The sequence below is a fragment of the Lissotriton vulgaris genome, chromosome 5 (genome assembly GCF_964263255.1).
Source record: "Lissotriton vulgaris chromosome 5, aLisVul1.2, whole genome shotgun sequence".
Taxonomy (NCBI): Eukaryota; Metazoa; Chordata; class Amphibia; order Caudata; family Salamandridae; genus Lissotriton; species Lissotriton vulgaris.
The window spans coordinates 480,422,434-481,575,866 of NC_141693.1; the positions used below are offsets into that span (position 1 = coordinate 480,422,434).

The 1,153,433-nt window shown below is 45.1% G+C and overlaps 3 protein-coding genes across 4 annotated transcripts; 2 read left to right on the forward strand and 1 right to left on the reverse strand.

Annotated features, from left to right (window-relative positions):
• Positions 1-216,569: 216,569 nt before the first annotated feature.
• Positions 216,570-301,382, forward strand: LOC147711120 (uncharacterized). Its single transcript, XM_086919419.1, has 3 exons — positions 216,570-216,836; positions 216,891-217,452; positions 301,177-301,382. The coding sequence occupies exons 1-3, from the start codon at positions 216,570-216,572 to the stop codon at positions 301,380-301,382; spliced, it is 1,035 nt and encodes a 344-aa protein (XP_086775545.1).
• LOC147711121 (uncharacterized) lies at positions 263,304-901,496 on the forward strand. Its single transcript, XM_086921927.1, has 13 exons — positions 263,304-263,441; positions 355,585-355,723; positions 535,925-535,987; positions 562,103-562,232; positions 593,148-593,238; positions 746,430-746,508; positions 750,740-751,324; positions 769,618-769,754; positions 784,897-784,959; positions 811,052-811,189; positions 819,783-819,901; positions 858,734-858,831; positions 901,198-901,496. The coding sequence occupies exons 2-13, from the start codon at positions 355,675-355,677 to the stop codon at positions 901,359-901,361; spliced, it is 1,716 nt and encodes a 571-aa protein (XP_086778053.1). The 5' UTR covers positions 263,304-263,441; positions 355,585-355,674; the 3' UTR covers positions 901,362-901,496.
• Positions 901,497-956,467: 54,971 nt separating this feature from the next.
• Positions 956,468-1,063,426, reverse strand: LOC147711122 (tumor necrosis factor receptor superfamily member 9-like). 2 transcript variants are annotated; one of them, XM_086921929.1, is made up of 8 exons: positions 1,063,281-1,063,426; positions 1,042,966-1,043,209; positions 1,015,642-1,015,752; positions 991,194-991,331; positions 986,888-986,954; positions 978,467-978,573; positions 964,912-965,037; positions 956,468-958,528 (listed from the first exon to the last, which is right to left on the reverse strand). In XM_086921929.1, exons 2-8 carry the CDS (start codon positions 1,043,075-1,043,077, stop codon positions 958,431-958,433), a joined length of 759 nt encoding a protein of 252 aa, XP_086778055.1. In that variant the 5' UTR covers positions 1,043,078-1,043,209; positions 1,063,281-1,063,426; the 3' UTR covers positions 956,468-958,430. The 2 variants fall into 2 exon arrangements, with proteins under 2 accessions (XP_086778055.1, XP_086778054.1); XM_086921928.1 differs by having other exon boundaries at positions 1,063,266-1,063,426.
• Positions 1,063,427-1,153,433: the final 90,007 nt, after the last annotated feature.

Consider the following 1,153,433-nt stretch of genomic DNA (forward strand, 5'->3'; position numbering starts at 1 on the left):
GCCTCAGACACCGGGCTACCCAGCTTGCCCATGGGGGCCACCAGGGGGTCACCAAGATGAAGGCGCGCATGCGCGAGAAGGTGTGGTTCCCCGAACTAGAAAGCACCGTGGACGAGTATGTCAAGAACTGCATGTCCTGCCAACTAACCAGCGACCCAGAACGACCAGTCCCCATCATTACGGAGGAAGCATGCACGGCCCCGTGGGCGAAGGTTAGTGTGGACTTCGGAAGTTTCCCCGGGGAGGGACATACCCTGGTAGTCATAGACTCATACTCCAAGTACCCCATTGTGGAGAAGATACCATCCACGGCGTTCGTACATGTGGGGCCAGCGTTAGAAAAGATATTCTCCCTATTCGGACTGCCAGGTGAACTCAAAAGTGATAATGGCCCACCCTTCCAGGGAGCGGCATTTGCCACCTTCCTGAAAACTCGAGGCATCACCCATCGGCGCATCACTCCCCAGTGGCCACAAGCCAACTGGGAGGCAGAGAGGTTCATGCGAACACTTAATAAAATGTTTAGAATCGCGGTGGTCGAAGAGGCCTACCCCGAACAGAGACTACATGAATTTCTGAGAGAATATCGCGGAACGCCCCACTGCACTACTCTGAGAAGCCCGTGGTCCCTGATGTTTCAAGGTCAACGTAGAGACCTCCTCCCCATGCCGCCGAGGTTGATGCCGGAGGAAAAGGAAATGAAGGAGATACAGGAGCGTGCGCAGAGACGCCGGCGCACGAACAACATGCGAATGAGCCACCGCCGCAGGGCAGCCCCAAGACAGCTGCACCGAGGGGACCGGGTTGTCATCAAGAACCGGCGCCCGGGGGGAAAGTTTCGGACATTCTATGAACCGGGGCCATGGACCGTCACCGACACGAAGGGCACAATGGTGACCGCCAGCAAAGAAGGAGAAGAAGTGTCAAGGAACTCGTCCTGGTTCAAGATAATCACTCCCGCCGGTAGTGCAAATGCCGAGGTCACGGAGGAAATCAACGAACCACCCGGAGCAGCGGCCCCAGGAGCGGTGGGCAGCCCACCAACAGATGTCGGGGGCCCAGCGCCAGAGCTTGAAACACCGATCAGCTCCACCCCTGTCCGGAATCAGGCCCGCAACGGAGATCGAGGACCGGGCCATACACCACGCTACAGTCTGAGGCCTAACCCTCGCCCCAATCAAAGATTCAACGACTACGCCTGTCAACTGAGTCCCTGAATCCAGCATCTGTGGGGCACGCAAGTACTAATCATTTGTTGTGAACTTTTTTTGAACAGTTTCGTTTGAACATTTTCGAACTTGTGTAGAGTTGGATAGAGATGTAGTGCGGTTAGCACTCTAGCAGACGCACGTACGCATCCACGCATCCGCAGGCCAGGCGTGGCCTGCGGGGTCCAATAAAAGGAGGACGCGCGCTCGGGCACGTCACTTCCGACTAAGACGAGTGTGTGGTTTACTGGCTGATGCTCCGCGCTACCACCCCTGCGCACGTGGCCTTAGCTGATTGCTCAGGCCTACACACACCCGCACAACACGGGGCACGGGGTCAGCAACAGTCTAACCAGGTTTGTATGGTAGCGTGATAGTCCCTCAAAGTAAAGGTGCAATTTAAGTATTCTAAAGTGCAGCAAAATACTAAGGGGAAAACAGTGCAATAATTCCTCAACAGTGCAAAATAAGTATTTCTAAAATGCGGCGATTTTAAAAGAGGAATAAATAATTTCAGGCATTCAGTCATGCGAGTACATGAAACACAACCTCCCGGCTTCCGCCTCAGGAGGGATAGCAAGCAAGCAGCTGTTGCAGTTATACTATTATTAATTTAATCTGCCCCAAAGAATCTGGTAACAATATATGTGAAGGTTTTTTTTCTCCTTAAGAGCACATAACTAATCCCAATAACAACTAAGAACCACTGGACTACACACAATCCTTGGTTTCCGAAGTAGTGTGCTACTCGACGCAAAGTGGCTCATCACCTTGCAGGGGTAGCAAGAGCTATAGAAATGCAATTACAATACAAACTCCCCAGGTTCTGATTGTGAAAAAATAGGCTCAGGCACCAAAATAACAGTGGCTCACGTTAGCGAACCAGACAGTTAAAAAAGTGACCTACATTTGCAAATCAAGCCAGTTTTGAACTTGTAAATATACGCTGTATGGGTATTTTGCAAGGTATGCAAGACTGCAAGTATTTTTGTTTGCTGCAGTCGACATTTGTTTTAATATCAGAGAAATCAAGCGTAGAAATCGGCCCATCAGGCCACAAAACAGGCCCACTAACTGCCACAAAAGCAGCCCACACACTGATCTGTGAGACCAGTTCATTGGCACTGCCTGATTGGCCTAAGAACTAAGGCACCCCTCTGCCATATCACTAAGTCTAGAAGAGCGACATTGTAATGCATCTTTGTTACAGCCTTTGCAGACCATCTGCTGCTAATGAAAGGACTCCTGCCACATGGTGGCTGTTTTGAAATATTGCATCGCTCCTGTGCGAATTTTGCGACTAGCTTGATTCCAGTTAGCATTGTTTGTGAGCTTTCAAACTTGCTGCAGTAAGCTCCATATTTTGTGGGTGCCTGAGTACAGCGACTTTCTTACCCTGAAATGATAGGTAACGGCCATATTTCTAATATAGGTAAAAAAATGGAAAGGATAAGGCATGTTAAATGTGGAAGCACTTACATCCAGACGTACAACAGACATACATTGAAATCAATCTTGTGGCTAAGACTCAAATCGGCCAAAATAAAACAAGTGTTTACAAAACTGAAAGCAGATAAATATCTATTGTTTCACAATTCGATGATTTAAAGTGCTTACTTTGTAAAAGAATACGTGCCAGGACCCAAAGTTTTTCTCAGAAGCTTGTGGCCAGCAGTATCAAAGGTCAGGGTGCCGAACAAAAAGCAAGGCTGTGCAGTCTTGATTCCCCAATGCAGTCGCAGCCATCATGAATCACGTGTGGGGCGAGGGGTCGGGGGGGGGGGTTAATTTAATTTAAAAAAAATAAAATCACTTATGGAGACACTCGCACAGTGACATCCAAGATGGCCACCTGAACTCGGAGCTCCGTGCTACGTCGGGAGATCTCCTGAGTGAATTCGCAGTTACAGTGCAGTTTTCTGGGTCTAATGGGGAGTTCTATAAAGAAAACTCCCCCTGATTATGAAGTTATGATTTGGACCCCTCAATGCTGGTGAAGTGAAACTTTGTGGGATGCATTTCTTTACTTCCCGGCCACCATTTTGCTTACTTTCCTGACAGGATTTTTTTCCTTTTAGTTGCATTAAAGGCATAAGGTACTGTTATTTTACATTTACCTCTGAAGCTTGCACATCTATCATACAACACCTTGCTCCAGCAGTTTTTTAGGGGCATTATTATTGTGACGGATACTTTCAGTATTTTCTTTTTATCTTTCTTAAAAGAGATCAGGCTTAATTATTTATCTCTCCCGCTGGTCTGACAGTAACTTCCTATTTTCATGCGCAGATCCAAACACCTGTTATATTCTACCCAAAAGGATACTACTAGTCTGTCTGTGATGCACTCAGCTTCTGTGGCACCTCCTATGGATAACTTACACAACTCTGTCAGCATGGCTCATGCTAATCCTTCCAAAGCGACTTCTTCATTCATTATGCCTTCAAAATTAAATTTGCCCTCCTCCACTAATAAAAGACTTAAACAAGATCCACCTTCTCCACCGAAACCTGCATCACCTGTGTCCTTAGACACTGTTCTAGAGGAAATATGTGCTTTACACCCATTTAGAGAGGAAACCAATTCACGCCTACAGGTATTGGATAATAAATGGTTTACGATTGATTCCACAGTGAAACAGCATGTTAGCACCCTTCAAGACTCTTCTATAAAAATCTCATCTCTGGAGAAGGAGGTGATCCTCTTGAAAAAACCTGCTGAGGATTTAGATAATAGAAATAGGCGCAATAATCAGCGCCTATATGGTCTTCCTGAAGGCATTGAGGGAGATAACCCTGTGACCTTTTTCACTTCCTTTCTTCCGAAGCCCTTGGACCTTCCTACTTCAACCTCTCTGAATATCCAGCGTGCTAATAGGTTGGGTCCTCGTCTCTCTTCTGCACCTGCCCCCTCAAGATCCCGTGGAGTGATTATTCTTTTCTTACAATTTATGGACCTTTTGCAAGTTCTAAATGCAGCCAAACGTAAGAAACATTTAACTTGGTTAAGTTCTAAGGTGTTTTTGTCCCAGGACGTATCTACAGCAACAGCTAAACAACGGAAATAATTTTTAGATCTCAGACCAGCCCCACATTTCATGGGTGCCTGCTACGATTTGTTCCATCCTTGCCCCTTCAAAGTAACTTTTCAAAACAACCATTCTACTTTTGAAGACCCTGCGGACCTTCGGAAGATTATTCACCTTTAATTTTTTTTTGGAAGGTAGAACTCAGCATGTTTGGATACCCAGTTTACTTCTTCCTCCCTTGAGCTTTAGACCGGGTTACCCCAGGGATCCTTGTTAAGCCCACTCTTGTTTAACATTCATATGTATCCTCTTATTCAGCTGCCAGAGGAATTAGGCGCCAAAGTTGTCGCCTATGCTGACAACACTCAGCTTCTGTTTACTTGGAAAAAGCATGAGTCGTCTACTGATCATGTCAGGACTTGTCTGGTAGCTGTGTTAAATTTGCTCACTGCCGGTCTGCTCAAATGTAACGAAGACAAAAAGGAGATGTTATACTTTGGTAGGTTTTGGGATTCATTTTGGCCAGAGGAGTCTCCTAAGCCCTCGCTGCAGTGCCTCCCAGTCAAGAACCTTGGGATCTGGTTCGATATAAGGCTTAGTTTCAGTAGCCAAATTAGTAAGTTGACAGGTACTTGCTTTGGCATCTTGAAGCTACTTAAACCGTTTTTGTCCTTTCTCATATTAGCAGCTAAGGAAACAGTTACCCGTGCGCTGGTCACCTCCTGTATACTATGCCAACGCACTCTATGTGGGTCTTTCTGGTTTCCTCCTGGATAGACTCCAGGTGGTTCAGAATGCCGCTGCCAGGCTGCTTCTTGACCTCCCTAAACGCATGAGTGTCAGGCTACATTTGCGTAATCTTCATTGGCTGCCTGTGGAACACAGGTTAATTTCAAGGCCCTGGTAATGGTCCATGCTGCCTTGTACGTGTACGTGTATGGCCCCGTCTATCTCAGGAGGCAATTTCAGTTCTACATTCCTGGTAGACATCGGCGCTCTTCTAATATGCTAATGGCCTCTCTGCCAGATATCGCCTAAAAAGGAGAGGTGGCAGTTCTTTGGCATATCTGGCTGTGGTGGCCTGGAATGCACTTCTGTATGTTTTATGTTGCGCGCAGAATCCCATTGAGTTTAGGAAAAAGCTTTAAATGTTTCTTTTTAGCTGAATTTCTCTCTGTCTCTTTCCTGTTTTACTTGGGCTAACACCGGGACACTCTTTGAGTAGCTGTGCACATTATAAAACATGCTAACATAACATAACATTCCACTTCAACCATGGATTCAGCTGGTCCTTCTTCAATACCATAACTCTTATATGAAAGTTTCTCAGATTTTTCAATTTTTGGATGACTCCTGTTAAGTTCATTCCAACCCTCACTAATAATTTTCTTTGCTGCTCATGTTCCGGCATTCTTATCTGTTTATAATTGTCTTGTTTGTAGCTTCCTGTTCTTTATCATTATTAGAGACCATTTGAACTTCCTCATAACATTTTCCATATCCTTGTCTTCTTTTTCGATCTCCCGGCGTGGTTCATCTCCCTTGTTGGTCGTGCCGTCTTTATCGTTTGCCGCCTGTCCCAGTTTTTTACCGTTTTCCCTTCAGGTATGTACTTCAGTAGTCATTGTTCTTCTTATGAAATGCACTGTCTTCTCCTTTTTTCGATCTTACTTTTTCCTCTCTTTACCCCCTCTTTTATTCTCCCCTTTCTCTTACTATTTTATTTTGAGACTTTATTTTATATCCTTCTCTTTCCTTTTTTCTTCCTCTTCCTTCGCATTAATGTTTATTGTGTGATTCTATATTTAATTTGTTTTATTTACATTCAAAGTTATCTCTTGGAACGCAAAAGGTTTTATTAATCCCATAAAGAGGCAGAAAATATCATCCCATTTAGCTACATATAATCCTGACTTCGCTTTACTGAAAGAGACACATTTGACAGAGTTAGAAGCTTTGAAACTTAAAAGGCAGTGGGTGGGTTTAGTCTTAGTTTCTCCTACGACCATGATGAAAAATGGGGTAATTATTCTAGTTCATATACATTTGAAATGTTCTGTCATTTCTAAGGAAACTGATTCAGTAGGTAGATGGTTATTAGTCAAGTTGCTCATTAATAATATTTCTCTTACAGTTTTTAATATTTATGGTCCAGCACAACCAGATTCTTCCTTTTGGCCAAATATCACTAAACAATGCAGTCAGCATTAATATAATTTTTTTATACTGGGTGGCGATTGTCACCAAGTTATGGACCCTTTCATTGATCGACAGTCCCAAGCCCATTTCATACCCCATAAGACACACAAACAATCTCAAACACAATCTCTCAGACTCATCTTGTAGACTCATGGAGACTCTGTAACCCTGACAGCTCTGAATTCTCTTTTTTCTCTCCCCCACATGGCACTCTTACATGACTGGATTATATTTTTCTTTCTTCTGCCTTAACACAGAACCTTATTTCCTCCTCCATTGAACCCACTGTATTTTCTGATCATGCCCAGGTTGTTGCTAATTTCGATTTCCTTGGCTCATATACCAAGTCTTTTAGATGGAGGTTTAATAATCCCCTTCTGCAGGATCCTCCTTTCTCTTCCTCTTTAATTTCCTTTACAGAATTTCTTTTTACTTTGAATTTGTCTCCTGATACATTTCCTTCACAGCTTTGGGATACATTTAAGGCTACAGCTTTTGGCTTTATCATAGATTACATATCCAAGAAAAAGAAGTATTTAGTTAGTCAGCAAAAAAGTTTGTTTGCTAATATTAAACATCTAGAGCATCATTTCTATACATCCTCATCTGAGCATTCCTTACAGGACCTTGTTTGTGCTAAACTTTTAATAAAACAACTACTGATAATGCCTCTACAGTTCTTCTCTGAATGAGTGCTTGGTATTACGGCGGTCGTCATAAAGCTGGCAAACTCTTGGCAAATTATCTTAAATCTCGGAAAGAACGGGTTTTGATATACTCTATTCATTCATCAGATGGGAAAACCCTTTTAAAAGACCAAGACATTTTAAATGAATTCATGGAATTTTACAAAACTTTATATACCCCAGAATTCTCTCCATTTCCCCCTTCGTTTGACTCATATCTAAATCAAATATCACCTTCTTCTCATGTGGACCTTGACTTCAACGCTCTAGAATCTGATCTGTCTTTCCAAGAAATATCTCAATCCTTAAATCGCCTAAAGAAAAATAAAACATCAGGTCTTAATGGTGTTACGGTAGAATTTATTCTACATTTTTCTGATCTTCTTTTTCCAAAACTTTTACAACTTTTTACAAACTAATGGTAAAAGACAGGGCACTTTCTTAGATGCTACAATCTGTTTAATCCACAAAGATGGACGTGATCCCAAACAATGTAAAAACTATTGTCCTATATCTCTGGTAAACGTAGATTAATAAATCATTGCCAAACTGCTTGTGCTATGTCTTGTGAGCCTCTTTTACGGAAAGTAATTGGTTTAGAACAATGTCGTTAAAGGTAGATTAACATCTGACAACACTTGTTTATTTTGTTATGTTTTAAACAAGGCCTCGTCTTTTTCATACCCTCTTGCCGCTGTCTCTATCAATGCAGAGAAGGCTTTTGACAGAGTTATTTGGTCCTTTTTATTTAAAGCCTTCCAGTGGCATGTTTTGGTCCTAAATTCATTTCTTTGATATCTTTGTTATATGCAGCTCTTTAGCTTCTGTAGTAGCTAATGGTCTTGTATCTCAATCTTTCAACTCACCCCTCCTTTTTATTTTATCACTTGAACCCTTTTTATCACATATCCCCCATAACTCGTCCATTTCTGGTTTTAAATATGGCAATCAACATTTGAAATTATCTGCCTATGCAGATGATATCTTAGTCTTTATATCTCATCCCGAAAACTCTATCCCTCCTCTTTTGCAGGAAATTTCTGATTTCTCTCTTGTTTCAGGTTATAAAATAAACGCTGACAAGACAGAACGTCTTCCCATCACCAAATTCTGCTTTAAGCAGCACTTAGATGCCACTGGTTTACGTTGGAACAGCTGTAAAATCAAATACCTGGGCATTTGGTTTAACAACTCTATATTAGATTCAGTTAAGATTAATATGAAGGAAGTGCTATGATCGTATCTCTAAACTTCTCTCTTCCTGGAACCCTCTCTTTCTTTCTTGGTGGGGACAGCTTGATTCTATTAAAATGAAGATTATTCCTATTTTATTATATATTCTTTCTATGGTTCCCATGCACATCCCAAATATTTATTTTTAAAAAAATTGATTCTCTCCTCTCTAAATTTTTATGGAACAATAAAAAATCTAGACTTTCTTTGGCAGATCTTTGCAAACCTAAATCTATGGGAGGAGTGCATTTTCCTGATTATCGACTGCATCATAAGGCCTTTTGTCTTCGATTAGCTTCTAAATGGCTCCTTTCCGAAGTCTCCTGCAAAAACAACAGTTGATGGACAGAATGCAGCACAATGTCATACATTCACCCCAGTACAGAGATCTGGGCCTAAATCCATCTTTTTTTGCACTCCACACCACCCCAGTTCAGACATGGCCATATGCAAATCAGCCTTGACCCTGTGCCTCATGCGAACAGTCCAGCCCGACCTGCCAAGCCATGTCTTTCCTGGACCGGAATCAAGCATCCTAGGACCGGTTTCTGGCTATCAGCCGTCTTCAGCCAGGATAGCTTGACTCCAGTGGTGTGGAGAGCATGGGACTCATGTCTGAGCATACCCATCCCACTCGGGGTGACAAATGCAAAAACAACAGTTGATGGACAGAATGCAGCACAATGTCATACATTCACCCCAGTACAGAGATCTGAGCCTACATCCATCGTTTATTTGCACTCCACACCACCCTAGTTCAGACATGGCCATATGCAAATCAGCCTTGACCCTGTGCCTCATGGGAACAGTCCAGTCTGAACTGCCAAGCCATGTCTTTCCTGGACCGGAATCAAGCATCCTAGGACCGGTTTCTGGCTATCAGCCGTCTTTAGCCAGGATAGCTTGACTCCAGTGGTGTGGAGAGCATGGCTCTCACGTTTGAGCATACCCATCCCACTCGGGGTGACAAATGCAAAAACAACAGTTGATGGACAGAATGCAGCATAATGTAATACATTCACCCCAGTACAGAGATCTGGGCCTAAATCCATCGTTTTTTTGCACACTACACCACCCCAGTTCAGATATGGCCATATGCAAATCAGCCTTGACCCTGTGCCTCATGGGAACAGTCCAGCCCTTTTCTTTTAAGGAAGTCTTTGCTTTCTCAACAAAGGTCAATCTTACCTCTCTTCCAATATTTTAACACACTTGTTCATTATTAAAACCTCATTATCGATTGGAGACTTTTTCTAGGAATGCTTTTCTTCATTCTCCCCTTTGGCGCAATCGTCTCATTACCATCAACAACAGACCTCTTTTTTGGGAAATCCTGGAGAGGTAAGGGAATTATATGGGTTCAGGATATGTTTGATGGTGCATCTCCTTACTACTTCCCTCAATTTCAAGATTCCTTTAAATGCCCTCGTTCGTTCTGGCACAAATTTTCTACTCTTATGGCAATAATCTTAGATGCCTTTTATTCTCTATCCTCTACTGAACTCACTCCCATAGCAGAACCTATACTCAAAATATTAACTACATCTCCCAAAGCTTCCTTGATATATAAACTCCTTCTTTCCCCTGATCCTGATTGTAGGAGAGTAGGATCTGCTTCTTATAGTTACCCCCACTTTTTGCTGATGTTTCGCTGTTTCTACTAAGTCTGGCTGGGATCCTGCTATCCAGGACCCGAGCCTAGCTGCTTTCTCTCTAAACTGATTGCCTATACTTTAGGTACACTCCAGATTGGATTCTGGGGTACATTTATAAGTCCCTAGTATATGGTATAATAAACTGTATAATGTATTTACTGTTCAGTTAATTAAAACCATAACAATATTACAAACACTATTTAAAAAGAGCAAATTGCGTTAAAGTTACATTTCTCTAAAACATCTTAAAATGTATATAATTATAAAAATATACTTCATGTTTTATCATTGCTTAGATTTAGCTTTTGTGAGAAGTTAGCCTGGCATATGATGTCCACTAGCTCTAGTGGGCACCTTCCACCAGTCTAATCGAACCTTATTGATTGTGGTTGTAAAGTCAACCTTATAGAAAGCTATCCTAGTGGTAGCATGGACAGCAGTCATCAGACTAAGACTTCAGAGAGCCTATTAAGCAAGTTGTTTTACCTATTATAATCCCTTGAGTACCAATCCCTTGAGTACCAAATGAAAGGACACCACACAAGGTATATATCAAATTTATATGTATTTATTCTAAACACTACCCCTCTGCACTTTTTATGAGGTCAGAGGTAAAAATACAATACAAGTCATTGAGTTAATATACAATAAGTTGCACAGTATACATTATGCCCTAAGGGCCTCACAAACCATATATAAAATTGTGGTATAGGAACCACAAGAGAATTAGAAAGCAGGCCTGGGGCCTGTGGAATCGCTGGGACTACTCTAAATAACCAAAGGATAGGAAGTAGGAAGCCCACGAGAGACAAGTGCAGTGTCTAAACACAGGCGCAGGTAACCATTGACTTTCTATGGGAAACGTAGAAGTTACAAATATACAATTTAAGGACACTTCCGGATGGACTACGATGGAACCCTTTTAAACTAGGACACTTCGAGAGTCAAGACCCATGGGAGCACCGGAGTACTCGTGTTACCTCACCCAGGGAAGCCGGGTGCATAGGTGTCTTTTCATGTCGGGTTTCGTCGTCGTTTTCAATGGAGAGCTGCAAAGAAGCACTGCAGGCGACCAGAGGAAAAGTGTCCGGGTGGATCCAAAGGTGGATCGAAGAACTGAAGAACCTGAAAGCAGAAGGGACAGAGTCTGGGTCACTTGCCAGTGACCAGGATGGTACCAGGAAGGAACCAGGCAATGTCAGGTGAAGATGTGAAGTTTGTCTCTTAAGCCACAAGGACCAGGAGGCGTTGATGACAACCAGGAGCTGGATTCTAGCTGTCCCGCAAAGGATTTAGTTTACTGGGGTGTCGGTATCTGGATCGGACCTAACATGCCTTGGCAAACGCAATCCATGCAGGATGTCAAGACTGGCTTCAGTGCAGACCAGCAACGTTTGTGGCACTTCTCCTTTGTAGGGAAGCTATAGCAAGCCTGGCGCAACCAGGAAAGCTAGTCACATTCAAAATGGAGTCTTCCGGGGGCTCACTAGTCAACAAGCAAGGAACCGGAAAGACGCATTGAGCTGAAATGCAAATGCAGGGCCCACGGGACACTCTAGAGTGTCGGGGCCTCTGCTTCGGTGCAAATGATGCTCGGGGCTGGGGCTTCAAGCACCCCAATGCACAACTTCAAAATACCTTGAGGAAGGAGTGCAGCTTGCAAAATGCAGGATGTCCGGTCCCACATCTCTCGTGTCCGCCATGTGTCTCAGCTTTCCTGTGGGTGTGGGTCGGGGTCAGCGATGTCTGGAAGTCCATGTACTGTGTCGCAGATTCTTCGGGATCTGGCGGGTGCCTCAAAAATGCAGACCGGCAAAGTTGCTGTTGGTGCCTGTTTGAACAGGGTAGTCACTCCTTGACCACAAGGGAGATGTCTTCCATCTTCCAGTCGAAATGGAATGTTGAAGATCCAGGATATGTCTTGAAAAGATTCGGCCAGGGTAATCTAAAGTCCTAGGGACTAGGGGGCATATTATCAAGGGGGTTTATCTCCGCATTTTTGGCTTTAAAAGCCAAGAAAGCGGAGACAAAATTATCTCCCTATTACCTAGCTGTCGCTAACACCAGTTAGCGACAGCTAGTAGGAGATAGCGACCATCTTGGGCCCCACTTTTGCATGTCAGTGATATTTATCACTAATTACATGCAAAGTGGGCGTGCCAAGATGTTAGCGACTGGAAACAGTCGCTAACATCGCTATCTCCTATTACCAACTTTTGGAGATATTCGCGCTAAGCGTGAATATCTCCAAAAGCTAACACCTGCCCTGAGCAGTTCTTAGCCATGTTATCCAATGGGAGGTGGATAACATGGCTAAGAGCATTAGCTCTTAGCCATGTTAAGAGCGATATTCATGTATTGCGGCCGATTTTTATCGCATTTGCCATAAACCTTGGTAATACCAAGGTTTATTTGCGATAAAAATCGCCGCAGCTCAGCTGTAACTTTTTGTCTCTAACCAAGCAATAGCGATAGTTATCGCTATTGCTTAGGGGCTGGACTACCTTTAAGGTCCCTCCTATCGGTGGACCTGAGAAGGGGGTTGTTACACCCCTTTCTCTTTGTCCAGTTTTGCGCCAGAGCTGGGGCAGATTGCCCCAGTAGCCGGTTTGAACTGGAAGATGCATGGAGCACCTTGTGTGCCCCAGGCAGTGTCTGGAAAGCATTCACTGAAAGCAGCCCTCCCTGCCCCAATACACAAAAACCTGTCTGGAGAGGTGCTGGCACCTCCCTGGACAGGAAACCTATTGTCCAGGCCTCTCCTGCCGAAGTTTTGTCCAGCAACAGGAGGTCAGACTTGTGTCTGTGGCAGCAGCATCCATTTTGTGATGCTGAGGCTCTGTTTAACTTTAACCGGGGAAACGAGTAACTACCTGTCTTCTCCCTCTAGAAGGGTGGAATGCTACCCCCGCCGCCAGGACAGGCGGGGGGGGGGGGGGGGTAGTATTCCAAAGTGTTTGACACCTTACATGACATATATTGATAAAGCCAAACCAAAGTTAGCATTAACCGTGAGGATTATAATGCACTTAAGAGTATATGGTATGGCTATATCATGGAACAGCTTTAAGGAGATGGTTCCAAAGCTGCAGAGGGGCTCAGCTAATGCTAGGGCACCCTCTCACATAAAACCAAGCACTCTGCCTCCGGGATTGTTAAGGCCTGCTATAGGAGTGACTTATAGGTGTATATGTGTCTATCTGTATATGTAGATATAGGTATACTATATCTACGTAAGGGGTGATTACACCTCCTTACCCAGGCTGTGTGAACAGACCTGTGGTGTCAGTTTGGAAGGCAAACCAGGGGTGGCACAATACATGCTGCAGCCCTTGGTCGGCCTAAGGTGCACCTATGCCCTGGGTACCTATAGTACACTATACAGGGACTCACAAGGGTGACCCAGTAACCAATCTGGTATGTACCTAAAGTACATGGTATTAATTTAGAGAGAGAACAGCTGGGCTGTGGGCCTGATTAGCAGGTCCACAGCCACACTAAAGTCGAAAAACCAGAGAATGACAGCAAAAAGTGGGCGTAACCATTGGAAGCAGACCCTACTCTCCTACAGCTTTCAGTTCTTGTTCATGAATACTTAAAAATGTAATCAATTTATGGTTCGTTTGGTGGTCGGTGGAATGCAGTCCTCTTATGATAGCTGTTCTGCACGACCTTATGCCTCTGTCCAGGAATGCTCGCCGTAATATTGTAGTTTGTGCTGGTTGCAGTATCTTACATTGGCATACAAGATTATTCAAATCTTCCTTTTTATAGCCACAGTGCTGGCAATTTTCGTTTCCCATGTGTATCCAATGAGGGGCATCCGCAAGAGTAGGGAACTGTCCAAACCTTAAAGTTAATAATTTTCTTTTTACGTAAATAGAGAAAGTGGAGTCCAAATAGGCCACTTGTTTCAGTGTTTTATAAGTGCTGATCACTGTCCAGGAAAAAGTTGTTGAAGAAAAAATTTCTTTATCAACGAGCTGCGAGTGGAACTTTGCAGCCTTATTTAGTGTTGATTTGAATGTTGCTTTTAGGTTGATGTAACACAGGTGAAGATCCTGTTTACTGCTTTTGCATCTTTCAGCAATCAGTGAAATGGACAGAATATTTGTGATAGTTCTGATGATCTTCCTAAATCCGGTTTGATTTTTTGGTATTAGGTTACATTCTCTAGACTAGTCAGCTGGTCTTTAAGGTTTAATGAGGCAAAATATTCGGCTTCAAGGCGATTAGCCTATAATTTTCTGGACTGGATCTGTCACCTCCTTTGTAAATAAGGGTAATGATTTATTTATTTATTGATTTATTTTTAAAGTTTTATATAGCGCGAACCAGACCCTTGCGGGTATTAAAGAGCTTTACAAGGTAGGTGACATTGTTACATAAATACAAAGAAAATACCATAGGGGTCAATGCTGGTCCTTGATGTTAGAACCTACTATCATATATAGATACATGGGTATTAGATAAAAAGAGAAAAAAAAACATTCAGTGCATAACAAGCAAAGATATAATTACAGTAACCAGGAGACCAGACTGGCCAATATACAATAAAAGGATCTGTGAAGAAGAAATGCTATGTAGCAATAAAGTCATAATCCTTGCTCAAGTTAATTTAGCCATGAGGAGCGATTTCACTTCTTTTTTGATAGATGCCGTATAGGGATTAAGTCTGGTTTCTGGGGGTAGCGCATTCCATATTCTGGGCGCCATCCCTGAGAAGGTTCGGGTATATGTTTTCTTCTTGTTGAATTTTCGTGGTTTCAGTATAAGGGTTTTAGCGCTTCTTGAGGCTCTAACCCCACATGAAAGCTCTAGTTTCTGTACCAAATAGCTAGGTGTATTGTACTGAATGGTTTTATGTGTCATAACTGCTATTTTCAGGTGTATTCTAGCTTCAAAAAGTAGCCAATTAAGGGATTTTAGGTCAGGAGATATGTGTCAGCTTCTTTTGGAGCCTGTGATAAGTCTTCAGCGTTGAGTGAGGCTCTTAGAAGGGCTGTTGCCGCTCTGGGGAGGCCGCAGAGAGAGATACTACCGTAGTCAATTCTTGGGATAACTAGAGCTTGTACTGCCAGTTTGAAGTCTTTTTCCGGCAGGAAGGGTTTCAGTTTTCTCAAAGTATGTAGCTGAAAATTTGCTCCTTTTGTTGCGTTGCTGATGTGTTTTTGCATATTGAGGTTTCTGTCCAGTGTGATTCCCAGCGATTTTGCTGGGTCAACGATGAGAGATTGGCAGTTGAGTGCAGTAAGGTGTTTGATCAACTCTTGCCTTCTGGGTACTTGTGCGGGAGGAGCGATTAGGAGGAATTCGGTTTTGAGGGCATTCAGTTTTAGATGATTTTCAGCCAGCCAGATCTGAGTTTTTCCGAGAGTTGTGTTGAGAGCTTTGATGTTTTCTAGGGTATGAATCTTAAGGTATAGTTGTGTGTTGTCAGCGTACATGTGATATAGCATGTTAGACGAGTTTAGAATTTCAGTGAGTGGTTCCATGAATAAATTGAACAATGTTGGTGATAGTGAAGATCCCTGAGGGACTCCTAACGTGACCGGGACGGGTTTGGCCAATGCGAGGTTGACCTTAAATCCTTGCGATCTATTTTGAAGGAACGAAGAAAACCAATTTAGAACTGATCCAGATAGTCCCATTCTGTGTTGCAAAAGGTCTATCAAGTTTTCGTGTTTGACGGTATCAAAGGCTGAGGAAAGGTCTAGCAAGATGAGTAAGCAGGCTCCGTTCTGATCTAGGATTTGTAGAGCATCATCAATTATATGAGTCATGGCTGATTCAGTGCTGTGCCCTGCACGGAAGCCTGATTGGTATTTTTTGAGTAAGTTAAAGTGTTCAATTAGTCTTACCAGCTGGAGGTGTATACATTTTTCTAAAAGTTTGGCCGAGGTAGTGATGTTGGTAATTGCTTATGATTGATTGATCCCTGCCAACTTTCTGGGATATGATTGTTAATTTCTACGTCAATATAAAATTTCCCTAGGATCGAGCTCCAGTACTCCGAGTTATATTTAAAAGTAGCCTGGGGAATGCCGTTCGGGCCAGGAGGGCCGTCACTTTTGCCTTTCTTTATTATCTTTGTTATTTCTTCTGTTGTGTACATCGATTGGTTGCTCTGTGACTTCAATTCATTCTCGATAGTCCGCTTCACAGTCGGCAATTGGCAACTGTCTATGTCTTGGAGTTGTTCTTCTTTAATTTTATCTCTGAGGAAATTAACCCATTACTGCTCTTGTATGTACGATGTTAAGGCGTTTCGAGGTCTTGACAGGTTGTTTATTGGCTGCCAAAATTTGTTGAGATATGAGTGTCTTACATTGTAGATTAGTTTAGACTAGAAACTCTCTGCTTTCACTTTTTTAAATTCCCATATTCTTTTTTTGAATTGTTTTCTCAGTTGTTGAAATGTTTTTCAGCATAACCCTTGGATTTATCCAGTCGCAGTTTCCTTTGAGCTTTTCTTAGTTCTTTCTTTAGCATTTGCAGATCTTTTGGTAGATTTTTTGTCTGTTCATATCTTTTAACCCTAATTTCTGAGACTTTCATTGTTTCTGCAAATTTGGTTAAAAAATTGTGACCAAGCTTGTATTCTATTAATATGTTCTGTTGTTTGCTCTGCCAATAGACTCTTTATTGTTAAAACAAATCTGCTTTGTTTGTATTTGTCCATTTCAGACGTTTTAAATTTATTGGGGTAATTTCACCCTCTGGGGCATTAGTAAATTGATATCTTGGTGTGTTTAAGTTAAATATGACGTGCTGTGTTGAGTGATCACTCAAGGTGGTAAACTCTATTTAGAAGCGAGCTAATGTTGGTAACAAAGGAAGGGTTATAAATGTGAAATCTAACGTTGAATGCGCCCTTGGACCGTGATACGTTTTTTCCGGAGAGCGATCTTCATCGTTTCTTCTATTAAGGACCAGCATACCTTGGAATTCAATATATGTAACTAGTTGCCGACCAATGCGGTCCACATGATAAAGAGCCTAGGTACCCCAGAGGCCTCTCAGGGGCTGCAGCATGTATTGTGCCACCCCTGAGAGACCCCTCAAACTGACACCACAGGTGTGCTACTGCAGCCTGTATAAGGTGGTGTATGCATACCTTACTTAGATATAGGTTCACTATATCTACCTTATATCACTGCACAGATAAACCTATCAGTCACCCCTATGGCAGGCCTTATAGATCCTGAAGGCAGGGTGCTGGGTTTTATGTGAGAGGGTGCCCATGCATGAGCCGAGCCCCTCTGCGGCCTTCAGAACCTATTTTCCGGAGTTGTTCTGTGATGCAGCGAACCATATAGTCTTAAGTGCATTATAACCTTGCGGTAAATGCTAACTTTAAAACGGCTGCTTAGAAACATGTCGTGCTTGGTGTCAAACACCTTGGAATCATACCTCCCCACCAGTAACTGGTGGGGGAGGTATGATTCCACCCTCCTAAAGGGACATATGCAACACACTGGTACACCCGGAACCAGCTTTCTCGACCTGGGCATCACAAAATGGATGCTGTCAGCCACAGACACGAGTCTACCCTCCTTCTGCTGAGCCAAGCTCGAGCAGAGGAAGGCTTGACAATAGGCTTCCTGTCACAGGGAGGTGTCATCTCCTCCCAGAGAGGCTTTAGTGTATTGGGGCTGGGTGGGTGCACTCTGAGAGTGCTTTGATGTCTGCACTGCGGGCACATTTGGTGACCATGTGCATAGTCCAGTTTAAACCGGTTCAAACCGGTTGCAGGAGCCATTGATGCACGACGCTGGATGACTGAATATTCTCCCTTGAAGTAAAGGAATTACTCCCCTGCAAGCAGGCACCTAAACGCATCTGACTGGTTTGCATCTCTGAAGCTCCTGAGGACTCTGAAGATTTCTGCAACACAGGAGGCGCATATCCATTGTGTGGACTGTGCAACCCGAACCCCTAAGCACCATGTTCTTTTGCAGTAACATATGCTTTCCGGCAACCCCTGAGGCTGTGCTTTAGGCTATCAATTAATCAATCACGGCATTTATAAAGCGCGCGGCTCACCCGGGAGGGTCTCAAGTCGCTGGGGGGGGGGGGGGTATGTTACTGCTCGAACAGCCAGGTCTTGAGCTGTTTCCTGAAGGAGAGATGGTTCTCGGTTCGCCGAAGGTGAGTGGGGAGGGAGTTCCAGGTCTTGGCTGCCAGGTAGGAGAAGGATCTTCCTCCGGCGGTGGCTCTGCGGATGCATGGTACAGTGGCGAGGGCGAGGCTGGTTGAATGTAGCTGGCGGGTGTGCGTGTAGAAGGTCATGCGGTCGTTAAGGTACTTGGGGCCCAGGTCGTGGAGAGCCTTGTGTGCGTCGGTCAGGAGTCTGAACGTGATTCTCTTGCTGACGGGGAGCCAGTGCAGGTCTCTCAGGTGTCTGTTGATGTGGCTGTGTCGCGGGACGTCCAGGATGAGTTGTGCGGAGGTGTTTTGGATGCACTGGAGTCTTTTTTGAAGTTTGTTTGTGGTTCCGGCGTACAGGGCGTTCCCGTAGTCCAGTCGTCTGGTGACCAGTGCCTGGGTGACGGTCTTCCTGGTTCCGGTGGGGATCCATCTGAAGATCTTGCGGAGCATGCGCAGAATGTTGAAGCACGAAGATGAGACAGCGTTGACTTGTCTGGTCATCGACAGGGAGGAGTCCAGGATGAAGCCCAGGTTGCGTGCGTGGTCCGTTGGCTTGGGAGCGGTGCCCAGGGCCGGGGGCCACCAGGAGTCGTCCCAGGCGGAGGGTGATGATCCCACGATGAGGACTTCCGTCTTGTCTGAGTTCAGTTTGAGGCGGCTGCTTTTCATACAGTCGGCGACGTCTTTCATCCCTTCATGTAGGTTGGCTCTGGCGGTGGTGGGGTCGTTGGTGAGGGAGAGGATCAGCTGGGTGTCGTCGGAGTAGGAGATGATGTTGAGGTCATGTTGGCGTGCGATGGCTGCGAGAGGGGCTCAGGTAGACCACTACTTGTAGTCCTGATCCCAATCAGTGTTTTCACTGAAGATTTCCAGCCTACACTCCACGAGTGTTCCGTGGGCTGGTATTTTGTGATTCCTCTTGAGGTCTCTTCACAATCCCTGGTCTATTGGCCTGTGGGCCGCTGGGAAAGTAACTTTGACTTTCTGTGGGCTTTCCTGGTTGCTCTAGATGTCCACTGACTCTCCATTGTTTGGAGAGTCCCCGGGACCTTGCTGGTCCTCACCGAAGCTCATTTCCTCTGACCGAGTGGATTGCAGTTACCAAGGCTTTTTGGTGTTCCATCCAAACACTGACCCCCTGCACTCAACATCCTTTGTGGGACAGCTCACCTCCAGACTTTGGTTGTCCTCGACATCTCCTGGTCCCGTGGCTGCAGAGTCAAGCATTGCGTCAAATCACCTGAAGCACCCAACTTCGGTGGGCATTCGTCTACCGAGCCCCTGGTCACCCTGAAGTGACCCAGACTCTGTCCCCTCTGCTTTCAGGTTCTTCTCACCTCGATTCCATGCTTGGATTCCACTGGACACTTTTCCTCTTCAAGGCAGCAGCACTTTTCAGCATCACGACAAATATTTCCGACATCACTTGACACCTATGCACCCGGCTTCCCTGGGTTAGGTAACACAAGTACTCCAGTGCTCACAAGGGTGCTGGCCTTAGAACCTTCTATGTTTGAAAGGGTTTGCTCAAAGTCCTCTCCGAAGTGACCATAATCTTTAAATTCCAACTGCGACTTTCCCATAGAGTTGTACGGAGCTCGCGTCTCTGTTCTCACGCAGCACACGTCCTCCGTGGGTCCCCTGTGTCACTACCTTGGGTGGTTCCTTGGGGTCCCAGTGATTCTACGTGCTCTAGGCACTGTGTCTAGTCAAGTCATGGTTGTTATACCACTTTCTTAGATTATGGTTCGGTCTCCCCCTGGAGCCCGCTGTATTTAGTGCTATTTACTGTCATTCTAGTGATTCAATATTGTGTGCTTTGTTCTCTAAAAGGTTAGTAGAGAGTGTTTAGTAATAAATACATATATTTTATATTTCCTTGTGTGGTTCTCCTTTCATTTGGTCATTCAGGAGGTTCTGATCTGGTAAAACAAGCTGCTTTGCATTCCTTCAAGACTTAGCCTGAAGGCTGCTCTCCATAACTACCACTAGGATAGCTTTCAATAAAGGTTGTCTTTAACCTAATCATCAATAAGGGTTGTTTGGACTGGTACAAGGTGCCCACTATAATTAGTGGTCAGCATATACCAGGCCAACTTCTCACATTGGTCGCTCAAAAATCCAAAATAGAGACTGCTTGGGAAGCAGATTTGGTCTGTGTCTGGTGCATAGATTTTTGGAACAAACTCTGGGACAGGTCTTTGAAGACCTCTAGATCTGCATCCACTACTCAGTCCATGTTCTTTTTTTATCACAGATTATACCATACGACCTCATCTATAGCTAAGTGTACACACTCTAATGACAAGACTTGCTAGTCCTGTCAGTCTCCTTCGGCTGATCTGATACACCTTCCTTTCTTTTGCCCCGCTGTTTAGTCCTTTTGTAAGGATGTTTGGAAACATCTTTCAATCATTTTTAACCTACACATTCCTAGTTCAAACATTAATCTTTTTATAGGTAGTTTGTCAGACTCATTGGGATTGTCTTTACATGAGAAGGGTTTATTTGCTTTGATGCTGGCCTTAGCCTTCCTGCTGAAGCTTAAGGAGTTAGGTCCTGGGACGTGGGAGGAGCTGGACCATATGACAATCGATTAATATACAACTTGCTCCTCTCACACTTCTTTGTTGCTTGATAATACAAGCACATAAATCAGGACTCCTTCTGATTATGTGGGTTTATTTAGTTTCACCCTTTACTTTTTATTCATTTTCATTAAAGGTAGGAACCATGATTAGAAATGCAGTATAGACACGCTATGCAAACGCGAGCGCAAGGCACACAGTGATTAAAATTTTCCCGTTTTGAATAGATTGAAGAAAAACGGCACCGCATTGCCAAGAGAGCAGGTTCACGTCCGCCGAGGGACGCCGCCCTTCAAGGTAGATCGATCCTGAGTATCCTTTATGCTAACCTTAGAATACAAGCTCGCCCAAAAACCAACTGTATAAACAATCCCGACTTTTTTTACATAGGGAGGACAAGCCACACCGAATCCCCAGAAGTAAAATATAAACAGAGCACAGAAGAAAATAAGGAGGAGACGAAGACAAACTTTAGGAGCAGCGGTGCTCTAAATAGGTATGAATCACGAGTACCGTCCACGAGTCAGGGAAGATCACCCCACAACCGCCATCATGCTAATAGATAAAACTATTTTACAGAGTTCCCAGAGACATTGAAAAAGTAAGAAGGCTGTTGAACCCCCTGGATCCGGCTACACGCAAAGTTACAGGTACACATCTGTTTATAGGTAGAGGTAAAGTGAAGCGAAATGGGAGAGAATAACAGAACTAAGGTGTTGTTCTCTTTTCTCTTTTGCACACACTGTCTAGATATAGAAAGGATAGAAGCGACAAGGCCCTGATGAGACCCCGCTTATTGAATTAACGGGTTCAAAACGCGTCGGCATAAAGAAGGCTACAAAGCACACAGGACTCACTGCGATTTGGACTTACTGATTTGTACCCACTAGCCCTCTTGCAGACTCTTTGTGCTTCAATGATTCTATGAAAATCAGCATTTTTGATATAGGCATTCTTGTTTCAAAGTAACTTTTTGAACATTTGCCGCAATAGAAAACAATGTGCAATGTGTTGTTTCATTTTTGTTGGATTTGATGTTTTGAAATTAATGTGTTGTCATTCATGATTTCCACATTTGTTATTAAGTGTTATATGTTTCGTGTGTTTCTCAAACATGCAATAGAGATCCACTTTTGTATTTGAATGAATAAAAAGTAAAGGGTGAAACTAAATAAACCCACATAATCAGAAGCAGTCCTGCTGGGGGGTTGGGCTCAATAATTCCACGGACTCGATAATTCTCGCTCCGGTGCCTACTCGACTCACGGGTTCACACTCTGCGACTCTGGGCAATAGCTTGCTTAATCTCCACAACGGCCCCTCGCGGCGGGATGCCTGGCTTTCACCTTGTGGATACCCTGCCGGGGTATCTCACAGGGGAATACCAGGACGGGTTCCCTAAGCAAGCGCATAGATGCCTGCGATGTGGGCGATTTGCGCTATATTAATACATGTACATTTACATTTACATTTATGTGCTTGCATTATCAAGCAACAAAGAAGTGTGAGAGGAGCAAGTTGTATATTAATCAATGGCCTTAGCCTTCCAGCAGGTCTCACTTAATTGGCAATGTTCAACTAAACTGGTGGAACGACGTTTGTCATTACCATAGATTAGATATTACATTTGCTTCTTCTGTTAAACCATGTAAATACAGAGATTTATTTTGGTTATCATTAACCAATTATTAAACTAAGATTTCAATTCATAAATCACATAATCATTCTGAGAATTTCCAGCCTCCATAGATCATTTGGTTATTGTTTCTCTCCCCAACACTAATTTTCCCCCTGTTTATTATGGCATTTCTTATGTTTTTGGATGTATACCTGCCTCTTGGATAAGCTTAATAGGTAATAATATGTTTAATAAGTTGATTAGGTCTAATAAGTCTATAACTTACTCTCATGATCTTTAATTATAGAGTTGTACTGTATATCTTCTCTTTTCCTTTCTTCCTCTTCTTTATCCTTCATTATTACTAAATTGTAAACAGCTTTCTACTCTGCTTTATCGCCTGTTTATATTTATAGTATACTATGGATATTTTGTTTTTTCATGGCCTATTCTTATGTAATTGTTATTTATTTAATAAAACTTATTAAACACACAAAAAAACTTACCTTCGCCTCTGGTTCCGGAGCCGACCAAACAGTCAGCACCCATAACATTGGGCTAGCCACACCTCCATGACCTGCCCACCCGCCCGCTCCCAACCAGGCATACCCTTCTTCTGCTTTCTCGCAGTGCAAGAAGCAGAAACGTAAAATGGTATTTATATGGTATTTATACCATTTTACATTTCTGCTTCTCGCACTGAGAGAAAGCAGTGGGGTGACGCTCCAACGCCCACCTGGAGGAGCCTCCCCTGACCCAATGCCTCTTGGATTCATCTCCAGACTGCCACTCCCCTTTTATCTCACTCTTACAGGTTCTTTTTCGACCCTGCCGTCTTGCTTTGTCACTGTTTCTCTCTCTTGCTCTTGCTCTTTTTCCCACTTTGCGTTTTTCGCTCTCTTGCTCTGGATTTAAAGTCTGTTGAGGAAAAATAACAGCTGTTGTCCAAAAATAAGTGGTGGTGGATCCCACTTGAAACCACTGGCTCAAATACAATTTTTATCTGTAAATATGAACATATGCAATCATGGCTTCATAAGCATACGGACAGATCCTATCAAACTGAGTTTCAACTCTCTACACGTGATGAGAATAAAGATTCAACCTTAAAGATAGATTTAATGATCATATTGAAGTGTCTCGCGCAGCGCAGGTCTCGAAGAGATAGAGAAGATAATTGGACACCTGTGTTCTATGGTAACTGTAGTGAGAGCACATGTACCCAAATTCCTTTCTTGGTAAGGTCTCCTAATTGTAGACACGTGCAGGAATGGGACTTCCCTCTTGGAGAAGGGTCAGCACATCTGATGTTGCCACATGGTTACTACACTTTCTGGCGCAAGTGCAAGCTAAGAGTGAAGGGCCTGATTCACAAAGGTAAATTTTCACTTTTGTGTAAGTTTACTTTTTATGTGGTATTCACAAACTATGAGTTAATAGTAAGTTTACAGCTGGGGAGACTCTGCAGTCGGGGCTGAGAACTCCACACATAAAAAGATAAGCCTTTTGCCACAAGATTTTCCACAAAGAGCGATCATAAAAGGATAGGCCTGCCCCATTTTATGATGTGTGGAATTCTCCGCCCGACTGCAGATTCTCAGCAATCATAAACTTTCTATAAACTCATAGTCTATGAATACCAATTATTTTTTACCTTACCCAAAAATGTAAGTTTACCTTTGTGAATCAGGCCCCCAGACACTTAGATCCACTCATGTAAAAGGAATAAATATAGTGGCAACGTAAAATATCCTAATGATTAGATCTGCAGTAATTTTTCCACCTACGGTGAATGTAGAGTATTAAGGGAAAAAACATTTGTTAGAGTTACTCGAGCAGCTAAAGATATGGAGTAAAATGCTCCTGCAAATGCAATCAAGATGCCATGTTAGAGCAGTGGCGGCTCCTCTGCTAAGGCGGAGGAGCGTCACCCCACTGCTCACAAGGCAAAATAAAATGATATTAACATATCATTGTTATCGTTTTATTTTCCCTATTGCAGTCAGTGATGGGGAGGGGCAGGCTGCCAGAGCAGGGAAGGAGTGGTGTGCACTTCCTAATTGCGTATGAACTGTTTGGCCAGCCCTATTGTGCCAACCAAAAAGTTCATGCGCACTTTACATGTTCATACCAGGCTGCATTACACAGCCTGGTCAGGAACATGCACAGACTCCCTGTTCTAGTCTGAGTGCTGATCCACGGTACTCAGACCAATCACAATACTGCATTTCAGCTTGAGATTAGCTCAGGGGAGCCTGTCTGACCGGCTGCTTCCCTCCTGCTGCTGGCTGGACATGAAGCTAAAGAGGATGAGGACGAAGGACGGAGTAGATGTGGCAGCCGGCCGCTAGAGGTAAGTCTTTTTTTTAAATTACATTCCTCCCCATCCCCCTCCTCCCCACCCTGTTCGGTAGCAGCCGCTACTGTGTTAGAGATGGCAACTATTTGTATTGAAAAGGTGGATGCCCACTCAACAATAAAGCAAACCCTTTTTGCTGTTCCACAGGAATCAGGATTCTTTTCTTTACTATTGCAAGCTTACCTGCAGCTCTTGAATGAAACGCTTTGTGTTCTTGGGGTGTCATTCCATAATTATTGGGATGATGCCCAGATTACTCCCCCTATCTGGGGTAATCTGCTGGAAGATGAGAAAAACATTCAAAAGTATTTTCTAGTATTCATCAAGTGACTTCTCTGAACATAGAAAGGACAGAATTCCTGTTGATAGGGTAAGGCAAGACGCCCTGCTGAAGATAATTCTAGAGACTTATAAATCAATTCAACTTGATTACATACAATTCCAGTAAATAATAAAGAGACTGTCCTAGAGTTTGGTGGACAGGCACCACTCCGAACATGCGACGGAGTGCCATATCCACCAAACCCTTGGTCTGCCGTCTCATTTAGAATTGATCAGACTGCCAGCTTTACATCACCAGAGCCCCATTGGCTCCAAAAATGGAAAGTGTCCTCCAATTTCCCGATGGAATAGGAGCTGTTGGAGAAAGGGCATTACTCCATGCACCTATATCGGGTGTACGGTATTATGTCCTTCTTTCTGTCCATCACTGCCATGTAAAATGTGTCAGCGAACGATGAATAGAAAAACATAATAATGACCCCACACCATGGAAGAAAACTCCCAGGATGTAGAGGTCATTAACTTTTTGTTTTTGTTGTGCCTGAAAAACAAAAAGTTAAGTTTTTTGAGCAGCTAGCAAAACTTATGGCGGACATCCACCAAACGTCTTGTACCTTGAAGGGAACTGCCATAATGGCAGCCCCTTTCTAGGTACAGAGATCACCGCTGGACTGGAAGTCATCTCTAAATTTTATAGACACAGTATTGTTGAGATGGTGGCCGTAATGTCCTCTGCCCACCTTACAGAAGGTATTACATTTGTCAAACTGTAAATCAGCCCAAAGTCAAGATGTTTGGTGCAGTTTTAAAAAAAAAGATGCCCCTATAGCGCCTGGTAAACTCACTGGTAGCAATGTCATAATTACAATCTGAAATGACTGCGAGAGACCCACCTCTTTCTAGATATACTGTATTGACTGGGGCAACTAAAATTAATATTACCAAGGTAGAGATGACTGAAAACTCAGCAGCAAGGGTGGTGGCTAATTATCCTATGGAATCCATTTCAGATGATCACGGGGCCATGCACCGACTCCTCTTGGGAAAGAGCTTGAGGTTCAAAGTATTAACAATATACCACTAAGCTAAAAAAGGTCAAACACTTAAATATCACAATAATTTCTAATCTCTGTAGTCTCTGATCAGAAAGCTAAGGGCCTGTCACAAAAAGCTAATGGTTCCTCCTATAATATGTTGCCCAAAGACAGGAGACTGGGCAATCCATAGTTACACAACCAGGCTCTTCAATAAGATGTCAGTGCAGCTATGTTGTGTTGTGAGAAGAAGCATCCAGTCTTCAAGCAAGATTTGAAATTGGAGTTATTTATGTAACTATTCTGCTTGGGGATTGACAAGCTATGTATCTTAATAATGATTGCTATTACTTCAGCAGACACAGGATTAACATGGCTGTGTTAAAAGAGTCTCATTTATCCAAACTTGTGCTTACAAAATATGCTTTAAAAATGGGATTGGAAAAGAGTATTTTTCCCTTACTTCTTTTGTTACTAGCTCAAGGGTTGTCCCTATAACAATAATTTAGGATTCATAATTTCTGCTAGGTTAGGTGATTTCTTACCCAGGGAGAAGATTTGGGACAGCGAATTTATTCACAGCATGACAGCATTACAGTGATAAATGTTTATGCTCCTAGTGTACATAGACTAAAATGTAAAGAGGAGGATTTAGCAACGTGGAAGAAATTAATAGGATTGCATGTCATTTGGGCTGAAGTTTTTAATAGCATACTTCCAATGAAGACGAATATACGCAAATGTACAACTAGAGTGCGAGCTAAATCAGCACACATAATGTAATTGAACAGGGCTTGTGCAGACGCTTTGATGTTTGAATAAATTATTATAAAGTCATTGCTGTACAGATATTATTTTCTTTCCAAGACACATACGCGTCTTGTTAACTATGTGCATGTGGTAAATGCTCCATGTTATTTTTGTGATATTCTTTGGTGACTTGCATATGGTGTGTGGAATGTGTGGAGTTGTTCGGAATAATAAAGTTGGAATAGGGTACATCTGGCCAGTGAAAACTTTTACCATATGGGAAAACTCAAAGGTTGTCTGGCTATTGATAAACAGTGCAACACATGAAGGGACTCTTTTGCAGAGTGTGCAAGGCTGCTTTAGGAAATAGAGTGAATTCTATGACGGTGGGAAGTGAGGATGTGGAAAAATTAAATTCCAATGTTCCTTTATGTGTGAGCGAGAACAAACACAAAGTTTTTCGAGGTGCAATATCTGCCTGAATGGGAAGGATGTGCAGGTGATGATTGATTCATTTGCATGGTATGTGACATTAGGAAAGAACACTTGGGGTGAGAGAAATTTGTTGCTACCTGATGTTCACCCAGGCAGAAATAAAGGGCACAACATTGATTTGGTGGGTATTTTTGGTGCCAAATTCGAATTTAGTAGTAAGAAAAGTAAAGGGCACATTTATATGACTCATATTTTTGGGTGGCCATGTCAACAGAAAAGTTGTTACATCTTAATCCCAGTGTTGTTCCTCCTGTTAGTACTACTGGGAACAGTGAGTGAAATGAGAAATTTGTAGGAATATTGAAGAAACAATGTTACACTGTATTTGGGAAATCACTAGGTATGTCTGAAGGTTTTAAATACAAGATAATATTAAAGGATAATGATATTTCAGTCAAATACAAGTTTCAAAATGTAACACTCACACAGGGACAAACTAATAAAAATGCTGGAAGGCATATGCGTAAAGAATACAAGACTGTGCCTCTGGTGTCCCTCTCGAGGAAAAGTCATTCCGAGCACCAAGCAGAGAAAGTGAATTCGAGGGTCAGCCCGCTACAGTCATAGGTCCAAAAGAGCTGAGAAACCTGCTCCATGGAGGGCCCAGCGCCAAGAAGCCTGATAGGCGCTGGATGCCATGATGCAGCCTGTGAGACCAAGACCCAACCCTAAAAAATGGCACCCAGGTCTGCTGGACCTGGGAGAGTCATCTGAGTGCAGTTTGGCCACCCAGCATGGACATTTCTGCAAACTAAAAGGAACTGCTGACTTTTCTGTAACCAGAGACTAGTTGACCAGTGGCAACTGGTTTTGTGCTGGATTTCAACCAAACTTTGTGGAACATTGACCCCTTGGGCCAAAGTTACCCCTCCGTGCTTGGGGACCAAATAGTCAAATCAGACACTGGCTCAGAAACCTCAACATCCTTGAGCATCTTCCACATCCTGTATCACTTGCATCAGGAACACTTCATTGACGTCTATGGTGGTTAAACCATAGGACTTGGAGCTGTACTGGAGAATGCTTATACTTCAAGGTAACTGTTCAACTGGACCTGATTGGTCCCTGTGACTGGCACCCTGTCAGAGTTAGTCCCCCCGCCCTTTTAGCCATTTTCAAATTGCTTGTAGTGGCTAACCCTAAACCACAAGTTACAGTACATTACAATGATTTATTGCGCTATGTGAAAAGCTGTGATTTATTGTTTCTTTATAAAAAATCATATCTCTGGAAACCTCCAGTGGAATTTTGTCATTGAGGTGTCTTTTTAAACATAGAAATACAGCCTATTGGATAAATTACCGTTGGATATTTATTGTTTCCCAGTTTCTTCTTATTCAACTGTTTTTGGTACTTTTTAATATTTTACACATGTTCCTTTGATAAGGCCTGACTTCTCTCAGCCACGGCAAACTAGGGCTGAACTAAGGTTATACAAATTAACCTGACTGGACCTGATATGGAATGTTGTTTTTATTACACGGCGAGGTTGCACAACCACACCAGATAACTCTCCTCACAGTTGACATTTAATGTTAATCGTTTTTCTACACTTTCACTGTGAGGAGGTTTCTGTTCTTCATGTTGTTTTACTTGTAAAGCCGACTGCCACCCTTTTTGATTGGGTTGCACTATACAAAAATGTGAAATAAATAAACAAATTGTATACATGTGCACATCAACCAACATAGATGTGATCTCCATACACCTTCCCCGGCGCAGAACAATAAAAAACATTAAAAAAACTCACATTAAAACAAAATCATTAACCTGTTAATAAAATACCTCTGTTTTTGCTACACGTTATGGTGGGGCTTGTATTCATATTTTGGTCCTGACCATCCCCATACAAACCTTCTCCAGACTCTCTCACAAAAAATTATCTTCCACTTAGAACTCTAGAAACACATTGCCCCTTCATCCTATGACACATTGCAATCACATACAGATCTTCTATATAAAGCGATTATTCCATAATTCCACACGTCACGACCATTCACTCTCACTGGCTTTTTTAAAACTTCAGCCACCTTACCTGAGTTTGACCAGACTGAATTTACTTTTTGCCCTGGGAAGGTAGCTTAAAGCAACTAAAGGTCCAACTTTAATGTTGACATTTCTAACTTTCACTCTCTTACAATCCAAATCCATATGCATCTTGGTGCTTCACAACCCTTTGCACACTTTAGTAATCAATCACATGATCTCCCATACATTTCTTCTTCAACTATCACAGAACCAAATTGCAACCTGGTTCACATCCTCTCAGCAACTCAAAAGGTGAAGCACATTAGTGAATTAGTTGGCTGTTTCCTGGGACACCAAAGTAGCTTGAAGTGTTTCTTTCCAGCAATGTCTCTCGGCATTGCTGAATAAATCTTCTCTTTTACTTCTCTGTTGAGCATCTCCACAATACCAATAGCTTGAGGGTGATAAATAGTGTTTTTCTTGTGAGTAGTGCCACAGCTGGATGATACTTACTCATCTCAGAGTTCAAAAATTCTTATGCCAACAAGTCTGATAGGCCCTATCTGCAAATCAAATCCCACAAACATTTAATAGTTGCTTTGAGTGGTTTAGCTTCTGATCTCTTACAAAAATAACCCAGCAACACAATGTGATTAGCTTCGGCAAAATCGCAAATTGTTCAGCGATATCAAGTCCCACTTGGGTCCAAGGTCTTTCCGGCAACTCAACCATTTATGATATTGCTACATATGGCTTGGCTGTTTTTTGACTACCTAAGCAAAGTTTACATCCATTGACCGACTTGACAACAGTATCATCAGCACCTAGCCACCAGAAATATTGTCTGACTCATCTTCTAGTACCCTACATGCCAATATGTCCTTCATGGCATTAGTTAAAAATCTACTTCAGTATCATAATGGGGTGGAACAATTTTAGCATCCCTACAAAAATGTGTCCTCTAACAGCTAACATTTTATTATCTTTGAGGAACGGATTTAATTTCTCATTTAATTCCTGTTCCTCCTGTGAACTGTTAATCATAAAATGGAATACATCAGTAATAACTGGGTCCACACTCTTCTCATGATCCCATTCCTCCTCAGATACAATAGACTAGTTATTTTTTCATTCCTCACATTTTACATCTTCATTTGTAAGGACCATCTCACGTTCAGTTTCCAGATATTGAGAATATAATTCTCTCTCAAGGTGTATTCTGTATTGCTCCTCCACCTAAGTGCAAGTAAGGAGCTCCTACTCTATGACCAAGTAACTCTGCTCAACATTTCTCAAGGTCCTTGTACCACAGGACACCACTCACTATTTGCCCCCCTCACATTGCATTAAGAATGTCAAAATACCACAATTACTCAGCTCTACTGCCACAAAACACTCTTTCCACACCACAGATGAATTTAGATAAAGAGCATAAACTGTTTCCTTTTTCTTTTCCACAAACTCCTTGTCCTGCTCACAGCACCAGAAAACATGTCTTTTTTCTTCAAAAGCATTTCAAGGGTTTCAAACTTGCAAGGTTAGGTATCTTCATCTCCTTGTAAAATTCTGTTTCCCTGTACAAACTCCTTAAAACCGCTTTCCAGTTCCTGGCATGTTCTTCTAGACCTTTAACAAGAGATAATCCTGAAAAGCTATCCCTTCAGATATTTCTTGCAAAGTCACTTTCATTAACCTTTCAAAGACCAATGCTGCACTTGCCAAATCAGATGGCATTCTGGAGTAGTATTACATATCATCGGATGTCACAAAAGCTGTTAAATGCTTTGACTTCTAATTTGATCTGAAGGTGAATCCTTGCAAGATTGAGTGTGGAAAATGTAGTAGCTCCGTCAGAGTTGTTTCTCTACAGAATAGATTGGGGGATATGCTCTGGAATCTAACTTAATTCCAATTTCTTCTTGATGTGGCCAATCTGGTATGGAATTCATTCTCTGCTGCAAACACTTTCCCTCTCATCCATTCTTCTCTTGAATTCCAACTTATTCTAACAGTACCCTGCAAACTCAAAGTTGCGGACCCATATTGCCAACTAAATGTACATCAGCTGGCAATAACATCTTGTTGACCATAACTTGTTAACGAACGCCTTTCCAAGCATGGTAAACCAACCATAGGAATCCACCATTGCTTCCACTTCCTCACAATCCTCAAAAAGATTACACTTGGGAAGACATTTACATATCTCTTCCTCACCTCCACACTGATAAGACTGTTGTAATCACACAGTGATTATTTTCCGTGCCTCTATCTTGCTTACATTGTTAACCCCTAACATTTAGCATATGGCACAAAAGGGCCCCTCTTTCTACATCTATAACAATTTTTCATTCCGAGCAGGAAAAGCCTTTTACTACCCATGTGTTTTAAGCTCCCACAACTATAAAATATTTTTTTTACTGCATATCTGGTATTGATATTGTTACTGCATGTGTCCAATCACATTTCCTGGTAATGGCATGTACATCAGAAGATCTTTTTTCAAGACGTTTGTAACCCTCAGAAAAAGTTATGTCATTTTAGAAGTCATCAATGATGTTATTTAACATGTCATAAGTCATATTAAATGTGAGGTCATAAGAAGGTCATGGCAGGGTCACAAGATATAATTAGCTCAGTAATGTAAATGGCAAATTTCATTGTTTTTATTCAGGTTTTTAAACGTTAGTTTTTTTCTCAAGAGCTAACTATATTGTCAATGTAACCTTTGATTCTTTCAGTGAATGCACACACAAACACACACACACACAGTAGGTAAGATGTTTTGAACATGTTTTGAACATTACATACATACATTCACACATACATTCACATATACAGACATATAACATTCATCTCTGGTTTGCCCTCCAGTACCCAACTTTGTGCCCAAGTTCCTCCTATATAAGTATCCAGCTGTACAATTTTATACACCAGTCAAACCTTTTGTGGGATGTGATTATCCTATGCGCATCCACACTTACTGTCAAGAAAGCTTCTTTTAATTATTCTGTCCTGTTCTCTTCACCTCTTTGACCACTCTTTAGGATTCTCGTATCTTAAGCGCTGGATTTCCAAAGTTTCTTCAGCACAGCCTCCACAGAAATTAAAGTGTGAAAGGGGACCGTATTGTTTACCAATACTCAAAATTGCTTCCTGGTTGACCTTGCATGTGTCCACATGTTGAGTCACCCTACAGACAACTGTTAACTTTTTAGGTCTTGGCTAGGCAGCGCATGCACTGTCAAAGAGACATGTTGTATATACTTTGTGGGCTTCAGCCCCTCCCCCCCCCATAGGCTTCCCATTTACTGCCTCCATTGTCACTCTCATATTCTTTCTTTCCATCTGTCCATGGCATGCATTTGTCATTCCTCTTCCTGTGTTTAGCCCTCCCCAAGAGCATGGACCAATTACACTATCCCTCCACTGCTTCCATTTTGGGATCTGTTTCAAGAACAACTTTCTTTTTGTGGTGGAGCACTTAACACAGGCGCTTGTGTTTTCACTCGCTCCTCCAACCTCCTCTGTAATCAGGCCTGTAAAAGTTGTTCTTATCTCGTCCCATTTGTGCAATCAAAGACAGGTGGAATGCCAAATGCTGCTTTCTGAGGGCTCCTGTTTAGCTATTTTACACAATTGGTGTACTTCAACACTTGAGTCCGGCATTAGTCTGATATACTTGTAATTATGAGTTTCCGTGATTGACTTTCAAAACACATGGCTAAATCACACTTCTATCACTTCAATTTAACTACTTTATTTGGGGGGGTGTTTACAAACAAAATTAAGTGATGCAAAGCCTTTGTTTAAGTACATGTTGTAAAAGTAATTCATAGGCATTCATAATTAAATGTAATGTTGCACCGGCAAATCAGAGGTAAATACTTTCAAATACTGTGTTTATTTTTAATTTTGATTTGCTGGTACAACATTACTTTTAATTGTGAGTGCTTGTAATTTAAATTTTTTTAATTGTTTCTGTAAAAAGGCCTGTAAATCTTGTTCTTATCTCATCCCATTTGCACTGCGTTCAAAGACTGAGGTAAAATTCCAGACGCTGTTTTCCGAGGGCACCTGTTTATCTATTTTAAATATGATTGGTGTACGTCAAAACTCAGGTTAGGCATCAGTGAGATATACTTGAAATTCTGAGGGCCTGTGATTGACTTTCAAAACACATGGCTAAATCTCACTTCTATGACTTCAATTAAAAAACTTAATTTGGGTGCGTGTATACAAACCATATCAAGCCATGCAAAGCTTTTGTTTAAGAGCATGTTGTAAAAGAAATTCACACAACACTTTCATAATTAAATGTAATGTCTCACCGGCAAATCAAAGTTAAATACTTTGAACATACTAGGATTATTTTTAGTTTATTTTTAAATACAGACCTAAATAAACTCTTTCTATTGCCATGATAGAAGCGCGACTTAGGTGTGTGTTTTGGGCGCAATCACAATAAAAAATGTTTCACCAGCATATCAGGGTACACATAAATGCAATGATTTGCCTGTGCAACATTACTTTTAATTCTGATGTACTTCAAAATACTCGCTTAAAAAGGCTTTACATCGGTTTCACATTTCAGACATAAAGGATCTATGAAATACCCAAAAGTGCAAGATAATATTTACATCATCCCCTGACATAATATTTTATCATGCCTCTGTGCTTGATTTTCAATTGTCAAAACCATCAAATTAAAGGCAGACAATCCCATGGAACATACAGTGACTACAGTATATTTGCCAACCTACATTTCCCTTATGTACCTTCTATTAACCACCTTTTACCTGATGGAACACAAAATATATAGTGGAAACAAACATACGCACTGGGAGCATATACATTGTTCCATGCATGCAGGGAAACTACAATAACAAAAATACAATTGCTTACATCATTCCAACTGATGTAAATAACATTGTTATTACATTGTTATTACATGATGCCATTTAGCCATTTATAAGCGGGGAACTGCTGTCGAGATGTTACTTCTCTATGTCAATGCGCATCTGCTGCGCTGCTTTCATGGCACTCGCCCCAGGAGGGTGATGCTGCGAGGAGGGCAGGTCTCAGACATTAACCTTGATAATGCCTATAGCTCTTGTATTGCCAAGATCTATAGGCTTTGCCAATGTTTGTTTTTATAGGCGGTAGATTTGATGCGGTGCATGAGCATAGAATGCACATTATTGCCAAAGGCTTTGTTGTCCAAAGGCATGAAAAACACTCTAGCTTTTTTCAAAATATTTATCATCTCCATTGATAGACCACAATAACATAAAAGCCTATTAGCATCCATAGACAATAACTGCTTTATGGTAAAGTTACCATTGTCTACATTCAATACTTACTAAATCCGAGTTAACCATCTCTTCACTAAAATTAGGTTCACATTTTCCTCAAATCTTAAGTTGTCCCCAGTGAATCTTCTGCAGGGCTGACTTTACTGCTGTTCCCAATTCAGGATTTACTGAATGAAATAACATGCAGTTTCAAAAACGTTACGCATAATTAGCAAGTTTGTGTTGTGACATTTGGTAACAATCTTCCTTCAGGCTGTATGGATCACCAAGGGCCACATTTATGTACCCTTTTTCATGTCGCAAATGGCCCGATTCATGGCCGGGAAAAATTCACTTTTCTATGTACAAAGGCCCATTTTCCTATTTGGTAACCTATTACCAAATCGCAAAATGGGTTAGCAATTCGGTATTTGGAAGGGGCGTGTTAAGGGCGTCCCTTCCTAATAGCGACTTGCAGTGGTATGTAAGAATGTTTTGCAACCGAAATGTGGTCGCAAAACATTCACATTTGAACACCAACTTGAAGTTGCTGGTAACCCATTTGCAAACGGGATGGGGTTCCCAGGGGATCCCTTCCCCTTTGTGAATGTAAATGAAAACGTTTTATAAGAGCAAGCAGTGGTCTCATAGATCATTGCCTACCCTTAAAATTTAAAAGAAAACTTTTCATTTTTGTTTTTGAATAACGTTCCATTTTCCTTTAAGGAAAACGGGATGCAATGTAAAAAAAAATAGTTGCTTTATTTAAAATCACCCACAAACATGGTGGTCTGCTGTCCCCAGCAGGCCACCATCCCTGTATTTTTAGTGATTCACAATGGGTTGCAAATTGCGATCTACCTCATGAATATTAATGAGGTAGGTCAAAAGCAACCCCACTAGGAATCACTAAGTGGGTCAAAGACACATTAGTGCATAGGTGTTTGTGATGACCTATTAGCGAATCACAAACATTCACCAATAGGTAATCCCAAAATGAAACCTACATACATGTGGCCCGAGTCCTTTATAATGCATTCACTTTCCTGTGAGATCTAGTTGATGACCATAATTGCTCGTTAACAGTGTATAATACGAACAAAAAATACAGGAGGCCTCATGGATAAGGTTTATTATGCTGAGATTTGTTCCATTACAAAATGCCACATCCACCAGACCTTGCTTCTTCTTTACAATTGCCACTTGACACTCTCCTTTGAGTTGTGCACTCACAACATTCTTAGGGGCTTATTCTCAAGGCGATATAGCTGCGTTAGCAGCACTTTTCTGCCGCTAAAGCGGCTTTCTCAAACTGTCACTAACAGCCATTAGTGACAGTTTTCAGGCAAAAACATCAGTTTAAATGATTGCCACTTCTGTTAGCGATAATTATATGCAGGAGAGGCATTCCCGTGCAAAAACAGCCGCAAACACCACTACTCCATATTCACAAGGTGATCGTTGGACTTCTGAAGACCCCCAAAACTGGCTCCAATTGCAGTTAGAGCCAGTTACTTAAGACCAGAAAATAGCTGGTCTTAAAAATGAGGATAACACTTGGGCCCACATCACTGCAGGTTTTGGTGCTGGACAGCGCTGCAAGCAATGTTGCAGCTCTGCCCTGTGACAAAACTACAGTGCAGGAATGCGCACCATCAATGAGATAGTGCGCATTCCTGGGCCCCAGTCATGAAAAGTGTTGCAGCGCTGCGACAAGACAGCGTTGCAACACTTCTCACTATGCCTTTCTTGCGACAGCATGGATGCTCTGTATTCACTGGACAGCGCTCCATGACACAAATAATGACAGATCCGTCAGGAATCCTGACGTATCTGTCTGTGCAAAGGTCATGCATTGCTGCAGTCGTGTCACAACCATGACAAAACTCCATTAATGCATGGGGCCAGCCAATCCCTGTGGCACTGCATCACCTTTACGCCTGCCACCAGGCAGGCAGATGGTACTGACGCAGAACTGTTTATTAGGGGTGCCCGAATGTCTGCGCTGTTGGAGATCCATCGGTGGCGGTTGCGTGCAGCAGTGACATCGGTTGGGAGCAGTGGCGGAGTGTTGGTGCAGAGAGAGTTGACGCAATGTCCTATGGTGGCCTTGATCCAGCTGCGTGGGGTTGCGATTATGGCATTGACATCCGTTGTGCAAGGTGAAGACGTGATGTATCCAATAATGGTCGGTCCAGGAGAGTCAGGTGTTGTGGCTGAAGTTGAACCTCACACTGGCGGCGGTGACATGCTCGACCGTGTGTCCTGCTATGTGGCCTGTTGAGGTGAGTTGCTGCTAGCCTCTGATGTTGGGGACCTTCCTCAGAAGGCGGTGGTGTCCTGGTCACTGAGGTTGTCCAGGTGGAACTTGAGATCACCTAATAGGCTATCATCGGTGGATGGGAGACCCTGGGGTGCAATGAGGTCAACAATGGTATTTGAGAATGGGTGGCCAAGGTCTGGGGGGCCTGCACATGAGGGTTCCGCAGTGGATGTGCTTGGGCTTGGTCCGGATATGGGGCTTGAGCTGGTACATGGTCACTCTTGGGTCATTAAAGTGCATGGTCAGTGAGAGTGTGCTTCTGTAGGTGATGGCAAGGCCTCCTCCTTGATGATCAGGATGCTCTTTGCGGCCGATACTGCAGCCGTCAGTGATGGCGATGTCAGGTCCGGAGCAAAGGTTGGGCCTTGCAGGCGAGGTGGCATCCAGGATTGATGGCGGGGTGGGTGCTGGCGTCGTAGCAGTGGAGTGTCCAGGAGGAAGGCTCCTTGGTGCAGAGCGCGGTCCAGGGGCAGATGGACGCAAACAGCGTAGCCTATGGGTTGCCTTTGGCACAGGAGACGACCATTACAATGCAGGCAGTACATAGTCAACAATGCAAGTCCCACAACGCAGGTGCCTTTATATGGCATTTGATTACATCGCATTGTGGGGTCAGTAATGGGGTCATTTACGGTTTTTCGGGTGGGTATGGGTTTTGGATGTAAAATAGAAAAATTGGGGTGTGTGTTGGGGTAAAGTATGGAATTTGGGGGTGTTTAGGGGTAAAATATGGAATTTAGGGTGTGCATGTGGGTCAAATTTGATTTTTGGGTGTGTTATGGGAGCTCAAAAAGGAATTCTAGGGTTCACGATTGAGTTTGGGGTGCAAAGGGTAGTTTTGGGTTGTACTCACTGATGTGGGAATAGGGATATTGATGTCTCCACTATGCAACACCTACTCTACTGTTGCATTGTGCTTAGTATTAGTATGCATGGGAATGGAATGCCATGTTATGGCATGCGTCGCAACCACATATGTGCCTTTGGCGCACGGGTGGTACGCCCGCTCTGCATGGGTGCAGAGCAGCCACCATTTTGAAGTTCTGGGGGGGATGGACAGCTGTGAGATGGTAAACACTGGAAAGAACACATGGATGGGGCGTGGACGCAGGGATGTGTGTGAGCGGGTATTGTAAAAACTTTAATAAGGGAAGTCTTACCTCGAAGCTGGGTCCCGTGTCTTCATTGCTCCTGCTCTCCTGCGTCTGCTTCCAGGAACAGGAAGTAGGCAGCCAGACTCCCTCCCCTGCGCCAATCACAATGCTGTGATGCGGTGGTGGGATTGGCATTTAGCAACGGGACAAGGAATGCAGCCAGGGGCTGGAGGGGTGGGCATGTTCTCCATGCAGGATGAACAGGGAAGTGCGCATGACTGCTTTGGGCAGCCTGAGTGGGCCGACCAAGCAGTCATTGCGCACTTGAGTGGGCATCCTAATCCGCCCATGCCTTGCCCCGTGCTTGGAGCAGTCCTATCCACCCTCAGGGAAACATAGCACGGTTACATCTGTAAGTTATCATCATGTGATGATTGTTCCTTTTCTGCACTGCCTGGAAGCAGTGGCGTGACGCTCTTCCACCATAGCGGATGAGCCGACACTGGGGGTGAGTCATCTACGTGTGATAGGCATGGGGGACTCGACCCCCAGGCGTCCTGCGCTACGTGTCCCACCTTTTCCTTACCGGGACATTGATACTGTGGCGCAATCCGCTGGACTCTCTCCAAATCTGTGACTCAGCCAGCAGGAGCCTCAGCCAGGAGGGATTTCACAAGGCTGGGTACAGCAGTTGCCGCCAAGTCCGCTGGTGAACCTCCCGATGCAGTTGATGCAGCAGGGCCCCTTAGGCGTGAAGTTGCAGCGCTCACGCCACACAAGTTTGGCACAGCTCAGGGGTCTTACCTTCCACAGTGTCCGGACAGCTCAACATCATCCACCCTGTGATGCAGAGAGGAGACACCCACCGTTGGTAATCCCCTCCATGCACCACGGTGTAGTGGTGGATCGTAGTATGCAATGCTGACCTACCTACGTTGGGATGCAGGAGCACCTCTACTATTGACAGCTCCAAGATGCACAAAGTGGTCTTCTCACACAGGTCATCAACGTGTCTCCATGCAACCTGCCAGACTTAACCACCAGGTACGGGCGATCGTCACGCATCAATGTCTACCACCATGGCTCATTGACTCCACAGCTCCTCCACATCCCACTCCAGGCTCCAGACGCATGTCCAGCAAGGCATCTAGGCTCCAGGATACAGGTCCAGCGAGGCATCCACGATCCATACGCAGGTCCAGCGAGGCATCCAGGCTCCCGATACAGGTCCAGCGAGGCATCCAAGCTCCAGGCGCAGGTCCAGCAAGGCGTTCAGGCTCCAGACACAGGTCTAGTGAGGCATTCAGGCTCCAGATGCAGGTCCAGCGAGGCATCCAGGCTCCAGACGCAGGTCCAGCGAGGCATCCTGGCTCTCATCCTGGTCATCCTGGATGTTGGGTGGCTTCAGTGGGTTGTTGATGTCTGCTGCACTTGACCCTCGCTGCTCCATTCTGCAGTTTATTGGTTTGTATGCCTATTTTACAATGGAGGTTGACTGATCGGCTATTTTTTGCATTAGAGACCAAAAAACTCACATTAGGCTGACAAATATGAGTTTTTTTGCCGCTAATGGGCCTATCGGTAGTTTTCGCCCACGAAAGCCGGATTTCCTATCGCCTTTGCGCTGATGTTAGCAGCAGTTTTCACCGCCCTTCCCTGATACTATTACCATGTAGCGACGGCTTGGTAATATATTGCTGACATGTCAATAGTTTTCAGGGTTAGGCGTCGATAAATAAACTGCCGCTAACTGGCGTTTGCGGAAGGTATCGCCGGTCCTTGAGAATATTGTAGTATCCTGATGATACTACAAATATCCCCCCTAGTGTCTCCCTTAAGACTCCCAGTGGCATCATCACATTCCAGAACCCACAGTTCCAACTCAGTTTGAAATACAACAGGCACCTTTCAGGTCAAACATACATTTCAGGGGAGTGCCATGAAGTTTGATGAAAGAGCTTGTAGAAGTTGAATCATCATTGTGGCTTTTGTCTATAGTTGTGGCTTGCAAATAAATACAAAGAGTTGTGTTTTTGTCTTGATTTGCATGGTTTGAATGGAAAGTTATAGGCGGATGGGCATCATCTCCTCAACCCCTCCCCAAAATTAATGATGGAGGCAATAGGAAATGCTAAGTGTTTCTCCAAATTAAACCCGAGGTTAGTTCATCATCAAGTCACGGTGGCTCTGTCCTCGTGCCATTGCGGAAGCATATTTCACAACCTACATTTCTGTGCACTTGATTAAAATAGATACAGCGGTAATGTGTGTACTGTGTTTAATTATAACAAAATGTTAAGGTTGGCATGCGTGGCCCTAGTAGGACTTCAATTGCACTTTGAAATGCATGCGATGTGCATTGTCATGTTTTTGCTTTCTCTTCCTCTGCCTGTGCACCAAGGAGCCTCCATGTCTCCTTCAGTATTGCAATTAATGTATTAAATTCAGTTATCCCCGCAGTCCTGTTTGCACTATATCAATAAATGTTTCTCATATGTGTCTGTGATGTTCCTGAAGGAAGTAAACTACAACTGTATTCAAATGAAGGTCATTTCCTTTGGCCAATCTGAGGTGTTGTTTATATTTTGAATGTGCTTTTGTTTTCTGTTGTAGAACATAATAGAGGATTATTCAATAACTGTAGAATAAAAGTCATTATACCACATGATTTGTTTTCTGTTCTACTATTCAATATCCTGTTTCTTTATTTTACTCCACACTGACTGTACGATTTCAGAGTCTAAAAAAGTATAAAAATGCTGTATTTGGGAAGTGAGTCAGGTCTTTCCACTGCACCACTTGCAGGAAGACTCTGTCCGTCTTCTTATTAAATCAATACTGGGAGATTTTTTGCATGATTCTCCCCGCCTTTAATCATCTGAGCAGTCCTTAAGATGATATGCTGTTTTATTTATTATTTGCCTTGTGCTGGACCGTGTATGGTTCTGGCTATTGACTAGATTAAGGCTCAGCGCCCATTGCCTCTGCTGAATTCCATTTATTTCCATTGAGTATTTTGAACTGAATTGACTAACCATTGCTATTTGCCTTCTGCAATGATTTTTGCATTTTAATACATCTTTATTGTTTGGACTTGAACCTTGACCTGTTTGGATTATCCGGTGTGGGTTTGGAGAAGCCTAACATTACGCTTTGTGTTTTAAAATTCATGTAGGAGTGGATTATAACCATGCGATTATTCCTGTTCTGTATTCTTACTTGTTGTCAATATTGCATTATGTCCTTCCTTCCATCCTTTTGTAAAGCGCTCTGATATCCTTCTGGATCTTGTTTGTGCTATATAAAACTTTATAAATACATTGTCGGTGTGGAGTTCCTTATGTGGTTTTCTTATAATTTATGCTTAGGACTCTCGTCCTTTAGGACTCACACATATCCTCGATCCAGTAATCGGTTCGTCTAATGTTGAAAAGTGTCAACACCATCTACCTGCTTTTGTTATTCTGGGTGATGTTTTTTTTTAGTTCAAAGAATGCAATTCGGGGAGGCATACATTGCTACTCTTTTCCCATAAATGAAGTAGAAGAGGCTTGGGGACAAGGAACGCTACCATTTCCTTGTGAAATCCAATGTATTTTCTGGAGAGACTTTTTGAGGAACATGACTGGAGGTTAGACAAGGGGCCTCATTTATGAGAAATGACGCATCGCTGCATGAAAGCAGCAATGAGTCACTTCTCAGTGCGCACTCCTTGTGACATTCCTGATGTGTCATATTTAATGTATGACGCATCATGTCGCAAGGAGTTACAGATACGTCAGTATTTCTGACGTATCTGTAAGCGCAAAAGTGACGCATTGCTGGAGTGTGTCACAAAAGTTACGCAACTCCAGCAATGCGTCCTTTCACATGGGGCAAGCCCCATGTGAAAGGGCCTGCGTCAGTCTTACGTCTGCTGTGAGGCAGGCGCAAGATTTTGACGCAACGGCGTCCTAAAAGTGACGCAGTGAAATCTCATAGATATCACTGCGTCACTTCTACGACCCTTCCTTGCGTCAATATGCCCCCCTTGCATACATTATACCTGGCGCAGGTGTAATGTGGCACAGGGGTTTACAAAGTTACGCATCTACCTAGATGTGTCACTTTGTAAATATGGCGCAACAAGGTGCATTTTTTACGCCACTGGTGCGTCACAAAAAGTGACGCACCGGCGGGGTAAAAGTGACGCACAGCCTCATAAATGAGGCCCAAGGTATTTAAAGTATTGTCTGAGAGGGAACTGAAACTATATGAAGAGAAATGTGACTCTTGTAAGACTGGGGTTTAATATTTGGGTCATGTTATTTCTACTGATGGCAACAGAACCAGACCTGGATTGTTAATATGTGAGGAGGAAGCGCAATCATAGCGAGTATTGTCCTTCCTGTAGCTGTGGGATTTTTTTTCAAATACATGACTCCACTATTCAAACAAGTCATGAGTTTGGGTGGGCATAAAGGACACATGGGTGCATTTAGCAAGACGATCTCGGTAGGGGTGTTGTACAACCTTCCATACCAAATGTATTTGTCATCATAACAGTTGATGCCGGTGACTGAGGCACTGCTGCTGTGACAACTCTGGATTTTTGGACTTTGCGCATACTCTGGAAAAAGCATGTGTATCTATAACGAGTGGAGTTTATGTTTTGCTGTGTTGGGAATTTCATTTTGCATTTGTCTGCAAAGTGTGTTCTTTGTTTATGTATTAAAAAAAACTTGCTTGGTAGGTCTCGTTATGATGTCATGGAGGTGATCGGTATTAGTGAATTATTTAAAATGTGCTGAATATCTATGCCAGCCCTGTAACTAAGTGAACATTGGACCTGCACAGAGGATGCACTGATAACCTGATAGCTGCAGTCTGACAAGTCTTCAATGTAGGTGGGTACAGATTGAAATGGTACCCACCCTCAAGCATGTGATCAGGGCACCCCCTCAGATGTAATTGACCTCTTGCACAGAAACACACAGTGGTAGTTTGAATATCTGTTCCGTGGTTTTCAGTGGTTCTTTCTGGAGAATACATATTATCTCCACAAGATAGTGCAAACATGTGAAAGAGCCATGTATTTTTGATTGATAGTGGGCATTTCCCAAGTCTTATTCAAGAACACAGAAAGAGAAAGCACAGTGGATCAAACAGATGCTGTTTGCTAAAATGGTAATGCAGTCCCATGGATCCAGAACTTTTCTTCTACAAATCAGGTGACTTTGGCCAATTGTTCCATTGAAAAAAAATGAAGAATGCAATGCTAACAATGCAATGATTTGTTAAATTTACACACTGTGCCAAAAACATGGCTTCCCAACTGACTGAAGCAATCTGGCAACCATATCTTGACTGCCAAAAGCTGGCAAACCAGGCATAGCTTTGGCATGCATCGTAGAACTCATGCTGAACAACATTATTTTCTTAATGCCCCCAGTGTATCCCAATCAGGGCTGCTAACTGCAAATGCCAAGCTCGTATGTAGTCCTGAAGTGTGAAGGCGTGCACAAAATTCCACGGACTCGATAATTCTCGCTTCGGTGCCTTCTCGACTCACGGGTTCACACTCTGCGACTCTGGGCAATAGCTTGCTTAATCTCCACAACGGCCCCTCGCGGCGGGATGCCTGGCTTTCACCTTGTGGATACCCTGCCGGGGTTATCTCACAGGGGAATACCAGGACGGGTTCCCTAAGCAAGCGCCGGGAAACCCTTTGTGGGTAGCTGTGCGCTATATAAGCTCAAATACATTTACATTACATTTACAGTGTGCCACACATCACTCCTCAGAGACTTTCCATTTCACTCATGAGTTGTGATAAGTGTAGGTAAGTTGGTTATTATAACTTTGTGCACGATATTAACCACACTAATGTTGTCAATTATGCTCCCAAAAAATTGATCGAAAAAACCATGAGCTGAAACACAAGCAGCTGTTGAGCAGCAAACTGAAGGTACCGTAACTCAGTGGGTTAATACACCTTTTGCAGTTTACAAACTACATATGATACCCTGAAACAGCTGTTATTGCACATTTTTAGACGTACACTTACCACAAGCATGTTTGTGTCCCTTAATGTGGTTGTGTCTTGTCACTGATATGGTAAAAAATACATCACTCAGTAATTTTACTGACAGATACATAGAGCTCACCGACTCCTATATATATATATATATATATATATATATATATATATATATATTCATATATATATATATATATATATATTCACTGAAAAAACATAGGTTTTAGGGGTGTTATAGTTAGCTACACATTTCACTCGTATAAAACCATTGAAATTCCCCCGTTATAGTTATTTGTACTAACTATAACTCATGCGCCCGCAATCCACTGCTGATGATGTCACATATTACATCATTCATGACATGGTCAGTGACATCACTGATGACATCTAAAATGACATCCCTGATGACATCACTGATGACATCATCCATTGAAAGTGGTTTGGTTTGTTATTTAAATATGTATTATATATATATATATATAGCAATCTGCCTTGAAGACTGAGTGGATGTATACGTGTGTGAATGGAGGATTTAGTACCAATGTGATTGACTGTCTAAGTGAGGAATTTTAAGTGTCTCACTAAATATATGGGATAGTGATTAAACTGTATGAATACCTGTATCACTCTATCTCTTGTTGTGTAAAGTACTACATAAGTTGGTTACTACCTATGTGAAAGTCTACATTAGTTATTAATTAGTTAAATGAGTATTTGTATGGAATAGTGAATGAATGTGTGTGTGGTTGGGTGGGACGTGTGTGACTGTGGAAAGATGTGTAAATAGTTGATTTAGTAAGTATATGAGGTTAAGACTGTATGTGGAAACAGTTGTTTGGGTGAGTGAATCTCTTTATGGGTGTGGTGATGAGTAAATATATTTCTCAATGATATATGTCCAACAAATTAAAAATATAAAAGGCAGTGTATGTGACAGGTATTGTATATAAATAATTATACATAATACTCAGTGATTGTATGATTGATGTATGGATAACTGTATACTTGTAATACTGATATTATAACACACTAAATATGAGTTACTATCTATATGAATAAATAAAGTGATGTTTGTGTAAGTGAGTAGCTTAGTAAATATAAGTATGATCAATTGTTTGCATAAGTGAGTAGGATGTCTGCATAAAGGAGTAGGATATGTGCTGTGTGTAATGTTGATGTAGGTATATAAGTATATTTAATAGTGTTCTATTGATCTTTGTTAGCATTGGTATACCCTGGTTCCCGTCTCGACGGATTGTTCGCCTCCAAGTAATTGGAATTGCCATGGCCCACCAGCAGGTTCGGGAGAAATGAAGGCGGTGCAGAAATCATTCAATTTCACATTGGGCAAGGAGGATTTTCCACCGAGTCCCTGCCGAAAATTAACCTGGAGGCTTGAGGGTTGCTGCGGTCAGGGGACGCGAGGAGACAGCTTGAACTCGGCAGGATGCATACCTTCACTTGGGAACTCATAATCATGCTGAAACTTGACCCACTCCCGTCATATCCAACCAGCCAGAAATACTGAACTCTGGGACTTGCCGGCAATGAGGCAGCCAGCATGAACGAAAGTGATTGACACTTACCTTGGGGGTGGAGCCTGTTATCCAGCCATAGGATCAGGCAGGACATTTAAACCGCAATAGGTGCCTGAGCCCTGAACATACCCCTGGCGCTGAGGAAGGCGACACAGACGCCGAAATGTATTCGCCACTAACAAGGGTTCTTCTCTGCTGAAATAAAGGTGTCTCCATCAGTTTCCCCGCTTGCGGCCTCATTTCTTCGTTTGGAGAAAATTTTGTTATATATATATATATATATTCACTGAAAAAACATAGGTTTTAGGGGTGTTATAGTTAGCTACACATTTCACTCGTATAAAACCATTGAAATTCCCCCGTTATAGTTAGTTGTACTAACTATAACTCGCGCGCCCGCAATCCACTGTTGATGATGTCACATATTACATCATTCATGACATGGTCAGTGACATCACTGATGACATCTCAAATGACATCACTGATGACATCACTGATGACATCATCCATTGAAAGTGGTTTGGTTTGTTATTTAAATATGCATTATATATATATATATATATATATATATATATATATATATATATATATATATATATATATATATATATATATATATATATATATAGCAATCTGCCTTGAAGACTGAGTGGATGTATACGTGTGTGAATGGTGGATTTAGTACCAATGTGATTGACTGTCTAAGTGAGGAATTTTAAGTGTCTCACTAAATATAGGGGATAGTGATTAAACTGTATGAATACCTGTATCACTCTATCTCTTGTTGTGTAAAGTACTACATAAGTTGGTTACTACCTATGTGAAAGTCTACATTAGTTATTAATTAGTTAAATGAGTATTTGTATGGAATAGTGAATGAATATGTGTGTGGTTGGGTGGGACGTGTGTGACTGTGGAAAGATGTGTAAATAGTTGATTTAGTAAGTATATGAGGTTAAGACTGTATATAGAAACAGTTGTTTGGGTGAGTGAATCTCTTTATGGGTGTGGTGATGAGTAAATATATTTCTCAATGATATATGTCCAACAAACTAAAAATATAAAAGGCAGTGTATGTGACAGTTATTGTATATAAATAATTATACATAATACTCAGTGATTGTATGATTGATGTATGGATAACTGTATACTTGTAATCCTGATATTATAACACACTAAATATGAGTTACTATCTATATGAATAAATAAAGTGATGTTTGTGTAAGTGAGTAGCTTAGTAAATATAAGTATGATCAATTGTTTGCATAAGTGAGTAGGATGTCTGCATAAAGGAGTAGGATATGTGCTGGTGTGTAATGTTGATGTAGGTATATAAGTATATTTAATAGTGTTCTATTGATCTTTGTTAGCATGTATGAGTGAATCTATAGGTAAGTGTTTAGATGTGTGTATAGATATAGGAATCACTGAGTGGGTTTTTAGAAACTTGTACTGGTGTGTCAATGTTTCAAATATGGTACTTCATGTTTTATAATGTGTGTTAAAAGATTATGCTACTGTATGATCAGGTGTATCAGCTTGTCACATGGATGATGTCATCAGTGATGTCATTTGAGATGTCATCAGTGATGTCATCAATGATGTCACTGACCATGTCATGAATGATGTAATATGTGACATTATCAGTAGTGGATTGCGGGCGCACGAGTTATAGTTAGTACAACTAACTATAACGGGGAAGTTCAATGGTTTTATACGAGTGAAATGTGTAGCTAACTATAACACCCCTAAAACGTATGGTTTTTTGAGTGAATTTCTAAGGTTTTTTAAATGCTAATACCTAACTATAACTTATCTGAAACCTTTGGTTTTTTCAGTGAATTTCAAAGGTTTTTTTAAATGCTAATTCCTAACTATAACATGTCTGAAACCTATGGTTTTTTCAGTGAATTTCAAAGGTTTTTTAAATGCTAATTCCTAACTATAACATGACTGAAACCTATGGTTTTTTCATTGAATATCAAAGATGTTTTAAATGCCATTTTGTAAATATTTTTATTGTTTTTTTAAAATATTTTCTAACTAAATTTTTTTAATCTTTTTATTTTTAGATGTTATTTTTTAAATGACATTACATTTTGTTTATTACTTTTTTTCACATAAAAATATATATTTTTTCATTATTTTATATTGTTTATAATATACTTAGATTATTTGTATTATTTTTTGCAGTTGCGCACCCTACGAACACCCTACTTATTTACTGCGCGAAACGTGTCCGCCATTTTAGGGTCGCTGTCTCGGATACGCGAAGGGTGTGTGACGGGTACAACTTTTCCCACGCGATTGCTATGCGACTTGTGCGCGACGCCTTGCACATACACGAGAGGTACGTATAACGCAATGTGACGGACGCCGAACTCCATCTATGAATGTATCCCGTAGGAGTTGCCTTCACTGTGCACATGCATGTTTGTGGTAGCGCATGCGTGTTAATGTTACGCATGCGCACAATACGTCTCACCGTCTGGCTATGTACCCCTAACGTATTTCATTTTATTTGCGCATGCTCAATTACAACATGCCCAATCACAGCTCTCACAACCAGTGACATCATGCTCAGCCAATCATCCTTCTACAAAGCATTTATAAGCTGCCAACCTTCTTGAACTTTTGCCTATTCCGAAATCACAGCCATTGAGAGTGTTCGTATCCACTTCTTCGTAGGTGAACAATTTTTTTAAGAATAATTAAATTAATTAATCTGAACAATCTTTAAATACCGCGTAAATGCAAATTTATGTTTGATTTGGCAATGCTGTTTTTAAGCACGCTTTCCTGTTTTTTTATACCGTTAAAGTTGACTTCGTAACTTTTGCTTCTGTGCAAATCACCTAATCCTGGTGCATTTGTTTAATTTGCCAAGCGCCACGTGGCCGCTCCTACAGCAGTTTGCTACGTGCTGTTCAAGTAAATGCGATGTAGTTTTTCTCGTGTAAGTAGTGCGTCACGTGCCTCATGCATTGCAAAAGTAATGTTTTCGGCAAAAGTGTATTTTAGAATGGTTTACAGCTCTTATAACTTAAATACTTTGCCTTGGTAGGCGATGTTTCTGGGCAAATCACTTAATCCTGCCGCACATAATTTTTTAAGTAGTGCGTCACGTGCTGCTTCCTCCACATGCACTGCACATGTAATTGATTGGTCAATGTTGTATTATAGCACGCTCTCCATGTTTTTTAATAACCTTAAACTTCATTTGCCCCCTGTTCTATCTCATTGTACAGATATCTCAACCATGAGACGTACTGGTTGCCACAAGCTGTCCTGCCCATACACTATACCACGTGGTGGTGAACAACTCGACACACCAGATCCATTGACTGCTCTCCTTTCAGCCGAAAATTGTAATGGACCTAATGGAGTTATCAGGTTTGTCTTCAACATTTCTTGATCGAAAACCATTCTAAGACAAGCATTTGTGTATTTTATGTGTTTGCAGACGGATAACAGTGTTATTGTCATGTTTTACTAGAATTCGTAGGCATTCTGAAATCAACCAAACGTAAAAAAAGCATGTCCCCGCGATTTTATTGCCCAAATATGTGATTTAAAATTGAACAATGTATCAGTTATAATTTTTCTTGCTTCTATAAATATTTTTATAAAATATAAATCTGCATTGTGATAGTCTTATAGACGTTTCTTTCTGAAACCAATTTCTCATTTAAATGCTCGTTACACGGTTTCAGCTGTACTTCAGATACAAAGTAAAAATGTGTTTTTTTTGAGTGAAAACTTGTCTTTTAAATTTCCTTGCTATTTATTTCTGAATTTTTAGATCATGGAAGTCCAAAAAGGGTTCTATCAGATCAAGCCCAGGAGTTTGTTAATGAAGTGAGTGCCCAATCTCGGCCTAACATTTGTATAATGCAATACTATTTCCTATTTTGCTGTCTAAATATAACCTCTGATGATTACTTTTCATCCCTAGTCCTACTGAGAACAATTGTTTTTATGAACATTAAAATTAAGCTTGGACATATGTACAACATATACATTTAACTCTTTTTTCAGTTACCACAATGTTACATAAGTCAGCAGCAAGTTACCAACATTGAAGAAAGTATATTCTCCTGTTCCAGTTCCTTTCACCAACGTCTCAAATATGGCATGAACTAGTTGTATGAAGCCAGAGAGATTCACACATTTTTAACTGACAACTTTAAGGTAAATACTCACAATACGACTACTCGACGAAGTTAAAAAGTAACGGATATAAGAACTTGAGGCGTTTTCGGTGGCAGATAATCTCAAATTCACACTTGTACGGATAGATCTGATAGAGGGTAGATCTCTGTATAACTAAAGGATGATTAGGTATTAGGATGGCATACAGAGCTCCCAACCTTCTTACTTTTTTTTCTTAAAGGGTTCCAAATTGGGGACGACTATTAGGCTGTGCAGTAGAGGTTGACAGTGTTGCTCCACTGGTACTTGGGCCTCCTCAACACTCCTACCCCCGCACAATCCGCAGATCCTCCGCGCCCATAGATATATAAATTACCTTAACCGTAATTTTCAAAGAAACTACTGAACAGATTGACACCAGATATGCCAAAGGCACAAGTCGGAACTGAGGACTACCTCTCTGCCAAATTTGGTGTAATTCCGTTCAGCCGTTCGAGCTGTAGCCGTGGCTAAAGGTCCTATGAGAAATTGCATGGGGAAAACGCGTTTTGGGACCGCCCTTTTTTCTCGGCCCCGCTTCACACACACACATATATATATATATATATATATATATATATATATATATATATATATATATATATATATATATATATATATATACCGAGTCCTTATGTATAAAGCAATCCTCTACCCACAGGCACAGGAAGACGACGCCATGTTCTGCTTTTGTCAAACAAGTTTTATTTTACAAGTCGGCTGAAAGCCAACTTGTAAAATAAAACTTGTTTGACAAAAGCAGAACATGGCGTCGTCTTCCTGTGCCTGTGGGTAGAGGATTGCTTTATATATATATATATATATATATATATATATATACAAATCCTCGCCACACGCCCAAAGCTCTACCAACTTGCTGTTAGTTGAAAAAATGACGATGAGCAGAAACCCGATCTGGTGCCTAAACAAAAGGTGCTTTATTAGTGCATCCTAATGCTCAGCATGTCCACCATGACGCGTTTCGCCTCTGTCCACAGGCTTGATCTCATGATGTGTTAACAAACACTAAGGCGGGTACTTATAGTAAACAAAGAAGGCGGGATAAATTAACCACCATTATTGCACTTAGAGAATGGACACTGAAAACATACTCATGGTGGATTAAACATGATAACAATAAAAGACAAAATGCCTTGAATCAATATCCAACCACTAAGAAGTTCACAATATTTACAATAATAGATATGTGCAAAATACGCAATATAGAGGGAATGATACATATTAGTATACTCATAAAAACATCTATATACATACAGTTTTCCATTCTGTTTTTTAAAAGTGCTGATACAACCCAAGTGGGTTTTGTAAAATACATATTAAATTGAATCATTTTTCTGTAAACTGAATACACCCTCTCTTAGTGAGGAACCAATGTGCAAATAATGTGCAAAATTCTGCTATAAAGTGTATAGTGCATATTAAAAAATAGAATATAGATTCTGCCGTTATTGCTTAATATTCTACTTGATGTTGATTGTTACTATTAGGCTTTACTGGACTGGCTACATATCAAAGTAATAAATACTGAGGTGGAGATTAAAACTAGATAACATAGATACATATTGCTCAAGATCACTAGCATGTATAAAATCTATATGCAAGTGTACAAATCTTCACTTCCATTCAGACCCCCTGGAGTCTTGCTATTGAGTTATAATATGTATCTAGTTTCAAGAAGTCGTAGTAACGCCTCCCTGTTACCACCCCGTTTCAATGGCATCACACAATCTATTACATAGTAATGCATATGCTTAGGGTCACTTTCATGAACATTTTCGAAATGACGGGCCACCGGATAAGTTTGATCTTTTCCAACGATGGCCCTGATGTGTTGCAGTACCCGTTTGTGAGCAGGCAGTCGGGTACTCCCTTCATACCGTAACTCACAAGGACACTGCAACACATAAACTGCATATTACGTCTTGCAGGTGAGTCCTTTCTTTATAGGTACTAGTGCTTCTTTGAATGGAACCGGATAATGGGTCTTATTGCAGCCGTAGCGACAGGCATCGCAAATAGAACGCATTTCAAACCCCTTGCTCAGTACCATCCAAGTACCAAGAACAGGTGCCTCCAAATGGTTATTAACTAATTTATCCGTTATAGACACAGATTTTCTAAAGGTTAGCTCAGGTTTCTTTGCTACTAACCCACCGATGACAGGATCCCCTGTCAATAAATTCCAATTTCTGTAGAAAATCTTTCTGATTTCACTAAGTTGTCTGTTGAATGTGACTATCGCCCTAGGTTGTATTGATGATGTATCTTCAATCAACCCTTCTGTAGATGTTGTAGGGGTTAGAGCCTGTGCTCTTGTTAGAGCTCTAGAACGGTCCATCGCCCTTTTGAGCACCTCCTCCGAGTATCCGATGGCTAAAAACCGCTTCTTGCTCTCTTCTTGAGCTCTAAAGCATTCCTGGTCTGTACTACAGATCCTCCAGATACGCAGAATTTCCCCAAAAGGAATGCTGCGTATCAGGTGGTGCGGATGTTGACTCGCCACATGCAAGACAGTGTTGCCTGCTGTCGGCTTTCTGTGTAATCTAGTAGCCAGTCCTGCATCAACTACATACACCTCTATATCCAAGAAACCGACGGATTTGCTTTCTATTGCAGAGGTGAATTTTAAATTCAAATCATTGTTGTTCAATTGCTCTACAAAAAGTTGCGCCTCTTCCCTGGAACCCAGCCAGAGCATGAATAGATCATCAATGTATCTAAGATAAAGGGGTACATGATTTTGCATAGTGACTAGATGTTGTCTCATGAGTAACTGCTCCTCCCACCATCCCATATGCAAGCATGCTAAGCTGGGGGAAAAGCAGGCCCCCATAGCCACTCCCCTAATCTGTTGATACACTTGGTTGTTAAACACAAAAAAATTGTTCTAAACAGATCTGGATCATGGATAAAAGCATTTTGTTGTGTGATGAAAAAATCATTGCACGTTTGTTCAGATAATGCTTTACTGCCTTCATCCCATCGCAGTGTTTTATAGACGTGTACAAAGAAGACACATCAAGTGAGTAAACATTCCGAATTCCAGACAACATCTTCCAATTTGCGGATAAAATCTGAGGAGTCCTGCACATATGACCTTAAACCTTTGACCCAATCCTGCAAATAATAATCTATGTATCTCAAAATGTTCTCAGTAGAACTGTTGATGGCAGAGATGATAGGACGCCCAGGTGGCATGTCCACACTTTTATGAACTGTAGGTATCAGGTAAAACGGTGGTATCACCGGATGCTCTTTTTTGAGAAAACCAAATTCCTCTTTGGAGATGAGATTTCCACTTCTCCATGCTACTAACTTGGAATTTTGGTCCTGCCAAGCAGTTTTTATTGCTGCCAAATTTCTCTTTTTGTAACATAAGGGGTCCTGTAGTTGATTCTCTGCCTCACTTATGTACATTTGGCGCGGCCACAACACAATATTTCTGCCTTTGTCCACTTGTCAGACAATTATATTTTTATCTGAATCCAATTTTTTAATTAGGTTGTTATAACTTTGATTCATTTTATTAATGGTGGCATGTTTCTTGTTTGTGGCTGTATATAATTTTTTCAGATCCTTGGTGATGAGTTCCTGGTAAACATCCAAGTTGTCGTGGGTCATGATAGGCTGGAAAACAGATTTGGGTTTAAAAGGAGTACAACAAATTCCTTGATCTACATTCGATGTTACTAGTGGAACTACTGTTGATACCTCCGACTCTCCCTGTAAGGCCCAAATTTCTTCAAAACCAGTTCGGTCCCCTGCTTCCAATAACGTAGGACTGCTGGGTATCTCCATGCATTTTTTCTGTTAGGTTGTAACAAGAAGAATTTCTTTAGTTTGAGCTTTCTCACAAATCTGTATGTGTCCATCCTAGTGTCTGCATAATTGAAGTCGCATGGTGGGCAGTAAGACCAGCCTAAGCCTAGGATTGTCTCATCCTTCTTAGTGAGTTGTAAGTTGGTGAGGTTGATTATTGAGCTGGGGTAGTCACCTGTGTTTGATTGCGGGATTGCTTGTTCCAACGACCCCTTTGTGGCCTTTTTTCGCTGTCTGATTTTTCTTTTGTGGCATTTGCGCCTTTCACTGCGCTTGCGATTTGCCCTTTGTTGCCTGCTCGTCCGCCTGTTTGAACACGTGGTCTCAAAGTGTCTCGGCGGTCCTGGCAAAAACAACTTACTTTTTGTGCCAGAGACAGCTTTGTAAACCCCACAGCTGATGTTGCTGCCAACTCATTCTCTGGGTCACTTTCCACCGCTGAACTTACATCAGTTGATGACACTGTGGCTGAGGTATCTTCAGCTTGATTTGGGCGAGTCTTCCTAGCTCGCGCTTTCACATTCTCATACCTCTTGGCAAAGGTAAAAATGTGCCCGTTAAGATAGTCAATGCGTTCACGTTCAAATTTGTACGCTTTCCGTTTTTTAATCACGTCCTCATCTTTGCCCAGCCTCGTCATCATGTCAGCCCTCATTTTGTCAGTTGCTTAACTCGTCCCCATATTGGCTATCTCAATCTCCAGTTGTTCAATTTCTGCTTGGATCTTGCAGCGGTCACTTTCCGCATACTTGACCAGGATAGCCATAAGTTTGCTCGACTACTCCAAATTCGTTTTGGCCCATTCAGTTAACATGGCTCCAGTGCATGCATGTATAAACACACAAAGGCACTCCAGGGTAATAGTTTAAAACACCTTTATCAGCAGACGCGTTTCAGCATTGAGCTTTCTTCAGTGCCTCAAGGTATCAACGTCTTGTGCACAGCATCGTTTTTAAATAGATTTTCCTGATTGACTCTCTTGTGATGTGGCTATTGAAACAGGACTTGCGATATACGTTCTATATGACCGCCATACTGGAAAGGTAATGTTCCGTTTTTTTATAGATATTACTCATTACCCTGCCAGATTGAAGGACGAAATCTTCGTAATTCTTCTTTGTGGTGTATTTTACGAATACTCAGTCCGTTAAAATGTCTTTAGCCACCAAAGCGCTGTGCAAAATGTGCCCCTCACCAAGTCTCTTCCCAATCAGGATGCAAGCACAAGTAGCGGTATATGACGGCTACCTTGAATTTGTATAATTCAAGACCTTCGGTCAACATATATGCATATATGTATATATCACCTATTGGCCGTCACAAGTAGGTAGTTATAGTTCAAACCTAGTTTCCATAGGAAAAGCGTTTTTTGATTTGCCAATAACTTTGGCGCCATTTGACAAATCTTCATGACATTTTCAAAACTAATTGTTCTCTCAGGTCAGCACCTGTCCTGAAAGTTTGGGGGTGATTCGTCAAGAGGGGGCAGAGAAAAAAGGGGGTCCCGAAACGTGTTTTCTCCATTTTCTCCATTATTCTCTTTTTGAGATATTTGAAGATATACAGATATCAATATTTGAAAATTGTGAGTTCTGATTAACTGAGCCCTCCCAAGCATGAACTTGCCTCTGATTGACTGCCAACACTTCAACCCAGGAAGAGTTGGCAGCCATCTTGTGACTCTTTACCAAGGGAGAAGGAAAAAGGTGAGAGATAGAATAAAAACAAGAAAAGTGGGCAGGGTAAAAACCCCTTAATCCCCAGGCCCAACAAAAGCATTTTTTTTAAAAAAAAGAAATTCGGGCCGTGTCATGCCGGGTGCACAAATCCATCCAAATTTTTTTTTAAATGAAGCGCGTCCTCCCGTGCTTTGTTTTTCAAACTCCTGGGTGGGCCAGGCCCTGGGGGCAATTTCAGCCCCGGGGACCGCCACCTCCCCAGGGCTTCATTTAAATAAGGATGGGGGGCTTGTAGGCCACCCAAGCCCCGGGGACTGCCACCTCCCCGGGGCAACCTGTATTTAACTACGGAGGTCCGTTATGGACCCCCAGGCCCCGATACTTTACAAACGTTGGAAGGGCTCCTGGAGCCCTTGATCACCCCAGGGACCACCACCTCCTCAGGAGCAGTCTGTATTTAAATACTTGGGTGTGTTATGGACCCCCAGGCCCCGGTGCTTTACAAACACTGGAACGGCCCCCCTCCTGGCGCCCTTGATGGCCCTGGGGACCACCATCCCCCAGGGCTGGATACTGCAATGTCACAGGGTGCCCACCCCAGGGACATTGCTGTTTGCAATGACAGAGTGGGAGCCGTGCAGCTCCCGCCCTGTCATTGCAAACTCTGCTTCGCTTCGTTGAAGTGAGAGCAGGAAACCTCCTCTCGCTTCAACAAAGCAAAGCTGGATTGCTTTTGAGCAAGGGGAGCTGCATGTTAGCAGCTTCCCTTGCTCAAAAGCAATGCCGTCTCCCACAGGAGGCGGGGAGTCAGCAGGACCGTGAGGGCATTGGGGCTCCCCCCACGGTACCCATTGCTAAGGGCCAGCCCTGGGGGATGGGGTCCCCGGGCCAGAAGTAGGCTGGGAGGGAGGCACGCGGCCCCCCTCCCATAGAAATACATTTTAAAAAGGAGGCCATGCCCTGGGGGATGGGGTCCCCGGGGCCAAAAATTGGCCAAGGGAAGTGGGCCAAGCGGTCCCCTTCCCTATAAATTAAAATAAAAAAAGGGCCAGCCCCGGGGGATGGGGTCACCGGGGTCAGGAGGGGGGCCACCCAGCCACCCAGCCACCCTTCCATATAAATAAAATGTAAATAGGAGGTCAAGCCCAGGGGGATGGGGTCCCCGGGGAAAAATTGGCCCAGGGAAGGCGCTATAAAAATTTTTTTTAAAAGGGGGCCATGCCCCGGGGGATGGGGTCCCCGTTGTTGAAATTGGCCTTGAGAGGGGGGACACGTGCCCCCCTTCTGTTTTTTTACTTTCTTTTATTTAAAAAGGGTCAGACCCTGGGGGATGGGGTTCCCAGGGCCCCAAAAACACTATAGGAAGGGGGGTCACACAGCCTCCTCTTGTAAAAAAAGTTTTTTGTTAAAAAGCCAACATCTCCCTGGAGGCCCCACGTCCTCCTTGCACCACTCTGCAAACGCCCCCTGGAGCGTTATAAGTAGGGGAATTAATTCCACTTCAATACTGAGGGTCCCTGGGGGCCATCTAGCCCACCTGGTACCTCCAGTTAGAGCCACAGAGCTGGATTGCAGAGAGGTAGTGTGAGGCCACTCTCCTTTTTCCACCAATCGGCAAACGTGCCTCTTGGCCCAGTGCTGGTGGGGCGAAGAGGTCCTCTTGTGTCCTGAGGATCTCAGGACACAAGTGGACTTCATCCTCCAAGCAGCAGTGCGCCAGGAGTATTTTTAGATTTTTAGTAATTTTTTGTAATTTAAAGATATTTCATACTTTCCAAATTACGCCGAAGTCGCGATCCCCCCCGCAACTATTAAAATGGCTACAAGGATGCGCCCAGCCATCGTGTAGGGTGCGCGAAGGATGCGCGACTTCTGTATAATAATTTAAAAGAAAGAATGAATATCATTTTCCTAATTATAAATAGGGCTCCTGGTTTTATGGTATTTATTTTCTTAACATTTCTGTCTGTATTTATCCATATTTATGTTTTGATAATTTTATCTGTATATATCCACATTTCATTTTTGCCGCAAGCAAAAACAGAAGATACAGCTAGTATTTTTCTACATTTATTTTGAGAGGCAATGCGCGGTTGGTTGTTATAGGTTTAGATAGTTTTATGCAGATGGCAAAGGGGTAACTGCTTTAACAAAGATCGTTATGTTACTAGCAGTTAATAAATTGCAGTCTTCCTAATGTAACCCTCACTGTCTTATGCAACACATCATATACATTGATTTACACACATATGAGTTATTGTCAAGCGCTATGACATCTTGCATTATGAGTAGGGCTACAGCGCTACAAAAGAAATGAATCCAATATCAGAATTTACATTGTTATTTGTGTAAATACTGGGATAAACCAACATATCTAACATTATTATAGCGCGTTTATATCTCTTTGCTACAGTGACTGAACTAAGTCAAATGCAGGACTCTCTTAACTACCTGTGAAGTGACAAGCTAGGCGCATTTGTTTTCCCTCAACTGCTTTTAGGGATGTGTCTTCATCCTCACCAGCCCCCACCACCCTTTGCTTCCAGCCAGGATACTTAACCAAAAGGAGGCCTGATGGCCCCTTAATGTCAACCTTTGTTATGGGCTCAGCTGAAATTTGAAAAGCCCTCTCCCCGTGCTGCACTGGGACAGGCTCGTCTTCTCCATTGTACACAGCAGCAAAGGTAAACATATTTGTTGGCATTTTTCCGTTTCTATTTATTAATACAGAAGAAAGAAAAATATTTTTCTGTCTGTATTTATATGCAAAAATCAGTTTAAACGAAAAACCAAGAGCCTTAATTATAAATTATTCTCAACTTTTGTTTAATATATATATATATATATTCACTGAAAAAACCATAGGTTATAGACCATATATAGTTAGGAATTAGCATTTACAAAACCTTGAAAATTCACTGAAAAAACCATAGGTTATAGACCATATATAGTTAGGGATTAGCATTTACAAAACCTTAATTTACTCGCACAAAACCATTGAAATTCGCATATATAGTTAGTTGCACTAACTATATATCGCGCACCCGCAATCCACTGCTGATGATGTCACATATTACATCATTCATGACATGGTCAGTGACATACACATGGTAGGTAAAAACATTTTCGTATTTATGCACGCTGATGTGCTTTTAACGCTGCCCCCCCCCCCCTCCTCTTTTCTTTTAGGAATATTCTCTCTTTGCAGATAGTGAAAGGTAGGTACACAGGCCTTTGCCCCCGTTGTAATCCGTGGTGCCTGCTTCCCTCTCCATTTGATTGATTGTTATCCTAGCATTTATTGTTTTGGAATTGGTTCTCTTTGGTTCATTCTCTATTTACAAACAAGCACCGAGTCGCAATACTCTGTTTAGTCTTTGCAGATAGTGAAAAATCGTTAAAAAACAAAAGGAATCAAGCAAAATCAGTAGGCCACTAATGGGATCTCTTTTTGACCTCGCTAAAATAGAAACATTATGAACAACCCCTCATGACAAATACGAAACTAGTGAGAGGAACTGAGCTCGACACCCTGATGGCTGCAAGACAGCTTGGCTCCGCCGCCCACGCCACCCAAAATAACGACAAACACTATGCAAATATTATAAATATATACAACACACCAGCAAAGTGAAATGAAATGAAATGAATGAGACTTATATAGCGCACGACTTACCCTGGGGCATCTCAGCGCTTGCTTAGGGAACCCGTCCTGGTATTCCCCTGTGAGATAACCCTTGCAGGGTAACCACAAGGTGAAAGTCAGGCATCCCACCGCGAGGGGCCGTTGTGGAGATTAAACAAGCTATTGCCCAGAGTCGCAGAGTGTGAACCCGTGAGTCGAGAAGGCACCGGAGCGAGAATTAACGAGTCCGTGGAATTTTTGAGCCCAAGACCCGCCGAGGCGGGGAATTGAACCCTGGTCCCGGGCCGAACTCAAGCTCCAGGTCTGCCGCCTCTAACACCTGAGCCACACTTCTCCAGTAACAGGGTAAAACGTTTTATTAAATAACTATTTACATGGCAGCCTGCTGCAACATCGATCCAAACAAGCCTTTGTATTTTCTGCTCAAAATAAACCATCAATAGTAAGATTTTCATAGGTGAGTGTAGGTTCATGGTTTTCCATCCACAGACTAAAAGCCTGGAGTGGGAGTGAAAGAACAATAACTAGGTAAGAAGGAAGGCACAGGTTGTGGGAAGGACTCTGGATATGGTATGTTGCTTGGTCCCTGAGATGCTTCGATATCACTGCCTTGCACAAATGGCATAAGTCCTGGATGTTGGGTGCCATAGTTGAGGGTTCGGAGCAGCGCTTGTAACACTGTCTGAAGCTTATTTGCACCTGCTGCAGCTTCACTATTCTCAAAGTAAGTGGGGGCTGTTTGTGGACCTGACTGCATTGGAAAACAATGTGATGCGGTGCCTCCCTGAACCGCTTGACGGAGGCCCCCGAGAAAATTGCGCCTGCTCCACACCTTGTCCCACAATCCGTTTGACCTGAAGACACGTCCTGCGGTGCCCTGGTCCGACCATCACATATACCTGCGCCAGGAGACGGCGTGGGGTGCAGTAGAAGGGAGAGGCGGCGCGAACAAGCCTCACCCACCTCCCCAGGTGGAGGTTTCTCAGCTACACCCCAGCGCTTCACTCGACCAGCTGACTTGCGCCCGCTCTTGCGACACAGTGCCTCGCTCGGCCAGCTGAATTGCGCCTGCTCTTGCTATTACAATGTCTCACCCGCCATCCAACGGAATTGCACCCAATCTTGCGGTACAGCGACAGGCGGCTGCTACGGAGCTCACGAAATGGCGGTCGGCTCCACAGACTTGGGCCTGGCCTGCAAAGATGGCTCTGGGCAACCGTGGAACTCGGACGCTTGACTGCTAGGGCATGGGCCCCATTCCCAAAAGAGTCCCCTCAGCCTTGAAGATTCTACAACAGTCACCAGGACCCCCGACTCCCGTAGACTACCGGTGGGGAGCGACTGCCATGATTGCTCGCGGAATGGCCACAACGTAGCCACGAGATGGTGGTGCTCTCATGCTAACGCCAGCTTCAGTCTGAAACATCCAGAAACACTGTAGACTACCAATTCGATCAGTTCCAGTGGAGCCCCAACGTGACCCGGTAGAGAAAAACTTGCCCTCCCCTCTTTGATTGATAGTTCTTGTTGCCTGTCCCTTCTCTTGGCATTTAACAGAACTTTTTGGACTGCTGAAAGGGGTTGTGTTCCGACCGCTGGTTGGTGGAGACATTTTGACTATATTCTGGACCTGCGTTGTCGCGTAAAGCGTCATATGACGCGCCGCGTTAGCGCACCCGGAAGTGCTCCGGTGCGCGAGGCGCAGCTTCCCGGAAACGATCCAGAGCGCGGCGCGCAGCGCGTAACGTAAGCATAACAGGTCATGTGACTTGTTAATAAAACTTTTCATTGGTTCATTTTACTTTTGTTATTCTAATGATGAAAGGCTTGGTCATATGACCTAAAAATAACACTTTTCATTGCTTTCGAAAAAAAAATTTTCCCAAATGATGAAAGCCCCACCTTTTTTTTTCTCACTCTGACTTGTAAAGCAAAGGACCCAGATGCATTTACAGTTTATCACTAACAATGTTCCAGGCTAATGTATTTTCCCGGGAAATTTACAACTGTCCTGCAAGTAAAATATTCCTATTTCGAGAAAAAGGGCGTTTCTTCGTCCCATGAGGGAGCCGTTGAGCAAAAGAGGCTCGGCCTGCTGTCTTAGTCGCTGATAGGCATGAATATCAGATTCTTATTGATCACTTTATGTTGCAGGAGTGGAAAACACAACAGCCCTTGACCATTTATCTTTACTGCGTTCCTGCGTATTATACCTTTTAACCGTCATGTAATCGGACTGCTTTATTTCACTTGCCTTTTACTGATTCGAAAACAGTGGCTATTATTCAAAACTTTACCAAAAAAGGTACTACTACCATGTTTTGTTTTAAAAACCTTTATTGTGAAAATGTCAGTATACAAATACGGCCCTATAACCACGTGGGCCGGCCACGGAGCAAACTAGAATCGTATATGATGAGGGGACATTTACACTGTAGAAGAACGTAACGGGCGGGCCATTAGGTTGCAAGAACTAAGGTGTCTAACAGTTGCGGAATTGGTGGACGTACATTTTATAATTAAAGTACAACAGTGCCAGTTACAATAAAATTATCTAGATATACATTTGCGGGCAAGTACCATGGGTGACGTTAATTCGAACTTTCAATAGTACAGTAATCAATAACACATCAGAACTTAATATCAATAGGGATGCCCAAATGTTCAATCAGTACTCGTCCCCGCCCGCCATGTGCTTCAAAACTGCATACGTATCTCGTGATATCAAGGTTGGGCAACAAGTACACAACAAGGAGTTACGAGTCCCATTTATACCGGCGTCATTTTGGGCGAGGCCTGGCAGGTCCAGGATATAATCAAAATGTCTCCACCAACCAGCGGTCGAACCAGAATACCTTTCGGCAGTCCAAAAAGGTTCCGTTAAATGACAACAGAAGAGATAGGCAACAAGAACAATCAGTCAAAAGAGGGGACGCTTTCGGGAATGGGGCCCATGCCCTAGCAGGCAAGCGTCCGAGTTCCAAGGTGTCCCAGGGCCATTTTAGTGGACCAGGCCCAAATCCAAAGAACAGGCCGCCATTTTGAGAGTCCTGTTGCAGCCGCCTATCGCTGTAGCCGCAAGAGCGGGCGAAAGTCAGCTGGACGGCGAGTGAAACGCTAAGAGGCGCCCCACTGCAGATGAGGTGCCTCCACCTGGGGAGGCGGAAGAGGCTCGTTTGCGCCTCCTCCCTCCCCCCCTTCGGGCACCCCACGCCGACTTTCGGCGCAGCATTGTAGGATGGCCACACCAGTACAACAACTTGCTGGACACCACCTCGGTGCCATCCGGATCTCGGCGCGTTGTGCTGCCTTCGGCCTACTGTAGCAGCAAGTGCGGGCGCAACTCAACTGGACGGCGTGTGAAACGCTAAGGGGCGCCCCACTGCAGATGAGGTGCCTCCACCTGGGGAGGAGGGAGAGGCCCGTTTGCGCTGCCTGCCCCCCCCCTCCCCCCCCCGGGCACCCCACACCATCTTTCGGCGCAGCATTGTAGGATGACCACACCAGTGAAACTTGCTGGACACCACCTCGGTGCCATCCGGATCTCGGCGCGTTCGAGTCACTGTACCGCAAGAGCGGTAGAAACTCAGCTGGACACGCCGTCTTTCGACGCAGCATTGTAGGATGGCCACACCAGTGCAGCAACTTGCTGGACACCACCTCGGTGCCATCCGGATCTCGGCGCGTTGTGCTGCCTTCGGCCTATTCACACATCGGTCCGCTACTGACGCCGCCTCACAGGCCAACGGATTTTGTAGGCTTTTTATAACCCAAAGCCGCATAACAGGTCATGTGACTTCTTTATAAAACTTTTCATTGGCTCATTTTACTTTTGGTTTCCTAATGATGAAATGCTTGATCATATGACCTAAAAATAACACTTTTCATTGGATTAAAACATTTTTTTTTTCCCAAACGATGAAAGCCCCACCTTTTTTTTTTTCTCACTCGGCAATCCAAAAAGGTTCCGTTAGATGACAACAGAGGGGACAGGCAACAAGAACCATCAGTCAAAAGAGGGGAGGGCAAGTTCTTCCCTACCGAGTCACGTTGAGGCTCCACCGGAAGTCATCGAATTGATAGTCTACAGTGTTTCTGGATGTTTCAGAGTGAAGCTGGTGTCAGCATGAGAGCACCACCATCTCGTAGCTCCGTCGTGGCCATTCCGCAAGCAATCATGGCAGCCGCTCCCCACCGGAAGCCTGCGGGAGTCGGGGGCCCCCATGACTTTTGTAGAATCTTCAAGGCTGAGGGGACGCTTTCGAGAATGGGGCCCTATCAGGCAAGCGTCCGAGTTGCAAGGTGTCCCAGGTCCATTTTAGTGGACCAGGCCCAAATCCGAAGAGCCGGCCGCCATTTTAAGAGTCCTGTGGCAGCCACCTATCGCTGCACCACAAGAATGGGCGCAATTCAACTAGATGGTGGGCGAGACGCTGTAGCCGCAAGAGCGGGCGGTAAACAGCTGAATGGCGGATGAGGCACAGTGCAGCAAAAGTGGGCGGAAAACCGCTGAATGGCAACTGAAACGCTAAAGGGGCGCCCCATTGCAGCAGAGGAGCATCCACCTGGGGAGGCCCGTTCACGCCACCTCCCCCCCCCCTCCCCGGGGCGCCCCACGCCGTTTTTCGGCGCAGCATTGTAGGATGCCAAGACCAGTGCGGCAAGTAAAGGACATCACCTGGGTGCCGTCCAGATCTCAGCGCGTTGTGCTGCCTTCGGACTATTCGCACAACAGACCGCTACTGACGAGGCACAGTGCAGCAAAAGCGGGCGGAAAACCGCTGAATGGCAAGTGAAACGCTGAAGGGGCGCCCCACTACATCAGACGAGCCTCCACCTGGGGAGGCCCGTTCACGCCGCCCCTTCCCCCGGGGCGCCCCACGCCGTTTTTCGGAGCAGCATTGCAGGATGCCAAAACCAGTGCGGCAAGTAAAGGACATCACCTGGGTGCCGTCCAGATCTCAGCGCGTTGTGCTGCCTTCGGACTATTCGCACAACAGACCGCTACTGACCATTGTTGCTTCTGTTTAAAAAATTTTTTTTTACGTGTTTACTGTTTTTGGTGCGTTGTATATATTTATAAGTTATTAAAGTGTTATAATCCTACTACTTTGTTGGAGTGCTATATATTTCAAATGTGACACATAATTGTGAAGACTTTGATGTACAAAAAGGCATCCCTGGAATCTTCCGCTTCAGGCTCGGTCCCACACACCCTCACAGTGAGAATCCCCTCCCCAATCACAATACAGGATCGTTATCAGACAGTAGGAACGCGTGTGGTGTGACGGATCTCATCGGGTGGGAGCCTTGATCTACTGTAACTCCTTTGAAGAGGGGTGATTCTTTACAGTTGAGGCCATAAACTACATCCGCAGGGCTAGGTGATAGCCTAGGACCGGCCTGGACAATCAGACACAAAGGAAGAGGAGTGTCAGAGGGTGCGGTAGTGAATAGGGTGAAAGGGAGGTGTCGGGCGGGCACAGGGTGTGATTCTCAGGGAAGAGCAGCGCAGATGGGGGGAGGTTTATGGCCCATGCATAAGACAGAGAGCGGGGGTGACCAGTGCGTGGGGGAGATGCTTGCGAGGGTGGGGAGCCATGCTGAGGATCGGCGGTGTGCAGAGAGTGGGTCTGGTCAAGGCATCTAAAATGGCTGCCGTGCACGACAAAAGTGTGGCATTGGAAAAAAAGCAAGATGGCGCAGACAATGTTTATCAATACGAATTAATTTATAACAATTATTTTTAACAATATATTTACTCGCAGTGTCAAAATGGCGGTCAGCACTTCCTGATTTCCTTCAAATCGAACGTTAACAGACGTCACGCAGCAAAAAAAAAAAAACGCTCTCGCGCAGCTGCTGGAAGACAAGTATCAACATATATGAGCATCCTCAGCCACCCTCAGAAAACATAGGGGGTCAGGATACGTCTCCCGTACCCCCTTATACCCATTTCTCACATTGTTTTTCCTCCATCTTGTAATTTAATTAAAACGAAACACAAAATGGCGAATTCCCGTTTCGCGTCCCGGTTCGCTACCCGGTTTGCGAACTGGAAAGCGCTTCTACCGCAAAAAATCAAATTTTTTTTATTTGCCCCACGGGACCCTTTAATAACCCCAACATCATTCCTAGGGGGTCAAGAAGGGTCTACCTTGCCCCCTTTCATTAAATTCCCCCTTCTTTTTTTTCCTCCTCTTGTCTCTCGATCCTACCGAGAGACAAGATGGCAGCCGTTCCGGACTGTTTAGAATGTTGACAGACACCGGAGAGCCAATCAGCTTCGCTTCGCAAAGTTCCGTTACGCGAAAAGTTCGCGAACCGGAGCGCTACCCGGGACGCTGTCACAGATATATCTGTTTTTTAAAACATTAATTTCTCAAAATCCACTGGAGCACATATATTGAGACCCAGCAAAGGCACATCGGGCTAACAGTCCCTACAGTTTTGCCAAGTTTCGTGCAAATCCATTCAGCCGTTCGAGCTAAAAGTGAGGCCAAACGCCCTATGGAAAACTCAATGTTAAAAACGCGTTTTGGGAACCCCCTTTTTTCTCAGCCCCCCCTTTACGAAACCCCCCCAAATTTTCAGGGGCTGCTCACAAACAAAATGTGCCATTTTCCTGAAAATTTCAGCCGATTCCATCCGCAAACGCCAAAGTTATTAGACATAGAATTTTCAAAAGTCCCATAGAGAAAAAATCCTAACTATATATACCTACTGGCGACTGCCAGTAGGTGATATATATATATATATATATATATATATATATATATATATATATATATATATATATATATATATATATATATATATGTAGTCAATTAAAAAAGCAATGGATCGAGGTACATTATACTTAGAAATTCTCATTTAAAAAAACATTGAAATTCACTGAAAAAAACACAGGTTTCAGGGACGTTATAGTTAGAAATTAGCATTTAAAAAACCTTAGAAATTCACTGAAAAAATCTAAGGTTTCAGGGACGTTATAGTTGGTTGGAAATTTCACTCATATAAAACCAGAGAAATTCGGCTGTTATAGTTAGAAGCGCCAACTATAACTCGCGCCCCGCAATGCACTGCTGATGATGTCACATATTACATCCCTCATGACATGCTCAGTGACATCACTGATGACATCTCAAATGACATAAAAATGTTTCAAAAAAGTGGCTAGCTCCGGTCAGCTTCTGTCTTGAAAGTTTTGGGGTGATTCGTCAAGCGGGGCTAAGAAAAAAGGGGGTCCCAAAACGAGTTTTCCCCATGTTCATTTCAATAGGGAACTTTGGACAAAGCTACAGCCCGAACTGCTGAACGGAATTACACCAAATTTAGCAAAATGGTAGGTCTTGGTTCAAAAAAAGCCCCTTTATTTAAATAGTGTAAATCCCCTCAGTAGTTCCTGAGAAATTAGAAAAAGAAAAGGTTCGATGTCTCTCCTCCATAGGAAACTTTAGATAAAGCTACAGCCCGAACTGCTGAACGGAATTACACCAAATTTGGCAAAAAGGTAGCACTTGGTTCAGAAAGAGCCCCTATTTTAAATGGTGTAAATCCGTTCAGTAGTTCCTGAGAAATTAGAAAAAGAAAGTTTCAAAATCTGAGCAGCTAAGAGAGTTCGTGCTCCATCAGGGGCACGAGCTACACTTTAATTGGCTGCCAACCCTCCAAATCAGGAAGTGTTGGCAGCCATTTTGTGACTCAGTTGCTGAGTCAAAATATGACTGTGGAAAAAAGGATGAAAAACAAGAATATGGGGCAGAGTAGGAACACCCAGACCCCCTAGGCCTGCTCAGGGGGTCCCATCATTTTTATTAAAAAAATTCAAAGTCGTGCTGGGTGCGCGACTCCTGCTGTGAAATAAAAAAAAACAAGTGTGGGTTCCCTGGGGCACTCAGCAAATAATTTGCGGGGGCCCACGGGGGTGCCCGCAGACCAGGGAACCACCACCTCCCCAGGGGCGAAACAAAAAAATGCGTGGGGGTTCCAAACTCCACACGCTGACCTGGGGACCACCACCTACCCGGGGCTTTGAATATAAACTGCGGGGGCACGTGGTCCCCCCGTAGCCCTGGGGACCACCACCTCCCGGGTGCACTTAAAACTGAAATTTGAGGGTCTGTTATGGACCTTCAAGCCCTGGGGACCACCACCTCCCTGAGGCTTTCGAAATGTTAGAAGGGGGGCTGCGCGACCCTCCTCCCGGAGCACATGGTGGCCCTGGGGACCGTCACCCACCAGGGCCGGCTCCTGCAATGTCCCAGGGTGCCCACCCCAGGACACTGCTGTTTACTATGGTAGGGAGGGAGCTGTGCGGCTCATGCCCTGCCATAGCAAACTGTGCTTTGCTTTATTGAAGCTAGAGCAGGGAAACCTGCTCTTGCTTCAATGAAGCAAAGCAGGATTGCTTTTGGGCAAGGGGAGCTGCATGTGAGCAACTCTCCTTGTTTAAAAGCAATGCCGGCTCCCGCAGGAGGTGGGGAGCCTGCAGGACAGTGGGGGCATTAGGGCTCCCCCCACAGTCCCAAACGAGTGGCCATGCCCCGGGGATGGGGTCCCTGGGGCCAAAAATGGCCTGGGAGGAAAAACATATATAAAAATATTGGATATGCCCTGGGGGATGGGGTTCCCGGGCGAGTGTAAATTAATGGAAGTAGACAAAAAAAATGTCATCAAAGTTTGGAGTGCTCAGCGTGGCCCCCTAGTGTGAACACGATGGGTGCGCGGTTCCAAGCAAAAATAATTAAGATTTTTTTTAAAGCTTGTTTATGTGTTGCGTTATTGGGTGGCTCTAAAAAGAGCCGTTGTTTTCACTGGGAGATTGTTGTAGCTACTTGTACGTGCAGATGCAGAGCTTCAGGTTGTTGGGAAACACTCTGTTGCCTTGATCAGTGAAGTGTACTCCATCACTTCTGTAGATGCCATCCATATGGAAACATAGATTGTTGTTATACATGGAACCCATCCTATGGTCCCTGATGTAAGCAGAAACAGCTTTATTGACATTTTTTCTAGCTTTCTCAATCTGAGGACAAAATTGATTGGACCAGTTCCATTTCTGTCTTTGGCATATGTTAGAGTATACAAAGACATTTTGGGGGAAAAGCAACATCAATTCTGCAAAGGTGTACTTCATTAGCATTTCCAAACCTACCCCAGTCAATGTGCCTAGGTCATTGCCACCACAGTGCACAATCATGAGGTCAGGGGTTTAGAGATGCAAAAAGGTTTTAACCCACTTTAATCCTCTCTGTTCAATCCATTTAATGTCTACATTTTGAAATGCTAGGTCTTTGTCAATACCTCTGCGTTCAGCATACCTTTTGCATCAGAAAACGTAGCTGTGCCGAACAATCCACACTGAAATCATCTTGAAGGGATGACTGTAGGAAATGAAAAGATGTCTTTAGCTGAGGTAGTCAGTTGGTAGTATGAGAGTTATGTAAATGGTGGACATGATGCTGTTTTTAAGAAAGTACAGAATTGATTGGCTGTTTAAGAAGTTTGACATTAAAAAATAGGGTGCATTTTTACTTTCTTTAAAAAGCATCTTTCTTATTGGTTAGTAAAAAATGTTTGTCTTTAGGGGTCTGATGAGGCTCTGTAAAAAGTTATCAAATCAATTGAAATAAGGGGTTGTAAAAAAACGTTCTTTGTATTATTTCCAGCCCTGGTGAAGCCGATGTGTTCTGTATAACCTCGGCGAAACGCATTGGCATGGCATGGGATTGGAAAATAAAAGAAGAAATTGTGGAAGAGCCTTGGGACTGATCTGACATTATTGAATTCTAAGAGACTTTAACTATTGTGATATGTTGAGTGCTGCAGTATTGTATTTTTTGTAAGGTATACCTAATCGACGGATTGGGTGGTGGGAAGCAAGGTGCTGCCTTCCCCATTTCTGCAGGCACCAGTACATTTGAAATTTGTGGTTGAAGATACTTATAGTGTATTCTCTCTAGAGCGCCAGGGAATTCCTCCGCACCTAAAAAAACACGAATGGGTGAAGAAGTCAGTTGCTAAGGGCTATTATGTGGAACCAATAGCCCTCTGGGAAGCAATGTTATTTGTTGCTTATGTGTATTTGTATGGAAAAGAGAGGGAAACCTTGCCATTACTGGTTTTACTTTGCTGAGTCTGGTGCATTATATTGATTGTGTGTAAAAGAAAATCCTGTCAGAGTTTGTGATATTTTTCATTCAACACATTTATTTGCAAGGTGAGTTATACATTTGTGAGGTTATTTTAAAAAATTTAACATTATTCTAAAACTGTGTTGTTTGAAATATATTATTAAATGTAGAGATGTATATTGAAGTTTGTTTCATTGTACTTAAATGTTGTTTAAAAAAGAGTCTGTACAGCAATATGTGTATTTACTAAGATGATTAATGATGTTATTAATTAGGCTTATTTTTTAAGTCTATATAAAAGTATAGTTGAATGATGCCGCATATTTTTAGATAGTTGGTTGAAGATACAGCACAAATGTGTAGTTTGAAAGATGTTTATTTAAGATGTAGTTTATTATGCTTTATTTTTTGTTGTCTCTACAAAGGTATAGTTGAATGATACTGCATAGTTATAGATAGTTTCATAAAGATGCAGCACAACTGTGCTATTTCAAAGATGATTATATAAGGTGTTAATAATTAGGTTTCTTTTATTAGTTTGTACAAAGGTAAAGTTAAATGATGCCACATATTTTAAGATTGAATGGTGAAATAAGGTGATGTTAATTAGGCTTCCTTTTGAAGTCTGAACAAAGGTATAGTTTAATGATGCCATATAATTTTAGATAGAAATGTAAAGATGTTGAATAAAAGTCTGGTTGTAAAAATGCTCATATAAGGTGTTATTAATTAGCCTTCTTTCTTAGTGTGTTGAGAGGTATAATTTAATGTTGTCGCATATTTGTAGATAGAATGGTCAAGATGTAGCTCAAAAGTAAATCACAGCATATTACCCTTGCAGGGTTGTATGTCCACACATCGCGTGCCATTACAACGCGGCTTTACAACGCAAGTCGTTACCACGACTTGCGCTGTAGGGTGCTGGACATAGGAATAGTAAGATTTACTATTCCAACACCAGCCTACGTACAGTAGGGAAGGTGTTGGAATAGTAAATCTACTATTCCTTAGCCTAGAGCGCTCTCCAGCGCAAGTTGTGCTAACGACTTGCATTGTAAAGCCTGCGTTGTAATGGTAGTGCGGTGTAAAAACTGCGTGGTAATGGATGTTCCCCCCCCTTGGAGGCATGTTGTAGTTTTCTGCTTAACTAGATCATATGTAATAACTCATCTATTTGTTCAGATTGTATTTATGTAAATGTGGGATACTTGTATAGCGCACAGTTACTCTACCCGAGTGTCCCGGCGCTGTAGACTGCTGGGGAACCCGTCCTGGCTTTCCCTGTGAGATGGTCCCTTTTTGGGTATCTCCAGGGTGAAACCAGGCATCCCTGGCGTCTGTGGGGGCCGTTGTAGAGATGAGGCAAGCTAATGCCCAGAGTTGCCGAGTGTGCTCCCCGGTCGGAGTGGGCACCGATGCGAGAATTATCAGTCCGCTGATCCTGGTCCAAGACCCTGCCGCGTCGGGAATCGAACCCTGGTCCCGGGCCGTTCTCTGCAGGGTTCGATTCCCGACGCGGCAGGGTCTTGGACCAGGATCAGCGGACTGATATACGTTTATATGTATGCTTAGTGAACTATTGAGAGGTGCCTGACTGATTAGAGGAGGGAAAAGGTAGTGAGTAGGTGATTTTAAAACTACTTGAGTAATGATTGACTGATTCCATTATGTGTAATTACCCAGTTAGTATCCAAGAACTCATGAAATCACTCTGCCACTACCTAAACAGTTATAAAATCACACAGGCACTACCCATACACTTTCCCAATCAGTCAAGCACACCCCATGTAGTCATGCAGAAAACCAAGTGCTTATAAATTCACCATGCACTCTCCTTGCAGTACTCTAATCATTCAGTCAGGATCCATGTACTCATGCATTGACCCAGTCACTAACATAAGCACTGCTACAAACCCCTGTGCACTGCCTATGCAGTCCTCTAATCACCTACACACTACACAGTCCTTCAATTCCCCAGGTAGTACCCATGCAGGCCAGCGATCAGCCTGTCACTCCCTATGCATTCCTCCAATCACCCAGACAGTACCATGTATTTATCCAATCACTCTGCCAATACCCAAGCACTTATAAATTCACCAAACACTCTCATTGCAGTACACTTTTTTTTTTGTAAATGTTTTATTAAGTAAGTTGAAATACAACTGCAGATGAAAAACACCCACCATTACAGTAGCCCCCTACAAAACCACTCACGGTACTCATCATTGACACTATTAAACTAACAGAGCCATAATGCCAACATCCCATAAAGGGCAGGCAGCGATATTCTTTATAAACTTGATTCACATTGCAGTAGGGGCCACAGGGGAGAGCTCGTAATAGACCCGTGGTGAGAGTGTATTGTGGTACATTACCCAACAATTCGGTCAATACCCCTCCTCCCTGTAATCCAGCCCTTCATATCAGTCCCAGCAAACGCTTCAACCAATGCCAGCCGGCTCATTAACCCCTTCCTGCTCGTGTGCTGATGGCAAGCTGAGCTTTGTCATGACCACACCCATTTCTATTGACCTTCAGCACAGCAGGCAAATATCTCAAGCAGTCAAGGTGTTAACACCTGAAGCATCCAAAACATCTCCATTCCCTGCCTCGTCCACACATTCACTCCTCCTGCCAGTCAAATAAGCAGTATACAGGCCTGCTCCTGGGCGGCAGCAGCTCGCTATAGAGCTCAGACTGCGTGGAGCAGTAGAGCATATCCCTGGACCACTGCTGTAAAGTAGGGGTAGGGCCCCTCAACCAACACATTGCTACTCTCCTCCTGGCCATAAGCAATCCCATGTCCATCAATCTACGGATTGCTTTAGGAAGTGCTTTAGTGTAACCTAGAAGAGGAACCTGCGGGTCCGCTGTTAGTTCAGTTTCAACAACCCTACCAAGCTCAGCAAACACTGGCTTCCAAAAGGAGTATACACCCGGGCACTGCCATGCCAAGTGCATAAAGTCTGCAAACTCCAAGTGGCATCTCTCACATTCAGCATCTTCTCCCAGCCCATATCTATACAGTTTCTCTGGGGCATAATATACCCTATTAAGGTACTTAAATTGGACCAACCTGTGCCTGCCATGTAAGGATATCTTTCTGGTATTCATGCAGCAATAGGACCATTTGGCATCATCCAACTGGACATTCAGATCCCTCTGCCATGCTAGTCTGGCCGCCGTGTATTTATACGCCCTGTGTGCCATTGCCCTCTTATAGAGAGCAGCAATCATCTTGCGAGGGGAAACAGTCTTGAGAACATACGTAGGCTCGCATACCTCAGGGGGCTCATCCATATCATCACCCAAAAGCGTTCGCAATGCCCCTCTCACTCTGTGAAATTGGAATTTATTTAAAGGTGTGGAACTCTCTGGCAGCCAACCAAGTTGTTCTCACAAAAGAGATCCCCCGCCACTTCGATATTCAGAGCATGTAGAGCCCTAGTCACGCCTCTCTCAGTGCAAGGACCCAACCATCTTAACCATTCTATGGGCATAACCAGCGAATATAGTAGCGCACCCGCCTGTTGTAGCAACAACCAGTGCCAAGAATGTCTGGTGGCATTTAAGGAGTCCATGATGCCAGTCCTACGATCAGGTTGATCCAAAACAAAAGCAGGCAGAGGTATCGGCTCTACGAATAGTCTTTCCATCCGGAGGTATGGTACATTCGCTTCACCATGAATCCAAGAGTGAAGGTGTGCAGCATGCGCTACACGATAATACAACTCCAAGTCGGGTGCACCAAGCCCACCCAAATGACACGGGAGTGTGAGCACTCCCCACTGCACTCTAGCTTGCTTACCAGCCCAGTCCAATTTTAACAGGAGCTGCCTTAATCTATGGAAGAAAGTTTGCGGTAGGACGAGGTGGATATTCGTGAAAACAAAAATAAATCTAAGCAGGACCACCATTTTCATAATCGATAAGCGCCCCATCAGAGACAGGGGAAGACGGCACCATAACTCCACATCATCCTCAAGTTTCGAGATAGCCGCGCCATAGTTTTCAAGAAATACAATATCCGCATCCGTATGTAGTCGCATGCCCAAATAACGTACTGAATCCTCAGTCCCCCAAAGGGTATTCCATTTTAAATTCGTTGGTATCAGGTGTAAGCAGAAATACTAAAGATTTCTCCCAATTGACCTTAAGGCAGACAATGCCCCAAATCTCATCACTTTCCTGATAACTGGCGATAGGTTTTCCTCAGGCCTACGGACATAAAGAAGCGTGTCATCCGCATAAATGGACACTATTATTCTGTATGTAGGAAACCCTATACCTTCATTCCCGTGATACTCACTCAGGGCGCAGGCCAAAGGCTCCGCCACCAACGCATAAAGGAGCGTAGACAGGGGGCAGCCCTGCCTGGTGCCTCTAGATATACAAAGGGGGGCGGTGACTAGATCTCCGATTCGTACTCGGGGCGAAGGCCTATAATACAAAGTGCCAATTAATTGTAAAAAAGAATCCCCCCAAGCCCCATTCTCGTCAGCACCTGTCTCAAAAACAACCATTCAACCGAATCGAATGCTTTTTCCGTATCTAAAAATACAGCTACTGCTTTGTTTTCCTGGCGAACATGCTGCATCACACCAAACACAGTCCAGATAGTATAAGTTACATTTCTGGAAGGGATGAATCCCGCCTGTTCAGGAGCAACAAGGATGTGCGACGCCAATGCCAATCTAGTAGCCAAAATTTTAGCAAACATTTTCGTGTCAACATTAAGAAGCGACAACGGGCGAAACGAGCTGCACTCATCTAGAGCTTTACCCGGCTTGGGAATGGCGACCAACATGGCCTCTCTCTTTGTAGGGGGCATCATTCCCGACTCATACATATCTGCAAACAAAGCAGCAAGATGTGGGAGTAGCTGCTCCGAGAATGCCTTATAGAAGGCAACCGTTAGCCCATCTGTCCCAGGCGCGCTCCTAGCTTTCATGCCACCCAAGGCCTCAACAATTTCATCCTTTTCTATCGGATGACTCGGGAGTTCCCTGTGGGCATCCGGGAGGAAGGGTAGTTGTATAAACTCCTAATATTCCCTAATCTGGTCCTACGACCCCTCAGATCTAGACCTATATAGTTCAGCGTAATACTGCCTGAAACGATCAGCTACATCCGCTTCAACTGTCAAAAGTTCACCACTTTCCGACTTGATCTCCGAAATCTGAGTCTTACCCCGTCTAGCCATCATCAATCGAGCCAAGACAGATTCCGGCCTCTCGCCCTCACCATAAGAGCACGCCGAGGCATACTTTCCCATATGCTGCACCTCGCGATCCGCCGCTTCCTGATTTTCCCCAAGTAGCACCTTGATCTCGCCATCTACTGCTTCAGCGTCCCCTTGGACACGCCACCACTCCAGGCCTTTCAGTCTACCCTCCAAGTCAGTCAAAGTTTTCCTAATCGCCTTAAGCACACCTGAGTGTTTCGACATTGCAACCCCCCTGATATACACTTTAAAAGCTTCCTAGATCGTTTGAAAATTATCAACAGATCCAATGTGAGCCATCTCCTCGCGAAATAACGGATCAAGAAGGGAAAAGGGTGAGAACCTCCAAGTGAATGGCGGGATTCTCCTACCGGGCAAATCCAGAACCAACAGCAGCGGCGAATGATCCGAGAGCGTGCGCGGTAACACCGTGCACTGCTTGACCAGGCTACACAGAGAAGTAGGAGCTAACCAATAGTCAATCCGTGTGTGAAGATTATGGAATGCAGAGTAATGTGTATAACCCCCTCTCACTCCACTTCTCATCCGCCATACGTTGCGCAAATCCAAACATACCATGACTTCTTCAAGCTTTCTCGCCGCAGCAGCTGGACCCCTGGGGGGCCTGCAGATCTATCCAATTCAGGATCCCTGACCAGATTGAAATCACCCACCCAGAGAATCTTAGCGTAATCATATTGCGAAGTACGCTTGGCGAGCTCCCCAAAAAACTCAGGGCAGTCAAAGTTAGGCCCAATACATTAACTATAAGTACGTCCAAGCCTTGGCCTCGCCAGCTGGAAATAACGTAGCGGCCTCCGACATCCTCTTGTAGCAGCATAAGCGTGAACAGAGATCTGGGGTTAACCCAAGTCAGGACTCCCCTGGCATGTGTGGTGAACCCTGCAGCATTAATATTACCCTCCAAAGCTCTCATTTTGAGCATAGGGCTCGTTTTGGGAAGAGAGCAAGGTCTATCTCATGTCTATTGAGGTGACTTATAACTTTATGGATCTTACGATGGTAATTAAGTCCCCTGACGTTCCAGAAAAGAACTCGCAACCCGCCCAAACTTTCCCTGGAATCTAATGCTTCACGTGCCATAAAGTACCTGCGCGGGCCAAAGTGTGTAGCAAAACTGTATTCGGGCTAACAGTGCGTGTATCATCTGCTAAAATAAAAACAAACTACCAAAACCCCTTGAAACACATCAACCCCCCCACCTTCCCCCCACCCACAGCAGACCTCCCCCAACATGGTCGCATGCAGTATCATTCTCCATCCCCCATCCCCCAAGCCCCCCATTCCCCACCTATTAACTTTGCAATGCCACAAAAAGAACAACTACAGTGCTAGGCACACGAGGGCGGAGAAAGCTCCTCACTAAGAAACTTTAAATAAGTGATAAACACAATATAGCCTCAGCCCCAGCTCCGCCAGTCACATGAGAACATTTGCAGTTGAGGTCATAGAGCTGTTGACCCGCAAGGCCAAGGGTCAGGATTCCTCGGCCCGTCTCAGTTAGTAAGTCACAGCTAGCACTGTAAGGGCTGCCACCAATAAGTCTAATTCCGAGCTTTCACATGTATCCTAATTGTATACATTTGTCCAACCTTTGGCTTAACAACATCACCCAGAGTAGCGGCAACCATTTCAAGCCAACTTTGCCCACCAGTGGTTACCGCCATATACTGAGACCCCACAATAGCATATAAAGGTAATTGTCCAGTCACACATAACACCCCACATTACAACTACCTGTCCATGTAATGTTCAGAGAGCTGTTACCATGTAGGTCAGTCCTGTTCATCCAGCACCGAGTCCGCCATTTCGTCCTGTTGCGCTGTCGTCGGACAGGTTCTTTGGTCTTTGGACCATTTCTTGATAGCCTGCTGTAAAACTTTGGGATCCGTAAATATGTGCGACTTCCCGTCGATTGACTCGAAGCTTTGCAGGGTACAACATGGCATAGTCGGCTCCAAGCTCGCTAAGTTGCTTCTTGAGGGGCACAAAATGTCTGCGGGCTTCCTCGACTCTAGCAGTAAAATCGGGGAACAGGGATAGTTCTGAGCCTTCGTATTTCAGGACCTTCTTTTCCCGGGCAATTCTCAAAGCAGCGTCCCGACCGCGGTAGTTGAGTAGTTTTGCGATAATGGGGTGCGGGGGAGCGCCCAGCGGCGGGCGGGGCCCCAAGGCCCTGTGCGCCCTCTTCACAACAAACATGGCAGAGAAGACACCTTCAACCAGCAGTGTGACAAGCAATTTTTCCATAAATTGTTACATATTGCCAGTAGCTATCGTTTCCGGTAGACCTACAAGTCTCAGGTTGCAGCGCCGGGAACGCGCTTCCAAATCCTCTGTTTTGTCTTGCAGGATGCGGATAACCTTTCCCAGTTGCTTATGATCCACATCTAGCGTAGTGTGGGACTCCTCCACTTCGTGAGGCGCCTCTCATTCATATCGAGATGCTCAGCATGTTTATCTAAGCTCTCCACCATTCTGTCTATCCTAGACGACATGGCATCCATTTAAGTTCCCAACGCCGAGATGCCATTCTGCAAAGAATGCAAAAACCACAGTTGATGGACAGAATGCAGAACAATGTCATACATTCACCCCAGTACATCTGGGCCCAAATCCATCGTTTTTTTGCACTACACACCACCCCAGTTCAGACATGGCCATATGCAAATCAGTCTGACCCTGTGCCTCATGGGAACAGTCCAGCCCGAACTGCCAAGCCATGCCTTCCCTGGTCCGGAAACAAGCTTCCGAGGACCAGTTTCTGGCATTCCAGCCGTCTTCAGCCCGGTTTGCTTGAATCCAGTGGTGTGGAGTGCTTGTGACTCACGTCTGAGCATACCCATCCCACTCGGGGTGACAAATGCGAAAACCACAGTTGATGGACAGAATGCAGAACAATGTCATACATTCACCCCAGTACATAGATCTGGGCCCAAATCCATCGTTTTTTTGCACTACACACCACCCCAGTTCATACATGGCCATATGCAAATCAGTCTGACCCTGTGCCTCATGGGAACAGTCCAGCCCGAACTGCCAAGCCATGCCTTCCCTGGACTGGAAACAAGCTTCCGAGGACCGGTATCTGGCATTCCATCCGTCTTCAGCCCGGCTTGCTTGAATCCAGTGGTGTGGAGTGCATGGGACTCACGTCTGAGCATACCCATCCCACTCGAGGTGACAAATGCAAAAACCACAGTTGATGGACAGAATGCAGAACAATGTCATACATTCACCCCAGTACAGTGATCTGGGCCCAAATCCATCGTTTATTTGCACTACACACCACCCCAGTTCAGACATGGCCATATGCACATCAGTCTGACCCTGTGCCTCATGGGAACAGTCCAGCCCGAACCGCCAAGCCATGCCTTCCCTGGACCGGAAACAAGCTTCCGAGGACCGGTTTCTGGCATTCCAGCCGTCTTCAGCCCGGCTTGCTTGAATCCAGAATCAAGCGGGGGCAAAGAATGTTCCATAGACTTCAGGATAGTACGAATGTCATCTTCAGCGTCTTCCTGTACCGGCGCGGTCTCCACCGAACTCCTGCCAGGACCAGGGTCCTGTGACTTAGATCTTCGTTGTTCAAAAGACAACTTGGATTGGTTCTTGTCTCCTTTACCCATGACTGGGGTAATCGAATGTCTCTGGAGACCGGTGTTGCAAGGCCAGCAGAGTTGAGGTTAGTGTCTAGCCAGCAAGTTATTTGAAAGAGGAACGGACCGTTAGTAGCCCCAGCCACCCCGGCTATACAGCCTCCGCCGGTCAGTGAAACTCCAGCCTGGCTCCGTCACGCTACAGGGCCGCCGCCACACTTAGTCACGGGGTCCACCTCTTCATGCGCCCGCAACAGAAATGGAACGAGGCTGTGTCAACAAGCCCGTATCACTACGCAGGTGCTCACATCACCAGACACTGCTCTGTCCTCCACCGCAACCACTGAAGGACTCCGATTTTCAAAGGGGCTAGCCAAATATGGAACCAACAATGCCTTACTGTCGAGAGGTAGGTCCACCGCCAGCCAAGCGGGTGCAGGCACGGAGTGCGCCAGCGACAGCAGACCGGAGGGGTACCCTTGACCACAAGCGCTCCCAGCACTTCCTTCCCCGTACTTATCAATGGTTATCGAGTGTGACCTCTTAAATATCCAGGGCACGTCTATGAACAGCGGAGGCCGTGCAAGATTTACACAGCAATCTCTCCTCAAAGCCTGGGGCTGCACTGTGAGCAAATACAGGATCAGACCAGGACAGTGCCCGCCTCCTTAAACTCCAATGTTTTCCCCACAGCTCCCGGGTCACACACCATACCTCTTCACGGGGTGCAGGCCACCACCTAGGCTTCACGCTGCGTTCCTGCTCTCCTGGCGCGTTGATCACAACATCCTCCCTCCTCCGGCCGAACGGAGGCAGCGAACTCCAGCGCCAAGTCTCGGCCGCCTCGCATATATCGGGACAGGGCCTCCTTAGCCACTGAACATCGCGTCACGCTGCTCGGCCCCTTGAACAAGTGTAGGCCGGGAATTCGCAGCCTAGATGTGAGGAAAATTAAATTTTGGCCATGATGTGTTCCCTAGCGCGTACCCCACCGACTCCATGTACCAGCTTAAAGTGCATGTAACTTCCCTCCTGTGCCAGCTATGAAGACGCAAATACATTTGCGTCCACCGTCAACTTGTCCTCTTTCAGATCCACCATGAATGGATTATGTAGTCCGTTCCTAAGTATGCTATGCCAACGTCTTTTTGTAGTACACTTTTCTCTTTTTCCTGCTCTAGCCAGAGTAGGCCCTGAATTCCTGCCATCTGAACCTCTTTTGTGGCTCCTGACTCTGCCCAGGCTACCTCTGTACTCGTGAACTCTGTCCTACATTCAGCGCGGCCCCTCGCGCTCAGCTCAAGCCTGCTTTCTGCCAAGACTGACTATAACCTTCGAGTTATCTGTTCCGCTCCCCGAGAATACATTCCTGCCTACTAGATCCTGTAAACATCCTCTCCAGCTGCAGAGCCAAAAGGGCCGACCTGTCTTAATGCAAGTAATTCATAGCCTCCGTTGCCATGCTTCCATGGAAGGCCCCGTGCCCCCACGCTTCACATGTAGACACTCAGGCGCTCATACACGCATCCACAGTTAGCATAGAATAGCCTCTACCCTAGAGACCTTTCCGCCCAGATAGTATAGTTCCTAAACATCAGATATCAGATATGATAGAAGTACAAGTTGATCTGACATGCCAGACTTCTGTCTCTCTCCGTCAGTGTAAATGTCAAGACCCCTGCACAATCACACGTCATGCAGCTGCGCGCGCATCCAAGCTTCCGATTTCTGCTGACATTGCAACATTCTGTTAGCACCACCCCTTGGTGCCACCCACTTGCGTCACCTATCAGTGACGTTTCTAGCACACACCTCTAGTTCACGCCTAGTTTACGCCTCTTGATGATGTATTGGTACCACGTGTATACTGTTATCTTGTCTTCTCTCAGCTGTTACGCCTCTTACATTGAACCTTATGATGTAAATCAAGTATATAAGCTATGTATTGTCAATAAACGAGAGCGCGCTCATCTATCCCTTCTGACACCCCTGTGGTGGTCAGAACATGATATCCTGATTCCTTTATGAGGAATAAAACCCTTAGAAACTCTAACACCACGGACTCTGTTTTCTTTCCTTCTGATTGAGTTATCATTGATTAAGTACTTACCTGCATAGAAATTAAGAGAGTAAATTAATTATTTACGTCATTTTGGCGCCCGAATAGGGACCCCTCCCCCACCTCACGCGCCGGAAGGTGCGTTGCAATCCGTGTCCCCTGCCATCAGTTAGACGGACCACACGTGTACTGGCAGGATTTCCTGCATCCCCCTCTGACCCACGGAGGTGACGAAGACTGCGATCAGTGCCCAGACGAGGCGGTGAGGAGTGCGGAGGATCCCGACCAGAGCCCAGCCGAAAGAAGCAAGGTCCGAGGTGTGAAGAGGCCCACCAGTTTTCCGAAGTTTTCCGAAGTTCTCCGAAGTTTTCCGAAGTTCCGAGTCGAGTCCAGTCGAGTTTTCCGAGGCCTTCTGTTTTCCGTGCTTCCCGGTGAGTACCATTGCTGGGTCGTATCTAGACGGGTTTGGGTACGCAAGTCCGGTCTGCACTGTTTTTAGGCAGTGTATCTGTACTGTTTAGCAGTATATCGAGTATTCCGAATTTCTGCACTGTTACACCAGTGTATCCGTACCGTTGAGCGGTACATTCAGTGTAGGGGGTAGTTAGCTATGTCTTTAATGTTTTCATGTGATTAATGTTGTGGTATGAATGTGACTGTTTTACTGTGTATTATTGTATTTCTTGTATCAACTAGCAACTCGTATCAAGGAATAAAAGATCTAGCGTTCAGTAATAAGTAAGCAGGATGCCGTTCCTCAGCAAGTTAAAACAGATCGGAACTAGGAAAGGGTTATTAGAGGAAGAAATTCCTATCCCCCCTAGGGACACTCCAGGCAATTTTATGTATCAAAAACACGGCATAGATGCCATATTATATCTAGATTTATGGGCCGATTACACCAAGCACCTAGACGAAAGACACAGATGGCCTGTTACCGGAACGTGGGATGCTGAGTGCATCATGAGGGTAGAAGAAGCATTATGGAAAAAGAAAGCTAGGCAATCCCAGAAGGACGCCATAGAATTTTGGCGTAAGGAATCACGTAAGCGTGCTGACAAAGCACTCCGTAGAGAAGACAGACTTAAAGAATCAGATAAAGAACGAGAAAACAAATTAGTTACTGAAGGGATCCGAGTAAAAACAGAACAAATAGACCGTGCCCGAAATAATCTTGTAAACGGTATGTATCTCGTAGCAGATGGCACATCCGAAACTGAATCAGAAATACCGAAAAACTTACCGACACCATTAGTTCCAACTAAAGTAATGCATAAAACTACTAAAGATATATTTCTGAATGCATATCTAGAGGATGTAGCACCAGCCTACACCAATCTGCCTGTTCGTGCCCTGCCTACGGACAGGGATGGGGGTGGCACTGCGCCCCCAGATCCAGCTCCGCCGGTACCGCGACAGACCTCCCCTGTTCCGCCACCTCCGCCACTTCCTCCACTCAAGACGGATCTACCGAAACCAGTACTACCTGATCTTACTAAAAGACAGATTCAAGTCCAGATACAGACTCCGCGGAGAGATAATGCCCAAGCATCCGCCTCAGGAGGTGCGACAGCGGGTCTACAGACCCCGCCACCGACACACAGATTGCATTTAAAGGACACACAGAATCCTTTCCAGTCTCCCTACTCATCCCGGCTTGAGGCATTCAAAGATAGGATGTCATTTTGCAGATATGATCCAGTACCCGGAAAAGACGATCTAATGGTATTAGCATCACTGCGCTTAAGATCTGCCACCGATAACTTGCTATGCTGTGTAGTAATGCAGGAAGCTCTCGACAGACTATACAAATTCATACAGACAGGGAAAGACCCCGACAGTGTCAAAGCTGCCATGTATAAACAGAAAGTTGACATTCAAAAACAGATATTACGATTCTTCATTAATTGTGTGATAAGAGAACGAGACAGGCCCGGGACAGATCAAAGTGAGTTAGACGCATTGAACAAGTGGGGCCAAAATATAGCAGACGCAAAACATGACAAGGGGACTTGCATAGCCACTATGTCCCAGAAAATTAGAAAGGCAGTATTAACTGCACATCAGGAAGAAAATGATAAAACTTCCTCCGAGGAGGAAGATGAAGATGAAACATCAGGAAAGTCTACAGACATTATAGCATATGTAGGTAGGGGAAACTACCTTAGGAAAGGTGTCCGTCCGGAGAGCAAGAGAGTCCTTTTCTCTGCTTTAACAAATCCGAATTCTTCTGAGCATCAGTTCCAGGAAACTGATAAAAGGCTTCGAGATCGAGTAGGGTACCATGTACTCAATTCTATGGATGAACAGGAACTAGCCCGGTCAGCCGTGTTGTGGGCCGAAAACCCAGACATATATAATGATGACACATTAGTGCAGACATTCTTGAACCTTTCCCCGGAAGAGCAGAAAATAGCAGGTGTATACATGATTCAGCACCTCCTCATCAAGTTCAGAAACCATCATTCTGATCCAGGTCCCTTACACGAAACATTGGAAGCACTACTCATGGATAGATGGAGAGGTTTTAGTACCAAATTAATACAAATAATTCTAGAACAACGACGTAAGTATAACACCTTCCTGAGCTCTGAATATATTCCCGCCCCGCCTCCAGAAAGAAAAATGTACCACATGCAATGCGGTGGTGGCATTGAAAGTCAGAATCCCTTACGAGAAGTACATCCAGTTATGGGTGAGGATCATACCCTGAAACGTGTGTATGTTCACACACCACTGACTAAGTTAGAACTATTAGAAATGAAGAAATTAGTTCCGTGCCATGATAAAGACCCTGCGGGTTTTCACAGAGAGCTTAAAGACATGTTACTGATGGGAGATTACACGTATGATGATATTATGAAAATGTTAAAAGTACTGTTGCCCACGGGCATTTACGAGAAATTAAAGGAGAAGGATTGGGAAGTGGGAGAGTCAAAGATAGCATGGGCAGAAATAGAAGACGAAGAAAAGAAACGAGTCCCAGGGTTAGGCCTTGGGGATCTGACTAAAGCATTACCAGGTTTAATAGTACAGGTTCTGCCAAGATTATTGACAACTCGAAAGGAAGATTGGGACGCAATCTCGTCCTGTAAACAGAAACAAGATGAAGATACTAGTGACTTTTATTCAAGATTCGAGAAATGTTTCATTATCAATAGTGGTCTAAAAACTAGTAGCGAGTCATATCCACACCTTTTTGTAACAAAATTAGTAGAGAACGCCCTACCACTAGTTAAAAATAGAGTGTACAAGGTTGAAAGTACTTGGCAGGCAAATACGCCATCACAGATGTTACAAATGTTACAATATCACCAGAATAGAATTAGGGAAGAACAGGACCAGGAACAGAAACGTATGAAAGACACGAAAATGAAAATGTTAGTAGCCCAGACAATTCCAGCCGAGGGTCATAGAAAAGGTGGGGCCCAGACCAATCATTCTGCCGCTCCCGTTAAAGGGACATGTAATTATTGCAAGCAGCCAGGTCACTACGTACATGAATGCCCAGTCCTGAAACATAACATCGAGACAGGTAAAACTAAAGAAAGACCGCGTCCGCCTAGACATGAACAGGGTCATCAACAGACCTCACAGAACGAACAGCCAATGCAGAATACACAGCCTATGCATGATCAGTCCCATACAGTACAGACAGTAGCAGTACCGCAGCCACAGCATGCTCAGACACAGCCCGCTGCCGCAACTAGACAAGTATCACAACAGATGTACCAGTATGCCCAGTCGGCATATCCAGATTATCAGCGTTATACATGAAACAGCCTAGGGAGGGAAAGTGATTTGCCTCTTATTGAAATTCCTGTAGATCAAGAAGGTCCTTATGTACATAGTCACGTATTAGGAAAAGACAGAAAGTTTTTAATTGACACAGGGGCAAGTCGCACTACTATAAGTCATAATGAAGTCCCAGGGGCACCCCTCTCAGGCTCACAGAATGTTTCCCTTGGTTTTTCAGGACAGCCTATTGTAAATGAAGTATCAGAACCAGTACCACTAGCTGTGGGTCCATTATCTCGAGTTACAGATTTGTTACTTACGAAATCATGTCCCGAAAATCTGTTAGGAATTAAAACACTGAAGGCTCTAGGAGCTATAATTTGCTGTTCCCCGGAGGGAGTCAGACTCTTTCTACGGGATTTCAAGGGTCATTATGTTCTACGTGACTTTGATGTCAGATTGAAAAATGTACCAGATCACTTATGGGCAAAAGGCCCAGCAGATGTAGGTTGTATGCATATCACACCATACCGTGTTACACTCAAGACAGGAGTTGTTTTACCCAGAATCAGACAATACAAGTTACCACCCGATGCTGTAGTGGCTTTACTGAAAATCATTGAAGAGCTTATCGCCCAGGGAGTGGTCGTAGAGACCGACTCCAATATCTGTAATTCACCCATCATTCCAATTCTTAAACGTACAGACCGCAATGCACCGCCAGTATACCGGCTGGTGATTGATCTTCGAGAACTGAACAAATGCATTGTACCACAGTATCCTGTGGTCCCCGATATCTCCTCCCTGTTGACTGCTATTGATTCAGAAGCAACGTTCTTTACTGTAATCGATCTCAAGAACGCTTTCTTCAGTGTACCTATTGACCCGGAGAGCCAATATCTCTTCGGATTCAGTTTAAATGGACGAAGTTTCAAATTTTCCCGCGCACCTCAAGGATTTACAGAAAGCCCCAGCATCTATAGTCAAGCACTGAAAAGACAACTAGATTGTATCCAAATGCCAGTTAATACCGCTTTACTACAGTATGTCGATGATCTACTGATCACCGCACGAAGTGAGCCCGAATGTGAACAAGCATCTCTGATAGTTTTGCATTTTCTGGCCGACAAGGGACACAAGGTGTCTCCTTCGAAGCTACAATTCTGTGTTCAGCAAGTTGTGTACTTGGGTCACTTGCTGTCCAAAGTGGGGAGACAGCTCACTCCCGATCGCATTCAGTTAATTGTAAACATGCCCCGACCCCAGTCACAAAAAGAAGTGCGGGCCTTCATAGGCCTCACCTCGTACTGCAGACAATGGATTCCTCAATATGCATTTCTAGCTAAACCACTCATCCAGTTAACGACACAGGAGGCAGCAACTTCGACTGTCCTCCCTTGGACTCAGGAACACACACAAGCCTTTGAGGAATTAAAGAAAGCTTTATGCCAAGCACCAGTTTTAGCGACACCATGTTACAGCAAACCGTTTACACTTTTTGTTACAGAACGTGACGGTACAGCATTGTCTGTCCTCACTCAAGATCAAGCAGGTTCACATAAGCCTTGCGCTTATTTTTCAAGCACATTGGATTCAGTAGCACAGGCACTCCCTGCATGCTTAAAGTCAGTAGCAGCAACAGCGTTAGCAATCAGACAAAGCGACTCAATTGTTTTAGGTCATCAGTTAACAGTACAAGTTCCACATTCTGTAGAGGTTCTGTTAAACAGAACCCAGACTCAACACTTGACTATAGCACGACTGACAGGTTACGAATTGACATTATTCCAGCCACACATAGAAATCAGACGCTGCAGTATCTTGAATCCAGCAACATTGTTACCTACAGTTATGACAGATCCAGCTCCACATGATTGTATAGAGATTATTAATGCAGTAACAAAGCCCAGACGAGATTTAACAGATGTTCCATTGACAAATCCAGACCTGACACTTTATGTGGATGGTTCATGCATGAGAACAAGTACAGGAGAGTTAGTGGCCGCGTATGCCGTGACCACTGAAACTGAAGTTAAAGAAACACATCGTATTGATACATTGTCTGCCCAAGCAGCAGAGCTCATCGCTCTGACCCAAGCCTGTATTCTAGCGAAGAACAGAAATGTTAACATATACACAGATTCCCGTTATGCGTTCGGAGTCGTACACGACTTCGGCATGCTCTGGCAAGAACGAGGTTTTCTGACCTCTCATGGTACAAAGATACAGCATGGTCCTCTCATTCAAGCACTGCTAGAAGCAATACATCTGCCTTCAGCCATATCAGTCATGAAGTGTAAAGCACATACTAAAGCCACAGATTCTGTTTCCCAGGGTAATGACCTGGCAGATCAGACAGCAAAACATACAGCACTGACTCACACTCAGGCAACTGACACGACAAAGATAACAGATCCGACAAACTGTATGACAGTCAGGGATCCCACACTAGATGTTATTGACATTCAGACACATGCTACTGCAGACGAAATAAAGAAATGGACCGAACTAGGAGGGATCCAGACAGATCAAGGTTGGATGACGAAGGGAAAATCTACATGGTTTCTCCCTGACTCTATGGTTCAAGTCATGATAAATACAGCACATAGTCCTGCCCACCTAGGAGAGAAAGCAATGCTAGACAGTTTGCAAAATCTCTGGAACAATAAACACTTACGAGCAGCCGCAAAACAGAAAGTGCGTACTTGCATGATCTGTTGTCAGTTCAATCCAGGTAAAAGCGTCCCTGTAGAGCAAGGTGGATTTCATCCTCCCGATCACCCTTTTGAAGTCCTCCAGATGGATTATATCCAGATGGACCGTTGTCGAGGATTTAAATATGTTCTCGTAGTTGTCTGTGCTCTGTCCCGCTGGACCGAAGCATACCCAGTCCCAGATTACACTGCTCCGACCACTGCCAAACAGTTGGTTCGTGAATTTTTCCCACGGTACGGCTTGCCCCGTGTCGTGTACTCAGATAACGGTCAGCCATTCTCGTCTGCCCTAATGAAAGAAGTTTCCTTGTTATTGGGATACCAGTGGAAGTTCCATTGTGTCCGACATCCAGAAGCCGCAGGCCTTGTTGAGAGGCATAATCAGACATTAAAGATTCGCCTTGCCAAAATATGTCAGGACAAAGGGGTCGACTGGATAGTCGCCCTGCCGGTGGCACTATTCTATATGAGAATGGTCGCCCATTCGAGATCAGGGCTATCTCCGTACGAAGTGGTCTTTGGCAGACCACCGAATATGTGGGGGACGCCCATTCCTAAAAAGATAACCGATGTTGATTCTAATATGTTGACAGATTACCTTGCCTCCTTGATGTCTGCACTCCAATCATGTCGTTCACAGGTTGCCGCAGCCTTCCCTGACAACACCGATGTGAAGGAGCATGACGTCCGCCCCGGAGATGTTGTGCTAGTCCGCAACTTCGACAGGAAAAGTCCGTTGGAGCCCCGCTGGAAATCTCCAAAGACCGTTCTTCTTACAACAAAGACCGCAGTCAAATTGGAAGGCAGAAAGGGGTGGGTCCACCTAAGCCATATCAAAACATTCCCAGGACTGAAACCGGAACAAGACACACCCACCCCCACCAGAGACTGTGATCCCAAAGACTTTATCGAAGTCAAAAGAGAAAAGACTCCTCAAGAACAATACCGTATGAAATTACGATCTAGCAAGTCAGACAGTTTAATTGTTTAAGTCCTCCCCTAGGTGAATCGGTTAAATAGTTTCTGACATGTATCCCCTAGATCGAGTTAGAGAGAGAGAGGAAAAGAAAAGAACATACTGCAAATCACTTCGTAGTCACTGTATAGTGACACTAATAATCATGTTTTTTCTCAGTATATTAATTATTATTGCTAGCATCTTGTTACCTATATACTATCCTATCTTCAAGCGTGAACAATCTGCTTACAATGTCTCTGCTGAACACACTTTTAGTGAGTTACCTCCTCATGAGCTTTCCTACAGACTTGCGCTGCGCAACAATACATTCATTAGTATGTTACATCATTCTCATCAAACTAACAATGCTACAAATTGCTGGATATGTGGCCGACTCCCTCCCTACCAGAATTACAAGGGAGCACTGCCTCTCTTTCCGTATCCGTTCTCTCACAATGGCTCCTGTGGAGCATGGTTTAAGATAATTAATTCTTTAGATCCCGACATTGCTGTTTTCGATGGGGGTTGGGTTTGGGGAAACCTGAATTTGGTCCTACTAGACGTCTGTTACCCGGATAAGGAGGGACTCCCCATTAGAATAGGAACTGATCTAGAAAATGAAGTATATGGATTAGGTAATTATACAATTAGCCTTATGATTCTTACTGTCGAATCCGAAGCCACACCAGTTCTACCTATTATGTCAGTACTGCCAGTCACTGGTGAATTATGTATCAAGAAGAAAGGTTCAGTACACTTAGGTCATAGTAAATGCACTACTGTGGTCGAATTCAGTGATGATGGAAAATCATCTTTCAAAGCTATCAGTCATTCTTACTTTGTTTGTGGTCATACCGCATACATTCGTCTACCTCCAGATTGGGATGGTACCTGTTACATTGCATTCCTTCTGCCACCCGTTTTTCTAGCTCCTTCTGATTACCATAGAAATAGCAATCTAGTAAAGGATAGACCCAGAAGAGATGCCCCCCTTGTCGACTACACAGAAACGGCATGGGAACAGTACACTGATTTTAATAAAGGATTCTTTTTCTTCTTAGGCCCTGTCCAGAATAGTAAATTAATACGCAGATTAACTAGAACACTTGAAGCCGTAGTAAATGAAACTACCTCCGCCTTAGGTAACTTAACAGAAGAGCAGTCCGCTATGCGGGTTGTTGTCCTTCAGAATCGTCTTGTAATTGACGTCATCTTGGCAGATAGAGGTGGAGCCTGTAAGGTCATCGGGTCAAGCTGCTGTGTTTTCATTCCACAGAATGCACCATCTGTATATCAAGCTATCACCCGTCTTCATAAAATTGCAAATCAGATACATCAGAATCCAGGCACCTGGACTTGGTCCGGTTGGTTCTGGACAACGTTAACAGCTTGGGGATGGAAGATCCTATCCTTCCTAGGCATTGGCCTAGTCCTAGTATTCAGTTGCTGCCTGTGCCTACAGTGTGGGCCAGCGATTTGTGGACTATGTGCCACTTCTTGTATTGAACATTCCAGTTTCCACTCAAAACGTAACCGAAAGAAAGAAGAACAAATGATGTTACAAGAACAGACTGATCGATTCATGAGGATCGATATTTCATGAAGGGTCCGTAGGGAACAAGGAGGGAATGAGGAAAATTAAATTTTGGCCATGATGTGTTCCCTAGCGCGTACCCCACCGACTCCATGTACCAGCTTAAAGTGCATGTAACTTCCCTCCTGTGCCAGCTATGAAGACGCAAATACATTTGCGTCCACCGTCAACTTGTCCTCTTTCCGATCCACCATGAATGGATTATGTAGTCCGTTCCTAAGTATGCTATGCCAACGTCTTTTTGTAGTACACTTTTCTCTTTTTCCTGCTCTAGCCAGAGTAGGCCCTGAATTCCTGCCATCTGAACCTCTTTTGTGGCTCCTGACTCTGCCCAGGCTACCTCTGTACTCGTGAACTCTGTCCTACATTCAGCGCGGCCCCTCGCGCTCAGCTCAAGCCTGCTTTCTGCCAAGACTGACTATAACCTTCGAGTTATCTGTTCCGCTCCCCGAGAATACATTCCTGCCTACTAGATCCTGTAAACATCCTCTCCAGCTGCAGAGCCAAAAGGGCCGACCTGTCTTAATGCAAGTAATTCATAGCCTCCGTTGCCATGCTTCCATGGAAGGCCCCGTGCCCCCACGCTTCACATGTAGACACTCAGGCGCTCATACACGCATCCACAGTTAGCATAGAATAGCCTCTACCCTAGAGACCTTTCCGCCCAGATAGTATAGTTCCTAAACATCAGATATCAGATATGATAGAAGTACAAGTTGATCTGACATGCCAGACTTCTGTCTCTCTCCGTCAGTGTAAATGTCAAGACCCCTGCACAATCACACGTCATGCAGCTGCGCGCGCATCCAAGCTTCCGATTTCTGCTGACATTGCAACATTCTGTTAGCACCACCCCTTGGTGCCACCCACTTGCGTCACCTATCAGTGACGTTTCTAGCACACACCTCTAGTTCACGCCTAGTTTACGCCACTTGATGATGTATTGGTACCACGTGTATACTGTTATCTTGTCTTCTCTCAGCTGTTACGCCTCTTACATTGAACCTTATGATGTAAATCAAGTATATAAGCTATGTATTGTCAATAAACGAGAGCGCGCTCATCTATCCCTTATGACACCCCTGTGGTGGTCAGAACATGATATCCTGATTCCTTTATGAGGAATAAAACCCTTAGAAACTCTAACACCACGGACTCTGTTTTCTTTCCTTCTGATTGAGTTATCATTGATTAAGTACTTACCTGCATAGAAATTAAGAGAGTAAATTAATTATTTACGTCAGATGCGAAGGAGCCGTCCGTCCCCTCCCGCTGCAATAAAGCCCTTTACCGCGGGTCCAGCACTCCCCAGGGTCTCCAAAATATCTCTGGCAGTCCCGCTGCTATTTTCTGTCGCATTTGCACCTCAGCTGCAGGATTATTAATCGGATATGTGCGTGAATTTGGGGGAGCTCCGGGTCTAGGCGGCCATCGCGCTCCCGAGCAAGCTCCGCCCCCCTTCATTGCAGTACACTTATCATCTAGTCAATACCCATGTACTCATGCAATGACCCAGGCACTAACACAAGCACTGCTACAATCCCCTGTGCACTGCCCATGCAGTCCTCTAACCACATACAGGGTACTCATTTGCTCCTTCAATTCCCCAGGTAGTACCCATGCAGTCCAGCAATCAGCCTGTCACTCCAAATGCACTCCTCCAATCATCCAACCAGTACCATGTATTTATCCAATCACTCCGCCAATACCCAAGCACTTATATATATTCACCATACACTCTCCTTGCAGTACTCTTATCATCTAGTCAATAACCATGTACTCATGCAATGACCCAGGCACTAACACATGCACTGCTACAATCCCCTGTGCACTACCCATGCAGTCCTCTAACCACGTACACAGTACTCATTCGCTCCTTTAATTCCCCAGGTAGTACCCATGCAATCCAGCAATCATCCTGTCACTCCCCATGCACTCCTCAAATTATGCAGGCATTATCCATGTACTCATACAAGCACCTATTTAGTCCTATAGTATATAGTGTATAGTTAAATAATATTACATTTAATTCTCATATTCTTTTTTTCAGATATTCTTCATTTTTATTTAGAAAGACATACCATGACAAAAAAACGGAAAAGAGAAAACAAGAAAAGAAACAATATTATTTAATGAAAAGACAACAACAGGAATTAGATCGCAAATAACATTTGGACAAAAAGAAAAAGTCTTCCAGTAAGAGAACAAAATAATTCATTAAAAGACTTTCAAGGACTAGAAAAGGTTTTGACAATGTAGAAAATAGAAAGAATACCTCTTGAACAAAGAAGAATGAAATGAAAAAAGGACAAATTAATGGCAAATCACATTCTGATAAAACAATCTATGCTAAAGGAAGAAAGAATTAATTTGATGAAATAAGGAAACGTACGTTTTTTGATAAACAAATTTGTATTGATTTTGACAAAATAAAAGAATACACCAGCCATACAGCATGACACCATGAAAATCTAGGACTATAAAAAGGAGATAGTGCCACCCAGTTTACAGACATTGATAAAGGCATAGGAATATAATTTTGGTCATTGACTTTATGAATAAACCACACCCCCAACCCTTTCCCCCAAACCCTACGATATTTCTTTGACATCCACGTGCCTCATACATAACTTTCTCTAGTGTGGCGCACCAATCCACCCCAGCCCCCCATCGTTCAACACTCTGAGGTTCAGGGAGCTTCCAGTAGGATGCAATGTCCCCTTTGGCAACCACCATTGCAGAGGGGAAAAACAACTTCTCGTTCCGAGACCCATCCAACCCATCAGTGATACCCAGGATCGTGTGCTTTGGGTCATGGGGGACCGCCCATCCTAAAACCTTGGTGAGTTACTCCTCAATTTTCCCCCAGAACCACGCCAAGCGGGGGCACGCCCACACCACATGGAGGAAGTCGGCTGGGTCGTGGCCACACCTAGTTCAAGTGGAGGTCGGGTTGAGTCCCGCTTGGTGAAGGTGCATCGGGGTGAGATATGCAGCATGTAAGTAATAGAGTTGCACTAAGCGTAATCTAGCAGATGCAGTGACTGTCCTAGGAGCCATAAGGGTGTCACGCCAATCCTCCTCCTCCAAGGTGTCCACCCAACCCTCCCACTGAGCCTGCAGTCGATCCAGGAAAGTGGCGGTGTTGTTGATCAGTGTGTAGTAGATGCAGGAGATGCCACCCTCTCCTAGGTCCCCAAACATAATCTGAGCCTCAGGCGGGCTGTGATCAGGAAGATGTGTACCTGTTGTAAGGTGCTTGTGGAGGGCGTGACGGATTTGAAAATACCTATAGAGTTGTGATTGATGCAGGTAATATCTGCTTTAGAGGTCTCTGAAGGACCGCATGTGATCCCCTACCCACACATCGCCTAATTGTGAAATACCTTTAAGGTCCCAAGCTCTGAAACTCTGCAGCTCACTAACTTCTTTGAGCCAGGTCCCCTGCCACAAGGTTGTACATTGGGTCAGTGTGTGTGTCCATTTGGTGTGCCGCAGTGCAGCCCGCCAGGCCAGCAACCCGAGAGCGTCACCTCTGGTGGGCCCCCGTACAACATGGCTTGAATCCTGATGAGACCCCATTCCCCGACCGCGAGCCTGTAAGCCGGGTCAGACCATCACCCGTTGAACCAATCATGTATGGAGAGAAGTCACGTGGCCAGATAATACAAATAGAGATGGGTCATTCCCAGACATCCATCAAACGAGGGGATCCTACAGATATTGAGTGACAGTTGCTCCCTACCTTTCCCCCACAAAAACTTGTTGGCCATGCTATCTATTTCGCGAAACCAGGCCCTGGGAAAACACAAAGGGGTGTTTTGAAGAACATAGAGGAAGCGGGGGAGCACCATCATTTTAAATAGGGTGACCCTCCCCATAGGGTTCAGGGGCAATGACTGCCCCCTCTGGCGGTCCACCCTGGCCAGTTTCAACAGGGGAGTGATGTTAAGGGCCCTGCTGAGCTAAGGTAGCAAGGTCATCCATATCCCCAGGTATTTAAAGGAATGATGGCGAAGAGGATTATTGGATTGCCAATTAAAACATTCACGGGAGAGGTGGAGGTGAACCTGAACCGACTTGTCAGGTTTCAACCGGAGGCCAAAGGCCCATTCGAAGGAATGCAGAATGCGGAAGCAATGGGGGCCTGACCAGGCGGGATCTGCTAAGTAGATGAGGACATCATACGTTAGTGTAACCAGGATTTTTAGAAGCTCAGGTTACTTACTTACTTACTATAGAGTGCAATTTTGTCCGGTTCTGTGCTGGGCTACTCCAAGCCCCACACAAGCTCGCACAACCACATCAGGGACGCCAAGGGCTTCATCACCAAGGCAAAGAGCATGGGTGAAAGGGGACAACCCTGGCTTGTTCCCCTGCAGACGGGAAAGGGCTCTGACAGACCCCGTTCACCAGGACACAAGCCAGAGGAGAGGCGTAAAGAACCATGACCATAGCACGAAAGCGGGCCCAAGTCCCATCTTGTCGAGGACGTCCTCTAAAAAACCCCAATCCACAGAGTCAAAGGCCTTCTTAAAATCCACAAGAAGAATCGTGAGATATGGGGTGAGGAGATGTTGGTGGGCCAAGGATGATTGCAGTTTACGGAGACAGTGCCTGGTGCCACGTGAGGGCATGAACCCGCATTGGTCGGGATGAACCAACATGGACAAGTGGGGTTTGAGTCACAGGACGAGGATCGTGGCAAACAATTTAACCTCAGTATTAATGAGAGAGATAGCGTAGTCTGCACATCGTGGCATGGATGGTTGGGACTTAGGAAGAACCACAACGGTGGCCATATCCGTCTCCTGTGGGAAAGAGCCCTTCTCAGCGGCTTCCCGGAACAATCCCGCCAGATGGGGAGTGAGAATATCCTGATACTGCATGTAATACTCTTGAGGGAGGCCGTCCAGGCCCGGTGTCTTGCTGGAGGAATTAAGGGCAATCGCTTCCCCAATCTCCTCATGATCATCTTGACTAACGGGGTCCAAGCTGGGAAGGTGGCAGCCCCCGACCCCAAGCACGTATGCATGAGAAAGGGAAGGAGATCTAGCCTCATACAGTTGGCGGTAGTAGGAGGCAAAGGCATGGGCCATCTCCTTTGAGGAGCAGCACATCGAGCCATCCTGCGCCATGATCTTGGGAATTATGCGGTTTGCCCTAGGATATGTGGCAAGGCGATGGAGGATCAAGCCATTTTTGTTGCCCCAACCATTTACCCTAGGCACGGTTGAGCACCAAAGGAGTTTGGCCGTATCCAGTGACAATTGCTTCATTTCAGAACGAAGGCTGGCAATAAGTCTTGCTTCAGGGGCATCTGGGGATTGGATGTAAGCCCGCTTGGTCATTTGTACTAGTTGGGCTTTGCCGCTGTAACTTGAGCTGGCCCCTGGTGACCCCCATAATCGTGGCTTTGCCCGCCTCCCACAAAATGCCCAGTGAGGAGACGGATTCGTTGTTAGAGATAAAGTATTGTCTGAGTTCCTGTCCACCTTCCAAAACTCCTTGTCTTGGAGGAACCAAGCATTGAGTCTCCATGTTTACCGCATAAAGGCGGGGTGCTGTGCGAATCGTTATCGGGGAGTGGTCGGAGATACCCCGTGGGAGGATAGCGACATCCTAAATCATGAGGCAGTCCATCGAAGGAACAAAAATGGCATCTATGCGTGCCTGCGATTGATGCGCCGCCGATGTGTGTGTAAATTGTTTAGAGTGTGGGTGCCATTTGCGCCATGCATCGCACAGACCTAAAAGCTCAGACCAGGATGTCAGCTGCTTTGCCTGTATGATTCTACCAGTGGAGGGGGGACCGGTCGTATAAAGGTCAGGTGAGGAGACCGCATTAAAGTCGCCCCCAAGGAAGGTGGGACCCAGAGGTAGGGATGCCAAGAGGTCAGCGGATTTGGCTAGCGTTGCTGTTAGCATCAAGGGAGGAGAATAGAGCGACACAAGATTGATGGGACTACCATTTAGTGTGCCACTGAGGGCCACAAAGGTGCCCTGGGCATCGAGGGTTGTCTGCACAGTCACAAGGGAACATTTTACCAGGATCACCACCCCTCGGGTTCTCCGAGCGAACCCTGAATGCCAAGTCCTATCTTAGCCGTAGCGTGTTAAAGAGGGGCAGTCATTACCCATCAGATGTGTCTCTTGTAACAATAATATGTCCACCCCAAGGCATAGCGCAAGACAGTCATGTGCTTAAAACGGTCTAGGAGGCCATTAACATTTCAGGACATGATGCACAGAGAAGTGCTTAGTAGAGGTGTGTCAGGCATGTTGACAGGGTATGGCGGTGTGACAACAGAGTCCCAAAGGGAGGCCTGCATCAAAAGGAGGTGTCGAAAGGCCCAGTGTAGTGTCCAGAGGGATGTCTGCGTATCCCACCGGGTGCGAATCCGGGTGCCATGTGAATGCTGGTGTAACAAAACTAAGGAACAAAGAAAAAAAAACTAAGAAGGAAACACGGGACAACAGTCTCCCCCCACCCCCACCCTACACTTCAGGAACAGCAGCATCTGTCGCCCTAACAATAAACAAGTGAAACAAAGACCAAACTAGAACACTTGGGAATGGGAAAGCAAGGAGGACCCCTCCTCATGACAGGATGTATATAAACAAGTCCATTGGGAAGAAGAAAATAATGTGAGTCTAAACACAGTCTGTGGGGCATGTATGACATTACAATGCATGCTTTTACCACGCATGCTTTTACATCGCAAGTTTTACAACGCATGCCTTTACAACGCATAGTGTTGAGGGGTGCTGGATAGTGAATAGTTTAATTTACTATTCCAACTCCAGTCCCCGTGGATAGTAGGGAAGGTGTTGCAAAAGTCATTGAGAAGACCGTCAACAAGCAGCTGGCCGCCTTCCTCGAGACGAACGGATCCCTCGACCCCTCGCAGTCTGGCTTCCGGGCCAACCACAGCACCGAGACCGCCCTGATCGCAGTCACCGATGACATCCGAGCGCTGCTCGACAACGGAGAAACAGCGGCCCTCATCCTCCTCGACCTCTCCGCGGCCTTCGACACTGTCTGCCATCGTACCCTAGTACAACGCCTCAGCAACGTTGGAGTCCAGGAGAAGGCACTGGAGTGGATCATCTCCTTCCTCGCCGGAAGGACACAGAGAGTCCGCCTCCCTTCGTTCAGATCTGAAGCCACCGAAGTCATCTGCGGCGTCCCTCAAGGCTCCTCGCTCAGTCCAACCCTCTTTAACATCTACATGAGCCCCCTCGCAGACATCGCACGCCAGCACAACCTCAACATCATCTCCTACGCCGACGACACCCAGCTGATCCTCTCCCTTACCAACGACCCCGCCACCGCCAGAGCCAACCTTCACGAAGGGATGAAAGAGGTAGCCGAATGGATGAAGAACAGCCGCCTGAAACTGAACTCAGATAAGACGGAAGTCCTCATCCTGGGATCCTCACCCGCCGCTTGGGACGACTCCTGGTGGCCCCCCGCCCTAGGCAGCGCACCCAAACCAACAGACCACGCACGCAACCTGGGCTTCATCCTGGACTCCTCCCTCTCCATGACCAGACAACTCAACGCCGTCTCCTCGTCGTGCTTCAACATCCTGCGCATGCTACGTAAGATCTTCCGGTGGATCCCCACCGAGACCAGGAAGACGGTCACCCAGGCCCTCGTCACCAGCTGTCTGGACTACGGCAACACCCTCTACGCCGGAACCACCGCCAAACTCCAGAAGAGACTCCAGCGGATCCAGAACGCCTCAGCACGTCTCATCCTGGACATCCCCCGCCGCAGCCACATCTCCGGACACCTGAGAGACCTGCACTGGCTCCCGGTCAACAAGAGAATCACCTTCCGTCTCCTCACCCACGCACACAAAGCCCTACACAGCCAAGGCCCAGGATACCTCAACAGCCGCCTCAACTTCTACGCTCCCAAACGCCAGCTTCGATCGACCAGCCACACCCTCGCCGCCGTCCCCCGCATCCGTAGAGCCACCACAGGGGGACGGTCCTTCTCCTACCTCGCCGCCAAGACATGGAACTCCCTCCCCACCCACCTCCGCCTGACCCAGGACCACCTCGCCTTCAGGAAGCAACTCAAGACCTGGTTGTTCGAGCAGTAGCAGATCCCCCTCCCCCAGCGCTTTGAGACCCACTGGGTAAGTAGTGCGCTATATAAATGCGATGATTGATTGATTGATTGATTGATTGGATAGTAAATTAAATCTATTCCTTATCCTAGAACGCCCCCTAGCGCAGTGCGTTGTAATGGTTTGCATTGTAAAAGTTGCGATGTAAAGGCACTGCGTGGTAAAAGTTGCGCTGTAAAGGATGTTTCCCGTCTCCTACTCCTCTGACCGGGCCTGTCTCTGCCCACGGCGCCTGCGGGGGTGGTTGCGCTGAGGTTGGGGTGCGAAAGGTGTGGGAAGGGCGAGTCCACTGCCTGCCCCCCCCCCCCGGGGCAAAGTCCGGTCCCCAGTCAGCAGGGGGTGCTCCTCCGTCGCCCAGGCCCAGGCCTCAGTAGTAGAGTCAAAAAACAAGGTTTTGTTAGTGAATACCACTCTCAGGCATGCCGGGAAATGGAGCCTATACTGCATGTTTATTGTCCTCAGATTTTTGATTAACTTCACCAAAGGAGCTGCGCTGACCCTGGACCTCACAGCTATAATCCGGGAAGATCAGGATTACATGGTTGTTCTAGTGGAGCCGCTGCTGTTTGCGAGCTTCAGCCAGGATGACGTTGCGGTTCTTGAAATTGAGAATTCGCATTATGACTGGTCAGGGGGTCGCGCCCTGTGGTGGTTTGGGGCAAGGGATCTCTGGGCCCGCTCAATAGTGAACCATGGGGAGAGGGAGCCCTCAGGACCCATGATTGTAGCCACTTGTCCAGGAATTCCGTCGTGCAGCCCTGCTCAGCCCCCTCTGGAAAGCCCACCAGGCGGAGGTTGTTGTGCCGGGATCTGTTTTCCGCATCCTCCGCTCGGCGGTGCAACTCCTGGGTATGCGACTGGAGATGAGCCAACTGTCCCTTAAGTTGCTGGACGTCATCCTCTACAGTGGAGATTCGGGTTTCAGTCTCCTTGATCCGGTCTGTGGCATTCCGGAGGTCCTGCCAGTTGAGGGTCATGTCCACTCGCACCTCCGCAAGCCTTGCCCTCCACTGAGGTTTGTGAAGCGTTGATGGCTTGTAGGATAGTGGACAGGTTTGCAGACAGTGAAGGCTCTAGTTCAGCGTGACCCCCAGTCGCCCCCACATCCGAGGTGGTGAAACTGTCCATTTTGTTCTGGGTGGCAGGGGTCTTTGCCGATCTGTCAGTTCTGCCGATGGTTACACTCTGCAGAGCCGTAGAGTCACAGACTTCCCGCTGATAGCCCCTACAGCAGTGGGTTGGTCCCCCACAGATAGTCCAAGATCAAGTGGAGGAAACCCCCAGAGCGAAAGGGAGGTACAGTCAAATCCGCCGCAGCCCAACTTGTTCACGGAGAGCTGAGATGGGGTAGGGGCAGAGAAGCCAACAGTCGGCCTCACCCCTTTGGGTCACAACTCCAGTGCACAATGGTGTAGGGAGGGGGGCCACTTCGGAACCTCCATCCTGGTATGATGAACCGGGGACCCAGTATACGCAGGGCGGGGGCCCCCGATGGAAGCCCACACTCACAGCCGGGTGCCGCCTGATGTAAGTGGCTGAGAGCCCCTGTCGTTGGAGTTTTGGTCATCGGTGGTGGCGGAACAAGCGCAGGATATTGAGCACGACCAGGAGGAGGTCCTCCTCGCACCGAGTCCAGCACTTACTTCAAATAAGTGGCGGTAGGCTGGAGGGCCAGGAAGACGGTTGATAAGCCCAATCACAGGCTTCCCACTGCTCGATTTATGTGGCCGATACCCTCACCAGAGCCAGCACCTGCCCAGGGACCTCTGCATGCCATGGAGAGTCCCCTCGGATTGTCTACGGGGCCTGGGGGAGCCAGTTCAGGTAGCGCGCGGCCCAGAGGAGGGGAGAAAGGAGGTCCGATCAGGCCAAATGGCAAGCAGAGTCACTTAATACCGGCCCCCCACCTCAGCCGGCTTCCCGCACACAGGGGGGGCCCCCAGCAAAAGTCCCCGGACCCCCTCCATTGCCAGGTCTCACCCACTCTAAGCTCCGCTGTTCCTCGGTCCCAGGGTCATCAGGTACCTCACGGTGTATGGGAGGTGGCAGTCGCCGTACTCTAGCCCCTGCTACCCGATGTGGCAGCCGATGTCGTGGCCACACCGCTGGGAGGGGCCGGGGCACAACCGGGAACCATGTCACAGGGGTAGGCCACAGATTCACAGCCTAACGGGCCCGCTCCCTCTAGCGCCAACAAGGGAAACCAGGAGGTGAGAAGAAAGAAGCAGACACCGCCTCAGGCCGGCAGCCCCCTCAGGTGAGTCTGCTGCTGGGAGGCCCCTCCTCTGCCTCGATGTCCGGGCACTGGGCTCCTGCGGTCTTCACAGGCCTCGCGTTGTGCAGGGGGCATCAACCACTGTCCTTCAGCCCCCGCTGCCCAATGTGGCAGCGGATGTCACAGCCACGCCGCTGGGGGAGGTGAACCCCATCCCAGGAAAAGTCCACGGATTTCCAAAACACCGGGCCCGATCCTCCCAGCGCCGACAGGGGGGGACCAGGAGGCAGGAAGAAAGGGAGCAGGCACCACCGGGTCCTAGGGTCTTCAAAGGCCGTGCGATGCATAGGAGGCGGCTACCGCTTTCCCCCAGCCCCAGCTGTCCGATGCGACAGCCGACCCCGCGGCCGCGCTGTCGAGGGAGGTCGGGACACAGGCATGGAGCACCGTCCCCAGAGCAGGCAATCAGGATACCACTCACCCGGTCCACCTCTCCAGCGTCAGCAGGGGAGACCAGGAGGCAGGGGGGAAGAAGTGAGTGCCTCCCCGAGCCAGCAAACTCTTTCAGGCAAATCAGCAGCCGATATCGGGTCGGGGGAGCACCACGAAGGCAGCCTGCACAGCGATCAGGATGTGAGAATCACCATCTTGGCCATGAAGCATGGTCAGTCCGATTGCAGCGGCAGGCCGATGGAACTCAGGGTCCCGCACTCCAAGGGCACAGCCAAAGATGCTGCGGTGAGTGAGCTACAATTTTAAAGTCTAGATGGCTCGTTTATCGTAAGGATTACGGGCGGATGGCGGAGGGGTCCGGGAGCACTCTCAGGGTGCGTCCACCATCTTGGCTCGCCATGCCATGCCCCAAGGAAACGTATGTTTAAAAGTAGAGTACTACACCATTTACTGAACGATGGCAAGAAATATAAAAAAGATCTGCTTTTTATAAAAAGAAAAACTGATTGAAACTATAGTAGAAAAGGCTTTTGAAATAAAAACAAAATTGTTCATTTTAGTTTTAAAGAGAATGCGAACATTAGATAAACCAATGCATTCTATGAAGGACCAAAGTAAAAAGAAAAGAGTAATTAACAGAACAACTTTTGTGATTTTTTTGGGGTGAATGGAAGCACACTTTTAATGAAGAGAGCTATTTTCAAAGCAATACATTAGTTCACGCAGTTGATACCAATGGTCTTGCTTATGAAGTTAAGAACAGTTGTGTAATTAAAAAAGAAAGGTGGTTCCTAGAAATGAAGAAGAGGTGATAGCTGATGAAGTTCTAGGGAGACATACTAAAGCCCCATTGTATACTTGGGATTGTAGTAGTATTTGTAGTATACGACAGGAGTCTATTGATATTTTACTAATTTTTTTACGAGTGTATAGTAAAAAAAGTGTTAAACAAAAGATTAAGATGCTGCAAGGACTAGATCCTTGCAAAGTGAGAAAAAATACTGGTTTGCAAGGTCATTCTCTGGCTTGTCTTTCTAGAAAAGTGTGTAAAAAGTGTTTTTCATCATTTCAGAATGTTAGCAGTACATTACTCTCATTTTTTTTTTTTTTTTTTTTTAAAGTTTTATTGTTTTATTGCAAGGAAATACAGCAAAACATTATACTCAACAACATAAACAGAAAAAAAAGCATGTAAGCAAAAAGAGCAGATATTTTCAGAAAAAAGCAAGTAATATGACAGGATTTTGGCAGAAAACAAATTAAAATAGCAACTATAAAATACATAGATTTAAATCAAATCCACTCGGCAATTGGTGCCCATATTTTTTCTCCCATAATTCTTTTTTTAACCCCCTTGAGCTTGTAGATAGCCGACTCTATATTAAACATAAATAATAGTTTTTCCTTCCACATCAAAAAAGTAGGGGGTTCCTGGCTAATCCATTCCTTGGTGATGCAAGATCTAATTGCGGCCATACACAGAAAAAGAAAATAAGAGATTGGTCTAGGCCGAGTAGTAGTATGATCTATACCAAGCAATACTAATTCATTGGTTATCTTTATATTACTTTTCAAAATAATAGACAAAAAAATTTCAATTTGTTGAAACAACGGCACTAGCTTAGGGCAAAAAAAAAACATATGTAATTCATCAGCTGCATACAATCCACATCGGCTACAATTCGTGCCTGCCGTTGTGCTCCATTTAACTACTTTTTTGGGAGTATAATAAAGGTTGTGAATACACATAAAGTGTTGAGATTTCATCATCCCAGTTATGAGACATTCTGCAGCCATTCTAATTGACAATAAAACATCAACATTTACTATGCCTAGGCTATTGGCCCATTTGGTCTGGCATTGGCCTAGATCATCACCAAATTCCTGCATTAGGCTTAGATATATAGGACCTATTCGAGGTTTTCTTTGTAAAAGCTCTAATAAAGAGTTTTTAATCAATGGAATAACAGGGTGACCCTGTAGGAAACTACATAGTTGTAGATATTTAAAAAAATCATTTCTTCCCACAGAAAAGTTGGCCATTAGATCCTGGAACGAGATCATTTGCCCATTGCAAACTAAATCCCCCAAGTACTTAATACCTTTCTGCTGCCACCTGTGCATAGTTAAATCAAAAAAGACTTCTGGAAATAGCTCCGTTGATATAAGAGGAGTATAGAGATTTAATTTCGCTAGTTTAATATGTTTTCGGATTTTCTGCCAGACTCCAAAAGCAGATTTCAAAGTCTTATATTTAGTTTTTTTGTAGTAGCTAGGTTCTACTAGTCTCAAAAAGCTACCCTTAACTTTCTCGCCTAGAAGCAGTTGGTAAATTGATGGGGTCTGGCATTCTGCAAGCTCAGTTCTTTCACCTAAAATGAGAGGACCAATATATTGTAAAACAGCGGAAAAGTAATAAAAAAGAAAAAACGGTACATTCCAGCCGCCACATTCCTTACTAAGAATCATTTTTTTAGCTGCTTTTCTATGGCGTTTATAGCCCCAGAGAAAGCGAAATGTGGTTCTTTCTAAGATTTTAAGAGAGTGTAATGAGAAATCCAAAGGAATTGTGCGAAACAAATATAAAACCTTCGGTAGGACCAGCATTTTTAAGATGTTGGAACGGCCAAAGAGGGACAATCGCAAATGATCAAGACGCTGTAGTAGGATGTTAATTTGGGCAATAATAGGGTTTAAATTACGTTCTGCAATTTTTTCTATAGGTAGCGAGATTTTAATACCTAAATAAGTAACTTCTGAAGAAGTGGGGATATTAGCAGGTGGGTTTTCTCCAGAACACAAAACTTGGGTCTTTTCTAGATTAAGTTTGTAGCCCGAGAAGTATCCGAACTGTTTGGCAATTAGATCAATAATAGGTAAAGCTGTTTGAACGTCTGTAGTAGAAATCACAATATCATCGGCGTAAGCAAGGACTCGGTAATTAATATTGGCTAAGTGTATGGGTTTGATATCCATTTCCAAAAAAAACCGATTAATTAAGGGATCTATATAAAAAGCAAAAAGTAAAGGAGAACAGGGACATCCTTGACGAGTACCTCTGGAAATTAATAAAGGTAAAGATAATTGTCCATTAATTCGAATATACGCTTTTGGGGTAATATACAAGGTTTTCAAAGCTTTAACAATCCCCCGACCTAATCCCTTCCTGAGCAAAATTTCCCAAAGATAATCCCAAGCAACCCGGTCAAAAGCTTTTTCAGCATCTAAAAATACTAGTCCCATATTAGACCGAGTTGCTTGAGACCAATCCAAAAAAGAAATCACACGTCGAATATGATCAGCGGTGTCTCTAGCTGGAATAAAACCATGTTGGTATTTAGAGACTAAAGGGGAAATAATATTAGAAAGTCTACCCGCTAGGATTTTAGAAAAAATTTTACTATCGGAATTTATAAGTGAAATAGGGCGAAAAGATGAGGGCAATAAAGGAGGTTTCCCTTTTTTAAGAAACACCGTAATGATAGACTCATGCCAGGATTGAGGAGAGTTACCTTGCTGTGCATTTAAGCATACATCTAATAGTTCTGTTTTTAATACATTCCTAAAGTGTTTATAAAATTCTAGCGGAATGGCGTCAGGTCCTGCAGCTTTTCCTGAGGCTAGGGACATTAAAGAGAGTTCAACCTCCTCCCAAGTGAATAGCAAATCTAGTTTCTCCTTCTCTTCAATAGAAAGAATATTATTCAGTACTGGATTGACAAATTGGTTGATCTGGTCTAAGCACTCAGGACGAGCTTCGTCCGTATACAGTTGGGAATAAAAATCTCTAAAAACTCTCAAAATATCTTCTGCTCTGCTAACTGTTGTCCCTAAATGATTGTCGATTTTATCAATACTAGCATAAGCTGCCTTCTGCCTTGCCCTCTTTGCCAAAATTTTTCCTGAATTTTCACCCACTTCATATAGCTCTGTCCTGAATGCAGAGATCTGTTGTGCAAGTTTCGTAGCATATCGTTGATAAATCGTATTTTTTAGAGCTATTAGTTTCTTTGTGGTATTTTCCGTCGATGACCCTTGCTTACATAGTTGCATAAGTTGAAGTACATTACTCTCAAATGCGGAAGTTAGTAAGAAGATTGTACTTATGTAAAAAGTACTGCAATAATGTTAAGTGACTTAAACAGTGCTCTTTTGCATGGGTCAGTATCAGATGTAAAAAATGTTTGTGATGAAATGAGAGTTTCATTACTTTGGTCCCGAGCAAGAGTGTAGAGAAAGTGAGAGTTTGATAGGTGTAGGTGCTGAAGAAGACATGGAAGATAGTAGTACTGATAAGAAATTACGAAGTTTAAACTAATTTGTTGTGAAAGACCAAACTATGGGGCCTATTAGGATGGCGGACGGATGAATGACCGCTGGGCTGGAGGCTGCCGAAAATGCACCTCATCGTCCGCCAGCAGTGGGCCTTCCATCCGCCATATTAGGAAGGGGAACTGGGCACATTTACCGTCCGCCTCGTAAAAACATGAACCGCCGCAGAAACAAACCAGACACCACGTCGGACGAAGCCAATCCAGGCTCACCGCCGTGCGGAATGACGTCCCGTCCATCCGCAATATTACGATGTGGCAAACAAACCTGAACACCGCCGTTGAAAAACCTCCATCTCATAGATGGCGGAAGCACCACAACGGAGAGGGAAATCATTGCCACGAGACCCACCGCACGGACCCGACCGCCATGGACCTAGCCCTACACGCCTTCCCGGCCCTGTTCCTACTTCACTACCAGCAAGTCATGCACCGTCCTGTACGCCGCTGCAGGTACACAAGCATGCAATACACACATACCGCGCCACAGCATGCATGAACACTGGCACCTGTCCACACCAGATACCCTGGTGGGGACAGGAACACACACAAGTGGTATATGCCTTGTCCTTGGGAGATGCCTTGTCCCTGGGAGTGGTCATGGATGGGGACGCCTGAGTACCCTGTGTCTCATTTGATGGGCAGCTTACGTCGTGCTCTGCGCCGCCTCTAGCTTTCCCAGAGGATGGTGTCTGTGGCCTGTGTTGCTTTGCCTGCTGCTTGTGTTGTCTTCGTGTGCCATATCCAGAGTGTGAAGCAGGATCGGAGAGGTCACTCTCCTCTGTTATAGCCTGTCGTGTGGACGCAGGGACAGAAGCTGAACTTTGGGCATGTGACAGCTGAATGGCTGCTATCACTTTTGAGAACAAGGACTGGACAGTCCTGTGTATACCAGCCACATCCCCATGCATCCCCTCCATGAAAGCTACCACCTGGCCCAACTTCCTGTCGTGGTCCAGGAATGCATTTAGCATGTTAGTCTGACCCACACACAGCTGGCGCAGCAGGTCAACTGCCTCAGCACTGAGGGCAGTTTGGCACCCAGGGTCAGGTGCAGCGGTGCCTGGACCAAAGGACACTCTGCGTCTCCGACACTGGCGAGCACAGGCAATACTTGTTGCAGTTTGGGGGAGGGTGGGCCCTGTACGCTGTGTGCCGGTTGAGGGGGTCGATTTCTCACTCCCTGTGTCACCTAACAATGAAGACTCACCCCCGCTGTCGGATGACGAGGATGTTGGTGTCTCAACACGTGAGTCCTCATGACACTACTGCCACCCTCAACGATACTGCTCACATCTGTCTCAGTCGTATTGTGTGTTACATCAGAGCACGATGCATTGTCATCAACTGCCTCTGTTGTCTGTCTGACACTGCCCTCGTCCAATGCTGAAAGAGAGAGTGATGTGGGTACACCTAAGTGCCAGAGTCCCAAACTTCATAGGCAAGTTGCAGACAGACCTGGAAGTCCAAACAACATGTCGTACCCAGCCTGTGCATCCACAACCTCCATCACCTATCCTCATTAGAATAAATTGCCTGTACATGTGAAACATGTGCGTCAAACATCCATGGCACGTCAATGCGGACCACTATGCAGGTGATGCCATGAGGCCACAGATCTGATTGCCAAGTACAGGGCCAGACACAGGAATGCACCATGTATGTCTTGCTGGTGGAAAAACATGACAACTGCACACAACACAGAGCCCACTCACAAGCAATTGAAGCACACTGCCAACATCACAGAGGCAAGTACTGGCTCTGACCTGCAACTTATGTGGTCACTCATTAAGAAAAATAGCCCATACTGTAGACTCACCCCAGAGTCCTGCTGTTCCTCCCTCAAACGTGCAGTCAGATCAGGATGTGCCACTGCTAGGATGCGTGCCATCAGTGGGGTCATGGTACGGTGTGCCAACCTGCCAGCACGTGGAATCACCCCCAGTCTCATCTCCGCCACGCTCCTGCTGAGCCTGGAGATGTCGTCCCAACGCTGGTGGCATTGTGTATGTCGCCTGTTGGACACCCCCACGACACACACCTCGCGTGCATGGCCCTCCATATTCACGCTGGTGAAGTTTGAGCTACGGATTTGGGAGGAAAGAGGAAGACATGTCAGTGTACATTAGTCAGTCAACACAGGCACACTGTACATGTGAATCACATAAACATAGCAGGAGAACAGCAGATATGGCTGGCAGGTACATATGCCATGAGACTTAGAGAAAAGGCATGGGAGGCACACACAAACTAGATAGCTGGGATGGAGAGTGGAACAGCACATGTACCAGCATACACATATCTTCTTGGTGCCCATGGGTGAATCAGATGTCATATCATTGTAGCAAATCAGCCTGTGAGTGAACCAGACGAATCCCACAATGTCCAGGCAGGGCTGGAGCAGACCCACATTGCTCTCAAATGCACACCACGGAACAACATGGCCCTGGTGAAAAGGGATTTGTGCCAAGGCCCCAACATGGAGGGACATGGACATGCAATTCCCACACCACCCCACGGATTGTCACATGCACACAACAGACCTGAGTCAGCCCACTAATTACTAGCCTTTATATGGCATGTGCTCTGCGACACTGCGTGCCACACCCATCTCAAAGTGTGGACTGCGAATCATGAAGGAACTGGGTACACATCACATCACCATGCACACAGCATGCCCAACTGTGTCCCATACAGCCCCTCAGCATGCCCAGACAGCAACTGCACAGAGTAAGTGGTGCACCCCATGCCCCCTCATTTACATCACACTACACTTACAGGCACTCAAGGGGCACCGTATAACCTCCTAAACTGGTTGAGCACCCCGTCCACGAGGACATCCAGCTCCTCAGTGGTGAAGGGACGGGACCGGATCTGACCAACCCCCGCCATCACGGTGTCCAGGACACTGGCACAGCAGCACCTGATTCTGTAGGGAGCAGGCAGCAGCCGGAAGAGGTGATGGGTGCAGGCAGCACTGGCTGAAGTCTGGATCTGCAGCAACAGCAGTGGGTCTTGTAGGGAGCAGGCAGCAGCAGGAAGAGGTAATGGGTGCAGGCTGCAGTGGCTGGAAGCAGTGGAGATGTGGTGCTCACTCCCACACATATATAGAGCCCAGAGGTAGTATCAGTGGTACAGGGCAGCTGATATTGGGTCTGCCTTATTCAAAACTCTCCAATGACTGGCCCTGCAAATGCATCCAGTGTCCAGCACCACGATGGAGGTTCACGCATACCACGGGGGGTGGGGCAGGCTTTCAGCAACATTTGTACCTACCTTGTGAAATGGCAGTTGGTATGTTCCGCCATGCACATAGCGGGACCCACCACAGTTTCCCTGCTGTATTGGGCATCATGAGGGGGTAAGGTGGCATACGACACTCGGATAGGTGTCATACTGTGGTGCTTTACTATGAGACACCGAGGTATTGTTTGATTACGTGGTCATGTACTCATTGTTGATGTGGCAATACAAGGTGAACATGGCCATGTGTACAAACGGTTCGGAATACCCTGGCTTACTATTGTACATGGGGGAGTCATTGTCATCTGATGCATGTCTGGCTTATTTCATGTTGTAGGCCTCCATAATGTTATGTGCCAAGCTTCAACGGCGCATACTGGAGCCTGGTATTCGTGCACACATGGCCATTGATGGTGGCTGTATGTCCAGTTAGACATGGTGCACTGACCTTCTACTACATGTGTTCTGTGTGCTGCCACTATTTCCCAGATGGCATTTCCATGTACTCTGATGTGTGCAGAGGTAACATGGCTAGTGGAAGTGTCCCACATTCAAATAGTGGTGACTCTTTATGTGGTCCAATGGTTCTTGGTTGTACACAGAAATTTGCGGTCTGCAGGGACTGTGTACTTACCTGTTTAAGGGTTGTTTTCTGGTTTTGATCCCGACACTTCTAGGATGGTGTGTGGTACTTCTTGCTGCAGTGCTGCAGGTCAAGGAGGCCTGTTGGGAGTTGTAGTGCTGGCCCCTCAATCAGGTACATCCCTCCCTGTGAAGATGGCTACCTACCTGTAAGTTTGGTGAGGGGGTTGCATTGCTGGCACATGGTGGAGGGACTACATCTTCCTCAGCTGAGGGTCAAGGGGGCCTGTTGGGAGTTGTAGTGCTGGCCCCTCAATCAGGTACACACTTCTCCCTGTGAAGATGGCTACCTACCTGTAAGTTTGGTGAGGGGGTTTGCATTGCTAGCACATGGTGGAGGGACTCCATCTTGCTCAGCTAAGGGTCAAGGGGGCCTGTTGGGAGTTGAGTGTTGGCTGCTTAGCCACATGTGACCCTGGATATGGTGGTTGCTCCGTTTGTGGGTGATCATGGTGGATGCATTTTAGCCCTGCCATTCGCACATTTGGATGACTGTGCTCCACATGCAAGGTGTGGGGCCTAGGTGGAGTATCTTAGTAGTTGTGCAAGGCAGGACTTGGCATTGTGATTGTGGTCATTAGGTTGTACTTACCAGCCTCCAATCCCTCAGCTATTCATTCCAGGCTCTCTGTGTGCAGTATGCAAGCACCTTCTCCTCCCATTCACTGTAGGGTATTGGCTGAATGGCTCACGGTTCTTGGCTCGGATTGACTTCACCTTTGCCTTGAGGTCGTGCCACCACCTCTGGATGTCTCTTTTGGTGCGTGGCGCGGTCCCTGATGCGTTCACTCTGATAACTATCCTTTCCCACATTCTGGTTTTGTTAGCCAGTGTGGTCTGTTGTACAAGGGTTCCAAACAGGTTGGTTTGTATACGTATAATCTCATCCACCATGACTTTCAGCTCACTCTCTGTGAATTTAGGCTGTTTCTTGTGAACCGTGGTGTGTGCTGTGTAGGGTGTTGGGGTGCAGGTGTGTGGTTTGTTGGGCTGGTGTTGTGGTGGATGGTGAGGTGTGTGTGTTGATGTGCAGGTTGTTGTGTGGCTATTGGTGTATGTGGTGCTGTGCTCTGCTGTGTGCCTCTTCCTCTCAGTTCTGCTGTGATGCAAAGGATTGTGGGGATTGGAGGGGCTCCTTTTATTTTCTTCTTTGTAGCTGTGTCCCAATGATATCTTGCAGTCAGGTATGTTGTGGGTATGGACCCTTGCCTGTCAGGTTTTCCACCATGGGGGTGTGTTTTTGATGTGGGTTATTGGGGGAGGGTTGCGTTCATGGTAGGTCCTGCTTTGCTGGATTGCATGGTACCTTGCTGCCGCCATTTTTTTTCCGGTCTGACCGCCGCAGTGGATTCGCTCTGGCCCTTCCGCTGATACTTACATTTGTCGATTTTATTTTCTGCTACGGTCATGGAGGGTGATTCTTTACGTTGCCCTGGCGGTGTTATCCTAATCGTGCGGCCGGTCACTCCGCTGCACTGTCGGCAGTTGGGCCTGTTACTGCAGCCACTCCGTCCGCTGCGGTTGGATTTTCTATGGTTCCGTCCGCGGTTGGCGGTCTTTGAAGACATCCGTCCGCCGCGGTCGAGTTTTGCTGGAGGGGAATCCTAATAGCACCGCCGGTTTCCCCACGGTGCGGTCGGATGGTCATTTCCCGCGAGACTGCAGGTCCGAAAGCTTTCCGTCTGCCATCCTAATCGGCCTCTAAGTTTGTATTTGTTGTCAACGAACTCACTATAAAAATCAAACTAGGAATGTTAATCTGTATTTAAAAAGTGAAAAATAAAACAATGATAAGTGGAAGGAATTTGAAGTGTATATTTGTTGGTGGAAGATTGCTTTGAGTTGGGTAGTGATCAACGTATTTGTAAACATTGCTATAGCAAATTAGATGAGAACAAAATGCCAGCTAGAGCTGTACATTATAAACTAGAGTTGGTCACTATTCCCACAGAACTGGTAGATTTAAACATGTATGAGTCAATTCTGATTCAATCTGTGCACCAGTTTCAAGCTATTGTTCATATGGAGCCTAAAACAGGTATGCTGCCTCCATCAGATTTACAAAGAGGCTTAAAAGGAAGAGATGTGTATTTACCTTTAGATTAAAAAAAAATCTTGAAACTATTGGTGTAGAGAAAGAGGAAACTGAATTTGTAGTTATTCTAGTTAATAGCGTTCCTAGGAAGAGTCGGAAAATATGGCAAGAATTAGTAGATGTCAGAAAAAGTGCATAAGGCTACATTATATATAAAAAAAACAATGTTTACATAAAAAATGTCTATGTGGAAGAAGAAGACATCAATTTAGTTGATGATAGCAACATTTAAAAAGGCCAAATTGAAAAAGTGGACATCTCCAAAAGTGAAGAAATTTATGAACATTTTAGTGTACATCCTTTACATTCAAAGGAAGTGATTTGAAAAACTATTACATTATTTCAAATAAAGAAAGCAAAGGAAAGTCCCATGAGTGTTTGTGAAAGAAGTTTAGAAGCTCGTTGTTTTCCACAGCTCTTCCCCAATGGAAAAGGTGTACGATTTGACAAACGACTAGTACATATTCCAGCATCAGAATTTCGTACAACAAGATTGTACTCAGAAGAGCCAAGATTTTGACAATGTATTCCACACATGTTTCATCTTTTGTTTGAAAGTGACTTGTCTGGACTTTCATAATAAGTGAACCACATATTAAAAACAGGAGTTCATCTTCAACATGTTTCTGAAAAGGAGTTCATGGACAAAGTAGAACAGAGAGACGATCATTTAGAATGTTAATTGATTAATTTGATGGCGTGTCAGCGTGGTACTAATGAGTATTGGTATCGTTGTCATGGAGCACTTAAATGTATGTTAAGGAACTTAGGAACCCTTATATGGTATGTCACGCTAAGCTGTGCTGAATACGCATGGGACGATTTACTTGAATTTCTTCGAGAAGCAAATTCAAATATTAAAAACATTGAATTCAAACCAGCAGGAGAGCTGTGTTCCTTGGATCCAGTAAATGTGTGCGGATATTTTAATCATAGGTTTCAAGCTATGATATCTTTTATCTGCAATAAAAACACCCCACCTCTTGGAGAAGTTACTGATTTCTTTTGGAGAAAAGAGTACCAAGCTAGAGGTGCTCCTTATATACATATGCATTTATGGATCAAAAATGCACCTAAGTTTGGAACTGATTCGGATGAGACTGTTTTATCTTTTATTGAAGACTATGTTACATGTATTATACCAAAAACAAGAGCAGAAAATACCGTAATACAACAAGTTTTATGGTTTCAAGCTCATAGACATGGCAAATATTGTCGACGGAAATACAAGTCAAAGGAAAAGTTTTATACCAAATGTCGTTTTGGATTTCCATGTCCAGTAATATCCAAAAGAAGAGTCAACAGTTTCATGTCAGCTGTGAGGCATACTATCACTAGAAAATCTCCCAAAAATACTTACAATATAAAAAGAAGCGAACAATCAAAGTATATTAATGATTATATTCCAGTGATTTTGTCAATGTGGAATGCAAATATGGATATCCAGTATGTTGCCGATAATTCCATTGCTGTTGCTCGGTATGTTACATCATACATAACAAAATCTGAAAAGACGGAGTAGAAAGAAATGTGGGAAGAAATTTCCCAAGAGAACAATCTTAGTAAGAAATTGTACAGCTTTATTTTGAAGATGCTGTCCCAGCAACAGATTGGATCCTACGAATATTCGGATCGGTTAAGCTCTGCAAGTTTGTATTCAAAGTCAAGAGGAATCATTTGGTTAGTCTAGGTCTTGCTGCAACATGAAATCGAGAACTCAAATCTATACAAGAAATAAAATATTAGCATTAAATTAACCGGAAAGCACAGATATTGCTAAAACAATCATGTTGGATACGTACTATCTTATAAGAAGTCCCTATCTTGAAAACATATGTCTCTATGAAGTCCCGCAATACTACAGATTTAAAATAAATATTACAGAGAACATAACTGAAGAGAAATACGCAGTGATTGGTTCTGATGGATGTTTGGTAAAATATAGTAAAGGAAATCTCATTAATCACAGGAAACTGAGTTGCGATACTCCAGGTAAAAGGGAATTTTATTTTTTAGCACTTCTGCAACTCTTCAAGCCTTGGTGTACTGAAGTGGAATTACTTAGAGATTTTCAGTGCTATGAAGAATCTTTTAATGTATGTAAAGATAGCATTGAATGCACAATTTTTCAAAATGATCTACAGATGTTGAATGAAGAGATTCAACAAGAAGCTACTATTGCAGCTGAGATTGCAAGAGACAGTTCTTAAAACAGTCGAAGTTCTGCTCCACTGAGTCAAGATCCAATGGCAGAACCAATTCTTGAAACTGAAGCAGCAATTGCTATGAGTGAAGTAGAAACGGCAATGCATCAAGCTCAATAGGATATTATGGAGTTGGGAAACTTGGAAGAGCAACTAAATATTGAACAGAAAGAAATATATCAGAAAGTTACACAACAGATCAACCATGGTTTACATCGCGAAAATAAAGAATGCAACTGCACAGCATTTAAACCTATCCAAATGTATATCAGTGGTCAAGCTGATACAGGAAAATGTTTCTTATTTAAAGTTTTGACAAGTTATTTACAGAAAAACACTGAATCACATTTATCTTGTGTTGTAACCGCTCCAACTGGGTTAGCAGCACACAACATTAAAGGGATTACATTACATTGTTTACTAATGCTACCTGTTGAACATGAAAGCAAGTTGGAATATCACAAGCTTCCTGGATAAGCTTGTTTTGAAGTTTCAAGCATACTAAAGAAAATGAAACTTCTGATAATTCATGAGGTGAACATGGTCTCAAACTTAATGCTTGCCTTTGTACATTCATGAATGCAGAAAATTTTAAAAACAGATTATGATGTGTTATTTGGAGGAAAACATGTGATTGTTTTCGGCGATCTACTGCAACTTACACCTGTAAAAGGGGAACCAGTTTTTAAAACACTTCTGCATGAAGACACCAGGGAATCCTTGGGAAGTATTGGAAATGTCAACATTTGGGCATATTTTCAATAGAAAGAAATTATTAAAAATATGTGATAGGCAAGTGATGAAGATTATGGAAGCCTCCTTCAAGATATAAGAATTAGTGTTTTGACAGAACATGGAAAAGATGCTTTGCAAAGTTGGCTACTTACAAACTTATTTCCAAATGAAAATGTTGCTCCGGAAATAATATATACAATAATTGGAGAAAAGAAATCTATAATCTGCCTAATACCAAAACCAAGAGAGTGTTCTACATTCAATGAAGAACTTTTAAAGCTGGAAAAACAACAAATAATAAAAATGGAAGCTATTGATAAAATAGAACACGAAGGAATTACTATTATTTTGACCGAAAGTTTTAAAACAAAATTAGATTCTTTGGAAAAATCTATACCTAAAACTGCTGGTTTAGAAAAGAATTTACATGTATGTGTCGGGTAATTTTACGGCGTAATTTGGAGGTGGAAAAAGGTTTAGTAAATGGAGCAATGGGAAAAGTTGTTGATTTTGTTCATTATCAAAATAGAGATGGAATAGAATTTTTAAAGATTAAACTTGATCCGATTGAAGAAGTAAAACAAATTGGATGTTGTGCTGTTCGTTTTTTACTTGTTACAGACTTGTATGTTCGTAGAAAACAGTTTCCTCTTTCTTTGGCATATGCGGTGACTATTTATAAATCTCAAGGTTTAATTGTAGATAGTGCTTTGGTAAACATTGGAAGTACTGTGTTTAAAGAGGGTATGGCATATGTTGCATTGTCCAGAGTCAGAACTTTATCTGGATTGTATTTGATTTATTTTGATGAGAGAAAGATTAGTGCAGATACAAATTGTGTAAGAGAGTAAATCGGTTAATAAGACTGTATGCTCCTAACTTAGGTGAATATCCTGTGTATGAAAAGCATGTACTATGTCGAAACCAAACATATGAGAAACTCTGTAGTGAGGTTGGAAAGAAGAAAAAAATCAAGAGAATGTTGAGGTTCCAAACAAAAAGAAAAAGGACACTGTTGAAGATATTGTAGGATATCAGTTAGAAAATAGTTCAGGTATCAACTGCTATGCTAATATAGTTGTGAACGTCATATTTTTTCTAGAAAATATTCAACAACAAATTATGGAGAATCGAGAAAAAGATTTTGGGGCATATTATCAAGAAAGAGCGTTACATTATTGCCGCTTTTATCGGCAGGAAACTGCTGATAAAGCGGCGATAATGGGCTTGATAATATGCTCCATGGAATTCCAATCGAAGCCCATGTTACATGTCTTCACATCTAACATGGGCTTCGATTGGACTTCATAGAGCATATTATCAAGCCCATTATCGCCGCTTTATCAGCAGTTTCCTGCCGATAAAAGCGGCGATAATGTAACGCCCTTTCTTGATAAAATGCCCCTTTGTTCTTTACTACATTCTATTTATGAAAACTTGACAACTGATAAAACTAAAATCCACAGTGCTTCTGGCATTCGACATCTTCTAGATATATGTTCTGGTTGTTCTCAATTTACACTGAATGTACAGCAAGATGCTCAGGAATTTCTAATGTTTATGCTTGCAGTATTCAAAGATGGTGGAATACAAATTGAAAATCTGTTTGCACTATGTTATAGATGGGACCATAAATGTGATAGCTGTTCAATTTCTTCTACCACTGAAATTGACACTGAAAGATTCATATATTTGACAATACCAAATCGCAAAACAGTGTATTTTAACAAATTAGTAAAATCAGGTGATCAAAATATGGAATGTAGTCACTGCAAATCTGAAATGTTTTCAACATTATTTATAGAAAGAGTTGGACAATATACCATTTTAATGATACAACGTTGTAGAGTAGATGGAAAAAAATTGAAAACTAAAATTAAAAATGTTGTGGCAAGTCAACTGTCAATATCAGGAAGAACTTTCAAAGCAGTGGCAATTATTTTCCACTATGGACCTTCTACAACATCTGGACACTATACTGTGTAAGTGCAATAAAGGATGGACACATTGTAATGATGCCCATTTGGAATTCAAATGTCGGTTGCATAACAAATTACCATAGTCATATCTAATATTTTTGTTGCCAAAGTTCTGAAAACATCATTCGGCTTATTAGGAAGGTGTCAACATTAATTAATTTGTTTATTTTGGAAATTTTCAGTACAAACGATTTCGGAAATATCATTCGGCCTAGTGGGAAGATGTGAAGATTTACTGTTTCCATTATCCTTTTTATTCTTTGATACTGTATTTAGAAAATTGTTTTCAAAAGAAGCCGTTTATATATTTGATCTTTGTAGTATATGCAATGTAAATGAGTGTTTATTTTAGAAATGTAAACAGATAGTTGAATTTGTTGTAAATATTTTGACCAACAACCAGAATTGCATGTGCTGCTAATAATTTCACTCTCTTATTTTTAGTTTAAACATCTGACAATGAAACAAATGTTTAAGTTGACCATATGTGTCATTTATTTATTTTATTTTGAAGGAAAATTATTTTGTTTAGATCTGTGAAGAAATTAAAGTTTTTTTTATACAAAAATTTTTAAGACCTTATGTACAAAACCAAAACGACATATATTCAGAATGAACAATTTTTACAAATGAAACGATTAGAACCTTTAGATAACATATATGCAATCAATCATACAACTCACAAACCACGCTATTTACATATTATATACAAACACAACAGAAAACGGAAACATATGAATTATTTCGACAATGTAATCACTTTGATTTACAAAGAAGCCAAAAACATTTGCGTGTCATCAAAAACTGTTTAGAAATGTATATCTCAGTTTTATATTTTAGGCTTGAGACTTCTCAAGCCTAAAATATAAAACTGAGATATAAATTTGTGTTTGTATATAATATGTAAATAGTGTGGTTTGTGAGTTGTATGATTGATTGTATATATGTTATCTAAAGGTTCTAATCGTTTTAAGACATAAGGTCTTAAAAAATTTTGTATAAAAAAACTTTAATTTCTTCACAGATCTAAACAAAATAATTTTCCTTCAAAATAAAATAAATAAATGACACATATGGTCAACTTAAACATTTGTTTCATTGTCAGATGTTTAAACTAAAAATAAGAGAGTGAAATTATTAGCAGCACATGCAATTCTGGTTGTTGGTTAGTAGCTTGTGGCAAGCGGTGCTGTTGGGAGCCCAAACCCAGTAGTTTTTGTTGATTGTAAATATTTTGAAGCATGATTTGTTTGTTTTTTAACAATCTTATTGATTGTATTTTTTTGCCCACTATTACTTGATGGTCAAAATTGAAATCACTGTAGTTGGTGAAATTCAATGGAATCTGAAAACAACAAAAAAGGCAAACTGAATATGTTATATAATTGTAAAATTTGAAAAACCACAATATCTGTAATAACAATATTTTTTCTTTTCTTTTACAGAAACTAATTCTAAAGTTTGAAAATATTTAAAATTTAAATTATAATAAAACACGTGATAAAATGTTTCAATCATTTTCATATCTACTTCTAAAAAGGTAAGATTAAGTCACCCAAGCACTACCCATGCACTGGTACAATCACCTGTGCACTACCCATACAATCCTCTAACCGCCTAGACACTGCTCATTCACACCTTCAATTACCCAGGTAGCACCCATGTAGTCCAGCAATCACCCTGTCACTTCCCATGCACTCCTCCAACCACCCAGCCAGTATCATGTAGTAATTTAATTACAATGTACTTATCCAATCACTCCGCCAAAACCCAAGCACTTACAAATTCACCAGGCACTCTCCTTGCAGCACTCTAATCATTCAGTCAGTACCCATGTATTCATGCAATGACCCAGGCAGTAACCATTCAGTACTACAGTCACCTGTGCACTACCCATGCAGTCCTCTACCCACTTACACACTACTTATGCACTTCTCCAATTACCCTGCTATTATCTATGAACTTAATCAATCACGTTGCCACTTCCCAAACATTCATAAAATACCCATGCACTAGACTTGCATTTCTCCAAAACTGTGCACTTTTTAAACTTTTTTTAGTCTTTTGTGTGTTTTTCATTTTTAAAAGAACAGACAAAAATGAAGATCAGGAACGATGTCTCTAACAAAAGCAAAAGCACATTATAATTTTTGGGGAGCATTTATGTGCTTTTAGATCAGCAGTGATCACATCCATACACTGCTCTCCAATACAAAGCTTAGTATCGCACTTTGCACAACTTATTGTAGCATTTAAAAGTTCGGATACAATGTGGGGCTTTGGAGCAGATGGAAATTGCTGTGCTGAGGTGGAAGGAGCATTAGGGTCTTGATCCACAGCAGCATTTAATTCTCTCCTCTTCTGCTCTCTTGCCAGGTGAACTGGGTGCACAGTTTCCAGATGTTTTTCATGCTGCTGGTACCACATGAACATTTCTTTTTTGACCCTCTAGATAATACTCTCTCTCAAATTGTGCATGTCACCTTTCGGGCTGTAACTTTTTTTTCGCCAACAGGAACTGAGAAGAAGGCCCAGACAATACTTCCCTTCCTCTTTCTGTTCTGCTCCAGAATCTCTTCTTCCTCCTCAATAGTCAAAGGATCAACTGGAACAAGGCTGGAAGCCATAGTTGTACAAAAATAATTAAGGAACCCACAAAAATTGTAGACTAGCAAAGAGAAGCAGAAAACAGTTCTTCTCTCAATTAAAGTGAAATAATAAGGGGAATATCAGAAGGATGGATCCTCTCTCTTACAGAATGAAAATGATTTCAACCAATCAGATTCTTATTAGAAAATTAGACAAACACTAAAAGCAAAACTTTTATTGATAATTAATTTAAAGATATTTCATACTTTCCAAATTACGCCGAAGTCGCGATCCCCGCTCAACTTTTAAAATGGCTACGAGGATGCGCCCAGCCATCGTGTAGGGTGCGCGAAGGATGCGCGACTTCTGTATAATAATTTAAAAGAAAGAATGAATATCATTTTCCTAATTATAAATAGGGCTCCTGGTTTTATGGTATTTATTTTCTTAACATTTCTGTCTGTGTTTATCCATATTTATGTTTTGATCATTTTATCTGTATATATCCACATTTTATTTTGCTGCAAGCTAAAACAGAAGATACAGCTAGTATTTTTCCACATTTATTTCGAGAGGCAATGCACAGTTGGTTGTTATAGGTTTAGATAGTTTTATGTAGATGGCAAATGGGTAACTGCTTTAACAAAGATTGTTTTGTTACTTGCAGTTAATAAACTGCAGTCTTCCTAATGTAACTCTCACTGTCTTATGCAACACATCATATACATTGATTTACACACATATGAGTTATTGTCAAGGGCTATGACACCTTGCATTATGAGTAGGGCTACAGCTCTGCAAAATAAATAAATCCAATATCAAAATTTACATTGTTATTTGTGTAAATACTGGGATAAACCAACATATCTAACATTCCTACAGTGCGTTTATATCTCTTTGCTACAGTGACTGAACTAAGTAAAATGCAGGACTCGCTTAAGTACCTGTGAAGTGACAAGCTGTGCGCATTTGTTTTCCCTCAACTGCTTTTAGGGATGTGTCTTCATCCTCACCAGCTCCCACCTAGGCATGGGCGGAAAATCCGTTCCGCTCGCGGATTTTGCGGATTTTCGGGAAATCCGCAATCCGCGAGATTTGCGAATTTCCTGCAAAATCCGCAAATCCGCGAGCAGCGGATTTTGCTCGCACTGCTCGCACTGTTCGCGTGAGTTCGCGCCCCGCGAATAAGTGCGAAATTGCAGAAATACGTTCTAAGCAAAACTGAAAGTAACTACTTACCAGGTTCAAAAGTTCAGGCACATCATTAGTAGCCATTTCCTGTAGTGCTTCCTGAGGGGCCCCTCCAGAGTTCAGTTGCCAGTTGAAACTATTATGTGACCCTGCTCTGAACCTCAGAATAGTTACACATATGCCACAAAGGTCATGAATTACAGCTAAGGGAGACAAGCAGGAGCCAGGCTGGAAGTTAAAATCCATTAATCAGCCCCTAATTCATTATTGTCAGTTGGGGCAGGGCAGGTGTTGTAACTAATTTTGCAACAATGAAAGCACTTAGCAAGTGCAAAAGATCACTAATCAGGGCGCACTAAGGAAGCAGGTGCCAGCTAAAAAAATATTCTGTGACACATTAATCAGCCCCAAATTAATTTAGGTCACTTGAGGCAGGGAAGGTGTGCTTTGCTTTGCCGAAAATAATGTACACTGGACAACCAGAGGGTGTGGTGATGAAACAGAGGGTGGCATGGGTGGGCCAGAGGGTGGCATGAGTAGTCAGAGAGTGGCAGTGGTGACAGAGAGTGGCAGTGATGAAGAAGAGTGTCCCAAACAGGTTGGACACGTAGAAACAACAAGTTCGCAAAACTTGCGACCCGACAGGTAAGTTCGCAAATTGCGAAATTGTAAAAACCCTCGCGAACTGGCAGAAACACGGGCGAACACAAAAAAAAAAAAAAATCCGCAAATTCGCGGGAATTCGCGGATTTTGCGGATTGCGAGTTCGCAAATCCGCAAATTCGCGGATTGCCAATCCGCAAAATCCGCTCATGCCTACTCCCACCACCCTTTGCTTCCAGCCAGGATACTTAACCAAAAGGAGGCCTGATGGCCCCTTAATGTCGACCTTTGTTATGGGCTCAGCTGAAATTTGAAAAGCCCTCTCCCCGTCCTGCACTGGGACAGGCTCGTCTTCTCCATTATACACAGCAGCAAAGGTAAACATATTTGTTGGCATTTTTCCGTTTCTATTTATGAATACAGATGAAAGAAAAATATTTTTCTGTCTGTATTTATGTGCAAAAATCAGTTTAAACGGAAAACCGAGAGCCTTAATTATAAATTATTCTCAACTTTTGTTTAATATATATATATATATATATATATATATATATATATATATATATATATATAATATAGTCAATTAAAAAAGCAATGGATCGAGGTACATTATACTTAGAAATTCTCATTTTAAAAAAAACATTGAAATTCACTGAAAAAACCACAGGTTTCAGGGACGTTATAGTTAGAAATTAGCATTTAAAAAACCTTTGAAATTCACTGAAAAAAACCATAGGTTTCAGGGACGTTATAGTTAGAAATTAGCATTTAAAAAACCTTAGAAATTCACTGAAAAAACCACAGGTTACAAGGACGTTATAGTCAGTTGGACATTTCAATCGTACAAAACCAGAGAAATTCGGCTGTTTTAGTTAGTTCAGCTAACTATAACTCACGCCCCCGCAATGCAGTGCTGATGACGTCACCTATTACATCATTCAGGACATGGTCTCTGACATCACTGATGACATCACTGATGACATCTCAATGACACCACTGATGACATCAACTGAGCGCCAAGACACCTTATGACTAGTAGCATCCTTTATAAATATAAATAACGTACCTTAACATAATATCTCTTAAGATCAGAAGACAACTACTTTTATCGGGTACAGATTTTCCGTTTGTAGAGTTTTAAGAGCAATATTACGTAACTATTTATTTTAAGTTAAACACATCTTAAGAATCACTGACCTCCGTGAGTGATCGGACATATCAGAGACATTTGATTATGAAATGTTGAGGAAATAAAAAAATACTGTTTACTAAATATTATGAAGAATAGAGCACAGATATGTTGCTTTATTGGCAGAGGTCCAGAAGCTATTCTTACCAAATCGAAGTATCACTCATCTAACTAAAAGTCTCCAACTGAATGTTATTTCTCAGGTATTAATGTATTTGATTTACACATATAATTGGAAAGTGTACCTGAGTTAAAGTGTGATACTACTGACAAGAGACAAACTGTCAGTCAACTAAAGGTTAAAGCAACTTGTGCATGAACTGCTGCAAAATTCGGTTTGAATCATTCGCATGTAAATATTAATGACACTTCTTTGGTAAAAAAAAAAATGTCATAAATAGATAATCAATTTTATGATCGGTGTAATATGTGTAATTATGGAGTAAGTAAACTACCAAAACTCAAAAAAGTAGTATCGGAGCTCTGTCACTCAAGAAATATAAAAATATAAACAAGCCTTCTAATAGCTCATTTAGGAAAAATATAGCAACAAGTGGAAAATGGCTCAATTATTCTGAGGAAACAGGAAAGTAGTTTGGGCTGGACTGTTCCTATTTAGTAGGTTCAAGACTGATTTACATATAGCTCGGTCCAAACTGAAGTGGCATGGGGTGCAAAATGACGATAGATTGAGATGCAGCCAAGAGTGATTATCAGTGGTTGAGATTAATTCAAGTATTCCATCCATCACTGTTCTGTATACTTCTTGTGTGAGATCAGTATGCCCAGACATGGGCCCAGTGCACACTTTGTTACTGGAACCAAGCTGTACCCGTCTGATGAGTCCAAAAGTAGGGTGAAACAGGTCCTGGGTTGCTTGTGTTTCGGTACATGGAAGACCTGGCGTGGCAGTTTGGGCTGGACTTTTCATATTTGAGCATGTTCAAAACTGATTTGCAAATGGCTGGGTCCAAACTGATGTATCATGGTGTGCAAAATAATGAAGGATTGGGATCCAGTGCAAAAACAACAAGGTGATGGATGGAATGCTCTAATTAATCTCAGCCAGTGGCAATAGCATGGGCTGCATCCCAATCCATGGTTTTTGTGCCCACCAGGCCTCCTCAGTGTGGACCCAGCAAATGCAAATCAGTCTTGACCCTGCTCCTCCTAGCGACAGTCCAGCCTGGGCTGACAGGCCAGGTCCTCCCTGAAGCAGAACACAAGCAACCTAGGACCTGTTTCTCCCTAGTTAGGGCTGTTCAGTCAGGGAGAGCGGGGCTCCAGTGGCACAAACCTGGGACCCATGTTTGGGCATACCCAGCATACTTATGCCTTGGAGGCAGACTAGCCTCTAAAATAACTAATGTAGCATCAATGATTATCCTGCTTTGTAGAGGATCATTCACAAACACCTTTTTGAACTGGAACACATTTTTGTGGAGCGTTTTTGTTATTTGTACTTACCTTTTAGTATAGTTGCTAGGAATATTTTATTGGCACGTCTTGTATTCAAAAATGTAAATTAAAACTTGTTTGGGATCAAAGGTGGTCTCTCAGAAAAAATAAGAATAATAAAAGGCTCTAACCCCTTGCCCGCGGCCGGAATTCCGCTCCTGTGCGGCACATTCCGATCGCGGGCGTGGTCATGACGGCTGGAAGCTGTCATCAGCACACGAGCACTGTGTGCCATGACGGCTCCCAGCCGTCATCAGCATTGAAGGGGTTAAACAAGGATTGATACTGACACTATTTCATCTATACGTATGTGGTCTGCCTTGAAATCTGAATAGTGTAAAAACATTTGGGCATCATTTAAAGTTCGGCAGACATGGTAATCTGTTACAAAGCTGACAGTATACCCTATCTGCCAAACCCTCTGCCCGCCAGCTCTCTTCTGAATCAGGCAGGCCACTAGTTTTCCAACAGCAGTAACAGGTTGGCACAAACATCGGACAACTTACTCCACTGGCCTCACAGAATAGGTGCCATCAGAGTAAGTACATCGGACCACCCACCCTATTTAGAGTGAACAGTATGTTGTCTTTTTCATCTGTCAGTTGCCATCAGAAAAACTTGGCTGTCACAGAGAAAAAATAATGACTCCCACACCCAGAAAAAAACTGCCAGGGTGTGGTGTCATTCGATTTTTGGTTTTCAAAAACAAACTCCCCCTTTGAGAGTTTCTTATAAAAACAAAAAGACATTTGGTGTATGGCAGCCTAAAAGGCATTGTCCATGCATCGAAGTTTCAGTGCCTTCAGAAGAGTCAGTGTCACTCTTCAGAAGGCACAGACACCGCCACAGGGTCAACAGTGTTCTCGTAATTTTGCGGGTGGTAGCCTGGCTGGGGTGGTAGAAGAGATGACTTCAGGCCGGACTGGGAACAGAAACTTCCCCTGGCAAACTGCTTGGCGGGGCCACCTGAGGGGCGGGGAGGAGGCGCAGCCAAGCTGTTTGCTAGGGCCAGTTTCGGCCGATTTTGTTACAGGGGCTGATATTGCAGGCCCCAGGCAACAAAAACGGCCCTCCAGCGGCCCAAAACTGGCCCCCATCCTGGCAGCCCACTGGGGAAATGCCCAATTCCCACTACGGCCAGCCCGGCCCTGAATGACTTCCACTTCCCTGATTGAGAGCGAGCCACCCTCCAAGGTCAAAATCAAGTCTTCTTTCTTACAATTAGGCGGATGCTTTATTTGTAATAGAATGAGTGCTGGGGGCCATAGCTCTGCTCAGAAACTGGGGGTTATAAACGTTTACGCACCTTCCAATACCGGCTCAAATTTAGCACTGTCTAAATCTTAGGTTTGATTAGGAATTGCCTTAGAAAATGTACCAGAGAGCCGTCGAAGCCAGAAAAATAGCAGGTGAGTCAGAAAATAAATTAAAAGAAAATAGTGAGAGTGGTGATCAAAAGCTTATGATACCTTTCTACGCTGCTGACCAATATAGTATCTACACCCCAACACCAGCTTTCAAAATCAATGGAAATAACATTTATATAGTGTCTTGTTATAGGGACAAACTTTGTTAGCTGTGATATCAGATAAACAATAGCTTTGAGAGCTCTCAGTTCTTCCTTCTGTTTTCTGTAGTACCCCTTCAGGGAAAACTATCACACAATGACAATGTTGTATTTTGTCACGTGTTCTTGTTGGAAAATCTGCTGACATCCTGTTGCAGAGATTGTAACCATAATATCGAGGTTTCAATATCTCAGCATGGTCCTGCAAAAAATATGAACTCCAGAAAATTGGCTACTTCTATGTCAATAAGGTACATCTACGTGGGTGAAATGTGTATTTTTTAATTCGACAACTATATACTGCTACACAATTGAAGAGTTAAGAATAGCAAATCTATAGTAACCTTTATATACTTACATTGATGACACAGCAGTAGTCACTATTCTGGAGTCAATAGTTTTATAAGAAGATAAAAAAATTCTGCATTGTGGTACAAGTCGATTCTGGAGGGATGTCACAGTTTTGGAGTGGTAAGGTAAGGTAAAAATGTATTCGCATGATTAACAAAAATCGTACGATTATTGCATTCAAAAATACACTAATTAAAAATACAGACCAATACATTTTAAAAGATTCTAACAATATAAAATAGGTTTTCCCAAATTCCATAATTTCTAGACATTACATTGGACCATCGTCTTTCCAGAACTTATTATGAATCTCAACAGTTGGTATTTCATAATTCATGTATAATATCATAATAGAGACCTCAGGCTTCTAAAATTCCAGTGCCAACTCACAAGTATCCACCTTCTTTTTTACAAGAATTAAAAACTTTGTAAAATTGGCATTCATTTTAATATCAGTTGGTCTAAAACAAACTACCACAGCATGTCTACAGGTTCGAACACCTCTGTCAATGAAGCAGTTTTTTAAGTATCGTTTTCTTTCCTCCATCATTACTGTACATATACATACAAAGTGTAAAATGCTTTCGTCCCATAGGTTGCATAATCTGCACATCGTCGGTTTAGATGGTCTCAACCAGGGCACTACATGTTTTAATCCAGGTAAATTCCCAAATCGTGTTTTCATAAAAGTGATTTTGGTTTGTGCAGACCATGGTACAGTTTTGGAGTGATCAGTGGTCAAGCTCCCCAAGGCAGAAACAACTACTGTTGCATTGGAAAAGGCATCGGATGTGCATATGTTTCAACACTGTCCGGCTATTCTGAAATTCTGGGAGAAAGTGGGTAAGACCATCTCAAGCATATTGGGGCTCCAGGTTAAGGTATGCCTCTCACTGAATATTTTTGGAGTGGTGGGGGTATTGCAGGCCCGCCAGACATCTCTTGTTTTATGATATAATACTAGCGAGAAGGGAAATCTGCTGTAAGTGGGTAGGAGATATCCCTCCGCAACACCCAGAGTGGTTGGAATCTCTATTTTATATGTCTAAAATGGATTTAATGGAGAGAAGATCAAACTAAAAGAAGACATTTGGGTATTTCTTATCAAGATGGTCGAGGGAAGAGATGGGGGTACTTAAGGAATGCGAAAGAGCGTATGTCTGTTTGCCCAATGATTACACCTATGAAATCTCTCCATGCTGCGATGGCATCCCCTCTTCGTGCAGCTGCCAGTTACCGGATGATGCTGAAGGGAGCCATCATAGAAACTATTCGAGTCAAGAGAGTTTGAAACTTATTAAAATGGACTTTGTTACTTCATCATGGGAAGGTGTCTCAATAACAGAGGCCAGTAAAGTTAGCAGAGAATGTCCCTTGTTGTCTGCAAATTTGGAAAATAAACAGCTCCTACTCTAAGCTATGAAAAGGCCCCCGAATAGGCCATAGTGAGAGCCCACATGAAAACTCTTTTGAATTGGACTTGCCATTTAAATCTAAGTGAAGCCCAAGGCCTTCCTGTTTACTGGGCAAAGATAACAACACATGCTTTATCAGTTCATGTCCTCGTGTTGCTGTAGAATCAGCACCTGGAGATCTAAGGGAGACAGCATAAAAGGTCCCAAAGGACACACACATCAGCTCGGAGTTACTGCTGGAACCCCGGACAATCGGAGCCAGCATTTCAATCTCTGCCAATCTACAAATGCGTGCAATTCAAATCTCGCTTGTTTTGTCTACAACAGAAGGTATAGACGGGCAAAGCAGCACCGTTGCATGGCCAACAAAGAACAACAGAAAGTGTTTCTTGAATTATTTGCATACATCTGACGAAACGCGTCACACTGTAAATATTGTACTCCAAAACAAGACTGCTGTATACGCCTCAGGCTACTTTAGCTTTCCAGTTTGTTAGCGGCATTACATTGACCATTCCATAAGAGGGCGCTCCAAGCCTGTGAATGTTGGAAGAGATGCACAAGTCGGAGTGCTGAGCACAAACTTGCTTCTCACGGTTAAATCACATCCTTCAAAATAAGCTTCAAAGCGTTTTTTTCTAACAAAAAGACAATAGTCGACTGTTGGTACTCGCTCTGCTTTTTTAAAGCTAGAGAACTTCCAAAAATAAAAAAATCCAACAAAATTATAGGCAAACCTAACGTGACGGTACAGAAATCCTGGCCAAGACGTCAAAATTTACAGTATACATATTTAAAACAAGTATCAAATCTGCAAGAGACAAATCAATTCCAAATTGCATACACAGCAAAAGAGTACTCCTGGTTCGGGTTAGATAGATGAAAATGTCCACCCTCTTAGTAAGTAACCCTACTGACTGACACATTACAAACATCTGTAATCTGTTGTGGGGAGTCGTTCGATTTAAAACAATCTCAGTTTACATTGATGAAATTCAAGAAAAAATATTTTCATAATTTTATTGGTTAAATAAGTCATTTCTACCTTGTTTGCCTGGACTTCGCCGTGGGCTGTTCCCTGCACCTGTGGTGTTTTTCTTCTGCCTCAGCTCCTCGCCGGACCCGCTCCGCGGGTCCCGCTTCGCGGTGTGGAGAGAGGCGCCTTGAGCACAGAGGGGCTCTGATCTTGGACACCGGACTCTGGGCTTTGGCAGGCAAGTACAGGGCTGCGAGCGGACCCGCAGGGACTCCAACTTCCAGGAGCCCCTGCGTGAGGTCAACCCACAACATCTGGGTCGCTCTCCCTGACTGCCACGCCCCCCGCCCTAGCACTTGAAAGCAGCCTCCTTCCTGATCGACGTGGGATACCTTGTTTGCCTGGACTTCGCCGTGGGCTGTTCCCTGCACCTGTGGTGTTTTTCTTCTGCCGCAGCTCCTCGCCGGACCCGCTCCGCGGGTCCCGCTTCGCGGTGTGGAGAGAGGCGCCTTGAGCACAGAGGGGCTCTGATCTTGGACACCGGACTCTGGGCTTTGGCAGGCAAGTACAGGGCTGCGAGCGGACCCGCAGGGACTCCAACTTCCAGGAGCCCCTGCGTGAGGTCAACCCACAACATCTGGGTCGCTCTCCCTGACTGCCACGCCCCCCGCCCTAGCACTTGAAAGCAGCCTCCTTCCTGATCGACGTGGGATACCTTGTTTGCCTGGACTTCGCCGTGGGCTGTTCCCTGCACCTGTGGTGTTTTTCTTCTGCCGCAGCTCCTCGCCGGACCCGCTCCGCGGGTCCCGCTTCGCGGTGTGGAGAGAGGCGCCTTGAGCACAGAGGGGCTCTGATCTTGGACACCGGACTCTGGGCTTTGGCAGGCAAGTACAGGGCTGCGAGCGGACCCGCAGGGACTCCAACTTCCAGGAGCCCCTGCGTGAGGTCAACCCACAACACCTGGGTCGCTCTCCCTGACTGCCACGCCCCCCGCCCTAGCACTAGAAAGCAGCCTCCTTCCTGATCGACGTGGGATACCTTGTTTGCCTGGACTTCGCCGTGGGCTGTTCCCTGCACCTGTGGTGTTTTTCTTCTGCCGCAGCTCCTCGCCGGACCCGCTCCGCGGATCCCGCTTCGCGGTGTGGAGAGAGGCGCCTTGAGCACAGAGGGGCTCTGATCTTGGACACCGGACTCTGGGCTTTGGCAGGCAAGTACAGGGCTGCGAGCGGACCCGCAGGGACTCCAACTTCCAGGAGCCCCTGCGTGAGGTCAACCCACAACACCTGGGTCGCTCTCCCTGACTGCCACGCCCCCCGCCCTAGCACTAGAAAGCAGCCTCCTTCCTGATCGACGTGGGATACCTTGTTTGCCTGGACTTCGCCGTGTGCTGTTCCCTGCACCTGTGGTGTTTTTCTTCTGCCGCAGCTCCTCGCCGGACCCGCTCCGCGGGTCCCGCTTCGCGGTGTGGAGAGAGGCGCCTTGAGCACGGAGGGGCTCTGATCTTGGACACCGGACTCTGGGCTTTGGCAGGCAAGTACAGGGCTGCGAGCGGACCCGCAGGGACTCCAACTTCCAGGAGCCCCTGCGTGAGGTCAACCCACAACACCTGGGTCGCTCTCCCTGACTGCCACGCCCCCCACCCTAGCACTAGAAAGCAGCCTCCTTCCTGATCGACGTGGGATACCTTGTTTGCCTGGACTTCGCCGTGGGCTGTTCCCTGCACCTGTGGTGTTTTTCTTCTGCCGCAGCTCCTCGCCGGACCCGCTCCGCGGGTCCCGCTTCGCGGTGTGGAGAGAGGCGCCTTGAGCACAGAGGGGCTCTGATCTTGGACACCGGACTCTGGGCTTTGGCAGGCAAGTACAGGGCTGCGAGCGGACCCGCAGGGACTCCAACTTCCAGGAGCCCCTGCGTGAGGTCAACCCACAACACCTGGGTCGCTCTCCCTGACTGCCACGCCCCCCGCCCCACCTCCTCCTCTTTTATTTTTGCACTAGGATCCCGCTGCGCGGGAGCGCGCGGGAGGGCGCCAGGAGAAGCCCGGGACAAGGGCGGGACCGTCTAAGGCCGTCATAGGCCGGAGTTGGCCGGGCTGGGCCTACCCTCTTGGGTTGTCCATTCGAACCCTGGTCCTACTTTCTGTTACAGCCCCCTGCCGAATATAACCCATTACTTATCATTATGCCGTCCCCGGCAAGGGAGAGTACCCTATTGAAGCCGGGAGGAGTTAAAAACAGGACCCTAGAGAATTATTTCTCCCGGGCGGTGGGGGAGGGGGACAAAGAGTGCAACCTGTCCCGGTTAAGGGCAGAACGGAGACGCTTAATAGATAACTTGAAAAACACCCCCCTTGGAGATCAACCCACCATGCCCAGGGAGGAGTTGTCCCTAATAGATGATGTCCCACTCCTGCTGAGGGATTGTACGAACACTTCACCAGTTGCAGCCATGAGTATAGCTCCAGCTACCAGTCCAAGCGCTACTAGGGTGACCATTGATTTAGTCTCCCAACCCCCCCCCCAGCCCCTAAGGCTAGGAAAGCTAAACCCAAGCCAGCCACCACGCAAGGAGTATTTGGGCCCCCTCCTAATAAACGTAGGAGGAAATCGAAGGGAGCCCAGGGAAGGAGCAAACCCAAAATCTCTCACTCGGATTTTGGGAAGTCTTCAAAACCCCCCGTAGTAGCAGCGAAATTATCGGCTGAATCACACCCCAAACCTATTGCCCAGGAGGATCTAGCTCCCGCCCCGACAAAAGACACAGGAACTAATATCGCTAATGTCCCCCTCTCTGTTGTCCCGCTTGGAAACCTGGAATTCTTGCTAAGGTCTCTATTACTACCGATTAGCGAGAGTATAAAAAAGATTGAGATCAGACTAACCATTCTGGAGGCCACACTAGGTAGTCTGAAAATCCCGGCTGGTCATCAGGGAAGGCATCTAGAACTTACTCCCATCACATTAGCCCCTCAACAGCCTGTAAATAGTGCAGCAAACACAGTCCCTCCACAAGCCGCAAACGCGGCGGTCTCGCAACAACCCTTAAGGACCAAGCCTGCACCAACTAAGTCCCTTAACTCTAACACGCCCATTCCTCCTTCAGGCCCTGTTCTTCCGGCACAGCCGGTAGATAGTACCACACTGGCCCCTTTAATGAAGCTTCCCCCGAGACCACGTAGGCCTAACCTACCCCCAGAGACTAATGATTTCACTGTAGTCATGGCGGGTGTCCCCCCACTCGAAGTAGGTGAAACTGAGGATTTTTGTGCCCTGAAAAGTAGGGTAATTAAGTGGTTAAACATAAATAGACCCCTTCCGATACACCTTAATAATGAAATCATAATGGTAAGAAGGGTGCCATGGGTGGGGAGAACACACAAATCCATTATAGGGGACTGCATATTGGTGAGTTTTAGGGACACAGGAACAGTGTCCTATATATGCCAAGGGAAGAACAGATCCAGGGAACCCACTATCCAAACCCTTCATGTGTCTTTCTTTTTTCCCATTACTCCAGTCCCATTGCAGCCGCCCCAAATTCATGACAACTGGGAGAGGGTTGGCAGGAGGGGGAGACACCAGGACTATAACCCTAGGCCATTATTTGGCCGACCAGAACCACCCCTGTACACCTATAACCAGTTTAATTGCCTGAATGGTCTAGAGGGGGTAGATTGACAAACGGATAATGCCCCCCAGGGTTTTTTGGAAAAGGGAGTTTTGGTAGAGGTGCTGGAGGAGCAAAGCTCTCAGGCTCAGCAAACTCTACCGAGTGGTGTTGGGAAATCCGGGTATGCTGAACCTAAGGCTACAGCCATAGAATGTATAGGAGGGGGACATGGGCTGGCCATGCAAGGGTCAATACAGGAGATACCATCAAGGCCCCAGGGGGGTTCAGAATGGAGGGGGGAGGGAGTGAGATTGATCTCCTGGAATGTAGCAGGCATAGCGGGCAAATTTAATAATAAGGAATGGGTTGATTTTATTAGAAAATTTCATGTTATATGTGTACAGGAGACATGGGCCTCGGTGAATAATTATCACCTACAGGGGTACAAGTGTTTTTTTGTTCCCGCCCGAAAATCCAGATCAGGGAGAGCAATGGGCGGTTTGTCCATTTACGTAGATTTAGACCTCCCAGGCACCTGGTCTTCCCTAGATTGGAATTCACATGGAATCCAGGTAGTTCGGTTCCGCGGAAAGGGGTTAAGATTTTCTGTTTTTAACATCTATAACACTGAGATAGCAAACAACCATATCCCACTACTAGCTGAACTAGACCATAGGCTGGGACAAGAAATAACATTCCAAAATAAGGGGCAGTCTCACGGGCTGCTTTTAATGGGAGACTTTAACTGCCATCTCTGTCCGGCACTGGTCAAGGTAAACACAGACTGGTCACAATGCCCAATGGAGAAGGGGCCGCATTTTTCTCACACGCCTACTGGGTCGGCTCTCAGTTTGCTTCGGCTTAAGTATGACTTAGAGCATACCATTAATATGATAGACCCACAGTCGGATGGCACACTTCCACCAACTTTCAAGGGCAGGGGTTGCTCATCTATTATAGATTATATTCTGGCTTCGAGATCCCTGATAAATAAAATAATCAGTGTAGGGATAGAATGGAGCAGTTTCAGCGACCACAACCCTCTTGTTTTGGTGCTCTCGTATAGGGTGGGTGCTGGAACCAGAGTCCATCGCACAATTGAGGAGAGGGTCACAGACCAAGGCAGGAGACTGAAATGGTCCAAAATAGACGGGGTAAAGTTTTATAAAACTTTGGGTGACAAGGGCCTACCGGCCATTAACGACTGTCTAGACCTAGAAGTCCAGGGATCAAGGTTACTGGAAGCATTTGATCAGATCGCTAACCTGATCAACGGCCTACTTAAGACCAGTGCGCCCACATGTAACCTGGTAAATCCCCGGTGGTTTGATAAAGACTGTTCTAAAGCACTGAGGAGTTGAAATGCTGCCTTAAGCTAAAACCAAGGGACCCTCAAAAAATCAAGGTGTGCAGAGAAAAATATAAAAAAGAGACCAAAAGGAGGAAACTTGCCCTGCAGGCAGAAGCATGGGCAGACTTAAGAGAGGCAGGGGAAAGAAAGGATCTAGCGGGTTTTTGGAGAATCATCAATAAACCGACCTTTCAAGAAAATGATTCCCCGGAGATAGGGGCTAACATCCTCCCGGAGCAGTGGGTCACACACTTTAGGGGTTTATATAACCATGAGCCCGGCATCCCTGTAGAGTCACCGGTAACCCCAAGTCAGGTTCCCCCGGTAGTATTCACTCTTAAGGAGATTACTGCAGGGATGGAGGGTCTGACTAAAAATAAAGCCCCGGGTCCGGATGGAATTCCCCCTGACCTGTTTCTTAGCAATATAGAACTATGGGCCCCTCTGATGTCCAGGGTCATAAATACTGCTACCATCTGTGGCCTGCCACCTTCCTGGTCTAAAGCGATTATTGTGCCAATTTTCAAAAAGGGCAATAGGGACGACCCCAAGTGCTATCGGCCTATTTCCCTGATTGACGTATCGGCCAAACTTTTGGGTAGGGCAATCCTTAACAGACTGTCCGAGTGGACCGAAGAGAATAACACCTTCTCGGACACTCAATACGGGTTCAGGACAGGGAGGTCCACCAGTGACCAATGCCTGAACCTTTATATGCTGACTGCCAAATATACTCTGGCCAGTGATGAACCCATTTACATGGGATTCATGGATTTGGCAGCAGCATTTGACCACGTCAATAGAGGAAAGCTGTGGGATATGATGTCAAGCATGGGGATTGAGAGTGGTTTAATTACCATATTAAGGGAATTGCACAGCGACACCACGGCCAAGATTCGATTTAATAGGGAGGGAGAATTGTCTGACTCTTTTCCATGTAAGAGCGGAGTCAGACAAGGTTGCATTCTTGCCCCTTTTCTGTTTTCCCTTTATATTAATAACTTGGAGCAGTTTCTTTTGGGTTTAAAGGCAGATTCCCCAAGGGTCGGGCCGCGGCATATTCCTGTTCTGCTCTACGCAGATGACGCGGTCTTACTTGCACGTACACCCCGAAGCTTACAAATCCTGATAGACGGGTTTGTTAAGTTCATGAGTACCCTGGATCTATCTGTCAACCTGGGCAAATCATATGTGCTCCTGGCCGGCAAAAAACCTTCCTCTAAATTTACTTATACAATAGGCACCCATATTTTAGAGGAGGTCAAAACGTTCTCTTATCTTGGAGTAACCTTTGACGGCGCTCTGCAGTTTAACTCCTTGGTGGCGGAACGTTGTAGCAAATTGATTGCCTCCAATGGGGCAATAGCTGGATATGGCAGGAGGCTAGGTAGATGGAGTCCGGAACAGGTGATGAACTTGTATTGCTCTGTATCATGCTCCAAAGTAATCTATGGGGCAGAAGTATGGGGCTTTGTGAACACCACTAAAATCCAACAGGAAGAAAACAAATATCTGAAATCTATCCTGAGGGCACCACCCAGTACCGCTGGAATCATAGCTCATAGGGAGCTAGGGAGGCCATACTTGGATGACCTGTTAAAACTTAGGCCAATTGTGGCCTGGCTAAAAATATGGGTTAATCCAGATGCGCACCTCAGCAGAGAAATTTTATTGGACTGCTTTAGGACCAATTGTATGCGCATCCCCTGGCTTAAATACGTAAAAAACACCCTTGAAGATTTAGGTTTTGGAAACCTCTTCACGAACCCTACAACAATTTCAGCCCAGCACAAGAAACAAGTAGGGGAAATTTTCCTAGAGCGGAAAACCCAATGCAGAGCTGAGGCGGAAGGAGTTAAAAAGACTGTGAGGGCTCATAATCTGGTGAAGAGTATGGAGGGTATGGAGCCTTATCTGTACCTCGTGCATAATGCACAGGATAGATTTCTTATGTGCCGTTTTAGACTGAATTTACTTCCTTTCATGTTGGCTTCACCAGCAGGTTTCACCACGTCAATTGAGCAGAAGGGACCCTGCGGCTGCGACAACAGGTCTCCGCAGGATTCCCTCCATTTTGTTTTGCTTTGTCCCTATTTTTCTATGCCCAGGCGCAGATTTCTTGTAAATATTTAAAAAAAAGCCCAACAGGAACATGCCAGGGATGCATTAGTCTTTTTGCAAAAAGCCTCTGATCCCCTAACCTTGTGCTGTATTATGAATTTTATTAAGGTTGCGGTCCGATTAAGGATGACTAGGGGAGAAGAATGAAAGATTTTGGATTTTCTATTTTAAATTTATGGACCTGTATGTCGGTATTTCTATTTGTATTAACTTTGTGTATAAGGATCTTGATTAATATTTAATGACTTTTTATCTATGTATATATACATGTGCTTTTATGGTGTTTTTTAATCACCGAATAAAGATTCTTGAATTGAATTGAAAGTCATTTCTACCAACAACAGTTTATTAAAAAACAAATGTACTTTCAGAATTAAAAAAACCCATTATTAATACAAAATATCATAAAAGTGACCCAAAATCAATGTTGCCGTCATATACACTCTCTCAATATTGAGATGTGAGCTCTTTCAGTGCCGTTCTGTCAAATGATCATGTGTTGTAATTTACCCGTGGTTTTAAAGAAAATTAATACCAATACTGGTGTATATGGTGGAATATTTTGTATTTGAAATCCCGCGGCTCCCCACAAAAGATCACAGACACTTGAAACACTAGATTTATTAAAATGTCTTCAACATTTTAGTAACGATGCCAACTGAGCCTACCCAGACCTTAATTCGTTTTTTTGCAAGCTTACCACAGGTAGTTCTGGGTGTCTGTTGCAGACAATATTCTACACAATACACGAGAACTCTTGCTCATGTTTGGCTGACTTCAAAGGGAGGTCTGCCTGCCCCTCCCTCCTCCCCCGAGGTTGCCCTTTCACAATACCGGAAGGGGAAGCTATCCAGCGAGCTATAAAGGGGTCGCCGCCTCCTTGACTAATCAGAAACGCCATTGGTGTGCAATTAGTCAGAAGCCATTGATGCATACCGTTACTAATCGAAAGTAAGTGCCGCCTCTTTCATGCCCCTGCTATTTTTTTGTGTGATTGAGAAGGTAAGACATTTTGCAATTCAAAAAGACTTTACCGAAAAATGGGTTTAGTACATATTAACATTCCGTTTTGCTCTCAGGGCACCTTTGATTTTGCAAAATGCAGGGCTTGAGATTGGCAAATTCTTCTGTTCAACAAGGCCTTGATCCCAGAAAAAAGTAAATACATCAGCAGAGGAGACTGAATAGAAATATCGTAAAGGATTTCATAACTGTTTATGGTTCTGATATGGCCTGGAGTAGTTAAAGTCAGATATGTGCCACTGAATGACATAAAGAGCCTTGTGGCACTGCATTTGAGCAACTTATCTATTTCACGGCCCATAGTCCAAGCAGAAAACTGGTATCCATGAAGTTTCAAAATAGTGGCAGCAATCCAGGAAACGGGGGAAAAAAGGCTCCTGAGGGTCTCGCGAGGACCCTGCAGAGGAAGGAAAAAATTAAGGATGTACCTGATTGACTCTGGGCAACAAACTTTAAAAAAAAGAAAAAGATGAACGAAATATCACTATCGATCATGAACAGAGAAAAGCAAAGTCTAGAAACAAACATTTCTTTCTATCACATTTGGGGGCCGTCTGCGATCCCTTTCCTCCACTGTAACCAAGTGGCCCCCATTCACCATTCAGACAGACTGCAATAAGATTGTGGAAATCTAGTCCTAACGGAATAAACCAAATAGCAGGGGTGCACTGAGCATTTAGTCAGTTTTTTGAAGCCCCATTCATTCTTGATGCACTTCAATAACTTTAGTTGAATTACTTTGTTTACCCTCAACGTCGCATTCTTTATATTGTCGTTCCATTACTTTGATATCATGTTACTTATCTGCTGGAGTTGTGACTCACTCCCTGCATAGGTTCCATTTCAAAGATATGTCAAAATTAGACTGTTAATTTCTAGCTTGGCTACATTAAGGGGCATGTTCTTTTTTTAAAAAGAAAACGCAGCCCCCAAGTGCAAAGAGAAAGGGATTTGAACAAATAAAATAAAAACACTTGCCGCTGTAAGCAGAAACTATTGCTATGATGCTATTAAAACTGTGAGGTCAGATGGTAGATTTTGAGGGTCCGCCTCACAGAAATTCATCTGAAAAGATAGAGCAATCTTGATGTTCAATGGATCCTTCTTTTGTTTCGTGTAATATCGTAAGAGAGAAATTGACACTAAAAAGGAAGAGAAGATTAAAAACTGAAAGCTAATTAGAAAAGCAAGGGGTGCAGATTGGGCACAGTGGAAACAGAGACAAAGTCAGAAGCAAAAAATCATGGTGTAATTAGTGGCAAGTGAGGTTGCTGAAGCAAGGTAATATGAAGCAAGGTAATAGTTAGTGAACGTTCTGGAAGCACTGATGACAGACATCCAATAACCAGTAAAGCCTACATTGACACAGTGGACGAAGCACAGAAATTCTAGGACTAATTTTTCCATTATCCATCTGCACAGGAAGTGACATCACATGATTTCCCATCATACACCTGCACAGGTAGTGACATCCCTGAATTTCCCATCATCCTCTGCACATTGCTGTTCTGCCAAAGCTGTCTTCAAAAGAAGAAGCCAAGCAAGAGGACACATTTCCATCATCCAACTGCACAGACAGTGACATCACCAGATTAAACATTATCCATCAGCACAGGAAGTCACATCACTGGACCACTCACCAACCTCACAGGCACCATCATGGAATTTGTTGCAACAGTTGCCCTTGATCATAGCAATTACATCCTACTCAGAGACCTGAACTTCCACCTGTAACACCACGTTCCCCAACTCAAAAGCAACTCTTCGAAGTTATTGGTAGCCTTGACTTCACCCAACGAGTAAAGGAAGACCTCTTGGACCCTATTTTCACCAGCATTGACAACATCTGTGCCGATGAGCGCACACCACCCCCTTGGACAGACCACTCACTTGTTAAGTTCCGCATCGTCGTACTGGTCCTACTCACATGCACCTCTGCCAGACCAGACCGTCGAAACTGGAAGAGCATCACTGACAAGCTTGAAATGCTGCTCTCAACACCAACCAATCCAAACACAGCAAAAGCCTCCCCAAAAGTATCAAGAAATTTCAACAATTGGATCACCCCCAGGCCGACTCTCTGCCTCCCCCAAACACCACAATACAGCTAGATCCCAGGCCTGCTAGTACATCGAGGAACGTAGACTGATGGAAAACTTTCCTCTGGGAGCGGAGCGGAACTCCCACAATACAATGTTAGTCCCAACTCTAACAGCAATCAACATAACGCCCCCACGGAGCCCATGAACAAGGGCGTCAAATTAACATGGTCACTTCTTAAGTCAAGGTGTCAAAGTGAGCCCCGCAATGCCCCCAAAACTAACACAAGAAGGAGCCCTGGGGGCGGGGGATCGGGTCCTCCTGGGTCAGACGATCCGACCAGCCCACAACAAGTCAAATGCTCGGATCGACCCCCAGAGCAACCATCTCCCAAGGCTCAACAAGTATTTCACCCCTCAATGGTCTGTGCTCTAGTCCATCAGGCCCCAGACGCAAGTAACAATTCGTTTTTTTTGGAGCAAAGCCCATGGTCAGTCCAGAAAACTATCCCTAAAACAGAGGAAGGCTCACTGCATAACCAAAATCGCACTCAAAAGCCGAGTCCACCGTCGCTGGTGCATTTCCCTAGTTTAATGAGTGGTCAATTCACACCGGAACTAGACAAAACGGACGGAAACTACAGCTTCCTCTCTGCAGGACCAGTAACCGAATAAATTGAAGAAATCAAAGAAAGTAAAACTCCGAAGTCACAAGAAGCAAACGCAATTGCAAACGAAACAGTAGAGCTCAAACTAAGCACGTGTCCGTCTTCAGTCTCAAACGTTCTAAGTCCTAGTAAGGAAGAGAGTATTTTAAAAAGGACATCGCAAAGGAGCAATCCCCTTCGTGAGCACCACACCCAAACAGATCTTTTCGAGCACCTTGTCTCTTCACCCACATTTAGTCAAACTCAGGGCGAAACATCAGTCAGCATTCAAACGGCCATTATATGGCCACAACTATTAAAGTCAATGGAAACTATAGGCCTAGCTATGTCATACCACGCAGACAAACTAGATACGCAAGTCGATCTGCTTAACATCCTGGCCTCCCATGTCTAGGGGATAGAATCAAACTTACAGGACTTAAACTGCATGATAACGAAGGTGCAACAGAATAAGGACACCTCCTTTTACACTTGTCACTGCTCCCAAATTATAGACAAACTGGCTACAGTACCCAATGTGATGACACAGATATTGGGGGCCGTTATGGAATCATCAACGGAGACAAAGACAACCACCACCAAAGTAAATGCTCATCAAGACGCCAAAGAGCGTTTTGGCAGGTCATTCGATGTCTGCAGTGGTGAAGTGAGCCACGAAACCCAAGATAAAACATACTCTCCCTCTGCAAACGACATCACTACGTCAGTAATCTCAGACGAACAAAATCTAGTTGATATACGAGAGGAAGCCTTGCAAAATCAGGCATCATCTCCAAATGATCCAATTAGCTCTAAACACATTGAACAGGTACCCACACTTACAAAGAGAGAAAGGAAGCGCCTGAGAAAAGCACGAAAAACCAAATCATAAACCCGAGGGGTGCTAGTAACACAGCCCCAAAAAATCAACATTGACCCCAATGACAAAGAAAATAAAGAGCAGTCAGAGGGCGCCCCTCCCCAAATCAGAACAACGTCAGAGCATGGGCTAATTCCAACAGTTAACCCTCCAACCAAGAAAACCACTACCTCGATCGGCCCAACAGAATGCATCAGTTCAACCCAGAATGCAAAGAAAGTGTACAGTATATTTAATCTCCAAGGAGGGAAAGCAGAACGCAAATCACCAAGCCCAGAGTCAGCAAACAACACAGACACTGAGCAAGGAAATAAATCCAAATCCAGCACTTTCTCCTTGCAAGCACCAGCAAATAATAGACAAGCAGATGCAGATGAACCCTCAAAGATTAAGATAAAAAAGAAAAGGGAAACGCCGAGTGGAGAATCACAAGCACCATTAGTTATAGTCCCTAATGGCCAGGAGGCAATAAGTATCGCACACACATCTAACTCGGTCCCACCCGATTTAGAGGCAGATTGAGTAGGAACAGCTTCTTCAAACACTGAAGAGAGAAGACGACACCAAAAGTGGTCCACCGCAAGCAACAAACTCGAGCTAATTCCGCAATATAGCTCAAGAGGGTCTCATGACATCCTGAATAGAGGGTCCATTTTAAAGCTTCTAGAAGAACTACCAGGCCTGCAACATCTAAAATCAAGTGATCTGGAGTCAATTGAGTTTAAACCAAACCCTTATCAACTAGGTCCCGACTCCACAATTACAACGTGTACCGAACCCATCTTCACAGAATCAATCCTGACACACAGGGAGGAATTTGCCTTATGGTGGAGCCCGCACGATATCCCAGCCCATTGCAGAAACAAAGCCCCAAACGAAGCCTTCTAAAAAGCGCCAAAGGCCCAGACCAAAGAAGTAACATCGAAGAAGAAAACCATCCATTCAGGCAAATCACAATCACATTCGCCCACCAGGAGGCAGCCACTTCTGAGAGGCACCAACAAGCTCCCCTGGTACCAATCAAAAGGAATGTAGAATGAATCAACGGAAGATTAACAACACAAGGAAAAGAGCAGGGCTGTAAGATCTGCTTGTGGAATGTCAACGGTCTAAACACAAAGCTGGAGGAAGATGACTTTATAGAGTTCATCACTCAATACAAAATACTTTTGTTTCAGGAAACATGGCAGACAAAAAACTCGCCTCTTGTGGGATATAAAGAATTTTTCACACCAGCATATAAGGAGGCACATCCTGGCAGGGCAAAGGGAGGCCTCTCAATCTTCATATCCACGATCTTCTTTGGTCAGTCAGCGGCATCGACTTAGACTCCACATGGATGCAATGCATCAAAATTGACATTTCGTCTAACATTGGTCTACTGATTGTAAATTTATACATGCACCCCTGTGGAAAACACAAAGGGAAAAGGATAAAACAGCTAATCACAGCAATCAACTCATTGAAAGCTACCTACCCAAGCAATAACATGCTAATAACAGGAGATTTCAACATGAACTTAATTCAAGGCCATGAGGGAACTCTTCCCACCCACATTGATCCACGACAGGGCAATCAAAGTAGACAAAGAGCAATGGGGAGGAAATGTGCTGTAGAACTGGAAGCCCTCCACTTGTACACACTAAACGGAAGGGGTCACTTCGATAGACCAGCCGCCCTAACGAGGGTCACTAGGAACTCAGGTTCAACAATAGACTATACCTTGGCTGACCCCGATCTATTCCCTCATATTAAAGACTTCCAGATTCTGGAACGGGGAGAAAGCGACAATTACCCTCAGATTTTTACACTATCAATACTACTAAATAAGTCCGAGCAAGCGCAGCCTTTAACATTGAATACTCAACTCTATAACCTGCAAAAATTAAATTGGAAAGAAGGCAATTTTTCCAACTTAATGGAGACATGCCACTCACTGCTCTCATCACCAGCTTTACCAAAAGACATAGTAAAGACCTGGGAGTCCTTTGTAGTGAACTTAAATAAAAAAAATACCAAACCAATTACAGAGGACACATAACAACAAGAAACAGAGGAGGGAAATGGTACACTCCAAAATTGTGTTTATTAAAAAAGCAACATAATTCATATCTTAGGGCTCAACGTAAAAAGAACCCGCAACTATCACAACAAACCCTGAAAATAATTGAATCCTTCAAAAAAGAGCTAAAACGTGAGACCAAATTGGCCAAGCAAAAGCACAAGGAAAAACTAGAGTGCACCATACTCCACGCTAGCAAACTACGAAATTCCAAAGATTTCTAGGCGAAAATACATTTTATGCTTAATGGCAAACACCGACAGTGCAATTCGGAGATGACCGATCAGCTATGGGGCACGCACATCGATCTACTATACAATTTTACGCATGATTCATCCACAGATAACACATTGGCAACCCCATCTGAGCCCACTTCAACACCAAGCCTGAGATCAACGGCAGAAGCAAAGTCTCCTCAACCCAAAGATACCTGCAAGCCATCGCCTTTGGAGCTCATTGGAGAATTTGACCAGATGACACCAATGCAGGTTTCGATGCACCATAAAACACTTGAGAGCAGACGGAGCCCCCGGACCAAATGGCCTCCCCAACGCCCTATTTAGGCAAGACCCAAAGTTTTGGGCCAGTCAATTATCCCCCTTGTTCTGTCACAACTTAAGGATCGGGACCATTCCTGACTCTTGGAGGGGCAGCATTCTACACCCAATACACAAATCAGGTTCCCGCTCAGATCCAAATAATTATAGGCTAATAGCCTTAATAGACGTGGAGGCCAAGATCTACGCATCAAACCTATTGGTAGAACTGGAGTCTTGGGTCAGCAGCAAAGGGTTAATCCCATTGACACAAACAGGTTTCAGTCCCGGAATGGGCACCTTAACAAACTTATCAGCGCTAACCCTCCTTGCTAAAAAGGCAATCGATAATTCCACCACGCTATACACTTGTTTTTTTAGACCTAAAAGCGGCCTTCGATAAAGTGCCCAGATCTAAACTTTGGGTCAAAATGAAAGCCTGGGGTGCGCCACCAAAGCTATTGGGAGCAATTATAGAACTATACTCGCACACCTGGGTTCAAATAAAAAAAGGAGATGGCAGATGCCTAACAAAGAAATTTCAAACACTTAACGGACTAAAGCAAGGTTGCGTGTTGGCCCCTAGCCTTTTCAACATCTACACCGCAGACCTAGAAAGTGACTTATGCATAATTCAGGGAGATCCTCCGAAATTGGGACAAACACCTATAGTGAGTCTTCAATATGCAGATGACATCGTGCTCCTCTCACAAACTCTGCTTGGCCTACAATGGCTGATCTCCAAACTTGCGTCGTACATCGCCAAAGCACAACTAACAATTAATCTAAAAAAATCAAACATCTTATGCTTCTCCAGTTCCCGAAAGAAACAACCTAAATTCATCTGGAGGATAAATTCCTCTATATTAACACAGGTTGATAAATACAAATACTTGGGCATCCTACTTGATCATCAACTAAAGTACAAACACCATTTAGAACAGGGGAAATCAAAAGTCAAACAAATTCAATTTGCTTTTAAAACCATACAAAAACATTTAAGTGGAAGTTCAACCGGCCATATGTTAAAGATCGTAGCTGCAAATTTTTTGCCATCGCTCACATATGGCTCGGAAATGATGGCAACTAGGGACTCTACAGAGTTAAATCTTGCCCAATCCAAACTGTTTAAAAACCTTTTAATGATCCCGCGACACATTTCACAAGCCCAAATACGTCTGGAATATGGACTAACAAATCAGACTCCGGCAAGACAAGGTGCCCTGGCCAAATACTACTGGTGTATGAGGGTCGCCGAAGACAACTCACTTGCCCACTTCTACTGGCAGAAGTCTAAAAACAGGCTGGCTTCTCTAACTCAACATATAAGTCCCTTAGGCAAGCACTTCAGTCGTTAAAGCTGGAAGAAGCCTGGCTCTCACCCGTGTCTTACAACGTTTTTAAACATATTATTTACAAAGCCATCAACCAAGCATCACTGCTAATGGACAAAGGCGCAGTGGCTGGCAAAAGCCACGCCTAGATTGTGTTGCCAACATATAACCATCTGAAACACCAGCGATATTTGCAAGATTGTTTTAGGGATCACTACAAGAGGAAACTAAGCCTTCCGAGGCTGGGTTGGTTCTCGAGTAAATACTTTACCCCCAAATGGCTACAGACCTGGTCAACTTCGGACTGTTGCCTCTGCGGCAAGGGCGTAGAGTCATTATTACACTTATTATGTATATGCCTGGCACTCCAAAATTTAAGGAAGACGCTCTTGTTACCACTTCTATGAGAAGCGCAAGTGACAACTTGCAGGGCGGCTGTGATAAAATGCCTCAGCGGGTCTTGGATACAACTTTCCTGCAAAACTATCAAATTCTTGGCTCACGCTGCCCAAGAGCTGGAAAACAAGGAAGCAATTAAAGCCGACCTGGCCCAATCGGTCTTCCCACGGCTGGCCCCTGACCCTCCCTTAATTTCTTAATGGACACCCTTTATTTTCACTTTTCCAGTATAAGCACTTTATCAATAATGTGTTATTTCCATCAAGTATCTCTTAACCCCCAAAGCATTTTGTATTCCTCCTCAGAACACCCACTTGTTGTCTTGAAGCTTTAATGAGACAGTCATCCCCTTGCCCAGCTACATTCGTGGCTTTTAACTTTTGACAGTGATTACATATTTGCGCAATTTGCTAAGCTTGTGTTATTATATTGTATTATTTTTCAATGGAATTTTATGTTTTTTTATGCTGATTCAAAGATGTTAATGTCTATCTCATGGTGGTAAGATCCACCCTTTAGGATTTTTACAAATCAAATAAAGTATTATTATTATCACTGCAAAAAACTGGAAGGCAAATGGAGAATGAGATAAGATAATACAGACAGGAGCATGTTCAAATAAGCCCTAAGATGCTACCAACAAATTATCTGAATGACCAAATGTGCTGCTCTGGTGGTCTTCATCCATGCTAGCACCAGCAGAAGCAAAGACATCTTGAAAGATTTCACCTCACCAGCTGCTTCCTCCAACTCAATCACCTCCTCACAGGACCTCTGCAATAATCTTTCTCAGCTCTTCAGCAACAAAATTGCAGCCATTTGCAGCAACTTCACCCCACAATCAGACCTGACAGACCTCCCCAAATGCTTCCCAATCTTATTCAATGAGACAACGCTAACCACATGATCAATCATCACCCCAGAAGAAGGCACCACCACCATGACATACATCAACTATGAGGCCCCATTGGACCCATCCCACATTAGGCCTACTCCAGAGAACTGCAACTGTTGAGTGTTATGCTCACACCCATTCTGAATGCCTCCATCTCTTTTGCAACATTGCCAGAGGCTTGAAAACAAACAATTATCCTCTCTCTGCAGGAAGAAACCGGACCTGTTAATGCTCTCCAACTACAGTCCGATGTCCCTGCTCCCATTCCTGGCCAAGATCTGAGAGAAAATCATCAACAGGCATCCCACTGAACACCTCAATGACTACCAACTTCTTGACACCACTCAGTCTGGTTTCAGACCCAACCACAGCATGGAGAGTGCCCTTTTCACCGCCACAAATAACATTCACATGGCTCTGAACAGAGGATACACGTTTGCCCTCATCCTCCTGGACCACACTGCAGCATTTGACACATTCTCCCACCTCATCCAACTTCTACACAATATCAAAATCCAAGGACATGTACTCCGATTGATCTGCTCCTTCCTGACCCAGTTAGTCAGCCTGCCATTGTACACCTCGGACATCAGCTACCTCATATGCGGAGTTCTGCAAGGATCCTCCCTCTGCCAGATCATCTTTAATGCATGCATAATCCCTTTAAAAAGCATCATGCATGCTCACAACATCAGTGTCCTCTCCTATAGACTCCCAATATGGCAGACTAGGGTAGTACAGGGGGTGGGATACAGCAACAGTGGTAGTGGTAAATACTTATAACAATGATAGACTCAGTTGTTTAACAAAGCCTATGCGTCTTGAGAAGAGCAGAGGCGGTAACTACTAGCAATGGAGATAGTTTGGATGCGGAAAGGCGTATTTTTGCCAGTGTGTGCAAAATTTCAACTTAAAGTGGTCCTCTGGGAGTTTCTGTTCACCGGTACCCTCGACAGAAAGCAGAGTCAGGTCCTCGTGAAGTTCCTGTTCACCGGTACCCTTGACATAAAGGAGAGTCAGCTGCAGAGAAACTGACCTGACTGCTTGGAGGGGGAGAAGAAGAGAAGCTGTGTACGCCTGAGGCCGCTGGGGAACTCCATTTCCCAACATCCTCATTCTCGAGCTTAAAAGAGCGTTGCGTCCCCACGGCAATTGTATCCGTTGCCGCTGACCGCTTGGAGGGGGAGTGGAAGTGAAGCTGTGTATGCCTGATGCCACTCTGGAACTCAATTTCCCGTCATCCTCATTCTCGCGCTTAAAAGCACGTAGTGCCCCGAGGCAATTGTAGCTGCTAGCGCAGAGAAACTGACCCGACCGCTTGGCGAGGGAGAAGAGGAGAAGCTGTGTACACCTGAAGCTGCTGAAGAACTCCATTTCCTGATATCCTCATTCTTGCGTTTAAAAGCGCGCCGGGCCCACGAAGGGAATTGCCCGGACCACACCTGGGCAAAGCCCGGGTCAAAGGTTGGCCCGTCCACTCTTGTCGGAGCCTGGAGGAGGCTGGGCTGGGGCCCCCCTCTAACTTTTATCCTCTGGTTACCCCGAGCAAGTTACCACCGGCTGTGGGACCAACATGGGCAAAAAGAAGCCAAATACAACAGAGTCAACAGGTGTAACTATGTCTACCATTGATTCCTTTCTGCTCAAAGCTACTAATGCCATTATGCAGGAGATTGCCATGGCAGAAAAGAGACTATCTCTTGGGGAGAGGGGTCTCACATGTGAAGGACCGTTGCAGACCTCCAAAGAGGATATAGAGGTCAAGAGAATCGGGGACTTCAAGAGCAAAACCCGCCGCTATCAACCATAGGTACCTCATCCCAATTTTATTGGTCCCCCCAGTTGCTTGATACAATCATGGCTACCCCGTAGGCAAAAGGAAAAGAGTAACTCCAAAAGCTCCCGCCCCTACTAAACCTAAGAAGCCAAGAAAGACCCCACCATCACGGACTACTACACTTCCTGGAATGTAACCTCTGAGGTACTGCGGACAAACCACACTGCAGTGGACTTAATTGACAAGATTACTTCCATCCTACGCCCTGACTTGTTACTGTTAGATCCAATTGATTTAAAAATCCAAGAGATTCTAAATAACAGTTCTCTCGCACCAAATAATACTGTTGTAAACAACCACCCCATGCAATCTTATATTAGTCACCCCACAACCATATTTATAGACTCTTACGGCCATGGGGGTAACAAAGGACCCCATGCAATCTTATATTATTCACCCCATAACCATATTTATAGACTCTTACGGCCATGGGGGTAACAAAGGACACCATGCAATCTTATATTAGTCACCCCACAACCATATTTATAGACTCTTACGACCTTGGGGGTAACAAAGGACCCCATGCAATCTTATATTATTCACCCCATAACCATATTTATAGACTCTTACGGCCATGGGGGTAACAAAGGACACCATGCAATCTTATATTAGTCACCCCACAACCATATTTATAGACTCTTACGGCCATGGGGTAACAAAGGACACCATGCAATCTTATATTAGTCACCCCACAACCATTTTTATTGACTCTTACGACCATGGGGGTAACAAATGACCCCATGCAATCTTATATTAGTCAACCCACAACCATATTTATAGACTCTTACGATCATGGGGGTAACAAAGGAGGCATATCAGGGTCAGTCTTGGGCATGACACATCCGGCATATCCTTTGGGGTGAGGATCATACCCTTTAGAAAGGCCTTCAGAAGAATAAGACCCATAGGCAGCACCCACAGGTAATTTGAAGAACAGCTCTGCTCCTAATAGATACCGGGTGGGGGGGAGCATCATCCAGACCCCCTAGGGACATCAACAAAACTATTATCAGCCAACCACAGAGTTTATCTCCACAGCACCAGAGAGTAACTAACTTACAAACCCTTAACCCTCCTCCTGCTGCCTGCCCCTTTGTCCTAATTCTGGTTAACGCTCCCATGTTAAGATTCACACAAAAATAATCTACCATTCAACTTATCGGCAAATCATATCACTGGCTCTCTACCCCCCACCAGATCAGAGCATTTAGCTCAGAGCCACCTCATTATGGCCATGAGAATTCCCTGGGTAGGCCCAACCCTAAAGTTTTATGAGGGTGACTGCATCATTAAAAATGTTGATCATTCCTAGATCGTGGGTGACCTATTATACGATTCTCATTTGGCGCCCACAGTAGCGACCCAGATCGTTCCTTTACCACTGGGTTTCTTTTACAAACCACCCTGTTTCATACAAATGAATGTGCCAAAAAGAGCTCTAGAACATTCCACAGGTGTCATTAAGCCAACGCTTAATGAAAGCGCTGGCCTCCCGACTTCCAATAGATTTGCTCAGATGTATGATATTACAACGCGGTTTCTGCACCGCGGTACCATTACAATGCGTCAATCACAACGCAAGTCGTTACAATGACTTGTGCTGGAGGCGCTGGATTTTGGAATAGTATGATTTACTATTCCAACTCCAGCCTACGTTACAGTAGGGAAGGTGTTGGAATTGTAAATCATGCAATTCCTTAGTACATAGAGACATCCAGCGCAAGTCGTTGTAACGACTTACGTTGTGATTGACGCGTTGTAATGGTACCGCGGTGTAAAAACCGCGTGGTAATGACTGTCTCCCAATTTACTCCCTTGTCAAACCTAGGCTCCTGCGACTGACTCAAGAATGACAGCCAGAGGCCCAATTTAGCTATTCATCCAGCCCACAGCGAGAGTTTGAGAAACATGGTGCAAAGTAGGATCAACAGGGAGGAATGGCTGAGACAGAGCCATGATACCCATTCTTTTTGTCCATCCCTCAACATCACAAGGGACCCTGATTCACACACAAATAATCAGACCTAAACCCTACTTTCCTGGAACACAGCAGGGTATAATAGCAAACAATACAACAAAGAGTGGCTCAAAGTACTATCTACTTTTCTGTTTATTTGCGTTCAAGAAACCTGTGAGATTGCCCCGATTTATGCTAATGGCTATCGTTCCTTTTTAGTACATCAGCATCACCCTCAATAGGGGGTAGAGCTGAGGGGGGGCCTCTTGACATTGTTAGCTAACACACTCGCAATTAAAGTAGTGAACTTTATAGACATCTCCCCTCACTTCCACATGTTAGTCATTAAAGGTTATGATACCTGGTACCTACTGTTAATAAACTACTAAAACAACAACTTTTGAAACCCAGAAACAGTAGCAGAGAACCTAGGTATGTCCATAGAGGACCTAGTTGGACATCACCCAAACCCACTACAAATCATTTGGGTTGGACACTTCAACATTAAAACATGCCCAAGAGCAGTGATGAAGTTATGTGGGAATGAAGATCACTGGGGAGAACCACTCACTCATTTTGTTCATAATGTACTTGGTAATGCTCTAAACTGTGTATTGATGACCTGGCCACTAGAGTCCCGCAATGAACTCGATCCAGTATCTGGCGAATTACCTCCTACATTTCAAAGCATAGAACGCTACTCCGTGATTGATTTACAGAATCACGTGTGACCACCTTAAAGCTAGCATTTCCAAGTTGAAGGTTATATTCACCTAATTCAGCGATCATGCAATGCTTTCATGCACCCTAGCGTGTAGCGAACACAAGAGTAGAAATGGTAAACTCACCCAAAATCAATCATAGCTAGGAAAAATGGCTTCACCCTAAAGTGGGATAAAGTGGACGAGTTTAAGCTTCTCGCTAACCTTATACCAGCTGACCCTGAGGATTTCCACTTGTGTTTAGATCCGCAGCTAAACTATAACTTAGTGATCAAAGTTTTTGGTAACAATCTAATGAATATTAAAACTCAATTAACGCGCCCAACTCCCGCTAAAGACACTCCTCAGCCTCATTGGTTTGACAAGAGCTGTTCAGTAGCTGTTGTGTCGGGGGCCCAAGGCCCACATGATGATAATGACTGGGCGCAGACACACACTGGTTGCTGGGTTAATGAGCCACGAGCACTTGCGCTCGGCTCCTTTTATTAACTGTGTCACATGCCTCGTGACATCAGTGGTGGGTGGGTGTTAAGTGTAGGATTGCAGGCTGAACAACTAGAATGTGTCCAGCAGGACACAACATTCCTCCCAAAATTTGATAAAAATTAAGGAAAGACAAAAGTCTGAACCTGTGGGAGGAAGTACATGAATATACAATAATTACAAATTTACAATGAGTCTCTTCAGCTGCTTGCTTGATGACGACGGTGGAAATTGCTGCTGAAACGTTAGTTCTCCTGGGCTCGATGTCCTGGTTCTCGGTGGGCGTGCTCTTCTGGACTTGCGCCCTGGAGGTGTGGTGGCCAGTCCACAGGGATCTTGCTTTTGGTGTGACACCGAACAGGATGACCAGATTGTAGACTTGATGGATGAATGTCTTCTACTAGTCCGTCTGGTTTTGTCACTGTAGGCAGCTTGGCTTTGCATTACAAAGGATGGAGTGATTGAAAGACATCCTTCTCACTAGGACGCCCCTCTCTCGGGTGTTCTCCTGCCACGAGATGTCCCAGAGGTCCTTTTCATCAGGTTTCCACTGGGCCGGGTGTTCTTCCACAGCGTTGCTCCAACTCCACAGTCTGCGTGTGAATGGAGGAGACAATGAGGGTACTACCTCACAAAGTCCGTAGCTCCACCTGAAGGGTAGTTGTTGACTCCTGCCTTTGCGCACAAGTTCCTCTTCTTCCTGGGACGTGCAGGGTAGATGGCGACGGATCCATCTCTCTTGTTGGGACCCTCTGCCACCGGTGTCCCTGAGGCCTTTGCCCCTTGGATCTCCTTCTTCAGGACATCTGATCTCCCTCCCCATCCAGACTTCCGCTCAATCCCAAAAGTGGGTGTTGCCTATGGTCCGGCCTGTGCTCTCCTGTAGTCGACTGGTCGTCGGGGTCTTGTGAATAGGTGCCTGTTCTGTTCCTGGTACCATCGGTGTTCTCCTGGACGTATGGGTCACTGTACACGATGTTGTGGTGTGTGTCACCTCTTCTTCTTGTAAGTGTGTAGACTTATCACACCTCTCCTCACCTTTTCCAGATGTTGTTCTTGGTGTCGTACCACATGACTTCTTTCTTCATTCTTTCTTTTCACGACACGGTGCGGTCATCTTTCTATCTTAGTCTTTCTGACCAGGCTTCTTCAAGCAGCATGCACTCTGCCTGTTTCCCTCTGGTCTTGTCCTGGCTTTAGGACACTGTCTTCTCTCCACTCTTCTGTGACTGGACCGGTCGTTACAATCTTTTCTCTTGCCTCCTATTGCTTCCAATTCTTGTAGGTGTTGCGTCCGTCTCTCTGGGTCTTCTTCCGAACATACTCCTGATCTCTCAGGTCACGGACGTCTTCTTTCTTCTGAGCAGACCTATGCCAGGTCTCTCATCGCTGGCGACAATCTGGCTTTGTCTGCCATGCGACTTCACCTTCCTTGTGACTTGAATTGGGTAGACAGCTTCCTCTTTGTGAGTCTTCTTGCTGTCCGCGATCGTTGGGATCGCCATTTCTTCTGCTGCAGTGCTTTTGCGTCTGCGCACTTTCATCTGCGCTCTTCTTGTGCTCTGCTGTTTCCGGAGGGTTACGTCACCGCTCTTTGGACCTTCTCTGGTGGGCGCACTTCTCGTACACGCTGCCGGTGAGGCTCTATAGCTTCTTGGGGCTTTCCCCGGGCGTGGTTTATTTGCCTCCTTTGGCTGCGGGGTGATCTTGCGTCACTCTTTCATTGCACGTTATTTTGCATGGCGGTTGCAAGTTCGTGCTTCACTTCGTACCGTCGTGGTACATCTTCAGTGTAGCTTTGCTCCTTGCGCTTCTTTGTCTTCCTTGGCGTCTTCGCTCTACCCCATGTGCGTGCTGCACTTCTGCTTCTGCTTCTCTGAGTACTTGGGTACTTGCTGCGCACATCTTCTAGTGCTTTGGGTGTGGCTTCCTCCTTCTCAGGCACTGTCATGTACTGTCCGCGTCCGGGGTACAGTTGCGCGCTTCCGTCGGTTGCCCTTGAACCTTGCTGCTTGCGATGGACGATCTTGACTCTCCACTATTGCGTCTTGTGTTGCTGTTCTCTTCACTGCGGTTGCGGTGATCACCTGTGGCCACCAGGCGTCACTACGCTTCTCTTCAGCAGTCGTAGTGGGTCTCAGTCTTCGTCCGCGTCGCTACTGGCTTGCTTTAGGTTGATTTCTGTGATTGGCTTGTCCAATGCTTGTTCTCTGATTCGATTTATTTCCAGGCTGTGATTGCTGCATAAAGTCACTAGATGGCAGTGTTGCTCCACTTGGCAGGCAGTCCACGTCGTTTAATTCCTTTTCTGGAGCTTTCTTCCTAATGGAGCTGCCGGTGCTGGTCTGTGTTCTGCATGGGAGTAGGTGGCGCTGCAGTCCCTCTGACTCCACTGGTGTGCTGGGGGCAGAGGACGACTTCTGGGAGCTGCTGCCTCCTGGATGCCTGGTAAGTTCTTTCTTTGCCTTTGGGGCTTAGTTGTGAAAGAGGGAGGGGGAAGCTGAGACTCCGGTCTCTTTCAGCTGTGCAGGTATGAGGATTCTTTTGTGATCATCGTGCCCCTGCTCCAGTGTCTCTTCGGAGGGGGGGCACAGTTACTTTGCGACTGCCTCGCTCAATGCTGTCCTGCCTGCAGCTGTATCAGCTGGGCGCAAACTTCACTCTCGCGCTCTTCTGCCGGCCGGCCTGCTTAGTCCCTCTCAGTTTGCCGGCAGGCAAACCGGTCTCCTTTGCCCTTTCCACCCCTCGCGGCACACCCATCTTTTCTCGCCACAGGTCGTGCCAGGGCGGGGTGATGTTGGCGCTGTGTAGACCAGCCACGGATGGGCTCCGCACTGGCTGGCCTACTTGGGGGTGCAGTAGCTGGCAGCAGTGCTCGCTGGTGCAGGCGGGGCAAGGTTTCCTCCTTACCGCGGGTGGGCCCCGCTTTCACTACGTTCCCGCCCGGCAGCTCTCCGCACGCTGCGGGCGCTTTTCTTTCAAGTTCATTCACCCCGCCGCGGCAGCCTCGCACCACACGCGATGCGCGGCGGGGGACAGGGGACTCTGCAGGCAGGCTGCGGGTGGGTTCCGCTGGCCCTGCTTCACTTTATAATGTTTATGGTCGGCAGGGCGCCATGATCATGCGGGTGGCTCCGCTTCCTGCAGTTAGACGGGGGGTCGCTTCTGGCTTGTGCGGCCCCCCAGGCATTCTTCAGTGCCCGGGCTCACCTCCGGCCTACGGACCTTTTCCTTATCGCGGTTGAGCACCGCGTCCGTCTCCATGCGGTGGGGGCTCAATTGCGGCCGTCCCGGGTGGGCTCCAGTCGGTCCGCTTGCACGGTGGAGGTCCCCCTCACCACAGGCAGTTCGCTGCTGGCCAGCGAGGTGCGGGTGGGCTCCCGGTCACCTCGTGATGTACCTCTGGGCCCGGGGCAAGGCACACGCCCCGTGGGCCTCGCTGCAGGCTATCACCGATCCTGGGGAGGGGAGGGCGCATGATGTCTCCCTGCTTCTCTCTCCCCTTTTAACCCACGACGAAAATGGCTGTGGCACGCTGGTCACAGCCACCACTCCTCATCGCCATTGTTGTGACGGGGGCCCTAGGCCCACATGATGATAATGACTGGACACTGACACACACTGGTTGCTGGGTTAATGAGCCACGAGCACGTGCGCTCGGCTCCTTTTATTAACTGTGTCACGTGCCTCGTGACATCAGTGGTGGGTGGGTGTTAAGTGTAGGTTTGCAGGCTGAACAACTAGAATGTGTCCAGCAGGACACAACAAGTAGCTTCTTTCACAGTCTAGTGGACCTATGCCCAGTTAGCCCTCAGACTAAGGCCAAAACCTGTCTTCCTTTTGACCTAACGGAAATAGAGCTCGCCATTCCTAAAAGCAGTAGGGCCCGACGGTGTCCCAGTGGACATCTTTCTTACAAACAATCCCTTATGGTCCCCTCTATTGACTGTAGTCTTCAATTTAATAGTTGTAAAAGGTCCCCTACCACCCTGGAAATCTTAGCTGACTATACCAATCTATAAAAAAAAGGCGATGCTTCAAATCCACTTAACTACCGCCCCATCTCATGATTAGAAAGTACTGCCAAATTTTTGGGCAGATTACTACTAAGCAAACTAGAAACATGGGTGGCGGAAAAGGAAATTCTCGCCGAAGTTCAGTACCTTAATCTGACATTATTAGTGGCTAAGTATTCCATGGTAAAGAAAGGCCAATTATACATGGCCTTCATGGACCTGTCCAAGGCTTTTAATTGTGTGGTACACAGCAAACTGTGGATTATCATGGAGGCTATGGGAGTGGAAGCTGCAATAATAAACTTCATTAGCGAGTCATACGCAGACGCCAACTCCATGGTTCGAAATGGGAGGGAGGGTGTATGCACACATTCTTTTAAAATTGAAAGGGGTGTCAGGCAGGGGTGTGTTCTAGCCCCCTTTTTATTTGCCCTCTACTCTAATAAAGTAAACAAAGTTCTAGTTAATAAATCGAAAGATACCCCTAAAGCGCAGACCATGCCCCTCCTCATTCTGTTATATGCAGATGACGCAGTAAAACCTTATTGCTGAATACACGACCTTCATGACTGACCTGGACCTTTATGTAAACCAATCTAAAACATCTACAATGTCCATGGTGGTGGGGGGCTAAAAAAACGATGTGATTTCACCTCAATGGGGAGAAAATAGTACTGGTTCCATCCTTTAATTATTTTGGGGTGGTCTTCGATTATAAACTATCTTGGAAGGAGATGGTCCAGAATAGAGCAAATCATATGGCCAAAAGAATAGCCGCAATTTTCCGGTTCTCAGAAAAACTGGGTAGCACGCCAATACCGGAAATGATAAAAATGTAATCTGGCCAAAACGAGATCTGTTGCCACTTGTGAGGCAGCTATTTGAGTGACAGCAGATATAGAGGCATTGCAAGTGATGGAAGACACATTTGTTAAACAACTACTGTCTGTCCCACCAACCTGTAACAATTGTGTCACCCACAAGGAAGCTGACTTCCATTATATTAGTGACGTCATCAGATTGGTCGCGCTTTCCCTGTGGCTTTCATTGTGGAAAAGGAATATTGTTGATCTGAACCAAATGATCTTAAAAGATATTATTAATTTAGACTATGTCCACAAAATCCCATGGTTATCTTACATCAGAAAAACGCTTGTTTCACTTGGGTTAACACATCTTTATGACACTCCGAGCCTCTCTGGTAGCTATCCCAAATCAAGGTTAATAGAACTATTTAATATGACATCTGATGAGCTCTGATGAAATTACCATATGTGCGAGGCAATGAAACATGTTGGCCGTTTCAATTAAGATGGTCTAAACATGCCGTTATTTTTAATCTGAGTGTGGACACTGTGGAAATTAAAGTATGTATGAAAAAAGTGGGCCACAACTCATTTTAGCTAAGAAATATTTTCTCTTTCACACTTTACAGGGTCCAGATGGCTGATGGATGATATGATCATCCACATGTTTTTTATTTTTCTTCACCTTCTTTCACACAATTTCAAGACTTGGGAAAAAACTCTGAGGCATATTACCAAGGTCCTTATCGTCGCTTTAGCGGGAATTTTTCCCGCTAAAGCGGCGATAATTTTATCACCCTATTACCTAGCTGTCGCTAACTCCAGTTAGCGACAGCTAGTAGGAGATAGCGATCATCTTTGGGCCCGCTTTGCATGTCAGCGATATTTATCGCTAATGACATGCAAAGTGGGCGTGCTAAGATGTTAGCAACTGTAAACAGTTGCTAACATCGCTATCTCCTATTACCTACAAAGGCGTACTTTTTGAAATATTCCCGCTAAGCTCGAATATCTCCAAAAGCTAACGCCTGCCCAGAGCAGTTCTTAGCCATGTTATCCAATGGTAGGTGGATAACATGGCTAAGAGCATTAGCTCGGTAATGCATGAATATCGCGGACTTTTCAGCGATATTCATGCATTTCGGCCGAATTTCATCGCTTTTGAGATAAACCTTGATAATAGCAAGGTTTATCTGCGATAAAAATCGGCGGAGCTCGGCGATAATAATATTGCCGCTAACCGTGTTAAGCGATAATTATCGCTTAATCTTGGTAATATGCCCCTCTCTCTTTCCCCTTTTCTCTTTTTTTGCCACGAAAGTTATGATGATGACAACGTGAGCAAACTGGTGAGTACCCCCCCAGTAGCTCTATGGATGGTGCTGACGTGGGGTACTTTCTGACTTCCCTCACCTTTTTCCTTTAACTGATGTGACCTTGTGTGTGGTTGGTTGACAAACTAATACCTTTTCAGAAAAGAACCCTTGGTGGTGGGCACGGCTGAAAAATAAGCATGGAATAACCTAGGAGTATACAAATATCCCCTTTTTGTTGATGTAACATTAAAAAGTTGCAGTGTTCTACGTAAACAGGTCATTGATGTATGAACACTAGTCCTAGCCCAAGGGCCTGCTCCCTCCCTCACCAAGAACTACTCCCTGGTGTCTAGCGGGTTGGATCCTTGCATGGGGGTCACCCTCTGAGAACAATTCCTAAGCATGCATTCACTAGGGAGAGGTGTCGCTAGAGAGGGGCCATTGTCCCCTTTCCACTGCTGCCACTCCCGCAGAGGTCAGGGCTCGGGGGAAGATCTCGGCACCAATCAAAAGTGAAAGTATACCATTAGCACGGTCTACCTTCACTTTGTTTTGCTGTGGTGTCAGTGTGCTGTGCACACTTGCATTGCAACAAACCAAAACAAACAACAATCAGCCTTAGAATTTGAGGAATGCTCCTGACTTGCACCCCAAACTTAGATTTTTTTTAAAGAAAATGCTTCTAGCCTTTTCACCAGAAACATTTTTTTGTGTGTGGTCATCAGCCTGTTGCCGCTGGCCACACTGTAAATGTAGTGCAGACGTTGGCAATTACCTGATGGCTGCACTAATAAGGTTACTCTTCTTTTTAGGCCTTGTTTGACAGTGTTGGTGTCAAACAGACTTATTACTGACAAAATACAGAGTGGACTCTGTGTCCCTTCCTTTCAACCACTTTCTCCAACAAGCCTCTTTCAACAATTGGCTGGAGACTTTGTCAATCAAGTCTTCAATTCAGTAGCATATTCATCTCTCACCTCATGCTATTGGCTGTTTTGATGTATTCTAGCACCTCAACTTAGGTACTTGCAATCAACTGCATAAGGGACTATCAGCCTGATTCATGTACATGCCGTTTTGCGTGTCCCTAGTAGCGAATCATAGCGAATCGCTATTGAGGACACGCAAAACGGCATTCATGTAGGAATTGCTACTTAAATAGCGATTCCTACATGTTCTTTATTTGCGAGTAGCAATTTGCTACTCGCAAATACTCCCCAATCATTCCTATGGGCCAAGAGGCCCATTGGAATGAATGGGGATTTGCGAGTAGCAATTTGCTACTCGCAACTGAGATAGCGATTTTAAGGGTGCCAGGGGTGTCCAAAGGACGCCCTGTAGCACCCCTAAAATGCACTTTTGGACAGGTGTTGCGCACACACATGTCCAAAGGACATGTGTGTGTGCTACATGCAACTTTGAATGATGCTTTTAAAAGCATTTTTCTGAGTTTTTGCTATTTACCGACAGGTCTGACCTGTCGGTAAATAGCGGCCCCAAAAGTCCAAAATCGCAATTTTGTTGTGTGTCATGAATAGCATTTGAGGAATCTCTATTAGAGATTCCTTAAATGCCATTCCACGCAAATATGCGAATTCTTACATAGCGATTTTTGCATTTGGTATCATGAATACCAAATGCAAAAATCGCACTCGCTAAGGGCCAGATTCTGAGAATCTGGCCCTTTGCGAGTGCAATTTACCTACATGAATCAGGCTGTAAGTTACAACTATAGCCCACACTCTTGCTCCTGCTGGCTTCATTTTGTGTGTCTCGTTCTAATATTCTAACGTTACAAGCTTTACACATTCAACCTAGGCCTAGTTGCTTTGCAAACGTCCATTGAGGAAGTGATCGAATTGTTACATTCTATAAGAACTCAAATCAGCCGAAAAGCAATGCCTCTTATAATAGATGAATTAAGTTCTAATAGAATGACTAATTTTTTCACTTGTAGTGACAGCCTACTGTGTAATTCTGATTCATTTGAAAATATAACTAATTAAAAAAAAATAAAGAAAGAATGTAAACAGTGGTCACTCAGATCCTGAACGGGTGGGCTTTATACTAGCTCAGAACTCTTGAACAAAGGATGTCCCTGCAAAGAAAGAAGGGGACAATGCAGACTTTTTATGAACATGGAATAAGCTCTTTGACTTTGCTAATTATAAGCATTATTAGCATGTACTTCATTCCATAGGTGGTCAGTTTGCTGTTACATAAGAGATTAAGCACACACCCTCACAAAATGGGGGAGCCAGACCAGCTCTTCTTATTTATCACAAAGTACAATTTCTGTATTATATTGCCTACTGGCCACACACCAATGCTGCCAGGAGAGCAGTACCCAATGGCAATGTAACGGCACTAAAATCACATACTGGACATAGTGGGACAGTCCCATTTAAAGATAATTGTCACTCAACTCTAAATCAGGCCCTCCCTGCTTCACTGCTAGTTCACTGCTTTCAAAATAAGTGCGCCGATGCTGGGAGGTCTATTACAGTGGGAGGTGAGAAAGTAAGCAGGTGGTCAAAAACTTAGTTGAAGATCATGGTAAATGGGGGAAGATTTGGAGACAATGGAATGAGTATCAATGTGGTTTGTATGCTGCTCCATGAGTAATGTCCTCCGAGATTGCAGGGGTTGGAATACTGTCACAAATCTATGTGGAAATGTAGACCTATAGTATTGTAGGGAGCCTTCCTGTTTGGAACTGGATATACTGGCTCAGCTGCTTGTATTTACAGAGTCAATGAATATTTGTCGTAGTATCCTTGACCCTTGTTGTCAAGTACTTAATAAAAAGAAGTGATTCAAAAAAACAACGCGAAGGAGGTCAAATCCAGTAGGATCAGGAGGCAGGAATTGCTGGAGTCGAGGAATCTAAGGGAGTCATCGACTATTTGGAGGATTGCAGTTTCTGTACTGTGACCCTGGTGGAAACCTGATTGGAGAGTGTCTACGAGGTTGTATTTACATATGTGTGAGGCTAGTTGGGACACTACGTAACTTTCGATGACGTTGCCTAAAAATGGGAGTGTGGATACTGGGCAGTAGTTGTTCAGGTTACTTGAATCGAGAGTTTGCTTATTCAAGAGTGAAGTGATTTGACCCATTTTTAGTCATTCTGGGAAGAGGCCATCTTTCAGAGAGGAATTGACCATAGTGGTCCACATGGGGAGTAGGCGTGTTGCAAGAAATTTGTTGATAGAGATTGTAATGGTGTCATGATGATGGTTTGAGGGTTTTATTTGGGAGATAATTCGTTGTAGGTCCTGTTTGGCGATTGGAGAGAAAGAAGACCATGCTTGTAGTGCCTTGCATGGTAGAGACTCAACCGTTTCAAGGGAGTTGTTGATGGAAAACGAGATATGGATGTCTCTAAAGTTTTTATTAAAGAAATCCATGAAGTCGTTGCAATGGCCATGGATGACTTGGGAGCTGAAGTGATGAAGGGGTTAGCAGACTATGCAAACACAAAGAGATGATGGATGGAGCACTGAAACCTTTCAGACACTCACCCCATCCATCATCATTCTTAGCTCACTTTGCCACCCCAGTTCAGACCCATCCATATGCAAATCAGTCTTGACCCGGTCCATCATGGGAACAGTCCAGCCCGAACTGCCAAGCCAGGCCTTCCCTGTACTGGAAACAAGCATACAGGTACTGGTTTTGGGATAACACCCCTCATCAGCCAGGCTAGCTTGAATCCAGTGGCAAAGTAAGCAAGGGACCCACGTCTGGGAATACCCTGCCAACTTAGGGCGAACAAAGCAAACACAAGGAGATGATGGACTGAGTGCTGAAACTTTTCAGACACCCACCCCCGTCACAGATCTGGGTTGAATCTATCATCGTTCTTTAGCTCCCTTCGCCACCCCAGTTCAGACCCATCCATATGCAAATCAGTCTTGACCCTGTTCCTCATGGGAACAGTCCAGCACGAACTGCCAGGCCAGATCTTCCCTGGACTGGAGACAAACATCCTGGGACGGTTTCAGGGTAACACCCCTCATCAGCCAGGCTAGCTTGAATCCAGTGGCAAAATTAGCAGTAGACTGTGCAATGACCTCGAACAGGTGCTTTGGTCTATTCTTTGCAGAATTCACGAGGGCTCTTATATGGGAGGCTTTGGCTCTGGGGATTTGGTCTTGTATTGTTTTCCCACTTTGCACAGCTTAGTCATACTCAGGTTAGATGGTGCTTGTCTCCACTCTTTCTCGCATTTTCTGACAAACATTTGTTCATCATAAAGCTCTTTCGAGAACCAGGGCCTTGAGCGTTTTAGTCTGGATAATTTGCACTTCAGGTGGGCACATTCCATGCAGGAATTGTACTTGTTGGTAGCCTCATTAAAGTCAAGGTGAGGTGTAATCGAAGTTAGGTTGGGAAAGGCCTTGATGGCCATGGCTGCTGTGTCAAGGTTGGATGTGTTTCTGAACCAAATGTTCTGTTCTTGGGATGCCCATATGTTTTTGTATAAGTTACAGAGAATGGGATCTGCATGTGATCAGAGCAGTCGACTGGGAAGGGGTTATATGTCTTTAGGTAGGGGAAATTGGAGATTATCAGATCCAGAATGGTGCATTTGTGGTGTGTAGGTTTATGGTAGTGTTGTTGGAGATCATTGACATTGAGAAAGGAGGTGAAAGTGTCCCCATAACTGTTGCCCACGTCTCCCCAGTAGATGTTGAAGTCCCCAAGGAAAATATTGTTGTCTGAGTGGATAAGTTGAGAGGTGAATAAATCCTTGCATTCCTCAAAAAAGTGTTATTTTGAGCGGTGGGTGGTTCATCTCATTCAGTCTAAAGTTGAAGGTAGAGGATATGGACAGCTCCACTGGCTTGCATTCAAAGGACTAAAAGTGAGTGATGGGTGGGTTCAGCATCTCAGAGAATTTCGTTGAAAGAGTGGGATACCTCCACCGTGTCTATCTACCCGGTCGCAATGCAAAATGAAGTATTTGGGATGAAGACGAAGGTCTAAAGCATGGTTAGATGAGACATTGACCCACATTTCCGTGATGATCAGGGTGTCAAGGTAATCAGTCAGGATTGCATCTGATATCTCTGGACAGTGTTTGACTGCCGATCGAGAATTGTGTAGAATGCTGTTCAGGGAGAAGCTGTTGTCTTTCTGACTTGGCTGTTCCGGGAGGGCAGTTGGAATTTGTATCAAGTTAAGAGGGGATATGCGTGCACTGGGATGGTGTGTATGAGTTTGAATGCGGTTAACGATGATGCTGCAAATCGGGCAGCCTACTGCAGGAAGATAGGAGGAGGGGGTCAGAGTTATCTAGGTGTGGTTGTGTCTGTTTGTGTCTGGTTAGGCAGCTGTTTCGCGGTCAGCTGGAAGGATGTGGGAAGGAGGGTCCGCAATGAGTGATCGGGGTAGGAATGACAAGAAGACAGAGAGTCACTAAGCTGGAATAGAGCTGATATGAGGATGTCCATAGTTCAAGAGAGGTGTAAAAAGGAAAAAAGGAGCTTGCAGAACAGAGGCCAGTTATGTTCAGTAATTGTGGGAGGATTGGGTGGACTTTCAGGAATGGACTCTGAGGAGTTGAAGTGCAGGTGGGGGGGGGGTTGCTGGTTGTGGTGTCTGGTGTTCGGAGAGGGCAGCGGATGAAAAAGGTAGAGGGGAAGGGGGAGACATATGGGCTGACTGTGGGGATAAAAGAAGGGTGGTAATGGCAACTGAAGCAGGAGATAATGACTTGTGGAAGGTTGTTGAGGAAAGGTGCAGAGATGTTCTTTGGGAGGGATGTTCGCGGACTGGTAATTGCAGTGAACTATGGGTTGTGGGGGGCATAATGGATTGTAGGGAAGTTTGGGGTGAGAGATGTTGTCTGGGTGGAATGGAAGTGGGGGAGAATGGGTGGGGTTTGATATGGGTGGAGAGGAGGGTCGTGGAGGATCGTAGGAGGGCATGAGGGTAAGATAAATCAAGTTGATCGTGTCCAGGAACGTGTCGTTAGCTTAACACATGATGTTCCCATTGTTGTAAATGGATATGGAAAGGTTGCCAGAGAGACCAAAGGGGGAGCAGCATCAGAGTTTTCGTCCAAAGGTAATGTTAGAGAAGAGGATGGGAGGAAACTGCATAAGGATCTAATCCACAGGTCAGTGCGGTGTGTGAAGAGGAAAAGGTCGGTTTTTAGAGAGCCTTTGTGTTGGCAGTGGTGTTGGTCTGCAAAGAAGGTTTCCGGGAAGTCTCTCAAGGTCCTGAGTTTCATTTTTTTATTTTACAGAGTTTTATATAGTGCGAACTTGACCTGAAGGTATCGGTTATCAGAGAACATTACAAGAGCACCAGCTGTGTTACATGAGGACACACTCATGTTTTTTAGGCATGGGGAGATTAAGTGATTTACCCATAATCATAGGATGTTGTGGCCCTTGCCAAGACTCGAACCAGTTCCCCAGATTTGAGGTCAACCACCCTAGCCGTTGTTTCATGTTTTTCAACGCGTGTTTGGAAAGATTTGGGGCTATTTGATCTTGAAAGTACTGGGGCCAGATCTGGAAAGGGGCAAAAGGGGGGGGGAGCTGGTAGCAGCAGGTATTGTCAACAAATTGGAGGTTGATGCCAGTTTAAAAGTTGTAGGTATATACCTAAGCAATCATTACTACGGTAAAGATGTTTGTCATGAGGTCATCCAGTGCCTTGCAAAGAACACTGTGAACATAGACTTCGAAGGAGACCTCATTCGATAATCTTAGGAAGTGAGGAAGATAGGACTAGGATTAGGATCCCAAAGTCATCGATGTGAAGAGCTGGGTAGTGAGGGGGAATGCAGACCACAGAGTTGCCCAGGGAAAGGTGCCTTTGGTATGTGGAGACAGTGACCAAAGAGCAAGGTGTTTTAAGCAGGGGTTAAGGACTAGGCATAGCCTTGGTTTGAGTGTGGTGGCTCATGGTTTGTTTTTTCCACAGCCGCCTCCGGATGGGGGGTAGGCCATAGAGAAGCTTGGCAGGAACTGAACATTTCCAAAAGAGGGCCGGTGTCTGCCCAGCAGTGTGAGGACACATTATTGCAGTCTCTCGTAAGGCAGCTGACTGGTTCCAAGATGGCAGCCGTTGGGACATATGTGTGGTCCAGCTATGGACAAGTAGAGACTGCTGGTGTACTGAGAACGGTCAACTGGCTATGCGGCCGCTGGTGTTTGTCTATAGATGGGCAGTGTCGTTTTTCTGAGGACAACCACCTGATTTCAATATGGCAGCCTCTGTAACCAACTTAGAGGCCTTGAGAGAGAGGTTCAGGTAAAAATGGGGCTGTAGCGGCACAAAACAGATTCGAGGTTGATTGGACTGATCCCCTTCAATGATGATTGAAGTTGTTTCCCTTAAGTAGCTGATTTTTTGGAGCCCTCTAAGCATCTATTAATGTTAAAGACCAACTCTAGGTACTGGCAGAGCTTTGGAAAATGGCGTGTAACTAGAAATTTAAACGCAATTTCCAGTGACCCATCTTTGTTATTAGGGGCCTTATTTATGAGCCCTTGCATCACATTTATGCCATTGTTGTGTCACTTTTTGTGACGCTGCAGTGTCATAAATAATGCACCATGTTGCACTATATTTATGAAGTGGCACATCTTTGCAGATGCGTCACTTCATAAACCTCTGTGCTACATTATGCGCCAGGTATAATGTATGCTGGGTGGGCATTCCGCTGCATCAAAGCCTCGTAGAAGTGGCTAATTGAAATCTAAAAGATTTCAGTGCCCCACTTCTAGGACGCCATTGCATCAAAACCTTACGCCTGCCTCAAGGGGCTTGTCCCATGTGAAAGCACACATTGCTGGAGTTGCTTCTGTTTCCAGACTCACCCCAGCAATGCATCACTTTTGTGCCTACATATACGTCAGTAATACTGACCTATCTGTAACTTCTTGCAACATGATGCACTGTACATTAACCTCTTCCGTGCTCGTGACGGAACCCCTCCGTCTTCCAGTGGAGGTGTGTTTGACCTAAAATCATGAACCCCCATCGGGAAATAAACAATGCCCATGGCCAGGGCCCCCTGGACACAGACCGTGGTATGGAGCCCCAAACAGCCACCAGATTAGCAGCCATCAGGGACAAAAAAACAGCCATGGAGAATAAAATTTACTGGTGGTCCTGGATCTGGGACACCTGCAGACCTGCCAGAAGAAATTAGCAGAAAGAGAGGGAGAAACTAAATGCGTGCTGACGATCTTTGAAGGCGCCAAAATGATCTGTGCTCTACAAAAAAACCACTGTGCATCTGCAGGGTAGGGTGGAGGATACTGAGAGACTCTCCAGGTGCAACAATATGAGGCTATTGGGTTTCTCAGAGAAATCAGAGGGCTCGAGCATGGAACTGTTCTTGGAGGACTGGGTCCTCTCAGAGGTGTTGGGGCGCAAAGCATCAAAGATGTGCACAATCGAGAAGGTGCGAAGGGTGCCGGGCATGCCAACAGGGGCAACTCACAGGCCGATAGTGGCACAGCTGCTCAACTTCAGTGACCATATCCTAAAAGTGGCTTCTTGGAATCAGTCATTAAATGAGAAGCATTGGCAAAAGACTCGGCCTAGGATGCTAGTGAATCCAGAGGATCCAGGGTAGATTTAGAGGTGGACAAATGGCTGGTGGTCACTCAGAAGATGCAGATACAATAGTGTGAGGAACGCCACAGATAATCACAGCCAACAAAGGTCTGGTGATTTAGCTCCAGGGACACCTGACGAAGATGGGTCAGGAATTACATGGAAACTAACCTCAAGGGCTATGCCTGTCTCTTCCATCTCCACCAGAAGAAACTATTAATTTCTGCTTTCAATATTGTTCTTGTTGATTGGGTTGGGGCAACACATACCTCGGGCATTGGGGGAAATCGTTCAAGATCCTCAGCATGAGGAGGTTGGGTGGAGGGTTTGGGAAGTAAGGGACACTGTTAGAGGCACACCGAGAACTCGCCAGGATTTGAGGACACCAGACAATGACGGACACACAAGACAATGGCCACACCACATTTGAAATCCATTAAGGTTCTATCCTGGAATAGTAATGGCCTGGTCAGCAAGTTGAAGAGAGGTGCAACGTGCAACTACTTGGCAAGACAGAACCCCAATATAATCTTCCTGGAAGAAACCACCCCATGGGAAACATCTGAAAGGTGTTGAAACACAGCAGGTATCACCTGCTAGCACATTGCGAGCAGCCCGGTGGCAGTGGGCTTGCTAGCGGTAGCTGGATGGTCGCTATTCCTGATTTTAATATTATTTTCGTCCCGCTGATTACGAGCGGTGACACGCTTTTTTATTGCTGTTATTGCAGTGCTTTTTAACTATTGTCTAACCTGCCTCAAAGTTAACAGGTCACTAACCTGCTTCATTGTTTCAGGGGCTGCGCATGGCTGGCTGTGGGTTGATCGTCTCTGGCGGGCTCACAGCGGCCGCGGCCGCCATCTTGGGTTGGGCAGGACCGGCGAACTCCACCCACGCCACTCCCCCCTCGCTACTCCTCTATTTAGGAGTGTTCCTTGCACCTTCCCGGCGATTGCGAGCAGCCCGGTGGCAGTGGGCTTGCTAGCGGGTGCTGGATGGTCGCTATTCCTGATTTTAATATTATTTTCGTCCCGCTGATTACGAGCGGTGACACGCTTTTTTATTGCTGTTATTGCAGTGCTTTTTAACTATTGTCTAACCTGCCTCAAAGTTAACAGGTCACTAACCTGCTTCATTGTTTCAGGTGCTGCGCGTGGCTGGCTGTGGGCTGATCGTCTCTGGCGGGCTCACAGCGGCCGCGGCCGCCATCTTGGGTTGAGCAGGACCAGCGAACTCCACCCACGCCACTCCCCCCTCGCTACTCCTCTATTTAAACGACCCATATGTGTCAGCGCAGCGGACGAGCGCAGCGGGCGCGACGAAGGCGCGCCGGAGTTGCGCCAGAGTCAAGCCCGTCTGCGCCCGTCCGCGGCCGGCCGGGGCTATGGGCACCTCATTATACCCCTTTACTTACATATTCACCATCCCAACTCTGCTCATACTGGAACCCCGGTGCGATTGGTTCCTCTGTCACTGATTATCTGACCCACCTTGGTCTGCTTTCTCTCCCCTCCCGCACACCACCCGCGATCATATCACAGCTGATCTCTTCGCCCGCTACCCCCCTGCTTACTCCCTCCCCCCCCCTCTACCCCCTCTACTCCGGTATTTAACACCGCGGCCACACTTTTGAACACTAGGTCGGCGGTCAACCATCAGTACGAGCTATTCGATTACATCGATACACATGAACCGGATCTCCTGTTTTTAACGGAGACCTGGTTCAAGGCTGACTCCCTGCCCAACGTTCTAGCTGCACTGCCCCCCTCATACTCTGCCATTCGAGCGGACCGCCCGGAGGGCAGAAGAGGCGGAGGAGTGGCCTTGATAGCCCGCACTGACCTTCATTTTCAGATCCTTCCCTTCCCTCCCATTCCTGAAGTAGATTACCTGGTAACCTGCTCGACTTCCCATCAGGTCCCCCTGACCTCTGTTCTTATCTACCGACCCGCTCACTCCACCCCTTCTTTTGTCTCCTGCCTCCAAGATCTCCTGGCCACACTGGCGATAAACAACTCGTCAGTGTTAGTCCTAGGGGACCTCAACTTCTGGCCAAACGATCCTGCGGAAAGCTCCCTCTCTAAAGAGTTCACTGATCTCATGACCAGCCTTAATTTTACACCTCACATCCACAGTTCCACTCACATACAGGGTCACATGTTGGATCAGATCTGGACCCTGAACATCCCCACTACACCCCCCATCATTTCCCCTTGTCCCTGGTCAGACCATTCGTTCATTTCATTTTCCCTTGCTCTAGCCCCTGAGATTAAGCCCCTGCTCCCTAAGAACACCTGGGTTAGGAAATGGGGCAAAGCCGATATGCCGTCCCTTTGCTCGTCTCTGGCCAAAACCAGCCCTGACCTTTCCGGCCTTGCAGCCCCTGCTCAGCTGGTTACTATCAATAACTGGCTGACTCAAGCGGGCGACGAATTCGCTCCCCTGAGACGAATTACGGTCAAGCGAGCCCATGCAGCCAACCGCTGGTTCACCCCAGATCTTAAGGAGAAGAAATTGGCTGCACGGAGAGCCGAGCGAGCATGGAGAAGAGCGTATTGTCCTGTGCTAAAAACCACTTACCTATCTGTTCTTAAGATTTACAAACATGGCATTCTTGACGCCAAAACTGAATTTTATTCTAATAGGATACTGGCAGCGGAGTCCCAATCTAAAGAAATTTTTGCCACTGTGTATGATTTGGCCTCATCCGACAGAGCTACGGCTATGATTCCTCCCTCCCAATTTCTTTGCGACTCGCTCAACGAGTTTTTCGTTGAGAAGGTCGCAAAGATTAAAACCAATATCCCTCTTCCATCTTCTACATTCATTAATCCCTCCCCCCCTTCCACCATTCCCAAATTAACCAGCATTCCCCTCTTGACCAAAGCCACACTCCTCCCACTGCTCCAAAGGGTGAAGTCGGGCTCCCCCTTGGATTTTGGCCCCGCTCACATCCTTAGAGAAATCTTCCTAGCCTGTCCTACCCCGCCCCTCACACTCCTTAATGATTCACTCAGTAATGGGGTTGTTCCTAGTTTCCATAAATCTGCGGTTGTCATCCCAATCCTAAAAAAGGCTGGCGCCGATCCCTCATCCCTCATCCCCTTCTAACTATCGCCCCATTTCTCTCCTGCCTTATTTGGGTAAGGTTCTAGAAACCCATGTTACCAGTACCCTGAGCACCCACGTGAAGATAAATCACTGCCTCTCCCGTTGACAGGCGGGCTTTCGGCTCCTCCACTCCACGGAGAAGGTGGTGATCTCAGTGATGGACGGGCTACGTGAAGGCATCAACACCAACCTCCCGCAAGCCCTCATCCTTTTAGATCTGTCCGCCGCTTTTGACACGGTGGACCACTCCATCCTCCTCACCCGTGTCAGGGCGGCGGGCATAGAGGGCCTAGCCTTCTCATGGCTCTGGTCTTTCCTGAGCAAGAGGGCTCAGGCGGTCCACCTTGCCGGCTTCACTGCTGCCTCCCGCAAGGTAGTGTGCGGTGTTCCCCACTTTCCCCTCTTTTGTTTAATTTATACATCTACCCCCTCATTTTTATGTTGCAGCAGCTCGAGGTCACGGTGTTTAATTACGCCGATGACCTCCAGCTAATTTTTAACCTCTCCCATTCTCCCTCATCCGCCCAGAATGTTCAAACTGTCATGTTGTTCATTCAGGACTGGATGAACTGCAACCACCTCAAACTCAATCCGGACAAGACAGAGTTGGTCTTGACCGGAGGTGGTTGCAGTCCCTGGTCTCCCTCCCATTGGCCCCCATCACTTGGTGCTCCCCCTCTCCCGGTTCCTAAAGTTAAAACCCTCGGGATTCTTCTTAATTCACAACTTTCTGTTCATTCCCAAGTTAGTTCAGTGGTGTCTTCTTGTTTCTTTTCCCTTAGGACAATCAGGAAGATCTCCCGCTTCTTTTCCCTCCCGGCTTTAAAAATCATCGTGATGGCAATGGTGCTCTCGCGCCTCGATTATGGTAACATAATCTATAATGGCGCGCCGGCCTATGCCATCCACCGCCTGCAACTAGTGCAGAATCAGGCTGCTCGCCTGATTCATGGCCTGCCCAAATTTCACCGTGCCACCCCTTTGTTGCAGGCTTTACACTGGTTGCCTGTGAGAGAGCGAGCCTTATTCAAACTTGGCTGCCTCACTTTTCAGGCCAGAATGGGCACCGCCCCTGAGTTTATATGCTCCGCCATCAAGCCCTACATGCCGGGTAGAGAACTCCGTTCCACCCACATGGCACTCCTGGTCACCCCCCGTTTCAAAAAGAAGAAGGCTGGTGGAGCAAAATTTGCGGTCCTCGCCCCAGCTTTCTGGAACTCCCTTCCTGTGGGACTTCGCAGTTCACCTTCCTATATAGAGTTCCGGAAAAACCTTAAAACCTTTCTTTTTTCCCGAGCTTTTGCTACCTAATCTTCCCCTGCTGCCGACGCTAGTCGTAATCTGAAAAGCGCCATGAAACCGCTTGGTAAAAGTGCGCTCAATAAATGTTTTTAAATTCAAATTAAATTCAAATTAATGTGGGTTTCTCATCTGGATCGAGGGGTGTAGGCATAATGGTCTGCCTGTTCCTGCCCTTACAGGTGTCCCAGACATAGGATGCAGTGAGAAGGCGGTGAAACGGGGTGAGCCTGACACTCACCTCCTGGTATTTTCCCCTTCTGGCCTACAGATCGAGGGTTTCAACAAAATGGGAGCCTAGGTGGCGAAGGTGTTGGAAGCCTTACTCCTAATAGGAGGAGACCACAACCTATCCCATCAAAGTAACTTGGAGGATGATGATACCTAGGGAGAGGCCTAAATAGACTCATGCCTGGAGTTCTTCCTAGACACTATGGGATCGGGGTATTTGTGGTGGAAGGAACGTCCGTGGACATGAAATGCACATACAACTCCAACAATATGCGCTCAATGTCCAGGATCGACTACTTCCTGATGCCACAACATTAACTGAATAGGTTTGGGCACACCGCCATCCTTCCATGTGGCATCTCAGACAACATACCCACAAACAGACATTGAGGGTACAAGGGGGAAGGAGAAGATGGATCTGTGGGACCTGACCAACTGGAATTCTAGGCAGCTGATACTGATTCCACAGATCTATACTTTAAAGGAAACACCAGGACAGTAGATTTGGAGTGAGTGTGGGAGACCTGCAAGATGGCCCTGTGGGAAAAACTCAAAGCTCATGTCTCAGGCAAACGAAAGAAAAGGGAAAAAGAGGTCAAGGAACTAGAAACACAATTGACACAATTGGAGGCCGAATAGTTTACTAATCCCACCCCTAACCTAGTGAGCAAGATGGAGGGGTGTTGTAAGGTTCAACAGGGCCCAAGCAGAAAATTGCAGTTTTCGTTACACGTTTAAACTGACTTATTTTCTAAAAGTTAACCTTCTACATGCTTTGCAAGTAAATGATGGCATACTTAGAAAGTATTTTGCAGGCAGTACATTTCTTGGTAGGCATACCATCAAGTTGCATAGTACACTCTGTCCAAGGCTTGGAACTTTGCACATGATACACTTGTCTTTGGTTGTCCAGCTGGAGACAGCTCAGAGTCGCAAGATAAACAGTCACATCGGCGCTGAACCTCTGGCACAGCTTGATTGTACAGTGAGTTTATTGTATAAACCGCCTCTGAGCTAAATGCGCCAGAGGAGCACTTCTATGGATTAACTTGGAATGCTTTGCCGGTGACTGAGTTGCAGCCCTGCTGACTTCAATCTCTATCCTGCAAAGGACAACAATCTTTTCTACACCAGACTGGCTTCCTGATACATCACACACAAGCATGGGGAGTTTGGTTGTTCCAAGAGATCTGGGAGAGGGTACTTTCACTATGCTCTGGATAGTGTAGGTAGTTTTAGGTAGGTGTATAAGTATATGTATTATCATACATTTATATAATCACACAATATTGTTATGATTTTTTATCTTTTTCGCTGTTCTTGGAATACTGGTAACAATGCTTTATTTTCTTCTGCCAATAATTGCAGCTCATGTTTTTTACTCAAGAATACCATTGCTTCAATACATTTTTGAAAAGCAAATTTGTAAATTTCTTGGGTTTCCCTCTGGGCATGCCTAAGTAATAACAAAAGGGTAGCTTTATATTCATGATTTCCTTGAGGAATTAGATTGGTCATGCTCTGAGGTTGCAGATACCATCTGGTACCCTGTTATAGTTAGGATTTCGGATGGGACACTGTGAGCTAGCTAGGAATTGGGGCAACATACTCTGATTGTATGATTGCACTCAGTTCCCATATTCTGATGTTTATGTCGTCCGGATACACAGTCCTACTTGTTTCGTAGGATTTGTATGGCATGGCTCCACCAACGTTCTAGATCAGGTACTAATTTAACGGGTCTCCTGAGTAGTTCTTACGTGTGCCCAGAGCCCCTAGTCACCTTATACGGAGACATCCATGGTGTTAGGGATTAATCCTCCTAAGCTAAATATGAAACCTCTATTTTTGTTTGTAGGTTGTTTCAGCTTAAACCTTTAAAAGGATCGCTTTGCCATATTTATTCCCTTCTTTGAATTTCCATCAATTAAATATGATGCAAGTACCATTGGTCATTCCACTTAATTGCAGATATTCAATAACACAAATGTTACAACACCAAGGGCTCCCTCCCACAGAGGGACATGGTACCTTTATGGTAAACCCATGAAGCGTACAAAACAGAGGTATTCTATTAATGGGTCACATTCCCTGCTGCAGATGCTAATCTACAAACATTTCACACATACACTGAAGCTGTAACACCAGGCCAACACAGAGCCTATGAAGATTTAGAAATGCCATTACCATTTCAGAACATATAAATTGGGTCCAAGGTGCACTACCACATGTATTAAACAATGTAAGACTGGTTTCCCTCAGTAATGATGGAGCAACCTGGCCAGTCCTAGCCAGCTAAACACCATACCCAACATTAGGTCTTCTAACAGCTGTAGAGCTCTGTGAAGTATATCTCCGGTCAAGTAAGACTATACAGATGTGTAACACAGTTCGTTATGCGAGCAATAACAGCAACTCACTCCAGCAAGGGCTGTTCAAGCTGGGCAGCCACATATAGCTGTGCCTGTAATTAGGCCAATTACCATCAATGCACTTATAGGTAAGGGTCCCACCAGACGGAAGGAAATTCCATTCTGGATTGCACAAAAAACAAACCAACTTGAAGGAGTATTTCCATATACGGGAATCCAAGATAAACATAGATTTCCCACAATGGGCTACCACTATGGATGTTTCTCCTGGCAGTTGAGTGTGCAACATGGGGCACAGTTTTTACTGCAATTTATACCATAACACATGGTATACCATTAATAGCTGTTTTGCCTGAAGTGCTTTTGGACTTGGCCCTTTTTGCAGGGTCATCCCGGAACTTTTTGCCTTCCTCCTGTACTTCCTCTAACCTGTTTTTGGTGGTTTTATGACTCTGGGCACTTTACCACTGCTGATCAGTGCTAAAGTGCATATGCTCTCCCTATTGTAAATTGATGTATTGATTAGTGATTCCCTGATTGGCTGGTTTGGTTTACCTGTCAGACCCAAGTACAGTGCGCCAGGAGTGCCCAGGGCTGGTAATCCAAATGCTGCTGGTGGGCTTGCAGCACTGGTTGTGCCACCCACAGAAGCAGCCTTGTAAAATGTGTCTCAGGTCTGCCATTGCAGAGCCTGTGTGTAGTCTGGTACTGCCATGCTGACTGGGCAAATGCACCCACTTGCCAGTCCCTAAACCTTCCATTTTCTTCATGTCAGACACCTCTATGGTAGGCCCAAGGGCAGGGTGCATTGTAAGTATAAGGTAGAACATGCCCTGGTGTGTGTGGCATGACCTAATAGTGAATTGCAGCCATTTTCGTGTTTCACTATTGCAAGGCTCCCTGTTCTCCATAGGCCAGAATGGGCAGTTAGATTATTACATATTATAATCCTAGCTGACTCATGGAACATGGTAGAAATTCGAGTTTAGAATGATAAAATAGCATCTTTTAATGCAGTTGAATTTAACATTCTGTGTTTAAAAATACCACTTTTAGAAAGTAGGTATTTTCTTGTCTAACTATCCAAACCTGCCTCTGCTAAGTTGTGTATTCCCTGTTTGGAGTTTGAGTGACAGGGCTGGGGGATTCCAGGAGACAGGGTGAATCAGCCCAGGGATGAATAGAGAGATCTGCATCTAGATGGGAGGGAGAAGTTGCACCTGGGACCTGAATAGGGCTGTGCCTTCCCTCCACAATGCTGGCTCCACCTCCTGTGGTGCGTCTGATGTCTCTGCCCTGCACTGTGAAAGGAGAGAAGGCGTCATGTCAACAGAGTGCTCCACGGCTGTGCCTTCCCTCCACAATGCTGGCTCCATCTCCTATGGGGCGTCTGATGTTTCTGCCCTGCACTGTGAAAGGAAAGAAAGAGTCATGTCAACAGAGTGCTCCAGAACTAACCAGAAATGATTTGGACTAGGCAAAGGCCTCTCTGCCTTCAGACAACAAATAATTTTGGGGTATAAGTATTGGGACCCTGATCCCAAGAATTTAGATCACTTTGGGACAACAAGAAGAAACCTTTGCTGAGGAGTAGAACCTGAAGAAACTGAGGAGAGACTATCCCTAAGCTGGTGTACTGGTTGGGGGATTGGCCTGAAGTGGTTGTCTGACTGCCAAAGAAAGGAGAAAGGAACTTTGTGTACTTTATTCAACTTGTAAAGGATCTCCAAGGGCTTGAGAGAAGAGCTTGCCTCCTGCTGAAGTCTCAGGGACACAGACTTCAACCACCAGATCCCCAAGATTTCTTTGGAAGCGCCTGCTGCTGTTTTAGGCCTTCTGAGGAACTGCGTGTCGCAAGGAGCTGGAAGCATCTTGCAATGAAGAAAAAGCGTGTCGCTGTCACAGCCGCTGCCGTCGCATCGTGGATGTCACCCCTATAGCTGTCGCATTGCACCGCATCAATAGAAGTGACTCGCATCCACGGAGAAGCGTGCCGCCGTCGGAGCAGCTGTCGTCGCATCACGGAACAAGGATGTCACCGCTGCAGCTGTCACATCGAGCGGAAGCGTCTTGCATCGTCGGAGAAGAGTGTCACCGCCAAAGCCACTGTCGTCACATCACGGAACAAGGGTGTCGCCGCTGCAGCTGACGCATTGAATCGAGACTTCTCGCAACATCGGAGAAGCGTGCCGCATCAAGAAGAAAGCAAAATCTTTATTTCTTTGCACCAAAATTTCATCGCATCACTGCTTTGCTCGCCGCATCGCCCTGGAAACGAGGTAAGAAATCAACGCATCACCTTCTTTGCAACACTTTTGTTGCCCTGTGTGTCGCATCTGAAGGTACATTGTCTCAAAGTGTCACATTTTAAGATCTAAAGAGAACTAAGCTAATTCTACCATTTTCAGTCTAGTATTGTGGATTTTTGTCGTTTGTGGTCTTGTGTTAAATCTATATAAAGAATACTTATTTTTAATATACAACTGTGTGGTGTCCATCTGTAATGTTGTCACTGGATTACTGTATGTGTTCATATATGCTTTTCACACTGCCTCTGAGATAAGCCTGTCTGCTCGTGCCAAGCTACCAAGGGGGTGAGCAGGGGTTATTTTAGGAGTGTACCCCCTTACCCTGACTAGTGGCAAGGGTCCCTATTTGTCACAAGTATCTACCTGTGCCAAGTAGCGACCCCCAAATCTAACATTGGTGGCAGCGGTGGGATTCTGGACTTGCATTTGTGACTCATGTACAGTGATTGGTGAACACTACTAGTGAGTGCAGACCAAAAGGCGACCACATACATTTTGGTAGATTTCTTTTTGGGATTTTCTATTTTTGAGAACTGCCAAGTTTAACCATCATGGATAGAGTAGAATCCATAGCCTCTGTTGATTATGATTGGGAAGAGGAGAAACTGGAATGCTACAAAGTAAAGCAGCCGAAGCACTTCTGCAAGAAAATCAATGTTTCCACTATTGGGCTCTCCAGGAAGGAAGAGTTCTACAAGGCGCTGAGGGCCTGGGTAAAAACAAGGAATACCCCTGAGAATGAAGAAGGGGTGAGAATGCAGATGTGCAGCTGGAAGGGCCATCGGGTCCAGGAGGGAGGAGAGTACCTTCCCTCGCAGGTAGCAGTGTTTCTGCCAAGAGTCTGTCTCCAGAGGAGCTGGAGGACAGAGAGCGATGCAGGAGGCACGGGGCTGACAAAGCTCAAGTTAAGTGGGTAGTTAGAATTTGAATTGCAAAGTAGGAAATTAGCCCTGGAAGAAAGGAAAATGCAGCGGGAGCATGAGTTGAGAATGAGGGAGCTTGGTTTGGAGCTCGAGAGGCTTGAGGCCATGTGTGTCTCAGCCCAGCAACAAGACGTGTGAAGCTCAGGAACTGAGCTTTGCTGAGTTGGAGGTGGAATCCAGCTCAGATGGTGGCAGTAAAATTGAAATTTCTAGTGCTGAGGGAATAGTGCACACACCCAGAGATGTGGCGCCTGACTTGGAGGGGATTAACATACACCAGGAGGTTCAAGGACATGAAGTAGCTCCAGCAGTGCGCAGTGTCCCTGAGGAGAATGGGGTAAGTGGTGCAGGGGTTCATGACCCTAGTGGTAGGAGGGACACTCTACTCACTCTAGATGAGAGGTACAGGGAGAGGGGTTCCCCCAAAGTTTAAGTCCTGGTAGGTGAGTGTAAAGACCGGCCAGAAGAGTGTGGGTTGAGTGACAGAGACAGTCAGATACTGTCTCACCAATCTCAGGAGAGTGGTGTGGAGTATGTCTGCGAGGCCCTGGATGGTGAGGTGAAGGATAGCTTGGTTAACCCCTGTGGGGGTCTGTGTGATCCAATTGCGGGAGAGCATATTGTAAGACCCTGTTTTCCAGAGCTATGCCAACACCTGTTGGAGAGTGAGTTCTCTGACACCAGGAAGCTCACTTGGGAGGCAGATGTTTTGGTGGATTCCAGAGGGTCTGGAGAGGCATTGGGGAGTGACTCAGGTATCTTCCAACCCAAAGTGGTAGAAGTGGTTCAGAGTAGCCCAGCTAGGTCCCGTTGTAGTGGGAGGATCGTAGGGACCCACGTCCTGTCTCAGTGGAGGAGTGTGGGGCTGCGTGTCCCAAGGTGCCCGAGACCCAGTTTCAGAGCCTGGATGTTCTTTAAGGGAACACAAGGTGGTGACCCTAGGCTGTCCTGATGGGCCGCCTGTTGAGGGGGGTCCCTTAGTGTCTGGTGAACTGGGAGTGTCTGTAAGCAGGCCTCCATAAGTTCTGGTGTCTGGCTGTGCCGCTCTTAAGTGGAGGATGCAGAAGTCCTGCCTGAGAGGAGAGAGGGGGAAAGAATCCCCAGTGGAAGAACCAGACGGTCAGGGGCCAGCTAGAAGGGCTGCATCAACAGTGAATGACCATGGTGACACCACTTCTGTCCTGGGGATCTCTGGCACTGTCAGATGGACAGGGGGCGGGAGATCTACGCCAGGCAGACTATCACACAACACATGAGGTGTGTGTTACCCTCAGGGGGGCATGCGGGCTCCCAAGGACGTCCTGGTGCACCAGGCAAGTGTTCAACCTCAGGGGTTGGTCCCTGGGTTGGGAAGGCAGGTTCAGGTGTTGTCTGACCTGGAGGAAGGGGCAACTGTAATCAGTGTCCTGACGATGTAGCTTCCAGGGGTACCACTCCAGGTGGGAGGGTACAGCACTCTGGAAAGTTGTGTAGAGGGAGGGAGTCCTCGCCTCTGACCCCGGTTCAACTAGAGGGTTCAGACCATAGGTTGGAGGGCAAGGTTCAGGGAGTCCCCCCTGACCTGGAAGCCCAGTTGCAGGATAGAACCCCTGAACTGGTGGGCGAATTGTGCCGGACACCTGCTACAGGCACCCTGACAATTCTGGAAGGCGGTACCATTCCAGACGGGAGGGTTTAAAGCCCCAAGGAGGAGGACTGGGTGTGGGATAGGCTACCCCAGTCTCTGGTCCAGCCGCCGGGTACAGGCCTGGGCTGGTGGGTCAGTGTTAAGATGTCTTACCTGACCCTACAGGAGGGAGAGTGGACAAAGGGTGGTAAGCACCTGGGCTACTGCCCCCTGCTCTTGGATGCCACAGAGGTTTGAGAGCCCTGAGAGGCATAAGGCCTTGGTCTCATCCCTGACTACTGTCAATGGCCACTGTGGCCTGCCCTGACTACTGTCAATGGCCACTGTGGCTGCCAGATATGATCAAGCACTCTTACCTGAGTTGAACACCAACCTTACCTGTAAGGTGCTTGATCGGTTTTGCAGAGACGCTATGGACCAATCCCCCAGAACCCTACCTTACAGCCTGTGATCTTTGTACATACACTAGGGTGATGGGTAGCAGTCAGGGAGAGAGGCCGGATCTGACGCTACTAGTTTCCTTGTAGTCGACCTGAAAATATACAAGAATGTTCTTTAGCAAATGTTCTTAATAATCCCTGACTTCCAATCCTAACTCCTCTCACACCTTCCTTGCCTTTCGAAAGCAGTCTCCTACCTGCGAACTACTTGTCCGGTCTTCGCGTCCTGGATGTCGTCGTCTTGATGTGTTAAGGGGGTGTGTCTTTTCTGTTGAAGGTGGTTGATTTGTCCGCCTCCAGACTTGGTTACAGGATTCTAAGAGATTAAACAACACTTATTTGCACTTTTCTTTAACCTTTTCTTTTCCCTGCAAAATAACTTTGAGTTTATCTTACTCACTTCTTTTTCCCTGTCTCGTAGATCTAGACGCGACTTCTCCGTGAAGATTCTATAGTTTTATCCACTACAAAACCTCTTTGCTATTGCTGCTGAAAATTCTTGAGTTTTGCGAGAAAATATATTCTATACATCAACCTTAACATTCACAACCTGCATTAGAATCATTACATTAACTCATGTTCTTGCTAGGCTATGACTCAGAATACCAAAGAAATAATCTTGATACATCCATGAATTATATTTTAGCTATTGTCCAAAAATGTCCCCAAAAAGCTAGCGTTGGGCGCCTTGAAGAAGGAAGTACTTAGCTCTTCTTTTTCTGGTTGTCCGATGAAGTACAGTGGATGGCTGGCACAGTTCAAGACCTTCAGCGATGATCCGTGATCTCCGATGCTGCTGTAGACTCTGAGATGCTCCGAAGACTAAGCGCCTTCTGGAACCCTGGGTGTGGCTTTTATAGCCCAGCCACACCCCGGGACGTTGAAGAACAGCTGCGTGCCACGCCCAGAGCCGCCGAACACTCCGAGAGCAGAGCAATAAATCAGTCTTTCAATGCGCACCAAAACGATGCGTGTCGTTTTTTAAACGCGCGTCTTTTTTCCTTGCAACTGCAAATATCGTAAGCCTTTAGCTACAATTATAGAACCAAGTACAAATCACATAACAGTTAAAGGCCTCCTACTCTATAACCTGAAAGTGACTATATTTACTAGCAAAGTACAATTATTCAGACATGATCAAAACCTTCATGAACCAGTTCTCTACATAAACTAATCTCTTTTTATCTTTCTAGGTACAAGGAGTGCTGGTTGCACGGGACAGGGGTGGGTTTTCCTGAAGGATGTCCTAAGCTTATATGAAGCTTGGGAAGATGGTTTCATGACAGTACCCTCCCCGTAGAATCCCCCCTAATACTGTTGGAATTGGCTTTGGTTTTTCTGGGAATCGGTTATGAAAAGTTTTTAAGACCTTAGGAGAGTTTTTTAAGTTTTCAAGGGGTTCCCAGGAACGGTCTTCCGGACCATAACCCTTCCAATCCACCAAGTAATATAACTTGCCTTTCTTCCTTTTGGAATCTAGAACTGCCTTTACCTCATATTCCAAGTCACCTTCTATCTCAATTTCAGGAGGATGAATAACTTTCCGAGTGTCAGGATCACAAGGTTTCAGTAGTGAAACATGAAAAACTGGGTGGATTCGATACAAACTAGGTAGTTTCAGCTTCATACTGACTGGATTAACAATGTTTTCAATTGGGAAAGGTCCTATGAATCGGGGACGAAAATCTTTATGACTCTTCAATCTTAAATTTTTTGTGGCTAACCAAACATCATCACCCACAGAATAGTTGGGCTGTTTAGACCGATGTTTGTCAGCAAATTTCTTCTGAACTTCTTTTGCATGAATTAACTGCTGTTGAGCCTCTTGTTGAATAGAGAACAGATTGTCTACAAAATCAGTGACTGCTGGTGTATCTGAAACCTTTTTATCTATGCCCAACATATCTTTTGGATGGAAACCATGAACACAGAAAAAAGGTGACATTCCAGTTGAAGAATGATCTGTATTATTGTAAGCGAATTCAACAGCCCACATGATGTCTGACCATTCATGCTCATGGGTGGTTAACAAACATCGTAGAAATTGTTCAACTGTCTGATTTGTGCGTTCTGTCAGACCATCAGTTTGTGGATGATAACTGGATGACATACGCACTTCCATTTTCAAGGATTTCCCTAGACCTTGCCAGAAATGTGACACAAACTGTGAACCCCTATCTGATAGCACAACAGATGGAATGCCATGTAGCTTCACAATATGTGTGACAAAAATGTGTGCTAACTCCAAAGCCGTAGGAAGTTTTTTTAAAGGAATGAAATGAGCATATCTGGAAAAGTGATCCACTACTGTGAGAATGGTGGTGAAGCCTGAAGTTGTACGAGGCAACTCTACAATGAAATCTAAAGACACCGTATGCCAAGGCTGAGGAGGAACTGGCAAAGGCATAAGTAATCCAGATGGAGATTTATGAACCGCTTTGTTTCTGCTACAAACCGTGCATGTTTGTACATATCTTTGGATGTCCGTTACCATTTTCTGCCACCAAAAGCGTCTTTTAATGAGCTGATACATTTTGGTAACCCCTGGGTGGATTGACAGCATGGAATCATGATAATTTTGTATCACCCTTTCTTGTAACATTTCATTGGGAACAAAAACTTGGTCATTCATAAAGAACATATTGTCTTTCCATTGCAACAAGGGATACAGCTTATTCCATTCTTCTCTTGTATGCTTTTGTAAGGCTTTCTCTATATCAATCAAAACATCTGAGTTGACAAGACCAATCTGAAACCGTTCCTCTGAAATTATAGGATGTAGCTTTTCCTTTTGTAGATTTAAGTCATCACTTAAACCTATTCTGGACAAGGCATCGGCTTTGTTGTTTTCTTTTCCTGGGCGATAAGTTATGATGAAATCATAATCATTAAAAAACAAAGTCCAACGCAGTTGGCGAGGAGTCAAAGCTTTAGCGGATCTAAGTGTCTGTAAATTCCTATGATCCGTATATATAGTTACCGGATGTCGAGCCCCTAGCAAGTAGTGTCGCCATTCTTTGAACACAGCTTTTATGGCCAATAGTTCTCGGTCTGCAATTGCATAATTCTGTTCTGGAGGGGTTAATTTCCTGGAATAGAATGCAATGGGGTGCAATTGTCCAGTATTTGTACTTCTCTGAGATAAGATTCCCCCAATGGCAAATTGTGAGGCATCAGCTTCTACTATAAAAGGCTGAGAAGGATCAGGATGTTTTAGAACTGGGGCTGTCACAAATTGGTTTTTTAGGTCCTGAAAAGCTAGTTCAGTATCTGAGGTCCATTCGAATTTTGTATTTTTGCGTAACAATTTTGTGATAGGCGTAACCTTTTGTGAAAAGTCTTTAATAAAACGCCTATAGAAATTTGCAAATCCCAGAAAACTCTGAATTTGCTTCACAGAGGAGGGACTGGGCCATTCAATTATTGCCTTAACTTTCTTTGGGTCCATTTCTATTCCAGCCGGACTAAGGATATACCCAAGGAAATGCACTGTGGTTACATGGAACAAGCTTTTTTCAAGTTTTACGAATAGAGAATTTTGTAAAAGCTGTTGAAGAATGGCTCGTACTTGCTTTACATGCTCTGATTTGTTCTTTGAATAGATGAGGATATCATCAATGTATACTATACAGCAAATATCCAAAAAATCCCTTAACACTTCATTTATAAAAAACTGGAATGCTGCTGGGAGCATTGCAAAGTCCGAAGGGCATTACTTGGTATTCATATAATCCGAATTTAGTCCTAAAGGCTGTTTTCCATTCGTCGCCCTCTCGGACTCGCACCAAATGATATGCCCCTCGCAGATCCAGTTTTGTATAAATGGTAGCATCTTTGATTTGATCAAGTAAGGTTGGAATTAAAGGTAAGGAATATCGGTTCTTGACTGTTACATTATTAATGGCACGATAGTCAATGCAAGTGCGCAATTCTCCTCCCTTCTTCGGGATAAAGAAGAGAGGAGAAGAGACTGGAGATTTGGAATGTCGAATAAACCCATTGGCCAAGTATTCGTCCAGATAATTACGTAGATGTTCATTTTCCTTCTCAGTCAAAGCGTAAATTCGGCTACAAGGCAATGATGCCCCGGGAACCAAATCTATCTGACAATCAAAATCTCTATGAGGGGGTAAGGTCTTTGCCTTTTTTTTGTCAAAAACATCTACCAAATCCTGATACTCTTCGGGTACTCCTGCAACAACTAGAACACTCTTGGAATCTTTTGGGAAGTCATATCCTTGAATTAACAACTCAGAACCCGGGAATTGTTGGAAACATTTAGCGTGACAATAATCGGATTTAAATAAAATACTCCTGTTAGTCCAATCAATATAGGGATTGTGTAAAACTAACCAAGGGATCCCCAAAATCAATCCGAATTGAGGAGCATCAATTATGTCAAATGTTATATTTTCCACGTGTCTTTCTGCACAAGTCATCTTTAAATTTTCTGTATGGTACTGTATGAGACCAGAAGTGAGTTCCTTTCCGTCCACTGCTCTGACTACTTCTGGGGAGTCCTTGACTATTTGTTGTAAACCTAACTTCTGGAATAATTTAGTGTCAATAAAATTTCCAGTAGCCCCAGAATCAATTAAAGCATCAATGGACCAGGACCGTTCCTTATTCACTTGAGACTGAAGAAGAATACGCATACTGAGGTGGCAATGCGAGGCAGTTGGAGTTAAGGAGGCCAAAGTGATAGGTGAACTTGATAGATCGACCTCTTTATCTACCGAGAGAGCTAGTTTTCCGACTGTTGCATTATTGCCACTTCTGTAGTCTTGATCTTAGGCCTTACAGGACATGTTGGACAATCTTTTATAAAATGTCCGGTTTTTCCACAGTACATACACTGGTTTAATTTTCGGCGCTTTTCTCTCTCATCTTTAGTGAGGGGTCCTCTAACTGTGCCTATTTGCATTGGCTCTACAGGGTCAAGTTTAGCAGGAGAAGATTCTGTTCTTAAATTCCCTCTTTCTTTGAAGACCATCATTCTAAAGTCTGATTTACCTCTCTCTCCTTTTCTCTCAGAAATCCTGTGATTTAATTTAACTACTAGGTCTATGAACTCCTCACAATCTGTAGGTGGATCTAAAATCTGTGTTACCATATCTTTTAAATCGTCGCGTAAACCACGATAAAATAGTGACACGCGTTTCTCCTCAGGCCACTCTGCTTCAATTACCAACCTATTAAAGATTGAGATATAATGCAAGAGATCTGAAGACCCTTGCCGTAAATTTAACAATTCATGATCTGCAGATTGTACGAACACATGTTTAGCAAATAGTTTCTTCATTGCTCTTTTAAACCGTCTAAAATCTGTTAACATGGGATCATTCCTTTCCACATATGGTACTGACCATAAGGCAGCGTCTCCGCCCAAATAGGACAAGATAAATGCCACCTTAGATGAGTCATCGGGAAATGCAGTAGGTTTTGCCACAAAATGTAATTGACACTGGTTTAGAAAGATGGTGAACTTGTTACAATCCCCATAAAATCTCTCGGGAGGTGCTAAAGGTACCGTTACAGGAGTAACCACCTGAATTTGAGTGTTAGCTGAGGTATTTGAAGCAGCGTCACCACTATATAAAGTGTGCATAGTTGGTTGAAAGACTGGTGGTTTTAAATAAGATTTTTTATCTGAACTAAAGGTCCAGGTTTGAGGACTAGGTGCTTGTAATCTATGCTGGATTGCGGTTAAGTCCTTTCTTAAATCTGCATTTTCTGCCCTCATTTCTAATAACACTGCAGCTAAATCTTGCAAAGTGATCTGCTGAGATTCTTCCATAGCGCCTGGGCAAAGCCTTTTGTCGTGGGCTTAGTCTTCTGTCAGATATGATCAAGCACTCTTACCTGAGTTGAACACCAACCTTACCTGTAAGGTGCTTGATCGGTTTTGCAGAGACGCTATGGACCAATCCCCCAGAACCCTACCTTACAGCCTGTGATCTTTGTACATACACTAGGGTGATGGGTAGCAGTCAGGGAGAGAGGCCGGATCTGACGCTACTAGTTTCCTTGTAGTCGACCTGAAAATATACAAGAATGTTCTTTAGCAAATGTTCTTAATAATCCCTGACTTCCAATCCTAACTCCTCTCACACCTTCCTTGCCTTTCGAAAGCAGTCTCCTACCTGCGAACTACTTGTCCGGTCTTCGCGTCCTGGATGTCGTCGTCTTGATGTGTTAAGGGGGTGTGTCTTTTCTGTTGAAGGTGGTTGATTTGTCCGCCTCCAGACTTGGTTACAGAATTCTAAGAGATTAAACAACACTTATTTGCACTTTTCTTTAACCTTTTCTTTTCCCTGCAAAATAACTTTGAGTTTATCTTACTCACTTCTTTTTCCCTGTCTCGTAGATCTAGACGCGACTTCTCCGTGAAAATTCTATAGTTTTATCCACTACAAAACCTCTTTGCTATTGCTGCTGAAAATTCTTGAGTTTTGCGAGAAAATATATTCTATACATCAACCTTAACATTCACAACCTGCATTAGAATCATTACATTAACTCATGTTCTTGCTAGGCTATGACTCAGAATACCAAAGAAATAATCTTGATACATCCATGAATTATATTTTAGCTATTGTCCAAAAATGTCCCCAAAAAGCTAGCGTTGGGCGCCTTGAAGAAGGAAGTACTTAGCTCTTCTTTTTCTGGTTGTCCGATGAAGTACAGTGGATGGCTGGCACAGTTCAAGACCTTCAGCGATGATCCGTGATCTCCGATGCTGCTGTAGACTCTGAGATGCTCCGAATACTAAGCGCCTTCTGGAACCCTGGGTGTGGCTTTTATAGCCCAGCCACACCCCGGGACGTTGAAGAACAGCTGCGTGCCACGCCCAGAGCCGCCGAACACTCCGAGAGCAGAGCAATAAATCAGTCTTTCAATGCGCACCAAAACGATGCGTGTCGTTTTTTAAACGCGCGTCTTTTTTCCTTGCAACTGCAAATATCGTAAGCCTTTAGCTACAATTATAGAACCAAGTACAAATCACATAACAGATAAAGGCCTCCTACTCTATAACCTGAAAGTGACTATATTTACTAGCGAAGTACAATTATTCAGACATGATCAAAACCTTCATGAACCAGTTCTCTACATAAACTAATCTCTTTTTATCTTTCTAGGTACAAGGAGTGCTGGTTGCACGGGACAGGGGTGGGTTTTCCTGAAGGATGTTCTAAGCTTATATGAAGCTTGGGAAGATGGTTTCATGACAGTGGCCTGCTGTCTGCCTGTTGGGACACACCTGTGAGCAAGTTAAGGTTAGATACTGCTCAGGTGGTGTCCACAGGTGAAGAGAAGGGTTCCCCATGGATTAGCTTAGTGGGCCCTGAGAGTATGGACAGGGGAATTGAAATGGGCTCAGAATGGCGTTGAACCGGAATATGCCCGTGTAGTTGCGGGCCAGATCCAGGCTCTATCGCCCAAAGCAGGGAAGCCCATCAAGGAAGTGATTGGTCTCCCCTGCGTTTTGGCTGGAAGGAGGTTGTGTTGGACTTGGCCGTGTTTGCAGGGTCATCCTGGAACTTTTTGCCTTCCTCCTGTACTTTCTCTAACCTGTTTTTGTTGGTTTTTTTACTCTGGGCACTTTACCATTGCTGATCAGTGCTAAAGAGCATATGCTCTACCTATTGTAAATTAATGTATTGATTAGTGATTCCGTGATTGGCTGGTTTGGTTTACCTGTCAGACCCTAGTACAGTGCACCAGGAGTGCCCAGGGCTGGTAATCCAAATGCTGCTGGTGGGCTTGCAGCACTGGTTGTGCCACCCACAGAAGCAGCCTTGTAAAATGTGTCTCAGGTCTGCCATTGCAGAGCCTGTGTGCAGTCTGGTACTGCCATGCTGACTGGGCAAGTGCACCTACTTGCCAGTCCCTAAACCTTCCCTTTTCTTCATGTCAGACACCCCTATGGTGGGCCCAAGGGCAGGGTGTATTGTAAGTATAAGTTAGAACATGCCCTGGTGTGTGTGGCATGTCCTAATAGTGAATTACAACCATTTTCGTGTTTCACTATTGCAAGGCTACCTGTTCTCCATAGGCCAGAATGGGCAGTTAGATTATTACTTCTTATAATCCTAGCTGACTCAGGGAACATGGTAGAAATTCGAGGTTCGTATGCCTGAACTCAGAATGATAAAATACATCTTTTAGTGAAGTTGATTTTAACATTCTGTGTTTGAAAATACCACTTTTAGAAAGTAGGTATTTTCTTGTCTAACTATCCAAGCCTGCCTCTGCTAGGTTGTGTATTCCCTGTCTGGAGTTTGAGTGACAGGGTTGGGGGATTCCAGGAGACAGGGTGAGTCAGACCAGGGGTGAATAGAGAGATCTACATCTAGATGGGAGTGAGGAGTTGCACCTGGAACCTGAATAGGGCTGTGCCTTCCCTCCACAATGCTGGTTCCACCTCTTGTGGTGAGCCTGATGTCTCTGCCCTGCACTTTGAAAGGAAAGAAGGAGTCATGTCAACAGAGTGCCCTAGGCCTGACCAGAACTGGTTTGGACTAGGCAAAGACATCTCTGCCTTCAGAGAACAAAGGATTTTGGGGTTTGAGTATTGGGACCCTGATCCCAAGTATTTAGATCACTTTGGGACAACATAAAGAAACCTTTGCTGAGGAGTGGAACCAGAAGAAACTGAGGAGAGACTATCCCTAAGCTGAACTACTGCTTGGGGGATTGGCCTCCAGTGGTTGCCTGACTGCCAAAGAAAGGAGAAAGGAACGTTGTGGATTTTGGAAAAGGGGGTGGTGATGGACAGAGTTTCTGAATGATGCAGAATACTCCTACCCAGTCAAGAGATCAGGGCTTGATCCATCACCGTTTTTAAGCTCACTGCACCATCCCAGCTCAGAACCTGGCTACATGCAAATTAGTCTGTTCCTGTCCCAGTGCATGATGGGAACAGGGCAAACCAAACTACCAAGCCAATTCTTATACTGGGAAGGAAACAAGCTTCCGGGGACCGGTTTCTGGCATTTCAGCCGTCGTCGGCCCGGCTTGCTTGAATCCTGATGGTGCAATGAGCAAGGGACTCACGTCTGACTATACCCTCCCACACTTAGTGTGGACAAAATCGATTTTGGAAAAGGGGGTGGTGATGGACTATGTGTGGGAGGGTATACTCAGACGTGAGTCCCTTGCTCATTGCACCATCAGGATTCAAGCAAGCCAGGCCGACGACGGCTGAAATGCCAGAAACCGGTCCCCAGAAGCTTGTTTCCTTCCCAGTATAAGAATTGGCTTGGTAGTTTGGTTTGCCCTGTTCCCATCATGCACTGGGACAGGAACAGACTAATTTGCATGTAGCCAGGTTCTGAGCTGGGATGGTGCAGTGAGCTAAAAACGGTGATGGATCAAGCCCTGATCTCTTGACTGGGTAAGAGTATTCTGCATCATTCAGAAACTCTGTCCATCACCACCCCCTTTTCCAAAATCGATTTTTTCCACACTATGTGTGGGAGGGTATACTCAGACGTGAGTCCCTTGCTCATTGCACCATCAGGATTCAAGCAAGCCGGGCCGACGACGGCTGAAATGCCAGAAACCGGTCCCCGGAAGCTTGTTTCCTTCCCAGTATAAGAATTGGCTTGGTAGTTTGGTTTGCCCTGTTCCCATCATGCACTGGGACAGGAACAGACTAATTTGCATGTAGCCAGGTTCTGAGCTGGGATGGTGCAGTGAGATAAAAAACGGTGATGGATCAAGCCCTGATCTCTTGGCTGGGTAAGAGTATTCTGCATCATTCAGAAACTCTGTCCATCACCACCTCCTTTTCCAAAATCGATTTTGTCCACACTATGTGTGGGAGGGTATACTCAGACGTGAGTCCCTTGCTCATTGCACAATCAGGATTCAAGCAAGCCGGGCGGACGACGGCTGAAATGCCAGAAACCGGTCCCCGAAAGCTTGTTTCCTTCCTAGTATAAGAATTGGCTTGGTAGTTTGGTTTGCCCTGTTCCCATCATGCACTGGGACAGGAACAGACTAATTTGCATGTAGCCAGGATCTGAGCTGGGATGGTGAAGTGAGCTAAAAAACGGTGATGGATCAAGCCCTGATCTCTTGACTGGGTAAGAGTATTCTGCATCATTCAGAAACTCTGTCCATCACACCCCCTTTTCCAAAATCGATTTTGTCCACACTATGTGTGGGAGGGTATACTCAGACGTGAGTCCCTTGCTCATTGCACCATCAGGATACAAGCAAGCCGGGCCGACAACGGCTGAAATGCCAGAAACCGGTCCCCGGAAGCTTGTTTCCTTCCCAGTATAAGAATTGGCTTGGTAGTTTGGTTTGCCCTGTTCCCATCATGCACTGGGACAGGAACAGACTAATTTGCATGTAGCCAGGTTCTGAGCTGGGATGGTGCAGTTAGCTAAAAAATGGTGATGGATCAAGCCCTGATCTCTTGACTGGGTAAGAGTATTCTGCATCATTCAGAAACTCTGTCCATCACCACCCCCTTTTCCAAAATCGATTTTGTCCACACTATGTGTTGGAGGGTATACTCAGACGTGAGTCCCTTGCTAATTGCACCATCAGGATTCAAGCAAACCGGGCCGACGACGGCTGAAATGCCAGAAACCGGTCCCCAGAAGCTTGTTTCCTTCCCAGTATAAGAATTGGCTTGGTAGTTTGGTTTGCCCTGTTCCCATCATGCACTGGGACAGGAACAGACTAATTTGCATGTAGCCAGGTTCTGAGCTGGGATGGTGCAGTGAGCTAAAAAACGGTGATGGATCAAGCCCTGATCTCTTGACTGGGTAAGAGTATTCTGCATCATTCAGAAACTCTGTCCATCACCACCCCCTTTTCCAAAATCGATTTTGTCCACACTATGTGTGGGAGGGTATACTCAGACATGAGTCCCTTGCTCATTGCACCATCAGGATTCAAGCAAGCCGGGCCGACGACTGCTGAAATCTCAGAAACCGGTCCCCGGAAGCTTGTTTCCTTCCCAGTATAAGAATTGGCTTGGTAGTTTGGTTTGCCCTGTTCCCATCATGCACTGGGACAGGAACAGACTAATTTGCATGTAGCCAGGTTCTGAGCTGGGATGGCGCAGTGAGCTAAAAAACGGTGATGGATCAAGCACTGATCTCTTGACTTGGTAAGAGTATTCTGCATCATTCAGAAACTCTGTCCATCACCACCCCCTTTTCCAAAATCGATTTTGTCCACACTATGTGTGGGAGGGTATACTCAGACGTGAGTGCCTTGCTCATTGCACCATCAGGATTCAAGCAAGCCGGGCCGACGACGGCTGAAATGCCAGAAACCGGTCCCCGGAAGCTTGTTTCCTTCCCAGTATAAGAATTGGCTTGGTAGTTTGGTTTGCCCTGTTCCCATCATGCACTGGGACAGGAACAGACTAATTTGCATGTAGCCAGGTTCTGAGCTGGGATGGTGCAGTGAGCTAAAAAACGGTGATGGATCAAGCCCTGATCTCTTGACTGGGTAAGAGTATTCTGCATCATTCAGAAACTCTGTCCATCACCACCCCCTTTTCCAAAATCGATTTTGTCCACACTATGTGTGGGAGGGTATACTCAGACGTGAGTCCCTTGCTCATTGCACCATCAGGATTCAAGCAAGCCGGGCCGACGACGGCTGAAATGCCAAAAACCGGTCCCCGGAAGCTTGTTTCCTTCCCAGTATAAGAATTGGCTTGGTAGTTTGGTTTGCCCTGTTCCCATCATGCACTGGGACAGGAACAGACTAATTTGCATGTAGCCAGGTTCTGAGCTGGGATGGTGCAGTGAGCTAAAAGACGGTGATGGATCAAGCCCTGATCTCTTGACTGGGTAAGAGTATTCTGCATCATTCAGAAACTCTGTACATCACCACCCCCTTTTCCAAAATCGATTTTGTCCACACTATGTGTGGGAGGGTATACTCAGACGTGAGTCCCTTGCTCATTGCACCATCAGGATTCAAGCAAGCCGGGCCGACGACGGCTGAAATGCCAGAAACCGGTCCCCGGAAGCTTGTTTCCTTCCCAGTATAAGAATTGGCTTGGTAGTTTGGTTTGCCCTGTTCCCATCATGCACTGGGACAGGAACAGACTAATTTGCATGTAGCCAGGTTCTGAGCTGGGATGGTGCAGTGAGCTAAAAAACGGGGATGGATCAAGCCCTGATCTCTTGACTGGGTAAAAGTATTCTGCATCATTCAGAAACTCTGTCCATCACCACTCCCTTTTCCAAAATCAATTTTGTCCACACTATGTGTGTGAGGGTATACTCAGACGTGAGTCCCTTGCTCATTGCACCATCAGGAATCAAGCAAGCCGGGCCGACGACGGCTGAAATTCCAGAAACCGGTCCCCAGAAGCTTGTTTCCTTCCCAGTATAAGAATTGGCTTGGTAGTTTGGTTTGCCCTGTTCCCATCATGCACTGGGACAGGAACAGATTAATTTGCATGGAGCCAGGTTCTGAGCTGGGATGGTGCAGTGAGCTAAAAAACGGTGATGGATCAAGCCCTGATCTCTTTACTGGGTAAGAGTATTCTGCATCATTCAGAAACTCTGTCCATCACCACCCCCTTTTCCAAAATCGATTTAGTCCACACTATGTGTGGGAGGGTATACTCAGACGTGATTCCCTTGCTCATTTCACCATCAGGATTCAAGCAAGCCGGGCCGTCGACGGCTGAAATGCCAGAAACCGGTCCCCGGAAGCTTGTTTCCTTCCCAGTATAAGAATTGGCTTGGTAGTTTGGTTTGCCCTGTTCCCATCATGTACTGGGACATGAACAGACTAATTTGCATGTAGCCAGGTTCTGAGCTGGGATGGTGCAGTGAGCTAAAAAACTGTGATGGATCAAGCCCTGATCTCTTGACTGGGTAAGAGTATTCTGCATCATTCAGAAACTATGTCCATCACCACCCCCTTTTCCAAAATCAATTTTGTCCACACTATGTGTGGGAGGGTATACTCAAACGTGATTCCCTTGCTCATTGCACCATCAGGATTCAAGCAAGCCGGGCCGACGACGGCTGAAATGCCAGAAACCGGTCCCCGAAAGCTTGTTTCCTTCCCAGTATAAGAATTGGCTTGGTAGTTTGGTTTGCCCTGTTCCCATCATGCACTGGGACAGGAACAGACTAATTTGCATGTAGCCAGGTTCTGAGCTGGGATGGTGAAGTGAGCTAAAAAACGGTGATGGATCAAGCCCTGATCTCTTGACTGGGTAAGAGTATTCTGCATCATTCAGAAACTCTGTCCATCACCACCCCCTTTTCCAAAATCGATTTTGTCCACACTATGTGTGGGAGGGTATACTCAGACGTGAGTCCCTTGCTCATTGCACCATCAGGATTCAAGCAAGCCGGGCCGACGACGGCTGAAATGCCAGAAACCGGTCCCCGGAAGCTTGTTTCCTTCCCAGTATAAGAATTGGCTTGGTAGTTTGGTTTGCCCTGTTCCCATCATGCACTGGGACAGGAACAGACTAATTTGCATGTAGCCAGGTTCTGAGCTGGGATGGTGCAGTGAGCTAAAAAACGGTGATGGATCAAGCCCTGATCTCTTGACTGGGTAAGAGTATTCTGCATCATTCAGAAACTCTGTCCATCACCACCCCCTTTTCCAAAATCGATTTTGTCCACACTATGTGTGGGAGGGTATACTCAGACGTGAGTCCCTTGCTCATTGTACCATCAGGATTCAAGCAAGCCGGGCCGACGACGGCTGAAATGCCAGAAACCGGTCCCCGGAAGCTTGTTTCCTTCCCAGTATAAGAATTGGCTTGGTAGTTTCGTTTGCCCTGTTTCCATCATGCACTGGGACAGGAACAGACTAATTTGCATGTAGCCAGGTTCTGAGCTGGGATGGTGCAGTGAGCTAAAAAACGGTGATGGATCAAGCCCTGATCTCTTGACTGGGTAAGAGTTTCTGCATCATTCAGAAACTCTGTCCATCACCACCCCTTTTCCAAAATCGAAAGGAACGTTGTGTACTTTATTCAACTTGTAAAGGATCTCCAAGGGCTTGAGAGAAGAGCTTGCCTCCTGCTGAAGTCTCAGGGACACAAACTTCAACCACCAGTTCCCCAAGAGTTCTTTGGAAGTGCCTTCTGAGGAACTGCATGTTGCACGGAGCTGGAAGAGTCTCGCAACGAAGAAGAAGAGTGTCGCCGTCACAGCCGCTGCCGTCGCATCAAGGATGTCGCTACTATAGCTGTTGCATTGCACCGCATCAAGAGAAGCGACTTGCATCCACGGAGAAGCGTGCCGGTGTCGGAGCTGCTGTCGTTGCATCAGGAACAAGGGTATCACCGCTGCAGCTGTCACATCGAGCGGAAGCGTCTCGCATCGTCGGAGAAGAGTGTCACCGCCAAAGCCACTGTTGCCGCATAACGGAACAGGGGTGTTGCCGCTGCAGCTGATGCATCGGAAAAGCGTGCCACATCAAGAAGAAAACGACGTCTTTATTTCTTTGCACCAAAATTTCCTCGCATTGCGACGTTGCTCTCTGCATCGCCCCGGAAACGCAGTAAGAAATCAAAGCATCACTATCCTTGCAACACTTTCGTTGCCCCGCGTGTCGCATCTGAAAGTACATTGACTCAAAGTGTTGCATTTTAAGATCTAAAGACTACTAAGCTAATTCTACCATTTTAAGTCTAGTATTGTGACTGTGTGGTATTCATCTGTAGTGTTGTCACTGGATTACTGTATGTGTTCACAAATGCTATACACACTGCCTCTGAGATAAGCCTGTCTGCTCGTGCCAAACTACCAAAGGGGTGAGCAGGGGTTATTTTAAGAATGTACCCCCTTACCTTGACTAGAGGCAAGGGTCCCTATTTGTCACAAGTACCGACCTGTGCCATGTAGGGTATACAACCTTTAGCACGCATTTTTTACAACGCACTACCATTACCACGCATCTTTTACAACGCATGCCATTACAACGCATAGCGCTTTGAGGCGATCTGACATAGGGAATGGATAGTGAATAGGTTAATTTACTATCCAATAACCTTCCCTAGTGTCCACGGGGACTGGTGTTGGAATAGTAAATTAAACTATTCACTATCCAGCACCCAAAGCACTATGCGTTGTAAAGGTATCGCGTTGTAAAAAATGCGTGGTAATGGTATGCGTGGTATAAAGTGTGCGTGCTAACATCATACATCCGCCATGTAGCGACCCCCAAATCTAACAAGTGCAAAAACAGATTCAAAATGAATAAGGGTTTGCCCCTGCACCTACACCACAGGAGCCTCAATTATTTTTAGTAGCATTAAAGGGGAAGCAGCGCACTGGCCGTATGTCAACTCTCTGGCAAGTTCCATCAGCGGACCAAGAGAGCAAAGGACCACAAATTATTGCTGAAACCCATACATCTTTAGGTCGAGATAATTTGGGAGCCAGACCAAATAAGCCACAGCTTAAGGGTAATTCTGAAAAGGCTATCTGAAAACAGGCACCTGAGTATTCCACAAAACGCAGAGCTGAATAAAAAAAATAAAGAAAAAATAAAAATTAACGGAGGCGAACTCCCCAACCGGAGTCCATTGAAAACCTGCGTAACCTTGAAACTTTTAAACAATCTGATACATGTCTTTCTCGTTCCTTTTAAGACTCACTCGACAAATGCTCGGAGAGAGGAGGTCAATCACAGCACAGACAAGCAGAGTACGTGAAACTGAAAAAGGAATCACAGCCCTCATCTGACATCATCATAAAAAAGGGAGAATAACTTCAACAACAAAAGCCTTAATTCAAAAAGAAAAAAGTGGCAGGTATTTCGGTTAAATATGCCACACATATTAAGTACTCTTCTTAGGAACAAGGAGTGGGCGCTGACACTGCTAGGCAGAGCAGCTGAGGTCACGATAGTTCGCCAGATTCTTCAAGAGTTTCTAGTGGCGAGAGCAACTAAGGATTTCATTCAGGTGGAAACACCAGATCAGCGAGGTAACTCTCCAGACAAATTATTTGATTTGGACATCCAAATTGAGGGTGATATACCTTGTATCATTAAAGTACATTTTTGGGAAAATGTAACACATTACCTATAACATTCTCTTGGCTGAACGGAATTGGCCACCTGAGTTTTGTCAGAAAGTCCCACAAGGTGAAGATATAATAATGCCATCTATCTTAATCCTAGTTCCTGAAGGAGTTAAAGAAGCAGATGCCATGGAGTGGGCTCTTGCACAAACCCCGGCATTCTACCGCAATCAAGTAGCCTGGGACACAGACTCATCTTATATATTATACCTATTTGGCCAAGCCTGTAAGTGCAACCACAATACCTAATTAAGGATGAAGCTAAATGCCCAGTTCGAGAAAATCTAACACAGCCAGAATATCAAGGCACCAGTAAGCCTTGGATCTCACCAAAGAACAATCCTTTGTTTCCATTAGCGAAACCAGATCATTCAAATTGCTTAGTCTTAGACAATAGACATTTAAACAGTCATACACATGCATTTTCAGTACAAAATGCACACAGTGCAGCACTAATGAACAACATAGTGTGCACAAAATACAAAACCACTATGGACATTTCAGATTGCATTTTCTGCCAAAACCTGGAACTTGAAAGCAGGGATTTAGCCACATTCACTTCATTGGGGTTTCAGAAAAGATTCTGTCAAGTCCTTCAGCTTTATAAGAACAGCCTTAGTCTGTTCTCTGCCCAAGTTGTATCAGTTTTACATAAAATTGACTCAGAAGCATTGTCCTATGTCAAAGACATACCTTATGGGTGATAACTTAAACATACATCTAGTCAGAGCGGATCGCATACTTGTGGAATTTTCTGAACAAGGCTACAAATTCAACTTGCTAAAAAATAAAATTGCCTACCTTAGTGTCCTGTTCTTGGGATACAAGCTGTCAAATGAAGGCAAAAGCATAGCACCGCATTTCTTAGAGAAGTGTCCACTACTACAACCACCAAACAATAAATACTATTAAAAAGCTGCAATCACTTATGGGCTTGCTCAACTTTGGTAGAACATTCATAACAGTCTTCGTAAACACACATTGGACACCACCACATACACAAATTCTGAAACCACTGCAAACAGAAATGCTTGCATCTAGACACTTACACACACGTGTCAACACAAACAATTTGGTGATCTGCATAATTGTGGGAACCACTGGTTACATATATCTCACTTTCAACGAAGGTGATACTGTACCGATTGCATATAAATCACAGTTGTATTCAAATGCTGAAATGTTTTTTGCACCTACAGAAAAAAATACTTACTGCAGTACATTTAGCTGTTATAAAGCAAAGTTTTTTGGCTCATGAGAAACGTATATTGGTGGTTACTCCCAGTCCAGCCATAGAGGCTGTCACAAACCCAGTGTTCCAAATGAGAAAATCTTACTTCCTAGATGCATAGAGTGGGCCACTTCCTTAACAGTTACTGATGTAGGCTATGTCTTTGCCCCACACTAAAAACACAAAAATTCCTACAAAAGATAAACAAGAATACCCTGTGCTCAGTGACATTTTGCCTCTGGTCCAGTATGACTTCATTGTCTATACCGATGGCTCATCCCAGCCTGCTGTTGGAACTAAACAGCAATACTACACTGCTTGAACAGCAGTACGTGGATTCATGAGGAATGTAAAATACCACCCTCAAACCAATCCTGAATTCCACTCATAATGTGTGATTCGTATTATCGTGTCCAGTCTTTTAATGAACATCTACATTATTGGTGCTTGAATGGATTCAGAGACTCACAAGGGAATTGAATCAAGCATAAACTACTGTCAGGAAAGGCAGCACATCTTAAAAGAATGTTTGCCACAAGCTCATGTAATTCCTACATTGAGTCACCAACATATTGGAATATACATTACAGAGAATTCATTGGGCAATGAAGCCACAAAAGCAGTGTCCAGACTGCTGTGGTAGCTACAATTACTCATTATCATATGAGAGTGGATGAAGACATCATGGTAGCTGTCAATGCTGCACCCACTGTCACACCATTACCTAGATAATTTCCAGCAAAATACTCCTGCCTACTGAGTTACCAAAACATACCTTTTGTTTGTGTTCCAGGAGCGGGGATTGAGACTTACCAAATTCAGACCGCAGGATCTAATTATTCAAAGCTGCTCATGAGGAGTTAACATCTGCCAGTTCTGGTGTGGCAGCTACAGTTTCATTACTACAGCATCGTGATTGGTGGCTTGGTCTATACAAACAGAGAAAACAATATGCACTTAGCTGTGACATTTATCAGCAAATTAAAAGTTTCACTGCAGCTTGCCCCCTTTATCATGCCAATGTAGGGACTCATCATGCAGCCTAGTGGATTTCATTAATGACATACAGGCGTCCAGGCTTTAGGGGGAAGTGAGCAAATCCTTAGATTCGGATTTGTCAGAGCGGGAGATAGCTGATGCCTTAGGACAGATTAACATCAGGAAACCTGTAGGCCTGAATGCCTTTCCTCCTGAATTTTTCAAATGCACAAAATACTGAATATTGGGCCCCATTAGGACAATGTTTATCAGGGCAATGCAGGTGGGCATACCTGCCTGAGACCTTCAACGTGTGACAATAGTCATGATACAGAAATAGGGGAATCCAAGGATGCATTCCAAGCCTATATCATTCCTCAATCTAGAAACCAAAATCTTGGCAAAAGTACTAGCTAACTGCCTGCTTCAATTAGTCGACATGTTGGTGGCCCCAGACCAATAGGGCTTTTTTGCCCTACAGGGTGACAAGGTATAACCTTCGTAGGCTGGCCGGTTGCCTGGCACACTGTGGACAGATTGTTAAGCTGGATATCCTGTTCGCCCTAGACACCGAAAAGTCTAATGATTCAGTGGAGTGGCCCTGAATGATGACAATACTGCGTAGAATTGGGATAGGCAGGGTACATATATACTTGAAACATCCCAAGTCCCTCACAAAGCTGCTCATTAGAGTACACATTTGGTAGTCATATTACATCATACTGGAAAGAAGTTGTACCTCTATATGCAGACAACATACTGCTGTATTTAGCAGACCCGGCACTACCCGTCCCCCTGGTGCTGGAGATTCTTGAGGGGTTTGGCTCCTAATCAGGGCTCAGAATCAACAGGCATAAGTTTATTGTATTCCCACTGTCGGAGGGAGAGGGAGGCTGGACCTGGCACTACCCCCAAGTGTGGCAGCCCAGGAGTTTCAAATATTTTGTGGTTTTTATTTTTTTTTAAAACCAGGACCTATTTATTGTGTAAAACCCGGGAATAATTCTTGACTCTTATAAACTTAAAAGCGGGCCGGTGGAATAAGTTGCCTCTCTACAAAATTATCTATCTGCCAAAATTCGTCTATGTCCAACAGAATACCCTGTTTGAGGCTCCTGAAGGGTTCTTTCCGGCTGTTGCAGGTTTAATGGAAAGCCTGCAGTGGAAGGGTGGGACACAGAGGATTGCCCGAACGTCCCTCACCAGAAAACCTTTGGACGCCGGACCAGCCCATCATAACTTACACCTCTATTGCTGGGCAACTCAGCTCTGGGTTACCAATGACTGGGCCTTCACCTCTCAGCAGATGCAGACAAGTGGCCAATAGACCCGGAGGATACATCCGGTGATTGTATGGGGTAAAAGGGATGGCTCAGTTGCAGGCTGTCACAGCAGTGGGAATCAAGATCTGGCTTAAAGCAGACAAGGCCTGGCTGGAAGGGCAAACTGATGCTAGAGACCCCGCTCAAGTCTACAGACATTCTGAAGGGACTATGTGCTAAGGTCATGATAAAGGGGACATGGTGGGAATCATGAGGAAACATTCTGATCAACTAACTACAGGAGCAAAATAAGTTGTCTGGCGGGCAGTAACTATGCTATCAGCAACTACGATTTCTCCTACTGACCCACCCTGAGGCTCTGCAGGCAGCCACAGATGAATTGGGAGCCCCCCAGACCAGCCATGCAGTCTTCCAACTAGATTCTACTCTCCTATGTAACAGCCTGCCCCCTCTAGACTGCCTCAGGGAAAATGGGAGGGAGATCTAGGCAGAAGGATGACGATTGGGGGGCATCCTGTCGGTACTCCCGGGAGATGGCCATAAGTGCTGGATTGCAGGTTATTCAGTTGAAGCTCCTAAATAAGGCCTTCTTCACTAGAATAAGAATGTTCCACATAGGAATGGCAGGCGCAGATCTCTGTTTATTTTTGCTGTCTCCCACCTGAAAATGACTTTACTTTAATAGAAGGTAATGGGTGAAATACATTCTCCCGATTATTGTTTTAGAATCTCCCAGTATTATCCTTTAAAATGTTAGAATGTATAGGAGTGCAAACAGGCGCTTCAAGTACAATATGTGACCAACTTTAATTTCCGTTTTGGGTTCATGCAGGACCTTGCATTGGAAACAGGATCACTTATGTGGGCTTTGTGTAAGAGAAGAAAGTTATCACTCACAGTGAAGTTAACCAACGATGCAAGTAGGCTAAACGATGGTGTATGCTGGAGTGGTTGGAACAAACATTGCACATGACACAACAAAAGGTCAATGGAGGAAGAGGGCTAGCTGAATGTCCTTTATAAGTAAGAATATTATATTAAGCTTTCTCCACTAAAATCAAAGGTCTTGTGTAACATCAGGCCTCAATACAACACTTTTGATAGAGGTATAGTGACACCCATGATAACAAATATCCTTGCACCCCCAGCGACAGGCAGTAATATTACTTATAGAGTCGGTAAAGAAGTGTTCAGAGCAGCAGTATGGCCTTGTGAACTCCTAGTCCTTGTTACCATATTTTCCCTCTAAGTACCTTAGAGAAGGAAGCCAAGGAGGCAGCTCTGAATGTGCGCCTGTGAATTTAGCACAAGCGATGTACGATTAAGTAGGAAGAAGACTTTGTTCATCATGTCATGGTGGATACGCTCACGCCACCCATAGCCCCATACTGCTAACAATAGGGAGCAGGAGGAAGGTGGAATTGTGTTTTCTCATGATGGTTGCTTGTACAGCTCTTAGACCGCTCCTGTACCACTTTAATGTGAGGAGGTGAGAGATAAAGGGGAAGGGCATTACATGTTAGGTCATTCTGGTTGCCAGCATGGCACATGTACTAATGGTGCAATCAACCAACACCAAGGGTATTTGCGTAATATGTCGGAGAAGATGATGCATTTCTGGATATTGAACTCTTCTTCAGAGAAGGAGGTTCTTCCATGTTCCACAGCTAACCTTTGAAACTACTCAAAGGAAACTCAGTCCCCAATGTCTGTGTGTGGAAGGTCTTCTCACCTTCTGTTGGACTTGGCCCTTTTGGCAGGTTCACCCCAAAACTTTTTCGCATTCTCCTATACTTTTTCTGTAACCTGGTGTTGGTGATTTTAGGCCTCTGGGCACTTTAGCACTGTGGACCAGTGTAAAGTGTGTGCGCTCTCTGAGGGCGTGTGGTGAGATTGGCCTGCCCTCCCATAGGAATGCATGGGGGATATGTGTGCCCATGGTAATTCCTGGTATGAGAGGAGTGCAGGGGCGAGTTTAGTATGTCTGAACTCTTGGGAATAAATGTTGCGCAATGGTGTGCGCAGATTTATTGTGAATGGTGGAGAAATGCCACTTTTAGATTTGGCATTTCTGTGTGCTATGTGTCTTCCTGTCTGATGTGAATTGCATGTCTGGCTTGTGATTGACAGGAGCTGAGAGGTGTGGGTGGCTCCAGAAGGAGCAGGATGAGTCAACTAGGCTGAATGGGACGCCTGAGCTGAGAGTGGTGGGAGGAGAAATCTCCTGACTCTGAATAGGATGGTTCTTCCTGAGTACTATGCTGGCTCCGCCCCCTGTGATGTGTCTGATCACTGAGCATCCTCCTGACAAAGGGGAGAGGAGCTGGGCAAAACAAAGTGTTCCAAATCCCCCCTAAACCAGTTCTGACTGGTATCCCCAAGCCCTGTGCTGTGACACAATGGGAAATATAGTATAAATATAGGGGCTGTGACCCCATGGAAATGTTCAGTCTTGGTGTGCTGTTCCTGCTGGGGCGTGCTGCTGCTGGGGCCCAGGGGGGGGCTGCCATGAGGATTTCCCTCCCTGAGCCCTGCATTGCCCCTGGACCTGGAAGACCTTTTTGGGACCCTTCTGCTTTGGTTTTTATTCCAGGACCTGTTCAGCATCTTTTGCGCCCTGTGAGCGCTTTGCCCTGACTTTCCCCAAAGGAGAGGGAGAGCCTGGGAGCTGTGCAGCGCTCAGCTGCAGCCCCGTTAAGATGGAATCCCCATCGTAGGGATTCCCCTTTGATGCCGGTGTGATTGCGGGTGCCCACCCCGCTTATGCTTTCCTTTATTTACTTTGCGGGTTCCCACCCCGCTTGTTTGCCTTTTTGAGCGGGTGCCCACCCCGCTTTATGTTTTATTAATCAAGAGGGAGCCTACCCCTCATTGCCGCATTTGTACGGAAATCACCACCGCTGCCCTGATTGCCGTCCAGGAAGTGAGGCGAGACAAGCGAGATTGCCTGTCTGTGGGCAGGGCCTCGTGGCGCCATTTCTGCTTCTCCCGCTCTGCCCATGAAGGAGGCGAGACACGAGGAGAAGCCAGCGGAAGTGCTCTGGAGCCTCGCGGGCTCCACATCCAAGCCCCGGGTCACAGGAGGGGGGCCCGGGTAAACCGAAGAGAAGTGAGGGGTGCTGCGGCTGGTCAGCGGGGCCCCCATGAGCTGAGGGAGCCTTGCGGTGTCTGGAGAAGTCCCGGCCTCAGGAGAGGGACCGGGCAAAGTGAGGCAAGTAGAGGCGGCACCAGAAGATCCTCGAGAAGAGCCTAAGCAGCCCGGTGAGTGGGGCCGAGGCCGTCCTCATTTCTTTGTTGTTGGTACACACACACGAGGCACCGGGCAGTCTTGTGTGGTATGGGCGGTTCCGCGAGAGAGCGGACCACCCCAACGTGTGGCATATTAATTTAAAGAGCCCTGTGTTGCTCCAGTATGGGGGCAAGTTTGTTTAAAAGTCCTGTGGGGGTCCTGGGTGCACCGTAGTGCCGGGCCCCTTTGCAGAGGTATTCACAGGCACGCGTAACCACTGTTCAGCTAAACCTTCCCTCAAAGCCCTCCACTGGTTACCAATTCAACAAAGAGTGCTTTTTAAAGCTCTGTGCACTGTACATAAAATTCTGCATAAAAAAGCTCCCCCGATACTGAAGGAGCTCATTACCCCCTACACAACCAATAGAGTTCTTCGATCTTCTCACCTCCACCTCACGTCAGTACCCAGAATTAAGAGAGCACGCTCAGGCGGCCGTCTCTTTTCCTACAACGCCTCTAAGTTGTGGAACACTCTCCCACTGGATATCCGGGCTCAACCAAACTTGCTCTCCTTTCGCAAACTTTTAAAGACATGGCTGTTTACCTAACTCACTTCCCTCTCACCTTCTTCTTTTCTCACTAGCGCTGGTGCGCTCACGGGCAGCCATGCGCTCTATAAATCTGTAAACATTAAACATTAAACAGTTGCCCCGCTTGCCAGTGGGCAACTGCAACATTGAGCCAGATCCGTGGTAGAGAGTCCCAGAGGGAGGCTCAAGCGGCACAGTAGTGCCAGGGATTCTTTTTATGCAACGTTTTGGGGCATATCTGATTCAGAGGGCACAGTGTGTGCAGGCCTCATTTGGTATTAACAGCTACCCAGCAAGTAGTGGGCAGCTGCATTGTTTAGGCCATAGTGCTTTGGGGCATGTCTTTTGAAGTTAGGAGTGCAATGCTCTCCTATGCCCCATACATTCACAGCTGCGCAACACTTAGTGCCAGCTGCAACGTTTAGGTCTGCGTAATTGCGCACTCTTGACTTCTGCTGCGTTGGCCGCGTGCCCTGACTTTTGGACATAGGGCATTTGAACCCCTTTGAGATGGCCAGTTGACCAGGGGGACTGTTGGGTTTATAGGACGCCAGGCCCTAATGTGATTTATTTGGTGCTAGGAAATGTGATTCATGTAGTGTGATTTACGCACCCTGTTTGATGCCTCGAAATGTGGTTCTCATGATTATCAGGTTGTTTTGCTTATCATGGTTTATGCTAGTGTGATTTATGCCCATAATGTGAGTTATGCTTAGGAGGTTGGGGTCTAATGAGTTTAGACTTATGAGATGATTGCATAAGGTGTTTATGCTGGTGAGGTTGGCGCAGAATGTAATTCGCTCCTAATGTGATACTGTGCATAATGTAATTTATGTTACAGGCTGATGCTAAGTACAGTGATTACCAGTGGTTACTGGTTGTACGGTTATGAGATGTATTACTTTTACTAAGTTCGCTTTGTGATGGTTCTGACAGTGGTCCAGTGGGCCCTGTCACATGTAAATAATCCCTTGTAGATATGACCTAGTGCCAGGTGGCACCATGCATATTATATGTTTACTATTCTAATGTGTTATGAGAATACAAATGCTATTTTTGATATAACCTTGTGTGGAGTTCCTTTTGTAGTGTGCCTGAGATGTTGTTGCTGTGTGCGTGCGCAAATGCTTTACACATTGCCACCGGGATAAGCCTGACTGCTCGTGCCAAGCTACCAATGGGGTGAGCAGGGGTTATCTTTGGCATGTAACTCACTTGCCCTGACTAGAGTGGTGGTCTCTGCCTGGCTTTGGAGCAAGCCTTAGCCAACCAGAGATCCCATTTCTAACACCTTTCAATAGCCCTGGGCAAAGCCCATGTTTCTTCCCATGTCATTTGAGGGACCCGGTGGCTTCAGATTAACCCCCTTACAGTGGCTCACCTCATTTTTCAAGTGCAGGCTGCAGTAGGTGGCCATGAGTTCCCATACTGTTCCAGTGAATACTACCCACTTCAGTGTTCCAAGGGATAAATTCTGTGTAAAATGAATACATGGTGCCCTTTAGATTATTTTTCAAAGGATGGAAAATAGTAGCTTCAACATTCAGATCTATTTCTCATATCCAGAAATGTCGCCCTGCCCAAATAATGTTCAGGAACTGGATGTCCTCTGTAGCCAAGGTGGCCAGCAAGAGCCTCAGAGCTGATGGTCAGGCTCCCCAATAACAACATATTCCATTACAGGGTGAGTGTGACCCAATTGACTCAGCCCGAAAATACTTGCCCTACTGACTGTCACTGTCAGAGTTGGGGTTTTCACATCATGCCACCTCTGATTAAGCCATAAGACTAGAGCTGCACCCTACTGATCAGGCCCAAGTAGGCCAAAACCGGCATAGGTAGCTTGTGTTTGCTTCTGAAGGGGGTCTTGCCTGGCAGTTCAGGATGGGTTTTTCCCCATAAGTAGCAGGGTCAGTACAGATTTGCATAAGGCGGACCTCTGTCTAGAGTGGAATTGTGGGCAAAAAAAGTATGCACTAGAATGTGTCTCCAAGCAGTTGTTAGCGACTGACTGAGAATCATTCAGGCATTCCATCCATCATCTTTTTGTATGTTATCTCTGAGTAAGAGGCTCCATCTAGTGTAGAACACAGCAGCTTTGAGTCTGATACCAGCTTCTTGCTTTAAACAATGTTTTAAAATATTATTGAACTTTTAATATTTGCCTGCACTTATACTGACGCCAAAAATCGACCGCCAACAAATCAACAAGCTAACTAGAAATGGATTGAAGGGTGGTAATTCTACATATGCTTATCTTGATGATATATTAGTAGCAAATAATATTGACGTATTTTATACTGATTTTGTGACATATAACCCTTTAAAGGAGTAACTGCCACCTCCTATAAGCTGCACTGGTTACCAGTGTTCTTCCTTGTCCAACTCTAGTGGCTGTTAAAACCATCAACACCTGTGATTTTAGGCACGATTAACAAACTCTTTGGATTAAAGCCCTTGTGCACACTCCTCCATGTTAGATACTCGGTGTTTGTATTTAATGACAGCTTCAGAAGGGCAATGGGAAATAATTGGTAGGATTGGATGAAGATATCACATGTGACTTGGAGCAGCTTGGCAGCTACCTATTGGGTGACCCCGGGTAGGCCTTGTGACTAACTGTGGGATGGACCAATCCACAGAAGGCAGCATCCTTGGGTCTGGGGTGGCTGTGTAGCATTTGTCTGTGCAGTGAAACTATTGTGTCACAACTCCACGGTTCAGATCAAATCCTCCCTCCAGGTATAGTAGTTAAAGTGCAATTTTCACGTCTTGGTTTGCTTTCTATCATTCGATAATTGGGGGGGTGCTGCTGGGGTTCAGATTTCTGACTATCAAAAAGGAGAACATCAGCTCTAAGCTCTCGCTTTAATTGCAAGGCCCACACTGGTCAGTGAGAAGCCACAAGACAATATAAATATAGCACTGAGAGCATCTCATCAATACAGGAGCAGGTTTGGGTGGTAAACATCCATTAGTACACAGCTTTTACACCGCGTACCATTACTTTGCAAGTGTTGCAACGCATGCGATGTTACAACGCGTAGCCTTTACTACGCAAGTTGATACATTGCATGCGTTGTAAAGCTTGTGAAGTAAAGGCTATCCACATCGTTTTGTGGAAACGGACACTCTTCCGTTTCATCACAACGACGTGTAACACTAACGACGCAGGAAGCCGGATAAGACAGTAACCGAGGAGAGAGAGGTAAGAGGGGTTGTGTAGTATTTAAGGGTTTAGGGTAGGGGGAGGTTGGTGCAGGGGTAGCCTTTTTGATTTAAGGGTAGTGTAGTTGTGTTTGTGTAGTTTATAGTAGTGTATTTGGGTTTAGGGTAGTGTTTGGGGTCTTGAAGGGTAGTGTTTGGGAGTAGGGACAGGAATGGGGGTTGTGGCAGTGTTGTGCTGGGGGTAGTGTTTTAGGGTTTAGGGTAGTGTTGTGGTGTTAGTGTAGTGTTATGTAGTGTTTTAGGGTTTAGGGTAGTGTTGTGGTGTTAGTGTAGTGTAGGGTAGTGTTTTAGGTTTAGGGTAGTGTCTGGGTCATGCAGGGTAGTGTTTCAGTGTAAGAACCGTATTGGGGGTCGGGGCAGGGTCGTGATGGGGTAGTGTTTTAGGGTTTAGGGTAGTGTGGTGGTGTTAGTGTGGAGTAGTGTTTTAGGGTTTAGGGTAGTGTTGTGGTTTTAGTGTAGTGTAGAGTAGTGTTTTAGGGTTTTGGGTAGTGTCAGGGGGTCGTGCAGGGTATTGTTTAAGTGTAGGGACAGTCTTGGGGGTAGGGGCAGGGTCGTGCTGGGGGTAGTGATTTAGGGTTTATGGTAGTGTAGGGTAGTGTAGTGTTTGGAGCTTTGGATAGTGCTTTAGAGTTTGTGATATGTAGGGTAGTGTATTTGTATTTAGCATTTAGTGTAGTGTTGTTTTTTTCACATTAAAAAAGGGGTTAAGAAAAATAATCGGGGTAAATGTCTGTTTTTATTACTAGGCAAGTTTTTAGTTCGCATACATTAACACTTGCAATGTAAAGGTATGCAAACTAAAAACTTGCATAGTAACGGTATTTGCTAAGTAAAAACATCAAAGTAAAAAGCTGGGAAGTAATGGTATGCAAAATAACGAGTCATATTCCGTTGAGTTACTATCTCAATGCCAACAGTTTGCAGACGTGTTTAGTGAAAAAGAGGCTGATTCTTTGTCACCACATCAGTCCTATAACGGTCAAATCGATCTAATTCTTGGTGCTAATGTTCCCAGTTGTCGGATCTATGCACTGTCAGAACCTGAAAATGAACATTTACATAAATGCCTTGATCAGTACTTGGCAAATGGATTCTTAGAAACTCTAGGTCCCCTGCTGCTTCTCCACTGTTCTTCATCCCAAAAGCCAATGGCAATCTTAGAATGTGTATTGACTACAGAGCGTTAAATAAAATCGCCATAAAGAATCGCTATCCCCTGCCCTTAATCTCAGTCCTGTTGGACCAAGTGAAATTCGCTGTGATTCACACCACGCTTGATTTGTGAGGGGATTATCACTTGGTTCGCAAAAGTGAAAGGGATGAGTGGACAATGGCATTCAAGACACGCTATGGCCTATTTGAATACCTAGTCAAGCCTTTCGGCCTATACAACACTCTGGCTGCATTCCAGTTTTTCCTGAACAAGTGTTACGAGAATATCTAGATCTCTTTTTTATTGTTTATGTAGATGACATTCTCATCTATTCTGAAAATGTAACTATTCATGAAACGCATGTGTGCACAGATTTACAGGTTTTATGAAAGCATCATCTATGTTATTAATTAAGCCAGTGTGATTTTCATGTAACACAGGTGGAGTTCTTGGGAGTTATTTTAACTCCATCAGGTTTGCAGATGGCGACTAGGAATATACAAGCAGTTGCAAATTGGCCTACTCCGTGATCTGTTCAGGACGTTCAGTGTTTTCGTGGCTTTGCCAAGTTTTATTGCCGGTTCATTGACCATTACTCGCAAACTGTATCACCAATTACTGAATTATTGCGAAAGAAAACCTCTTTTGAATGGCCATCCGAAGCAGAAAATGCCTTTTGTCAACTGAAGAAAGCTTTTACTACTGCTCCCATTTTGGCACATCCGAACACTGAATGACCCTTTATAGAGAAAGCAGATGCATCTGATGTAGCTGTTGGCGCGATTCTGTCACAAAGGCATGATGAGACAGGCCAGTTACATCCTGTGGCCTATATATCGAGAAAAATGACTGAAGCTGAGCAAAACTATACGATTGCAGCGAAATAACTTTTGGCCTTACGTGATGTTTTTAAAGAAAGGATGTTGTTAAAGGCAGGGGAAACCCAATAAACCCTTGTAGGCTTGGGCACAGAGTAGTTGAGGTCAGGGGGTGCTACAAGGGACTTATTTCAAACAGATTTAAAATCATTAATGAGTTGTACATACGTAACAAACTCTTATGTATCCACAGGATAACCGTCTTGTTTCAACTGCAACAAATATGTTGGTGGAAGGTGAAAGGAACATATAGAGCAAAAATCGTATTGAATGTTCAAAATTTTCTCTTTACTGAAAACAGAAGTAGGGAGACAAATACAAATGAAGTGAAGCAAAAAAGGGTCATGAAAAGAGATCAATCAAATTTACACTACAATTCATAACTGAGAACATCAACTCCAGGTATTTGAAGACACAACCAAAATTAATTAATAAAGAAGGGTTGCGAATTGGTGACGAGGCAACCAAACAGGAGATGATGGAGTGTCGACGTTTCGGTCTAGGTAGCATTCGTCAGATAGACCATCATCAGGACGGTGTTTTTTATGCAGGAAAAAACTCCCTATACAAAATGATAAATACAACATAATCAACAAATGTCTTAAAATAAGAAGTACATTAGAAAAAAATACATTGATAGAGAAATACATGCTCTATACGTCAGATAAAATTCATGTAGCCATCTTATATCCCACAGGTCACTCCTTCCTAGTAACCCCTGAGAAGCAGTTTCTAAAATGGAACTAAGGCAGTATAGACAAAATCATTAATCTGCTTTTCTTAGTCTAATAAATCTAATGCGTTAAAAAATCATGAAAATATATACAGTTATTCCTTAATCAAAAGAGGAACAAATGTTCATTTAAAAAAAAGGGCGGCTTGTCAACAATTTCATTAGATTTCAACATAGAATATTTACAAACATTTCTAAATTCCCATATGCTTGAAGTAGCCATTTACTTTGCATTGCAGAAAATAATGCATATATCTGAACATCAATCATAAAAACAGAAAAACTTAATTTGGTTTGTCACCTTGAATCCTACAGTGGATTATTTATGAGCACGGAAACAGCAGTGGCATATGGCAAAGATGTCGCATATGAGTGCATGAACAACAATGACGTGTGGCCAGAATGTCCGACACGCAGCTTCAACTGAAAATAAATAAGTGGAGTTCTATAAAAAGTCGGATTCAATGACCATGAATTGAATTCGTATGATAAGTTAAACCAGATATCATACCTTAAATTTGAAAGAATACGCGTTGAAGCTGGTTGCCAGATTTCACGTAAGGATCTACTTTCCAAAGTTCCTGTTGGAAGTTAATAGTAAGTTGTTTGAATGGTCTATGGCATATATGGTAGTTTAATTACCAAAATGCAGCATTCAGTTGTAGTACCGATCTGGCTGCATATTGCTACTGACACCGATCTGTGTTAAAGGTATCACATGGCAGAGATGGGGTATCAATTAGCACTAGTCCGAGTATAATCGGGTTCAAAAGACTTATAGTGCTGAAAAGTTACTAGTGTCAAATAGTGTCACGTGGCATATAAACCTAATAGAGTAAAATTGCATTTTTTTAAAGAACATTTGGAGCAGCGTTGTCATCTTATTACAAGTAAGGGTTGATAGTATCGAATGTCAGATGAAACTTCATTTTAAAAAAAGCAAACTAAGGGGCAGCGTTATCTTATTGCTAAAAAGTTAGAAAAACGTTAGACTTAACGAGGGCTTGGAATACCTCGCATCAGTTGTGTGCAACCAGACCCCACGAAGGCACTTACTTGAAACAGACTTGAGAGCCGGCAAAAAGACGTGTCGTCGTCAGTTGTTTAGTAAACAATGACAACCTTCGATAAAGCGAGTTTTATGTCCGTGAACCGGAAGCATTCAAGATGGAAACCGGAAATGTACCAATTTGCAATCGTAACATTAGTCATCGATATTTTTTATTTTTTAAACCTAGGTTCTATATAATAGCTGCCATGTTGCTTAGAATAGGTAAATGGCAGATATGTGTCTGTAGAAATATCGTTGAATTAGTAATGCTGTTAACACGATGAGACATAAACAGTCGCCATCTTGGATTGGGATAAATTACCGAAACGTAACCCTATTGTGAATGGGTTCAATTAGCCATATGCTGCAATGTATGTATTCGAAATAGTCAAAAAGGAATAATAAATTTTCAAAAAAGAGGCATTAATAGTACAGAATTCATTGTGACAAAACCAACAGTATCAGTCATAGTGTAAGTCTATGATCGTAATTGATACAGAAGTTATACAGCAATAACACCAGTGGTATAGTCATTGAAGCATGCATATATCCAGTTCGGCCTATTAGTGGTGACAGACTTCAAATGATAACATCAGTTGACCCAGAACTTATGATGACTAAAGGCATGCCAAGGAATGCCATTCTGTACATGAATTTAGGCCATGTCTGACTGAGTCTGCCAAGCAGATCCAGCGTTGTTCTTTGAGAGTTAATAGATGGTCTACATTAGGTTGCCTGATTGTGGGTTTTATCACTTCTACCACATACCAGAGAAGTTCGTGTTCATTGTGATTCTTTTTTTAACTGGTTGTGTAGTTTTGCCTGTGGACTCAAATACTTTGGCAAAACTACACAACCAGTTAAAAAAAGAATTCTACAACATCAGTCAAGAATTCGTTGCCAGACGGAAAATGCCCCATTAGTTGACCACTACTCGCAAAAAAATCACAATGAACACGAACTTCTCTGGTATGTGGTAGAAGTGATAAAACCCACAATCAGGCAACCTAATGTAGACCATCTATTAACTCTCAAAGAACAACGCTGGATCTGCTTGGCAGACTCAGTCAGACATGGCCTAAATTCATGTACAGAATGGCATTCCTTGGCATGCCTTTAGTCATCATAAGTTCTGGGTCAACTGATGTTATCATTTGAAGTCTGTCACCACTAATAGGCCGAACTGGATATATGCATGCTTCAATGACTATACCACTGGTGTTATTGCTGTATAACTTCTGTATCAATTACGATCATAGACTTACACTATGACTGATACTGTTGGTTTTGTCACAATGAATTCTGTACTATTAATGCCTCTTTTTTGAAAATTTATTATTCCTTTTTGACTATTTCGAATACATACATTGCAGCATATGGCTAATTGAACCCATTCACAATAGGGTTACGTTTCGGTAATTTATCCCAATCCAAGATGGCGACTGTTTATGTCTCATTGTGTTAACAGCATTACTAATTCAACGATATTTCTACAGACACATATCTGCCATTTACCTATTCTAAGCAACATGGCAGCTATTATATAGAACCTAGGTTTAAAAAATAAAAAATATCGATGACTAATGTTACGATTGCAAATTGGTACATTTCCGGTTTCCATCTTGAATGCTTCCGGTTCACGGACATAAAACTCGCTTTATCGAAGGTTGTCATTGTTTACTAAACAACTGACGACGACACGTCTTTTTGCCGGCTCTCAAGTCTGTTTCAAGTAAGTGCCTTCGTGGGGTCTGGTTGCACACAACTGATGCGAGGTATTCCAAGCCCTCGTTAAGTCTAACGTTTTTCTAACTTTTTAGCAATAAGATAACGCTGCCCCTTAGTTTGCTTTTTTTAAAATGAAGTTTCATCTGACATTCGATACTATCAACCCTTACTTGTAATAAGATGACAACGCTGCTCCAAATGTTCTTTAAAAAAATGCAATTTTACTCTATTAGGTTTATATGCCACGTGACACTATTTGACACTAGTAACTTTTCAGCACTATAAGTCTTTTGAACCCGATTATACTCGGACTAGTGCTAATTGATACCCCATCTCTGCCATGTGATACCTTTAACACAGATCGGTGTCAGTAGCAATATGCAGCCAGATCGGTACTACAACTGAATGCTGCATTTTGGTAATTAAACTACCATATATGCCATAGACCATTCAAACAACTTACTATTAACTTCCAACAGGAACTTTGGAAAGTAGATCCTTACGTGAAATCTGGCAACCAGCTTCAACGCGTATTCTTTCAAATTTAAGGTATGATATCTGGTTTAACTTATCATACGAATTCAATTCATGGTCATTGAATCCGACTTTTTATAGAACTCCACTTATTTATTTTCAGCTGAAGCTGCGTGTCGGACATTCTGGCCACACGTCATTGTTGTTCATGCACTCATATGCGACATCTTTGCCATATGCCACTGCTGTTTCCGTGCTCATAAATAATCCACTGTAGGATTCAAGGTGACAAACCAAATTAAGTTTTTCTGTTTTTATGATTGATGTTCAGATATATGCATTATTTTCTGCAATGCAAAGTAAATGGCTACTTCAAGCATATGGGAATTTAGAAATGTTTGTAAATATTCTATGTTGAAATCTAATGAAATTGTTGACAAGCCGCCCTTTTTTTTAAATGAACATTTGTTCCTCTTTTGATTAAGGAATAACTGTATATATTTTCATGATTTTTTAACGCATTAGATTTATTAGACTAAGAAAAGCAGATTAATGATTTTGTCTATACTGCCTTAGTTCCATTTTAGAAACTGCTTCTCAGGGGTTACTAGGAAGGAGTGACCTGTGGGATATAAGATGGCTACATGAATTTTATCTGACGTATAGAGCATGTATTTCTCTATCAATGTATTTTTTTCTAATGTACTTCTTATTTTAAGACATTTGTTGATTATGTTGTATTTATCATTTTGTATAGGGAGTTTTTTCCTGCATAAAAAACACCGTCCTGATGATGGTCTATCTGACGAATGCTACCTAGACCGAAACGTCGACACTCCATCATCTCCTGTTTGGTTGCCTCGTCACCAATTCGCAACCCTTCTTTATTAATTAATTTTGGTTGTGTCTTCAAATACCTGGAGTTGATGTTCTCAGTTATGAATTGTAGTGTAAATTTGATTGATCTCTTTTCATGACCCTTTTTTGCTTCACTTCATTTGTATTTGTCTCCCTACTTCTGTTTTCAGTAAAGAGAAAATTTTGAACATTCAATACGATTTTTGCTCTATATGTTCCTTTCACCTTCCACCAACATATTTGTTGCAGTTGAAACAAGACGGTTATCCTGTGGATACATAAGAGTTTGTTACGTATGTACAACTCATTAATGATTTTAAATCTGTTTGAAATAAGTCCCTTGTAGCACCCCCTGACTTTAAAGAAAGGAGGCATTATCTTTTAGGTTCTAAGCACACATAACAGTCTATACAGACCGTAGAAATGTACAGTTCATGCATTCAGCACGTTTACTCACCCCCAGACAACTACAGTGGATGTTATTTTTTACTGACTTTCATTTTATGGTAACATATAGACCTGGTACAGAAAATCGCAAAGCAGATGCTCTTTCTAGACAAGATTTTTCAACAACTCATATAGTAGGAGTTCCACAGTCAATCATTGCCCTTTCAAAAATCTTGTGTCTTACCTCTGTTGATGACTTTTTTTAAATAATTGAAAAATATTTCCCAGTAACTGAATGTAAATCTTCAAATAGAACGATAGCTCAAGGATTGCCTTTATATGAGTCCCGTTAGTTTCTTCCCACCACTGACTTACGAGACACCAGCTTCCAATAGTTGCATACTAACCCGCTTGCCGGACATCCTGGGGTTGGAGAATCTATAGATCTCATACAACGATACGTCTGACTTCATGGACTGCACTGTGTGATTTTATCTGATCGTGGTTCACAGTTTTCTGCGTCCTTCTGGCAAACTTGGTGTAAGACATTACAGATTACAGCAACATTGTCAACCAGCTATCACCCACAAACAGATGGCCAAACCGAACGTCTTAATCAAACATTAAAACAGTATTTACGGTGTTATGCAGATGATACCACTGACTCATGGGTAGATCTTCTGTGGTTAACAGAACTAGTGTATAATAACTCATATAATTCAGCTAATGGTACTACTCCACATTTTGGGTTGTATGGTTTTCACCCCAAAATTCTGCCAGTGACACTGCTATCAGTTATGAACAATACTCCTGCAGTTAAAGACACTGTTAAGCATATACACCAGTTACAAACCCGATTACATGATCATCTTACAAAGGCCAAACAATTGTACAATATGCAATACAATAAACATCACAGACCGAGTCCAGTGTATCGCCCTGGAGATAAGGTGTGGCTCTCCACAAAAAAAATTCTGTATAAACAAAAGAACACTTTTCATCCTAAGTTTATAGGCCCTTACACTGTGCTTCAATCCTGTGACCTTTAAACAACGTCTTCCTTCCAATTTATGTATCCATCCAGTGTTAGACACACCTCTCTCCTTAAACCTGCTCCCCCTCTTTGTCTTCAAAGCCCAGCCCCAGTGTTGGTTCAGGGAGCCTGGGGATATGAGGTGCGTGCCATTTTGGACTCCCGGTACATGGGGTCCTCCTTGTGGTATTTGTTCTCTTGGAAGGGGTATGGTCCTGAGAGTGATTCCTGGGAACCTGCTGCAAATGTCCATGCACCTCAGTTAGTGCGTCGCTTCCACCTCTGTAACCCTTAGAAGCCGGGCCCTAGACCACGTGTGGGAGGGGGATGTACTGTCAGGCTTTAGGTGGTGTGCAGGCTAGGGCCCGCCCCACACACCCCTACAACTGGAAACACACAACTCAAAGCCAGATACTTATTCCCATGTGCAAAATATGCTTGTCTTTGTGGGAAAGTGTATGAAGCTGCTGTGTTAGCATGTTGGTGGTGTCTGTGTACATATAGGTCCATTTAATGACCTTGTCAATGTGTGCTTCCTTTTTTTCTGCCATCTGGCAATGCTATTGTCTCTGTTTTTCTTGTTTATTCCTTGTTGTAGGTTGTACACCAGTTTTGGGACTACATTTCCCATGAGTCCTGTGGGCGGCCATCTTGGAAAGCAAGTCCACAAGCACATCACTGTCCAGGGACATGTGATCAGTATTTTGTGCCTTCCGATGCAGGAGGAGCTCTCTGTTCCATCTCCTGCATTTGTTGGTGATCCTCAGTGTTGTTACACCTGGTTTTGGGCACAGGTGGTGACAATCAAGAAAGGAGGGGCCTTTACGGTAAGGCGGTTCAGGAAGTTATTCTCGAGCTGTGATTGCATTGCTTGTTTTGGATAAGGTATGAGTGGAGCGAATATTTCAAAGTTGCAGCTCTGTTGTTAACTTCCATTATATTTAGTGTGATTTCGGCAAAAATTGGTTACCGTTATGCAATAAACTGCTATTATGCAAATGAGAAGCATATCGTCTGATGTGTGATTTTGATTTAATTGAACTCGAGATTCGAGTCATTATAGTTTTAAAGTCCTTAAAAGAATACTCAGGAGCCAATGAGTATTTTCAGAAAGAGATAGTGTGCCACTGAAAATATCTTCTGATGTATATATATATATATATATATATATATATATATATATATATATATATAAATACATATTCACTGAAAAAACATAGGTTTCAGGGGCGTTATAGTTAGCTGGACATTTCTCTCATACAAAACCATTGAAATTCCCCCATTATAGTTAGTTCAGCTAACTATAACTTGCGCGCCCTCAATGCACGGTTGATGACATCACATATTACTTCACTCATGACATTGTCAGTGACATCACTCATGACACTTCCCCATATTTTCAACAACCAGCCAAATCTGCAATGCTACCTAAAAACAAGCGATAGCCCCACTTACCAGTAACAAATTAACATCAACATTTAACTGGTGTTAGAAGGTTGACTAACTACTGCGTGAATTAGACCCAACTCACACCCATATCTAAAGACGAATATGTGATAGAGGTAGTAATCATGCAGCTCTGACACCCAACAAAGTCACAACACCCAGTGCCACCACAACCACCCCCGGACCACTCCCCCCTACTACCTCCGAGGCAGCGCAATACAGGACAACGGACCTTCCCAAAATACCATATCCCCTCAACTGCACAATAGCTGAATGTTCGGAGATGTGGCAACCAACTATGTATAAGGGAGGCAACTCGCACATCAACAATAATTCACACAATTCCAAGAGTACCGGTGATGTGCTGTACACAACTCACTATACAAACAACAAACCTCTCCATGTAGAGATATAGTATTGATACGTGTAGTGTACTGCACAGTGGACGCAACCATATTATCTCAGACACGGGGGAATATCTCAGTCATGTAGCTGTATCGTTCCCCCCCCCCCCTTGAAGCAGAAGCAGAGTGGGCTGGTCCAAGGTACGGAACTCCAGCATAAGAGTATAAATACATAGGCCACGCCCTGGGCGTGGTTCACTTGTGCGAAGACAAAAGACTCTGCCAGAGCGGTGACCCTCACCCTGCCACGTGGCTGCCGCCATGACCATGGGCCTCCTCGACACAGGCCCCCTGCGAACCCAGCGCACAGCACCACAGACTTATGTCTGTATCGACTACTGCCTTCGATCTACACTGCAGACAGCAGGGTTCACAACTTAAATTCCGATTTGGATCTACACTACGGACAACATTGAATTCAGCCTTGATTTATTGAATGCAGAGACAATTGTACTCTATGCCCTCAGATTTTGTTAAAGGATGTGACAAAAAGCATTTCTCGATGTCTGTGCTGACTACTGCCTTCGATCTACACTGCGGACAGCAGGGTTCACAGTTCAGGTGGAGTGGCTATTGCACATGACGCAGGCCAGTAGGCAAGGCATATTTCACCAGTGTGGCCCGCCCGGACAACGCATCATCACAGGGTGCGCACACGCTCAGTTCTTCAGGTGCCACTAACTCACTGCACCATAAGTCATCGCCACGTGGCCTTCTTAAGGCAGAATTCATTTGACAGAAGACATTGCTCCCAGTGCGGCCCACCTGGACCATGCATCATCGCAGGGTGCGCACACGCTGAGCGCTAGAGGTACCACTAATTCAGTGCACCATAAATCGTCACCATTTGGCCTTATTAAGGCAGAATTCAGTAGGCAAAAGACATTGCTACCAGTGCGGCCTGCCCGGGCCACGCATTATTGCTGGCTGCACACACGCTGAATTGCCAATACTGTGCATCTCTACTCAATGACACGTGGCCATGGGCCCTTGCTGACCGCTGCCTCCTGCCTACACTGCGGTCATCAGGGCTCACAATTAAATTGACTCTTCATTCATTAATTACAGAGTGCAGTACACAACTAAGTATAACGTCCCTCAAACATACACAATATCCTTTTAGTATCCTTGCTTCAAGAACTTGTTTTATATTAGTTATAGCTTTAGTACAATAACCAAATTCATCTTGCAAGTCCAAAGGAACACTGAATGGCAGTCTACACCGCGGACAGCACAGCTCACAATTTGAACTATAATGTCCCTGAAACCTACATTTTTCAACAATGTATTCCATACATGTTTCATCTTTTGTTCGAATAGCGATTACAGATGATGCAGTCTAGTAGGTAACAGACAATGCTCCCAGTGAGGCCCGCCTGTGTGGTGGTGAGCCTCAGCAAGGCCTACCAGTGCAAGCAATTCCCCCTTCTCTGCACAGAGTCCTTAGACCAATAGGAAGAAGTTGGCACAGAAACTGGAATAGAAAAGACAAAGTTTATTAAACCTCATGAGGTGGAACTACATTCACACAACACCCTTCGGTAGTGTATGAAGTAACACACTCACTGGAAGGAGCTTGGTCCTTTTATATCCACACAGGGGCTCAAAAGAAGGTGGTACAAGGTGTAGGAAGGTGGATATCTGACTATGGTTACCCCCAAACTTTTTGCCTGGTGTTTAGCTGGTTTTTCACATAGTTGGCTTGGGATCCTGCTATTCAGGGCCCCAGGCTAATTGCTCTCTCCTTAAAATGGACTCCATGTAACTTAGGTGCATACACAATTGGAACTGGTTCACCTTATAGGCCCCTGTAACAGTGTACCATAGGTACCCAGGGCATAGGTGTAGCCAAGGCCTACCAGGGGCTGCAGCATGTATTGTGCCACCCCTGGCCTGGCCTCCATATTTGACACAACTGGCTGATCACTCAGCTGGGGTAAGTTGGTGTAATCACCTCTTGCTTAGATATAGTATATCTATATCTAACCTAACTGGACATATAGTAACCTATAAGTCACTCCTATGGCAGGCCTTAACAATCCTGGAGGCAGAGTGCTTGGTTTTATGTGAGATGGTGCTCTAGCATGAGCTGAGCCTGTCTGCAGCTGTCGGGAACTCCCTTAGCTGTTCCGGGATATTGCCATACCATATACTCTTAAGTGCATTATAATCCTCGCGGTTATATGCTAACTTTGGTTTGGCTTTATCAAAACATGTCGAGTAAGGTGTCATAGGATTTGGAATACTATCCCCTCGACAGTTCTGTCGACGGGGATAGCATTCCACCCTTCTAGAGGGACACGACATGTACATAACCTGAACCCCGGTTAAAGTTAACCAGAGCCTCAGCATCACAAAATGGATGCTGCCACCACAGAAACAAGTCTGACCTCCTGCTGCTGGTAGTCCTTCCAGCAAGGGAGGCTTGGACAGAGGGTTTCCTGCCTTGGGAGGTGCGAGCACCACCCCAGACAGGATTTTGTGTATTGGGTAGGACAGGGCTGAATAGAATCAGACATGCCTGGGGCACACAAGGTGTCCTCGTGCATAAGCCAGTCCAAACCGGTCCTGGGGCTTTCCAGCCCCAGTCCTGGCGAGGAGCTGGACAACGGAAAGGGGGTGTAACCGCCCCCTTTCTGTGTCCCACCCAGATGAGGGACCTAGCAGGTGATCCACCCCTCAGATTGGAAATAAGAGTGGGAGCAGTGCCATAGCACCTCAGATCATCCTGAAATCAACTTAACACTAAGAAGACGCCTGGACTTCGACATTCTGCTGCACAGAAGACTGAAGAGCATCTCCCTTGTGGCCAAGGAGTGGCCACCCTGTGAACACAGGCGCCATCCAGCAACTCGATGTCTGCTTTGCCACCGCCTCCTGCCGGAGCCCGAGCCCAGAGCCCAACGAGACCCAGAGTCCCAGACTTCTCGTCGCTCGATCCACAGTCCCTGCAAAGAAGGGACCCGTGGAGGCACCGAGAGACGTGGGACTGGCCATCTCGAAAGACCCCCGAGAAGCTGACTGCGCAGCACCCGAGGCACCCTCGACACTGTGCTTTGGGGTTTGAGAAGCCCCACAACCGAGCAGCATTTGCACCAAAGATCAGCCCCCCCAGCATCTCCACGATCTGCGTGGGGTGCTTTTCCACTTTGCCACTCGACGCGCCATCCCGGTCGCTTGCCACGTGACTAGCGGCCATCTTGGCGACCAAATCGACAATCAACACTGCGAGTCTGGTTGATCCAGACTTGCCCTCACTCCTGTAAAAAGGAGCACCCGCTCTGACCTTGCTGGTCCGAGTGATAAGCTTTCTTCACTTCCTGCGTGGCTTGCATTAGCCAAGGCCTGTTTGCTCCAATCAAGTTGCCGACACCGCCATCAGCTAGGGGCCTTCGTGGGACAGCTTGTGATTGACTCCTGGATGTCCTCGACCTCTTCGTGTCCACGTGGCTGCGGAGACAAGCTGCACCTCATCGCCTGTTTGCACCCGACATCGCCTGGTTCCATCCTGGTTCCACGGTAGTCACTGGCTAGTGACTTTGAACATTGTCCCCTCTGCTTTCAGGTCTTCACCACTTCAGATCCACCCTTGGATCCACCTGAACCTTCTTCAACGACCCGCCTGCCGCATCTTCAGCTCCAAGCACCATCGACCTGCGTGACGAAACCCGACACTACTTTGCACCTGTGCACCCGCTTCCTGTGGGTGAGGTAACTCAGCAACGCTGGTGTTCTTACACTGGTACACACCTCTAGTGTCTGTGTCTAAAGTTTTGTCCTTCTAGGTCAGTCGGAAGGTTCCTTAAACACTAACTTTGTAACTTTTACGCACCATTGGCATTGCATTGGTGTATGCGTGCACTTTCAGCGCTGCACCCGAGTCCCGCGGGCCTTTCCCGACTTAGTCACTGCTAGTCCCGATCAGCTCCAGCGATTCCCAAGGCCCTAGGCCTACTTCCTTTCCGATTGGTGGTTCTTATACCACTATTTTAGTATATGGTTTAGGTGGCCCCTAGGGCTCATCCATATTGTGCAACTTTTGTGTATTTAAACTGTGTTTTGTTTTATCGCATTTGCTTCTGTGCTCATAAAGAGTATAGGGGATACTTGTAGTAAATAAATATATATATATTTTCAATATATATCTGTGTGGTGTCCTTTCATTTGGTATTCAAGGGGATTGTGTATGGTAAAACAGCTTGCTTCACATGCCTTTACAGGGTTTAGCCTAAGAGTGCTTTGTCCACGCTACCCCTAGGATAGCTGGTCTATAAGGTTGACTTACAACCAATCATCATAAGGGTTGCTTGGCATGGTACAAGGTGATCACTAGAACTAGTGAGCATCATATACCAGGCCAACTTCTCACATTGGTGAGCAGCGGATTGGGATTTGAGCTTGCTGTTATTTTACCATTACAGTCTTTGAGAGTATCATTTGAAAGATCATACAGTTACCTGCTAGGTACATATTAAAACAAGACTAGTATACTTAAGTTCTACTGAACTTAGTTGTTGTAGAGGATAGGGAGTAGCACACCCTGACTACAACTACTAGATAGGTTTAGTAGATAAACACCAGTGTAGGTAGATTGCAACATATCCACCCACACTAGAGCAATGTCTGGAGCAGAGGGGTCCACTGGACTTACTCCTGTTGAGAGTGACCCTCCAAGGGCACCATCCAAATTTGCTATATTCACCTTTAAAGAACTGAGGCAGCTGTGTACCTTAAGAGGTATCGAAACGGGTCCAACCCCTACAGCAGACCACCTCAGAGAGCTTTTAGACCAGTCTGAAGCTCTAAAGACCTCTAAACCAGACCCCACAGGGAATGGTGAAGGAGGCTCTCCCACTGAAGATGACAATACTGACAGCCCTGTCCCTGTAGTCCAGATAGATGAGGATGACCAAGTCACTGGAGATACTCAGCCTGATGAGGAGGAGGAAGAGACAGAAGGGGAGGGCAGTGATTCTGATGATGGTAGACTTAGTCAGGTGCCAGCCAACAGGCCCAGCCAGGCTAACTTAAGTGTATTTGGGACTGAGCTAAGGATGACTTTACCCAGACCCCCAAGTGGACTTAACCAGGAGCAAAGGAGGAGAAGGAATCACTCAGGTGAATCCAATACCTCCCAAGCTTCTAGAGGCTCTCATGGTCACTCCAGAAGGGGGATGACTAGCCCTCAGAGAAGGGAACATGAGGCCAACATGAGAGAGGCTGAGCTTAGGATCCAGAAGAGGGAACTAGAGGTTGCCCTGGCCCAAGAGAAACTTGCTAGAGCAAGACAGCCTAGAGAGAGTGGATTAGTACCCACTGGTGGCAGCATTATCCCTAAGGATAAAGACAGGTCCTATGATAGTAGAAACTTGAGTAAGATTGTGCCCCCCTACAAAGCTGGGGATGATATCCACAAATGGATGACTGCACTTGAGAGAGCCTGCAGAGTACAGCAGATCCCTCAGGAGCAGTGGGCAGCAATCTTGTGGCTCTCCTTTGAAGGTAGAGGCCGAGACAGACTCCTCACAGTTAGTGATGGGGATTCTAGAAACTACCTGGTCCTGAAGAGTGCTCTGATAGATGGGTTAGGCTTAACCACTGAACAGTACAGGTTAATGTTCAGAGAAACCGAGAAGACACAGACTCAGGACTGGTCTGAATTTGTTGAAAGTGCCACTAAGGCTCTGGAGGGATGGTTGCTGGGAAGTAAGGTTACAGACTATACAGGATTGTATAATTTAATTATGAGAGAGCAAATCTTAAGTAATTGTCAAAATCAGCTTCTACATCAGCACCTGGTGGACTCTGATCTGACCTCTCCACAAGAATTGGGTAAGAGGGCAGACAAATGGGTCAGAACCAGGATCAGGCCTAAGAACCAGGGTGGTGACCAAAAGAAAGAGACTACCAAGCCTCAAGAGAAAGGTGGGGATAAATCCAAAGAGAAGACTTCCCCAGGGCCCCAAAACTCCAAGGATGGGGGTGGGTCCAAAGACACTTCCTCTACAGAGAAAAAGCCATACTGCCACGGTCTGTAAACAGACTGGCCATTGGAAATCAGACAGCTGTTGTCCAAGAAATGGCAATAAAGAAAATATACCTCCAAGTAAGGCTCCAACGCCTCCTGTCACTGTTAGCAGTGGTCCCCCAGGTGGTGGGAGCACCCCCAAGAATTTGGGTGGGTTTACTTTTGGAGCACAGGTGGATTCTGGCCTATCCAGGTCCCCTACCTCAGATACTCTTGTCTATGAAACTGGCATGGGGTTTGCCAACTTCACTGCTTGCCCAAACACTTTGAGCAAGTACAGACAGGAACCCCTCATCAATGGCTTGAAAGTTGAGGCCTTTAGAGACACAGGGGCTAGCATCACCATGGTGGCTGAATGCCTAGTCCCCTCAAGGCAACTTTTACCTGATGCCACATATCAGGTGACAAACATTGATGGAATAGAAACCAAACATCCAATGGCAGTAGTCAATCTTAGCTGGGGAGGTGTCACTGGCCCAAAGAGAGTGGCAGTGTCAGCAAACTTGCCTGTAGATTGCCTACTTGGTAATGATTTGGAAATCTCAGCCTGGGCTGAGGTTGAACAGCAAACCCATTCTAGAATGGTAAATCTCCATGGAAAGGTTAGTGGGGCTGTGATGGCTACAGCCCCAATCCAAGATGTCCTTCCTGAAAAGGTTGGTAGGGCTGAGCAGACCTCAGCCCCATCTTTAGCTAACTTCCCTCCTGAAAGGATTAGCAGGGCTGTGATGGTAACAGCCCATACCCAAACTGAGTCTCCTCCTGAAAAGGTTGGTGGGGCTGTGATGGCCACAGCCCAAACTCAAACGGATTCATGTGTTGTGAAGCCTGAAATGATGGATCACTCCACACAAACAGAGAGCATTGAGGAGGAAGAGAAATCTCCCTCCCACCAGACTTTAGGAAAGGATCAGCCTCCTCAGGGAACTGATCTTACCCCTGATGAAGGAACTGTCCCAGAGGTTGTTAAGCCTAGCCTAACAGAGCCCCTAATGTCAGTGGACCCTTCTCAGGTGGGACCCAGTCTGGAGCATGTAACCTGCCCCTCTCTACCTTGCCTTACTCAGCCCAGGGCTGCAGAGGACAAGAAGGACAGTGAGCCCCAAAGGGCCCCCTGTCAAATAAAGCACCCCCATCAAAAGATTAGGGGCACCAAAACTAGTAGCCCTAGTGAGGTGAAAACTTTAAAAACTCCTGAGGGAGCCCCCTTAAAAGTAGTTAGGCACCTCCCACAGATGGATTCTGTTGGGCACAGCCAAACCTGGGACCCCAAGGCCCCAAACCTGACCTGTCCCTCCAGTAAGCCAAACCGAGAGACCCAGCCTCCAGCTTTAGGTAGCCAGAGGTTGACCCTGAGAGCACAGTGCAACTCAGTCAAAGAAAGAAAGGCACACATGGTGGAGAGTGATTGGAGGAAGCAGAGTCCTACAGAGGAATCTCACTTCAGTACTCCAACTCAACACCAGCCTTTGACTTTGCAAAGACACACCACAGGTAGAGATTCACTATGGTGGAGACCCTCTGATACACTTAGGGTGAAGGGTTGCTTAGTGGATCATGAGACAGGGGGTTACCAAGCCGGAGCTGGTACTTCCTTATATGGCCACTTAGGCAATATAGGCTTACCTGGACAAGGATAGCCTTATCTCCTTTCATTTGGGGGGGGTTATGTAGGAAGGTGGATATCTGACTATGGTTACCCCCAAACTTTTTGCCTGGTGTTTAGCTGGTTTTTGACATAGTTGGCCTGGGATCCTGCTATTCAGGGCCCCAGGCTAATTGCTCTCTCCTTAAAATGGACTCCATGTACCTTAGATGCATACACAAATGGAACTGGTTCACCTTATAGGCCCCTGTAACAGTGTACCATAGGTACCCAGGGCATAGGTGTAGCCAAGGCCTACCAGGGGCTGCAGCATGTATTGTTCCACCCCTGGCCTGGCCTCCATATTTGACACAACTGGCTGATCACTCAGCTGGGGTAAGTTGGTGTAATCACCTCTTGCTTAGATATAGTATATCTATATCTAACCTAACTGGACACATAGTAACCTCTAAGTCACTCCTATGGCAGGCCTTAACAATCCTGGAGGCAGAGTGCTTGGTTTTATGTGAGATCGTGCTCTAGCATGAGCTGAGCCTGTCTGCAGCTGTCGGGAACAACTCCCTTAGCTGTTTCGGGATATTGCCATCCCATATACTCTTAAGTGCATTATAATCCTCACGGTTATATGCTAACTTTGGTTTGGCTTTATCAAAACATGTCGAGTAAGGTGTCATACGATTTGGAATACTATCCCCTCGACAGTTCTGTCGACGGGGATAGCATTCCACCCTTCTAGAGGGACACGACATGTACATAACCTAAACCCCTGTTAAAGTTAACCAGAGCCTCAGCATCACAAAATGGATGCTGCCACCATAGACACAAGTCTGACCTCCTGCTGCTGGGAGTCCTTCCAGCGAGGGAGGCTTGGACAAAGGGTTTCCTGCCTTGGGAGGTGCGAGCACCACCCCAGACAGGATTTTGGGCATTGGGTAGGACAGGGCTGAATAGAATCAGACATGCCTGGGGCACACAAGGTGTCCTCGTGCATAAGCCAGTCCAAACCGGTCCTGGGGCTTTCCAGCCCCAGTCCTGGCGAGGAGCTAGACAAAGGAAAGGGGGTGTAACCGCCCCCCTTCCTGGTCCCACCCAGAGGAGGGACCTAGCAGGTGATCCACCCCTCAGATTGGGAATAAGAGTGGGAGCAGTGCCATAGCACCTCAGATCATCCTGAAATCAACTTAACACTAAGAAGACACCTGGACTTCGACATTATGCTGCACAGAAGACTGAAGAGCATCTCCCTTGTGGCCAAGGAGTGGCCACCCTGTGAACACAGGCACCATCCAGCAACTCGACATCTGCTTTGCCGCCGCCTCCTGCCGGAGCCCGAGCCCAGAGCCCAACAAGACCCAGACTTCTCACCGCCGGATCCAGTCCCTGCAAAGAAGGGATCCATGGAGGCACCGAGAGACGTGGGACCGGCCATCTCGAAAGACCCCCGAGAAGCTGACTGCGCAGCACCCGAGGCACCCTCGACGCTGTGCTTTGGGGTTTGAGAAGCCCCACAACCGAGCAGCATTTGCACCAAAGATCAGCCCCCCAGCATCTCCACGATCTGCGTGGAGCCCTTTTGCACTTTGCCGCTCGATGCGCCATCCCGGTCGCTTGCCACGCGGCTAGCGGCCATCTTGGCGACCAAATCGACAATCAACACTGCGGGTCTGGTTGCTCTAGACTTGCCCTCGCTCCATAAAAAGGAGCACCCGCTCTGACCGTGCTGGTCCGAGTGATAAGCTTTCTTCACTTCCTGCGTGGCTTGCATTAGCCAAGACCTGTTTGCTCCAATCAAGTTGCAGACACCGCCATCAGCTAGAGGCCTTTGTGTGACAGCTCATGATTGACTCCTGGACGTCCTCGACCTCTTCGTGTCCACGTGGCTGCAGAGACAAGCTGCACCTCGTCGCCTGTTTGCACCCGACATCGCCTGGTTCCATCCTGGTTCCACGGTAGTCACTGGCTAGTGACTTTGAATATTGTCCCCTCTGCTTTCAGGTCTTCACGACTTCAGATCCACCCTTGGATCCACCGGAACCTTCTTCAACGACCCGCCTGCCGCATCTTCAGCTCCAAGCACCATCGACCTGCGTGACGAAACTCGACACTACTTCGCACCTGTGTACCCGCTTCCTGTGGGTGAGGTAACTCAGCAACGCCGGTGTTCTTACACTGGTACACACCTCTAGTGCCTGTGTCTAAAGTTTTGTCCTTCTAGGTCAGTCGGAAGGTTCCTTAAACACTAACTTTGTAACGTTTACGCACCATTGACATTGCATTGGTGTATGCGTGCACTTTCAGTGCTGCACCCGAGTCCCGCGGGCCTTTCCCGACTTAGTCACTGCTAGTCCCGATCAGCTCCAGCAATTCCCAAGGCCCTACGCCTACTTCCTTTCCGATTGGTGGTTCTTATACCACTATTTTAGTATATGGTTTAGGTGGCCCCTAGGGCTCATCCATATTGTGCAACTTTTGTGTATTTAAACTGTGTTTTGTTTTATCGCATTTGCTTCTGTGCTCATAAAGAGTATAGGGGATACTTGTAGTAAATAAATAAATATATATATATTTTCAATATATATCTGTGTGGTGTCCTTTCATTTGGTATTCAAGGGGATTGTGTATGGTAAAACAGCTTGCTTCACATGCCTTTACAGAGTTTAGCCTAAGACTGCTTTGTCCACGCTACCCCTAGGATAGCTGGTCTATAAGGTTGACTTACAACCAATCATCATAAGGGTTGCTTGGCATGGTACAAGGTGATCACTAGAACTAGTGAGCATCATATACCAGGCCAACGTCTCACACAAGGTATAGAATACTGGTTTCAAATACATACAAGGTCATACAGACAGTGTGCTAGCAACAAGTGGGAAGGGCTGGCAGTAAGCTAATTCCGGTGGACACATCCTGACAGTTACAAGTTAGGGACAGCTGTAAGCTTTACTGGGCATGTGCAAAGAAGAGGAGGATAAATATATCTCGTCTCTAGGCAGATTTCAAGAGCAGTGGACAGGAAGGTAGGACAGAGCACATGGTGAGCACATGGCAAACAAAATGGCTGCCAGAAATACAAAATGGATTCCGCAAAATGGACAAGATAGTCTCTAAATACAGGATGTCTTCTGCTAATGCTTAATCTAATCGCTGCTAAATTACGACACCCGGACCACACATCATCGCAGGTTGCGCACACGCTGAGCGCCAGAAGTACCACTAACTCAGTGCACCATGTGACCTTATTAAGGCAGAATTCAGTAGGCAAAAGACATTGCTACCAGTGTGGCAGGCCCGGACCACGCATCATCACAAGCTCCACACAAGCTAGTTGCTTCAGGTGCCACTAACTCAGTGTACCACTTATCTTCGCTGGCTGCACACACTTTGAATTGCCAATAGTGTGCAGCTCTACTCAACGCCACATGGCCATGGGCCCTTGCTGACCGCTGCCTCCTGCCTACAGTGAGGTCATCAGGGCTCACAATTAAATTGACTCTTCATTTATTAATTGCAGAGTGCAGTACACAACTAAGTATAACGTCCCTCAAAAATACACACTATCCTTTTAGTATCCTTCCTTCAAGAACTTGTTTTATGTCAGTTATAGTTTTAGTACAATAACCAAATTCACCTTGCAAGTCCAAACGAACACTGAATGGCAGTTTACACTGCGGACAGCACAGCTCACAATTTGAACTATAATGTCCCTGAAACCTGCATGTTTCGACAATGTATTGCATACATGTTTCATTTCTTGTTCGAATCGCGATTACAGATGATGCAGTCCATTAGGCAACAAACAATGCTTCCAGTGCGGCCCGCCGGACCACGTATCATAGCTGGCTCGCAGACGCTGAATGCTTCTGATGCCCCTACCTCAATGCACCACAACTCATGGACCCTTTATGATAGAATGTTTTGTGTATGATTTCAGATCTGCCGCCCCTACCTCAGTGCACCACAAGTCATGGACCCTTTATGCTAGAATCTTTTGTGTATTATTTCACATGTAGTGCTCCTACCTTACTGCAGCACGTCATAAACCCTTTATGATGAATATCTGTGTATGATTTGATGATTACTATTGTACTTGTTACCAACACCAACCATTCCCGGAGAGCTGGCTTACACTCACCCCACATGCACCCAGCACAGACATCATTGGACATGTGACACTGGTAATAAAAACGAGTCGAGCGCATGTGCCCGTACCCAGTTCAAATATCTATCTGTGTCTGTGTGTTCATTATGTTTGCAAGATGCTGCCCCTGGGCCCTACCACATTACATTGTGCTGTAGACAGCGTATGCAACCAGGTTACCTCTGGCAGTAGGAAAAACTTTGGTTATGTAACTTTCTCTCGCTCATTCTAGAAGTACGAACGTAGAGACTGAATCATTAGAGTACTGCGAGCAAAGTGTATAGTAAATTTATAAGTGAGTGGGATTGCCGGAGTTTTTTGTTGTTGTTGCATATTTATATAGCGCGAACTCGACCCGAAAGTATTCCAGCATTTCACATGAGCACCGTATTTACATTACACTTTCAGGCACGCAGAGATTATGTGATTTGCCCACAATCACAGGATGTGGACGTGACCCTGAGGCTCGAACCCTGGTTTCCAGTACCAAGTTCAACAGCTTCACTCTAATTATCTGCCCTTCATGTGCCAAAAACTGCAACCTGAACTTTCCATGGCCCTGTATTGCTACAGGTACAACACTCCACTAAATGTGCAGTAAACATTCATATCCACAGAAATGCGTCATGTCCACCATCTTTCATGTGTGGAGCTATGGATGAATATAGGGTCAGTGATTCCCCGTACCTTCCATGTTGGCCATGTTGTGGGCTTGCGACCCGGGTGACGGCAGCACTACAACACGGACACCCCCATCAGTTGATTCCTCATATAGCTCACGACGGAGCCACGCCCATAGCTCCAGAGTCATTCTTCACAGCCTCACCCAGCACTGGCATACGCCAGGCTTTCCCACTCAGCTTACACTTACAGGAAAAGGCAACAACGCTACATGGCCCAGATTTTCATTGTAGTGATCTGCTGGTCACAGGTCTAGTTGTCAGAATGCCACAGACACTCTCTCATGGCTGGTATACACCCACACCACACCAATCCAGCACAGGCGTCACAAGACACGTGACCCTACCAATAAAAAAGACTGGGCGCACTTGCTCTACGCCATTTTAGAGTTGCTCCCATCTTATACACTGTGATGGCCCATCCTGGTGGTCTGGACACCTCATGTAGGCCTGAACCATCGAACAGGGGGGCCCACCACCACGTGCGTGCCCTCTCTGGTCACTGAGTTAGTGGCACTGCAAGGACTGAGCAGGTGAGCAACCTGCAATGATGATGGGTGCACGAATATGTCCTTTGACATAGCGATATCAAGACTCAGCACCAAATGTGAGACTTCTTGGTTGCAGAGCGGGACTGCATGATGTAGAGGGTACCCTGTCCACGAAAAGGTGAGCAGTGAGGCCTGGGTGCGCAGCAGAGGGAGTGGATGGGGTGCAGCAGCCTGGATACAAAAAGGCGAGGCAGCGATTTAGGGGTACGCAGTCGTATATACCCTGTCTTATTCCATTTTGATTTTTTTTTCCAATAGCAGGACAGTTTTTAGAGTCTGACAAATGTCCGTAGCTCCCACATCTGTAGCAAAGTAGATAAATATTAATTTTTTAAACTATGTACCCTTAAATTTACCATCTTATTTTGACAACCTTTCCTTTCTCAGTTGTTTTAGGGCTCGTGCCTGCATTGCAGTGCACAGTCTGGTTCATGCCTTCCATGCAGTGCGTAGCACTGCTCGGGCAGCGAGAGCCCTTTTGTATGGGGTTTTAAAGCTGATCACACACTTGTGTGTGTGATCAGCTTTCGCCGTCAGGCATTGACTTTCGCATGTTTTTTTAAAGAAAAAAAGTCACGCGATAGGGCAAAGGCGGACACATATCCCGCTTTTGTAACGCCCATTCCCGACGGTTGCTAGCACGTGCAGCAGCGCGAGTTCGCCTCGCTGCCGCGCTTCCTCCCCCCGCTTCTTTGTGGTGCGCGCGCACCACTGGTTTCCCCCACTGCTCAGGACTGGCCTGGCCCCTCACCCGTATCTACGCATAGACATTGAAGTAAGGATCGTGACCTCCCTGCTCTGAGGCAGACACAAGGAAAGCGTTCCGCAGCCCCAGCAACAGCAGCCAGTGGGCGGCGGTACTATGGCTTACGCATACCTTTTTAGTAATTGTTGATAAATCGAAGCCCATTAAAATAGTTGGGACTGTGCAGGTGGTTGTGTTTTTAATGGGGGGTGGGGGGCGGGGGGGGGGTGAGAGGGCGGTGTTATTGTTGTCCAGATTAAGATAGTGGCAATTACCAGTCGTAATATCTTCCTTTGTGTTATTCCTGTTAAAGAACCTGTGTCATACATAATGGTTTCTGCATTATTACTTTAAGTTGAACTCTTTCATAGAACAAGCATTTGCAATGCAATAGGTCTCGCATTATTAAAGTTTGAGCTATTGGTGTTGCATTATTTAGCAATGCCAATAGCTCAAACTTTAATAATTCGAGACCTATTGCATTGCAAATGCTTGTTTTTAAGGAGGTAAGGTGTGTTGCGAGCATCAAAGCATGCAGACAAGAGCGTGACATTCATGTCACAGCTCGTGGCTGCCTCGTGTCGCATTCGGAATGTTATGTTTTAAATATGAGAAGGTTGAGAAGTAGAAATTAACGTGTGTTCAGTCATTCTTGCTTTAAACTTGCTGCATACAAGACGTGTTCTGAGGATCAATTCACATCAAGAGAATTACCATCTCTGTCTTTTCATTCCTGAATACTGGACTTTCCTACAATTACTAATTCTCTACTATCTTTCAGATGTGGAGCTTCAGGGTGCACTATGTCCCTACACGTGGTGGGAGACACACCGGTGACAGAAAGGTGAGCTGCAAAGATTCTCTTCAGTGTCACTCTCTCACTATTTCTCTCTCTCTCTTCCTCTCTCCTTTGATGAACGAATGACGCATAATCTTATCTTGCTTTTTATCTAACAGGTTGTGTTTCACGAATTGGCTTCCCCCCCCTAACACCACCAGAGCTCAACGTCTGTGAAACCTGCGATGATGCGTTGCCATCCTGACAATGCCTGAGAAGGTTGCTTCGGCACGTGGTGGACCCTCTTTCAAACACACCGTTGGCACAAGGTGAGCAGAGAAGCTTCTTTCCGCAGTAGCGAGAAGTCACCTCTGGGTGGTGAGAGTGGATAGTGTGCAGCAGCCTGAGTGCACAGGAGCGGGCAAACACCTCTACGCAGTGGGAGTGGATGGGTTACAACAGTCTGGATGTGCAGGAATGGGCAGTCACCTCCCAGCGGTGGGAGTGGATGGGGTACAGCAGTCTGAGTCCACAGGAATGGGCACTCACCTCCGAGCAGTAGGAATGGATAGGGTGCGCAGGAACGGACAATTACCTCTGGGCAGTGGGAGTGGATAGGGTGCAGCAGTCTGGGTGCGCAGGAATGGGCACTCACCTCCGGGCAGTGGGAGTGGATGAGGTGCAGCAGTCTGGGTGCGCAGTAATGGGAAGTCATCGCTGGGCAGTGGGAGTGGATGGGGTACAGCACCCTGGGAGCAAAAGAGCGCACAGACACCTCCTTGGAGTGGGAGTGGATGGAATACAGCAGCCTGGGTGCGCAGAGGTGTAACAGAGAAATATGCGTGTGCAGTTGTATGTACTCTGCAATTACTAATTCTATACTATCTTTCAGATCACTAAACTTGAGGGTGCACTATGACCTGGCACGTGGTTGGACACACACCGGTGGCAGAAAAGTGAACTGCGAAGATTTTCTCCAGTGTCAGCACTCCCTCTCCTGCTCAATCTCTTCCTTTCCCTCTCTCACACTTTCTCTCTTTCTCTGTCTCTTCCTCTCACATTCTTTCTTTCTCTCTCTTACTCTCTCTGACTCTTTCTCTCTCTCTCTTCCTCTCTCTCACACTGTTTCTCTTTCTCTTTTCAAGTTGTGAACCCTGCTGTCTGCAGTGCAGATTGAAGGCAGTAGTTAACATACACATCGAGGAATGCTTTTTGTCACTTCTTCTTGAAATAAATCGAGGACATAGAGTACAATTCTCTCTACATTTAATAAATCAAGTCTGAATTCAATGCTGTTGGCAGTATAAATCCAAAGCTGAATTCAAGTTGTGAGCTCTGCTGCCTGTAGTGTTTGCTCACACAACAATGACAGCAAGTAAGCAGAGCGGCCTAGGTGCACAGGGCCTCCAATTGAACGCGGTGTGGAAGAGGGGTGAGGTGCATCAGCGTCGCTGCGCAGGTGCGAACAAACGATATTGCCGTGCATAATGATGTGAACTCTCACCTCATTCAGTCTCATCTGTGTCTCATTTTGAAGACCTGCTGGACCGTAATGTAGACCTGAGTCAAGCTTAAAAGAAACCTTCATTTACCTCCAGACGTTTCCACCATTAATTTATTTCTCCCTTTACAGAAATTCATTTGGTTGTCTGAAAAGGGGCTGAGCGGGAACTCTCTCCCGCAATGATGCCATGAGCATTCTAACACCTTCCATGGCAGTATCAAGACACCGTTCCATTTTGGAAACCTGGTCTACCATACAAACGTACCCCGGACTCGGAGCTTCCACCAACACGTCGTGGGACACACCAGTGGTGGCAGGTGAGCAGTGAAGCCTCAGTGTGCAAGACCTACAATTGAGCATAGTACGGGGGAAGGGACTGGAGGGCAGCACTCTGGGTGCACAGGTGCATACATGCGATTTTCCCGTAACTAATAATGTAGGACTATATTATCAAAGACTGGCAATAACATTATCACCAGTTTAGGGACAGGAAACTGCAGCTTAAGTGACAATATGGGGTGGATAATATGCCTTTGTGAATTCCCATAGAATCCCAGGTTCACGCCAAAACCTGAGCTTCTAAGGGAATTCCCAAGGGCATGTTATGAACCCCTTATCGCCACTTTAGCGGCGGTTTTCTGCCGCTAAAGCGGCAATAATGTTATCGCCCTTCCTTCATAATATGGCCCATAATCTCTGGTTTCATGTATTTTGTTTTAAGGACTTCTTAAACCACACTCTTTCTCGCAGATCCCAGCGTCCTAGACAAACGGGTGACAGAGGGTATACACAAAGGACTGAGTGCAATAGGCCAACGCTCTGTCTACTCCTGCCTCTCTTCTTTTAACTCTCCCTCCCCTTCTCCCTTCCACATACTGCCCCTCCCTTCCATTTTCACTATGGTCCTTTCATTCGAACCTCTTCCATATAGCAGACATACTTATGTTTCATTTTTGTCTTGCAGATTTCCTACGCTGCTTCCACTGGAGTCCAGCCCACATTTTTTTATTATACTGTTCTGTTAAAGTTACATTTCTATTTATTTCTGTTTTAATAAACTTTACTTTAAAAAAAAAAAATAACTGAGTATATAGGTCTTCTTTTTCTGACAACACTTGACTACTATTTATTGTGATAATCATCTGTTTATAGAAGATTTTAAGGACAACACTATTTAATATTAGAGTGCACCTACAAAAAATAATCTAACTAACGGTTAGACAAATGAATCCTGGGTAATTGTACAACTGCAAAAGTTCTATGAGTGTATCACTTTATAACACCATAAGTACTGCCCGTGTGATCACAGAACAAATAAGGCACTGCCTAGGACCACCGAGGCTTCAGCGACTGCCGAGGCCCACCCTGCATATTTAAATAAAGACCCGGAGTATGACGATCCCCGGACTTAAGTTGGCCTCGAACTCCCTGAACAATTAGTAAACAGTACCCGGGAGGTGGTGCTCTCCTAGACTGCAAAAGATCTCTGTGCCCTTCCACGCCCAATTCACATGTGACATTAAGACAGTACTTAATTTGTAAAAGAAGAAGTGCTGGGGCTCAAACTTTTACTAAGAAGAGAATGGTTGGTGCTATTGAATGTCAGCGTGCAGAATGCCAAGGCTGCCAGGCTCGGACAGGCCTATAGGGCAATCAAGAAGTGATGGGCTGCTCTGACAGGTCAGAGTATAGGCCATTTTTTTGGGCTGTTTGTGGGCTTGTTTTATGGTCTACTGGGCTGGTATTTACTGTTGAGTTCCCTGGTATTGAACCAAACATTATCTAAGGCAAACTCAAATTCATGAGGAATTCCATATCTTAAAAGTACTTATGCGGCGTTCTTTACAAATTCAAAGGTGCCTCAATTTGTATATATTGGTTTATTTTCTAGCTGACTAATTCACTAATGAGGGCAACTTTTACTTTGGTGCCTGCGCATATTTTCTGTCCCAGTCCGACCCTAAATTCTGCATATTCTTGATTCCACTTTATGCCATTTTCAGTACTGAGTTGTATGACAGGAAGTGTAATACCCTAGCTGACTCTTTACCAGCTCTTCTAGCTTTTCAGAGGTGCTAGCTGTAGGGAAGCCGTCATATTTCCCCAGGGGCCTCTGGATAACAGAGGGGAAAGCAAACAGAGACAGCAGAGCGCTGTGTACATTAGGAGCAAAAGGAGTACACAACTCTTCAAATTAACCTCAAGAGAGGGCGCGAGCAGCAGCCACTGGCGTTAGAAAACCCCATGTACAATTTGCCTGCTCTGTGCTCGTCAGTGGGCAATTCTTTATCGATCCCAATCAGACACTGCTGTTTCACGTTTTGTGAAACGCTTCACAGTGTGGGCTTCACTAAATACTCTGTGGCTATTCAAGTGGGAGACGAGATTGTGGACATTCCAAAACGTAGAGACTCCTAATTTTACCGGTAAAAAAATTGGCACCTACCACTAATTTTTATTCTCCACGGGGACCCCATTCCCCGGGGCCTATATGCAATGTTGGGGCCCGAGGGGGTTCCCCAATGTCCCCACAGTCCCATCTGGCTCCTCGCGTCCTTCGGGAGCTGGCATTGCTTATCCACACGGGGAGCTGCTGACGTGCTGCTCCCCGTGTGGAAAGGCAATATGGTTTGCATTTTGAAAGAGAGAGCAGGTTTCCCTGCTCTCTCATTCAAAATCCAAACCAAGGGCCCTATTATGATGGCGGTTTTCCCGCATCCACCGGGCCGGTGGAAGCCACCGCCAGCCCGGAGGATGCGGGAAAACCGCAGCGGACTGAAAAAGACCCCCCGCCAGATTAGGATGGCTGGGGGATCGTTTTTCAGTCCGCAGCTTTTCCGCCGCGGGTGCCTCCCGTCCTCGACGGAAAAGCACTAACATGGCTGGCGGTGTCTATCAGACACCGCCAGCCATATTAGGATGTCTGGAGGAACATGCCTTTACACGGCGGCATTTCCGCCGTGCAAAGGCATACGGATTTTTGTTTGGGGGCCCGTTGCGGGCTCCCAGGGGTGAAGGGAGAGTGGGGGGTGCACATGGGGGGTACCTATGGTACCCTCCTGCATTTGCCTGCACAAAGCAGCAGGCACCGCGCGGTGCCTGCCGCTTTGTGCATGCAAATGCACAACTTACATTTTTATCATTGCGGCGGGTGCTGCTTCAAGCAGCACCCGTCACAATGATAAAAATACAGGATGTGACCGCCAGGGTGGCGGTCACATCCTAATTTGCACGGGGGGACTGCCGCTGCCCCTGCGGACGGTCCCTCCTACTCTATGGTGGCGGACGGACTCAGGTCCGTCCGCCATCATAATCGGCCCCCAAGTTTGCTACGGCAGGGCAGGAGCCTTGGCTCCCACCCTGCCATAGCAAACAGCAGTGTCCCGGGGGTGGGCACCCGGAGACACTGCAGGAGCTGGCCCTGGTGGGTGGTGGTACCCAGGGCCCTCGATGGGTGGTGATTCCTGGGGCTTGTGGGGCCTTTTGAGCCTCCACCCATTGTTTTTAAAGCCCCGGAGGATAGCGGTCCCCAGGGGTCGGGGGGGCATTTGAGCCCCCCACCCATGTGTTTTGCTGGGGGTGGCTTTTGAGCCCACTACCCATTTATTTTGTAGCCCCCGGGTGGCGGTCCCCGGGGCTAGGGGGCCCCTCTGGCCTCCCATCAAATTTAGTATTTTTGCCCCCGGGATTTGGCCCCCCCGGGGGCTAAATATTAAAGAAGCTTTCATTTTTTTTTTTTTTACGGCTGGATCCACGCACCCTGCGCACCTTTTGCTGTTTAAAAGAAATAAAAAATGTTTGGGGGGCCCTGGAGGTCCTTGTGGGACCCCCTAAGCAGGTCTAGAGGGTCATGGTATTTCTAGCCTGCCCCCTTTATACATTTTGCACACTTGTTCCACTGATTTTTTCAGCCTCGCTTCTACCGAGGCACAAAATGGCTGCCAACGCTTCCTGGTTTGGAGTGTTCACAGCCAGTTGACAGCCAATTAGCATGCAGCTCGTGATCGGGAGGGTGTGCACATGAGGTTCCGTGAGAATCGTAATGACTTTTTTGACTTGTTTGAATATGGACGAGTTTGGTATCTATGAACCGCAAAAGACGAGTTTAGTGGGTGTACGCGTTTTCGCTACACTACTTTGTACCGTTCGTCTTATTCGTGGGTTTCTCCATCTGAACCCACGGGTTCCATTTTAGATACGGCATCCATTTTGTTTCTTGCCCTCAAGTAGTCAGCAAACGGACACTGTCCGCTTCGTGACCCTGGGATTCCCAAGCTCTTGCGGAAGACTCATGTTCCTTTGAGAGTGTCTTTATGACGAGGGGGATGACACAGCAAAAGCAGATGGCTCCGCTCGAGGCTCATCTTGCCGTGCCGGTCTATTGTTTCAGCCGTGCATGCATTAGGCACGAATCCTTTGATCCTGCAATCATGCTTCCGATATTGCCCCCTACACTCTTTTCCAATCTGTTGTCTGTCTTTGTCCTCCTTGCACCTGTTTCTGTCTCTTCTCTTAGCTCGTTTACAGCCTGAATGGAATGTGCCTAATGGTGGGATAACGTGCTTTTACAGTTGGGAACCGGCGATGTTACTGTAATTATGTTCCGGGCTCCTGAAAACATGAAAGCAACCCTTTTGAAGTTTACTGCGGGAACTGAGTTGTAACCTTTTGTTCGCCATGTTGTGCAATGACGAAAATGTGTATAAAAGGAGCGACCCACTTTTTGCAATTCGAAGCAGTCTCTCAGAACCTACACATTGTGTACTTCTTGCAATTTCTGTATCCCTGCAGTAAATAAACGCTGATCTTTGACGCCGAAGGAAGTGTCCCGTGTCTCTGTGATTTGTACGCCGGAACAGGTAACCCACGAAGGTTTCAGGTGTTGTTCCCTGGCACCGCTGGGCCTTAGAATAGCCCAGTCCTTCAGTTGGCGCCCAACATGGGGCGACATCAGCGGTACCGGTCCAAAGCCCGACGATCGTGAGGAACTTCGTGTGAAATCTCCGAGGGAAGGTGCACCCCGCTTCATCGATCCTGTTGTCGAAATAAGTGGTCCGAAGACTTTTCCCGCGAATATTCCCGCCTCCTGACGGCTGCGACGGACTGATGCCCTGACTGTCGACCTGTTTTGGCGCCTGGCGTAGTCCTTTGTACGGCGAGACGATAGACGGGCCTTCCTGGTGACGCCATTGATCTCTCAGTTAAGTATTTGTGGGTCGCTCCCAGAAGCCTTGGTTGTTGTTGTTGAAACTTGGTTGTTTGCATGGTTCCTTTGCATTTGTGGTTCTTAGTTGTTGGTTCTTAGTTGTTGGGTTTTATTTGACGATTGCAATTGCCAAAAACCGAGGGTCTTGCATTTTTGCGAGGACATCGTAATTCGATAACCCTTGAAGTTTGTAAACTCGGTTAGTGTGCACGATGCCTGGCCGTAGTACTTTGTTTGGTTTCCTTAAATGTTGCGGTACGGATTCCCGATTTGAGGACTCATGTCCGATACCTCCAGTCGGAACTCCAATTTATGAGCTCTATAGTCGCCACGGAGTAGGTCCTATTGTATATAATGAATATTGGATCCGTCACACTAAGGATGATGGTGTCCTTAGCTGGCCACCCCATAGTAGTTTCGAAACTGCAATTTTAGATAATCTTGAGGCCAAATTGTTTAAAAAGAAAGCTAGGCCGGCCATGTTTGATTCCTTTTGGTTATGGCGCAAAGAGGCCAAGCAGAAAGAAATCAAGCAGACTAAGAAAAATAAGAGAGAAGGTATCATTACAGTGATGCGAAATGCAGAACAATATCAGCGAGATAAAGACGAGAAGGAAAAGGAAGTTTTTGCTAGACTGCATCATATGGCGGTGGATAAATGTTATCCGGTTTTACCGTCGAGTTCTGATAAGAAGGGAGAAGAAGCGGTAGAGGACCCTTTGCTGTCCTATCTACTGAAATCACCACCTCCATATGCACAGGATACTACAGCCCCTGTCGTTCCTCCTGTCCCTCAACCTGTTGTTCCGGCAGCTGCTGGTCAGCCTGCCGTTGGTTCTGTCCTTCCGAATCCTCTTGTTCCGCAAGTTGTTCCTGCTCCCTTACCTGCCCTTCTTCCTACTGCTCCACTGCCTATACCTTCTCAGTCTATTGTTCCTACTACTTCTGCTATCTTGGCTACTCCTACTGCTCCTACGTTCAGTCCTCATGTTGTTGCCCCTGTACTTCTCTCCTCTTCTCCTTCTGTCCGTAGTCGCATACCTAATGCTGTGGCTAATCTTTACTCTCCGCTGTTCGGACCGATACTTGGGTCCGATGTTTCTGATGTCTCTCAGAGACGAAGTCAAATTCCTGGTGGTAGGGAGAGTGAGACGTTAGTGAAAATGACGCGTAAATGGATTAGGCATCCTGCTAAGTACACCCCGCGCATAGTTTTCGACACATTCTCTCAGTTTAATGAGCCCACACAAAGATTCGTGTTTGAGGAAATGTGTAAATCCTTAAGAGAGGAGTGGGATAATGATGAGGTAGACAATGTACCGCCCGAAATGACTGAACTCCAGAATCAGTTTTCGAACGGTATGATTGTGGGTGGTAATGTTCGACGTGCTTTAGAGCGTTTGTTAGCTTTTCGATCTACAGTGTCTCCTCGAGTATTGTTTGATGACGACACTGAAGAGTGGAAAGCGCAACCTGGTCAGTATCCTATGCGGGAAGTTCCTCCGGTTTGGATGCCAGGTGATGCTACTGTTAATCCTGCTATTTTGCCACATTTCCAGAGAGTCTGGATACACCTCCCATGGAAGCGATCAGAAGTTTTGCAGGTGAAACAATCTTTGCCTGATCCTCGGAAAAATCCGGCAGGTTATTATAAGGAGTTATCCCAACTTGTGGATGCTACTATTCTGAACCTTGCCGATATTGATATGTTATTCGGTAATGTAGTACCTCAACCAATTTGGGCAAAAATCCGTCAAGAGAATCATGTAGCTGAGTTAGGTGGTGATTGGGCTGCTCTTGCGGCGGCTGACGGACGACAAGTTGGTGGGGCTAAGCCTGAACAGATCATTACGAATCTGCCTCAAAGGATCATTACACTTATGAAGACACTTATGCCAGCGATGAGAGTTAACTGGGATAAACTGTCTGCGTGCAAGCAAAAGAAAGACGAGAGTGTCTCCGATTTCTTTACCAGATTTGAGGAGGCATTTATCGATCACAGTGGTCAGGATATGAGCACTGAGGGAGGTCAGCGACTATTTGTTGACAAATTTGTGTCGAATTTGTTGCCTGAACTAAGCAACAAATTGAAAAATTCTGAAAGTTCGTGGGCTGTTTCTACCACTGCTCAAATATTAGCCACGGCTCAATATTACGAAAATAGAGAAAAGGAAGAAAGTGATCGTGCAGATAAGAAAACGAAGGAGCTTAAAACTAAGGTTTTGTTGCAGCAAGCGTATCCTCGGCGCTCGAATCAAAATGATTCACAACAGCAAAATCGATCACAGTCTTCCAGGACGCAGTCGCGTACTGACTCCTCTACACCAAGATCTATGCTTGGGTATAATCAATGCGCATATTGTAGGGGTGAGGGCCATTTGAAGTTTAATTGTCCGGTTTTACGTGACCGAAATAATGGCGTTTCGGCTCGGGGAGGTCGTAGTGGTCCTCAACAGGCATCTCGTGGTAGAGGTCGTGGTGTCTCTCAAAATCAGAATGAGCGTTCTACTACTTCATCGACTCGAACAATTGCTTTGATCAGCGCGATTCATCGTCCGGTAGATCTGCACAGTATCATGTGGACGACTATTACGTCGAGCATGATATTGATGCTGACGGTAATTACTAGGACAGCCAAAGACAAGGAGAGGGAGTAGTATCAGTTCCGGTTGATCAGAGAGGGCCTTACGTCGCAGTTGCCACATCGGGCGTAGTTGAGCTTTTTCTGTTGGACACTGGTGCAGCGAAAAGTTCCATCATGCATTCGAAACTCCCTGGCGCACCTTTGTCTGGCTTAACGAATGTTTCCATTGGATTCTCTGGCGCCCCGGTTACCAATCCAGTTTCTAGCCCTTTGCCCCTTACAATTGGGCCGCCTGAGCTCGAAGCTCCTTTGATTTTAACTACTGGTTGTGGTGAGAATCTTTTGGGCCTGGATTTGTTGAAACGGCTGTATGCGACTCTGTATTGTTCTCCTGCGGGAGTGGAGCTTACATTGGGTCAGAGAGTGATCTCTCCTATGTACTTGTCAACTGATAAGCTCCCACCGGAATTGAGTTCTCTTCCTGAGTCTTTGTGGGCAACAGGTCCCAATGATGTGGGCCTGCTGGACATATCACCTTATGTCGTTCAATTGAAATCGAATGTGCGATTACCACGTATCCCCCAGTATCGTATCTCTCTTGATGGTGAGCGAGCGCTATTAGCGATCATTTATGACTTGATCAAGAAGGATGTTATTGAGGAAACTCGGGGAAATGTGTGTAATAGTCCTGTGTTACCTATTTTGAAACGAACTGATCCATCCAAACCCCCTGTGTACCGTTTTGTCATTGATTTGAGAGAGGTAAATAAAATTGTGATTCCACAATTTCCTGTGGTGCCTGACATTACAGCTTTGCTGACTCTGATTCCAGCCTCTGCCTCTTGGTTCTCGGTAATCGATCTGAAGAATGCTTTCTTTAGCATTCCGATTGCTGAGGAAAGCAGAGATCTATTCGGCTTCTCTTTAGGTGGTCGCAGCTTCAGGTTTAAACACGCTCCTCAGGGCTACTGTGAGAGTCCATCGATCTACAGTCAAGCTCTTAAGAGTCAACTTGACGCGTTTGTGTTACCAGCTGGCGCGGCCTTGATTCAGTACGTTGATGATCTATTAGTGGCTGCCGACACTAAGCAGATTTGCAAAACTGCTACAGTATCGCTGTTACAGCATCTATGTGACTTACATCACAAGGTGTCACCTTCTAAGCTACAGTATTGTTGTCAAGAAGTAACCTATCTAGGTCACTTATTGTCAAAGGAGGGAAGAAGGTTGACCCCAGAAAGAATTGCAGCGATTGCTCGAATGACTGTGCCAACAACTCAGAGAGATGTGCGTCCCTTTCTAGGTATTACGTCATACTGCAGGCAATGGATTCCAAATTTTTCCTTGCTAGCGAAGCCATTGTTAGCTCTCACGTGCAAGGATGTTCCGACTCCTTTGCCATGGACTGGAGAGTGTCAGAAAAGTTTTTCTGAATTGCGTGATGCGTTGTGTTCGGCTCCTGTGTTAGGTACCCCTGATTACAGTAAGCTGTTTACACTATACGTTCACGAGAGGGAAGGTTGCGCGTTGAGTGTTTTGACGCAACAATTTGGCGGTAAGCAGCGTCCATGTGCATATTTTTCCTCGACCTTGGACCCAGTAGCTAGAGCATTGCCAAATTGTCTAAGAGCAACAGCGGCAGCTGCGGTGTCCATCCGGCAATCTGCAGGCCTGGTCATGGATAATATGCTTACAGTGATGGTCCCGCATGCAGTTGACACTCTCTTGAATCGAACGAAAACTCAACACTTGACGAGCGCAAGGTTGTCTGGTTATGAGTTGACGCTTTTGGCAAGTCATATACAGATCAAGCGTTGTAATGTGCTGAACCCTGCGACATTGTTGCCGATTAATATGGAATCAGATGACGTACCACCACATGATTGTTATTTAAGAACTGAAGAAGAAACGAAGGGTCGTGTTGACCTAAAAAACACTCCATTGGCAGATCCTGATGGTACTCTGTATGTTGATGGTTCATGCTTTAAGTTGCCGAATGGTGATGTGACGACTGCGTATGCTGTGGTGACGTTGAATACGGTTGTGGAAACTGCGAGATTGAGCCAGAATTCAGCGCAAGCGGCAGAGTTGATTGCGTTAAGGAGAGCGTGTGTTTTGTCTAAAGGGAAGCGAGTGAATGTGTTTACTGATAGTCAATATGCATTTGGCATTGCACATAGCTTTGATCGATTGTGGAGAGAAAGAGGATTTATGACATCGCATGGTACGAAGATCCAACACAGACAGCTCGTGAATGATCTTTTGGACGCACTTACATTGCCTAAGCAGGTGGCAATCATTAAATGCAGCGTGCACCGAAAGGTTACGGATGATGTTGGTCGGGGTAATGCGTTTGCGGATGAGATTGCTAAAGAAACAGCTAAGAATCTTGCAACCCGAATGTACGTTACGAGTTCAGTGAGGTGGCCGGCGGAGACTGGTATGTGTGAGGATACCGTTGAGAGCGTGAAAGCGATTCAGAACGAGGCTACTGAGATTGAAAAGACTACGTGGAAAGAAAGCACGGGAAAATTAGACGCGCATGGATGTTGGGTTGATTTGTCAGAATGTCAGAGGTGGATGTTACCGGATGCATATGTGCTTGCCGTTGTGACTATGGCTCACGGCTTGTCACATATTAGCGCGAAAGGTATATGTAAGTTGTTGTCTCCTGTATGGAAGAATGATGGTATTGCTAAGTGTGCTGAGAGATTGGTTAAGAATTGTATGGTATGTATGATGTATAATCCTGGCAAGGGCACCCCCACTCCACCTGGTCATTTTGCTCCTCCTACATGTCCCTTTGAGGTTATCCAATTGGACTTCATCCATATGGAGAGATGCAATAACCTGAAATATGTTTTGGTTGTGGTTTGCGCGTTCTCCAGATGGATTGAGGCCTATCCTCTTAAAGATAATACTGCCCTGTCCACAGCGAAAGTCCTACTGAAGGAATACTTTCCTCGGTATGGAATGCCACGGATCGTATGGTCGGATAACGGAAGTGAGTTTGTGGGGAGTGTAATGAAGAGTGTGTGTAAGGGCCTTGGAATACGGCAGAAATTCCATAGCGCCAATCATCCCCAGTCAGCAGGTTTAGTGGAAGGGTACAATGGCACTCTGAAACTGAAACTTGCTAAGATTCAAGCGACGACTGGTCTGTCATGGCCCAAAGCCCTGCCTCTAGCTCTCTTGTCGACCAGGGCGACTGTGCACTCTCGAGTAGGGCTTAGCCTATATGAGATTGTGTTCGGCCGTCCTGCAAACATTTGGGGAGTTCCGAGGCCTAAGGCATTTGATAGCCTCGAATATCCAATGTTGATTGATTATCTTTATGATCTGACTGCTAAATTGAGGTTAATTCATCAACAGGTCTTTGAAGCTCTACCGGCACAGACAGAGGGTCCTGGACATCGGCTCCAACCGGGTGACTGGGTGGTAACTCGCAACTTTGGGAGAAAGCGTAATCTCGAGCCAAGATTTGTGGGACCCTTCCAAGTTCTGCTGGCGACAAGGACTGCAGTTCGGTTGGAGGGCAGGAAGAATTGGGTGCATGCCACTCATACAAAGAAAGTCCCAATTCCTTTGCCAGCAGATAACTGGGTCAGAACTGGAATTGCCACAACAGAAACCGAGACCCCTCTACGTCATGTGCCGTTCAGTGATGCTCAACCTGTAGGAAACAATTCAGCGCAGCCAGATACATCTGTTGAATCATCAGCATTGGAGAATTCAAGGTCTGAACTGTCATCTGATCGATTGAACACTGTTTTGCAATCTGAACAGTTATTTGAAGAGCAAACTCGACCTGGAAGAAGTCGATACTTTCTTCTTTCACGTGACAAAGACTAATAAAAAAAAATCCCTTTTGGTTTTTGAATTCATATTACCCCCTTATTGTTGCTACGAACATTATGAACAATTGCATCTTTTACTGATTTTTGAGTTCTTTTTCACGTATATTCCTCTTTTTGTATAGCTAGGAGAATTGTATTAATTTGAACGTTTGTTGGGGGAGGAGCTTCGCGGGCAACCAAAATGGCCGCGTAAGCTCGGAGCTCCGAAGACCCTCCGATCCTCCGTATTGATCCTGTCAACTATCCTGTCCCACGGCGGTGGGAATCAGTTGCGGTGTTGATGCTGATGCGGCGCCCGTTTTCAGATTGAAGATCCGAGCTCCCTGCACCGAGTTACACCGTCGGGAGGCCTGGTGACGACGACGCCATAGCTGCCTGGCATTGTTGGGGCGGTGACGGAGCCCCTGTGCGGTGGCACTTCGAGTGGGGCTAACTGATTTGCGAGGTCCGGCGGCCCTGCTGATCTCCCTGGAGGCTTGCTGTTCCCTGGGGACGGTGGAGGGACTTGTTGACTTCGATCAAGTGGAGGTGGTGTTATTGGCTTGCCCCCTCTCGGATCGTACGATCCCCGTCGCCCAACATGGTGGGCAGAGGAGATCCAGACAAAGGGAAGCCTCCGAGGGTCAGAAGGAAACCCCCCCACTCGCAGTCCACCATCCCTGAACGATTTTCTCACTCTAGAGGTTCGCCAGGTGCATCGGGCCATACCAAGGACCCGCAGCGGGACGTGTCCCCGGAAGATACCGAACCCACCCTCCGGGATGTGATGGGAGCCATTGCTGGCGTGAAGGCCGAGATGCACAGCCAACATGAAGTGCTGTCCAGCAAGGTTGATACCCTCACGATCGAGCTCAACCTCATCAGGGCCGACCTCGGGAAGACGAACGACAGGGTCAAGTCACTCGACATCAAGACGTCGAGTCTGACTACTGATATGTCGGACGTGCAGACCGAGGTTCGGGACTTGAAGGCCGCTAATTTGATGCTTGCGCGCCGGCTTGATGATTTTGAGGGACGGGCACGGCGCCAGAACGTCCGCATTACAGGTGTGCCGGAGGGTGCGGAGGAGGACGCAGCGGATTTGTTTGTGGAGGAACTGGTGGTGAAGCACTTGGCGCCCGGAGGCCTGAGTAAATTCTTTTCGGTCGAGAGAGCTCATAGACTGCCTGGTGGCCAACCGAAGTCGGGTGCGTCCCCGCGCCCCATCATTGCCAGACTGTTTAACTACAGGGACCGAGACGCAATCCTACAAGCGTCGAGAAGTGGCGGTCCGCTGCGGTTTCAGAATGCTGACGTGAATTTCTTTCCCGACTTCACTCAGGCTGTACAGAAACGCCGGCAAAGTTTTATGGGAGTGAAACGAAGACTGAGGGAGATGGGGTTGAGGTACTCCATGCTCTACCCAGCGAAACTGCGAATAGAACATGGTGATCGGACGCTGTTCTTTGATTTGCCAGATGCTGCCGGGGACTGGCTGGACACTTTGCCTCAGCGTCGGACTACTCCGGAGGATCTGTCGGAAGGGGCGTCGGGCGGCCCAGGTTCCCAAGAATAAACTTTAACATGTTGGTCTTCTTTCTGGGAGGGGCTCTGCGGATGGCATCGTTCATTGACTCTTGTTTCTTTTTTATTTTTCCTGTTTTTTCAACTTTGGAGGGTAACGGGGGGTGATAGGATGTCTCCTTCTCCTCTGGGGGCTTCTTGTAGGTTAGTTTATACGGGGCGACAGGCACACTGCTAGTTGGGGGGGCTTTTAGTCTAATGCAGGGGTGCAGGGTGGGGGGCTGTTGGGTTGTGTGTTCTTCTCTTGCTTTTCCTTTCTTACTTTTCTCATGGCGAGGTTACTACTGTCTTGATTACACCGTATCGGTGGCTGCCTTCTGGGGGGGATGGCTGGGACGGGGCATCTTTGATGATGGGGGGTAAGACTTTGAATGTACTTAGTTGGAACGTGAATGGGTTGGGGGATCGTATTAAACGTGGTGTTGTATTACAAATGTTTAAACGTTGTGTCCCCGATGTTATCCTCCTGCAAGAAACTCATCTCGTTGGCAATACTTGTAGGGCTCTGAATAGAAAGGGGTTCAAAATGGTGGCCCATTCCGGGTTCTCCTCGGGATCCCGAGGGGTGGGGATAATGGTGCGCATGTCTCTTCCCCTGGAGGTGGAGTCCACAGTGGTTGATGATAGGGGCCGATATGTTGCCGTGGTGAGCAGATAGGAGGGACGTACCCTGGTTTTGGTTTCTGTTTATGTCCCCCCGGGGTTGCAAACGGCTACCTTCCAGGATCTTGGAGGTGCCATTTTGGGCCTCCCGGAGGGGCTGTTAATACTGGGCGGGGACCTTAACTCTGTGGTTTCGGGCACTTTGGATCATTTTCCGTCCAGAGATCTACGCAGCGCACAAGCATGGCTCCCGGACTTCATGAGCACCATGGGCCTCATTGATTGTTGGCGACTTTTACATCCCGCCAAACGACAGTACACTTTCCATTCCGGGGCCCACGGTAGTCTTTCCCGAATTGATTACATTTTGACACCCGCGGTTCAGGCACAGACCGTCTCTGGGGCTCGCCTCATGGCCAGGGGTATATCAGATCACTCTCCAGTTTGAGTGTCCTTTGACTTTGGCATCGCGGCGGCGACCAGGGTGGCGCCGGTCAATCCCTGGTATTTCCGCAACCCCAAGACTCGAGACCTCCTTGCTAAAGCTATCGATCTGTACTTCACGGAGACTACAGGTACGGTAACGTCGGCCCTTTCCCTCTGGGAGGCCTTTAAGACTGTCCTTAGAGGAGAAGCTTTCTCCTTGATAGCTGAGGTGCGCAGACGAAGGGATGAAGACATGGTACGGTTGGAGTCGGATATTGCTGAACTGAACTCCCAGTTGGCGCTGGGACCGACACCCGAACTGTTACATGCTCTCTCCCTGAAGCAGTCGGAATATAGAGCCACTGCCACTGACGCTGCCAAGGCGATGGGCAGGGAACAGCAAGGGAGGATTTATGACGCCGGAGACAAGGCGGGCAAACTCCTTGCCTGGCTGGACAAGAAGGAGTTGGCTTCCCGTGTGGTGCCTGAGATCCTGAGTGACGATGGTCTGGCTGTTACTGATCCCACTGCTATTGCCGCGGCGTTTGCCGACTACTTTGAGACGGTTTATGCATCAGTCTCCGCTCTGACTGAATCGGACTCGGCCTCCTTCTTAGAGGGGATTGAGCTCCCTTGCCTGTCTGATATTGAGCGCGATGACATGGACCGGGGCATCACGGCTGACGAGGTGGCGTTAGCAATACGGTCCTTGCGCTCCGGGAAAGCTCCAGGTCCCAATGGTCTCCCGGTGGAGCTGTATAAAATCAAAGCGGACACTATCGCCACGCCCCTGAGGAATATGTTCTTGGAAGCCCGAGACGCTTGTGAACTTCCACTGGATCAACGCCTGGCTACCATTGTGGTCATCCATAAGGAGGGGAAGCCTAGAGACCTTTGTAGGTCGTATCGCCCTATTTCCTTGCTGAATGCCGAGCCCAAAATCCTGGCTAAGTTGCTGGCCAATCGGCTCGTGGGCGTGATCGCGGACTTGGTCCACCCAGACCAGTCCGGTTTCATACCTCACCGTAACACTGCCCTTAATCTTAGAAGACTCCACGCTGTCATGGCGCGGGCGCACATGCTCTGCGAGCCAACAGTTCTGGCTTCGCTGGACGCGACGATGGCGTTTGACTCGCTTGAATGGAACTACCTCTGGGCAGTGCTGTCTAAGTTTGGGTTCGGCCCTGACTTCATCAGTTGGGTTCGGCTTCTCTATTCCTCCCCGATGGCCAACATAACGGCCAATGGCCGCATGTCAGCTTCCTTTGCCTTGTGCAGGGGCACCAGACAGGGCTGCCCGTTATCACCGCTCCTCTTTGCCCTTGCGCTGGAGCCACTTGCTGCTTGGATCCGCACTCACCCTGATATTAATGGGATCAAGTGGTCACCAGGGTTTGAAGATCGTGTTTCGCTATACGCTGACGACATTCTTCTTTACCTCACCTCCCCCTGTCGGTCTTTGATTGTGGTATTTGATGTACTGGGTGCCTTCAGTGGATACTCGGGCCTGGTTATTAACTGGTCCAAGTCCTACCTTTACGTGCTCCGCGGGGACACTCCACGTCTCCCTAGGGGCTGTGCAATACAGGTCTCGCAACAGGGCTTCAAGTATCTGGGCATCTATATTTCAACGGATGCCAGGGCGCGGTACGCAAACAACTTGCTCCCTCCTCTAGCACGCCTTCGGCCTGACGTGGAGGGTTGGAAAAGATTGCTGCTGTCCTTGTTGGGCCGAGCGGCGTTGTTCAAAATGATGTCCCTGCCGAGATTTTTGTATGCGCTTCAAAACACGCAGGACCCAGTACCTTCTAAATACTTCAGAGAGATCGAAGGCTTGCAGCGTACCCTCTTGTGGGACGGAAGGCCGCGCATTGCCGTAGTCAAACTGACCATTCCGTGGTATGACGGCGGTATTGCCCTGCCCGACGTACGCTGGTACTACTGGGCTTCTCAACTGGCGGCTATAAATCATGTTTTTTACGGACCGGTGGTTAATCCGGGGTATGCCATGGATCGCTGGCTCATGAACGACGGGATGTACTACAGAGCGCTGTATTCTAGATCTCTGGACCGGAAATTGACTGGTCCCACCAGGACCGCGGTGCACTTGTGGAGGGCGGTTACGAAGACTCTGGGGTGGAAGGGTAGGCTCACCATGGCTACTCCCCTTTACGACTCTGACTTGCTGGGGAATTTGTGGCACTCAAAAGGATTTGATCGGTGGGACCTCATCGGTATTTCCAAAGTGGCGGATGTGATGGCCAGGGGGGAAATTAAATCGTTTGCTGCTCTACAGGCGGAATTTCAACTGGGGGCCACGGAGTACTTTCGATACGCGCAGTTGAGGCATGCCCTTACGTCCTCCTTGCCTGTAGGTGAAAAAGTCCCCGAGTCATCCCCGCTGGAGGACAGGGTGCTGGACGGCCATATGCCAGACAGCGCCATCTCCCTGACCTACAAAAAACGTATCAATGTTCGGACGGACCTGCTGGTGAAAGTACGAGACCTCTGGATGAATGATGGGATTGAGATGGATGACGAGGACTGGCAGTCTGCGGTTTCCTCCCCTAAGGAAGTAGCTATTTCGGCCAGACTGCGCTTGGTTCAGCTGAAAGTACTCCACAGGGTGTATGTCACTGGCCCCAGGTTAATTCGTATGGGGCTTTCCCAGGACGGCCTTTGTAGAAGGGGATGTGGTGCGCTGGCAACTTTTATGCATACCATTTGGGAGTGCCATGCCATAGCCTCTTATTGGGAGCGAGTGCATGCGGTTATGCGTGTTGTGACTGGTGTGGATTTGCCTGCGGAAGCTCGACGCTGCTTGCTGAATGTGTGGGGTCCGACTGACTATAATAACGCTCAAACCCGCTGGGTCACCCTGGGGAATATGGTGGCCAAGAGGGACATTGCCCAGAGATGGGGCGCTCCGACCCCCCCCACTGTGGGTCTTTGGAAAAACCAACATGGACTGGTGCATGCTCCGGGAGAAGACTGTCTACTTAGCCCGGGGTAAGCCTAAGATGTGGGGGCTGGTCTGGGGGGCCTGGAATTCGTATAGAGGTGACATTTGTGTGCCCCCGGAGATAGTCCAACCGGAAATTCGTCTCTCACCATAGCTAAACCCTCCACCCAGGTTTTCACGTGACGTAATCCTGTCTCTTGTTCCCCGTACACATGTGTGCTTATTTGATATGGTTATTTCATGATGCGGAAGTTCCGGCCTCTCCCCCTGGACATGTGCCTTACCGCTCTTCTATGCTTCTCCGCCTTGCCATCTTTCGCCCTTTCTCCCCCCTCTTTCTCCCCTTTTCCTTCTTTATCCATGTCCCTTTTCGGTTTTCACCTTGTTCATTGAGTTCACTTTTATAATATATAAAATTAAACCTGACTGCTCCTTTTACTATTTTGTGCACACTTCCATGTTGCTTTATAATGCTGCCTAGCCTCCGGGATGTACGGCTGAATAGCGGTGTACTTTGAATTACAAATAAAGGTTTTCCAAAAAAAAAAAAAAAAAAATTGAACGTTTGTTTAAGAAAACCTTTCATCCGGGTTGATCGTAGGGCCGTGCGGGTACTTCCTTCTGTTTAGCAGGTTTCTGACACTAGGTCGGTTACTTTTGTCGATTCCTGGGAACTCCTGGGAATTGATAATCGCTACTCAGAACGAAGTGCGTCAAGAACATTACGGACGGTTTTTAGAGGATGGAGTTCTCTAAGCTGTCGGAAGTAGAGAGGATGTCGGCGCAAAGATCAAAATTGCATAAGGTTGTCCGAACAAAATGTTTTCTGTTTCAGGTATTCCTGCTATTCCTGACTGTTTCTATGTTACTGGTGGGTGGAGTGTATCTTGGAATCCAGTCATTGTTGCCTTCTACTTCACCTACTTCTCCTTCACCTGATCTGAATTCTGTTTCCACTGTTTCTCCACATTCCTTTCATCTTCTGCCCCAACATGAACAGGTTAGACGTGCGGAATTCATGAACAACTCCTTTGTCCAGCTCCTACATCAGCATCAGCTAGTGATGAATACTACTAACTGTTGGGTGTGTGGGTTAATGCCACATACCATGGATAAGGGTATTCCGTACTTGGTTCTTCCTTACAGCTCCCAGGGGTCAGCTCGAGCATTTCAAACCATGTTCCGTAGTGCACTAGATTCCTTCCCCCGTCGAGAGCCACGCTCCACAGACCTTGGTCCCGGCCCGTACCACAAGACTTTGGCAATAGCGATTGCTGACTTAGATAGGGATATTTTTGATGCATCGCTTATTCCAGAGGAAGAGGTGCGAGCATACAAGGATCTGAGTGAGGCTGAGTATAGTATGTCAGCTTAAGAGCTCGTCTCCGATCTGGATCGTACCCCACCTCGGTAATTTCTGCTTGAAAGGTCTTGGACGAAATCCGAGAGCTCAGCTTGGGAAGAGTGCTTTTACTGAAACGTACGTTTTACCAATGCTCTCTTCCCCTGTTTTCTTGACTGCCAAGGGTACCTACTTTGTATGTTATGATCGCGCATATACGTGGTTGCCCCGTGACTTCTCGGGCACCTGTTATATTGCGAATCTTTTGCCACCGACTTTCACAGTTGCCTCGGACTATCACAAGACTAGAGTTGTGAGAGGCGTTATTAGCAAAGAGGATACTGCCGGTCAGGAAGCAGGAGACTTCTTTAAGGGTTTCCTGCCGTTCTGGGGACCTATGATCAATAGTAGGAACCTGAGACAGCTGACTCGTGTGGTAGAGTCGACTGCTAATATAACTGCAAGCGCCCTTGGTAATCTGACGGCTGAGCTTCAGGCGGATAGACTTATGACGTTGCAGAACCGTATGGTTTTAGACGTCGTACTCGCAGATAGAGGTGGTGTGTGCAAGGTGATCCATTCGAGTTGCTGTATTTTCATTCCTGATAATGCTCCAACTGTATATCAAGCCATCTCGAAGTTGCATAAGATCTCCGAGTCCATACACATGGACGTAGGTGATTGGACGCTACTTGGATGGTTTTGGGGCCTGATGTCGACTTGGGGTTGGAAGATTCTGATGATCGTAGGGGTTGTTGGGGTGTTTCTGTTCACGTGTTGTCTTTGTGTGCAGTGTGGTCCTGCCTTATGTGGCCTCTGTGCTACAACGTGTATAAGACGACCATCTGTTACCAAAGAAGCATTGATGAACAGAATAATGTTGCAGCAACATCTGAACGATCTGATGAATATCGAGATCGATTCTGATATCGACTAGTGCTTGCCTACATGAGGGCAAAAGGAGCGTCTGAGGTTCCGTGAGAATCGTAATGACGTTTTTGACTTGTTCGAATATGGACGAGTTTGGTATCTATGAACCGCAAAAGACGAGTTTAGTGGGTGTACGCGTTTTCGCTACACTACTTTGTACCGTTCGTCTTATTCGTGGGTTTCTCCATCTGAACCCACGGGTTCCATTTTAGATACGGCATCCATTTTGTTTCTTGCCCTCAAGTAGTCAGCAAACGGACACTGTCCGCTTCGTGACCCTGGGATTCCCAAGCTCTTGCGGAAGACTCATGTTCCTTTGAGAGTGTCTTTATGACGAGGGGGATGACACAGCAAAAGCAGATGGCTCCGCTCGAAGCTCATCTTGCTGTGCCGGTCTATTGTTTCAGCCGTGCATGCATTAGGCACGAATCCTTTGATCCTGCAATCATGCTTCCGATATTGCCCCCTACACTCTTTTCCAATCTGTTGTCTGTCTTTGTCCTCCTTGCACCTGTTTCTGTCTCTTCTCTTAGCTCGTTTACAGCCTGAATGGAATGTGCCTAATGGTGGGATAACGTGCTTTTACAGTTGGGAACCGGCGATGTTACTGTAATTATGTTCCGGGCTCCTGAAAACATGAAAGCAACCCTTTTGAAGTTTACTGCGGGAACTGAGTTGTAACCTTTTGTTCGCCATGTTGTGCAATGACGAAAATGTGTATAAAAGGAGCGACCCACTTTTTGCAATTCGAAGCAGTCTCTCAGAACCTACACATTGTGTACTTCTTGCGATTTCTGTATCCCTGCAGTAAATAAACGCTGATCTTTGACGCCGAAGGAAGTGTCCCGTGTCTCTGTGATTTGTACGCCGGAACAGGTAACCCACGAAGGTTTCAGGTGTTGTTCCCTGGCACCGCTGGGCCTTAGAATAGCCCAGTCCTTCACACAGGGTGCTCATAGGGTAAGCGGATCCACCGTGGCCATAGATATATATGTGATTTTACTTTTGATTTTCTCTGCAACTACTGAACAGATTTACACCATTTAACAAAAAGGCACGAGTGTGAACCAAGGACTACCTCTTTGCCAAATTTGGTGTAATTCCGTTCAGCAGTTCGGGCTGTACCTGCGATTAAATGTTCCTATGGAAAATTGCATGGGGAAAACATGTTTTGGGACACCCCTTTTTTCTCAGCACCCGCTTGACAAATCACCCGAGACTTTCAGGATAGGAGCGGATCGAAGCTGGCCACCAGTTTTGAAAATTTCGTGAAGATTCGTGAACCGGCACCAAAGTTATTCCAAATAGAATGTTGCAGATTTCCTATGGATAATAGGTCCTAACTATAACTACCTACTGGCGACCGCCAGTAGGTAATATGTATATATATATATATATATATATATATATATATATATATATATATATATATATATATATATATATATATATATTTTTTTTTTTTCTTCTTTATCTTGAGTACCGTTTTCTATGTTTACGTTCATTTTGGTTGAGAACACGTGACTGATGACAATCACGGCTTCTGTTTTAAATGTATTTTGAAAACAGTGTCAGTTTACACTGACGAAGGCGGCAACACCGAAACGCGTTTGTAGACTGATTGCTGAGGAGGTTTTGATCAATAAAAGACTTGGCGAACCTACGCCGTATTGGCTTGGAGTGCTCTCATTAGTAAACCCGTGATCTGGGGGTTTCAGCGTTGTGCAATATATATATATATATATATATATATATATATATATATATATATATATATATATATATATATATATATATATATATATATATATATATCCCACAGCAGCGCAATGCAGAGCAAAGCATTCGCCTTACCTGAGCCCCTTCTGACGGCGTTCCATGGCGGAATGGCGAATTCCTTAACACAAACAAATGCTGATTTAAAGGTCATCAAAACAGCATGCCGTGGCCCAATCTTTGCAAAAGTGATTCTTTATTCAGAAGCTTGACACACTCTATGCGTTTCAGATAAATACCCTCGTTACAATTGCTCATGAGCTGATGAGCACTTCGAAGGATTATTAGTGCGTTGTTCTATGGCGCTATTGTAAGTCCATTTCTATGTGCTATTGGCAACTCAGGCTCAGGGGCCAATTCCAGCAGAAGTGTAATTTTTGTTGTTGATTGTTTTTTTAACAATTGTTTTTTACAGGTCTCCTTCCATGCTGTCCTCTTCCTAATTCCCCCCCCCCCCCTGCCTGGCACATCTAATCTTCGGTACTATAATTGCTTACCGAATTGAAGTTGCCTGGAGGTGGGCCACAAAATACGTCGTACAGATCCTGAGGAAAAGTCCACGCCTGACATTTTTGGGCTGTACTAGTATGTGCAAATGTAATGCACTACCACATCATGCATACAATGCCATTCCACAATACGACTCTCTACTTTGGAGTTCTGGACTTTTTGGTTCCGTCCAGAGGTGTCAGGGTACAACACCCAAAGACCCCGGAGTCCCACCTGCCTTGGTGCACAAATGAACAGAAACACGGGCTTCTCGATGGTGGCGTCAAAGACCAAAGGTTTATTACTGCAGGGACACAGAAGTCACAGAATCTACACACGGGCAGAATCTAGGAGACTGTTCGATTTGTACAAAGTGGGTTGCTCCTTATATACTAAAAATTGTGCTCTAGGCAAATATTTCACATGTCGGTACATTCCCAAACCTTTGTGTCTCTAAACAATAAATATTTGGCGTTACACAGGAACTGTCGATAATATCTGATACCAAACATCACGAAGAGGGGTTCCCACCAGTCCATCACAATCCCTTGTCAATATTGCATTCAAGACCCGGACCGCCTCATCGTAAAGTTCGTTACCTCCCCCTAATAAAGGCCCAGAAGGAAAAGAGTAGAGCCAGGTGCAGGAGATAGAAAAGCGGGATAAGAGATGTTTGTGGGTTGTAAATGGGCAAGGCTACCGGCTTCGGCCGCCTAATCATGATCAGGTACAATGGACAGGAAAACCAGTTCAGGTGGGCTGGCCTCGGGCAGAGGAGGCAGCCTTTGTCGAGTCATGCAGCTTCAGCGTGATCTGGTTTAAGGTGCACGTGTCATGTAAGAGGTGAATCTCCGGCTAAGGCTACGTGTCCTTAATCAAAGTGAAGTGAATGAAATGATCAGAGGCTATTGCATATGTGAGGGCAAGGAACCACAAAATGGCGGCCACGATCTAAGATGGATGCCGTGTGTATATCAGAAATGTGTCAGTGGAAGGAGTGCTCTTGCTCGTAGCGTAGCGAAAACACTAGGATATACTAAATGGATCATTTGCGGTTCGCTGATACTAATTTTATGTATTTCCGACAAACTTGAAAACACGGGTTCAAGTCGTCACGGAACCGTCACGGAACCTCAGACCCTCCTTTTGCCCTTACATAGGCAATTACTCAATCTATGTCTGAATCTAGTTCTATGCTCATCAGGTCAGTGACATGCTGTTGTATCATCATCCTTTCTCGTGTCTTTTCTCCAAATGCAGGTGGTTTCCTAAAACAGGTTGTAGCACAAAGACTACACAGAGCAGGACCACACTGGATAATCAGACAACATGAGAATAGTAATATCAAGATGACACCAATGACCATTAGAACCTTCCATCCCCACGCTGAGATCAGAGTCCAAACCCACTCCATAAAGGACCAGTTTCCCTCATCTACATGTATGGAGTCCGAAATCTTGTGCAACTTAGAGATCGCCTCGTAAACTGTTGGAGCATTATTAGGAATAAAGACACAGCAGCTCGATTGGATCATTCTGCATACCCCACCTCGATCTGCAAGTATAACATCTAGAACCATACGGTTCTGCAATGTCATGAGCCTATCCGCCTGAAGCTCAGCTGTCAGATTGCTAAGGGCACCAGCAGTTTCGGTAATAGTAGATTCAACTACCCGTGTTAGCTGACGTATGTTTCTACTATTGGCCATAGGCCCCCAGAACGGAAGGAAGCCTTTGAAGAAGTCTCCAGCTTCCTGACCAGCGGTATCTTCCTTGCTGAAGACACCTCTCGCTACTCTTGTTCTGTGGTAATCAGGTGAAGCAGTGTATGTCGGAGGCAATAATCGAGCAATATAACATGAACCTGAGAAGTCGGCAGGCAACCATGTATAAGCTCTGTCTCGACAAATGAAATAGGTACCCCTAGCAGTAAGAAAGGCAGGGGAAGAGTTAGCCGGAAACACATAAGTCTCTACGCACTCACTCCTCCCTAGCTGAGCTCTCGGATTTCTCCCATTACCTTGCAAACAGACCTGACCTCGGTGAGGTACGACCCAGATTGGAGTTGAGCTTTTACGCTTGCTTTCTCCTAAACTAAGGCGATACTCTGAAGTATTCCAACTTAAATATACTCGCAATTCGTCTCTAGGGTATGATGGAGTATTATTGACGTCTTTGACCATGTCAATAATTCCCTGGACTAAAGCTTTGTTGGCAGAGTTATATTTAGTGGAACGTGGTGGACGTGGAGGATAGGTCTCAAGAGCATAAGCAAAGATGGTTTGAAGGGCCTGAAATGATCCATTGTAGCTGAAAGGCAAAACCAGATAGGGAATACCTTTATCCATAGTGTGGGGTATCAAGCCACACACCCAACAGTCTGTCGTGTTAACTACCAGTTGGTGTTGGTGCAAGAGCTGTACAAAAGTATTATTAGTGAATTCTGAGCGTCGAGCTTGCTCATGTTCCGGAAACGAGTGAAAAGAGTGTATAGAAGAAACAGTAGAAATAGCAGGATCAAGGGGAGGTACTGTAGATACTGGCACAAAAATCAAATTTATGCTAAAGACAATTCCACCCACCAGTGTTGCTAAAACAATCAAAAATGTAATGGCACATTGCATCAAGAAACATTTGCTATGAAGAATTCTATTTAGTCTGTTTCTGCGAACGTAAATCACATTTTCTCGTTGCAGCGCAGGAAGTTCCATCTTCTACAATCCGCTCGCGACCACTGATGATGTGTACGTAGATGAAAATGCCTCTGTCAGCCCTGGGAGTTCCCAGTACTAACAGAAAGATCGACCTTGTGTCAGACCCCTGCAAATTCAAACTAGGCACACAGCCACGACCCTACGGCTACCCAGACGGCAAGGCAATTTTAAAAACAATAAACAATAACAAACTTCCTGGCTGAAAAGCAAAAAAGTCCAATGTATATAAATATCAAAATCACAATATGCAGTTGCCTGCTTTATTTGTCCTTTTTATGGCTTCTAAGGTTGTATTTCTGCTTCGCTGGTACTGTTTGATCGGAAAATAGTGTATCACTAGCAGCTGTTGCAGAGTTTACGTTCGCAGATGGCAAAGTTTCTTCTGGTGCTGGAGACAAATTTTCAATGTTCAAAGCAGTCTTTTCAAGAGGAGAGTCACGTTTCAAAGTGTCAGAAATCAAATCGGCATCGCTGAAAGGGACAAATTTCGGAGTTGTTTCAGCTTCGGAGGCACCAATTCCCTTCTTCACCCAGTCGTCGTAGGGCAGCGGCAGTGGAACACGCTTTACGTGAGAAGCGTGGATCCAGTGCTTGCGACCAGCAACACGTACAGCTGTCCTCGTCGCCAGCAGGATTTGGAAGGGGCCGATGTAGCGAGGCTGAAGATTCTTTGTCCTCGCAAAATTTCTGACCACCACGTGGTCGCCGGGTTTCAGCTGATGCCCTGGACTCTCCGGAGGTTTTGGCAAAGCATCAAAGACCTGTTGATGAATAAGACTTAATTTAGCAGTCAAGTCGTAAAGATAGTCTATCAACATAGGATATTCAATGGAGCAGAATTGTTTAGGCCTTGGCACACCCCAGACATTTGCCGGGCGGCCAAATACAATCTCATATGGAGAAAGCCCTATTCTAGAATGCACTGTTGCTCTCGTTGATAACAAGGCCAAAGGAAGTGCGTCTGGCCAAGCCAAACCTGTGGATGCTTGAATTTTGGCTATTTTAAGCTTGAGGGTGCCATTGTAACCCTCAACTAAACCAGCAGACTGGGGATGGTTCGCACTATGAAATTTTTGTTTCAATCCTAGACCAGCACACACACTCTGCATAACTTTCCCTATAAACTCACTTCCGTTATCTGACCATACAATCCGTGGCATTCCAAACCTAGGGAAAAATTCTTTGAGAAGAATTTTGGCAGTTGATAAAGCAGTGTTGTCCTTTAGTGGGTATGCTTCTATCCACCTGGAAAAAGCACAAACCACCACCAGGACGTATTTTAAATTGTTGCAGCGTTCCATGTGAATGAAGTCTAACTGTATTACTTCAAAGGGACAGGAAGGAGGAGCAAAATGACCAGCTGGAGTTGGAGTTCCCTTGCCAGGATTATGCATCAAGCACACCATACAATTTTTCACCACTCTCTCTGCACACTTACTGATTCCCTCATTCTTCCAAACCGGAGCTAACATCTTACATATCCCTTTAGAACTTATGTGCGCCACTCCATGCGCCATCGTCACTACTGCAAGCACATACGCATCAGGCAACATCCAACGCTGCTGTTCTGTCAAATCGATCCAACATCCATTCGAGTCCAATTTGCCCGTACTTTCTCTCCATACGCGTTTCTCTTCCTCAGTCGCTTCTTTCTGAATCTCTTTCACACTTTCCATTGTGTCCTCACACATTCCAGACTCAGCAATCCATCTTGCAGACGTAGCAACATACATTCTACTCATCATGTCTCTAGCTGTCTGTTTAGCGGTTTCATCAGCAAAGGCATTTCCCCGACCAACATCATCCGTGATTGCTTTATGAGCACTGCACTTCACAATCGCAACTTCAGTCGGTAAGGTTAGAGATTCTAACAAGTCGTTAACTAGCTGACCATGTTGAATCTTAGTCCCATGGGACGTAATGAAACCCCTTTCTCTCCACAACCGGCCAAAACTATGGGCCACGCCAAATGCGTACTGACTATCTGTAAACACATTCACTCTCTTTCCCTCAGCTAAAACACACGCTCTCGTAAGAGCTATTAACTCTGCAGCTTGGGCAGAATTCTGACTCACTCTTGCAGTCTCCACAATCGTCTTCAAAGTCGTTACCGCGTAGGCAGCAGTCACATCACCATTCTCCAATTTAAAACATGACCCGTCCACATACAGCGTACCATCTGGGTCGGATAGAGGAGTATCTCTCAAGTCGATACGACCTTTTGTCTCTTCTTCCGTTTTGAAATAACAGTCATGTGGCTCAGAATCACTCGACTCTTGATCAGTCGGCAACAATGTTGCTGGGTTCAATACATTGCATCTTTTGATCTGAATATGACTCGCTAATAACGTCAGCTCGTAACCAGATAATCTCGCACTAGTAAGGTGTTGTGTCTTCGTTCGGTTCATGAGTGTGTCCACTGCATGAGGAACCATGACCACTAGCATATTGTTCATTACCAAACCAGCAGATTGTCGAATGGAAGCTGCAGCTGCCGCTGTAGCCCTCAAACAACTAGGCAATGCTCTAGCTACCGGATCTAATGTTGATGAGAAATACGCACAAGGGCGTTGTTTATCACCAAACTTCTGTGTCAAGACACTCAACGCGCAACCTTCTCTTTCGTGAACGTAGAGCGTGAATGGCTTACTGTAATCAGGTGTGCCCAATACAGGAGCTGAACACAAAGCTTTTCGTAATTCAGCAAAACTCTCTTGACATTCATCAGACCATGGCACCGGACTCGGAACATTTTTCCCAGTCAAAGCTACCAACGGTTTTGCTAAAAGTGAAAAATTTGGGATCCATTGCCTACAGTAAGAGGTAATACCTAGAAAGGCACGTACTTCCCTCTGTGTGCGTGGAACACTCATTTGCATAATTGCTTTTATTCTTTCTGGGGTCAACTTCCTTCCCTCCTTTGATAAGAGGTGACCTAAGTAGGTTACTTCTTGGCAGCAATATTGCATTTTGGAAGGTGACACCTTATGATTCAAATTAGACAAATGATGCAATAGTGAAATTGTAGCTGCTTTGCAAGTTTCCTTGTCATCGGCAGCCACCAAAAGATCATCTACGTATTGTACTAGGGCAGAACCTGGAGGAAGGACAAAAGAATCTAACTGGCTTTTTAAAGCTTGACTGTAAATAGATGGACTTTCACAGTAGCCTTGTGGAGCGCGTTTAAATCTGAAACTGCGACCTCCTAAACAGAAGCCAAAAATATCTCTGCTTTCCTCGGCTATCGGAATGCTGAAAAAGGCATTCTTCAAGTCGATGACTGAGAACCATGTAGCTGTAGCAGGAATCAATGTTAACAAAGCAGTAATGTCTGGCACTACAGGAAACTGCGGAATTACAATCTTATTAACTTCTCTAAGGTCTATGACAAACCTATAGACTGGAGGCTTTGTAGGATCTGTTCGTTTCAAAATCGGCAATACAGGACTATTACAAACATTTCCTCGCGTTTCTTCAACCACACCTTTTTTAATCAAATCTTGCACAATCAATAAGAGTGCACGCTCACCTTCATTCGATATTTTATATTGAGGAATTCTTGGAAATTTCACATTCGCTTTCAAAGTTACTACATACGGTGGAATCTCTAGTAGACCTACATCATTGGGACCAGTCGCCCAAAGAGAATCAGGGAGTGAACGTAGCTCCGGCGGGAGTTTGTCCATTGACAAGTACATCGGAGAGGTGAATCTTTTACCCAAAGTAAGCTGTACTCCTTCCGGAGAACAGTACAATGTCGCATATAGTCGTTTTAACAAATCTAAACCAAGCAGATTTTCATTACAACCTGTCGTCAAAATTAAGGGTGCTTTCAATTGACACGGTCCAACAGAAATAGACAAAGGACCAGATATCGGGTTGTACACAGGGGCGCCTGAAAAACCTACGGAAACATTTGTTGAGCCAGACAAAGGTGCGCCAGGGAGTTTCGCATGCATGATAGAACTTTTTGCGGCACCAGTATCCAACAGAAACGGTTCGACTACACCTGATGTTGCTACTGCGACATAAGGCCCACTCTGATCCACTGGAACTGATACTACTCCCTCTCTCTGTCTATGGCTGTCCTAGTACCCATTTCGTTGAAATCCCTCTTCAACTTCACAATAATCCTCAACAAGATATTGCTGAGATCTATTCTGTTGAGCTGACTGTACATTTCGCTGATCAAAGTGATTAGAAGGACGATCATTAGTTTGTGGAGGCATAGCACCTCGTCCCCGACCTCTAGAATTCTGTGCAAAACCACCACGACCTCTCTGAGCTGCTGCCGCATTATTTTGCGCTAAAATCTGACAATCATTTTTATAGTGACCCTCTTTCTTACAGTACGCACACTGATTCCACTGGTATTGAGGCCTGGTCGAATTATAATCTGTCTTTTGATACGAATTCTGTTGCATATTAGTCTGATTCGTGCGAGGCGGATACGCCTGCTGTAAAAGAACTTTAGTCTTTAAATCTTTCGTTTTCTTCTCTGATTTCTCCTTTTCCTCTTTATCCCTATTTTCATAGTACTGTGCAGTCGCAAGTATTTGCGCTGTCGTAGATACAGCCCACGCACTTTCTGAGTCTTTCAATTTATTGCATAATTCGGGTAACAAATTATGCACAAATTTATCGACAAACAATCTCTGTCCTCCTTCAGTGCTCATATCCTGACCACTATGGTCTACAAAAGTCTCTTCGAACCTTGTGAAGAAGTCGGAGACACTTTCGTCTTTCTTCTGCTTGCATGCGGATAATTTATCCCAATTAACACGCAATGCTGGCATCAGAGTCTTCATTAAATCTATTATTCTGCCAGGAAGATTAGCAATTAGGGGTTCGGGTTTCGCACCACCTATTTGTTGAGCATCTGCTGCAGTGATAGCTGCCCAATCACCACCTAAAGCAGCCTGATGATCCTCTCTACGAATTTTAGCCCACACTGGTTGTGGAACTACATTACCAAACAACATATCAATGTCGGCTAAGTTCATTATACAAGCCTCAACTGTCTGTGTCAATTCCTTGTAATATCCGGCTGGATTCTTACGTGGATCTGGCAAGGCCTGTTTCACTGCTAACACTTCTGCTCGCTTCCACGGAATATGTATCCATACTCTTTGGAACTGTGCTGGAGCAGCTGCAATACCCGCATTATCATCACGTTGTACTGCTTCGCGCCAAATTGGAGGAACTTCCCTCATAGGATATTGGCGACTTAGCTTCATTCTACCTTTCTCTAAATCTCTCGGCGAACGAAGAGATGGATCATTCCTAAAACTCAAAATGAGTTCCATCGCTTCCTTTATATTATCGCCCACTATCATTCCAGCAGCAAACTCTTTTTGAATCTTAATTAAATCTTCCAAATCTGATTCGACATCGTCTTCTTCTATTTCCTCACGCAACAACGAGCACATCTCGTCGAAGACGTATCGCTGTGTTGGCTCTCCCCATTGCATAAATGTCTCTAACACATCTTTCGTACTATATCTTCTAACTTTTGTAATCCATCTGAGAGCCGTGGAGTCTAAAACTCCCCGTTCCTCAGTACTTGGAAGCTGACTCCGTCTCTGAACAGAGTCAGGAGTAGGAGTCTTAATCAAGGTTTTATATATAGGCGACAGCATATTAGTAACAGAATCAGTAATTCTTCGACGAACAGAAAGTGGAGTTAGTACACTCGCAGACATAGAGAACGCAGTAGAGGTAGGAATAGATGACGAAACAGTAGGAGTATCGAGGAAAATAGTTTGAGGACCAATAGGTACAGTGGTAGGTATAGGAGCGGGCAGTGCAGGAAGAGGAGGAGCTGTAGGAACATTTACATTCACCACAGGAGGTATAGGAACTTGATTCTGAGGAACAAGAACACCAGGTTGTCCAGCAACCGGCAATTGAACATCCGGTATAAGTGGAGCCGCAGCACCTTGTGCATACGGTGGAGGCGACCGTAACAGATAAGATAGCAGAGGATCGTTTTCGGAATCCTCCAGTATCTTAGCCATTTTCGATGGCAAGGCAGGATAGCACTTGTCAATCGCTAAGTTACGCTCTCTAATGGCTACATCTATGGCTTTCTCACACTCGTTAGCCTGCAACTGCTTAGTCGCTTGCTCTAGAGTTAACTCTTCTAGTTCTTTTTGCTCTTTTTTCAACCTTTTCATTTCTCTCTGTTTGGATTCTTTCCGCCAATAACGAAAAGAGTCAAACATTGCCGGCCGGGCTTTCTTCCTAAACAATTTCGCTTCTAAATTGTCGAGAATCTCTTGTTCAAAACTACCATGCAGTGGCCAACTAAGGACACCATCCTTCTTACAATAACGGACCCATATCTCATTATAAGTTATAGGACCCACACCATACTTACAATATAGGTCATATAGGGGAGTCCCAATCGGAGGAACCAGACAGGAATCCTCTAATTGTGAGTCACTGTTGCAACTAAAACAAGACAACATTTTCCGACTTACCATTCTCAGTCCGGAACACAAAACAAACAAAACACGAAACAAATTGTGCACTTGAACCAAGAACTTAGGCCTACCAAAACGAACTGATGTATCGATACCCAAAACTGAACCAAATAGATTATCGTAACCAGAACAACTAGTGATAATCTTACAAAACCAAACCAAACCAAGAACCGATCAAGGATTTTTAACAATCCTCACAAAAATAACCAGCTAGCTATCACTAAATACTTAACTGAGGCACTGAAGACGTCACCAAGGAGAAACCCGTCACGTTTCGCCGTACTAAGGACTGCACCACTTCGGGTCCAAGACAGGGCGACGGTCAAGGCAACGGCCCACTGCAGCCGTCCTGAACGGGAACCCTCGTGGAAGAGAACTTCAGGGCCACTTTTGCGATATGCCGGGATCGATGAAGTGGGGCGCCTCCCTCAGGAATCTTCACACGAAGCTTCTCGAACTCTTCAGGCTTTTGGACCGGTACCGAATGACGTCGCCCCACGTTGGGCGCCAATTGGAGTTCTGGACTTTTTGGTTCCGTCCAGAGGTGTCAGGGTACAACACCCAAAGACCCCGGAGTCCCACCTGCCTTGGTGCACAAATGAACAGAAACACGGGCTTCTCGATGGTGGCGTCAAAGACCAAAGGTTTATTACTGCAGGGACACAGAAGTCACAGAATCTACACACGGGCAGAATCTAGGAGACTGTTCGATTTGTACAAAGTGGGTTGCTCCTTATATACTAAAAATTGTGCTCTAGGCAAATATTTCACATGTCGGTACATTCCCAAACCTTTGTGTCTCTAAACAATAAATATTTGGCGTTACACAGGAACTGTCGATAATATCTGATACCAAACATCACGAAGAGGGGTTCCCACCAGTCCATCACAATCCCTTGTCAATATTGCATTCAAGACCCGGACCGCCTCATCGTAAAGTTCGTTACCTCCCCCTAATAAAGGCCCAGAAGGAAAAGAGTAGAGCCAGGTGCAGGAGATAGAAAAGCGGGATAAGAGATGTTTGTGGGTTGTAAATGGGCAAGGCTACCGGCTTCGGCCGCCTAATCATGATCAGGTACAATGGACAGGAAAACCAGTTCAGGTGGGCTGGCCTCGGGCAGAGGAGGCAGCCTTTGTCGAGTCATGCAGCTTCAGCGTGATCTGGTTTAAGGTGCACGTGTCATGTAAGAGGTGAATCTCCGGCTAAGGCTACGTGTCCTTAATCAAAGTGAAGTGAATGAAATGATCAGAGGCTATTGCATATGTGAGGGCAAGGAACCACAAAATGGCGGCCACGATCTAAGATGGATGCCGTGTGTATATCAGAAATGTGTCAGTGGAAGGAGTGCTCTTGCTCGTAGCGTAGCGAAAACACTAGGATATACTAAATGGATCATTTGCGGTTCGCTGATACTAATTTTATGTATTTCCGACAAACTTGAAAACACGGGTTCAAGTCGTCACGGAACCGTCACGGAACCTCAACTTCACTCAGTCACTCCACAACCCTCCACTCCACACCACTCAACCACACTCCGCTCTATCGCACTCCATTCTATACCACTCCACTCTATAACAATCTACTGTACTCCACTCTACTCCACTCTACACCATTCCACTATATGCTCCTCCACAACACTTTACTCCATTCCACACAACTCCACTTCATCCTGTGACACTCCACTCTAGGACACTCTACTTTATGGCACTTTACTCCACTCCATTCTACCTCACTCCACTCTATGATACTCCACTTTATGACACACCATTCTATGCCACTCTAGGCCTTTCAAGACCATTTCACTCTATGCCACTTCACTCTAAGACACTCTATTCCACTCTATGATACTCCACTCCACTCTATGCCAGTTCACTCTATGCTGCTCCTCTGCACCACTCCACTTTATTACACTCCCCTCTACGCCATGCTAACACACCCCACTCCAATCTATGGCACTCCATTATACAACACTCCACCCACCGCCACTCCACTCTACAACACTCCACTCTACTACACTCTACTCCTTGCCACTCCACTCTAGGACACTCCACACTATTTCACTCCTAGACACTCACCTCTAGGACACTCAACGCTACTCTACACCACTCCATTCTATGGCATTCCACACTACGACACTCCACTCTACTCAACACTCTATGACACTCTACTGCACTCTATGCTACTTCACTCTACGACACTCTATTCCACTCTATGATACTCCACTCCACTCTATGCCAGTTCACTCTATGCTGCTCCTCTGCACCACTCCACTTTATTACACTCCCCTCTACGCCATGCTAACACACCCCACTCCAATCTATGGCACTCCATTATACAACACTCCACCCACCGCCACTCCACTCTACAACACTCCACTCTACTACACTCTACTCCTTGCCACTCCACTCTAGGACACTCCACACTATTTCACTCCTAGACACTCACCTCTAGGACACTCAACGCTACTCTACACCACTCCATTCTATGGCATTCCACACTACGACACTCCACTCTACTCAACACTCTATGACACTCTACTGCACTCTATGCTACTTCACTCTACGACACTCTATGATACTCTACCCTATTCCACTCCACTATATTCTACTCCACTCTACTCCACTCTACTCCACTTTATCCCACTCCACTCAACTCCACTTTACGCCACTCTATTCCACTCTACTCCTTCTACGCCACTCTATTCCACTCTACTCCTTCTACTCCACTTTACACCACTCTGCAACACTCTATGGATCTCCTCTCCACTCGAAGCCACTCCACTCTGACACTCCACTCTGCAGTACTCTACGCCACCCCATGCCACTTTACTCCACTCTGACACTCCTCTCTACTCCACTCTACTCAACTCTTCGCCATGACAATCTACTCTGTTCCTTTCCACTCTACGACACTCGACTCTGTGACAAGCTAGTCTACTCTACACCACCCCACTCTATGCCACTCCACTCTACTCTACTCCACAACAATCTACTACACTCTTCGGCATACCACTCTACTCCACTCTATGCCATTCTGTCATCACAACTTGCTCCTTTATCAATGCCTGCCTTTATGTGTACTGTTTGTGGCTGCATGTGTGTATGTATATGTGCATGTGGGGAGTGTCGTTTTGTGTTTGGGGGTATATGGGCGGATCTGTGTATGTTATCTATGTGTGTATATCTCTTCATCGATTGGGTGCCTGTATGTCTCTTGGTTTGTGGATATGGGTACCTATACTTTGTTTGTGTGCCAGTAATCCTAGACCCCCACCTTGTCTGTTGGTCTCTTTACATGTGTGTCTGTTGGTCTCTGCGCATAGCTCCCTTTATGCTTTTTGACCACCTGTTTGCATTTGTGTCTGTCTGTCTATTATCTGTTTAAGTAGGGTTGCCACCAGGTCGGTTTTATACCGGCACCACCGTTATTTTAATGTCCCGGCCGGCATAAAAATAAGCAAAATCACCTAAAGTCGGTACTTTTAGCCCATATTTCTACATACTTCAACAGCAAATATATAAACAAAGGTCTTCTAAATGTGTTCTAGAGCTGGGTCTTCTAAATGTGTTCCAGACCCAGGTTACGGATCCCTGACTGATAATTAAAGTTAACAAAGGCAGACAATTCGTTTTACAAATGAATATATACGATTTTCTTTCAAGTTCTATTTAACATCATATCCAGGCCTGATGCATGCTCTTAAAACAACATTATTTTTCTCTTGGAAAGGTGGCAACTCTATCTATGAGTTTTACATGTCTATCTGTGGGTCAAGGTGCCATGAGTCTGTGTGATATATGCTCTCTTCTGCATGTGTGTAAGACCCACATGTGAATGAGTACGTCAGATGGATGTGGGTCTCTTTAAGCATGCGTTTTTTTTTAGAAAACCTATTGCTCTGCTCGTGTTTGTTTTGAACTGGTGCAAACCAAATTTGACTAATAAGAGTTAATAGTTCTGGATTGTCGCTGTGAACTTCTGTCTTCCTGTATTTTTTCTATCTCGGAGAATATCATTTGTGGCCCTGTAAAGTCATATATTTGTAACCTGTTTTATTTATTATCTACAGCAGCCCAATAAAAGGTACCATCACCTTCACAGTATCCATTTTCCCATGAACCAACACATCCCTCAAACCATTGCCTATCAGTAAGGTGAGAAACGCTTTATTACACCTGTTTCCGAATATCCACGCACAATTTAGCCTGTAGTTTGCGCGCGTAAATTACCATTGTTACAGAGATCAGTGACAGGATAACTGGCGCAATCATCGCAAGCTCTGTGCCCACTCCGTTTTGTCAAGTGGTATAGCCCGCGCCTCCCTGGAGTTCCCTGCGAATGGTTCGGCCAGGGGTGTAGACTGCATTCCTCAGCCATGCAGCATGAGAGATCCCTGGGTGAGCAGGGCTGCCTTGGGCTTTGTCTGAGCTGTTCCGTGCTGTGCTCCGAGAGTCACTGCGCTCACATGAGCCTGCCGATGCGGTGGCTGGTCCTGGACATGTGCAGGGAGACAGCAGCAGCAAAGTCAGTGACCTTTGGTAACAAGCGCACAAGGAGAGAATGCCGGCGTGTGTGTCTGCGTATGCGTGTGTCCTCGGGATGCATTGCGTCCTTTCATAGACCTGGCTAATCTATCTCTGACGCTGCCTGTCCCCCAGTTTAATGTGTATATTGTTTATTTAAAGACAGTCTCTTATCTGGAAAACCTTTATCCTGTTAGAGAATTCGCCTCTTTGTAAGGTGGTGATATACCATGATTGTTTTCGTCTTGTAACCGGGTAGGTTTATCCGATGCACAACCAGGGTGCTTCATTGAGCTGTGTCGTGCAGAACCTCGATGCACACATTCTATAGAAAAATACAGAAATGAATGTTTTTAACGTGGGTGGTTATATTTTATTGACATCATTTAAGCTAAACAAGGCGGCTTCCTTGACCCCCACACCAGGTCCTGCTGCTACCTTTGTATCATGTTGCTTTTCGCATCGCAGTGACACTTTTAATTTGTTTTTTGATCGGGGCAATTTAAAACAAACTGATTTTGTTTTTTGGGAAGTTTATGTTTATGGGGATCACATCAGGTCATTTAAGTGCTCTTTCACTTCTTGTTGACTTTGGACACACGAGGCATGACAACGAAGCCCAGCTTCATCACTTGTAATTGGTGTGATACTGGGCACATAACTTTCAGAGCCTTCGCCTCAGTTATCTTCTCGTTAAGGGCAGACTTGTGTGGTTATTTACATTTACCAGCATAGAGCAGGCAGTGTGTGTTGTTCGTGTGTGTTTGGGGAGTGACCGTGGGGGCCTGTGCTGGGGGGTGGAGGGGGAGTTGAGAGGGGGGTTAGAATTAGGCTAGCCTGTCGCTTTCAGTGTCATTGGAAGTACCGAGTACAGTCCCAAATGTGGACCCCACCCAGCCTCCTAAACTGCAATATGTGACCCTTTACATTTACTGTAACAATCTCAGAGAGCAATTTTGTTCCATGTTGCAGTGCTGCCTTATTTGGTATCCTCGCATGCTGGATGAGCGAGTTTCTGCAATTCCAGAAGCTCTTTTCTGTGCATGCACACCAGCAATGTTTAATAAGTTGGTTTTTGATGGTGTTACTTACCCGTCCATGCACTAACATCGTAAAATAGCTCATGGGATTGATTACCTGTCGGCTGCACATATACGGTCTAACCTGCAAACCCCATCGCTCTACATCATTCGGAAGCATTACTGAACTTGGGATCCTAAGCATACGCTTGTAAAGCGTAACTTATCTATAGACAGGGACACGAATTATGTGGCAGGAGAGGACCAAAATATGTGGCAGAGTTGATTAAATTATGTGGCAAGAAAAGACAACATATGTAGTGTATGGATGCATATTGTGTGATGTTATCACTTCATTATTCTGTCATTTTTACAAATCTGAGCATAGGTTTCACCTTATTAATGCTAGTTTAGCACCAAAATACAGAATTGAACGACTGAAAGGTAACCAGTCATTCTTGCGAAGGTCCTTGCACTGCGTAGCAGTGCTGATGCGTTTTTAGTAACTTTTGATCAGTTTGAGCTAGAAACACTTCTTGTTTAGTTAAAATCTGCAAATTATGCTGCAGATGATGGGTAATATGGCAAATCTATAATTACGTGGAAAATCAAGTAAAGCATGCTAGAACAGTGCAGTCATTCACGGAGTCAGTCGCGTTGTAACAGTAACTTGTTTTATTCACTTCGAAGTGGCAAGGCCCTGGCAGTGAGTGCTTGCTTAATTTGTATGAAATTAGGTGCAAGTGCCCTTCTCGGAAGGTCACTGTAGCCTGCACCACTCATACCCTGCCAGCGCTGCCAATGATAGTACCAACATAACACCTAACCATGGCACTCCTACAGGTGTGACAATTCAGACTATTTCAGGCCACCCAATGCTATAATAATGGTATGAGAGGCTGGTATTATTAATTTTCAATGTATATTGTCCTAATAAACATGATACTTGTGTCCATCTCAAAATTAATAATACAGTACCACCATGTGGCAGGCTGTTACTAGAGCTGGTGCGGACAATGAAATGCTGGTGCCTAGCACCGGAAACCACCTGCACGAATTAAGCACTGGCTCAGTGCTATATTTATATTGTCTTGTGGCTTCTCACTGACCAGTGTGGGCCTTTCAATTAAAGCTAGAGCTTAAGCTTTATTGTCCTACGTCATGGATGATGTTGTTCTCCTTTTTGATAGTCAGATATCAGAACCCCACCGCCCCCGCTTGATTCTGGGATGATATGTAGCAATCCGAGAAGCGAAAAAGGCACTATAATAACTAGACCTGATCTGAACCGTGGAGTTGTGACACAACAGTTGCAGAGGCACTGCACATACATACCCACACAGCCACCCCAGGCAGGTTACAGTAGGGTGCAGTTACTCCTTTAAAGGGTTGTATGTCACAAAATTGGTATAAAATACTTCCACGTTATTGACTACCAATATATCATCCAGGTAAGCATATATAGATTTACTATCCTTAAGTCCATTTCTTGTTACCCTGTTGATTTGTTGGTGGTCGATATTTGGCGTTAGTATAAGTGCAGGCAAATGTTAAAAGTTCAATAATGTTCTTAAGGTTTACGACTGCTCCCAGAAAGTAGTAGGCCCTCCGTTAGAAATCTACAAGACCCAAGCCAGGGGAAGAGCACTTTATGGGGTTGAACTCGGGGTGCATGTTAGCGTAAATCCACTCGCTCTGATGGAGAATGATTTCTTCAGACGCCTCCTAAGACTCCCCAAGAGTACCCCTATCCTACCTTTGCGACTCGACCTGGGCACGGTCTCCATTATGGACATATCTGCTAATCGCCCCCTTTTCTTCTGGAGACGGCTTTGGAGCACGCCTGAGCTCACCAGTTACAGAGAGGAACTCAAGGACCTGTTAATTATTGTGGGGGTGGTGAAGATCCCCTGGCTCATGCATGTTAGAAACCTTTGCTACGCAATAGGGAGGCCAGATATCTGGCTACTACCAGAAAAGACATGTCCCCTCATTTTAAAAAAATCCCTTGCATCTGTCCTTAAGGAACACCGCTTGGCTAGTCTATCACAAAATAGCTCTTTAGGAGTTCTGAGTTCTAGATTTATGGAGGTAAAGTCTGTTTATCACTTTGAGCAGCTCCTTGATCAAATACATCCTCTTTTGGCCAAGAAACTATATATGCAATTCAGATATGGAACACTCCCACTCAGGGCCTACACTAACAAGTGGTTAGGTGCACTCACCCCTGTTCAGGGTTGTCCAGGGTGCGACGCTAGTGTAGAGTCTGATTTGCATGTTTTGCTATTCTGCCCTTCATACAAAAAGGCCAGAGTTAAATGGATTGTCCAATTATGTAAGAACCTGGGCCTTAGGAACTATCTTGAGGTGTATAGACTTTTAAAATATGATACATCCTTTTTGATGGTATTTGTTACTTCCAGATTTCTATTTTCCATGTGGTGAATTAGAAGTGCAAAGATTAAATTATTTGGATCAGGGAGACCCGTAGTATCTGCCTCCGCCCCACAGACTTGAAAAGTGGGATGTCTATTGGTTCTACCTGTTGGTTAAAGTCTTAGCTTATATTATGTAACTACACGATTCCTAAATGTATTGATCGCTGGTTTTATTTGATTTTACGGCATTTTATTTGATGGATTTAATTTTACAAATATCCTTTTTGAGATTTAATTGCCATATCATATGTATTTAATCTTGCATTTTATTCCTGTTGGCCACGGAATACCTAGAATTTTGCTTTTATTGAAGTTTTTGTATTGCTTTTATGGCCGTAAGGCCGATAATAAAGCTTTTTTGACTGACTGACTGATAATGTTTTAAAACATTCTTTAAAGCAAGAGGCTGGTCTCAGACTCAAAGATGCTGTGTTCTAAACTAGATGGGGCCTCCTACTCAGAGTTAACATACAAAAAGATGATAGGTCAATCAATCAATCAATCAATGCATTTATATAGCGCACTACTCACCCGGAGGGTCTCCAGGCGCTAGGGGAGGGGGGTCCGCTACTGCTCGAACAGCCAGGTCTTGAGCTGCTTCCTGAAGGCAAGGTGGTCCTGGGTCAGGCGGAGGTGGGTCGGGAGGGAGTTCCAAGTCTTGGCGGCCAGGTAGGAGAAGGACCTTCCTCCTGTGGTGGCTCTTCGGATGCGGGGGACGGCTGCAAGGGCGTGGCTGGTTGATCGAAGCTGGCGTGTGGGAGCGTAGAAGTTGAGGCGGCTGTTGAGGTATCCTGGGCCTTGGTTGTGTAGGGCTTTGTGTGCCTGGGTGAGGAGACGGAAGGTGATTCTCTTGTTGACCGGGAGCCAGTGCAGATCTCTCAGGTGTCCGGAGATGTGGCTGCGCCAGGGGATGTCCAGGATGAGTCGTGCTGAGGCGTTCTGAATCCGCTGGAGTCTCTTCTGGAGTTTGGCGGTGGTTCCGGCGTAGAGGGAGTTGCCGTAGTCCAGACGGCTGGTGACGAGGGCCTGGGTGACCGTCTTCCTAGTCTCGGTGGGGATCCACCGGAAGATCTTACGTAGCATGCGCAGGATGTTGAAGCACGACGAGGAGACGGCGTTGACTTGTCTGGTCATGGAGAGGGAGGAGTCCAGGATGAATGCTTCAATTATTCTCAGTCGCTAACAACTGCTTGGGGGCTCATTCTAGTCTATCATTTTCTGTACACCATTCCACTCTAGACAGAGGTCCGCTTTATGCAAATCTGTACTGACCCTGCCACTTATGGGGAAAAAAACACGCGGAGCTACCAGGAGAGACCCCTTCAGAAGGAAACATAAGCTATCTATGCCTGTTTTGGCCTGCATGGAACCAATCGGTAGGGCGCAGCTCGAGTCCTATGGCTTAATCATATGTGGCATGATGTGACAACCCCAACTCTGACCCTGCTACTAATGGGAAAAATCATACCCTGAACTGCCAGGAGAGATCCCCTTCAGAAGGAAACGCAAACTACATATGCCGGTTTTGGCCTTCTTGGGCCTGATCAGTAGGGTGCATCTCTAGTCCTATGACTTAATCAGAGGTGGCATGATGTGACAACCCTAACTCTGACAGTGACAGTTAGTAGGAGCATGTATGTTCAGTCTGAGTCAATTGGGTCACACTCACCCTGTAAGGTAATATGTGGCTATTGGGGAGCCTGATCATCAGCTCTGAGACTCTTGTTGGTCACCTTGGCTACAGAGGACATCCAGTTCCTGAACACTATCTGTGGAGGGGACACTTCTGCATATGAGACATAGATCTGAATGTTGAAGCTACTATTTTCCATCCTTTGAAAAATATCTCCAAGGGCACCATGTATGCATTTTACACAGAATTTATCCATGGGAACACTGAAGTGGGCATTATTCACTGGACCAGTATGGGAACTTATGGCCACCTACTGCGACCTGCACTTGAAAAACGAGGTGAGCCACTGTAAGGGGGTTAATCTGAAGCCACCGGCAAGAAACATGGGCTTTGCCCAGGGCTACTGGATGGTGAGAAGACCTTCCACTCACAGACACTGGGGAATCGGTTTCCTTTGAGTAGATTCAAAGGTTAGCTGAGAAACATGGAAGAACCTCCTTCTCTGAAGAAGAACTCACTATCCAGAAATGCATCATCTTCTCCGACATATTATGAAAATACCCTTGGTTTCTGTTGATTGCACCATTAGTACATGTGCCACGCTGGCAACCGTCATGACCTAACATGCCATGCCCTTCCCCATTAACTCTCACCACTGCACATTAAAATGGTCCAAGAGCGGTCTAAGAGCTGTATAAGCAACCAACATGAGAAAACACAATACCACCTTCCTCCTGCTCCATGTTGTTAGCACACAGCAGTATGGAGCAAGGGTGGCGTGAGCGTATCCACCATATCATGATGAAAAAAGTCTTCTTCCTACTTAATCGTACATCGCTTGTACTAAACCCACAGGCACCTATTCAGAGCTGTCTCTTTGGCATCCTGCTCTAAGATTCTGAGAGGGAAAATATATTAACAAGGACTAGGAGTTGGCAAGGCCATACTGCTGCTCTGAACACTTCTTTCCCGACTCTATGAGTGAATTTACTGCCTGTCATGGAGGGTGCAAGGATATTTGGCATCGTGTGTGTCCCTCTACCCCTAGCAAAAGTGTTGTATTTAGAAAAATCTTTGAATAATATTCTTAGTTATAAAGGACATTCAGCAAGCCCTCTTCCTCCATTGGCCTTTTGTTGTGTCATTTGCAATGTTTGTTCGGCCCACTACAGCATACACCATCAGGTAGCATACTTGCATCATTGGCTAACTTCACTGTGAGTGATGGCATTATTTTCTTATACAAAGCCCACAAAAGTACCAGTGACTATTAGGGTAAAGTGTGCTTTTCAACCCCCAAAATATTTTTAGCTTATCACATTTTTTTAAAAGTAAAAATAAAATAATCGCATGTGCCTGGAAGCTCCTAGAACAATGTTTTATAATAAATAATGGCAACACAAAACACGCATTGACAAAGCAAAAAAACTGGCAGCCAGTGATAGACCAGACCTATGGGCTTTGCTAATAGTTGCTATACAGCGCTTTTTGTTGCGCCTACTGATGACGTAATAAGGCGGCTGCCTGCCTTACCTCATATAAGAATGCCAGCCTGCACATTTCCCCTATTTTCAATTACTATGTTGAAGGAAACATTTGTCCACTTTCTAAACAGGTGCTTATATTTACAGAACTTCGTTACTTTAAAACTTGAACATTTAGAGAGGTGCCCAGCATCCTTTAATGTAGATGTTGCCTAACATTGTAGTACGGACCTGTTAAGTAAACACATCTCTGCTGCACATCTAAAGAGGTCGCTCTTTTAGCTACTGTGTTAGGCAACAGCGTTATTGTCATGTTTTTGCATTTTTTAGGTTAGCTTTTGTTTTGCAGGCTGTGACCCCTGAAAAGGTTGGAAACCCGTCCCCTTTAAACTCTGGCTTGTCTGATTTCTGATTCACATTTCAGATGTGCTAGTGAGGCCCATTAAACAAAGGACAGTACGATGCCTCAGTGGTGTCTGGCAGTCAGTTACCTGATGGGTAGAACTCTCATGGGTAGAACTGACAAATAATTCCTCGTTGCCTGTTGAAGGCTTGTCCATTCAGAGCTGTCAGTAGTTCAGTCAGTGCCACGGTGAGTCACACAATATAAGAGTGCGTCACACGGTCTCCCGGTGAAGAGCCTGTATTAGGCAGTGAGCACCTGGTGAGCTGAAACCCTGGTTTGTGAGTGCAGATTCCTCAAAGTCAGAGGCCAATTTACAATCTCACCATGTACACAAGAGGCCGCTTCAGAAATCTTCTCCTTTTGTGGGAAGGGTGGAAGTGGCTGCTGTGGCAGGGCCTGATTTGCCGCTGTTTCTAGCTCAGCCTCCTCAATGGCTTCTTAGTGATTTATTGACCCCCATGACACCTCCCATTTTGCAAGCCCTGCCACCTCCACAGCCCCTCATCATTTCTCACACTGTGAGGTTTTCTTAAAAATCAGCAGGTTTGCCGATTCATCACAGTAAATGATTATATTGTGTTTGTGTGTCTGTTATGACACCCTGAAGTGCATTGATGTCTGGGAATTGTCAAGGACTTTCTCCCCTAGAGCTACATTATGTCATGGAGCAAGAACAGGTATGACCCCACTCACCAAAGGGTATCAATTCGTGATGATTCAGGTTACCTATCTTCTCACCTCCAACCATCCTTTCCATGCATTTTCATACCATTGATCAAAGGGATGGCCACACAGCGTAGGGACAGCCGACCGCTTCCTTCTCTCCGTCTAGAATCTTCCTTAAGAACAGTCTATTCTAATGTTGCTTGCCCCTCCTGCGACAAGTAATTTGGGGACACATAGAATCTCAGCACTTATAGCCTATTATCACGAGTCCCTGTTATCGGTCTGTTATGCACCCTACTTCCTTGACGTATCAACATTTTTTGTGTGGGAAGGCGGGAGGTGTAGGGGAGGGCGATATCGAGGATTTTGAGATGTCCCCCCCACCTCCCACCCCAAATGAGAAATTACTGGGCCAGTGGAGAAACCCGCACCCAGTTCCACCATTTGGTCCCTGAATTTCACGCAGACATTTCGTCTGGACGAAACACATTGGGTCTGCAAATGTACCATGGAGCTCAGAATTCTGATGGGAGGGGTGCCTCCCTTTAACTGCCTCACCAGGATTACCAGGTTACTCACAAGAAGCTCTAAGTGCTGTCACACGTCTTGAAAATAATGGCACCTACCTTGAGTTAGGGAAGATGGTGAAACCTATATCTCTTCTCCCAGGAACCTCATAAAAAGGACGAGGTTCATAAGACCGTAATGCTTGACTGCACGCAAGTTTTGCGGAAAACCCATCGTTTTGTTGTTTCAAGAAAACTACCAATAAAGATATTGATGAAATGCATAACCATTTTATACATGGGTCATGTACAAACTTGACATTTAACTTCGTTTAAGTGATCTGATAATAAACAAATTAAAAAAATAATTGTTTATGATTTTGGGGTGGAGATGTCCCAAACGCAAATTCCGACAGCATTCGTCAGTTCATAGGTTAGGCTTTATTTCAATGAAGTCCAAATTCATCTACTAACAAACTCAGTCAGTTACAGGTTTTCCAATTTTATCTTAAAATGTAGTATATTAGGATTCCAACTACATCAAACCAATTACACAGTGCGCCATATCATTTTTTCCCCAAACAAAACGTGGAAAATAACATGTATCATTACATTCATTATAAAGGACAATATATAAAGTTATAGATTGGTAGCTGGTCAATTAACGGTTGATTTTCGCTTTTGAGGTTAGGATCATCAGATAGACAAGAATTTTCTATGATGTCATTTTGGCACTGAGGTGGAAATGCCACCTTATTTATTCCCACTCAGCCTGCCATTTTAAAACTTTATCCCATGTTTGGCTTGTCATGTGGAGCAGCTGCGCAGGATTGGAGGGGTTGTGTGAGCGATGCATAAAACGGCTCACCTTCCTCATGCCCCTTTCCCCTAGCTGTACTTTAAAATTAATATGTACATGGTGCCCTGCCACCCACCCCAACAACTCTTTGACCATATCCTACCCGCCAAGTATTGAGAACATGGCCTGATATTGAGCCACTCTTCACCAACATCCTTGTCAGTAATCTACCATCATCCGATAGAGAAAACATATGTCCCCACCATGCTGTATACCACACTTTCCCAGCATATTATGTAACAGGTATTGGTAAAGCCAGCTGGTCTGACGTTAGTCAGCTTTTTAACTTTGTCCATGCTTGTTTTAGTTTGTTATAGTTGGTATTGTTGAGGAGCTTCCAGATACTCACCAACATCTAAGAAACAAGCATTGGTAAAGCCAATAGGTCTCGGCAATATCCAAGCTATTAATTGGCTTTGTCAATGTGAATGTCTTTTAGCCATGTTGTCTAGCAGCACATCTGCTGTTCAGCATGGCTGAAAGTTACCGAAAGTCGAGAATGACCGGATGTTGAGCCGACGCAGGGTTTCTTCGTCCCCCCCCCCATGTTGAGTTCATTGTCCTGCCCCTCCTAACACAAAAACAACGCTATGATGTTACCTACGCTGGCCACATCATAGTGCTTTTTTCAGTGACCATTTCCAAGCAGATGTCCTGCTAGGCAACATGGCTAAAAGACATTCACATTGACATGGCCAATAGCTTGGGCATTGCAGAAATGTATTGGTCATAATAGAAGAAGATCCTTATTGACTGATTAATAAAAATCATTACAATTAGAAAAATAAAGGCATGTGCACAATAATTCATATTTTACAAAGGGAATGGTATATAAAATACCATAAAACTCTAAGCAATATTGCTACAAATGTGAATATGCTTACAGGGTAACATTGATACCATTTATACACACCATACAAAGTAAAGTTTTATATTAAATTCAATATAATAGCTTACCATTTAAGGCATTATTACCACATATTAACATCTTTAAGAATCCCAATTCATGAGGCCAATAAAACAATTAAAACCATGATTTAATAAATATAATATTCGTCTTAAACATGCTTCTGAGCGAACAGGACTTCCCTGAACTGAATCTCAATCGAGTATAAAATGTATCCTATCCTGTAAAGTAGTGCTTATTACATGAAGAATAAAGTGACTGCTTGAGTGTCATACTATGAGGGTTTTAAGTCCTGATTCAGCATTTTATCTATGATGCAAATAAAAGTAACAAATTGAGTAGTTAGGCGAGCTGATTGCCCGGAAAAACAACATATTATTGCTTGACGGCAGGTTCCCACACCCTAGTTAATAAAAGCAGGTTTCAGCTGGGTTTGCCACTCTTTTATTAAGAGTGGGCAGATGCACACCATGTATAATAGAGTTTCATTTGGGGCACCACAGAGACAGCAGGTGTTGGATGATCATTTTTGCGTCCATATTGGGGTCCATCTTTTGTTGGATATCTAACAATTCTTAACCTAAGGAATTGGTCCCTGATAACTGGTTGAAGGTGTGTCAATAGATATGGTTGAAGCTCTATTTTGTTAAACAAATTGATGACTGAAAAGGCATGCTTTTTCCCCGCAAGTACCTCCTTGTCCAACAATAATGATAGAAAATTAGTTGATTGATGTAGTATCCACTTGAGAGATTTTTTTTTATTTCCGAATGACCAAAAGACTGGAGTTTAAAGGTCTGAAGCCTCTCAGTTAAATATCTTCTCCAGACCCTTGTATGGTCGAATTTAGTTAGTTCTTGCCAGCCTTGTTTGCTAGAGTACCGGTTTGGAAGAATACAAAGGCTATAAACTTTTTTTTAAATGCTGATTGTCTGAGTAGGGTTTGGCTGGTCAAGCCAAATTCCAGACCGACATTAGCATGGCCAATATTTTTCGGAATATAAAAAATAGATTTGAACACTTTATTTTTGTAGGCTGTACAGGAATTTGGAATATTTACCTCCAAAGATTACTGACCCATAGGCCAAAGAGGGGATCAGCTTTACCTTCTTGGCTTTAACCAAGAACTCATGACTAGCACATAAAAGCTTATTTTGAAATGTTCAAAAAGCAAATGTAAGAAATGTAGCCCTAGCTCTTAAAATGTTAGAATACATTATTAAAGATACTCTATCATCAAACGTAATTCTCAAATACTTGTAAGTTTTAACAGATGCAATCACTGACCCATTCAGTTTCTATTGTCTCCTACTGGTTTTAGAGTGGCCTATTGACATTTTTTTTATTTTTTTTATATTCATTTGTAGGCTATTGACTATAATATAGTTAATAAATGAATCTATTAGGCATTGTAGGCCTATTGGAGCATGAATAAGTAATATGGTATCGTCAGCGTACTGCAATTATATTATGTTGGTACCTAAACAATTTGGGGTATGAGAATTAACTTTTTGTAAGTGGAAATGTAGATCTGCCGTGAATAAATTAAAAAGACATGGAGCTACACAACCCGGGAAAAAACCTTAATTTCCAGCAGGATCAGCGACAAAATTGAATGTGTCATTGTGTAATGCAATTGGTGAGCACCTCGTCACGATTTTCGATACGGGGTGGGAGCAGCTCTTACAGATAACAAATAGATATGTGGTAAAGACCCATATCCACACTGAAATGAACTATTTGAAATAGGCGACTAAAGAAGTGACTCAACAAGCGATATTTACTTTGTTGGTGTACTTAAGGAATAAGAGGTCCAACTAGCACTAATACTTAATAATGAGGGACCAAGTTGAAAACTAGAAAACCAGAAAAGGAGAAAAAAAGAAACCTTAATGAACTAAGAGAGACTATTAATATTATTATTGCCCTGAAGAAGACCTCTTGGGTTGAAACGCGTTGGCTACGGTCGTTTTTAGGGAAAAAAAATCCAATAAAGAAACAAAGAGACAAGAACCTGCTGAATTGATGTGCTTCTTCTTCTTACTCTATTTTACACTTGTAGAATATACTAATCTCTTCGTATGTTGGAGTGCTGAATCACCATTTCTGTTGTAAATTCATAGGATTTATATCCTAGGAGGTTTAAGGGGTATTGAGCCTCTGATTCTTTGCACCCTTGTATATTGTAAAATATTAACACTTTCGACATTGAGATAGGTGCATTTGTAATTACCCCATACCCCTTGTTCTGTGTATATTGAACCTGAATTGCATTATACCGTAGCTCTAAAGCAACACAAAAATATTACCGTACACTGCTTTAGTTTAAGGCATACCGCAGGCAGTACATGGACGTTCCCATGCACCCACCCATGGATTTTCATACTAATCCTGATCTACTAACTTTAGATGAAAGGGATTTGCAACAAAAAAAGTATAGCGCCTCGAGGCAGATATTAAGTTGGAGAAGAGATTTAGTTTTTCCAAATCTTTCTTTCCAACTTTGTCAATGCATAGAATTCTGTGCTTGAAGGGTACTCTTTTCAGTATGAAACCTATCCTTGACATCCTCTACACAACCTTGCACTATGTTGCAGGGGTGTGTGCGTTGGTGCAAAGTAGCGTAAGGTATACCAGCACTAGAGGGGACAAAAACAGCACCATAACTTAGTAGACATGGTGCTGTTGTGCTCTCTCCTTTTCATACAACTCCACACAGCAACTTTGTTTACTGCGCATTGTAAAAACGTATTCTGCCCCTTCGTTTCTCCAGAGCAAGTATTGTTACCATATAATGTCTACCAGTATGAATTTTTTGACTCCTACATCTTCTGGTCCTCATCGTCTTAAGTATCGTTTCCTTTACACACTTGTGCGGCTCATTGTCTCTGTGTAATGCGCAGGTGATGTAACACGCTTCATCAGTCCACATTTGGGTGAGCAGCGCTATCAAATAAATGTGAGCGTGTGGCTAAGGAGGGCACCAATGAAGGGTAATAGTGAGGGAATCCTTGAATAAGTTGGTCATTGGGGGCGGAGGCACCAACAAAGTATGTTGCACGGGGCGCCACCAATTCTAAGCCCTGCCCTGCCTACTACTGACACCGCCAATGCAATCACTACCTGTGTCACAACTGCTGGGACTGTAACCTGTAACACTATTACTTCAAATATGTCCAGTTCTGTAGATGGTGTTCGTACTGTTGCTAGTAATACACGATGTAGGCAATCCACTGGTTGGAATGCCCACTCTCCCCCACTCCTTGATTGGGGTTTACTGATACTCAATATTACGTGCTTATGGGTAATAGTGTGCATGAATAAAAGCGGTTCTACTACATAATCACTTTTGTGAATTTCGTGCAGGCATAAATCAAGCCATCTGTGCATATAAGTCAGAAGTACATTTGCAGATTGCTTAGTGAGTCGGGTCTAATACTTAAGAGCTGCATGTGAGTTGAGAAGAAAGAATGGCTTGCAGCTTGTTTCTTTGTTGTGTGATGTTGTGCAATAAGTAGTGTGCCGCTGTGTGATTCACTAGTGCCTACGATAAATTGTCTTAGTGACACACGCGAACATTTCTAGCGCGTGAGGTGCATTGGAATGATTGGCAACTCCCTGCTTTACTTTTGTTCTTCTAATTAACATAATTGCAAGTTTCCTTCCATCCGTTGTAATTGAAGGGTAATTTTCAACAAGAAGAAACAAACATTTGCAGAATATTACCTCACCAGACCTTATTTTCGCATTGTTTGACACCGCTTTCTGACTGCTTGCTTTTCCTGAAACAAATCATTCAACTCGTTATTGGCCGAGCACAAAGTTTGGCACTCGTTTTACCCAAACTTGTTTTTGAATGTGTGTCATATATTTCAGGACTGGGTACCCATGTAGAAACAATGGTATAGGGTACCAAGTCCTGACTGGAAATCAACCCTAGTAAAATGTCAGTCCAGCCACACACTGCAGGAGACCATGGGGGTCATGGCTGCATTATAGCCTGTAGTCCAAAGAGGTACAATGGCCAGTCAGGCCCTAGCAGTCATCAACCTTTATCATACTGCTTAAATTCCGAAGCTGTGACTTTGGGTGAATAGTCGAGTTTTCCAAATGCTTTCAGAACTTCAATGGTTTCTCCCTTATTGCATCTTCATTAGTAGATTGGCCTGAAGGTGATCACCAGAATGTCCTAGCCTCATTGGTGCAAATGGTCATCAAAACTATTTCTTGAGATTATTTAAGGCTACAGACCGCAGACAGTTCATTTCGACCCTCTTGAAGGGTGGTCAGGTGTTGTGAATTTCTCGGTGTGCAACGCATAAAGGTTGTGAACTTGATTGGGTAGATCGCTCGTGCAGGCAAGTGAGAACTGGAGAAATAAAGTGTCCTGTCATATGAATACTTTTTGAAAGTCAAGGATTTGTATTCTGCACATTTTGCAGACTCTGAATCGTTTTTTGAGGCATGTTCAAGTAAGGTATTGTGTAACATTGAGAAAACTGCAACTGAGGGCTTTAAGAGATTGTGTCCAAAATGTAATCTACATCCCACAAACCTTTGGTGATAAATAAACAAATAAAACTGTTTTTTATCCTACTGCATAGAGGCATGGAACCAGAGCTGGCCATCACAGATGCCAGAGGGCTGAGCTCTAGAATAAATACATTCTAAGAGAAAAGAGGATGTTTATATCAGCCCACAATCAATTGTGGCTGGTTCAGATTTAAACATACACCCTTTTATAATGTGTTTAGTTATCTCATGGAGATTAATCAAGTTTAGTCTCGAAATTATAATGTATTCGTTTATTTGAAATTACTACAGAACTTTGTTTTATAAAAGTAAAAAATCTCAATAAAGTAGAATCTAAAAATATTAAATGTCCGCTTCTGTTCCCGTAAGACAACCGATGCCCTTCAACATTGGAAGCTGGCAAATGAGCTAATAATATGCATACGCTTACTCTACATGCATTTCTGTTTCTATTCCTTTATCAACTGTGTGATTGCCAGTAAGTTTCCGGGCGCTGAATAGATTGCAACCTTCTGCAACTACAATCCATTATTTAGCTAAACAAACCCTACATGCGCTCCTGGGTGCATATTGTTCATCAGAGGAGCAACACTGATCACATTCCTGTCCATGGACTATTGCTAGTCTTAAAATAATCATAAAGATGATGGTCTATAAATCACTGAAGTCGGAAATTAGGTGTCTGTTCAGCAACATTTGCTGAGAATGGCAAATTTGATATGGGTAGGCGACGTCTTTAATAAGTGGATCATCGCTGCCTGTTTCAGTTCCTTTGGGGCTAAATTTACTTGAAACTAAAAGTTGCTAATATTTTCAAAGTAAGTGGAATTTTATTAGGGACTTCGTTTTAGAAATCTTGCTAGACAGACATTATTCCTGGAGCCTGAATACTGGCTGCCTTGTAACAGAGTATTCTTGACTGGAATCTTAAATTGTTGAAATCTAACTAAAGTTGTGTTCAATCTTGTAAAGGTGTCTTTCCAAAAGTATTTGGTAATCTTCTCCTCTTAGAGTAGTTTTTAGGTGTCGGCCTAGCGTACACTGCGCAGCAGTGTCGCGCAGCCAGAGTCCTTTTCTCTAGGGTTTTGAAAATGGACCTGGAAATTCCACGTAGCTCGTGCGTGGTTTTCCCTAGGTCCATTTTCATTGGCCTTTGTGTATTTTTAAAACAGAACACGCAATAGGCCATGGGCGGTCACGTAGCTCTGTCCATGGCCTATTGGTGTCTGTTACGCGCCCCCAAAGGCCATATGTCTTTAATTATCGTGCCGACACGGGCGCTGTGACATCACCATCGAACAAGCTTACTGCTGGTGCAGTCTTCAAGCTACAGCAGGACAATCAATACGGATTACGGATACGGATACAATCAATACGGATTTCTTACCAAGAAACAAGATGAGGTCAGAACTCATTAAAAACACTATTATTATAGATTGAAAACATCTAAGAAGAGACGCTGCAGCTTGGAAAGGAGCCATGCAGAAAGCAGATAGGCCTCATTTAATGCGGGCAGGCTTGGACATGACCTGGCACACACCCCCGCCCCTCCCTGGATGAAAATTGATACAGCTTCTCACTTGTTTTTTTTTTTTTGCTCCGGTGTTCTTGTTGACGTGCTTGCCTGCTGCTGGCTTGGGGGCGTGTCCTGGTGTGCAGGGATGCTGTGTCTTCTCGGCTGCTGCCTTAAGTTGTGAACGGGTGTGCCTGTGGGGTCGGACGCTGCATGGGTCTCTTCCGGTGTGCTTGTTCCCTGTGGCCTGTGGTGCAGCTGCGTTGGGTCAGTGTTTCCTGCAGTATGCCTACCACGTCTAAGGGTGTTTGGGCTCCGTAGCATTCTGCTACCGGTTATCATGCTGTTTTTCTCAGGCGCCATGTTTCCTGTAGTCCGGCCCGCCTGTTTGCAGTGGGGCAGTGTGTGGGGGTAGGTTTGGCATCCCACGGTTTGCTGTGCACCTGGGTGGATGCAGTGGGGGGTTTTGGTGCGTGCCCCATGTTGCCGTGTGATGACATTACTGGCGTGCATTATGAAATAGCAAGCGTTCCTTATGGGCAGTGATGAAATTACGTGCATACACTATGATGACATTATGTGCGTGCATCATGGTGTCTGTAGTAATTACATGTGTTCATTATATGATGTAGTTACGAGTGTGCAATAGGCCAGTGATGACGTTACAGGATCTTCGCCTGTGGTCACTGATGGCCCGTCCTCACTTTACAGCAACCAGTAATGATTCACGTACTTGTGGGTCACTCACGTTACCCCTTCATCCCTCTTGCAGTTATGTTTATGATGCTGCATTGTTTGTGCCGGGTTGGAAGTTACCGGCTTCCGGGTGTGTGGCAGGACGTTCCAGAGAAGTCCGATTCAGGTGAGGTACTTGCACACAGACATCTCGTTTATGAATCTATTTCTGGGAGACCCAGCAGATTTGGTTATTTGTAAAACACGATAGTAGCCTGGTTATACTTCTATAATACAAAAAGGCAATTGTTCTCAGCTTCAAAGCACTAAGCTTAAAATATATTCATGAGAAATAACACCGTTGCAGCAGGTTTTCTGGTGCTTAAAGTGCTGTTCATTGAGATTTTCTGTATTTTTAGTATAGTTGAAATCAAGCAGCGGCCAGAATTTCCATTGTATACGTTGGCAGATGCATTTTGGTGATTACATTTTATCATCACAAATAGCGAGAAGTGCATATCATCTGGACTTTCAATTCTTTCTCCCATCTAGTCTCTAATTTTGGTCAAGAAAGACGCTTGGCAGCTTCCTGAAACCGAAATCTCATTCTGTTCAATATAGTGTAAGATGTGTGTCCCTTTGCGGCTTCTAGATTACAGGCAGCTTGGTGGTACGTATACACATTATTCCTGTTTTGAAAGCAGGACAAAATGTCGTAAAATAGTAATTTAGCAGCCCACCATATCGCAGCTGGTAAGTGTCAACGTTTTAAATATATGTGTTCTATTCACTGCTTTGAGTAGGATGACAATGGTGAGTGGTCTCTAAGGGGGAGGTGCCAAGAGTTCAGGCCCCTTTATAAAAGGTGGGCCAAATACCTGTGAAATAGAATACTATGCCTCACAAATTCATACACGGGGCTTTTGATCATAACAATAACTGGGATCAGTAAGCACCACACTGTGTAGCAGTTTGTATGGCAACTTTACCCTGGGCCATAAGGAATAATGCTTGTGACTGTAGCCTGATATTTCTGGCTTCTATTCTTCCACTGCTTGCTTTCCAACCATTACTTTTTTCTTTACTGTTAACCATGCCACTCTGTGTTGATCTTTGTTGCTCGTGTGCTTTTTCCTACCCCATTCTGGTTGCCCTCCTGTACTTCCCTGTGTTGCTTTCTCGCCTGTGTGCTTCTCCCCCCCACGCCATGTTGCTGTCTTGCTTGTTGCTCCTCCATACCAACGTTGCCGTCCGTGTTGCTTCCCCTTGTCCTCCTCTGTTGCCCTTTGAATTTCCTCCTCACCCCTGTACTTCCCCGTTTGCTTCTTGCCGGTATGCTTCTCTCCCGCCCGTTCTACATTGGTCTCTTGCCATTTCTTCTCCTTCACTCACATGTGCCCCAGGCCTCCCATGTTGCTTCCGCTCTCCTGTGTTGCTTCCCCCAACTACTACTTAAAAACAAGCATTTGTCAATCCAATCTGTCTTGCATTTGTGAAAGTTCGAGCTATTTGCGTTTGTAAATTATATTGTTTTGGACTTATGTTTTTTGCTTGTAGTGGAGTGGATGTATGTTGTTTGTTATTTGTAGAAGTACTGTATACTGATGCATGGAGTACCAAGTTTGAGCTATTGGTATTGTAAATGACAAGGCCTTTTATTCATTTTTTTAAAAACCTGCAATCGGCGCATAAACACGCACTTTGAACGTAAAGTCCTTGCTTACAATGAGCAAGGCTGGCAGTAAAAGAGACTGCCAGCCTTGCTTCTCATAATCATGGACTATAAGTACAAAGTGCTTGTTTACACACTGAAGCAAATGAATAAAAAACATTGTGTTTCTGTCTCTCGGTGCACATCTGTCTTGGTGTGCGTGTCTCTATCTGCGTGTATTTTTCTGTGTGTGCGTCTCTATCTCTGTGTGTGCGTCTCTATATGTGCATTTGTCAATGTAAGTACGTCTCTACTCTGTGTGTGCATCTTTGTTTCTATGTGTGTCTCTGTCTGTGTGTGTGTCTCTATACGTGTGTCAGTCTCTATGTGTGCGTGACTGTCTGTGCGTCTCTGTGTGTATGTTTCCATGTGCGTGCCTGTCTCTCATGCCACATCATTTCACTACACAAATACACTCCACACCACACAATTTCACACCACACAATTTCACGCCCCACAGTTCCACAACTAACAATTCCAATCCAACCCACATGATTCCACTACACACCACATGCATACACTCTGTAACACATGGCTAAAAGACATTGCCATTTACAATGCCATTAGCTCTAACTCAAATAAACACAAGACCTATTGCATTTCCAATGCTTGTTTCTATTATGACATCCACATGAAAGTTTTGACTTCAATTTAAGTTCCATGTGGCCTTTCTTAATACTAAAAATCCCTCTCCACACAAAATACATCGAAGAAATATTTGTTCCTTCAATAATACCATGAGATTTCAAAGTTCCAGATTTACCTAGTCTTATAAAATTGGTGAACGTACATAAAATAATTATTTATAAAAATATACAATTGATTTTCAAAAATCAAATTTGTGGCGGAGTTACTTTAACTAAGGAATAATAAATAATAAGCAGTTCAAAATGTGCTTAAAGAAATTATATGAATCTGTAAATTAATGTGAATATATTTTTTATTATGTTTATTATGAGTATTTATTGATTTCTTTATTGTCTATATCAGAAATAAAAAAACTTTAAAAACCGGTTTACAAAAAAAAGAACACTACTGAACATTATTTTACTCCGTATTATCCTTCTGAGGAAAAATATACATGAATTTGCAGCATGAGATTCTTGCCTGAATTTAAAAGTGGCCTCAATTGCTTTCTACTAGTCGTGATTGACTTGGCTCAGTTCTTTTCAGGGGCATAACCATTTTTATGTCTCGCTAGAGCCAGTGAATACGCTGGTCTGGCGACACATTTAGTAAGCGGGTTTTTAAACTGCTACCAAAGCCTTTTGCCGGCCACAAGCTTGCTCTTATGTGCACAAGCGCGTGCGCCTCGCTCCACCTCTCCAATATTCTGTTGCTGATCTCTCTCACTTTCGCGTCCACGCGCACACATCTCCCGTTCGCGCCCGCACATTTAGTTTACACAATCATTACCGGCTTGTTGGTTTTAGGCAGTCCACCAACGAAGAGTTTCTGCCCATTGTTTTAAAATCTTGTCACTATGTGTTTCCTCACAACTGAACTACCTTTTAATACGTGAAAAATACATGCAACTTTATAATTGGTAAACAACATTTTCACATTACTATTTATGATAAAGTTGAACGTAATTGTTTTTGTTTACCACACAATAAAAAGGCATCTTCGGAGCTCTAATGAAAATAGAACATTGGTCACAAAGATCAGAGTTCCCGGGTGGTGTTAGGAATGGACTCTAATATTGCTATTAGGAATTGTCTTTATCTCCTGGCTACAGTTTCACAGCTGTAAAAAGAGGGAAGCAAGACACAAACCATGTGTGAAGTAAACTCTTTTTTGTTAAATATGTCTTGAGAGCCTCACCCGCATAGCTGCTCCATGATAAAAGTAAAACTAGGCAGCCTTGATATTTGGCAACCCTGACTTTTGGCTGCACCAGTAGCAGGCTCCTAAGAAATATTTTAGGCCCCTGCGCTTGTTTTTCATCCAAACTTTTTTTGTCCAGGCTTATGTTGAACTTTCTGCCGAGCCCTCACCACCCTTCCCTTTGCTCCACTCGTTTTAGTTGCATTTTTAAATGGAGCAAACTCGGCCAGAAGGTATTGAAGCTTTTTATATGCGCACCAGTTACATTTTGCTAGGCCATATTCATTTGTTTGTTAGGCTTTGTGAGATGATGTGATTTGTCCAGGATCACATGATGTTGAGCCGTCGCCAAGACTCTAACCACAGTAGGCAGCTCTGCTCGTTACGATACATCTTCTCCTTGCAGGAGAGTGTTGCTTTACTTTGTGGTGGGCACCCCTCCCTACTTTTCTTTTTTTGCATGTTTATATTTTACTATTATTTCTGCCGGAGAGAACACATGTGCTGGTCGGTGTGCTGTGTAGTCTACGGGAAGGGATGTGGTGCATTTCGGTCCACAGCATACATGTACTGTACTGCAATGCACTTACTTGTTTTTGTACTTAAGTTCATTGATACTGGGATGGTTTAACTAGTAGATGTTGTTGCCAGATTTATAGTACTTGAATTACCCGCCGCAGAAGGGTGTAAGGATTCAGTGTGCCTTCCCAGGGTTAGACCCCATAACCAGCTTTTGGACCCATGGAGAGTCTTGCAGTATTATGATATATTGATTACCCAAAAATGTACCTTTATTGGAACAGACATTCTTGTCTTGAAATGAACAGGAAGCTATATATCATCCGTCTCTTGTCTCACAGATCCTAAGATGGAGTGATATCTTATCCACCCCTGCAAACAACATATTGTCCAACTAATTGATGATGAATTTGTTGAGGTCTAGAAGAAATTTTTTACTTCATGTTATCTAGCCAAGATATATTTAGTATAAATTGTTACTTTTGTGTGCCAAGCACCATCCCATTAAACTTACTTAAAGAATAATCAATGTTATAAACCATATAAATCTCTTTCAGATACATTTTATCCAAATTTGGTCTGATTATTTCAATTTCGCTGGATAATAGCGTAGTATCGAGTAGGGACGCTATAGTGCACCAAACTCAAGATTGGGTACCTGGTAATAAAACAAAAGGTCGTAAGGACCCTATTTAATAAATCTGAAGTCCTACGTTATATAAATCACAGGTTTCTTCTCACTTTATTTGGAGGTATTATCTGGACCATGGGAGTACATTTTCAATAGTTTTTATCGAATTTAATCGTGTCAATGTTTTCAATTAACTGGATTTGGACATAATATCGAGTTATTACTCTGTGATTCGAAAGAGGAGAGAAAAGCATTGGAACAATATAAATTGTCTCTATACAGACTGTTAATCTTATTGTCAAAAGAAACAGAAATATTTACTATATATTGTCCAGGGATACTAAAGACTGAGAGCACATGCTCCCTACATAATTATCTCAATAGGCTCCTTGTGGTGCATACTACTTAAATATAATTACAAATTTTTCATTTAAAGATTGTCCACTACATGGCCATCTTATTAGGCATATACAAAAAACTGTTCAGGAGACTTAATATTGCTCTTATCTCTTAATTACTGTACGTATAATACGCCTCTGCATAAAATCCGAGGACATCGAAAGCGCGTATTTTAAAACGGCATCTATGTATAGGGCAGTTGGATGACAAAATTCCCTCACGTCACCAGATGGTCTGAACTTTACAAAAATATGGCGGCCCTCGTATACTGCCGAACGCACTGGATCCCTGTATATATAAAACAGGCAACTTCAAAACTATTGCAGACGGCGTGAGTTTGAGATGCCCATAAATTACTAGACTGAAAATTAACAAAAATAAAAAAAATAAAAAAAAATCATAAGATGTAAATGCCATCTTTTGATGTCTAGATGTTTATAAAAAAACACCTTAATATAGTACCCCTATAGCGTCGATCTCTGACACATTGTTTTCAAAATAATTTACTCAAATCATTTAACAGTTGCCCCACATTTCCTTACTCCCGTCGCCTTGTTTAAATGAATATATAAAATCCTTTAAACTGTTGATAATAGAACCGGAGAAAGTTAATCGGTTCCAGATGAAAAAATATCCTAATGATAATACTAAAACCAATCTACCCTAAGATATTGCCAGTTCCACAGAATTATCATGGATGGAACCTAATAACAAGATATTAGTCCAACCTTAATAAAAAAGGTAAATTAGCATACAGAGGTATGTAGGGAACATACATCCAATGTAAAGGTGAACCATTTACAGATGCATATATGTTATCCTTTCTCATTCCTCTATATTATTTAAACCCCTTTTGTGGGTATTGAATTCTGACATGTGGTATTGTTCTCTTCTTTTCCTTTTTGTTTCTGTATCTTAATATTTCCATACATAAGACATTCCCTTTCACTTCTTACCCTTGAGCTCATCAGCTCACCTGGTTGGAACCGTGATCTGTTAGTAGCCTTCTAGCAGACTGCCTGTTTGCCTGATTCTTCACTTATGAAAAGCATTATCTTTACATACAATAATGTTATTTCTTTCTAGTCTTGCATCCTCAGATTGCATGCTATTTCAGAAATGATCCTCTGTATCCCAAAAATTTAGCATGAACAACCCACTGACCTTTACTTAAAACTTGTCATTGTTGCCTCTCTTTTTTCCTTCCAAATTGCCTTCTCTTTCCCTCCCATAGTAAGTGCTATATAAATACAATTACAATTGCAAAAAGAGACCATTATGCATAAAAAATTCCGAAAATGAGTTCTAAGGGAGCTATATTCAGTTATGCAAGGGACAGTCACAATAGCATTGTGTGCATTTGCTATATTCATCCTTTTTTAGGTCAAATATAGACCAGTGATTCATTTGTAAAACAAAAAGAAGTGCAGCCCATGGTTTTTCCTTGGTGCTTGCTGCTGATGCTGGATGCTGGGTTGCCAAATGCCAAGCATAACGAGCCTTGATTCCATCCACTTCCTGATTTTTTTATCTCACTCTTGTAGGTTCTTTTTCACGCTTGTTGCCTCCACTAGTAACTGAGTTTCTATCTTTCTCTTCCTCCTTCTTTCTCCTTCTTTCTCCCCCTTCTCTGTTTCTGTCTTGCTGTAGTTCAAATTCTGATGATGAAAAACACATCCTGATCCCTGAAAATGAGTGTTTGTACCCGCCACCTGCACACACTAAGCACTGGTTGTGCCCTACATTTTCCGGATGGGAATGCCTTTCTTTAATCTCCTTTCTAGGACTTCACAGCACCTCCTTTGATCTCCACTTGTGATGCAACTGTAAATACCAGCTGTAGTCACCAGACTCGGTCCCCTGTGTGGTTGCCATGCCACCTTCTTGGCAGACAACCAGAATGACTCTTCTCTGGCACTGTAATTATCCTCCTTGTGAACGGCAAACATTGGTTTCTCTTTGTTATGCCTTTATTGATGGAAGTTATATGTTTGATGTCTGTTCCCTAGACTTCTTTTAAATCTAGATGTCTGCATTTGAAAGCGCCCAACACAGGAAAATTCGCCCATTGCACCATGTTTTGTGAGAATTATCAATGTTGAATGTTTCAGAATGGCACTTTTTATTGGGAAATCGTGTATGTCTAATCGAAAAAAACTCTTAAGATTTGAGTAAGGGTTTCGTTTGTATTGCGTGCAGAATATAATTTACACACAAAATGTATTTCAACTACTGAAATGCATTTGTGTTTAAATCACCTTGTTGAATGGTAGTCCTAATTGGCTCGTTAATGGATGTGACTGATTGAATAGGGATTACCAGCTGCACTGGACCACTGTGGATGAGGAGTGTTTCGTCCTGGCATTATCCCTGCCAAAAATACCTATAAAGACCCTATGAAATTCCGACATAACATTCGGGAATCAGCACTACAACACCACTTCCCAAGTTATTCCCTATTCAGATGCAAAACTGGGAATGACCTGTTGAAGTGTGGTGAAAATTGTGTAGTAATGGTAACTTTTCACCTAGTATTACTGTGTCCCCAGCACCAGACCACTTGTGATTGGACCCATAGTATTATACAAAATTCATTTTTTTCTATAAAAAATGTTTTTAGTGCATTTTTGTAACAATAAATAAGTATTAGTGATTAGGGGAGTGGATGTAGCCTGATGGCTGGAGTGGTCAACGTCGAAGCTGGGGAAACAGGTTCGAATCTCGGCAACAACGCTCAACATCCTGTGATTCTGGGCAAATCACTTAATCTCCCTCTTCCTAACAAAAATTAATGTATTCTTGTGTAACAAAACTGGTGCTATGTAAATCGCTCTGATACCCGATATCTTCGGGTCAGTTTGCGTTATATAAACCTAGAGGTAAGTACGTCAATCGCTGACTCAGTGTCGCAAACCCTTGCATGGCTCAATAATGTGTATTATTGAAAATACAAGATAGACAGATATGTACATACTGAGATGCTTGTGCATTCCCACATGTGCATGTTACTAGTTATGCATCACTGAGCTGGAAGTCAGCACACCATACACCCCACATTTTACAATACACAAAATGTTCCAAAGATAACAGTGCCTGCCCCTGGAAAGATAGTGTTATACAAAATTCTTAACTCACTTTGCCTAATGCATTGAGTACTACTGAATGTTGTGCTGTAGTCTGCATGAGTTTACGTTTTCTACAATATGAAGTTACTTAAAAATACGACCTTAACTGATGTATTTAAGTACTTTGGATACTGGTTCATAGTGCATGCACATGGTGTAATCAGCATTGTTGTTGGGATGTATGACAGAACCATGCATGCCCTTCCACGCACGCCATCACAACGTGGTCATACAACTCTAGCGTCTTTACCATGCATGCCTTTACCATGTTACAATGCATATGCCTTTACCACAAAAATAACATTATTTTACAGGTAAGCATTAACCGTTTATATGTTTATATAAAGGGTTAGACTTATCTGTGAAATAATGAAATTTGTGTTGTAAAGACTTACATGCCACCCAAAAACCCATACCCACTCTAAATCCTAAAAATAACCTTGTCAATCACAAACCCGCACCAAACCCTAAAAATACACTTGCTACCAAAAAAACCCTACCCACCCTCAAACCTAAAAAGCCTTTGCCACCTAAAAATACCCTTGCAACCCAAATACACATACCCACCCTCAAATTACCCTTGCCACCCAAAAACCCAAACCTAACTTAAACTCTAAAAATACCCTTGAAAGAAAAAATCGCATACCCACCCTACCCTAAGAACGCCCTCTCCACCCAATAATCCATACCATCCCCACACTCTAAAACAAACTTTGCCTAATATATATATCACAACACACAGTCCTCTAAAATAAGAAGGAGGGTCTGCATTACAACGTGGGGATACTCCATACACTTTTTTAATAACAACCTGCAGCATTCAGGACACGTTTCGGCTTTTGCCATTAGCTTTATAAACTTAAGGGAGCACTGTGCTTGATTTATATATATATATATATATATATATATATATATATATATATATATATATATATATCCCAAGATTTTCTCCACGTTTCAAGAAGAAATGCAGGACACCCAGAGCTTTTGTGAAGGTATTTTATTCACAGCAGACGGACAAGGTCTGTCCGTCTGCTGTGAATAAAATACCTTCACAAAAGCTCTGGGTGTCCTGCATTTCTTCTTGAAACGTGGAGAAAATCTTGGGATATACATTTCGTGCCTGCCGGTGGCCTGGCGGGACCGCCCTGTGACAGCCGTTCTTGTTTACCGGCATTTGAGGAGAGAAAATATATATATATATATATATATATATATATATATATATATATATATATATATATATATATATATATATATATATATATATATATATATATATAATATGTTCCAACAAAACCTCCTAGCTTTGAAGCAGCACTCCACAGGAAACAGTTCATCCGAACCTTTATTTGAACAAGAAGCGATTCAACAGACTTGTAATTAAAGTCCCTGACGCGTTTCAGTGCACACGTGCACCTTAATCATAGGGTGGGCACGTTGTAACAACAGGACTAGATTGCCACGTAATTTTCCCCATTTGCATGTTTTTCTCCAGTGAAAAGCATGCTGGACGCGGTAGTCCAGATTCTTCCCCCCTGGTGGGGTCCATTGTTAAAAGCTAATTCTAGTCTGCCAATGTTGAAATCCATTTTCTTTACAGCCCTCCAGTGGGCCCCAGGTCTGTTCAATCGCCTCAAAAATGTTGAAATTTCCTGCGCTGGAACAAGCTGTGATCGTCACAGCCACACAGACCTTCTTTCAGTGTTGATGGCGGTGCTTACTTCCACGGCTGGAGCAGCCGTGTATAACATGTTCCAAACAAGACTCCTAACGTTGAAGCAGCACTCCACAGGAAACTGTTCATCAGAACCTTTATTTGAACAAGAAGAGATTCAACAGACGTGTAATTAAAGTCCCTGACGCGTTTCAGTTCACACCTGCACCTTAATCATAGGGTGGGCACGTTGTAACAACAGGACTGGATTGCCCCGTAATTTTCCCCATTTGCATGTTTTTCTCCAGTGAAAAACATGCTGGGACCAGTAGTCCAGATTCTTCTCCCCTGGTCGGGTCCGTTGTTAAAACATATTTATAGTCTCCCAATGTTGAAATCCATTTTCTTTTCAGCCCACCAGTGTGCCCCAGGTCTGTTCAATCACCTCAAAAATGTTGACATTTCCTGTGCTAGAACAAGCTGTGATCGTCACTGCCACACAGACCTTATTTCAGTGTTGATGGCACTGCTTACTTCCACGGCTGGAGCAGCCGTGTATAACATGTTCCAAACAAGCCTACTAGCTTTGAAGCAGCACTCCACAGGAAACTGTTCATCTGAAACTTTATTTGAACAAGAAGCAATTCAACAGACTTGTAATTAAAATCCCTGCCACGTTTTAGTGCACACCTGCACCTTAATCATATAGTGGGCATGTTGTAAGAACAGGACTGGATTGCCACGTAATTTTCCAGGGGTGAAACGTAAAAGGACTTTGTGATGGCAAGTGTGAACCGCTGCTGCCAGGGACCCGACAACAAGAAAGTTGCAGACTATACAAGTCTGAGATGCCCGACCATCTGCGGTTCATCCACGGAATTCCTGTGAAAGGCACCTTGCAGTCGGCGAGGGAGACGTGAACAGGGAGAAAAATTAATGGGATTTGTTGACAAGGGGCATAACGGAGAAAAACCAAACATACATAATCAGGAATTCTACCTTACATTGAACAAATTGAGTACCATGAGGTATTGTGGGACTTTGAGTTCTTCATGTTTGCCGAATAATTCCCGGAAGACGGAGAGGCCGCTTTGAGATTGGTCCACGATCCCGCCAATAAATGCGAATAAAACAAACCACACATACCTGCGCACGTTGAATCAATTGGGTGCATTGAGGAAGGCCGATGCCGAAAATGCATTTTGGAATAACTAATTGAGAGATTGCCCCGTGTGTGCTCCCGTATCTTCAGTTGTTGTGTAACAAGTGAGGGACACCCCCGCTTTGGAGGCACCTGCCTAGTGTTCCGCTACCAGGGGTGAAAAAAGGAGAATATATATATATATATATATATATATATATATATATATATATATATATATATATATATATATACACGTGATTTCAATTAAAACCATGTGATAATGCTTATGCTCTTGTTACCCGTAGTAATGTTCCACTATCTTGACATGTGCCCTTATTTATACTTTTTAGGTCTCGCGCCTAGTGGTGCACTGCACAGCAGTGTTCGCGCAGCACGAGACATTTAGTGAGGGAAACACGGGGAATCTGAGCTGACCTAGGAATCGCACACTGTCAGGAAGGCCAGATGAATCCACAGGAGTCGACGCTTAGTCCCAACGCCCCTCTGCCTCAGAAGTCACCCAACACTGCAATGTCAAGATAACCGCTAAAACAGAAGGGAAAAGGGAAGTGGATAAAATAACAAAAGAGAAGAGAGGCTGCCCTCGAGAGATGAAGAACACTCTTCGTATTGGTCTTCGGGGTCTTCTGTTATAACCTGTAAGGAAATCCTATTTAATTTCAAGCAGCTTATTTTACATGCAAGTCATTTATTACACTAGCAAATCGCTTACCCTTAGACCACAGGCAATTGCTTCTCTCTTATTAATTTTCAACTGAACTCGGGTTTCAATTAACCTATGTAAAACACAGTATCATTAGCTATCAAGAATATTTTACGGAAATTGTTTAGTGTGACTCTATGATTGATCTTATATAAAATGTACCTGGCAGAGTTGGGATGCGTTCTGTAACAAAGTCCATTTAAAGTAGCATTCCGTAGCTTGACAACAAAAAGTATATAGCGTTCCAGGAAAAACACGATACCCTAGCTATGAGTAAACTATAGAAGAAAGAAAACAGCTTCCGGCATATCAGTTCAGTCACTTGATAACGCCTCGACTTAAAGACGCAAGACGCGTCAAAAGCAGTTCATTTACAGTCTAGAATGAGGCTTGAAGAATCTTACTTCATGTCCCTCGTTGCGCATGCGAATGTAGAACCTTTTCGGATGAAAACTGAAGATTTCTCTGGAAAACTCGGAACTCCGGAACTTCACTCTGTCTTTGTGGACGATTCCAGTTGAAGTGCGCAGTTCGTTATCAGAACGCGCGCCTCACCAGCTGCATTGGTTGTGAGCGAAGAAACACTAGACCGGCAACTTTTCATTCTGCCGCGTCCCGTGCCTTCAGCCATGTTTACGCTGCTATTTTGGAGTTCAATTAAACACCGCTTAAGGAAAATTATTGGAACCACATGACGTCTTTTCCAACGTGAGTGTTTACATTGCGTCTGACCTCCTGACATGATTTTTGGGGTTTTCCCACTATTTTGACTAGTGGCTAGGCAAGTCTTGACACACACGCTTGTGTGTGTGCATTTCCTTTTCAGCTACCCCACTGGCCTTAGCGTGCTTTTTTTAATGAAAGACTGCACGCTATTGGCCAAAGGCGGGCCCATTGCACCGCCTGTGGCCTTTTAGTGTCTATTACGCGCTTGGTGGGCACCAATAGGCCGTCACGTGGTTTCAATTACCGTGCCCAGACACGGGCGCGATACTTGAAACCGAAACCAGGGTTCGTTTTTCTTTACTTTTGTTATAAGCGTGGCACACACGCTTTACTTTTAATGTTATAAGTAAAGCGCGGGTGCTGCGATTATACCAAAGGTAAAGAAATAGAAAAAAACATATATTTCTTACTTTTGGTATAATCGCAGCACCCGTGCTTTACTTATAACATTAAAAGTAAAGCGCAGGTGCTGTGATTATACCAAAGGTAAAGAAATAGATGTTTTTTTCTCTTTCTTTACTTTTGGTATAATTGCGGCACCCGCGCTTTACTTTTAATGTTATAAGTAAAGCGCGGGTGCCGCGCTTATACCAAAGGTAAAGAAATAGAAAAAAACATCTATTTCTTACTTTTGGTATAATCGCGGCACCCGCGCTTTACTTATAACATTAAAAGTAAAGCGCGGGTGCCGCGATTATTCCAAAGGTATAGAAATAGATTTTTTTTTCTCCATTTCTTTACTTTTGGTATAATCGCGGCACCTGAATAGGTCTCACATTACTGAAAGTTTGAGCTATTGCCGTTGCATTATTGTTTGCAACAGCAATAGCTCAAACTTTTAGCAATGCGAGACCTATTACATTGCAAATGCTTGTTATAACAAGGAACTGGCAATTTATATATATATATATATATATATATATATATATATATATATATATATATATATATATACAAACCTTTGCTGACAATCCACCTACAACACACTCATAGCATCATCCTCTTGTATTTCATTATCTTTGATTAGTAAAGATGGTGGAATTCAAAATTGGGACCATCAGTTTTGTACAAATCCGTATCTTCCTAGGTCTGAAGATGTTGACCCTGTGGTGTACACTATACGTCTTGGTTCCAGGTGCTCGAGTCTAGTTAAAAAATTACTTCAATTTCCATGTAAATCACTTAAGTCCTCAACACCACATGCTTAAAAGTAGGTGGTAAGTGATGTAGGGGCTTATTATGTTTGCCATGGGAGAATAGACTCTAGACAGTGGCGTAGCCAGGCGTTTTGCCGCCTGTGGCTGTCCTAGTGTTTGAAATTCATGCCACCCAGGGTTGACCCACCCCACTCCCCGGTTGTTACGCCACTGATGCTAGAACAATTTTCAGAATAGGGGTGCAGCCATCAGTGTTACACCACTTCAGACATAGGGGATGGGAAAGATCAAAAAGTCACACAAACAACACTTGTCGCAAATGAACCTCTTCTATTTAGCAAAAGAGTGGTAAGTGTGTGTTTTGTAGTCAGTGGCGCATGTTGGAGCACACTATTATAGCGCACTGTCATTTACATATAATACATTTTCTTTGAAATGGCCACTAAATTTGCACAGACAGTTTTACTGATAAAACTGTATAGCACACTAAAAATAATGTGTGGGCATCAAGTTTTAGAAAATGTTTATCATTTGCATATCACAAAGTCGATTGACTTGATTTGTTTTGATCCTTTTAAAACATTTGCTTCCATCGCGCTTCAGAAACACAAATAATGTGCTACATTCGTGATTTCCCAACTGCTGGTATGTTTCGAAAAATTGTGCAGATCATCTACAGCCATTTAATATTTGTTGTGTGGTCAAATTTTTTTAACATCATCCAGCCTTTCGTTTCACAATTCCTGCACCCAAGCATGCTTGTCAGATGGTTTACTTTGCAAAATTCTCTCACTTTGCAGTCTGAGAAAGAAAAATAAACTGCTATCTCCATGTTAAAAGAGTAAGTAGCAATTTGTTAGAAGGCATAGCTTGACCTTTGTCCTTGATAGCACAGCAAATGGGACAAGATAAAAACACATTTTAAAGGCATCTGTATTTGTTGTTCACCTTCTGAACTCCAGCATGCTGCAGCATCCCTCGCACTCCCAGGAGGGACGGCAGAGTTTCTTATTAGGGGTAGCTTTTTCTGCTCTCCCCTATGCTGAAGTATGAGAGTGGGTGGGGGTTGGGCACAGCAGCTGCCTGCAGCCCACGCGGCTCCTCGCATGTCTGCAGGTCCTGTGTCTCAGGGTCGGGAAGGATAAAGTCTGGAGTTTAAGGATTGGATAATTCTGGCCCAGGGGCACCGGCAATCTGGGAGTTCCCCTCAAGGGGAATCCCGTCCCTGACAACTGGCAATAAGAGCGTGAAATGTATTCTTCAGGGCTGGAAAATACATGCGTTGTTTATGCCGCGTAGTTGAGGATGTAAAGATTGGAAACCTTTTCTCCTTCTTGGCACGGTTTGGTCTGTTCCGATGGGTTATGGTGAGTGTTGGAAATCATGACTTCAGCACCGGTCTGTGGTTTGTTAAAGTAAACCTAATCCTTTCCATAACACCGCCATATAATGTGTGCCTGTCCGAGCAATAACTCCCAGGTGATAAGAAGAAATGCCTGTTTGTCTAGACTGCCGACACTGGTTGCTCGGTGAGAGTTGTGTGTGTGTTTGTGTGGAGCGGGAGAGTGTGGCCTGGCAAGACACAGTGAGAAATACAAACAAGACTAGGGACTGGGAAGGGTGCACAACAGAGAAATAAAGGCTCTTTATTGAAAATGTAGGCAAAGAGTGATTCAGAGAATAGATTATCTGTGATCCTCATGGCTAGGTATGTATTATTGGGGCACCTAAAATCTTAGTTCAGCTCCTTGTGTTTTTTTCCATTTGACAGTGACGAACGAAGAGCCTCATTCTTAAAAAAAGTTGTACATCTTCACCGCAGTTTCAGTACCTCATAAGGGAGATTAAAGAATTATTGTATATTCTTAAAAAAGTTGTCAGGTTATGCCAGGAAACCTGCACCCATCTCAGCCTTTCAGGGGTAATTGTTCAGGGATCCATGTGTAATTCTGGAAAGGGGCCCCCTATCCTAATTGGGCGATGGTAATATCTGGCATTTACAGACCTTAAAAATAGCAGAAATGCGTATAAAGCAATATATAAAGATAGCTTTTATTAATATTATGTCAAGTCAAGTCAAGTTAAACTTTATTTCGGCCGCTAGGGCCATAAAAGTACAGAAATATAAAATCACAGAGATAAAATTCGCTAAAAAGAATAATCACTTTCAGTTGCAAATCCACCTATTACAAATACCTTTCAATAACAAAGTTCTCCCACTGTTACCAAATAACACAATTGGGCCACAGCTGTCTTCACACACTGCTAATATCAGTTAAAAACTTGAGAGATAAAATCATTAAAAGTATGCTTAAAAATTACAAATATAAGGAGGTATTGGTGGGACATAAAACCACTGCCATATAACCAAAAGAAACCTTTAAACTTCCTACAACCCTGTCTGCCCAGATTGAGTCTTAATATTATGAATTAATAGCTACAGACGTGTACATTGTGGGTGTTTCACAAACTTCCAGAGCGTTCTTGCCCTGGAAAAACCATTAGGAATGTTACTAACACAGAAACGTCTGCATGAGTAAATCCTTTTACAGGGGTTAAAACAGCGATTTTGAATTACAAAAGTCTTTTGCTTCTTATGAAAGAAGCTATTAGCATGTGTGAGTTAAAAGTAGTCTTGTAAGTAGCTTTGTGAGCAGCACCTTTCGTTAAGTTTTCGTTATTTATGGTGTCATTGCACTGCAGATATATTATCAGAAGGAAATGATTTGTAATGCAGAAGTAGTATAGCACAATAGATTTGAAAATAGTGCTTTTTGCAGAACAATATACTACCATTTCTTGTGCTGATTTGCAATTCACAAGTATCTGCTAATATTTAGCAAATTCACAACCTAGAGAAATTAACGAGATACAATTTGGCATAAAAGCATACTTTTTCTGATGCAACTGTTAATATTGTGACAGTTAATGTCCAAAATATTTATATATGTGTGAGAAAGTGGATTATTAGTTTGGGTGGGTGTGTGACCTTGCCAAGAATAAGGGCACTAATATGTATAGGGTACATTTAGATTGCTTTAATTTAAACCTTAGCTCAGCCCTCTGTAGCTGTGAAGCATTTACCAGCTCCAAAGCAATTAATACTTTTCCGGGCTAAAGTCACGGGTCCGGTTGTCCGCCATGGAGTGCTGGCCGGATGCAGGGACTTGAGTTGCCCCAGTCAAGCTTTTACCTTTGCACTTTTCTGGTTATTGTTTTCGTCAGCTGCGACTCCTGCAGCTTGGATCCGGTGATGAGCGTCATAGTGGAAGTCCAGCGATCTGGTATGAGCCATGGTTCTCGACAGGAAGTCTAAGGCTTTCAGCAAACATGCTAAACTTTTTAGCCAGTTCATCCTGCAGTCCAGGTACCTGCGACGCTTCAACGACGATCAGGAGCTGAGTAGCGGTAGTGTGGTAGCCCTGGGTTCCTTTAAAAAAAATTGTTATCTTTGAGCTCTAGGCTTACAAGTTGTAGTTGATTTGCACTCTAGCACTGGTCAAGGGTCCATGCCCTGGGAGGCACCCCTTTTGTATTAGGACTTGATTTCCCAAAATGTACCAATGGGATGCAGGGCAATTCCGGTTGGAAATGGTCAGCTGGGTTCTTGCAGATCAGATGCAGGACGTCGTTAGCTTTTGTATTTCTGGAGCTCAACACAAAGGCTAGCCGACTAATTATTGGAGTAAACTCTCTGATCCTTGGCACAAGTGGGGGCAGGTCCGTCCTCTGCGGTCTCTCTCCACGACTTTAACAATAGGAGCAGTTCTCTCTTTGAAGTACTGTCTCCAACGAGTGCAGTCCTCCTTGATGCAGCCTTTTTTCTGAGGTCCACAGGTTTAGCAGGTGCAATCCTCATTATGTTATTTCCGATTCCAATTTGTTCTGAGGCTGCCACCCAGGGATGCCTCCTTTATGCCAGTTTCACGTTTGTTGGATGGGAGGACACCCTAACCGAGGAGGATACAATTCCCAGGGGCAACCACATCCATCTCTTGCATCACTTCCTGGGTGATTGGCACTAAACAACACCAAAGTGCATCTCTCTGCCCAAATCCGAGATATCAGAATCTTCCTTCCTTGGATCAGAACTATGGGTACACCCCTGAGATGTGTCCAGTATAAGAGCAGCTTCTTCTGGAAACTGGTTATGCAGCAGTTTCCTTCTCTGGCAGAGATGCCAACTTGTCTAACTAGACAAAGGGGAGGGCAGGACAAAGTATGACTTTCATTTTCATATGATAGGCATCTGCCCCGTTGAAGCTGGGACATCTATGGCAAAAGCCATCTGTCTCATCTGGGGGCACAGCCCTCTGGCCATCCTGTCGGGAGAAGGTCACACCTCATCCCCCAAACAGGCCCATTGTTCCTTTGTCCAGTGAGCCATTCACGTCTCCTGGCACGAGCACAGCATGCTGTCTCAGTTTACTGCTGTTGTTAAACTGAAACAGCTTCTACAACCTTCGGGCAAAAAAGTGGAGACTTTCTAAAGTTACCTTTGAAATAATAACTACTTTCAATCTGACTTTAGCAATATATTGGATTTAATGTAACAATTCATTTGAAATCTTGAAGAACTACTTTTGGTATTCCTGAATGAGAGTTGCCACTTTATAAGTGTAGTAGCGTAACTACATATTAGTCAATGGGAATACTAGTCTTGCCCCAGCAAAAATGACAATGGTGAGTTATCACTGTAAGGACATGACATAAGATAAGCATATCCTTCTTTTTAATATCCTGCACCATGCATATAAGTGCTATCAGGGATGGTGACTTGTAAATAATAAAGATGGTTTGGATTTGGCAAAATGTTTATTTGCCAAGTTCAGTTGGCAGTTCAAAAGCAGACTGGCTAGGTTGCAGGGCAGGGCTAGAGTCATGTTTTCACTTTGTCACTCTAGTGGTGGCATAATAAATGCTGCAGGGTTCAGAGCACATGCACTGTGGCCTTGTCAGCATGGCCCAGTGCACTTCAAAGTAAAAAAACCTACAGTAGAACTAGCAAAAAGTGGGTATGATCCCGCAAAAAGAGCATGTCCTCGCAGTATGCACGTTTTACCATCCAATGTGCTCACAAGCAATGGCAATATCTGTAGAAAAAGCTCCCTCAGCCAATCAGAGGTGCCCTATGTGTTAGTCTACAGTACCACAGGACCAACTGTCCAGATATACCTAACTTTTTAACCTCTTCATGCCAAGCAAAAGCACCTCTTTAAATACAAATTCTCGAAAAAGGAAGAATGGATTTACACCAAATCACCAAAAATACGCTTTTTGTTCTAACTTCTGCCTAGCTGCTTTTCGGTGTGGGAGAGCAAAGTTTCCTATGTGAATTAACAGGAAAAATCAAAGTTTTGGGAGCGCACGTCCCGCCTTTTTCTTGTCCTCTGCTGGAGTGATCAGTGCTAAATTTCCAGAAAGCAGGTAAGGTAGATTAACTTTTTGGAGGGGAATATTTTTTCCTGATTTGTCAAACAGCACCAAAGTTATTAGGGAAACAAAAAACGCTATTCCAATAGAAACTAAGGCCTCATTATAATGACAGTGGCGACCACCACAGTGTTATAAAATATCGATATATATCCCCAGTCTTTCTCTCGCCTCCCAAAAGAAAAGCATGCATGCTTGGTCTTTGGTGATATTGTTTACAGGCACTCACACCCACACATGCACCACCCTGTGAGCGGCCTGAGTGACTTTGTTCATAGGATATATATATCAGAGAGGCAATAGCTACACTATAGTTAGGATTCCTCGAGATGGGAAGTCATCAAATTTATGCTTGCTAATAACTTTCGCCCTGTTTGATGAATCTCCACAAATCTTTGCTGACCTATTCTTCTTTCTACGTTGTCTGATGAATCAAAGTTTTGTGTGATAGTTAGGAGGGTGCAAACAAAGAGGGGGGCCCACAACACGTTGTTCCATCAATGCATTTTCCATAGACTTTTTAAACAGAAGTAGCAACAAAATGGCTGAACAGGTTTAGATGAAATTTGACAGGAATATAGATTGTCATGTGGAAAGGGTCCTTTTTAGGTCTCGCCTAGCATTGCAGTGCATGCGTTGCTCGCTCTGCGAGATCTGTTGTTGTCGAGTTGCCACTCTACTCCACTCTTTGCCACCCTACTCCACTCTTTACCACTCTACTCTACTCTTTACCACTCTACTCCACTCTGTGACACTCTACTCCACTCTGTGACACTCTACAAGTGTGAAGTGTGGCTCAGGGGTTAGAGGCGGCAGACCCGGAAGCTGAGATTGGCCTTGGACCAGGGATCAATTCCCTGCCTCGGCGGGTGTTGGGCTCAAAATTCCACAGACTCGACAATTCTCGCTCCGGTGCCTACTCGACTCACGGGTTCACACTCTGCGACTCTGGGCAATAGCTTGCTTAATCTCCACAACGGCCCCTCATGGTGGGATGCCTGGCTTTCACCTTGTGGATACCCTGCCGGGGTTATCTCACAGGGGAATACCTGGACGGGTTCCCTAAGCAAGCGCTTAGATACCGGGTCGGTGATTTGCGCTATATAAATACATGTACATTTACATTTACATTTTACAACACTCTACTCCACTCCCTGTATGCCACTCCACAACACTTTACTCCACTCTCTGTCGCACTAATCCACTGCACTCCACAAGACTCCACTACACCACACCATGCCACTTCATGGTACAACACTCTGTGCCACTCCACAAAACTCTACTCCACTCTATGCCACTTTACTCAACTCTATGACAGCCCACTTTACAACAGCCCACTCTACGACCGTCCACTCTACAACACTCTCCTCCACTCTACTCCTCCACTCTACTCAGCGAGACTGTACTCTACGACACTCTTCCTCAAACTATGCCACACCACTCTACAGAACTCTACTCCACTCTATGCCACTCTGCAGGACTCAACAACACTCTACTCACCGACACTTCACTCTATGCCACTCTAATCGACAACACTCTGCTCTACTGTAAATACAATCAGATATCACTGTAGTAGTCTATGATTAACTTATCGTCTAATATAAAGCAACCGTAAACTACATGTTTAACTACCCTTACACTTGCCATTTATTTCTAGAGTAATTACAATTTTGTACTTCTAATACCTGGAAAAATATGGTTGATATTCTTTATCTTTTGAGTTGTTTGGTTAGTTCTGAATAGAACTTTTTTTCCCTACTATTATTTGTTAAAGATTTATCCTGGAAGTTTATATTTTTTCCAAAGTCATCCTGACCAACCAACAAAAAATGTCTTAACAGTAAACAGGAGGACAAAAAAGGAAAAGAAAAGTAAGGCTGTTGGGAAGGACATTGATGAGCAATGACAAGCTATCGATGGATAGTCATGTTTCGCTCTCCTATAACAATGACAGTATGGCAGAGTAGATAGTATGTTGCAGTGCTGCCATACTGCTCTATAATTTTTCTATTCTGCGTTAACAAATGCATTGGTACCTTTGTAGCAGGAGAAGGTACTGATGGAGCCACAGATGCCGCGGGTGGTGGAGTTGCTAATGGGGTAGAAGATGTAGAAGCTGCTACTGAAAGAACAGATGTAATGGGAGGTGGTGATTGTGTTGATGATGCAGAAGAAGTTGAAGGTGTTGCAGTAGCCGACGAAGAAGCCACTGCTAATCTTACTGCTTCGGCCTCTTCTATCTCTTTCTAATGCCTTCTTTCCTCACACGCCAAACTGGAGGAATGAATTGGCTGCAGGTGTTTTCTCATTCCTGTGGTACCAAATGAGTAATGTTACAATTTCCCACATGAAATAACTTTATTGTGTAGGTTGCAGGGTACCAGTTTGGAGTTCACCTTTTCCCCTCCAGGTGGCAATAAGAAGAATCCCACCCAATGGAATCCTTCAGTTTCTTTCGCTGCTGCACCTCTTGTTCCTCCTCTTCCAGCAGGACAGGATCTTCTTCAGAAGCCCTTGTCCTTCTCCAAAAACTACAAAGTGGCTTTTGAACATTAGAGTTTCCTTCTTGGAAAAAGCACAACCTTCACCTATGAAGATAACAATAGAAATGAGCATAAGGGATATACACTTCATTCTTCCTACAAAAGAGATTTCTAAGCCAATATAATGCTGTTTTACAAAAGTGAAAGTACCGCAGTAGTATCTCAATACTATAGCGATACTCATATAGTTCACAAACACATAGTGGCTGCTTGCATGTACCGAGGGGGTGAGGCGGTTGGGACAAAAAAAAAAAGTTAAAAATAAGTTTAAAAATAATTACACTTACCTTCCTGGCACAATGTCCTCCTCGCTCGGGTCTTCTCCAGGCAGACAGGCTCCAACCATGACCCAGGAAACTGCAGTTACCAATCCTGGCACTGCTCTCGTGCAGTTTGAAAAAAGATTGGAGGGAGCAGCCTCCTTTGATGCTCCCAAGGACACTGGAGCCCTATGCTATCTCTAACCCCGTTGTCTTTGACAGCTGAGTTAGAGAGGTTTAAAATGTGCATGTCTTGCTGGCCGTCACAAGACGGCCAGCCAATGAGACATGCGCTCTTTAAACTTAGAGTGTGCTCTCCATCATTGCTTTCTGCTGCTGCCCGACTGGCACAGCAGAAATCAGAAAGCCCTGCCCTCCGCCTTGACGCTTGGCTCGGGACAGGGTTTTTGAAAAATAAATTGTAATAAATTACTTTATTACCCTTTTATTTTTCTATCTCTGGGGGCCATTTAGTTAGTGGGGCGACGCTCCTCCACCTTAACGAGGAGCTGCCCCTGCAAACACCGCCTACAGTTACTATATTAACACATATTCCATTATAAAACATAAGTAGCCATGAAACCCTGAAGCCATATTTAAAAGAAAAATATTGAATTTGGTTTATATATAATGTAAAATATTTACGAGGATTCTTCAGTACTTTCGAGGAAGCACAAGTGAAATCTAAATGATTACGCAGACTGTGCTGTCATTCATGAACTTTGACTTACCTCGAAAGTGCTGCATAATAAACAACATTATATGATTAGAAACACATTTTTTTAAAATATAAAAAACCTACAAATTCAATGAAAAATTCTAAGGCTTATGATTAATCATAGTTAGGAAGACGTAATTTATTGTTTCTATACATAACCAACTCAAATCTCACTGAGTGAAGTATAACTTGCGCCTTTCTCATGCACTGCTTATACTCCTTCATATTACATCATTTATAGCGTTTGAAATTATAACATTCATAACAAGACTCATGGCATCCTAAATGATATAATTATTTTTTAAAAAAGCGTGCATGGTAGCAGGCAAAGTTATAGTTCATTTAGTGTGGCTAGCAAGTTCAGAATACAGAGGTGTGCTACTTGTAGCGAGTTTTAGGTGGGGGTGTAAATTATAACTTAAAGTTAGAACTATAACTTTAGAATTTCTACGGTTAAATCAAATTCTTTTTTTCATTGAATATGAACATATATAAATAAGGTTCACAGTTTCCGTTTTTACTGAGTTTACAGCTAAATACAAATATGAAACAATGTGTTTCCAGTCTGTATTCATTTTAAAAGCGGTAAGCGGAAAAATGCAGAAAATTGTGCTTCTTGTGAATGACTCCCCCTGCTGTCTTGAATTGCAGACCAAAAGCTGAGGCGATAGACATCATGTGGAGTTAGAAACATGATAAGATTTCCTTATATACAGGCATACTTTAAAATATTTGTATATAGTACTTGTAGTTACCTGTGGGTATAGTGTTTTTATATATTTGGTTGCTTAATTTGCTAGAATGAGACTAGCATTCTCTCCATTTACTTTCAAAACACAAAATAAATATAGGGATATACCAATAAGATGACCCAAAAAAATATGGATAAATAAAGACGGAAATGTAAAAAAAATAATACCATAAAACCGGAAGCCCTACATATAAATAAAGTGCACTATTACTTGGGTGGGTATCCTGGCGCGGAGCAGGTGTGTGCGCCGAGCCATTCCTATTGTTGATTATTTAAACAAAAAAGTGGTTTTCATCTTCTTGTGGACTTCAAGAAGAGAGGTGGAGGCTCTGAAGTGATGAAGGAGGCTATTCCACGGTTTAGGAGCAATGTAAGAAAACGCCCATCCTCCTGATCTTGTTGTCTCTCTCTGTGGTAAGTGTGTGAGTAGAAGTCTATTGAGGCGGATTTGTCTGGGTGGTTGATGGAAGGAGATGCTACTGTTCAGGTAGAGGGGCTTAAGTTGCATAGTGCCTTGAATGTGTGTGCGAAATTATTGCGTTTGTGCATCGAGAGTCGCTGGAGCTCCCTGAAGTGTGGTGTGACGTGCGTTCTGGGTAACAGGTTGAGCATGAGTCTGGATAAAATTTAGATTTTGTATAATTCTTTTTTGTTAGTTACTTGGATAAAATAATTCATAATCTGTGTATTTGTTAGGTGCACACTTCTGTATTTTTGGGGTTGAAATAGTTGAAATTGCTTAGGTCTGGGTCCAAGGCTTTCAATAGTGATTCATTGAGGGTCCACAGAAGTCAAAAGGTTAAGAACCGCTAATTTAGATCTTCAGCATCTGCCCCTGAATGTTTAGCAAGGGAGAAACCAGCACCTTGTGACAGGGATATGTTAATTTCGTTCATATCAGACGATGTAACGGAACAATATCACTTTGAGAAGTGATGAGGGTAAAGGTTCAAATATATAAGGGGATGGTTTGTTTTAGACAATAATGGTTAGCATCTGGATGATGTGACAGATTACAATGACTGTCTCAGTCAATGGTAGGAAACGTTCTTTTACACCTTATCCTTAAAGAAGGGAGAGAACTTCTCAGATTTTTCATGTAGTCTCTAAGTGAGGTTTATGGATGTACTAGCTATGTGGGAAAGCTTTTCAGTGTGTTCTATGCTTCATCGGTCTCCATTCTGATAACGGTCAACTTGACCTCCAATATGTATTATTTGTATTTAATCGCCAATTCCTTCGGTTTTCTGGAGTCATCATAGAAGAGTTATTACACCATAATTACGCTCTAGCTCTAAGCACCTTTTATAGACATTTCAAAGTCCTACTGCATTGTCACTGCTTGCATCTCCCCTCCAGCAGTAGCACCAACATCAGGAGCAGTCTGCAGTGCCACCTCAGCTCTGACACATGCTCCATAGATCTTCTGCTGTGTCAGGGATGCAACATCGTCGAACCTTCACCAGTGAAGTGGAAGAAATGGTTTTAAGGAAGGTCATCATAAAATCCCTATCCTTTCCCCGACTGCTGCTTCCTGAAAAGGAACATATAGCTTCCCCAATTCCCATGTTAATTCCTCATCTTGCATTTTAACAAAAGTGAGGACACCTTGTAAACCAGGTGTTGAATTAAACATAGAATAATTCAATTAAATAATGCACAAAGCAGCAAACTATGGTAAAACATAAACCTAAGTCTCCGAGCACACTCAATATCATATAAACACAGGGCTGGCAAATCAAATTAAACCTATCTTACAATTGTATACATTGCATGTACCTTTAAATTGTACTCCACAAAAATGGGAGGGGTGCCCTGTTTAAGAAAGGGACAGGATCTCAAAGCGAATTCACTAATAGCAAAAACTCCCTTTCTTTTAAACTTATTCACTAACTCATATCATTCATTCAAACTGCTTAAAAAACTTTCTCACCAATTTGTTTGGGCAAAACGTTTTTTAAAAACACCGATCCCTGAATTAAACAAGCCACATTTATTACAACATTTTTCTTTTTATACACAAGAAAGGGAGTTTTTGTGATTTGTGAATTCACCTTTAAATTGTACACCTTTCTCTCTTTCTCTTTCAGCGCCGCACCACTATAACATGCTGCAGCGTTTTTGGGCACTGTGTCTTGAAGCTCTGAATTCCCTTAATCTCCCCCAGTAGACAGAACTATGGTAAAACACGACAATACAAATGTAAACATGAAGCTATAAACCACATACACACAAGCTAGTCTTAAATTATGCTAAATTCTCAAAAGGTTATGAATGAGGACACTTCTAAAGCACACTTCTAAAGCGCACATCTACTCAAGAGTGTCCCGGCACTAAACACAGCAGTTCAGGTACAGAGAGCATTAATCGCTAAATGAATGCGTTTTTAACAATTTCCTGAATGCAGTATCATTCCTGGTGTGTATTAGTTGAGTTGAAGAGGGAGCTGGTCTCAATAAGAAACTACAAGGGTGGAGAAGGACGACCAACCTTGCCATTTTTTCTTAAAGAGCGGAACAATCCGGTGTCTGGCATTCAAGGAGTGCAAGGATCTCGGGGACGGTATTCACAAATTCTCAAGTTCAGGTCTTTAAGACCTGACTCATAAAGCGCACAGTGAGCAATCATTAATGCTTTAAAGAAAACTTTTTTTTTTAACCAGAAGCCAGTGCAGTTTTTGTGAAAGACTGTTACTTGCGACCATGTAGAGAGTTTGAACAGTAGTTGAATCGCAGTATTTTGCACGACTTGGAGGCGATTTCAGATAATCAGGAAAGCCAAGGTACAGTGAATTGGAGTAGACTAGTTGGGTTAAAACCAGGGCCTGTCCTACAGATTTCTCCACATCCCAGGGAAGGAAGAACAAGAATTGTTTTCAGTGTTCGTAGGATCCAACGACATGACTTGACTACAGAGAAAATCTGCCTCTTCATTGTCAAGTCAACCTCAAATAATACCCCCAAGCTTCTGGCTCTGATCGTCAGAGGGAGGCATTCTGCAGGCCAACAATTCATCCACCCAGACAAAGGGTCAAGGCCAAACAACAGAATTTCAGTTTTATCAGGATTACACTGAAGGTTGTTGGCACATTAACAATATGAACTAAGTGTTAGAAATATGTACAAAATATAAGTATTATCCAATGTTTACAAATTGTCAGTGTTGCGTAAATGTATGTGTGTACATTAAAAAACCTACACAAATAAGTTAAGTTCACGGTGCCCCTTTCCTGTTTCTTTTTTCTGCAGTTGAAAACAACCCTCAAAGGGAAAGTTACTGTTGAAGGTCACTTTATACTCAGATCACTGATAACAGAGCAGGAACTCTTATGAATCCTAAATCTTCTTGAATCTTTCTAGAAGTACAATGGTTTCTGTTGAGCCAGTGAAATCTCAACCCGATAGTTGAGCCTTCCACACCATGCATCGAGTCCCCTGATCGAATTTTCAGGACCTGTAGAATGCCTCAGATCAAATAAAAAATTCCCCAGTGCCCAAGAATTACAAGAAAAGGTGAGTGAAGACCTTGAGAGTGAACCGACACAATGTGGTTTCTTCTGCAAGTTTCATTCAAGTATTCTGTAACCCATAACTTGAAAAAAACTACCATATTCATTTTTTTCTGTGATGACAAGGTTGGGATCCAAACCTACGAATGCAAAGCACAACTGTTGCGACTTATCTAACTTTGGGTTTATTGGAATTGGTAATCTAAAGGGTAAACCTAGATTCCACAAATTCTAGGTAAACTATACCCAGGGTAGGTGAAACCATTATATTGTGATTATGCAAGCGAAGGCTGGAGCCTTTGGGGATCCTGAGACCTCATGCTCCTATTTACTGTGTTGCAGGGTAACTTAAAATTAAAGAAAAAGACAGACTCCTCTTGGTTAGGTAAAAACAGCTCTTTACTGTCGCAGTAGGGAGAGTGGCCATCTCCACACAGGTAAACAGCCGGTCTCAATATGCTGCTTTGCAGGCAGTTAGTTTTATACATAGTCAGACAATACTTATTACAAAAGATAAAACAATGAATTACATAGTAGTTACACATTGGTTGTGCAAAAACATCGCCTAATTCTGTACACATCCTTTATTGCAGTTCTAACAATGCTTAACAAACTAATTATTCTCTACTCTTGAATGCGCGTATATTTGCATGTGTGCTTTATCATGCTGCTACCAAGGCCACTTATTGAATTCTGTGTGTTCTTGGCTAATTCAATCTCCTGCTCCTATTGTTAAATCATTTAATTTGCTGAGATCACTGAATATGTTCCTGTGTGCTTAGCCCATAAATTCCTTTAAGCTTGCCAAACACAAGTTTTCCTTCAACTAGAACCTTGCTGGTCATAAATTCTGTTTTCAAGTGAACTCTTCACCTCTCTCTCATCAGCACCCTGCACTGCTCTTTTACCACGTAGGCTGTGTGAGGCTCTCTACTGTTGTCTGCTGTTGCTCCACTGCTTCATATTTCATTTCTTCTATAACAACTTTTAGAAGAATAATATTTCCTTTCCAACTCTTTCAAGCAAACACATTTTCTGCTAAAGTGGAGGGTGTATCCTTCTGCACTCTGATGAAGACAATGCTTTTATAAGTTTATGGGGGCAAAGCGTAACTAATCTATTTGCTCTTGGACTGTCATTAGCAATACTTGGTTGTATTAGGATTTATATATATGGAATGTACCTGGTGAATTTCAATACATAAACGTGTTTATGAAGTGATGTTTGCAATCGTACTGCCATCTCAGCATAATTATTTGGATACATCTGTCCCCGTTCGTTCATAGCAGAATGATTTGATGTGGCACATGAATACATGGTATAGTCCATGTAGTCCTAAAAATAGCTGAATAGGCATTTTGATACTAGTTGCTATTGCTCTATGAATACACTCTTCAGGAGCTCAAGAAGGCACTTGGAACATTACAAGCACGTTTATGACCTCCACTGGACTGGTAGTATCTAATATGAATCATAACCAAGAATACATTTCTGATCTGATGGTAATCTCTATGTATGTTTTATTTTCTCTCTGAAAATGAATCTGTTATTTATCACATGGAACTGGCTATCATGGCCGTTAGAACGTGAGCTAATGCATACATTGTCCAATTGTTCCTTCAACAATTTGCGCTCAAACAGCTGGTGGAGTTATTGTGTCACATAGGAAAAGGATTACAGTTTCACTTCTTCCCACCCCTTGCAAAATAGCTGAAATTCTTTAAGCCAAATGCTACTTGTCAGAGACAAATCCATTTACTTGATAATTGTATATCAACTCATACCACCACCCCATCAAACCGATCTATTGCCACAGGTTTCTTCGCTAAGTTCTGCATGATGCATGCAATATTAATTGTTCTGGGTGATTTCTACACGTGTGAAAGTGGTTACTCAGATGAAATTAAAGTTTTGATCATTAATTATATTGTTATGAAATTCCTTGCATGGGAAAGAAATCTGTGCCTTCTTCTTTTTCTGGCCTGCAATGTTTTTTCTCCTTGGCTTGGTGCCATCAATAGGAGTTAATTTCTTTAAAGATTCTCCATTATTGTAAGTCATCCACAAACAGATCACAAAACTTTATTAGGCCGGGCATATGCCCAATGAGGAGGGTGGCTATTACAAACTCAAGCGAGGCTATGTGGAGTGGTGTGGCTCACTGGTTAGAGGCGGCAGACCCGGGAGCAGAGGACGGCCTGGGGCCAGGGTTCAATTCCTGATACGGCAGGGTCGTGGACCAGGGTCAGCGGACTTGATAATTCTCACCTCGGTGCCTACTCTAACCAGGGATCACACTCAGCAACTCTGGGCATTAGCTTGCCTCATCTCTACAACGGCCCCCCACATACGCCGGGGATGCCTGGTTTCACCTTGGAGATACCCAGTAGGGACCATCTCACAGGGAAAGCCAGGACGGGTTCCCCAGCAGTCTACTGCGCAGAGATACTCCTTCGGGAGTCGATTCTAGCGTGTTAGAAACCCACAATCAATCAATATGGAGTGTGACAGTTGGTGGCTGATGTGGATTTTGTGTGGTGCTGTGGATTTTGTGAGGGCTAAAGAAACCGCTTTGTGTAAAACCCCTTCAGTATATTATTGCTGGCGTATGTCACTTCCCCTGCATGTATGTGGTGAAGTGCGTCACATGTTTTTGCGCATATGCTGTATGTTACATGTTTGGATGTCCTTGCACTCAGTGTATAATGTTCTTGGTGAGTCATGATGATCGCAGCATAAGATATATGTCCCCTGCACAGTTGTCCAAGGTACTCATGAAGAGGTCATCATGCATGCCCAGTAACCCATCCTTGAGGCCTAGAGGATATACAATGAAGCCTTGCTAGGCTGATGCTCTACTTGAAAGTTTTTATCATCAAGCACAGCATGAGCATGGCAGGATTTAGTAATGTCAGCCTGGTGAGAATTTGATCAAACCTAGAAGAAATGACCAAAATTGGTTTGTGTTTTGGCAGTTAATCTTCAAGATCTCATCAGAGATTTAATTTACCTTTGCTTTGGAGCCCGAGAAAGGCTGCTATTGTAGCTTCCAGGTTGAATGGTGTCTCTTCGGATGCCACCTGATTACAACCTCTAATTTTAACTGTTCCTGGTAACTAAGATCCAAAAGTCAACTTTTTAGCAAACCCATATGATGGGTCTGAAGGCACTAAAGAGATAAATCTTAGATCCTCTACCATTGGAAATCAACTCTGCTTGGGAGCTGTGTGTATAGATTACTTTTGTTTTTATTGGCTCACTTTAGTAACGCTTTGTGCTTGCGCTGTCAGTACTTTATCCCACCCACCGAAGCAATTATGAAAATTGATGAGTGTTAGAAAATCTCGTTTGTTGACGTTGAAAACTCCTTGATAAATAATGCATACTTATATATTTTCTCTCTCCTGTGTACTTATATACGTTTCTAGTGTGTTTTCCTTGGGACCTTATATACTAGAACAGCTCATCACTTTTTCTCTACACTATTGGGTACTGGGTTATTGGTTTATGTATACCTCACCACTGCAGTGATATACGTTTACACTTTTAATGTATTCCTCTGAAACCACCGTTTTACTTGATGCTAGAATTACCCAGTTTAAACCCGTTTTATTTCCTGCAGTGTTGGAACCAAATTAGATTGGCCAACATGCAGGTGCCCGTTGTTTAAAGTCCGGTTTCATTACTCACACATTAGACAATTGTTGGTGGCAGTAGATTACGCAAAATATTGCCTGCAGACCTTTGTCTCTCCAGACAAGGAGCAACCATAAGCAAATGTAGTTTTGGTCCTGTTCCAGTAAAAGCAGTACATAACAGTGGCAGCCTGCACAGATCGAGGCGGATGAGGGTAAGGTGTTGTAAAAAAAAAAATATATATATATATATAGAAAAACTTAACTTTTGCCACATCTCTTCTCCCAGCCAAACAAGAACCAGGAAGCACACCCAGTCTCCCTTGACCAATCACAATGCAACAATTCAGCGTTGTGATTGTAAGCACCCAGGCTCCCCTGACTAATCACGATGCTGCAGTGCAACGTTGTGATTGGTCAGTCCCAGGAGATCATGTTGCTATTCTGATTCAAAAAGTGTTGTAGGGAGGCGTGGCCAAGATGGCGGTCTGAACGGTCGCTTCTCCCGGAGGCTCCTTGCTCCTGGCTCCTTCGTCCGGCTGTATGGCAGCAGGAACCCCTCATCTGGAAGCTACGACCATCAGAATAGAGAGGGGAAGTGAGGCGGCACTCACTCCCAGGTCAGACAGCGGCTAGAGCTGCCACCAGAGCGACACCTTGAGTGAAGGCGCCAGTGTGGCTGGAGTAAATGGGGTGAGCCATCCGGCTTGACCGCTTAGTGCCCAAAGCGTCCACGGAGGAAAGAGAGCAGCGGAAACCGGTGTGGGGTGAGGAGCCGCTCGGAAGCCTGCGGGGGCGCATTCCCGATACCCAGTGTTATGGAGCGCAGCTCGGGAAGACCCGGGCCAGGGCGCACCAAGCCTTGAGGCAGAGGCAGACAAGAGTGAGCCCGCGACGGAGAACATATCTTGAACAAACCTCTACTGCCACTAGAAAGCCAAGACACGGTAGGGGGGCAGTCTTGAAGTGGACGCCTTGGAACCTTAGTCCAGCCCAGTGTTTTAGGGCAGCTGTGCGACAGCGGGAGGTAGAGTCTGAAAATGGCGGCTCAGCGCTGCAGTGGTTAGAGCGGCGGCCGAAGCTGTACTCAGAGGGCCCCTGGAGGACTGTAAGCGGGGCAGCGGAGCTGGACATCACTGAGCTGTTGCACCCCAGCCTACACGGCAGCAAGTAAAGGTAGTTCTGAGGGTGGCTGACCGGCTGGGAGGGAGCGGAGGAGGAATTGAGGGTGCATAGACTCACAGCGTAGGGCGCCAGCCCTGGTGCTGCTTTACGACCCAGTGTAATAGATGCAGCAGTGGTGGCCTGAAGAAGTGAGAGAGGCCTGGCGAGTAATAGCGTAGAAGGGGCAGCACTGAGGGCCCCCCACCACCGTCCTGGAGAGCCGGAGGCCTAAATCTACAAGCGCCTATACCTGGGTCCACAGTGGGCCTTGCGGATAGGCCTTCTGCCGCCCCTTCGAGAGCGGGCCTGATATGCACTGAGCGGAACCATCCACGCGAGGTGGAAGGGTGAAAGGGATCTGGTGAGTGCAGCGGGCTGATAGACACCGCCCCGGTCATCTAGAGGCCAGTATTGGGGACCAACCATGATGGAGTGAGTGACGGGCTCTGCGGGCGGGCCTGGTGCCCGTCCTCAGAGAGTGGATCTGGTACACAGGGTGCGACAGCAGTGACCTGAGGTGCAGCGCCTGACAAGGAAACCGGCATACTAGCATCGAGGGACTAGCAGGGTGGGGCTCCGTTAGAACCTGGTGCAGATGTGGAGGGGCCCTCCGTCTGGGACAGCACATTACGCAGCAACCGGTTGCCACGACCAGCCCACGGTGGGAGTGAGGTGAAGTCTGCCCACGCGCCTGACACTGGGCCGGAGTGTGGGAGACCGAAGTGGGAGCACGAGGCGCCAGAGCCGGGTTGTACAGTGGGGTGCAGGGGATCAACAAGGCTGTCGTGAGAGCAAAGGGGCATACACCAGAATATTCGGCTGGCGGAGAGGGGAAGAGTCGGTCACAAACGCCCGCTAGTGGGACCAAACACAGTTCAGGGGCGCCCTGAATGGTGTGAAGCAGAGGGGTAGCCACCCGACACACCTGAACACTACCAGAGGGAGGGGGACACCCTCTGCAACCTGCGAGCGGTGGAGAGGCCGTTGAATTGAAGGCAGAGTATGGATGTGGGATGGAGGTAAATCATGCCGGAGGTTGTACACCTCCGGAAACCAAGGGGACTAACTCACCCTATAACAAAAGGTGGTAGAGCTACTTAGACGCCCCAGAACATGACGAGCACCGGGGTTGACTCCCCCCCCAACCCCACGAACTGCACATAGATGTCCTCGGTGAGGAAGAAAGGGGAAAGATCTTTGAAAGAGATGCTTACTAAAGGGCCCCTTCCTGGGGACAAAGGGAGTACAACGTCCCCAGGCCTGAAGGCTCCTACAGACCTGGAAGACAGAGAGGTCCCAATTACTCACTCGGGACAGTTGGACCACACACTAACCCCGTGTTTTGCTTACCACATGCCCACATCCTTGTGTGATGGGCAATGGACACTAATGGGACACTGGGGGCAACCTAAATCTGGTCATGGATGCAACCTAAATCTGGTCATGGATGCAGAGACAGATAGGTCAGGGCAGCGCCATGGCCAAACTGGGGCGCTCTCCAAGACAGGGAGGGAGTATCTAAGGGACAGGGGATGGATAGATTTGTGGAGGTAGCTCACCCCCAACTCACACAATTTTCCTTCTACTCTCACGTGCATCACACCTACGCCAGGCTAGATCATTTTATAGGGTCCACAGAAGTACACACAATGGTAGATATGGTGAACATCATCCCAGCAGCCCTCTCAGATCATGACGCGGTGCCACGGACTCTCTCTATGCCCTCGATCCGTAGATCTCCAGGAAGGTGGAGACTCCGAGAAAGTTTGCTCTCTAGAGCAGGGGTGCCCAAACAAATACACAAATGCATCGCTTACGTTTTAGAGACAAATGACTCCCCAGATACATCTATCTCTGCCCTTTTGGGGGCACTCAAGGCCATCGTGTGGGGTGAACTAATCGCCATTTCTGCAGCTGAAGCCAAAGAGTGTAAATAAAAGAGGGAGCTCCTTATTGCCTGAGTGACAGAGCTAGAACGCATACATCAACGCACCTGCTCGCCTCAGATATGGCGCTAACTAAAGGCAGCAAGGGCGCAGCTGGTGAAACACTTGACTTAGATAGAGCCAAATATGCAGCCCTTCGGCTGTAGCACTCCTACTACGTGGGAGGGGATAAAACGGCTGACTCCTAGCCAGCAAACTTAGGGCCAGCGCCCAGCATGCAAAAATGCAAGTGCTTCAGAACGACAAAGGGGACATGATTGACGGGGACGAGGAGATTGCTGCGGTCCTTCGGGGCTTCTACTCCACGCTGTACGGCAATGCCTTGCAGTTGCGTGATGATGGGTGAATATATCTTCAGGGGGCCGCTACGACGGCGTTAAACGCCATGGTGGCCGAAGCTCTGGACGCACACATTAAGATCGAGGAAGTGATTGGGGTGATTTTCTGTCTCAAACCACTGAAATCGCCGGACCCTGATTGCTTTTTGGTGGGATTCAGTGGGATTCTATAAGGCCTTCTGCCCACTTCTGGCCCAGCTTTTTAATTCCTTCCGGGGGCCTTGGACTATCCCCTCAGGCATTTTGGCTGCTGACATCGTAGTCATTCCTAAGCCAGGTAAGGATGCGACTCGGTGTAGTTCATATAGACCAATTTCCCTCCTCAACCTCGATCTCAAGTTGTTTACCGTGGTTCTTGCGGCTAGATTGGGCCCGTGCCTATCTGGGATTATCGAACCGGACCAATCCGGCTTCATATTTAATCGTCAAAGCAACAACACTACTAAACGCCTCTTACATTTGATAGATAAAGCCCATTGCACTAATATGAACGCCGTACTACTGTCGGTCGATGCCGAAAAGGCTTTCGACAGAGTTAGCTGGGATTTTTTAGACAAAACCTTAGCTCATTTTGGCGTAGGGGAGCGGTTCAGAGCTTAGATTGCAAGCTGCTACGACAAGCCCATGGAGGTCATTAAGATAAACAGAGTGGCTTCCCGGCCCTTTGAAATACAGAGGGGTATGAGACAGGGGTGCCCTTTGTCACCCTTTCTCTTTGCGCTTTATGTAGAACCCCTAGCACAAAAAATCAGGATAACCCCCGACATCTTAGGTATTCAATTCGGGGGAGAATGCCATACGGTGAGCTTATACGCCGACAATATTCTGGCGACTCTATAGTCCCCTGAGCAATCGGTACCAGCTTTTTTGCAGGAGCTGACAGCCTTTGGTCGGGTCTTCGGCTTTAAGATAAATGTCGGGACATCCATGGTCTTACATCTGGGGAGTGGGGCAGATCGACGCAAGGATGAGCGGCCACAATACGGAGAGCTGCAATCCCATGACACAATCACTTACTTAGGGATAGGCCTTGCTTCTTCTGTTGCAAGAACGGTTACACAGAATTATGCCAAACTCCTCTCCCAAATTCCGAAGGACCTTAGACAATGGCAAAAGCACTCCTTGTCTCTTCTTGGCCGCATTGCAGCCATCAAAATGAATATCCTGCCCAAAGCTCTTTACATTTTTCAGACCATACATGCCTGGCCCCCACCGGGAATCAACCATAACATACAAAGTGTGGTGCACCAATTCATCTGGGCATGGGCACGTCCTCGTATGCACAGAGATGTATCCCACAGACCTCCAGACGAAGGAGGGTTGGGTATTCCGAACTTTCTAGAATATTTTAGAGCATCACAACTTAGACATTTGGTGGAGTGGAGCAGACCCGAGTCTGAAAATAGCGGCTGTTCTAGGACCAGGCCATTGCGGGGCTCTCCTTGTGGAAGGTGCCTTTTCTAAGGCGGCCAGATAGACCACCAAGTCTCAGGGGCTCCCCAATCACTAACACACTGCTTAGAGTCTGGGATTTGGTGGCAGTCAAACGCAGACTCACATCCCGAGGTGCAGCCGTTGGTTCAAAGAAAGCTCACCACGTATGAGAATTGGCTCATAACCAAAGTCTCAGATAAAAAGATGATCTCTGAACTTTATAGTATGCTGCGCCCACCAGCTCCCTCCTCACCCTCTGTGGGGCAGTGGCGTTGGGCGCGGGAACTCGGGAGAGAACTAACCGAGAAAGAATGGCGTGATATATACTTTCGGGCTAATCACACGGCTCGTAGTGAAGCGGCGGTCAAGGTGGTCACTTCCTGGTATTTAACTCCGGCCAGGTTGAATAAAGGGAACCCTGATCGAAGCCCGACCTGTTGGCGGGGCTCTGATGAAGAAAGTACACTGACTCATCTACTCTGGGATTGTAAGGAACAGACTGATTACTGGGGTACTATTCTGGATGATATTGACAAGCAATTTGAGACCGAAATCCCCCGATTCCCCGCCTACACACTACTAGGGCTCCCAAACTCACTCACCTATCCTCTGCAATCGATTAAGGAAAAACAGATGGGCCTGGCAGCTGTTCAACATATCCTTTCTTTATGGGGCACGCGTACCCGACCAACTCACGCAGGCTGGCTACACAAATTATGGTATATCATAGGCATGGAACGTATTCAAGCCACCCTGACGAACTCTCCAAAATCCTTCCGGACTTTATGGTGCCCATTGCTGGCACTGCTGGCGCTTGAAATGAACGAGGTGACATGCCCCAAATACCTTTGTCTCCTTCAGCTCACGGAAGTACAACAGGCGGACGAAGTCCCTAAACCTGCTCATTAATCGGCGACCCTTACAGAAGGTTCTTAAGAGATATGCGCCTAGCACACTGGGAGGGAGGGGGGAAAGTGGGGGGGGGGGGGGAGGAAGTTTTGTTTCACACTTACTCTTCGATTTCTTTTAATGTTTACTCGGGTCAATCCCAGGCTGTACCTTCCTTGCATTTACCTCCCCCGTCATCCATGGCAGAGTTATTGGGATTCATCTTTGTATGTATGGATCTGGCTGATAAGGGGGGTGGACGGTAATCTCGTGATCATGATATGGGATTGTCTGATGTACTCAATGCTGCCTTTACTTGTTTGCAAATCAATAAAAAACAGAGTTAACCAAAAAGTGTTGTTGAGTTGAGTTTTGCTTATTAAAGCCAGGTGATAAGAGAGGAGAATACATTATGATAGTCAGTGGTGTTGGTGAGAGTAAAGCGAGGGCTTTACCTAGTTCTGTACTGAAGGCAGAACAGACCACATTATTTAACAACTTTACTATTAGGAGCTTAAGGAGAAACAAGTTTATCCCTAGATGCAGACACTTTGTTTGGAAAGCTCATCTGTGAGTACATCTAACGTGATATTCAACCAGACTTCAAGTATATGACCATGGTGGAGAGAGGAAACTCACTAAAAATAACTTAAACTATCTGACAGACAGCAATGCATACATGTGTTTGATAGGTGCTGCATGTGTGCTGTCTGTGTACTCTGAGAGCCCGAGTAGGAGAGCGTACCCACAGAATGCATTTCTCTTCTAACCCCGAGGCTCTATTAAAAAAAACACCCACCAGCCTAACTTCCACCCTCTTCCCCCCTGTTTAATGTCCTTGGATTGTTTGTGTGCGCTGTAAAATTGGCTACACCGTTCCCATAATCCCTTGCAATATGAGATTCAATCATGTTCAATGACTAAGGAAGGTTGATCTGCTGCTGGGGCCTGGGCTGTATCTTTTGTTTGAGAGGGTATCTTGCGTTGCTGCTGCCCATGTTTTGTGTGTGTGTGTGTGTCTGTCTGTCTGTCTGTCTGTCTTTCTGTCTTTCTGTCCTAAGGTTGATCTGCTGCTGCGGCCTGTGCTGTCTCTTTTGTGTGGATGGAATCTTGCATTGTTGGTTCCCATGTTGTTTGGGTTGGGTGTGTGCATGTCCCCCAAAAGCTTAGTGAAGTACAGAAACATCTAAAGACATGCCTTCACCCAAATTCGCAGCAGGTGGTTTAAGTGGATGGCATTTTAATTAACGATGTTTACACAGTTCTCCGTCTCACAAAGGCCAAAATACCTACTGTTGAAGCTCGTGCTTAAGACATAGAAGAAAATCAATAAAATACTGCCAATGATGTTACTATGCTTTGTGTGTTAATAATATCTGCTCGCTATACACAAGTCAAAACGATTGGCTTTGTCAATGCTTGCTTGAAAAAGGTAAGGAACACGTAAGCTTGTAAACCTTTCATTTCAAATGAACGTTTTGCAAAATAAGTTTCTATGTTTTTGTTTGTCCTATGTCTACACTTTTTGTGGATGCAAGCTAAACCACTTATAAATATATTTTTAAAAAATGTAGCTTTACCTGAAAACAATCTTTAGTATGTTCTGTTTCTAAAGGAGAATTAAGGCTAGTAGCCAAGAATCATACAACCCTCCGGCAGCTACAGGCGGCCAGTTAGATTTTTGTGTCTCTGGTTACTGCTTAGATTCTGTGACCAGTAAGCCAGTTTGGTACATTCCTTTTGACTGCTTTAAATAACCAATCTCTGGCATTCTCTTCGGCTCGCCGCCCTTCGGCTCTCATTAGCCTCACATACATTGTGGGCTCTTTAAGCTCCTTGCTTAAGCTCACTCTGAGCTCTGCTGTGCCTATTTTGGTTCTCTTGCAACCTGAAGAATTTCCTGCAAATCTTCTCTTTACTTTTAGAATGATAGCCTTGGAGCCAGGTTGGTCACAACTGGGAACAAATGGAACACATGTGCTTGGCACTTTAGTTTTCAGTATGCTTGATAAATATGGAGCAACCAGTTTTGCGCCAATTGTAGCTGGAATTGTACCTCTGCTGAGAACTGTTGCAGATTTGCATCCAAACAGCATCTCGGAAATTGCTATTTTAGCTGTAATGGACCGTTTTAGTGTGCAGCAGGGCTTTAAGTGGGCGGGGTCCTGCCCTGCAGTGATTAAAAACTGACTTTGAAATGGGCCCCTACCTGACTCTACTAGACCCCGCATACAGGTCCTAAATTAACAGGTGAAAATATTGTTCAACCCTGTTTACATTTAAGTCTTCATTTCATCCTGCATTCCCTAAGAGTATTTCCTTTGGCGGACTCTTGTTTCTGATATTTTAATGCATTATATGGCTCTTCGTTAGTAGACACAGTAATCGCAGATGCCTCTAGGTGTCTGGGTGAGTTTAGATCTGAGTGAGGAGTTTTCCTGTTGGAGCATGATTGAGAACTCTGGTGCTGGGCTGAATGCAGTGTTTCTGTCTCACAGTGCCTATCAGTCAGACATACAATTGATCAAAATACGTGCTCATCCATTCCTTGGCCTCTAGAGACCACACAGCCATGAAAGTACGTAGAGGTACACAGCTGTTGAAAAGTTGACACCACCCAATGAAAAGAATACTGTGTTTACAGGTGAGAGGTTGAGAGAGACACTAGGGGAGGGCAGAAGACACACAAGGAAGTACATCCAGATGGAAAAACAGTGGGAAAGAGAAAGAAGATGGTGACTAAGATATGTAGCTGGAGGATTTCAGAAAGGGGGAGAGCATAAGTGACTAACAGAGTGTGGGAGTGCAGAGGGAAGTGGTGTGAGGGGACTCACCTTTCTCTGATCTGAGTGATGCTTTTTTCAGCATTTAAACATTTTTATGTCCAATTATTCACAACAAAATTATTGTTGCTACACACTGATCTGATACTGCTAACAGTGTCCAATTTTGGCAATGCCAGTAGGTCTTGCTTGTAGGTATGCTCATTTGGTTAATGTGCTAGATGTTTGCAATTACAGTGAAGGAGCTGAGTTCCATGGTTTAGATCTGCTGTGGAACGTTGATTCGATGACTCTTTTTATCAGCATGAAAGCATGGAGGGGAGAGAAGTCGTTAGCCAATAAATGATTTCAGTTCCAATTTGCCATGACTCCTAAAAATCACAGACTCACAATTAAGTTTAGTTAGTTTACTACAAAGCCAAGAACAACTGAGCATACATGCACCTCAAGGTGAGGGTGTAGAAATACATTGGAACTAATACAAGGCCAAATCTATGGATGAAGTTAAGGATGTGCAACATGCACAGAATGATTAGATGACTGAGCAAACATCCAGATTCCCCTTCATTGAAAGTTTGTGGGTATAAAAAATTAATCAGCCCCTCTACTATCACTAGCGTGACCTCCCTACATAGCATTTCTCAAGGCAAGGTCCATTAAGCTGTCAGCGTGTGAAATCTTCCTAAAATGTCTCTTCACATCAGATGGGTCAAGTAGCGTAAAGCTGCAGAGCTTGTTCTAAGATGCTCTCTCTCTCAAGGCAGAAGTCCCTGGACACTTTCCATAACTTTGATACATCAATGCCACAGGTAGTATCCCACGATGCGTTGCAGCATCACACCATCCGGTCAAGCCACCTCCTCGTGGGTGATTTTCCATTAGGCACCGATGCTCCCAGGCCTTGGCTAGATGGCCTTGATTCCCATATCTTGCTCCGATGAGAAAGTACAACAGTTCTCCATTATCAGTATCAACGCTCAATGTATCTTCTTCTCCCAAAGCCTCACTCCTAAAACAAAGGCAGTATTCTAGCTCACACATAATGAATTTTCCACCTGCAACAGAAACGTGAGGAAGAACAAATCCAACATGCACATGAAATTCAACAATTAAATCTAATACGAGAGCTCCAAGGGGAAATGCATTTCAGGCGTACAGAAATCGGCCAATATAAGAGAATAGCTCAAAGGCTTCACGAAACTTCTAAATTAACATGTTACATAAGCACATCAAATGTGTAAATAATTGTTAGCAGCAGCTACGAATTGTACACGATAATATTCTCAACTAAACGCATCTAGTTTCAACGTTAATTTCTTCAAGTTACATTAAAAACATCCCTAACACCTCACCTTTCACTTTATTACAGTTCACGTTCTACTGTCCCAAGTTAATACGACAAAGGATTATATGCAGGTGTGGACTGCTCATGATTATGATGTATCCCTACAATTAAGGAGCAAAATTTGAGATACATGAACAGAAAACTCACACCAAAGCACCTGGATAGAGGTCAGGTGGCAAGTTGTTCACATGGTTTAGGGTACATCCTTCACTACATAGGCCACATTCAACTGGTGCTGGAACTCACCTGACCAATTTATCCACATGCTGCAGATCAGCAGGCTGATCAGCATAGGCTTACACATATTTAATCATTTAATTGTTATTAGAAGTCCCTCTGACCGATTTCAGCAATCAAGTAAAGATATAAACATAGAAATATAATGTCCAGTGCCTGCTTTCATTTCTCTATTGCAGTACACCTAGAATTACATCTGAGTAGGTCTTTCCTACTACAAAAGAGTGATATTTCAAAGCTTTGAAAAAATTCTGCACTATAAAAACAGTGATGGACCAAGTAGCTAAATGCGGTCTTGCAAATAAATTCATTCTATAAATATATTCTATAAAGGTTAACACCTTTATAGATGCAATGGCTAATTTCGATCTAGATCAAAAAGTCCATCTAGACACACATGTAGCAGGACATACACTTGATGGTATTTTTACATCATGCCAAAAATTAACAAAGTAGAAGTCCACCCAATTGCCTGGACAGATCATAAATTGGTATCTTTCCAACTAGAAATTATAGAGGACCTGGGAAAACCAATCGAAAGTCAAAAGAGAGCCACTTACCCTGATTGGTCAAAAGTCGACCCCCAAATGTTAGCAGAGGCACTGAACTCCTCATCCCCAACTCTAGATAGTGACTGCAATATAGCCTGCACGCAATTCAACGACTGGCTAAAAACAGCAATTCAGAGCTCTGTACCACAGAAAAGAGTGACCTTCAAAAGGAAGTCACCTCCGCAACCCTGGTACTCTGACGCTCTAAAAACACAAAAACAGACCTGCAGAAGAGCAGAGAAAAAGTGGAGAATGCAATATGACCCCAAATTAAAGAAAGATTACAAAAATGAACTGGCCACTTACAAAAAAATGACAATCACAGAAAAAAGCAAATTCTTTGTACACAAAATAAACACATCCAAGAACTCGAGTAAAGACCTGTTTGCAGTAGTCGAAAAACTTGCTAAAATCGAAAATAATAACCCCGAGGATATATCATCCGATTTCTGCAACACATTAGGTCATTTCTTCGTAAGCAAAGTGTCATCAGTATATGAACTATTTAAAAATAATCAGATAGACCACACAATTCAAAACCCCACCAAAAATACAAAACCAAATAATCAACCCATTTGTACCCCTTCTTTTCACTGGTCCCTACCTACAGTGGAACAAATTAGCAAAGAAATAATGACAACAAACTCGGGCAGTCCCTTAGACCCTTGTCCACCGAAGGTGATGCAAACCTGTTCAGAACAAATAGGACCAGTACTACAAAAACTGTTTGAAGTAATTCTGAACACCAACATATTTCCAAACGATTGGAAAACTATTTCTATCCGACCACTCCTGAAAAAACCTAATCTGGACTGTGAGGTCCCTAGCAACTATAGACCCATAGCTAGGATCCCCATTCGCCGCAAAAGTACTGGAGAAACTGCTGAACAAACAATTTTCACGGTACCTACTGGACAATAATTGGCTTGACCATTCCCAATTCGGATTCCGTGAAGGGCACGGAACGGAGACAGCCCTCCTTAAGGCAGCTGAAGAACTTAGAAAAATACTAGACAACGGGGAGAAGGCCGCTTTGGTGCTATTAGATCTCTCGGCGGCCTTCGACACGGTCAGCCACGAGATACTAATAAAACGCATTAGAGAAGCCAGAGCAAGCGATCATGCATGCAATCTCATCGCATCATATCTAAAGGACAGAAAATTCACAGTGGAATTAGGAGAAGCAAAATCAGACTCCTTTGAGGTACCATGCGGTGTCCCACAGGGCTCTTCGCTGAGCCCAACGATCTTTAATTTATATGTGGCCCCCCTTGCTGAAGTAATAAGGGAAAATGGCTTTACGCCAATCTCCTACGCAGACGATACACAAATCGTCATCTCCATAGGCAAAGACAAAGAAGTAACAGCAGAAAAATTCCAACAATGCATGCTAAGAGTTAGTCATTGGATGCAACAAAATTGCCTCAAACTCAATGGAGAAAAGAGCGAGGTAATGATTCTGGGAGGTAACGCTGACATCTGGTCCCCAGACTGGTGGTCTCATGAACTTGGAACAAGACCAGAACCCTCAGAGAAGGTAAAACATTTAGGATTCATGATAGACACCAAATTAGCATACGAAGCACAAGTGGAGAAGTGTGGCTCAGGGGTTAGAGGCGGCAGACCCGGAAGCTGAGATCGGTCCTGGACCAGGGTTCAATTCCCCGCCTCGGTGGGTCTTGGGCTGAAAATTCCACGGACTCGATAATTCTCGCTCCGGTGCCTTTTCGACTCACGCGTTCACACTCTGCGACTCTGGGCAATAGCTTGCTTAATCTCCACAACGGCCCCTCGCGGCGGGATGCCTGACTTTCACCTTGTGGATACCCGCTGGGGCTATCACACAGGGGAATATCAGGACGGGTTCCCTAAGCAAGCGCCGGGACACCCACTGTGGGTAGCTGTGCGCTATATAAGCTCAACTACATTTACATTTACATTAAACAAGCTAGCCTCGTCTTTTTGGCTGATACTAAAAATGATAAGAAAGATACTCCCATATCTGCCCCAAGATACACGTAAAACGGTAGTGACAGCTCTCGCACTGTCTCGACTGGATTACGGAAATGCATTGTATGCAGGAGCCAGAATAAAAATTATTGAAAAAATGCAGCGACTTCAGAACGCAGCAGCACGACTAATACTGGAAATTCCAAAGTTTCAGCCCATCAGCCATAAATTAGAGTCACTCCATTGGCTACCAGTAGCCAAAAGAGTCAAATTCAAATCACTATGCCTGACTTACAAGGCCCTGCAGGGCAAAGGACCCCTCTTCCTGAAAACACACTTGAAACAATACGAACCATCTAGACTACTCAGATCTGGACAACAAAAACTGATAGCAATACCCAAGTTTAAACGATCAAACTGGGGAGGAAGAAGCTTCCTCGTTCATGCAGCGCGGACATGGAATCAACTGCCACTAGATATAAAAAACAGCCCAACGTTGGAGTTATTTAGAAAGAAAATCAAAACTTGGCTTTTCGCTGCATAAACTTCAAGAACTGCACTAACTCCAGGCCTGCCTAGGAATACGGACAAGTCATAGCGCCAAGACTCCTTCAGGCATTCGTGCGCTCTAGAAATTGATAAATCAAATCAAATCAAATCAAATTCCTGTCGGATATTGTACGAAGTAAGTATTGTGAGTGAGCCCAACCTTCTCCAAAGGCTGTTTGGCAGGCTGAATAGCTGATGGTTCCTGTGTCCATCCACCCCTAAAAACACCCTGCTTATCCTCGGCCTACTGGGGGTTGCCCCTGTGTCTCATATAGCCTGTCCAGCCTTGTATAACATTTCACTGCAGTTGTTTTTGTCAAACATGCCAATTTTTATCCTCATTCAAGATGAAAAGGGTGGGTGATTGAGCCCTAAGAGGTGCGGGGAATGAGATTTTAATATCAATTTATGATCAATTTAATAACTTATCTCATTCGTCAATTTTGGATCGGTTTTTATCTGTCATTGAGTAAAAGACAAACCCCGCATAGGTTAGATAAACCCCATAAACTGACGCCACTCTGAAGAACCACTTACAACTGATAAAGTTTAAAAGGTTTAATATAAAATTTAGAAAAGTTGCAAATACAATCCTCTCAGGATCAAATTCAACAATTATACGGAACTAGAAGGAACATATATTCCCTAAAGAACCTCAGTCTATAAAACGAATCCAATTAAAGTCAGTTCAAGAATCAGCAAATTAAAAGCATCGATATGAAGTGGTTCCTTTGCGTCATCTACAGAAAGAGAAAAATAATCAGGTTAAATCTGTCCCTACTCTATACTAAGTGACATCCCTACTTCGCAAGTTCCTAACCTAAAAAGGTGTCAGCAGTTTGACTCCCAAAGAAGTTCAAACTCTCTTAGCCTCTAAAGGTAACTTAAGTTTAAGAAGCAGTACCCTTGCTGCCTACCCATCCGCTCTCTAAGGGTCCTCGGCCTACTGCTCTCTTGCGCTCTGATCTCTCTCAGCGCATCTGCTCAAGTCATCTGCTCTTCGCCCTTCTCTCTGTTCTCGCTCTGAGCAATTAGCTATCTTATCCCCGGGGTGCTGTCCCTAAAATACACAATCACAGTGTGGGTGAAACGCCCCTTCGACGCCCACCACGGACTTTCCCCGTGAGGTCATCTTCTAGCTTTTTCCTTGCTTCGTCTCCTTCGCGTCGTCCGTTAAGTTGACCTTTCTTCTTAAGACGCCATCTTCGTCTTCTTGTTGGTGACTTCATTTGACACTTTCAGATCAAAAGTCTATAACCTCAGCAGAACTTTAATCTTTATGACTATGTATATAACCTTTCTTGGTCCTGTGAATGGTCATTTCAAAACAAGACTCAACTTCCAAGTGTCTCTTCTCACGTTTAGGCCATAAACTTCGTCCGGCATTGTCACCTTAAATCTAACGAGAACTAGACTCCTTGGCTCTCACGTTTACAGCAAGGCTATTCACGACTCCTGTGAGCCCACTAAATTACATACAGCGGACTACCCGCCTGCGAACTCTTGGTCAGTCAGGTTAAAATCACAAATGACCTAAACTCTTCTAACATTCCTACACGAAGCTTTCTACACAGTATAACCTTTAACACACATTTATATACAATCGCATTTAGCAAATCCTTTACGTATAAGTGAATATATTGTACACAGAATATAAATTACATAGAATACAAATTACATAGAATATAACTTTACATTCTCACTCGTTACATCGTTATGTATGTTCTCTGCACATCTCTCCATGTTACATTCCTCGCTGTTTCTCCATTTAAAGTTACACACGTACATGAATTCTACTTTGCACGTTCTACATTTCATAAGCATTTCTACACATTTCTACATCAGCCCACTACGTATACGGGCCTTCTGAATCTAATACATGTTCAAGAGTAAAAACAGTTATTTTTCCTATATTACTTTGGTTACATCGGTTACCCTTATGCTATAAGTGTTAACTTCACGTTACGATATACATTTCATTCCTACGTTATACGATGTGCTTGTAAATATGACTCGGATATATGTTTTATTCAAATTGCGCTCTCTCAGTTCCCCCCTTTGATGACTTCTGGGAGTCATCACTAAATGCAATTTGAATAGTACCTTTACACAGAACTAGTTACAATATTCCCTCTTTTTATCGTTTCGAGAGCTCTTAAGCTTTTGTACTGTTGATCTTGTAAAGCAGCTAATCTCCTTTCTTGCTCTCTCATGGATCTTTGTAACCGGTTCGACCTATACCATTTATACAATTTTACTAACCCTAATATTGTGATTATGCAAATTAATACTATCAATACAGGTTTTAATATATACCATACTATGCTTTTACCAAGGTTGGCAAACCAACTCCCAACCTTTCCTACTCCATGACCTACTTTTTCCCAAACATTTATTTTTGACAAATCTTCGATTTCTTGATGAATCTGTGTAATGTTGCTTATGACTTTCTCAAGTGGTTTTGAATTATCAGGAATATAAGTACAACATTCCTGAACCTTCAAAGCCTTACAAACTCCGCCTTCTTTTGCTAATATAACATCTAAAGCAAGTCTGTTCTGAAGAACCATTGCTCTAATCGATTGCATCTCGCCTTCTACTAGCATTAATGACCTTGCAGTACTTGCAGACAATCTATCTACGACTGTAGCTAGTCTCCTAATCTTAACATCGTTAAGGATTAAACCTAACATAGGAAACATCGCTCCAAATACATCTCCTACTACTTCTGCCTCTCCTACTTCCCTTTTCGCTCTCGTCGAAGCCTTTCCTTCTATGATCGCTAACTCCTTTGCATGATATATTTTGGGGAAGACAATTGCCAAGTAACACGAACCATACCAATTGTCAGGCAGTTTTACATAGGCATTTCTTCCACATACAAAATACACATTCGGAATAGCTTGCATCCCTTTCATGAAATCTTTCGTATAGTACTCTAATCTAAAAGCATGTTCGCAATTTACTTCACCTACAAATACATTCTCATAATACGTCTTGCCTCGAGTTAAACATAACTTTCCTTTCTGCGTCCTATCCAAAGCTATTGGACCATTGCTACCTTTCTTTATGGGGCACAGGGTCAGAGCTGATTTGCATATCGCCATTGTCTAACCCAGGGTGGTGTGGAGTGCAAAAAAAAATGAGGCACAGGGTCAGAGCTGATTTGCATATCGCCATTGTCTAACCCAGGGTGGTGTGGAGTGCAAAAAAACAATGGGGCACAGGGTCAGAGCTGATTTGCATATCGCCATTGTCTAACCCAGGGTGGTGTGGAGTGCAAAAAAACGATGGATTAGGACCCAGATCTTTTGACTGGGTTGAATGTGTGACATTGATCCTCATTCGGTCCATCACCTGTTGTTTTTGCAACCTTTCTTTTTATGTGCCTTCTCTACTTCGGTCCAATCAGTTCTCCACTGTCCTGACATTTTTAGAATCTTCTGCCTTCTGTATCTGTCGTCTACTTGTCCTATGAACTTTTTCTCAACCTCTGACACTTTGCAAGTCAGATTATTTCTGCGTGCGTATGATGTATCTAATGTATCCCAAGGAAGAAAGAATTTAGCTAGTCTATCCTCCTTTTTGTAATAGTCCCACTTGTTCATTTGTTTATAATTCGGAACTTCAGGCAATACCGAATCATAATTTGAAAAGTAGTACTCAAATCCTTCCCTACCATAAAATATACTAAGCAATAAACTACATGTTATCCCATAAGTCAGTGGGAGATGATGATATCTAATGCCTTCGTCTACAGAAGCCGGCAATTGCATACAAACATAGCAATCTTTGGCCTCCATGGCATTGATATACTCGTACAATAGTTTAGCATATGCATTTGACCTAAAGTTTCCCTGTGACTCGTCTACGTGTAATCTACGAGCTTCATCTGCCAGTAACGCCTTTTCACGTATTACATTGCTCTCCTTCTTCTTCCCCATAAGAGCAGGTCTCAAAGTCGTTACAGGCTTTACATCTGCTGTTTCTTTATCGCTTTCCTGTCCTATTATGTATGATATTGTCACTACTGTAATTATGAGAAAAATTACTACCGCTATTAGTGTACCTACTATACATTTAGCTTTTCGGTTTGGGTTGCCGTTCTCCATGTTATCAAACAGCGTAGCTCCTTCTTTTGCGAAAAAGTTTTTCTTTTCCAGTCTTTGTTTGCTTTATTTGCTTTCTCAGTCTGTAAAGTGCTCTTTATCAACAAAAAGTCTCTTTTTCGCCACCAATGTCTTTTTCTCTTTAGCAACAGACAACCCTAACCCTTCTCCGTCCTCTAAATGTAATCCCTAATTTTATTCTTCTTTCCACTCGGCGCTAGGTTATCTTCTTCTTTATAGCTTTATATACAAAAGTCTTTATGCAGCAACAATTATTCTCGTACCTGCAGCTTTCACAACAAGTTCTAATAATTCAAAACAAATGACTTTTTCTTCTTCCTCTGGAATTTGATGACCAAAAGTCGGAAACTGTAATCTATTTAGCACTAGATCTTGGATTTGACTCAAGTATGGGGGTATGGGAAGTGTGAAAGTCAGTAACCCCTCAGTCTTGAGTCCAGGCGTCAACATCCATATCTCCACTGCCACAAATGGATCGTGATCGATTACTTTCACTTCCTTCACTCTCCCAGATTTCTGTCCCCAAGACATCTGCTAGATAAGTCCACTCTGGGGTGGCGTACCTTCGGCAGGGCACACGTACCCTTCTCGATCTTCTTGGACTTTCAGTTCCTGAGTCTGTAGTTTCTTCTTCCTGATCCGATTCTTCAGCGATCGGGACAAGAGTTCTTTCTTGTTGTGCCTTTAAGCTTGGCCTTCTCCTCCTCTCCGGCCAACTAGCTTCGTCACTCCTTGTCCTCCTGCTCCTTGTTCTTGGACTTGTCTCTTGGTCACTCTCTGCTTGTTCAGTATCTGATTCGATCTCCCAATTACTCTCTTCTCCTGAGGCGACTTCGGTCCCACTGGTGTCCTGACCTTCGTCGACCTGTTCCATCACAGTCTCAGCCTCTTCGATCACCTCCACAGCTTGGCTTTCCCCCTCTGTGGCTTCTCCGCTTTCCGCTGGATTCTCATCCGAGAGAGGAGCTGTTTCTTCTAGAGGTGTTGGCACTCTTCGGGTGTGTGAGGCATGTATCCAGTTTGGCAGGCCTCCACACTTTACTGCAGTGTTCGTCACAAGTATGACTTGAAACGGTCCTCTCCAGCGCACGTCTAAGCAGTTCTTCCTGACATGTTTTTTCACCAAAACCCAGTCCCCCGGACTCAGGTCATGGCACAAATCTTGTGCTGATGGAACCTCTGCAGCCTGGACCTGGAGGGACACAGAATTAATGGCATCAGATAGTCCCTTGCAGTAGTCCAAGATCAAATCGTCAGTGATGTTCACTAGCGCTGCAGTCGGAACCGATGGCAATCTCATGGCTCTCCCCATTAGCACTTCATGAGGAGAGAGACCTGTTTTTCTATCTGGTGTGCTACGTATGCTCATAAGAACCACTGGAAGTGCGTCTGGCCAACTCAGGGATGTTGATGAACAAACTTTGGCAAGTCTTGACTTGATTGTACTGTTGATTTGCTCTACAATCCCTGAAGCTTCTGGTCGATAGCTGCAATGTAGTTTCTGATCGATACCCAAAGCTGAACATAGCATCTTCACTATTTCGCTGTTAAAATGAGTTCCTCTATCTGATTCCAAAGAGGATGGCACCCCAAACCTCGGTATCAACTCTCTAAGTAACAACTTTGCTACTGTGAGTGTATCGCACCTACGTGTAGGGTAAGCTTCAACCCATCTAGAAAATATGCAAACAACCACTAAAACGTATCTGAGTCTATTGCATTTAGGCATTTCTATGAAGTCAAGCTGCATTCTATTGAAAGGCCCCCCAGACCTCCCAATGTGACTCAATGTGACTGGTGTCCTTTTTCCCACGTTTAGTTGCTGACAGATCGCACATCGCTGACACACTGCTTCTGCCGCTACTCTGAACTTCGGGTTGAACCACGTTTGTCTGAATACTCTCACCATAGCATCTCTACCTATGTGCGCTGATCCATGCAATTTCCTTGCCATTGGACTAACAAGCTCATTTGGTAAAACTGCTCTCCCATCTGCAGAGATCCAAAAGTTCATCTCACTTCTAGTACAACCCGCTGTTTCCCAACTCTTTTTCTCATCATCTGGTGCATTTTCCTGAACACTCCTTAACTCATCCCACGTATCTACAGTATCTAACAACATTGTCAATTCCGTTCTTTCTTGGATTCCCCCCACTTTTACATCAGTGTGAGAATATCCCTGTTCTGCGCAGTAACGCGCTACTTCATCCGCATAGCGGTTACCTTGGGACACAAAATCTACATTTTTCGTATGCGCTGCACATTTGACAACTGCAATGGCTGACGGACCTTGCAATGCCTCTAACAAGAGTCTCACAAATTCTCCATTCCTAATGGGAGAACCCGAGGAGGTCATGTAACCTCTTTGAGACCATAACTGCCCGTAATCATGAACTACCCCGAAACCATACTGGCTATCGGTGTATATGGTGACTCGAAGTTTGTCGCCTGCTAAACAAGCACGCGTCAAAGCAACAATTTCAGCTACCTGAGCGGAGTGTACTCCTTCCAGGCAAGCGGCTTCTATTACTCTCGTAATTGTGCAAACTGCATAAGCTGCTCTCAGCTGACCGATATCGTCTCTTACACATGAACCATCAACAAAGAATATTTCATCGGGGTCAGTCAATGGCTCATCTACGATATCAGGTCTCGGTTTGGTGCATAGTTCAGTCACATCAAGGCAATCATGGTCTGTACAGATTTCATCATCAATCTCATTTGGAAGTGGCATCAAAGTTGCAGGATTCAAGACGGAGCATCTTTTTAGGGTCACATTCTCGGCAGCCAGTATGACTTGCTCGTAGCGTGTGAGCCTGCTATTTGTCAGATGCTGAGTCTTAGTCCTGGTCATTAACAATTCTACAGAATGCGGTACATACACCACTAACTGATGTCCCATTACCACGCTTTCAGAACGTTCAATGCTGACACCCGTTGCAGCTACGGATTTGAGACATCCGGGCAACGCTGCGGCTACTGGATCTAATGTAGCCGAAAAATACGCCACTGGCCTACGCGCATCTCCATGTATCTGGGCCAAAACTGCTAAAGCGCATCCCTCTCTTTCGCAGCAGTAAAGCAAAAATGGTTTTGTGTAATCAGGCATTCCTAAAGCCGGGGCGCGACATAAGTCCTCCCTCAGCTGCAAAAACGCCATCAAACAATCTTTGTCCCATGGTACCGGATCACTTACTCCTTTGTGCGTCAGTTGTAATAACGGTTTTGCCTTTAGTGAAAAGTTGGCTATCCACTGTCGACAATAACCGACCATGCCTAGAAACATCCTGACTTCTCTTTGTGTTGTAGGCGTGTTCATTTTCATGATCGCCTCTATTCTGTCTGGAGACACCTTCCGTTTTCCCTTTTCAATCCTATGACCCAAGTTGCACTTCAGTCATACAATATTGCAATTTACTTGGAGACACCTTGTGTCCGTTCTCGGCCAAGTGATTCAGCAAGGTTATGGTGTCTACTCTGCAAGCTTCCTCAGTTTCTGACGCAACTAGGAGGTCGTCTATGTACTGGACCAGAACCGAATTCTTGGGCAGTACTAGACTTTCAAGATTTCTCTTCAGAAGCTGGTTAAAAATCGATGGACTTTCCGTATACCCCTGAGGGATACGACACCATGTTAAGACGCGATCTTCCAGCTTAAAAGCGAAAAGATACTGGCTCTCTTCATCTAAAGGAATCGAAAAGAAAGCCTGGCACAAATCTATCACGGTAAACCATTCAGCTTGGAACGGTATCTGAAATAATATCACTGATGGATTCGGTACCACTGGACAACATGAGACAACAATATTGTTAATCTTTCGAAGATCCTGCACTATTCTGTATTTTCCACTAGGCTTCTGCAAACCCATAATCGGGGAGTTACATGGACTACCCACGATCTCCTTCAGTATTCCCTGTTTAATCATGGATTCGATCACAGGCTTTATTCCTGCAATCGTCTCTGGTGTCAACTTGTATTGTGGTGTTCTTGGATATTCAGCATTGAGTCTTACCAGGATCTTTACTGGTTCTACTCCTTTAATCAATCCTATTTCCTCTCCAGTAAAATCCCACACCTCAGCTGACACTTTCTCCCTCAAATCCTGTGGAAGCTCTTCCACTGTTAAGGTAGGATATAGTTCCACGCACTCCTGCGAGTTTACAACCTTAAAATCGGCATCCTCATCATTGGTCTGCACTTCTACTCCTTCAGGTGTGCAATGTATTGTGCAATTCAGTTTACACAACAGATCTCTTCCTAGCAAACACACAGGGCTAGAATCACAGATCACAAACTGATGTTCGTCACTGTAATTCCCTATCTTTACTGACACTGGTTCGGTCAGAGGATTCGTCATCCTCTTGTTTGCGACTCCTACCACCTGAATCGTTTCTCCCGATATTGGCAGACCTGGGACTACCGCTGATCTCAGCGTGGATCGAGTGGCCCCCGTGTCCACCAAAAAGGTTGGAGGACATCCAGCCACTTCGGCCTCTACGTATGGTCCTCTCTGATCTACTTCCAGGGCTGCTCCTAGAGTACAGTCTTCCTCCCTATTCACTCGTTGCCCTGTAAGAGGATCAACGTAGTAGCATTCTTCTCCTCCTACGAACAATGGCATTTGTCTATAGGTTTTCCCTCCATTTGTAATGCGAGGTGGTTGAGGAAACGGGGCTCGAGGAGTCTGAGTCCCCCCTTTGATAAACTTTCCCTTCGGGACTGCGGCTCCCTTAACCACGTTGTTCTGTACCTCTTCCTCCTCTTGTTCTAATTCCCCTGTCTCAACATTATAAGGACACTCGCGTCGCCAATGTCCCACCTCATTACACTGATGGCACCTCGTTGTCTTTTTCAGTGTCGCAATATCCATTCTCGGTCTCGGTCTTTCCTCCTCATCTCTGCTCTGATTATTCTGTTTCTTTGCTTGCGTTCCTGTTCCCTGTTGCCGCTGTCCACCCTTTCCAGCTGCTTGCATTTGTACCAGCATTAGCTTTTCCTTGAGTTTCTTTGCTTTTGAGTCTATTTCGTCGCTACAGTACCTTGCATACCTCAGAATCTCATCTAAAGGTTTGTTCTGCCAACAGATCAAATGCTGTTGTATCATCAGGCTTATGTCTGGTCTCAATCCTAAAACAAACTTCGACACAAACTGTCCTATGTCCTTAGGATCCATTACATCCAACCCGCTATACTGTTTAAATGCTTTCAGCAATCTCTCGTAGAATTCGTGAACTGTCTCTTTAGGTTCCTGAGTTGTTCGATCTATCTTAACCCAGTCTATGTCTTGCACTGGCACTTTCTCTTTTAGCCATGTTATTACCCTTTCGTATTTTTCCATGACTCTATCTGATGGACCATTTGTCTGGGTATCTCTCGGAGGCTCACAAGTGGGCCATTCAATACTAAGTTTGCATGCCGTCCACAAATCTCCGGGTACTACGATATCGAACAACGTGTTCAAATCGATCCACAACACCTTAGAGATCTTCACGAACCTCTCTACCTGCTTGTACCACTCTACGGGGTTCTCTCTAAGCTTCGGGAAAGAATTAGTGAATGCCGCTAAATCCCCCCTACTGCAGGGTACATGAACGTAGTTTCCGTTCGCGATTTCTCGCAAAGGGAAAGCTTCCATTCGCATTAGGTCTGTATCCTGGGACTTCACAATTGTACTTCTTCTGACAGATCCCCTCTTAGACCATTTTTCCTCCCATCTATCCAGATCTCTCCATATTCTAATACACATGACTAGTTCCCTTATGTGTACTCTTAGTCCAATCGTTCTACGCTCATCTAGATCTCGATCTGTGCAATTCAGCCTATGGTTGGCCTGTAAGGCTTTAGTTCGTGACATGTCTATCATATACTTTTCTGCTAATTCGGATAGTTTTTCATGAGCTGCCCTTGCTTTCCGAGTAACATCCTTGGATAAGAACAATATTTCATCTGGTGCGTACAGCTCTAACCTCTCTATTGCCACTGTGCCGTCAATTATTTCATCCAAGTCTGATTTTAAACTCATTACATCAATCCGTCTTGCTTTTATTTCAGCTCTCAGTATGTCAGTCCTAGGTTGTTCGCTCACACCCCTCTCACCTCCACTATGCGCCCTACGCCTAAACACAGGTGAGTTATGAGGAGTTTTCCTTCCATCTCTTTGTTCCCACCTCTCTAGATCCCAAGCCTTTCCATCTTCCCGTGGGGTGTGGTGGAACAATGCTCCATCCCCCATCCCTACATTCCGTCTTTTCGGCTCGGTTTCTCCAGATACGAGATAGGATCCACCGTTCTGTTCAAAACCACTGTAACTCGCTTGCTGTCTGGTGTCGCTCAGCAAAATGAAGGGTCCTTTACGGTCCTCCATGTTCCCGCGATCTCGTTCGTGATCACCAGAAGTATGGCGAGACGTTTCGCGACTCCCTATATTCTCATGACTTCGTTCGTGCTCACCGGATACATGGCGAGACCCTTCGCGACTCTCCATGTTCCCGTGATTCCAATGTTGCACCGTTTCACCCGGGGTATGGTGAGTGCATCTGAAAGTATTTCGGTACTCCTGCGTCCTTCGTTCCCCCTCACTAAAGGTGACGCGAGGCACTTCGCCACACCCTGTACTCCTGTCGTCGCACATTTGCCTATTGCCGCTGATAGTAGGACAATTATTTCCTCTGCTTTCCTGACTCCCTCTCTCCCACTCCGGGCTGCTTTCGCCAGCTCCACAATGAGAGAGGATCCTGTTATCCTGGTCTCTCCACTCTGCTCCTGTTTCTAAACTTTTATTCCGAATCTCTTCGGCAGTATCCCATTCTTTCAGGTATTCCCTTAATTCCTTATGGGATTTCGGTTTTGGTCCCCTTAAGTCCATTGGCCCTCTTTGACCCCCCTGTTCTACCTAGGGACCTGTTGCGGCATCTAATGGGGTACTCTGACTCATCGGTGCTAGTATCTGCCTCTGAGGATTTATCATGGTATTCCTATTCTCCATCTCTGTCCTTTCCCTATCCCATCGTGCCTGTTCCTCCTGCTGGACCTCTTCTGGGTTGTAGATTGACACAATAGGGCCTATGGTAACAGGTACCTGTAAAGCGTCTGGCATTTGGTACGACCTTGCATGTTGCGTTTCTGGCACCTTCTGGACCACTACTCTTCCAACTACTCTCTGTTCGGAACTAGATTGAGGTATTTCCTCACTTTTCTTGGTATCCCACTCTGTTACTGGGATCGATTTATATTCCCCCCATCTAGCTCCGTCCCCTTGCTGTAGTATGGGACTTGCGGTTTCGCTGTTGTATGGAGGTGGTCTATCTGTTAATAGCCTCTCTATCAGATCCTCCTCCGTCTCGCTTTCCTCATCTTCCTCTAGAGGTTTTTTTTCTCCCGTAACTTCTAGCATCGGGTACAGTTTGTCTGCTTCTATCTTTTGTACCCTCCACTTTTTGGCTTCATCGTCCCATTTAGCATCCTGTACTGCCTTTACTGATCGTCTCACTCTTTCTTGGCGCCTCTTTACGCTCTTTTCGTGTGCTGCTCTAAACCATGCACTAAGGGCTTCGAACTGTGTTGGCCTCGGTAGAGGTCTCGTTGCAAGCATTACCGCCTTCAGTTCGTTCAACACGTCTAGCTTAAACGTTCCGAATCTCGGAAACGTCTGTTCCTTATTCCCTTCAGTTAGCTTATTCCACTCGGAGATCCATAGTATCGAGTGTAAGCCTACATTTACTGCCATATGATAAGCTGGTGTGCCTTCTGGTGGAGCTTCTTCTCCGGCATATAAGTTTCTTCTATTCCTCCTAAAGATTGCTCTTAAACTCTTAAAACACTTCATTTTTGATAATCTATGATTTTCTCTTATTAATTCTCTTCCTTGTTTACGTCCCGATGACAAACCACCAATCCCTGTGCGACTTTCGCTAATCGGCCTATCCCAGCGCGACTCTACGCTGACCGACCAATCTCAGCGCGGCTCTACGCTGACGTCACTCGTTCCCTCTGCAGCAGTTCTCCTTCTTTCTCAACTCGTCTCACGATCTCGCATGCGTTTTCATTCATACGCTGAAAAATGACTACTTCCGTCCAAGCGATCACTTTTCTCTGACTGTACGGCCACAGTCTAACTGTAATTGTCACCTCAACTGGCGAAAACGTCTTCCCTCTTACGGTCAGACGCTTGCCTCAACTGATAGGTTACTTACACACAGTAAACGTACGACCAGCGTCCGTTACTCATACACTCACACTTACGCTCCCCCTATCATCGGTCTGTCGGGCGATCAATGGTACCTCATGACCCCCTTTCAATGGTAGACAAATTACTCTGGGTGTTCGATACACCCGAACCACTTAAGTCCTTCCCTGGAGCTTAAGATTTCATCCGGTTGCGCGCGCTCACAACCTTCCCTCAATCACACTACAGGCATTCAACTCCGCTTGACATTACAACACAAGTACAACATAAAATACCGCAATCTTACAACGCATGACCCTTATACTCACTCTCGACCGACTCTGCTGCTTTTCTCTCGACACACCGTCAGCACCTTCTTCGGCAGGGATTCTTCTTCTGGTCGTCGATGACTAGGGACCTTGGGGTAAACTAAACCTGACCTAGGTTGTCTTCCTCAAGAAGAAAACCATCTTTCTCTGCTACCAACTGCGGGGAATGAGATTTTAATATCAATTTATGATCAATTTAATAACTTATCTCATTCGTCAATTTTGGATCGGTTTTTATCTGTCATTGAGTAAAAGACAAACCCCGCATAGGTTAGATAAACCCCATAAACTGACGCCACTCTGAAGAACCACTTACAACTGATAAAGTTTAAAAGGTTTAATATAAAATTTAGAAAAGTTGCATATACAATCCTCTCAGGATCAAATTCAACAATTATACGGAACTAGAAGGAACATATATTCCCTAAAGAACCTCAGTCTATAAAACGAATCCAATTAAAGTCAGTTCAAGAATCAGCAAATTAAAAGCATCGATATGAAGTGGTTCCTTTGCGTCATCTACAGAAAGAGAAAAATAATCAGGTTAAATCTGTCCCTACTCTATACTAAGTGACATCCCTACTTCGCAAGTTCCTAACCTAAAAAGGTGTCAGCAGTTTGACTCCCAAAGAAGTTCAAACTCTCTTAGCCTCTAAAGGTAACTTAAGTTTAAGAAGCAGTACCCTTGCTGCCTACCCATCCGCTCTCTAAGGGTCCTCGGCCTACTGCTCTCTTGCGCTCTGATCTCTCTCAGCGCATCTGCTCAAGTCATCTGCTCTTCGCCCTTCTCTCTGTTCTCGTTCTGAGCAATTAGCTATCTTATCCCCGGGGTGCTGTCCCTAAAATACACAATCACAGTGTGGGTGAAACGCCCCTTCGACGCCCACCACGGACTTTCCCCGTGAGGTCATCTTCTAGCTTTTTCCTTGCTTCGTCTCCTTCGCGTCGTCCGTTAAGTTGACCTTTCTTCTTAAGACGCCATCTTCGTCTTCTTGTTGGTGACTTCATTTGACACTTTCAGATCAAAAGTCTATAACCTCAGCAGAACTTTAATCTTTATGACTATGTATATAACCTTTCTTGGTCCTGTGAATGGTCATTTCAAAACAAGACTCAACTTCCAAGCGTCTCTTCTCACGTTTAGGCCATAAACTTCGTCCGGCATTGTCACCTTAAATCTAACGAGAACTAGACTCCTTGGCTCTCACGTTTACAGCAAGGCTATTCACGACTCCTGTGAGCCCACTAAATTACATACAGCGGACTACCCTCCTGCGAACCCTTGGTCAGTCAGGTTAAAATCACAAATGACCTAAACTCTTCTAACATTCCTACACGAAGCTTTCTACACAGTATAACCTTTAACACACATTTATATACAATCGCATTTAGCAAATCCTTTACGTATAAGTGAATATATTGTACACAGAATATAAATTACATAGAATACAAATTACATAGAATATAACTTTACATTCTCACTCGTTACATCGTTATGTATGTTCTCTGCACATCTCTCCATGTTACATTCCTCGCTGTTTCTCCATTTAAAGTTACACACGTACATGAATTCTACTTTGCACGTTCTACATTTCATAAGCATTTCTACACATTTCTACATCAGCCCACTACGTATACGGGCCTTCTGAATCTAATACATGTTCAAGAGTAAAAACAGTTATTTTTCCTATATTACTTTGGTTACATCGGTTACCCTTATGCTATAAGTGTTAACTTCACGTTACGATATACATTTCATTCCTACGTTATACGATGTGCTTGTAAATATGACTCGGATATATGTTTTATTCAAATTGCGCTCTCTCAGAGGTCTAAAGCCAGAATCAAATACTTGCGGTGGGAGAGGGAGATTTTTGGATAGTTAGATCCATGCTGTTGCTTGCAAGCCTGTATTTTTTGGGGGGGGAGAGTTACATAGTGCAAACATTGTCCAAGAACATCATAGTGCTTTCACGTGAGAGCAAGCCATTACACTTTTTTACTCACAGGGAGGTTAAGTGATGTGCCCTGAGTCATTGGACGTGGAGACTGGGATTCAAACCTAATTACCCCAATTCCCATGTTGGCAGTGCTAGTTGTTAGGCCAAATCAGCTCTTCTTTAACTGGTGTGACTACTTATGCTCTAACAGCCAGTTTATTTTAGGGTTTGCACGCTTTAGTATGTGTTTAGGCCCAGGGACAGTCTTGAGGATTATGGAGTCCCATGACAAGACCTACTTTAAGGGCCCCTGTTTAAAATACATATGCATTTTATTTTCCTTTTTCTGCTAACGCAAACACCATGATGCCAAACAATACTGAATGTTATGTTAAAGGCTAAAATGGCGAAATAGACAGAGGGGAGTGAGAGAGAACGTTCACTTTCCCAGGGCCACTTGGATGGTGGAGGCCCAGGGCAATTTCTCAGTTTCCACATGCCTTAAAACCTGTCTCTTTGGGCCTGTTATTAGTTCCTGTTTATTAGCATATGAAAGGCTAGGTTTTCAGTTAAAATCCGGGTTGGGGGTGTGGGTGTGGAGTTACAGGGAAAGATGACGCGGACCTCCCAATCACGCCCTAAGCAACTTGACATGAGTGACACAATATTTAGGTAAAACAAAACAGTCAGCTAGGCCGATAGTCCTTTAATGGGAAATTGTCATTTATACATCTGTTCCCTAGATTTCTCCATAAATAAATCCGTTATTATATTCTCTCCTTAAACAAGAACTCTCTGAGCACTCTACATAAAACAAAGCTGACAATTCCATTCCAGAATGACACCTTCTTAAATTATTTACGAAACATTCGATCATAAGGCATTCCACATTTCATAATTGGAATCAATTGTTTTTAGCTCCTCCATTACCTCGCATACAATGTCATCCCACCGCCCCAACATACAATTAATCTACAGTAGGTCTATTAGTGTCATGGAGGGACAATCTAAGAATAACATTTGTGTAGCAGATAATATAATGTGGGTTTTTGTAACTTTGTTTATGTACAGTGCCTCAAGAGTTCTTGTTTAAGATTACATTAAGGAGTATAATAACAGACGTAGTTATCAAGATTGTATTCAGTACTGCTTCCCATTAAAGAAAATTGGCATATGTGTCTGTTTCGACCGTAAAGTCCCCCCCCCCCCTTGCTAGATATGAGATTTATTCTCTTTGTAGAATTAAAGCTTTTGACACAATATTTAGGTGAAAAGAGAGAAATAATAAAAGCAGCAGGAAAAAAATCATCTGTTTGCAAACCCACAGACTAACCCTCAAAAGAAAAGCCTCTTCTGGAGCACTTTTACAGTTCTTAAACGCGAATCGAAATTTGCCTAACTTACGTAACGGTAAGTTTCAATTCTATTAAGGACACGGAGGCGAGGATTATGCTATATCTTCCTTCGCTTTATTAACATAAAGACTCCACAGCAGCTTAGGAAAAGATATAATAAGAACAAAAAAATGCTTTAAACATAAAGCATTGACGTAATGTTCAACAAATCAGCAACAACTCCCAAGAGTCTCTTTGTATAACAATAGTCCATAGTCCTTCTACTCTGTCCATCATCACTATATAACCGGACTTCTCATCATCTTCCTCCTCTTTCTTCGCGCAGATCACGCTTGAGCCTCATTGGTCCTGTTTAGCACCGTCGTTGCCTGTCGAAAAAGGAACAGCATCAGCGAGGAGGTCAGGAATGCGACAACAAGGCGAGGGGCATTCAGTGATTATACAGTATCGACAACGTAAAGGAAAACGCTTTACTTACTGCCATACGGGTGGGTAGAGACACCACTGTAGCTCGGGTGGGATAATCCTCGCCTCCGTGTCCTTAATAGAATTGAAACTTACCGTTACGTAAGTTAGGCAAATTTCGATTCTATGTCAGGACCGGAGGCTTCAGATTATGCTAGTTTAAAGCTTACTTACCACCAACTGGGCCAAATCCACCACCGGCTTAAAATAAAACCTCTTGAAGGTGGAATCCGAGGACCAATCCGCCGCTCGCATTAGGTCCTCCAGACGAGCACCCACCGAGAATGCCTTAGAGGCCATGGCCCCCCTGGCGGAGTGTGCTCCAAAGAGAGAAGTATTGATGCCCGCTTCTTGCATGACCCACCGCACCCACCTAGCAATAGTGGGGGAGGAGACAGCTTTGTGTGGCTTCCACAGGGCAATCAACAACTGACGTTCGCCCGGAGGGCGCAGATCCAAGGTCAGGTCCTCATATGCTTTGAGGCATTGCACGACACACAACTTAGGAGTGTCAAGAAAAGCTGGGTATGAAATAGAACGCGACGCCGTTTTCGTGCGTCGGCCTACTGTAAAAGTAACCCCATCCGGGGAAAAGATGCGAGCGGAGACATTCAGCGCGCGCACGTCAGAGACGCGTCTACAAGAAACCAGACACAACAACATGGCTAACTTCGCCGACAGCTCTTTAAGAGACAGATAGGAATTGGCCGGCCACGACAGGAACAAATTCAGAACCAAATTGACGTCCCAAAGGACGGAGTACCTGGGTTCCGGAGGCAACGCGAGGCGGATAGCCCGCAGAAGCCGGCACACAAAAGGATGTTCCCCTACTGGATGGCCATCGATGTTGTCATGGCCAGCCGAAATCGCCGATCGAATAGCATTGATCGTCCTATACGCTAGGCCGTTGTCGGCCAAATGTGCCAAGAAATTCAGCACGGGAACGAGGCCCGCGACCAAGGGATCCAGATCCCTTCGTAAACACCAACGCATCCACTTAAGCCAAGCGGATCTGTAACGCTTCACCGTACTATCGGCCCATGCTTTGGAGAGCAAGTGCTCAGCCGACCCCAAAAGGCCCGGGAGCGACCAGCGTCTCCTGAGAGCCTCCACGCCACGAGGCGGAGAGAGTTCTGCATGACGAGGGGATGCGGTTCCTGATCCGGATTTGTCAGGAGCAGAGGAAACAGGGGGAGTAGGATTGGAAAATCCCAAGAAAGTTCCAGAAGAACCGGAAACCACACTTGAGACCTCCAGAGTGGTGTAATCAACACCAGCTCCGCTCCCTGGCGGCGTACTTGGGCCGCCGTTCGCATTATCATGGAGAACGGGGGAAACGCGAACGGTTGTTCCCGACTCCAATCCTGCAAAAACGCGCCCGTGGCCTCCGCTAGAGGGTCCGGCCTCCAGCTGAAGAAACGCAGCAGCTGGTGGTCGAGACGGGACGCAAAGCGTCCACCAAGAAGGGACCCCAGAGGGCGTGCAGCCACCGGAAAACCTCCGGATCCAGCTTCCACTGGCTGGCGTCCCGGAGATGTCTGGAATGCCAATCCGCCACTTGATTGCACTGACCCGGCAGATACTCCGCCGTCACCGCAACGTGACGGGACAGGCAATAATCCCAGAAGTCCTTCGCCAAGTCCGCCAAGGCGCGGGACCGAGGACCTCCTAGATGGTTCACATAACGGACCGCTGAAATATTGTCCATCCGTAACAGGACACAAGCTTTGACCGAATCCTTGGTCCAACAACGAACCGCGAAGGAGCCCGCAAGGAGCTCCAAACAATTGATATGCAATTGTTGTTCTTCTGAAGACCAGGCGCCTCCGGTGGAAAAATCCCCGCATCTGGCGCCCCAGCCGGACCTGCTGGCGTCGGACTCTATGATCAGGTCCGGAGCGGAACCGAAGATCGCCCGACCATTCCACGCCTCCATGTGAGACAGCCACCATGACATTTCCTCCTTCACTTCGTCCGTGAGGGGAACCCACTGGTCGTAACTCATCCCACGGCGCAGATGCTGCGCCTTCAGGCGCTGGAGAGCCCTGTAGTGCAGCGGGCCTGGGAAAATCGCCTGGATGGAGGACGAGAGAAGACCCACCACCTTGGCGATATGTCGCAGGGACGTGTGATCTCTCGCGATCGTCTGCCGAAGCAGGTGTTGTATCTTTGCGACCTTCCGACCCGGCAGACTCAAGACCGCCTGTACCGAGTCCACCACGAAACCTAAAAAGGTGATCTGCTGAGTGGGAACCAAAACCGACTTGGAGCCGTTGATCACGAACCCCAGTCTCTGGAGCAGGCTGACCGCTTGACGCAGCTGGCCCGCCAGCACCTCTGGGCACTGCCCCATGAGAAGGATATCGTCCAAGTACACTAGCATACGGACCCCTTGACTTCTGAGAAACTCCACTACCGGGTGGAGGACTTTCGTGAAGCACCACGGGGCCGAAGAAAGACCGAACGGCAGAGCGGTGAATTCGAACACCCTGTCGTCCCACAGGAATTGTAGGAAACGACGATGAGGGGGGTGGATGGGGACGACCAAGTAGGCGTCCTTGAGATCTAGTCTCACCATCCAATCCCGAGGGAGGAGCACGTCTCGAAGGAGGTGGATACCCTCCATCTTGAAGTGCCGGTAGACCAACCACCCATTGAACTCTTTGAGATTGATCACAGGTCTTTTGCCCCCATCCGTCTTGTCCACTAAAAAGACGTTGCTGAGGAACCCATGCGGGTGGCGCGTTGATAGACGGATGGCTCCCTTGCGCAGCAAGTCCGAGATCACCCCGTCTATCAATCGCGCGTCTGACTCTGAAAAGCACATCGGGCGCGGGGGCCTCGCCTGAGTGGGTTGGTCGTAAAACTCGATATGGAAACCTCGTACAGTTTGCAAAACCCAAGCGTCGGCAGTGAGCAATTCCCACTCCTCGTAAAAGCTTGCCAGCCGCCCCCCAATTGGAACCTGGTCCAAACAAAGTACACTTACCGGGGGCATTGCCTTGTCCGGAGTTCTTCTTGAACCCTCTGCCACCGAAGCGCTGTCCCCTGGTGGGGTAGAAGTTTGTATAGTTGGCAGAGGTCTGGTATTGACCTCTTCCGGAGCCTTGTCCTCTGTTGTTGGTCTGCTGACCACGGCCGATCGCGCGGCCCCTACCGCGACCGGCCCCTCCAGAGAAACGCTGGTGGAACACTCTCTTGATGCTAGATTGGGCCTTATCCAGTGACGTGAACGTATTCACAAACTTGCCCAGCTCCCTGATGAAGGGCTCGCCGAAGAGGCCTCCCTGGGCCACAGCACCCGCCTCCGACGAGGCCAGGTCCCCCAATTTTGGGTCCAGCTTGATTAGGAGCGAACGCCGCCTCTCTGTGGACAGGGCACAGTTGGCGTTGCCCAAGAACACAATCACCCTCTGGGCCCAATTCGAGAGCACCTCCGGTGAAATGGCGGTGCCATTCGCCCTAGCCTCCTCCGCCATGTCGAGGATCTTCGTGGCGGGCCTGACCGCATCCAACAACTTGTCCTGGCAGGCCCGCCAGGACCGATCGATCCCCTTCCTGGGGTCCTTCATAAACTTCGCTAAGAAGGTGGCCATCTTGGGATCCAATTCCGGGGTCATGGCCACTTTCCCTTCCAAAGTTGGCCGAGGACACTCCCCACGTAGGCAGCCCCTCGCTTTCTTCTCCAGGGGCTTGCGCAGCCTGCCCGCGACAAACTTCGCCACCGTCTCCCCCGGCGCCCAGGCCGCGGAGCGGGGGTGGACTATCTCGTCCGGATCCAGCATGCCCGACTCATCCCGGGGCATCTCCTTGGCAGAGGGCGCCGGAAGCCAGGATCGGGTTGACTCCCCGTCGTCATCCGAGTCCGGAGAGTCGTAGATCGGGGAGGCGGGGGCCGTAGACACGTCCCCCGATGCACTAGGGTCCACCAAGGGCGCAGGGTGCACAGCTGTCGCCTTAGCCAGGAAGGCGTCTCGAAGACGCTCAAAAGCGCCCCTGTCCACACCTTGGGCCTCCGATGACGGCCCCTCCTTACAAGGCCTCTTCGGGGCGGGAGGCAACCCGCCGGACGTCCCCGGGAGTTCAGGGGACGGAGGCACCTGCGCCGCTGCCAGCTTCGCGCACTCCTCCACGATGCGGGCGGAAAGGCGGTCTTCCATGGGGCCTACCACCTCCGTCACGCAGCGGTAGATGGAATTGTCCACCGCTTGGTAGAACTCGTCGTCCTGCAGATAGGGGCAGGGTTCCTCCTTGTATTCCCCTTCCATCTCGGAACCAAGGGCAAATGCGGGGCACCCAAGAGGGCGGCAACCGAGAAAGATCTCGAATGTGGGCAGGCCAAGCGGCTGCGATCACGTTTTGGGCCAACTGACGTGGCAGGTGGGCTGCACCAACCCCCAAGCGCGCGGACCCTCCTCGCCGGGACCGGGTCGTCGCACCCCTCAAGCGCGCTAGGCCACACTTCGGATAAAGAGGTGCACAAAGAACACCCGAAGGTGATTTACGCGGTCTGAGCCGCTATACCGACCCCAACGGGCGTCAAGAGTAGGAAATACAGACCCGGGTCACCAGGTGTCAGAGGGGTACGCGAGGGCTGGCACCTGCGCAAGCAGACTCCACGGCGCGGCTCCTGGCACTGCGGAGGTGCGCCGAAGGGTCGGCGAGACGACAGGCCGCCCCCTGGCGGTCTATGTACACACCGCACACAAGTGGGGAATAAAGTCGCGTAGCAACGAAGAACGTTCCCGCAACCGGGGACTCTGTAAGGGAATAAACCATGCAATGAGTCCCCCAACGATCGTACACAATACAATCAATCACATTGAAAAAAGAGAAAAATAGGAAAAGCACTTATCTGGCTGCGGGAGCAGCGAAGAAAGAGGGGGAAGATGATGAGAAGTCCGGTTATATAGTGATGATGGACAGAGTAGAAGGACTATGGACTATTGTTATACAAAGAGACTCTTGGGAGTTGTTGTTGATTTGTTGAACATTACGTCAATGCTTTATGTTTAAAGCATTTTTTTGTTCTTATTATATCTTTTCCTAAGCTGCTGTGGAGTCTTTATGTTAATAAAGCGAAGGAAGATATAGCATAATCTGAAGCCTCCGGTCCTGACATAGAATCTGGAATGTTGTGGGAATGTTGTTCTTAGAACCGTACTTGCTCCCTGTACCTCCAGAGGATGATTATCAACAAACCATCCGAGTTTCTGGACGAGTTAACTGGTCTCCGGGCAGTAGCAGCCTGTGTCTCGATAGAGTGGTGGGGCGGGGGAGGGTCAGACGGATGACGATACAAATAAAAACAAAACAAACTCCTGCCGCATTGCGCTCATCAAGACTGCAGGCTCAGACTCCCAGAGGCCACTGTGGCCAATCCTGACACTGCTTTCATGCTGCTGGCAGCATAAGAGCAGAGTCTGGATTGGTCTGAGTGCCCTTGATTTGCACTCCCAGTTAGACTGGGAGCCTGTGCCTGCCTTCTTCATCCCAGCAACCCAGCTCAGGTTGGAGAGAGCTTCAGTGCGCATGACGAATTTATCGTCCTCCCCTGGCTAAACCGCCATGCGCACTGATAACAGTGCAAGACACTCCCCTAAGTGCCTGTCATCCCCCTGGCTCTGCCCCCAAGCCTCAACTGCGAGAGCAAAAATAAAACAATAATAAATATAGGTTTATTATCGTTTTGCTTTTCATTTTTTTGGGCTGCTGGCAGGGTTTGGGTGACTCTCCTCTGCCATAGAAGAAGAGGTGCTGCTATCTACGAGACCCCAAAACTGTATTTTATCTCTAGAAATGCATGACCCATCCCCTTGGACAGTCTAGTTACCATCACTCAAGCGGGTTTGTAGTGTCTTCAAGTTCACAGCAGTGCCCTCAAGATGTGGTGTGGTGTTGCCAGTGTGGTCATCCAGCTGGGACCCCGGCACCAGCTGCTTCATTCTTAGTGCGGGGGTCAAGTTTACATGTACTTTCACGGTACATTTCATTTAACTTTTGTTGTCTGGGATTCTGCCTCAACATACTACTGTTACATGTAACACCATCCACAGCATAACAACAACCATGTCAATGGTCTCAGGATTCACTTCCAGGGTGCACTGTGGATGCTGGGAGTTTCAGGACAATTGACATAAACTGCATGCTACTAACTGTCTCCAGTTTGCTCATGTACAGACGTACATAGTTTATCCTACGTACAACTTGAATATATTTTATTAAAGGCTAAGTTTACATTGCGTGTAGTTCACCTAACCGGCTTTTCCATCAAATAGTTGTTATAATTGATGGGTGTTGTTTGTTTGTATTATACTGGGAGTGGTGTGTTTATACGTAATTTTAGTTGCTAAGCTACCGTGATTCATTCTACGTATTGTGCTGAGTGTCAGGGCCAGGTGTGATCCCTCAGATCTGCAGGTCTCTGTCCTTATCTTCTGCCTGCTCTCCTTTTCTCTCACTATCACACCAGCATTTATCAACCTTCTTGTGGAACCCCCAGGCTAGCCAAACTCTTGGTACAACCACATAGCTACTAACTTACAGAGTGCACTCAATAGGCCTCCAGTAGCCTGGGTGGGCCAGTAACAGGGAACTACAGCTAGTTTAGGTCCAAGTCACCATAAACCTTCCATTCGTCATGGCAGATGCTTGGTACACACTTCCCATCCGTTCAGACTTAAAGGATTGCATGGAAAGAGCTGAGGAACAAGACCAGGTTCCCGACATTAGCCAAGATGCAGAAATAGAAAAGAAAAACCCCCCACAGAGGTGCACATTTTCTTGCAAGGAGTGCAGTTCTGGGTCAGCTGTGCTTGGGATGCAAAGACTCTTGAGAAATAAAAAGATTCTGACTGAGGCAGAGGCAATCAACACAAAAATGTACACTGTTGCTAGCAGAATTGTGCTATCAGAACTGTAGTTGAAAACTTTGTGTTGCGAATAACAAAATTAGAATCCAAGATGTGCAGTAATGAGTGGGAATTAAAAGAAAGGAGGAAGCCATTCCACAAGTGAAGGCTACTCACTTGGAGGAAGTGATTTGGTTCCATACTGCAATTGTGAGGGAAGATGGAATTTGGAGTGGTGTGGCTCACTGGTTAGAGTGGAGTGGTGTGGCTCACTGGTTAGAGGCGGCAGACCCATAAGCAGAGAACGACCCGGGACCAGGGTTCAATTCCTGACACGGCAGGGTCGTGGACCAGGGTCAAAACGGACTAGATAATTCTCGCCTCGGTGCCTACTCTAACCAGGGAACACACCCGGCAACTCTGGGCATTAAGCTTGCCTCATCTCTACAACGGCCCCCCACAGATGCCGGGGATGCCTGGTTTCACCTTGGAGATACCCATAAAGGGACCATCTCACAGGGAAAACCCGGACGGGTTTCCCAGCGGTCTTCAGCGCCAGGATACTCCATGGAGTCGCAGTGCGCTTTACAAGTACACCCACATTTACAATTTTTGAAAATTGCCAGAAGCGCAGCCAATGCTCCTTTTTTAAGTATTAGGAAAATAGTAAAGTAATAAAAACCATTTCTAATACTGAGGGGCCGAGGTCTGATGGAGGCGTAGCACAGTGGGGAGAGAGCAAGAAAACGCATGCATTCCCTTGGTGTGCCCAAAGAAAAAGAACATTTCAGAAAAGGGGGGTGGTGATGGACAGAGCATCTGAATTAAGCAGAATACTCGTACCCAGTCAACAGATCAGGGCTTGATCCATCACCGTTTTTTAGCTCACTGCACCATCCCAGCTCAGAACCTGGCTACATGCAAATTAGTCTGTCCCTGGCCCAGTGCATCATGGGAACAGGGCAGACCAAACTACCAAGCCAATTCTTTTACTGGAAAGGAAACAAGCTTCCGGGGACTGGTTTCTGGCATTACAGCCGTATTCGGCCCGGCTTGCTTGAATCCTGATGGTGCAGTGAGCAAGGGACTCACATCTGAGCATACCCTTCCACGCTTGTGGTGGACAAAATGATTCAGAAAAGGGGGGTGGTGATGGACAGAGCATCTGAATTAAGCAGAATACTTGTACCCAGTCAACAGATCAGGGCTTGATCCATCACCGTTTTTTAGCTCACTGCACCATCCCAGCTCAGAACCTGGCTACATGCAAATTAGTCTGTCCCTGGCCCAGTGCATCATGGGAACAGGGCAGACCAAACTACCAAGCCAATTCTTTTACTGGAAAGGAAACAAGCTTCCGGGGACCGGTTTCTGGCATTACAGCCGTCTTCGGCCCGGCTTGCTTGAATCCTGATGGTGCAGTGAGCAAGGGACTCACATCTGAGCATACCCTTCCACGCTTGTGGTGGACAAAACGATTCAGAAAAGGGGGGTGGTGATGGACAGAGCATCTGAATTAAGCAGAATACTCGTACCCAGTCAACAGATCAGGGCTTGATCCATCACCGTTTTTTAGCTCACTGCACCATCCCAGCTCAGAACCTGGCTACATGCAAATTAGTCTGCCCCTGGCCCAGTGCATCATGGGAACAGGGCAGACCAAACTACCAAGCCAATTCTTTTACTGGAAAGGAAACAAGCTTCCGGGGACCGGTTTCTGGCATTACAGCCGTCTTCGGCCCGGCTTGCTTGAATCCTGATGGTGCAGTGAGCAAGGGACTCACATCTGAGCATACCCTTCCACGCTCGTGGTGGACAAAACGATTCAGAAAGGGGGGGTGGTGATGGACAGAGCATCTGAATTAAGCAGAATACTCGTACCCAGTCAACAGATCAGGGCTTGATCCATCACGGATCCTCACGGAAACCTGGATGAACGCCTCTTCAGCGCCCGACATCGCCATCGCCATCCCAGACGGCTACAAGATCATCCGAAGGGACCGCATCAACCAGACCGGAGGAGGCATCGCCAGCATCCACAGGAACACCATCCGCATCAAGACCAACACCGAGGACACCCTCGCACCCGCCGAGCACCTGCACTTCCAGGTCCACATCAACCCCAAGACCACCCTCAGAGGCACCCTCATCTACAGACCCCCGGGACCACGCACACAATTCAGCGAAGACATCGCCGACTTCATCAGCCCGCACGCCCTCCTCTCCGCTGACTACATCCTCCTCGGGGATCTCAACTTCCACCTGGAGAACAACAACGACACCAACACCACCACCCTGCTGGATAACCTCGCAAACCTGGGACTCAAGCAACTGGTCACCACCCCCACCCACTACGCCGGACACACACTCGACCCCGTCTTCTCATCCAGCAAGGACATCGCCTTCAGCCACGCCACCGGACTCCACTGGATGGACCACAGTTGCATCCACTTCAGCTTCAGAAGGGCCACGATCCACCACCACCAGCATCAGGTTGCACGCAAAAGCTGGAACAAGATCACAGCCGACCAGCTCACGACCTCCCTGAGCATGAACCCTCCCACCAGCGCAACTAACCCAAGCCAGGAGGCCACCAACCTCACGAAGTGGATCAGCGACTGCGCAGAAGACCTCGCCCCTCTGAAGACCCCGCCTAGCAGACCCGGTAGCAAGAAAGCCCCATGGTTCACCGACGAACTCAAGAGCTCCAAGAAGAACTGCCGAGCCCTCGAGAGAACATGGCGCAGAGACCCAACACCGGACAACATGACTGCCCTCAAGCTCGCCACCCGAAAACACCACCAACTCATCCACGCCACCAAGAAAACCGCATTCAAGGAACGACTGGACAACAACGCACACAACAGCAAGGAACTCTTCAACATCGTTAAAGAGCTCTCCAACCCCAACGCCGGAAACAACGACATCACCCCTTCGCAAGACCTCTGCAACTCCCTTGCCTCCTACTTCCACAACAAGATCGCGGACATGCAAAACAGCTTCAGCACTCAACCAACGCACGCCACGACCGAACCACCGCCCCCCACCACCACCCTCCGCGCCTGGACCCCGATCAGCACCGAAGACACCGTCTGCACAATGAACTCCATCCATTCCGGATCTCCTACCGACCCCTGCCCTCACCACGTCTTCAACAAGGCCGACACTGTCATCGCACCCCACCTGCGGGACATCATCAACACCTCCTTCGACACCGCTACCTTCCCGGAGAGCTGGAAGCACGCCGAACTCAGCGCTCTACTAAAGAAGCCATCAGCCGACCCCACCGACCTCAAGAACTACCGCCCCATCTCGCTGCTCCAGTTTCCTGCTAATGTCATCGAGAAGACCGTCAACAAGCAGCTGGCCGCCTTCCTCAAGACGAACGGATCCCTCGACATCTCGCAGTCCGGCTTCCGGGCCAACCACAGCACCGAGACCGCCCTGATCGCAGCCACCGATGACATCCGAGCACTGCTTGACAACGGAGAAACAGCAGCCCTCATCCTCCTAGACATCTCCGCGGCCTTCGACACTGTCTACCACCGTACACTAGTGCAGCAACTCAGCAACGTCGGAATCCAGGAGAAGGCACTGGAGTGGATCATCTCCTTCCTCGCCGGAAGGACACAGAGAGTCCGCCTCCCCCCGTTCAGATCTGAAGCCACCGAAGTCATCTGCGGCGTTCCTCAAGGCTCCTCGCTCAGTCCAACCCTCTTCAACGTCTACATGAGCCCCCTCGCAGACATCGCACGCCAGCACAACTTCAACATCATCTCCTACGCCGACGACACCCAGCTGATTCTCTCCCTCACCAACGACCCCACCACCGCCAGAGCCAACCTTCACGAAGGGATGAAAGAGGTAGCCGAATGGATGAAGAACAGCCGCCTGAAACTGAACTCGGACGAGACGGAAGTCCTCATCCTGGGATCCTCACCCTCCGCCTGGGACGACTCCTGGTGGCCCCCCGCCCTAGGCAGCGCACCCAAAACAACAGACCACGCACGCAACCTGGGCTTCATCCTGGACTCCTCCCTCTCCATGACCAGACACGTCAACGCCGTCTCCTCGTCGTGCTTCAACATCCTGCGCATGCTACGTAAGATCTTCCGGTGGATCCCCACCGAGACCAGGAAGACGGTCACCCAGGCCCTCGTCACCAGCCGGCTGGACTACTCCTACCTCGCTGCCAAGACATGGAACTCCCTCCCGACCCACCTCCGCCTGACCCAGGACCACCTCGCCTTCAGGAAGCAACTCAAGACCTGGCTGTTCGAGCAGTAGCGGACCCCCCTTCCCCAGCGCCTTGAGACCCTCTGGGTGAGTAGTGCGCTATATAAATGCTTTGATTGATTGATTGATCACCGTTTTTAGCTCACTGCACCATCCCAGCTCAGAACCTGGCTACATGCAAATTAGTCTGTCCCTGGCCCAGTGCATCATGGGAACAGGGCAGACCAAACTACCAAGCCAATTCTTTTACTGGAAAGGAAACAAGCTTCCGGGGACCGGTTTCTGGCATTACAGCCGTCTTCGGCCCGGCTTGCTTGAATCCTGATGGTGCAGTGAGCAAGGGATTCACATCTGAGCATACCCTTCCACGCTTGTGGTGGACAAAACGATTCCGAAAAGGGGGGTGGTGATGGACAGAGCATCTGAATTAAGCAGAATACTCGTACCCAGTCAACAGATCAGGGCTTGATCCATCACCGTTTTTTTAGCTCACTGCACCATTCCAGCTCAGAACCTGGCTACATGCAAATTAGTCTGTCCCTGGCCCAGTGCATCATGGGAACAGGGCAGACCAAACTACCAAGCCAATTCTTTTACTGGAAAGGAAACAAGCTTCCGGGGACCGGTTTCTGGCATTACAGCCGTCTTCGGCCCGGCTTGCTTGAATCCTGATGGTGCAGTGAGCAAGGGACTCACATCTGAGCATACCCTTCCACGCTTGTGGTGGACAAAACGATTCAGAAAAGGGGGGTGGTGATGGACAGAGCATCTGAATTAAGCAGAATACTCGTACCCAGTCAACAGATCAGGGCTTGATCCATCACCGTTTTTTAGCTCACTACACCATCCCAGCTCAGAACCTGGCTACATGCAAATTAGTCTGTCCCTGGCCCAGTGCATCATGGGAACAGGGCAGACCAAACTACCACACAGGTGTACATGCACAGATGTGCATGTACACTGGAATTCGTTATTTACCACAAAATATTATTTCGTGGTAAATAACGAATTCTTAAGGGCCTGTGGCACTGTTTTCAGTGCCACCTACATCTAGATTTACCGATTCGGTACATCTAAATTTACCGATTCGGTATTTTACCATATCGGTAAATTTGCTGAATCAGTAAATTTACTGATTCTGTAAAATTTAAGGCCCCCACGATTTCGGCCGTTACCGACAGGTATTTGGTGTCCTACATCGGGCCCCAAATGTCTCCGGATGATAAATTGTTGTCTAAATGTGCTGCAAGAGTAAAAGGCAAAACTTTTTATAAAAATATAGTTCCACCAAAGCGGATGTTAACAGTATTTCAGCAGCGGGAAACTGATAAGAGAAGCAGACAAGGAATACACATTGGTAAATGCAGGAAAATGTGCTACAGCCAATAGAAATGGAGAAAAGGTAAGTGGCATGCACAGGAACCAAAGAGAAGCCAGTAAAGAGAGGAGGTGGGATGTAAGTCCCTTTTAAGTTCATATTAAAAACAATAGATTTCTCAAGCACAGTGCAAGCGCTGTGCATGAAAAACCTAAAAAAATGTATTTCCCAGATGTGTGCTGCGAATGATACAAGACATCCAGTTAAAAGGATGGCAGATAAGCTATGCTGCTCTAGGGGAGAGACAAACACAGGAAGTAGGAAAGCAAGCAAAGGAGGTTCACAAGAAAGTCAAAAATTACTTTCACAAACCCCCCTCTAAGTATTGGTATTGTAAACAGTAGGTTTTCGACAGCAGACAGCTAAAAGCTGTCAGGAGACAATACCAGAAAAAGCGGACACTTGAACACCTGTAATTCATTATTATGATAGATGGTTTTACTTTTAAAATATGGCTAAAAATCTGCATGCTATCAAGCCTGGCCACTTGCTCAGTGATTCATTAATACAGCTGGTATCTGCTGAGATTTGCAGGCAATGACTTTGAATTCGAATACCGCCAGTTCAGACTTCTAGCCGGCTGAGGTTGGTAAATATAGGTTGGTAAATATAGTGCCTTTATAAGGGGTAATAGAAACATGTTTTATTTACAGTTCTTACAAATAGCAAAAATGTCTTATGAAATATCATGTGTTGTTAAGCATTGAGGAGGTATGTCAAAAGTGTAGCAAAGATACCCTGGCCTAATGCAAGCAAAGAAGTTGCTGCCAGTGGTGGCTGCTACCTGAAAGAAGCAGTGGGGCTGGGTGGGGTAAAGGGTAAGGGGGGCCGGAGGCCGGCCGCCACCACCTCTCTTGCGTCCTCTTCCTAGCTTCTTGGGGAAAACAGGAAGCACCATGGCTCCCACGCACCCCACAGCCTATCACAACGCTGCAATGCAGTGTTGTGATTGGTCTGAATGACGTGACACTGTGCTTAGCTGAGGGCTGAAGGGGCGGGCATGTTCTCCACGCAGGCAGTAATGCAGCCTGCATGGAGAACATACTATGAGCGCATGACTGTTTGGCTGGCCTGAGAGGACCGGCCAATCACTCAAGCTCGCATAGGGAGTGCAAACCCTCTACTCTGAGAGCAGCCTCACCCTACAAAGACTCCTCAGCGTGAAAAATTAAATGATAATGCTCAAGGAATTATTTCTTTTTTTACACTGCATAAAGAAGTGGGGCGACGCTCCTCTGCCTTATTGGAGGAGCCGCTACTGGATGTTGCCCAGTTCTTTCAAGTGGTGAAATAAAGCCATTATTAGGGTGCAGCGGGTCCCTCAAGCAATTAGGCACCCTTACCACTGCAAATTCCGTGCTATTAATACTACACTGCTGAAACTTGTAATCATTGATTCTTTCAACTTTAAGAAAACACCCCTTTAGAATCTTATTATACCCTCTATTTTTGTGTTGTGCTGCGTTTTGTATTTGACTGTGTATTGTATCGTGTTGAATAAACTTCGCAGGTTGTTGCCTGTGGTGGTGATACCTTTAAAACTTAACATAATAGTCCATATTTAGTGCTGCCCTTCTGTGTTACTCAGTAAAGTATCATTTAGACAACTGTTTTTCCAAACCCATATAATGTGTGCATTTACTCCAAACGTGAATATTACTGAGTGCATTTTTTTGCAAATTCATCATGTAATTCAATATTGTTGTTGTGGTGCCTATTATTGTTATTATTCTAGTCTTAAAAGTGATTGTCTTTGTATAAAAAGTATATGTAAGCAATATGAAGTGTGTGTTTTTGAAAATGTGAATCTAGTAATACAGAAGTGCTTAGGGATTTCAAGGTCAGGAAGAGTAGAAGATGGGTTATTGTAGCATTCCAAACATTAGTGTAAAAAGCGTCCATGTAGCATTCCACACAGTAGTGCAACACGTGTCCAACTTGTTCTGCAAGAACTCTGCATGTAACAGTGGCCTGTTTTTTGATGATTGCTTTGTAACATCTTGATGCTTGGAGAAGGGAACCGCAATCAATTTTTATTACTAATCTACTGCTGGTACAGTTAGATCCTCATGATTGCTGTCTTATTTCGTTTGCCTATAGATTCCCCATCCTCTGATCTACCCAGGACATGTTTACATGAGTTTTTGGAGCAGATACTGTCTTTTCAGTTCCATGACTTGACGTATATCCCCCTATATTAACCCCTAAAGTGAGACTTCCTGCATTGATAATCAAACCAGAAAAACTGTAAACAGGGTTGCACCATCCCACCGAGAGACTGCTCAAGCCTACTCTTTCAAACACACTTGGCACAGAAAATTAACACAACCGCAACAAGGCCATATCCCACCCACTTGATAATGCCCTCCAGTGCATGGTGACGAAGCCCCATTCACCGACAACAGCACATTCCCCCTCGCCCCCACTTAAGCTCACCAGGGGCCTACTTCATCATTTGACTACATTACCCTAAGGTAGTTTTGACTGGACTTCCGGTGCTTCCTCTGTCACTGTATTTCAGGCCAGATTGCCCTTGTTTGAAGATGTGCTTGGTAGGAAGCTGACCACCATGAGCTCTGGTGCTGTAGCAATTTTAGTTAAAAGTGCCTCTTTCCTGAAGGAGTTTGGCCAACGCCTGTCATCCCGAACACCTCAACAAATTTTGAGCTCAGTTGTCCTTTAAGTAGATAAAACAAATAGTATAAACCTACTGTAAAGCATTTCCTGGTGGAATCACCCATGTTCCAACCCTCACTCGTGCAGCAGGCTCAACTATATCTGTAAAACTTGTTAAATGTGTGTATAAATGGCAATTTTACGTTTATTGTTTGGTACTGTTTGGAGAAAAGGTCCAGGCCAAATATTCCACTGACTCTTTGCCTTCATCTTAATCTCATAATTGATTATATTTAGAAATCATGATAACAAAAGATTGTAAAGAAAAATTGCAAAATGTGCATTGTTTAAATGTGTGCTTCCATCTTTGGTGATTGTGTTTTGTAGGATGAGCTGATATGAAAAAAGGGAGTGGAATTCTCCTGTTGATGACAATAGGTATTGAAGGACGGGAGGACGTCAGTGTAAGAGCTGAAGATGACCGAATACCCAATCGATCAATCTAGCCTACCCCGTGTCGAGGAAGGTAAGCGATCTTCCAAAGTTCCAGTTAAAGATCATTGCAAAATGCTCGTTATTGGTTCTTGGTGAACTCGGCTTAATTTTAACACTGCTTAGAATCTTGTCTTAATGGTTTTGACCCATGTCCGGATTACCAAATAGGCAAAGTAGGCACTGTCCTATGGGACCCACACCTTTTAGGGGCCCGCAACACTGGATCAAAATAATATTGATTTGATTTTTTAAAGAAAATTCCAATCAAATTTTCTTAAATTGTTTCCAAAAGATAAAAAAAATTAATCAACTCAGAGACGAAAACTTTACATAAAAAACTCTTTAGAGAAAATACTGTATTAATGTAATGTACCCATTAACAACATAAAGTACATAAACCTGAGACATCAGATTCACGTAACAGTTTGTTTCTTAATAGTTCATCTTCTGGCAGCTATCAGTTTGTAAAAAAAGTCAGGTACAAAACTATGTATGTGTAATGTAATTGATCTATTAAAATTGTTGGTTGGTAAAATTAAAAACATATGAGGAGATAATTTGCGAGGGGGTGGCCCGAAATTTTGACTGCCTAGGGACTGCAACAGGTTTTAATCCTGCACGGTTTCGACCTACGATTTGAGTAAGCAGGTAGCTGTGTTCATATTGGGTTTACCTACTTCTCATCTGACTACTGAGGGCTGAAATTCATTATTTGCACAGATCTGTCAAGAGACGGTGTAGAGTCTAAGATAGATAGTCCGACATTAGCTCCAGTGTGGTCACATTGAAGCTAGTTTCACATGCACTTAGAAGTGTCATTTACCACAAACATCCTGATCTGGAGCGCACAGGTGATATGGTGGTACTGCTATTTTGGGGTTATTTCTAAAACCCTCAGGTAATAGCATAGCCCGGGTAATGGCAGGATTCTGGCATCAGCCCTGAAACATCTGTGTGCCTCCTAGTTTTTATCTTCAAACCTCAAGCACATGCTACAGTAGTTTATGACTAACTGGTTCTGTAACACTGTAACCCAACAATTTGAAATGTATTTTCCACAAATTCTAAGGAATTACATGTCTCTCCATGCTCAGATTCCAAACAGGGCATCTCATTTGTACCTAGATCCTTGTGTCTTAAATTAATATGGGGGACTGTTTATAGTGAAAGAAAAGTTGGGCATTTTATTTATATGACAAACACAAGAAACTAATGATGAGTTCATTCCACATCCTTGACTGGAGGTGAGCATCTGAAAAGGTTCAGCACTCTTTCCATCATCACCTTGTGTTTACTTTGTTTGGCCTAAGTTGGCAGGGTATGCCCAGACGTGGGTCCCTTACTCATTTTGCCTCTGGATCCAAGCTAGCCTGCCTGATGAGGGGTGTTACCGGTCTGAGGATTCTTGTTTCCAGTCCAGGGAGGACCTGGCCTGGAAGTTTGTGCTGGATTGTTCCTATGAGGCACAGGTTCAAGACTGATCTGCATATGGCTGGGTCCAAACTGGGGTGGCAAAGTGAGCTAAAGAATGATGATGCATTCAACCCAGATCTGTGACTCGGGTGAGAGTCTGAAAAGGTTTAGCACTCCGTCCATGAACACCTTGTGTTTGCATTTATTAAAATGAGCACAAACAGGTGTTTGTGTAAGACTATAATTGTCTAGAAAGGTATTTACAGAAAACAGGTTTGTTTGTTGAGTATGTGTGTATAAACATCCATCAATTAATCTATCAATCAACCAGGGGTTTGTATTTTGCGGCTACTCACCTGTGAGGGTCTCAAGACGCTGTGGTGGTTGCTGATCCATCTGGGTGTGGAGGTTCAGTCGAAGAGCCAGGTCTTGAGGTCCTGATTTGGGTCAATCACGCGAATTGCCTGAGGTGGAGGTGCAGGGTGATCCGGGTATTGGCGGTGAGGTAGGAGAAGGATCTTCCTCCGTTTCTGGTCTTGAGGATCTGTGGGATGGAGGCCAGGGTGAGTTGGGCTAGTTTAAGTGTTGCACCAAAGTAAGTCAAATGACTAAACCTGCGATACTGCATTTGAGAGTTGCCCCCAAATGTTCCATTGTGGTGTTGGAAACACCTCTACAACATTGGTAGCGCATTTCAAGTTTGGCACAGGTGAACAGGAATTCATCCTTGAAGCAACATCTGCTCTTGTAGTAAAAAGGAATCTTAGCTAAATATGTCCTTGAAAGTCCTAGAATTGCTCCTTTTTAGGAAGTGCTGCCACAATGTTAGGACTGCAAATGTAGCCCCACAGTGTGAGTGTTTCTGGTTTGTGGATGGTTTCTCCCACCATGTCAGAGACATTTAAACAGCTTTTTCTCCAATGGCTCTATGGTTCATATTCCGGTCCGGCTTCAGATTGATGCTTCTGGAAATGGTGGTTGACTGGCCAAACTAAATTACGTGGTCACTCAATATCGTTTGTGGAGGGGTCATTACTACCCAATGTCCTTCCTGATGACTAAGACAATGGTTTTTCCGCCACCAGGTAGGTGTCATTCCCTGCCCTTCAAATAGGGTGATGGAACACAGATACAGTCAGATGAACCTTCCTTTTTGTTTGTTGATTGTTCCTTTATAGCTCACCTCTGAGGCCGAATCTGTCTGATTTAGCATTGTTTAGTAAGGAAAAATGGAAAGTTTCTATTGCCAATATGAAATCCAGACAAACCTCCTCCCTATGGAATCCTTCATAATAATGGAAAATTGTTTGAGAGGATTCCTCCTCTGAATTTAGCTCTTCCTACAGAATTCAGAGTATTTCCTTGGACCTGATTTAGAGATAGATCGTAATGGAAAATCTTCAGATTCATGGAGAAGTGATCAGTTCACCTCTGGAGGATTTGCTGTAGTTGGCAAAACCTCTGGACCAGGAATAGTATGATGGAGGTCATTCTTTCTTGGTACTCTTGCAAGCGCAGAAAGGGTATAAAAATGTCTACTTGTGATGTCACTTTAAAACTTACTCAGAGAACCTGGAATTTCCTCTCCTTTCTATGTCAATGAATCTTTGCCACCGTATTAGAATGGAGCAACCCACAAAATAGCCATTGTTATTTGCGCTTGATTTTCAGCCAATAAAGGGAGGTTTGGTGAAGTTTCAAAAGTTTATTTTCTCTTTAAGAGATTAGTCAGTATTTTTCTTCTTTTTTCAGATTAGTCAAATAGAGCCAATTACAGAAATGATCGAGTATAAGTTTGGTTAGAACAAGCATAGAAAATAACAGCATTTTTCATTCAGAAATGTCGTCTCTATTCTAATCTAAAGGTCCTAGCCTAACGAGAACCTGTAAAGAGTTCCCTTTTGGAAAAGAGCAAGAAAATTCTGGAGAAAAGTCAGGTAGCTACAAAAGTTAGAACTCCCCATAAAGGGTAGTTCTGGAGACTCAGCCAAGTTCTCCAAACAGCTGCAGTAGCAACCGTTATGACAAGTAGAAGTAAAGAAAACACAGCAGTGGACTTGATTGACATAGGGATAGAACATCTCCTCACTTAGAACAAGGAAAATCGAAGAAATTCACTGTTAGCAATAGCTTAGGGTAATTCAAGCTAGCATCATAAAGTGCTAAAGGTCATGGTAGGGAAGGAGTGCATGGAATGCCTTGACTCTCTATCTAGGAACATGTACTACATAGAAAAGCCACTAAACATGTTGCAGAAAACAGGCGAATATGTAATCGACATCCAGTGGAGGAAGAACTAACGATGGTCCACTGTTTTCGTCCTTGATTCCCACAAAAAAACCTCCATGTCATCATGAAGTCACTCAGATGTGGCTACAGTAATTACAAAAGGATACATCAACGATGGTTCTAATGAGAACTAGCTGCTTAGTGTCCCATCATGTAACAGTGAGCTGTACTATGAAATAAAACATTTAAATCTGGTAAGACCCGGATTGGATTGTGAAATTTAAGATATAGTAAGTATTTTCTTTCATTATTACACATGCTCATATTTTCCTAACTTCTATTTTACAGTACATTTTTATGTTAATGCTTACTATATTAATAGTACATTTTTCTGGAAAGTTTCTACTTCCTCACTCACCCAGCGAAGATTACTCGTATTGAAGATTTAACAACATTCTCTACAAACCAGAGAATTCTCCTTTACCACCCACCTCTATGCACCGCCCTGGTGTGGTTTGCGTTATTACAAAAGGTGGAGATCCTTGCAGTGTTGATATTACTGATATCCATATCTGCAGTAAATCATCACAAAGATGTTTGTCCTTGAAGGCAGGTTCACTGTTGACATTTTGCTGTTGCTCCCTTCTGTTTTTTGTATGAGAAATGCACCCTTAGCGTTGTTGTGGGTTTATTCGGAACTTAATGTCTCACTTTCTTTAAAACCTATATTCGATAAAAACCTATATTTAATTAATGCAACATGATCTTACAATAGGTATTTTATATATAAATATATTTTTAGAAATGGGGGTTCCTAGTTGGCAGTGGCTTGAACAATGTCCAAGTAAGGATCCTCCCTTCTACTCAGGATAAGGGAGTTACACACCTAAAATAACCCCTGCTCACCCCCTTGTTAGCTTGACACGAGCAGCCAGGCTTATCTCGAAGGTAATGTGTAAAGCATTTGTATATAACCCACTCAGTAACATACTGTAAACACTACAAATGGACACCACACCAGTTTAGAAGAATAAAGTATTTTTATCTAAACCAGACAAGACCAAAACAACAAACTTCCAACATACATGTATCAAAATATCGCTTATAAAAGGTGTTAACAGTTCAGTCCATATAAAACTATGGAGGCATGGCTTTTAGTACAAAGTAACTGGCATGCGTCAAAATGAAAGACATAAACGGCCGCTGCAGAGGTGAGGTGCCGGAAAACAAAGTGATGCGACAGTTCTTTACATGCAGGGAAGGTGATGTGTTGGTTCCTTGTTCCCAGGGGAAGTGGTGCATCAGTTCCATACTGCTAGGTGATGTGTATGTGTCTTACTGCAGCCCAGGGTCCATGAAGCAGCAATCCAGATGCTGGCTTAAATTCTGCAGACAGGTGATCCTTCGATTTTTCCATCCACACATCAGGGCCTGCGCAGGAATCAGTGTGGTGGTCTCGGATTTCAGAGACACAGTGTGCTGATCTTGGACTGTGGCAGTTTCTTCGGCTGCTGGCAGGCATTGTGTCGTTTTCTTCAGCTGCACTGTGGCTGTGCATAGAAATTCTTCCCACACTGCCATGCTGCCTCAAAAAAACAGGCAATGGAAGGGCGATGCATGGATTTTCAGCAGCAGTGAGCAAATTAACCTCCCAAGCGCCGAAAACTGGAATTGGCCCCATAAAGCAGGTCAGAACTCCCAGCAGTGAGGTTCAGGGATGCTGCAGGTGAATTCTTTGTGTCCCGAGACTTCTTAACAGGGGGCAAGCAAACACAAGCCCTTGGTGAAACTTCACAAGCAGGATACACAGCAAAGTCCAGTCCTTTTCCTCTCCAAAGCAGAAGCTGCAACTGCAGGCCAACCCGGCTAAGCAACAGACAGCAAAAGGGCAGTACTCCTCCTCACAGCTCTTAAGCTCTTCTTCTTGGCAGAGGTTTCTCTTGAGCCAGAGGTTCCTCTTGATCCAGAAGTGTTCTAAAAGTCTGGGATGCCTTTTTGGCCTTTGAAGTTTGCAAACTTAAAAGAAAGTCTTGTTGTTCATAAGATCCTGTCTTGCCCAGCCTTGGCTCAAGTCACACTCCAGGAGGTTGGAGACCTTATTGTGAGAGGCCAGGCACAGCCCTATTCAGGTGTCAGAGACAACTCCTTCCACCACTCTAGCCCAAGAAAACCCATCAGCCTGGTGATGCCTCATCAGGATATGCAGCACACATCCTAGCTCCTTTGTTTGACTGTCTAGAGTGAATGCACAAACAGGCCCCTGTCAGTCTTAACCAGACGTGGATTCCACAGGTATGCAGAGGCACAGAATGGTAAATCAAGAAAATGCCCACTTTCTGAAAGTGGCATTTTCAAACACACAATTTAAAAAACAACTTCAGTAAAAGATGTATTGTAAAATTCGGTGCTCTGGGAGCCCAAACATCAAATCTCTGTCTCTTCCCAATTGAAATTTACACGTTACACATGTCCTACCTTTCACATATGTTGCACCCTGCCAAAGGGGCTACCTTGGCCCTACCTTCGGATGCCTTACATGTAGAAAAAGGGAAGGTTTGGGCCTGGCATGTGGGTGCGCTTGCCAGGTTGACATGGCAGTTTAAAACTGCCCTCACAGACACTGTAATGGCAGGCCTGAGACAAGTTTACCGGGCTAACCCTGTAGGTGGCACAACCAGTGCTGCAGGCCCACCAGTAGCATTCGAATTAGAGGCCCTTGCACACACCATACACTTTACTAGGGACTTACCAGTAAATTAGACATGCCAATCATGGGTAACCAATCAATCACAATTTACACAGGGTGCATTTGCACTTCAGCACTGATCAGCAGTTGTAAAGTGTGCTGAGTTCTATAACCAGCAAAACTAATGAAGTGACGGGAGAGTAAACTACACAAAGAAAATGATGTGCTTCTTTCATTAACTTTGTTTTCCTGTTGCTGCTTTCGACACACGTGTGACCAGGGATAGGAGGGGCAGTGCCAGGAGTACCAGATGGCAAGCGTTAAGTAGCAACAGCTACCCACATTTGATGTCCATAAATAAAGTGTTGCAGGTATCCTCCTGAGCTTCTGTGTTGGCCTCCGCCTTGCACGCGAGAAGCTCATAAGCATGAAAATTCAATTACTGGCAAATAGTAGTGGTTTAAGCAGAAATATAACAAATTCCACTTACACCTACTTTTTTCCAGACTCTGAGCTGTAACGTTGATAGAGCCTCGCTTTTTAAGTTTCTGCACTCTTTGGAAAATCTGGAAGCCTGGCATTCTTCCTTAACCACAGTGGATAATTACTCACCAGAAGAGCATTCTGCTGGATTTTGAATGGGGATTTCATTACCTTTTATAAACTTTTCCAACACCTCTTTAAAAAATAAAAAAGGATATGAACTGTAATCACTGTTTGACCCTGTGGACTGTTGCCTCCCTAGGAATCAGTTTAACTCTGTATTACATAACACAGGATGCCATTAGTGATCGTAAAGAACACACATTTGCAAAGCCAATAGGTCTTGCATATAGGTGAATGTGTTCTTGACTACTGTATTTTGGTGAATGTGGCGTGTTGGTTTCGATGCACAGAGGTCATCCACAGACAGGCTCACCTACAGTCGGCCATTCATGTTGGCACACATGCACACAGAGGTGGATGAATGTGTACCTGTGTGGATTAATGGGTGCACTTTCTGGCTGTATACATGTACGGATGGATGGATGGGTGTTGTCCATAAAAGGGTGGATGTTTTGGAAGATGGGTGGATGTGGGTACATAACTGTATGGATGAAAGTATTGGTGCTGGCAGATGCATGGTTGTAGGTCAATGGACAAATGCACCAGTGTGGTTGGATATGTATAATGCGCATGTTTAAGGAGGGGCACTGGTTAAGGATAGTCCTTCAGCCAAATTTCAGTAATCAGTAGCATGTCTAGACCTTCGCTCATGGATTTTTAAAGCATGCATCGGCATGGAGTGATCTATTACTGTTACACAAAGATGCCACCTCGTCCTACTCTTAAACCTGGAATGATGGAGGGGCGGGCAGGGGACTGGGAACTTGCAAAGATCTCATAAAACCCAAAAAGCAAGGTCTCTATGAATGTCCATTTTCATTGACAAGTTAAATGTCAGGAAGTTGAGCCCCACTGCTCACCCCACAGGGACAAGAGACCTTTTAGGAACAGTACCAGATAGATGGAGAGTTGAGGCTCAAAGTTCTGTTTCTTGTCCCTTATCCTGTTTGATCCACCAGAGGTCCAGAGAGTCTTTTCTTTAGCATGCCAATGTATGCCTAACTCAACATTTGAAAACAGAAAGGGAAGCGAGAGGAGGGGACGAAGAAATGGGAGACAACTGCTTTGTCCTGCAGTGAAGAATAAAGAAACCATGCAAAAAAGGGTGTGGGTAGAAGTGGGCGGGGTTCGGTGAAGAATTAATAAAAATAAAATACAGAAATAATATGACTTGATATAATCAAGAAATTTCTAACAGCAACATGGGATGCCTAAATGCACCCTGTAGTGAAAAGGGTAAGGAAGCATACAAAAGAGAAATAGCAAAGTCTGAGTGTCACTTAAAAGAACAATATAAGAGGGTACAACACTGATGAAATAGTCAAATCTTACGATGAAAGGAAAGTAAATAGACCATGGCTAGAAAGCTTTCAGTTTGTAAATATATATTTATACATCTAAATTTTCACTTCTATGGTAATCTCATCTATGACTTCAACTGTATAGAGGACCTTTGCTCAATAACAAAATGTCATCACATGCTAAAGGACGATAAGACTGAGTGAAGCCAGACAGGATGCCTGCACCTGAATTTGTTAAAGTCCATATTATTTATCTCACCGTTTGGTTTGACCACCTGAAATATGTGGTCATCCTTTATTTCTATACTCTAATGTTTCATATTTTTTATGGGCCTTTCTACTATTCATGCCTTTTATTTGTATAGTGACAGAATGATTTGTAATACTATGACACGTTATAGTGCACTATTGCACTATCTGTTGCCTGTCCATGTACTCTATGCTAGAAACTTCCCCTTGAAGAATGCCCTTTCTCAGAGGAGAGTGACTTCATAGTCGGACTGCAAACCAAAATATTCAAATAAGCATCACTTTAGACTAGAATAGGAGGCTCTAGGCACTGTTTGTTGATGCCAGCCCAGTGTGCTTTGAAACCAGCCCTCTAGCCTCCTGCCCACCTGGAAAATGCAGGAGTCGCTCAATGGTTAAGTGTTTTTACTGGAGGTTGACCTTTGTTGCTTCAAGTTTGATAGAACTTATTTGCAAAGGTGAATGTTGGCAAGTTTTTTAAATGTAATGTCTTCTTGAAATGTGTCGATAATATCCTGGAACTTTTTATAGCTCTTTTAGTGGGCTTCTTCAAGTATTTATTGTCGATCTAAAGAAGTGCTAGGTCATCTGCTAACACCTTTATATATTTTTTTCTTCTCATAGCAGCAACATTATCATTACATAGGAGTAATTCTTTACATGTGTTCCTAATCTTCCATTAACTCATTTCCAATTTTTCAAAGAAGGCAAAGATTAACATCTGTAAACCTTCCAGAATCAATTCTTCTAGTAGATAATTGTATAGCGTTCTGCCAATGCTTGTTCATTCTCTCAAGTCATAACAATATGTGCTTAAATCCATCCTTCCGTAGCCCTGTTTATTATTTCTGTGACTTTCATCAAATAGACTAGAGAAGGGCCAAACTACACATAAAGTTATGCTATAAAAAACTCACTTGGCAATTGTGGTATTGGACAAACATGTTTGTCTTTGTGTCAAGCTAATAAGAGCATCTCATTCGAACATCTTATGGTGTTTCCTTCTCATGCCCAGTTGGTCAGGGCAATAAAACCGGAAAACAAAAAGTGGGCAGATGCTCTTCCCATCTCAGTATATTCCATTATTCATAGTCCCCTAAGCATCCACTGATGGGGAAATACTGGGACCCTCCCAGGAGCAAATGAATGAAACTCACCAGACATAGCAGGTTTGCTCAGAAACAGAGTGAAATGTATTCATTGGTACCAAAAGCATGCATCATTGCTAATTAGCAAGGAAGAAGTCAGATCTGCCACCATAGGGGCTCTCAGACCGCTTCTTCCCAGAGTGACAGATTTCTAGGTGCTATATACCTAAAGTAATGCCATGTCAGCGGAACTAGAATAAGGCACCAAGCCAAATATGGCTGACATGGATGTACAATGTCTGCACCATGCAAAACAGCCAGGTATAGGCAGACCAGAAAGGCAGGCTCTGCACTGTGTAATCAACTTGCATAACCAGATTAAGAAATATCATGTAGTCTGGACATGCAAGGTGACCTCTAAAGGTGTACAGAATAGCTTGTTGAAGCTTGTCCAGTCAAGGTCAGATATGTTATGTTATGTTATGTTATGTTATTTATTCTTTTGTATAGCGCAACGGTTACTCAAAAAGAGTGTCCCGGCGCTTTAGGTAAGGAGAACAGATTTCAGAATAACACAACACAGTTAAAAGAGGTTAAAAGGCAAACAGAACAAAAAAGAGGAACTACTAGCAAACCTATTGGGAAAACAGTCAGGTTTTGAGACCTCTTCTAAAATCAAGGAGAGTAGTCGCCCCCCGCAATGGGAGCGGTAATAGGAAGCCCTTTTGAGCTCAAGGCCTCATGTTAATGTGATCTGTCTTAGCATGATATCTTTTGAAGTGCATGCACATGAATTTATATGGATATTCATATATATTTTGTAACATCCAACACAGTTCAAAAAGTGCTTCATCCAGAAAGCACTTTCTCGCATCTAAGGAAAATAAGGAAAATAAAATGCATGAACGTTTTCTTGGTCCAAAGATAATACACCATATTGCAATATGCAATAAGGGCCATCCCGCTGCTCTTGCCCTTCAGGAAGGCTCTTAAGACCTGGCTGTTTATCTTGTAGACATTTTCTGAATCTCGAGTTCTATTGTACTTTTCCAGATGGTGATCTATAGCGCCTTAATGCTCTCCGGTAATTGCTGTGCTCTATAAATTTAAATCAAATTAATAGAGTGACAGAAATCAACATGAAGTGGATTCAAGTTCATTCAATACGTCCAATTGGCCGCACAAAAGATAAATGAACCAGAGCACACTCTGTGAAGGTAACACATACATTTCGCAATTATCATGTGCTTTCTTTCTATAGTTCTTAAAACGTTACACAGGTTCACAGACTATTGTACTTTGTTACTTTAATCCAGTTTGCACTATTAAAATAAATCAGAACGGAATCTCCCAGAATGCACTAGGTTCACTAGTTGTTACCTTGGATCCCAGGACTGGAACATGTTGCTTGTAATGCCATAGGGTGCCTGATAATCCTAATCTTCGCGTGATGTGACAGCCACAGGGAAGTCAGCATTCAGCCTGCTATTGTTTTGCTATTACTGATTAATTACAAGTGCAACATGTTTCGCTATTATCATGCTGCCTGTTCTCTATTCAGTTTTACCTCCACTACATATTGATTGAGGAAGGGGATGAAGGGGTAAATCACAGGGCTAAACTCAAGCAAGTAAGCTACATTTTTACTCGGGTTGTAATATACACAAATGTCAAATTTGTCACAAAATTGTACATGCTCATTTTTATGTTTGAACAAAATGGCGCAGCAAACCTACTTAGTTACAGATGCTGTGCCAGATTTACGAATGATTTTTGCCAGAGTTGGGTCACTTTTTTGGAGGAGCCCAAACAAAATCTATTTTGGTATTTATAAACTCACTCAAATCCTATTTTGTGTGGCTTTACCTGACTTTGTAACTGTTGCACTTGGCCCTTTTGGCGGGTTCACTACTAAACATTTTGCTTTTAATTGTGCCCTGATACTAGTTGTTTTTGGCTTCTGCGCATCCCTAGCCAGCTGCAGGGAGGCCCCAGACGTCGACCGGCGGAGGCACCAGACCGCCGGTGAGTGGGGCTGACCTGGGGAGCAAGAGCAAGGCGCAGGACCTGTGCCTGCATACCCGAGCGGCCCGCAGGAACAGTGGGCCACTCCAATGAAGGGCCCAAATACTGTTAAAGGGCCCAGAGGGGCCCGTGTCTTCCTTCCCCGGTGCCCATTTTCAGAGTTGCCCTGCAAGAGCGCAGGCAACTCCAACGTTGGGGGCAAGTGTCTTCAGGAGTGCCCCGAGTGGGGCTCCCACAGTGATGCAGGTATCGTGACTCCCACAGCTGTCCTGCGAGTGTGCAGGCAGCTGCAACATGGGGCATATTTGTTTATTCTTAGAGCCTTGCGTGGCTCTATTAGGGGCATACTTGTTTCAGAGCCTCTGGGCTCCAACGTTGGGGGCATTTGAAGTTAGAGTCCCAGAGGAGGGTCTACAGGCAAGCTGGTGCCCCTGCGCAGCTCCACAGCTGCTCAGCAAGTAGTGGGCAGGTGCATCGTTTAGGCCTGACCTTTTTTTGCACTCTACGCCTCCTGCCTGCGCAGCCAGCCCTGACTTTTGGACATAGGGCGTTGGTGCCCTTAGAGAGGCCAGTTGGCCTGGGGGCAATTTGCCTGTTTTGTGCCCCCGCTTGGGGCACATTGTGTCTATGCCTAATGTGATTCTTGCGCAAGGTAATTGGTGTCTATGTTGGTAATTACCTTATGTGATTTATGCGTAATGTGCAATGGCTTTACGCCTGTGATACCTCTAACAGTGTTATCGTGGTTAGGAGGTTGTTTTGCCTAGTATAGTTTATACTAGTGAGGTTATGTGTCCCTGCGTGATCTAGGCCTAAGGCGGTTAGTATTGCGTAGTGTGTACCTTCCCTTTTACCAGTGGTTACTGGTTGTGTTCTTCAATTGTTATTTTGTGCTACAATTATTCTATGTTCTAGAAGTGCTATTTCTACTAAGTGCTGATTCTGACAGTGGCCCACGTGGCCCTGTCATGTGTATATAATCCCCTGTAAATGCTGCCTAGTGCCATTTGGCACTGTGTATCTAAGTGATTATGATCAAATGTGTTTATGGTAATACAAAGGGTATTTTTATATATAACCTTGTGTGGAGTTCCTTTTTGTGGTGTGCCTAGTGTGTTGCTGCTGTGTATGTTTGTTGCGCAAACGCTTTACTCATTGCCTCCGGGATAAGCCTGACTGCTCGAGCTACCAAGGGGGTGAGCAGGGCTTATCTTGGCGTGTAACTCCCTTGCCCTGACTAGAGTGGTGGTTTCTGCCTGGCTTTGGCGCAAGCCTTAGCCAACCAGAAATCCCATTTCTAACAGTAACCAAAAGCAACGCAGGACTGCCATGCATTACATTTCGTTGGGGAGGAGTTACTGGGTGGAGCATACACCCATGTATTTTGCCCCAAACCCATATTTAGTAAAGTCCGTAAATGTATTTATGCCAAAATCATGCAATCACTCAAAGCTAGCATAACAAAAAGAAATATCTAAGGGGCATATTATCAAGCATGGCGTTAGCATTATCTCCGCTTTAGCGGCAGAAAAATGCAGCTAAAGTGGCGATAATGGGTTTTATAATATGCAGTAGAGAATTCCCATAGAAGCCTATGTTCACACCAGAACATGAGCTTCTATGGGAATTCACAAGGGCATATTATAAAGCCCATTATCACCGCTTTAGCTGCAGTTTTCTGCCGCTAAAGCGGCGATAATGTTAACGCCGTTTCTTGATAATATGCCCCTAGATTTCTCTGTTATTTTCTCTTTGCATGTGTGCTGCATTCTGCAACGCACATGCAAAGAAGAATAAGACACCAAGAATATTTTTGTGCAGTAATGGATCCTGTCCTGCACAAAAAATATTGTAACCACATCGCAGGCATCCTTATGTCTTGGCGCAAGGGCACCTGCATTGGTTATAGGCAGCCAAAAGTGTCAGCACTGTGTCATTATGTTAGTAGATATGTTGCATTTCTGTTCTCTCCAATTGATGCAACGCAGCTCAGCACAGTGTAACAACTTCCCTTGTTGTCGTCAAAATGTTGTGAATCTGCCACATAATTTTGTTCAAATGGGGTAAAACAAACAGTTGATTGAAGCTGCAACCAAATATTTCTTCAAGGAAAAGTGAGGTTAAAACCTCTGCCTGAGCCATAAAGTTCATGACTGGGAAGGATTCAGATGATGGACTTTGGGGCCCACAATGTGTCACAATGAAGCTAACAGTCTCTGATGCATGGACCTAAAGCTGCAGAATCAAACAAATCTCACCAGCCCAGGACACGACAGGGTCAAACAGTGTGTGGACAATTAAACATCACAGTCTGCATGTGACCTGTAGCATCACCAAACACACATCACTTTCTCCCGCTTCTACATCAACACAGCAACAGTCTGTCTCATATTCGAAGCATGACAATGCTCTCAACACCAATTAAACAGCCCTTCGACACCATGCATATAACACATATACACCTGGCCTGCAGCAGCTTCAAGCACACAGAAACAGCATGTGCTACTTTGGAGGTACAATCATTGCATCCATATCATGCCCCTGTCTTTCACTAAGGGCACATCACAGTTTGCATCTACATCACCAACCACGTAGCAGTGCCCTGGGTAAAATTGAAATTGCATTTATGTAGTTCTTGCTACCCCTGAAGAGGCAAATAACATGGAACCTGGGAGTCCAAAGTTAGTGGTCAGTCCATGCTAAAGAAACCCAATTTATTTTCGGTACTTTAGGGGCTTAGGTGTGATCATTATGATGGGCTATGTGAGAAGTAATGTTTGCTGAAAATAATATGTTCGAGGCATGTGAGCAGTAGATAACATGCTTTGCATACTTCTGCCAACTAATGTTGGGTCTGGGTGTTTGCAAGTTGTTTTTTTCCGAAGAAATCTTCCCAGTCACGAGATAAGGAGATTCCGCCTTTCGGTGATAGTGCACATGGGCATTGACTCCATTGTTAGATTTTTTTTTCCACCATCTGGTTCGGACGTGAATTGCTGCGCTCCGGTCCGACACTGTTTCTCGAGTTCCCCTTGGTGCGCAATCCACTTACCCTCGACGATATTGTTATTCGATTGCATTCCCATTCTCTGCGTATAGTATCGGTTCAGAAAAAACTCTTTTGATCAGAAACTTCGTGGAAGGCCGTCGAGCCTAGCCGCGTCGGCACACCTTGCAGGCGATGGAATAGACTCCATTTAAATTCTGTCCTCAGTGCCACGCCAAGTACCCGAGCACTGACTCACACAAGTCCGCAACTTGTGCTTCTCCCCGGAGCACAACAAACAGGACTGTGGCACGTGCAAATCCTTCCGATCAAAAAATAACTTTGTGACCGTCGGGCTCGACGCCACAAAATGCAACAACCGAGTGGCTCCATTCGGATCTCTTCGGAGAAGACTCCAAACCATACGCCTATGGCGCTCAAGGAGCCAAGGAAGAAGAGGAGCTGATTTCCATGTCAGAAGCAGACTCCAACATGGACGAGGAGCTTCCGCAGGGTCAGTGTACCGTGAGTACTGATCCTCCCCTGTGCCAAACTCCACCTCTGCCCAAGAAAAAGTCTCCGGTCAGCACCGAAAACACATTTCGAACTCCCTGCCTCGGGCCTGGCACCATAACAAATATCGAAGCCTTCCGGCTCGCGATCGAGTTGGCCGCATTTGGGCACCGAGCCAAAACAACCGATTTGAAACATGTTTTAGAGCAAACCCCTTCGGTACCGAAACCGAAAAACTCTTCGGCTCCAAAAATATTGGCACCAAAAGATAAAACTGCTCCTACTCCATCAAAGGAGCCTCATTAGATGGCTATACTTCAAACCCGGACCGAAACAGAAAGAACTAGTGATCAATCCCAAAACTGGACATATCCACACCAAATTGTCATCAAAACGTAAATCGGAAACAGAGGACATTTACCACATTCCGATTAAGAGGAAAAACATTGGCACTAACCCTTCTTCTCCTCTATAACCTCCATCCCCATCAAACCCTAATTTGTTAATAACACCCATAAATTCACCACCACCACAAACACCTGACAACCAGGAGGATGGGGACAGAGTAGATGATGATAGTTGTGATCCATGGACTGAATATAACACGGATCCAAACACTAATAATGATCCAGACCTATACCATATAAAGCCCTCTCCACTTGATGATAATGTAGGGTATATAGAACTATTTAAAAAGAGCTGTGAATATCATGGAGTTCAGGTTCATAAAGAGTCACTTAAGGAGGTTTTTCTCTTTGAAACACTGAGCTCTTCCCAAAGATCCAGTCATACAATGCCTATGCTTAAGGGTATGCTTAGACACGCGGACATCATCTTTAAAGATCCAATTTGCGCACGAATCCTTACACTAAGGGTAGATAAAAAGTATAAATCCGCACCATCAGATCCAGTCTACATCAAGGGTCAGTTAGCTTTAGGTTTGTTAGTTGTTTCTTATGCCTGTAAACAGGCAAACTCACAAACATCGGGTGATGCCCTCCTCCAGCCAAGGAATCTAAATTAATAGATGCCTCAGGGAAAAGAGTAGCTGCGAAGGCAGCCAATCACTGGCGTATTGCCAATCCCCAGGCTCTCTTAGCCAGATACGACAAAGCGCATTACGACAAATTGAAACAATTGCTCCAATTTCTATCTGATGAATATAAGTCTAAGGAACACGTTCTAGTTCAGGAAGGAATGCTCATTTTGAACACATCTATTAGAGGTGCTTTAGATGCAACTGACACTGTGGCTCGTGCAATCAGCACCAGTGCCTTGAAGACTAATTGGTAGCCAGGTATAGAAACAGGGAAACGGGCGCTCAACAGACGTATCGGGCTATATTAATACAGACGTACAATCTATAGCGGTGCTTCAAAGGGGAGAGAGGTTGGTTACCACTTCGACTTCATAAATCCTCATTCATAGAGAATGAAATAGAATCAAATAGTCTACCCTGAGCACACTGTGGTATTTCAATTAAATACATTTTAAGATAGTTTGAGATCTTCACATGTTATTCAAAAAGTCCATGTTCTTTATTTCAAATTGTTCAGGTATTGTTTCCACAGCTTATTGTAGTACAATTCTTCACAAAAAACAGCCAATACATGTTTCGTCGTGTGCAGTTACACACAATTGACTTCTTCAGGGTTGCGAACCCAAGAGAAAGTATAAACATAATTTTTGACCTGTACAATTTTATTGTAAGCTGAATATAGCCACCACCAATGGTAAGGGCCAAAATACTCCATCACCAAAGGAAAATAATAAGTAAATAGACGGAAAAGAGAGCAGATACACTGTTTCTCCCAAACATTTGTGAAAGATTATCTGCTAGATAGCCTTATGCCCAGATAGTGTACCTGTTATCAAAGCTTTTACGGAAGGACTCAAAAGAATTATTCCACCAAGACTTCCACCTGCTCCAGTGTGGAATCTTAACATTGTCCTTACTAGACTATTGGGTCCACCTTTCGAGCTGTTGTATAGATGTGAACTGTAATTTCTCACTTGGAAAGTTGCTTTCTTCATTGCTATTACATCACTGAGGAGAGTCTGTGAGCTTCAGGCACTAACCATAGAGGAACCATTTTTCCAACTCCACAATGATAAAGTGGTTCTTCGCACTAACCCTAAGTACCTACATAAAGTATTATCTGCCTTTCACATTAATCAATCTGTTGAGTTACCCGTGTTCTTTCCTTAACCAGATTCAGTGGAAGTACAAGCTCTACACATTTTAGATGTTAGAAGAGCGTTATTGTATTAAATAGAAAGAACAAAACCATTTCGTAAAACAAAACAATTCTTTATTGCTTTTGCTCCACCACACAAAAGCAATCCTATATCTAAATCAGGTATTGCTCGGTGGATTGTCAAATGTATTCAAACATGTTATGCTAAAGCGAAAATAACTTTACCAATACCACCTAGAGCGCGTTCCACCCACAAACTAGGGACTACTATGGCTTTCTTAGTAAACATCCCCATAGCTGACATCTGTAAAGCTACAACATGGTCTACACCGCACACATTCACCAAGCACTATTGTGTAGATATGTTAGCGAGACAGCCATTTAATGTAAACCAGGCAGTACTTAGAACACTCTTTCATACAACTGCAACAGCTACAGGTTAGCCACCACTTTGGGAGAATACTGCTATATAGTCTATCCAAAGCATGTGATCTATTAGCTCACGTGCCTCGAACTGAAAATGTGACTTACCCAGTAAGCATCTGTTCTTGGCATGTAGAGCTTTAGATTCACATGCGCCCACCCACCTCCCCGGGTACCTGTACCGGTTGCAGTTTCTTAAGCATGGACATATCTATTCTGCTCCTATTAACTCCATTCTCACCCTCTGCTGGAAAACAATCTAACAATGGAGTCGATGCCCATGCGCACTATCACCGAAAGGAGAAGTCACCTTACCTCGTGACTAGAAATAAACAGTTTTAAATTCTGCTATAAATGAATGAGACTTTTAACAGTCTTTCTAGAGACACTTAACTTTTAAGAGTTGGCAGATAAAAAAAAAAACCAGTGCGTGTTGAAACCCCTTTTACTGGTGACCATCAAGCAGTGTGATATTTGAGTACATCCCAGTATCTGTATTTACATTTTGACCACACCACCATCATTTGACTGTATGCAATGCAAACAATGCTGCCAACCCCAGAAAGTCCCCTATTGATTACTTACTATATATACTACACATATAATATAAACATTTGTTAAATAACCACCCATCAACCTAAAATACAAGAAGGTACTTGATAAACACACTGCAGCAACCACCATTAGTAAATTCAGTACACGCTCATTTGATCCTTTTACTTCCTGGTTTGGAAGAATCTGTCTAATAAGCCGACCCAATGGCGTAGGAAGGGCGGTGCGGTAGGTGTGGGCCACCCCATGTGTCATCACTGAGGGGGGTGACAAAATGGCAAAAAAAAAATGTTTTTAAAATAAAAAAATGTTTTGGGGCTCATGACACTTAAAAATATATATATGTATATTATTTAAAACCGGTTTAATAACTTCGTCTGACAATTAATTAACCTCAACAATTCAACATAATACGTATTGAAACTTTTTAGTTCAATCAACAAACGCAACGAAACATAGCTGAACTCGAGGCTGTGTAGCAGAGAGCGTATGGCTAAGGAAGGGGAATTGGTGTCTCTTTCGGCCGAAGTCTGTCTCTGCAGTTTGTAGTCGAGCAAGACGTAAACAACCGGTGACTCCTCACTCAACCCGCAACCAATCCTAACTGCTGCTTTGACGGTCAGTCACCCCAAGTCATTCTGTTGAGTTAGTTGTGCATTATTACTGAAGCTTATAAGTGCTGTGCTGAATTTATTTTTGTTAAATTTTTTAGTTCATTGATCCATTGTGATCATTCTCTTCTCTATGATATTGAGTTTGGTAAGTAACGTAAACGGTATGATGCACTGCTATTTGTTTGTATGTGACGTTAAGCTGGGGTTGACAAGAAATTTCCACACCGGGTACCACCTGACCTTGCTACGCCACTGAGACCACCTGAAGTGGACCAGGCCCACAGAACATAAACTATGTTCTGCAGAATTGATGTGTTTTAGGTCAACTTGGCCTGCCAGCATCCACCATGCCTTGTAGGGAGGCAACAGCTTAGATGCAGAATCATAGAAAATGAGCTTCACCAAACTTATAGCAAAGGCTTTGGCCAAAATTGTGGCTATAATAGAGAGTGACAATCACTGTACTGACCTGAAGCCCATCAAGCAAACAACCGTGACTACACTTGACTTGCAGCATTTTGGAAGCCCACACCAACAGCCTGGTTAATAATTTGGTGGGAAAAACATTGGAAGCAGGTTCATAGACTTCATTCTACACTTGACCCACAGCACCAACAAGCACATACCACACTGGGCACCAGTATACTATAAATGTTGCCTCCACAAAAAAAAAGCCACACTTAATAAGCTGACTATAATAGGTAAAACATATTGCATAGGCAACTGTGTGTTATACTTTCTGCTGAAATCTAACAGAAGAGGGAAAATCCAGCAAATAAATGTTTACATCAGTCTTCACAGTGTGCACAAATAATTGTTACCAATTAGTTAAAATATACGTCTGTTTCTCACACCTAAGGCAGGTGGCTGTTTGTGTATCATTCATCCTCCTATGGAGTGCATTAATTGCATAGCATGAGGGACTATTTTACATCTAAATAGTACACTGGATCACGACACAATAAATTGTCATACACTTATTTGATACAAAAAGCAATGTTTTCTCTTTTTTTCACTGTAGCAAGTTTAACATTTTTTTTTATTAAGGAGTCACATTTTGCCTACTTGAGCAGTCCATATAAACTAGCATTAGCATAGCAGATGGGCCTCGCTTTGAGATGCTAACTGAGGCATTTACAGATGTTGCTTGCCTACATTTTTACAAATCAAAGTCAAATCTGTTGGATTTCCCACTGCTTGTTTCATCGCTGCAATGTCCCTATAAATATTCACACAGGGGCGATTCTTGGTGTTTGCTCTGTAAAGACCGACAACGCACGAGAGCCATTGTTTTAACAAGGGACATGCTTGCTTTTATGTGACTTGCCTCTGCTTCCACGCCTTCCTCTGCTGTGCTATTTTCATATCAATGTTTACTTGGCCCATATCTCTTGGCATTCGTTTGTGTTCGTTTCAGATTTGATAATATTGTGTTTGTTAACATAAAGTAGGCATTACAGTTGGACTGCGGAGTGGCGGATGCGATTGTGGGAATGTTTGTCATACCAGAAGCGCATTTGGATTTAAATCTTGTTTCTCCAGCGTCTCAAAATGCTAGGAGTTGTACAGAAACTGGAATATTGCCTGAGATTGCACCCAGCATTGCACATTGTTGTTAACTTTAAATAAATATTAATTTACTTATTTTATTGTACATAACATACACTCTCCACGATAGTGCATGCATTGCACAGCTTATTTATTATGGCACAAGTAGGGTGACCAACCATCGGTAAAATTCATGGACCGGACTTAATTTGTACCTCACGTCCTTTGCCCGTAGCGATTCCTTTTACGGAGGCCTATTGTCCATAATTTTGGGCCTTGCAGGGAGCAGAGCTATTCCCCTAGGAGAGATCTCAGCTCCCTGATGGGGCGGCCTTGCACTCCTCTGAGCACAAGAGCAGCCCGCCCCGTCCATTATCATTGTGTATGCTACCACATACAGAATGACAATGGGCCAGTTTGAGGTGTTACAGCATGTGGTGGGCCTCCTCCTCCTGTGGTCTAGGGGCAGGACATTCTTTTAGGGTTAAATGGAAGAAATGTACAAAGTTAAAAAGAAGAGGTTATACTTCTTACACAGTCTCATCATTTCAGAGCTGAAGCATTTTTATTATTATATAACACAAAGCCATAGTTGCTGCTTTTTTATTTATTTTATGCAACTAACATCCATTGACAAAGCCAATAGTCATGGCTTGTTGCAGGTCGAATATTACTGGGTGCAATGATAGAAACGGCAAAATACCAGTCGGGAGGCACATTATGCTCAGCACATATTTTTAGCTTACATGTTTTAAGCCACACCCTTAATTACATCAGACACGCCCTTTGGAGAGACCCCACGTTTTTTCATTCCTCTTAAAGCCCTGGAAAAAACACCATGTCCCAGTCCCCTAATGCCCTGACACTGTGCATAATGCATGACTCATGACTTCCAAGTTTTCAGATTGCCTATGTGCAGGGACATAGTGTATCCTCCCCCACCCCACCCCACCCCTTGCTATAGGAACTACAGTGAGGGTGAAGTTCTTGATGGACCTCTTCTGTCTGCAACTGGATGGGTGGGTGGATGGGTGAAGGGTGGATGGAAGGATTGCTGGCTAAGTGAAAAGGGAATGGACAGAGAAAGGGAGGATTGATGGATGAGTGAAAGCATAGATTAATAATTGACAGAATGGATGTGCGAATGGGTGCATGGATGAGTGAAAAGAAGAATTTAAAGATGAGTGAGTGAAAGAATGCATACATGAATGAAAAGGAGGGTGGAGAGCTGGAAGAAAGGATGGATGGATGAGTGAAAGGGTGAATGGGTGGGCGGATGAGTGACTGGGTCGATGGAGTAAGTGAAAGGATGGATGGATGGGTGAAAGGTTTAATGGTTGGATGAATGAGTGAATGGGTGGATGGGTGGAAGAGTGGATGGATGACTGTAAGGATGGCCTGGGTGGAAGGATAAATGGTTGGATGGATGAGTGAATGGATGGATGGATGGGTGGGTGGAAGAGTGGATGAAGGAGTGAAAGGATGGATTTGGTGAAAGGGTGGATGGATGGATGAGTGAAAGCGTGGCTGAAAGGATGGATGGCTGAAAGGATGGATGAGTGAAATGATGGAAACCTTTGCTCTGTATCTTTGTGCCTGGGAGCTTAACTCGGAGTTTGGAAGGCGGCAGCTGGCGGAGGCTTACGATCCGGGGGTGAGACACGCAACCTCCCTGCACCTTCACTGCTACATCTCACGTTTCCCGCTTTGCGGGAAACGCTCGCACCTGTGAGCAGTCAGCTCGGGTTCGGTGAGAGACTACAATGCCCAGAGGTCAGTGGGGCACGGCTACACTCTCCCAAACACGCCCAGACCAGGTGCTTCAAATAACCTGCGGACCCGCGCATCGCAGGAAACCTTTGCTCTGTATCTTTGTGCCTGGGAGCCTGACTCGGAGTTTGGAAGGCGGCAGCTGGCGGAGGCTTACGATCCGGGGGTGAGACACGCACCCTCCCTGCACCTTCACTGCTACATCTCGCGTTTCCCGCTTTGCGGGAAACACTCGCACCTGTGAGCAGTTAGCTTGGGTTCAGTGAGAGACTACAACGCCCAGAGGTCAGTGGGACACGGCTAAACTCTCCCAGACACGCCAGACCAGGTGCTTCAAATAACCTGCGGACCCGCGCATCGCGGGACGAGCCTGGCGAAGCCCGGGCCAAGGGCGGGCCCGTTTAAGCCCGTTCAAGACCGGGAAAGGACGGGACGGGTCACCCCCCTAACATTGTCTTCACCAGCTCCACGAACCTAAGGCTAGTGACTAACTGAAATTGATTCACTAAGGAACGATCTGTCTGATGTAGGTTGGTTTTTATTCCACTGTATAATTATACATATATCAGTGCATAATTGCCACAACATCACCCCCGAAGGAAATGGCAGAAAAAGTACTGGGGGGTCCCTAATGGGTACTTTGGACAATTTTCTGATACGAGTATCTAGTGCCCTGGCTAAAGACATGGAACTGACAGAAAAAAGACTGTATGGACAATCTGTCAGTTAACCTCTCAGATAAAAGGTCATCTATTGGAAGTATCGCAAAGGCCAAATCACCAGTTGCCCAGGGGCCTTCCCACCAGAACATACAGATCTCCAGTGGAGGGGAGGAGGACAGCTACATTTTACAATCAGCAGAGATCTTTGTTGGTCGGGACCCCACGGATAATGTGCTAAAAACCGGGATACAGAAAACCAAACCCCCGAGGAAGCCCTACTCGCCTAATATAAAGACAAGGTCTGCGAGAACCGCCAAAACAGGGGTGGTAGAGCTATCGCAAGGTCCGGTAACGCTCAAAAGGAAAAGAACAGGGGCACAAATGCAGGCTGCAGAAAGAGGGGCTAAAAAGGCGAAGGACGACGCACATACAGAGAACCCAGCAGTCAGTACTGGGCCCTGCACTTAGGAACGTGCTCCAACAAATGAAGGAACAAATCCACTAGTAAATAAGGAAGGGGAGATAGGGGGCGAATCACCCTCTTTTTGGGAAAACACTATCAAAAAGACAATTAAACCGATTCATGACAGACTGGATAGGATTGAATCAAGACTGGGGTGTGTGGAACTTTTGCTTGCATCAATACCGTCAAGGGGTCACCAGGGCAGCGATCAACAGGGTAAGGCCACAAAAGCGCCAGGGAGAAATACTGAGCGTAACATCACCAAAGATAATAGTATCGTTGCAGCAAGTACCAATGCTGCCTTAGAAGGCTGTCAACCATCATCAGCCAATAGGCAAGGGACAGGCAAGGGGCCATCGCCTAGCCCAGGTGGGGATGGGGGAAAAACACAAAGAAGTACAGATAGTGCTGGGGGATCTAGTACTCATGTAGCCCAATCCTCTGTGGTACAACCCCAGCCTGTGCTTAAGCCATCCACTAATTACCGGGTGACCACTTTGCAAACAATAGATTTACCACCAGACTCAGGACCCTACGTGGTAATCCTAGCAGGGGTACCATCACTTGATCACGGGAGTAGGGAAACATATAGGGAGCTAAAAAATAAGTGTATTTATTGGCTTAACGAAAATCGCCCTTTGCCACTCTATATGTGTGCCAAGATACTGTTTGCTAGGCGGGTAAACTGGGTGGGAAGGCGGGCAAAGACAGGGGAAGGGGATTGCATCATCAATAATTTTAGGGATCCACGATGTGCAGAATACATCTGTAATTGGTCCCAGAAAGAACAAATGGGACGAATCTGCCCACTACCCCTAAGATACTTTTATTCCCCTCCACAGAGTAGACAGTGGGGCTACCCAAGTAGGAATAATGGCCAGAATTTCCTTGCCCTACAGAATATAAGGCTAGAGAACATGCTTGATGCATTTTCAGGGCTATCTGAGTGTGATTGACAACAAACTCAGAAAGGCGGAGAAGGCGAGGGTAGTTCCCCACCAACCGTAATCTCCATTGTAGAACCGTGTTATAGTTCTGTGTCACCCAAAGACCCAACAATAATAACTCAGTGGAATACATTGGATCTACTGTCCTGGAATTTGGCAGGCTTAGCAACAACATTTGAAAATAGAGAATGGTTGGAGTATGTAACGAAATGTAATGTAATCTGTGCACTGAACCCAACCATCTTTCATTTGGATGGTTATAAGATGTTCAGTGTCCCAGCAGCCGGATCCAATGCAGGAACGGCGAGAGGGGGGCTCGTGGTGTGGGTCCGTCTGACTATAAAAGGAGTTTGGAAGGATCTGCATTGGAAGTCCGATTGTATGTTGGCGGTTCAGTTGAAAACCAAGGAACTCAATTTAATTGTGGTCAATTTCTATAATGTGAGCGGGGGGAGAACAGAGGAATTGGAAAAATGTCTAGGTGCCCAGATGGAGCAAATGACAGATACCCTAGCTCCACTAATTTTAATTGCGGGGGATTTTAATTGCCACTTATGCCCCAACCTAATACCCTTCACTGAAAATTGGTCTGCTTGTAATTTGGAGGAAGGTGCCCATTTTGAGCATACTACAGAAGGGGTTAAATTAAACACAATGATGCCAAATTTGGAGTTGGTACACTCAATGGATTTAATATCACTTAACTCGGAAAGTGGAGTAAATCCAACATTCAAAGGGAGAGGATGCGGTTCCTACATAGATTTTGTATTGGTGTCGCCAACAATAAAGTTGAGACTACTAGAATTTAACATTGAGAGTAGTGGCTTCAGTGATCATAACCCCGTCACCCTGGTAATGGTATTATCAAAAGGGGAGAAGGAAACAAGAAAGAGACTAACGGATGTTAGAGAAACGGTAACCGATCAGGGCAGACGTCTAAAGTGGGCCAAACTGGATGGGGTAACTTTTTATAAATCACTAGTGGCCAAGGGCTCAGAATATCTGGAACTTTGTTTGGATCTTGACGTAAGTGGGCATCTGGTAGTTAAGGCGTTTAATAATCTAGGACGGCTAATAGATAGTCATCTATATGCAAAGCGGAAGGGTAAAGTAGAGTCCGAATGTAAATGGTTCGATAAAGGATGCTCCCAAGCACAGACTAAGCTTAGTCAAGCGTAGGAAAAATGCCCTCCAAACGGAGGCTTGGGAAGATCTGAGGGAGGCCTCGGAAAAAAGGGACCTTTCAATGTTTTGGTACATAATAAATAGACCCTGCTTTCAAGCGGGTAATAGTCCCAGTATAGCATCTAATGTACTGCCTGACCAATGGGTGGCTCATTTTTCTGGGCTATATAACCAAAGCATCCAGGGAGATGGAGAACAGAATGTGGGAAGGGAGATAACTATAGAGCCGATTATCTTCACCCTGAAAGAGATCGAGGGGGGAATCAAGGGCCTCACTCGAAATAAGGCACCGGGGCCCGATGGGATACCGCCGGACCTTTTTCTAAGCAACATAGAACTGTGGGGCCCGATACTGAGGAGAGACATTAATGCGGCAGTAGCTTCAGGCCTTCTCCGCTCTTGGTCGACGGCCATAATAGTTCCCATTTTCAAAAAAGGTAATAGGGATAACCCAACATGTTATAGGCCTATTTCCCTGATAGACGTAACTGCAAAGGTAATGGGCAGGGCCATCCTGAATCGCCTCATGTGCTGGGAAGAAGAGAATTGTATTTTGAGCGAAGTACAATATGGCTTCAGGGCAGGCAGATCTTCCACTGACCAGTGTTTAAATCTATATTTACTGGTCACAAAATACACAGTGGCAAGTAATGAAAAAGTGTATTTAGCCTTTATGGATCTGGCCGCTGCTTTTGATTGCGTAAACCGAGCAAAGTTATGGGCTATACTTTTGGGTTTAGGTGTTGACGCTGGTCTTGTCCATATCCTGAGAACCCTCCACCATAATACAACTGCAAAAGTGAGGTGCAACCCAGAGGGGGGCTTGACTGACTCCTTTAAATGCACAAGCGGGGTCAGACAAGGATGTATTTTAGCACCCTTTTTGTTTTCAATTTATATAAATGGGTTGGAAAAATCCTTAACAAGCCTGCAAGTGGACTGCCCAAGGATAGGAGATAGATTGGTGCCGCTTCTACTCTATGCGGACGATGCAGTCCTGCTGGCACGCACTCCATTGGGCCTGCAGCGTCTCATTGATGGGTTCATAAAGTTTATGAACAGCTTGAATCTCTCTGCCAACCTGACAAAATCATATGTCATGGAGGTGTGTTCTAAATGTAAGGGGAGACATTTTAATTATAGGATAGGTTCCACGAACTTGGTAAATGTCCAGACCTTTTTATATTTAGGCATTTTATTCGATAGGAACCTAACTTTTAAACCTTTGATTGAAGGACACAGAAACAAATTAGCAGCAAGCTCTGGCACAATTATGAATTTTGGCCGCCGTTTGGCACGTTGGTCCCCAGAACAGATGATGACCCTTTACAACTCTGTCTCTGTCACAAAAGCGGTATATGGGGCAGAGCTGTGGGGAATAGGGAATATAGACAAATTGCAAAAACAGGAAAATAAGTTCCTGAAGAGGCTGCTTAGAGTTCCACAGGGTACATCTTCTTATATAGTACATGAAGAATTAGACTGTAAGTTTCTGGAAGATAAAGCAAAAATAAGGCCTATAGGGGCATGGTTAAAATTATGGGTTAACCAGGAAGCTACCCTGATGCAACAAATTATTTTAGACTGCTTAGGTAGGGAGAAAGGCTGCGCAATTCCCTGGCTAAAATATGTGAAAGAGGTTTTAGAGGGAATTGGATGTGGCACTCTATTTTCAAATCCGCAAACCATTACTAAAATGGATCGAGCGATAGTAATTGGAATGCTGTTTAAAAGGCAGGAGGCAATGCGGGAATCCAACTCAAAGAAACTGCAGACAGTCAAGGTATATCTCCCAGTGAAACCTTGTAGAGGGCCTGAACCTTATCTTTCTCTTGTATATAACCCACATGACAGGTTTTTAATAACACGTTTTAGACTCAACATGATTCATCATGTGTTATCAAACCCTTCGGGGTTTACTCAGTCAGTCGAGTCAAAGGGACCCTGTGGCTGCGATCAACGATCTCCACAGGATTCCCTTCATTTTGTACTATTTTGCCCATTTTACCTAAAGCCCAGGCGCCGTTTTTTAAGAGGAATTCTAAAGAAGGCTAACCTCAGATCCGCTAGAGACGCGCTGGTTTTTTTAAAAGTATCAATAGATCCCCTGACTTTATTTTGTGTGATTAACTTTTTAAGAATTTCTGTTAAATTAAGGTCCAGTATCGAACTATGATAACTGTTATTTGCTTGGAGAGGAAGGAAAATAGTTCAGTTTTAAATTGTTTTATGATTTATGTGACCCCCTGTGTTGCTGACTGTGATTTTGGCATATTCGTGTATTGTATTTTTTTAATGCTGTACTTTTACGGTGTTTCTTAAATGCCGAATAAAGTTATAAATTGAATTGAAATGATGGATAGATGTTGGATAGGCTTGCAAGTGGTTGAAAAGTTTGGATATGGATGGGCACACAGATGGAAGTACAGAATGAATGGTGAAAGACTGAATGATGGATGAAAGGATTAATAGTAGATGACAGAACATACATTTGAAATGGTGGATATCAGGAGTTTGATGGAAGGATACATGGCTAGATGCTTGGACAAGAGAGCTCTTCTGGTGAGGGTTGTGATTGCTTATTTTGCTTTCATGGTGCCATAAGTTCAAAGTGGGAGGTATTTAAATTTCCTGGCTACTCCCTTGCTTACGTGTTACTATTCTGTATTTGCTGTGTGTTTATGTGTGGGATCTATACATCATGCATATGACATTTCGAGTGACACCCAACTGCTACTTGAATGTCACACTAGTAATTGTAAATGTTTACATGTTTTGTTTTAGGTGTTAGGTTTAGGGGGAACCTCATTGTGCCATGAGCTGTACTTGAGATGTGTATTTTGTTTGTAGCACTAGGCAAGGTGTCAAAAAGAAACTATGTTATAGTGTATAGAGAATACCTTCTCTAAGAAAGCTGCAGGGAAAAACACCTTTGTGACTTCCGTCAGCTTGTGCAACTCTCTGCGAAGCCCCATAAGCAAAGTCAGATTCATATTTTAAATTCCATTTGCTGAAACACCCATAATGCATTCCCTATAGTGGATTCATCACAGCAATCCTCGCTTTAGTTCACCTGTGTGCCGCTTTACATCTCACAATGGCACTCAGATATGAGATGCTAGTAACAAAGTCTATCCGAGCAGATATGCCAGATCCATTCTCTCACCAAACATGTCTCCTCAGGACCCTGAGTTGTGAACAAAAAGTCAGACTGGACAACACAATGCAGTAACCATATAAATAGATTATTATTATATGAAAGACCACAAAAAGACCTGCACAGTTACTCAAAGCAGCTTGCATACCGAAAAACCGTGAAGTGCATGATTGTTCCAACCTAATATAAACTTATTTTGACTTGTACTTAAGTTGTTATCTATTTACTTAATTTTATACTATTGCGCAACTTCCTCTGATGTGTCTGTAAAACGTACCTTTTCTCTCGAAGTTTTGTCCTGAATTTTGAATTTGTCCTGAATTTTAGTCCTGAAGTTGCACCCCTTGCCCTGAATTTTTACACTTACCATCCTGAATTTGCACCCATGCCAGTAGGTCACTCTTCAAGCAGCTGTGGTTATGCAAATTGTGACTGGACAATACGGGTAACCTTTTGTATATATATCAAGGATTCTAATGAAAATCTCAAACCTATGTTATAATATAGATGTTTATACATTGTTTATTTATTTTCCGGTGGTAGCTTTGTAGTCTAACGCTTATTACAGTGGAAATTCTCTTTTTTACATACCAAAACATTTAAATTGAATGATATTTGATTATTTACATTTTTTGTCCCCATAGATTTACACGCCGCTCATCGATTATAGTAAAAGGTTGTCTTGCATACAGTTGTAAACATGTGCAGTAATAGAACTTAAACCAAGAGACTTTATAAGATGGGGATTAAATCGGGTCGCATTTTCCATTCGCAGAATTGAGTTGGAATAATTTGAGGGTTTTGGAGGGTCTGGAGCCTCTTAACCTACAGGGACCTCCCACCACTTGCAGTAGGCACTTCTTAATAGTGTTCAGTGTATTTGTTGTGTTAGTTGATGTGATGTGACTGGCAATATCTTTGGTCAGTCTGTTTATTGGACGACCAGCAAGATTTTCAGTTGGCTTTTGAAATCCATTAAATTTGATTGTAGGCAGAAAGGTACAGAGAATGGGTTCTTTTCACTAGTGGCATTTCAGAAGATGCTTGCAGTGTTTTATGGCTGTATGGATCCTTGGGTGAATATTCTTTTTAGTCCTCTTTCTCTTGTCTGCCAAGCACATCAACTGCCCCTGATTAAGGACTTGATGGCGCTGCAGAGCAGAATAAAATATATCCCATAAATAGTGGTTAACCATTGAGGGTCTCTTTAGTATGATCTGAGATGGGAAAACAAGCAAGGGTCTATTCATAGAAGTGTTCAGGGGACTGAAATCAATATCTATCACACACAATTGCGAGTCTAGAAGGGTCCTGGAAAGGTAGAGCGGTTCTAAAGGTTAGAAGGGACATGTCCTCCCTAATCAATGTACACTGAACCTAATGGGTTTTCCTTCGGAACAAAGCTGGTCGTACCTTCAGATTTAGAAGGGGTAGGGGTGTTTTTTTTGTGGTTATGGTTGGGGGTTCCTGTGTTTGATGATTAATCTCTCAATTGCACTACACTGAGAGAGTCTGAGTCCAATATGTAATTTACCCGTTGCTAAGGGTGGGAAGGGAGAAATACCCTTTTCTTTATATAGCCCTCACTCACTCTAGTAGTGATATGCTTCATCATCGGGCTCACCCCAACTCCTAGAGGTCGAGTGGGCTCAACCATCTTTCAGGGAGCACTTATAACAAGCATTGGAAATGCAATAGGTCTCGGATTTATTTAGGTTAGAGCTAATGGCATTGTAAATGGCAATGTCTTTTAGCCATGTGTTATGGAGTGTATGCATGTGGTGTGTAGTGGAATTATGTGGGTTGGATTGGAATTGTAGCAATGGTGGCATGCTGCGCTTTAGATGAATATGTTTAAAAGTAAAGTGCACCATACTGTGATTGCTACAATAGTTAATTGTAGATGCGTTAACAATTGATGTGTGCACTGATGGCTGGTGGTGTGTGTGCCTGTAGAAATTGTGTACTGATGGCTGGTGGTGTGTGTGCCTGGTGGAAGTGTGCACTGCCGGCTGGAGGTGTGTGTGCCTGGTGGAAGCCTGCACTGACGGCTGGTGGTGTGTGTACCTGTTGAAAGCGTGCACAGACGGCTGGTGGTGAGTGTGTTTGGTGAAAGCATGCACTGACGTCTGGTGGTGTGTGCCTGGTGGAAGCGTGCACTGACGGCTGGTGGTGTTTGTGCCCGGTGAAAGCATGCACTGACGGCTGGGGGTGTTTGTGCCCGGTGAAAGCGTGCACTGACGACTTATGGTGTCTGTGTCTGGTGAAAGTGTGCACTGATGGTGTGGTTGTGTGTGTGGTTGCGTGTGTGGTTGCATGTGTGGTGGTGAGTGTGTGGTGGTGTGTGTGTGTGTGGTGTGTGTGTGGTCTTATGTGTGTGGTTTTATGTCTGTGGTGTTATGTGTGTGGTGTTATGTGTGTGTGGTGGACTTAGTTCGGGTTTTAGTATCCTGCACACTCACACACTGCCCCTACACACTCACACACTGCCCCTACGCACTCACACAATGTTCACCCTGCACACTCACACACTGCTCACCCTGCACACACTGCTCACCCTACACACTCACACAATGTTCACCCTGCACACTCACACAATGCTCACCCTACACACACACACAGCTCACCCTACACACTCTCACCCTGCACACTCACACACTGCTCACCCTGGACACCCACACACTGCCCACTCTGCACACTTACACACTGCTAGTCCCGCACACTTACACACTGCTAGCCCTGCACACTAACTCACTACTCAACCTACACACTCACACACTGCTAACCCTACACACTCACACACTGCTCACCCTACACACTCACACACTGCTCACCCTACACACTCACACAATGTTCCCCATGCACGCTCACACACTGCTCACCCTACACGCTCACATAATGTTCACCCTGCACGCTCACACACTGCTCACCCTGCACACTTACACACTGCTAGCCCTGGACACCCACACAGTGCTCACCCTGCACACTTACACACTGATAGCCCTGCACACTCACACACTGCTCACCCTGCACACTCACACACTGCTCACCCTACACACTCACACACTGCTCACCGTACACACTCACACTGCTCACCCTACACACTCACACTGCTCACCCTGCACACTCACACACTGCTCACCCTGGCCACTCACACACTGCTCACCCTGGCCACCCACACACTGCTCACCCTGCTAGCCCTGCACACTTACACACTTACACACTGCTAGCCCTGCACACTCACACACTGCTCACCCTACACACCCACACACTGCTAACCCTACACACTTACACACTGCTCACCCCACACATTCATACAATGTTCACCCTGCACACACACACACTGCTTACTGTGCACACTCACATACTGCTCACCCTGCACACTTACACACTGCTAGCCCTGGACTCCCACGCACTGCTCACCCTGCACACTTACACACTGCTAGCCCTGCACACTCACACAATGCTCACCCTACACACTCACACACTGCTAACCCTACACACTCACACACTGCTAACCCTACACACTCACACACTGCTCACCCTACACGCTCACACAATGTTCACCCTGCACACTTACACACTGCTCACCCTGCACACTCACACAATGTTCACCCTGCACGCTCACACACTGTTAACCCTGCATGCTCACACACTGGTCACCCTGCACGCTCACACACTGCTTACCCTGCACGCTCACACACTGCTCACCCTGCACGGTCACACACTGCTAGCCCTGCACACTCACACACTGCTCACCCTACACACTCACACACTGCTAACCCTACACACTCACACACTGATCACCCTACACGCTCACGCAATGTTCACCCTGCACGCTCACACTCTGCTCACCCTGCACGCTCACGCACTGCTCACCCTGCACGCTCACGCACTGCTCACCCTGCACACTCACACACTGCTCACCCTACACACACACACACACACATCTTCGGCCAGCCTGGGTGGGAGGAGAGGCTCCTCGCAGACGAGGCACTCTGATCCCAGCTCAGAAGGTGTCTCGGCCCCGTGGCACTTTCGCTTTCAGAGTCTGAGCCTGGCTGAGTCCAGAGCAGGGGGTGGGGTGGAAGCAAGTGGTGCTGGGGCTTGTTTCTAGAAAAAGTCAAGTTTGCGTCTAGCTTCAGAAAGGAGGTGCCCTGAGTAACGGCTGGAAGGAGGAATGGACAGAGGGATAGGAAGTGAAACCAGAAGACAACAGCTAAACAGAATGAGGTCAACCAAGGGAAGAGTGAAGGAGGGGGAGTTATGAAAAGAGAGTGGGAATGCCGCTGGGAGGGCCAAAAGAATAAAAGCTGCTGTTCTCTCCAAGTCATTACACATCTAATCTGACCCAGAACTGCATCAAGTACAACACCCGCTGTTGGGATTTTTATAACAGAAAAGTCACCCGCTGCTTGAACGAAGGAGGCAGCCACTTCACACCATGTGCTTCAAATCGAACTCTGGATCATGGTTTTCGAACTGGAGCCTCGGTACTAGGCAGGCTTTCACAAAATTAGCAGCATAAAATAGCAAGGATTCTGTCACTGATGAAGGTCAGCAGTGACGGAACGATTTGAGGGGAAGCAAAAGGAAAAATACAGAAGCATGAGGCAGTGAACAGCTATCCACCCTTTGTTTCTGGTGAATATTGGTAACGGAAGAAAGACTACCTGTGCAAGCCCCTAAGTGAATGCTTGCCTAGCGCTGGCCTCCACAATAGACATAGTTACAAAGTGCAGATGTGCACGTCATCAACTTGGTTTTCTATTTTCTAACATGGGCAATAAAGCGTGACTGCCAGAGCAAGACCCTGCAATGTACTGGCAAGGAGTGACTCGGCAGCACTTGAGCTGGAGATCGGCAAACGGAAATAACTGAGCGTACAGGGCCCATGGATGTGGGTTCTTTATTGCTGATTGGCAGGAAGTCCTTAGTTGGTCATAAATCCCTCATTAGAGGCCAAACCTCCATTTGCAACTAGCTGGGTTATTCGAAGGTTTCTGACTAAAGAGTTAATCAAGTACTGAAGCCTCTTTTCTTGAGCTGGACTTTTCAGCGTACAATATGGGCGCCAATGTTACTATGATTATTAATTGCCAGCGGCGCTAGTTTATTGAATGTGGCAGAGCGACCCCCCACCTCCTCCCTTTTCCTATGCTCTCTGACGAAATAACTTCGCGGTCTTGAGGACTCAAGGAACCAAAATGGTTGCTGCTAACATTTTTTGTTTGTAAGGGTCGCTATTTCTTTTCCGAACAGGGACAACACATCTGTTCAATCTTCTGAGGTCGATAAACCGAGTGCTGGTAATGTGTGCAGTTATTTTACAACACCTAGGAAGGGCAGAATTTGAGACTTTACATCCACAGATACCAAGCAGGTTCAACATAGATGCATAATCGTAAGGCAGGTCCAACACAATTTTGCTGCCCACGCACAAACAGCACTCAATCACGTTCAGCAATCAAAGACACATTACGCCCTGTGCGGCTCATATGTGCTATACACTTGTCATGCTTTCAGAATAAAAAATTCCAACAGGTTTCTAATGCCCTAAAAATCTTAAAGTTATAGTGAGAGAAAAAAAGAAACTGAACAAAGCGATTCAACGCCTTGTCAGGGGCAGTGTGCGCTATATAAATCAATTGGCATGCCTTGCTAATTTAGCAGCTGATTAGAACAGCCAGAGTGTCCCATTGATGTGTTAAATTGTCTGAGATGAGCACAGAAAGTGCTTGGTATTCAGAACAGAAGCAACACGACCTTTTGAAGCCTCTGGGCCCACACCCTGCTGAGAACAGGGCAATTAGACGCTCTCCCTCCCCAGGTATCTACAGACACCTCCATGTGCCGCTCCAGCAGCCCCAGACCGGTTCCCCATAGAAATGCAAGTGTGAGGGACACAGGGGTTTTACTCCAGGCTGTCCTGACTGAGGCGTAAATGCCAAGATGCTGGATGACGTCAGAAGCAGAACACTGACTGGAATATTCAGCCACCCTCAGAAGCATACTTCCTGGTTACTTTCATTAGCATGTGCCGATAAAGCATGTAGTATATGGGACGTCCCTTTATTTATCAGCTAATCCTTTATCAGCACAGCCGTTACTTTAAAATGCTAAATAAGGCCTCTTTCCATCACTCCCTGTTCCTTACGTTCGTATTATTCAAACTTTCCACAGTCGTTCTCACTCTTCCTCAAAGTTCATTTTTTGTAAACAATTTTATTGAGTTTAGCAATATCACGCGCACATTTACAACGGATTTTTTTAATAAAAAGCAGCACTGAAAGCGATCGCTTTTGTAAAACAAAAAAAAAGCGAGTGGTGCGTGGCACGCGCCACTGCGAGCATATGTCTTCAATTATCGCAGCCGCAGCCGGCTGCGATAATTAAAGACATATGGCCTTTGGTGCGCGTAACAGACACCAATAGGCCATGGGCGGAGCTATGTGACCGCCCATGGCCTATTGCGTGTTCTGTTTTAAATCTACACGCACGCAAAGGCGAATGAAAATGGACCTAGGAAATAACACGCACGAGCTGCGTGGAATTCCTAGGTCCATTCTCAAAACCCCAAGAAAAGGACTCTGGCTGCGCGACACTGCTTGTGCAGTGTACGCTAGGCCCGAGACCTAAAAAGGTGTATGGGGGCGTAACTTTAAAGAAAAAAATCCTCACCCACTACTAAAATATCCTTTATTGATGAAGTGGGAGGGGAGATTAAAAACACTATAATTGGGTATCATGATGTGATGGGCCTATGACCCAAGAATAGGCACCAACATATTTCAGCCTCCTTAATGGCCTAAATAAGCCCTGGGCTTTCATCAGGGTGGGCTGTAAAGAGGTTACTTCCCCCAAAGATGTGAGTTCATTAATATGATGCAATTTGCATAGGGCACATCTAAGTGATAAGTAGGAACAAGTCTAATACTTGCTGCTGGATTCAAATGAGGAATTACCTATAAAGAAACGGAGACAAGAAAACATAATCGTTATGTACTATTCAAAAGACGCCGTTATCGCCTGTAGACCATCAGCACGTAGTTCCCACTGTAGCCATTGCCGTGTCTGTGTCAGGGGTTGTGTATGATCCCCCAAAAACTTTAGTCTTACCATTTCTAGTTTTCATTAGTTATTGCACAACTTATAAAATATAGTACATATTGCTTTTTAGATGTGCAAGGTTACACACAATTGATTAGAATTGGAGGTGTTGTACCGTGGAAGCTTAATGACTTTGCTTGGTCAAAGTGAGAAACTCTTAGTCAAAGATGGTGATGATGCAGCGCTGGGCCAACTCTCTCACCATTGATATCCAGTGGACCAATTTTCTTATTGACTCACAGGTAAAGGGGAGGTAGCATTTCATAAATCAACTTTAATTAACAGTGCAATAGATTTGGCTACACAATAAGGACCAGGAATCAGTGGCTGTAGTAAAGGAGATTTATTACAAGTTAGCAGTCGGGTTAAGATGAACAAATCTTAGTACCATGCTATAAAAATACAGAATAACAATCGGGTGACCCAAACTCCTAAAGAACTGTATGGGTACAGGAATAACCAGACAAGAGGTTTAGACACAGCAATACAAAAGATCAATAGCAACATTTGGTGATCCGAGAGGAGTTTCTGATTCTCTCTTCTATACATGAGTAAAATCTAAAATCATCTAAGATAAAGTCAAAACTAAGGAGGATGGTTTGAAATCCTAAAGACTGTAAGAAATCTGGAAAATGCTGAAAAAAAGGAAAATGTCGAGAAGTGCTGGAAGGTGTCATCATTTCAACAGCTCAGACAAGAGTCTTCACGGGATAGGGAAATAAATATTAGCCTAAGTCACGCTCAGCAAAGACTCAAAGGAGGTACATTAGTTATTTCAACCAAAATCTCCAAAGTAACACCCCTCTGTTTGCATTATCAGGGGCTCCATTGTCTTTTCCATTCTCACGTTATGAGTTGAAACATTAACGATTTTTCCCAGGCCATACATGGGAACAGTATTGTCCTGTATTACCTGCGGTTCTTTGTGACAGTGTTGAATGGAACCTTTTAGTTAACACTCTAGGTCTCCATGTTTATAGTCAAGGTCCTTTTCTCAGCCTCTCTCTTTATCACTAGTGCAGTGTTGTATCTATTCTCAAACTAACAAACCATGTGTATTGCACCTTATACTCTGTTGGTCTCTGCACTTTATTACTTCACACGTTCAGAGCCTCACCATCATCTATTCGGATTTATAACTTCTTATGTTGGATTTTGCACGACTCTAGAAAAGCTGTGTACCAGACTACTTTACTCCGTTAAATCAAACTAATGCCCCATCTACAAAAACAGGTGTAACAATGCTCATCCCCCAAAACAGAGATATACCGAATTTCTGTAGGTTTCTCCCTGCTTCCAACCACACTGCTCCACAGTTACGATCACGCCAGGCGCATCTGCTGACCATCCGACATGGAGTAGCTCTACGGTTGTTGCGGTCTGATCTGAAGACAAGATTATTGACAATAATATGTACTGTTACTAGCTAAACGGTGACCATGTAACATACTGCTTTGAAAATTGTAATTATATTTGAACTTATGTAAAAGTACTCTTTTTTGAATGAGATTTACTTTTTAATTCTTTATAAACAATGTAATATTTCTGCTCCCTAAACTAGCAACTTCTCTGTGGCGCTACCTATGGGCTGCTTATTTCCGTGTATTTGTTTCTAAGGTGGATAAAGCATAGCTACAAGATGCTGTACACTCTGATGGTTAGCCATGAGGGTGCTGGCAAAAGAAATGTTACAGATATGTAGAAACAATTATTAGAATTAACTCTTTAAATTATTTAACAGCTTTCATGAATAGTCAAAACAGAACTGTCTTCAGCTCCTTTCAAATCAGCAGGATATCTGGTTCCTGCTGTAATCCATTGGAGAGGGTTGTTTCACTTGCTGGCAGCTTTAGCTGCGAAATCGTAATGTCTAGATTTTTTTTTCTTTCTTAAACAGAAGTAAATGCTGAGACTTTGTCTCGGTGCTTCGTGCAACTTGTCACTGGCATTTCGCTTTTATTTATAAATTGATTGGTGCACTTAAAATGTATTACAAACTATATGAGTTTGAGCAGAACTGTGTTCTGGCATCCAACAGGGAGCCTGTGTCCCTTCTAATGGGTATGTGAGTTGCTGGTGGAAGCTGTACTCAGGCCCACCTGACATTAGCGCTGAAAGAAGTCTTAAGGTTAACAAGTTAGGATTTGAAGAACTCTTTCCTTAGCCTAGTCTCGGCAGAACCAGTGCTTTGTTAGCTGAGCTGAACATTGTTGTGGTAGTGAGGTTGTATTTGAGAGGTTGTAGTTATATTTTGATAAGCAAAAACCAGGACATTCCATAAACATCGAAGTTCTACAAAAAAAATGTTATTCACGGAGGTGCAAAGGCCCAACATAGAAAACCCAAACAGTGTGGTACTAAGGGCAATTGAATGCAGTTTTTACTCAGTATCATCTGTGTTCATTCAAATGACTTTCTGACCGGGGCTGCTAATTAATTTTGTGCGGGTAACACATGGAAACTTGACACCCTCTGGACGAAATCTGAAAACCTGTCCATGAGCTACATTTACTTAAATGTTCGAGCACGTATAGTTAAAAAACAGTTCTGTCCCAGCAAAGGCGCCTGGTCAACCTAGGTTATTTGCTGTCCTCAGAAAACCAAGTTGAAAGCTGGCTTTTGTATTTTTCAGCTCATGTGCTTATCTATGCTTCTGGAACTTTCCCATGTTGACACAGTCATGAGTGCCTTAACCCCTTCCGTGCTTGTGATGGAACCACTCCGTCACGAGCCACGGACGCGCTGTGCTGGTGAAAGAGTGGTTCAGTCACGGCGTGGCAGCCACGCCCACGCTGCAGGAATTCCGCGCCTGCGCTGCTGTTCTAATGAGTGGGCGGGGCCGTAACACAACCACTCCGTCAATAGCTCCCCCCCCCCCCCCAGCGCCGCAGCGGAATTACGGCCGCGGCCAAGGGGTTAAGTAGGATGTAAATTGTGGGCAGGCGCGCTTAGAGGGGCTTGGCTAAGAATTGACCCCAAGGAGCCTGGTCCAGAACCCTGGCCTCTATAACCATGAGCTCTCCTGGTGTGAAGTAGAGTACAGTCTTGCTGGACAAAGAATACCCAAAAGCAGAACACAGCAAGGTGTTTATTTACCAGTCCAAAGAATAATAGAATGCTTCACAAGATAAAGTTAAAAGTAAGCAGGGCCTTGAGGCTTGCCTTCAGAAACTACCCAAAGAGGTTACCTGGGTTAATCAATTGCAATTAAATAGTATCTTAGGCCCCCATACACCATTGGTAATGGACAGTGTTCATCGAGCCTCTTCATCCCAGTATCACAAAGGGGATTTCTGGTGAGGTTGCATTACAGCTCCGGTGTTTGATAGGCAGGTAAGTGTACTTTTTCGTTCTTTTAGCCAGCGAAGGGCAGAAAAAGAGGGCCGTAAACTGCCCTTGTTCAGTGTCAGCTTTTATTTTTTTATTTTTTGCTATGCCAGATGTTAACCCTGGCAGGCCCAGGCCCACTTAAAGCACTGCTGTCAGCCCCTGTGCTATTCAGCACTTTTTTACTTGAGACAATTTCCATTTGACTTGACATATTGTTATAGATGAATTCGGCACTGCAGCTTGCTCACAAGTGTCTTTTTAGAGACTTACTGGATCTTCCTCGGAGATAAACCTGTATGCTATCACGTTATGATTTCAATCAGGCCTTGCTGTCTCATCTTCCAATTGTTCTGTATCAAAGTAAAAAAAAAACATTTTTGCAGAATTGATCACTGCAGGTGACTTTTGTTTTTTTGCCTGCATTTTGAGTTGAAGGTATGAAGAAGCCTGGTGTCTGATATATTTTTTATTATGGTTGTTGTAACTAAATTCAGGATTCCTTTTAGCTGGAACAGCTTATCTTCTGTTGTCTTGAAATCAATTGCCTGTGTTCAAGTAATAGGAGATGATAAACTTGCTGGGTACAGGGAGGAATGATGTGTGGAGGGGTTGGATGTGGGTGTGTTTTCACTGTAGAGGTTACCTAGTTAAAAATAAGTTGTGCCCTGCCATGCACTACTTATCCCCTCACATATTTTATCACTCATGACATGTTCAATGACTGCATTGATAACGTCCCTAATGACATCATTGATAATAACACAGCATGGCACCATGTTCAACTCTTGCTTATCTTTTTTTTCCAGTGCCGTTTGCAAATGGGTGTTTTGCGTGTGGTGGATGCTGAGTTCTAGTGTGCATCGTCTGAATTGCATAACTGCTGCCGCGAAATGACTCTATTTGCATAATCATCCTCAAACATTTGGACTGATGCTGCTGGATTTTCGACTCTGTGCACTGGGACTGGACAGCCATGCCCCAGTGCCGTGCTCTCACCCTTACAAGAATAGGTTTACTCTCACACTGGCATAAGTTAACTGATTTATAAGTACCTACTATAGGGTGCCTGGTATACCCTGGGCCTGTAAGTTAGGGTTCACTCATGGACTACAGCACTGATTGTGCCACCACCTGCATAACAGAGGTTTTTACACTGCTAACTCAAGCTCTACAAGCCTGGGGCGCGAGTTATAGTTATTTACGGTTTTGTTTGTAAAGTAATATATTCGCACAGTTCCAAACTAGAACATCGCTTTAACCTTCAGCTTGAACAGTGAATTTTTATTTTTGCTTTTATATAAAGTCAGATGTCCATTACTGTGCAGTGCATAGGGCTGGGTGCAGGCTGTAGTCAGAGCCTGTGTCCAAATCCAAATGCTAGTGTTGGGCACCAAGCACCCTGCCGCATACGGCCTTTGCCCTTTTGTGACGTTAGGTGCAGGGCTTTGCCTTCTGCCAGGACCTGCATCCAAGTTAAGTGGCTTTGTCAGTGACAATATTAATGTTTTCAACTTGAAACAAGCACAGAAATTCACCAGTTTTAGTTAGCAGAGCCAACTATAACTCACCCTCCGCCATGCACTGCTTATGACCTCACTTGTGAAATGATCCTTGTCAGGCCCTGGGGACCCCATTCCCCCAATAAAAGGGAGGGGGCATGTGCGGTCCCTCCTACCCAGGCCGAGTTTGTTCCCGGAGACCTCATCCCCTGAGCCCGGCGTGAATTTGAAGGGTCCCCCCCTCCCCCCCACCCTTGGTCCTGGGGACCCGAAACCCTGGGACACGAAACCCCAGGGTCTGGCATCATTTTCAAAAGGGAGGAGGCACATGTCCCCCCTCCCCGGGCCAATTTTGGTCCAGTGGATCCCATCCCTGCGGGCTGGTGTCATTTTTAGAGTGGGCACATGGGCCCCACCCCCAGGCCAATGTTGGCCCCGGAAAACCCATCCCCCAGGGTCCTGCCTCATTTTTAAAGGGAGGGGGCACGCAGCCTCCTCCCCATGTGATTTGAGCCAGAGGGACTCCATCTCCCGGGGGCCTAACCTATTACAGGTGGGTGCACTCGTGCCCACCTAGGTCACGCACCATACTCTTGTTTGGAGAATCAGTGCAGGCAGGGAAACAGATAAAATGTCTGCTCCCAGCAGGCATCAGCATTTTCAAAGCTTCCACACACTCTGATCAGTGTTTGCTCCCTCTTGGTGGTAGATTTAAAAATGCTCCCGCCAAGCGAGAGTTAACACAGGTTGCCTTGCCACAGTGGGCACATTTACTCTTAAGTGTTAAAATTTGTATTTGTTAATTTTGCTTCTTTATGTCTATAAACTTTATTAATCTGTTAATATTATTTAATTTCTAAGCAGCCGAGGACCCACGGATGTCCCTGGACCACAAGTTAAGAACTACTGCCCTAGAATACCTTGCCAAGATATGAATGTATATTGGAAAGGGCTACTGGTAATCTCATTTCTGTCTCAGCTCTGACACTAGCAGTGTGATGGGTTGGAATCCTACCCTGAGTGATTGGTAGTGGTAAGACTTGTTGCAAGCATCCTCACATCAAGTTTTTTGTGTTTCAATAAATGCCTTAAGAAGTCAAGAGTATGCCCAGATGTGCATTCCATGTTCTCTGTGCCACTGAAACCAAGCTACCAGCAGCAGCCCCTCGGCTGTGTCTTGGGGCAGGGCGATCGCGATAGCTGACGGGGACAGGGGTAGTAGACACTACTATCAGTGCGTATGACGGTTTGGCCAGCCATCTTAGGATGGCCAAACCGACATGCATACTGAGCTGTCTCCAACCCGAGCTGCGTTGCTCGGTTGGAGACAGCAGGCACAGGCTCCCAGTTCTCTTGGAGTGCAAATCGAGGTTGCTCAGGCCAATCCTGATGCTGCCCTCAGCAGCACGAGAGCAGCATCTGGATTGGCCATAATGGAGTCTGAGAGCCTGTGCCTGCAGTGGACTGGAGCCAGAAAGGAGTTGAAGAGCGGTAATGCAGCAGGTAAGTTATTTGTTTGTTGTGCGCTATGTCATCATTCCATCCCATCCCCTTCCCCCCTGCCCCACATAATTTCTTTTGACACCAGCCACTACTGCAGGCAACACCATATCAGGGCAAAACTCATCTTGGTTTGCTTGTGTTCTAGTTCAGAGAGGACCTTGCTTGGCAGTTTGGGTTGGATTGTTTCTACTTGAGCATGCTCGAGGCTGATTAGCTTATGCCTGGCTTACACAACAAAGTGATGGATGGAGTGCTGAAACTTTTCAAACGGTCTCCTCATCCCCCCCCCCCCCCCCCAGTCAAGAGATCTGGGTTAAATCCATTGTTATTTTGTTTACCATGCCACCCCAGTTTAGATCCAGCCATTTGTAAATCAGTCTTGACCCTACTCGTCATGGGAACTGTCCAGTCTGAACTGCCACGCGAGGTCCTCCCTGGAATGGAAACAAGCATCCTGGGACCAGGTTCGGGGTATCACCCCTCATCAGCCAGGCTAGCTTTAATCCAGTGGCACATCGAGCAAGGAACCCACGTCTGTGCATACCCTTGGACACTTGGGGCGAACATAGCAAACACAACAAGATGATGTACTGAGTGCTGAAACTTTTCAAACACTCATCCCCAGTCAAGCGATCTGGGTTAAATCCATTGTTCTTTTGCTCACCATGTCACCCCAGTTTAGACCTAGCCATATGCAAATCAGTCTTGACCCTGCTCCTCATGGGAACTGTCCAGCTCGAAATGCTAGGCCAGGTCTTCCCTGGACCACAAACAAGCATCCTGGGACCTGTTTCGGGGTATCACCCCTCATTAGCCAGGCTAGCTTGAATCCAGTGGCACAGTGAGCAAGGGACCCACCGTTCCAAGTGGCATGGTGGGGGAAAGAAGGATGGGTTGGAATGCTACCCCAAGCAATTGCCAGTGGTTAGACTATTGCAGTCATCCTCCCATCACCTTTACCAGAACACCTCTTGTTACTACTGCGTCATCTTCAAGTAAATATCAGAGATGTTAGTAATTGTGTGGCCCAATATGCCTACTACATTAAAAACCGATATTTTTTCCATTGCACACACTTTCCTTTCCTCCCAGATAGTATTTGGAGGTTATGTTCAGTTACAGCACATAAAGGGCCTCTTTAAACACTGGGTATGACACAGTACATTTTAAAATATATTTTCACTGGAGACTGATTCTGAGACCTAAATAAATGCTTACATATAAAAATAATAATTTTGAAATAAAAAATGTATTTATTGTTAAACATGAGGCGATCATCAACGCATTATTGTCCTTGTACTCTTGAACCTCAGAAAACATGAAGACGAGGTAAATGTAAATTGTCCAGTGCTTAATTTGAGCCAATGGTTGCAGGTGGCGCCAAGTGGCACTACTTTTTTTGGAACAACACTTGTTCTTCAAAAGACCTTGATCCAAAGCAAGTTAGAGAAAGAAAAACGCAAAAGGAGGAAAGGAGGACGCTAAAGATAGAAAAATAGTGGCAACGAGAATGCAGGGAGGAAAGAGAACCTTTAAGAATAAGATGGAGAGGCAGGGATTGCTTGGTGGTGATTTCAAGAGACATGAGGTGGAATTAAGACTAGCCAGTCTTGGTGTTCGGCACCCTGACCTTTGATAGTGCCGGACGCTGACTTTTGAGCAAAACTTTGCACTTGGCATTTATTCTTTCACAAATTTGGCATTGGTCTTGGTACCCTCTTGTTCCTGGCTGTCTTTATTTCAGAATATATTTATGGTTTAGCATGTGGCCTAAAATACAGTGTATGAAGCAAGTTGATTTATTACTGTTTTTGTTTTTTTCCTAACTAGGGTTGTCAACTAGCATCTAAAACATTTTCTACTAATGTACTTTCACATTTTCCACTCCCCCACTTCTCGGGTTTAGCATATTCGCTCGTTCAGTAACAGATTTTTAGAAACCATATGTCATTAATTAGTAAGTGTCACCGGTGACTAGTTTGTGTAGGGAACTGGAGAACAGATAATGCAAGAGTGGAAGGAACCATGTGCAGCCGAAGACAACAAAAAATGTCAAAAAGGACTAATGAAAATGGCATACAAATTTCGAAAAGGGTTACAAACCCTCTGATAACATAAAAACTCTGGGAATTCAGGGTTCAGATGAAGAAGTTTCACGGGCTTACCCAATCCCTAAAATCTTAACAGGTTTCTGGCAAAAACGTGCATTTCTTTCCATCCCCGGTACAATTGAACTTCCTCTCCTTTTTCTATTCTCTGTTTTTCTAAATCTTAAACAACATGTATCCGATAATTGGTCTTGCTACTCTTTTGTTCATTTCTTGGCTTGCTCGTCAGTTGTCTTTTTAAGCCAACTGGTGTTCAGCTGAGAGGAGCTGTAAGAATACGCATTTATCTGAATAGCGCAGGTGGCCAGGAATTTCTTTTCACTTGAAATTACTGTTTTGCTGTCGCGGTTGGCGTGTTTTTTTGTCCTGGCTTCAAGTGGTGGCTTGTGTGTAGTCTGGGATTTGACATCTAGTGACAGATGTTAACAGAGCATGTAAATGGGCTTTTAAGATAGAATCTTCCTAGATGACCTGGATGGTTGGTTATGGCAAGTACACAAATGCAAATCGAGAAAAAACACACTGCAAAGCCATCCATTCGTCAATGCATAATCAGCACCACAAGAAAGTGAATTATCCTGTCCATTTTGTCAATTAATGATTTTTTTACAGAAGCACTATGCACAAAGGTACAAAGTCTGTGCATTCCGTATGAAAATGCTTTTATGCATACAAGCTTTGCCCCGGAAATAATTGACCAGCACATAGTTATATTCCAAATTCTTTTCTGATTATACAATTGTAGTAAGTTGATTGAAGTATCCCTACAGCATTGCTAAAATATAGAAGTACTGGTACTGATTTACTTTCAAAATCATTTACTATACACACAATAATACAGAATAATGTTTTAGTTAGAGCACAATTTACAGAAGTCAGTTAAGATTAACAATGTTACCAATACTATTGTGACAATTTTTTTGTTTCATTTATTCGATTCATTTAAATTTGCAAAGCTAACTTTTAGTAAGGGTTACAAGAGGTTAAAAGATTGTATACACTTTGCAGCATAACATAAAACATGTGTCAATGGAGCACTTGTGAGATCATTTGAACACAATATTCAGCCCTTGATATTTTTAACCCTGGGAATGAAAGTGCAGCATTTGCAAAGGTTCAGAAGACTTTATTGTTTGAGGGACATCATTCTCTAAGGCACAGTCAATTCACAAACATTGCCTCAGCTTCACCAAGGTTTTTAAAAAAAAATGTTTTTCTTCTATGGACCCACACTTTGTTTCATTGGCAGAATCTAAGGCCTGTTTAAAAAATGCATTGAAGCCAAAAAGTTGTACCAAGTATACCCCAGCCCTCCATGCCCATATGTCCAAACACGCTATCCCTACACCTTATTTTCTTTCTCTGCCAGAAAATTGGAGCATTCAATGCTACCTGCTCCTCTGTGTCCCCTAGTTGTGTGTGGTAAGTGCATTAATGATTTATGTCATGTGTGGGGTCAAGAATAGATGAGTGTTTGTGTCTCTTTCTCAAGTTGAGTTGCACTTGACAAAAAGTACGCAATTGCTGTCTATCTCAGAGCAGTGCTGTTGTACCAAACACTTCTGTTAATTTGAGCCACAGTTAAGACATTCCCCAAGTCATGGGGTTGAGAAGGAAGGCATCTTGCAAGCTTGGGAAGTCTTCTGATCTGGTTGGCCTGTGTCAAGCACTTTATTTTGGTTTGTCATATCCGGCATGTCTCTGGTGGGTTTCCCATTTCCTACTCATGTTGCAGGGCCTTAAGTGCTTTTGGACTGTAATTGGATAATAAAGTTACTCCTTTCCTTCACTTAAGGCTAGAAAAGTAGAGGGGATAATGCATGAGGCACAGAAAACAATACTATATACTTTGACAGATTTTTTCGGGGTGGGCACAGAGTGTTTCTCAAATCTTAGTGTGAGGATCTAAGAGCTAGCAGATGTGCTTTGAGGATGTTTGACAGTGAGAAGAGATGATTTGAGGACAAGCTGATGTTCCCTTCATGGATAGGGGACTAATTGTAAGCTGCTTTGCTGTCTAGCAGGATGGTGCTTAGGGTGTTTGATCACATATAAGGCTACATGAGCACCAGCTAAATGTCTGACCTATGTATCTCTGACTCTGGCCAGATTTAGGTCTCTTAGTCCTCTGGAGACTAGAAGGTGATTAATAGTGGCTCTTGTGCTTTATGATGGTTCATGGTCTTCATGGGTGGGCATATGTTCTATGAGGGCTGTGGAATTTAGGGGATATAAAGTGAGGCCCAGCGAAAAAGCCCTGTGAGTCAGAAGATCTTTATTGGCAAGCTCACAGTGACTGAGTGAAGGCTGAGGAGCTTCTAGTGTACAGTAGAATAAAATGTAAAGAACTTTGTTAGCCTGCAGAAAGGATCTGAAGGATGACACATGACTTCTGGGAGAGGCTAGAGGTGAGAAACATCTCTACTTCCAGATGGAGGGCAAGGAAATTAAGGTGGTGGACTCCTTTTCATATCTAGGAGTGCTCTTAGACAATGATCACTCCTGGTCTAAATAAGTAAAAACTAGAGGCCAGGGCATGCAAAGAACCCTCAACGCTGTTAAGAGATTCGCGAAAAAGTTGGGCGGAAGCCCATTGGATGCACTTAAAAACATATATTTAGCTAAAGTAAAATCAGCCGCTACATATGGAGCAGGTGTATGGGGGATGGTTAACATTGGTACGTTACAGCAAATGGAAGACTCCTTTTAAAAAAATTGTATGTCTTTACCACAATCAGCCCCAAACCACATCTTACATCTTGAACTGGGGCTTCCGTATTTGAGTGACTCCATAAGGATGGCCCCGGTCCTCCTGTGGTTGGCAATATGGCAGAGAACTACGGTCGACCTGACACAAACCATTATAAGACAATGCTGTAATCTAGATCATTATAAAAGGATCGGGTAGCTAATTTATGTAGAAACAGTACTGAAAGCCCTAGGGATGACAAAACTTTTTCAGTACCCCGACACTTGCAAAGAAGTCAAGAAGAAATGGTTAACGGATCTATATTCCCAAAGAGCAGAGCAAGCCCGTAGGGAAAAAAACAGATCTATCAGTCTTCTATTGCATATGACCTAGTTCCACCATTATCAGGAGAGGGTTTTTATTATTTATCTTGCATAAACAATTCGCAACACAGATTCCTATTATTACGCTTCATTTTGAATATTGTAACCTCTGCGCCAGTTGTACTTCCGTCCCAGCATGTAGGTTGTACCAGTTTTTTCTATTTTGATTAATTCTTGTAGACAGTCATGTGGAAATTATTGTTCCAAGTCTTCTGATCTGACACACTTGTCGATCCGCATCGCATCGTCAGGAAGTGAAATTACGGGCAATGAATCCGGCCGAATACGGTCTGAGAAGGACTTCTATCCATGTCCTGTTGCCGGCTCGTGTGTGGCCGCTCAGATCAGAAGAATTGGAACAATAATTTCCACATGACTGCCTACAAGAATTCACCAAAATAGAAATAACTGGTTCTACCTACTGGTTGGGACGGAAGTACAACTGGCGCAGAGGTTACAAGGGATATTTTGCCTTAAGACAACCCGGAGGAAGTTGTGGGTGTCCATCACCCAACTGACGAAACACGTGTTGGCTGGACCATCAAATAAGAGAATAAAAGCACAAGAAAACTAATATTGTTATGAACATCTATACTGTATAACACTAATGTTTAATGGCATATGTGTGCCCGAGCATTGAGTTGTTTCTAAAGCATTTTTGTTTGTAGGTGCCCACAACAGGCACAGTGCTGTGTCTGATAAAATGATGGGGATTCAAATAATATTATGGACCTCCTTGGCATGATTCTACTTGCCCCAAGCATAATGCTGATGATGGCATGATGTTAGTAATTCCTAGTACACTGTGAGGATTCTTAGGATTATGTATGTCTTTACTGACCTAATCATGGCCACAGCATAATTTGAGTAATTACGTGCATTTTCTGGATATTTTTGGAATTAAGAAGACAATCCGTGATATAATTCTGGTGGCATATAGGTAATCTTCCTTGAATTATTTGAGGCGCTTAGGCATGGTGGTGCCCACCCAATGCAAAGCTCTGCACATCCTTAGCATATTTTGGGTAATCATTGCATTATGGAGCTCATCCCTAGCATATTGCTGACCAGAGTCCTGTTGGTGCATCTTTGCCATGATGATGCCCACCACTGGCATAATACTGGTCTTCTTTGGCATTTTATGAGCACCGTTAATAAGGTTTGGCTCATTACTACCTTAATTATGAACCTGGCAACATTTATATTGTGGACTTTTTTGTCATAATTGTGGCACTATCTTGATAATGTTGGAATTCCTGTTGAAAGATGAGCATACCTACATGTAATGGTGATACACCGGCATTCATGCAGAATTGTTATGTGTTATGTGCGTTTTTTCTACACATGAGCATTAACGAGAAATTAGCTGATGGTGATCACGATGTTATGGGCATCTCTTGAGGTTGGAGGACCATCTTAGGTTCCATCTCTGCCATAATTTTAGCCCTGGTATTATGTTAAACCTCATTGGCATATTGAGAGGATCCTTGGAATGTTGATGCCAACACCAGGCATTAACCTGGTCATACTTCGCATATTTTGTGCACCCTTGGTAATATGGTGTTCCTCCCAGGCATAGAAGTGGCCTAGAAATAAAGCTCATCGCAAGCATATTGGGGCATTTTCGAAATAAATATGATCCTTTTTAGCATAATAGTGGAATTCCTGGTCTATGAACGGCACTCCTGATGTGTACTTAAAACACTGTAACACAGCCAGAAGAGACCATTTAGCCCTGCGAATACGGGAGGCAAAGAACTCCTCCAAGGAGCTTTCTAAAATTCTTAAGGAGTACACAAACCCTAAAGTAAATACACCATCCATCACCCCAACACAAACGCTATGCAGTGATCTGGCAAATCATTTTAAGGACAAGATAGACAAGATATACCGTTCCCTGGCGGTAGGAAAAGTTTCTGATGGGATATCCCCGGTTGGGGGAGACCCCTCACTTCACAGACTTGACTCCTTCACAATTATTACCGCAGAGCAAGTGCAAAGCCTGTTGGAGCAAACAAAATCTGGTTCACCCACAGATGATGCCATTTATAATGGCTGAACTAGCTCCAATCCTTGCCCCCTCACTAACCGAGGTTTGTAACATTTCCTTGGCCACTGCCACTTTTCCCAGGAGTTGGAAAAGGGTGCACATAAAACCTCTACTGAAAAAGGCGCTGGCAGACCCCACAGAGTTGCAAATTTATAGACCAGTCTCCCTCCTTCCAAGTAGCTCGAAGGTCATGGAGCCACTGGTAAATAAGCAACTGATGGGATATTTAGAACAGCATAAGTTACTCGACCCCTCGCAATCAGGATTTTGTGCAGCCCAAAGCACGGAAGAGGCATTGGTAGAGGTAGTTGACACCATCAAGATGTTACAGGATAGTGGGACCCCCACTATGCTGGTGCTCCTGGATCTATCAGCTGCCTTCAACACCATCTCCCACCATGTCTTGTTGGACAGGTTGCGGGAGATTGGTGTCGAAGGTCAGGCTTGGTCATGGCTGCAGAGTTTCCTTAACAACACAACTCAATGTGTCCAATTAGATACATTTGTCTCCCCGACCACGGCAGTAGACAAGGGGGTGCCGCAGGGCTCAATCCTAAATCCCACTTTATTCAGCATCTATGTGGCTCCGCTGGCATCCATCATAAGATCCTGTAGCTTTGAGACAATCTCGTATGCGGATGACACGCAGGTGATAGTCCCCATTGAGAAGGACCCAGTAAAGACTAGAGTAAAATTTAAGACCTGTATGCTGCAAAACGCCACCTGTATGAACGAGAATTTTATGCAGTTAAATTCCAATAAAACGGAGATCCTCCTGTTCGGAAAGGCCACAGAGATTTGGTCTGCGGACTGGTGGTCACCGGAATTGAGGGAGGCACCTAACCGTACGGCTCAGGCACTGAACCTGGGTATACTGATAGACAACAAGCTCTCGCTGGAGGAGCATGTGGTATCAGTACCAGGAACCTGCTTTGGTAAATGTAAATGTAAATGTATAGGCATTTATATAGCGCACTACTTACCCGTAGGGTCCCAAGGCGCTTCGACCGCTGCGAAACCCTTCCTGGCTTCCCTGAGAGATGGTCCCTGAATGGGTATCTCCAGGGTGAGACCAGGCATCCCCGGCGGTCTGGTGGGGCCGTTAGTGAAGATGAGGCAAGCTAATGCCCAGAGTTGCCGAGTGTGCTCGCTGATCAGAGTGGGCACCGAGGCGAGAGAATTATCGAGTCCGCTGACCCTGGTCCAGAAACCTGCTGCGCCGGGAATCGAACCCTGGTCCCGGGCCGTCCTCTGCTCTCGGGTCTGCCGCCTCTAACCAGTGAGCCACACTACTTCATGCGGATGTTGAGGAAAATCTTCTCATGGATCATTGTGAAGGACAGAAAGACCCTAGTACAGGCCTTACCAGTTAGTAGACTAAATTATGGCAGCGCGCTTCTAGTAGGAATTAGGGATGACCTCGCAGCAAGACTACAAGTAGTGCAAAATACAGCGGCACAGTTGGTCCTTAATAAACCAAGGCGTACCCCCTCCTGCATTCTTCTACAACACCTGCACTGGCTGTCTGTGAGGAAGAGAACTGTGTTTAAACTATTGGCGATGGTGTTCAGAGCACGACAAGGGACCGATCTGCTCGACCTAAGGAGGAAAATAACAGCTTACACACCTGCTCACGCACTAAGATCCAGCAACTGTAATCTGCTTCTCCCTTGTAAAATCAAGAAAACTAGCCCCGCACTAACCTGTACCCTTAAGTGCCCTGGGGCCCGATGTAGGTGTCCATTTACTGACCGTAACGGCCGATTTCGGCCGTTACCGACCAGTAAATGGTCATTTGTGATGTAGGGGGCCTTTTTTACCGATTCTGTAAATTTACCGAATCGGTAAAATACTGAATCAGTATTTTTACCGATTCGGTAACTTGGAGATGTTGATGTTGAGACAGGCCTCACAGAATCGGTATTTTACCACCCAATCCAATTGGGTGGTAAAATACCGAATACAGGTGTGCATGCACATGTGTGCATGCACACCTGTGCCATGTGACAGACAGACATGCCCTTAGGGCATTTCTGTGTGCCACATGGCACACATGCCAGTATTTGGGGTGCTAGAGGGTGTCAAAGTGACACCCCCTGCACCCTTGCTGGAATCGGTATTTACCGAATCGGTAAATACCGATTCGGTAATGCCCATTGATTCCTATGGGCTTCAATGCCCATAGGAATCAATGGGCATTACCGAATCGGTATTTACCGATTCGGTAAATACCGATTTTTACAGAATCGGTAATTCAATTACCGATTTTCCCTACATCTCCCCCCTTCTATTTTACCGATTCATAAATACCGAATCGGTAAAATTCGGTATTTATGAATCTGTAAAATATACTTACCTCCATCTGGCCCTAATGAGGTCATCGTTCTGTATGCAACGGTTTGTTACTTGATGCCATGTCTAGGGGGGTATGTTTTTTATAGTTGTATAACTCAAAAATAAAGTTTTTAAAATAAAAAACAAAAAAAATAAAGAAAACTAAATCGGGAGGACGCGAATTTTCACATCTTGTCCCTCTCCATTGGAATTGTTTGCCGGATGAGCTACACGCTTGCCCTAGCCTGGAACAATTTAAGAAGCTCTTAAAAACCTGGCTCTTCTAAATTCCGTAATCCCTGTCTTAGTCACCAGCACTGTGTCGCCAAAAGCGCAGAGAGATCTCTGTTGGGATGATTCGTTGCGCAATACAAGTCTTAATAATAATAATAATAAATAACAATCTAGATACATTGGTGTGCATTCCATAATCAAATATGTTTGATATTACTTCATGCACGTATTTGAGGAAAAAGATAAGCTGATTTTTTGGGGAAAACATTAATTTACTATACATTAATACCAGTATTTCCAGGTACCAGTGCTGTTTTTTCTTTTTCTGGGCTGTGGAGGGAACTAAGTATATTTTTTCAAAACAGAACACTTTTATTTGCTATTCAACATGGAATGTTGGGAGCTCCTTTGACAACAATAGAGTCAGACTGCGACATTCTACCATAAAATTACAATGCTTGACCTCCTGTTAGTCCCTAGTTAATTTAAACATTCTACCATCAGTGGTTGGAATGTTCTAATAGCTTTCTAGCCTGCTGCCTGAGGCTGTATCGTTATTAAATGCCCTCTGCCTTGTTAATGGCTATCACCAGCATCATTGGTTACAGCCCAGTTAGTTAAACACCTACATGCCTTAGAAGCAATGCTGTTTGAGTAATCCATGGTGAACTAGAGTGGAATTGTTGATGGCACATCATGAGGAGGTATATTATCTTCTGCATTCATACACCTTCTTGGGACATGATTCTGACAGTATAAAGCATGATCCTGTAAGACTGTGAGTAACCTGTATCCTGCCCGAGCCTGTATGGTCTCCGAATTCCATCACTGCTGTGTGAACATGAAATATTTAGCTCAGCTTCCTAAGGCCTTCCATTGCGAAAAAACGTGTAACATTTGTTTTCCTCCTTGCTCTTTGCAAATCGCATCTGAGTCATATGGTGTGACAGAGAATCTACCCAGAAGGGCCAGGGTGGGAAAAACGAAAGGAGATACAACGTAGCAACGACAAAAGATATTATATACATTTTGAAGATATTAAGGCATGTAAAATGGCATAGCAAGTTTCTTGGGACTATATTAATAGCATGGCATTTTAGTTACTGTTTATTGAAATTCCAATGATCCCAGCGCCCCTTGAAGGTCAGACTTGGTGGCGCATCATGGAAGTATTAAAATGTAGGACAAATACCAAATCTACAAATTATGTGTACAAGACTGAGTACCAGTGTTTAACATTATTTGTTAAAAAAAATATCTACATGCTTTATGATTTTAAGGTGCTCGAGGGAAGCAGCATTCTCCCTCTCGCTTGCCCCTTGGCGATTTTAATTTCTTTTCATACCGAAAGGGGCAGATCTTTTTTGTTGCATTATTTGTTAACAGTGGTTTTGAGTGATGCATGGGCGGTACAGGATATTTCCTCCATGTGTTTCAAATGGATAATTGCTTTGTAGTTTTGAATGAATGTTGTGAATAAAATAACTAGTTAGCTGCTCTATGGAGCAGTGTATTCTTGCGCATATTGGTAGCCAGTGGTTAGAAGTGCAGAGGCGTTACACTTTAAAACTACAGTTAGGGATTTTATATTTCGGCAAGAATAAAGGTACCGTAGACATTACTCATCTTTTTAAAAGATATATTTTTTTACATTTGCAATTTATTTTACATTTAACAAATTATTTTAAAGTGTATTGTTTAAGCTGTTTTCTTTCAACATTGTTTTTTTTTTTAAATGTACTATTACTTTTCGAAATTTTCACCTGTGACTAATCCTTCCACCACCATCACAATGAACACGCAGTCTGCTCTGCCACATTATGTACGCATTTTTTCGTTAAGAATTATGCTGCGGCATAGAAAAGCACATTCTGCTTACTCAAAGCACCTTTCCTAGCATAAACGCAATTCATCTCAGTGGCAGATTTTGGGGAGCCAGTCCTAATTCTGTGCTTGTTGGCTTTCATTGCTGCACCGTTTTAGCTTTCAGATCCACCCAGCCCTACATGGAAGGCTTTCATATGTTTATACTTAAAATGTTAATTGTTCTGGGAATAAAATGTCCGAAGTATTCAGAGCTCCCAGAGAGAATGCTGCTCTTCAGAAGTGTAAACCTGCGCACATTTCAACTTTAGCCTTTTGTCGCTGTGTTTGTTAGGGCTTGGGGGAAACCTTTCAAGTTCTGAGATTGTCTATTATTCGTAAAAGGTTTCTAGCTCCTGTTCTGAGCTGTGCCTGTTTCACTAGAGAGGTGTGTGCGGACAAAGCTGAATCTTTAGTACTTTGGTACATTATTATGCGTTGCTAGCAGGGTGGCTCTTTGTTTGCGGGATGTGTGTTCTTCTGGTTGTGTTCGGGCGAGCCTAGTTCACAGACCATACAATTATGGACGACTGCATAGAGTCCTTATCTCCTCACAAGGAATGCTGGCTCCTGGCCAGTGAGGATAAAAATAGAAAATCTACCCTGTGTGGAAAAAATCACTATCAAAACAAAAGAGAGTGAAACATAAGCAGCACTGACCTCTGAGGCCAAAGAACTCCCTCAAGAGTAAACACATCTGCCAGCCTTTGACCGCTTGAGAACACAAGACAGGGTAGCTTTCACCCTCAATAAGACGTATTTCAAGGTTTTATTTATTTATTTATTTATTTATTTAGTTATTTATTTGTGCAATTTTATGTAGCGCGAACTTTACCCGAAGGTGTCAGATCGCTTTACATAGGATCCAGTTGAAAACATAAGGACTGACGGTTACATGCGTAAAAAGAAGGCACATTTTTGCATTACATAAGAACCAGTTGAAAGCATACGGATTTAGGATTACATGCGTTACAAAAAAGGTACAAACAGAAAAAATTGCAAATGTACAAGAGATAAAATCACACAAGGAGGAGATACAAATGGATATACTCTAGGCCTATACTAGTGATATCTCTATCAACATAGGGAGGGGATACACATGGATATACTCTAAAAGTTACCTACGGATAGCCCCCCTGACATCCGTGGAAGGGGGTGGGCTTCCCACATGGAGCAAACACCTTCTAACTCTTCAAGGAGACCTACGGAAAGCCCCCCTGACATCCGTGGATGGGGTGAGGGGGGGGGGGGGGGGGGCGTCCCACATGAAGCAAACGCCTTCAAATTCTTCAAGGAGACCTACGGATAGCCCCCTGATATCCATTCATATCCCTTCCCTATGTATATAGAGATAACTCTAATCACTAGTATATGCAGTAGACCTTTGTACTCTCTACCATTCCTATGTGACTCTTAGAGTATATCCATTTGTATCTCTTCCTTGAGTGACTTTACATCTTGTACATTTGCAATTTTTTCTGTTTGTATCTTTTATGTAACACATGTAATCCTTAGTCCTTATGTTTTGCAACTGGTTCTTATGTAAAGCGCTCTGACACCTTCGAATAAAGTTCGCGCTATATAAAATCGCATTAAATAAAATAAAATAAATAAATAAAAAATGGAGCAAACTCCTTCTAATTCTGTTGCTAGACCAGATGAATGAAGTATTTCCCCACAGAGTGGAACAACAAAAAAATACTCACGCACACATACGTTTAGTATGTTTCTGGATGCTTAATATCGCCCCCAGTGGTTGGGGCTATGACTGTCCTGGTAGTTCTGTATAATACAGTTGCTCATTTAACACTACTACAAGTGGTTTCACTTTTGATTAAACTCAATGTTGCGTTTCACGTTTGCATCCATGCCAATGGGGGTTTCTACTGTGTGATACAGAATGCAACGGAAAGATGTTGGTGTCTGCATGCGCGACTGAGTCTATTCTCATGCTTATTGCAAAATGTTTAGAGCTTGTCTCCAAACCAAACGCACCTCACTCAACACATCCCATTTGAGCAGAACTACAACCAGCACCCATTTCAAATACACACTGTGAAAGTGTGCCCAGCATCCCAACGCATACTGGAGCGCTTTGCAAGTTTGTCAGTCTGAGGCATAATATAAACTATACACTACTCTACAGACACAGCAACACCTTCAGGTATCTGTGCAGACACTGTACTGCAAGTGGCGGCAGGCATGGCTTGCAAGTGGTGGGCGGACCCTTAGGCCAATCACAATGCTGAATTGCAGCGTTGTAAGTGGTCAATTGGGCCTGGCTATGCTTCCTGTTCTTCGAGTTCAACAAGGAGAGCAGGAGCTGAGGCGCGGGACCTGGCACCGAGGTAAGTTTTTTTTTTTTAGTTTTATATTGCACCCTCCGACACCTGCGAGCCATGCCTGCCGCCACTGCAGTGTGCATGTTTGGTGACTTATTGAGTGCCAGGACTCACTAGTGACAGAAGAGACACTTACAGCTATAAGCCATACCTATTGGCATTGCCAATGCTTATTCATTTAATTAACTCTGACTAGCACCTACAGGATTTCCCCTTCAAAGAGATCCTTTGTTAACCATAACTGTGGCGTAACACAGGCCCCCACACCCCTGCGGGCGGGGTGGCGGGGGAGGTCCCTGGAGCTACAGGAGCCCCCCTCAGCACAGTACTTTGGCCTGAGAGCTCCTGGTTAAATCTGGAGCGGGGGCCCCTCCATGTACCTTGTAGGAGGACCCCCTCAAGTTTTGTTATGCCACTGAACAGTAAATTAGTCTGCAGCACATAATAGTGTTTGTGAACAGATACTGAATATGCAACAAAATGCCTGACCCAGGCCTTGGAAACCCATAGGGCACCAATATGAGCATTTTCTCTGCAAAGATGGTTGACGCTGATAGTGCTAACCTTTTGAGAATGGAGGGGCTTGAATTTGCTGCCTACAGCTACCAACATGGGATGATGTATAACCTTGTATACAGTGCGGAATGTGCCACTGTAGTGCGTTCTCAAGCAAACCTTCATGTAAGATCCTTAGGAGTTCAGAATAAATGCACAGTGCTTTTCTTTAGTCACAAAGAACCTGATTTATTGGAAAAGTCATACATCTGCCCCCGCAGCTTTACTACCTGGCATGGGAGCAGATTTATAAGATTTCAGAATTCTCAAAGCTTTTCCAGTGTACGCAGCTAAACCTTTGACAGTTGCAGTTTTACAAGTGTAATCCAGGAAAACGTTTGAGAATTTTATTTTCTCAAGAAAAAATATATATGCATTCATTGTTGCATGAGAAAATCTTTTCCTGTTAAATCTCCCCATTAGGAAATATGTTTGCTGTGGAGAACCCTTGTCATACACCCTAACTATGTTCTTCCCATCCTAGAAAGGTATTGCCCTAGGGGCAAGTCTGTACTTGATGGCATTTTAAAACAAGCATTTACAATGCAATGGTCTCATCTTTGTTAAAGTTAGAGCTATTGGTATTGCAAGTGTTATTTTTTTCATTTTTTAACCCATAAATATATGGTATTGTCATTTACAATTGCAATTGTTAAGCATTAGAGAGTAGTAGAGTATTAGTAGTGATTAATTGTTAGTAGAGAGTGCCTAGTTTATTAATAGAGAGTATACTTTTATAGAGTAGTGTAGGAGTGAGTTGTAGGCAATAGTACTTAGTGATTAGTGGAGAGTAGTATAGAGTGAGTAGTAGATAGTGTGTAGAGAGCATGTAGGAGTTAGTGAGTAGTAGAGACAGAGTAGTAGTGAGTAATGAAAATTAGTAGATAGAAATAGATGTAGTGTAGTGAGTCATAGATAGTATATGGATTAGTATATTTATAGTGAGTAGCAAATGTCTTAAACTAGAGTGTAATTATATAGCAGTAGTTAGTTTGTATTTTTTAGTATTAGAGTGTAGTAGATAGTAGTATAGTAGTAGAGAGTGAGTATAAAGTTGTGGATAGTGTAATTTAGTGAGTTGTGAGGAGTGTGACTTGTATGTAGTAGAGAGTATCATTGATCCTACAGAGTAGCGAGCGCTATTGCATTTGAACCCACACACAGAGCCACTCACACACAGAGCTACACACACACACAGCCACACACACAGTCACGCACACACATACAGACACACACACAGAGCCACACACACACACACACAGCCACACACACACACAGAGCCACACACACACAGAGCCACACACACACATAGCCACACACACACACACACACAAAGCCACACACACACACAGAGCCACATACACACACACACACAGAGCCACACACACACAGAGCCACACATCCACACAGAGCCACACACAGAGCCACACACACACACTGAGCCACACACACACACTGAGCCACACACACGCACAGAGCCACACACACACACAGAGCCACACACACAGAGCCACACACACACATAGAGCCACACACACACAGCCTTCTGAAATCTTTTTTTGTTAAGGTGCAATGTTAAAATAACATCACAAAGGGCTATTCATCGTGCATTGCTTTTTGATTTGCAAAACATTTCCCTCCCACTGGCATGGCATTCCCTCGCTGATCAAGCATTCCCCCTCTTGCCCTCCCCACTGTCGGGGCACTTTCAACACTGTCGGAGCATTCCACAGATGACACTGCTCCCTCCACTGCCAAGGCAATCTCCACCCTGCAGGGCACTGCTGACACTGAGGGGCATTCTCCCACTTATAGCACACTGCCCTCCCACTGGCATAGCATTCTCCCATTTGCAGGGCACTGCTGACACTGAGGGCATTCTCCAACTTGTAGCACACTGCCCTCCCCACTGGCATGGCATTTTCCCCCCTGCTGACACTAAGGGGCATTCTCCTACTTGTAGCTGTCTGCCCTCCCCACTGACAGGTCAGTCTCCCCCTGCAGGTCACTGGTGGCCATTATCATACTTGTAGCACACTCCCTCCCCACTGGCATGCCATTCACTCACTGACCAGGCATTCTCCCACTGCCCTCTCCACTGACGGGGCACTTTCAAGAGTGTTGTAGCATTCCACTGATGACGCAGCCCTCCCTCCCCACTGACAGCTCGGTCTCCCTCTTGCAGGGCATTGCTGACACTGACCGCTCACTCTCCCACTTTCAGGACACTTCCCCCCACCCCCCCACGCACTCTCCCCCTTGCAGGACAGCGCTCCTGGGGCCCCTCCCTAGCAGCCAGCACTCCCTCGGTGACAGCAGCAGTAGCGCCCCCTCCCTCCCCCCCCCCCACTGGCCCTGGCTGAACAACCCTGACTGACAGCCTCCCTCCTCCCCAGCCGTCAGTGACGGGACACCGCTGGCGCGAGCCGCTCTCACCTGAAAGGTGGCCGTGCCTTCAGTATGTGCCAGTGATGGTGCCTTCCCTGTGTGCCAGTGCTTGCACGCTCACAGTGTTCCAGTGCGCGTCGTGGATTCTCCAGTGGTTCCATAAACCTGACTACACCCGTAACACAAGAAATTGTGTCTCTCCGGAGAGCCCCCGTCCACAGTGGGCAGAGGTTGGGTATCTCCCTACCTGTCCATGCGGGTAACTCATGTCACCAATCTCGGCCCGAGGACTGGGAGTCTGTTCTGGGTGCACCTCACCCTCCTCTTTACATGAGTGGGAGGGGGGTCTGCCTGCACAGGGTTCCCCCCTCAGCATCCCTACAGAGGAGAAGGTCAGTTGTCTCTACCTGGGCATGCAGGTGACTTAACACCACTCTTAGCCAGGGGTTGGTGGCTCTCCTGAGTGCACCCCTTCACCATATTATATGGGAGTTCCTGCAGGGAGCCCCCCCAATACCCTCACTAAAGGTGAAGGTCAGGTATCACCTTACCTGTCAGCGTAGTTAACTAAACTCCACTCTCATCCCAGGTGCTAGGGATTTTCTAGTTTTATAAACCAGCTCAGTGACCGAAATGGTGATATTAATACCCAGTGAGTGGTACCTTCGCAGAAGTGTGCATCTCGATGCCACTGACAGGAGCTGAGCTCATGTGCACTTAGTTACTCCACCCTTTTTTTCCTAAGTTCTGCAGTGTACTCTGCACACGTGACGTATTTGTAGGTTTATTCCTCGGGCTTCTTGACACTTTTCTTATGGACATCCCAGTGTATCTCCCCGGCATTGACTTCCCCCATGAGCTTCATGGGATTGATTTCCGTCCACATCCATATGTGCAGATCTTGGCAGCATGCGCTCAACACACTGATCTATCTTACTACATTTACACGAAGTATGCCTTCTTCCAGAGGTGTATAGCATGTTGTAGACGAGGCCTGGCCAGTTACTCGCCATGCAAATCACTCTTATTTATGCAGGCTGTGTGCCTCGCGCTTCGTGCACCACAAAAAAGCAAATGTCATGTTTATGCAAAACTTCCGGCGTATAGGATCAGCCATTGGAACCTCTTGAGGCCTGGACCCCACGTATGCAGAGAGCGAGGGTTTAATTCTGGAAGAGCCGCTCACTGGTATGCCCAGTCCACACACAGCACCCAGCAGGAGATACGGCACTCTGGCCAGACTCAGCCACTACCAGAGGGACACCATGGGACACTCATTGTATCGTGGCACCAGGGCTGGGGTAGCCTGATCTTCTAATGCCTGAGTGTGCAAGAGTGGACAGGAAGAGGTGTGGCGCGAGGCTTCACTCAAAGGCCCTCTTTTCACCAGAGGCCGGGCTGTAAGGTGTGACGTCACTTGAGGCGAAGGTAGAAAGCAGCCAGCACAATAACCATCCGGGCCAGTGAAAGACTTTATAAGATACTAGGAAGAGTTTTAGAAAGGAAAACGAAGAGAAGTCTTAGAGCATCGCAGTGACCAAACATCACTGCACAGCCCTGGGTGTGACCAGTGAGAGCCTACGTTAGGCCATGTCACTGAATCCTCGTGCTGCATACATTGAAGCTGGACCGGCACTTAGGAAATAACATTGGTGGAGGTGGTGCGCGCATCACGAGGGAATGACCGTTCTTTCCGGACTCAGGTGCGTCCTCAGAGGGCCCGCATCCCGGACCATTCCGACGGAAAACTTTTTGCTGGACCCACCTGTGTGCTGTTACTAATCTAACCTGCACCGATGGGGTCCCGTCTCTGCAGGGACATGTGATTTCACGGTGCCAGGAAGCACATTAGAGATGCCCCGCCTCAAGCGCGCCAATGTCTCCTCTGCAGAGTGCCGGCCAATGGCCTCCATTCGCCCTGGACTTAACCTGCTGGGTCTACCTGGCAAACACTTGGGAAAGGGCATAGTGTAGGGGGGGGCAGAAGTAAAACTTGTCGCCATTCTTTGTAGCTCCAAGAGGTTATCTGTCCCTGTTCCCCGTGGGTGCAGCTGAGGGAGTGCTGTTTTCCTTGCAGGCGGGATTAAAGCCCTCTGTATGAGGGCAGATGCGTGCCTCTCCTCTGCCCTCTCCTGGTCTGTCACCTGCTTCCCTTCAGTCCCTGTCTGCAGAACTGGGAGGGGCCTTAGACTCTCTTGTGATGGCCATACCAATTCCATGTGTCTAAACCAAATCTAAGGGGTTCACTCCGGATTAGGAATGCTGTCCGAGAAACGTGTTTTAACACCTATTAAAACACTATGATGCAAATCAAAATTTCAAAACTCCCAACACCCATATTTTCATTTGAATGTGCGCCCACATACGCACAACAATAAAAGGGCGTGAAGAAGTCCTAAATGGGCCATCCTGTGACACAATTGGTGCTAAAACTTCTGTTGACGTCACCAAACAAAAGACCATTCTAGAACGCCCATTGGTGCCGATTGTTAAAGATGCAGGGCTGGGGAACGGGAACTCGTCATTTGAGGCCCCTTCAGACCAGTTACGGGTTAATATATGTTGTTACACATCCGGCCACGCTAGAATAAAGGGCGGAGTAATCACGCCGCGTGCGATGCATAGAGGGGGTGCACAGCTCTAGTCCTGGGGGTGGCCAAGAGCTGTCTGTGATAGGCTCGTGCCCTATAGCTGCTTGGACTGCAGCTGGCACGCTTCTGCCAGCAAGAGCAGAGCCAAATATTATTGGTTGCAACCAATAAGGTAAGAGCCAGCTAAGCCCCGTCCTTTTCGGACTGGGGGGCGTGTTTTTTGTTGAGTGACTGAAGACATAACGGAGAGAAAGGACCGCAAAAAACACACCCCTCAATCCTAAACGGATGGGGCTTAGAGTGACAGGCAAAGCTCTTCTCCAATGGCTGGCCGCCGTTTAGGAAGCCAGCCAATGGAGAAGAACTGGCTTGTTTAAGCCCCCTACTAGAGACATAAAATCTCGCCAGCGAGACTGCGCAAGCGCAGCCTACGCTAGCCGAGACCTAAAAAGCATTTTGGGGTGCTTTTTTCAAATTGCACATGGTTACCATTGACTTGGATGCCCATTTCACATTTATGAAATGCTTTGTACGTGTCCTTAGGAAATCGCTAATAAGACATCCCTATTTGTGATTTTCTATTTAGGGAATCGCAAAACGCTATTTCTACATGGTACAAATAGCATTTTGCAATTTACTGTCTACCTTTGTACATATGGAAAGGCAATTTAGCATTTCTGAATGGACCGAAATTGCGATTTGGTCCGTTAAGAAATGCTAAATCCTTTCGTACACGTGGACCCACAAAACATAAGAGAAAAATAGCACGGGATGGATGTGGTCATTGAAAGAGAAGCAGGTGGGGAGTGGGCAGGGGAAGGGGAAATGCTCTACAGGATGGAACGCAATATGGGGGTTATGAAGATGCACACAAGTAAGAGAGCATGCAACACAAGCGAGAGAGCATTATCCGGTGGATATTTGGTGGGGGCAGAAGTATACAAAGGAGAGAACTTGAAACCCCAAGCTCTCTTAATAAATGTTTAAGCAAAAAGTCGTTTCTAAAAAGTGAACTGTGGAAGGATGCAAGTCATCCAGTCCAAAGAATAGTAAATAGGCTGAACTTCAGGGGTGGGACAAATACAAGTTGAAACAAGATAGACAAGGAAGGCCATCGAATAAGACGCAAGTAAATGAGTGACAATAAAGTCAACCAAAGGTGAGCAGTAGCCTGACTGCAAACCCAATGTAAGTTCCTGGTTAGCTCACAATAGGATTTATTTAACCTGAAAGGTTGCATTGACCGGTATGCGAGACCTACCTACAAAGGCGAAGTAAAATAATTGAGAAGTAAAAGATTTAAAGTAATGAGGTACATTTCTTAACACTGCCAAAGTAAACAAAAAAGCGGTTTCATATATCATTTGGATTTCCGCCTACAGTACAGCACCAGAAGCTCTTTATAGGCAAACGTTCCATCTTTTGTTGCTTTTCTTCTTGGAACAGGAAGTGTAATTTGATCTAGTTTTTGTCTTGACCACAACAGCTGCTAGAACCCTCAGAAGGTATTTTGGTTTATTTGTGATCCACCTCTGTGAGCGAAAACTAGTGTCCTAGTCGAGACTCGAAACGTGTTTTCCCAGTTCTCCTGTTGCACATGCAGAAAATGTTTAAGGATGCTGCCAAAGCAAGCACATGATCTGAAACCTCACTCTTGCTTAGAGGTAGTTGTGGGATGTTGCTGACACAAGCACTTTGTTCAAGTAGAACTGTACATGTTAGCAGAATCTCCATTTTCTCTGCGGTTTGCGTTTCAGGTGCAGAACAGCTGCCCCTTGATGTTCTCAACCAACCTTGAAAAGATCCAGCAAGTGTCCTTACCAAGTGCATTGCTGCCTTTGTTTTAGAAATTTCCATTCGTAAATGCTAAGTACCTTTAGTTGGGAATTTGGAAGTGCAGTAAAGCAAAACTACTCTAAATATAAATAACTATGTGATGATATATTGAGCTTTTGCTACTGGTTTGAAGTTTTCTCATGTATTATCACCCTAACTCAAGGTTACTCCTCTTTTTAATTTCAATAGGACGAAAGGCAGAGTTAACCCACAGGGATATATATATATATTACCTACTGGCGGTCGCCAGTAGGTAGTTATAGTTAGGATTTTTTTCAATGTTAAATCTCAAAATTCTATTTGGAATAACTTTGGCGCCGGTTGACGAATCTGCCTGAAAATTTCCTCAAAATGGCCTCGTCGAGCTCCGGTCCTTCCCTGAAAGTTTGGGGGTGGATGCGTCAAGCGGGGGCCGAGATAAAAGGGGGGTCCCAAAACGCATTTTCCCTATGTTAATTTCCATAGGGCGGTCGACCTCACTTTTAGCCCGAACGGCTGAATGGATTTCCATCAAATTTTGAAAAATTGTAGGGACTGGTAGCCCGATGTGCCTTTACTATGTCTCAAGATGCTCCAGTGGATTTTGAGTAATTTAGGTTCAAAAAAATATATATATCTATAGGCGCGCCCCGGTACGCGCACCAGGGAGCGCACCGGGCGCGCCACGCGACTTGCGCACGGAAAGCTGATTGGCTCACTGGTGTCTGTAAACATTCGAAACAGTCCGGAGCGGCCGCCATCTTGTGTCTCGGTAGGATTGAGACACAAGAGGTGGCAAAAATCAAAGGGGGAAATGAGCAAAAGGGGGCAGGGTACACACCCCCTGACCCCCTAGGTTTGATGTGGGGGCAAAAAAAGGGTCCCGTAGGACAAATAAAATTTTTCGATTTCCGCGGGGGGAGCTCCCGGTACGCGTACCGGGGAGCGTACCATGGAGAAAAAAGAATGACACTTAAAAAAAAAAAAATAGCATTTTTTTATAAATTGGAGGTAGTTCTGAAAAGAACTTTTTTTTTTGTTTTTGTTGTTTTATATTTTTTTTATACTTTATAAAACGATTTTATATATTTTTTGGATTTTTTTCAGGGGAATAACAAAAACAGGGGATTCAAAAACTGCTCAACAGGAGCAAAAAAATGTGAAAATTTAGGGTCTGGGAGAGCAGCGAGGTTCCTGTCTCTTTATAGCAATGAGTTCAACGCTCTGCTCCCATAACAGAGCAGTTCGTCACAGTCCACGATAGAAATTTAATGCCTGCAAAGACCGGCTGTACGTTAGGGACCATTCTTTCACGTGTTGTTCCTGAAGGTGTTGCTCCACCAGTGGAGGTGCTGCCGCCATCTCTTGGTAAATTCTGTGCCAGCTCCCTGACACTCTCCCTGGAATAATTATTTGGGTGTCTTCTTTTGACATGCCTAATTAATTTGGCATTTCCAAAGCTATATTTTTTTTGAGGATTGCCTCTGGATAAAATACTGCCACATATTTTGCAGGTTACTTTACCAGCATTAACTTTTTTTTGTCCTTCAGGGATGTCATACAATTTCCAGATGAAGTGGTTCTTTTTTTTCTGGAGAGGAGGGTCCTCAGGTAAAAAAGCATCTGAATCACTGCTGGATGACTCCCTTGCAGCCATTGCTGTAGATCAGGAAAATTATGAGAAAATACACAGAACACCTCTTGCTCTCTCCAAGTGCAAATCAATAGTGAGAGAAATGGGTGGGTTTCTCAAAATTTTGAAAAAAAAAACTTCTGAACCAATGAAAAGTGTTATTTTAAAGTCACATGGCTTGACACGCTTACGCTACGCGCCCTTGGGCGCGTCCCGGGGCGCGTAGCGTAAGCGCATCGGGCGCTTACGTTGCGCGATCGTATACGCTCGAGCGCTTACACGGTGCGTCATAAGACGCATCTCGCGGCTACGCAATATGTGTCTTATGACGCAAGGCGTGGCGGCTACGCGATACGTCACAATGTGGTTTTGGTTCGCGGCAATAGCGCTATCCGGACGCTCACCGGTACGCGCCCCGGGGCGCGCCGTATCATTGCGCTTACCAGTGCGTTCACCGGTACGCGCCCGGGAGCGCCTCGGGGTCAAAAATGTTAAAAAAATAATAATAATTAACATATTTATACAATATAAAATTCGTTTTAAAATTTTACACTTTTTATACCTATAAATATTTGCTATTAAAAAACCATTGAAATTCACTGAAAAAACCATAGGTTTCACACCAGTTATAGTTAGGAATTAGCATTTAAAAAACCTATTAAATTCACTGAAAAAACCATATGTTTCACACCAGTTATAGTTACCTGGAAATTTTACTGACATAAAACCATTGAAATTACACGTTATAGTTAGTTGGACTCACTATAACTTGCGCATGCAAGGCACTGCTGATGACGTCACATATCACATCACTCATGACATGGTCAGTGACATCACTCATGACATCACTGATGAGACCATCCTTGTGACAGAGTGAAAGACCTCCTTTCACTGTAATGTAACCCTGGAAACACATATTCCAAAATAGAAACATTTAAAAAAAATGGAGATACCCATACCAGTTACAACAACCAATTCAATAATTCCACCATCTATATACACATCCACTCATTGACCAACAGTTCTATATAGTCACTCATACATATACTCACTCATCATATGTAGTGATACACCTATACATCCTGTTACACACCGACAGTCATCCAAAAGATACTCTCACACATACTCACACATGCAAATAAACTATTGAACATCCATTTATTTGCATATACAGCTATACACACACTACCACCTTACTTCTAAGGAAACTTACACATACTTACTCTCTTAAACAATCATTTATAGAAAAACGTACTTATTTAAACAGGAACTCTTACAATCCCTCACTCTCACATATACTCACTTATATACATCAATATTCACATATAGTAGATTAAGTCATATGTAGTTACTGATAAAGACTCTAGTGAGACAGTCATTCACTCACTAACACACACATGTACACACTCATCCACCCATACAGTCCTGCACATATGCTGTCTTCAAAACACATACAAGCAGAGAGTCAGTCACTCATGCATCTATGTGCTAAGGAATACCCCCACCAAACCATATAGACACTCATAATGATATTAAAACAAACATCTAATAACCCATATACACACACATGTAGCTAATCACCAACCCATGCAGCCACTTATACACAAAGTGAAACACAAATACATATATTTAAATATTTAAACATTACTTGTTAATAGATGTATTCACTAAGATACACTTAATAAGCCAGTTAACCAATCAATTAAAAAAAAAAACATCCATGTAAACTCTTATTAAAACATTTATTCTTCAAGCAACTTTTACATATACATATATAACACATATTTATTTTTTTAAAATACACACATTCACTGGATGGTCTCATCAGTGATGTCATGAGTGATGTCACTGACCATGTCATGAGTGATGTAATATGTGACGCCATCAGCAGTGCATTGCACGCGCAAGTTATAGTGAGTCCAACTAACTAAAACGTGTAATTTCAATGGTTTTATGTCAGTAAAATTTCCAGGTAACTATAACTGGTGTGAAACCTATGGTTTTTTCAGTGAATTTAATAGGTTTTTTAAATGCTAATTCCTAACTATAACTGGTGTGAAAGCTATGGTTTTTTCAGTGAATATATATATATATATATGCAAAATGTAGGTCGATGTCAGATTTCTGGAGCATGTGCATAACCCATTTCTATTTTAAAAGAGTAAATTGAAATGAAATTACTTTGGCAATATAGCAGTTTGGTTACGTTCTATTTCCCGGTAATTCACTGGAATGCCGTGGCCATGAAGTGGCTTAAAGTCCAATGCTTGTCACTTTCGTCCAGGAACGGCCTGTGCAGATAAGAGCGGTGAGCCGGGTTGGGGAGGGGGGGATTCAACAGACGACCACGAGGGAAAATAAAATAAAAAAATAATTTTCCCTCCTGTCTGTCAATATCGCCCCACCCGGCACCACCGCCGCACCACTCTTACCTGCACAGGCCACTCCTGCTTTCATCATTACACGATATTGCATGGTCTTGAGAGCATAAATGGTCACACTGTCTTACTTAATAGTAATATGGATGTTGGCACTGAAGGATGCATGTGCTAGTGCAGCTTTTAACGCTCTTGAAACCTAAACCAGTCTTTAATATTCCTTAGTAAATCTGCACCATTACTAGTGAAATAAAATTACACTGATTAAAAAAGTTGTTTATCCAGTTCCTGCTTATTCCTGACATCTTTTGAAAAAACAATGCTGTGTTTTATGAATTGTCTCATATCATCCTTGAACTGATTTTATTATGTACTTTTTTATCAAGTATTTCTTTCTCGGGGGCGTGGCTAGCGGCCGAACATGGCGGCAGCATAGAGGACTAGCTCCGGCAGGGAAGCGACCTCTCAGACTATCCGTACTATAATCCGTGGCTGAATCAGACCTCAGACGGAGGCACTGAACGCCCGAGACCGGGCGGGACTGGCGGCGAGCACCCGGACGAAAATCGGAGGCCGGACGGCGGAGTTACCGTTGAGAGTCGGTGTGATCAAACACAGGCCTGAATCCGGGGAAACCAGTGACGAGTGAAGCCGACCGGAAGTGCGACCTGCCCGGCAACGAAGGACCGGAAGTGGTCGGGACTGGGGAAGAATCCCGCGAAACAACCAGCGGGCAGGGTCTTTGTCCTGGGAAACGACGTGAGCCAGAACAGGAGGCTGTACACTGCCGGAGGGGCGGAGGGACTATCCGGTGGCTGCTTTCGCAGCAGTAACCCTGAGATACCGAGACGATAGTGCATGGCCGGAAAGAGCGGAACGTCCGGTACGACAGGAATACTGTGGCGATAACCCCCATCCACACTGGGGCTCTTCCCTTGATCGGACTACAGGCCGCATTATATTGGTGGCCGCTCCCTTTCCTCCTGATCCCTTCATTCTGAAGGCCTGAGCTACAACTAAGAGGACATTATGGCGGGAAAGGGCTCTAAAGGCGGCACAACCCAAACACGTATCGAAGGGTACACTAATGATAAAACCGCGTCCCCTCCGGCGGATGGACGGCACACCTCCGCGAAAACGGCGGACAACATGGGGACGAAGAAGGCGACCCTGGATGATGTCATGAGAGCGCTCACGCAGGTCCAGACGACGGTCGGCTCCATCTCGACCGAAATAACTCTCATTCGGGCAGATCTCCACAAAATGGCCGAGAAAGTGGGGTCGCTTGAGCTGGTCACGAAATCGCTGGTGGAGGACGTGTCAGAACTCCAGACGGCTATGGAGGCGGTCGTCGCAGAGAACAAACTCCTAAAGGACAAGCTGGACGACCAGGAAGGGCGCTCCAGAAGAAATAATATACAAATTCTCGGAGTTCCGGAATCGGAAGGTACGAGAGCAACGGATCTTTACGTGGAGGACCTCATCAAATCGCACCTTCAACCCAAAGGACTATCAGCATTCTTCTCAGTCGAAAGGGCACACAGAGTCCCGGGCAGCCAGCCTAAACCAGGGGCATCCCCAGACCGATCCTGGCGAGACTGTTTAATTTTCGTGATCGGGATGCCATCCTCCAAGCAGCGCGGGTTTCCCCACCTGTGAAGATTCAGAACTCCACATTGGCGTTCTTCCCGGACTACACGGCGGAGGTGGCCAGACGGCGAAAAACATTCCTGGACGTAAAGAAGGAACTCAGGAAACGAGAGATTCAATATTCTATGATCTTTCCGGCTAAACTGCGGTGGTGGCGGAGAACAGGACATGGTTTTTTGATAACCCAGAAACTGCCCGAGACTGGCTGGATGGCTGGCGTCCTGCCTCTCAATCTCGCCGCCTGGGACAAACTAAAAATGGCCAACAATCGAAGGATCGCGACGACGTCCGGGAAGAAGACTTAGACAACGACAGAAGCTCGCCGATGAGAGACAATGTTGATGTAGACCAGGAGGTGGATATATGACAACCCGGCAGGTATGAGACATTCTTGATATGGGACTGCCGCCGGGACTGCCATGGACACTGGGCCGAGGGCCTCTGCAGAGGGTATGAGGGGTAGCTGTTTCCGGAGCAAGTAACCGTGTGTTTTTATCTGGGTGGGTTTAAGCACTCTGCTAAATTGGGGTGGCGGGCAGTTTTGAGTCCGTGTGGCAGGGAAGCAGGGAAGCAGGGCGGGTGGGAGTTCGGGGTATGGGGGGGTTTCTAAGGTTTGTTAGTTTGTATTGTTTGGCTCTACTGTTTACAATGACAATCATTATAGTCACATTATGCCGAATTTCACACACCGGGAGTACCGGTACTGATCTGAAGACACTGAACTCGTTCCAGCATGTGGCTGGAGGCACATGGGGGGATGGGTTTCCATCGAACACACTACTGCCTCGCCCTATGGGTTTTTGTTTGTATTCACGATCTCGCGATGGCAGGACCACCACAGCCCAGTAACGTTACGGACGGTCCCGAGGTGGGGCCTGTGCCACCGCTACAGATAATGTCGTGGAATGTCAGGGGTTTGGGGGACAAGGTGAAGAGAGGGTTGGTTCTCCAGAGTATCAGAAGGTTAAATTGCGACCTGGTCCTTCTCCAAGAGACGCATTTAGTGGGTGCAGCTAGCAGGGCCTTAGGCGAGGATACCGCATGGTCACACATTCAGATTTCACTTCGGGGTCCCGAGGGACAGGCATTTTAGTGAAGAAGGCGTCACGATTCATACAACAAACTACTAAGACAGATGGCCATGGCCGCTTTGCTGCGGTCTGTGGGCAGTGGGAAGGCATCTCCATTAATGTGGTGTCTGTGTATATCCCGCCAGCACTACATTCATCGGCACTTCCGGACCTGGGAAAGTTCCTTCTAGAACTCCCGGACGGAGACCTAGTGGTGGGAGGAGATTTTAATGCAATGGCTCATGTTACACAGGATAGGTTCCCGAATCGAACGAACTCCACAGGCCCGACCAGATTCAGTGAATTCATGGAGGCACAGGGATTGGTTGACATATGGCGGCACCTACACCCCGAGGATAGGCAGTACTCTTACTATTCGGCCACACACGATTGCCTGTCCCGTATTGATTATTTTCTTACACTGGGGGGTGGCCGACTCACAATCAATGATGTACAGATAAGACCCCGGGGTATATCAGATCATTCCCCCCTGACCATAACCATGTCCTGCACAGCGACAGCGCGTAAAAGAATTTATCCAATCTACCCTGGCTATCTCAAAATTCCTCCTGTCCGCAAAGCCTTAAAGAAAGCAACTAAACACTACTTTACTGAAAATGCCGGCTCAGTGTCTTCCCCGACGACCCTGTGGGAAGCATACAAAACTGTGTTGAGAGGGCAGGCGATTGCGACGATCACGAACCATAAACGCACACAGAAACAGGATCTACTTGCACTAGAATTGAAACTAGAACAGGCTAATGCGGCCCATATGGCACTTCCATCGGCGGACACGCGCCACTCACTCCACCTCTGCCAACAGCAACATGACGATCTTCTCAGACAGAAGACACTAGAAAATATTGAGACGACTGCGCATAGGGTCTATGATATAGGTGATAAAGCCAACAAATTGCTGGCCTGGTTGGATAAAAAAAGTGAAGGCAGTAGACACATTCTACAATTACAGGATCTGGAGGGGACATATCATACGCGCCCCACTGAGATCATAGACATCTTAGCAGGCCACTTCCAAGCAGTCTACACTCCAAGAGAGGTGGTCACGGTAGAAGCGGCAGTGATGGCGCTTCAAGATGTAGAGGTTGAGACGCTATCGCCGGAGGCGGTGTCTGAATTGGAGGCAGACCTCACGGAGGAGGAGCTTCGAATGGCAATTGGTGCGCTACACACGGGTAAGGAGCTGGGCCCTAACGGGATACCGATTGAGTGGTTCCAAGCAATGTCAGACACCCTGAGCTCGCCGCTATTGGCCATGTTCGTAGAATGTCGAGAAACAGGGGTTCTGCCCTTGGATCAACGACTGGCGACTATAGTGACCATCCCGAAGCCGGGCAAACCGCCCACAGACTGTGCATCGTATCGCCCAATCTCGCTTCTCAACGCAGAAGCAAAAATTCTGGCGAAACTGATTGCGAATAGACTGACCCCGCACTTAAAACACCTGATCCACCCGGATCATTCAGGCTTCATGCCACATAGAAGCACGGCGTTAAACCTCTGGCGTGTGCATGGAGCATTGGCACGCGCCCATTTGCTAAAGGACCCGGCGGCCATTTTGTCACTAGATGCCAGAATGGCTTTTGATATGGTAGAGTGGCAATATTTATTCGCAGTTCTGGCCCGGATGGGTTTTGGCCCTAAATTTCTCTCCTGGATTAAGCTCCTATACGCGGACCCGGTTGCTCATATAGCAGCCAATGGCCACATCTCCCGAGCGATCCCTCTGGCAAGAGGGACGCGTCAGGGTTGTCCGTTATCCCCTCTACTATTTGCACTGGTGTTGGAACCGCTCGCTACTGTCATTAGGACCACGCCACTGCTGAAAGGAATAACGTGGGGTGACGCCTGGGAAGATAGAGTATCCTTATATGCTGATGACATGCTGGTTTATCTATCTAACCCAGGGGCGAGTGTCCCAATACTGTTAGCACTTTGTGATAAACATGGTTTGACCTCCGGATATACGATCAATTGGACAAAGTCAGTCCTTTACGTACTGAAAGGTCCTGCGCCGCTCCTCCCCGAACACTGCCCGTTGGTAGTGGCCGATACTTCCTTTAAATATCTGGGCATACACGTAACCGGTGACGCAGGTGTATTTTATGATCGGAACCTGGCACCCCCGCTCACTCGCCTGAAGGCAGATGTCCGTCACTGGAAAGCCTTGCCTCTCACGCTGCTGGGGCGCGCAGCATTATTTAAGATGAAGGCTCCCCCGCGCCTCTTATATGTACTGGAGAATACCCCAGATATGATCTCGCCTTCATACTTCCGAAAAGTGACGGCAGTAGTGACCGCTCTGTTGTGGGGGGAACGTCCGCCCAGGATAGCACATGTTAAGCTCAATCGTGGGTGGTATGACGGAGGGATAGCCTTGCCGAACATGCAACTTTATTATTGGGCGTCACAGCTCAAAGTAATTAATCAATGGATCCACGCCCCGCATGACGACCCAGCATATCTAGCAGATAGGGCGCAATTAGGAACACATAGTTTACTGGCCCCGCTGTACGATCCAAGCCTCCTAAAGCGATTGCTAGGTCCAACCAAACACACAGTAACAATATGGTATAGGGCGCTCACACGGCTCAAATGGAAGGGAGTCATTACCAAGCTAACTTCACTATGGGACACTAAACAGTTAGGCTGTCTTAGGTCCAGTAAAGGTTTTACCCAATGGGATAATATTGGAATCTCAACGGTGGGGGACCTATGGACCACTGCAGGGGTGATCCCTTTCCCGCAATTGCAGCAACAATATGCACTGGGCCCCACTGAAACCTACAGATACATACAAATAAGACACGCACTTGAGCCAGGGTCACCTGTCCCAGAGTCCTTACCCTTGGAAGACCGACTTCTCACAGACTTCATGCAAACACGCGCTACCTCGCTCACATATCGCAAGTTACTAAACAACCTCCCAGACCCTTTACAGCGATTGAAAGAGAAATGGGAAACTGAATTAGGTGCCATGGACGAGACGGATTGGAATGCCGCACTAGTGTCACCAAGGGAGGCAGGGGTTTCGGCCCGGTTTAGGCTTATACAACTAAAAATACTGCATAGAGTGTACTACACCAGGACCTCTCTTCATAAAATGCACAGGGCGGAAACCCCATATTGTCTTAGGGGGTGTGGGGAGGAGGGAACACTACTGCATACACTGTGGGAATGTCCGGCCATATCGAGTTACTGGCAGCAAGTCATGCGAACCATTTCCCAGACCCTTGATACTTCCTTAACACCGGAACCACGAATGTGCTTGCTGAATATTTGGGAAGGGACTGATTGGACACTCCGGCAACAACAGTGGGTCACTATTGGGACTATGGTGGCCAAACGTGACACTGCACAGAGGTGGGGGGTGGCAGAAACACCTACTCTAGCACTGTGGTGTAGGACGATGGATAAACTGATGTTGACCGAACGCACAGTGTATAAACTGAGAGCTAACCCCAACAAGTGGAACAAGGTATGGGAAGCATGGAACAGATATAGGGGGGATTTATGTGAGCCACTGCCGGAAGACGAGGACGACAGCTCAGAAGATGAAGAGGAAATGGATGAATGAGATAGAGGGAACTGTATAGAGGTGGGTGGAGGGATAGGATTTGTCTGATGGGGACTTTATTTCGTTTGGTGCTCGGAGAGGGAAGGGTACCAGCCTGGGAACCTGGAATCGGCAACTGACATTGAACTTGACTGTGATGTTTCACTGTGACTATACATTAAGAAAGAGTCTATTTTTTCTGTTCTTGTTAATTTATAGCAAAAAATACCATAAAAGTAAGATTTCACGTATTCAGTCATTGTATCCTCATTGCACTTTGCATCATGCCAAACATTCGCTGCCGGACCGGAAGGTTGTCGGCTAAATAGCTGTGTAACAGTACGAAACACTGATTGCTGCGTAACATTTTTCTGAGACATGATGTACTGCTGTTGTATTGATGGCACCCTTCAATAAAAATCTTACACCAAAAAAAAAAAAAAAAAAAAGTATTTCTTTCTCTGTTTTTCAAAAATATGAAGAGGCCCACAGTGACAGCTGTCGCAAAACTAATGTGGAGGGTTGTGGGAGATACAAGGGATTAGGGGAATAATAATTGTAAAAAACAATTTTCCTGTCCTGCTGCCAACGTTGATGCTGCTGGTCGCCTCAGTGCTTCCCTCCTCCCAGCAGTAAAGGGGGCACGATGCGCAGGCTCCCCCACCCAATCTCTACGCTGCTCTCATGCTAAACCAAGCATGAGAGCAGCACAGGGATTGGATTGAGCGGGTTGGTCTGATCCTCGCTCAGTCACAGGGAGCCTATGGCTTCTCTCTTACATGGTTGTCAACACAGCTGGGTTGGAGAAACCTACGTGCGCATGTCTGTTTGGCCGGCCTAAGACGGCGGCCAAACCGACACACTATACAATGCCCATCAATCTTCCTCCCTTCCATGGCCCGGCCCCGCCCAAGACTCACTGGCTAAATCAGTCAGCGGAAAATAAAATGATAATATTGTTTTATTGTCATTTTCTTTTTTCGCTGACCTACTCTGGCCAGTGAGGTGATGCTTCACTGCCATTACGGAGGAGCTGCTCCTAGTGGTCAATGTGTCAAGAGCAGCATTTTACAGCAATGACCTTTCCCACTCTAACTATGCATTTAGGACACAATCTATTAAGGGAAAAAGGGACGGGTGAAAAAGAAAAGGAGACACAAACTGAAGAGATCTAAAAAAAGAAAATAATAGCTTTCGATATCCTAACATTTAGACAAGTTTACCACTGGGGCTATGTTGGGATTATTTGAATACTTTCCCAATTAACGTCCTCTTTTGATCTGGGCATTTTGTTTAGATCAATATCTAAAAGCGCACAACAAGCCATCGCAATACAAAAGAATTTCAATTAAAAGCACAAAGTGTACATGCATAAAACTACCATTATCACATTTCTTGTATTTATAAATTATTACTAAAAACATTGCTCTACGCCGGCGGGTGAAGCTGCAGGGGTATGTAGTGCATTTCTGGCATTTTCTGCTCGCATACCCTCAGATATCTTACTAGGCAACAGTACAGTTGTGGATCGGTAGATGCGAAGCATGCCAGTATTGCTTGCCTCCTGGTGAGTACCCCTGGTAAGTTGAATTGTCATTTTAGCAGTTGTTTCCGTTCTTTTAAAAGTTCTTTGCAGGAGCATAGTATATGCAGCAAGTCTTCTCTCGCTGATCCACATAAGCGGAATGTGAAGCCTTCTTTCTCCCTTAGCCAAGGTGGTAAGTGCTGTATACAGGGTAGCAAGCCGAGCCTATATTTCATAAAGCTGATCCTTATGTTTTTTGTGTACCCCAGGTTAAAATAATGTTGTGCTGTAGGCTTCGCATAAGAATTGAGATTCATCCATCCATGGGATCTTTTTGATAAGGCAGCCTTGTCCTCCAGCATTGAAAGATGCGTCACTGTTTTCCATACCAGTTTTTTAACACCTTCGATGCTGATGACGAGCTCAGCTCGTCATCAGCTACGGCGCTCGAATGCTGATGACGAGCTGAGCTCGTCATGTAACGCGGTATTTTTTAAAATGCCGCACACAGCCTGAAAAGCCGCCTCAGCGATGCAGTTAAAGGTGGTTGATGTTATGGGTGTTTCCCAAAGCTGGTTTAGCCCCATATTCTGCAAACTGCTGGGGTTGCAGTGTGTAATTGAATCTCCTTCCATAGCTGTTCGTTAAGAGTTCCCTGTGGGGCTTTCCGCACTTTGTCCCAGTTGATGATGTAAGCCCCAAGCCACATTTCACATGTTTACATTTCACATAACATTCACCTGTAATGGAACCGACTAGGAGGCGATTTGGAAAAAAAGCCCAGGCCATATCACCCACCCAGCTCCACACATGTGTCATATCTCTAGTGCACATATTCTAACCCTAGTGTCCTGGCCATGTCTATATTTTCCAATTGTTTGCGTGAACAGCTCAGGGTAGTCTGGTGTATGACTTAGCTTCTAGTGCTATCATGTATGTGTCCCATACCTCTCATAGTTTACCTCTGCCTTCCATTCTTCATAGTTTATAAAATGTGCCCATTTCTGTAGTAGCCCGTTTCTTCAAGTCTCCTAGGCAGGTGCCCACTTCCGGGATGTTGTGCGACTTCCAGGCCATAGCAATGCGCTATGGATATATGCTAGATCTATGAACTTTGTGATACATTTTTACTTTTTTGTTCTGGACATTACACCTAATAACCTGCAACACCCAAAATTATAGAACTCAATACCTCTGAACCTAAAAAAAAACGGACTTACTGACCTTCCATAAGGCCCGCAAGACTTTGTTGTATAATTAATAGCTAGGCTTTCTCTATTTCTTCACTTCCTCCGCCTATTCCTGGTTTGGTTAAGTTTTTCTGTCATTCTCTGCCAGAATCACTCAGCGCCTAGACACCCAAGGGTAGTAGAGTGCTTAATAAATTATAATTTCATTTCATTTCAAAGTTTTCTGGAGTCCTGGACTTTCTGATCAGTTTTCTTGTCTCTCTGATAGACCCAACCCAAAAGTGTTATTACTGGGCATAACCACACTATGTGATAAAAGTCACACTTTGGATGTCTGCATCTGGGACAGTCTGCCAATGCTCCTACAAAGATACAAATTCTACTTTTTGGGTTAAGGTATGTCTTTTGTTTTTTAACTGTGTATAGTTGAGCATGGGTTTTTAGATGCATTTTTAACGTGTTCCAACCAAGGGGCTTTTAAAGACAAGTCCCAGTGAATTACAGACACTTTATTTAAGAAGAAACACGACAACTCCTCAACACCTCATCGCATCCTGCCTAGCGGTCTTCCAACCGTTCCTCAGCAACATTCCAACGTTAGAATGTTGGACTGTAAGACCATAGAAGAGGTGGGGAATACAAGGAGGGGACAGGGAGAAAGGAAAGGGACAAAGGATTTATACAACACATAACCCAACCTCAACAGAGGTCTTGCCTGTTGTCAACAAATGACCAACCCTTTCTGACCACTTATCTCATAGAACCGGGTATTTAGTTGTGTGTTGCGGTAGAGGCGTTTTATACAGTAGGGTGACCGCTTCTCTACCACAACCATGGTTTTGTAGCATCTGCAGCACCTCCGAGATATGTGGTTAGGTTTTGTCTTGCCCCTAGGCCTGTTGAATTGTGTGTGTAAGTTAATACCACTCGGAATCTTCTCTTTGAGAATCCAGAGCAGTGCGCCCCTGCTGCTATTTCTGCTTTACTGCACCTTATTTCAGGTGTTAAAAGTAGATAAAGGGCATTTTGCTTCTGGCAAAGAGTCTGTGCATTGTTAAATGTCCAATGGCGTACATTGGAAATACATTTTGTTTTTTTACATTTCTTTATATCTCAGTTTAGGTCTGTCATCAGCCAAGACCTTTTGATTTTTGTTGTTATATGAGATGTTAACTTATATACTTAGTTACAGGGGCTTTCATCAATCCCCTATTCCATTGGCCTGTTACTGTGGCTTATGCTTTTTGAGGTCAACATATTTTAGCTTTCAACCAGTTTTTTTAGATCGATGACGACCCAGCAGCTTCCGCAACAACAAAAAATAAAACAAGCATTGACAAAGTCCAAAAAGGTTGGAAGCCAGCGCCAGATGTTTAGCTTGGCCAATGTTTGATTTTACTTCTCATGCTGCTTCCCCACGGGCTACTTCAGGAGCCGAGATTCAGTCGCTGGGCTTTGGCCTTGTCTGATGCTTGTCATCCTGCAGATATCCATTAACACATCGCTTAGAATAAAAACGTGTTTTTCCTTTGCAAATTTCGTTTATAAATCATTCAGCCGTCACTGTTGTTTCTCTTCTTTGTTCTCACCTCCTACAGTCGCGCACAATGAAAAGGCATGTTTGTGCAGAGCTAACTTACCATTGAAACCACAGTACATGCAAACAAAAAACACTAGGCAACTCATTTTTTCCTAGGGGCATTGTAAAAAGTAAAATTATCACTGTCTTTTGAAAGATTGACGCAGCTCTGAGGTGATAATTAGACTTAAACAGAAATTAGAAAAACAATGTGTGTTATACCTCTTTTTATGTATTGCTTCATTACATCTTGAAACAGAGCACTGCTTTATCCTTGGGCGTTGCTCTTTACACCATAGGTCCCTCCCCGTACTATGTAAAAAAATATATATTTGCTAAGTGAAAAAAAGTGCTGCAGATGAAGAGATGCTTAATGTAATCATAACCGGCTAAAAAGCATGTTTTAAGCTTATTTTCCTGTTACGGATGGGAGGCAACCATAAGCAACCCAGTCTTGCGTTTACCAAAACAGAAAGTCCAGTCCGCACCACTGGCAACATCATCTCTGAACCGGAAATGAGGTGTGGCTAGAGTCTCGTGCCCTAGTAGACAAGAGATAGTGTCTCCTTTGGGAGACAAATTAAACAAGAAACAATTTAATGGGTGAAGATGCCGATTTAACCATAATTACTCTGAATTCTGCTGAGCAACATCATATTACACACAAAATGCAAAACAGTGTCTCCCTACGATTTACAGAAATCCTCAGTAATGACTGACATTGTCACAGGATCACATGCAAGGAAGTTATATTAAATTTGATCAATTTAACCTCCGGCACACGCGGTACAAGTGTGGCACCCTGCCACTTGGCACCTCCAGTGGGAAGGGAAATTAACCCTAGCTACCCCGTTGTGGAATTCAGAGAGGCTGGGTAGCCTGTGGAAATCGAAGGGCTTTGACAAATGGGACCTCATCGGGATCTCGCAGATCAAAGATGTCTGGGGGAAGGATGGTATCCTTACATTTGACGCCCTACGGGAAAAATATCATCTACAGGAGAGGGAGCGGTTTCGATACATTCAGGTCCGACATGCCTTATTAGCAAATATCTCCAGAGGAACGTTGCGTCCGGAGGCCTCCCCTTTGGAGGACCGGATATTGGATGGTCATCTTCCAGAGAAAACTATTTCATTAATATATAAAAAATGTATAAATCATATGGGGGATCCATTAGCGACTCATTAGACTTAGGTTGGTCCAGTTAAAGATCCTACACCGCTCCTACACCACGGGGCCCCGGCTGGTACGGATGGGTCTGGCAAGTAGTGAGGAATGTCGGAGAGGGTGCAGGGAGGTCGGTACGTTTATGCATATTTTATGGAACTGCCTCGTAATATAAAACTACTGGGGTCTTTTTTAACACCAACATATAAAATTCAATAAAGATATTTAAAAAGGTTTGGCATAGTTTAATGTTATTCTAGGCATACCTTACTATGATGTGCTGGTGTAGTGTCTGCCCATGTTGATGCAATGTTCTAGTTTTTAACTGGTAGCTAAATAATCTTGTGTTTGTAGTCTGAGAAGTGTTAGCATAGTAGTGATAGAGTTGTAATTAAAGTGCTATAATGTTGTAGCAGTATTATTGTAGCATTATTGTCTCAGAGTTTATGCAGTGTTTCTCCAGCATTTTGGTATTGTTTTGTAGAGTTGGGCTGTTGGTGTTATAGTGGTAGCCTGGGGGAGTGCTAGAGGGGGTCTTCACCAGTACCACCACAGTCTTGGATAGGTCCATTATGGTCCAACATGGTGTCTCGTGGGTTTGTGCCTATGTCTGGCACACTGCAAATCAGTCTCATGGATTCTGATACCAGAGGAAGGCTCTATGATACCCTGACACACCAAAGTGTAGTCTAGCAGCCAATTAGGTCGTACATTGTCTCAGTTGTGGTGTTTCCAGAGTGTTTGAGGACAACACTTGACCTCATGCATTCACAACGTTTATTTAGCCTGAAATGAAATGGTTAAATCGATGGTGGAAAAATCTCTGCATAGGAGTAAAAGCCTTTACAATAATGCCCGTACCAATCATGTCCAACCCGAAAATACTATTGTATTTTAGATAACTCCATGTCATCCATTTTACGGTATCATAAATTTCAACTTGACAGTTTTTCTTCACTGTTGAAGAAAGGCTCTCTGGAGGTGAGATTGTATTGGCCCTGTCGTTGGTTTGCATTGTAGTATTACAGCTGTAGCTTTGCAGTTTTGTTACTGTAGTGTTGTAGTAAAGAAAGGAGAGGTACCCCTTAAGTTAATCAAGGGAACTAGGGTTAGACAACCAGAAAAATGCAATTCCCTCGAACAGGACTATTCAGTGTTTAGAAAATATAATTAAATCACAAAAGATCATAAATATCATGACACGCTGAATAAAAAGGAAAATGACAATTTATTATGTATACATACAATTAAAATTCAACTAGATTACAATAAATTCTTAAACTGAACACATATAAAATTTAAATAAAAACAAATTAATGCAACATAAAAATAACATAACATACAATTATGACCCGCATAATTGGAAAAGACAGACAGAAACAGCAAGACATAAAAATTGTACAATGTTCCTAGTATATTCGGACTCCTAGTTTCTCACATCCATGTCGTGTATACAGAACATCAATTTATCTACAACAATGGAGGAGTCTTGAATTATACAACATAAAAAAGGCGTTGACGCGTTTCGGTGGATTTTCTTGCTTTGTGCCACCTTTTTCAAGACTAAAGTGATATCTGTCGTAACCAGGGAGTCATATGATTTCCCCAAAATCTTTAAAAGAACAGCAGAATTGTTCTCAGGTGCGTCTTTCTAAAATTCTCGCAGGGAAGGACAATACCCTCGAAAAAAGCCTCTGGCCTTATAATGTCAGACGCGGTATGTTCTTATGTTCCCCTTATTTTGACTGATAAAGTTGCACCTTATTCGCTTTAACACCATCGATGCTAGTGTTATTTTCCTCCTGTGCTGAGTTATGTTGATTTCCATTGTTCATGACGAGCTCAGCTCGTCATGAGTGTATGGAGGTGTACACCATGACGAGCTGAGCTCGTCATGAGCGTCGAAGGAGTTAAAAACTCTTCTCATGGTTTTCAATGAAACCTGTATTTGATTTGTAGGCGGGAAGGCACGGTATAGGAGCACGCTTAAAATAAGCTCCTTGCTACGATCAGCATAAACACAGCCCAGCCGAGTCTGTGAGTCTCAGTTATGAGAGTAGTTGGCTATTGTGTAGACTCTTGGCACCGGAACATCTATCTCCGTGGTGTAGTGTTGTAGCACTCGCTTTATTATTTTTTAGCTCTTGTTCTAGTTGCAAAGATGCAGCTGCCTGCCTTGGTGTTTTATATGAAGGTCAGAGATGTACGTGTTCATAAACAAGCAAATAATGACACACTATCTAAGTGGGCCAGAATCATATAATAGTGTCTTTCACTGTCCAAGTGTTGCTCATGATTAGAGCCGTATTTGATGAGCCCCTAGTAAATCTGATGCAACCGTGAAGTCAGATTTGAAAGGGCACCAATAAAAAAAACTTAGTTGTGTTCCATGCAAGCAGTTTGACCTTGTTCTACCAGGAGTTCGGAACAGCCGGATGCTGACAAGCCTAGAATTGGAGATGGTCTTGGATCTTGCAGATGTAGACTCCCATACAGATGCATAGTCTTGCAGCCTGCAGTGAGAAGTAGAAACGTACAAGCTGCGTTGGTACAATCAAAGCATCTCTGTGGTTTTATCACGTGATCTCTATCAAGAGTGGGTGACCGAGCCAAGGCGACATCTGGGGTGGAGGCAGCACAAGTTATGTTATAGGCATTTTCATCTGAAGCCTATTTTAATAAACATTTCACAAGATCCACAAGTTCCCTTTGTTCACTTGCAGCCAATGGAGTTCTTACAAAGCAGGTGATATTTGACCCTGTGGATGGGGAAGGAGAAGCCATCTTGCAGCCTTGGTTTAGACCCTCTACAGATCGCGCTGAACGTATTCTGGTATACCAAGTTTAATCCCATAGTTTTTGTTCAAATGAGTGGTACTATATCCTTCTGAGTAATCTGAGGTGACAGAAGAAAGATTTGACGTTTAATTTGACCTGAGGTGTAAAGGTGAGCTCAACATCTATTGTGGTTTAAAGATTCACTCCAGACATTGAAGGTATAGACTGGGAGGCCAGCATCAATGGCCAGTAGCGGGCTTGAGAGGGATAAATTATCTCCACCAAAGAGTAGTCCCATAGAAGCAAGTATGAGGAACCCAAAGAAATACCCAAACCAGAAGCAATTTTACAACTCTATACATTACACTCAGTTTTCTGAAGCCATGACTACATGTACATCCGGGAATAGGACTTCCATGGCATTAATATTCTTTCCTATTTAATCTGTCAAATTTACCAGCTGCCGACTCACACAGATGCTACATCCAAGTCAATTTTTCTTCAGCTTTTTGTCAGCTGTGGGCTAATGCCATGAATATTACTTTGATCTAATGTACACTGTAAATTATATCCCGTTTTTCTTATTTGTGATTATCTCCTCTTCTAATTTCCTATCATTCTGTCACCAGCTACCCTAGTGAGCATATGCTTTCTTTAGATTCCCCTAGTCCCTTTAAATTTTAGTGATGTCCACCTCCTAAGGACATGTCAGTGGCAGCTTTTTTTCCAAACACCGAATAGATCTCCATCGCTGATTTCTGTGTCTCCAAATTTGCTCTGTATGATTAAACTTGGAAAGCAAATCCCCCTGGTGTTTCACCTCCTCTTTTTGGATATAGGAGTGGGTCTTCGTGTGGGAACTTCATGATCAATGCTTAAGTCATTTAGGGCCAGATGTAGGTCGGTCGGTAACGGCCGAAAATCTGTATTTTCGGCCGTTACCGATCGGTAAATAGGTGATAGGTATGTAGGGGGCATTATTTTACCGAATCGGTAAAATTACCGATTCGGTAATTTTACCGATTCGGTAAAATAAAAAATCGGTAAATTTACCGAATCTGAGCCACCCAGATGTAGGTGGGACTCTTCAGAGTCCCAGAGGCCTTACCGAATCGGTATTTTACCATCAAATCCAATTTGATGGTAAAATACCGATTCCGGTGTGCATGCACATGTGTGCATGCACACCTATGCCATGTGTCAGGCAGACCTGCCCTTAGGGCATGTATGCCTGCCACATGGCACCCGAGCCTGTTTTGGGGGTGCCAGAGGGTGTCAAAGTGACACCCCCTGCACCCTTGTGAAAATCGGTATTTACCGATTCGGTAAATACCGAATCGGTAATGCCCATTCATTCCTATGGGCTTCAACCCATAGGAATGAATGGGCATTACCGATTCGGTATTTACCGAATCGGTAAATACCGAAATCATCCGAATCGGTATTCCAGCACATCTGAAATACCTACATGTCCACTCCATAGATTTACCGATTTTTAATTACCGAATCGGTAAAATTCGGTAATTAAAAATCGGTAAATCTATTTCACCTACATCTGGCCCTTAGTGTTGACCTCCTACCTCATTCCGTTGGTCTTGAAATAACACAGTGCCTAGAGCTTTCAGAGGAGGTTGTGTGTGTGTGTGGGACCAACTCTCCCCTGACAAGTCTGCTGTTCATTCCTGGGTAGAAAAGAATCAATTTTTACACAAGAATATTTAATAATTCTAATTGCTTCTTTGTTGATACGTTTAAATGCTACTTGATAGTAAAAAAATTCAGAATTGCAAGGTAGGTAGTAAAACATTTCCTTTCTTAACGGTTTTTATACACTTCAGTGTCAAGCAACATATAATATTTGCTTAAACACTCTTCCATTAATGTGTCCGTTATCAGCTCCTTTTGTTGATCTTCTTGTTAAAGATTTGGATATCTTCTTAATACCTCTTCTTTCGCTGTAAAGAAAGCTGCAGGACATGTTTGATTGGAAAAAGGAGGATGTCCTCCCATGCATTCTGTCATTGACCTACTCCTCTACTTGGTTCATGGGACCCTTAAAATTGAATATTCCCTACATTCTTTCAGTCATGAAATACTTGCCCCCCCCCCCCCCCCCCCCACCCCGATTAACCATGATGGGTAACACATGGGCCTTCAGTGTACGGAACAATAAACAGTTCTAATTTATATTATTTCTCATCTAATTTCTCCTAAACATCCTACTTCCAATTTTCCCATCTGTTCTTGCTATAGAGGACTTCCTTCCTGTTATAATACTGATATTATTGCTGCTGTTAGTAGCGACACATGAACGTGAGCAACTGGAAGGCTCTCTCTGGTGCCTTTGTTTCTGCACCCAACATGGGCATGCCAATGATCTTCTCCCAGGCCTACTTAGCAATCACCCGCACCCTGCATTCTGGCCATTCATCACTCATATTTTACACGCCCTTGGCAACTGATAATAGGCACTCAGATATCGTACATATGTCTAATGCAAAAAGTGCAACCCTTACTTTTTGGCTCCTCATGCTGTGTGTCATTTGTTTATCCATATCCCACCTAAATGTAGGCATAAGTGTGGGCATGCATGCAGAGATGTGTGCACAAACTAGAATAAATTCATGAAAAAGAACAGCAAGATGAAATTGGTCATGATAGTCACTGTTGGAACAAGTCATACCATATTGTGTATTTTTAACAGACTGAGCGCTTTCTGGTCAGTGGTCTCTACCTCAGACTCTCCCTTGATCTTTTTAAAAGCCCTCCTCTGTCAGTATCCATTGCTGCTATAATGACCAGATGAGATCAGGGCTCCTCTGGACATCCACACTTCAGATTCTGGTCGAATGCTTGAGTTCTCAAGCCCTCACAACAGCAGAAAAGTAGGAAAAAAGAGGACGAGACGTAAGCCTGGGTACTTGCAGACCCATCCATTGTGTGTGCATTCGGAATGTTTCAGCGACTGTTCGTGGGCCTTGCTTGCCACTCATCTTTCTTTTTCCATCCTCATGTTTCTTTTCCCTGATCATCATTCTCCACAACCTTCATTTATCAGATCACCACCTCGCGACCAAATGTACTGTGACTGGGAGGGTAGACCTGGAAACCTTAAAAATATCGCAGAATTCCTATCACATGTACACATTCAGATGAAGGAAAATTGGTAGTTTAGTTCAGTAATGATTGTAGAAATGCAGTTACCTTTGGACAGCCTTACTCATAGGTCTTACCCCATCACTGATTTAAAATATATATATATGAGAACAACCTCCCGGGGAGTACCTCTTGCAAGCAGGAAGACTGCAGTTAGGACAGCATCCAACATTTTATTCACAAGTGCAGGCTTAACGCGTTTCAGACATCTAGTCCTTGATCACAAGCCATCTCACTCAGGACGACCACCAACAGATGTAGGACTTGCTGCGTGATTTAAATGATAAAGTTCTCGCTTTGATAGGCGTGGCTTTTCACCCATGTGGGCTTCGCTAAGCATTGTGGAATCCGCAGTCCTACCACATATTTAAATCCCAGGTGGGTGTCGGAGTGTCCTGTACATTGGAGTTCACTTAAAAAACCACTGTGGGCTGAAAAAATTTTAAAACGCTGTACTGCTGCACTTTCAATCTTTGTGTGTGAGCACCTCGTTCTCTTCGCGGCGCCCGGGTTCAGGCATCGCAGATCCGCTAAGAAGCGGCGAGTCCGTGCTCGCGGCCGAGCGCATCCGCATATTCAATCCAAAAAACAAAAGTTTGCATCCATGAGCACGACCTCCCGGGGAGTACCTCTTGCAAGCAGGAAGACTGCAGTTAGGACAACATCCAACATTTTATTCACAAGTCAAGTCAAGTCAAGTCATAAAATTTGTATAGCGCACTACATACCCAGAGGGTTTCAAGGCGCTTAGGAAGGGGAGGAGGATTATTTGTCAAATATCCACGTTTTAAGCTGCTTTCTGAACGCTAGGTGATTCTGGGTGAGGCGAAGGTAAGCGGGGAGTGAGTTCCATGTTTTGGCAGCCAGGTATGAAAAGGATCTGCCTCCCATGGTGGTCTTGTTGATGCGAGGTACAGTGGCGAAGGCTTGGCTGGAAGAGCGAAGTTGGCGGGAGGGGGTGTAGAAGGACAGTCGAGAGTTGAGGCAATCTGGTCCGATGTCGTAGAGTGATTTGTGTGCGTGGGTAAGCAGTCGGAAAGTGATCCTCTTATTGACGGGTAGCCAGTGGAGGTCTTTAAGGTGACCAGAGATGTGTTCGTTGCGTGGGATGTCTAATATGAGCCTGGCTGAGGCGTTTTGGATTCGAAGTGCAGGCTTAACGCGTTTAAGACATCTAGTCCTTGATCACAAGTCACAGCCATATGTGTGTGTATATGTATATGTATATATATATATATATATATATATATATATATATATATATATATATATATATATATATATATATATATATATATATATATCCTTGCCATTCATACCTCAGGTAAACATAGGGTAAAAGAGAATATCTTTGAATTGCTCATGCCCAAAAATATAAAATCATACTCGTCAAATCCAACCACTGCTTGGAGTTAACTAGAACAAGAGGTGGATGTTTGTTTTACATCATTGCAGCTTGTACATATATTCACACAAATAAGAAATCCAAAAACCTGCTGAGGAAGCAAAGAGCAGGGATGCAGCATATGGCACATTCTGAATAAATCTGACCAGACAACAACTGCTATTAAATATCTGTGGCTGTTAAAGTAAAAAATACTACAGTGCAGCTCTTTACTGATGATGCAAAAGGGCATGTGGGAGAGGAGCCCATAGCTATTTATATTTTTTCCCGATGCACCCTGTCCTTCAATCAATCAACCAATCAATCCATCAAACAGGGTTTTGTAGATTGCACTATTCACCCGTTAGGGTCTCAAGACCCATGAACCTGATATCTAGTCCCCCTCTCTGTCGTCTGCCATATCCAAAACTTAGGACAAATGGTCTTTTTCTGAGCAATAACCATAACCTGTCTTGAAGTTATAACCAGTGAATATTTAGGTAAAAACTAAGAAATAATTTTTTTAGACAAAGTTTTGCCTCTCAGCAGGACGAAGGTAAGGCGATGAGCTCCACCACCTCAAAGGTGGCTATGGTAGGCCCTGTGGGAAATTCTACCAGAGCCACCATAACCACCACTATATCCTGCTGTTGGTCTGGACTGAGATGTTACTCACTTCAGAATTGAGCACCTATCTAGAGTGCACTGCCTGAACCCTGACATGGTTTTCCAGAATTTTAAAGTATACTGAAGTAGCCACTTGGTGTCTTGTCTAGTACTTTACAAAACACCAAAATAAAAATATAAATCCCATCATATCACAGGTTCCAGACGTCTATAGGACCAAATGCTCTTCTTAATTTTTCTGATAAAGTGAATGCTGATTGAGCACCAAGTGTATCCCTTTAGCACTTGATCTTCAGGGTAGCAAAAAGAGTGATCCAAGACTTACTCATATTAAACCAAGGTCCAACCAAGTCTTCATTTAAGATGAGAAAATTACATGGTTCTACTTTCAGTGTACATCTCTTTTTAATTTTTTTTTATTTAAAGCTTTTACAGTATATTATTAGTACATGACAGTGTACAGCAATATTGACCGTCAGCCGTATTGATACAGTGCAGATTTTGAAATAACATGCATATAAAAATCTGCATGGTGGTTCTCCATAGTCAGTCAACAATATACATACAGGATACATATAAGATGTATGCTATTACAGGGACTACATGAAGCACATCCCGCCCTACTCGTCACCATTGGCTCAATGACTGAGAAAGAAAACAAATAGGCAATCATCGGCGCTTAGTCCGCATCTTTTCCTTCTGCCTCCCCAGTTTCTTTACCCACCAAATACTGTTGATATAGCCCCCAGAAATATTTGGGCCAACTCCGAGGAGGTAAAAACTCATTGTAAATTTCGGATTGGGTATTGCAATATAACATATCTCTGGACCAGTCCTTAATTTTTGGAGCTGGGCCCTTGGCCCAACATATTGCTATTCTTCATTTAGCGAGCAGCAAACCTATTGCTACCAGCCGCCCTAACATTTTTTTTTTGCTTTTTAGTATAACCCAATAACGCGAGTAACTGGTCTGACGCTAGTGTGAGCCCTGTGACCTCATTAGGTGTACTAATGATCTCATCCCAAAAACAAGCAATCTTTGGACATTGCCAAGCTACATGCAGGAACCCAGCATTCTCGATCCCACATCGGCAGCAAGCCGCTGAGTCTCTGAGACCATATCTACATAGCCTCTCCAGATTGTAATAGACCCTCTTCAGGAATTTGAAATGTATAAGGCGATGCCTGCCATTGAGAGAGACATGCTTTGTCGCTTCACAACAATGCCTCCAAGTGTTGTCATCCACTACTATCCCCAGGTCACCCTGTGTTTCTAGTTGGCTTTAGTGTGCATCACTCATGGACATTTTGCTTTCTACACAGCTTCTTTCTCCAGGTCGCTGGGCTGTAGTTTACCCTTCTAAACAGTGAATACTGTAAATTGATACTTGTATAGCGCACTACTCACCCGCAAGGGTCTCAAGGTGCTTGTACGAATACCGCTGTGGAACCCGTCCTGGCTTTCCCTGTGAGGCGTCCACTCCTGGGCACCCCCAGGGTGAAGGCCAGGCATCCTTAGCGTTGTGGGGGCCGTTGTGGAGATTAAGCAAGCTATTGCCCAGAGTTGCAGAGTGGGACTCCATGATTGGAATAGGCACCGAGGCGAGAATTATCAGGTCCGTGGAATTTTGAGCCCAAGACCCGCCGAGGCAGGGAATTGAACCCTGGTCCCGGGATAGACCTCTGCATCAGGGTCTGCGGCTCTAACCATTGAGCCACACTTCTCTTCTGCAGCAGCCCTTTCTATTCTCTGTCCTCCCAACACCTTTTCCCAGAACGTTTTCAGCAGGACTTCCAGATCTATTCCTGACCTGACGAGGAGACTTCTAATTGTAGGTACCAGTCATGGGGTCTTCAGAAATTTCCCAGGGCACTCGTGGGCTCAGCCTGTCTGGTCTTGAGATTTTCCGGTACACTGACTCAGAGAGTTTCAGGGAGTTGGTCCCTGGTCACACTATATGCCAGCAACATACTTTCATTCTGTAGATTTGGCAGGCAGGAATATAGCGTTGGGGACAAAATAGCAAGACCATAATCAATTATGTATCACACAAAATGGGCTACAACGCGCTTCAGCAGAATGATAAAGCAGGAAGGGGTAGATGCTGTTCCTATTCTTCAAGAGACCTCTGTTTTGGTGCTGAGAGTGGCCGCCCATAAAATCGATAAGAACAGAAACAAATTACAGAAAAGAGTTTTCATAGCCGTATAAAAGATCCTATGGCGAGAGGTTCACCAAAGCATGACAGGCAAATCATTCCAGAATAAGGGCACTATATAAAGTGGGTTATTAATAGATGTGGATGTGAGTCTACCACGAGAAATAAGGTCACAAACTTGTCAGGGTAAAACACAGTTTCAATAATTTAATCCTGGGCTCAACCCTAGGTAGATAAGGCACGAAGCCGACATGCTTAACGTTGGAAAAGGTGCACAGTGTTTAGCAGTAACAAAACAATTAAAAAGTGAAAAAACTAAGCAATAAAAATCCTGCAACCTGAGCAAAATGGCAGAGACTTTACAAAAATCCACAAAATGCAGTCGGAGATATGAATTTTTGAAAATGAGGGAGAAAGTGACTTCAAAAGAATAGTGTCAGTCAGTAGTTACTGTTCATGGTTGACCATGACCTAGGCACAATTTCTGGCAGACTGCAATGTTGCACATCTAACAGGTCTTCCCAGTCAAAGATTTTAGCTTCTCACTTAGTTTCTGAAATGTAAGTCAAAATCCTCCAGTTGGGTAAGGTTGCATGCTGTGTCTGAGCCACTGGATGAGGTTCAGTTAACGATTTTGGTTTTGGCAGAAAAAGTCCCACTCAAGATAAAGTCAAATTTTACAGTCACCAAAGTCCTTGCATCGGTTGGATACTTTTCACGCTTTCGCCTAGTCAAGATTTCGACCTTTTGGCCTTAGTCTTTTGTGTTGAGCTCAAATCCTCCATGGGGGAAGGGAATCAGTGAACTTTCTGATAGGGAGGGGAACAAGGCAGTTGCCCTCTGTCCCCTCTGCTTTTCGCTCTTTCTTTGGAGCCATTTTTAAATGCATTGTTCGTACAAACTAATATTATTCCATCTCAGCATGGTGGGGAGAGCCTAAAAATAACTGCTTTCGCTGATGACATTGCGGTTTACACTACAGACCTAGTCAGAGCCATCCCAGAAATAATAAAAGAAGCTACACAGTTTGGCAAAGTGTCAGGATACAAACTAAATGTAAGTAAGACGCAGGTCAAGCTAGCAGCCAATACTGACAAGATAATAACAATGAACTATGACTCTCTGATAAAGGAAATTGCTCTAACTCTGAAAAAAATGGCACAAGATCCCGCTCAGCCTAGTGGGGCATATTAACCTTGTAAAAATGAAGATTCTGCCCAAACTATTATATTTATTTAGGGCCATACCCCTACAACCTAGCAAACTCTTCTTCAAAAAACTGGAAGGTATTTGCAGTGGCTTCTTATGGGGCTACAAAAAAGCGCGCAGGCTATTAAATTCCTGGAGCTACCAATCGAAAAGGGGGGATTAGCTTTTCCCGATTTTAGGCTATACTTTCTCGCAACTTTTTTTCGTCGTATTCGAAGTTTGTTGAAAAACGAGAGTTCACTATTCTACCACCAGTACATGTTGGGACCTGATTGCAACCAATTCTTATTTCGTGTACATGATCCCAATTACTTTAAACGAGTAAAGTTTAAGACAGCCAGACATATTAAAAAAATCTGGGACCAAATCATGATCATTGACAAGATTTCCTTCTACAACGCTGAGCTCAGACAATGGGGTAATCCAGGCCTACTGAATATTTTCTCAGATGGGGCAGGAAATCTCTGGGCTAGACATGGCATCAATACCTTGGGGGATCTATATGGCCCAAATGGTCTTTTGGATTTCGACACACTAAAACTTATATTCGAATTAAGCGATGATATGTACTTTAAATATATCCAAATAAGTGATTACCTGCTCCGTAAAATGAAAATCTCTGAAGTGGCCCATTCGGACACATTAGTATGTTTATACTCTGACAAAATAAAATCACTTATTAGCTTGAGTTATGAACACTTAATTCGAGGTAAAACTGACAATAGCATCAAAATGGCGGCCAAATGGTCTTCTAGACTGGGAATGAATATCAATTCCACACAGATTCTATCTTCATTATGTCACATAAATTCGATAGTCCATTCTTCCAACCTGAGGCTACAGCTATATAGAACTATTACACAGTTATATTATACTCCGCAAAGAATATCTAGCTGGGCGCAGGGGAATCACGTAAACAACAGAACAAATTGTCCTAAATGTGACATGGAAGCTGCTGGCATAGAGCATATGCTTTTTTCTTGCCCGGGGTTATTTTCATTTTGGAAGGGGATAACGGATGTTTTAACTAGTAAACAAATCACTACCCCATTACTTACAGCACATCTAGTCTTATTAGACATTCAAGATGTTAACTGTCAGCATAAAGATCTAATAACCATATTACTCGCCTGCTCTAGGCTAGTCATAGGAAGATCATGCATCTCAAAAGAACCTTCAAATATAATCGAATGGTGGACTTTGATAAATGAAATAAATGTAATGGAACTCTCGCTAGCAAAACTAAGAGGTCCCAAGGCTTTGAAAGAGAGGGAAAAAATCTGGCGAAACTTCTTTTGAACTCTGAACTGTTAACCTCTGTATCATCATGACTGAAGAGGCCAGTCCAAATCTATGGTCATTTTTGTCAAAAACTATATTTGTTTTCTGAAAAGGTACTAGTTTTTCCTCTTTTTTTGATGTTAATTGTTATTCTACTTGCATTCTTTTCTTTTGTCTGCATATTTTATGTCTTTTAAATTCAATTGAGTTGTCTTTCTTGCTATAATAAAAATAGTTGAAAAGTGAGCTCAAATCCTCCAGTGGGGCAAGCCTGGAGCTGTATTAGGCAAAGACCTCTCTAAAATGCCACAGTTACAATGAGGTGCTCCTGAAGCTTTGGAGGTCTAAGAAGTCCCAAACTTTTCTAAGGTCTAACTTTTCAAAGTTTCTGGAACACCTCCTCTTGGTCAATTATACAAGTCCCAGCACCTCAAATCCAGCACTTAGGGGCCTTTACTCGCTCAAGCAGAAACCATTGCAAGGCCCGTTAAGATCCTATTGCTACTGGTCCGCTGGCCACTTCCAGCCTGTTGTGGTGCTGTAACCACACAGAAGATTAACCAACTGTCACTTGGAGTCAATTTCTTATCCCTGGGTACAAGTGGGAGCAGGTCCATCTCTCAGACCCCTTCAGTTCCCCATATAGGTCTCAAACCTCTTCTTTTGTTCTGCAGTTCCAGAAAGTGTGCTAATGAGTTCTGAGGGATGTGCCACTGTTGCATGATTTACAAGCCAGTGGGTGGACTGAGAGGACACTCCCCGATCATTGAGGAAAAGGTTCCCAAGGGCAAATCTTCCTGCGTTTGCAGGACATCCTGTTTGTCTTGCAGCACAATATACAACAGTGTACTAAAATCCAAAATGGTACAGGCGTTCCACTCTTGGAGATTGATTGTGTACCAGCCAGGGGTGTATTTAGAGAAATGAGTGATTACCTTTTCGGCAGATTCAGCAAAATGGTTCTGGGACTAGCACCCCCACCCACTGGGCTGCTGCCAAAGTGGCTACAGAGAGCCCAGGAGACAAAAAAAGGCTCATGTTCTGTGGCTCTCCCTGTACACTTTAATGTGATTGGGCAGGTCTCACCTTGGTTGCTTTCAAGTTAATGAAGTTCATGAGCCCTACTCTGCCACCCTTCCCGAGCTGATATGTGTATATTACTTCACACTCAGGTCCACCTGTCAAATAGCTTAAGCCATTGTGGGAGCAGATTTCATACCTCAGTAAGAGGAAACCCTGATAGCCCAGCTGCTGTTAGGCTAACGGGGATTAGCCTTCTGGAAGTTCAGGCAGACAAAGTTTAGCCTTTTTAATGCACATTTACTAAACATTAATTCAAAATCCAGCTTCACTACTGACTAGGATTTATAATAAACATTACACTTCGTCTTTGAATTATCCCGTTAGCTTTATCCCAAACCAGAAAAAGCAAATGTTTGATTGTTTTCTGAACTTTATTTTTTTTGTAGGAGAGCTACAGTACATTCTTGCATGCAGTGGTGTAGCATGGAAGGGGAGTAGAGGGGTTGTTGCCCTGGGCGTAACATTCTTAGGGTTCATTCCTAAGTGCAAAATTTTAAAAGAAAAGTGGAAGGATACTTGCCTGCCCCAGGCGCTAGCAACCCACGCTACGCCGCTGCTTGCATGTGCTGCTTTTGAATACTGACCCACCTACCTTGTGGGCTACAAGGCCTAAATAGGGATGGCTTATTTAATATTTAACAGTATGATTCTTTCCTGTCCAAAAGCGATGGTTTGACAAATGCAAAAACCACAGTTGATGGACAGAATGCAGAACAATGTCATACATTCACCCCAGTACAGAGATCTGGGCCTAAATCCATCGTTTTTTTGCACTCCACACCACCCGAGTTCAGAGATGCCCATATGCAAATCAGTCTGACCCTGTGCCTCATGGGAACAGTCCAGCCCGAACTGCCAAACCATGCCTTCCCTGGACCGGAAACAAGGCGATGGTTTGACAGTTTTGCCACAAGGTTTAAAATCTGCAGGAGTCAGGCTATAAAGGCAGGGCTGAAGCCACGCTTCCACTGTCAGCCTAGTAGATAGAACAGCATGTTCTGCAGTCCTAGGGAACATTTCACTTTTCCATGCCTTTGATGTATTTCCTGCGCCATATATTGTGGTCTTACTAGATAGTTAAGTATGCTAATTAGGAATTAGCCAATTTTACCATATTTTAGAGGTAAAAGCCCATACACTGGAGCCGGCAGTGCCTCAGTATGCAAAGTAAAAAAAATAAAAAAAGAACCAAACAACCCAGCAAAATCAGTCCGCCAAAACATGGGGGTTTACCACGCAAAAAGAGGCTTTTTCTCACAGGCACAAAAACTGAGAACCCTTTTCCCCCATACTGAGTTTGCTTGCAGCAAGCAGCAACGCATGTAAGCTTCAGCAACCTCATTGCAGTGACCAAAGAAGGGGAATAACGCCAGATCCTAGAATATATTCTCTTTGGATCACAACAAAAAGAGCCCATGAGGAAAGCAACAAGTTTTAAACCCTATCTCGTGGCAACAGGCAGGCAATGAAAATGTCTTTATTTTTGGTTTCACACACGAGGTAGACCTTAATTAATCTGAAGACAAACCTGACACCCATGTTCTGTATGCTGTGTCTTGAAGGCCATTTCCTAGATACATCGTATCCCTAATCAGGTAGTGTGGGTGGTTGATGTTTGTACTGCTCTGGAATATTAACAGTTGATTTACTCTCTAACGTGCAGGGTAGGCTTATCAGTATTTCGAGTTTTGGACAGTGTATTTGAAAATAAATAAATGAATACATCGCCTTTCTGTGTTCCTGGTAGATAAGCACACCCAGCCCTATCAGCCTAAGCCAGGCAGTGGTTCAACCTGCTATGACCGCCACCTCTTTTACTGACTGGCAAAGTAGAAATTCAGCATTTTATTATTAACAAGCAGTGCTTAATTTGAGCCAGTGGTTTCTGGTGCTCAGCACCGGCTCTTAATCATCAACACCAGCGCTTTTCATGCGCACCAGTTAAGGACACATTCATTTATGGTAGGCACTGGGAGATTAAGTGATTTGCCCAGAATCACAGCCGACTCCGAGACTCAAACCTGGTTCCCCATTTCTGAAGTCAGCAGCTCTGGCCATTATGCCACATCCTCTCCCCTCTTTCAAGGTTAGTAGTTGGTTCTGTTTTAGGTGGCGAAACAGGGGAAATGGTGTGGTGCAAGCTGCCTTCGGACTAGAGCCCCAGAAGTTAGTCTTTTTCAAATTAACTACTGTTAATAAGTCATATTTCAACTGTAAATAATGCAGCTATTATTACTTTCCATCATTGAACTCTACCAAACACAAAACTGGGAAGAGTTGCTTGATTCGCATTGAACTCTGCCAAACACAAAACTGGGAAGAGTTGCCTGACCAGATTCTTTCTTTTGACTCACTGCAAGTGCACCACACTCGACGCCATGCCCCGGTTAGCCATCATGTGCCCCGGCTAGCCGTCATGTGCGCCAGCTAGCTATTGCATGCCCCGCTAAGTCCTATTTCAACTGAAAATAATGCAGCTATTATTAGTTTACATCATGTGGGTGAGATGTGTCACCTGCATTGAACTCTGCCAAACACAAAACTGGGAAGAGTTGCCCGACCAGATTCTCTCTTTTTGACTCATTGTAAGTGCACCATACTCGTCACCATGCCCCGGCTACCCATTGTGTGCCCCGGCTCGCCATCATGTGTGCCGGCTAGCTATTGCGTGCCCCGCGACCCTTCGTGTACCCCACAATCCATTTTGTGACCCTTCATCACCTTAACAGGTGCTTGGTAACAAAGGTCCCCACATATACTCAAGTGTGACTCACACTCGTGACGTGAAATTCTACTTCTCTGCATTAATTAATTTAACATTCCTCTGGACAACGTTATGATCTTTAATTTTACTATTCTTTTTGTTTCCACTTTTGATAATTATTTTTCTGTCACCATCCTTTACATTTATAAAAGATGGTTCTAGTCGGTTTTTCTGTAGGGAATGACCTATTCCATAAACAAGGCTCAATCTGCTGCTTTTTGGTAATGTTGCAGATGTTGTAATGTTTCGAAAAATGTTGCAAATTAAAAATTAACCAAATAATTAATTGTATGTTGCTGCCTTCCATTTAAATATTCTAAATGACAAACCAGTTTTTATATTGGCTGTTAGATGAATGCAGCTCCTGCATGATTTAGGAATGCAACGATGATATATATGAGTGCTTATTTCAATTAAGTATACATTTTAACCAATAGTTGTTCTTGCTATAATTTCTTTTTTTGTGACTGAAATTGTTTAGAACCATAACACAGTACCCTTGGAAACCTAAAAATGATGTGGCCTGTGTCACTAAGTTTTTCAAACAAGTAAACAGAACTTTTCTGTGCAAAAAAACTAGGTGCAGATTTACAAGAAATTGACACATCTGTAGAGATTCGTCAATTTCCCTGCGCCAGCCTGCAATACCCTTGCGTCACCATGGATGCGCCGTATTGTAACTGCACTGCATCCCCAAATGCGATGCAGTGCGCTCAACAAAATGTGTTTTATTTATTTAGTTGTTTACTTACATGTAATCCTCCGTAATCCATAGTTTACTAACCCCCCCCACCCTGCCCCTCCCCACGTCACCGCCCGGCAGGTACTCCCACTACTGACACCTGCTGGTCTGGAATAGTTCAGGCCTTTTCAGAAAACCATATTAAGTTTTGTTCTTGGCCTTTAATTCAATGCATTCCGTAATCTTTAGCCATGGACCACCAAAGTTATGCTTTGGGTTTTTTATTTAATTGAAGACATGTTGAGCAGTCTACAATGCTATCTTTGACTTGCAGGGCCCGGTTTGACTTGCATTCGGGTGTCTAATTTTGGACGCATTTTGGATGCCTTGCTTACGATATAAAGTTATTTGAACGTGATCCAAATCTACAGATAGTGTAGATCTTTCAAGGTGGATTTTTGTGAATGTTTTATGAGTTTAAAGCACAGTCTGCCAGCTGGGGTTCAAACCATTCAGAGCCTGTCCATGATCTTCTTAAGGACAGACCTCAATGTAGACAACATTGAACAGGAGGATATTTCGTAACAGGGAGACATGCAGGCTGGCGTACTTCACCACCACAAAGATTCGGGGCTTGAAGGAGATCTCTGTACTGATTATCTAGCCCTGCCTCCTTATATTCAAGGAGATGGGTGGTCCTACTCTAAAGCTAGCAAGCTACACGAATGGTGCAGTTTTTCACCATTGCGGTATACAAAACTTTGCTTGAGCCACTGGGACTCATAATCAAAGTGTAAAGAATTTCCTAGTTCAATAGTCAGTTTTCCAGATGAATGTGATGGTATTTCATCAACACAATGATAGAGGATCACCTGATATTGTTGAAGTGGCTAGGTCAGTGGACACATTTATATGATTTAAGAGCACAGGGTAGGGTTGCCTCTTGTGCCACTCCCTCAGACATCATCTGTGATGAAGAAAATATTGACCTGTTTCAAACATGCTAATTTTCGGGAGGAAGTACAGTTTCAATGACTATGGTTCAATGTCAGATCTCTCTGGATGAAGTTTGTGTCAAGTAGTTTCCAGAAAGAACAGGTGTAAATTAAAAACTCTTGGCTGATTAATATGAATTATAATCACATTAATGCACCCTGTTTGATCAGTTCAATTACTGGTCCAAAAATTAATTGAAAAGGCCCAATCACTTATACACTTTGTTTGAAGTTTTGTTTTCCAGGAGTTGTGGGGATTTGTTTTTTCCCTGATATAGATATTGATTTTCTGTTAAATGTTAATATGAATTAACAGGGTTTCCTAGTAGAATAGTTTGACTAAAGACAAGAAAAATCAGATGCACTATAATTTTGACAACTGGTCTGATCCTTCCTTTATGTGAAAAAGGAGGCATAAGCCAACATTTATTTTCCCTTCTGATTTGATACATAAAGAGACTGTTATTGAAAAAACGTTGCTCGGCCTTCAATGTACCTTTCTCTAAAATCCGTAAATATGTGAACCGTGGCCGTTACGGTTTTTACCTTCGTAATTCAAAACTAACATCCTTATTTAGTATTATAAATTCTGCCTCTGGTCACCCTTTTGGTATTCTGCACTAGAATATTCTCATTGATACATTGAGCAGCTGTTCTAGATCTTGATTGAAGGTGGACAAAAACATAAGCGTATAAAGAAATCATATGATTCCAACCCCAAACTTCCAACCAAACAAGTGATATGTTAATGGTTACAGACTGGCAATGCTAGTTGATTGTCGCTCAAAGAAAAAGGGTCAGGTGAATTGAACATTCTTGTTTTGTGTCTTAAGTGATTCCAATGTTATTGTGTAGCTTAGCATCCGTAGCTCTTAAGCTAAAATTTTAATTTTAACCTCATCTTTTCCCTTCTTGTCTTAATTCTCAAATTGATTAACACTACATCAATCTTTTTCAGTTGTGCCCTTGAACAAGTCCTCTAGTAATTGATGGCTAGCCACAAGTCTAACTTCCCACTCTGGAGAGTATGGGCGCATTCAGATTTTGTTCATGCTTTGATGCCCTTATGATTCAACACTCATTATCCTGAAGCATTTTCATGTGTTTATGTAAATGTAAATGTATTGGCATTTATATAGCGCACTACTTACCCGTAGGGTCCCAAGGCGCTTCAACCGCTGCGAAACCCTTCCTGGCTTTCCTGAGAGATGGTCCCTTAATGGGTATCTCCAGGGTGAGACCAGGCATCCCCGGCGGTCTGGTGGGGCCGTTAGTGAAGATGAGGCAAGCTAATGCCCAGAGTTGCCAAGTGTGATTGCTGATCAGAGTGGGCACCGAGGCGAGAGAATTATCGAGTCCGCTGACCCTGGTCCAGAAACATGCCGCGCCGAGAATCGAACCCTGGTCCCGGGCCGTCCTCTGCTCTCGGGTCTGCCGCCTCTAACCAGTGAGCCACAATACTTCATTTATGGAAACTGAAGTGATGTACTCTCCAATGCCAGCTTGAAATTATTCTTATGTAACAAAGGGCTCCTAGTGAGCTTTGGTAATTCACAAATATTCTGTACTGCTAGCTCCCAAATGCTTAATGCCGTTTGAAACCTTCAGAAGGGCCCCATCATCTGCCCATCTTTTCACTTGCTCACTACCTCCCTCATGAACTTAGATCAAATTTCCAATTAATTGTAGAGGGGTTTAAGGGGCAACAATACATTAATGCTCAACCAATGACTGTGCCAATATAACAAAAAACATTATTTTAACAGTTAAGATTGAAAGAGTGCTTGCCATCCATCTAACCCAGTGCATTTTTTACACACCTTAATTGTCTGATTTGTGATTTAAGATTAATTATTTCCGGAAAAATTAGGAGTGGCTTAAAAAGTCATCCCAATGTTCAGTGCTGAAATTTACCAACATATGCATTGCTGCCTAATGACGGATAACACTTCTGTCTGAAGAAATTATCAAACGAGCTCGGGAATTCCAGTAAAGATTTTCCTGCTGAGCCGAAGTGGGTTCAGAATATGGGGTGATCCACTGTATCAAGTTAAGGCAAGCCCTATAGTACCAGCAGACATAATACCAAACACAGCCTGCTCTGCCCTAAGAATTAAACTTGAAGTTCATTTTATTATATGAATGACCTTAGTAATATTGCTTCGCACATTTATGTACTGGTGGTGGGAGAGGGTAGATCAGTAAGGAGCAGTACCTTTTGTAGACTCTGGGGATTGGCAGGTTTTCCGAGAATCAAAATGTATCTCTTGGTGATTTTTTTACCTTACACAAGGAAAACCAGGTTTTAGCAAAGTGCCTGTGGCTGTGATATGCATTTTTTGTGATTTCGCCAAAAAATGAAACGGTGAGCCAAAACTGGTGTGTGGCTTTCATCGGGGCTTTATTTTCACAGTTGTTCTGACCTGAAAGCCACAATCATGTGCAAATGTGAAAATATTGAGGGAGTTTCAGGTCCAATGTTATCCGTTCCTGTTTGTCATAACTTATATTGTGTCTTACTTTCTATATAAAATTGACTTGTTAGTTTCCAAAAACATTTGAAATTTTAAACTCCCAAGACAATCTAATATAACATCTACCCTGAACAAGTGAACAGATCCTTTTAGCAGCAGTTTGGAAATTAAATACATAGATGACATAAGTTGAAACCTGATAGCCCTACAGGAGTTTGCACTACCTCGTAGTGCATCTGTTTTCATAATTTCCAGCAGAGCATCTGGTATCGTGAACAGCTGTGAAATCATTTTATGGACACATAATTTATAAGCGGTTTTGAAATTATGGCATCTATTGTATGTCAATAACTTTCACTAAGAGCTAAAGCATATGTTCTCCTCAATAGCCCTTTCTGAAGGGAGGAGGTGTGTCCACTGAGCTAGAGATGCCAGATTCACTGGTTGTGTAGTACAGATCCCCTTTGTTCGCATGCAGTCAAACTTCAGTGGAGAAGTGTGGCTCAGGGGTTAGAGGCGGCAGACCCGAAGCTGAGATCGGCCCTGGACCAGGGTTCAATTCCCCGCCCCGACGGGGGTTGGGCTCAATAATTCCACGGACTCGATAATTCTCGCTCCGGTGCCTACTCGACTCACGGGTTCACACTCTGCAACTCTGGGCAATAGCTTGCTTAATCTCCACAACGGCCCCTCGCGGCGGGATGCCTGGCTTTCACCTTGTGGATAACCTGCCGGGGTATCTCACAGGGGAATACCAGGACGGGTTCCCTAAGCAAGCGCATAGATGCCTGCGATGTGGGCGATTTGCGCTATATAAATACATGTACATGTACAACTGAGAGGCGCCTCTCTCAGCATCTGCAATTCTTGCCTAACTCAAGACAAGGCCAAGGTTTCAGAAATGTATGTGCTTGAGTCGACTTTAGGAAAATGGACTATACCGTATTATTCGGACAGCTAAAGATGTATTTTGTCCAACATTAGTTCAAATAACACATAAGATGAGGTTTGGTTGGCTATAATTATCGCTATTACTGTGCGAAGCATGATCCAAACTAACATTCTATTTAAGAAGATTAAATACTCAAAAAAAAAATCAGTTATGGGTATTACAGTGCAAAGCATGATCCAAACTAACATTCTATTTTATAAGATGATTTAATTGTTTACTTTTTTTTATTACAGTTGTTTATTTGGCTCGTGCTTTGCACCCTAATAGTAATATTCTGTATTATAAAATGAAATAATTTTTCATTATTACAGTCCCTTTACCTTTTACATATAAAATCTATGTCAATGTTTTGTTCATTGGCTTGTACATTTTTTTCTGTGTGTCCGATGTTTATATGTGCAGCACAACTATATCATGTTCTGTGTGATATATGCAGCTTAGACATTTTCAATCAATGCTAGGAATTACACTAATTCTCTTGGCAATGATGAATTTATAATGTGGCCGGTTGAAATCCAGACCGCAGAACCCTGTTACCCTGCCTTTCTTTTACCACATTGGTGAGACAGCAGTCCATTCATTTTAGGATTTTGGATAGACTGGTTTAGCTATGGAATGTTCACATAATTGACAAAGAAATCAATGTCAATTGCTCTGGACTGCTCTATACATTAGCCTTGAAAAAATCCATAACTGCATGCAGCACAAGGGGCGAAACATGTTGGCTGGTCCATCAACCTTTATTACAAGTTCAGCAAATTTTAACCATCCACATTATAAATGTATTATTGATCAGAGGTTTACTTTCCTAGCACTGTTTAAAACTGTCTAACCTACTTACATCTAATAGTTTTGATCTTTGTTGGCCATAGGGATATTGCACAGCCCCATGTTATGACAGTTCAAACTCAATCTATAGCATTCAACGGTAGCAAAGCGTCCGGACATTACCCTTGCTATCCATTTAGATCATATTCTGTGTGTCTGTGAGGAGCTTAATTAAAAATAAATCGCGCTTCAGTGACTGTTAGCGTAGAACTCTCTTTCCATGAAGGATTCACTAAATACTACAAACTGTGCCTAGGGAATTAAATTAGTGCATTTATAATATCCAACTCTATTGTGCCCAGTGGCTCTTCTATGTAATCCCTATCCCATATTATGCTGTTAGTTATAGGGTAGAACATCCCACTTTTACTTCAATTGCCCTAGTTCTCACCCTGGAGATCCTTTGTAGTGCCAGCACATCATGGTTGCCCTCAAGTCATCCGCCTTTCTTAACTTCCTTTCAGTTTGGACTCTATTTCGGTTCCAGGCTACCTGTCACTGAAGAGATCCAACCTCCTCCAATGCTTTCCTTTGTTTGTGTTGTACTATGGCCTTGAGAGATAGAACAAGCTGGTTTATGTTAAATCACTCACATTCAGTGGCAGGTGGTGACTCTGAGACAGGTGGGGATTAAATACCATCCATGTAGAATGGTGATAAGTGAGTAAAGAGAACAAACAGAAATACACCAAGGATGAGAGCTGGCTGAATGTGGTAATGGGTTTGTCCATTACAAATGATGGAGATAATAGTTTGGCAACGTGATGCATTTTTCTGCACCATTTTCCAAGAACTGTGTCTAAAAAGAAAGGGCCACTGATCAACTGTTTGAGTATTTCATGGTCTGTCGTGAAAGGTAAACTGACTCTACCAAATAAAATAACTTATAAATAAATACATTTTAATTATTTGTTGAGCTATTTTAGCAAGCATTGCAGGTCCAATTTGAGTTGCTTGGGCAAGGATGGGGACTTTTTAGTATAATCAGATGAGGTAAAAATCTTGTTCCCCTTTGAGGTTCAATTGTGAGAGATTCTAGAAAGTTTTCTTCCCCAATGTTTCTCCGACTGCAGGTAGTATGCTTCTTCTCTCAGGTGTGGATAGGATCCTGCTTGGATCGGTGCCTTCTTCCACCGTCTGTGTACCTGGACCCTGAAAGATCATCCTCTGGGTTTTAGTATTAGAAGATGTTACCTTCTAGACCTCGTAACGCTGTTTTCAGTGTAGGTGGCTCATTCAGACCTAGTAAACAACGAGGACTGGCCCACTGCGTTAGAGTGATGGAACCACATTAGTATTCCATGTCACCTGTAAGTGTAGCTGTGTCAGCTGGGCACAAACAGTCTTTGTTTAAAAACCCCTCACACACCAACCTGGTTGGTGTCATGCTTCATCATCGGGGTCCAACCAGGCAGCCGAGTGCCGCCTGGTTGTGCTTCAACGCCTGACTACAGCGGAGCTGGTGTTGTGCAATAGTGTGAAGTAGATGAAGGTGAATGGGATGTATGACGTTAGAACTCATACATTGACAATGCGTACCTTTACAACGCGTTCGTAACAACGAAAGTTGTTACCACGCATTGCGCTGGGGGGCGCAAAATTGATCAATTTAATTTACTATTCCAACACCAGTCCCCGTGGATAGTAGGGAAGGTGTTGGGATAGTAAATTAAATCATTTACTATCCTTGAGCGCCCCCCAGTGCAATGCGTGGTAACAACTTTCGTTGTTACGCCCGCGTTGTAAAGGTATTCCGTGGTAATGCTTGCGTTCTAAACGCTGCATACCAGGTGAATGTTAAAATACACCTCTGGGAATCCTTGCCTGATAATTTATTAGTGGCGGCCCAGAGTGTCAGTTAAAAATATGTGTTGCAACTAATAGTAAAAAAGTTATGATTACTAAGTTGGCTTAATAACGGTCTACATGTTTCAGTCCCTGTAGAGTCTGGGCGGGACTTTCTTCAGGACCAGGGTGACTGAGTGGCAAAAGGAAAGGCCACGTGTATAAATCTCCAACACACGCGCTAAGGTGTGTGGAAAAAAGGCGGTGGAAGGCACACCTGTGGGTTACAGGCACCTTCAGGGAAGCGAAAAAATCATCGCTACTAGGGAAGGTCCAGAGAATCGGGGCACATGGGGAGGAAGTCACTCCTATCACTATTTGTGAATTTAGAGTGCTCCGCTGTCAACCTATTCTGTAGTCCTCAGCGGCCCGGTTGGTGATTCAGACATAACCCTTCTATGATGCAGCATGACCAGCTGTTGAAATTTAACCCCTTCGACGCTCATGACGAGCTCAGCTCGTCATGAGTTACGCCTGTCGTACGCTCATGGCGAGCTGAGCTCGTCATGAACCGCTGTTTTTTTAAAAACTCAGCGCACAGCGCGAAAACGCGTAGCGCGCATGAGGTTAAAAGGACCATGGAAACAAAGAAGAGACTTTCCTAGCATTAAACCTATACTGACACAACGTAACCGAATATGCTGTAAGGGGACCTGAGTCTTCCAGTCTGTGAACCAATTATATTTTTTCCAGATGTAAACCAGGAATCTGTTACTGTATTCAACCATGAGAAGAAGTCTGCATTAAAGGCAAAAAAAGTGTGATAAGCCCAATTCTGTAACTTCAAGATTGTTTATGTATTCCACTGCATTTCAGCACTAAAAACTGTGCCCGAGACACTTTTGCACAATATTATTTATGGGTTACCTGTCTTCGATCTAAATACTTTCCCTGTTGGATATGTCCTTGAATATCAAATCGGCTTCTTTACACAAATCGCAACCTGTCTTTCATTTAAACAAATAATCAGTTCACCTTATGGAAGCCTTTGTGTTTACTGCTAAGTACTGATGCCTGAACAGCGAAGTTAGTTCTTAGTTGAATACTTTAAAACAATATGAATAGTTCCCTAATGAACACTGTTCTTCAGACTTTCCCAGCATCAGAGCTTCTTCAAAAATGTTTTTATAACTCAAGGATTTAAAGAAATGGAAACTGTCTTCTTCTGAGCATTGTGCTAATTTTCAAATCAGGCATAATTTTAGCAACACGTTTTACAATAATGAGTTTAACACCATTTACACAGTACTGTGAGTTTTGCACTCACGGCTTCTAATAGGTTCAATCTGGAGGAAGTTATGCAGGCAACTCTGTATAGCAAGATCAGCCTCAAAGACTGTTTATGAACATAATTCCGCATTGCATTGGGCAGAACTCAGAATCGGGTAGAAAAATGTTTCCAATATCATGAGCACTTCACTCAGTATTTCCTGGGTGACTTTTGCGTCGAGTTTATAGTGTACTCGGAATAAGGCTTATCGAGTTAGATTTGGAACTAGGCCTCTCTTTATTTAAATATAATACATACAAGCAGCTGCTAGATTGTATTTCAGAGAAAACCAGCATTGTCAGTGCTTACAAAGTAGTGCCCATCAGTGCCAGGAACAGTATGGCTCTCAAAAGTGCATGCTTTTCCTTAAATGTCATCAGAATAGGGAAAGAGCGCCCCCTAAGTTAAAATTCTTGTTTCCCTTGGCTCTGTGGTCCTCTGACCAAAGATTCATTTTGCTGTAACCTACTAAATACACGGGGAAGATAATTCTACGAATGTGCGGCTGAAATACTGAGCCAGTTCCTTTTGATTTACTTTGTACTACATATCTGTCAACGCGCATTCACAAAACAGGAGAGAGGCTTTGAAGGACTCTCCATTCAAAGTTTCAAAAAATGGCGCACAGCTATCAGGAACAATGTGAGGATTTTCGGGGCTTCAGGCAAAATGACAGCTGAAGAAACCTTCCCCTCCATTAAGATATAGAGGAGTCTCAAGAGAAAGATGTTAAAGGTATTGCGTTTCTCTTGAGAAGTGTCGGTACACCCCTCTTCAAAATAAAAAAGTGCCGGTACTCCATACCGGACAGTACAGGCCCATTTAAAACACTGGTTATGCAGCACCAATGTGTGGCACTTGAACAGTGATCATTGCTTTTCTTATAGTATTGGGTCGTTCACGGCTATCCATCGAAATTTCAGAACAGGTTTTCAGAAATGCACTTTACCCCTCTCTTTGAACGCCATATTCTCCACTTATCTCTCCTCTGAATATACATAAGTCTCTTCGTAAAGAGGTACGTTTTGCAGCGTGAATGTTTCTGGATTCACTATGCTGTGCAATATTCCGCGGTCTAGTGGTTGGGTCTGGAATCGTAGTCTTTTCTTTGTTCGAACGGAATGCCGCAATGCACTGACGCATGGCAAATTCCAACGCAGTGCTCAACAGGCACCAGTACCATATCTTAGACGAACTGGGCCAGTTACTTAAACACCTCCCTGAAGAACACCAGCAAAGGGCTGCGCATCATGTGGAAGAGGGGAAAAATGTGGCAAATTCTTGCCTCAAAACTGTCTTGGACGGGGCGGACACGTCCAGCAGACTCATGATGATGAGCATCACGGAAAGAAGGCAAGCCTGGCTCAGGATTTCAGGCTTCAAGCCGGAAGTGCAACACAGCATCCTGAACACCCCGTTCAACGGAGAGACACTGTTCGGGGCTCCAGTGGATGAGAAGCTCACCCTCTTTATTAAAAAAGTTAATTAAAACCGTAACATACTAGCAACATATTGATACTCAGTAAAATATTAAAAATGGGTAAAATTAATAAAAGTTATGTAAACATTTATAGATCTGGAAATGCAGATACATGAGAAGCTCACCCAACTGAAGAAAGATAACGAGACTGCAAGATCAATGGGGGCCTTGCAATTCTGAGGGACAAAGAGGGGCACCCAGTCACGAAGACCTAACGGGAGGGGAGGAAACCAGCCAGGAACATCGCACCAGGCGTTCCAGCATTCCCACCAGTCCGACACCCAGACACAGCAAGGGCAACAAAAACAACCCTGTCAGTACCAACAAAGAGGCCAGTCCTTTCGCGGGAAAGGGAACGGACGTGGACAAAATAGAAGAGGGGGTCAACAAACCGCCTCTAAGTGACTTTGTCACGCAACAGGTGCCCACCCATGCAAAAACTCCCAGGGTGGAGCACGGATACAACAACAAGGGGGTACACGAGCTAAACATATGCAAACATGTAACACCGGTAGAAGGAAGAATAAACCGTTTCTTCCAGGAGTGGAAGAAAATAACCACAGATAAGTGGGTACTCAACATCATATGTTATGTTATGTTATGTTAAAATGGGACTTCTATAGCGCAACGGCTACTCCAAAGGAGTGTCCCGGCGCTTTGTGCTCCAGACCTAAAGAAAGAGCTGAACAACATAACAGTAAAAAAACAGGAGCCTAAAATAGGAAGCGGACTATCCAGAGAACAGCCAAGTTTTTAAGTCCTTCCTGAAGACAAGCAAGTTCGAGGTAGTCCGCAAGGACACCGGTAGAGAATTCCAAAGCTGAGGGGCAAGAAATCTAAAGGACCGGCCGCCTAGACGAGCCCTTTTGATACGTGGTACCCGAGCCAGAGCCAATGTTTCCGACCTGAGAGATCGTGTAGGTCCGTAGAAGTCCAACCTCTTCTGGAGATATTTAGCACCGTTACCATGCAAGGCCTTATGGGCTAGGGTCATGGCCTTGAACAGTATCCTCTCCCGTACAGGGAGCCAGTGGAGGGAGAGGAGAAGGTTAGAGGCACTAGTGCGACGATGCAGGCCAAAGATCGCTCGAGCAGCAGCGTTCTGGGTCACCTGCAAACGCTGAAGGAGATATTCTGGCAGACCCAGATATAGGACATTTGCATAGTCCAGTCTGGATCCTATAAGTGCCTGGACAGTAATCCTCCGATTTTCCTCAGAAAGAAGGGGAAAGAACTTACACAACATTCTGAGAATCCCGAAGCATGTTCCCGTAAGAGTAGAGACCTGGTACAGTTCGGGTACTGCATAGAGTTGGAAAGGAGACCATCAAACAAAAAAACTAAAAGAAGGGTGCTAGCAAGGAAAGAGCTAGGACTACTTCAAGAGGAAGCAAAAGAACTCCTGTAAAAACAGGCCATTGAACCAGTACCTTACAAAAAAAGGAACAGAGCAGTGAATCTTTAGCATGAGGTTGAGGGTGAGTGAGGGTGAGTGAGGGTGAGGGGTTGAGGGTGAGTGAGGGTGAGGCTGAGGGGTTGAGGGTGAGGGTGAGTGAGGGGTTGAGGGTGAGGGGTTGAGGGTGAGTGAGGGTGAGGGGTTGAGGGTGGGTGAGGGGTTGAGGGTGAGTGAGGGTGAGGGGTTGAGGGTGAGTGAGGGTGAGTGAGGGTGAGGGTGAGTGAGGGTGAGGGTGAGTGAGGGTGAGTGAGGGTGGGTGAGTGTGAGTGTGAGTGAGGGTGAGTGGGGGTGAGTGTGGGTGAGTGTGGGTGAGGGATTGAGGGTGAGGGGTTGAGGGTGAGTGAGGGTGAGTGAGGGTGAGGGGTTGAGGGTGAGTGAGGGTGAGGGAGGGTGAGGGGTTGAGGGTGAGGGGTTGAGGGTGAGTGGGGGTGAGTGAGGGTGAGGGTGAAGGTGAGTGAGGGTGAGGGTGAGTGAGGGTGGGTGAGTGTGAGTGAGGGTGAGTGAGAGTGAGGGTGAGTGAGAGTGAGGGTGAGTGAGAGTGAGGGTGAGTGAGGGTGAGTGAGAGTGAGGGTGAGTGAGAGTGAGTGAGGGTGAGTGAGAGTGAGGGTGAGTGAGGGAGGGTGAGGGTGAGTGAGGGTGAGTGAGAGTGAGGGTGAGTGAGGGTGAGTGAGGGTGAGTGAGAGTGAGGGTGAGTGAGAGTGAGGGTGAGTGAGGGTGAGTGAGGGTGAGTGAGAGTGAGGGTGAGTGAGAGTGAGGGTGAGTGAGAGTGAGGGTGAGTGAGAGTGAGGGTGAGTGAGAGTGAGGGTGAGTGAGTGAGGGTGAGTGAGTGAGGGTGAGTGAGTGAGGGTGAGTGAGGGTGGGTGAGGGTGAGTGAGGGTGAGTGAGGGAGGGTGAGGGTGAGTGAGGGTGAGTGAGGGTGAGGGTGAGTGAGGGGTTGATGTTGAGGGGTTGAGGGTGAGTGAGGGTGAGTGAGGGGTTGAGGGTGAGTGAGGGTGAGGGTGAGTTAGGGTGAGGGGTTGAGGGTGAGTGAGGGTGAGGGGTTGAGGGTGAGTGAGGGTGAGGGGTTGAGGGTGAGTGAGGATGAGGGGTTGAGGGTGAGTGAGGATGAGGGGTTGAGGGTGAGTGAGGATGAGTGAGGGTGAGGGGTTGAGGGTGAGTGAGGGTGAGGGTGAGTGAGGGGTTGAGGGTGAGGGGTTGAGGGTGAGTGAGGGTGAGTGAGGGTGAGGGGTTGAGGGTGAGTGAGGGTGAGGGGTTGAGGGTGAGTGAGGGTGAGGGGGAGTGCGGAAGCAGCACGGAGGGCAGGGAAGGGCGGAAGCAACAGGGAGGGCAGGGAAGGGCGGAAGCAACAGGGAGGGCAGGGAAGAGCGGAAACAGGGAGGGCAGGGAAGGGCGGAAGCAACAGGGAGGGCAGGGAAGCGCTGAAGCAACACTGAGGGCAGGGAAGGGCTGAAACAAAACGGAGGGCAGGGAAGGGCTATTTTGTATTTTATTGTAAATATGCGGACACAGAGGGATGGAGCTAGCCTTGCGCGAAGATGGCTGCGCTCTAGGCAAGCTCCTTTGGCTGCCACCTAATGAACAGCAATATGCTGCGGTAAACAAAATAATTAGAATTTAGAGAAGCTGACCTGTGCTTCGTAGGGGATTGAGGTCCCCCGCTAAAAGGTCTTATACTAAGAAAAATGTCCAGAAGGAAAAGAGAGGAATGGTGGTAGCTGCGTTGTCAAAACTTTGTAAACAGCATTGGGTGCAGGGTGGATTCCAACATGGCGGCAAAGTGTCCCATAACAGAAAACAGGTCAGCGTTCTAGCCCAATTGGAAGATTCATGTGATACCGGTGAGGCGCGCTGAGAGCTGCGCACTTCACCTGAACATTTTGAGGAATAGGAGGTGTTCCTTCACGTCGCGTTTCGATAGGGAAATAAGAAAAACGCGTCGCAAGATTTTCCGAGCAAGAATTAGAGTCTTCCTACAGAAGATACAAGTAAGACTGTTCCGATACCTTGTCAGAGTAAAAGTTCATAAATATTAACTGCGCGTGCTCTCTGGAGGCTCAGCTTCTCCTGAGCTCATGCGCAGTTGAACAGAATATCTTCTAGAGTTTACCAGAGTCTACCAGAGAAATATTTATCAAGTATTCTACGAGTATCAAAGTAAACAAAATAATTAGAATTTAGAGAAGCTGACCTGTGCTTCGTAGGGGATTGAGCACACAAAATAGGCTTGCCACCGTACATGTGAAGCAGGCGTTGTCCCGCGGCCTAGATGGAAGCGGCAAGGACCGCCCTGCAGAGGATGTGGGAGGCCGCTGGCTGTGAGCTGCTCCTGTGCAGGCGGGCACTCTGTGGAGCCGGTCAGCGCCTGTGACGCTGTGCTCTGCAGCTGGAGGACGGGCGGCACCGAGGGAGCTGCGACCGGCCTGTGGGAATGACTGGCAGGATCAGTGTGCCTGCAGCCCGGTAGATGAGCATGGCTCGCGGCGGACTGAGACGTAGTCTTGCTGTAGGCTGCGACACGGCGGGAAGGGGAGGGGGCGGAGCGGGTGAGCTGCGCGAGGGACGCAAACCGCGTGGAGTCTAACCGGGGGAGGGGGGGGTGGGCTTGGAGGAGGGAGACAATCAGAGCAGATCGCCGGGGTTATTCTTGGCGGCTCTTAGGGAGGTCCGGTTATTTTGTGTGCCGATGTGCGGCGGTGTTACGCGGAAGGAAGTTAGACGTAAGGAAGAGAGGGGAGGGGGAGGAGAAATGCGACACGGCGGGAGGGGGCGGAGCGGGTAAACAAAGACGGACGTGCACGCGCACGCGCTTTTAAGGTCAATGCGCATGCGCATAAGCTCAATGCGCATGCGCATTGACCTTAAAAGTCACGGGCACTGCAAGGAATCGCCACGATTCCTTGCAGTGTAGATAAAGAGTGGATAAGTCGCAATACTCTCGCTTGCTCGATGCGCATGCGCATCGACAGGCGAGACCTAAAAAGGAACAGGGCAGTGGACTCAACCTACTTCCTGGTACCAAAGGTAGACGGGACAATGAGACCCATCCTGGACCTGAGGTTCTTAAACAAGTACATAAGAACACAAAAATTCAAGATGACGTCCCTACAAGAGGTACTGCCTCAATTACAAGGCGGAGACTTCATGGTCACCATAGACCTCAAGGATGCCTACCTGCACATCCCAATAAACAGGGGGCACAAGCATCTACTCAGATTTATCATCAACAAAGACCACTACCAGTTCACAACCCTGGCGTTCGGACTAAAATCGGCGCCAAGGGTCTTCACAAAGTGCCTCGCAGCAGTCGCAGCACACCTAAGAAGGAAGGGGATACAGGTATACCCTTACCTAGACGACTGGCTAGTAAAAGCAAGTTCATACAAGACGTGCAAGCTGCACGCACAAAGAGTGTCAGACACACTGATGGGCCTAGGATTCTCCATCCACTAGGGAAAATCCTTAATGAAACCGGAACAAGTAAAACTCTTCCTGGGAGCACAGATAAACAAGGTGTTCCCCAGCGAGAAGAGAACGCTAGCGCTGCTGAAGGAGACACAACTCTACCAGAAGGGGCGAGCTCTGACAGTGAGGACGGCGAGCAAAGTCATGGGCATGATGGCGTCATGCATACATCTAGTGCCAAATGTACGGCTGCACATGAGACCTTTCCAAGAAGGGCTACAGGAACAATAGTCACAAGCTACAGGTCGTTGAGAAGATCTAGTGGTTGTAACACACTCAGTGCAAGAAGAGATAGCATGGTGGAACATGGGGAACATGAGAAGGGGGAAGCCTCTGACTCCACCAACGCCAACGGTGACCATCACCACAGACACATCCCAGAAGGGATGGGGCGCTCACATGGAAAAACTCAGAGTGAGGGGTCTGTGGACACCAGCAGATGCGGTAAAACACATCAACTACCTAGAATTAAAGACCGTCTTCCTCGCAATAAAGGCTTTCCAGACGAAGTTGTACAACCAGAAGGTGTTGATCCAGACAGACAACACAACAGCGATGTTCTACATAAACAAGCAGGGAGGGACACAATCAGCCCGCTTTCAAAATTAGGGCAAGAAATATGGATATGGGCCATTCCACTCAAGATAGACCTGCTAGCCATACATCTACCAGGGAACGACAATGTAGAAGCAGACTGGCTCAGCAGACAGACATCGGCATCCCACAAGTTTGGAGCTCAATGCACGGGAAACAGAGAAGCTGTTCGGCAAGTGGGGAACACCGTCAATAGACCTGTTTGCAACATGCCAGAATGCAAAATGCCAAAACTTTGAATCCAGGCAACCAGCGGAAGGGTCCCTGGGGAATGCCCTATGGATAAGCTGGTCGAAGACATTTGCTTACGCTTTTCCGCCGATCCCTCTAATACAGAAAGTACTTAACAAGTGCAGAACCAGCAACATGACTCTGATACTGGTCGCACCGCAGTGGGCCAGGCAGACCTGGTACTCAGAGATAATGGAGATGACACAGTGCAACCCACAGATTCGGGAGACGGAAAGACCTACTCTTCATGCAAGACGGAGAGGTGCTGCACCCAGAGCCAGAGAGCCTCAGCCTAGTAGCATGGGTCCTGAGGACATAGAGTTCGCTCATCTGAAATTACCAGAGAGCACCCTGAGGGTACTACGGGAAGCAAGAAGACCCAGCACACGGAAGTGCTATGTGTCAAAGTGGAAGAGGTTCACACTATGGTGCAGAAAGGAAAAGCTGCACAAGAGGATGCAGAAGGACTCAACAGTGCTTAAGTACCTCACGCACCTGCTCGAGGAAAACCTGAGCTCATCCTCACTAAGGGTACACCTGGCAGCGATAGTCGCTTACACAAGAGGAGAAACAGGCAAGAGCTTCTTCACATCACAGATAGTAAAGAGATTCCTGAAAGGAGTGAAAAAGATCGCACCACCAAAGAGAGTGCCACCACCGGCATGGAACCTTAATTTGGGACTGACGGAACTCATGAAGGAGCCTTTTGAACCTATTCATAAGGTCTCCCTACAAATGCTAACGATGAAAACAGCATTCTTAGTGGCAATCACCTCGCTGCATAGGGTGAGTGAACTACAGGCGCTAACGCTGCAAGAACCCTATATCCAGATACATAATGATAGGGTGGTGATGAGAACGGACCCACACTTTATGCCAAAGGTGGTGTCGAGGTTCCACATCAATCAGACAATACAAATACCAAGTTTCTTCCAGAAACCAGCCCCAAGTGCAGAAAGAGCACTGCACACTCTGGACGCCAGAAGGGCAGTCATGCACTACATAGAGAGAACTAAAGGACACAGGAAAACAAAGTAGTTCTGTCCTTCGCAAACAGTTTCATGGTAAAACTAGTAACTAAAGGAACCATTGCACGATGGATCGCACAAACAATACAGTTGTGCCACAAGCAAGCAGGACAGGAACTGGCAGAGGGGACACGAGCCCACTCTACCAGGAAGAAAGGAGCTACGATAGCATTCCTGGCTAACACACCCATTCAAGACATATGCCTGGGTGCAACATGGGCTTCAGTGCACACGTTCACGAGGCACTACTGTGTGGACATTCAAATGAACAAGGAAGCACAAGTGGGACAGAAAGTGCTTCAACACATATTCAACTACCAACGCTCATCTTCCACCCAGCCGCCACAAATATAACAAACCGCTACAAAGTCTATGCACAGCATAGTGAATCCAGAAAGATTCACGCTGCAAAACGAATAGTTTCTTACCTGTCGGTGTAGTTTTGCAGCTTGAAGATCTTTCTGGATTCACTAGCGATCCCACCCGCCTCCGCAAGAAAGATGAGAATGGAGAGAAAGGTGGTAAAAACAAAGACAAGACTGAAACAGACACCTTGGAGGTTAAAGCGGTGAATCACTTACTTGAACATTGCCATAGATGCGGACACAAAACACATAACGAGAAAAAAGAATCCGAAGATGGCGCCCAAGGGTGGGAGCTCCCGCAGGAAGAGTGCCAACGTCACAGGAAGGACACCAAAAGGTGGGACGTCGACGCCCACCTGGGCTACGAAAAAAAAACAAAGAAAAGACTACGATTCTGGAACCAACCACTAGACGGCGGAATAATGCACAGCATAGTGAATCCAGAAATATCTTCAAGCTGCAAAACTACACCGACAGGTAAGAAACGATTTGTTTCCTCTGTATAAAAGACAAACCTATTGTCTTTGTCGATGCTTGTTTTTGCTACCACAGAGGAAATGTGCTTAACTGTCACCGGGATGCGAATCATATATGGCACCTTTACCACATTCTTTTTTTAAAATATATATTTTTTTATTGTTTTTAAGACAGGTAAACATATACAATTTAGCATTAAATAAACAAGCATTTACAATGCAACGGTTTCGCCTTTAGAGAAGTTAGAGCTATTGGCATTGTAAATGACAAAATGTGTACTTATGTGTTGGTTTTTAAAACAGATAAATAAATGGCATTGTCATTTACATTGCCAATAGCTTAATATCTCGCAAATGTGAGAACTATTGTACCCTACGGACGAGCTCAGCAGACAGCAATTACTACCACACACACACACACACACCCAGAGCCACACACACACACCCATAGCCAGCCCCACACACCCAGAGCCAGCCACACACACCCAGTGCCAGCCACACCCAGAGCCACACACACACAGCCAGAGCCCCACACACACACACAACCAGAGCAGTCACATACACACACCCACTGGAGTAGTCACACACACACACACACACACACTGGAGCAGTCACACACACACTGGAGCAGTCACATACACACACACACACACTCTGGAGCAGTCACATACACACACACACACACCCCGGAACAGTCACACACACACACACACCCAGGAGCTCCGGCAATGACGGGCAGATCTGTCTTCCAATGGCTAGCCTCCATTTATGGAGCTATCCAATGGAAGACAGAGGCGGGAGAAAGCTCCATACTTGTTTACAAAAGTTTTCGCCTGCGCGATACTGCTTGCGCAGTAAACGCCAGGCGAAACCTAAAAATGACTAAAGCATGGGAAGTCTCCATATGTCCTGCTAGTAATACTTATTTACACACTAGGACTATTGTTAACCAGACATATTTGAAATAAGAAACAGGATAAGAAGACCACCAAAAGGTCAAATATGATTTACATTCACTCGAATTCTGTACAATGTGAACAACAATTAAATCAAAAAAGAAAACGCACTTATGAATTATGCCTCTCTGTGGACCAAACTAAAACAAAAATAAAATACACTATTTTAGTGGTATTCCGAAACATCAACTTGGACAATTCTTCCTTGATGCTTTGTACATCCACACAGTGCTATTTAGGGCACCCAAAATGCATTTGTGAGAACCCATATTTCTGAAAAGAAAACATGATTCTGCTTTACCTTTATCCATGGCCTGAAAGTAACTGAATCAGTAAGTTGTTCCCTACACGCAAAGTCGATTTCTGTGATCATCATACTGATGTAAATAATTAATTTACTCTCTTAATTTCTATGCAGGTAAGTACGTAATCAATAATAACTCAATCGGAATGAAGGAAAACAGAGTCCGTGGTGTAAGGGTTTCTAAGGGTTTTATTCCTCATAAAGGAATCAGGATATCATGTTCTGACCACCACACAGGGTGTCAGAAGGGATAGATGAGCGCGCTAACGTTTATTGACAATACATAGCTTATATACTTGATTTACATCATAATGTTCAATGTAAGAGGCGTAACAGCTGAGAGAAGACAAGATAACAGTATACACGTGGTGCTAGTACATCATCAAGAGGCGTAAACTAGGCGTAACTAGGCGTGTGTGCTAGAAACGTCACTGATAGGTGACGCAAGTGGGTGGCACCAAGGGGTGGTGCTAACAGAATGTTGCAATGTCAGCAGAAATCGGAAGCTTGGATGCGCGCGCAGCTGCATGACGTGTGATAGACGGGGTGCAGGGGACTTGACATTTACACTGACGGAAAGAGACAGAAGTCTGGCATGTCAGATCAACTTGTGCTTCTATCATATCTGATATCTGATGTTTTAGGAACTAAGCTATCTGGGCAGAAAGGTCTCTAGAGCAGAAGCTATTCTATACTTGCTGTGAGTGCGTGTATAAGCGCCTGAGTGTCTGTATGAGAAGCGTGGGGGCACGGGGCCTTCCATGGAAAAATGGCAACAGAGGCTATGAATTACTTGCATAAAGACAGGTCGGCCCTTTAGCCCTGTAGCTGAAGAAGGATGTTTACTGAAGCTAGTAGACTGGAATGTATCTTCGGGGAGGAAAACAGATAACTCGAAGGTTATAGTCAATCTTGGCAGGCAGCAGGCTGAGCTGAGCACGGAGGGCCGCGCTAGAAGTAAGTCAGAGTTCACAGGTACGGGGGCTGCTTGGGCAGGGGCCCTCGCAGTCAGAAGCCAGAGAAGAGGCTCGGTGGCAGAGATTCAGGGCCTACTTTCAGTCAGGCTGAAAAACGTAGGAGTACACTTCAAAAAGACGTTGGCATAGCATACTTAGGAACGGACCATCAAACCCATTCATGGTGGGTCTGAAAGAGGACAAGTTAACGTTGGACGCAAATGTATTTGCGTCTTCATAGCTGGTACAGGAGGGAAGTTACATGCACTTTTAACTCGTACATGGAGTCGGTGGGGTACTCGCTAGGGAACACAACATAACCATAAAATTTATATTACCTCATTCCCTCCTTGTTCCCTACGGACCCTTCATGATATATCGATCCTCATAAATCGATCAGTTTGTTCTTGTAACATTATATGTTCGTCTTTCTTTCTTTGACTGTTTGAGAGGCAACTGGAATGCTCAATGCAGGATGTGGCACACAGTCCACATATCGCTGGCCCACACTGCAGGCATAGGCAACAACTGAATACTATAACAAGACCAATGCCTAGGAAGGATAAGATCTTCCATCCCCAAGCTGTTAACGTAGTCCAGAACCAACCGGACCAAGTCCAGGTGCCTGGATTCTGATGTATCTGATTTGCAATTTTATGTAAACGGGTGATAGCTTGATAGACAGATGGTGCATTTTGTGGAATGAAAACACAGCAACTTGACCCGATGACCTTACAGGCTCCACCTCTATCTGCCAAGATGACGTCAATCACAAGACGATTTTGAAGGACAACAGTCCGTATAGCAGACTGCTCCTCTGTTAAGTTACCTAGAGCGGAGGCAGTTTCGTTCACTACTGCTTCGAGTGTTCTCGTTAATCTGCGTATTAATTTACTGTTTTGGACAGGTCCTAGGAAGAAAAAGAATCCTTTATTGAAATCAGTGTACTGTTCCCATGCCGTTTCTGTGTAGTCGACAAGGGGAATATCTCTTTTGGGTCTATTCGGTGCTAGATTCGTGTTTCTATGGTAATCAGGAGGAGCTAGGAAAACAGGTGGCAGAAGGAATGCAATGTAACAGGTACCATCCCAGTCTGGAGGCAAACGTATGTATGCGGTATGACCGCAAACAAAATAGGAATGACTGGTAGCTTTAAAGGACGATTTACCATGGTCACTGAACTCGACCACAGTAGTGCATTTACTATGACCTAAGTGTACTGAACCTTTCTTGCTAACACATAATTCACCTGTGACTGGTAACACTAACATATGGGGCAAAACTGGAGCAGTTTCAGATTCAACAGTGAGGATCATAAGGCTAATTGTGTAATTACCTAATCCATATACTTCATTTTCTAGATCAGTTCCTATTCGAGTGGGAAGTCCCTCTTTATCAGGATAACAGACGTTGAGCAGGACTAAGTTCAAGTTTCCCCAAACCCAGCCCCCGTCGAAAACAGCAATATCAGGATCTAAAGAATTAATTATTTTAAACCATGCTCCACAGGAGCCATTGTGAGTGAATGGGTACGGAAAGAGAGGCAGAGCTCCCTTGTAATTCTGGTAGGGAGGGAGTCGGCCACATATCCAGCAGTCTGTAGCATTACTTGTCTGATGGGAATGGTGTAACATACTAATGAATGTATTGTTGCGCAGCGCAAGTCTGTAAGATAGTTCATGTGCGGGAAGTTCACTAAAAGTGTGTTCAGCAGAGACATTGTAAGCAGATTGTTCACGCCTGAAAATAGGCCAGTACATAGGAAGCAGAATGCTGGCAATAATTATTAGAATACTCAGAATAAACATGATTATTAGTGTCACTATGCAGTGACTACGAAGCGATTTGCAATATGTTCTTTTCTTTTCCTCTCTCTCTCTAACTCGATCTAGGGGATACATGTCAGAAACTATTTAACCGATTCACCTAAGGGAGGACTTAAACAATTAAACTGTCTGACTTGCTAGATCGAAGCTTCATACGGTAAAGTTCTTGAGGAGTCTTTTCTCTTTTAGGCACAGTAACGTCTTGTGCTTCAACACAGTCTTTGGTGGGGGTGGACGAGTCAGAGTCCTGTTTCAGTCCGTTTTTTAGTTCATTGCATAGCTTGATGTGACTCGTGTGGACCCACCCCTTTCTCCCCTCGATTTTCACGGCGGTCCTAGTGGTAAGCAGAACGGTCTTTGGAGACTTCCAGCGGGGCTCTAGCGGACTTTTCCGGTCGAAATTCCGGACGACTACCAGGTCACCTGGGCGGACCTCATGCGCCTTTACATCGGTGTTGTCAGGGAAGGCTGCGGCAACCTGTGAACGACATGATTGGAGTGCAGACATCAAGGAGGCAAGGTAATCTGTCAACATGTTACAATCAATATCAGTGATCTTTTTCGGAACGGGCGTCCCCCACATATTCGGCGGTCTGCCAAAGACCACTTCGTACGGGGATAGCCCTGATCTTGAGTGGGCGACCATTCTCATGTAGAATAGTGCCACGGGCAGGGCGACTATCCAGTCGACCCCTTTTTCCTGACAGATCTTGGCAAGACGGATTTTTAGTGTCTGATTATGCCTTTCTACAAGGCCAGCTGCTTCGGGATGACGGACACAGTGGAACCTCCACTGATATCCTAGCAAGAGGGAAACTTGTTTCATCAGCTCGGACGAGAACGGCTGTCCGTTATCTGAATACACGACACGGGGCAAACCGTACCGTGGGAAGAATTCACGAACCAACTGTCTGGCTGTGGTCGGAGCAGTGTAGTCTGGGACTGGGTATGCTTCGGTCCAGCGGGACAGAGCACAAACGATTACAAGAACATACTTAAATCCTCTACAGCTATTCATCTGGATATAATCCATCTGGAGGACTTCAAAAGGGTGATCGGGAGGATGGAATCCACCTTGCTCAACAGGGACGCTTTTACCTGGATTGAACTGACAACAGATCATGCAAGTACGCACTTTCTGTTTTGCTGCTGCTCGTAAGTGTTTGTTGTACCAGAGATTCTGTAAACTGTCTAACATGGCTTTCTCTCCAAGATGGGCAGGACTATGTGCTGTATTTATCATGACTTGAACCATTGAGTCGGGGAGAAACCATATAGATTTTCCCTTCGTCACCCAACCTTGATCTGTCTGAATCCCTCCTAGTTCAGTCCATTTCTTTATCTCCTCTGGAGTAGCATGTGTCTGGATATCAATTACATCTAGGGCGGGATCTCTAACTGCCATACACTGGGTCTGGACTATTGTCTTTGTCACATCAGTAGTCTGGGTGTGAGTCAATGCTGTATGTTTTGCTGTCTGGTCTGCCAGGTCGTTACCCTGGGAAACAGAATCTGTGACTTTGGTATGTGCCTTACACTTCATGACTGATATGCCCGAGGGCAAATGTATTGCTTCTAACAGTGCTTGAATGAGGGGGCCATGTTGTATCTTGGCCCCATGAGAAGTCAGAAAACCTCGTTCTTGCCAGAGGACTCCGAAGTCGTGTACAACTCCGAAGGCATAGCGGGAATCTGTGTATATGTTAACATTTCTGTTCTTGGCTAGAATACAAGCTCGGGTCAGAGCGATGAGCTCTGCTGCTTGAGCAGACAGTGTGTCAATACGATGTGTTTCTTTAATTTCAGTTTCAGTGGTCACGGCGTACGCGGCCACTAATTCTCCTGTACTTGTTCTCATGCATGAACCATCCACATAAAGTGTCAGGTCTGGATTTGTCAATGGGACATCTGTTAAGTCTCGTCTAGGCTTAGTTACTGCATTAATTATTTCTATACAATCATGCGGAGCTGGATCTGTCGTAACTGTAGGTAACAGTGTTGCTGGGTTCAGGATGCTGCAACGTCTGATTTCTATGTGTGGCTGGAATAGTGTTAATTCATAACCTGTCAGTCGTGCTATAGTTAAGTGTTGAGTCTGGGTTCTGTTTAACAAAACCTCTACAGAATGTGGTACTTGAACTGTTAACTGATGACCTAAAACAATTGAATCACTTTGTCTTATTGCTAACGCTGTTGCTGCTACTGACTTTAAGCACGCAGGGAGTGCTTGAGCTACTGAATCCAATGTACTAGAAAAATAAGCACAAGGCTTATGTGAACCTGCTTGGTCTTGAGTGAGGACAGACAACGCTGTGCCATCACGTTCTGTAACAAAAAGTGTAAACGGTTTACTGTAACATGGTGTCGCTAAAACTGGTGCTTGGCATAAAACTTTCTTTAATTCTTCAAAAGCTTGTGTGTGTTCCTGAGTCCAAGGGAGGACAGTCGAAGTCGCTGCCTCCTGTGTCGTTAACTGGATGAGTGGTTTAGCTAGAAATGCATACTGGGGAATCCATTGTCTGCAGTACGAGGTGAGGCCTATGAAGGCCCGCACTTCCTTTTGTGTCTTGGGTTGCGGCATGTTCACAATTAACTGAATACGATCGGGAGTGAGCTGTCTCCCCACTTTGGACAGCAAGTGACCCAAGTACACAACTTGCTGAGCACAGAATTGTAGCTTCGAAGGAGACACCTTGTGTCCCTTGTCAGCCAGGAAATGTAAAACTGTCAGTGATGCTTTTTCACATTCGGGCTCACTTCGTGCGGTGATCAGCAGATCATCGACGTATTGTAGTAAAGCGGTGTTAACTGGCATTTGAATACAATCTAGTTGTCTTTTCAGTGCTTGACTATAGATGCTGGGGCTTTCTGTAAATCCTTGAGGTGCGCGCGAAAATTTGAAACTGCGTCCATTTAAACAGAATCCGAAGAGATATTGGCTCTCGGGATCAATAGGCACGCTGAAGAAGGCGTTCTTGAGATCAATTACAGTAAAGAACGTTGCTTCTGAATCAATAGCAGTCAATAGAGATGATATATCGGGGACCACAGGATACTGTGGGATAATGCATTTATTCAATTCTCGAAGATCAATCACCAGCCGATATACTGGCGGTGCATTGGGATCAGTACGTTTAAGAATCGGAATGATGGGTGAGTTACAGATATTGGAGTCGGTCTCGACGACCACTCCTTGGGCAATGAGCTCTTCAATTATTTTCAGTAAAGCCGCTACAGCATCGGGTGGTAACTTGTATTGTCTGATTCTGGGTAATACAACACCTGCCTTGAGGGTAACGCGGTATGGTGTAATGTGCATACATCCTACATCAGTTGGGCCTTTTGCCCACAAGTAATCAGGTACATTTTTCAATCTGACGTCAAACTCACGAAGAACGTAATGACCCTTGAAATCCCGTAGAAAGAGTCTAACCCCCTCCGGGGAGCAACATATTATAGCTCCTAGAGCCTTCAGTGTTTTAATTCCTAATAGATTCTCCGGACATGATTTTGTTAGTAACAGGTCTGTAACGCGTGATAATGGACCCACAGCCAGGGGAACTGGTTCTGATACTTCATTTACAATAGGCTGTCCTGAAAAACCAAGGGAAACATTTTGTGAGCCTGAGAGGGGTGCCCCTGGAACTTCGTCATGACTTATTGTAGTGCGACTTGCCCCTGTGTCAATTAAAAACTTTCTATCTTTCCCCAATACTTGACTGTGTACATAAGGACCTTCTTGATCTACAGGAATCTCGATAAGAGGCAAGCCACCTTCCCTCTCTAGGCTGTTTCATGTATATCGGGAATATTCGGGGTAAGCAGACTGAGCATACTGGTACATCTGTTGTGAGACTTGCTGAGTTGCAGCAATGGGCTGTGGCTGTGGTACTGCTACGGTCTGTGCTGTCTGTGCAGATGCATGCATGGGCTGTGTATTCTGTGTAGACTGATGCTGGTTATGGTCTTGTCTAGGAGGATGCGGTCTCTCTTTAGTTTTTCCTGTCGCTATGTTATGTTTCAGAACTGCGCATTCGTGTACGTAGTGACCTGGCTGCTTGCAATAATTGCATGTCCCTTTAACAGGAGCTGCAGTGTGACTTGTCTGGGTCGTACCTTTCCTGTGACTGTCGGATGGGACCGTCTGGGCTACTAACATTTTCATTTTCGTGTCTTTCATGCGCTTCTGTTCCTGGTCTTGTTCTTCCCTAATTCTATTCTGGTGATATTGTAACATTTGTAACATCTGGGATGGCGTATTTGCTTGCCATGTACTCTCGACTTTATACACTCTATTTTTAACTAACGGTAGGGAATTCTCGACTAACTTTGATACGAAAAGATGTGGGTACGACTCGCTACTTGGCTGGAGGCCACTATTGATAATAAAACATTTCTCGAATCTAGAATAAAAGTCGCTAGTATCTTCATCATGTTTCTGTTTACAGGACGAGATTGCATCCCAATCCTCCTTTCTAGTTGTCAATAATCTGGGCAGGACCTGTACTATTAAACCTGGTAATGCTTTAGTTTTGTCCCCAAGGCCTAACCCTGGAACCCGTTTCTTTTCTTCATCCTCTATTTCTGCCCAGGCAATCTTTGCGTCTCCCACCTCCCAGTCCTTTTCCTTTAATTTCTCGAATATACCCGTAGGCAATAATACTTTCAACATTTTCATGATATCATCATATGTGTAGTCCCCCATCAGTAACATGTCTTTGAGCTCTCTATGAAAACCTGCAGGGTCTTTATCATGGCACGGTACTAATTTCTTCATTTCTAACAGTTCTAACTTAGTCAGAGGCGTGTGTACATACACGCGTTTCAAAATTTTATCCTCACCCATAACAGGGTGCACTTCTCGCAAGGGGTTCTGACTTTCTATACCACTCCCGCACTGCATATGGTACATTTTCCTTTCTGGGGGTGGGGCGGGAACATATTCAGAGCTTACAAAGGTGTCATATCTGCGTCGTTGTTCTAGAATTATTTGAACTAATTTAGTGCTTAGGCCTCTCCATCTATCCATCAGTAGTGCTTCTAGTGTCTCATGTAAGGGACCTGGATCGGAATAATGTTTTCTGTATTTGATGAGAAGGTGTTGAATCATATATACCCCTGCTAATTTCTGTTCGTCGGGGGAGAGGTTCAGAAATGTCTGTGCTACCGTGTCATCATTATATATGTTTGCATTTTCGGCCCATGATACCGCTGATCGGGCTAGTTCTTGTTCATCCATAGAATTGAGTACATGGTACCCAACTCGATCTCGAAGCCGTTTATCAGTTTCCTGGAACTGATGCTCAGCAGAATTCGGATTCGTTAAGGCAGAGAAGAAAACTCTCTTGCTTTCTGGACGGATACCCTTCCTAAGATAAGTTCCCTTACCTACATATGCTATAGTGCTTGTAGTCGGTTCTGGTTCTTCAGATTCTTCTTCCTCCTCGGAGGGAGCCTTTTCTTTCTCTTTCTCGTGTACTGCTATCACTGCTTTCTTGATCTTTTTATACATGGCCTCTATGCAATTTTGTCTGTCATGTTTTCCATCAGCTATATTTTGACCCCACTTGTTCAATGCATCTAATTCACTCTGCTCTGTTCCGGGCCTGTCTCGTTCTCTTATTAGACAATTTATGAAAAATCGTAGTATCAGTGCTTGCATGGTAACTTTCTGTTTCTCCAGGGCATCCTTAATACTGTCGGGGTCCTTTCCCGTTTGAACGAACTCATATATTCTATCTAGGTGCTCCTTCATTCCTGCATAACATAACAAACTATCAGTAGCAGATCTTAACCGTAAAGACGCTAATACCATTAAGTCGTCCTGTCCAGGTTCTGGATCATATCTACAAACTGACATATTTTCTTTTAGTGCATCAAGACGGGACGAATTAGAAGAACGGGGGGATCTGTACGTAAGAGGACTCTGCATACCTCTGAGATTTAATCTGTGAGTCGGTGGCGGGGTCTGGAGACCCGCGGTCGCACCTCCTGAAGCGGAAACTTGGGCATTATCTCTGTGTGTAGTCAGTATCTGAATTTGTCTCTTAGTAGGATCTGATTGAAGTGGTTTCGGTAAATCAGTTTTAGGTGAGGGAAGTGGCGGAGCTGGCGGAACGGAACTAGTCTTCTTCGGTGTCGGCTGAGAGTGATCTTGGGGGGCAGTACCACCCCCGGCCCTGTCAGTAGGCAGGGCACGAACAGGCAGATTGGTGTAAGCTGGCGCTACATCTTCGAGATATGAATTTAGGAATATGTCTTTAGTAGTCTTATGCATTACTTTAGTTGGAACTAATGGTGACGGCAAATTTTTCGGTATTTCTGAAATGGCGTCAGGGGTACCATCGGCCAAAAGATACATGTTGTTCACTTTGCCATTTAGGATACGATCTATTTGTTCTACTTTTACTCGAATTCCCTCAGTAACTAATTCGTTTTCTTGGGCCTTTTCTGATTCTTTAAGCCTGTCTTCTCTACGGAGTGCTCTATCAGCACGCTTACGTGATTCCTTACGCCAAAATTCTATGGCGTCTTTCTGAGATTGTCTAGCTTTCTTTTTCCGTAATATTTCTTCTACCTTTATGATGCACTCGGCATCCCATGTTCCGTTAACTGGCCATCGGTATCTTTCCTCTAAGTGCTTGGTATAATCGGTCCATAACTCTAGATACAGGATGGCGTCTATGCCATGTTTATTATACATAAAATTACCTGGAGTGTCCCTAGGGGGGATTGGAATCTCTTCCTCTAACATCCCTTTCCTAGTTCCTATCTGCTTTAATTTGTTAAAAAACGGCATTGTGCCTACTTGATACTGAAATGCTTGATCCTTTATACTTAATGTCAACTGTAACTATTCATACAAAAACACAATAATGCACAAAAACAATCACATTCATACCACGACATTAATCACATGAAACATTTAAAGACATAGTTAACTTCCCCCTACTCTGAATGTACCGCTCAACGATACAGATACACTGCTGTAACAGTGCAGAAATTCGGAATACTTTATATACTGCTAAACAGTACAGATACACTGCCTAAAAACAGTGCAGACCGGACTTGCGTACCCAAACCCGTCTAGATACGACCCAGCAATGGTACTCACCGGGAAGCACGGAAAACAGAAGGCCTCGGAAAACTCGACTGGACTCGACTCGGAACTTCGGAACACTTCGGAAAACTTCGGAAAACTTCGGAAAACTGGTGGGCCTCTTCACACCTCGGACCTTGCTTCCTTCGGCTGGGCTCTGGTCGGGATCCTCCGCACTCCTCACCGCCTCGTCTGGGCACTGATCGCAGTCTTCGTCACCTCCGTGTGTCAGAGGGGAATGCAGGAAATCCTGCCAGTACACGTGTTGTCCGTCTAACTGATGGCAGGGGACACGGATTGCAACGCACCTTCCGGCGCGTGAGGTGGGGGAGGGGTCCCTGTTCGGGCGCCAAAATGATGTAAATAATTAATTTACTCTCTTAATTTCTATGCAGGTAAGTACGTAATCAATAATAACTCAATCGGAATGAAGGAAAACAGAGTCCGTGGTGTAAGGGTTTCTAAGGGTTTTATTCCTCATAAAGGAATCAGGATATCATGTTCTGACCACCACACAGGGTGTCAGAAGGGATAGATGAGCGCGCTAACGTTTATTGACAATACATAGCTTATATACTTGATTTACATCATAATGTTCAATGTAAGAGGCGTAACAGCTGAGAGAAGACAAGATAACAGTATACACGTGGTGCTAGTACATCATCAAGAGGCGTAAACTAGGCGTAACTAGGCGTGTGTGCTAGAAACGTCACTGATAGGTGACGCAAGTGGGTGGCACCAAGGGGTGGTGCTAACAGAATGTTGCAATGTCAGCAGAAATCGGAAGCTTGGATGCGCGCGCAGCTGCATGACGTGTGATAGACGGGGTGCAGGGGACTTGACATTTACACTGACGGAAAGAGACAGAAGTCTGGCATGTCAGATCAACTTGTGCTTCTATCATATCTGATATCTGATGTTTTAGGAACTAAGCTATCTGGGCAGAAAGGTCTCTAGAGCAGAAGCTATTCTATACTTGCTGTGAGTGCGTGTATAAGCGCCTGAGTGTCTGTATGAGAAGCGTGGGGGCACGGGGCCTTCCATGGAAAAATGGCAACAGAGGCTATGAATTACTTGCATAAAGACAGGTCGGCCCTTTAGCCCTGTAGCTGAAGAAGGATGTTTACTGAAGCTAGTAGACTGGAATGTATCTTCGGGGAGGAAAACAGATAACTCGAAGGTTATAGTCAATCTTGGCAGGCAGCAGGCTGAGCTGAGCACGGAGGGCCGCGCTAGAAGTAAGTCAGAGTTCACAGGTACGGGGGCTGCTTGGGCAGGGGCCCTCGCAGTCAGAAGCCAGAGAAGAGGCTCGGTGGCAGAGATTCAGGGCCTACTTTCAGTCAGGCTGAAAAACGTAGGAGTACACTTCAAAAAGACGTTGGCATAGCATACTTAGGAACGGACCATCAAACCCATTCATGGTGGGTCTGAAAGAGGACAAGTTAACGTTGGACGCAAATGTATTTGCGTCTTCATAGCTGGTACAGGAGGGAAGTTACATGCACTTTTAACTCGTACATGGAGTCGGTGGGGTACTCGCTAGGGAACACAACATAACCATAAAATTTATATTACCTCAATACAGATGCTGATTCAATTGCCCAAAGTTTCAATGCAAAGGAAGAGAAAACAAAGAATTTCAGTATGTCCCAATACTTTGGAAAACCTTTTGAAATAACACAATCTGCCTACCTTAATAGAAATTCAGTAACCCTAATACTCTCCCATTTAGCTGATCATAACAACGCACAGTGTTTTAAACACACACACACGCTCGCATGTCACACAATTCTCGAATAAACGGAAGCACGCACACATTGTTATATACCTAAACGGGTACACACACACTAGCATGTACATACACTTCTTCCAGCATACATGCAATGCTCTCTTCAGACATGGCTTTTCTCTAACGCTCATGCACAATCCCCTATGTATGGATAAACACACCCCCGTGGAGCTGCAGTACCCTGGCTCCCCCTACTCGGCGTGCCCATCCGCGGCTGGCAGAGTGTGTCCTTTTAGGGCACGTGTGCTGTGACTGACACCTCTTACCAGTGACAGCCTCTGAGCTGTGGAGGGGCCGCCGTCCCTCTCAGCGAGTGTGGCTGACACTAACCGGCCTGCCTGCACTTCACCCACATCCTGCAAGCGCCTTACCCTATCACACGATAAGCATGAGCGGGGGGTGTGGTGCGCAGCCCACTCACCCCAAGAAATATCACCAAACTTCTTAAACTGCCAGGCAAGCTTCCATGAAGTGCCAAGCTTGGCGTATCTGCGCCTGCACACACATCGCCAGCTGACCGCAGGTTCGAATCCCACCCGGCAATATAGTGCGAGGGAACATTGACACACATAGCACATGCTGAGCTGCAACAGTCCACACACAGCAAGACAGTGTTGTAAAAGCGCGGCGAACCACGTCAGACTGCCTCTGTTGCGCAGTAGGGTTGGCACAGGGTCAGTCTCGCGCCAGAAGGGGCCAGAGGAGCTGTCAGGGGCAGGGCTGGAGTAAAGTCATGTCACTGCCTGAAAAGCGAAGCCGGTAGGGATGGAACAGTCGATTGCATGTTAGACTTCTTCCAGGAAGAGGCAGTCCATTCTGCCAAGTGTTTAATTTGAGCAGGTGCTCAGCACCGGCGATTATGTTGCATGATTTCCCCTGGACATTGAGGCACGCCGAGACTCGAGCCCGGTTCTCCAGCTCCGAAATAGGCAGCTTCTAGCCATTTGGCCAAGTCCTCTCCAGAATAACGAGTGCTGGGGCTCTAGTCGGGAGGCAGATTACACCTGCACATTTCTACGGTTAGCGCTGTCTCCTGATGAGAGCCCCGGCACTTTTTATTTTACAAATTAACCACTGAGTTTCTAGACAGCTGAGGTAGTCAGGCACTGGCAGCGTTTTCTCAGAGACAGCCCTACAGCCCGGAGTGATTGACTTGGCGCGGGCCTGCCCCGTGACTGACAGCCTGCCCCGTCCCCGGCACACGTGCAGACGCGAGGTGTGGGGTCGCTCACCTAGTAGCAGCAGCAGTAGGGCCCCCCTGCCGGCCGGTCCAGGGTCCGAGGTGCTGCCCCCTGCAGGCGACGCCATCTTCATGCAGTCCAGCGCCCAGAAGAGGTGAGTCAAGAGCCTGGGCGCCGAGTCAGATGGCAGGAGACGGTCAAAGGCGAAGGATAAAAATAGTGCAAGAGTAGGTAGAGGCCGGAGCCCGAGCAGTCCGCAGGGCGAGTCTGTCTAAAGTTTTAACAGGGAAATCAAGTCCACGGGCCATCTCCCTTCCCCCAACTCCGCATTCCTGTCTGGTGCTCGCTGCTAAGCCACCTCTCCCTTCTGTCCCTCCTCCTCTCTCACTTTCTCTCTTTCCTTCTCTTTACCCCTCCCCCTCCCCCCCCCCCCATCCACTGCTACTTTGCTGCCCCTCTTTCTGTCTCTTCCCTATCTCTTTAGGACTCTGTTTTTTCTCTTATCCTTCCTTTTTCTCTTCCTTATACTTGCTTCTCCCCTCGCCCGTCTCTTCTCTTTTATCTATACTGTCGCTATCTCTCTATGTTCCTACATCAACATTCTCTTTTAACTCTATATTGCCATGCCCCTCTTTCTCCTCTACCGACCTCTCCTCCCTCTTTTTCTACTTTTTATTCTCTCTCCACTTGTCACCCCCCTCTTGCTACCCTCTAGCTGCCTTTTTAACCTGACTGTTCTCCCTATCATCTCCCAAAGCCATCGTTGGAGCCCCTCACGGCTCTGCTGAAATGCCCGGGGACTTGGAAACAATGTCCGCTGGGGGAGCGACCCACTGCCTTCTGGGGCCACTCTACCCCTTCAGGAATGCCCTCGTGAGCCTCTCAGGGCTCAAGACAGTGACACCCTGCCACACGGAGCCTCCCCTAGCCCTTCTCACTTACCGGGCTACTCTGGCGGGGGCTCCTGGCGGGTTTCGCACTGCTCCTCTTCTCGGGCTGCGGGGCTCTCCTCGGCCACGGAGCCCTGCCTGCCGCTTCCCTCTTTGCTTTCCGGGGCGGCCCCGGCGCTCTCCCTCACTCCTGGGAGCCCCGGGCCGCAGGGATTCGGCCGGCATTCTTCCTCTATTTTCCCCGGTGGCAGTGCTGGCCAATCACAGCGCGGCGGCGGGCGGGACTTCCTCCGACAAACCGGAAGTCCCGCCCCGCATCAGGCACCGTCGTGCCCGACTTCCTGTTTTGCGGCGCTCGGGCCGCGGTGGTGAATCTCGGGGGCATTTCAGAGGGGTGGCACCCTCGAGATTAAAATAAACAGCGAGGTAAAGCGGCTTTTTAAAGAGCGTCTTCCAACTCAATGAGAAACAAAATAAAATCTAAAAATTATTTTTGCAGAGTCCCAATAATCGAAGCGGGAGGGGAGACGGGCACACGGAGGGGGGAGGCGGGAAACTTGCACAGGACAGCGAGGAGGGGGGAGGGGGGAAGGCGGGAGGAGGGACACAGAGTAAGGCAGGACAGCAGCAAGCACGGCCCGGCCGGACCAGATTCGGGGGCGTTCCCGGCTTTTGGCTGACGTATCATGACATAGCCAAAAGCCAAAGATTCTCGGGAACGCCCCCGAATCTGGTCCGGCCATGACGGACGCCTCTCTGTTCCAATGGCTAGCCTCCATTTATGGAGCTAGCCAATGAGACAGAGGGGCATGTTCAAAGCACCCATACTAGAAACTACAGATTTCTCTGGAGGCGGAGCTTACAGCTCCGTCCCCCAGCGAAACCTAAAAATTGCCATAGCGTATTCAACAGGGATTTTTGTCACATATACCACAGGTACATCATAACCAAGCGATGTGTGCGTTTCATTCCCCCCCTGACTCTGTCTTTACCTTCTACTCGTACGTGTTACCTTGTGATTCAGCTCGAATGACCCCTTGTGTTCCTCCTTCCGGTAGCCCATAATGAAGTATCCATGGGTCCCATATTTTCTTAAACTTCTTTGGGCATCCACTGGCTTTAAATGTTGTTTTTTCCCTGCTATATATAAGTCTATTCCACCTCTCCACTCATGTATCACCTTTACCATATTCTTGTGCTTCTTGGCCGCCATGAATGTGATCATTGAAATACACCGGTGCCAGTGCTTTAAATGGGCCGGTACTCACCGGTACTGAGTACCGGCACTTCTGAATTTTCAGGCCCTCAGTACCGGCACTTTTTCAATAGCCAGAGAGAGTACCGGTACCCTATGAAACGGGACTGCAGGCTCCGGTTATGTCTCCCCTTTTGCACAGGATAGATGACGCCATACTTCTCAGGAGCTTGTAAGGGCGCCAAGCCTCTTACAGATTCCCTGCTGGTGATTCCAGCAGCGCCCATGTGAATGGCCTGAGACAGCAGGGGTCTAGTAGGGCTTGCCTTGCGTCACGCTGTGATTAACAGTGCAGGGTCTCAACAGACCCTTCCCTGTTGATCACATGCGCAACGACAATTCAGCTGAAAGTGCTTTAGCCTCACCCCCGCCCCTCTCAATCAGGTGTGTAAATGGGTTCCGAAAGACAGCCAAAGCCGGTTTTCTTTGCATCTTTTTGTTCAGGACAGGCGCTGCTTTTCTTTGTGAGCCCCTCCAACATTAATCACTGTGTTAATAAAGTTATTTGCATAATCCAAGTGCCTTTTTCCGTGTTCGTGCCCCCCCATGATAATCATCTATAGTTTACATTTTTTATCCCGTTTGCATATACATATGATGTCTGGCATGTCCCGTGGATACGTCTTGTTAATAAAGTAATTAGCATAATCCAAGTGCCTTCTTCCGTGTTCGTGCCCCCCCCCCCCCATGATAATTATCTACAGTTGAAATTTTTATCCCGTTTGGCCCCGTCCCATGGATACATCTTGTTAATAAAGTAATTTGAATAATTCAGTGACGTCATCATGTCATGCTGTCATCTTCCGCGTTTGTGCATCCCATCTCCCATGGCTAATATTTTAAAATTTGCATCCCATCTCCCATGGCTAATAGTTTTAAATGTGATCCCGGTTAAAACGTAATTGGCATGATTCCGTGACGTCATCATGTCGTGCTGTCATCTTCCGTGTTCGAGCATCCCATCTCCCATGGCTAATATTTTCAAATTTGCATTCTATTTGCATAATCCAAGTGCCTTCTTCCGTGTTCGTGCCCTCCCATGATAAGTATCTACAGTTGAAATGTTTATCCCGTTCGTCCCGTCCCGTGGATACGTCTTGTTAATAAAGTAATTTTAATAATTCCGTGACGTCATCATGTCGTGCTGTCATCTTCCATGTTTGCGCATCCCATCTCCCATGGCTAATAGTTTTAAATGTGATCCCGGTTATAAAGTAATTGGCATAATTCAGTGACGTCATCATGTCGTGCTGTCATCCACCCATACACACAGATAGATACAGACGGACAGACACGCACACACAGACACACCACACACACAGACACACAGACGCAGACACAGACTCAGACACACACACGCACACACACACCCAGACACACGCACACCCAGACATACGCACACCCAGACATACGCACACCCAGACACACGCACACCCAGACACACACACCCAGACCCACACAGACACACACACACTGCAGAACAAAATACTGGCCAGATGGCAAACTTAGGGGATGAGTACAGAATGGAGGGGAGAAAAGGAGACAAGTAGGGAAATAAACAGTGAGGAAATTGAAGACTTGTGGAGAGAGTAAGCAAAAGGTGGGAATAAGAGAAGCAGAACTAGGGAGATAAGCTTAGAGGATGGGTAAAGATGAGAGGCGAACGGAGAGGACATACCTATGTAAAGGCATGGAACCAGGAAGAGCCTGGTCATAGGGAAAAGGGCAGAGGCATTGTTTTAAATGTGTGTACTAGCATGTGTCTATTGCTGAGGAGAGTACCAATACTCATGAAAGGTAGGCTCACTGGCTGCTAGTGCTGGTGAGCACGAGGCTGCCATGGTTGGAACCTATTTGACAGCCACAGTGCTTCTATAGTCCTGAGCAGAGCCGCTGTTGAACTATTCAGATTGGGATCATTTGCATGATGTTGCTGTGTTCACCATCACACAGTATTGACATTGGAGGGCCCGTTTAGGCCCTGTGCTGTTAATCACATTCCACTATTGTGTGCATTTGGGCAAACACAGGTATGGAGGCAGAACATGGACAGCAGCAATTTAGAAAGTCATGGGAGGTAAGGAGTTTAAAATGGCTTTAATCCCACCTGAGACTTTTTGTGAGTGTTTGCTTATGTCTATGTGCTTGCCGACTTGTGTGTTCCTGTTTTTCTGTGAGAGAAAAGTGAGGGAAAGAGGGAGAGAATCAGGACACTCAGGAAATTTTAGAGGGAGTGTGTGTGAGTGTGTGTGAGTGGGTGTGAGTGTGTGTGTGTGAGTGTGTGTGAGTGTGTATGTGTGTGAGTGTGTGTGTGTATGCCTGAGAGTAGATAGTATTGTGCCAAACAATAACAAATAAAAGTATGCCATTAAAAAGCAGCAAATATTACAAAACGAGGACCTGTTCACATATCATCCTGTTTGGATTTCATTTTGTGTAACGAGTTAACCTGTTTCGTTTACATACACATATTTTTCATGTGTTTTTATAGTGGCTGCAACTGGTACAGAATTCATTATGTATCATCATATGTTGCTCTTAGCCCCGCCCCTAGCCCCGCTCACTTGCCACACCTCTAGCTCATATTAATGAGTATCTGCACTTATTTTTTCCCATTTAAAGCACTGACCGGTGCCATCAAGAAATACATTCAGATGCAGACTTTCCAAAGATAAAATGGCAGGGGGTGGATCCTCAGATCCTCCTCGTGCAGATGCAAACAAAGATTCGGCAAGAAGTTCTTATCATTTTAAAATTGGCAGACACCATGTTGTTAAATTTGTCTACTTACTGCGCTTCCGGAAGTTCCGGCCTCGTTTTTTTTTTTTATTTAACGCAGTGCTACATATGTAATGCACCAAGTGCCCCAAATACGGTTTCCGTTAGAGAATCTTTGATGCGGCTAAAGACTTGCTTTATGAATAATTGCGTGTTTTAAACTTTGTCTAAGCAACCATTTCAGTCTGGCGACTAATTGTTACCACCGGGCACTGTTTAAGCCTGCTAAATAGAAACATATATACATTCACGTCAGACGTCATGGATTCGGCCGTCGTGTTTGCTTTGATTCTTTCAGCCTTTGTACTAATTGAGTGTTTGAGGATAAAACTCCCCTCCTCTCCCTAAAATAACATCCCATTTGATCTGCGTTCTGTGCCTTTTCCTGTTTTGGTGACACGCAGCCCCCCAGGGTGGCCCAAGTTTGTTTTCATTGTGTCCCGTGGAGACTTTTCTACGCTGTGGCTTCAGCCCACAGGGGTCACACACGTCATTGTGGGGAAGATGGAGTGCAGCTGTGTGCCGAGTGTCAGACAGAGTCAATATTTAACCAGAGCTGCATTAAACATTCCCATGGTAAGATTCGCTCGCCCTCTTCCCTGCTGCACACAATAGAAGTCCGGCTGTCTCCCGTGGCTGCACGCAGCAACATGCCCTTCGTTTGGCATTCACTGCTAACGGGTTGTTAAAATGTTATTTTCTTTAAGCCGAAAAGATTATTTTTGTCGCAGCAAAGACTATTTTCGGCGCAAGAAAAAAAGTTAAGAGCTGGGGAATGTTAACACATCCTAGACATGTTTGCGGGGGTGTACATGATGGGCAGAGGGCGCGATTGGGCCTTGAGCATAGCACAGACAGGTCCCTTTACCAACGGAAGCCGTGAAGCACCCAATAGGCGTTAAGAAGCGGCGTTGGTTTTCTGTAGCCTTAGGGGTTGAAGGCTGAAAACAAAAGAAACTGTTAATGAACCCTTACTCAGCCCAGGAGACCACACGTCGTTCTTCAGCATTTCTAGAATAACGTAAAATGGCCCCGAGGCGCTTTTCTGACACAACGAGAGAACATCCGCAGAGAAACTTCTCCCAGGTGGATGGCGATAGGATTAGGTTACGTCACCAACAATACCCTTTTGCCAATACTGCTTCGAGTTCAATATAATATTAATTTGCTTCCCATTGGTTACTGTCATTCAAGTTATCTTACCTACTGCCACCCGGATGGTGGCTCTCAGTGAGCTGAACTCTCAACGCTGACGAAATGCGATTTTTTTTTAACAGTTGAGTCCTGACAAGGCGGACTTAGCCTTCTGTAATTAATATACAAGCTCCGAAAATTGAGTACCATACTTTTGTTAATCCTAACATCTGTTATATAGATCGCAAAAAATGACAGAAGCGCCAAATGAAGTACTATATAAAAAAACACTGATATTATTGTACTCAGCTTTTATTACGCAAGTGACAATTAGTTTAGGACTCCAATATAGATTAAAATGGTGCTAATACCTGCCTCTCCATCCATTCCATTAGCTTTGGGGACCTGGAATAATTGGAACTGTCACATTTACATGCAAAAGAGATGGTTAGTAGTTGTTTTGGTAGCAATGACAAGGACTATGGGTGGTACAAGATGCAGTGGGCTCCTGGTAAGAGCCCTGGCACTTAATATTTTACAAATTAAGCACTGGCTAAATGGGAAGTGACCCTTCGCTGTATTTTTAGGTCGAGCCTGGGCAGCGCAAGTTCTGCTCTGCGAGGCATGCTGTATTTGAGTATAGCCTTGAAGCTCCACCCACTCTCCGCCCATATTTTTCATTGGCTTGTGCCATTGCCCTTTGTAAATGCTGGCTTCTGATTCGTTAATAGGCTTGTTAGACCCTCCTTAGTACCGCCTTGTCTTAATTTGTATCCTCCCATGAGGACTGGCCCTTTTACTTCTGTTGTTACACAGTATATCTTATTTATTCTGTAAGCACTATTTGTTTAATGAGTTTTGCCTACTGTAGGCACAACATGCTTTCCTGCAACATTCATTTCGCCATGCACGCTTTCACTTTCCATACAGCTGGGACAATCGCGGCCGTTTCTTTGGAATGAAATAGGTCTGGCGTTTACAAGAGTTTGACCTAATGGCATTGTAAATCGCAATGCAGTTTATTTATGTGTTCATTATCAAAACAGATAAATAAAAGGCATTGTCATTTACAATGCCAATAGCTTAAACTCTCACAAATTCAAGACCTATCGCATTGCAAATCCTAGTTATAGTTATGCACCATCTACATCGATTTTTGTGGTAACTATAGGACAGCTGTTGATATCCAGGCAGAACTAGCTCTGACGCCCCTCCAGGACCCTAATATAAGTGCTGACTTGTTATACAGCATCAGTAATTTATCAAAGGAGCGCTATATACAAGTCAAGTTACCCATAATGAATAACGTTATTTTATTTGTAGAGAATGCGTAATTCCTGACTATTGACCAAAGGCACATTTCAAATTTGTCAAAACAAGTTCCTTCCTCGTTATGGCCATGCCAGGTTGCTCTGTACTTTCCAAAGGTTACTCCTTTGTCTATAACAGAAAAATCCCCTCGGAGAATAACAATAAAACAATGAAAATATTTCTAAAGCGGAAGCCTGTCATGTGGCGTCCTGTACCCATTAATTACATTCTGGTATGGCATCACAAGTTTGATACCACACCTAAAAATATACAAAGGAAATATGGAAAAAATAAGAAGCATTTTGTTGGGCTGCTGGTATCTTCTAACATATGGGTTTTGGTTCATAGAGAATAAGCTTATAAGTATTTTGGCTTTATCACATTTTTACTGCACTGAGGTATATATTTTTAAGTTTCCCCTCTTGGTCTTTTTTTCTATATCCTTTTTCTTATTTTTCCATATTTCCTTTGTATATAAATACTTTTTATTTAAGTTAATCCTTTTCTTCAGCTAGCCTAAAGACATAAAGGTTTTTAAAGTCATAAAATCTGTTCCTCATTGGTTGGGACTACATACACACTATTTATTTTTACAGGTACAACACAAATGTCCTTTGTGGCTTTTCCTGAAGAAGGCACTACTGTGCCGAAACGCGAGTAGAGGAGAAAAAATTGTGATTGTTAAGCCATTCACAATATTGAATAGAATTACACTGACTGAAAATCAGAAATTATTATATACCTCTTGAGGTTGGACTTTCATTTGGATATGACTAGTGAGGTTGGTCTTGGAGGTGAAGGCGCTGCCACATATCCCTAACCCTGTTTCTCTTCGGCTTGCAATTCAGGTTTAAGCCCAGGAGTATCCAGGGCTGTCTGTCTGTTAATGACATTACAGAGTGGGGAAGGATCAGCAAGTTTCATTCACCCATCCCTACTCAGTTTAATGTGAGGGAAGGCGCTCCTCTCATTTATTTATTTATTTACATTTGTATAACAGCGCACAGCTACCCCAAGGGGTTTCCCGGTGCCGACAGTGAACAACCAAGAAAGGATAGGCCTATTGGTTGAAAAGCCATGTTTTAAGGGATCTGCGGAAAGACAGAAGGTCAGATTGTAGGCGGAGGGGCAATGGAAACGCATTCCACAAAGTGGGGCCAAGGTGAGAGAAGGAGCGCCCACCCATATGAGATAGTCTAACTCTCGGAACTCAGAATTTCTCTTGAGTAGAGGATCTAAGAGTACGGGGGGACGCAGGGGCAGGCCAGCTGTTGTACATAGTCGGGGGCCTTGGAATGCTTAATGCGGAACATGTACGTGAGGGCCTTGAACTTGACTCATTTCTCCACTGAAAGCCAGTGGAGATCGACCAGCGACCTGGCCGATGAGACCGTTTTGGGAACTCGGCAAAGTAGTCTGGCGGCAGAGTTTTGTACTTGCTGCAGTTTTTATGTTATTTCTTTGTTAATACCCAAAAAGAGAATATTCCCGTAGTCCAGCCTGGACGTCACCAGGGCCTAGACTACGGTACGCTGGGCATGAGATGGAAGCATCCACATAATCTTCCTTAACCATTTCAGAATGGTAAAACAGGTGGTGGTGACCTTTGTTGCTTGCTGACGCATGGAAAGAGAGCAATCCATAATGAAACCAAGGTCGCACAACTGAGTGGAAGGCTGTGGTAGCGTACCCATTTCTGGCGGCCAATGTTGAGGGCCCCAGAGACTGCGGTCCTTGCCAAGGATCAGAACCTCTGTTTTATCGCCACTGAGTTTCAAAAAGTTGGCGTTCATCCAAGCCATAACATTACTGAGGCCGGATCCAAGTGCCGAGGGCTTGGATTGTTTGTCAGCTGACAGAGAGAAGAGGATCTGGGTGTAATCAGCGTATGAAAAAAGTGACAACCCCGATTCCTCCACTTGAGCTGCCAGTGGTCTGATATAAATATTAAACAACAGAGGCCTGAGAGTAGAACCCTGGGGGACCCCATAGGGCACGGGATGAGATTGGGATTTGGAGGTAGATGAAAAGACCTGAAAGGCGCGACCTACACTACGACCAACAGACAACAGACACTGCCCTAAACCCTAAACACTACACTGTCAGTACAATCTCAAGACACTGCCCTAAACCCTAATCTCCAGACAGTGCCCTAAACCCTAAACACTACACTGTCAGCACAATCTCCAGACACTGCCCTAAACACTAATTTCCAGACACTGCCCTAAACCCTAAATGCTACACTTTAAGCATAATCCCCCTTACCTCGTTCTCCTCGCGTCGTCCCGGTGCTCCTCTGCCTCTTTTCCGGTGCTCGTCCGTGCCGCCCGCCTCGCTTCCATTACACCACATACGATGTAAAAGCATATGTGTTTTAAATGCGCATGCAATGTAATGGTACGCAGCGTAATGGTCCGCGTCCTAACGTCGCTTGCATTGTAACGCTTGCGACGTAAATGGATGCGACATAACAAATGCGTTGTAATGGATGTTTTCCAACACTTAGGCTAAAAATCTGTACTTGGCATAGTGTGTTGCCTCACTGGTATTTTGCTGCCTCTGTCTATTCATCCAGATATATAACACAACAAACAAAATTACATCTACAAAGAGCCAGGACTATCGGCTTTTTCGATGGTTGTAAATTGCATAAGATAAATAAGCAACAACTATGACTTCGTTGCATATAATATTTGAAATGTTTCCGTTCTTGCCGGCAAGGTTGTGGCGTGACGCTAGAGCTGCCACCTTTCAGGCTGCGAAAGCAGGTTCGAGCCTCATGTTGGCTCAACAGTCTGTGATATGAATATGTCCTTGTGTAATGTAACTGGTTTGCTCCAAGTTTGTGGAATATAAAACTGAAAAATTAGTCTATTTGAAGGTGCATCAAAAGCAGTGACAGATGGTACTACTGCAGAGTTAAGCTTTTTCTGAAGGTAAGAAATGGAGAGCTCGATAGGGACCCGTCTCAGCACCTGCTTTTAAGAACGGCCGGTGCTGAGCGCCGGCGGGACCCGGCCCACTTAAGGCCCTGATTAGATCCCTGAACATATTTATACATAGGATTATTCCTACCTATCTAACTCATGTAAATGTTATTAACATAGATCTCCACAGCAGGAATTCAAGTCATTAACACAGTTTCCTCCTCGCTTATTGTAATGGTGTTATTTTCTTACATCTGCATCAGGAGCAAAGCTGAGTGGGCCAGGGACAGGGCAAGCAAGGCATCTGGTTTCTCTAAACAAGATAATGACTGCAAAGATATACATTGACTTTTTTGGCCACCAGATGTGAAAAAACATTTGGCTTGAATTATTCTGACATACCGAGATTTTAAAGGGAAATTACTCAAAGGCACATCTTCTAAATTCATCACCCACCTCATATAATGCAAGGAAAAAACGCATAGTCAACACAAAAAAATCAAAATCTTAAATGTGACATCACTCTTTGCGGTGGAATCTGAATAAGATGCGGTTACAGTGTTCCTATTGGAAACCTCCAGAGGGCTTCAGCTACTCATTACTTCTGTCTTCTGTATCTACCTTAAACGATTGCGCCCGGCAGCACTCTCTTCTGAAAGACCTTTCAATGTGTACATGTAACGAACAAAGGGACAGCAAACCCTGCTTGGTGTTTAGTTACAATGTCTTTCTGGTCATGATTAAAAAGCTTGTCAGCCTGGAGCAAATGTATTGGATTTCAAGGAGTGTGCTTGGATTGGGATCTGATGTGCGGGGTCCTCCAGACATCCCCTTTGGTACCCAGTTTGGAAAACGAGCATAGAATGGGGCATAGGAACATGTAGATGTAATTCACCACTTTAGTATCATGACAGTGGGACACTTTGCATCACTTGCTACGTTTTATAGGGTTGAAAAGCAATAGATCTATGTCTTTGTAAAGATGTGTACATAACTTCCTTTTCACACACACTGTTTTAGAACAAAGCAACACATGTGCAAAAATAGAAATATATCATAAATGGACCACTGGAACTTTTTGCTTTACAGATAAATAGTTAATACATTATCTCACTGGGTTTGAGATTTGAGACCACATGTTTTGATGATCATCTCTACCTAGACCAGGGCTTTAAGGGTTCAGTAGTAAACAAGACACATTTGGAGTAATGCTACAGGAACATCATACTATGTCGTGCTCTTTGGGTTAAATCTAGAGTTGTGTATAGAACAGCTCTCTTTCAGGCGACTTACATTTTATGAGCATTTGTAGGCATACCTCGGATTTCCTACTGCTGATAGTTCTGCTTTAAAAGTGGGTTTAAGCAGTATGATGAACTTGTTTTGAGCACTTTGATCTCAGTTGTGGATGTGCCTTCAGGGGCGGCTCTAGGCTCATGGCGGCCCTGAGCAGGGAGCGTAGATAGGGGGCCCCGGAAAAGGGGGTCCGGGTGGGGCGGAGCACGGAGGCCAGTGAAGATGGGGGGGTCAGGGTGTTTGGAAGTGGAACAGAGCCGGAGGCCACCAAATCCCTGCCAGGGGCCGCCACGCAAATATGTATCCATCCTCAGAGGATTATTATATTAAGGATATATATTGGCGTGGTGGCCTTTGGGGTTTGGTGGCCCTGTGCAGGTGCACAGCTTGCACATGCCTAAGGCCGCCCCTGGTGCCTTTCCCTGGTATTTAGGGAGCATGTTGAGATTCATCTGATTTTACATTGCATAACTTTGAGTAGTCTTGAAGATGGAATAGAGAAAAACTGCCATTTGACAAAATAGTTACTGCACTGCTATTTCTGTAGCTTTTTGTAGTCAATTTTGGCAGTTTGTTGAATATTGTGATATTCTGTGATAATAGCATCCTTTGCAAGGGAAATTTGGGACCCCATTTGGTGACACTACTGAGTACATTTGGAAGACTTCCTAGGAAATATCTGAAGCAGAATTTTTCATGCCGCCCGTAGAGCATTGTTGGTGGGCTTTGTGATGAACATAGTAGAAAAAATGTTTGCATAATAATTCCATGAAATTGACATCCTACTCTTAATTAGTTTCAAGAGTATATGAAAAGTGGTCTATAAAAGGCAGTAACTGTGAAGGAATAAGGGGGCATATTATCAAGGGGGTTTGTCTCCGCTTTTTTGGCTTTAAAAGCCAAGAAAGCGGAGATAAAATTATCTCCCTATTACCTAGCTGTCGCTAACACCAGTTAGCGACAACTAATAGGAGATAGCGACCATCTTGGGCCCCACTTTGCATGTCAGTGATATTTATCACTAATGACATGCAAAGTGGGCGTGCCAAGATGTTAGCGACTGGAAACAGTAGCTAACATCGCTATCTCCTATTACCAACTTTTGGAGATATTCGCGCTAAGCGCGAATATCTCCAAAAGCTAACACCTGCCCTGAGCAGTTCTTAGCCATGTTATCCAATGGGAGGTGGATAACATGTCTAAGAGCATTAGCTCGGTAATGCATGAATATCGCTGATTTATCAGCGATATTCATGCATTGCGGACGATTTTTATCGCATTTGTGATAAACCTTGGTAATACCAAAGTTTATCTGCGATAAAAATCGCCACAGGTCGGCGATACTTTTTTGTCTCTAACTAAGCCATAGCGATAATTATCGCTATTGCTTGGTAGTATGCCCCAAGGTTTTTATATTTAATTAAGGTTATTTAGATAATCTTAAAGTGTAAATGTCAACATCATCACAAAGTTGTTTCTAAGGAAGCACTGTTAACGTTAGAAATTGTTATTATTACTAATATTATTATATAGAAAATAAGGCTGCAGAATAAGACAACAAGCTAAGCAGGTTTTTATTTTAATTAATTACAGAGCACAACCAGTCTTACTCTGACCGGAGAAATCCTCGGCTGTCTGCATCAATAATATCTTCTTCGTGTCAACATACCCAAGAATATACATGTCTTCTTGTTCTTTTTTTGTACTTAGATGACTACTGTTTCTATTAAGATACACTGAATGGTGCTTTATTATTAAAAGAACTGACAAGGTCAGTAGTGAAACTTAATACTGGTTGTGCTCTGTAATTAATTAATTGTTTTTATATGTATGGGGAAAACGTGTTTTCCATAGAGTGTAACACTGGGTGAGTGGCACAGTGCTGTACATTGAGCACGTCTGCTTACAAATTCTCAAACTAGAACTTTGGTAAACAGTACGGAGGTGCTGACTAGTGCTCTTTCACCACAGCCATGAATGCTGTAACTTATAAAGGTTTTCATTTTGCCTGGCTCACTTCTACGGTCCAACTTGTTATCCAGCTCTACCAAAATTTCCCCTTAAATGTGAGTTTTTATTTGCTATCGTGGTTGTCCCAAAGTCACTTTTAAATTCAATAACCAGTGCCTGACGCCATCACTGGTGGTAGGGGAGGAGGGTAATTCCATTAATTTCCTGCATTTTCAGTAGAGAAATACATCCTCACTTACTATTTGACCCCACACCCTCAGTCTCTAATCATGCCCTCTAAAGGTAGACAGGGGAACATCGTTTGCAACGAAACTTTTACCACGCACTACCATTACAACGCAGGAATTACAACGAAAGTCGTTACAACGACTTTCGCTGGACGACGCTGTTGGATAGGGAATAGTTTAATTTTCTATCCAACACCTTCCCTACTATCCACTGGGACTGGAGTTGGAATAGAAAATTAAACTATTCCACTGTCCAGCGCCCCCCAACGCAAGTCGTTGTAATGATTTGCGTTGTAATACCTGTGTTGTAAAGGCATGCGTGGTAAAAGCATGCGTTGAAACGTCATACAACCGGTAGACATATTCATCTGTTGAAACTAGTTTTTGTCACTTGCAGTGCTTATCGCATTTAAAAAAGTGAATCTCCACATGTGCCCCAGTTACTTTATTTTTATCAATAAAATTGAGTTTTTGCTATTCATTTTTATTTCGGATTTATAGTTAATCCTTGTTCCTCGTTAGAGAGCCGTTCTGTCCCATTTGTGTGTTTTTTTAATAATTGTTTGGGAACAGTACAAACAATTACCACTTGCTCCACTGACTCCCCACTCTACAGATAAAAATACGAAAAATCATTCATTTGCACTGATCCAATCCAACATCTAAATTTAATGAGAAACAAACTTTGCAACATGGCTTCAACCATGTGTTCCATTTCATCGCAAGCTGAACACTGCTTGCCTTAACCATGCATATGACTGAACCATGCATATGCGTGGTTATGGCATTTGGCGTTCTAGCTGCTGGCTGGCTGGGAAACTAATCTGAAAGGAGAACCTGCGCGAAGGACAGGGATGTGACGAGGTCAGTTTGGGCTGGGGGTAGGTTTTAAGGGAGGGGGCGGTTTTAGGGCTCTGGGCAGGGGTGGAATGGGGGTAGGGTTTAAGTGAGGGGGCGAATTTAGGGCTCATGGCGGGGGCTGGGGTCGGGGTAGGTTTTAAAATAGGGGGCGGAGTTTTAGGGCTCAGGGCAGGGGGAGGTTAGGGGCAGTTTCCAGGGCAGGGGGTAGTTTTTAGGGCTCATGGCAAGGGGGGGTTGGGGTTGGTTTTAAGTAGGGGAAATAGTTTTAGGGCTCAGGGAAATGGGGAAAGGCCAGTTTTCAGGGCAAGGGCAGCAGTTTTTAGGGCAGGAGGAGTCGAGATAGTTTAATGTTTAAGGGGTGGGGTCGTTTTTAGAGTTCAGGGGTATCGGGTTCTAGGGCAGGGTCGAGGATTTTAGGAGGGTGGAGGGAAAGGGGTGTGAACTTTACCACACATCTCTTTACCAAACAAGCCTTTAACACGAAATTGCATTGTAAAGGCATGCGTAGAAAAGTTATGTTGCTAAAGGAATGCTTTTTTGAGGCTCATTCTTGGTTCGGGCTACGTGGTAGAGGCACATGTGGTTCAACCATGCGTGGCTTTGTCATACAACCAAACGTAATCAGTATTATTTCAGACAATTTCCAACAGTGGATAAAGTGACAGTGCCAACACAATACAGTACGATGATATATTCAGCATGCAATTAAACAAGAATATAATACTGAGCTTGTTCCCTCCCCTTCTTAAACATTCGAAACCACAAACGGATCCAGGGGTGGCAGCATAATAAAGTGGCAGTGCAAGTACAGCACGTTTAGCTATGTAATAACAGTAGGGCTTCAGTGCAGAAAAGGCCTAAATAAAAAAAAAAATAGTAGTATAAAGTGACAGAGCAAGAGGTAGATTGAGGAACTCCATCCATTGCAACCAGAACCCAGCTGGAAATAGAAGACATTAATAAAGTGAAAATGCTAATTTTATACCAGATACATTTGACTTCCAAACTTGACAGCTAACGTGCTACAGTGAAATCTATATCAAATTATGTTCTATCACCTCTTCAACAAGAAAAGCCCCCCATATCTTTTTATGGCATTGTATACCAATATTTCCTAATGTAAGTTCTCCTCATCTTACATAACCACTTCTAAAATGTGGGCTTCTCAGGGGACTTCCAATTCTAGTAATAATGGAATGGGCCACTAAGGTTGAGATTTAGATAAGTTAAGCACATTGCTTTCCAAACTGTGAGGGGTTGATGAGGCCCAAAGAAATAGTACAGGAGAGGGGTTTTATCTCATATCCCACCTTTGTCGAAATATAGTGGAAGATCTGAGACCAAAACTTCGAGAGGGCCCCACATGACACTAGCATATGTTCACAAATCTCCCACGTCCTTGCTTTTGGGGCATGTTCTAGCAGAAATGTGAAACCTTTCATTAACCTTCTCTGGAGCATAGTGGGGCAACCAGGCAATAAAGAGCACCATCCTATGAAAAGTGGCCCTCTCAACAGCGAGAAACAGTACTCAAAATGCTTCGTCCACATGTCCCTGTTAATCTCTAGCTCAGTCCGTTCCCTCTATTTTGCCCTGAGATGGGTGGTAACAGTAGAGCTATCCGGCCAAAATTACTTGTACCAGAAATTCAAAAAATGGGTCATCTTTTTGGGCTGAAAACATTTCCCAACTATCACAGCATAACAGTTAACCGCAGGTAGAGACAAACTATTAAGGAGTGAGACCATTTGTCTATAAGAAAACCACAAAGACACATCATAAGTAGTGTCAGGGATAAATCTCGGCCATTCATTTTACTCTGTTCTGATTTAATATTTCTCCAGTCTTAAACAGGTTGATCTTTTCCCACTTCTTAATAGCCATGGGCGAAAGCGAGGAAGAGATAATAGCAGGATAACAAGGGAGTTTCCACATGAATTACAGGTATTGTAAATTTGCAATATAATTGTTGCCTTGCGATGCTAATATCAAGCAGAGTCTTATACCTCACTTTCTTAGGCAATTTGGGTTCATGAATGCCTCTCAGCAAACTGGATATACTATAGCGGTCAAGGATATAGACAGTTAACAAACTGTCAAAATGAGCCCACTGGATAGAGAAGTGAGACCGTTTTACTACAATTGAAGCACGGTAATAAGTCCTAGGGCAGGGGCGCGCCAAGCCGCCTTCAGACTTAGGTAGTTGGAGAATTTTTAAACTAACTCTAGAGGATTTGTTACCCCAAATTAAAGAAGAAAATCTACTCTTCAACCTCCGAAAAAAGCCTTCTTCCAACTTGCAGGGGACATTCATTAAAGGAAATAATATTAAGGGTAAAATTGACATCTTTATTAATGATATCTGGCCAATCTCAGAAATAAGTAGAGATTTCCTAAGGATGACGAGAATATAAACTTTTCATAGTAATGGGGCGAAATTTAGACAGTAATTATCCAAAGCTGAATCAGGAACCAATATCCCTAAATATCTTTTAGGATGAGAATTCTAATTCCGCCCAACATCTGGTGATAACACCTTGATGGGGGTATTAAATGTGCTTTGATCTTAGATTCATTGGTTTTATAGCCCCCACAACTTGGTATAACCCCGGACCGCTTGTAAAGCTGTCTCGATATTCTCCCTTTCCAGTATTAGATACAAAGCAACATCATCTGCGTATAATTGAATCTTTGCAGCACTCTGGAAGCATGGAAGAATACCGGCATGTGAGCGAATGTATTGGCCCAGTGGTTCGATAAACGATAAAAAGGGTAGGGGATAAGGTGCGGCCCTGACGAGTCCCTCTGCTGGAAAAACTGTCCCCACACTTGAATTATTTGTTATAATTTGGGCCGAAGTGTTCTCATACAGCCTGGCTATCAATCCTGTGAGCTGGGACAGAAAATTACATTTCTCCAAGGTTTTAAACAGAAAGTCCCATCTTACAAGGCCAAAAGCCTTCTCTGCATCCAGCAAAACCATGGCCGCAGGAATATTATCGGTGGTAACCAGTTCAATGAACTCAGCCAGGCTGCGGGCCATAATAAAATCACATTTGTCGGGATGGATTAGCGACTTCATCACAACACTAATACGATTAGTTAACATTTTTATGAAAATCTTGTAATCTGTATTTGATAGTGTTATTGGCCTGTATAAGGTTGTTGCAAAATCATCTTTCCATTACTTTTTAAAATATCACTAAAACAACTTTCTTAAAGGAAGGCAGAACTGGACCACTGGCCAAGATGGAATTAAACAATGTAATAAGGAACAAAAATATTTATAAAACTCTACTCCAATACCATCTTCCCCTGGGGCTTTAGACCTGGGTAGCTCTTTTATAACTATTTTTACCTCAGCGGGGGAAATTGGGAGTATTAAGAGGGCCGCAGCCTCACTGTTCAACTCTGGGAGGTGCACAGCCTGTAAAACTTATCAACTGAGTCCCATGTCCCAACCTCACCCTCGTAGATTGAGTCGTAGAAATGTACAAATATTTGCCCGATCTACCCACTATCCCTTTCTATTTCTCGCGTACCAGTATCTTTTATTCCGGTAATTAAATTACTGTTCGTTTTTTCCTTAGCCATCCAGGACAGGAAAAAAACCATTTTGCTCCCTCTTTATACACTCGGCAGTTACTGCCCTGACTATTTAGAATTTCCTTCCCCTGAAAGAACTCTTTTATGGCTTCTTACTTTTCCTGCCTTAAAGCATTGGGAGCCGGGTGACTGCACAACTACAGCTTTGCAGTAGTCCTCATCGGCTGCTCTCTGCAAACAACCCTGCTTCTCCATATCTGCTCTACTTTGGAAGGTCGAGTTGGAAATCATAGACCCCCCGAATTGAGGCCTTAAGTGCTTCCCAGATGGTGGTGCCTTCCCCTGTATTGACGACTTTAATCAAGAAAAAATGTCCGATCTCAGTGGACAGGGTTCAAACATGAGATTCCTAACCTAACAAGGTCTAATCCATAACCTTTCTAGTAACTTTTGGATATAATGCACGAAATTTTAATACCATGACAGAATGATCAAAGAAGGCCCCAGCATAATATTGAGAAGATGTATTAGAAATAACTGGGGGGGAAATAAATCGATCCGGGAGGCAGGCCCATATTTCTTTAAGTAGAAAGAGTACACTCTGGCTGTAGGATTCAACTCATACCATACATCTTGAATCCCCATTCTAGTGCACAGATCATTAAAAACCCTTTCTCCATTTCTTTTATGTTGTACATAATTTGGGTTAAAAGAATCAAGCTTTGGTAAGGGGGGGGGGAGTTAAAATCTCCCCTTGTTAAAGGTATCCCGGGTGGATTACATAATTCCCATAGCAGTGCCTGGAGAGGCTTGATATTATTGTGAACTGGGCAATAAAAAGAGGCAATGTTATATCTCACATTGGAGACTACAAAGGGGACTATAACCCAACCCCCCCATCATCATAAACGGGGGGCAGCTAACCTGGGCTTTACGACTAATCACCACTGCGTCCCCTCGATGTGCTGATTCTGTAGATGAAAAAAAACTGGCTGACACAGGAATAGCAAAGTTTATAGCCTTCCTCCTCCCGAACAAAATGTATATCTTGTAAAAGAATAATGGAGGGATCATGCTGCAACAAACTAAAAAAAAATAGCATCCCTCTTAAGTTTGTTGTTTAACCTGTTCACATTGTAACAAACTATAGTATTATCCATAGATTGGTGTTTTATTACCCACAAATGCAATTTCTCCGTTCACCTCTATTAGTATTTTTGAACAATTTTGTATAAATACTTTTATTTGATTTGTTAAAATCGTAAAACGGTGGAACTTACCACCGTGTGATCAACATCAACTTCTTTGAATCAGCATAAAACAACCTAAAACGAAACATGCCTCTGTGTCCTATGCGGCTTTGAACAGGTATACATGATAAGCAAAAACAGGAAGATCGTTTTTAAATGTACAAAGATAAAAAGAAACAGGGGTGATACTATTGTAAGGCAGTGGCCCTCTCATTACAATATGAAGGCCTACAAATGACTGTTACAACAGGGGGTGCTGCCCACATAAGGGCTTATATTTGATTAAATGTAATTGTCCCCTCTTGTCTCAAATAATATGCTTGCAGTGTATTAAAATATCAGAGAAGGGGTGGGGGAAGAGGGTAACTGTAAAAAGAATGAGGGAGAAACTGGGTCCAGCCACAGGGAGTCCATTTGTCCCAGTTCGTCTTTTGCTGCTGCCTTTTTTTCAAGCTCTTGAGCAGCAAATTCCAGGAATTTTATCGTTTTGCAGGAAAGTTGTATCGAAGACCCGCTGAGGCATGTTATCACGACCGCCCTGCAGGTCCTGACTTGTGTCTCTCTTAGGAATGGCTTCAGGAGAATCTTCCTTAGATTTTGTAAAGCTGGGCAGATACATAATAGGTGCAATAATGACTCTACTCCTTTGTCACAGAGGCGACAATCCAAAGTTGACCAGGTCCATAGCCATTTAGGGGTAAGAACTTTGCTTAGGAACCACCCCAACCTCAATGAACTTAGTTTCCTCTTGTAGTGATCCCTGAAACATTCTTGTGAATAGGATTGTTGTTTCCATTGCTTGTATGTTGGCATCACGATCCAGGCATGACTTTTACCAGCCACTAATCCTTTGTCTGATGCTTGTTTGACAGCTTTGTTGGTAATTCGTTTAAAGCAGTATATGACATTGGTAAATGCCAAACTTCTTCCAGATTTAGCAATAGAAGCGCTTGCCTAAGAGACTTGCATGTGGATTTGGTTTGCCTAGCCTGTTTTTCGACCTCGTCCCAACAGAGATGGGCAAGTGTGTTATCTTCAGCGTCCCTCATGTGCCAGTAGTATTTGGCCAGGACCCCTTGTCTGACCGGGATCTGATTTATTAGTCCGTATTCCAGGCGAATTTGTGCTTGGGAAATATGTCTCGGAATTAAGAAGAGATTTTTAAACAATCTTGATTGGGCAAGGTTTAGCAATGTTGAGTCCTTGGTAGCCATCATTTCTGAGCCATATGTGATTGAAGGCAGACATTTTGCTGCTACAACCTTTAGCAAGTGACCGGTTGAACTTCCTTTTAGTTGTTTTTGTATGGTTTTGAAGGCAAATTGAAGTTGTTTTGATTTTGAGTTCCCAAGGTCTAAATGATGATTGTACTTTAGTTGGCGGTCTAGTAGGATGCCCAAATATTTGTATTCATCCACCTGGGTTAAATGTTTATATTTTTGAAACATACTTGTCCCCGACAGGAGGCAAGATGGCGGCGGCGTCTTAGATCGCTGCGAGAGGCTCCACTGACCAGTACCTCGCGGTACTAAAATGCGCTGGATTATGCTCATATCTGGAGAAATAGGCGACAGTGCAATTTATTAATCAATGCGGAGCTAAGGAGATCGGAAAGAAATAATGGTTTCTCTTTCACCGGCTACACTGTGAAAATGTTAAACACCGGCAACAAAGTAGCAACAAAGTAGCGCTTCAGGGCTTTCTCTATCGGCTGCTCTCGGCTACAGTTTAGAAGGCTGGACGGAGGAGCTCTGTTCTGCTCTGGCAACAAAGTAGCCATTCAGGACTTACTTTTTTATATCGCCTGCCTTTGGCTGCGGTGTTGAAGGCTGAATGGAAGGGTTTTGTGCTGGGAATCAGCGGAGTGCGGCGGACTCGGCTACAACCTTGGAGCTCCGTTCCCGCCTTACCCTCTTCTCCTCGCTGATTGGATTTGCGGTGATACGATTTCTAGGACACACCCAAGGAACCGGAGGTACTGGAGACGCTGCAGCTCAGCACAGCGTGGGCTGCTTTCCTGACAGTCCTGTTGCACTGGCTGAACCTCGTTCCCACTTAGAGAGCAGCCCTTTCGCCCTGGTGGACACAAGAGAGATGGCTCCAAAGAACGCGGCTGCGGCGGCCGCTGCAGCCTCTAAAACTCGGGCAGCAAAACAGGCTCTCCGTGACAGGGAACTGGCAATGAAACGTACTGGCACACAAGGATTAGGCGGTACTCCGGGCTCTGGCCCTAGCCCTAGCCCTGAAAATATACAAAATTTGGCACCATCAAAGCAAGCTAAATCTTTAAAGCAGCATCAAACTACACCCCGACCTGGCCCTTCAGTGGTTGACCTGTTAAGAAAAATACCAGCCCCGTCTACCCCGTCTACCCCTCACCTATCTACGACTACAGCGATGGATGATCCCTCCTTTCCAGGATTGGAAACTACAGGTGAGACGGGGAGCGGGACAGCAGATGGTGCTTGTGAACCTAGTCGGGAGGGGGAGAAGTCAAAACAAACGATTTCTGAACCTGTTAATAAACAACTGAAGCTTACAGAAGACAATAACCAACATACATCTCCCTGTGCCACCATTGCTCCCACAAACACTGAAGATACTGATGGGTCTTTGTCTCTAATAGACACTATGACTTTGACTGTGAGTAATGAGCAAGAGCCAGAGCTTGAGCACGATCGTGAGATAGAAATTGAAACTGACACTGCAAAATCGGCTATACATCAGGGGCAGGATGCAGGGGGGAAAAATAAACCTAAAGGAAGTGCAACAAAATCTTTAAAACCACATAAGGAGTGCAAGGACTATACTGTGTCCGATTCACTGGACACAGATAGAGATCCCTCTGATTTCTATTCCATATCTGAAGGGGCCGATGACCTGAGATGGTCACATGATTCAGAGGTGGAATCGGAGATCAATACAGGCACTGACACTGGCACTGACTCTGGTACTAGTGCGATAGAGAGTGACCACGACCCAGCTCGAAATGGCTCCAGAGAGGGCAAGAGGACAGTACGGAGGAAAAAAAGGACCCACCATGGTGCTGCAGATCTACAGTGGGATTATTCTCCATCAACAGCGCCGGTTCTGAACTCACAAGAGCATGCTTCTACATCTCTAACTGAGCCAAGTATACCTAATGAACAACAAAATGCCACACTGAATACAGTAATGGATACAGTTTTACAGGCAATTGCTTCCCATCGCGAACAAACCTCGAGGGATGGTCGAAGAGCGCAATTAGCGCTACATAAGGTACAAGGTGTGGTTCGTAAACTATCAAAATCTGTTGCAGCATCGAACGCAAGGATGACGTAGATGGAGGATCGTATAGTAGCCAACGAAGCTAATGCCACAGCCACTCAAGAGCAAGTTGAATCCCATGAGGAAGAATTGAAAGACGTTAGATGGAAGCTGGAGGACATGGAGAATCGTCTTCGACGCAATAATCTCCGCGTCCTTGGGATTCCGGAAAAAAGTGAGGGAGAGGACATACGCTCCTTTATTATTCAACTATTCAAAGACACTTTACCGGAACTAGCCTCTTGGAACTGGGACTTGGAAGTGCAGCGAGTACACAGAGTTCCATCTAGGATGATGGCGTCTTCATTACAAGGAAAGTATCCCCGTGCAGTGTTGGTATACTTTGGTAACTTTCTCCTCCGTCAGGCCATTGCTGACAAAGCAAAACCCGAAGCCCGGCGAACTAGAAATGATATCTCTTATTTTGTCAGGCCTGATTTTTGCCACACTACCGTGGAGCGAAGATGGCGGCTTCGTCAAATGATTAAACCATTTATGGACAAAAACGCCCAAGTATATCTTAATAACCCTGCTAAATTGAAAGTTATCTACAAAGGTCAGGCTAAATTCTTCACGTCTGAGATTAAAGCCAAAGAGTATCTAGACAGTCTAACATAAGCCTAGGAAAACCTATATATTGTAGTCTCTTTTTATTTAGACATCGCGCTTAGCTTAGCTATATATTCTAATAATTTCTTGTTAGCTATGTAACAGGGCAGTAGATTCTAAAATAATCCTATTTCTCTAATTTTTTTTTTTTTTTTTTTTGATACACTATTTGAGCACTCTTATTTTCTTGTGTACATGCTTTTCTAAGCTAATGGGTTTAACTATGCATGAATTGTTTGTGGTTGCTTTTGGTACTGGTCAGAGACCATCTCACCATCACTATAGACTCTATCAGAGTCTAAATGCCTCATGGATTGGTGAGTGGGGGGAGGGGAGTTGAGGGTGGGGGCAGGGGGGGAGAAATAAAAAAAAATAGCAACTTCAGACAAATAAATCAATTTCAAACAAAATTTTTGCCTAGAATACGAGATCATGTGATGGCTAAAGGGAGGAAAGTGACAAATCAGAATAGGAACATGTGGATTGAAACATGTGTATATATATACCTTACCATGCGGTTAAGTCTAAGTTCAGAATTGCCATATTAAATGGGGAGATTAAAACTTTGTAATTGGAATATTGCAGGCTTGAATGACAGGAAAAAAAGGGCACAGCTATATCAACTATTGAAGCAAGATCCAGTGGACATACTGTGCCTGCAAGAAACTCATATAGCAGACTCAGACAAAGATCTTTTGAAGATCCCAGGGTATAATGTGATCGTAGCCACTTCCCAAACAGCTAAAACCAGGGGGGTTGCAATTCTGGCCAAACCACTGCTTGGTAATCCTAGACGCAAATTAGCTGACAAACACGGAAGGTGGGCTATAGTACAATTAGAACAGGGTCTCACGATCTGTGCAATTTATGGGTCAAACTTAGATGACCCTACAACATTCAGGGATATGGATCTAGAACTAGCCTCCTGGCCTTCTCCTCTTATCCTTTGTGGAGATTTTAATATTTCAGTGGGGGGTTATGTTCTTAATCAATTGCCCCTGAACTACAATGGCCGTAAGCCTAAGGTATATAGGGCCATACGCCAATTAATGGATAACCATAATTTGCGAGATGTCTGGGACTTGAAAAAACACCATGACTCTGGTTTCACTTTCTTTTCATACCCTCACAACAAATATGTCCGAATCGATTACATCATGACTTCCTTGATGGATCCGGAAATATTAGATATAATCAAATCCCCAAGAACAATATCGGACCATAATGCACTTACCTTTATCATCAATCTGCCTAGTCATAATATACCCAAATCACAATGGACCTTTGACAGAAAGTTACTTGTCAATGCGGAATATATAACCCATATAACATCCTGGGCTCAGGGTTTTTTTGACTGTAATAGATTTAGTGCATCTAGATTAATTGTATGGGATTGCTTTAAAGCAGCACTAAGGGGTGAAACTATTTCTTTTGTTTCCAAAAGGAAAAAGAGGGAAGGCATCAACAACTATGAGCTCAATCTGGAGTTGTCCAATCTCGAAGTTCAACATGCAGCCCAGGTCCATCAAGGAAACCTAGCCTATGATATTCTTCATAAAATAACAGTTTTGAAAACTGAAATTAACAGTTCATTAATTAGGAAAGCCGCAGAAACATATGAATCAAACAAAAGAAGTCTATATGAATCCGGGGAAAATGTTGGCAGGCAGTTAGCCTTACGTACACGCCAAAAACAATCATACAATAACATAAAAATGATTGAGTACGAGGGTCACCAATATACCTCCGCACAGGATATAATAGGAGTATTCCAGAGGTACTACCAAAAATTATATCAAAATGAAGATCAATACTCTAGCAAAGAATTAAAAACTTTTCTTAACAACTTGCTATTAGAGATAGGCCACAATCCACTGATTGATGAATCAATTAAAGAAGAATTGGATAGGGACATCTCGATTGTAGAACTGGAATGGGCATTAGCAGATCTCGCAAATGGCAAAGCCGCAGGTCCTGATAAAATTCCCTTGGACCTCTACAAAATATTAAATAAACAAATACTACCCTACATATTAGATCTTTTTCTAGGGGTCCAATGTAATTCAATACCACCAGAATCTTGGAAACATACCAATATAGCAATATTTGCTAAAAAAGGCAAACCCCCACATCTCCCATCATCATACAGACCCATTTCTCTTATAAACTCCGACTCCAAATTATATGCCAAGGTCTTGGCTAATCGGTTGAGTCGGGTCATCGAACGTCTTGTCTCCCCGTGGCAACATGGCTTTATCCCGGGGAAGGGTACCACAGATCATACCCGCAGAGCCATTGCCCTTTTTGACATCATGGGCGCCACGGGGGTAGGATGTCGATGATCCTACTCGATGCCGAAAAGGCATTTGACCGTGTTTCCTGGCAATTTCTGTGGAACATACTGGCGTTGAACAACATCGGGTACAAATTCATCAATGCTATAAAAGCCCTATATGTTGGACCACTAGCTAAACTCAACATATGTGGGTCGCAGTCGGAGTTTATCGAGATACAAAGAGGTACAAGAGAGTGCTGTCCCTGTTCCCCGTTATTATTTGCCCTTTATATAAACCCCCTTATTTTAAAACTTCTTTCCTCACCTCTTATTAAACCTGTTATGGTGGATCGATTCTCAACAAAAATTTTGGCCTACGCCGATGACGTGGCTGTTCTAACAACAAACCCAACTGAGGCAATTAGCGAAATTGAACTAATTACTTATACTTTTGGTATTTACTCAGGCTATTCCCTTAACAGGGATAAAACAATGGTCCTATGTACGAATAATACGATATTTGAAAGCCCTTATAAAGTTAAACAAGCCACATATTTAGGGGTCATTATATCCTCCAACGTGAGCGAAATTAATCACCTTAACTATACCCCCCTGAATAAGAAGATTAAAGAAGATCTTAGAAGAGTGGACAACTTACATCTGTCTATTATCGGAAGGGCCAACTACTTAAAAATGAACATCTTCCCAAAAATACTCTATCTATTTCGAACAATACCACTCTTGGCCGGAGGTAACTATATAAAGACTCTTGACTCCTCCATGTCTAAATTTATTTGGAGTTACGGTAAAATTAGAAGGGCTCTACCATACCTAACTCTACCTTTAGAAAGGGGGGGATTGGCTATCCCTAACTTAACATTATATTTATGGGCAACACTGATCCAACACATGGGCCCTCTGTTAAATTCACGAACTATACGTAATAATGAACATTACAATATCCCTTCTATTTATGAGCTTAGCCTGGGGACTAAATGTCAGGGGTTATTTCTGAGGCAGATTGAACCATCTTATTTTAAAAAAATTAAGTTCAAAGTGGTTGTTGATGCCTGGAAGGTCTGGAAATTTACATCAAAACAACTGAAGATCCCTAAGTTTTCTAAATATACTCCCTTGTGGGATAGTTCAATTATTCCGGCTTGCCTTAACGATAGTACCTCCCGGAGATGGGCGAATATAGGTATTCAGACAGTGGCAGATTTCTTAAATCCAGTTGGTATTACTACCTTTGAATGGCTTCAACAGAAATACACCATTCCAGCCACTGACTTTCTTAAATATTTTCAAATTTCTACATATATTCGTAACTGCACTCCCAAAATTGAACTAAACCACTTTCATTTTTTTTCTATTGTTGGGAAACAATCTACCAGTATAGGCATCCTATATCAAATGCTTATGGAAAATGTTAAAGATGATTTGGAGCGAGTAGAGCAAGCCTGGGCTCTAAGGTTGACTAATCCAAATATAGACATTGATCTTTCATTAGCGTTATCATCAAAATTGTTTATCGCCTCCAACCTTAAAGCTCAATATTATAGAGTTATATATGACCTGTATTATACACCAGCCAAATTATTCTCATGGGGCCTACGAGCCGATGATCATTGCCCAAGATGTAAACAACCTCAAGCAAATTTAATCCATATGTTTGCCGAATGCCCCAAATTAGATCTATTAAAAACGATGATAATGAAATTTTGGGCCCAGGTTTTTGGTCGGAATATAAAAGACTCAGTAACCCTCTATGTGATGGGTCATGATGATTCTCTGGGCCATAGCATCGAGGAGCAAAGATCCATGTTCTTAGCAACTGCAATCTTACGAATCATTCTTGCTGCCCGGTGGAAAGATCTGGAGCCACCCACATTTCAGATGTGGCTTGGTCGTTTCCTCGCCACATATAAACAAGAGATCTCAATTTATAATACTAGGGGTAAAAAAACTAGACTTTTCGGGAACCAGATTTGGGCCCCAATTTCTAACTGGTATTCTAATGTGAAGTCTCCTACTCTGATTACGATATCTTGATTTGTTAAGATAATATTGTAGAAAATACGGTATTGAGTATATAATCTTGGATATGTTGATTTTTCTGTTTTGTTTTTTTCTATTTTCTCCTAACAGCTGAAGTAGATATTGATTAATAGGCATTATTACCTTGCTCTGATTCTTAATATTTCTGAAATATGTTAAATATGTCGGTTAATTTTGTGTTACTATATTGTTTGACTGAATGTTGCTACAAAAAAAAAAAAAAAAAAAAAAAATGAAACATACTTGTCCATAGACCCCAAGCAAATTTTCCATGCAGTGACCACCATCACCATCAAACCCACCCCACCTCCGGACTCCTGTGCCACCCCCACCCCCAGGATTCCAACTGGAGCCACTGTCTAACCACCCACCCTTTTAGCCCAGTGAAGCTGGAAACTAAACCAGGAACTGACATGTGGTATGATCTCCCTGCACCAGCTGGCGGTGCAAGGCCTGTCCAACTTGCATCTTTGGGTTCCTCACCATTTGAGGCAAAAACTGCTCAATACCCCCACCACAGGTTGGAGAACATGTGAAATCACTCCCCCTCATCCCCATGGATGGATTTCAGTTGAATGGCTTTTGTATGCATCTCTTCCCACACTCTGTAATCCTGAAAGCATACTACCATAGTGCATGGTCAAGCAACATCCTTAGGAGCCGACGGGAGGGGGAACTCTATGGCCCTTGAAATAGAGAGATTTGTTTGTGAGTCAGCTAGAACATATCAGGAAAGCAACTTAGTGATCTCGTCAGATAGAAATTGATTCTGAGCAAGGGTTTCGGAAACTCAAAAAAGTCTATGGTTAGAGTGACTGGATCTATTTACCAGACCTTATGTTTTGTCCTTCACTGACTGCATGTCTTTGACAAGCCTGAATGTGGTTTCTAGACCTTGTTGTTGGACATCCTTTAAATTAGAAATCCTTTGCTCCACTTCCAAGCACCTGGTATTCAATGTCTGCAAACCCACATCTATAAGATCCAACCTCCTCTCTATTTTCACCTTCATCTCTTTATTAACATCCTTCATAGCATGAACTTCAATCAACAGCTGTTTAAGAAGGGCGAAAAGCGGAGCATTAGAGTTTGCGAAGTTTCCAAAATTTGGCTCAGTGACTCCCCTCACCACCGAGGACACAGAAGGAATTTCTCCACAAATGTACATGTCCTCCATATTTCCGCTTATCTGGAGTGAGGAGGCTGCTGGTTTCACCCATAAACTGTCACTGCATGCATCCGCCACATCCAATTTTGCAGGAGGGAGTGATGTACTCTCTGTTACCTCTGGTAAGTCCTGTGGCAAGCTTTTACAGAAAATAGGATAATGAGGTGCCACTGGGGACTACATCAGGAGGAATCATTGTCTGAACAGATATATTCAGGTCTGCCACAGTGGCACTCTCCTCTAAACTGCTGTTTGCGACGGACACAATGTTGAATGGTCTAAATACCGGTTGACTGATGCGACTTGCCAATGGTTCCTCTGCAGGTCTCCGCTCTCTCTTGGCTCTACCATGCCTGCTGCTCCAAGCAGAGTGTTTGCATACTGGGAGTGGCTATAACGTCTCAGAACAAATAAAGAGATTGGCTATTCCCGCAGCAGTCTTTCATTGCGATCCCTCAGCCCCAAGTGCCTGATTTTGCTCAAGGCCACCAGCCTTTTATGTTTTTACTGGAGGAAGCCTTCTATTTGATGTGGGGTGGTTAAGCACCATCCGAGTTTTCCTCCCACACAAAGCGATCCTATCTAAGAAAAACACGCAATAACAAGGATGGCACGCTCTGTTCAGGGCTAGAGAAAATAAAAGCAAAAGAAATACCATGCCACTGAAAGTGAGGTGAAAGGGAGGGGGAGAGGGGAAGCCGAAGTGAAAGCTCACTCACCCCTGTGATAGTCCAGGTCCATTTAAACTCAGTGCAGCAGAACAGCCCTCCAGGGCAAGGCTGAGCAACAATCCACCTAAGTGATTGAAAGGCATCCACCTCTCAGCTGACTCGCCCCTCACCACTGGCCATGACCATCTAGTTCAGTACTGTTCCAACTGAGCCCTACAGGGTCAGTCCAAGACCCTCATGGGCCGCTCCAGCCATTTCTTCTCAGTATAGGCTGACGCCAAATGGTGACAGATGCTGAACATGCCCCCCTCTTCATTTGTTCAGGCACTGTTGAGCACATTAAAAAAACATATCACCAGACAGGTTAATTCAGAGAAAACTCAGAGGGAAAGGAACCACTGCATCTGCGTTTGTGTGGTCGTGGCTTCAGGCTGCCATGACGGGATCACCTACCGGGCCGATCTCCTGTCATCGCCTTTCACCTTTCTGTCCCACTTTGAATTTTCTTGATCTTCCTAGAGTTATCAGCCAGCCACCAAAGATGGGAGAGGTAGGTGCTTCATGACACAAGTCTGAATGAGCTCCCAACAACAGTTGAAAGGAAGAAGGGTGTGGGATAGAAGAACTGAGATACGAGATGGAACTAGAGACTTTAAATGTGTGGAGGAAATTTTACAGTTGTGATGGAGGCTGGAGCATGTTCTTTAATCTGCTCCTTAGTGCCTAAATGATAGCAACTGGCCTCTGAAAGAGGCACTGCTACGTGAACTCAAAGCCATCCTGCAGAAATGCAAAAAATATCACATTGCAGAGAGTTCATTCATCTGTCAAGCCCTGAAAAGATTTCAATGATCGATCAAATGACTGAATAGTGGAGGACATATGGGATTGTTGGACTCTTAAAGCCCCCGTCCTGGAAATTCACTTCTCTCCATGAAGCCCTCACAAGTTGAGAGGCACAGGTTCCGAATCGTTTGGAAGAAAAGCGACAGAAAAGGGACTGGAGGCCGCTGTAGTGTAATTAGAACCTCTGGGATCCACCACTCTGGTTTCGATGACATCTGTTGCGCGTGACAAATCTAATCGCCAGAGAGTGCCATACAAGAAGCAAGGTTCGCACTCTTCAGAATTTCATCAGACTTTCGGTAAAAAACAGGAATTGAGGAAATGCACATATCAATCCCAGGGGCTACTTGAGGGATATAACATCAACCCTCCTGCAGTTGAATCCTAAATTCAAGGACAGAATTAAGCTAGGATCAACTTGCCTTGGGACACAAATGTTAGAAGCGAAGACTGGCCCAGTTCTCTTGATCTGCCGATACAGTACATGCGGAATGCTGCAAAATTTTTCACAACACAAAAGCCTCTAACAGAGGGCATCTGTTTTGGAGTCACCACCTCAAATGTGGCATGCTGAAAGGGAGAAGAAATTGTACCCCACTCACAAATCCTGCAGCCAGTTTGGCCGAGTCTTTTGTCGTGTCCGGTTATGGGGATTTCTGCTTCCCTGGTGAATCTAACCCTGCCTCACACTTTTTAGGTCGAGCCTAGCGCAGTGCGCATATGCTGCTCTAGGAAAACGTCCTCTTGGATTCACTCTGGACTTTTCACACGCTTGTGCATGTTTTTTTTTATAGCATATTTTCTATTGGACCTTGCGTGCGTCTTTCTAAAAAGACTGCACGCAATTGGGCAAAGCCGGGTGCATGTCCCACTGTTCCCAGGAAATCTATCCGCCCACGGCCTACGGCTTGTGGTTACGAGCAGGGCGCCATCTGTTCGGGGTCATGTCACCATCTGTTTTTTAATGAGCGCGTTCGCCGCGCTGCCATGCTCACTCGCCCCCGCTTCTTTCTCGTGCCATTCTTTTTAGCAACCCTCCCTTCACATGCCACATGCACACGTACAGCCCAAATTCTGCAGGAGTCCAGGGTCAGAAGAGCATGGTTATTCATGGGTAAATGTGCGCTTTGGCACCAGTTTAGTTGATCTCTTTGTCTTCTCCTTTAACTTTCATAGAACTCCTGTTTGTGGTCATTGCCACCTACAAATCAAGAAATGTACATTGTGATTCTGAAAATGAGACAATTGATGTTTGTAACCTTAAATTTAATATATACGCATTTGGGAAACTTCTATAACTCCGTATAAGTTCGCATCAGCAACAATGAGGCGTTAGCAGTTATTTTGTTGCGCAAGGCTAATTCAATGCGGGTTTGGCAGTTGTCTGAGAGCTTGAGTGAACGGTAGTTGACGCAGAGATGTTGTATTTACTCATTTATTTAGTTTAACGGGCCAATGTACTGAACCGTGTGTATTTGTGGCATGCATTATTCATGAGTTGTCATATCAGAGTAACGTCTGAAAAAATCAGGTTGAATTCATGCATTAATTGTTTTAGTGATAATGGGATTGGAAATCACCCATGCTCTCAGCCTGCCTGAGTAAAACTTGCGCTTCTTTTCTACGTGGTCAACGTAGCTTGCGCTATTCCAGTGGCGTATGAAGCCATTTGGCTGTAAATTAAGACGGGCAGAAGAGAGTTGTAGTCGTACTGTACCTTCCTCATTGCGGCGGTCCGGAACAGCAGCCTGCAGTTTGATTGTGCGAGTAAGCTGCCAGGGCGGGGTGGAAAGGTTAATTGATTAACCAATAGCAGGTAAGGGAAAGCTTTCCGAGTGTGAGCTAGGCGGCCATGTTGGACATCATTTTGTAGAGTTTCTGACTGTTGTGCTCGTGTACGCCATGGTTAGAATTCTTTTTCTAAATATTTGAATAGAAGCCTGATCAGATTTTGCGATCATACACGCCTTTCTTTTTTAGAAGTTATTGAAAATTACATGTTTTAAAATATTCGCTAGACTTAACGAGTGCCTTGATACAGTGTGTTTCTGTAGATATTGTGACTCTATAAGTCATTTTGCGAAGAACCTAATGAAATCTGAAATTTAAAAAATACAAAGATGGCTGCATGCTTTGCTGGAGCTGCTGATAGACTTGCTGGTTCACACCTTATTTGACTCTCTCAGCCTACCAGTGGAATGGGCCTCCCCTGAGCCGCCGGCAAGGGGCGTGTTTAAGAAAATACACTGCAGTTGCCTGTCTCACAAGGCACATACAATAATATAAAACGTAACTAAAAACGTATAACATCCCAAAGGCAAGACCTATTGGCTATGCCAATGCTTGTTTGTTAGAGCTACGGAATCATGAGGCTACAGCAGAGCACCTCTGCATCCCAAGCAGATGTCAGGATAGCCTGTTCCAAGTCCGAGAACATAATAACCTGTCTCATTTCCAGTCGCTGACTGGGTACCAATGTCGATATTTGCCAGTTTACGGGTAATCCATTTTTGTAGAGTTTGTCTAAGCTCGTGGGTGGCAAACCAAGTCTGCTTACTAAGTCATTAAAGTGAGTATGGAGTTTTTTCATTGCCTTTCAGCTACTTTCTTTTGTCGTATCAACATTAAAAAAATTCAGCGACTGCCATTTGGCGTATGAACATGAAAAATTTTACAATCGGAAAAGCTACGTTTAAATGTCAAAAGAATGCCCAAATGCTAGTGAAGCAGGAGCCAAGCAGTACAGGTGTACAGTGACATAAGGTGGTGGGAACATGTTACCTACAAGAGTGGGTGTTTCCTGGTAGGAAGCATAATGATTGTGTTTAAAGCTATTAAGTCGTGTAAGGATGTTTTTAGTTGCAGGCATAATCAGACCCCCCTACATTACCTTCCGAATATAGTGCTGCCGCGGCATTGATGATAAGTAGATGATCCCTGAAATGAACTGTGAATTCTGTAGTCTGGGACTAACCCTTGGGATTTCCTTGTTTCGGCTCTTGCGTGGACTTTCTGGTCTCTACACCATCATGAACGTGCATATCTGTTTGCAGGCTGCAATTGCCTGGTGTTAAGAAGTTACTGCACTAGAGGAATTCTGGGAGATTTTCTTTTACATACTCAACCATGTTGTAGGCTGTGGTCTCACGGGAAGTGTTTGCCAACGTCCTGTTTAGATATAGCAAGTGTTGGGTTCTTATCAGAACAATGGTTTCTCCCTGTTAGTGTTAATCAAATTTCCTCCATCATTGATCAGATCAATGGCCTTCCTTTATTCAACATATGGCAGCATTTCTGCCTTTGGTTTTGCAGGTTACCCCTATTTGCCATTTTATCTTTCTCTCTGCTAGTTATCATAATTGTGAGTGGCATATGGAAGCTAATTGTTGCTTTCTTTGTTGTCCTCTATTACCGAGCCATCTGTGCCTGGGTTTGCATTTAGGTTAAGCCGCAGACGAGCTGTCCTGTTAGTTCTATCAGCTTACTGACCACGCCGCTGTTGCTGTAGCCTAATGGGATTCTCCGAATGGTTTGTCTACTGTTTAATTTTATGGCTCTGTGCCGACCTAAAAAACAGATCTAGCCTATTCAACTGCTCATCGTTATTTCTTTTATGTGTCTTTAAATCCTCATGCATGATTGCCATGACCTGTTCCCTAGTGGCCCCTTGAAGAGACAGGGAACAACTCTTTGTGCATGAGCTATCAGATTTACCTCCCTTGCTCTCGCATTATTAGCAGATATTGTGAACATTTTTCAATTTTATCTTCTTCAATGGAGAGAGGTAAGACAATCGAATATTTAATTTGTCTGTATTTTGGTAAAGAAGTGAAACTAACAAACACAACATTGTTGTAATGTGGCAGGGGTGAATGTTTTCTGGTTATACTTAACTTTCCAAATTTTTCCAAATTAGTTTTTTCATTATTTTATTTACATTTCTATACCTGACACCCACGGGGCCAGGGCATTTTTAAATACTGTTTTTGTTTTGTTTGTTAATCATTCCTTTGTTCCTTCCTACCACTGCATCCACCCAGACTCCCTTGTTTTTCGAGGGCACAGCACAGCAAGTCAAACTGCTGTAAGCTTCTGCACTCAACATCAGACATACTGACACCAAGCTGTCTCCTCCCGTCCACAGAACAGCTTCCTCAACCATTGACACTAGATCATTGGTGAAGTCCTTTGGGGATGATTTCAGTACAGGGAGACAGGCTTCTAACTTGTAGGCCAGATCTCCACAGCAAACCTCAGGAAACTGGTATGTGACAGAAGGCTAGATATGTGAAGGTAGGAGACATTGAGGTCTGTGGACACCATAAACAATTCAGGGCACAGCAAAAAACTCTACTGGAAATGCTATCGGAGAACTCACAAGCAGATCTAGGGGCCTGGGCTTTAGGACTGGGCAGACATCTTCTGATGCTTTATTGATATAATCGTGTGTTCCTGAAAGACCAAGTTGAGCACCCATTGGTCTGAACTTTCTAGCACCCAAGAGACTACCAGTACAATTACAGAGCGTGAAGACTGGGATTATACCTACCCTCTTCACCTCAACATCCTAATTATCGGAAGGAAGACCAAACTCGAAGGATCTTCCTGTTTAAGAAGTTTCCTATGACACTATCAACCTTGGAGAAACAGAGGTGCATATTATCAAGAACGGCGTTAAAATTATTGCCGCTGTTCTGTTGTGAACCTGGGCTTCTATGGGAATTCACAAGGGCATAATATCAAGCCCATTATCACCGCTTTAGCGGCAGTTTCCTGCCGCTACAGCGGCGATAATTTTAACGACGTTCTTGATAACATGCCCCAGAGTTTCTCCAGAAAATAAGAAATATCGGTTTGCCCTCTACCCTTGGACCCCAGATTATCACCGTTCTGATGAGACCCCCCATCCCTAATAGGGCTTAAACGTTGTAGACACTACTGAAAGGACAGTCTCAGGCAAAAGTGCCTAATAATCTTCTGGTGGCTTTTTCGTTACCGTCCGATTAAACATTTAGACGTCCTTGTATATACAAATAACCTTCCATATCATTTCTGTAAAAATTTTTACTCACTTGTCACTTTTTCTTGATGTTTTGTTATTGTTTCTTTACCTGGGGCTTTTTATTACCTATTCCTCGACAAACACTTACTACTAAAATCAATATGCACCTTTCTACATATGTATAGATATTGTGTCTAATGTTTGTGAAAACTATAGAAAAATAAACAACTCAGTTCGGCTAAATTGAGTTTTATGACAGTTTGGATCAGGCCTTACAATTATTTTAAAACTCTGGTTTTGATAGATAAATACTGTTCTATAATTCTACAATGTTTTCTTTAATTTTATTACACACCACAATTTTTGAGAAAAAAAATATAAAATCGCTGTTGCAAACGAATTCCATATGAACATTTGTTAGAAGGTAATGCTTCATACCCAGCTCGCATGGACATATGGGTTGCTCTTGTCTTTTTCTGGAAAAAAAAGAATGTTTAGGGGGGCGAGGCCCCACAGCAGAGTACCAGGGGGAAGGGGTCTCGGCTAGGGGCCCCCAAATCACTTTCTGGCTGCCTTTTCATGGTGGGCGAACCGCCATGAAAAAGCAGGTGGAAAGGGACATTTTAATTCCTACACAGGTGCTTGAGCAGGGACCGCCCATATTGTAGAAATTACGGACCCTCTAACGGTACGACGGGCTTTTTGAGCCCGTAGGACAGTGTCAGACTGTTCCTCCTCCGCATTGTATGCATCGGTCGGAACGCAGCAGCAGATGGCAGTCGGACCGCATCCGATGAACCGTCAGTTGTGGATTCGACTGCTATCAGAATGACCCCGTATGTGTCTTTATTGGGTTAATTGGTAGATATAGTTGCCCTGGCAGCCTCTTAAGTAAGCTGTCAGTATCTGTGTCTTTATTGTTTGTATGGGCAGTTAACCCTGGTACCCTTATATTTGGTCTCCATATCTGTGTGTCTTTATAGGGTTAATTGCCAGGCACAGTTGCCCTGGCTTCCCCTGACTGCCCCTAAGTACCCTCTCAATATTTGTGGGTCTTTATTTGTAATTGTTTTAGATATGAGTTGATGGGTGGTTTTGTTTCTTAAGGGATCATAGAGGATTGCCTCTGGTGATGATAGCTTCATGGGGAGCTAAAGTGGTGGGCTCCAAAATGTACAAATCTGAGAACTATTAATTAGCACTTACATGTAGTGTAGGCAGTTTCCCAATATGTATCCCTGAAAAGAGTATTTTTTATTTCTATTCTTTCAAAGCTAGATACCCCACTGCATGATTAGCCGTGCTTTACAAATCCACTGATTAATTAAAATATTGAAGGCTTTGGTTTTTCAACAACTTTGTGTTCCACCCCCAACTCCCAAGAGTCTATGCCACGCCAATCGGAGCTGGGAAAGTGAAAGATTAGGAGACTAGGTAGCCCAGAGCTTCATCATAGGATTACACCTCCAATCACCTCGTCTTGGCCAGTTGACTTATAAAATGAATGATCAATATTCCCTAAATACCGGTGTTCGGAGAGGTGATCTCAATTTTTATTTAAATACCTGTGTATTACAACCCTGATCAAGAATGTAGATGGTGGATTACGTAAAACTAGAAATTACAAGTTTAGGTGGGTTACAACAAGTTGGGAAGTGAGGATTGCCAAGGCTCTCTGCTCTCCAGAGGAGGGCGGTGAAATACACGACCTCTGCGTCCTCTTATGCCCCCACAATACCACTACTAGGAATCCCTGTGGGATTGAAACCACTGTCGAATCAGATGCTCTCCACGTGGCACGATGCGGGAGTAACGCAGGTAGGGGATCTGTTTGCAGATGGCTGGGTTATGTCCTTTGAGGACTTTCGAGGTACGCACCACACCCCGAGAGGAATGTTTCTCTTACACGCCGGGGTGCGTCGTTATGTAGCACAAACATGGGCGCCGAACGGAGAAGAACCACTCATGAACCCGCTACTCACAATGCAGTACCTCATGGGATCGGGCAGCCACCTGACGAAATGGATAACGAATGGTATAAGAGAGGGAAGGGCAACCTCGCTACAGCCATTGCGGGACAAATGGGAAGGCGATCTAGGGAGACCAGTCAGGGACAAGGAGTGGGAGCGAATCCTCAAATTCCCGAAAAAAGTGTTGAGGAACCCGAAATTTAAATTCTTGCAGCTGATGATTCTGCATAGGGCGTACCTAATGCCTCACCGCCTACACGCAATGTTCCCTAACACAGCTGACACATGCCCCCGGTGTGGCGCGGACGATGCGCGACTACTACATATGATATGGCGTTGTCTGAAACTGGGGTACTATTGGAAGACAGTCCACAATGCTTTATTTCGACTGGCTCCCTCCAAACCATACACTACCTTAGAGTATACCATACTGGGGCTGGGACCCGTAGAACGGAAAAAAAGCATAGCCACCTGTTTCACTGATCTAGCCCTGCTACTTGCTAAAAGCACCATAACAATGAAATGGAAGTCGGCTAGACCACCAGATCCAGAGGTGTGGAGGGCAGAGGTGGTGCGCTGGGGGAGGGCAGAGGGCACGACATTGCAGCATGAAGAGTGCAACGGTCTAAGGAAGAACCTAACGTCTTTAGATTGGAACGCTTTACTGGGGTCCGAGGCGGGTGACGACACTGTATCTAATGCTTCAACTACCGATAGTCAGGGTGTAGAGTGATTTGCTTGAAGTATGTGGAGCTCCCTCTATGACTGTGGCCAACTCATGCTGCGGAAGGAGTGAGTAGTTCTTGGTGCATAGAATGGAGTCAATATATGCATCGAACTGTAAGGCTGCGACAGGATAACAACTGTGAATTGGCTATGCTAGGTTGGGCCAAGTACCACGAATGACTACTGTGACTAATTAAGAGTGCCGAGGGAGGGGACATGAGGGTGGGGGGTGTTTATTTGAGTATAATCGAAAAAAATAAAAATGGAAATGTTTGATTACTGGACCGATACTGCTGCCATGTAAGAACTGCAGAATACGAAACTATACTTATGTTGGACCTAATGTATTGTTCTTACTTACTTTGCTAATAAAAAATAGATTTTCAAAAAAAAGGCTCTCTGCTCTCCAGTAAGCCCGTGTCAGTGTTGTAAAAATCCAAAACTTCACCATCTCAAATACCTCTCATTTGTACCAATCTTGGCATTTTCAGGAAACGAACGTTACATTTGGAGGTAGCGATGTGGGGATTGCCCTAGCAACTTTAGTCGTCCTCTTCACAAATAGTGTGAATGCTGGTTTATATTTTGCTGTTTAAACCCTATATCAGGACTACTACTTTGAAAATGGCGGCAGTCCCCCAAGAACTGAATGAGCATAATGCAGAGATATATTTATCCTCTTAGTCTGCTACAGCCCACTTTCTTCTTTACCCAAACACTGCCTTAAGGTCATTCCAACACCCCCATTAGCCAGTCAGAATCCCAACATGGGCCGCCTTTCTGATTGCACAAATTGCTGGCACCAGCACAGCTCTTTCTTCTTCTTCCGCCATATCTCTAGGTGTTGATATCTGGTCTTTATTTTTATCCAACAGTACAAATTATTTCACCCTCAGAAGGATTAAAAACGAATTTCATTCACCAGGATTCGAACTTCAGGTTAGGCACAGATCTCCAAAACTTATGGACCAGTCCCCTGAGCCATTTTACTAGCCATGTGGAACATCAAATAGTCATTCAACAGATCACTGTGGGAGACACCTGACAGCCCTGTTTTCAACCGACTGGTTTTCCATATTCTTTTACTTGCTGTACTGTTTTCCCAAAGTTTTGAGGCAGCTAGAAATGCACAACAGCTAAACATAAATACTTTTTTTCTAAACCTAAGTTCTTTTAAGCTGTCAAGCTGCCATTTGTTCTTGATTGTAGAAGAAAAGTGTTCTCCTTGAGAGGCCATTAGAAGTCCTAAGTCACAAGGAATTCATACAACACCATTTCCAGTTGTATCTTCGTTCTAACCTGTCACAATCCTAACTGAAATCTCCCTCTTTTCCTTGGTTAACGCCAACACGGTCTGTCTGTTGCCCTTCACAAACTAGCATTGGCAAAGCTAATAGGTCTCGACGGTAAGATCTATTGGCTTTTGTATTGATTTTAGCCATGCTGAATAGCATGCCTAAAACAAACAAAAAAAGACACTACGTCGCAGGCGCCACTTCATACAGTTGGCATATGCATACATTTGCATGACTACAGAAGGAGACTCTTTATTTACTGATCTGAGATGGAATAGTACACTTTAAAAAAAAGTGAAAGCCTTGTTCTAAAAATGTTTTTTTTAAAAAAAGAATAATAATAGTTATGGGAGCGTATTGCAGGTAGAGCAAGGGCGAAGCAACATGGCAGCAGGGTGCCAAGCAACATGGAGGATGGGCAGGCCAGAAGCAACAAGAGGGAGAAAGAGCAAAAGAGAGCATCACGGAGCGAGGGGCAGTGGCACACGGGGGGGGGGGGGGGGGGGAGAGAAAGAGCACCATGACTGCAGGTGGGGGGCGAGGAGCACATAGGCAGAGAGAGCGAGGGGGGTAGAGAAAAACACACAAGGGGGGCAGCTGGAAAATACATGCACTCTCATGGAGTGTTTAAAAAAAGCGAGTAGAGGAGTTATAGAAGCAAAAGAGTTATGTAAACAGGCATTGCTCCATGGAAGGGTCAAACACAAGCTTGAAAAAAAAGCCATCATTTAAGGAGCAGCCAAATGAGAGTGAAGGGAAAGCCTGCAATGGTAAGCAACCACCAGCCTCAAAGCTCCTGCATGATCTTGATAAGCCCACAATATGTCTTCTGAAACCAGACAGGCTCAACCTAAAAGTGCATTGCTGGGACCTGTCCCACCCTCCAACTTCACTCACTAACTTGTCCAATGGTACACTGACAGCAAATGTGCAACCTATACCCACAAGAACTCTATCCTTGTCCAAGACTGTTGACTCCCAAATAGTTTGCATAGTAATCAGCTGCTGGTGTTTGGAGGCGACCAAAAGAGGGATGGGTGTATTCACACACCACCTGCTGCCACATCGGAGCCTTCTTGTCAACGAGCATTTGAAAAAGTGTCCCGTGGCCAAGGCAGCTGCCGCAACCGCAAGCCACTGGGTGGGGACAGACCTGAAAGGACTCCGCCGCAGTGTATAGTGGTTGTGCAACGAGGGTTGCTCTGCCTGTAAGGAAAATAAGTCGTCCCTTATAACCCTATGCGCACGAAAAGCGAAGATGTTTTCCTGGGCTTTATAATTCACAAAAACACTGGGCCGGGGACATTTTTACCCTGTATCAAACCAATCGAGCCTTCTGACTCACAAATTGTGTTTTAAAAGGCCATTTAGGTCCTGTCCTGTCTCCTGCAGTTCTCCATTCCTGTGCTCACATACGTTAGCAAGAGGTTGCCGAGTGTCTACTGTCTAATTAATATTCATTCGGTAAGAAGCTTTATGACTTCCTTCAGATCTATCTTTTGCAGTATGACTGATCAGGAAGTCCGTTTCACTCCAATCAATGGGCAAACACATGGACTGCATAGAGTCCTGCTCTTTACTCCATCAAGCCATGGTCTTTACTCCCTCGAGCTACAGTCTTTACTCCCTCGAGACTTGGCCTTTACTTCCTCGAGCTAAGCCCTTTACTCCCCCGAGCCATGCCCTTTACTCCCTCAAGCCATTGTCGGAACTCCGTCGAGCCACCGTCTTTACTTCCTCGAGCCACGGTCTTTACTCCCTCGAGCCACAGTCTTTACTCCCTCGAGCCACGGTCTTTACTCCCTCGAGCCACGGTCTTTACTCCCTTGAGCCACGGTCTTTACTCCCTTGAGCCATGATCTTTACTCCCTTGAGCAATGGTTTTTACTCCATCGAGCACTAGGGACCTGTTAGATATTCAGAGAGCCACGGTCTTTACTCCCTCGAGACTTGGTCTTTACTTTCTCAAGCTATGCCCTTTACTCCCTCGAGCAATGCCCTGTACTCCCTCGAGCCATGGTCTTCACACAGTCGGGCCACCGTCTTTACTCCCTCGATCCACGGTCTTTACTCCCTCGAGCCACGGTCTTTACTCCCTCGACCCACGGTCTTTACTCTCTCGAGCCACGGTCTTTACTCTCTCGAGCCATGGTCTTTACTCCCTCGAGCCATGGTCTTTACTCCCTCAAACCATGGTCTTTACTCCCTCGACCCACGGTCTTTACTCTCTCGAGCCACGGTCTTTACTCTCTCGAGCCATGGTCTTTACTCCCTCAAACCATGGTCTTTACTCCCTCGAGCCATGGTCTTTACTCCCTCGAGCCACGGTCTTTACTCCCTCGAGCCACGGTCTTTACTCCCTCGAGCCATGGTCTTTACTCCCTCAAACCACGGTCTTTACTCCCTCGAGCCATGGTCTTTACTCCATCGAGCACTAGGGACCTGTTAGATATTCAGAGAGCCTCGCCTTTGAAGAGTTCCTCTCCGGGGAATCCAACTGTACATTTCAGGTCACAGTAATACCTGCACATGTAGTACTAGTTTTCACTCGAAGAAAGACCCCTCCTGTTGTTAGGTTAATTTAACAGCTGTGTGTTCATTGGTAGTGGTTAGTATATTTTTCCATTCTACTTTTAGATAATTTACTGGTGTTTGGAACACTCAGAACAGAGGGCTCCTTCAGTGACTGCCAAAAATGAATTTTATTAATAGTGTGATGTGGTCACTGTTGGCGAAACCTGCCTGTGCTTGTACTGAGCGGGAGACCAGTATATTTCTTTGGCATTGGGTGCCCATGCTGTGCTATAAAAAGAGAAAACGTTAAAAATGAATGGAGCTGTGCACCGATGTGATCAGTAATAAAACAGGAAACGACTGGGGCCCTCTGTAATGTGGTGAGGGCCACAGATATTCTCACCAGTCGCCTGGGCTGAATTCACTTGGCCCATCTCCAAAATAAAGAGGCGCGCACATGAATATACGCGCACCCCTTGCTTCACTTCTGACCCCCCCAAAAATATAACAAGACAGCTGGCACCCTGAAAGTGTTGTGAACCTCCCTTAGGGCCATCTCCCAACCTTCCATCCCATATATTGAAATAATACATTGCGCCCTGCAACCCTCTAACAAGTGGCGTGGCAAGGCTGCCAAGGATCCATGCGTATTAAAGAAATATAGGCCCACTGCCTACTGGTAAAGTAGTACAACAATAAGTAATACGTAGGATTGAGTGGGCTCCTCAGCCCCCTGGGCCCCGGTGGCAGTACAACAGCTACATCATTGATGGTTATGCCTAACCTTCCTGTGAGAGCAGTTCTGCCACGCATGGCAGCGAGCCGCCTTTTCATGCCAATTGTTTGGACCCAAGGGTTGGAGGGGATCCAGAAGAAGGCAACACCGTGGCACCTGCCATTCCCCCTTATGCCCATGGTGATGCGGAGGCATGGATCGGGGCAGTTGGGCAATTCCACCACACTCACCACTGTGGAGAACCCAGGAAGTTGGGGTTTAGGCCAAGACCAAAATTCATTATTCGACCGATCCCATTCAGCACTGTGACATCACAGAATTATGTGGTGACGTCACAGCAGTGACTATTATTTTACTGTTCGTGACAGCAAAAGCCATTGTGCTGTCACAGATGTGGTGAGGTGCTTTTTAGGTTTTGCCTGAGTCAACGCGCATTTGCTGCTCTGTGAGACATTTAGTAACGGCTTTATACTTTGGAACACACGCTCGTGAGTGTGCTTTTGCATTCTTCACCCGCTATTGGCCTTTGCATGCATCTTTCTAAGAAAGACATCACACAATTGACCAAAGGCAGGTGCATGTCCCGCCTTCTGTTTGCCCTAGTCTAGGGTCCGCGGGAGCGAGTGCAGCTTTCCTCCCTCATCATGGCTCATTATGCACTGCGTGCACTTTCAGCTCCAAATGCGGTCGCTTTCACTTCGCGTACCGCGCTTGTTTTATTTATTTATTTACTAGAGAGCCATAATGCCTTTCTGCACAGACACCCCTCTCACCTCTCAAACATTACCCAGAGCGATTCCGTGGCTTATTCCTAATATTTAGCCTCTTTCTGCTCTCCCATGTGCCCCCTCGAGATCCTCCTCTCCTTCCGCATTCTGCCAGCACCCTTCTACCCAATAGTCGTCCACCACCACGACCACGTCCACTACCACTACCACCACCATATCCACCACCACCTTGTCCACCATGTGCACCACCACCACCACGTCCACCACCACCACGTCCACCACTACCACATCCACCACCACATCCACCACCACATCCACCACCACGCCCACCACCGCGTCCACCACCACCACATCCATTACCACCACCACATCCACCACCACATCCACCACCACGTCGACTCACAACACATCCTCCACCACGTCCTCCACCACCACCTCCACATCCACCACATCCACCACCACCACATCCACCACATCCACCACCACCACATCCACCACCACCACGTCCACCACCACCACGTCCACCACATCGTCCACCACAACCATGTCCACCACTACCACGTCCACCACCACTACGTCCACCACTACCACGTCCACCACCATGTCCACCACTACCACGTCCACCACCATGTCGACCACCACCACCAGGCACACCACCACATCCACCACCACCACCACAACCATGTCATCCACCATCACCACGTCCAACCACCACGGTCACCACCACCACGTCCACCACCACCACGTCCACCATCACCACACCCACCACCACCACATCCACCACCACCATGTCTGCACAGACACCCCTCTCACCTCTCCAAACATTAACCAGAGCGATGCCGTGGCTTATTCCTAATATTTAGCCTCTTTCTGCTCTTCCATGTGCCCCCTCGAGATCCTCCTCTCCTTCCGCATTCTGCCAGCACCATTCTACCCAATAGTCGTCCACGACCACGTCCACTACCACTACCACCACCACATCCACCACCACCTTGTCCATCATGTGCACCACCACCACCACGTCCACCATCACCACGTCCACCACCACCACGTCCACCACTACCACATCCACCACCACATCCACCACCACGTCCACCACTGCGTCCACCACCACCACATCCATTACCACCACATCCACCACCACATCCACCACCACATCGACTCACACCACGCCCTCCACCACGTCCTCTTCCACCACATCCACCACCACCACCACGTCCACCACATTCACCACCACCACATCCATCACATCCACCACCACCACGTCCACCACATCGTCCACCACAACCATGTCCACCACTACCACGTCCACCACTACCACATCCACCACCACTATGTCCACCACTACCACGTCCACCACCATGTCCACCACTACCATGTCCACCACCATGTCCACCACCACCACCAGGCCCACCACCACATCCACCACCACCACCACTACCATGTCATCCACCACCACCACATCCACCACCACCACTACCATGTCATCCACCATCACCACGTCCACCACCACGCCCACCACCACCACGTCCACCATCACCACACCCAACACCACCACATCCACCACAACCATGTCCACCACTACCACGTCCACCATCATGTCCACCACTACCACATCCACCACCATGCCGACCACCACCACCAGGCCCACCACCACCACTACTATGTCATCCACCACCACCACATCCACCACCACTACCATGTCATCCACCATCACCACGTCCACCACCACGGTCACCACCACCACGTCCACCACCACCACGTCCACCACCACCACGTCCACCATCACCACACCCACCACATACACCACCACCATGTCTACCACCACCATCACATCTACCACCACCACATCCACCACCGCATTCACCACCACCACATCCACCACCACCACATCCACCACCACCATGTCCACCACCACCACGTCCACCACCACCACGTCTACCACTACCATGTCCACCACCACCACCATGTCCACCACGTCTACCACCACATCCACCGCCACATCCACCACCACCACGTCCACCACTACGTCCACCACCACCACGTCCACCACCACGTCTACCACCAGCATGTCCACCACCATGTCCACCACCACCACGTCCACCACCACATCCACCACCACATCCACCACCACCACCACATCAACCACCACGTCTACCACTACCACTTCCACCACCACATTCGCCACCACCACGTCCACCACCACCATGTCCACCACCACTTCCACCACCACGTCCACCACCACGTCCACCCCCACCACATCCACCACCACCACATCAACCATGTCCACCACCACTACATCCACCACCACCACCACCACGTCCACCACGTTCACCACCATGTCTACCACCACCACGCCCACCACCACCATGCCCACCACCATGTTTACCACCATGTCCACCACGTCCTCCACCACCTCCACATCCTCCACCACCACCATGTCCTCCACCACCACCTCCTCCACCACCACGTCCTCCACCACCACGTCCTCCACCACCACGTCTGCCACCACCACGTCCAACACCATGGCCAACACCACGTCCACCATCACATCCACCACCACGTCCACCACTATTACCACCACCATGTCCTCCACCACCACCACGTCCTCCACCACCACAACGTCCTCCACCACCACCACGTCCTCCACCACCACCACGTCCTCCACCACCACGTCCACCACCTCCACGTCCACCACATCCAACACGTCCACCACCACCACCCCCACCAACACCACATCCACCATCTCCACCACCACCACATCCACATCCATCACCACATCCACCACCACGTCCACCACCACATCCATCACCACATCCACCACCACATCCACCACCACGTCCACCACCACATCCACCACCATCACGTCAACCACATCCACCACCACCATGTCCACCACCACCACGTCCACCATCACCATGTCCGACACCACCACCACATACACCAGCACGTCCTCCACCACCCCCTGTGATGGGTAAAGTGTCACTGGAGGGCAGGGGTAATAGGAGTGTCAACCCCGGCTGTACATGAGACATTTAAGGATGCATTGGGTACGAGTAGACGGGAATAGGGGCTAGAAGTATTACACCAGACCCAAGATACATTTTGAAGAGGCACAATGTCACAGGGGCTCCTATAAAATCACTTGCAGCATCTCTGCCTCACAGTGGCATACCTGCACGAGCTACTCACTCAAAACAAGCATTGGCATAGCCAATAGGTCTCGCCTTTGGGACCGTATACGTTTTTAGCCATGCAACACTTGATGTTGTTGCACCAAGGATATTGTGCTGGATAACTAAACACTTATAAGCTCCCAAAGGCGAGACCAATTGGCTATGCCAATGCTTGTTATTGCTTCCTTGAGCTGTGGGAAGCAGGCACCATGAGCCCTTTGCTGCCTCCAGTGTCAGACCAACCACCTTCTTCTCTACTAGGCCTTCCGCTTCAGTGGGAAATCGAGGAAAGACAGAGGCAAGCATGCTAGAAATCCAGTCAAACTAGGTAGGCTAATGGAGCTGCTTTCAGGACTGTCCTCCTCCCCCAACTGTCCAGGAATAGAAGCCGAGATGAGTGTGCTATTTGTGGGAAAGGAAGGCTTGCCAGGGTGGAAGGAACCAAGTTTATATCATGTTTGGGAGTGAAAGGTGGTGGAGTGTGGGGGTCAGAGAACATATTGGTTATTTCTTTGTATTTCCATTCCGGTGCGGCCACCAAAGAGGCCAGGCGCATATAATGTTATGTATGGCTTTACCGTGAAGTAACCACTCATGCCAAATTAGTGCAACTCCACAGATACAGTACAAAGTGGAGGAAGGGAGGTGCGGCAGAGGGTCCTGCAAATCAGACAGTTGTGTTTGGCGTCAAAACATGCTCAACTGAAATTTTTACTCCTCGTCATCTAAGATGTGCTTGATGTAACTCAAGGTTTGCTGCTCTAGTCTTTTAAATCGTCAGAGCCTCTCAGTCTCAGCGGAATTTGTCTTTCTCTATGTCTAACTTACCAATTGCACACACACGACAGAAAAACAGAAACTATAATTGTCCTGGGTAGTTGAATACAGTTTCCATAGCTTGTGTTCAGGGGCGAAGCTTCCATTGATGCAGCTGCCACAGTTGGGCTTTGGACCAGAGCCCTAAGGTGCCCATTGCACCCTTTACCATTGCTGTGTTTTAGTACCTAGCAGCAGCCAATGGGGGCCTCGGGGCCCATGCATCCCTGCTACCTTACTGCCTGAGTAATTGTCGGTTAAACCACTTGTATAACACACTATTCTGAGGTAATATCGAGATGTTGGTGCTGCATTAAGGCACTTGCTCCAGCCCACTCACTAGTCGCGCTTCCACAGACGGCCACGCAACAGACCGAGCTTGCACCAAATGGCCTAAAAAAGATATTGATTCTAGGGGTCTGGGAGCACCAAATTGGCAATGTGTCATTTTGGCTGGCACTCTAGAAATTCTTTAATCTGTACTGGACTCATGGTCAATGTTTTGCAAGGTGATTGGGATACCGGATGATTTTCCAGCATACTAAGGTCTGGGGAGGCAGCTTTCATGGTTGGAGGGGTTGGCCATTAAGCCCTGAAAGTAACACGTAAGGAGTTTCTGGTCTCTAAGTATCTTTTTGCGCAACCGAACTTTAAATAAAGCGCTCTGATATCTGCAAAGATCTTGTTCGCGCTATATAAAACTTTCAAAATCAATAAATAAATAAATGAATAAATATCTGCATGATATCATCACGCCTCTCTCCCAGTGTGTTGGAGGCCGGCCATGGATACCTGGTCTGGTTGCTTAGTGGACTAATGCGCCCACTGTAGGGGTTTGTGTTCGACCTCAAGGTTCAAATGCAGGCGAGTCCACTCAACCTTTCATCCTTCTGGTGTCGATACAATGAATACCATTGAATTGGGCAACAATAAACATCTGTTATTCAGCGCCAAGATACCCTTTCTGGGCGAACATGCGCTTTACAAATACATGTTATGTTATGATGGACCCTCAAATAATTGGTGCTCCGATTCTCTGATGAGAGGAACATGAAAGGGACGTTAACTCAAGCACTCAACGTATGTGCAGTAATCCTCATTGTGGAGGTATGGTGCAAGATATAGAGATGTGGAGATAAAGAGAAAAGGAGAATGTGAGATAATAAGAGCGAAAAAGAGATGAAAAGAGAAGGCAATGGAGGGTGAAAACAAGAAATATGACAGGAATGATATAATGAAGAACAAATGAAATGGTAATAAAATGAGAAAGAAACAGGCGTGAAAGGGGGAGGCCGAAGGATAGAGGACAAGTAAAGAGTGAGAGGAGGGAAAGAGAGAACCAAAGACAGAGGATAGGAGGGCAACAGGGAAGAAAACAGAAAAGGAGGAAAATTGGAAAAGCGTGAAAGAGCGAGAAAACGGAGTAAAGCAAAAGGAGTGATATAGAATTGGGAGGGAAGCGTAGCAATGCAAAAGGAGAAACAAAGAATGGGGGGGGGTTGTCAATGAAAGAAGGAGGCGGCACGGAACCAAAGAGAGAAGGACAGAAGGACCATAAGTTAAGAGGGAGAGAAACAGAGTGGGGCAGACATTGATGATGCTTGATCCACCTGCGCTGTTAGTGCACCGCAGGCCGCACTGTGCCATACGACAAAGAAGAAACTCCGAGCCCAGCCTTGGCACCAGGAGACGAGACCACTGGTTCCTGGGAGGTGGCAATGTTTGTCTAATCTGCTCTTGCCTTGCCTTGCACACTGTCATGTTACGGATGTTGGAGTGAGCATGGTGCTTAATATACTTGGGCATTCTTTATTTATTTTGGAAGTTTTATGAGTTCTGAACCAGGTACGATGCGGTAGGAATTGTGTAAACTGGCCTGGGGATGGTTCCATAGATACTGTGCCAGGAGGGGCCTGACTATTGTGCTTTACATACACAGCATTGTAAACACTGGCCTGGCTACATTGCTTTACATACAGGTGCATTATAAGCCTGGTCTGATAATGTTGAATTACATATGGGGACGTTGTGAAAACTGTCCGATCTGTCGTGCTTTACGTACGAGGACAGTACCCGTTCAGTGTACTTTACATTCTTCCGTAAACAGTTAAAGACATTACATACTTGGCTGCCTGCGATGCATCCCATACTGGAGTACTTTCTAAGGTAGCCTGGCGTTGGTGCCTTGCTTGCTGGGGTGATACGGGCACCCGGCGGTGCATTACACGTTAGTTCTAAAACTAATCTAACTTAACTCTTTTTAGTTTCAGCACTTACCCCCCCCACTCCCCCCCCCCCTTTTTTGCCAGCACTTTCCCTCTTTCTTTCCGATGACACTCTTATCATTAGCGCCAAGAAGCTCCTTGGAGTGTAAGCAGAGCTTTACAAAAACTATATCATATCATATCATATCATTACATACTGGGGCACTTTGTAAGGTAGTCTGGCAGGGGTGCCTAGCATACAGAGTAATACTGGCTGCCTGCGGTGCATCCCATACTGGAGCACTGTCTAAGGTAGCATGACGTGGGTCCCTCGCATACTGCAATAATACTGCTTCCCTGTGGTACTGGGGCACTGTGTAAGGTAGCCTGACGCGGGTGCTTGGCATACTTGGGAAATACTCGCTGCCTGCAATGCATTACATACTGCAGCACTGTGTAAGGTAGCCTCAGGCGGGTACTTGGCATACTGGGGTAATACTGCCTGCCTATGGTGCATTACATACTGGAGCACTGTGAAAGGTAGCCTGACGCAGGTGCTTGGCATGCAGGGTTAATACTTGCCGCCTGTGGTGCATTACATACTGGAGCACTGTGTAAGGTAGCCTGACGCAGGTGCTTGGCATGCAGGGTTAATACTTGCTGCCTGTGGTGCATTACATATTGACGCACTGTGTAAGGTAGCCTTACACAGGTGCTTGGCATGCAGGGTTAAAACATGCCGCCTGTGGTGCATTACATACTGGATCACTGTGTAAGGTAGCCTTACTCGGGTGCTTGGCATACAGGGTTAATACTTGCTGCCTGTGGGGAATTACATACGGAAGCACTGTGTAAGATTGCCTGGCGTTAGTGTTATTCATGCCGCTGTGATATTGATTTAGCCATGCTGCAGTGCTTTATATGCTGGGGTTTTGGAATATCTAGTTACTTTTTATTTAAAACGGCCTATAACATCTTTTGCATACAGTCAATATTTGATCAATTCTGCTTAAAATGTATCTTACAGCAAATTGTATATGTGGGGGGTCATCTCATTACGAACTGTAAAGAGTTGACCTCAGCCCTCTCTTGTACTATAGGGTCAAAATTCATTCTAGTAGGGCTGTGACTACACACATTGCAAAGATGTTAAGTAGAAATACTTTCTTTGATTACAATAGCTTGCTCTTTAACAGTTTGAGTTGCCCCAATACTTCGAACTAGGTAAAAACAAGCATTTGCAATACAATAGGTCTTGCATTTATTAGAGTTTGAGCTATTGGAATTGTAAATGACAATGGGCCAGATGTAGGAAGCCAAATTGCGATCGCAAACGCTAAAATTCTGTAAATTTAGGCGTTTGCGATCGCAATTCAGCTTTGTCCAATGTAGAAGGGCAAATACCTACTCGCAAAATAAGGAATCGCTAAAATTGCGATTCCTTATTTTGCGTAAGCATTTAGAGAATCGCAATTTGAGATTCCCTAAATGCTATGCTAGTAGGCTTTGCAAATTGCAATATTGTCTTAAGGAATCGCAAATTACCACCAACTGCAAGTTGGCAGTAATTTGCGATTTCCTTTAAAAAAGCACTCTTTTTGCTTTTTTAAAAGTGCCATGTGGCACAGATTCATGCCCTTAGGGCATATATGTTCGCCACATGTGCACATATGCACATTTCAGGGGTGCCACAGGGTGTCCCTCTGGAGCCCTTGTACCCTTGAAATTGCGCAGGCAATTTGCGAGTACCTATTGGGTACTCGCAAGTTGTGTGCGCAGTAGAGGCCCATAGGAATGAATGGGAAGGTATTCCTTGATTGCGAATCGCAATTTGCAATTCTCCATTAGGGAATATTAAGAAATCCCCAAAAATATTGCGATTCCTACCTGCATGGCATCCTGCGAGTCCTTAATAGCGATTCCCTAAAATTGCTATTAAGAATTTGCAAAACTGCTTTTACCTATATCTGGCCCATTGCCTCTTATTTATGTGTTGTTTTTAAACAGAAAATAAAAGACATTGTAATTTATAATGCCAATAGCTTAAACTTTTGCAAATGCCAGACCTATTGCATTGCAACTGCGTGCTATGAAAATTAAAAACAGTATTAGTAGAGAGCTTGTGCAGGACAAAGCTGTTTGAGAAAATAGTGCTCGGAGGCTGTAATTAAAGCCTACCGAGCAACAACACACGTAACAGGGGGTCACCATGGAAGGTTACAGAATGAGACAAAGCGGTACTAAGGAGGGACTACTAAGCATTATGACCAATGAACAGGCACAGTTTACAGTGTACAATGACTCAAGCCAATGAAGAATGTGGGTGGAGCTTCAAGTCACTGCCTCGATACAGCATGCTTCGCAGAGCAGTGCATGCGCTGCCCAGGCTCAACCTAAAAACAGGTGTTATCAAAATATTGATACTCATTTCCTTGACTTTCGTAATGTGCTGGTTTTAAAAAAAAAATAAATTAAGAATGTTAATCCTGTCCTAGTAGATTTCAAACTTGCCATTGAACAAATTGCACCAAGATAACTGTTGCAGAGACATTTACCCACTGAAGTATCCTGCCAACCCATTTGTGAATGGTCAACTGATGAAGTAACTAAAGACTTTGTATGAGAAAGGATGAATTGGGATTTTATTTAGAGGTGGGTGGTAATGGGAAATCCTCGGATTTCTAGAGGAATTTACAGTTCTGAAGGAGACTCCATCTGCAGAAGTTCCTCCTTCACTGTATGAAAGGAAAAGCAACAAAGAGCTGTTCCAAATGATAAGAAACCTTAAGTTTTCTGATGAGTTATCCTTTTTCCTTTCAGTGCGAAGAGATTTTTCAGTCCGTGAAGATGGAGCCCTCGCCCACTGCCTGCAGGAACAAGAGAGTAAGTGCAGAAAATACAAATTACAAAGCCTGTGCCTATAGAGGGGGAATGCTTGAGCTCATTGATACACTGACTCCAGTTTTTCTTCTATTTTCATGCTTTGTAGATTTCAAGTAATCATGCCTACATGCATTTTAACTTCTAGATCCATTTTACCAGCCAATTTTCTCATGTTCTGAAACACTTTACACCATGTTTAATCTCTTAACTAGTCTATGATTACCATGTAGAATCATTTAACTTTAAAAGATCCGCAGGAGGCCCTATAATGTAATGAACTAGCTTAACAGGGAGAGACACCCAGGTCTTCCTAGCATGCAATGTCATTGTCTCCTGTAATGCTGTTGACACTTGGTAGCCAACATTAGTGTTTAACATGTCTGATCATGGAGATATTGATTTAAAAAAGAAACCATTTTAAATATAAACTTTAATAAATTATCTATATAGGCTGATATATTTAGGCAATATCTTAAAACACACACACATGCCTGCACACACACACCCACACACACACACAAACACCCCCACACGCACACAAACACCCCCACACGCACACAAACACCCCCACACGCACACACACACAGGTGCACAATGCACAACTGTCTTTCTCACAGTTCCTGCAAATCTGTTTTCCCTTTCATTTAAGGTTACCCTCATGACACATGCAGAGTTCATTCACAGAGCCTTGTGGGTAATGTAGTCTTACACCAATTCCTGTATGTGGCTTCCCCATGTTATTCAATTTCAGTTCCAGATATCATCAAGAATTGCTTTGCTCAACAATTTCTATTGTATTGTAATATGTATCTAGCGGTAAAGACCTCTATGTGGGGCTCTGAAGCGTATGCCTACATAGGCACGGGCAGCAAGGGGCATTTCTGAGACCTGTTGATTTCACTGGCTCCCCCAGCCCCTTGCAACAATAGTAATCAGGTTATACCCTAGTGTTTCATGCCTACATAGGCATCATGCTGCACCGTGGAGCAGCATGGTTGGGACCTTTGTTACTATCATCTCCTATTTGATCATCATTATGAGCTGCAAAAAGAAGCAGTCATGGTATGTAGATATTTGATGGCTGCAGTGGTTGTTCAAATTAGTATCCTCCAATTAGTCAACAGTATGTGGCAGATCCCTTCAGTTATTCCATGCATGTCAATTTAGAGATGGCCGATTTATAAGCTGGTACAGTACTGGGTGATGGGCATTGCAGATATAACTTATGTCAATATAATGATCCTCAATCATGATTGTTAACATAACACACCCAGTCTCTGTCCAAACGCACATCTGATTGTCCCATTGTGAGTAATTAAAACAATAAAGTGTTCACTCCAGGTGTTTTAGTTTCACTTAGTGAACCACAGATTGTGCTGTGTTCGAAAAACATTGTGGTGTATTCCAAAATATTCAGCAGTACTCTTGATTAATTCATTTTCACACAATTTCAATAGATAATTTCTAATGAATTTTTATTTTTCCACATTAATCATGATTAGTCCATGTAATTAATATCCTGATCATCAATGATTAACTCTCACTGGTAAGGGTTTTGCTGCTGAAACCTATGATGACGATGTCAAGATATAATGCTGGTAAATGCAGTTCTCATTAGAAAGATGCGGTTATTACTAAAGCAGTTGGAATAGTGTCCTCTACTTCTGTTTATCTGTGTTACGTTTAGATGGTTTGATTGTATCCACAGGATAACTTCGGTGAGACAGTTTTTGAAATTTGTTCTAAGCCAAGGGACCCTTTGTCCAGCAATAGAATCAGCTGATCTAGTGGCGCTTGTTTATTTATATGTTAAAAAGAACTTCATCATGGTCCCTCAGTGTCTTTGTGCCTAATGAAATTATGTACTTTAACTCCAACTGACTCAGTTATTCTCCATGTTGCCGCCTCTTTCTTTCTCCATTTTTATATTCCAAAGGAAGTAAATGTATTGTAGTTACTTGTATTTCAGTTCCCACCAGGCCATTGTCTTTCTCACTGAGAAAGAAAGTCATGTTCCCTGTTTATGATGAGTCTTAACATTCAAGGAGAAGAATTTGTTTTTTTTAAGCAGATCTCTATAATTTATAACAACATTTTATTAAGTTGCCAGAATTCGGTGTTTCTTTGAGGAAGTATTCACAGGCATTACATCCAGAACCTCAGAATGGGCTGCTGGGCAAAGAAATTGCATGTGGTGGCCATGACACCACGCTGGAAATATAATACTGTTGAACAGATTCATTGATGATGTGGTGATAATTTGGGGTGGCTCTGCAAAGGAATTTTGTGAGTATTTAAAAGTATTGAACAACAATAAGTGTAATCTGAGGTTCACAGATGCAGTGAGTGAGTGAATCTCGAGTAGTGTTCCTGGACATAGAAGTGTTTGGGGGCAGGTGGACAGATGCAGACTGCTTTATATCACAACGCCACGGCAACAAACCACTTTTTACATGCTGCCACTTTCCAGCAAAGAAATCTAATTTGGAGAATTCTTGCTTAGCAAAAGTGATTTTTCCTCCTCCAGAGAGTTAAAAAATGCAGCCAAAACATACAAAGATTTCAACAGCACGGTTCTCCCTCGGCTGGCATCAATATGGATGTGTCAATATTTGAATGCAAAATAGGAAAGGTCTGCCAATTATGAAAAACGAGAAGGCAATTTGTGAGACTGATAATACCTCTAAAAATCCGAGTGATTTCAATGCATTCCAAAGAGGCTCCAGAAAAATCCCAAAATACTGACAAAAAATTGGGAATAATTAGAGAAAAATTAGAGGAGCCAACTGGGAGTATTACAAAATGTATATTGCTTTGAATATATCTTTATAGGCATTGACCTTTATTTCTATAACAGTCGCTGGAAGTTGGCTAATAAAAGAAAATGGAGAAAAAAGGCAATAGAATGTTCCCCTTACCCCAACTCGTGCACCACTCCCCCTTGAATCCTTCCCTTCTTCCTCACCTGACACTTCCCCCATAGCCCACCTCACTCTCATCCTAGCCACACCTCTACATCCAGGGGTTATCCACGTGTTGAACAAGATTCATTATTTTGCTGTTGCAGAACTGTACAATGGTAGTTGTCAAGTTTAGAATTGCATAAGATCTTTAAAACCCTTAGACTCTTTGGACTTAAGAGTTCTCTGCAGTCTTTGCGTAAGAAGTCCAGGAGGCAACTCTATTGTTGTGTTAAGTCTTTTCCTTCTCTTGCCTCTTTAGGGAGCTTTTCCTTTCCTAAAATCCACCGCAGCTTTTCTACTCATTTATGTTACAATTGGATTAACTGCTGGCTCCAGAAAGTAAGGAGCATTTGTTGAGCAGCCAGTATAAGCTGAGAAATGAGCCGGCCCTGGTTACCATAAACAGAATAGATGTATGTGGCCAGACAAGTTAGTAATATCACTTTGGGGCAACGTGCTAGGTCTGAACCGGTGATTTGTTCTGTGGTAGCCAACACTGCGTTCTAAAAAGGTTGCAGCCTGGGACCGGACCAAAGTATGTGAGTTTGAATCCCCTGATCCCCGCAACCTCTCCAGATAGGCTTCCTCCCTTCCTTATTCTTACCAAATGTGTTAGAGTGTAATGCCACCAATACAGGATTTTAACCAGGGTTTCCCTACCCCCAGCAAAGGAAGCAAAATTATTAGCCACTGCAGTATATTGCCTGACTGCTCCCGGTCAAGTGTAATGTGCGCTTCTTTTTCCCAGGGCATGCTTAAATGTGAATTTCTGATTCCCCCATCTAAGGTGTAACATATTGTACATTTTGAAGGTGGCCTGTCTGTGCAAGTCAACAGATACACATTGAAAGGATTTAGGGTTCTGATAGCTCCTTGTTTGAATCTAATATTGAGCAACCAAAGAGGCCTTGAGTCTCTCATGGTCAAACATGTCCCTCAGTAGCTTACACCAAGTCTCTAGCTATTTTTGATAAGAGGCTCTGTTCAGCCCTGGAATAATTTCTGCATTTGCCCAGTGATGGGGTGAAGGGTGACGGGAAACAAATCAGCCCATGTCTGACCACTGTTGTGTCCCAGATGTCGAAAGTGGCCCTCGTGGTTTGTAGAGTGAATTCCTTCGCTGGGCTATGGGTTGCCAGGCAACCTCCTAGAGCAACCCCCTTCTAAAGTGTGGTTAATCATACATCATTCCTTTTTGGTCTCCCTTTATATTCAATGTACTGAGAACCACAAGTGGGCTGCACTTAGTAATGGGATAAATCATGAATTCCCAGCCCTCCCCTGGCCGTAAAGTGCATTGCCACCTAGAGAGCTTCTCCTCTTTACCCTGCCATATATGTCAGTAACACAGAGACTGAAGGTCTCTGGGGATATTAAGAATCAGATTTTAAATAATGTAGAGGATCCTGGACAAAATGGATATTTTATACAATGCAGTTCTACCCAGAAGTGACGTTGGTTTTTATTTTCAACTAGTTAACTCAGTTTTCACCCCACTGTTTGGTCTGTGGAGACAAAGTCCTTTGGTCTTGGTCAGGGTGGAAGCTAGGCACAAGCCCAGATGGTTGATATTAAAGACTGCCACTTCAGGGGGTTCAGCCTCTATCATTGTGGCTCTAGGAGTCAAGATATTTCGGAATTCTGAAAGGGTGACAATTATTTAAAAAAACAAGACCTTTTAGAATGCTTAGAGTTCGTTCAGCTCGAGGAAGAGGTCACGGAGGGGATCTGTGGGTGAGAGCAGGACGTCCTCCGCAATCATAGTCAACTTTATATCCTGTGTGCTAAATTGGTTTTCTTTATTACTGAGGTTACCTTAGATACTCTGTGCAAGGGGCTCTAGGGTAAGGGCAAAAAGTAAGGGTGATGGAGACACCCCTGCCTTGTAACCCTGTTTATGTTCACCCGCTGGGAGTGGAGCCAATTGACCCTGTTCTTAGCCCAGGGCCTATGATAGCCATCTAGTTCCCAATGTAGAAAGTTATTTCTCACCCTTGCTGCTTTCAGCGTGTCGCTCACAATATCCCAGTTGAGCCTTTCAAATGCTTTTTCAGTGTCCAGGATAACTATGATAGATTGTTTGGTTCTTACCCAAGAGGGGAAGGGATTTTTTGTGTGTTTTATTCTCACCTGACATTCTTTTATGAAGCCTGATTGGCTGGGATGTACCAATTCTCCCATCAGTGTCTGTTTTCGCAGCAGTGCCATTTTAGAATACGTTTTTGCATCGATATTGAGGTGGGAGATTGGTCAATGCCATCGCTTCGCTCTTTACCTGGTTTAAAGATAGTTGATTCAGACTTCGCGGGGGACACGCCCCACTCCAGAATCTTCTCTTCGTAAACCTTGTGGAGCAAGGAGAAAAGCGTCCGAGCAAAGCATTTTTAAAAATTGACTGTAGAGCCATCTGGACCTGGAGCTCCGACATCCCGTATCTGATTTTCATTGTGAGATGTAGAAGAGGCAGAGTCAATGTAATTTTATTAGGCACATTAACAGAGGGGGTTCAATCAAGATGATGAACTTTGTAGATCTATGTAAATAAAAATGTAACTATTCGTTTGTTCAAAATCTTTAATCTCCGAAAGTTCTTCATTGATTGCTTTGAAATTTTGACACAACATTGCATTCGAATACGCGCATTTTTTTTATATACACAACGTTGGATTCGAATATGCGTGTGTTTTTAATCGAAAGCACAGACACATAAAAATGTCAACGTGCATTTGATAAAAATCTTAAATCTACGAAAGTTCTTCACCGATTGATTTGAAATTTTGACACAATGTTGAATTCAAATAAGTGTGTGTTTATATATACACAGCGTTGTATTAGAATACGCGCATGTCAAATACGCGCATGTTTTTAATCTAAAGGACGAACAGACCCTATCGATTGGGTTGCTGCGCAACATCTACAATAGATGCATAGAGACAATAGTCTACATATATTAGGATGGACAGTGGGGTCAGGATGGCATACCGGGAAGTGGATGGAGGGAGGGGGGAGGAGTTGGTTCACTTGGCAACATTAAGAAAGGACGCATAAAGACAATAGTCTACATATATTAGGATGGACAATTGGTGTCAGGATGGCAGACCGGGAAGTGGGTGGAGGGAGGGGGGAGGAGTTTGTCCATTTTGCAACATTAGTGCATGTTTATATATACACAACCTTGGTTTCAAATACATGCGTTTCCAATGCACGCGTGTTTTTAATCGAAAGGCCGAACAGACCCTATTGATTTGGTTGCTGCGCAACAAATACAAGGGACACATATAGACAATAGTCTACATATATTAGGATGGACAGTTGGTGTCAGGATGGCAGACCGAGAAGTGGGTGGAGGGGGGGGAGGAGTTGGTTCACTTTGCAACATTAAGAAACGACGCATAGAGACAATAGTCTAAATAGATTAGGATGGACAGTTGGTGTCAGGATGGCAGACTGGGAAGTGGGTGGAGGGAGGGGGGAGGAGTTGGATCACTTTGCAACATTAGCGCGTCAGACCGGGAAGTGTGTGGAGGGAGGGGGGAGGAGTTGGTTCACTTGGCAACATTAAGAAAGGACGCATAGAAACAATAGTCTACATATATTAGGATGGACAGTTGGTGTCAGGATGGCAGACCAGGAAGTGGGAGGAGTTGGTTCACTTTGCAAAATTAGCGCGTGTTTATATATACTCAACGTTGGATTCAAATACACGTGTGTCCAATACGCTTGTGTTTTTAATCGAAAGGCCAAACAGACCCTATTGATTTGGTTGCTGTGCAACAAATACAAGGGGCGCATATAGACAATAGTCTACATATATTAGGATGGACAGTTGGTGTCAGGATGGCAGTTCGGGAAGTGGGTGGAGGGAGGGGGAGGAGTTGGTTCACTTTGCAACATTAAGAAAGGACGCATAGACACAATAGTCTAAATAGATTGGGATGGACAGGTGGTATCAGGATAGCAGACTGGGAAGTTGGTGGAGGGAGGGGGGAGGAGTTGGATCACTTTGCAACATTAGCGCGTCAGACCGGGAAGTGAGTGGAGGGAGGGGGGAGGAGTTGGTTCACTTGGCAACATTAGCGCGTGCTTATATATACACAACGTTGGATTCAAATACACGTGTGTCCAATACGCGTGTGTTTTTAATCGAAAGGTCAAACAGACCCTATTGATTTGGTTGCTGTGCAACAAATACAAGGGGCGCATATAGACAATAGTCTACATATATTAGGATGGACAGTTGGTGTCAGGATGGCAGTTCGGGAAGTGGGTGGAGGGAGGGGGAGGAATTGGTTCACTTTGCAACATTAAGAAAGGACGCATAGACACAATAGTCTAAATAGATTGGGATGGGCAGGCGGTATCAGGATAGCAGACTGGGAAGTTGGTGGAGGGAGGGGGGAGGAGTTGGATCACTTTGCAACATTAGCGCGTCAGACCGGGAAGTGAGTGGAGGGAGGGGGTCGGAGTTGGTTCACTTGGCAACATCAAGAAAGGACGCATAGAAACAATAGTCCACATATATTAGGATGGACAGTTGGTGTCAGGATGGCAGACAAGGAAGTGGGTGTATGGAGGAGGGAGGAGTTGGTTCACTTTGCAACATTAGCGCGTGTTTATATATACACAACGTTGGATTCGAATACGCGTGTGTCCAATACGTGCGTGTTTTTAATCGAAAGGCTGAACAGACCTATTGATTTGATTGCTACGCAACAAATACAAGGGATGCATATAGACAGTAGTCTACATATAGTAGGATGGACAGTTGGTGTTAGGATGGCAAACCGGAAAGTGGGTGGAGGGAGGGGGGAGGAGTTGGTTCACTTTGCAACATTAAGAAAGGACGCATAGAGACAATAGTCTAAATAGATTAGGATGGACAGTTGGTGTCAGGATGGCAGACAAGGAAGTGGGTGTATGGAGGAGGGAGGAGTTGGTTCACTTTGCAACATTAGCGCGTGTTTATATATACACAACGTTGGATTCGAATATGCGTGTGTCCAATATGTACGTGTTTTTAATCGAAAGGCTGAACAGACCCTATTGATTTGGTTGCTGCGCAACAAATACGAGGGACGCATATAGACAATAGTCTACATATATTAGTATGGACAGTTGGTGTCAGGATGGCAGACCGGGAAGTGGGTGGAGGGAGGGGGGAGGAGTTGGTTCACTTTGCAACCCGAACAGACCCTATTGATTTGGTTGCTGTGCAAAAATACTAGGAACACATATAGACAATAGTCTACATATATTAGGATGGACAAAAACATATTGTATACCCACAAGCAATGTGAAATTAAACATATTAGAAACGTGTGCTTACTATTTTCTTTCTCTTCCATTTAACCAGACTGAGCCACAGCAACACGTGGCCGGGTACAGCTAGTTTAAAATAAAAAGATAATAAAATCAAACACATTTACCATAATCTTTCCTTGTGGTAATGGAAATCAGAAATGTAATGCTTAATGATGATATATGGAATTGAAATTGGACACATGTGAATGAACTTTGTGTGCATTGCAAGGTTAACCTTAAATACTTAAGAAAACCAGATCTGCAGCACCCATGAGCAAGACCGTTTGATTGCTTCCTTATCTTTGCATATGAATTACATTTGCAATCACACTTCCTACTGAGTCCGGTGTCAATCCTTTATAGGATATCTGGATCATTTGACTTGGAGTGGCTCCACATTTACATTGCCCTAATCAGGGAATCGGTGCACCAAAGGCAAATGTACCAGTGGCTATATGTAAGTATATATACGATTATATGTAAAACATATAATATACATATAAAGTATATAATGAGAAATGGCACAAAACCTTCATTGAGTTTGATCCATCTGCACTCATTCCTCTGAGAGATATTTGACGATGTATAAAGGAGGGTGGTTATAGAAGAGGTCCTAAAAACTTTTGATTCTGCAGCAAAATGCCTGGGTGGATTTTAGAAGGTTGGAGGATGTGAAGGGGTCTGTGCCAACTCACAATCCGTTTTTGAGTTTGTGAAAGTCCATGAAGCCTTTTTTTAAAAGACAGAAACAATGTATTAGATGTGGTGAAAAAAACATATTGAGATATCCTGACAGTTAAACTGTCACCTTGGAGTTGTTAAATCGGCAAACAAATTTTCAACAATAAATCCAATTAGACAAATAGGTTTTGTTGCAGTGGCTATCACTCGAAGATGTGCCATGAAGCTTAGCCTGCTGTCTGAAAGAAAGAGACTGTGCTTAACTCCAAGGACGATGTGGGTAGATACTACTCATAAAAGAAACCTGTTTTTTGTTGCAGTATTCATGACTCTGCAAATGGATTTTGTGTTGAATCTGCTTGTGCAGAACTGCTCACAGATGTTGAAAAATAGAAAATCCACAGTGCAGTGGCACAGCGAGGACTGTATGAACGACAGCCAGGTGCAGGGCACTGCTGCTTTGGGAGGCATGGGATCATGGCCTGGCTTTAGGTTAAGCCCTGTGTTAAGAGCCCAATGGTTTAGGTGCAACAGTGACTGGCACAGCTTTGTGCCTGATGTCACAGCACATGGCTGAAGGATGTGTCAGGTGGTTTGGTGAGACGTGGCTGGACATTGTGTCCGGCTGCTGACGTGTGTGCACCGACTGCCTGTCAAACATGGCCAGTGGTCAGGTGTAGCACCTTTGGTTGGGTGGTGGCAGAGCACAATTCCTGCTGGACATGGTGCAAGGCCATGTGTGTTGTGGTTTAACACACAAGGGCTGAGCATAGAGTCATGCCAGAGGCCAAGACCTGAGCCTAGCCCACAGATGCACGTGTGTTTAGGTGGGGGCTGGTCCAGCCCCTCAACATTAGGTTACTCTGGGTGTCCTCAGGCAACATGATAACCAACTGAAACTTAACTCAGACAAAACTGAGATAGTCATCGACGAGGATCTATCATGTAAACAGCAGATCAGTGCAGTGACCTCGGCTTGTTTCCTGCAACTACGCCAGATAAAAAATATTAGGAAATTCCTGACGAGAGAGGCCCTTATCCGAGTTATCCTGGCACTGGTTATGTCCAGACTGGACTACGCAAACTCTCTCTATCTGGACCTCTCGAAATCCCTCTTGCGTAAGCTTGAGTTATTGCAAAACCGGGCTGCTAGGCTGATAGTTCAGCTTCCAAGAGGGGGTTCTATCACGTAGATGACTAGGGACCTCCATTGGCTGCTGGTGGCACAGAGATACAGATTTAAGGCATGCTGCATGGTGTTCAAGGCACTGCATTTGAGATGCCCAGACTTTGTGAAAACTCGCATTGTAAAATATTGTCCGACGAGAGAACTGTGATCAAGTCACCTTCACTTCTTGGTTACCCCCACCTACAAGAAACTCTTGATTGGAGTTCGTAGGTTCTTTATCACAGCCCCTCGCCTCTGGAACACACTTCCGTTGAAAATGAGGCAGGCATCTGTCTACACCAAATTTAGGCAACTTCTAAAGACGTGGTTGTTTACACAGGCTTATAAATAGTAGAGAACCTTGACTTTTCATTACCCTGCGCCAAAAGACCTACCTGGTGATCGTGCGCTCTATAAATAACCCATAACATATCATAACATGTGTCTTGTTTGGCGGGATGGCCCTGAGTGCGGGGCCTACTGTAGGCACTCCCCTGCAATAGGAGATTGCTGCACACAGACAAAGGCCATATGCAGCTAGTTTGGGTGAGACGGGGGTTGATGCTGGGCTTGGTCTAAGTCCAGATTTTGCACCCATCTCTTGTTGCTCACAGCCAAGGGCATCCATGGTGAGTTTTATCCTCATGGGACTAAACCTGGGATATGACCAGAATTCAGGCCATAAGTTTGATCAGTTCTGCACATGACCAAAGGTATGTGAGCATTGGGTTATGTCCATATAGGGGCCATGCATACAATCAATACCACATATTATCCTCATTCATTCGTTCTATTTTCAGTATCATCAATGAGGTCCTGAATGATGTAATTTGAAACATCATCACTGAGGATCTGGAGCAACATCCACTCAGACATCAGGACCACCAAAACCCTACTATTCATGAAAGAGTTGAATATGCACCTCTTTAAAGAACATACAGATACAGTTACAGTCCTCAAAGTAGCTACTTCTCAAATCACTTGTTGACTGTATCCTTGTCTTTGATCCGGCACAGCTCTGTGCTGCATTTTGTGAGGTGCACTCTATGTAGATATCACATTCATACATGCATACATAGGTTGCATATGCAATATCATTAATGCCATGTGTCAGGTCACAAGCAGAGTATGTCAACTCTGTGATCTTTTGTTTGTACATTTTACCTTAACAGGGAAAACTCAGTCGCCATTCGGCTTTGCAGTGTAACCATATCACATCGCTCTAAATGTCATTTTTCGGGAAATTTCCAAAGGTTTATGAAAACTACCATATGAGTAACAGTAACATAATTTACCTTTAACAAAGTCTTTTTCAATTGTCTAATTTAGATATATGATTACTTGATTTCCACAAAGTATTGGTAGTTGGCCTTTGTGGGCCAGTAGGGTGATGGCCCAAAACTTATTTTTGGTATGAATTGGAACCGCAATAAAGAACAACCCACCATTGAGGGAAGTCAGAAATGTATCTAATGTTTATGACAGTTCAGCTAGGTGTAAATTAAACTTCAGAAGGCAATGCACACAGCTCCTTTTTTATTTTTTTAAATTGGCGCTTTTTAATGCCCATGGACCATTATGCCCAGCATCTCATTCTTAAAGTTTATCATTAGTGACGACAATGCTTGTCGGTCCACATAGCCATCTGTTTCAACCACAAAAAGACCTACAAAGACATATGGGATCTACTAGCAGTACCATTGATGCCCATCACAATGGAGATCTGCTTTCTGACCTGGTCTTCCGACCTGCTTAGAAATTAGGTAAGCATGAAACATGAGTAAAACATGAAACATGAGCCCTGAATTCCCACACCTCTGTGGATTCTTACCTGTTCCAATGGTGAAATCCTGTAATCATCAAACATTTCCTGTAAATGTTCCAGCAGTCATTTACAGAACAATCAGACTGGACTGCCTGAAAGAGGAATCATTCTACAATATATGTGACAGCTATGTGCCTTGTCTGCCACAGTACATATTGAGACTATCCTCTGGGGCCAGCTTGATCAAGAGAAGAATTTTGATCACACACTTAAATCATTACAAGATAGAAGAAAACCAGTACTCTAACCTAGAGAGTTGCACTTTCTGGACATCAGGCGATTCCTTCTGTACTGTTAGGTGCGCCTCTGAGGTGACTGCTAGTTCTTTATGGGCCGACTACATTTATGGTTAAATACCATGAAGGGCAACCAAAAACATGAAATCTTTCATTCCCTCTCGCGGCTGCCCAGGTGTATTCTAAAGGAATCCACACTATGATCCAATAGATGGTCATAGAAGGAAAATAAATAAACAGTCTAAGGGCCAGATTAACAAAGGTAAAGTGAGACGAAAGTCTAACGTTATGACTTTTTGTATTCACAAAGGGCATTTACTACTCGTAAATGCTCTTTGTGAATACCAAAAGTCATAAAGTTCGAGAAAAGTTTGATTTTCGGTATTCACAAAGGGCATTTACAAGTAGTAAATGCCTGGATATGTCCTTTGTGAATACTGAAAGTCATAAAGTCTGACATTTGGTATTCACAAAGGGGATTTCGGAGTAGTAAATGCCCTTTATGAATACCCAAAGTCGTAAAGTTAGACTTTCGTCTCACTTTACATTTGAGATTCGGGCCCTAAAACTTTAGAAATAGCTAATAAGGGTCATGTCAATGTTCCTAAAAATTAGAAACAGTTGTACTTATATATGTTTAGATCCTGGGATTTGAAGTGTGGATTCTAATCTTTGACACCTATTTGAAAAACCTTTGGAAATTGATCGCATTCCACAGGTAAAAAAACAACAAAAACATTATATTTAGTAACATGTTTACTGGATACTAGAAGCTATCCTTCAAGATATTTTTTTATGGTTCAAATCTCTTTATTAAATTTCAGGACAGTGAAGAAACAATAAACAAAGAAAGCTTGGTTGAGAGCGGCATTGCTCAAAGCTATTTGTTTAAAAAATATATTCTAATAAACAACACTTTACGAAATGTAACTGTGGAAGATTAAACACTGTAGTGGACTATACAGTCTAAATATTATTTGATTATTGATACTTTCATTACAATCTTGGGAAGGGGCATTTATGGTGTTAGTATTTCATTTTATTCTGGCCCTGTTGGTGGTATTACCTGTTGCCTAATGTTTTGCTAAATCTAAAATACTTTTAAACTGTGTTTAGCCACCATTGAGTATGCAGAAGTATTCATCGTGAAAGCGTTTAATTGTGCATCCATGTACAAGGGTCTCACTCCATTAAGTGCCTGGTTTCTGGAGTGTTAATTCTGCACTCCTTGAGTTAACAGTACAAGGGGTTCTGTTAACATCTGGGTGTGAATTTAACAGAGATGTCGGTTGAATGTTGAGAATGTCCTGAGGAATGAGGAATTACTGGGAGAATCACTAATTCTGAATCCAATTCCCAGGGTAATTCTTCATCTTTCTCTGCTGGGGCCCCCTAAGATTTTTCAAGGTGGGAAACTTGACAGGTCCATTGTGATTCTGCTAACTTTGCAAATTACGAAGGGGACAGTAACTATCTTCCTGGCCGCATCCAGAATTTTCAGCCACTTGAACTCCTAAGGGGCTTAATGGTGTGATCTGGCATTTTATTAAAACCTATGCTGTCTGAGACCTTTATCCTGTATCTTCCAATCTTACATACTGTTGTTTTTTTTTTATCTGCCTTCTTTTTTGACTGTTGCTTCAACCTCTCATGCCTCTGAATCTTGCATGTTTTTCATATATAAAATGTAGCTAATCGGACTCCTTCTTGCCCACAGTATTTCTTCTTTCCTTGTCAGTCAAGAGGTGGTATTTTCTGTTTACATTCCTAAATCTCACTTCAATGAGACTGAAGACATCTGTGATTGTGAAATTGTGTACTGGGTTGATCGTAACTTGTGGCCAGCCTTCTAGATGAACTAAGCGTATTCCTTAAGAAATAATCACAAGTCTCTTACTCCGTAGCATATCTCTTTGGCTTTAAACAACCTCATTGGCCAAGAAGGTGAGTGGTGAAACGGTGTAAGTGAGCGGGACTCTGGTTGAAACAGACTAAAAAGTGTAATTTCACCCTGGGTTAATTTATCAAGTTGTAAACAATTCTAACTTAAAACAAACGAATGATATCTGATGGGTCCCATCACCATGAGAAGTATTCCAAGAATTTTATTAAAAAAAAGAACGAGTTAGGGCGGGTTGTCTAGGGTCTCTGTAACCGCAGTGCAACTATGTTTCTTCCAGTAATTCTGGACAGTCTCTGCAAGAGGAAACACTTTTTCCCTTTGTGCCTTGCTCACAGTCTTGCAGGAAACCAAAGCGAGGCATCAAAGCTCTTTGTTCTGAGCACTTTATTATCCTCTGGATTTCCTGTTTCCTCGTCATTGTCTCCGCGCTTATGTCTGGAACACAAACTGTCTGACCCAAGAGAAGCAGCGGTCATCTTTCTACGCTGCCGTTTCAGTTGTCAGGCTTCTTTTTTTGGTGTTCGCTAACCCCACACCAGAGCTCTGGCCACTTGATCTGTGCCCGTGGGACCCTTCATGGGGACCTCATGATATTTTGTCATCTCCATCCATTATGAAGAGCCGAAACCCAGCAGCTACTCTTGTAAGTGTCACTATTCACAAACCTATATGTGCTCATTATCATTCGGAGAGAGCTTCCCCAATACCCTTAGTTATTTCGATTGGTATACTCGAGGGACTCCACCTTATTGTCTTGGTTTATAATGGAAGCCGTGGCCCACTCTTCAATGCAGCCTGGTAATTACACTTTGCATTGCCCTCTGCTGGACTCGCTGACTTACATTGCCAGCATTGTTCCCATTTTTTAGGTCAAGCCCTGGCATCGCATGCGCTGCTCTGCGGCATGCTGTATTGGAGTATGGAATAGAAGCCCTGCGCACTCCCCCGCCCTTATTTATCATTCGCTTGTGTCATTGTCCTTTTGTAAACGCTGGCTTCTGATTCGTTAATAATCTTGTTAGTCCCACCTTAGTACCGCCTTGTCTTCATTTGTAACCTCCCATGAGGACTGGCCTTTTTACTTCGGTTGTTGCACGATATGTCTTTCTTAGTCTGTAAGCACTATTTTCTTTAAGGAGTTTCTCCTACTGCAGGCACGACATGATTTCCTGCAACATTCAATGCTCCATGCGCGCTTTCACTTTCCAAGCAGCCTGGGACAATGGCGGCCCTTTCTTTGAATAGGTCTTTTACAGGAATCTGAGCTATTGGCATTGTAAATGACAATGCCTTTTATTTATGTGTTAATGTTATCCTCTCCGTCCTCAGGATCAGCTTGTGGTACAAGTAGGCCACCTCCAGATCTATCCAAGCCCCGAATGCTGTAATAGCCGTGGGCTAGAGAAGGATCAGGTGAGGGCAAAAATAATAAACAGGAAGGAAAGGAAGGGGGCTGCTGGGAGGGAGAGCTGTGAAGACAGAAACAAACAAGAAATTGGTATCTTGGTTCATGAAAGTCTTTTCTATTCACGTTACCCCCACAGTTTTACCTTGTTATACCTGTGTATAAAAAGCTGACCGCCTGACCTCAGAAGATGCCTCTCTATACTGAAGTGACTTGAATCAGCCCGTAAATGCCTTCCCCTGTAAGAACAAAACTTAACTGTAAAACACACCCCAACACCCTGATAACCAGCAATCTTATAATAGGGAAGAATGACACTACGTACCCTAATCTTATTCTTCAGAGCCCTGAAGAGAACGTAGACTAGGTTCCAAGGAAGGCGCCTTAGGAATACAGTCACTCCCAGAAAGTAATATGGAATAGGGTTACGTCACCCAATAATAAAGGAAACAAAGGTTACCTGATTTTCACGAAGTTTCAGGTGAAGTACTCTCTTCGTTGAAGCCAGAAAAATAATACAGACCCTCTGCAATAGCCGATGCAAGGAGGCTGTCCAACAGAGGGTCTAGTAACTCGAAATAAAGTGAATAATCAACAACAGTTTCCTCCGCAATAGCCGTTGCAAAAAGGCTCGCCAACGGAGGAAACGGGAAGCAGCGATAGCGTGTCTACCGCAAGAGTCAGGGCACAGGTGAAATCGTCAGCGGAGCCCCGCTGAACTACACCTGGAAGCACCCTTACTGTCCTCCGCAATAGCCGATGGCCAGGCTCTCCAACGGAGGACAGAACAACAACTTTGAATTGAACTCAAGACCGTCCTCCGCAATAGCCGATGGCCAGGCTCTCCAACGGAGGACGAGACGAACACAAGAGCGCCGGAAACAACGCAAATGGAAGTCGAGGTTAAACCAACAGCACAGGAAGAACCTCACCGCAACGGTCGACAGGAACGCCAGGAAACACGAACCGGAATATCCGACGCCGGCTCCAGGAAGTGGCGTCTATTTATGCTCCGCCTCTCTGCCGCTAAGCCCTCTGGGAAATGTAGTTTTTTCCACTGCGGAGCTCGTTGTTCCTGAAGGCGCGACGAAACCTGACAGTACATCCCCCTTCACCTAGAGCGCCGAAGGGGGCCAGGGCTCTCAGGGAAACGACGATGATAAGCAGCCACCAGTCTGGGAGCATGAACCCCCGATGCAGGTTCCCACGAGTTCTCTTCGGGCCCGTACCCTTTCCATGCCACCAGATATTGCAGGCCACGACCCCTCCACCTGGAGTCTAGAATCCCCTCCACCTCATATTCCAGACCATCGGAAACCACCAAAGGGGGAGGAAGGCGTCGCACCACCGCCGCCACAGGCTTGAGCAGTGACACATGGAAGACAGGATGAATACGCAGATGTCTAGGTAACAGCAACTTCACCGCCACTGGATTGACGCGTTGCACCACCCGAAAGGGGCCAATATAACGAGGGTTAAACACACTGTAATGCCTAAACCTAAAGTTCCGGGTAGACAGCCACACCCAATCCCCCACATGATACAAAGGACCAGAGCGACGTTTTTTGTCCGCTGTGTTCTTATAAGCCACTTTGGTGCTTCTCAGGGAGTCCTGTACTTGCTCTAGTATTTTCTTGAGCCGAGAAACCCTTCGGGCACGGTCTCCTCTCGGTACGGCTGCACAAAAGGGAGGAATCGTGGATGATGCCCATAAGTGCAATAGAATGGAGATACTCTCGTGGCAGAATGCGTAGCGTTGTTGTATGCCACCTCTGCCAGCCAAAGGTGCTCCACCCAATCCTTTTTCCCCTGTGAAACATAGCATCGCAGGAATTGCTTCAATGTCTGATTGAGCCGTTCCGTCTGGCCATCGGTCTGGGGATGGAAGCTCGTGGATAACGCTGTCTTGATGTGGAGAGAAGAGCACCACGCTTTCCAAAATTGGGCGGTAAACTGAGAACCTCTATCCGACACTATGACTGAAGGTAGACCGTGCAGACGAACCACATGTGTCAGAAGAAGATGTGCCAATTGACCTGCCGTCGGTATCTGAGGACAAGCAACGAAATGCCCCATCTTCGTTAGATAATCAATGACCACCAACACCGTGGTGCAACCCTGATCTTTTGGGAGACCTACCACAAAGTCCAACGAAATACGTTCCCAGGGTGTAGACGGGGTATTAACGGTAAAGGGTATCGGTTCTTGATGGTTACTGCATTGAGGGCTCGAAAGTCTACACAGACTCTCAGATCCCCGTTAGCCTTAGGGATGAAAAATAAAGGGGATGCTGCTGGTGATCTTGAAGGACGTATGAACCCTAATTTCAGCAGCTTGTCTAAATAAGTCCTCAAGTATACGTTCTCTGGCTCTGTCAGTGCATACAGCCGTCCCTTAGGGATCACCGCCCCAGGAACCAACTCAATTTGACAGTCGTATGGCCTATGTGGGGGTAATTCTTCAGCTCTAACTTCATCAAACACTCCTTCAAAGTCCTGATATTCTATTGGAAGAGATACATCCTTTTCAGCGGCCGTGGCTATCACACCCCCACCAGCCAACGCAAACGAGGGACATTGTGCACATCTAAAACAACGCTCTTCACAATGTGCCGAATTCATTGAGATTTGGCCGGGTTCCCAGTTAATGTCAGGGTTGTGTCTTTTCAGCCAAGGGATGCCTAAAATCACCCCATATTGCGGAGCCTCAATGATGCTGAATGACACTTGCTCTCTATGATTACCGAACCTCATCTCAGTTAAGGCCGTTTGATAACTTATGGGCCCTGTGTTCAGTTTCCTCCCATCTACCGCGAACACATCAGTACCTTCTTCCCTGGGGATTAAAGGAATGCCTATCCTTTCTGCTTCTTTCATATCCATGAAGAAACCCGTAGCCCCGGAATCCACCATGGCCTGTGTATGCACTTCAACAATGCCTATCATCAGAATAATTTTAACGAATAGATGTTGTGCTCCTGCAACCATACTCAACATGGAAGGGACAATAATCTGACTCCAGGGAACCCCTTCCACACACACCCCCCTATTTGAGCGAAACTTGGGAAATTTGGGTTTGACCGGGCATTCGCGAACATAATGGCCTTTTTTGCCACAATAAAGACAAAGACCCAACTTGCGCCTCTGTTCCTTTTCAGTGGCAGTCAAAGCGGCACGAACCGCTCCAATCTCCATCGCCTCGGTGGCCTGCGATGCTGAACTATCTGGTGCTTTTACTGCCACGGAAGAGGGGACCGGTCGGTTCTTTGCTCCTCCCCCCCCTTTACGATTCTTCATCCTATGGTCTAGCCTTAATACTAGGTTAATCAAATCTTCACATGACACCGGTTGGGGGTCGATTTGAGCTATTATGTCTTGCATTTCCTCAGTCAAACCCTGATGGAAAATTGACGCTTGTTTGGCTTCTGGCCACTTAGTTTCTGCAACTAACCGTCTGAAATTGTTCAAATATGTTACTAGGTCTTGATTCCCTTGACGTAGACCTAATAGCTCTTTATCTGCCGTATATGTATCCGCTCTTCTGTCGAATACCTTGGTAAATTCTACTTGGAATGCGTCCCAATCATGTAATATCGGGTCATTTCTCTGAACCATGGGAACCGCCCATTGAGCTGCGTCTCCGACCAAATACGAGATGACAAACGCCACCCTTGATTGATTGGTCGGGAAGGACCTGGGTTTGCATGAAAAATGCATAAGGACTTGCGTCAAAAATACTTGCACTGATCCCGCATCACCATTGAAACGTTCTGGGTGAGCTAATGGAATGCTAGGGGGGATCTCAACTACTACTGAACCGGCTGTACCAGACCCTGAAGCCCCAGCGCTAAAGGGTTTTTTCTGGATGTTATCCAACCGATTCCTTAACTCAGTGCTTTCTTGTCTAGATGCTATCAATTCTGATTGTACCACAACTAACGCTGCCATCACCTCGTCCAGAGTAGCCATACCCTAAACTGATCGGGAGGACTTAATATCTTGGGTCGGATATTCTGTTATCCTCTCCGTCCTCAGGATCAGCTTGTGGTACAAGTAGGCCACCTCCAGATCTATCCAAGCCCCGAATGCTGTAATAGCCGTGGGCTAGAGAAGGATCAGGTGAGGGCAAAAATAATAAACAGGAAGGAAAGGAAGGGGGCTGCTGGGAGGGAGAGCTGTGAAGACAGAAACAAACAAGAAATTGGTATCTTGGTTCATGAAAGTCTTTTCTATTCACGTTACCCCCACAGTTTTACCTTGTTATACCTGTGTATAAAAAGCTGACCGCCTGACCTCAGAAGATGCCTCTCTATACTGAAGTGACTTGAATCAGCCCGTAAATGCCTTCCCCTGTAAGAACAAAACTTAACTGTAAAACACACCCCAACACCCTGATAACCAGCAATCTTATAATAGGGAAGAATGACACTACGTACCCTAATCTTATTCTTCAGAGCCCTGAAGAGAACGTAGACTAGGTTCCAAGGAAGGCGCCTTAGGAATACAGTCACTCCCAGAAAGTAATATGGAATAGGGTTACGTCACCCAATAATAAAGGAAACAAAGGTTACCTGATTTTCACGAAGTTTCAGGTGAAGTACTCTCTTCGTTGAAGCCAGAAAAATAATACAGACCCTCTGCAATAGCCGATGCAAGGAGGCTGTCCAACAGAGGGTCTAGTAACTCGAAATAAAGTGAATAATCAACAACAGTTTCCTCCGCAATAGCCGTTGCAAAAAGGCTCGCCAACGGAGGAAACGGGAAGCAGCGATAGCGTGTCTACCGCAAGAGTCAGGGCACAGGTGAAATCGTCAGCGGAGCCCCGCTGAACTACACCTGGAAGCACCCTTACTGTCCTCCGCAATAGCCGATGGCCAGGCTCTCCAACGGAGGACAGAACAACAACTTTGAATTGAACTCAAGACCGTCCTCCGCAATAGCCGATGGCCAGGCTCTCCAACGGAGGACGAGACGAACACAAGAGCGCCGGAAACAACGCAAATGGAAGTCGAGGTTAAACCAACAGCACAGGAAGAACCTCACCGCAACGGTCGACAGGAACGCCAGGAAACACGAACCGGAATATCCGACGCCGGCTCCAGGAAGTGGCGTCTATTTATGCTCCGCCTCTCTGCCGCTAAGCCCTCTGGGAAATGTAGTTTTTTCCACTGCGGAGCTCGTTGTTCCTGAAGGCGCGACGAAACCTGACAGTTAAATAGCAAAACAGATAAATAAAAGGCATTGTCATTAACAATGCCAAAAGCTTAAACTTGCAAATGCGAGACCTATTGCATTGCACATGCTTGTTTTTAGTAAGGTGCCATTCAAATTCCTCAATTACACCTCCATGGAGGCCAACCATGCCTCAATTCACTGCATCGAGATTTGCACATTTTCTGAGTGCCACCATCATGATAGTTTCCCCACATAAAATTACAGTCTTGTCAAGCTCCGCTCCTCTGGCTGTTCAGCAGGTGCTTCCATTCAACCTTTGGAATTCCTCCCTTATTTGGGAGGAAATCATGTTCTTACTTCATCCCATTGTTTCAATACTTTTCAGGATAATGTGATCTCCTTTAGGGTACCACAGCTTACCAGAGCTACTAGAAAGAGAACTCCATATCCCCAGAAAGGCTAGTGTCTCCAAACCTGCTGCTCCACTCCCTACCACTACTCTTGAGTATTCATCCACCTTTATACAGAAGAGGAGTGGCAGATGTATGACGTTACAACGCATACTTTTACAACGCATACCTTTACAACGCATTTTTTACAACGCATTCCATTACAACGTATGCCATTACAACAAATTTTTAAAAACTACCTTTACAACGCATTCCATTACAACGCATACCACCTTTACAACGCATACCATTACATTGCATATATGGTAAGTATTGGATAGTGTAGGGGTAAAAATTGCTATTCTAACTCCAGGGGGTGCAACGGTAGGGTAAGTGTTGGATAGTGTAGGGGTAAAAATTACTATTCTAACTCCAGGGGGTGCAACAGTAGGGTAAGTGTTGGATAGTGTAAGGGTACTATGCGTTGTGATGGTATGCGTTGTGATGGTATGCGTTGTAATGGTATGCGTTGTAATGACTGCGTTGTAATGACATGCGTTGTAGTGGTATGTGTTGTAGTGTCATGCATTGTAATGGTTGTGTTGTAATGGCATGCGATGTAATGGATGTTGCGTTGTAAAAGTTTTGTTGTAATGGTAGTGCATTTGAAAAGTTGCGTTGTAAAGGTTGTTTCCCAGAGTGGCATGCCATCACAACACAGCAGTGCCCTACTGCTCGTCCACAGCGACTCCTAACCTAGCTCTGCTACACTCTTCTGGACTACAGTAAACCACCACGGTGCTGGATTAGCAAAGGGCACAAAAACTCCATCTGGCATCTCTGTTTACTGTGTGGCATAGACATCATTTAGGGGTCATTAGATATCACAGCTGCGACCCGTGGCTTGCCCCTTGTGAACCTGAGCACTGCTTTTGCAACCCCTCGCCTCAGAAGTGGCCAAAGCAGTACAAAGCACAGATGATAAACAGTGTTTTTATTGTCCCACTGAAGACAACACTTTAAATTAAAAATAAATACATTCAGAATTGGAATGAGCACTTATAATACAAAATAAAACGATTTTTTTTTACAAATTCCACATTTTAAAAAATTGTTGCTACCGTCCATTATTTTGAATATATGAAAAAATATGTCCTTGAACAGAATGATCAAATCTGTGTTCCACAAGTGTGACAATTTCTAGCAAGTAATGATGAGACAAAACTTATTAACAATGAAAAGTAGTAAATCAGCAATATGACCCTCATGCAATTTATAGTCCATACGAATTGGTACTAGTGGATATGACCACTACTATTTTTTTTTAATCTCTTTTCTTTGTGCATCCTTCTGTGATTAAGCAATATTTTGATTCTTTGAGGTATACACTGGGCTTCAGTGACGTCAATTAGTATGATGTCTTCAGGATCAAGGTGTTGTGGCATAATTTCCTGGGATTCGGGGTCAAAGGCCATGTGATGTCACTTCCAGTGATTTCTTTGAGGTCAAAACGAATTTGCTTGGTTATTTCCGCTACCCCTGGCATTTCGGTGAATCGACTGACGTTCATGGGTGCCGGCTTACACCTCCGCACCGTTCTCTGATTGACTCCATGCAGGCAGTCCTGCCAAGTATCGCGTATCAAGCGTTACAACCTCTGTCATGGAGTCTGTGACCTGCAGTTTTAGCGGCCGCTAGCAAACTATTTTGAAGTGACGTTCCATCCAAGAAGAGTTTCATGAGCACCCCATTACATGTGAGGTTTCAAAGTAGCACATAAATGCATTTCATACAAATGTATGGTGGAAAAACAAGGTAAAAATTAAAGATAGGAGAAGTTTACAAATAATATTGTAGACAGAAGAGTAGTATACTTGTCTGAAAATAAAAAATGGAAATCTATGTTAGGCTGAGATAGGCCGTGGGAAAATGATAGGATGGATAGAGGAAACAACACAAAAATGTTGGGCTGGTGGCAAAGAGACATTTATGCAGATATTTTGGAATGAACAGGTGAAGCCATGGCCACATGGTCAGATGATGAATGAGGAAGGTGCAAGACGACACTGAGCTGTTGATAGCAAATAGGCATTTTGAGGCAATGGGCAGATTTTGGGCCTTGGGAAAATGTTGAGCAGGCATTCAAGAGAGAATGTCAGGAGGACTGAGAGAATGCCGGGCAAGAGAGATAAGGTGCAGCACAGAGAGGACGTTGGGAAGACACTGTAATGGAGCTAATTGTGGATGATGAGCTGGCAATGGTAGGAAGTTGGGTCAGCGATGAAGCAATGAGACCCTACATGCATGTTGAGCAGGGTATGTAATGAGAAAACCACCGCACCCTAGTACAGCGCCTCAGCAACGTCGGAATCCAGGACAAGGCGCTGGAATGGATCATCTCCTTCCTCGACGGAAGAACACAGAGAGTCCGCCTACCACCGTACAAGTCAGAGGCCACCGAAGTCATCTGCGGCGTCCCTCAAGGATCCTCACTGAGCCCCACCCTCTTCAACGTCTACATGAGCCCCCTCGCGCCCATCGCACGCCAACACAACCTCAGCATAATCTCCGACGCCGACGACACCCAGCTGATCCTCTCCCTGACCAACGACCCCGCCGCCGCCAGAGCCAACCTGCACGAAGGGATGAAAGAGGTAGCCGAGTGGATGACGACCAGCCGCCTGAAACTGAACTCAGACAAGACGGAGGTCCTCATCCTGGGCTCTTCACCCTCTGCCTGGGACGACTCCTGGTGGCCTCCCGCCCTGGGCACCGCACCCAAACCGACAGACCATGCACGCAACCTGGGCTTCATCCTGGACTCCTCCCTCTCCATGACCAGGCAAGTCAACAACGTCTCCTCGGCGTGCTTCAACATCCTACGCATGCTACGGAAGATCTTCTGGTGGATCCCCACCGAGACCAGGAAGACCGTCACCCAGGCCCTCGTCACTAGCCGACTGGACTACGGCAACGCCCTCTACGCCGGTACCACCGCCAAGCTCCAGAAGAGACTCCAGCGGATCCAGAACGCCTCAGCCAGACTCATCCTCGACATCCCACGAACCAGCCACATCTCCGGACATCTGAGAGACCTTCACTGGCTCCCCGTCAACAAAAGAATCACCTTCCGCCTCCTCACCCACGCACACAAAGCCCTACACGACCAAGGCCCGAGCTACCTCAACAGCCGAATCAACTTCTACGCTCCCAAACGCCACCTCCGATCAGCCAACCACGCCCTCGCCGCCGTCCCCCGCATCCGAAGAGCGACTACAGGAGGAAGGTCCTTCTCCTACCTGGCCGCCAAGACCTGGAACTCCCTCCCGACCGACCTGCGCCTGACCCAAGACCACCTCTCCTTCAGGAAGAAGCTGAAGACCTGGCTGTTCGAGCAGTAGCGTCACCCCCCACCCCCAGCGCCTTGAGACCCTACGGGTATGTAGTGCGCTCTATAAATGTCATTGATTGATTGATTGATTGAGAAAACAATACTGGGGCAAAAATCATAGGCTCATGAGTCAGAACAATGAAGTCAAGAAATGGTGCAAGTGTGTACATGAGAGAAACAAGTTGGATAAACAAATACAGGAAAAACTCAACAACGAGAAGGTACAGCATGGGAGATGTGTGATCACAGTTGTGATAAAACAAGAAGGTAATGAATATGGCGTTGTGTGTGTGTGTGGCTGTCTGTGTGTGTTGTGTGTGGGGCTGTGTGTGTGTGTGTGGCTGTGTGTGCGTGTGTGTGTGTGGCTGTGTGTGTGGCTGTGTACGTGGGTGTGTGTGTGTGTGGCTGTGTGTATGTGGCTGTGTGTGGCTGTGTTTGTGGGGGGCTCTGGGTGTGTGTGGGGGGCTCTGTGGGTGTGTGGGGGGGTCTGTGTGTCTGTGTGTGGCATTTGCGAGAGATTAAGCTATTGGCATTGTATATGACAATGCCATTTATTTATCTGTTTTCAAAACCAACACATAAATGAACATTTTGTCATTTAAAATGCAACTAGCTCTAACTTTTGCAAAGGCGAGACCGTTGCATTGTAAATGCTTGTTTACATTTAGAATTTCCCAGTGCAGGGGAAAAAAACAAAGTACTTTTCATATAATGAGCCCTTAGCACTCTGAGAAATTAGAAATTCCTGTTTGAACTTATGATATTTGTTAAATTCATAGAAAAGAAAAAAGACAAAGAAAACGCCATAAGTGCAGTCTGTGGAATGTGAAGTAACCAGTGGTTAGAACAAGTGGCATGAAGTGCAGTTTCACATATTATGTTTTTGTTGCAGATATCTGCACTGTTTTTATTCTGAAATGTATACTATTTTGTATATTATTTATTCTGAAATGAATACCATTTATACCATACAATGTATACCAGTTGAGAAAGAAAATATAATAAACCAACTTAATAATGCATTACTCACCAACTCATGAGTAATGTTCTTACTTGAAGGCTTTAGTCATCCCTAATCCATTGTTGCTTCAAGTGGTTCATTTTTAATAAAACTGTTGCTTAAAGCCGTGCGTTTATTCGTCCGTGAAAAATTATTCTTTACGATAGTTGATTTCATCAATGAATATAGAAAGATTGGGGGGCATATTATGAAGGACGGGTGTTGAAATTATCGCCGTTTCATCGGCAGAAAACTGCCAATAAAACGGCGATAATGGGCTTGATAATACACCCTTGTTAATTCCCATAGAAGCCCATGTAACATCAGAACACGGGCTTCTATGGGAATTAACAAGGGCGTATAATCAAGCCCATTATCGCCGTTTTATCGGCAGTTTCCTGCCGATAAAACAGCGATCATTTTAACACCGGTCCTTGATAATATGCCTCTGAATATTTAAAGAGTCGCTGAGGTATTGCTACTTTTGGTTTTCTATTTGTGTAAGAGCCTGTCTGACTGAGTGCAGCTCATTCACTTATACATGTAATGTTGCATTACTTTCAACAGGCATTTAATCCATTAGAAGTGGATTCATTGAATTCATAATTGTGTAAGTTAGTTTAACTAATGCTGTGCTATGGACGGTCCTAATACTATTTGTTTTTCTCCATCACTACAGTTGAACAGCACTATGCTTCCAACATCCAGAAGAACAAACTGGTCCAAAAGGATATCCGAATAGCCAAAAAGCTTCAGGACGAAGAGGATGAACGGAATAAAATTCGCAGTTTAGAGAAACAGCGCCAAATGTAGGTCTTTAAGTAGCTATTATTAACTACTGAAATAGCTTTACTAATCCTAATAAAGTTCACCACTATCTCTCACCTCCAATGACCTACATAAAATGTGATTGCCTTTTGAAAACATAGAGTTCTCGCAAAGAGATGCCTGAACTGTAATTGAAGCCACAGCTTTCATAAAAAATACATAACATATGGAAATTACAAAACTAAAACTTTTCTTTCTAGTTCAAGAGAAGAGAGACCCCCATATTTTGGAAAGGCATTGGTAAGAAGATGAACTCTAGTGGTATAACGACAAAACCGATCAGACATGGTGCTAATGAAAAAGTGAAATATATAAATCTACATATTTTCATACCCTGTTCTATCCAGCAAAATGGGGAAACACCTTTTTCTAAGGGGAAAACACAATAAATGCCACTTTAGTCTGCTTAAGCAGCTCAGGTATCGGAGGGCCCTATTCACAAAGAATTTTTCCATGAGTAAGTGAGACTTGCAGAAACATAGGAGTATATCGTAGGACAACAAAGTTAGGAGTGAGACATATTTTGTGAATCTGACTCTGAGAGATCATTTTCTCAAGGATATTGACACTGCACTTTGTCACTGGAGCCTAACCCATATAGTGCCCAGACCCTAGAGAGACGTCCTCAATCATACACCGCTGCCACTTAACACCTCCAGTAAACCAACACGCATGGTAGATGACAACATTGAGCAGCTTCTGGTATGAAATTTGACCCTTCTTTTGAGCTGAGACACAACTTCTGCAGAACATTATTTAGATGTTTCTTTCACAATCCCTTAATCTGTCCAAAAGTTAGAAGCAAGGGTTACATCTGTGTGTTGGCTTAAAACTTTGCTTCAGCTATCTAGAAACTCATTAAACAAACATACTTGTAAGGGTGTTAAATGAAAGAAGTGACCCGATTAGGGTAACACGGGTCACTCGCAACCACCTCTCAGCCTTCCATACAAAAGAAGAGTCGGTCAGATAGTAGAGAATACAAACCAAGTATATTTTATTCAGATAAACTCAAGCGGAGTCCGGTCTGACCAGCCTCCTTGAATTGCGGCAGAGGGACTGACTTCAGCAAGCATGGCGATACATTAAGTACAATTCAGAACCAATAAAGACACAACTTAACTGGAAATTCCCAGTTGGTTGCTAGTGAACAAAGGGAATATAGAAGGATGAGTCTTGATCCTGAGACCGGGTACATGCTATCTCAGTGCCAAGGTCACACTGCCTGTGCCCCCTTCTCTAAGGGTGGGAGTAGGCCTATCTAGTGGGAAAGGTATGCACTAATAACAACATTGTATACATTAATACGGAAAGGATCAACCTTTGAAAAACAAAAACGATCACAGCTCTTTTCAGCTGGGGCATAGGGACAGAAGTTAGTTTTAATCATAACTCAAAATGGCGCTGCAAATGCTAACTTAAGACATGCAATGCATGAACAGGACAGCTAAAACATTTTTATTCCAACATAAGGCCCTACCTCTTTTTTTTTTCTTTTTTTAAATGTTGCTACTTTTTATTCTGTATAAAAAAATTTTTTTAATTTAAAGACCTATATTGGTTACTTCACAAGTCATACACAGCACATGACCTACAACCCGGAGGCCGGCCGCTCTTGTTGTCAAGAAGAAATGACAAATCATATTCGGTACAACACAGCCATTCAGCCGACAGCCTGGAGGTCAGGCGGCGAAGTAACACAAGGGTGCAAAAACATAAACATATGGGGTATCATCAGCAGGGTAACGTCCACACGCATCCCTGGGGGAACCCTATGCTGCCTTGCGGTGTGCGCATCCCCCTTACCCTGTTCCGCAGCTCCTGCATCTGTGTCCCTGATAGGGTCTAAACAAAAAACTCAGAAAACTAAGAAGAAACACTCCCCCACCCTCCCCCCGATGCACATCTATCCCGCACTATCCCCAGATGCCTAATACTGCCTGTGTCTGAATCTGTTCTAACCTGTTGAATTATAAAATCAAGATAAACCAACCTCAGCTCCCTACGCCTAGGCCGTGTGCTATGGAGTGTTCCTGTCGCAATCCCTCGTCTCCTAGCAACTGAGTGGTGTACTAAGTAGCATAAAACTATAGCGACCCTACCACTGCCCTCATGCCTACCAACCTTCCGCCCCCTTAGTCAACATCTAAGTAAGCTCTGTCAAGTCGGAAACTATTCCGCATCAGTAGAATGTGCCTTCTCCAATTGTGCTCGCTCCCCAACAGTCTCCTCCGCCTCCGCCACGTCCGACTCTCCCGCCCGCAGGCGCGCCTGGTAAAGGCCCCAAAAATTCTTCGGGCGACTGGTAGGTGGTAACAGCTCACTATAATGCCCTGACTGTGTGCAGCAATACAGCATATCGTGGGCCCATCGTTTCACCGTGGGCAGCGGCCCTCTTATCCAGCATAACACCAGTATGCGTCTGGCGATTAGCATTCCCATATCCGCGAGGCGCCTTACGGCAACCGGCAGAGGCCTGGAATATCCCATTAGCGCCAGCGCCGGATCCGGCTTTAAGTCAATACTGAGAATCTCTTTCAATTCCGCGTGAATGCCCTCCCAGAATTTACAGATCCCAGGGCAAGTCCACGCCAGATGCAAAAAATCCGCACCCTGCTTGTGGCAACGCTCTTATTCCGACGATTGCCGGAGGCCATATATGTGCAGTTGCTCTGGGGTGTAATAAACCCTCTGGAGGAACTTAAATTGTATCAGTCTGTGCCTACCATTTAACAATATCCTTTTCGTGCTCATACAGCAGAATCTCCACATGTCATCGTCTATGGTGATCAGCAAGTATTTTTGCCAGGTCGACCTGGCTTTCATGTACTGGTGTTCCCTGTGTGTAATTGCCGTCTTATATAGGGCTGTGACGAACTTACGGGGCGACTCTGTCTTAATGACATATGTGAGTTCCGGAACCTCCGGTGGTTCCGCCAAATCAGGCCCCAACAATTCCAGGAGAGCACTGTGGACCCTGTGGTACTGAAAGTTTAATAACAGAGCGCTATGGGCCGTGCCCGTCACCACCTGTTCCCACGTTTTTACCGTACCTTCCAGGAATAAATCTCCCATCGTGGAGATGCCTAGGCTGTGCAGCGTTTGTACTACGCCACGCTCTGTAAGCGGCAAAAGCCAGATAGCCCATTCAATTCAATTCAATTCAATTCAAAAACTTTATTCGATTATTTGTTTACAATAATCATAAAAGTACATATGCATGATACAATAAAATACATACAAAATACGGCTAATTATAAATACTCATGTAAGAAAGGACATATTTTTCCTCAGATATACCGATTTTAGAATAAAAACAGAGGTAAAAAAACAAATGTCCTGCTAGTCAAGTCCAAATAAAAGCCTCATAGCAGATTCAACAGTGGATATGTTATATTTTTTAAAAAGTGGTTTCAAATAGGTTTTACGGAGATGAAGATAAAATGGGCAAAACAATAAATAGTGCTCCGGACATTGCTTTGAAGTCCCATCACATGGGCAAGGGGCAATAGTGTGAGTCTTAACATGCGGACATGCAACAAGCAAATGAACGGTCCCCATTCGCAGTCTTGTCAAAACATATTGGTGAGAACGAATGGTGACCATTTTAAGGTATCCTGCGAAGCCAGGTCCCGACATATTATACTTATCATAAAAAACATGTGTGGGGTACAGAGAAGTCACAGCATTACGCTTTAGAATACTGGCCCTCATAAAAACATATTTAAGTTCTTTCTTAGGGATGTCTATAACACCAAGTGGGTTATCACGAACATGCAATTTGAAGACATCCTTAAATACAAAAATAATATAATTAAGCCAGGGGATACTGGAACATTTGTCCATGTGGAGACAATCTAGGATGATCTTCTTTGTAAACCCTGTCTGCTCCTTGACCCAAATAGATCTCCAAACTAAAAGTGGTCTAAGACTTATCAAATCAGAAAGGTGTTCCAGACCAACCTCGAGGTGGATCAACTTGGTTGAGGCAGAAGGTGGTAAACAAAGAAGCTTTTTAACAAATTTATTTTCCTCCACCTGGAGCATTTTATGATTACAATGGCCCCATACCCCTGAACCATAAAGGGCCAAGGCAACACATTTATGGCGATATAAATACAACATGTCGGATATCCGCCTAGAGCCTAGCTTAGATGCAAACTTAAAAATGCCAAAGGCACACTTGCCCATTTTAGCTCTTACATTAGTCACTTCGGGAGCCCATATGCCCCCATTATTAAAAGTGATACCTAAGTAGCAAAATTTGTCAACCACTTGTATTGCTTGATCCATAACTGTAAAAGGTCTTAATTTTTTGACTTTCTTACCACAGGCCATAATAAAAGTTTTTGAATTGTTAATTTTTAATTTTCTCCCGTTGATAAAATCCACAAATTTATCCATGAGTTTCTGAAGCCCGACAAGGGTTCTAGAAAGTAGGACTGTGTCGTCGGCATAAAGCAATACCGGAATAGGTATGCCATCAGCAGTCGGTGCATCAGCATTGACAGCACGTAATTCGGACTCAATGGCGTTGATAAAAAGGGAGAAAAGGAGGGGGGCAAGGACACATCCCTGCCTGATACCAGAGCCTACAGGGATATTAGCCGAACACTCACCCTGTTGCCCATACCGTATCTTTGCCGATAACTTCCTATACAATTATGCCAGAAAGTAAATGATTTCCCGTGGGGCGCCCATATCCAGTAAAGTTGTCCACAGAAGACCGTGGTCAACCAAGTCGAAGGCACTGGAGAGGTCCGCGAAGCAAAGGAACAGTGAGCCTTGCTTAGCGCGTGTATATTTACCTATAATAAGGTCCAGGTTTATGCACTATTCTATTGTGCCTAACCCCTTATGGAATCCAAACTGGGAGTCCGCAAGGACACAATTTTCTTCAACCCAGTCCTCCAGGCGACTCAATAACACCCTACTCATGATTTTGAGGGAAGCAGTAAGGAGTGAGATGGGGCGATAGTTTTTTGCCTCTCCTCTCGCTCCTTTTTTATAGATAGGAATAATGATAGACTCCCCCAAAGCCTGTGGGGTCGAGGTTGTTGCTGCTGCATTAAACACTTTAGTCAGCAATGGGCTCCAAAGGGATACATCTGCTTTATAAAGATCCACAGGTACCCCATCGGGGCCCGGTGCCTTCACCCCCTTACTACACCGAATGGCTACATCCACCTCGGTGACTGTAATATTAAGGGGTAGGGGGGTGTCACCCACAGCATCCTTATCACTCCCTACATCTAATCCCTTGGGGTTAAAAATGCTAGAAAAATGAGCCACCCACTGTTCCTCGCTCACCTGGGCGGACAGTACCGGGAAATCATCCTTCTGAAGAAAAGGACTATTGACCGTGGACCAGAATAACTTAGTATCCCTAAGATCCACGGCCTTAGTCAGGTTGTCCCAGGCTTCTTCCTTTAGTTCCTGTTTTCTAGCCTTCAGGTGAATTATATAGTTCCTCCTCAGGGCCTTGACTGCTTCCCTATCCCTGGGTTTACAATTAAGAGCAGCTTTTAATTTTTGTAGGGATTTGGTACATTCCTTATTGAACCACCCACAGGTGGCCCTGGTACCCTTGGGTTTTGTGCCAGTTAAAATATTAGCAATATTTTTATTGATGGTATCAAAACTAGCTAATATGTCAGCACTACCTATATCAGGTTCAAGACAGCACTCTACCTCAACTAAACAGGCTGACACTATGGTACTTAATAAGCGTTCCTCATTGTGCCGACCCCATTTAATTCTAGGGCCGTGTGGTCTGTGCGGAATTACGTTGGACACTATACCGTGCGACGCCTTTATCTTGTCCCCCCACAAAGATAGGTACATAGTTAGGCAGTTGTGATCGCTAAGGGCTATGTCTACTATTTCGGGGGTGGTACACAGGGCAGTAATACTGGTGGAGACGATGAGATAATCAATAACCGTCGCACAGTTCCTACCTATAAAGGTAGGTACCGGGTTACCCTCTTTATCTTTGCCAGGTAACATAATACATACATCCAATTTAAGCATGAGGGTGTTGAGAGAATCGCCATAGGTCGAATGTAGGAAATGGGCCTGATCTTCCCCATCCTCCCCACCATAACCACACACCCTCGTGCTGGCAAAGGGACACATATGGATGTTAAAGTCACCTTCCCACAGAATTTCAAAGGTCACTCTATTTTGACCACACAACTTGTCGACCTCCACCTCAAGTTCATCAACTATAACAGTATTTAAATGGTTAAAAACATTGTTATAATGATTTATTACCAGGACATTTCTCCCATCCCTATGTTGCAACCATAGCAACTGCGAGTGCAGGCCAACAGTCAGATGGGTTTTCACTCGCACCGGCAGCCTAACAGACAGCAGTATCACCAACCCTCCACTAGCTCTACCCATATTGGAGGCCTGGGCTGGACAGTTATAGGCAACGTAACCATCAAGATGGACATCTTCAGTCGCCCATGTCTCCTGGAGACATAGGATATCAAATTGGGTTAGGAATTCTAGCCACCCTAGACGGTCCACCTTGTTATTCCAACCGGCAATATTCCAACTCCCCAGCTTATAACCTCCCACTGTTGGTCTTGCGGCCTCGTTGGAGGGGGGGCCCATGCAGGAAGGGGATACGTCCCTGATCGGGAGGTCATCAGGTAACCGGGGGATAATACCACTCGTCGGTGAGACCATAGGGGTTATAATAACATCAGCCGGGGTAAAGGGATCCAGGTTACGTTGAAAGTGCCCAATACTATCTTCATTGCAGCTAATAGTACGGGCAGCATTATGTCCAGATAACGGATTATCCATAATAGTAACTCTCTCCTCCATACCTCTGTCCACTTCCCCCCCATCATTTCCACATATTCCCTCATCCACCCCCCCCCCCCGTGGCCAGCTGACTTCAATCCCAATCCTCCAGGCCACTAAACAGGTCAAACCTATTGGTGGTCTCTAAGGGCGTGAAAGGCTTCAGGTGGTCCATTCTCCTAAGGGATAAGGAATTATATCTTGGAGCCACAATATTCCACCCGTACGGGTCGGCTATTGTAGCAGGATGATGACCAATTAGTGGGAATCCATTATTATACCTGGGTGGACAGTATGGGTTTGGATACTTTTGCCTGGGTAAACGTGGTTGAGGGGCTGGCGGGAATTGATGGTGGGGCGGGAACACCATTGAACGTGGATAGAAGTATGTGAGAGGGCGAGGGGTGATAAGGTTACTATCGTGATCAGAGGACCAGTTAAGTATAAAATGGACAGCATTCTGGTCTCTGAAATTTATAACCACTACGTCGCCCTCGATGTCCTTGGGTCTTCCCCCCAACCAAGGGAGGCGACGAACATGGACGATTTCGCCATTGATGTTATTTGCAATGGGTCTATACATACTCAACCAATGCATAATTTTGTTCTTCAATTGGGCAAAACCCTCACGTTTGTTCGCCTCTAGCTCTGGCACCCCGGTAAGAACCACCACGAAAGGCACTGCTTCCGGTGGAAGTTCTGGAAGGGGGCCCTTGCTGTGGTTACCCCGTGTAGACCTCCCACTCCCCCTATCCCTCTTCTGGTCTCCAGTGGCTTGTCCTATGCTCTTCGTCGGCCCACTAGCAGTTACAACAGGGGGCAGTGTGAGTTTACTTTTTGGTAATACAGAAGTAGCTTTAGGTATAATTTCTCTAGGGGTATGTGATGTTTGTGACATGTCCATGATTTGAGCGGGGGTATGTGTAGGGGTTGTAGCTGGGGTTGGTATAATGGTGGTTTGTAAAACCGGTTTTGATGGTACCTTAGTGGATACTAGCTTACTACCCATATCACTCACTATCTTCCCAAGCCTATCATCCATTTTGTTAAGTCTTTCTACGATAGCAAGAGTGTAAGTCCTTATAATGGACTCTATACTATTGATTAAGACATGGTTTGGGGATTCTTGTGGTGTCACAACAGCGGAAGAATTATCAGATATAGGACTAGCCTCCACTGCTTTAGACGTTGAGCTTGTATGTATAGGAGATGTGGCCATGGTTCCCTGATCCAATGCAAGTACCCGCTCTCCCCCTGTGTTAACATTGACTTTAATCCCAAAATCAGCATGATTGATTTTCCGCTTCGATAAATCGGCCCTTTTCCGCCTTTTTTTGTTTGGTGGTGGGTCATAGATTTTAGTAGGCGTAACTTTTTTTGCCCTATTCCTTACGGGTCTAATTTGCCTAGGAGTAGGGGTTATCAGTGCCTCGGTTATAAATGTGGCCTTGGTTACGCTGGGATTAATAGGGTTAATGGGGGCATTCACTGTATCCTGGGGACCAATGTCATTCGTGGGCGCATACTCTCTAAATATTAACGGAACGCTACCCTGGGAAAGAGAACAAACATTCTCAGTTAAGGTCCCCTCCAAAGTAGAAATGATCAGAACGGGTGAATCAGTTAATGGTCTATTTTTCAGGCTTTCCACCGAGCGTCGATGCTCAGCCCGACGTTCCGCCAAGGTAGGAGTACTGGGGGTGTCCGTAATAGTTTTCTTAAAATAATTGTCTAATTTCCCGTTGATCATGCTCACTGGCTTATCAGGTCCAACAAGTTCCGGTGTTAGGATTTCAATAGACATAGTAGCCATTACAATACTAATACTCCACTATGAACTTACTCCGATGGTCCAAAATGGTCCGAGAATCGAACAGGGATTCTAGCCCAGCCCGGCCTCTGAGGGCCACAGAGGGCCCGCCCTTGTCCCGGGCTTCTCCTGGCGCACTCCCGCGCGCTCCCACGCAGCGGGATCACGTCGTCCTTTAAATAACAATGACTGTAATTGGCGGGTGGGCGGGGCCGGCAGGGAGAGCAGCCCAGCTGGTCCAAATCGGGCGCGCAGGGACTCCTGGTCCTCGGAGTCCCTGCTGTTGCTCGCAGCCCTGCCGGTCAAAGGAAAACTGCCCCCGGTTTAACCGCGCTGCGGCACCCGCGAAGCGGGTCCAGCGAGGCGTTGCTGCAGGCAGATGCAGGCTCAAAAGGGAAAGACAGGGCAGTGTCAGCTTTCAGCGTCCAGGTAAAACCCACTTGCTTTCTGGTGAAGCAGCCTTTTGACACTGTGGGCGGGCGGGCGGGGCCGGCAGGGAGAGCAGCCCAGCTGGTCCAAATCGGGCGCGCATGGGCTCCTGGTCCTCGGAGTCCCTGCTGTTGCTCGCAGCCCTGCCGGTCAAAGGAAAACTGCCCCCTTGTAGATGGTGCTTCCGCGGTTTAACCGCGCTGCGGGACCCGCGAAGCGGGTCCGGTGAGGCGTTGCTGCAGGCAGATGCAGGCTCCAAAGGGAAAGACAGGGCAGTGTCAGCGTTCAGCGTCCAGGTAAAACCCACTCGCTTTCTGGTGAAGCAGCCTTTTGACGCTGTGGGCGGGCGGGCGGGGCCGGCAGGGAGAGCAGCCCAGCTGGTCCAAATCGGGCGCACAGGGACTCCTGCTCCTCGGAGTCCCTGCTGTTGCTCGCAGCCCTGCCGGTCAAAGGAAAACTGCCCCCTTGTAGATGGTGCTTCCGCGGTTTAACCGCGCTGCGGGACCCGCGAAGCGGGTCCGGTGAGGCGTTGCTGCAGGCAGATGCAGGCTCCAAAGGGAAAGACAGGGCAGTGTCAGCGTTCAGCGTCCAGGTAAAACCCCATTCTATTGGCATGTGGGGCGAGTATAAGAGAACTCCTCCTTCCACCTGCAGTAGAGAGTGCCAGGCCTGATTCGTGGCAGTGACAGAGTCTAAAAGTCCGGTCCTGTGATCCATCGGTCTGCATATCGTGGCCGGCAGGGTCAGCAGGTCAGCAAAAAGCCGTTTCAAGCGAACATGAGGAATGTTTTTGTCTCCATGTACCCAAGTATGGAGGTGCGATGCCTGCACCACCCTGTAGTACAGCTCAAGATCCGGGGCCGCTTGGCCGCCCATGTCATACGGGAGTGTCAAAAGAGTCCACCGCACTCTAGGCTGTTTGCCCGCCCAAGCAAGCTTAATCATTAGCTGTGTCAGTGTTTGGAAAAAAGCTATCGACAGCACTATCGGTATGGCGCTGAACAGGAAGAGGAGTCTTGGCAGCACTACCATTTTCATGATGGCTATGCGCCCCATGAGGGAGAGCGGGAGTCTGCACCAAGCGTCTACGTTAACCTCCAGTTTACTGTTGGCAGCCCCATAATTTTCCCGGAATAGAACCTACGAATCTGTATGAATCCTGACCCCCAGGTACCTGACCGGGTCACTGGACCACTGCAGTGGGAATTCCATGTCGAACTGACCCGTTACCAGAGTAAGCGGGAAGGCGACCGACTTCGACCAGTTGACTCTCAAACCAGACAGAGCTCCAAAGCGAACCACCTCCCTAAGTATGGAGGACAGGTTGTGCTCTGGGTCACGGACATACAGTAGGGTGTCGTCAGCGTATGTCAAAACTATAATCTTGTAAGTCGGGATATTGACACCCTCGTGCCCATGATACTCACGTAAGACACAGGCCAATGGCTCCGCCACCAAGGCATAGAGTAGCAGGGATAGTGGGAACCCCTGCCTCGTTCCTCTTCCGATTGGAATAGGATCGGTGACCAGGTCTCCCAGACGGAGTTGCACCGTGGGTTTGTGGTACAGAGCCCCTATCATCTGCAGAAATGGCTCGCCCACTCCAAACCGCCGCAGCACCAGGGTCATGAATGGCCACTCAACCGAGTCGAAGGCCTTCTCCATATCGAGGAAAACTGCAACTGCCTTCGTATCCTGTCGAATATGCTGTATGGCGCCCAGAACTGTTCGTATGTTATACGTCAAGTTTCTGCCGGGGATGAAACCAGCCTGGTCCGCTGCAACCAACCTATGAGCCAGGAGGGCGAGACGAGTCGCCAACACCTTGGCGTAAATCTTGATATCCACGTTCAGCAATGCGAGGGGTCTATACGAGCTGCATTCATTGGAGTCTTTTCCTGGCTTGAGTATGGTGACTATAAGTGCCTCCCTCATCGAAGGCGGCATGGCACCATCCACGCAGATGTCATCAAACAGCTTCTCCCGATGGGGGAGTAATTTATCTTGAAAGGCTTTGTAAAAGGCTACCGTCAGCCCATCCGCCCCGGTGCGCTACTAGAGCGCATGCTCGCCAGAGCCTCTGTTATTTCATCCCTCTCTATTGGTAGCATTAGAAATTCACGGTGAGTGTTGGTCAGCTGCGGCAAGTCTATATGATCCAGATAGTCAGCCGCCTCAGCGGTGAGGTCTCCCCCTTTAGCGGAGTAGAGATCCGAGTAGTAATCTCAAAATTCATTCACAATGTCTAGCTCTTCAGTCACCATCCGTCCTTCCGAGGTCCGCAGCTCCGAGATTAGAGGCTTCCCCCTTCTTCCTTTAAGTATCCTGGCTAGTAAAGAGCTCGGTCTTTCCCCCTCCCCATACGTGCGGGCAGTGGCATATTTCCCCATATACTGCACCTCTCTGTCCGCTTCCTCATGATAGTCTGCGAGCAAAGTTTTGATTTCCTCAGTCACTGCCTCACTAGGCGAGGTCTGCTGTCTTTGCTCAGGGGTCCCTATTTGTCTTTCCAGTGCCGTTAGCCTCTGTCGGACGGATTTTAGCACAGTAGAGTGCTTTGACATCGCTATTCCTCGAATATAGACTTTGAAGGCCTCCCGGACTGTGTGAAAGCTGTTGACCGAACCTATATTTGCCGCGAAGAAGACATCTATCTCCTCTGCCAAATCGCCCCTGAACACAGGGTCAAGCAGCGAGTAAGGCGGAAAGCGCTATGTAAACGGGGGAATCAATTTCTTAAGGGATTGCAGTACTAGCAAGAGAGGGGAATGGTCAGACAACGTCCGAGGCAAGACTGTACAGGAACTAATTCGGCCCACAATAGAGGAGGAGGCCAACCAGTAATCTATTCCGGTGTGAATGTTATAGTAGGCAGAGTAATGGGTGAATCCCCCCTGCGTCCGGTGTTTAATCCTCCAAACATTTTCCAAGTCTAAAGTAATGATTGCCTGCTGTATTGCCTACGCCGCAGCCGAAGGCCTGCGCAGTGGGCCCCCAGAGCTATCTAGCGCTGGATAAAGCACTAAGTTCCTGTCTCCCCCCCATAATATTTGAGCGGCAGAGTAAGAGCGTGCAATAGATGTCACTTTCTGAAAGAACTCCGGGGTTTCGTAATTTGGGCCATATATGTTGATTATCAACAGGTCAAAACCCAGCCCCGCACAACGGTATATAACATAGCGTCCCTCAGTATCAGCAGACAATAGTGTCTGAGTTAGTTTTGATCTAGGGTTTACCCAAGTTAGCACCCCCCTGGAGTGGGATGTGAAGCCTGCAGCCACCATGTTACCCGTCCAACCCCTACTGAGCAGCATTCTACTAGAGAGGGGGAGGTGTGTCTCCTGTAGTAGGGCAAGATCTACCTGTTGTCTCTGCAAATAATTCAACACCTTCCTGAGCTTGTGGTGATCATTAAGGCCACGCACATTCCACGTGAGGGCCCGGAGTAAAACCGGTGTATCGCTGCTAGTCAGCGTGGGTGTAGAAGTCATATAGGTCATACAAGTGCAGTGCTAACATCAGGCAGTCTTCTAGGGACGAAACAGATGATGTGCTGAAACAAAAATACAACAGTCCCCTCCACCTTCCTTTCTGCAAAATGCAGCCCACAAACAGACCCACCCCCCGCCCACAGCTGACCTCCCCCAACCTGGCCACGCTGACCCCAAGTCCCTCCCCAATACCCTCATTTCCTACCCTTTGCGTCATCGACTCAAGGGAGTCATTAGGGGGCATTGTGCGCGGGGGCCAAGGTTGTCATGCCACCGTCCGTCTGTGCTTACATGCACGATATCAGGGTAGCCCCGTGTGACTCCCGCCGTGGTTCCATAGGCGCACCAGCCAGCAACAAGGAGCAGTTAACAACCCCAAAGCATTATCAACATGCAAATAGTGCACAAGTCAGCGCGGCCCCGCCAGCCAGGTCGGCGCCCCGCCACAACGGTGCTCCAACAGTTAACCACAAGGACATCAACAATCATTAACGCTATCAACTCAGACAAGCCGTGAGGTTTAAACAGGAGCTTGGGTCACCCCGCTGAGTAGCTGCCCCATACCAACAGGACCGCCCAGCAGATGCAACCCCGTCCGTGGACTAGTTTCTGAGTGTATGAGTCCCGGGGGCTAATCCCCCCACTCGCCTTACCGCATTACATGTTCAGCTGTGATAGGGCCTCTACTCCTACTCATCCAGGCGGCTGTCTTCTTCAGCGTCAGTACGCTGCTAAGTGGCATCTCTGCGACGTTCCTTCGCCCAATTCTTCAGGGCTTGCTGGAGGGCCCGAGGGTCCGTAAACAAATGGGAATGGCCTTGTCTGTTTACCCTCAGTTTAGCAGGGTAAAGCATCGCATAATCCAGACCCTGTTCTCTGAGTTGTTTCTTATAGGGGGCAAAGTGCTTGCGAGCCTCCTGCACCCTGGCTGTGAAGTCCGGCTATAATGAGATTTCCGAGCCCTCATATTGTAGTGTCTTCTTCTCTCTGACCAGTCGAAGCGCAGTGTCCCTGTCCCTGTAGTTGAGCAGTTTGGCGATTACAGGGCGTGGCGGCGCGCGTGGGCATGGGCCGAGCGAGCGGTACGCTCTTTCTACTATAAACACCTGAGAGAAAGATTCCTCTCCCAGCAAGGTGATCAGCAATTTCTCGACAAAGAGCTCCATATTACCCGCCTGTGTTGTCTCGGGCAGGCCCGTGATTTTGAGGTTGCACCGACGTTAGCGAGCCTCCAAATCTTCGGCTTTATCCTGCAACGCTTGCATCATTTTTTCCACTTTCTTATGGTCCGTGTCAAGTTCCATCTGTGACTCTTCGACCTCCGTGAGTCTCCGTTCTGACATGTCTAATCTCTCTGCATGCTTATCTATCCTCTCCGCCATCCTATCCATCCAGTAAGTCAGGGCGTCAATCTTGGAGCCCAGAGCGGCCATGCTGGACTGTAGGCCTTTCTCAATGGCTAGTAGGATCACCCTAATATCCGTAGTGTCTGCAACATCGTCGTCAGTTTGCATAGTATCGTTCCCTGCGGTTGCAGCTCCCTGCAATTTAGTCCGCCGCTGCCCAAAGGAGAGCTTAGATTGCGTTTTATCTCCTTTCCCCATCTTTTGGGGAAACCCAAACCGGTCTCCGCTTCTGGTGCTGCTCCGGGCGTTGTGCTCCTGCTCGCCGCCAATGCCCGCGTCTTCCAGGTCCTCCGGTCAGTCACCGTACTTGTCCCTTAAAAGTTCTCATGCATCGCCACCGGCCGTCACCTTCCAGCTGACTCCTACCGAAGCAGTCCACTGTGGGTCTCGCTGTGTCCCCACAATGAGCACCGAGCTCACCGCGTGTGGCAAGTGCAGTAGCTCACTGTCTCAGCACATAGAGCTACTTCTGTTGTCTGTTTTCACCCCTCCCTTATCAGCATATGCAGCTCATCGAAGTACCCAGGGAAGGGCTTCAGTTGGTGTCTGACCAGGAGCACCAGCCATAGGTCTGTTCCGCCTTGCGCCTTCACAATGGCGTCAGCCGCTCTGACCACCGACATCTGCGCCCGGGCTGGCGTGCAGCATCAAGGTGGCTCGTCACTGCGCCACAGGTCTGGTCTGTCAGGTCTGACCGCACCGGGTGCTAAATGTGCTAGGCCACCTCCCCTGCCTCAGGCCCGCAGTCAAATGTCCAGGCGCCGCTCCTTAGGTCGGATTAGGGTGTCTGAGGTCCCCCACCTTGTCTCTGGACAGAAGCGCTCCGAGTCCGCAACAAGTGCCGCCGCGTGACAATGGCCGCCGCCTCTTCGCGCCCAGGCCCACCGCACAGATCAAGGAGGTCGCCAAGCAAGGTGCCCTCTTCACCAGGCAGGCAGTCAGTCAGCAGTCCACGCCGTCGATGCTGCCCCTCCGGCAAGATTCAACAGTCGCCCAGTAACAAGCGGGCCGGTACTTTCGGGGTCAGGAGTCGGTGGAGCTAAGCAGCCGCATGCAGTGCAACGTCCCCCGGGCCGAGGTGTCACTCCAGGTCGCTGCTCAGCGGCCCACCGCGTCCATCCACCAGACTTCGCTCTCTCTGCACGATCGCGGCGGAGCAGCAGCACCGGGAAGAAAGCGACAGGTCCCTCTAGTGTTCGCCGGCACAGGGGGCCAAGTCTCAGGCGTCAGAGTTGTGGCTGTTGCAAGATAATTAAGGATATATGGGAACCACTATGCAGAGCACCTGGTTTAAGCAGCCATCTTGGTAGCCGGCAAGCTCCGCCCCAAGGCCCTACTTCTTACGGTGGATTCCATGCTTAAGCTTTTCAGATTTGGGATCAGTGGAAAATTAAATAACCCTCAGCTCACCTAAAATCAGTGAAGGAAAGTCCTAGGCCTAGGCAATTGCTCATCCCCGCATTGTGTTAGGGAAGAACTCAACATGTACCATTAGTTAGCACCTCAGCTGTGTGTTTGTATGACTAAATGCTATGTCGTGTTGCCTACCTATGGTTTGTTAAATGCAAGCGATGACTACTCCTCAACAGCGTGCACTATACACAAGGCTGAGTTACATTTTCCATCTGATGGGTGCAAATGGGTTGGACAGCACATGGTGCAAAAGGGAACCATGGGGAAATTAGAACTTCCTGTTTGTAAGTGCCTTGGGAAGTGGGATGTGCAGATAATGCAGGATTGCCTCACTGCTGAGTGTGTGGAGGGTCGCATAATGTTGCAAGAGACCCTCGATCATGTTAAGTAGGCTAACTCTGCGTATTAATGAACCGGGCATCTTACACAGTTAATGCTTCATGCACATTAATACCAGAGCACTGTTTTGTGCAGCCGGCCTCACGCTGGTAATTTGTGCACTTTGCTACAACAGCCTTGTTTAGACTCACAGGAGCTAGCTGATTATGGTCTTTCATTCTGCTCCATTGGAGATCATGTGGAGCCTTTGAGGTCACGTCAATTTAATAGAGATTAATTGTGGATGAGAACCAAACAGGCCAACAAATAATAAAGAAATAACCAAATATGTAACAAATAGGAAAAGGACAAAATTATAAAATGACTTACATTTTATGAAAATACATTTTATGAAAATAACTGTCAGCTCATTCTTTTGGCAAAATTAAAGGAAGAGTTTGATTACTTGAAATACCAATTATGTTGTTAGGAAGAGGTATCTATTAAAACAATTAGTTGGTTCATCCAGTCCTCTGCCACATGTGCAGTATGGGGTGGTTTACAGAGATTAGTAGTGTAGAGAGGAGCACAGCTGCAAGCCTATCTTGTGTACGTTTAGCCCTGGGACTTCCCTGTTATAGTTGGTACCTTTCACAAGCTATTAGGTTATACCCATATTGGCCTTGTCCTTCTGTAATACAGCTATGTGCAGGGCCCACAAACCAAGTCCAAAAGGGTCTGAGCCACTGGTTAGAATACCATGCCACTGTGCAGACTTTACGAATAGAGATTAGCTCAGGTGCCCTTTTACGGCCATGTGCTTAAACAAGTTGAACAATGCCCTTTGGATGGTAGAGGATGAATTGTCCATGGCATGGGTACAGTCCCATCTTAAACTACAGGTTTGAGCAACACTCGCTGAAGGGCCCAAGCCACATATTCCAACTGCAGGCACAATCGACTAAAGTCTGCTTATTTGCGGTAGCCCGAATTTTCACCCATAAATGTAGGGAAACTTATTCCTGTGCTATATACAAGCCCATAGACTCTGAAATTCCAGGAATGTGTGCAAATAATTATTTTAGGTAGACGTTGCCCATTTCGTAGTGGTCTTTTAGAAGTATGCAGTTGAAATCCATCCATACTAATATAATAAAGAGAGAGCTCAAACCTTTGAGGCAGGTAATCTCAGGAACCACAGCACCAATCACAACACCCAATACAGCGTTGGAAAGGGCAGTTGCAGAAGAAGGACATAGGCTATGCAGACTCCCACCATGTACATTTAAAAGGTAAAAGAACCGTGCCAGCAAAGTAGTCCCTTGTGGGTGTGTCTGCGTTGTGCTGAGGGGCGTGTGCTGGGGGCGTGACAAACGCTGAGGGCATGTGGTACGTTCCGCCCTTCATGCCATGTCTCATATCGTGTGCTAATCCCACCCTGCTCCCTTTAAATACCCCTGCACCCCATAATCATAACCCAGCCTTACTCCTTAAAATACCCCAACACCCTTAAACACTAACCCATCTTAACCCTATAAATATACCCTGTACCCCAAAACCCAAACCTATCCCTAAACCCTAAAAATACCCCTGTACCCCAAAACCCAAACCTAGCCCTATAAATACCCCTGTACCTCAAAACCCAAACCTACCCCTGAACCCTAAAAATACCCCTGTACCCCAAAACCCAAAACGAGCCCTGAACCCTAAAAATACCACTGTACCCCAAAACCCAAACCTACCCCTGAACCCTAAAATTCCCCTGTACCCCAAAACCCATACCTAGCCCTGAACCCATAAAATACCCCTGTACCCCAAAACCCAAACCTACCCCTGAACCCTAAAAATAGGCCTGTACCCCAAAACCCAAACCTAGCCCTGAACCCTAAAAATAACCCTGTACCCCAAAACCCAAACCTAGCCCTGAACCCTAAAAATACCCCTATATCCCAAAACCCAAACCTAGCCCTGAACCATAAAAATACCCTTGTACCCCAAAACCCAAACCTAGCCCTGAACCCTTAAAATACCCCTGTACCCCAAATCCCAAACCTACCCCTGAACCCTAAAAATACCACTTTACCCCAAAACCCAAACCTAGCCCTGAACCCTAAAAATACCCCTGTACCCCAAAACCCATACCTATCCCTAAACCCTAAAACTACCCCTATACCCCATAACTATATCTGAACCCTTAAAATACCCAAACACCCCAAAACATATACCTCAGTACCCCAAAACATATACCCATACTTACCTTATCCAAACATTAAAAAAACATGCTTTTACCATTCATGCATTTACAACGAATTTCGATGTAAATGTATGTGTGGTAAAAGCATATAAAATGTAATGCCATGCGTTATAATGGCATTGCGGAGTCATGGTACTTTCGTAAATGAAAGTATGCGGAGTGATGGTATACGGAAAGAAAGTTGCAGAATAATGGGTGTTTACCCTCCCCCGGTAAGTACATTGGTGGTACGGCAGCCCACATCTCCAGCAACATACTCATATTTTTTCACCACCCATTTCAACAATGCACAGGTCTCTCTCATTGATGGCCAGTACCGACATACACTTTTAGACACACCTCCCGCCACAAGTTCTAGAATTGCGAACTTTAGAGCTGGGGAGCTACGTTCGAATCTCGGCATCAGCTCAACATCTTGTGATTCCAGGCAAATAGCTTTGTCTCCCCTTGCCTACCACAAATGAATGTGTTCTTCTGTAATGTAAATTGTGCTCATGCCATGTTGTCGAGTTTGCGCTATATAATATTGCAAGGAAAAATAAAGTAGGAAAACTCGAGTTCACACACTACTGAACGAGCACTCTTAAGTGCATTAGCAGTGCACTGTGAATCGGAGCGTTTCACAGTCCTGTCACAGATAAGAAATGCTATCAAAACGAAATCCTACAAAACAATGTACTACTGGCCGGCAGCAATTCATACCCGGACAACGTGGGGACGGGCTGCTAGTGACCATATAAAGTTGTTCATGGTAAAATATCGGCATAGGTTCGTAAATCTATGTATTGGCCTCCTCACTATCTCCATCTATTGTACAATGAATCGTCCTAATGGTTAACCAAACTTTAGTGCTTTTTTTCCACATTTCTATTGGTAAGAGATCCGAATATTTTAGTTGAGACCATTTGTAACCACCTTACGATACATTGTTAGGCTAAGGTGAGAAATGAACAGAGTGCTCTAGCTCACTAAAGCATGCCATTGGACCTAAAGTCAGGTAGACTGGTCCTCTTTTGAGATACAAACAGTGTTTCCTTTGGGTCCTCTAGTTCCTTACGGACTCGCATCTCTAAGATGGTTATATACATTTAAAATCTTCAAGCCCTGCAGGCATTGCTGCAAGTGCAAAAAAAATACTTCAGGAGCCCATATATTGGGGATGGAAGGATAAGTTGCAGAAAGAGCGTTAAGTTATGACAGGCGGTCTATGCATTATTTTATTACAAACTCTGCCCCAAAGAAATTGGTAACAAGTTAAAAACTGATAGTAAAGTTGTCTAGGCTTACCTAATTGGCCAAAACAGGGTTCATTTTAAGGTACATTAGAGGCACCTTCTGCAGAGATCTATGAACGTTCAGAAAGTCTCAGTGATATGGTACTACGAAGATAATTTTAGTGGCTACTACAATGGCTGGGGAAGTCTGTGTGCCTTTGTAGTCACGGGTCTGAGTCATGATAAAGTGCTTTGAGGGCAAGTATGACATTTGCAGAGCATAAAGTGTATAAGTGTATAAAGTGTAGATTTTTAATTTATGCTAGATAGCTCAGTAGGTACATCCTTTTACTGTAGAAATCCTTGTCCTATAACCTGCAAGATATAAGTTACAAGCCTTGCAGACTTTTAACTCAACTTTAGGCTGTGCTTTGCCGCCAAGAACGAGGAGTTGGAGGCGAGGAGTAGGCGCAACAACGTACGCATTGTAGGTGTACCGGAGTCCACGAATGTGGGCAAAATGGAGACGTATGTGGAGAGGCTACTGGTAGGCGCCATCGGGGCGGAAGTTTTCTCGTCCCAGTTCATAGTCGAGAGAGCGCATCGGACGTTGGGACCTCGTCCGGCCTCTGGGGCTGCACCGCGTCCCATCATTGCGCGCCTATTGAATTATCGTGATCGAGACGCTGCTCTTCAGGCTGCCCGCACTAACAGGACTCTCTCCTTCGAAGGGGTGTCTTTCACCATGTACCCCGACTTCACACCGATGGTACAGGACCAGCGTCGGAAGTTCTTGGGGGTGAAAAGGAAGCTTCGGGACCTTCAAGTGGACTACGCCTTGCTTTATCCGGCTAAACTTCGAGTGACGCACCAGGCTAAACAACATTTTTTCACCAACCCACAGCATGCTGAGGACTTTGCGAAGCGCCTCCAGCGCGAGCGCGCTGCTGCGGATCGTGGTGACGATCGAGATCCGGAGGGTGAACATTCGGCTGCTGAGGAGGAGGTCGCCTGATTCTGGTGACTTTGGACTTTGTCTATCTTCTTCCCGGTTTTTGTAGAATTGTGGATATGTAACTTTTTGTATTGGGGCCTGCTGGCTTCCTTCTCAGTATTTGTGGCCTAGCCATTGTCCGTATTTGATTTTTTTTTGCTGATGCGTGGGTTATGTCTGTATCATGATGAGTGAGTGCGTTTTGCTGATTTTGTGGGGTTGGGATGGCACCGCGGGATGGTGTTATGGGATGTCGCGCTCTGGGCACCCACCCCCCCGCGCTGCGCCTGGGGCCGCCTGATACTCGTTGGCGCGGACACTGGCGTGGCGTGAGGGAGTGGCGTCGTGCACCTCTGGAAGGTTCCCCGGAGGGTGTGCCCCATATTTACCTTTTGTTTGGATTCTAGTCCTCTGTTGGTTGACTGGATGTGTGTTGAGGGATGGGGGGGAGGGGTGTATGTGGCCTGATAGTTGGGGTGGTGTCAGGTGGGTGGATGGGGGGGGGTTGAAGCTGTCCATGTCTGTTTGCCTGGGACTTTTGGTTCGCCTTGGTAGCTGCTACTGTTGTTTGAGTGCACGGACATGTCGGGGCGCCCGCTATCCGGGCTGTTCCACTTTCCTATCTTACGGGACGGGTTCTGGGATCCGTGCTCCCGTCCATTTTGGGCCCGAGTGCGCCGGCCGCCATTTTGGGCTGCCACGTGTCGGGGCGCACTCTGCGAGCGTAGCACGTGTGCGTGATGTGGGCCGTGTGGAATGGCTTGGTGGCGCACGGCGCGTAGGCTGTCCCGAGGGCTTGCTGCGTGGATGGGTCGGTTGGGGGGGTGTTGTTGTGTTCCTGTTTGGTTGTTTTGGAGATGACTGGGAAATGTATGGAGCGTATGTGGAGGTCTGCCCGTGCCCTGAGGCGCGGACCTATCAATGGCTGTTGCTGGTAGTTGGATGCCCTGTATATGGTTATAGGGTCCTGCGGGGCCCTTACTTTACGTGATGTCAACTGCTGTTGTGGATCAGATCTCGATCTTGTCCTGGAATGTACGGGGCCTTAATGACGCCAGGAAGTGTCGCAGTGTGATACAGTATTTGGACAGGCATGCTATTCAAGTTGCTTTTCTCCAGGAGACGCATCTGCGTCCCGCTCCCTCCCCCACTTTCGGCGGAAGGTGGGCTGCGGCCAGGGGGTTTGCTTCATACTCTTCTTATGCTCGTGGGGTTGTTACCCTTGTTAAGAAGTCGCTTGCATTCCAGGAACTTGGATCTATGGGGGACCCTGAGGGGCGCTACGTGCTGCTGTGGGGACGGCTTGGGCAGACCACTGTACTGTTTGTTAATTGCTATGCTCCCAATGTTGACACGCCAATCTTTTTTGTCACTCTGTGGGGTCATGTTCTTGCTGTGGATGCTACTCACATTGTGTGGGGGGGTGATTTTAATCTTGCATTTCAGGCCCAGATGGACAGATCGGAGGGTAGCCCTCAGTACAATGTACAGGCAAGGGATGTGCTGCGGGGGATAGTGGAGGAGGCTGGGATGGTTGACAGCTGGAGGTTCACCCACCCTACCGCTAGGGAGGGCACCCATTACACCACACATGCTCGTTCATGGGCGAGACTGGATTATGTATTTCTCTCTAGAGGGTTGATGGCTGGCCTAAGAGGGGCCTCACATTTGGCTCGGACGTATTCTGATCACTGTCCGGTGAAGGTTGCTTTGTCCGTCCCCGGGTTACACAGGCCGCGCCCGCCTTGGCGTTTGTTTCCGACTGCTTTGCTTGACCCGGTGTTCAAGGAGGAACTCGGTGCGGAGGTGGAGGCGTTCTTCCCTAGAAACAAGGGCTCTGTGGAGAGCATTGAGGTCATTTGGGAGGCATTCAAGGTTACGATCGGGGGTGTCACTATTTCTAAAAGTTGTGGAGTACTCCGTCTGATTGTTCGGACCCTCGAGAGGTTGGAGGCTGCCTTGCGAGACTTGGAGCGCAGGATGCAGGTGACTTCGGACCCCGCTCTTCTGGCACAGTTCCGCACTAAGCTCTCTGAGTACGAGGAGGAGGCTGCTCGGGAGGCCAAGCACAGGGGGAAATACTGGACGGCGAGGCGATACTGCGAAGGGGAGCGGCCCGGTAAGGTCCTCGCTGCCCTTACTAGACATCCTAGGCATGGGTCGGACGTGTTGGAATTGGTGTCTCCGGATGGCACTCGCTGTCGAGATACATCGGAGATTCAGCGCACTTTTATTGATCATTATGCACACCTTTACACGACACAGCAGACGGGTGAGACTCGATACGGTGGCTTCCTCGACGAGTTGGCGCTCTGTTGGCTATCGGATGGCCATCGGGAGTTCCTAGGCAGGCCCCTGGAGGAGGAGGAGGTCAGGAATGCCATCATGTCTCTTTCTAATGGGAAGGCCGCCGGGCTGGATGGCCTTCCTGCTGAATTTTATAAGTGTTATATTGACATTATGGCCCCTGTGCTCCGTGAGGTGTTTGAGGAGTCTCTGGAGGAGGGACGCCTTCCGGGCTCCATGCGGGAGGTCGCCATCACGTCGCTGCTCAAGCCGGGTAAGGATCCACTGGATGTGGGCTCCTACAGGCCCCTCTCATTGCTCAACTGCGATGTTAAAATTCTCGCGAAGGTCTTGGCGGTGCGATTAGCCGAACTCATGCCCGTTATCGTGTTGCCTGATCAGTCGGGATTTGTGCCCGGTCGCGCCACCTCTCACAATCTTCGCACTTTGTTCTCGCTTGTGTCGACCATCGATCCCGCTGTCCCGGTTGCCGCTGTCTTTCTTGATGCCACTAAGGCGTTTGACTCTGTCGAGTGGGGCTACCTTGTTGATGTTCTTTGTCGGATGGGTTTCCCCAGGATTTTCATCTCTTGGGTTAAGCTTCTATATACTGATCCGATGGCGAGGGTAGTAGTGAATGGGGTGCTGTCCCCCTCGTTCCCTCTCACGAGAGGGACCCGACAGGGTTGCCCCCTCTCACCCCTCTTGTTTGCTATCGCTATTGAGCCGCTAGCCTGTAGGATACGTCAGTTTCATCAGCAGAGCGCCTTTAATTATCTTCAGCGGCAGGTCGGCATTTCTTTATATGCTGATGATGTCACACTCTATGTCAAGGACCCTGAGAACAACCTTAATTCGCTCCTGCGGGAGCTGGTCGCTTTTGGTGGCGTATCCGGGGTTCATATCAACTGGCGGAAATCTCAATTTTTCCCCCTCACATCTGCGGTGGCCAGGTTTCCCCTTGACTACCCTTTGGAGTGGTGTGACTCGGAGTTGCGCTATCTTGGTATTGTTGTATCCTTAGATAGAGGAGACGCGGTTCGGCTCAACTATGGTGTGGCCATTACTAAACTGGCGGATGATGTCACCAGGTGGATGTCTTTACCCCTCTCCATGGCCGGCAGGGCGTCTCTTATCAAGATGGTGGTTCTGCCCCGCTTTCTTTATCTCTTTCAAAACCTCCCATATCATCCTGGTGCTTATTTCTTTCGTAGACTTCGTTCTGAGCTTCTGCGATTGTTCTGGGGGGGGCAAGCAGCCACGGGTGGCCTGGGCTACCCTTACGTTGCCTTATGCTGATGGCGGTTTCGACGTCCCTGATTTTGAACTCTATTATCTCAGCGCTCAGGCGCACTATGCCTATCATTGGATGCGCCCCACGCCATTCATGCCCCAGATTGCTGCTGAGCATTGGGTCGCCCACCCGCTCCCACTGGAGGGGATGGTTTTGGGCAAGGTGTCAGATGTGGAAACGCCCCGCACGACGGTGACATGCACGGTGGATGCTTGGAAGCGGACGGCTCGTTTGCTAGACGTTTCCTTTCTCTACTCGCCGGCCTTGCCTCTGTCTTATCATCCGGATCTGTCGCTGTTGTTGGAGACGGGGTTTCAGCGAATGTGCAAGCGGCTAGGTATTCTTACGTGGGGCGACTTGTTTCATGAAGGTGCCTTTCGTACGCAGGCTCATTTCTTCGGTTCGGCTGCTTGCTCCCCTCTAGACCTGTTCTACTTTGTCCGCCTGCGGCAGGGCATGCGTGCTCTGCTACCGGACTATCCTTCGGAGCCTGGGGTGACCCTCCCCCTCCATGTGCTGCTGGTTTCAGATGGGCGACACCTGGTGTCGAAGTTATACGGGGCTATTCGCCGACAGCGATCGGTCCCGACCAATCGGGTGCGCGAGCAGTGGGTTGCCGAATTAGGTGCTCCTATTACAGACGAGCAGTGGAAATATTGTTGCGGGCTCACGGCCAATGTCTCTTCTAGTTGTCGCCTTAAAATTATCCATTACAAGTTTGTTCAGAGGTACTACTATACCCCGGCGAGGAAACTGCGGTTTCATTTGGCGGAGGATGACAGGTGCGCTAGGTGTCGAGCGGAAGGCGCTGACTTTTTGCATTTGGCTTGGAGTTGTGCGGGGGTTTTGGAATATTGGGCTCAGGTTCATGAGGCCCTGCAGGTTATGGCGGAGGATGGGGTGGCGTTTGACCCCTTGGTGATGTTACTTGGCTTCACTAAGGACGTACCTGCCTCTTACCGTAGATTTGTCGACGTGGCCCTGTTGTTGGCTAAGCGTAGGGTTGCTTGCTGTTGGGGTCGTGGTAGGGTGCCGCGCTTTCAGGACTGGGTGACTGACCTCATTTACTGTCAGGATCAGTATAATGTCTATTCTGAATTGATGCCTGTTCGATGCAGACCAAAGGACTTTTGGAGTCCGCTCCAGGTGTACCTCCTGACCAGAGCTGCGCGGGACTCTGATTCTGAACTTGAGGACCGTGAGGGGATAGGCTGATGACAACGGGATGGGCTGGGATTTTACACGTCACCTGCTGCTCTTCCGATATCAGGGGGGGGGCTGACTGTCTCCTGTTCCTGCGAGCTATTGAGGGGTGGGAGTCTCCCTTCGGACAGGTATTTTTATCGTGAATTCGGAATGTACCCCTGCGCGGCACCCCTCTATCCAGTGCTCCTCATACTTGTGTCCCCTCTGGCTCACGTGTTCTCCGCTACTGTACTGAATTCATATTGCATTGGTTTATTGGCTCGCCTGTTCATGCTGGCTCATTGTATTTTAATATCTCCTGCACATTTCGCTGCTGCTCCTTGTATTGACTGATGCCTTGCCCTGTACTTCCTCGTGTCTCCATATGTAGTTCTGTTTTGTATGCTTTTTGGGCACTGACGTACCACTGTAATGGCCGAATGTGACTGTATGTTTTGAATGTACACTTCCCTTGTACCTACTTGTCTCCAAATAAAGGTTTAAAAAAAAAAAACCTTAGGCTGTGCTGAGGTTGCAATAATGGGTTCTAGGAGTTGGCAACAAACACATACATTTCAGTGTATATTATGTGTTAGATATATTAATAATTGAGTGTTATTACACTGATATATAAGCATATATCAAGCTTAAATGCTACTTGAAGACAGAACCTCAAAAAGTCAAAAACACTTTCAAATGTCCTTATACCACTTGCAACTTTACAAGTGACACTTCACTGTGTAACTGTGTTTACCATGATGGGTTAAGGAGTGTGGAGGCCAGGTCTGATGCTCCAGCGAGTCACCATCTGAACTCCAACTACTCTCTGCAAGAGCACCATTTGGACAACACCAATGATTGATGACACAGGAATGTAGGCAGATGCAGCAGTTTGTTAGAAAAGAAAACAGATCTCTTCCATTCTACTTGCAAGCTTATGCTCCCAAAGGGTTGGGCATTGAATCCATGATGGTGCTACTCACTGCTTGTGTTCTGCATCAGGATGCAGCCTGGATGAATCATTGGAAGCAGCCCAGAACCGAGATCTGCTCAAGAATAGCTGTGGAACAGAAACCCACATAGTTCCTATTAAGTTACAAAACTGCTTTAAGGCTCATTGTAAGTGACAGAGATTTTTACAACCGAAACATGTATTTCTTTGTTTATTCACTTACACTGGAGTGAGGACAAAAATATAATTCAGCGGCAAAATATGGAACTTTTAGGCTGAAAAATGAGGAACTACCTCTTCTAAAAGGTTAAATTGTATGTATCTCAAAGGGCGTTCTCGTGTCCATGTACTAAAAATTATTCTTGGATAATGCTTGGTTTCGGTACAAAAGTGTATTGTTTAATACTTCCTGGGGAAAGTAGCTTGGGTATGCTCAGACAGACAGGAGAAAGTTTGCAATAGGATGGTCCAACAGACAACCCACAATATGTAATTGTCAGGGCTTACGAGGAAATCAGTCACAGTAACTCACGTGTCTTACTTGCACAAATCTGGAAATGGTATTCCATACTGTCTCAAAGACCTTCACAGAAATTGAGTTATCCATATGTTAGATATTCACACACCAAGCAATCAAGTTCAAGAGTTGGAGGTCATGCACGTTAAAAGCACCCATTCCCACTAGGTTTGGAAGTATTTTTGTATTTATCTAGCAGGACTATATAACGCAATCAAAAACGGGGGGAGGTAGAGGTTAAGATTAGGTTCACCCTCCTTACAAAGGGGGTCATTAGGATTGCGTTTTTTCCGCATCCTCCGGGCCGGTGGAAGCGACCGCCGGCCCGGAGGATGCGGAAAAACCGCTGCGGAGCCTTCAAAGACCCCCGCCAAATTAGGATGGCTGGGGGGTCAGGAAGACCGTCCACCGCTTTTCCGCCACAGTCGCCTTACGACCGCGGCGGAAAAGCTCTAATATCGAGGCGGTGTCTAACAGACACCGCCAGCCATATTAAGATGGGGCAGAACAAATGCCTTTCCGCGGCGGCTTCTCCGCTGTGGAAAGGCATACAGTGTTTTCTTTGGGGGCCCGTTGCGGGCCCCCAGGGTGACGGGGGGTGTGGGGTGCACATGGGGGGTACCTATGGTACCCCCCTGCATTTGCATGCACAAAGCGGCAGGCACCACGCGGTGCCTGCCGCTTTGTGCATGTAAATGCGAAGCATGCATATTTAACCTTGCGGCAGGTGCTGCTTCAAGCAGCACCCGCCGCAATGTTAAATATTGAGGATGTGACCGCCAGGGTGGCAGTCACATCCTAATTGCACTGGAGGGAACGCCACAGCCCCTGCGGACGTTCCATCCACCTCGGGGGTCGCGGACGGACGCAGGTCCGTCCGCGATCCTAATCGGCCCCTAAATACAGTGCCAGAAAACTCCAAATGCCGAAATAAGAAACCTAACGATTAACGGAACAGGGATTCCACCCAAATAATGTGTGAAAAACCCTCTACCCAGAAAGAAAACATTCTTTTCTAGAAGTGACAGTATGGCTCCCCGTCGGCGTACCTCGATTAGGCGCCCTAAAGACGCTAACCGGTGGTTCAGTAAAGAGCTAAAAGAGCAGAAACTTACGGTCCGACAGGCAGAACGCAGATGGAGACAGGACTACTGTCCCATCTCCAAGTCCCGCTACGTCCTCCTTCTAGGGGCTTATAAAAAAAGCATTCTAGAGACCAAGAAGGCTTATTTCTCAGCCAAAATTTTAGCAGCTGAGAACCAACCTAAGGAGATTTTCTCCATCACTCACGACCTGGCTTTCTCCGACAGGACCTCATTGAAGCCTCTCCCCTCTCAAAATCTCTGTGACTCTTTGAACTCCTACTTTGTGGAAAAAATTGCGACCATTAAAACCAATATCCCTCCCCCGTCCCCCCTATTTGTTGATCCCCAGTTACCCCCTACCCATGCCTCACTCATCTCTCTCCCCCCTCTCTCTGAGGAAATTTTCCTTTCCCTTCTCCCTAAAATTAAATCTGGTTCCCCAGCTGATATCTGCCCTGCACACATCCTACGGCAGATTTACTCAGCGTGTACCCTACCCCCTCTTATGTTTCTTAATAACTCCTTGGCCCAGGGTGTCGTGACCCCGTCACTGAAATCCGCCACCATTGTTCCCATCTTGAAAAAACCAGGAGCCGATCCCTCTGCCTTGGCTAACTACCGCCCCATCTCCTTGTTACCCTTTTTGGGTAAGGTGCTTGAGCGACACGTCACCTCTGTGCTCAGCTCCTTTGTCGAGGCGAATGGGGTGCCGCTTTTGACACGGTGGATCATTCCATCCTACTCTCCCGTGTCAGGGCGGCGGGTATCGGAGGATCGGCCCTCATTTGGCTTTCATCCTTCCTGAGGGACCGGACCCAGGCGGTTCGTCTTGGGGAGTTTTCAGCTACCCCCTGTAAGGTCCAGTGCGGAGTGCCTCAGGGTTCTTCTCTGTCCCCCCTATTATTCAATCTGTACATCTCTCCTCTCATCTTCGCTCTTCAGCGGCTGGAGGTCGCGGTATATAACTATGCCGACGACCTCCAGCTCATCTTTATTCTTTCCTCTTCCCCTGACTCTATATCTAACTTCCAATCTATCCTGTCTTTCATCAGGGACTGGATGAACTTCAACCACCTGAAGCTCAACCCCGATAAGACGGAACTGGTGCTTACGGGTGGTTGCTCCAGTCCCTGGAACTCGTTATTTTGGCCCCCCTCTTTCGGCCTTCCCCCCACTCCTGTTTCCTCAGTTAGGACCTTAGGCATCAAGCTCAACGATAAACTCACCATGCACTCCCAGATAGGCTCCGTGGTATCTTCTTGCTTTCTCACTCTCCGTACTATCCGCACCATCTCTCGTTTCTTCTCTTTCCCTGCACTCAAACTGATCATGTCCGCACTGGTCCTATCCCGCCTGGACTACGGGAATGCCCTGTTCAACGGCATCCCACAGTACAGCCTGCGTAAGCTCCAACTTGTTCAGAACCAGGCGGCCCGCCTTGCATTCGGTCTCCCCAGATTCCACCACACCTCTCCTCTGTTGAAGACCCTTCACTGGCTTCCAATTCGGGAACGCGCTTTGTTTAAACTAGGCTGCATGGCCTTTCAGGCCAGGTCTGGTCTTGCCCCCATCTTCATATCCTCAGCCATCAAAACGTACGTTCCTTGCAGAGACCTCCGTTCCTCAGCTCAACATCTACTAGTAGCCCCACGTTTCAGGAAAAAAAAACAGGGTGGTTCTAAATTTGCTACTCTGGCCCCTGTGTTTTGGAATTCCCTTCCCTTCCACCTAAGATCCCTTACCCAGTATTCCCTCTTCCGTAAATCCCCGAAAACTTTCTTGTTTGCCCAGGCCTTTTTGCCTTAAAATCCCCCCCGTTTCAGTTTACGTCCTAGTGGTTGACTCTACCCCCTCTGGTAGTTTGCTATCTCAGCGCCAAGAAACAGCTCGGTGTATGTCGCGCTTTAGAAATACTTTAAACTTAAACTTAAACTTAAGCCCCTCACCCACCAGGGTTACCCCTAGGTGGCATGCTTCATCATTGGGGTGGATAAGGGTGGTAGAGGATAGTCGGGTAGAGAATTAGGAGTTACTAGCTAAACCTAGTCTGAATTAGTGAGTTGTGAGATGTTAGAATAAGGGTAAGGCAGATTTAGCTTTCATTTTATCTATGAGAGAGTTCTATAGGAGGGGTAGCAGCTCCAGAGAAGGATTGATGTTGGAAACGAGTTGATGTGAAGCTTGCACTTAGAAGTAGGAAGTAGACTTTACTTCTGAGTCTCTGAGGCCAGCTGATAGTTTGAGTAGATTTGAAGAGGTGGGGCGGCGAGTTAAGATAAATTGCTTTGTAAGTTAGACATCACAATTCATATTTTATTCTTTCCTCAATGAGTAGCCAGTTTAGGTCAGTCAGAAGCCGGATATGCCATCAAATTCTTTGGAGGAAGAAAGACATCTAGTAGTGGAGTGGAGTGGTTTGGAGTGGAGTTGAGTAGTGATGAGTGAAATGAGCAATTGTTACTCCAGACCATTGTAGCTGATGACGAAGATGTTCCATGTCTATCTGGATTTCCAACATGGGTAAACAACCTGCCACTAGGGGCCAAATACTAGTCCACCTCTCCCCGGGGGATCATCCACGCTCTCCCATCCTAAGTGACCACTGTGTGTTTCAGACCATTCTCCCTGATCTACTCATAACTACTCATATCGGTGAGACCGAGCTCTTGGCACTCAAACAGTGGACGTCTTGTGAGAGCCATGATGGTACAATGGAAAACTGACCTTTCTTCTGTGTGGTGGAAGAGCAGAACTTGGCGGGCGGTGGGATGGGCTAGGGGGGACTCCACCTTTCATTTTCCAGGACAGCATCCACCTATTACCTAGTTAGGACACTCCTCCAATAGCTCAAATTGTTCATCTTTTCATCGTAAGAATATTCCAAGCAGTGCTGTGTGAGGAAGAACAGGAAAAAGATTTCATAGCACACACCAGGACTGTAGCAGAAAAGAATTATTATCAACAAACTCGCCTTGCCTCAGAAGGTGCACAATAAAGCTTGTTGCATGGTTCCTCATTTGGAAAAAGTTCTACAGCTGAATGAATAAGGTCCTCAAATTGGGGGTCATCACTTGAGACTGCCTATCCCATGCCATACAGCTTGCCTGCTGAACTCCTCTTCCTTGTTACTCTCCACACATACCCTGACGTGAGTAATAGATTCTCTGCGGCCAAGCTTAGTTGATCAAACCATCATCTCTCTGTATAGGGCTTGAAAGTGCCATTCCATCTTTTGTCAGGCTTTTAGTTTTTTGCATATGTGTTCTAAAGATATATATTTTTCGTAATGCAAACAGTGTGCATCCCAGCTTCTCGTTGTACTATCAAATGTGAATCCTGGTCACATTGGGCATGTCACATGTTGTTACTCCTACTTTGGTTGTCAAATGAGTGAAGATCAGACACTTTTGTTTTATCTTTATCTAATTTTAGTGAAGAAAGGGACTCTGAGTACGCCCGTGTGATCCAGGAGGAGTTACGCAGGAAAGCAGAGGAGTGCCAGCGGAGAGAGGAGGAGGACAAGGTATGTGAGATTAAGGAGTAGTCAAACATCCATGTGGCTGATTTTCTTCGTTCTCTTAATTTGTATGCTCTTTATTTATGTTGTGTTTTAAGTCATGCCGATAGCATTTCGCTTGTGTCTCAGTACACTTTCTGTAGAGATCTCGGTGTACGATATTGATTAGAGTTTACAATTCCATCTGTCCTGATTGCACCCTTCATCCTTATGAGCTTGATAAGTAAAGTATCATTGACTTGAGAGACAGTATAACATGTTGGTAGTTGAAGTTCAATGAGGTTTGTCATAAGGTTTATGGAAATGGTCAATAGTGTTCTACTGCGGCGGCCACTTTATGTTCTGTAGGTATAGTCCCACGTGGAGAGGGCGTACCATTGGTTATAATGAAGACCTGCAGCCCTGTTTGAATTACAAGTCTGCTCATGTCTGCAAACCTCTGTTAACTGCCTTTTTTTAGCATCCAACTTTGCCTAGTACCTCTGTTTGTTTACATGTAGTTGTCAGTGGAGAACTTAAGTGGTTGCCTAGATGTTTTGTTATAACAGTAAAAATCTGCAAATCCTCTATATATTGACATTTTCCATTGTTTCTACACTCGTAATTGGAAACATTGTTGACAGCCCATTTAGTCTGTTTTCTGTTTAGCCATCGATGGACACCCCCAACCCACAGAGCAGAACACATAGGTCAACTCGTATTGTCTTATACCAGTTGAAAGGCCTGTCTTGCAGAGATCTCTAGATAGAGCGTTCGGTCTGCCTCAAGGACAGCAGAGTAAATCTCAGATCTGTCATGATGGACTGATGGACCGACTGCCAAACTCTAAATACGCTGTCCCCCATGCAGTTAATTGGCGCCTACTTATATCTGGTGGCTGATTCACAAAACTATGTGTATATATAGTAGCTTTTCTTGCAGAAGGATTTTACCTTGGGTTTTAGAAAATGTTCTGTAAGAAAAATATCTTTAGTGGGGCAAATTTCAAGGATGTGTCCTAATGTAATTTTTAGGTTTCACCTAGATAGTGCTCGTGCTGTCACTTACAAGACATTTTGCTAGTTTACAGAGGGCTTAGAATGCTGCCTTTGTTTACAATTGTTTGGCTTCATCTTCTCTTTGATCAGCACATGCCAACTTCATTTCCTCTTCTTGTTCTTGTCCCTCCCTTGGAACATGGCACAAGTACTGCGTCCATGCCCAGTGAGTGTCCTTCCCCTGCGTGTGCTTTTGAGCCTGAACTGCTTTATTGTTTTAGTTGGAACACTCCATATGAGAGCATGTGCCTGCAGGTCATCTCCCTCCTGTCCTTCTACCTCCTTACTCCATGTTATTGCTTGCCCTCTCTCACCCTCCCCTCCCTCTCCCTATGTACAGCAGCATGGTTGCTGTTCAGAATGGCAGAATTTTTTTTTTTACAATGCTATGACATGGTTTTTACTTTCAGCCGTGCTGCACAACAGTCACGCTGCTGTCCAAGATGGCTAAACAAAATCTTGACTAGGCCAATAGCTGACACCGATTGGCTTTGCCAATGCTTATGTTTGTTTCTTTTCTGCCAGCTCGCCATCTTGGCTGTACAATCTGCGCCACTGAGAATTCCTTCACGCTCATCTTGTGACCGTGCCATAGCCTGTCCCCACTGTGCCCTGCCCCTATGTTTGTTTTTCGACAGACTGAACTGTTTTCCCTTGTGTACTGCACAGGACAGTTGCAGAGGGTCACGGGATGTTCTACCCATCCTACTGTGCTATTGAAATGGGTTATGTCTGTCTTTGGACGTGCTACAGGAATGTACTGAGGAAATGCGCTGTTCTGATTATATTTTGATGCAACTCCTCAAATAACGTCTCTGTGACACACAAGCACCTCCACCACCTCTGAAGATGTTAAACACATTGCCAAAAATGAGGGGAGACTTCAGATTCTCCTCTTTCTCCTCGCCCCTTTCCTCAGGGCACAAGTCCTAAAAAAAGATAAGTGGGGGGAAGCTGATGTCACGACAGGAGGTGACGTCACGAAAGGTGGCTTGCACCATCAGACTCATTGCCTCCCCTCGCTCACCCCTTAGATGCGATTGCATCAGAGAAACCAGCACATGAGCAGCGTTCTGAATGGGATCCGATCTTGCCCCAGAGAGGCCAAAGAGTGAATGTGTGGCTCCATTTGCTCCAGTTATCGATCTCCCGGTAAAATAAGTGGGGTGACGCCATCCACCCGCATGGTACCCAAACTCGAGCCCTGCCTTTCCTGATGACTAGGAAAGCCTGGCCCGTTCCGTTTGCTCACTTCCCGGTCTGCTCTTGACTCCCTCCTATGCGGTCTCCAGCTTCACCTATGGAATCACTCTCTGCCTGCCCTTTTCTGAAACCTTGTATGTTTCTGTTGTTTCGCTTGACACTGTTCTGTGAATTTACCACCCACCTGTTAAATATTAAGGTACCTTTCTCTCTAATTGTGGCGTTTTTAAAGTAAAACAACCAGCTTGTGGGTTTTTGTGTCCGTCAGTCCTCTCCCGTGCCCTCATACACATATATAATTGAGCCCCTCCTCTTGGGACTTGTCTTGAAGTGGCAGTCTTTTATATAGTTCCAAGAGCCCCTCGAGGTAAACATGCGCTTTACAGTAAGTTTTCGCTATTATCGCCCATGTATTTTCTTATATGCCCATGGCAGGGGGTATGGCTCCCCTAGATCTGATTCTGTGGCCTCCACACATGCACGCACACACACCTTGCTTGTACACAGCCATTGAGATTATACCTCTTCTAAGGAGGCAGGGAGGTTATGTTACCTAATTTGATGGTTAATGATGCCAGGAGGGCGTTATAGATAATAGTGTTAATTTGTCCTCTGGGCAAGATACTACCTTAAAGAATCAATGCTGGTAGATAATAATGGGGGGGTGCTGGGGGATTGAGGGTTAGACGCGCATCTGCGTGAGGTGTGAACAAGTGTATGACTAGGCTATAGTGTCTGGCCTAGTAACCATAGCAATGGTACAATTAGCTACCCTATGATCAGTGAAGAAATGCTTAGAGTGTATGGGGGATGAAGAAGCGGTGTTTGTAAGCATCGCTTGTCTTTTTCCCCACTTACAAGCCCTTCTTTGATCCGGTGTCCTGGATTCTCCCAGAACTGCCCTCCCTACTCCACTGACTGCCACGACGTGCCTGAGACATCTCGCTTGCGAGACATTTTGTTAGCTTACAGTGGGCCTAGAGCTCACCTATTACTCACCATTGGAAGGGTCCATCATCACTCTAATTCTCTTGCTTCTGATTTGTCAACACACGCAGGCTTTTTCTGTTTGACCCTCCCCTGAATCATGGCCATGTACCTTTACTTCCACTATTCGCATTTTGGGCACTACTTTTTTCTTTTTGCTGAAACAGTCCATGAGAGTGCATGTGTTTTTGAGCTGTTTCCCTAATGTTCCCCCTCACACTTCATGGCCCACTCTCAGTGATATGGGTCAGCTCCCACAAGAGCTAATGTTGCCCTCTCTCTTCTGTGTACTTGTACCTTTGTGTTTTGCCTTATCCACCCAACCTCCATTGTGCTCCGCATTATTGCTTGCCTGTTATTGCCCGACCCTCCCTTCTTTCCTCCTTTATTCTCAGTGTTTTTGCTTGAACCCACCCTTCCTCATTCCGTTGTACCCTTTGTTGTTGCTTGCTCGCACCCTGTTGCTGTTGTGCTTCGTATTGTTGCCTGTCCCCACCCTTCCTTCGTCCTTCAGTTGTGCCCCATGTAGTTGCTTGCCCCACACACCCTCCCGGCTTCTGTTGTTCTCCATATTGTTGTTTGCCCTCCTGTTGTGCTCTGTGTTGTTGCTTGCCCTTCTGTTATGCTTCATGTTGTTGCTTCCCCCACCTACCCTTCTGTGGTGCATAGTGTTGTTGTTTGCCCTCTCCTTGTGCTCTATGCTGTTACCTGACCCGCATTGTGCTCCGTGTTGTTGCTTACCACACCTACACTTCCGTTGTGCTCAGTGTTGTTGCTTGCCCCACCCACCCTTCCATTGGGCTCAGTGTTGTTTCTTGCTGTACACCATGTTGTTGCTTGCTCTCCCATTGTGCTCCATGTTGTTGCTTGCTTTTCTGTTTCGTTCTGTTTTGTTCCTTGCTCTCTATTGTGCTCTGTGTTGTTGCTTGTCCCCATCCACCCTTTCGTTGTGCTCCATATTTTCTCTTGCCCATCACCCCCCCTCTCTTGTTCTCCTTGTTGTTACTTGCCTTTCCTTTGTGCTCTATGTTGTTACCTACCCTATTGTGCTCCGTGTTGTTGATTGCCCCCCCCCCCACCCTTCCATTGGGCTCCGTGTAGTTGCTTGTTGTGCTCCGTGTTGTTGCTTACCCTCACATTGTGATCTATATTGTTACTTGCCCCAATCACCCTTTTAATGTGCTCCATGTTCTTTCTTGCTCCACATAACCTTCCTCCTTCCATCGTGGTCTGTGCTGTTGCTTGCCCCGCACCTCCTCCCTCCTTTAGTGGCGCTCTGTGTAGTTGCTTGCCCTCCTGTTGTGCTCTGTGTTGCTGCTTGACCCCATTGTGCCCTGAGTTTTTTACCTTCCCTGTTGTGCTCTGTCTTGTTACTTGCCTCACTCCCCCTTCTGTTGTGCTTTGTGTTGTTGCTTGCCCCACACACCCTCCCTCCCATCTGTTGTGCTGCATGTTGTTGCTTGCCGCAACTCAGCCTTCCTCTTTCTGTAGCCCTCCCTGTAGTTGCTTGTCCACCTACCCTCCCTTCTTGCACTGTGTTCTGTGTTGTTGCTTGCCCCCACCTACTCACCCATCTCCCTCCTTCTATTGTGCTACTTGTTGTTTGCTCCATGCTGTTGCTTGCACCTACCCACTTCTCTTCTTCCACTGCCCCCTCCAACCCCCCTCCCTCCTACTGTTGTCCCCTGTGTTTTTGCACTCCCCCACACCTGTCTTCCGTGTTGCTTCCTGTTCCTCTAGCTAAAAGGCAATACAACAGGAACAGTCTCGCTACTCTTTTGAACAACATGGCTAAAAGACATCGACCAAGGCAATATTTCTCGTAGACGTCTAACCTTTACAAAGGGCTTTCCATTCCACAGCAGCATGTGTTTCATTGTTAGTAACTTTGAATCCGTTTGAACTAGAAACAATGTTTTTTGCTCAAATCTGAAGATTATGCAATAGAATTGTGTGCCCATGAGGCAAAACCATGATTATGCAGAAAACACTACAGCCACAGAATCTCATAATGCCAGTGAACCTAGTTACAGATGATAACACTTTTAACTATCTAATCCAAACTGAATAAATGTATGTTTTGAGTGTTGACCCATACTAAACGCTCATTGAAAAGTGAGCTTTATTCTGAACTTATTAGTAAGAGGGGATGTAAATCCAAAGAGTGTTCCGTTAGATATGCCACACATTCATTCTTGAGTGACCAATTCTTCTTGAGTGACCAATTCTGCCTTAGGCGAAAAACCATAGTCAGATTTTATCCACAGAAAAAGTGTGCCCAACTGGCAACTCCACTACTTTAACATTGTTTTGGAATAAGCATCTCCCAAGAAAAGGGTGCTCTTTCAGGCTGTGAGACAGTGACCCTTCAACGTTCTCTGCATTGATTTCACTATTTACAATGAGATGCTCAAGAATTTCAACTTTCCATAAAAGAGTAAACTGTTGGCCACTGAGTCACGTGCCTAATATAGATAATGTATCTTTCATCATGTGTTCCTTAGATCATTCTGTTCTCTAACTTGCAAAAGTCTGGGTCAATTCTTGGGTACATCAAGACCAAGGGGCTGATTATGAAACTGCCCTTAAAGGCTCCGACCATAGGTCAGAGCCTTTAGGGCTGCATCGTAATGGGCCACTCGGTTTCCTTTCCGACGCCTCATTATGATGGAGGCGGTCGGAAGGGAAACCGGCAGGTCATTATGGTTGGCTTTCGACAGGCTCGGAGAACCCGTCTGCCAGTTGTAAACTGAAAAGTAATCTCAAGGGTCTTTTCGCCCTTGAGATTACGATCACGGTTTCCAACATGATTTCCATGCCGGCCTGTCAGAAAGCAGGTTTGTGGGCCTCCAGTAGGGCCACCTTTGGTGCACGGCCTCCGGTTGGAGGCCGGAAGGGCATCTATGGTGCCCCCTGTTGAGCCCTGCACCTTGTGGCAGGCACCTTGAGGTGACTGCCACGGGGTGCAGGGCTGAACTGCACTTCCCTTTTCTCAATGGGAGCTTGTGTTACGGCTGGTTTACGACTGTAACACGAGTTCCCATTGAGAAAAGATGAATGCTACCGAACAGTTTTCGTCTCATTATAATGGGCCGGTCGGGACCACAGACCGGGTGCCGGTTGGTCCCATGACTAAGTCAGTGTCGGGCAGAAAGAATTCCGGCCGACCTCGAAATAACCCCCTAAGTGGTTAGCTAGGTTGTACCTACTTTGTATCTACTTTGACACTACAAGGACTATTGGGTACAATGTGGTACTATGGCTGTAACTGAGGTTTACAACATGGGTGCATTAATGCCAGATCCATGGCACAATATTAGAGCATCCATGTGATACACACATTGGGCTTAATTCACAATTACATTTGCATGTGTAAGTTTGACTTGCATATGCAAATACCCTTTTGTATGAATGCAGAAAGACGTTTTGGATACGTATCCTGTGGTTTTGCTTTCTCAAAAAGATTTTCATGAAGATTTTCATGTGAGTAAATCCATTCACAGGGTCAAAGAGTGGACAGTTCAGGACAGGAATGTGCTGTGAGTTTACGGGCCGGATGTACAAAGAGACCGGTCACAAATATTGGCCACAAATCGTGCACCGACTATTTGCGATTTGGATCAGATTTTGCCATGCAGCGTATGATTGTTTACAAAATCTCCAGTCGCAAATGGGCATAGAATGACTTGTCTATTGAAAGTTAATTAAGCAGGTATGGTGACATGAAAAGAACAGCAGACAACTTTCCTTGCATTTGCATTCCTAAATAAGAAACTTATTTTTTAAGTAGCTGTATTGCTTAAATCAGGTTGTATTGCTGTAAGAAAAACGGTTTCCCCTTTGGGAACACATCAAGAGGAGCAGCCAGTTGACCACAGTCTGCTCCTTCCGACGTTGCCAGACACAGTTCTCAATGGGAAAGCTATCTAACGGTGATATCTTCCCCTTTGCAAATGCTGTGTCACCTCTTTTGAAGAATCAGTAACTTTCCAATGGTTTGTGACCTCCAATTGCTGTCACTCACCATTCACACATCTTATTACAAATCACAATTCACCCTCCCTTCATGCCCCCTCATATTTGCGAATCAGAAAGAGTCCTCAAAACCATTTGTGATTCTGAAACGCATTTCTGAGTAACAAATGTGTTTAATAGTTAACTATTGTTAATGCTACTGTGTTTAATAGTTAACTATTTTGCCATTGTCTTGTACATCAGGATCCGTGTCCCGAAACATATATACCAGCAACTTATCTCCATACCCTTCCCAACTTGAAAAGGTAGAGCATTTATTGACGACAATGGCAGGAGCTAATTTTTTTCCAGATTGGGAGAGAACACTCGCAGATGTGATAGAAGTGTAGCAGACATTCCAACTCACACGGCCCCACGAGGTGTCACAAAATGTCGCCCCCCTTCACACGCACACGGTCACCCAGTGAGGATCCGAAATCACACAGTGGCAGGGAAGACAAGCTGGGATCCCCTGCATAAAGTGACTTTTCAGCTTGTCTTTGGAGTCCATAAGCAGGCGATGTCCATTAAGGGGTGTGAAAACACCTCAGGACATCAACAACATCCAACTTGACCATTTGCTTGTTTCTTTGGGAGGGGCAGCGGGCCGAGGCCCTCTTCTCACACAGTGGCATTTATTTATAAGTTGGCAGGTCTGGTGTCAGGTATGGGCTTTTTGTCACTGGGAAGAAGATTTTCTTTATGTAGAACCAAGCATTTACAAATAGAATAGGTCTGGATTAAATTTGATAATGCGTGAGGCTTTAGTACTCCCGAGCACGTCACATGAGAGGGACCCAAGAGGAGCGAACAGTTGTAAAATAGGCCTACATGTCAATCAATGTAAGCACTCGAGTGAAGGGGAAAGGATGGATCCAAACAACCAATATCATTTGGTGGGAGATGAATACTCCTCTGGGCTCAGCCAAGACGTCATTGACAAAGTCTACAGCCAATGGCTGAAAGAGGCTGGTTGAGGAAAGCCAGTGGTTCAAGGGGTGGACCGAAAGCCCAATCTATGTATGTTTGTTAGGAGTAGACCTGTTTGACAGGTATGCTGCCAAAACTGGTTGTATGACTTTACAACGCATTCCGTTGTAATCTATGCCTTTACCACGCATGCGTTACAACGCGAATGCCATCACCTCACATATCCTTTACCACGATAATTCATTTTACGCGCATACTTTTACAACATTTGTCGTTGTTAAACTATGCATGTAAATGGCATTTTCATGTTAAAGGATTTTCACCCTAAAAATGTACCTCTTAAATTTACCCCTCCACGACATCACCCCCTCATTCCTCCTTACCTTTCCTCTCCTTGGTCTTCCGTGGTGACGTTGTACGTCGTTAAGAGGAAGCGGAAGTGTTTTTCCGTTTCCTCTTACGACGCCTTTTGCCTCCACATCTTTTTCTTTATTTCATTTCATTTCGTCATTATTTCGACAAAAAGATGTCATAAAAGAATACACAATAGAATTTCAGCATACAACGTTACAATTGTTTAAAAATACAGAAGTACAAAGTGCCATAAAATTCATTCTTCATAAAAGCATTATCTAAAGTTAAAAAGACAATCAGCCCGAAGAACCTCTGGTCACCAACACCCCGAGACACCTGGGCATTGTAAGCGAATACATTTGATCTCATTTTACCATGTACTTTCTTCTGATATTCCACATGGCAGCCAGGAATTTCGTAACAGCAAAAACAATTATTGGGGATAGATCTGTTTTTAATATTCGATAGGAGTGAAAACACTACCTGATCCCCAGGTTTTTGCAAATAGGGATGATCCACTTCTTCCTAGGAATCTGGTAGGAAGGGCAGAAGAAGACTATGTGTAACTCATTCTCTATATCTCCGTAATGCACGCTGGGCAGTTTCTGGGAGCATTAGGGCGCCAACGGCTGGTGAGGGCTCTTTGGTAGGGAGTCATACCTCCATTGGAGGTACAACTTCCTAAAACCGTTAGGGTTGATAGTATCAAAAACAGACTCTAATTTGTAGTGATCTTTATACTTCTGAAACAGGTGCATATTTTTTTTGGGGGGGGGGGGTGCCCTCCCAAGCCCCCTTTCTTTATCCTATGCTTTTTTTGGGTGGGGGAGGCCCCCCTTTTTTTTACCTTTAGCACGCATGCCTTTACTACATATTTCATAGTAAAAGTATGCGTGTTAAAGGCTTTTCGTTGTAACCACGCATGCGTTGTAATGCATGCATGGTTATGGTAATGCGTAGTGGCCATTTCCCGTCAAAACTCAGACCTAAAAAGAAGTTAGAAAGTGCCCTTGCACGGCTTATTTTGCATGGAATTTTTATCCACCAGCCAGGTATTACGAGCACTTCCAATGATAGAGAAAAGTCTTTCCAAGGGAGACGAATTATTCTGTGTGCGTTTCTTGAGTTGGTTTATGATGTCTTTAAGTAGGATAAACTAAGCAAATACAGACACGTTGACCAAGGGAGAAAATACATGTACAATTCAACTAAAGTAGTTCTCACATATTCCTTTTTATCTGAATCTTTTCTATATAGTGTATGTAGAATATTTCAAATATAATCTTGGTTCAGAAAGCCACAAAAATAAGAAACTTCTACAAATGTTTAACAAAATTAAAACCTCCGAAGGCATCGATTGGAGATGGAAAAGATCCAGGTGGCATTATTTTCCTAAATTTACTTTGCATTCTGTGAATACATGCGAGCAGGGTAATAAAGATGTCTGCCCTCAAACGTGGGGGAAGGTTGGCATCTCTGAGGGAAACTTCCTGTAGAATTGTAGGTCTCACATGCCACAGAACACAGCGGGCTCTCATGAAGCGACGAGCCCACCAACGGGGAGGTCTGCTATGTATGAACCTCTGGGCTGCTGGCTCCCAAACAGGAACAAGGCCTTGACTTGTCCCTTTCGCAGCTTTCTCTGGAGCCTCCTTAACCAGGAAGGCAACATTTATACCGCATAGAACTGAACAGACTCCCCTTTTCCTAGACACTCAATGGATTTGAATGCAGTTTTCATCTCTGCCTCTGAACTGGTTTACTCAAATTCCTTGTGCATCTGTTTGTGGAATACATAAGGAACTGGGGCTAAATTACATACATTTGTCTAGGTGCAGAGCTGTTTTGTTTCCCATTAGTAGGGGCTGGGCAGTGCAAAAGCAAATTTGCACCAATCCACCAGTGAAAAGGCAAGACCTGAAAATAACTAGTGCTGCAAATAATAACATTTACATGAAAGGACCAGTTCAAAAATATTAGCATTTCATGGCTGGTGTTAATGTGTTTATCCACTTCTTGATCGGTGCAAATTTGGGTGGAAAACTGCCCAGCGCAAGGACAAATATATGTAATCAGGCCCTAAATTCTAATTTATTACAAATAAAAGTGCAACGCTGCTTTGTGCTGGGAGAGAACAGCAAAGAGCCATATCTACTGACACATAACAAGCAGCTGCTCTCTTTCCCAGCTCTAGTCCACAGACAGGTCCGTGAAGCTATTTATGTAAATTGAGGGTTACTTTCTAGCGCAAAAAAAAGGTTTATGCCGGAAAGTAGCTGCTTTATCAACACTTCACCGCTTTGCATAATTCCACGGTGGCGCAAAGTGTTGCTAAATCTGCTCCTAAGAATAGTTGAAAGATGTAATGCCCTCTGATGGCCTAATTAAGGTAACTGCACCATGCAAATGCTGCTAAAATACGATGGCGTACATTGGTCAGATCGGTTGGTAGGCGTCCTTTCATAGAGTAAAAGGCATCAATATTTGTACTCGAATAAATTGTTGTTATTCTTTCAAAATACTTTTTACAGTAATAAGAAAGAGGTGACTTTCGAAAGTCTTTAATCGCGTGCTGCATCATAAGGAATGCGCAAGCAGGATATTTTCCCGACGTTCTGGAAACTTCTACAAACTCTGAGAGCCCCACGTCTGCCAGCAAGCAACGGAGTCATTTCACATATTTATGTCCCTGCCAGACTTTGCAGCTTTCAAATGAATGCCATTTTGTTAAAAAAATAAATGGAAAAGACATCTATAAAAAAAAAACAGTAGTGCGAGGCTGTTAGGCTTAAGGGATAGTTGCATTGATATATTTATTAGCAAGGTGCAAGCGATGGGTGACGTGTGACTTTTTCGACCCATGTTATTCACGCATTGGACAATGCCACCATTCTGTGCTTCCCAATTGCATGAGCCCAGAAAGGGTGGGCTAGTGTTTTTGACTTATTTCTGGAAATATAGAGAATTACGCATCTAGTGCTGTTTTTTTTGTTGTGTGAAAAAAATATACATATACAGAGTGTAAATTACAAACGACTGGGCCCGGTGGCAAGCAAGAAAGAGACCTCCTTGTTTTGCATGAACAGCTATGGGTGTGTTTGTGAATGACTAGCTATTTTACCTATACAGTGGTACAGTACTTCAGGAAATGTTCCTACACATGTGCAACGTCACCTCAGCATGTATTCCTCACCACAGAAAGAAGTCTTGGGTAATATAATTGATTAAAATCTCTCTTATCTTAACCATATTTGTTCCTGTGTCTCCTTAACTAATTTCGCTATTGGTTGCACATCTGGGTGCTGAGTTCTTCTGGGACATGCCACACTGCCTCTGCATGCAACCAGGGGTGTAACTTTCAGTCTCCCAAGTATGACTTTCTTTTTCTGCCTGGGCAGGGTACATTTTATGAACTTCTATCATCATGACCCAGAAGCCCTTGCTGCCACGTTGCACACAGCCCTGTATGCCTTCCTTGCGCACGTGTTTGGCACAGTAGCATGTGAACAGTGCTTAGCTCGAGCAATATAGTGGCAGCTGATCAAAGTGATAGCTATGCTTGTAATCTGCAGATGCTGAAAATTAATAGATGGCAACGAATATATGAAATTGTTCAGGACCTGAAAAGCTTTCAATAAGTAAGAACAGGCTTCTGCAGCAGATGGAGAAAAAATCTTTAACAAAAGTTTCTTTTCACTAAAGTTTGTTGACAGTGTGTCCAGTCTTTTCAGTGTGTGACACCGCTGGCATAACAGTACACTAGTACCAGCACACCATTGCCGCCAGCAACACATTTTCCATCCATGTACATTTCGAATCCAGCAGTTTGGAATGTTTCCCTGACAAGCCTGGACTTCTGCTGAAATATATCTTATTTTGATATAGAAATAGCAGATCAGGATTAACTGGTGCACACTTGTGCAGACGCGATTATTGGAGTGCACGCATCTGGCCATGGTAAATAGCTCTAGATTTATTCCAATTTTTTTCAGAGAACGGAGGATTTGAGTATTCAATTTCTAGTGGAAGCTCTGCAAATAAAGTCACTGGTTAGTCCAAATTGCTCCTTTTCGACTAGACCCCGTTTCCCCAAATTCCTGCTACAGACCAGGAAGAATATCTATTTTGAAGCTCACCCTACTTAGACACAAAAACTTTAATAATTGAAAAATAACAGAATGTATCTGTGCCATCTGAACAGCTCTTTTCCACTAGACTGATGTGTAAAAATTTGATTCCGGCCCTAAATACTGTAAAAGTCTGAATCCCAGGGCACTGTGGGACACAGGGTGGCATGGTCATGAGACATTTAAATCAAGTGTAAAGCCAAAACAACACAGAGGGCAAAACATTGCAATACTTAGGTCCCAGCACAATATGGTAGAATTGTGCATAGCGTGAGAATCTACTACTGAATAAACTGGAGTCATGTCTGAATCTTGATCATAGGCAGATCCTGCATCTGGATGTTGCTCCAGAATAAGCTGCATTCCAAGGGGCTTATTACCAACAACTAGCGATAATTATCGCTATGTTGGCTTAGCGGCAATATTTTTATCGCCATGCTGCGGTGATTTTTATCACTTAGGAACCTTGCTATTATCAAGGTTTATCTCCTAAGCGATAAAAATTGGCCGAAATGCATGAATATCGCTGAAAAGTCAGCGATATTCATGCATTACCGAGCTAATGCTCTTAGCCATATTATCCACCTACCATTGGATAACATGGCTAAGAACTAATCAGGGGCAGGTGTTAGCTTTATATCTCCAAAAGTTGGTAATAGGAGATAGCGATGTTAGTGACTGTTTCCAGTCGCTAACATCTTGGCACGCCCACTTTGCATGTCATTAGTGATAAATGTCACTGACATGCAAAGCGGGGCCCAAGATGGTCGCTATCTCCTACTAGCTGTTGCTAACTGGTGTTAGCGAAAGCTAGGTAATAGGGAGATAATTTTATCTCCGCTTTCTTGGCTTTTAAAGCCAAAAAAGCAGAGATAAACCCCCTTGATAATATGCCCCCTAGTTCTTATCTGAGTGTGGTCAGCACCCTTGTTGAAGGTCTGGGTGCACCCGCTTAGAAGGCTGGACCTTGCTAGGTATCCTGAATTGCTGGCACATCAAGCCCACGGTAATCACAACAGAAAAACAACTTAGCATTAACTATCTCAAAAGGTGTGTCAGAAGCCTACAGAAATATTTCAAGCGCAAGAATGGACTGACACAACGGTCTTAGAAAAAGATTAACCGCCCTTGGCTTTAGTCTTCGTTTTTAAACAACCCCCTCCCCCAAACTTTAACTAATTGACCCTCTTACCTAGTTGTAGCGCAACATCTAAACTTTAACTAATTGCGCCTCGTACCTAATTGTAGCTCAACAGACCTCAAGTGTTCAGAGGTTCTGCATTGTTACAGAAGGACCCTTCCAAAACTCTTCAAACGTCTTGTAAAGCTAATGGCACAGTTCATCTAGAAGAATGATCTAATAATCCACATTTGTAAAGCGCGAACAATCCCCCGTAAGGGTCTCTAGGCGCTGGGGGCCGTCGGGAAGATTAAGCAAGCTATTGCCCAGAGTCACATGGTGCTGGGCCAACACCTCTTCCCTCATCTACAGCGTTATATCTCTGTTCATGATACACTGATCTACGCTATAGTGTGTGTACCACCTCAGACAATCAAGACTGTCTGACAAGTGATTGTGATCGGAGAAAGACTGTTTGAAGCACAACTTGCACAAGATAGAAATATTGTTTGTGCGACTAGGTGCTGTTGCACTGGTGGAGGTTACTGGAGGCCAGAGGGATTATACTATAACTGTTTTCTTGGTTCCAGAGAGTCACCAGTGATTTTAGTGTGCTCAATCAGGAAGCAGCCGATTGCCTCAAGCAACAGCCATGTTGCTCCCTATTCTAGGTGTATGATGTATCACTGGCACGTCAAACTTTGCTGCAGAGGGTTCCACACTGAGTGGTGTGATCTTGAGGGATGCTGGGAGTGTCCTGCAATCCTACATTTGCATCAGCATTGGAATTTGATGCCTTTAATTACCAACAATGTATGGGCAATATCACGCAGAGAAACTGCTTGGGGTGCCAACCTGAGACAGTGTTGCAGCTCTACCGTCCTGGTTCAGGAGTACTGTGGGACATTGCCCAACACATGGCATTTTGAAAGTTCCCGACAGTCACCTTTAGTGGTGAGTTTCCTCCTGCCATCACATTCTCAGACATAATGCTACCTTGGCTGCTTCCTGTGGCTTCTGGGGTAACCATACCAGTTCCGTCTGTCTTTTTGTAGCCCCAGGTAAACAACCCCTTTCCCGCTTGACAAAGTGATGCATAAGTCAGAAATCCGAGACCAAAGGAGATCACATAAATATAGATAAAGTGTAGCCGAAGGGAGAGAGTGAAAGCTGATTGGGAAGAACGCCTAGGATAGTACAAACCCTAAATGTGTAAAAACCAAAAGAGAAATACCCATGTTGAATGGCAAAAGTGATCTAAGCCCATATAAAAGATAATCAAATGATTTTCAACCTCAGCTTCCCTAAAGATGTTGGCTGGATAGTGATAGCTTGTTATTTTATCATGGGTCAAAACCAAGGTTGCCCCTAAAGTAATGCAATTTTTGTTATTTAAATCAATTAAAAAGGATTTGCGTTGTTCTGATCCTGACCTCATGCATCAGTTTAGGGGTAAGCTCTCAGAGTACGAGGAGGAGGCTGCCAGGGAGGCCAAGCACAGGGGGAAATACTGGACGGCGAGGAGATACTGCGAGGGTGAGAGGCCTGGGAAGGTACTGGCCACGCTCACAAGGCATCAGAGGTTTAGCTCGGATGTGTTGGAATTGGTCTTGCCGGATGGCACACGCTGTAGGGACACGGGGGAGATTCAGGGGACATTTCTCCGCCACTACGCTCAACTGTACACTACTCAGCAATCGGGAGATGTGAGGTATGGGGGATTCCTTGATGATCTGGCACTTTGCTGGTTGTCAGACGATCACAGGGCGTTCCTAGGCAGGCCCCTTGAAGTGGAGGAGATTAGAGGCGCTATTATGTCTCTTAATAACGGAAAAGCTACAGGGCTGGACGGCCTACCCGCCGAATTTTATAAATGTTATGTGGATACTATGGCTCCAGTCCTCCGTGAGGTCTTTGAAGAGTCCCTTGAAGTGGGGAGATTGCCAGGGTCTATGAGGGAGGTTGCTATCACCTCGTTACTCAAACCAGGTAAGGACCCCCTGGACGTGGGATCCTATAGGCCTCTTTCATTGTTTAACTGCGATGTCAAGATACTGGCAAAAGTGTTGGCAACGCGACTTTCGGAGCTTATGCCTGTTATTGTATTGCCCGATCAGTCCGGGTTCGTGCCTGGCCGGGCGACGTCTCATAATCTTCGAACGCTGTTCTCCCTAATCCCAACTATAGCTCCGGAGATCCCGGTAGCCGCCGTTTTCCTGGACGCTACGAAAGCGTTTGATTCCGTGGAGTGGGGTTACCTGATCGATGTCCTGTACAGGATGGGGTTCCCTCGTATTTTTATCTCGTGGGTCAAATTGCTGTACACTGACTCGGTGGCGAGGGTGGTCGTGAATGGTGTGCTTTCTCCCCAGTTTCCTATTACGAGAGGAACTAGGCAGGGATGCCCCCTCTCTCCCCTCCTGTTTGCCATTGCCATAGAGCCTCTTGCCTGTCGTATTCGCCAACTGCACCAACAGAGTGCGTTTAATTGTTTTCAGCGCCAAGTGGGAATTTCTTTGTACGCGGACGATGTTACGCTCTATGTGAAAGCTCCGCAAGCGAACCTTAACGCGCTTTTACGAGAGCTTGTTGCCTTTGGGGGTATCTCTGTGGGATACATATTAATTGGCAGAAATCCCAATTCTTCCCACTCACTGCAGCGGTTCATCGCTTCTCATTGGACTACCCTCTGGAGTGGTGTGATTCGGAGTTGCGTTATCTTGGGATTGAGGTCTCGCTGAGCAAGGAGGAGACTATTAGGCTTAACTAAGGGGTCGCTATCACTAAACTTGCGGATAACGTTACGAGGTGGATGTCTCTGCCGTGGTCTATGGCGGGCAGAGCCTCTCTGATAAAAATGGTGATCCTACCCCGTTTTTTGTATCTCTTTCAGAATATACCATACCACCCTGGCGCGTATTTTTTTAAACGTCTCCGTTCGGAGCTGATCCGTCTGTTCTGGGGGGGTAAACAACCGAGAGTAGCGTGGGCCACCATAACGTTGCCCTATGTTGATGGAGGTTTTGATGTTCCTGACTTTGAACTTTATTATTTGAGCGCTCAGGCACACTATGCATACCATTGGATGCGCCCCACGCCGTTTATGCCACAGATTGCGGCTGAACAATGGGTTGCCCATCCTCTCCTATTGGAGGGCATGGTCCTGGGCAATGTAGGCGATGTGGATACACACCAGACAATGGTGACTTGCACGGTGGATGCTTGGAAGCGTGTGGCGAAGCTACTGGGACATTCGTTCCTCTACTCACCTGCACTGCCCCTGGCATATCATCCTGCTTTGTCCCTGTTACATGAGACAGGGTTCCAGCGGCTATGCAAGCGGCTTGGGACGCTTACGTGGGGGAGCCTCTTCCGCGAGGGCACCTTCCGTACCCGTGAACAATTTTTTGGCAGTGTGGCTTGTTCCCCTTTGGAGATGTTTTACTATGTCCGCTTGCGACAAAGCCTGCGGACCTTACTGCCTGAGTTCCCTAAGGAACCAGATGTGACCTTACCGCTCCACGTTCTGTTAGTCTCCGATGGGCGACACTTGGTTTCTAAACTGTATGGCGCCGTCAGACGGCAACGAGTTACGCCGGCTAGCCGGGTGCAGGAAAAATGGGACGCTGAACTTGGGATCACCATCTCTGACGAGCAATGGGTGTACTGTTGTGGTGTGACTGCCAATATCTCCTCTAGTTGCCGCTTGAAAATTATACACTACAAGTTCATACAAAGGTTTTATTACACCCCGGCCAGGAAACTTAGATTTCGGTTGTCAGAGGACGATAGATGTGCCCGTTGCCGGGCAGTGGGTGCCGATTTTCTGCACCTGGCATGGGAATGTGCGGCCATCTTGGAATACTGGGTGCAGGTCCATACTGCTCTTCAGACTATGACTGAGGATGGGGTGTTGTTCGACCCTGTGGTCCTACTATTGGGGTATACTAAGGAGGTGCCAGCGGTCCACCATCGGTTTGTGGACGTGGCCTTATTGCTGGCCAAGCGGCGAGTGGCTTGCTGTTGGGGACGGGGCAGAGTGCCGAAGTTCGAGGACTGGCTGGGTGACATCATTTACTGCCAGGACCAGTACAACATATATGCGGACATGATGCCTGTGTGCTCTAGGCCTAGGGATTTTTGGAGCCCGTTGCAGGTGTACCTCCTTACTAGGGCAGTGCAGGACTCTGAACCTGAGAGTGAAGATCGGGTTGGGGTTGGCTAGTACTGCAATGTTTGTTAGGCTGCACGGGCAACTGCCGTTCACCATGTTTCGTGGGGAATGGCGATGTTGCTTTATTCTATTGCTCTGCTAATTGGGTGAGTTACACTGCGCTGTCCCTGTGGGCGGCTTGATGGGTCACCAACTACTTTTCGTGTGGTGGTATTGGGGGTCTCTCATCTGATCAAATGTTGAGTGGTGGCTCGGCGTGTACTATGTTGCTCTTTCTCACCCTTCCTTTCCGAGTATAAGCTACGGGCCCATACGCCTACTGTTGCCTACTGTTGCCTACTGTTCTGTGAAGATGCGTTGCACGAAGAGCGATAACTGTTGTTATATGATCTTCCATTGAGGTCTACTACTGTACTTTGCCTAGACATGACACCTGGTTCCTTGAAGTCTACTGCTGCATTGCACCATCTATGACTATTTGTATGGCTTTGTGAATGTACCACTACTATCTCCTGCTCGTTTTCCAATAAAGGTTTAAAAAAAAAAAAAAGGATTTGCATTACAGGATGAGATTTCACAACCTAATGTAGTTGTCAATTGGCGAGATAGCAATCTGCATGACAGTTTGAGGCACTCATTGCAAAATATAGATGCATGACCAATGAAGAGGTTTTCTGTCTTAAAACCTATTACTTACACTCAGTGCAGAAAAGGTTCACTGTAAGGTTCTGGTTTCTGAGAAAGTGCGGCATCATGGCTAAAGTTCCAAAAATGTTTCCAAAATGTAGCACCTTGGAGTTGGCAGAGTTGGTTTGTATCTTGCATGACTGGCATATCCACCTTATGATCTTTTGGTAGAATGCCTGCTTGACCTACTAATCGATAATTCCTTTAGTGTTGAGAGGGCAGGTCTTGTAGGGTGTCATTCCTAGGTTTACGGACTCCTTTTTAGGGCTCGGGCGGAGCTCCGAGATCCTAATGTTAAAGAAAAAAAAAAAAAGTTGCTTTAGGGCTTCGGGAAAGACACATTCCTTAGTTTTTTCTTATCTGAATGTTGTTTGTTCGTCGCGGTGATGTTTTTGTAGTAGTCTTGATGCCATAGGGCATTAGGCGGCCATGTTGGCATTTTCTCGGCGGTTTCGCGCACGGCCGTCCATAAATATCAATTAAGAGCTGTCAGGGTGGCCGTGAAATGCATTCCAGATGGTGTGCGCGCGTTCACCATCGAGCAGTGCGTTTGTCGGGCGCGCGTCCTCCTCACGTGCACACAGGCATAGCGAATCAGTGGCATTTTACTCCCTCCCCATATACACCCTTCCCCCACCCGCCACCCCACCCCAGCCGTGAGTCAGAGTTGAAGCCGGGACTGGTGCACACAGCTGGAGAGGGCCGTTTTTATTTGACTTTTTTCTCTTTATGAACGATCTTCCCTTGCGGCGGTGACCTCATGTGGATGAGGTATCGCGCGTGAGAGTTGCGGGTATGTTGCCCGCTGAAATATCTATGTACAAATATCTTTGTCCAAAAACTTTGATTTTCACTGTCCAGTTGTGAAGCACGTGCCCTCAAATAGACTAGGAAAGTAACTAGTCCTTATAGCAAGTGGAAAGTGAGCTTAGCTGGCTGTAGGATTTTAAACTATGTAAACAATGTATGGGATTGGATGTTTTATATTTTTATTCCGTGTTATTTCCAGACTGTGCTTCACATGGAATGGCACATTCAACATCATTATGCTTCCCATGGTGCACTTCGCAGCACAAGTCCTCTCAATTGCGCCACTGTGCACACTTCTAGGGCCTAAGTACTGTGCACAACGGGGCATTGTGCATAGATCTCATCATTACACGAGTCATCGGAGCCCTGAAGTGTCACATAGTGGAAACCGCCGACTGTATACGTTTACTCTTTTTTGTTAGTAGACATATACTTATATCTCTGCATGTGTATCTATACGTTTGTGTATTTTGTATTTATGGGTGTTGTTATTACGGTTTATAATTTAAAACATACATCGGATTAATGCAAAAGAATTTGTCTATTCATACCCATGTTAATACTTTTCTATGTGTTTGCATTTCTATATGCTGGTAATATTTGTTGTAGTTATGGTTGCGCTTTCAATAAGAAATTATATATATATATATTTTTTTTTATATGATTATGTCTATGGTATTGTTGGGAGAATGGTTCTTGTACACTGGAAGGTTCACGTGCGTGCGTACTGCCTTTATGTTCACTTCCACAGAGTGGGCTTTTCCCTGGGCCCCCGTGATGTCGAACCTATTGCGTTAGTATGGGTGTGAGCCTTGATTGGATCTTAAAAAAAAAATATATATATATATTTTAACTCGTTCGTGCACAGAGCAACACAGCATGATACAATCATAGTTCCCACGGTCATAAAACACATATCCTCAGAATATAGATCAGGGACAATGCAGTACAGTATCGTTTCTTATACCATATACTGTACATCCCCCTAAATAATAGGATCCTAAAGAACAGCATCAAACACCAATACAAATAACCAAAAAACTCCCTCCCTCCCCACCCCGCAGGGTCAACCAGATACACCCCACCCGTCGCCTATATATCCTGAAAATCGGTATGGAACCAGTGCGATAACTCAATGTCACTGAGAGAGCGCAAATTTGAATAAAAATTATGTATAGGCCATATTTACAAGCACATCGTATAAACGTAGGAATGAAATGTATATCGTAACGTGAAGTTGACACTTATAGTGTAAAGTTAACAGATGTAATTGAAGTAATATAGGAAATGTAACTGTATTCACTTTAGAACATGTATTAGATTTAGAAGGCCCGTATACGTAGTGGGCTAATATAGAGAAGTGTAGAGATGCTTACGAAATATAGAACGTGCAAAGTAGAATTCAAGTTCTGCTGAAGTTGTTGACTTGTGCTCTGAAATGTCAATTGTAATATTGAATGAAGTCACCAACGAGAAGACGAAGATGACATCTGAGGAGAAAGGTCAACTTAACGGACGGCAAAAGAGACGAAGCAAGGGAAAAGGCTAGAAGATTACCTCACGGGGAAAGTCCGTGGTGGGCGTCGAAGGGGCGTTCCACCCACACTGTGATTGTGTATTTTAGGGACAGCACCCCGGGGTGAAGATAGCAATTGGCAATTAGCGAAGGGAACAGCGAAGCGAATTGCTCAGAGGGAGCTCGGAGAGAAGGGCGAAGAGTAGATGACTTGAACAGATGCGCTGAGAGAGATCAGAGCGCAAGAGAGCAGTAGGCCGAGGACCCTTAGAGAGCGGATGGGTAGGCAGCGAGGGTACTGCTTCTTAAACTTAAGTTACCTTTAGAGGCTAAGAGAGTTTGAACTTCTTTGGGAGTCAAACTGCTGACACCTTTTTAGGTTAGGAACTTGCGAAGTAGGGATGTCACCTAGTATAGAGTAGGGACAGATTTAACTCGATTAATTTTCTCTTTCTGTAGATGACGCAAAGGAACCACTTCACATCGATGCTTTAAATTGCTGATTCTGGAATTGATTTTGTATTCTTTTGTATACTTTTTGAGATTAATCCTGAGAGGATTGTATTCGCATTTAAATCTGACTTTTATATAAAACTTTCAAAACTTTATCAGTTGTAAGTGGTTCTTCAGAGTGGCGTCAGTTCATGGGGTTTATCTAACCTATGCGGGGTTTGTCTTTTACTCAATGACAGGAAAAAATCGATCCAAAATTGTCGAATGAGATAAGTTATTAAATTGATCATAAATTGATATCAAAATCTCATTCCTCGCAGTTGGTAGCAGAGAAAGATGGTTTTCTTCTTGAGGAAGGCAACCTAGGTCAGGTCTAGATTACCCCAAGGTCCCTAGTCATCGACGACCAGAAGAAGAATCCCTGCCGAAGACGGTGCTGACGGTGTGTCGAGAGAAAAGCAGCAGAGTCGGTCGAGAGTGAGTATAAGGGTCATGCGTTGTAAGATTGCGGTGTTTTATGTTGTTCCTGTGTTGTAATGTCAAGCGGAGTTGAATGCCTGTAGTGTGATTGAGGGAAGGTTGTGAGCGCGCAACCGGATGAAATCTTAAGCTCCAGGAAAGGACTTAAGTGGTTCGGGTGTATCGAACACCCAGAGTAATTTGTCTACCATTGAAAGGGGGTCATGAGGTACCATTGATCGCCCGACAGACCGATGATAGGGGGAGCGTAAGAGTGAGTGTATGAGTAACGGACGCTGGTCGTACGTTTACTGTGTGTAAGTAACCTATCAGTTGAGGCGATCGTCCGACCGTCAGAGGGAAGACGTTTCGTCAGTTGAGGTGACAATTACAGTTAGACTGTGGCCGTACAGTCAGAGAAAAGTGATCGCTTGGACGGAAGTAGTCATTTTTCAGTGTATGAATGAAAACGCATACGAAATCGTGAGACGAGTTGAGAAAGAAGGAGAACTGCTGCAGAGGGAACGAGTGACGTCAGCATAGAACCGCGCTGAGATTGGTTAGTTTGTCAGACGTCAGCGTAGAGCCGCGCTGAGATTGGTCGGTCAGCGTAGAGTCGCGCTGGGATAGGCCGATTAGCGAGAGCCGCGTAGGGATTGGTTGGTTGTCATCGGGACGTAAACAAGGAAGAGAATTAATAAGAGAAAATCGTAGATTATCAAAGATGAAGTGTTTTAAGAGTTTAAGAGCAATCTTTAGGAGGAATGGAAGAAACTTATATGCCGGAGAGGAAGCTCCACCGGAAGGCACACCAGCTTATCAGATGGCAGTAAATGTAGGCTTACACTCGATACTATGGATCTCCGAGTGGAATAAGCTAACTGAAGGGAATAAGGAACTGACGTTTCCGAGATTCGGAACGTTTAAGCTAGACGTGTTGAACGAACTAAAAGCGGTAATGCTTGCAACAAGACCTCTACCGAGGCCAACACAGTTTGAAGCCCTTAGTGCATGGTTTAGAGCAGCACACGAAAAGAGCGTAAAGAGGCGCCAAGAAAGAGTGAGACGATCAGTAAAGGCAGTGCAGGATGCTAAATGGGACGAGGAAGCGAAAAAGTGGAGAGTACAAAAGATAGAAGCAGACAAACTGTACCCGATGCTAGAAGTTACAGGAGAAAAGAAACCTCTAGAGGAAGATGAGGAAAGCGAAACGGAGGAGGATCTGATAGAGAGGCTATTAACAGATAGACCACCTCCGTATAGCGGAGGGGCCGCAAGTCCCATATTACAACAAGAGGACGGAGCTAGATGGGGGGAATATAAATCGATCCCAGTAACAGAGTGGGATGCCAAGAAAGATGAGGAAGTACCTCAATCTAGTTCCGAACAGAGAGTAGTGGGAAGACTAGTGGTCCAGAAGGTGCCAGAAACGCAACATGCAAGGTCGTACCAAATGCCAGACGCTTTACAAGTACCGGTTACTATAGGCCCTATTGTGTCAATCTACAACCCAGAAGGGGTCCAGCAGGAGGAACAGGCACGATGGGACAGGGAAAGGGCAGAGATGGGGAATAGGAATATCATGATGAATCCCCAGAGACAGATATTAGCACCGATGAGTCGGAGTACCCCATTAGATGCCGCAACAGGTCCCTGGGTAGAACAGGGGGGCCAAAGAGGGCCAATGGACTTAAGGGGACCAAAACCGAAATCCCATAAGGAATTAAGGGAATACCTGAAAGAATGGGATACTGCCGAAGAGATCCGGAATAAGAGTTTAGAAACAGGAGCAGAGTGGAGAGACCAGGATAACCGGATCCTCTCTCATTGTGGAGCTGGCGAAAGCAGCCCGGAGTGGGAGAGAGGGAGTCAGGAAAGCAGAGGAAATAATTGTCCTACTATCAGCGGCAATAGGCAAATGTGCGATGACAGGAGTGCAGGGTGTGGCGAAGTGCCTCGTGTCACCTTTAGTGAGGGGGAACGAAGGACGCAGGAGTACCGAAATACTTTCAGATGCACTCACCATACCCCGAGTGAAACAGTGCAACATTGGAATCACGGGAACATGGAGAGTCGTGAAGGGTCTCGCCATGCATCCGGTGAACGCGAGCGAAGTCACGAGAATATAGGGAGTCGCGAAACGTCTCGCCATACTTCTGGTGATCACGAACGAGATCGCGGGAGCATGGAGGGCCATGAAGGACCTTATCGTTTATTGAGCGACACCAGACAGCAAGCGAGTTACAGTGGTTTTGAACAGAACGGTGGATCCTATCTCATATCTGGAGAGACCGAGCCGAAAAGGCGCAATGTAGGAATGGGGGATGGAGTAATGTTCCACCACACCCCACGGGAAGATGGAAAGGCTTGGGATCTAGAGAGATGGGAACAAAGAGATGGAAGGAAAACTCCTCATAACTCACCTGTGTTTAGGCGTAGGGCGCATAGTGGAGGTGAGAGGGGTATGAGCGAACCACCTAGGACTGACATACTGAGAGCTGAAATAAAAGCAAAACGGCTCGATGTAATGAGTTTGAAGTCAGACTTAGATGAAATAATTGATGGCACAGTGGCAATAGAGAGATTAGAGTTGTACGCACCAGATGAAATATTGTTCTTATCTAAGGATGTTACTCGGAGAGCGAGGTCAGCTCATGAAAATTTATCTAATTTGGCAAATAGGTATATGATAGACCTGTCACGAACCAAAGCTTTACAGCCCAATCATAGGCTAAATTGCACAGACCTAGATTTGGATGAACGTAGAACGATTGGACTAAGAGTACACATAAGGGAATTAGTCATGTGTATCAGAATATGGAGAGATCTGGATAGATGGGAGGAAAAATGGTCTAAGAAGGGATCTGTCAGAAGAAGTACAATTGTGAAGTCCCAGGATACAGACCTAATGCGAATGGAAGCTTTCCCTTTGCGAGAAATCGCGAACGGAAACTACGTTCATGTACCTTGGAGTAGGGGGGATTTAGCGGCATTCACTAATTCTTTCCCCAAGCTAAGAGAAAATCCTGTAGAGTGGTACAAGCAGGTAGAGAGGTTCGTAAAGATCTCTAAGGTGCTGTGGATCGATTTGAACACATTGTTCGATATCGTAGTACCCGGAGATTTGTGGACGGCATGCAAGCTTAATGTTGAATGGCCTACTTGTGAGCCTCCGAGAGATAACCGGACAAATGGTCCATCAGATAGAGTCATGGAGAAGTACAAGAGGGTAATAACATGGCTAAAAGAGAAAGTGCCAGTACAAGACATAGACTGGGTTAAGATAGACCGAACGACTCAGGAGCCTAAAGAGACAGTTCACGAGTTCTATGAGAGGTTACTGAAAGCTTTTAAACAATACAGTGGGTTAGACGTAATGGATCCTAAGGACATAGGACAGTTTGTGTCGAAGTTCGTTTTAGGATTAAGACCAGACATAAGCCTGATGATACAGCAGCATTTGATCTGTTGGCAGAACAAACCTTTAGATGAGATTCTGAGGTATGCAAGGTACTGTAGCGATGAAATAGATTCGAAGGCAAAGAAACTCAAGGAAAAGCTAATGCTGGTACAAATGCAAGCAGCTGGAAAGGGTGGACAGCGGCAACAGGGAACAGGAACGCAAGCAAAGAAACAGAATAATCAGAGCAGAGATGAGGGGGAAAGACCAAGACCGAGAATGGATATTGCGACACTGAAAAAGACAACGAGGTGTCATCAGTGTAACGAAGTGGGACATTGGCGACGCGAGTGTTCTTACAATGTGGAGACAGGGGAATTAGAACAGGAGGAGGAAGAGGTCCAGAACAACGTGGTTAAGGGAGCAACAGTCCCGAAGGGAAAGTTTATCAAAGGGGGGACTCAGACTCCTCGAGCCCCGTTTCCTCAACCACCTCGCATCACAAACGGAGGGAAAACTTATAGACAGATGCCATTGTTCGTGGGAGGAGAAGAATGCTACTACGTTGATCCTCTTACAGGGCAACGAGTAAATAGGGAGGAAGACTGTACTCTAGGAGCAGCCCTGGAAGTAGATCAGAGAGGACCATACGTAGAGGCGGAAGTAGCTGGATGTCCTACCACCTTTTTGGTGGATACGGGGGCCACTCGATCCACATTGAGATCAGCGGTAGTCCCAGGTTTGCCAATATCGGGAGAGACGATTCAGGTGGTAGGAGTCGCAAACAAGAGGATGACAAATCCTCTGACCGAACCAGTGTCAGTAAAGATAGGGAATTACAGTGACGAACATCAGTTTGTGATCTGTGATTCTAGCCCTGTGTGTTTGCTAGGAAGAGATCTGTTGTGTAAACTGAATTGCACAATACATTGTACACCTGAAGGAGTAGAAGTGCAGACCAATGATGAGGATGCCGATTTTAAGGTTGTAAACTCGCAAGAGTGCGTGGAACTATATCCTACCTTAACACTGGAAGAGCTTCCACAGGATTTGAGGGAGAAAGTGTCAGCTGAGGTGTGGGATTTTACTGGAGAAGAAATAGGACTGATCAAAGGAGTAGAACCAGTAAAGATCTTGGTAAGACCCAATGCTGAGTATCCAAGAACTCCACAATACAAGTTGACTCCAGAGACGATTGCAGGAATAAAGCCTGTGATCGAATACATGATTAAACAGGGAATACTGAAGGAGATCGTGGGTAGTCCATGTAACTCCCCGATTATGGGTTTGCAGAAGCCTAGTGGAAAATACAGAATAGTGCAGGATCTTCGAAAGATTAATAATATTGTTGTCTCATGTTGTCCAGTGGTACCGAATCCATTAGTGATACTATTTCAGATACCATTCCAAGCTGGATGGTTTACCGTGATAGATTTGTGCCAGGCTTTCTTTTCGATTCCTTTAGATGAAGAGAGTCAGTATCTTTTCGCTTTTAAGCTGGAAGATCGCGTTTTAACATGGTGTCGTATCCCTCAGGGGTATACAGAAAGCCCATCGATCTTTAACCAGCTATTAAAAAGAAATCTTGAAAGTCTAGTACTGCCCAAGAACTCGGTTCTAGTCCAGTACATAGACGACCTCCTAGTTGCGTCAGAAACTGAGGAAGCTTGCAGAGAAGACACCATAACCTTGTTAAATCACTTGGCCGAGAACGGACACAAGGTGTCTCCAAGTAAATTGCAGTATTGCAAGACTGAAGTGCAATACTTGGGCCATAGGATTGAAAAGGGAAAGCGGAAGGTGTCTCCAGACAGAATAGAGGCGATCATGAAAATGAACGCGCCTACAACACAAAGAGAAGTCAGGATGTTTCTAGGCATGGTCGGTTATTGTCGGCAGTGGATAGCCAACTTCTCACTGAAGGCAAAACCATTATTACAACTGACGCACAAAGGAGTAAGTGATCCGGTACCATGGGACAAAGATTGTTTGATGGCGTTTTTGCAGCTGAGGGAGGACTTATGTCGCGCCCCGGCTTTAGGAATGCCTGATTACACAAAACCATTTTTGCTTTACTGCTGCGAAAGAGAGGGATGCGCGTTAGCAGTTTTAGCTCAGATACATGGAGATGCGCGTAGGCCAGTGGCGTATTTTTCGGCTACATTAGATCCAGTAGCCGCAGCGTTGCCCGGATGTCTCAAATCCGTAGCTGCAACGGGTGTCAGCATTGAACGTTCTGAAAGCGTGGTAATGGGACATCAGTTAGTGGTGTACGTACCGCATTCTGTAGAATTGTTAATGACCAGGACTAAGACTCAGCATCTGACAAATAGCAGGCTCACACGCTACGAGCAAGTCATACTGGCTGCCGAGAATGTGACCCTAAAAAGATGCTCCGTCTTGAATCCTGCAACTTTGATGCCACTTCCAAATACGATAGATGATGAAATTTGTACAGACCATGATTGCCTTGATGTGACTGAACTATGCACCAAACCGAGACCCGATATCGTAGATGAGCCATTGACTGACCCCGATGAAATATTCTTTGTCGATGGTTCATGTGTAAGAGACGATATCGGTCAGCTGAGAGCAGCTTATGCAGTTTGCACAATTACAAGAGTAATAGAAGCCGCTTGCCTGGAAGGAGTACACTCCGCTCAGGTAGCTGAAATTGTTGCTTTGACGCGTGCTTGTCTAGCAGGCGACAAACTTCGAGTCACCATATACACCGATAGCCAGTATGGTTTCGGGGTAGTTCATGATTACGGGCAGCTATGGTCTCAAAGAGGTTACATGACCTCCTCGGGTTCTCCCATTAGGAATGGAGAATTCGTGAGACTATTGTTAGAGGCATTGCAAGGTCCAGCAGCCATTGCAGTTGTTAAATGTGCTGCGCATACAAAAAATGTCGATTTTGTGTCACAAGGTAACCGCTATGCGGATGAGGTAGCGCGTTACTGCGCAGAACAGGGATATTCTCACACTGATGTAAAAGTGGGGGGAATCCAAGAAAGAACTGAATTGACAATGTTGTTAGATACTGTAGATACGTGGGATGAACTAAGGAGTGTTCAGGAAAATGCCCCAGATGATGAGAAAAAGAGTTGGGAAACAGCTGGTTGTTCTAGAAGTGAGATGAATTTCTGGATATCTGCAGATGGGAGAGCAGTTTTACCAAATGAACTTGTTAGTCCAATGGCAAGGAAATTGCATGGATCAGCACACATAGGTAGAGATGCTATGGTGAGAGTATTCAGACAAACGTGGTTCAACCCGAAGTTCAGAGTAGCGGCAGAAGCAGTGTGTCAGCGATGTGCGATCTGTCAGCAACTAAACGTGGGCAAGAGAACACCAGTTACATTGAGTCACATTGGGAGGTCGGGGGGGCCTTTCAACAGAATGCAGCTTGACTTCATAGAAATGCCTAAATGCAATAGACTCAGATACGTCTTAGTGATTGTTTGCATATTTTCTAGATGGGTTGAGGCTTACCCTACACGTAGGTGCGATACACTTACAGTAGCAAAACTGTTACTTAGAGAGTTGATACCGAGGTTTGGGGTGCCATCCTCTTTGGAATCGGACAGAGGAACTCATTTTAACAGCGAAATAGTGAAGATGCTATGTTCAGCTTTGGGTATCGATCAGAAACTTCATTGCAGCTATCGACCAGAAGCTTCAGGGATTGTAGAGCAAATCAACAGCACGATAAAGTCCAGACTTGCCAAAGTTTGTTCAGCAACATCCCTGAGTTGGCCAGACGCACTTCCAGTGGTTCTTATGAGCATACGTAGCACACCAGATAGAAAAACAGGTCTCTCTCCACATGAAGTGCTAATGGGGAGAGCCATGAGATTGCCATCGGTTCCGACTGCAGCTCTAGTGAACATCACAGACGATTTGATCTTGGACTACTGTAAGGGACTATCTGATGCCGTTAATTCTGTGTCCCTCCAGGTCCAGGCTGCAGAGGTTCCATCAGCACAAGATTTGTGCCATGACCTGAGTCCAGGGGACTGGGTCCTGGTGAAAAAACACGTCAGGAAGAACTGCTTAGACGTGCGCTGGAGAGGACCGTTTCAAGTCATACTTGTGACGAATACTGCAGTAAAGTGTGGAGGCCTGCCAAACTGGATACATGCCTCACATACCCGAAGAGTGCCAACACCTCTAGAAGAAACAGCTCCTCTCTCGGATGAGAATCCGGCGGAAAACGGAGAAGCCATAGAGGGGGAAAGCCAAGCTGTGGAGGTGATCGAAGAGGCTGAGATTGAGACGGAACAGGACGACGAAGGTCAGGACACCAGTGAGACCGAAGTCGCCTCAGGAGAAGAGAGTAATTGGGAGATTGAATCAGATACTGAACAAGCAGAGAGTGACCAAGAGACCAGTCCAAGAACAAGGAGCGGGAGGACAAGGAGTGATGAAGCTAGTTGGCCGGAGAGAAGGAGAAGGCCAAGCTTAAAAGCAGATCAAGAAAGAACTCTTGTCCCGATCGCTGAAGAATCGGATCAGGAAGAGGAAACTACAGATTCAGGAACTGAAAGTCCAAGAAGATCGAGAAGGGTACGTGTGCCCTGCAGAAGGTACGCCACCCCAGAGTGGACTTATCTAGCAGATGTCTTGGGGACAGAAATCTGGGAGAGTGAAGAAAGTGAAAGTAATCGATCACGATCCATTTGTGGCAGTGGAGATATGGATGTTGACGCCTGGACTCGAGACTGAGGGGTTACTGACTTTCACACTTCCCATACCCCCATATTTGAGTCAAATTCAAGATCTAGTGCTAAATAGATTACAATTTCCAACTTTTGGTCATCAAATTCCAGAGGAAGAAGAAAAAGTCATTCGTTTTGAGTTATTGGAAATAGTTGTGAAAGCTGCAGGTGCGAGAATAATTGTTGATGCATAAAAGACTTTTGCATATAAGCTATAAAGAAGAAGATAACCTAGCGCCGAGTGGAAAGAAGAATAAAATTAGGGATTACATTTAGAGGACGGAGAAGGGTTAGGGTTGTCTGTTGCTAAAAGAGAAAAAGACATTGTTGCGAAAAAGAGACTTTGTTGATAAAGAGCACTTTACGGACTGAGAAAGCAAATAAAGCGAACCAAGACTGGAAAGAAAAACTTTTTCGCAAAAGAAGGAGCTACGCTGTTTGATGACATGGAGAACGGCAACCCAAACCGAAAAGCTAGATGCATAGTAGGTACACTAATAGCAGTAGTAATTTTTCTCATAATTACAGTAGTGACAATATCATACATAATAGGACATGAAAGCGATAAAGAAACAGCAGATGTAAAGCCTGTAACGACTTTGAGACCTGCTCTTGTGGGGAAGAAGGAGGAGAGCAATGTTATACGTGAAAAGGCGTTACTGGCAGATGAAGCTCGTAGATTACATGTAGACGAGTCACAGGGAAACTTTAGGTCAAACGCATATGCTAAACTATTGTACGAGTATATCGATGCCATGGAGGCCAAAGATTGTTATGTTTGTATGCAATTGCCGGCTTCTGTAGACGAGGGCATTAGATATCATCATCTCCCACTGACTTATGGGATAACATGTAGTTTACTGCTTAGTATATTTTATGGTAGGGAAGGATTTGAGTACTACTTTTCAAATTATGATTCGGTACTGCCTGAAGTTCCGAATTATAAGCAAATGAATAAGTGGGACTATTACAAAAAGGAGGATAGACTAGCCAAATTCTTTCTTCCTTGGGATACACTAGATACTTCATATGCACGCAGAAATAATCTAACTTGCAAAGTGTCGGAGGTTGAGAAAAAGTTCATAGGACAAGTAGATGACAGATATAGAAGGCAGAAGATTCTGAAAATGTCAGGACAGTGGAAGACGGATTGGACCGAAGAAGAGAAGGCACATAAAAAGAAAGGTAGCAATGGTCCAATAGCTTTGGATAGAACGCAGAAAGGAAAGTTATGTTTAACTCGAAGCAAGACATATTATGAGAGTGTATTTGTAGGTGAAGTGAATTGCGAACATGCTTTTAGATTAGAGTACTATACGAAAGATTTCATGAAAGGGATGCAAGCTATTCCGAATGTGTATTTTGTATGCGGAAGAAATGCCTATGTAAAACTACCTGACAATTGGTATGGTTCGTGTTACTTGGCAATTGTCTTCCCCAAAATATATCATGCAAAGGACATAGCGATCATAGAAGGAAAGGCTTCGACGAGAGCGAAAAGGGAAGTAGGAGATGCAGAAGTAGTAGGAGATGTATTCGGAGCGATGTTTCCTATGTTAGGTTTAATACTTAACGATGTTAAGATCAGGAGACTAGCTACAGTTGTAGATAGATTATCTGCAAGTACTGCAAGGTCATTAATGTTAGTAGAAGGCGAGATGCAGTCGATTAGAGCAATGGTTCTTCAGAACCGACTTGCTTTAGATGTACTGCTAGCAAAAGAAGGCGGAGTTGTAAGGCTTTGAAGGTTCAGGAATGTTGTACTTATATTCCTGATAATTCAAAACCACTTGAGAAAGTCATACAGAACATTACACAGATTCATAAAGAAATCGAAGATTTATCGAAAATAAATGTTTGGGAAAACGTAGGTCATGGAGTAGGAAAGGTTGGGAGTTGGTTTGCCAATCTTGGTAAAAGCATAGTATGGTATATATTAAAACCTGTATTGATAGTATTAATTTGCATAATCACATTGTTAGGTTTAGTTAAATTGTATAAATGGTATAGGTCGAACCGGTTACAACGATCAATGAGAGAGCAAGAAAGGAGATTAGCTGCTTTACAAGATCAACAGTACAAAAGCTTGAGAGCACTCGAAACGATGAAAAGAGGGAATATTGTAACTAGTTCTGTGTAGAGATGTTATTCAAATTGCATTTAGTGATGACTCCTAGAAGTCATCAAAGGGGGGACTGAGAGAGCGCAAATTTGAATAAAAATTATGTATAGGCCATATTTACAAGCACATCGTATAAACGTAGGAATGAAATGTATATCGTAACGTGAAGTTGACACTTATAGTGTAAAGTTAACAGATGTAATTGAAGTAATATAGGAAATGTAACTGTATTCACTTTAGAACATGTATTAGATTTAGAAGGCCCGTATACGTAGTGGGCTAATATAGAGAAGTGTAGAGATGCTTACGAAATATAGAACGTGCAAAGTAGAATTCATGTACGTGTGTAACCTTAAATGGAGAAGCGGCGAGAAATGAAACGTGAAGAAATGCGTAGAACATGTATAACGATATAGCGAATGAGAATATAAAGTTATACCCTATGTAGTTTGTATTCTATGTATAATGTATTCACATATGCGTAAAAGATTTGCTAAATACGAATATATATATATGTGTTAAAGGTTATACTGTGTAGAAGGCTTCTTGTAAGAATGTTAGAAGGGTTTAGGTCATTTGTGATTTTAACCTAACTGACCAAGGGTTCACAGGAGTGTAGTCCGCTGTTTGTAATTTAGTGGGCTCACAGGAGTCGTGAATAGCCTTGCTGTGAACGTGCGAGCCAAGGAGTCTAGCACTTGCTAGATTTAGGGTGACAACGCTGGACAAGGTTTATGGCCTGAACGTGATAAGAAGCGCTTAGAATTTGAGAGCTGTTTTGAGAAGTCCATTCACAGGACCTAGAAGGGTCAAAATCATAGTCGTAAAGTTTAAAGTTCTGCTGAAGTTGTTGACTTGTGCTCTGAAATGTCAATTGTAATATTGAATGAAGTCACCAACGAGAAGACGAAGATGACATCTGAGGAGAAAGGTCAACTTAACGGACGGCGAAAGAGACGAAGCAAGGGAAAAGGCTAGAAGATTACCTCACGGGGAAAGTCCGTGGTGGGCGTCGAAGGGGCGTTCCACCCACACTGTGATTGTGTATTTTAGGGACAGCACCCCGGGGTGAAGATAGCAATTGGCAATTAGCGAAGGGAACAGCGAAGCGAATTGCTCAGAGGGAGCTCGGAGAGAAGGGCGAAGAGTAGATGACTTGAACAGATGCGCTGAGAGAGATCAGAGCGCAAGAGAGCAGTAGGCCGAGGACCCTTAGAGAGCGGATGGGTAGGCAGCGAGGGTACTGCTTCTTAAACTTAAGTTACCTTTAGAGGCTAAGAGAGTTTGAACTTCTTTGGGAGTCAAACTGCTGACACCTTGTTAGGTTAGGAACTTGCGAAGTAGGGATGTCACCTAGTATAGAGTAGGGACAGATTTAACTCGATTAATTTTCTCTTTCTGTAGATGACGCAAAGGAACCACTTCACATCGATGCTTTAAATTGCTGATTCTGGAATTGATTTTGTATTCTTTTGTATACTTTTTGAGATTAATCCTGAGAGGATTGTATTCGCATTTAAATCTGACTTTTATATAAAACTTTCAAAACTTTATCAGTTGTAAGTGGTTCTTCAGAGTGGCGTCAGTTCATGGGGTTTATCTAACCTATGCGGGGTTTGTCTTTTACTCAATGACAGGAAAAAATCGATCCAAAATTGTCGAATGAGATAAGTTATTAAATTGATCATAAATTGATATCAAAATCTCATTCCTCGCATCACCATGTGCTCCCTAAGCCACCTCGAGTGATGTGCGCCTTGCTTGGATCTTGATAACTTTCACCGAAGCTGTGGCAAGTGGCCCGAGTCGGTCCCGTCCGCGTGACGTTAAAAGCGGGGCTCTTGAAGTGCTGGCAGGGGGAGGGGGTCCCATTCATCTTTGACCAGTATATGAACAGATCATAGGATGCCTGTCAGATCACACATCGATCACACAGAGTGGCACTAAGTCGGGTCGTGCCATGGCGATTTGCGCGGGTGCGCATCAGAGAGGAGTCCGCGCAACTCCAGGTCTTTGCTTGAACCCCGGGCCACCCTTGCACTCAGTTATTGGAATAAAGCACGCGGTTTACTCGTTGGAACAGTGGAAGCGAGGAGCTGTTAGTCCAGACGCAGGCAGTGGTGTGAACTGCATGTGTGCTCACATGTATGTAGATGCTTACATGAAATGCTAGCAGGAAGCTTTGTGGATGCATAGAATGGAGTCAGTGCCAGCCTGGACATATTCGGGTGGCAGAAGTTACCTGGCCCGGGTATGTGTATTGTCCAGCGAGGAAAGGGGCTTTACTGTGCCCATATAGCTGCTAGGTGTGTGCCATATGTCATATAGAGCTCTGTGCAACAGTAGAGTCGAGCTTATGCGATGGCCTAGACGTCCGCCAAACTGGCGGTTTATTATAGCGCCTCAAGCGAAACCGAATTATAGGAGCACTGCGACTACTACGGTGTACCATCAAAGATGCACACGTTAAGGGTTTATATAGCACTCAAACCTGGCGTTGACCCTGCCAGTTAAGAACTTAGACGCTATTTTGGAGTGAGATAATTGTGCATCTAAATATAGGGTTCAATGTATTTCGCGAGTTTGCCAGCTGCTTTCCTCGAGTCCTTTCCGATGAATATCCATACGCGGGTCTCCAGGGTCGAAGTGGGGAATGTGCCGCTCACCAGGGCCCCTGGCAGGTCCTCTCACGAGGGCGCAGACACGCCAGTCCGAGACTGAGCTGAGGCTCGGAGAAACACGTCTCAACAACTGTTCTAAGAAAGCAGCAGACTTTCTAGATTTTATTCGAATCAGTATGACCGTGGCCCATGTTTTTCTTGATGCACGGCCTCCGTGAAGCACTCGCCCTCCCAGCATGTGAAATATAGTACTGAACACCTTGCAGTGAGATGCACTCGGTCATATGTGAGTTTTTTTTACCCACCATTCTTCACAATTTTTAATTTCTTTGCCACAGAGTAGGATTAGGAATGGCCCTTTAATAACTGGACTGTTCTCATTCCATTGTGAACTTTTGGTTCCGAATGCATCCTAATGGCGGTGTAAAGTGACGAGTTTGCAACAGTATGGCTGAAATGAACGATCAGTTGTTTAAAGAAATACATTTATGGATTATTAATAACTTTTAATGTTTCTTTAGCTTATACGTTTGCTTATATTTTGGTATCTGTTTCCATTTATAAAAATACCCTTTAAAACAACGTTTTATTAAACAGTTACTCGGTTTAGAGCAGATACAGTTGATGGATTGAATGTATACTCAGCTGACACGCAATAATTGTGATGTGCGGAGACTTCCCGGTGTACACAGGTGTTTGTGGCCCCCCATATAAAAGAGACACATCAACACAGTATAAAAACAGCATTTTACTTGAGTCTAACTGCATGCCCGCTGCAGGCCACCTATACCCCTGTCGCTAAGGGGCCTCTCGACCATTACACTAGAGTGCTTGCGCAGGTCTCACCGCAGCCCACCTGCCCCGCCAGGGTCCCTCTCTGATGTAGCAGTCAGGGCTCCTCCTGTTTGGCTGCAGGACATACCCACAGCAAGCCATCCTCGCCCCTGGCTGCGAAGGGGTGGGGTGAGTCTTGGAACGTCTGCTGGATGAGTGTGTGTGTGCCCTTCCGCTGCAGCCCGCCCTGCCACCTCCTGATCTGCACCCCTCCTCGCAGAGAAACACCCTTCCCCCATTGAACTCTTTCCCGCGTACTTTTTTTGTTCGCTTTTTACGAATGTGTACTTGGATGAAGGCACCTTTTATTCTGTACATTGATGCAGACCTCACACGTCGTTCACCACAAACCTGCTCAGCTCTCCTACTGCGCACGGCCATCTCCACAGAAATACACTGCATGCCCTTGTATATACTGCACGGCTCGTCCCCACGTACACTCTGGATGAATGAATGAATGAATGATGAGACGTGCAAACAGGGAACCTGTCAGAGCGAATGTACTTTGGCCCACATGCATCAAGCACTTTTTCATTCGCAAACGGTGCGATTCCTTAAAATCGGCCGTTTGCGAATGCAAAAGTGCTTTTTGGGATGCATGAAGCAATTTTAGACTTCGCAACATTGTTGCGAGTTCTAAAATTGCGGGTGCTTTTAAGAAGTCGCAGATGTGCGACTTCTTAAAAGCAATGCATCATTACTTTGACAAGTGGAAATTCGCAATTAGGGTTCCAAATTTACCGAGTGGTTGAACCACTCGGTAAATTTGGAAAAAGTGTTTAAAATGCTTTAAATGTTTTTTTTTCAACATTCATGTTTCACACACACATGTCCTTAGGACATGTGTGTGTGAGAAATGATGCGAAAAATACATTTCAGGGGTGCATGGGGGGGTCCTTTGGACCCCCCCCTGCACTCATGAAATTTTCTAAGTGCCACTCGCAATTTGCATTGACTCCTATGGGCCTTTTGGCCCATAGGAATCAATGGGAATTGCGAAAATTAACTTAAGAATTCGGTATTTCTTTGGGATTCAGTAAAAATTGCGATTTTTACCGAATCACAAAGAAATACCGAAAAAAATGATGCATAGCATTTTGCACTTCTTAATTTGCGATTCCTTATTTTTCGCAAATTAAGAAATGCAAAATGACACAATGATGCATGTGGGCCTTTTTGTGTACTGTTTATCAGTTTTCGCTAACCCTTGCAACCGTGACATGGACGGTGACACAGCTCGTTTTCACTTTGGCCTTTCCTCGTTCCACACGGACCAATGTCTTTGCGAATGAGACATTGATGACGGTGGGGGGCAGGGTATTCTTACTGGCTAAGTGCATGTTTTACGTGACCCCAAAATATTCACTCTTTTAATTAATTTGAACTGAAAGTTTAATTTTGACCAGCATTTTAAGACATGGAATATCATACTGACTGGTAGCGGGCATGGAGTGCTGTAGAGGCAAGGGGTCGGGCATGGAGTGCTGTGCCAGGGAGGGGCCGGGTATGGAGTGCTGTGCCAGGGAGGGGCCGGCATGGAGTGCTGTGCCAGGGAGTGGCAGTGGAGTGCTGTGCCAGGGAGGGGCCGGGCAAGGAGTGCTGTGGCAGGGAGGGGCCGGGCATGGAGTGCTGTGCCAAGGAGGGGCTGGGCATGCTGTGCCAGGGAGGGGCCGGGCATAGAGTGCTGTGCCAGGGAGTGGCAGTGGAGTGCTGTGCCAGGGAGTGGCAGTAGAGTGCTGTGCCAGGGACGGGCTGGGCATGGAGTGCTGTGCCAGGGAGTGGCCGGGCATGGAGTGCTGTGCCAAGGAGGGGCTGGGCATGGAGTGCTGTGCCAGGGAGTGGCCGGGCACACAGTGAGTGCAGAGTGACAGTGAATGCAGAGTGACCGTGAGTGCAGAGTGACCGTGAGTGCAGAGTGACCGTGAGTGCAGAGTGACTGCAGAGACAGTGTGTAAGGGTGCACATTGTGTGAGTGTGCAGAATGAGTGTGCAGGATAAACAGTGGACATTGGGAGTGTGCGGGTGAGCAGTGTGTGAATGTGTAGGGGCAGTGTGTGAGTGTGCAGAAAACACCACACACACATACCACACACACACACCATACACACATACACCCCACACACACACCACACACACATAACGCACACACAAACCACACACCTCAGTCTCTCAACACCACACACTCGTCACCACTCAACACAACACACTCACCACCACACTCACTTCCCAGGCTCACCCCCACAGACTCACCCCCTCAGACTCACCCCCACAGACTCACCACCACACACTCACCAGTACACAGAAAAGAAAACACACAAGAACACACCCCCAGCCGTCAATGAATGCTTTCAGCATGCACAAACACCAACAACCATCAGCCATCTGTGCACGCTTTTACCAAACACACACCCACCAGCCGTCAGTGCACCCTTCCACCAGGCACACACACCTCCAACCGGCAGTGCACTTTTCCACCAAGCAATCGCAGTATGGTACACTTTACTTTTAAACTTATTCATATAAAGCACAGCATGCCACCATTGGTAAAATTACAATTCAACCAACATAATTCCACTACACACTACACACCACATGCACAGACTCCATTCACATGGCGAAAAGACATTGCCATTTACAATGGCATTAACTCAAACTCAAATAAATCCGAGCCCTATTGCATTTCTAATGCTTGTTTCTTGTTGTTAGAAGTGTCTCAGTCTCAGGTAGTCAAACAAATTTAGAACACATTTCATCCTATGGACTTTCCCTAAATTGTATCATGCATTTTTCATCCTATGACCATTGATTTCTTTATCTCAAGTCTAAAATCTGCTTCAGTGCTTAATTTGTACCAGTGGTTGCAGGTGATGGGCACCAGCACTCATTTTTGGCAACCTGGACTTATTTTTCATCATCGAACTTTGACCCAAAGCAAGAGGAGGAAGAAAGAATAGGATAATAGAAAATCAGTAAAAATTGGAGAACCCTGGGGTGAAAAACAACCTAACAGACTGGATGTGTGTGGAGGCGTGAGTTGGAATCAAGATTAGATCACCTTGTTATTCCTCAATCATGCCATTCAGAAGCACCAGCAGCGGGCTTCTAATAAATATTTGGGCCCACATACATTTTTTTATGTATGTATTCATTTATTTACAAACTTAGGGCCTCATTAGGATTGCGGACGGACTTGCGTCCGTCCGCGACCCCAGAGGATGAGGGAACGTCCGCATGGGCTGCGGCGTTCCCTCATGTGCGATTAGGATGTGACCGCCACCCTGGCGGTCACATCCTGGATATTTAACATTGCGGTGGGTGCTGCTTCAAGCAACACCCGCCGCAATGTTAAAAGTGCATGTTTAACATTTACATGCACAAAGCGGCAGGCACCGCACGGTGCCTGCCGCTTTGTGCATGTAAATGCTGGGGGGTACCATAGGTACCCCCCATGTGCACCCCCCACCCGCAAACACCCTGGGGGCCCGCAACGGGCCCCCAAAATCAAAAATACACATGCTTTTCCACGGCAGAAAAACCGCCGCGGAAAAGCATGTTTACAAATGCTTCCTAATTTGGCTGGCGGTGTCTGATAGACACTGCCAGCCAAATGAGAGCTTTTCCACCGCGGTTGTAATCCGACCGCGGCGGAAAAGCAGCGGACAGAAACCAAGACCCACCAGCCATCGTAATGCGGCGGTGGGTTTTTGGTGAGTCCGCAGAGGATTTTCCGCCTCCTCCGGGCCGGAGGTGGCTTCCGCCGGCCCGGAGGAGGCGTAAAATCCTCCATCATAATGAGGCCCTAAGTTCTGCATATACATCCGTAAAAAATTGTTAACTTCAGTCTCTAATTTGTTTTTTGCTACGCTGCTTCCTCTGTTATATCCCATGGCCCGAGTCACCCTTTTAGGAAGACATAGAAAGATAAACTGTTCTTTTAAAACATGCCAATAACACTTGCAATTCGGCCATCTTTTTAAGACAGGACATTGCCCACATTGGCTCTTAAATATCATACATAAAGTCCTGTCTCAAAAACAAGCTTGAACACTCATAAAAGCGCATGTCTCCTTTATTGGGGAGCGAGGCCTCATTAGGTCTCGCCTGTCGATGCGCATGCGCATCGAGCAAGCGAGACTATAGGGGCTCATCGACTCTTTATCTAACTTGCAAGGAATCGTGGCGATTCCTTGCAGTGCCCGTGACTTTTAAGGTCAATGCGCATGCGCATTGAGCTTATGCGCATGCGCATTGACCTTAAAAGCGCGTGCGCGTGCACCTCCGTCTCCTAACAACACACACACACCCTCTCCCCCGCTCCGCCCCCTCCCGCCGTGTCGCATTTCTCTTTCTCCTCCCCCTCCCCTCTCTCCCCTCCGTCTCGTTTCACACACACCCTCTCCCCCGCTCCGCCCCCTCCCCGCCAACACCGCCTCGCGAGCTCGTCATTCCAAACCCGCCCTCCCCCACCTCCCCCCTCCTCCTCTCCTCCCCTGCCTGCCGCTAGCCTTGCCTACTCTCTCGCACCCTCCCCCAGCTCCGCCCCCTCACTACTTGTTTTCTTTGCCCTTCCTTCCTCTTTCTCTTGCTACTTTCAGTGTTTAATACTCTGCCCCTTTCTTTTTCCCGCTAATCTTCTCCCTCTCCTCTTCCGTGTGCCCCATCTCGTTCCATTCCTCTTGTCCACCCTGGCGCTTTCCTCCGTCACCACCTGCCTTCTCTCTGTGTCCTTCTCCGCTTCCGTGTCTATTTGGAGAAGGACAGACGGAGATCCCACTAGCTCGCGGTACTCCATCCGAGGACGGCGGCCGAAACGGGCTCCAACATTTCCACCAATCATGTGTACCTTCTGGCTTCTGGTAACTCTCTGTTATTCCGTCTATGACAAGAAGTTGATACCGTTTGCTGCAGTTGTGTGATAAATGCTGAGACGGGCCAAGCTCCGGTTCTGCGTGTGTTTCTCTGCCTGTTTGTGAGCGCGAAAGAATTGAGATGGTTCTATGTTCCCTGGCTGCTCTTTTCCTAAGCACCTTGAATGTCGAAACCCGACCAGTTTCCCCATGGCCCGTTGCAAATGAGCAACCGGTATTGCATTTGTTACAGACTTATTTTTTTTTTTTTTTTTCCAATCATATTCCGGTTTTTGGTCGTGCCTGCCAGACATCGTAGCTTTCTGGTTGCAAAAGACTTATTGTTGGTTTGCTATGAAAATACATATCGGATTGAAGCCTGCCCGTTGGTTACCACTTGTTGGCATTCCTGTCACCCTCGTTTTTCAGCGTCTTTGTGTCCCAGCTTGTCATTTGTGTCTTTGTCCCTCTCATGAAGCCAAGTCTCTTTACCATCTCTTTTGATTGGATTTTTTGCCCCCACCCCAATTGCTTTTCAAGCACTATTTTTTTCTTTTTGGTTGAGCACTCCATGAGAGTGTACGTGTTTTCCACCTGTCTCCGTCATGTACCTCTATCCCTCTGCAGTCTTTGTAGTTATCTGTTACCTGTGTGCTTCTCCCTGCCCCGCCTCCATGTTTTTGCACACACTCTTGTGTCCTCCCCGTTGAGCTTTTGCTCGTGTGCTTCTCCCCCATCTACTCCACATTGCTTACTTGCCCCCTGCTTCTCTTTCCCACCACGGCTTTCTGTGTTTGTCACCCGGCCCTTCATGTTGCTTCCCCACCTTGCCCTCCTTTGTTGTCACTTGTTGCTTCTCTTGCCCACCCCCCATTGCTTCCCCTCACCTGCACTCTGTGTTGCCACACCAGCTCCCGCCACCTGCACTTCAAAAAATCACAAAACACTTGCATACGTATTTTCTTTTAACTTGTTGATCCAGCTCGGATCAGTAATAAAAAGAACAACGGAAAAAAAAACCTGAAACTATCTGCGTCATTTTGTAGGCATGCAAGTGTGCGGGCACAGCAACTAAATGATGCAACTGGTCACATCAAGGTATTTTTTTTTATTTAGCCATGCTGCACATTTCATGGTGCCGTTCAGCCTGGCTAAAATCCATTGACAAAGCCAATTGGTCTCCAAGGTTAGACCTATTAGCTTAGCGAATGCTTTGTATCTTGTGCTCTTAAAGGTAGAGTTGCCAGTGTATTATAGGCCATAGCTGCTGCCGATTACCAGGGCAGCCTTTCGTTCAAGTGGAGCATTATGTGATCACTACTTCTGGCCATAAATGCTAATCCATGCACTTTGTTCACAAAACACGTTTTCCCAACTCCTCTCGAGATTTCAGGCTTAGCCTCTGACAGTCATTGTCCCATGTTCCACCCTCTCCCCCACCCCAGCTCAAGAGTCCTCCTCTGGTTCATCCCACCTGTCATTCATCTACTGCCTTACATGCTTCTGCGTCGGAGGGCAACTATTTGGAATCATTTGAACAGGAATGCTTGGTTTTATCTACGTATCGTTTACATCAAAATGAGGTAAATTTGGTACCAGTTAGCCTCTCTGTTAAAAGTCTACCCTTTTTTGATGCGGTGTCTGTTAAAGTGCTGAAAACAACTGCACACCTCACCCTCACTCACCCTCAACCCCTCACCCTCACCCACCCCCAACCCCTCACCCCCTCACCCTCACTCACTCACCCTCACTCACCCTCACTCACCCTCACTCACCCTCACTCACCCTCACTCACCCTCACTCACCCTCACTCACCCTCACTCACCCTCACTCACTCTCCCTCACTCACCCTCACTCACCCTCACTCACTCACCCTCACTCACTCACCCTCACTCACTCACCCTCACTCACTCACCCTCACTCACCCTCACTCACCCTCACTCACCCTCACTCACCCTCACTCACCCTCAACCCCAACCCCTCAATCACCCTCACTCACCCTCAACCCCTCAGCCTCACCCTCACCCACCCTCAAAAACTCACCCTCACTCACCCTCAACACCTCACCCTCACTCACCCTCAACCCCTCACCCCCTCACCCTCAACCTCGAACACTCCCCCTCAAACCTCACCCTCACTCACCCTCACTCACCCTCACTCACCCCCTCACCCTCACTCACCCTCACTCACCCTCACTCACCCTCACTCACCCTCACTCACCCTCACTCACCCTCAACCCCTCACCCTCAACCCCTCACTCACCCTCACTCACCCTCACCCTCAACACCTCAGCCTCACCCTCACTCACCCTCAACCCCTCACCCTCACTCACCCTCACTCACCCTCAACCTCATGCTAAAGATTTACAAAAAAACCCATAAACAATTCTAAAAGCACTAACTCTAATGCTGCGAGACCTATTGCATTTCTAATGCTTGTTTTCACTTTTCGAATCTGTACCTTTATTTTCGGCACCACCGCCGTTGCTGGGAGGCGAGTCAGTTACTTTTTAGCATGGGGCTGGTGCTCCTCATTTTACAAGTTCCTGAAGGCTGTACAGATCCATCCAGGAGGCCTTATTTCACGGATCGGCTGTGGGTTGTAGAATGACTCCGAAGACTGTGATTTTCACACGCCCTCACGAGTTCCGCTCACCGAGACAGACATCTCAGGTCTGTTTGCAGAAACCGAAAGGCACAGTTTCATGTTGGCTGAAGACCAGATTGTGCAAATACCAGCTGTTCCAACACACAACAGCGTAGGAAGCCAGGCTGTGTTTTGGGTAAAGAGACGTTAATCAGCCTTCTGCAAGCATTTGTTGTATTATAGGATTCCTTGTCATTTTCTTACATAGTATTAGTCCGTTTGTCTTTTTCTTCTAAGTTAGAAAGCACATTTAAATAAATTAACAGCGCCGGTTGTTCAAGAGGGTGCCTGCAACAAACTACCGGCCCCAGGAGCCTTGGGGGCATTTTGAGCCAGGTACAGCCCTCCCTTCCACCCGCACCGGCTTTAAATAACCTCGCGCCTCCCGCTTCGCGGGAAACGCAGCGCCGGGTGTGCAAGAGGGTGCCTGCAACAGACTACCAGCCCCAGGAGCCTTGGGGGCATTTTGAGTCCGCTACAGCCCTCCGCTTCCGCCCATAGTAGTTTAAAGGGGGACGTCATTGCCGGCCCGTGGTGGGACGCGCACAGTCGTGCGGCGGACTAAGCCCGGGCAAAGGGCGGGCCGTCTGTGGCCGTCAGGGGCCAAGGGAGGCCGGGCTGGGCCTCACCTTGTGGTTTTGATAACTGGCATTAGTGTGGGTATACTAATGGCGATCAAGAAAGAAGAAAGAACAGAGGGGAGGCAGACTGTACAGTGACATTGGGACCTGTAAAACGTAAGTTGACTGAGAGGGACGGGAATGGGGGGTTGGTTTGTGTTTTCTTTCTACTATGTCGGATTGTATTTTGGTAAGGGGAGGAGAATCAATTTGAGCGCTCGGGTTCTGCAAAATCAGGCTCATCCTGGGTACATTGTATTGATTTCTCCCAGTATGGCCAGTAAAGTAAAAACCTGTTCCACTAAAGCAAAGCTGAATTCCCCTCCCACGCCCCGGGTGGTTTCACATGATAAAAGTATACCCCCCCTTTTTACCGCACAGCCTACCGCAATTGATCGTATGTTGCGGAAAGCCATCGGGGCAGTATCGAGAGAAATAGAGCGCACAGAAAGACGCTTGTCACCAATAACTGACCTACCCACTCTGCCTCAGGAATTAAAGAATGAGGTGATGGTCATTTCCCCACTCATCTCTTTAGAGTCTTTCGATCAGGACATCCCTTGTGCGCAGCTGGGTACCGGTGTAGATAGGGTGGAATCTATGCCCGGCAAAAAAGCTGCAACTAGCAGGAAAAGAAGAGTTTGCCCAAAGAAGCCAAGAATTAAGACAACTAAAACAAGCTTCCCCTCAGCTGAATCAGGAAGTTTGCTGAGAGAAGCTAGGGCCGAGCAGGTGCCCCAGTTGTTAGCCCCCGAGCTGGATGGCTCAAATAGTTTTAGACTTTCAAAATCATCTAGAATCATTCATTGCAAGTCAGATAAAGCCATTAGCTAGTAGGCTGGATAACATTATAAATGAACTAAAGAATAGGGGTAGGGCACAGGGTATTTCCTTGGATATTGGTACCACAAATAACCCGACCATTATTGATACCAGTCAAGATCAACAGACGGTCATGCAATCCAGCAGGATGTCCAGTGAGCATCCCACGGTTATACAGGTCCCTAGTCTATCAGGCATTCCCCTGCACTCAGATAGGGGTATGGTTTCTGGAGAGGGGGTTTTACGGGCAGGGGTGGGACTTTCCATACCATCAACTGAACGGCAAAGTAATCATTCTCCCACACCTGAAGTATTAGCGGTAAACCAAATTGGTTGTGTGGCAAATATATCAACTACTGATACTCTACCCATCATAAATTTACCACCTGAAGCATGCCCCTACGTAGTAGTACTCGCGGGGGTTCCAGATTTAAAGATAGAGCAGAGAGAGTCACACAATGAATTGAGAAATAAGACCACACATTGGCTGAATCAGAACAGGCCTCTTGCAGGTAATAAAAACGGGGAAATTCTCCACGTTAGAAGGGTGAGCTGGATAGGCACCAGGTGTAAAGATATAGTGGGGAATTGCATAATTGTGAATTTCAGGGATGTAAGTGTAGTGCAGCACATTTTAACCTGTGGAATGGTTAATCAGGCAAGTAGTATAAGATCCTTGCCATTAGGATTCTTTTATCCTAGACAAATTGTCTCATATGACTCGGCCCACCTCTTTGGGAGATCTAGGGAGGGATCAAATATAAATAAGGCTCGAAGCCACACTTTGTGTTGCCCTGTCGCAAGAGATTGGGAACTATCTAAATGGACCAACAGATTTAGTCCCTTAACGTCCCTAGAGGAAAATGATTGACTGATAAGGTCCCCCGTCATAGCTGAGAAGCCAGCAATAAGAGAAGGTGGGAACATGAACCCGCAGGGTTGCTCTCATAAATCCTTTCTCTATAGAAGAGGTTCACACACTAATAGGACCTAATGGGGTGAAACCAGTCAGTAAGCTAGAATATAAGATTGGGCCCGCATCGGGAGGCACCAGCTGTGAGGAGGAGTTGGGGGATGATTTATCCCTGCTCTCACTACAGTGTTGAGGGGCTCAAGTAATGTCTTTAAGGGTTGATGACGGGTCTGTTACTGAAAGCCTAAGTGCCCAGGAACCAGCCTGTGACCAGTCACTACAAATGGGGCGAAAAATAATCTTGTGGAACATAGCCGGCTTAGGGAGTAAATTTGATAATATTGAATGGCGCCAATACCTAAGCAAGTTCCAGATAATTAGTCTACAAGAGACCTGGGTGGTTGATAGTAGTCTCTTCCATATGACAGGGTATAAATGTTTGTTTGTGCCTGCCCAGAAATCGAGATCAGGAAGAGCAATGGAAGGACTATCTGTATATGTAGATTTGAATCTGCAAGGAACATGGACCAGTCCATCCTGGATATCTCATAATCTCCAGGCATTGGGGTTTAGGGGTAGCGGGCTAAGGCTGATCCTGTTCAATGTATATAATGCGGGAGCCCCTAGAGAAAATAATCCCACATTCCAGGATTCAGACCATAGACTCAATCAGGAGATAGCCGAAAGGAAAGGGGCCTTGGAACCAACTGTTCTAGTCATGGGTGATCTTAACTGCCACTTATGTACAACGTTGTTCCCCCTGAATGCAGAATGGTCCCGCTGTCCAGTTGAGAAAGGCCCTCATTTTGAACACACAACTGAGGGAATGGCCTTTAGTAAACTCCTAAAAACCCATGTCCTGGAACATACCATTGATATGGTAAGACTGGAGCAAGACGGAACCCTCGTCCCAACTTTTAAAGGTAGAGGGTGTTCGTCATTTATTGACTACATCTTAGCGTCCAGGTTATTAAAACACTAGATTAGATTGGTGGGGATTGATTGGAGCCCATTTAGTGACCACAACCCTCTGGTTTTAGAGCTCATGCACTTGGGTCGACCTAAGATAGGTCCCGTGGCTGGTACCTCTGTGAGGGTAACGGACCAGGGAAGACGGCTCAGGTGGTCAAAAATTGATGGTGAGGCATTCTATAAATCACTAATGGTCACTGGGAAAGTACCTATTGGCGAGTGTCTAGATCTCGCGGTTGAGGGCCATTGTTGGTTAGGGTGTTTGGGCTAGTAACTAGTTTGGTAGAGGGGCTCATAAAGTCAAGGGTCCCTATGAGAAATATTACCCACCCGAGATGGTTTGGCAGGGAATGTTTGCGTGCCCTGAAGGAGTTAAAAACTAGTCTAAAAAACTATCCTAGGGACAAACAAAGAGTATTGCAGTGTAGACAGGCATATAAGAGTGCAGTAAAGAAGAGGAAATTATCACTCCAAGCAGACACATGGGCAGATTTAAGGGAGGCTGCAGATATAAGAGACATGACGGAATTCTGGAGAATAATTAACAAACCGTGATTTCAGGACAGTTATGCCCCTGAGATTGGTGCAAATATCCTCCGGAACAATGGCTCACACACTTTGAGGGCCTGTATAATTGCAGACAGGACACTGCCCCGGAGGGGAGATGGGTCAGCCAGCAGGACCAAGCAGTAGAATTCTCCTTAGAGGACATTTTTGCGGGAATTCAGGACTTGACAAGAAACGGCACACCACCGACCTGTACTTGAGTAATGTAGACTTATGGGCCCCTACCCTCAGAAGAGTGTTAAATGCCGCTATTAGGTCGGGACTACCCCGCTCTTGGTCCACAGCAATAATTGTCCCTATCTTTAAAAAGGGTAATAGGGACAACCCCCAGTGCTATCGGCCTATCTCATTGATAGATATTTCCGCCAAAGTTCTTAATCGTCTTACTGAGTGGACCGAAGAACATAACATCATCTCGGATATTCAGTATGGCTTCAGGACAGGGAGGTCCACAAGTGATCAATGCCTGAACCTTTATTTGCTGGTGGCAAAATACACCAAAACCAGCAATGAAGCGATCTATCTTGGGTTTATGGACCTGGCAGCCGCTTTTGCCCATGTCAATAGGGAAAAGCTCTGGTCCTTGATGAGTAATCTGGGAATCAACGCCGGCCTGATCAATATTCTTAGAGAATTACTTTGGGATACCACTGCCACGGTCCGCTATAACACGGGGAGAATACAGAACCCTTTCCGTGTACTAGCGGGGTGAAGCATGGTTGTATACTTGCCCCCTTTTTGCTCTCGCTCTACATTAACAACTTAGAGCAGGCTCTATTGCTCTGAAGACAGATTGCCCTAAAGTAGGAACGCGCCATTTTCTGGCGCTCTTGTACGCGGATGACGCGGTCCTACTGGCCCATACCCCGAAGAGGTTACAGAGCCTAATTGACGGATTCGTCAAATTTATGGAAACACTAGATCTCTCTGTGAACCTAAGTAAGTCCTATGTAATGTTGGCTGGCACAAAACCATGCAAAAGGTTCTCTTATAGAATAGGGAACCACATATTAGAAAAGGTGCAGTCTTTTTCCTATCTTGGCTTGTTGTTTGATGGGTTACTAAAGTTTGATTTCCTGGTGGAGGAACGATGTAGCAAATTGGTATCTTCAAATGGTGCTATAGCAAGCTATGGGCGTAGGCTGGGTCGCTGGTCCCCTGAACAAGTTATGAACTTGTACAGTTCTATATGCTGCTCCAAAGCTACGTATGGTTCTGAAATGTGGGGTTTTGCAAATGTTGACCATTTCCAGCGGGAGGAAAACAAATATTTGCGATCGATCCTGAAAATACCTCAGAGTACCCCAGCTGTAATTGCTCACAGTGAACTAGGGAGGCCATACATTGAGGACCTGGTTAGGCTCAGACCGATCATGGCATGGATAAAAATCTGGGCAAATTCTGAGGCAGTCTTGAGTAGACAAATTTTAAGAAATTGCTTGGATAGGGACAAAGGCCTGGAAATACCGTGGTTGAAATGCGTGAAGATTACCTTGGAAGACCTAGATCGGAAGGATCTTTTTATAAACCCCACAGCAATCTCACTACAGGACAAACCTAAAATAAAGAGATTAATCTTGGACTGGAGAACCACACGTAGAGCAGCAGTTGAAGGGACCAAACACTCAGTAAGTGCCCATGGCCTTGTTAAGAGTACCGAGGGCATGGAACCGTACCTTTACCTCATGTATAATGCCCAGGAAAGGTTTTTAATGTCCAGTTTTAGGCTAAATCTTTTACCTAATTTACTGGCTGATCCACCAGGTTTTACATTATCAGTTGAGCAGAAGGGTGCCTGCGGCTGCGACAATAGGTCTCTGCAGGACACCCTTCATTTCGTACTTTTGGGTCCTTTTTATGCTACGCCTAGGCGTAGATTTTTGGTAGACATTTTAAAACAGGCCAAGTTGACACATGCTAAAGCCGCTTTACTTTTCTTACAAAGGGCAAATGATTCCCGTACATTGTGCTGTATAATGAATTTTATGAAAGTTTCCTTAAGATTAAGGAAAACAAGAGGGCAGGCCTGACTGTGGATTTTGTTAAGTTTTTTAATTATTTGTGTAAATATCAGTCGGGGTCCAGATGAACATTTAATCGTATTTTAAATTGTGTATCGTATTGTGTATATATATTATGGTGTTTTCTAATCACCGAATAAAGATCCTCTGAACTGAACTGACAATGAGAAATACACTTTTTCACTTACAAGAAAAATAACGCTTGTTTCTACAAGGACATTTAATAACCCACTTTTGGAACCTAGTCAATGGGGTATCACGCACAACCAGAGGCCACAATTGCACTCGCACTTAACATGTGCACCTACTATTTCTGTCCCAGATTATTGTTAATGCATTTTAAAGTGCGGACTGTTCTCCTGCATGGAACAATATTGGTTGGCAGGGAACTGGGAACAGGTGTTCCAAAATGTGGAATTACCGGTTAATCAGGAATGCAGCTCCCGATGTACTGGTTATTCCTCATTCCCATTGGCCTTTCAGTGGGTGGAACCTTGGAGTGCAAAACAACGCACCTGCAGGGTCCTTAATTTCAATGGGGCTTCTAACTCCTGTAACCAAATAGCCGGTAAGTCCTGGAGCCAGCTGCATGGGATTTAAGAGGGCAATTGTAATGATGCCCCTTGTCTGGCCTTTACAGACTTTTAGAAAAAGAGAAACTGGTGTATTAGTAACCATACCTCCTAGCTCTTCTGATTGCAGGCTGTCAAACCCTTACATGGGTATGTGAAGTTTTTCCATCACCTTCTCCCCCACATTCATAGCATTTTTATCTATTATGTGGAAGGCTTATCCTTGCGTCTTTTCACTAAAATGCATCTATTGTAGTTTTTAAATCTTTATAGCATCAATTCTCTTACTAACGCCTATTTCATTTGTGTATGTTGAGGGCTTTCCAACTGAGGGCATCTGGATTAAGTGCTCTAAAACAAAAAACATAAATGCACACAAAACCCGATTTAACTGCCTTGATAAAGGTAAAAAAAACTCACAGCTTATTTGCACTTGACTCATTACTCACATTGGTGGAACTTTTTCTCCTTCCAGTTTTGCTTGTTTCTCCAGCCTGCCTGGGGGCAGAGATAAGACGATTTAGCATTGCAAAGTCCACGCAATGCAGCGTACAGTCTTGGCATAGTATTTAATTTGCAGCCGAACCTTTGCTCTGGAAAAGTTACCTTTTGTAATGCAAATACTGTAGTGCTTTGCACTGCTTTGCGTAAAGGGGGCATTCTATGGGTGATACCTGGTCCTTCCGGGGCAACCTCCCATGGTTTTGACGCAAAGCCCTACCAAATAAAATTGTTAGACTGGGATTTATGTCAAGAAATAATGTCTAATTGAGTCATGCAAAGTAGCAAAATGTTTTTATTTGTCCTAACATTTCACAAATTCTATGTGTGATGCTCTGTGCAGCATATATACATTTTGTTAAACATTTAAAATAAATTCTAGGCTTAGGATACACAGCCTGTGCTAGGCAGTACGCAGACACATTTGCACTACTGTGAAAAGGTGTGTGTATGGCACTAGGAAGCCTTAAAGAGCACCAGCACATGGGCAGAGAGCACCAGCAAGCCGTATTAAGTACAACACAGACAGCAATGTTAGTTGCTGCAATGCATTACACTTTGTTTTTGTGTAAATCCGCTACACAGTGTCTTACAGTTTGCGATTCATATGATCTTGATTGCCAACCACGTTTGCAACATGGCCCACCACCCCTCCCCTCCCTCAAAAGATACTGATCCATTGTAGATGTGAGCGAGCCACTGAAAGCTCCAGCCAAGCTCAAGTCAGATGTGTGGCTCTGAGTCGCCTCAACATCTTCTTGTTATGTTATGTTATGTTATTTTTATTTGCTATAGCTCACGTATCACCCGGGGGCATCTCGGCGCTGTTGCAGACCCTAAACTTGAAGTACGGTCCGTCGATAATTAGTATAAGTAGGCTTTTAGTAATTTACTAAATTTGCTGTATGTGGGAGTTTCTCGTAAATATGCGGGTAGTTTGTTCCAATACCCTGGGGCGAGATAGGAGAAGGACTTTCCCCCAGTACGCGTTTGGTGGATTCGGGGTATGTAAAGAAGGGCTTGCGTGCTTGATCTGAGAGTACGTCCGGGAACATAGGTGTTTAGTTTGTTTTGAAGATAACGTGGGCCATTGCCTCTTAAGGCATTATACGTGAGGCAGCAGATTTTAAAACGGGAGTGTTTTTTCACTGAGAGCCAATGTAGTTCTTTCAGCAAAGGTGTCGAGGGGGTGCCTGCCAGTCGATTCAATAGGCGTCTGGCTGGGGGTGTTTTGGACCACCTGGAGCTTGTTTAGCAGAGTGTCATTGACTTCAGCCAGGAGGGCATTTCCATAATACAGTCTGCTTATCACCATAGCCTAAACCAAGGTTCTACGGACATTTGTGGGGAGGAGGGGTAAGATTCTGCACAACAGGCTCATGTTGTATTAGCACAAGCTTGTAATTGCTGTAATCTGATCTTTCATTGTGAGGGCTTGACCAAGTTTTATCCCTAGATTTTTTACCGTTAGTTTGGGCACGGGAGTAGCACCCAATTGTATTCTTGAGTCAAAAATGAAACAATTTTTGATGTCTTCTGCTTAGCACCAGCTCTCTCATCTCGTTCTCAAACCCTCACCTTGCCCAACTCCTGAGACACAGAGGTGGAGATGCTAGTCTTCAGTACACTCCTGTCTTCTTACATTTTTCATCACCCCCTGGGGACTGTGGGGGTGGGTAATTGGGCTGAGAGTAAAGACACGGTGGAGTGCAGTGAAAGTGCTCATTGAAGGGCATCATTTTAGTGCAATCTTTCATACATTTATTGTTTGATCGGACAGTGTGAAAAATAACTAGCATTACATCCATCTGTGAGCACATTAACAGCACTCCACATTGCCTTCAAGATCAGTCCATCTGAACCTTCTTCCCACTCCTTCCAGAAGGTAACAAATAAAAACAAGCATTTGCAATGCAATAGGTCTCGCATTAGGAAAGTTTGAGCTATTGGTCTTGTAAAAGACAATTTTTTTATTTATGTGTTGGTTTTGAAAATATCTAAATTAATAGCTTTGTCATTTAAAATGCCAATAGTTATAACTTTCGCAAATGTGACACCTATAACCTGGGGTTGCGCTGAGTGATGCTGTGGTGGTGCTGAGTGGTGGTGCTGAGTGGTGCTGTGGTGGTGCTGAGTGTTGCTGTGGTGGTGCTGAGTGGTGCTGTGGTGGTGCTGAGTGGTGCTGTGGTGGTGCTGACTGGTGCTGTGGTGGTGCTGAGTGAAAATGTGGTGGTGCTGAGTTATGCTGTGGTGGTGCAGAGTGGTGCTGTGTTGGTGCAGAGTGGTGCTGTATTGGTTCAGAGTGGTGCTGTGTTGGTTCAGAGTGGTGCTGTGTTGGTTCAGAGTGGTGCTGTGTTGGTGCAGAGTGGTGCTGTGGTGGTGCTGAGTGGTGCTGTGGTGGTGCTGAGTGATAATGTGGTGGTGCTGAGTGATACTGTGGTGGTGCTGAGTGATGCTGGGGTGGCGCTGAGTGGTGCTGTGGTGGTGCTGAGTGATGCTGGGGTGGCGCTGAGTGGTGCTGTGGTGGTGCTGAGTGATGCTGGGGTGGCGCTGAGTGGTGCCGTGGTGGTGCTGAGAGATGCTGGGGTGGCGCTGGGTGGTGCTGTGGTGGCGCTGAGTGGTGCTGGTGCTGTGGTGGTGCTGAGTGGTGCTGTGGTGGTGCTGAGTGTTGCTGGGGTGGCGCTGAGTGATGCTGTGGTGGCGCTGAGTGATGCTGTGGTGGTGCTGAGTGATGCTGTGGTGGTGCTGAGTGATGCTGTGGAGGTGCTGAGTGATGCTGTAGTGGTGCTGAATGGTGCTGTGGTGATGCTGAGTGATAATGTGGTGGTGCTGAGTAATGCTGTGGTGGTGCTGAATAATGCTGTGGTGGTGCTGGGTGGTGCTGTGGTGGTGCTGAGTGATGCTGTGGTGATGCTGAGTGATAATGTGGTGGTGCTGAGTGATGCTGGGGGGGTGCTGAGTGATGCTGGGGTGGCGCTGAGTGATGCTGCAATGGTGCTGAGTGATGCTGTGGTGGTGCTGAGTGATGCTGTGGTGGCGCTGAGTGATGCTGTGGTGGCGCTGAGTGATGCTGTGGTGGTGATGAGTGATGCTGTGGGGGCGCTGAGTGATGCTGTGGTGGCGCTGAGTGATGCTGTGGTGGCGCTGAGTGATGCTGTGGTGGTGCTGAGTGATGCTGTGGAGGTGCTGAGTGATGCTGTGGTGGTGCTGAATGGTGCTGTGGTGATGCTGAGTGATAATGTGGTGGTGCTGAGTGATGCTGTGGTGGTGCTGTGGTGGTGCTGAGTGGTGCTGTGGTGATGCTGAGTGATAATGTGGTGTGCTGAGTGATGCTGGGGTGGTGCTGAGTGATGCTGGGGTGGCGCTGAGTGATGCTGTTATGGTGCTGAGTGATGCTGTGGTGGTGCTGAGTGGTGCTGTGGTGATGCTGAGTGATAATGTGGTGGTGCTAATTGGTGCTGTGATGGTGCTGAGTGATGCTGTGGTGGTGCTGAGTGGTGCTGTGGTGATGCTGAGTGATAATGTGGTGCTGAGTGATGCTGGGGTGGTGCTGAGTGATGCTGTGGTGGTGCTGAGAGGTGCTCTGGTGGTGCTGAGTGATGCTGTGGTGGTGCTGAGTGATGCTGTGGTGGTGCTGAGTGATTCTGTGGTGGTGCTGAGTGATGCTGTGGTGGTGCTGAGTGATGCTGTGGTGGTGCTGAGTGATGCTGGGGTGGCGCTGAGTGATGCTGTAGTGGTGCCGAGTGGTGCTGTGGTGGTGCTGAGTGGTGATGTGGTGGTGCTGAGTGATGCTGTGGTGGTGCTGAGTGGTGCTGTGGTGGTGCTGAGTGTGCTGTGGTGGTGCTGAGTGATGCTGTGGTGTGCTGAGTGATAATGTGGAAGGGAAGGGAAGGGAAGAAAGAAAGAAAGAACAAAAGAAAGAAGGAAGAAGGGTGGAAGGAAAGAAAGAAAGGAATCGGAGGGAGGAAAGGAAGGAAGGAATGGAAGAAAGAAAAGAAAGGCAAGAAAAGAAGGAAAGAAAGGATGAATGGAAAGAAAGAAAGGATTCTAATTGCAAGTGTCAATATGAACAGGCTTGTTTTGAAGATGTAGTCCTCAAATTTGAGATTCCACGACAGAGAGGGACTGTGAAGGACGGAGCGACGACAGGCAGAGGCCACGCGCGGCGGACATCAAAGGAAGGGTGGGAGGGGAAAAAACGCATTAGCCAGCGAGAAAATCCATAAACACCAGGGGGGCGGGGAAGCAGATTGCCTTCAAGCTTTCAAGCCTTTGCGAGGCCAAAGGGACGCCTGGGGAAGCTTCATGGTTGAGTGCACAACATGCATTGCACGAAATCCGGCTGGTTTCAGAGATTTTCGTTCAGTAGTAATAGGTCCTGAGTTGTAAATAACTCGACCTAAAAAGGCATCTGTCTCTATTGTGACGTTTGTATAAATCTGTGTGCAACCAAGGTCTACACTTCACTGTTGTGTCAGTGAAGACCTGCCAATCTATGTCATCTCTAAAACCATTCAATTTTACCACTATTAATTGTAAGTTTCTTTACTGAGGTGCTAAGGCACTTGTGCTGCTCTTGAAATGCGCTCTTAATTAAGTCGACGCAAGCCAGTGATATCAGCCTAAAAAATAGAGGGGCTTATTTACAAGCCATTTGCGCCGCCTGTGCGTCACTTTTAGTATTAGAAAAAGTGACGTACAGGCGGCGCAAGGGGCTTGTAAATAAGCCCCAGAGTGCCCCACTTTGCCTTAATTTAGAACATTTCGTATAAGGACTTGATACTATGTATGTTTAACACATTTTCTCTTTAAACAATTAAACACTGAGTATTTTCCTTTGGTGTTCAGCAGTGAGAGAATGAGAGACACATCCAGAAACTCAAATACACAGTTTGCAGTCAGGAAACCTGTGTTCAATCATGATTCCCCTGCTTTATCATACTGATGTGATACTAGGTAATTAATTACCTTACTTCACTGTGCCTCATGTTCTCTTGTTCATCACATTTGAGAATACCTTGAAATGATTCAGTTCCAGATATGCACCTTACTAAAACATCTCTAGACCTCTAAAACTCTCTTAAAGACTATTATGTCCCATTTATAATAGCAATACTGGCCATATATAGGAGTCACTCTGCAAGCACCACAAATTCGGTTAATCTGCGTGTGGTGCTTGCGCCATGGTTTTTCTCAAAACAGCTGCATTTTAAGGAATCTTTCAAATTTAATTGCACTAGTTTACGAAAGCTCAACCCTACAGTTCACACATAAATCCCATGCAAACTCATTTGCAAACCGCCTTATACCATCATAGTGTCGTCCCTTACCGCATTCAGCAATCAAGACATCATTCAATTTGACTGCACTATCTACCTTAACACAGTTACCTAAAAGAACAAACCTCCCTATTGTAAAAGAGTTTTATATCATTCATCCAAATTCTGCCCTCTAAATCATGGTACTTATCTGTGCTTGAGCACAACAAAGATGGAAGATGGCTGCTTGGTTAAGGGTTCAATAGTTGATTGCAATGTTAAGATTCTAATTCTATTGTTCTAGTGTAATGTTCTAGCTGTTCGCGTGTGTGGCAGTAAAGAGGGTTATACATACATAATATTGGCCTCTGTGCCTTGCCATAAAACTCCATATTAGTGATGTTTACCTTCAGGTAGGTGCTTGAAATCCAGTTCTCAAAATTTGCTTGAGGCAGGTTTTGAAGTCATTGAATTTTGCGAGGGAACTTGAGGTCCCCATCTGGATGAAGTGTTGTGGGTTGGCGAGGTAAGAGGATGCTCATTCTAGCATTGTGTCTGAGAAATCCATGCATGTTTCGACCTTTGGTTGTCATTTGGATCAAAGGAAACAGAAAGGCGAGTAGAATTAGGAGAGACAGATATGTTCTGTTATTCATGAAGTTTACATTGTCAATTAGTTGAGGGGTACTTGTATCCATGCTGCAGTGTGATTAGTTGCTGGTCTGGTAGTCTTGCAAAATATTATTGATCTGATTGATTACTTGAGTATACAATTCATTCTCAATTACTTTTATCATGAAAGGAAAGTGGGTGATGGGTGGTAGTGGGCAATTTGTCCTGTTTTGTGGTCACCTCGGAATTTACATTGGCTGAACGGGAAAGTTGGCGAGGTTGAGGAGCGGTGTGACGGCATCTCCAAAAAGTGTTTTCACATTGGATAACAGCATGCTGTTGGTCTGATGTTTCCCAGTAAACCACCCCAGTGTGCCAAGACTCAGTTTGAGCTCATCTCTCCCATTATAATTTGGTACCAGATTTATTCTGTGGTTTTGAGACTGTAATTTTATAACTTCCGATGAAAGCCTATTCAGGGCAGTCCACATTCTCAAAATGTTTTATTGAATGGCCTTATTTGCCAGAGAGTGCCTCTCGGAAACTGGTCAGAGAAAAAAAAGTAAAGTATAATTTAAAAATATTAACATTGACCATGATTGATATTGTACTCAAGTGAAATTATGTTTGCAAATTTCCGTATCACCAATCAACCTTTTATCCCCTCTGCAACATATTATTTTATTTACTCTTACGGCTTTCGACTCTCTATACCCAGTCCAACCTCACACCTAGGTCCTAATTTTGACACATAATAAATATTACTTCCAGTGCTCAAGATGTCCTCCTTGAAAACATGGCTGCTCTGTGGAGATAATTGGGCGAAATCAGAAAAACTTGAAGTGCACAAGAGTGCCTCCTAATCTCCAATTGAACTGCAAATGCACTGGCATTATTCCATCGGTAAAACATTTTACCAGTACCGGTGCATTTATTTGTATAAAACAATTACAAAATTATCGTTTTTTATTTTGTAGAATATTTAATTTTTATTTGCTCTTTTTTTAGTTAGTAAAGACATCAAAATCCTTGACCCGTCTGAAAACATTGTGGGGCATATTCTCTAGGATTTATCGCCGAGTTATTGTCACTTTATCGCAGCCAAAGTGGCAATAAATGTATCGCCCCATTCACAAGCTGGTGCGAATAGCCGATATCACCAGTTTACCTGTGAAAGCAGCTGCAAAAAACATCGTCACAGATGACACCGGCATCTATCGCTAATGAGATGCAGAGTAGGCGTTTCCGTGCAAAAAGCTGTAACAACACCACTCCGCGACATTCACAACAACCAGCCAGATCGGGGATAAGAACCCAAAACAGGCGATAATGTGCATAAGCAGCAGGAAATTAACACCTGCTCTGACCTGGTGTAAAGTCGGACAACAACCTGCACCTGAAAAAGGAGCCCAGGCCAGAGCCACACCTGAAGATCAACAGATGCTTTGGAGCCAACTATCATGCAGCTCGGAGCCCCAACAGGGCCACATCACCCACCCTCACCACCCCCAGGTCTGCGATCCCATCCCGCACCCTCTGCTGCAACCTCACTGCCGGACCACCACAGAAACAGCGCAGACAAAGACAGCGGACCTTCAGAAAATGCACCAACCTCACAGACCCAACACCAGGGAATGTCATTGCCCACTACAGGCTCAAAAGGACAACCATCCTCCACATCCTGACCATTATTGCCCACAGGCTGACGGTATGAACACATCGGACAACCAACATGCCACCTCAGACAAAGCTGCTGGCCGTGCAGCACTTGTTGGCCTCTGGTACCTTCCAACCAACAACCGCCAGTCGGTGGAGTCTCACAGCCAGCCCAATCCAAGTTCCTCACAACTGTCTTGTATGTCATCATCAGCTTGTTACCCCAGTACCTATACTTCCCCCACACTGCACAGGAACAACCGGAGACCAAGCAAGGTGTCTACGCCATAGCTGGCTTCCCGCACGTGTTAGGGGGAAATGGACTACACACATGTTCTACTTGTGCCCCCTGGTGACACTGCACACAATTACCACAACAGAAAGCACACGCATTCCATCAATGTGCAGGCAACAGTTGACCACCGGGGAATCTCCACCAACGTCGACGCCAACTACCCAGGCAGTGTGCATGATACCTACATCTACCGACAGTCCATCATCAACCAGCGCTATCAGGATGGCACCCATGGAAATGTACTGCTCGTTTCCAAGAATCTATGACAAAATATCGAATACAAAAATATCTACCTACAAAAATATCGCAACAGAAATATCGATTAGAACAATATCGACATCCTATCTCTAACAAGGTAAGTACAAAAATATTGAAAATAAAATATCAAAGTCAAAAATATCGTTTGTAAAAATATATCGTTTTTTTATTTAAAAAAATTTAATATTAATAAAATAATACTAATAAATGTAATAAACATAGTTAAAAATATATTATAATATTTACAATTAATACATTATGTAATAAAAACAAATAAAGATATAATTCATAGTATATACCTCATTAATAATAACTAAAAATTATTTTAATAACTCATAAGTAAATGAAAATATAATAAATTACAAATACATTTATATACATAAAATAATAATATAAATAACAATTAATAAAAATGTAAAACAAATTTTAAAAAGTAAGTAAATGTTGGATAGCGTCGGTGTAAAAATTACTATTTCCACTCCAGAGAGTGCCAAAGTAGGGAAAGTGTTGGATAGCGTAGGGGTAACAATTACTATTCCAACTCCAGAGAGTGCAACAGTAGGGAAAGTGTTGGATAGTGTAGGGGTAACAATTACTATTCCAACTCCAGAGATTGCAACAGTAGTGAAAGTGTTGGATAACGTAGGCGTAACAATGACTATTCCAACTCCAGAGAGTGTAACAGTAGGGAAAGTGTTGGATAGCCTAGGGGTAAAAATTACTATTTCAACTCCATAGAGTGCAACAGTAGGGTAAGTGTTGGATAGCGTAGGTGTAACAATTACTATTCCAACTCCAGAGAGTGCAACAGTAGGGAAAGTGTTGGATAGCGTAGGGGTAACAATTACTATTCCAACTCCAGAGAGTGCAACAGTAGGGAAAGTGTTGGATAGCGTAGGGGTAACAATTACTATTCCAACTCCAGAGAGTGCAACAGTAGGGAAAGTGTTGGATAGCATAGGGGTAACAACTACTATTCAAACTCCAGAGAGTTCAACAGTAGGGAAAGTGTTGGATAGCGTAGGGGTAAAAATTACTATTCCTACTCCAGAGAGTGCAACAGTAGGGTAAGTGTTGGATAGCATAGGGGTAAAAATTACTATTCCAACTCCTGGGAGTGCAACAGTAGGGTAAGTGTTGGATAGCGTAGGGGTAACAATTACTATTCCCACTCTAGAGAGTGCAACAGTAGGGAAAGTGTTGGATAGCGTAGAGGTAAAAATAACATACTTATAAATACATTTATTTTTTAAATAATAAAAAACGTAACTATTAAATAAATATAAACCATTTACAAATACCAATACATAATTATTAAAAACATGATTAGCAATAAATAATTAACTAAAAAAATAGAACAAAAAAAATACCATTTAATAATATTTAATTACCAATTAATAATTAATTAACAATTATATAATTAACAAAATCATTAATTAAAAAACATTATTACTTAATTACATTTAAATTACTACCCTTTTATCCTATAAACCCACAACCCGCTACAGAACATATTTATCAATTAATCAATTAATAAAAATTAATAAAAAATAATTACCAATTAATTACCAAATAATTAAAATTAATTTAAATTTCCTAATAATTAATTTTGTATAATTAAATTACTTCCCACCCTATTCCCCTATAAACCCACAACCCGCTACAGAACATAATGATCAATTAATCAATTAATAAAAATTAATTACCAATTAATTAAAATTAATTACCAATTAATTAAAATCAATTTATAATTCCTACTAATTAATAATTAATTTAGTATAATTAAATTACTTCCCACCCTATTCCTCTATAAACCCACACACCGCTACAGAACATAATTATCAATTAATCAATTAATAAAAATTAATTATCAATTAATAAAAATAATTACCAATTAATTAAAATTCATTTATAATTCCTAATAATTAATATAATAAAATAAAATTACTTCCCACCCTATTCCCCTATAAACCCACAACCCGCTACAGTACTAAAATAAAAAATTTAATTAAATTACATCAAAATAAATTAAAAACTTAATAAATACATAATAATATACAAAAAATAATATTAAAATCGATATTAGTAACATCGAAATTATTAACATCGATATTACTAACATTGATATTTAAAACATCGATATTAATAATATCGATATTAAAATCTATCGATATTACTTACCTTCTATATTATGTCCCTTCGATATTTAAACATCGATATTATTGTATATCAATATTTAAATTTCGATATTTTGTCTGCATACCGTTGGCAAGTACCAAATGAATACACCACACACCTCAACTCTACAATCATGCAACTCACAACACTGGGTATGCACACGTTACAAACTCACATACAATATGCCAAACAACATGCCCCACCCACCAGACACGACAGCACAACTTACTGTGGGAACCTGGGCCAGCCATGTACATAAGCCAAAAACGGCATGGCACCTCAGCCACACAATAGCAGATTGTGGAGAGAGGTGCGGACCAGGCATGTACGAAGGAGGCAAGTGACCCATGAATGAGAATGTACACAATTCCAAGTGTGGCATGGATGTGATAGCCAGACTGCAGTATGCAGATCACACACATATCCATGTCGACATACACCGCTGGTGTATGAAGTGTAGTGGACAGTGGATGCAACCATGTTACCCCAGCCAGTGGGAAAGATCGCGGAAATGTAGCTTGTTACATCCTACCCTGTAAGCGTGAGCGCAGTGGGCTGGCCCGGCATACGCCAGGCCAGCATAGGGGTGTGAATAAAAAGCACGTAACTCTGGGTGTGGTTCTCTTCCGGAATACCCAACATCTCTGCCAGGGCGGCGCCTCTCACCTCACCAAGGTGGCCGTTGCCGTGCGCGATGTCGCCTGCGATCCTGTGCGCCTGCTTCACCCCGGGCCACTTGTCCCGAACCCGTCTTGCACGCACCCTGTGCACCCATACCTCACTGCTCACCTGCCGATACCGGCATATCAAGGAGGGCTCACCACGTGCCGGTGCAAGCTCCAAGCCCAAGGCCCGCGACCTTGGTAGCCTGCTCAGACCATCACAGCCTCTGAAGCAAGGCCTGCAGTTCTCTGTTCTCGTTGACGTACTCCACCGGCATACACAGCGGACAAGTAGGTCACACATTTGGAACTGAGTCTTGATTACACTATGGCAGAGTACATTTTTTATGGCAGAGTTTATATTACTATACTCCCTTCGATGTGGTGCCACCAAGTCTGTGTATAGCATTCCAACCACACGTGTGTGTGGGCCCTTGTAGACGTCTGCCCTCGGACCACACTGCGCTCGAGTAGATCACACATTTGGAACTGAGTCTTGATTTCTGATTGGCAGAGTTCATATTATTGCTCGCAAGGAGAGGTGTAAGAGGAAGAGGCATTTCGGTCAGGAGGACAAAAGGGTCATCGTTACTTAGGTGATCGACCACTACCAACAACTACCCTGGTGTCACTAACTCTGTGGATCGCGAGTCAACGACATGTGGCAGTGGGCCCCTGCTGACCACAGCCTCCAACCTAAACTGCGGTCGAGAAGGTCACACATTTGGGACTGAGTCTTGATTTATTCATGGCAGAGTTTAAATCATTGTACCAGCCTCATTGAAGACTGCATCCCCTCTCAGCCCCAGTGCCTTCTAAGTCTGTTTCCCGACATTCATGGACACTCTCTGGTTGAAGTTTGGTGGCGTCTAAGTCTATGGACTGGGGTTTGTCTTCATCCTCATGTAGCTGATACCGACTTGGTGGTAATAACAAGGATGTAGCATTCCACTCCTCCATTTGCCACTTCCATATGGGTTCTGCCTTCTGTATCATGCCCTGGAGGACACCTTCCACTGTCCCTTGCAACTCTCCGCCACATTCCCCTTCAACATCGACGAGGACCAGCTCCATCTACGTGGCTCTACCTCAGTGCACCGCAAGTCACCGTCCCGTGGTGTTGTGCCTGTACCGGCCGCAGTGCATCTGGGACCACTAACTCTGTGCAAATCAATTCAGGCACCCTGTCTGATAGGATATTGGATAGCCTCTGGGTAGATGGTCTTGGGGTCATCAACGCCATGTGTCTGTGGCCCTGCACTGTCCGTTGCCTCCGGACTCAACTGCGGTCCACCAGCGTTCACACATCAAATCGAGTCCTGAGCGTTCCGGATGTCACATCACCGCAGGAGGCACACGCCACCGCCACCAGGACCACCTCCAAACGCCAACTGCCAGAATCGAAACAGTTGTACTAGCAGACTAACAAAGTTGCTCACACCTGTCATGGATGCCATCACCCTGCTCAGCACTCCAGGTGCCACTAACTCAGTACACCACAACTCATGGACCTTTTCTGATTGAGATTTGTGCTGTGGCGAGCTCACGCAGCAATGTCACCTCAGGCAGTGTGGGAGACCTGGGACGATGATGAGGAAGATAATGCAGGTTTGACACACCCCACTGCGGCTGCATCAGGAATATCCCGAAGGGGCACAATCCTGGACCATTTAATCACATGAGCACGCACAGCTCTAGTGCCCCAACCTCAGTGCAGTGCAACTCACGGACACTTCTGTTTGCATATTGGGTGACCTCTGTACTTGCTCCGGCTACCACCATGATGCTTCGCAGTTGTTTCTGTAATGCTGGTGTTTTCTGTGTCTGTTTTAATAGTGATCACTGTTCAAGTTGTTGCTAGCACCAACCACTTCGTGAGGGCTGGCTAACACTCACCCCACACACATCCAGCACCGGCGTCACTGTACATGAGCCCCTGCCAATAAAGGGGGCCTGGCGCACGGGCCTGTAGCCAGTTCCACGAACTATCTGCGTGTGTCTGTATGCATAATGTATGCATGAGGGCCTGGGGCCCTACTACATTACATTGAGCTGTGTACAGCAGACACAACCATGTCACCGCAGGCAGCAAGTAAGACCTTGGACATGTAGCTTTATTTTCACCCACTCAATACATAAGAGGAGTGTACTGGGTCATCGTACACAGGTCCAACATGGGTGTGTGAATAATAATTCCGGGCTCTGGGCGTGGTTCAGTACAGGAAATGTGCAGATGCATGTGTCTCTGTCACAGTGTGGGTCTCCTTTGTGGGGTGTAGGTGGTCCCTGATGGGACTTAGACACCCATGTTTGTGATATAGTTCAGCTTCCATGAGCTTTCACCCCACCCGTACCTGTTCGGCCACCTCCTTTTGGCATTCTGACACCTGGCATTGGAATGTGATGTGTTCCCCGGTGAAGTGACAGGTGCTTCCTGCTGTGTGGTCTGTGTAGGGGCTGGGAGACCTGGGACGTTGATGAGGAAGATAATGCAGGTTTGACACACCCCACTGCAGCTGCATCAGGAATATCTCGAAGGGGCACAATCCTGGACCATTTATTCACATGAGCACGCACAGCTCTAGTGCCCCAACCTCAGTGCAGTGCAACTCACAGACACTTCTGTTTGCATATTGGGTGACCTCTTACTTGCTCCGGCTACCACCATGATGCTTCGCAGTTGTTTCTGTAATGCTGGTGTTTTCTGTGTGTGTTTTAATAGTGATCACTGTTCAAGTTGTTGCTAGCACCAACCACTTCGCGAGGGCTGGCTTACACTCACCCCACACACATCCAGGACAGGTGTCACTGTACATGTGCCCCTGCAAATAAAGGGGGCCCGGCGCACGTGCCCGTAGCCAGTTCCACAAACTATCTGCGTGTGTCTGTGTGGTCATAATGTGTGCATGAGGGCATGGGGCCCTACAACATTACATTGTGCTGTGTACAGCAGACACAACCATGTCACCGCAGGCAGCAAGTAAGACCTTGGACATGTAGCTTTATTGTCACCCACTCAATACATAAGAGGAGTGGACTGGGCCATCGTACGCAGGTCCAACATGGGTGTGCGAATAATAATTCCGGGCTCTGGGCGTGGTTCAGTACAGGAAATGTGCAGATGCATGTGTCTCTGTCACAGTGTGGGTCTCCTTTGTGGGGTGTAGGTGGTCCCTGATGGGACTTAGACACCCATGTTTGTGATATAGTTCAGCTTCCATGAGCTTTCACCCCACCCGTACCTGTTCGGCCACCTCCTTTTGGCATTCTGACACCTGGCATTGGAATGCGATGTGTGCCCCGGTGAAGTGACGGGTGCTTCCTGCTGTGTGGTCTGTGCAGGGGCTGGGGTCTCCTCTATGTAGCTTGGCTGCCCTGCTCCTGGAGGTAGGTTGCCTAAGATGTCCATGAGCTATTGTAGGGCATCGGTGTGGTAGGTGTGGTGGTCCTCTACAGCATCACTGATGAGTTGTCCGGTCTGGTCTGCTGGAGGTGTTGTTTGTCCCTCTGCAATGGGAAGGGGAGGTGCATGTTGACATAGTGTTGACATGTATGTTGGCACATTGTTCTTGTTTACATGCAGTCTGTATGACAATGTACATGGTGGCTGTTTGGGAGGTGCTGAATATTTGATGCGGGACAGTGGACATTTGGACTACTTGGCGGATGTGAGGTTGTACACGTACATTTCCATCTCACAGTTTCCTGCTATGTTAGATGTGATTGGCCTGTTTCTGCGTATGAGCGGACTCAGTTGTGTACTGCATTGTCGGTGTTACACTTTGTACAACATTGTCATCAATGTGGATGTGCTGTTATTGCTATGTGTGTGTGCTGCAGTGGGCCACGGGGATCAGGGACATGATCCTGGGTCATTGTGGGTGTGCAGTGTGCTACACATCGTTGTGCATGTGTGCCATTGTGCCCATCTTCCCCCGTCCCCTCAGTCCCTGGTCGTTACTCACCCTGTTGATGTTGTGTCCGGTCCTATCAAGCTGTGTCCGGACTCCCTACTCCTTGCACCGTCTCCACATTGATGACTGTGGCCTTCAGTTCCTCCAGCTCCTCCTATGGCGCAGGACTCCCACCTCCTGTTGCCATTGCTGCCTTCCTGTTGGCAGCGTGTTTGTGCTTGGTTTGGATTTTCACACAATGCCAGTGCCTCTTGGCCTCCTCCATTGACCTCCTTCGATACTCCGACTGCATTCACATTTGTCAAATTGAAGTTCAGTTGATAGTGGTGTTCTGTCACCTCTGTGACGCTGATCTGGTTTTCCTGCGTACTGCACCCGTCTTCCTCTTCTCCTTGACCCCGAGGTTCCTTGCTGGTGGTCTGTGGGGCTTGTGGGGTTCGCGTTGGCCTCTGCATTCGGTTCGGGTGCATCCATGGTGCTACTCAGTTTATTTTTGTTTCCTTTTTGTTTTTGTTCTGCTTTTATGGTGCCTTTTCCCGCTTGATGAGTGGAAATTGCAGGCCTGTTGCTGGTTTTCTCAGATTTTTATATGGCGATTGGCCGCATCGCACTTTTTGGGCATTTGTGTTTCGCATTTTTGCGGCATTGCGTTGACTTTATGGCGGACATTTGACGCATTATCGTGAGCCTAGCGCATGGTACCGCCGTGTTGAAAATACAATGTTAACACGTTATTATTTTTCCGCGATAGACTGCGATGGGAAGAGTTGCGTTAAGCTAATTTTGCTGTAATTATCACACGTTCTTGAGAATATCCCCCAATGGAAGCAATCCCCTCAGATCTCTTTGCAAAGCTTGCACCTAATGTTTGGATGCCTGGAATCAGTTGCACCAAGGAAATAAATCACTGCTGCAGCTATGGGATGTTAAGAGAAACGGCATTCTTTTCCTTGTGACATCCAGCCATTTCATATCAGTAGATCTTTGGCTGTGACTTAGATTTCTCCAAGTGGGTCAATGTAAATCAAGAGTCTCATTCTAGAGGGTTATTTCGATGTGCATTCCCAGTCCCAGGAGAAAAGTCCTATAGGTTGCCGTGACCCCTAAATAGTGAGGTAGGGAAGTCCTTCCATTAGAGACCCGTTTTCAGATTTCTTTTACTAGTACTACTTAATAATTAAGAAATTGACTCATAGGTGATTTAATGTATTTCTTCTTATTAAGCAAACTTTTCCAAGTCCATTCCATGTAAAGTTTTTGAAAGTTTCAGTGTTTGTGCTTTATGCTTTAATTTATTCTCAGAATACAATTTTAGCACGCTTATTTACCATTAACATTCTCTTGTGCTTGTAGGTAAAACAAGGGCCCCCTCCTGCGAGTGTTTATTTACCTTAAGTATACTAAACTAAAGCTATTTTCTTTTCCTACAACAGCAAACATTTTACAGCATGTTAGTGGGAAGTGGGTTTTGCTCTTGGCACTCTTGCATATTCCATAAATATCTCCAGTGAAAGGAGGACATACCTGCCTCCGTGGTACATCCATTTGGCTACACATACAAAGGCTCAAGGCTCAGGGTCAGCGGGGCGACTGTGATTTGTCGGGAATAATATCTGCTGTCCTCAGGTTTTTGCCTGTCTGTTTCATTGAGCTCAGTTTCATTGATGAAGTAGTGTCAGCTGCTTCTTTCTGCAGGAGACTGGATGGATTTGAGCTTTCACTGGTTACACGTTATGACATGTATTGTCGAACAAAGTCTTATCTGATTGTTGTCTTGTTGTGAGCCAGCAAAGTTATTTTTTTAAATGTTTAGATCTTTCTTGCACAACGAAGTTAATGACTACATTTAAGATTGTATTTCCCCTCGGATTTGAACTGGCAATCTAGTTCTTCTACTGATGGTTGCTCCAAGTTCTATCTACATTTATCCTCTCTCTCAATGTCCCTGTCATAAACAGCTCAGGCATCAAGTTTATTATCAGTTTTGGTGACTCATTAAATTAAATTTAGACTACCTTGGATTCGGCACCAGTTCTTGTACCATGTGGACCCACTCCATGATTGAAAAATTGATGTACAGTCTACCATTTCGAGTTCTTCACTCCTCTGAGGCCTTTCTCTTTTTTGTCCTCATCAATAAACATAAAAAAAAACTTGATGGAAGAACCTTGTCATGTGCAGGCACGGTTACTCTCTAAGTACCACCCCGCACTGAGACCTGGACTCCGCCACATGAACATTTGGCCAGAGTATAGACTGGTTCTAGAACACCAGTAGGGAGAAGATAGAGAGTTACCAGTTTTACTCCACTAAAGCATACTACAATCTTTAGCGTTTGATAAAGAACAGAATAAATCATATAACCTTCAGTGTTTGGACAAAAGACTGGGAGAAACCAAACTTGAAAGCTGGGAAAGAATTAGACGGTCCATTAGAGTTCAGCACAGGGCAGGTTCCACCATATATTGGTGGCTCCCACATCCTTCCATCTTTGCTGTTCCCCCACAGAGGTTGGATAAGCTTTTGGTTTCTGAAGGAAGAGTCTAGACTAGCCCTGCTCTTGGAAACTTTTGATCCAATTGCCAGTTTATAAGTGGACTGCTGGGTTACAGTGGAGGACACCATGCTCTATTTACGTGGAAATAGTCACACATTTTCCCTCCTGGGACTGTCCCCTGCAGGAATATTCATCCTGGATTCAAAATACCCCTAACACACAAGGCAAAAACCTGTGTGTGTCAGCAATAATTGTCTTTTGTTTTTCAGCAGCGAAGACCCACACTGGGGTTTTTATGTTGAAAAGCAAAAGTATATGCCAAATGGGACATAAAAATTGGTCCACCCACTATTATGTTATATTATTTATATCATGTTAAATGTCACTGCGCACTATCAGCAGGTGCGTAACTGCATCAAGAAGAACCATACTGAGGTCAGTTATGGTACTGTAGATTCAGAGGGTTGTAATAAAGTGGTCCACAAGTCTATAGTTGTTTCTGGATTTTATTAATGAGGCGGCATATCGTTCCTCAGGAAAATCAGCAATATCTGTGGATCACACCACCAACACATGTTTCATCCTAAGGACTTTTTCAAGGCTCTGAATGAGAAGGTTAAAGCACAAAGATATGTCGGTAGAGATAGAAGGGGGGGTTTGGGGTGTCTGGGCAGCCATAAAGATAATAAAATCAGTTGTGGATAAATGTGTTTATTATCCTGGAGTTATACCCGCAAACAGCAATATCAGTTGTGCCGTAATTGAACTGGTTGCTCATGTTGTATAGATTTACAATCACTGTTAATGTTTGAATTTGATCAGAAAAAAATGATCGAAAACTATTAAAGCCAGGCCCCTTAAAACAAGTCATATATATGGTGTGATCGACTGTATCAAATGCTGCCGACAGATCCAACAGGACTAAAGCATTGGCCTGTCCAACATCAAAGATGATTCTCTAATGGTCGGCAATAGAGAGGAGTTCAGATTGTGTCCTGTGGTCTGGCTTGAACTCAACTTGCAGGGTTGGTAAACAATTATTAGACTGTAAGCGAGAGAAAGTCTGAAGTTCCACTGAGAAATGAAGAATTACTGGTAGAATTGATTATTCTCCATCCAATTCCCACAGTGATTCCTCACTTCCCACAAAACTTTCACCTAGAGTTTTTTGCTGCTTTCAACAGGTAAAATCTCTTTGTGAAGCACCGTGGATCGGCAGGGTTCTCACGGATATTGTAATTCCTGTGGCCCCACTAGCTTCTGTTACCGGATCCATTGGACTTAAGTAGGCATTTGTAAACTAGCCCTGTGGTGCAATTTTTCCTGTGGGCAAATCTGCTCACAGTGATGGGTAGCTGTGCATCCATTATTGGTAAACAGCCAAAACCTCCACTTGGGAGTAATCTGGACTCTACATACAGTTGGATTCATGGGCTTTGTTCATAGCTCCTCTTTTTGTATCTTACGTACTCTTACTTTTGCTGCAATTTTTGGAATCGTACCACAATCATAGTCTTCTAGACTTACTGAGAGCACTAAAGAAGCTGCTGCGAAGCCTCATGTAGCCAAGCAAATCACCCCACTTAACAAAATATAAATTGAGTTCTCCTTGTAGAAAGGACAGTAGCACAAGTAGGAGCGCACGTTGCTCCTTTCTTGTTCTGCATTCAACTTGAAATCATTAGCAGTTTGAAAGGATAGCAAGTTCCCATGCTCACCTTGCACAGTTGCCAAACAAAACCTCCCTGGTTTACCAAAATCATATGTCTCGTTAGGAGGCAAATTCCTTAAAAGCATGCTGAACTCATTGTGGCGACAGAATGTGGTTTATTTAATATGGATGCAATGCGACTGTTGACATTTGTGGTTTTGTGTAAGACAGGGTGTTCTTTGTTGTAATGGTCATGTAAAATGTCTAATAAATAGTGTTTATGTTACTTATTTTAACCATCAGTAGCGGCTGCTCCCGGGAAGCAGCAGTGGCACGGGGACTGGTGAAGAGGGAGGTGGGGAGAGGGTTTAAAAAAAAAATTCACTTACCTACCGGTCAGCCTCTGTCATCTCCATCCTCTTACTGGCTGCTTCGCTGCATGCAGGAAGCACCCAGACTCCCAGGCACCCCATAGCCAATCACAACGCTGCAATGCATCATTGTGATTGGTCTGAGCGCAGTGGTTCGGCACTCAGCCAGTGAATGGGAGCAGGGGCAGCTCTAGGCTCATGGCGGCCCTGGGCAGGGAGCGTAGGTAGGGGGCCCTGGAAGAGGGGGTCACGGTGGGGCGGAGCGCGGGGGCCAGTGAAGAGGGGGGGGTGTCAGGGTGTTTGGAAGTGGAAAAGAGCCGTAGGCTGCCAAATACCTGCCAGGGGCCGCCACGCAAATATGTGTTCGAGGCATGTGGGCTGCTGAATTCATATCTGTGCATAGATCGTCGCCTAGTGTTGGGTCTGGATGATTGCACATTGTTGTCCTGGAAGAGTCTTCGAAGTATCACGAGATAGATGGTTCCTCCCCTGGACTACAGTGCCCATGGGCATCCTGTTCATCCTCAGATTGTTTTTTTCCGCCATTGGGTTCGGATGTACTTTCTTGACTCAAGTTCGGAATCGATATAAAACTCTTTGCGCAAGGCAAAAGAGGCCTTCGGGGCATCGGTATTGTCTCGTTCGGTGCCTGTACTTCATCCAGTTCTTCCAACAGGACGTCGAAGGCCGTTTGCCTTTTCGACACCACAGGCCCCAACTACGACAACGATGGAACGGAGCCCGTTCAAGAGATGCCCCGTCTGCAACTCAAAGTACCCTCACATTGATGTACACCCAGTGTGCAATAAATGTTTATCCCCGGACCACGACGAGGCCAGCTGTATGGCCTGTTCCAAGTTCAGGTCGAAGAAGACGCTTCGACTTCGACGCGCTGCGCGACAGTCGGCGCAGAAAGTGGCGCCCGACCCGGAGAACATCTTCGAGGTCGATGACGTTGAAGGCGTCGATGAAGAGGATCCTGGCCAGCAGTCGGACCCTGCGTCGGAGCAAGACTCTAACTTCGATGTGGATGAAGAAGAGGACTACGTCCATGAAGAAGACGTCGTCGAGGTAGGAGACGATGCAGAGGCCATCGGAGCCGTCGATGACGACTCAAGCGATGAGAAAGGCCCACCCGCAGTTGAGGCATCGCCGGAAGGCCTTAGCCGAGATCTTACTCCACATTCTATAGCCCCGTGTCAAGGCCCGGCTAAGAATACTTCAAAGTAGCCATCGTTCGATCCATCAAAATCGAAACCGAAACCAACAGAGGCAAAAACGAAACTGAAACTGTTGAAGACAGTCCTCGGATCGACGCCCTCGGACTCCTCGGCTCCAATCAAGTATAAAAGTGTCGTCGACCCTTCGGGGTCACAAGGGGGCGTCGGCCCGAAGAGCGGGGCGCCGAAGCCAGTCTCGACGGTCAAGCACGTCACTCTGACGCCGTCGATGTCCAAACATGGCGAAGCTGCCAAAGGACTCGAGACTAAAAAGACTGTCGAACCGACGCTTGCATCCTCCAAACCGATATTAAGCAAGGCCCTCGAGTCGAAGACTAGGCCCGACCCGAAAGAGCATATCGCGTCGAAGCACAAGGCAGTGCCTGCTGGCCACCATACGCTCGAGTCGACGCAAGGCCGCAAGCCTGCTGGTGATCCACCAAAGCAGATCGGATCGAAGACGCCGTCGATCTCGAACGAGGTCGGTTCGTCTCAGGTGCTTCCTCCAAATAAATACGGACTGCCCCCGACCGTTTGACCCAAAGCGTTCGAACCACAAAAGGGCGCCGAAGCGGCCAAGAAGGTGTCGGTACCTTCCAAGTCTCAGTCCATTCCAGAGGAGGTTATGTTCCAGGCGCCCTCGTATGACAATCAGTCGAAGCTCTTCATCGACTCGGATTCTGGCAGGCTCACCATTCACAAGCGAAAAATCGCACCAGAACATCCTTTAGAAGGAAACGGGATTCAGCCACCTCACCTGTTCTCTTCGAACCTGTGGAGTCATATACACAGTCATATACACAGCACAATGCCGATTCTCCCACACGCAGCGATGAGGATGTGGGAGATGATTACAGTCATATGGGATTTATTTATCATGCTGACACAGATCAAGGGGAACCTCAACACTGGACTGACACTGTTGACCCTGATGATCCACACACTACGCCTGATACTCAGTCTTATAATGTCAAAACCTCGCCTACTGAGGACACGGCGGCGTTTAACGCTTTAATTGAAAGGGCGGCCATTAACCATGACGTTGAAATGCAAGCTGAGCCAGTGGAGGAGGACTTTCTATTCGATACTTTCTCCACCTCAGAAAGATCGGTACAAACATTGCCTATGCTAAAGGGTGTCCTCAAACATGCTACTGACATTTTCAAAGACACCACAAGGGCAAGGGTTGTAAACCCAAGGATTGAAAGAAAATATAGGCCTGCGCCTGTGGACCCTACCTACATTAAGGGCCAGCTCCCGTTGGACTCCCTAGTAGTGGCTAATGCTCGCAAAAGAGCAAACTCTCAAACTAGTGGTGATGCTCCTCCTCCGGACAAAGAATCCAAAATCTTGGAAGCTTCTGGCAAACGGGTAGCAGCTCAAGCGGCTAATATTTGGAGGATCTCAAATACACAGGCCCTTTTAGCCAGATATGATAGGGCTCACTGCGACACGTTAGAACAGCTGATGCAACACCTGCCTGATGCTTATAAAGAGGGAGCTGAAATGCTAATACAGGAAGGGAAGTTAATTTCAAATGCATCCATCAAGTGTGCACTCGATGCAGCAGAAACAGCAGCTAGAGCCATCCACACTAGTGTAATGCTGAGACGTCATGCCTGGCTCAGCATCTCTGGTTTCAAACCAGAGATCCAAACACCTTTGCTCAATCAGCCAGTTAACCCTGACTTTCCTTTTGGTCCTGATGTAGACACAACCCTTGAAAAAATTAAAAAAGACACTGAGACAGCAAAATCCATGGGAGCTCTGCAGTCACAGCAGTTTAGGGGCAGTTCCTTTCGTCGCTCCGGTAACAGGGGAGCCTCTAGAGGTCAAGCATTGCAGCAAGCCCAATACAACAAGGGGAGCACGCAGACCACCTATAACAAGAATAAGAGGGGTGGATATCGTGGGAACAGCACCAAAGGCAGAGGACGTGGAAATAACAATGCCAGATCCTCCGCCCCCAACAAACAGTGACGCCTTGTCACTGCCCCCAGACCATTTAACAACGGTCGGGGGAAGACTTCAGCAGTTCCTGCCAGTCTGGGAAGGCATTACCACAGACAGGTGGGTGAGACAACTTATCCAATACGGCTATTGTCTAGAACTAACCTCCACTCCCCCCAACATACCCCCAAAGCACCGTCCTATGTCCGAAGAGCACATGCACTTATTGCAGCAAGAAGTACTCTCCATTCTGTAAAAAGGGGCAATAGAACTTGTGTCTTTAGAAGAGCAGGGTACAGGGGTGTACTCTCTGTACTTCCTAATCCCAAAAAAGGACGGTTCCCTGCGGCCCATTCTAGACCTCAGACCCCTGAAACAGTACATCTTGTCAGAACATTTTCATATGTTAACTTTACAGCAAGTCCTACCATTGCTCAGTCAGGGAGACTTCCTAATAACCCTAGACCTGAAAGATGCATATTTTGACATTCCCATTCACCCAAGTCACAGGAAATATCTCAGGTTCACCGTCAACAATCAGCATTACCAGATCAAGGTCCTGCCTTTCGGGGTCACCACTGCCCCCAGGGTGTTCACCAAGTGCTTAGCAACTGTGGCTGCGCACCTTCGGAGACAACACATCTATGTCTATCCCTACCTGGACGACTGGCTTGCCAAGCAAAGTCAGCCCAGCAGTGTGCCAGCCACATGTCACGCACAATTCACCTCCTACACAGTCTAGGATTTTCACTAAATTACCCAAAGTCGCACCTTCAGCCCGCTCATGTACAACAGTACCTAGGTGCAACAATAAACACTCTAACAGCAACAGCGCAGCCAAACTCTGCCAGAGTCAACAGCATGCAGTTGCTGATTCAGAAATTCAGGCCCCAACACTCGCTCCCAGCGCAGGTATTCATGCAGCTGATCGGTATGATGGCCTCCTGCATCTTAATAGTCCCGCACGCGAGGCTACACATGCGTCCGCTCCAGGAGTGCTTGGCACGACAGTGGAACCAGGCTCATGGGCATCTGAAAGGCCTAGTGTTGGTAACCGGTCGTGCATACAACTCTCTGCATTGGTGGAACACACAAAACCTTTGCAGGGGACGACCGTTCCAAGAGCCTGTCCCACAAATAGTGCTGACGACTGACGCATCTCTCCAGGGCTGGGGAGCACATGTCCTCCATTATACCGTGCAGGGACTATGGACGATGCAGCCCTACATGCCAAGAACAGATGCATACTGGTAAGTAGCATATTCCATCCATCCTCAGTGGATTATTATATTAAGGATATATATTGGCGTGGTGGCCCCTGGGGTTTGGTGGCCCTGTGCAGGTGCACAGCTTGCACATGCCTAAGGCCGCCCCTGATGGGAGTCTGGACACGTTCTCCAAGCAGGCTGTAATGCAGCCTCAGTGGAAAACATGCAAAGAGCACATGAATGTTTGGCCGTCCCAAGAGGGTCAGCCAAACATTCATGTGCACGTACCTAGTGCTCACTACTCCTCCCCTTGCTCTGAGAGCAGGGCAGTTCCGCTCTGCCAAGACGCTGCAGCAGGAACAAATATAATGATGATACCAACATAGAGTTATTATCATTTGATTTTTCTTTTTCTTTCACTGCGAAAAGCAGTGGGGCTACTCTCTACCACCTTAGTGAAGGAGCCGCCACTGTTAACCATGTTGCTTCTCAAAGATTTTTGTCATTTACGTTTGTATCCATTGTTAAATTATGGCACATCTCAAACATATAGTAAAGCATAACTCCTTGGTTATTCTTATCTGAATTATGCATATTTTGTATCATCCCAAGCTATATGCTAGGGGTCTTCTAAAGACCACCCTACAATAGATTTGACTTTCATGCTGAGATTGCTTCCTGGCTGGCAGGGATGAGCTCCTTGGAAGTTGTGTTGGGTTTGTTTTGGTATTGGGTCTCTTTCTGTTGTGTTTTAGGGCCCGATGTAGGTAGGGCTTTACCGATCGGTATCGGCCGAAAATACCGATTTTTGGCCCTTACCGATCGGTAAACAGCCATCGAGATGTAGGGAACCAAAAACAGAACGAATCGGATAGAAAACCGATTCGGAATGTGTACCGAATGTGAAAGAATCCGATACGTACATACCGAAAATCGGATATGTAACGAATCGGAAAAACACCGATTCGGTTACAAAGACCGAATCGGTCCATGTACCGATTCGTTAGTGACACCGAATCGGAAAATCACCGATTCGGTCCCACTACCGATTCGTTAGTGACACCGAATCGGAAAATCACCGATTCGGTCCCACTACCGATTCGTTAGTGACACCGAATCGGAAAATCACCGAATCGGTCCTACTACCGATTCGTTAGTGACACCGAATCGGAAAATCACCGATTCGGTCCATGTACCGAATCGGAAAAAATACCGATTCGGACATGATCCGAATCGGAAAACATGCCGATTCGTATGAATCTCCGATCGGGAAATTCCCCGATTCCGACAGTTGGGGAGATGTAGGGAGGCACAGAAACACCGAAATCGGCTCAAAATCGGTAGAATTCACTCGGTATTTACCATGGATTGCAATCAGGTGGTAACCAACTCCAACCCATATAAACAGTCCCAAAATGCATTGCAACTTGCAGGATGGCAGCTTTCTATGTCATTGCGAGGCGGCTACGGCTACAGCAGGAAGGACTGAGGGAATGGCTAAGAAATGAACAGGTCTACAGACAGAGGATAACCCTGTTCATGCTCACTGAGGCTGAGATCCTACAGAGATACAGGCTGGACTCTGACACCATACTTGAGCTCATCAGGGACCTTAAGCCATACTTGGACCACCACACCCCAAGGGCACACGCCATCCCTGCGCACGTCCAGGTGCTATGCAGCCTACACCTGGTAGCGTCTGGCAGCTATCAAAGTGGAGTAGCAGCAGCAGGAGGGGTGAGCCAGAGCAGCCTGTCAAGGTTCTTCCACATATTCCTTGACGCCATGATAGACAGGATGGACCAATACATCTCATTCCCTGCAACCCACGCAGAACTGCTACAAACCAAAGCGGACTTCTACCAGATGGCACACTTTCCCCAAGTCATCGGTTGCATAGATGGCACGCATATTCCGATTTGCCCACCAGCGGACACCGAATACATATACCGCAATCGGAAATCGACACACACCATCAACGTGCAGGTGATCTGCAATGCCAAGTGCACCATCACAGACCTGGTAGCAAAATTTCCAGGGAGTACCCATGACTCCTATATATTCCAACAGAGCGGCATATATGCACGGCTGATGGCTGGCGATTTTGGAGAAGGATACCTCCTAGGTGAGCCACATCATCAGACCCCCATAACACATAGTAGGTAGGTGTAATACATGTATGCATGTGTCTAATGTGACCCCTTTCTCTTCCAGGCGACAGTGCATATGCCCTCCGCTCATTCATACTCACCCCCTACCTCAGCCCCTCCACACCCAGCCAAAGGAGGTATAACCGTGCCCACATACGCACCAGGAATGTTGTTGAACGGACCTTTGGCATCTGGAAAAGTAGATTCAGATGCCTGCACAAGAGTGGAGGTGCAAGGCAGTATACCCCCATCACCTGCTGCAAGATCATAGCTGTATGTGCAATGTTACACAACCTTGCGGTCAAGAAGGGCACTGAGGTGGAGTTGTCTGACTACGAGGACTATGACGACGACGAAGCTGTGCCACTGACACAGCCAGCTGGGGTGTGTACGCCATGTGATGGCAGATACAGACGTGAGGAGATCACTGAGAACTATTTCTGACTGAGTACAGATGCAAAGACAGCTAAATGTTGCTTGGAAAATAAAATTTTTAATAGTGATGCACCACAGTTACATCACTGAAGTGCATCAAAAAATGGAGTCTGTCAAAACAAATAAAGTCCAGGGTCCTGGTTTGATCATCCCCCCTTGCCAGCCTATTTTTTGGCCCGCTTTCCAGACCCACTGGGGTGTCCCTCGGCCCCCTCCGAATGGCCTGCAGCATCCGCGGATCGCCTGGTGCTCCTCCTTGGCTCTGATGCAGCGCTGGCCGGGCTGCTGCGGCTGCTGCTGTCACCAGCATCACCCAGGTCCAGGGCAGGATTGGAGGCGGCGTTTGATATTAACATGGCCTCCATGGCCGTGGTGATCCTGGCCATCCCCCTGGTCAGCTCAGCAGTATGCTGACTCTGCACCGACTCCTGATTTGAGCTACGATGGCACAGCTGTGCCGTCGCCGCTGCAAGGCGGGCCATGGCCCGGTTGAGCACCCGGGCATCCCTCCTGCGCGCAACCTCATGCTCCTCCTGCCTGGCAGAGGAGTGGGTGATGGCAGTGGTCAGCCTGCCCAACCCTGCTGCCACCTCCTTGTTGCTGTCCACAACAGCCTGGAACCCCTTCACCAACTCCCCCATCTGCAGGTTGTGCTGCAGGAGCTGGCGTTGGCAGGCCATGGTGGATCTGGCCTGTTGGCGCTGGATTTTGACCATCTGGCCCTCCAGGCCCAGGAACACACTGCCCTCCCGTGCTGGTGCAGCAGTGGTGGTGGTGGTGGTGGTGGTGGTGGCACGGCGTCTGGCACTGCTGCCTCCGGCCTGCTGAGTGGGCTGGGGTGCCACTGGTGGTGGTGTGGTGCTGGCCGGTCCGGAGCCCCTGCTCCCAGGACAGGTAGGACGGGTGGCAAGGCCACGGTTGTGGCAGGAGCTGTTGTCGGCGGAATGGTCTGCCTTGTTGGGGAGTTGTATGGTGAAAATTGCAAGGGGGGTGAGCTGGGCAGTACTGGGGAGTGCACTGCCTGGAAATCAATCACCAGGACTCCCTCCATTCCAAGCCCTGGGGTGTCTCCTTCCTCATCCTCTTCCTCCTCCTCCTGGCCAGGCTGGCTGGTGCTCGGCCCTGCCACTGCAGTATGTGATGTCGAAGCTCCCTCTGCTGCCACAGTGGTGCCGCCTGATGGTGCCCCTAGGTACAAAGAAGCATTTGTAAACTGAGTGCCGATGTATTACAGTCAGTACAATTATGGCATTCCACATGTCCTTGCATCTCCTTACACCGTGTCACACTGTTTCCTGTCTTGTGATTCTGCACTGACATATTTGGCTAACTTCTGCTGACTACATGTACCATGATGCTTGTCTCTTGTATGTTGGTGACAGTACAGTGCTGGTGTTTGCCTATGCATTGTGTCTAATGGGGAGGTGTCTGGTAGGGTGTGTCATGATGCGCATGCTTCTTACCTGTAGCTGTGGCCATCGCAGTGCTGTCCAGGGTCCCGATCCCTACGATGCTCTCCCTCTCGATGGTGCTGGAGACAATTTCCTCCAGCTCGGTGAGGGGTGGCGCCGGGTTCTTGCCTCCTCCGGTGAGTCCAGCCTGCCTTTGGAGGTCGGCCAGCTTCCTCTTGGTGAGGCTGCGGAGGTCATAGAACCTTTTCTTAAGTTCCTCAATGGACCTGGGGGTGACTCCAGCAGCATTGACCTTCTGGGCGATGTCTGCCCACAATTTCCTCTTGGTGCTGTCTGGCACGTTGAGGGACAGCTTGCCAAAGAGCTGGCGGTGCACCCTCACCACCTCCTCAACCAGCACCTGTAGTTCTGTGGTGGTGAATTTGGGCTTCCTCTTTTGGGAGGACTTCTGGCTTCCTGCCTGATCTGCCATATTCTCTTGCTCCTGCTCAGTCTGCAACCTCCTTCTCCCACTGCTGCTAACTGTGTGTTGGGCTCAGGCAGGCTTTCCAGAAACTTCTAGAAACTTCTTAATTGGCTGCACCTGCCAGGGTTGCCACTCCCTGTTTGGGTGGGGGAGGGGGAGCCACCTCATTGGCTGAATCGCCTATTGCCGAGTCTGCTTTTACCGAATCGGTAAAATCCGAATCGGTAAAATCCGATTCGGTATTGTCCGAATCGGTAAAATCCGATTCTGTATTGTCCGAATCGGTAAAAGCCGAATCGGGTCATGCAATGCTTTCCTATGGGCTTTTTCGCCATGGGTCTATGATTGCCGATTCGGTTTTTACCGAATCGGCTTTTACCGATTCGGTATTCGCCGAATCGGAGATATCCGAATCGGTGGTAGCCGATTCGGTATTTTCCGATTCGTTGTTGGCCGATTCGGTAATTTCCGATTCGGACCGAGCTGAATCGGAACGTACCGAATCTCATTACCGATGCCGACCGAATCGGTTTTCTTTCGGTATTTTTTTCCTACATCTCGTTTTCCGATTTCAGAATACCGATTCGGCCCGCCTCGGTATTTTGAAATCGGAAAATCCCGTTTACCTACATCGGGCCCTTAGTGTGCATCTTAATTAGCTTCTGGACATAAGTCCGTAAATTTTGGAATCGTTGTAAGATGGCGACCTGATATTCTCAATTTATACATTATCTACCTACCATCATCATGTGATAGATCACCTGTCATGAGTAGCGCGGACAAGGTTTAAAAACATGGCTACCTCAGGCGTTCACTGGAAGAGTCTTTGCTTTGGGAACTTCGTTTTTGCGTTAATCGGTAAGGACCTATGGTTTTAAAATTTAGCAACCGTTATTTTGTGTGAAAACACAATCTCATTTCAGCATCATTGTAATGAGTCCTTCTTAGTCCATCTTGGTTTGTAGGGAAGGCACATTGACTTCTGGCGGTTCATTCCGGTTAGCACTAACGTTTTTTGACATACAAACTGTAAGAAGTTGGCCTGATATATGATGTCTCCAATTCTGGGGGCACCTTGTATCAGTCCAAACAATCCCTTATGGTGATGGTTGTAAGTCAACCTTATAGACAAGCTATCCTAAGGGTAGCATGGACTAAGCAGCCTTAAAGGCTTAACTCAAGAGGTCGTGTTAAGCAAGCTGTTTTACCAATCACAATCTTGTAATATCAAATGAAAGAACACCACACAAGTTATATATTATAAAAATATATGTATTCATTACTAGAATAATCCTCTGTACTCTTTATGAGTGCAGAGGCACAAGCGTTTAAACAAAAGCACAGTTAAACATATGAAAGTTGCGCAATTATGGATGAGGCTGGGGGGGGCACGAAAACTATATATTAAAAAAATGGTATAAGAATTACCAATCGAACAGTGGTTAGGCCTAGGGCCTAGGGAATCGCTGGGAGCAGTCGGGACTAGCAATGCTGTAGTCGGGAAAAGCCCGCGGGACTCGGGTGCAGCGCTTAAAGCACACACATGCACCAATGCAATGTCAATGGTGCGTAAAAGTTATAAAGTTACTGTTAAAGGAGACTTCCGCTTAACCTAGAAGGACGAAACTTTAGACACATACACTAGAGGTGTGTACCAGTGTAGGAACACCGGCGTTGCTGAGCTACCTCACCCACAGGAAGCGGGTGCACAGGTGCGAAGTAGTGTCGGGTTTCGTCACGCAGGTCGATGGTGCCTGAAGATGAAGATGCTGCAGGCGTCGAGAGGAGAAGTGTCCGTTGTGATCCAAGGGTGGATCGAAGATAAAGATGATCTGAAAGCAGAGGGGACAGAGTCTGGGTCACTCAGCAGTGAACAGGGTGGAACCAGGAAGGAACCAGGCAATGTCGGGCGCTTTCAGGTCGATGTCGTGAAGCTTGTCTCCGCTGCCACGTGGACTCTGGGGCACCGGGGATGTCCAGGAGTGGATCTCGAGCTGTCCCACAAAGACTCTCGCTGTCGGCGGTGTCGGCTTCGGGATTGGAGCAAACAACCCTTGGCAAGCGCAACCCACGCAGGATTCGAAGATGGCTTAATACTCGGACCAGGAGGGTCAGAGCGGGTGCTCCTTTTCAGGGGAACGAGGGCAAGCCTGGAGCAACCAGACTCACAAGTTAGATTTCAAGGTTCGTCGGTACTGGGGCCACTAGCCAACGGGCAAGTGACCGGACCAACGCGTTGAGCCAAAAGATGCAGAAGGGCCCCATGCAGCACTCGGTGAGTGTAGAGGGGTGAGCTTCGGTGCAAGAGAGGCTCAGGGCTGGGGCTTCTAAAACCCCAATGCACAGCTTCGAGGGTGCCTCGGGAGCTGAACGGTCAGCACCTCCTGGTCTTTCCAAGATGGCAGGCCCCACACTTCCGGTCGCCTCCACGGGTCTCAGCTCTGCAGGGACTATGGATCGGACTATTAGAAGGCAGGCACGCTGGGTCTTGTCGAACTCTGTCGCTTGAGTTCTGGCGGGAACTGCAACAAAGCAAACGCTGAGGTGCTGGATGGTGCCTGTTTGCACAGGGTGGTCACTCCTTGACCACAAGGGAGATTCTTCAGTCTTCCACGTCGAGTAGGATGTCGAAGGGTCCAGAGTTTCGTTTCATAAGTTTCAGTCAGGATAATCTAAGTGCGTTGGGACTGCTCCCATTCTTATACCAATCTAGGGGGCTGGATTACCTGCTAGGTCCCTCCTATGGGTGGGACCCAGGAAGGGGGTGGTTACACCCCTTTCCCTTTGTCCAGGGTCGCGCTGGGACTGGGGCTGGTGTGCCCCAGAACCGGTTTGACCCGATTATGCAAGGGGAAGCCTTTTGCGCCCCAGGCACTGTCTAGTTTCTTTGAGCCCTCCCTGCCCCAATACACTATCTCCTGTCTGGGGTGGTGTAGCACCTCCCTGCGACAGGAAACCACTTGTGACATCGAGGGTTTTCAGTCATTTACTGTTCCGGCTGTTCCATCCACATCGGGGAGGGCAAAAGGTGGAATAATGACAGCATTGTCTACAAAACTACAGGAGCTGAAAACCTCGAAACTGGTGGAGACAAACTGGTACCAAGTGCTGTTATTAGAACATCTCTTCCCAGATCCCGTTCTATTAATTAATTGGTATTATAACATCTTCAACGAACATGACATCTCGATAATCCAAAGTTTGGAGGATGCATTGGGTAAAGCACGCAACAGGCACCCTACATCGTCTCTCATCTGGGTCGGCGACTTCAACTGTACGTTGTGCAGTTTTGGAGGCTCGAATGTGTGTGGACTAGAGGACTTGAATGCCCAGCCTCTGACCCACTTTAGACATACACCTCAGGGGGATGCTTTGAATAATATTATTATCACAAATGATTTGCTTGTAGTAGACCCTTGGTCTGCCCCAGATACCATGCATATACCAACCTTTCAGGGTACGAGGGGGGAGATGAGCACAATTGATTTTGTTTTGGTATCCAGCACCTTTTTCAAGTATGTTGATAAGTTGGAGGTGGTGGCAAATCCTGCAAGTGATCATAACCCCTTAATGCTGTTATTGTGTGTGCCAACAAAAGAATCACCAAGGATCTGGGAACAGCCAATTAAGTATAATAAGAATCAGGGTGTCACATTGAAATGGGGGAAGGTAAATGTGACAAAACTGGAGGAAGACATTGTTGTTAATTGTGAAACGGAAATAGAACTATGTCTAGCCCCAGGATCTGACCCCCATCAGGTTATTGAAAGCTTCGAGAAGTTGTGTGGTCATGCAGCAAAGCACCTTAGAAAACCCAAGGGGAAGGGAGGCCAAAAGGCCTTTAGATGGTTTGACTCTGTGTGCTCTGCTACACACCGATCGTTAAAACTAGCCCTGTGCCAAAAGCCAAGAAACAAAGAGCTTGTAAGGACTAGCAGAAAGGCTTATAGGGATGCTATTGCAAAAAGAAAGCAAGACTTAAAAGTCAGTGCTTGGGATGATCTCGAAAAGGCTGCAGAACTAAAAGATAGTAGGCTCTTTTGGGAGGTCATAAATCGTCCTCTCTTTAAGAGCGACAGTAAAGAATCTATAGTTGTGCAGGTTACCGCTGATCAATGGGTTCAACATTTTACTAAGATTTTTAACCCCAATTCTATCTCAATAATGGCAAGTACCGAAGGGACAGGGGATCTGGTGGCACCTCCCTCGGCTATGACCCTCAGCTCTTCACTTACACTGATTGAGATTGAGGAAGCCTTACGGAAAGGAGCATCACTAAAAGCCCCAGGCCCAGATGCTGTCCCCCTGGACCTTTTTAAGTCCAATGTCAGTCTGTGGGCACCAATCTTACTGAATGTCTTCAAGGCTGTTGTGGTTGGGCGTATTCCTGGTACATGGAAGGAGGCAATTGTAGTGCCGATTTTTAAGAAGGGCAATAGGTCTGACCCACGCTGCTACCGCCCGATTTCCTTAATAGATGCCTCATGTAAAATTCTGGGTAGGGTAATCCTGGCGAGATTAGAAAGTTGGGCAGATTCCACAGGTTTCATAGTTAACTCTCAGTATGGTTTTAGACGTGGAAAGGGGACAAACGAGCAGTGCCTTAATTTGGCACTAATTTTAGGCAAGTACATGAAGGCAAAAAAATCCTCTGTCCATCTTGCCTTCATGGACTTGACGAGTGCTTTTGACACTGTTTGCAGGCATAAGTTGTGGCGAATGATGGATGATATGGGCTTTGAGGAACCTTTAGTCACATTGCTCCGCAGGTTACATGAAGTAACAACTGTATCTATTAGATTTGGTTCTGGAGGGGAAATAACAAAACCAATACCTTCAACTGAAGGTGTGCGTCAAGGGTGCATCCTGGCGCCTTTTCTTTTTCTGGTTTACACAAATGGATTAGAACAGTACCTATTAAAACAGGGTTGTGACTTCCCAAAAATCAATGGTAAAAGTATTCCCATGTTTTCTTATGCAGATGACACTGTCCTCATGACATTGACAGGAAATAGCATGCAAGTGTGTCTAGATGCTTTCAATACATTCATGCTTGATCTTGACCTAAAGGTGAATTTTGAAAAATCTTTTGTAATGTCTTGTGGCCCTAAAGGGTCAACTATTAGGAAATTTGTGGTCAACAATCGCACAATTGGAAAAGTGGGAAACTTTAACTACCTTGGTAACTTGTTTGACAGCAAACTAAGCTGGACACCGGTCATGAAGGTTCGAGCCCAGAACATGACAAGGGCGATAGAGGGTATTTTTCGTTTCTGTAGTAAACTAGGGCAAAAACATATTATGCACCTCAGAACCCTTTACACTTCAAAATGTTTATCAGTAGCCACTTATGGGGCAGGGGTGTGGGGGACCGAAATACCATCCGTGATCCAGGTGGTGGAAAATAACTTTATAAAAAGGGTCCTATCAGTTCCTAAAGGTTCCTCAAATATTTTCTGCCACAAAGAAATCGGTATGGCCTGTGTTTCTGATATAATTCGCTTGTCCCCTCTACTGTTATGGGGTAAAATTTGGCAATCTGAAGACCTGCAACTTACCAAAGACATTATTACCGATTGCATGGCTTTAGAAAACTCAAAACAGATTCCCTGGTTGTCTTATGTCTATAATATGTTGAAAAAGATTGGACTAGGGTCATATTATGACAATCCGGAAAGAATTGAGGGAAACTATAAGGCGGATATAAAAGCAAGGTATTGGAAAACACTGAACCCACCGCCTATAGTCAATATTACTGACAATGCTATTGCCTATGCCTGTAAACCCCAACCTCAGTTTTATTTAACATTTACCGTTAATGTGCAATGGCGATTCCTTCTAACAAGGTTTAGGCTGGAGATTCTGCACTTCTTGCTTGCATTCCCGAAACAAGGGGGTTGGTGTGAGAGGCTGCCCCCTTGCCCTTGTTATAATAGGGATAGACAAAGCACTTTACATCTGGTTCTTTTTTGCTCCCTATATAAGGAGCCAAGACTCCGGTTTATCAAACCAATCCTGAAGGGGAGGCAACCTTGCACTTATGAGGAAGGGTACGAATATTTGTCATCATTATCCTCCGTAGAAATCTGCTGTTCCATGTTAAATTTTATTAGAATCTCACTAAAGGTTAGGAAGACTTATGGGTAGTGTTACATGTATAGAATTTTTCCTGTTGAAAATCATGTCTTTTTTATACTTTTATGGTCATTATTATGTCTTTCTAATGTCTTTCTTAAATTCTGGAAAAATCGTGCTTTTTAAATCAGAACTTTTTAATCCTATGAGGCATGATGAATTGTATGTTCAATACTTTTATGATTCATTTTATGTATCGAATAAAGTTTTTGAAACGAAACGAGTTTCGTATGCCTGACAGGAAACCCTTTGTCCAGGCCTCCTCTGCCAAGTTTCGGTCAGCAGCAGGAGGTCAGACTTGTGTCGGTGGCAGCAGCATCCATTTTGTGATGCTGAATCTCTGGTTAGGATTAACCGCGTTTCAGTAAAGTAACATGTCTTCTCCCCCTAGAAGGGCGGAATGCTATCCCCGTCGACAGGACTGTCGAGGGGATAGTATTCCAAATCGTATGACACCTTACACGACATGTTTTGATAAAGCCAAACCAAAGTTAGCACATAACCGCGATGGATTATAATGCACTTAAGAGTATATGGTATGGCATTATCCCAGAACAGCTTAGGGAGTTGTTCCCGTCAGCTGCAGACAGGCTCAGCTCATTCTCGAGCACCATCTCACGTTAAACCAAGCACTCTGCGCAAGGGGTGATTACACCAACTTGCCCCAGCTGAGTGTTCAGCCAGTTGTGTCAATTTAAGAACCAGCCAGGGGTGGCAAAAGCTATGCTGCAGTCCCTGGTAGGCCTTGGATGCACCTATGCCCTTGGCACCTATAGTGCACTATATAGGGGCTGACAAGGTGTCCAGTACCAATTTGGTTATCCACCTAGGGTGCATGGAGTCCATTTTAAGGAGAGAGCAGATAGCCTGGGGCCCTGATTAGCAGGGAACCAGGCCAACTAAGTCGAAAACCAGCTAAACACAAGGCAAAAAAATCTGGGGTTACCATAGTCAGGTGTCCACCTTCCTACACCCCCCCCCCCCCCCCAAACGATAGGAGATAAGGCTATCCTTGACCAGGTAAGCCTATATTGCCTGAGTGGCCATATAAGGAAGTACCTGCACTAGCATGGTTACCCCCAGTCTCATGGTCCACTAAGCAATCCCTCACCCTTGGGTATTAGAGGGTCTCCACCATAGGGAATCACTACCTTGGGTGTGTCTTTGCAAAGTAAAAGGCTGGTTTTGATATGGAGTACTGAAGTGAGGCTCCACTAATTTAGGGATCAGCTTCCTCCAATTATCTTCCACCATGTGTGCCTTTCTTTCTTCAACTGAGTTGCACTGTGCTCTCAGGGTCAACCTCTGGCTGCCTAAAGCTGGAGGCTGGGTCCCTTTTGTTGGCTTACTGGAGGGGCAGTTCAGGTTTGGGCCCTTTGGGTCCCAGGTTTGGCTGTGCCCAACAGAATCCATCCGTGGGAGGTCCCTAACTACTTTTAAGGGGGATCCCTCAGGAGATTTTAAAATTTTCACCTGGCTAGGGCTGCTAGCTTTGGTGCCCCTAATCTGCTGATGGGGGTGCTTTATTTGACAGGGGGCCCTTTGGGGCTCACTGTCCTTCTTGCCCTCTGCAGCCCTGGGCTGAGTAAGGCAAGGTAGAGAGGGGCAGGTTACCTGCTTCAGACTGGGTCCCACCTGAGAAGGGTCCACTGCCATCAGGGGCTCTCTCAGGCCAGGCCTAACAACCTCTGGGGCAGTTCCTTCATCAGGGGTAAGATCAGTTCCCTGAGGAGGCGGATCCTGTCCTAATGTCTGGTGGGAGGAAGATTTCTCTTCCTCCTCAATGCTCTCTGTTTGTGTGGAGTGATCCATTATTTCAGGCTTCACAACACAGTAATCAGTTTGAGTTTGGGCTGTGGCCATCACAGCCCCACCAACCTTTTCAGGAGGAGACTCAGTTTGGGTATGGGCTGTTATCATAACAGCTCTGCTAACTTGTTCAGGAAGGGCTTCTGTTAAAGATGGGGCTGAGACTTGCACAGCCCTACCATCCTTTTCAGGAAGGACATCCCCACTAACCTTTCCATGGACATTTACCATTCTAGAATGGATTTCCTGTTCAACCTCAGCCCAGGCTGAGATTTCCAAATCATTTCTTAGTAGACAGTCCACAGGCAAGTTTGGTGACACTGCCACTCTCTTTGGGCCAATGACACCTCCCCAGCTGAGACTTACTACTGTCATGGGATGATTGGTTTGTATTCCATCAATATTGGTCACCTGGTATGTGGCACCAGGTATGAGCCACCATGGTGATGCTAGCCCCTGTGTCTCTAAAGGCCTCAATTTTCAGACCATTGATGAGGGGCTCCTGTCTGTACTTGCTCAAAGTGTTTGGGAAAGCAGTGAAGTTGGCAAACCCCATGCCATTATCACAAACAAGAGTAGCTACGTTAGGGGACCTGGTTAGGCCAGAATCTACCTGTGCTCCAAAAGTAAACCCAGCCAAATTCTTGGGGGTGCTCCCACCACCTGGGGGACCACTGCTGACAGTGACAGGAGGTGTTGGAGCTGTTTCTGGAGGAATATTTTCTTTATTGCCATTCTTTGGACAACAGCTGTCTGATTTGCAATGGTCAGTCTGTTTACTGGCATGACAGTATGGCTTTTTCTGAGTAGATGAAGTGTCTTGGGACCCACCCCCATCCTTGGAGTTTTGGGGCCCTGGGGAAGTCTTCTCTTTGGATTTATCCCCACCCTTAGCTTGAGGTTTGGTAGACTCCTTCTTCTGGTCATTGCCCTGATTCTTAGGCCTAATCCTGGTTCTGACCCATTTGTCTGCCCTCTTACCCAATTCTTGTGGAGAGGTCAGATCTGAGTCCACCAGGTACTGGTGTAAAAGCTGGTTCTGACAATTACTTCGGATCTGCTCCCTCATAATCAAATTATACAATCCTGTAAAGTCATGTACTTTGCTGCCATGTAGCCAACCTTCCAGAGCCTTAGTAGCACAATCTACAAAATCAGTCCAGTCCTGTGTCTGTGTCTTCTGGGTATCTCTGAACTTTAACCTGTATTGTTCAGTGGTTAGGCAAAGCCCATCTATCAGAGCACTCTTCAGGACATTGTAATTTTTAGCATCCTCAGGTCTAACTGTGAGGAGCTTATCTCTCCCTTTCTCAGAAAAGGAGTACCATAAGATAGCTGCCCACTGTTCTTGAGGAACCTGCTGTACCATGCATGCTCTCTCCAGAGCAGTCATCCATTTGTGGATGTCATCCCCTTCCTTGTAGGGGGGGCACAATCTTTGTCAGGTTTCTAGTATCATAGGACCAGTCTTTCTCTCTAGGAATTATATTGCTGCCAACAGTGGAATCTAATCCACCCAATTTTTGTTCCCTTGCTAAAGCACGTTTAGCTTTGGCCAAGGCTACCTCTTCCCTCTCTATCTGGAGTTGGACAGCCCTCATTCTGGCCTTATGCTCTCTTCTCTGGGGGGAAGTCATTCCCCTTTGAGATTACCTTGAGGCACTAGAAATGTGAGAGTCACTGGAGGGAGATCTCAGTCTTCTATTGCCTGGAACAATTCTGCTTTGTACTCTGGGGAGGTGCTGGCCCTCTCCATTTCCAAGTAGGTCCAAGTTGGTTTGGCTAAGCCTCCCCACATGTACCTGGTTACCCCTCTGATCCTGATCTGACTCTTCCTCTTCTGATTCAGGGTCTACCTCCTCATCTTCTAAGTCTGGGGAGGTGTTCTCATTCTCTGGGGGTGTCACTCCATCTCCTGCCCCTAAGGGAGCTGTACTAGCTTTCTCAAGGTCATCCTTCTCCAGGATGGCTATCAGGATGGGAATGGTAGGGTTGTGACTCTTTCTCAGCCCCCTTGAAGTGCACAAGGCACTCAGGTCCTTATGACCGAGGGTGTCATAGCTGGAAGGTGCCTTGGTAAGGTCAACCAACACAGATGAAGAATCTGAAGTTCCCTCTGTGCCAGCCATGACTGCTAGTGATGTGTAAGTGGTGCACTTACCTACACTAAGTGTTTTCCTACTGTACCTTGCTAGTGAGTTGTAGGCAGGGTGTGCTAAGCCCTTTGATCTACAACTACTAAGTTCAGTAGAACTTAAATATGCTAAGCTTTGTTTATATGTACCTAAGGTACTTGATGTGATCTTTCAATTTGATAAAATATTGCAATGGTAAAACAACAGCAAGCTCAAATCCGCACCGCTGCTCACCAATGTGAGAAGTTGGCCTGATATATGATGTCACCAATTCTGGGGGCACCTTGTATCAGTCCAAACAATCCCTTATGGTGATGGCTGTAAGTCAACCTTATAGACAAGCTATCCTAAGGGTAGCATGGACTAAGCAGCCTTAAAGGCTTAACTCAAGAGGTCGTGCTAAGCAAGCTGTTTTATCAATCACAATCCTGTAATATCAAATGAAAGGACACCACACAAGTTATATATAATAAAAATATATGTATTTATTACTAGAATAATCCTCTGTACTCTTTATGAGTGCAGAGGAACAAGCGTTTAAACAAAAGCACAGTTAAACATATGAAAGTTGTACAATTATGGATAAGGCCGGGGGGCCACGCAAACCATATATTAAAAAAATGGTATAAGAATTACCAATCGAACAGTGGTTAGGCCTAGGGCCTAGGGAATCGCTGGGAGCAGTCGGGACTAGCAATGCTGAAGTCGGGAAAAGCCCGCGGGATTCGGGTGTCGCGCTTAAAGCACACACATGCACCAATGCAATGTCAATGGTGCGTAAAAGTGATAAAGTTACTGTTAAAGGAGACTTCCGCTTAACCTAGAAGGACGAAACTTTAGACACATACACTAGAGGTGTGTACCAGTGTAGGAACACCGGCGTTGCTGAGTTACCTCACCCACAGGAAGCGGGTGCACAGGTGCGAAGTAGTGTCGGGTTTCGTCACGCAGGTCGATGGTACCTGAAGATGAAGATGCTGCAGGCGTCGAGAGGAGAAGTGTCCGGTGTGATCTAAGGGTGGATCGAAGATAAAGATGATCTGAAAGCAGAGGGGACAGAGTCTGGGTCACTCAGCAGTGACCAGGGTGGAACCAGGAAGGAACCAGGCAATGTCGGGCGCTTTCAGGTCGATGTCGTGAAGCTTGTCTCCGCTGCCACGTGGACTCTGGGGCACCGAGGATGTCCAGGAGTGGATCACAAGCTGTCTCACGAAGGCTCTCGCTGTCGGCGGTGTCGGCTTCCGGATTGGAGCAAACAACCCTTGGCAAGCGCAATCCACGCAGGATTCAAAGATGGCTTAATACTCGGACCAGGAGGGTCAGAGCGGGTGTTCCCTTTCAGGGGAGCGAGGGCAAGTCTGGAGCAACCAGACTCACAAGTTAGATTTCAAGGTTTGTCGGTACTGGGGCCACTAGCCAAGGGGCAAGTGACCGGACCAACGCGTTGAGCCAAAAGATGCAGAAAGGCCCCACGCAGCACTCGGTGAGTGTAGAGGGGTGAGCTCCGATGCAAGAGAGGCTCAGGGCTGGGGCTTCCCAAACCCCAATGCACAGCTTCGAGGGTGCCTTGGGAGCTGCACGGTCAGCGCCTCGTGGTCTTTCCAAGATGGCGGGCCCCACGCTTCCGGTCGCCTCCACGGGTCTCTGCTCTGCAAACAAAAGCAAACGTCGAGGTGCTGGATGGTGCCTGTTTGTACAGGGTGGTCACTCCTTGACCACAAGGGAGATTCTTCAGTCTTCTACGTCGAGTAGGATTTCGAAGGGTCCAGAGTTTCATTTCATAAGTTTCAGTCAGGATAATCTGAGTGCGTTGGCACTGCTCCCATTCTTATACCAATCTAGGGGGCTGGATTACCTGCTAGGTCCCTCCTATGGGTGGGACCCAGGAAGGGGGTGGTTACACCCCTTTCCCTTTGTCCAGGGTCACGCTGGGACTGGGGCTTGTGTGCCCCAGAACCGGTTTGACCGGATTATGCAAGGGGAAGCCTTGTGCGCCCCAGGCACTGTCTAGTTTCTTTCAGCCCTCCCTGCCCCAATACACTATCTCCTGTCTGGGGTGGTGTAGCACCTCCCTGCGACAGGAAACCCTTTGTCCAGGCCTCCTCTGCCAAGTTTCGGTCAGCAGCAGGAGGTCAGACTTGTGTCGGTGGCAGAAGCATCCATTTCGTGATGCTGAGGCTCTGGTTAGGATTAACTGCGTTTCAGTAAAGTAACATGTCTTCTCCCTCTAGAAGGGTGGAATGCTATCCCCGTCGACAGGACTGTCGAGGGGATAGTATTCCAAATCGTATGACACCTTACACGACATGTTTTGATAAAGCCAAACCAAAGTTAGCACATAACCGCGATGGATTATAATGCACTTAAGAGTATATGGTATGGCATTATCCCGGAACAGCTTAGGGAGTTGTTCCCGACATCTGCAGAGGGGCTCAGCTCATGCCAGAACACCATCTTACATTAAACCAAGCACTCTGCCTCCAGGATTGATAAGGCCTGCCATAGGAGTGACTTATAGGTTTATATGTGTCCAGATATAGGTTTAGATATAGGTATACTATATCTAAGCAAGGGGTGATTACACCAACTTGCCCCAGCTGAGTGTTCAGCCAGTTTTGTCAATTTAAGAACCAGCCAGGCGTGGCAAAAGCTATGCTGCAGCCCCTTGGTTTGTAGGGAAGGCACATTGACTTCTGGCGGTTCATTCTGGTTAGCACTAACGTTTTTTGACATACAAACTTTTTACTTATTTCTTGGTAACATTGTAATGCGCTGTCTCCGGTTTTGATTGTGTTTGTAGGGAAGGTATACCGTTCATAAGTTGTGTTCAGGTATTTGACCAATACTACTCCATGGCCGCAGAGATACGTGGTGATGTTGTAGTCTAAACAGTGGTTTCAATTTCTGTTTTCCCAGCAATAGTTACGTAAGTAACTCCTACGGTGCATAAAAGAAATCAATACTTTTGTGATTTTCTTGGCAAGAGTGAATAGTAATGACTATCAAGTATCTTGATTCCCCTGGACCCTGACAAATAATGAATGAAGTTAATTTCCGTTTCCTTGCAATTGGTGTAAAATTGGTGTTAAACTGTATCCTAATGCTTCTTTTTAACTTGTATTTTTATGGCACGTGGATTTTACTGTTTTTATTGCACCTTTTATGGCTTTGTTAGCCGAAATAAAGAACTTTTGGATTGAATAGTAATGACGAGTTTTTATTAGTTCGGTTATAGCCATCATTGGGATGCTTGAGTAAAATGGATGTTTCAGATACTTCACAACTTGCATGCCACGGGAGTGGTGGAGAATTAGAATGACAATTGACAAGACACGACAGGGGCGATTGCCAGATAACTATATAATATTGGCACATAGTCATGGTTGATGACAAATTATGTAATATCATGAATGTCGATGTAAATAATAAGGACCCCCTGCAGTAAGGTTCCTAGGGCAGGGCAATTATATATTTGAAAATAAATCCCTAGGCAGTCATATGGTCAAAGAATTAACGACTTATTTTAAACACAAACATTATGTATTTACTCAGTGTCTACTCCAGATTTGCTTTAAAAAAATGTAATCCATTCTTTATTCTTGTTGGATTAAAAAAGAGAGAAGTGAAAACATTTCTAGACATCTATATCTTTCACAGTGCAAACAATTGCTTTTTGTAAAGAAAGACAACATACATATAAAATTAATTGACATACTACGTACAATTCACATATAGATACATAAAAAAAGTAAATACATTTCATAACAACATTATAAAGACAAACATGACCGAACAGTTGCCATGAGATGGATCTTCTTTAACGCGCGTTTCGGTGCATACTGCGCCTTCATCAGGAAAAGCCACAAACAATGTTCTATAAAATGAATTAAAACCATATGAGATACAGTGATATGACACTGAGCTTTTAGGTTTATGCGATCAACTACCAACCTTCAACAACACCATTTGCTATGTATATAGTTGTTGATAGAGTACCTGATCCAAAGATAAAGAAACTAAGGCAAGAGGCTGTGGCTACCTCTTGGTGCTCTGAAAATAAGCTGGGTGGGCAACTTGTGGGCTGTTGCTGGGGGCAAAGTTCACTTTTGGTGGGCAGGACTGTGCTTATGGTGATTCCAGTGATTTTCCTATATGCTCTACGGATTCCTGGTGGTCAAAGGTTTCCATCTAACAAGGGATCTGGTCCGGTCAGGCTGAAACTGGCCCCATGTGAGTATGGACAGCCTCATAGTAGACTGAAGCAGGCTGCTAGTGTGATAGAATAGAGCCTGATTGATGAGTTTGAGCAGATTTAAGATTAGAATCTTCACAGTTGAGTTTTACAATGCAACACATTGTTGATGAGCATGTTCTTTCAAAGGTCTTTTGGAAGGTGTGATTCCTTTCAAGGGCGATAGAAGGTCAGGGGAAATGTCGGCATCTCCAGCAAAAATGCGCCCCGATTCCAAAGTCAGTAGATAGTGGACTTTGCAAGGGTTGAGAGACATAACTGTAGATTACAGTGACTTCCCGGCATTTGGGGGAACTAGCCCATCAATGACAAAGCCCCACTTTAATTGCAAAGATATAACAGGTAAAAGCCATTGTACGTCTCAAGCAGCTGGATTCATAAAATGAACTCCTGATTTAGGTACTTGTCGTATGTGTACACCTAAAAGCTGCCTTGCCCGATGACACCACTAGTTGTTATTAGTTCTTATTTAGACATAGAGATAAATATACAATAAATATTTTTCTGATACTCAAACAGAAATGGATTTTTTCCAGCCCTTTGCTGGAGTTAATCTCCTACCATGTCCATGGTGAAAAAGGACTTTGTGATTGCCCACAAATACAAGAGCTAGTGGGTTTTCACAAACTCTCTAGGAAAACCATACCTTTAACTGCCCACTACCCATGCCTTGTGGAGGGTTTTCTACTACATAGTCGTACTCACTTGTGACATACAGTTAATCAGTAGTAAAAGCAGCTACTCCTTCTGGGTGGCCTTTTATGGATACCTACCAGATGTAATGGAGCCATTTATGGCAGGAACCACAGATTTGAAAATGGCCCAGTACCGATCTTGGCAGAGACTCTGGAATGCGACACAACTCACCCAGTCAGACTAAGGATCGTTGCAATATGAATTCAACCAAATGGGTAAGGCTAAGGGAAGGAAAACTTAGGATCGCCCTGGAAAGCCCCAAATGCACCACCAGGCTGCTTATGAAGTGGCAACTGATGGCCTGGCTTGGCACAGACATATCCAAAACACACTGGATTGGGAGACTAGCAATAATTACAAACACTAGAGAAAAACTGGAAAACAAAATTAGCACAGGGCTGGTGGGCCTTAGCGATCTTGTTCAATAACCAATGCAAGATAGTGGACAGAATCAAGCAGATTGAGGGCTTGTTTGGTGAGGTGCTGACTGGATTTCCAGAAGCTCTAGGAGCAAGTGAAAACATTGACAGATCGAGTCTGCTTCATGGAAGGCAGAAGTGAGATCTGGAAGGGAGACTGGGACATAACTATGTAGGAGTTGTGGGCCTGATGGAGAAGGTAGAGAGGGAGAATTGATAGTCACCTAGAGGGAAACAATGGCTGCAGTGGAGTGGAGCCCTTCAGGGGCTATCTGGCCTATTTACAGTGGAGAGGGCACACAGGTGGCTGGTGTGGCCTTGCCACGGGTGCATCTATGAGTCCTATAGCAGTGATACTTTTGAACATTAGCAACAAGGAGATGGTATTGTAGGCAGCAAGGAAGGCTGGTCACTTCTTGGTTGACAAGGGCATGAGCTTCCTAGACAATACTCTTGCAATACAACACCAACAAGCAAGATTCTTGGAAGTGAAGTGAAAGCTCAAAGGCATGGGTGTCGATTATGCACTTCTATTCCCAGCATGCCTAAAGGTACTAACTGACAATAATGAACTATTCTGTAATGTCAGATGTCAGTCGTTCTGTGGCAATGCTGTGCCCCCTAACGGTTTGTAAAAGAAACCATGTGGGACAGCTGTTATAGTTTTAGGTATGCTCTCTCTGTAGGCACAAACATGCAGAATCATATCCACCAGGGCAGGATTGCAAAAGATTTAAACAATGCATTTGCCCTCAGTTGATTCCACAGCTTATCCCACCCATCTAATTTGTTTTACCATGATTACATTTCAAAACAGGGTATTTGTGTATCAGGGTAACCCTTGCACCGAGCCATTGAACACATTTATTCTAAAGCTCCAACCATATTTCAGTTTTGTTTTTGCCAGATGTGCACTGGCCTGCATTAGTCAGCTGGTCTAAAACACCTGTGCAGGTCTGCAACAATGTTTCAATGGTTGACAGGCAAAAGAAAGTGGTTTGTTTAATATGGATGCAGTGCAACTGTTGACATTTGTGGTTTTGTGCATGACAGGGTGTTCTTTGTTGTAATGGTCATGTATAATGTCTAATAAATAGTGTTTTTGTTACTTATTTTAACCATCAGTCACGGCTGCTCCCGGGAAGCAGCAATAAGTCGGGGACAGGGGAAGAGGGACAGGGGCGGCTCTAGGCTCATGGCGGCCCTGGGCAGGGAGCGTAGGTAGGGGGCCCCGGAAGAGGAGGTCTGGGCGGGGCGGAGTGCGGAGGCAAGTGAAGAGGGGGGGGGGGGGGGTCAGGGTGTTTGGAAGTGGAACAGAACCGGAGGCTGCCAAATCCCTGCCAGGGGCCACCACACAAATATGTATCCATCCTCAGAGGATTATTATATTAAGGATATATATTGGCGTGGTGGCCCCTGGGGTTTGATGGCCCTGTGCAGGTGCACAGCTTGCACATGCCTAAGGCTGCCCCTGAGAGGGAGGCGGGTAAAGGAGTTTTAAAAAAATCACTTACCTGCCGGCCAGCCAGCCGCAGCCTCTTCTCTGTGATCTCCACCCTCTTCCTGGCTGCTTCGCTGCAAGCAGGAAGCCCCCAGACTTATCGAAGTTAAAACCTTTGACATCCTCTGTTCAATAGCAGTCAAAATATCTATCCACTGCCTTAAAGTCAGCTCTTATGGAATCTGTGTGGCTGAGGGTGGAATGGGTGCGGCACTCCACCCCCCTGGGTGCCTCCCAGGCTTAACGCCCCCCATGAGGAGAAGGCAATTTAGAATATCTTGGTCAAACACTTTTGCTTCGATTTGTTTTTGGGCTCAGATTCTACTGGTCGTAAAGGTGAATGTTATACACTCTGGGTAGGAGAGTCACCACTATCAACTTGCAGACAACTAGCGCATGCAACCACCCTAGACCCTGCCCGTGTAGCACCAATGTAGTGGGTGGCCCGGGGAGAAGGTGATAAGTCTACCAATGTAGATGCTGCTTTAATAGTCATATCCAGTTTGCCTTGGTACCGGTAATATTGTTGTTTAATGTTCTCATAGCGCACTTTTTACATTTTCTAGAGGGCCAACTCCCCCAGTATCAGGCATTGTAAGCTTCCTTTAACTGATCGTCGCAGGAAAGCCTTATGTCTCCTCCTTACCAAACAAATGATACAGAAGAAACTCCGCTGGTAATGAGGAAACCTCCTAATGTTCAAATGAGAAACCCAGACGATGAGGAATAGAGAATGTTCGTGCTGACGGGGCCTGATTTATTCAGATAGAGTTTTAAACCTTAACCACTTGGCCCCCAGACCGGGCGGGGGAGGGGGTGGACCCGCCCAGCCTCCTCCGGGCCATGATGGACACAAGACGGGCTCGCCCTAGGGACAGGCGGGGCCCACGCTGTGGGGGATCACTAGATACTTTTGTAGCGTGGCGGCGGAAAGCATCTAAGGCAAACCCCTCCCTTCAGGGCAAAGGCTGCTGAACCTTGTAGTCACTCCTGGGGATGGTGTGGCAACCCCCAGCACACTGCGTCTGGAATAGTCTAAATCATTCCATTTGTAGGAGTGTGATGGTTAGTAGTTGTGTTGGTACTGGCATTGACAGCACTGCCAGGGGCAATGGGTAGTGCAGGCTGCTGTTGCCTCCTGACGAGGGCCCTGACAGTTATATTTCTTACAAATTAAGCACTGCACTAAAGTGTAAGTTTACCTTTGTGAATCAAGCCCACTGTATTTGTGCAATACATTGCTACATTGTAGTCTGTTAATTTACACATGCATTGAGGTAAGTGCAGACCTGTGATCCTTCATAAAGGCTCCAGCCACCTGCGTTGGACGACGTTATCTTCAAACAAATGATTGATGATGAAACAGGAGAATTTTTTTAAAGTCTTTTTTTCAATTTTATAAAACATGGAGACATTTCCACATGAAGGTATACATTTCTGAAGCATTACAATCAACTTAAGGCAGAACCGTTGACTCTCATTGAGATCCTCCACCCAAACCCTTAAATCAACCGGAACATCAAGTGATTAAAATAATTAATTCCAAAAAGCTGTGCCCTACCCCCTTGAGCCTTCTCAATATTTAGTTTAAAAGTTTTTTCATTTTGCAGTTTTATATAGCGCAAACTTGACCGGAATCGGGTATCAGAGCGCTTCACATAGCACCAGTTACGTTACATGAGGCTACACCTTCATTTTTGTTAGGCACAGGAAGAATAAATGGTGTGCTCAGAATCACAGGATGTTCAGCGTCATTGCCGAGACTCGAACCCAGTTCCTCAGATTCGAGGTCGACCGCCCTAGACGTTAGGCCAACTCCTCTGTCTTCCTACTGAATCATTTTTTCCTCAGAGGCAGTTTGTGCGCTATCCTATCTAACAGGCCGTCCCCTGTGCACCCCTAGATATGACTCGATCCGCCAGCTCATCCCTTAAGTACTTTCTCCAGAAATCAGAGGCGAGGCCCTCCCTTGAGAGCATATATATGTAATCAATCCTTGCATCATATCCGTCCATGCTGCTAGTGTTTCCTGAGCATTGGGGTCCTTACATGCTCGCGGCATATGTGCCTCTTCTGCCCCTGCCCACTCCACCATGTCCGTCTCCCAGGCCTCCCTTGTTGGAACTCGTGGACGAAACAGGAGAATATTTTAGGGAAAAATACAGAACAGTCACTGATGCACTAATTGGGTGGGTGGCTTTTAAATTAGTTGTACATTAGGCATAATAAAGACTGTTATACATGAACTCAAAACATAACTACAGATTTAGAGCAGATTTTCTATCTATCCTTGCGAGGGTCTGTCAGGAACTCAGTCACAAAAGGGTTGTGGTGCCCAATCGATGGAACAACCTTGTTGCACTAGAACCTGTGAAGCCAAGATGCATAATGAAGGAGATAAGGTTAGGAGGCTCTTAGCCTGGTTAGTCAGATTTGAGCTTGAAGTTATCCCAGATAACAGAAATCTATGATGATTTTTGGGGCCTGGAAGATACTCACAGACAGAAATAAATCAGGTCTTCTGGCACTATTATTCTTAGTTATACGTCAAGTAAAGTGAGCTGGATATGCGATATCTGTTGCGCTACCCAGATACAGTTGACCTGACCACACTTCTACTGGACTTATCTGGTAATCCATATGAGTTAATGATTCATTTAGAAATTAAGACTCCAATTGCTGACTTAACGATGGGAAAGACAATGGGGGCCGATTGACGCAGGGCAGAAAATTACAAAACCTGCGAAAACGTATTGGCGTCCAAATTACTCACCTTGTATGATGTGGACTTTCAAAAGGAGATTTAACTGCACACAACAAAAGAAGCACTATTAGTTTAGTAAAATACTGCTTTCAGGCAGTTGTCAGTTTTGATAATAGATTACAAGGTTCTCAGTAAATTTAAAGTGAGACATATCCATAGAGTGCTGCAGACTCTGATCCATCCTGACCAGTATGGGTTGAAACTGGCAGAAGTATGTCACCCAACATTAGGTGCCTGCTTCATGTGCTTTAACAAGTACCGGCAATGGCTCCTGACCCAGTGGGCCTCAGTAAATCTGTAGGAATTTGATACAGTCAGTTGTAGGTATAATTTTGAGGTGTTACTAAGAATAAAACTGGGGGACAAAATACTGTGGTGCATTAAACTTTTATGTACTTAGCGGGGGTGGCGTGATTAGCAAAAGAATGTTGGATTAAACCCAGGTCTTTGTGAGTGGAGGTGAATGTTTACATTGTTCATAATTCTGTCTATCCTTTGCTCCTTTTGCTTTTGTCACCCTAAGTGGGAAGGATATGCCCAGACATGGGTCCTGTGCTCCTTGCACCACTGGATTCAAGCTAGCCTGGCTGATATCAGGTGATGCCCCGAAACCAGTCCCAGGATGCTTGTTTCTGGTCCAGGGAAGATCTGACTTTGCAGTTCGGGTTGGATTGTTCCCATGAGGAAACGGGTCAAGACTGATTTGTATATGGCTGGGTCCAAACTGGGGGGACGTGGTGAGCAAAAGAATGATGGATTAAACCCAGATCTTTGTGACTGGGGGTGAATGTTTGCATTGTTCAGCATTCTGTCTATCATTTGTTTCTTTTGCTATTGCTGCATTCTGCAGTAGACATTCAGTCTCCAGAAATGCACAGTTAAACATGCAACAGTTTGACTTCGGAATAGAACATACCTGAACCTCTAATGCTTGTCGAGAATATAACAGTTCCAGCGGAACCTACTAACACTGGACTATGAGGGCTGTGAGCGCAAATGTTTTGGTTTGACAATTATTCCAGATGCTGAACAGTCGTGACAAAAAGAAACAAGTATTGATCGAGCCAATAGGCTCTCCCTTTGGAACCTATTGGGTTTGCCAGTGGTTTTAGCCATGCTGTACAGCATCTGTGCAGCACGGGGAGTATTTAGGTTAAAAAAAAACACTATATTTCTGGCTGCATTGCTTTGTAGGTGCACACATCAAGCATGCGCGGACTTACAAAATGTCATGAGCATTTTGCTTTCTTTTTGCTAACTGCTCTGAGTTGGATTAGTAAAAAAACCAAAGTACTGTGAGCGGGTTGGGGAAAGAGTGGTTGTGAGGGAGAAAAAACGCTGGTTGGGGAAGCAGCACAAGGGTGGAATCACGGAGGGCAGGGAAGCTACAGGAGTGCTGGGGGAGGCAACAAGGAGAGTGCAGGCGGGGGAAGCAACACAGGGAACAGGGGGAGGGAAATAAATGGGGAGAGCAATGTGGGGCGCCTGGAAGTGAACAAACAAGAGAGCGCAACATGGAGTTTAAGCATACTGGAGAACGACTCTATGGTAAAGCTGAATAAAAGTGAAAGCATTTATAAGAGCGACTCAAAGGACACCGTTGTGTAAAATTAAATCATTTTTATGATGTTATGAAAATAAATATGGTGAGAGCAAACACGCTGAATGGTAAAATTGCATGCACTCTCATGGAATCCTTAAGAAAAGCAAGGTTTAAACTATGTTGTATAGCCCAATATTGTTTTTATACTTGGAGAACAATATAACCAATTAAGCCATATGCAAGACCAGTTTTCGGACAGCGCACATCCTGAATGGTGGTATTTCAAGGTGCACTTGAATCTAATGATGAATAAGAAGGAGCAAAGTAAAATAACTGCCTAGGATGACACAATTTGTTCAAACGGGGAAGCTGGGATTTATCCTAAGTTTCGTGGCCCCACACTGTGCAATTGAGCTACCGTATTGGTGTCTCCTAACCTCTTCCATTTAACTAAAAAGGACAGTGCTTTTTATTGAAATCTTCGAGGAGCTACCTTTGTAAACTTCTGTAGTATCACATGTTAAATCAACTGGCTAACTGTTAAATCAACTGACCAACTCACCCACGCACACAAGGCACTCCATAACACCAGACCAGCATACCTCAACAGATGATTCACCTTCTACACCCCCAACCGCCAGCTCCGCTCCGCCGACCTCACCACCGTCCTCCGCATCCATAGAGCGACCTTTGGCGGCAGATCGTTCTCCCACCTCGCCACCAAGACCTGGAACACCCTCCCCATCCTCCTACGTCAGACCCAGGAACTGCTAACCTTCAGAAGACTGCTCAAGACCTGGCTATTCGAGCAGTAGCTTTAAACCACCCGCCCCCAGCGCTTTAGAGCCCTCACGGGTGGGTAGTGCACTTTACAAATGTTCTGATTGACTGATTGTAGGGGAAAAACGTAAGTACTAAGTTAATTACTGAGTGCAGGGATGCAAGGATACTCTATATTTATGCTATCTCCAAAGTTGGAGTCTTAAAGACACCCACAGCAAGAGAGACACAAGTGCTTCAACACCTCCAAAAAGGCAATTAGAAACATTAGCAAGACAAAGGGGTCTTGTAGATCCCACAGAATTACAGGTCTGCATTAAGACAAAAGTGCAGAGCTGGGCTGGAGAGAGACCACAGAACTCACATGGGTGGTAGACTTTACTAGTTTTCAATTTTTGATTCCCCTCTGGAGGAGGTAAGTGGCAGGTTAGGTGAGGTGATGATCAGAGCAGACTGAGCCATACACTAGGGATATTCACAAATGTAAAACAAGCATCTGCAAAGCCAATTGGTCTCACCTACACAACTGCTATTGGCTATTAATCTGTTTTAGCCATGTTGCAAACCAGCGTGTCGACTGTTCAGCATGGCTAAAGGTTAGTGGCTTAGAGGAGAGTGGCATGGAGCACCATAGAGTGGAGTGGACTGGAGTGTCGTAGAGTGGAGTAGCATAGGGTGTCGTGTATTGGAGTGGCGTTGAGTAGACTGGACTGGTCTAGTGCATTGGCAGAGTGTGCAGAGACACAGAATTCAGCAGCGTACAGTGCAGCATTGTAGAGTGCAGTGGCGTAGATTAGAATGATGCATACTAGAGTGCAGTGGCATAGAGTCCAGTGTGGAGTTGTGCAGAGTAGAGTAGAGTGGCATAGAGTGCAGAGGTGCAGAGTATATTGCTTTTGAGTGCAGTGCTGTAGTGTTCAGTGCAATGGCATAAAGTGGAGAGATGCTGAGTATAGTAGCATCGAGTGCAGTGGCACAGAATACAGTAGTGCAGAATACAATGGCATACAGTTCAGTGTGTGTGTGTAGAGTACAGCAGTGGTGGCTTGCATAGGGCGTGCTGCGGGGTGGGGCGGGGGAGCGGCAGAGTGGGGGAGTAGTAAACTCTGACATACGACGGAACGGAGGAACGTAATAATTTACTTTCCTCTGTTCCGTCGTATGTCTGAGTTTACTACCCCCACCCTGTCCCTCCCCCATCCTGCCCCACCGCCCCGCAGCACGCCCTATGCGAGCCACCACAGGAGTACAGTATTGCAGAGTAGAGTGCAGTGGCATGGCATAGAGTGCAGTGGCGTAGAGTGGTGGAGTGCAGAGTGGAGTGGCATAGAGTAGAGTGGACTAGTGTAGAGTGCATCAGCATGGAGTGCTGCAGAGTATAGTGGCATAGAGTGCAGCAGCATTGAATTCAGAGGCATACAATGCAGCATCGTAGAACGCAGTGGTAAAGATTGGAATGTTGCCTAGTAGAGTGTAGTCCTGTATAGGGGTGCAGACTAGAGTGGCACAGAGTGAAGTGGCGTTGAATACAGTGGCGTAAAATGCTGTGGTCCATAGTAGAGTGGCATTGAGCGCATTGGCGTTGAGTCATGCAGAGCTCAGTGGTGCAGAGTGTAGTGACGTAGAGTGCAGTGGTGCAGCGGCATGGAATGGAGTGGAGTGGCGTAGATTGGAGCACTGCTGAGTTCAGTGACGTAGAGTGCAGTAGTGCAGAGTAGCGTGCTTTAGATGTCAGTGGCGGAAACTGCAGTGTTGCAGAGTAGAGTGTCAGAGTGCAGTAGTGTAGAAAGACAGAGTGCGTTGGCGTAGAGCGCAGTGGTGTGGAGTGGCATAGAACACAGTAGAGCAACTTAGAGTGCCTTGGTTTAGAGTAGAGTAGCATAGAGTGCAGTAACCTTAAGTGATGCAAAGTAAACTAACGGTGTGGAATGAAGTGGCATAGGGTGGAGCGCTGTAGAGTGCAGTGGCTTAGAGTGCAGTAGTGCAGAATAGAGTGGCGTACAGTTTAGTGGCAGAAACTGCAGTGTTGCAGAGTAGAGTGTCAGAGTGCAGTGGTGTAGAGAGACATAGAGTGCATTGGCATAGAGTGCAGTGGCATAGAGAACAGGGGGCAGAGAAGAGTGTATTGGAATAGAGTGCATTGGTGTAAAATAGAGTAGCGTTCAGTGCAGTGGCATAGAGTGGTGTGGTGCAGAATAGCGTAGAGTGCAGTAGTATAGAGTAGAGTGGTGCAGGGTAGAGCCCAGTGGCATAGAGGAGAGTGGTGTATAGTAATGCGTAAAGTGGTGTATAGTGCAGTGGTGCACAGTAAATTATAGTGCCATACAGTGGAGTGTGATGGAGTGCAGGGGCATAGAGTGGAGTCATCGAGTAGAGTGCACTGGCGTAGAGTGCAGTTTTGCAGAGTGGCGTAGAGTGGAGTTGTACAAATGAGAGTGGAGTGGCATAGACTCTAAACTGGAGTGGTGTGGAGTGCAGAGGCAAAGAGTGCGGTGGTGTAGATTAGAGTTCATTGGCATAGGTTAGAGTGGTGCAGGGTAGAGTATAGAGGCGTAGAGTGCAGTGGCATAGAGTGGAGTGATGCTGAGAGAAGTAGAGTGCAGTGGTGCAGAGTGCAGTGGCGTGATATAAAGTGAAGTGGTGCAGAGTAGAGGGCAGTGGCGTGGGATAGTGCAGAGTAGAGTGGAGTGGCATAGAGTATGCATGGTGCGGTAGCACTCTGGCATTACAGATAACACATTTTCAATTGGAATGACCATTACATGGGCATGAATATACTGCTATTTCCCGCTTCCTTTTTCCCCGCAGGGAATTACAACGCGATAGTTACAACGACTGTGTTGAAACCACGCATACCATTACCCCGCAAGTCGTAACAATGACTTGCAGAGGGGCGGTGGTCCTGGATGTTGGAATAGTACAATTTACTCTTCCAACTCCATTCTGTGCAGCAGTAGTTTCTGCCTCCTCCACAAGTTGTTGTTCCGAGATGTGGAGTAATGGTATACTTGGTTACAATGCCGTCGTTGTAACAACCACGTTGTAATTCCCTGCGGGGAAAAGTTTTTGCAGTGAACATTGTTTAGCCATGGGCACAGACATACAGTTTTACTAATAAAACTATACAGTGCACAAATAATAATGTGTGGAAATTTCCTCACCTACTGTATTGATTTGCTTTGATCATATTAAAGTATTTGTTTCCAACAAACTTCAGAATTTACCAAAAAGGTGCTTCATTTGTGCTTTGCTAATTCTTATATAATCATAAATACTTCCACGGGTCATTTAAATGTTGTTGTGTGCGAGAAAAAAACACGTTTTTCTACCTCCATTATCCAGCATGATTGTCACATAAATCCTCACTTTGAAGTCAAAGAAAAAAAGTTAACACCAGGCTCCCTCCAAGGACAGAGTCTGACATTTGACCTCTGTCTTTGAATGCACAGTAAGTATGACAAGATAAGAAAAAGATTTACATGACTGTTTACAGAAATAAGCCCTTGTGGAAGAATAGAAGGAGAGGTAGTGTGAAAAGGCTTTGCTCCATGGGAGGGAGAAACCGAGCCTGGACAGTCCAAAACAAATAAAGCCAGCAAATAGAAATCCAGAAAGTGCGAGTTACAAACCACAAAGCCAATGGCAATCAGCGGGTTGAACGCATTCCCAGGAAGCTTTCTGAATGTCCCCAAGATATCTTTAGCAAAACAGACAGCTACGCTGTCTGGTAGGCTTCGACCTAAGGAACGTCTCTCTTCCCTTCACACCTTCCTCCTGTCTTTCTCTCACTCATTTCTTTTCACCATCCTCTATTTGTCTCTCATTCTCTAACTATGCACTCATCTTTGTTCTCTTTCTTATCTCCCTCCTCACTTTGTGTCCCTCTCTAATCACTCTCACAAATCTCCCTCATTCGTTTTTCTCTCTCTGCCCCTTTCACCCAAACTAGTTTGTCTTCCTCCTCCCCTTGCAATACTTTTCTGCTTCTTACAGTGTACCTCTTATGTGCTAGTGGCCTGGCTGAGCGAATTTTGAGGTTCATAAGACAAGTAGAGTTAACATTTTGTAAAATTAGCAAATAAAAGGTTGGAATTTACAATTACAACTTAATCCAGTTACTTTTGTATAATACCATGATAGGCCTTTGAAATCTGTCACCTAAAAGTGGCAAATCAGCATTTTATGTTTTCTGTGTACTGTGAGATAGAGGGTACCACCCTGCCACAGCAGCAATGCCCCTGGTTAAGTCGCCTGCTGGGCATCCAGAGGAGGGCGCACAGAGCAGTTCAAGCAAATATAAAATAGACTGACTCTCTTGATCAGTGTGAGGAAAAGGGAAAGACACTTGTTGATCTGTTCATCCTCTAACTTGAGTGCAATGCTAAGTTCGTAGCTGCCATTTTGTTGTCAGCTTAACATGTGCAGGCAAACTAATTCTTACTGCAAACGTAAAACGTAACTACATTCTGCACAAGATGTGCCTGGTTCGCGCGGCTCGCCACATTTTGTGGCTGGCCTCTTAACCATGGCTAAGACAACTTATTTTGTCTCACAGACCTAAGTGGTTGTAACACTGGCTATCTTTGTGGTTTTGAGACTGCTTTCAAGGGTGATGGCCCCATCCGAAAGCATGTGTGAGTGTTCGTATCCCAAGATACGGACCCTCACCCCAAATCCAGGCTGTTCAGACTTTCTTCTGAACTGGGGGGGCTTCCCGTTCTAATGAGTGGCACGCCCTGTTCCTCTACTAGGATCCATACATGTGAGCCTACAGCAGAGCCAGCCTTTGCTTGGATTGCGCGCAGGTCGGAAAAAAATGTGGTGGCCTTGCTCAGGGTTGGATTGGAATTAAAAATCAACACGGGCACGCTAAAAAAAAAGTGGCCCACATTTGCATATTTCCTTTCTGCAAAACACTGTCTTGGTGAAATTTTATAAAAAAAGAAAGGGGGGGCCTTAACCCCTCCCATGCTCGTGACGGAACTTTTCCGTCACGAGCCTCAGGTGGGCTGTGCTGGTGACGGAACGGTTCCGTCACGGCCCGGTCACCGCGCCTGCGGGGCGCGAATTCTGCGCCTGCGCTGGACGTTCTGAAGAGCGGGCGGGGCCGTGACGGAACCGTTTTGTCACAAGCACAGCTCACCCGTGGGCTGTGGCGGAGCGGTTCCGTCACGAGCACAATAGCCGCCGCAGCGAAGGGGTTAAAAAGAATGCACCGATCAGTTTGCACTGGTGAAACACACCTGAAAACAAGTGAGGTCACTTTTGCTCAGGCCCCCTGCCCTGCTCAATATGCATATATTAATGGGCCGGCTCAGCGAGAGAAGCGGAGTGATACCTCTGTCGTTGATAAAAGGAGGTAATGGGATATCCATCTGACCCCAGAAAAGCCACTCAGGGCCCACTGGGCCGCTGGCGGCATCGAACAACGGAAAAACTGCTCAAATCGGCCCCCTGGGCTGCTCAAAAAAGAAGCCCACAGCTGCAGCTCGGACACCGGCCCCTCGGGCTTTGCCTGAGTGCCCTTATTACCAATCTGGCGCTTGCCTTGCTGATGCTAGTGAATTGAATAAGGCAGAAGAGGGAGCCCTCTTGTTTTCACCGGTCAGTCCCTGGCTGAGCAACAGGGCTGGCCATAGGGGGCACAGGGCGTTTCCCCAGTAGGCTGCTGGGTGGGGTCCGGTTTTGGACCCCTGGGGGGCTGTTTTTGTTACCGGGGATCAGCAATATCGGCCCCCGGTAACAAAATCGACCGAAAATGGCCCTTGCAAATTGCTCAGCTGCAATCCCCCTCACCCCAGGAAGGGGGGGGGGGGCTGAGCAGTTTGCCAGGGCCAGTTTCTGTCCCCAGTCCGGCCCTGCTGAGCAGTGAATGGCCTCTGAGCTCAACCATCGCCATACCTCCCCCAGCTTACCTAAATCACAGTAGCGGCTGGTGTCAGGGCAGAGTGGTGAGCCGGGGGGAGGGGGAGGGACGCCGACGAAAACAACACAAACAAAAAGCAAACAAAAAGAGAACTTGCCTGCTGCATCGCCGCTCTTCTGCTCCTCTCTGGCTCCAGTCCGCTGCCGGCACAGGCTCCCAGACCTGCGGCCAATTCAGACGCTGCTCTCATATTGCATGCTGCTGGCAGCATCAAAATGTGCCTGAGCCCCCTGGATTTCTGCTTCTAGAGAGACTTGGAGCCTGTGCCTGTTGTGTCTGACCCGACAGCGCAGCTCAGGATCTCAGTGCGTATGCCGGTTTGGCTGTCCTAAGACGGCTGGCCAAACCGAAATGAGCACTGACATCAGTGTGCACCACTCCTCCTGCATTCACTGATTAGGCCCTGCCCCCAAGACTAGGCCCAAGAAAGAAAAATTAAATTATAATAACCTATTTTATTATCCTTTTATTTTTCGAAGTTTTGAGGCTGCTCTGGGGTTGCTAACCTGTGCCATGCGGATACGGGTGGTGTTGATCAATGGCAGCAGGAGTGAGAGGGAGGGCGTGGAAGGAGGGGGGGGGGGGCTGTAGGCTGGGTAAGGGGGACGTAAGTGGCGAACTCAGCCTCTGCTCCGTAGACAGGAGCACTTGAGCATACGTCTGTCTGTGTGGGGTGGAATATGGGAAGTGGCTCGATATTAGGGGGGGGGGGGTGCGGGGGGGAGATAAGAGTGGTCTGTAGGCACATGAAGACTCGTTTTGGGTTCACGATTCCCATAGTACCCCGAGCTGAGGCAAAGCCAGACACGCCACTTATATCTGAAACTATGCTAAGATTATGAAAACATTTTTTTAAAAATAATTTCTGACATAGTTTGCACCGTAGCACAAATCTGCACAGATCGCTGGGAAACGGGCAATCGTTCACGGTCACGCAAAGAGACAGAACAATCGTATATAATGTCTGTTTGTAACACGCGGGATACGAAGAATTGTTCAGTTCGCGCAATGACTACACTCCACGCTGTTACTTGAAGCGTAAAAGGCCATTTATTAGGACAAGGTTGCAATCATTTTAGACTTATTAACAGTACATCAATGCATGAAATATACATTTCCATAATCATTTAGACTTATGAACAGTACCTCAATGCATGAAATATACATTTCCATCCCATACCCACGCATTCTCCTTTCTGCCTTTCCAAAACCATCTCACCTGTTTGACTCTTCACCCATTCACTCGATAACCTCCTTCCTTTCCCCATTCTCACCTTCACTTGCCCTCCAAGCATCCTCTGTTGACTTTGCCTTTATTGCTCATTGCCTCCCATGCCCCACTATCAGTCACCTGTGTACCGTTTTCCCCCCACCCGAGGGGTGGATCTGCCCGTATGTGACTCCCCACCCCTCCAAAGTACCGTACCGCCTCTGCTCTGCAACCTGCCCTAAACTGGCACCCCAACCCTTGAAACACCCCCGGTCCTTCCCTAAAACCTGCAGGGTGGGCGAGTGGACGAAATTAACTACACCCTCCCGGTGGTGCTCAGGTGTCAGGAAGAGGCCGGATCTTCCTCTCCTGACACCTTATATGCCCTCCCCAATCCCACCCCTTCCTTTAACCCCTGTAGTCCCGCCCTCCACCTTGTCCTTCCGCATTGCGCGAAAACCCCGGGGGAAGACTGGTCTGCGACCTTCGCTTCCCCCGGGGGCCACATCGCGCAATGACTACACTCCACGCTGTTACTTGAAGCGTAAAAGGCCATTTATTAGGACAAGGTTGCAATCATTTTAGACTTATTAACAGTACATCAATGCATGAAATATACATTTCCATAATCATTTAGACTTATGAACAGTACCTCAATGCATGAAATATACATTTCCATCCCATACCCACGCATTCTCCTTTCTGCCTTTCCAAAACCATCTCACCTGTTTGACTCTTCACCCATTCACTCGATAACCTCCTTCCTTTCCCCATTCTCACCTTCACTTGCCCTCCAAGCATCCTCTGTTGACTTTGCCTTTATTGCTCATTGCCTCCCATGCCCCACTATCAGTCACCTGTGTACCGTTTTCCCCCCACCCGAGGGGTGGATCTGCCCGTATGTGACTCCCCACCCCTCCAAAGTACCGCCACCCAGGGAACCCCCGGAGGGCGGTTACCTGCCCCACCCCCCCCCCTGTCCTGCGCACCTTTCGCCTCCTGCCAGCGACCCTACAGCCTCCTAGCAGATGACAATCCACCACCTACCCCTGCGACCTGCAGCAAAGCACCACTCTCGTTGCCAACGTGAATCGCGAAAGGTGCCCTTACCAGAAGGGGCCCACGCGCCCGTCCTTCCCGTGCCGAAAGGCAGCCTCCCACAGCAGCACCCGGTGAACGACCGTCCACCCAACACGCGTCCCCTGCAAGGCAGGAACGTCCCCAGGACAAAAAACCCCACCACGAATGTTGGTCGCAATGCAGTGAGATTCCATCACTCCCATCTGCGTCTGTGAGTCGGGCAAGCAAACCCCCCTAGGGCCTTCCCCAGCCGGAAAAAACGGCACTCCCCACAACTCAGTGAACAGCCATCCACCACCTGGACTAACCCCCAAATAGACCAGCCACATGTCTGGTCCCAATCCTGTGAACCGAAAACGTTCTCCCCCCCCCACCCCCCCGTGGCGAACGCCCATCCACCACCAGTCCTGCTTCCACCACCCGTACTCATGTCCAGCAGGACAAGCAACCGCTCCGGACCACCCATCGTCCATCCAATGTGCCCCCATCCTGAGGTGAACGACCATCCACCCCTGGCTCCACCATCCAGTACCCCACCGGCAACCAATGAACCATACTGACCGCCCTTGGCCCATAAAAGGAGCCCCCCCCAAAAAAGCTGAGGCACATGCCATCATACGTTCCCCCCCCATAAGTAAGTGCATCCCTTCTATACAGAAGGAGTAGCCCGAAAAGCCCATGAAGACAAAGAAGCATCCAAGAGTGCGACACGAACATCAAATGCACAAGTGATGCCAATGAAATCAACTCTGCACGTAGGTAATCAGAACCCCCCCCCCCCGTTTCCCTCACGTCATCCTGGATATCTACGAGAGTCGTACATTTCCCCCCCTCGCGGTGAACGACCGTCCACCACGCGTCCTCGGCTCACAAAGACCACCACCGGTCCGGGCCATACCTCAGGCACCCAAGGTGCCCCCACACTGTTTCCGAGGTGAACGACCATCCACCCCATACACCCCCATCCTTTGCCTCTCTCGGCAACCAATAGCATCCGTAGACCGCTCACGGGCCAAAAAAGGAATCCCCCATCAAACCAAATTGATCTTGTTAATAACTGAAATCCTACACGGTCATGCACACCTCATCTCTTATCTCCCCCTGCGTCGGATAATGCACCGTGGCACCCACCACACTCAGTGAACGACCATTCACCAATCCGTGCCTGCAGTCCGTACCCAAAATGGTCTCCGGCCAATCCTGGCCATGCTAGGCGCCCCCCCCCGTGGACGACCATCCACTGCCTGCACCATCACCCCCATGGACATGAGCAACAATCCCCACCATTCTTGGACCATGACAGGCGGCTCCCTTTGACCAAAGGCTCCCACCAGCAAGTAACACCGGACCGTCCCCATCACCCAAGCGTCATGTCTTGGACCTCCAAACCCTCAGCCGCCAAACTGTCTCCCCCAAGCACAAACCCTGCGCCCGACCAGGACGCCCCATGTTCCGTTCCTTGGAAACTTCTCCCCTGCCAAGCACCTCATTATATTGCCAGCTGGACACATCCCATCAACCATTCCCCTGCATGTGTCCCCAAATCAAGGCAACCGTACATCCTTTGCGCCGTATGGCAAACATAATGGCACCAACACCTTCCAATGTCCTTCGCCCCAGTCTCCTACCGTCCACCACCCAATCATCGGGGAACCTGCCCCAAAAACATCCACACCCCGTTAGCGCACCTCTTGTGTAGATCACCTGCTGGGAGAAACACCCCCCCCCCCCCAGCTCCTCCAGGCGACACACCTGGTTCCCGTCTCACCTCCTGACCCCTTGGTAGAAAGAAAAAGTAGACCCACAAGAAAGACATGGTGATCCCCCAGCCCCCTTACGGCGTATTCACATAACATAAGGAAGCAGGTATGAAAATTGCTGCCCGCGCCAGAGAGCAGACCCGGCAAGACTCCCAGAATCATGTACAAGACACTCCTACAATCCGTACAGACTACTTCGTATAGTCCTGAGATATGCAACCCTGGAGCCAGTACTGGAATTACCAAAATAATCTACAAAGTAATCAACTGTGTTCATATAAGGAAATCCACGGAGCCCAATGCTAAAGTGTGTACAGAGTTGTGTTGCCTACTCCAACCCCTGTACCTACTGTCTTTACAAAGTGTATTGGCTTACTGCAAATAACTCTTCTGAGACCTCCCAGAGTGCGAACAGTATATTTGACACCAGCTGGGTCCAGAAAGAAACAACTCTATTTCCGATAAACAAACCATTGGCCTGGAGTCCAGACTGTATGCGAAACAGTCTGCGGACTGAGTGCGCACAACACACGCTTACACTGTCCTCTGGTACTGCCTTACTGCTTGGCCAAGCTACAGCTCAGAGAGTAAGGTTACACCTGGCCTTAACCTCCCTTATCTCTGGGATTTCTGGACCCTATTCACACCGCACCTCATTCAGGTCAAGTACTCTCACACAACCCATGACTCAGAATATAGACTCACTTGGAATCAGAATGCACGCTATTCGATTTGTGAAACTTACATGGACGTATTGCCACCGGAAGTTGGGGCAGTAACCCCAAAGGAAACATGTTGGAGAGCAGAATCTGATGATCAATAAAGACGCCAGTATATGTCGGTCTTATCATATCCCAGTTGCCGTGTTTTGAAAGACAAAGGTGAAATGCCAGGCTATTATAGAGGTCAAAATTCTCGCAGGTTGGTTCTCATCCTTCTAACAAGTACCCTTGCGTTCACTTTTCCGTATCTCACTGCAAAGGTAGAGACTTTTCAAAAAGGTAAGTCACACATAATCTCGCTAGACTACACTGAGTCGAAAGGAAAGTCGTGGGACGTCAGATTTTATCTCAACCACAAAAGGAACTACAGAAATATTTCAGAATACGGCAGCAGTTAAGAAAGCACAAATGCCAACCCACCAAGTCCTGAAAACGAAAACCTCTGAACCGCCGGCATAGCCCTGTACAATCATCCCCCTGCCCGTGCATGAGCAGCCCCTCGACCACCCCCCCCCCCCTCATGCGCATCCGCTAAGTCAAGAAGGGCAGCAGTCCTCCACCTACATGGTACACCCAAACCTGGCCAACACCCCAGGAGCATCCAGCCCCCGCCTCTACCTTCTCCACTCCACCCTGGCGCCCACGCGCCATGATCCCCGCGGATCATACCGTATCCCCAGGCCCCAGCCACAAACGTGGACCTAAAGGTGCTCCAGCACAACGCCCCTCCCTCCTGGGCGCCATGCCCATCTCGGCTGTGCCCGCGGATCCTACCACGGCCGCCCTTGACCCCCGCAACCATAAAGAAACCGCCCAGCCACCATTTACCTCCCCGAAACCACCAAACGGCCCCCAGCCCCGCCCACACAAACTTCCAAACGACCCAACATCCCCACCACACAACACCCACAGAGCCCACAACACCCACAACTCCCTTCACCATCCCACCCACCGACCCCCCGGACTGCTAACACAAACACACCGACTCTCACACCGCACAAACCGAACAGGTCACACCATACATAAGTAAACATTGCATGGATAAAAACGTTGCATTGGACGCTGCGCGAATCCCCCGACGGAGGGCAGGCCGCCGCGGACCCCCCTACTGCTTCGGACCAGCGTTAGGAAGCCGTAGTGCGCCCCACTGGTGTCACACCTGCTGCCGAGCCGGACCGCCATCCTCAGTTCACCTCCTCCACCTGTCGCCAGAACCTGGTGAGCCCCAACACCACCGGGCCTCATGCCGTCATGGCCGTCCCTTACACGTGACCCCGATACCCTACACACTGCCGCCTACCAACTACCCAGGGGCCCGGTCCCGGCCCCCCCCAGCCATCAGCAGTGCCCAGTGACCCAACCCGAATAGCGCAGGCTCCCCGTAGGGGCGGGCCCACGCCCCCCACCTCGCTGCAGATAAAACAGGGGGGGGGGGGGGGGGAGGGAGAGAGTGCCAGCGAGACCGCAGCCAGCTCCGGGCGACGTCGAAACATACGACGCCCCGCCCCACTGCCCTACCCCTATTCTGAAATGCCCAACTGAGGCCCGCCCGTCTGCCAAAGGAAGGGGAGCCCTTGCAAGGTCAGAAGCAGCTATGCCCGCCCCCCCCCAGGCACCCCAGGAAGCCCCCCCTCAGGACCGCAGGCAAAGCCAGGACACCCGCCCCCCCCTCGCTGCGGGGCCCCCATCAGCCCCGCACCGGCCACATGCTCGCCCCCCCCTCGCGGAATACCGGCAACGCACCCAGAACGAGGGAAAGCCACAGGTGAAGGAAAACCAGGCGCGCGCGGCGCAGAGCCCCTCCCGCTCCCGACAGGGTGTCCCCTCACCAACAGCCAGCCCCGACGGGCACCGCAGGAGCCACTTCCCAGGCAAGACCCCGCTGCCGCACCCGTCCGGTCCAAACGCGCCACACTTACTACTCGGGGAAAAACACCCTCCAGGCCAGGGGCCGCGCCTGCTGGACACGCCCGCCGAGGCCTCTCCACCCGGCCAGCCCGAGCTCCGCCGTCTCCTCGGGGCGAAACCCCGGCCGTGCTGCAAGACTCCCCAGGGCATCCCTAAGTAGTTACACAACGGGATGGTAACACTATCAGGGCAGCCGATCGACAAATCGGCCCCCCCTCAAAACCCCCGCTGCTCAACCACGAAATTAACTACACCCTCCCGGTGGTGCTCAGGTGTCAGGAAGAGGCCGGATCTTCCTCTCCTGACACCTTATATGCCCTCCCCAATCCCACCCCTTCCTTTAACCCCTGTAGTCCCGCCCTCCACCTTGTCCTTCCGCATTGCGCGAAAACCCCGGGGGAAGACTGGTCTGCGACCTTCGCTTCCCCCGGGATGCCACATTGGTGCGTCTTGCTTGGATAAATAAATGCAGTTTCATCGCATAAAGAAATCGAGTAATTAATCAAGTGTTTCTTGATGTTTTGAACTTCATTGTTTAATAAGATTTGCTTTTGATTGTTTCCCTATCCCAAATCGTAAATTACTCTATGTAGCTTCTTTTCATATACCAACGAAGCCTGTCAGTGCATTTATAGCTTATGCTGCCATCTTGTGAATGTACTGGGAATGACACCAAATTTGTGGTCGTCCATTCAAATAAATAACAACACGATAGATTTGAAGTAGTTACATACAACTTCATCAAACTGAAGTATTCTGCCAGGGGTATTCCCAGACACAGATGGGTTTCATTATATTTGCAGTGCTTCAGAAGAGTGGGTGCAGGTGACATGCTTTTAAAATAATTGCCCTGAGTGTTGACATTTACCAAACCACTTCAAGGTGACTGTAAATGAACAAGTATAAAAAAAACTCCTTTGTAGCGTGCAAGAAAATTTGAATGAGCAAAATAATTTGGGTTAAATTTAATTTGAGGATTCGAGCGTTTTAAGCTGGGTGAAAAAATAGGGGGTTCTAAATGAGGTGTGGCTTAAACTTGTAAACTAAGGGCCATATTTATGAGGCCTTGCGTCACTTTTACGCTGCCGGTGCTCCCAAAAAAATTGCGTCATGTTGCGCCCTATTTACAAATTGATGAATCTAGGCAGATGCATCCCTTTGTAAACCCCCTGCACTACATTATATCTGCGCCGGGTATAATGTATGCAGGGTGGGCGTTCCCTCACATGCAACCCTCATAGAAGTGGCCCAGTGAAATCTATCAGAGGTAAGGGTACTTCCTTTCTAAGGCAAAAGTACGGGCCCTTATGTTTTAACATTCTACAGAGAGCTCAACATGATTCTTAAGTGGAACTTTATATGAAATCATCTGTATTCATTTTAACATGACCTTTCTGTCTTTGTTTATCAATCAGTGGTCAGTAGGGCAGCTGTAGATCACGTTTAAGAGATTTTGTTCTTATATTAACTGTTTAAGGTATGTACTGATACATAAAAATACCTGTCTTTAGGTGAAATTTCTAATAGTTGTATAGGCCGTGGCATTAAAATACCGATCATGCCCATATAAAACTGCTCATCTAGAGGATGTGGGCAACTCCAGACACATAACCAGGAGCCTGCTTGAAGGCAGTAGAAGGTACAAATTATAGCTAGAATATTGAATGAGTGGTAAAGCTAGGAAGGAGTGATTGCACAAGGGTGATTGTAGTGGGTGAGTGCTGAGGAAGAGGACAACCTCTCACAAAAGCCTCTCCTCCAACACCAGCTTTTTTGTCAATGACTTGCACGGTTGTGTCTTGATCTGGTATCTTGTTATGCTAAAGATCTGCTGGACGGGGACAGGGCATTTTAAAAGTAGTTAAATGCAGACATGGTGTCCCCTGCATATGCAATATACCAAGGGGAGGTGAGATGTAGGGACATAATTTCTTTCAGTCAATGCAGATGTATGGAGAAGCATCCCTTATAACGAATGGGAATCCATCAACAAGTATTTTAAAATTATTACCGAAAGCAGCAATTACCCACGCCTGCATGGGCTATCACATACATCTGCACTATTTTCACTATGCATTTTTATTATATATACTGTATACAATACCACTGGTCAAACTATCTGTAGCGTCCTTTGAAGTGAAATTTAGGGGGCACACATTAGGCCACTATTAGGTACTTTATAGGATAAAGTACCCTCTGCCGTACATTACAAGGATATTCCTTGTCTCTGAGGAGTACCATGACCATATAGACAAAGCAGCTGAATGTTAGTTCCTTTATAAGGCTATGGAACTCTGTGGGGACTTCCAACATTCTTATTATGCACTCCAGGGAGTACATTATACATAGTCACAAGCCGCGCTCCGTGCAGGTAACAGCAGTGGGGCCGGGTTGGAAAGAATTCTGATGGATGATGATGAGGGAAAATTATTTATTTAATTTCCCCACTGAATCGTTGTTAGACCTGGCACCATTGGCGTGGGTCTCCCTTCCATTTTTCGTGTTTGTCTCCTCTGTGTTTGCTGGTGTTAGATGCTCTGGGCGCTGTGCCACTGCCATTCAGTGTCACTGCGTGAATGCTCCCTATTGTAAATTGACTGTATGAATTGGTATTCCCATAATTGGCTCATTTGGTTTGCCTGTTAGTCCCTAGTATAGTGCACCGTGTGTGCCCAGGGCTGGTGGGCCTGCAGCGCAGATAGCGCCAAACACAGAAGCAGCTTATGAAGTGTATCCCAGACCTGCCATTGCAGAGTCTGTGTGCAGTCCAGAACTGTCGTGCTGAGTGTGAAGTGAACCCACTTCCCAGTCTCTAAACCGTCCCTTGGCATCATGTAAGTCACCCCTATAGAAGAGTGCATTGCATGTGAAAGGTAGGACATGCCTTGGTCTGTGTAGCATGTCCTGATAGTGAATTCCATTACATTTCGTTTTTCACTATTTCAAGGCTATCTGTTCCCTTAGGCCAGGATGGGCTTTTTTTGTTATTACTTTCTATAATCCTAATTGACCCAAGGAGCATGATAGGAAAGTCGAACTTAGTATGCCTGAGCTCAGAATATTAAAGTGCATCTTTTAGTGTAGATTATTTTTATAGTCTGTGTTTGAAAATACCACTTTTAGAAAGTAGGTATTTTCGTGCCTAAGCCTTCCAGTGTGCTCTGCTGTTATGTGTATTGGCTGTCTGGTTTTGGAGGGACAGGGCAGGCTGAGCCTGACCTGGATTGAATAGAGAGATCTGCAGTTGGAGATGGGGCGGGTGACCCTTTGATCTGAGCAGGGTTGTGCCTGGCAAGGTGAATGATGGCTCCACCTCCCACTGTGCGTCTGATGGCAGACCCCCTCTTCCTGAAAGGCAGGATGCAGCCTGGTAAACAAAGTGCTCCAGGACAACACCAAACTGGTTTTGGCTGGGTTCAGGGGTTTTGTGACTTTTGAGAACAAAGACTTTTTGGGGTATAAGTATCTGTGCAAAAACCCCTACAGGGTGTGTTACTTATGGATGTTAAGACGAACCTCTGTCCGTGTAACTAGAGGGAAAGGACTTTGAAACTTTCATCTATCTTGCTGAAGCAACTACCCAAGGGCCTGATTTGAGCTTGCCTCCTGCTGAAGTCTCAGGGACAATAGACTTCACTCATCAGCCATCTTCATTTGTATTTGATGGGGATTTTAATCGCAGGTGAGGCCTCTGTTGAGAATTCCAGCGCCTCTGGTTCTACTGCGGTGAACACAGGCTGAAAGTCGTTGTATCGCTGCGTGGGCCATCGCAGCTGAGGAGCTGTAGCAGCTTAGAGCCCGCATTTGCCTGAGTACCGAAAATCATCACTATCGCTATTGTGGGCCTCCGCTGCTAAGGAGCTGTGCCGCTGAGTGCCCGCATTGGCCATACTACGAAAATCATTGCTATCAATTTTGTGGGCTGCTGCAGCTGAGGAGCTGTGCAGCTGAGTGTACACATTTGCCGTCCTATGAGAATCAGCGCTATCGCAGGCCGCTGCAGCTGTGGAGCTATGCTGCTGAGTGCCCTCATTTGTCACAGTTTCTAGGATCTTGTTACCACCTGTGTGTGCCGCTGGGTGCCCGCCTGCAAAGCCCCAACCCAGGATTATCGTGAGTGCATGCCGCGGACCGCTACAGCCGGAAGCTGTGGCCGCTGTGAGTTCGCCTGTCATTACCACGGCTTCCTTGTGAGGCTGCGTGCCGTGTCCCTTTAAATCTCAGGTACATTGTGCATCACCGGGTCGCGTGAACCCCGGCCTCAAACTTAGTCCATTCCACACCCTTTTCGAGTGCCTTTATTGCTTTTGAAGTGAATCTGTAATTATGTGCATTGTGACTTCTTGAGTACTTTTAACCTCGCATTCAGTCTATATAAAGATATCTATTTTTCTATAACTACTTGTGGTGTCTGTTTGTAGCGTCTCGCCTGCGTTATTGTGTATGGTCATAAATGCTTCTGACACTGCCTCTGAGATAGGCCTGTCTGCTCGTGCTACGATACCACAGGGTTGAGAAGGGGTTATCAAAGGGTGTAGCCCCCTTACTGTGACTTAGACAGAAGGATCCCTATTTTACCTCGGTGCCAGCCGCTGCCAACTAGAGAGCCCCAATTTTAGCAATTGTCCCTCAAAATCCTCCCACCCAGCCCCACTGCTGTCACCTGCACGGACTGCGGCTCATAGTCACGCCATCACCTTTTCTACAAACAACTTAAATCCTTGGTGTTTGGCTCTTTCATAAGAAAGAGAAAGCATATTTTCAAACATGAAGAAAAAAATAGAATCTCTTGTGTAAAATTAAACACATCTTAGAAGCGAAGCTGTTAGATCGTTGTAGCAAAAAGATATTTGAATTGGTTTAATATGTCAGGTTTTTTTTTAAAGGTGCAGTAGCTCAGAAGGTATAGAAGCAAGAAGAAATATTCTAACTTTTTGATAAGTACCTTAGTAGAGCAGGATATAAACATTTTATACATTTCTCTTTTTGTTTATAATAGTACAGCCAGAATAACAGAGTAAAATAATGAAAAGCAACGTTTTGCACAGTTGCTTTATTTATGCTCTGTGACATGACCTGCCTTTCTCATGACTGCTGGCTCTGGCAGCATGTTTTGTGATGTTAGAACTGTAATAAGTTATTGCAGCTGAGTGCTGACATAATTCCTTTATAATTTGCGACTGAGTGCACCAGAAGTTGTGAATTGTAGAGAAATTAGAGATGCTTTTTCCAATACAGGAAATACAGAATCCCAAGTGGTTTATATATATATATATATATATATATATATATATATATATATATATATATATATATATATATATATATATATATATATATATATATATATATATATATATATATATATATATATATATATATATATATATATGTTTTGGGGTGATTAATGAAGTGGGGGCTGTGAAAAGAAAGGGGGGTGCCAAAACGCATTTTCTCCATGTTAATTTCCATAGGAAACGTTAGCCAAATTTAAAAAAGAAATGTTTCGATATCTGAGCACCGAGGAGGAGTCGTGAACCCTCCCGAGCACGAGCCATTCTGAGATTTTCTATGAATAATTTTGCTAGCTTAATCTTGCGCACATATTTGTTAACATCAGTTCTAGTTTCTGCCAAGTCAATGTTGTTTGTGGGGCAAACGTTTAAACCTTGTTTAAAATTTTTACTTCTAGATCAGTCAAGGTTTTTTTTAGAGAGATTGAGTATTTCCAATTCGTGATCTAAATGTAGTTCTATAGATTCAGGATGTTGCTCCTTTTCAATGGTTGTTAGTAATTCCATTTTTGTCGCATGCTTCTGGTTACCGTTCCCACTCGGTTTGTTCCAAAATCGTGGCTTGTATTTGCACTTGCCTCTTCTGGTGCATTTCTTCAGGCATTCCCTCTTCCTCTTCCCGTGCCTCTGGGTGTTGATCCTGAAGGTGGGCCCATCACTTTTTCACAATTTTTCTGCTGGAGCGCCAGCTTCATTTCCTCTAAAAAAGAACACTTGGTTCTTTGTTCTCTTTGGTCACCCTCTCCTTCACTGGTGCTTGCTTCCGTTGATGTTAATGAGGACATGCTTCCTGCATACGTAGCATTATTAGGATTCTCTTCGTTTTTGAACCGATCAAATATGTGGGCAGCACCAAATGTGAGTTGAAAAAACAAATCTTGGAACATGTGAGAGCCACAGTGAACAATGAGGTAACTGGAAAGCTTTAAAATTCTATGCAGTGGGCGTTCATGCACGTGGCGGGGACCGCAAAAAAATTCTTAGACAAAAAGAGTCCAAGCACATCCTGAACTTTCGATCCTTAACCCCGCATGGACTCAACCAGGATGAGGAACTGCATTACCACCTGTAAAACCACTCCCCTTGAACCTTGGCTATCCCCCAATCTTGAAAATGGAAATAGAAGAAAAGACTCTGTTCGTCTCCCTGTAGAATCTTCATGCTTTAAAACCATTTGAATATTATTTTGGCACCTTTTTATCACCTTTTATCACTTATGTGTTTTCAATAGGGACAACATGTTGCTTGAACATTTAGATAATTGGAGTTCAGAGGATGTATATTATGACCCACCAGAGGGAACTAATTGGCATTGAAATATGGGAAACCCGTGCCAAAATCACAGATTATGGGTCTGAAAGAAATAACCGTAAAAACGAATTATTTATGTAGTAAAAAAGATACAATTGTATTGTTTTCAGGTATATCATGACCCACTAGAGGGAACAAGCTGGTGCAGAGATACCTTTAATGAGTGTGATATTGAGAAGACCCATTAGAGGAATTCTACAAGTGAATTTGATGAGAAGCTAACCATCGAATCTGAAAAATTTAATCTGGGACACATGTCAACACATTATGAAATGTAAATAACAAAGTGTTAAGCAACAAGATTATAAAGACCACAATGTCAATACGCAATGAAATGTAAATAATAATGTGTTAAGCAACATGACAACGAAAACCACAATGCAAAGTGCTAACCCTTGCAGGAAGTGATGTCACATATCCTTTTGATTGCAACTCACTCCCTGTTTTTTTGGGGGCAAATCACTTTATTTAAAAATGGCGATGAAAACAAACAGTTGAAACCTTAACCCCGTGAGCAAGGTATCTGCGATACCGAAACGCGTAGAGGATTGTGGCTGGAATTATCTGTGATGGAATAAAGAACATACATCGCACCATACGGAATGGTTGACTATTATTTGTGAAACCTGAGATTGCGCGAGGAACTGCTTCGGCAAACGGAAAGTGATTAATTGCAGAGAGGCTCTGCTGCACTCAGAACGCACCGCCTCAGAGTGCTTGAGAGTCCTAAGACGGGGCCACGTTGGAGTATATATATATATACTTAAATAACCATACGGTTATAAAGCACAAACACAAACACCTTATTGGTGATTATGTAAATATGTAAATATGTCATGATTTGTAGATATATGTAAATAATATATACTAACAGGTATAACTATGAACGTGGTTTAATCTACTTTTGTATTATGAAGTATAATGGGGCAATTTTCTATTATAGAGTGATTCTCATATTTTTGTATTTAACCCATAAACAATGAATTCAAATGTATTTTAACCACAATGCACCAGATGGTATTACACCATGATATCATGTGTAGAATGTACTTTGTAATTACAACCTTTCATTTTATCAAGAAAAGTATGTTATGCAAATCACAACGGAAAGTATTTCTTCCATGTCTTTCACCATACCGAGCATGTGATCACAAACTTTTTTCTAATGGCTGCTCCTTTAAAAGAACGGCTCTATGATTATGACACTGTCATGTGAACAAGGCTCCTCGGAGCCGAAACGTCATGCGTTGTGCCTGCTCAAAATAAATAGATTGCACAAAATTGGACCGTGTCTGCGTCTCTCTAAGGTGTGGGAGAACGCCGCACCTGTGTGGAAACTCGAACGTGGATTTCGTGGATATATATATATATATATATATATATATATATATATATATATATATATATATATATATTACCTACTGGCGGTCGCCAGTAGGTATATATAGTTAGGATTTTTTCTCTATGGGATTTTTGAAAATTCTATGTCTAATAACTTTGGCGTTTGTGGACGGAATTGGCTGAAATTTTCAGGAAAATGGAACATTTTTTTTCTGAGCAGCCCCTGACAATTTGGGGGGGTTTCATCAAGGGGGCGCCGAGAAAAAAGGGGGGTCCCAAAACGCGTTTTTCCCATGTTAATTTCCATAGGGCGGTTGGCCTCACTTTTAGCTCGAACGGCTGAATGGATTTGCACGAAACTTGGCAAAATTGTAGGGACTGTTAGCCCGATGTGCCTTTGCTAGGTCTCAATATATGTGCTCCAGTGGATTTTGAGTAATTTAGGTTCAAAAAAAGATATATATCTGGGCGGAGCCTAACCACACATCTGATCTGATTGGCTGTCAGCACTTCATCCAAGAAGAGTTGGCAGACATCTTGGGACCAATATACATGATAGCACCTCATTAAAAAGCATTGTAGTTAATAGAGGGTTTTAGGACTTTAGTTACATTATAAATCATTTGTTGATGGTACCATACTCGTTTTAGGAATTGTGGTGGGTTCTAAGGTGATTTTACCATGTGAAAAAACCTTCTGCTGTGATATCATGAATATTGTTTGAAAGAAAACTAATATCTCATGATTTTCCCACAGTGGTTTGGAAGGGGATCTATAAGCTAAACTGAAAGCATATTTTCTGTAAATTCACATTATCTTTCTCAGTCATGTGAAAATGAAGTCTGACATTCTCAGTAAAACCTGTACATCCAACAAGGACAGAGACTGTCAGTTGATTCCTTTGTGTTCTACTGCAGCCTCTAGAGTGTTCTAAAGAACAACTAGAGCGCTAACAGTCCTACTTATTACAAAGGTATGGCACACCTGAAGCCATCTTGATTGGAATAAAGTGGTAACTCTTAAAACATTTAATTTAAAAAGAAACAACATGAGGGGGCATATTTTGCCATAGAAAGTATGATTAGTGCTGCAGAATGAAAAATTAGGGCACATTTTGAGTGACTTCTCAAATCCTTTTCTATTTCATTAAAACATTCTGACATGCAGTCTTCCAAAATGGCCACCAGAGACAAAAGAGCCCAAATGTAGCCCAAATATCACCCAGATGTAGCCCAAGTATAGCCCAATGACAGAATGTCCCAGAGTGTTCTAAAGAACAACTAGAGCGCTAACAGTCCTACTTATTACAAAGGTATGGCACACCTGAAGCCATATTGATTGGAATAAAGTGGTAACTCTTAAAACATTTAATTTAAAAAGAAACAACATGAGGGGGTATATTTTGCCATAGAAAGTATGATTAGTGCTGCAGAATGAAAAATTAGGGCACATTTTGAGTGACTTCTCAAATCCTTTTCTATTTCATTAAAACATTCTGACATGCAGTCTCCCAAAATGGCCACCAGAGACAAAAGAGCCCAAATGTAGCCCAATATCACCCAGATGTAGCCCAAGTATAGCCCAATGACAGAATGTCCCAGAGTGTTCTAAAGAACAACTAGAGCGCTAACAGTCCTACTTATTACAAAGGTATAGCACACCTGGAGCCATCGTGATGGGAATAAAGTGGTAACTCTTAAAACATTTAATTTAAAAAGGAACAAAATGAGGGGGTATATTATGCAATAGAAGGTATTATTAGTGCTGCAGAAAGAAAAATTAGGGCACATTTTGAGTGACTTTTCAAATCCTCTTCTATTTCATTAAAGAATTCTGACATGCAGTCTCCCAAAATGGCCACCAGAGACAAAAGAGCCCAAATGTAGCCCAAATATCACCCAGATGTAGCCCAAGTATAGCCCAATGACAGAATGTCCCAGAGTGCTCTAAAGAACAACTAGAGCGCTAACAGTCCTACTTATTACAAAGGTATGGCACACCTGAACCCATCTTGATTGGAATAAAGTGGTAACTCTTAAAACATTTAATTTAAAAAGGAACAAAATGAGAGGGTATATTTTGCCATATGAATTTTGATTAGTGCTGCAGAAAGAAAAATTAGGGCACATTTTGAGTGACTTCTCAAACCCTCTTCAATTTCATTAAAAAATTCTGACATACAGTCTCCCAAGATGGCCACCAGAGACAAAAGAGCCTAAATGTAGCCCAAATATCACCCAGATGTACCCCAAGTATAGCCCAATGACAGAATGTCCCAGAGTGTTCTAAAGAACAACTAGAGCGCTAACAGTCTTACTTATGACAAAAGTATGGCACACCAGAAGCCATCTTGATTGGAATGAAGTGGTAAGTCTGAAAACACTCAATTTAAAAAGGAACAACATGAGGGGGTTAATTTTGCCATAGAAAGTATGATTAGTGCTTCAGAAAGAAAAATTAGGGATCATTTTGAGTGACTTCTCAAATCCTCTTCTATTTCATTAAAAAAATTCTGACATGCAGACTGAAACATGCACTTTGAATACCAGCAGCAGACGTCCCTGGTGAGCAGTAGCTTTACTACAGTGATCTAATGTGCAACTAGAGTGCTAACATTCAGAATTTATGGCAAATGTGTGACACATCTGAATGCCTTCTTGATGGAACCAAAGTAAACAAGCATTGAAAATGCAATAGATCTCGCCCTCGTTTAAGTTAAAGCCATTCTGTTTGTAATGAGGTGGCTTTTTAGCTTTGCTTTTATTAGTGTTTTTTCAACTTTCATGTAAATAACATGCATCTGTATGCATATAAGTATATGTATGCATGCATTTATGTTTGTATTTATATAGATATACAGATGATATATGTTTATATATGTATGTATATATATATATTCACTGAAAAAACCATAGGCTATAGACCATATATAGTTAGGAATTAGCATTTACAAAACCTTGAAAATTCACTGAAAAAACCATAGGTTATAGACCATATATAGTTAGGAATTAGCATTTACAAAACCTTGAAAATTCACTGAAAAAACCATAGGTTATAGACCATATATAGTTAGGAATTCGCATTTACAAAACCTTATTTTACTCACACAAAACCATTGAAATTCCATATATAGTTAGTTGCACTAACTATATATCGCGCACCCGCAATCCACTGATGATGATGTCACATATTACATCATTCATGACATGGTCAGTGACATCACTGATGACATCACTGATGACATCTCAAATGACATCACTGATGACATCACTGATGACAACATCCAGTGACTGTATGTTTCTGCAAAGTTAAAATATGTCTTACATATTGAAGAATGAGTGGATGTATAAGTGTCTGGATGAAGGATTTAGTAGGTGCATGACTGACTGTATGATTGAGTGATTAAATGTGTCTCACTGAGTGCATGGGTTAGTGACTAAACTGTCTTAATTTGTGCATCATTATGTCTGTTGTTCTGTAATCTGTTGCATGTGTTGATAAGTAGCTATATGAGTAACTATATGGGTTATTGATTGGTTGCCCAAGTATTTGTATGGGAGACTGAGTGTGTGTGTGGGTGGCTGGAAGGTGTATGACTCTGTGCATAGATGTGTGAGCAGTTGATTCACTAGATGTATGGTTTCAAAAGTGCATGTGGAAACAGCTGTATGGGCGGTTGACTGTGTGCATGAGTGTATTGGTGAGTGAATGGATATCTCAGTGCTACATGTCAAAGTAAGTACATATGTAAAACACAGTACATGTGAGAGTTGACATATATAAATAACTTTGCATAAGAGCCAGTGAATGTGTGAGTGGCTGTATGGATCATTGTGAACTTGTATCAGGGATTGTATAAGAGAGTAAATATGTGTTAGTATATGTTTGAATAAGTAAAGTTTGTATAACTGTATAGTTGAGGAAATGGAGGTGTGATTGATTCTTTGCATGACTGACTAGGTGTGTGAGTAACTCCATGGATGAGTGACAGTCTGTGAGTGTCTGTTTACACTGATTGTATCTAAGGTTATATTAGAGTCTGAAGTGGTTCATCGTATTATCACATGAATGATATCATCAGTGATGTGATCAGTAATGTCAAATGAGATGTCATCAGTGATGTCATCAGTGATGTCATTTGGGATGTCATCAGTGATGTCATTTGAGATGTCATCAGTGATGTCATCAGTGATGTCACTGACCATGTCATGAATGATGTAATATGTGACATCATCAGCAGTGGATTGCGGGTGCGCGATATATAGTTAGTGCAACTAACTATATATGGAATTTCAATGGTTTTGTGTGAGTAAAATAAGGTTTTGTAAATGCGAATTCCTAACTATATATGGTCTATAACCTATGGTTTTTTCAGTGAATAAATATATATATATATATATATATATATATATATATATATATATATATATATACACATACATTCATACATACATATACATACAAGCAGGCACACGACACTGTGATTATTCGTGGCACAGGAAGCTGTTTATTCCATCTGCAAGTTCAGACGCATTTCGGCGGTACAACCGCCTTGGTCACTGCATTCCACACTTTGCTCTGAAGCTTCTACATATATACACAGTAGGTTTCTCCCTTGGTTGCCATGGCGACCAAAAAGTCAGTCATAGACATAAAAGAATACTCTATGGCTGTGCTCAATGACAATGCAGTTACTCTTTACACTTAGAAAACAATAAAATAACAGAAAACATACAATGTAAATAATAATTATTATTATAGAGTTAAAGAATGTCACTCGACTGTATATATGTCTAAAGAAATAATTTTCGCAAACATTTGTATTTGAACTAAAAAAAACTAGAAACAAGTGGTTTCCCCACTATTTAAAGTGATTAGATTGAATTAATTCGTGTACATAGCACTATTGGCCATCTCAAGCCACTCTTGGTTTAATATAGAAGAGCCTACTTACCCTGCATAACAAAAAAGGAGTAAATCTTATGCTGATCAAAGACCTGACTCAAAATATAGCACTTTGGCTTTTGTATGTACACTTCTCTATATGTATATTTATGTTATGTTATGTTATTTAACATTTATAGCGCACACAGATACTCAAAGAGTGTCCCGGCGCGACCTTGAGAGATGGAAGGAGCCGATTAAATTGGAGAGGATCTTGAATGCTGTGAAGGGTAAAAGGCTAAAGCTGCCTTTTCCGCAAGATAGCAGCCCCCGTCCTTTGCAACTGGAAACAAGGGACATGCTTGTGTTTGATCAAAGCTGGGGGTGAGGTGTTGCATGTGCAAACTGGCAAGTAAAGCGGGTCCTGAAGAAAATGTTAGGATAATCCAGTGTCAAACATGTGGAAGAGAAGAGAGACGTGAAGCGCAAAGGAGAGAGTTGTCAAAATGAGTAGTACAAGGGAGAGCTGTGAGAAGGAATTTTTTTGCCCAGCATAAATCGAGTACTGTTCTCTTCAATTTCCTTTAGGGATTGTGTGTAATTTGTCCATCTTTGGGAATACAAATGTCTCACACTGTATCTGCTAAAAGTCCTTCTCTCAATTGGTATTTTCACTACCGTTTGGAAGTATTTTACGTTTTTCTTCGGGCAGTAACACTAAGGCCGGATTATGAGTTTGATTCAGAAATACTTGGCTGAAAGCAACAATTCCAACAGCGTTTTCACAGCTAACAAAGCCTATCACAAGTAAAGTTAAACAAAATGGCGAAAAATGTGCTGACCGGGATTTACCAGGTGGAATTCCACATAGAATGCCCAAACCTGTGCGGTTAGACACACAAGTTGCCAGGTGTGTGGACATTGGGGCATTTATAATTGGATATAGTGGTACACCACCTGTGGATAACACTTCGTAATTAGGCAGGAGAGCTATGCATCCACCTTTCAAGTTACAGAATACTACATTATCAACCTATATGCTGCTCCTTATTCTTTTGTGCTGACTGTCATTTATTTGAGTAAGTTTCACTTAAAAATGCATTCAATTTGTGCTGTTTTACTAATCTAAGGAGACCAAATATTTTTCTCATATCAACCCTTTTCCTGAAGTTCATCATAGTGATGCAAGTTTATAGACTTGGGCTTCTCAAAAAAGACTTAATCTATGCACCATTTTGTTGCCTGCCTCTGGGCTTTCTCAGGCTTGTCGTCATAGTCCTGAGGCTGTGACTTCTAACACTGGACATAATGTTCGAAATGAGATCTCCACTTTAAAGCGTACTGTGGTACACAACTCTATCTTCTCAGTTTATTCAATATACCATAATTCTATCTCGCCTTGCATGTTAATTATATTGTGTGTCTACCTAGCATCCACTGGAGGTACATTTTACCTTGTTATTGAAAATAATACTAATGGTATGTCCTTTGGCATTCACCCCCGATTATTTTGCAGAATGGGACACTGTGGGAGAGTGAGGAAAAGTAGTTGTTCCATGATTATACAAGGTGATCATGGATGGGGTGTTGGAATTAGGCCAAGGTCTTTCTAAACAGAAAGATAGCTAAAGGACTTCTATACGCCAGCTGTGGTATCCTCTTTGCACTGTATTAGTAACTTTCAATTCCACTATAGTAGTAGCTTTAAAACATCTTCATCTTGTACTAGTTGACAGAAATTATCACATCTTTGCAAACCTGAGCATGAAAACATTTTGGATAGTGTACAAACTTTTCATTTCAGGATGGATTTGACATCAGTAAGAACTTTACATGTGGATGGATATTCTTGTAAAAACCTTTATGGAGATGAAGCTTCCCACAAAACACTTTTTAAGCATGAGATTTCTCAGCTAAAATTAAGTTGTTGCTGAGATTCCTTCCACAAAACACACTTTTGTGAAATTTCTTTCTTGCAATTTAAACTTTGTAAGGTTTGTAAAACTTGTAAAGATTTGACTAAGACTTAAGAAAGTTTGCAGACAAAATCTTGCATCTTTATACATCTCTAGAAATTATGCCATTTGCATGGCATATTGTTTCACTGTAGTAAACTGTGATAATTTCTCAATAGTACTCTAAAACTCGCACTGTTTCCACTCTCAGTAGGATATTAACTCTGTGGTAGATGTCAGTTTATTTTGCAATTAGGCATAGACTCTGATTCCATGTGGGCTGGGAAAGGAAGGGATGATATACTTACTTCACCTAGTTCATTGTCACATCCCATGGTGCGATATTTACTGGGTATGATAAGTGGTTCCTATCTCAAGTGTTCCACTGTATATCGAAAATCTAGTATATAATACATTGTATGTTTTTCACATAGTAAATTTCTCAAAGTTTGAACTGTTTTGGCGGGAGTTTTGTGAGTGTGCATAGATTGGTTCAATTGACTTTTTGTATTACTGATGATTTGTAGTTTAGATGTTTTTATTGTGTGGTGTTAAATGTTGTATGTGTTGTACTTTTATGGTTTTAATTAACTGATTAAAGTGGTTTTGACTGACTGATAGACTGACTGACTTTCTGAATGCAGGAGAACAAAATAAATTACATTACAAGCCCTTTTTGCACATATTGCCAACATTGTAAATCTGCCTATTTCCGGTATGCACACAGGACTCTTGACATGCTTTTCCATTATTGTTTTTAAATCGTACTTTTGTAGTTTTTACTTTTAAACTCTTAGGGCTTGTTTTAGAGTTTGGCAGACAGGTACTTTGTCACAGACATGATGGCTATCACATATGCTTTCTTACAAGAGCATTAGCATATAGTGCACTTGTAATCAGGCACAGGAGATACCCTCCACCTTTGTGATGGAGTACCCGCCCATCAAATACTAAACTGGCCCCTTATTGTACAATGGTTCTCATTGTCAGCAACAGTGTGCTTTTGCTGTTCTGTGTGTAACCATTAATACGTGCTTCCTCATTTATGTGATGTGTTTAAGCTTTAAATCCTGGAGAACAAAATATGAGTATCATCATCATCATCATCATAAACTTTATTCAATTTGTGAAGCAAAAATCATACACGTATACATTACAGTAAAATACCACAAATATCAAAATGAAAATATTTAAAACCAATGAGTAGTCTTGTAACATGATTGTTTACTTTTTATGTGAAATTACATGCGCGCGTATTTTTTTAATATGAAGCGCAAATTGGCTAAGAGCAGCCATTTCCTGATTTCCTTCATTTGTCGCTCTAAGGGGGTTTTATCGGATGACACAATTCACTGTTGATCTGCACTGTACTTTCCGCCTTGCAGGCTGGCCTGTGGTTTAGAATTATTGCTTGTTTTGGCAGTCACCCCCGCTTCAGTGAGTGATATCACAGGAAGGAGAGTAGGTGGTGCCACCACCAAACCCCGTCACAGGGAAATTTTATGAGGTTGCTCTAATGTGGTTTAATTGCAGTTTATCTACCTTACCTTAATGGATGCCCTCTAAATTGACATGCAGTGTTAGAAGTGTTCTAACAGGAACATCCTGGTTGTATGTTAGAAAATGCACCAAAGAATTAGACACAAGAGTCTCATCTCTTTTATACGTATCTTCAACGGAATTGCTTTCTATGTTTTATGAAGAAAGTCTTAACCAATGCCAGATTAATTTCTCAGTCTATTTTAAGTCTCTACTGATTGATGGTCTGTTACAAATGTATTCTGCACCACTTTGACATTCATTGAGGATACCATTTTTATCATTCGTTACTCCACCCAACGTAACAGTGGTCTTTTTATGAAGGATATTGTATGACTTGCTCATGTGATCTGTCCTCCTGCTGACATGTCTGCTGAGACTTTGACTCCGTGATCCATACAAAATTCTTTATATTGGTGAATATTTTAATTAAACTATTCTATTTGGTTGGGCATATTTGTATAGTCCGGAGTTAGCCCTAGAGTGCAGCCGAGGGCTTTAAATAGGTAAAATGTATTGCACTGATATGTACATTACAGCAGCTTGGACATATGGTATGCACCACACAACCAGGTTAATAAGTGATCTTACGTTATGCTTAGGCAGTCAGCACGTCTAGAGATGTGAGAAGAAACACAAGTGCTTATTCCGTGTGGAGGAGCCACAGTACAGTGTAGTGCACAATCAAGGGTTCAGCGTGATTTTAGTGGAGCCAAAGAGCCCAGGTTTGGGGTTGCACAGTTTATAAGGGGGATTCATTGGAAGAAAGGAGAGCAGGATCTTCCGTTATTTTCGGAAGACTAGGAGTGATACAGCTCCCAGAAGGGACAAGCTAGGAGAATTCCTGTTTATATCTTCTTCTTCTTCACTCTGAGAATTACCATTAGTCTTTGGTTCAAAATGCATCAGGTGCAAGTGACACAGTAAAAAAAGTAATTCGTAATTTGGTTTCTAGGAGTGGGTGGCCATGTATAATACGCATAATTAATTCATTTTATGAAGTCTGCCTTAGGAGTCAATAATGTTTCTGAGTGTGAGAGTGAAGTGATCATGTTTGTCATTGAGTGAGCAGGCGATCACTTCCATAATAGCTAATCATGTTTGAGGTGAGGGTAACATCTGTAAGGTCAGTTAGCAGAACTTTGCCTCCATCAAGAAGATGGGAGAGAATGAGCTCTTGCACTGTGAAAAATGTTGAGTGGTAGGAAGGGTTGGACTCTGTAGAGAAGGGTCATTACAACAGACCTTCTGATTTCTTTTCACTTGCTGTTTAAAAGCAAGTAAGGAGTTCATGTACATAGCCAGACATTTCACATGTGTGGCAAGAAAAGGGGATGCAGCATGAATTTACTCCGTTTTTGGTCCACAGTTGCACCTTGCTTCTTTTGGTAAGAATGAACTTAGGGGCTCATTTTATGACTGGTAGGGAGCCTGTTGGCTGACCATGTCAACAAAGGCTATCGCCTCTGTTGCCGTGGCACAGGACGTCCTGCCATGCAGACATTTCTGTGCATGCAGTACACCATTTGTGGGGGCCATGTATGAGATGACAATGGCAGTTAATGGTTTGAGTTATTTATGTGTGCAAGCTTTGAGATTCTCATGTGGAAAGGAAGTATACAGTAATCGGTCAGGTCTGATACATCTATTTCAGAAACCTGTGTTTAACCATGTGGTCACAAAGGGTTCAACTAAGCCATTCATCCTTCTGCGACTCATACAATCTGTACCATTGAGTTGAGAAGCAACACGCATCAATTGCTTCCTTTTTTTTTTTTTATTATTGCAAGAAAGACAACTTAGTACAACTTACATAACAAAAACTAAACAGACAAAAAGAGAAAAAAAATCAATTAAACCAATAAGTAGCATCAGAGACAGAGGATCAACAGTTACATATTCCAAGGGAAAGTATAATTTTACAAGAGAAATAAACACAAATTTTACTGGCCTCACTAAGTAAGAGATTTTACCGGCCAAAAAAGTTTCGCCAAATTTTTTCCTTCTTTTTCAAAACCTTGGGACCTCTGAGTTTGGCTAACGAGAGTTCCATTACATTTATTTCATTTATCACGGTCCACCATTCGATAACATTCGGAGGTTCTTTTGATATCCATGATCTTGCTATAACTAACCTAGCACATGCAAATACTATGGTTATTAAATCTTTATTATGACAGTTGACATCCTGGATATCAAGTAAAACCAAATGTACTGTAAGAGCTGGAGTAGTAATTTGTTTACTAGCTAGAACATCCATTATCCCCTTCCAATATGAAGATAACACCGGGCACGAAAAAAGCATATGTTCTATACCTGGTGCATCCATATCACATTTCGGGCATTTTGTTCTATCGTTAGATCGGGCCCCCAGTGCCCAGCTAGAAATTCTTTGAGGAGTATAGTATAGCTGCGTTATAGTTCTATATAGCTGTAGCCTCAGGTTAGAAGACTGGACTATTGAGTTTATATGGCATAGTGAAAAAGATATCTGTGTGGGGTTAATATTCATTTCCAGCCTTGATGACCATTTAGCTGCTATTTTCGCAGTATCGTCAATTTTGCTTAATATTAAATGTCCATAGCCCAAACTGATAAGTGATTTTGTTTTATCTGAATATAAACATCTTAATGTATCCGACGGGGCCGCTTCAGCTATTTTCATTTTACAGTGCAAATAATCTCGTATTTGAATGTATTTCAAATACATATCATTGTTTAGTTCATAAATGAGTTTTAATGTGTCGAAATCCATAAGCCCATTCGAACCATACAAGTCACCCAAAGTACTAATACCGTGTCTAGCCCAAAGATTTCCTGCCCCGTCCGAAAAAATATCAGGTAAACCTGGATTGTCCCATAATCAAAGCTCAGCATTAAAGAAAGAGATTTTATCAGTAATCATAACTTCATCCCAATTTTTTTTAATTTGTCTCGCTGTCTTAAATTTTACTCTTTTGTAGTAGTTAGGATCGTGTAAACGAAATAAAAATTGGTTTCAGTCAGGTCCCAACATGTATTGATGATAGAAAAGCGAACTTTCGTTTTTCATCAGGCTTCGTATACGGCGGAAAAAAGTAGCAAAAAAGTATAACCTAAAATCTGGAAATGCTAATCCCCCCTTTTCTATTGGTAACTCAAAAGTTTTATTGACCTATGTGCTTTTTTGTAACCCCACAAGAAGCTACTACAAATGCCTTCTTGTTTTTTGAAGAAAAGTTTGCTAGGTTGTAAGGGGATGGATCTGAATAAATATAGTACTTTGGGCAGAATCTTCATTTTTACTAAGTTTATGCGCCCCACTAAGCTAATCGGGATCTTGTGCCATTTTTTCAAAGTTAAAGCTATTTCCTTTAACAAAGAGTCATAGTTCATATTTAGTATCTTATCTGTACTAGCTGCTAACTTAATACCTAAATACGTCGCACTTTGGCATATACCAGGAATCGTGTCCCTCGGTTTATAGTTAGTAATGACCTGCGTCTTACTTACATTTAGTTTGTATCCTGATACATTACCAAACAGTGCAGCTTCTTTTACTATTTCTGGGATAGCTCTTACTAGGTCTGTAGTAAACACCGCAATATCATCTGCGAAAGCAGTTATTTTTAGACTCTCCCCGCCATGCTGTGTTGGGATGATATCAATTGTTTCCAAAATATGATACAACAAATGCTTGCACACAAAATCTCACAGATGTTCTCAGATAGTGGTCCGAAACTTCTTCACAGGGGCATCACCCGTATGATGAAACATATGTTAGCTGGCCTGAAGTACATTATTAGAAACTGACATTAGGAATAAAAGAGGATTGACAACTGAGTACTTGGAACATACCCTCACTACATTTGTGACACTGGATTTTAGTCTGCAAGCATTTGTTGTGTCATATTTCGGAGTCAGTCTGTTCCTGTTTAGAGGCAAAAGTTGTAGCTGGTCTTCCTCCTAGCGGTGCACCCATTACATGCTGAGGTTCGAATTGAATTCATGATGATTTGATTAAGCACTTCCTATACAGGTGTAAGTGTACACCATAATACGTCTTGCTATCGTCATCTGTAGTCAACAAGTCTCAGCTATCTTTTAAAGACCCCATCAGGGTCAATGTAAATTGTGTACGTATGCCGGTTTTGTTATGGTATCATAGAGGAAAAAGTTTCTTGAACTCCTGGACCAAATGGGATTTCAGTCCACTTCTTGGAATCAAACAATGTTTTCTGGATATACCTTTAACTCCATGCTTTCAATGTAATGACACATTTTGGTTTAATATCAGATTCAGAAAAAGGCCCTTTAATATATCTGACGTATGAAAAAGGCAATCCCAATCCTTCCAAAATGCTTGAAAGGCTATAGATGCTAAGCTATTTGCTAAGCTCTTACCAAATTACAGAATTGGGCAGATGACAAGCGGATATTAATTACTAGGGCCTAAATAGGATTCAGGAAGATTAATGTCACAGCTGGCAATATAATAGGAAAAAATAAACAACCCAACACTGCAAAGCGAGTTTGTTTGCTTGATACATTGACTGTACAGTGGCATTCTGCATAGTTGCCTTTTATTAGGTATGGGAAATCCTGAAGCAACGGGGACTAGATTGATCATTGTTAAATCAAATTGTAGACGTCATAAAAACAAGTAGATTCAAAGTAAATAAAAATATCACTCGGATACAGCTTTCTAAGAAAATGAGAACTGCTTAATGTCTCAAACAAAGTTTCCCTCTGGTCCCTCACTACCACTCCTCCTACTACTTAGTTTAGAAATGGATGACTTTTTAGGTAAACTTACAGAAGGTTGATGCTTTCGTCTGACATTGACATTGGAGAGTCATCATGCAAATAGTCTGATGTGTGCAGATGGCACAACCTTGTTAAACAGTGCTTCTGTTTGTATGCAGTGTCCTTTGATAAATTATGTGCATGTGATCGAATTAAGGGTTTAATCATAATTCATTAATAAAGAAAAAGCATGCTAGAATTCTATTCTGGATTCATGAGAAAATTGTGCTATCAGGCTTTTTCTTGATCTCATACACTATGTTTCAGAGTGTAGCTCTATCTTTTTCTTCGCTCTAACTACACAAGTGTGTTTAGACTCATTTACCAAAAAGTCTCGAACACCGATGAATATTACTAGTAGCATACACACTCACATCTCCACCCAGCTGAATTTTATAAGGCGATTTTTGCATGTTGATTTTAGAATATGTACCAAGATTTCATTCTTGTGGTGGTGTTCGATGATTATGTGGTTGACATCATATTGATGTTTTTTGGAGGGCACACGTTTACATATTCTTATATTATCATGTCTGTGGAGATATCTTTCCTATTTGTATTCACTAAAAAATTCAATCAAACATCTGGAACAAAAAATAAATACATTTGAAAGAAAATGGAAAGTTTAGCCCTTTCCTGGATATGACAGTCGTGTCAAATGTAACTAGAACATTTTATTTGTACACTATTCTTGCTACTGATTAAACTGTACGAAAAGAAAACTGGAACCTCAATTAAGACAATCTCTAAAGTCTGACAAAATTAAATGCAGCTATTTTGTATGGGAGAATAATTACTGGCATAGACTGGAAACGCAATATATCTTATTAAGTAAAGATCTGTATCTCAATTACACTTTCTATTGTAATACCACCATCCTAGATTGTCATTAGCGGTGAATAAGTCCTTCCTACTCTAGATGACCAAATGAAGGCTGTCCCCAAGGTCATGTCTGAGTATGATTTTTGTTCTAAAATAACCTCTGAGGTCCTCACGAGAGAATCTCTGGCTACATGATGTAGACTATTTTCTCCCATCTTTTGAGTTGAATGATCTCTGGACTAACTAGATTATAATTTGAACTATTTTGAAAAGAGGGTGGTGGCATCCATTTAAAATTAATTAATCCATGAGGGTTTGATTTCACTAAGGACAAACAAGTTTTTAATGTATGTTTTGAGCAGTTATTCTGATAGAAAATATTAAATATAATTATTTAGCCGTCATCAGTTCTTCCAGTTTTCTTTTTGAAATCTCCCTTAGAGAATTTAAAGGATGCATGCTCCGCACCACTTCAGCTGAAGTGGTCTGTAGTCTTGTTAACAGAAATCTGAAGACCTATCATAACTACACTGTCTTTGTCATGCCTTGTTAGAAGAAATACATTTCTTTCTTAAGCCTTTAAACCCCACTTTTTCCCAGGCTGCAGATTTCTGCTTCATGAAGCACCATAAAACGATTTGTTTTAGAATAGTAAATAGAACCTCCCCGAGCACACAAAAAAAGTAATTCCGATTAATTATCAATGTCCATAATTGTATTCTTCTTCTGTCCAAATCGTGTATCCTTCAATTGGTACAGCATTCCAGTCCATATATCCAAATTATGTAATGTAATGAATTCATCCAACAAAAAGTCATATCCTAGGCAGCCATCACGTGTTTCGTCTTGCTAAATCAAGCAACATAGACTTCTTCGGGGCTGAAATTAAGTTGGTTGCATTCTAGTCCGTACTAATAAAACCCCACACAACTCTCAATCCTTTCATCAATAAAAGGATTGAGAGTTGTGTGGGGTTTTGGACAGTAGAAGAATAAAATCATGGACATTGATAATTAATAAGAATTACTTTTTTATGTGCTCGGGGAGGTTCTATTTTGTATATAATACTGCCTACATATGTAGGCTGAGGTAGAGTTGTTTGGTAACCAACTCTTCTTCCCCTGGAAGCACATGTTCTGAATAATTATTGCATCTACACTGTGACCCAGATACTCAGTTGAGCGCCCCTCCTATACCCGTTTACCGGATAGATTGGATTTTGTTTTAGAATAGTGATGTTTGTTGGCAGGACTTCCCAAAAATTAGAGTTTATTCTGGATCAATAGCAATATATATTTTCGTTAAGGAAATTTTATTTATTAGTGTGGACCTTATAGCATTAAAGTGCGACCTGTGAGGAATTAATTTAATAATTTTCCTTAAAGGTCCTGGTCAAACATTTTTGTGCATAGATTTATTCAGATGTGTATGTGTTTGTGTGAAGAGGTTCAGTATTAATCATTAATGTACTGCGATCAATGCACCTTTCTACCCCTTCTAGACTGCTTTAAATGAGTAGGGGTCTGTCTCCTTGTCAAGGTTCATGTAACGAGTGCTGCTAATTGTGTCAGTCATGAACGATAATTTCAGCACATTGAGCAGTTGTTTGTTGGTCCTAATATTTAGACAAGATAGGAAGGCTTTGAGGAGACTCCAGCTTGAATTACTACCCATGCTAAGATTCACTCTGCACAGCTAACTTAAACCTGTGGTTTAAAATTAAAAGAATTAAAAAGTGCTTATCAATGTGTAGACAAACTGGTGCAATAGACCCCAAATGAATACCAATGTTGGTGTTTTAAACCGACCTAGAGGCATGCCTAAAGTATCTTGCCTGGACGTGTGCTGTCTGTTCAAGATGTATTGTTAGCTTACAGTGGACTTAGAGCCCAAAAATTGTTTACCATTGGTTGGCTTCATTGTCACTCTCATGTACTTGCTCCTTCTTCATTAGCATGTGTGGGCCTTCCTTCCTCTTCTTATATTTGTTCCTCTCTTTCATCTGTTCCTATACTGCTTTATTTTTCAGGTGCTACTTTTTTCTCTTCGTTTATGCACTCTACGAGAGTGCATGTTTTTACAGCTGACTTCATAGTGTGCTTCTATTCCCTTCTTTGTGCTCCTTCATCCCCCCTAGTCATATGCTAACCTTCGTGTGCTCCCCATTTTGCTTTCTTGCCCATGTTCGTCTACTCCCTCCCTGCTCCAAGTGCTTTTACTCTGACTCTCGCCCTTTTATTTTCTCCTCACCCTCCATGTTCCTCGGTGCTCTCCCTGTAACCCATTTTACCCCTCCTTTGCGTGATCCATGTAGCTTCCCCCATCACGGACACTACATATTGCTTCTTGGCTCTCATTTTGCTTCAGCCACTACCGCCCCTATGTGGCTTCTCCTCCCTCACCCATGTTAATTCTCTCGCCTTTTTCCAAAAAACAAAACATTTTCATATGTTTGTTTTCTTTTTATTTGCCAATTAGAGTTACATTGGCAAATAAATAGAAAAAAAGTGGGGCATCTTTTTATAGGCGTGGTGCGCACACCTTCATAATAACGCAAGCTTTTTATAAAGCCATCGTGCAGAGGGATACCGTAGAGCATAGCTAAAAACCATTGATATAGTCAATAGGTTCCAAAGGGGAGACCCTTCTTTAAAAAAAGGGTAATATTGAAGATTATGCAAATTGCCACCTGCTTCCACTTTTAGATGTAGGGGCAAAGGACTATGGTATCTGACTTGTTTTCACCTAACATTGTAGTACAATTGATATTGTAACAGTAATCACTGTTTGCAGGTGTCTGAGACCAAGGCTTACTGTGATGGGACGCAGGTCAGATACACCAAGCAGGTTCATCCTGGTCAAAGATTTTACCTTAGGAAAAGGCACACATGCAGACTGTTTCCAAGGAAGTTCTCCTGAAGCCTGATAGTCGTTGGTTGAGGTCCAGATGAAGGTGATGTATTTTAGCAGTAATAGTTTAGAGTAGGAAAAGTTAAAATTTCACACCCAGGAAAGTTTTCTCATTGGTCCGATATTTTTGGGGCCTTCACCTGCTCAAGATTTCTATATTCAAAATAGTGCCTAATTTATATATAGGCAGATGACCCATTTCTCTGTCATGGAGATTAAGTAAATTATTCCATCGCCCTGATGGAGGTGCCACCCGCCTTATTTAGAAATGACTGCCAAACTGGCAGCCATTTCTAAAGCATTGGCAGGATCCACTGTCACGGCAGTACCTGTCTATGCTGTTTCCAGTTTGATGCAGGGCTTTGTCAACATGACGGAGCCCTGCACCAAATTGTTTTCTTTTTTATTTTCAAAAGGAAAATGCAGTAGTGGGATTTTCTTTTTAAAAATAAAAATAAAATGCAAGTGGAGCATTTAGCTGTCCTCACTGCCCTTTACCACCAGAGTTTTCCTGTCTGTTATGGGGAGTGAAAGCTGACATCTAATTCTGTCCTAAATGCTAATATTGGTGGGTGGAATTAGATGTCACCGGGCGCCCTTATTCCACAGGCCTGTCAGAGGGGTTTACTCACGGTAAAGATGGAGTAGTTTACATCGTGATTAAACCTAAAGGTCGCCCACTTCTAACTTTGGCGGGCGGACCTTTATCTTGGCAGTATGTACACTCCATCGCCCCAGAAGGACAAGGCAACAGGCTTTATCTGATGATGAGTTCCACAAGGCTGAAAACATCTCAACAAGTGTATGCTGGGATGATTTCACTGCTGTGCTGAAGCTCAAAGCGGGAGAAACCTGTTTTATCAGCCAACAAAGTCATGCCTTGGCCTAATAGGCTCTAGTTTTTGGTCCCAGTCCTCTAGTGGCTGGAAGACCGACTGTTTCCAAGTTCCACAGGTTTTCAAAGATTGTAGGAGAAATCAAGTTAGACTGAGCCTAGTTTCCTAGGACCTCATGGACAGCACTTTGAGTCATGGATCACTCCAGTCAGGTTCTGTTGTAACTGGAATGGGTAGCACTTCTGGAAAAGGGCCTCTTGCAGCTTGTTGTGTCCCTGTAGCCACATGAGGTCATTCAATTGACCCTTGGAGTCTAATTATTTGTCCTGGGTATAAGTGGGAGTGGGGCCAACCCCTCAGGTCTCCTCACAGGACTCAAACGTAGGTGCATTCCTTCTTCTGTTCTGCCACAGATCCTGAAAGTGATTTGAGGAGGGTATCTTGGGTGCCACATTTATGGTTGCTAGCTAGTGGTCCGGAGGACACCTGGCTTGTCCCTAACCAAAGTGGTAAAACTACCAGGGGCAGCCATGCCCACATTTTCAATCATGGAGTGCTGATACAACGTCTAGCAGAGTCAGGTGTCACAGGAGTGGCCCTGTAATGGTTGGCCTCCTTTCTGGAGGGGCGTACCTTCGAGGTTTGGGAAGGAAACGCAAAATCTCCTCCCCTCCCACTTCATTGCGGGGTGCCCCAGGGCTCATCCCTGAGCCCCACGTTATTCAACGTGTATATGGCACCCCTTGAGGGTGTGGTGTCTCCGTTCGGCTTTAAGACCATAAGCTATGCGGATGACACCCAGCTAGTGGTGGGTCTGACACAGCTGGAGAAACAGCCTGAGACGCTCCATTCATGCTTGAGAGAGGTGTTTGATTGGATGTCCAGGTCATCGCTCAAATTGAATGGCTCAAAAACAGAGCTGATGATCTTGGGCCAGTCAAGTTTTGCCCTCTCGCCGAGCAGCTGGCCCAACTGCATGGGCACCCCGCCTGACCCAAAGAAGGAGATCAAGAGCCTGGGGGTCTGGCTGGAGCCGGATTTGTCCTTTAGGACACACGCCAAGAAGACCGCTGGCGTGTGTTATGGAATGCTCCGGTCGGCCCGTAAGGTTCTCCCCCTGTTACCAGAACTCTCCCGGAATCTGTTAGTCCAAGGTCTAATCATCTCGTGCCTGGACTACAGTAATGCGCTCTTTCTCGGAGCACCGGAGTCAACGTTCAAGATCCTGCAACAAGTGCAGAACGCGGCAGCAAGGCTGCTGCTGAACGTTCCGGCCAGGCAGTCAGCCAGGCCCGCTTTAAAAGCACTCCACTGGCTCCCTATCCGAGAGAGAGTTACCTTCAAGGCCCTCTGTATTGCCCACAAGAGCATACAGGGGACAGGACCAGCCATTCTGAAGGAAATGATCCGGCCCTACAAGCCCACAAGAGCTCTACGCTCTGACAACAAACACCTCCTTCAGACAAAGAGAATTAGGAGAGCCCGTTCAGGTGGCAGGAGTTTTTCCATCCATACAGCGCGGGCCTGGAACTCCCTCCCATTCTCACTACGTTCTGTACCAAATCTTCTCAGGTTCCAGAAACATTTAAAAACCTATCTATTTCCGGAATAATTTTAGCTCTTTCTGCTCTGTAATGGCAGCTTGCTCTAGGTCTCTATAAGCGCTGGGATGCCCCTGGGTAACCGTGCGAGGTACAAAATTCGTTAATAATAATAATAATAATAATAATTTTCAGCAGTATCAGTTTGCTCTAAGGTAAACCTTCCTAAAGTTCAGGATGGGGTTCAAACTCTGTGCTCACTCAGAGGTATGCCCAGGGAAAAGAGTAGCCCCTACATTGTGGTCACTCAAAACTGGTTCTGCTGTAGCTTCCCTCCCAATGGATTCGGAGCCAGCATGTCTACTGGGACAAAGGTTAGCCTTTCCACATCTTGCCTTACATTTACTTGTGATAGGGCATGCTCTTCACAAGTTAATAAAGTTCCTGGGTCTACCCTAACTGGTCCTCCTGCAAGGGGAAGAAAACCCCTCCCACACCAGGGCTATTGTTTCTGCTCTAGGAGCAGTTTTCACACCTCATTGACGCTAAACCCTGGCTGGGTAGCTGTTGTCAGGTTTCTGCAAATTAGCCCCTAGAAGCTCCAGTCAGGAAAAAGCTACCTTTCTAAAAGTTTATTTGACCTAAATATTTATAAAAAAATACTTCATCATTGAACTGCATTTTTATTAAATATTAAAAATAGTGGTTGAATCATTTTTCCGGCTGCTCCCAAACACTAAATAGCAGAATTATTATTTTAATATGTTCTCTATTTTTTCATAGGATAGCCTAAGCCTTCCACAGTGAATATATCATTTGGGAGCTTGACAATTCAGGGACATGGTAACATTGCATTTCTACATGTCCCACTTTGAAATACTGTGCACTCTGCCTTGTGGGCTACATGCCCTGTATAGGGGTGACGTATTAATATTAAAAATGAAGGTTTCCCCAGTCTAAAGGGTTAGTTTGACAGGTCAGACTACAGGTTTAAACATGAGCAGTCAGGCTACAATGGTAGACCTAAAGCCATGTTTTCCTATGTCACATTAGTGGATGGCAATAATTGCTGCAGTCCACTGGTGACATATAACGTTCAATACCATCAGAGTAGGCTATACACAATATGCTATGGCCTTATAGGAGTGTTTAATATACTAATCAGAGATTAGCCAATTTCTAAATTTTTGGGGTGTCAGAGCACATGCACTCAGCACTTGACAGTAGTGCCCCGGTGTGCAGAGTACAGAAAACTAGCAAGGAAATGCAGCAAAAAATAGTGATGACCACGCAAAAGCTGACATTTTCTCACAATTTCCTTTTGTAATCCTTTTTATGAAACCTTTGTTCTCAGCTGGAAAGTTTTCTCAGTTCTGCTTACTGTGACAGTTTTTTTCTAGATTCGGCATATTTCTTGGCCGGTACTGTAGCTGAGCATTGTTTGTAAGGGCAATGATTTAAAATAAATATGCAATGAATATTACTTGTTTAATGATGTGTCTCCTGCTGTAGTTGACATGAAAGACATCTGTGGACATGGTACCTTTTCAGTCATTGACATCTCTACTGATTATGAGGCTCTCTGGAGAGGGATGTTGCCACTTAGGCAGATCATTTCTTTTCTACCAAACAAGAGGCCATTGCTTGCTGTGATTTTGCATGCTATGCCTGCCTCATAGAGTAAGCAGTGGACTCCATTCTGTCTACCCTGAAGCCCAGTGTGTGCTTGCAGGAACTGTGGATCAAATTAACTCATAGCTGAAATATTACTGCAAACTAGGCTGTGGTAAAGAAGGGTGTTTTTTTATTCATATGTCTGAAACGAATGAGCTCAGGTGGTTCCTGGGCATTTTATAGCTGGAGGGACTGATGGTACAGCGAGTGATTGTGTTTCTGCAAGGGCTTTCAGCTGTTTTTCGGTGAACTACTGGTGTTCAGGTAAAATGTGCATTTTTTAATGCTCTTGGCGCTACTTCAAAGCCTAGCTAATTAAAGGGTGCATTCCTGGATGTACATGAGTATAGGATTAGCATGACTCCCATCAGGGCTAAGGATCTCTGTGGTAGCAAAAAAGTGGCATATGGACCAAACAACCAGAAGATACATGGGAAGGGTCTTAATGCCTGAAGTTAAGGGAAGCAGAGTTAGAGGAGGCAATAGGGTACACAGTCATGGATGATGGGACGCCGAGCCTGATAAGTTTATGCTACCCAACTGACATGGCTTATTGATACATTTTTGGGAACACTGGTGGTGTTGGAACAGATCAGAGCTGTAAGGCGGGAGGCATCTTCAGCAGCAAGAGCCAGTCTTGACTGCATATTGGTTGTTGGTGATGGTGAAACATCCTTGGCACCTATCACTGAAAAATGGCAGCTTAGGGTGGGGAACAGCGTTTACAACGCAACTTTTACCACACAACTTTTACAACGCAAGTCATTAACACGACTTGCGCTGGGGGGCGCTGTAGGATAGGGAATAGTTTAATTTACTATCCAAAACCTTCCCTACTATCCACGGGGACTGGAGTTGCAATAGTAAATTAAACTATTCACTATCCAGCGCCCCCCAACGCAAGTCGTTGTAACGACTTGCGTTGTACAACCTGCGTGGTAAAGGCATGCGTTGTGAAAGCATGCGTAGTAATGACATACATCCGCTTAGGGAAGATGGCTGTAGCAGAAGAAAAGGACAGACTGACAACTGGAAGTTGGATGAATAAGGTGGCAGTGTGGAAGATCTTTATGCATTTATATTTTTGTACATCATTAACAACATGCAGAATGTAATTTCACTCTCGATTAGGCATGTATACACTGATACAGTACTAATGCTTTCAAAACGATTTTCTGATGATTTGCAGAAATGCATTTTCATGTCCTTTGTTAAGTAGGCATCAATTTGGGCCACACAGCCATATTGTTTAAAATGGATATTGCCCGTGTAACTCTTGTCCTACCCCAGTGCATCTCACTGTTTATTATTTCTGGAGCACACGTGCAAGGAGAGTTCCTGTCAGTTTATTTCTATTGTTATTGTTCATCCTTTTTTTGATGGACTCTCATTGGTTCAGTCACAGACTGTAACTTCCTTTCAAGGTCCTTTCGTTAGTTCAATGTACACTATTCATTCATAATAGTTTGCTGTTGTTCATGTATTTAGTTTGTTTCACCATCTCTGGGTGGCATTAAGATAGAGTAGGCAGAATAATTATTCATGTAAGTGGGATAGTGCTTAGGTAATACAGCAATATGACGCTTTATAGAACTGTGTTCTGAATTCCTAATGAAATGCTACATCTTCTCACACCAAAATGATTCTTCAGTTTGGTAATTTCATATGGGGAAAATAATGTATAAAAACCTTGGATTCTGGGAATGAGCCAGTAACTTCTATGAGACATTTCCTATGCTGCTAGGGATACTGTTTGTTTCTCTGCTGGTTTTGCTGCTCACTTAGACTATTTTTGATTGTGTGTTTTTTCTGTAATGACCTCTTTGCTGAGAGACTTACTCTGTACCACATTTTCTAGTAATTCTTGTAATATAACCTATTCCTCTGAATCTGTCTCTGTTATTGAGTGTGCACTCTTACTAATTGACTGTTTTCTGCTCTTTTTGATGTGATGGGAGTTGTTTTACCTTGGGGATACATTGCTTCATGAAATGAATGATTTATCGAAATTTGGACGTTCTATTGAGGTACATTTTGTGGGTATAAAAAATTACAGGGTTCCTTGCGTCCACAACAGTATAACAGTCACAAATACTGGCATCGTTGCTTGTACTATCCATGATGAAAACAACACCTCAGCATTCTCAGGATGCTAGGGCTCTCGCCCAAAATAGCTCGGCAAGATGGGTAAGTGGACTGATTTTGCCCTTCTCTTGAGAAGTTGAAGGAAAATGGAAAACAGTCTCAGAAGTTTTGCACTGGCTGCACAGTGGCTCACAATGTAGGTATTATTACCGGATTCTGGGTTTCCTAGCTGTGCTTGTTTAGGGGGTGGGGTGAGTTCCGTGACAATTGTGCTCTAACAATACCAGGATAGTCCCATCACCATGCATGCTTCAGGCTCCGAGATCTGGTGGTCGAAATAGACAACGAGGCCCAGAGGGAGAAACTCAGCAACATATACCTTCCCTTCTCATTTGATCCACAGGAACAGAGAACACACCTAAATACAAAGTTCTGTTTACTTTCTTCACCATAGAAAGACTGTATGTCCCCTAGACAGGCAGGAGTTTCTGTCTGATAAGGTTGGTGTCCTGCTCAGGAAGCACCCTTCTCCTAAGTATGGGTTTTGGGTGATTTTGTTTATGACGTCAGGTGGCCTGACACAAGGGCCCAATTAACTGGCCTGTTTCCTTTCTTTCTCTATGGTTTCCTTGTTGTGAGGCTGAAACTCGATCTCAGTTTGTGTTAGTCATGATCTTAGATATTGTTCCTACCTGTGCGGGAGCTACCTCGATGGACAAGGAGATTACAACTTCTGTGGTAGGCAGTCAAAGCAGTGACTCTCTTCCCATATGTGTAGTGACGTCCTTTCTCCTCCTGTGTTTCCCTTTCCTGGGGATAGTGTAGGTCAGTTTCTTTATTGGGTAAAATAAACAACCATAAAAGATATAAAACATAAAATTGGGCATTAATCCGTGTCTATCTGACTAGCCAAGGGCCTGGAGCCAAACTTGTTGTGGGTTTCCCGAGCCCAGGTACGAGCCATGAGAGTTTTGGGCAGAGGTAGGTGGCCCTGTGGACAGGAGCAGACTTACCATGGGTCTCCCCACCCTCGGCCCTTGGCTGGCTGTATATTCCGTTATCCCATGTGCCAATATTTGACCACACTGTTGATTTATTCACAATGGGTGCTTTAATGATGGCTTGTGATGAAATTATATGAACATTCATGTTAATAGTGTGGCTGTATTTTTAAGCCAACACGGCTGTAACTGTCTAATGAATCAGGTCACTTTGACCAGAACTTTCTTTCTAATTTCCCAGTAACCCACACACTCACCTTGCACAAACCCCCCCCCCCCCCTCTCCACCCTCCCTGGTGCACTTCTGTTGTGTCGCTTGTGAACGAACAACTTTTTGATTTAGTAAATTGCATATAAAACTCTATGTTCTGATTCATTGTGATTTTATAACGGTGAATCTAAGTTGTATGCATTTTTCTCAAATTTTCTTACCTTTTGATTCAACTTTCCTTCCTAACTGTTCTGTACTGGGACCCTCTACTTATGTACTGGCTGTATATTCCAGTTGGCATTTCCCTGGTGGACTTGAGCCATTGAAGGCAAGTTCTTAAATACTAGGGCCACGGTAGGTGCCTCTTTCACTTTCCCCAGCTCCCCGAGGTTAACTGCAGCAGGCGCAGAAGCTTCAGGATATTGACAATAGGGGGTTAGAGAGATGGAGAGAGCAATCAGAATGGGAGAAGAGAGAGCGTAGAGGACAGAGAGAGTGGATGAATGGGAAGAGGGATAGAGCAAGGATAAGAAGTGAATGAAGCTGGTTTGAGCATTTTTTGCCAGTGCTGATGTTGGTTCACCAGTCAGTCCCAGCCCACTCCCAAGAGTCATTGGTTAGAGGCACACTGTTCACCTGTTTAATAGACACTGGTCAAGCTGACTTCTAGAAACATGGCAAAGGGCAGTGCATTTGACACTGGTCAGAGTTTACTGTTGAGAGCTGCGTCCATTGTAGGTTTATTTGGGAGTTTAAATGCTGAATCTGAGACAAGACCTTCAGGAAGGAAGTGGTGACCAACATAGCAGTGATTGAAGATGCTCTCAGGAGACCAACCTTGACAAGCAGGTTTGGGCACAAATCTCTGTCTGTGAGTAGTGTAACGACGCTGAGTCCTGCGGAGGTGGGACCCGGGCTATGATCCAGGAAGCGCTTCTACACATTGTTTCCCTATCTGGCTAGGCGTAGCCCGAAGGCTTAAATAAAGGGGCCGGGGTTGCTCGTGACTTCTGGCTCACACCATGAAACAGAGTGTGGGTGTATTTCCTGGCGCTCGCCATAACAATCGTATTCCTGGTCTACAGGCACCCTGTAACACCACTGTAACACTGGCGACGAGGGTGGTGACATGTAACACCCCGCATACCCACTGCGCACACTGAAACGCCTGAGCCGACACTCCATGCCTTGGAGACACCATGTAACTGATGGTCCTACCTCACGCAGCTAGAGTAACTCGCAGCGGGTGAAAGCCCCCACTCTGCTGGCAGTGCTGCGCGGCCTGCAGCGGCATGACATCCTGCAGAGCAGAAGTTCACTGATGGTGAGGAGAAAGGCACAGCGGCCCGTTTACTTTGCCATCAGTGCCCACGCACACGCGCATCTCACCCCCTACTGGCTCCAATTCTCCGTGAGCCAGCAGCGCTGCTGCGGCCCTGCCTGTGTACGCTCTTGCTCAGGATTCTTGGCGGCTGCGGAGCGGGACCGTCTGCACCTCTTGAGGCCCAACACAGCCTCTGACTCAACAGTGCACATGCAGGGCCCCTCAAGACCCCTGTCAGCGCAGTGCCACAATGTAAAAAATAAACCAACAGGCAAGCATTGAGGAACACAGGCAGAGGGACATATAGAGCAACACAAAACAACAGACAATACTCAAGGTGTGTCTTCACAGCCCCATAGTAAAGAGATCAGGGCCTTGTAAAGCAGCATGACTGATGCAGCAGCGCAGGCAGCGCCACCACCGCAACAGGCACAACCAGGACCACAGGCCGGCCAGCAGCACACCCAGATCAATGGGCTGCTGCCCTTCAGCGAACTGATTGACCCACCGACAGCGTCTACAAGATGGAGAATATGGATCGGCTGGTTAGACAATTATTTCACGGTGACTGGGAGACGGACGGCACTGTGGAAATGTCCCTACTGCTGCATTTTGTGGGTGATGAGATAAACAAATTATTTGCGCACCTGCCTAACACCGGAGCCACAGATGATTACAAATCTGCTGTCAGGGCCCTAAATGCGCATTTTGACCCTCAGTATAACCCTGATTATGAGAGATTCAAACTGCTCCAAGCATGGCAAAGGTAAGTAGAATCCATGGACACATTCCATGCATGCCTGAGGGAGGTAGCCAGCACATGGGTCGATGACGACCAGAATAAGGAGGTGAGGGCACAAGTCATACAGGGATGCCGTAATAAGACCCTTCGAACCCTCATCCTTCATCAGCCCGGAATCTCACTGGAAGAAATCCTCATAATGGCAAGATCATACAATGTTTCCAATGCAAGGGCGACTGAAATGGATATGGCCATCACCCAACAGTCAGAGAAGTCCAATACCATTAAAACAGAGCGTGCCGACGCACTCCGAACACCGAACAAAACGAAACCGAGGATGTTGGCCAGCAAAAAGCCCAGCGGGCTCACAGTGCAGATACTACAGAAGGGAGCAAGAGGAATGCCCAGCCAAGGGAGAACATGATCGAAATTTTGCAACCCCAACCATTTTGCAGTCGCATGCAGAGGAGGTCAGAGGAGTAGAGGAGCATGAGGAAGAAGACCACCCTCGAAGGCAGTAAGACAACTGGTACTGGAAGAACACAACAATGTGAAAAGAGCAAAGACCATGTCTCAACCAAGGTATCTAGAAGACTCATCCACGGAGGAAGAAGGTGAATGCTACCTCATCTTGCTTGCCAGCGACCTAAAACGGAAAAGACGCCCACAACCCACATGCGTCATAAACATTGCTGGGTCCAGAGTCACTGCATTAATCGACACAGGGGCGTCCGTGAATGTCATAGGGAGTCAGAAGTACAAACAGCTCCAGCCCAAACCCCTGCTGGTACCGTTGCATGTCAAGATCCTCACTTTGGTAGCCAAACGCCGCTGCCCCTGAAAGGCAAGATAACTGTGCCCCTAAGATCAGAGGGTCAAGAAGTAACAACGACGTTCCACATAGTAGACTGAGAAGCCGACACGCTAGTGGGTAGCCACACGGCTAACAATATCAGCCTCATCACGTTCGCCCAAGCCGTCAAGGCGTTGCAAACAGAAGATGTCCTAAAGCTGCTTCCCCAACTGTTCAGGGGTTTAGGGTGTATGAACAGGCCACCTATCAAAGTGGACATCAACAAGGCTGTGAAACCAACAGCACTGTGTAACAGACGTATACTGTTTCACCTAAGACCTCTAGTAGGACAAGAACTCCTCAGTCTGGAACAACAAGGGGTGATTGAGAAGGTTACCGGACCAACCCCGTGGGTCTCACCCATGGTGATAGCTAAAAAGCCGAAACAACCCGGGAAGCTGAGGCTATGCATTGATATGCGCCTGCCCAACCAAGCGATCAAAAGGGAAAGGCACACATCACCCCGACAGTCTATGACATAGTCGCTGATCTCAACAGATCCCGATGTTTCTCTAAATTGGACCTCAATGCAGGCTAGAACCAGTTGAAGCTAGCAGAGGAGAGCTGGTACATTACGACCTTCTCAACCCACATAGGGCTGCGTCGCTATAAGAGGTTGAACTTTGGGATTTCGTCCGTAGCTGAGTTATTCCAAAATGCAGTACGTGAGATATTGTCAGGCGTCCAAAGGGTACTAAATGTAAGTGATGACATCCTTATACATTCTGCAACCATCAGAGAACACCACCGACACCTTTGAGCTGCGTTGCAGCTGCTCTCTGAACATGTAGTAACTCTCCACCGAGACAAGTGCTCGTTCTTTCAAATAACATTTGAATTTTTCGGATATGTTTTCAGCCAAGATGGTGTCCGAGTTGATCCCCAAAAATCTCATGCTATCCAGCAAGCGCAGGCCCGACCATTTCTTGGAATGGCTACATATGTGGGCGGTTCATACCCAATCTTGCTACGATTGCAGAGTAATTACGAGCCCTCACGAAGAAAGATGCTGCATAGAAATGGAGCCGCTAAGAGGACGAAGCGTTCCACAGAGTGAAAGAAGCACTGTTAAGCAAGACCACTGTGGTGTATTTTGTCTCTGCCCGAATGACTGAACTCCTGGTGGATTCCAGCCCGGTGGGCCTCGGAGCCCTCCTAACGCAGGAAACTGAACCTGGTAAATGGGCGCCCCTTGCCCTTGCGAGTAAAGCTCTTTCGCCGACTGAAGCACCCTACTCCCAAATCGAAAGGGAAGCGCTTGCAATTAAATGGGCGTGTAACCACTTCCATCTATATGTCAGCAGGCCATCCATTCAGAGTTGTGACCGGTCATCAGCCAATTCCTCCATTCTTCAAATGCACAGCCCCTCACCCCCACCACGGATTGAATGGTGGGCTATACAAATGCAACATTACCAAATGGATTTGGTATACTGTCCCGGGGTGAAAAACCCTGCAGATTTCCTCTCCTGGCATCCACCTAGCTTGAGGCAAGAAAATAGTAATCAGGACAAGACAACAGAAGAATATGTTACCATGATCTCACAGTGATCATGTCTCCGAGCCCTCGCCATCAAAGAGATCAGAGCAGCAACCACCGAAGACTTGTTCTAAACAAAGTGATGGCCTCCCTGCAGCATGGGTCCTGGGAAGACTTTCTATGCGACACCAGCAAGTGAAACGGACAAGAGAGAGAATGCCTAGGAAAACTGTGGAGGGTGCGTGATTTGCTGAGCACGGCAGCAGAAGGGTTAGGGTCACGAATTGTCATTCCAGCAAGCCTTCAAGAAAGAGCGATAACCCTTGCCCACAAAGGTTACCAAGGAACCACACGTGTGAAGTTGCACATGAGGGAGAAGGTATGGTTTCCAGGGGTGGAAGCAGCTGTGGACAACCTGGTTAAAAACAGTCGACCCAGCCAGCTCACTAGCAGCCAGGAACCCCCAGCTCCGGTGATCACTGAGGCACCGGCCACTACCCTGGTCACAAGTCAGTCTCGACTTTGGGAGATTCCCAGACGGAAGAGTAACAGCTGTGATCATCGATAGCCATTGTCGTTTCACACCACAGTGGCCACAAGCCAGCTGTGAAGTTCAGCGATTCATGAGGACACTAAACAAGATTTTACGAATCGCAGTGGCTGAACAAGCAGACCCTGAGACAGCACTACAATGCTTTTTGAGGGAATACCGCAGCACCCTTCACTGCACAACTCACTGTGGTCCCTGATGCTTGCCGGACATCGGAGAAACACTATGCCTGTGGCTGTGGCTGAAGCCTGGTCCCCAGAGGCCTGTGAACCAAACAACACCCAGGTTCATCGGAAAAGGAATAACGACCACGCCAATTCAACAACGGAAAGCCAAGACTCGTCTCATCATGCCAGGGAGTTTTGTGCTGGTGCAGAATCGATGCAATGAAGGAAAGTTCAAGACAGCCTATTAACCAGGGCTGTGGACTGTCCTGAAAGTGAACAGCACTGCAATTACCGCCCAAAAAAGTGTACTGACACGATAACCAGAAACGTCTCCTGGTTCAAGAGAGCGCCAACATCTGGCCGAAATGACGATGAGTACAGCCTTGTAAGTCCCGGGGAAGAATCTGCGGGTGAAATGTCATCTGTCCCCACTGGAACTCAAAGTGCCGTAGACTATTCCCAACCATCTACCATGATCATCAACCCAAATGCTGACACGGCCATACCATTGCCACAGAGTCAACCCACGAGTCTGCGGTCTAGCCAAAGTACTCGGCTGCCCATCCCCCCCCCTCGGAGGGGGGAGGGGGGGGGGGGGGTTGGAGGTGCCGCCAAGCTCTTTGTCGGGCCGGGTTTTGTCCGATTTTGGTACAGGCCGATTTTGCAGCTATGTCCCAGGGTCCCAAAACCGGCCCCCACCCGTGCGGCGCACCGGGGAATTGCCCGGTGCCCGTTATGGCCAGCCCGGCCCTGTTCATTTCTCTCACCATAACGATCGTTTGCCTGGTCTACAGGCACCCTGCAACAAGTAGCTTCAAATCGACCACTGTCTGACGTGCGTCTGAGGTTCGGTGTGCGGACACGTGGGTTACGGTGCAGGGCACAGCTGGGCAGTTTCTAGTTTGATGGTAACGTCTCCTGGTATTAGAAGAGGATTGATTGCATAAACAATTCGTATCGAGTTCCTATTTAGCATCATATTACATTTTGTCTTCCACTGTTATGCTGAGAAATGTATTTTCTAATGTAACTTTTGATTATTTTCCCATCGCTCATCTCTCCTTACCACCAGATAGATGTCAACATCTCCTCTTAAAATTAATCGTTTAGTAACGATCGTATCGTTTTAATGGAATCGATATTTTTAAGGAAGGAGGATACATTTAATAGCACAACACTTGCTGGGAAATTCCTAAACTTTATTGCTGACTAATTTCGTCTTCGAGCCTGTTGAACTGGAATGAGCTACCAGTGAATTGTTAGAAATTGGAATAGATATCTGCTGCCCTCTTATGGCTGTATAGGTGCGTTGCTGTTTTTTTTAGAGAAATATCTTGACTGAATTTCCAGTGACTCATTCGCGCAAAGAATATTTTTCTCAAATCTCAAAATATATACAAATGTAGAAAAATAGCTGTCTTTAGACTTTCCTATTTCCCTGTAAAACCCTGTTGTAACGGCCTCCGTTTTCCCAAGTGCCAAGAGGCAGCTGTCAGCTTCATGTAACGCTTTACAACAACTCATAATTAAAATATGTCAATGAATAGGACACCACCAAACAACAAGTGTATATCGAATAAAGTACCCCCGCCATGTATTGCAAGGATATTGCAAGTCAAGTAGGAGTTCTATGGCCATATAAAAGAATTAAGCGGAAGCTTGAGCTCCTTTATAAGGGCATGGTACTCCAAAGTGTAATGTAAGACAGAGTATTTTTGTTCCTTATAATACATAGACACACCCTCACCCTTCCCACAAACTGCTTGAATCTTTAGTATCTGACAGAGACTTCTAGCTGCAGATTCCTTAATTTAAAAAAACCCAGGTATCAGGCTTCTAGATGCGGATTTTTTAATTTAGAATATCCCCAGGTATCAGACTAGATCCGCAACATTTCTGAGTACTACTCCTGTGTGTCAGTAGGTGGCGTTGTGCACAGCGAACCATTTGGAGCCTCTCACAGGCAGATGCCTGTGACAGATCCTAACTTGCTGTGTTTTGTGGTGCAGAGTGATCGATCCTCAAGCTCCCCACCACCCGACGTCCATGACTTCAAGATGCTTAAGATCTCAGTCGTTTATCAGTGTCTCTTCACACATCAACTCTGATTGCAGCCTCTCAGAAACAAACACACGGTCACTCACCATTGAACATGCAGCATTCATTTAGAACACTCAGACCTCAGAAACTGCACATGCTCTTCTAACTGGTTCATTCCACCTAACTCAAGAGTCAACCAAATGCAATCTCCTATTAAATGGCACAAGCTGTCCCAATATATGAGTATTCCACTATCACATTCCCAGCTGCTACCTCTTCCTATTAGAGTATCCCACAATGCACTCAAATAAGCTACCCTTCAGGAGTGACCATTCTATGTTGTAGGTATAGGCTAGCAACCACTGACAAGTGATTAGCTGGCCAGTTTGTTCGTGCAGGACTGTAGCATGCCACATCTGTGACTTTCAGTATGCTCGGGATATTAATAAAGTTACTTAGGGTAGGGCTAATGTGAGATATTTCATTGTCTTTAACAGCTGTCTTTGTGCCAGGGTTCTAAGAGTATCTGCAACCCGATAATGCATAGAGCTGGAACATAGTCATCCAGAAGCACAATCCATGTGGGTTTTAAGAGTTACTGATAAATATATTTAAAAAATCACAAAAGTTCATCTATGTGAAAACTGAAATGGTGTTGAAGTGGTATAAGGATTGCAAGCTATGCATATTTTCTGGTCCACAGGTGATCCAAAGTGAGTGGGCATGCTGTATAAAAAGGATTTCCCTTTTCAAAATGTAGATATATTTGAATGTGTCTATTGATTGCAGAACCATGGCTTCATTCTCTATGATCTGCTATAGCTCGGTACCAATCTGCAAACATGTGTGTGTTAATTGAGGATATTTTCAGTAAGCAGTGAAAAATACATGCAGGTACAGACTTTGTTTTCATCTTGAGAGGCCATTCATCCTATTCTAACATAGCCTTTTGGTCTTTCTTTCCTCCAGGAAATAGCCAAGAAGTTGCAAGAGCTTGAACAGAAGGAGGTGGAGAGGTGGAGCCTTGACAGCCCAACCAGGATCCAAGGTAGGTCTTCCTCAGTTTTTCATGAGCGCAGCTGTAAGGCAGCATCCAATAAATAAACACCCAGCCCAAAAAGGTAATGTTGTCATTAGCCTTGTGGAAGGCCACTGGAATGTTTCGGTCACGTTCACAAGATGTATGCTATTCATAAAGGGGCTGCTACATCTCTGGGTTTGGTGCATGGGGACATTCTTTAAATTGGACTAAATCTTTGGCTGAGGGAAGTGTTTTTTGTTAACATTTCATTGTCCAACTATCTCAGATGACAGTGCCCTTAAAAATCTGTGTTTCATTCTTATGTTGTTGAATCAGTGGAGTTGACAATGACTTAGAAGATTTGGCTGTGGTAACTGCCAAGTCGTAGAGTCCTTTTTAAGCCACTGGCCTGTCACTAAATTTTACAGTTTCCCTATTGGCCGTTCTCCTGCGAGTATTGATGTATAGCAACTAGAAGTGATGGAGAACTTTGTATATATATATATATACATATGTATATATATATATATATATATATATATATGTATATATATATATATATATATATATATATATATATATATATATATATATATATATATATATATATATATATATATATATATATATATATATATCACACCTGCCCTTTCCTCAGCCATTGTCGATCTAATTTGATCTGGGCAATAAAAACTTATGTGCTAAAGTCTTGATCGTGCTTGTGGTCATGAACATTTCATTTTGCTGTTTCAAATCCATCACCATAGTGCTGCATTTTCAAAATTTCACAGCGTGAAATTTATTGTCATGTTTACATTTGTTTATCGTACAGCTAGATAAATAGCTACACGTCTAAAACAATAACCACGAGAGTTAGATAAATTCATGACAGGTGAAAATAACTTCGAAAATGAGAAGGTATCATGGAAACCATATAATAGCAATCAATACTAAAAAACTGCATTGCAACTCAAAAAGTAAAGCAAATCACTACATTTCGATGTGGAATTTAGAGAGCACAATATGTTATTGTGGCAAAAAACATAATGGAATAAAAAGACCGAGATGGCCTGGGGACGAGGATGAGGATTGTTAGTGAACCTAATAAAACTCTGTAAAATAAATAAACTAGACCCCATCCATATTCCACTTCTGAAACTCAAATATGTAGCAGCTTGTGCATTGCCACTCAAATCACTATCGACCGTTCTGCTCTCCCACCAGTTAATACAGATCAAAATACTCCTTCTTTTTTTAGAAGTTGTTTCTACAGTGTGCTATTGTATTACATTTAGACCATGTTTTACCACCAAATAAATTGTTGCAACATGACCATTGTATATAGTTTAGTTCAAAGGAGACTCGCATGGATCCCTATATCTTACTAACAACTATGTGCTGGTGGGAAATCAAAGCACAACACGGTCAGAAATAAGAATTAATAAATAATTTGCAAATTTAAAAATCAAAAAATATAAAAAATGATTTGCAAATTTTAAATAAAAAATATAAAAAATGATTTGCAAATACGTTACTCCTGTTTAATACCCACAAATTCTAAATTGGATGGTGTATGTTTATTGCACACTGCATTATATTGCATGCAGTGTACCCTGTAAAAATACATATTGTGAGAATAATAATAACTCGGCACCAGCCCAGATCTGTCTGCCGCTTACTGAGCCCAACCCCAGTCTCCCTAAAATGGAGAGAGTAAGCTGTATTGGTTAGTAAACTTTCTGATGCCTGTGCCTCTCCGTATTTAGTGTACTTGAATTATACCTCTCTGGAAAGGATGTAAGCCCTCATTCACGAATATCTCTGAAGCTATAAATTAATTTTGCATCAAATAATTCAATCTAGCATTGCAAATTCCATATCCTGACTCGCAGGATTTTTTTCTGATTAGAAATCACATTACCAGTGATCAAAACAATATAACTCTTGAAAATATGGGTGTTCCCATTTGAGAGACAACTCGGCCTAACCATCAGGAAAGAGTGGAATGTTAACCAAGTTGTATCACTCCCAATATTGATCCTTAAATCTATTGCCAAAAGTAGTAGAAATAAACTCACAAATTGTTTCCAAATGTGGACTTGAAGAGCACCACACATCTCAGCATTGGCAATGGCTCCACTTTGGAAAACACCTTCCTGGTGAAGAGAAAAAAATGTTTAATGTGCTTATCAGCCGCGGTCCATGCAGGTAAGAGCGGTGGGGCCGGGTGGGGGGGATTTCAACAGACGACCACAAGGGGAAATCATTTATTTAAATTTCCCTCGTCATTGTCCGTCGAAGTACCCCCGCCCCCCCCGCCCTCCCCACACCCCAAAAACATTTGGCCCTACCGCTCTTACCTTTGTGGGCCGCGGCTGGTGCTAATCCAATATGCTTACTCACAGGATTATGTTTAAGGAAGCAGGAGTACTGCAGAAAGTCTACAACTTTGTTACATTGCCATACCAGAGGCCATCCGGTTTAGAGTTAAAGTGGCCCTCTTTACCCAATCCTGCATCGCTTCCAGTCGCCAACAAGGGACATTCTAGTATTTTACTTTTGATTATGTCTATTTGGGTTTTGGGATCGGCTGTGACAACATTCACCAATGGCGCCTTTAAAACATAATAAGAAATATATGACTACCGTACCTGGTTCATTGATATCTAGGTTCAGATGAAGTGTAAAAAAGAAAAGATTGTTCTGCACTAAGAATCCAGTTACAATTTTATTATTGATTGTAAGTCATTTACTTAAAGCATTCGTCTATTTGTTGGACTTCCATGGCTTTCTTTGTTATTACTGTCCCATGACTTTCGCCATTCTCTTCATTTGATGTGACTTCATGATATGGATGCTTTATGGTGCTTGGCTTCTACTTCCTGTATCTTTCTTGGAAACACAGCTTCGTGATTTTAGATACATTGCATTTTTTTTAATTGAGATTGGTACATCTGCTCAGCCCCGAATATACACTGTGCCACTTAGTAAGAGAACCCGGAAGGGCCTACTACAATTTTTTGATCCAATCCCCCAAAGTTTCAATTCTAGGCGATATTTCACCGGTGCCACAGCAATGCTTGCACTGCTGATATTCAGCAGCGACAAGCAGGATCCTTCCTCTATTCCAGCTAAAGATTCTTGCTGTATCTTTACAGCAAATATTCATTTTCAGTTCAGTACACAGCTGCTACATTTTTTGTAGACCGTAGCGAATTTAACCTGGTTGTTTACCAGCATATTTTGCTTTGGGCCCCAACTCCTTCGTACAAACCTCCTAGAATGTGGCCAGTTGGGTAGAAATGCTGTCAGTCCACCAGCCGCAGCACGTGCCGTTAGGAGCGGTCGGACGGTGGGGCCGGCTGGGGGATTTCGGCAGACGATGACTATTAATTATTTCTTTCATTTTCCCTCGTGGTCGTCTATCGAATCCCCCAACCCGGCCCCACCACTCTCACCACTCTTACCTGCATGGGCCGCGGCTGCAGTCCACCACTCTCCTTTGGAATACGTTGTTTCAATTTAATTTCCAAAGAGGAGAAAGAAAATATATATTTATAAAATTGTTAATGATGACAGTCTCATTTCTAGTGGTAATCAAAGCAGCAGAAAGTTTACCGATGGCTTGATTAGGTCCACATAAACGTTTGCATCTATCGCTTTAATTGAAGGAATTCACCGTGGGTACTGAAAGGGACTTTATTCAAGTAGTAGTGTCCTTTATTAATATCTGTATGCTGGTTTGGAAGAAGAATTACCCTTATTTTTAATGTACTGCAATATGCAATTTATCTCACTGTTAGTCTCGAACAAGTCAATGTCTAATATTTTTGGCAACCTGCTTGCCTTGCTTGCATGCAGACCTGCACCGCTTACACACCGCATGAACGCTTTCCCTACTTCTGCTGGCACAACCCCTTTGTAATTTCTGCAGTATTATGGGATTGCATGTTGGAATATTTTAGTTAGCAATGTCATCTAACATCTGCATTGTGTCCTGAATATTCTGTACAGAAATGTTGTTCATTGGGTGAGTCAAAGGAGGCAATATTTCCGTTAATGTGGATTTAGACACAACATTTATCTCAGACGAGATTCTGACTACACTATTGTGGTACCCTACTTACTGCTTTTTTCTAAAATCGGGCGATGTGACTTAGCACACTGTTGATGCATGCTGTTAAAAGAGAGTGCTAGCTTAAATGGCTTGCTGCTAACCCCTTACTAACATCACTTTGTGTTTGTATGTATGACTCAGAAGACAGCAGGTCTCAGTGTCGATTCCCGAGTGATCAAGAGGAAGAATATTACTATTGCCATGAGGCTAACAATAAAAGCCCGAAAGTGCGCAACAGCAAGAGATCAAGGAGGACACCCGAGCATGACTGTAGCTTGCAACCGTCGAAGGGAGGGACTGCCCCCAGAGGTTACCCTTCTGAAAGAGCTTCCAGTCAAGACCAGCCTGAGGAACATCAGGCAAATAGCCATAGAAATGTCAATCAAGAGGTGAGGAACAATCGGAACGAAGAGCAAATCCTTATAGTTCCAAGAGGGCGCACACATTCGTTTGAACATTCTGAACGGACCCACAGTAAATATAGCATTGATCAAATGGGAGAGTCCAGGCATGGTCGGTCAAGAAGTTTGAGAGAGCAGGGAAATCAATTCTCTCAGCATCATCCTGGAAGGAACAGACATTCCAAAACCAGGAGTGTGGAGTCCAGTGAATTTGATGCATCTGGAAGGAATCAACTCTCACAGCGGAACCGAAGCAGGCAGCTTCACCCAAATCTGTCAGTGACCAGTCATTCTTCACCAAGGAAGGAAGATGGTTTGAGATCAGGTACTAACTACACATAAATTGTTTTCTGGAAGATTCTACCAATGTATTCAGGGTGTCCCCTAAACACAGTGGATCTAAATAGAAGGCATTAACCACTGGTCAATGGGGTGCCATTTTCCTTACTGCAGTATCATTTTCCCAAGTGATCATTCATAGTTAAATACTTTTGGTCAAAATTGGGATTTTGCCTACCACAGGGAGTCGAGCAGCTTTTCCTCTAACATGATAATCAGTAAGGAAAGGATATTGCATTCTGTTACATGTATGATTACTTATATTCCAGAATAATGTCATGACGTGCAGGAGGATAAAGAGAGGGTCGTGGTTGTGCTTTTACCAGCACCTTTCCTTCAGAGTCCTTCAGAGTCTATGACTTTTTTTTTTTACAGTAAAAGATGGATTTCTACCAAAATTCATCTTAGCTCATTGGTAGAATCTAGATATATATATATGAACAAACACTAACTGTCTCATTCATAGGCTGATGCGAAATGTCACATAGGGCACAAATGATTTGTACACCCTATTTCACATTTGAGTTCCATGGCAACTTGAGAGCACATTGCCCTCGCCAGCTTGATTTTTGCAGTTTACTTTATAATCAACTATATTTTGGTGGTAAGACAGAGTACAAAACGGTCAGAAACTAAAATATTTGCACATATCTTACCCCTGTTTATTACCCTCATATTCCAAATTGGATGTTTAACCCTCGCTTAAATGGATTTTCAGACCCTGCAGGTTCAGCACGTCATAATGGAATTTTAGAATCCATTTTAGGGGAAGAGAAAAGTTGGATTGCACGGTTTGAATGTCAGAATATTTTTTTTAATGTGTGACCTATGCATGTGGCTTTTTAAAACTATGTTTAACTGCAGAATATTCATCTCTTACACCATAAGTATTTTACTTCCAGGGGCTGTTTGAAACTCTGGGAAAGGTACCTGGGAGATCTGTTTAAGATACACAGTAAGAGCAAGTAAACATTTAGGAAGAATGAAGATTAAGGATTGAAAGACTAGTCGTTTTTGCAAGGAATTCGCTTAGGCTAACGTAATGAGAAAAACAAAACAAAGATGGTGCAAATGATTGAATTAACCTCAGCAGCTGGTTGTAAATCTTGGCTGGATTCCGCTCCATTGTATTTTTCTTCTCACTCTCCCGCTACAGACCACCCAAAAGCAGATCAGCTCCGCAACTACTCCAAAACTAATTGTCCAATCCAGAATTCTAGGCCATGTCCTTTCTGAAGGGGAACACTAGCAAACCCAGATGGGTCTCAACATGGAAGTGCAGCTTGAGTCCCATTGCATTGTTAGACATGGAATTCACATTTAGGGATACTATTCATCACCCTTGGTGACTCACTCAGAGAAAAGCCCAAAAATAGATGGATGAGTTCTTGGATTGATCTCATCCACTGTAAATACTCTGCGCTTCGTTGCAGCCTTCATTTTCTTTGTTCACACTACCGCAACAGAGACCATTTATATGCAAATCAGCCTTTGTCTTGCTTCAATAGACATAGTCCAGCCTGGAACCATTAGGTCATGTTCCCTGTGAACAGTAACACAGCAGCAGGAGAGCTGTCTGTCTTGTCGGGTCTCATCATTGAAGGTGAAAAAGTAGAACACTCCACAGTTATGGGCGTGTCTGTTTCCTTGGGACATGACAATGACAAAAATAAAACAAGTGATTGATGAAAAGCTTGAAGAAATCTCAGCCACTTGTGATTAGTCTGGTCTTGTTTTCAGTCCACTGTATTTTTCGTTCAATGTCCCACTATAGGTTGTAACCAAACATATTAAAATCAGGCTTAGTGCAGCTCCAGCAGCAGCAGTTCAGTCTGAGCTGCTAAGCTGCTTCTCCTCTTGACCCAAACGAAAAACAACCAGATACAGGATACTCTCAAAATTGGCCTCATATGGGAGGAACTGCTGGCTCCAGTTGAATAGTGAACAATAGGGCCAGTATCTGGGGATACCTGTCACACTTAAGGTGTCACACTGATAAAAACAAGTGATGGGTGGAAAGCTTGGATTAATCTCAAACATTGTTAAAAACTATGGGTCGCACTCCAGTTCACTATGTTGTTATGCTCACTGTGCTTCTATAGACAGTAAACAATCATATGCAAATCAGCCATGATCCTGCTATGGTAGGAAGAATCCAGTCCTGACAACTAGACCTCATTCCTCTCTGAATGGGACCACACTCACAAGAAGACCTGCTCTTTCTTCTGAGGCTGAAACAATGAGGTGCAGTTTAGATCTTAAACCACTTTGGGGAACAAGACCCACATATGTACTTTCCAGTTTCATTTAGTGTATCACACTAAAAGTGAATGATGAATTAATTTCAGCCAATGGGAAGTGTGGGCACATTCCTGTTCATTCTTCCCATTGCTCACTATGCCCATATAGGTTCTGGCTAGCCGTAAGCAAATTAGTCATGGTCCTGTTCCAGTAAGAATTGCTTATCCTGAACTTGCCTTCTGACGCATAACACAAGCAACCTTAGATTGATGTCAATCTTTTTTGACCTTATTAGTGAGGTCCAGTTTGAATCCCATGGCACAGTGTGTAATGGGATCTATGTCTGGGCATGCAGCTCGCACTAGGGGTGAACACTGAGAAAAACAAAGTGACGGGTGGAATGCTTGATGTAATCTCAGTAACTGGTAATTGCCCTGGGCCACATTTCAGTCGAAACAACTGGTTTCGGCATTCTTCAGACCCATAAAAGAACTGCAGATTGAAGACTAAGGCACAGATTGTAATATCAAGGAATTTAGAGCAATGTATACAAAGAGCTTTCCAATAGCGGTCTCAAATTGAGCCCTGACTGTTTGCTACCTGCCTCTGATTTTATTATGCGACCAATATACTAATATAGGAAACAAAAACGTAATTGGTGGATTTCTTTAATTAATCTCAGCCCCTAATAATGGGAAACATCCGGAACTACGCTGCCAGAGCCATGAGTTCCAGAAGCCGGTAAGCGTAACCACGCTTGCCTGAACAACACATTTGTCTGAACCACGCATATGCGTGGTTAAGGCAAATTCGCGCTAGTGTTCGGATAGGCGGAGTCTTGGAACAGGAGCGTCGGAACGGGAAGCAGACTCTGACAGGTAAGTGGGGCTGGGGCCAGGTCTGGAGGTCGCTTTCAGGGAAGAAGGGGGTTGGGGTAGCTTTAAGGGCTGGATTTTGGGAAGTAGTTAAGGAATGGGCCATTTGTAAGGCTCAGGGTGGGGCAGGCAGGTAGAGGGCTTGTTATTTAGGGCTTGGGGGGATCAGTGGCAAGTTTTTAGGGTGCAGGTCTGGGGGTTGCTTTCAGGGGAGTTGGTGGCAAGTATTTAGGACTCAGGGAGGGGGTCAGTTTACTTTTAAGGAGGGGCAAAGTTTTTAGGGCTCATGGCAGGAGGAGGGGGTTGGGGTAGCTTTAAGGGCTGGGTTTTTGGGAGTAGTTAAAGAATGGCCGTTTTTAGGGCTCAAAGTGGGGGACAGGTAGGGGTTTGTAATTTGGGGCTTGGAGGGCAGGTGGTGGGTTTGTAATTTTGAGCGAGGGCAGTGGGAGGGGCGTCAGAGTAGTGGCAAACTTAGCCACGCGTACACCCTTGCCATTCATGCCTTTACCACGAAATTGCATGGTAAAGCATGCGTGGTAAAGGAATGTGTGGTTAAGTGGCATTCGTGGTTTAGGCTGAGTGGTAAAGGCACATGTGGTTGAGCCTTGCATGCCTCTAACATACAACCCCTAATAATTACTCTGGGCTGCAAGCCCTTCATTATTGTTTGTCTACCAAGCTACCTCCGACAGGAATAAGTTTTATGTAAACCAGCTCTGATTCTGCTTCAGTAGGAACAGTCCACCTAGAACTGCAAGGCCAGGTCTGGTCTGAGTGGGAACAAATGAAACCCCAGACTAGTGTTAACCTATTTGGGCCTCATCAGTAGGGTGAAGCTTGATTCCTGCGGCACAGTCAGCACATCACCCACGTCTCGCATTCCCACTGTATTTAGAGTATCCCACTGCCAGTGGGCTAAAGCTGCCCACAAAAGCTGCAGCTATTTTTGTCTCTCCATTCAATCAATTTACATTTTATAGCATTGGTGATTACTTCAGAAATTATTGGCATAACGAATGTCTACACACAAGTGTAGTGTTACTGGTGAAATAACTGAGAATCTCAATAATGGCTTGAAAAATCCCATCAAGAACAACATGTCTCTATAAAAATATTAAAGTTTTCTGCTTCTGGCATTACTTCATAACATGCTGAGAGTAGTCCTGACTTATTGTGTTATGAGTCCTGGTGCTACATTCTGACTTTGGATCGGGAGTGATACACTTCAAGGCCTTCATTATAAGTGGCCTGGAAAATGACGAGGAATTCCTCCACCATGGGAGTTATCGATCTATGTTGTGGGTACCATTAACTCCGGGTCTTGGAAAACCTGGACCATTAAATGTTGGACCCTGGTTGTTCCCCTACAAATAAGGAATCAACAGGGAATCTGCAATTTTGTGCCTTATAACCCTGGCAATTCCTCATTTCCCCCTGGAGTTTTACGCCGATATTTGGACTGCTTTTAGCGGGCGAATACTCCATGTGAAAATAAACAGGTCCATGACAACACTGCGGAACTCATAATGCCGGTGGGTTCGCTAACTGCTGTTATCGGAGACATCCAAATTGAGAGGTCACTCTTAAGGAGGGCCTAAGTAAGTATGTGGATTGAAGTAATTTACAATCCAATGACAGGTGCAGGAAAGTGAGTGGTAATAATTGAACACATATTATTTTTGAACATTGATTGTTCCCTCGGGTGGATATCCAATTCTGTCTCCAATTAATCTGTATGTAATACCCAATTACCAGCCTTTTGACAGCCCAGCTTGTCTGTGCTAGGCTATACATGTAATCCTTTTTCTGTATGCAGTGTGTGTTATACTTTAACTTTATCTTTGTGGATACTATATATCAGTGATTAATACTTTATTTGTTTGATTAATTAAACTCATTTAAAAACCAGGAAAAATCACACAAGCACTGTAGGCAATCATAGTACCTTAATACATAACAATAAATCAATGTAGACAAGAAATCATCGTAAAACTGAAGTTGATTTCTAGGATAACATGAATCCTCAAAGTAATGTCCCATATAAAAGTTACCAATCCAGGGGAACCTAAAAAATACACCCAATGTACTATGAAGGCTACTCACTAATGTAAATCCTCCTTTTAAAAAGTAAACACATTACTTTGATTGATTTTAAAGATAACCATTAAACTATCCTATAATTTTACATAATCCTGTATACAAGACCTTGCAGAGTAGAACTTAAATTATACATCCCATGTATTTTAAAGGCTGCTCCTTGATGCAAAACATTACCACCAGTATACATAGTCGAGTTCCCACTACAGCTCGATTCCAAGCAGTTTAGTTCTCCATTCTCTCTCAACAATTGATTAGATAAAAAAGAAATTATCATTCAATTCTGAAAAATCAAGTAATAACATTTATCATGAAATTCCATAAAATCTAGAAATAATGTGCTCATGCAGTTAGTAATTGGCACTTTGACCTCGAAAAGATTTTCCCTCCCGGCAGTTCTCGGAGTACAACCTTTTTATGCTGTTATCCAGTTTTCCAACCGGCAAATCGAGATACTTAATTAGTCGGCAAATAACTTATCATAAAATTCAGGTAAATTTGGAATAAAGTGCATATGCATCTATTTTCTGATATAGACTTTTAGCCGAAAATGCCATACCTTAGATTATTTCCCCGGCATTAGACTCTTTGTCGGATATCCAGAATCCCTAATGGGCAGACTCTATATCACATAAGGTACGGCATTAGGCAGGTCTATATGTAGCAAAACAAACCCAATTAAATGAGTTCCATCATGTAAAAGGTACACAGTCACAATGCATGGCTCTGTTTTTGTTTAGTCCAAATATTTCTTTTATATAAAACAAAATAAACAAAGGGCAACAGAATGTTTCCACCACACATCACAGCACAGCAAGGACTACTTGTAACACTACTTCATGACAAGAGTTATTTAACGAAGAAAATATAACACGCAAGAGAAACATATATTTGAAAATTACATGGACTGATGCTTAGGACCCTTGTACCCTAGCTCCTATGGTCTGTACAAGAAAGGTGGGGGGACAACGAATGAGGTATTTGTTACAACACGCTTGGTCTGTCAGACTATCAGCATTTTCAACAAGTCTTCTTTTCTTCCTTCCCATTGAAAGGGGTTAAACTTCAAACAGGTTAACTATTGATATGGTATGAGCTTAGGCCAGTGCGCATCTGCTTCTGGGACATTGTGCTAGCTTAATAGTCCCAAACACGTATTTAGGAAGATAGTTATTACTAGTTATTTTTCTTCCCTGCCATTCTAACTAGAAATTTGTGAAGTCTAGCGTTCTGAACTTCCACCACCAAAGTGCTCATCCTGATTTTAAAGTCTTGTCCCCTTGTTGGAGCCCGATTGCTTTCAGGATGAATTTTGAGAGAGCCCTCAAGGACATCTTCTCTCAGAATACAGGGGAGCACTATTCATAGAGTCTAGTCTTCTCCAAAAATTGCCACTCTAGATGTGGCCACTGTGCAGTTCTCAAAGTGGTCATATCACTGTGTTTGTTCTTCATGCCCCATGTCACACATTCCATTTTAGAGAGCCGCCGTCCCCTGTCTTCTACCTCAGCTTAATTTTTTCCATGCTATTTCTTCAAGTCTTCATGGCTGCCCTCCACTGCCTTTAATCTTCCTCATTTCTGTCAACATCTCCATTATCAGCGCTTCCCCTTGTGAGTTAGAAACCCCCGGGAGGGTCAACCACCTCACTACCATGTCTCAGGGTGAGGGGACTTTTGGGAAATGAAGTCTTGATTATCTTTGTTAATCTTCTGTCTTTCATTTGCTGGCATCTCAATGAGGGCCAAGAAACCTCAGGCTTCTTCTATCATCTGTGTGTGAAGGCGGGCCCCATATTGAAGTGTAGTCCCCCCCTTTACAAAGTCTCGAGCCATCATGAACAGGTGGGCATAGAATCATCTGCACCTGATCAGGCATCACATTTCTTCCCCCGTTCTACGGCTCTCCTTCCCTATTCTCCTCAATATCACCACTGTATTTGAGCAGACAGGGCTTCACAAATCTCTGGAGGGCTCACGGTTCTCATCCTTAACCCCCTTCGCAGCGGGGGTAATTCCCCCGCTGTGCTGGGGGGAGGGGGGCGCGCACAGCGCCCCGGTGCTCATGACGAGCTTAGCTCGCCATGAGCCACGGTGCTCGTGTGCTGATGACGAGCTGAGCTCATCACAGCCACGCCCGTTCCTTAGAATGCTCAGCACAGCAGGGGTATTATCCCTGTGTGTGAGCATTCTAACGGCCATGGCGAGCTCAGTTCGTCATCAGCACACGAGCACCGGAGCTGATGACGAGCTCAGCTCGTCATCAGCATGGGAGGGGTTAACAGTTTCAAAGAAGTATCTCATCTTAATAGTGAGGGCACAACCAGAGCTGGGAGTAATTTCTCTCTCAAGCCACCTTGCCAGCACCACCTTGGTTATTCGCCTTGAGGCGGACCATCAACCACAGGTGTTGTTGGGTTCCAGCTGAGGTTCCAACTTGAGTGGAACCATTGGTCAGCAGGCCACTGCTTCCACCACCCAAGTCAAATCATGTTCAGTCCCTGTCTAGGTCTTAGAGCCCATCAGTGTTTAATAGATAATTTTGACAAGACTTCAGTGGGAATAGTTTTACCTGAAAAATATAATTCCTTAATTAATAATAATTATAATAATAATAATAATAATAATAATAATAATAAGTAGTAGTTGTACCAGTAGTTTTAGACTTCTTTTTTTTAAATATTATTCAGAATTACATCTATTTCAGGAAATTATCCCACAAAATCACAACATATGCAATACAATGTAAAAACACAACGTTTTAGTGTGCACATTAAAATGTAGCACATATATTATCTTTTGATTAAATGTATGAAAGAACAAACAATAAAGAAACAGGATCATTCGAGACTTTCCCCTCACATTTTGGAATGTTGTTGGCAGACTCAGAGGGAGTAGGCAGTGGTCCAGGAAGGCATTTCCTGCTCTCCCTGTTGATTACACAACCAGGAAACTTTTTTTTTAAACAACAACGGATCATAAAAGGAACTTGAGCTGCTCTTATAAAGAAAAAAAAAGTTTCCCACTTGGTAATGTTAACACAGCTATGGCAGCCATGTTTGTGTAGCCTGTGGTATGAAAAGTCTCTTTTTGAAGTCCCAGTCAAGCAGGATCAATAGAGAACAACTATTGGACTGGTCCTTAATCTGAAGGTCTACCTGCCTAGGCTTTCAGTGAAGTATTACTCATATTCCTTATATATTATGCGTCAAATTATGTGATTATTGACTGAGTGATTAGTGCTCTTAGTGAAACCTAACAAGAAAAGGGAGTATTTTCTGCACCTTTTTTGTACATTTACTCCCTCGCACTAGAGGAGCAAGGATGGTATGTTTATCCTGATGTTACAAAAATGGCTGTCTGACTTTAAACAAAAATAATGCAGATCTCTTTATGCACATGTTGTGTAGTGGCTGACAAACCCTGCTTCCCTCTTCTCAATGTAATCTTTTGACTGTTTTTCTCTTTTGAATGTTTTTTTCTGTGTGCAAAAAGTGGTTGCAACTACCTGCAGGGACTTTCTGGCCCTTAGGAGGAGCAAAACATTTCTGGCAAGGCAGTGCTAATAAGAGATTTTAGGGATGTGGTAACACCAGTGTCATCTCATACGAACCTGCCATGTGACGTCACTGCTTCTTGTTTGTAATAGCCTAATGTTGACTCGTGATTCCCAGTGCACAGTTATCCTTTCACTTTCCAATGTTTACCATGTTTCATCCAGTCGTTTCCCCATACTTTTTAAAGAATCCAAAGGCTTTGCCCCAATGCCACCTCACCTGCTTTACTTATAACTATTACCTCACGAAGTGGGCTATCTCTGCCCTTTGTTAAAGCGTGGGCCCCCATCTTACCCGACTGCCCTCCAATTGTCTCTGAGTTCAAGCTAAGGTGTCTCCTCTACTTCAATGTTCCCCTCCCTTGAGTCATTCCTCCGAGAACCAAAGCAGCAGTGGCACAGCAAGGATGCACTAGGCCCTAATGCAAGCAAGAAAGGAGAGAAGTGTGGCTCACTGGTTAGAGGAGGCAGACCTGGAAGCAGAGGTCAGCCCGGGACCAGGGTTCAATTCCTGGCTCGGCGGGGTCTTGAGTCCTAAAAATGTCCATGGACTCGACAATTCTCGCTCTAGTGCCTACTCGATTCATGGGTTCACACCCTGCGACTCTGGGCAATAGCTTGCTTAATCTCCACAACGGCCCCTCGCGGCGGGATGCCTGGCTTTCACCTTGCGGATACCCTGCCGGGGGAACACCAGGACGGGTTCCCTAAGCAAGCGCTTAGAGATCGGTTGGTGATTTGCGCTATATAAATTCCTGTACATAGTAACACAGCCATAATCGGGGTTTAGTTAGCCCCACATCAGTTTATGGTAGTGATAAAAAATGGGCCCCATTTTCCCTTTTGACTGTAAAGCAGCCATGCATGGGGTGCAGTAACCCCTGACACTCCTGCCCCCAGTATCACTGCACTTGATGCAATAATGTTAAAAGTAAATGAAAAACATAGCTCCCACATGGTACCCACATCCTCTGGGCCATCTTAGATGGTGTCCATGAATCTCACTACTTTCCTCTTACTCCTGGGCTGTTACTTTGAGGCCCCAGGGAGCCAGACTCTCAGGGCTGTGCATCTACTGTCCTGCTCTCTGCCACCCCCTCGACTCACCTGAAAGGACATCTGCCTATAATTAGAGGTCAAAGTGGTTGGAAGCTATGGGGACCGTCCATGCTATGCACGTTTACAAAAACAGTTCTCATTGTTTTTAATAAAAACATCCATAGCTGGGCACTTAATGCAGACTGTGAGGTGCCTCGATCTGAAAATGAAGAGGGTGTCATGTCTCCTGTGCTATGAAGCGGAGAGAGGGACGTGGAGGCAACAACCTTTTTACCAGAGTGTCTTTACCTGAAAGAAACATACATCTGTGCAATTATTTAATCACCAAATGCAAGCACTGCTTGGGAGCCTGAATACACTCTAATTTATGGAGTCACTGAATCTCCAAGGTGACAAAGATGTATTCTTCTTGAGGGTTAATTTAAGGGTTTATCAACTGAGCTCTGCAATTCATTGTTTTAATGGATACTTTTGAAAATAATTGTACAAAGTACGGTCTAAATTAAATACTTTACAAACAATTATTTTTCCTTAAAGAATGAATCATTGTGTGACAGCCTTTCTCAAAATGTGGGTACTGCAGTTTAAAAATGGCGACTTACATAACCCAGTGCTTTTCTTCAGAGGCTGGGACCTCGTAGCAGTACACATACATAATTCACTTTTCCTGATTGCATCTGCCAGGATTCAATTATGTGACTTTCTGGATACACACAGACGTCTGCAGTGATTGCATTAACCAATTGAAGTTCAATTAGTTTATCTTGATTTCCCTCTTTCGTTTAAAGTGTGTTTGTTATTGTATATCCAGTAACGCGAAAGTGAAAGAAAAAAAAAATAGTTACAGAATGTTTTGTTGTTTTTAGCCATGTCTTTGAACTTGACACCACAATCAATGACCCCAAGACCAGACTGACATTTACCTCTTTATTTCACAACATTAAACTTCCTGCCTCTGTCTAATTCTTGTGGGTTCTTTTCATCCCTATTTCTTTCTTTGTCATTATTTTCCTCCTTGTGCTGCCTTTTTAGGTCTCGCACTGCGAACCGATCGCGAAGCGATCGTCGCTGCCAGACTCTATTGTACTCATTTCTGCTTACAAGGAGTCAAGGGAGACAGGAGACAGGAAACAAGAGATGTGCACGCGCACGTAAACGGATCAGGTCGCGCGCGCTTCCTGTCTCCCATGGCTCCTTGTAAGCAGACACACACGCACGCATGCGCACACACACACAACACCCCCCCGCCGCGCACACGCACACACACACAAACACATAGAGAACCCCCCCGCCGCGCACACGCGCACACACATACACCCTTGCCCAGCTGTCGGCCGCGGCAGTCGTCGCTCACTACCACCTCCTCGATGCGCCGGAAGGACACCGTGTTCAGGCTCCAGTCCAGCAGCAGCAGCCGGGGGTCGAAGAGCAGCGTGCCGTCCGGCGTCATGGCAGGAGCGGCTACGTGTCCAGCCCCGGTCGCCGATACCAGCCCGGCAGGAGCGCGAGCCTCTGACGTGGCACGGTGGGTACGAAACAAGCACAACCGCAGGGTGAAATAGCTTGAAAACAAGCCGCGCCCCTAGCGTGACGTACATAACCTCTCCGATTAAGAGATCAGTACATAAATTGAACGTGGGAATTCCGATTCCAGGATAGACACGAACATTTTTAAGGCTTCTTTGCAAAATCTCTTAGATTAGTGAAACCGTTTTTCTTTTTCCTGTGGTACTCTTACTGACACTGCTGCTGTTATCGGTAATGAGCTTGCTTATATTTGCGTTTAGAGACACACACACGATTTCACCACTTCTCTTCCAGTCCGTACGTAAATAATTTCCCTTGATGAGCGGTCCAATTATCCACTTCGCAATAGAAAGCGTCCGTCACTTGTACAGGCGGGAACTCTTCATAAAGACAGCGCGCGGCAATTAGCATGGAGTGCTTGCCTTAAATGCCTGCTATTTGTAAGCGAACCAACCAGTACGTCAACCTGTCATCCACCTGACCATCCAAATAATTAGTGCTGAATCCTGGTTGGGCAAACCTATAAGAAAGGACTGGTGTCGTGTTATTGGCGGCCGGCAGGTGAGGAGGCGGCAGCCCCCCCCCCACCCCTCTGTGATGGAAGTCCAGTCAGTAGGCTGTCCCTACCTCACTCATTCATAATTATTAGCTAGAGGCTGTTCACAGTGTAGTGAAAAGTTTGAGGGTGCTCTTTAAGCCACCATGACTGATGCCGGCTGCAAGGACGCCGACTGCTCCGTGTACAGGCTGCTCAATGTGGTGGAGAGCCAGCTCATGTCAGGGAAGGAGAAAGGGTTCCCAACGGAGAAGCAGCTGTAGGTGACCCTCGAGGTCGGCAAGCTGTGGCACAAATTCAAAGTGGTGACGAATGAAATGACTGTCACCAAGAACGGTAGGTGAGTGCACTTATGTGGACGCACAGTGACTCTATGAATATTTACGTGGGGTCTGCGAGGTTGCGTCGTGCATGCATGCATTGTTTTTTAAAACTACTTCAAAGCACATCTGCAGGTTGAGTGCTTTACCCCGGTGTCATACACATATGATAACATACATATGTGTTGATCATAGGTCAAATTTCAACTGGACCTTTGTTCCACTGGTTCAGCCCGTTTCTTTTTCAAGCTATTTCTTGTTTGTGGCATTATATTTTTGAATGTTTTTTTGGTATATAATATAATATCAAACATACTGGTGTTCACATGTGAAGAAGAGAGTCTGTGGTTTCTAAAAGCAAAGTGAAATGGCAGAAGGCTTTTACAGACAAAGCCATGCAACTGACAGACATATAACCATATGTTGTGTATTTTGAATCATTCATTCACCACTTGGGGCATCTTTGTGCTGAATAGCAGATGTTTATTTTTATCCAACTCAATCGTACTAATTTTATCGACCACAGAAGGATGAATGGCTGAGTGGACCTGCCAGGGTTTCAATCTGTGACTGTGAGGCAAAACACAGATCCATGGAGTAGGTGCTTTATTCCACAGAGCCACGGGCCCAACCAGAGAGGGGTCTGGAGGCAGTGATGAACTGGTCACTGCTGAACTTTTGTCACATCCTGAATATGCAAAATTGTGATGATCAAGGTTTTATGTGTATGTGTTTGAATGTGTTTAGGGAACATTGAATGTGTGGCTCTTTGGTGCAGTAGCACATTTTTCGTTTGGAGAAAGTATTGCTTACAAAATATAATTCACTAAAACTTATAACAAAAAGTTCGGACCGTATGTATGTGAGGCTAATCACATAATGCATGTATTGAAGGGTATTTACATACGGCAGATGAGCTTAAGTGAAAAGTCTCTGTAAATAACAGAACTAAAGTTGTTTCAGTTTGCAAAAATATCAATACATCTGGCATACAACGCCTGCTGCATCTTAGGGGGCTTATGCACCTGCACATGCTTATTGCCACTCACCACTAAGCTATGTACACATGCTTCTTTTTGTAAGTTGCAAATAAGAACGCAAACTGAATGGATATGAGCTAGAAACATAGTTTAAATTGACAGACAAAAAAGATAAGCAAATAATCGGTCACTAGACAGCTTACATAAACAGAAAGCAAGATAGATAGATAGATAGATAGATAGATAGATAGATAGATAGATAGATAGATAGATAGATAGATAGATACATAGATAGATAGATAGATACATAGATACATAGATACATAGATACATAGATAGATTGATTGACCACAGTGAATTTCGATCTCAAGTTGCGAAGTCCCACAATAGTTTTTTTAACGTGGACATTGAGGAAAGCAATAAAATGAAGGATAGACGGATGGGTAGATAGATGAATGAATGGATAGATCGATAGAATGTTTGATTGATTTAATAGACAACCACAGTTATTTTTTAAATCAAGTTGAGAAGTATCGCTATAATTTTTGACCTTGAAAATTGAGGACACATGAATATATTGATTAGTTTTCTAAACAGCATATACAAAGAGAGTGTGACAGTCCGTATCTTGCATATTTCGCCAAAACTTGCTTATAAAAAATGCCACTGGGTTCTGAGCACAGGATGGGATTGTGCAGCTCCTTCGAGCTGAACGTATGGACAGCGTTGCACTGATAGTAGGAGAGTTTTGCCACTGCTGCCCAAACATAATAGAATAAGCTAAAATATTCGAAGTAGAAAATGTAAAACGGTGTCAGGCGCACATATTTAAGAAAGCAGTTGCATAGGGAGGGAAAACAAGCATTTGCAATGCAATAGGTCCCGCATTTACTCATAGTTTGAGCTATTGGCATTGCAGATAACAATGCCTTTTATTTTTGTTTTCAAAACATAAATAAAAGGCATTGTCATTTACAATGCCAATAGCTTAAACTTGCATAAATGCGATACCTATTGCATTGCAAATGCTTGTTCTTTATTGCTCAGAACCAGCGTCTAATGGTGAAAAATACATTGCTACCCCAAAGTTTAGTGCCAGTATGCTCCATCTGCAACCATGAGACAAAATAAACACTGTTAGAGTCACAAATAAATGCTTGCTGACTTCCTCTACAACACCTGATGTAAGATTTCAAAGAGGCTGCCAAGATTTGGGATTGTAAAATGAACAATTTAAGGCCTTATTCAGTGTGCCCTGGAGTTGTACCCACTAACTCGACAGTCATGGAGTTACCAATACAAGGGGTATTTGTAATTCCAGGGGTTATTCAAATAACGTTTATTTTAAGTGAGCACTTGGGGCAGAACTCTGAGAAGTGAGGACTCCTGGTTGCTCTGCATATCCATCAGTAATTCACCCAGGAGCTCCACTGGCTTCTAAAAGGTGGAGTTTCTGGATGAAATACAACAGATCCACAGAGTTACCACAGACTTTGCTATTCTGATTTATTTTATTCATTTATACGTTTTTTATAGCACTAGCAAGGTTCGAAGGTATCAGAGCGCTTTACATATGATGCGAGATCTGGTGGTACCGCAACAGTTGTTGAATAATTTTACTGGGTTCAATAAAGAGCATCGCCTGGTATTAAACGAGGCTAAAACGAAATATATGATCTTCTTGAAGGGGAATACCAAGCCATCAAAAAGACCAATGTATGTAGGAAATAGCCCCCTAGAGCAAGCTTCTGCCTTTGACTACCTCGGTATCCACTTAATCCCAAAGCTAAATTGGGCGCCACACATCAAAAAAGTCCATTTACCATTAATCCAACAAACTGTTCACTTAAGTAAAATCCATAAAAAACAGTGTCTAGGTGGCCCCAGCATTGGAAATGTAAAATACCAAAATACTGGTAGAGAGCTCTTTGTGGGGCCGAATTGTGGGGCACTGGAAAAATAAACTCACTTACTTCTGTTGAAAATTGGTTTCTTCGTTCAATGCTAAACCTTCCCTCTAGTACCCCCTTGGCTCCTATGTTTTTGGATTTGGGCCAAACACTGTTAGCACACACGTTGGACTATAAGCAGTTTATGGTTTGGCACCTTCTGTGGTCGGTTAATAAGCTCTCCCCATACAGAGCAGTGACGATTGATCTCCTGAAGTGATCCCAGGTAAACTCTATTCCATGGTTTAGCTCCTTGAAGAATCTACTTAAGAGACTTGGGATAGAGGAGTATTGGTCCACCCCTGAAAGATTGTCCCACATCCCGAAATGTAGGGTCAAAGAGATATATTGGGATACTGTCATGGTGAAGGAGATGGCCAAACTGGTGGGTACAATGACCCATGATTTTATGAGTTTTAAATTCGTCCCATTTTATGAGGAAACTATCAATGAAATTGTTCCACCACTGGCATGGAATTATTTGTATGATTCCGTCATAAAACTCTACCCATTAAACTGTTCTGTAGAAAGTGGTGTAGTAAGACCCCCACAGATGATCAGTGTCCCGCATGTAATGCTTGTTCTGATTCAATAGTCCACTTGTTATTCTTTTGTCCCCATTATAGAAGCCTGAGGGGTAGGTGAATTGTTCTATTGTGTAAACTGAGTGGACCTGGACATTATCTCGAGGTTATGAGAACTTCCAGGGTGGTAGTTTTGGGTTTGGCCTGATTTTGGCATACATTGTGGATCAAAGGCTTTAAATGTATTATATGAGCTGCCTTCTAAGTTTTATAATTCATACATATCAAATCCTGAATAATGACTTTTAACTTTGCATTGTTTTAACTACTGTTGCATATTGCACTTTGTAATATGAATGTTATTGTTCCTACCATTTTTATATTGTATGGCACTACGCACTTTATAGGAAATCCTTGTGATCGAAATTAAAGTATTTGATGATGGTATCAAGGAATCCACTTGTAATAAGAGCCTCAGTGTGATTGTTTATGCCCTCTCCCTCAAGAATGGTTGGCCGCATCGTTTAGCAGTGGTCTTCCTATGCTTTAGTCAAAAACAGTGAACAGAAAAAACATAATCCACCGAATTGAGAATTAAAAATTTGTCCTTTTTACTTTGCATTAGTAGTCTCTTTGGATAAAGTATGAACATGTTCTCCGGATCACCAAGAGTAATATAAAATCTGTAGCTTCCATTTTGTTTAAATAGGTTTCAAGAATAGAAGTGTGTGATATGAATCCTTTCAAATAAAACAAATGCTGTTGATATAACTGATGTGTTAGCAGGCAGTCCCAGAGGGGATCATGAAACACGGTGTCATGATAAAATATCTCAATAATGCTCTCCCTTTAGGTAAATTCACCGCAGATATCATTTCAGAGATATTATAGGTGCGATGACCGGTTCCTAAGTTCTGAGTGTCCCTGAGGCTGCACCTCAGTGTACCAGAATGCTTCTAATGATGTCTGCTGCTCAATATGAAAGGTCCTTCCAGCAGCATTTGGTGCTCTGTCAGATAGGATTTCCAACGGGTCTCCTTGGTGACTACTACGGTTGCAGTTGCGACCTTAGGTGATGCCTAAATAATGCGCGTGCAGAACAATAATGAAGCACAGAATTAATATTGTGGTTGTCCACTGTAAGGGAAGAACCCACAGATGTGGTCATATTTTTCTTCCTTAAGATTAGAGACTTGGGAGACATCTTGTCGAAAGAATCTGAATCTTTTGAGTCCCAGGGGCAGCATGGGGTCAATGAGACACTAGGGATTGCAAGTGTTTGGCACTTTAACTACCTTTAAATATGCCCTGAAATTGAAAGACCTGTATCAGATAAAGGTAATGTGCATTGAGGGTTTAATATTTCTTTTTTTCAAAGCATTTAACCCAATAAGCAGACCACTAATATCCTTCAATCATCCAAAACGATTACTAATGTCCAGGTCACTTTTATAGGCACCTTACTCTCTGCAACATTGAAACTGTTATGCTGTGAATCAACTTCTTTCTTATTATAAAAGCCAGGCAAGTGTCCCAGAGCTTTCTATGAAACTTGATCTGAGTGATTATAGTCATTTGGTACCTGTTCTAGCTAAGAATTAAATGAAACATTTAAGATGCAAGAACTTCGGACACCCATCTGATTTGTTCACATTTGAGGAACATTAGTTCCCCTTGGACCATATAAAAATGGCGCAATGTCCCTGTATGTGCTGTGTGCACCCACAATTGCCTTCAATGCAGAGAGGTACTGTGCACAATAAAGCATATACAATGCACAAAGATGTGCCTTCCCTGGTAACAGCACAGCATTGAAGGGTGGAAGGGGGTTTAAAACTGCTTTGTATTTTATTGCATAGGGACAGCAGCATGTCCAGGTGGCAGGGATCCCTCCACAGGCGGGCGCAGTGTACGACTGCTCCTGTCTGCGGGGGGATGTCTGCAGAGCTCCCTGGGACCTCTGTTACCCACTGGCACGATGGAGAACCCTGGGGGCTCTGACTGTACAATACTTTGTGTCGCCCAAACCAATGCTGCTCTTGATGGTCTGGTGGTCCTGTGCCTGTAAAAGAGTGCATGTCTAAGGGTAAAGGTGTGATCTCATTTGCAATTAGGTTACACCCCTGTGCAAATAGAGGAACACCCCCTTGGGATCGCGGAGGAGCAAAAGGTGCACTTGTGCAATCCATATTACAAATGGGCTGCACATGTATCTGTTGTTCGTCTGTAATTCCACTGCACCACAGAGCATTTTCTGTAATGTGGCTCCAGGCATCTGAATGTGTTCTTATTACACATAGGGCACAAGGCACACCAGATCCCGAACACATCTAGCAACCACTCAACAACCAACAATTAAATAACCTCTCCTACTAAATAAAATAAGTAGCTGCCCTCATGTTCCAGATCTTAGTTCTTTCCTTATTAGCTTAGCTGATTGCCACTAAAATTACAATCCAAAGATTGAATATTGTATTTAAACAAAATGCCAAGACAAGCAAAGGTATTGCACAAGGACCAGGTGGCATCTTTTCCCATGCTCAGTGTAGATTGCTTTGTTTAGTTTCTTAGACGATTTATGGTTGTATCTGTCCAGGTGACACCTCCCTGGAGCCCGATCCTGCAGATCTCCTGGAGTGGCAGATAGCAGAACTCCAGCTTCAGAGCACTGATCAGCTCTTGCAAGATGAAGAGCTGGCACGACGACTGCAAGAGGAAGAGGAGAAACAGCTGGTAGGTGTAAGCTCCTCCCCATATTTGTCTTCATATTGATAGCTTCTTTATTTAAATGCTATAAGTCAGTGTGAATATAAATATATATATTAATTCAAACGTATTTAATGCATTTGTGCATATGCAAGCCTCATCACATCTAGAAGTTGGAGCCAGCACTAAAAGAGTTCTCATTCGGTGATTTTATGCTTAAAAAGAAGACTGGGAGTTCCTGTCTGATTAATCCTTTATTTTTGTTTTTTTTAACTTATTTTTACATTTTGTCATTTTTCTTGAAGATTTCAGTGTTTGTGGGAATGCAAGTGCATTTTAATCTGAAATCCTCCTCTTTTCATTTTCTATTTATTGGTTATATATAACATTTTTGCTCTCAAATATGTTCAGATTCAAGCAACAGAGACACTTAGACTGGAGCAGTGCGCACTCCCTGGGTCTGTGCAGGAATTGTAACTTGAGCTCCATATCAGTGGAAATTCCTGACATATGAATCAGATACCCCTAACATGTTATGTATTCAGGCTCTTTATTGAGGCTACTAGTTAATGAATGGTGTCACAATGTTATAGTGCAGTACTCCTGTTTTTGGTCAGGTACTGACGCTGCAGACTAAGAGGCACATTCATTAGCATTTCACATAAAACAGGCAGCAAGTGAAGGTGCTGCACAGTGTTGCTTAAAAGACAGAGCAAAATACAGAACTGAGCCATACGTTCAAAGATATGCAGCGTATCTGCTCTCTCCTAGCACTGGGGCACCTGTGTCTGCCTAGCACCAACGCAGCATGGCGCAAGGGTGCATGTTGTGGTCAGAATAGTATTTGTGCAGAAAGAGGTAATGTCCTGGCCAAAATCTATCCGTTAAGCCTATTTGCTCTTTTTATGTGTGCTGCAAAACCAGCACACATGCAAACAGGAAATAACAAGGAGAAATAAAGATATTTCTCATTACATCAACATCAGGTAGGCGCACCATATTGATGCAAACCCATAATTACAAGTCTTCATACATCTGTTTTTTGTCAAAATGCATGGGTGGATGCACTGGAACGTCCATGCACCACCATGTAATGCCTTCCTTACGCAAGGTAGTATGTAACATTTTTCAAAACCTTGCAAATCAACATTTGCGTGGCTTTGTAAATCCCAAAATGTGTCTTGTGTTGGGTCTGCCCCAAAAAGTGACACAACACAATGCTAAATCTTTCTAAATCTGCGTCTAAATGAGGTTAAGAATCCTAGTAGTGGAGTGGTGTGGCTCACTGGTTAGAGGCGGCAGACCCGGAAGCAGAGAACGGGCCGGGACCAGGGTTCAATTCCCGACACGGCAGGGTTGTGGACCACGGTCAACAGACTTGATAATTCTCGCCTCGGTGCCTACTCTAACCAGGGATCACACTCGGCAACTCTGGGCATTAGCTTGCCTCATCTCTACAACGGCCCCCCACATTCGCCAGGGATGCCTGGTTTCACCTTGGAGATACCCACTAGGGACCATCTCACAGGGATAGCCAGGACGGGTTCCCCAGCGGTGTACAGCGCCATGACGCCTCAGGGCAGCAGTGCGCTTTACAAGACATTTACATTTACATTTGAATGGTGTTCTGTTGAATGAAGGGTAGACGATGCCCCTTTGTCAGAGTCTATATTTGAGAACAGGTTTGTTCTGGATGTCTTCGTATATTCTCACAACTTTCCGTGTAAAATGTGTGGCTCCCACTTTAATTTGTTGAAAAACGAACATAACTGAGTCAAGAGCTACCATCCATACTATTTTAAATTACTAGAGAAGACTTTGGAAAACAATTGTTTAGGGTCAACAATGTGGTTAATCGGATGGCAAAACCCTACTACCTAAGTTTAAATAAATTGTATTCCTGCTACTGTTACTGCCCTCTTGTTAATGATCTCAGAACACTTATTGGAAAAAGGAGACATTCTGAGTGGCATGTTAAAAGGACGAAGAGATGTATCCTAGAGGCAGCCAACTTTGGAACATCGGGAACCAGGTTCATATACCTGTTTCAGCTGAACTTCCTATGTTCTGGGTAAATTACCTAATCGTACTGTACCTAAAAAGCAAAATAAATGTACAATGTAGGCTGGCTCTCTTGTGACGTGCTCTAATTGCTTTAGGCCAGGTTCATGCTATAAAAAATGCAAAACAAAAAATAAAGAAATGCAAGCTCCAATAGCACTCTTAATGAAAAAGCACATACAGACCCACGTGATTTGTCCATTGTGGGTGCTCCATCAAATTTGACATAGAAAAGCTAGAGGTTAAGCAGCTTCAATCCTTTTTGCACATAAGCAATCTCCACACCCTTTTCTTGCTGGATCCAGAACTCAAATAAGCACCAAGAAAATAGTGATCGAACCAGTGGAAGAGCATTGGTTGTTGCTGAATAAGGATTGTGGCAAAACCTGAATTCTTGATTTTTCAGCAACTTTTAATACCATAGATCACAACAAACGCTTAAAATAGGCTTAAAAAACTGGAGATTGGAAAAGGTTTCACTGGCGCCAAGTAAATCTTTGTCAGGTTGATCAAAAATGAAAAAAAACAGTAATACTCCTTCATTTAAATCTTCACTATAAATGGTAAATGTAGGGTAGCATAAGTATCAATGATGGTAGGTTTAAGGCAGAGGTCTGCATGTGGAGATTGCTACTTGTCCTGATTTCATCAGAAGCGGTCGCTCCTCACTCTGCTCCCTGCCCTGCATGCTGATTTGGTATCGTAGCGCCTACTGCCAGACTACTGCCTGCTTGCTCGCCTTGCCCCCACATCTTCTTTTTCCTGATTACTGATTAGAATACTTTCGTAGCGCTAGATCGCCATAGTGCGCTGTGCTGCGCTGCCTTGTTTATTTCCTGATTGCTAATTTGAATAGTATCGTAACGCTAGTCTGCCGAAGTGCGCTGCAATGTTGTGCTCAATTGTGCTGTGCTGCCTGTATTTTTGTTTTGTGCCTGATTGTGCCGGTTCCACTGCCATTCACATCGCGTTTCTTATAAATTGTGCCCCAATCCTGTTTCGCTTTTGGCCTGCTGCCATTTTGTTGTTGTTGTTGTGCCTCCCTGCCCGGCTCCCCTTCCCCGCTCCCGCCTCCCAGCTGCTCCTCCCTCGCCCCTCCCCTCCACTATCCGCATATGACAGATGCATTCGCACGCAGCGTTCACGCGCAGCGGTCGCGCCCCATGCGCGCCGAAGGTGCGCCAAAGGTAAGCCCGTCTACGCCCGTCAGCGCCTGGACCGCGCCCAGGACCAGTCTCCCTGGCCCCCGCAATTCCCATTCCAGCCGCATAACCTATGACGCCGCAACCCTCTCAGCCCTTAACCCCGGCCGACTCCCAAACTGCTACCAAGCCGCCCCAGGTCACACCCATGGACCCTTCGCCTGCCACTCCTGCAAGTTCGACTGCATCAGGACCCACACCAAATCCACAAACTCCAAACAGAGCTCCGACACTAACCACCTAAAGTGCATCCTGATCAACACCCACTCAGTCCACAGACACTCCATTGAACTTTGGAACCTACTCGACACTACATCGCCGGACGTCGCCTTCCTCACAGAAACATGGATGAACGCCTCATCAGCGCCCGACATCGCCATAGCCATCCCAGAAGCCTACAAGATCATTCGAAAAGATCGCATCAACCAAACAGGAGGAGGCATCGCCATCGTCCATAAGAACACCATCCGCATCACGACCAGTTCCGATGATAACCTCGCTTCCGCCGAACACCTTCACTTCCAGATTCACACCTACCACAAAACCACACTCAGAGGCACCCTCATCTACAGACCACCAGGACCCCGCACACAATTCAGCGAAGACATCGCTGACTTCATCAGCCCACATGCCCTCCCCTCCGAGAACTACATTCTACTGGGAGACCTCAACTTCCACCTGGAAAAGAAAAACGACAACAATACCACCAACCTTCTAGATAACCTGGCCAATCTAGGACTCAAACAACTTGTAGACACCCCCACCCACTATGCGGACACACGCTCGACCCTATCTTCACCTCCAGCAAGCACATCTCCTTCGATCACACCACAGCTCTCCATTGGACGGACCACAGCTGCGTTCACTTCAACTACAAAAAGTCCACGACCGACAACCCCCCACAACCTATTCCTCGAAGAAATTGGAACAAAATCACACTGAACAACTCTTCACATCGCTTCACCAAAACCCCCCCACCAAATCATCGGACCCAAACCAAGCAGCCACTAACCTCACCCAATGGATCACCCATAGCGCCGACGAACTTGCACCATTGAAAAACCATCTAATCAAGCAAGGTAGCAAAAAAGCCCCCTGGTTCAACGATGACCTTAAGAAATCCAAGAAGTTCTGTCATACTCTCGAGAAAACCTGGAGAAAAAACCTAACCACTGATAACCTAGCCACCTTCAAGAACGCCACCCGCAAACAACACCAACTAATCCGATCCACCAAGAAATCAGCATTCAAGGATCGACTTGACAACAGCAAGGAACTATTCAACATCGTCAAAGAATTCACTAACCCCACCGCCGGCACCAACAACATTTCTCCCTCCCAAGACCTCTGCGACTCTCTATCCTCATTCTTCCACAACAAAATCGCCGAAATACATAACAGCTTTGAAAACCAGTCCGAAGACATGTCCACTCCACCCATTTCCGATCCAACACCGCCCTCTAACAACCTTTGCGCCTGGAACCCAATCACCACCGAAGACACCATCCGCCTGATGAACTCCATCCACTCAGGATCGCCAACCGACCCATGTCCCCACCACATTTTCAACAAAGCAGGCTCCATCATCGCACCCCATCTCCGCAATGTCATCAACTGTTCCTTCAACTCCGCTACCTTCCTCGGAAATCTGGAAACATGCCGAACTCAGCGCCCTTCTGAAGAAACCCACAGCAGACCCCACCGAACCTAAGAACTACCGCCCCATCTCGCTCCTCCCATTCCCTGCCAAAGTTATTGAGAAAGCCGTCAACAGTCAGCTCGCCGCCTTCCTCGATTCCAACAAATCCCTCGATCCTTCACAATCCGGCTTCCGAGCCAAACACAGCACCGAAACCGCCCTCATCGCAGCAACAGACGACATCCGAACACTACTGGACAACGGAGAAACAATTGCCCTCATCTTACTTGACCTCTCCGCAGCCTTCGACACAGTCTGTCATAGCACCCTCATACAACGACTCAGCAACGTCGGAATACAAGGAAAAGCATTGGAATGGTTCATATCGTTGCCGGAAGAACCCAGAGAGTCCGCCTCCCCCCTTCAAATCAGAGGCCACCGAAGTCATCTGCGGCGTACCACAAGGATCATCACTCAGTCCCACCCTCTTCAACATATACATGAGTCCCCTCGCATCCATCGCGCGCCAACACAACCTCAACATCATCTCCTACGCAGACGACACCCAGCTGATCCTCTCCCTCACCAAAGACCCGAACACCGCCAAAACCAACCTACACGAAGGAATGAAAGAAGTAGCCGAGTGGATGAAGAACAGCCGTTTAAAACTGAACTCGGACAAAACGGAAGTCCTCATCTTAGGCTCATCCCCTTCGGCCTGGGATGACTCTTGGTGGCCACCAGCCCTGGGAACCGCACCCACACCTACGGATCACGCATGTTACCTGGGCTTCATCCTGGACTCCTCCCTCTCGATGACCAGACAAGCCAATGCCGTCTCATCATCCTGCTTCAACATCCTACGCATGCTCAAAAAAGTCTTCCGTTGGATCCCCACTGAAACAAGAAAGACGGTCTCCCACGCACTGGTCACCAGCCGACTGGTTTACGGAAACACCCTTTACGCCGGAACCACAGCCAAACTACAGAAAAAACTTCAACACATCCAAAACGCATCAGCCAGAATCATATTGGACATCCCTCGTCAAGCTCACATTTCCGGTCACCTAAAAGATCTCCACTGGCTCCCTGTCAACAAGAGAATAACGTTCCGTCTCCTCACCCACGCACACAAAGCCCTCTGTGACCTAGGAGCCTGAATGCCTCAACACGAGACTGTCCTTCTACACCCCCACCCGCCAACTACGATCATCCAATCAAGCCCTCGCCGCAATTCCGCGCATCCACGGATCCACCATGGGGGGAAGATCCTTCTCCTACTTAGCGGCCAAGACCTGGAATTCTCTCCCCACCCACCTCCGCCTTACTCAGAACCACCTCTCCTTCAGAAAGCAACTAAAAACTTGGATATTCGATAAGTAAATGCACCCGCCTCCCCAAGCGCCTTGAGACCCTCTGGGTGAGTAGTGCGCTATATAAATTTCTGAACTTGAACTTGAACTTGTTAAGTTAAAGGTAGATGTAGCCGTAAGAGGGCACGTGATAGAGGAAGGAGCAAAGGTAGGTAGCGAGGCAGCAGTAAGAGTAGAGGTAGTAGTAAACCTAGGTGTAGGTGTGAAGGTGAAGATATTTGTCAAATTTGAAGTAAAATTAGAACATTGAATGTTCAGCGCTCCATTGAAGACAATGGAGTGCTCTGGACTTCTAATGGCTGATAGAAGCCCGGTGCAGCAGCATTCCAATGTTTGTTCACAGCTGTTACTGTGAACAAAAGCCTTACGGAGCCCAATGGGATTTCAACTCCCTCTGGCTCCATGAGGCCTTTGTTTTACAAGTTAGAACATTCTGCCCTCTACAGGAGGCATGTTGTAATAGCCTTAGAGCCCTCCGTAGCGGGCTCCACCGGCCATTGAAGGGCCGCACCCTTGTTAAACGCCCTCAAAAGACTGGAGCGGACCTTTAATGGCCGTTAGAACACGCTACACCAGGCTCTAAGGCTAAAGTAGAGGTATCAGTAGATGTAGAGATGGTTGGAGAGGTAGGAATTAGATGCCAATGTATGTACTGATTGAAGTCAAGTGTAGACATTGAGATACGACTATGAAGAGGTAGGAGTAGCAGTAGGAATACTGCAAACCGTTGTTGAAACAATTGGAGTATTTGTCACCTGTCCTGAGGACCTCATACAATAGCGGCTGCTACTGGTCCTGGGTGGTTGGGTGGTGGGCACAAAAAAAGAAAACTTAACAACAAAAACACTTACCTGAAACTGCCACACCTCTCCTTCGTCCTCCGTCCCTCCGACATCTTCCTGCACTCCCGGCCAGCAGCAGGAAGCACACGCCCTCCCAGCCTACTCATAGCCAATCACAACGTTCCACTGCAGTGTTTTGATTGGTCTGAGCGAGTGGATCGGCGCCCAGACGGGGACCGGGAGGGTTTGCATGTTCCTCACCTGGCTGTGTAATGCAGCCTGGTAGGAACATGCAAAGTGTGCAGGACTGCTTGGAGGCGGCCGTAGAGGGCGGGCCAAGCAGCCCTTCATACTTCAGGAGTGAAAACCACTACTCTCCCTACTCCGCCAGAACCGCCCCGTACGAGAGCCACTAACATCAGTACATAGGAAAAGAAATGATAATAAAAATAGTTATTATCATTTTATTTTTGATTTTTTTTCAGTGGGCCGCTATTCCGCCTTGGTGGAAGAGCCACCACTGGTGACATATTGGTTTAGAAGTGAATTCCTGAACTTATTAATTTGAATAAATGAAACTATTTTGCGACAGACTGCATTTTGAGTGCAGCTGTTTTCACTGTGTTCAAACAATGCACAACATTTTTGTTTGTTAATCCTCATGCACTAGGGCAACCTACCTGTGCACTCAAAGTTGTTAACGAATAACCAAAAGAATGAATGAGGAGACATGAAAGAGCTCATAGAGGTTTCAATAAGTCGACAAGTGGTTTGAGATTGGATTTGTAACACAATGGTTTCCCATAACAGATCTGCATCAACGCTTTCCTGACCTTACATGGCTGCAGATTGCTGACTTTTCTGAATTCACAAACATTTTCAACAGTATAACTAGAAACAGGCAACAGTTGCAAGTTTCCAGGCACAATACTGGAAAACCTTTGTGAAATCAAATCAATGTCCCCCTAGGGAGAAAGCCCTTCACCAACAGCCCCACTTGCATTTTAGGTGTTCCCTTCCACTTACCACTGTCAAAGGATATTTACTCCTGCCCTCAGCTTTTTCATGGTGGCACAGGACATTTGAGTTTTGTGAATACTCATATGTTCCACAATCACAGGGCATTTCCTGGGCATTCTCAATGCAGCCCAGTCCCCTGCATGGTGGTCCTTGGCAGAAGATTAATACAATGTTTATTTCCCACAGGGAGAAATCTCCCAGTGCTACAGGGACATTTTTACTTTGTTCTGCAGAATGAAGCCCCTGGTTTGGGGTTTGCATTCTGCAGACAAAACTCAAATTCCGTGCCAGCTATATCCGCATGGCCCGGTCCTCAATCAGCTGTGCCTCCAAGTGCATTTCCCACACCCAGAGGCATATGCAATCCAGGGCCCGAGAACCCTGCCGGCAATGGGTCTCTCAATATGGTGAGTAGCCCTCCGCCAGGGGCAAAGGTCTCCGCTACCTTGGCAGAAGGAAAACCAATGCCAAGCAGGCGGTATCAACACAGCAGCTTGCCTGCCATTCAGCTGCTCTTAAGGTTCTTCTGTCCCAGTGGTAGATGCACTCTAATCACATAGATTGGCGACAGCCAAACAAACTCATATTGCCACAGCAACAGACCTGCCGAAATATTGTCTCCTCTTACAAGTATGGAAACCCTCCTTAGAAGTGTTGGTACTGCCATCATAAGTGTATGGGGAGCTTACTGCGAGCTATTAGAATTACTCCACTAGCAGTATAATTGCTCAGCACCTTTCATCAGGTTTTATGAAAAACAAAGCAACTGGCATGGTCAACTGAAAGGTATCACAACTCAAACGAGGAGTTTATATGCCATTCCAGTATTTATATAGCTACTGTTCCAAGTAGGCTGGATGATCCCTAATACTAGCAATGTTGAAAAGGTGAAGGCTAAAATGTTGGCTCAACTAGAATTTAGACACATTATATGCAGATGTCTGCAGCAGACATATGGCCAAATTACCTGCTAAAAACTGGAAGCGGAGTTACTGTAGATTAAACACAAACCACTAAAGGAGTCACAATAACCATCAAGCTATGTTTACCAACAGGGTGGTGCTTTAGGAAGCGCCTTAGATTTGAATGTAGTGCCATCAAAATACAAATATACTTAAATATATGTAACTCCCCCACCATTCTGCATTCAGTGAAGTCTATTGAATAAGGTAGACTGGAGATTTCTCTGATTGGTGCCTGTAAACGGCTGGTAATACCAGGCATGTATTAGCCACTTACTAGAAAATTCACGAAGGAAAGGGCTGGAAAGGTGCTGGATCGTGTGCATTATTGGCTAAATTCTCACAGTTGGCACTAGTATCTATTTTAGCTGCTTAGGAGGGAGAGAGAAGTGTTGAAGCTATACCATTCAAATCTAGGTCTCTCTTTTGCTATTGGCAATAATCGCCATATGAACAAATCCAATTTAAAATCATGATGCCTTTCCTGGGAAATGCAGATACTCTGTCAATAAGCCCAGCAGCGGCCCGTGCAGGTAAGAGCGATGGGGCAGTGGGGCCGGTTTGGTGGGAGATTCGACAGACGACCAGAAGGGAAATTGAAATAAATAATTAATTTCCACCACCCGGCCCCACCGCTCCTAACTACACCGGCCGCGGCTGAGTAAGTCTTTCTTTGAAATGCCAGGACAGTCTGTTTGAAAGGTACAGCAGACTTGCTAAGACATTCAAGTGAATCAAGGACAAGATGTGTGAATTTAGACTTCAAACAAGATCTTCATGGTCGCCCAATGTAAAAATAAAGTGAAATCCGATTTACCAAGTAGAGTTGGGCTGGTCATCCAGCATTACAGTCAGAAACTAGTGCAGTCTGTAAATTGTCTGTTGATGGACACTGAAGGCTTTCGAGCATGGGCACAACCTAGAGAGAAGAATCGGATAAGAATTATCAGGGTAAGAATACTGCACTTGACTTCTCCATTTTTTAGCTCCTGCCTCAGCTGTCCCCACGCAGCCCCTCTTATTTGTCAGTATGCTCTACAACTCACTATGTCTTTACTGGGAGAGAGGAGAATCATATGAAAGCCACCAACTATCAGTCCTGTCTTCAGTCACCCACTTATCAAGCTGTGATGCTAACACCCTGGCCATAACCTCAATGACAAACTTGTGCTATAGCGCTGCAGCAAGTGCGTTCTTCCTGGGCTGTACTAGTTCACCAGGAGTGTCCTCTGGGACTTCATACGGGGCAGGCAGTGGGTGCGATGCATGATGCATGTACCTGCAGGTCAGCAGGTGATTAGCCTGTATGTGTTGAGAAAGGTCTGTCCAAGGTCCACAGGGAACAGTCACTTTACACCACCTTCTTCTGGGACTTCGTTTCCAGGGCTTCTAAGAGCCCCCGTTGATTGATTCAAAACCTGAGCCACTTTCCATGAACCTGTTTGCCTATCTTGCTAAAGCAATTCTTCCCTTATTTTATGTAACGAACATCACAACACTTTGACACACCGCTAATTGGTCACCAAAACCAATTTTCAACATCTGAGCCACAAAAAGAGATGATGCAGCACTTGTATTCTCTTTGTCATTTACAATATAACATGAAGTGGACTACACTCTTTGTCGCGATCCAAATTATTCAGAAAGTCTCAAAAGAAACATAAGTGGGACTTGGCCCCTTCTCACTACTCGCATTCACCTAAGCAAGGGTAGTGGTGGCCCTATGGCTCTTGTTCTTGCTCCCAAAGTCAGCCAAAATCGGAGCCTATTCCCCAATTGGTTCTGGCACACTCTGAGTTTCTAAAGCCATCTGCAACTCCATAACAGGTCAAAAAGTTCCTTGACCGACTCTTCAGTTCTTTGCTAACTCACTCTGGTGTGCCTTCGGGACCTATTGTGCAAAGAGGCCTTCCATCTAGAATACCACTGACTGGTTCACCCTCTGCACCAGTTGGGCCCTCTGGGCCCATCACAACACTCCTGGCTCCAGTCAGAACCATGCTGATCCCTATGACTTCAAAGCTGGTACAGAATCAATCAATGTCAGATCAAGAGGTACCAATAGTGCTCTCCAACTCCAAGTCAGCACCATCCAACCTGAATCAAGGCCACGCCTGACAAAGGGCTCTCCACTTAATCGGATGCCTCTAGAAGAGAGACAATTCACTCTACATTCACATTTTGGAACAGACCCAGGCAAGGAATATGACATGGATTGCAAGTCTCTCCAGCCCTACCAAGATACCAATTAGTATGATAACTTGCGGTTAGTGGTCTCAATACATCCCCTTAAATGAGCCTTTTCTCACCCCTAACCCAGCCACTGAGGAATGTGCTTCCTATACCATGGTAATGTGTATAGCGGCCAAAGTCCTTGACCGCTGTACCTTGGAGGTCAAAACTAACATATTGACTGACGTTCTCTGAATGGGGCAGACATCTTATGAGCCCTTTTTACCTTTTATTGAGGCACTAACAATACCTCGTTGGTGGCTAGAGCTAAACCATGCTCTGGCTCTCCAGTCAAAACACAAATTCTGAGACGCTATTGCACTGCTCAAGACAACCCAGTGTTCATCTCTCATACCCTTTCCCCCTAATGTTTAGTGATGGAAGTATCCACGAGCAGGTCTAATCCCAATACTTTTCCAAGGATTCCATCCAATAAGGAGTCTAAATGGGTGGAAACATTTGGGAAACAAATGTTGTCTTCCACAAGCCTGGCTTTATGATCAGTAAATGCCCACTGCCTCCTGGGATGGTACTTCCATGGCCTCTGTGGCTTGATGGCTCAAATCCCCCCTGAGGTTCTCTGATTGGTCTTTTCTTAGGCTATCCAAGATGGTCGTGACGCGATTAATTGGTACTTGGACACCACGGATTCCATCGGACGAGCCATTGACACAAGTGTTGCAATCAACTGAGTTCTCAGTTGACATCCAACCCTCCCTTTTGGGCATGCCTTTTGACAGGTCTCGCCTGTTTGGAGACAAGGCTGATTCCACTTTAGAGAGCTTAAAGAGAACCGAGCTAATGCACGCTCTCTGGGCTTATCTGCCTGCCTCAAACAATCGCACCAACCTTCCCCCTCCTTTTGCGGATTTGGTCAAGCTGTCTTATACACCTAGCCTATCCTGCCTCAGCTGTGAGCCCAACAGTTTTGCAGTCGAGCCAGGGTGCCTACTGCGTCCACATTCAAGGTCAATGGCCACCCAGTCCACCCCCCCACCCATTTGCCGATTTCTCTATATCAATCCTACCAGCACATCGGTACTACCTGCAGCTCGTGGTGAGATAGGAGTATTTCCGGTTCACTGTGCTTCTGTTTGGTCTCACTAACACCCCTCTGGTGTTCACAAAAGTGATGGTGGTGGTGGCAGCCCTTTCTTTGGAGGTCAGAGGATCCAGGTTCCCCTACCTTGATGACTGGCTGTTCAAGGCAGGCTTGCCTCAGGCAGTCATCAACTCTCTGAAGACTACAGTGACCCTTTTTTCAGCTTTGAGGTTCACTTTCAATGTGCTGAAGTCACACCTGACTCTTTCTCAGACTCGCTCCCTTATCGGTGCCATTCTGGATGCTGTTTGGTTTCGTGCCTTAGCCCCAGGAAAGAGAGTCTTTGGCATTCAGGCTATGATCCTGATCTTTCAGCTTCAGTCCTTAATTTCAGTGACGTCATCTCTGAGGCTGTTGGGATGATGGCCCCATGCATCCTGATGGTTGAGAATGCTGAGTGGCATCTGTGGGCTCTGCAGTGGGATCTGAAGTCTCATTAGGCATAACATTAAGGGGACCTCTTTAACCGTTTTCAGATTTCTGGGGGAGACTACAAAGGATCTGCAGTGGTGGTTGCTGGACTGTAGTTGGCCCTACATGGCAGACCCCTCTTCATTCCCCACCTAGAACTGAAAGTAATGACCGATACAGTTCTTCTGGGATGGGGTTGGGTCAACTTTCTGGAGCCGAAGGCCATCCGCTTGGCACTGAGAGCTTTCCTTCTGTCCATCAAGGGGAGGCTGGTTCAGGTGCTCACGGACAACACCAACACCATGTGCTATTGCAACACACAGGATTTTGGGTGGGGTCTCGGAACCTGTACCAGGAAGCTTTGCACCTCAGGAAGTGGCTGGGTCACCATGGTATTTTCTGGTGGTGAGCCACCTTCCAGAATCTTTAAATCCCAGGACGAACAAGATCAGCTATCAGCACCTAGTGGATCATGAGAGGCAATTATACCCAGAGGTTGAGAGGTCTCTTCCATGAATTGGAAGAACGTTGTCTAGATCTACTTGCCACCGCCACGAAAGTGCAATGTCAGCATTTTTGTGCGTTGAAGTTTCCACTGTGTTTCTCGATCAGAGACCAGTTCTGCCTTGCGTGTAACTCCAGACTCCTGTATGCCTTTCCACCATTACCACTCCTGCCATGAGTTCTGAAGAAGACCAGTAATGACCGGGCCAAAGTTTTCCTAGTGACCACAGAGTGGGCAAGGAGAATATTGTAACCAGAGCTCATGCGCTTGAGCATATGTCCTCCGGTCACGCTGCCCACCAGGAAGGACCTGCTGTTTCAGCAATAGGGAAGGTTTCGGTGCATCTGGGCCTCCGCAATCTCCTCCTTCTTGCTTGGAGATTGAATGGCTACAACTGAACACCTTTGGCCTTCCTCCAAAGGTGGTTGATTTCATCGTAGCAGCCAGGCAATCTTATTCTACAGACTATGGCATCTTTTTTGCCCAAAGTTGTGATGCAGTTCCAGGTCGGTCAAACCATCACCCTGCTGGCATTCTATGCTCCACCTAACTCCTGTGAGGAGGAGGAGAGACTTCATTATGTGGACCCCAAGACAGTGCTGAACTTCTATATAGATCAAACAGAAGACCACCAGGTTGGCGATTAGCTGTTTGTAGGGATTGGATGGTACGAAAAAAAGCAAGGCTGTACAGATGATCATCAACTCCTACTGGATAGTGCTCTGCATTAAGATCTGCTATACTCTGGCTAAAAAGTAGCCATCTGGGAGGACTGTGTGCTCATTCTATCAGGGTCAAAGCTGCTACCACTGAGCTTGCATGTGGGAGTCCCTTTCCTAGACATAGGCAAGCAGCTATGTGGGCGTTCCACCATACGTTTATGAAGCACTATTGTCTGGTCACTCAGGGCTGCCAAAAAGGGCATTTTTATTGCAAAACTTTCTTGAGTCTATTCATAGACTCACCTCCCATGGGTACTGCTTTGGAATTCAAAAGGTGACGAATTTCCAAATTGAAGTCAATAGCAGAAGAACACGTTACTTACCTTTGGCAATGCTCTTTTTGATAGAGACTCTAGCTAGCTGCAGATTATTTACTGACCATGCCATCCTCCCTGTTCTGTGATTGGACTCTGTCCATTAATATTCCATGTCGAGGAATCTGCACACTGATCACGACCAATTTGCTCTTGTGGATCTGCATCTGGGGATGCAGACAGCCTCAAAAGCAACTGAGATCACCATGAAGGGGTGCGACCTATACGGGCCCCACATGTCATTTCTGAAGCAGAATGGCATCACTGTGTAACTTCATAGTGCCAACTGATGGCACGCTGAAGTACTACTGAAAAGTTTACTAATCTAGTGTGACGTCTGGGGAATATGCAAAATGTAAGGAAAATACAGCTAGATAGTCTCTACCAGAAAGCGCATTAAAGAAGGTAAGTAACTTGTTCATTTGATCTGATTTAATTCATTCATGGATAATAAAGGCAGCCAGTATAAACAATATCAGGGATGGTTGTGCTATGTATTTTTGTTTGTTGAACAGTAGTGATTGTTTTGCATCTTTGCTTATACCTTCCACAATTTGCTAATTTGTTGTTTGGTACCCCAGTATAGTATCTATTCCACTAGTTTTGTAGGCCCTCTGAGGGATTTTGTATTTTTCTCTCTATGACTGTGGTAGAGAATGATTAGTACCTTTTTATATAATTTTCATTTGGCAGAGGAGTGGAATATGCAGATACTTGTTCCATGTTGGGGCGATTTAGAGAGATGCTAATGATTCAATCATGAAAAATTGATGCACTAAAGTAAGCCTTTAATCATCACATTGTTTCTCATCCATTTATGAATAACGCTTATGCTTTTATCCAGACAACGTCAAGAAACCAGATTCAGAATGAAGATTTTCGTGCAGCCCAAGTAGCACAGGATGAGGTAAGAGAAATATTTATTTGCAGTCTTCGACATTTGTGTCCTCCCAAGCCAGAAAATTCAACTCATGTCTGCCATAGTGTTTAAAAGTTGCAAAAAGAACAATTGATGGATGGAATGTTGAATAATGTCAAATGCTCAAGCCCAGTCAGACATCTGGGCCTAAATCCATCCATTTTGCTCCCCATGCCATTCCAGTTTGGACCCTGCCATAAGCAAATCAGTCTTGACCCTGCTTCCAATGGGAATAGTCCAACCCGAACTGCCATGCCAGCTTGTCCCTGAACCAGAAACAAGAATCCTAGAACCAATATTGGGTATCGGCCATCATCAGCCAGGATAGCTTGAATCCAGTGGCATGGTGAGCATATCAGTCCCACTTGGGGTGCAAAAAGAACAATTGATGGTTGTAATGCTGAACGCTGTCAAACACTCACCCCCAGGTCGCCATGCCACTGGATTCAAGCTATCCTAGCCATTATGAGGTTATACCGCGAAACTGGTCCTAGAATGCTTATTTCCTGTCGAGGAAGGGCCCGGCCTGGCATTGCAGTTCAGCCTGCACTGTTCCCATGGGTAGAAGGGTCATGACTGATTTGCATATGGCTGGGTCCAAACAGGAGTGGCGTGGTGAGAAAAAAAGACGATAGATTTAGGCCCAGATCTCTGACTGGGGGTGAGTGTTTCTCATTGTTCAGCATTCTGGCAATAGACTGTTCCTTTTGAATAGGGTTTAAAAGTGCTAACATTTCTGATACCAGTAATGTGCACAGATCCATAACTTACCAGCTTAGCCAAATTACAATAATTCCTTTGTAAGGATAGAAGAGTACAATGTTATTTGGGGATATGGGGTATTCCTAGAGAAGACTGTTAACCCCTTTGCTGCGGCGGCAATTCCGCCGCAGCTCTAGGAGGGTGGGGGGGGGGGGGGCAGAGCGGCGCTCGCATGCTCGTGATGGAGCCGCTCCGTCACGAGCCGCGGTTGAGCTGTGCTCATGACGGAGCGGTTCCGTCATGGCCCCGCCCGCTCAATGGAACGTCCAGCGCAGGCGCGGAATTCGCGCCGCGCAGGCGCGCCGAGTGGGCCATGACAGAACCGCTCCGTCATGAGCACAGCTCAACCGAGGCTCATGACGGAGCGGCTCCGTCATGAGCATGGAAAAGGTTAATGTAGAAAATCTATGGCAGACAATGTTATGCTGAAAGTTGCCTTACTTAGGGTTGACTTCTTATGTGGAAGGTAATGGATTCAAGTTTAGAAAATAAAGCATCTGAAAGGTCAAAATAAAAAACCTCAAAGGTTTCTGTTTGAGTGACTATAGTCTTTCACTGACATATTGAAAGTTACATAATGTAGTAGGGAAACAAATGGGATCCTCTAATGGTTACACAGCAGAAGAGGTGTGTGAATGGGGGGGATGAGTATTTCAACACCGTAAAAGTAAAGAAAAAGAGGGGCAGCTGAAAATAAATAGCAAAATCAGGAACATTGATGGTAGGTATGACGAGGATACGACCTCCTTTCTCCTCGCCCCCTTTTTTACTAGAATAGACAGGGGAAGAAAAAAGGACAAACGCAGCTCTCGAAAATGTAATGTTGAGGAAAAAAATGAATGTTATATAGTCTACTAGCTTCTTTAGATTGCATGCTGGTACGCCTTCCTCATCTTCATATTTAGGGCCAGATGTAGGAAGCCTGATACCGGCCGGTAACGGCCGAAATTACCGAATTTCGGCCGTTACCGACCAGTATTAGGCTTTTCAGATGTAGGAGGCCACATTTCAGGATTCGGTAATTTACCGAATCGGTAATTTAAGAAATCAGTAAATTACCGAGGGCCAGATGTAGGTCGGTCGGTAACGGCCGAAAATCGGTATTTTCGGCCGTTACCGACCGGTATTCAAGAATTGGCATGTAGGGGCACAATTTTACAGAATCGGTAAATTTACTGAATCAGTAAATTTACAGATTCTGTAAAATACCGAATCGGTATTTTTACCGATTCGGTAAATCTCAGATGTAGGTGGGACTCTTCTGAGTCCCAAAGGCCCTACAAAATCGGTATTTTACCACACAATCCTATTGTATGGTAAAATACCGAATTCAGGTGTGCAGGCACATGTGTGCATGCACACCTAGCCATGTGACAGACAGACATGCCCTTATGCCCTTAGGGCATGTCAGTGTGCCACATGGTGCACATGCCTATTTGTGGGGTGCCAGAGGGTGTCAAAGTGACACCCCCTGCACCCTTGCAAAATTCGGTATTTACCGATTCTGTAAATACAGAATCGGTATTTACAGAATCAGTAAATACCGAATGTTACAGATTCGGTATTTCCACATCTGGAAATACCTACATATCCACCTCTTAGATTTACCGATTTTTAATTACCGAATCGGTAAAATTCGGTAATTAAAAATCGGTAAATCTATTTTACCTACATCTGGCCCCTTATTCTTAAAATATCGATTTGGTAAATTACCGAATCTGTAATGTAGGGAGCACTCAAGTGAGTGCTTCTTACATGTAAGGATTCGTTATTTGCCCCCAACTATTAGTTGGTGGTAAATAACGAATTCCTTTTAAAAAGCAATTTTTTGCCTTTTATTCAGTGCCATGTGGCACACATACATGCCCTTAGGGCATGTATGTGTGCCACATGTGCACCCAAGCACTATTCAGGGGTGCAACAGGGTGTCAATGTGACGCCCTGCCACCCTTGAAAGGGTTCCCCCTATTACCGATTCAGTATTTACCGATTCTGTATTTACCGAATCGGTAATTCCCATTCATTCCTATGGGCCTCCAGGCCCATAGGAATGAATGGGAATTACTGAGATTCGGTAAATACCGAATCGGTAAATACCGATTCTTAATTACCGAATCTTACCTATTCGGTAATTTTTACCGAAAAATTATCTACATCCCATTTACCCATTCTTAAATACCGAATCGGTAAAATTCGGTATTTAAGAATAGGTAAATTGAGATTACCTACATCAGGCCCTTAGTCTTTAAAAAAAGTAAGCTTTCTTTTAAAGGTTAAATGAGCCTTCTCTTTGACCACCTCAATCAATCAGTGTCAGAAAACAGAATACTATGTTTCTATGTGTCCAGGGTAAGCTAAAAGACTGATTTTATGCACTATCTGCATTTGAACATAAGTGCATGTGACGCTATTAAATCAGACCAGCATCCATTGCTCATCACAAAGTGACAAACCTTAAACTATTGATAATGCTGCAGCTTCATAATAAAGGATTGTTTTCTGGTATATGTATAAACTTGTGGAATGTTTCTTATTCATTTTACCGCAGATGGTCTTTCATCCTTTTCATTTACTTGTTATAATATTAATACTGTTTAGTGACACTATTTGCGGAAATGCAAAGAAAGTTCAGAAAATCGAACTCATCATGGTTGGCCAAGAAAATCGCCTGGATTTTTCCCATCCACGGAATTACTGATACCTAAAGGTATTGATAACTCTGAGAGTGGGAAAAAAACCTGGTTATTGCAATTTGTACTCTGAGGTCCCCCTTAGAAAAAAGGACTTACCAAGGGAATTTGTAGTTCTGGGTCTCAGTCCCCCAGTAATTCCTCATTTCCCCAGATTCCTTAAGCAGCTGAAATATCTGTGTGAAAATAAACAGATCTGTGGAAAGATTATGAATTTCACAGTTCCGACGATGCCGGTAACTGTTGTAACTGGCCGTATTCTAATTAAAAGGCCACTCTAATTCGAAAGGAGAATTGGTCCAAAGCAGCCCCATCAGCTTCATGGGGAGGGCGGCTCCTCCGCTATGGGGGAGGAGCGTCACCCCCTGCTTTTAAGCAGTGTGAAAAAGAGAAACATAAAATTATAATATCTTTAAGCTATTATCAATTCATGCTTTGGGACGTGTCCTGCTGCTTTGTGGCCAGACGGGGCTACTCTGCTCATGGAGCTTGGGCAGGGGAGGAGTGGTTTGCCCACTCCTAAGTGCGCAATACCTGTTTGGTCGGCCCTGTTGGGCCGCCCAAACCAGTCATGCGCACTTTCCCCTTCTCCATGCCGGCTGCATTACAGCCTGCATGAAGAACATGTCCACCCCTGTAGCCCGTGGCTGAGCGATGTGTCAAGGTGCTTAGACCAATCACAACGCAGTCATTTGTTGCAAGCTTCAGATGGACGAGGAATGTCTCCTGTTGGATCCTCTCAATCCCTGGTGATCGATACGGCGGTGCCCAACACTATTTATCCCAACGGCTGGCGATGAAAAGCTAAAAGTGTCTGCAGTAGACGATCCTGAAAGTGAATGAATGGTGTCGGCTGACACCTCCACAAGTAGGACACAAGGAAGTAAATCACTACACTTCTTTGATACTAGACAGTCATATCTTTTCCTGTCCTGATGAAGACCCGCTATAGATGCTTACGAATCTGCACTACATCCTAGGGTCGAAACGTTAACGTTGTTAATTCAACTTGTCCATCCAATTCCACAACTAGAAAAAACACTGTTTAAAATTGTCAAGGACTTTGTTAAACCCCCCGCTATGACACCCAATAATCTTGCCAGTCAGTCTCTTTGTAATGGACTATCAGACTTCTTTCAAGGAAAAATTGACAAAATTGCTTCCTCCTTCCCTCCAGCTGGTGCTCTTGACCTCTCCCTTTTCCCGGTTTCAACTAACCAGGACACTGCTCCTACTTTAGTTGTTTTTAAGGACCTCACCCCTAATCTTGCACGTAAACTATTATTACAGTGCAAATCAGGTTCCCCTTTGGACCCGGTCCCCCCTAAAATTATGAGTGAGTTGTCTACCTTACTGTTAGAGCCTCTTACTTCCATCTGGAACGCCTCTTTACAACTAGGCCAGTTCCCCTTAGCCTGGAAGGAAGCTTTGCTTGTACCTATCTTGAAGAAAGCTGATGCCGACCCTACGCAATTCAGTAACTATCGGCCTATCTCTCTACTTCCTAAACCTGCGAAGGTTTTGGAAAAGGCAGTCCAATTACAACTAGCAGAATACCTGGAGACCAATTCTCTTCTGCATGATTCCCAGTCCGGTTTCCGTGCTGGTTTCAGTGTGTGGACAAGGGCGAGGAGGCCATGTTGGTCCTCCTCGACCTGTCCGCCGCTTTCGATACGGTGTCCCATATAATCCTCCTTGACCGTATGAAGCAGATTGGAGTGAGCGGCGTTGCCTTATCATGGCTGGGTTCCTTCCTCCAAGGACGATCACAGAGGGTTCTTCTCAGACCTTTTGAATCAGAATGCAAACCTCTGGTTCGCGGAGTCCCACAGGGCTCAGCGTTAAGCCCCCTGTTCTTCAATGTTTACCTAGCCCCGTTGGCCAAGGTAGTAGAGGCATGCGGAGTCAGAGTGATCTCGTATGCTGATGATACTCCGCTTATATTCTCTTTCAGCGATCACTCTGACTCCAGCCTCTCCAGTTTTCGCCATTGTCTTGGCGAGATCTGCTCCTGGATGTCCACTAACCATCTGCAATTAAACACCGATAAAACGGAGGTTTTGTTTTTCAATCAAAAAATGACCATTCCACCTTCTTTATGGTGGCCTACGATACTCAACCCTCCTCCTACCCCGGTTCACTCTGCCCGCAACCTGGGGTTCATATTCGATGATACGCTATCTTGCAGCCCTCAAATCAATAAGGTCACGTCGATTTGTTATGGTAAATTAAAAATGATGAGGAAGATTTTTCCTTTTTTACCTATGGAGGCACGCAGAACTGTTACCCAGGCCTTAATTACCTCCGACCTGGATTACGCGAACAGTTTATATGCAGGGGCCCCTCTGTACCAAATTGAACGTCTCCAGGTGGTGCAGAACGCTGCCGCAAGATTGATTGGTAACATTCCCTACAGACATTCGATCTCAGCGTTTCGCAAAGAGCTTCATTGGTTGCCTATAGTTAACCGAATTAAGTTCAAAACGCTCATCCTCGCCTTTCGAGCGTTGAATGGTACTGGCCCAGACTATTTAAGAAAAAGACTGAGGTTGTCCTACTCGGTCAGGGATCTCCGCTCCAACAATCTGCGCCTCATGTGTGTGCCTAGATTCCGTCGCACAAGAATGGGTGGCAGAGCTTTTGCCGTCCTTGCAGCCAAATACTGGAACAGTCTACCTATTGATCTTAGATTTGCCCCATCTGAAGTGCTTTTCCGCAGACGCCTGAAGACTTGGCTTTTTGTATCTGTGTAGTCTACTTCCTCTCTTTTCTGCCAATCAGTTTTTAGCGCCGGGACACCTCCATTGGGGGTAGCCGTGCGCTTTACAAAATCCGTAAATAAATAAATAAATAAATAGAATAAGCAAATACTATATCCTGCTGTGGTTTATGTGTCTAATGTTGGGCACTTGTGAAAAATTCCGTCCATCTGCGTAAATATGTGTTATATATGTTATATTTGTACAGCACCATGTCACTAAACACGATAATATTTAACAACAAGGGGTGGTGATGGACAGAGTTTCTGAATTAAGCAGAATACTCTCACCCAGTCAAGAGATCAGGGCTAGATCCAACACCGTTTTTTAGCTCACTGCACCATCCCAGTTCAGAACCTGGCTATATGCAAATTAGTATGTTCCTGTCCCAGTGCATGATGGGACCAGGGCAAACCAAACTACCAAGCCAATTCTTACACTGGGAAGGAAACAAGCTTCCGGGGACCAGTTTCTGGCATTTCAGCCATCGTCGGCCCGGCTTGCTTGAATCCTGATGGTCCAATGAGCAAGGGACTCACATCTGAGTATACCCTTCCACGCTTAGGGTGGACAAAGTATTTAACAACAAGGGGTGGTGATGGACAGAGTTTCTGAATTAAGCAGAATACTCTCACCCAGTCAAGAGATCAGGGCTAGATCCAACACCGTTTTTTAGCTCACTGCACCATCCCAGTTCAGAACCTGGCTATATGCAAATTAGTCTGTTCCTGTCCCAGTGCATGATGGGAACAGGGCAAACCAAACTACCAAGCCAATTCTTACACTGGGAAGGAAACAAGCTTCCGGGGACCGGTTTCTGGCATTTCAGCCGTCGTCGGCCCGGCTTGCTTGAATCCTGATGGTGCAATGAGCAAGGGACTCACATCTGAGTATACCCTTCCACGCTTAGGGTGGACAAAATATTTAACAACAAGGGGTGGTGATGGACAGAGTTTCTGAATTAAGCAGAATACTCTCACCCAGTCAAGAGATCAGGGCTAGATCCAACACTGTTTTTTAGCTCACTGCACCATCCCAGTTCAGAACCTGGCTATATGTAAATTAGTCTGTTCCTGTCCCAGTGCATGATGGGACCAGGGCAAACCAAACTACCAAGCCAATTCTTAAACTGGGAAGGAAACAAGCTTCCGGGGACCGGTTTCTGGCATTTCAGCCGTCGTCAGCCCGGCTTGCTTGAATCCTGATGGTGCAATGAGCAAGGGACTCACATCTGAGTATACCCTTCCACGCTTAGGGTGGACAAAATATTTAACAACAAGGGGTGGTGATGGACAGAGTTTCTGAATTAAGCAGAATACTCTCACCCAGTCAAGAGATCAGGGCTAGATCCAACACCGTTTTTTAGCTCACTGCACCATCCCAGTTCAGAACCTGGCTATATGCAAATTAGTCTGTTCCTGTCCCAGTGCATGATGGGAACAGGGCAAATCAAACTACCAAGCCAATTCTTACACTGGGAAGGAAACAAGCTTCCGGGGACCGGTTTCTGGCATTTCAGCCGTCGTCGGCCCGGCTTGCTTGAATCCTGATGGTGCAATGAGCAAGGGACTCACATCTGAGTATACCCTTCCACGCTTAGGGTGGACAAAATATTTAACAACAAGGGGTGGTGATGGACAGAGTTTCTGAATTAAGCAGAATACTCTCACCCAGTCAAGAGATCAGGGCTAGATCCAACACCGTTTTTTAGCTCACTGCACCATCCCAGTTCAGAACCTGGCTGTATGCAAATTAGTCTGGTCCTGTCCCAGTGCATGATGGGAACAGGGCAAACCAAACTACCAAGCTAATTCTTACACTGGGAAGGACACAAGCTTCCGGGGACCGGTTTCTGGCATTTCAGCCGTCGTCGGCCCGGCTTGCTTGAATCCTGATGGTGCAATGAGCAAGGGACTCACATCTGAGTATACCCTTCCACGCTTAGGGTAGACAAAATATTTAACAACAAGGGGTGGTGATGGACAGAGTTTCTGAATTAAGCAGAATACTCTCACCCAGTCAAGAGATCAGGGCTAGATCCAACACCGTTTTTTAGCTCACTGCACCATCCCAGTTCAGAACCTGGCTATATGCAAATTAGTCTGTTCCTGTCCCAGTGCATGATGGGAACAGGGCAAACCAAACTACCAAGCTAATTCTTACACTGGGAAGGAAACAAGCTTCTGGGGACCGGTTTCTGGCATTTCAGCCGTCGTCGGCCCGGCTTGCTTGAATCCTGATGGTGCAATGAGCAAGGGACTCACATCTGAGTATACCCTTCCACGCTTAGGGTGGACAAAATATTTTACAACAAGGGGTGGTGATGGACAGAGTTTCTGAATTAAGCAGAATACTCTCACCCAGTCAAGAGATCAGGGCTAGATCCAACACCGTTTTTTAGCTCACTGCACCATCCCAGTTCAGAACCTGGCTATATGCAAATTAGTCTGTTCCTGTCCCAGTGCATGATGGGACCAGGGCAAACCAAACTACCAAGCCGATTCTTACACTGGGAAGGAAACAAGCTTCCGGGGACCGGTTTCTGGCATTACAGCCGTCGTCAGCCCGGCTTGCTTGAATCCTGATGGTGCAATGAGCAAGGGACTTACATCTGAGTATACCCTTCCACGCTTAGGGTGGACAAAATATTTAACAACAAGGGGTGGTGATGGACAGAGTTTCTGAATTAAGCAGAATACTCTCACCCAGTCAAGAGATCAGGGCTAGATCCAACACCGTTTTTTAGCTCACTGCACCATCCCAGTTCAGAACCTGGCTGTATGCAAATTAGTCTGGTCCTGTCCCAGTGCATGATGGGAACAGGGCAAACCAAACTACCAAGCTAATTCTTACACTGGGAAGGAAACAAGCTTCCGGGGACCAGTTTCTGGCATTTCAGCCGTCGTCGGCCCGGCTTGCTTGAATCCTGATGGTGCAATGAGCAAGGGACTCACATCTGAGTATACCCTTCCACGCTTAGGGTAGACAAAATATTTAACAACAAGGGGTGGTGATGGACAGAGTTTCTGAATTAAGCAGAATACTCTCACCCAGTCAAGAGATCAGGGCTAGATCCAACACCGTTTTTTAGCTCACTGCACCATCCCAGTTCAGAACCTGGCTATATGCAAATTAGTCTGTTCCTGTCCCAGTGCATGATGGGAACAGGGCAAACCAAACTACCAAGCTAATTCTTACACTGGGAAGGAAACAAGCTTCTGGGGACCGGTTTCTGGCATTTCAGCCGTCGTCGGCCCGGCTTGCTTGAATCCTGATGGTGCAATGAGCAAGGGACTCACATCTGAGTATACCCTTCCACGCTTAGGGTGGACAAAATATTTAACAACAAGGGGTGGTGATGGACAGAGTTTCTGAATTAAGCAGAATACTCTCACCCAGTCAAGAGATCAGGGCTAGATCCAACACCGTTTTTTAGCTCACTGCACCATCCCAGTTCAGAACCTGGCTATATGCAAATTAGTCTGTTCCTGTCCCAGTGCATGATGGGACCAGGGCAAACCAAACTACCAAGCCGATTCTTACACTGGGAAGGAAACAAGCTTCCGGGGACCGGTTTCTGGCATTACAGCCGTCGTCAGCCCGGCTTGCTTGAATCCTGATGGTGCAATGAGCAAGGGACTTACATCTGAGTATACCCTTCCACGCTTAGGGTGGACAAAATATTTAACAACAAGGGGTGGTGATGGACAGAGTTTCTGAATTAAGCAGAATACTCTCACCCAGTCAAGAGATCAGGGCTAGATCCAACACCGTTTTTTAGCTCACTGCACCATCCCAGTTCAGAACCTGGCTATATGCAAATTAGTATGTTCCTGTCCCAGTGCATGATGGGACCAGGGCAAACCAAACTACCAAGCCAATTCTTACACTGGGAAGGAAACAAGCTTCCGGGGACCAGTTTCTGGCATTTCAGCCGTCGTCGGCCCGGCTTGCTTGAATCCTGATAGTGCAATGAGCAAGGGACTCACATCTGAGTAAACCCTTCCACGCTTAGGGTGGACAAAATATTTAACAACAAGGGGTGGTGATGGACAGAGTTTCTGAATTAAGCAGAATACTCTCACCCAGTCAATAGATCAGGGCTAGATCCAACACCGTGTTTTAGCTCACTGCACCATCCCAGTTCAGAACCTGGCTATTTGCAAATTAGTCTGTTCCTGTCCCAGTGCATGATGGGAACAGGGCAAACCAAACTACCAAGCCAATTCTTACACTGGGAAGGAAACAAGCTTCCGGGGACCCGTATCTGGCATTTCAGCCGTCGTCGGCCCGGCTTGCTTGAATCCTGATGGTGCAATGAGCGAGGGACTCACATCTGAGTATACCCTTCCACGCTTAGGGTGGACAAAATATTTAACAACAAGGGGTGGTGATGGACAGAGTTTCTGAATTAAGCAGAATACTCTCACCCAGTCAAGAGATCAGGGCTAGATCCAACACCGTTTTTTAGCTCACTGCACCATCCCAGCTCAGAACCTGGCTATTTGCAAATTAGTCTGTTCCTGTCCCAGTGCATGATGGGAACAGGGCAAACCAAACTACCAAGCCAATTCTTACACTGGGAAGGAAACAAGCTTCCGGGGACCGGTTTCTGGCATTTCAGCCGTCGTCGGCCCGTGAAGAATTGGCTTGGTAGTTTAGTCTGCCCTGTTCCCATGATGCACTGGGCCAGGGACAGACTGATTTGCATATAGCCAGGTTCTGAGCTGGGATGGTGGAGTGAGATAAATAACGGTGATGGATCAAGCCCTGATCTTTGGACTGGGTAAGAGTGGTCTGCTTAATTCAGACACTCTGTTCATCACCACCCCCTTTTCTGAATCGTTTTTGGCCACTATAAGTGTGGCAGGGTATACTCAGACATGAGTCCCTTTCCCACTGCACCATCAGGATTCAAGCAAGCCGGGCCGAAGACGGGTGAAATGCCAGAAACCGGTCCCCGGTAGCTTGTCTCCTTTCTGGTGAAGAATTGGCTTGGTAGTTTAGTCTGCCCTGTTCCCATGATGCACTGGGCCAGGGACAGACTGATTTGCATATAGCCAGGTTCTGAGCTGGGATGGTGCAGTGAGATAAATAACGGTGATGGATCAAGCCCTGATCTTTGGACTGGGTAAGAGTGGTCTGCTTAATTCAGACACTCTGTTCATCACCACCCCCTTTTCTGAATCGTTTTTGGACACTATAAGTGTGGCAGGGTATACTCAGACATGAGTCCCTTTCTCACTGCACCATCAGGATTCAAGCAAGCCGGGCCGAAGACGGCTGAAATGCCAGAAACCGGTCCCCGGTAGCTTGTCTCCTTTCTGGTGAAGAATTGGCTTGGTAGTTTAGTCTGCCCTGTTCCCATGATGCACTGGGCCAGGGACAGACTGATTTGCATATAGCCAGGTTCTGAGCTGGGATGGTGCAGTGAGATAAATAACGGTGATGGATCAAGCCCTGATCTTTGGACTGGGTAAGAGTGGTCTGCTTAATTCAGACACTCTGTTCATCACCACCCCCTTTTCTGAATCGTTTTTGGCCACTATAAGTGTGGCAGGGTATACTCAGACATGAGTCCCTTTCTCACTGCACCATCAGGATTCAAGCAAGCCGGGCCGAAGACGGCTGAAATGCCAGAAACCGGTCCCCGGTAGCTTGTCTCCTTTCTGGTGAAGAATTGGCTTGGTAGTTTAGTCTGCCCTGTTCCCATGATGCACTGGGCCAGGGACAGACTGATTTGCATATAGCCAGGTTCTGAGCTGGGATGGTGCAGTGAGATAAATAACGGTGATGGATCAAGCCCTGATCTTTGGACTGGGTAAGAGTGGTCTGCTTAATTCAGACACTCTGTTCATCACCACCCCCTTTTCTGAATCGTTTTTGGCCACTATAAGTGTGGCAGGGTATACTCAGACATGAGTCCCTTTCTCACTGCACCATCAGGATTCAAGCAAGGCGGGCCGAAGACGGCTGAAATGCCAGAAACCGGTCCCCGGTAGCTTGTCTCCTTTCTGGTGAAGAATTGGCTTGGTAGTTTAGTCTGCCCTGTTCCCATGATGCACTGGGCCAGGGACAGACTGATTTGCATATAGCCAGGTTCTGAGCTGGGATGGTGCAGTGAGATAAATAACGGTGATGGATCAAGCCCTGATCTTTGGACTGGGTAAGAGTGGTCTGCTTAATTCAGACACTCTGTTCATCACCATCCCCTTTTCTGAATCGTTTTTGGCCACTATAAGTGTGGCAGGGTATACTCAGACATGAGTCCCTTTCTCACTGCACCATCAGGATTCAAGCAAGCCGGGCCGAAGACGGCTGAAATGCCAGAAACCGGTCTCCGGTAGCTTGTCTCCTTTCTGGTGAAGAATTGGCTTGGTAGTTTAGTCTGCCCTGTTCCCATGATGCACTGGGCCAGGGACAGACTGATTTGCATATAGCCAGGTTCTGAGCTGGGATGGTGCAGTGAGATAAATAACGGTGATGGATCAAGCCCTGATCTTTGGACTGGGTAAGAGTGGTCTGCTTAATTCAGACACTCTGTTCATCACCACCCCCTTTTCTGAATCGTTTTTGGCCACTATAAGTGTGGCAGGGTATACTCAGACATGAGTCCCTTTCTCACTGCACCATCAGGATTCAAGCAAGCCGGGCCGAAGACGGCTGAAATGCCAGAAACCGGTCCCCGGTAGCTTGTCTCCTTTCTGGTGAAGAATTGGCTTGGTAGTTTAGTCTGCCCTGTTCCCATGATGCACTGGGCCAGGGACAGACTGGTTTGCATATAGCCAGGTTCTGAGCTGGGATGGTGCAGTGAGATAAATAACGGTGATGGATCAAGCCCTGATCTTTGGACTGGGTAAGAGTGGTCTGCTTAATTCAGACACTCTGTTCATCACCACCCCCTTTTCGGAATCGTTTTTGGCCACTATAAGTGTGGCAGGGTATACTCAGACATGAGTCCCTTTCTCACTGCACCATCAGGATTCAAGCAAGCCGGGCCGAAGACGGCTGAAATGCCAGAAACCGGTCCCCGGTAGCTTGTCTCCTTTCTGGTGAAGAATTGGCTTGGTAGTTTAGTCTGCCCTGTTCCCATGATGCACTGGCCCAGGGACAGACTGATTTGCATATAGCCAGGTTCTGAGCTGGGATGGTGCAGTGAGATAAATAACGGTGATGGATCAAGCCCTGATCTTTGGACTGGGTAAGAGTGGTCTGCTTAATTCAGACACTCTGTTCATCACCACCCCCTTTTCTGAATCACTAAACACGATAAGTCACTAATTGCTTCACAGACCACTTGTTCTATTGTTTTTGGACAACCATATATATTTTTACTGATTAATCTAAAGAGTAAAAAGGAACTCATCTTCTGAACTTTGTTTATTGTCGTGTGTTAGTGTGTTCACTTCATTCTATGGTTAATGTAATATCCTTGAAACGCATTGAGTACATTAGAAACTAAGTATACGTAACTCCCAACAGAACCATTGTTTTTGTTTTGCAATCATACCCAGGTTCTGAGGATTACTGCGTTACCCCATTATCTTTAATGGCCCTTCACTTTTTAGGCACAAAATTATACAAGAAACACTGCATCATTTCTCACTTCAATGCTCTTATCTTAAGAGCAAACTCTGAATAGCAAGAAAATGCTCACACCAGACATGGCTGCATATTAACACGCTGAAATTTGGATAAAGTGTCAATTTGTCAAAATAGCAGCCAAGGCCTCAACAGAATTAAATGTGCCGACCAATCAAAGGCATAAAATAGAACTACATTTAGAGGTTTATTCTTTCACCCTCTAATTCAATGTCACTGCCCAATTTAAGAAGTATTTGAACAGCCCCCTTTTCTGCAGAGTAGTTGTTATTCACCCCAACCCGGAAATACCCAGTTATATGACAAGGATCATAAGGAAACGCCAAGGTGATTTTGTGCAAACCACACATTAAGTTGTACACCTTCTTACAATAACTTCCCTGCCACTCCAATTGCATGATTGTTAATCTGTCTAATAGACAAACCACACTGTAAAACATAGTTCTTTCCACTTCGCAATGCAAATATACTTGTCGCTTGCATCACTGAATTAGGAAATATTCAACCAGTCCTTATTATCAACAGCTGACTGTATTTTGGCTTATAGTCCTACATTTAGATGCACAATAATAAAACCACAAGTCCCAGAATGCAAAGAGCTACTAGCTAAAGCCAAGTCTCGTTGGCATGCCACAAAACCAATGGCTCTTAGCGCTTACCTGAAACCTTGCTTTGTGCTTCACCAGAGCATCATGTTCTGAGACAGAATTATTATAAACAGTGTCCTTGGGATTATATGCATCTTTTACATTCAGGAGGCTTCAGACAACCCTCTCTTGTCAGCACCAATCAAGTATGAGCAAGTTTAAGATAAGTATTTTAAAAATACGTTTTCGCCTCAGTATTAAATTTGACCAATGAGGACTTCAATTCCCACATATCCTCGCAGCGAGCTAACGAGCACAGCCCAGTGAGGCCCAGGCCTGAATGCACTCTATAAACACCATGAACACATATGAGGACAAGCCTACCTTTCTTGCTACAAAGGGAGGTTCTCCTGCAGCCGCGGAGCCACCGCTGATATCTCTCTGCTGTTCATGTCCAAACCCCCCGCTGCTTGACCGCTTTGCAGCAGAGTAAAGTGATCAAACCGTTTTGGAAGGACTTCAGCCCTGACCCACTGCCACGCCACTGAGAAGGAACAAATACTGTGTTTTTTTCGCAGTAATGGCGCATGAAATTGTTTTCACCTTGGAGAATTTTGCGGAAAAATCACGATTCGAGAAATTGCGTAAAGCTGGGGTGTCTGTGTAAGAATACTTCTTTAACTGTATGTTGCACAAAGTATGTGGATTTAAATTTAGTGTACAAGCAATTTGCTTTGTAGTATCACATTTGTGCTAATGCTTAGACAAGACTAAAATCCCCTGCACTTTTAAATTGAAAGTGTTTATCTTATTACTTTTGTTTTCCTCAATCAAGTCCAAAACCAGACAAAAGGGCTCCACGAAGACTTCCTCTGTTTCAACCGACTTCCTAAATGGCTTGATAGGACTGGCCTTTTTTCAATAACAGAGGCAGGCGGACCTAGAAATATACTTTCTGTCTTTGTCTGGACTATCTTATCTATTTTGACTTCTGTCATTAGGAATGGTCCTATTTGTATTCCCATCTATCCATATGATCTGATTTCCTTGTCATAAACAATCCATTTTCTCTGCTGATGTTGTTCCATTATGTATTTTTGACCTTCATCTTTTTAGCGGAGTGCTATTTTGCAGTGATAGATGACTTCCCCTTTTTTCTGTTCAGTATTTCACTACCACCCATTTGTCTTTTTTATCTAACTTGAAATTTACAGATTTTGTTTTTATATTCTCAGTTTTTTAAATAATGGGAGATATGGTTTTAAATATTCCCTGGTCTCATCTTTTTTGAGGAAAGGTTGCTTACACGTGGGCCGTAAGACTCCCTCCACTTGAATCCACAACCCTGCTCATTACATGGGGAAAGGTTCTGGCATTGTTCCCCCATTCCCCCATTCTGGAATGCATCCAAAAGGACTTATCAAGGAACTACTGGTGTTCGCTGAGTTAGTCTAGACAGACAGCATTTTGTTGAGAAAGTCTTTTGCAACACTTGTGTTTCTAAATCAACAACCCATTTCATCACTTTGATCTCCGTTGTGCAGTTGTTGTTTTTTCTCGTCTGTGTCAAATAATATTGATTTTGGAGCAGTAGTCTTCAATGTTGGTGAACTCGCTCAGTCTAACTTCTGACCGGGGCTGTAGAGAAGAAGTATTTGAATACTAAGGGCCAGATTCCGATCTCGTTCGGAAAGCATTGGGATCCAATTGGGTCCGGAATGTTTTCCACACGACTCAGTTCTGGGGAGTCCAACAGAACAAGTACGATGTATTTGAATGCATCCGGACACGATGCGGTCAGACTCCCATTGGCTTCAATGGCAGCCTGTGTATGAAACGCGTACACAGGCTCACATTGTGATAAGGGGTGGATGGAGATAATCGTGCACCCTGGGGCGGTCACCCCATGGTGCCTGCCACACTGTGCATGGTTGGGAAGAGGGGACCCATGGGTACCACCAAGGGCCTGATTCAGAGGGCCATGGGTGAAGGGGGGCCTGCTACAGGCTCCCAAAGACTGAATCTGGCAGCTTTTTCGGCACGGGCAAACCGACTTGTGAAGGATGTACGAATCATTCATCATACTTCCTCGCTTGGAAAACCTAGTTCATAGAGCTGTACGATTCATCTCCAGAAGGCTCCATCTCTTCTAATGCCTTGAGGAACCGATTTGGTCAGCGCTAAGGCTTTCAAGGCATCATACTTGGTCGTTAGGAATTGTGAACGATGCGTTTGGGAAGAAGGGCTCCAGATTGATTAAGACAATTCCGCATACGATTCGGAGCCCTTCCGAACGAGATCGGATTCGGGTCCTAAATTGGAAAGAGCAGTACAGGTGCTGAACCATGCCATAATTGGAGAGCCTCTTTTTTGAGGACTGTAGGTCCTTTCCTCCAGATCTCTCAGTCCCCATGTCTGTTTTACCCTGCTAGACTGTTTAGGAGACACCACCTAGCATCAAGTGATGGGATTACTTCCTTAAGCCTTTTGCTGTCTTCCGGTCGGAGTCATGGCCATTTGTTGTACCTGCTTTTGGAGACCTGCCTTTGGCTCCCTGTGGGATGATGGGCAATCAAAGGGTCATGGGGTTCAATGGGAAGCACAAGCCCTGTTTGCACAGAAGTAGAGAAAAATATACAAACCTTTTTTTTTCATCTTCTTTGATCAGGCTTGTTTCTACCCTTGAGCTAAGCTAAAGATGAAGCCAACATAGAGAAACATTAACGGGAGAGAGGTCGCTCTTTAACCAGAAAACAGGGAAACAAAGGAGGAACTGTGTCACACTGAAAATTAGCAGCTTTCTGTTAGCTTTGGACAACATGCATACCACTCTCTTCAAGTGAGGAGTTAAAAATGCAATTAATGGTCACGGAAAGAGGGGATTCAGGACATACAAGCACATTGAAACAGCAAGAAGTTTGCCAGCCATTTAACGGTCCTTGAGTGGGCCTGTAATGGTAGTTACAGCCTGAAAAATTCAGCATTCTGATTGTCTGCCTGGCTCCAAATGTTAATTCACAGTAATGTGCATTTTGTTTGTTTTCACAAATGTGTTTAGATTATGCCAGTAAACAATTAATCTATGATGTAGATGTAGTATCGTTCATGGAGGGTTACACACTTCCGTCCATGCTTGACACAATAACAAGTCTTTTCCCATGGCAAATAAAATATTGAGTACTTCATCTGGGCTCTTATATCTGCATCTCAGCACTTTCCGAAACCGTCCACTTTGTATAATATAAAGTCACCAGTGCAGCATAGGTTCTGTAATATTAGAGTAGGTAAATTTGAAATTGTTTAGGCTCTTGCTAGTCTTTTTTTAGTTTAAAAATGCTTTATTGAGAAATAAATATGAGCAATGTGTAATTACATCAAACAAAAGAACTCATCTGAAGGACAATCCAAGTGAATATATGAAAAAGCAAAAGGAATAATATGACATTCTGATAATAGAAGGAAGATAATAAACGCATAAGAATTTAACAGATTATACATATCCTATATTAAGAAAATATGAACATAAGAAACTTGAATTGAAATTCATAACTGTAATGCTAAAACAAATGCATTTTATAAAAGTAAAAAAAAGCAAGTGAAGAAAGAAAAGGAAAGAGAGAGACAAAGCAAAGACATAGGAAGAAGAAGGGAAGGAGAGGAGAAAATATAATTTACTGTAAGGTTGAACCAGCGAGTATCCAACAGCTATGTAGCACCATAAATGGATAATAAATAAACCATTGTATTTTAAGGAGGTTCGTAATTACAAACTTTAGAAACGGGTCGAGTCGTGCATCTAGATAAAAATGAAGTAAGGGGTGATCATAGTAAATCTTTTTTAAATTTTTAAGGAAGGGAGGTGGCATGAGCTCGATCTAAACGGTGATGATGACATAACAGGTTGCACCATGCCAGGTAGGAAATTTTAGTTGTATCTTTCCAATTGGAGGTGATTATTTGAAGAGCTAAGGCAAACAACAAGTCAACAAATTTTCCAGCCAAACGTTGAGAAGTCCAAAGGGGGGAGGTACCACCCAAAAAGATATGTATAACATCAAAAGGGAAAGACATGGATAAAATATCATTCAGTTTATGCCAAACTTGTAACCAGAACTTTTTAACAAGAGGGCAATCGAAAAACATATGGAAATGACCACTCTTTTCATGAGTACATGACCAACAGTTAGTAATAGGTGAAATTTTAAATTTATACAAGCTTGTGGGGGTGATAAATAATAAGTTATAGAAATAATATAATGTTTGTGTTGGGCTTGCTGATGAAGACGAGGTATGAATCTTGGCCCATATCGATTTCCAAGTATGGACTGAAAATTTGTAATGCAATTCTGATTCCCATACAAGCTCTACTTTAGATTTTGAAATCAATTTAGGGGAACCAAGCAATGATTTGTACATGCTGGAAGCCTTCAATTGTGTGGAAAAATCTATTGAGGAAGAAAGGGTCTGCACGCTTGCAGCTGTAAGAGTTTGTTGGGAGGTGTAGAGAAGAATAAAAGGTTTAAGGAGTTGAAATTTAGAGGCATATTTGTTAGATATATGGTATTTTCCTTGTATCTCAGAAAAATCTAACAAATAGCCTTTAGAGAATAGCTGTCCGGTGACAATAATGCCTTTGTTAATCCATTCTTTCCACCTAAGAACCCTATTCTTTAATTTAATTTATGTGTTATACCAGATTGGGGTTTGTAAAATATTTTCTGAGGTAGAATTTGAAGAAATGAGCAAAGGTTTGCTAATAGCTATAGAATGGGTAAGCATTGGGAGATAAGACATTTTGGAGGTTGGGTGATACGGATCACGTCTTTGAAAGCAAAAAGAGAGAATTGTGCATGTTTTAATTTCCCCCAAACTGTGGATGAGTTCATTTGATTTTCAGATAGGGAGACCCAAATATGTTTAAATGTGAAAGCCAAATGATATGTTCAAATATTAGGAACATTAACCCCACCGAGATCTTGAGTTTGTTGAAGTTGAACTAAAGCATTGCGAGGTTTGCTATTGTTCCATAAAAATTGAGTTAAAGAACGGTTAATGATTTTAAAGAAATTATGTGGGAGAGGTATAGGAAGCATTGATAAGTAAAAATTAACAATAGTTAATAACATCATTTAAATTGTGGCCAACCTACCCCACCAGGAAAGAAATAGGGGAGACCAACCATCTATTAGTACATTAACTTTAGTCCTAATATCAATCCTGTTAACCTTAATAGTGTCCTTAATATTATTAGAATAATGAATGCCTAGGCGTTTAATACCTTTTGAACTCCATTTGAAACCAGAGTCTATAAACATTTGAGGGAGACAGTATGTATTCAGTGGTAATACTTCCGACTTTATCAATATTCCGTTTATAACCTGAAACACTGTGTTCAATAGTGAAAATAATTCTTTCAGAGATGTAGTGGGATTAGATACATACAATAAAATATCATCCGCATACGCAGTGTACTTTATATTCAAATTTTTTAACTGAAAACCAGGAAAAATGGGGGATCGCCGAAATTGTTTCCTAAAAGGGTTTGATTGCTAAAATAAATAATAGGTGAGACAATGGACAACCCTGCCTAATACCTCTGTGGAGGCGGAAGAAGTTGTATTATTTATCATTGACCCAAATAGAAGGGTTAGAATATAGTAACATAATGTATTGGATAAAGTGGGGACTAAAACCATGCCATTTCAATGCACCTAACATAAATTCCCAATTCACTCGATCGAAAGCCTTCTCGGCATCCAGTATTATGGCAGCTAAGGGAGAACTACGTTTAGCCGCTAAATGAATAATGGTAAGAAAAGTTCTGGAGTTGTCTGAAATAGATCTTCCTTTCACAAAACCAGACTGATGCATATTGACTAACGCAGGAATAACAGAGTTAATCCGGAGAGACAATAATTTAGTGAAAATCTTACAATCCGTATTAATCAATGAGATAGGTCTATAATTTCTACACTGAGAAAGATCTTTATCTTTTTCAGGGATTAAACATAACATGGCCAGAGTGAAAAAACCTTGTGTACATCCTGTACTCAAAAAATAATTAACCAGAGATGATAACATAGGAATTAAAAGGTGTCTAAAATGTAAATAAAAGCATACTTTAAAGCCGCCAGGCCCAGGAGTTTTATCTTAGGGAAGATTATTTATGGCAATTAATAATTCTTTTTCAGATAAAGGTGTATCTAGGGAAGATAAATCTACCTTTTTATTGGGGTTTTTTGCGATTGATTGAAAAAAACGATCTAATTGTTCAGTGGAGGGAGATGATTCGGGGTATATAAACTTGTATAATAATCCGAAAAGCATTCTAGAATTTTTGAGTCTCTAATATGCCGGACCCCAGATGGGTCTGTGATGGCAACAATCTTAGATTTCTGTTTTTTAATTTTAAGGTACTTTGCCAAGGATTTACCTGCTTTGTTATGACCGCCTTACATTTTTGCTTTGAAACGAAGTAGGGTACCACAAGCATTATCCCAGAGTGGTTTGTTGTATTGCAACTTAGACGTAATAAGTTTAGATAACGTATCACTATTATTAGAGGAAAAATATTCATGGTCCAAAATCTTGCTTGACATCTCTAAGAAGTCTTTTCTTTTTTTTCTAGCTACAAAGTCTATTATAAAACCTCTTGCAGCTGTTTGAAAGCTTTCCATACAAAATTCATCTGCGTATCTGAGGGAAGGTTTTTTATGGAATACTCTAGTAGAAAGACTGTGAATTGTTCTGTAAACTGTTGATCCAGTAAAAGGGAATTATCAAATCTCCTCTACAGTTGGAGGAAATGGGGTTAGGATAATCAAAATCAACAATAACGGGTGCGTGATAAGAAATAAGAATTGATACTATTTCTGCGTGTGTTAAAAATTGAAGAGTATGTTCGGTAAAAAATACGTAGTCTATTCTGGAGTAGGACCTATGAACGGGAAAGTGTATTCCAAAACATCAGGGTGAAGTGCTCTCCATACATCAATCAACCCTCTAGCAGACATGACTTTGTGGAAGGCTCTATGCATTTTAGTGGGGACAAATTTGGTCTGTGATCTGCTGTCCAAAAATGGATCCATAAGTTAATTGCAATCACCACCAACTATCAGGTTTTTAGAAGCATGGGAGGACAGCATAGAAGAAAAGTTATTCAAAAATACTAGGTCCACTCTGTTTGGCCCATGTACATTGCAAATTGTAAATTTTGTATTATTTATGATCACATTTAAGAGAAGCCACCTTCCAGCATCATCTTTGAATTTGTTTAGCAATTGAATATTTAACGATTAATGAAACAATATAAGAATGCCATTTTTGTTATACACAGCAGGGGAACTGAGAACATTCCCAACCCATTGTCTCCTAATAGAATTTATGTCTTGTTTGTTATGATGTGTTTCTTGTAACAAAGCAATTGACATTTCAATCTTGACAATTGAGTCAAAACTCTTTGCTTTTTAACCGGGTTACAAAGACCTTCAAGATTCCATGACACTATACGTAAGTTACTCATGAGGATAAACGTGAGAGAATTTCAAGACTAAATTGTAAAACTTTTCACATGACCTAAATAAAACATAGAATAAATGCAAGACTTAATCAACCAAAACAAAAACAATAGAAGAAAATACAGATCTGAATATATGTAAAAACTGACACACATGAAGTTGATATTTAGGTGAAGGAATTGAGACAACGTGGGTAAAGAAATTAAAAAATGAACAAAATATCCAACACACATTCCAGAACCGATCCGGTCAGATAGAGAATAGTAAAAGAACACAGAAACAACCTTTTAAATGGAAAAGCTTGCTGTAATAGATTGTAAAAAGGAAGGGGAGGAAAGAAGAAAAAAAGTTGAGGTAAGAATCTGGAGAATAATGAGCATTGTCTCCTCTGAGAAATATATACAAATAAAATGACAAAAAGCCAGAGGACTTTAGCCATAGTAAGCAGAAACAGAAAGGACAATAGAGAAGAAACGGGACGGACAAGAAGGAGAGACACTGCTCCATAGAGCAACACCAAGAATAAACTACTGAAATATCAACATATAATGGAAGGACAATGTTAATGAAAAAGGAGCTGAACAAACACAGCACAAGGGGACTTACCATACTTTGGTGGGACAATGTAACCAAGCGAATCATGGATGACGGAACTGATGTACGATGGAAACAAAGACACAACGTCAGTCACAATACAAATGGGAACCTGTGAAATAAAACGAGAGAAAAGAGCAATTAGGTTTTACTCAGTTCCATCTCTTCTGCTTTGTGCATATGTATAAAGTTCTTAAGATCCACAGGATCCTCGTAGGTAATTGTAGGTAATTGTTCTTTCTTTATAGGTAACTTTGAAAAAACAATGAAGAATGAGGCTATAACGAGCATTCATAGATTGAAGCATAGGTCTGAGTCCCAAAAACTCTTTTTGGCTGTTGGCTGTGGGTTTTGAAACATCTTGACTAAAGAAGATTTTGTGACCAGACCAAAGCATCTGTTTACGCTGTTTGGCTGCAGCAAGAGTCGCCATTAAGTCAGAATATAAAAGAAAGTAGTCAATGATTCCTCGTGGTCTGTTTGAAGCCTCTGCGTTGCGAGGACCTATCCTGTGCGCTCTCTGGATGTTAAGGTCTACCGATTTCAGTAAACCAACAATTTGTGGAATATTGATCTTCAGAAAAGGAATCATGTCATTTCATTTGGACCCTTCCGGAATACTATAAACTCTTAGGTTGTTACATGTATTTTGATTTTCCAAATCCTCTGTTGTTTTTTTCAATTGAGCAACCTCTTTATATAAAACATTCACTTTAGGGGCAACATCTTGCGCATCACTAATTCTTTGTTCAACATCTGTGAGTCTTTCATCCAGACCAGACCATTTCTCTTCAATTCTTTGAAGTGTTGCAGTGGTATCCGCCATAAATGGACGAATATTTCTCAATTCATTCATAATATCCTCTAAGGTTAAAGATTGAGGTGATTTATTTAGAGAAGAAGGATCCTTTTTAGCCCTTTTATTAGTGCTGCCAGCAGGTTCTTTGCAACCAGTAGCGTTAGAACCAGAAGATCCTTGAGATTTATTTGAATTCGCAAAATCATTTTTTGAAGTAAAGAGGAGTAAATCTGCCACTTAATAAGGCTATTCCTAAAAAAGAATAGGTTTATCTCCGAGCGTATAAGAAAAAGCTCTAAAAATATAAAAAAGTCATAATAGTGTAATGATTCTATAAATTTTGAGGTAATAAGTCTTAAGAATAAAGAGTCATGTTGTGGCGATTCTTGAGGTGAAAACAAAATGGTGGCCAAAACTAGAACTTTCCAGAAGCGGGGGATAAAGCTCCACAAGCTATCAGTTTGATAAAAAAATGGTTATGTAAAAAGCCTTTCTGCTCCTGAGGCTTTCAAATCTGCTTGCACCCACATTTGAAAATACATAGCGCACCTCAAGTAAAGAAAGCTCTCCTTAAAAAAGAAAAAGAGGGAAGACTCGTCATTACAGATAGAGGCTATATCCAGGTAGTCAAGTAAGTCACAGACTATCAGTGCTGATTAATTTCTCGGAGATTCCCCTATTCCTCAGAGCATTGCTGCCTGGTTATCAAGTGCACACAGCATATGCTCCATTGACTAATGAGAATGTGAGATCAGAATCCTAAAACGGCGGCCAGAACACGGAGCGCCCCAGGAGCAAAGGAGAAAAAAAAACAGAAAATTTGACCGATATAAGATCTAAAAACTTGCCTCTCCGCTCCCGGGAGCTTTCGACGTCCATTCCCATGCCCGGCCAGCCGATGACATCAGTTAAGCGTCCCTCCGTGACCAGCAGTGTTCTTGGTGATGCGGAGGATTTTACGGAGCAGCCATCTTGTATTGCCGCCACCGCCGATCTCCTGCTCTTACTAAGCTTTATCGAGCTGTTCATCCGCTATAAACATGTCCACTGTCATTTTAGATTCTCACTCTGGATTTGGTACCATTAAGCTTCCCTTCCCCGAAGTTTCTAATATGGGGGCACCAGTAACTCTGGTGGACAGAGTTAACAGGAATGAGTTGTACCTTGGGTTTTCCCTGGGAAATTAGGATATGCTGGGGAAATGGTTACTCTGCATCTTATTCCGCAGCAATTCATCATTGTACCCAAGAGTTTCACCCAGAGATTTTGGCTGCTTTCAACAGTAAGAGGCACTAGGTGGAACCTGCCAAGCCAGGGTGAATTTACAGACCTACTGATACACATGGGGCCAGTATTAATAGCTCTTGGCCCATCAGAATTATCTCATTGCTCATAATGGTGCCCTTCACTTGGTATGTCTGGGCCCTTGATGGTTAGCAGGGTTCTGTTTAGCATGGGGACTACTTTAGCACTGTTACCTAAATTTAGAGTAGGCGCTGTATGGAACTCTCTACACAGTAAAAAGGGCATCCTGGCTATTGACATTGTTCCAGACCTGCTGGAAGTTTTTGCGGGCCCTAGCTCAATTTGCTTGTAATTATAAAAAAAATTATCCTCTAGAAAAAGGGAAAGCACAGCAGCTCCTGAGAGCTCCTGCATCTGGCTTCTTATGGTGAGATGGTCATGTTTTGCCTTCTCTTTAGCAATAAACAGGCAGAGTTGTTTTTAGCCCTATAAAGTAGTCTTTCTGCAGGATGGTGTGCCCTGAAGAACCTAGGGGCTTAGACCAGAAGTATGTGTTACCATCCCCTTATTAACAGCCCTGCTTTGTTCAGGGGGGTTGTGGAGAGGTTTGGGCTTCCCCATTCAGTAGCAGTAGCTTGACGGATTGACTGACAGAGATTTGAGGGTAATGAAGGTTCTTGATACTGTGTTCTACCATTGGATTTTAAAAGAACATTTGTGCGTCACAAAGGAGGGTTTATTGGCTGAGAGACTACTGTATAGGAATGAACCTACTTCAGCACTGGTACTCTACGGTGACAGCACAAGTTGCCCTTGCGCCATTGGCATAACAAAACATGAGGGGCCCCCCTGAGAGATATGCTGAAGGGGCCCCTCACACTCACATTAGTAGAGGCTGAGGGGGCTTCCTCCAGTATGGGTAAGCCTGGGAGGCCCTCCGCACCGCAGGGGCTGCACGAGCCTTTGTGACGCCCCTGCCTTGCTCCTGTTTTGCACAGACACTTATTGCCGGCATTTCACTGATGGCAAAAACTTTGAGATATTCTGATCTTTAGATTACATTTTGTATTTAAAGATGCACTGCTGTTAGAAGTTAAAATTCTTATGAGCTCTTGCTTGAAATTATTGAAGGTAAAAACTAGACATTTTGAATTAATTTATAGGGGCATTCCAGTGTTATGTCCGTTCTGAAACGTCTTTTGGGGATCAATAAACGCAATCGGTACAGGTCAGCATTGAAACCATACTAAAATAGAACTGGAATTGGAAGCCAATATAAATTATAACACAATGCTAGCTGCTTTGCCATTGATGTTAACAATTTCCTGGACAGTGTCAAGCTGGGTCAATATGTGTCAATATGTGAGGGACATGTCAAGGAAATTGACTTCTAGAATTGCAAGGATCTTAGGGAACTCTGAAGTTTACTGTAGAATGTTTGTATAAAGCCAAATTGTGTCATTTGTTTCACTGTTGGACATGCTCCCTTTATTATTGCCCTTTAACTTATTTTCTACTTTTCCAGGAAATTGCCAAGTACATACAGCGCCAGGAGCTAGAGTCCCATCGGAGATCTGAAGAGCCTGATATCCAGAAGGAGAGTTTTGACGAAAGCAACAGTCGAGGTAGCTCTTCGGAACGAAGAAGAAACACAGACCAAAAGGTAACACACACTGGACACGCGCATAAAAAGATGTCACAAGCTGGAATTATTTTCTGGGGCTATGCCCAACAAAGCTCCTCAACATTTATCAATAAGCAATAGTGTCTAACTGATTTTGTGTTTTGTAGGCTTAGCTCAGACCATAAACCATAAACAAAGAGGTGGTTCTCTTGTGCACAACATCTAGGGCTGTTGCCTTGTCTGAAGTTGGCTAATCAGTGTAGGCTATTGTTGGCTTCAACATTGCCTTGGTATGAATTGCATGTAGCTGTAGTGGAAACCCATTGCAAGGTATCTATGAAAAGCACATTAATTGCACTAAATTGCACATTACATCTACTCTAAAGCATTGGTTACCCATTAGGCAAAAGGGTTGAGTTTAAAATATACTCTACTGTACTATATATAAAACTCTGCAAGATGCGACTCGCCGTTTCTCAAGAAAGAAAGTTACTAAATGCATTCCCTCACGCAGATTAAAATATTCCAGCCCCCTTTTCTTCAGGTTCCGATATATACAAAGCAACGTATGGAAGGCCAAAGTTACTCAGTTCAGCGCCCTTGCTGCGGAACCCCCTACCAGATTACTCGAGTCTAAAAAAACAGATATCTGACCTTAAGCTTAAAACCTGGTATTTTCGTCAGGCTTTTACACACTTGTTTAACTTTTTGGAAGTTCTTTGTCTCTTAGAAAGACCTTTATGTGCTTGTCTGACTTTTTGCTTCCTTTTCGTTACCTTAGTCTTATAGCGCCAAGAAACGGTTGGTGAATTTGCGCTTTAGCGAGTATTATTAACATAACAGAATTTAATTGTCAAAATATTGTCTGACATGAATATCCTGACCAAAAATATTACTCTATTGGATTTGATAATTGAGGAACTACACCCCGTGGGGTGGTAGTTTAGTAACCGATATTGAGGACACAGTATTTTTGGCATGTAGTTGATTTAAAGATTTGGGAATTCGACATACTGACATAACTTCATTTATACAATTATGATTTTATGAGAGGATATATTTGGGACCTAAACTTTTCATTTCAGATTCAGCTTCGTCTATACTAACATCAAGATACAGCCAAGGCAGAGATTTGAGTTTCCCGGTTAATGTCTCCTTCAGGTCACAGACAATGTGTTTGCATCATGTCCATAATAAGTGTTTTATATCACCGTTACTACAGTCCTTATCCAGCAGTGGATCTATCTAGAGTCAAACTAGTGATGATGTCCAACTGGAACATCACCCTTACTTACAGGTAATCACATTTTTTTCAATAAAATTATTATTCTTCATAGGTACATGGGCACCGTAACTTGAGCGAGATGCTCTGTAGTAAAATCATTTATTGTTCTTTGTTTGGCATTATGATCCAGCAGGTCTGAGAAGCCGACAGACACAGCATCTTAAGGCCATGTGTGAGGGATCTCACAGTTAGCTCTTTCATCCCTGTCATCAAAATGTATCTCAGGTTTTGCAGTATAACACTGTAGTCATGGGTTTCTCAGGCATCAACATGCCCAAAGGACAGTGAGCACCAGCACAGGTAATGGTCACAACATGACCATAAGTCTGCTTAAGCATTTTTGGCAGTTCAAATTATCACATGCTTCTAATATGTGAAGCTTCTGAGTGAATTGAAACCATTTCACATCCTTCCTCAATAATTTATGGGAAGCCTATTCTGCAAATTAAGAGCAGATCATCTTGCACACAAGTTAAAGTGGAGATTTAGAAGCAGGTCAAACGCTGCCAATACCCTCAAAGGCACTTCACAAGAGTACGTTTCCTCAGGGGATCAAACTCGGAGACATAACTTTATCCAGAGTTTTTTAGGATTATCTGGGTGACATTTTGAGAACAATAAAAAATGAAAAATGCAGTAAACAAAAACATTTAAGATAGTTTTATTTTTTGAGTTTTCTATCACACACATTTGTGTGTAAAACCTTATTTTTGCATTTTTATATCAGTGGCAGCTGGTGCAATTTGGCATTGGTGAGGCATAATACTTGCCCTGAATTCAGTGAACTGGGAGCCTGGTTACCTGAGATGGGAGATGAGGCACAGGCAGTCTTCTCAGGGCCATTTCCCGCTGGCATGGCACATCCTGTCTGCAAATCGTGTCAAATGAGAGGCACATCAGCAGCAAGGAGAAAGTGAAACCTGGTACTTGTTTAAACAGATACACTGTGACTGCACAGCTGTTTGCTAAATGTGACCCCAACGCCGCAGTCATCAGAGCTCATGACTCTGATGATGCCAGGTCACATGGTTACAGACTGTCCGTCCCAGGATTTCTAAATAGGCAGCCTGAAGAATTGATAGGGATCCTCGGGCTAAAAGGTACAGTGTCAGAGACTACTTTAAAGAGTCATCTAGGATTGTGGAGAGGCGGCCATCAAAAATGGCAGGCTTGGGCTGGTTTGTGGTAAGCCCAGGTTTAGTCAGCAAAATTACGAAGGATGGCCCATGGGCACTTGCATATGTGCCAGTGAAAAGGGCCTGATTCTCGGACGCTCTCGCTCAAGCAAGAGTCAGAAAATTCCAGCCAGCAAAGCTTTACTAATTTTCAAATTACTTTTATATTATATGACTATGCTATTACATGATATATGTGCATTATATTATATAATACTATTCTATTATATGACTATAATGGAAATTAAAAAATGAGTGAGTTTATGATGCCGGAAATTGGGTGGGCTCCGCCCCATAGCCCAAAGAACCTAGTCATCTCTGCTTTATATACTGGATAAAGAATCTCCAGCCATACATTATTGTAAGGACTTGCAAGTCACCAAGGCCACACAGATATATAAGGGAATGAGGCCAAAGGCTGAGTTCCTTTATAAAGTCCCAGTATTCTGAGGGGAATTGCAATAGCCTTATCCTGAAGTTTAAAGGTAGCTTATTCCTCTGAATTCATAGTCACATATCGTTACCCTTCACCCACATTCTTTTTCAAACCTTAGTCTCTTCAATACTATATTATGGCTGCAGATCTGTAGAATACTTGTGGAACTCATTGTCACCATTCAGTGGGGACTGTTGCCCAGAATGTGAGTCAGTAACGTAGATACTTACCTACTGTATAGTAATTAACTCCAGCTGTGCGATACACATTTGGGGTCTGATTTACAAAGAGCCTCTACAGTCGTGGCAGGGTCTCTGCACTCGTGGCGGGGTCTTGGCACTCGTGGCGGGGTCTTGGCACTCGTGGCGGGGTCTTGGTAATCATGGCAGGGTCTTGGTGCTCGTGGCAGGGTCTTGGTACTCGTGGCAGGGTCTTGGCACTTGTGGCAGGGTCTTGGCACTCGTGTCGGAATCTCTGCACTCGTGGTGGGGCCTCTGAACTTGTGGCAGGATCTCTGGACTCATGGCGGGATATATGCACTTGTGGCAGGATCTCTGCACTCATGGTGGGATATCTGCACTTGTGGCAGGATCTCTGCACTCATGGCAGGACCTCTTAACTCGTGGCGGGATCTCTGCACTTATGGTGGGATATCTGCACTCGTGGCAGGATCTCTGCATTTGTGGTGGGATCTCCGCACTTGTGGCGGTGTCTCCGCCATGCAATTTTCCACCTCCAGACCGGAGATCCTGCCACGACTGCGGAGCCTCTACGATGAGTGTGGATGCTCTTTGTGAATCGGGCCCATCATCTTAAATGTCTACTAATCAGCCAATGACCGCACCTTTTAGGGAAAATAGTTAAGAGGAGAGTTCTGAAAAGCCTGCTATCGATGTCATTGTTTAAAATACACTTCTGCTCAGTGACTGTCTTCCACACACTCTGCTAGCTGCGAGTGTACTCATAGTGATGTTACTATGCATAGAAAACCATAAAGAAAATATAAAGTCTATTTTATACAGTTATTACAAACTGACAGGAGATATCAGTTCATACAGTCAATTTGAAAATACTTACTGCACTCTCAATGAGACCGTGCGCATGGATCATAAAGATCCGAAACATTTTTGTTTGCACTGCTTTTAATGAACCCCTTCCCTGCGGAGCTAATTCCCCCGTGGTGCGGGGGTCGATCATGGCCCCATTGTGCGGGGGGCCGCTCGCGGCCCCGCGTTGCTTGTGACAAGCTCAGCTCGTCACGCTGCACAGTGGAGCTGTGCTCATGACCAGCTGAGCTCGTCACAACTCCGCCCACTTAATGGAACGCCCAGCACAGCAGGGGCATTATCCCCGCGTGGACGTTCCGCGGCGGTTATGACGAGCACAGCTCGTCATGAGCACAGCTCTACTGTGCCTCATGACGAGCTGAGCTCGTCATGAGCGCCGAAGGGGTTAATGATACTGTGTTTTACCTATATTGTTGATTTTGTTGTATATGACTTTTTGCGCAGAGTAAAGAGTGTGTCAACATTTATGATATTTCTTTGCATCCTTTTCGTAAACTTCTCAAATTTGCAACATTTGCAAGGCTTTTTTTAAAATAAAGAGAAAGAGGGAATGGTTTTTAGGGGTCAAGTTAACAATGGGCGCACTGCCTGTACGGAAGCACTAATGAACAGTAGTTTGTGGTGCAACTCGGTGAGTGGAAAACCATGTAACCACCCAATGGTAATGTCAGCAAGCTGGCAAGACCTCACAATTACTATATAGACGTACCCTATGCAAACACTTAATATTGCTGTACACGTAGGTGATAGTACACAAAATTCATAGTAATGCAAACATGCAGAGAAACAGTTGATGTAAACAAAAAAGTGGAAATGAACAATGTGACAATGGAAGATCCTTATGTCCTTATTTAATTGTCAAGGCTTAACAACAGCCAGCCGACACGTGTTTCATCGCATCACGCGAATCTTCAGGGCTCCGATGAAGCGTTGTGTAACGTGTTCCTGGTAGTGGACCACTACCAGGAACACGGCGACCCAGGAACAGCTAATCTGAACTCTACAAGAAATAAACTTATGCTTACTACGAAGGCACAGAGCTACCTCTGTTGCTCCTTCGTTACACAACGCTTCATCGGACCCTTTAGATCTTGGAGCGACTTGCTCACTATAAACAAGAACTACAGTTCCCGGTCCACGTTCTCTCATCTACATTGGAATATAAGACGGTCTTGGGCCCCACCGGGTCGGAAGTATTACCGGCAGAGCGACCTTTGGCTCGAACACAGCTACCTAGATCAACTGTTTCTCTGCATTTTTGCATTACTATGAATTTTGTGTACTATCACCTACGTGTACAGCCATATTAAGTGTGTGCATAGGGTAAGTCTATGTAGTTTTTTAAAAATAGTTCTTAAACATTAGGACTTGATTTGGCAATCTGTGTTGAATACCGCCTTATACAACACTAATAAAATGGTTGCTTGTGCACAGGCTAGAAATTGCGGAAAACAGATAGGCCTTTATGTAAGGTTGGGAACTAATTTCATGTACTAATTTTGCTCCTGCAATTTTCAGTACTGTTGTGCAGTAGGTAGGTGTGCATTCAATGCACCATTTCGTTTGTCAGACTGCAGAGTAAAGCACTAATGAAGTGAAGTAGTGTGGCTCACTGGTTAGAGGCGGCAGACCCAAGAGCAGAGGACGGCCCGGGACCAGGGTTCGATTCCAGGCGCGGCAGGTTTATGGACCAGGATCAGCGGACTCGATAATTCTCTCGCCTCGGTGCCCACTCTGATCAGCGATCACACTCGGCAACTCTGGGCATTAGCTTGCCTCATCTTCACTAACGGCCCCACCAGACCGCCGGGGATGCCTGGTCTCACCCTGGAGATACCCATTAAGGGACCATCTCTCAGGGAAGCCAGGAAGGGTTTCGCAGCGGTCGAAGCGCCTTGGGACCCTACGGGTAAGTAGTGCGCTATATAAATGCCAATACATTTACATTTACACTAATGATGTAATTGTCCCCCTCTTCTGAGGCATGCAAACCCAGAATTTGCACCATTTGCCCACATGAGTTACATCAAGTATTACCTGGCACAAATCTTGCCGGCATACACTCACAAGATCCCAAACGAGCCACTATTTGCAGCAGTTCAATAAAAGGGGGGGAATCATCTCTACATACCATTATGTCGCGCTAAAAGAACTGCTTACAAACAAGGCAAAAGCAAACCGAGAAACTTTGCAGACTGAGCTAAGTGCATAAACCGTGAACTTTTCAAAATTTTAGAAGCAAAAATGATTTGCGTCTCGCAAAGCTGTGCTTAATAAGCTTTTTAAAATACATAAAAATGTAAGATAATTGTTGTTGCTTAACTCACTTTTTTTATATTTAAAAAAAATCAGTTAAGGATTAGGAAATACGTCAAGATGATTGACAAGGGTTACAGGAACATTTTGACCTGTGTGTAGTTAGTACACATTACAGTGTTTCTTGCGTCAGAAAGGACCGGACACAGATCATATTAAATACGTCAGGCCATAGTGAATAGGACATCCGCCCCCCACGCTTTCAAATCTCTCAGAAGACTGTGATAAGTTTTTCCACAGAGAGATGTTGTCGTGCTACTTCTGAACTCATACTGCGACTGTGGTTTCCTCATTGAGTAAAATCAAACCACTGAAGTAATGCCACACCGACGGAGCAAAACATGTTGTCACTTTAAGAAATAGTGCTGGATCTGGTGTTGGGTTTAGGTTTCACACCAATAAGATTTTTTTTGTCTGATACTGTATCTGTTTAATAGCAGCCTTTGTTCCCTTTCAATTTCAGATATCTGTAGTTATGTACTTGGCTAATTAATTTACTTCAGGGCCATGAGACAAACTATAGCAAACTGCATTAAGAGTATGGCTCCCAGTTTTCCATTTTCACTCGTAAATATAGGACAATGTGTTTCCTGTCCGCATTTATTTTTGAAAGTGGAAAAATAGCCAATATTGGGATTCTTGGGAGTGACTTAGTATTGTGTTTCCTGAATTCCAGGCCAACAACTGAGCAGATAGACAGCATGGGGGGTTAGTTATAAGACAGGATGAGATTACCCTAAATGTAGGCAGGCATTTGCCAAAATACATTTGTAGTATAATGCTAATATTTACCTGTATTGTTTTGTTATATTTAGTTAATTTGCTAATGCATAAAATACATCGAATTATGACTGAACGTTTATCTGTTAAATACATGTGGAAATATAAAATGTTATGACTTCATTTATTTACAAAATAAACATGGATTAATACCAATATGATGGTAAACCAAATATATAGAAATAAATACAAACATAACTTAGAAAAACAATAAATACTATAAAACCCAGAGCCTTAAATACGCGGTATCCCGACCGCAGTGTATTTCATGCGCTAGATTACATAGTTATGCCATTGAGAGTTCGGCTGATGTAATTGGGGAATTAAATACAATTCCCACCAGCCCAAGCGAGAAATTGTAATAGAAGTTAGCAGTAACGCTGTGACATTACTGCATGCACGTGGCTGACATCCTCACGTCTTATGTCTACCCACTCAGGTCTTCAAATTGGAGCTTACTTGTAGTGCTTCCACTTCTGAGTAGGGACATAGGATTTGCAGAAAGTAGCATAGCGATCTGTACTACAATGGTATTTACCTTCCCAGTTTAGCCATACTTTTGGTGTTTTAAAGAAAGCCTGAAGAAAGTACTCGTGAACGCTGCCTGTGATCAACTAATAGTTAAATATGTCAAATTAACCGATAGTTCCCTCCACCCTCATCGGGAGCTAATAAGTAGTCCATATACATTTGTACTGTAGCCAGTTTAGGTAAAAAGAGCATATTTTCTGATCTAATATATAAAATAGCCTCAATATGGACTGCATTATTCATTCATATGGATTACATTGTGTCATGCTGTAACATTTAGCTGCGGGAGTGGGCGGGGCGTGTGTACAATTAAGAGTACATGCACCGGAGGAGGGTTGAGAATACTCTTCGTCTGCATTAGTTTATGTCATAACTGAATAATGAAAAATTCAGTACCTGATGCTTCGGGAATTAACTGATTTGAAAAGCACTGAACTAGCTTTCACCATTTTCTGATTAACTTCCATTTAAAATGTTCAGGTTATTCCACGCCTTTTTATTCACAAATCATGATATTTGCCTGAGGGACACCTTTCTTTTTGGTATCTGAGCTTGTTTGTTGTTCCACTTTATCACTTGACACTAGGAACTTTCCATGACTTAACCGTTACACAGCATACATAACTGTCATAAGTAACTACTTAGAATATCTAAAATATCACTGTTCCATATTGCAGGAAGGTTGGTGACAACAGATGTTGCTTTAGATTATAAAATAAAAAGCAAAAACAAAGTTTTTTTTGTAAGAACTGTATCTAAATTAACCTAATTTACTTGAAAGAGTGGAGTAATCATTGGGGTGTACATCTTAAAATGGCACAACTTACTATTTTTAAGATTGGTTACATATCTCACTTTGTTGAAAAATGTAGTAAGAAATTGTTTCAGTAAGTGTTAGCTAGTGAATCCCTCGCACAACAGCACCGTAATAGGAACTGACCTATTAAGATTTAGATTTTGTCCTATAACCCTGTATGGCTAAAACATCTCCAATTGTGACTCAGAAAATGACTTATGTGAATTGCATTTCTTTTTTTACTAGAATGAAGACTCGCCTTCCCGTCAAGTGTGGCAGGACTCTGAAGGCATGGCCTCTCCTAGAGAACATTCCACGCAAGAAAGATCTGTTCTCCTTGCCAGAGAAACTACAGATGTTGAGAAGTAAGAGCTGTTTTTGAACATTTTTATGAGCACACCAGTTTGAATGGTCCTTCAGTTATATTACCCAAGGTTACATATTGTTTACTGTATTAACTAAAAATGAAGTTAAAAAGTGAACTAAAATGCTCTAATCTCTGATCACCGATCCAATATACAGTTTGAATAGTGCTATAATAGTGCTGTAGGCTGTAGGCTGGAGTCACACCACTTCACATATACGAAGAATGCTCTATTTTGTGGAAGCAAGGTTTTTTTGCATTTCTGTCTTGTACCCACTCTTCCATGTGCAGCACTCCTTTGTTTGAGAGCTAGGCTCACACTTTATCAGTACTGATAGATAGGACACACCAACCTCTATGGAGGACTATGGAGGACATCATTGTATAAGTAGAGAAAAACTAAAATATCGCTTAGGTACAACAAAATATATACACTCTATTTAAAATGTGAAAGTGTAAACAGAATCCAGACAGGAAAAAAGCCTCCTAAATGGTTCTTTCCAGACTTTGTCCCTGTGACTGACCTCATTTTTTTACTCATTCGAATATACATCTGAAATGCTTGCGTTTTCAGATATTTCAATATGGGCTCTTTCGTTCTCCACTTTGTGGATTTCCACACATTTACAACATTTTAAATTATTGTAACAACAAGAAAAGCTTCATAATAAGTTGGGCCACTGAAAAGTAATTTGCAGCTGTGCATTTTCGATGTAAATATGAGTGTTCGGCCCTCACCACATAAACCATTATCTGCACCATCATTTCTAGATTTTAATACGAAATGTTGTTTCAATGTCAGAATTATTACAATTGTTGCACGCTGTGTGCACTACTATGTCAGACACTTTATGAATCTCAGCTGGGCACAGCTGTAAACTGTTCATTAAATTAATGTCAGTGCTGCCCAAATAATCAAGACATCTCTATGTGATGAAGTAGGAAGGATGGTTGGCTGCAGCAGGAAATATAAACTTTAAGTACTTGAATGTTATTGTAATAGAGTGTAAATAATAATTTCTAAAATTGTATTTTTTTGCTTTAGTCCTATAAGATGAAGCTCTTTCATCAGGACCCTCAGAGTTTAGACAAATCCAAAACATGGCCCTTGATTTCTTTTTGTGCCATGGCACACCTTTAAACAGGTGTGCTGGTGCAAACGGGGATAGTATGCCTTTTTACAATCAATGCGCTGCACTCTGGGCAATTGCAAACTTGCACCAGGCCTGGGATCTGTGCATTGGCGAAATATGGGTCGAATGCACGAGGCAGCTGCTCCATCTTTCTGTATGCAAGCAGCACCCTCCTAAACTTCAACAGGTGTCAGAGATCCCCAGCAGTGAGTGTCTGCACCCACCTACAGTCGGATGTCTGGGGTATCCATAGGGGCCATCCACCCAGAGGGGCACACTGACTGCAAACAGAGACAGAGGGTTTTCCTCATTTTCATGGGGCTGCACCCCTTGCAAATAAGGCAACACTCCCTTGAGATATCGCCGGCACATCTATATTACAGTAAAGTGCGCAAGCATCTATGGCCTTTTAAAATACAGTGTCCCAGTAGCGCGGAAAACAGGCGAACATGCTGTTTGCACCCACGTGGCACTGTATGTAACATGGCCCTAGGTTGTCTCATTTCAAGGTCTAAATCAGAGGTACCTCCTAACGAGCCAGGTACTTAATACATTTGACATGCTTCATACTTATCTGCAAGTTTTTTCTGCTATGTCTATTGTTCTATATGTTTTACATACCTGACTTATTTTCTCTGAGGAAATTGGTATGTCCTGTGAGTTATCACCCCTTTGTCAAAGAAAGCAATTCGTTTTCTTTGTTGGACCCACACTCTAGCAGTGGCATACTTCATCATCAGGTCTCATCCTGTTCTCTAAAAATCAGGTTGGGCTCAACCATATTACAGGGAGAACTTTTGATATTACTTGAGCCGGCGTCCTCGGAGAATAATAAAAAAACACCTTAAACTACCAAGGTATCCCTTCATTTGTGAGTGTTTAGGTATGATTGAAAAATTTACCTGGGGGTAAGGATATAATGGTCCTATTACCTTCATAACTCGTTGACATGTTTCAGCCCCAATTACAATGGCCTCTTGGGTACAGGGCTTTAATCAGGTCACCAACACTGCCCAACGTTTTTCTCTAAAATAGAGATTTTGTTTAGACAAAACATGCAACAAACTCAAGCATGCATCAATGAGATATAATCACTAAAATGCTGTATTCAAGTCTTTATTCCTACATTGGGAGAGAACGTGTATCATAATAATTGTAGCCCGAGTGGTTACAAAAGCAAAAAACATCAACATGTAACACTCAGTTGTGGCATTCTCATTGCATCATGCTCCGTGCTGAAGCCACATAACTCAGGTTAACATGCAATCATGCGGTGGGGTTTTGCTATAGATCAAATGATAACATGGTCAAAAGACCATGAGGCATATTAATGAGCCTCGTTGCATCGCTCTTGCACCGCGCAATATGGTGCAAGAGCAACGCAACTCAAAAATGAAGCCACGGAAAGCCATCTTGCGGGGCCCTATGTGCCTACATAAATCTTGAGTAAAGCAACTCAGTGCGAATCGCTGAGTGGCCTTACTCTGTGCTAGGAAGGAGTTTCATGGGCATTGCATGGGTGATCCTATGCAACTCTCATGGTTTTTGATTCATTCCCAGATTCACTAGAACTGGTAAAACTGGGAATGCGTAAAAAGTCATGCCTTCCCAGGAGAGGCATAACGAGGAGAAATATGTTTATTTCTCCTCGTTACTTCCTCTTTCTAGATGTTCTGCATTCTGTATAATGCAAAAAGAACAATTGTTGGACAGAATGCAGAACATTGTCATACATTCACCCCAGTACAGAGATCTGGGCCTAAATGCATAGTTTTTTACTCCCCATGCCATTCCAGTTTGAACCCAGCCATATTCAAATCAGTCTTGACCCTGCACCCAATGGGAACAGTCCAGCCCGAACTGCCAGGTCAGGTCCTCCCTGGACTGGAAACGAGGATCCTAGGACCGGTTTCGGGGTTTCACCCATCATCAGCCAGGATAGCTTGACTCCAGTGGCATGGAGCGCACGGGACCCACGTCAAGGCATACCCGTCCAGCTCGGGGGGACAAATGCAAAAAGAACAATTGATGGGGAGAATGCAGAACAATGTCATACCTTCACCCCAGTGCAGCAATCTGGGCCCAAATCCATTGTTTTTTTGCTCTCCGTTGCATTCCATTTTGAACACAGACATATGCAAATCCGTCTTGACCCTGCGCTCAATGGGAACAGTCCAGCCTGAACTGCCAGTCCAGGTCCTCCCTGGACTGGAAACAAGCCTCCTAGGACCAGTTTCGGGGCTCCGTCCATCATCTCCTTGCGTTTGCTTCATTTAGTATGGATACAGGAATATGCCTCTCAGGATTGTTTTTGTGCAGGAAGGTGCCCCTTCCTGCACAAAAACCATCCTTTATGCAACTCAGGCATCCTTGCACTATAGTGCAAGGGTTCCTGCGTTGGCCTAGGCAGCCAAAACGGCTCACGGGTAAAAGCAGGAATGCCCCTTATTCTTTTAAATATGGCACATTCCTGCCCTTTTCCTGTCACGTAGTGCAGCGCAGCAAGGTGACTTGCTATGTTGCATTGGAGGGCAATGTCATAAATATGTCTCAAGTGCGCCTTAAGTAAAGGATGTAGTAACTCAATACACAGCAAACGTGGAGAGTGAATGTTGTGTCCCATTAGGCTCTTGTGCATATTACCCCAAAATAAGCACTTACTCAATCAGGGAATCCTATATTACCACATGGGAGGTTGGCGGTCATTCCCCTTTAGTCACACATGATAGTAATCAGTAATCAAGACATCAAAAGGGATAGGCGCTGAGCTCCCCTTTTTTTGAAACAACAAAGGTATAAAGTAAAAGTAGTTGGAGAAGTGCAGGATATGTTAGGTTTCAGTAAACCGAAAGCTTATAGCCCCGAAACTTCCACTTACTTCATCAAGGGCAGCATGCCAGAAATAGACCTACTGTGAATCCTGCTCTCCTACCAGCTCCTCACCAAACTGGTGGTTAGGTCCCAGTTTTTGTGTTCCTTGTCAGTTGGTTTTTTGGGCCCCGCGCACATAGGCGGTGATGGGGTGATGTCATTGCGGCATGAACTGCAAAGGGCTTATGGGTACAGTAGTTCCTGGCAATAGCGTTTCCGAGCGTAGACTAACAGGAAGTTTCTTGTCACCACCAGTATTAGTTTTTTGTGGTGAATACAGGCTAATATAAAGGATGGTAGTGTAATAGCCCTGTGGATCAGACGAAACTGCTCAGACATCCAGGACTACAGGACAGAAGAAAAGAGACTCCTAGACAATTACTAGAGTGAGGATGCCTCATTCAGAAGGTCAAGAAAAGGCCATGGATGGAACAACTATATAGTGGCCTTATTAGCAGACAACAAGAAAGAGGAAAATAAATATCCCATTTGTGTGAGCACATGTAGCAATGTTTCTAACCAAGTGAAAAAAACATCACAAAACACTGACATATTTTAACATGCAATCATCTTGACAACCCCCTCTTATTATTTAAGAGGAACAGTAGCCTTAGGGGCATGAATGACAGAATGCATGAAAGATCTAGACCTAGGTCTACCCACCGCATGGCACAAATGTACCACACTAATTGCAATTCCAGCAGTGTGGTTAACCATTAAACATATCAATTTCCTCGGAGAAAATAAGTTAGGTATGGGATGCTTTTTTGAAAAGTGTTAGTTAAGTCTGGGAGAGTGTGTACGTTTTTCTTTACACTCAAAGTCTCTCTTCCCTCCCGAACAAGGGTCCCATCATGCCCTCCTGGTACTTTTGTCCATAGGGTATGTTTTACATAGTCTGTCTTAGTGCGGGAGGTAGAGTAGACAGTTAATAAAGAATTGTTCATATGCTTCTATGTAAGATTGAATTATCAATTTTTGGCAAATATAGTTTTTAATAAAATATTTTTAATGTGTATAGTTTTCTTTCTTAAGAAACCTATGCATTTTTAGGTTGGGGTTTTGACAGTGTACCCGAGAGAGTGAGCTTTCAGTCTACCTCTTTCAACCAATATCTTTTTTTGACCAGACTCTTTCATATATTAGTTGAAGACTTTGCAGTGGCAGCTGGCATGTAACGAGGGTGGTGGGGCGGGTGAAACAAAGAAAATATATACATACCTTTTTGTCTTGCGGCGGAGCACCCTCCTCACTTATGTCTTCTCTCCGCGGAGCAGGCTCCAACGCAAGACCCAGCCAGCTCCCCTAACCAATCCTGGTGCTTCTCTCATGCTGCTGGCTAGCACAAGAAAAGCGCCTGGATTGGAGGAAGCGGCCTCACTTAGCGCTCTCAAGGGCACTGGAGGCCATCGCTTTCTTTAACCCAGCTGCCTAAGACAGCTAGGTTAGTGAGGTTTACCATGCACATGTCTGGCTGGGCTCCGCAAGACAGCCGGCCAAAGAGATCTGCGTGTTTCAATCTTGAGCACACAGCATCCTGTCGCCACTCTGCAACAATGGCCCGCCCTGTCCTGAGACTCAATTTGGGACGGGTTGCTGAAAATTGAAATGGTAGTAAATAAACTTTATTACCATTTTGTTTTCAGCTTTAGAGCTCGTGGGCGACGCCCCTCTGCTCAAATGGAGGTGCCACCCCTGAGACTTTGTCAATCCTGACTTTGTTCAGTCCAGTAGAGTATTTATCTCTCACCTAATGCTATTGGTTATTTGGTATATCCTTCCACGTCCTGGCCAGTGCTTTTATTGAATTGCACAAAGGACAACTTTACAGTTATAGCCCTCTTTGTCTGCTTCTCAAGTGTCTCGCACGAATATACTAATACTGCATGTGTTAGCACATGAACCCTAGACCTGTTGTCATTGCCAATGCTCGTCAGAGTACTGGAATAACGTTTATATTAGTGTGGGAAAATGGCAAAATAGTTAGCTAATAGTGCCATAGTATGTGTTGCATAGTTTGCTATGCATCACTTATTATGTTGCAGAATTTGCATTCTCATGGATGTAATTTGCATTTCCGAGCAGTGTGATTTGGTCAATCCTCCCACGTAATTCGGTCCTCCACTGCCACTTAATTTCAGTAGCCCTGATATTAGATGAACAGAGCAGTGTGTTCAATATCAATCTCTGTCCTGACCTTGAATTAATTAGAATTTTAAAATAAGATGTATTTAATTGCTTTTTGATGTAAATTATTTTTAATAAACGTGACTCCTAGTGGTTTTCATATTTTATTGTATTAGTAGCTTTAATCCCATCGTGCACCACGTACATGCACTGGCTTGCTATCTTTGTTTCATTTTACAAAGTGTGTATTCAGGTGATTTTTGAATGTGGCTGAAATGCTGGCAACTTTTTCGAGAAACAGTAACCACTACCAATGCCTCACCTTCCTGCGTAGCGTGGTTTCATTCTAATCTCTTTCCTCTTGTTTTCTGATCAGACACTTTCATCGCCAGCCTTCCTTTCCCCCAAAGACTGCGAACAGGCAGGTGCACAATTCAGAATTTTTTTGCAATTCACTTTTTATGTTCCTTCCCCAACACCGCACTGGTTTAGGTAATATCTGATATATTTATAATTTACTTGATTGCATTTTTCTGTAACTCTGATTGGAAACGATAAGGCAGCTAGAACTACACCATCTAGCAGTTGTGTGTACATACTGCCTAACAATCTGTACGCCATTTCCTACACACTGAGATTGTTAAAAAAATACTTTAAGGGCCAGTGACAGTGTTTAAAAAATATCAAAATAGAGTAAGACCCTGTAGTGTCACCTGCTCTTGCGATTGTAAACACATTTGAACTACAATGAGCCTGCTAGACTTCCTGCAGGAGGAAGCACAATCTATAACTAAGGAGACACACACATAGGATGCACATGGCTTGGATTCTCCTGAAAAGTATGTGCGTGAAATTTGCATTATTTCTATTTGCATAATTACACTATATCCTGCTGTAATTATGCACAATGCAAAAGCTGCATTTAGTACTACATTTTAGCACACAATGCATCTTTGCATCTATTTTGGACATGAAGGCCCTTTGTGTGCAATAAAAGGTCTGCAAACAGCGTTCATGTATATTTTTCATGTGTCCTCCCACTAATAGTTCATGACTCATAATGGTGAAATTCGCAATAAAAGCATTCCACGAAATTCACAATATTACACTGGGGTAACAGAAATTTCTCCAGGACCTACTAAAAAGGTCGCAAGACAGTGAACCATTCTGGAACCATGTGAGTGTGAGACCCAGGATCCGAATGTAAAAACTCCATTTGTCTCCTAAATGAAAAAGTGTAGCAAATGATTCACGTCCATTCCGCAAGAGAGTGGTAAGGGTGTGGTATGTAGCCAGTGGCACATTTTGGCCCACACTGTCGCAGATATTTTACTAAAACCTGGTGTGAAAGTGCACAATAATTTACATTTTCTATTGAAATAGACTTAGGGGCATATTTACAATAACTGGCGCATCCGCCACAGCTCCGCCATCATGGATGCGCCGCATTTACAATGCGGCGCACCATGGGGCAAAATCGGCACAGATGCGTGACGCATCTGTGCCATAAAAGTGGCGCATTGTTGGAGTTGCGTCGCAAGCGCGACGCAGCTCCAGCAATGCTCTGGGGGCCCTATCTAGCTGCATCAATCATTATGCCTGCTTCAGGCAGGCGCAGGGTTTTGACGCAGCATGGGCCTAAAAGTGACTGAGTGAAATCTTGTAGATTTCACTCAGCCACTTTTAGGAGGCGTTCCTGCGTGGGAATGCCCCCCTGCGCAGGAACGCCTACATGTGGCGCAGTGCTTTACAACGTGACGCATCTCCCAGATGCGTCACGTTGTAAGTACCCCGCACCATGGCGCAGGATTTGCGCCGCCGCTGCGTCACAAATGTGACGCAATGGCGGCGTAAATGAGGCGCAAGGGGCTTGTAAATCTGCCCCCTAGTCTTTGCATTGACTTGCAGTTTTTCTGATAAAATTATATAGCACACAAACGATATGTGGAACGTTTTCAGCACATATTTAACATTTGCACACCACCAAGTGCATCCCACGGACTCAATATTATCTCCTATGCAGACAACGCTCAACTGATCCTCTCACTCACCGAGGACCACTCCAATGCTAAATCCAGCTTCCACAATGCCATGACCAATGTAGCCACATGGATGAGACACAACTGTATCCTACTCAAATCTGACAAAACCAGAAGTAATGATCTTCGGGAAGAACACCTACACATGGGACCACAGCTGGTGGCCTGCAGAACTCAGACCTACACCCACACTGACCGACCATGCAAACAACCTCGGCATCATCCTTGACAACCAACTGACCTTGGAATGACAAGTCAACTGAGTCGCCTCCTCCTGCTTTCACACATTTTGCATGCTCAGCAGAATCTTCAGATGGATCCCAACCAGCACCAGAAAGACCATCACTCAAGCCCTCGTCACCAGCCGCCTCAACTGCAGCAATGCCCTCTACCCCGGCATCCTCTCCCAGCTCCTCAGAAGACTCCAGACCATACAGAACACAGCAGCCAGACTCATCCTGGAACTCCCCAAATGAACCCACATAACCCCTCATGCACACATACAAAGCCCTCCATGGCCTAGGACCTGCCTACATCAACCATCTACTGAACTTTCACAAACCCTCTAGATACCTGCGCTCCTCTTAACTTGCCTTTGCACATACCCCCACATCCATCACAGGCGCAGCGGTGACTGCTCCGTCTTCTACATCGCTGCCAAGACCTGGAATGACCTTCCCCTCCAGCCCCGTACAGCCCCTTCTCTGGCAGATCTAAGTAAGAGACTCAATACCTGGCTCTTCAATGGAGACTCAGCGCCCGATACCCTTTGGGGTGACACTGTAGCACTTTATAAATGCTGTTTGATTGATTGATTGGCCAAGTAGTGTCTTGGTTTGTTTTGATCCTATTAAATTAAAAATCTTTGTTTCTATCACACTAACAAAAATATGCGCTTCATTTGTGCTTTCCGAACAGGTAATATATTTTGCAATATTTGTACAGTTATTTTGCAGTTATTTAAATAGAATTTTCATACATAAGCTCAGGTGCACCACATATTGAGTTTGTGAGCAATATCTATCACAAACTTATTACAAAGACAATACAAATAATGTCCAATTTTTTAGAAAAAAATCCACTTTATTGTTCCATTTGTGTTCAAGAACAGCCGACGCGTTTCACAAACTTATTACAAAGACAATACAAATAATGTCCAATTTTTTAGAAAAAAATCCACTTTATTGTTCCATTTGTGTTCAAGAACAGCCGACGCGTTTCGTCCCTCAAAGGACTTCTTCAGGGCGTGAAAGATAATTGTGGGTAAATCAGCCGGTAATGAAAGGTAAATGGCAGTTGGAATAGCTGCTGGGAGTGATATCGTCCGTACCAATAACTGCATCTATGTAGTGAAATATATCTGATCACTTTTTCGAAGGAGACAAGATCCCTGGTCAAGGTTATTGAAGAGAAGGCTATAGTAAGGACCCTAATCGTCTCGAGGGTCAGAACAGCTTCTATCAGCAGGCAGGGCACCTTCGAAATGATGTGCCCCTTGGAGCCTGGTTTCCAAAGCAATTGGTCAAATCAGCTTTTTCAGATGAAGACGGAAACCTTCCCTCTGGCCACGGCCGATTCGCGGGAGCACGAAAGTGCTCGATCACTCTCCTCATGTAGTTGGTCGCGTTCCTCCAGTCCGTATAGCACCTGGTAAATAAAATAACCTAACATCTTACAGCCTTTCCTTTTACACTGCCTGCACTCCTGCAAGATTGTCAGGTAGTTCACTTTACAAAATCCTCTTAACTTTGTAGTCAGAGAAAGAAAAGCAAAAAATAATCTCCATGTTAATAGAATAAGCCGCAATTAGTCAGGAGACACTTGACCTCTGCTGTTGAACGCACAGCAAATGTGACAAGGTAAAATGAAAAAGCATTGTTATTGCTCATTCACCTTCTAAACTCCAACATGGTTATTTTTGGGGTGCTGCAGCACCTCCCCACCGCCTACCCTACACACGTACTTCTATCACCTAAGTGCGTGACTCTTCTTTTAGAGACACCAAGATTGACCAGCCCCATGCCCAAGTTGAAATTAAATTCAAAGATGTAATTTCAATCTCCTCACGAGTACTGCCTGCACCAGTGGTGTGCAGGGGCATACTTATGAACTCACATTCAGGGCCAAATTTATCAAGGTTTTACGTCACCCTTGCACCATACATGGCAGTGCAGGGGGCATAACACCTAGGAATAAGATTTACCAAGGCAACCTTGCTTGGCCCTGTGTGACTTGGTAAATCTGGAGTAAAGTAAGGCAGTGCAAGCCACTGCCTTGCATTACTTTGCCCTGGGATAGTGTTGCATAGGGGGAGCGTGGGTGTTCCGATGCATCCACCCATTTGGCAGCATCCCAGATTTACCAAGACGGGTAAACCTGAAAATGCATCAAAATGCTACGCTTTCCTAGGGGAGGTTCAACCTGGAGAAATATCTTTATTTCTCCTCGTTGTTTCCTCGTTTTAAGTATGCTGCATTCTGGAGGAACATGCCTCTGAGGATTGTGTTTGTGCAGAAAGGTGCCCCTCAATGCACAAAAACAATCCTACCTACAACGCAGGCCCCCATGCACCACAACAGTGGGGAGCCTTCATTGGTGCAAGGCAGCACATTGTGCGCCATCACACAGAGCGTACAGGCATGCACCATATAATGTTAAATCCCACACATTCCTGCGTAAAAGTATGATAAATTTGGCCTATAGTGTTTTTCACTTGTACGGCGGAAGAGGTATGAGTAAAGGAAACATCATTGAGATTTCTGTCAAGTGAACATTGAATTCTCTTCCACTTCTTGCCGCCGCAGACCCTGTCTGATGTCTCAGACTGTGGACGAGATGCAGAGCGGAGAAGGAAATAATACAACCACACATTATCACAATTTAGGGGCACTGGTTTTCTGACCAGAGCAATTCTACCCTAGAGTAGAAGGGAAACTTGAAGAATCAACCTTTGTTTAACTATTAATATTTTGTTTCTAGCGCAGTTAGAGGCATCCAGGGGGAGAAGTGTTAAATAGAGTAATATTTTAGCCACTTAGGCAGTGCTTGACTGCACGACCTCTTAGTAAGTGATGTACTGGAAATGCCTGCCGTGGCTACCTCACAACATTTCCATGAAAAATAAAAATAACATTAAAAACTGTCAGTTCTTAAAAGAAAGGCGTATTTCCTTTCCAATAACATGTCCTTAGCTCCTATAACCTCTGAAGGACTTAAATTGGGATCAGCTTTTCTGTTTTGGCAAGGAACATTTCCTATTTGGAAATCCCCAAATGAGCTCCAACTGGAAAAAAAGAACAAATCATCTCACAGGTTTGGAGTAAAACAAAGTTACTGCTTCTCTACTCATCAACACCAAGCTTGTACATCGTGAGAAGGGTAACATGTTGCTATAACCTCTAATTCATATGTTTTCTGATCATAAGTTGCTTGATGTTCAGGCAGTAACTTTAAAAAATGTGACTTGCAGAAAGAATCCTACTCTAACCTAGTGAGAAAGAAAGCTGTCTTTCAGCTGTCCGGCAATCAGCTGTCCGGCAATCAGCAGGCAGTGTCTTGTTCCGTTTCAAAGCTCTATGTGTTTCGGAACATTCTTGTTCCTTGATCATGGGCATTGCATGTAAAGCGGCAAAATAAGATGAAGGTGATAGTCTTTTGTGCTTTTAAACATCCTGTGGTGGAAAGCCCTCCAGTGGGCGTGTTTGACTGCTTGGTGTTATGGAACTTGTACTGCCTTCATCATTATGGGTATAACCCTCCGGTGGGTTTTGGCCGCGTTTACATTAATCAATGCAGATTCCATGCTCTCCAGTTAGCTACAAGATACATGTCGCCGGTTATTTATGACCAAACTGTTCCTTCTGCCTATTGTGCTATTAGTCAAGTATATTTGTACAAGGAGTCCACACTCTGTTATTTTTTATGGCGTAGCAGTTCCCCCGACCGGACCGGACCGGACGGTAATTATTCACCAGAAAGAGTTGCCTCAAATTGGGAACACGCAAAAGGAAAACAGCAGGACTCCGCTTTATTTTTCACGTTGTCCTTTATTACGGAAATCAGCAGGCCGTGTCTTGTTCCGTTTCAAAGCCCTACATGTTTCGGAACATTCTTGTTCCTTGATCACGGGTATTGCATGTAAAGCAGCAAAATACGATGAAGGTGAGAGTCTTTGTGCTTTTAAACATCCTCTGGTGGAAAGCCCTCTAGTGGGCCTGTCTGACCGCTATGTGGAAGATGCGGTGTGGCCAGGGGTCCAAAGTGCTCTGGAGTGGATGCTTTTCATGGTCTTTATGGTGTTGTCTGTGGTGATTGGGGACCAGCTGTGCAGAGTCAGTCAGGGGGGTCAGCGTCAGTTGTGGTGATTGCTGGCACTGTGGGGTGGTTCTGGGTGTTGAAGTTGTCGTAGATAGTCCTGATCTTGTGGTAGAAGAAGGGGCCAAGTCTGTTGCAGAAGTCCTGGGTGGGTGGGACGTCTGTGGTCTCGCTGTTGGGTTTGGCAGACTTCTTGCTGATGCTGAAGAGTTCTTTGCTATTGTGTGCGTTGTTGGTTATTCTCTGTTGGAGGGCATTCTTCCTTGTGGTTTTAATGAGGTGGTGGTATGTGTTGATGGCTGCTTCGAAGGCGTCATGGGCTTCTGGGGTTTTGTTGTTCCTCCATGTCTTCTCAAGCCGTCTACAGGTGTGTCTGGACTCTTGATGTGCGGGCATGTGCCAGCTTGCTTTCATGATGTGTTGTTTGCAAGTGGCTTTCTTGAGGGGGGCAAGGTTATTGGCACACTTTGCAATCCGTTGGTGGAGGTTGCGTACTGTGGTGTTGACACCTGATGATGCCGGTGGTGGTGTCATTGAGGAAGGTGGTGAGTTGATCTTCTGTGACTCTGTTCCAGCTTCTGCCCGGTATATGGTGGGCATACTGATGTGCCTTGAGGTTGTTGAAAGAAAGTGAATGCAGTGGTGGTTGGTCCAGAAGAGTTTGGTGGTATGACTGTAGGAGATGCTGTTTCCTGTGGCAAAGATGGGGTTGAGTATGTGTCCTGCTGTGTGTGTGGGAGAGGTGACTAGCTGTTTAACTCCTACATTGGCAATGTTCCCAAAGAGGGCGGAGGTGTTGGGATTGTTGTGGTTGTCCAGGTGGAAGTTGAGGTCTCTGAGTAGAATGTAGTCGGTAGATGCGAGGGTCTGTGGTGCGATGAGGTCAACAATGGCGTCGGAGAAAGACACGCAGGGACTTGGGTGGTCTGTAGATGAGGGTCGCACAGTTTTCAGGTTGGTCTGGATCTGGAAGTGGAGGTGGAAGTGTTCCATGTGGGTCGTTGGTTCATCTGAGTGGGTGATCAGGCGGAGGGAGCTTTTGTGGTTGATGGCGATGCCTCCTCCTGGCTTGATGGAACGGTCCATGCGGATGATCTTGTAGCTCTCAGGATGGCTGTGGTGATGTCTGACGCTAAACTGGAGTTCATCCAGGTTTCTGTCAGGAAGGTGATGTTGGGCGAGGCAGTGGCGAGGAGTTCCCAGATCTCTGTGGCGTGTTTGTGGAGGAATTGTACATTGAGGAGGATGCACTTGAGAGGCTTGGGTATGGTGAGAGTCGGTAGGTTGGGTGAGGGAGCCGAGGTACAGAGGTGGGTGAAGGTGAGGCAGCTGTGAAGGCTGGAAAGCTGGCCAGAGATGTTGGTCGGCATCGAGAGCTGGCAGTTGTTGTTGCATCCGGGGTTGAGATCGTAGAGGATTCTGGCATTGTAGCAATGGCGGGTCGGAGAACCAGGGTCCCTAGCACTGGGCGCAGTCAGGTCGCAGACGGGGTTGCCTTTGGCTTGTGGTGCCTGCTGTGTATCCATCGGTGGCTGCCACTAAGTAGTGTGAGGGGGAGGGCTGGGCAGCTGGGAAGCAGGGAGCAGGAAAAATGGCACACCAGAGCGGAGAGGGACCACGTGGTCAGCAGCAGAAGGAAAACTCAAGGGCAAGAAAAAGAGGCAACAAGTGCAAAGAGGCAAAAGGAAGAAAATATGAGAAAAGGCAAGAAGAGAGAAAAGAAACAAAGTGTTGGAGGAAATAAAAAATAGAGAGCAAAGAAAAGACAGAAGCTGCAGAGCAACAGACGGCAGAAGATCAGAATGTTCTCCCACTGGACCATCAGGGATTAGGCGCAGGCAGGAGCCTGCGGGTGGAGGAGGGCCTCGAACGTCCGACCGAGAAGGGTCAGAGCGGACTCAGGGGCAGCTACTTAGTGGTGCAGCTGCGCGGGCAGAGCAGTGACCCTGACCAGATCAGTGAGCTTGCTAGTCAGCTTGCATGGCTGCCTAGAGAAGGCTCACTAACACGCATTACGTTTTGAGCTTACAATGACATGGACTTTAAACATTCAAGGTCACGCACATGGCACTGAAATTCTGTGCCAGTGTCTTAGATAAATAGATCATTTACAGTGCTGGTTTTTCTCTGGCAGCAACACAGATCTTCTTCCCTTTCCATCATTAACTTTAGACATCATAGTGTAGTTGTGTGTTTGAGGGTGGTAAGGGACACCCAGAGCTGCACTAATCTAAATGCATCTTTAGGTTTGATATGACAGAGCAGCTGTCGCCGGGCCTCATGTCATCCACAAAAAAGAGCTTTCAAATTACTACTACTGAGGGAAGAGGCTTAGGCTCTACCAAGTTGCTGGTTTCCCAGTGTAGAGGATTTAATTGAGCAGAAGTTGTGTACTTTCACATTAAAAAGTGTTTGTATTGCACTTTTTGGCTTGTGGCAAAGCTTATACTCATTATAGTGTGCTTTAGTTGGTTATGGTGACAAGTCAATGATCATAGAAATAGGCCTAATTTGTTATGAAATTTTATGAAAAAGGCAGTAGCGTTGATGTATTTTTTTTTAAAAGCACATGTTAAAGTCAATAGGACTTTAAGGATGGATTAATATTACACTATATTAAACCCTGCAGATAGCTGTTTTGTTACATGGATCTCACAGATTACCGTAGTAGGCAAGGGTTTTTGGTGTTGGTAACCTACTCGTACAAACTATTGGGGTGTAAAATCCACACTATAATAATCCTTAAGGGAGGTAATGTTTTGCTTTGCCAACTGTAATTTTTTTTACATTTATAATTTTTCTTCTGTAGGCCTAATGCGTTATGAGAAAGTGTACACTCTGTACATTAGGCCTGAGACAGCTATGGTGGCTATATTGTAATTGTAATTGAATTCATATAGCACTTACTACCCTTGATGAGGCGTCAAAGGGATTTTAGGCGAGTAGCACTTTACTCTGGAACCCCAAAGGATTAGTGGTGGATTAGTATGGGGAAATATGAATTAATTCGAGCGTTGGACATGCAAGCTTGTTAGTTGGATTGAATAGGATTATGGAGGGATAGAAAAGGGAAGAGTCTAAATAGAGTTATTTGGGAGATCATAGTAGTAAGATGAGGTTTAAGATAATTATATAACCTATAGGTCTTATTGGTGTGCATGTAAAAGTAATGCCAAATAGTATAGATCTGGTCTGGTTATTATGAAAGGTTATGCAAAGGCAGTAGGCCTGGCATATTTATTGTGAAATGCATTAGGTAAAGCATGTAGGCCCCATACAGTGGATATTTCTCATGCTTTGTTACAAACTATAGACAGGTATGTTACATGTAATCTCACACATTACCATATTAGGCAAGTGTTTTGGTGTTGGTCATCCACTCTGACAAACTCTGGGTTTAGAACGTTTTCACTGTCTGCACCAGAATCAACTCTTGGCCTGGCCGCATCACCACTCCTACAGCGATTGCCACCTTCCATACCGGTACCATCAAGTTTGCCACCTCTTCATCTTTCATAAGCATAAAGCCACTGCATCCTTCATTTTCATTGCCACTCCTGACACTCCCTTGTGGACTATATTCGACTACTCTTCTTAAGTTTCAACTTTCACCATTAGTTAACACAACATGTCATCTGTAAACATTCTTCACCTCAAAAGGCCTGTGAAATTTGCTAAAACCTTTTTTTCTTGCCTGGATTTAATTTTCACCCAGGCACCAGGCACAATTCTCCTACTGCCAATGACATCTGATTGAAAACTACTATACCCTGCACCCCTTCCTTCGATGCCACTCACTGGCAACCTCCCTTAACACTCAAGGCCTGAGTGGAGGCCCCGCAGTCGTGGGAGAGTCTCCGCACTCGGGCGGAATCTCTGTAATGAGAATTATCATTGCTGAGATTTTGCACCAAGTGAGGAGACACACTTCGGGCTTCGAGTGCAGACCCCCTTTGTGAATAAGGGCCTCAGTGCCTATCTTAGCTCTCACTCAAGACATATTAGTGGCATTTAGGAGACTCAGTTGTTCTTGTTTTAGTACTCAATTGGGATGACTGGTTGCCTCCTTTGATTGATTTGTAGGGTGAAGGAATCATCTTTTACTCTCTGGAGAGCTGACAGTCCACTTCTCGCAGTTCAGAAATCATATTGGGCAATGGGCAAACAATCTGCATTCCCTATTGGAAGTCTTTTCTCTGAACTCCACTATGTGGTGTCTCTGCTCCCCAGTCCATGGAACGTGACATCTGATTCCCTCCCTTTCAGTGTACTAATGCACTTTCTCAGTCTAGCACTGCGACCAGCACTTCTGCCACCGTGCATCACCTTCATGTAAGGAGGGCACAAGTCCCGCATGATTCTTTGCAGTAGGTTCCAGAGAATTATTTGGGGGCTTTTGAAGGGATCTACTGGTGTCGGGCAGTGGTGGAGGGTGACATTTAAAAGTGTGGGGCGAGCGAGCCCGACTGACATAATGGGGGGGGTTCCCCCAAGAAGATTTTTTTTAAATAAAGAGTGGGCAAATGGTGTATTTTAAAGCAAATTTGAAACAGCATGATGGTTTATAAAGCTATTGTGAACATGTATTCCTTACATTTTTAAGCACATTAAAAACTGCCCCATACCATACTGCATTAAATGTTTTCAATGGGCCAGAATGGAAGCTGCACATCTGCTAATCTCATGGTCATAAGAGCAACATGTGCAAAGGCAAGGCTGAGATCTCCAAAGTTTACTGCTGGAGCCGATATGTTAGGTCATCTGTACCACCACCCACCCCGTCATATACAGCCATTAGCTACCTGGCTGTGCTTGTCCTGACAAATGGTTTGAATTGTAACTGCTTCCATTTTGAAGGAAGTGAAAAAAGCTGTAATCAAAGCAACACTCGGAAGTACCAGCCTTCTGCAAACAACAGTTGTATCCAGTCTACAAGCCATCTGTCACACCTGTTGGTTCATGCTGTGTGACATGCACACAAAAAGCAAAAAGTTACATCACATTGCAGAACTGTGTTTTGCTGTGGCACAGTGCCATCACCTGTCACCCAGATAGGAGTGTCTGCCCACTCTGCCTGGGGGCATAACGTAAATGAAGAAGTGAACAACAACTACATTTTTGCGCCTGTGTTTCAAATTAGGAGACACTGCCAGACTGCATACAGACTTACACAACACACGCACAATCCAAGTCTGCACTCGGCACAACACCGTGCAGGCAGAATACACACCCGGTCAATGCCGCCTCACACACTCACCACACCGCAGGAGCCCATTTCTCTGCTGTTCTGGTGTATTCATCAACTTTCTCGCTTCATCATCCGTAAAGCAAATAATGCATTTTGTGAATGCTGCAGAACTGGAAAGTTAATCCGTAAACATACGAAAATGATCCGACAATTACAGGGAGTAATCGGGAAAAAACAAGTGAGTTTACTATTCTCACTATTTAAATCAGCAATCCAAATAACTTGGATTATTTATATAGTAGAAATTGTAATATAACTAGTTTTTTTGATTTTTTTTACCTCATTGGCAATGCCACAGTTCACTGCCTGAAGGATCAGACTACCAAGTGGCCATTGTATACTAAGGGCAGGGTTTTTAATTTACTTTGGTTGCATAGCGCATGAGAAGGGTGAGATAAGTCACGCGCAACATTAGAGCAACTGGGATAACAACAAAGGCCTAACAGTAACACAATGATGGTCTGTAAATTATTTTTAGCTCCTCTATGCAACATGCATATATTTAGTGGAAACCTTATTAACTCTTTACTCTTTTGACCTGTCCTGTTTCCCTCTGAGGAACTTATTCTGTATACTTCTCTCCTCTGTGCTTCTCATGTACTTGACTAGTTGAGAAGCCTGTCTGCATCTCTTGAGCCAATCCAAATGCTGCACACTTGCTGTTTATGTTAGCAAATAGCATGAGAGCAGCGCCAGAATTTGTTGGGTCAGGCAAACCCAGCGCTCCTAAGGAGACGTGGGGTTGGCGGCTGTGATCCCCCAGCTCAGTACATTGCGTCGGTAGAATAAGGTTCACGTGCCGCCTGATCTCCGTGATGCAATCAAAAGGGCTATTTTGTTCGAAACCTGTGTATATTTGTATGAACTATTGTTTTTAGATCATGATTGTTTTATACATCATAATTTTTAACTTCCTTTTTTTAAACTGTTTGTAAATCAAATGTGATCTTTGCTTGTAATGTTCTTTTTTTAATCATTGCTGAAATTATGCTTATAGACTACTTTTGATGCTGGTATTGTATCGGCGAAATGAAATTATTTTGAGTGACTGTCTTCAAGTGTGCATGTCGGGTTGGCAAGAGAAAGGCACCTATCCAACCCTACATGTGCACTTCACTTGAGTGAGTGATCCAGTAGAGTCCAAGACTAAGCTACTGTTAATTAAGCCCTACCACGCCCATCATCATTACTGCAGAAAGGCACCTGCAGGCCCTCGGTTAAAATAAAAGCACCGCCGCTTACGGGGGAATAAAATGAGTTTATTCTTTAACATTTTATACAGGGGCAATAAATACGGGAGGGTGACCCTCTTCAGCCCATATAAAGGAACTGCCCCTGGTGTCTGGCATCTTGACGGAATGTTTCAGTGCTTCTCCTTTTAGTTTCTAGACTCCTCTAAAGCCACAGAGCTTCTATTGAACACTGTTTTACTGGTGTTCGGAGAAGCTCTGATAAAACATGTCTACCAGGGCCGGACTGGCCCTAGCGGGCACGGGGATTTCCCCGGTGGGCCTCCAGGGTTGGGAGTCATTTTTGGACCATGGGGGCCGATTTTCTCATGGGGATCTTTTTGCAGCATAACTGCAATATCGGCTGCTGTAACAAAATCAGCTGAAACTGGCCCTGGCAAACACCTTGGCCGCACCCCCAACCCCCAGGGGGACCGGCCGAGCACTTTGCCAGGGCCGGTTTTGGTTCCCAGTCCGGCCCTGATGTCTACTACATGACCCTGGTAGCTATGCCTTCTTAAATGTATTTAACCCCTTCCACGTGGGGTTAGTTACCCCGCGGTGCGGGGGGGGGGGGGGTAGGGGCCACGCCCGGCTGCACGGAGCTTGTGACGAGCCCAGCTCGTCGTGCTGCACAGTGGAGCTGTTCTCATGACGAGTTGGGCTCGTCACGACTCCGCCCACTCCAATAGAATCCCCGCACAGGCGGGGAATTAGCCGCACGTGAGCCGGGCGCGGCAGTTATGACAAGCTCAGCTCGTCATGAGCACAGCTCCACTGTGCCTCATGACGAGCTGAGCTCGTCATAAGCATGGAAGGTGTTAAAGTGCTGTTCAGGAGAATGGATGAAGTTATTATTAACTTGCATTCTTACAGGGTGTTTTTATACAAAGAACAAAAAGTAGTTAAAACTCTGGCATGTTTGAGGGAAGAAAGGTAAAAAGAGTGTCTGCATTTTAGTCTTTAGTCATATGTTTCTACAACACAAGGCTCTTACTTAGCGTCCCACGAACCTCGCGCATGGGTTTAGATCGAGTTCAGATATGAGGGTTGTGGGAAAAAAAGATGTGTAAAAGCTGAACACTCTGATGTTAACTGTCTGTAGATCAGCAACTGTATTTAACCTGCATAACTGTGGCTTTAGCTTTTGTCTGTTCTGCAGAGCAGACAATGGAACAATTTGAAATAACTTCTGTGGTCAAATGAAAAAATGAAGGCTTATATTTATTTCCTTTTTGAACAGCCGTAACATCAATCAAAAGCCATGGAAAGCAGGGCTCCCAGTCACCAAGATTCAGGATTGAAGCATAAATGTAGTAGTATGTTTTAGTACCAGCATATCAATGTAAGAATATTGTCTGAGCTAAATATCTTGTCTTAAATATCATGTACATAAATATCACCCCATTGAAGTTAATAAATCTACACCGAATGGTATGATATTTGTGTGAACAATATTTAGGTAAATTTTATTGTTATTTATGTTAGTCAATATTTTTGTTTAAAATACTTTTACTGTCAGACCCCATTCGGTGGTGAATAAAGGTACAGGTGGACAGGGGCTACTGGGCCCCAACCGTAGTGGTTATGGTTGTTTGCTACTTGCGCCCTGGGTCCGTCCTCCTATGGCTCTTAAAACTGGACCAAACTCACTCCTTCCTTTTTCCTTTCTCAGCCAACAGTCAGGTTTCTAGGTTCCATGCAGACCCTCTGGTCCTCCAGCAGAAAATGCAGACATCAGGTGATGTCCCTTTGCCTCTCTGAGACTTGTTACCATGCAGACACCAGCCATGGTCACACAGCAGTGCCTAAACTACTCTTTGGAGCACTACCATCCTTGGTCATGAAAAGCTTAAAAGGTGAACCAAATTTGGTGGTTTGGATCCCACATTTTACATATATTAGAGACTCAGGATGTGAATCCACTGTGTAAAAGTTTCAGCATCAGTTTGGAATGGTGCTTTTTCAAATATAAGTTCCCGGCTGCTCCTCAATCTTAGCCTTTGTACAACATGATTGCTGTCAAGGCAGGTTTCAATGACGCTGACTCCAAGCAGAGGTGTCTGAAATAAGGGCAAAATTAAATTTGAGATCTCTGCACTGGGTTGCCATTATACTTCCTTGTTGCCATTATCCTTCCTGAAGCAGTAATCAAGGTCATACAAAAGGACATGCCTTGTCTAGAAGCTCTCTCTTCTTGAAGAACAGCAACTGCAGTGGAATACTCACCATTAACATCTACCAAATGGTAGTGCTCAGGAAGAACTGGTTTTACCAGCAAGGATGCTGTATCTCGGGAACAAGCAACAGCAATTGATTCCACTGGTAACCAGAGTGAAGATGCTAAGGTCGAATAAAGACCTTAATTTAAGTGGCTATCATGTGAAATCCTCTCTTGGTTGCTTAAAGTGCTGAGATAATGCACCCACCATGATGTCGTAGAGTAGCACTGGGCTCCCACACTGCACTAGAACTGTTGGCTTAATTGGGTTTTGTCCACCAAAATGACTTAATGAGAATACTAACACAGGGCAGGAGCCAGATCATATGGCCCCTAAAGGGTGCTCCTGCAGGTCAAAGAGCAGGTTCTGGACCATGCATTACCAGTGACAAGCCTGGACCTCTGTACACAACTGGCATCTGACGATATTAGTGAGCAACTCATCCTAGTGTTTAAAGAGATCATTAGTGCTGGTATTTTTCCAGAGACATGGAAAAAGGTCTCGATCCTTCCTCTATTAAAAAAATACTAATTTGCATCCTAGTGACCATAACAATTATAGACCTATTGTGAGGATTCCTTTTCCAGCTAAGGTCCTAGAGAGGATCATAAACTCCCAACTCACCACATATGTGTCCTCCGAAGACCTTCTGGACCCCACACAATATGGTTTCCGTCAAGGACATGGTACGGAGACTGCCCTTGTAATGGCAGCAGAGGAGCTTCGTACCATGCTGGATTCGGGTGCAAGGGCCGCCTTGATCCTATTGGATCTATCGGCGGCCTTTGACACAGTGAACCACGATATGCTTATCAAAAGGCTACAAAAAGTGGGAGTCAAGAACTCAGCCTTAAGCCTGATTAAATCCTATTTAAATAACAGGCAACAATATGTTTAGATTGGAGACTCCTGCTCAGAACAGTTTACACTACCATGTGGGTAGCCGCAGGGCTCATTATTGAGTCCTACTTAGTTCAATCTATATGTGACCCCTTAGCTGATTTCATCAGGCAGTTTGGCTTCTCATTGGTCTCCTACCCAGACGATACTCATATTGTGGTGTCCATCTCAAGCAATCTGGAGGATACCGCTGCTTCCTTTAATCAATGTATGTCTCACGTAGACCACTGGATGAGCTCAAACTGCCTGAAGCTCAATGGAAGTAAACAGAGGTTCTGTTGATGGGATCCAATACCTCTTTTTGGTCACAGAACTGGTGTCCTCTGGACATGGGAACTCTTCCTACTCCAGTGCACAAGTTTAAGAACCTGGGCATCATCTTTGATGACAGACTTACCTTTCATCATTACATTAATAAAGTTGCCTCTCAGGTTCATTTAACACTGAAATTAATTTGGAAAGTGAGACCATTTATTCCCCCAGATGCAGTAAAAACACTAGTGACAAGCTTAGCAATGTCCAGACTAGACTATGGAAATGCCCTTTATTTGGGCATTCAGAAGCAGCACTTGCTGAAACTTCAGCGGGTGCAAAATGCTGCTGCCAGGCTGCTACTGAACATTCCTATGTACCAGTCCATTTCTCAAGGCTTAAAAACTCTTCATTGGCTCCCGGTAAAGAGAAGAGCGTAGTTCAAATATCTATGCCTAGCATATAAAGCTGTTCATGGAACAGGCCCTGTGTACCTAACACAGTATTTTTCATGGTACCATCTTTGTAGAACACTACGCTCAGCGCACAGTAAACTTCTTCAGATACCCAAATTTAGGAAAGCTCGCTGGGGAGGATGCAGTTTTATCCTGAACACCAGAAAATTGTGGAACATGCTCCCTCTAGCCAGTAAAAACTGTCCAACTCTGCTTTCCTTCAGAAAAGCGCTGAAAACTTGGCTCTTTTCAAACTAAATCCTTTTCCTTCTTTCATTACTGGCAGATTCCTCCGTCGCAGACCTAGACGTCCTTGGGCATTCGAGCGCTATATAAATCTCAAAATCAATCAATCAATGAATTAAAAGTCTGTTTACCAGTTTCACAAGCAGTCAGGCACTAAGAGCATGGGTAACTAAGGGCAGGCGTTGACCTGTTCCACATGCAAGGAAAAATTCCCTTCCCACAGATTCCTCTCCCAAATTAGACTACTTGGAACCTTACTCTACCAGTGGAGAAGGCCAATTGTTGGATCTGCAAAACTGGCAGGAAAGTCCATCTAAATTCTCATGATTCATTTTTGCTTTGTTATCTACTTTGAAATATAGGTCTTGTAATGAGATAGACCATCTCAACAACATGAGATTCTCACCCTTCATTGCCATCAACCATTTAAGTGGCTTGTGATCTGTTGGGACCACAATCTTTTTTTCAAATTTTTCATTGTATTTTAGGATGCATTTTTATTCCATTTGCGATAAACCTTGGTAATACCAAGGTTTATTTGCGATAAAAATCGCGGCAGGTCAGCGATAAATTTTTGTCTCTAACCAAGCAATAGCGATAATTATCGCTATTGCTTGGTAATATGCCCCATAGTATACCAAATACTTTGTTGGGTGCCTCTAAAGTTCCTTCACACTCTTCTCCTATTAAGAGGAATGCATGTCCAAACAGAACCTCAAATGGACTTAATCCAACTCTTTCCTGTGGAATTAGTCACTAGGCAAACAAGATACAAGGCAGACAAGATATCACTTCTTCCCAAGATCATCTGACAGAGATCAAATCATGCTCATATGGGTTTTGTCAAACCTTACCAGCACCCCATTGGTCTGCAGAAGGCATGCCTTGGAGAAGTGATAGGTCACACCAGTTTGCTCCCACATCTCTCTCATATAGCAGGAGATAAAGTTTGGTCTCCACTTCGAAATCACTGTTTTAGGAAATCAAACACTAGAAAAGATCCCTAGGAGTGCTCTTGCAAATATCTCGGCAGTTGTGATTCCCATGGTTGCTACCTGTGGATACCTATTACCATTATCCACCACAACCAACAAAATATACCAAAAATGTCAATGCCCACCTACTCAAATGGAATGCTTCTACTGGCAGTGGCACTAAGGGTGCCTTGGACCTACCTTTTGACATAACATTAAAATGGCACATAGGACAGGTTCCTCAAAAACCTTGTGTTGCAGTGCATACCTGGCAATTAGAACAAAGAGTCCAACCTATCATGGGTCTTATTTTCTGCCCATCTGATATGCCAAGGGCGCCTTGAGGGACAATGACAGCAAAAAATATATGTGCACTCAAGGAACTTCTAGCCTCTTGAAAGATGCTGGCTCCGACTCACGGGGTCAATATACAGCAGTCTATCTTCCCAGCCAACATAATGCCTTCCAACCACTCCTCTGCTGACCTGTTTATGCGTTTCCTTCCAAAGTCTACTAAGTATAGGGCACTCAGCTTCTCACGTCAGGTAGGTATTGCCTAAGTACACTACCCACTACGCTCTGAGTCACTCTATTACTGTTAACTGGTTATGGGCAATAACATCCTTGGCCTTCATCCCTCTCACCCTTTCATTTCAATCATGCAACACAATATGAATCCAACTTTTTTAACACATCCATTGTCTTGCCTTTTTTGGTACTGAGCTGGCTGCTCCCAAGCGGTGTGATCAGAGCTTCCTTCATTCGTTCATAGTTTATCTGCTCAGCTCGTAGCTGATCAGCTCAGGCAATCTCCCAATGACATTTCTTGTATGGACCAGAGACTCATTATAGTAGCTGCCTTAGACATCAGCCAAGATTTACAAAGATTGTGCATCAGGGTTGAATCACTTTTTTGACACAGCCATGATGTAACATCTTTTTTTGTATATACAAAGCCAAGCAAATCTCTATTTGTAAGAAAAAATAATGCTGTGCAGCATGTTACACTGCCTTGCTTCTCTTTGTTTTAGGTAAATGTTCCATGAGTGGTGCATGGGCGATCCCAAGCAACCACGTATTGATTTTGACTTAAACCCATATTTACAAAGAGATGTAGCCATGGGTTTGCACCAAAATGGTGCACTTGCCTGAGGTTGGTGTACTGAGGAAAAATATGTTTATTTCGCCTTGTGTCTTTTGCCTGCCTTTCTATTTCATTTTCTTTTCAGCCTTCCCCAACCCTTTTCCTCTGCCTCACCCACCTCCTTCACTTTTATTCATGGCAAGCTAATCCTAACTTCTCCTTCTTGAACTCTGTGGCCCTTTCCTTGGCCATAGCTTTCTAGAGCACCAAGTGTAAGTTCCAGCTCTCGACTAAACTCAAGGGAATATCTCCTGGAGTGAGTGACCTTCAATTAAGTTGTGGAGCAAGTGTCTCAAGGAAATACTGGAAAGCAAATGTGGGGATATACTTGGGGTGTGTCTGGGCAACCCCGATGCTAAGGGGCTTGGAGATCCTTGAACCACAGTATTCCTGAGTTCTTATTATGGTCCCCAGATCCATCACACTGTCCTCTCTACCACCCGTTTCTCAAAACCTACCAGGATCTCTCTCTATATGTGTTTTGAGGAGCCCTCCACCTGCTCTCCAAACACAGATCCCTCAACTGATCTATAGTCAGTGTGGGAAGGTCCTCTCCCACCAACCTTTTATCAATTTTGAAGGCAATGCTAGATTTAGGCTGAACTTTTTCAGTACAACACAGTTTTAACTGGAATTGACAATTCTACCCTACTTGCTGCTATATGTAGGGCCTCATGCAGATTAGTCAGGTGCTACTGTGCCCAATCATGGTAGTTGTCATGTGCCAATGATGTTCTGGGGTCCATCACACTATAGCTTTGCAGACGGAGCATTACTGCGCTTGATTCTCGGGTCAGCAAGGGTGAGAGGTTAAAGTCTTCTCAGGGCGGTGGTGTAGTTGACAATAGATCAGGACTCAAGAGCAGACCAACAGAGACAGTAAAGTATTATCCAGCCTAGTACTTGTCCTTTGAGTAAAAGAAAGTACTTTAACGACCCATCAAACATTAATCTGACACAGATTAATTTGGAGATTGAGATTCAGGGTTGTAATCACATTTGAATCTTGAGGCGCTACACCCTTCAGTACCCTGCTTCCGCTAATGGAGTTCTCCAGCATCTGTAATCCCTGGCTTTTAATGCGAGATAAGACACTCAGTAGGCATAGGTGCCGTTCACTCAACCACCTCCAAGGCACAGTTGCACCAAACTGTTTAGTTCTGTTTCACCTCTTGATGGTTACTCGTAAAAAATCTTAGTATATTCTGCAGACCTTGGTCTGCTACCCTATCTTTCATTCTCTCATGGTTGTCAAGATCTACACTTACTTGCGTCTTGCTGTTGCTGTCCAGACGGGCATGGGACCTGCAAACACGGCTTTTGAGTTATCGGGGCAAGAGTGGAGCTAGGGCCACATCTACGACTTCACTTGGATCTTGACAACTTGAAGATTTTAGTGCTTTGGGTCGCCTGCTGCCGCTCTGTCTTAAACGGTTAAGGACTTTGTAGGCCAGGTGCAAGCTCGATGCTGGTATTGCAGGTGCAGCCTCCAGACCTATTTTGACCTAAAAGCTTAGGCAGCTGTGGCTTCTGGAATGTTGATAGAGTGTTCTGTATCAGAAGTCAGCAGTGGCAGCACCATTCTCTCATCCGTGGCAGACTACTCATCACACATGATGCTTCATTTCTGTATTAGTTTGATGTGGTTGAGAGCGACAACTGCTTAGAAGACAGGAGCACCCGTACAACACGCAAGTTCTTGATGCAGTAATCGAGGATGAAATACAGGACCTACAGGACCTGTCTAGAAACTTCCTCACTTGAACAAGCAAAACTTATTTCCCAATACTTACCCTTGCTATTTACAATTTTCACTGCTCTGGAAAAACGAATCATCGTTTGGCTAAAAAGGAGAACACTGAATGTCCAAGGGGAGCCCTATCTCGATACTCTTTCACTTCATTGGCTGGTACTTCACCATCTAATTGCAAGGATGCAGTCAATACGCTTCCACTGTTTGAAGAAGCAGTATCTACCCTCTACCATATGCCATGCTAAACCAGGGGCAATCTCAAATGTTTCTCAGTGGTTTGAATCCTGAGACTCTCATCACACAAAGGCTTACCACCATATATGTACCACACACACTCTGCACATAAGTGCACCGGTCATATGCGCACAGAAAGTCAAACACAGCACCGCACACATTAAGTGGAATTGTACTTGAGGGGTCTGTAGACTACCTTCTCCTTGACACTAAGGAAAAGGTGTAGTCACACTACAGAGTCCCAAAAGCTTTGTATGCTGTCACCATTACTTTGTGACTTTCTCAGGGCATATACCGTAGTCCTCCCTTCCCAATTGGGGCACTCTTGGTGCATCCCTTCAAGTCACAAAACAGGTTCTTGATCTTGCATTACCAGGGGCAGGCCTCGGCCTCTGTGCACATGGAGATTAGCATGATGTTTGGGCCACTGAAAAAGTCAGGATACTAGCAGTAAGGCACTCAGGGCAGGTGAGAATGCCTGGGCTGTACTAGTCTTGTATTGTATCAGGCATTTTTCCAGTGAGCTGGAGCCACTGGAGCTCGGTTTTGAAAGCCCAAGGTCGCTGCTGGTGTCTCATCCACTTCCCCAGCTCCCTGAAGAGACTTCTTGCAGCAGGCATAGGGGGCTTCAAGCAAGAGAGGGAGAGATGGATGGAGAGAGAGAGCGTGACCGATCTAAGAGGGAGAAGAGAGAGAGAAAGGAGAGAAAGGATGGATGGAGAGGGAGAGAGTAATTTCAGGAAGGGCGAGGGAGTGGTTTTAGCATTTTTGCCAGGACTGATTCTGTTTCCATCATCCTGCCCTTGTGCACGCCCATTCAACAGGAATGGTATATTCAGGGGTGTCCGGCAAGGCTCAAGAAGGGGGGGGGGGGGGGGGGGGTGCATGGTGGTAGTGGCTGGGGTTAGCGGGCTGCTCAATAAAAGTAAAAAATACAAAACCTACCTTGCCACTGTTGCCGGGTCCCACGTCTTCTCTCCTGCTCGCCTGTGTCTGTCTCCAGATCGGAACAGGAAGCAGGCAGCCAGGCTACCACCCCTAAGCCAATCACAACACTCCAATGGAGCGTTGGGATTGGTCTGAGTGCAGTGACACGCTGCTCAGCCATGGGCTGTAGGGGTGGGCATGTTCTCCTTGCAGGCTGTAATCCTGCCTGAATGGAGAATTGGTGAGTGCGCAGGACTTTTTGGGGGGAAACAACCTTTACAACGCAACTTTTACACCGCACTACCATTACAACAAAACTTTTACAACGCAACATCCATTACAACGCATGCATTTACAACGCAACCATTACAACGCATGACACTACAACGCACACCACTACAACGCATGCCATTACAACGCAGTCATTACAACGCATACCATTACAACGCATAGCATTACAACACATAGTACCCTTACACTATCCAACACTTACCCTACATTTGCACCCCCTGGAGTTAGAATAGTAATTTTTGTAATTTTTACCCCTACACTATCCAACACTTACCCTACTGTTGCACCCCCTGGAGTTAGAATAGTAATTTTAACCCCAACACTATCCAACACTTACCCTACTGTTGCACCCCCTGGAGTTAGAATAGTAATTTTTACCCCTATACTATCCAATACTTACCTTACATGCAATGTAATGTTATGCGTTGTAATGGTATGCGTTGTAAATGTAGTATGCGTTGTAGTGGAATGTGTTGTAAAGGTAGTCTCAAAGAATTTGTTGTAATGGCATGCGTTGTAATGATATGCGTTGTAATGGATGTTGCGGTATAAAAACTTGCGTTGCAATGGTATGCGTTGTAAATGTAGTATGCGTTGTAGTGGAATGTGTTGTAAAGGTAGTCTCAAAGAATTTGTTGTAATGGCATGCGTTGTAATGATATGCGTTGTAATGGATGTTGCGGTGTAAAAACTTGTGTTGTAAAGGTAGGCGTTGTAAAAGTATGCGTTGTAACGTCATACATCCCTTTTTTGGGCGGCCCAAGAAGGCTGACTAAACAGTTATTGCGCACAAGAGTGCCATCCCCTCACACACTGCTGCAGCAGGAGGAAATAAAAAAATGATAATTGCATTCCGTTTTTTGTCATTTCATTTTTATATTTCTTTGCTGCTCCTGGCAGTGGGGCGACTCTCCTCCGCCTAAGTGGAGGAGCCGCCCTCGTCCCAACACTGACATACAACCTTTACAGAACTTGGGGAGAGCGCACTTCTTTTTGTCTAAATGTTGCCCTCTTGCAGCAGACTCACAGTTTGAAAAATATTGTGTTACTTTTGATTAAACCAGCATGAAAAGTACAAAGATAATGTAATGCATTTGATTTCGGCAATGCACCCCAACTGATGTGGTGCCTAACTAAATATGCTGTTTATTTAGTTATTTATTGAGTTAGTCATTTACTTGTGTATTTACTTATATAGCAGCAACAGAAATATTTCAAAAAGAAAGACTGTATAAAGGTAGCCTTAAAGAGTGCATAGTTCAGTGAGTAATGGAGAGTGGGTTGACCATTTTTGGTGTGGCCAGTAGGTGCCATTGTACGTCTAATTGATGGAGAGGATAATGTTCGTCTAAGTACATATCTGTATCTAGTTATAAACGTGTGCATTAATGTGAACTTTCCAATGGCTCTGTGCACAGTGATTGCTCTTGGCGTCTATCTTTTTCTATACGATACGATAACATCTTTTTATATTATTATTATTAAAAATCATTTGATCATTACACCATCAACTTTCTTTTTTGGCCTGATTACAACCTTTTTATAGGTCTATCCCATCTTCCTTTATTTCAAGAAAACCTTTTCCATAGTCCTTTTTAGGGCAGAATATATTTTTTCCAAATGGAAGACTTTTCTAATTTTTAGAGCCCATTCCAGGACTGTGGAATGTGTAGCATTCTTAGTGAAACGTTCCAATAGAATTGTTATTGTATACTCATGCCTCAACGTTCTGTATGTGGGAGTTGGGGAGTTAGTGTTAGACATCTCTTGAAGGTGGTTGTTCAATCTGTCTTCCATCATTAAATCATCTACTATCAACTTCTATGTTTATCTGGAATACTTTAGAATGCTTCCTGGATTTTCATCTCTGCAACTATTCATCTTGCACTGAAGAACGAATAAAAATAGCCATTAATGTATGTATTTTTTGTCCAAAAATGTATTTACATTTCCAAACAAAAACGGCAGTGCAGGACAGGCACATATTACATTATTGTCAATCGATTACATGTTAATCACATTTTGAGAGAGTTACACAAAGAGTAACACTCTAAGAGGGCACATTTAGAGGCAAGCTCTTGCCTGTTGTCCTAGCTAGGGCAGTCTTCTCTGTCTCAGGCCTGTCAGGAATCCAATCCGAATTGGCCCACTTGCATAATTTACCTATCCAAATGGGGGGTGTTAATGCTTGCCCCCATGAACAACCACCACTCCAGTCATGTACTGTCCCCCTGGGGGGATGACGAGTGGAGAGGGCTATCTGCTACCAACTGGAATGGCCGGACGGGATTATGTGTGGTTCAGAAATCTGGATCCTTGGAATGTTCTTACCATGCCTCCCCTCACACTCCATATCATATTTCTAGGGAAACCCTACCCATAAACTTGTGTACTTCTTTTACTATGAGGGAGTAGTGATCAATGCAGAATCTAAATTCATGTAAAGTTGCTGCTTTTTTGATCTGTGGGCTACGTCCATTTTGGCTGTCAGACAACCCTTACCCAACAGACTAACTGCTCTTAGAGCTCCCGACTCCTCTGGTAAGCCCAGAAGTGCTATTGTGGGTGTAAAGTCAATGGACTTACCCAGTAATGCGGGAAAGTGAGATGCATCTGTGAGTCTGACTGTCCGATCTTCTAACCAGTAGCATTGCCTACATCTGCGGACCCTTTGGTTTCCACTCGCTTAGGCGGGTGCTCCACTTTGGTCGTTCTGCCTTCTGGGTTTGGTTCAGCTTTAGAACTTTTTGGCCCATATGCATCAAAGCAAAAACCGGTCGCAAACGGGCAGATTCTCAGAATCTGCCCCTTTGCGACCGGTATTTTTGCATTTGGGATGCATCATCCCAAATGTAAAAATCGCAATTTAAGTAATCTCTAAATTGCGATTACTTAAATTGCCATTGCATTTAAGGAATCGCAAATTGAGATTCCTTAAATGCAATGCATTAAAGTAAAAAAACTAGCGATTTAGCTCCCAGGAACTTCATGCACTCTGCCCCGTTTTGGGCGAGTTGTGCAGGCACAGTATTGAGGTAGATAGTAAGAGCTGGGAGTGCAGCTATTGTCCTTTTAGGTCAAGGGCTTGGACGGAGGCTCAGGAGGTGGGCTCTTCTCTGAACCTTGTCCTAGTGAACTGTAGGTCACTTAGGAAACACAGAGTGGAGATCTACGACCATCTGTTGGATTGTCAGGCAGATGTAATGTTCCTCACTGAGACCTGGCTGGATGAGGACTCAGCACCTGAAATTCTTGAGGCACTCCCCAGTGGCTATGGGATCATTAGGGTAGACAGACCATCCAGCAGAGGAGGGGGGATTGTGATCATTTTTAAGCATACCATCCTGTGTTCTCTTGAGCCGGTCGATATTGCAGATAGCGAGGCTGGTCTCTTTACGATCAGGACGGCCACAAATTACATCATGAACGGGCTCCTGGTCTATAGACCTCCTGGACCTCCCACTCGCTTTTCACCCAGTTTGATTGAGTGCCTTATACAACCAGCACTTCAATATGGGAAACTCTTAGTGTTGGGTAATCTCAATCTGCATCTGGATGACGCAATAAATGCTAGGGCTCAAGAGTTAAGTCAGGAAATGGCTACTTTACAACTTATCGTAAAATCCGAACTTCCCACTCATCAGCTGGGTCATCTTCTTGACCACAACTGGGGTGCTATTGCTGTGAAGCCCCCACTTCCTGTTTAATGGTCTGATCACTTTCTGATCTCTTTTTCGGTGAGGATGCCCAGGCCTAAGGTATGGGTGAAAGCCAATTTGAAGATAGCATACAGGAAGTGGGCTGGCTTCTCTCAGGAGAATTTCAATAATGCCCTTTTACAGGGTGGGCTGCCGGGGGGATCGGATGCTGAAGGTGCTTGCGAAGCCTAGGATAGGTGTATCACGGAGGCATTGGACAGCACCGCTCCCTGGACATTAAAAATGCCGGGAAGAGAACAAAAATCTGCATCCTGGTTTAACATCGCATTGAGAACGGCTAAAGCAGACTGTAAACACCTTGAAAGGCGGCGGAGGAAAGATTTCTCTGCCCAGACGCAAAGTGAGTATAAAACGACCCTGAAGAACTATTATGCGCTTAACAGAAGGGCTAAGGCATCTTATTATCAGGGAAGAATTGAGACGGCTGAAAACTCAGCAAAGGAATTGTTCAGGGTCTATAAAGAAATATCCTCCCTAGCGAAAGTGGCAGCACCAGTGGTTGGCTCAGAAGAGTCATGCAACTGTGTGGCTGATTTATTTGCAGACAAGGTGGAGAAGATTTACTCCACCTCTCCTGTCTCTGCTCGAGTAGACCACAGGACCTCTGGGGAAGTGGATCATGCTCTAGAGATAGATTGTATTGATAATTTCATTGTCCCCCCCCGCCCCCAGTCCCCCCCCCCCAGAGACTCTAACTAAAATTATCACCAGTGTTAAGTCAGGTTCTCCCAGAGATCCCTCCTCCCCTAAGGTGCTTAGAGGGAGTATTGAGACTCTGGAGCCTGGTATTAGACATCTCTTGGAGCTGTCCTTTATGACAGGAACGGTGCCAAAAAGATGGAAGGAAGTAGTTGTTCTTTCGCTACCTAAGAAACCCCACATTAGTCTAGACCAACTAGATAACTTGTGTCCTATTTCCTTGCTTCCTTACTTTGCTAAAGTTGCGGAAAAGATAGTAAATATGCAACTTACTGCACATATTGGCAAACAAAATCTCTTCACCCCACTCAGTCCGGTTTCCGGGCCCGCTATTCTACGGAACCCGCCCTGTTATATTCTATAGAAACCATTAGAAAATGTGTGGATGCGGGACAGACAGCGGCCTTAATTCTGTTAGATTTAAGTGCCGCTTTCGACACTGTTGCCCATCACACCCTGCTGAATTGTTTGAGGAAAGGAGGTGTGCCAGGTAGTACTCTGAGGTTGATGGAATCTTTCTTGTCTGAGCGTCGTTTTCAGGTGATGCAGGGCTCCCACTATTCCAAAGTTATCAAACTTGAACAGGGGGTGCCTCAGGGATCTACCCTGAGCCCGAACCTGTTCAATCTCTATGTTACACCTCTAGCTGAGATTGCAGAAAAATTTGGAATCACGGTTGTGTCCTATGCCGACGACACTCAACTGGTGGTCTCCCTGCCACAGGCACAGGATACGGCAGCCTCCAATTTCGTGGCGTGTATGCAAGAACTGGCACTGTGGATGGCGAGTAATTGCCTGAGATTGAATGGTAACAAGACTGAGGTGTTTGTAAAAAGGAAAACTCCATCAGTGTGGTCATCGGCATGGGGGCCCCAGAGTTTGGGACCCACTCCCTTGCCATGTGTACAGGCTAAGAACCTTGGGGTTTGGCTGGATACCAAGCTCTCTTTTGAGCATCATACAGGCGGGTGGCAGGCGCCTGTTTTGGAGTCTTGCGGGGACTTCGGAAACCTTGGATGTGCTGCCTACTGCAGCCAGGAAGACCATGGTGCATGCCCTGGTGACATCGCGCCTGGGTGCTAAATGCGTGCAGTGTCGCCAAGGTATGCAGAATGCTGCAGCTTGCTTGTTTCTTATGCTTTTGAGGAGAGCCTCTTCTAAGAGGGCGCTGGCCTCCCTTCATTGGTTGCCCATTAGGGAGAGAGTTTGTTCAAGGCATTGTGCGTTTGTCAGCGGATCATAGGAAGGACTGGCCCCTCCTACTTGTTTGACTTACTCACTCTCTACTCACCAACCCGGCAACTCAGATCGAGTGGTACGGGTCAGGTGTGTGTTCCTACCATTAAGAGAGCTAGGATGGCTGGCCGTTCCTTCCAATATGTGACAAGCTTCCACAGAGCCTTCGGCTGGAGGATTCAGATGTTGCTTTCCGTAAAAAACTGAAAACTCATTTATTCCCCTCTGCATAGCTCCCCTCCTTTTAGGATAGGTTTGTTTAGATGCCGAGCATAGACTGCACCGCAGCGCGGGGATGCGCTGGCCTAGTCTAACCAGGCGCTTTATAAATGTGATTATTATTATTATTATTATTATTATTATTATTATTATTATTATTATTATTATTAACCCGTTGGCTGCGCCGCCGATTTTGCTGGAGTGCGGCAAAGGTATGTTTCTGTCTCCAATTGCCCCATAATATCTGAAGCAAGTATTACTCACTTGTGTTGATATTTTATTATTTTATTTACTTTAAAAAGAGCATAACCCATCCCATATACAAAAGAGTTTTGAATACGCCTTAGATTTGAATTTACAGGGATTCTGTTGATGTCTTCATTAATATTGTACAAGGCCTTCTAAATACAACGTCGTTCCCAATTCTTCTGCCCAGTAAGACGCTAAGCTTTCAGAATCTGGTGCTTTGATGGTGATTAATAATTTACATACCCGTCCAATGTAGCTCTTGCTGGGAGCATGTCAGAATCCTCTTTAAACATTCTGTACAATTAATCAGTTTATGCTTACTGTAGCAACTAATCTGGAGGTATTTAGGAACCCTAATCTATTTTCAGTACCATCATTTTCTTGCACCTCTCAAATGAAAATATCTCTCTCTCTGTTCACATATGTGTTTCCAGTAGCCCCTTTTTAGGTCGAGCCTAGCGTTGCAGCACATGCGCTGCTCGCTCTGCGAGGCACATTGTAGTAGGGACAGATGTGGAAGTGCAGTGGAAGCTCCGCCCATATTTTGCATTGGCTGGCGACATCGTCCATGGTAAATGCTGGCTTCCGATAGATAATGAGGCTTCTTAGTCCGGCCTTGTTACCGCCTGTCTCCTTTTGTAACTGCAATCAGGACTGGATCGTTTACTTGCGACATTACACGGTCTTCTTCATTAGTCGGTAAGCACTATATTTTTATCACACTATATTTATGGCCACAGCTTGTCTGGTATTTGTATTCAGGGTTTTAGCACGCAGCTGTGGAGCCTGAGATCCAGGTCAGCAGAGCCATTGTAGAGTCAGAGAACCAGGTCAGCAGAGTTGCTGTGGAGCCAGAGAACCAGGTCAGCAAAGCTACTGTAGAGCCTGAAAGCCAGGACAGTAGAACAGCTGTAGAGCCAGAGAGCCATGTCAGCAGAGCTGCTCTAGAGCCAGAGAACCAGTTCAGCAGAGCCGCTCTAGAGCCTGAGAACCGGGTCAGTAGAGCTGCTCTAGAGCCAGACAACCAGCTCAGCAGAGCCACTCTAGATCCAGAGAACCAGGCCAGCAGAGCCAATCTAGAGCCAGAGAACCAGGCTAGCAGAGCCGCTCTGGAACCAGGGAACCAGGTCAGCAAGCTGCTGTAGAGCCTGAGAACCAGGTCAGCAGAGCCGTTGTAGAGCCAGAGAACCAGGTCAGCAAAGCTGTTGTAGAGCCAGAGAACCAGGTCAGCAGAGCCGCTCTAGAGCCAGGGAACCAGGTCAGTAGAGCCGCCCTAGAGCCAGAGAACCGGGACAACAGAGCTGTTGTAAAGCCTGAGAACCAGGTCAGCAGAGCTGCTCCAGAGCTAGAGAACCAGGTCAGCAGAGCTGCTCCAGAGCCAGAAAACCAGGTCAGCAAGGCTGCTAAAGAGCCAGAGAACCAGGTCAGCAGAGCTGCTGTAGAGCCAGAGAACCAGCTCAGCAGAGCTGCTGTAGAGCCAGAGAAACAGGCCAGCAGAGTTGCAGTAGAGTCAGAGAACCAAGTCAGAATAGCTGCTGTAGAGCCAGAGAACCAGGTCAGCAGAGCTGTTGTAGTGCCTGAGACCCAGGTCAGAACAGGTGCTGCAGTGACTGGAGAGGTACAAACGTAATCAGACACAGAGGAGGTGCAATGATTCAGCGTAATATGGCGCATTCTGTCGCAATCTTTTGCTATTTTGTCATTTTGCAACACAGTAGTACTGTCTGGGCAAACGTTTCTCCTCATTAACAGCACTCCAACACCTGAATACAGCTGTGAGCAATGAAATGGTGACAGTTAATCTTTGCAAAGAGTCTGTCCCTCAGGGGGACCTCGGCTGATGCTTTTTAAAGCCTCTTTTGATCCATCTGAGCTCAAATCAATGTTTGCAACTGATACGGAAGATCTGAATCACGCGGCAAGCGTGGAAAATATGTAAATACTCAGAGAACGCGGCAGCCACAATATTGCGTTATTCTAGTGGTCGTGCCTATGAGCTAAGACTTGTAGTGTAATGGCCTTGATTTACTGACTGTGTTGTAAAACCACGTAACTGTCCCCCAGAAGAATATTTGGGCAAAAAATTACCTTGAAGTACTGAATAAGTGGTACTGATGAAGTAAGGAAAAAAGTGGAGGCCAGGCAAGGTCACTGAAGTCAGGAAGGAATGGGCAGTTCTGGACAGCATTGTCATTCTCCAGGTAGGAATTCCCCTGCAGGGCAGCGCAAATTAGCTGGAATGAAACAAGCATTTGCAATGCAATAGGTCTCTCATTTACACAAGTTGAAGCTATTGGTATTGTAAACGACAAAGTCTTTTATTCATGTTTTAAAAACCAAAACATAAATAAAAGGCATTGTCACTTACAATGCTAATACCTCAAGCTTGCGTAAATGTGAGACCTATTGCATTGCAAATGCTTGTTCTTATCATGGCTTATAAATATTTGTAATTTCTGCGGAAAGCATTGGGTTACTCCATAATATAATGTAGCTGTGCTCTTTATTAATTTTCAACTGTATGTTCCATTGTGCATAATTTTGACATTTATTCCCAGAAAGTCTTGTAATTAACCTTCTTGTAAAATGTGGGATTGCCCAGCAGCAACGACCGGCCCAGGTAAACGTGGTGCGGCAGGGGTAGGCGCTGAAGTCAACAGACGATGAAATAGGTATAATTAAATAAATAATATCTATTCCGTCCCCTGCCGATCCCTGCTCACCGCGCTTGCCTGTGCCGGCCGCTGCTGTTGCCAAGTGTAGCTGCTAAGCACCGATTATGCTGATCTTTGGTCATTGGGAGTATCCTAGCTAAGGTATATACTTTTGAGTTATGCTTCTGGTGCAAACAAGCAAGACAACTTTAATTTGCCAGTTATGGGTAATAATGTGCACAACACATGGATCCTCCATGTTCAAAGGACCATTTTCTGAACGTCACAGAAACAAAAAAGCTGTTGAGAGCACAACATGTTTTTTCTGCATTGCTATCTTTCACTGGCAAATTTCAGTGGGATTGCGCTTTTGAGCCGGAATCATAATTCAGTTATAATTATTTTTTTTCTTCAGTACACACACACATCACCCTATTACCCCATCATAAGTTATATTAAACATTCTAACAATATATTTGATGAATTGTATATTTTACGCAGGTTTTATTCACTATTTGTATTGATTTTTGTGTTTTGTGGACCTTGAGGTCAGAAATAAACTAGAAATTGCGTACTGTATTCCATTCACCATCAGCCGCAAACTATCTTAGAAGAGTTGGTGGATCTTAAAGTCAGTTGTTTCAAGGCAAGAACTGAGGGGCATATTATCAAGGGGGTTTATCTCCGCTTTTTTGGCTTTAAAAGCCAAGAAAGCGGAGATAAAATTATCTCCCTATTACCTAGCTGCCGCTAACACCAGTTAGCCACAGCTAGTAGGAGATAGCGACCATCTTGGGCCCCACTTTGCATGTCAGTGATATTTATCACTAATGAGATGCAAAGTGGGCGTGCCAAGATGTTAGAGACTGAAAACAGTCGCTAACATCGCTATCTCCTTTTACCAACTATGAAATGAAATGAAATGAAATTTGATTTGTAGAGCGCATGGCTGCCCGAAAGCGTCCCAGCGCTTGCTTAGGGAACCCGTCCTGGTAGTCCCCTGCGAGATAACCCATTACTGGGCATCCCCAAGGTGAAAGCCAGGCATCCCGCTGCGAGGGGCCGTTGTGGAGATTAAGCAAGCTATTGCCCAGAGTTACAGAGTGGGACTCCATGATTGGAATAGGCACCGAGGCGAGAATTGTCAGGCCCGGGGAAATTTGAGCCCAAGACCCGCAGAGGCGGGGAATTGAACCCTGGTCCGGGCCAGACCTCTGCATCAGGGTCTGCCGCTCCCACCACTTGAGCCACACTTTTCCACTATTGGAGATATTCGCGCTAAGCGGGAATATCTCCAAAAGCTAACACCTGCCCTGAGCAGTTCTTAGCCATGTTATCCAATGGGAGGTGGATAACATGGCTAAGAGCATTAGCTCGCTAATGCATGAATATCGCGGACTTTTCAGCGATATTCATGCTTTGCGGCGATTTTTACCGCATGTGCGTTAAACCTTGGTAATACCAAGTTTATTTGCGGTAAAAATCGCCGCAGCGCTGCGGTAAATGTTTGTCTCTAACCAAGCAATAGCGATAATTATCGCTATTGCTTGGTAATATGCCCCTGAATGCTTTTATGTGATAGTTTTTCAATTGATTGAACTCTGAAGACTGTCATACTTCTTTGATGAATGCCACAGGTGCACAAACTCTTTATGAATTGTTTGTTAATATATTTTACTCGATTTCATCATTTTGCAGGCAGCTGGTGCCTAAAAATATTGCAGAGGAGCTGGATCCAACTTTTAAATCAAAAAGAAAGGAGTTTCAGCCTGACGTGCTCACTGGATGTTCACAAGGTAATTTATTCAAATATTATGTTCAGTTTTCTGAAATAAAGACATCCATTATCTTTACAAGGTAGATAGGCTTTGCAGTTGATTTGGGGCATGGGCACTGCATTTCTTTCTACTTCATGTCTGCGCAGACATCCTTTCCTCTACATATGAAGAGTTATGTCTGCAATTTGACAATTTCAATTCCACCTTAGGGCCTTCATTGGATTAGACGGGGCAAAAAAAGACTCCATTGCCGAATGAATGACATCAAGCGATCTCATGGCAGTGCCATTCATTACAACCTTGTGTAAAAAGTAGCCAGTTATCCCTAACAGTAGAGATTCAGAGACCAGTAATGCAGAGTCAGGCACAAGTAGATTGCAAATTTCGTACTGCCTTGACAGTTTTTCTCCACACAAATTTCACAAGATAATACCCGTTGAAATGTGTGTGAGTTAAAAAGCAAGATTACAAGTTTTGCACCTCAGAATGCGGGATACAAATGTGGTAGTACCAGGGCATCCCCTGTTCAGTGGGTAGAACTATTATTGAGAAGGTAACACCGCTTGACAGGTAGAGGAACCTGGATTAGGAAGGTACCACACTCAGGGTGGGGGCAGAAACCCACCTGCAATATTGTAACTCTCTAGTGGCATTACCTCCTGCTATTACCCTAGTCATGGATTGAGGCTCCCAGTAAGAATTCAGATCGACCAAATCTAGTAACATTGATGATGTAAATGTGCCTAAAAGGTGGACAGGAGTGACAACTGGTGGTCTGTCAAATTTAAATCTGCTAAACACTTCCATAGCCCCGGCTCCCTCGCCCACCCTTGAGTGCCACAGGGATTTATCTTCAACATTGTAGACCTTGGACGCTACAGGTGCTTGTGGACTGCGTCAACCAGAATGGTAGCCAATTGCTTAGCTCCCAAACCCCACAGCACAGGTGAGATTGTCAGTATAGACTACTTTAGAGGGCACCGAGCCATGGAATAGGAGTCTCGTTCCTCTCAGCTATCACCTCCTTTGATTTACGATGCTGTATAATTGACCCATCCTTAGTGTTTGGTTTGATCTTGATTTGATTTCTTTATAAAGTGCATGTACAATAAGAGGCTGTGAAGGAAGGAGCTTAGAAAATGGTCACACAGAGTGAGAAGGACCGGAGTTTAAGTCTTAGGTGTCTGAGAGACCTCCCTCCTGTCTGTGCACTTTTTCCTAGGGACCCTCAGCAGTAGCATTCTTTCAAAATTAGAGAGAACAGGCAGAAACACAGGGGAGGAACATAGTGAACTGATCTTAAATTCAAAACTGTAGAGACATGCATGCATTGACAAATACACTTTAATGGATTCGCTGCTCCACAGCAAGTCGAAGGAGTACTCTATCAGCATGTGACAAATAATATTAACCTCTTCGCTGCGGCGCCTATTCCGCCGCAGCGCTAAGGGGGCGGGGGGGGCGCACGGCACGCTCATGCTGGTGATGGAACCGCTCCGTCACCACCCTCGGTTGAGCTGTGCTGATGATGGAGCGGTTCCGTCATGGCCCCGCCCGCTAAATAGAACGCGCCGCGCAGGGGCATCAGGCGGGCCATGACGGAACCGCTCCGTCATCAGCACAGCGCTACCGCGGCTGATGACGGAGCAGTTCCGTCATCAGCACGGAAAGAGTTATTTTTCGGGTAAGATTAGGCCAGTAGCAACATTTTACCCTACAGCTGTGCCAAAGCAAAGGCTGGTAGACCCACATGCAAACTTTTACAATGACCAGCTTCCACCAAGCAGAGGAAACTACCACATCAGCATGATGCTCTTTCGGGAGAAACGTGAGTTCTTCTGAGAGTTTGTAAAATGTAAAAGCATGTAGAACAGATTATGTTAATCTGTGCACTCAAAGGGAGCTCTTGTTCAATTATGTCACTCATGGATTTGACCTTGGCAAACTTTGACAAGATCGGAACTCTCACACTTGTATTCCAAAGGAATCTGTGCAGCACTCTTTTTTGTATGAGTGCACCAAGCCACAATTGTGTATCACTGGCCACGTCAGAGCTCTCTCTGTGTAGTTTCCCTTCCCTGTTATTTCGCCTGCTCTGCTCTTGGTGCATTTCAGCAATGGATGAGCTGGACAGTTGCTGTCCTCTATGACCACACCTGGGGCCATATTTAAAAGCCTCTTTCACTGGGTTTGCATCACAAAAGTGAGTTAAACATGGTCCACATGTTTTTATATGATTTACTTTCCAGCACAAAACTGGAAAGTTGCCTGAAAGTAACACGATTGATTCAGATGCCCCATCCATCACCACCCCCTTTTGTACCGCTTTTGGCCTCCATAAGTGTAGCAGGGTAGGCTCAGATGTGAGTCCCTTGCTCACTTTGCCACTGGATTCAAGCAAGCCGGGTTGAAGACGGCTGGAATACCAGAAACCGGTCCTCGGAAGCTTGTTTCCGGTCCAGGCAAGACATGGCTTGGTAGTTCGGGCTGGACTGTTCCCATGAGGCACAGGGTCAGACTGATTTGCATATAGCCATGTTTGAACTGGGGTGGCAGAGTGGGCTAAAGAACGATGATGGATTAAACCCAGATCTTTTGACTGGGTGTGAGTGTTTGATTGATTCAGATGCTCCGTCCATCACCACCCCCTTTTGTACCGTGAAAGTAACACGAAGCAGTACAAAGAGCTATTTTGCATAACTGCACAAGTTCCATGGGTGGTGTTAGACCTGACATCATTGGCTTGAGTCTCTCCTCCATTTTTTCTGTTTGCCTCCACTGTTTTTCGATGTTTTGCTGGTATATGCTTTGGGCGTGGTGTCACTGCTGATCAGTGCCATAGCGCAAGTGCTCCCTAGGTTAAATTGATGTATCTATTGTATCCATGTTTGGCTTATTTGGTTTACTGTCAGTCCCTAGTCTAGTGCACCAGGAGTGCCAAGGCTTGTAAAACCAAATGCCGCTCGTGGGCTTGCAGCACGTGTTGTGCCACCCACAAAGAGCGGCCTCGTAAAAGAATGTCTACGGGTCGGTCATTGCGAGACCCACGTGCAGCCTGTTGCTGTCACGCAGGCTGCGCGAGTATACCTACTTGCCAGCCCCTCAAACCTTCCCTTGACTTCATGTTAGCCACCCCTATGGTAGGCCCACGGGCAGGGTGCATTGTAAGTATAAGGTAGGACACGCCTGACCAAGTTGGCATGTCCTAATAGTGAATTACAGCCATCTTCGTTCTTCACTATTGCGAGGTAGCCTGCTCTCCATTAGTTAGAATGGGCCGCCAGGATTATTAATGCTATGATCCTAGTTGGCTCGGGGAGCATGGTGCAATGTCGAGTTTGGTATCCCTGAACTCGGGGTTTAATTACGCATCCGTTGGTATGGATGGTTTTTGGGCTCTGGGTTCGAAAATAGCACTTTTAGAAAGTGTCTATTTTCTTGTCTAACCATATCTGGTTTCTGCTGGTCTTGCGTGTGTGTGACAGGAGCTGGGTGGCTCCAGAGGTCTGGATGAGTCAGTGTGGGATGAGTGGGACATTTGCGTTGAGAGTAGGGGGAGAGTAGTTGCTGATAGCCTGCCCTGCCTGAAACAATGCTGGCTCCACCTCCTGCCAAGCGACTGATGGCTCTGTGCCTGCCATGGACGATCCTAGCCCCACCTCCTGCCAGGAGGCCGATAGCTCTGCTCCTGCCAGTGACAATGCTGGCTCCACCTCCTGCTGGGCGTCTGAGGACCCAGCCCTGCTCAGTGAATAAGCCAGGTGCTTCTGCCTGGCTCCACCCACAACAGACCCAGGATGTTGGGAAATTCCCCTGCATGGACAAAGGGATCAAAGCCGGAAAGGGGTATAAGAGAAGGACCCCTGAACTACGAAATCAGATCACTTCTGACAAGGAACCCTGTAACCAAGGACAAGAGGCCTGCTGATCTGAGGACTTGCCTACCCCTTCTGCCAGTGTGCTGTTTGCTGGGGGGAATCCTGCAGTGCTTCTTTATTTTTGCCAAGGAACCAGGAGAGAGGAACTGTGTGTGTACTCTCACGCTTGCTAAGAAAATCTCCAAGGACTGGAAGAGTGCCAGTCTCCTGCTGAAGTCACAGGGCTAAAGGACTTCATCTGCTTAAAGTGCTATTTTGCTGGAACTGTGAATCCAGCACTTCTGAAAGAGCCGGCAACCTCGACGCCGACGGACGTCGCCGAATCCAGCTCGAAATAGTGGGTAACGGCCCCAGTGTCCCGCTTCCTCGACGACCGGCCGCCGGGCCCGACCGACGCCAGCAGCAATGGCAGTGAGTGGGAGTACGGCTCCAGCTCCAAGGGACCTCGTGTCCGCACCGCTGCTGATCCCATCAACTGTGTGCCCTCTCGACGCCGTGAGCGCTGCTCACTCTGTGCAACCGCATCATCGACAACGACGCCTGCTGAGGCCTGATCGACACCGAAGACGCGACGCCGGATTGCTCGACGCCGCTGATCATCGTGTGCTTCATTTTCCTAAAGGTACTGTGTTGTTGGGGGTCCGTGTGACTCCGGGCTCGACGGAGCGCTCCTCGCGGTCGACGCCGAACCTTTGGATTAACTTTTCCTCGACGTCGTGTAGCCCCCGTGTGGGTTACCCTGTTGCTAAGAACTGTATTGCCAAGAAGAAGATTTACTTGGATACTAAAGACTTTTGTGCTAACGAAGAAATTACCTTTGAACTATCCCTTTTCCCTTCCCAGAGTATTTATTAAGATTGTGTACATTTTTTGTCGTTATTTGGTCTTGTGCTAAGCCTTATATAAAAATACTTATTTTTATAATACTACTGTGTTGTGTCCATTTGTAGTGTATTCACTTTATTACTGTATGTGGTCATAAATGCTTAACACACAACCTCTGAGATAAGCCTGTCTGCTCTGCCAAGCTACCAAGGGGGTGAGCAGGGGTTATCGAAGGGTGTGATCCCCTTGCCCTGACTAGAAAAGGTGTGTCCCTATTTGTCAGAAGTGCATACCTCTGCCAACTAGAGACAGCCGGTTCTAACAGGTGGTACATGGGCATTCCGTTGCATCGACCCCTTTATTTTACTGAAACCCCTGTATACTAACAACAATAAGCATGTTTTATTTTTTCAGCAGAAAATAACACTACTTTGAAGCTCCTCTGTACAGCACACATCCACAGTGGGAAAAGTTCTATACTTAGTCTAAGTATAGTATTTTGTACGGAAGAGTATCCTTCCAGTATAAGCCCTACTAGACTTGCTCAGATACCTTTGCATTACCGTGCAAAGTTGTGTATGTGGCGGTCTGCAGCCTTATTGTGAGCCAGCAGTAGGACGAGAGCAGGATAGTGTCATATCTCTGTAGATATGGCGCTTTCTTGCTTTCTCCCTGCCACGCAATGCTGCGCAGCAACTTTGGTTGTGTGACAGTTTGGTAAATCTGGGCCCTAGACTCCAGCTTTAGGTTCAAAGAAGTTGAAGCAGAGGACCAAGAAAGAGTGTCATTCCCCTCGCTTTAGACTGTCAAACAAATTCAGTCACCTGTACTCCTATGGAGTGAAACAGCGCTGGAGTAGTACACGTAATTGACTTTCATGCCTACTCCCTATCCCATTTAACTCCATCCCAGTATAAAACCACAAACCCATTCTTAGAGTTTATGCAGTTTATGCAGCGAGGTGACCATGAAAAGAGTTTTCCCACTTATTGCCTGTCTATAGAACTCCTGAATTAAATTTCACGCATGTGTCCATCGGATGGTGCTGACTACTTCACAATTTTGAGCTAGGAGCACCTTCCAACAATCCAGGTAAGATATTATGCATTCAATAGAGAGTTCATTTTGAAAAATACAAGTGCACACATTCTGATTCTCATCCAGGGACAGACATTTCAACTGTATTGCATTGTGGTTAAATGTATATAATGCTCCACATTCCTGACAAAGTACTTAATTGCTTTTGTAGACAAAAATCACTTTACTGTGTTGACTACACTTCTTAAGAAGTGTATGGATTTTGGGTGTGGCCTATGTTGAAAGTGTTTTGTTGTCGCAAAATGACCAGACTGGTGCTCCTATTGTGTCACAGGTAGCTTCATTTGAGCGTGAAGTAGAGGCCAGAGAAATGACAGAAAGTGTAGCTTACAGAGTAGCATTGCATACGAATAGAGGGGTGTGATGCTGGTATGCCCACTGGGTGGAGAGTTTGGATGTGTGTGATGACAAGAGTCGTGATCTTATTATGTTACAAGATCATGTAACAGCACTCTTATGTAGAGTGGGTGAAAGAGGAGTGAATAGAAAGCTATGCATGTGATCGGCTCGACGATACTTGTGTGGGAGATTCGTTCTGCTTCTTGAAAGTATATTATCTTCGATCATCTGTTGCAGTAGAGATAGGTCTTAACAGCCTTCCTGAAATTTAGTTGGTCTTAGGCATTTCTCCACCTTACTAAGACGGCGTTCCTTGGATTTTTTCTGTTAATTAAGAGAATGAGGTCCCATCAATGTATGACTTCTTGTAAGGTGAGTTGGTCAGCATGAATGCCAAGTTAGAGTTCTGTTCTACACATTTCTTTGAATTGTTATGAGTGAAGGGTGGGCTATTGGTGAAGATTGCTGTTTGAGCAAAGCTGGGTGTTATGAATGAGAAGAAGCCATCCATAGGCAGCCTGCGAAGTTGGCTGATGTGATGTGATCATGTAGGAATAGTTCGATTAGCTGTGAGGCTGCTGCATTTTGGATTTGTTAAAGTCTTAGTATAGAAAGAGTTGTCCTTTAGACTGTTCAGATGGGACAAATCAAGGGAGTTGGTATCCTGGAGCAACTTTAGGAAGCTAGATGCCAGATGTGTCAAAGTTTGCTTGTTATATAAGGGGATTCTAGTAAGATGGGTCACTTAAGGGATGAGTGATAGTTCTAGCACATAATCAGTCACAGGTACCTTACCTCATTAGATGTGCCAGATAGAGAAGGGCTGGTAATGCTTTGATTCTCCACAGGTTATGAAATATTTTTCCGAAGAGTGCAGAATTCATTTAATCTGCAGCTCAAGTCAGTGGTCAGCTCACAAAACTCATAGGTCAGGTGGTTCTACCAGTTTCAGGATGATCTGTATGTCAGCTGTCTAAATGTTTTGTAAGTTAAGTTGAGGATTGTATATGCCCAGTAGCTGGTTAGGCTGGGCATTGAAGAGAAGTGGAGAGATGATGTTGCCTTAAGGTACCCACAGCCAATGTGCAGAAAAAGGCAAATGAGAAAGGAGCTGGATGTGAAGTAATACTTGCTCAGTTGAAAAAGTAGAACGATATATTGTTCTAGAAGTTGCTGACTTGTTCTAGACTCAACTAGGAGTAATTGTGGCGCCTTGTGTCAAGGACAGCAGTTGGTCAATCATACATACCGCAGGAACACTATAACACCATTTCTATTCAGAAGTGGTCTTCAGGCCATCCCCGACTGTGATCAGGGCAGATTTACTGTCTCTGCCAGGATAGACACCTGTATGATTAGACAGCAGATTAATGTTTCCACACAGTTGGAGATTTGAATGAAAGTTGCTCTTTCGGTTTTCATTAAACTGGCTTTTGGAGATGATTTGGTAGATGGGTGGATCTGCTAGCTTTTTAGGTTTTTCTTCTTGATGGAAGGCCTGATGAATAAGCTCTCTAGGTCGCCAAAGTAGGAGCACGTGGATAGGGAAATATTGATAATAGTTATTGCTGGGTTGACTGCATTTGTAGTGACTAGGATGTCCTCAAGTTGCCAAGCCAGTCATGGTCACAAGCAGTTCATTTCCCTTGGATATCAAAGCAATGCAAGTACATCAACTTTACATCTGGAGTGGATATAATGGACCGGTGTCCGGTAAACCTCTCCTGGCGTACATTGAATGGACCCATGCTAGGAATAGACGACCCTGCCAGACATAGCAGGTGCATTTTTATGAGTTCCTCTTACACATTTCCAGGAGGCTTTACACGCACAAAACCTCTGGACTAGTGTTATTAGAGTCCTTTATTGAAAGCTATGCTACAATAGAACAGATCCCAAGTAATGTTAGCAAATATCACAGTTTCACTTGCAGTTTACCCTGTGAGGACATTCTCATTCCATCCGATACCATGTGAAGAATCTCATGGGAGTTGTTGAAGTACTGTACACCTGTAACGAACACTATTCCCAAGCAAGACACTATATCATAATAGATGTAGGGTATTTATAGGGGATATATGAACAAAACACACTATCACAAAATAATATAGAAAAAAGTAAGTAATACACTGGTAAATGGTTGTATGCATAATGTAAAAAAAACATTGTCAGAGGCAAAAACCATAGGTGAATGGTAGGCACTAACACAAAATAGTGTGGAAAGGCAGCAAATGTGAAGTCTTAAGGAGGATGAGTATCCGACAAGGAGCCAGGTGGGCCACTGGTCGTGACCAGTTTCATATAGTGGGAGTAGAGAGTATGAAAGGGCTTAAGGTCTGCTGTCTGTTGGTGGACATTATGTTCGTCTTGGTTTGTGGGGATGGTGTCTTGGCTCTGAGGTGCAGTTCACGGATTTTCGCTTTTGAGGTGGTATGAAGTGATGGAATCACAGAAATGTTTGGAATGCTGATTTTTTGTTTTTGTCTCGTACTCGTGGGTAAGGTCTCTTGTATAAATCAGGGGTTTTAACTACAGGTAATTAATACACGAAGGGCCCGATTCACAGAACTAACTTAAGACAAAATCCTAAACTTACTACTTTTGGTATTCACAGAAGTTAGGATTTTGTCTTAAGACAGACTTAAGTTAGGATTCTGTCTTAAGTCTGTCTTAAGTCTGTCTTAAGACAAAATCCTAACTTCTGTGAATACCAAAAGTAGTAAGTTTAGGATTTTGTCTTAAATTAGTGCTGTGAATCAGCCCCGAAGAGTTTAAGAAGGTTCATAGTGCAAATCTGGGCCAAATCCCGCATCAAAAAAAGAGGAAGGATTAAAGAGCACTTGGGCATTACTTGGCGGAGGAGGCGGATGCTGACATGGTCAAACCTCAAGACATGGCTCCTCTCCAAACGGACTGGCAGGAGGAAGGGCAGAAAGGACACAAAGACCCTCTGGCAAAACCTTTGGGCAACACACAAGCTTAACCTGGCACTGGAACAACATAACATTTAGGACAAATGCTGTTTGGGCAGCTAGAACAAGTGATTAACAGGAAAAATCAACAAGAAGATGGCACTGAAGCAGGCATTGGGCTAGTAGGTGACTCACAAATGTAGGTCCTACATCCACGTCTGTCCTATGGCTCCATGTTTGATGACTATTTTACAAGCTCACCCTTTGTAGTTTCAAGCTGTGAATACCAGAGTTGGGATTAGGCACAGCCATTGGTTGATGGGACAGAGAAGGATACAGAAATATGTGACTGCTGGTAAGCATAATCCATGTATGTGCTTGGATGTTCATTTTTGCATGTCTAAAAAGAAGGAGAAGACAATAATGTGTTATACGTCAGTTTTGTTAAAGGGGAAATTGAGATTTAATTTGTTTTCTGGAATAGCTCCACCTTGCCGCACATGGTGTCCCTCACCCTTTTGTTGGGTTATTGCAACAGACACAAATCATCGCAAAGTGGTATAATTACATATAGAGTGAAGACAATTGAGATGCCTAATATGGATGCAGTAACTACTCTCCTCTGAACACTTTTCATTGCTTCTGACTCAGCCCTAGGCGACCTGACCAACTCTTACTAATGGAACAGAGCATACACAGGGACACGAATACATTACACCTAGAAACAGCACACACAATAGACATTTTAGTTTGCAGGATATGTCACTACAGCAATCTTAAAAGTAACACAAACATAAGGAAAGATGCAACATTTAACAATCTCCGATACTAAAGCGCCAAATAACACAGAGAATCATATTTAATGTGCAGCGCCAGACACACTCACAAAGCAGGCGCTATGCTAAGCTGTAAACACACTTAACAGGAAACCCTAGTACACCCAGACTGCACCACGAACAGTATTTCAACCTATGGGGTGCTACAGATGCTCAAGCAAAAATGCACACATCTAGTAACCGTACAGAGCACCAGGGTCAGACTGAGACAGAAAATAGGCCCAGGCACAAAAAACTAAAAGTGGCCCCACTATCGAATCAAACACATTTGCAGTACGGGCGGTGTTTAACTTGTAAAGACGCGATGTACAGGTGTTTTACAAGGTGTAGGAGACAATGCATTTTTGCTTGCTACAAATGGTCTTTGTGAGTTTGTGGTAATACAAGGGAAGTTTCCAGTAAACACCTGCCAACCAGACCATGAAGCAGGCCACCAGAAAACGGTCAAAAAACCGGCCCACACACTGGCCTTTAGGGCCACCTTCCTGGCACTCTCAAAGTCCAACCCTGCCCGGCAACTGCCCAGCCAGAGGTGCACACATTCAAAGGGAATGTAACACATGCACCTTGAAAAGCACCACCAACTAAGAATCCACATGCGTGCTGGAAAATTAACACAAGCCAACTCAAGAATCAGTCACACCCGGCGACGTGTTCTCCAGAAACTCACTGATCAATTAACCTCATAATCATACACACTGAGCAAGGCCTATATTTAATTCATCGTATACAAACTGAAGGTTGCAAAAGACACGCACACATATCCTAAATTACACACACAGCCACTTGTACATCACATATGCTCAACAAGTGCAATATCGTGTAATTAAACATTCAGTTAAAATATTCTTAGTGTACAATACCAACAAGGTCAGAACTCAATTCCGAGATATCTTGCAAGCCATGAATATGTGGTATAATAAAACACACTACCTACACCAGGTCCAAAGGTGTCCTGTGCATGAACACTCAGCACTTACATATCTGACTCACCTCAACAATACACATTCAACCCAGAACTTGCTTAGAAAACCAGAAGTGGGCAACTAGCATAGCCCTCCTCTGACAACTCAACCCTTCTGCAGGAAAATCTTGTACCCATACATGTTGAGAGGTTTATAAAGGTTTATAAAGTGCATGGTTACTCCAGAAGGAGTGTCCCCACGCTGAGTATATACATCATATGCTCTCATACTCTGAGCCACTCAACATGTGGAATAGAAACATAGAACACTTCTAAATACAAATATAGGACACCAGCGGAGAATGACCGCATCCATGCTACCTCTGCTTCAGTTGACATCCCATGAACCTTTATAGTAAGTAGTAAGGCTCCTCCATTTAGGAGCTGTCAACCCGGTCCTATCTCTAAAAAGAGTTATGGATACTAATTCCACAATTTCTATGTAAAACAAGAATTAGAAAAGCCAATAAGTATGGCTTTAGAAGTCAGGCTTTTGGCTTTGTCAATGCTTGTTTTGTTATGTCATGAATTTTGTTAAACTTTATTTTTAAGAAGCTGCCAGGCCCACTCTAATATAAACAAGCATTGGCAAATCCAATAGGTGTCAGCAAGGCAATAGACATTTATAATTGCATAAATATATGCTAACCTTGACAATGTAATAGTTGTCAATAATCCCGATTCAGTATCTTTGCAGGACGAATTTAAAAACTCAGAAATGTAGTAGAATACTAATTGTTGAGCCTCAGCTAGATCTACCATTGGAAACCCCTTGTCTGCAATTTGGCGTCAAAAGACCCACCTTATGACACCTCTCCTTTGGGTTTTATTTTTTAGGCAAAACCAAAAATTAAAATGCTGAGGAAGCCGCCATGACATGGCAATCCTATAGCAATACAGTCCATCGAAAATGCTCCTGCCGTGTCAGCGAGAGCAGTTTGGGGACAATACCAAGATAGAGCAGTGAGGAAACTCACAATGCAGCGAGCACTCTGCCACAAGGCTGATAGAGGTAGGGCTTGTGTACCCTCAGGGGCTCAGAGTTCCACCAACCAGACTCTAAATTCAAGAAGCAGAATCCATTGCTTGATTTTTATTCACAGTACTAGCCCTGAGCTGGAAACAATTCAGATGATAGATTCTTCTCTGTTTTTAGGTCTCACCTAGTGAATGCAGCCCATGTGCTGCTTCGCCGTGGCAACACTATTATTGTCGGTTTGGTGCGCGAAGGGAGACAAACCATGTGTGCGCACGGACAGGCGTTGTGCCCGCGCATGGCATTTCCTCTCTGCCTCACACGCTCCCACCGTGCGCTTACACGTTCCCACCACGCGCTTAATTCAGCTTTTAGTTTCACTGCGCGCTTCAACTATACAAGGCAGACACGCGCTTGTTATAAAATATCTTGGGTTTTAATGAATGAATGAATGACTATAATATTTGTAGAGTGCTAACTTAGCCCAAAGGCGTCAAGGCACTGACAGCAGAGCTATAAGCAGGAAGAAAAGACACACTCGGACAGACATCTAAGGGAACAACCAGGTCTTAAACATCTTTCGAAAAAGAGTGTGTGAACGTTGTCCCGAAATTTCCTCAGGGAGAGAGTTCCACAATTTGGCTGCAGCCATTGAAAAGGATCTCCTGCTCCATCTCATCCTTTTAAACCTGGGAACAGTAAGACAATGTTTGCTTGCTGACCTGAGCTTCCTAATGGGAACATAATGATCTGAGAGTCTCCTAATACTTCTTTTTTTGCTCTCTTGCTTTTTGCTGTTACAGCACAAAAGTCTTAAAATTAGTAACTGCATAACAGGTTGAAAGTACCCCAGGTTCTTACAAATCAAAGTGTAATAGACTTGTATTTAGAGTCTTGCAGACACAGAACAACCCTGTGAATAGCCACAGTTCTGCTGCGGAGCGCTGACAGGAAATAAACTCACACAAAATTAAATATGGTGTGGAATCTCAAAGACATATGTGCTACAGAAATTGGAAGCAAAAAGGTTTGCGGGGGAACAAGCCCTCCTGTGTGCAGGAGAAACATTCTGTTATTGGTCGTTCTGGAGTCTGGAGGCTTGGGCGACTCAGCAAAATCCTGGTCACAAAGACATCATTCACGTGAAGCCAGAGAAGAATTCTTCCGACCCCTTCCCCACAAACCATCCCTGCGCCCAGAAATCTGCCCTGGCTGCTGATGGTAACAATACCTGCCTGTTCAAAGTTTCCGCTCAAGAGGCTTTCCTAAATCATGTGACGTGTGAAAAAAGAGCGGAGCAGTACAAGTTTTTAGAACTCACTGATTTAAAACATAAAATGTCCTTTAGCCGTGTATTAGGAATATTTCGCTCGATGCCTTGCTACAGGATGTCAGCGCAGCAGCAAATGTTCCACACACGGAGCACCACAGATGGCGAAGAAAGAAAGTGTGCACCTGGCCCTCGCTGGGATTTCAGTCTGTAATGACCTCAGAGATGTGCGAGAAAATGTGTCAGCGTGCTCTTCCACAGAGGCCATTGTGAAGGAAGCTCGCAGCAACGGCGTGACGACAGCATTGCAGCCGACCCGTTCTAATGTTCACAAAAGAGCCGCTTGTTTAAACATACAGGCCAGGGTGGGATTTGTCGGTTGTGTATTACATGGAAAATTACGTCATTAATTAATAGGAATTTATTATTCAATAGGTAATTCCTGCAAAAGCGTGAATCAAGCTGCGGGTGCCTAAAGGAATGACAGACATCCCAATAGCTTTGCATTTTATTCAGCAGTCGGGGGTATGAATATTTAACTGCTACTGATTGGACTCATTCGCAACCCTACCAATCCTGCTGGTAAAGATAAGGAAAAGTGCAGTTGCTTGCAATGGTGTTGCCTCCAACCGGGCATGCCACAGAAAGCTAAAGGGAACCTTATGAGGTTTTCTGATTTCCTGTAACTCTTGATAGCTAGAGTGCGGTGCTGGGGCGGAACCTGGAATCTCGCATTTAGACACAGATATATATTTTTAAGGGAATACATTCCCAACACTTGAATGAAGTGGAAGAAGAGATGAGCCATGACAGTGCTATTTTAGCTTACTGCATGAGACCTATACACTACCCAGCGCCGGGAAACCCTTTGGGGTATATCTGTTCGCATTACAAACTGCATATTAATAATAATAATGTACGGACTACCATACTGCTTCATGAAATGGAAACTGGAATCAAGCTATCCTGGATGATGAGGGCATAAAGCCCGAAACCGGTCCTAGGATGCTTGTTTCCAGTCCAGGGAGGACCTGGCTTGGCAGTTCGGGCTGGACTTTTCCCATGGGGCACAGGGTCAAGACTGATGTGCATATGGCTGGGTTCAAACTGGAATGGCATGGTGAGCAAAAAAACCATGGATTTAGGCCCAGATCTCTGTACTGGGGTGAATGTATGACATTGTTCTGCATTCTGTCCATCAACTGTTGTTTTTGCATTTCTCACCCCGAGTAGGACGGGTATGCTCAGACGTTAGTCCCGTGCTCTACATGCCACTGGAATCAAGCTATCCTGGCTGATGAAGGCTTAAAATCCTGAAACCGGTCCCAGGATGCTTGTTTCCAGTCCAGGGAGGACCTGGCTTGGCAGTTCGGGCTGGACTGTTCCCATGGGGCACAAGGTCAAGACTTATTTGCATATGGCTGGGTTCAAACTGGAACGGCATGGTGAGCAAAAAAATAATGGATTTAGGCCCAGATCTCTGTACTGGGGTGAATGTATGAAATTTTTCTGCATTCTGTCCATCAACTGTTGTTTTTGCATTTGTCACCCCGAGTGGGAAGGGTATGCTCAGACTTGAGTCCCGTTCTCTCCATGCCACTGGAATCAAGCTATACTGGCTGATGAGGGCTTAAAGCCCAAAACCGGTCCTAGGATGCTTGTTTCCAGTCCAGGGAGGACCTGGCTTGCCAGTTCAGGCTGGACTGTTCCCATGGGGCACAGGGTCAAGACTGATTTGCATATGGCTGGGTTCAAACTGGAATGACATGGTGAGCAAAATAACGATGGATTTAGGTTCAGATCTCTGTATTGGGGTTTTTGCATAAAAATAAACAGCGGCTCAAGTCATGTGTTAAAAACTGCAGCATCACAGTGCAAAATTGACGACAAGCCTGAATTGTTCTTAATTTAGCTAAAGCCTACATTCCTACATTCTAAGCACCACATTTAAAAGAAACTGTTCTCACAATGTAAACAACTGCAAAACTAACCTCAATGTACTGACTCGGGATATAAATCCTACGATGTTATGACTCCCAAAGTAACGCCCATGATGAAAGGGTAACACACATTCAGGACTATTCCGGAAGTGGGGGGTGCTCAACACCTTGAAGCCTGATATACTCATAGCTCCCCGAGGGAGGGCGGGCACAGTGGTGTAGGATGGGCCACCTGTAAGTGCCTACGGACCGTCGACTGCATGCTGCCACAAGATCAGAGGCAGGCAAGCCACTCCTATATTGGCCCCCCAGCTGTAACACCATGCTGCACTTGGCGGCTTGTGCACCCCTAGCTGAAGATTGGAAAAGGAAAGTACTTCAGTTGAGCTACTTCAGTGTCTAAGAGAAAAAAGAATTCAAACTCCAAAAGAACCCTCTGAGAGCTCTGAAGCCATGGTTTCAGGTGGAACGTAGGAGGGCACGCACACAGTAGATTTCTGACATGCAACATGAACAACTAGGAGTGCTTCTAGGCAGAGAAACAGCTCCAACAATTATCACCCTGCCAACAGGAGTGATTGGTTTTGCGGTGCAAAGTCTGCTGAGAGAAAGTTAAGATCAAGAAAGCGAAGATCATGAACTTTTTCGTGGGACCTTTATCCATCTAAGGCAGTTCATTTGGGAACATACAAGCTCTGTTATGTAAAAATATTACATGAATGGAGGGGGTATTATTATGGGCAGAAGTAAGTTAGAAGATGACATGCTGCTGAACATTTAGGCTTATGTTTTTAATCAACTTATAGAAATACGTCAATGTAACACTCTCAATTTGAGGACACCCTGAGAAAGATAGCTGTCAAAAGGAACAAGCATTTGCAATGCAATAGGTCTCGCATGTGCTACAGTTTAAGCTATTGGCATTGTAAATGACAATGCCTTTTATTTATGTGTTTTGAAAACCAACACATAAATAAAAGTGATTGTCATTTACAATGCCAATAGCTCAAACTCTTGCCAAATGCGAGACCTATTGCATTGCAAATGCTTGTTAAAGTTTCCTAGAGAAATTGCTGATTTCAGGTTACTACTAAAATGTAGACCAGGCAGTAAATCCTCCAACAGACCCTCGATAGATCCCTTACTCATATAGAAATCTCTTACAACATTTATTGGATTATTCAGCCAGTAAGTACGGAAAGCATGCGTAGCACATGTGTTGACATAGTTTTAATTTTGGCATGTGTACGCCCTCTAGATGCTGTGGCCAGTGAGTTGTCCCACTTAAGCCATTGACACTTCACTGTGAGTGATGGGATTTTGCTTGTGGCCATGTCCACATCTGCCTACAGAGTAGTTCACTTCAGTGTCAGGGCTGGATGGCGAACTATGCTTTTGTATAATTTTTTCTTTTGTTCACTTATTGGCAAAATGTGCTTACTGCCTTAATATGGTAGCAATTTTACTGTTTATTACTTTGAAACTTCGAATTCCTTTTTCACAAAAATACATTTAATAAATTGGAGGCTTGCCAAGGCCAGACCTATTCGCTTTCCTACTTCGTGCTTTTTCAGTGTCGACCTAAGGACTGAACTTACATTAAAAAAAATAACTGGCTTGGCAGCCATTTGTCTCCAAGCCCGATAACATTTTTTTTTAAAATACCGACAGTGGAGTTTGCCTCCACCCATGGGAGGGTGATGTAAATAATTAATTTACTCTCTTAATTTCTATGCAGGTAAGTACTTAATCAATAATAACTCAATCGGAAAGAAGGAAAACAGAGTCCGTGGTGTAAGAGTTTCTAAGGGTTTTTATTCCTCATAAAGGAATCAGGATATCATGTTCTGACCACCACACAGGGTGTCAGAAGGGATAGATGAGCGCGCCCTCGTTTATTGACAATACATAGCTTATATACTTGATTTACATCATAATGTTCAATGTAAGAGGCGTAACAGCTGAGAGAAGACAAGATAACAGTATACACGTGGTGCTAGTACATCATCAAGAGGCGTAAACTAGGCGTGTGTGCTAGAAACGTCACTGATAGGTGACGCAAGTGGGTGGCACCAAGGGGTGGTGCTAACAGAATGTTGCAATGTCAGCAGAAATCGGAAGCTTGGATGCGCGCGCAGCTGCATGACGTGTGATAGACGGGGTGCAGGGGACTTGACATTTACACTGACGGAAAGAGACAGAAGTCTGGCATGTCAGATCAACTTGTGCTTCTATCGTATCTGATATCTGATGTTTAGGAACTAAGCTATCTGGGCAGAAAGGTCTCTAGAGCAGGAGCTATTCTATACTTGCTGTGAGTGCGTGTATAAGCGCCTGAGTGTCTGTATGAGAAGCGTGGGGGCATGGGGCCTTCCATGGAAGCATGGCAACAGAGGCTATGAATTACTTGCATAAAGACAGGTCGGCCCTTTAGCCCTGTAGCTGAGGAAGGATGTTTACTGAAGCTAGCAGGCTGGAATGTATCTTCGGGGAGGAAAACAGACAACTCGAAGGTTATAGTCAATCTTGGCAGGCAGCAGGCTGAGCTGAGCACGGAGGGCCGCGCTAGAAGTAAGTCAGAGTTCACGGGTACGGGGGCTGTTTGGGCAGAGGCCCTCGCAGTCAGAAGCCAGAAAAGAGGCTCGGTGGCAGAGATTCAGGGCCTACTTTCAGCCAGGCTGAAAAACGTAGGAGTACACTTCAAAAAGACGTTGGCATAGCATACTTAGGAACGGACCATCAAACCCATTCATGGTGGGTCTGAAAGAGGACAAGTTAACGTTGGACGCAAATGTATTTGCGTCTTCATAGCTGGTACAGGAGGGAAGTTACATGCACTTTTAACTCGTACATGGAGTCGGTGGGGTACTCGCTAGGGAACACAACATGACCATAAAATTTATATTACCTCATTCCCTCCTTGTTCCCTACGGACCCTTCATGATATGTCGATCCTCATAAATCGATCAGTTTGTTCTTGTAACATTATATGTTCGTCTTTCTTTCTTTGACTGTTTGAGAGGCAACTGAAATGCTCAATGCAGGATGTGGCACACAGTCCACATATCGCTGGCCCACACTGCAGGCATAGGCAACAACTGAATACTATAACAAGACCAATGCCTAGGAAGGATAAGATCTTCCATCCCCAAGCTGTCAACGTAGTCCAGAACCAACCGGACCAAGTCCAGGTGCCTGGATTCTGATGTATCTGATTTGCAATTTTATGTAAACGGGTGATAGCTTGATAGACAGATGGTGCATTTTGTGGAATGAAAACACAGCAACTTGACCCGATGACCTTACAAGCTCCACCTCTATCTGCCAAGATGACGTCAATCACAAGACGATTTTGAAGGACAACAGTCCGTATAGCGGACTGCTCCTCTGTTAGGTTACCTAGAGCGGAGGCAGTTTCGTTCACTACTGCTTCAAGTGTTCTCGTTAATCTGCGTATTAATTTACTGTTTTGGACAGGTCCTAGGAAGAAAAAGAATCCTTTATTGAAATCAGTGTACTGTTCCCATGCCGTTTCTGTGTAGTCGACAAGGGAAATATCTCTTTTGGGTCTATTCGGTGCTAGATTCGTATTTCTATGGTAATCAGGAGGAGCTAGGAAAACAGGTGGCAGAAGGAATGCAATGTAACAGGTACCGTCCCAATCTGGAGGCAAACGTATGTATGCGGTATGACCACAAACAAAGTAGGAATGACTGATAGCTTTAAAGGACGATTTACCATGGTCACTGAACTCGACCACAGTAGTGCATTTACTATGACCTACGTGTACTGAACCTTTCTTGCTAACACATAATTCACCTGTGACTGGTAACACTAACATATGGGGCAGAACTGGAGCAGTTTCAGATTCAACAGTGAGGATCATAAGGCTAATTGTGTAATTACCTAATCCATATACTTCATTTTCTAGATCAGTTCCTATTCGAGTGGGAAGTCCCTCTTTATCAGGATAACAGACGTTGAGCAGGACTAAGTTCAAGTTTCCCCAAACCCAGCCCCCATCGAAAACAGCAATATCAGGATCTAAAGAGTTAATTATTTTAAACCATGCTCCACAAGAGCCATTGTGAGTGAATGGGTACGGAAAGAGAGGCAGAGCTCCCTTGTAATTCTGGTAGGGAGGGAGTCGACCACATATCCAGCAGTCTGTAGCATTATTAGTCTGATGGGAATGATGAAGCATACTAATGAATGTATTGTTGCGCAGCGCAAGTCTGTAAGAGAGTTCATGTGCAGGAAGTTCACTAAAAGTGTGTTCAGCAGAGACATTGTAAGCAGATTGTTCACGCCTGAAAATAGGCCAGTACATAGGAAGCAGAATGCTGGCAATAATAATTAGAATACTCAGAATAAACATGATTATTAGTGTCACTATGCAGTGACTACGAAGTGATTTGCAATATGTTCTTCTCTTTTCCTCTCTCTCTCTAACTCGATCTAGGGGATACATGTCAGAAACTATTTAACCGATTCACCTAAGGGAGGACTTAAACAATTAAACTGTCTGACTTGCTAGATCGAAGCTTCATTCGGTAAAGTTCTTGAGGAGTCTTTTCTCTTTTAGGCACAGTAACGTCTTGTGCTTCAACACAGTCTTTGGTGGGGGTGGACGAGTCAGAGTCCTGTTTCAGTCCGTTTTTTAGTTCATTGCATAGCTTGATGTGACTCGTGTGGACCCACCCCTTTCTCCCCTCGATTTTCACGGCGGTCCTGGTGGTAAGCAGAACGGTCTTCGGAGACTTCCAGCGGGGCTCCAGCGGACTTTTCCGGTCGAAATTCCGGACGACTACCAGGTCACCTGGGCGGACCTCATGCGCCTTTACATCGGTGTTGTCAGGGAAGGCTGCGGCAACCTGTGAACGACATGATTGGAGTGCAGACATCAAGGAGGCAAGGTAATCTGTCAACATGTTACAATCAATATCAGTGATCTTTTTCGGAACGGGCGTCCCCCACATATTCGGCGGTCTGCCAAGGACCACTTCGTACGGGGATAGCCCTGATCTTGAGTGGGCGACCATTCTCATGTAGAATAGTGCCACGGGCAGGGCGACTATCCAGTCGACCCCTTTTTCCTGACAGATCTTGGCAAGACGGATTTTTAGTGTCTGATTATGCCTTTCTACAAGGCCAGCTGCTTCGGGATGACGGACACAGTGGAACCTCCACTGATATCCTAGCAAGAGGGAAACTTGTTTCATCAGCTCGGACGAGAACGGCTGTCCGTTATCTGAATACACGACACGGGGCAAACCGTACCGTGGGAAGAATTCACGAACCAACTGTCTGGCAGTGGTCGGAGCAGTGTAGTCTGGGACTGGGTATGCTTCGGTCCAGCGGGACAGAGCACAAACAATTACAAGGACATACTTAAATCCTCTACAGCTATTCATCTGGATATAATCCATCTGGAGGACTTCAAAAGGGTGATCGGGAGGATGGAATCCCCCTTGCTCAACAGGGACGCTTTTACCTGGATTGAACTGACAACAGATCATGCAAGTACGCACTTTCTGTTTTGCTGCTGCTCGTAAGTGTTTGTTGTACCAGAGATTCTGTAAACTGTCTAACATGGCTTTCTCTCCAAGATGGGCAGGACTATGTGCTGTATTTATCATGACTTGAACCATTGAGTCGGGGAGAAACCATATAGATTTTCCCTTCGTCACCCAACCTTGGTCTGTCTGAATCCCTCCTAGTTCAGTCCATTTCTTTATCTCCTCTGGAGTAGCATGTGTCTGGATGTCAATTACGTCTAGGGCGGGATCTCTAACTGTCATACACTGTGTTTGTACTATTGTCTTTGTCACATCAGTAGTCTGGGTGTGAGTCAATGCTGTATGTTTTGCTGTCTGGTCTGCCAGGTCGTTACCCTGGGAAACAGAATCTGTGACTTTGGTATGTGCCTTACACTTCATGACTGATATGCCCGAGGGCAAATGTATTGCTTCTAACAGTGCTTGAATGAGGGGGCCATGTTGTATCTTGGCCCCATGAGAAGTCAGAAAACCTCGTTCTTGCCAGAGGACTCCGAAGTCGTGTACAACTCCGAAGGCATAGCGGGAATCTGTGTATATGTTAACATTTCTGTTCTTGGCTAGAATACAGGCTCGGGTCAGAGCGATGAGCTCTGCTGCTTGAGCAGACAGGGTGTCAATACGATGTGTTTCTTTAATTTCAGTTTCAGTGGTCACGGCGTACGCGGCCACTAATTCTCCTGTACTTGTTCTCATGCATGAACCATCCACATAAAGTGTCAGGTCTGGATTTGTCAATGGGACATCTGTTAAGTCTCGTCTAGGCTTAGTTACTGCATTAATTATTTCTATACAATCATGCGGAGCTGGATCTGTCATAACTGTAGGTAACAGTGTTGCTGGGTTCAGGATGCTGCAACGTCTGATTTCTATGTGTGGCTGGAATAGTGTTAATTCATAACCTGTCAGTCGTGCTATAGTTAAGTGTTGAGTCTGGGTTCTGTTTAACAAAACCTCTACAGAATGTGGTACTTGAACTGTTAACTGATGACCTAAAACAATTGAATCACTTTGTCTTATTGCTAACGCTGTTGCTGCTACTGACTTTAAGCACGCAGGGAGTGCTTGAGCTACTGAATCCAATGTACTAGAAAAATAAGCACAAGGCTTATGTGAACCTGCTTGGTCTTGAGTGAGGACAGACAACGCTGTACCATCACGTTCTGTAACAAAAAGTGTAAACGGTTTGCTGTAACATGGTGTCGCTAAAACTGGTGCTTGGCATAAAACTTTCTTTAATTCTTCAAAAGCTTGTGTGTGTTCCTGAGTCCAAGGGAGGACAGTCGAAGTTGCTGCCTCCTGTGTCGTTAACTGGATGAGTGGTTTAGCTAGAAATGCATACTGGGGAATCCATTGTCTGCAGTACGAGGTGAGGCCTATGAAGGCCCGCACTTCCTTTTGTGTCTTGGGTTGCGGCATGTTCACAATTAACTGAATGCGATCGGGAGTGAGCTGTCTCCCCACTTTGGACAGTAAGTGACCCAAGTACACAACTTGCTGAGCACAGAATTGTAGCTTCGAAGGAGACACCTTGTGTCCCTTGTCAGCCAGGAAATGTAAAACTGTCAGTGATGCTTTTTCACATTCGGGCTCACTTCGTGCGGTGATCAGCAGATCATCGACGTATTGTAGTAAAGCGGTGTTAACTGGCATTTGAATACAATCTAGTTGTCTTTTCAGTGCTTGACTATAGATGCTGGGGCTTTCTGTAAATCCTTGAGGTGCGCGCGAAAATTTGAAACTGCGTCCATTTAAACAGAATCCGAAGAGATATTGGCTCTCTGGATCAATAGGCACGCTGAAGAAGGCGTTCTTGAGATCAATTACAGTAAAGAACGTTGCTTCTGAATCAATAGCAGTCAAGAGAGATGATATATCGGGGACCACAGGATACTGTGGGATAATGCATTTATTCAATTCTCGAAGATCAATCACCAGCCGATATACTGGCGGTGCATTGGGATCAGTACGTTTAAGAATCGGAATTATGGGTGAATTACAGATATTGGAGTCGGTCTCGACGACCACTCCTTGGGCAATGAGCTCTTCAATGATTTTCAGTAAAGCCGCTACAGCATCGGGTGGTAACTTGTATTGTCTGATTCTGGGTAATACAACACCTGCCTTGAGGGTAACGCGGTATGGTGTAATGTGCATACATCCTACATCAGTTGGGCCTTTTGCCCACAAGTAATCAGGTACATTTTTCAATCTGACGTCAAACTCACGAAGAACGTAATGACCCTTGAAATCCCGCAGAAAGAGTCTAACCCCCTCCGGGGAGCAACATATTATAGCTCCTAGAGCCTTCAGTGTTTTAATTCCTAACAGATTCTCCGGACATGATTTTGTTAGTAACAGGTCTGTAACGCGTGATAACGGACCCACAGCCAGGGGAACTGGTTCTGATACTTCATTTACAATAGGTTGTCCTGAAAAACCAAGGGAAACATTTTGTGAGCCTGAGAGGGGTGCCCCTGGAACTTCGTCATGACTTATTGTAGTGCGACTTGCCCCTGTGTCAATTAAAAACTTTCTATCTTTCCCCAATACTTGACTGTGTACATAAGGACCTTCTTGATCTACAGGAATCTCGATAAGAGGCAAGCCACCTTCCCTCTCTAGGCTGTTTCATGTATATCGGGAATATTCGGGGTAAGCAGACTGAGCATACTGGTACATCTGTTGTGAGACTTGCTGAGTTGCAGCAATGGGCTGTGGCTGTGGTACTGCTACGGTCTGTGCTGTCTGTGCAGATGCATGCATGGGCTGTGTATTCTGTGTAGACTGATGCTGGTTATGGTCTTGTCTAGGAGGATGCGGTCTCTCTTTAGTTTTTCCTGTCGCTATGTTATGTTTCAGAACTGCGCATTCGTGTACGTAGTGACCTGGCTGCTTGCAATAATTGCATGTCCCTTTCACAGGAGCTGCAGTGTGACTTGTCTGGGTCGTACCTTTTCTGTGACTGTCGGATGGGACCGTCTGGGCTACTAACATTTTCATTTTCGTGTCTTTCATGCGCTTCTGTTCCTGATCTTGTTCTTCCCTAATTCTATTCTGGTGATATTGTAACATTTGTAACATCTGGGATGGCGTATTTGCTTGCCATGTACTCTCGACTTTATACACTCTATTTTTAACTAACGGTAGGGAATTCTCGACTAACTTTGATACAAAAAGATGTGGGTACGACTCGCTACTTGGCTGGAGGCCACTATTGATAATAAAACATTTCTCGAATCTTGAATAAAAGTCGCTAGTATCTTCATCATGTTTCTGTTTACAGGACGAGATTGCATCCCAATCCTCCTTTCTAGTTGTCAATAATCTGGGCAGGACCTGTACTATTAAACCTGGTAATGCTTTAGTTTTGTCCCCAAGGCCTAACCCTGGAACCCGTTTCTTTTCTTCATCCTCTATTTCTGCCCAGGCAATCTTTGCGTCTCCCACCTCCCAGTCCTTTTCTTTTAATTTCTCGAATATACCCGTAGGCAATAATACTTTCAACATTTTCATAATATCATCATATGTGTAGTCCCCCATCAGTAACATGTCTTTGAGCTCTCTATGAAAACCTGCAGGGTCTTTATCATGGCACGGTACTAATTTCTTCATTTCTAACAGTTCTAACTTAGTCAGAGGCGTGTGTACATACACGCGTTTCAAAATTTTATCCTCACCCATAACAGGGTGCACTTCTCGCAAGGGGTTCTGACTTTCTATACCACTCCCGCACTGCATATGGTACATTTTCCTTTCTGGAGGTGGGGCGGGAACATATTCAGGACTTACAAAGGTGTCATATCTGCGTCGTTGTTCTAGAATTATTTGAACTAATTTAGTGCTTAGGCCTCTCCATCTATCCATCAGTAGTGCTTCTAGTGTCTCATGTAAGGGACCTGGATCGGAATAATGTTTTCTGTATTTGATGAGAAGGTGTTGAATCATATATACCCCTGCTAATTTCTGTTCGTCGGGGGAGAGGTTCAGAAATGTCTGTGCTACGGTGTCATCATTATATATGTCTGCATTTTCGGCCCATGATACCGCTGATCGGGCTAGTTCTTGTTCATCCATAGAATTGAGTACATGGTACCCAACTCGATCTCGAAGCCGTTTATCAGTTTCCTGAAACTGATGTTCAGCAGAATTCGGATTCGTTAAGGCAGAGAAGAAAACTCTCTTGCTTTCTGGACGGATACCCTTCCTAAGATAAGTTCCCTTACCTACATATGCTATAGTGCTTGTAGTCGGTTCTAGTTCTTCAGATTCTTCTTCCTCCTCGGAGGGAGCCTTTTCTTTCTCTTTCTCGTGTACTGCTATCACTGCTTTCTTAATCTTTTTATACATGGCCTCTATGCAATTTTGTCTGTCATGTTTTCCATCGGCTATATTTTGACCCCACTTGTTCAATGCATCCAATTCACTCTGCTCTGTTCCGGGCCTGTCTCGTTCTCTTATTAGACAATTTATAAAAAATCGTAGTATCAGTGCTTGCATGGTAACTTTCTGTTTCTCCAGGGCATCCTTAATACTGTCGGGGTCCTTTCCCGTTTGAACGAACTCATATATTCTATCTAGGTGCTCCTTCATTCCTGCATAACATAACAAACTATCAGTAGCAGATCTTAACCGTAAAGACGCTAATATCATTAAGTCGTCCTGTCCAGGTTCTGGATCATATCTACAAACTGACATATTTTCTTTTAGTGCATCAAGACGGGATGAATTAGAAGAACGGGGGGATCTGTGCGTAAAAGGACTCTGCATACCTCTGAGATTTAATCTGTGAGTCGGTGGCGGGGTCTGGAGACCCGCGGTCGCACCTCCTGAAGCGGAAACTTGGGCATTATCTCTGTGTGTAGTCAGTATCTGAATTTGTCTTTTAGTAGGATCTGATTGAAGTGGTTTCGGTAAATCAGTTTTAGGTGAGGGAAGTGGCGGAGCTGGCGGAACGGAACTAGTCTTTTTCGGTGTCGGCTGAGCGTGATCTTGGGGGCCAGTACCACCCCCGGCCCTGTCAGTAGGCAGGGCACGAACAGGCAGATTGGTGTAAGCTGGCGCTACATCTTCGAGATATGAATTTAGGAATATGTCTTTAGTAGTCTTATGCATTACTTTAGTTGGAACTAATGGTGACGGCAAATTTTTCGGTATTTCTGAAATGGCGTCAGGGGTACCATCGGCCAAAAGATACATGTTGTTCACTTTGCCATTTAGGATACGATCTATTTGTTCTACTTTTACTCGAATTCCCTCAGTAACTAATTCGTTTTCTTGGGCCTTTTCTGATTCTTTAAGCCTGTCTTCTCTACGGAGTGCTCTATCAGCACGCTTACGTGATTCCTTACGCCAAAATTCTATGGCGTCTTTCTGAGATTGTCTAGCTTTCTTTTTCCGTAATATTTCTTCTACCTTTATGATGCACTCGGCATCCCATGTTCCGTTAACTGGCCATCGGTATCTTTCCTCTAGGTGCTTGGTATAATCTGTCCATAACTCTAGATACAAGATGGCGTCTATGCCATGTTTATTATACATAAAATTACCTGGAGTGTCCCTAGGGGGGATTGGAATCTCTTCCTCTAACATCCCTTTCCTAGTTCCTATCTGCTTTAATTTGTTGAAAAACGGCATTGTGCCTACTTGATACTGGAATGCTTGATCCTTGATACTTAATGTCAACTGTAACTATTTATACAAAAACACAATAATGCACAAAAACAATCACATTCATACCACGACATTAATCACATGAAACATTTAAAGACATAGTTAACTTCCCCCTACTCTGAATGTACCGCTCAACGATACAGATACACTGCTGTAACAGTGCAGAAATTCGGAATACTTTATATACTGCTAAACAGTACAGATACACTGCCTAAAAACAGTGCAGACCGGACTTGCGTACCCAAACCCGTCTAGATACGACCCAGCAATGGTACTCACCGGGAAGCACGGAAAACAGAAGGCCTCGGAAAACTCGACTGGACTCGACTCGGAACTTCGGAAAACTTCGGAAAACTTCGGAAAACTTCGGAAAACTTCGGAAAACTGGTGGGCCTCTTCACACCTCGGACCTTGCTTCCTTCGGCTGGGCTCTGGTCGGGATCCTCCGCACTCCTCACCGCCTCGTCTGGGCACTGATCGCAGTCTTCGTCACCTCCGTGTGTCAGAGGGGGATGCAGGAAATCCTGCCAGTACACGTGTTGTCCGTCTAACTGATGGCAGGGGACACGGATTGCAACGCACCTTCCGGCGCGTGAGGTGGGGGAGGGGTCCCTATTCGGGCGCCAAAATGATGTAAATAATTAATTTACTCTCTTAATTTCTATGCAGGTAAGTACTTAATCAATAATAACTCAATCGGAAAGAAGGAAAACAGAGTCCGTGGTGTAAGAGTTTCTAAGGGTTTTTATTCCTCATAAAGGAATCAGGATATCATGTTCTGACCACCACACAGGGTGTCAGAAGGGATAGATGAGCGCGCCCTCGTTTATTGACAATACATAGCTTATATACTTGATTTACATCATAATGTTCAATGTAAGAGGCGTAACAGCTGAGAGAAGACAAGATAACAGTATACACGTGGTGCTAGTACATCATCAAGAGGCGTAAACTAGGCGTGTGTGCTAGAAACGTCACTGATAGGTGACGCAAGTGGGTGGCACCAAGGGGTGGTGCTAACAGAATGTTGCAATGTCAGCAGAAATCGGAAGCTTGGATGCGCGCGCAGCTGCATGACGTGTGATAGACGGGGTGCAGGGGACTTGACATTTACACTGACGGAAAGAGACAGAAGTCTGGCATGTCAGATCAACTTGTGCTTCTATCGTATCTGATATCTGATGTTTAGGAACTAAGCTATCTGGGCAGAAAGGTCTCTAGAGCAGGAGCTATTCTATACTTGCTGTGAGTGCGTGTATAAGCGCCTGAGTGTCTGTATGAGAAGCGTGGGGGCATGGGGCCTTCCATGGAAGCATGGCAACAGAGGCTATGAATTACTTGCATAAAGACAGGTCGGCCCTTTAGCCCTGTAGCTGAGGAAGGATGTTTACTGAAGCTAGCAGGCTGGAATGTATCTTCGGGGAGGAAAACAGACAACTCGAAGGTTATAGTCAATCTTGGCAGGCAGCAGGCTGAGCTGAGCACGGAGGGCCGCGCTAGAAGTAAGTCAGAGTTCACGGGTACGGGGGCTGTTTGGGCAGAGGCCCTCGCAGTCAGAAGCCAGAAAAGAGGCTCGGTGGCAGAGATTCAGGGCCTACTTTCAGCCAGGCTGAAAAACGTAGGAGTACACTTCAAAAAGACGTTGGCATAGCATACTTAGGAACGGACCATCAAACCCATTCATGGTGGGTCTGAAAGAGGACAAGTTAACGTTGGACGCAAATGTATTTGCGTCTTCATAGCTGGTACAGGAGGGAAGTTACATGCACTTTTAACTCGTACATGGAGTCGGTGGGGTACTCGCTAGGGAACACAACATGACCATAAAATTTATATTACCTCAAGGGAATCACTGACAGAATATCGAAGGTCAGAATATCGACCTCCAGAAATATCGACGCAATAATATTGAAGTCAAGAATAGCGGCATCCTATCTACATTATGGTAAGTACAAAAATAGCGAGAAAAATCAATGGCAAAAATATCGTTGTTAAAAATATCGGGGCATATTACCAACAACTAGCGATAATTTTTGTCTCTAACTTGTTTAGAGACAAAAATTATCGCCGCACATCGGCGATTTTTATCGCAGATAAACCTTGCTATTAGCAAGGTTTATCGCAAATGCGATAAAAAACGGCCGCAATGCATGAATATCGCTGAAAAGTCAGCGATATTCATGCATTATCGAGCAAATGTTCTTAGCCATGTTATCCACCTCCCATTGGATAACATGGCTAAGAACTGCTCAGGGCAGGTGTTAGCTTTTGAAGATATTCGCGCTTAGCGCGAATATCTCCAAAAGTTGGTAATAGGAGATAGCGATGTTAGGGACTGTTTCCAGTAGCTAACATCTTGGCACGCCCACTTTGCATGTCATTAGTGATAAATATCAGTGGAGAAGTGTGGCTCAGGGGTTAGAGGTGGCAGACCCGGAAGCTGAGATCGGTCCTGGACCAGGGTTCAATTCCCCGCCTCGGCGGGTCTTGGGCTAAAAATTCCACGGACTCGATAATTCTTGCTCCGGTGCCTTCTCGACTCACGGGTTCACACTCTGCGACTCTGGGCAATAGCTTGCTTAATCTCCACAACGGCCCCTCGCGGCGGGATGCCTGACTTTCACCTTGTGGATACCCACTGGGGCTATCACACAGGGGAATATCAGGACGGGTTCCCTAAGCAAGCGCCGGGACACCCACTGCGGGTAGCTGTGCGCTATATAAGCTCAACTACATTTACATCAACTACATTTACATGCAAAGCGGGGCCCAAGATGGTCGCTATCTCCTACTAGCTGTCGCTAACTGGTGTTAGCGACAGCTTGGTAATAGGGAGATAATTTTATCTCCGCTTTCTTGGCTTTTAAAGCCAAAAAAGCGGAGATAAACCCCCTTGATAATATGCCCCATCGTTTTTTATTTAAGTTAAAAAAAATGTAAAATAAAGTCAATAATACGTATAATTAAAATAAACATAGTTAAAAATATTTCAAAATGTTTAAAAATTTAAAATAATCTAGAGAAAGTGTTGAATAGCGTAGGGGTAAAAATTACTATTTCCACCACAGTGAGTGCAACAGTAGGGAAAGTGTTGGATAGCGTAGGGTTTAAAATTACTATTCCCACTCCAGTGAGTGCAACAGTAGGGAAAGTGTTGGATAGCGTAGGGGTTAAAATTACTATTCCCACTCCAGGGAGTGCAACAGTAGGGTAAGTGTTGGATAGTGTTGGGGTAAAAATTAGTATTCCCACTCCAGTTAGTGCAACAGTACAGTAAGTGTTGGATAGCGTGGAGGTTAAAATTACTATTCACACTCCAGTGAGTGCAACAATAGGGAAAGTGTTGGATAGCGTAGGGGTAAAAATTACTATTCCCACTCCAGTGAGTGCAACAGTAGGGAAAGTGTTGGATAGCGTAGGGGTAAAAAATTACTATTCCCACTCCAGTGAGTGCAACAGTAGGCAAAGTGTTGGATACCGTAGGGCTTAAAATTACTATTCCAACTCCAGTGACTGTAACAGTGTGGAAAATGTAGGATAGCTCAGGGGTTTAACATACTTAATAATTAAATAATTTTTGTAAAATAAATAACATATTAATAATTAACTAACAAAAAAAGTAATAACATAGACCAATACAATGAAATTAATATTTACTTAAATAACATTAAATTACTTCCCACCCTATTCCCTCATAAACACACAGCCCGTTACACATAAAAAATAACACAATTAATTTAATTATCAATTAATCCATTAATAAAAATGAATTACCAATGAAAAATTAACTAACAAAAAATTAATATTCAATACCAATTAAGAAAAAATTATAATTACTTAATTATAATAAATTACTTCCCACCCTATTACCCTATAAACCCAAAACCCGCTACACATACAAAATAACACAATGAATGCAATTATCAATTAATCAATTGAGAAAAATTAATTACCAATTAATAATACATTTACAATAAATTAACAATAACAATAAATACAAAATAATACATTAATTATAATTAATATAATTATAAATTAATCAATTAATAAAAATATATTTACCAATTAATAATTAACTAACAATACATTAATAATCAATAACAAATTAAAACATCTTAATTAATTATAATTAAATTACTTCCCACCCTATTCCCCTATAAACCCACAACCCACTACAATTAAAAAATAACGTAATTAAGTTATCAATTAATAAATTCATAAAAATGAATTACCAACTAATAATTAATTAACAATAAATTAACAATAACAATAAATAAAAAATACCAATAAATTAATCATAATTAATATAATGATACATTAATCAATTATTAAAAAGTAATTACCAATTAATAATTAATGAACAATAAATTAATATTCAATAACAATAAATAAAACATATTAATGAATTAATTATAATTAAATTACTTTCCACCCTATTCCCCTATAAACCCACAACCCGCTCTGATACTAAAACGCAAAATGTACTTTAAACAAATTACCAATTTCCAAACATTTAATACATATATTTTAAAATAATAAAAATACATTACAAAAAATGTTAAACATATATATAAAACACTTATTAAAATGCATGACACTAATATAAATATTGATATTATTAACAACAATATTTTTTGCTAACGCTATTACTTACTTCGATATTACTTACTTCGATATAAAAAAAACATATTACTTACCTTAAGATCGATATTCTGGTCGCCGATATTCTTGACATCGATATTCTGTCTCTACGATATTAGTGTAGTTCGAAATAATACATTTAATATTTTGAATGCGACCCATGGGAGTGTTACTCTCTTACCATATACAATCTGCTTTTTGATGTGTCATTCTGCTTTACAGGCAATACTTTCATTGGAAAGCATGAAGGACTGTCTTGCCTCCGCAAAGTGCACTCAATCATTGTGCTATTTGACACATTCAATTCTTTACCTACTTTATGCATTCCCTTCACAAAACAACCCTCTGTTGCTACTTTTTTTTCTGGCATTGGCAAAGCCAATAAGGTAGGCTTCAATCTAATGTGCAGCCGTGTGCAGGTAAACTGCATTTGTGAAAACCTTTGTTTACAGGCGTAGGCACATTAAAACTGGATCTATTGGATTTGCCAATGCATGTTTTAGGTCGAGTTGCTGTGCTTGTTTGCCACCATCTTCCCCCCAACCTCCCACCTTCTTGCTCCTCTCCACCCATAACCGTGCCTACAGCAATTAATTCTCCAATCTTAGAAAACTGATGTTATCACAGCAGTTCTGACAAGTCCTTTCTTTCAGCATCAGTATTGATGCGTCCAGACAGGAGAGGACGCTGCACACTCAGTAACTCTTCCCGTATTTGTTTAAAAGAAGGTTGGATTGATGTGCTTCTGTACTTGTCTGTTTTTTTACTTCCAACTCCTTTCCCCTCTCTCCCGTCCTCTATGCATGCTTCTAAATCAAAATGACTGATACTTGAACCCTGACTTGCGAAGTATCACGAGATAGGTGGCTCCTCCCTTGGACTACAGTGCGCATGGGCATCCTCTCCATCTTCAGATTGTTTTTTTCCGCCATTGGGTTCGGATGTTTTTCCTTAACTCAAAGTTCGGAATCGAAACAAAACTTTTTTAAAAGGCCTTCGGACTCGACGGTATTGTTTCCGCTCGGTGCCTATTACCTCGGGTAAACTTCCTACTTCTCTCCGGTCGTCGACACGGCCCGTTGGGCCTTTCGACGCCACGTGGGCCTATCGTCGATGGAACGGAGTCCATTTAAATTCTGCCCACAATGCCATTCCAAGTACCCGTATACTGACAGACATCCAGTATGCAACAAGTGCTTGTCACCGGACCATAAAGAAGAAGATTGCCTGGCTTGTGCCCAATTCCGTTCCAAAAAGACGATCCGGAATCGACGGGCCGCTAGGCAAGAGATGCAGAGACCAGCACCTGATCCGGAAAACATTTTCGACGACGAACAAGAGCTCGTCGACGTAGAAGACTCGGATCTGGAGATTGTGGCCGTCGAGGACGATTCAGAAGACGAACAGATCCCGCAGGGGCCAACCGTGAGTACACTGCCCCTGAAACCCACCCTACTGAGAACAAAGGCTCCGGTCGAGGCATCGCCAACAGGCCTTAGCCAAGATCAAGACACTGATTCAATAGCCCCGCACTCAAGCTCGGCTACGAATCCAAAGAAAAAGCCTTTTGACACACCAGGCCTAAGTCACGTTCTCAAAAAACCAAAGGTTGTCGATCCGAAGGCTGTCGGACCGAAGGTCATCGTACCAAAAGTTGCAGACCCAAAGGCCGCCGAGCCGAAGCGCGACGTACCGCGTAAGCCTTTACAACCAAAGGCCGTCGACCCGAAAACGGGTGTCGACCCGAACGTCGCACCGAAAAAGCCGGTCGAACCGAAACCGAAAGTCGGCGAACCGAAAGCAGTTCAACCGTAGAAGGGTGCGCCAAAGCCAATCGACCCGGGCACAACTGCTCGGAAGAAACCAATCGATTCGACAAAAGACAAACAACCAAAAAAGGTCGAACCTACAAGTTCGGTCGATCCGAAATCAAGCCTCGACCCGAAGAAGGCTGAAAAGATACCTAAGCCTATCAAGCCGACAAAAACTTAGATCCAAAGACAAACGTCGAACCAAAAAAGATAAAACCCAAGGATTCGACTCCAAAACCAAGGACAGTGGAAGAAGAACTCTTTCACCCTGATCCTATTGAAGAGGAACAATCAAAACTGTACATAGACCCTGAGACTGGCAAAGTAACAGCTTACCGCAAAAAGAAGAGACCAGTGGACATTGAACCTTCTTCACCAATCCCTCTAAAGAAAAAGAAAGACTCTGCCACTTCTCCGCTTAGACCTTTCGAACCTGTCTCTCCTACTAAAACACGCCACTGATATCTTTAAGGATACAGCTAGAGCACGTGTTATCAACCCTAGGGTTGAGAAAAAATATAGGCCTGCCCCTGCAAACCCCACATACATTAGAGATCAACTACCACTTGATTCACTAGTTGTAGCTAATTCATGAAAAGGGGCTAACTCTAAGGCAACTTTAGAAGCACCACCTCCCGATAAAGAATCAAAAATCCTTGAAGCCTCAGGAAAAAGAGTGGCTGCACAGGCAGCCAATTCATGGAGAATAGCTAACTAGCTAAATAGCTCTACTAGCTCGCTACGATAGGGCACATTATGATAGACTAGAGAGCTTACTGCAACATCTACCTGAGCCATTCAAAGAACAAGCTGATGCTCTTATTCAGGAGGGGAAGCTCATCACAAATGCTTTCATTAAATGTGCATTAGACCCAGCAGATACCGCAGCAAGATCCGTTAACACTAGTGTCTTGCTAAGACGACACGCATGGCTACGCATCTCAGGCTTTAAAATCGAGGTGCAATCTACTATTCTAAACCAGCCGGTCAATCCAGACTTCCTCTTTGGACCAGCAGTAGATAATATTCTGGATAAGATGAAAAAAACACTGAGACTGCAAAATCAATGGGTGGGCTGCAGTTCCAACAGCATAAAGCTCCTTTCGGCGCTCATCATACAGAGGAGCTGCACGAGGCAACACGTCACAAGTTGCCTCGGCATATAGAGGCAATACCCAGTCCACCTTCAATAAAGGTCCCAATCGAGGTGGATACAGAGGTAATAGCAATAAGGGGAGAGGACGTGGAGGCAATAACAACAGAACCTCCACTGCCAGAAGACCGTGACTTCAATACACTACCTCCAGACCACATAACACCGGTCGGAGGAAGAATGCAACAGTTTCTACCAGTCTGGAACAACATTACCACAGACAGGTGGGTAAGACAAATTATCCAGTATGGCTACTGTCTAGAACTGACTTCTACTCCACCCAACATACCACCCAGACACCGTCCAATGTCCGCGGAACACATCGCCCTGTTACAACAAGAGGTGAAAAGTATGCTGAAAAAGGGGGCCATAGAGCCAGTCCCTTTCCACCACCAAGGAACAGGAGTATACTCACTATACTTCCTCATTCCCAAGAAGGACGGGTCCCTCAGACCAATACTGGACCTCAGACCCCTAAACCAGTATATACTTTCGGAGCACTTCCACATGATCACTCTTCAGCAAGTCCTCCCGTTGCTAAGGCAAGGAGACTTCCTAGTAACATTAGACCTCAAGGATGCATACTTCCACATACCTATACATCCTTCTCACAGGAAGTATCTCAGGTTCACAATCCAAAACCAGCACTATCTATTCAAAGTTCTCCCCTTTGGGGTGACCACAGCTCAGAGAGTGTTCACAAAATGTCTAGCGACGGTACCTGCACATCTAAGGAGACAACACATTCACGTTTATCCATACCTGGACGATTGGCTGATACAAGCAAAATCGTACGAACAGTACAAGAGCCATATGTCTCAAACACTTCCGCTGCTACACAGATTAGGCTTTTCCATAAACTACCCAAAATCCAACCTACAGCCATCCCACATACAGCAATATCTGGGAGCGGCTATAAACCCCTCGCTGGCAAAGGCATATCCAAACGCAGAAAGGATAGCCAGTATGCGAATGCTCATTCGCAAATTCCAACCACAACACTCCCTGTTCATGCAGTACATAGGCATGATGGCCTCCTGCATTTTCATTGTCCCTCATGCCCGACTTCACATGCGTCCACTGCAGGAATGCCTAGCAAAACAGTGGAACCAAGCTCAAGGACTATTAAAGGACCTAGTGTTGGTAAACAGCCGTGCATACAACTCTCTGCAGTGGTGGAACCCACAAAACCTTTCCAAAGGACGACTGTTCCAAGAGCAGGTTCCACAAATAGTGATAACAGTGGATGCATCACTGTTAGGTTGGGGAGCCCACGTACTCCAATACACAGTGCAAGGGCTTTGGACGACCCAGCAGAAAAAATTGCATAACAACCATTTGGAGTTGCTAGCAATTTGAATTTTAATTTGAATTTGAATACGGATTTATAAAGCGTGTAGCTACCCTAGGGCGTCCCAGCGCGGACAGACGACCTATTATTCTGGAGGGGGGGAAGAGGAGGTGAAGAATTATGGGAAGAGCCATGTTTTTAGTTGCCTACGGAAGGCAAGTAGATTGTGTTCTCTTCGGATGGACAGTGGAAGGGAGTTCCACAGTTTTGGAGCATTGTAGGAGAACAATCGCCCCCCCAGAGCGGGCCTTTTTTATTCTGGGGATGCTGGCCAGGGAGAGAGAGTCTGATCTGAGTTGTCTGTTCGACTGATGGGGTTTGACGAGGGATCTCAGGATCGGCGGGCCGCTGCCTTGCATTATTTTGTGTGACATGCAAAGGGTCTTAGAGGTGATCCTTTCCTTAATCGGGAGCCAGCGTGGGCTTTTGAGGGCCGGTTTGGCGGAGCATCTGGATGTGGTCCCGGTTAGGAGTCTGGCAGCCGCGTTTTGGGCGTATTGCAGTCTGTTAATGACCGATGCAGGGGGCCCCTAGATAAAGGGCGTTTCCGTAATCTAGTCTGGAGTTCACCAGCCCCTGCATGAGCAATTTCCTGGATTGGAAGGGGATCAGGTGGAGGATCTTCCGCGCTGTTTGAATGGGACCGAAGCAGATGCCTGTGGTTTTTCTGGCCTGGGCTTTAAAGTTGAGCTCTTGGTCCAACCAGATACCAAGGCTCTTGACTTCTGATTTTGGGGTGGGAGGTGATCCCATGCAGAGTGGCCACGAGAGGGAAGGAGGGAGTTTGCGTGGGTTTCCCAAGAGGAAGATCTCGGATTTCTCTCCGTTTAATTTCAGGCGTGATTCGCACATCCAGTGGAAGATGTTCTCAAGACAAGCTGCCAGGTTGTCCAGGCTGTTACTCGACTGGTTTAAAAATTCTAGCTCTAAAAGCATTCCAGAAACACCTGTACAACAAGATTGTGTTGATCCGGACGGACAACATGACAGCCATGTACTACATACAGAAACAGAGAGGAACGCACTCTCTACAACTGTCTCACTTAGTGCAAAGCATATGGAAGTGGGCAATTCCAAAAAACATCTTTCTCCTGGCAGAACACCTCCCAGGGAAGGACAATCAAATAGCGGATCTACTCAGCAGACACAGCCAGCAACTACACGAATGGGAGATTCACCCTCAACTCCTCCAACCATTCTTTCAAAAATGGGGGCACCCGGAAATAGACCTGTTTGCCACAAAAGAAAACTCAGAATGGCAGTACTTTGCCGCCAGGTTCCCACATCCATTGTCACAGGGCAATGCGATATGGATGAACTGGTCAGGCAGATTTGTGTACGCTTTCCCCCCAGCTCCACTAATTCCGCTAGTGGCACGCAAACTCCAGCAACAGTCAGTCACAATAACCCTTGTTGCTCCAACATGGGCAAGGCAGCCATGGTACACAACGTTCCTAGAACTCTCAGTAGTGCCTCATCAAAGACTAAAACTCACACCCAGTCTTCTGACTCAGAGCCATGGAAAAATCAAACACCCAGATCCCAATCAGTTGAACCTAGCGATCTGGCTCCTGAAGTCTTATAGTACGGATACCTTAACTTGCCTCCAGACTGCATGAACATCATTAAGGAGGCAAGAAGGCCAACTACTAGGGCATGTTATGCAGCTAAATGGAAAAGAGTTGTTATTTACTGTAACAATAACCAAATCAATCCATTAGATGCTTCTATACAAAACATCATATGCTACCTATTGCACCTTCAAAGGTGCAACCTAGCTTATTTTTCTATAAGACTACACTTAGCTGCTATAGCAGCATACCTCCAAAACAGACAACACCTTTCACTGTTTAGGGCACCAGCAATAAAAGTGTTCATGGAGGGCCTCAAAAGAGTAATTCCTCAAACAAAACCACCTTCACCAGTCTGGAATCTAAACGTTGTACTCACCAGATTTATGGGGCCTCCTTTTGAACCCCTACATTCATGTGAACTACAATTTTTCACGTGGAAAGTGGCTTTCCTTATTGCTATTACCTCACTTAGAAGAGTTAGCGAGCTACAAGCACTAACTATTCAAGAACCCTTTATGCAAATACACGCAAACAGGGTAGTACTTAGAACAAACCCTAAGTTTATGCCAAAAGTCATATCCAATTTCCACATCAACCAATCTATAGAACTGCCAGTGTTCTTCCAAAATCCACAGTCAGTAGCTGAAAGAGCCCTACACACCCTAGATGTCAAAAGAGCTCTGCTATATTATATTGACAGGACAAAAGCATTCAGAAAGACAAAACAGTTGTTTGTTGCTTTCACACCATAACATAAAGGAAATCCCATATCAAAGTCAGGAATAGCCAGATGGATAGTTAAATGCATTCAAATATGCTATCAAAAAGCTAAACGCACTTTAACAGTCCCCCCAAGAGCACACTCCACGCGCAAAATGGGCGCATCCATGGCTTTCCTAGGGAATATTCCTCTTGAGGATATCTGTAGAGCAGCCACCTGGTCTACCATACACACTTTCACAAAACATTATTGTGTAGACGTACATTCCAAACAGCAAGCTGCTATAGGACAGGCTGTTCTTAAAACTCTTTTTCAAACTGCTGCAGCTGGCACAGGTGACCACTGATAGAGGAGATACTGCTATACAGTCTATGCACAGATATGAATTCAGCAGCCCACATGGCTCGAACGGAATATGCTACTTACCAGTATGCATCTGTTCTTGGCATGTAGGGCTGCTGACATTCATATCGCCCACCCTCCTCCCCGGTGCCTGTTACAGCTGTAACATTCTCTCTTTTGCATGGACATTTCTTACTGTACTATACTCCATCTCTGCCACAATGGCGAAAAGCAATCTGAAAATAGAGAGGATGCCCATGCGCACTGTAGTCCAAGGGAGGAGCCACCTATCTTGTGATACTTCGTAGACTCTTCCAGGACAACAAGGTGCAATCATCCGGACCCAACACTAGGCGGCGATCTATGCACAGATATGAATGTCAGCAGCCCTACATGCCAAGAACAGATGCATACTGATAAGTAGCATGTTCCTTATTGAATTTGGCTTATTGATTTTCTACATGCTCTTCTCTCTAACTTTGGCTTTCTCTAAAAAAAAATGTATAAAGAACAAAAAAGAAAGAGGAGACAAGGAAACCAGATAGGGTTTTGTCACGGCACGGGCACTATGGCAAATACAATGGCGCTAAGTTTAATAGCCGAAAAAAGTCTACAAAATCATCAGGCACTGTATGCCTGTTTCATAGACTTTAAGGCGGCGTTCGACTGTGTCAGCAGGCAACTACTCTGGTCTAAACTGAAGCAGCAGGGCCTGCCTGATTCAATCTTAACCCCAATAATGGACCTGTACACCAACACCTGGATGCAGGTAAAGATCGACAACGGACAGCGGCTAACTAGGAAGATCAGTACCTTTGATGGTCTAAAACAAGGCTGCGTTTTGGCCCCCCCATCTCTTCAATTTATTCATGGCCGACTTGACATCGAGGCTAGACAGGATCAATGCTCATCCACCGCAGCTAGGAAACCTTCGTTTAACACATCTATCCTATGCCGACGATGTGGTCCTACTCAGCCAGACGAAAATAGGCCTGCAGCGTCTCCTGCAAGAACTGACCTGATACACAAAACAGAACCTGCTTGAAATAAACAGCAAGAAAACAAAGATCATGGTAATAACTTAACGCTGCAAAGCACCACCAACCTTTGTAATAGACAACAACAAACTGGAAGTAATGGAAAGCAATAATTATTTGGGGATACAACCGGACAAGCGCCTTAATTTTTCCATGCATTTTAATGCCATCGAAAAGAAGGGAACCGCCCTGTTACACGCATTTAGCAGTTTAACTACCAAACTCAAAGGCCCTCTGTTCAACCCCCTATTAACCATAATGAAAGCCAAGCTACTCCCAACAGTAGCGTACGGCAGCGTGTTACATCACGGAAAGAGTACACAGCTTATAAACAAAATGAAAGTCTACAAGCGCGTATTCGGCTTACCACACAACGCATCACCTGCGCAAGTGCGACTCGAATTCGGCCTGCAGTCTCAAGTGCTGCTGCAAAAAATATGAGACTGTCAAATTCTGGTATGACGTCTGGATGAATCAGGAAATTGAGGTCTATCGCGCCATATGGGAAGCAATTCATAACAGTCCGAATTCCCAGTACGCCAAATTCTTACAACATTCCCTTGAAACCACCAAACTAGCAGCACTTTGGGAAACCAAGCTTCCTGTACCAACGTTCAAACAGGCGGTAAAGAAGGCTGCAAACAGGCACTCATTGTTCAATGACAAGTCAACCCTGAGCCTTCGCTCACATGCCTGGATGACAATACAATCATATAAAAAGTCTATGCCGGCAGCCTATCTAGAACTCGCATTTTCATCATATGTTAAACATAAATACCTTAGTGTAAGGTTGGGCAACCTGCCAACAAATGCCGATCAACCCAAATGGAGGACCCAAGACATCAAGGAGTGCGGCTTATGTGGTGCAGCAAAACAAGATTTCATTCATTTGATTTGCATTTGTCCCGCACTGGACCAGGAACGCCAGAACAGGCTAAAAGCGAAGTTCAAGGAATATGGAATTCGCACCTGTCGTTCCGCGATCATACAAGTCCTGTGCTCAGCGGACCCTCAACTCATCTGTAGAGCAGTCAGATTTATCACCAACTTTGAGAAAAAGAGAGGAACTTTGGCAAAGATGCAATTCATACCCTGAACTTGCATTACTTGTGTGACTGTTTCCTCTGTAACTGACTCGGCTTTTCGAAGTTCGAAGGACATTTTCATTCACGATTTTAACTTCTAATTATGTATGTATCTCCAGATCAGTTTTTAAATATTACGGTATTTTATTTTTTGTAATGGTTTTTATTAACTATACAATAAAGAATTTACACTAAAAAAAACAGACAATAGGTCTGGCTTGAATTTTGAGTCCAGACGAAAATATTTAAGAAAGCCTGCTGCAGTGAAAATCAAAACAAAAAAGTATTGCTTCTCTTTACAACAATGTTCTATGAAATAAACAATTTAATGTATGATGATTCTGTGTTCTTTTGAGATGTATAATCGACTATGATGCAATGCAAGCACTCCTAATGAGATGGAATGATGCACCAAATGTGAGAGAAACAATACTCTTCTGGGTGTAAATGTAAATGTATTGCGATTTATATAGCGCACGTATCACCCGAAGGCATCAAGGCGCTTGCCTTGGGAACCCGTCCTGGTATTCCCCTGTGAGATAACCCCAGCAGGGTATCCACAAGGTGAAAGCCAGGCATCCCGCCGCGAGGGGCCGTAGTGGAGATTAAGCAAGCTATTGCCCAGAGTCGCAGTGTGAACCCGTGAGTCGAGTAGGCACCGGAACGAGAATTATCAAGTCCGTGGAATTTTTGAGCCGAAGACCCGCCGAGGTGGGGAATTGAACTCTGGTCCAGGACGGATCTCAGCTTCCAGGTCTTCCGCCTCTAACCCCTGAGCCACACTTCTCCACTCAGGAGCTAAAGCCCTCTCTATGCATTTTTTGAGGAATTGGTAACAATATGTTTTGCGGAAAGCTGGGTGTCAAGCCAGATCTAAAAAGGACTCCTGCTTCTAATTTGTGGAAACCATGGTGGGCAGATGTGAGGCTCTACACTTCTGCACACTCTTTGGCTAAAGACCAGACAGTTGGAATGGAAACGTCTCTTCTCATTTGGGCTTGCACATTTCACTTACGCCACGTACGAGGTGCAGTACCAGACCGGCGATTTCAGCATAATTTAATGAATCGGAAGTAGACTACCAATATTTGTTCTCTACTCATCAATTCTACAAATGTCCAATATGCAGATGCGTTTAATATCCCATCCGCATTTTTTCAGAGTGGTCAGTGAGACTGGCTGCATAGTTTGTACGTGCATAGCTTCCTTGTTTGATTTTTGCTTCTTGTGTATTTTGGTACAATTACCCTTTTAAGTTGTTTAAATATTTATTTCCTTTAGTGATTCTTGATCGTAAGATCAGATGCATTCCTCAATTAATTAAAATATGACCCGGCTTGTTCAAATGGCCAACTTCAAAAATAAAATACTGTATGCTAAAACAACAAGCATTTGCAATGCAATAGGTCACACTCTTAGGCGAGTTTGAGCTATTGGCATTGTAAATGACAATGCCTTTTATTTATGATTTGGTTTTTAAAACATAAATATTAGGCATTGTCATTTGCCATGCTAAAAGTTTAAACTCTCGCAAATGCGGGATCTAATGCATTCCAAATGCTTGTTTGTAAAAGCACCCTATGCCGTTCTTCCACATTAATGGTGTCCAAGCCCTTTTCATTAGATGGTCCTCATCTAAAGAAAGGCGCATGGCCACCATTAAGGTAAAAGAGCAGCATGGGTCTCTTTTACAAAAAAAAGCAGTTGTTTAAGTTGACAAACAAATGGCTTTTTTGTTTGTAAAAGCGCCCCATTCTGCCCTTTGTTTTTAATGGTGACTACGTCCCTTTCTTTAGACTCGGCTTGTGTAAAGAAAGGTGCACGGCCGCCATTAAGTAAAAGCGCGGTATGGGGTGCTTTTAAAAATAAAAAGCATTTGTTAAGAAGCATAGTGCGTGCAGAAGTGACGCGCTGTGCATGGAGCATTTTTTAAAGCAAAAAACTCTGCGTCCATGATCAGGCACCGCACTGTTATGAAAGCAGGGTGGGTTAGGGAGAGCCTATTGTGCCTGTAGAAGCAGCTAGATTAAAGACATTAAAGAAAATAGTGTTCACAGACTGTAAGTAAAACAGACCGTGAAACAACACAAGCAAAACGTCCAGTGCTCATGGAGGGTTACAAATGCAGACAAGTCGTTACTAAGGCGGGACTAACAAGCCTATTAACAAATGAGAAGCAGCCATTTAGAAAGGACAGTAGCAGGAGCCATTTGAAAATATGGGCGGCGAGTGGGCGGAGCTTTAAGTCCATACCTGAATACAGCATACCCCGCAGAGCAGCGCTTGTGCTTCTCAGGCTCAACTTAAAAAACCTGTTAATTTTTAGAAAGTTTAAAATGTTGGACACAATGCATCTGTCAAGGCTTTTTAATATGTTTGCCAATCTTTTTCTCTACCTAGAATGTTCTCGACCTCCCCAGCCACTTGCAGTTCCAGTGGATGGCTTTTATGACTTCATGGACGACGGCTTAGACCAAGACTTTGCATCACCTACAAAACGGCATTCTGATAAATGGGGCCGCCAGAAATCACGGGAAAAGAAGGAAAACTGCAAGCAGCAGTGAGCTACAGGACCTCTGACCTTGCTCATAGCCGGTTTCCACATGACATTTTCCCTTGCCTTGCCACCCCAACCTCCAAAAATAAAATAAATTGGTATTCGTGGTAGCCTGAAGGTGCTGCACCAGTGCAAGATGCACCTAATTAATCTAATCTTGTCATTACCAAATGTTGGGTGGCCATGGCTTGGTCTGTGACTTAATGAGAAAATTGAAGTTGGTGCAGAAAGTGGAGGTAACTACATGCATCATAGCTCTGAATTGTAGATGTTGAAGAAAACACACTCAAGTAAAAGTCAGTTGCAAACCTGGCATAGCAATGACAATAGATATTTCTCATGGATATTGCAGCCACCTTGTTACACTGGACTAAAACATGGGAATGGGAATTATTTACATCTGTCCCTGCTGCATTTAAGCTATTGTTGTCTGTCTATACAGTTGTAGGGGAAGCTGTATGTGTACAAAGTATATATTCACTGATGCTTGACTGTACTAATATTTTTCATATATATATATATATATATGTATATATTATTTTTTATTTATGTATGTTGATTTTGTTACACAGTACTCATTTACAGCTTGTTTTATCATCACAATTAATTAAACATAAAAATGAATACTGTTTCCAGACAGTGGTACATTTCTGGAAATGGGATCTAGAAATGTTATGGATAAGTTGACCTAATAATTTGTTTTTTAACAAGTTACAGGCTGGAGTAGCTCACAGGCGCAGACATTTGTGATTCAAGCCCCTTTTCTCAAGGCATGGTAAAACCCCTTTATTGAACCTCAAACATTTCAAGGGATCCTATAGGCGACTTCCATTGTGTTGCTCCTTCTTGTGAACCACATCAGTGTATGACTTGAAGCGGGGCAGTAGTGGTAAACTCACCAAAGAACAGTTGATGGACTACCTTAGCCTCCGGTGCTATGTCCATCCTGTTTTGCGTTCCCTTGATGGCAGCTGAGATTGCCTGAAGGAAAGTCCATCTTCCATACTCAAAACCAGGTCAACAGTATTTTTTTTCTTATGTGTTCGGGTGTCACACTATCTGTGATAGCGACATGTTCCTGAAGGCGTTTGAATAGCCAGGCTTGTTGCCGGATTGCTCAGTCATCCAGAATTTATGAGAAATGGCTTTTAAGATGAATTGTATACAGTGCAACTAGAGAGCAGGAAACAAGATCCCCTATCTAAAGAGACATGCTTTGAACCCCCCCCTCCAAAAAAAAGACATAACAAGGGGCAGATTAACATTGAGTTGCGTCACCATTGCGTCACATAATGGGGCGCAAGGGCGACGCAACTACTAAGTCAGATTTATCAGATTTGGCTCAGTGTGGCTTGATAAATTTAGAGAATCGCAATGCAGTGCAAATTGCTGTGTTACATAACTCTGCCCCAGGCCCGGACTGGCTATAGCGGGCACCGGGCAATCCCCCGGTGCGCCGCAAGGGTGGGGGCGATTTTTTTACAGGGCCGTTTTTGCAGCATAGCTGCAAAATCGGCCCTGCGACAAAATTGTCCGAAAACCGGCCCCAGCAAAGCGCTCGGCGGCACCTCCAACCCCCCCGAGTGGGGAGGGGGAGGCCGGCCAAGCACTTTGCCAGGGCCAGTTTTGGTTCCCTGTCCGGCCCTGACCATGGGTGGAGCGTGGGTGTTCCCTCGCTTCCGCCCATGGATTTGCCGTGCTCTCTGGAATGCGTCAAAATGCTACCCATCCCCAGGTAAGGCGTAACAAGAAAAAATATATTTATTTCTCCTTGTTTTTTCTCTTTTTATGTGTGCTGCATTCTGCAGCACACATACAAAGAGGAAATGCCTTAGATAATAGTTTTTGTGCAGGAACGGGACCATTCCTGCACAAAAATAATCTTATCTGCAATGCAATCACCCTTGCACCACGGCGCGTTGGTGCTAGGCAGCACATTTTGCGCCAGCACAAGGAAAGGACAGTAATGCGCTCTACGATGTTAAATATGTTGCATTCCTGCCCTTTGCCTTTCATGCAGCACAGCGCTACAAGGTGGCCTGCGGTGCTGCATGCAATAATGATAAATCTATCCCCAAGTGCCCTTCTTATAGGAGGCCCATCTTGAAATCCCTATACCAATGACACAAGCATGCCCTGTGGATTTAATCACTGTAGTCGTGCCTAACAATATGCTACTTGGAGTCTGGTGGTATTTTTTTTTGTTAGGAATCTTGAAATGCTTTGGGATTGCGCTGTGTCTCTGGTCTCTATAACAATGTACATCAAAGGAGTGAAGGGTGATTTGAGTCTTCACAAAGGCACTCACCTGATGTGAACCCTCAGAATACTGAGCAACTTTGAGAAAAAGAAGTTGTTAGCTAAGAGGAGATACAGCTTTGGGGATACTTGACAGCACAGAATCTCGAAGGACCTGCAACTGTCACCTCTGCAAGATAAGGCACTCCTAATATATCATGAGAAAAAACCTAGCAGCACAGGCTGATGCACTGAAGTAATCAAACGAAGCCCAAATTATCCTCTATGCTGCCCGTGTGCTCAATGTATAATGTCAATTTGACTTGGAGTCTTAGTGCACATCTACTAGTCCTTTTCCGCCTTGAATCGCTCCTCCACGCCAAACACTGCATGCTCTTCCTTCCTCGTCCATCATTCTTCCAGTACTGATCCTATTCTCTCCCTCATCCAACGTGTGATCATCTGTTTGGTATCTCATTTTGGGTTTTATGCTTACCACACTTAATGTATGAACTTCTTTCTTTCTGGATGATCTGCCTTCCCACATGGCCCCGTTTATACTGGTACGCCTTCATCCCTTTGCCATGTATGACCTCTTTTTCCACATCTCTCCTGTGTATGTGTTCACTTTCTCCCATACCCAAGATACCAAGGGCTAGATGTAGGAGACCAAATACCGGTCGGTAACGGCCGATTTCGGCCGTTACCCACAGGTATTTGGTGTTTGACATGTAGGGGGCTTGAGATTTACAGAATCGGTAAATTTATCGAATCGGTAAAATACAGAATCGGTAAATTTACAGATTCTGTAAATCCAGATGTAGGTGGCACAGTAAACAGTGCCACAGGCCCTTAAGAATTCGTTATTTACCACCCAATACTATTGGGTGGTAAATAACGAATTCCTGTGTACATGCACATCTGTGCATGTACACCTGTGCCATGTGACACACATACATGCCCTTAGGGCATGTATGTGTGCCACATGGCACACAAGCCAGAAACAGGGGTGCTACAGGGTGTCAAAGTGACACCCTGTCCCCCTTGGCAATTCGGTATTTTTACCGATTCGGTAATTACTGAATCGGTATTTGCCATTGATTCCTATGGGCTTCAAGGCCCATAGGAATCAATGGCAAATACCGATTCGGTAATTTCCGAATCGGTAAATACCGAATCCTACCGATTCAGTATTTGATACCGAATGATTACCTACATTAGATTTACCGATTCATGAATACCGAATTGGTAAAATTCGGTATTTATGAATCGGTAAATCTAATTTACCTACATCTAGCCCCAACTCCCCATCCAGGCTTGTTGAACATTTTGTTACGTTGGCAAAGTCTAGTTCATTTTTAAATTTCACATTATGCAAAATGTGGAAACGTTTTTCCACTTCTTATAACACAAACGTTTGAATGACTTTTGCCACCAGAGATCAGTTTCATAAAAAAATGCTTGTAGTTCATTTTCAAACTTCATATTATGCATAATGTGGAAATGTTTGCCATTTCATATAACACAATATTTGGAATTATTTTTTCCACAGATCAGTAATAAAAGAAAATGCTTACAGAGAGACATTTACTCTTCCAACCAGTCTCCTGCTAGAATATCATGTTTCATTTCTGAGCGAGATGTACTCCTACATAAACATTTACTCGAGACATTGGCAAAATATATTTTATGTAATAGGTGTAATTATGGGTAATTATGCTTCTTTGCAGGAAAAAAATGATAATTTCGCACACCCCTACCTTTTATTCATGACCCCTTTTCCCTATCAATATCTGATCTTTGTAATAAAAAAATAAAGGGGCATATTATCAAGGGTGGCAATAGGGAATTATCGCCGCTTTAGCTGCCGTTTTCGGCCGCTAAGCGGCGATAATTCTATCGCCCTATTAGCAAGTTGTAGCTAACTGCTGTTAGCGACTGCTTGTAGGCGATAGCGAGCGGTCTGGGGCCCGCTTTGCATGTCAGCGATATTTATCGCTAATGACATGCAAAGTGGGCGTTCCCAACCTGTTAGCGACCGAAAGCAGTAGCTAACCTCACTATCGCCTATTACCAACACAGGCGTAGCGTTGGAAATATTCGCGCTAAGCGCGAATATCTCCAAAAACTAACACCTGCTCAGACCAGTTCTTAGCCATTATATCCAATGGGAGGTGCATATAATGGCTAAGACCCTGTTAGCGATAATGCGTGAATATCGCTGTATTCTCAGCGATATTCACGGATTTTGCCGCTATCGCCTGGAATTTTATCGCTTTTGAGATAAACGTTGCTAATAGCACGTTATCTCAGCGATAAATTCCAATGATGCGCGGCGATAAAAAAATAGCCGCTAAGCCTAGATAGCGATAAATATCGTTATCTGTTGATAATATGCCCCAAAGTTTCTCTAGTTTCCCTTCTCTCGCAGTGGTTGATCCTCCGCCATTTTCCCATGCAGTGATTTTGCTCTTTGTTCTTCTCTAGTGGTCTCTTGCTCTTTATTTTCAGCTGCCGTCTTGTTTGTGTCTTCCTTCCACATACGTCACTCCTCTCACAAACTTTCCAGAGCGCCTTTTGATATGCCATTCTCAATGAGAGGAGGCAGCAGGACCTTTCTTTCGTCCTTTCTGCCAGGAAACTACAGGTTTCCTCTCCCAAGATCACTAATGTGTCCTTGGTAAGTTTTCTTTTTTTTCAATGTTGGGTGAGTGCGTTTGTGAATATACGAATGTTTGTGTATTTGTGCATTTATGTGTGCATGCTTTGAATGGGTGCATGTATGTGTTGGATATATGTGTGTGCAATTATGAAAGTGTATGTGTGTGGTTGTGTGCATGTGTGTGTGTGGGTGTGTTTGGGTGTGTGTGTGTGTGTGTCCAACCCCAGCAGCACATTACAGGCTGCCACTGCCCTCGTGCTGTACAAGTAACTGCCCATCATAGTACATGCTCTCACTTCCACTAGGAGAGCATAACACACCATCTAAATGGGTAATATCACAATGTTGTCACACATCAAACCAACGTTTGATCCCCATTACTGAAGTCTTCCTAGTTTGCAACTGCCCTCAAAATGAATCTTCCAGAGTATACTTTCTCTTCCATTGCTATATGCATTTTACCACTCCCGTTTCAATGTTTTATCTGTGTTTCTTCTTACCTTTTGGTGTGCCCTAGCACTTCCTTCCCCAGCTCTTGTTGGTTTGACATTCCTCTGATTTCTTTGTGAGATCTCAGTTTCTTGTGGCTTACTGTTCTGTCACTCAACTCCCACATTTACCCCCATATTCCGGAATTAACAGTGTGCCAAGCTCTGCCATGTGTGACACCGCCCCCCCCCCCCCTGAATCCTGAGCCCTTATCAGTCTTTTGGACATATATTTGTTAATGTGTACTTTTATGTTCTTTGGCACCTTCTCGTGTGTCCGATCTCCCTTACCCAGCACACTGATGTGCATGTGCAGCCTTCTTTTTGTGAATCATTGCACTATTTCACTTCCTCACTGTTAGTTCCATTAGCTCAATATCATTAGTAGGTGTTGGAAAGAGTTTAGGGTGGAATAAAAAGCCAAAGTATAAAAGCATGCCCTTTTTTGAAGCTTGACTGTGGGGTGAAAACAAGGTTAAGAATTTGTGACATGGGCAGATTTTGGGAAAGAACAAATTAGGTTTAAGTTTCTGGTATTATGTCACCAGCAGTGATACATGAAACCTAATTCCAAATGTTTCCCCCTTCCCGTGCCACTTCTATTGCACTTTTTCATGTGGTAATGCATAAAAGCACCTTGAGAAGGGGCCAGGGAAGTGACAAATGATAATGTTCAGCCCCAACGCAGAAGAATGTTAAAAGAGCTGTGACAAGTGAGTAAGTGCCTTGGCATTACGGGGCACATTTACAAGCCCCAATCGCACCACAATGTCACTTTTAAAGACGTTCTGTTGGCGATACGGGCTTCGCCTTATTTACCAGGCAGTATTAGGCCACTTAACTTAAATAAGGCACCCTTTCACACTAAACTTAGCGGGAAAGGGAAGAGCAATGGGTGTTGCTGTGGACTTTCCACCACATCACCCATTGATTTTGACGCTGCCCCATATTTACAAGAGTGGTGTAAATATGGGGCGGCGCCAAAATTAAGATCAGGGAAAGCCTGGTCTTACCCCGGCGAAGCAAGGTGATTGTTTAATTTCTCCTCATTTTTACTGTTTCCATCAGTGCTGCGTTGAGCCGCACACATGGAAACAGCAGAACGCCTTTGATTATTTATGTGCAGGAAGGTGTCCCTTTCTGCACATAAACAATCATTACAAAAAATGACATTTTGCAACTTCTATGTGTGCTGCTTAATGCAGCACGCATAGAAGTTTCAAATCACCATTTCAGATTGTTTATGTGCAGGACAGGACACCTCCCTACACATAAACAATCACTCTCCTCAAAGTAGGCACCCTTGCACTATGGTGCAAAGGTGCCTGCGTTGGCGCTAGGCAGCTAAATTTAGTGCCAGCGCAGGGGGAACACACAGCTGCACCATATTATTGTAGATAAGGTACAGCCCTGCGTTTCTAAAGTGACAGATCGTGTTGTTAGCCTTCTTGGCTTAACAACACGCTTCGCCGCTTTCCTTGTAAATATGCCCCTACGATTTTAGATGAAAATAAACTCAATACCAAGTCCTGTGTGCCTCTTTCTCAGCCACAGATTTTGTAATTAGTAGTTGTCTCTGCTCTGAGTAGAGACATTGGTTTGTCACGTGGCTGCATTTCAAAAGGCAGCAATAGCCATTATTTGACGAGAAATGATATTACATACAGGAGCGGCCCGTGCAGGTAAGCGCGGTGGGACTGAGTGGGGGGGATTCAACAGATGACAATGAGGGAAAATTCTGAAATTAATTAATTTTCCCTTGTTGTCATCTGTCGATTTGCGCCCTCCCGTCACCCGACCCCACCGCGCTTACTTGCACGGGCCGCTCCTGATTACATACCAAGGATCGCGAAACCCACAAGATTGAGAACTGCAGATTCATTCACCTGCTTTTTTAAACAAATATATTTAACTGTGGGGGGCAAATGCCATTCGAACAGAAAATGTGTCTTTCAGTGAATTGAAGAAAAAAAAACAAAGCCCAATCATTGGTTAATAACGTTTGATAGATGTTTACATGCGCCACCTCAAATTAAATAAATAAATATGTATCCTTCTTGCAATGGAAACAAAAATCTCTGTGTATTTGCAGTGAGTGTTATTTCAGTTTTGCACTTTTTATATGTTAAGACTGCAGGATTTCTTGCATTCATTTACAAAATACATGCAATCAGTGCTGTCTTCCTGCACAGCTTTCTATAAAATCCTGTCTTATCATTATTTCTTTGTTTTTTGTTTGCGTTTGAACACCTTTTTGTTACTTTAATGAAATAAACAGTGTTACTTCTAATCAACAGGCAGTCGTGTTTCTTGTTTTGGTCAATAAGTGTAGTCTGGCAGACCCAGCCTCCAACTCGTTTCTTCTGTTCAGTTTCTTTTCAATTAGGCTAGGTCTGTTAGTTCGCACATGTTTTAGATCCAGCATGGCAGAGTGAGAGTGGACTAGGAAAGTGAGTGTTAGAAATGGGGTTTCTTGTTGGCTAGGATATGCACCTAAGCCAGGCAGAACTCACTCTAGTCGGGGTAAGGGAGTTAAACACCTACGATAACCCCTGCTCACCCCCTTGGTAGCTTGGCAGAGCAGTCAGGCTTATCTCAGAGGCAATGTGTAAAGCGTTTGTGCAACACACACCCCATTGACTTACTAGGCACACCACAAAAAGAGACTCTACATAAGAGTATATAAAAATATCACTTGTACACTTGTATTATATACAAAACACATAAGACCACAATCACGTAAATCTCATTGCCACTAGACACTTTTCATAAAAATGCATGGATCATAAATCACTTTGCCAACTAGGCAATTGTCATTATATCACTTGTAATGCACTGACGTAAATAACTGTAAGTTGCACATGTCCTAAAAACATTGGGGAAACATATAACACCACATTTAGCGCACCCTCACTGTACATATGGTGAAGTTCCTAAAAATTACATTTGTTATCTTGGCCATGCAAGGCAGTACCTGCCGAAGTTAGATCATCCATGGGTCACCATATAATCATGATGCTCAAATCAGCATTTTGTACTTCAATTCTGCAGCCACAGCACTTATGTGCTTCTCGTATGGGCTGCATGGTAATTGCAGGGGGATGCATAAGAACGGGACCTCCGTTGAGGATCACCACCCCTCATGCTCTCTTAAGGCAACTTCTCCTGTGCATGCAAGTGCCGCTGCCCGCTCTCATCAGCTGTCCTCACCCTAGAGTATGTTCTAGCCGGTGGGGGGGGGGGGGGGGGGGGGGGGACACGTCCTGCCACAGGCGGCAGGTATACCTTCCTGTGTCCTCCTGCTCTTGAGGAAATCTCCCAGCAGCGGCCCGCAAACATGCGGTGCAGCTTCTGATCCCGCAGCATCTCAGTGCTCTTTAAAATTAGATCGCAGGACGATGACTGACTCCCCCAGGCGTGACTCACTCTTGGCTGTCTACCAATCGGGGTCAGGCTGCCATCATCCAGTTTGCGGCCTCGGGTCTGTAGTCTGAATGATCTCCCTCGGCTTACGCTGAACTCTTTGAGGCAGGGCGGGGCAGACGCACTTGAGGAATTCGGGACCTTACGGCGGCCGCGTTCCTTCCCCATGGGGTCAGGGCTCCGGTCCCCCTATCTCCCTAAGCCTCCACGCTTAGTGGTTCCTTCTCCAGAAGCAGGGGGCCGTGCAGAGGGGGGATTCCGTGGTGCGGTGCTGCTGCTAGCTGCCCATGCTCCTTTCTGTATAGATTTACAGAGGGAGCCCAAGCCTTGGACTCGGACAACAGGATTTTACAGGCTCAGACAAATGCACCGGCTGCCAGGTGGGTGGGGAACAGCACTTCCTCACTATAATAATAATAATCAACATTTGTAAAGCGCGAACCATCACCCGTAAGGGTCTCTAGGCGCTGGGGGCCGTCGGGAAGATTAAGCAAGCTATTGCCCAGAGTCACATGGTGCTGGGCTAATCTGCCACCAGCCCCGGGGATCGAACCGTGATCCCCAGATTCCGGAGTCAGTCACCCTGGCTGCGGCACCACACCTCTCCCTAACACTAGCAATTTCTCCCCTCCTGCTGTTCCACACACAAGGGGGCCAGTGCAGCGCCCAGACGCGCTAACTTCTTTTTATGGCAATCAGAAAGGCACCAGGACAGTCCAGTCCTTTTTCTGCTCCAGGCAGATGCAACCTCTGCAGGTGGTCCTACCCCTACACACATCAGGGGAAGGCGCTCCTCACACAGCTTCTCCAGCTCTCCTCCCAGACAGGTTATTTAAGATCCAACAAGGATCTTTTCTTATGAAATCTTTTATCTCCTTGAGACTTTCAACAGGAGGCAAGCACACACAAGCCCTTGTTTTTTCTTGACAAGCAGGATACCACAGCCAGGCATAAAGAGTCAGTACTTTTCCTCCACCACAGACAGAAGCAGCAACTGCTGCCCTCTCACCCCTCACACAGAAAAGGCTGCACTCCTTTCACAGTCCTTCCGCTCTTCTTCTTGTCAGGGTCCTCTTGTTCCTTGAAGTAATGTAAAGTCCTGTGGTTTTAGGACTAGTACTTGTACCACATTTTGTTATTGTTCTCTTTGCTGGAAGGGTCTCTGAGCCCAGGCCAAACCAGTCCTGTCCTCCCTTGTGCAGCATGACCATAGGGGTGGAGATAGCATTGTGAAAAGGAGACACAGCCTATTCAGGTGCAAGCAAAACTGCTCTTGGCAGGGCACACCTCAACCCCCCAGTGACTGTCTTGAGTGAATGCACATCCCCAGCTCCTGTCACTCCAACACCAGATGCTGAATACACAGTCAGAGAGGCACACAAGATGGTAAAGTAAGAAAATGCCCACTTTCTGAAAGTGGCATTTGCAAACACAGTATTTAAAATTGCCTTCACTGAAAGGTGTGGTAATAAATTCTGAGTTCAGAGAGCCTAAACTCAATTTCTCTCTTTGTCCCTATGGAAAGTTATACTTGTAAGATGTTACAAAGCAACACCCAAGTTAGCCTATAGGACAAACAGCCTTTGAATAGTAAAAAACGAAATACACAGTATTTCACTATCAGGACGTCACACACAACAGTACATGTCCTACCTTTCACATAAACTGCACCCTGCCCATGGGGGTACCTCGGACCTACCTTAGGGATGCCTGACATGTAAGAAAAGGGATGGTTTAGGCCTTCAAGAGGGTGCACTTCCCAGGTCAACATGGCAGTTACAAACTGTGTGCACAAACACTGCAGTGGTAGGTCTGAGACCCATTTACAGGGATACTCATGTGGGTGGCATTACCAGTGCTGCAAGCCCACTAGTAGCATTTGATATACAGGCATGGCACACTCAGCACACCTTACTAGGGACTTACTAATAAATCAAATAGGCCAGTCATGGATAACCAATTATATTCCAATTTATACAGAGAGCATATGCACTTTAGCACTGATCACTAGTGGTAAAATGCCCAGAACCTGCTGCCCAACAAAAACAGGGACAGAAAAATAGGAGGCAAAAGGCAAAAAGTTTGGGGAGACCCCCAATTCTAACACGTGTGTGAAAACAACAGCGATTGCATGACGCCAAAGTGTATACAAAAAAACAAAATGGTTTTCAAAAGACAAGTGTGCAAAGTAACCAAATTCACTTGAAGAAAATAATGCAGTGGTTCTTTTTTTTTGTAAAACATTTTTATTAAAAATTAACAAACAAGCATCAGCAAAAGCATCGCAATTCAAAGGGAGCATCACAATCAGCATCGTTGGTACAGCAGATGAGTTCACAGAAGTACATAGACACCTCAGCGGGATGTCTAAGGTGTTGGGGGATCTTCCGCCTCAGCAGCCAAAGGATGCTGACATTTTTCTCCACGGTGAGAGTTCCAAGGGCCCCACACCCGAGACCATTTCTTAGGGCACCCATATGCTACATACACAGTCTTTTCTTGAAACAGTCCAAGTCCCTTTCCCAGTCCAGGCCCATGGGAGGGTCCGACACCCCCTCACCGCTCACCGCTGGGCGATATTCCTTTTGGCCAGCATCAGCCCCAGCGTTACCCACTGTGTCAAACAAACATCCAAATGTTCAGGAGACATCTACGGGCCTCCACCCGAAGCTGCACAGACAGAACTATATTAAAAATGTTGTGGATTTCGCCCAAAAGGATTGAATATGTGTACACTCCCAAACTATGTGGAAAAAGGTACCCAATTAATCACTTCCCCTCCTACAAGCGCCTTCATCCACCCTTCCCATTCGTACCAACTGGGGTACCGTTACATAGATACGGTGGAGATATTTGAGCTGGACAAGGCGGAGATGGGCAGGTATAGCTAGAACTTTGGGAGAGGAAACTGCCTCCTTCCACTCCTCGTCATCCATTTCCATACCGTCTCTAAGCCATTTCTCTTGGAGAGCCTTGAGAGGATCCGAGAGAATATTGACCAGGTTTTTGTATATCAGGCAGGGAAATGGTGCTATCAGGGAGATAACCATCCAGCACTCTGTCCTCCAATGGGGATGATGCCAGCTGAGTGGTCCCAGACTTAAGATGTGCGTGTAGTGCATGCCGAACCTGTATGTAGCGGAACCGTTCCGAGCCCGCCATGTGATATTGGTGCTGCAGCACTGCAAAAGGTTTAATATACGTTTTGTCCCACAGGTCTCCTATGCGAGTGATGCCTATAAGGTCCCATTTGTCAAATCCCTTACATTTCCAAAGGCCGCCCAACTGCTCAGAGTCCCATAGTGGCGTTGCTAGCGCCAGCTTCCGCCGCCAACCCAAACGGGAGGTAGCACTATGCCAAACGTGTACTGCATGCTTAGTGGGGCCCGTTAGGGGATAGCACAGGGGTCTATAGTAGAGAGCTCTATTAAAGGTCACCCCAGAGAGCAGCCTCCTATTATCCATATTGTATACCGGGTTTCTGGGCTGTGCATAGGTGCAGTGATTGATAAAGGATAAGTGGGATGCTCAATAGTACAGTTGTATGTCCGGGAGGCTTATGTCCCCGTCGTACCAGTTCAGTGATAGTTGGCAAGGGCAATACGAAGTTTGCCGTTCCACAGAAGATCCCGCTGAAGGCTCCCCACCTCCTGAAAATATGGCGCAGGTTCGGGTCCATAGAGTTCTGAAGTGCATACAGAAATCTGGGAAGGGACATCATCTTAAACAAGGCGGCCTTTCCCAACAGAGAGACGAGAAGAGTCTTCCACTGAGCGATATCCTTACGCAGCTGAAGCAGTGGGGGCAGGAGGTTACGAGAGTAGCTCTGAGAAGGGTCCAGCAAGAGGAAGATACCAAGATACACAAACCCGTCAATGCGAGTCTGTAACGGGCACCCCCTCGGCGGGGTCGGAGGCTCGCCCACCACTACAAACATGAGGGACTTGCTCCAGTTTATGGAATAACCAGAGAACCTTCCAAAAGTTGTGAAAATGTCTAGAAATACACTCAGAGACCGCCAAGGGGAGGTCAAAGACAGGAGGATATCATCCGCATAAAGGGAAATCCGATCTTCCCAGTTCAAGGACCAGCGCATGCCCCGAACCATCAAGTCTTGACGGATCCAGGCCGCCAACGGCTCCAAGGCCAAGGCAAACAGCAAAGGGGACAGGGGGCAGCCCTGCCGGGTCCCTCTGCCCAGCTGAAAAGTAGCCGACTTCCTGTTGTATACCACCACCTGAGCCATAGGCAGGGAGTACAGTAACTACACCCACTGACTGTATTTTGGACCGAAGCCCAATTTCTCCAACACCGCCCATAAATATGACCACTCAATGGTGTCAAATGCCATAGCTGCATCTAGGGAAACTATGACTGCCGGTTCCTGTACAGTTGATGCCCTACTCAAACCCCGTGGACTCTGCGCAGGTTCAGCTCCGTGTTACGGTGCGGTATGAAATCCGACTGGTCCGGATGAACCAGGGTTCCAATCACCGGCAGGAGTCGGGTGGCGAGAAGCTTATTAAGAATTTTAGGCTCCGCATTTAGTGGGGATATCGGCCTGTAAGAGCCACACTCGGTCCTGGGCTTTCCTTCCTAGTGGATGGTAACTATGGTGGCAATACGCTGGTCCAGAGGAAGGGAGCCCAATTGTCTCGAGTCTTCATACATGTTCTGAGGTATGGGGCCAGCTTGTCAGGTTTAAGCTTGTACAATTCGATCGGTAGCCCGTTAGGGCCCGTGGCTTTGCCCGGTTTAAGAGCACGGATCGCTGCCGCCACCTCCTCGTTAGTTAAGTCGTTATCCATGAGGTCTCGTTCGACCTCAGCCAGTTTAGGTAGGGCAATGTCAGCAAGTAGCTGGCGGGAGTCCTCGAGCGGGTAGCGGGCAACCGAGGTGTAAACAGCACGAAAGTTGACTACTAACGAGTCCACTATAGCTTGCGGATCCGACAGAAGGTTATCTTCAGGACCGCGGAGATCCGGGACGAGTCTACTTGACCATTCCTTCTTGTCCAGCCAGGCCAAGAGTTTCCTGGCCTTATCACCTACCTCGTATAGTCGCCCCTGAACTGCTCTACCTATGGCCTTTGCCTGGTCCGTCGCTAGTGACCTGTATTCCCGTTGCTTAAGTTTGAGAAGATGGAGTTTGTTGGGTGTGACGTCCAATTCCATATCTGCCTCCATCCTCCCCACTACTGCCTCCAGCGCCATCAGTTCCTTACGCTGTTCCTTCTCCCTCCCCGAGATGAAAGAGAGCTCCTGACTCCTTATCACAGTCTTAAAAGCCTCCCATAGCCCTTGGGGGGATTCAACCGAGCCCTCATTCTCATTGAAGTAATTTTCAATGGCTTTAAGGAGCTCCCGCCGGATATGGGGATCAAGCAAGTACCATGCGTTGATGGGGGGCACACAAACCCAACCTGTTGGAAGCCAAGCGACAAATGGAGCCATGGCAGCAAGTGATCAGAAATGCCTCTGGCTAAGTGCCGTATCTCCCATTTATGGGAGAGCTGCGAAGCAGGTAACAGGAAGTAGTCAATTCTGAACAAACTTCCGTGCGCCCCTGAATGGAAAGTATACTGGGAGGAATCAGGATGAAAAGCCCTCCATCCATCCGCCAACCCCATGGAATCCCGCCCATGCCTAGGACGTCTATGCACTGTCCCTACTAAAACACATTCCCAAGAACTCTTCAGATTGACTTACCACCCGGCCCCAAGTCCGAAAGGAGACCCTCACCCATCCACAACCCCCACCCCACATTCCATGCAACACAAATCCGACCATTGAAATGGTGCCAATTCACTGCTGACAGTATTGTCCGACCATTGGGTGAGCATCACATCAGGCCGGTTGAATATTGTTGTCTGCGCCGCTTCCGTCTCGGCCCTTTTGTACCGCTTTTGGCCGCCATAGGTGTGGCAGGGTATGCTCAGACGTGAGTCCCTTGCTCACTTTGCCACTGGATTCAAGCAAGCCAGGCTGAAGACGGCTGGAATGCCAGAAACCGGTCCTCGGAAGCTTGTTTCCGGTCCAGGGAAGGCATGGCTTGGCAGTTCGGGCTGGACTGTTCCCATGAGGCGCAGGGTCAGACTGATTTGCATATAGCCATATCTGAACTGGGGTGGCAGAGTGGGCTAAAGAACGGTGATGGATTAAACCCAGATCTTTTGACTGGGTGTGAGTGTTTGATTGGTTCAGATGCTCCGTCCATTACCACCCCCTTTTGTACCACTTCCGTCTCGGCCGGCCGGGCTCCTAGCACCTCTACTCTCGACCCAATCCGCCGCCGCCTCGGGGTGTTCAAAGAACCATGCTCGCCCATCCGCCTCAACCCGGAGACAGGCCGGGAACAACATAGAATACTTCAAGCCCTGGTTCCGCAGAACCCGCTTGATCAATGTGAACAGCCGTCTTTGTCTCTGCACCCGTTGAGTATAGTCCCTAAAAAAGGAAATGTGCGAGTTTTCATAACCCAGGGGAGCACCAGCTCTGGAGTGTTGGAGGATGACATCTCTGTCGCGGAAAATTAGGACCCGTGCCAACATGGGCCGTGAGGGAGCGCCCGGCTTGGTACGGCCGCCCGGGATCCTGTGGGCGCGCTCAACGGCGACGAAATTACTAAGGCCTTTTGGTTGCAGGTGTTTCAAGATTAGATCCTCCACGAAGAGGTCCGGTGTCTGCCCCTCCGCCTTCTCCGGAACCCCAAGAATGCGCAGATTGTTCTGACGCAGGCGGCCTTCATAATCATCCAGTTTAAGGTCAGTAAACATACGGAACTCATGAAGCTCCCTCACTGCACCCTGAAGCTGAGAGACATCATCTACCAGGCTGGCCGTCATGAGCTCCACTTGTTTAACCTTTTCGTTGAGCTTGCCCATGTAAGCTTGGCGAGGGTGACCTAGATAGCCACGGTGTCCAGAGAAGTCTTGGCTCCCGTAATCGCGGCCATGACATCTTTGAGCAATATTTCCTGTTCCTCCTCGCCCGGACCCCCAGAGCCGGAGTCCCTGGGCACCCTGACCTGTTGCGCCTCCTTGGGTATAGTATACCGGTCCAGCTTGTTGGGCTGCGGGGTCTTGGGCCCACGGGCCCGCGGTCTTGACACGATCCATCCCAACCAGTTCCAGACTGGCTGTGTTGAACAGGGCGCCGAGACTCCCCCCGCGATCAGGTAGAGAAGCCAGAGACAAGGGCTGTGTGGGGTGGTCGTTACTGCCAGAAATACACTGCCGTCGTTGACCACTCCACAGCCTGTGCCTCGTCCGCACTCACCACCATGCGACCCACTGCTCCCCCGTCACTCTGCAGCTGTACCTCGTCCCCACAGCCGTGGGGACGAGGTACAGCCTCCGTAGCCTCCTCTCAGGTGCAGTCAGCAGGCGTCTCATAAATTGCCCAGCAGGGAAGATTGCGCAGCTCTGCACGCCCGGGCCGGTTCACAGACTCTCCACACTGGTAGCACCTCCGTCGCTGCCATCAATCGGGGGCAAGGCACCACAGCCAGCCCCAGACCACACCAGCCTCGAATTACTACTCTCTCCGCCAACACAAGGTCCCACAGGCAGGAGTGCAAGAAAGCGGCCCCGTCCAGCATCACAGTTGCCGCTATTCGTGGCAGCCCCCGCTGCTCTTCAAATCTTGCTCACAGTGTCTGGTGGCACATTAAACAATTGCGCCACCACTTCGATGCAGAGTCCCCCGGGGACCACAGTCCGCTGGGGGCCACAGGCCTCTGGCCCGATGCAAGCACCTCAGGGGTGGGGGGGCAAGGATCCAAACGCCAGGGGAGGGGTCAGCAGATAGCCTCCACCTTCAGGGACGAGCCGCCGCCATCTTGTGTCTTGCGGCCGGCTCGCCCTTCCTCATCTCAGAATGCAGAATAATGGCTGCATCGTAGCCCCCTCACGGACCCCCAGGAACGCAGTCCATGGAGCCGCGTCGCGGAAACCCCCGCTCTCGGGGCCACACACCGCGCCGGCCTCCATCGATATCAGCCAGGCTCATGGCACCGCCGCCAAACCACCAGATGCCGTATGGAACTCTCCCTTGGGCATACTCCGCACTAGAGGCCCGACTTCCGACCCAGTCAGGAGACAAAACCTTCAGGCGCCGTATCTTCACCTCTGGGTCACCCCCGAACCGGCGGGATGGGCTCTGCTCGCATTCCGATCTCCCTTATTGCGGTGGGACACTGCTGTTGTTAATGCATGATTGCTGCGGGCGAGCCCATACGACGGAGCCCTCCTCCTACACGGCCATCTTCAGACCCTGCTTGGCCACGCCCCCAATGCAGTGGTTCTTCTTTCTGTAGTGTCTGGTAAGGTACTTAGGAAAAATCACCCTTGGTTTTGTTGCCAAATTGTTGGGTCTGTTACAAAACCAGTGATAGGAATTTGGGCCTTATTTAGAATGCAGTAAATGTAACATTCTATTCTATCACACAAGAGGAGAGATATAGGGCATTAGTGGGCTCACGCCTGCCCTTTAGTCACTATTCCTATCTGAGCGACCATAAGTGAGAGGTAGGTCCTCTCCATATAATATTCTTTCTCTATGGGTACTCTGCACTGACTGCAGTATAGGGGTGCATAGATACAGCCCTGATGAATGCCATAGGTGATTAGGCCAACGGAAGACAGAAACATGTTGGCATGAATGTTTTCTCATATGCAGTGAAGCATTTTGATCATTACACCCATATATGCCTCCTGTAGTTACTCCTTTGGTAACTTTTTAATATACATCAGATACCTTCTGAGTAAAAGACACTATTGTGGTCTGTCCTAAGGTGTTTTTAACCAGCAACTGGATCATAGTATTAACCAGATAAGATAAATAAGTTAGCCCCGGCCTGAGGCCGAGTCCGCCCTGGCAGAACCATCTTACCAGGGTGAGACGAGGTGGTAAACGATGAAGCATGTCACAGTGAGCCAAATCTCGTTCAATTCTTGGAATTACCAATAAACTGGGTGTGAAGTAGATAACAGCAACAGGCATGTCAACAAATCCCTTTCTCATGTTTCGCTAAATAGCAAACTGGTATTAAGCGCTGGGGTGTCACGCCATCTTTGTGTGTTGATTAGTGACTAAGGGCAAGTGTGAGCCCACTAATGCCCTATGTCTCTCCTCTTGTGTCATAGAATATTTTGCACAGCGGACAGCTGTGAGAAGAACTGTTAGGTGGGACAAAGATTAGTCACCAGGAAGTAACGTTTCCAATATATAATGGAAGGCCTCTCATTCGCCGATGAGGATCTCCTTTCCCTCTTAGCAGCTCCCTCCATCATGGGAGATGCAATCTTAGCCCAGATGGTTACCCAGATGAATGATTGGGACTCCTTATCAGAACAAAAGAGGACACAAGTAAAAACCATGCTCCATAGAGCAATAATAATGGAATACCTGAGGGGAAATGTAGCCCAAAGAGGCCTTATAGTGACCAACAAACCATCAATTTTTTTACAGGACAAGGAATTTCGGAAGGACTGGCCCTAATTGCATGGAAATCTACACGGGACTGGTTATCACTAATCATAAAAATGGCCAAAAGACTTTCAGATGCCCCAGTAATAGAAATAAAGACAAAGAAAACGCTCTAAAAACCCAACTATTCCTCACTGCATTTAAAAAGAAACTGGAAGAAATCAACAAGGGTCTCAAAGAATACAAAGTGTATTCGACACAATCAAAAATCAACACATTTCAAAAAGTTTAGCAAAATTCTCGCACGAAAAAATATACCCATACTCCAAGGAGGACTGTGTGAATAGATAGTGAATCATCTTTCACCTCAGACAAGAGTAGGAGCTCGTCAGGGACAGAGCATCAGATCAACCACAAATAAGAAGAAGGGACAGGAGAAACTACAGAAGAAAACAGAGGTCACATGGACCGTACTCTGAAGGTGGATTCTCAGTAACACAATGGGGATGGCCACCATATGGTTTCCCACAATGCCCACCACAACAGGGGTTCCCGTGGCAGCCACCTTTCCCAAGTGAACTTTTTTAGAGAGGGGCTTTGGATAAGGGAGACGTGAAGGGAGCAAAAAGTAGACCTAAGAGAAACCAATACCAGAGAACCGCAACCAGGGACGAGCAAAAAATAGGGGATAATGTAATAAATCTAACTGAGACACCACTAATTATCACACAGAGACAAGTATTAAACAAGGAACTTGGCTTTGTCCCCACCCCAAGAGAAGATTTTTTCAACTACAAATTGAGATTGCCGTTTTTTTCCGCAAAATCCGATTGCAGGTATTTTTTTCAAACAAAGAGACTCCAGGAGATAGATATAGCATAGAGGATAACAAAACCGGGCTTCGAAGAAAAAAAAATCAACATTCACGCCCACCGTCCAGCAACTAACCCCTAAAGTTGCTGCGTTTGAACAGGCCATTAATGTAGGACTAGAACCAATGAGACAGGTAAAACACACCCCCTTCCAGAATTTGTCAAAAGCAGAGAAGAAGGTGTTACAAGAACTTAAAAATAATGACACAGTGGTGATAAAACATGCAGACAAAGGTGGAGGCATCATGATTTGTACCAATAGAAATGCACCATTCTGAATGTAGAATATTGTTGAATAACGATAAACACTACAAGAAACTGGATAAGAATCCTATGCAAGATATGCTAGACAACAACCTGGACCCCTTCCTAAAATTTCAATGCCCTTTCTGGACTCGTGGTATCCTCAAAACTGAGGTATGCTACAAACCTACAGATAAAAATAGCCTCTTAAGACTCGAGAGCTACCACCCATGCACACCTAGAGAGGGCCTTCCTATAGGACAATTCCTAAGGCTCAGACGCAAATGCACCGAAACTATAAAATTCAAAGAGCATGCATGAATACTGATTGCAAAATTGAGAGAAAGGAACTACCTAGAGAGTACAATCACAAGGGCACGGTAGAGACCCATGAATAACAGAGAGGCCCTACTCGAAATGTACCAAAAACAATGAGAATCAAAGCTGACTTGCTTGACAACATTCACCGCTACATCTAATTCAGTAAAAAAGCTGCTCAATACACATTGGGGCATGCTCGATAAAGGGAATTTAAAAATCACATCCCTTTTATTTGCGTTCAAACGAAGTCAGAATATACGAGATGAAGTTGTCCAGACTCGGCCAAAAAGTAAACCAGTTCAATCACAACAGAGAATCTGGAATCTTCCCCCACCCATAGGTCGCCAACCATATGGTGGATGTGGGGTATGAAAGCTTACCAAGAAGTACACCTCAGTAGACTTGGGAGTCCCCACACTGTGGAAATTTAAGCACCTCACAAACTGTAATACTAATAATGTGGTATATGCCCTGAAATGCCCGTATGGACTGTTATACATGGCATTACATCACACAAAATTAAGGTATGGATAACGGAGCATAGGAACACAATTAGGTGCAAAAAAGACAACACAAAACTTACAAGACACTACCCTGACTTAAAACCCACAGAAAATGATATAGAACGGTACATAACAGAAAAACTGGAGCAGAGAAAAACAGGTGTAACCAAGGCAATTCTTATTTTTGAACAGCCCTGGGTGTTCTGATTATGTACTGAAAAAATGGACTGAATGATGATATCCCATGGGGATCATTGCACAGATGAAGGTATTGGTAACAGGATAACATTGCTAAATTGGTCACTCCACTATTATATAACATTCCACATGAAGGGGGAGATGATTCCGATATATCACATTGAACAAAACGGGAGAGAATAAAAACACAGAAAAGACAGGGAAGATACATTGGTCGGTGTTCTACACATAAGACAGAATCATTTTGTAGGCAAATTTATCCCCTCCGTACGATATCATAGTAGGTGCAAAAAATGCCTACACAAGCTAAAGTGTCCCCTGCATCCAACAAACTATATGTTCCAGGATGCATCAGGATGGGTTTTTGAATTGGCGAGTAGTAGCGGTTGCCCCCGCAAGTACACCACACGAGTGACGTGCCAGCAGGGTTCATGGTGCACGCCAAACACGCCACGGGAGACGTGTCGATGGCGCCCCAAATGCATGGCAACAACCAAGGGTAGACACACCCTCAAGAATGGCAGAGCAGCTCCTCCCCACACAACATAAAACCCGGCACAAATGTGCCATTCAAAATGCAGAAATGGGAGTGGTTTGGTACTTGACAAAGGAGGCCTGCAGTCGCAGCGGGGTTCGAGGAACTCCTCACTCCACCCGCAGTTTATCTCCGGTTTCTCCTGCCCTCTGACATGAAAAACGGGTGTGGAGAATTAACAAAATAGAACACGCCCCTATACGGGTGATTCATAAGAAAGCAATTCCTGACAGGGATTCTCCACGAGTTGGGTGTTTGAAGGGGCATGGTAGGATACGTGTGGGTTCTCTACCTTGACGAACTAAGTGAAATAAATGTCATTAAAGATAAAACAAATCTTACATAGGCGCAAAAGGCTCTGTGATCCCACTTGGGACAAAGGGTTAGTTTTATAAACTAATGATCTGATCTCAGTATGTTTTTGTTTATGCCTTATTGTTAATAAGTCCACACGATACATGAAACCCTACTACTAGGGTTTGACTACAGGAGAGACTCACCCTGAACAGACCATGCAGCAATTAGCGCACTAGAACTAGATAAAAATAACCCTCTGTGTCTTTACGTGTTGCTGTGCCACTGATGTATGTCGTTTCAATGAATGCTTTTATAATCACATGATCATATTTGGTTTACTGTCATATATTGCTACGGTTTTTAGTCACAGACTACCTTGAGGTATACAAATAATAGGCTCCGCAGAGAATACAACAACAAAAAAAGAACTGAATCTTTCTTTTTAAGCTCTTTTTTAGTATATAAATGATGTTTTATTCAGCTACTTCCCTTTATTCTTTGTATCTGTAGGTTATTCCTATCTGAGAGACCATAATTAGGAGGTAGGCCCTTTCCATAGACATATTCTTTCTTTATGGCTACCCTGCACTGACTACTTGTAGTATAGGGACTCATAGATACAGCCCTGGTGAATGCCATTGGCGAATAGGCCAACGTAAGGCAGAAACATGTTGGCATGAATGATTAATCATATGCAGTGATGCATACCGGTCATTACACCCGATATATGCCTCCTGTAGTTGCTCCTTTGGTAACCTTTTAATATACCTAGGAAACCACCTGAAAAAAAGACACTTTTGTGGTCTATCCAAGTGTGTTTTTAACCAGTCAGCTGGATCAAAGTATTATCCAGATAAGATAAGTAATATCTAAGAACTTCCGCAGGTTAGCCCCAGCCTGAGGTCGAGTACGCCCTGGCAGTGCCATATTACCAGGGTGGGACGAGGTGGTAAATGATGAAGCATGACACATTACCTGAGTGAGCCATCCTCGCCCAATTCTTGGAATTGTCAATAAACAGGGAGTGAAGTAGGTAGCAGCAAAAGGGATGTCAATATATCCCTTTCTCGTGTTTTGCTAAATAGTAAACTGGGGTGAAGTGCTGACGTAACATTCTGTCTCAAACTTGGCCGATGTATTACAGGGCAATATAACCGATCACACTATAATGCAGCTGACAGGATATTCATAACGTTTTGATGGCGTATCCAATTCCAGACGTCAAACTCTAAATAAGGTTATTGGTATTTAGCAAAGTATATCCATACCTATCTGAACTATACGTTAAACACAGAAACTGAACTGTTTCTTTTAGTGAGGTATTTTCTCTGCACTTCCTCACACACCTTTTTCATTTAAATGGAGTGTTTGGATTTTGGGAATTTGAGACCCAGTCATGAGTGCCTTCTCGAATGTTCGGATGGAGAAGTTAGAGAAACCCTTACAGTAGGAACACTGGAGAAAAATGCTCAGCCATTCCGTTAGCTTTTAACTTAAAGAGAATCCAAGTAACACATGTTATTATACGAACTAAACTAATGGGACTCCAGAACATGTACGTTGAGAAAGCTTTACCTCTCAACAAATATTCATAAATAGCTTGGCAGTGGAGCAAGAAGGCCAGTTCCCTCAGGCAGGGTCATCTCAAGGATTGTATGGTCCCTGGCAAAATATTTTTCGGGGCACCCTATGCGGAACAACTTTAAATGTGGAACTATTGTCAGCTGATTCAAGCCCTCGTGATACCAAACAATATTGAATTATATGTTGATCTTTTAGCCTCGGGGGCATACAAAGCCAGCTGCAAGTTCAAGCTGCACATCCTCCACTAGGCAAGCATTGCCCAGTACAATTTCTGTTTGTGTTTGATTCTAGTATATTTTTGTCTTGTAATAATGATTTAGGTGAAATTCGACGTCTAATCAGCCTGATTCGCCCATTAAATGAAAAGCATGGTAAAGATGAGTTTCTGGATGTTTAGTGGGCAGATGCGTAATATTAATATAAGACACATACACACAGTGCTTGAAATTGTAACTTTAATTGCCTGATGCGTGGAATCACAGAAAAATCACCCTTCACAACTGCCTTTTTTGCTCGACAGAAAAACCAAAGCACTGCTTCTTTGATTTTCTCTATTCCATCAAGTGAAATCTGAGAGACAAAGGGGCATATTACCAAGCACAGCGTTAAAATTATTGCCGATTCAGCGGCAAAAAACTGCTGCTAAAGCGGCGATAATGGGTTTGATAATATGCCCTGGAGAATTCTAATAGAAGCCCATGTTCACACCAGAACATGGACTTCTATTGGAATTCTCAAGGGCATATTAACAAGCCCATTATCGCAGCTTTAGCAGCAGTTTTCTGCCGCTAAACCAGCGATAATTTTTAACGCCGTGCTTGATAATATGCCCCTGAGAGAGGTAGAGTAGAGAGACATGTATTCCAAGAAAGTTGAGCTAGGCAGAGGTAAGGTAGATAGACTAGATATAAAGGTAGCAGGTAGATGAGAGAGTTAGTGGAGAGAAGAGGGTGAGGTATAAGAGGTGATGTAACGTGAAGAATAATTTGTGGGAAGGTTTGTGAGTCAGTGAGAAAGGTAGAGGGTGGTAGAGATAGGACACGGATAAAGTCAAGGCAAAGAGCAAATAGAAGTGAGACAGAGAGAAGGGCATTGAATTAGTGATTAATGAAGTAGAGATGAGGTACAAAAAGATAGGTAGAGAGGTGAAGGAGAGAAAATTTAAGCTACAAGTATAGAGCGGTGCAAGCTAGGCAGATGGAGTGCCTTATGAGGGAGTTAGAAGTAGACAGGTGAATTTGGGATAAGCAAGTTAGAGACATATGATAGAGCAAGAGTGAAGTGATGAAGAAAAGCAAGGTAGATAGAATAGTAAAGTGTAGAGAAGTGAGGTAAGGACGAGTATAGAGTGACAGACATAGAGGTCGTCACAGAGAAAGAGAGATTGAGAAAAATGAGAGAGATGGTCCTCTTACTGTCCCAATCACTTCATGAACAGGACCCTTGAAATATGGGGTACAAGAGCCAGTGGCCACTTGGCCCAAGCCGTAAAATGTCTCTGTCAGACTCAGGGGAGGCTTGCTATGAAATAGTGCCCAGGACAGAATCCCATTGAGCCAAAAGGTGATGCACTTTCAGCTGAGTTTAGCAGGAGTTTGGGGTGTGCTTGGAGCATTGGCGAGGCTCTAGGCCACTGTAGATGCTGGCCATTCCCTGCCCGTTCCTCCCGCCATACTGGGAGATGCAGTAATTCCGTGTGGGCTGACCCACGTTGCTGCACTGCATGCTGGACCATGCAGTGTTGAATTCCTTTAGGGCCTGGAGATGGCAAAGTTATCCAATTGGCGTGAAACACCAGTGGCGGTGGTGTGGATCTTTGCAGTGGTGGACGCAAGGAGTGATCTAAAAGCTGTGCAGGTGCCATCTTGATGTCAGGTAGCTCAGCTTTGTCTGATGGATGCAAAAGGCTGAGATGTGGGGAGAAAACGTGAGGTTCCAGCTGAATGTCGATTCATCTCAGTGAGGTGATTTATGAGGGATGCATCGGATTGAAGTTACTAGTGATGTGAACTTCCCACACACACAAAGGTTGAGGCATGACATTTTCACTTTGCTATTCCATTAATGACCAAATAAAAGCTTCTCAAAGGAGGACAGATAATGTGCTATTGCCTTCTGAAGATCTGACCACCCTTCTCTTGAAGGTACAGAGGTGACGCTATCACCTGCTTCAGTGCCTAAGGCATCTACGTGTGTGATAAACAGCTAAGAGCTCATGCTCCAGAGTGGTACTTGTATTTACAAAAAAAAATGATACATGGCTCTAAGAAATACACTGTGAGTTGGGGTCTCAGGTTTTCATCACACTAACATGACAAAAAAAAGAAACTGCTTCAGGTGCCGGGTCCCACAGGCACTCATCGCCTTCAAAACATCTCTATGGAGATTCTCGAGTAAATACTGAAGACAACAACAATGATCGATGCAAAGCTGGACAAATTGAAATAAGCCTTGCTTGTTGAAGAAGGAGAGAAGAGTAAATAAAACTGAGGGGCATATTTACAAGCCTGTATCGCAACCACAGTTACTTTTCACGACGTTCCTGTGGCGATAGGGGCTTTGCCTTATTTACAAGGCAGCGTTAAGCCACTTAATGTGGCTTAACGCTGCTTTTTAAAAAAGACACCCTTTCTCGCTATACTTAGCGTGAAAGGGGAGGGCAATGGGGGTTACAGTGGCTCTTCCACCATAACACCCATTGATTTTGACGCAGCCCCATATTTCCAAGGGTGGCGTAAATATGAGGCAGTGCCAAAATTAAGACAAGGGAAAACCTGGTCTTACCCTGGCGCAACGAGGAGAAATGTTTAATTTCTGCTCTTTTTAGCTGTTTCCATGTGTGTGAGCACACATAGAAACAGCAAAACGCCATTGATTGTTTACGTGCAGGAAGGTGTCCCTTGCTGCACATAAACAATCTTTTTAAAAAATGGCGATTTGCAACTTCTATGCGTGCTGCATTAAGCAGCACACATAGAAGTTACAAAACGACATTTAAAGATTGTTTATGTGCAGGAAGGGTTGACCTTCCTGCACACAAACAATCTTCCCCTACAACGCAGACACCCTTGCACTATGGTGCAAAGGTGTCTGCGTTGGCAGCTAAAATTAGTGCCAGCGCAGCGGGAGAACTCAGGGCTGCACTGTGTCCTTGTATATGTGGTGCAGCCATGCGTTTGTGCCGGAGCACGGCGCTAAGTGAAGGTGGCTAACCCCACAGACCAGTAGGCAATCAAAGAAGGTGGAATGGACACTTGTTACTGCTAAACCCTTAGGTTAGCTTGGAACATCCTCATAAACGCAATGTTGTTCGAATGCGGTATATTACTGTACTCCGCCCCACATTAGCATTATGGCATTTATCATCGGATGTCCAATAAACGTGCTGTATGCCTGCCTCATCCAGAGGCAACCTTAGATTCTGGCAGCAGTGTCCAGAGATGAAAAAAGGGTGGTAAAAATGATTAAAAGACAAAACTTAACCAGGGAAAGAACTTTAATAGAAAAGGTTAAGAGTGTCCTTAAAAAAGGAGGGTATAGGTATGAGAACAAGTTATTGGATCTCACTATACTGTTTGGTAAATAGCGTCGACATGTTTCAGCTCCCTAGTGCCCAGCCGGGTCTATGGAGCTTTCGTCAGGACAAACAAACATTGATTACTTACACTACTTGTGTAGTAATGAGCAGTGTTATAATGCGAACACTGGGATAGTTCCCCTCAATTCTGTAGGGAGAGAGAAGAAACGAGGAGACAAGCAAGTATTTGCAGAGAAGCTTGTACATATGTATAACAGCACATCTATTATAGATATACAAAAAAACTTTTTTTGAACTTTTAGCTTACATTGTCGCTACTGATTCAGAGAAAGGATTCATGTGGAGGAAGGTATGAGGGTGCCTGTGTCTACTGATATTGTTTTGACAATGAATGAGTAAGTTTAAAAAGGTGACACGTGATCATTGGGTCATAGGTAAGGATCGTGCTCTCTGAGTATCACAAGTATTACCAGTCAATAGCCATTAATAGTAGATGAATTTTAGTTATCAAAAGTAGCATTTAGATGCGTGTTTTTAAGCGATAGTCTCTATAGTGGAATTCAAAATCGCTTAGGCGGGAGCAGGGCTTTGGTGGATTACTCCTTACGGCAAATGAGGCATAGACATTCAATATCGTACTTCTTACCTTTAAAGAGGGTACGTAGTTCCTTTACGGGGATAGATGATCTTTATCTAGAGTAGAGCTGTCGAAATGGGAGATGAGGCACAGCTTTTTAAATTTTAGTTATTCCGTGTAGAGGCTCGTACTAAAACGTTACCGTTTTAAACAGTGGAGACGCCGTACTCACCCGCGTGTGCCAGTAAGACGCTGCTTGTGCTGACTCTTCCCCGGATTCCCAGGAGAGCGTTTCCTATTCGTTTAAATCCATCCCAGTAGTGGCTATTGAAATAGGACTATGACGGATTTGTATTCGCTCTCCTAAAGCTTTATTAGTATCTAACATGTAGAGAGAAGAATACAATCTCATTATCTTTTCGCCGCGCTTAATGCTACAAAAATATAAAACGGTGTTTATTTTATGCAGTGATGGTCAAAAAATTAGACTGGTTATTTAGTTATGAAAAAAGCAATCTATGATGTGGCGTTCTATTTGTAAGACATTCATGCAGGGGGCTAGTAATTCAAAGAGTTGGAGTGATTTTTTCAGGTAAATTGGTGCCAAGGTATGTTATCATTTAGGCCCGTTACATGTGTGTTAAGACGGTTCACCCATCTCTGTTCTTTCTCGAACAGTCTTTTTTCTGCATTGTTTGTTTTATCTGTCAGCATCTCTAGAATTGTCCAGCGGAGTTCTTCGCAGTCATGATTTGCTTCAATGAAGTGGGAACACAATTTTGTAGCGTTCTTCTTTAGTCTGATGTTACTTTTGTGTTCTCCTATGCGCGTTTTCACCTTGCGACATGTCATTCCTATGTACCGCTTAGCACATGGACACCAAATCATATATATTACATGGGTGGAATTGCAATTTGTGTGGTATTTTGGGGTCCATGTGAGAGTGTCAGTAAGTTTTAGGGTCTTGGTGGTGGTGGTCAATTTACATACTAGACATGTGCCGCACGGGTAGTGACCGGTTACTGGCATTAGGTTTGTGTCTCTCACCAGTGTAGGTTGTTTACCTGCACGTGGTCGTGTATGGATTAAGACATCTTTCAGGTTTTTTGTTCGTCTATTGGCGAACCTTGGTTTAGGCCAGTTGAACTTCCCTGTGGTGATTATCTGCCAGTTTTTCCTTATTAGTTTTTGAACTTGATAAGTTGCGGGGCAATATGTTGTTACACAAGTCACAAGGTCAGGAATGGGTTCTGTGGAATGTTGTTGTAGAAGACACTCTCTTGGTTGGTGTTTTGCACGTTTCTTACATTTCGCAATAGTAGATTGCGTGTAGTCTCTTGCTTCAAGTTTCGTACTGAGAATTTTAGCTTGGTGGTTGTAATCGCTCATTTTACTGCAGTTTCTTTTCAGCCTTAAGAACTGACTGTAAGGAAGATTGTCTCTTAAAGGCTTAGGATGGTAACTTTTATATGAGAGTAAACTGTTCTTCGCAGTAGGTTTTGTGTAGGTTTTTGTTTCAATTTTCTCGTTTTCAATGAAAATGGTCAGGTCTAGGAAGTCTAGTTTTTTCTTGTCTGAGGTGAAAGTGAATTTAAGCCACCTGTCACGACCATTTAGCCATTCCATGAACATTCGTAGATCTTTCTCTGTGTTCCAGATTACTATAATGTCATCAATGTATCGTTTCCAGTATAAAATACTGGAAACGAAAGGGTTATTCTCATTGAATACAAAGATGTTTTCAAAATTGCTGACATACAATCCCGCTACCGAGGGGGAAAAAGCACTGCCCATGGAAGTACCATGGCATTGTAAGTACAATTCCCCATTGTACTCAAAAAAGTTCTCTTTTAAGGCCAGGCGACAGCATTCTAGTACGAAGTGTCTCGGTGAGTTATGGTTCCATTCAACCATGTATAGCAGATCTTCCAGCATCTGGAGTGTATCTTCTTGGGGTAAACTTGTATATAAAGATTCAACATCCAGCCCTACAAGTAACATGGTGTTGGAATCAAATATACAAGTTTACCCCAAGAAGATACACTCCAGATGCTGGAAGATCTGCTATACATGGTTGAATGGAACCATAACACACCGAGACACTTCGTACTAGAATGCTGTCGCCTGGCCTTAAAAGAGAACTTTTTTGAGTACAATGGGGAATTGTACTTACAATGCCATGGTACTTCCATGGGCAGTGCTTTTGCCCCCTCGGTAGCGGGATTGTATGTCAGCAATTTTGAAAACATCTTTTTATTCAATGAGAATAACCCTTTCGTTTCCAGTATTTTATACTGGAAACGATACATCGATGACATTATAGTAATCTGGAACACAGAGAAAGATCTACGAATGTTCATCGAATGGCTAAATGGTCGTGACAGGTGGCTTAAATTCACTTTCACCTCAGACAAGAAAAAACTAGACTTCCTAGACCTGACCATTTTCATTGAAAACGAGAAAATTGAAACAAAAACCTACACAAAACCTACTGCTAAGAACAGTTTACTCTCATATAAAAGTTACCATCCTAAGCCTTTAAGAGACAATCTTCCTTACAGTCAGTTCTTAAGGCTGAAAAGAAACTGCAGTAAAATGAGCGATTACAACCACCAAGCTAAAATTCTCAGTACGAAACTTGAAGCAAGAGACTACACGCAATCTACTATTGCGAAATGTAAGAAACGTGCAAAACACCAACCAAGAGAGTGTCTTCTACAACAACATTCCACAGAACCCATTCCTGACCTTGTGACTTGTGTAACAACATATTGCCCCGCAACTTATCAAGTTCAAAAACTAATAAGGAAAAACTGGCAGATAATCACCACAGGGAAGTTCAACTGGCCTAAACCAAGGTTCGCCAATAGACGAACAAAAAACCTGAAAGATGTCTTAATCCATACACGACCACGTGCAGGTAAACAACCTACACTGGTGAGAGACACAAACCTAATGCCACTAACCGGTCACTACCCGTGCGGCACATGTCTAGTATGTAAATTGACCACCACCACCAAGACCCTAAAACTTACTGACACTCTCACATGGACCCAAAAATACCACACAAATTGCAATTCCACCCATGTAATATATATGATTTGGTGTCCATGTGCTAAGCGGTACATAGGAATGACATGTCGCAAGGTGAAAACGCGCATAGGAGAACACAAAAGTAACATCAGACTAAAGAAGAACGCTACAAAATTGTGTTCCCACTTCATTGAAGCAAATCATGACTGTGAAGAACTCCGCTGGACAATTCTAGAGATGCTGACAGATAAAACAAACAATGCGGAAAAAAGACTGTTCAAGAAAGAACAGAGATGGGTGAACCGTCTTAACACACATGTAACGGGCCTAAATGATAACATACCTTGGCACCAATTTACCTGAAAAAATCACTCCAACTCTTTGAATTACTAGCCCCCTGCATGAATGTCTTACAAATAGAACGCCACATCATAGATTGCTTTTTTCATAACTAAATAACCAGTCTAATTTTTTGACCATCACTGCATAAAATAAACACCGTTTTATATTTTTGTAGCATTAAGCGCGCGAAAAGATAATGAGATTGTATTCTTCTCTCTACACGTTAGATACTAATAAAGCTTTAGGAGAGCGAATACAAATCCGTCATAGTCCTATTTCAATAGCCACTACTGGGATGGATTTAAACGAATAGGAAACGCTCTCCTGGGAATCCGGGGAAGAGTCAGCACAAGCAGCGTCTTACTGGCACACGCGGGTGAGTACGGTGTCTCCACTGTTTAAAACGGTAACGTTTTAGTACGAGCCTCTACACGGAATAACTAAAATTTAAAAAGCTGTGCCTCCTCTCCCATTTCGACAGCTCTACTCTAGATAAAGATTATCTATCCCCGTAGAGGAACTACGTACCCTCTTTAAAGGTAAGAAGTACGATATTGAATGTCTATGCCTCATTTGCCGTAAGGAGTAATCCACCAAAGCCCTGCTCCCGCCTAAGCGATTTTGAATTCCACTATAGAGACTATCGCTTAAAAACACGCATCTAAATGCTACTTTTGATAACTAAAATTCATCTACTATTAATGGCTATTGACTGGTAATACTTGTGATACTCAGAGAGCACGATCCTTACCTATGACCCAATGATCACGTGTCACCTTTTTAAACTTACTCATTCATTGTCAAAACAATATCAGTAGACACAGGCACCCTCATACCTTCCTCCACATGAATCCTTTCTCTGAATCAGTAGCGACAATGTAAGCTAAAATTTCAAAAAAAGTTTTTTTTGTATATCTATAATAGATGTGCTGTTATACATATGTACAAGCTTCTCTGCAAATACTTGCTTGTCTCCTCGTTTCTTCTCTCTCCCTACAGAATTGAGGGGAACTATCCCAGTGTTCGCATTATAACACTGCTCATTACTACACAAGTAGTGTAAGTAATCAATGTTTGTTTGTCCTGACGAAAGCTCCATAGACCCGGCTGGGCGCTAGGGAGCTGAAACATGTCGACGCTATTTACCAAACAGTATAGTGAGATCCAATAACTTGTTCTCATACCTACACCCTCCTTTTTTAAGCACACTCTTAACCTTTTCTATTAAAGTTCTTTCCCTGGTTAAGTTTTGTCTTTTAATCATTTTTACCACCCTTTTTTCATCTCTGGACACTGCTGCCTGAATCTAAGGTTGCCTCTGGATGAGGCAGGCATACAGCACGTTTATTGGACATCCGATGATAAATGCCATAACGCTAATGTGGGGCGGAGTACAGTAATATACCGCATTCGAACAACATTGCGTTTATGAGGATGTTCCAAGCTAACCTAAGGGTTTAGCAGTAACAAGTGTCCATTCCACCTTCTTTGATTACCTACATGTTAATATGGGGAAATGAATGGACAGTAATTAATTCCTCCCCCCCCCCCCAGTTGATAAACCCTAACCCCAGAGACCGTCACGTTCTCATAAATATGCCCCTAAGAGTGGCACTACATAGCAGTAGATTAGATTCATGGGACTGATCACTGAAATAAAGCAGAATAAGTACATTTATAATACTTATAAAAAGGTTAATACAACACTGGTGAGCTACAAAGAGCAAATATAAAATCGCATGATTGCTACCTAAATGAGGATCAGCGGATTTTCTCTGTGTTCATGAAATGGACTTCAAGAGCACTTTAGTTGGATGCTTAGAGAAACAATATGGCTCTTTTGTGGAGGTTTCCAACTTATAATTACCAAATATCACCATATCCTTTCTAAAATAGCAATTACTTCAGGTCCACAAAGTAGCCTTAAACGATCATCGCCCAGCTCACCAGTGAGTTGCCACACAGTCAACTTTTGAAATAAAAGGTCAAAGCACACGTCAATGACTCTCAGGTTCAGATATGGGTAGATTATATACTTTGGGGCATATTTACAAGGGAAATGGCGGAGTGAGGTGTTAGTCTTCCTGGCTTAACGCCTCACTCAGCCACTTCAGGAACGCAAGAATATGTTGCAGCCCTGCTTTTCCCCCTGCGCTGGCGCTACACTTAGCAGCCTTGTGCTAATGCAGGCACCCTTGCACCATAGTGCAAGGATGTCTGTGTGCAGAGGAAGATTGTTTAAGTACAGTAAGGTCCCCCTTCATGCACATAAACACTCTTGAAATGCCGTTTTGTAACTTCTATGTATGCTGCTTAATGCAGCACACAAACAAGTTGCAAAACAGCATTTTTTTTTTAATGATTGTTTCTGTGCAGGAAGGGGGCCTTCCTGTACATAAACAATTATTGACCTTTTGCTGTTTTCATGTGTGCTGCACAACGCCGCACACTGGAAAACAGCAAAAACGAGGAGAAATAAAAAATTTCTTCTTGTTGTGCCTGGGTAAGACCAGGGGCCTCATTTATGAAAAGTGACGCATCGCTGCGTGAAAACAGCGATGCGTCACTTTTCACTGCGCACTCCTTGCGACACCAATGATGCGTCATATTTAATGTATGACGCATCATGTCGCAAGGACTTACAGATACGTCAGTATTTCTGACGTATGTAAGCGCAAAAGTGACGCATTGCTGGAGTGTGTCACAAAAGTGACGCAACTCCAGCAATGCGTCCTTTCACATGGGGAAAGCCCCATGTGAAAGGGCTTGCGTCAGTCTTACGCCTGCTGTGAGGCAGGCGCAAGATTTTGACGCAACAGCATCCTAAAAGTGACGCAGTGAAATCTCATAGATTTCACTGCGTCACTATTACGAGGCTTTTTGCGGGGGAACGCCCCCTCTGCATACATTATACCTGACGCAGGTATAATGTAGCGCAGGGGTTTAAAAAGTGACGCATCTACCTAGAAGCGTCACTTTTTAAATATGGCGCAACAAGGCGCATTTTTACACTGCTGATGCGTCACAAAAAGTGACGCACCGGCGGCGCAAAACTGACGCAAGGCCTCATAAATAAGGGCCCTGGTTTTCCCTGGTCTTAATTCTGGCGCTGCCTCCTATTTGCACCACCCTTGTAAATAGGGGGCAGCATCAGAATCAATGGGTGTTGAAGTGGAACGCCCATTGCCCTCCCCTTTCAAGCTAAGCATAGCATGAAGGTGTGCCTTATTTACAAGGCAGGGTTAAGCGATGTTAAGTGGCTTAACACTGCCTTGTAAATAAGCCAAGGCCACCGCCGCCACAGGAACGTCGTAAAAAGTAATGTTCCTATGGCGATAGGGGCTTGTAAATATGCCCCTTTGTTCCACACCACAAGTTGAACATTTATTAGATATCAATTTTGCATTTATTTTCATGTAGAAAAATTTCTCACTGGAGCATAATTAGTATAAATGGAGTCCTTCATTTAGATCTCTCTCCTAAACTTGCTGAATGACTGTGACCAGACTTTGAACTTCTCTAGCTATGTATTCCACAAACCCAGCGATACTGCAATCGAGAGATATGGCTCCAAATCATGGAGTATCCGCTATCCTAAAAATCTCACTAATAATGCGAAAAAGAAATTCAAACTCCGCCTACTTAAACAACTTCTGGAAAAACTAATAGCTAATACCTACTACAGTGTGAGCAATGGCAACAAGAACACTAACTTCGTCTTCTACTCAAAAAGCTCTGCAAAGTGGAGAAACATCTTCCTTCTCCACCTACAAGTTACTAAATCAATCAAAATCCCCTGTGGAACTAAACTCACCACTTCCCTCTCCTGTACCTTTAGAGGGGAAAACTCCATTTCTATTTTCAGGACAGGGAACATAGGGCCATATTATCGAGAAAGGGCGATACATTATCACCGCTTTTATCGGCAGGAAACTGCAGCTAAAGCCGCGATAATGGGCTTGATAATATGCTCTTGAGAATTCCCATAGAAGCCCAGGTTAACGCCAGAACCTGGGTTTCCATGGGAATTCACAAGGGCATATTATAAAGCCCATTATCGCCGCTTTAGCTGCAGTTTCCTGCCGATAAAAGCGGCGATAATGTACCGCCCTTTCTTGATAATATGCCCCATACTTTTACAAGCTACAGACCATCACCTCACCATCTTTGACCAATACTTCCCATCACTTCTTGCTTCATTAACTCAACATGACCAGGTGCCACAATCTCTTCCCTTCCCTTTACCCCTGACTGCCAACCCAGAACCTTCGGCCTCCTTGACTCTACTGACTTGCTATGCACCTTTGCTACACACTCTGACACACTAGGCAACCTTGCTGCCCCCGTTGACACATGCATTCGCCAAGTAATCACTTGAATGACTTCAATTGCACCCACCCAAACCAACAACCACACGGTAACAAAACTCGCTGATGCACACCCCGAGCCCTATGACGCCAGCTTCAATTCAAAGCCGTCTGCCACTGGCCCCCACGGACTCAACCCTCTCTCCTAATGTAGACTCTTCTCAGCTTACACAAATTGTCCGCCTCTCCAACCTCAATGACACTGACCTACTTTATAGCGAAGCTCACTCTGCTTCCTTAAACATGAGACCTGCCTCTTATCCACCCACTTTCAGATCCGGAAGCCTCACGTGCATACTTTCCAAACTCCTGAACTGAATAAAACAGAAACTTGATTGTCTAGCTTGTAATCTTACATGTAAAAAAGGAGCTCTCTAGCTAGGCTAAGTTAAACCGACTATCACACTCCTGGTATCGTCTCCTCTTATAGGTTTTCCAACTGTCAGCCAACACACCCATTGGACCTCTATTTCCTTGGGCTGCCCGTCTCACAGACCCCACTGAGCTGTCGGGCCCATGTCCGCTCTGGAAGCTGAAGCTCTCAGTGAATCTTACATCACAATGACCCAGGGAATGGTCCACAAGCCTCCTTCCACAATCCCAGTAATCATGGCCACAAATAGAATCCCTCAAATGATCACCTTGTCTAAACGCCTGCTCAGTACACTACCATTCAGAAACTACATACCACAAACAATACAATAGTCCTAGCCCTCTAACATGCATGCTCCTCAACTGCAAATCAGCAATTAAATACACCACAGATATCACAGAGGTTATTCTTGATGAAGAAATAGATATTGCATTCCTCACTGAAATCTGGCTTAACGAGTACTCAACCCCCGAACTAGACCTGCTCGTACTACCTAGCTACACCATCATTAGACCGGACAGACCAAGGAGAATAGGTGGTGGACTGGCAATCATCCACAAAGAAGGAATCCATCTTTCCACCTTAACCGCATCGCTGCTGCGGTGATTTTTGCGCTACGCGGCTTTTTTCGAAAAGCTGCGTTAGATGACGAGCTCAGCTCGTCATCCGCACACGCCCCCCGTGGCTGATGACGAGCTGAGCTCGTCATCAGCATCGAAGGGGTTAAAGACCTCAAAATACTCTACTTTCAAATACAGCCAAAGGCACATCTCCTATCAAACTTCACACCATCTACCAGCCACCAGGTGATGCACACTCTTCTCAGAAGAGCTAACTGACCTAGTAACACAGTTCTCCCTAACTGACTTGAATGACGTGTTCTTGGACGACTTCATTATTCAATGGAACAATTCAGAAGACACCACAGATTGTATCCTTACAAACCTTTTTGAAATAAACAACCTCAAACAACTCTGCAATGAACCAACCGTATTAAAGGCTCCACTCTGGATTTGATAATCACCAACAATTAGCTTGTCTCACTTCGATCCATCACACCCATCGACTGGTCAGACCACCATCTCATACTGTTTAATATCAACACCCACCTCAGATCTCACCCAGCCCCATCCAACAAACTGGGATTGATGCCCAGCTAGAGTATCAACCTCTCACTTTCACCGTTAATGACCTCACCACTCACTATAATTCAGCGATGATTGATGTTCTTGACCAAGTTTCTCAACTCAAAGTAAAACAATGTAGAAAAATCCAATCGAAATCCTGTTCAACTCGGATCTTAACAAGAGGAGACAACTCAGTCAGAAAGGATATGGAGGCAGAGCCCCTCTACAGTGCACCTCTCACTCTTAAAAACTACACAGGGTTCCTATAAGAAACTCATCTTTAGAGAAAGAGCCACTTTCTTTCGCAACCAACATGAAGAGACCCAATGAGCTTTTCGGCATCATTAAATAGCAAACTACCCTTACCTCGCCACACGAAACAACAGCCACCAATGAACACTGTGAAGGAATTGCCAACTTCTTCACTGTTAAAACCGTGAAAAATTGAGCAATCCTTCATCCAAAGTCACAAATCTTTAATCCCTACCAACCTTCCCCACTGACTTAGACCCCTCCACTGTAGCCACCCACCTCCAGATTCAGTTAATGTCCGAACTAATGTCAACTATGATCTCCTTCAACTAAAAAACATTACTAATTGGTCTGATTTCAAACTAATGACAGAAAGTGAAGTCTTCAATATAATTGCCCTAATCAAGATGCCCCGGCGGCTCCCCTGAAGTTAAAAGCTAGTCTGATGGAGTATGATGGGCCTGTCATCTTAGGAGGGGATTTTAATTTGATTCTCGATGAAAAACTGGACCGTACGTCCAGGGTTAAATTCACACCCCCCCAAAAAATCTTGGGTCGAGCTTAAAAACATAATTAAAGATTTTAATCTTATAGATGTTTGGAGAACCAAAAATAGCACCAAAATGGATTTTTCTTTTTATAGTCGTAGATATGGACACCACTCCAGAATCGACTATTTCCTGTTAGATCAGTCACTCCTTGCCTCAGTAGGCACCATCTAGCGCCAAGAAACCGCTCGGTGAATGTGCGCTTTATAAATATTTTAATTTCAATTTCAATTTCATCTCCTATATCCCAGCTATATTATCAGATCATTCGATTGTTGAGCTAGTAATTAATTTCAAACAGAAGGAATTGCAGAGGAGGTGGACGCTAGATAGAGCCCTGCTATTAGAAGAGGGGGTGAGACAAGATCTACAGACCCAGGCAGAGGAATTTATTAGATATAATAACGGCGCAGCATCCCAGCAGGTAATATGGGAGACACTTAAAGCCTTTCTGATAGGCTCCCTGACGACTCTTATGATTAGACGGAATAAACTGAGGAAAAAAAAATGAAGAAGACCTGCTCAAGATCAAATTAAAAGAACAGGAGCTCCAGGCGGCCTCAGTAAATCATTCAAACACTAAAGCCCATCTGCAAAAGGAGTTGGATAGTCTACGAGCTGACTACCAAGCCGGTCTGGATAAGGTTCTTAAAGATAAATGGGATACCAGCAAGTTGCGGAACTTCTCGTATGGGGAGAAATGTGGCTGTCTTCTAGCATTGAAATCCCAGGTGGATAGGACCAGAAATCAGATTAACAGTCTATCCTTGCTAAGTACAGGTGCAGGTGCAGTTACCCATGAGGACGATTCAATCAGGGAGGAAGTCCAATCTTTCTTTCAAACATTGTATACAGCTAATGTCAACTACTGCCCGCAGAGGGCGGATAGCTGGTTAAGTAAAGTACAACTACCGCATCTATCTGAGAGTGACAAAATCTACCTCTCCTCCCACATCAGAGAAGGCGAAATAAGAACGCAGCTCATGAAAATGGCTAAAGGGAAGGCAGCTGGTCCTGATGGACTGCCAGTTGAAGTTTATAGGATAGTTCTGGATCAAATTCTACCCACTCTAACAACCCTTTTTAATAAAATCCTCCAAGGTGGTGAGAGGGCCCCAGACTCATGGGCAGAAGCTACCGTTACTTTAATTCTGAAGCCACAAAAGGATCCATCTAAATCGAGTCTTATAGACCAATATCTCTTCTAAACACCGACTACAAAGTATTTGCAGGGGTTTTAGCAGCTAGACTAGCCAGAATAATTAAAACCTTCATCCATCAAGATCAGAGGGGCTTCTTTCCTGACAGGCAACTCAACGAGTTAACTTTTCAAGCTATTGCAGCAATTGATGTTGCGGTTAGCAAGAAACTCCCTTTGACATTGGTAGCGGTTGATGCCGCTAAGGCATTCGACCAAGTCGATTGGCTATACCTGTGGAAGGCTCTGGCTGGTTTTGGTTTCCCAAACAACTATATAACAGCAATAAGATCTTTATATTGCTCACCGTGTGCAAAAATTCTAATCAATGGTTCACTCACCAATTGGGTAACTATTGCTCGCGGGACCAGACAGGGCTGCCCTTTATCGCCTTTGTTGTTTAATTTATACATTGAGCCCTTTGTTTGTTTGCTTAGATCTGATTTGATATTTAAACCTTTTAAGATACCTGAGTTGGAGTTAAAATTTGCGTTATATGCTGATGACTTACTTATGTTCACTCCAAACCCGGGAGATGCCCTTCCCAGATTAGTAGATCTATCTGAGGAGTTTGGAGAGGTCTCGGGATACACTATTAATATAGATAAAACCGAGGTCATAGAGTGGAACCAGGAAATAGGGACAGCGGCAGCAAAAACTAGAATGAGATATCTAGGGGTATACTTGGCCCAAAAAATCGAAGATATCTCAAAAATCAATCTAGATAGAGTCTCAAAGGATGTTTGTGCCCTCCTTCAAAGATGGTCATCTCTCCCTTTCAATATCTTTGGGAGAGTAAATTTAATTAAGATGATCATTCTTCCGAAAATAACCTTCCTATTTAACTCTATCCCTTTATCATTTCACACACCATCTATCAAAAAACAGCAGGGCAAAAGTGGATCCTTCATCTGGAATTCAAAATCACCTAGAATAGCTCAGAAAAAAACTTAGGAGGACCTTAAAAACAGGAGGGCTGGCCCTTCCAGACCTATTAGTCTATTGTCACGCTTTTCATTTAAAAAACTTTAGACCACTTGCTGGTAAACTCGATGAATTGTCTTTAGGGTTATTGTTTAAAGCACTATTACAAGACATACCACAGGGTGAAAATTATTTTCTTTTTAAGTATGGGGATCCAAAGTTTTTTTAAAAAGTCAGACTCTCGACTTTAGGGGCTGCCCTAAGAAACTGGGTATTTATTAGGCAGAGGCTGGATATTCCTTATTATGCAGTGCAGGCCCCCATTTGGAAATCCCCAGGAACCCGATCTGTCTTGATGACCAGTTATCTCGGCCCCTGAGGATGGCATGGTTAGAATGCTGGGGGGACCTACAGGTAAATTTGCAGCTTCTAAGCTGGGAGGTCTTATCCACTTTAACCAGAGGAACACTCACCAGATTTAAATATTACCAGCTGTCTGGATGGTGGTCAATGAGACCATGGAACCTGAATAATTCTAATCCAAAATTTGATCTAATCTTTAAGACCGGCAAGTGGAAAAATCAAATATCATATTGGTATACAGCCATGTTAGATGCTGACAACATCACAGCGCCAGAGCTACAAAAACTTTGGGACAATGCATTAAATCTTGACAGCGAAAGTATGGAAGACCTGTGGACTGACTCTTTCACTATCCTGCAGGCAGTGGCCAAGCCCGCCGCATTGAAGCGAAATCATCTCTATACTATGTACAGAGCATATGTAACTCCCAAATAACTAGTCAAGTTTTCCAACTTAGAATACTATTGCCCAAGATGTAGATTCCCTGCTGCTGACGAAATACACTTGTTCGCTGTCTCCCCCGAGATAAGATTATTGGGTCAAGATCCAAGAATTTTTGGAAGATGTTCTTCAGTCACAGCTGGAAATTACCAATAGAACTATTCTCTTTGGTCTGAGTCATGGTTATAGTGTCAATAACCCTTACACAAGATTCATCTTTTATGTTATGCTTCTTGCAAGGCGTGAAATATGCAGAGCATGGAAGGACCCAACCCCTCCTACTTTTTCGAATTGTTTAAAACACATTATTCTTACTAGTAAATCTGATATGGCATGTGACCCCACAAGTATTGCCAAAATCTGGGCGCCCCTCGTGGCTTGGCAACATAGGCGAAAGTTGAAAGGTCTTTCTATGATTTATCCTGGGCGCTGTCGGTCTCCCTAATCTCCGAAGTAACACAGGGCGCCAGCTAAGGTGTGAACAGGAGTGGATTGGGAAAGCAGTAGCAACCTGAGGGACCTGGCACGTTCCGCTATGATATTGGTCTTTAACATTAGGACTGGAACAGACTGACCAAATCGGAAGGAGTAGCCTAGTTTCCCTTCAGGAATTTCCAGATTGGTATATGAGGAAAACAAAAAAACAAATAAATAAATAAATAAATAAAATTGTGAACTTGAAGCCCACATCCCACACTACTGATCCCCTTCCATCCACAATAGTACAAAACCTCAGCCATATCATTACCTTGCTCTGGACAAAAATCATCAACACATCCCTCTCCTCCACTAATAGCATGTTTTCTCCGCTAACATATCCAGCGATAGGCAGTGATAAAAAAATATGCGCTAAGCGCATTGTGGAATAAATATCGCAATTCCTTGCTGATATGCCCCCAGCTCTTTTCTTTCCTCTTTCATCACATTGATATCTTAGGCTTGGTACATGTTTTTATGCCTCAATAAGTGTTTTTAATGTGTTGTATATGAAGGACTAAAAGTCCTCTTAGTGTCTAGACACCCTTGGGTATTAGTGTGCGTTATAAATTATAATTTCATTTAATTTCATTTCAATTTAAAAAAAACAGATATTTTATCAAAGTTTTTTTTTTTAAGTGTAGGAGTTTGGGGCCAGATGTAGGTGGCCGTTTGAGGCCATTTACCGAGCGGTAACGGCCGATTTTGGTCGTTACTGATCGGTAAATTGGTGACAGGTATGTAGGGGGCATTATTTTACCGAATCGGTAAAATTACCAAATCGGTACTTTTACCGATTCGGTAAAATAAAAAATCGGTAATTTTACCGATTCTGAGGCACCCAGATGTAGGTGGGACTCTTCAGAGTCCCAGAGGCCTTACCTAATCGGTATTTTACCATCAAATCCAATTTGATGGTAAAATACCGATTCCGGTGTGCATGCACATGTGTGCATGCACACCTATGCCATGTGACAGGCAGACCTGCCCTTAGGGCATGTATGCCTGCCACATGGCACCCAAGCCTGTTTTGGGGGTGCCAGAGGGTGTCAAAGTGACACCCCCTGCACCCTTGTGAAAATCGGTATTTCATAGGAATGAATGGGCATTACCGATTCGGTATTTACCAAAACGGTAAATACCGAATTCTTCCGAATCAGTATTCCAGCACATTTGGAATACCTACATATCCACCCCTTAGATTTACCAATTTTTAATTACCGAATCGGTAAAATTCGGTAATTAAAAATCGGTAAATCTATTTTACCTACATCTGGCCCAAAGTGACGTTATTAACCAGACACCCTTTTAGATTTGTGCTAGCACTGTGGCGAGAATGATCCATGTTTTACTTTTCTCTTTTTTCATTTTTAAAGGATTTTCTAGGCATGTTCAATTTTAAACACCATTCTCTGAACTGATGATATGTCAAGGAGCTATAAATATCTCCACTTATTGTGAAAAAAGGGAGTACTCTCTTATTGCTACTTGGGAAGCAGAAGGCACTCTTCTGCCTCCACGACGCTCTGTTGCTTTTCTCCTCATTCACAGTAGAAGAAAAACCACAAGCCACCCACTAGAGAGCAGCAGAGAGCGGAGAGATACGCGCAAGCCACAGAGCGTGGATTCCAGCCTCGAGGGGAGAGGTGGTAGCAGCGGTCTGTTCAGCGTCCTGAACAAAACTTTTGAAGTCCTCCTGAAGCTAAGAGCAGGAAGCCGCCAGCGGTCAACTGCGTGGGCGTTTGCTGGCTCCTTGTCATGGCCGCTGCCGGAGCTGCTGCAGAGCTCGAGGCTTGAGCAGAGGGCGTGTAGAGGCTGACAACCGGTGAATCGGAGGCTGGAGAACCGGAAGAGTGCGCCTGGGAATCAGCTCCAGCCCCCGCTCCCGCTCCCGCCCCTCCCTACGGGGAGCTACAGCCACGGGCGTTCGGCTAGGTTTTCAGCAGTCTCTCCTGGGATCCTGCACGCCGAATACTGGTGATAGCCGGACTGCCGGTCTGCAGGACTCGGCAAACCCAGCTCCCGAGGACCCGTTGACCCCTTCAAGCTGCCTCCTCAGCGGCTGACCGGCGCTCCACGAACCCCCTGAGCCAGAGCAGCGCTGCACCTTGCTCGGACCTGTGGTGGCTGAGGAGGGGGAGGAGAGGCGACGCAGGCACAGTGGGGAGGTGAGCTACCCCTTTCCTCGTCCCCCCCCTAATGCCCAACGAGGGCAATTACACCAACAAACTCCCGACCAGTACTGCCAGCATGTGAGCCCGAGGACTCACTACTGTTTCCCTAGTGTGTGTTGTCTCGTCTGTGTGCTCGCCTACATGTACAACAAGGCTTCACGCGACTGCTAAATTGCCACAGACGTCACAGCACCTACAATTTTAACATAGCCACTTGTCACTAAGTAATCAGGTGGTCCTGCTAGTCAACCGCAGCAGCAGCGAACAATTGAGTCACTGACGCAGCAAGCTGCAGTCGCGTCACCTTTCGCCCAGTCTAGCGAGGATCAGCGTCCGACACTGTGCGATTCTGGAGCCTGTCTCTCTCCCCAGCGAGTCCCACCTCTGAACGAGCATCTCCGAACGAGCCCCTCGGAGTAACAGTCGGCAACAGTCAGCAACAGACTGTAAATCTAAGCGTGCTCTTGCTCCCACTGGCTTAAGCCACTGCTCAATCTCATTATGAGGTCTGGCAAAAAAAGGGTTCAAATCGAGAACAAGCCAAAGCCAAAGCCAAAGGGCAAGGCAAAAGCCATAGCCAAGCAGAATGCAGCTGTTAACGTAAAGGACAACGCACCTGGTGTCAGCGGGGGCTGGGACTTTCCCCTAGGAGAAAGCGTTGCGGCTGGCGACCAAGCTCTGCAGGACTCTAATCCTCGCTCCAACCTTCGGCAGCCAAAAATCACATCTAAGTTCTACTTTCTGAAAGACCCACTTTCTACCATCTTCTCGTCCAGCGGGAATGTCTTGGGTCTCCAGAATTCATTACTTCCACTATCGCCTTGTGAAGTGCAAAACGACCAACCCCTGGGCCACGGAAGTGGTATCACGAACAGCGTTCCAACCGTAGGTGGCCAATCGGTTTCGCGCTCTTCTGTGGAGGGAAAACCTTGTCCCACAGGTACAGACAATCTTACAGTCACGGCCGTCTGTAGCCCAGCAGGCCCACGGCTGGATGACACCGGGGTCACGTCCGCCCCACAGGTACCTACATCTCCTATGTGTATCAACTCCCGCCCGCTATTAACTACTTTACCTGCACAAGGCACCAGTCAGAACTCAAACTATGTCTCGCACAACCCCACAATTTGCAGCTGTAAGGACCACTTCCAACGGCAAGAAGTCTTAAGCAGCGACAACTTACATAATGCAAACAACTCCTTGACCATCGACGAAAGTTTTCTAGACCTATCGGTCCATCCGGACAGCTCAACATCTCACCCTATGCCAAAGGATGGCACTGGAAAAGTTCAGATCTCTGAAGACCATCTAACAGAGGACAGGGATAACACGACAAACCCTGGGAGTGACGGCCCCGCCAATTTAACCTACCTGGGCTCTCAGGAATGGGCTGAACTAGTTGCCTCATACATTCCGGAAACATCGGCGAATCCTTCCTCGCTCACAGAGGCACCAACAAAAGAAAATCAGCAAACAAAAAGGGGCCACGACTGTGAGGGCGCTCTGCAGGATCTAACCACCTTACCGAATTCCTCTTTGTCGTCTACCCCCAACGAAAGGAAAGCCCAAAAAAGCCCTCCACCAAGGACTCAAACATCAGACATGGCAAACACGTGGGATATTTTGCTAAACACCTTCCAACGAACTGTAGACACTCTTCATTTTCAATCCGACAAAATGGATTAGCAGCTGTCCCTACTAGACACTCTGGCTGTTTTTGTTGGGCGAATAGACGAGAAACTTGGCCAACTCAACTCGTTAATCATCAGAGCCCAGCAAGAGGCAAAGCTAGTGTGCAGCTGTGGGCCTATTATCGACAAACTGTCAGCCCTCCCCGAAATAGTTTCATCCCTTATTGAAGGGTTACCAAAAGGGCAAAATCCAAGGCACGAGTACACCAATTCCAGTGAAACAGTTTTCTCCGGACAGTCAAACAGAGAGCCTACAGCAGCCAGTTCTGCCGAGAAGGGGGGATTGACACCACCATCAGCTGATCAGGCGTTACCAGAGGGCCATCCGACAACAACTACCACGCCTCCCCTAAAGAATAACACTCTGCCCCTGAACGCGAAAGGACGAAGGCAGCAAAGGAGGAAAGGCCGCAATAAACTGACTACTACAAGCATGCCAGTAGTGTATCCGCTTTTTAAGGCAGTGAGAAAGCAGGAGCAGCTAGCCCACGGCTCGACGCCAGGACCAGTCACCTCCGGAAAACCTACCGCTACGTGGCCAAGACCCTCCGCTAACGAACCACACCCGGTAGACCCCACTGGGGTCCTCTCACAGGTGGAGTGGACGGCTCCGACAATGTCAACCACCGCACGCCGGGAAACTGCCACCCGAATAACGAAAAAGCCAACAATTCCATCATCCCACCTTCAACATCTGAAACAAGAGGGGAACAGTCTAAGCATAACTCGGACTGGGGACAAGTAGGTCTCATCAGCACCTACCGGGAAGGATCCCGAGCTCAAGAGTGCAGGCCAACAACACCTCAGAGTCTCCAAATTCAGCTATACTCCACCGTAACGAGCGCCCCTCTTGCTCCAGCTGCTCCAGCTGCTCCAGTTTTTAAGAATTTTTCTCCCGGGGGTACTCGCCCAGGAAATCTATCCCAGCCCGATAACAGCGAGCTAGGGACTCAAAGTCATCCCCATCTGCCAATCGTTCAGGCGACTGTTCTAAGCAAGACACCTACCACTGTTCTCTTCACCCCAGAGTACGTTTCAAATGGCTCTTTTGATATCCTGAACAGAGGCAATCTCATACGATTACTCAGGACAATACCAGCATTAAATAACCTATCCTCAGCCGACCTCCTCTCTATAGAATTTCTAAAACCTGACAGACCACACGGTAACAAAGCAACAAAAGCAACATGGATTTCATCCAAAATCGCTAGTAAAATCTTAGAAGAGCAAAATCTCCTCAAAAAATGGGGGATTAAATCTGCCCTTTATCACAACATCGGATACCCGCTGCCCCTGCTTGAGAGGCCCAAGGAGGGAGTACCTATAACAACTTCGAAAACAAGGTCGGTGCTGAAAGGTGCATTGGGTCGATCTCCAACAACCTGCCAGGTGTCAGGGCTTAAAAACAGTTCATTGACGGCAAATCCCCACAGCACGGTAGAAGACCGACTCTTCAGAATATGTAACACATCTCATATCCGCCATTGACAAAGACAACTAACTGAGTCAGGCCTGTGCCCGGCTACACCACGCTTGAAGCTATGTTCGTGGAATCTAAACGGCCTTAATAATAAAGCAGCGGACACCGACTTCCTACAATACCTGAAATTATTTGACATCATTCTCTTCCAGGAGACATGGCTGGAGGAGCCAGTCCATCTAGAGGGCTATACCTGCCATCATTCCCCAGCCATAAGAAGAAGTAAGTTCGGTCGGTTGGCAGGTGGCCTAGCAACTTACACTAAAATCTCAACTGTTGGCAATGTACAGGTGCTTACCTCCAACTCTCCATCCATAAATACTGTCGAGTTGGTATTAAATCTTGGGGGCAACAAGAAAGAGGTCCAGCTGAGCAACACCTAAATTAATCCAAAAAAGAAAAAACAAGAGGCAAAGCGTTTAACGGACTATTTACACCATGTCCTGACAACGCAAACTACACCCTACCTAATTGTTTCTGGTGACTTCAACCAATGTATTCTAGGGTCATCCCTGAACAGTGAAATTCAGACCCAGTCCTACCATTGGAACATCCCAAATCAAACTTGGAGCAGCCAAGGGAAAACCGCCAAGTCGGCAAAGGTCCTGTTGGAAGACTTAGAACATATGGGCTTGAGGGTCCTAAATGGAAGATTCCCTGAAGACTCTCCACCCACGGCCACGTTCAACTCAGGCTACGTATCCTCGATAATTGACTATACGCTGGTCTCTCTTCCTCTTTTCCATAACATTTTGGGCTTCAATCTAGGGGACAAGGGAGACAGTGATCATCGCCCTCAGGAAGTCTCTCTTTGTGCCCCCCCGGACCTGATACTTCTAAATCCAACAGGCCCACATGCCAGCCACACCATAGACTTTAAACGGATCAAAACCTCAGTCGCCAATACGCCTGAGGTATTACAAGCTGCTAAACACCAACTAAAAAGCATAAACTACCCCACAGGCGATCCTGTAGCAGGCTGGGAACAATTTACGGCCGATTTTGCAAACCAATATTCATCTATCGTACGGCACAGCTCATCTGCTGGCTCCGGTGCCCTAACGAGGATCTCAAGCTCCCAGAAATCAGCCCTAAAAACCCACAAAAAAGAGATTAACAGACAGCTAAGAATGTTAAGAAAAAACCCGGGGGATAAGGTCCTTCTTGCAAAACTTCAGAAGGTTCGGACGGACCTTAAAAAACTGAAATGGAGAGTCAAAAGATCCAACGAAGAGGACCTCTGGGCAAAACTTCATTATGACTCAAAGGGCAACAACAGCTCCCAGTTTTGGTCAACAATAAACAAAATTATAAATCCAAAAAACAGCGGAATAACGTCCCACATCACCAAATCTTCATGGGAATCCTTCTTAGACTCGCATTTTAACCAGCAGGTCCCCACCACAAGTAAGCCCCAGGGAGTCCTAGAGGGCCAACCGTCACAAACAATAAAAACTTGGTTAGAATTCGAATCTGGAATCTCCGCGGCTCTGGTTAAGCTAATTGCGAAGGGAAGGAAGGACGGTGCAGCAGGGCCAAACGGGATTCCTCCGGCCCTCTTCAAACTTGAGCCAGAATACTGGGCAAAAACGCTGACCTCTCTTTACATATCTGTGAGCCGATTTAGAACTCTTCCTGCCTCATGGAGGGGTTCAATCATTTCACCAATTTATAAAGCGGGGGATAGAAAGTTGCCAAAAAATTATCGGCTGATAGCACTCCTGGATATCGAGGCCAAATATTTTGTGGGGCTCCTGCTGACCCACCTGTGCGAATGGGCAACACACCACAACATAATTCCTTCGAGTCAAACTGGGTTCAGCAGAGAAACGGGAACTACGACAAACTTGCTGGCAATTTCGCAACTTATCGACAAAGCGAGGGTGAAAAAACAGGCTCTTCGCCTTTACTTTGTCGACTTTAAGGCGGCGTTTGATAACGTTAACCGGGGTCTCCTCTGGAGAAAATTGGCCTCCTGGGGGATCCCCGACCCCCTTTTGCATTTTTTGATCGAACTGCACACCAACACGTGGGTCCAGGTAAAACTCTGCAACGGCACACACCTCTCCAGGCGCATCCCGACCACCAACGGCCTAAAGCAAGGGTGCGTTTTAGCACCGACCCTCTTCAACTTATTTACAGCCGACTTACCACCCGCCCTAGAAATCTGCAATGGGCACGCCCCACGCCTGGGAGGTAAAGCGTTGCCCAGTATATCTTATGCAGACGACGTGGTCCTGGTCAGCCACACCAAAATAGGTCTCCAAAACCTCATCAACGCACTGCAAGGATATGCCGAAGCGAACCTGTTAGAAATAAATCTTGACAAGACCAAAGTTCTGTCTATAAATGGGAACAAAAAGCTGCATACTTGGTTCCTTGGAACAAAGGTTGTCGCAAACTGTTTAGAATATAAATACCTGGGAATATTGTTCGACAAAGGAGGTCGCTTCTCGAACCAACTAGAGGGAATCAGGAGGAAAGGGATGCTGATAGCGACCACGCTCAAACAGCTAAAGTCTAATCTAAATGGTCCTACTCTACTCCCACTGCTCCGTGTGGTACAAGTTAAGCTAGAGTCATCTATTACATACGGCAGTGAGGCTCTAAAAGGCAAAGACGCGAAACTGCTGGACACAACAATTGCGAAGGCCTATCGACTTCTCTTTAACCTGCCAACCTATACCTCACAGGCCCAGATCCGGCTAGAGTTCGGACTGACCTCCAAAAACCTTGCGAGGAGAGGCGCGTACATAAAGTGCTGGCAGAAAATCAAGAACTCGCCAGAAAATTCACTTAACCATCTGCTATGGCTAGACTTAAGCAGCTCTTTTCAATTGCCGGCGAAAACTTTCTTAGAGGAATCCCTGACTGTCACAGGTCTCAAAGAACTATGGGAAACTCCTTTACCGCATGTGCAGTTCAAGCGTGTTGTAAACAAGAGCATAAAAAGTCAATCGCACTTGGAAGATAATGCGACTTTTTCACAAAGGCGACACGCATGGATGACTCTGGCCACATATAAATCGCCTGGGCGACAGGCATACTTTGGTCTGGGGTACGGCAGGAAATCAAAAGAAGCCTTTTTAAAATACAGGCTAGGAATTTTACCCTCTATTCCACATCTGCAACCATGGTTGAGAAGGGACTGTGGGACAAAATGCAGGCTGTGCGGGGCAGAAAATGAAGATTTCGAACACCTATTATGTATCTGCCCAAGGCTGAAAGAGGAAAGAGTAGCCCTGTTAAAAACTGCCTTCAACGAACAAAAAATCCGCACACGTAGACAAGCGGTTCTTGCTTGTTTTGACCCAGGCCTTCCCCCACTAAACGGGAAGTTGGTAAAATTCCTGAAATGTCTGGAACTGAAACTAAAAAATCTGGCAGAGAGCACCAGACTGGACTAGTTGAAAAATGGCCAAGACTTCACACCATGACCACATACCCGTACCAAAACGTTTTTATTAAGTTCTCTTGTTTTAAAAAATAATATACCTTTCTTTACAATCTTTTATCTGAATGCATGAACTATCAATGTACTTTTGTAATGGTTTTAATTAACCTAAAAACAATAAAAATACTTACTTACTTACAAGCCACCCACACACAGCTGCATAAGCTGCCCATTGAATGGATCATGCCCCATAAACAAGAATGGTGCCTGGGACAATGTAGGGAGAGACTGGCACAGAAGTGTGAGTGCCACCCTAGTCTGAGCTTGGAAGGTAAAAACAAGAGCGAGTGTTTAAGATTACAACTAAAATGTCGTCGAGGTTGGATGGGGTGATGCCAAAAGAAATGGAGGAATTTCAAAGATGGGGAAAGTACAAACATTGAGTCATTAAAAAGGGTGAGGAGCTCTTTCTGCAAAAATGCAGATTTATTGGATTCCTGCAGATTTTTCACATTTTCGAAATCCCCTGCAGAATGTTGAGGAAATTACTGCCTGATTCTGGGACTTTTCTGTAACTCCCTAGACTTTGCTTACATTTTCTAGCAGAGAGAAAGAGTCCGGTGGACTCAGAAAGAAGGTCAGGGAACCAAGAAGTAGAGTCAGGCCGACACTTCAATAATGCATGGTGCTGTATATTAGGGTGCTTTCTATAGCTGCAACAAATTTAAGAAATTGCCGGAAATATACTTTTTTTTAGCTATGGTATTAGCCCAGATACTTTGATTTTGCTAAATTTATATAGATAATATAATTACTTATAGTGGATTTCATCCAACGCTCTTCATCCATCCTTCTATTGCTCCGGCATTCAAATTTTTCTTCTACCCACTACTGCATAAAGCATGGGGCAATTTTTCAGCCTAGTTCTGCCTTTGGCTAACATCATTGTGAAAGGTCGCATTATGCTATTTCACAAGAAGCACTTCCGCACACAAAGTATTCCCCTTAATGTTCTGAGACCCCAAAAATATTTTTGCTTTTAGTTTTTTTTTATTAGTATTGGCGAGGGGCCAGGAGCTCCCCCAACAATAAAGTTTTGCAAAAGCAACCATGAATCCAAACAAGAATTGGCAAAGCGAAAAAGGCTGGCAGCCAACTCCCGAGTTATTGGCTTTACCCTTACTTGTTATTACCATGTGGGGAGAGCTGTAGCGCAGAAAGTCCATGCACCGTTCCTGGCCACAACAGCGCTATCAACATTGCCAGGTGACAACATTCAAATGTGTGTTGTTACACTGACTAATCTTAAAATCCCGTTTGCCCTTTTTTCCGAGGGGAGTAAAAAAATACACAACACTCAAAATACAAAAATTTGAAACTCGATAGGAGAGCCCCAGATGGATGGCAACACACTAGAGCATTTGGCCAATCACACATATTCAACACAATGGTGCTGAGGAGTTATATAAAACAGCAAACCAATGATTCTTCCTCTCACATAAACATGTTGATCTGTAGAGACTAACCTGTGGGGGGAGGCTGGAGGCCTCTCTTAATCTCCCATTCAAGCGAGTTTTAGGCTTCTTGGCATTACTTTACTCTCTTTTGGTCCACCCTCCCCTTTTAGTGTGGAAAGAAAAATACACTGAAACAGATCATGTACGGAAGGTTAAAACAGGGATTGAAAAAGAGTAGGTGCCTTATCTCAGGACAGTACAAGCTCAATACACTAATTAGTACATTAACTATTTTCTACATCATTATTTCGGCGACTCTCTTTGAGTGGTAATATGTTAGTTTGGAGGGTGAGATTAGTGTGTACTTCTTGTTGGTAGTTTGTGCCTGAGGAAGCTGCCAAGGGGTCTGCTAATCAGGCAATCTCAAGTCCTTGAACTGGGTGGTAGGGACAGTGTTCTGATGGAATGTTGCAAGCATAGGATGGACTCCAGTACGGCAGCTTGGATAGGATCCCTGAGTGCTCACAGCCAGCGATAAAGGAGGCCACTGCAAACAAACCCGTTTGTGGTGCCCACACAAGTGGCCAAACTAAAAGCACCAGGTTGCACAAGAGCCTCAAAGCGGACCTTACTGCTAGGGGAGCGGTGCACCAGGATAGCCCAATCCTGCTTTTTGAAAGGTTTCTATGAATTCTTGCACCAGGCCTCAGGGATCCAGTAGATGTACAGGTCTGAACTAAGTTGTCCGAAGCTACCGTCAGGCATATTGCACATCGCCTCCCTCAGAGTCCTTATCTCTTCTGCCTCTTCATAGTTTAAATCTTCTACCTCTTCCTATCCCCATCCTCTTTGGTAGTTCACCTACTACCTATTCAAGTTCTTGCAACACCCTTACATTGTCGCAATCTCAAACCCGGTCTTTTTCGACGTTGAAGACCTTCTACATCTTGTACAATTTGGGACAATCAATATGATCTGGTCTTCGTTTCCTAACAAATACTCCAAAAAAAAGTAATGCTTCAGGTTGCCAACCACATGCAACATTTGATGTGGCCAAGCCCAGTTCATCCATTTAAAAAGTGGTAAACAAGGGAGGGAAAGGTTTATATATCCTATTTATATTGTGCATTGCACCTCACAGACGTGCAGAGCTGCAGTCCTCATCCCGTCCTCCCACGTGGGAAGGATTTCAAAACTGTGGAGATGTGTTATACCCAAAAGAATTGTGAGTAAATGCACACCCCTCTTACCACACTTCTATGGGTTGAGGGGGTTAGTCTTTCTGAAATTCCCCAAAAGGGTTCCCCGATGTGGATGTGTTTGAACTCATTTGTGGGGACTGTGACACGGGAGTTAGAAAGAGGAGGGTCGAGGAGGATACAGGTAACTCATCGAGACATGATGGGAACTTGAAAATGCAGAGCACCATGCCCTTTGGGTCCATTTCCTAAGACTACTTTTTGCTTCTGTTTGTAAACTCTATTTCATTGCAGATGTTGACAAGTTTCCATTTGTGCTGCGAGGGTAGGATGTTTTATTTTTCTGTGATTTTTTTTATATGTAATATTTTTTTTCTTCTTAATTAGGGTTTCTGGCGACTGGTTCTCTGTTTTTTCCCCCAGATCCCATTCACCTAACTACCATGCGTCCAAGGAAGCAAAGCATCAGAGTTGAGCTTTCTATTTTCAAATTAGTGTGAAATGTCTCATGAGGCCAATCGCAAACAGTTCTGTATTCCAAGGCAGGAGAATTCCGCCATCAGCGATCTGGGCGTTTTCTGATATTTAAATTCGGAAAAGGCATTTGGCCCTATACAATTTTCATTCACTATTCAAAACTTTGCGTTCCTATGTGAACTCTAGCTTACAAAGAGTAATTGAAAAAGTTGCTTTCAAAGCTGATGATACAGACTCTGAACGTGAGTCAAAGTGATCTATACACAATAATCTGAGATCATCTTTCATTGTAAAATTAATGCTCTTAATTCAAATAGTAAACAGGAGAGAACTTCAAAGTCAATTTCACTGATTCTGAGGGGAATATTATCAAGGGGGTTTATCTCCGCTTTTTTGGCTTTAAAAGCCAAGAAAGCGGAGATAAAATTATCTCCCTATTACCTAGCTGTCGCTAACACCAGTTAGCGACAGCTAGTAGGAGATAGCGACCATCTTGGGCCCCACTTTGCATGTCAGGGATATTTATCACTAATGACATGCAAAGTGGGCGTGCCAAGATGTTAGCGACTGGAAACAGTCGCTAACATCGCTGTCTCCTATTACCAACTTTTGGAGATATTCGCGCTAAGCGCGAATATCTCCAAAAGCTAACACCTTCCCTGAGCAGTTCTTAGCCATGTTATCCAATGGGAGGTGGATAACATGGCTAAGAGCATTAGCTCGGTAATGCATGAATATCGCTGACTTTTCAGCGATATTCATGCATTGCGGCCGTTTTTTATCGCATTTGCGATAAACCTTGGTAATACCAAGGTTTATCTGCGATAAAAATCTCCGCAGGTCGGCGATACATTTTTGTCTCTAACCAAGCAATAGCGATAATTATCGCTATTGCTTGGTAATATGCCCCTGAGTTTGTTAGGATTAGCGTACTATTTATCACACCTGATAACTAACAATACCGTGGGGTTTGCTGTTTGTCGGGTGCGATAAATTACTCATATCATAAGTTGTTGCTTAATCACATGAAGATTTTGGCTCCAAAATCCATGATACGGTAAATACTGTACACTCTTCCCCTGTTAAATTCCGGCATGTGTGACTTGTCGAAATTTAACGAACAGTGAGATATTGAACACGCCCAGTAATACCAAATGCAGCAAATACCACCCAACTAGGATTACCAATCGCTGTGCAAACAGGAGCTTACGCAGAAGTCAGAAAATTCAGACTAACTTGTAATCATGTCTTTTGTTTACCTATTGGTATTTATGTAGCGCAATCGTGATTACGGATGGTAATGGGGGAAATACAAGATTTATATATCAAGTAAGAATTTGAATATTTAAATGACATTACATTTCAACATATGTACAACGGTCGGCTCCTCCGCTAAGGCGGAGAGCGTCACCCCACTGCTCTCGGAGCAGTGGAAAAGTGAAAAATTAAATAATAATATCAAGGTTATTATCATTTTATTTTTCATTGTGCGGGGCTGGTTAGGGCGGGTGGGGCTGGTGGCTCAGGGTGGATGAGTGGACTGTGCACACTAAGGACCTCTTTTATGTAAAGTGACACATCGCTGCGTGAAAACAGCGATGCGTCACTTTTCATTGCGCCCTCCTTGCAACATGCTGGATGCGTCATATTTACAGTATGAAGCATCATGTCGCAAGGACTTACAGATATGTCAGTATTTCTGGCGTATCTGTAGGCGCAAAAATGGCGCATTGGTGGAGTGTGTCACGAACGTGACGCAACTCCATCAATGTGTCATTTCACATGGGCAAGTCCCATTTCAAATGTGCCTGCGTCAGTCTTACGCCTGCTGTGAGGCAGGCGCAAGATATTGACGCATTTGTGTCCTGGAAGTGACTCAGTGAAATCTCATAGATTTCACTGCGTCACTTCTAAGAGGCTTACTTTCGTCAAAACGCCCACCCTGCATGCATTATACCTGGTGCAGGTCTAATGTGGCGCAGGGGTTTATAAAGTGACGCATCTACCTAGATGCGTCACTTTGTAAATATAACGCAACATGGTGCATTTTTTACCCTGCTGGTGCATCACAAAAAGTGATGCACCGGCGGCGCGAAAGTGACGCAAGGGCTCATAATTAGGCCCCTGAGTGCGCATGACTGCCTGGGCCGCCATCTTGCCCGGCCAAATCATAATGTGTATTTTGCATGTTCCCCACCAGGCTGCATTACATCGCCCGGGTAGAACATGCCCAGGCCACCAGTCCCAATCTGAGGGCCAATTGCAGCATTGTGATTGGCTTATGGGAGCCTGTGTGCTTCCGGACTCTTCAGCAATGACAGAGGAGAGACTGAGGCGGCAGCGGTGCGAGGAGGTAAGTGTTTTTTTTTGTTTTAATATATATTTTGTTCCTCTCCAGCACCCCCGTTCCCTACCAGCCACCACTGCATATGTAGACACTGGGAGAGATTAATCAATTTACCCAAACAGTGAAGTGTCACAGCCTGAATTCAAACCATTGACCCCTAGTTCCAAATTCGACATCTTGGCCGCTGACTGCATGCAGTTCCACTGCAAGAATGCATATGGACCTCGTTGTGATTGTTCATCCACGATGACTCGATTAACAATCTCCATCCCTTTGATCCATCTGTAACTTGTGTTTGGTTTTGCAGAAAGCATAACACCATGATCATTTGATTTGTGATTGTTTGCTTCGATTTCCTGTGATCGACCCAAATTATTGGACTACTTTGGTGGTGTGTCCTTTTCATCCACACCCAGACATGCCTCTTATTCTCTTCTCTAATTTATTTCAGAGTAAATCTACTAACCTGTCATTATCATGGTTAACAAATACCAAAACGTTGTTTTTCAGGGTGGCAGTCTAAGAAGGAAGTCTGGAGGCTATAATTTGTGAAGCTTTTATTTGAATGATAAAGACACACAGAGATGAACATAATAAGACCCACATGTATCTTTTTCAGATATAACAGCTAATTATAAAATAAGAAATTATAAGCTGGTTTACAACTTGATCACGTGTTAAAAAATGTATTTTTAGATTTTAAGGAACTACATTCTCACACGTCTTGCGCAAGCAAAGATATGCATGATTCACCGAAACTAACTTAAGTTTCACATAGTAGTTGTTTTTTTTGTGTCAGTGGGAGTGAGTCACTGGAATGCTGTCATAACAACACAAATTCAATACCAGTATTTGCAAAGTAATGTAAAAAGGGTTCAGTTCAATGTTTCAGTGAAAAATATCCCCAATGTTTTTCATAAACGCTATTTCTTGGTAGATCTCCATGTTTTTGGATTCTAATAACTTTGAATATTTAGTTGTCAGCAGAATGACGTATCCAAGCATTACGACATACGGATGGCACTGGAGGCCAGTCGTTAAGGTTTAGCAGCCCAGAAACCTGATATATGCACTGATATTTACGGGTAAGCCCACCAAGCCACGAGGAACCCCAAAACAATAGGTGAGACTTGTAGGTGATGGAGGAGGCCTTAGGATCGCCTTTTGGATTCTATTGTACAAGAAAGAAGCGTACCCATTAAAATGTAGACATCTTGGTACCAGTCCTGCACTACACAAGCATCACACGATCAGGACTTTTGAAGGCTTTTGACAGGGCTTCCATGGCATCTAGTCCTGCTGAGCTCATGAACACATTTGCAATTAGCTCAGTGGCATTCAAGGTTTCTTAGAAATGTAAAAGTACCGACTCAGCACAAGACCTCAACCGTTGACCCGTATCTTTCATCGCAACATGCTACACTTAAAATGCAGAACTATCCTTCTATCCCTTGAGTCTCTTTTTCTGAGTCCATCCCTCCCACTACACACAATCTGCTCAAGCCTTCTGTGACCTTCGGCATCCGACCTAAGACAGCTGGAATGGTCCCTAAGCCCACGCAGGCTTCTGAACCTCTGCAATGGTAACCAAGGCTGATTCACTAATACGAGTTAGATTTTTGCCTCAAGTCTTCATAGCATCCCTGCCTAATCTGCATGAAGGCTCCCTACTTCCTCAAGTGTAGCTTCTAGGACAATGAGAAACCTCCCTCCTGCACTTGGTGGCTACAAAGTCCTAGGTAATTTGTGGCAAACTTAAGGCTATCTTTTACCACTTGTCCTCCTTTAAATGCCTTTAATGTCTTGTGGTTCGATTTTTGATCTATTTGTTTGCTGTGAAGTTCTGTACTCCACTGTTATTTCGTTGAGGTGGGGTCTACAGACATACATTGATAAAAAGAAAAAATAAATTAACATTTTTGAAAGAAACAGTATCAATTGTACATACAAACTATTTAAAATGACATTATTTACATAGACCGATTTAAGGTGTATTTACTGTACAGCAATTTCAAAAAGACAAACTATGTTGCAGTATTTCAGAGATGCCAAATATTGCACCTCTGTTCATAAAACCTGAATTTCCTTCGAGCCAGCTCTTAGAAAATCATTGCTGTGCACCTTGGAGGCATTATCAATTAAATGTGGTAAAAAAAATTACAAAATTGAGTAACAGGTATAGTTTGAATGAAACTTTCACATGGACAAAGGCAATCATATAAGAGCAGTGATATAACTATCCTTCTTATTTGCAACCTGCGACGATTGTCTGTAAACAAGGCATTCATACCCAAATGCCTGATGATTAGGTAGGCAATGCTGGGGTATATCCTGGGTCTCTCCGGTGTCCTCGAAGCGATGAGGCTATGTTAACATGGGCGTTCTTCGGCCCGTGTTGCGTAAATGAAACCTCTGCTCTACAACTCATCCTTAGGGCGGATACAGTCTATTTTTATAAGTCAAGGGACGAGTCTTGTTCGCCCAGGGTATTTCCCTCCTGTGGTCTCAAAGATCCTGAGTCACTGGTCCGCCCACTTCCTCCTCCGGGTAATGGCAGCTGCAGCCATCTTCTGCTTCCGCTGTTTTGACTATCTGTGCAGGAACTAGACATAAAGGAAGGAACTTTAGAATTCTCAGTCTATAAGGGTTCAGCTTTCAGTTAACCCCCACACAAGGGTAAAGGTTTCCCATTCATACAAACACAAAATAGTCAAAGAGTAGCCCAAGCAAACATTTTGTGGACAACTGAAATGAGCCAGGGGATAGCTCGTTTACTGAGTATACTGTAACTATGTAAAGTTGTGAAGAATGAATTAATAATTTGGTCTCCTGACTCCACCATGAAGAATGATGCCAGAATGGATTAATAATTTGGTCTCCTGACGGCACCATTAAGAATGTTGCCAGAATGGATTAATAATTTGGTCTCCTGACTCCACCATTAAGAATGTTGCCACCAAATCAAATCATCTACCACACAGAGGAAGACTTGCTTCAGGGTTCACTCATTGAGTGGTGTGGCTCACTGGTTAGAGGCGGCAGACTCGGAAGCAGAGAACGGCCCGGGACCAGAGTTCAATTGCCGACGCGGCAGGGTCGTGGACCAGGGTCAGCGGACTTGATAATTCTCGCCTCGGTGCCTACTCTAACCAGGGATCACACGCGGCAACTCTGGGTATTTGCTTGCCTCATCTCTACAACGGCCCCCCACATTCGCCGGGGATGCCTGGTTTCACCTTGGAGATACCCAGTAGGGACCATCTCACAGGGATAGCCAGGAGGGCTTCCCCAGCGGTCTACAGCGCCACAACGCCTCAGGGCAGCAGTGCGCTTTACAAGAACACATACATTACATTACATTACATTACCTGAGTCAGAGTTTTCAGCCTCTATCTTTTTCTGAACATTTGTAGGGTTTTGGGATGTTAACTATTAGGCAGTACATCCATGATGCAATATTACAATGTAATGCAAATACACATTTAGAGAGAACACTATGGTCATTTCCATTCCAACATACATAGAAAGGGTCCATCCCGTCAATGGCACATTGATTTTCTACAAATCTTACAAGTCTTACCTGGGGGGGTCAGTGGAGAGCAATCAAAGAAATGCCCTGGCCCCCATTATATGTACACCTGCTTTCCATTGATTAATGAGAGACCAATCACACTGCCAACCACCACCACCACACACATGGGATCATTTCAAGAATGCACTGCCTTGCAGAGAAATAAGGGAACTGATTTATTGACATTGTTGCTGGTATTCATAAATAGAAGGTGGATTGGGGGACATATGTTACGAGAGACTGACATTTCGGCATTATAAAACGTGAACATGGCCCGTATGGGTATCAGAGCACTAGACAAAGGAGCGACTGACTTGAATACAGAATATTTATTTTCAATATATATAGGTTTATTTATTTATTTGTTTGTATAGCGCTAGAATCGACCCCCAAAGGGGTATCTCTGCGCTTGGTTGTTGGCTTTAGTAGGTTTGACTAGATGGCCTTCCGAGAAGGTATTGGATAAATCAAGGTAAAATTAAAGCACGGCTTGGACTGCTGCCCAAGGGAATAGTTTGAGCTATTTTGATGTCAGTTTTTTAAAGATGTGTACTTGGAAAATTAAAAGTCTTCACATTTAGAATGTTTATTATTTTTATGTATACACAACAAAAACATTGGATTGGTGTTCCAATGCCTGGTACAGAACCAGCACATGCAGTGCAGGGTGAGACCAAAAAAACAGGTAATAGTCCCAGTTTGTGATTAATTTGTAAAATAAATAAATGCATAGCTGAATAAATACATAAATAAATAACAGCCCAGATGTCTAAACATTTTTTAAGAGAAAGCTGCCTACTCTCACCCCTGGTGCTACTCACTTTAACCACTGGAGTTGCCTACTTCCACTAACAGCACTTACCAAAGCGGAGTGACCTACCTGACCTGAGTTGTGGGCGATCTCAGTTTCCTAGAGAGAATATATTGAAAAAAGTGGGCAAACATGAAAATGGCCGCCTTATGGAGTAGTAAAGGACATACACAATTTGGGCACAATGTACGGCTCACACTCCATAGTGCTGGTACCACTGTACCTGCTGCCCTAATGATACCCATTATTCTTCTGCAGCGAAGCTCTCGCAACCACAAGATAGTGTAACACAATGGGCATAAACAAAACAGATAACAACAATATAATAGAAGCAGATTCTTTGGTGTGTTTCTAATCCCAGCAGGGCGAAGATTTATTTTGTCCAGACGTAAGGAATGTCACAATATGCCGACACGTGTTTCGTCGTGTGCCGTGGAGTCAACACGACTCTTCAGGGCTTAGGACTCAACTCCTGCGTATGGGTTGAGATTTAGTCTGGGAATGTGGTGAAGTCTCACGTAGGTAAAACTCGAGAGAGACACTGGGATTTCTTCGTATCTAGTAATTGTTGATAGAAAGTGGTAGGTTGTCCAGTGGAGTTATGAGCCAGACAAGTGATCTCCACTCATTTGGAAAACTGTTAGGGCGTATTACTACCTTCAGTGTTCGGACACTGGAAACGGTGCGTTTCCGGTGTTTACCGGGCGGGGATCCGATAGTAGAGAAGCCGTCCGAAAACGTGTGTGTTTTCCGGAAAGGCGATGCGCTCCGAGATCGTGAATCCCTCCTCCGTTGTTGCCCGGTGGCCGTCTGTCGAGAGCGACGGCCACCGGGCAACAACGGAGGAGGGATTCACGATCTCGGAGCGCATCGCCTTTCCGGAAAACACACACGTTTTCGGACGGCTTCTCTACTATCGGATCCCCGCCCGGTAAACACCGGAAACGCACCGTTTCCAGTGTCCTAACACTGAAGGTAGTAATACGCCCTAACAGTTTTCCAAATGAGTGGAGATCACTCGTCTGGCTCATAACTCCACTGGACAACCTATCACTTTCTATCAACAATTACTAGATACGAAGAAATCCCAGTGTCTCTCTCGAGTTTTACCTACGTGAGACTTCACCACATTCCCAGACTAAATCTCAACCCATACGCAGGAGTTGAGTCCTAAGCCCTGAAGAGTCGTGTTGACTCCACGGCACACGACGAAACACGTGTCGGCATATTGTGACATTCCTTACGTCTGGACAAAATAAATCTTCGCCCTGCTGGGATTAGAAACACACCAAAGAATCTGCTTCTATTATATTGTTGTTATCTGTTTTGTTTATGCCCATTGTGTTACACTATCTTGTGGTTGCGAGAGCTTCGCTGCAGAATGTTCGAATAGTCCTTTGACTTCTTAGACGGTTAAGGGTGTTTTTCCGCCTGCTCTTAACGCACCACATAGCTACCTATTCTTACATTACACACAGTAACGTTAGATTTGAGGCAGTGCGCCCATAGTATCTGAACTCCCAAAAAACCCTCTAGCAGTTCACGATACCCATTATTCTGTCTGCTAGAGAATCTTGCACTGCTATTGCTAGTAATGTACATGCTCTCTGTTTGCAGATGGCGTACACTGTTACTGTTTGCTATACCACTTCATAATGCTTCATTGAAGCATACAGATCCGTAAACAAGCACTGGCAATGCTAATAGGTCTGGCTTTAAAGGAATTTTGTATGTTAATATGAAGCATTACAAGAAGCATTACAAGAATGGCAATATTTTTGTGTGGAGGCAAAGAACTGTAGAATAATATTGGGGAAGGTTAAAAGGTCAGGTGACAGTTGAACTTTCAAGCTAGATCTGCACGTTCATGTAAGTTAATGACTACCCATCTCCTATCTGTGCTGCCGCCAGAGAAAAACACCATTAAATATGTAGTCATCTACCACACTTTAATAACATGACAATGTTATGTGTGTGCCCTTGAAAGTTCAAGCTCAGGCAGCTGGATATATAAACAAAATGACCACAGCAGTGTGGAGGGCAATTCCATTTTGTGCAGAACCACACAAAGTCTGCCCCACCAAAACATGTATCACTGGTGCCCAAAATGTGGGCGGAGCCAAAGTGCCTCTCTAGTGATGCTCACGTAATTGTCTGGTGACAGCTGCGCTGTCAAGCCAGACCATAGATGTGTAACATTCACACTGTACAAAGCATGACTTGACTGATTTTTTTAATTATGAGAAAAGTTATATTGTGACATGAGGTTTAAGAGAAGCGGTGATGCTGCAGACAGTTTTGTACATTTGCCACTGCGCTCTATTTATTTTGGCAATTGCATTGCATTTCTGAAACGTGTTGGCTGAAATAAGTAGAGCAGGCTGGCAAAAGTCAATGTAAAACACTAAAACTGTCAGTAGCAGCACCGATTCTTTGATTTCTCCTGTTTGTTTTGTGACCACACCTGGATTGCTTTTAAATATGTTTCTGAATGAGTCTGTGTCCCCCAAATTAGGTACCAGTTGTGCCCATCATCAACCACTGGCACACATTTAGTACTGCTGGTTAGTCCTTCTGAATAATGTCCTTCAAGTATAATCAGTCGTTCTATTGAGTGGGCATCACGCCAGCCATGCTGATTTAGGTGATACACACATTTGGACCCTCTCCGTTCTGAATCTTCATCTACCTCTGAGGTAGGTCTTTTGAGACAACCTTAAGGTCAGGCCACCTTCAGGTAATTCTGAGAGGTCCCAATCAGCATTATTTGTTCTACTCGCTGTGCGTATGTTAGTTCCAATGGTATGCTACATTTTCACCACACACATATATATAAAGAGAGAAAAGGCCAAATTAACAGTCTTATAAGAGGTACAATGGAATTAGAAATAAGGCTTTTAGCATTTGTTTTACTGATCTCACCCAACACTGCAACACATGACAACTGCCATGTCTACATAAAGTCCCTCTTTCACGCCTTCCTTCCTTGAAAAGAAAACAGTCAAGAGTAGGCGATCAAGCATGCTAAGCCTTCGGATTGGCTGAGCAAAGCTCAGCATCCAATAGAGGTGGCTTCAGATGAGCGACAATTGTCCAACAGACACCTTCTTGCGTTGCTATTTTGCACTTGAGCGCAGTGAATATGTGCTATTGCTCTATGCATGGCTTGCTGGTCAAATCACAGTCGGTGCTGAGGAACGTAAACCCCTTATTGCCTGGTGCTCTCAAGGTCGGCCAAGCTTTTAATAATAAAAGTATGAATGCTGCTAGATCATGCAAATTTAGAGTGCTTGGAGCTCTGGGATTTGGTGATCCAGTTACCTAAATCACAGCAATTATCACTTGTAGATGACCCGGAGTCAGTGCCTGTTGCTGCGCTTGTTATCTCAGTGTTATTACCGCAGTTTCCTTTCTTTTACATCCCCCACCAAGTTTTCATTTCCATCTCACAATGCCTCTTGGGGATTTCCCACATCAATAGCCAAGCTCTCTCCCACCTCATTAGCCAAGCTCTGTTTCTTTCATTTTCACTCCCTCAAGCCTTATTTGTTTTTGTCATTCAGCTCCAAGACCCATGATGTGACTAATGAGCTAAAACCTTCAATGAGAAAAGCAGCACCTCAAGCCCTAGAAGCTTGGTGCTATCAGATGTAAAAGCAGAGCTGGAATAAGATCACCTTCATCAAAGTTGAGGGATATGATCATGAGTAACACACTCTTCTGGATGGAGGAGTATGAGATCAACTTAAGGCCAGTTAACAATGAAAGGTTCCGGTTCCTGTACTGGTGGGGGTCATAGGCGCACCCCTTCCCTGAACATCTTCAGGAAGACCCTCAAGACCTGGCTCTTCAGCTAAACAGATCTGCGCCACCCTCCCCTCAGCGCCTTAAGACCTTCACGGGTGAGTGGCGCGATTACAATTCCCTGATTGATTGCTTGATTGATAGAAATGTGAAAGGATATTCTATGTTTTTAGATTCTTTTTACAGAAAGACTTTGAGGTTTAGTGGCTGATCGGCAGAGGATTAAACTTCTAATGCGAAGTGTAGGGAAGGGTTGACCAGGAGATTGGCATTCAACAAAATGCAGATACTGACCCGAATCACACGTGTTTGTATATAAATAACATGAATGTAAAGAGGAAGAAAAAATCCACTCATCTGCAAATCAAGGTATCACCGGCCATTAATTGCCAATCCAAGCCATCTCCACCCATCATTAGACAACAATCCACCTATCATCATCATCACTGTCATGCTTAGTCATCGCTATCCCAGTTCTTCTCAATCTATCCAGCCCACCTCGGCCATCTCCAGTTATCCACCCATCACCAAATTAGGCCATGATTGACCATTCAGTTCTAATACAAGTCTGTCCCATCCATCCATACGTCCAACCTCTGCCATCTTCAGCCATCTCATCAACGATCCACGATATCCCAGTACACATCTATGCCAAACCAACATAAGCCATCGCTCTATCACCAACCTAGTCTATGCATAACAATCCATCACACAGCAGCCATTCCTAACCATCGCCATCCACACCAAGCAAACCCGGCCAACACAACTGCACTTTTGAAATAAAAGACAAAAAAACTTACTTTGCTTGAAGCCGTTTTTCACCTTCTTTTTCACCCAGGCCACCATGACCATGAAAGGGCAAATCACACACATGAAGAAGAAGACAGACCCCGCAATGATGACATGGTATGCAATGTTTTTTCCCTCTGGAATACAAGAAAAACAAAAATGACAAGCATTAACTAGAACACCAAGTCAAATGGCTTTGCATCAACCAATAAACTCTGTACACATTCCCACTATGTCAAAATATGTCCACCCTTATCAACAAATCTGAAGGCACTCCTTCATACAACAAAAGACCTACGTATTGGAGCTTATTACGTATCAATAGGCTGAACGTCAAACAAAAACCTATTATTTCATTTGCATCTTATAAACTCATTATTTGGAGTGAATGCTCTAAACAAACCACTACATGAATTATCAACTGTAGGTAGTTTGAAGTTCATGACTCTTGTTTTATTGGGTTAGTGGAACAATAAGTACAATGAAAAAAGAAAAAATTGAAGGGAGCAGGGGTGGAGAAGAGGTTTTAGGATAAAACATTAACTTTCAAGGGCATGAGTCAGATGGCTTATTCCTATTATGGAAACACTGACTTTTCAAGGCTTTATGAGTAGTGCAAGAGGTGGAAAGGGGAAAGAAATGCTGCAATGTTGAAGACTGCACAGGGAGATACTTAAGGTGCTGGACACCATGAAACTGGACGAGGAATCCTGTGGTTATGATATGCAGCTGCATCAATGGTTACAGACTGTGAGTTAAGGCAAAGGGAGTCAAGGCCAGAATGATGTTAGGTTGCTTATTTATACATTTATTTGAAAGAACAGTTGTTCTGTAGTTTCTGTCATTGGTGATGCCTCTACGGGAGTATGCTGACCAGTTCTACAGACCAGTGGCGGCGACTCCGCTAAGGTTGAGGGGCGTTGCCTCACTGCTCAAAAGGAAAAAGAAAATGATAATAACAATATGTTATTATCATTTTATTTTTCCAATATCAGTCAGTGGCTCCCTGGCGGGGCACGGCTGGCCAGAGCAGGGGGGGAGTGGTGTGCACTCCCTAAGTGCGCATGAACTATTTTGCTGACCCTCTGTGGCCGACCAAACAGTTCATGAGCACTCTGCATGTTCACCACCAGGCTGCATTACACAGCATGGTGAGGAAAATACACAGGCTCCATGTTCCTGCTTGTGCTGTGAACTATGGCACTCAGACCAAGCTGCATTTCAGCGTTGTGATCGGCTCAGGGGAGGCTGTGTGCCCGGGTGCTTCCTGCTGCCGGCCCGGACAGGAAGAAGGAAGAGGACGAGGATAGAGGAGAGGCAGTGGCATGCACCACCCACTAGTAGGCAGGGCTACAACTAAGCATAAAGCGTAAAACTTCACTGTTATTCTGTGCATCATAGACACAAAGCAGGATATTTACAAGCCCCTTGTACTGCCAGTGTGTCACTTTTTGTGATGCACTGGTGGCACATTTTGATGCCCCACATTTAAAAGGACATGTATATCCACCCTAAGAGGCTATGGCTTCGACTACACTAAGCATGTCAACCTCGATGATGTTGTGCAAGTCATCCACGCGGGGTTGGACAGACATTATGGGCAATCTGGCGTTGCCCAAAGGACTGGTCTGGCAGCTCACTATGTGAGTTGGGCTTTAGCTGCTTGTGGGCATAAAACAGGCCCACAAGCAGCTACAACCCAAGTAGTCCAAGTCATATCCTCGAAGACCATGTCGAAGCTCTCCTTCTGGAAAGCCATGTGCACCCCCTTCATGGTGGAGTAGCAACTGCGCTCCATCTTGTGATTGTTGTAGACCAGCATGGCATATGCCATTTCACTTTTGATAGTGGAATGTGGCAAGGAGATTCTCATCTGGCGGGACCAGTCGCACCACCTTATAGACGTTGTTGAGTGAGCTAAAATCACATCCTCAGTCAAGATTAGTATTTCACTTAAAACAAAAAAATCAATGGCAAATGGCATCCATATTAAGCACCCAACAGACTAACTGGTCTGGTGGAAAATTCTTAGTATAGGTCTCCCTGATATTACCACAAGTATTGCCTTCAGCAAGCTTAAATGCATGCAGTCTCCCTTACCTTATAAAAAATATACAGCTTGTCTTTACAAGTGTATGCCCTGGTTCGCAAATGTAGGCCACTTGTTTAGCTTTTTGATTCACTAATGGGGGTCACTTTTAACTTAGTGTTGAGCGTATTTTCTGTTCCAGTCCAACTCTGCATCCATGGCAGCAAGAGGGTTGAGTGCCAGACAGAGGAGTATGTGCGGGTGTAGTAGAAAGAAAACTGAGTGAGGAATTACTTGTCCAAGGGAGACTCTGTGTTACCTGTGAGCTACAGTGGCAAATCCCAGTGAGATGCCTCAATAGGTTTATGCAATACCCTACAAGACCTGTGTGTGAACTTTGGGCTGCAGCTACACGTTGTAATTTCAGCAGGATAGCTCAGTGGAATTATGTGCATGCTAAAGATATGCAAGTCATGGGGAGGCTATGAGTTTGAATGGTAGTAAGACAATGCACCGAGTCCAATGATAGCTTGAAATCTCTGGGGCATATATACTAGAAACTGGTGGAGCGCAGTGTTTCGCGAAAATTGGTAATGCTGTGCTCCATCAGTTTCAAAATGCTGGGATGCGCTGTATTTAAAAGAATACGGCGCACCCCTGTGTTTCCCCTAGCGCTGGCATTAAAAAAGATAGCTAGCGCCAGCATAGGCACCCTTGCACCATGTTGCAAGGATTCCTGACCTGCAGGGTTGATTGTTTATGTGCAGGAAGGGACAACTTCCTGCACATAAACTATGTTTACAGGTGATTTGCTGTTTCTATGTGTGCTGCAGAATGCAGCACACATGGAAAGAGCAAAATACGAAGAGAAATGAAACATTTCTCCTCGTATCGCCTGCTTAAGACCAGGTATTACCTGGCGATATCTTTGGCACTGCCCTATACCTTGTAAATATGGGGGACAGTGTCAAAAAGCAATGGGTGTTGTGGCGGAACAAGTCACAGATTCCAGCAAAACTGAGATAGCCCAGTAGGTTAATGAAGGCAGCAGATATCTATGTGACTGAAAGCCACTTATTCGAATTTTAATAACAAGTGAGGTCATGCTTCAGTTAAAGAGATCTAACTGTAGCATACTGATCACAATTAGCGCCATGGTTTAGATACCTGTTAAGGACATGTTTATAAACTGGACAAAAAAAAATACTAATATTCAGGGCCTTTATTTGGCGGCTAAAAATGCCTACCTTGCAAGGGAAGAGATAATATGTATTTAGTAGTAGGATAGTTCAGTATATTAGCCATCTTTACTGAGACCTGGGCGTAATCTCCACGTCGTAGGTTATCATGGAAAATTCATGCACCTGCATATGGCATTAGACTGGGGATAGCGCCCCGGGTGCCGACTACGGTGGGGGTGGCATATATTATGGTTTTAAAAGCACCTGCTGCCTCCGGCAATTTTTGGGCAACAGTAATACATGTTAAGATAACTCCGGTCATTAATGTTCTTCCTGGAGGAGATCGAAGTTGAGTCTTGTGGAACTTTTGACTCACCATAAGATTAATATCCCAGCTGCTAACAACGTGTACCATGCAGGTCACAAAGTGCATATAATGTAAATATGTCAGATGGTTATGGCTTTTGTCAGAGAGATCCTATTGTTAGGTACAATTTACAAGTTAAAATCCTAATGTAGAACAGTGAGCAATTAACTGTCATCAAACAGCTGCATGAAAACTGCAAGATATAGGTTAGAGCATTATGATTTTTTCCCCAAGTTTTTCAATATCCTAATCTTGCAAAATGGGTTCATTTGGGTAGAAATCAACTCTTAAAGGGAACCCACAACCATGGTGTTACTTTTTAAATTCTGAGTTGGTGCTTCTCCAGACCAAGCACTCTTAAACTATGCTGCCTACCAGTATGGATGACATATGACTCCTACACCTTGTAGTCCTCTGGCTTATGTACCATTTCCTATTCACTGATTTTCACACTCACGTATATGAGTGTTTCAGTGTAATATGTGTGTGACGTAGAGTGCTCTGACACCCTATATTGGTATGAGTGGCGCTATAAAACTAATTAAATACATCTGAGAGAGAGTGGTTATGGGGACTCGAGGGGCACTGTTAATGGGTGGTAGTGAGGGAATCCGTGGCGGTGGTGATCATTGGAGGACACCAACAAACATTGTCGTAGCGGGCGACACCAGTGCTAAAGCTGGCCTGCATTAGAGTGTACTGCGGGGGTCCTATGTTTGATTTGTAGCATGACTGCGTCAGTCCCTTATCCTTCCACGATTAATACGTATGACGTTATTGGGTAGAATGAGCAGCAATTAGTAGAGTCCACCAGAGGCAACTATGTGTTTGTATGCAGTGCTTCCAGTTTGTGGCATGTCCTATGCAACCTATTACCCTTAAGGGATGCACAGTACACCTGTTTAGGCTGCCAGGTGTAGAGTTTGCTGTACTACTGAAAGAAAAATCATATTTTTGCAAAGTAGACATTGTACACAACACAATATATAACCACTGATGTTTTAGACTGTAACAGCTTGCTCTTTAGGTATCGCCATTTCCTAACACAAGGGCGGCTCACAAAGCTGTAGAGAGCAAAGAAAGTCCAATGGTGGTCATTTTTATTAACCTTCAATGATGATCAGCCCACTATGTCTCAGCTTGGATTCAGAGCTGGTTTTTCAAAGAGCTTTTCAAAATGCAATCCGTGGTTCAGCTGAGCTGTTTTAACAGCCATCACTGCCCATCACTTTGGGCCTGCATATCTTTACTTAGTTCAAGTGACAGAGTACTGCAAATGGTACTATGCGCCCACCCTGGATGTCTCACGACTCCCTTGCCGGAGTTCATTGATACAAGTTTCAGCAGCAGCATTTTCAGTGAAAAATGTCTACAGAAGATTGAATGGTGTTTGTGTTTGGGGGGAGAAGCAGGAGGAAACCAGGGGGCATATTACCAAGCAATAGCGATAATTATCGCTATTGCTTGGTTAGAGACAAAAATTTACCGCTGAGCTGCGGCGATTTTTATCGCAGATAAACCTTGGTATTACCAAGGTTTATCGCAAATGCGATAAAAATCGGCCGCAATGCATGAATATCGCTGAAAAGTCAGCGATATTCATGCATTACCGAGCTAATGCTCTTAGCCATGTTATCCACCTCCCATTGGATAACATGGCTAAGAACCTCTCAGGGCAGGTGTTAGCTTTTGGAGATATTCGCGCTTAGCGCGAATATCTCCAAAAGTTGGTAATAGGAGATAGCGATGTTAGCGACTGTTTCCAGTCGCTAACATCTTGGCACGCCCACTTTGCATGTCATTAGTGATAAATATCACTGACATGCAAAGTGGGGCCCGAGATGGTCGCTATCTCCTACTAGCTGTCGCTAACTGGTGTTAGCGACAGCTAGGTAATAGGGAGATAATTTTATCTCCGCTTTCTTGGCTTTTAAAGCCAAAAAAGCGGAGATAAACCCCCTTGATAATATGCCCCCAGGTGTTTTTCTCGGACGTTCTTCAAAAACTGATCAAGTTGATGCACATTTTAATAATATGTTGCTGGTTTCCCAGTTCATGACAGAATGGTGGCTTGCCATACCATGCCATAACAGCGGTGCACCAGCAAAAAGGCTGAACAGGAAGGAGCCGGGTACTGAACTTGCCCTACATTTGGGTAAGTGGCATCTTTAGTGCCAATCTGTGTCTACGGATTCTGCTTTTGTGTGAGTCTTACATTTCAGACTTAAAAACAAATCATACGCGCCAAAATGCCAAGATAAGAACAAGACTGGATGAACTACTCACATTGGGTCAGAGTCCAGTTCCTAATCCCGCGACCCAGGAAAATAAAAGAGGCTCTCTGATGTATTCACCCCTAGCAGTGAGGGCACCACATTTATTTCCGCCCAGAGCACTATATGAGCAAAGGCCGTTCCATGGCTCACTGCACACGTTGCAGTGACAGGACCTACTTTAATCATTTCATTCTTTGACTCGACTCTACCTACTTCCGCTACACTATGCTAAAAATAGACACCGAGCTGTTTGCATGGTAGACGGGCACGGAAGTCAGTCTCATTTCCGGAAGTATATGTGGTGTTCGTTGCCTTGCACACCCCGGAGGCTCCCACGCAGGTGATGCTCATAATCTCCGAATCTGTGGTAAAAACACTATGACGCAGCAGAGGCGGAGGCGCAGTAAACCAGCAGGCCCGGGCACGTGCCGCTATCATAATAGCCCAATTTTGGGAAGGAAACTCTTTAGATGGACCGACATGCTTCTCTTTACATAGCACATGCTTCTCTTTACATAGCACATCGCACTTTGTCATGTCCGGGTTATTGTATGCCGTCTAAGTGCATGATTTAACTCCTTCTCAGACTTAAATTGCAGAAATTTCTGCATGGGAAATCGATGATTGCTTTAAAACTGGACACCATATCAAACAATAAAACGGCCGTAGCTTTAAGATAACTCTATCGACTGATAAAGATTGTGTGTAGTAGCTTCATTTCAGGCACCCCCTGACACACAAAGCTCCCCTGCCTGGTTATGGCTTGTTTTGTTGTGTCTTTGAGTTAGGTGAGCTAGGTTGGATGTGCATTTGATGTCCGCTACTCCCAGAACTTATACATTTAAGGACCTGATTTGGGGTTAGGCCGAGAACATACTCCCTTGTAAACGCAATGGAGCACCCTGCCAAACTCTTGGTTTAACCTCACCTCATTTAGAGGAGGGCGGATAGTATGTTTCCGTCGACAAAGCCTCAGTTGGTTCTCTTCAACAGAAATTTTTCTCTGACAGTCTTGCGGAGTAGGGACCTTGGAGAAAGGACATTCAAGGAGAAAGCACATACAAGACCCGCCCAATTTAGGGTGGGTAGTGAAATGGCTTCTTTTAGGTCTCATCCGAGATAGTGCATGCCAAGGCGCTTGTGAGACATTTTGTTGGCTTACAGGGGGCTTTGAGCCAGCCCATTTCTTTCCACCGGTTGTATTCACTGTTGTTCCCATTTCCTTTCCTCTCTTTGTCCTTTTGTCTGACTTCAGATTGGATTTGATTTAGATTTTAATAAAACGCAACAATTACCCGTAGGCATCAAGGCGCTGTAGTCACAGAAGTCCGCTGCAGACCAGTGGCAAATCAAACATGTACATGCTAAGAAGGGGCTGCCTAAATAGTATATAACCAATTCTTAAGTGCCTTTCTCAAAGGCAGGTGTCCATTGATCGCACTCAAAGATTGAGGGAGCGAGTTCCAGAGTCTGGCTGCCGCAACGTAGAAGGCTCTACCCTCCCCATCTCTTTTTCCGGACTCTAGGCACGACAACCAAATTGCAATGGACTGAACGGAGATTTCTCCCTGGAATGTACCGGTGGAGCATCTCCCTAATCCCAGCAGGGCTCAATTGATGGAGAGGCTTGTGTGCAATACAGATAGTCTTAATCATGATACACTTCCTGATGGGGAGCTATTGCGGCTCACGGGCCCACCAGCAGCTGATTTAGTGCTTAGGAATGTCAAGGACCGCAAGGGTGTTCTGTGCTGCCTGCAATTTTGCCTGGGTGCCTATATTAGAGTCCAAACAGAGAGTGTTACACTAATCAATTCTGGACATGACCAATGCCAGGGTAACCTGCTTCTGCGCAGAGAGGAGAATAAAGGGGAATATTTTATTTAACTTCCTTATGAGCCAGAAACAGGCCGCAACTGTACAATTGGCATGTCCATCAAGCAAGAGTTCGCTATCTAGAATCCCCCAAGATTTTTGGCCTTCTTAGCTGGAGTAGGGAGGGTGCCTAAGGCCACCAATTGTCATTCCAAATCGAGGCTTTCATCCCAAAGAGCAACACCTTGGTTGTCTGACCATTGAGTTTAACGAAATTACTTTCCATCCAGTCTGCAACCACAGACAGACAGTGTGAAAAATTCTCTGCAGTTCTATTTACACATGTGGACTAGAAACCGCATTTCTGTTTTCTTAAAAATGATTTGTGATGGTTCATCTTTAAATTTAAACTTGTTATTGTAAGCATAGGATCACTCCACTTTTTTCCCCTTCTTTTATGACATATGTTTGCGATAAACAAAAAAACGCAAACATCTCCATGCTTGATAAGGCCAGACCTATTGACTTTCACAAATGCTTGTTCAGAGTTCCTGCACCCTGACTGTATTCACCTGAACTTTCGATGCTATGCAAAGGCCATGTTCATATTCTCCAGGTGCACTCTGTTCCTGTGTATCTGTTTCAATCAGGCCTGTAGCTGTTTAGCCCTTTGTTGCCTTATTTCCTGAATGACTTGTGACTTTTTCTGAGAAATGTGCTTGAGGGGAATTTCCGCGTGCTCTGGAATGTCAGTCTCGTGCCTTGCATTTGACCCATATTTGGTAAATTTGTTTCTGGCTGAGGTTTTACCTGTTTACGTTACCCACGATTTTGTCAACCTGCATTCTTCTGCGATGTCGCTGAGCTGCTTTATCTGTTTTCTCGTTCTCCGATATCAGGTGTGGCTCCACTCCAGAATAGTGCTCTAACTATGCTAAGACCCAGCTGCCCCTCAGTTCCTCAGCGTGCATTTCCTTCTCTTCTTTTTTAGGTCTCGCCTAGCGATGCAGCGCCATGTGTTGCTCGTGTAGGCGAGAACTATTGTTGCCGACTTGCTTAGCGATGCGGGACAGGATAGGTGCACACGCGTAAAAGTCATGAGTTGTGCACGCATACGGCACGTGGCATTATTACAACTCCTGCTGGCACCATACGTGTGCACAGTTCCTGTCTGTGCGTGCCGCACTTACGTGAACACGTGTGGTTAGCGTGTGAGTAAATCAACAATCCCCAGCTCTCCTTACACCTCCTCCAGTGTCAGCCAGTCAGGCGCCATCTGCCAACAGCTACTCTCTCTCCGCATTCCTTACCGTCGTTCCACCATGCTTCATCGTGATGCACGGCAGTGTGTCCCCAGAGCTCCGTGTACCTCTCAGCCCAGGCGGCTGCCGTCACGCTGCCGTGCTGCCGTAGGAGCGTGCCAGGCTCAAGAAGAGTTCAGCCTCCGATTCAGACTCTGAGCCTCTGCGCGGATAGACGGCGTGTCTTCTCCGGCGATCCTCAGCGTGTGTCGGGACAGGCAATGTGCACGCTCATGGCGTGTCGTGCGCTCCAACCTCGCTTTCAGTTTTGCACACTGAGACAATGCTGCCGCTGCACTCCTGACGGCTCCGTGGGCTAAATATTTTACAGTACCAGGAGGGAAGGGCTGCGAAAGGAGGCATCAGCGGATCCATAGTAGATGTCCATTAGCCAAGCAGTGTTAAGGTTTGATCCCTGTGTTTCTTTTGTTAACTTTACTGTAAGCGCCCTTTCTGTTGCTGCCCTGTTCCCGCCCCCCCATGTACGCTTTCCTTTTCTATTCAGCGCAAGCAGTATTAGGGTTTGATCCTTGTTTTTTGTTTGTTTTGTTTTGCTTTATAACTTTAATATAAGCGCCGCACCGCTTCAGGGACAACGCGCTTGTTTAATATACTTTTGCGAGTCTCTTCTGTTGTGTTTTGAGCCACCCCCTCCCACTCCCGCTCTCTGCTTTGTTTTAAACCCCAACCACCCTCCCGTTCTCCGTTATGCTTTTAAACATCCCCTCCTGCTCTCCATACTGATTTTAAACCCCCCAAGCTCCCTCCGCTTTCTGTAATGTATGCAAACACCCCCTCCCCCCCCACTAATGCTCTCCTTTGTACTTTCAAAGAAGATGAAATGCACATTAGAGCTGTGTTTTACCTAGTGGGCGCCTTCCGAATTAATACTGGACAATATTATGAAGTGTCTGTGAAAGTTGCATTTTTAACAATGAGTGCCTCTGATATTTGTACCTGGGGCTCTGATGACACTCAAACATTCACCCGGAGCTAGAGCAGCTGAATTCTCTATAAATTCTTACATTTTGAAACTGCACTTCGGAACTTGCTGGGCTTGTGAGAATAGCAATGCTCTATTTTTTGTTTTTCCAGGATTATTTTATTTCTAATTTCAACCCAGGGTGGCTGTATGTAATATTTCTAATTTGCTGCCTTTCGTTCACTTTAGTTGATGGATTTTCATCAGCGCCGGACTGAGAATGCAACCCAGCCCTGGCAATTAAGTCAGACCAGCCCTGAGGGAGGGGGTGATGGTGGGAAACACTGCTGCTGCTTTTTGTTACAGTGGACCAATATTGCAGCAATGCTGCAAAACCGGGTCCCAGTACCAAAAAGCATTTGCAATGCAATAGGTCTTGCATTTATGCGAGTTTGAGCTATTGACATTCCAAATAACAATGCCTTTTATATTTGTTTTAAAAACATAAAGAAAAGGCATTGTCATTTACAATGCCGTTAGCTTAATCTCGGGTAACTGTGAGACCTATTGCATTGCAAATGCTTGTCTATATCTGCTGTGACCTTTGGTTCCTGTGATGGCACCTCTGTCTGTGTTATTGCTCCACACTATATGCCGCTCCTCAGTTACAGAACTTGTTATCTCTGTCTTTGTCCTTGTTCCATGAATCTCCTGTGGCCTCTGCTCCTCAGTCAGGAGCTCTGGTCAGGCTCTTTGTTCTGTAGTGCTTAGTTTTAGAAGTGTAAACTCTTCCACTCCTGTTTATTTAGCCTGTTATGTTTAGTTTGTAGAAATCCTTACCCTTCCTTCAATCAAAGACAATGCAACAATTTTTGCTATCTTAGGCAATATGTCATTTTGTCTCAGATTCATAAGCAGCTCTGTTGTAGTTGTGGAAACAACCAAATAAAATAAAATGCCCATATTTCTGGCTGCTTTTCCCAAATTTGCCCTAATTACATTCTTTACCCATGCCTAAGCCTTAACCACTGCCTTTTTATTTCGATATGTGCGACCCTTCCTATTGTGTACTGATTTTCCTGTCCTGTTCCACCTATTCGTACACATCCTTATGTTGACTTGGGAGGTCCTTTGCAATAAAATCCAGAACCCTTTTGCAAGGTAACTTTTCTTAGCTCAATGCCTTGACAATATATAATAAATCACTTACTTTGTGATCTATGTGTCTTAGATAGCTCTTGCCAACAGAGTCTGTATGTATTCCCACCAACTGGTCTCTCTGTTATTCAATTGCTATGTAAGGCGCTGGCTTGTGACACAAAGCCACTTTGTAGCACTGATAGAGCCAGTTCCTGGGATCTTCCTGGTAGAGGTGTCTCATAATCATGGGCATTCGGTGATGCCCCACCATCTGCAATCAACTACACACAGTAGCCAATGTATGCATCACTTTCTTTATTTGTAGTTTTAGATCACGCTCCCTACATAATTTGGGCCATAGCTCTCTCGGACTTTAGCCTCTTTGGTGCTCGCGATGAGACTGGTCTCGTCATAACGGCGCCGCTCCGCCCACGTGCGATTAATGCCCCGCCTGTGCGGGCGATTTAATCAGTGGGCGGGTCGTGACGAGACCAGCTCGTCATGAGCACAGCTCCACCGTGACTCATGACAAGCTGGTCTCATCACGAGCACCGCAGTGCCACGCTACCCCCCTCCCCCCGCACCGTGGGGGAATTACCCCCGCCGGGAAGGGGTTAAAGACTGCGTAGAGCAATTAGAATTGTATTCTCAGTGACAGCTCCCCTTTGTCAATGAACACACATGGGGCATGTAGTGTTTTGTGATGGTCCTTATGGTGGTGTTGAATATTGGCAGCTTGCATTGAGAGTTGTATGGTATCGCAATATGTCTGAGTACAGAATAGCGAATAGACCGTACCTCCTTATTTACCAGTTTGCAGTCCTACAACCTATATTGAATCTCTAAGGTGTATCTTGTCCCATGTTTTCACACAAATGTTCCTCATTCTTACTGCAAATATCTTTGAAAACCTGAACTATTCAGGAAAAATCCCCAGGTGGTGGTTGCTACAAATGTATTTAGATGCTCTTTGGAATGTTTTGAGTGCTTTCGACATTGTTATACTACATATTTTGCATAATTATATCACTTTAAACCCCAACACCAAGATTAACTGACCAAGAAGATTTTTACAAAATGATTTTCATCAGTTGTTTTTAAAACCTTGCAAAAACAGCTTCCTATATGAATCTGAATCATACAAAGCTCATTAAACTCTATAATATATATTTATAAGCAAGAACAAAAATATCACATCAGTTCTAGATACATGTAAAAATTTCATACAACCAACAGTTCACATACCCCTTTTTATAGAGTACACCTTCATTAATGTCTCTAATACATACGTGTGCACTCACAATGGCGTAGCTTGGAGGGAGGGTCCGCCCCGGGCAGCACTGTTTTTGTGGGTGGCAGAGGTGAGCAAGCATTGTCTGTCGACTACTACCACCCCCCCTCCTCCTATGAACAAATCGCCCATGGGCCGCCAGACCCCCCCTTTCCAGAACAAGTCATCTGTGGGCCGCACTCCCCGCTCTTACCTGCACCTCGTGGCAAAATTAGGGTCCGCCCTGGGTGGCGGTAGGTCTAGCTACACCACTCTGCACTCATAACCAAGAGCCAGAAGCCAACAGCTATAGCAATAGCTATGAAGACTAAAAGTGGCTTGTCCGTAGCACATTGTTGGCTATAACACTTCAAATCTGTATCAATGGAACTTATGATTACTGCATGGGAGTCCTGAGTATTGGAATTTTTTCCAAAGTACAAATTATGAAGAGTGACTGTCAGTATGTAGGATTAAGTACTCATGAGTCAAAGTGATGGCACAACAAACGATGCCCTCCTGAGTCCTGACTACTGCATGCTCTTGAAGCGATTTGAATAATCGAGAGCTGTCTGTGTGAAACACGTGGAGAACCCGGGCTCCTGTTGATTACATATGTAGTTCAATGAGTCAGACGTGTCAATCACTCCATAATCCATCCCAGCTGCAACCTTCGCTGACTTCTTCCTGGAAAACTGATTAACACAGGAGAGTTTCGCCCCAGGAACCTTTATCTCAAGGTTCACCAAAATGATTGGTGGAACAAATGTACAGGTACTGTGTGCTCCAGCTAATGTGCTCAAATGGTTCTCTCTGTCCATTAGGATAGGCAGAGTTTGGTGTGTAATAAACATATTACCCTGTAAGAGCGGGTACACCCAGGAAAGCATTAATCAGAGGTGATTTTAGCACTACCATTACAGCGTAACTGAGAGCGCCTAGATGTATTCCTGGAATTGCTGAAATAGTCACTCTTGTGAACATAGACTTTTCCGAATCAGAAAATTGATTTTATAGATGTGACCAAAGCAACGTAGTCAAAATACAGATATAACAAATGTATGTGAACTGTATGGACCTCGTAAAATTCATTCAACATTCAGAAATCATAATTGTGTAGTTCATTTTCGTTGATACAACAAAATATTATCACCGTTGACTTATCTGTTGTTACGGACATGCATATCGACAGCATGTAGGGCTGTACTAATTCCTGAAACATTGAAAGGCTAAAATAATTGATAGATAAAATAGTGAAGACTAACCTGACACTCCTGCTACAGGAATAACAACAGTGACGACGGGAGAAGAGCAAACCGCGTCACTGCTGGTGGATCCATTCACCAGAACCTCGAGGCCTTTACTGTGACAGCTTTGGGGTAGAAAACAATGGCATTATATTATTTGAGTGCATATTACCAACTATGTTTATATGGGTTATTTGTGCTTATTTTAGATATCTATAGAGTAACCGGAAGAAAAAGCATGTAACATCAATTAACAGAGGACAAAGATGTAGAACAATGATGTAACTGACTAGAGATACAGTCAGAGATATGATTAAGCACTATTGTCTGCAGCAGAGGGAAATAACAGCTGTTAATTACCCAACCAGAACGACAGAACTGTGTCAAATGTTTAAGGCAATTACAGGAGCAAGGTCAGAAGGCTTAGAAAGAGCCCAAAATAGTAGATATTGCAAACATTTCAAGATATCTGATTGGATGTCCCATTTATAAAGTCCAGCCAAGACGCTATGCTTAATAATTCGTAGCCTCTCAGATATGACCACGTGGACAGTGATTTTACCCTTCAGTCTTAAAGGGGATTTCTGTTGGTGCTGTTATCATCATTCAACCCATTTAATCCACCTTATAAGACAAGCAGTCTGCCTTGCTGGGGTCCATGCATTTTATAGCTCATATTCTCTTTCTGCCTGTTACTTTTTTCAGTTTTCCGTCTTGCTTCTAAGTTTATCTCCCTTCAACTTAGATATAGCAGGGTGAATGACTCTCATCTAATCTAGTAAGGGATTATGGGGCATATGTATCAAACGATTTTGGAGTCGCAAATGCGGCAATTTGCAAAAAAACAGCGTTTACTAATACAAAATCATTAAACGGGATGTATGAGACATTTTCGCATCGCATTATTAAGGAATCGCTAATTTTGTATTCTCAATTTTGCGTAAGCATTTAAGGAATCGCAAATTGCGATTCCTTAAATGCGATGTAACAAGCACCCAAGTTGTGCGATTTCTCCTTAAGAAATCGTAAATTACCCCCAACTTCAAGTTGGTGGTAATTTGCGATAAGTGCCATGTGGCGCACATACATGCCCTTAGGGCATGTATGTGCGCCCTATGCGCACACATGCTCATTTCAGGGGTGCATCAGGGTGTCCTTATGACACCCTTGCACCCTTGAAATTATTCTCAATTTGCGATTCTCTAATTGCGAATTGCAAATTGAGAATGACTTCCCATTCATTCCTATGGGCCTCTTGGCCCATAGCAATGAATAGGAAGGTATTCCTTAATTGCGATTTCGCAATTTGCTAATCGCAATTAAGGAATGCCAAGAAATCACAAAATATTTGAGAATTTTTAAATACATCCCGTTTTGCTATTCTAAAATAGCAATTCTCAAATAATCACTATTTGAGAATCGCAATAACAGATTTTGATACATATGCCCCTTACTACCATTAAAAATCATCACATCCTACACTACTGCCCTTTAGGCAATTCCTTAGATTTAGGTATTTTCATATCCAACTTAATTATGATGTTATATGTGAGCCCCACCTTTGACCGATATTGAATGTCACTCTTGTACCTACGTTGTGAGTGCCTGTAATTAATAATCCATGCACTAAATATGCATCTATAACTCTTTATTTTGTCACTTCAATTTACCTGACCAAGTGAAGCCCATTGACAAATTCGGGGATTAAATATGCATTGTAAAATGTTTAGTTTTTTTTAGCCTTATCAAAAATCCAAACTGTTTCTAACTCCTTGCTGGGACTGTTCTATGGTGTCTGTGACCCAGCAAGGAGTCAGACACTGTTTAAATTGTTTTTAGGCGAACAAAATTCCAGAGAAGCCTCTGTCTCGTTGCTGGGGCACTGAGACACAAATCTGTGCCCCAGCAAGGAGACACGGGCTGTTGTCTAAGGAAAAATCCAGTAAGCAACTAGCTCATTTTTGTGGCACAGAGAAAGCGGACAAGATTTCCTGTTTATGCTTCATACCTATTTGCAATTTGTGAAATAAGTAAATGTGACACCCATGGGAAATCCCACAAACCTGTAGATCCGTCAAAAGTAGACTAAATGTATAATTTGGCACGGGGTGACTTTTAAGGTTGCACAATGATTTCCCAAAGAAACTAATTATTGAGACAAACAATTAGTGCTGAAGATGGAATTAAAATTGGTAAGAAGGCTTTCAGAGGTAAACTTTAGCATGGAATACTAATCCACAAAAAATATACAATTACGTCTATTAGACTCTTCCAGTTTAAGGCATATACAGTATTTATAACGTGTTCAAAAGACCATGATACCCAGCGCCAACAAGCATTGTGCACTTTACTTTGTACGGACTCTGCATACTTCATAGTCAAAACTTAAATTAATATATGTTGGGGGGTGTATAAATACTATGGGGCATATTATCAAGAACAGCGTTAAAATTATTGCCGCTTTAGCGGCAGGAAGCTGCAGTTAAAGCGGCGATAATGGGCTTGATAATATGCCCATGTGAATTTCCCATAGAAGCCAGGTTCACACCAGAAATTCACAAGGGCCTATTATCAAGCTCATTATCGCCGCTTTAGCGGCAGTTTTCTGCCGCTAAAGCGGCGATAATTTTAACACCGTTCTTGATAATATGCCAATATGTATTTTGAAATGTTTCCAAGATTCTGAGTTTAGGGATGCAACATCATTTGAACCACTCTGAATTCTGGATTACCATTAAAACCTGGAAATTCTGAGAACATTTTCGGAAACGTGGATTTGTGGACGCAGATTTACAATAGGAAGCAAAAAATATAGGGAGCTTCAATAGATAATAGCAAATGTCATGCCATCCTGCATCCTGCATTGGCACATTTTTCCAACTTAAAATTGTATTTCATAACCTTGAGTGGTCCTATCATCCAAGACAGGAAAGGCTCAATAGCACAAACATGTGTAGTACCAGTGGCGTCACTAGGGTTGGTGTCACCCGGTGCGGGTAACTCATGGTGTCACCCCCTCACGACTTACCGCATGGACCTCCTCCGTTCCGAGTCTGCCAGTGGACACAGATGGCAAATAACGGGACCATACAGAATCCTTAGTAACGTTTGTATATTTAGTTCCTATATTTACAAAGGCCATAGAAGAAACATTTAATTCAACAAGGTCGGAGAACTCACAGAACTACAGAACTCATTAGTGAAACGAAGCCCGTGGTGTGTTAGGTACAATCAGATATGAGGGAGGCCCTCTGTGTGTTATCTGCATACATACCACACCCAATGTGTGGAGAAGCAGAATATCCTCCGGCCGGACATAAAAATACTCAACAGGTTCAGGGACAGTTCTAGACTCAAAATAATTAAGGAATATATATATGCAGGTGTCTGCAGAGAATTAGGGGCATATTATCAAGCCTGCCTGGGCAATAAAAATATGCAAGTTTGTAGTTTTGGCGGCGGGGATGGGCTGGGCTGACTCGAAAAGGGCATGTCTGTGTGGGGCAGCATAGGATGAAAGCCAGCTTGAGCCCGGCTAGTGGCAGGTGCACCCGCCCGAAGAGGGCCCTGCCCTCAGGGCCGTGTTTTCATTTGTGTGCCACTGCACTGCCACATTTTTAACTTACTACTACTTACTTCATGGACATGCATATGATATATACAGTATATTATAAATTAAAAATAATTATACTATTCTCTCTCTACTAGTGACAGCAGTCTCTCACCATTCCAAATTTGAAGGGGAGAGACACAAGCACAGCAATAGTGCCGGTCTGGAGTCGGACCAGTGGTCTCTGATGTCGTCGTCGTGACTCGTGGCATCGGTATTAATTGTTCTTTATTCTCACGACACACAGTCGCACCACCGCACCGCGCACGCACTCTCCCTGGCGGGCGCGTGACCGCCGTGACGCATCAGAGGCTAAGAACAGCAGGTGCAGTTGCACACTGCACACAGTACGCAGGGGCTGTCCGAGGGCCGTCACGTGATTGGTAGTAGGGCTAAGATTGACGGCCCTGGGACCCAAACTGCTGGGCAAGAGTGACTGTGAAACTGAAAGTCTGAACTCTGAACAACAACGCCGCTGGCCCTATTCACTGCCACGGTACATTAATTTCCTATCGCAGCATTGTTGTCCTTTCAGTCACAGCGACCATTACAGGCACAGAGGAGGCCGCGAGACAAAAACCTGAACAGTTTTTCCCTATCTAAAACTAAGTGGCACACACGCCCGGGTAAGAATTCAGTAAAATCTCATGCTCACTCCGCCAATCCATCTCCCACAAACATACATATAGCAGCCTTCACCACAGTAGGCTCAACACCCATAAGGACGACATCATCTAAGACTATGACTGGCCTGACACTATTTAAAATTATCACGGCAGGGGACATAGGATCACCGAAGACAGGGCCCGTTAAAGTGCCACCTCATGCTACAGCACATCTCGCCTAAGTTCCTTGAGAGTGCCAGGCAGTCAGGGTCCCAGTTGAAGATGTAGAGCATCCTGATGGACATGGCCAGGACAGGTGAATTGCTCATTGCACCGTCCAACACTGCACAAGCACACATTATTCCACGAACAAAAGCTCTTTTAAGGTGATCCTGTTCCCAAGAACTAGTGCCTTAAAGCACCCGGCACATCTTTTGCAACACCTCCACCTGTTGCCATTTGAAAGAACAGTGCAAGAAAGGCGATGCAAGACTTAGACCCCCCAGTCACTAAACACATTCCATAAGTAGTACATCCATCATAGAGCATGATGTTCCTGTCTGGTGCTGGTCTGTTTCGGAATCTTGTCTATTCGGACCTTGTTGTGCACAGCGAGAATGTATCCACACCAAATGCAGGGGAAAAGATAAATTACAAATAAAACTGAAGCAGAGTCTTCAAGTTAACACTGTCGTACTAAAGTTCTGACTCTGGCGCTTATCAAGTTTCGATTTGGCTGTGTTCTTTTTTTATAAGATTTGCACGTGATTGTTACAACTTTCCCTGCTGGTCTTTCGAATGATGTGGCAGGCTGTCCTCTGGTATCTTGTAAGTTGTTCAGCTAATGTTTACAGCGAGAATTTGCTTACAAAATGGATTTCCGGGAGTATGTAGCAGTAGTGAAGTAATTGTGTGTGTTTGTGTGTGTGTGTGTGTATAATATAAGGACAGTGCCTCGAGTTCTAATTCTTCATACATAAATTGTTTTTGACATTTAAATAATTTTTACTTTTCAGGGAGTTGTGGCCTACACTTTATTAATTTGGCAAGCAATGGGTTTTCAGCACATCTGGCAAATCAACATTTAACATGCCCTATTTTAGTACTGCCCAGGGGCGTTTTTTCCTATCTTTATTTTTCCCATCCCCCATGTGTTTTACTCTGTACCTTGTATATATGTCTTATTTTCAATAAAAAAATTACTGAACTAGAAATGTATTGTTACTGTTTTCTGAAGTGTGGACGGATTGTGTTTAGGACAGCGATTCCTAACTTGCATAAATTACCTTCGGACCGAGTAGAAAAAAAAGTGAATAAGAGAGGAGGTACATCAGGAGGTCAATAAAAGTGGCTGCGAAAGGGAGGCCGGAGGCCGAGTACTTTAATTTGTGTGTTTATATAGCGCTAGAATCACTCCCGGGGGAGTATCTCCACGCTTCGACCGCTGCGAAACCCTTCCTGGCTTCCCTGAGAGATGGTCCCTTAATGGGTATCTCCAGGGTGAGACCAGGCATCCCCGGCGGTCTGGTGGGGCCGTTAGTGAAGATGAGGCAAGCTAATGCCCAGAGTTGCCGAGTGTGATCGCTGATCAGAGTGGGCACCGAGGCGAGAGAATTATCAAGTCCGCTGACCCTGGTCCAGAAACCTGCCGCGCCGGGAATCGAACCCTGGTCCCGGGCCGTCCTCTGCTCTCGGGTCTGCCGCCTCTAACCAGTGAGCCACACTACTTCACAATGTACGTCAATGAAAAAAAGAAAGTGAGGGTCACAAGTGTTGAGTAATGGGTGAAAGAGAAGTTTCGTCGTCAACGTCATTATGTTTTTTGAATGGTATCATGATCTCTAAATGAAGCACAGTTTTGCCTTGCAGCTATATAAAATAACATCCAATGATACAGAGCCTACTTAAACTTCAAATACTGGAGACCACAGGCTCCTGATGTCTAGAGAGAAGGAATTGTATGTGCTGTGTGCTTGTCTCTCTTTAAAGAATGTATGTGTGCACTGGGAACCTTTCCGGGAACTGTTGCTGTCATGCTGTGCCCAAACAGCTGCATATATTTCCGTGTCCGAAGTATAGTTATTCAGTTCAGAGCTAAGTCATGCCATTGCCTGGTATATGCATGCATAACTGGGTTCGGTTTCGGTTTCGTCACACTCACTCAGTCTCAGAACAATTGCAAACCCTTTGTTGTGTGTGACAGTGACTGTGACCCATCAGTGCAGAATGCAGATGTCTGGTGCACGTGCGATCAGCTACGGGCCGGGGTGGTGACGGTGGTGCGCTTCTTCTTGCACTAAAGCAGGTAGTAGTCGTAGTCAGTGAATGTAGTAGATTGGTGTCACCCCCAGATGGGGTGACACCCGGTGCGGTCCGCACCCCAGCACCCCCCTAGTGACGCCACTGTGTAGTACATGAAAGAATCTTAGAATTAGGTTGGTTTTTGGGATGTAGGTAGCTGTAACATTTGGGCCTAGGGTCGGCCTGTATCTAGGGTAACCTTCGAACCTGAGAATTGCCTCTTATTTCTGTGACAGAAAATTCTGAAATTAGTCAGTAACAGCAAAAGTCTCACCACCCAGTGTTTCCTTACTTTTACTGATTAAAACAGTATTTCAAGTGTGGTTAAATCTATCGTAATGGACAGGAATAGTAGAAAACTGTGACCATGTGAATTCAATGTACTGTCAATCCAGTCTTTAAAAGGTCAAAGGTTTGACCTATACCTTTCCGATGCAGTAAGCTTACGCATACATGAGTGGTACAGTTTTAATAAGAAGATGTGTGGAAACGTTGGATGTTACGGTTGCTGGAAATTATGGAATTTTGTGTCACAGAAAAACGAAGAAATTGTGATTTATTTGTCATTGCTTTGATGTTTGCAGGTCATGTTGGGTAATCAATAATGCTGGGATTCATCTTCTGATCAGGATGTTAAGGTGTCTGATTAGGGCATCCATCACAAGGACAACTTTACCTGAACCCCAAATTTCTTTCTCCTATAGGGCAGTGTTTTCCAAACCTTGGATCGGGTCCCACTGGTGGGTCCCAAGCCTATTTTTGGTGGGTTGCAAGAACCAAGCAATAAATATAGATACCTTTCAACTCTGTATTTATTTTGTCATGTTTGGTGTGCTTCAATGACAGAGGCTGAATGTCAGGCCATGTTTTCTGACACATTTCTGCTTATTTTGTAATATCAGGATTGGTGTTTACAAATTACCATGAAGTTGAACTTCATGGTAATTTGCAAAAACTTTGAAAAATGCACTAAAGTGCATTTTTCAAAGTTTCATGTTGTGCACACACATGCCCTAAGGGCATGTGTGTGCGCAACATATGTGCACAGATCAATTTCAGGGGTGCAACAGGGTGTCCTTTGGACACCCCTGCACCCTTGAAATCGCATTCTCATTTTGTGATTCGCTAATTGCGATTCGCAAATTGAGAATGTCTTTCCATTCATTGCTATGGGCCTCTAGGCCCATAGGAATGAATGGGGAGGTATTCCTTAATTGCGACTCGCAATTTGCGAGTCGCAATTAAGGAATTTTAAGAAATCGCTATTTTTAAAGTGATTTCTTCTTGCATACCATTTTGCTATTCCTTACTAGCGATTCCTTATTTTTCGCTAATAAGGAATCGAAAAATGGATGCTTGATGCATCTGGGGGTATGTGACTATCTAGCTAGGGTACAGAAAGTGTGAAAGGAAAGGCTGTAGGGTGTCATTTGTTGTAACCCAACAAAATGTAAGTACCTGTAAATAAACTACACATTCAGCAGTTAGGAAAGAAAACATGAAGCACAATTTTAGCAATTCTGAAGTGTGATGGAAACAAAGATTTTAACAGAAAGAAAACAATCAAGAAACTTTACTTGGTGATGCACAAATGATTAATATTTACAGAAACCTGATTTCACACACTATTATTTGTGTGCAATATAGTTTTTTCAGAAAAGATGTATATCTCTGCAAATCTAGAGTCCAATTCAATAGAAAATGTGTTTTCTGTAAATGACAGTGCTCCACCACATGATGCTTTAGTAACATAAACACATTGCATGCCTCATGTCCATTAAGGATAGATGGCTTGCGAAAGTTTGTCTTTCTAAAAATTGGGTCATAGTTCTAAAATGTTTTGGAAGCAATGCGATAGGGTATTCCTATTTAGAAGCAAATAATGTCATTCTTATTATATAGAAATGGAAAACATCAACTCACTTCGTCCAGGGTTTACAGGAGCCATTTGTCTCATTGTTGAATGACTCTGGGGGACATTTCCGGCAACCTTGAACAACAAAAGACATTAATTAATTGAAGCCAATCAAAGCAAGAACCAGCAAGCGCAATCTTTATATTTCAGAAAAATTCGTTGATACGAAAAGCATTCTCTCCTTTGCATATTAAATAGCTCAAATTCACTTTATGACTCACTCGGGTCATAAATTTGTACAAAGCAGCAAACAGTCAACATTTCAGTGATGTATCCGGCGTTAGATAGCATGCACCACTCTTAGTCAACCTGCATCAACGTTGTGATTTAGGTTAGTGCATGTTTTAGTATATGCACCTCCACCTAGGTCCTTAGTCACACTGTGGCTAATTTACAAGCCCCGTACGCCACATTTGCGCTGCTGTTGAGTCACTTTTGTGACGCAGCGGTGGCGCAAAGCCAGCGCCATGCTGCGGGGTATTTACAACGTGATGCATCCAGGGAGATGCGTCACGTTGTAAAGCCCTGCGCCACATGTGGGCGTTTCGGCACGGGGGGGGGGGGCGTTCTGGTGCATGAACGCCTCAGAAAAGTGGCTGAGTAAAATCTACAAGATTTCACTCATTCACTTTTCTGACCCCGCTGCGTCAAAACCTTACGCCTGCTTGAAGCAGGCGTAAGGAATGATGCAGCAGAGCTAGTATAGGGCCCTCCGAGCAGTGCTGGAGTTGCGTCGCGCTTGCGACACAACTCCCGAACTGCGTCACCTTCACAGCATCAGATGCGTCACGCATCTGTCTATTCTTGCGCCATGGTGGCCGCATTATAAATGTGGCGCATCCATGGTGGTGCAAGAGGTGTCTGCCGTGACGCAAAATAACTGATGCATCCCGGCTGATATTCAGGGATGCGCCAGTTATTGTAAATATTCCTCTCTGTTTACTGTCTGGGACCTTTTTTGTGACAGCCAAATGCATTATTGGTGTTGTAGTCTTGCTTTGCTTGCTTTGATCCAATACACCTGAAATCAATGATTTGCAGGTGAACCTGGAGTTGAATGGTTACTATCGAATGAGTGGCCTAAAATTCTGCCTCACCACCTGTACAACATCAAATACCATAGGGTACATACTCATGCGTTCTTATTTTGAACATATTCATTAATGTAATAATCGTTATCAAAACCTATTGCCAAAAGCAAAAAAAGAACTCTACCATGTTCGTGTGACACCTGTTCTATATACCTGTGGCATGACCCTTAAAGGGGACTCCATTATAAAGAACAAAGGGGCATATTACCAACAACTAGCGATAATTATCTTTATGTTGGTTTAGCGGCGATATTTTTATCGCCGAGCTGCGGCGATTTTTATCGCTTAGGAACCTTGCTATTATCAAGGTTTATCTCCTAAGCGATAAAAATCGGCCGAAATGCATGAATATCGCTGAAAAGTCAGCAATATTCATGCATTACCGAGCTAATGCTCTTAGCCTTGTTATCCACCTACCATTGGATAACATGGCTAAGAACTGCTCAGGGGCAGGTGTTAGCTTTTGGAGATATTCGCGCTTAGCGCGAATATCTCCAAAAGTTGGTAATAGCTGATAGCGATGTTAGCGACTGTTTCCAGTCGCTAACATCTTGGCACGCCCACTTTGCATGTCATTAGTGATAAATATCACTGACATGCAAAGCGGGGCCCAAGATGGTCGCTATCTCCTACTAGCTGTCGCTAACTGGTGTTAGCGACAGCTAGGTAATAGGGATATAATTTTATCTCTGCTTTCTTGGCTTTTAATGCAAAAAAGCGTAGATAAACCCCCTTGATAATATGCCCCAAAGCTCCACGGCTATATCATGGGTCGGCTTCATACTGCCACTGGAAATGCGCCGAACCTAGGCTGGTAGGAGCTCCCTGTCCCATCTGACTTTTTGTATTTTTGTTTCCTTCTCAAGTTTTCGTGCAGCATTACAACAGATATCAATGAGAATTGTTTAAGGGTGGAGGTGGAGTTATTTTCATTTAACACGAGTTTCTTCTTAAATATACTGCTCATGATGCAGAAGTGACTTGAAGGATAATCGCTGGCATTAACAAACAGAGGACAAAAATGGGGGGGATTATACATTATTATGATAAAGGGCGAAGAAAGAGCGTAGGGTGAGTGGAAGAAATGGGGAAAAGAAGAAGGATGGATGGAAAAGGAAGGAAGAAAGAAAGTAAGAACATTGAAAGGATGACATGTTGGATTTATGAAAAGAAGGGAGATATAGAGGGTCCTGAAGTGTGAAACAGACAGAAATGAAGTAGAAGAGACATAAACATGAGAAATGAGTGAAACAAAAAAAACAAGTTACAAAGAGACGGGCAATGAGGAAGCATTCCACAGGATAGGACCTTGTGTAGAGGAAACAAATCAAACTAATCAAAAGAAAGAAGGATGGTATTAAAATAAAATGCAGCTCATGGCAGGTCATAATAACACAATAATACAAAACAGTAATGAAGGCTCATGAATTAAATGAAGATCAAGCAAGTCACACATGCTTAGCAGGAGGGGGGCGCTGAATGTTGGAATAGTATCATTTACTATTCGAACACCAGTCTGTGCAAACAGTCCCCCCTTCGCAAGTTGTTGTTACGACTTGCGGGGTAATGGTATGCATTGTTACAAGCGTTGTAACAACATGCCGGGTGACGGTTTTGTGCTCAGAGTGGTTTACAGTTCAGGTCACCTAACTGTAATGCCCATTTGGTGTTCAGAATGAAAAATATGAAAATAATCTCGACTGAAATTATTAAATGTAAATATTTATCATAGATTTTAATTGTAAATGTCCTGAAACATGGATTTTACTAGTTGATGGTCTGATGAATCCAGTGCTTTCGTCAGGGGCGGCTCTAGGCCCATGGCGGCCCTGGGCAGGGGGCGTAGGTAGGGGGCCCCGGAAGAGGGGGTCTGGGTGGGGCGGAGCGCGGACGCCAGTGAAGAGGGGGGGTCAGGGTGTTTGGAAGTGGAAATAGAGCTGGAGGCCGCCAAATCCCTGCCAGAGGCCGCCACGCAAGCCACGCAAGCCACGCAAATATGTATCCATCCTCAGAGGATTATTATATTAAGGATATAAATTGGCGTGGTGGCCCCTGGGGGTTGGTGGCCCTGTGAAGGTGCCCAGCTTGCACATGCTTAAGGCCGCCCCTGCTTTCGTAAATCTTGCATGACATATTACACAATTTTGTTCTGTGGGTTTTTTGTGATATTTTTATACCTGTGTCAGGGATTAAGAACCATATTTATCAAGGGTTGAGTTGCTTTTGCACTACGTTGCGTGATGCAAAAGTAATGCAACCCTTGAAATGTCATTTATCAAACCACGCAAGGCCACCTTGCTTGGCCCTGAGTGGCTTGATAAATCCAGAGTAATGCAGATCAGAGCAGCGCAAATCGCTGTGTTACGTTACTCTGCCCCATTGAGGCATTCCATGGGTGGTGCGTGGGTTCTCCCATGCAAAACCCATGGATTTTGACACTTTCCCAGATTTACCATTACTTGGAATGAGCCAAAATGCCACTCCTTCCCAGGGGAGGCGTAACTAGGAGGAATATCATTATTTCTCTTCGTTTTTCTTTCTTTCTATGTGTGCTGCATTTTGTAGCACACATAGTAAGAGGAAAATGCCTCAGGGGATTGTTTTTGTGCAGGAATGTGCCCCTTCTTGCACAAAATCAATTCTCCTTTTTAACGCATGTAGTCATGTACCCTTGCACCATGGTGCAAAAGTGCCTGCGTTGGTGCTAGGTAGCACTTTATGTGCCAGCGCTGGGAAAAGGCAGGAATGCGCTGTATTGGGATAAATAGGGTGCATTCTTGTCCTTTCCCTCTAATGTGGCACAGCGCAGCAAGACGACTTGCAGCGCTGCACGGATGTATGACGTTACGACGCGTATCGTCACAACGCGTGCTGTTACAACGCGTCTTTTACAACGCAAGTCGTGACAACGACTTGCGTTGGGGCGCGGATCGAGAATAGTATAATTTACTATTCTAACACCAGTCCCTGTGGACACTAGGGAAGGTGTTGGAATAGTAAATATACTATTCTTAATCCTGTAGCGCCCTCCAGCGCAAGTCATGGTTACGACTTGGGTTGTAAAGGACGCGTCATAACAGCACTGTGTTGAACCATCCGCGGTGTAAAGGATGTTTCCCGCGCTGCACTTTGTTACAAGCGGATAAATACGCTAATTCCTTTAGTACAATGATGCATGGTGCCGATGATTTAAGATTGGAATTGTGCATTTTTGCAGTCTTACCGTTCTCTGTAGGTTCCTGTCCATGTTCACAATTCTTGTGGCAATAGTTGCACTCCATCCCCGAGCATCTGTAACCAGGTTTGCATTCGCACTGCGCATCTTGGGTGCGAGAGCACCTTATTTTATACTGAAAAACCCCTGCAACCACGAAAAAGATCAGTTATAAAAAAATATGTGTAAACATCTCTGGCACATAAGATATTTCTCAAGAACTTCCTGCTTGGCACATATTAAGAGAACCTGTTTTTAGTGCCCTGTCAGATAGGGTACATGAGATAATTTATGTAATTCAGAATCATGTGGGACTCTTAGAAGAGGCCCCACATTATTGTCAAACCTATTATTAGGATGCCCTGATCTACATGCACAAGCAATATCTAATTGCACACAAAAAAAAGAGTAATGTCGCTGCATGAGTGGTGAAAAAAGTGGAGTGATGCACCATGCAAGGACCAAACTGGTGAACCTGAGTGGTGAGAATGCTTTTTCCTACCACGAGGGAGAGTGCAGTAATTAACCAGTTAATTAGCAGTTAATCAGCAGAAGGACTATAAGGCTATTAGAAAATTCAACCCCATGTGGGTAGAATGTTATAAATTAAAAGGGGGAAAATACAAAAACAAACAATTGAACTCTGCTTAAATGGGTGGAGCAAAAGGCCTGTAGCATCAATTATTAGCCCTGACCCCCTCCATTTTCTTCAATGGCACTCCCAACCTTCCAGTGCTCTAATATAGCTTTAAAGCCTGCTCTCAAGGGCTACACAGGTTATTAAAGGCCTTGAACCCAAGCTACAGGCCCAAATGCTGCATATATGAATTTATGCATGTGGTATTCGTGTACCGTGAACCTAACCAAAAAGCTTAACGTGTCAAAGGCAATTATAGACTTAATCATTGACTGGAGGTGAAGCTGGGTTCCGAGAGTAAAGGGGGTTGTTACTTCATCGTGATGTGATTTTCTTTAACTCCTTCCATGCTCGTGACGGAACCGCTCCGTCACGAGCATCGGTTGAGCTGTGCTCATGACGGAGCGATTCCGTCATGGCCCACTTGGCGCGCCGCGAATTCCGCGCTTGTGCTGGACGTTCTTTTGAGCGGACGGGGCCATGACGGAACCGCTCCGTCATGAGCACAGCTCAATCGAGGCTCGTGACGGAGCGGTTCCGTCACGAGCATGTGAGCGCCGCTCGGCCCCCCAACCCCCTAGCGCTGCGGCGGAATTGCCGCCGCAGCGAAGGGGTTAAAGAGGTGTGTCTTCAACTCTTTCCTAATTTGTAGCAGGTTTGTGGTGGATCTAATCAGTGCAGGCGTGTTGGTTCTGATCCTGGGTTCATAGAAGAGAATGCTTCTTTCCTTGCTTTTTGTCTTTTTTTACGCTTCTTTGTCTCCATACTGAGGGCGTCTTAACTAGAGGGGTGCGAGGAGCCACTGAAGGTGGTGAGCTTGTCAGCCACGTAGGTGGGGCTGCAGGTTGTGATGTCTGTGAAGATGATATCTCTGGTTTGGAAGATGATGTGTGATGACAAGGGAAGCCAACTGAGACATGCTGCAGCACAAAGGACAACCTTAATGGTGGGCCAGGGAGGGGGTCTGGGAGGCCATGAAGCAGGGCATCACCACCAAACAGATGCACGAGTACAAGGGCTTTAACAGCACTTCTGAAGTTGCTTTATGGAAGAATGGTTCAGTTTTCTTGAGCAGAGGGAAATGTCACCAGACTGTCTGTTTTCTTTCCAATGTAGATACAGCACATTGCTACCCTTTCTTTTGACGCAAGGCAGCGCAGTAGGGCAACAGTTTGTACATGAGGCCAGCAGATAAAAGGCCCTTTTGCTTTAAGTGCTGAATATTCACACAACATTCCTAAGGATAGGGCTGGGATCAGACCCAGTGCACAAAAACTTGGCAGCATTGCCTCTTTCATTGCTAATTTACAGAGTCACTGTCACACGCCATCTATCTATAGATGAGCTGTTTAGGTTTAGACAATCTATCTTCAACACTAATCATATCAGGGAGTCAATATCTTAAAAGGGGACAACTTGAAAAATTGTTTGATATCGTTTTGTTCAGTTGGAGTGTTCTATATTTTGTTGAATCCAAAACAGTGCCATATTTGTAAAAGAATAAGTGGTGGGACCCTAGGTATTGCTCAGAAGCCCGCAGCCGGCACTATCGAAGATCGTGGTGCTGAATACCAAGGGTGTAAGTCATTATTCCACCCCATGCCTCTCTAAGCCACCAACAGACGCGCCCTCCAGATTATGCTCACTCTTTCATGTTCTTTTTCATCATTGCTTTCTTCCTTTGTTGCTGAGTTTCAGTCTTTCTCTTCCTCCTTCTTCAGGTTGACCAGACGTCCCGAATTTTCCAGAACAGTCCCCAGTTTCCAGAGGACCTTCCCAGTGTTCTGATGCTTTTCTCAATTTAGTTACATGTCCCTGTTTTTGGGGCAAAGGTCAAGCCATCCTCCAATGCAGAGTTAAAACTATGCTCTTGGTTCCACAGGTGCCTCTAAAATCTGAAACAATTTAAGTAACTCATCTTTTTTTCAGACAGTGCAGAGGAGGTTTGCTGCATGCTTACAGGTGAGAGAATGGGGTGGAGGACGGCATTGGGGCACAAGTTGGAAATCCTGCCATAGATGATGTAATATAAATGTATCACAACAAATAATATCTGGGGGTCAGAAAAAAGAAAAGAGTTTGACAGTGAGGACCACTATACCAAATGCACACAGAAAAGTATCAGTGAGGAATGATAGTTAGTAGATGGTCAAGTCGAGGCTCAAGAGCACAAGGAGAAAAATGTATTGTTCCCATCAGAAGCCGCACTGTACCGCCCTTATTGTCATCATGTGGGATCTCCTTACCCAGGAGACAAGACGGCCGGTAGACATTACCGTGACCGAAATGTGATATGAGAGCAGAACAGAGGAGTGTAGTAGTGGCTAATGACAAAAGCAGTGTATGGTGATTAAAGTGGAAAAGTGAAGGGTAATACTAAAATTAGGTGAATGGGTGGAAAAAAGAAATTTTATTAGTATCCCCCAAACCCTAAGGTTAAAAGGCAGGTGTGGGTGCAGGTTTTAAATAATAACCGCACTTATTGGTGGTCGACATGTTTCAGCATTTCATAAGGTTTTCTTAATGCATTCCTCAGGACCTATACAGGATACACTACTGCTTTGTAAGAAATAAATAAATTATAAAGATATCACCTGGACATCCAGGCGTGCTCAACCGTATACTATCAGTGCAAAATTGTAAGGGATCCAACATGTAAAACAAACAAACAAACACACGAAGAAACAAATGGAACACGAAAGTTATTCACATCATTTCTGTTTGTATTCATAATGACATTTGTTGGAAATGGGGGTTGCCCAAGTCTCAAAGGGGGTAGCATGGCATCAAGCGGGCAGGCCAAACTTCGAGGACATGTGAAGCATTCACGCAGTACCCTCAGTCAACACACCAGGCACACTACAAAAGAGGCAGGACACCAATTTGAGTTGGAAAATTAAGCAGTTTAGTATCTCCAACCTGCAAGGCAAAAAGGAAAAATACACTGGTAATCACAACAAGGCGCCAACTGGCGCCAGAGCCAAGTACATCCTGGGGAATTATTTACATGGGACAAAAAGGGTTGAGTCCAAAGTCCATGCTGTAATAAAAATGGTTGGTTAAATGAACATTAGACCTGGGGCCAATCTGGCGGGGCCAACTCAGGGTCTCATCCTTAGGGGTAGGCTGTAATTGCAAACTCTAATATTATGCATTAATACACTTTATGCGTTATTACGCCAAACCCCACCTCTGTAAGGGAAAACAGAACATCACAGAACCTTTAATATTAGACAGGAGTACCTGTAATAAAACATCAGGTTTCTTCCCCCCTCCACTCTAGGGAAATACGCATCAGGCAGGGCCTACTCAGGCCTTCATCCTTGAGAGGTTGGCTGAAATTGTAAATTGCATACTAGCATAATTACACCTCATGCGTGACCACGCCAACCCAACCCCTGTAAAGGAAACTTCAGGGCATCACAGTAAATCCCAACATACAGGAACACCTGCAATAAATCAGCATAGGGATATCAAACATCGGGCGAAAGCATTAACATGCATTGGCATCAGTAAACTCATATAACTCCAACACGACCCTTGTAAGGGAAACATCAGGGCATCATGGCACAGAATAGACAGGAACACCTGTAACAATTCAGCATGGGATGCAACCAGGGACCTAGTATTACATGTCAGGCCAACCTATAGAACAACCTAGGCGGAACATACATCGCCCAGCATAGATATCAGGTAGGGGCCCTACTTCTGGACCAGGGGCACCTGTACGAACACAGCAAGGCTTCCTCTACCATAAACCCTGGAGAATCAACATCAGGGTGTACACAACAGCCCACCCTTATTAAGGAAAGACATCATGGCATACCAACAACCACTAGCAGGCGGGCATAATTATAGGACTATTAAACCACCTTCGCAAGCTCTACAGGGCATACAGAACCCCAGTGCTATAGCCTTAGGGAAAATACCTGGGGAACATGACTCCTTAGCTCCCAACCTGCAACACAGACATCAGGTAGTACATTGGCAACAACTCTCCCTGGGTCACCTTAGAGGAAACAATACTCCCTGGGGCATAGACATTTCATCAGGGTAAATGCAAACATCTCCTCGCGCAATTAACACTTCCCTAGAGGAGTAGATAACATTTCACTGGGATCAGGAAACCTTTCCTTATGCCAGGGTACTCATTTCCCTAATCAGGAAGAACATTTCCTTGGACATTAGAGGAGGGCATAACATTCCTTTCCCTGTAAACAACTTTCCTTAAATGCAACCACGTACTCAAATGGAACACCTTTCAGTAGCCACCGCCTTAAGAGGGAATTACTCTTGCCTAGTCCAGGAGCTGACCCCTTTTAGCAGTCAGGCCACATTTCCCTAGGGCCTTTGCAGTCCCATTACAAATGTCCCCCCACGGGATCAGTCCGGGCCACCGCCGGGGTATCTGGGGCCAACAGGGCCCAATCCCAGATTCCAACAGGGGGGGGGGCGCCGAGCACCAACTTTGTGCCGCGTTGCCCTCTTCAACCCCCTACACAGTTTCATAGAGGCCCCACTCACCGGCCTCTTGCAGTCCTGCAGGCGTTCCCCAGATTTCGAAGGGGAGGGGGCAAGCACCGGCAATGTGCCTCGGGGCCCCCTCTCCGTGTTCTGGCCACCTGTCGCAACACTTGCGGCACTCCTGGCATCGGCGGAGGCGGGGTGGCTCCCGCCCTCCGCTCTCCCTTGCAGTGACTTCTCCCGGGCCCCTCCGCTCCCTCTAGGGGTCCCAGAACTTCGTTGGCAGGCGGAGGCGGGGTAGGCTCCCGCCCTCCGCACTCCCCTCACGGCTACGCACTTTTCGTGGCGGCGGGGCTAGCACCGACAGAGTGCCCCGGCCCCGCCTCCTCCTCCGCTTCTCTCCGCGTCCGCAGACCGGCAGGGTAGGCTCCTGCTCCGGTCTTCCTATGCCATCGGGGTTCCCCTCAGCTCACCGGGGGCCCCGCGACACCTTCGGCCGGCTTCTCCCTGCCACAGCTTCCGGCAGCCAATCCCTGCGCGGCCTTCTAGGGCACGGCCGCGCAGGCCAATCAGTGCACGGCGGGGCTGGGGTTGTGACCGGTGACGTCACCGGCGCCCCCGCCACGTGATGCCGGCCTCCCCGGCTTCAGGGCCTAGTGCGGCCCGCTCCTCCTCATCGGCGGCCCCCTCCTGGTACCGGGGGTCGCCACAACGATGCCTCCCACGGCGGGGGAAGACCTCCTCACAGCGCCGGGCCGCGGCGGTGAATTCTGGCGGCCATAAGGGGTAGGCTCCCTTTTACCTCATTATTTATTTCCCGGGCAGTTCTAACCGGCGTGAGGCGTCAATAAGGGGTAGGCTCCCTTCTAAATTAATTAATTAAATGGCGGACAGCGCGCCAAAACGAGGGTAGGCTCCTCCAGCTCGATTCCCCTCACAGTTTTCAGGGCCAACAGCTCTCCAGGGGTCACACCAGCCCCAGCGCTTCCTCACACAGCGCTCTACAGGCAGTCCCTCACGGTGTCAGAGCTTCCACAGGGGGGGGGGCACAACTTCCTTGGGGGCATCAACCTCCCCAGAATAGCGCTTGATAGGCAGTACCTCACAAGGGCAACAGTTCCTCCAAGCAGCCCAGGGCAGCAACAGTCTTGGCATTTACAGCGCTTAGGTAGGCAAACCAGGGCTTCCAAGTAGGCTCTTCCCGGAGGGGGGGGGGGGGGCGAACAGCTCCACAGCCAGCCCAGGGGCACACTCCTCACCTCCTGGGGGGTTCAAGCCCACAGCATTCCTCCTCTTCTGGGCACCTTTTTCCTTCAGCGCTGGCGTAGTTCAAGGTCCCACGGCGTCAGGGGCCTATGAAGAGTCCTCCCTTGTCAGGGGCCCATGGGGACAGCAGCGGGGGGGTTTATAGGGGTGCAGGGCCCAGCTCACAGGCCCATGTGGCGGTCGCACCTCACAGCAGGTCCCCCTCCCTTCCTTGTCCCAGCTGACTAACCCTCTGGTGACACTTCCCCCTATTTATATCCTCCTCCCAGGCAGTGCCAGGACCTTCTAGAATGTTGGCACATCTAGCCTAAACTGGTTCTAGGGGAGGGGGTGAGCACCCTGGGTGCCAGGCTTTCCCTCCAAAAGCTAGGGGTAGCTGGGTAATGTTATCTAGACCGCTGACCTATGTCAGTCCAGTGGCAAAACCCATGGCCATGGCATCCATTTTAAAAACAATACATTTCAGTCAGGTACATTTCCAAAATGGGGGTGCAGTTTTAAAATGGGGGATTTTACAAGTGCTCACATTATGTCAGGTAATTACATTTTCACAAGGTGTCTCACACCACTCATGGCCTATACAGGTTTAATCCCATGGGGGAGACAATCCAGATAAGGGGGTCAAAAGCGAAAAATTTTGGGGGAAAAAGGCCAAGTCCAACACGACTCCCCCCCAGCCAAAAGCCAGGGTAGACCGATCAATGCCTTGATGGGCTTCCCTGCTTGGGGCGGAAAAAGGTGGACGCAGGCCTGCAACTACAGGAGCACCTGCAGTCTCTCCTCCACTCTGGAACCCAATGGTTCTCTTTCGCAACCCTCCCTTCACCAACAGAACCACCCCACTGGTGTTCCCTAGTGGGATGTCTCTCCTTCCTAGAGTGGGAGGCTCTAGCCTCAGGCTTGTGATACTCTGGAACCACTCTCTTCTCTCCAAATTTCCACTGGTCCACCCACCTGGGGTCTTCACCCTCAGAATGACCAGCCCTTAGGGGCGAGGCTCTCCTCCCCCTACTTCTCCTCCTAGGGTTCCTCCATCTCCTACGCCTGGGGACACCCTCACACAACTCTCTCCCCAACCTGGAGTCGAAACTCACAGGCTGAACCGGTGACAGGGGCGAGTCCTCCCTCTCCCTGCACCCCCTCCCAGAATTCTGCACCCTCCTACCCGGAGAAGTACCCCTGGGAGTCACTTCCGGGGGGACTCTGATTACAGATGTCCCTCCCACCAGGGCAGGCAACTCCTGTCCCTGGCCACCCAACCCGGGGTCTGCGCCCTGTGGCTGAGCTGGTGACAGAGAGGAGACCCTCCTCCCTCTGCACCCCCTCCCAGAGTTCCGCACCCTCCCACTGGAAGTGGTACCCCTGGGAGTCAATTTGGTAGGGACCTGCCTTACAGGAACCCCACCCTCCAGGTCAGGCAACCCCTGAACCTGGAACCCCAGTCCAGGATCTAGACCCTGTGACTGGTCAGTCCCCTGAACCACCGAAGCTCTGATTAATGATGCTCCGGGTTCTCCTGACATAAGGGGATCCCTCCTTTTGGATGACACTTCGGGGCAGCCTAGCCTCCCAAGCTGGGGTTCTCTTAAAGAACACTCCAGGCCTGGTGGCCGCAGCTGGGGTACCTTGGGACACCTCCCCGTCTCACTCCCTTCGGGATCATTCCCCTCAGCCTTCCCAGACGCTCTGGCACTTACCCAGAGGTCTGCCTCCCGTGCAAGTTCCCTGGGGTCTGAGAACCCGCACTGCAACAGATGGTGACGCAGTCTTGGGAAACAACTCCTCAGCATGTGCTCCCGGATAACGGCATGGCACAGCCCTTCCCAATCTTCCACTGCTCTCCTCACCACCCAATCCTCCAGTACAGTCCAACACTCCTCCTCAAACTCTCCCCAGGACTGATGGGACAGCTTTCCCCTGCCCCTCAACACTAACCCGTCCTCCTCCTCCGGGGAATCAGGCACAGTCTCCTGGGCTTCGGGAGTGGGACACCTTGCACTGGACCTACACTCGCTGCCACCACTGGATCCCACCCACCTCGGTGAATCCAGACTCCTGAAACCACTCTCAGGGGACAAACTACCCACCTGAGCTGATCTCTCCCTGGCGAAGGCCCTCTCCGCCTCCGCCATCCTTTCCAGCGCTAGGACTTTTTCAGTCCCTAGTCGCTGCTCTTCTACCCTCAGCTGCGCTAAGCCCTCGGCATGCCTGAGCTTTGCCAGCGCCAGCTGATACTCCCTCTCTTCTCTCCTATCTACCCACTCTTCTGGGGACAGGGAAAGGGATGGGGCAGTGCCCCCGGGACTGGACCCAGTGCGAGACTCCCTATCTTCGGTGTCCTCCACAGCTACTGGCGTCTCCGCCCTCTCAAACTCTTCCTCCTCCTCGGAATAACTACCTCCCAGGGTTCTGGATGGGGAGCCCTCTCTCTGGTCTCTAACCCACTGACCCTGCAACACCTCGGGGGGGTAGTCAGACAAGTCCCCATCAATCTCTAAGGGCTCTCCCCTCTTGAGGGCCTCATAGAGAAACAGGTTCCTCCTAATGCTCCCTACTGGGGGTATCCCTCTCTCCAGGAGGAAGTCTATCACCTCCTGTTCGGTGTATTCCATCAGTTCCACTTCCTGGTAAACCAACCCCATCGTGACGAGGTACACCCGGGACACACCCTCCCAGTGGAACAAGGGGACACAATTCTGCTACAACACTTTTCAGGAGGAGGCAATCAAAAAAACACAATAATCCCCACAACAAGGCTCGGATTACATCCAAAGCTCTATTTGCAGTGTAACCCGTGGCCGCTGTGGTACTGCGCAAGCACAAGTCCTATCCCACCACTCTGCCACCAAATGTTGGAAATGGGGGTTGCCCAAGTCTCAAAGGGGGTAGCATGGCATCAAGCGGGCAGGCCAAACTTCGAGGACATGTGAAGCATTCACGCAGTACCCTCAGTCAACACACCAGGCACACTACAAAAGAGGCAGGACACCAATTTGAGTTGGAAAATTAAGCAGTTTAGTATCTCCAACCTGCAAGGCAAAAAGGAAAAATACACTGGTAATCACAACAAGGCGCCAACTGGCGCCAGAGCCAAGTACATCCTGGGGAATTATTTACATGGGACAAAAAGGGTTGAGTCCAAAGTCCATGCTGTAATAAAAATGGTTGGTTAAATGAACATTAGACCTGGGGCCAATCTGGCGGGGCCAACTCAGGGTCTCATCCTTAGGGGTAGGCTGTAATTGCAAACTCTAATATTATGCATTAATACACTTTATGCGTTATTACGCCAAACCCCACCTCTGTAAGGGAAAACAGAACATCACAGAACCTTTAATATTAGACAGGAGTACCTGTAATAAAACATCAGGTTTCTTCCCCCCTCCACTCTAGGGAAATACGCATCAGGCAGGGCCTACTCAGGCCTTCATCCTTGAGAGGTTGGCTGAAATTGTAAATTGCATACTAGCATAATTACACCTCATGCGTGACCACGCCAACCCAACCCCTGTAAAGGAAACTTCAGGGCATCACAGTAAATCCCAACATACAGGAACACCTGCAATAAATCAGCATAGGGATATCAAACATCGGGCGAAAGCATTAACATGCATTGGCATCAGTAAACTCATATAACTCCAACACGACCCTTGTAAGGGAAACATCAGGGCATCATGGCACAGAATAGACAGGAACACCTGTAACAATTCAGCATGGGATGCAACCAGGGACCTAGTATTACATGTCAGGCCAACCTATAGAACAACCTAGGCGGAACATACATCGCCCAGCATAGATATCAGGTAGGGGCCCTACTTCTGGACCAGGGGCACCTGTACGAACACAGCAAGGCTTCCTCTACCATAAACCCTGGAGAATCAACATCAGGGTGTACACAACAGCCCACCCTTATTAAGGAAAGACATCATGGCATACCAACAACCACTAGCAGGCGGGCATAATTATAGGACTATTAAACCACCTTCGCAAGCTCTACAGGGCATACAGAACCCCAGTGCTATAGCCTTAGGGAAAATACCTGGGGAACATGACTCCTTAGCTCCCAACCTGCAACACAGACATCAGGTAGTACATTGGCAACAACTCTCCCTGGGTCACCTTAGAGGAAACAATACTCCCTGGGGCATAGACATTTCATCAGGGTAAATGCAAACATCTCCTCGCGCAATTAACACTTCCCTAGAGGAGTAGATAACATTTCACTGGGATCAGGAAACCTTTCCTTATGCCAGGGTACTCATTTCCCTAATCAGGAAGAACATTTCCTTGGACATTAGAGGAGGGCATAACATTCCTTTCCCTGTAAACAACTTTCCTTAAATGCAACCACGTACTCAAATGGAACACCTTTCAGTAGCCACCGCCTTAAGAGGGAATTACTCTTGCCTAGTCCAGGAGCTGACCCCTTTTAGCAGTCAGGCCACATTTCCCTAGGGCCTTTGCAGTCCCATTACAAATGTCCCCCCACGGGATCAGTCCGGGCCACCGCCGGGGTATCTGGGGCCAACAGGGCCCAATCCCAGATTCCAACAGGGGGGGGGGGGGCGCCGAGCACCAACTTTGTGCCGCGTTGCCCTCTTCAACCCCCTACACAGTTTCATAGAGGCCCCACTCACCGGCCTCTTGCAGTCCTGCAGGCGTTCCCCAGATTTCGAAGGGGAGGGGGCAAGCACCGGCAATGTGCCTCGGGGCCCCCTCTCCGTGTTCTGGCCACCTGTCGCAACACTTGCGGCACTCCTGGCATCGGCGGAGGCGGGGTGGCTCCCGCCCTCCGCTCTCCCTTGCAGTGACTTCTCCCGGGCCCCTCCGCTCCCTCTAGGGGTCCCAGAACTTCGTTGGCAGGCGGAGGCGGGGTAGGCTCCCGCCCTCCGCACTCCCCTCACGGCTACGCACTTTTCGTGGCGGCGGGGCTAGCACCGACAGAGTGCCCCGGCCCCGCCTCCTCCTCCGCTTCTCTCCGCGTCCGCAGACCGGCAGGGTAGGCTCCTGCTCCGGTCTTCCTATGCCATCGGGGTTCCCCTCAGCTCACCGGGGGCCCCGCGACACCTTCGGCCGGCTTCTCCCTGCCACAGCTTCCGGCAGCCAATCCCTGCGCGGCCTTCTAGGGCACGGCCGCGCAGGCCAATCAGTGCACGGCGGGGCTGGGGTTGTGACCGGTGACGTCACCGGCGCCCCCGCCACGTGATGCCGGCCTCCCCGGCTTCAGGGCCTAGTGCGGCCCGCTCCTCCTCATCGGCGGCCCCCTCCTGGTACCGGGGGTCGCCACAACGATGCCTCCCACGGCGGGGGAAGACCTCCTCACAGCGCCGGGCCGCGGCGGTGAATTCTGGCGGCCATAAGGGGTAGGCTCCCTTTTACCTCATTATTTATTTCCCGGGCAGTTCTAACCGGCGTGAGGCGTCAATAAGGGGTAGGCTCCCTTCTAAATTAATTAATTAAATGGCGGACAGCGCGCCAAAACGAGGGTAGGCTCCTCCAGCTCGATTCCCCTCACAGTTTTCAGGGCCAACAGCTCTCCAGGGGTCACACCAGCCCCAGCGCTTCCTCACACAGCGCTCTACAGGCAGTCCCTCACAGTGTCAGAGCTTCCACAGGGGGGGGGGGCACAACTTCCTTGGGGGCATCAACCTCCCCAGAATAGCGCTTGATAGGCAGTACCTCACAAGGGCAACAGTTCCTCCAAGCAGCCCAGGGCAGCAACAGTCTTGGCATTTACAGCGCTTAGGTAGGCAAACCAGGGCCTCCAAGTAGGCTCTTCCCGGAGGGGGGGGGGGGGCGAACAGCTCCACAGCCAGCCCAGGGGCACACTCCTCACCTCCTGGGGGGTTCAAGCCCACAGCATTCCTCCTCTTCTGGGCACCTTTTTCCCTCAGCGCTGGCGTAGTTCAAGGTCCCACGGCGTCAGGGGCCTATGAAGAGTCCTCCCTTGTCAGGGGCCCATGGGGACAGCAGCGGGGGGGTTTATAGGGGTGCAGGGCCCAGCTCACAGGCCCATGTGGCGGTCGCACCTCACAGCAGGTCCCCCTCCCTTCCTTGTCCCAGCTGACTAACCCTCTGGTGACACTTCCCCCTATTTATATCCTCCTCCCAGGCAGTGCCAGGACCTTCTAGAATGTTGGCACATCTAGCCTAAACTGGTTCTAGGGGAGGGGGTGAGCACCCTGGGTGCCAGGCTTTCCCTCCAAAAGCTAGGGGTAGCTGGGTAATGTTATCTAGACCGCTGACCTATGTCAGTCCAGTGGCAAAACCCATGGCCATGGCATCCATTTTAAAAACAATACATTTCAGTCAGGTACATTTCCAAAATGGGGGTGCAGTTTTAAAATGGGGGATTTTACAAGTGCTCACATTATGTCAGGTAATTACATTTTCACAAGGTGTCTCACACCACTCATGGCCTATACAGGTTTAATCCCATGGGGGAGACAATCCAGATAAGGGGGTCAAAAGCGAAAAATTTTGGGGGAAAAAGGCCAAGTCCAACAACATTGCAATATGTTTAATCATACCTGGTCATTATTTCAAGTATGCACTCACCCTTGCGTGTAGGTTGAGCAGCTTCACCCCACCTGGCTGCAGCTCAGGTAAAAGGAGCGCCGCTCTGTGAATAACCACATTATGTTTACAGAGCGGCTAGTGATATGACACTAAACCAAGATAATAATAAAATAAAATATACTTCGAGATGAGAGGTGGTTTGAACCTCTAACGTAGTCAAATAGTACCCAGGCTAGGCGTGAACGCCGTGATCTGTCAAGACTCGAGAACGATGACCACCCGGTAGGGACAGATAAAGCATGAAAACCGTGTCAGTTTCAGTGATGTTTGAAAACCGCACTCGAGAAACGCTTCCGAGAAACGCTTCGTGTTTCTGATGGCGGGGTGGCCTCTAGCGGCATAGCCGCGCAGAGGGAAAAACAACACGAAGTCACGCATTATGCGTTCACTCACCTCTCCGTTGGCGTCTCCAGGCAGTCTTCAGTACTGCTCGGGGGGGCGCCGATCGCGGAATGAGGTAGTGTTTTGTATACTCTACAGACAAGACGTAATGCGAGCAGTCACGTGAGGGTGAGAATTCTGGGAATAGTAGTTCGCTACCCAGTACCGACTCTATTAGATAGAAGGGACTTCGTTACAGGATTCTGCCATCGTGTTTCTTACACACATCCTTGAACAGGATCACAGTGGCATAAATCATGTAATGTGTACACTGATGCATGATGAATTACATATGGATATTTATAGACGAATGTTTATATTTATAGGCAAGTGCCAATGCGCCATTCGTAGGACATAATTCTGGGAGTTGACATTCGCTATCTAGCGCTGCCTCTATTCTGCCATGGTGTTTCTTACACACATCCTTGAACAGAATGGTGCGTGATGAATTACATATGGATATTTATAGGCGAATGTTTGTATTTATAGGCAGGTGCCAATGCGCCATTCAAAGGGCATAATTCTGGGAGTTGACATTCGCTACCTAGCGCTGCCTCTATTAAATAGAAGGGACTTTATTTCATGATTGTGTCATGGTGTGTCTCTTACACAACAAACTTTAAGCAGGATCACAATGGCGTAAATCATGTAGTGTGTGTTCACTACTAGATGTTAAATTATAAATAAGTATTTGTGTTTATAGATGAAGTTTTATACTTATAGACAGTGTAAGAAGGGACATAATGCACACGACCATTCAAAGGGACATCCATGGTATGGGCTCATTTAGGCCGTCTTTGTCACTGTTAAGGCGGTACACCCATTTCTGCTCTATCTTGAACAAAAAACGGCTGGTGTCGGCACACGAATCAGGAATATGCGGTTGCTCGAGGACTGTCCAGTAGAAATCCTCAGGACCATGACCCTTCTCCAAGAAATGTGCGGTCAGTCTGGTTGCTTGTTTGCGGCACCGCACTGTGCTTTTATGTTCTTGGATACGTGTGCGTACCTTTCTGGTTGTCATGCCGACATACCGTAGTTCGCAAGGACATTTAATCAGATATATCAAGTTACTACTATTGCAGTTCGTAAACTTGTTCTGTGTCCATGGGCGATTAGTGCCGATGTCAACCTCAGTAGATTTGTTAGTCTGGGGACAGACCGTGCAGTTTCCGCATGGGTGATGTCCGACCACAGCTGGTAAATCCCATAGGGTTCCCACTTGTCTTCCTTCTTTGCTGCGTGGACGTGTGTGAACCAGTTGATCCTTCAGGTTCGGTCCTCTTTTGTATGCGAACATGGGCTGGGGAATGTCATCACCTCCAGTCTTAAGGATGGACCAGTGTTTCTTTATGATTTTCTGCAACTGGTTGGATCGGCTGTTAAAGGTGTTAACAAAAGCAATCCGGTCTGTTTTTTCTTTAGGAGGGTTGATTGCAAGTAGGGCATCCCTATGGTTATTGGAGGCCCTCTTTTTAGACTGACGAATGATTTTCTTGGGGTATCGTTTCTCCTTTAGATGTTCCTCCAGGTTTTTGGAGTGTGCTTCAAAAGATTCCTTCTTAGAACAGTTTCTTTGTATCCTCAGGAACTGGCCAAAAGGTAGATTGTCCCTCAAGGCCCGTGGATGACAGCTGTCATATCGCAACAATGCGTTCCTGGCCATGGGTTTGCGATATAGCTCAGACTCGATGCCAGTTGGGGTCGCGTGCAATCTCAAATCAAGGAAAGCCAGAGATGTTCTGCTATGCTCGATGATGAACTTTAAATATTGGTTCTTGCTGTTCAACCAACCATGAAATGATATTAGGTCTTCTTCCGTGCCACGCCACACCACCAGGATGTCATCAATATAGCGTTTCCACACATATATTGATGGTAAGTATGGGTTGGTGATGGTTAGTACACTATGTTGTTCAAAATGGTGCACGTACAGATTCGCCAGGCTCGGCGCGAAAACACTGCCCATGCTAGTCCCGGACGTCTGCAGGTACAATGTGTCTTCAAAGCGGAAATAATTTTCCTTCATAGCAATTTCTGCTAGATGCATGATGAAGGGTATTGGTGTCATCGATTGATGGTTAGTCTGCTCCAAAAGTGTCCCCACTACTTCTAGGGTCTCGGTTTGAGGGATCGATGTGTATAAAGATTCGACATCGAACGATACTAGGATGTCCGTTTCCATGTTGTATTGTATTGTGGGAAGGAGTCTTAGGACATCCTTAGTATCTTGGAGAAAGGTAGGCATTGCTTTGACCATCGGGTTGAGGAAGTGGTCCACAAAAGTCGAAAGGGGTTCTAATACCGACCCAATGCCAGAAATAATAGGCCTACCAGGTGGTGGCCTTGTTGGCTTGTGTACTTTGGGCAGGCTGTAAAAATAAGGAATTGTAGGGTGTTTTGTGACCAAATACTGTCCCTCCTGTGAGGTTATCCATCCCTCACTTGTGGCTTCTTCTACCAAGGCACTAATTCTGGTTTGTAGACCTTCAGTTGGATCCGATCTCAACAGTAAGTAGGATTTGCGGTCACTGAGTTGCCGCAGACATTCGTTTCTGTACACTGCAGTGTCTAGGATCACAGTTGCTCCGCCTTTGTCGGCCGGCTTGATGGTAATGTTGTCGTTGGAAGTGAGTGAACGTAAGGCTTGCTGTTCATCTCTGGAGAGATTCATAAATGGCTTGACATCTCTTTTGTATAGATCTGTGACGTCCTTTTCAACAGCTGTTTCAAAGGTCAGAACTTTGGGCGGTAAGGAAGCACTCGGTGGATTAAACGAGGACGGTCTCTTCAGACCAGTGTTGTTATCTATGGAGATGGTTTCCAAGGCAGTCGATTTTGCGAAAAAGTAATGCAATCTTATTTTCCTGAATAGCTTGGAAAGTTCAATTTGGGCCACGAAAGGATCACCTTTCTGAGTGGCTACGAATCCCAAGCCTTTGTTTAGGAGGAGTTCCTCATTGGTAGACAGGACGTGTGAACTGAGGTTGATCACGATGCCGTCTGGTTGCTTGTTCCCGCGGCATCTTGGGGGACTTTCTTCCCGCTGCGTAGATCCATCCTCGATTGTTGCGGGGTGTTCGTGTCCGTGTTCCAATGAACTTGTTGTTGCGTTGCTCCTTGTCTCCTCCTGCCTCGGCCTCGTCTCTGGCCAAAACCTAAAAAAGGAAACGACCCCGGGCCTTGTTGCATCTGTGGTGGATAGAAAGGCGGACCCATTTGTGGAGGGCAAATTGCCCTCCACAAATGGGTCCGCCTTTCTATCCACCACAGATGCAACAAGGCCCGGGGTCGTTTCCTTTTTTAGGTTTTGGCCAGAGACGAGGCCGAGGCAGGAGGAGACAAGGAGCAACGCAACAACAAGTTCATTGGAACACGGACACGAACACCCCGCAACAATCGAGGATGGATCTACGCAGCGGGAAGAAAGTCCCCCAAGATGCCGCGGGAACAAGCAACCAGACGGCATCGTGATCAACCTCAGTTCACACGTCCTGTCTACCAATGAGGAACTCCTCCTAAACAAAGGCTTGGGATTCGTAGCCACTCAGAAAGGTGATCCTTTCGTGGCCCAAATTGAACTTTCCAAGCTATTCAGGAAAATAAGATTGCATTACTTTTTCGCAAAATCGACTGCCTTGGAAACCATCGCCATAAATAACAACACTGGTCTGAAGAGACCGTCCTCGTTTAATCCACCGAGTGCTTCCTTACCGCCCAAAGTTCTGACCTTTGAAACAGCTGTTGAAAAGGACGTCACAGATCTATACAAAAGAGATGTCAAGCCATTTATGAATCTCTCCAGAGATGAACAGCAAGCCTTACGTTCACTCACTTCCAACGACAACATTACCATCAAGCCGGCCGACAAAGGCGGAGCAACTGTGATCCTAGACACTGCAGTGTACAGAAACAAATGTCTGCGGCAACTCAGTGACCGCAAATCCTACTTACTGTTGAGATCGGATCCAACTGAAGGTCTACAAACCAGAATTAGTGCCTTGGTAGAAGAAGCCACAAGTGAGGGATGGATAACCTCACAGGAGGGACAGTATTTGGTCACAAAACACCCTACAATTCCTTATTTTTACAGCCTGCCCAAAGTACACAAGCCAACAAGGCCACCACCTGGTAGGCCTATTATTTCTGGCATTGGGTCGGTATTAGAACCCCTTTCGACTTTTGTGGACCACTTCCTCAACCCGATGGTCAAAGCAATGCCTACCTTTCTCCAAGATACTAAGGATGTCCTAAGACTCCTTCCCACAATACAATACAACATGGAAACGGACATCCTAGTATCGTTCGATGTCGAATCTTTATACACATCGATCCCTCAAACCGAGACCCTAGAAGTAGTGGGGACACTTTTGGAGCAGACTAACCATCAATCGATGACACCAATACCCTTCATCATGCATCTAGCAGAAATTGCTATGAAGGAAAATTATTTCCGCTTTGAAGACACATTGTACCTGCAGACGTCCGGGACTAGCATGGGCAGTGTTTTCGCGCCGAGCCTGGCGAATCTGTACGTGCACCATTTTGAACAACATAGTGTACTAACCATCACCAACCCATACTTACCATCAATATATGTGTGGAAACGCTATATTGATGACATCCTGGTGGTGTGGCGTGGCACGGAAGAAGACCTAATATCATTTCATGGTTGGTTGAACAGCAAGAACCAATATTTAAAGTTCATCATCGAGCATAGCAGAACATCTCTGGCTTTCCTTGATTTGAGATTGCACGCGACCCCAACTGGCATCGAGTCTGAGCTATATCGCAAACCCATGGCCAGGAACGCATTGTTGCGATATGACAGCTGTCATCCACGGGCCTTGAGGGACAATCTACCTTTTGGCCAGTTCCTGAGGATACAAAGAAACTGTTCTAAGAAGGAATCTTTTGAAGCACACTCCAAAAACCTGGAGGAACATCTAAAGGAGAAACGATACCCCAAGAAAATCATTCGTCAGTCTAAAAAGAGGGCCTCCAATAACCATAGGGATGCCCTACTTGCAATCAACCCTCCTAAAGAAAAAACAGACCGGATTGCTTTTGTTAACACCTTTAACAGCCGATCCAACCAGTTGCAGAAAATCATAAAGAAACACTGGTCCATCCTTAAGACTGGAGGTGATGACATTCCCCAGCCCATGTTCGCATACAAAAGAGGACCGAACCTGAAGGATCAACTGGTTCACACACGTCCACGCAGCAAAGAAGGAAGACAAGTGGGAACCCTATGGGATTTACCAGCTGTGGTCGGACATCACCCATGCGGAAACTGCACGGTCTGTCCCCAGACTAACAAATCTACTGAGGTTGACATCGGCACTAATCGCCCATGGACACAGAACAAGTTTACGAACTGCAATAGTAGTAACTTGATATATCTGATTAAATGTCCTTGCGAACTACGGTATGTCGGCATGACAACCAGAAAGGTACGCACACGTATCCAAGAACATAAAAGCACAGTGCGGTGCCGCAAACAAGCAACCAGACTGACCGCACATTTCTTGGAGAAGGGTCATGGTCCTGAGGATTTCTACTGGACAGTCCTCGAGCAACCGCATATTCCTGATTCGTGTGCCGACACCAGCCGTTTTTTGTTCAAGATAGAGCAGAAATGGGTGTACCGCCTTAACAGTGACAAAGACGGCCTAAATGAGCCCATACCATGGATGTCCCTTTGAATGGTCGTGTGCATTATGTCCCTTCTTACACTGTCTATAAGTATAAAACTTCATCTATAAACACAAATACTTATTTATAATTTAACATCTAGTAGTGAACACACACTACATGATTTACGCCATTGTGATCCTGCTTAAAGTTTGTTGTGTAAGAGACACACCATGACACAATCATGAAATAAAGTCCCTTCTATTTAATAGAGGCAGCGCTAGGTAGCGAATGTCAACTCCCAGAATTATGCCCTTTGAATGGCGCATTGGCACCTGCCTATAAATACAAACATTCGTCTATAAATATCCATATGTAATTCATCACGCACCATTCTGTTCAAGGATGTGTGTAAGAAACACCATGGCAGAATAGAGGCAGCGCTAGATAGCGAATGTCAACTCCCAGAATTATGTCCTACGAATGGCGCATTGGCACTTGCCTATAAATATAAACATTCGTCTATAAATATCCATATGTAATTCATCATGCATCAGTGTACACATTACATGATTTATGCCACTGTGATCCTGTTCAAGGATGTGTGTAAGAAACACGATGGCAGAATCCTGTAACGAAGTCCCTTCTATCTAATAGAGTCGGTACTGGGTAGCGAACTACTATTCCCAGAATTCTCACCCTCACGTGACTGCTCGCATTACGTCTTGTCTGTAGAGTATACAAAACACTACCTCATTCCGCGATCGGCGCCCCCCCGAGCAGTACTGAAGACTGCCTGGAGACGCCGACGGAGAGGTGAGTGAACGCATAATGCGTGACTTCGTGTTGTTTTTCCCTCTGCGCGGCTATGCCGCTAGAGGCCACCCCGCCATCAGAAACACGAAGCGTTTCTCGGAAGCGTTTCTCGAGTGCGGTTTTCAAACATCACTGAAACTGACACGGTTTTCATGCTTTATCTGTCCCTACCGGGTGGTCATCGTTCTCGAGTCTTGACAGATCACGGCGTTCACGCCTAGCCTGGGTACTATTTGACTACGTTAGAGGTTCAAACCACCTCTCATCTCGAAGTATATTTTATTTTATTATTATCTTGGTTTAGTGTCATATCACTAGCCGCTCTGTAAACATAATGTGGTTATTCACAGAGCGGCGCTCCTTTTACCTGAGCTGCAGCCAGGTGGGGTGAAGCTGCTCAACCTACACGCAAGGGTGAGTGCATACTTGAAATAATGACCAGGTATGATTAAACATATTGCAATGTCATTATGAATACAAACAGAAATGATGTGAATAACTTTCGTGTTCCATTTGTTTCTTCGTGTGTTTGTTTGTTTGTTTTACATGTTGGATCCCTTACCATTTTGCACTGATAGTATACGGTTGAGCACGCCTGGATGTCCAGGTGATATCTTTATAATTTATTTATTTCTTACAAAGCAGTAGTGTATCCTGTATAGGTCCTGAGGAATGCATTAAGAAAACCTTATGAAATGCTGAAACATGTCGACCACCAATAAGTGCGGTTATTATTTAAAACCTGCACCCACACCTGCCTTTTAACCTTAGGGTTTGGGGGATACTAATAAAATTTCTTTTTTCCACCCATTCACCTAATTTTAGTATTACCCTTCACTTTTCCACTTTAATCACCATACACTGCTTTTGTCATTAGCCACTACTACACTCCTCTGTTCTGCTCTCATATCACATTTCGGTCACGGTAATGTCTACCGGCCGTCTTGTCTCCTGGGTAAGGAGATCCCACATGATGACAATAAGGGCGGTACAGTGCGGCTTCTGATGGGAACAATACATTTTTCTCCTTGTGCTCTTGAGCCTCGACTTGACCATCTACTAACTATCATTCCTCACTGATACTTTTCTGTGTGCATTTGGTATAGTGGTCCTCACTGTCAAACTCTTTTCTTTTTTCTGACCCCCAGATATTATTTGTTGTGATATATTGAGTTAGGGGCATATATCTGGTTGGTCGGTAAACCTGCCCTTAGACCCTTCCCACTTGTTGTTGAACGTGTAATATAAATGTAGCCTTATAAATGAGTTCAAAAGAACAAGAAAGAGTGTTAGAATGTTTTTCAGATTTCTAATATTTGACAGTCACTGCTACACACTGTGTGTGTATATGTAGGCACATATATGTCTTGATCAATGTCAGGTTTTAGTCCTACTTCTATATCTATACCTGTTATTGCTTCTCAAAAGATGGTTACCCTATTCTGGCACACCTTCGTAGCAAGGGGCTTTTAAATAAGCCCCTGAGTGTCACAAGATTCCACTCTCCCTAGGAGCACACCCCACGACCAACCCCAAAGGAGCACCAAACAACAGCAAGCACTAATAAAGCATCATTGTTGTGCAAGCTTCTGCAACCTGCAGTCCAGGGCAGTGCATCCTTTACATAAGGGCCCAGAAGTGCTCTCCAGAACTGGAAGTAATGCTCCAGATGGTGCATCCAGAGCTGACAACATGCTCCATTTAAAGAATAAAAATGGGTGCATGGATATTCATTCTGCAGACCCGTTGAGTCCCATCATTTTTCGCATAAGTGAAAGCCTTCACAAGGATGTCCAGCCCAGAACTAGTAAAGCGATACATAAGAAGATAGGGGCAGATTTACAAGACCTGGCACACCTCTTCATATTAGCAGAGTTGCGTCAGCTAAATTGTGTGACGTAAAAAATGCCTTGCACCACCATGGATGCGTTGCATTTACAATGTGGCACACCACGGCGCAAGGATAGACAGATGTGTGACGCATCTTTGGGCGGAAAGACAGCGCATTGCTGGAGTCATGTCGTAAGCATGACGCAATTCCAGCAATGGTCTGGAATGCCTATTCCCATCATGCTGCATCACTCCTTGCGCCTGCTTCAAGCAGGCACAAGGTTTTGCTGCAGTGACATCGTAAAAGTGACTCAGTGAAATCGTGTCACTTTTACGAGGCTTCCTTGCGACGGACCGCCCACCCTGCATACATTATACCTGACTCAAGTATAATGTAGCACAGGACTTTACAACGTGACGCATCTCCTTAGAAGCGCCACGTTGTAAATATGTTGCAACATGGCGCTTTGTTTACAACACAGCTGCGTCACAGAAGTGACACAGTGGTGGCGTAAAGTTGTGGAAAGGGGCTTGTAAATCTGCCCCATATTCTGAGGAGGTTATAAGATTGATTGTGGATGATAAATGGTTAGTGCGATACGCATATTAAACACACTGAACGGTAGTGCATATCTGAAATGCAAATGGTTTGCATACTTTCATCAAGTACAGGAAAGGTTTGTCCCGCACCTGATAGATGCATCGAGCAAAAGAGTTTACAATTCAAGGCTGTGGCGCTGCGAATCTCACTTCTATAAAAAGAAGTGCTAGGTGGATTGTGCAAACGGTCAAGCTCAAGGTCTGAACTTGTGTTACTCACAGCAGGTTGAGTTGCCCATTCCCACTATTGAATTGTTAGAAATGTCTGGCCCACATAAAGGAATACTGTACAGACTTGATGAACTGTATATGAAAATAGCAATCCATGGACCGTGAATAAATGAATGATACTTTTATCTCCACCCTTTGTTTACAATATTTCAGTATGTGCACAACTTGCTGCAGGTCTCATGAAAAATGTAGACACTTAGCGAGCCTATTTACGGGTATGTCACACAGTGCAGCAAGTCACCTTGCTGCACTATACTGCGTGCCAGGTGAAGGCCAGCAATGCACCATAATTAAGGCAATATGTCACATTCCTGCCTTTTCCCCTATGCTGGTACCCTTTTGGCAGCCTACCCCTGTTGGAGCCCTTTTGGTAGCCTAGCCCCAATGCAGGCACCCTTGCACCATTGTGCCTGAGTTGAATGCAAGATTGCTTTTGTGCAGGAAGGGGCACGTTCCTGCACAAAAATAATCCTGAGAGGCACTTTCTCTTTCTGTGTGTGCTGCAGAATGCAGCACCCATAGAAAGAGGAAGTAAGGAGGAGAAATAATAAAGATATTTCTCCTTGTTCCACCTCTCCTGGGAAGGCTTATCTCTTTGGCGCATTTTCCTGTTTACCTGTCTGGTAAGTCTGGGAATGTCTCAAAAACCATGGAAGTTGCTTGGGAAATGCCATAGAATGCCTTCCCAGGGCAGGGTAAGGCAACGGAGTGATTTGTTCTGCTTTGCTTACTCCAGTTGTATGGAGCCAATCAGGGCCACGCTAAGTGGCTTTGCATGGCTTCATAATTCCCATGTAAGGTTTACGCAACGTGGTACAAGAGTGATGGAAAACAGCTTTTAAAGAGGCCCCCAGCGACTTATTTAGAGTTTTGCAGATAGGGTACTCCACCACATGCATAGAGGACAGTCTGAGGTACTATTTTTCCTGTTCGGGACAGGCAGGAAATGTCTGGTGGCCCTAAACAGAAGAAATTAACCCCTCACATCATAGATCAGGGTTGCTATGTTTTTGTTTGAACAAAAACAAAGTCTGGCTTTAGGAGTTTGTGTCTGAAGAAAACAAGTTTGCTGTATGGGCACATGGAACATGGAGCTGTTGAGCACATCTTTGGTTCCTTCAGAGAAGCCATTGTCCTTCTTTGGAGAAGCATAGTCAGTGGCTTATTTGGAAGCAAAGTATCTCCACCAGGCAAGTAGAGATTTCTAAATGTGGTAGGCTGTAGTTCACCGGGGCACTGGAGTACACCTTTCCACTGTCTTGACAGAATGGAGTACAGCCTGCAAGGGTCTAAATGACCTGCTTAGCTCAGAACTAAACATAAGTTTCATTTCTATTTTGTTCCTCCTGCCTGCTGCTATCTAGACTGTGTTATAAAGACTCTCCCTGTTACTCTAGGCTGAATGGCTACTACACCTCGCCAAAAGCTCAAGGAGAGGGCCTTCTTGAGTGTAGTTCCCAGAGGATACAACTCTCTCCTTCAGAGATCAGAAGTGCCCTGTAAGTTCTGAAATCTTTACAACATCTCTTTTTTACAACTATCCTTTTCCTGCTATTTTCCATATTTCCTTTGAAAGGGCAATAGCAGTTTAGAGTTTAAAAAAATTCTCTTTGTCCAATCCTTTTTCAAACAACAACAAAAGATGTTCTAGAATGTCCCTTGGTTTAATGATGCCTACTTGAGATTGAAGATGCATTGTGACAACACTCACCAGATGAAACCTTTAATGTGGTTTTTGAAAGGACACCTCCTTTATACTTTTGTAATGTGATGCCCTGGGAGTGGAGAGGATTAGTTTACAACAATGTAAGCAAATAGTATCTCATAACCCATTGAGAAAATAAAACCTTTTCCAAATTTTCGCAGAAATTCAAAATGGCGCCTATAAAAACACAAACAGCTCGCAGGTAATGGTCTACAAAAGCAAAAAAAGAATTTTCCCCTGCAGTGCAGTGCTATTCATAGATGCTGTAAAGTACACAGCAGGAGAGAGCTTAGAAGTACAGTGTATGTTACCTTCACACTGTTTGCACCTGCTGCAGGCCAATGGCCTCATGCCATTCTTGTTGGAGAAAGTATGTTCTGGGCAGTCTTCGCATTTACAGCTTCCAGAGTTCAAAAAAGTTCCTGTGAGTAAAGTTGAAAAAAGTAACATATTATTTATCTTTCAAAATCAAGAAATGTATTTAGTTATTCTTTTGTAATTCAAAAAATGGCATTAACTCAGGATGTTATTATATTCACCAGATTAGCCAGAGGATATTAAATAACCCCCCTGAAAACTAATGATAATGGCATATTCTGTGAATAAAAGTGTTCGAGATCCTCAAAGCACGGATTAGATTAGGGAGAGTATCTAATCCATAGTAGTTGTGATTTTTTAGAAGGGACTTTGACAGCAGGCGGCTGATCGGTAAGTGCGCGTGGGAAGGTGCAGGTGGGCGTTTGAGAGATCCAGTACCACCGCTTTTTCCAAGGGACCATGTATCTGTGATGTTTCTCGTGTTCGGAGGACTTTCCAATAGTACTGGAAGGTAATCTGGGAAATTAAACACATTTTAGAGTGTATAAATCAGTGGTGAAGGGAGTGTGCCATGGGTCCTAATACAAGCATTTCTCTATTCATTATTCATTATGAGGCCGGGTTTGGTGTCTGTGTGAACAATGCCTCTACTTCAGGGATCTGTGTTTGACCTCATGGTCACAGGTTTGAAAGTCACAAGGTCTACTTAGCCGTTCATCCCTCTGAGGTCAATAAAATGAGTACAATTGAATTGGGTAACTATAAACAAATTATTTCAGCCCGAAGACACCCTTCTGGCTGAATGCATGCTTTACAAATACAATGTATGTTACTAGTGGTAATTGTGCGTAGCACGCACAAGGCTCAAGCTCATCAGCGCGATTTACATAGACCAACAGTATATCACTAATCTACTGGACAATCATAAGGATATCAATCATGTCTACAAATTCTCCGCTATTAAAGTGGATAGGAAAATATAAAAGTAGTAATAAGAGCATAAATACCACACATCGGGTATATATAAGGCACAATGCACAGAATAAGCACCAAGAAATAATTATTTTGGAGCTAGAAGAGTAGTGCATGCCTCCTTACCCTTGGTAGGGTACTAAGAGATAATCGCAATTAGAATGCAGTGCGCCGTTCATACACTTGGGAATGTTGTACGTAGTTCTGAAATATATGGTGGCTGGAAATCAAGAGGCGCGCACAACACACCAAGTAAAGACTAACTAATCAAGCAAGTTTCATAAAGTCCCAATATTGGAAATGATTCTTCAAGAGAGAAGGGTTGTCACCAAAGAGGGCTCAGATTCGGACAAAGTTCAAAATTGACACGAGATCCCAGAGCACTCCAACGAGTATAGGAAACCAAATGTTCACAGCGATATTGCGTCTTCTCATAAGTTTAATTGCTCTCCAATCAGTGACCAATCCTCAAGTCTTCCCAACTTCATCAGGGGCATGCCTATTTACCTAAACCAATCATCAACGTCAATAAGTCAGTCTCCTTGGGTCAGTTTGTGGGTTTTCTGCCATGGGTCGCTTTGAGGGTGATACACTGGTTTTGAAGTCAATTCTAGAACCTAGGTGTGGGCAATTTATTACAGTTGTGTGTGTGTGGATGTGATTACATCACAGAATTTTAGGCTATTAGCCATCTAGAAGCTACAATTTGGACTAGATGCAGGGGATGTTGGATTTGTGTGGCTCGTGATGAGGGAGGTGAAGCTGTCAATCCCTGGTAGGCAGGAGGCTTTAACCCCTTGGCTGCGGGGTATTTTCTCCCCCTGTGCGGGGGGGGGAAGGGGGCCGTGCATGGTGCTGCTGTGCTTGTGACGAGCTTGGCTTGTCATGAGGCACAGTGCAGCTGCACTCATGATGAGCGGTGCTCATCACAACCACACCCGCTTTTCGAACGTTCAGCACAGCGGGGTAATTATCCCCCGTGCGAACGTTCCAACTGCAGTGACGAGCTCAGCTCGTCATGAGTGCAGCTGCACTGTGCCTTATGACGAGCTGAGCTCGTCATGAGCATAGAAGAGGTTAAGATGCCGGTTTGATATAGTTTGCACCATGGGGATCGGATGCCTGTGTTGTCAGAAAGATTGTTTTTGTGCAGGAAGGGGCACATCCTGCACACAAACAATCCTAAGAGGTGTTTTCTTCTTTCTATGTGTGCTGCTAGATGCCACACATAGAAAGAGGAAAAAACGATAAGAAATAAAATAATTTCTCCTCATTATGCCTCAGATCAGAGTCATAAGGTTTTATTGCTTCCCTCAGGTTTACACGCTCTCGTAAATATGGGGAAGTGTCAAAATCTATGGGTGTTGCTTGGGAAAACACACTGCAACGCCCATGGAAGGGCCCTTACGAGTGCAGAGTAAGGCAACGCAGCGATTTGCGCTGCCTTGCCTTACTCCATAACTATGAGGCCATTCAAAGCCAGGCATAGTAGCTTTGCGTGGCATCATGTATATGATTTTGTGATTTTTGCTGGCGGAGCGTCACAAAAAGTAACTCTCCGCTGGCGATAGGGCCTTGGAAATATGATCCTTTGTGTGTTGAGAGGTTGTGCTGACCAGAGCAGTGATCCTGTTTCCACCACTAAATTAACAAATGTCTGCTTTTTCAGGAGTGAACTTCATGCCCCAGTCCAGTATTAAGAAAAACATCATAAGTTTCCATGAGGGTAAACATTGTGCAACACAGCAGACCATGCAGCTGTATGTGACCTTAAAAAGAAGTCTGCTATTTGTAACCGAACAGCACTTGTTAGCATCCGGGCGGCGGCTGACCTATCATTTCCTGAGGGTGGGTGTTATGGTGCTCCGTATTGTAAAGCAACTGCCCACATCATCTGTGGTAAGGGTGTCTACATACAGTGTGCTTGGGGAAGCATTTCATCTGGGACACCCACAGTGTGCTAGAGCGACAAGACTGCAAATGTGAGTGACATACCTATGGATCTGTTGACCTTTCTGCAGATGGGGGAGCAGACTCACACATTCACCAGTGGAAATGTCATACAGCCTTTGTGTGGCAAATGAGTGGTGAACGTGCAAAATGTCAATCATAACAATGTAGCTGACAAATTAAAAGCAAAGGGATTTTAAATTGTGATTCCTGAGACAAATACAAAAGGAAGGTTTTACATTGTGAACTCTATAACAAGCACATACAAAGGGGCTGTACAATATTTAATAATGAGAGACCTTTGTACACAAATCTCTAGTTCAGGAGGGGTTAGTTCCGTCTGGTTTCCAAGGTGTATTTTTTTTAATTTTATGTTAAGTATTTAGCAATGTTGGTTTTTATATCAGAATGTCATTGTCACAAATATTGTCGGACATAAAATATTGTGTACAGAATATCATTTATTAACATATTACCACATTAGGTATTGATTTTTGGATATTAACTGCAAAGGTAATATATTTTGGGCGCAATTTTAATGTCAGGCCATATTTTGACAATGATATTCTGATATCATAGCCCTGAGCATGAATTAAAGCACTGGTGGAAATTGAGTTATTAACCCCTTTGCTGCGGCCGCAATTTCGCGGCAGTGCGGCACTTCCGCAAAATGGGCGGGGCCGCGTTGGCCATTGGCCGACGGCAGCACTAGCGAGGTAGTGCTCCCGTCGGCCGACGGCAGCACGCAAGGGGTTAAGTGTTATTGTTAATTTTGTGGACTTCTTAATTTCCAACCCACACCACCACCCTGAGTAATCCTTGGGCCCTGAAGTTTAAGGGCTGAAGGTGTGTTTGAGTCTAAGGTGGCCTCAGAGCTCTGGCGCTGCCTCTTTGGTGATCTTCTTTATCTGCATTTGATTGGGCAACAGTTGAGTTAACCAGCTTATGATGGAGATCCATTCCTCATCATTGATTGAGCCATTGTTAACACAGACTTCATACCATATGCAGGAGGCAGAGCTTTGCATGGTTCAACTCTATGACAAATACAGTAGGAAAAGGTTTTACACTGTGAACTCTCTGACAAACGCTGTATGAAGTAATTTCATGTTTTCTACTCTGATAAATGCAACAGGATGGCTTTATACACCACATCCTTCAATAAGTACTGGACTCCTCTGCCTCACTACTCTGAGGATAGTGCCTTAGGGGTTAACTTGGTGCTCAGACTGGGCCCGATAGTAAGCTGGGCTCAGTACATCTAGCAACTAGAGGCTGGTGACCCCTGTAAACACTGCAAATTAGTTCCCACATTCACAAATACACTGCAAAGGAGGTGCACTGGTATTGCCCACTGACCTAGAAGAAACCAGACCTGCTGGTCCATCCACCTCCCCCCCCCGCCCCCCTCTGGGGTGCACTGCTACTTTTAAAAGCTGTAGTGCCTGTCACAACTAAAACATGCAAAAACGCACTGTGCCACATGTGTCAGAGCTGCAGGGCTGGTAAAATACAGCAAAACATGCTATGGATTCCCTGCTCCACAAATGGTCGCCATATTCAGATGTAATCACCAGTGGTGTATGGAGACAGCTGGAGGACAGTGCGTGTTATGATAAACAAAGAAATGAGCCACTCTGGTGTGTTCCAGCGTCGGATTGGTAAAGCGGGCATTCGGGCAATGCCCGAGGGGCCGGTGTCCGGGTTCTGCTGTGGGCTACTTTTTTGAGCAGTCTTGGGGGCCATTTGGGCGCTGTCTCTATTGTTCGAATACAGCCAGCGGCCCAGTGGGTGTCTGAGTGGCCTTTGTAGAGGCAGATGGGCGCTCATTACCTCCGTTTAGCAACAGGCAGAGGTATCAGTCCCTTTGTCTAGCTGGCCGGCCCATTAATGTGTTCACATACTGAGCGGGGGCAGGGGGCCTGAGTAGAAGTGGCCTCACTTGCTTCCTCAGCGGTGATTGCTTTAGGTTTTGTTTTGACCATAGCTGAGTTTCCTCCAGGCCCCCCTCATTCTCATTAGGTGGTAACATAGTTGCACAATGCTAGGTTATCTAGTGTGTCAGTTTGGCATTTGTCATTGCATGCGCGAGTGTGTGCTTTTTGGTACGCCTGGAGTTTAGTTAACCTACCTGATGGTGAACTAGTTGCCCATGTCAAGCTCACTGTACCACATATGCACCAGACATGGGAAGGGCACTGAGCTGTCCATGTGCACTATGCCTGCAGGCACAAAGAGTTGCTAAAATGGCTTTGGGGTTGGAGTCTAGCGTCAGTCAGGGAGAATAGTGGCTAGAAGCTGTTGTGGAGCTGTTTATGTTTCCAGAGCAAAGGATAAGTATAAACAAGCATTAAGGGTCCTGGTGGAATGAGGCTGCAATTCTATTCAATGGAGTAGCAGGTCCTTACTGACACCAGTAAATGTTTCCTGTTGTGTAAGGGTCCATGGGGGAAATGGGGATGGAGTCGCCTGCATGCGTTCAAAAGTCATGGGGCCTCATTTGAGAAAAGTGACGCATCGCTGCGTGAAAACAGCGATGCGTCACTTTTCATTGCACCTTCCTTGCTACACCAATGATGCGTCATATTTACAGTATGACGCATCATTGCGCAAGGAGTTACAGATACGTCAGTATTTCTGACGTATCTGTATGGCGCAAAAGTGACGCATTGCTGGAGTGTGTCACAAAAGTGACGCAACTCCAGCAATGTGTCCTTTCACATGGGGCTAGCCCCACGAGAAAGGGCCTGCGTCAGTCTTACGCCTGCTGTGAGGCAGACGTAAGATTTTGACGCATTTGAGTCCTAGAAGTGGCGCAGGGAAATCTCATAGATTTCATTGTGTCACTTCCATTACCCTTTCTTGCGTCAATACGGCCCCCTTGCATACATTATACCTGGCGCAGGTATAATGTGGCGCAGGGGTTTACAAAGTGACGCATCTACCTAGATGCGTTACTTTGTAAATATGACGCAACAAGGCGCCTTTTTTACGCCACTGGTTCGTCACAAAAAGTGATGCACAGGCGGCGTAAAAGTGACGCACAGCCTCATAAATGAGGTCCAAGGTTTCTATGAAAGTAAATAAATGGAATTGTCTGAGTTAACCCCTTAAGTGCTGCTGACGGCCAATGGTCGTCAGCAGCGCTACCTCCCCAGTGCTGCGCAGGACCATTGAACGTCCATTCAGCACTAGTTCTAATGGACAGCGCAGCACTGGGGAGGAATGTGTAATAGCAGCTATGAGGTTAATAATGCTGCCCCATTTTTGGTGTGGCCTCATTAGGCAGGCAACCATGGCTCGCTCAAATAGAGGAACAATTACTGCAACATTCTTTCAAGAGTAAAACGCTCCAATCATTAATTAAGCGCCGAGTGTGTTTTCAGCGTGATCTCAATAAAATCAGGAGGAGGAATATTAGTCCTTATGATGGGAAGGAAAACATTAAGGGACTTATTTGCAAGCCCTTTGCACCGCTGGTGTGTCATTTTTTGAGACGCACCGGCGGCACAACCTGCTGTCCCATATTTACAAGGACTCGTAAAGTCACCCTGCATGGCTTTTCGTGTCCTTGTAAATAGATCTGCACAGCGTTCGCGAGTATAGCAAGCGTCGGTGGGACGTCCAATGGGGTTTTTATACGAAGTATTCCAGCTATGCATTTCTGAGTATAGTCTGAAAATCGAAGCCCCGGAAGAAGGGCCTTGGGCCCGAAATGCATTGGGCAAGGGCAAGACCGGCAACTTGGAAAAACTTTTGACCTGGAAAAAGCATTGAATGTTATTTATGTTTTGCAATCATGCTTTTGTTCTAATATGTATTAAAATGAACAAGTGATATTACACCTAAACAATGTTTTGTTTGAAATATTGGTTTTGTTACATTGTTTCGAGAAACTGAGTCGTATAATAATATGATTGTACAAATTAGAGAAAGAAGGAAGGTGCACTGCTTGAACAAATTAAGAGGTTATGATTTCTTTGAAGGTTCTTCTTTTATTTAATTTCTTTGTGAACAACAAAGGCACACAGCCAACGTGTTTCGTTCCCTCGTGCCACAGGAAGTTCGTCAGGGCTAGTATGATATTAAAACGGCTTCCAAATTTCAAGCCTGAATATGTTGTGTGTCCATACAGTATTATCTCCAAAGGACGTCTAGCTGACAGATAACAGAGGTAATCAGAACAGCGAGATTTGGAAACAGTGTGTAATCCACAAGAATTGCAAGTGAGTGCTAGAGTAAACCAGGTCCTGATGGCAGTTTCAGTTTTTTTGGAAGTCCACGCTACCCTGTCCGTGCACCTCGTATTATGAAGGCACGGATTTGTTTCATTACGGAAAACGTCGCTTAAAGAAGCTGAAACTGCCATTTCCTGATATTAGGATTTATCGCTTACTTGTGAGGGATACCTTCCCTCCCCAATGTGTACCCAGGAAATATACCTTATGCTTAGTTCACAATATTTGGAAGCATCAGAACCTGGTTTACTCTAGCACTCACTTGCAATTCTTGTGGATTACACACTGTACGGTACGATTCGGTAATTTTTACCAATTTTTTTCCTACATAGAATTTACCGATTTTAAAATACCGAATCGGTAAAATTCAGCATTTTCGAATTGGTAAATGTACTTTACCTACATCTAGCCCATAGTTGTGTGAAGTTCACAGCTTCAGCACATTGTCAAGTTGCAAAGCTTATTGAGTTTGCAGAACCATTTCTACAAAAAAGATTTGTTCTTAAAACCTTTCATACTTTGAGGTGAAATTATTTTACCATATGTAGCTTTTGATGGGTTTTAGCTACTTTTTGCACTACCTTAAAAAAACTACAATGTTATGAAGGATGGAGATCATGGTTACACATGGCATCTGCGTCCACTCAAAGTGCCACCTAAACTTGCTCAACACAGATCTACCTGAAGGAGTACACATGTGCAGCTGACGGGGCTGTGTGCAGGAGAACATAACTAAGACCCTGCGAGTAGAGTGTTTCTTGTCTAGTTGCAGTTGCTCTATTTTAAAATGTCTGTGGTTAAAAGTTGTGCTGACCGAGGCTCTGTTCCTGTTTCCACCACTAACGTTACTGACGTCTGCTTCTTCAGCACAGAATGAATAAAACTCAACTTTTTCCATTTTCTGTGAGGGTGTTACCCGAAACTGATGGCAGTCTTGAGTGTATGTGATCTCACAAGGTGCTGTGCAACTGAACAGCGTTTGAGATAACCCGGGTGGTGGGTGACCTATCATTTCATGAGGGTGGGTGTGTGGTGCATCATATTGTCAGCCACTGCCCACATCCAGGTGTTATAAGGGTGCCTAAATGGCGCATGCAGGAGGGGGGGGGGACAAGCATTACATCTAGCCACCTACTCTGAGGTAGGCCAAGGCGGCTGCGAACAGTAGTGACATATGTAGGGCTAGTTTGGCCTTTCTGTAGATGGAGGAGCAGTTTCACACATCCACAAAGGGAAAGGTTACACTGCATTAGAATGTAAATGAGAGGTGAGCATGTGAAAAGGCAAAAATAACAATTTCATGTCCACCGTTCAGTTGGTTCGAATAGGGATATAATATATGCAAGGAAAATGGCTCTTCTGTCCCTTGGTTGGGTTGTATATAACATACATAAGTGAGGTGCAATGGGCCTGAACGACCCTGGTTCCGCCGCCCTAAATTCAGGTGCACTTTACAGACAAGGCTTGGGACTCAATAATCGTGTAGGTTCTGTGTCAATCTGCTTATAGGGGCATATTTACAAAGAATTGGCATAGGGCAGCAACACAAGTAATTTTGCTGTGCTGCCCTACGCCAATTTAAAAGGACAGGAATACACCGTATTCACAAGCTACAGTGCCTTCCAGTCCTTTCAGCCAGCACCGATGCACAGTTAGCAGCCATGCGCCAACGCAGGCACCCTTGCATCATGAAGGGTGTCTGTGATATTGCCATAATTGTTTTTTGTGCAGGAAGGGGCACCTTCCTACACAAAAACAACCATGAGATGCATTTTCCTCATTTTCTGTGTGCTGCTGCAGCACACGTTAATAGAGGAAAAAATTAGAAGTTTAAAGATTTCTCCTCATTATGCCTACTCTAGGGAGGCGCATGGGGGCATATTTACAATAGAAGTGATGGAGCATTAAATTAGCCTTCTTGGCTTTATGCCACACGCCTCCACTTCTGAAACGCAGGGCTGCACCATATTTGCAACAATATGGTGCAGCCCGTCATTTCCCACCGTGCTGGCACTAAATGTAGCTGCCTAGTGCCAACACAGGCACCCTTGCACCATAGTGCAAGGGTGTCTGCATTGCTAGGGAAGATTGTTTTTGTGAAGGAAGATTTCCCTTCCTGCACATAAACAATCTTTAAATGGCATTTTGTAACTTTTGTGTGTGCTGCTTAATGTAGCACATGTAGAATTTGCAAAACGTATTTTTTTTAAATGATTGTTTATGTGCAGGTAGGGACACCTTCCTGTACATACACAATTAATGACGTTTTGCTGTTTCTATGTGTGCTGCACAATGCAGCATACATGGAAACAGCAACAATTAAGAGAAATTAAACATTTCTCCTCGTTGGTCCAGGGTAAGACCAGGTTTTCCATGGTCCTAATTTTGGTGCTGCCCCATATTTACGCCACTCTATGGGGCAGCATCAAAATCAATGGGTGTTGCGGTGGAACGCTCATTCCAACACCCATTGCCCTCCCCTTTCAGGCTAACTATAGAATGAAAGAGTGCTTTATTTACAAGGCAGCGTTAAGCAATTTTAAGTGGCTTAACGCTGCCTTGTAAAATAAGGCGAAGCCCATATCGCCACCACAACATCGTGAAAAGTGATGTTATGGTGGCGATAGGGGCTTGTAAATATGCTTCAAGGTTTTGACGCTGCCCCAGTTGTACTAGATCTGGTAAATCTGGAGCAGTGCCAATTCCATGGGTGCTGAGTGGGAACATCCACAGCAATACCCCTGGAACACCTCTTGGTTTTCCTTGCATTACTCTATATCCACAAGGCCATGAAAATCCACGCATGGTGGCTTTAGGTGGCCTTGTAGATATGGGGGTGTACATGGCTTGTACATATGCCCCCTTGTGTATTTTTCATAGTTATGTTTTTTTTGTTTTTACAGAAGTATTAAATCCCTTGGGAAATGAAAATAAAAGATGTGTTTCTGCGTAACAGCACCCATATTTCGGAATGACTGCTGCAATTCTTTTCACTAAGAGATTTTGTAGACAGATTCATGTCACCTTTTGTTAACTTCAGAGTTCTGTGGATGTCGTAGATCAGTGTGTCCCAAACTTTTAGAACCATGACCCAATTTTTTGAACAACAAACTTTTGCTACCAACCTATCTTTAACGGACACGAGAAGGGCAGTTTTTAATGTAACTAAAGCACTGTGTGGTAACGCACTGTCATTTAAAGACAACATATTTTCTATTGAAATGGCCACAACATTTGCACAGACATACAGTTATATTGATAAAACTGCATTGCAGCAAATGATGATGTGTGAAAATCGGGTTTCAGGTCTTTTTTATCATTTGTGCATCACCACGTAAAGTGTCTTGATTTGTTTTGATCCTATTAATATATTTATTTCTATTACATTTCCTAATTACAAAAAAGGTGCTTCATTTATGCTTTCCTAACTGCTGAATATGTACAGTTCATTTATAGGTATTTACATTTCGCTGTGAATTACACAAAACTGACATCCCACAGCCTTTCCTTTCACACTCTCTGTACTCCATCATGATTGTATAAGTCACTTTACATTTCTTTTTCCTGAGTGTAAAGTAAGAGGAGTTTATTAACACAATCCCTATGATAAAAAGTAAGCAACAATTTGTCAGAAGACATAGCCTGGCATTTGACCTCTGTCTTTGAAGCACAGCAAATGTGACAAGATAAATAATTAAAGGCATCTCTATTTATTGCTTCGACTTTCATGACCCACAAAAATCGGCTTGCGACCCACAGTCTGGGAAACACTGTCTTAGAGTCGATGTTTTGGAGAGGGAAGTTAGACCCAATTCGGGTGATCCCATCAGATAATCTTCATGTCTCTACGTTAGGTGAAACAGTTCAGTTGCATAGCTTTCAAAAATACTGATTGGGTGTAGCAGCTAGGGAAGATAAAGCAGCAGTATGAATGTTATGGAAAGCTAGAACCGTGCCCTAACCTGATTTCTTTGGAAATGTAAGACCTTGAGAAACAATTCCAGCTGTTGTAGGTGGGGGAAAATTCCAAGGGTGGTTCTAAGGTCCTGCATCAGTCCGGTGCACAGCAACTGCAATTCTGCACTGGGATGTGTTGAGGTGGATTCCATTATAGCCAGGAAGAAAGGGAAGTTACTCATGGGGAGAAATGCTGTTACTGGAACTAATGTAAGGGGTAACAAACTGAAGGACACGGTGGTAACCATAGAAATTAAAAGTCTGCCAGTGTGTAAGGAGGCACAGCCTGAGATAATTCATCTGGGCGAAGCAGGATTCAGCCAGAACAGCAAGGCCGGGAGAATCCACCGTAGGGCTTGATGCTGTAGCAAGGAGTAGGTAGTAACATTTGGGAAAAATTGTTGCAAAGGCAACCAAAGTTGTAAAAGTGCTTTTTATATGTGAGTGTGGTCCTGCACAAATGCAAACTGAATGTGGCTGCAAATAGGCACGGTCAGAGGACACATGACAGTTGCCCATTAAAGGTGTCTTTTCATGGCAGGAAGAAGTGGAAGGTGCAGATAATGCACATAAGCAAAGTATCTGTACCTCCTTGGAAAGGCCGACTGTATATAAATGGAGTAGAAGGGGAGTTAGGGGAAGGGGAGTAGTGGCACAGCATAGAGAAAGTGCAACCCTCTATGGGATAACACGCAGTAAAATCAGGACTAGTCGTCGAGAGATCAGGGAGCATGATCTCATAACATGAGATCTGCTCTCACACAGTCCTGCCTTCTTCTTTAATCCACTGGAATACTTGTTGAATAATCAAGTGTCCCGAAGGGGACAGTAAGAGATCCTATTGGATCTTAAGTGAGGAACTAGTAATTGCAGTAATCCCCGTGATTTACGGTGATGCGTCTTACTTGTGGTGCAAAGAATTGCGAACCTGGTCCTCATATCCAAAAGTAGCAAATGGTGAAACTTCAATATGGAGTAATGATGGCTGGACTGGCCGATCTTCCACTCTTGCATTTCCCAGGTAGTCTCCCAGCTAAGAGGCTACTTTTAAATCTGTATAGGCTGGCATGACCCAACTGTAATTCCATAATCTCATTCTAGCTATGGCTCTATACGGTGTGGGGCAGGTTTAAAAAAAATTCAATGGAAGAATTTGGTGTCCAGCCCAGCCCTAAGGTTCAAACACAATGTCTAATTGTCTGGCCTGTTCATGAATGAATTTCTTTGGAATTCCAGGACAAAGGAGGTTGCAGTGACCTAAGCACCCCGTCACTAGGTCTCTCACCAACGACACCTTGTACATAGCTCCCAAGGTCTGAAACATTTTTGGGAATATTGAAAGCAACATCCTGGCACCCTTGACCAGTGTTCTGCCTTTGGGACCGAATACACTCCAAGGTTTGCTGCAGTAGATGGTTGGGTGTCCTAGGCTGTGAAGCCATTCAAGGGTTGGAGACTTGCAATCTGTTCAACCTTCCACCAGGATCTCTTTTTGACTCCACTCAAGTGCAAGAAGCACTCATTCATCCAGTGGAGTACATTATCTTAGACTTGTTTGCTCACCTTCTTCCCAACTGCTAGTGGATTTCAGCTTCATTGGAGAGCATCTGATGGTTCATCTGATACTTCTCAACTAATCCTCATTACGAATCTGTCGCAGAGGGTGTATGAAGATGCAGAAAGGTAGACTGTGAATGCCACTCCACCTAACACCATATGGGATGACTATTCCATTGTGCCGTTTTATGAGTGTGAGATTGGCGAGGTGGGTAGATGGGCCTGAAATCTGTCAGAGTCTCAATGTCATGCAAAAGAGAGGGCCTCTAAGGGGGCTGACAAGTAGCACCTCCAGAGGTGCTCTCCCTGCGGTGACCCATCTGAAAAGAGACACCTAGGGCTTATAATAGAGATAAATAATGGGGTAGTTCAAAAGTAGAACAAATGGGGTTTCCCCCTGCTGAATTCTGGTCTCAGCTGCGCGACTGGCTGGACAGGCCATAGGTGTTCCAGCACCTAAGACTACAGGCAAATTAAATGGCTGGTGTAAATGTTTACCACTTTAGGGTCATGGGCAGTGTCTTGGATAATCCTGTGGGTGTTCTGAACCTTGTGAGTAGTGTTATACCAGCTGTAGGTCTGGACAAAAGAAGCATAGGAGGCTTGCCAGTCCATTCCTGCAGTCGTTTCCGTAGATTGAGCAAAAACGGAGTGGTTTAATTTTGGGTACAACACATGCACCTCATTACTCATCCTGTACTAATATTCTGCTGGCCCTGGTGTCTGGAAAGACTCAAAAAGAAAGCCACACGGACCAGGTGTATTGTGAACTTGGTGGTCCAATGTGACAAGAAGAAAGAGAGAAGCACCTAGAACAAATATCTTTTTCCCCACTATATGTGGAGAGACAAATAGGCCTCAGTGTCCCTCTATTAGTGCATATGGTGATGATGATATTCGTTTGTAAAGAGCAGGATATCCTGGTGAAAATCATAAGACTAGAAAAATGAGGATAAACATGTCACCTAGATGTGAACGGAGAACAAGAATAGCTCAAGACTTCTACAAAACAACAAGCGATTTTCAGTGGAACGTAGAAGCTTAGGAAAGGAGTTCCAGGCTTTGATAGTTTGGTGCAAAAAAAGAAGAGCCCAGCATAGAAGCCTTTTTTTTGTTTTACAATAGTGAGTATCTAAGCAGAGGAGCAATGTAAAGACCTACCAGGGATGAATATTGTTCAATCTGAGCCTGATGAAAAGTGGTCCCTTTGGAAGGCACTTGAAGAGAGCTGGTTTGAGCACTGGGAGGAAGTGCAGACATAGTTAATGGGCGTTGCTATCTGCTGCGCAGCAGGAGTTGTGGCACTGGGGCCAGTGGTTGGAAGGTCCATTGCACCCAATTTATAGCTGCTTAATTACTTTCCTTCACACCGCCCTTTTTGTGGATGGCTGATTAGGTTTCACCTGTGTAAGAATTACAAAATTCTATCCAAAGGTCCAGAGAAGAGTAGGACTAAATATTAAAAAGGGTCTGAATTAATGGCAAAGCTTGTACAGACCAACAGTTGAAAGGTTTAAAGAATCACCTGGAAGGAAGGTATAGAAACCAATGGAGCACTGGTCCTGTCACATTCAATTCCATAAATATTGAGACAGGAAACTTTATCCTGCCCTCAAGCTCTCCGTCCACTTACGGTGGTCTAGGTGGTGATGAGAAGTTACGCCCCTTGCGGGAGAGGATAGCAACAGCAAGTACGCTTTATAGCCATGGCTCTGTAACTCATATACACCTTCAATTACTACATGTGGCAACCATCTGGCAGATGCATCAACGTAGCCTATTGCTATTACTAAATAGCGTTTTTTAAGGAATTGCTATTTAGGAATAGCAAAGGGCCTATACATGTAGAAATCGCTATTAAAATAGCGATTCCTAAACATTCCCTAATTGCTACTCGCAAATTGCTAGTCACAATTAAGGAATGCTGTCCCATTCATTCCTATGGGCCTTGGAGATTGCGTGAGCAATTTGCGAGTACCAGTAGGTACTCGCAAATTGCTCATGCAATTTCAAGGGTGCAAGGGTGTCAAAATGACACCCTGTTGCACCCCTGAAATTGATCTCTGCACATATGTTGCACAAACACATGCCCTAACATGAAGCTTTGAAAAATGCAAAAAAGTGCTTTTTTTCAAAGTTTTAGCAAATTACCATGAAGTTCAACTTCGTGGTAATTTGCTACTCCTATTAGCAAATTCGCTATTTTTTTGACTTTCATGCAGTGCATTTCAGGAATCTCAATTTGGGATTCCTTAAATGCAATCGCAATTCAAGGAATCTCAATTTAAAGATTCCTTAAATTGCGATTTTTGCATTTGGGATGATGCATCCCAAATGCAAAAATACCGGGAGCAAAGGGGCAGATTCTGAGAATCTGCCCATTTATAACCGGTATTTACTTTGATGCATATGCCTGATAGTGTCTTCAGTCGTTTTAAAACTAGAAATAAAGTAGGCACTGAAGGAAGACTGAGGTAGAGCTGAAGAGTCATTTGAATGTTAGATGGACTACTTATTTGAAATCTCTGTATAGCTACCTAGAATGTAGTTGTAGAACTGTGGTGGCCAGACAAGATCTCCTATGTTTCAGACCACCTGTTTTCTAAATAATATTTTTCCAATCCCTTTTTTCCCTCGTTGTGAAGTTCTTCTGGGAGAACCAGGTTCTGGAGTAAAACAAACACTGGCAACGCCAAAAGGACTGGAGTTAGCTACCAGCCTCATGATTTTGTCAAATCTTGCTTTTGTCATGGTTTTTGTAAAACGTTATTGGTGTAGGAGTTGCTGGTCCCAAACAATATGAAACAAGCATTGGTAAAGCCAATCACGAGCTGCTCTGTAACATGGATAGTTAGAATAGTAATTTAAACTATTCCAAAGTCCAGCGCTTCCCTAAAGCAAGTCGTTGTAATGACTTGCGTTATAATAGAACTCATGGTAACAACACAGTTGTGGTATACACTGTGGGGCAGATTTACAATAACTGGTGCATCCCCAGGGATGCGCCAGTTATTGTGTGCCGCAGCTCCGCCTCCCATGGTGCGCTGCATTTACAATTGACAGTCAGGTCCTTTTCTGACATTTACCATCTTAGGCAACAAATATGACATTTTTTTTCAAATCTGTTTCCCTTTAGTGTCCTTCACGTGCAGGCAATCTTTTGCTAGAACAAATCTGAACCGTATGGTAACAATTATTGAAGCGCATTAAATGTGCTGCATGAGAAGAATCCGCTTTGCTTTGATTGCTAATAAGAGTATTAGTGGTAAGTCTATAGACAAGAACTATGCTTTGACATCTAGAACAAATATGTATATAATGCATCAATGACAATATCCTGTCTCCCTATTTAAGGTGACAGCATTCAACCACTTTTTAAGAACCTAGTATTGAACTCCTCCAGTCCGACCTGTTTGATTTCTAAAAAAGTATTAGTGGTAAGTCTTCTGATAAGAACTACCTTTGTCAATCAGAACCGCCATATAAATTATATCTCAATGATATGGTAATGCTTCGTCTCCTCAATTTAGGTGACCACTCCTAAGAACTGATTACTGGGCTACCAAGACTGTTTGAGAACCTACAGGGAACAGGGCTTAACACTATCACTTTGATCTGGTGACCAATCAACCTCCATTGATCCAGCCCCTCTCGCCCCTTGAGATAGGTGAGCTCTAGACAGATTCTATGGAATCTTTAATGTAAGACTATGTGTGAAGGGTTCTCCGACACAACTTGACAACACGTTTTTAATCGATGAACTGTTCTTCATTTATCCACCCTCCTTGTAATGAATTGACAGGATGGGTGTGTTCTAATTTGGTTCTTTAACTATCCCCTAGGAGGCGCCCACCCACAACTTCTCCGTCCTGACGAAGACCCGACTTGTAAGGAACACTATCCTACGGCTATTCTGGGTCGAAACGTAGACTACGTAATCCATGACCTACTCCGATCCCGAGCAAGACATTAACAGCTCCAGCGGAGTCAGGCCTCTGTTTATCAGTAATACTTTTGGACTCATTTGAGCCTTTTATGTGGCCTTTTGCCTGAAGGACCACATGTACGCAGTCTTTAAAAAGTTAGAATGATGACTTGTCACTGAATGACACAGATTACCCCTACCCTATCCTTGACACTTCCCTCACACAAACCCCCCCCTGTTGTGAATGTGGGCACGTACATTTAAACCTGTGATGTATATAATAAAATGTATTATGAATTACAACCATTGAATAGGATGTACATGCAAATCCGAATTAAACTCATTTGCATCCAATAGCTTTGCTTTCTGAATTAATTGAATACTAATTGTAATTAAGTTTGAATCATTTGTTTTGGTCTTGGACCCCTTCCTTTCATACTGATAATTTACCCAGGTCCTTTTGACTTTAGTGGGTTAACCCTGTTTTTTTCTTAACGCATTTACAATGCGGCGCACCATGGGGCAAAAACGGCACAGATGCGTAACGCATTTGTGCCGTAATGGTAGCGCATTGTTGGAGTTACGGCGCAAGCGCGACGCAGCTCCAGCAAGGCTCGGGGGTGCCCTATCTGTCCAATGCTGCGTCAAGCCTTACGCCTGCTTCAAGCAGGCGCAGGGTTTTGACGCAGCATTGGCCTAAAAGTGACTGAGTGAAATCTTGTAGATTTCACTCAGCCACTTTTGCAAGGCGCACCTGCCCCGGAACGCCCACCCTGCGCCAGAACGCCCACAGGTGGCGCAGGGCTTTACAACGTGACGCATCTGCCTAGATGCGTCACGTTGTAAATGGGTCGCAGGGATGCGCCGCCTTTACGCCGCCGTTGCGTCACGCAAACGTGGCGCAAGTCCAACATAAATCTGCCCCAGTGTTGTTAAGCCACACGTAGTTTTGGAATGCGTGGTAATAGGTGCTATTCAGATATAATTTTAATAAAAATCAAAAGGTCTTGGCTTAATGCCAGGCCTAGAAATTGGATTAAAATGAGTTAAACCCCAACCCAAATAAGCTGCCTCACAGTGCAGCAGTTGAAAGTAGGACAAGGCGTAGTGTAACCCCTCACCCAAAACTGAAACAAATCCTACGATTTTACAAATGTAATTCCGACAACCAGATTCAATTTCACCACACCTCTCTCTGTGTTTTCTTTAGTGTCTTTTGTCCCTCTACTTTATTTCAGCCAGGTTCCTGATTTTGTAAAGCATGTGTCTCGGTGACTCAATCTATTTCCCGTCTGCAGTGTTGGGCATTTTTTAAAACTGGTGTGAAGTACTCTTGAAAATGATGGTTGTTTGTGGTAACCAGTTCAATAAGTTCAAAAAACTCATGCTTCTCGAACAAGCTTATGTACATTCATTTTTTATAGACTGTTCGGGCTCATACACGTGTTCATTTGTGCATTTTAAGCTATAAGAACAAGCATTAGAAATGCAATCCGGCTCGGATTTATTTGAGTTTGAGCTAATGGCATTGTAAATGCCAATGTATTGTTACTATGTGTTATGGAGTGTGTTCATGTGGTGTGTACTGCCAGTGATCTCCTTGTGAGTGTGAGAATATTGCACCGTTACTGCCTGTGATGTCCTTCTTGTGAGTGTGAGAAGCTTGCACCTCTGCTGCCTGTGGTCTCCTTGTGAGTGTAAGAAGCTTGCACTGCTGCTGCCTGTGATGTCGTTCTTGTGATTGGGAGAAGATTGCACCTCAGCTGCCTGTGGTCTCCTTGTGAGTGTAAGAAGCTTGCACAGCTGCTGCCTGTGATGTCCTACTCACTACTCTACTCTACTCACTACTCTACTCACTACTCTGCACTCACTACTCACTACTCTACTCACTACTCTACTCACTACTCTACTCACTACTCTACTCACTACTCTGCACTCACTACTCACTACTCTACTCACTACTCTACTCACTACTCACTACTCTGCACTCACTACTCACTATTCTACTCACTACTCTACTCACTAGATACTACTCTACTCACTACTCTACTCACTACTCTACTCACTACTCACTACTATACTCACTACTCTACTCACTACTCTACTCACTACTCACTACTCTGCACTCACTACTCACTACTCTGCTCACTACTCACTACTCTACTCACTACTCACTACTCTCCACTCACTACTCTACTCACTACTCACTACTTTCTACTCACTACTCTACTCACTACTCACTACTCTACTCACTACTCACTACTCTACTCACTACTCACTACTCACTTCTCAACTCACTACTCTGCACTCACTACTTTACTCATTACTCTACTCTACTCACCTCACTACTCTACTCACTACTCTACTCACTACTCTACTCACAACTCTACTCACTACTCACTACTCACTACTCTACTCACTACTCTACTCACTACTCACTACTCTGCACTCACTACTCACTACTCTGCACTCACTACTCTGCTCACTACTCACTACTCTCCACTCACTACTCTACTCACTACTCACTACTCTACTCACTACTTTCTACTCACTACTCTACTCACTACTCACTACTCTGCACTCACTACTTTACTCACTACTCTACTCACCTCACTACTCTACTCACCTCACTACCCTACTCACCTCACTAATCTACTCACTACTCAACTCACTACTCACTACTCTGCACTCACTACACACAACTCACCTCACTACTCTACTCACTACTCTACTCACTACTCACTACTCTACTCACTACTCTGCACTCACTACTCACTATTCTGCTCACTACTCACTACTCTCCACTCACTACTCTACTCACTACTCACTACTCTACTCACTACTTTCTACTCACTACTCTACTCACTACTCTACTCACTACTCACTACTCTCCACTCACTACTCTACTCACCTCACTACTTTCTACTCACTACTCTACTCACTACTCACTACTCTACTCACTAGTCACTACTCTACTCACTACTCTACTCACTACTCTACTCACTACTCACTACTCTACTCTCTACTCTACTCTCTACTCACTACTCTACTCACTATTCACTACTCACTACTCTGCACTCACTACTCACTACTCTGAACTCACTACTCTGCACTCACTACTCACTACTCTACTCACTACTCACTACTCTCCACTCACTACTCTACTCACTACTCACTACTCTACTCACTACTCTACTCACTACTCTACTCACTACTCTACTCACTACTCTGCACTCACTACTCAGTACTCTACTCACTACTCTACTCACTACTCACTACTCTACTCACTACTCACTACTCTACTCACTACTCTGCACTCACTACTCACTACTCTACTCACTACTCTACTCACTACTCTACTCACTACTCTACTCACTACTCACTACTCTGCACTCACTACTCACTACTCTACTCACTACTCACTACTCTGCACTCACTACTCTACTCACTACTCTACTCACTACTCTACTCACTACTCACTACTCTGCACTCACTACTCACTACTCTACTCACTACTCTACTCACTACTCACTACTCACTTCTCTACTCACTACTCTGCACTCACTACTTTACTCTCTACTCTACTCACCTCACTACTCTACTCTCTACTCTACTCACCTCACTACTCTACTCACTACTCTACTCACTACTCTACTCACTACTCACTACTCTACTCACTACTCACTACTCTGCACTCACTACTCACTACTCACCTCACTACTCTACTCACTACTCTACTCACTACTCACTACTCACTACTCTACTCACTACTCACTACTCTGCACTCACTACTCACTACTCTGCTCACTACTCACTACTCTACTCACTACTCTACTCACTACTCTACTCACTACCCACTACTCACTTCTCTACTCACTACTCTGCACTCACTACTTTACTCTCTACTCTACTCACCTCACTACTCTACTCACTACTCTACTCACTACTCTACTCACTACTCACTACTCTACTCACTACTCACTACTCTGCACTCACTACTCACCTTACTACTCTACTCACTACTCTACTCACTACTCTGCACTCACTACTTACTACTCTGCACTCACTACTCTACTCACTATTAACTACTCACTACTCTACTCACTACTCACTACTCTACTCACTACTCACTACTCTGCACTCACTACTCACTACTTTACTCACTACTCTACTCACTACTCTACTCACTACTCACTACTCTGCACTCTCTACTCACTACTCTACTCACTACTCTACTCACTACTCTACTCACTACTCACTACTCTGCACTCACTACTCACTACTCTGCACTCACTACTCTGCTCACTACTCACTACTCTCCACTCACTACTCTACTCACTACTCACTACTCTACTCACTACTTTCTACTCACTACTCTACTCACTACTCTACTCACTACTCACTACTCTGCACTCACTACTTTACTCACTACTCACCTCACTACTCTACTCACCTCACTACTCTACTCACTACTCTACTCACTACTCACTACTCAACTCACTACTCACTACTCTGCACTCACTACTCACCTCACTACTGTACTCACTACTCTACTCACTACTCACTACTCTACTCACTACTCTGCACTCACTACTCACTATTCTGCTCACTACTCACTACTCTACTCACTACTCACTACTCTCCACTCACTACTCTACTCACCTCACTACTTTCTACTCACTACTCTACTCACTACTCTAGTCACTACTCACTACTCACTACTCTACTCACTACTCTACTCTCTACTCACTACTCTACTCTCTACTCACTACTCTACTCACTACTCTACTCACTACTCACTACTCTGCACTCACTACTCACTACTCTGCACTCACTACTCTGCTCACTACTCTACGCACTACTCACTACTCTCCACTCACTACTCTACTCACTACTCACTACTCTACTCACTACTTTCTACTCACTACTCTACTCACTACTCACTACTCTACTCACTACTCACTACTCTGCACTCACTACTTTACTCCCTACTTTACTCACCTCACTACACTACTCACTACTCTACTCACTACTCACTACTCTGCACTCACTACTCACTACTCACTACTCTACTCACTACTCACTACTCTGCACTCACCTCACTACTCTACTCACTACTCTACTCACTACTCACCTCACTACTCACTACTCTACTCACTACTTACTACTCTGCACTCACTACTCACTATTCTACTCTCTACTCACTACTCTACTCACCTCACTACTTTCTACTCACTACTCTACTCACTACTCACTACTCTACTCACTACTCTACTCACTACTCTACTCACTACTCACTACTCTACTCACTACTCTACTCACTACTCTGCACTCACTACTCACTACTCTGCACTCACTACTCTACTCATTACTCACTACTCTACACTCACTACTCACTAATCTGCACTCACTACTCTACTCACTACTCTACTCACTACTCTGCACTCACTACTCACTAATCTGCACTCACTACTCTGCACTCACTACTCTACTCACTACTCACTACTCTGCACTCACTACTCACTACTCTACTCGCTACTCTGCACTCACTACTCACTACTCTGCACTCACTACTCTGCACTCACTACTCACTACTCTGCAATAACTACTCTGCACTCACTACTCACTACTCTGCACACTCACTCTGCACTCACTACTCACTACTCTGCACACTCACTCTGCACTCACTACTCTGCACACTCACTCTGCACTCACATTGTTGTGTGGTACCGAGTAACAGCGCTTTCCAACACAATGTCTTGACTTGACCCACGCGAGGCAAAATCCCAGGAACCTCTTTGTTCCCTGTCAATCTGAGAAAATCTATTTTTAAAATGGGATGCTTTCAGGGACCCACTGTGTTGGGGTGAAAACGGTGGGAAACTATTTCACACACAGCTGAAATTTACGTTTCAGATGTGCAATCACTTCGGAATCAATCAGGTTCCCGACGAAATTGTGAATCAGGAGTTCAAAAGTTCAAGAGCGGCCCTCTTTCTGAGACACAATGGCAAAAGCACCGATTTCCTAACTACACGGGCAGAATACCAACAAGTAAATCATTTCTCTGTGAAATGTGTAAATCTCCAAAACACCTTCACCTGCGGCTCCTATCTCCACGAGACGACCACCGGGGTGTTCTGCCAGCGCCATGCTCGGCTGTGCCCATTCATGCAGACCAGAGAGCTGCTTACCGCGCACAAAGGGCCCCTTGGTGCTGGCAACCTCCAGCAGCCGCTCCATCGGTGGCAATTTGCTTCGTGCCAGGAAATCCCAAATCCCAAAGTGATGACTTTCGAGTTTCTTGAGATGCGAGCGAGCTCTGCTCACAAGCGCTGCTAATTAGGATGTGCAATGTTGCGTGCACGCATGGGGCGCAAGGAGCTGTGGTGTGCCAGACGGGGAATCGAACCCGTCGCACAAAAACACGCTCCTGTGAAAGCCTCCTGCTGAGACGGCCCGGGGTGCACCTCTCGCGCCCGTCTCGCGCTCAGTGTTTCTCATCTTCGCGGATCTACCCTGCTCCTAGTCTGGAAGCACTTGCACCGCTCAGACCATCTGGATTGCATTACACGGCCACTCTGACAGCTCGTAATTAAGATTAATAAGTCGCTTGTGCGCGTAACCACACAGAAAATGCCATGAAAATGAAAAAAATGTCGGACGAAAAGTAAATATAGCCTATCACGTCAAGGCTACTAAATAGACAGCACAGCGAAGACGAATCACTAGGCAGATGACATAAACAACGCGCGCGCATTAAAGAATGTTGCAGCCCGGACCTCTAAAGAAACTTTTTTTTTTTTATAACATAAGAGCTCGGAGCTCCGCCTCCCCTGCTGACGCAGGGTTAACGTAGGCCGAGCCCTAAAAAGGTGAAAAGAAAAACATACCTGTACATTCACACCCACCCAAATCCATAAAAATAAAGTAAAAAAAACACTGAATAAACCCAAATAATAAATCGCTCATCCCACATCCACCCAACCTGCCCTTAGTCCAAGAATGTATGACCTTCATCATGAACCAATTGATACATGGAATGAACAGGTTCCAACTCAATGTCCTGATAGTACGCCCATCCCTGACATATCTTGAAGTGTTTTTGTCGCCAGCCTTTCGCTCTATAAACTGCTACTTCAAGGCCCATGCAGTGGTCTATTTTCTTCTTCCACCCAGCCAGGGACGAGGAGGGCATGGCCTTCCACTCCTGTGTGTGGTACACAAATGATGATCCATAGTCCAGGTGTAGTTACTCTTTATTGACAAGATAGATAGGTGGCAAGATAGCAGGAGATAAGTAACTAGAAAGAAACCAGGAAGAAACCCCACCAGGAGCGAGCTACCAGCTGCTCAGCCTCAGATGACTAACTGACAATCTCGCTCCAGAAAGGCACTCAAACATTCTATGATGTCACAGGACATTCTGATGAAGTGGTAGAGAGGGAAGAGACATAGAAGTCATTTATCACACTGTGCTGTGCTGTTTTGCTAGAGTCAGACCCAAAAATAAGAGTGACAGTTTATACATATTACCACCTAGATGGTCAGTGACATGGAGAAGAGTGAGCTTCGGGTCCATCGGAACCGGCCACGACAGAACATTGCCCAGGCAAGTTGTCTTCCTGCTCCAGAATTGACTCAACTCAGAACAATACAATTCACCTTTGTGATATCTGTAAAATGAGGACTGGTTGAGACAAAGTCCTGGATGGCACAATAAATGTCAATTCCCAGGAATGAGTGGAGATGTTTGTGGAACATGTTCTGACATGAGCTCCTCCTCTTTCTTCAAGCCCTATACTCTCAAAGAAGGAAATGCGTCCATAAAAGGGTGACGAAAATCACATTTCTTCTCATTAAGTGTGAAGTTGCTATTTGCTAGTGCACAACTCGCTTTCACAAGATTGTCATCATGTTTATGTGTGCTCTTATTAAATAATAAAATGCCGTCGCCGTCGACGAGCCGATTTGAGATGCCCTGAATTACTTTCTGTATAGCTTCCTGAAAATTTCAGCAGATGAGGAGAAACCCTTGGAGTGGGCCCCTGCCACTGGCTCATTATCTCCTGTTGCAGTAGGCTGCTGGTTTGTGCTTCCACCTTCTGCTGAATGTTGAAGAGAAATATACCACAGAAAATGACGAGCGGCAGGTATCACAGTGATATCAAAGTGCATTTTAATCTGCCCTTCAGCATGCATCCAACAAGCGTTGGGGCTATTTTCACATCACCAGTCGGAGGATACCGCAACCTTCACTGTGAGACAGCTGAACTAATAGGCCCAACTTAACAACGATCGGAAGATCACCAAGTCCCCAGCCTCAGCACTCATGACCTAGGTATAGAATTTCCCACAATGCCTTTTGGGTGAGAGCGTATTGAAAGTGCCCCTTGCAGGAAAGGGGTGTGCCGTTCCCATAGCGCTACACAGTTACAAACTATTGCTGCGTGCACCTTGTTAGTTCTGCGTCAGTCTAGAGACATTAGTCATGGCCCCAGTATTGATCAGGGAAGTGATTTTCTCACCCTCTAATTACATGAATCACCAGCACCAGTTCTGCCATGTCATAACGAGCTTGTACTAAGAAAACAAACAGGCCTTCTTAGTGACTTAAAGGAGTTTGGTGCCTAGAACCTGAGGTAGTCTGACTGGGATGCTGAGGAGCTTTGCAGGCTAAAACCCAGGTAAAGGCACGAGCCACTACGACAACAACGTTGATTATTGTGGACATTCCACACGGGGTAGAACACACACGTCATCCACCTTCACGTATGGCCGGCCCGTTCGTAATTAACAATGCAAGTGGAGTAGCTTCCTCTCCACACAAAGAGGCCAGAATCCGCCCTGTGGCCTTCAGTCGGTGTAGGGAAGCGGAAATTAAGGGGCTGCATTCAATGTCACTACACTGAAATAAGAGGCGGTAGAAATATTCATTCAAAGCAGCTGGGCTGAGATTGGCCCACCCTCGCTGAGACTGAAATCCCAGGTCTCAAACCTAGGTCTACCAATTGGTCTCTTCCAGAGGATTCTCGGGTTCTCATCGTTCGCAGCTGGAACTAAGCGAGAAACCGCCCAACTTGGGGACAAAATGCAAAGAATGGTGTTTTGCATACCTGTGCTATCTCCACACTCCCACCCCTTCCGCGGAATGACAATGCTCTGCTGTTTAGGACACGGGCAGATCTTTGGATTGCACCATTAAGGCACAATGGGGGGCCGGCACCTTCCCAGATAGGCTTTCAGATAAGGGCCGTCCCTAGGGCCAGTCACAGCCATTGTGATATTCATGCTTTAATAGGTTGTGCGCGTCTCTCAACAAACCGGCCAATTGATGTATCTTGTAACAAGGGTCGGACTGGTCTAGGGCAATCAGGCAGTGCATGTATTAATGAAGTGAGTTACCGGGAAGATGACTCACAGATGATGACCTCTTTGGTTACCTTTTGGTCATCCTATCGGATCTTGGCAAAACCGTCTCACCTTTGAATATAACCCGAAGTCCAGTAGCGTTAAACTAGAATAGAGACAACAGTCATGCACTGCGCTAAGAAACGACGTAAATACTTCTGTGATGAGTTTAAAAAAAAAACAGTACTGTGACGCAGCCATGTAAAACGTTTCATGCCACAAACTAATTTGCCAAATACGAGTCATGTTGCATCAATAAGTTTTCCCTGCAGTGCCCAGCAGATGGCGAAAATTATCACAGAAAAAAGACAAAACTTTTTCCTTTCAAACGCAGATGTTAATGTTTTCTTTGGAAATCAGACGCCGATACTAACACTGGCGTTTTTGTGGCCCTAATAAGTGACCCAACCCCATCACCTTGCAGTCTTCAGAATATTGAATTAAATCACGTACACCCCTATACAGCGCATGCTTATGGCAAGACTAAAATAATTAAAATGAATGGACTGCCGTGCGAGAAAGCTGAATGTTAAACGCGCGCATGATACATGCAATGCAATGGTGAACACGCTCGCAGCATCTGGATTGCATTACACGGGCACTCTGACAGCTCCTAATTAAGATTAATCACTCTGCCGTGCTCGTTCGCGCACAGAATATGCCATGAAACTAACATCAATGACGGACGAAAAGTAAATATAGCCTATCACGTCAAGGCTACTAAATAGACAGCACAGCGAACACGAATCACTAGGCACATGCCATAAAACAGTAAGGAATGTGTCTGGCCAGAGCCCTAGAGATCCTTTTTTTTTTTCTTTAACATTAGGAGCTCGAAGCTCCGCCCCACTTCGTGTTGCGAAGGCCGAGCCCTAAAAAACAAGATGTCTTCGAGCTTAACTCATTTCTTCCTTGTAAATCATGCAAATATAATTTCAACCATTCTTCTGGGCACCTCGGCATCAAATAAAGAGGGTACCAAAATATGAATTTAAAATTCAGTTTATCTGACTATGCATTTATGGGAAGTTACTTTTTAGACTGATTGTATTTAGCAAACTGCTAACTAAATGGTCTATTGTGGCTAGCAACAGGCGTTTTATGCATTATCCGCGTCAGAGCAATTAAACCAATTGGCCTAGTAAAGTTGACAAGGTTAGTTGACTGCCCAGGACGCTGACCTTTGAACTTGCAGTTACACAGGCAGTTTTGAAACAGGGATATCATGACTGAGAGCTGTCTTAGCAACTCTCAGAGGCTAACATTTCGAACTCACTATAGTCTTGTAGATCAAAAGCATGACTTACCTGCAGGGCAAGTCACATCAGTCTTTCCCTGGCACCCTGGTTTTGCACTGCAGCCTGTCACCAATGCCAGCAACAACAAAACCACGGAACTGATGTCACACGAACTTTCCATTGTTTGATTGGTCGAGAATAAGGTGTAGGTTAATGGTACAGGTTGACACGATGGTAGTATATTAAGGGAGACTCCAAAGATTGGTGAGCCCTGATCCTTGATCCCTACAGAGATCCTGGTATCACCATTTTCCTGCAAAAAGAAGTAAAGGAATCAGAGGGATTCATATTTTTACAGTGTAAATTTGATTCAGAAATATCAACATTTTTTTTACTTTATTTAATAATGTACATATTATAATCTATGGTATATCTATATCTACAAATGTGGTCCAATTGCATGCGTTAATTTGTGGACCTGTACTAATGAATGCACATTCACACGTTTATTCCTAAAGTGCAAGGGCCAAATGCGAATTTATTACTTTAGTATAACAACACTGACACAGAATAACACTTTTTACTGCCTCTCAGATTGCATGTAACAATTAATTTACACTTGGAAACAACTCTAACAGTCATGACTTCTCTCTAATCTAATTTTACATCATTGCAAAAATTTTGCCTCTTGAATCATGCATCTTGGTTTTCATGAAGTACCTTTTGTTAAAATACGCACACATGAACGCATGCCATTGCATAAACCATATATATATATATAGATAATAATATGCTATTTATTGCCATTGTTGGCAATGGTAATAGATAGCATATTCAACTGTGTGCATCTGCTTATACTGTGTATTTATATATGGGATAAAGTACACCCTGTTGTACAATATAAGGATATTGCAAGTCACCAAGCAAATCCATGACCCTGTATAGGAATGAGACAGAAGACCGACTTCCTTTAAAAGGTAATGGAACTCCAAAGTAACTTGCAATATCCTTTAAATGTGCCTTAGAGGGTATTTATTGCCTATTTTACATGGTCACCCTATCACCTTCTCCACAAACTGCTTAATACCTTTAAATCTTTCTCTATCATTTTCATTTCGAATATGAAGAATAAAAGCGGAGCTTGTACTGCGAAATTTAACACACCAAACGGCAGTTAGTGGTTTTACCCAAAAATATTAGCGTTACTTTCATTGCAGTCAGATTTTTTTTAAATGCTGTGCTTGAACGTGGATAGATTCTATCCATATCTATACCATGGAAAAACGTTAAACGTTGCCATAAATATCACTTTTCTGCTGAGTGCTCCTCATTTTAGAAAAACGTTTCAGAAGAAAGGAAAGCCAGTCCCCATTTTCCTTGTTTAAACTGCAGTACAATTATTTATTACCACTACCTAGATGCATCAAAAGTCGCCTGTATTAAGATCAGCGCTGGACTGGCCATACCGGGCATCGGGTGTTTCCCCGGGAGGCTGGAAGGGTGGGGGCAGTTTTGCAGCGGTGGGGGCTGGTTTTGTTACTAGGGTTGGTTTTGCAACAGGGCTGCAATATTGGCCCCCAGTAACAAAAGCAGCAACCAAGCGTTTCCAGCCTCCAGGGCCAGGCAGTGCTTTACCATGGGCTGGTCAGAGAAAACTGCCAGGGCTGATTTGGGTTCCCAGTCCAGCCCTGAAGGAGATTAGAGTGGGGTTTTATACAGGCTTAGAGGATCCAATGGGTTATAATTATAATTATATAATATATTTTATTATATAAAACTCGACTTTTTAAGCAAAACATTTATAACTTTTTGGACCAGTAGCCGCAAGCATCATTTGTCACAGCCATCTGTAATAAATGCCAAGATTGCTTAGCCAAAATGGACCCTTACTATTTGATAACATGCAATATTGCAAGCTCATCTAAGAATGTGAAAGCCGCCACTATGTAGATTATGCAGTCATGCTAAAGACTGCTCTTGTCTTTCCCTACAGATCACAGCCCACAGGGATAGGCCAGGCCCATATGGATGCTGCACTCACCTTACCTGTTTCTGAAGCTGTGATTGGGTTCTGGCCCCCAAATATGGGTGCAATGAGTAAGGCTATATCTGTTCCTTTCCAAAAGACAGCAACTTGGATTGCAACTTACTTGTCACATGGGCAGTGCCTGTTGTATGTTCTTATTACTGCTGGTGAGCTATCTCGGGGGAAAAAGGAGTCCACAGGAGAGGCGTGAGCGGGCAAATGCAACTGCAAACTCTACCGAAATGATCAGAGGGTGCAGTCGAAACGTCATTCTCATCCCCTATCGAAAGAATGGTGCCAACCAATTACACCAACTTTTATAGAAAGCCAAAACCCCATCAAAGGCATCAGATTGCTTGCCTGAAGACCAGCGAGTATGAAAAAGGACCCTGCACAGAGTTAGGAGGAAGGTGCTGAGCAATCTCCCAAAGGACACATGGTCATCATTTTTCCCTTCGACCTTTCAGCGTGGACTACTAGGTTATGCCCCAGCTTGGGTTTGTTTTGAACTTGTTGCCAATTAAAAGCTCTGTCTGCAGTTTACAAGGGCAGCTTTGTTTAATGCATGCCATGTTTAGGTCTAGCTTGGCAGCACAGCTGCATGCATTACCTATTGCTATAAATTCCTTAAAGTATACCTAGAGTGTTTTTTTTTTATAAACCCAGAGGGAGACCTCTCTAATCTCATGATTTTAACTAGTACATAAATGCTTCCATTGGAACTCATAGGGACTAATTTACATCACTTGGTCACATTCAACTCTTTATCTCCTATATGCATTCTACACAGAAAAGAAACCCTTTATGCTACTTTTCCACACCCATTTCTAAGCTAAATGCAATGCATGCAAACAGCATTTGTGCACGCTTGCCTACATTAGCACATTAAAGCGAGACCTATTGGTTTGGCCAAAGCTTGTTTAAAATATTACTGCGTATTTCCAACGACTGCTTGGTGGACCCTCAATAGTGCATTGAACATAATGTGAGAATTTATAGGCAACCCACATTCCCGACATTTAGCAACAGTCACGTACATTCTTCTGTGGGACTTTATAAGTGGCATAATGTTCATTAAATTAGCAACAGCGAATCAAAAACACCGATATTTCAGGTATGACGCCAAATTAGTGTATGTGCTTTCACTAGTTTGTTTGCAAAATGTGTTGAGCCAATAAATGTTCTGTATCTGCAACAGTGATAAAAACAATAAAAACATTGCCTCTTTCTTTACATTTGCTTGTATTGACTGATGACTGGAGGAAAGCATGTGCGTCATAGACAACGTCATCGGATTGAAAGGATTAGGGAGATTATACACTAACCAGGAAACTCCCTAGAGTTTAGGGAGATTTACGCTTCCTGTAAAGACTACGTAGCAAATGACTCTTTCATTTCTGTAGAAAGGTAACTTGTAGATAGATAAGAGAAGCCATAAAAACAGTAGGACGTTTAGTTAGCTCAGCGTGAATACTTAGATGCCAATAACGAAGCTTTTGAGAAAAGTTATTTTGTCCAGGATGGCACAATTTATATCAGTAGTGTACTGATGATTCTGCCATTAATACAGTAGTACAATGTAGTGCTTATCTATTCAACCTACACTTCCCATCTCCACCCCTGTGGCCACCCCTCCATAGACCATTGCCAACACTCCACGCTATTACCACCATACCCCACCTCCTGACTGTAGACCCACCATTCTGCAACCAAACCTTGCTTCCTAACTCTGGGTCACACCTCCTGTCACTACACCCCACCACCATCTGTGAACCACTAGTCGTGTCCTAGTGCCACTTGTTCAACTAGCAGACTCTTTCTTCTGCTAGACTAAAATTCTACCACCACTAACATCCACCATAAATACATCTCAGCTCCTGCCACAAGGCCACTAAGGCACACCCAAATACCCCACCGCCTCTTAATAAACTTCATTTTTCATACAGGCAGCAAACTACTGGAAATATCTCCTATCATAAATAAGAACCAACCAAAATCACTCGTGAATTTAGGAGTTAATGAAGATTTGGCTTTCCACAAAATGGCACCCCAATGGTCGGACCGTACCATTTACCACTGCCTTGAGGGTTGCAAGTAGTAATAAGAAACAAGGGTACCCCTTTAGTCAAGGACCTGGGGTCAACATATGGTTAAAGAAAACAATGGTCATGGGTGGCCTGATAAGGTCCTGGTTGAAAAGTTATTTCTAGGTTGGCTAACAAAGTCCCGCCGGAACGTAGGACACCGAATAATACCGGATATACCCCCGCTCCCAATTGAATTGGCACCTAAAACATAATTGGACCGTATACCTCAAACTAACTCGGAGTATCAACTTCCTAACCTTTGAGCCAGATAAATACAGCCATCACAACGCGCAAAGAAAGCTCACGTCCTGATGATGATCTAAAGTCATGTTAGATCGAAACGCCGTCGACCCTTGCAAGAAAAACTCCCCTTCCCTACTGTACATATTTTTTTGGGGACTACCCTTGCTTGTGACACCTTGTATATAGCTTTTTTAATATTTCACTCAGTCACTATAAGCACTTTTTGTCACATATGTGAGCACCTGATACAAAGAAAACTTAACTGTGTAAGCCTTAATAAAGCCCTTTGTTTGTAACCTTACAAAACTGTCTCCCAAGTCTAACTTATCTACCAGAAATAATTTCCCCTTCTTGGACTTTGTTAGCCAACCTTGAGGGTTGCAAGGCACAGAACTCAGGCTCAAACACAGCGTATCTGGAACAATTCAACCATGGAGTGATTGGCAAAACTGGTACATACTTACAGCAGCACAATAAACACCGCCATATTCGCAGTCCGCTAAATATTTCCACCATACCGCAATCACGCAATATCTCTCCATATGTACACGACAGCTATAAACCTAAGCATTCTATAATTCACCCTTTTTGTATGCCATACATGAAGGCCAGATACATGAACACTAGATGAGAATCATGAGTTACATCCGTGATATGGACAATTCTCAGCTCCTTCTCCAACCTGCCTTGGATATTTCGCATTAATTTGTGGGAGGCCCAAAGTAGGTTGAAACGCATCTGAAAATGGATGCTTCTCTGTTCGGGGCAAACCACTTAATCTACCTTTGCCTAAAGGAAAAGCAATGTGTGCAATTACATGGTCTTGGTGTCTCCCAGTGCCTCACATAAAGGATAGCGCTACTTTGCTGCCTAGATAGAATGGCGCTATAGACATTCATGCACGAGGAAGGAAGGAGATCATTTCTAAGAATGTCTGCTTAGAGTGAAAGGGTGGCTGTGGGGAGGCAGATGTGTTAGAGTGTGTAGTCCAGAAGAGGAAAGGAAAACACCAAGATCAAAGGGGGACCACGGATACTATTAGTCACATCCCGTGACCACAGAATAGAAACACTCCAGGCTGGTGAGTGGAGAACTGAAACTCTATGCAGTAAAGAGAGAACTGTGGGCGTTGGTGAGTGACCAAATCATGGATCTATGTAGGAGCAAGTGTAATGAGGTCACAATAAAAATGCAAACTAATGTTGTTGGACAGTGGTCTTTAAACTGTGGAGTGCACCGCTCCCCCTTCCCACCGCTAGCACTCATCGTCCAGCCGAGGGTGGCCGGGTGGTGGGGGGGGATTGATATTCTGGGAGGTTCTGAGTAACTCTGATCTGCATCAGTTCTTGGGCGCCCGCTGGTTGATAGGGTCATGGTTGTGTTTTTCCTTCGTGGAACATATTGGGTGAGATACATGTGGCTTGAAGATATGGTGTAAGAATGGCTTGTTGAATGTGGTTGTGCATAAGCATGGAGTACTGCAGAGTGCAGAAGAAGATGCAGTAAAGTTACAAACTTTATGGTACACAATATCAGATGGAGAAAGTGCTGAGAAGTGCATCTGTGAGATCAAATAGATTACATGGAGTAAATCCCTTAGCTTCAAAAGATCCAACTCATTGAAGGGACTGTTAAAGACCAGAGGGAGGGCTGCATGAAGTCCATCAATGTGAGACAGGACATGAGATACTTGTCAACCACCTAGGGTATCCGCCCACGAGTCAGAGGGAACCAAATCACTAGAAGCACTGTTAAACCACGGAGGAAGGACCACATGATGTCCACCAAGGAGAGGTAGGACTAACTATGATGAGATACTATTAAACAAGCTAGAGAGTCCACCCATGAGGTAGTGAAGAGCAACCCACCTCGCGGCACTGTAAAACCACAGACGACTACATGGAGGCCACCCTGGAGACACAGAACTATGATGAGAAATGGTTAAAGCACCTCGGGAGTCCACCCACAAGGAAGTGGGGCCACCCTGGCTGGAGGCGCTGTTAACCCACAGAGGGCTACATTGAATCCACCCAGGAGAGACAGGACCAATTCTGCTGAGATAATGTTAAGACATCTAAGGAGTCCACTGACGAGGCTGAGTCTGCTAGATCATGTATAGAGCCCACCCAGGTATGACAAAGGACCAATATTACTGAGACACTGTTAAGTATAAAAGGGAGTAGCACATAGAGTCCACCAAGGAGTGACAAAGGTACCCCCCAATAGATTGACTGTTAAGCCATCAAAGAGAATTTTTTAAGTTCCATCATGGAGCACAGTGGGAGGTGACAGAGGACCACCCATCTGGAGTCATTGATAAATCATAAAGAGAGTAGTATATGGAGTCCACCCAGAAGATGCTGCTGCTCTGACTGGTTAAACTATATGGACTCCACCTATGAGGAGAAGGTAATAGCAGAGAGAAGGTACTTTCAGTCATTATATCATATCGGCAGGGCTAACCAAAGATAGGTGTGAGTGTGTGTGTGCGTGTGTATGTGCGTGTGTGCACGCGCTCACTGTGTGTGCTTGGAGAGAACTATAGTTTGGCTTTTCCTTGAAGCAATGATTGTATCCTATTCTAGGAGATGCAGATTAGTTGTCCTGGTGGGGGAACAGCCTTTACGACGCGGCTGTTACACCGCCGTGCCGTTACAACGCGGTCTTTTCAACACAAGTCGTTACCACGACTTGCGCTGGAGGGCGCTGCAGGACAAGGAATTTTTTTATTTACTATCCAACACCTTCCCTACTGTACGTAGGCTGGTGTTGGAATAGTAAATTAAAAAATTCCTAAGTCCGCACCCCCTCCAACGCAAGTCATGGTAACGACTTGCGTTGAAAAAACCACGTTGTAACGGCACGCGTTGTAAATGTGCGCATCGTAAAGCCGTACATACCTCCTGGTGGCACGCTAAATGCAGGTGACTGAGGCGCTGCAGCCCTGGGATCTTAGTGCAAACTGGCAGGGTGCCACCATGAGGGACTAGCAAAGGTTCCTGGATCTATTGGACATCATCTGATGGGCTCTGAGGGCACAGGCGAGGGAGTGGAGGCTTCTTAGGGTCACAATGAGGTTTCAAAGGCTAGAAGATGTGATGAAGATAACTGGGGTGTCAGCGGTGAGGTTCTCAGAGCTGAGGTGTTTTGTGGGATTCTAAGATTCCATGGAGGAGATCTCTGGTCACTCTCATTTATCATAGACAATCAGGACCTGCTCTATGTACTGGTGAACATGGCAGCCACGGAGGGCGCATTAACTCAAATGGGCGCCTGGAGCTGAAGACTAGAGTCTCCCTAAGATGCCTGCTTCAAAAGAGAATTGTTTAATTCCCTTTCACGTTGCTGTGCTTCCTTCAATTACGTCTCCTCCCCACAGTCCCACTCATCCAGTAAACCCTGAACAACATCACAGGCGAGATTATAGTAAGCGGTCCGAAAAGTCTACCTAGCTGCGGATCGCGTACAGTTCATGTGAGCCAGGCGCGTGCACATTGCACATCGCACACCCACACCATTGCCAGCCACATCCCACACCATTTGTCTGAGCCTCAGCATCAGACTTCAAAGGAAGCCGCTCCCCCACACCCCCCATCAGGCTTCAAAGGAAGCCGCTCCCCCGCCACGCAATGCAGAGAGCTTAATGGAACTTCAAACTTTCTGGTGCAAAACATTGTAAACTTCACATAAATATCCCCCACACTTTTGTTCAAAACCAATAAAATTATTTATAAAAAAAATCTCACATGCATGGAGATACACGAAAAGAGAGAAACAACACACTGCTGATGCAAGCTCTGCTCCTCAAATGTGCAGCTGCTACTCCACACCTGCAGCGCGCGACCTGAATTCTCCATATTCCAACATGGTGTGAACTTGAGCACATACGTTTCAGCTTGCTTGCCGTTCTTGTCCATTTTTGTTTTTGTTTCGGCAGCCTCTCTTGTTTGATCGGAGAACCTCTTTCGCTTCCGGGGCCAGATATTCCTCACGGATCCAATCAGAGTTGATGTTTTGGTCTGGTGAAAGGTGTAAGGTTGCGTTTCCACTCGCCATTTTCTTTCGCAGCCCTCCAGCGGTGGCGCATGATTTCTACGGCCCCAGGGAGGATTTTTTTTGTGTTTTCCAGGTGAGGGAAAATTAACCCAGCATGGTGAGTCGACCCGTGCATTCCCAAGGGGTTGTTTTTTGTGCTTAGGGGATGGGGTATGTGCCGCCGCTGTATTCGTATTTATTGTCTGCAGGCTACCTTCGCAACATTGTCAGCTCGTTTTCACCTGATTTTTAACAAGAAGCGTACGGTTGAGTGTACTGAATCTTTCCAGTCTGCCTCACCACGGATTTGTTCTTTAACCTCTATGCATTCTTTTGTAACCCTGTATACCAAACGTGGCCTGTAGCCGATATTTCGTATGGTAAAACTGTCTGCACATTGATAAGTGGTGGCGGAAATTACGGCCTGTGCTCGGTTGATTTGGACCACAGGGCCTGAAATGTCAGGAAAAGACGATATTGTTCAAGATGGCTCAAGCCCATCTGAATACCACCAGTGAATTGAATTTGTGCGAGGATCCCCGTATTCTTTCTTGCATGGGAGCATGTAGTAACTGTAAGGATGTACATTAAGGCAGTATTGTATTTGCCAGTTGGCCACTTTTTAGGTCACACACCCCCCTCTGCACACACACACACCCACACACACAATCCCCTACACACAACCCCCCACACACACAACCCCCTACACACAACCCCCCACACACACCCCACCCCACACACACAACCCCCCACACACACAACCCCCACACACACAACCTCCCACACACACAACACCCCACACACACTCAACCCCACACACACTCAACCCCACACACACACAACACCCCCACACACACAACCCCCCAAACACAACCCCCCACACACACACAACCCCCCACACACTGAACCCCCCCACACACACAACCCCCCCACACACAACCCTCCACACACACAACCCCACACACACACACACACAACTCCCACACACAACCCCCACACACAACCTCAACCACGCACAACACACACAACCCCAAACACAACACACACAACCCTTCCACACACTCAACCCCACACACACAACCCCACACACACAACCACACACACACACAACTCCACACACACACAACCCCCCACACACACAACCCCCACACACACAGCCACAGCCACCCACACACACACCCACCCACACAACTCCACACACACAACCCCCCCCCCACACACACACAACCCCACACACACAAACACAAACCCACACACACAACCCCCACACACAGACACCCCCCAAAACCCAACACACCCCCACCCCACACACACACCCCCACACACACACACAACCCCACAACCCCTCTATCTATCTATCACCCTCACTCTATATATCTATCACCCTCACTCTATCTATCACCCTCACTCTATCTGTCTATCTATCGTACTCACTATCGCCATCACTCTATCTATCTATCTCTATCTATCTATCTATCGATCGCCCTCACTCTATCTACCAATCGCCCTCCCTCTATCTATCGCACTCACTCTATCAATCTATCCCATCACCACAGCATCACTCAGCACCGCCACAGCATCACTCAGGGGCACCACAACATCACTATGCGCTACCACAGCATCACTGAACGCCACAGCCTCACTTGTCGCCACCACAACATCACTCAGCGCCACCACAGCATCAATCTGTGCAATCATTCAACAACAACTGGTTCAAATATGTTCTCTCAATGTTTCAAGCTTTATTACAAATGTCACAAAAAGATGTTAATATTTCACTTCTGTTCTTGGATTTTCGTCACAATAAAATACACTGAACATAATCTTCACAAAAGTTAAAAGTTTAAGCTATTGCCATTATAAATTATAATAACTTTTATTTAAGTATTAATTATAAAAAAAAACAATTTAAAGGCATTGTTATGTGTAATAGCAATACATCTAAGTCACGTAAATACAACACATATTGCATTACAAATGCTATAGGTGTCACATTTGTGAAAGTTATAACTATTGGCATTGTAAATGACAAATCTATTAATTTAGCTATTTTCAAAACCAACACATAAATAAAAAATGTGTCATTTACAATACCAATAGCTCAAACTTCCCTAATGCGAGACCTATTGCCTTGCAAATGCTTGTTTGTTTTGTCACTTTGTTGAAGTATTAGACTTTTTGAGAATGGAGGGCTGGGGCTAGCAATAGGTAACGCTAAGTTAACCTAATGCTGTGTAATTTACGTGCAGATGTAAGCAAACAGCCTATCAATGTCAAAATCAGCAAATGCTTCAGGTGGCTGGTCAACTAGTGTCTGCCACAAGAGGAAGCACTAAACTAAACCAGTGATTTTGGGGGGGGGGGGGTTCTTTGCTTTTTAGTTTTGCAATTTGACACTTGTATATATGCATTTGCAGTCTAATAAAACGGATAGTACTAGAAAACAAAGAAATAAAAGGACAGAAGGACAGGGCCCAAGAGCATCTTTAGGCACATCACATTGAGGCAAGCTCCACTGTACTGAACCGTTCCCTGAACTATGATTTGCAAATGCAACACAAATCTCATGATGCCCACGTCTGGCACGAGAGCTGTTCTACCCACTGGTGGCATTTGGCACCCATAGCTCTGCAGTTAAAGAGTTATCTAAAATTGGACAAGAAATAAATTCGAACAAGAGTATGAACTACTCATGCCTGCCATGGAGTTAAGGTCACATATACGCTATTGACTCAGCACTATCTTGTACTTTCCTTCACAGAAACTGGACAGGAGATTCCTTGTTTACCTATCTACAATCATGAAACATGAATTCACAGACTCCTTTGTCATCACTGATTTCTTTATCAACAGTTCCACAAAAACATCCTTCCGCCTGTAGCCAACGTGTTTCGCCCCACTGGACTTCTTCAGGGTGTACGTAAATCTTTCTAATTCCAAAAGCAAGATAATGACTGCGTGATACACCCCTGTCACTTGTTTCCGTATTCAGGCTCACAAATTTGGTATTTGAATTAGTCACGCTCTTTCCGTCCTTTGTCAAGAATTACTGTCGTTGTTGTCTTGAACTTGAATCATTATATGATATTACTTCTAGAGTCAACATTGCATCGGATAGAATTATTCCGATTTACAGGGCAAGGTAGCTCCCATCAAAGGCCAAAAGCCCTCGATTCTGGCCAAGGGAAGTCTGCTGCTCCGTGACCTGTACTTGACCTGTGTTTATGAGTCAGATAGGTTTGTACTGCAGAAGTATCTACCCTGCCTGGTCTCTGAATAAGAAAGAAGTTTGCCTGTCTTCTACCTATTTTCGACTAGTCTGAGTATTAGAAAAGATTGCATTCTCTCAACCGTGCAAACAACTTACCATAAGCTACCAGACCTGCTCAGGACTGTAGAGGAGAGTCCATGCTCCGTGTTGTCTCAGATATTGGCCTCTTTGCTGAGACTGCAAACCGCGCTCAGTACTGCATTATCCTGGAAACCTTGCTCTGAGGTTCTGGTGCTGTAGAGTTAAGAGAATACCAGTGCTGTGAGAAGTTCCAGTGCTGTTTCATTATGGACCTATCACTCTTTTTGGAGATTCTGACTCTGACAGTGTAAAACCAATGTGGCCAGGTTGAGACATTCTGCTGTTATCCCTTGTGAAAAGGGGCGGTACTAAAGCCTTAAATTATAGTAGCTCCTCTGCGGTGGGTTCCTATTGCCTCAGTAAGTGACCTATTCAAAGTGAGCTGGAAATGCAGCTGGTAAATCCCTACTGTGGTTACTGATATGAAGGATCTAGTGAGTGTGGGGAATTGATTACCAGCCATTTACAAGCGGAATCCTGAGGGTCCCTGAGAAATGAGGAGTTACCAGAGGAATCAGTCATCCTCGTCCCGATTATAGGCCCTTTACCGCAGTAAATCGGTGCAAAGATGTCAATAGCCTGAAAGACCATAGGACCCAGAGATCAGCTCATTCCTGATTGGTTTCTGTCATAAAGGAAGGGGACCAATCCCTGTCCAAGTCTCCCTGCTGCTCTAAAAGCAACTGAATCGACTGCACAGTCTCCATGTCCACTTGTATTTATTGCACACCGTGCTGTCGTGTTGTCAAAGTGAAAGCAGCACACAATCAATCAATCAATCAATCAATGACATTTATAGAGCGCACTACATACCCGTAGGGTCTCAAGGCGCTGGGGTGGGGGGGTGCCGCTACTGCTCGAACAGCCAGGTCTTCAGCTTCTTCCTGAAGGAGAGGTGGTCTTGGGTCAGGCGCAGGTCGGTCGGTCGGGAGTTCCAGGTCTTGGCGGCCAGGTAGGAGAAGGACCTTCCTCCTGTAGTCGCTCTTCGGATGCGGGGGACGGCGGCGAGGGCGTGGTTGGCTGATCGGAGGTGGCGTTTGGGAGCGTAGAAGTTGATTCAGCTGTTGAGGTAGCTCGGGCCTTGGTCGTGTAGGGCTTTGTGTGCGTGGGTGAGGAGGCGGAAGGGGATTCTTTTGTTGACGGGGAGCCAGTGTAGGTCTCTCAGATGTCCGGAGATGTGGCTGGTTCGTGGGATGTCGAGGATGAGTCTGGCTGAGGCGTTCTGGATCCGCTGGAGTCTCTTCTGGAGCTTGGCAGTGGTACCGGCGTAGAGGGTGTTGCCGTAGTCCAGTCGGCTAGTGACGAGGGCCTGGGTGACGGTCTTCCTGGTCTCGGTGGGGATCCACCAGAAGATCTTCCGTAGCATGCGTAGGATGTTGAAGCACGCCGAGGAGACGTTGTTGACTTGCCTGGTCATGGAGAGGGAGGAGTCCAGGATGAAGCCCAGGTTGCGTGCATGGTCTGTCGGTTTGGGTGCGGTGCCCAGGGCGGGAGGCCACCAAGAGTCGTCCCAGGCGGAGGGTGAAGAGCCCAGGATGAGGACCTCCGTCTTGTCTGAGTTCAGTTTCAGGGGGCTGGTCGTCATCCACTCGGCTACCTCTTTCATCCCTTCGTGCAGGTTGGCTCTGGCGGCGGCGGGGTCGTTGGTCAGGGAGAGGATCAGCTGGGTGTCGTCGGCGTAGGAGATTATGCTGAGGTTGTGTTGGCGTGCGATGGCCGCGAGGGGGCTCATGTAGACGTTGAAGAGGGTGGGGCTCAGTGAGGAACCTTGAGGGACGCCACAGATGACTTCGGTGGCCTCTGACTTGTACGGTGGTAGGCGGACTCTGTGTTCTTCCGTCGAGGAAGGAGATGATCCATTCCAGCGCCTTGTCCCGGATTCCGACGTTGCTGAGACGTTGCACTAGGGTGCGGTGGCAGACAGTGTCGAAGGCCGCGGAGAGGTCTAGGAGGATGAGGGCCGCTGTTTCTCCGTTGTCCATCAGGGCTCGGATGTCGTCGGTGGCGGCGATGAGGGCGGTCTCGGTGCTGTGGTTGGCTCGGAAGCCAGACTGTGAGGGGTCGAGGGATCCATTCGTCTCGAGGAAAGCGGCCATCTGCTTGTTGACGGTCTTCTCGATGACTTTGGCTGGAAACGGGAGGAGCGAGATGGGGTGGTAATTCTTGAGTTCGGTGGGGTCCGCTGTGGGTTTCTTGAGTAGAGCGCTGAGTTCGGCGTGCTTCCAGCTCTCAGGGAAGGTGGCGGTGTCGAAGGATGTGTTGATGATGTCTCGCAGGTGGGGTGCGATGACAGTGTCGGCCTTGTTGAAGACGTGGTGAGGGCAGGGGTCGGTTGGTGATCCGGAGTGGATGGAGTTCATCGTGCGGATGGTGTCTTCGGTGCTGATCGGGTTCCAGGCGTGGAGGGTGGTGGTGGGGGGTGGTTGTTCGGTCTTGGTGTGCGTTGGTTGGTTGTTGAAGCTGTTGTGTATGTCCGCGATCTTGTTGTGGAAGTATGAGGCAAGGGCGTTGCAAAGGTCTTGCGATGGGGTGATGTCGTTGTTTCCTGCGCTGGGGTTGGATAGCTCTTTCACGATGTTGAAGAGTTCCTTGCAGTTGTGTGCGTTGTTGTCCAGCCGGTCCTTGAATGCAGTTTTCTTGGCGGCGCGGATCAGCTGGTGGTGCTTCCGGGTGGCCAGCTTGAAGGTGGTCCTGTTGTCCGGTGTAGGTTCCCTTCTCCAGGCTTTCTCGAGGGCTCGGCAGTTCTTCTTGGAGCTCTTGAGTTCGTCGGTGAACCACTGGGCTTTCTTGCTGCCGGGTCTGCTGGGCGGGGTCCTCAGCGGGGCGAGCTCGTCCACACACACAAGTAATAAAGACTACATCATGCTATAAACAAAAATAAATAAATAAAGGAACTACTTAACCAATCACTGCTCTAAGCTCCAATGGGTGAAAAATATAACCATTCACAAAAATGTAATCTAAAAGCAAACTGGAATATTCAGGGCCTTATTTATGAGAAGTGTTGCATCGCTGTGACAAAGCAGCGAAGCAAAACTTTTCATTGCTCCATCCTATGGATGTGCCATGTTTACAGTATGGGACATCATTTCGCAAGGGTTGCTGAAAACAGACGCAACTCCAGCAGTGTGTCCTTTCACATAAGGCAAGCCCCATGTGAAAGGGTGTGTGTCACTCTTACGCCGGCCATGAGGCAGGCCTAAGGTTTTGACACATAGACGTCCTAGAAGTGGCGCCGTGAAATCTTATAGATTTCACTGCGCCACTCCTACGGCCCTTTCTTGCGGGGGAACGCCCAGCCTGCATACATTATACCTGACGCAGGTATAATGTATCCCAGGGGTTTACGAAGTGAAAGATTTGCCTAGATGCGCTCACTTTGTTGAAACTGGTGCATTATTTACGCTGCTGCAGAGTCACAAAGAGTGACGCAATAGCGGCGTAGAAGTGTCACAAGGGCTCATAAATAAGGCCCAGATTCTTGTGCAATGCTTTGTTATATTGTGTGTTGCATGTGTTAGTAACAACAGGGCCTTGCCACACAACTAAAGCACTCTCAAGCCATTCCCTAAAAATAGTAGTAATGTTTATTTTTACGGGGACACTTACTTATTTATTCATTTAATAATTGTAATTTTGGTCACTTCAGTCTGCCTGAGAAGTCTACAAGGAGCTCTCAGTTATTCACATTACGCTACGCTGTTTAGCTATGGCTTTAGGAGTCCAGGGTTATGACGTATCCCAGATGACACAGTTAGCTCTTAATCATTCAAATAAGAAGTGAGCCATTTCCTGAGAAAGAGTCAGACAGACCCAAAAAAATTCCCCTCCTCCTCATCTCGAAAAAACTTAATTTTTTTCTGCCCAAGGCAGCCTTGACCCCCACGCTGCCCATAAGGGTGGTGGTGGTGGTGGTGGGGGGTGGGGGGTGGGGGGGGGGGGGGGAGCTTCACATTCCTTTAAATAAGCCTTTCAAGAGAACAATCAGAGGAAACTGTTTGTTTCTTATTTATCTATGCATCCTACACCACAAAGTACCATTAGGTACACAATATTAGTATTTTTTTTACTTAACGGTACTCCTTTCACCAGAGTCAGAGAGATGAAATGCCAAGCTGTCCAGCCAAAAGTTGCTTACACACAGTTGTGCGGACCAGGTGCTCAACCTTCTGACACATTCCTCTTGCCAAAGCGCAATCATTTGAGTTCTGAATCTACAAATCCGATTGAAATGTCTCCAAGAAATTTCTGAAAATTAAGGGGCATATTTACAAGCCCCTTGCGCCCCTTTTGCGTCATTTTTAACAGGGGAAAAATGTCGCAAAAGTGGCTCAAGGGGCCTGTAACTAAGCTCCTAAGTATGTGAAGCTTTATCATCATAAGCACAGATCAATAATGCGGCTCTTTTACTCTGAGGGACTCCTATTTCTATCTTCTCTGCTCCCTCCAAATCCTGGAGGCGCTCCTTCCCTCTTCTAATCTGTGTCTGTGTGACATAAACATCTGGGCCCAGACTTACTAAGGTCTTGCGTTGCCCTTGTGCTATGCAGGGTGGTGCAAGCCTTTCACTGCCATTTAACCCCTTCACTGCAGCGGCTATTCCGCCGCAGTGCTAAGGGGGCGGGACGGAAATGCGGCGGGCGCATGCTGGTGACGGAACCGCTCCGTCACCAGCGTCGGTTGCGCTGTGCTTATGACGGAGCGGTTCCGTCATGGCCCCGCCCGCTCAATAGAACGCTCAGCGCAGGCGCGGAGTTCGCGCCGCGCAGGAGCGTCGGGTGGGCCATGACGGAACCGCTCCGTCATCAGCACAGCGCCACCGCAGCTGATGACGGAGCGGTTCCGTCATCAGCAGGGGAGGGGTTAAAGAGCCCTGATGCTCGGCAAGGTGATACGCAAAGGCAATACAAGCCCTAAAGTAAAATGTACTATGTCAGGTGGAGCCACATTGCGTGGATCTACCTGGCTTAGTAAATCTTGAGTGATGCAACCAGTGCAATTTGCTGTCTTGTCTTATTCTGCCCTAGCAAGCCATTCAATGGGGGGAAGATGGGAGTTCCCATGTATCCACCCATGGTTTTCTGGTGCATTCCCAGATTTACTAACACTGGTATACCAGGGAATGTGTCAAAATGGTACGCCTTCCCAGAGGAGGTGCAACGAGAATTATCTTTATTTCTCCTTGTTTTTTTCTCTTCCTACATCTGCGGCATTCTGCAGCAAGCATTGAATGAGGAAAACGCCCCAGAGGATTGTCTTTTTTCCTTTTCTGCACATAAAAAATCCTGGCTGTAATGCGGCCACCCTTGCACCACAGCACAAGGGTGCATGCGTTGGCCCTTGGCAGCCACAAGTGAGCCAGCACAGTCGAAGAGCGGGAATACACCATATCTTTGTATATATGATGCGTTCTTGCCCTCTCCATTGGACTCAGGAAAGCAAGTTGTCTTGCTGCATTGCATTGCACCAAATAAAAGTAAATGTGCCCCTCTATCTTTACCAGATCCCATCTCCTGCCAATGCTGTTGTAAGTTAGGATGTAGTCTTATGTCTGGAGCGGTCGACCTCGAAGCTTGGGAACCAGGTTTGAGTCTCAGCAACGACGCTCAACATCCTCTGATTCTGGGCAAATCACTTCATCTCAACGTGCCTAACAAAAATGAATGTGTCCATCTGTAACACAACTGGTGCTCATGTAAAGCACTCTGATACCCGATGTCTTCCGGTCTAGTTCTCGCTATCTAGAACTCAACAAAAAAAAGGTCATTTGCTTTTCTGATAGATGCTATTTCACAGCATACCAGATCAGATTGCGTCCATTTGAAAGTGTTCTGTATTATGCTATCCCCTTTTTTCTTTCTATTAGTCTTAATTTCTTTCCTTCTTTTCCTCTTTTTCTTTCTTTTCTCCTTTCTTGCTTTTTTTTCTCTTTCTTTTTCTTTCATTGTTTTCTCTTTTCTTCTCTCGTTCTTTCTTTTCTTCATTCGATTATGTTATTTAATTCTTGTCTTTTTCATTCATTCTTTCCTTCACTCTTTCCTTCTCTCTTACGATCTCTTTGCTCCTCTTTCTTTCTTTCTCCTTCTCCTTTTCCTTCTTTCACAAAATTGTTTGATTCCACTACACATTTTAGAAGCTCAAAACAGGCTTGAGCTTGGTTTACATCAACAGGGTCTGGCTAGACAAGGTGCCCTAATAAAATACTACTGGAGAATGAGGGCGGCAGATGAAAGCTCCTTGGCTTACCAGTGCTGCCTTGAAATAGAAAACTGGCTCACGTCAATATATATCTGTGTACATTAGACTACAACACTCAATAGCAGAACCTTTATTAGAAGAAACTTGGTGCACTAAAAAGGAATATTCTGTTTTTAAATTAGCAACAAATAAAGCATCCACGCTTTAATCATTCATCTCAGACAAGGCAATATAGGGCCCTCAGCCATACCTGTCTGCACACTTTTCTGAGTCAAAAACTCCTACATCCACCCTTAAGACTGTTGCAAATAAGATCATGTTGACCGGTTGTAATCAAGTTATTGGGAGGGGTCCCAGGCCAACTGCAATGCAAGGCCATGAATTTTCTGACTCTCGTAGCCAAGGAGTTGGAAAAATCAAGCAAACCCCCAAGAGCCCGACTCTACTGAGACATATGGTTTGCGAAACGCAACTTGTAATTTCCAAAAAAAGGGTCCTTGTAGGGACCTGAGCCACCTTAATCTTGTTGGGACCTTCACCAGGTCCTGGTGTACACTTGTTTTGCAATAGGGATAGGTTTGTTCCCCACTGCTCTCTATGCCTGGGGTTTCTATAGTACCTTGCGACAGTATCTGAACAAATCCAGCACAAAATTGCCAATTAGTGAAGCACTTTATGAACTGTATCAAATTACAGTATGTTCCAGCATGTTTTAATGTCTCAAAATGTTTTGTATATTATCGCTTGCGCTTTTAATATACAGATGTTTTGTAATGTATTTATTTTTTATGATCTACTTGGTAAGATCGAATAAAGATTATATATTCTCTCTCTTGTTCTTTATTTCTTTTTCCTTCTTTCTTTTATTCATTTACCTGCTTCTTTCATTCTTCTCTTTTTCACTCTTTCTTTCCTTCACTCTTTCCTTCCCTCTTTCTTTCTCCCTTGTTCTTTTTCTTTCATTCCGTCTCTTTACTTCTTTCTTCCTTCTCTCTTCCTGTCTTTCTTTCTTCCTTTCCTTCGTTCTTTTTCAAAGGCAAGAGGCTTGCTGTCAATGCCAGTCCGATTAGTTCTGTCTTAGCCAGCATGCATTACTGGGCAATGTATCAGCCCTCTTCAGCCATTGGATGGCTTCGCTACCAGTTACAGCATGCTGCCCTTTTACAAGGGACATATCCACACACAAAGTAGTTCCTTTCAGTGTCAGGGAGGGAGCACTGTGATAATAGGTGGGTTTTTTTAGAGCAAAAAAACGATTTTGTCTGTTATGAATGTGTCTTTTTAGATTGATGAAGGTGCAATATATTCCCAAATAATAACGTTTTGCAAAAAACCATGACAAAACAAAACAAAAATTGTGAGAAGGCTGGAGACCAACGTCATACCTATTGATTTGCCAATTGCTAGCTGAATTTGATGTGTGTGTGTAGCTTCAGAGCGTTCCGAAGTGCTTAGAAACTAACAGGCTGGCGCTAAATCCAATATGCTAAGAAAATACACCTGTGACTAAGTCGTCACCGTGGGTCCAAAAACTGGTCTCTAAGCTTGCTAAAGCAGTATTTAACTTGCTGGACTTTTACATTAACATTTGACATTTACCGAAGTGGCGGTGATGCAAGCTATCAGGTGACAACGTGGAGTTTCCCACGAGAAAATGTACTGTCACTTCGAAGAGGTGCCTGCCCGGGATTGCACTGGGACATGCATGCTAGCAGCAGCAGTCATGCAAATCGCGCCCTCTAGTGATGGCCTGCAACAACCTTCACTCTAAAGATAGTTTCACTTTCACTCCTTCTGACAGCTTGCAGCTTTTTTCCCTCCGTGTGTTATCAAGGCACATTGGTAGTAGAAGAGTTTGGAAAGCGCTCTGTTCAAACTAGACTTGAACGCTGGATGGTGTGTGTGTGTGTGTGTGTGTTTGTGTGGGGGGGGGGGGGGGCTGCGGAACGTGCTTAAAATGGAACAATAGACCAGAGCACTTGGTGGGGGGGGGGCTGCGGAACGTGCTTAAAATGGAACAATAGACCAGAGCACTTGGTTATTTCAAAGAAGTGTCGGTACTCCCCAATTAAAAGTATTGCATTTCTGCCGAGAAGTGCAGGTACTCTTCCTCTAAAAAACCCAAAAAGTGCAGGTACACCGTTCCGACCCATTTGAAGCACTGGTTACCCCACCTACCTTACCCAACATGCTCATAACTTTTCAAATACCATTCAGCACAAAACAAACTGCCTCACCTAACCCTACTCGCTAACTCGTCGTTCTTGGTAATGCAGTGCCTTACCAAGGCAAGCTTGGCGCTACAAATCACATGAAGCAAACACGTCTAGCGTAAAGTCGATGTTCAGGACACCGAGCCTTCACACCATTACTCTGTTTTCGGAGACATGCAGCACCGGGGCTGTAGAAGTGACGGGAAAAGACATACCGCTGGTATACACACCCTGATCGACGGTCTCCGGACTCGCGCTGGCAGCTGTGCCCTCAGGTCACTCTGGGTTTGTTGTCACTCTCGGCGCCCCCAGCTCGCCTTCTCAGCTCTCGGAGCTCTTGACGAGAAGCCACTGTGTCTGTGGTACTTGCTGTTACGCAACCAACAAAACTACGCGAGTGGTCCTCCCCTCAGTGGGCGAGCACCGGGGAGCCCAGTGGGAAATTCCCCTCACACACGCAGCCCGTCAAAGGTCACACATCAACCTGTTGTATGTTTATGCAAAGCGCCAACGTGTGCGACACAGCCCCTAGAAGTCCCTAGTCAGCGAGCTGTAAGTACAAGGCTCCGGATTATATCCCATTTCTGTGCGCTCATACACAAGCTGTTCTTGGAAGTGGTTTTAAACATAATACCTTGACCTCAGTTACTGTAAACGTATTTTTTGGAGCCACCAACGTGGCTCAGATCACCTAAAGGCGACAGTGTGTTTCATTTTGCGAGTGAATGCGCCTGCCCACACAGGGCTTTAAGTGGACCGGGTCCCGGGCCAGAGACCAGTGGCCAGGGGAAATAAAAACGGACCTTGAAAGGGGTCCTTCTAGGGCCCTATATTTAATGTACTTAAATGTAATGTCAAAATCACTGATGGATTTCTGAACAATGACAAACAAAAAAGATTAAGGTTATCCATGTCAGCTACTCAGTTCCTATTTATATTCCAGTTTTACTTAATCTTGCATTCCCTAAAATGTTAGCAATTTCAGAATATTGTCTTTCTGTATTTTTTCCCCATATAGCATATTCTCGTATAGGGCATTTTTTCAACTGAGTCCCCACCCGGGTGCTTACAAGGGCCACAGTTCAGCCTTCTGGAGTAGAGGGTGAAGGCAGCGCAAGGTTCTCACTGTGCCTGTCAGTGGACAAAAGGTGTTCAGATTTTGGGATCATCCAATCATTGGCCTCTCTGCAGAGCGTACAAAGCAATAGTTGTGTATTCCTGTTGCAACTGTGAATCTTTGCAAATGTGTGTGAAGGAGTTACACTTGTCATAATATTGACAAGGCGAAAATAAAAGACAATCCAGTTCTTCCAGGTGAGGGGTGCACTATGTTGTATTGGATACACTTCCCTCTGTCATACTCTATAAACAGGTATGGTAGAACACATGTTATTCCTTATAATAAATACATGGTCCAATCACAGCTTTTTTCCCCAAAAAAAACTCAGTGATTGATTGATCTCTTGCTCTTTCATGTGAAAGTCACAGATATGTTAAATAACTGCGAATCCTATAGTGGAAAAATTCAACACAACACTGTACATCAAGAAATGTGTTAAAAAACGTATTATAAGCAGTTGAATGTAAGTCACTCTAAATTAAACAGCTTTAGTGACGAATGCAGTGAAATAAACTCACTGCCATCATGACTGAGCATTTCTGGGACAACAGTGCAAAGGGCTGGAAAGTTCACTTTCTCTTTCACAGTTTAAATAGCAGTTATAATTCTACTGTGTGACATGCCCATTTGCTGAAGCACACAGCATTTGGTCCATATTGTTTATTTACTTATTTTACTTTAAAGCTTTATTCGACAGTAAGTCATAAAAGCACATACAACACACAAAACTATCAAAATACACAATAAATAGTACATGAACAATACACCAGATAAAAAGATATGAAATTCTGTTTGATTACTGCCGACTAGGAAAGCTATTAAAATTCATATGTGATACATTTAAAGTTAGTTCATAAAATGAAAACAACTTTATAATAGCAATAAAACCTTATAACTAGCTAGCAGCAGATGGCAATAAAGTGCGTGTACGGATGATCCAAACCCACCTCAAAAATTTGGCTAAAGCAATAGCTTTATGGGGAGAACAATCAGATCCTAGTATCCTTAACCCCTTCGATGCTCATGACGGAACGGTTCCGTCATGAGCATCGATTGAGCTGTGCTCATGACTGAACCGTTCCGTCATGAGCCCGTTGGCTCATTAGAACCTTCAGCACAGCGCGAGAATTCGGGCCGCGCTGAAGGTGTTAAAGCTTCTATATGCCTCAGAGTGCCCAAGGAAGAGCAGATAGGTCTCAACCATTTGCGTTGTGGGGCTGCATATAGGGGACATACAAAAAATAAATGGGCTATAGTCTCTGCCATGTCTAGACAATTATGACATTTTTCATCTAAGGAGGACGCCCATTTATGAGTAAAAGCTTTAATTGGTAAAGTTCCTATCCTGAATTGAAAATACAATTTTCGATCGAGGGGATTCTCAATTTTATCCCAGTATGCTTCACAGGACGGCCAAAATTTGTGATCTAAAAAACGGCCTGTCAAATTAGTGTTCATACCGGACCGGTAGGATGACATCAGGACCATTTCCCAGTATTTTTCTTTCAATTGTTTTTTTGTGGGGAAAATTGCAGTACCTGGATCATCCCATAATAATCTTAAATCCATTTTTACCAAGAGAGACCTTAGATCTTTTAGCCACTGGATTTTATGACAGCGATCTACAAGGATCACATCCTTCAAACCCTGGGCATAATGTGTAAGTTCGGGGTGATCCAGATTCGCCTCCAATACAGGAGTGGGCGTAACTTAGCCATGTCTACCACATTTTTCTTACCTAGGTCTAATAAAAGCGGAGCCATAGGAGTACTTTGGGGAACACCAATTAAGCCACGTAGGAATTTGTTTTCAGCTTTTGCAAGGTGACTCAAATTATTAAATCCCCATAACTCTGCTCCATAAAGGGCAGAGCTTATCACTTTGATGTTACATATTTCCAAAACTGGAGTAATTGATTTTGTGAAAGAGGATTTATATTTAGAGGATAATGTACCTACAAGCTGATGGTATTTTAAGATAGTCATATCCATGTGGCTTTTCCATCCCATGTTACTCTGAAGCATAATACCTAGGTAGGTTAAAGCCTCCACCTGCTCTAGGGGAGTGTTGTTAAGGAGGATTCTGCCTTTAAAGGGTTTATGCTGAATCAGGGACATAAACTTTGTTTTTGCGGTGTTGACCTTAAGCCCACGCAGGTGGCAACATTCCCCCAAAGTGTTGACAGACTTCTGCAGACCACACAGGGTCCTGGAGACAATCAAGGTGTCGTCCTCAAACATGAGGACAGGTACGCGAACCCCAGCTAAGACAGGGGCATCAGTAGGGGATCTACAAAGATGGTCCACTATTCCATTGATGTATAGAGGCAAAGATCGAAGACTGCCTCACAGTATTCCAGGTTCCGACGAAGGACCTCCTGATAGCCATGGCTAAAGGAATCAAATCAGGCTCCCCTCACGATCCTGCCCCGGCCAAATTCTTGGCCAGCGCCATGAGTCTTCTAGCACCCTATGTTGGCCATATATTGTCTACTTCTTTTAACACTGGCAAGGTCCCCCACGGGTGGAAAAAGGCAGTCGTGCTACCTCTTAAGAAAAAACCCCACATCAGTGCGTCCCAGCTTAGTAACCTCTGCCCCATTTCGCTTCTGCCCTTCTTTTCTAAACTAGCAGAAAAACTAGTTAATCAACAACTCTCAGCACACATAGAGTCCAGAGGCCTCCTGCATACCAACCAATCGGGCTTCCGAGCCCGCCATTCCACAGAATCAGCCCTCCTTTTTTCGACTGAGGCACTGAGGAAGCACGTGGACGCTGGGCATGTGGCAGCACTGGTGCTCCTGGACCTCAGCGCAGCCTTCGACACTGTGGCACATCATACGTTGCTACAGTGTCTGAAGAAAGGAGGAGTGACAGGCATGGCCTGGCTATGGCTGGAATCTTTTCTTACCAACCGCAGCTTCTCGGTGCAGCAAGGAGGAGCACGATCCGACACCTTTGACCTCGGTCAAGGAGTGCCGCAGGGATCAAGCCTCAGTCCAACACTTTTTAACTTATATGTCACCCCCGTGGCCATTACTGCGGAACGCTATGGGGTGGAAGTAGTAACATACGCAGACGACACCCAGCTGGTGGTCGCTCTGACCCAACCCTCTGAACTAGCCGCTGCAAACTTCTCAGCATGTCTCCAGGAGATGGCTGAATGGATGGCGAAGAACTGCCTCCGTCTTAACGGTGATAAGACTGAGGTGTTGATTGTGGGAAAACCCCCCTCAGTCTGGTCATCTGCCTGGTGGCCGCAGACCTTGGGGCCCCTCCCTACCCCCAGTGATCAGGTGAAAAATCTTGGAGTATGGGTGGACTCAAAGCTTGACTACGACTACCACACCAGACGAGTAGCTGGTGCTTGCTTTTCGATTCTACGGAAACTCCGCAAAACCATCGACCTGCTCCCAGAATCCTCAAGGAAGACCCTGGTCCATGCTCTTGTCACATCAAGATTGGACTACGGAAATGCCCTGTATCTAGGTGCCAACGTCTCTAGTCGGCGGCGACTGCAGACAATCCAGAATGCTGCAGCTCGCCTGGTCCTCCGGCTGCCTAGAAGAGCCTCCTCTAAAAAATCCCTACAAACATTACACTGGCTCCCGATTAACGAAAGGATCGACTTTAAGGCCCTGTGTATTGGCCACAGGATCGTACATGGTAAGGGTCCGGCCTTCCTTCAGAACCTGTTATGCCCCTATACGCCCACCCGTCAACTCCGCTCATTAGGAGCAGGCCTTCTTGCTGTCCCCAGACACAAAAAAGCCAGAATGGGAGGCAGATCCTTTCGTACTCTGGTGGCACACAGATGGAACTCTCTCCCCCTGAGCTTAAGAGTGGAAACATCGGAGCTCATCTTTCGCAGGAAACTGAAAACATTCCTCTTTCCTAAAGATTAGCCCGTCCTGCTATGACTGTCGGAGCAACTGACTCTTCTGACAGCGCGGGGACACACGGACAGTGTAACCAGGCGCTATACAAAATCAGAAATAAATAAATAAATAAAATATAAAGAAAACAGGGTGGGAGCCAAAACACAACCCTGCCGAACACCACGTTCGTAGGGAATGAATCAGTGACCTCATACTGTGTCCCCCATCTGATCCTGGCAAAGTTGCTCTAATGTAACCGGACGAGGAGAGTCAATAACTCAGGTGCCATCCCCAATTCATCGAGGACTCTCCAGAGTTTGCAGCGAGGGACCAAATCGAAAGCCGATTTTAAGTGAACAAATACCGCGTAAAGTGTCCCTTTAGTCAAGACCACGTTCCTCCAGTAGATTGTGATGAATCGAAAGACTTGGTCTATAGAACTAGTGCAAGAGCGAAAGCCAGCTTGAAATGGGAATAATATACTAAACTCCTCTACCCACGAATGTACTTTATTTTGAACTAATCAGCCTATTTACTTTTGTGCTGAATCTATTAGGCTAATAGGCCTATAGTTACTGGGGAGGGATTTATCTCCCTTTTTGAAAACTGGGATTATTTCTGCTCCCTTCCACGAAGGTGGAATGGGAGCACCCTTTGCCACTGAATTAGCTAACAGTGCAAAATACTGGCACCAGGTCGGTCTATCACTTAAAAAAACATCGGCAGGGATACCATCCATGCCTGGGGCTCTGCCACTTGACACACAATCTAGTGCTAGGCTAACATCTTTGATGGAAAATACCTGACTTTGGTAAAAAAAATATAGGGGGGTAAGGAGTAATCCTCCTCTATCGGGCTAGAGGCATAGTGAGGCTTAAAACATTCTAACCACTGGGACTGAGCAACATTATTTTGAGGGGATTCTGCATGTCCTCCCCTGTCCCATTTGACAATATTCCAGAATCGCTTGGAATCTTTGGCTGCGCAGGCATGTTTCAGGTCGCGCCACCTGTCTTGGTCCCACTCTCTTTTTGCCACCCTCTGGGTATGTCTATAGGAGTCCCTTGCCTCTCTCACTCGAGCGGGGTTCTTGAACCTTAATTCCACACTCAGTTTATGGCGAGCTAATCTACAGGCCTGGTTATACCACCTAGCCACATTTATTTTTGTACCCCGGTTATCCGTTTTTGACTCTTTTGAGAAGAAGATTTTTAAACTAGAGAAGAGTCGGGTGTGAGCCTCTAACATAATTTGGGGAAATCCGAGCCATTGGTTGGGGTATTTAAATGGGTCAGTTCCCTCACAACCTCTGCTTTAAGCGCAGCCAATTTGACTGGGTTTTCAATAAATGTATTCCATTTAACATGGCGCATATTATTAGAGGCAACGATGTCAAGTGTTGATACCCCTCCCCTCGGTGGCTCCTCTCTATCCCCCTTTTCAATTAGGAATATGGAACAAAGGGGGTTGTGGTCACTTTCCAATTGCGGTTTAATAACCATATCCACTAGGCTATGCCAAAGCCTTATATCCACCAACAAGTAGTCTATATGGCTACTGTTACGTCCATTATCAAATATATTTGCTTCCTGGTGGTCAGAAGGGGTTTGCCCATTTGCCGCTCTAAGGCCTCTTTCTAGACACATAGCTTTTAATTGAATTGCGGCTGCTGACCATCTTTTTACAGCTGGAACTGCGATTTTGGGGATTGCCCATCTGAAATCCTGATCTACAGAAAGGTCCTGATCTTCTTGGCCAAGTGGTTCAAAAGTAGTGTTAAAATCCCCACCCACAATAGGAACAATTTGGTCTGGTAGAGCCTCAAGCTGGGAGTCAAGAGTGGCTATTATCTCAGAAGTATGCCCCCCAATTAACCCCCTAGCATAGACGTTAAAAATAGCCACCCAGCGATCTTGGCTCCATTTAAGCCAGACCATCAAAATATCACTAACTGGGGATAAAATATGCTGGACTTTGCAACATAAGCTCTAGCGAACCCAAACCACCAGGCCACCTGCGGGACGGCCTTTAGGTTGTTTTGTTGCAGGGATATAAAAAATTAAGGAACCCCACACGAAAAACAGGGACCACTGACCAAGACTCCTGAAAAAGGCAAATATCATACTGGTCTATGAATCTGCACCATTCCGGAGACAGTAGTTACCAATGCCTGCAATGTTCCATGAGAGCAGGGACATGTATTCTTTAGTTATCAAGGCTGAGGTAACATTTAAAGGCCTCTCTATTCTTACTGAAATGTCAACCTCCCTCTCTAGTATTGACTCAGCAATTAGTAATTGGTGTGCTAGTCGGAAATATATTCTTTGTACGAACTCCTAGGTCTATAATGGGGTTGGAATATACCACTAAAGAGGTGTTAGATTCTTGGGTAGCCCTGGTATTGATCGATAAGCTAGCCAAAGGGGGGGCAGGCAGCATATTATCTAGGTAGGTAGCCACATTGCCTTGAACTTGGGGCTCACTAGCTCGGGTGTTAGATAATGTATTTCTCAATGGGATTCTAGTGTCAGCCTGTAGTCAGTCGCATTCCTCCATATCGGTCAAGGCTCCAAAACAATTCCTCAGGTCAATTCCATCAAACAGAGTTGGAGTCTCCCTCCCACATGGCAGGCATACGAACGATTTGGCCTAAAACTCATAGTTCTCCCTAAACACCATGCCCTATCATAAAAAAATTCTAGAGTTAATGGTATTATTGCAGAGCCCCTTTGTTGAGGAGGGAGCAAGTTTGCCAACACATTGGATAACACTTGAGGACTAGAAAAATTCATGGCTATACAATCACCCCCAAATCTTTTCTTATGGTATCCCACCCATGACACCCTTCTGGCCATAATAACTTCCCTTGCTAATTGCTGGCTACCCTTTTTGAATATCCTCATATTATTGATCAGCCAATGCAGTGCTTTATCAATTAGAGTGGCTGATGATTCCACTTGGCCTGGTCTCAGATGGGGAGCGTTGGCCAGGACTAGGACTAATGGTATGGCCTCTGGTATGAACTGAAAGGACTCTTTCTCTTGGAGGGGTTTATGTATGTTTAAGGAGGCAACTGAGCAGATGGCAGAAGGATCACCTTTCTCTGGATTTACATACTCAATATTTGGTTTAGGGTTACACTTTTTAGAGCTAAATCCTGGGTGGGTAAACCATCCAGAACAGAGGGAAGGTGAGCTACACCATTAGCTAAAGGTATCTGTGGATCCTGCCCCTTCGACATAGCTGGCTGCCCAGCATTCTCCTGGGATAGTGGGGCTAATATTATGGAAGAAACATTCGAAGGAACCGAGCCACTCTTTTGCTCCTGAGCTATAACCCTTTCTTCATAGAGGTTATTCTGGTCATGATGGGAGCCAGAATTGATTCTAATTTCTCTTTGAATGTTACCCAGAGTGAACTGGATATGTCCTCCATAGATGGCTGGTTGTTGAGGAATGGTTGTTTAATCGATTTAGGCTTTGATTTTGGGTGCTTTACTGCCTTCTGTTGTTTAGCTTTAATAAGGGGTGCCAGCCCACCCACTCTGGTACATCTCTTTGTAATCGGAGCATGCGGCGGGGAATTACAAAATTAGGTAACTTCAGTAAGGTTTATAGGGCTTACATTTTGGGACTGGTCATGACAGCTTATAGACGTACAAGGTGGCTGAACCAAATCTATTAAATCCCATGGTAGCCCTGGAGTTAGAGTTAATGGCTGGGAATCAACAACCTCTGGGATATCATGTACCATAGCAGTGATAGTGCTACCTGGGTCCATAGAAAGATGCCTTTCAGTTCTTTCAATTTCCTCAGTTAGCAAGCTGGTTACTTTCACTAAATATGAGCCCAGGGTAGCCCCTCCCCCTCCATTAGGTTTGTGTCCGTCAGTTCTCTTCTTTCACATTGTTGATTAGCAAATGAAATAAAGTAAGACAGTACCTTTCCTCAGAACAAATGTCAGAGGGGGGCCCAGCCCGGCCTCCTCCGGCCCCTAAAGGCCACAGATGGTCCCGCCCTTGTCCCGGGCTTCTCCCTGCGTCGGCAGCGTGCATCCCGCGACGCTGGAGGAGCGTCTCTCTTTTAAGCGCCTCTGGGTGCGGAAGTGGGCGTGCCTGCAGGGGAACCTGGGAGCTGTAGTCTCCCCCCTCAGCGGCTGCACGATGGCTCCAGCAGCGGCGAGTGAGACCGACAGCAAGTGACCCCCAGGCTCCGGCAGAGCAGGTAGGTGGTTCTTCGCAACTCTATCTGCCCCAAAAGGATGTAGAGTCAAGGCACCCGCTCCACCGCAGGAGTGTCTCTCTTTTAAGCGCCTCCGGGCGCGGAAGTGAGCGAAAGTGGGCGTGCCTGCAGGGGAACCTGGGAGCTGTAGTCTCCTCCCTCAGCGGCTGCACGATGGCTCCGGCAGCGGCGAGTGAGACCGACAGCAAGTGACCCCCAGGCTCCGGCAGAGAAGGTAGGTGGTTCTTCGCAACTCTATCTGCCCCAAAAGGATGTAGAGTCAAGGCACCCGCTCCACCACAGGAGCGTCTCTCTTTTAAGCGCCTCCGGGCGCGGAAGTGAGCAAAAGTGGGCGTGCCTGCAGGGGAAGCTGGGGGCTGTAGTCTCCCACCTCAGCGGCCGCACGATGGCTCCGGCGGCGGCGAGGGAGAACGACAACAGGTGACCCCAAGGCTCCAGTAAAGAAGGTAGGTGGTTCTCGGCAACTCTATCTGCCCCAAAAGGATGTAGAGTCAAGGCCCCCGCTCCACCGCAGGAGCGTCTTTCTTTTAAGCGCCTCCGGGTGCGGAAGCGGACGAAATTGGGCGTGCCTGCAGGGGAAGCTGGGAGCTGCAGCTCCCCCCCTCAGTGGCCGCACGATGGCTCCGGCGGCGGTGCGGGAGACCAACAGCAGGTGACCCCCAGGCTCCGGCAGAGAAGGTAGGTAGTTCTCCGCTACTCTATCTGCCCCAAAAGGATGTAGAGTCAAGGCCCCCGCTCCACTGCAGGAGCGTCTCTCTTTTAAAGCCTCCAAGCGCGCAAGTGGGCGAAAGTGGGCGTGCCTGCAGGGGATGCTGGGAGCTGTAGTCTCCACCCTCAGCGGCCGCACGATGGCTCCGGTGGCGGCAAGGGAGACCGACAGCAGGTGACCCCCAGGCTCCGGCAGAGAAGGTAGGTGGTTCTCCGCAACTGTATCTGCCCCAAAAGGACATAGAGTCAAGGCCCGGGCTCACCCGCAGGAGCGTCTCTCTTTTAAGCGCCTCCGGGCGTGGAAGTGGGCGAAAGTGGGCGTGCCTGCAGGGGAAGCTGGGAGCTGTAGTCTCCCCCCTCAGCGGCCGCACGATGGCTCCGGCGGCGGCGAGGGAGACCGGCAGCAGGTGACCCCCAGGCTCCGGCAGAGAAGGTAGGTGGTTCTCCGCAACTCTATCTGCCCCAAAAGGATGTAGAGTCAAGGCACCCGCTCCACCGCAGAAGTGTCTCTCTTTTAAGCGCCTCCGGGCGCGGAAGTGAGCGAAAGTGGGCGTGCCTGCAGGGGAACCTGGGAGCTGTAGTCTCCCCCCTCAGCGGCTGCACGATGGCTCCGGCAGCGGCGAGTGAGACCGACAGCAAGTGACCCCCAGGCTCCGGCAGAGAAGGTAGGTGGTTCTTCACAACTCTATCTGCCCCAAAAGGATGTAGAGTCAAGGCACCCGCTCCACCACAGGAGCGTCTCTCTTTTAAGCGCCTCCGGGCGCGGAAGTGAGCGAAAGTGGGCGTGCCTGCAGGGGAAGCTGGGGGCTGTAGTCTCCCACCTCAGCGGCCGCACGATGGCTCCGGCGGCGGCGAGGGAGAACGACAACAGGTGACCCCAAGGCTCCAGTAAAGAAGGTAGGTGGTTCTCGGCAACTCTATCTGCCCCAAAAGGATGTAGAGTCAAGGCCCCCGCTCCACCGCAGGAGCGTCTTTCTTTTAAGCGCCTCCGGGTGCGGAAGCGGACGAAAGTGGGCGTGCCTGCAGGGGAAGCTGGGAGCTGCAGTCTCCCCCCTCAGTGGCCGCACGATGGCTCCGGCGGCGGTGCGGGAGACCAACAGCAGGTGACCCCCAGGCTCCGGCAGAGAAGGTAGGTATTTCTCCGCTACTCTATCTGCCCCAAAAGGATGTAGAGTCAAGGCCCCCGCTCCACTGCAGGAGCGTCTCTCTTTTAAAGCCTCCAAGCGCGCAAGTGGGCGAAAGTGGGCGTGCCTGCAGGGGATGCTGGGAGCTGTAGTCTCCACCCTCAGCGGACGCACGATGGCTCCGGCGGCGGCAAGGGAGACCGACAGCAGGTGACCCCCAGGCTCCGGCAGAGAAGGTAGGTGGTTCTCCGCAACTGTATCTGCCCCAAAAGGATGTAGAGTCAAGGCCCGGACTCACCCGCAGGAGCGTCTCTCTTTTAAGCGCCTCCGGGCGTGGAAGTGGGCGAAAGTGGGCGTGCCTGCAGGGGAAGCTGGGAGCTGTAGTCTCCCCCCTCAGCGGCCGCACGATGGCTCCGGCGGCGGCGAGGGAGACCGGCAGCAGGTGACCCCCAGGCTCCGGCAGAGAAGGTAGGTGGTTCTCCGCAACTCTATCTGCCCCAAAAGGATGTAGAGTCAAGGCACCTGCTCCACCACAGGAGCGTCTCTCTTTTAAGCGCCTCCGGGCGCAGAAGTGGGCGAAAGTGGGCGTGCCTGCAGGGGAAGCTGGGAGCTGTAGTCTCCCCCCTCAGCGGCTGCACGATGGCTCCGGCGGCGGCGAGGGAGACCGACAGCAGGTGACCCCAGGCTCTGGCAGAGAAGGTAGGTGGTTCTCCGCAACTCTATCCACCCCAAAAGGATGTAGAGTCAAGACCCCGGCTCCACCGCAGGAGCGTCTTTCTTTTAAGCGCCTCCGGGCACGGAAGTAGGCGAAAGTTGGCGTGCCTGCAGGGGAAGCTGGGAGCTGTAGTCTCCCCCCTCAGAGGCCGCACGATGGCTCCGGCGGTGGCAAGGGAGACCGACAGCAGGTGACCCTCAGGCTCCAGCAGAGAAGGTAGGTGGTTCTCAGCAACTCTATCCGCCCCAAAAGGATGTAGAGTCAAGGTCCCCGCTCCACCGCAGGAGCGTCTTTCTTTTAAGCGCCTCCGGGCGCGGAAGTGGGCGAAAGTGGGCGTGCCTGCAGGGGAAGCTGGGAGCTGTAGTTTACCCCCTCAGCGGCCGCACGATGGCTCCTGCGGCGGTGAGGGAGACCGACAGCAGGTGACCCCCAGGCTCCGGCAGAGAAGGTAGGTGGTTCTCCGCAACTCTATCTGCCTCAAAAGGACGTGGAGTTAAGGTCCATATTGTATTATTAGGGGGTAACCAATGCAGTAATCACAAAGAGTCTGTTAAGCTATTAGTTTTTAGGTCTCGACCTAAAGCATTGCTTTAGCAATGCTTGTTTGTCAAGAATCTAGTAAGCAGTACGAAACCTCTACCAAAACTGCGGATTAGACACCGTTCATGTGATCTATGCGCGTGAACAAACCAGCCATGTGACACACCACCATTTGTCTGTGCCTCGCATCAGACTTCAAATGCTGCCGCTCCCCCGCTCCCGCATCAGACTTCAAAGGAATGCGCTCCCGCTCTAGCTATCTTTCTCTTCCTTCCTATCCTGTCTTTTCTATAATCTTCTCTCCCTTTACAGTGTCTTTCCCTGCTCTCGCATTGGTCTGGCCGTGTCTAGCGTCTCCAGCCCCCTCCTCCCACACCGGTCTAGGCCCTCCCCAGCCGCCCCTGTGAGCAGCCACATACCTGGCCCGTGGAGGTCAATAAACTGTGTAATTGCTGACTTCAAAGGAATGCGCTCCCACGCCACAGCAATGACGAGAGCTTGTTATTTTATTTACACATCCCCATGTTTTTCTTCCTTTCCATTACGTCTTTTCCCGCTTCATTGCACGTCGCTTCCTCTTTTTTCAATTATCACCTTACATTTTCTTCATTTTATGTACCCATTTCTTCTCCTGTTTCTAACATTCCTCATCCTCTCACCCTGTTTCTTCCTATCTCTTTTCCTCTTGATTCGCGCTGTCCTTTTATCTTCTTTCTTTCTCTCTGTCATAAGCTGCACTTTTCCTTTTCCAAAGCCATGTTTTCGCCTCCCACTCGTATCTACCTCCACCGATCCTTTCCTTCTTATATTTTGTATGCAAAACAAAAACACTTTCTCCACAAACAGCACTTTTATCCAGTCTTGCCTCTGGCTGTCTTTACATGCTTACACCCCTCTCCAACAGACCACTCACACTGCCCCCCTTTCACACAGACCACACACACTGGCTCCCTCGCACACAGACCACACCACACACTGCTGCAGGCCTCACACAGCTGCACGCCTCACAGAGCTGCACTCCACACACTGCTGCACGCTGCTGCACGCTGCTGCACGCTGCACGCCACATACTGCTGCATGCCACACACTGCTGCATGCCACACACTGCTACACATCACACACTGCTGCACGCCTCACGCCTCACACTGCTGCACGCCACACACTGCTGCGCGCCTCACACTGCTGCACGCTACACACTGCTGCATGCCACACAGTGCTGCATGCCACACACTGCTGCACACCACACACTGCTGCACGCCACAGACTGCTGCACGCCACACACTGCTGCATGCCACACACTGCTGCATGCCTCACACTGCTGCACGCTGCACACTGCTGCATGCATCACACTGCTGCACCCTGCATGCTATGCACTGCTGCATGCCACACTCTGCTGCACGCCTCACATTGCTGCATGCCACACACTGCTGCACGCCACACACTGCTGCATGCCACACACTGCTGCACGCCACACACTGCTGCATGCCACACACTGCTGCATGCCTCACACTGCTTAACGCTGCACACTGCTGCATGCATCACACTGCTGCATGCCTCACACTGCTGCACGCCTCACACTGCTGCATTACTCACACTGCTGCATGCTGCACACTGCTGCATGCTGCACCTTGCTACACACCACACTGCTGCACGCCTGACACTTCTGCACGCCGCACACTGCTGCACGCCGCACACTGCTGCATACCGCACACTGCTGCACGCCGCACACTGCTGCACGCCACACACTGCTGCACGCCACACACTGTTGCATGCCTCACATTGCTGCACACCTCACACTGCTGCATGCCTCACACTGCTGCACGCCTCACACTGCGGCATGCCTCACATTGCTGCACGCCTCACACTGCTGCACGCCACACACTACTGCACACCACACACTGCTGCACGACACACACTGCTGCATGCCTCACACTGCTGCACGCTGTACACTGCTGCATGCCTCACACTGCTGCATGCTGCATGCCACACACTGCTGCACATCAAACACTGCTGCACGCCACACACTGCTGCACGCCACACATTGCTGCACGCCTCACACTGCTGCACGCCACACACTGCTGCACGCCACACACTGATGCACGCCACACACCGCTGCACGCCACACGCTGCTGCACGCCTCACACTGCTGCATGCCTCACACTGCTGCACGCCTCACACTGCTGCACGCCTCACACTGCTGCACGCCACACACTGCTGCACACCACACACTGCTTCATGCCTCACATTGCTGCACGCCTCACACTGCTGAACGCCACACACTGCTGCACGCCACACACTGCTGCACGCCACACACTGCTGCACGCCCCACACTCCTGCATGCCACACACTGCTGCATGCTGCACACTGCTGCACGCCTCACACTGCTGCACGCTGCACGTCACACACTGCTGCATGCCACACGCTGCTGCATGCCGCACACAGCTGCACGCCTCACACTGCTGCACGCTGCACACTGCTGCATTACTCACACTGCTGCATGCTACACACTGCCGTACGCCTCACACTGCTGTATGCCTCACACTGCTACACGCCTCACACTGCTGCACGCCTCACACTGCAGCACGCCACACACTGCTGCACTCTGCACACTGCTGCATTACTCACACTGCTGCACGCCACACACTGCTGCACACCTCACACTGCTGCACACCTCACACTGCTGCACGCCTCACACTGCTGCACATCACACACTGCTGCACATCACACACTGCTGCACGCCTCACACTGCTGCACCCCTCACACTGCTTCACACCTCACACTGCTGCACGCCTCACAACACCACCACATCACTCAGGGACACCACCATATCACTCTAGGACACCACCACATCACTATAGGACACCACCACATCACTCAGGGACACCACCACATCACTCAGGGACACCACCACATCACTCAGGGACACCACCACATCACTCACAGACACCACCATATCACTCAGGAACACCACAACATCACTCTGGGACACCACCACATCACCCAGGGACACCACCACATCACTCAGGGACAGGGACTCCACCACATCACTCAGGGGCATCACTCAGGTGCACCACCACATCACTCAGAGACAGGGACACCACCACATCACTCCGGGGCATCACTCAGGGGCACCACCACATCACTCTGGGACACCACCACATCACTTACAGACACCACCACATCACTCAGGAACACCACCACATCACTCAGGAACACCACCACATTACTCTGAGACAACACCACATCACTCTAATACACCACCACATCACTCTAATACACCACCACATCATCACTCAGCACCACAACAGCATCACTTAGCACCACAACAGCACTGTCCTTGCTTGCTACCAACAAGCATTGCCATAGCCAATAGGACTCGCATTAGGAAAGTGTAAGCTATTGGCTTTGTGAATAACAATGCTATTAATGTATATATTTTCAAAGCCAACCCATATTAAAAAAAATTGTCATTTACAATACCAATAGCTCACACTTTCCTAATGCGAGACCTATTGCATTGCAAATGCTTGTTCTTATTCTTTTCTTCCAAGATTCATATAAAAAACACACTGGCAGCCGAAACACGTTTTGTCCAACTGAGCTTTTCAAGGATAGGGGGTATAGGCAAAAAAACCTGGCCCCCAAAGCACAGCTTACCGGTAGTGAATGCGTAAGCGAAGGATTCTGAATGTCTGCAACAGACATAGAATTTTGGAAAAGTAGGCATATGTTCCTAACAATATATGCCCGATCACACGTATGCGTATGGAAAGGTCTCCAACCGTAAAAATAGGCCCATGGCCCGCCATTCTAACAAATGAAAACTTGACAACAGGATAAAGAAGCAATAAAAATGCAATAGGTCTTGCCTTTGATTAAGTTAAAACCATTTGCTTTGCTACACAATACCATTAGCAAAGCAAATGGCTTTCACTTAATCAAAGGCGAGACCTATTGCATTTTCAATGCTTGTTTCAAGTGTCTCCCTGCATATGGCACCGCTCTAGACATGCCCCCTCGCCTCCTCTATATATTATGTGCAACCCCCGGCTGCGCAGCGGACGAGCGCAGCGGGCGCGCCTAAGGCAAGCCTGTCTGCGCCCGTCCGCGCCTGGACCGAGCCCAGGGCCACCCCCCCTGCTCGTTATACCACTACCAACCCTGCAACTACTATTAAGTACAACTCCGACTATCTTCATGCGCTAAACTCCACCTCCCATCAATGCCAGCGTCTCAATCTAGCTAAACAACCATTCCACCTTCCTTACACCTGTCCGAAATGCTCCTTCATCACTAATAATTACCGACCCTTACCAACAACGATCACAAACAAAAAGGTATTACCTAAACCATGTATAGCTGCTCTGATAAATGTGCGCTCCCTCCCTAAGCACAAATATGAGATCTCCAATTTCATTGAGACCCACAATATCGACCTCCTCTTCATTACCGAAACGTGGGGCGATTCCTCCTGCGGACCAGATTTCGCTACAGCTACCCCTGAAGGATACTCAAATGTCAGATTGGACAGACCTCCTCCAAAAAAAGGAGGCGGACTAGCCATCATATACCGTGGAAACCTAACAGTACGAACAGAAACTATCCCAACCCCTTGCTGCGAAGCACTGTCTTTCACTATCTCTGTCCCAAATGCGCCCCCTTTCAAAGGTATACTCATCTACCGCCCCCCTGGACCTCATAGCCCTTTCCTCGCTAGTTTACCCATGCTTTTGGAACCACTGGCAGGTGAAAGCCAGTACACCATTCTGGGTGATTTTAACTTCCATCTTGAGCTGCTGGATAATTCCGATACCACAGCCCTGTTATCTGAATTAGATGCTATAGGACTCCCACAACTGGTCACCGGATCCTCGCATACTGCGGGCCATCTCCTGGACGGTCTATTTTCTAGCGAGAAATCCCTAGTGATAAAGGATCTCCTTCCCTTCACCTGGACGGATCATTCTGCTATTCTTTTTGATTTTTCACTACAACCTACTCCCCCCCCGAGTTAACACTTCCCCACCCTTGAATAAATTTAGAGCCTGGAAAAGTATCGACATTCCTGCTTCCCAGTCCTCATTCTTGACCTCCCTACCACCCACTGCGGCTGACCCTGAACTAGCTGCCAATAACTATACCACTTGGATTCGAAACACTGTCAATCTGACAGTCCCACTTAAGAAACAATCCTCCAATAGAATCATTAAGTCCTCACCCTGGTTCAATGACACTCTTAGACTGGAAAGACAACATTGTAGGCGCCAAGAACGCAAATGGAGACGTGACTACGACCCAGAGCAAAAAGCTCTCTATAAAATCATGTTGCTTAATTACAAGCAATTAATCATCAAGGAGAAAAGTAACTTCTATAGCAGTCAAATCAATCTTGCTCAAGACTCGACCAAACAACTTTTCCAGGTAGTGACTCGTCTCTCCGGACAAGCAGCAACCACCCCTATCACATATACCCAAGAACTATGTCACTCTTTGGCAAATCATTTCCAAAAAAAAGTCACTGACATTTTCTCCCAATTTAAAGCTCATGCCAGTGACACTGGACATTCTCACTCCGTCTCTAATGCCCATACTCCATCGGGCCTGAACTCTACTAACCCCCCTCGAACTAACCCTTCTAGTTCCTTCCAGGAATTTACTCAGATCTCCTCAGAACTGGTGTCTCATCTCTTATGCACCACAAACTCCGGATCTCCGGAAGACCCATGCCCCCCCTCCATTCTCAAATACTTCCCCGAAATTATAGGCCCTAAACTTACCGATATTTTTAATGCCATGTTCTTGTCCAATACTTTTCCCTCCATCTGGAAAAAAGCCATAGTCAAACCTCTTATCAAGAAAAGCTCACTTGATCCGACGATAGTTGCTAATTATCGTCCAATTGCTTGCCTCCCACTCCCTGCCAAAATTGTGGAAAAAATAATGAACACACAAATCTCAGACTTCATAGATCAAAACAACTGTCTGGATGAAACACAATTTGGCTTCCGGAAGGGACACAGGACGGAAACTGCGCTCATTAAAGCCACAGAGGAAATTAGGAAGTCTCTAGATAATGGAGGATCAGCAGTGCTCATTCTACTGGACCTGTCGGCGGCCTTCGACACGGTCGATCACTCCACCTTGATCGACCGTGTCGAAACGGCAGGCATCACGGGTGCAGCGAAAGACCTCATTGCCTCATTCCTCACCGATCGAGTTCAATCCGTTGCCTTCGGCAACTTCAACTCACCTCCTTTCACTCTTTCTTGTGGTGTTCCCCAGGGATCCTCGCTAAGTCCCACATTATTTAACATCTATGTATCAGACTTAGCGAGGATCATAAAAATCCATTACCTGGCGGTTACATCCTACGCCGACGACACCCAGATTGTCTTAGCCATAAACAAAAATGGAGATGAAGTGGCCTCCAATTTTAATCTGGGAATGCTGGCAATAAGTAATTGGATGGCCAGAAATTGCCTGAAACTAAACTCCGATAAAACGGAGGTGATGTTGTTTGGTAATCTCTCCCCTGCCTGGTCTCCCACATGGTGGCCTGATGCCCTAGGACCACCCCCTCCCCCTGTGACCAAGGCAAGAAATCTTGGAGTTATACTGGACACCAAACGCACCTTCATGCACCACGCCAATGCGGTAGTATCCTCCTCATTCTATACCTTGAGAATGATAAAAAAACTTCTACCCTATCTCCCCATGAATATGGCAAAAACTTTGATCAGCGCACTCATCATGGCCCGCATTGACTACTGCAATGGCCTGCTAGTCAATGCTCAAGAAGGTGTTCTAAAGAAATTACAACTGGTGCAGAATGCTGCGGCCAGATTGATTACCGGATGCCCCAAGTATGCCTCCATTTCTGGGACACTCCGAGAGCTCCATTGGCTGCCTGTAAAGAAAAGAAGGCTCTCTGCATTGCCTACAAGGCAATTCACGCTCAAGGTCCAGCGTATTTGAAAGATTCCTTTTGTCCTTACAAACCTGCTAGATCCCTAAGATCCTCAACTGCCGGACTCATGCAGGTTCCCAGGACTAAGAAAGTCTCCTGGGGAGACAGATCCTTCATAGTTACCACTACTAAACTATGGAACAGTCTTCCACCTCACATCAAAGCCTCCACATCTCTTCTCTTTTTCCGCAGACAGATAAAATCCTGGCTGTTCACACAATAACTCCTCATGGACCAGTCCTCTCACTCAGCGCAGAGACACCCACGGGTAATTGAGCGCTTAACAAATCGCCTAAATAAATGATTAATCATCAGTACCCGTCCTTGATGGTGGGTGTTGTTTCCACTTTGCAAACAGCAAAACTAGAAAGGAGAAAGAGGACTTAAGTCAAATGTTCGAAGGTGCTTTCAGACTGCTGGGTACAAGAAGCAGCACTAGACCCCAGAAAGGGGGCTGGGGTGGGAGCTGTGGGTCAGGGGCCAATCTCCACTTGGATCGGAACACCACTGTAGAAGAGGTAGTGAGCGTATTACAATCTGCTGCGGACTGACTAAAGCTCTATGGAGTGGAAGGCATCTCCAATGGGGGCTTTCCGTTTGGGGATGATAAAGACCACTTTCAGAAAGGGGGGGGGGGTTGGAGTTAGCAGTCTCTAGTTTGAGAACGACTGAGTGCTGAAAGGGTGTTCTCGGCTTCCAAGGGAGAGACACCACGGGCCTCATTACAAGGTTCCATGCCTTCAATCATCCTCATACATTCTTCAATCAACCCATACACATCATACTAAAGTAGCCAGATGTTGTGCATGTATAGTATCCTGAAGAGTCTCCAAACACAGCATAGGAGACAACATGGTAAAATAACGAGCTTGTCCTGTTATTTTTGAAGGCATGGAACCCTGTAATGCTTTAGAATGTGGGTGTCTGTTGTGAAGTTTGATTGAAGAACTGTAGGGTTGTGTATGATGTTCTTGAAATGATCTTGTGTATATTATCATTGTTTTTTATGTTGGCGTCTCTTTGAAAGAAATGATATATTTACATTGATGAAAAGAAATAAAAATTGAATATTTTTCTATCATGTTATGACTTGAATTATAGTTGTTTTTAGGTCTCGCGACCTATCAATGCGCGCAAGCGCATTGAGCGGAGGAAGAATTCAAGTGCTCAAAATACTCGTGAAACTAAGGCTTTCGTTCGTGCGGTTTTCTTTGAGTTCACGTGAATCACGTGACCAAACAAGCACGCGCATCAGCCTCCCTCCCTCCTAATTGCATTTTTTCACGGCCGCACAGCACATCAAAGTGCTTCTCCCAGCGTGTGCTGTGCGGCTTCTCCTCCCCTAATTATTCATGGCTGGCCGCTGGCCGGCCGTACTTTCAGTTTCCCTGCCTCTCTTGTTGTCTAATTTAGAAATAATCACGTTTTTGAGTCACCTAATAATTAGAAGCATTGTGTAAAGGATAGCCTACTTGTCACTAAAGTGTCTCTTGTTTGTTGTATGTTCATGTTGAAAGCATTCGCCCGCTTCAGTTTATTTATTTTACTTTAATTCGGTGCGTGCGCCCGATTTAGGGACACTGCTCTGTTTATATCTTTATTTGTACTTTAATTCAAAGCGCGCCGCCCGCTTCAGGGACACCACGCTCTGTTTATTTATTTATTTTTCTACTTTAATTCGGAGCGCAGTGCCGGCTTCAGGGAAATTGCCCTCTGTTTATTTTTTCATTTTTTTACTTTGGCTCATTGTTCTTGTTTGAAGGTAGAGACCGGATAAGAACCATTGCATTTGGTAAGGGGAGAGTTGAGGGTCGAGAAAGGGGTTAGTTAAGGACCGACTAGTTCCTATGTTATTAAAGTATAACCCCCATGCCAAGCCTCTTCCACATCTTTATTAGCCACTGACTTATCCGTGCAATAATTAGGCGCTATCTGCTGGGGTCATTGTCTGAAGCTAACTTCTATGTGAGGAAGCAGGGCTAACGAAGGATAACGCAGCTGAGAGCTGGCTCTCGCAGCTGGACATCATCCACTCCCCCACAAGGCTGTCCGCGGCTTCAGTACTCTCCTTCCGCAACAAGATCTCGTCCCACCCACACTTTTAGCCCTCTTCTTCTGAGTCTTTTACTCAATTGAAACTTTCTTGCCAGACAATTATTCTGTCTACCCAGCTACAGACCACAAGAACCCTGCCCTGGGGCAGTGGCATGTCAGACCCCATTCCGTCAAAGGGTCATCCGAGCGTGGACTGCCCCTTTCATTTGCACTAATATCAAATGCTGAATGACTAACATGTACAAAAGCTCTTTTCATTACACACCGCAGGGCGAGTGAAGAGTTAAGGGCCCGGTGTTACGAATCTTTACTAAAACAAGAGGCCTGACCCCTGGTACATCAGGAGGGGCTGGTGTGAGAAGGTGTCACGTGTAACAAATGCTTGTTTGACACAGTGATCCCCCCCATGATGTCGGTTTTTGTTCACTCTGCTAAACGCTTCCTTTGTTCATTAACATGAGCCCGCCTAGTTTGGGACTCCCTGCACAGCGGTGCATCCAGTGCGCGTGCCGCTTACCGCCCCCGGGGTAAAGCCAGTGTGTGCCAATGCCGGCTCGGCCGGGATCGGGTGCTTAAAACCCTCGCAATGCGGTCCTTGTCTAATTGGTTAAAAACGCTTCGCTTGCACTTCACTTGGTTGTTAACATGCGCCGTGCCAAGTCTGTAACACCCTGTACAGCGGCGCGTTCAGCGCCAGTGCCACTTACCACTCCAGAGCCGCACTGGTGTGCCGTTGCCAGAGGGACCGGGTCGGAGTGCTTAGAATAAGCCCCCGCATTGCGGTGCGACCCAGTCATTAAGTGCTGCTCGCGGCTGTGATTCTCACTGGAATGCGTGTCGTGATCTGCACAGTTGCAGAGCGTCAGGAGTTGAGTTCAGCGCTTTCAAGGTGTGTAGGCATGTAGCAGTGGCTTCTCCTCACTAGACTTGTGGTGTGCCTCTTGTGTGAGCCACTCCCGTCCTTTCCAGTGCATCCCTTAATATCAATGGGGGCTTTGTTGCAAATACAATATGTTCACTTTAATGAGGGATGTCGCTTGCCAAGAAAGAGCACATCAGAAGAGTAGGCTCTTTTTGCCTATGGAAGCTGTGAGAGTTTGTGCAAATTCAACTACATACAGACTTTTACAGGTACGCAAATCTCTCCCTTCAGTTTATTATTTAAGAATGCATTAATCGCGCTGTGAAGTTCCTTCATCAGCGAGAGATCTGCCACCAGTTTACAAAATAAAGCATATTTCAAATATGTTTGGTACAACAGTCAACTGCACATCCCAGGAAAATAATTAATTTTGCATCTGAGTGTCTCTCAGTGTGATAGGATTTCACAGTGCGAGAGATAAATGAAAATTAGGACTATTCTAAAGCCCAAAGTGTTTCTACCTGTAATGGCAGCAGAATTTGCAAAATGCATGGAAAGTCAAAGTAGATACTTTTCATTTTTGTACAAGCGCCCAGCTGACAGCTCGGGGATAATTAACAACATAGAAAAATTGCACAATGTGACATCTTAGCAGGCATTAAAACAAAAAACAAACAAGCATTTGCAATGCAATAGGTCTCGCATTCACGAGAGTTTGAGCTTTTACAATTGCTAATAACAATGCCTTTTATTTTTGTTTTCATTTTAAAAACATAAAGGGCTTTGTCATTTACAAAACCAATAGCTCCAACTTTCCTACTGTGAGACCTATTGGCAACGCCAGTGCTTGTTTCTCTGGTCTCAGTGAGCTTATCTCTGCATATTGCAAACTTAGGACTCTATTTGAGCCTTTGTACCTATCCAAGGGGGTAGACATTTTTTGTGTTCTGAATTTGCTAACGTCGCTATCGCCTATTAGCAAGGCAGGTGTAGCGATGGAAATATTTGCGCTAATCGCAAATATCTCCAAAAAGTAACGCCTGCTCAGACCAGTTCTTAGCCATTATATCCAATGGGAGGTGGATATAATGGCTAAGACCATGTTAGCGATAATGCGTGAATATCGCTGTACACTCAGCGATATTAACAGATTTCGCCGCTATCGCCGGAAATATTATCGCTTTTGAGATAAACGTTGCTAATAGCACGTTATCTCAGCGATAATATCCGGCGATGTGCGGAGATAAAAAAAATTGCCGCTAAGCCTATTTAGCGATAAATATCGCTAGTTGTTGGTAATATGCCCCTGAGTTCCACCATTTCAGAGCCTGTTCCTGTAAAAAACTCACTCCTTGATTCAAGTTCACGACTGACTCCACAATGCACAAAACTACCTCTTGTGGGGCTTCCACCATCATTTATCCTTTATTTTAACATGAAATGCATTGTTGCATCACTTTGACGCTAGGACGCACTTCATGCTTAAAAAAGCACACACAAACATGGGTCACAAACAGCTGCACATGGTATGGTTGTTTATATATACATAAATAAATAAAGTTTAATGTGGGAAAGGGTTACTTTTGCCACAGGATCCTGCATTTGCAATGTTTTTTTTTCACACACTGGGGCTGTTCTCTGGTAGATGCTTGCATCACGGATAGGCCTGTACCGGTGAGCTGACAGGTGAGGGGATTAATGGTCTGTGAAAGAAAAGTGAAATCATGTATTTCACTTTTTAATCTGTTTAAGGAAGCTAAATATCCTGCAAATAAGTTACACAATGCAAACTACTAGAGATCATTTGCAGACTTCTTTGTTGTGAAATATTAGCTGAAACCCCTCGCAAACATTCAATAAGAAGGATTAACGATGAAGAAATGTGCCGGAGACACTTGTCGGTGGGCAGCAGGGTGATTTCAGCATGGAATAAAGAAGGCATGCGTTCCCCGGCCTCGAGCTCAGCCAACAAACGGACCCTAGACAGTGGAAGATACTGGACAGTGCAGTTAAAACTTCTCAGCCCCAGTATCATACCACCATTTAACATGTATGGAAAGAAAGTCATAAATATTCGATGCTTATAATTATGGATGTCATTTCATCTTTTTGGCCATATGTATCAAGCCTTTTGCGATTCGTTAAGGCCGAAATTCGCAGAATTTCGGCCTTAGCAAATCGCAAACGGCCTTTTTACCGATTTTGGAATGTATGAAAAATTAGCAAAATAAGGAATCGCAAAAAATTGCGATTCCTTATTTTGCTTAAGCATTTAAGGAATCCCAATTTTGCGATTCCTTAAATGCTATGTATGAAGCTTTACAAAATTGCGATTTCAGGTTTAGAATTCGCAAATTACCACCAACTTGTAGTTGGTGGTAATTTGCGATTTCTTGTAAATATGCACAATTGTGCATTTGTGAGGGTGACATATGACACACATACATGCCCATTGGGCATGTATTTGCACCTTATGCACACACATGTAATTTACAGGGGTGCAGCAGGGTGTCCTTGAGACACCCCTGCACCCTTGAAATAATTCTAAAATTGTGATTAGCAAATTGCGAATTCGCAAATTGAGAATTATTTCATAGTCATTTCTATGGGCCTCCTGGCCAATAGAAATGAATGGGAAATTATTTCTTATTTGCGAATTCGCAAATTGCGAATTCGCAAATAATGAATAATCAGAAATCGCTAAAAAATAGCAATTTTGTACATACATACCATTTAGCAATTTCTAAATAGCGATTCCTTAAAATTCGCTATTTAGAAATCGCAAATGGTGTTGATGATAGATATGGCCCTAAATCCTCACAGGACAGCGATTTTTTTGAGAAAATGGCCTCCAAATATGCCAGTCAATACTTAACTGAAATGTCACTCGAATCTATCGGATTTACGTTTTTGAATTCCGATGGAAAAGAGAAAGACTGTCCAGCAATACATTATGACCACCCAGTCAGGACACAGGTGACAACTGGGAGGTCCGGTCAGAAGTCTAAAGGGAATCCCAGGAAGTTATATTTTAATGTAAACATTTTTAAACACAATCTATGGAAGTCTTTCACAGCCTGAATCATGCACTTGAAGAACTGTTATGGGTGTTTTTGGACTTACGTTCTGAACCACTGAGTCTGCATAGCGCACGTTCGACGTGCAACAATTTCGTGGCTCTACGGTGACTATAAACACTCTCCGCAGTTAAAACTGGACAAAGGGGAGCTTTCAACAACGGCCTTGACCAAAGCACTGTTCCGCACTTTACTTTTATTGGCTGGCTGAGATTAAAAGCTTCTGCCAACATGGCCTCTCGTATGATTATATGAGATAACACCCCCCAACCACTAGGTTATGTTGTCCTGTTGCACTCAAAAGTTATCCTAATTACTTCAAGGTATTCCTTTTCAGGTCAGGCGCTAGGTCTGTTGCACGGTGCCCACCGTGCCTCAATAATTGCAGTACTATGTGGGAAGAGGGGCAACCTCTTCTCGGGAGGCCTGCACACTTCTTTTAAGTAAACCACTGGGGTTTTTCTTCTTGTGTAAACAAAGTTAAATCACTTTAATTAAATCCGTTAATCTGATGTTCAGTTGTAAATCACTGTTTTATTTTTATCATGTTTCTTGTAATTTTCCATCATAAGAAATAATTCATTAAACAGTCTTCTTTTATATCATATTGCCCAATGCATTTCGGGTCAAAATAACAAGATGACCCTTCGTCAGGGGCCTGTAAATAGCAAAAGACAGGACCTTAGCATTTATATTCATCAGCAAAAAACCAAGGTTCGTTTGTGAACAGAATAAACATAAAACATACGATATTAGGTTGATTAAGTAAATCACAATTTATGCAAAACATAGTGAGTGTGTAGCATGCTCAGTATTCTGAAAAATTTAGGCTACCGAACAGAAAGTGGTTTGATGTAGGATTCAGGATTTGAGTGGCCATGTAGTTCGTAAATTCAAAGGGGCATATTATCAAGCCTGTGCGCTAAAATTATCGCCGCTTTATCGGCCGAAAACGGCCGATAAAGCGGCGATAATGGGCTTGATAATATGCTCTATGGAATTCCAATCGAAGCCCATGTTAAATGTGAAGACATCTAACATGGGCTTCGATTGGAATTCCACAGAGCATATTATCAAGCCCATTATCGCCGCTTTATCGGCCGTTTTCGGCCAATAAAGCGGCGATAATTTTAGCGCACAGGCTTGATAATATGCCCCAAAGTGCTTTGGTGAAGGGAGATTTAAAATAAATGATGGGTTCGGGAACGTGATCGCTGGAAACAACAATACCAGATTATAAACAAAGTTACAAGCATATTAGTGCAATGCCTCGGTCTACTTACTCGTATAAGAGAAGAATTCCGGTATCTGACCGCGTTACTAAACTCGCAGTGAATGGCGTGTAGCGTGTGGGTGTTGCTTAAAGCGAACGCGTTCTCAATCACGTGATGACCAGGAAGTGATTGATCTGTTAAACGGATCGTATACTACCTTCAATCCGGATAAATCTACAGTTGAACCCGTGTTAAGGATAATGTTGGGGAATAAAAGTTAAATAAATATTATGCAACTGAAATTGTGATCGACGAGAGATGGTCATGTGATGTTAGTCACGTGATTAAAGTGCTGTAGCGTAATACGACAGATCACGATTGACTAGATGTTAATGTCAGGCGCGTCGGGACAATAAAGTTTTGAATAACCTATGAAATAAAATAGAGATGTGTCAATGTGAAATGAATCGTTTTACAAAAGAAAGATCACGTGTCTGGAGATAACATATTTAACCATTTGTGCAATGTTCATAACAGAGAAGGTACATTATTCCTCATCATTACTAACAATGTTAATAGGTATGCTCATGTCTGCATTCTAGAGGAGAGATTGACCCAATTATTAGACATTATGCAATTTATAGAAAACACGCAAATTCAATCCTGTCATTGAGTCCAGATGGCTGTAGACTATGAAGTTTTTTAATCCCCAAAAATTCTTTTTGAAGTCTCAGTTTTGTTGGATCTATGTCGCAGCATTGTTTCACCACTTCCAAGACCGTGAATTTTAATTGTGAGATTTGGTGTCTTGCTTCCTGCCAGTGTGTAGCCACTGTTGAAGTTTTGCTTTGTGCCCGAATATTACTCTTATGTTCTGTGATTCGCACTTTTATTTTACGTTCTGTTCGCCTGACATATAATTTTCCGCATGGACACTTAATGGCGTTAATTGTATTTTTGGTATCACAGGTGCTATTGTGATATAGATTGATTTTGTGACCCTTTGTGGGGTGTGAAATTGTATTACCCTCTAACACATTATTGCAGTGTACGCAATTTAGGCATTTTGACATCCCCTTGAACGTGATTTCTGATTTTTTAGATGTAGTTAGAATCTATTTCAGATTTTTCGATCTTTGATAAGCAAATGTTACACGTTCACTGTATAGATCTTTCAAGTCATGTTCTGTTTTAATCAACGCCCAATGTTTGTTGACCTCTCCGAAACCCTAGAGTGCGTGTTTAAAGGCGGAAGTGGCCTCGGCAGCCCACTCCAATGAACAAGCATTTGCAATGTAATCGCACCGGAGCTTGTCTTTATGGGCCATGTGTTTGAAACACACGGCCCCATAAAGATAAGAAATCTTTTGCCATGCAGGGAAGGCAGACAAGCCCGTCCAAGTGGGCCGTCGGAAAAAGGCAAAAGTAAAGGTCACAAAAAGCTATTTACCAATGGCTGGCCACCGTTTAGCATAAACGGTGATGCCAGCCAGTGGGAAAGAGGGGCGGGGCTTAAAACCCTTTACTGAAAGTCCTCAAAAACATTAAATCTCGCAGAGCGATCTGCGCATGTGCGCAGCAACGCTGGCCGAGACCTAAAAACATAGGGGCAGATTTACAAGCCCTTGCGATGACAGTGTTTTTGTGATGCCCCGGCAGTGCATGTTTCTGCCCCCTATTTACAAGGACAAGAAAAGCCACCCTACTTGTAAATACTGCCCCTTTACACGCAGCACTTTGCGTGAAAGGGGCGTTACATGGGTGTTGCTGTGGGTGTTCCCAAGAAACACCCATGGTACCAGACACATTTCCCGATTTACAAGTAACCGTAAATCTGGAAATGCGTCTAAATGCTATGCCTCCCCTTGGGAGGCGCAACAAGGAGAAATGTATTAATTGTTCCTTGTTGTTTTCCTCTTTCTATGCGTGCTGCATTCTGCAGCACACATAGAAAGAGGAAATCACCTCTGGTATATATTTATGTACAGGAAGGTATCCCTTCCTGCACATAAACAATCCTTTATTCCATTGGTGCTAATGCAGCACACAAAGAAGTTGTAAAACGCTATTTCTGATTGTTTATGTGCAGGAAGGAACCCCTAAACAGCAGCCATGCTCCAACGCAGGCCCCCTTGCACTATGGTGCAAGGCTACCTGTGGTGCAAGGATGATTGTTGTTGTGAAGGAAGGTACCCAATTCTACATAAAAACAATCATTAATGTGTTTTGCTTCTTCTATGTGTGCTGTAGAATGCAGCACACATAGAAGAAGCAAACAATGAGGAGAAATAAAAGTATTTATCCTTGTTGCACCAGACTCTCCAGAAAAGGCGTTAGATTTGGTGCTACCTCAGGCTTATGAATCCTTGTAAATCTAGAGCAGTGTCATAAAGCCATGGGTGTTGCGTAGGAATACCCACAGCAACACCCATGACACACCCCTTTGATGCAGAGTACTGCATGAAAGAAGGACATATTTACAAGGCTGTGTAAAGCCATGCAAAGTTGCTTTGCTTGGCCTTATAAATATATGGGCCAGCATACAGCGCCACCGAGCGTCAAAAAAAGTGATGCTCCGATGGGGCAAGGTGCTTGTAAATGAAAGGGAGGATTTTTTCAATTATCCTCAGGATGTAAAAAGAGGACTAGATAACAGTGTTAACTTGATCACCAAAGGTGAGCTTGTTATCCATTAGGACTCCTAAATTTCTTGCCTTCCTAAATATCTTACCCTTCGAATTTCTACATATACATAAATGTTTTTTCTTTTATAACTCTAAAACTACTGAATGGATTTACACCAAATAACAAAAATAGATCTTTCTAGACCAAGATCTAGAGTTCTTCCAACTTTGGTGTAATTTTGTTCAGTGACTCAGGATGTAGTCGTGTCTAAAATCCCTAGGGGAAATTGCATGTGTAAACCCGTTTTGGTACCCCCCTCCTTTTTTTTCTTGGCCATCACTTGCCGAATCACCACAACACTTTCCAGACAGCAGCTAAATTGAGTGGCAAACTAGTGTAAAAATTTCGTGGAGATTCGAAAACTAGCCTCATTTATTATGCATGAGGATTTTCAGTATCACAGCAGGATTACCATCTTCTGCATAATAACTTTGTATAAGGGTCACCACTATCGTCATCCTTGGCCGACATGCCGACAGTACATGACACATCTAGGTAGAACCCCTGAGGGTACCTTTCCGGTATATAAGTACCACATCTTCACTGGGTAAACCAGAGGAGAAAAAGCTTCCATGCTGACACGGAATGCTGAAGTCCCTGCCCTCAGGCACTCCAGCACACAGTGGTCTGATATCCCTTGCGGGGTGCCCAACTCAAAACCAAGATGGGGTCCTTCGCTCTCTCACATCAGGTATTGGGGTGGGATCTTTCTTAGGGGGATTCTTGGCTATACACCTGCATACATGCTAGATACATTTAAGTACATTTAATTAGGGCTTGCACCTTAGGAGTACTCATGATTATTGCCATGTATCTATCTGCCTGCATATATTCATTGTTTTAGCCCCATGGTAGAATTCTACCTTTTATTTACTCTGCTGGTGCTTATAACCATATATATTTGTTGGGGCGTGGCTTGGCCACCAGCGGGAATGGATGTGTGAGCACGAAGCTCCGTGCCCACCTCCTCAATTATCCTGAGAAACCGGGCCCTAATGTCCCCGGAGGGCAGCTACGACCGCCCCTCTCCGGGTGAGCCTTGAGGTGTGGTCCTGTGGGCTGAGCGGCGGCCTGCAGCGGCAGCACGCCGGACTCCTGAAGGACTCACCCTGACGGCCCCGGCCATTTTCCTGCGGCCTAGATGGCTGGGCGCATCCCCGGCCTCGCTTGATCGGCGGGCCGGGTTGAGGTGAGGGATGCTCGGCCTCGTTTGGCGGCGGACTCGGAATGCTGGAGCTGACCCGGGAGTTATACACCGGAGGCCAGCGAGACGTCGTTGATATCGGCAGTGCTGGCGGTGCCCTGCTGGGCGCCTAGTGATACTGGATGACCACCTTCCCCCACTGGCAGCGGACCTGTGCCGTGAGGTAGGACGCGCGGCCTGTGAATTCCCCCGGCGCGAGGACGGCGGCCGGTAGGGAGCTTCCTGATTCTCCCGGCTGCTGTGGTTCTGGCCCCTCTGGACGCATGGCGAGTGGCTGAATGCGGACCTGTCCGGCTGGCAGAGAGGCTATTACCCTATCTAGGGGCCATGTCTGTTGCTCCCCCACCCCACTTCTGTCACTGAGCCCGGGGGCCGGGTGTGGATAGTGGCAGAAGAGGACTCTGTGCAGAAGTGGACACGGGGGGCCTGCGGACATAGTGCGTGACTCCGCCACTTGATCTGGGACACGCGAAAAGTGGCATGGCGGTGGTGATCGGCTGACCAGCCTGGAAATTATGCCTGGAGTGACTGAAGTGCGGGTGGGCAAGACGTTGGCCCAGCTGTGGATGCCCTAGTGTTCTGTAGGACGATCTGCACGCCGCTGGGGGGGCCTGCTGTCGCGGCTGGGGCTGCTGCTTCTGTGACCTGTGGTGGGTGCCCCCGGCTCTGGCGAGCGCCTCTGACAGACCTGAGTTGGAGGGGCCCCTCGCTGCCACGGGGCTTGCCCACTACCTGGGGACCAACACCATGGGGAAACTTTGCCAGAAACCGGATCAGGTACCTCTTGATCATGTGGGGGACCAACCTAGGGATCGAGATCTTGAGCCATCCGGGGACCCCGCGGCAGAACTGCAGCAGCGCCAGATGGACCAGATCTTGAAGGCCATCACCGACACAAGAGAGGTTCTGCACCAGGACATCACTCAGGTGTCCACAAGTCTGGGGCTGCTGCGGGCAGGTCATGGAAAGCAGGTGGACCGAGTCAAGCAGGCCGAGGTTACGCTGGAAGTGCTGGAACCGGCCCAAAAGGCGACGGACGCCGCCCTGGAGGACTTGCAGAGATTAGTGTTAATGCTGGAGAAGAGGGCGAGGACGCGGAGGGTCGCAACCGGCGCAACAACATCCGCATGGTGGGCCTGCCGGAAAAGGTTGAGGGGACGGATATGATCTCCTACCTGGAGACCTGGCTGCGAGAGGTGGTTGCCCCAAGAGGGGCTGACGCAATTCTACACACTGGAGAGAGCCCATCGGGTTCCGGCCCGTCCCCTGGCCGACCCCCCCGGCCAGTGGTCGCGCGCCTGCTACACTTCAAAGATAGGGACCCCATTTTACAGAGGGCGCGGACGATGGGGCCCTACCAGGTGGACAACGCTAGGGTTTCTATCTACCCTGATTATTCTTTTGAGGTCCAGCGCCATCGCTCCTCCTTCCTGGCGGTCAAGAAGGCACTGCGGGATGAAGGTATCCGATACTCTCTCCTGTACCCGGCCCGCCTGCGGATACTGCTGGACGGCACCTCCTCCTTCTATAACAGCCCTGAAGAAGTGTGGCAATGGTTGGAGTCTTACAAGTCTGGGACTGACGGCCGGGCGGCAACTGGGGAGGCGCGGGAAGATGCGCCGAAACGAAGATGGGGCCGACGGCCCAGGAGACAATCCGCTACTTCTCGAGTCTCCTCTGTGTCGCAGACTGAGCTGGAGCTCCAGGAGGCCCTCAGGGCGGATTCCACTATTTCGGGGGCGGCGGCCTCTGCTTCTGCAGCGGACTCAGAATCCCATTGGGGCTTGAGAGATGGGACCTCTGAGGGCTCGGACGGCGGAGGTCCAGTGCCCCCTCATGTCACACCTGGGACTACAGATGACCTTCTGGACGCATAACCCATGTGCCATTATTTTGGCGGTAATGTAAAGGAGTGTGATGTCATTTGAAGGGCGAGAGGGGATGGATGCATGCTGCGTCATTGGTGGCTTTTGGGGGGTGACTATGATTGGTGTGCGTTTGTGGCGGCTGGCTGGGACACGGGACATCAGGGGGAATCACTTAGGAGGTGGGGTCACATACTAGCATTGACTTCGTAGTCTGTCCTGTTGTGGCTCAGCACCCACTTGATCTCACACTGGTTGCGAGACTCTGGTGGCTACCAGAGACTTTCTTTAACTGGGATTTCGAATTTGGATGGGTTTCTGCAGTTTGGTGCCTGTTCTGGGGGCGGGTGGGATTTGGGTTGTTTGGGTTGTTTTGGGGTTCCGAGGAAATGTTGGTGCGCCTGGGGTTTTGCCAATGACTCGAACTGTATGTGTAACTTTAAATGGGGATCCTACCTGAACTGAAATGTATTACTTGGAATGTGCGGGGACTGAATTCCATGCTGAAGCGGTACAAAGTGCATGCCTATCTTGTTCACAGGGGGTTCCAAGTGGCTTTCATGCAGGAAACACATATTGATCAATCCGAGTGGCGGGCATAGCAGCGCAGGTGGCGGGGCCAACTGTTTTATACTACCTACTCGGCCTTTGCACGGGGAATCTTGGTTTGGGTGAGAGCAGGGGTTCCGTTTCAGCCCTTGACAACACTGGTGGATCCTGATGGGAGGTTTGTGGCTGTGCAGGGCCGGCTTGACGGGAGGGATCTGACGCTTTGTAGTGTTTACGCCCGAATGTAGAGCAGTCTGCCTTCTTCGCACGATTATCTGGGAAATTGGCGACAGTTTTAGCAGGCACGGTCCTACTTGGGGGAGATTTTAACTCTGTAGTAGATGTGGAGTTGGACAGATCGCACCCACCACTAGCTCAATCTGCAGTTCATAGAATAGCGAAGGGGAGACGGGATTGGCAGTGTATGTGGGGATTGGTTGATGCATGGCGAACGCAGCACCCTACCGAGAGGGATTTTTCCTTCTATTCCCACCCGCACAATCTGCATGTCCGGCTTGACAGCATTCTGAGCTCACCAGATGTTCAGAGTTTGGTCCGGCACAGCGAGTACCTGGCAAGGACGGTCTCTGACCATAATCCCTGTTTGGTGGTGGTCCAGTGGACCCGGCAGCGTCAGGCTATTCCCACTTGGCGGTTGAACCCACTGGCGTTGGAGGACTCGGCTTTTAAGACCACGGTGCAGGAAGGCGTGGAGGGATATTTTATTGCGAATGAGGGAACGGCGTCGAGTAGGGCCTTTGAGTGGGACACCTTTAAGGCGGTAATTAGAGGGGTTTGTATCTCCGGTATGGCTGGGGCCCGCAAGACCCTCCTACATGATCTTGCGCAGAGTGAGGATCGGTTGCGTTCCGCGGAGCGGCTAACTATGAGGATCCCGAGTCTCACAGGGCTGTTTCGGCTGCTCGTGAGGAGGTCACGGTACAGATTGAAAAGCTCCGCTGCTTCGACCATAAGGAAAACCTCGTTCAGAGTGCGACTGGGGCTGCTGCTTCTGTGACCTGTGGTGGGTGCCCCCGGCTCTGGCGAGCGCCTCTGACAGACCTGAGTTGGAGGGGCCCCTCGCTGCCACAGGGCTTGCCCACTACCTGGGGACCAACACCATGGGGAAACTTTGCCAGAAACCGGATCAGGTACCTCTTGATCATGTGGGGGACCAACCTAGGGATCGAGATCTTGAGCCATCCGGGGACCCCGCGGCAGAACTGCAGCAGCGCCAGATGGACCAGATCTTGAAGGCCATCACCGACACAAGAGAGGTTCTGCACCAGGACATCACTCAGGTGTCCACAAGTCTGGGGCTGCTGCGGGCAGGTCATGGAAAGCAGGTGGACCGAGTCAAGCAGGCCGAGGTTACGCTGGAAGTGCTGGAACCGGCCCAAAAGGCGACGGACGCCGCCCTGGAGGACTTGCAGAGATTAGTGTTAATGCTGGAGAAGAGGGCGAGGACGCGGAGGGTCGCAACCGGCGCAACAACATCCGCATGGTGGGCCTGCCGGAAAAGGTTGAGGGGACGGATATGATCTCCTACCTGGAGACCTGGCTGCGAGAGGTGGTTGCCCCAAGAGGGGCTGACGCAATTCTACACACTGGAGAGAGCCCATCGGGTTCCGGCCCGTCCCCTGGCTCCTGGCCGACCCCCCCGGCCAGTGGTCGCGTACCTGCTACACTTCAAAGATAGGGACCCCATTTTACAGAGGGCGCGGACGATGGGGCCCTACCAGGTGGACAACGCTAGGGTTTCTATCTACCCTGATTATTCTTTTGAGGTCCAGCGCCATCGCTCCTCCTTCCTGGCGGTCAAGAAGGCACTGCGGGATGAAGGTATCCGATACTCTCTCCTGTACCCGGCCCGCCTGCGGATACTGCTGGACGGCACCTCCTCCTTCTATAACAGCCCTGAAGAAGTGTGGCAATGGTTGGAGTCTTACAAGTCTGGGACTGACGGCCGGGCGGCAACTGGGGAGGCGCGGGAAGATGCGCCGAAACGAAGATGGGGCCGACGGCCCAGGAGACAATCCGCTACTTCTCGAGTCTCCTCTGTGTCGCAGACTGAGCTGGAGCTCCAGGAGGCCCTCAGGGCGGATTCCACTATTTCGGGGGCGGCGGCCTCTGCTTCTGCAGCGGACTCAGAATCCCATTGGGGCTTGAGAGATGGGACCTCTGAGGGCTCGGACGGCGGAGGTCCAGTGCCCCCTCATGTCACACCTGGGACTACAGATGACCTTCTGGACGCATAACCCATGTGCCATTATTTTGGCGGTAATGTAAAGGAGTGTGATGTCATTTGAAGGGCGAGAGGGGATGGATGCATGCTGCGTCATTGGTGGCTTTTGGGGGGTGACTATGATTGGTGTGCGTTTGTGGCGCCTGGCTGGGACACGGGACATCAGGGGGAATCACTTAGGAGGTGGGGTCACATACTAGCATTGACTTCGTAGTCTGTCCTGTTGTGGCTCAGCACCCACTTGATCTCACACTGGTTGCGAGACTCTGGTGGCTACCAGAGACTTTCTTTAACTGGGATTTCGAATTTGGATGGGTTTCTGCAGTTTGGTGCCTGTTCTGGGGGCGGGTGGGATGTGGGTTGTTTGGGTTGTTTTGGGGTTCCGAGGAAATGTTGGTGCGCCTGGGGTTTTGCCAATGACTCGAACTGTATGTGTAACTTTAAATGGGGATCCTACCTGAACTGAAATGTATTACTTGGAATGTGCGGGGACTGAATTCCATGCTGAAGCGATACAAAGTGCATGCCTATCTTGTTCACAGGGGGTTCCAAGTGGCTTTCATGCAGGAAACACTTATTGATCAATCCGAGTGGCGGGCATAGCAGCGCAGGTGGCGGGGCCAACTGTTTTATACTACCTACTCATGCTCATGCAGAGTGCGATAAGGTGGGCTCCCTATTGGCTTGGCTGGTGACTCCTGCGGCTCGTGGTACCCCGATCTTGACCCTATCTACTGCAGAGGGTCGCTTGGTCTACACCCAGAAAGAGATCAACACCCAGTTCTTTGATTATTATGAGCACCTGTATAGGAGTACGATGCCATATGTGCCTGAGGAACTCGGTGACTTCCTGGACGCAGCGCAGCTGCCACGTCTTGATCCGGACCTGGCGGACAGGTTGGGTGGGGAGATTTCAGTGGGGGAGATACGCACGGTCATTAAACACATGGCTCACCGCAAAACCCCTGACGTGGATGGCTTGCCGATTGAGTTCTATGTGGCTTACGTGGATATATTGGCCCCGCGGTTGCATGCTGTTTTTAGGGAGGCCTGGGATACTGGGGTTCTGCCCACGACCACCCGGGAGGCCATTATAATACCCTTATTAAAGCGAGGGGGGGATGCCAGTTCTCGCTCGGCCTATCGCCCATTATCTATGCTCACGGTTGACTACAAAATCCTGAGTAGGATCCTCGCGACGCGACTTCTTGCTCATATGCGAGCTCTGGTTCACCCGGATCAGGCGGGCTTCATTCCCCAACGCACCACTGCCACTTGTGTGCGCCGACTGCTGCGGGTCATGGGGGGCGATTTCGGAGGACTCCCGGAGGCCTCCGTGCTCTCGATTGATATCGAAAAGGCCTTCGACAGTCTGGAGTGGCCGTACCTGTTCCGGGTTTTGGAAGCGTTTGGACTGGGGGAGCGGTTTGTGAAATGGACTGCCTTGCTCTATTATGCAGCCACGGCTAAAGTGAGAACGGGAACCACGATATCAGCCGCATACCGGGTTGGCCGCGGGACGCGCCAGGGGTGTTTGTTGTCCCCCTTGCTGTTTGCGCTGGCCATTGAATCACTGGCGGTTGATGCTCGGATGGGACGGGCTTATGAGGGCCTAGTGCTGAGGTGTGAGACTCATTATATCTCCTTATACGCAGACGATTTGCTGATGTTTTTGGCGAACACCGACAGCTCGCTTCATGGAGCCAAACTCCTCCTTCATGACTTTGGCAGTCTCTCGGGATTGCGGGTCAATTGGGGAAAGTCCTGCATTTTTTCCGGTGGCCCCAAGGGAGCATGAACCCCAGATGGAGGGTAACCTTTGGTGGGAACACCTTTGCCTCCCCTATTTCGGTACTCATGTATATCACTCTCAATTGGACTTGTTGGAGGGCAACGTGAATAGGGCGATCAGGAACTTACAGAGTTCCATGGGATTCTGGCGTGCCTTACCTTTGTCAGTAGCGGGACGGGCGGCATTGCTGAAAATGGTTGCTCTTCCTCGGTTATTGTATTTGTTCCGCACACTGCCAGTATGGATCCCGGAGTCGATCTTTCGCAAACTCCGATCTTTAACAACGGGGTTCATCTGGGGACCGGGCAGGCGTCATGTCGCTCTGACTACCTTGATGCGCCCCAGGGCCGATGGAGGACTGGCAGTCCCAAATTTTGAATGGTACTAGCTTGCGGCGCAGTTACAATGGCTTACTCAAGCAGTGGCACTGGAGTTTTGTGGGCCGGAGGGGCCGCAGGGCAGACTGTTTCCTAGACACGTCATCTCTTTTATAATACTAGGCCAGAAGATTGATTTAGATCAACTCACTCTCGAGGAACGCACTCTGCGTCTTTGTTGGCTTCGAAGTCACAAGCGCACGGGTACCATTCAACCGTATGCCCCGGAGATTCCTTTGTGGATGTGTACGGCCCTTCCACATGGCAGAGATTGGTCAGCGCTGGCTACCTGAGAAGAGCTCGGACTGCATATGATTGGGGACCTCTATGGAGATGGGGCGCTGCTGATCTTCTAGATGTTGCAGGACATCTATGGCCTCCCGAGAGGGGATTATTTGTTGCATGCCGCTCCTGTGGCCAGTATTTAGAAACACTGGAGTGGGGGGCTCTCTGAACCTCCGACTTCCCTGGGTTGCCAGTATGTGGTTATGGCGGCTGGTACTGTCAAGGCCGTTACCTGCCTGTACCGGAGGCTCTCGACGGAAACCATGTTGCCCCTAGATGGTCTGCGAGTCAAACGGGAACTGGATATCGGGAAACCCATCCCTGAGACGACGTGGCCCCAGTAAGTTTGGCGCGCCTGGAAGGGTACGCGGAACGCCAGATTCCAATTAGTCCAGTTTTTCACACTTCATCGAGCGTATTTGACGCCTGTTAAGATTTCACAATACTTTGGGGGCAATACCTCATTCTGTCCGAGATGTAGGGCGGATGGGGCTGATTTCCCCCATATGTTTTGGTCTTGCGCGGGGCTGACTGATTACTGGAAGGCAGTGGTGGCTTGTCTGAATGCTGTCACGGACCGGCAGATAGAAGTGGATATGGGTGTCTGCCTATTACTCTGGTTTCCTCATACACCACGAACGAAAGTCACTAGCAAGTTCTATGACCTGGGCTTGATTCTGGCCAAAAGGGAACTCACCATGCACTGGAAATCGAGCCAGGGCCCTAGTTATTCACGATGGAAAGCGACTCTCCTGCGCTGGGCACGGGCTGAGAGCACACTCCGGCTACAACAGGCCAGGCACCTAGATAATGACAAAGCCTTAGAAGTGGCCAGAGCGTGGGAGGCATTGGTGACAGCGCTTCAGCGACCAGCAGATAGTTCAAGCGAGGGGGAGGAAGATCTAGCATAGGGGCTGGCACTCCGGTGGGTAGACTACTGCCAAGGGGAGAACCGATAGTGGTGCACGGGAAAGGTGAGATTTAGGGAAGATGTCCCCCTAAAGCTACTTGGCACAGCGAGAGTCACTGATAGATGGAGGGTAAATGATGATACTGAATTTCTTTATGTTGGTTGTAGGCGCACTGACGGGGTGGGAGGGACTGAAGGGGGATGGGACTAGGGGAGTTTTTCGCTTAATTTGATAAAAGGCATGAGTACCACTGGATGTGATGAATACTGTCGTAGACATGACCTGGAGTAATATACAAAATGATGTTTATTTTTGTTACAATTGCCAATAAAAAACTTGTTTACAAAAAAAACCATATATATTTGTTTCTCTCTGGTTGTTGCAGCAAAAGTATTTTATACTAGAATGATGCTGGTGCAATAAATGCTTATTGAAAGCGTCCCCAACATTTATTCTGTACATCTCTTTGAGACCAAGTGAGCACGAGTGACTGAGCGAAACATACTGTACTGTTTCCACGATCCCTGAGGGGTCAGGGTTGTCATGTTCGATAGTTGCCAGAAACAATTCGCTCTTTGGTAAGGTTGTTGGGCTTATAGTGGCACTGTGAGCTAGCTGGTCTAACAGACTAACATATCCCTTGGGGGTTACTGGAATCAGTCTAGACACCAATCCATTAGTTTATGTTGTCTAAACGCGCAGTCCTATATAGATTTGTAGGAACTACACGGCATGCTGCCGCCAACGTTGGGTTAGTTCTTATTTAACGGTCAAATCTGAGTAGTTCAGTCATGCTTTCTCAGAGACCTCTACTCACATTTACCCAGAGACATCTGGAGTGAGGAGGAAATATCCGCTGCAGTTGAGTAGATATACGCAATGTATTGGCTGTAGGTATATCCAAGCTTGAAGTATAATAGTTCCCTGCATTGTGCATAACTCTATCCCATACTAAAACATTTTCTTGAAAAAATGCTGTGCAAAATTAGGCTGCATCCGCGTTAAATGCAAATGCAGCAAAGGAAGGAGAGCAGTAAGGTGCCATAAACATTTCAGAAAATGTTAGAAATGCACGTACTTTAAAATTAGCAGATTTTGGAGTTCCAGCATTCGGTGGGACTGTTACCTTCATGATTGAGGCACACGTGATATACAGGACAGTGGTGTTCTATTCCTGGATAAAGTTCCCACCTGCAGATCCACGTACATATACATTTCATTCTTATATTGCAGATGAAATACCAGACGAATACAATCCATACGAGGACGCCCTTCCAGGAACATATAAACTGGTTTAAAGGCGCCCTCCCACACACCAAAGAAAAAGTGAGACTCGGTCCTCTCAGCAGACATGGAGCGACGTGGCCGGTGTTAGTGGTTTACACACCGCATATAGAAATTGACACAATGCCAGTAGCAGTCTTACGTCCACTTCACAAAGAAATAATAAAACTTTACAGAAATCTTACACAGTTTGTTATAAGAACATTAACAATTCAACCTACAAGGGTTACCCCAGCAGGTCAACTACAATAGAGGACCACAACCAAAATCACCCCAAAATCGCTAAACTCGATTATGGAAAGAATGCACACTATGCGTGAGCGAATGTCATTCTGGATAGCACAGAAAATAGCACATCTTGAGGCAGTGTTTCCACACACAGGCCCGCATGAAAAAAACGGAATATTAATGATCTGCTTGCCAATGGGGATGGCTCCCCAGATAGAGGATTGTACCACTTGGGGTACAGTTTATTCTGCCATCAATACCAGGACTCATGGTACCCCATCAATAGCAGTTATACCAGAAGTATTAAGACAAATACAGAATGAGTACAGGCCAGAACCTGCCATGGACGTAGGGATGAAATTGATAGGCAATTTTGCCCAAGTATCTAAAATTATGTTAGTAAATATAAAGCAAAAGGCACACAGATGAAAGAGGAGGCAGCTGTGATGGCTATATGCCATGCCTGAGGGAATGCACTCCTGCACAACAGGAGTGGCAATTACCTAAAATTATCAAAGAAGCATATGCTTCGATGGGTAGAGATAATTTGGGAGCTAGGCCTGTGAAACCACAATTGATGGGTAATCCTGAAAAGGATAACTCCAAGCAAGCACCCGATTCTTCTAAAAAGAAATGGAATAATAAACAATCAAAAAACAAGCAGAATCAATCAAGGGGTGGGTCTCCTCAACAGGAGCCCTCTCACTGGAAATATATCCTTAGAAATCGTGACAATATGAAAACATCTGGGAGGTATTAAGATACTGATACACCTTCCTCTTGTTCTGTTTAGGGTTTATCAAAACACTCAGAGAGGGACAGACGGTCAGAACACAGATCAGAAGAGCAAGCAAAGCCAAGAGACACACATTGCCCTTCAGACTATAATATCAAAAAAGAAGATAAACTAAAATCCAAACCTCAATTTAAAAAGAAGAAGGTAGCTGGCCCAAAAATAAAAAATGCCCAGGCTACTGAGGACTCAACTTCTGAATGGGAAATTGGCTCTGACGATGCTAGACAACACAGCAGAAGTAACAATAGCTCGCCAGAAACTGACAGAATTTCTGGTGACAGTGGCGTTTAATGAGCATATCACAGTGGAAACACCTGATTCTAGGGTAAGTGTCCCATATCAGTTACATGAAATAACACTCAATATGGAGGGGGACATACCAAGGAAAGTGAAGGGTCTCTTTTGGGAGAACCTGACATATGAATACAATATCCTTTTGACTGAAAAAGATTTCCTACCTGAGTTTGTTATGGACTGCCCAAAAGGTGAAACTGTAATTTTACCAGCTTTCTCTGACCTCTTCCAGAATCACTAAAACATTCATACGCTCAGGAGTGGGTGATAGCACTAGCTCCTGCATTATACCCCAATCATGTAGGGTGGGATGCTGAGTCACCTCACCATGAAATCCCAGCAAAAACGACTCCAACTCCACAGAGGCAGTACCCAATAAAATATGGAGCGAAAAAACAAGTCAGGGAGATTTTAGATCAACTTGAATAGCAAGGTGTGATTGAAAATTGCACCTCTTCCATGAATAATCCTTTGTTTGCCGTAATGAAACCCGACAATTCAAACAGCCTAGTTTTAGACTAAGGCATTTAAACACATGCACAAAAACATTTGTAGTGCAGAATGCACATAGTTGCGCATTAATGAAAAACATTGTGCAGAAGAAATACAAAACATATCTCGAATGGATTCTTTTGCCAAAATATAGCACCCGAAAGCAGGTATTGACAGCAATGTCTGACCTAGGCTCTTAACGCCAATTATGTAGACTGCCCCAAGTGGATACGAATAGCCTGGGTTGTTCTCAGCAAGAGTATCAGACTACATATACATTTTGAAGAGGAGACATTTTCCTATGTGGATGATATTTATCTGACGGACGATGAATTATTAGGTCATTTAACCAGTTGAACAACAACATTATGGGGTTCACCTAAGAGGGCTACAAAATTAAATTTAAACAATCAAAAATTGCCCAAACAAAGGCATTTAGACTCCATAAGAGTCTGGGTGATGAAAATACAGTGCCACACTTGAGCAATTATAATAAAGCATATGAAAAAAGAAGCATATGAAACCCCCAGTGGGTTGCCGGTTCATATTCAAAAGCAGAAAAAATACAATAGTACATCCCTTCTACCTCCCCTGTCCCCCCCTTATCAAAGTGGATAGCATAGAAGAGTATTAAGAATTCAGAAAAAAGAATTAAGAAAAAGAAGAGGCAGCCCTAATCCTACCATGCCGTCCATTAAGGCATTATTAGATCTTTTGCACATAGTAAACAGTGAAAAAGAAAAGGATGCATCTCATTTTAGCTCATCCAGATAGGCTTTTGCCTTTATCTCTAACATGAAAAATTTCGTTTGTCCACCAAAAAACAACTTTCAGCCGTGCAGGATTATTCAGATAGGCCTGGGCTTTTTTGTCTTGAAATGGCTTGATTAACATCCGAAGTCGCCAGCGCCTTTCAACAGTAGCATGACAAAAGTCTGGACGTGTAAAATAAGAAATGTCTTTAGCAGTACGCTTAGAATCAGGCCTTGCTTTCTCAGATATTACTTGTCTTAATAAGAAATTACCAAAATAGACCAAGATTGCCCGAGGATAAACCCCGGGTTTTGATGGTAGATTAAAGGGCATTCGATGGGCTCGCTGGACCTCAGAGTCCTAATCCCAGTTTGTAAGCTCAGGCAGAGAGTCTCGGAATAGGTTAACCACAAAAAAGCGGACATCTTCACCTTCTGCCTTCTCGGGAACACCTAAGATGCGGAGGTTGTTCCTACGCATGGCGATTCTCGAAGTCCTTGAGCTTCCATCTGACGTCAGCGAGTTCAGCCTCATGTAGCTCAATCTTTTCATAGTTCGTTGCAACATCATTCTCATTGGAGAGTACCCTCGCTTCCACTTCGATAATTCTATCTCCGAATGAGCTGCAAGTCTTGGTGAGTTTGCGGACCACGCCGTGTACTTTACAAAGGGCAGCTTGGGCTCTTCGACTGTCATGAGCGGTCTCTTCCCTATGTCGGGCAATAGCTTGTAAAATAGTATTAATGGCTGCATGGGGGAGCTCATCGCTTGGAGAACGCACGCTAGGCTGAGCATTATTTATACGATGTGTACGGTGCATAAGTTGATCGGACAAGGAGTAGTCACAAGTGAGATCCCCTGCATCGTGGTGTTTACTTGTCCGTGAGTGTATTGGTTTTGATTTAATGGTATTGACTTTTGAGCCATTATTATTATTGCTAGCATCTGAAGTATAGGACAAGGATTCAGCTTCAGATTCAGATTCATCTGACCAATCCTCCTCAGCTCCAACTTCATCGGAAAAAGAGAAAAATTGCTTGCCTCCTTATCCGGCTCGTGATTCTGATTGTTATCAGCGTCGGAGAGCCCCTTGTCATGCTGTATACTCATGGAAGCACTAGGAATTAATGCAGCATCTTGAGTGATAGAAACCAATGGGACATTAGGGACTGGTGGGGTGGATTGTAATACCAGGGCAGGAGTGTCAATTGCCACGATAGCTTTAGCATGGTTCGAAACAGCAATTTCATCTAGCACAGCTCCACCAATGTCAATAGCTATACTGGGAGGGGAAATAGGTTGCAAACAAATATCTTGCACAGCAGACTCCACCGTACTTACATTTGCAGTGAGCATTTCTGGCTGCTTAACGCTGGGATCGGAGACATTTTGTTGCTCTCCTTCCTTTGCCTGAAAGCAACCCCCTTGTAAATCATCGGTGCTTTTCGGGCATGCTGGGTTAATGGCACCAGAGGCAGGCTCAGGCGCGTTGGTTGAGGAGGCTGCCTGTCGTTTCTTATCTTGAACAGGAAGTGCTCCATGGCTTTTGCGAATTAAATCCATTACTGTGGTGCCCTGGGCGACTGTAGAACTTCCTGTGTCTTTCTTTTGAAGCTTCCTCCGCAGTGCGAGTGCCTCTTATCTTGGGGAGTTTCGATCCTCATCCATGCAGGGGGTCAGCTGTTTCTTTCCTCGCGCTGCTGGAGTCTGCGCGTTACCGGGTCCGCCTTCACTTTGTGCTCCGCTCTGACCCAGGCGTTCTGCATTCTCACGGAGTGCCCTGGCCCGCGCTGCCGCTGAAGAAGCCGCTGCTGCTGCCTTCGGAGGCATCGAGGCGGGAGTAGAAGCGAAGCTGACTTCGGTAGATTTGATGGAGCAGTGGGAGCAGATGATGCTATCGGCTCCACCGTCAGCGTCCGCGTCGCTCTCAATCAGCGAGTCCATCGGCGAGTCGGCGTCCATGTCGGTGAGATTGGTCTGGGTCAGCGAATCCGTCGGCGAGTCCATCAGCGCTCTACGGAGGCCGACCGGTGAGTTAGAGAGAACCTTGACAATGGCCCATCCGATCAGCGAGTACAAGGCAGAGACCAATTTGGAATCTTGACAGTTTACTTCTTGAGGGTTGTTTAGCATTTTATAATGTCTGTAATATCCATAAGCCTTGAATTTTTTAATGCTCGCCATTCAGGGGTAGATAAGAGGTGTAGAAGGCAGCGTCCCTCTGGTCATGACGAGGAGCTCAAGTGCAGTGCCTGCATTGCGGTCTAGGATCAGACCGCCATCTTTGCCGTGACACGGGGGGGGGGGTTGGGGGTGGGCGACAGGTTGCTGGGGGGCGGGCGGGGTGGGTGCGGAGGCCTCTGAAAAAATTGAAAATAGAACCAGTATCAAGACAGGAGTCATTGCTCTACTCAAGCTAGTATGAATTCTAAGTATCATCGTAACTAAGGTAGATCAAATTCGCTTTAAAGAGCTGCACGAGTCTAAGAGTTTACCCTGGCTGTTTGGCTGAGACCTGTGTACGTCGTGGTGCGGGATCACATCCCTTTCCTAATCGGAGCGCTGAAGAGAGGTGTGCCGGTTGGACAAGAATAACTCGGTCTCCCGATTAGAGCCCTAGAGGTACTGAAAAAGATGAAACTTTAAATGTTCTTTGGCGAGATGCCTTGAGGACCCCCCTGAGTTCCGAGAGAGTAGTGCCGGTTTATCAAGATTAATTCTGTCGCCCGATTCGAGCCCTAGAGTTAGGATTCAATAACGTGATCTGGGAGATACCCTTTGGAGACTCTGTTCCTCCACGATAGGAGGTCGCCCACCCACAACTGCTTCTGTCCTGAAGAAGACCCGTTCTGTAAGGACCAATTTCCTTCACGCTTTTTGGGTCGAAACGTAGACCATACTACAATCACCAACTCCTACCCCAAGCAAGACTTTAGCGGCTGAAATGGAGTTTGGTTGTCTGCATTAACTGTTTAGGGACTCCTTGCGAGCCTTATGCTGTGGCCTTTGGTTAAAGGAACCACATGTACTTAATCTCTGAATTGTGAATAATACATGTCACAGAGTGATTCAGGTTATCCTTTCATCCTACCCCATCCTTGACACTTCCCTTCACTTCACCCCCTCCCCGTTGTGTATGTGGGCACATATATATAAAAAAAGCTTGATATTGAGAGAAATATTTGTGATGTGTTCTAACCAATGAAAGGTAATATGTGCAAATCGGAATTAAACTTTTTTGCACCAAACAATTTTGCTTTGTGAAACTAATATATTATTTATTAAGTCACGTTTTGAATTATTTGTTCTTTGTCTGGGACCTCTTCTTTTTTGTACGCACGAGTCTAAGAAGCAGAGGAAAATGTTAATATGGAAAACATTAAATATTTTTTTATGGGAAGGTTGACTATCCAAACCTGGAACGTCGCAGGCCTTTTATCTAGAGACAAACGCCAACGCCTGGGCAAAATAATTATTCAGAACCCCGTTGACATTATATGGTTTTCAAGAGATGCACCTGCCCTGGGATAAGAGGACATTACTTAGAATCAGGGGTTATAATTTATTAGCAACTACGTCACAAACATCTAACATTCGTGGGGTAGCTATTTTGGCCAAAGCCTCCCTGGGCCAGGCGACACGCTCGTTAGCCGACCCACACGGCTGGTGGGTCATTGTCAAACTTGCCCTTGGTATTACCATATGCTTAATTTATGGGTCCAATCAGGACGATCTTGCAATTTTTGAAGTATTAGAACTTGAACTCGCAGCTTGGCAGGGCCCGCTTATTATATGCGGCGATTTAAATATCTCACTCAACACAACAACTTGCAGGAATGTACACCAAAAAAAAAAATATGCGGGCCGTAAGCCACGTGTTTTTAAGGCTATTAATAGGCTCATAGATAGCTTTGATCTTGTCGATATATGGGATGCCAAGAACTATCCGGATCCTGGCTATACTTATTTCTCCTGCCCTCATAGTAAGCATGTCCAAATAGATTATATGTTTGTTTCAACTGACCTAGCCATGCAAGCTACAATCACCAAACTTCCCAAAATTATCTCTGACCATAACGCATTAACCCTCACAATTAACATCACAACCGCATTAACGCAGCATTGGGTCTGGACGTTTGATCGCAAACTCTTGGTCAATAAAGATTATATTAGCCATATTGCCAGCTGGACCCAAGAATACTTTGATACCAACCATTACAGTGCTTTGAGTAATGTGGTCTGGGACTGTTTCAAATCCGCGCTCAGAGGAGAAACAATGAGCTTTCAAGCTAGGGCTCGGAAGCTAAGGCTCAATGAATATAGCCAGAAAATACAGGAGCTAGCTAGGGCTGAGGAAGAACACATTATACAAATATCACAGGGTAATGATGGAAAGCTAGCCATGTATCAGCTACTAGTGTTAAAGTCGGAACTTAACTCAGGCCTAAGTCAAACAGCTGCCGAAACCTAAAGAGTACATCGTAAGGATTTATACGAAAATGGCGAAAGAGTTGGCAAACATCTTGCTCTGCGTACTCGTCAGAAAAATATATTTAATACTATTGGCTCTATACAGGAAGGAGGGCAGACATTCACACAGACTTCTGATATAATTATTGCTTTCCAGCACTACTATCAGAATTTATACCAGGATGATATATCTACAAATATGGCTGAATCAGACACATATTTGAGCAATCTCCTCAATTACCCTGATCATTTGAAAGGACAAGGGGAACCCAGTGGGTGGCTAGGGACCATGGGTATCAAGTGTTTTAAAGGAACAAAAGGTCCTCAGTTTTATACGAATAGGTACAGGAAGATATTATATAGACCACAATAGGCTACTATATAGTTCAATCCCTAGTCCAGCCAGACAGGGAATTTAATAATCAGATAAATCATTCAAATTTAAGAATACATATAAGCAACACAGCATTGTAGTTACAGTAGAGCACAGTCCTGTGCCGTACAAAAGAAGCAGAAAGTGAGAAAGTAGTAAAGTGAAGAAAATATCAGGCAAACAAGGTGAGCTATCAGGCCACTGCTTTGGATCAAAATTGGCAGTGTGTCCTGGAGTAAAACATACATACAGCAATATGATAGGGTGAAACGTATGTCTACTCAAAGGAGTCGACGTTTCGATCCCGTGCTCAATGTATAGGGATCATCTTCAGGATTAGGTAATTGTTATTGCCTGAATTAGAATTTACACGCCCATGTGTCGGCTTGTGGGAGTTCAATCTAGGGCGTCCAAGCTATAGGATGCGTGATGGTACAGCTCGCAACTTGCGTCCAGTCATACACCGAATTCGGCGGATCAGTCAATTATCTGACCGCAATCCAAAGACGGCATCACCGCACAAGCTGGTTACATTGACACCGAGGCTAACCAGACGCAGAGACCACTTTATCACCTGACCCTTAAGTAGCGCGATCCCGGCACTCCAATTCTGCGAATCTGGATGCTCACCACGCCCCTATTCAGGACCTTGATTTACTCAGACCACTCAGGGATATCGAGAAACCAAGGTGGTGCACATCTTGCACACCAATCCGTGCCTATTGAAGCCCACACGGAGCCTTAACGCTGGCCTTCTATCCATGTTGACCCTGCAGGGCCGCTCCAACAAACCATCACGCATCCTATAGCTTGGACGCCCTAGATCAGACAACTGCACCCTCCATAGAGGCATTGCAAGTTCCTGCAACCGGCTAACAGCTGCCAACCCAATTGAAGTCCCACAAGCCGACACATGGGTGTGTAAATTCTAATTCAGGCAATAACAATTCCCTAAGTCCTGAAGATGATCCCTATATATTGAGCACGGGATCGAAACGTCGACTCCTTTGAGTAGACATACGTTTCACCCTATCATATTGCTGTATGTATGTTTTACTCCAGGAAACACTGCCAATTTTGATCCAAAGCAATGGCCTGAAAGCTCACCTTGTTTGCCTGATATTTTCTTCACTTTACTACTTTCTCACTTTCTGCTTCTTTTGTACGGCACAGGACTGTGCTAAACTGTAACTGCAATGCTGTGTTGCTTATATGTATTCTTAAATTTGAATGATTTATCTGATTATTAAATTCCCTGTCCGGCTGGACTAGGGATTGAACTATATAGTAGCCTATTGTGGTCTATATAATATCTTCCTGTACCTATTCGTATAAAGCTGAGGACCTTTTGTTCCTTTAAAACACTCAATTACCCTGAGGCATGCAGGATTTTAGACGACATTGCTCGAGAGGATCTTGAGAAGGATATCACCCTGGTTGAAGTACATATGGCTGAGATACCCGCCACCCCCTCTCAACACAATCCCCAAAGGAGGGAAACCGGAAACAGTTCTTGAAGTTTTTGGAAGAGGGAGGGAGTGACCCTCCCGGCCGTATTTATTAAAACAAAAATTAAAACATTATATTAATGTACAATTTCATTACCACATTGCGATGTTTGGCTAACCTTAACAGATTCTCTAATACAGAGGTTCTCCTAGCCGAACTAACATCCTACAAAATATTGACTTGAAATTTTGAAATTGTACATCCTAACGTTTAAGGGCCAACGGCAAGGTCGTAACCGGTGTCAAGATCCCTAACCAGAAATACCCCCCCCACTTGGGAGGGGCGACAGGACTGAGGCGTACCTCAAGTGCAACTACCAATTTCCCTTGACTTGACGGGGGCACCAATAAACTCGACGCCATTTAAAGGTCGTTCGAGGACTCGTGTGAGGTATCTAGAAGGTAGCGTAGACCTCCCCCCAAACCCCACACAACTTACCACATCTGCCGTCGCAGACGTCACTGGCCCCGGGAAATTCCCCAGGAGGGGGCTGTAACCCCTCCTACACAGGAAGGGGCCTTGACCGCCTTTCCTTTTCTTCCGGCGACCCATCCTTAGAAGGGACCGCCTCCCCGTTGAGGGGCCAATGGCCACCTCTCCCGAGCGCTCCCATCCGTGTTGGGTGACGCCCACTCATAGGGATCTTCCAATTAGTGCTCACCGATCATGACCTTACCGCCCGACCAAAATAAATACGACAATGCTAACTAAATTACTAAATGACTAACTATGAAAAGACAGTAGCAACAACCACTTTATTAAAAGCATGCTCACTGCTAAACACTAAAGCAGAAATACTTTATTTGCAAAACATAACACAAATTGACCAGACTTTATTGCATACTCAAAGTCATCACGATAATCACCATAACCTGTAAACGAAAATCAGAGTTATCCATCAAATTTTTATTCAGACATTATTAAAACCACTTGCTGTCTTCAGGGGCTGGTGGGTGGGTCAAAATTGGCTCTTCGTTCCGTCTCGAGCTCACGTGCAGCGAGGAGGTGCAGCTTCAGAGCACAGGAACAAGAGGATGCCTTCGGGTCTTGCGTCCCCTTTTATCCGTCTTCAGGGCGGGCGTAAACCCGCCCCTGCCTGCCCCGAGGGCGTGGCCAGCCGCGTCAGTGTCTAGGCCAGCCCACTCTAGGGCGGGAAAAAGCGCGCCCCGGCTACGCCGCTTCGGGCATACCAGCCGAGACACGCCTCCCGCCCATGATGGCTTCCCGGGGGGATCGTGGTACTCTGCCATACGTGCGGGGGGACCGAGTGGTCGCCCCTTTCCATATGGCTGAGATACCCGCCACCCCCTCTCAACACAATCCCCAAAGGAGGGAAACCGGAAACAGTTCTTGAAGTTTTTGGAAGAGGGAGGGAGTGACCCTCCCGGCCGTATTTATTAAAACAAAAATTAAAACATTATATTAATGTACAATTTCATTACCACATTGCGATGTTTGGCTAACCTTAACAGATTCTCTAATACAGAGGTTCTCCTAGCCGAACTAACATCCTACAAAATATTGACTTGAAATTTTGAAATTGTACATCCTAACGTTTAAGGGCCAACGGCAAGGTCGTAACCGGTGTCAAGATCCCTAACCAGAAATACCCCCCCCACTTGGGAGGGGCGACAGGACTGAGGCGTACCTCAAGTGCAACTACCAATTTCCCTTGACTTGACGGGGGCACCAATAAACTCGACGCCATTTAAAGGTCGTTCGAGGACTCGTGTGAGGTATCTAGAAGGTAGCGTAGACCTCCCCCCAAACCCCACACAACTTACCACATCTGCCGTCGCAGACGTCACTGGCCCCGGGAAATTCCCCAGGAGGGGGCTGTAACCCCTCCTACACAGGAAGGGGCCTTGACCGCCTTTCCTTTTCTTCCGGCGACCCATCCTTAGAAGGGACCGCCTCCCCGTTGAGGGGCCAATGGCCACCTCTCCCGAGCGCTCCCATCCGTGTTGGGTGACGCCCACTCATAGGGATCTTCCAATTAGTGCTCACCGATCATGACCTTACCGCCCGACCAAAATAAATACGACAATGCTAACTAAATTACTAAATGACTAACTATGAAAAGACAGTAGCAACAACCACTTTATTAAAAGCATGCTCACTGCTAAACACTAAAGCAGAAATACTTTATTTGCAAAACATAACACAAATTGACCAGACTTTATTGCATACTCAAAGTCATCACGATAATCACCATAACCTGTAAACGAAAATCAGAGTTATCCATCAAATTTTTATTCAGACATTATTAAAACCACTTGCTGTCTTCAGGGGCTGGTGGGTGGGTCAAAATTGGCTCTTCGTTCCGTCTCGAGCTCACGTGCAGCGAGGAGGTGCAGCTTCAGAGCACAGGAACAAGAGGATGCCTTCGGGTCTTGCGTCCCCTTTTATCCGTCTTCAGGGCGGGCGTAAACCCGCCCCTGCCTGCCCCGAGGGCGTGGCCAGCCGCGTCAGTGTCTAGGCCAGCCCACTCTAGGGCGGGAAAAAGCGCGCCCCGGCTACGCCGCTTCGGGCATACCAGCCGAGACACGCCTCCCGCCCATGATGGCTTCCCGGGGGGATCGTGGTACTCTGCCATACGTGCGGGGGGACCGAGTGGTCGCCCCTTTCCATATGGCTGAGATACCCGCCACCCCCTCTCAACACAATCCCCAAAGGAGGGAAACCGGAAACAGTTCTTGAAGTTTTTGGAAGAGGGAGGGAGTGACCCTCCCGGCCGTATTTATTAAAACAAAAATTAAAACATTATATTAATGTACAATTTCATTACCACATTGCGATGTTTGGCTAACCTTAACAGATTCTCTAATACAGAGGTTCTCCTAGCCGAACTAACATCCTACAAAATATTGACTTGAAATTTTGAAATTGTACATCCTAACGTTTAAGGGCCAACGGCAAGGTCGTAACCGGTGTCAAGATCCCTAACCAGAAATACCCCCCCCACTTGGGAGGGGCGACAGGACTGAGGCATACCTCAAGTGCAACTACCAATTTCCCTTGACTTGACGGGGGCACCAATAAACTCGACGCCATTTAAAGGTCGTTCGAGGACTCGTGTGAGGTATCTAGAAGGTAGCGTAGACCTCCCCCCAAACCCCACACAACTTACCACATCTGCCGTCGCAGACGTCACTGGCCCCGGGAAATTCCCCAGGAGGGGGCTGTAACCCCTCCTACACAGGAAGGGGCCTTGACCGCCTTTCCTTTTCTTCCGGCGACCCATCCTTAGAAGGGACCGCCTCCCCGTTGAGGGGCCAATGGCCACCTCTCCCGAGCGCTCCCATCCGTGTTGGGTGACGCCCACTCATAGGGATCTTCCAATTAGTGCTCACCGATCATGACCTTACCGCCCGACCAAAATAAATACGACAATGCTAACTAAATTACTAAATGACTAACTATGAAAAGACAGTAGCAACAACCACTTTATTAAAAGCATGCTCACTGCTAAACACTAAAGCAGAAATACTTTATTTGCAAAACATAACACAAATTGACCAGACTTTATTGCATACTCAAAGTCATCACGATAATCACCATAACCTGTAAACGAAAATCAGAGTTATCCATCAAATTTTTATTCAGACATTATTAAAACCACTTGCTGTCTTCAGGGGCTGGTGGGTGGGTCAAAATTGGCTCTTCGTTCCGTCTCGAGCTCACGTGCAGCGAGGAGGTGCAGCTTCAGAGCACAGGAACAAGAGGATGCCTTCGGGTCTTGCGTCCCCTTTTATCCGTCTTCAGGGCGGGCGTAAACCCGCCCCTGCCTGCCCCGAGGGCGTGGCCAGCCGCGTCAGTGTCTAGGCCAGCCCACTCTAGGGCGGGAAAAAGCGCGCCCCGGCTACGCCGCTTCGGGCATACCAGCCGAGACACGCCTCCCGCCCATGATGGCTTCCCGGGGGGATCGTGGTACTCTGCCATACGTGCGGGGGGACCGAGTGGTCGCCCCTTTCCATATGGCTGAGATACCCGCCACCCCCTCTCAACACAATCCCCAAAGGAGGGAAACCGGAAACAGTTCTTGAAGTTTTTGGAAGAGGGAGGGAGTGACCCTCCCGGCCGTATTTATTAAAACAAAAATTAAAACATTATATTAATGTACAATTTCATTACCACATTGCGATGTTTGGCTAACCTTAACAGATTCTCTAATACAGAGGTTCTCCTAGCCGAACTAACATCCTACAAAATATTGACTTGAAATTTTGAAATTGTACATCCTAACGTTTAAGGGCCAACGGCAAGGTCGTAACCAGTGTCAAGATCCCTAACCAGAAATACCCCCCCCACTTGGGAGGGGCGACAGGACTGAGGCGTACCTCAAGTGCAACTACCAATTTCCCTTGACTTGACGGGGGCACCAATAAACTCGACGCCATTTAAAGGTCGTTCGAGGACTCGTGTGAGGTATCTAGAAGGTAGCGTAGACCTCCCCCCAAACCCCACACAACTTACCACATCTGCCGTCGCAGACGTCACTGGCCCCGGGAAATTCCCCAGGAGGGGGCTGTAACCCCTCCTACACAGGAAGGGGCCTTGACCGCCTTTCCTTTTCTTCCGGCGACCCATCCTTAGAAGGGACCGCCTCCCCGTTGAGGGGCCAATGGCCACCTCTCCCGAGCGCTCCCATCCGTGTTGGGTGACGCCCACTCATAGGGATCTTCCAATTAGTGCTCACCGATCATGACCTTACCGCCACAGGCCGGATAGTTGACCGGCTATCCGGACCCCCCACAAAGCTCCTACCTAAAGGTCATGTTTTAACGTTTTTAACCATGCTAAGAAGTCTCCTATGAGTAACTCATTCCCCACCCGAGACAAATGCACACCATCCCCCAAATACATACTGTCATCACTAATACAGCCATGCGAAATAGAATGCAATGTCCTGGAACGGAACAACCTACTCACTTTGTTATTAAGCTTTCTAACAGAATGATTCAAAGCAGGAATAGAAATAGCCCCTCGCCACACCTTTCGTGGGATCATATGGGACCACGCAATTATGCACCCCGGAACTCTCCTCGCCAACCAACTTACAGTGGAAAGCATTGCCTCCAGGAGAAGTCGTCTACCGGTGGTGACTAAATCATTGCCCCCTAGATGTACTATGACTATAGACGGCGGTGACCTCGTCCGCCCTAACAAACCCTCGAAAAATGTTTGAAACTGGTCAATACAGAGACCGCCTCTTCCGTAGAAGGACACCCTGTACCCGTATTCCCCAGCTACGTGAATCATGTCACCTGCTTTGAATACGTCCGCGGCACGCCTCACGTGTGAGTGGCCCACGACCCACACCTCCTTTTCCACAGCCGGTGATGTCTGACCGCTGGCCCGGTGTTGGGTCGACTGCATAGTCCGCCCCGCCTCGTAGGCTTGCGCAACTGAAAACCAAACAAAAACAAGAGGCGTGAGTACATCATTACAGCTTCACAACATGTCCAACCGCACATACCTCTTATAACAATTGGAGGACCAACGCCCCACTCGTTTCACTTGTTCAACATTAAGACCCCTAGCTGTAGCTTCTGTAGCAGCCCCTATCCGAAAGGAATGGGTCCCAAACTCGCCCGGGTTCAAGCCCGCAGCGGCAATTGACATCGCAAGCACCCGCTGAAACTGAAATTTCGTCAGTGGGGTGGCGTCCGCGTGTCTCAACAAGGTCCCCCCCCATGATGCCACCCTTCGTGCTAGGTATTCTTCTAAACACTTTACCGGACACATGGAGGACCCGGGAATCCTGCGTATGATTATGCAGTCACCCATCCCACCTTGATCGGTCTTGTACCTGACAAAGGAGACAGTCATTGTCTCACCTCTGATCTGAACATGTTCCTGGCACAAACCCCCTGTCACATCCTGTTTGTTCCTTGCCACCAGTTCGCTTACCCGCATCGCCCCATGAAATGCCAGCGTAAAAGCGGCTCGGAACAACACTGTCTCAAACTGAGATGAACATGTGGAAGGGAGTGTGGCCAACAACTGGGCCAACCTATCCAAACCTATCGGGCGCCTCTCATCTACTCTGCGACCTTCAAGGCGTTGCCACCCACGCAGCGCTTTCTGTACAACGAAAGACGCTGTCGGGTCCTGGATACCATGAGCCCTGGCAACAAAGGAAATGGCAGCACGATGCCTCTGGGCCGTAGCCACCGATTTCCCAGCCCTACGTAAGGACATCAGAAAATTCACTACCCATTCCTCGTGGCCCCACAGCCCCTCTCTATCGGGCCCCAAAAAGGCTAAATAGGACCGAAACGCCCCTTCATATGCCTTCCTCGTCCTTGGTGCTAGACTCTCTCCCACAAGGTGACGAAGTTCGGGGCACCGAGAGACCAGAGAGCTTCGGGAAAGGGTGCCGGCTCTGGGTCCGCTGTGGGACGGAAACCCGAGAAAGCCTGCATATGAAAACGAGACAGTGCATCAGCCGCCTGATTCATTACCCCCGGGACATGTTTTGCTCTGAATAGCACATTCAGTTGCATACACAGTAAAACAATTTCTTTAAGCAATCTTAAAATCATTTTACATCGTGCAGCCTGGCTATTGATGCACTCGACCACGGTCATATTGTCAGACCAAAAGATCACAGAGTGATCTTTGAACCCTTCGGGCCAGGTTCTCAGGGCCACCAAAATGGGGAAAAGTTCAAGGAAAGCAATATTACTTGTCAGACCATTGTCATGCCACCATGTCGGCCACCTTTGTGCCGACCATTTTGTGCCGAAGATGGCACCAAAACCTATGCTACCTGCTGAATCGGTCCATAGCCCCAGCTCTTCCGAGGACACGGCTGGTTTGTTCCAGACGACTCGACCATTAAAGTCCGCCAGGAATGCTAACCAAATGCGCATGTCCTGGCGGACCTCAGCCGATAGTCTCGTGCGATGATGGCCCTCCTTTAGGCCGACCATAGCTTGGGCAATTGAACGGGAGAAGGGGCGGGCCATTGGTATAACCCTCAGGGCAAAATTCAACTGTCCCACCAACTGCTGTAATTGATGCAGCGTAACTTTAGATCCATTTATACACACTCGGAGGGCTGCCCTGAACTTCAACACTTTGTCAGCTGGCAAACGAAAACAACCCTCACTGGAGTCTAACTCGATCCCCAGAAACTCGAGGCAAGTCGTAGGACCCACCGTCTTACCTGGTGCCAATGGCACACCAAACTGCTTCATTAACATACAAAATTCGGCCAAGGCCCGGCCACATTCGAGATCCCCGGCTGCCCCAAGGAACAGAAAATCATCAAGGTAATGCATTACATGGTGGAAACCCGTCTTCTTTGTGAAGACCCATTGTAGAAAACTACTGAATTTCTCGAAATAGGCACAAGATATAGAGCACCCCATCGGCATACACTTATCCATGTAATAACAACCCTGAAACATGAAACCCAGGAGACGCTGGTCGTCTGGGTGTACCGGGAGCAATCGGAACGCTGACTCGATATCTGACTTCGCCATCAGCGCCCCGGGCCCCAGGCGATTCAAAATGGCTACGGCCTCATCGAAGGATGCGTACCGCACCGAACATACTTCCGGATCTATTGCATCGTTAACAGAAAGACCACGTGGAGCTGATAAATTATGAATCAATCGGAACTCACCCGGGTCCTTCTTGGGGACCACCCCTAAAGGAGAACAAACAAAATCCTGCACCGGGGGTGCACTAAACGGGCCGGCGACCCGACCTCGAGTAACCTCTTTCCGGATCTTATCCTGTACCACGGTCGTATGTTGCAGGACCGAAAGTTGATTTTTACACTTCTCCACACCCTGAAAGTCCCCTACCGGGATGCGGAAACCATACGAAAATCCGTTCCGCAGCACCCCAGCAGAAGTACGATCCGGGTATTCACTGAGCCAGGGAATCATCGCCAAGGTATCAATCGGGGTAGGTAAAGGCGCCCCTCGGACTATGTTAGACCTGTTTGGCGCCTCCTCTCCCCCCGTTATCACCCGTTTTGGCTCTGCACGTGGACTCAGGATGGGGCGACCCGCACCCACTACATTCATGTTTAAATTTACACGATCCCTGGGGCCTAGTACATTTACCTCTGTTGAAATTAAAGCACAACCCCCTTTTTCCTGTATTGCCGGCAGGTCTCGACTGATCGTCGGTACCCGTACCTGAAAGAAAGGGCGTCCCCCCATATTGGCGGGAGGATTCGCCAACATTACTTCCTACCAATGGCATTTTCAACATACCTGTCTCCTTCATTTTATCCCATGTCAAAGAATCATAACAATCCCAGGTTAAGCTTTTATTATGCTCTTTAGCCTTTCTAAAAAGATTATCGTAGCAAAACCAATGGTTACCCTGGTATGATGTCGAGTACCCCATGATTCTCGACTGATAGGTCGGCAACTCGGAAAGCAACTCGGGCCTACGTTCCCCCAATATCGACGTAAAGATTCCCCATGCATTGCCCCAATTGCCAATATTTTCATTCACTTTAAAGGCGGCCATTTTTGCGCGCCAAACACTCGGATGCATGAGGTCTTTCTGACCCTTAACATGCTCCACTTCATAATGATCAACAAGCAACGAGAAGATGTTCACATATTCCCCCGCCCAAATCTTCTCCTTAATTGCCAAAGGCACATGTTGACCCAACCTTTCTCTACGAGAGGGTGCTGACTCATCCCTCGCAATCGGCAATGGCCGCTTACCTGCACCGGACGCTGCCTCTGCGGTCGCAATCGTCCCTTGTGGCTTGTCAACTACTGCAACCAGCGCGGACACCTTGGCTGCTTCCCGTTTCTCGCGCAATTGCTTCATCAGCGCCTGCGCCTCGGCAGCCGTGGCGCCCTCACTACTTTCGCCCAACCACGCTGCAAGTTGTGCTGCCAGCTCGGGCGGCATATCTTCATTGGACACCGGGGTGACCACCACGGGAATCGGATTCCCCTCCGCCGGTACTGGGGTTGGCGCTTCGAGCGGGGTACAGGGAACCGGGACGTCTCCCCCAGCTGGTCCCCTCCTTGGCCTCTTGGCTCTCCCTCCTGGAGCTGCTCCAGCCGACGGACGTTCCGGCCCCCCTTCCCCGTCTCTCTCCGCCACCCGCTTCTTTAGCTCGGTCATCTCCTTCATGAGGACCCGAACCATCTGTTCGGTCGTCATTCTCTTCCCGCCTTTCTTGGGCATTTCTCCGACAGAGTATCTGTAAGACAAAAGAAAGATTACAACGCTCAAAATTGGCTCTTCGTTCCGTCTCGAGCTCACGTGCAGCGAGGAGGTGCAGCTTCAGAGCACAGGAACAAGAGGATGCCTTCGGGTCTTGCGTCCCCTTTTATCCGTCTTCAGGGCGGGCGTAAACCCGCCCCTGCCTGCCCCGAGGGCGTGGCCAGCCGCGTCAGTGTCTAGGCCAGCCCACTCTAGGGCGGGAAAAAGCGCGCCCCGGCTACGCCGCTTCGGGCATACCAGCCGAGACACGCCTCCCGCCCAAGATGGCTTCCCGGGGGGATCGTGGTACTCTGCCATACGTGCGGGGGGACCGAGTGGTCGCCCCTTTCCAGATAGCCCTGTCTTCACTTGCATCTGAAAAAGCCGCAGGTCCGGAAAAAATTCCCCTAGATTTGTATAAAATCCTGAGTCAGTATTTGGGCCCTCTTATTTATGATTTATTTCTGAGGATCCAATGGAATGGTACTCCTCCATACTTATGGAAGGAGACAAATATAATTGTCTTTCCGAAAAAAGGGAAAGAAAACAAGTTACTTACCTGTAACTTTGGTTCCCCAGTATTGGTAACTTTCATAGATTCCCATGCTTTGTATCATTCCCCGTCGTCGGACTGGGAGTCTCGGTAATAAAAATATCATAGTAGTAGGTACAAAAGAGAAAGGAAAGGCCTAGGCCTCATTCCCTTTTGTAACATATCAGCCTCTTTTTGTAAAAGAGACCAAACTCTAGGCGTCAGCCAATCAGAAGAGCCTCACCCTTAGAACCTTCCTGAAGGAACCTCAGAGCCTCAGATTTTCGTAGCCGTAGTGTGCTAGACACCATACTTGCTGAAGGCTGAGCTTTCCCCGGGGAGGTGGGTGGGCACATGGGAATCTATGAAAGTTACCAATACTGGGGAACCAAAGTTACAGGTAAGTAACTTGTTTTCTTGCCCCAGTATTGGAACTTTCATAGATTCCCATGCTTTGTATCAGAATAGCAAGCAGTAAACACCATAAACACATTTTGTAAAGCAGTACATTATAACATTAGCAAGAAAAGTACAAAATGTGTCACCCATGGAAGGTGGGATAGGAAGGAAAACTCACCCATCACTTGAAGAGGTTTCTCAGGACAGCCTGGCCCACAGCCGCGTCATCCTGCTGCAATGACTCTAAGCAATAATGCTTAGTGAACGTGTGCACGCTGCTCCAGGTAGCAGCCCTGCAGATGTCCTTGACATGTACCCCCGCAAAGAGGGCCGTAGAGGAAGCCACTGATCTCGTTGAGTGAGCAAGGATCTTGCCCACTAGAGGTTTCCCGGCTAACTTGTGGCAATGTAGAATAGCACTTGAAATCCATCTCGAGATCCCCTGTTTGGACAGAGGGAGGCCCTTGTTTGGACCGCCGAAAGCAATGAATAATTGCGAAGATTTTCTAAAGTCTTTGGTGCGGTCTATGTAGAACTTTAGACAGCGTTGCAAATCCAGAGTGTGCAATGTTTTTTCTGCTGGAGTGACTGGGTTCGGAAAAAATGTCTTGAGGATGACAGGCTCATTTAGGTGAAAGTCAGTGGGGACCTTGGGAATGAACCTTGGGTTCGTCCTTAAGATGGTAGTGTTCTTTTTGAATTGCAAAAACGGTTCTTGGATAGTTAGGGCTTGTAACTCCCCCACTCGCCTCGCTGATGTGAGGGCCAAGAGTAGAGCTAACTTCCATGACAAGAATTTTAGGTCTGAGCGGTGAATCGGCTCAAAAGGTCCCTTCATTAGGTGAGCCAGGACTAAGTTTAGATGCCTTATCGGAGGAGGAGATCGTAAAGGCGGATAGACTCTAAACAGGCCTTTGAGGAATTGTTTGACAATTCTTGCAGACCACAACGAAGGACCAGAATCAGATCTTGTGAATCTCGAAATCGCCGCTAAATGAACCTTGATAGTAGAATGGGACAGATTAGACTTAGCTAGCGAGAGTAGGTAAGGTAGGAGCTGATGAGGTTTTGACGTGAAAGGATCAATCTTTTCTTTTTTGCACCAAATACAAAATCTTTTCCACTTCAATCTGTATGTTTTGTTTGTGGATGGATCCCTTGCCTGAGAGAGGATGTCTATGACCTCATTGGAAAGAGGGACATTCATGTATTCTCGCTGGTCAGGAGCCATGCAGTCAGGTGTAACGACCCTGGGTCTGGATGCCAAACTTGTCCTCCGGACATTGTCAGGAGATCCGGAACATCCTCTAGCCTTATCGGAGGTACTAGCGATAGCAGGTGTAGCTCGGTGTACCAGAATTGTCTTGGCCATGCCGGGGCTATCAGGATGAGCTTGCATGGTTCCGTCCTCATTTTCCTGATGAGTCGAGGAAGCAGGGGAATCGGTGGAAATGCATAGAGAAACCTCCCCGTCCAGGCTATCGAAAGGGCATTGCCCAATGAGCCTTGGTGATGGAACCTGCTGGCGTAGGCTCGACACTCTCTGTTGGTGGGCGTTGCAAACAGGTCCACCTCTGGTGTGCCCCATTTTTGGAAGAGTAGATCTAGAACTTGTTGTTTCAGCTCCCACTCGTGACTGACTGAGGCGAGCCTGCTCAGCCTGTCTGCTCCCTCGTTGAGCACTCCTGGTAAGTGCTCCGCCTTTAGAGAAATTCCGTGAAGAATTGTCCATTCCAGAATCTGTTGAGCCTCTCGCAACAAGGGGAGTGACCTTGTCCCTCCCTCCTTGTTCACATAATGCATAGCCGTGGTGTTGTCCATCCTGACTAGCACCTGTGAACCCTGGAGACGCGGAAGAAAGGCTTGAAGGGCTAGCCTGATCGCTCTCAGCTCCAACAGGTTGATGTGTAGCTTTTGGTCGCTTGGAGACCAATGGCCGCTGACCTGCAGGTCCTGCATCACTGCTCCCCATCCCTCCAATGACGCATCCGTCGTCAGTATGTGAGGCGATGGAACGCTTGCAAAGGATAGACCTTGGCATAAGTTTTGTTGATTCGACCACCAAAGCACTGCCTCCTTCATTTCCCGAGTGACCAGTACTTTGTCGTTGAACGATCCGTGCACTTGTTGCCACTGGAGGTCCAGTTGCTCCTGCAGGGGGCGCATCCGGAGCCTGCAATGCGGGATCAGGGGAATACAGGATGACATCACCCCCAACAGCGACTTGTAGCTGCGTACAGAAAGACACTTTTTTCTTTGAAGGTTTCCTGCCAATCTTTGCAGTTTCTGTATCCTTTCCTGAGTAGGAAACGCCTTTGAGAGCCGCGAATCCAACATCGCTCCCAGGAACCGCGCTGTCCGTGACGGCAGCAGCGTGGATTTTTCCCTGTTCAAGGTGAGACCCAGATTTTGGAACAGAGTGGTGCAAGCCTGCACCGTGTCCTGCGCTAATGCTCTGGTCGGGGCCTTCAGTAACCAATCGTCCAGGTAAGGGAAGACCTGGAAGTGTTTTTTTCTCAGAAATGCTGCTACAGGTGCCAGCACCTTCGTAAAATTCCTTGGAGCAGAGCGAAGGCCGAACGGCAAGACTCTGAACTGAAAATGGCTCTTGGCTACTGTGAAGCGTAGGAACCTTCTGTGCTGCGCTGGGTGAATTGGGACATGGAAGTACGCTCCAGATCGAGTGTGGCCATATAATCCCCCGGGATGACCATCTTTAAAACATCCTGTAGGGATACCATCCTGAAGGATAAGGAGATGAGATAGGCATTTAGCTTCCTGAGGTCCAGGATGGGACGCCATTTCTCCTGCGTTTTTCTCACTAGGAAGAACCTGGAGTAGAAACCCTGGCCCCGTTGATTGGAGGGGACCGGTTCTATCGCTCCTTTGCGGAGCATCTGCTGGATCTCTAGCCGTAGGAGATGCAGATGTTTTGATGGGATGGCTGATGGGGGTCTGGGTGGAGGGACTTCCGTAAACTCCAAGGTATGTCCTCGTTTGATGATGTTGAGCGCCCAACGGTCCGATGTAATTTGGGACCAGTTCAGAAGGAATTTTGACACCCTGCCTCCAACTGATGATCTCTTGGAGGAGGGAGCAGTAGGCAGAGCCAGGAGGCCGCTATTGGCGTTTGGACGAGTCTCGTCCACGGGCAGCTTGCTTGCCTTTATTGTAAGGCCGTGAATAACCAGAGGACTGGCCCTGTCTCTGTTGGTAGGACTGGCGGCTTGGCTGGTATCCAGAGCTGTTCGAAGAATAGCTCTGTTGTTGGTATGCGCCCCTGTAAGTGCCACCTCTGCCTCTCGCGCCCCTAAAAGGAGTTTTGCGGTACTGGAGCGTTCCCAGCGACCTAGCCGTCTCCGTGTCTTTTTTGATGTCCTGAAGCGTGTCGTCGATCAATTTGCCGAAGAGTGCCTCGCCGTCAAAAGGTAGATCAAGAACCTTATTTTGGATTTCTGGCCTAAACCAAGTCGCTTTAAGCCACCCCTGGCATCTTAACACTGCCGCTCCTGCCAAATCCCTAAAGGATGTTGTGGCAATGTCCATGGCACAGTCTATGATCTCCATGGAGACCGCTTCACCTTCTTGCAAGGTCTTCTTGGCTTCCAGCCCTGATTCTGGTGGAAGTTGATCCAAATAGGGAGCTATATCGCACCACAACTGGCGATCATATCGTCCCAATATTGCCAAAGCATTGGCGGCGCGAACCAGAAGGCTAGCAATGGATGAAAATCTCTTGCCTGTGCTATCCAACCGCCGTCCATCTTTGTCAGGAGGGGCCATCAAGGGAGCAGAAGGGTTCCGTGACTTCCTTTGTGCTGCTTGTGAAATTACAGAGTCCGGCTTGGGATGACCTGTCAGGGCAACCGGTCCATCGTCCGGCGCTTTATACTTTTTGTCAAGGCGCGGCAGCACAGGAACCACCGTCGCTGGGTTTTTCATGGTTTTCAAACCCTCCTCCCATAGATGTTCCACAATCGGAATGGACCTCGTAGTCTTGCGATGTGTGTCTTTAAAATCGTACAAGAAACAGTCTGTGGTTTGTGCAGGCAATACCAACTTAAATCGGCCGGCTGCACGTTCCATCAGTTGGTGAAAACTGCCGATGTCAGCAGGAGGAGAATCACCTAGGTCCTGGTGTGGTGAAGCTGGATCCGGGTGGATGTAGTCATTGTATTCATCCCCTTCCTGATCTGAGTCTTGATTATTACCGGATGACCCATCCGTATCATTATCATGATCCCCATCCGGATCATCTGTTGGCTCAGACATAGCCTGGGGCACTGGCCGCTGTGGTTGAAGAGGAGTCTGTACTGGGTGTACAGGTGGGACAACTGAAGAGTGGTCCTTCACTGGTGTTGACGGAGCAGACCTTCTCGGCGCTGGGCGCTCGGCTTTGGATTTATAGTCTTGCAACATTTTGTGCAGGTCATGTAGGAAGGACGTCGGGACTGAAACCATGCCTTGTGATTCATATTCCCTTGGGAGGTCTGTTTGTGGGTAGTCACTTCCACCTTGTTCAAATGCCTCCTCCGAGTCCGTCTCTTGACTTTTAATGAGAAGCTGAGATGGGCTATTCACATAATCAAAGCTATCCTGACCGTCTCCCTCAGAATCCTCCTGGTCCAGCAACATCGTGTGAGGTAATGAGGACACCCTCCTTGGGGATGTCATTTCAGGCGTGATCCTTGTGAGGGAAATCGTCACCCTTCTCTCTGCAGCCAGTATTGTCGGTTTTTCCGTCGACGTCGGTGAAATCCTCGTCGACGAGATAGGAAAAGAAGATGTCGTCGTCGACGCCACCGACGACGAGCCCGCCGTCGATGTAGAAATTGTTGTCGTCGTCGAAGCACTCGTCGACGACATGACCGTCGTCGACCCCGTCGTCGACGTCGTCGCCGTCGACGTCGTCGTCGGTACTGCCGTCGTCGACGTCGTCGTCGGTATTGCCGTCGTCGACACCGCCGTCGACGACGATGGTTTCTTGGTCGACGATGTCTTCGTCGACGATGTCGTCGGTATAGTTCCCGTCGACGCCGTAGTCGTCGAGCTCTTCTTCGACGACGACGGAGCTTTCGTCGTCGACGCTTCCGTCGACGAGCCCGTCGACGGGACCAATTGGATCTTGGGCTTCATTTTCGTCGTCGACGGAGCCACCGTCGACGAAGTCTTCATCGTAGAGGACTTGGAACTCCTCTCTGAAGAGTGTGATGAGGGTTTCTTGAAGGCTGGGTCTGTCTTCTCACCCTTAGGAGGCGAAACCATTTCTGTCTTGCCCGACCCACCGTGGTGGGGGAACCTCCTGAACCCCGGCCATCAGACTCCCTGGGGGTCTTCTTTGAAGCCTTAGAGGGGCACCCAGTAGAGGAAGATGGGGAACCTCTACCCCTTTTTACTGACCTTCTAGAAGAAGCACAGGACACCGATTCCTCCTCATCACTGGAAACTCCATGTTTCCTTTCTTTCTGCCTCTGCAACCATGTAAGAAGCCTTCCAGCCCGATCTCTCAAGGTCTTGGTGGAGAGAGTGCGGCAAATCTTACAGGCCTCTGCCTTGTGATCTGGATACAGGCAGTAGATGCAATCCTTGTGTTTGTCTTCCACAAACAGCCTTTCTTCCCACAGGTGGAACAGGGTTTGAAAAGGGCTTTTTTCTTCTCTACCTCAGACATTTTGATGAAGAAAGAGTTTCCTGAAGAAATCTGAAGGAAATTCTGAAGAAATATCTGTAGAAATGAGCTTTAAAGAGTAGAAATAGAGCAGAGCTCAATGGAGACTCCCTAGCACAACGTGCAGTAGAAAATCTGAGGCTCTGAGGTTCCTTCATGAAGGTTCTAAGGGTGAGGCTCTTCTGATTGGCTGACGCCTAGAGTTTGGTCTCTTTTACAAAAAGAGGCTGATATGTTACAAAAGGGAATGAGGCCTAGGCCTTTCCTTTCTCTTTTGTACCTACTACTATGATATTTTTTATTACCGAGACTCCCAGTCCGACGACGGGGAATGATACAAAGCATGGGAATCTATGAAAGTTCCAATACTGGGGCAATCCTCAGATCATACAACATCATATCGCCCAATTTCCCTGATAAATTCGGACTCTAAATTATATGCAAAACTAATGGCCATTCGGCTCAGCAGGGTCGTCGAGCATCTGGTCTCCCCGTGGCAGCATGGATTCATCCCGGGAAAAGGTACCACCGATCACACCCGCAGGGCTATCACCCTATTTGATATAATATCTGCGACGGGGGCCAGATGTCGATGATTCTTCTTGACGCTGTAAAGGCCTTTGATTGTGTATCATGGAACTTCCTCTGGGCTGTTCTTGCACAAAACAATTTTGGCCCCAAATTTGTTAACTCCATTAAAGCAATGTATAGTGGTCCTAAAGCTAAATTATAGATTATGGGCTCTGAATCAGGGACTATTATCATCTCTAGTGGTACTAGGCAAGGGTGTTCCTGCTCGCCAATACTATTTGCCCTATATATAAACCCCTTTGTTTTAAAGCTTCTCGAAGATCAAATAGTCAAACCTGTTATATCTGGCCAGTTTGAAACCAAGGTATTGGCCTACGCCGACGACATTGCTGTATTTACACCCGATCACATGGAAGCAATGAAGGAAATAGAGAACCTAACTCAATCCTATGGCCGCTACTCTAAATATTCCTCAAATCGAGGAAAGACAATTATACTTTGTACGGATAATACTGTTTGTATAGATCCTAGGAGAGCTAATAAAGCTACGTATCTGGGGGTTACTATTAGCCCCCACAAAAAGCTTATCCCTAAACTTAATTATGAGCCACTACTCAACCATATTAGAAAAGATCTTGATCGAGTAAAGAGTTTACACCTTTCAATCATTGGTAGGGGAAACTTTGTGAAAATGAATGTCCTTCCTAGGGTACTCTATCTGTTTAGAGCTATCCCTCTTTCGATAGAGGAGAATACCCTTAAAATACTTGATACACTCATCTCTAAATTTGTGTGGCAGCAGGGTAAGATTAGGAGGTCCCTTAAACTTCTCTCACTCCCTCAAAGCAGGGGAGGTCTTGCGATCCTGAATATCTTATTTTACTTTTGGGCGTCATTCCTCCAACAAATGGCCCCGCTGCTATATTCTATCCCCTCTTCAGATGATATTGAAGTTATAATGATCCCATCTATTTATGAGCTTGCACTTGGGCAGAGAGCAAAAGGTCATTTTTTGAGACAAACAGAGGTTGGTTACTACAAAAAGACCAAATTTAAAATATATCTAATGCTTTGAGGGTATGGCCCAAAATGACTAAATTTATGCATATATTAAAAGTAAACAGGTACACCCCCCTCTGGCATTCTAAACTACTTTTGAGCCTAGGGTTAGATGTCATCTCTAAAAAGTGGTTATCTTTAGGAATTAACACTGTTGGGGATTTTCTGCTGAGAAATTACGAAACCACCTTTTTAGACCTACAGACAAAATTCCAGCTGTCTAATGGAGATTACCTTAAAGTTGTTCAGGTATACACTATACTTAAATAAAAAACGCCTGCTGTCTGCATGGGAAGAATTGACATTATTGATGCAATTGCCAGAACAACGACTAGAATCTGCTCAATTTATGGACTTTTAATGGTAAAACTTCCAGATGATCTAGAAAAAACTGAAGTAACCTGGGCGGATAAACTTGTTAACCCTAATGTAGATATTGATAGATGTTTAGAACTATCATATCGTCTCCTTATGTCAGCTAGTCTTAAAGCTCAGATATACAAAACTATTTTTAATCTATACTACACTCCCGCGAAGCAATATGCTTGGGGTAAGAGGGAGAACGACCACTGTCCCAGATGTTTACTTGGTCCAGCTACACTAACTCATATGTTTAGTGAATGTTGGGAGCTTACCCCAATTAAAAGAATGATGTCCGATTTTTGGGAAGAGGTGTTTGGTCATAAAATCCTCGAATCACCTACACTGTATATGCTCAGATATGATAATTCTCTGAATCTTAATATCAATGAGGAAAGATTGTTATTTATTGGAACCGCTGTCCTAAGAAACATATTGGCAGCACGGTGGAAGGACGCGGATCCACAAAGCTTCCAAATGTGGCTTGCCCACCTTCTTGCCATTTACAATCTCGAGAAAGCTATATTTTCTACTAGACACGGCGAGGCGATATGGTCTTCAATAACTATTTGGAAGTCCAGGGTCCGACCATGTATGTCTTAAAGCTGTTATGTATTGGCTCTTTGCCCTCTTTTTGTCTTCCTTTTTCTTGTTTTTCTTGAGTCTCCTTTCCTCATTTTCTCTGCTTGTGTTTTCTTTTTTCTTCCTCTCCTCGTTCTTTTTTAGTGTTTACAGTTTATATTTTATGCTGCAATTGTTATTCATCCATCTTTTCAATTCTCTTCTTTCTTGCTTTACAATTATTGATTATTTGATTATGTACGTTGTATTATGACTTCTGTCCTTACTGGTCCTGAAAATAAAATAAAAAAATAAAAAAAATAATACAAAATTGCCCACCTCGATGTCCTATTTTTGGGATATGAGCTCTCAAGTGAAGGAAAAAGCCTTGCAGCTGATTTTTTAAGAACAATGTGCACTGCTCCACCCTCCAAAGACTCTGAAATCTTATAATCCATTTTAGGATTCCTAAATTTTAGCAGAACATACATTTCGGATTACGCAGAAAAAGTAAAACGTTTCTGCAACTTAATAAGACCTGATTTTTCAGTTTGACATTGGACAGAGGAACACACAGATATAGAATGTGCCCTACAAGCTGACATGATAGCTCCCAAACACTTACACACATGTGTAACCACCACAAACTTGGTGATCTGTGTACTTGTGGGTCAATCGAGGTACACATACCTAACTTTCAATGAAGGCGAAACTGTTCCCATTGCATACAAATCTCATCTGTAAACAAACGCTTAAATGCGCTTTGCATGAACTATTAAAATACTGACAACAGTACCGACTGCTGTAGTGAGAGAAAGGGCACTAGCTCAGGGGAAACAAATAATTGTAGGGACTCCAGTACCAACCTTAGAGGCTGTTACAAAAGCAAGTGTTCCAAATGCAAAAGCAAGATGGATACAGTGGGCTAATTCTCTCACTGCAAGAGATGTAAACTACAAGTTTAACTCTACATTAAAACACAAGCATTCTTGCCGTATGAACGAGAATATCCTCTTCCAAATGAAATAATGCCTCTGGATCAGTATGAATACATAATTTACACTGACGGATCTGCTCAGCCTGCCTTAGGAAGTAAAACAGCAATACAGCGCCACATGTGCTATTGTAAAAGGATGTATGTGGGATTGCAAGTTCCGCTCTAGCAATACGCAGACGCAGACTCTAGGAGTTTGCACGGCACCGCTGGCAGAATTAAAGGTCCTAGTACTGGCACTTAAAAACACGGATCAAGAATTCCCCACAATGATTGTGTTTGATTCATTTTACTGTGTCCAGTCATCCAATGTCTCCACTATTGGGGCCAGAATGGGTTTAGAGATTCAAAAGGTTACGCAATAAAGCACAAATTACTTTGGGAAGAAGTGGCAGAGCTGAAAAAGGGCTTGCCACACACCCATGTGATTCATATGCTGAGTCATCAATGTGCTGGCGTGCACGTTGAAGGGAATTTATTGGCCGATGAAGCTGCCAAGGCGACATTGCGTACTGCTGCCATTGCTGCAATCACTCATTCTAACACGAAGATAGATGGACAGATAATGATAGCTGTCATCGTTTCGCGTAAAACCATCTCAGGCTTCCAAAATGTTTTCCACTCAAGCACTCCTACAAGTTAGATGCACAAAATATGCTGTATGCTCTAATTCCAGGAGTGGGGGATAGAGTAATACCAAACATGGATCACAGATTAGGTTTAATACTAGCTGCACATGAGGGTCTAAGTACAGTAAACGCAGGTATCACTGCAACAGTTTTATTGCTGAAACAATGTTATTGGTGGACAGGTCTTACCAAGCTGACCACGGGCTTTGTACTTAAGTGCGACATCTGTCAGCAGATGAAGGGTTCCACCGTGGCACGTCCACCACAAACACCATTACTGATTTCAGACAGACCTCTCACATGTGTCTATTTGGACCACTGCAGCCACTTACAATCAGACAGCGCTTATAAATGCATCTTGGTGGCAATGGATTCATGTTCCAAATTCCTATGGGTTTGGCCCCAGCCCTCGGCTGGCACTCAAACCGTTATAAAGGATTTGCGAGTCTTCAAAGTGACATACGCAATTGGCACATTACATTTTGACCGTAGCCCAGCCTTTATGTCTCGGGATTACAAAGAAGCCATGGGAAGTTTGGGTGTTGCATTCCAGTACTCCTCTCCATATCATACAGAGGGAAATTCGATTGTGGACAGGAAAACTGTGACTTAAGGCAATACTTAACAGCAAGGGTATTAGGTTTGGGTAAGTTTGGTCAATCATTTTTATGGGGTCCAGAGGCCTCTTAATAACATTCCCAGAAGTTCCCTAGGATGCCGTACTCCATAAGATGTCCTGTGTGGAACGAGAATGTGAGTACTTGACCTTGATTGTGGCAGGACAGTGGCAGATGAAAAGGCATTTGACATCAATGAACGTTTGGCTGTTTTACAGGAACTCAATGAATTCCGGGCATTAGAAAGCAACATCCAAGTAAAACGTACCACCACTGGGGAAGTGAAAGCTGTTTCGGCAAGACCTGCCTGGGTCCTGAAGATCAGGGACCTGGTCAGAGAAAAGATTGTGGACAAAAAATAATTTGGACCATCCTACAGAGCACCTGATACCTGTCCTGGCTACTGAAGGAACAAGAACAGTACTTGTACCGCCTCTTGCCTGAAATAAAGAAAAGAGATTCATCTTCATTGATCTGATCAACCACACTATGTGACCGATACTGAATAGCAGGCCGCGTGGGCTCCTGGGTAGCCGCCGATCTCCTCTCGCTTCCCTACAGGAAGGTTAGACAGAGAGACTAATAACGTTTGAAGATTCTACTCTACGAAGTAACAGAGTTGCCAAAATGGAACAGAACTCGTACCTGTCAAAATTGAACAGCAACAAAACACAAATGAAACACAAATCTCAATTCGGCCTAGTACCGACATCTATGTGAATATGTCTCAAAACAAGTCATCTGCCAATTCAACGAAATCGGCTAAGCTATCAAATATAGATCAAACAGCATCTGGCTACTTCATCAATTTTAACACCCTTCCTCTGGATCCGAGTGAACCAGAATCAACACCAGCTTCTGTTCCCCTTAAAGAAAAAATATTTAAACTCTACCTTTGGCTGAAAAATACTTACTTTGTTTCTCCCTGGCTACAGCTTTGGATGGCAATTTGTGTACTTTTCCTAGTCATTTAGATAGGTGTAGTGACTGTCTTTTTCCAGCTCCTGAATTGACATTATGTCCCAGAACGCTCCACAGTAAAACATGTGAACTTGATCCTGAAACCACATACATCATTTCATTGTGAATGATGAGACCTGTCTTTTGTGAACATTACAGCAGTTCTGATTCCTGAAAGAATAGTTTGGGATAGGGTTTCATATGATGTATTTGGTCCCACTGAACTTCTGAAAATACTACATGTATTTAAAATATATTAGAATTATATCATAACCTCCTGTACTTTCTCTGATGATTGGGACTTTGAAACTATGAATAGTATGCTGTCTGATTTCGAACAATCCGCTGAATTCTCTAAAAATGAATTGTATAATGATACATCTGATTTTGATACCTTGCATTGTTATCAACACTATGGTAATTTTTTTCTGCACAAAACAAATATGCCACGTAATGTGTTCACTTTTCACTAATGGGAACATTGCCTGACACCACCAAAAAGTAGTTCACAAACGTTTGCACAGAAGTTTGCTTATTTTTCTGGGTTTAACACTTCAGACCCGAACTCTTATTACTATAAGGTTGCACCTACACGTGCAAATAAAAATATGCTCACTATTTCAAAACAGATATATTCTGCGTCCTTTATTTCCCAGCTGTCTGTACAGGGTTCAACTTTTGGAGGGACTTCATAGACACAAAATCTGTCTGGGCGACTAAAGAATGGCAAGTTCAGGGAAATGAGGCATTATTTAGAGCATGTTGATGAGAGAGAGGGGTGGCAAGTGCGTAGGGGAATGGCGCTGAAGGGGAAAGTCCACACAGTAATATGTTCAGTGGTTAATCAATTATGTGTAGCAGTGCTAGCAGAGGTAGTGAGGGCCCCCTCCTCCCTGATAAGTGGTGAGAGACCAGCAGAACAGTATATATAAAGTCCCCCAGCACACACAGGTAAAATCAATACAAGGTATACAAAAAGTCGATATGTTCTATTCTTTGTCTTTTTTTCTTTATTTTTCTTGTGTTCGGATATATTTATGGCGGCCTCTACCTCGCTTGTCACTATGGGATCAAAAGGTGCAGGGGAGAAGGAGGTTGGGGGGCAACAAGAGAGCCCTCGACCTTTAGATATATTACTTCATATTCAAAAGTACAGATTCCTTAGCCAACACGTGTTTCGTCGCACTGAAGGGAACATTTTCCGTGACTTTCTCAGGGCTAAGAGAAGTATAAAAAGCGAAAACGCTAAAATGTATTATGTGGTAGTATGATCTTAATAATCACCACATAGTGACTTGGTTTGCGAAAATATCACGTGTTAAATACACTCTGGTGCGTGCAGTGGAAACCCATACACATAATTAACGATTCATAATATCAAGGCAATATACATTTTGCACATATTCTGGTTATGACGATTTTGACAAGTACTCATGCTTCATAGGTTCAATAAAATCTGTGAGCATTTATAATGAGTTTTCATATTCTACATATAAGGCGGTTTAGTCGTAAGAGAACACAATATTTACATTGGTTCACCATCAAAGTGTCAAATACACTGTGCAACCTTAGTAAAAAACAAAGGATATTGAGTGTAAGGGACCTTAATATTCTTTGCGCAGTACCTAGTAAGGAGTAATGATAATCCTGTGTCAATAAAGTTATTGTTAAGAAAAAAAAGAATTATTTTTAGTCAGTTTGACTGGAAAGGATCGGTATATAAATTGCACCTACCACCCTATCAGTTATACTTCAGTCCCAATTTTTTTCAAAATGTTTTCTCAGAATATTCAGTAGGACTAACAGTACAAGACCTATTTAGAGGACTTACGTAGCTTTTAAACTTTGACATCATTTTTTAACACATACCATGTTTGTATACTCATATTTTAGCAATGTCTTTTTAACAGGCATGCTTTAGCAATTGTTACTTTATGGTCCAGTTCGATTAGGAGTGAGTGCTATGAATACCATTTTTTTTTTTCTTAACTTTTTTTATTGTTTTGCATCAACGGGGTAAATTAAACACATTATACAACAAGATATAGACAGTAAACAAAAAGCAAAAGCAGTTACAGGAGAGAGGAAAAAAAAAAAGATAAAAAGGAAAAACAATTTTATGACTTAATTAGGCCCCATATTTTGTCCACTTTTTGCTTAGCCTGTATACCCCTAGTATTTGCCAGAGCATATTCCATATTATATATTTCATTAACAAGGCTCCACCACTCAAAAACCTTTGGTGGATTTTGTTGAATCCATGCTCTGGCAATAGTCAATCGTGCGCAAGCAACTAAAATATTTAATAAATCACAAAATACAGTGTTTACCCCTGAGATACCTATGAATACATCTCTTAGTGAAAACGTGATGGCAATACCAAGTTTAGTAGAAATAATTTTAGTTACTCCATTCCAAAATTCGCCAAGATTTGGGCACCCAAAAAACATATGAATAATATCAGCTCCTTGCAAGTCACATTTAGGACATTTTGTACGATCGCTGAAATTATTATTATTCGATGCCCATTTAAGAATCCGGTCTGGTGTATGATATAAATGACATATGGTTTTAAATAACTGTAATTTAAGATTTGAGGATTGAACCGCAAGATTAAGACTGCTAAAAGAAGAAGTAATAAAGTCTGGTGTTATTTCCGTTGTAAGCTTATTAGTCCATTTTTCAGCCAGTTTATGTTTATCATTGATATTATATCCTGAGAATAATTTATACCCTCTACTAATCATTGCTTTATCCTCTTCCTTATATATACAGTTCCATATTTCAGATTCAGTCAGATTAGTAAATTCTATCTTCTTCAGAAGATAATCCCTGATTTGATAGTATTTAAATCTTGCCCCTTCTTGTAATTTATAGCAGACTTTCAATCTTTCAAACGAAAGTAATCCCCTATGATCATACAAATCTCCAAGTAAATTAATGCCAGAATTAGAAAATACACCACCTATCATATCTCAAAATATTTCTGGGAGACCAGGATTAGACCATAGTGGAGTTTTATCATGAAACATAGATATCTTACTCTTAGTAAGAATGGAGCGCCAGATATAAGTGGTATCCCGCACCGTCTTGAATTTAACACGTTTGAAGTAATTGGGGTCGTTCAGTCTATAAAAAAACATAGTTGCATTTGTTCCCAACAGAAATTTATGAAAATACAAACATTGGTCAGGGATCAACAGGCTGCGAAAACGAGTCATAAAGGAGGACCAATAATAATATTTAATATCTGGAAGACCCAATCCACCTTGATCATAAGGAGCTTTAAGAAGAGAAATAGCTCGTCGTGCTTTTTTATAGCCCCAGATAAAACTACTAATAATACCCTCTAATCTACTAAAGTAAGAATTATTTACCCTTAAAGGAATAGAACGAAAAAGATAAAGATATTTAGGTAATATTTTCATTTTAACTAAGTTAATCCGGCCAATAATACTAAGTGGGAGTTTATGCCATTTCTTAAATATTACAGCAGTTTCCTTCAATAGTGGTTCATAATTTATTGCCACAATTTCATCTATATTTGACGAGATTTTTACCCCTAAGTAAGTTGCTACTGCACATATACCTGTCATCGGTGATGGTAATTGATGGTTCAGAATAACTTGAGTCTTACTAGTATTCAAGCGATACCCAGATACTAAACCATACTTCCCCGCTTCCACCAAGATGCCTGCCATAGTTTCAGGTATATTCGTAGAAAAGACAGCAATGTCATCCGCATATACTGTTATATCCAAAGAGTTCAAACCATTTACAAAGGGCTTAATCAAAGCTTGTTTTTGAAGAGCAATTAAAAAAGGTTCCATACCTAAAGCAAATAATAAGGGTGAAAGGGGGCACCCCTGTCGTGTCCCTCTTCCAATCATAAAAGTAGCAGAGTATTTGCCCATATAAGAAACTTTACCCAGCGGGAAATCATATAATGCTTGGATCCATTTCAAATATTTACCCCTTATGCCAAATGCTTGTAACACTGCCCAGATAAAATCCCACCCCACTCGATCAAATGCTTTTTCAGCATCTAGTAAAATCATACCGAGTGGGGTGGATTCCATCTTTGCCAGATCAAATGCAGAGATAGCCATATTGATGTGTGCCGTAGTATCTCTTTTGGGTATAAACCCGTGCTGTTGAGGTGAAACCATATAGGACATTAGAGGTGCAAGTCGAGTCGCCAATATTTTTGCATATATTTTGGCATCGCTGTTAATAAGCCAGATTGGACGATAGGAACCTCTTTCCTGAGATGGTTTACCCTTCTTCAGAAAAAAGATAATTTGGGTAAGATTCCAAGACTTTGGGGCTTGCTCTCCGTTACCGATTGCTTGGATAACCTTAGTTAGTAATGGAATTAGCTCTTCCATACAGTTTTTGTATAGCTCTAGTGGGATACTATCCTCCCCTACGGCTTTGCCATTTGCAAGTGAATTAATTGCATTTCTAATTTCTGTTGCTGTAATATCCATATCTAGCTGATCATATTGTTCCACCTCCAGTGATTTAACTTTATTTATTAGTATGTAGTTTTTAATATTATCTTCCTTAACTACAGCTTCCGGTGTATAGAGCTCTTGATAGTAAGATGAGAATTGCTGTAGTATGAGCTTAGGATCTTGAAAAATCTGATTATTATCCCCTTTAATCTCTTTAATAACATTTTGAGCACGATCTTCAGCCACTCTATAAGCTAATATTTTACCAATTTTTTCCCCACTTTCATATTGGCTAAGTTGGTATTTTTTTAATTTAATAATGCTTTTTTCCCTAAATTTATTTTTCATCACTGCCTTCAGTTCAATTAATTTGAAATTTAAAGTCTCTAAATTTTCTGCCCCTGTTAATAAAGTTTCAGAGAGTTGTTGAAGTTCATTATTTTGTCGCCAGATATATTGCTGTGTAAATCCACGTATGCTGGCCTTACAAGCATCCCAGACTATTGAGGGAGAAGCTGAGCAGATATTTATATCTATAAATTCCTTTATTTGACCCTTTACTTGCTTAATAAAATTAGCATTTGTGCATAAGTATCTAGGAAACGAAAAAGACCGAGGTGGTGGTCGCTCTGTAGCTATTTTAAAAGTCAAAATAATTGGATTATGGTCCGAGGTGACTCTTGGACATATAGTGATAGTACTGGTTTCCAGAATAGAGTCTGTAACCCATATCATATCTATTCTTGAGCATAGTTTATGTGCTGCCGAATAGTAAGTATAGCCCGGCACTCTAGGATGTAAGCATCTCCACGCATCCTTAAGTAAATGAATAGCAGCTAGATCTCGAATTGCTGCCCTAGTTTTTTTCATTCTCTGAAATGAGTTTTTTCTCGTTGTATCTAAATCATAGTTCATAATACAATTAAAATCACCAAGTACAATATATTCCCCATCCCATGATAATAATTCTAAGTTCACCTGATCTATAACATATGGTTCGTCTTGATTTGATGCATACACCCCACATATAGTAAATGTGTGACCTTCCCATTTTATTTGTGCTATTGCCCACCTACCAGCCTTATCCGTTAGTGTTCTATTTATCTCAGCTTTAAAGTGTCTATGCTTTAATATTGCCACCCCCCGAATAGCAGCATTAAATTCCGTACCGACCAAAGTGTCATAGCCAAGTTGTTTTAGTAGTTTTCTATCTTTATAGGCTATGTGAGTTTCCGTAATAACCACAATCTGTGGATTATACATCCTAAGCTCTTCATAAACTAGGTTTCTTTTATTTCTACTATTTAGGCCCCCCACATTCCATACTAAACATTTTAACATATGCATTGAGAAAGGTATATATCTCCATTCTTAACACATGCAAAAAAAATCATATCCATCTTGTTGTATCTCCAAATAATGTAGTCTTTTAACCCCATGATGCAATTTTTCCCCCCCATTGATCCCCCCCCCACCCAGACGTTACCAGGCCATAGCCTGTCCCAACCCAGCCCCCCCCCTACTTACGGCTCCCCCCAGTTGATCTGCTGCCGTTCTATTGGCAGCTTTAGTGCGAAGCTAGCCGCCTCGAGGCCTGAGCATTCAAATAATCAATAGAATTTTTGAAACACCATGTCTACTTTTGCCTAGGTTTTCCCTAAGGAAAAAAAAATATATATATATATATTTTAGGAGAAAGAAAGAGAGATTAAGAAAAATAGAAGAGTTATTCAGTAACTGCTTTCTTTTCCCTTTTCCATTCCGCCAATGCCCTTTCTATTTCATTTTCTTCCATGAAATAAAATGTTCGACCGTTTTTAAGCACTTTCAATTTAGCAGGTTCTTGTAAATAGGCATGACCACCTAGCTCTTTTATGGGGTCTATATATTGCTTCAATTTCCATCTTCGCTCCATAGAAAGTTTACTTAAATCCGATCTTACAAAAAAAGTAGTTGAGTCGATAGTGACTGGACTATTTGGTCTTGCTTTTAGTGAGATAGCCTGACGCAGCAGGAAGTTACCAATGTATATCAAGATTTTGCGAGGGTATTTACTATTTTTATTTGCTTGAAAGATAGGGAGTCGATGGGCGCGCTGAATTTGTGAATCCAAATCCCAATCAGATAATTCAGGAAAAGCTTTCTGAAGCAAATGGACAGTATATGCCCTAGCGTCAGCTCCCTCGGCCCCTTCCGCAATTCCAAATATGCGTAAATTTTGTCGACGTTGACGATTTTCCAAATCTTCAACTTTGGCCTGCATTTGACATAGCTGAAGATAAAATTGCCAGCGTTAAGAAAGGGAGAGGTAAAATTAAGAACAAAGTTAAAAAGGTAACAAATAAACCTAAAGCCGCTACCATGAAATCAATCGCAGAAAATAGCCCGATAAGACAATGGGTACAGTCTAAAGGTGGAGTGAAATCAATGGCATTACGACTATCTGGAAACAGTCCAGCTGAGTTAATCAACATTGTAGCTGATACTGATGATTCTAATACTATGATGGATTTGACTATCAATAAGGTCTCAGCAGTAGAGATAACGGATGGTGATACTCAAAATCAGATGGTGCAGATTATATCAACTACTCCTTCCTGTGCCTCTGCTGATATTTCAAAGAGGAATATTGAGTTAAATCCACTGGGGGAAACTTCACTCCCTCTTTCTTCTATTTCTAATGAAAAGATTTCGGAGAATCCTAATATGCCTGCTTCAACCACAGCAGTATTATGTGAGACAACGGCGAACACAGCATCCAGTATAGGACTCCCAAATGATGCAATGAGTGCTGGAGCCAATGATGCACAGAGTAACAATGACGGACATTTAACTAATGAGCCCCAAAACAACGCATCCTCAACAGACTGGATGCCCCAAGGGGAGGTGTCCTCTTCATTTCAGATGATACTAAAACTGTTAAATGAGCAAAAACAAGAGGCTCAATCTCACTATCAACAGATGAGGGAAGATAATAATAAGACTCAATCCTCCCTACTGGAAATGTCACGCAAACTTGGAACGATTTCTCAAGAGATGGAAGAGCTACAACAAAGAGTTGTGCTGACGGAAGAAAAATCAACCCACTCCAAAATAGCGGTAAATGAGTGCTATGAATTCCAATGTACTCCAATATAGGCTTAGGTAGTTGCATGACCTTTTACCTACATTTGTCCCACCATTGTTCTACATAACGCTTCTGGTGCTGACCTTTTACCTAGTTAGGTGTCGCATAAATGTTGTGTGGTTTTCTCCGAATACTGGCCTAATTTATTATGCATGAGGATTTTCAGTATCACAGCAGGATTACCATTTTCTGCATATTAACTCTGTTTAAGGGTCACCACTATCGCCATCCTCAGCCAGCATGCCCACATTACCATGACAAATCTAGGTAGAATGTCTGAGGGATATCTTTCGGGTATATAAGTACCACATCTTCACTGGGTAAACCAGAAGAGAAAAAGGTTCCATGCTGACATGCTGACACGAGACGCTGAAGTCCCTGCTTGCTGACACTCCAGCACGCAGTGGTCTGACATCCCTTGTGGGATGTCCAACTTGAGACCAAGACGGGGTCCTTCGCTTTCTCACATCAGGTAATGGGGTTGGCTCTTTCTTAGGGCTATACACCTACATACATGCTAGGTACATTTAGGTACATTTAATTAAGGCTTGCATCTTGGGAGTACTCATGATTACTGCCATGTATCTATATGCCTGCATATATTCATTGTTTTTGCACCATGGTAGAGTTCTACCTCTTATATATTCTGCTGGTGCTTATAACCATATATATTTGTTTCTCTCTGGTTGTTGCAGAAAAAGTATTTTATACTAGAATGACGCTGGTGCAATAAATGCTTATTGAAAGCGTCCCCACCATTTATTCTTTACATTCTCTGAGACCGAGTGAGCACGAGTGACTGAGCAAAACATACTGTACTGTTTCCATGATCCCTGAGGGGTCAGGGTTGTTATGTTCGCTAGTTGCCAGAAACGATTCGCTCTTTGGTAAGGTTGTTGGGCTTATAGTGGCACTGTGAGCTAGCTGGTCTAACAAACTAACGTATCCTTTGGGTGTGCCTGGAATCAGTCTGGACACCAATCCCTTAGTTTATGTTGTCTAAACGTGCAGATCCTACATAGAATTGTAGGAACTACATGACACTACAAAGTTTAATTAGTAAACTAGGGAGTCTATTTACTAAGATTTAACGCTTTGTTTGAGTCACAAAAGTGATGCAAAATGATGCTAAACCTTTTCCCACCTATTTCCTTTCCAGTCTAAAACCTGCTTTACGCTGGAAAATAACTTGAAAGTAGCGCAAAGCATCGCATAGTGCGGCTTTGCATTATTTTGCACCAAGGGGGCATATCATGATGGGTCTTGGGTGTTCCCATGCAACCACCCAAACTTTCCAATGCTAAGCCTTATATACTTAAACAAGCATTAGAAATGCAATAAGTCTCAGATTTATTTGAGTTAGAGCTAATTGCACTGTAATGGCAATGTCTTTTAGCCATGTGTTATGGAGTGTATGCATGTGGTGTGTAGTGGAATTATGTGGGTTGGATTGGAATTGTAGCAATGGTGGCATGCTGCGCTTCAGATGAATATGTTTAAAAATAAAGTGTGCCATACTGCGATTGCTACAATAGTTAATTGTGGATGCGTTAACAATTGATGTGTGCACTGATGGCTGGTGGTGTCTGTGCCTGTAGAAATTGTGCACTGATGGCTGGTGGTGTGTGTGCTTAGTGGAAGCGTGCACTGCCGGCTGGAGGTGTGTGTGTTTGGTGGAAGCGTGCACTGATGGCTGATGGTGTGTGTGCCTGGTAAAAATGTGCACAGACAGCTGGAGGTGTGTGTGCCTGGGGAAAGCATGCACTGATGTCTGGTGTTGTGTGCCTGGTGGATGCCTGCACTGACAGCTGATGGTGTTTGTGCCCGGTGAAAGCGTGCACTGACGGATGGTGGTGTTTGTGCCCGGTGAAAGTGTGCAGTAACGGCTGATGGTGTGTGTGTGTGGTTGTGTGTGTGGTGGTGAGTGTGTGGTGGTGAGTGTGTGGTGGTGAGTGTGAGGTGGTGTGTGTGGTGGTGTGTGTGGTGGTGATAGTGGTGTATGTGTGTGGTCTTATGTGTGTGGTCTTATGTGTGTGGGCTTATGTGTGTGGTCTTATGTGTGTGGTCTTATGTTTGTGGTCTTATCCTGCACACTCACTCTTACTCTGCAGTCATTATGCACTCAGTCTCATTCTGCACTCATTCTGCACTCGCACTCACTCTGCACTCACTCTGCACTCACTCTGCACTCATTCTGCACTCACTCTGCACTCACTCTCACTCTGCACTCACTCTCACTCTGCACTCACTCTCACTCTGCACTCACTCTGCACTAACTCACACTCTGCATTCATTCTCACTCTGCACTCAGTCTCACTCTGCACTCACTCTCACTCTGCAGCACTCACTCACACTCTGCAGCACTCACTCACACTCTGCAGAACTCACTCACACTCTGCAGCACTCACTCACACTCTGCAGCACTCACTCTCACTCTGCACACACCCTGCACTCACTCAAACTCTGCAGCACTCACTCACACTCTGCAGCACTCACTCTCACTCTGCACTCATTCTGCACTCACTCTGCACTCTGCACTCACTCACACTCTGCACTCACTCTGCACTCACTCACACTCTGCAGCACTCACTCACACACACTCTGCAGCACTCACTCACACACACTCTGCAGCACTCACTCACACTCTGCAGCACTCACTCACACTCTGCAGCACTCACTCACACTCTGCGCTCACTCTCACTCTGCACTAACTCTCACTCTGCACTCACTCTGCACTAACTCACACTCTGCATTCATTCTCACTCTGCACTCAGTCTCACTCTGCACTCACTCTCACTCTGCAGCACTCACTCACACTCTGCAGTACTCACTCACACTCTGCAGAACTCACTCACACTCTGCAGCACTCACTCACACTCTGCAGCACTCACTCTCACTCTGCACACACTCTGCACTCACTCAAACTCTGCAGCACTCACTCACACTCTGCAGCACTCACTCTCACTCTGCACTCATTCTGCACTCACTCTGCACTCTGCACTCACTCACACTCTGCACTCACTCTGCACTCTGCACTCACTCACACTCTGCAGCACTCACTCACACACTCTGAAGCACTCACTCACACACACTCTGCAGCACTCACTCACACTCTGCAGCACTCACTCACACTCTGCACACACTCTGCACTCACTCAAACTCTGCAGCACTCACTCACACTCTGCAGCACTCACTCTCATTCTGCACTCATTCTGCACTCACTCTGCACTCACTCACACTCTGCACTCACTCTGCACTCTGCACTCACACACACTCTGTAGACAGGGTTTAACATCAGAAAATACTGCCGATTTCAAATAGGCACTATGAAGGAGAAATTATTTCATTTCTCATTTCTTTTCTGACTTTGTATGTGTGCTTCACTGTACATCACACATACAAAGTGGGAGAAGGTTTCAGGTTAGTCTAAGTATGGTATTTTGTACGGCAAGGCTTCCCTTCCAGTACAAAACCTATGCTAGACTCATGGAAACACGCTTGCATTATGGTGCAAAGGTGTGTCTGTGGTGCACATCAGTATATTTCTGTGCTGGCACTAGGAAGAGGGAGGAGAGTGCCATATTTCTATAAATATGGCCGTCTCCTGCTCTCTCCTTCTCAGGCAGTGCAGCATTTGCGGCTGCTGCACTGCACTCCATGAGAATCTAGTAAATCTAGTGCCCTCAGAGGGCAGCAAAATGAACTAATTTTCAGGAAAAAGCTGAAGACCTGGTTATTCACATCTAGCCACTAAGGGGCCTTTTGTCTTTAAACACAGCTCTTATCGTCAGCGCGGGAAGCCTCCGGGTAGCCATGCGCTATATAAATCACTTTCAAATTCAAATTTCAAATCTGTCCCTGGCTGTACTACTAATGAGTGATACTACTTTTAACATTTATTACGTGACTAGTTGTGTGTATCCATGCGTGCAGGGGTGTCTAAGTTGCTGTAAGGGTATGTGTGGGTGTGTGAGTAGTGTGGGTACGTGAGTGACTGTGTGAGGAGCTGTATTGCTGAGTGAGTGGCTATGTTAGTGGCTATATGGGTGAGTTGTTGTGTCAGTGGCTGTGTGGGTGGGTAAGTGGGTGTGTGAGTGACTATATAGGTGAGTGAATGGGTATCTGAATGGCTGTAAGAGAGAATGACTGGGTATGTATGTGGCTGTATGGGTGAGTGAGTGGCTCTTTGAGTTGGTGTTTGGTTAAGTGAGTTGGTGAGTGAGTAGCTGTATTGGAGAGTAACTGTCTGTGTGAATGGCTGTATTGGTGAGTGGGTGGATGTGTGAGTGCTTGTATGGATATGTAAATGGGTATGTAAGTGGGAAGTGGGTGTGTGAGTGAGTGGGTGTTAGTGGTTGTATGGGTGAGTGAGTGGCTATGTTGAGAGTCTGTATGGGTAAGTACGTGGCTAGTTGTATGAATAGTTGTATGGGTGAGTGAGTGGTTATGTGAGTGGTTCTATGAGTGAGTGGGTGTGTGAGTGGCTCTATAGATGAGTGCGTGGTTGTGTGAGTGCTTGTATGGGTCTGTGAATAAGTATCTGAGTGATTGTGTGGGAGAGTAAGTGGATGTATGAAAGGTTGTATGGGTGTGTGAGGAGTTCTGTGGATGATCTCATCAGTGATGTCATTTGAGATGTCATCAGTGATGTAACTGACCATGTCATGAGTGATGTAATATGTGAGGTCATTAGCAGTGGATTGTTGGGGCGTAAGTTATAATTAGCTCAGGTAACTATAACTGCTGAATATCTATGGTTGTGTACGAGTGAAATCTGAGCCTAACTATATCATCCCTGTAACCGTTGTTTTTTTCAGTGACTTTCTATGGTTTATTAAATTCTTTTACTTAACTATAAAGTCCCTGTACCCTTCATTTGTTTAGTGAATTTCTACAGTTTTTTTAATGTTATTTACTAACTATAATCTGTAACCTTTCAGTGAGTGTGTGCGTGAGTGCATGAGTGTTTCAGTGGGTATGTGAGCGTCCAAGTGGGTTTCTGTCAGTCTGTGAGTGAGTGCATGAGTGTCTGATTAGGTCTGTGAGTGGGTGTATGTGTCTGAGTTCAACTGTGAGGGGGTGCATGAGTGTCTGAATGGGTCTGTGAGTGGCTATGAGATTGTCTGAGTTGTTCTTTGAGTTGGTGCATGAGCGCCTGAGTGGGTTCTGCTCTTTCTCTGCTAATTTTCTGCCTTTTTTCTGCTCACTTCTGACCTTTATTTTGCCTCTTTCTTCACGTTTCTGACCTCTATTTTGCCTCTTTCTGCTAGTTTCTGACCTTTATCTTGCCTCTTTCTACTCATTGCTGACCTCTATTTTGCCTCCCTCTGCTTGTTTCTGATGTTTATTCAGCCTCTTCATGCTTGTTTCTCACCTTTTTCTGAATCTTTTTGCTAGTTGCTGACCTTTATTCTGCTTCTTTCTGCTAATTTCTCTCCTTTATATTGCTTCTTTCTTCTCATTACTGACCTTTATTCTGCCTCTTTCTGCTAATTTCTCACCTTTATTTTGCCTCTTGATGCTCTTTTCCCTGGTATCATTGGGGTAGCCTTGAGACCCTGTTTGTCCCTGCGAGCTCCTTGCCTACTGCAGGATCTGGCATTACTCCCACACACAGGGAGCTGTTAAATATGTAGTTCTCTGTCTGTGAGAGCAATTGGTTTGTCTGTTGGAAACAGACGAAACCTCTGCTTCCAGCAAGCAGGAGCATTTTGTCAGCTCCCGCTTGCTGGAAGCAGAGTGTCTGCTCTGACTTGGCAGGAGCTGTCAAAGCTCCTGCCAAGTCACAGCAAACAACCATGTTCTGGGGTGAACCCCCCCGGACATAGAAGGAGCTGGCCCTAGTGGATGGTAGTTCACAGGGCCGCATATGGCTCCAGAAGTTGTAGCATGGCCCCCTCCTTTGTATTAGACAGGTCAGCCCCGGGGAGGAGGTGGTCCACCGGGCCGTTTATGGCCCGGGAGGGGGGCCATGCAGCCCCTCCCATTTTAAAAATGTAAATTTGGCCCCGGAGATGTAGTGGTCCCTGGGGCCCAGAGGATTCTGCGTGCCCCCCCTTTACTTTTAGTTTAGCTCTGGTGAGGTGTTGGTCCCCTGGGCTTGAACCCGCCTCAGGAGACAGGTCCACTGGACCCCCTCCATTCCCCAGGGAGAGGGGTTTGTACAGCCCCCTCCATTATATTACAAAAACTCTGGGCAGGTGGAGGTCCCGGGGCTTAAAAGGGCCTCAGGAGGTGGGGCTCCATTCACCACCCTCCTTTTTTAAACCTGAATGCCCCCGGGACCTGGTCCATCTAGGGGCTATACAGTAGAGAAGCACAGGATCCTGTGTCTCTTTTTTAAAAAAAATTCTGCAGGAGCCATGGATCCAATGCAACTCACACCAATTTTTCAAAAAATAAATGCTTTCTTCCCCTGTGGGGTCCGGGACCCCAGATCCAGAGCTAAGGGGTCAGGGTATTCCTACCCTTTTTCTTTTTCTTTAAATGTTTTTTCAGGGACCTGGGTTTCACACCCCTTTCTCCAACACTCTGCAAATGAGCCTCCTGGCACACACTACTGGTTGTGGGATAAAGTCCACTTTAGTCTTGAGGCCTTCCAGGAACCGCATTTGCAGAGTGGTGGAGAAATGAGCGAGGCCTCAGTGACATGCTTTGCATATTTTCTTTATTAGGGAAGGGGAGGCTTGTGGACCTGCTTCCCGGGGCTGATTGGGCCATGGGCTGCCTTTTCATTTTTTTTTTAAATTAAAAATAGGGGGGGGGGGCAGCACAGCCACCTCCTGGGCTTATTTTGGCCCTGATGGGACCCCTTCCCCCAAGGCAGTCTTTTTTATTTGTATTGAAGGGGGGCATGTGGCCCCATCCCCTGATGATTTTGGCCCCGGGGACCCCATCCCCCGGGGCCTGCCATCCATTTCAATTGTTGAAAGCGGATCAGTGTTTGCTCTGGCTTGATGGGAGCACTAAAGCTCCCACCAAGCCACAGCAATTAAGCTATATCCTGGGGGTGGGCACCCTAGTAAATAGTGGTGCTGGCCCTGGGGAGGGGGTGGTAGTCCCCAGGCCATTAATGGACCTTGGAGGGGCTGCACTGATGACTTTAGCCCTGGAGGCATGGTCCATGGAGCCAGGGGTCCGGCATGGACCCCCGTCATTGTTTACATTTTGCCCCGGGGTGGTGGTCCTGAGGCCATGTGAGGGGCTGCATGACCCCCCCAGCATTGCTTTACAATATTTAGCCCTGAGGGTGGCAGTCCCCAAGGGTGAAGGGGAGGCTGTAGGGCCTGCCATGCATTCTTTTTCATTTAAATCTGTTTCCCGGGGAGGTGGTGGTCCCCGGGGTAGCAGGGGAGCTGCACGGCTACCCAGCATATAATCATGTTACTGCCCGGGGAAATAAATACCCTGAGGAGTGGGGCTCTGTGCACCCCCTCCTATGTTTCCACCCAGGGGCTTATTAATGAATAAGTACGGGAGACCAGGAGAGGTTGTTATAATTAGGACCTAGTTTTCATAGGAAGAGCGTTATTTAATTTGCCAATAACTTTAGCCCTGTTTGACATATCTTTATGGAACATTTAAAACTTTTGACACAGTTGGTTCAGCTGCTGTGTTGAAAGTTGCGGGGTGATCTGTCAAGTGGGGGGCAAGAAAAAAGGGGGGTCCCAAAACACGTTTTCCCAATGCATTTTCCCATAGGGATTTTGAACACAACTACAACCCGAACCGCTGAACGGAACTACACCAAATTTGGCAGAAAGCTGGATGTTAGTCTAGAAAGCATGCTTTTTGTGATTTGGTGAAGATCTGTTCAGTAGTTTTGAGACGTTGAAGTTTAAAAAATGTATATATCTGGGGATTCAGATCCTTGCAGTGGACTCGTAGTCGATCCACAGTCCCCGTGCTGAAATTTAATTGACTGCCAACACCTCAACCAGGAGGTGTTGCCAGCCATCTTGAGATCCGGACTCAAGCCAATTCCCACAAAGAAAAAAAAAAAGATGGCAGGGTAGGAATACTCTGACTCCCCAGATATGGTGGGGGGTTAAAAGCATTTTTTTTAATTCAATTTTGCTGCAAATTCGAGGATGGACCCGCGGAGCTAAATTGAAAAAAAAGATGTGCGGTATCCTGCATCTTTTTCAGCAAGCCCCCAGGTGGGCCAAATTGCCAGAGCATGCAGGGCTATTATAATAAAGGAGGGGACCCCTCCTAGGCTTTTGAAAAGCCCCGGGGACCCAAACCTACCCGGGGAACTAATGTTTATATATTGGGGGTCTGATCTGCACCTGGGAGACCCTGGGGGCCACCGCGTCCCCCGATATTAATTTGAAAATAATGCAGGAGGCAGTGCGGACTCCCCTGCAGCCCCATGGGGCACCACCTTCCCGGGTCTTAATTTGCAAATAATGTGGGGGGTCATGCGGAATCCCTCGCAGTCCCTGGAGCTACCACCTCCCTAGGCCTTAAGACAAATTGAATGCACAAGCCCCCCTCCTGTAGCCAAACATGGCTCTGGTGGACCCAACCCCCAGCACCAGCTCCTACTATGTCCCGGGGTGCCCACCCATGGGGACATAGCTGTTTGGTATGGCTTAGCAGAAGTTTTACTGCACCTGCCAAGCAATAGTAAACTGTGCTCTGCTTTGAGCAAGCCTCACATATTACCTCACACATGACATGGTCAGTCACATCACTGATGACATGTCAAATGACATCACTGATGGCATCTTAACACCTTGCCCAGTTTTTTTAATGTTATTTACTAACTATAATCTGTAACCTTTCAGTGAGTGTGTGTGTGAGTGCATGAGTGTTTCAGTGGGTCTGTGAGTGGGTATGTGAGCGTCCAAGTGGGCTTCTGTCAGTCTGTGAGTGAGTGCATGAGTGTCTGATTAGGTCTGTGAGTGGGTGTATGTGTCTGAGTTCAACTGTGAGGGGGTGCATGAGTGTCTGAATGGGTCTGTGAGTGGCTATGAGATTGTCTGAGTTGTTCTTTGAGTTGGTGCATGAGCGCCTGAGTGGGTTCTGCTCTTTCTCTGCTAATTTTCTGCCTTTTTTCTGCTCACTTCTGACCTTTATTTTGCCTCTTTCTTCACGTTTCTGACCTCTATTTTGCCTCTTTCTGCTAGTTTCTGACCTTTATCTTGCCTCTTTCTACTCATTGCTGACCTCTATTTTGCCTCCCTCTGCTTGTTTCTGATGTTTATTCAGCCTCTTCATGCTTGTTTCTCACCTTTTTCTGAATCTTTTTGCTAGTTGCTGACCTTTATTCTGCTTCTTTCTGCTAATTTCTCTCCTTTATATTGCTTCTTTCTTCTCATTACTGACCTTTATTCTGCCTCTTTCTGCTAATTTCTCACCTTTATTTTGCCTCTTGATGCTCTTTTCCCTGGTATCATTGGGGTAGCCTTGAGACCCTGTTTGTCCCTGCGAGCTCCTTGCCTACTGCAGGATCTGGCATTACTCCCACACACAGGGAGCTGTTAAATATGTAGTTCTCTGTCTGTGAGAGCAATTGGTTTGTCTGTTGGAAACAGACGAAACCTCTGCTTCCAGCAAGCAGGAGCATTTTGTCAGCTCCCGCTTGCTGGAAGCAGAGTGTCTGCTCTGACTTGGCAGGAGCTGTCAAAGCTCCTGCCAAGTCACAGCAAACAACCATGTTCTGGGGTGAACCCCCCCGGACATAGAAGGAGCTGGCCCTAGTGGATGGTAGTTCACAGGGCCGCATATGGCTCCAGAAGTTGTAGCATGGCCCCCTCCTTTGTATTAGACAGGTCAGCCCCGGGGAGGAGGTGGTCCACCGGGCCGTTTATGGCCCGGGAGGGGGGCCATGCAGCCCCCTCCCATTTTAAAAATGTAAATTTGGCCCCGGAGATGTAGTGGTCCCTGGGGCCCAGAGGATTCTGCGTGCCCCCCCTTTACTTTTAGTTTAGCTCTGGTGAGGTGTTGGTCCCCTGGGCTTGAACCCGCCTCAGGAGACAGGTCCACTGGACCCCCTCCATTCCCCAGGGAGAGGGGTTTGTACAGCCCCCTCCATTATATTACAAAAACTCTGGGCAGGTGGAGGTCCCGGGGCTTAAAAGGGCCTCAGGAGGTGGGGCTCCATTCACCACCCTCCTTTTTTAAACCTGAATGCCCCCGGGACCTGGTCCATCTAGGGGCTATACAGTAGAGAAGCACAGGATCCTGTGTCTCTTTTTTAAAAAAAATTCTGCGGGAGCCATGGATCCAATGCAACTCACACCAATTTTTCAAAAAATAAATGCTTTCTTCCCCTGTGGGGTCCGGGACCCCAGATCCAGAGCTAAGGGGTCAGGGTATTCCTACCCTTTTTCTTTTTCTTTAAATGTTTTTTCAGGGACCTGGGTTTCACACCCCTTTCTCCAACACTCTGCAAATGAGCCTCCTGGCACACACTACTGGTTGTGGGATAAAGTCCACTTTAGTCTTGAGGCCTTCCAGGAACCGCATTTGCAGAGTGGTGGAGAAATGAGCGAGGCCTCAGTGACATGCTTTGCATATTTTCTTTATTAGGGAAGGGGAGGCTTGTGGACCTGCTTCCCGGGGCTGATTGGGCCATGGGCTGCCTTTTCATTTTTTTTTTAAATTAAAAATAGGGGGGGGGGGCAGAACAGCCACCTCCTGGGCTTATTTTGGCCCTGATGGGACCCCTTCCCCCAAGGCAGTCTTTTTTATTTGTATTGAAGGGGGGCATGTGGCCCCATCCCCTGATGATTTTGGCCCCGGGGACCCCATCCCCCGGGGCCTGCCATCCATTTCAATTGTTGAAAGCGGATCAGTGTTTGCTCTGGCTTGATGGGAGCACTAAAGCTCCCACCAAGCCACAGCAATTAAGCTATATCCTGGGGGTGGGCACCCTAGTAAATAGTGGTGCTGGCCCTGGGGAGGGGGTGGTAGTCCCCAGGCCATTAATGGACCTTGGAGGGGCTGCACTGATGACTTTAGCCCTGGAGGCATGGTCCATGGAGCCAGGGGTCCGGCATGGACCCCCGTCATTGTTTACATTTTGCCCCGGGGTGGTGGTCCTGAGGCCATGTGAGGGGCTGCATGACCCCCCCCAGCATTGCTTTACAATATTTAGCCCTGAGGGTGGCAGTCCCCAAGGGTGAAGGGGAGGCTGTAGGGCCTGCCATGCATTCTTTTTCATTTAAATCTGTTTCCCGGGGAGGTGGTGGTCCCCGGGGTAGCAGGGGAGCTGCACGGCTACCCAGCATATAATCATGTTACTGCCCGGGGAAATAAATACCCTGAGGAGTGGGGCTCTGTGCACCCCCTCCTATGTTTCCACCCAGGGGCTTATTAATGAATAAGTACGGGAGACCAGGAGAGGTTGTTATAATTAGGACCTAGTTTTCATAGGAAGAGCGTTATTTAATTTGCCAATAACTTTAGCCCTGTTTGACATATCTTTATGGAACATTTAAAACTTTTGACACAGTTGGTTCAGCTGCTGTGTTGAAAGTTGCGGGGTGATCTGTCAAGTGGGGGGCAAGAAAAAAGGGGGGTCCCAAAACACGTTTTCCCAATGCATTTTCCCATAGGGATTTTGAACACAACTACAACCCGAACCGCTGAACGGAACTACACCAAATTTGGCAGAAAGCTGGATGTTAGTCTAGAAAGCATGCTTTTTGTGATTTGGTGAAGATCTGTTCAGTAGTTTTGAGACGTTGAAGTTTAAAAAATGTATATATCTGGGGATTCAGATCCTTGCAGTGGACTTGTAGTCGATCCACAGTCCCCGTGCTGAAATTTAATTGACTGCCAACACCTCAACCAGGAGGTGTTGCCAGCCATCTTGAGATCCGGACTCAAGCCAATTCCCACAAAGAAAAAAAAAAAGATGGCAGGGTAGGAATACTCTGACTCCCCAGATATGGTGGGGGGTTAAAAGCATTTTTTTTAATTCAATTTTGCTGCAAATTCGAGGATGGACCCGCGGAGCTAAATTGAAAAAAAAGATGTGCGGTATCCTGCATCTTTTTCAGCAAGCCCCCAGGTGGGCCAAATTGCCAGAGCATGCAGGGCTATTATAATAAAGGAGGGGACCCCTCCTAGGCTTTTGAAAAGCCCCGGGGACCCAAACCTACCCGGGGAACTAATGTTTATATATTGGGGGTCTGATCTGCACCTGGGAGACCCTGGGGGCCACCGCGTCCCCCGATATTAATTTGAAAATAATGCAGGAGGCAGTGCGGACCCCCCTGCAGCCCCATGGGGCACCACCTTCCCGGGGCTTAATTTGCAAATAATGTGGGGGGTCATGCGGAATCCCTCGCAGTCCCTGGAGCTACCACCTCCCTAGGCCTTAAGACAAATTGAATGCACAAGCCCCCCTCCTGTAGCCAAACATGGCTCTGGTGGACCCAACCCCCAGCACCAGCTCCTACTATGTCCCGGGGTGCCCACCCATGGGGACATAGCTGTTTGGTATGGCTTAGCAGAAGTTTTACTGCACCTGCCAAGCAATAGTAAACTGTGCTCTGCTTTGAGCAAGCCTCACATATTACCTCACACATGACATGGTCAGTCACATCACTGATTACATGTCAAATGACATCACTGATGGCATCTTAACACCTTGCCTGTGTCGGACGGCCCCCGGCCATCCAACGTCACAGTGGGCATGTGTGTTGGACAGCCGGGAGCCGTCCGA

What these genes read in the sequence shown, in the direction of transcription:
- LOC147711120 (XM_086919419.1), top strand. Translation starts at nt 216,570, where the DNA reads ATGTCTGGAGCAGAGGGGTCCACTGGACTTACTCCTGTTGAGAGTGAC. An exon ending in ATACTGACAGCCCTGTCCCT is followed by an intron (nt 216,837 to 216,890) that starts GTAGTCCAGATA and finishes CAGCCTGATGAG; the next exon opens with GAGGAGGAAGAGACAGAAGG. An exon ending in CTTGTGGCTCTCCTTTGAAG is followed by an intron (nt 217,453 to 301,176) that starts GTAGAGGCCGAG and finishes GTACCTTTGTAG; the next exon opens with CAGGAGAAGGTACTGATGGA.
- LOC147711121 (XM_086921927.1), top strand. Translation starts at nt 355,675, where the DNA reads ATGACCGAATACCCAATCGATCAATCTAGCCTACCCCGTGTCGAGGAA. An exon ending in GGAGAGAGGAGGAGGACAAG is followed by an intron (nt 593,239 to 746,429) that starts GTATGTGAGATT and finishes TCTTTCCTCCAG; the next exon opens with GAAATAGCCAAGAAGTTGCA. An exon ending in GGAAGATGGTTTGAGATCAG is followed by an intron (nt 751,325 to 769,617) that starts GTACTAACTACA and finishes GTATCTGTCCAG; the next exon opens with GTGACACCTCCCTGGAGCCC.
- LOC147711122 (XM_086921929.1), bottom strand. Translation starts at nt 1,043,077, where the DNA reads ATGGAAAGTTCGTGTGACATCAGTTCCGTGGTTTTGTTGTTGCTGGCA. An exon ending in ACAGGAACCTACAGAGAACG is followed by an intron (nt 986,955 to 991,193) that starts GTAAGACTGCAA and finishes TTGTTGTTCAAG; the next exon opens with GTTGCCGGAAATGTCCCCCA. An exon ending in TCCTGTAGCAGGAGTGTCAG is followed by an intron (nt 965,038 to 978,466) that starts GTTAGTCTTCAC and finishes CTTGTATTCCAG; the next exon opens with AGGGAAAAAACATTGCATAC.